Raw genomic sequence first — 1,124,246 nt, 5'->3', positions numbered from 1 at the left:
ATATGTTATTAACTTTATAGGCAAAAATTTGCTCTTAAAGCTTCCTTATAACTCTTTTAATATCTAAATAATGTGTAGAATATCACTTCTTTCATCCTTGCATTGGTAATTATGTCTTCTTTCCTTTTTCACTGATTCTTTTGGTTATTTTTTTTTTCAAGTTAGTTGATCTCAAAAATCCAGTTTGCAAAAAAAAAACCCAGTTTTTGCCTTCATTGGTTTTTATCTATTGTTTTTTTGTGTTTTATTTCAGTGATTTCCACATCAACTTCATAATTTCTTTTCATCTTATTTCTTTATATATAATTTGCCTCTTCTGTTCTAGTTTTTAAGGTGAAAGTTGAAGTCATTGATTTGAGACCCTTCTTTATTTCCACAATAAACCATATGTGCTATAAATTTCTACTTAATATTGTCTTAGTGACATTTCAGAGGTTCTGATATGTTATGTCTCAATATTCATCCAGTTCAAACAATTTCCGATTTTCCTTTTGATTACTTCTTGGCCCACATGCTATTTAGAAGTGTGTTATTTGTTTTTAAATAGCTGGAATTTTGCCAATATTTTTCTGTTAAAGAAGTTTAATCCCACTTTGTCCAGAGAACATACATAGTAGGACATGAATCCTTTTAAACTGATGATACTTGTTTAATTTCCCAGAATGTGGTCAATTTTGATCATTCTGTGGGCATATAGATAGAAATCTATTCTGCTTTCTTGGGTGGAATGTGCTACAAGAGCCCATTGGATCAAGTTGGTGGTTCTTCCTCTTAGTAAAACTGTACATTATTTCAAAAGCCTAACAGGCCTATATAATTTTCTTCTTTACTTTTTTGAGTTCAACATTTATGACTCCTTCTCTTGTGCATTTAGCCATTGAGCTGTAAACACTCTAGCCTCCTTTACCATATATTTCAGCCACACAGGTCTCTTTGTTATTCCTCAAACAGGCCAAACAACTTCCAGCACCTAGATCTTTTCATTTTCTATTTCCTCATCTGAAATGCTTTTTCCTTAGGGCATTACCAAATCCAGTATCTGAATCATGACTCTGATTTGATATCATATAAACGTCTTTCCCAGTACTCTAGTTTCTCTTCAAATCGTATAAATCTTTTGCTTTTTACTAAAGATTTCCGTGGAGAGAACTGGTTATGAGTCACTACTCAATTTTTTGAAGGTTTTTACCAAGGCCCCATGTATGGGTTAAAAAATAACAGTGACTGTATTTAAGATCCTTTGTGATTACTCACAGTGAGAGCTGTTGTAGACTTTCTCTGCTAAAAACCATCAAGTTAAAATAAACAACGTAGATATGTAAGGGAAAAAAAGTCTTTCCCAATTAATCTAATTAATGTGATGAGCTCAAGTGATCCTTTTTCTAAAAACCCCATGGTTTGTGGTACATCTTATATATTATCTTTTTTGTTGTTATTACATGCTCCTAGCCACTAGAATATAACTACCATTAGGGAAGAGAATTTATTTGTTTTGATCCCACTGCCAAAACAGGGCTTGGCAAAGAGCATTACTATATGAAAATATGGGTATTTAATTATGGGTTTAAAATAATGTTCCTAGAAGGAGTGTGGAAAATTCCAATTAGATTGAATGCCAATTTTTCAACAGAAATCATGGAGGGAATAATGCAGTGGGCTGAAATACCGAAATACCTAAAGTTTGAAAGAAACCAACTCAATTTTATAACCTAAAGTTTGAAAGAAAGCAACAAGAATTTTATAACCAGTTAGAGCTTCTGTCAAAAATGAGGAAGAGATTAAGAAATTCTCAGATAAACAAAAGCTGAGGGAGTTCATTACCACTAGAACTATGCTACAAGCAATGCTAAAGGGAATTCTTCAGACTCAAAGGAAAGGATATTAGACAGTGGTTCAAAGAAGCATGAAGAAATAAAGGCCTACAGTAAAGGTAACCATTTCGGGTAATTATAAATGCTTGTATAACTGCACTGTATTGTTTGGTATCAAACTTTTAATTTCCTACAGATACTAAAATGAAAATGCATAAAAAGTAATGATAACTAAATGACTTGGATGCACAGTTTACAAAGATATAAGTAAAACAAGTATGTAAAAAGGTGTGGGGACAGAGAGGTATAGGAAAGTATATGTGCATGCTATTGAAGTTAAGTTGGTAGAAAAATTAAATATGAGTGTTATTTATTTAGAATGTTAAATTCTAATGTCATGGTAATACTTACAAGGAAAGCAAATGAAAAAATATATCCAGATAGAAATAAGAAGGTGCTCAATATGGTACAAAACAAAACAAAAAATCAAATATATATAAAAGGCATGAATAGAAGAAGTAAGGGACAAGAATGAATAAGGCTTACAAAGGCAAAATAGCAAGATGACAGTAGAAAGTCCTGCATTATCAATAGTGACTTTAAATATGAGTGAATTAAACTCTCTAGTCAAAAGACTAAGATTTTCAAAATGGATAAAAAAAGCATGACCTTTCTCTATGTTGTCTGCAAGAGACTCACATGAAATTCAAAGATAAAAATAAGTAGAGAGTAAAAGAATGGAAAACTGCATCATGCAAATAGTAACGAAAAGAGAGCTGGGATAGCTATACTATTATCAGATAAACAGACTTCAAGTCAAAAACAGTTATGAGGGACAAAGATGGTCATTATAATATGGATAAAGGGAAAATTCAAAAAGCAGATGCAACAATTATAAATATATATTCAACTGATAGCAGAGCTACAAAATATATGAACCAACTACTGACATATTTGTAAGGAGAAATTGATAGTTCTACATTAAAGATACTATAATAAAACATTTTCAATAGTGGATAGAACTACTAATTAAAAGATCAATAGGAAATTCATGACTTGAAAAATACTCTAAACCTATGAGACCTAACAGATATATATGTATTTATGTGTGTGCGTGTATAACATTTCACCCAACAAAAAAATAGAGGATGCATTCTTCTCAAGTGCACATGAATCATTCTCCAGGATAGACCAGTAAATTAAATTACTAAATTAAAAAAAAAATTTAGATCATACAACATATACTCTATAACCACAATGGAATGAAGCAAAAAATCAATTACACAGGGAGAAATGGAAAATTCCTAAATATGTGGAAGTTAAACAACATACTCTTAAACATCCAATGGGTTAAAGAGGAAATCAGAAACAAAATTAGAAAATACCTCTAGGTGAATGAAAATGAAAATACATTTCAAAAGTGGACTGCAGTAAAGACATTGCTGAGAGGGAAATGTATAGCTCTAAACGCACACATTAGTGCACAGGTGATTCAGCGGTAGAATTCTCACCTTTAATGCGGGAGACCAGGGTTCAATTCCCAGACCACGCAACCCACCCTCTCACCTCAATAAATGCATATATTAAAAAGGAAGAGAGACTACAAATCAGGGACCTAACCTCAAAATGGGAAGAGCTAGAATAACAAGAGTAAAGTAAACCCAAAGTGAGCAGAATTAATGAAATAACAAAGATTAGAGTGGAGATATGGGAACAGTGAATAGATAAACAATAGAAAAAATAAACAAAGCCAAAACCATTTTATGGTCTTTGGAAAAGGCAAATCTTTAACTAGATTGACAAGGAAACTAAATTTAGAAATGTAAAGGGGGACATAACTACTGACCCTGCTGAAATAAAAAAGGACTATAAGCAGATAATATGGACAAGTATATGCTAATAAATTAGATAATCTAGATGAAATGTACAAATTCTTAAAAACACTAAAATTACCTACATTGACTCAAGAAGAAATAGGGGATGCAAGGGTAGTTCAGTGGTAGAATTCTCACCTGCAATGCGAGAGACCCGTGTTCAATTTCCAGCCGATGCACTTCCCAAACAAGCAAGCAAGCAAGCAAACAAGCAAACAAAAAAACAAACTTAAACAAATGGTGCTGCAATAAGGGGATACTCACATGGAAAAAAATGAAATGTGACCCCCACCACACAGCATAAAAAAAAACAAAGAAGAATAAATAGAAGATCTCAACAAACAAATTACTAGTAAAAAGATTGAATCCATAATCAAAACTTCCTCAAAAATAAAAGCCCAGGACCAGTTGGCCTCACAAGAGAAGTCTACAAAACATTCCAAGAAGACTTAATTCCAATTCTGTTCAAACTCTTCCAAAAGATTGAAGAGGAGGGAACACTCCCTAATTCATTCTACAAGGCCAATTTCACCCTCATACCAAAGCCAGATAAAGAAAACACAAGACAAGAAAACTGCAAGCCAATATCTTTCAAATATCCTCAACAAAATACTAGCAAACAAAATCTAACAGCATATTAAAAGAATCACACACCTGATCAATTTGGATTCATCCCTTGTATGCAAAGTTTATTCAACATAAAATCATGTAACTTAATGGATATTAACAGAATGAAGGAAGAAAACCTCACACACAATCATCTCATTGATGCAGAAAAAACATTTGTCAAATACAGCACCTTTCCCTGATAAAAATACTTAGAATGCTATGAATATAATGTAACTTCCTCAACATGATAAAGTGTATATTTGAAAAGCCCACAGTTCACATCCTACTTAATGATGAATGACTATAACTTTTCCCTCCAAGATCAGAAACAAGACAAGGATGTTCCTGGGCACCACTATTATTCAACATTGTACTGGAGTTTTTGACAGAGCAAGTAGACTAGAAAAGGGAATAAAAAGCATCCAAATTGGAAAGGAAGAAATAAAACTTTCCCCATTTGTAGATGAAGGGATCCTATATACAGAAAATACAAAAATATCCACATCAAAGTACGAAGAGCTAATAAATAAATTCAGCAAAGTAACAGGGTACAAAATTGACACCTTAAAATCGATAGCGTTTCTATACACAAGCAACTAAAAATCAGAAGAAGAAATTAAAAAATCCATTCACAACAACAACCAAAAGAACCAAATATACAGAAATAATCTAACCATAAATATAAAGAACTTGTACACAGAGACATGTGTAGCCATTTTAACCAGTGAAATCAAATGCAAAATAAATACTTGTATGGTTTAAAAAAATTGCTAAAAGAAATCAAAGAAGACCTAACTAAATGGAAGAATATTTCCATGTTCAAAGATTGGGTGACTAAATATTGTTAATGTGTCAATCCTCCCAAAGCAATCTATGGATTCAATGCCATACCAATAAGAATTCCAAAAGCGTACTCTGCAGGTATGGAAAAGTCAATCACCAAATTTATTAGGAAGGGTAAGAGGCCTCAAATAGCTAAAACCATCTTGAAAATGAAGAATGAAGTTGAAGGATTAACATTTCTGGACTCTAAATCTTATTACAAAAGCACAGTGATCAAAAGAATACTTGTACTGGCACAGAGACATACACCAATGGAATAGAACTGAGTGCTCAGAATTCAACCATCACATTTATGGCCAACTGGTTTTTGACAAGGGGGAAAAGACCACTCAAATGGATAAGAATACTTTCCTCAAAAAGTGGTGCTGGGAAAACTGGATTGCCATTGGCAAAAAAAAAAAAAAAAAAGAAGGAAGATCTCTACCTCACACCATCTACAAAAATCAACTTATAATGGAACAAAGACCTAAATATAGGAGCAAGTACTGTCAAACTTTTAGAAAAAAACTAGGGAAGCATTTTCAGGACCCTGTGTTAGGCAATGATTTCTTAGACTTTACACTCAAAGCACGAGCAACCACCTCAACAAAAATAAACAAATGGGGCCTGTGTTAGTTAGATTCAGTTGTCAACTTGGCCAGGTGAGCATACCTAGTCTTGTTGCTGCGGACATAAGCCAATGGTACGTGAACCTCATCTGTTGCTAATTACATCTGCAGTCGGCTAGGAGGCGTGTCTGCTGCAATGAGTGATGTTTGACTTAATTGGCTTGTGCTTGAATGGGAGAACACAGCGTAGCACAGTCTAAGCAGCTCGGCATTCCTCATCTCAGCACTTGCAGCTCAGCCCGGGCCCTTGGAGATGGAGAAAGAAATCACCCCGGGGGAAAGCTGTTGGAACCCAGGGGCCTGGAGAGAAGACCAGCAGAGACCACCCTGTGCCTTCCACGTAAGAAAGAACCTCAGTGGAAAGTTATCTGCCTTTCCTCTGAAGAACCAACAAAATAAATCCCCTTTTATTAAAAGCCAATGCATCTCTGGTGTGTTGCATTCCGGCAGCTAGCAAACTAGAACAGGGCCTCATTAAAATTAAAATATTTTGTGCCTCAAAGATTTTATCATAAAAGTCAAATATCAGCCTGCACAATCGGAGAAAGTATTTGGAAGCCACGTATACAATAAAGATTTAATGACCAGAAAATTAAAGAAATCCTTAACAGCTAAAAAGACAAACAACCCAATTAAAAATTGGGCAAAAGGCTTGAATAGACATTTCTCCAAAGAAATACAAATGACCAGAAAGCACATGAAAGGGTACTCGTCATCGTTAACCATCAGGGAATTGCAAATTAAAAACACAGTGGAATACCATTTCATACCTATTAAAAAGGCTGCTATTATACAAATGGAAAATAACAAGTGTTGGAAGTGATGTAGAGGAATAAGAACGTTCATCCATTGTTGGTGGAAATATGAAAGAATGCAGCCACCATGGGAGACAATTTGGTGGTTTCTCAGAAAGTTAAGTATAGAACTACCGTATGACTTGGCAATCCCACTTCTAGGTATATGTCCAAAGAACTGGAGGCAGGGACTCAAGCAGATATTTGCACACTGATATTCTTAGCAGCATTTCTCAAAATTGCCAAAAGATGGAAGCAATCTAAGTGTCCATCACCTAATGAATGGAAAATAAAATGTGTTATATATGTGGAATAGTATTCAGCCAAAAGAGGAATGAAGCCCTATTAATGTGACATCATAGATGGACCTGAAGACATCATGCTGAGTAAAATAAGCCAGACACAAAATGACAAATATTGTATGACCTCACTGATTTGAAACAATTAGAATAAGCAAATCCACAGGGTCATAGATTCATAGAGTTCCACTGTTGTCAGGGGACAGGGTAAGGGTAGGGAATGGGAAATTAAGGCTTAAAATGTGGAAGGTTCCTATTCGGAATGATGAAAATGTTTCAGTAAAGGAGGACGGTGATCTTAGCACATTGTTGGAAATGCAATTAACAGCACTGAAATATATATCTGAATGTTATTGTGCCAGTTTGAATCTGTTGTGTACTCCAGAAAAGCCATGTTCTTTAATCCTCATTCAATACTGCTGGGTGGGATCTTTTTTATTGTTTCCATGGAGATGTGGACCACCCAATTCTGGGTGGTAACTTTTGACTAGATGATTTCCATGGAGATGTGTCTCCACCCATTCAAGGTGAGGTTGCTAACTGGAGCCCTTTAAGAGGGACCCATTTTGGAAAAGCTTTAGAGCCAATAGTATCAGTAGAGCCCACATAACCAGAGACCTTTGGAGATGCAGAAGGAAAACACCCCCAGGGCAGCCTTATGAAATGAGGAGAGAAAGCTAGCAGACATCACCATGTGCCTTCCCAGCTGAGAGAGAAACCCCAAACTTCACTGGCCTTTTCTTTGGAGTTAAGGTATCTTTTTCTGGATGCCTTAATTTGGACATTTTCATAGAATTGTGAACTTGCAACTGAATAAATTCCATTCCATTTCTGGTATATTGCATTCTGGCAGCTTACAAACTAAAACAGGCTTAAAAGGGGAAATGTTAGATTGCATATATGGTAATAGAATAACAATTTTTTAAAAATCCATAGTACTACACTACAGAAGCTGTGAACCCTAAGTTAAATCACAGACAGTAACTAATAGTACAACTATAAAAGTGTGCTATTATCAGTTGAAACAAATGTTTCATACCAATGCAAAGTATTAATAATGTGGTATATAGGAATCCTGTATTATATGCATGATTGTTCTGTATACCCAAATTTATCTAAGAAAAAAAAAGCAAATATATAGTGTCCCTGTTCTTAAAAAATCAATCATTTTTCTACAAGTGTGTCATCATACATCTTTCCCACATTTTAAAATTGGTTTTCCTTAATTCTGTGTAAACACGCCTTGAAGGTTGAAGGAAAAGGTAGAGGAGGATAATATTGGGAGGTAACTAGCTAAGTGTTGTCTAAAACCAAGGTTCACTAACTCTATTTTTGTTAGCTTCCTTCTCAAAATGGACCTGTGTTCTATCTCCCAATGCTAAATGCAGGGTGCCATTGTCCTTTTGTCTGACAGCACACCTCTTTCTTACTTTGTTTTCTTCTTCCATATTCCTGAATGCATCTTTCTTATCTATTTTATCTATTCATAGATTTTGGATCTATTTTTTGTAAAATAGAAATGTCTCTTCTAATGGAAGAGACACACTCAATGACACACTCCAATATTATTATCATTCCGGGATTTTCATTTGTCTCTTTTAACTTATACTTTTGCTGAGGGATAAAAACGATAAAAGGACAGACAGGTTGTTTTTCTTAGTTGGACAAATTGAAACATACCAAAAACATGACAGTGTCTCTAGATAATCGCTTTGTGTAAGGAAACTGTTATTTCCCTAACAAAACAGTTTTTGCTCAAATAATTGCATGCTAGTGTTATAGCAAATTTACCCATAATTGCCCAAACTTGGAAGAAAGCAAGATGTTCTCAATGATTTCAACAGATGAATAGATAATTACGTTACATCCATAAAGTGGAATATTATTCAACAGTAGAAAGAAATGAGCTATCCAACCACAAAGAAGCATGGGAAAATCTTAAATGCATGCAGTTAAGTGATAAAAACTGAACGTTGCATTATTCCAACTATATGACATTGTGGAAAAGGCAAAACTTTGGAGACAGTAGAAAGATCACAGGTTGCCAGGGATTCAGGGGGAGGAAGAGGGGAATGATTAAATGGTCACAGGGGATTTTTAGGGCAGTGAAATTATTCTGCATGACATCTTGATTATGGGCACATGACATTATACACTGTTAAAATCCATAGAACCATACAACACAAAGACTCAGTTCTTTAATTTAAACTATGGACTTTAATTTAATAATAGCATATCAATATTTGTTCATCAATGATAAAAATATACCACACTAATTCAAGGTTTTAATAATAGAGAAAACTATGAAGTATAGAGGGTTGAAAAGAACTCTTCTTTCTGCTCAATTTTTCACTAAGCCTAAACCTGATCTAAAAAATAAAGCCTATTAAATCAATAAACAAATAAACAGAAAAATAAATATATACATAAGTAAATCTGGGAAATAAACAATCTGTGATTGAAATAGGTGAGGTATATTTTTATAAAAGGATAATTTTTACATTTTTATTGCCAGACAAACAACATATATAAAAATACAACCATATAGATGTACAATTTTCATGTGATAAGAAACATTTTTAATACTGTCACATGTAATACATACTAAAAAATTAGGGAAATACTCAGAATAAGAAAAGTCATTGTAAGTAAGTGATATTAAAAGCTTTATGATATCCAAATACAAAAGTAATTGAAACCCAGCAATGGTATTGCTGGGTCGTATGGCAATTCTATATTCAGCTTTTTGAGGAACCGCCAAACTGCCTTCCACAGTGGTTGCACTATTTGACATTCCCACCAACAGTGGATAAGTGTGCCTCTTTCTCCGCATCCTCTCCAGCACTTGTCATTTTCTGTTTTGTTGATAATGGCCATTCTGGTGGGTGTGAGATGATATCTCATTGTGGTTTTGATTTGCATTTCTCTAATGGCCAGGGACATTGAGCATCTCTTCATGTGCCTTTTGGCCATTTGTATTTCCTCTTCTGGTAGGTATTGCTGGGTATCTACTCAAAGGACTTAAGGGCAAAGACACAAACGGACATTTGCACACCAATGTTTATAGCAGCATTATTTACAATTGCAAAAAGATGGAAACAGCCAAAATGTCCATCGACAGAAGAGTGGCTAAACAAACTGTGATATATACATACGATGGAATATTATGCAGCTTTAAGACAGGATAAACTTATGAAGCATGTAATAACATGGATGGACCTAGAGAACATTATGCTGAGTGAGTCTAGCCAAAAACTAAAGGACAAATACTGTATGGTCCCACTGATGTGAACCGACATTCGAGAATAAACTTGGAATATGTCATTGGTAACAGAGTCCAGCAGGAGTTAGAAACAGGGTAAGATAATGGGTAATTGGAGCTGAAGGGATACAGACTGTGAAACAGGACTAGATACAAAAACTCAAAAATGAACAGCACAATAATACCTAATTGTAAAGTAATCATGTTAAAACACGGAATGAAGCTGCATCTGAGCTATAGGTTTTTTTTCGTTTGTTTGTTTTTTTTACTATTATTATTACTTTTATTTTTTTCTCTATATTAACATTCTATATCTTTTTCTGTTGTGTTGCTAGTTCTTCTAAACCGATGCAAATGTACTAAGAAACGATGATCATGCATCTAAAAAAAAAAAAAGTAATTGAAAGTGTTTAGCACATGTTAACAACTAATCTACTGGCAAAATTTGATGACCCAAGACCAAATCAGTCTGCAGATATATTCATGAATTTATGTCTGTGGCATATTTCTCAGGGACTGGAGCCTAGCCAAACTTAAAATTTTTTAATGTTTCTCTCCCTCTCTAGGTTCACTCTCTGCCCCCCATATCTGTAACCTAGCTCACTGTTCCCCCCTTCCCCCTCTTGTCGTAGACCGCCCATTTCCATAGCCCACCACAAAACAACAGGCCTTCCTGTTATTCTCTATACTTCCCTATCCCCGAAACATACCCTTCTGCCTAGCAACTGCCTACTACCTTGCATGATTGGCTGCCTCAGTGTGACGTGTAGACCCTTAGCTCCACCCCTCCTCTGAGTATATTTAAGCCTGTTGCTCGCCCAGCCCCGCGTCGTCGATAGAGCCCCGGGGTCTTCATACCCCAGAGGTCCCACTCTTCGGGTTCCCGGGTGACCCATCCCGGAGTGTAACAATAAAGGCTTAAAACCCGCATCTGGCCTGAGTGACGACTTCTTCGCTACCGCCGGCAGGGGAAAGACGCCAGCTTCGGCTTACCCAGGTTAATTTCCGCGAGCTCGCTCCCCAACCCCGCCCGGTGTGCCAGCCGGCCTGACCGACTGGAGCTCTCCGACGGCAATGTCTTATTCCAAGTGTAAATTTTAAAATGAGTTATGTGTTCTTGGATGCTAATGATAAATTATATGAGACATGTCAGAAATATTGAAAATTGTCTTGCAAAAAATCTTGCAAAAAAAAAGGAATATTATTCAGCCATAAAAAGAAATGAAGTCCTGATATTAAGGCCTACTGCTGAGAAGAAAGATTTCTTTCTAAATACTATTGCTCATTGACAATGCACCTGGTCACCCAAGAGTCTGATGGAGATGTTCAATGTGATCAATGTTGTTTCATTCATGCTAATAGCACCCCTTCTAAATCCTATGGATCAAGCAGTAATTCTTACTTTCAAGCCTTATTATTTAAGAAATATATTCTGTAAGGCTACATATTCCATAGATAGCGTTCCACCAATGGATCTGGGCAAAGCAAATTAAAAACCTTCTTAAAAGGATTCATCATTCTTGATGCCATTAAAAACATTCATGATTCAAGGAGGAGTTTAAAATAATCAACATTAACAGGAGTTTGGAAGAAATTGCTTCCAACCCTCCTGGATGACTTTGAGGGGTTCAAGGCATCAGTGGAGGAAGCCACTGCAGATGTGGAAGTAGCGAGAGAACTAGAAATTAAAGTGGAGCCTGAAGATGTGACAGGATTGCTGTCACGTTTTTTATCTCATGATAAAACTTTAATGCATGAGTAAAAGAAGTGTTTTCTTGAGATGGAATCTACTTAAAAATGCTGTGAACATTGTTGAAATGGCAACAAAAGATTTAGAATAGTATATAAACTTATTTGATAGAGTATTGTCAAGATTTAAAAGGGTTGACTCTAATTTTGAAAGATTTACTGTAGGCAAAATGCTATAAAACAGCATCGCACGCTGCAAAGAAATCATTCTGAAAGGAAGAATAGATTGATGCGGCATACTTCATTGATGTTTTATTTTAAGAAATTGCCACCCCAACCACCAGCAACCATCACCCTGACCAGTCAGCAGCCATCAACATTGAGGTAAGACCGTCCCATCCAAATGATCATGACTCACTGAAGGCTCAGATGATGCTTAGTATTTTTTAGCAATAAGGTATATTTTAAGTAAGGTATGTACATTGTTTATTTAGACATAATGCTATTGCACACTTAGACCACAGCATAATGTAAACATAACCTCTACATACACTGGGAAATGAAAAAAATTGTGTGATTCAATATTCACTCTATTACAGTGGTCTGGAACCAATCCTGCAATATTGTCAAGGTATGCCTATTAATAGGACTTCATCAATATTAAAGATTTTGTGCATTAAAGGACCTCATCATGTAAGTAAAAAGATAACCTACACAATGGGAGAAAATATTTAGAAACCATATAACTGATATGAGTTTAATATCTGGAATATATAAAGAAATCCTACAACCCAACAACAAAAAGACAAAAACCCAATTAAAAATGGGCAAAACACTTGAATAGACATTTCTTCATTTGTACATAATCAAAGAAGATATATAAATGGCCAAAAAGTACTTCAACAGATGCTTAAAATTATTAGTTATTAAGTGAACACAAGTCTAAACTAAAATAAGATACCATTTCAAACTCAAGAATGTCTTCTATTTAAAACAAATGGCAAATAACAAGTGTTAGAGAGGATGGAGAAATAGGAACACTCATCCATTGTTGGTGGGAATGTAAAATGGCATAGCCTCTGTGGAAGAGAGTTTGGGGTTGTTTCCTCAGAAGATTAAGTACAGAATTACCATATGACCTGGCTATTCTATTTCTAGCATACACCCAAAAGAAATGATAGAGAACTGGACAGATATTTGCACACCTATATTCATGGCAGCATTATTCACAATTACCAAAAGATGGAAGCAATCCAAGTGTCCATCAACCAATGAATAGATAAATAAAATGTGGTACACACACACAATGGAATATTATTCAGATATGAAAGGAATGAAATTCTGATACATGCAACAACATGGATGAGCCCTGAAGACATCATGTTGTGTGCAATAAGCCAGACAGAAAAGCACAAATACTGTATGACCTCGCTGATAGGAAATAATTAGCATAAGCAAAATCAGAGTCAGAAACTAGAATACAGCTGAAGGAGGGCATGGGTGAGGGTAAGGAAAGGCAGAATGGGAAGTTAATGCTTAATTGATCAGATTTTCTGTTTGGGGCCATGTAAAAAGTTTGATAATGGTGCATCTGGAACACAGGTTCAGGACACAATAGAAACTTTCAGCAAATGATTCCTTTTCTGTACAGAATAAAGAGTCTAGAAAGGGCCTGTCTCCTTTTCACTTACGTAACACAGAAAATTCAAACGAGCAGGGGAAGCTACCCCATCACGCTGGTCCTCCGGCGTGGTGACACCTGCTCCGGGATGGCATGGACAATGGCTGCCCCGCATGCTCCACCTAGTGCGGAAGAGACCGTCTGTACGGTCTGCGTTTCCATCCACCCCCAGGAGAGGGGCCGCTGCCACGGTTCTCAGAAGCACCAGTTTCCAGGTTTAACGTCTAGCAGGGACTTTTTTATAGACTTAACCTCTCCCCCAGGTTGGAACATGACACATATTTATAAAGGAAGTGGGATTAGTGGAACTAAACCGACGTGGGCATAGCGGAAGGCTGGAGGGTGGTGGCTGCGAGTGTGTTTGTGACTTCCCCAGAGGAGGTAGATGCGGTCTGGGCAATGACCCCTGACGGCCCCAGTGATTTCCTTAACACAGCTTCTCTAATAAAACATTATTTAAAAGAAACTAAAAGCAAATCCTAATGCTGCGAGCATTAGCCTATCAATAAACAGAGGGTTAACTTATATCACCTGCCTTATAGTTTTGCTTTCCTGCGCATTCTATCGGGCCTGAGGGAATTCTCCAACGCGACGTTCATGCTCCCTCTTGTGGACTTCTGGCAACACTGCAGTGGAAACGAGCTACAATCTAGAGGCTCCACTCCCGGTACTATGATGAATAGAGAATCACGCGCTTTCAGTAACACAAATTAAATTGTAAACATTATCATTTTTGAATCTATATCCTAAGTTTTCTTGCGAGAATAAAAAGACTTAAACATTGCTGATTGTGTGATTTTCATCGCCAGTGTCAAAAAGCATACACATTTTCCTTAAATGAAAAGCAACAGTTAATGACCACCCTCTGCTTCTTTCTTCTCAGTTTGGTTGAATGAATTATCATTCCCTGTTAAACTGAACCTCTCTCTTCTCTAAGCCTCATCTCCCAACTATCGACGTTTAAGTCAAACGTAGTGTTACTTTTCAATTCATTGAATGTTTATTGACAAGCGCTTATTTTGCTCATTTCTCCATGGAGTATAATAGGTCATAAAACAAGTGAGCAAAGAAGGAAAGAAAAAAAATCACATATTTTTAAAAATAACTTACAGCCTCAATCAGTGTTGACAATTTTTCTCTGTGTTGAAAAGGCCCGTTAATGTTCTATTCCACTAATGGGATATTAAAAGTAAGTTTTAGCCTTCAGGAATGGGCAGTAAGTCATGTATGAGGAAATTCTGTCACTAACAGTGCAGAAGGTAGACCTTCTGCCTCTCTGGAATTTCACTCCGACCCAAGAGTCTTCTGCGAGCACCTGTTGCAGTCATCTGAAACCACTGGGCCCCCTGGGTAGTTCATAGGCTGGTCTAACTCTGGAGCAGTGAGGCTAGCTTATACGTCAAACTCTGCAGCCTGTAGGAGTTAGGTCCGAGTAATCCTTTGTGCTCTTACATCATCTTCTCATGTGTCCTCTGTAGAACAGTTAATATGCCCTGATTGAGCTTGTCTCCAAGATGGTGCCCATCATAAGGAAAGCCAGAGAAGTCAGTCTGGTTCCAAATGCACCCCAGACCATAAGACACAATGCCACTACTCACCCACCCCTGTCCATGGTCTACTTACAGAACTTGTACTCTTTTTCTAACATCGGATGCAGAGGCCTGTCTTGTGTGGGGTTTTGACTTCTTGCTAGAGACCAGCATGCTTGTGTTCAGTACAAATGCTTTCAAGAAACAGCACTTTGGGTACATAACGTACTTGATGACTTTTCATCTCTGCTTAAGATCATTACACGCACAAACGTGTCTAAATGCAGCTTTTACGTCTCATTAAACTCATGGAGGAAACAAATCCCACTAATTTCAGTATCCACAGGTCCTCGTAGAGCATTATTAATTTGGTGACTCAATTAATTTATCCAGTGAGCATAAGAAAATAGAGGTTCATATTTAAATAATAATAAAAATGAATAAATATCTGCCTAGCACTTCAGAGATCACCAAGGATTTGAATTCAGATGACTTAAATTGGTGTCTATAGAAAAATTGAGTTGTTATCACCAGCTCTATTTTGTAAGCAGAAAAGCTGAAATTTAAAGCTATTTATGTGACATTCCCCAAAATGTATTATGTACTGATTGATAGTGGTAGGGCAAAAACACAGGTCTGACACTCTAAACGCTACGCTTGCCCATTATGCTGGTATCTTTTGGATGCTCACCAGACCTGTCAGACCTGTGAAATGCATGCTTAGATCCTCCTCTTCCTTAATCATCAGGTGGCTAAAAATACATCTTCACCCTCAATTTCAGCTGGACATTGCAGTACTTACATCATGGCATTAAATTCAGGATTAAGTTTCACTTACAGTGCCATGCATATGGCAAACATCTTTGAATATTAGCAAATGAGAAATTGTCAACTGAAATTCAAATATAAATATTAAACAAACCTATTATGATTGGCCATCTCCAGGAAGGACTTTTAACTGGAAAAATGCATCTTAAGCAGATTCAGATATTATTTTCAATTTAGTCTGCATTGTTAAAATTGTATGTAAGCATAGCAATTTCCTAATAATGAATAACCTAAAAGATTAGGAAATATACATTTTTAGGGGGAATAAATGAACAATAATAAGACAAAGGATTTGAGGAACAGTACAGGAAAACCGAAGTGCTTTGTGGGCCATAAAAGACACACGGCTGTGTAGCGTCACTCCTGGACGAGACGAACTGTATCTCATTGATTAAAGCACAAGAAAACTTCGAAGTGTAGGGTATGTGGTATGGACTCAAGGCATTATTTCCTGACAGAAGATAACTGAATGCCAAAAGCAAGAAGTGCCAAGTAAGAGAAAGCTAGAAGAAAGGACCTAAGTTTGTCCAAACTAAACATTAATCTTATCGGGGCTTGATAGGGACCAGTTCCATGAATTACTGGGCGTTCTGGTCAGCAAACCAAATGACAGAGACAAAGACAAAATCAAGGGCAGATTATTTACTGATAAGGCAACAGAATGTGGTAAAATAGGTGTTTTCTTTCTGCAAGAAATTATATTTTTGTTTAATTGCTAGATAAACACTGTCCTCTAGTGGTGATAGTTTTGCAATATTACAAATAATCCTGAATATTGGCTAGAGAGACCACCCCACACACCCACTGCCCGAAGAAAACAACCACAACAATACTTAACTATCTATTTCTTAGGTAGAAAATTGTTGTAGAGTTAGCAGGAATTTGTGTATTTTCACATGTGTATGCATGTCTATTTAACTGCCAGTCATCTTTAATTTCACTTCTGTAATATCTAAGAAAATTAATGAGAATGAACTGACACACATCAGAACACATAATTAAGAATTTCTCCTCAATTTCAGGTATTTCAATGGTCAAAAGTTCTTACATTTAAAAATATTTAATTTGACTCATCTAAGTAGAATCATAGACTCATTTAATTATAATGATTTAATTCTAATTCCACCTCCCAATATACACTAAATCAAAGATGGAAAGAAATATATTGCATTTCTGTTTTTATTGCCATTTAGAAAACTCACTAATTATCTACAAAGAAAAAAATCCTAGATTTTCCTGTCACTTTAGCCAGAGTGAGTTGGAAAAAGAGGCAGAAAATGTTCCTTTCCCGATTGTGCTGGTTTGAAACTGTTATGTACCCCAGAAAAGCCGTGTCCTTATAATCCAATTTTGTGGGTACAAACTCACTGTGGGTGGGACCTTTGGTTAGATTATTTCCATAGAGACGTGACCCCCTTCATTCAAGGTAGGTCTTAATTAGTTTGCTGTAGTCCTTGAGAGAGCTCACAGAGAGAGAAAAAGCTCAGAGCAGATACAGACCTTTCAAGATGCACACAGAAAATGTCCCAAGAGACACCAGAAGGACACACAGGACTGAGAGAGCCGTCTGAACCCAGAAACCAGGAGAGGACAGCAGCGGTCGCCATGTGCCTTCCCACGTGACAGAGCTGGATGTGGTCAGCCTTTCTTGAGTGAAGATATCCTCTTGCTGATGCGTTAGTTTGGACATATTTGTGGCCTTAGAACAGTAAACTTGTAACTTGATAAATCCCCTTTGTAAAAGCCAATCCATTACTGGTATATTGCATTCCACCATCATTAGCAAATCAAAACATCCATCAAAGATGTGAGTTCTTTGTGCAGTTCCTTAAAATGAGCTTGAGTTGATGCCATAGTCAAGGATTCTTGGTGGTAGAAAATGCTTGAGAACTCAGCACTTGCTGACCTGCAAGGTGGTTCCCAACAAAGCATAGCCTTGAGAAGGAGTGATTTTCTGGTTCCATGATTAATAAACCTGCAGATACAAACAAGTGTATCACTATTAACAGTATTAAAATCTAGTTTTATTTTAATTTAATATTTTCATTTTTATTAGATGTTTGACACAGGGAAGTTAACTCAAATATCTGAGATATAGATTATACCATAAAATGGATCAATTTCTAGAAAGAGAGGAGACAGTAAGCGAGAGAGAAGGAGCAAGAGCTAACAAGCAAGGGAGCATACAATAATTTGGAAAATAATGACTTCTATTCCAGGAAGAAATTTGGTGTTGTCATGTGTCTTGGTTTGCAAGCTGCTGGAATGCCATATATCAGAACTGGAACAGCTTTTTAAAAAGGGAATTTAACAAATTACAGGTTTACAGGAAGTGAAAGTGTCCAAATTAAGGCATCCAGGGAAAGATACCTTAATTCAAGGAAGGTCGACTTCTGTCAACTGAGAAGTCACATGGTTTTGGCATCTGCTGGTCCCTTGCTCCTGGGCTCCATTATTTTCAGCCTCTGTTCCTGTGGGTTCCTCACTTTGCTTCTCTGGGGCTGGCTTAAATCTCTTGGCTTCCCTTGGCTCTCTCCAGGTTCTGGCTTGCTTAACATTTCATAAGAAGGCATACGGCAATGTCTAATGGGCTCCAAGCATCTCCAAACATTCGTGTCTACTCTCTCTCTCTCTCTCTCGGCCCTGAAGTTTCTATTGGCTCGATCTATTTTGGCTCTGTTTTTTTCATCAGTTCTGACTCTCTCCAAAATGTTTCCTCTTTTAAAGGATTCCATTAATCTAATCAAGACCCACGTGGAATAGGTAGAGTCACATCTCCATCTAATCAAAAGTCCCACCCAAATTGGGTACATCACATCTCTGTGGAGATAATCTAATCAGAGGTTTTCAAATTATGGTGTTGCCTCAGGATTAAAAGAAATGGCTGTCCTCCCAAGACTGAATAAGGATTAAAACATGTTTTTTCTGGGGTACATTTTCAAACCAGCACATCATGTTAAGAAAGTTTTGACTAATAAGTATGGAGGCTCATTAAAGTGAAATGCACAGGCATTTACATGCCTTAGGGAGCTGTTTCTGGTGGGGATGGTGGTGCTAGCCCTTTCTCAAATTCTTTCGTAGTATCATCCAAAAGTAAGAATGTATTGAAATGCTGAGATGTAAATATCCAGTCGCATCATGTATTTAATAGATTTCTCCAATGTCTGTAGAGAAATTACACTATCAGACCCTAAGGTCATTAATCGTTATTAACATCAAATTACTTACTTCTTTAGGCCAATTTCTGGTTTATCAAATAACCTTCCAATGATTTGTCGTTTCAATTTTCCTGAAAGAAGAAATTGAAAATTGTTGTACTGGCAGGAATATCTGACCTATTTAAAGGTTATATTTTCTCCTTATACATAAGTAACTTAATATTCTGATTAGTTTTTCAGTCTCTTTTAAATTTAAATAGACTCACTGAGCATCTCTGAGATTAACAATACTAATATATCTGTCTTCCAAGATTGAGGGGTCAAACATAGACCAAGGAAAACTTATTTAAGCCATTCCACCCTATGGAGTCCGTAGGTGGGCAGTTAGAAATTAATTTTGTGTGAAAATTAATATTCACTGGGCACCATTTCCACCAACCCCCTACAAAAATATCTGCTATGATTACTTCCGTTTTAATATATGCATCTTATATTTAGTTCTATTCAATGCAAATTAGAGGAAAATTAGCCGAGTGTATTCATATTTGTATTAAGGGAAATTCTACTCATCGACCTAAAGACTGGCTAGAACAACATGATGACTCTAAAAACTAAATTAAACAAGGACCAAAAGCAGTAGTCAGTGAACTTATAAGAAATGCAGTTTCTTCTTCTTTTTCTCTTCATTCTCTTTTACCTCCTAATCTTCCTCCTCCTATTCCTTCTTCTCTCTTTTCTGGTTTAATTGACAGGGAAATATGCTGTAAGGACAACTTTGTGGCATAGAGTTGTTTCTCCCTTTATTAGAAAAGAACTGGGAAAGGGCAAGGTGGTATTGGCAAATGATGGACATAAGGTCAGTAAACATTTTGCAATGTGAAACTTAATGTGCCAAATTACTTACTAAAACTTGGCAAGGTAGCATCTGTGAGTCCTTGAAATGTATCGACTCTTTGATCAAAGAAAATCTGAGTTCATAAAATTGTCAGGATGTGATAATTTAAGGATTCATCCTAACACATTGAGATCTTCTTCCAATAATAAGAGTATCTTGCTTTCCCATATTTGATATAGCCTAAAAATCATTTTGCTATATAAACTTTAGCATGTTCTATAAAGATAATCAAAAAGATAAAGCAGCGCTCAAGGAAACTGCACACTTTGTTAGCAAGCTTTTTAAGGTCAAATTTTAGTCTTTTCAAATTTAAAAAATTGATATGGATACATACATACAAACCTAAATGGATAATTTACAGCTTTTGATCTCAATTTCAATAATCGTTTTGATATATATGCAATTTTATTTACATGTAAATAATGATTTTTATTCAGGCCTTCCTTACCCCAGTTAGGAAAACCTATGGTCACTTTAGTTTAATCAATACTACATATTGTAGATTTACTATTTTTCAGATATTATGGAATTTCTAGTAGAATTTTCATAGAGTAATGAAAATCTATTAAAAATATTTTGGAAAAAGCAACGAAGAACTCAATAAACTGAAAGAAAAAAAGGGGGGGGGAGTTGATGGTAGGCATGGGAGGGCAGGACAAAAAGAAACAATTCGGTTATATACCAAGAATAGTTCAGAAAACCCAAAGGAAAAAAAATAATGTATGTTGTTGTGGTAGTTAGATTCAGTTGTCAACTTGGCCAGGTGAAGGTACCTAGTTTGTTGCTGTGAACATGAGCCAATGGTACGTGAACCTCATCTGTTGTTAATTACATCTGCAGTCGGCTAGGAGAAATGCCTGCTGCAATGAATGATGTTTGACTTAATTGGCTGGTGCTTAAATGAGAGAGCACAACATAGCACAGCCCAAGCAGCTCAGCATACCTCATCACAGCACTTGCAGCTCAGCCCAGGTCTTTGGAGATGCAGAAAGAAATTACCCCGGGGAAAGATGTTGGAACCCAGAGGCCTGGAGAGAAAGCCAGCAGAGACCATCCTGTGCCTTCCCACGTAAGAAAGAACCTCAGTGGAAAGTTAGCTGCCTTTCCTCTGAAGAACTAACAAAATAAATCCCCTTTTATTAAAAGCCAGTCCATCTCTGGTGTATTGCATTCCGGCAGCTGGCAAACTAGAACAGTTGTTATCACAAATGGAAACAAATTTGATAGGAAATAAACCTGTTAAGAAAAATAGAAGGAAATAATTTTTATTTAGGATTTAATTTTAAAACAAACATTGATGTGGCTTCTCCAAAGAATGAAGACATCAAAAACATGAGTATAGACTCATTTTAAAGCCGGGTTAATCCATTGAGATGTATTAAAACCTTAAAGTTCCACAATTCACACCAAATGGAAAAGGCATAAAGGAAATGTGTGAAGATAAGAAAAAAAAGAGAGGGAAAGCAAATGATAAAAGGAAGGAAATGGGCAATAAATCCTGCAAATGCCCATGTATAAAGACCAGGAGGAGAGAAATAAGTTTGCTTTGATGCCACAAGGAGAAAATGATAGCTTGGGAAAGGGCTACAGAAATATTATAGGGCAGATTATGTCCTAAATTTTACAGCCTAAGTGTTAATATTGTTGGAAACAATTGCTATCACTGAAACAGTTAAAATTTAAGACAAAGTAGCAGTTTTTTTAAAATCAAAAACACTAATCTAAATAATCTTAAACATCTGCAAAACCCAAACTATCAATAGCCACATTTGTAAGAGGACTATTTACAGGGTTCAATGGCTTTTTTTTTCACAAAAAAGAAAGAAAAAAATGTCTTCCAGTTATGGAGAATATATTTATTTCAGATGTTAGGCAAATTTATGCCTCACTATTCAAAGAGCTTGCCAGAACAAACTTAATTGTCAGGTCTTTGATTTCTTTACTACCCTAGGACATAAGATACACAAAAGGATACAGGTAAAATTGAAGAGGCATTTGTTAAAAAGTGACAAACTACAAATTCTAGAAGTCAAGAGCAATAAAACATGGAAATGATTTTTAAAAATGTCTGAGAGATGTGTCCTCAGTCTCTCTAAGCTCAACTCTGCAAGTGAAATCATTGCCCTTCACCATACATGGGACATGACATCCAGGGGTGAGAGTCTCCCTGGCGACGTGAGAGATGACTCCCAGGGATGAATCTGGCCCTGGCACTGTGGGGTCAACAATTCCATCTTGACCAAAAAGGGGAAAAGAAGTGTAATTAATAAAGTATCAGTGGCAGAAAGAGTTCACATAAAGTCAAAGGATACTCTGAAGGTTGCTCTTATGCAAATTTCAGTTAGACCTTGCTACCTTTCATAACCTGCCAACCCCAACCAGGACCATTCCAACCAATCCTAAAGAACAACTAGGGCAATGTATAAGATTCCTCAAGGGTTCCATGCACTAGAATAACTTTCCAGAAACCTAAAACCTCCAGATGGGTCCTTGGACCAGATAAGTCCTAAAACCTAGAGGGCCCAGACTCTACAGAACATCAGATAATTCCATCTCCCTATCACATATTAGTGATAGCCTTCCAACATGAAAAAGTTAGAATAGCCATAGCCCAAACACCCCTAAAGAGAGGGATAGAAGGATCAAAGACGTAGTGGAGTTATAAAGAGAAGATAGGATTTAACAAATCAATATGATTGCTGAATCATTAAATTGATACCTCTTTTAGACTCCAGTATCTTAGAGCATCTAGAAGTAAAAACCTAAAATTGTGGAATTTAACACAGGTCAAACTTGAAAATATGTTTTACAACTAATTATGGTGCTGTATTTTGAAATTTATTGGGTTTTTTTTGTATATATGTTATTTTTTACAAAAAAGAAAGAAAAAAATGCCTATTGTGGTGATAAAAAAAATCTTTAGGCCTTCTAGCCTCCTATATGCTGGAGCAGTAAAAGGAAAAATCTGAGATGATGGTATGGTAGCCCATGACAAACTCTGGAATCTGTCCTTTTAACTGCTTGTTGAAGAGTGCTTTGAAAACTATTACTTTTTCTTTCTTGGTTTTGTATATATGTTAAACTATTCACCAAAAAAAGTTAAAAAAAAAAAAAAAGAGATCCTCCAGAAGTAACTCTTAGGCATACCTATAGGTAGGTAGGCTAAACTTCTCAACTACATGCATAAGTTTCACAAGAATAAGCATCAAGATCAAGGGCTTGTACTATTGATTTCGGTGTCCCTAACATTTGGCACAAGTTTACTAGTTTCATATTTTTTCTCCCATCCCTCAAGGGACTTTGCCAATACTTGTTGATTATCTCCTCACTATAATCTAGGATGTATCCAGACATTACATTAAACTATACAGGATTAAAGGCCCTCATTCTTATTCTGGGCTCCCTGTGTTTCAATTGTTCAAATGAGCTGTCCAGACAGGTTGAGTTAGATTATGTGCTACAGAAAATTTAGGTTCCAAACAAAATAAAACCTTTCTTCCTTTGGTCTCAAATGGTAGGTGCAGTTCTAAAGTATAGACAATGTCTTCCTTACCGCTGTGTTCTGAATTACCTTAATCCCAACCTAATTAGCTTTGTCTTATTTCTAAATACCAGGATGTAGATATATAAAACAGCCTCTCAAAAATCCAGAAATAATAATTACCACTCTGAATTAATTATGTCTGCTATAAGAGTTTACAATCTAGGCGCCTGTATTCTTATAAGTATTTTCTAAAGGAGACCATACAATAATTGTTCTTTCATTTCCAGTTTATTTTGCCTCATCAAATATGCAAGAGATTCATTCAAATCATTGCATGCCTCATGACTTCCTTCCTTTTTTTGTAGCAGCACAATATTTGATCATATTTACACAACATCATTCGCCAATCTACTTCTTAGTAAGTGAATACTTAAGCCACCTGCATTTATTAGGCAAATACAATGCCCAGAGTCCACAGTTCATCAACATTCTCAATTTTAGATAATTTCATTCTCCCCAAGAGAATGATAACCAATAAGAGCATCCTCAACAAGTAGGAAATCTAAACCTCCCCTTAACTCTTGTCCTGCCCCCATTAATTATCCCTACTGTTGCTGTGGTACTGCTGATGTATTCCTGTTAAACACAGCCCATGGCATGCAATAGCAATTTTCCCTCTATACCCTGGACTTAAACACTCTTTGAACATGAATCATACCTTTGAAGCAGTTCCTACAAGAATTTATTTATATTTCTAGGGTTAAAGATGCAGGTCTTCACAACCCCTTTCAATCATGTTCACATTCAGTATGGTCATATTACTGACAGACACACTAGATAACCACCTTCATTTCTATCTATTCCCTTATATTTGAATTCAACTTCATTAGCTATCTGTCCTCCTATCTCTAGCATGTATGTATCTCTAAGTTCCCTATTTTCTGTATTATACACTTCTGATTTTACCTTTACCATGGTCATAAAAGTGGAGTTTACAATATATCCTTTTGTGTCTGTTTTACTTCACTCCGCATTATGTCCTCAAGGCTCATCAATCTTGTCATATGGTTCAGGATGCCATTTCATCTTACTCCTGCATAATATTACATCATATGTATATACCCCATTTTGATGATCAACTCATTTGTTGATGGGAATTTGGATTGTTACCATCTTTGTGAATAATGCTTCTATGAATATCAATGTGCAAATGTCTCTTTGTGTCACTACTTTGAGCTCTTCTGGGTATATACCAGTGCTATTGCTGGGTCATAGGGCAACTCAGTATTTAGTTTCCTGAGGAACCGTCAAACTGTCTTGCATAGAGGTTGCACCATTATATCTTCCCACCAGAAGTGCATAAGTGTCCCAATTTCTCCACATCATTTTCAATATTTATAGTTTCCTGTTTGTTTAATAGCAGCCATTCTTATAGGTGTGAGTTGGTATCTCGTAGTCTTGATCTGCATTTCACTTATAGCTGATGAAATTAACATCTCTTCATGTGCTTTTGAGCCATCAGTATTTGTTCTTCAGAAAAATACCTATTCATATATTTAGCACATTTTATAATTGGATTGTTTGCTCTTTGGTGTTGAGTTACATGATTTCTTTATGTACACAGAATATCAAACGTTTGTCCAATATATGATTTCCAAATATTTTCTCCATTGAATTGGCTGCCTCTTCATCTTTTTGACAAAATCTTTTGAGGTGCAGAAGAATTTCATTTTGAGGAGTTCCTATTTATATATTTTTTCTTTTGCTGCTTATGCTTTGGGTGTAAAGTTTAGGAAGCTACCTCCTGTTACTAGGTCTTGAAGATGTTTCCCTACATTTTCTTCTAGAAGGCTTATGGTGTTAGTTCTTATATTTAGGTGTTTGATCAACTTTGAGTTAATTTTTGTTTAAGGTATAAGGCAAGGGTCTTCTTTCATTCTTTGGCTATTCATACCAGTTCTCCCATGTCCATTTATTGAAAAGACTATTTTGTCCCAGTTCAGTGGATTTGGAGAGCTCGTCAAAAATCAGTTGACTATAAATTTGGTGCTCTATTTCTGTGCTCACGATTTTATCCCATTGGTCAATATCTCTTTGTGCCAGTACCATACTGTTTTGACCACTGTGAATTTATAATAAGTTATAAAATCAGGCAGTGTTAATCCTCCCACTTCATTCATTTTTAGAATACTTTTAGATGTTCAATTTTCCCTCCAAGATGAATTTGGTAACTAGCTTTTCCAAGTCTTCAATGGAGGTTGTTGGAATTTTGATTGGTACCGTGTTGAATCTGTAGATCAATTTGGGTAGAATTCACATCTTAACTATGTTTAACCTTACTATCCATGAGCAGAGAATGTCCGCCTATTTAGATTTTCTTTCATTTTTTATAGCAACACTGCCATTTTCTGTGTATATGTTCTTTACACCCCTAGCTAAATTTATTCCTAAATACTTCATTCTATTAGTTGCTGTCTTGAATGGGATGTTTTCCTTAACTAACTCCTCAATTAGGTCATTGCTTGTGTATAGAAATGTTATTTATTTTTGCAATTAATTTTATACCCCACCACCTTGCTGAATTTGTTATTAGTGCAGGTAACTTTGCTATAGGTTTTTCAGGATTTTCCAAGTATAGTATCATGTCGTCTGCAAATAATGAAAGTTATACTTCTTCCCTTCCAATTTGGATGACTTTTATTTCTTGTCCTGCTTGATTGCTCCAGCTAGAACTTCTAGCATAATGTTGAATAATAGTGTTGACAGTGGGCATCTTTTCTTATTCCTGATATTAGAGGGAAAGTTTCAGTCTCTTTCTATTGAGTACAATGCAGGCTATCAGTTATTCATATATTCCCTTTATCATTATTGAGGTAGTTACCTTTGATTCCTACCTTTTGAAGTGTTTTTATCAGAAAAGGTTGTTGAATTTTGTCAAATGTTTTTTCAGCATCAGTTGAGATGATCATGGGATTTTTCTTTTTCAATTTATTAATGTGCCATATTGCATTGATTGATTTTCTTGTGTTGAACCATCCTTGCATTCCTAGTATAGACCCCACTTGGTCGTGGTGTACAATTCTTTTAATATGTTGTTGGAGTCAATGCCCTAGTATTTTGTTGAGAATTTTTACGTTTATGTCCTTTAGGGAGATTGGATTGTAATTTTCCTTTTTTATAGCACCTTTACCTGGTTTTGGTATTAAAATGATATTAGTTTTATAAAATGAATTAGGTCGTGTTCCTTTTTCCTAAATTTGTTGGACAAATTTGAGTAGGACTGGTGTTTAGTTCTTTTGGAATTGATAAAATTTCCCTGTGAACCATCTGGCCCTGTGCTTTTCTTTGCTGGAAGATTTTTGATGACTGATTGAATCTCTTTCCTTGTGATTGGTTTGCTGAGATCTATTTCTTCTTGAGTCAGTGTAGCTTGCTTGTGTGTTCCCAGGAATTTGTCCATTTCATCTAAGATGTCAAGTTTGTTGGCATATAGTTGTTCATCGTGTCCTCTTTTTTTTTTTTTACATGGGCAGGCACTGGGAATCAAACCCAGATCCTCTGGCATGGCAGGTAAACATTCTTGCCTGCTGAGCCACCGTGGCCTTCATCATGTCCTCTTATGATTTATTTTATTTCTTTGGTGTCTGTGGTAATGCACACCTTCTCATTTCTGATTTTATTTGCATACTCTCTCTTTATTTCTTTGTCAGTCTTGTTAGTGACCCATCAATTTTATTGATTTTCTTAAATTGATTTCTCTTGGTTTTATTGATTCTTTCTATTGTTCTATTTTCTTGCATTCATTTATCTCTCCTTTAATCTTTGTTATTTCTCTCCTTCAATTTGCTTTGGGGTTAGCTTGCTGTTCTTTTTCAAGTTTCTCCAGATGAGCAATTAAGTTTTTTTTTTTTTAATTTAACTTATTTTTTAATATAATCATTTAGGGCGATAAATTTCCCTCTCAGAACAGCCTTTGCCACATCCCATAATTTCTGATTAAGTTGTTTTCTCTTTTCAACTCATATCCAGAGAGCTACTGATTTCTCTAGCAATTTCTTCTTTGACCCAGTGTGATTTTTTTGTGTGTGTGTGAAAATTCTCTTTCTTTGGTGGCTATTGATATCCAGCTTCATTCTATTGTGATCAGAGAAAGAGCTTTGAATAATTTCAATGTTTTTAAAATTATAAAGACCTGTTTTGTGCCCTGCTTTTGATCCATCCTGGAGAATGTTCCATGAGCACTAGAAAAGAATGTATTTCCTGATATTTTGCAGTGTAATGATCTATATAGGTCTGTTAGGTCTAATTAATTTATCAATTTGTTTAACTTCTCTATTTTCTTGTTGAATTTCTGCCTGGTTGTTCTATCTAAAGAGGAGAGCTATGTATTGAAGTCTCCTACTATTATTGCAGAAACATCAATCACTAGTTTTGCCAATGTCTGTCTCATATACTTTGGAGCTCCTTGATTGGGATATAAACATTTTTATGATTGTTATTTCTTCTTGATGAATTGTCCCATTTATTAATATATCATGTCCTTCTATATGTCTTATCATGTCTTTACATTTGAAGTCTCTTTTATCCAATATTAGTATAGCTACTTCTACTTTCTTTTGGCTACAACTTGAATGGAACATCTTTTTCCACCCTTTCACTTTCAATTTATTTGTATCCTTATGTGTAAGATGAGTCTTTTTAAAGCAGGATATAGCTGGATTATATGTCTTAATCCATTCTGTCATTCTATCTTTTAATTGGTAAATTTAGTCCATTGACATTCTAAATTATAACTGAAAAGGTGTTTCTTGAATCCACCATCTTATCTTTTGAATTTTATTTGTCAGATCTATGTATTCTCTTCCCTTTATCTCTTTTATCCTTTAACTTAACCTTGCTGGTACTCTTCAATTCTGTGCCCTCCTGCAGACCCCCCTCTCCTGTTTTGTTTTATTTTTTTTCAACTGTGAGAACTCCCTTTAGTATTTTTTGTAGGGCTGACCTCTTGTTGACAACTTCTTTCAGGATTTGATGGTCTATGAAAATTTTAATCTCTCCCTCTGTTTTGGAGGACAATTTGGCTGGGTACAGAATTCTTGGCTGGAAGTCTTCCTCTTTCAAGATTTAAAATATCATACCATGACTTTCTCACCTCCATAGTGCCAGTTGTGTAGTTTGAATTCAGTCTCATGTGCTTATCCTTGTATATAGTAGACTGTTTTTCCCTTGTTGCTTTCAGGATTTTCTGCTTCTCGTCAACATTTGTCAGATTGATTAGTATGTGTCTTTGGGAAGGCTATTTGGATTTGTTCTATTTGGAGTTTATTGAGCTTCTTTGATTTGCATATTTATGTCCTTTATAAGGATAAGGAAGTTTTCCCCCATTATATCCTCCACTAATCTTCCTAGTCCTTTACTTTTCTCTTCTCCTTCTGGTACACCAATGATTCTTAAATTTTGTGCTTTCTTTTGACCATCATTTACCTGATATCCAATTCAAATTTTTCCATGTTTTTTTTGCCATTTGTTGTTTTGAGAGTTTGAAATCAGTTGTCCTGTCCTCTAGTTCACTTATACTTTCTGTTGTCTCTTCAAATCTGCTGTTGTGTGTCTGTAGTATTTCTTTAATCTGGTCTACAGCATCCTGTATCTCTGTGATATTTTCTATTTATTCTTCTAGTGTTTTCTTGATCTCCTATATGTCCTTACCCATCTCATTTATTTTATTAGAGTTATATGAAAATTTTTGATTAGTTGTTCCACTGTCTGTGGCTCCTCTGATGTTCTAATTTGGTTGCTACGCTGGGCTATATCTCTCTGCATCATGATATGCGTAGTGATCATCTGCTGTCTTTGTGGTATGTAAATATTTTGATTGGTTTATTTTGGGAGTTGAGTTCCTTCAGTCATCTGAAGCCTTGTATTTGTGGCATGGATATGAAGCAAGATGTAGGGTGCCAGATCTGGCACAACAGTGCAGTGATGCATTGCAGAACATATACAGGTACAGGTTGAGGATGCTATGCTATTGCTTGTGAGTGTGGGCACCTAGCAGTGGGGAGGATGTGGCTGTGTGCATGCACAGGTTTGGGGGCTGTGACCCTGGTGTGTGCTGGTGTAGGGCATGTGGCCCTTTCCATGCATGTGCAGACCTCAGGACAGCCGTTGGATGTTGTGCCTGCATGGTTGCAGGTGGAAGTGGCCCGGCTATGCAGGTCAGCACTTGCACGACTGCAAGTGCATGGCTAGGGACCTATATGCATGTGCAAATCTGGGAGGGCCATACACTGATGTAGATGTGTGCAAAGCTCAGGGACCCCATGGGGTTGTGCAACTGTATGGGATGGGAGCCTGGGTATGGTGGTAAGCACCTGCAGCCTTTAAATGCTGGTGACCACCTGAAGATGGCAGGGATGGGGAGGCAGGGTGGGGCAAGACTGAACTTTTGCAGGAGAGGTGAGTTAGGTTGGGGTAGGTGTGCATGCACCTGGGGTGGGATCGTGGGGCAGGTATATGCACAAGTTTAGCTGTGGGGGAGATGCTTGGAGTGCAGAGAGTGGGGCGGGTGATGGGGTTCAGGTGTGTGGGGTGTGGGGTGAATCCTGAGTCGTGAGGCTGCACTGGTGAGGTTAGCCCATTCAGGGAACCCAGCTTGGTTTACTTCCTTGTCCCCACCTCCCCATCTGCACACTCCTCCCGGCTCCAGGCATTGTGTTAGGCTATTTGCACCAGCCTGAAGGTCTCCAGTTCTCTGCTTCTCAGTTCCCCAGCTTTTGCAACCAGGGCTAACCTATGTAGTGCAGAAGACTGTCCCAGGTCATTTACACACTGGAATTGCTATCTCATTTGCCCTCCCATCGTTTCTATAGCTGTTCTTTGGAGGAGGATTGAACTCAATCTATCCTTTTCTACCATCTTTCTGGAATTCCTTCAACAGAATTTTGATTATCAGGGATATTTATACACAATGTCTTATATGTATTGCATCATAAGTTCTTTTTTGAGCTTGTTAGATTTAGTACAGTTCTGTTCAGTGGCTGGACCACAGAAGTCCTTCAGCAGCATTAGTTGCAAATTCAGTATAGATCCAGCAGTGAAAAATGTTATACATTCGGGCATAGTTATGAGCCCATGATGCTAGATTATCAGTCATTCCTTTGGCAATCATCCAGTTGAAGATAATGAACACTGTAAAATACTTATTTACAAAGAAAAAGTTGATTAGCAGACAATACTGTTAGTTCAGTCTTTTCAGCATAGGTCGTTACTATTGTATTATTATTTTCCTCTGCTATTATTTTAGCAGAACTTGGCCTGTCTTGAATGTCAGACTTTAGAGCTTATTTTGATATTAGTGGAGTCATTATTCATGCCAATAGAGTGGAATTCCTTAAAGGCTGGTTATTTAATTGCTGCAATGCAGTATGTAAAATTTTTTTCCAACTTTTAGGTGAATTTTGTCTTAGTTTATGCAATTTTTCTTTTAGTATGTCATTCACTCATTTAATCAACCCAGCAGCTTGTGGGTAATAAGGGACATGATGTATCCATTCTAAATTATGTTGGTAGCAATAATTATCTATTTGTTTCATTTGAAATGTAACCCATTATCACTTTGAATTTGTGAAGGGAATCCATAATACAATATAATATCTAAGGTTTTACAAGTATTTTTTGGGTTGCATGTTGGTGTACACATGCAACAAATACTTGAGTAGGTGTCTACACAAGTGCTTATGTATTGACACCCTCTATTATGAGACAGTAATCCAATAAAATTAATTTACCATGTTTGAGCAAGGGGTGTTCCTCTTGCTAATTCTCCTGTTACTACTCTTTGTATTGTCTGTAAAGCTTCTTTTTTTAAAAAAATAAATTTCATATTGATTTTTAATCTGATTTAAAATACTAAAAGGTAAATCAGTCCCTCTGGCTTGTGCCCACTTGTGCATAGCTTGTGCACCTAAATGTCCAGATCGTCAATGCACCCACTGTGCAAGAATGGAGTCTCCTTCAGTAACAATATACACAATAATTATTGCCAAGACGTCTGCAGTAGCATTATACTTATGTTTGGGTGAATTTAGGGTCGAGTGGGCATCTACATGAAAAACAGATACATTAGTACATTGAACAGTTTCCCATATTTCCTCCCATAATGTTTTCCCCATAATTTATTTCCATGTATTTCCCAATTATTCTGTTTCCAGATAGGCGTCCAAGTGTTTAATCCATTAGCTATTGCCATGAATCAGTAAATAAACTTAAGATAGTCTGGTTAAACAGATCATTATTCAGTTGTCTAATATTATGCAGATCAGTTACTGACAGGGTAGAAAAATTTCTATAACATTTTCTAAATGTTTTTATGTAATGTAAAACATATCAAATGAGCTTTATTTTTACTTCATTTTTTATATGGCTAAGAACAAATTTTTTGTAACTGCTTAAATAAAAAGATATCCTTTAGAGTTTAACTTTGAGAAAGCAAAATGTTGAAAGTTGACAGGTTTTAAACAATATTTGATTCCATACTTAATTAAAGCTGAGGGAAAAACTTACCCTTTTAAAAATGAGATTTTTTTTATTGACCAAGGAAGTTATAATGTCAACATAAATTACAAGAAGTTATTTTTATAAAACAGACTTTTTGCTTTTTTATTCTGATTATTTAAAATAAAACTTTTATAGCTTTTCATTAAAAACAGACCAATTATTAAGAAAACTTTGTTGCTTTAACAGAGAGAAAATTAAATTTTAGTCTTACATCAGTATATTATTTGATACTAAAGCTTTCAAAAACTTTATAGATATACCCATCAAATCTTTTTCCAACTTTGACATAATTTCCTTTTCCACAAAGTTTTGGAAATTTACTATATCTATTCAGGCTTTGTTCTACATTTTCCTTATTCTGTGAAAACTATTTATTTTCTCTAAGGACAAAACTACCCACATTTTTCCTTTTATTAAAAACACATTCTTTATATTCTTCATACTTCAGTTATCCAAAATGATTTTGGAAACTGTCTTCAAGCAAACATCTTACCACATACAATTACTATCAAAATTAAACTTAATTCTAAATGCTTAACACACTTTAGTCAATGCATATTTGAAACATTAATATATAATTTTTATAAGAGTTAATGGCATATATAGTTATTGCATTTGTTTTCTAAAAAATTGCACTTTTTCAAAGTTTCATGATTATTATATAATTTTTTAAAAAGCCTGAATATAAGGCACTTCATCTCATTTGTGATTTCTCTTGTAGAATGAATCTAATTACAAGATGCTATGGAAATTTAAAGTTTCATTCTTAGGCTATTTCTCACTGATGTCCGATTTATATAATGGCTGGGCAACATTATAAGATAAAATCAATTTCTTTTTTTTTAAGGAGGTCCTCTTCAAATTTAGACCACTTATTCAAAACATAACTCAAAAAAGACATAGCTGGCGCATCCTGAGAGTTGCCCAAGGCTAGGCAAAACTAACAGAAGTCATGAAGATAAAACATCAAGACAAAGTTTTTCAAAGTCAACAGAGTTTTCAACCTAAAATGAAGAAAAACCATGAAGACAAAACCTGCAAACAAGGAGCATCTCAATATCAATTGGCTTCCCCAATTCAAAAATATGAAATACAAAACCAAAGGGGAGCCATAAATCTGGGGTCATGGATATATGTGGCATAAATTCACTGAGTCTGCATTGAGGTCAGGTCGATTCAAGTCTCCTCCTCATGAGCAGACTGGCAAAGTGAAAGTAAGCACAGCATGAATGAACTGACAATGTGAAAGCAAATACAGATAAGAAGAGAAAATATTATACACTTACCTAGCCCAGGGAAAGTCTGAACTTCAAAATCACCATCACATAAATGTGCCTTGAGCCTACTTATGGCAGAAGCCTTACCCAGAGCTTCCAGCCTCAGTCCTCCAGGGAAATCCCCAGGCAGCTGTTAGGCATGGAGTAGAGGGATTTAGGAAAACACCACAGAAAACAAAACACAGATCAGGGCCGCATCTCAGATCAGCATGGGGGTCCCAGAAGAGTCTCCACATTGTTGCTACAAGCATAGCACCTTCTATGGAAGATCCCACCTGACCTAGTGCTACAAAGAGAAACTTGTCTATCAGCATGAAGGTGATTTATTGCAAGTGCATTTTGCAAGGAACTGAAGGAATCTTTCCAAAACAAGTTCAAGGGTAGCGATGTGGGATTTTTGATATTTAACAATTTTGAATAAATCCTGAAAAGAGGTTACCAAATCACATATTCCCAAATGTCTTATAGCATTAGAAAGTACAAACCAGGGAGATAAAATGTTCAAATCCAAAACAACATTCTGCACACAAAAAGGACATGAAACTGGCAACTTTAAATCTATTAAGAATGGTCTTAACAAATAATTATAATATTCAGAAGAGCACAGTCCATATTTTTTATACAGATTTTCTAAAGCTTGTCTTATAGACATTCACCATTATGAAGGCATACTGAAATGCAAATCCTGCTGACTATGCCAATTTTGTTGTATGACAGACAACGTGGTATTTGTGGCTAATTAATTTGGGAGGCTTGGATTAGCAGACAACACCTACTTCAGTGGTATAAAAACAGAATTTATTGAAAAAGTAATCAAAAGATTGTTAAACATGAGACATAGTTACCTCACCAGGCAGGACAACACCCAAAGAGAAGTGCTGAGGAATCCTGGAGACAGCATTCGGGGTCTGGCTGGAAAAGTTCCAACCGAGCAGAACATTCTCTTCCCATATAAGAGTCTCTCTTTTTCTTTCTCTAACTGCTTACGTGCAGTTTATGTGGTGTCTACACAATAATGGCCAAATTCCAATTAGCTTACCTGACTGAGCCCAGGTGGTCCTCTGGGAACTGGCTAGAAACTGAGAGGAGCTTCCTGGGACCTAGATAACTTTATCAGAGTATGTCTCCTGGGAGGATAGCCAGTCCTCCCAGCTGGGGTGCACATTTCAACAATTTATTACCAAGGTCACGCAATGGCAGCATCAGTTGAGCAGAACAAACTACAAACTTAGTTTCCCTTTCATATGTTTCTGAGTTCACTTATTATAATTAATTCATACCAGTGAGAACATAAAATATTCCTTTTGCATCTGATTTATTACACTCTATTTCTTCAGGATTCATCCATGTTGTGGCAAGCTTCAGTACTCCATTCATTTTAAATGTTGAATAGTATTCCATTGTACTTATATACCACATTTTGTGAACTCATTCATTGGTTGATGGATGCTTGGGTTGCTTCCATCTTTTGGCAGTTGTGAATAATGCTGCTATGAACATCAGCATGCAAATGTCTGTTCATGTCTCTGACTTCAGATTTTCCAGGTATATCCTGAATAGTGGGATTGCCAAGTGGTATGGCAACTTTATACTTAGCTTGCTGAGAAACTGACAAACCATACTCCACAGTGACTGGACCATTTTATATTCCCACCAGCAGTGAATAAGTGTTCCAGTCTCTCCACATTCTCTCTAATACTTACAGTTTCCTGTTTATTTAATAGCAGCCATTCTTGTAGGTGTGGGATGATATATCTTCTTTTTTATCATTGTGGTTTTGATTTGCATTTCCCTGACAGCTAGTGAAGCTGGGGATCTTTTCATGTATCTCTTAGATCTTTATTTCTTCTTTGGAGAAATGTCTATTCATGTTCTTTGCCCATTTTTAAATTGGCTGTTTGTGTTTTTATTGCTGAGTCATAGGATTTCCTTATACGTACTGGATATCAAAGCCTTATCAAATATGTGATTTCCAAATATTCTGTCCTATTAAGTCCATTGTTTTTTCAACTTTTTGACAGTCATCTGAAGCAATGAAGTATTCAACTTTGAGTTCCCATTTATCTATTTCTTCTCTCATTGCTTGTACTTTGGATGTAAAGTTTAAGAAAATACCACCTATGACTAGGTCTTGAAGATGTTTCCCTATATTTTCTTCTAGTAGTTTTATGGTACTGGTTCTTATACTTAGGTCTTGATTCATTTTGAGTTAAGTTTTGAATAGGGTGTGAGATAGAAGTTCTCTTTCTTTCTTTTGGCTATGGATATTTGGTTCTCCCAACACCCTTTATTGAAGAAACTGTTCTGTTGCAGTCGAGTGGGGTTGGAAGCCTTATCAAAAATCAATTGACCATTGTTCTGAAGCTCTATTTCTGAGCTCTCAGTTTGATTCCATTGATCAATATGTCTATCTTTATGCCAGTGCCATGTTGTTTTGACCACAGTGGCTTTACCATATGTTTAAAGTCATATCTTTAAAGCATATTATACCTCCCATTTAATTCTTCTTTTTTAGGATGTTTTTGGCTATTCAAGGCCCCTTACCCTTCCAAATAAAATTGATACTTAGCTTCTCCATTTCTGAAAGTAGACTGTGAGACTTTTGATTGATATTGCATTGAATCTATAGATCAATTTGGGTAGAATTGACATCAACAATATTTAGCCTTCCAATCTGGATGTCTTTCTATTCATTCAGGTTTTCTTTTATTTATTTTAGCAATGCTTTTTAGTTTTCTATGTACAAGTCCTTTAAATCATTTGTAAGGGCATCCTTGTCTTGTTCCCAATCTTGGAGAGAAAGCTTTCAGTCTTTCTCTGTTGAGTGTGATTTTAGCTGTGGGTTTTTCATATATGCCTTTATTATGTTGAGTAAGTCTCCTTCAATTACTACCTTATGGAGTATTTTTTATCATGAAAGGATACTGAATTTTGCCAAATGCCTTTTCTGCATCAAATGAGATGATCATGTGTTTTTTCCCTTTTAATTTGTTAATGTGGTGTGTTATATTAATTGATTTTCTTGTGATGAATCACGCTTGCCTGCGTGGAATAAAACCCACTTGATCATGGAGGATAATTCTTTTAATATGATGTTGGATTCTACTTGCAAGCACTTTGTTTAGAATTTTTGCATCAATATTCATTAGAGAGCTTGGTCTAAAGTTTTATTTTCTTGTAGTACGTTTACCTGGTTTTGGTATTAGGGTGATGTTGGCTTCATAGAATGAGTTATGTAGCATTTCTTCTTCAAATTTTTGGAAGAGTTTGAGCAGGAATGATATTCATTCTTCTTGGAGGATTTGGTAAAACTCACCTTTTCCTTGTTGGTAGGTTTTGATGGCTGATTTGATCTCTTTACATTTGATTGATTTGTTGAGGCCTTCTCTTTCTTCTCAAGTCAGTGTAAGTTATTTGAGTATTTGTAAAAAGTTTTCCATTTCATCTAAGTTACCTATCTTGTTGGCATACATTGTCCATAGTAATCACTTTGATCTTTTTTATTTCTTCAAGGCCCATGGTAATGACACCCCTTCTCATTTGTGATTTTATTTATTTGCAGCTTCTCTCTTTTTGTCTTTGTCAGTCTAGCTAAGGGTTTGTTGATTTTACTGATCTTCATAAAGAACCAACTTTTGGTTTTATTGATTCTCTCTAGTGTTTTTATTCTCCATTTCATTAACTTATTCCCAAACTTTTATTATTTCTTTCCTTCTGCTTGCTTTAGCATTAGTTTGCTATTCTTTCTTCCATGTCTCCAGCTCTCAATTAGGTCATAGATTGTAGCTCTTTTCTCCTTTTTAATGTAGGTGTGTAGGGCTATAAATTTCCTTTTCAGCACTGCCTTTGCTGCATCACATAAATTTTATGTGTTGTTTTCTCTTTTTCACTCATCTTGAGATATTTACTGATTTCTCTTGCAATTTCTTCTTTGACCCACTACTTGTTTGAGTGTATTGTTTAACCTCCATATATTTGTGTATTTTCTCATTATCCATTTGTTATTTTTTCCAGGTTCCTTCCAGTATGATCACAGAAAATACTTGTGTAATTTCAATCTTTTTGAATTTATTAAGCTCTGTTTGTGCCCCAGCATATGGTCTATTCTTGAGAATGTTCTGTGATTACTTGAGAAGAAAGTGTGTCCTGCTGTTTTAGGAAGCAGTGTTCTATAGATGTCTGTTAGGTCTAGTTTATTTATCATATTATTTAGTTCTGTTTTTGTTTATTGATCTTCTGCTTAGTTGTTCTAAACACAGGGCAATTCTCTTATTAACAAACTCTCTCAGCTTCTCTTTACCTATGAATATTGTAATTCGTCCTCATTTTTGAAGGACAGCTTTGCTGGATAGAAAATCCTTAGCTCGCAATTTTTCTCTTTCAGTATCTTAAATATATTGTACCACTGCCTTCTCACTTCCATGGCATCTGATGAAAAATCAGCACTGAGTTTTATTTGGATTCCCTTATATGTGGTTAATTGCTTTTCTCTAGATGCTTTTAGAATTTTCTCCTCTTTGGCATTTGACATTCTGAATTCTATGTGTCTTGTGCTGGGTCTATTTGAGTTTATTCTGTTTGGAGTATGTTGGGCTTCTTGGATTTGTAAATTTATGTTTTTCATAGCGTTGGGAAATTATCTGCCATTATTTCTTCAAATATTCTTCCTGGACCTTTTACCTTCTCTTCTCCTTCTGGAACACCCATGATGTATTTATTTGTACGCTTTGTTGTGTTGTCACATTTCCCTAAAAGCCTACTGAATTTTTTATTTTTTTTTCCATTTATTCTTTTTTCTGTTCAAATTTGGTAGGTCTGTCCTCTAGCTCACTGATGCTTTCTTCTGCTTCTTCAAATCTGCTGTTGTATGTCTCCAGTATATTTTTAAATTCATCTACAGTGTCTTTTACTCCCATAATATCTGTTATTTTCCTATGTATTTTTCAGTATCTTCTTTATGTTCTTCTAGTATCTTCTTAATATCCTTCATCTCTTTATACATGTTTGCCTTCATTTCTTTTAGTCAGTTCAGGAGATTTGTTTGCACATCTTTGATTCGTTTTTCCAAATTCTGTATCCCATCTGACTTTTTGTTCTGTTCCCTTCATTGGACCATTTTTTCTTGAGTTTTAGTAAGTCATCTGATTATTTTAATGGGTCTATTCTGAAGGTCAATTTCTCTCTCTTGTCTAGGGTTTAGTTGTTGCCTGGGCTTGTATTAGAGCACTGCTTTGACAGTGGGGTTGTCCATATTTCTCAACCAAAACAGGACCAAGTACCTGTGCAGGGGATATAGACCAGCTCCAGTTGACCTATGATAGAGTCTGGAGAGGCTCTGAAAAGCCCTTCAGTTCCCTGCACTTTCTGGCCTTTCAGAAAGCAGTTGGCAATGTTCAGTGACTTAATTGTCCTCAGAAGCATTTTACCTCCAGCAGCCCTGGCAGCGTCTGTCTAGGCATGACTGAAACTGTAGGATTTCTATGTCTTCACTCCCCTGGCCAACATTTGGCCCAATGTGGGGCTGTGTCCCCACTGTACTTGTGGCAGAGGACTCCCTAGATTCCCTGGTCTGCAGCCATCCCTCAGATTAGGATCAGGCCTCCAGCCCACAGGGATGGGGATGGGCATGGGGACCCAGGGCTGAAAACACAGTCTCTGTCCACATTTTCTCAGACTCTTTCTTCCTCACTGACCTGGACCTTGAAATGTCCTCCCTTGTCCCCCAAATCCCTAAATAGTTGATTTGGGCAGTTTATTTGTGGCTACTTTCTGCTTTTGGGGAACACTTTGTGGTTCCCTCCCTGATCCTCCATTTTTGATGCTATTCCTTGCTACCCTTTTGTATTCCACCCTGCCCTATGTCTTAAGTCCTGCTGTGGGTTTCTGCGGGCTTGGGTCTCTGTGTCTGCATATAGGTGAGGATCTGTCTCACTCCTGTGAGTGATTTTATAATCTGTGTCCCTGCTGGGAGGTGAGAGGGATCCTTGCTGCTGCCTCTGAGATCAGGCTATATGGCACCAAGTGATGGGGAAAGGAGAGTTCTGGTCAATCTGGGATGGAAGTTTCCACGCTGATATCTTTCTATTTATTTGACTCAACATCTATGGGATCCTTTTCCAGTCTATAACTTCCTCCATAGTTCTGAACAAGTGAGAAGTGTCATTTTATTCAATGAATCTCTGGGAAAAAAATGTCATTTTATTTAAAGAATCTCTGTAAACAACGTGGTGATGTAAACTTTTCAATTTCTTCTTCTTTCTTCCCTTTTTTTCTTTCTATAAATACCTCCCTTGCTTAGACTTACTAGCTCTCATCTACATTATCATCTCTTTATTGCCAAATGAACGCATATCTTTTACTACATTATGAGGTTTCTGGTAAAAGCAAAGACTTAGAAAAAAAAGTTTTTTAATAGAGAGGAAATGACTTCTACTGCAAAAAAAATTAATTTATGCTTTGTACAGTCTTTACCAAAGCTGAATCACCTGTTCTAGGCAGGTTGGCCAGTAAATGAAGGATGTATTCTGTGACTTTCTTTCAAGGAAGCAAGACTTTTTTTGGAGAGGTGTTTCAAAAATTCCACAGAGTTCTTCCAAAAGTTAGAAGAAGAAGTCTGTGTATATTTAAAAAAAAAAGCTATTCATTGTGGAATATTGGGCCACAGACTCAGAATTTTAAATGACTATCATTTACTAAAAACTTCAGGAGGAAACTATTCAATAGTCAAAAGTTGTATATTTTCCACACCCAGCTGATTAATGTTTAAGAAGTTTTCATTTTACACAGATACAACTGAAAGTCATAATGAGAATTGCTTCGTGCTAGCAAGGCTATCTGTGCCACTCAGGGAGGTGACAAAAGATTCCATATTATTTAGCAATAGATGGGAGGGCACTCCTTGTAGACACAAGCTAGAAAATGTCAAAAGCCTATTTGAAAAGGACATTGATGACTGACAGTTGATATTTGACTAGGGTCACCGATGGGGGAGGAGATACCCATTACCACCTCCAAGTTAGGATTTGTACCATGTGGAGGATATGAAAGAGATCTCAACCCATTTTAAAAGAAGTATTAGAGTCACCAAGAAAGGTAGAACTTCTGCAGGAACTAGATGGAATATAGAGAAGAGACAAAGAAACATAAATTTCGCTTGTGTGTGTGTGTGTGTGTGTGTGTGTGTGTGTGAGTCACCCATGGTAGCAGGTCTTCGACTTTGTGATTTTTAGTAGTGTCTACCTCAGAGGATAATATGGCTCATTTAGGTCTAGAGACTTATGGTCAAAATTATGTATTTGTCCTTTAAAGAACCAATATAAAATGAGCAGATTTCTTGGCTATTTACTATCCATAGAAGGCTGGGAGTTCACAGGTTATTTTAAATCTTGAGCAGCCAAAATCTTTTTTTTTTTTTTTTTAACTTCAGGCCCATGGCTTCTTTGACAATCATAACTCTACAAATATTTAGTTGACTTCTGCACTATTTGTGTCCAATCTACTACAAGTTCTACTTCAAGCTTTTAAAGAGTTTCTCTCTCTATGTTTCTCTCAGAATCAGCATAGAAATGATGGGATCATCCAGATTATTTTTCAGATCCAATTCTTGTATTAGTATTTTAAATCTTGTTATTTAATGGTGTGATTTTAGAGGATACTTTTCTTCTCTCCAAATTTGGAACCAACTGAAAATAAATAAGGGAGCCAAGTAGAAGGGATCTTCTTCTATTGTATTGTAACCTAGAATTAGGCATATTTTCATAATTTATCACTGTCAGTACTCTCAAATGCTGTACTGTAAAATGTAAGGAAAGGAAAAGCAAAACAAAATTTTGTGCTGTTTCCAGGTAGAATCTTCAGAGAGATGAGAGATTCTGAGAGATTCCAATTATTTTTCACAATTATGCTAACTTAATATCACTTCAGTCCCTTGAAGAACAGCAAGTAAAGGGTTGAAGCAAGAAGAGTGCTTGGGAAAAAATTCTCCTTGTGGAAAACAGAACAGTAGAAGATAACTTTCTTGTGCTTTTCTCTGGCAATGTTAATGTCTGTATCATAGGATCATTGTAAAGTATATGCCACTCTTCTCAGGTAGACAAGCAACGTATTCACTTACTCCTAATTCCCATCACCCCATCTATACTGGGATCTTTTAGAATGACCTTGAAGTGAGAATAAGTATGACTGTTTCCTCTACTAGGACCTTAAGGATGTCAAGGCAATGTTTTTTCTGGAGCAACATAATCTAGACCTGTATAGTTGGGCTTGTGGGAGAGATTACTTTTCCAGCCAGAAAATGACATTGCTAAAGACAACACCTTGGTATACCAGATTACTCTCCATCAGCAGCTTCAGTGTCATATCACTTATATTCCAAGTCAAATATGAAGATATTGTGGTGAATCAATCAATTTTTTCTGAATTATGAAGTACACATCTCTACCTACAAGAGAGATTGTGATGTTAGACCTCAGTGGCAATTGTGCTGATAATGCGTGAGACTGTATATAGAATATATCTTGTCTTTTGATTAATTTTAGGTCATGATAATTATAGTACAAGCTTAGAATGTAAAAACAATACACATACATCAAACTATAACTTTTTTATTCAGTGAACATTAAGGAGATTTATGTATGTATTTGTCAGCGAAACATTGAATTCCTGAACAGAATAAAAGAAGAGAACAGCTTTTCAAACCAAGACAAGACAAGAAATGATAATATTAAAATTATAAAAAGGGAAAGACTCTTCTTTAAATGTTCTGTTTTTGAAGCTAAATATATTTACTTGCTGTTTTTATGATGAGGTGGCCACTAAATAACATTGATAAGTTATGTATTTGTATTCTCTAGCATCTTCTGAAATCAAAATAATCGATTGTCAATTCAAACATTCTGTGCAAGGAATAATGTGTTTTTAGATGAATAAACAGTTAAAATTCAAGAGGTTATACTTAGATGGGAAAGATAAGTGAAATATTGAGTGAAGCAGCTTATAGAGTCATTTGTAAAAAAGTCATGTTTATTGAGTTTCTTTTATGAAAATAATGCTATAAAATATTATGAAAATACAATCTGTAACTTATTAGTAATATGAAACAAGTGAGTGTGCTTTTCTATTTCCTTTCCTCCATGATATTATGATCAAGAAAAAATTCATTTCATAAAGATTTGTGTGTGTGTGTGTGTACTGTATGACAGGTGCCACATTTTTCCACGTTAGTATCCCATTATTGCAGCACCATTAGTTGAATTTTTGTTTCTTCATTTTTTTGTTTATTTGTTCACTTGTTTTTTGGGCAACTGCATGGGCCAGGAATCGAACCTGGGTCTCCTGCATGGGAGGTGAGAATTCTACCACTGAACTACCCTCACACTCTGCATTTCATAAAGATTTTGAAATAAATTCAGTTGCCACTCTTACCCTTTCTGGATGCTTATTTAAGAAGGTTGACACATTGCTGAGGAGGGCTGCACTTAAAGTGAATAATCTGATATCTCTAACAAATTCAGTCCTCTGCAGTGTAATACTAATAGGGATAGCATTAATTCCTAATTATCTGCCTTGAAAAAGTATATTTGCAAGTAAAAATAAATGGTACATCAAGTTCTGATGAATGGATATTTGAGTATTTTAAGTGAGCTAAGGTTTAGAAATAAGATATAACATGCACACATGTATACCTAAAACTTTGATAACATTTAATTATCAAGATACAGAAAATCATCCTAGAGTGAAGACATCAAATATAACAAGAGAAGATGCTACTTATTTCTATATAGATTCCTTTGACTAGCAGAGCTCTTAACATTTACACTTTTTCCCTGGGGAGACACTCTAATGCAATTGTGCAGACAGCTATAGTCTCAATCATATTGGCCTGAGGAATCAGATTGTTATAGTTTAGGTGTGCTAAAGTGACTAAAAGCTGATGAATGGAATCTCAGAGAAAAGGAGTCCAAAGCGTAGAGACTCTGACTTAGCAAATAAAGTCCCCACACATCTGTGGATGATCTCTGAACATTATATGCACAGTGGAGAGTCAAAGGAGACCATTGGCATTCAGTGGTTGGAACTTTTGAAAAATTTAGCCAGGATTTCAGCACTGCCTGCTGTATAGGAGAAAGAATTTGGAGTATGAACACCCACCAAATCAGATGGCAAAGGCAAATACATAGGAGCGTTAAAACCAAATCTTTACAAAATCAAAGTATTTTTCTAGTAATTTAATTGCTTTCTAGAACCAAAAGCAATAGTATTCAATAAAAGATCATGGGATCCAAAGTCTCTACAATCTGTTTGTTCAAGATTTTTAAAATATTGCCCAACATTTGTTAAAAATTATTGGACATTCAAAGAAACAGGAAAATGTACCCACTACCAAGAATAAAATATCAGTAGAGACAGATGACCCATATGTTAAAATGAGCAGAAAATAACTTTAAAGTAGCTTCATAAATATGTTCAAAGATCTAAAAGAAAACGTATTTATAATAAAGCAAAAGGAACCATAGAAATTGGAAATTTAAAAAGTGGTAAGTACAATAACTTACATGAAAATTTCCCTGCAGTTTTAAATCAGAATGAGGATTGTGGAAGAAAGAGTCAGTGAACTAAAGGCAGAGCAACTAAAGGAAAATGAAGAATAAAGAAAAAAGAAAATATTTTTAAAAATTTATAAAAATTCCAGGCCTTCCAGTAAGATGGAAGACTGAAAGAGGCTGGGGTCATCCCATCTGCATGCAGCAATGAGAAACACGGTAGAAAAATGACCTGTATGATGGATTCGGGGTGCAAGTGATCATGGCAAGTCTGTCTGCTCTACACAAGGAGGCCCTAAGTGAAAAACTGAGAAATTGAGATGGAGTGAATGGAATGAAGGTGCTTGGTCATGACTCTGCCTACCCTGAGCTGGTCTGGGGTGATTTTCCCATTGGCTTTGTAGCTGGACATGCCTGTGGTGAACTTGGAAGATAACAGATCTGCTTTCCTTATGCACAGACTCCACCTAGTCAAGGTAATGGGCCTACACCCCTTCTTTGTGATGTGCTGCTGTGGGTTTCTGTTTCCTGGGTGTTTTTTTCTGTTTTAATAAGGACTAGGTTGGGGACACTTCCTTGGGTGTGCATGAGGGGGAGACATGGAATATGCAGGTCTGACACCCAACAGGCCAAAGAGACCTGTTAGAGTCCTGGGGCTGCTCCTCTCACCTCAGAGGCCTGAAGACCACAGGTGTGTGAAGCTGAAATTCCCAGTCCCACAGCCTGGCATCGTCCTGCGAGGGAGTCTGGGAGTCACTAGATTCTTCAGTTGCACAGGAGATGTTTCCCTTGGGGGTGAATGTCCTTCATCCTCAAGGCCTAGAGCTGGCAGATTTCAGCAGATGCCTGGGTCAACAGCTCTGGCTGGAGTCCCAATTCCAAATGTTAGATATGGGGAGGAAATAAATCTGCAAACTAACTTCATTAAGACATTAAAATGCTACATCCACAACAGAAGATGATACAAGATGTGAAGGGCCAAGCAGACATGGCTCAGCCACATAATCCAAATTAAATCTCCTGGGGAGACACAGAATATGGAACAGCTGCTTAAGCTCCTTCAGAAAGATGTTAAAAGATATCAAAAGGTACTGGGGTTGCCATCCCAACCCAGCCATGAGGGGATTTCTTCCTCTGCTCTTTTGGACTTTTTGTGCTGTATAAATGCCAAAGATTATTTTCCTTTTCTGGACTCTTTATACCACGCAAGTAATAGAGGGATCATTTCCTATAAAATTTCTGCTGTGCCCTGTCCCTGTGTTTCTACAACACAGTTTATTTTTTATTTTTAATGCAGTTTTATTGATATATTCATATACCATAAAGCCATGCAAAATATACAATTAATGACTCACAGTAACAACACATAGTTGTGCATGCATCACCACAATCAATTTCAGAACATTTTCATTACTACAAAAAAAAAGAAAGAAAAGAAAAAGAAAATCCAAAGCATCCCATATCCCTTATCTTCCCCCATTATTTTTAACAGCTTTATTCACACACCATAAAATCCATCCTAAATATACAATCAATGGCTCTTGGAATAATCATATAGTTAATCATTCACCACTATAGTTTGTATGAGAACATTCTCATTTCTTCTGAAGAACAAAAGCCCATACCTTTTATAAATCCCTATTATTAACATTTAGCTTTGGTATAGCACCTTTTTACCATTACTACAAGAGTATTGCAATGTTACTGTTAGCTATAGACCTTAGTTTACAGTAATTATATTTTTCCCAGATACCACCCTATTATTAACACCTTGTAATAGTGGCACACATTTGTTCTAGTTTTCTTATATTTGTACAATTAACCACCATCATTGTCCACTCTAGGTTTTGCTAGGTTATACAGTCTTAGTTTTTATTCTCCAGCTTTTCTTTTGGCAACATACCTGGCTCTTTCAACCATATTTATACTCAACTTTACTAATTATACTTACAGTGTTGTGCTACCTACTTCCAAACTTCAAAATCAACCTTATTGAACATTCTCTACTCCTTAAGCCTTAAGCATCAATTTCCCAATTTCTGGCCTTTTTCCATCTCCTGATAACTTATACTTTCAACTCTCAGTTTGCTCATCATAGTTAATTCATATTAGTGAGACCATACAATATCTGTCCTTTTGATTCTGGCCTATTTCATTTAACATAATGTCCTCAAGATTCATTCATATCACTGCCTGCGTCATGATTTCTTTCCTTTCTGCAGCCACATGGTATTCCATCATATCTGCACACCACAGATTGTCCTGCCACCCATCAGTCCCTGGACTCTTGGTCTCCTCCATCCATTGGCAATGCTAAGTAACACCAGCTTTAAACATTGGTGTGCAAATGTCTATTTGTGTCCCTGCCTTCAGTCCTTCAAAGTACATACCTAGTAACATGATTGCTAGATAATGTGGAGATTCTATACGTAGCTTTCTGAGGAACCACCACATTGTCTTCCAGAGGGGCTTCACAATTTTACTTCCCTACCAAATCGATTAGGTATACCTCTTTCTCCACATCTCCACAGCCCTTGTAGTTTTCTGTTTATGTTTTAAAAACAGTTTTATTCATGTACCATGCAATCCATCCTCAGTGTTCAATCAAAGACTCCTGTTTTAATCACATAGTTCTTTATTTACTACCACAATCCATATGAGAACATTTCCTTTTTTTTCTGAAAATATTTACATCCAGCTTTGGTATGCTGCCTTTGTCCCATTTAATGAAGACTATAACAGTGTTACTGGTAAATATAGACCTTATTTTGATTAATTTTACTTTTTCTATACCATTCCATTTTTATCACTTTATAATAGAGACATAAGCTATATTCTCATTCATGTAAAATTTTTCTTATATTTATACAATTAATCACCACTGTTGCCCACTCTAGGTTTCACTAAGTTACTCAATCCCAGTTTTTATCCTTTGGCTTACTCCTGTTAATGTACATGACTCTGACCTTCCTTTTTCAACCATGATCATATTCAACTCTGTTAATTACTCTTACAGTATTGTGCTATCCTCACACAATATTTTACTATACATTTCTAAACCATTACTGTTGGTAAGCGGCCGTACTGAGTCAAGCACACAGCATGCAGTCATGGAGAAACAACTCAGGAGACAACCCTCAGGGGTGAGTGGAAGGCATCTGCTTTATTGAGGAAGTGTGCGGGTTTATATAGGGTGGGAGCATTCAAGGACACGTGTTGGCTGGGGATTGGTGACCGTTGTTGCTAGGGTGGAGGGCAGGTTTAATGTTAACGCTTTTTGGTGTGAACCACTGCCAGTTCCGGGAAGAAATCTGGTCGTGGGTTAGGCCATTTTGTGTTGCCTTGCATCTACCATGGCAGCCATGTTGGCAAGATCTTATGACTTCTCCATCACATTGCAATTATCCTTATTGAGTATTCTGTACATCTTAAGCATTGTTTGCCCAATCTCCTAATCTCTGCCTGGATAACCTGTGCTCTCTATTTTAACTCCCTGATTTTGCTCATTATAGTTAGAGCATATCAGTGAGACCATACAGTATTTGTCTTTTGTTTCTGGCTTATTTCACTGAACACAAAGTCCACAAGTGTCACCCACATTGTTGCATGCATCATGACTTTATTCTGTTTTACAGCTGCATAATTTTCCATCATATACATAAATACCAGATGTTTTATCCATTCATATGTTAAAGAACATTTGGGCTGTTTCCATCTATTAAAAATTATTAATAATACCAATATAAATATTGGTGTGTAAATGTTTGTTTGATCCCAGCCTTCAGTTCTTCAGAGTATATACCTAGTAATGGGCAGTTCCAAACTCAGTTTCTTGATGAACAGTGGGATTGCCTTTCAGAGTGGCTGCACCATTCTACACTTCCATCAACAGTGAATAAGTGTATCAATTTCTCCAATTCCTCTCCAGTTTTCTGTTTTATAAATAATGGCCACTGTAATAGGAACGAGGTGGTAACTCTTGGTGGTTTATTTGCATTTTTCTGATAGCCAGTAAAGTTGAGCATTTGTTCACATGCTTTCAGCCATTTGCATTTCCTTTTTTAGATAAGTATCTATCCATTTTTTTTTTTTGTGCATTTTTAAATTGGATTGTCTTTTTGTTGTTGAGTTGTATGATCTCTTTATATATTCTAGATATTAAACCCTTATCAGATATATGGTTTCTAAATATTGTCTCCCATTGAGAAGGCTGCCTTTTTACTTTCTGACAAAGTCCTTTGATGTGCAAAAGTACAAATTTTGAGGAGACCCATTTATTTACTTCTTTTTTCATTACTTCTGCTTTGGGTGTAAGGTCTAAGAAACCACCTCCTATCACAAGATATTTAAGCTATTTCTTTACATTTTCTTCTGAGTGTTTTATGGTCTTAGCTCTAAAGTTTAGGTCTTTAATCCATTTTGAGTTAATTTTTGTATAAGGTATGAGATAGGGGTCCTCTTTCATTCTTGTGGATAAGGATATCCAGTCCTACAAATACCTTTTGTTGAAGGGGCTGTTCTCTCCCAGTTGAGTGGTATTGACTGCCTTGTCAAAAATGAATTGTCCATAAATGAGAGGGTCTATTTCAGAACTCTCCATTTGATTCCATTAGTCAGTGTAACTACTGTCATGCCAGTACCATGCTGGTTTGATCACTGTAAGTTTGCAATATGCGTTTAAGTCAGGTTGTATGAGACCTCCAATGCCATTTTTTCTTTCTCAAGATGTTTTTAGCTATTTTGGGCACCCTGTCCTCCCAAATAAGTTTGCTTATTGTTTATTATTTTTTTTATTTCTGCAAATAAGTTGTTGGGATCTTGATAGGCATTGCATTGAATCTATAAATCCAAATGGTAGAATTGACATCTTATGTATATTTAGTCTTCCAATCCATTAACATGGTATGTCCTTCCATTTGTTTAGGTTTCCCCTGATATATTTTAGCAATGTTTTATAGTTTTCTTTGTATAGATCCTTAATGTTCTTGGTTAAAATTATTTCTAAATATTCCATTGTTTTGATTGCTGTTATAAATATAATTTTTTCTTGATTTAGAACACAGATTGCTCATTACTAGTGTATAGAAACACTAATGACTTTTGCTTGTTGATCTTGTAACCTACCACTTTGCTGAAGTTGTTTGCTAGCTCTTGTAGCTTTGCTATAGATTTTTCATAGAATCATGTCATCTGCAAACAGTATAAGTTTTACTTCTTCCTTTGCAATTTGGATGCATTTTATTTCTTTTTCTTCCCTAATAGCTCTAGCTTTGAATTTCAGCACAACACTGAATAACAATGAGGACAGTGGGCATCCTTGTCTTATTCCAGATCTTGGGGGGAAAGCTTTCAGCCTTTCCCCCTTGAGTGTGATGTTAGCTGTGAATTTTTCATATATGTCTTTTATCATGTTGAAGAAGGTTCCTTCTATTCTTATCTTTTGAAGTGTTTTTATCATGAAAAGATACTTAGTTTTGTCAAATTCCTTTTCTGCATCAATTGAGATGGTCATGTGGTTTTTACCCTTTGATTTGTTGATATGGTGTATTACATTAATTGGTTTTCTTATGTTGAATCACCCTTGAATAGCTGGAATAAAACTTATTTGGTTTATATAATTCTTTTAATGTACCACCGTATTTGATTTGCAACTATTTTGTTAAGGATTTTTGCATCTATGTTCATTAGAGAGATGGTCTGTAATTATCTTTTCTGTAGTGTTTTCATCTGGTTTTGGTATTAAGGTGATGTTCACTTCATAGAATGAGTTAGAGAGCTTTCCCTCCTCTTCAATTTTTTTGAAGAGTTTGAGCAGGATTGGTATTAATTCTTCCTGGAATACTTGGTAGAATTCATACATGAATCCATCTGGTCGTAAACTTGTCTTTTTTAGTAGATTTTTGATGAATGATCCTATCTTTTTACTGTGATTGGTTTGCAGATGTCACCTATTTCTACTTGAGTGAGTGTAGGTTGTTCTTGTGTTTCTAGGAATTTCTCCAGTTCATCTAAATTGTCTAGTTTGTTGACATACAGTTGCTCATAGCATTTTCTCATTATCTCCTTTATTTCTTAAAGGTCAGTAGTAGCATTCTCTATACCATTTTTATTTTATTTATTTACATCCTCTTCTTTTTTTCTTTGTCAACCTAGATAAGGGTCCATCAATTTCATTGATTTTCTCAAAGAACTAGATTCTGGTTTTGTTATTTTTTAATTTTGTTTTTATAGTCTTAATTTCATTTATTTCTGTTCTAATATCTATTATTTATTTATTACTTTTTGCTTTTGGGTAAGTTTGCTGTTCTTTTTCTAGTTCCTCCAGGTGGGCAGTTAATTCTTCAATTTTTGCTCCTTCTTCTTTATAAATATAGGCATTTAGAACAATCAATTACCTAAAGTTTTCTTCTTGATTGGCTTTGTGCTCTAACTGTTCTTTGACATTTGGTTCAACTTATCTGATCAGAATTTTCTTTCAGATCTTATTTCTCTAACTTTTTCCAAAAAATCATGGAATGACTTTTGAGGTTACCCTTTTTTGTTCAGTTACCTTGCCCTCAGGAAAACACTGCCTCTTCCTTCTTCTCCCTCAGGTAATTTTGACCTGTTGTGGTTTTGTTGTTGTTGTTGTTGTTTTGTTTGCCTCCATATATTTTAAACTCCTTTCATTACCCCTTGCAACTTTTACCTGGAAGGCTGATTCTGTGAGGGAAGTCACCCCAGAGGGTATCTACCAAGTTACTTTTTCCCAAATACACAAAGCTAGGACCTATGAATGGGGCACAATTCAGTATCAATTTTCCCTGTGGATAAGACCAAGTCTCCTAATTCAATGATTATTCTATCTTACTCAGAAAATGGCACTCTTCAACATGCTGGTTCCCACAGGCCTAGGTTGGTGCTGTGTCTTTAATTCTCAGCCAACCTCACCCCTGCTTGGATTCTAGTTGAGGCAGAGGCTGTGAAGCTTTTGCTGTTCTCCCACCCTTGAGGTTTGATTTCTCTAAATAACAGCCACTGTTTATGCTAGACCTTGCCCTCTTTACTTGGCAAAGAGCTATTCTAAGCCTCTTCTTCCCTACAGGCTGTAAAAGGCTCTCAAGCAATCCCACTTCCACCCCAGACCCCTGCCAGAGAGTGTTTCAAACAGAAGTTGAGCTCTGTCTTTTGTAGATTGAAGTCTTTGCTGATATCCAAGCTCCTGGGCTCTAAATTCACTAAATGAGTACCACCACTTTCACTGGAGCCTGCCAACCCCTTTACTTATGGAAGATCCTCCATTTTGGAAAAGATCTTCACTACACGATTCATTACTTTGCTTTTCAGTCAACCCTTTTTCCATCCCTGCTCTTTTTAATGGGTTGCTTTAAAAAAAAGTAGCTATTCCCAGAGCTAGATCCTATTACCCCATCTTTACCAATAAAAGCCAAAGTTGTTGCTCAGCTCTATGTTTTCCTTTTCTTGGAGCACAGCCATTCTCCAGCACTCTGAGCTCCACCAACTCCAAAAGCCTCCATTTTTTTTTTTGTCCACTCTTCTTCACTTCTGGGTGAGAGGCCGGTGCAGAATTCTCAGCTTATTTCTTGTTTGCACTGTAAATTTATTTGTTCTTGGAGCTGGCAATCAGCAGTCTGATTTATTAATCAAATCCACAGTGGTTGCCTGGCTGGGTTCCCTTTCCTTGCTCCTAAAAGTAAGGGCTTCTTTTCCCCACCAGGGAGTGATGCTGAGTCAGCCTGCTCTGTCAGTGGGGGAAGAGCATCAGTCTCTGAAGCATGGAAGGATTTACTTACAGTATCTTTGCTGCAACTTATTAGTCTTTCCACTTGTCCTTGACTGATTTATGATGTGCGTCTTGTCTCCAAGTTCCCGCAGTTTTTTTCAGGCAGTTCTCAACTATTGTTCCAACTTGCTAGCTCCCAGAATGCAATATACCAGAAACAGAATGGCTTTTAAAAAGAGTGATTTAATAAGTTGCTAGTTTACAGTTCTAAGGCCGAGAAAATGTCCCAATTAAAACAAGTCTATAGAAATGTCCAATCTAGGATATCCAGGGAATGATACTTTGGTTCAAGAAGGCCGATGAAGTTCAGGGTCTCCCACTCAAATGAGAAGGCACATAACAAACAGGGTCAGGGTTTCTCTCTCACCTGGAAAAGCATGTGGTGAACATGGCATCATGCTAGCTTTCTCCTCTGGTTTCCTTTCATGAAGTTCCCCGGGAGGCATTTTCCTTCTTCATTGTTGAGGGTCGCTGGCTGGTGGACTCTCTGTTTCTTGTGGATATGTCATTCTGCTCTTTCAGAATCTCCTGGCTTTCTCATTGTTATCTTTTATAGGATTCCAGTAAACTAACGAAAGCCCAATGGGTAGAGACATGTCTCCACTTAATCCATCTTAACAAGCACTCTTGATTGAGTCACATCTCCAGGGAGATGATCTAATTACAGATTCAAACATACAGTGCTGAATAAGGATTAGAAGAAATGGCTGTCTTTACAAAATGGGATTATGATTAAAACATGACTTTTTTAGGGTACATACATCCTTTCAAACTGGGACAACTATTTACTAGCTGTTCTGGAGGATGGAATGTACCCTACAACTCCTTATGCCGCAATCTTTGCTCTCCCCCACACTGTGAAAACAACTTGCTCCACAGGCAAGTTTGGCTCCACAGGTTGCCAAAAGCATACTGAAAAATTAAAAAAAAATTGGAGGACTCAAACTTGTGATTTTAAAACTTATTATAATCTAAACAGTGTGGTACTAGGACAAGGTCAGCCACATAGATCAATGAAAACTGAGAGTTCAGATACAAACTTTTATATCTATGGCTAATTGATTTTTGACAAGGGTGCCAGTTCCACTCAATAGGGAAAGAAAAGTTTCTTCAACATATTGTGCTAGAAAAACTCAATACCATATGCAGAAAACAAAGGTGTACCTCTAACACACACCATATATAAAAAATTAATCGAGATTAAACAGGAAACTTATACAAAGAACCCAAAACAATAAAAGTCTTGGAAGGACATATCTGAAAATATCTTCAGGGCATTGTTTTAGGTAATGATTTATTAGACTTTAAGCCAACAATATGAGTGACAAAATTAAATAAAAATAAATAAAAGAGACTTCTTTTTAAAATTAAAAAAAAATGTATGTCAAAGTTTAAGAAGAATGTAAGTAGACAGCACATGGAGTAGGGGAAAATTTTTGGAAGCCACATATCCAATAAAGGCTAATATCCAGAATATAAAAATATCTACAACTCCACAACATAAAGACAAGCTATTCAATTAAAAATAGGCAAAACTTTGGATACACATTTGTTCAAATGGCCTATAAGCACATTAAATGAAGCTTAATATCATTAGCCATTAGGGAAATGCAAATCAATCAAACCACAATGAAATACCATTTCACTCTTATTAGAATAGCTGTCATTTAATAAATGGAAAGTTACAAATATTGGAGAAGATGTAGAGAAATAGGAACACTTGTTCATTATTGGTGAGATGGTAAAATGGAGCAGATACTGTGAAAAATAGTTTGGCAGTTGCTTTGAAAATTAAGTACATAACTACAATATGACCTAATCTTACTGTAAGTGTATGCCCAAAAGAATTTAAAGCAAGGACTAAAATAGGTAAATGCACACTGTTTCTTATAGTGGCATTATTCACAATTTCCAAAAGATGGGTTCAACACAAATCAACAGGCCAAGCAGTCTATAACCCCACAAGGCTTGCTCTTGTGAAGCTTATGCAGATAGTAGAGAAGCTTAGCCTACCTATAGGTATGCCTAAAAGTTACTTCTGTAGGACCTCTCTTGTTACTCAGATGTGGCTTCACTCTCTCTAAGCCCAACTCTGCAAGTGAAATCATTGCCCTCCCCCCTATGTGGGACATGACATCCAGGGTGAAAGTCCCCATGGTGGTGTGGGAGATGTCTCCCATGGATTAGCCCAGCCTTGGCACTATGGGATCAATAATTCCATCCTGACAAGGAGGGGAAAAAACTAATAAAGTATCAATGGCAGGGAGAGTTCAAATAGAGTTGAGAGGCTACTTTGGAGTTTGTTCTTATGCAAGCTTCAGTTAGGCATTGCTTACCTATCATAACTTTCCAAACTTCAACCAGGACCATTCCAACCAATCCTAAAGGACACCTAAGGCAATACATAAGATTCCACAAGGGTTACATGCACTTGAGTAACTTTCCAGAAACCCTACACCCTCCAGATGGGCCCTGAATCATATTAAGTCCTGAAACCTAGAGGGCCAAAACTCTCCAAAATATTAGATAGTTCCATCTCCCTACCACATATTAATGACAGACCCTTCCAACATGAAAAAGTTAGAATGGCCATAGCCCAAACACTACTAAAGAGTGGGATAGAAAGATAAAAGGTGATGGTGGAGTTATACAGAGAAGATAGGATTTGACAAATGAATATGATTGCTGAATCATTAAGTTGATATATCTTTTAGTCTCTAGCATCTTAGAGCATCTAGAAGTAAAAACCTAAAATTGTTGAATTGCAACCCATGCCAAACTTGGAAATATATTTTACAACTAATTGTGCTGCACTTTGAAATGTATTGCATTTTTGTATATATGTCATTTTTCACAAAGAAAAGAAAAATAAAGTTGATTGTGGTGATAAAAAAATTATTACTTCTAGCCTCCTATATTCTGGAGCAACTAGAAGGAAAAATCTGAGAGGACTGTTGGGTAGCCCATGACAAACTCTGGGATGTGTCCTATAATGACTTGTTGAAGAGTGCTTTGAAAACCATTGCTTTTTTCTTTCTTTGCTTTGTATATCTGTTATATTATACAATAAAAAAGTTAAAAAAAAATAGATGAGTGCAGCCATCAACTGATGAATGGATAACCAAAATGTGTTATAGTTATACAATTGCATATTTTTCAGCCATAAAAATGAATGAAGACCAGATACATGCAACAACATGCATGGAACTTGACAACATAATGCTGAGTGAAATGAGCCAGACAAAAAAAGACAAATATTTTATGATTTCATTTATATGAAACAATTAGAATAAGGTGATTTTAAAGCTATAAAACACAATTTACCAGGTGTTCTAATTTGCTCACTGCCAGAATGCAATATATCAGAAATGGAATGGGTTCAGAAAAAGGGAATTTAAAAAGTTGCAATTTTATAGTTCTAAGGCCATGAAATTTTCAAAATTTAAACAAGTCTATAGAAATGTCCAATCTAAGACATCCAGGGAAAGATACCTTGGTTGAAGAAGGCCGACAATGTTCAGCATTTCTCTCTCAGCTGGAAGGGCACGTGATGAGCATAGCAGTGTCTGCTAGCTTTCTCTCCAGGTCTCTTGTCTCATGAAGTTCCTCAGAAGGCATTTTCCTTCTTCAACTCCAAAGGTCACTGTATGGTGGACTCTGGTTCTCTCATCCTTCTGTAGTGGTTCTGTGGCTCTCCCCTCACTCTTGAAAAAAGGGAACTCTCTCAAAATGTCTCTTCTTGTATAGGATTTTACTAACCCAATGGAGACTTGTGTAGAATGGGTGGAGATACATCTCCATCTTATCAAGTTTAATACATACAATTGATTGAATCACGCCTCTGTAGAGACAACCTTATCAAGTTTCCAACCCATAGTACTGAATAAGGACTTGAAAAAAATGTTGCTCCCAAAAGATTGATTAGAATTAAAACATGGCTTTTCTAGGGTACATAAATCCTTTCAAACTGGCACACCAGGATCTAAATATATGAAATTGAAGTTAATGCTTAATTGATGGAGAGTTTCTGTTTGGGGTGATGGCAAGTTTTGGTAACAGATGCTGGTGATAAAAGCACAACAATGTGAATGCAATTATCACCACTGGATTGCATATTTGATAGTGGTTAACAGGGAAAATTATAGATAGATGGATAGATAGATAGATAGATAGATAGATAGATAGATAGATAGAGGTGATAGATATATAGATAGATAATAGATCGATAGATAGATATTTAGAATAAAAAATTTTAAATACCATATAACTAATCAATAGTAACAGTGGAATCAAACATAAACTAAGGACTATGGTTAACAGTGTAATTATAATAATTTTTCTTCAATTATGAAAAAGTACCATACTAATATAAAGTGGTAATAACAGGGAATACTATGCATGACATATGAACTCTGCATTTTCTGAATGATTTTTCTGTAAACCTACAATTTCTCCCTAAAAACAAACAAGTAAACAAAAAAACTCTGTCATCCAGACTTTATATTTAATGAAACTATCTTTAAAAAATTAAAATGACAAAACACATTATCTAAAACAAAATATTAAGTATCAAGTTGAATATATGAAGTTATTTTTCTCCTCTTAACTTATTTATGATAAAACTAGATGCTTATATGCAAAAAATGTATAATGGTATATTGTGGAATTTATGTACTATGTAACTGAGAACAGGAGTAATGAAATTATACTATTGCTTGATTCTGATGTTTTCCTTGAGGTAGAATATTATTCCCTATGATAAGTTAAGCATGCATGTTGTAATCTTTACAGCAACCAAGAAATATCAAAAGCCTTGATTTATTAAATAGAAAATTAAAATGGCTTCCAAAATATCCTTTTTAATTATCTTAAAATGAGGAAGAAAAGAAACAGAAGCAAAAACAGAAGTAGAAATTGAAAACATGTAAGCAATACTGTACACTTAATATACCACCATTTCAATAACACTAAACACTCCAAATAAAAAAATATTATGAGAAACAATAAAAGTCAGGATTTAAATGTACTATAAAGGTAAAGTTAGAGGACAAAATAATGGAGAAAAGGTAGGAATGTTATGCAAACACTAAGCATGAATCAACATAGAATTCAAGACAGATTATTACCATAGATAAAGAGAGATATTTCACAATGGTAAATATTCCAATTCAAAAGAAAAACAAAGTAACATGAAATAGAAAGACTTCAAAATACATGAAACAATGACAGAAGGAAAAGGAACTAGATAATTCAATACCATCGGACTGCTTTGAAAAGATTTATGTACCCTAGAAAAGCCATGTTTTAATCCTAATCAATCCTGTGGCAGTAATGGTTTCTTCTAATTCCTATTCAGTACTATAGGTTGGAAACATGATTAAGTTTTCTCCATGGAGACATGACTCAATCAATTGTGGATATTTAACTTGATTAGATGGAGACGTGACTCCACCTATTCTACATGGGTCTTGATTAGTTTACTGGAATCCTATAAAAGAGAAGACATTTTGGAGCAAGCACTTTTTGAGAACAAGGAAAGAGCAGCAGAACAGAATGACAAAAGAACCACAGAATCTACTAGCCAGCGACCTTTGGAGATGAAGGAGACGCTTCATGCTTCATGAAACAAGAGGCCTGGAGAAGAAGCTAGTAGACATCACCATGTTTGCCACAAGCCTTTCCAGTGGAGAGAGAAACCCTGAACTTCATCAGCCTTCTTCAACCAAGGTATCTTTCCCTGGATGCCTTAATTTGGACCTTTTTATAGACTTTCTTTAATTGGGACATTTTCTTGGCCTTAGAACTGTAAACTAGCAGCCTATTAAATTCCTCTTTCTAAAAGCCATTCCGTTTCTAGTATATTACATTCTGGAAGTTAGCAAACTAGAACAACTGCCTTTACAGTAATTAATAAAATTACCAAATGAGTTAAAATGCTCTCATTCAACCTGACTTAAATTTTTATTAGTAGACTACTATACCCAATCACTCAAGAATATACATATTTTCAAGGACACATAGAAATTGCAAAAAAGTAGGCAACATGCTGGGCCTTGAAAATGATCTCAATTAAAAAAAATCTTTTGATTTTTTTTCCCTAACTAAAAAAAAAATTATATTAGAAATCATTAACATTATAGAAAATTAAAAGTATTTAGCAGTTAATTAAAACAATTATTTAATCTGACAAATGAGGAACTATCAAAATCCTAAAGCTAATATCATACTTAATAATGAAAGACTGAACATTTTTCTCTTCAGTTTGGGAATGTGTGAAGGATGTCTGTATTTGCTACCTCTCTTCACCAAAGTACTTGGTAGCCTAGAAAGTACAATGAGGGAAATTTGGAGAAGCCACACTCTGAAGAAACAGAAATTAGAAAAGCACCAGGTTGGAAATAAAGATGTAGAACTGTTTTTATTTGCAGGCAACATAATTATTTTTGTGAAAATCCTCAGAAACAAAACATTGAGAACATATAGGTTAATTTAAGAAGATCTTTATAAGTGAGTCATAAATTGCAAATATAAAATTAATTGCATTTTTGCATAATAGCAACAAATAACTGAAAAATGAAACTGAACTATAAACTTCTTTCACCCAAAGAAATTTGCATATCATTTTGTTGAGTGCAGGTATACTCATTAAGCTTGGCTTCAGCTGTTTTTCTTCAAAACCATAAATGTTGCTTTCTTTTCTGATGCATGTTTTGGCTAGGTATGTAATTATATATTGATGTTTTATTTCTTTTGTGCAGATCATGAAAAATCACTCAATTTTTACAGTAGTTTCTAATAATAAGTATACTTTACTATATTCTCTCCACCCTGCCACTGCTCTCCCCATAGTGGCTCTTAAGATACTCTATTTTTGGCTTTCAACAATTTGTTAGCAATGTGTCTTGGCATGTTTTGTGTTTGTTTGAGTGTGTCCTGCTTGGTTTACTTTGAACTTATGAAAGTGTCTATGGACATTTTTTCTTAAAATGCTTTATCCTCTTAAAATTGATGGACCACTAGCAAGACTGACAAAGAAAAAAAAAGGAGAAAGGATGCAAATAAACAAAATAAAAAATGTAAAGGGTTGCATTACAGCAGACACTGAAGAAATAAAAGAAATCATAAGGGGATATTATGAACAACTAAATGCCAACAAAGTAGACAACTTAGATGAAATGGACAAATTCCTGGAAATACACAAACAAGCTACACTGACTCAGGAAAAAATAGAAGATCTCAAATAAACCAATCACAAGTAAAGATATTCAATCAATCATCAAAAATCTTCCTGCAAAGTAAAGCCCAGGGCCAGATGGCTTCATAGGGTAATTTTATCAAAAATTCCAAAAAGAACCAACACCAATCCTGCTCAAAGTTTTCCAAAAAAAAATTGAGGAAAAAGAAACTCTACCTAACTCATTTTATAAAGCTAATACCTTTTTAATATCAAAACCAGGTAAAGACACTATAAGAAAGGAAAACTACAATCCAACCCCCCTAATGAACATAGATGCGAAAATTCTCAACAAAATATTAGTAAATCGAATCCAACAACACATTTAAAGAATTATACACCATTACCAAGTGGGGTTTATACCAGGAATGCAAGGATGGCTCCACACAAGAAAATCAATTAATGTAATACAGCACATTAACAAATCTAAAAGGAAATATCACAGGATCATCACCATTGATGCTCAAGAAGCATTCAACAAAATTAAAAACCCTTTCTGATAAAAACACTCCAAAGGATAAGAATCAAATATGAAAAACCGATAGCATCATAGTCAATGGAGAGGAGTTGAAAGCTTTCCTTCTAAGATCAAAAACAAGACAGGGGTGCCCACTGTCACCACTATTATTCAACATTGTGCTAGAAGTTTTAACTAGAGCAATCAGGCCGGACACAGAAATAAAAGGCATCCAAATTGGACAGGAAAAAGTAAAGATTTCATTATTTGCAGATGGCATGATATGTACTTGGAAGATCCTGAGAAACCTACAGCAAAGTTACTTGAGCTAATAAACAAATTCAGCAAAGTGGTAGGATACAAAATTAATGTGCAAAAATCAGTAGCATTTCCATACACAAGCAATGATATAACTGAGGAGTCAGTTAAGGAAAGATTTCCATGGAAATAGCAACTTAGGAATGAACTTAAGTAGGGACATAAAGGACTTGTACAAAGAAAACTACATAACATTGTTAAAAGAAATCAAAGAAAATCTAAATAGGTGGTCATCATTAGGAAAGTTAAATATAGTTAAGATGACAATTCTACCCAAATTGATCTACAGATTCAACACAGTACCAATCAAAATTCCACAACCTACTTTGAAGACTTGGAAAAACTAGTTACCAAATTCATCCGGCAGGGAAAAAGACCCCAAAAAGGTAAAAGCATCCTAAGAAAGAAGAATGAAATGTGAGGATTAACTCTCCTTGACTTTATAATCTGTTATAAAGCCACAGTAGTCAAAACTGCATGGTACTGGGTGCATGGGTAGAATGTTTGACTTACATGTGGGAAAACCAGGTTCAATTCCTGGACCATGTGCCCGCACAAATAGAAAAAATAAAAACATCATGGTACTGGCACAAAGATAGAAGCACTGACCAATGGAATCAAATGGATAGTGCAGAAATATACCACCAAATCTATGGCCAACTGATTTTTAACAAGGTGCCCAAACCTCTGAACTGGGACATAATAGTCTCTTCAATAAATGGGCATGGAAGAACTGTGTATCAATAGCCAGAAGAATGAAAGAGGACCCCTATTTTACACTATATACAAAAATTAACTCAAAATGGATCAAACACTTAAATATAACAACTAGCACCATGAAGCTTCTAGAAGAAAATGCAAGGAATCATTTTCAAGACCTAGTAATAGGGTGCAGCTTCCTAAACTTTACACCCAAAACACAAGCAACAAAAGAAAGAAAAAATAGAGAAATAAGAACTCCTCAAAATCAAATGCTTCTGCATTTCAAAAACTTTGTCAAAAAGATGAAGAGGCAACCAACTCAATGGGAGAAAATAGTTGGATATCTATTGGACAAAGGTTTGATATCCTGTATACACAAAGAAATCATACAACTCAACAATAAAAGAAAAAACAACTCAATTATAAAATGGGTTAAAGATATGAATAGGCATTTTTCTGAAGAACAAATATAGATGGCTCAAAAGCACATGAAGAGATGTTCATTTTCCTTAGCTATAAGGGAAATGCACATGAAGACTACAATGAGATACCACTTCACATTTATAAGAATGGCTGCTATTAAATAAATAGCAAGCTATAAATGTTGGAGAGGATGTGGAGTAATTGGGTCACTCATGTACAGCTGGTGGAAATGTATAATGGTGTAACCTCTATGGAAGACTGGTGGTTCCTTAGAAAACTAAATATAGTGTTACCCTATGACCCAGAAATAGCACTACTTGGTATATACCCAGAAGAGCTGAAAGCAGTGACACAGACAGGTGCACACCAACGTTCATAGTAGCATTATTCACAATTTGCCAAAAAGGTAGAAACAAACCAAATGCGCATCAACAGAGGAGTGGATTAACAAAATGTGGTATATACATATTTTTGAATATTATGCAGCAGTAAGACGAAGTGATGTCCTGAAGCATATGACAAGATGGATGAGACTTGAACATAATGCTGAGTGAAATAAAAGAATAGACAAACAAAAGGATAGATATGGCATGCTCCACTTTTATGGCTATGGTAAAGGTAAAATCTGAAGCTTGTAATAAAGAGTATAGGGAATTTAGAGGTACAAAGAAGCTAAAGATGGGTGAATGGTTAGATAATGAAGTTGAACTCGAATGTAAGGGAAAAGATAGAAGTGAATGCAGTTCTTTAGTGGATCTATAAACAATATTCCCATACTGAAGATGAACAAGATTGAAAGGAGTTGTATAGACCTGTGTCCCACTGATTAACACTAGAAATATAAATTAGTTCTTGCAAGAATTACTTCAGAGGTATGATTCATGTACCAAAAGTGTTTAAGTCCAAGGTATAGGGGGAAAACTGCTATTGCATGCCCTAGGCTCTGTTTAAAAGGAAAATATCAGCACTACCACAGCAACAGTAGAGGTAAATAATGGGGGGAGGCACAAGGGTTAAGAGGAGATTTAAATTTTCTATTCAGCGAAGATGGGTTTATTGGTTTTCTTTCTCTTGGGAACAGTGAAATTATCTAAAATTGTGAGTGCCAGACTGTGAACTTTGGACACTATACATGTTCCCTGATAAATGCAGGTGGCTGAAGGATGCATTGACTGAGAAGTAGATTGTCAAGCAATGGTGCATACTAATGAACAAATGTTGTACTACAAAATAGGAATGAAGTCGTGAGGCAAGCAACTATGTAAATCAATGTGTGGGAAGTTTGGTGAGGCAAAATAAGCTAGAAACAAAAGAACAATTGTATGGTCTTCTTTAGAAAATTCCTACAAGAAAACAGGGGCCTAGATTGTAAGCTTTTATAGTAGACACATATAGTCCAGAGTGGTAATTATTATTTCTGGATTTCAAGAAGCTGATTTATATACATCCTGATATTTAGAGATAAGAAAAAAGCTGATCAGGTTGGGGTTAAAGTACTTCAGAACACAGGGTTGAGGAAACAAATGTCTGTGTTTTTGAACCACACACACTCTTTGAGACCAAAAGATGAATGGTTTATTTGGTCTGGAACCAAAATTTTCTTTAGCACATCATCTTATTTGACCTATCTGTATAGTTCAGTTGAACAATTGAAATACAGGAAAAACAAAGAGGCCCTTTAATCCTGTATGACTTAACACAATGCCTGGATACATCCTAGAGTATATTAAGCAGATAGTCAAAAAGTACTGGCAAAGTCCCTTGAGGGATGGGAGAAAAAATATGGAACTATTAAACTTTACCATCAGGAAATCCCCTGATATTGTGTCAAATTTTAGGGATACCCAAATCAATAAGCCATGCCCTTGATCTTGAGGCTTACTCTTGTGTAGCTTATGTAGGTAGTGGAGATGCTTAGCCTACCTATAGGTATGCTTAAGAGTTACAACTAGAAGACCTCATTTTTTGCTCAGATGTGGCCTCACTCTCTCTAAGCCCAGCTCTGAAAGTGAAATCATTGCCCTTCCCCCTACATGGGACATGACATCCAGGGGTGAAAGTCTCCCTGGTGAAATGGGAAATGACTCCCAGGGATGAATCCAGTCCTGGCACTGTGGGATCAAGAATTTCATCCTGACCTAAAGGGAGAAAAGAAGTGTAACTAATAAAGAATCAGTGGCAGAGAGAGTTCAAATAGAGTCAAGAGGAGAATGTTGCTCTTATGCAAGCTTCAGTTGAACATTTCTACCTATCACAACCTGCCAAATCCCAACCAAGACCATTTCAGCTAATCCTAAATAATACTTAGGGAAATGTACATGATTCCACAAATGTTCCATGCAATTTAAATTTCCAGAAACACTACAACCTTAGAAAGATCAAAGATGATGGTGGAGTTATACAGAGAAGACAGTATTTAACAAATGAATATGATTGCTGAATCATTAAATTGATATCTCTTTTAGTCTCCAGTATCTTAGAGCAGATAGAAGTCAAATCCTGAAATTTTGAAATCGTAATCCATGCCAAACTCTGAAATATGTTCTATGACTAACTGTGGTGCTGTGCTTTGAAATTTATTGCATATATATGTGTGTGTGAGTGTTATTTTTATATATCTATAAATATATATGTTATTTTTCAAAAAAAAGAAAAAAATTGATTATTATGATAAAAAATTATTTACACCTCCTAGCCAACTGTATTCTGGAACAGCTAGAATGGAAAATATGAGAGGATCATATGGTAGCCCATGACAAACTCTGGGATCTCTCCTGTAACTACTTGTTGATGAGTGCTTCGAAAATTATTGCTTTTTTCTTTCTTTGCTTTGTATGTATGTTATACTATACAATAAAAATGTTAAACAGTGATTTATCCTCTCATTTTCTTCTCTTTCATTTTTATCCTCTTCATTTTTTCCTTTTAAGATTCTGGTTACGTAAATTTTGTACATTTCAATATACATCCACAAGTAATTGTATTTTTGTCTTTTTACATCGCCACTTATTGCACTATATTTTCATAAATTATTTTTCTTTGCCTTTAGTATATCAATGTTTTTCTTATGCCACACTTAATCTTCCTTTAATCCAATCAGTGAATTTTTTATTTCTAGAAATTCCATGTTTATATATTTATACATGTGTATGAATATCTGAACATTATAGTAAGAATTCATTTAATGTTCTTGCCTGCAGTTCCATCATCTCTGACATTTCTATTGCTTGAATTTTCTCTTGCTTATTGATCCATTTTTCTGTTTGTTGGCATATCAGATTTTTTTATTGAATTCTAGAGATTGAAAATGTTACCTCACTGAGTGTTGGGATTTTATTACCTTCTTTCATGACTGCTGGGCATTGTCTTGTAGACCTATAGATCAGTTTGACCCCTAAAAATCCTATTTTTAATATTTACCCAACTTTATGTAGAGTCCCCTCACTCTAGGTATATGTACGAAATATTGCTACATTGTGATCCCCTCTGATATCTCTACTTAACACCAAAACTATTTTTTTTTAATGTGAGCTCTGGGAATTGTTCAGGTTATAATTTTCTCCCCACTCTTTTCCTGACTTTTCAGAATTCTGTCTATGTTCATGGTTTGGAATGAATTTTGTACCCCAATTTGGATATATTCTGGGACTTTGTATTCTGTTGAGTGTGGATCCATTGTAAATAAGATCTCCTCAAGATGTTACTTCAGTTAAGGTGTATCTTAACTGCATCAAGTTGAGCTTTATTTATTCAGATTACTGGATTTCTTTATAACTAGAATAAAAGTCAGAGATATGCCAGGTGGAAGCAGTCAGAAGTTGGAAGTCAACAGAACCTGGAAGAGAAGGAAATGACACTGTCATGTGCATTGACATGTGAAGGAAAAACCAAGGACCCAAATATCACTTGTAGCTAGCTCTGGAATGCCATAATCTTCAGGGAGAAAGTATCATCCTGCTGATTACTGGGATTTGTATTTCTAGCCTCAGGACTTTTGAGCCAATAAATTTCTGTTGTTTAAGCCAACCTATTGTACAGTATTTATTTTAGCAGCTAGGAAATTAACACACTATGATTAGCTTAGTACACAGTAAAAATTCAAGGGATCCCTGAGCATATTTCTGGGCTACATTTCTATATCCATTTTTCTTTTCAGTGGCTTTCAAGCCATTCTGTCTTTCTGAATGCTGATCTTATTCTACTCAGTTCAGCAGATCTGCCACTCAAGAAGAAAAACAAATAATGTAATGCATATTAACAGAATGAAGAAGAAAAACACATGATCAATTCAATCGATGTAGAAAAGAACTTTGACAAAATCTAGAACACCTTCTTCATAAAAACACAACACTAGAAATAGAAGGAAACTTCTAGTATTTTGTTGAATATTTTTGCACCTATATTGGCCCATAGTTTTCTTCTGTTTAGATATGTTTATCTGAATTTGGCGTGAGGGTGATGTTGGTCTCATAAAGTGAGTTCCAGAATGTCCCCACTTCAATTTTGGGAAGAGTTTGAACAGAATTGGAGTTAAATATTTTTGGAATATTTGGTGACTTCACCTATGGAGCCATCTGGTCGTGGGCTTTCTTTGTCGGGAGTTTTTTGATCTTCTATTCGATTTATTTACTAGTCATTGATTTGTTAAAATCTTCTATTTCTTCTTGACTCAGTGTAGGTAGTTTGTGCATATCTAAGAATTTGTTCAATTCATCTAGGTTATCTATTTTATTGGCATACAATTGTTCATGGTATTCTCTTTTTATTTCAGTGAATTGGTACTAATTTACCCATTTTCATTTCTGATTTTTGATATTTATATCCTCTCTCTTTTTCCTTTGTCAGTCTAGCCAAAGGTTTGCCAATCTTATTGATCAATTCAAAAAAACCAACTTTTGGGTTTATTGATTCTCTTTATTGTTTTTCTATTCCATCTATTTCATTTTTCTCAACTCTAAGTTTTGTTATTTCCTTCCCTTTGCTCACATTGGGTTTAGTTTGCTCATTTTACTCTAGTTCTCCCAGTTTTGAGGGTAAGTCTCTGATTTGAAGTGTTGTTTCTTTTTTAATGTAAACATTTTGAGCCATAATTTCCCTCTAAGCACTGCTTTTGCTACATTCCATAGTTTTGATTTGTTTTATTTTCATTTTTGTTTGGTTATTTCTTTAAGTCATTTGTGAATTCCTCTTTAACTCACTGGTTGTGTGAAAGTATGTATTTAATTTCCACATATTTGTGAATTTTCCATTTCTCCCTCTGCTATTGATGATAAGCTTCTGTGCTGATTTGAAAGGATGTATGTCCCCTAGAAAAACCATGTTTTAATCAAAATCCTATTTCATAAAGGCAGAATAATCCCTATTCAATACTGTATGTTTGAAAATGTAATCAGATCATCTCCCTGGAGATGTGATTTAATCAAGAGTCATTGTTAAACTGGATTGTGTGATGACATGTCTCCACCCATTTGGGTTGGTCTTGATAAGTTTCTGGAGTCCTTAAAAGAGGAAACATTTTGGAGAATGAAGGAAATTCGGAGAGAGCAGAGAATGCTGCAGCACCATGAAGCAGAGTCCACAAACCAGTGACCTTTGGAGATGAAGAAGGAAAATGCCTCCCAGGGAGCTTCATGAAACAGGAAGCCTGGGGAAGAAGTTACCAGATGTCGCTTTGTTCACCATAAAAATGCCCTTCCACTTGAGAGAGAAACCCTGAATTTCATCAGCATTCTTGAACCAAGGTACCTTTCCCTGGATGCCTTAAATTGGACATTTCTATAGACTTGTTTTAATTGGGACATTTTCTCAGCCTTAAAACTGTAAACTAGCAACTTATTAAATTACTCTTTTTAAAAGCCATTTTGTTTCTGATATATTGCATTCTGGCAGCTAGCAAACTAGAACAGCTTCATTCTGTTATGTTGGAGCATATACATTGTATAATTTCAATATTTTTTTTTAATTTTTTGGGACTTGTTTTGTGACCCAACATATGGCCTATCATGGAAAATGATACATGTGCACTTGAAAAGAATGTGTTTTCAATTTTAATTGGGTGCACTGTTCTATATATGTCTGTTAGGTCTAGTTGGTTTAGAGTGTCATTTAAGTTTTCCATGTCTATATTGATCTTCTAACTAAATGTTCTACTCATTATATAGAATGGGGTGTTGAAGTCTCTTATTTTTATTTTATTTTATTTTTGCACAAGGAGACACCAGGAATTGAGCCTGGGTCTCCAGCATTCAAGAACTCTGCCTGCTGAGCCACCGTGGCCCACCCTGAAGTCTCACTTTTAATGTAGAGCTGTAAATCTATGCCTGCAAATCTATCAGTATTTACTTCCAATATTTTTGGGCTCTGCTGTTAATTGTATATATTTTTATATTTGTTGCATATTTGTTTGGAACATCCTCTTTATCTGTATATAAGGGCCATCTTTGTCTCATAACTGTTTTTGGCTTAAAGTCTACTTTTTCTGATATTAATATAGCAACACCAGATCTCTTTTGTTAACTACTTGCATGATATATTTTTTCCATACTTTCACTTTTACCCTACTTGAATCTTTGAATTTGAGATAGGTCTCTTGCCGACAGCATAGAGTTGGGTCATGCTTCTTATCCATTCTGCCAATCTCTGCCTTTTGACTGGACAGTTTAAGCCATTTACATTTAATGTCATTACTGATAATACAGGACTTTCTTCTGCCATTTAGGCTTTGCATGTATGTACCCTTTTTGTCCACCAACTCTTCATTAATGCCTACCATCATATTTATTTGATTTTTGTTTTGTATATATTAAGGGCTTTCTCTTTTCTATCCGGATATATTTTTCATATATTTTCCTTATGACTACTATGTGTTTAAAATTGAACATCCTCTACATATAACAATCATATTTGGTTGACAGCAACTTAACTTCAATAGCATCCCCATATACTTTTACTATATATGTCTTCTGTCACCCATCTTATATTTTTTTCATGTGGCTTCTTAAAATGATGGTTTTTCTGTTTCAATACTCTCTTATAGATTTTTTGGTGCCTAGGGCTCATGCCCTATCCCTAATTGTTTTCATTCATATTACCCATTCATTGTAATTAGTACTTTTGCAAATAAGTAGCTTTAATTTTCCTGATTTGAGATCAATTGTTCCTTTGTTTTTACTTCAGTTTTTTTGAATTGTCAAGCCACTGCCCCTCCCCCCTGATAAAAAAAAGGCATTATTCAGTTCCCCACACTTACTTCTGTGGGTCTGAGCACATTTGTAAATAGAACCTTTAGTTTAAATATGTTACTAGTTAAGGTGTGCTCAGACTGAGTGAGTTTGGACTTAATGCAAATGGCTGAAGCCCTTATAAGAGAAAAAAAAAAGTGGACACAGAGAGATGCCACAGGGAGCAGCTGCAAGATGAAAGTCAACAGAATCCAGAAGAGAAAGGAGACAACATATGCATTGCCATGTGTTGGAAAAGCCATGGAGCCCCAAAGATTGCCTGCCATGCAGAAGATACTGGCCCTGGAGGAAGCAAGCCTTCTAACCTCTGAAAGCATGAGCCAGTAAATTCTTACTGTTGCATTAACCCATGCATGGTATTTATTTTAGCAATTCAGAAACTAAAGCACCATTATACTGTATTTCTTTCCTTTTTCAAAGTTTAGGGTATGCTTAGCTCATGTCAACCAATTTGACACACAGGTTCCTTATCTGTAAAACAGGATGATTAAAATCCTACTTCCTGGGATTACTATCCAGTTCAAAGTAGTTAATAAATGTGAAATATATATTTTCACACAGAAAAAATAGAACAATTTTATCTTTTTAATGAGCCTATCTTGTGTTTGTATGTATGTACATACACACACATACTAACACACATACACAGAGCAGTTTATTGGAGAATGTTCTAAAAACAATCTTCAATCAAATTGTTTAATAGGTCAGTAAATTTGGGAAATTGGTCATTGCTTTCCTTTTGTTCTTAAACCAATAAGAAAAACAATTAAATATAAGATAGAGCTCTATCATTCCTGTGTACTTGTTTTAATTTGAAAGTTTAGAAACTTTGAAAAAGACTTAATATTTTCTTAATAAATTGGCCTAAAGTCTTGAGCTGCCACTAAAGTAATAAAAAATGTAATTGTCCTTTTAACTTTTTTGATAGTATAGATTTAATAGCTGCTTCTACTTTGTCATTAAAATATGCTAGTCATCTTTATTACTAATAGTACATTAGAAGTGTGTCAACATGTTTGAAAGAAACATCCAATTATTTGATACTTCTATTTAAATTTTGCTATCATTTATAGGAGATGAGTGCCCTCTTCTGGTTTTGTAATAAAACTGTGGGTCAGATAGTACTATCTATAGCTGATTTATTTTTCCTTTATATTCTGATTAGTTTCACTTTGCAGTTAGCAGCATTTAATAAAATCTGCACATTTTGCTCTATTTTATCCTTTGCCAGCAGCGTAATAGATAGGCATTACTCTTAAGCAATTCCCTATTCTTATTAATCTTTCTCTAGGAAGCAGAATGAAAATTTCTTTCTTTACTATTTTTGTGCCCTGGGATGGGGAAAATGTTTAAGTAGCAGATACTGAGCAATAGCATAAAATTTTCATTAAGCTAATTTGAAATAAAAAGGAAAAGAAAGAAGGAAAGATGGTAAAGGAAGAACATCTGCTAAAGTTAGCAACTTAATTTTAATTCATTGAATGATATACAGCAGGAGGAACCTAAGAACGTGCTATTTCCCCATATTATACACACTCACTCACATACACACATATCACATGCCTAAAAACAATTTATTTTTGACTAGTATTTATTCACCTATTTTGCTCTATATATTCTTTGCATAGAGTGTCTAAACTTTGATGCACGTCTCTAAGTTGTACTTAACCGATCAGAAATAAAAAATAAACAACAACCAAAAACAGACTGTAGGAGAGAATAATTCATAAAGAAAAAAAAATGAGGAAGCCTTTCATTTTTTTCTTTGTTTTTAGAGTAGCTGTGGACTTCTCAGATTTTTGCAGTTGATCAGCAGTCAGGAATCACAGCCAGTTTTGACATGATCACAACTGTCAAAACATTGCCAATAGGAAGTCAAGAGTTAACAGCTTCAGCAAGCTATCTTTTGAATACATGCATTAACATGGGAGACTCACTTTATTTTAATGTTTAATTAGCAGGTTAAGCCAGACAAGAAATGAAAATTACATCCTAGAACTTAGAAATATGATTCTTAAATCATGTCTCTATGTCTACGTGTTGTATACATAGCCATACTTATGCTCCTAGACCTTAGGCTTCAGATTCTTCTCGACCAAACTAGGCCTCAATTAACTTCCTCTTTTAGAAAGGGCCCCAGCTTTTAGCTATCTGCCCAGCAACCTATGACAAGTCTATCACCCCACACGCTAGCTACCTCTTCATAGGATAGCATAGTAACCGCATATATCACCCCATATCATACCATCCTGCTTCTCCTACCTGATAGGACAAAAGCTAACCACACATTATAATATGGCATAACTCATTAACATACTTGCTTAACTCATTATCATGCAAATATAACCATACGTATAAACCCCGCACCCCAATCAGAAACAAACACATATCCTACCCTACCAATCACTATTAAACACCATCCCTTCTCCCAGTTATTTCCACCCTCTCCTTACCGCTATATAAACCCTTGTACTTCCACAAATAAACGTTCTGGTGCGCAGACTTGCTATCTCCTCCTGGTCCCGTGGTCGTCATTTCTTTCGTCGACTGCGCGTGCTCCGACACCAGCTCGAGCCCCCCGGAGGCGACTGATCACCGCCATCCCCCGTCCACTGGCGCCGAGACCCCTCGAGACCGGGACTTAGCAAACCTCGGCCTCCCCAGGCGGGCGGAGCGCGAGGAACCTCGGCTGCCGACCCCGCATCTATGCAAGTCAATGATCTCTATAATTCAGAACAGAGAACATTGTCAGACTAAGGGAGCAGGGGTGGTGGTTCTTGCCCAGCAGATTCACCATCCACTATTATAGATATAAGGATGTTCATTTCCCCTTTTCCCTTTGCTCATGTAAAAGAAAAATCAGTGCTAACAGAACCTGAACTAGCAAGAAGGGAGGGAGGAGATTATTATTTGCAACAAAATTTTGGGCAATATCAAGTAAAAACAATTAATAGAAAAGTAAGAACTATAATTTCTGTAGTTTTTCTCATCAATTACATGGACAAAATCATTTCATAGGGATTGATGATCTCAGATTAGAAAATTGAGATAATTATCTTGATAACTGAGGCCTAATAATGAGCTTTTCAGTAAACACGCTGAGTTTACCTTGCCTTTAGTCTTAACTGCAAATCCAAATTATAAATGGATGTTGTTTCCTTCATTATATTGAGCAGAAAAGCATTGCTGAAAGTTATTCCATGTGAAATGAGAATTCAACTGCCTCTATTCCCTTTAATGTTTAAATGGATCATTTAAGTTTAAAAGCCCTGGTTACTTAAGACTTTTTAAAAATTAGTCATGCAAGTTAGAAATAAGTGCAGCAATAGATGGCACTAGAAGATCATAAGTCTCAGAGGAAACTCCATGCTTTTCATTTTTTCTTCTAATCCCATACAACATTTGACAGGAAAGGACAAGCAGGGAGTTGGAGGGGTCCATGGAGAGGCAATCACAGCTGCAGGGGTAGGGATACTATTTCATTCACTTACTTTTCCCAGAAGAGATCCAGGAGCATCTTACAGAAAGAGCTATATATTTAATTAACCGCTATATTTACTATAGTGATTCTACATAAAGTGTGAAATTAACTAGAGCATATAGTTTGAATCAAAAATAGATAAAGGAAGTTCCACCTTAACTTTCATCAGGGATGTCTGCTGTTTCATTTTCCACTACTTACTGAGGTCTCACAGTTTAAGAAAAGCTCAATTTGTCATTAGTGGAAACATTATTCTTTTCATAAAAAAATAATTCACAACCCCTTATGAAATACATGTTCCTTCTTCTTCTTTTTTTTTTAACCAACAAAGCAAACACAAAAGACAAAAAGGCATTTTTTTCTTCTTTAAACCTGAAATGAACTCTATTCTATATAAACAGATGTATTTTATTTATTTTTTATTCTGTAAGCCCTTCTTTCAAGGCTGAGCTTTGCTTGCACAAAAATCATGTTACCCCAGCTTGATTGACTTCACAGCCATGATTCATCTTTTACAGTTGCAATTTTGAAGCAGGTTCCAGTGCTGCTTTTCCCCCACAGCTCTCCTAATCCTCTTTCTCAAGACTATGAGGCCAGCCTTTAAATCCAACAGGAGATGTTTGTCATTTTCCAAGGCATGAAAATCTATCTCCAGTCCAAAAGTGGGGAATGATATGTGGATGTTTGGAAAAAATCAGATGTTATCATTTTTCCTCCCAGCTAGCTACTAAGAAAGGTCTTAAAAAACCTCACTGGTTGAGACAAATGCAGTAATCTCAAGGAGAAGATTGTTTAAAGGTCATCAGTTTCTGAACATACAATTTTGCATTGAATCTGGAATCAGAGAATATTTTTGAAATATCTTAATGGTTCAGAAAAATAGCATAAATCTTTTCAGCTTCATTTCCTCATAGATAGGATTCTCTCTTATTATTACTATTAGTTGTTTTTTTTTTTGTTTTTTTTTTTTACTTTTTATCATTGTCAAAGAGCAGAACTGGCCTGTCTAAGAATATAAAATTTAGTCACACATGAAGTTAAGGAAACTCTATTATCTGGACCATGATCACAGAAATCATAGATAGGAACTAAAAGCATCTTTCTCATTTTTATTCTTTTCACCTTTCCTCTCACTCTGTCCCATCTTTCTGCACTTTCATTATTTTTCCTTCTTTCCTTCCTTCTTTCCTTCCTTCCTTCCTTCCTTCCTTCCTTCCTTCCTTCCTTCCTTCCTTTCCTCTTCTTCCTTTATTTCTTCTCTCTGTTTATTTTCATGTGTATTCCACAAGAATTTTTGAATACTATTCTGGTATTGAAGATTTTCTTCAATACATGATTTCTTCTGAATCCCCTAAGTAATTCTATCTATTTCTTCTAAATCCCCTAACTAATTGTATCTACAATTGATTTTAACAAAGAAGGGAGGTCTTAGAATATAAAGTTAGGAGAGAGTAGAATGCACTTGAGAGAAGGGATTGAAGATGTCTTTCTGCCTGTTTTCCAACTTAATTTGTTCAAGACCAAATATATAAGGATGATATTATATAAAACATAATAATAAAGATGCATACTTTTATCTAACACATAGAAAGAAAATAATTATGAACAGTTATAAATAAGTCTGTAAGAAATTGAAGGAAACTAAATACTTTATTTGAACCATTATTCCTATGGTAATTTTAATAGTCTGACTTTGAAGTTTCATTGCACAGAACATTTTTACTTGTGCATCCCTCCACAGATGGATGGAAGGACTAGAAATTCTGGTGAGAATATTTCTGATTCAATAACTATGGAATATGAAATTTTAAACTTCCAGTTTTCATACAATAAAAATTATGTGGAAAGAAAGCTAAAGTGCTCTAGGAAAAGTGAGTGATCCAAAAGGGTTGTAGAGACATTAGTCTACTCCTTGAGGAATGGAAGCAAGAAGATATAATAATCCCTTTTCTTGTCTATAATAAAATTCTGACATTCACAGGTTACTTCAGAAAAATCATATTTTTTATAGTAGTAGCCAGAAGATTCTTATTACAACTTGGTAAAATGAAAGACAACTTTTCCTGTATTCATTTCTATTGTAGGTATGAGAAGAAATTTAGTTTTGAAAGCTCACTTGCCTATGGAAGAAATTAGGAATGCACCTGAAAATACTTATAAACTCCAATCCAAAAAAATTTTATACACTATAATAAAAATATATTCCAGGGCAGATTCAGTGGTATACATCAGTGATTTGTCAAATACTTTTTTTTTTTACCTTTTCCTCACTAACCTTTTTTTTTTTTTTTGTCTTGTATGCCATATCTTACTCATCCTTGTAAACCTATTGGAAGCATGAATTAACATTAAAAAAAGAAATCACTGTTTCAATATGTTGAATGCAAATGAATACTTTATAGGCTGCTTTTTTTTGTGTCCTCCTTCTCTTGATGAAGAGCTAGATTTATAGATTTATCCTCTATGACTCCTGTTAGGCCTATGTATTAGCATAATTCAACTAACAATATAAAACCATGGTTCTTTGGGACACAAAGTTGATATTGGAAATGCACACGTTCAAATCAAGTTACTTCTATGGTTCCTATTTACCTCCCCTTAAATGACAGCCAGTCTTCAAACAATCATTTGCATCACTGAATAGTTAATATGATTTTATTGTCAAGACAACAGAAATAACTTAATGAATAAATCTGGTCAAAAGTTTGGAAATATCTGGCAATCATTAATTATTATAACAAAATGGGAAAATCATCTAAAAAATAGATCAATCAAAAGGGGGAAGAGGGCGGGCCGCGGTGGCTCAGCGGGCAAAGTGCTTGCCTGCTATGCCGGAGGACCTCGGTTCGATTCCCGGCCCCAGCCCATGTAACAAAAACGGAGAAACAGAATACAATAAAGCAAGAAAATGTTTAAAGATGTTTCCCTTTCTTCCTTCCTTCCTTCCTTCTATCCTTCCTTCCTTCTCTCTGTCTTTCCTTTTAAAAAAAAAAAAAAAAAAAAAAAAAGGGGGAAGAGTGAAATGTGACAAATAAAGTGTCAATGGCTGAGAGATTCCAAACAGAGTCGAGAGGCTATCCTGGAGGTTATTCTTACACATTAAATAGATATCACCTTGTTAGTCAAGATGTAGCCATGTTTCTTGAAGATGATTGTATAATGATATAGCTTCCACAATGTAACTGTGTGATTGTGAAAACTTTGTGTCTGATGCTCCTTTTATCTACCTTATCAACAGATGAGTAAAACATACAGAATAAAGATGATTAATAGGGGGAACAAATGTTAAAATAAATTTAGAGTGAAATGCTGGTGATCAGTTAAAGGGAGGGATGGGATAATTATATGTATGAATTTTTTCCTGTTTTTTTATATTTCTTTTTCTGAATAGAAGCAAATGTTCCAAGAAATGATCATGATGATGAATATGCAACTATGTGATAATATTGTGAATTACTGATTATGTATGTAGAACGGAATGATAAAAAATTACTAATGTTCATGTTTGGTGTTTTTTTTCATATTTAAAAAAATAAAAAAATTGAGTAATAACTCAATCAGACAAAAGATTGGTTGTAAATAATGTAAATTTGAGTGTCTAGGGACATCAGGTAAAAGTAACTGTCCCAGATTTAGACCAATCAGCCACAATCTAGCAGATAGTTAATCCACACTTCAGAAAGTTAATTATCTTACTGGATTAAAAGCCATATCTGACTTTTAAGATATAGATTTATTTAATGCATTTCTATTACTACCATGAAAAACAACCAGCCATTTAAAAATTAGGTGTTTAGATTGTTTCTAAGTGATCTTGGTTGTATTTAATATCCCCTGGGTAACAAAAAATTAAGGTTGATACTTCCTATTTTGGAGCAGATAGTTCATAACTGCAGCCTGATATTGATTGGATCAATTTATATTTACCATAATAGTATGTGAATGTGTCCATTTCCCCTATATCTTTGCCAACTTTGAATATCATCAACTAAACAAAATTGTTTTCTGCCAAGTAACATGTTTCCAAATTAAATGTTTAAGTCAGGTATATTGCAGTAGAATTTATATAAAGTAAAATTCACTTTTTTCAGTGTATAGTGCTGTTTAAGATATATAAGACCATTATGAAATTATTTCTATCTTGTTAAGATTCTATATGAATCCTTATCTAATGGTATAAATGTCATCAGATATTAATATAGTTGCTTCTTAAGATTCATGTTTACACTGTATATCATTTGTCATACATTTATTTTTATAATTAAATGCAAGTTTGGTAAATAGCATATAATTGTTACTTGCTTTTCTATACAGTTGGACAATCACTGCTTTTAATTTGGAATAATTAATTTACATTTAATGTAAATTTTATATTACTGATTATATATGTACAGGTACCATTTCATAAGTTTTTTCTTTTTCTTTTTTCTTATTTTCTCTTTTCTATTGATGAATGAAATTGAATAATTATTTTATTTGCTTTAAACCATCTATTGTGCATTTTTAAAATTGCATAACAAAAAGGAAAAACTTGTATATATACTCAAGTTTTTACAATTTTGGTGCTTTTTATCTCTTTGATAGATCCAGGTTTTCATATGGTATCATTTTTATTCACCCTGAAGAAATTCCGCGTAACATTGCTTACAGTACAAGTTTCTATACTCTTACATTTGCATTAAATATATGCATAAAAGTTTATGGCACATATTGCTTTATATTTGTTCATATAAAAATGCATATATTTCACTTTCATTTGTGAAGAATATTTTCATTGACTATAGAATTCTTTGTGAATTATTTTATTTATTAAAATTATTTTAATAATTTATACATGCCTTTCTATTTTTACTTCACTTGAATTGTCTCTGATGAAAAGTCAGTGGTAATTCTTATCATTTTCCTCTGTCTTCCTTCATCTTTGATCTTCAGTAATTTAACTAAGTATGCCTCAGCAATTTAACAGAGATTTGTGTTTAACTTGGGGTTTATTGACTTCCATAGATGTCTAGTTTGACATTTGTCATAGTATTCATATGATCCTCAACCAGTATTTCTTCAAACAGTATTTTTCTGATCCTCCAGTTTCTGAAATTATATATATATTTATATATAAATTTAAAATATGCACATCTATATATAGTGTGAGTGTATGTGTGTGTATGTGTGTGTAGTCCCAAGGGCCCCAAAATCTTGATCTTGTTTTTTCTTTACTGATCTCATTACTCTGTGATTGAGTTTTTATTGCCTTATTTTCAACTGATTTTTTTTTTTTTTTTGCTTCCATGTCTAGTCTATACTTAAGTCTACTGTCTGAAATTTTCAGGTCAGGTATTATAGTTTTCAGAACTAGAATTTCTATTTTTTAAATCGCTTTCCTTAAAATCCTTGAACACACTTATAATAGGTGTTTTAACATCTTTGCTAAATCAAAAGTCTATGTCATCTCAGTTCTTTTTTCTTCTTATTGTGGGTCACATTTTTCCACTGCATTGCTCAACACATTGACACTACATTTTGAGATTCTTGATTTTATGTTCTTTCTTTAAAAGTGTTGTTTTTGTTTGGTTATCTAGTTAATTACTGGAAAATAAGATTATTATGTTGACTTTTTTCATGGCATTTTTAGGGTAAAATATCTCTTTGGCTAGTTATATCCTTACCCATAAGGCATGACCTTCTTGGTGTTTTAGCTTAATATTCAGGATGGTCAGCAAAGCTACCTCCAGATTCTCCATTTATTTTAGAGCCTGTGGTGGTTAATTTCATATGTCAACTTGGCTAGGTTATGGTGTCCAGTTGTTTGGTCATGCAGACACTTTCTTGATTGGGAAGTTGACCTTCTTATAGTAAGAAGAACTAAGGAGAACCTTAAAAGAAGACTAGAACTTCCTATTTCAATTCCAACATATAAAGAGCTTGGAAGTTGTCCCTTATCCTTATCACAAGTGAAAGCAGATGAAACTAAAAATCGATAACTTTTCAGGCCTATAAGAAAACTGAGGTTATGGGGTAAATCATCATCTCCAATGCTGAAGAGACAATCACATTCAGAAAGATACAGCAACCAAGAACTTCATACCTGGAGCACAAGCACTAGAGCCATAAGCTGGTATATCACTTAAATATCAATTTGACAAATTCCAGGAGGCTGAGTGTTGACTAGCATGAGTGAAAGAAACTCCTGGCAGTAGCAGTCTTAGGGTAACCTTGCAGTTACCTGAGCTTTCATTCCAGAAACTCCAACAAGCTCCCATCTTTAAAATCTATGAAAGAGCCCCTCTTGGCCCTGGCAGGAGGAGGGGAAGAAGAAATATTTTGAAATAGGCTCAGAGTCTATTTCCATAACAAAGGCCTACCCTCTAAAGGAAAGGACTTTGTTGAGTATAATTATGAAACCTTATCCCAGAAGGAGAAAGAGAATTCTTTCCAACTGCAGTCCCCTCCAGATTTCCTTTTTAGTGAAAGAAAAACAAGCAAACACAACTAATACATACACCAGGGAACAGAACTTCCAAGAAATAGATTGGGAAAGTCACAGCCAAGGAAGGGAATAGAGAAACGGGATGAAAAGCCATACTACTGGAGGAAGAATAGAAAAGTTTTAAAAGTCCTCAGCCTTAAGGCACAAGCCCACAAAAAATTATCAAAAGATTATAGAATTATCTTCTCCACCACATACTGCCTTCATGCCAACAGTGCTTCAGAATATTAACAGTGAATTATTGCTCAAAGGGCTTCAAGACTCAGACTCTCTCTGAAAGGTAGTATGTCAGGAACCCCAAAAGTCAAGAGGTGGACAAAAACAAGAACACTAGCTGAATTCAAACTTTCTAATAGCAATAGCTACAACAGATATTAAACACAGTCTTACTTAGAGCCAAATTAATTTGAATCCTCACATAAAGGCCTATTTACCTCAGTTCCTTTGATTCAGTACAACATGTTTGGCTTTCAACAAATAATTATAAGTCATAAAAAAAGGCAAGGAATGAAATCAGTCTGAAAAGGTGAATAATACTTGTCATTAGTTATTGTTGAAGAGAAGATTCTCTTCATTCAGGCAAGACTCAACACTGGGTGGGCCATGGTGGCTCAGTGTCAGGGTTCTTGCCTGCCATGCTAGAGACCTGGGTTCAATTCTCAGTGCCTTCCTATCCAAAAAGAAAAAAAAGACAAAACTCAACTTCTGGCACTTCTCCCAAAAAAGGAAAATCATTTTTTTCTCTTAAAAAACACCTTTGGTGAAAACAGAACTCTTCTAATTATGGTTTAAGGAGAATTCCTACCATCTATTCTAGGTCATATCCAACCAGAGGGAGATTCTAAGATCCCAGGTGTCTACCTTGCCCTAAGATGAGCAAAATCAAGAGACCTCAGGTTGTGAACACTACCTCCTTCTTTATATATTACATGCATCAATTTCCTTAAAGAACTGATTTTTGAGAGTGTCATTCCATTACCCTTTTATGGTGTGCAGGAGACATGTGAAAAAATGGTTTCTCTTCCTCTTCCCACCTCTAATTATTCTTCATAATATATGAACAAATTTGCTATATGATTTGGAAGTAAAACTAGTAAAATGGAATTGAGAAAAGATCTATGCATTAATTTATTATTCTTCATAACATATTGAAAGCTTACCTACAATGCTAAATATCATAAATTCATCAGAATAATATTGCCCCTGCACTTAGTCTAGTGTGAGAAAAATGACTGAAATAGAGCATAAATACTACCAATAAATTAAATACTTAGTTCAATGGTGTCAAGATGGGGTAATTGACCAATTCTACCTGTTATTGTAAGCTCCCAAATATGAAGAGATAAGGGGACTTTCAGTAGATCAAAATGTTGGCATAAGATGGTCCAGGATGTTGTTCCCTATAGAACCTTTGAATACTCAGCAAGATTTGGCAGGGATACCTTTCAAGACTCCAGAAGAGTTAAAAGGTTGTAGTAACTGGGGGAGGCTTGAATCAAGAAAAAGTAGCTTTAAAAATAGGACAAAAAGCTTATAAGAACTTTGATGGGTCTTCCCGCATTTCCTCACTGGTACAATGTGGCGTCAACCTGCACTCTCTTGGTGGGCCTCTGGCCATGTTCTGGAGAAAGTAGAATAACCTCTATGCAGATACAGGGGGCACCTGTATGTTGGCGCCAATCTCTTAGGTGGTGGCTTGAAAGATTGAACCAAGAATTATTTGGTTCACCTTTCCAGAATTTGCACAGCATATAGAAACAGCTTGCAGAAAGGTAAAGAAGGCAGTGGAATGAAATACTTAGATTACTGAAAAAGATCCAACCTAGAATTTATATTTAGCAAGACCATTTTTCAAAAATAAGGGGGAAATTAAGGCATTCTCAGAAAGAGAATAAATCTGGGGAGTTTGTCACAACTAAATCTGGCTTATAAACAATATTATAGGGAGCTCTTCAGACTGAAGGGAAAGGACCCTAGAAAGTGGATTAAAGTGGCATAAAGAAATAAATATCTGTAATAAATGTAGCTATTTTGGTAACTATAAATGCCAGTATTATTGAATTGTATTTTATGGTATGTAACACCACTTTTTACTTCTCACAGGTGCTAAAAGGCAAATGCATAAAAATAACCATAAATCTATGGTTTTGGAAGTACGTTATTCAAAGGTACAATTTGTAAAAAGTATTGCAACTTCCTCAACATGATAAAGGGCATATATGAGAAATTAACTGCTAACATCATACTCAATGGCAAAAGAGTGAAAGCTTTCCCTCTAATATCAAGAACAAGATAAAGACACCCACCGTCAACACTGTTATTTGACATTTTATGTGAAGTTCCAGCTAGAGAAAAGCCAACAAAAAGAAAAAAAAGCATCCAAATTGGAAAGGAAGAAGTAATACTTTCCCAATTTCAGATGGCATGATTCTATATATAGAAAACTCTGAAAAATCCACAGCAAAGCTCGTAAATCTAATAGTTTGTCAATTGTTCAAATAGCTCTCTCAAATTCTGGTGCCTCCTGGAGTGTTTCCTTCTGCATCTCCAAAAGTCTGTGTATGAGCTATATCCAGTTACCTGGTCAAGACCCACACTAAATGGGTGGGGGTCACATCTCCATGGAAACAACCTAATCAAAAGGTCCCACCCAACAATAGGTCTTCCTATTGCTTTCCTAGTGTACAAGAACAGTTTCAAACCAGCACAAAAATCAAGGGAAAAAAACATTTACAATAGGAACTAAGTGGAGGAAGTATCTAGGAATACATTTAAACAAGGATATGAAGTACTTGAAGGAAAACTATATTGATAAAAGAAGTAAAAAACAAATCACTTGAATAAATGGAAGGGAATTCTGTATTCATGGATTGAAAGACTAACTATTAAGATGGCAATCCTACACAAAACAATTAACAGTTTCAATGAAATCTCAAAATTCCATTAACCTTGCTTTTAGAAATGGAATACCTGATCATCAAATTAATATGGAAGCGTAAGCAGTCCCAAATAACCAAAAATATCTTGAAAAAGAACAAAATTCAAGTTCTCATCTTTCTCTTTTTAAAAAATGTTTAACCCAAACATACATTAATCCAAACAGCATAGTACTGCCATAAGAACAGACATATAGATCAATGGGATGGAATTTAACGGAGAGTTCAATAATAAACCCTCATATACATGGGCAATTGATTTTTGACAGGGTTGCCAAGTCCATTCAATGAAGAAAGAATAGTCCTTTTGTCATGGTTAGGGACAGGTGTCAACTTGGCCAAGTTGTGGTACCTGTTCATCTGATTGGGCAAGCGCTGGCCTGTCTGTTGCAATGAGGACATTTCATAGGATTAGGTCATGATCACATCAGCTACATCCACAGCTGATTCCATTTGTAATCAGCCAAAGGGGAGTGTCTTCTGCAATTAGTGATGCTAAATGCAATCATGGGAAGCCTTTTAAGGAGGACTCAGAGGAGACAGGTTCCATTCCTGCTTTGGCTGGTGAGCCTCTCCTGTGGAGTTCATCCAGGCCATCCATTGGAGTCATCGCCTTCACAGCCTGCCCTGTGGAGTTTGGACTCTGCGTTCCTATGGTCACGTGAGACACTTTCATAAATTTTATATTTGCAAGTGTTCCCTGTTGATTCTGTTTCTCTAGAGAACCCTAACTAATACATCTTGGTACCAGGAGTGGTTCTTAAGGAACAGAATCTTAAAAATGGGGTTTTATGAATGGTTTTCTACTCTGACTGGGCTCAGAGACACTAAGGACTCTGATTCCCGTAATCAGAATGACACTCCCAATCCATGGACTGAGATGGCAAAGGAGATAGTCAAAATATCATCATTCGATTCTCCTAATGCTTCGCTTGTACGAAGCCAGACTCTGGGGGATAATGTTTTTGACACCTTTAAAGAGTTTTGTAGAAATAAGAGTTATAGAGATGTTGGTTGGTTGTTGTTAGATACACTGTCTGCATTAAAGGGTGAAAGGGATGTCCTTAAGGCTTCAAACGAGAAGCTTAAGTGCCGACTGAGATGTAGAGGTTTCTATGAGTATCCTGAAGGAAAATCTTATTTCCTGTAGCCATAGACTTGAGATCTCTGAAAATCAGACTCAGAATCTTATTGTTAGAGTAGCAACTTTACAACATAAACTGAAATCTCAGTCTTGCATGGTGTCTGCCGTTAAAGTGAGGGCATTGATTGGAAAGGAGTGGGACCCTGAAAAATGGGATGGTGACATATGGATTGATAATGATGTTGGGGGTGAGGTTGAAACCCTAGACCATGCTGAGCCTTCTTTAGATAACCCTGTAATAGTCTGCCCTGAGGACATAGCCGCCCCACCTCCAGCCTGACTTGAGGAATTGGCCACCCAACCTCCTCCTGAAGGGATTAGCCCTAGAGTTATTAATCCTGTTTCACCAGATGAAACTGCAAATGAAAGCCCTGAAGCAAATGGCTTGGAAGATATTTTTAATTCTTTTCATGACCCACCCCCACCACCCCTCATTTCTTCTAGACCTATAACTAGACTAAAGTCACAACAGGCCCCTAAAGGTGAGGTACAAAGTATCACACATGAGGAGGTATGTTACACTCCAAAAGAACTGTGTGAGTTTTCCAATTTATGTAGACAGAAATCAGGGGAATATGTGTGGCAATGGATTTTAAGAGTGTGGGATAATGGTGGGAGGAATATAAGGCTGGATCAGGCTGAATTTATTGATATGGGCCCATTAAGCAGAGATTCTGCATTCAATGTTATAGCTCGAGCAATTAGAAAAGGTGTTAACAGCTTGTTTGGGTGGTTGGTTGAAACGTGGATCAAAAGGTGGCCAACATTACCTGAGGTTGAAATGCCAGAACTGCCCTGGTATAATGTAGATGAGGGGATCCAGAGGCTTAGAGAGATTGGGATGTTAGAGTGGATTTATCATGAAAAGCCTGCTCTTACACCCCAGGAATGTCCAGAGGATGCACCTTTTACCAGAACAGTGAGAAATAAGTTTGTGAGACTAGCACCATCATCCCTCAAGAGCTCTGTGGTTGCACTTCTCTGTAGGTCAGATATTACTGTAGGAACTGCTGTCACTGAGCTGGAATCCTTAAACACAATGGGGATGACAGCATCCCGAGTTGGCAGAAGCCAGGTGGCAGCACTTAATCACCAAAGACAGGGTAGACGCGGGTATTATAATAGACAACAAACTCAAAGGAGGCACCAAAATTATATGACATGCAGAGATTTGTGGCATTGGCTAGTAAATCATGGGGTGCCTAGAAATACAATAGAAGGGCAGTCTACTAAATTCTTGTTGGAGCTGTATAAACAAAAGAGTTCTAGGTCAAGGGAACAGAAGTCTAACTTGAATTACAAAAACACAGAGTCACGGCCCCTTAATCAATTTCCAGACTTGAAACAGTTTACAGACCCTGAGCCCCTTGAATGAAGGGGAGGCCAGGTCCATATGGGGGGGAAACCTGTTACACTGCCACAAATTTATACTGTTAACCTTCCTCTAAGTCTTCCCCAAGGAGACCGACGGCCTTTTACCAGGGTAACTGTGCATTGGGGAAAAGGAAATGATCAGATATTTCAGGGATTATTAGACACTGGTTCAGAAGTGACATTAATTCCAGGGGACCCAAAACATCACTCTGGGCCACCAGTCAGAGTGTGGGCTTATGGAGGCCAGGTGATCAATGGAGTTTTAGCTCACAGTGGGTCCAGTGGGCCCCCGGACCCATCCTGTAGTTATTTCCCTAGTTCCGGAATGTATAATTGGCATAGACATGCTGAGCAACTGGCAGAATCCCCATGTTGGTTCTCTAACTCGTGCAGTGAGGGCTATTATGGTGGGAAAGGCCAAGTGGAAGCCACTAGAACTGCCCCTACCAAGCAAAATAGTAAATCAAAAGCAATACCATATTCCTGGAGGGATTGCAGAGATTACTGCCACTCTTAAGGACTTGAAAGATGCAGAGGTGGTGATTCCCACCACATCCCCATTCAACTCTCCTATTTGGCCTGTGCAGAAAACAGATGGGTCTTGGAGAATGACAGTGGATTATCGTAAACTCAACCAGGTGGTAACTCCAATTGCAGCTGCTGTTCCAGATGTAGTATCATTGCTTGAGCAAATCAATACATCCCCTGGTACCTGGTATGCAGCTATTGACCTGGCAAATGCTTTTTTCTCAATAGCTATTAGTAAGGACCACCAGAAACAGTTTGCTTTCAGCTGGCAAGGTCAGCAATATACTTTCACTGTCCTACCTCAGGGGTATATCAACTCTCCAGCCCTATGTCATAATCTTGTTCGCAGAGACCTTGATCGTTTCTCCCTCCAACAAGACATCACACTGGTCCATTATATTGATGATATCATGTTGATTGGACCTAGTGAGCAAGAAGTAGCAACTGTTCTAGATTTACTGGTCAGGCATTTGCGTGTCAGAAGATGGGAGATAAATCCAACAAAAATACAAGGGCCTTCCATCTCAGTAAACTTTCTAGGTGTCCAGTGGTGTGGGGCATGTCGAGATATCCCTTCTAAGGTGAAGGATAAATTGCTGCATCTGGCCCCTCCCACAACCAAAAAAGAGGCACAATGCCTAGTTGGTCTTTTTGGATTTTGGCGACAACATATTCCTCATTTGGGTGTGCTACTCCGGCCCATTTATCGAGTGACCAGAAAAGCTGCTAATTTTGAGTGGGGACCTGAACAAGAGGAGGCTCTGCGACAGGTCCAGGCTGCTGTGCAAGCTGCTCTGCCACTTGGGCCATATGATCCAGCAGATCCAATGGTGCTGGAACTGTCAGTGGCAAATAGAGATGCTGTCTGGAGCCTTTGGCAGGCCGCTATAGGAGAATCACAACGCAGACCCTTAGGATTTTGGAGCAAAGCCTTACCATCTGCTGCAGATAACTACTCTTCTTTTGAGAAACAGCTTTTGGCCTGCTACTGGGCCTTAGTAGAGACTGAACGCTTAACCATGGGCCACCAAGTTACCATGAGACCTGAGTTGCCTATCATGAGTTGGGTGTTGTCTGACCCACCAAGCCATAAAGTCGGGCATGCACAGCAGCACTCTATTGTAAAGTGAAAATGAAATATACGAGATAGAGCCAGAGCAGGTCCTGAAGGCACAAGTAAGTTACATGAAGAAGTGGCACAAATGCCCATGGTTTCCACTCCTGCTGCCACATTACCTTCTCTTTCCCAGACCAGAGCTATGGCCTCTTGCGGAGTTCCTTACAGTGAATTGACTGAGGGAGAGAAAACTCGGGCCTGGTTTACAGATGGTTCAGCACGATATGCAGGTACCACCCGAAAGTGGACAGCTGCAGCATTACAACCCCTTTCTGGGGTGTCCTTGAAGGACAGTGGTGATGGGAAATCTTCCCAGTGGGCAGAACTTCGAGCAGTGCACCTGGTTGTTCATTTTGCTTGGAAGGAAAACTGGCCAGAGGTGTATTTGTATACTGACTCATGGGCTGTTGCTAATGGTTTGGCTGGATGGTCAGGGACTTGGAAAGACCGTAATTGGAAAATTGGTGACAAAGAGGTCTGGGGAAGAAGTATGTGGATAGACCTTTCTGAGTGGGCTAAAAACATGAAGATATTTGTGTCCCATGTGAATGCACACCAGAGGGTGACTTCAGCAGAGGAAGATTTTAATAATCAAGTGGATAAGATGACCCGTTCTATGGATGCCAGTCAGCCTCTTTCCCCAGCAACTCCTGTTATTGCCCAATGGGCTCATGAGCAAAGTGGTCATGGTGGTAGGGATGGAGGTTATGCATGGGCTCAGCAACATGGACTTCCACTCACCAAGGCTGACCTGGCTACAGCCACTGCTGAGTGCCCAATCTGCCAGCAGCAGAGGCCCACACTCAGCCCCTGATATGGCACCATTCCCCGAGGTGACCAGCCAGCTACATGGTGGTAGGTTGATTACATTGGACCACTCCCTTCATGGAAGGGGCAGTGATTTGTTCTAACTGGAATAGACACATACTCTGACTATGGGATTGCTTTCCTTGCACATAATGCTTTTACCAAAACTACTATCTGTGGGCTTACAGAATGCCTTATCCATTGTCATGGTATTCCACATAGCATTGCTTCAGATCAAGGAACACACTTCACAGCAAATGAAGTGCGGGAATGGGCACATGCTCATGGAATTCTCTGGTCTTACCATGTTCCCCATCATCCAGAAGCAGCTGGATTGATAGAACGGTGGAATGGCCTTTTGAAAACTTAATTACGGTGCCAACTAGGTGGCAAAAACTTGAAAGGCTGGGGTAATGTTCTCCAGGAAGCTGTGTATGCTCTGAATCAGCGTCCACTGTATGCTGCTGTTTCTCCCATAGCCAGGATCCATGGGTCCAGGAACCAAGGGGTGGAAATGGGTGTGGTGCCACTCACTATTACTCCTAGTGATCCACTAGGAAAATTTTTGCTTCCTGTCCCTGCTACCCTGAGTTCTGCTGGTCTACAGGTTTTAGTTTCAAAACGGGGTGAGCTTTCTCCAGGAGAAAAAACATTGATACCACTGAACTGGAAGTTAAGATTGCCACCTGGTCACTTTGGGCTGCTTATGCCTCTGGATCAACACACCAAGAAGGGGATTACATTATTGTCTGGCGTAATTGACCCTGACTATCAGAAGGAAGTAGGACTGCAACTACATAATGGAGGTAAAGAAGAGTTTTCTTGGAATATAGGAGATCCCCTGGGGCGTCTATTAGTACTACCGTGCCCTGTGATTAAAATCAATGGAAAACTGCAACAACACAATCCAGCAGGACCACTAATGGTTCTGAGACTTCAGGAATGAAGGTTTGGGTCACCCCACCAGGCAAAGAACCACAGCCAGCTGAAGTGCTTGCTGAGGGGAAAGGGAACATGGAATGGGTAGTGGAAGAAGGTAGTGATAAATATGAACTTCGACCACGTGATCAGTTTTAGAAACGAGGACTGTAATGCTGTTTTGTTCGTGTTATACTATTTAAGTTGTAAGATATCAAGTTTAAGAATGAATGTTGCCCAAGGATTTGCACCCTATTCTGGAGAGATTTAATGTGTTTCCAGTTGTATGCGGGACGGTTGAGTATTGTCAGGTAAAAGAAAAAATGTGTGCTTATTTGTTTTCATTTGGAGATTGAGTATGGTCTAAGGTGAGATATATATATAAATGCCAAGTTGACAAGGGGTGGACTGTCATGGTTAAGGACAGGTGTCAACTTGGCCAAGTTGTGGTACCTGTTCATCTGATTAGGCAAGTGCTGGCCTGTCTGTTGCAATGAGGACATTTCATAGGATTAGGTCATGATCACATCAGCTACATCCACAGCTGATTCCATTTGTAATCAGCCAAGGGGGAGTGTCTTCTGCAATTAGTGATGTTAAATGCAATCATGGGAAGCCTTTTAAGGAGGACTCAGTGGAGACAGGTTCCATTCCTGCTTTGGCTGGTGAGCCTCTCCTGTGGAATTCATCCAGGCCATCTATCGGAGTCATCGGCTTCGCAGCCTGCCCTGTGGATTTTGGACTCTGTGTTCCTACAGTCACGTGAGACACTTTCATAAATTTTATATTTGCAAGTGTTCCCTGTTGATTCTGTTTCTCTAGAGAACCCTAACTAATACACCTTTCAAGAAATTGTGTTGGAAAAACTGGATATCATATGTAAATGAAAGAAAATGGACATTTATCCCACACCATATAAAATAGCAACACTAAACGGATCAAAGATCAAAATATAAAATCCAAAACTATAAAACTTTTTGGAGAAAACATAAGGAAGCATCTTCAGACCTTGTGTTAGTGAATGGTTTCTTATACTTTACACCAAAATCACAAGCAATTTAACAAAAAGAGGTAAATCGTACTTCATCAAAATTAATAACTTTTGGGCTTCAAATAACTTCATCTTGAAAGTAAAAAGGCAATCTACAGAATGAGGGAAAACATTTCAAAACCAAATATCTGATGAAGGTTTAATATCCAGAAACTACAAAGACATTGTACAATTCAACAAAAAAAGCAAGCAACCAAATTTTAAAAATAGGCAAAAGACTTGAATAGACATCTCTCCAAAGAAGATGCACAAATGGATAGAAGGCAAATGAAAAGATGCTTAACATCATTACCCTTTGGGAAAATGCAAATCAAAATCATAATGATACATTATTTCAACCTACTAGAAAGGCTACTTAAAAAAAAAACAAAAGTGAGTGTCAAATTTTTAAAAGATGTCAAGAAATGGGAACACTCAGTTCTTGATGGTGGGAATGTAAAATAGTGCGGTTACTTTGGAAAACATTTTGGCATTTCTTCAGAAAGTGAAATATAGAATTACCATATGAACCAGTAATGACACTTCTAAGTACATTCTCCCCACATTTGAAGTCATGGATTTGAACAGGTATTTGCATACAACATTCATGTCAATATTATTCACAAGTGCTAAAAGATGTATACAACCCAAGTTGTCATCAACAGATGAATGGATAAAAAATGTGGTATAGGCACACAATAGAATACTATTCAGCTATAAAAAGGAATAAAGTTCTAATACAGACAACAACATGGATAAACCTTGTAGACAATATGCTGAGTGAAATACACCAGGAGCAAAAAGACAAATAGTGTACTATCTCATTGATATTAAATAATTGGAATAAGCAAATTTGTAGAGTCAGAAACTAGACCAGAGGGCACCAGGGAATGGTATAAAGTTAGCGAATGGGGAATAATACTTAATTTTTGGTAAATATTTTAGTAATATATCTTGGTTTTGGTGACATAATATTGTGAATATAATTAATGTGATCATGATTATATATAGGAGTGTGGTTAAAAGGATATTTTTGGATTATATATGTAACTAGAATAAAAATTAAAAGTTTAAATCATAGGTCTGTACAGCAGAAATAGAGGAACCCTAATGTAAACTATGGGCTAGAATGGATAATAAAATAATATTAATATTGTTTTATCAATATCATCACAATAGTGCAAAATTTAATAATAGGTAAAATTGTGGGGGGGGGGGTGAGTGTGAACTCTATTTTCTGCATGATTTTTTGGTAAACAGATACTTCTCTAACGAAAATTAGCTCATTAATTAATTTAAAAATATGAAGGTACAAGACCAGGGTTTGAAGAAAGTTTGAAATACCATAAAAAGAATATCCCTCAGTGGGTTCTGGGAAGATGGCAGAATAGGATAGAACAAGTTCAACCCTGCTCCAAAGAACAGCTAGAGAAGGGATAGGAGGGTGATTGAGACAGTGATTTCAGGGTATAAGTGACCTGGGAGAGTCTTCTGCATCACATAGGTCAGCCCTGGTTGCAAAAGTTGAAGAACTGAGGAGCACAGAACCAAGGACACAAATGGATTGAAGGTGAAAGGATGGAAAAAGATGTTCCAGGCAAATAGTAACCAAAAGAAAGCATGAGTAGCTATACCAATATTGAACAAAATAGACTTTAAATGTAAAGACATCATAAGAGACAAAAAAGGACACTATATGCTAATTAAAGGGACAATTCACCCAAAAGAAATAATAATCATAAATGTTTATGCTCCCAATCAAGGAGATCCAAGTTACATGAGACAAACATCAGGAAAATTGAAGGGAGTGAAAGATGTTTCAACAATAATAGTAGGAGACTTCAACACACCACTCTCCTCTAAAAACAGAACAACTGGACAAAAGACCAACAAGGAAATAGAGAGGTTAAACAACATGATAACTGAATTAGACTTACAGACATATATATGTCATTACACATCAAAACACCAAGGCATACATTATTCTCTAGTGATCATGGAACATTCTCCAAGATTGAATATATGCTGGGACACAAAACAGGTCTTTATAAATTTAAAAATTGAAATTATTCAAAGCACTTTCTCTGATGGCAATGGAATGAAGCTGGATATCAATAACCAGCAAAGAAAGAGAAGATTCACAAATATATGGAGATTAAATAACACACTCTTAAAAAAAAACCAGTGGGTCAAAGAAGAAATTGCTAGAGAAATCAGTAGTTATCTGGAGATGAATGAAAATGAGAATACAACAAATCAGAACTTCTGGGATGAGGCAAAGAGTGTGCTGAGAGGGAAATTTATTGCCCAAAATGCCAATATTAAAAAACAAAGAAAGAGCAAAAATTGAAAACTTAACTGCTCACTTGGAAGAACTTGAGAAAGGATAGCAAACTAACCCCAGAGCAAATAGAAAAAGAGAAATAACAGAGATTAAAGCAGAATTAAATGATTGGGAGAACAAAAGAACAATAGAAAGAATCAACAAAACCAAGAGTTGGTTCTTTGAGAAAATCACTAAAATTGATGGGTCACTAGCAGACTGACAAAAGAGAGAGAGAGAGAGAGGATGCAATTGGACAAAATCCGAAATGACAACGGGTATATTATCAAAGACCCTGAAGAATTAAAAGAAGTGATAAGAGGATACTATGAATGACTATATGTCAAAAAAACTAGAAAACTTAAATGAAATGTACAAATTCCAGCAAACATACAAATAAACTGCACTGACTCAGGAAGAAATAGATCTCAAGAAGCCAATCACAAGTAAAGAGATTCAATTAGTCATCAAAAATCTTCCTACAAAGAAAAGCCCAGGGCCAGATGGCTTCACAGGGAAATTTTATCAAGCATTCCAAAAATAACTAATACCAATTCTGTTCAAACTTTTCCAAAAAAATTGAGGCTAGAGGAATACTACTGTTCTAGTTTGCTAGCTGCTGGAATGCAAAATACCAAAAACAGAATGGCTTTTAAAAAGGGGGAATTTGATAAGTTGCTAGTTTACAGTTCTAAGACTGAGAAAATATCCCAATTAAAACAAGTCTATGGAAACATCCAATCTAAGGCATTCAGAGAAAGATACATTGGTTCAAGAAGACTGATGAAGTTCAGGGTTTCTCTATCGAGTGGAAAGGCACATGCTGAACACAGTCAGGGCTTCTCTCTCATCTGGAAGGGCATATGGCGAACACAGCATCATCTGCTAGCTTCTTCACCAGGCTTCTTGTTTCTTGAAGATCCCCGGGAGGCATTTTCCTTCTTCCTCTCCAAAGGTCACTGGTTGGTGGACTCTGCTTCTTGTGGCTAGGTCATTCTCTGCTCTCTCAGAAATCTCTCTCTGAATCTCCCAAAATATTTCCTCTTTTAATAGAACTTCAGAAACTAATCCAGATCCCCCCAAATGGGTGGCGACACGTCTCCCGTAATCCAGTTTAACAATCAGTATTGATTGGGTTACATCTCCAGGGAGATGAACTAATTACATACAGTTTTGAATAGGGATTATTCTGCCTTTACAAAATGGGATTTAGATTAAAACATGGCTTTTCTAGGGGACATACATCCTTTCAAACCAGCACAACTACCTAACTCATTTTATGAACCTAACATCATTTTAATACCACAACCGAGTAAAGATGCTATAAGAAAGAAAAACTATGGCCCATCTCCTTTGAACATAGATAAAAAATTCTCAACAAAATACTAGCAAATCAAATTCAACAACACATTAAAAGAATTATATACCATGACCAAGTGGGGTTTATACCAGGAATGCAAGGATGGTTTAACATAAGAAAATCAATTAATGTAATACAACACATTAACAAATTGAAAAGATAAAATCACAGGATCATCTTGATTGATGCTGGAAAAGCATTCAATAAAATTCAACGTCCTTTTCTGATAAAACAGTACAAAGCATAGGAATCAAAGATAACTTCCTCAATATAATAAAGGGAATATATGAAAAACTGATAGCCAGAATTGTACTCAATGGAGAGAGACTGAAAGCTTTCCCCTTAAGATCAGGAATGAGACAATGATGCCCACTATCACCACTATTATTCAACAGTTGAATAACAGTTCTAGCTAGAGCAATTGGACAGGACAAAGAATAAAAGGCATCCAAATTGGAAAGAAATAAGTAAAACTTTCATTATTTGCTGATGACATGATAGTATACTTGAAAGATCCTGAGAAATCTACAACAAAGTAAATTGAGCTAATAAACAAATTCAGCAAGATGGTGGGATATAAAATTTATACGCAAAAATCAGTAATGCATTTATATACAAGCAATGACATAACTGAGGAGTCAGTTATGGAAAAAAATCCATTCAAAATAGCAAGTAAAAGAATCAAGTACTTAGGAATGAACTTAACTAGGGATGTAAAGGAATTGTATACAGTAAATGGCATAACATTGCCAAAAGAAACCAAAGATGATCTAAACAGGTGGAAAGATATTCTCTACTCATGGATAGGAAAGTTAAATATAGTTAAGGTGTCAATTCTACCCAAATTGATCTACAGAGTCTACAGAATACCAATCAAAATTCCAATGACCTACATTGAAGACTTGGAAAAGCTAGTTACTAAATTCATCTGGAAGGGAAAGAGACTTGAATAGTTAAAATACATCTTTAAAAAGAAGAGTGAAGTGTGAGGATTAACACTTTCTGACTTTAAAACTTATTATGAAGTCACAGTGGTCAAAGAGCATGATACTGACACAAAGGTAAGAGTATTGACCAATGGAATCAAGTCATAAGTGCAGAAATAGACCATCAAATCTATGGTCAGCTGACTTTTGAAAAGGCCCCAAATCCTCTGAACTGACACAAAATAGTCCTTTCAATGAGTGGGCATGGGAGAACTGGTATCAATAGCCAAAAGAATGAGAGAGGAACCTTACATTACACCCTACACAAAAATTAACTCAAAATATTTCAAACACCTAAGTATAAGAACTAGCACCATAAAGTTTCTAGAAGAGAATATAGTGAAAAATCTTCAAGACCTAGTGAAACATTGTAATATATAATATTATATATATATATATATATATATATATATATATATATATATATATATATATGTGTGTGTGTGTGTGTGTGTGTGTGTGTGTGTGTCTCATGTAACCATGGGAAGGTAGAGTCCAAAATCCATGAGGCAGGCTGGGAAGCTGACGACTCTGATGGAGGGTCTGGATGAACTCCATAGGAGAGGCTTACCAGCCAAAGTAGGAAGAGAAGAGAGCTATCTCTTCTGAATTTTCCTTAAAAGCTTTCCATTGATTATATTAAAGGTCACTCATTGCAGAAGACACTTCCCTTGTCTGATTACATATGCAATAAACTGTGGATTCAGCTGACATGATCATATTTAATTCTCTGATATGTCCTCATAGCAACACACAGGCCAACATATGCCCAACCATACAAACAGGTACCACCACCTGGCCAAGTTGACACATGAACCTGACCATGATGGTCCACCCCTTGTCAACTTGGCAGCTATACACGTCACCTTAAACCTTACTTAATTTCTAAATAGAAAACAATAAAAGACTTTTTTCCTTCAACCAACAATGCTCAATTATCCTGCATATAATTGGAAACACATTAAATATCCCCAGAATAAGGAGCAAGTCCTTGGGTAATATTCATTCTTAAACTTGATATCTTACAACTTAAAAAGTATTAAAATCCTCATTTCTGTAACTCACTACATGGTCGTAGTTCATATTTATCACTACCTTCTTCCACTACCCATTCCATGTTCCCTTTACCCTCAGCAAGCACTTCAGCCATGGTTCTTTTCCGGGAGGGGTGACCCAAACCTTCATTTCTGAAGTTTCAGAGCCATTGGTAGTCCTGCCTGGATAGGGTTGTTGCAGTTTTCCATTGATTTTAATCACAAGACCTATTTTCCCCTGATGGTCAGAGTCAATCATCTCAGTCAGTATTATAATCCCCTTCTTGGCTTGTTGATCCAGGGGCATGAGTAGCCAAAAGTGACCAGGTGACAATCTTAGATTCCAGTTCATTGGATTCATTTTCAGTGGAAGCACTCCCCCTTTTGGAACTAAATCTTGTAGATTAGCAGGGCTCAAGGTCACAGGGACAGGAAGAAAAAATTTTCCTAATGGATCACTAGGGATAATAGTGAGTGGTGCCACTCTCATTTCCACCCCTTGGTTCCTGGACCCATAGATCCTGGCTATGGGAGAAACAGCACCATACAGTGGACACTAGAGAACATTATCCCAGCCCTTCAAGGTATTGCCACCTACTCGGCACTAGAATTGTGTTTTCAAAAGACCATTCCACTGTTTTATCAATCCAGCTGATTCTGGATGATGGGGAACATAGTAAGACCAGAGAATTCCATGAGCATGTGCCCATTTCTGCACTTAATGAAGTGCGTTCCTTGCTGTTGTGTGTTCCTTGATGAGAAGCAATGCTGTGTGAAATACCATGGTGAAAGATAAGGTATTCTGTAAGTCCACAGATGGTAGTTTTGGCAGAAGCATTGCATGCAGGGAAAGCAAACCCATATCCAGAGTACGTGTCTATTCCAGTTAGAACAAATCACTGCCCCTTCCATGAAGGGAGTGGTAAAGTGTAATCAACCTGCCACCATGTAGCCGGCTGGTCACCTCAGGGAATTGTGCCATATCGGGGGCTGAGTGTGGGTCTGTGCTTCTGGCAGATTGGGCATTCAGCAGTGGCTGTAGCCAAGTCAGCCTTGGTAAGTGGAAGTCCGTGTTGCTGAGACTATGCATGGTCTCCATCCCTACCACCATGACCACTTTGTTCATGAGCCCATTGGGCAATGACAGGAGTTGCTGGGTAAAGGGGCTGACTGGTATCCACAGAACGGATCATCTTATCCACTTGATTATTAAAGCCTTCCTCTGCTGAAGTCACCCTCTGGTGCACATTCACATGGGACACAAATATCTCCATGTTTTTAGCTGGCTCAGAAAGGTCTAGCCACTACCTCTTCCCCAGATCTCTTTGTCACCAACTTTCCAATTATGGTCTTTCCAAGTCCCTGATCATCCAGCCAAACCATTAGCAACAGCCCTTGAGTCAGTATACAAATGCACCTCTGGCCAGTTCTGCTTCCAAGCAAAATGAAAAACCAGGTGCACTGCTTGAAGTTCTGCAACTGGATGGATTTCCTCTCACAACTGTCCTTCAAGGACACCCCCAAAAGAGGTTGTAGTGCTGGAGACGTCCACTTTCAGATGGTACCTGCATATTGTGCCGAACCATCTGTAAATCAGGCCGGAGTTTTCTCTTCCTCAGTCAGTTCACTATAAGGAACTCCCCAAGAGGCTATAGCTCTGATCTGGGAAAGAGAAGGCAATGTGGCAGAAGTGGAGACCATGGGTGTCATGGTCAGGCTCATGTGTCAACTTGGCCAAGTGGTGGTACCCGTTTGTCTAGTTGGGCAAGTGCTGGTCTGTCTGTTGCAATGAGGACATTTCATAGAATTAACTCATGATCACATCAGCTGCATCTGCAGCTGACTCCACTTGTAGTCAACCAAGGAGCATATCTCCTGCAATGAGTGATACTTAATGTAATCACTGGGAACCTTTTAAGGAAGACTCAGAAGAGACAGGCTTTCTTCCTGTTTCGGTCAGTGAACCTCTCCTGTGGAGTTCATCCAGATCCTCCATTGAAATCATCAGCTTCTCAGCCTCAGCTTTTATAAATTTTATATTTGTGAGTGTTTCCTGTTGATTCTGTTTCTCTAGAGAACCCTAACTGATACAATACACATTTGGGCCACTTGCTCATGTAACTTACTTGTGCCTTCAGGAACTGCTCTGGCCCTATCTCATGAATACCATTTCCATTTTATGATGGAGTGCTGTTGTGCACATCCAACTTTATGGCTTGGTGGGTCAGACAATACCCAACTCATGATAGGCAACTCTGGTCTCATGGTAACTTGGTGGTCCATGGTTAAGCATTCAGTTACTATGAAGGGCCATTAGAAGCCCAAAAGCTGTTTCTCAAAAGGAGGGTAGTTATCTCAGCATATGGTAAGGCTCTGCTCTGAAATCCCAAGGGTCTGCATTGTGATTCTCTATAGGGGCCTGCCAAAGACCTCTAACAGCATCTCTATTTGCCACTAACAACATTTCCAACACCATTGGATCTGCTGGATTATATGGTCCAAGTGGCAGAGCAGCTTGTACAACAGCCTGGACCTGTCACAGAGCCTCATCTTGTTCAGGTCCCCACTCAAAATTAGCAGCTTTTCTAGTCCCCTGACAAATGGGCCAAAATAGCAAACCCAAATGAGGGATATGTTGCCGCCAAATCCAAAGAGACCAACTAGGCATTTTGCCTATTTTTTGGTCGTTGGAGGGACCAGATACAGCAACTTATCCTTCACCTTAGAAGGGATATCTTTTCATGCCCCACACCACTGGACACCTAGACATTTCATTGAGGTGGAAGGCCCCTTTATCTCCCATCCTCTGACATGCATATGCCTTACCAGTAAATCTAGAATAGTTGCTCTTTATTGCTTATCAATATAATGGACCAATGTAATGCCCTGAGGGAGGGAGAAACGATCAAGGTCCCTGTGGACAAGATTATGACATAGGACTGGAGAGTTGATATGCCCCTGAGGTAGGACAATGAAAGTATATTGCTGACCTTGCCAGCTGAAAGCAAACTGTTTCTGGTGGTCCTTACTAATAGCTATTGAGAAAAAAGCATTTGCCAGATTAATAGCTGCATACCAGGTACCAGGGGATTCATTGATTTGCTCAAGCAATGATACCTCATGCAGAACAGCAGCTGCAATTGGAATCACCACTTGACAGGGGAGCTTATGATAATCCACTGTAATCCTCCAAGACCCATATGTTTTCTGCACAGGCCAAATAGGAGAGTTGAACGGGGATGTGGTGGGAATCACCACCCCTGCATCCTTCAAGTCCTTAAGAGTGTCAGTAATTTCTTCGATCCTTCCAGGAATCCAATATTGCTTCTGACTTACTATTTTGCTAGGTAGGGGAAATTCTAGTGGCGGAAGCTTAGGCTTTCCCACCACAATAGCCCTCTCTCTATGAGTCAGACAGTCAATGTGGGGAGTCTGCCAGTTGCTCAGTATGTCTATTTCAATTATGCATTCTAGAAATGGTGAAATAACAATAGAATCTGTCCAGGGACCCACTGGACCCACTGTGAGATTGACCCGAGTTTAAACTCCATTGATTACCTGACCTCCATGAGCCCCCACTCTGACTGGTGGACGAGAGTAATGTTTTGGTTCCCCTGGAATTAATGTCACTTCTGAACCAGTGTCTAATAATCCCCAAAATATTTGATCATTTCCTTTTCCCCAATGCACAGTTACCTTGGTAAAAGGCCATTGGTCTCCTTCAGAAAGGCTTGGAGGAAGATTAACAGTATAAATTTGTGGCAGTGTAACAGGTTTCTCCCCCAAAGAGACCTAGTGTCCCCTTTATTCAAGGGGCTCTGGGTCTGTAAACAGTCTCAAGTCTGGAAATTTATTAATGGCCTGTGACTCTTTGTTTTTTTAAATCAAGTTAGACTTCTGTTCGCTTGACCTAGGACCCTTCTGCTTATGCAGTTCAAACAAGAATTTAGTAGACTACTCATCTATTGTGCTTCTAGGTAACCCATGATTTACTAGCCAATGCCCCAAATCTCTGCAAGTCAGATTATATTGACTACAGCTTTGAGTTTGCTGTCTATTATAATAGCCACATCCACCCTGTCTTTGGCAATTAAGTGCTGCCACCTGGCTTCTGCCAACTCAGGATCTGGTCATCCCCATTTTGTTTAAGGATTTCAGCTCAGTGACAGCTGTTCCCACAGTAATATCTGACCTCCAGAGACGGTCAACTACAGAGCTCTTCAGGGATGATGGCACTAGTCTCACAAATTCATTTCTCACTGTTCTGGTAAAAAGTGCATCCTCCTGGACATTCCTGGGCTGTAAGAGCAGGCTTTGCATGATAAATTCACTCTAACATTTCAATCTCTCTAAGCCAATGGATCCCTTCATCTACATTATACCAGGGCAGTTCTGGCATTTCAACCTCAGGTAATGTCGACCACCTGAAACATCCATGTTTCAGCCAACCATCCAAACAAACTCTTAATGCCTTTTCTAATGTCTCAAGCTATAATATCGAATACAGAATCTATGCTTAATGAGCTGATATCAATAAATTCAGCCTGATCCAGCCTTATATTCTTCCCGCCATTATCCCACACCCTTAAAATCCATTGCCGCACATGTTCCCCTGATTTCTGTCTACATAAATTTGAAAACTAACACAGTTCTTTTGGAATATAACATAGCTCCTCATGTGTGAAACATTGGACCTCACCTTCAGGGTCCTGTTGGGTTTTAGTCTAGTTATAGGTCTGGAAGAAATGAGGGATGGTGAAGGTGGGTAGTGAAAAGAATTAGAAGTATCTTCCAGGCCATTTGCTTCACAGCATTCATTTGCAGTTTCCTCAGGTGAAACAAGATTAATCACTCTAAGGTTAATCCCTTCAGGTGGAGGTTTGGTGGTCAACTCCTCAAGGCAGGCTGGAAGTGGGGCAGCTATATCTTCAGGGAAGACTATTACAGGGTTATCTAGAGAAACAGAATCATCAAGAAATATCTGTAAATATAAAATTTATAAAAGTGTCTCAGGTAACCGTGGGAACGTAGAGTCCAAAATCCACGATGCAGGCTGGGAAGCTGATGATTCCAGTGGAGGGTCTGGATGAACTCCACAGGAGAGGCTCACTGGCCAAGGCAGGAAGAGACAAGCCAGTACTTGCCCAACCAGCCAAATAGGTACCATCACTTGGCCAAGTTGATGCCTGAACCTGACCATGACACCTAGTAATAGGAGATATCTTCCTAAACTTTACACCCAAAGCAAAAACAACAAAAGAAAAAAATAGATCAATGGGAACTCCTCAAAATCAAATGCTTTTGCACCTCAAAAGACTGTCAAAAAGGTGAGGATGCAACTAACTCAATGGGAGAAAATATATGGAAATCACACACTGGACAAAGGTTTGATATCCAGTGTACATAAAGAAATCATACCACTCAACAATAAAAGAACAAACGACTTAATTATAAAATGTGCTAAAGATATGAATAAGCATTTTTCTGAAGAGCAAATGCTTATGGCTCAAAAGCACATGAAGAGATGCTCATTTTAACTAGCTATAAGGGAAATGTAGATCAAGACTACACGGAGACACCAGCTCACACCTATAAGAATGGCTGCCATTAAACAAACAGGAAACTTTAAATGTTGGAGAAGATGTGGAGAGATTGGGACACTTTTACACTGCTGGTGAGAATGTATAATGGTACAGCCACTAAGGAAGACAGTTTGGCTGTTCCTTAGGAAACTAAATATCGAATTTCCCTATGACCCAGAAATAGCACTACTTGATATATAAACAGAAGATCTGAAAGCAGTGACACAAACAGACATTTGCAGATCCATGTTCATAGCAACATTATTCACAATCGCCAAAAGATGGAAACAATCAAAATGCTCATCAACAGACTACTGCATTAGCAAAATGTGGTATATACATACAATTGAATACCATGCAGCAAAAAGACAAAATGACATCTTGAATCAGATGATAAGATGGATGAATCTTGAGGACATAATGCTGAGTGAAATAAGCCAGACACAAAAGGATATATACTGTATGACTCCACTTTTATGACCATGGTAAAGGTAAAATCAGAGGCTTATAATACAGAACATAGGGGACTTAGAGATACATAGAAGCAAGAGACGGATGAACAGTTGGCTAATGACGTTGAACTCAAATGTAAGGGAATAGATAGAAGTGAAGGTGGTTCTCTAGTGGGTCTATATGTAATATTACCATATTGAAGGTGAACAAGATTGAAAGGAGTTGTATAGACCTGTGTCCCAGTGATGAACACTGGAAATATAAATTAGTTCTTGCAATAACTACTTCAAAGTTATGATTCATGTACAAAAAGTGTTTAAGTCCAGGGAACAGGGAGAAAACTGCTATTGCATGCTATGGGCTATGTTTACCAGGAAAACATTAGCAGTACTACAGAATTGCAGAGGTAAATAATGGGCGGAGGGACAAGAGTTAAGGGAAGGTTTAGATTTCCTATTTGGTGAGGTGTGTTTATTGGTTATCTTTCTCTTGGGAACAATAAAATTATTTAAAATTGAAAATGTTGATGGACTGTGGACTCTGGGCATTAGACATGAGGCCTAATGAATGCGGGTGGCTGAAGGATGCACTGACTGAGAAGTAGATTGGTGAATGATGGTGTATACATATGATTAAATATTGTGATGCTAGGAAAAGGAACAAAATCGTGAGGCATGCAATGATGTGAATGAACCCGTGGACATTTGGTGAGGCAAAATAAGCCAGAAATGAAAGAATAATTATTGTATAGTTTCCTTTAGGAAATCCTTATAAGAAAACAAGATTTAGATTGGATGCTCCTATAGCAGGCACATTCAGTCTGGAGTGATTATTATTTCTGGATTTTGAAAGGCTGTTTTATATATCTATAAGCTGCTATTTAGAGATAAGAATGAAGGACATCTAGCTGGAATTAAGGTAATTCAGAACACAGGGGTAAAGAAGACATTGTCTATATTTTAGAACCACACCTACTCTTTCAAACCAAAGGAAGACTTATTTTGTCTAGAAACTAAATTTTCTGTAGCACATAATCTAACTCAACCTGTCTGGATAGCTCATTTGAACAATTAAAACACAGGGAGTCCAGAATAAGAATGAGGGTCTTTAATTGTGTATAGTTTAATGTAATACCTAAATATATCATAGAATACAGTGAGCAAATAATCAAAAAGTATTGGCAAAGTCCCTTCAGGGATGGGAGAAAAAATGTGAAATTTATAAACTTTACCATCAGGGAATCCCTAATACTGTGTCAAAATTAGGGACACCGAAATCAATAGGTCAAGCCCTTGATCTTGAGGCTTACTCTCGTGAAGCTTTTGTAGGTAATGGAGAAACTTAGCCTACCTATAGGTATGTCTAAGAGTTGCTTCTGGAGGACCTCTTATTTCTCACATGTGGTCTCACTCTCTATAGGCCCAACTCTGCAAGTGAAACCATTGCCCTCCTCCCTACATGGGACATGACATCCAAGGGTGAGAATCTCCCTGTAGATGTAGGAGATGACTCCTGGGGATAAGACTGGCCCTGGCACCATGGGATCAACTATTCCATTCTGACCAAAAAAGGGAAAAAGAAGTATAACTAATAATGTATCAGTGGAAGATTTAAAATGGATTTGAGAGGCTACTCTGGAGGTCACTCTTAGGCAAGCTTCAGTTAGACATTGCTACCTATCATGGCTTGCAGACCCCAACCAGAACCATTCCAGCCAATCATAGAGAATGCCTGGGGCAATATGTGGGATTCTGCAGGGGTTCCATGCACTAGGGCAACTTTCCAGAAACCAGCAGCCTTCGGGTGTGTCCCTGGACCAGATAAGACCTGAAACCTAGAGGGCCCAGCCTCTCCAGGGCATCATCTGGTTCCATCTTCCTGCCCCATGTTGTGGATGGCCCCTTCCAACATGGAGGGGCTGGGGTGACCATGGCCCAAATATCCCAGGGAGAGGTATAGAGGGATCTGGGGTGATGGTGGAGTTGTACAGAGAAGGCAACTTTTCAAGTCTTTTTCCCATTTTGTAATTGGATTGGCTGTCCTTTTGTTGTTGAGTTGAACAATCTCTTTATAAATTCTGGATACTAGATCTTTATCTGATATGTCATTTCCAAATATTGTCTCCCATTGTGTAGGCTGTCTTTTTACTTTCTTGATGAAGTTCTTTGATGCACAAAAGTGTTTAATTTTGAGGAGCTCCCATTTCTTTCTTTCTTCAGTGCTCTTGCTTTAGGTGTAAGGTCCATAAACCCGCCTCCAATTATAAGATTCATAAGATATCTTACTACATTTTCCTCTAACTGTTTTATGGTCTTAGACCTAATGTTTAGATCTTTGATCCATTTTGAGTTAACTTTTGTACAGGGTGTGAGATGCGGGTCCTCTTTCATTCTTTTGCATATGGATATCCAGTTCTCTAGGCACCATTTATTGAAGAGACTGTTCTGTCCCAGGTGAGTTGGCTTGATTGCCTTATCAAAGATCAAATGTCCATAGATGAGAGGGTCTATATCTGAGCCCTCTATTCAATTCCATTGGTTGATATATCTATCTTTATGCCAGTACCATGCTGTTTTGACCACTGTGGCTTCATAATATGCCTTAAAGTCAGGCAGCGTGAGACCTCCAGCTTTGTTTTTTTTCCTCAAGATACTTTAAGCAATTTGGGGCACCCTTCCCTTCCAGATAAATTTGTTTATTGGTTTTTCTATTTCTGAAAAGTAAGTTGTTGGGATTTTTTTTTTTTAGCTATTTAATCCAATTTTATTTTTCCATTTTCTTATTTTGAAACATAATTCTTGGTTCAAAGAATGGAGCATCTGGACAAGACAAAGCCACCTGTTTAGAGGAAGAACCACTTAACTGTGTCTAAAATTCTTACCTATTTGAATCTGAAGGGCAGAGTTAAACTTTTCTACATGCAAAGAACATTTCACATTTATTCACTTGATATGGCCTTTAAAGTTTGAGAGATTGTTGCTCTCATTTCTCTATCATAACACTATAGTTTTGTAAATAAAAGGAATTTTAATGTCTCTAAGAGGTCTTGGGTTTGGTCAACAGCAGGAATGTGGATTGGATGCCTCCAACCTGATTCCCCCATCCATATTGACAAGTGCAGAAGTCATACATGAAAAGCTCCATGCCTTTTCACAAATGGAGTGCTTGTGTAATCAGCACCTAGATCAAGAACCATTAGAAGACCTCCCCATCCCACCCCTTGGGCCCTCTGTCTCCCAAGGGTAATGACAATTCTGACTTCTAATAGAATATATTAGCTCTGCCTGTTTTTGAACTTTATAGAAATGGAATCATACAGCATGTACTCTTGGATCTGGTTTCTTTCCCCATTGTTTGTGTTCATTTTTTTTTTTAATTTGTGTTCATTCTTTTATTGCATAACATTCCTCTGTGTGAAGATACCACAATTTATTTATTCATTCATTCTACAGTTGTCGATGAATATTGGATAGTTTCTAGTTTTTTTGGCTATTTTGAATAGTTCTGCAATGACCCAGCTGTATATTCTTTTTGTAACAACTGTATACATTTCTGTTTGGCATATACCTAGAAGTAGGACTGCTGAGTCAGAAGCTTTAAAAGATACAGACAATATTCCAGAGTGGCTGTACCAATGTACCTCTCCCCCAGCAGTGAGTATTCCCATTACTCTACATCCTCAGGGATCTTTGGTATTTTGTCTCTTATTTTAACCATTCTGGAAGGTTCTGCACATTTCTGAGGTGAAAGGTGGGTCTTTCTTACACCTTCCCCAACAAAGGAAAGGCCAACACGTTGCAAGATGTCCCAAACTAGAACATACATGGGGTCCCTGTCTCAGGCTGTCCAGGCAGGTCTTGGTAAGCTGACTGCAGTGTGGAGGAGCAGACGAGCTGGCAGGCATCCACTGACAGGTGGTGAAGTTGGAGGACCATGAAGCCAATGACCTTTGGTACTTTCAAATGTCCAGAGTTTTGGTCCTCTAGCTCTTGGTACTAGTAGAGAGTGTTCAGGTATTGAGAAGAGAGTCAAATAGCATCTTCATGTGGATGTCCTTTGTGAGACCCAGGGTTGACGGGTATATTCCTCATTACTCTTGGCCTGCTAGAAAACCCAAGGCTCTTCTAGATAATTCATGGTAATTCAGGTATTAACTGGCTTCCTCATATTGAGAGAATCCAAGAAGCTGAAGCTGGTTACTATGAATAGCTTTATCTAGATAAAGGAATGAAGAAAACTGTGGACAAAGAATATTGCTAGTAGATGAGTATCAAAGATAATTCTTTCAGTACCAGGTTGATAGAACCTATCTGGCTATGAGTGAAGGTGAGGTAGACATGAAATTAACAAGTGTTGATCAGGTACTCCAAAGATACAAACACAAACTGAGGGCCAGCACTATGGAGTTGTGCTCCTGGGGGGCCATTCATACTGAAAGCCATGAAATGGGGATGGCCCTGGGAGTTTACAGCCATGGGAGTTGAGGTCAGAGAGCAAGTCTAGTGTGTTGGTGTTGAGACGTTTGTAGGTCATGTGTGCTGCATTACCTTAAACCATGCTTGGGCCCAGGTGTAATAGACATTTTGAGGGATGGGGGGTCAAAGATAAATTCTTAAATACTGCATTTAGGTTTGAACAGATCACAGAGGGAGATGGTTGGACTGACTCAGGCAAAATTTTTGGCATGGAACTTCCCTGTTCAGATGAGGATACACCTAAATATTCTCACTGAGTAGCCTCAGAAGGGTCTGGATCTCTTAGACATCACTGGGCAGAGGTGACCAACTGCCCATGGCCCATTCTGTTAATTGTAACTGTTTTTGGATGATCATAATTGCTAACTCAGAATTTTACAATTCTAATCAATTCCATTCCACAACCTCATCCCAATAGTATTCATATTTCTTGGATGGCAGAAAGCACCCACATGGTAGTTCTGATCACTCAGAAGTGTAAATGATAAGCAAAGCTGAACCCCTGAAGAAACCATTTGCCTTATTCTCCTGAAGCAGATGAAATTCTGGGATTTGGTTCAAATGTTCTATGTTTTAGTGACCCAGAGAGCACTGGCCTGGGGCAGGGAAGAGGAGGGGCTAGGTACCCCTATGAAGGGCCTCCCTGTATTGAAGGCAGTCATGGCAGATGACAGCTCTGGTACCCATTTGGTAAAGGAGAGTACATCTTGGAAGTCGGAGCAGAGGGGGCCAGACAGGGTGACCACTACCTATGGGGTTGAAGACACTGTCATCAATTGTTGGGCTGGGCTAGATTAGGGGGGCCAAGCTTGGGTCACAGGTAATAGGATTTTATCCCTGTGAAAGACATGGCTGAGATGAAGGCCTAAAGGAGTCCCTGCCCTTTTGAGAGGTTAATTATTAGGGTGGCAGTTTGGAAACATAAAACAAGCTGTTGGCAACACTTGGTAAAAACCAGAAATCCTTGGAAATTTTGGATTGTCCTGGAGGACTTCTGTTCCAGAGCTGCTGACACATCTGTGGGCATCATGTAGGCACTTTGCTAGAAACAGGAGCCCAAGGTCTCTCCAACACTCTTCTTGGGGTTGGCATGAAAACTGTGGTTATGAGTGGTTCAGGACCATGTGTGTATGAGGTGGGAGAGTACTGGATATCTGTCCAAGGCTAGGCTGGGGAAATGAATGATGACATTCAGTTGTGTGACCACCTTTCTGTTTAGCAGGGAGCCCGTGCTTTTATTGGTAGCAGATGGCTGGGAACTCAAAGGCCAAATGGCATTATGGTTTATTTGACCTGGCTGAGGTACATCTGGAAGTCCATCTTCCACATGGCACACTTGCTGCCAGGTATGGCTGAGGTGGAAGGGTCCTAATCCTGTGTATCAGAGCAAGGATCCAGAAGGTCTCAGGTCTGTGGGAGTTGGTCTCAGATGATGGCCACTTTGAAGTTGTGATAGTCTTGGCAGAAGTAGGCTTCTGTACCAAGTATATGCTTGTGGCTCTCTCAGCTGCTACTTTATCCAGCTCGGATCCCTCAGGGACAAAGTAACTCATGTCAGCGATGTGAACTCCCACTTCGAAGTTGCCATCAGTGAGTGGCTTGCAGGAGAGAGCATCATTGAGGTCTCGTGCAGTTGAAGGGTCAATGGTGAAGATACAGTCTTTTCTTGGTTCAAGAAGGCCGATGAAGTTCAGGGTTTCTCTCTCAAGTGAGATGGCACATGGCAAACACAGTCAGGGCTTCTCTCTCAGCTGGAAGGGCACATGGCAAATACGGCGTCATCTGCTAGCTTTCTCTCCTGGCTTCCTATTTCATGAAGCTTCCTGGGAGGCATTTTCCTTCTTCATCTCCAAAGGTCACTGGCTGGTGGACTCTCTGCTTCGTGGTGCTGCAGCATTCTCTGCCCTCTCTGAGTCTCAGTTGTTGGGATGTTGGTTGGTATTGCGTTGAATCTGTAAATCAATTTAGGTAGAATTGACATCTTAACTATATTTAGTCTTCTAATCCATGAACATGGTATGCTCTTCCATCTATTTAGGTCTTCTGTGATTTCTTTTAACAGTTTCTTGTAGGTTTCTTTGTATAGGTCTTTTGTCTCTTTAGTTAAATTTATTCCTAAGTATTTTATTCCTTTAGTTGCAATTGTAAATGGAATTTGTTTCTTGATTTCCCCCTCAGCTTGTTCATTGCTAGTGTATAGAAACACTACAGATTTTTGAATGTTGATCTTGTAACCTGCTACTTTGCTGTACTCGTTTATTAGCTCTAGTAGTTTTGCTGTGGATTTTTCAGGTTTTTGACGTAAAGTATCATATCATCTGCAAACGGTGATAGTTTTACTTCTTCCTTTCAATTTTGATGCCTTGTATTTCTTTTTCTTGTTTAATTGCTCTGGCTAGAACTTCCAACACGATGTTGAATAACAATGGTGATAGTGGACATTCTTGTCTTGTTCTTGATCTTAGGGGGAAAGTTTTCAATTTTTCCCCATTGAGGATGATATTAGCTGTGGGTTTTTCATATATTCCCTTTATCATTTTAAGGAAGTTCCCTTGTATTCCTATCCTTTGAAGTGTTTTCAACAGGAAAGGATTTTGACTCTTGTCAAATGCCTTCAGAGAAGGCAACTTTTAGGCAAATGAATATGATTGCTGAATCGTTGAACTGATGTTTCTTTTGCTCTTCAGTGTCTTGGAGCAGCTGGAGGTGGGAACCTAGAGTTGTGAAATTGTAGCCATCAGAGATCTGGGGTCTGTTCTTCAGCCAGTTGTGCTGTGCTTTGAGATGTGTTGCTTTTTTTTGTATAAATGTCATTTTTCATAAAAAATAAAATGAAAAAAAAGAATATCCCTCAGTGTAAGGATTCAACTTATCAAAAATATAGGGATGTGAATTAGGACTACACATTTGCAGAAGTTCAAGCAGTAATATGTAACTGGTGTGAAGAGTGTAATAAGTGAATAGTGCAAGATGAGACTTGGGGAAGTAGGTAGGGTAGAATCAAGTAGGTTTTGTATTCTAGAATATGGATTTTGAGTTTCATCGTATAGAAAATGGAAGTGTTAAAGTTGTTGAAATAGAAAACTGGCATGGTCAATTTTCTTTCTCTTATCACCAATGGGATTTATTGGAGGTGGACATGCCTGTGGGAAGAAAGACTAAGGAGTCCTGGAATAACTCAATGGCAGCATGGAAAGAGGTCTACCTTAATGAGAGTAGTGAAGCTAATTGAACTGACAGACATAGGTAACCAGAGCAGGCTAGGAAGACTTCTGTCTTTCTGACATGAAGACAGCATAGTCCAGCATGGTTTTGAGGTTTGAATGTCATGTTCAAGTTCTGTCTCTTCTTCTTGCCAGCTATGTAGGCTTGATTGAGAGTCTTGACTACTAATTTCCTCAGTAACATAATCGCACCTATTTATGAATTTAAATTCTTATGTAATATAACATACATATTATTTATCAAAGGTCAATGGGTAGTCAAAGTGCTTTACAAGTATTAACTCAATCTTCATAACAACACTATCAGATAAATACTACTACTATACTCACTTAATGAATGAGGTGATGTATCCAAGACCATACTAGTCCCAAGTGGCAGAGAAAGAATTTGAACCCACACAGGCTGGCTCCAGAAGCCATGCTCTTGAGTACAATACTATGCTGCTGGCTAAGTGAATAATTACATGTGAAATGCTTAGAACAATGTTTAGCACATCACCATTGTGAGATAAATTTCATCTATTTTAATTAGAATTATATATTTAAACATAAATTTAAATTATATATATATATGTTATTATTAGATCCATCCTATTAATGTGGAATTTTTCCTAAAATACAGCGAATATTGAAATATGCATGATTTGAAGAATTTTAGTGAATGAGTCCACATAATTTGGAAAAATACTTCCTCCAGTGCTCTGTGGGTTGTCATTGTGTCAGGTTGTACATAGTGGCGCATACCTCCTAGCCACAATAAAGTGAAGGAAAAGCATGGCATGTGTCTTGTCATAGGCCCGCCAGATGTGTGGAACTTGTCTGATTGATAGCTTTCAACAGTGAGTAATATTTAGTTTAAAGTTGGTGCACCAGTTTGAAAGGATTATGTACCCTAGAAAAGCCATATTTTAATCCTAATCTCATTTTGTAAAGGCAGCCATTTCTTCTAATCCACATTCAGTATATGAGGTTGGGAATTTGATTAGATTATCTCCATGGAGATGTGACTCAATCAATTGTGGATGTTAAACTTTATTAGATGGAGACATGTCTCCACTCATTCTGCATGGGTCTTGATTAGTTGCTGGAATCCTATTAAAAAGGAGACATTTTGGAGAGAATCTTTTTTTGAGAATGAGTAGAGGGCTTCAGAACCATGACCAAATGATAAGAGAACCACAGAGTCCACCAGCCAGTGACCTTTGGAGATGAAAAAGGAGAACGGGGATCTTCATAAAGCAAGAGGTCTGGAGAGGAAGCTCATAGACATCACCATGTTCACCATGTGCCTTTCAAGCAAAGAGAGAAACCCTGAACTTTATCAGCCTTCTTGAACCAAGATACCTTTCCCTGGATGCCTTAGACTGGACATTTTATAGACCTGCTTTAACTGGGAAATTTTCTTGGCCTTAGAACTGTAAACCAGCAACGTATTAAATTTCCCTTTTTAAAAGCCATTCCACTTCTGGTATACTGCATTCCAGTAGCTAGCAAACTAGAACAGTTAGTAATGAGGAATGTGTCTAGGCTAGGGCTTGAGATATCTGCAGAAATTCAGGAACCCATTGCTAGGATGCTTTAAGGTAAAAATGATTTCTTCCAGAACTAAGTATCAGAGCAGGATAATAAACAAAAGCAAGGGGCAGAAAAAGTTATATTTATGAGTTATTCTGCTATTCTTATTTTTCAATAACATTTTAAAACATGTTAAATGAAAACAAATAAGTAATATTAATACAAAGTATTTGTAGAAAAGAGAAAACAAAACCACATTAAGAAGAATGATTCAGGTGAAATTTGATTATTAAAACTTTTTAGAAATGACTTCTTAGTGTCTTTTATTTTTATTTATTTTAATTTTTTTTCTTGGTGTCTTTAATAATTTCCCCTCCCTTCTGCCTTATCCCCTATTGCTTTATTAGACTGGAAGAGATTTGACATTTGGGGGATTTGTAATGAACATGTGAATCTTTCATAACTAACTTGTCTTCATGATAATCTTTCCCTTATGTTGTTTCCTCAATAAAGTTACTTGCACAAGTTTTATTCTTTAATTGTCTTTATGAATGCTTATAGACTTCACTGATAATATGTTTCATAAAGAAATTTTTTTTGGCCTGTGAACAAATAGAAGTTGAAAATATACCTTCATCAACATTAGCATGGTGTGTTAAGTGGTCCTGGCATTTATTTGGGAGTCAGGAAATTTAACTTCTAAGCTCTACACCACACTTGGCCCTGGGACAATCACTTCATTTGGAGAAGACTGCAGTTCCTTCATCTGTAAAATTAGAGGGTTTGGATTAAAATAACGTCTTCAGGTTGTCTTTTAGAGATTTTTTCTTTAGGGCTGGCATTCTTTGCCATTTAGATCAACATCACATTGAGAGAAGATATTTTATCTTCTGCATCTATTATTTTAAATCCCCTATTCCATGTGTCATGCCAGATAATTGTTTGAATAATCAATAATTAGTTGCCTTACATGACAATCTTTTTTAACTTTAAGGAATAATTGAATGAAGCCTTCATTTCGTGCTTGCTATTCTAGCAATCTGTATAGCACTTGTCTTCTAGAGGTTAAACACTTGTCAGTGAGCTCATTAGTTTAACACATGATGGTTCATGTGGGAATAAAATAAAACCAGAATTCTTTTGCAAACAAATATTTATGTGGGCCATGTTTCTTTTCCATATCTTTTTTAAAGGAACAAGGATCTTTAAATAATAATTTAATACAGAAGAATAAATCAAAGGGCCATTTGCATATATTCAAGTCAGATTTTTTTTTTAACTTGACTTTCTGCCAAATTTCCCAAGCTCCTGAGTCAGAAAGTTAACTCTTGCTTTTTGGCTTCTAGACAAAAATAATCTGCATCACAATAAAGCTCTTTAACAGCCTTTATATTCAAAGTCATATTGAAAATAAATTTCTAAACCTTAGTTCAGCATAACTCTGTGTTAATACTCTTTTCTCAGCCTAAAGTTTGATTTTATTTCATTCATACATTTCTTTGTGCATTCATTCATTCATTGGAAAACAATTGCCAGCAAGCCAATATATGTATGATTCTTGCCCTCTTGAATATTTATCAGTGTGTTAAATATACTGAAGACTACAGTGAATGGTCCACATTTCCAGGTTGTTTACAATCCACTGGAGGGGTGAAGTTAATACAGTTTTTTTTTTTGTCTGCTCCTTTCTTTACCTATTCTCCCTTTTGATTACAGGGGTAGGCCTATGATTAAAACTAAGCCAATCATATTTTGTCATTCCTCTATGATTGGTTAAAATGGGTATATGATCAAGTCAATCTAATATGAGTCATTCTCTAGATATTTCTGACCTGTACTAGTGAAGAAGAGCCGTTGTCTGTATGATAGGGAGTAATCCCAAAAGCCTCCTAGAGTCAAATCCCTACTCTGTGAAAAAATGGTCTTAAAGTAAAATCTCACAATCAGAGAGAGAGGCAGGGATAAAAGATAGATGGGTAGTGTGGGCAATGATGGCTCAGTGGCAGAGTTCTCACCTGCCATGCCGGAGAATCAGGTTTGGTTCCTGGTGCCTGCCCATGTAGAAAAGCAAACAAAAAAAAAAGGTAGACAGGCAGAGAACAGATGGTACTTTAGTCTTTGGTTCTTGTTCTTGCAAGATCACTTCTACCCCTGTTCTTTCTGATAATAGCCACCAATAAATCATCATCTGATTTTCTTAAATTAAATCTATTACTTGCAACCAAACATTCTAATATAAGGATTAAAATAAATTGCATTTAAAGAAAAAGAATCAAAAATTACATCTTGTATTCTCAAGGAAAGATGTGAGATTTTAAAAATTATCTCCATGTCATAAACACATACCTTAACACCCCTCCTGATCCTAATACTTAAAACATGACATAAAGATAAAGTTTAGTATCAATAGCTAATACCACATGGCAGTGAGATATTTTTCTAAACTTCTCTAGGAGTTTTTGGGTTTTTCCTTTAATACATGTTTTCTGGTTTTCATTTATTTCTTCCTTCATTAATACTTCTACCACTGAAAAGAGATAAAATTCTACTTTGGACTTTTGGTTACTTTTTATAAGCTCCATTAAAAGGTTGGAGCTTGAAGCTTTTGGATCTGATGAATATTTGTGAATAACTATGTATTTCTATTTTCCTTATACTTTACAGTTGAAAATTGAAAGTTGGCAGTTATTAGGATTGTGAGTTGTAATGGGAGATATTCCCAGTCCCAAGATTTGCAACGCACAGCACATATTCAGATTTCATATCAGATGACACCTTCTCAGAAAACAGCTCCACTTCATTTTCTATCAAAGCATCCTACTCTTTTTTCTGCACCCCACTGAAATTATTTTGTCTATCTACCTGAATGTTTTTCCTGTCTCCTTTATGAGAGAGCAGAGACATTCCTGGACTGATGCGCTGATGTGTAACCAGCACCTAGATCAATGTTGGCATCAAGAAAGTCATCACTTCATTATGCCTGACAGTCACCCCCAGAGAACCTCTTTTGTTGCTCAGATGTGGCCTCTCTTTCTAAGTCAACTTAGCAGGTGAACTCACTGCCCTCCCCCCTAAATGGGACATGACTCCCTGGGGTGTAAATCTCCCTGACAACATGGGACCTGATTCCTGGGATGAACTAGGACCCAGCATCATGGGGTTGACAAAGCCTTCTTGACCAAAAGGAGAAAGAGAGAAATAAGACGAGAAGACTGTATAACTATATAGCTATTACAATGTGACTTTGTGATTGTGATAACCTGTGTGTGATGCTCCTGATGCTCCTTTTATCCAGGGTGTGGACAGATGAGTTAAAAAAAAATAAGGATAATAAATAAATAATAGGGTGAGATAAAAAGGTAAAAATTGGGCGGATTGAAATTTTGTGGGTCAATGAGAGGGAAGGGTAAAGGGTATGGGATGTGTGAGGTTTTCTTTTTGTTTCTTTTTTCTAGAGTAATGCAAATGTTCTAAAAATGATCATGTTGAAGAAAATACAACTATGTGATGATATTGTGAGCCACTGATTGTATAATGTGGTTGGACTGTACATGTGTGGATATTTCCCAATAAAAAAATGAAAAAGAAGTTCATCCTCAACTTAAAAAAAAGGTCATTACTGATATAACATAACTAAAGAATGTTTAGAGTTAGAATCTAAAATATAGGTTGCCAGGTTATAATGTGGGCTAGGGAATGAGAAGTTAAGGTTTAAATTGTACAAGGTTCGTATTTGGAAGAGGTAGTGGTGATGATAGCACAACACTGTGAACATAATTAACAGCACGGAAATAGATATACGAATGTGGTTCAAAGGGGAAACGTTAGGCTGAATAGATAGTAACAGAATACAAATTAAAAGCAAACAAACCATGGAAAAGCACTACACAGTGAATCCTAAGTTAAACCATGGACTCCAGTTAATAGTACAATTATAAAAACGTTCTTTCATCAATTTTAACCAATGTTCCACATCAATGTAAGATGTTTAAAACAGTGTGGTATATGGGAACCTTGTATTTTATGCATTATTTTCTGTAAACCCACAGCTTCTCTAATAAAGAAAAAAAAGAAGGCATTCAATAAATAAATTTTTAGTGGATTGTATTATTCATAGAGCAAAAATTCAAAAGACAATTTATTTCAAAAATGATATTTGACAACAAAAAACATTTCTCTTTCAAGCTTGAGGTTCTATTATATAATATAAATTTAAAACAAATCTCTTTTTTCTCAAATATTTATACGCTTTTGTAAAAATCATTTAAATGTTTAATGGGAATTCCAAAATATAGGTCCAAAGAAAATCAGATTTAAAAAGTAAGAAAATGCAATAGTTCAGATAATCTTCCTACATGTTCATTAGTAAAGGACTGCAACAGAAAATATGCATCTGACTGCACAGCAGTCCACAGAACTTAATTGAAATTTATAACAAGATCCATTTTTCTTAGAAATTACACAAAGGAAGTTTAATTATCCCTATTAATCTCTATTTAAAGAATTGTCTTAGTAAGCATTGCATGTGAGTAAAACTCGCAAGAATTTTAGAACCATGTGAAAAAAGAAAACTTTTTCAAAAATGAATATCTATCAAAAATTGCAAAGGAACAAGCAGAGACATTTCTTCCCACGCATTTGATTGGCCTCACTGTTTCTAATAGTATGGATTTGGAATGTCAAAGAATGAAAATTCAAGAGATAACCTGAATGACAGCAGTAGCATTAGAAATTCAGATTTCTAGGTTTCAACTGAAGCTATAATTACCTAATTACCTTGTAGTCCATGTATTATGTGCACTCTGAACCAACAGACTAGGAAATAGTATCATGAATATCAATAAATGTTTTGGCCAAAATACGGTTTCCAGAATTCAAATTTTGTGTTGTTAATGCAAGGGATAGAGAGAGAGTAACTTCACTTCCTTTTCTCCTTCATTTGCTCTGCCTTACTAGCTGACTCTTCCTACACCTAAACATTCTCAAAAGGCCTGATTTTGCCAGGAATACTCTGGCTGCAAGTGGCAGAAACTGAACTCAAAATGTCTGGAAAAAAAAGGTAATATAATTGGATTATATGATTAGATGGAAGAAGAATGTCTGAAACTGGCAGCTTGATTGATACCATTAGGACTTGATATTCATCTCTCAACTTTGTTTCCTTCTGTGTGGCACACATTCTAGGGCTGTTAAATTTGACCCTCAAAAGTTCCAGATTTACATCATTGTACTGCTCATCCTTTCAATCAGAAGAAACATTTTCCTTTCTTAATATTTTTACACAAAATTTGAAGACTTGAATCTCATTGGCTCTGATTTGTTACATGAATCCTCCTTGCACCAATAACTCTGTAGTGCATGGCCCAGCTCTGTCTGAAGTGCATAGATGGAGGGTGGGATTAAGCAGAGTCCCCATGGGAAACCTTAATTTGCCATGGTATATATGGGAAATGGATTTTGGGTAGTCAAAATCCACAAGTGGCCACTAAAAGACTCTCTAGTATTGAGATTATGATGGACCTGATATGAAACTTCAAAATGACCCACACACTAAAACTAATGTTTTTGGTAACATGTGGTTTATAATTTCCAGTTAGTCTCTTTTTATTGTCCATTGCCTATATTAAAATTGCTTGTGAAATAAATTTTCTATATTGTAAGCTCATTGAAGGCAGCACTGCAATACCTACAATATCTAACATCACTGTAATACAATATGCGTTCAATGGCTGCTAATTATTTTTTATAAATTTTTGTGGTATTATGAAAACAGAATAAAGACAGATAATACAAAGCTCAAATCACTCAATATCTACCTTGTTAACAAGTGTTGATATATGCCATTTGGGTCAGCTTCTCCTTTTTGAAAATATGTTTTAAAATAAATGATGGCAATATGTGTGTTCATATTTCTTCCTGGTACATTCTAAAGCAACGTTCTGGGTGATGAAATGTATATTTTAGCACAATTAATGGAAGAGAGATGAATATCTGAAAAGATATTCATGAATATAGAGGATACCCTTTGATTAAAGCTTGCAAATGCCCTTTTATTCTCTTCTTGTCTTATAAGACCTTGCCTTAACATAACAAGAACACCTGATTGTTACACGTTGAATCAGTTCCTGTTATAAGTTGTCTTGTTATTAAGAGTGGAGCTATTTCAGTTTCTCTTTGTTGCTGATTGCTACACTTAAGTTTATCACACATTCAAGTATCTCATCATCTTTTATCCTATGCAGCCAAAGACTGCTTATCTAGTGATTTTTATCTTGTTTATGACATTGAGTTTGACTATGGAAAAACAATGAAGCAAACTCTCACAATACCTTATAATTTCATTTACTCTTTAAAAATATTTATTTAGTGACTGCTGTTTATAGGCTCTGGGGATACCAGTGGAAATACGCTGTAGCCCTGTGCTCTAGGATCACAAACCTGCATTGGAGCAAGTGGCATGTGCAAATACAGTGCTGCAGTGAGTCTTCTTTTTATAACCCCTTTCCAACAATGAAAGAGCAGCATCAGAAGAGAGTAAAACTATCAGGAGAAAGGAGTTTCTATAAGACAAAAGAGAAAAGATAAACAGAATTTGTCTAAGATTGTTGGTTTGATCACCACTCATGCTAGCATTTTTATCCCAACTCAGCATTCATTAACTCTGATTTTAGAAACAGCACACTGGATTTCCTTTAGAAATATTGCCATTCCCCATCGGATGCAGTCTCAATGAGAATCTCAATCAAACGCCCCCTGATGAAAGGGTGGGTACCTGGCCCAACCTAGGCTAATTGTACACACTTTTTTCAATTTTAAACTGTGTAAAAGTTGTTTCAAGGTTTGAAAATAGTTAACAGCTAATTTAGCTTGATGACAGTACCTTAAGAAAAGGAAAATATTTATTAGTTCCTGGTATTTATATGTCAGGCAATACTCTGGCTTTGGTCCTTTGTAGAGGTTGATACTTTAACTTCTCTGGATCACCCCTTTTAATCATATATAAAATTATCCATAGATGGTTTCTGGGAACTGCAACCTTTTCACTCATTCCAATGATCAAACCTCTCATTCCTCCTTACATCATATTTTAAACTGTGTAAATGATGATCTCTATGAAAACTACTCAACTCTGTTTTTCCCCAGCAGAGTTTATTCCTCTCAAACGCTCAGCTCTTGTGTCACTTTAAAAATATTATTCCTCTTTATAGTTCTCACCATTTTTATTTATGCCTAGTTGAGTATGTGACCCTCGCTAGATGGTTATTTCTTTTCATGATACGTAAGGGGTCTAATTTTTGTAAACTTTGTGTATCTCATAGAGCAGTACATATAGTAAGCACACAGAGAGATAGTCATCTTTTTTAAGTAGAATATGTGAGTAGTGTGTCTGCAGTGGCAGGTGGCTATTTCTCTAGATTGTTCCTTAAAACTTAAGTTAGAAACTAATCTGAAGCAAACATATTTTACCCTTCTCTCCATTATAACTAACATTTCATTTTGCATTTGCAGAGTTGTATGGGTTATTTAACTACACACAATTATGAATTCTGAAAAATAAGTAAATATTTGCTCAGGAAAGAGTAGAAGATGTTGAGAATATTTTAGTATTGAGTGCAGTTGGCTATTTTTTCAGAATCCTACAGATGTCAAAGAATAAAAGTTATGGCCTTTCAGCTGGCATCATTCATCTTGCAATAACTTATTTACAATTTGTACCCTACCTACTTCTAGAATATGCATTTTGAGGTTTCCTAAAATAAAAACCTATTCAGTAGCTCTGGATAAATATAGAAAAGAACAATGAAAATTAAAAACTTGTGAAAATACCTTTATCAAAAAACTTATATAAGGTAGTCTTGGAAGCTGACCAATAACAACTTTGAATTTCTTGCACCAAGAAAATGGGAAATATAGTGTTTAATAAAATTTTCTTCTAATCAAAGGATGTATATATTATTAATTAATTAATTAATTCATACTTTTGTTTCCTTAAATTCTTAAGAGATTTACTTCTATATTTATTTAATTATGTATGTACAGAACAATCATGCATAAAATACAGGATTCTTATATAGTACTCCACCACTAACACCTTGCATTGGTGTGGAACATTTGTGACAATTGATGATAGCACACTTTTATAGTTTTATTGTTAATTAAAGTGCATGATTTAAATTAGGGTTCACTGTTTGTATAGTGTCAAATGATAGATTTTTCTCAAAAAACAGATTCTGTTGTTTATATGGTTAGGTTCATATGTCAACTTGGTCAGGTGATAATGCCCAATAAATCAGAAGACTGGTTTATTAAATCATCAGTCAGTTGATTGCATCTATGGCTGGTTGCATCTACAACCAGTTAAAGGGAGTGTCTACCTCAATGAGAGAATCCAATCAGCCTGATTCAATACAATCAATTGACAAGTTATAAGGTGGGGGGGGGTGACGATGGCAATACACACAGAAGACAGAACTTTCATCTCTACTTCAGACAGACACCTCAGGGAATTCATCAAAGATCTTCATTGGAGTTGCCAGCTTGTGGCCTGCCCTACAGAATTTGGGCTTAGGCATCCATGCAGTTGCATGAGACATTTTTACAAAATCTCACATTTATAGATATCTCCTGTTGGTTCTTGTGCTGGTTTGAATCTGTTGTGTACCCAAGAAAAGCCATGTCCTTTAATCCTCATTCAATATTGCTGGGTGGGAGCTTTTTGATTATCCATGGAGATGTCACTCACCCAATTGTGGATAGTAACTTTTGATTAGACGGCTTCCATGGAGATGTGTCTCCACCCATTCAATGTGGGGTTTGCTTACTGGATGTCCTTTAATAGGGAACTATTTTGGAAAAAGCTTTAGAGTCCACGCAGCCAGAGACCTTTGGAGATGAAGAAGGACAACCCCACTGGGGAGCTTCATGAAACAAGAAGCCAGGAAAGAAAGCTAGCAAACTTTGCCATGTGCACTTCCAGCTGAGAGAGAAACCCCAAACTTCATTGGATTTTATTGAGTCAGGGCACTCTTGTTAGTGCCTTAATTTGAACATTTCTGTAGCCTTGCCTTAATTTGGACATTTTCATGGCTATAGAACTGTAAACTTGCAACTTAATAAATTCCCCTTTTTAAAAGCCATTTTGTTTTGGATTTATCACCTTCTGGCAGCTTGAAAACTAAAACAGCTCTGTTTCTCTAGAGAACCCTGAAAAAATACTTGCTTGGTACCAGGAGTGGATGTTGAGAAACAGAATCCTAAAAATGTATTTTTACAATTGGTTTTCTACTCAGATTAGATTCAAAGCCACTAATGACTCTATTTCCAATCATCAAGATGGCACTGACAGTCCATGGCATGTGCTGTCCATAGAGATATCATCGTTTGATTCTCCTAATCATACTCTTATACAAGGCAATGCTCTGGGTGACAGAGTTTTTGACACCTAGACAGAGTTTTGTGGAGTAAAGAAGTAAAATGATGTTGACTGGGAGTTCTTAGATATGCTGGAAACAGAAGAAAAGCAAATAAGCTGAAGGTTTCAAATTTGCAATTTAAATGCTGTATGGAAGATGTAAAGGTTTCTGAGTGTGCTATGAAATAAAATCCTATTTCCTGTGGTTGCAGTCTTGAGATCTCTGAAAACTAGACCCAGAATCTCATTGTGGGAGTAGCAGATTAACAACACAACTAAAACCTCAACTTTGCAGGATGTCTGCTATTAAAGGAAGGGAAGTGATTGGAAAAGAATGGGATCCTGAAAATTGGGATGGGGATATATGGGTTGATCATGGTGGCAGTGGAGATATTGGAGCCCTGGATTTTGCTGAGTCTTTTCACAATAAACTTGTAATAGTCTGACTTTAGGAAACTGCCATCCAATCTCCAGGCTGCCCTGAGGAGAAAGCTACCAGACTTCCAGCCTGCCTTGAGGAAGCAGCTTTCAGACCTCCAGTCTGCCCTGAGGAGCCTATCACTCACCCAGCACCTAAAGCAATTAGTCCTTCAGTGAAAATCTGTTTCAGTTCATTAAAGCTGCTGATATTTAATATACTGAAATAGATTGATTTTTGTAATAGGGATTTATTAAGTTACAAGTTACAATTCTAAGGCCATGAATAAATGTCCAAATTAAGGCACCAACAAGAAGAAACCTTCTTGGAGAAAAGGCAGCCACCATCTGGAACACCTCTGTCATCTGGGAAAGCATGTGACTGTCATCTGTGGGTCTTTGCTCCTGGTTCATTGTTTTCAGCCTCTAATTCTAGTGGTTTTCTCTCTCTCAATGTATGTGGGTCCCTTCTTAGCTTCTCTGAAGCAAACTCTGAATTTTATCTCTTAGCTTCTCTCAGCTCTCTCCAGGTTCTGGATCCTTGCTTAGCATCATCCAGGGTCATTCTGTCCCCAAGCATCTATTATCTCTCTGCTCTCAGTATCAGCTCTCCAAGCATGTGTGTTCTCACCAAAATGTCGCTCTCTTACAGGACCACAGTAGGTGAATTAAAACCCACTTTGAATGGGTGAGATCACATCTCTATGGAAATAATCTAATCAACACTTCCCACTCACATTTGGTGGATCAAATCTCCACAGAAAACAACCTAATTAAAAAGATCCATAATAAGTCCATACCCACAAGATTGGATTAAAAGAGTGCACCTTTTCTGGGGTGCATAATAGTTTCAAACTGGCACGGTTACCATATGCACAATCTAAAATTTCCCCTTTTAATTATATGTAGATATTTATTTGAGTGCTTTTAATTATGTTGATAGACCATGTTGTGCTACTATCACCACCATCCATTACCAAAACGTGTCCATCATCCCAAATAGAAATCTGTACATTTAAAGCCTTAACTTTACATCCTTTATGCCCCCATCCTTTTGTAAACTAGATTCTATATTCTGATTCCATGAGTTTGCTTATTTTAATTGTTTCAAAACAGCAAGATCACACAATATTTTTGCTTTTGTGACAGGTTTATTTCACTCAACATGGTATCTTCAGGGCGTATCCATGTTGTCACATATATCAAGACTTCATTCCTTTTTATGACTGGACAATATTCCATTGTATGTATACTACACATTCATCAATTGATGAACACTCAGATTACTTCCATCTTTTGACATTTATGAATAATACAAAGGTCTTAGAAAGTTTTGGTCACATAAAATGAGGTCCTACTGCAAATGAAAATATCCCTACCCTCTGAAAGTTTAATTTAAATGGAAATAGTCCTATTAACAAGTAATTATAAAATAATGGTTAAAGGTTAGTAGGGTAAGAAGGGCAGGGAATACATAGTAAAGGACGTTCCACCTGCTCGCAGGGACTTAGAGGACAGTGCCAGGTAATTTAAAGATCATATAATTCATCTACAAGTGACAAGAATTGGGCCATGAAGGACAAGAGCATATTTTACCAAAGAAATAAAAGAATGGGGATAGGAAAGTCGGAGTAAGGATCAATGTGTTCAAGGCACAAAGGAATACTCAAACATAACTAGAATGGATACAAACTGGAGGCTGTTATAGATGGAGATGCATTAAGATATGGGGAAGGCAGTTTTGCAAGGTGAAACTGGGAAGGTAGGTTGACTTGTTTTATCTTGCAGGACTCACTAATGACTTTGGAATTGGTTTTACAGATAGGGAGGCAACTTTTGTGCAAATGGACAAAGTTAAAAAATATCAGGATATTTAAGGAATAGATATATTTTTACTGTTCAAATTGAAAATAGCTTTGAATCTCTTGAGGTTGGTGATAAATGAATAAATAAATATACCCTCACAAATTATGTCGTCTATTCTGTTCAATAAGGGATATCAATAAGAAAATTGGTATTATATTTTGGTCACTAAAACATTAATATATGGACACTTTTGAGAATTAGCATTACATTCAGCTTTCCAATGTTTAATACTTTACTGTTGTATATTGCTTTATAGGCATAAACTATAGTTACATGCATTGCTTTGCCTTCTCCTCAAAACACCTCCAAAAAAGTGGGTATTTTCATCATCAAGGGCTTTGTGAAGTGAAGTGCTTCATCCAGCAGGAAATAATCAGTTAATAGCATGGTATTTGTTAAGAATGCATGAGTACTAAGTACAGTAGAAGGCAGTGGGAAATAATAAGATGTAGCCCATTGCTCTAGGCTGACCTGGTCACTCCTCCCTGGTTTACACTGACCAGTGACCTTGAGGCTATTAAGACCCCACCATGAACATGGCAACTCTTGCATTGGTAACATCGCAGTGCAACACGACATTACCAGTGTCCTAGAATGAGAACATTTTGGCTTCTCTATGCTTTCCTGTACTATCCCTTCAAGACTGCCACAGGGTGTTGAAGTGCAGCTCTGCTCCTACCACGGGACATTTCCTCTACCAATCCCCACCCTCCACCGCAGTGGCCGCACTCACCAGTCAAAAGCTCTTACCTTGGGGTAAAGTATTTCTTGAAAGACCTCTTTTTTGAGTCCCAAGTGGTTACTGTGAAAACATTCTCTCCTTATTCTTTTGTTTTGGAAAAACTGGCAGGATGGAAGGGCTGCGTGCACACTGTAGCAGAAGGTTGCCTAAATTTGTATACGTAATGTAGGAAACTGAAAGCCCTACATTTCTGCTTTACAAAGATAACTCTGGTAGCTTTATCTTTGCTGCCTCAGTACCTCATTCACTAAAATTAAAACTCCCATAGGTTTAATTTCTTGATTTCAGGCATAGTTCATTACATATTTGAAGTTGGCACCTGTTAGAAAATATTTCTCCTTTGAAAATGTAAATGTGGCTAGAAGGACAAATTCTCCTGAGGGATCCTATTTCCTTTTTCCTTTCCTCTCAGTAGGCAAGTTGTGGTGGCTTCAGAAACCGAAAGAGAGCCAAGCCCATTGCAAGCAAATAATAAAGATTTGCAGAGAGTTTAACTTCATTTAAATGAACGAATAAAAGAGATTTATTGACTTATATGGCTGAAACGTGAATTTTTTGTGAATGAAATGGGAATAGGGAGTAGAGTGTAAAGACATCCATGAAGAAAGCTGCTGACAGCAACAAAATAAAACAGTTGCAGAACTGATATTAACTGGGTGATTTGGGTATTAATTAGGCAATTCAGATATTAATTAGATAATTTGTTTCTGCTCAAGGATCTTAAGAGCCAGAAACAAAATCTATATGGGTTGTGTGTGTGCATGTATGTGTGTGTGTGTGTGTGTGTGTGTGTGTGTGTGTGTTTGTGCTTAATTCTGGGAATGGTGCCAAACTGAAGTCCCCAGAAAATTGAAATCCTTAATTTACTGGAGAAACAGGTTCAGTAGTGTTAGCAGAAGTTTTAGCAGCAACATCAATGAATTATATTCAGATAACCTAATGCAGATATCCTCAAGGCTGGAATGGAATGTCCTGTCCAGCCCTTCACACTGAAGGGAGAGTCCACCACTGCTTTAAGGAACGTCTGCTTTAAAAATCCCTAGATACTAGGATTTATCGTTTCCATGGATTATTGCAATTTGGGAAGATCACTGGAATTAGTCAGGCAAATTTACAAGGACCAGGAGTCATCAGAAATGCATTTCAGCACCATTTATTCAATTTGATTCACATTGGCTGACAGAATGAGGTAGGATTTTTTTAGAACAAAGGCTCAGGAATCCTTGTCTTTGTCTCCAAAAGTCAAATTGAAATACAGTTAAGTCCATTATAAGCCGTAAATCTCCATAGCTCCATTTTTTTAATTGAGATTTTATCTGTTAACTCATCACCTTCTCATCTAGAATATCAGTTCTATGAGAATAAGAAAGTTGTTGCATATATTGCTGTATCCCTAATGTGCTTAGGATTTAAATGCTGATTGAATACATAACAGGTGCCAGCAGTAGAATTAAACTTACCCACTATTATAGCCCCAACCTCTACTAAAAGAACTTAAAGTTACAAAGCAAAATTACTGTTATGAAAATATTTAAAGCAAAAGATTACTAATTAATATGAGCAAGGATAAAAAGCTTCCCTTTACTCATCAACTCCCTGAGTCTCTTAAGTACTATTGAGATGGTTCTAGCTGTGAGTGGATGTGCAAAGGCTGCCTGTTTGACACTTGCCAGCAGATGGCCTAATTATTCCATCATTCACCAGGCATGGAGCCTGTACTTCAGAGAGGAAAGCAGTGGATGAGGACTAACCACTTTTCTTTTGTATTTTTCTTTTAACATAATGTTTCAGCATATACCTCTTTATTTTCCACTGGATTGGACAATGATTAGAGGTGCTGATTTTAATATAGCCTGGTCTAAGTAATAAGGAAAGAGCATCCTGTTTTTACATATGCCAGATCACCTAGAAAGATCCATAGAGGTTGCATACTAATATCATTGCCGTGGAGATAAATTGATTCATCAGCATCCATGAGTAAATGAGGCTCTTTATTTTCCTCTAGAAAATCCTTTAAAGTTATTTAAAATATACATATTTAGGTCACTTTACCAACTTTTCTGAAAATCTGTGTAAATGAGCTGTGCTGTTCAGATTCAGTATTCCTATAACACATTTCCTTGGAGTTCTGAGGTAATTTAAAGATTATGTAATTCATCTACAAGGGAAACATTTTATTTCTTCTATGAAGCCTACCAAATTTCTTCTTTACAAACAAATAGGAAACAGATACTAAGTATGGAGAAAAAGAGAAAAAGCAAGAAGTAGACAAGGAAAGTTATTAATTAAATTAATGTAGTCTTATTGCACTTCCCCCAAACAAACAAGCAAACAAACAAAAAGCTAAAGAAGCAAAAATTCAACAAATGGTGCTGTAATAATGGGTTATTCACATGAAAAAAGAATGAAATGTGACCCCCGCAATATAGCATGCAAAACTAAAATTAAAATAAGAAACATAAATTTAATGTAGTCTTATTTAATATTTAACATTATTAACTCTACCAAGTATAAAAACAATGTCATTGTTATTTACTTTCTTATAAATGCTTTTATCTTCAGAGACTTTAAGTATTCTATTGCTTTTCACTGCTTGAATATAGGCACTATGGGGAGAGAGACTGTGTCTAGCTGCTTATTACTGTTTAGACTGTATCGAAAACCATGCCTTGCCTATGGAAAGAATTCACTTAATACTTGTGGGCTTAATGAATTTGATTCTGATCATTTCTTTCTGTGATTAACCAATAGGAAAGAAGAACAGAATGTGATGCAGTGAATGGATGTCTCAATCTTGGGCCATTCAGAAATTTAAAATGGTATGGAAAATTTATTTTTAAAACTTGTCCCTTGTAACTTACTTTCTTGTACGCATTATGTTTTGGATCATCCAAGAAAAAGTATCCTTCTTGCAGAAAACCTTCCATTTCCTATCCTAGAAATCACCTCAAAAATAAAAATAAATAAATAAAATGAAAAGAGAAAGGAAGCTCACAGATAGCATTAATGGTGTTGTTTTTGCTCTATTTGAAAATGGGGCATCAGGTTCATTGGTGTTTCTTTATTATGCTTTAAAAATAATTTTAGTTCTTTTAGGCATAATAAACATATATAATAAGAATGCTTTATAAAGTAGATGATAAACACAAAGAATTTAATCACTTTTACCCTTGTTACCTCATCTTCTTTTCATTTGTGGTTCAACTGAGATTTTGAAAGGAAAAACAACAGTCCCTTCTTTCCTTCATCATGACAGGTGTCTTATTAGGCTTATGAATTTATTTGATATTGTGTGGGCATTGTCTTAGAAAGGAAAGACATGTTTGTTTGCCAATGGAACTTTTATTATTTTCTGTTTTGACAGTTTACAGTATTGCTTTATTTTTTGCCAAACAAATCATTGGAAAATTATATCTTGTTAACATGAATGTGGTATTTGCAATTTATGATTGTGTCATTTTAAATCTATATTTAAAAAATAAAAGTTCTTTCTTTAGCAGTATAAGCTATCATTAAATATATAGCATGGTCAATTTGGTTGCTGTAAGTGCAGATTTTTAATTAAAAATCAAAATGTTTAAAAATAATTTAAAAACCTAGAACCCTCAATAGCAAATTCAAAAATCCCAGAAGGTTCTGGACAAATGTTTGGTGGTGTCAAGCTGATTTCTCTTAATAACGTAAAAAACTCATGATTTAATTTTGGATTTTTATCTCCATTAATTATAGTGTCTACATAGATTTGTTTATTTAAAAAAAAGATTCTTAAGACATTTCTAAAATGTATTTTATAGGCTTTTGATATTAGCACCAATAAACATAGAATGTTAACACTTTTATATTTCTTAGTATTTGTATATTGTTGTTTCCAAATTTCATCTTTATTTTGGAGAGCTAGCATATCTATGGTCTATTCACTTACTATCCAGAAAGATGAATTGGTTTAGATATTTCAGAATGGATCATATTATTTTATCTAAATTTTCTAGTTTCAAAACTTAATTAAAAATTTGAACAGTAAGCAGTGCTTGAAATTTGAGATCTTTTAAGTGATGATAATACCATGCTTTGGATAATATAAAAGGGATAACTTAGACTGTAAATCCTGTATTGTACCCCTTTCCTCAATCATTAATTGATCATTCATTTTATAAAGACATATAACTAGATATCAACATAGATACATAGATAGCAAGTATTGTTCTAGAAACAAGAGTTTAAAAAAATTAAAATATCTGCTTTCATGGATTTATATTTTTGTGGAAGGAAGACAACTGATAACAACATAAATAATAAGATATATAGAATGCAGTATGTTACAAAAGGATAATCTCTAAAGGGTGGGGGGCAGAATCCTGGTTTATTGTTTAATAGCTAGCTTATATTGGCCAAGAAACTTACTCTCTTTAATCCTTATTTTCTGCATTTAAAATAGGCTTAATGCTTAACACAAATGGGTGTCATAAGAGGTGAATGAGATCGTGAATATAAAGTGCTTATCTAAGGGATTGGAATATTGTTAATTCTGGAGTAAAGTTGTAATAAATAATTTTAATTATCAATAATTAGAAACTTTGAATTAATTGGATAGGTAGCTCATAAGTTCCCAAAACACTCAGATAGCTAGATAGAGCATTAAAGGAGAAAAAGAGGTCAGCTTAATTCCATTTAGGAGGATTCATGGAATTTATGGTTTTTTGAATTGGGTTTTACAAAGATATCTTGAAGATAACATTTTAAACATGCAAGTGAGTGTTAGTCACATAGAAGAAAATATATAGTGTGAACAAAGGATTTCTAAATAGATACTTTAGGGTATAGAGGTCACAAGGAAAGACAGGGAGGTGGTATCCAGAGCTAGGCAATGGACTCACTCCTGACATTTTTGCTGACACTAAAAGACACACCTACCAAATAAGTGAGTGATCCAAGGATATAGTGTAACAAAAATTGTAACGGATAAAATTGAGGAGAAAGGAAAATGAAGGATAGACAAAGCCAGAGACAAAGTAAGGAATATGTATCTGCCTCTACATGTAACAAGACAAAAACATTAGTGTTGCCAGAAAAGGTGGCGCTTTCAAATCCTAGTAGATTTGTAGTTGAGGCCAAGTGGTTTATCAATGACCAGGTTACAGACACTGACTGTTCTCCAATCCCTGGAAGCAGGTCAGCAAGGCCAGTACTAGCCTGTAATTTTAGAAGGTGACTACTGTACTTGGAAGCCACAAATAAGGATCTCAGATTAAAAAAAATGATAAGTTTAACAAAACTTAATAGCAAAAAAATGATAAGTTTAACAAAACTTAAAATCGTATGTGGAATATAGAGACAGCAAAGTATATTGAGAGTCTAGGAACAGGATGAGGCAAAGACAGGGATTCAAATAAAAGGACTAGAGTTTATTTTTAATAATTTGAGGACTTGTTTTACTTTGAACCAGTTAGTTCCTGAGGATTAGTTAAGAGGAAGTTGACCGCTCTTCTTAAAATTATTCTTGGGAAATAGGAATTCTTGGGAGCCTATGGTTTTCACTGAAGTGAGGAAGCAAGCAGAGGCAAAAAAATATATTGTAACAATATCAGATATTTAAAAAGAGCATTTTGGTGGAAGAAAGAGCAAGCAGTTTATGGAAAAATTATCAAGCTAATTTGATATATAAAGGTCAATAAAAACATATAGTCACCAATGATATTCCATGAAATTAATTAATCTACTTAATAGTTTTTATACTCCTACTTTATTCTGTACAAATACGAAAAAAGACAACAGCCAAACCATGCATCATCTTTGTCATGGCCCTCCTGTATCCATATAATATCTGCTTTCCATCTTTAGAGGGCTTTTGTTGGGTGGCATAAGAGACTCATGGAAAAAAAATATGAGTTTGGCCTTAAGACTAATATGTGTTTCCTATTATAGTCTATAATGTCAATAGTTCCTTTTAACCCTAGCAGAGAAGATATAAAAAACAGGTGTTTTAGATGATACATTTCTTATACCAGGGTTTTGAGAACATTAATTATCTATATTTCATAATAAATGAGCATGGGAACAACTACTCTAAGCCAAATACTTCTTTCCAGAGTACTATCTTATTCCTTGTCCACTATGTATACACTGATATTTGATGATTAAGGAATAAAGTAGTTTAAGAGTAATCATGCCATCATCAATATTGTCTGAATGTAGAGATTTTAAAAAACACAGTAGATAAACCTATAGTTTTAATCAGCCACCAAGTACTTGTTGGAGATCATGCTGGCTAGCATTAACTAAAAAATAAAATAATAAAGTAAAATAAAATAAATAAGCTTTTGTCTTTATTCTTGGAAATATTAGTGCCTCTTGAGGAAAAAGATATATCACACAAACACATAAAGGGAAGGCAGTATATAATTTAATGCTATAAGATTTTAGGAAATGAATGATTGACTACACAGAAAGAAGTATTCTTTAAACACACAAAAATACATACATACAAATCAAATGTGTACATTTTAATTTCTATTCTCTTGCATTTTGCTTTTGGCATTTAACCTCATCATTCTGAAACTAAGAATACAGACAGGTTGAGTGAAATGTGCAGAGGATAAAGGAAATGACAAAAAAATACACCCCTGAACACTCAAACAGAAAAAAATTGGGACTGAGTACTCACTACTTAGAAACTTTTCATGGATGTTTGAACACTTAGGTAACTAATATGTGAATAAAATCACCCATACATTACAATATATTAATGCAAAATATATACATATAGCACTCACACATACAAACATGCATACTATGCAATATATGGTGTAAATACTCAGGAAATCAATTGAAACTAGTATTATTGCATTTTATATTTATCTCTATGACATATACAAATGCTCTATATAGCTTGGAAATTATATATATGTATAAAATTATATAGAATCTTTTATTAAATTGTATGCTATTTTAATATAAATTACGTATATGCTCTATAGGGCAACATATGAGCTATTAATCATCACAAGAAAATTCCATCCTTTACCTGAAGGATATATTTAGTATTCTCTAAGGTACAACATGCACACAAACAGAAAATAAATTCTTAAAAATTTTGTTCTTGTTTATTAAAGCTTAGCCATTTGCCCTACTCTCAGATTCACGAAGCCTCAACAAGGATACTAAGTGCTTTCTGTAACGTAGATTTAAATGAGGCGCCTGCCCAGTGGGCTTACAACCTAATTAGACAGAGACAGTTGACCAACATATGCCCACTGTCTACGGTTGGCCACTTATTTATTCTCTAATTAACATAAAGCAGCAGGACAACAACTCCGCCTGGGCTCAGTGAGCAAGAGAGCGTCTGGTATGCTGTAAGGCTCTGCATGACGTGAGACCGTTTCTTTCTGCGGGAGTTTTCAGCATGCATTCCCTTGCTTCCTGCTTGTCTCCATAATTAATATTCTTGTGCATATCTGGCTGTGACTACATAAGGCCAAGCAAACAGACCCTCATGGCACAGCAGAAGCATTTAGTTCAGCTGTCTTCATGATCAATTCAGGTCACTGGATGGTTGATTTGCCTGTGGTGTGTATGACTCTATCAGGTAGATGTGCCAGAGTCAACCAAAATGGTTCCTCCATGCTTTAATGTAGTTACGTCTCAGCCACCCTGGAAGGGTTTTCACCTGGTAAGGTCAGATTGTCAAAATCTGCTGTCTCCTTTTGGCTGTTCCCACTGCACTTTCTGAAACCAAGCCAAAGCTCTTTGATTTTTTAATTTTCTCCCCTCTAGGTGTTCACATGATTCTAAAAAGTATCTGAGGCGATACAAAATACATACAGTGTGCAGATTTCCCCCCCCCCAAAAATAATTGTGGTGGAATATCATGTAGAAAGACATAAGCATCGGGACCGATCAGGTAGGTCTGAAAAAGTTGGCACCCAAAATGCATGTCCAGAGACCAAGCATATTCTCTAGACATAGTCTCTGGTGAAGGGGATAATTTTACTATTTATGCACTCTTCTTCCAGAAAAAAAGAACACAAGCAGGGAAGTCATGTATTTTTTTCTAACTCTGGAGATACATTTGATGGTAGAAAAAAGATAAAGCTAATTTGTTTTTAAGTTACAGACATTAAGTATAGCCAGTTACTCCCACTCAAATGCCTTCTTCAAAATTCTTTTTAATGCTCTTACCTAACATTAATCCTGATATATCCTCTCAGAATAAAAACCTTTACAGTTTTATAGCCACAAGTTTTTCAAGTGGTGGTTTTCAATCTGCTGTTGGAAAAACTGATATTCTGTGGGGTTTTTTGGTGTTGTTTCTTTCTTGCTTCTATATTATTTCTTAAAAAAGAAAAAAAACAGTGTAAACATTGGAGAATGTGATTTCCTGTGATACTTTCCTTTGTTTGTATAATTCTAATATCTTTAAACTTATACACAGCTGCCACTGAATAGTTACTCAATATCTCTATGTTTTAAAATGTTTTTTATACGGTCTTGAAAATAGATTTTTACTAGTTGGAATTTAATATTTATGTAGACACTTCTCATCTTTTTCTATACATTGCGAATCTGTGAATTCACTACTTTGCTTCTGAAATAAAAAGTGAAGGCAGTACTGCTAAAAAGTGCAGTTTAAAGAAACTTTCAGACCCAATAACACGAAAGTATCACAAAGTCTCATAAAGTATAGAAAAAGACTGAGTCAAAATATGTTTTTTTAAATCTACACAATTTTTTGTAGTGTCAGAAATATCAGCATTATTGGTTTTGTGCAATAAACTGAGTTTGTACAATCAGACTAGCTACATTTTAGAACTGAGGTGTTTCTTCCATAAATGTCCTTGATCTCAAGCATCTTGTACTTCAGAAGCAAATGGACCATTTCAGTCCTTGAGACTCAGATTGTTGTTTCAATTTCTCTTCCTCTATGCACGTGTAAACATGTCCACAGTAGTTACAACAAAGCCCAAATGGAAACAAATGTATAAACTTAGTGTAGTTTCACCTATTCCTGTCTGAAACTCTATAAAACAATATTCAAAAATCATTCATTTTTTTTCTTTTTTCTCTGTGGTTATGTTTTGTTCTTGGTCATTTTGCTTTGTTTTGTCCCATAACACAAAAAGGTAAAATTTTCCATTTTCATCATGGAAATTTCATGTGACAAAACAAGAAATCCCGTCCAAGTTGATCCAACCTCAGGGCCTCCTCCAAGCATACTGCAGAATCTGTTACCGCTGAGAATAAAATTCATTTTGGATTCTTGCATTAATGGCCTGTGCTACTTGGGCACTTATTTTCTGACTAAGTTATTGTATGATATAAATGTCCTTTATTACACAGTTTCTAAGTTAGTACTTTTAAAATCAAGACTAAATTGAACACTTCCAGGTATGGTATTTCATAATAAAGTATTTATGTAACTCTAAATTTTGAAGAAAAAGCAATAAATCCAAGCAGGGAGACCTTAAGAAGGAATGGTAGCATAAATGATCCTTAAAATTCAATTTCTAAAACACATTTATTGATCCAAGTACAGGCCATTAAAAAGTACAATTATTTTTATATAATTGTACCTGTCAAAAAATCAAACATAAAAACTGTGATGGTTGGTCAGCATCTGAAAGATTTAGTTGTTCTGATGGCACTAAGTAGAACCAGCGTTTCTGGACACCTGCCAGTTGAACATCTGTCTAGGTAGTCCATGGAGAATCAGAACAACTGAACCTTTTGGCACATCCGATTGCAGTGAATAACTACTAGCCCAGTTTTAGGTTGGAACAGAATAGAGTGTTACCAAAAGATTAGGTTAACTGATTTAATGTTGTTTTACTACTAATCCCTGAAAATTTTGGGAAACCAGAGATGTTCATGAGAACATTTCAGTGAGTCATGGTGAGTTAAACCCATGCAATTTAAATGAATTAAATGAAGGTCCTATCTCTTGCAGGTGCTTTACCAAGCATTTTGAGGAATGTCATGATAGCATGATCCTTGCCCTGTATGGCAGATGCAATAATATAAAAAGTAAGATTTATATTACAAAAATATCTTTAAAAGATAGTTATTTTAAAAATCTGATAATTTTATTATTGGAGTACTGGGAAGGAAAAACTTGTTTCCTGAAGAGATCAGGGAAGTAGATAATGAAAAATGTTCCATTTGTGCTGATTATTTAATCATTTAGTCTTAATTATGAACATGTGCTTTTTTCTGTTTTTTTTTTTGCATGGGCAGTCACCGGAAATCGAACCCAGGTCTCTGGCATGGTAAGAACTTTGCCTGCTGAGCCACTGTGACCTGCCCTGAATGTGCTTTTGAGAAATGAAATTAGGGTTAAATGCTGTACCATGCTGAAGGACAAGTTGCCTATAAGTGGTAATGCAAATTAGGGAATTGGAGAAGACTGATTAGAGAGTTTGAAAGGACCAAACAAATAAAATTGAAACATTAACATCATTTTTACAAGTCTAGATTTTATGCTATAGTGAAATAGTGAGGAATTTTGAGCAACGGAGCTGTACCATTGTGGTAGGTAAGGTATACTATGCAAGAGAGAAACTCAGAAAACACCTGGAAAGAGGTTCTTACAATACAATATGACAGCACAATTAAGAACAGATCGTGCACTCAATATGGCAAATGGAAACTGGGAATAAAGAAAAGATAAATCAAGCATCAAGGCTAATATTTCATTTGGGCGTAGGTAAAGGGAAGAAGAGGAAGAAATCAACATGATTATAAGGTTTTGATGGCAAGTGAGTGCAGAAACATGATACAATTTCACTCAGCATTATGTCCTCAAGGTTCATCCATGTTGCCACATGCTTCAGGACCTCCCTCCTTCTGCTGCTGCATATACCATTATGACACTTGGATTGTTTCAATCTTTTGGCAAATGTGAATAATGCCACAATGAGCATCAGAGTGTAAGTGCATGTTCGTGCCCCTGCTTTCAGATTTTTTGGATATATACTGAGTGGCAGAATTGCTGGGTTATAGGGCAATTCAATACTTAATTTTCCCAGGAACTGGCAAACTGTCTTCCATAGCGGCTGTACCGTATTACATTCCTGGCAGTAGTGAATATGTATTCCTTTTTCTCCACATCTTCTTCAACATTTATGTTTCCTGCTTGTTTAACAGCAGCCATTCTTATAGGTATGAGATGATATCTAATTGTGGTTTTGATTTGTATTTCCTTCAGAGCTAATCAAGATGAACACCCTTTCATGTGCTTTTTAACCATTTATATTTCCTCTTTGAAAAAATGACTGTTCATATCTTTTGCCCAGTTTGTTTGTCCTTTTTTTGTTGAGTTGTAGGATTTCTTTATATATACTGGATATCAAACCCTTATCAGATATATGGCTTCCAAATATTCTCTCCCATTTAGTTGGCTGCCTCTTCATCTTTTTGACAGCGTCCTTTGAAACACAGAAGTGTTCAGCCTTGAGGAGTTCCCATTTATCTATTTTTTCTTTTGATGCTTATACTTTGAGTGTAAGGCCCTAGAAGCTGCATACTATCACTAGGTCTTGAAGATATTGCCCTCAATTTTCGTCTAGGAGTTTTACGGTATTGGCTCTTATATTTGTGTCTTTGATCCACTTTGAGTTAATTTTTGTGTAAGGTATGAGGTAGTGGTCCTCTTTCATTCCTTTGGATATAGATATCCAGTTCTCCCAGCTCCATTTATTGAAGAGACAATTCTGCCTCTCTTTAGTAGATTTGGAGGCCTTGTCAAATATCAATTGACCATAGATCTGAGAGTCTATTTCTGACCTCTCATTTCAATTCCATTGATCAATATTTCTGTCCTGCGCCAATATCAATATTGCTTGATCACTGTGCTTTATAATATGCTTTATAGTCAGGAAGTCTAAGTCTTCCCACTTCATTCTTCTTTTGCATGATGTTTTCGGTTATTCGAGGTCCCTTTCCCTACCAAATAAATTTGATAACCAACTTTTCCAAGTCTGCAAAGTAGGTTGTTGGTATTTTGATATTTCACTGACTCTGTATATTGATTCAGACACAGTAGGCATCTTAAACACATTTAGCCCTCTTATCCATGAACACATAATGTTTTTTCACCTATTTAGTTCTTTGATTTTTTTTAGCAAGGTTTTGAAGTTTTCTGTGTAAACATCATTTACAGTCTTGATTAACATTCCTAGATACTGATTTCTTTTAGTTGCTACTGTGAATGGAAATTTTCTCTTAATTGCCTCCTCAGTTAGATAATTACTTGTATAGAAACACAACTGATTTTTGTATGTTAATCTTGTATCTGCCACTTTGCTAAATTTGTTTATTAGCTCAAGTAGCTTTGTCATAGATTTCTCAGGGTTTTCCAAATATAGATCATGTCATCTGCAAATAATGAGCTCTTTACTTCTTCCTTTTCAACCTGGATGCCATTTATTTCGTTTTCTTGCCTAAGTGCTCTAGCTAGAACTTCCAGTAAAATGTTGAATAACGATGGTGACAATGGGATCCTTATCTCATTCTCAATCTTAGGGGGAAGACTTTCAGACTCTCACCAGTGAGTATGATACTGGCTGTGGAATTTTCATACATGCCCTTTATCATATTGAGGAAGTTTCCTTCAAAGTGTTTTTATCAAGAAAGGATGCTGAATTTTGTCGAATGCTTTTTCCACATCAATAGAGATGATCATGTGATTTTCCCTTTTAGTTTGGATACAATTAAATGAGATATAAAATTCAGGAAATAACGAAGATTTGAGATATATATATATATATATGATCTGTGAGGCTATAGAAGTGACTGGCAGGATACGTACAATTTAGAAAAGTGCCAGCACTAAAGGGACAGAGGAAAGAAAGAAGAATGAGGGAAAATGGAAAATGAAAGGGAAAAATAGGATATTTAGTTAAGCATTAAATTATACCTAATTAAATTTAAAATATACATAAGCAAGTGATCATCAAGGTTAATTGCCCAAGAGATATCAAGAAGAGATGAGAAATGATGAATGAAATGATGTCATTTGATTAAGAGTACAGGTAGTCACAGGGGAACTTCAGAGGAATAATTGTAGTTGAGATGGAGAGTGTAAAAGTCACACAGTACTCATTTGACTTCTCAATGTGATGGAAGTTTGCTAGTGAAAGATAGAGTTGGCGATAAAATAAAAATTAAGTAGATAGGTAGATGGGCAACAAGCTAGTTAGGGAAGTAGGGAAGTAGACAGATTTAGAGATGTGTGGATAATAATAGATCGATGGATGGAGACAGATAGATGGATGATAGACACTCTCAGATAGAGATACAATCATGACTTGAAGAAAGTGATTGAAAAAACTTTTTGATGGAGAGGGGTTGTTAGTGAAGGCAAAAGAGACACTTTCTGTTAGGGTTCTGGCAGAAAATAAAATCCAACTTAATATAGTAGAGTGAACAGATGAACTCTTTGCAGAGGTGGGCTAGGGTTAAGGAAACCAACAAAGGACAGCTAACAGCTACCATTCTTAGACCTGAGTGGGAAAGGAAAAGAGAGGACCCCAGTGTGTTCTATGGAGGGGTCCACTCTGCAAGAAACATGGTCCATAGCTGCAAGGGGAAATAAAAGAAAGCCACCCTTCTCTCCTGATTGCCTTTACTCTCCTCTCTTGAGTTCCATTAGCAGAACAAAATATAAACCAGGCTGGCAATGGAGTCCTGGTGATGCATTCCTTAAGACTGTGTCTCTTGGAATATTAAACAGGGCTAAACATGCATAGAACAGGCAGTGGAACAGTAAAAGAATAACCAGGACAAGCATATTCTAAAGAATAAGAGAAGTCCCAGGAAAAATAGAAGACGTGTATAAAAAAAAGATGTGATAATAAAATAAGTGGAACAGAATTCAGCAAGAGATAGTAGAGACAAGAAGAAGGCATATGTGGGTGAAGACTTTAAACAACAAAGTGCAAAGAAGGAAAAAAAGATATAAAGCAATTTTTAGGTGGAGAACAAGTAAATGAAGGGGGCTCATGTTAAACGTCCTGCTTTAGAATGGTTACTCTGATTTTACATTTGCTAGACTAAATGCAAACTTAGGAGAAGTGTACCTAGTTACAAAATCACAAACATTATCAGAATTTAACCTTGATTATTTTTGTAATGTATAAACACATTAATACCTCAAAATTATTACTGAATGAAGCATTCATTAAATATATTTACTATTAGATATTAGTGTCTATAAAAATACCTTCACCTAGTGGTAACAATGTAATATATATAATATACAGAGAGACTATATGAAAACAGTAATGAAGATAATTTTATAGTGATTACAATGATTTTTATTGTTAATATGTTTTATGGCAAACCCAGTCTAGAACAAATGTTTTAATATTGGTTTAAAATATATGCTTTCAAAAATTCAGATCAATTTGTATGCTTCTTTAATCTCTGCATAGGGCTGCGTTCTTCTTCCGGTTCATTAATTAGAATATATGCACATTATGTTTGCTGTGGTCAGGAACCTATCACTGGAATGGGGTGGGAACAAACAGTTTTCTGTAGCTATAATATAACACATATCCTTATGGTTTGAGATGGATTTTGGAGCTCCAGCCATCACATCTATGTTCTAACCAGTAAAAATGGAATAAGGAAGCAAAAAGTTGTGCCCTCCCACTTTGAAGGAGGTTTCCTAAAAGCCCACGCAGCACTTCTACCTATATCTCCCTGCTTATAACTTAATCACACGAGACTGTTTAGTTGTGGAAGAGGATGGGAAATATGATGTTCTAGCAGGGCAGGAATGTTCCAGCAAGAAATCAGTGTTTTGATCATTTGAGAGAGCAGGAAAGCACAGATTAGGTAGGCATCTACAGTCTCTGCTTTCCTTTGTTAAAACTCAAATACTTTTTGGAAGGGGACTGTTTTTATTTCTCCTGTAGAAAAAAATAAAGCTCAAATGTGGATACTGGAGAAACTAGAATCTCAAGTCTTGACTTGGAACACTGCCTCAGAGGAAGAGACATTTCAGCAGCTAAAGAGTGGCATGAGGTAGGGAAACGGAACATTAAAAAGAAAAAATAGGATCAGGGAGTAAGGGAAGATGTGTAAGAACGTTTTCCTGGATCCAGCTCTATATTGGCAAGCCATTCCGCAAGTTATATAGGAGAAAATATCTTTTTAAGTTAAATACCTTGAAATGAGGTCTCTTTGCTTTTCTTAAAGAAAATTTTTTGGAGAGCATTAAAAACTGTTCATCAATTTATAGCACACACTAATCCATGGTGAACAGTATTGTCACAAATTTCTAATTTATTATCAGCAGTAATCACCATGGTCTCATGCATAAATCCAGCCTATATTTGTGAAGTTAACCTGCATGCTGTGCTAAGAATTTCAGAGTCAACTGGCCAGAAGGGTAGTTCCCTGGAGCCATACACAGCTTTTGTACAAAAGACAAACAATGGAAGATGTAGTCTAACACGGGTCTCCTAACAAGATGTCTCCCTTGGCATCATGCTAAAATTGTCTAATTTGTTCTCCTGAAACTGTGATGTCACCTTTTGTGCATAGAAAATTTAATTTGTAGGCCCTTTCAGTTCTTATTTTGACAAAATGGGGTACTAGCCAAGGAGGAGGTGTGGCAATTATTGCAGTGTGTTTGAAGCTTGTACATTTGGCTCAAGTTTCTTTGTTTCACTAAAAAGAGAGCAACAAATACGTAACTTAGAGAATGTATTTACAAATATAGTTGCATAGGAAATACCTGTATATAAACTCCACTAATCTAAGCAACATCATTAAAAGTGGCAAGAAAAGCAAAGTGCTTGAAACCACATTGCCATAATTATGCATGTTTTATTTTATTGTTTTTAAAATTATTTTATTGAGAAATATCCATACATTTCCAGTCCAACCATATTATACAATCAGTGGCTCACAGTATCATCATATAGTTGTGTATTCTTCACCATGATCATTTTTAGAACATTTGCATCACTGTAGAAAAAGAAAAAAAAGAACTTATACATCCCATACCCCTTAACCTTCCCTCTCATTGGCCCACAGTATTTCAATCTACCCAGTTTTTACCCTATTATTTATTTTTTTTTATCCTTATTTATTTATTTTTCTTTTACTCATCTGTCCATGTTCTGGATAAAAGGAGCATGAGACCCAAGGTTTTCACGATCACACAGTCACATTGTAAAAGTTTACAGATATACAGTCTTCTTCAAGAATCAAGGTTATTGGAACACAGTTCAACAGTTTCATATACTTCTCTCTAGTTGCTCCAATACACTATAAACTAAAAAGAGATATTTATGTAATGCATAAGAATAACCTCCAGGGTAACCTCTCAACTCTGAAATCTCTTAGCCATTGAGATTGCATTTTGTCTCATTTCTTTCTTCCTCCTGTTGGTCAAGAAGGTTTTCTCATTCTGGTGATGCTGGGTCCTGACTCATCCTCAGGAGTCAGGTTCCACTTCACCAGGGAGTTTTACACCCCTGGGAGTAATGTCCTATTTAGAGGGGAGGGCAGTGAGTTCATCTGCTTAGGTGACTGTGTTAGTTAGATTCAGTTGTCAACTTGGCCAGGTGAGCATACCTAGTCTTGTTGCTGCGGACTTCAGCCAATGGTACGGGAACCTCATCTGTTGCTAATCACATCTGCAGTCAGCTAGGAGGTGTGTCTGCTGCAATGAGTGATGTTTGACTTAATTGGCTGGTGCCTAAATGAGAGAACACAATGTAGCACAGCCTAAGCAGCTTGGCATTCCTCATCTCAGCACTTGCAGCTCAGCCCAGGCCTTTGGAGATGGAGAAAGAAATCACCCCAGGGAAAGTTGTTGGAACCCAAGGGCCTGGAGAGAAGACCAGCAGAGACCATCTCATGCCTTCCACGTAAGAAAGAACCTCAGTGGAAAGTTAGCTGCCTTTCCTCTGAAGAACCAACAAAATAAATCCCCTTTTATTAAAAGCCAATCCGCCTCTGGTGTGTTGCATGCCGGCAGCTAGCAAACTAGAACAGTGACTTAGAGAGAGAGTAACAAAGGAGGCTCTCTGGGGGTTACCCTTAGGCATAATTATCAGTAGGCTTAGCTTCTTCTTTACAAGAATAAGCTTCATAGGGTCAAGCCCCAAGATTCAGGGCTCAGCCTATTGAATTTGTTGTTCCTACTGCTTATGAGACTATCAAGAATTCCCCAGATGTGTAAGTTGAATATTTTATCCTTTCTCTCCAGACCCCCATCAAACCAACAAGATCTCACACCCTATTCAAGATTCCATGTAATTATCATGTTCAATTAAACTTTTAAGTTAGATAATGTGCTACCCAAAATATAAATTTTGCACCAAATAAACATCTCTTCCTTTGATCTTGCACAGAGATTGAACTTTGAGAAAATAAGGGGGTGTCATTCTTTACCCAGTATTCAGATTTACCTTGATTTTATCCAGAGCAGCGTCATTTATATCTCTAGATGAAGTCTGATAACTTTTTCAGCTTTCTTTAACAGTTGCTGAATGGGGTAATGCTGACTTGCATAGCATATAACACCAGGCAATGGCCAGGTTATATATAAATAGCTCAGTATCTCAGAATTTAGAAATATCGGTTACACCTCCTGAATATATGTGACTGCTCTAAGAGCTTACAATCTACAACCCTTTACAACAGGCCCCAACCTAATAACCCATGCTCTCAACTTCAATTCTCTTTCTAAGCATGACAATGTTGTCTTTTTGCTTCTGTCATTTCATCCCACATACAGTCCTTAAAGTTCATACACCTAATTACATGCCTCACAACTGCTCAGTAGTCCATTGTATGTATACATCACATTTCTCCCTTCCATTCCTCGGCCATTGTATTCTAAGGCCACCTCCATCCATTGTGAATCAGGAACATTGCCACTGCCCTAAACACCACTGTGCAAATGTCCATTCGGGTCCCCACACTCAGTGCCTCCAGGTATATACCTAGCAATGGAGTTGGAAGGTCATATGGCAACCCTACCCTTAGCCTCCTGTGGAACCACCAGGCTGCCATCCGGAGTGGTGGCACATCGCAGTTTCCCTACCAACAGTGAAAAAGTACATCTCTTTCTCCACATTTTCTCTAACACTTGTTTCTCCCTGTTCATTTTTAATCAATTTTATTTGCACCTCATACAATCCAACTTAAATAAATAGACATGCCTTCATTACCATAACCTATATGAAGACATTACCTTTTCTTCTTCATAAAATCCATAACCCTCCCCCAAGCCTCCTACCGCTCACCACCATGCCCTCCCATCACTTGTTGACACACAGTTTTGGCATAATGCCTTTGTTACATTCAGTGGAAGCATATTACAGTGTTACTGTTGACTATAGACCCTAGCTTGCGTTGAATGTACCTTTTCCTATATACCATTCATTTTCAACCCCTTGCAATGTTGACATTCATTTGCTGTCCCTCATGCAAAAACATTTTTATATTTGTACATTTAATCACCATCCTTGTCCACCGTAGGCATTCCTAAGTTATACCATCTCAGTCTTTATCATCTATCTTTCCTTCTCATTTCATATGTGCCCCCAGCCCTTCTCAGACCTCAACCATACTCACATTCATCTTCATTCAGCTTCATAATAATATGCTATTATGCTACAATCAGGTAATATTGTGCATAATTTTAAGCATCAATTTGTGCAGAAGATACTTAGTTGTAATTGTATCAAGAAGAGGTGGTGATGAAAAATCACGTTTCTTGAACAAATACAATTATTCTTAGTAATTCTATCAAGACTATTGACAAATAACTGCTGTATTCCATTGGTTTAATTTTCTAGTTCTGAATCATTATTTTTGAAATTTATTACCCTGTCTAGGTGCTTTGAACATGCCTGATTTGCTTCACTTTTACTCTCAATTATCTTTAAAATTCTTCCATAATTTTATATCTTGGAGTATCAAAAGTTATACCACCATAAATTTTACTTGCTTTAAGTATTTAGAATAGACATAATTGGTATAATCTTTGTCCTTACAGAAGCCAAATGATTTCTGAGAAAACGGTTGGTAGGTGAATAAATTTACTCTAGTGAATTAGGAAAATGTCCTCATAAGCTATATAGAATGTAAGTGGAACAAGTATAATGCAGGACCACAAAAATATAGGAGAGATAGGGCTGAAGAATGGCAGAAGGTTATTTTTTAAAGCTGTCATACATTCTGCATTGCAAACCAAATAAAATTTGATAAGTCAAGACTACAAATATATGGGATCAGGGAATTATTAGTAAAAATAATGGCAGGTAAAAATCCAGTATATAATATTTGCATTCTCTTAATATGTGCTATATAGCTTCTCAGATAATAACAGGAATGCTTTAGAATTGAAACACAATCACATTCAACCATAGATTCATTAGCTTTGCTATAAATACATGTGACTTTTATATTGTTTGTAAAAAAAAAAGACAATGATTATGATTTATGACTTTTATTAAGTAGTTAAACATTGTTTCACTTGAATCTTACAACAATCATCTTGAACACAATAATATTATCCTCATTTTACCAGTGGGGAACCTAACTGAGACTTAATGAAGATACATAAAATGGTGAAAATTATGTAACTACAAAATGAAAGACTAGGAGTGGAATTTAGGAGTAGTTTGGAGCTTAAATCCATGTTCTTAACCGCTCTGCATACTGCTTTCCTCCATGTAAGAAAATTACTTCTTCTTCTCCCTTGGGAAGTTGCTGTGCTCAAAATCCTAGATGTAAATGAGAGAATCATATACAGTGCATTAAAGTGTTCAATGTCAGCAATAATGGACTTATTTTCTAATGATCTTTAAAATACAGCTTAGAATCTGTCTTGTTTGAAAACTGTCCCTATTAATTTGAGAAAATATGTTATATTAATGTACCTTAGTTTATTAATCTTTAAAATGGCAATAATATAAAACCTCCTACATAGGGTTGTTGGATTTCATGTGTTCATATGTGCAGGTTTTTGTAAATTTTAGTTGACATTATTTTTATTATTATGGAAATTTATTCAAAAAGTGGCTTTGATTTTTGGCTCACTTGATTGCAGATAAAAACAAACAGCCCACTTTGAAAACTAGAATTTTTTTTTTTTTTTTTTGCATGGGCAGACACTAGGAAATGAACCCAGAGCTCCAGTGTAGCAGGTAAGAACCTGCCCACTGAGCCACTGTGGTCAGCCCAAAAAATAGAATTTTGAGACTTTCTTTAATATTGCCCAAATCTATGAGTTTTCTAAGTATAGTAAATGAATCTCCTTTATGTTTCCAGAACTTGACATATATAGAACTCTTTTAGGAATATTTATTAAGCAAATTAATCAAATATCTATGGTATGTTCACTTGAATTTTTGTATCCAAATATTGTGAGGTTTTTCTTTTTGCAATGATCTAAATAGAAGTTATATAATGATTTATAGCTTACATTTGATTTTATATATCATCATGTGTACTCTCACTACAACTATATACAATATTAAATGTTTTTAATAAGTTATCCAAATAATGTTTACTGAAATCCCCCTATGTACAAGACACTTTACTAGGTGATGTTTGGCAGTGAGTTTAAACATCTAAAATATTTGGTTCCTTTGCTCAAGGAGATTTTAATCTGTGCCTTAGTTAGAAATGAGTTTTAAAAATGCACCTATTCTTTGGTGGGGATGGGGGGTGATGTACATAGCTAAGTTTCCTGTCTATTACATAAAGATATTGATAACAACTCCTACCTTCTTTTTAGTGATATGTCTAAATTTACATACCTTCTTAAATGTGTGTAACTTACACGTAAATATGACATCTGTCGGAAGATTTATCCCTGCTTCCTTCCAAAACACTACTAAAATGACACTAAAACAAATTGTGCAAGTCTACCAAGACAATCAGTGACAGAAATGAAAATAGCAGGATTGAAGGAGGAAAGCTGTGACCACTGGAATCTATGTGCTTACAGAGAAGCTTATAAGAAGAAGTGGTCAATTTGTTTCACAGAGCTGTGGAAGTGCTAGAGCTTAAGAGACTCTAGTGGAAGAATGGAGGAAGTCAATAAATATCTGTGTAAAATATATCAGTGTCTTTTACAAAGAGCACTAACTCTTCTTTTCCTGGGCATGTGGTAGGATTAGTACTTCCTGGACTTCTTATGGGCAGGTGGGGCCATGAAATTCATCCTGAACGATTTGTTGTGGGATGAAGCTGATGTCACTTCTAGTCTGAGGAAATATTAGCCACTGTGAGGATCTCCAGAGATGCCTCTTCTCTCTAGAAAGATGATGTGTAAATTTTTTAATGATTAATGCCCAACTTGTTATGAATCCCCAAAGGAGGAGATCTGTAATTCAATCTGTGGGAGCATAAAGCATGGTTAATAAAATAGACCTTTATTGTTTTAAAGTTGAAGTTTGAGTTGTTTGTTACTGCAGCAAAACCTACTCTCACTTGACAGATGTGGTCTAGATGGGGAGCTGGTGTACCTCCTTCATTTTGTACAACTAGAAAGCTTCCCTATCCTTAGGTTTATTCTCCGGAGAAATAATTTGAAATGCCCCAGGTTTCACATCACTATGCACAGTAGAGAGTTAATGATAAGTTAAGGGACAGAAATAAAGGTTTATGTGAAATAAAACCCCACTGAATTGTGGGGCCAGAAGCCCTCTGACACTGACCAGCAGGAAGAAAGCTGAAAAGATATGCATATTTGTCAGTGAAGGACTTGGAGAATTCTTCTCTGTAGTAATTGACTGCCTCAGAGAAAGACCTACTGATACTGATATTTTGAGTTGCCTTAATGAGATAATCTGCTCACTACTTTGTCACATTATAGCAGTTTTTCTTCACTCCTAAATTGTGACCAATTCATGAATGCGTAACAATTCCAATTTACATAAATTACCATTTTTAAATAAGAAAATATAAAATATCAAAATTCATGGCACATATAAGGCTATATATAGTTTTGAGAAAGTTTGTTTCAGTTGGCTATCTGTGTTTGTGTACCTATTTGGTGTATGTGCGAAGAGGTCAGAAAACTATGTTTATTACTAACATTGCTAGATATAGCAAATAAAAATCCAGGATGCCCTGGTAAATTAGAATCTGAATTGACATTTTTTTTTGTAGATTCATGAGATAATATTCCAACTTTTTATAAAAAATGAGTGGAAATATTGCAAATTTAATTGAGCAAATCTCTCTGAAAGTAAAACAAAACAAAATAAGGGCCAAGCAGCTTATGTAGATAGGGAAATTAGTATATCAACCTGGAAATGGAGGTCTCGCATATTTTCCAAGAAAATTGCAGACAAAATTCTCAAAGAAATAATGCAAGAACATTTCCAGAACTGAAAATATGAGTCCCTATCTAGAAACAGCCCACAGCTATGAAAGATAAAGTAGCCATGCTAAATTGCTTCATTGAGAAGTTTTAGAACATCAAGAATAAAATAAAAGGCTTCCAAATTAAGGACCATTGATCTCAAAGACTAGAGAATAATAGAACAATGTCTATATACTTTGTAATAAGAATGTTTTAAATCTAGAGTTCTATACCCAGACAAACTTATCAATTATAAGATAGAACAAATGCACTTTTAAGTATACAAGGACTTCAAAATGTACTTCACTAAGGCAAGAGGAGACTGAAAACTACAATACCGGGAAATAATTATCTAACCCATGAGAGTGGTGCAGGGAAGATCCAGCTTGAAGACTCTACAGCAAACATAGAATCCAGATCGGAACCAGAAGAAGAACTCTAGAAAAAGCTACAAAGGAGAGGAAATGGAACTGACTGATTTATGCAAAATAATAATGTTATCATTTGAAAATCTGGATGAACAAGGAGGTTGTTTCTAACAGATACGTGAGAAAGTTTGTGGAACTGACAAACTGAAGCATTTGAAAATATAAAATATTTCCAACAGATATTTGACAAATCTGAAGTACTTGGGGGAAAACAGCAATCAGAACAATTACAAATATGCAGATGATAAAAAGACAATTAGAAGCTCCTGAAAATAAATGTTGTCCACAAATGAAACATAACATAAATCACTACTTGATTCAACAGCGAATAACATTACACAATCATAAAAATATAAAATGTGGCTATTGTGTTAATTAAATAGTGTAATATTATATCTTAGATTACAGTATAATTAGCACTATTTGGACATGGTAGTACAACAGAGTCACTTCTTTCACATACAATCAATTGTATCATTTGCTGTCATGTGATTTTTGCATCGCAGAATGCATTTTCTCGCAAAATATACTTTTAATAATAATCTGTAGTGTCAATCACTACTTCTGAATCTCATCACAACAGTTTTTTAGTCAAAGTAGGAAACTTTATGTGGGAAAAAATAAAATGTCATTTTACCCTATATTATGGTTAGATATGGTTAAGAATATGATCTTTTTTTTCTGATCTGAATTCAGTATTATATTGCTCTTAAATGTCCTGATTAATTTTGCTATTTCATTCCTATGTCAAGGGAATAGTGCTAATGACCTTTAATGACCTGTATCTAAAATTTACCATATCATGACTTGTGGTTGTTAATCTTTGGACTAGTTCAAACCATCAAATGCAATCATTTCTATTATATTTTAATTTCATTAACTGATATTTCTCTTGCAACTTTAGATGAATAGGATATTGTTGCTACAAGGTGTGTGTGAAGATCTCCAGTATTATACATGTCCATTTAATCAAATCTTTGTATTATAACTGCTCTCACACACATATCAACTACATTGACCTCAATGTTCTTTGCTTCTCGTTAACTGTTTTAAAACTTATGCTGCTCATCTGCTGGTAGATAAGAGATTTCTCATCTTTTTTTTTTGCATTAAATCTACAGCATTTGACCTTTACTGCCAAGGAAGCCACATGTGATAGAAATTGTTCTTTCAGGTGTGTGAAATCTTATTCACCCTATAATTTATTTGTCCTTCATAAATCATGTTTTGTGTGTATATTAAAAACTGATGAAGCCCTCAGTAATATACAAACCATAACAATGTCCTGTAAAACTACTTCTATACATCCTCGAAACCTGTTTACTTTATTTCATCTCTATTACCAACCCTCTAGCCAAATATGCAATTACATTGCAATTGTTCTACCAACTCCTACATAAAGGCTTTTGCATATGCTGTTCCCTGTGACTGGAAACTCTTTCCTTTCCATCTGGTCACTTCCTAGTCATTGTCCTCCTTATAACTCAAAGGATCATTTCATGGTCTTGATGTGGTGAAATGCCTGTGCTATAGGTTCTTGCAGTATTGCTTGACTCTTCTGAAGTATACTTGTCCTCAAAATATTTTGTTACAGTTTTATGAAGGGTCTATAAGTTCCTTGAGTGCAGTGATTAAATTTTTCTTCACTTATAACATGAAAAGAGTTTCATATATATTTATTAAATCAATAATTTGTAGCCTACTTTAATACTTTTATCAATATCCGTATGTGTGTTGGCTCTTCTAATGCCAGGACTATTTGGTACAGTTAAATGGGTCATTGCTTTAATTTATTTACTATTGAGAGCAAATTTTTTTTCTAATACCCAGACAAAATAAGCATTGACTACAAACACAGATATAGCTTGTGGATTCCTTTATTTTTGTCATGTCCTTAAAACCCAAAATTGCATGGTATTCATTAAATGTATTCTTTCTACTTAAGTGGTAAGTATCCTGAAAATATCAATTGAGTATTATCAGTTTTATTTTTGAAAAGGACCAAGTTTGGGCCCTTTTCAATCATTAAAGTCCCTAGCCTTCTCCAGATATGAACATTCTACAATCAAGGAACAAGGCCTGTTTTATATAATGGACAGGAAAAAATAGTTTATTGAATTATCAAATAACAGCTTATCAAATAGCAGCTGCAGTATCCAACATCCTCTGTGACAATAAAGAAGTGACTCAACTAGATGTCTTCTTCTCAAGAAACTTGCAATTTTGCAGAGGAAATAAAAGTGGTTTATAGAAATTATACATAAAGTAGCAAGTAACATAGATACCCTTGTATACAAGAATAAAATGTTATTACTTTTACTTTGCATTTTCAGAAATTTTCTTTCAGTGAAAATTGCCTTTCTGGTTTTAGAAGTTTGGGGACTCGTGAAAACAAGAAATAAGATATGAATGGATGTCTCTCCTACAGCTGTTCCACCCTCTACAGATGAGAGCATTATCAATGTTTGTCCTTAAATTCCCTGTATCTTCGAATGAAAATGGATTGCTTTCACAGAATGGTCTGTCCACCTGTTAACTTTAATAAGTAAATGATATATTCTTTTAATTGTGCTTGCCTATCTGAATTTTACAGTACACTTTCTCTTTCCCTCCTCATAATTCTTTGTGTGTGTATGTGTTTTCAGGGTAAATGCTGGAGGGGCTCCAATTTTGAAGTGTCAAATCATCAAGTGAAATCATAAGAACAATTCATATAAAATATAGCTGGAAATTAAAATATGAAAATTGCTTAAGGTAAAGTACGTGGGGGAGCTCCCTTGTTGCCATCATGAGACCCTGCAGAACAGATGGAACTGATTCCCTTGCTTGTGCTTGGGTACCTGCTGTTTAATTATCTCCTAATTAATTAAGGGAAAGACTCCTGTGTGGTTTCTGTAGGAGTGAGCAGGAGGGCAATAAGAAAGAGACTCTTGAATTTGAAAGACTTCTAAATTAAACTAAGCAGTCCAGAAAGGAGTTACTACTAACCCATTTTGGTCATTTTCCTACAAGCAACTGTGACAAAAATGAATTGACTCCCTTGTGCCCAAAATACTATGTTCTATTTTTAATAAGCGGACCAAATATTTTATTAGTGTTCTAAAGAATAATAATAAATATTAGAAAATACCTGAGTAATTTCAAGACCATTGCAGCACACAAAGTTTAGTGTGTGTTTTTTCAGTGGTTATTTCTAAGAAAAAATAATTTCTTACACTGTTCCACTTTGAGAAAATTGTTCAGCAAATACTGCTTCTGGGTTCAGGTTTTACCCAGTAGCTCCTCAGCTGAGAAATCTGCCCATTAATATATAAGAACGCAGCCAATGAATGGCTGTGGAGAAGCATTGTACTAATTAGGACTTCTGTAACAATTTATGACGTTGCCATCCACATAATGTCTGTGCGTGTGTGTTTGCATATGTGTGCACTCCTGTTCTTCTGCCTCTCTGGTTTTTGCTTAATACAATTGTCACTGGAGTTTTAAAAATCTTTTTTTTAAGTGTATGAAAGAAGGCAGAAAAGCAACTTTCATATAAAAATAAATCAACAGGTAAATAAAGCTAAGGTTTAGCACAGCTAAGGTTTGCATTAGATAGGGCCATACAGATGTTTATGCATCTGTTTGAAGTGTCACCAATGGGTACAGAAATTCATGAGTACAAGGGATATTTCCTAAAATGGATGTTGGATCCATCAACCTGCCCTTTATATGTGGTCTTGTGAAAATTCAGAAAATATGTATTTATTTGTTTTGTTGTTTTCTTATTGATGAAGACTTCATAGAATAATAGGAATTCCAATCCCACATATCTTGCAATGCAATTGTAAGATTTAAATCAAATAATTTAGTAAGTCAAATTAAAGAACATAAAACATACAGCAGATCTGGATCTACAGCAAGTATGAATACAATAGACTTTATTTTCATTTATTCCTTATGGATTTTTGTTTGGCAGTTGCAAAGGATGAGCATTATTGATATTTGAATATAATTGTCAATATAAGAAGATTATTTTAGGTCATTCATTAATATTAATGTGATTTATTATTACAAGTTGTCATCTAAGTGAATGGAAACTCAAGAGTTCTCTTCTGCTCCAGATATAAACCTGAAAAGAGCTTTAATTTCACATGACTGTGGGCTTGAAAAATTTAAAAATCTTCTATTGCAAGCAGTGTTAATCAGGAATCACTTTTCTTGCATAGGCACATATTTGCATTTAGAATATTATCTAGGGTCCCAGAATAGTAATTCACAAATTATTCAATTATACTCCTGTTTGGACACATTCTTGGCTGACCTCTGAGTGAGACATTACATACCTATGGAAAGAAAAAATTCCAACACTAGTTATTTAGCCATTAACAATTTGATTAATTCTTAACCCCTTAAAAGGCTGGTATTATTTTCTGCTTAGTCCTTCAAAAATAAGATTTGGGAAAAGCACACCTTGAGGGAAGTCACAAATGAAAACCAATAAAAAATAGTGTACATTTAAATGCCATTTTGCTTATTAAAGGTGATATGAATATGGCCCCGTTTTTAGTTCCTTGTAGTTAAAGCAAATACTATGCAACAGGGTGGTCTACACAGTGTGAATTTATTGACTCATGGTTTTAAGGCTAAGAGATGTCCAAATTAAGGCATCATCAGGTTAATGCTTTCTTCCCAGAGACTGGCATTCCAGGGCTGACTGTCAGTGATATTTGGTCCTTGGCCCTTCTGTTACATGGCAGCGCACATGGTAACTTCTCCTCTTCCAGTTTCATTGATTTTCAGCATCTGGTTGCTCCAGATTTGTTCACTCCCTGTGACCTTCCTATAAAGCCTTCAGTGATAGGATTAAAAGCCATCATGGGCCACACTTATCTCAGACAATCTCATCAGAAGGTCCTATTTATAAGGTTCATACCTGCAGGGATGGGTCGAAATTTAAGAACACGTGTTTCTGGGGTGCAGAGCTCTAAGCTTGATGCTCGATCACCACAGATACTTGATCACCACATTCTTTGTCTCACAGAAAGTTGTCAACTCTTTTTTATTGCACCTTTCGGTTGCACTAAGAAAATTTCAAATAAGAAGTATATCATGCCCTAGAAGGAGTTCAGATTAACAACTGTCTGAATAAATCCATTGTTGATGCAGAAATAATAGATGGGTAGAGGGAAAAATTTAGGAAACTTTATTCTATCTCTCTTCCTGCCAAAGTCCATTATAATATGCTGAGGACACATGATAATTTCAATAGAAAATGTGTATATATTCTAATTATTTTTCCCTTCTCTTTAGAGTTCTGAGAATTTCCATATCTTAGAAATATCTAGCTATCTGCCCATTCTTAGGCCCAGGAGGAAATTATTTCACTTGATTTCCAAATAACAGCTACTCACACATTAAAACTGCCAATCATGTCTTTCTGGGGATATTATTTGCACCACCTCTCATGGTTTCATAATACAGATTCAGAAGGAAAAATGGTCAGGATCTTTATACAGTTTCTTCATGTCCACATGAACTTTTTGGCTGGTGGTTCATTTCTTTGACATTTGGATTAATTTTCAGAGGGTTTCAATTCTCTGAGCTGAAATATTTACAAGACAGCTTTCTAAGTTATAACTTTTGTGGCTTCAAATCCAGCTTGCTAATTAAGATTTCTCTGGGCAATGTGTCTAAGTAATAATCTCAGAACAATGTTCTCTAAACTAGGGATTCTCTTCTTTGTGGGAGGCAGGGTTCTAAGAACTATAGCTACAGGAGAGAGAGGGCACACAGAGACAGAAAGGGAGAGAGAGAGAGAAAAAAACAAACTCAGAACTACCAAGAGTAACCAGATGAAGAAATTGATTAGGTTCCTTAAATCCTGTGCTTCTTTTCTTTTCTCTTACAACCAGCACTAACCATGGTCAAAATATCTTAAATATCTTTCACCATTAGCTCAGTATGGACTGCTCCACCATGGTTTGAGTGTTATATGATTTTTGAGCATATTCTGGAGTCTGGCTTCAATGAATTTTTCATTTCATTTTCCTTTAGAAGACCATCACAATCTTTGTAATTTGAGCATAACAGAGGCTATATAGGAAAGCCGTTGTCAATGGCTTTATTTTCCAATTCCATTTTCAAAATTTATCCTTATAATATATTCAGGAATTCAGATTCAATCAAATTGCTTCTTCTTTGTTGTAATGAGGAACATTATCAATTTATTCTCATGGAAATCATGCAAGTTTACCTGGATTTTGTGGGCTATGGAAGATAAAGGTTTTCAGGTTAAAGTGTTGTTTTTTATTATTATTATTATATCCTAATGAGGATGTGGACTGTGTGATTATTTGTGACCACTGCCCTGTCAAATACACCTTTTCTTGCCCCATCTAATTTCCCAGAGGGCTGGCTCCTTGAATGGCATCACCCAGACTTGAAGTTGGTTTCAACTAATAAGAAGCTTGGACAAGAGATTTCTTACTGGCTCCTTTTCCTCTTTGGGGCCTTAAATTTGGTGGTACTGCATCCTTTCATGCCTACAGATTCTGCCAACAGCTCCTTCTTCCAGTATCTGGGTGTCCCTGAGTTTCAGGAATGCTATTTTGTCCCCTTACCCTCTAAGGACTTGGAAGGAACATTTTCCACCGTTGCCAATCTCTGTTTATTCCAGAATCTCCTGTGAACTTCCTTCCCAAACCTCTGCAGGAGGTCTTTTCATGAGAACTTTTCATTTTCCAAGGTTTCCCCAGCTAGTTAAGGGAGGCCAGGACCGTAACCTTGACCTGCCTAACTCTAGAGCACTTGCTCTTAATCATTCTGCAATGCTGCCTAAAATCTGAGATTTTTGTGGTTTAGTCCCAGCAAGATGAAAGTTTTGAAGGCAGGTCTACAGTAAGATAAATAAGAAAAAGAGAGGTAGTATTTAGTTTAATTCCACAAACATTCATTACTACCATATGCTAAGCATTATTCTAAGACTTAATAATATAGAAACCAAAATATCCTGCTCCCAGATAGCATTCTAGTTTGACAGAAGCAACTGATATCATGAACACATAAATAATAGTTTATATCTGAAAATAAAAATATTTACAGGCTAAACAGGAAGACTAATGGAGTAGAGTGTTGTGAATCTCTGGTGATTCTACAGGATTTCATGTTCAGTTAGTTGAAAGGTGTGCACTGACCATGGAATTCTGGCATTCCAAGCAAAATTGACCTTAAGCCTTAAATGATCAGTTTTTCATCACTGAGGCAACAGCCAGGTGATTACCTTTGTGAACAAAACATGCATTTCTTCTCTCTTCGATGACATTTACAGTTTGACATTTTCCTGTATTAGAATTTTAGAACTTGAAGGAAATGTAGAGTTCAACTTGGCTAACTTCCCAACGATGCTTAGAGATAATAAGCAATAGAATAATAGATGGCAGTTCATTTTTTTGTTGTTGCATTTTTAATCCATTTTTTCTCTGTGTTGATTTTAAAATAGTAAGAGTTTAGTAGATTATAAGTACCACATTTGGCATGTTAAAATTCATTTTTCTTGTGTAAGCCTCCTGAATTTGGGGTAGGATCTGTGGCAACCAAGCAAATTTCAAATTCAGATGCAAATAAGAAGATTTGAAGCAACAGCAAACAATACTTTCACAAATGGCTTGCGTTGCTTCTCATAGTGTGAATCTGGAGGCAGCAGCTGTGCCCCCAGACACTGTCAGTCTTGTGAAGGTGTGAAGGTCACAGTTAACCCCACTGCACTCTGACCGATGATGATCATTGTCTGTTTTTTACATGTTCAGAATTCATGCAAATACAGGTAACACCATGAACAAGCTTCGTAAAGATTTTTCTCATATTTAGACCATCAAAAATTAGCTAATTTTTAAGGCAAAATCGAATCCATTCTTCAGTAATTCATGGTATTTTTTTCCCCATAGATAGTACAAATTACTGTTTTCTTCTCCTTTGATTGCTTTTTTAAAGAGTAGGAAGATATTACTTAAAAATTAGTGCAAAACTGAAGAAGCCAAATCTTCTTACTCATTTGCACCTACCATGTTCCTACCACTTTCAATTATCTTTAAGCAAATATTAAGTAAGTGACTAAATAAGAACCCTCAATACAGTTAACACAAAGTTACTCACAAATCTTCTACCAAAATAACTTTCATTGTAAAAGTGAATGCATAACTAGACAAGAAGTGTGTAATATTTATTTTATTCTCATCTCCTGATTTTCAAAATTTAGGACATGCTAATTCCCTTTAGGCCTCAGGCAACAAGAACTACTTTTTCCTCTCATGAATAGTATATTCTCTTTCCTTGGAATGGGCATCTAAAAATATCTGTTCCTTGTAACGAATGGTTAGCAACAGAAGTAACTAAAAGTGTTTAAAGGGTTACCAGCAAAAAATGAAGTGAATACATAGGTAAACCTCACATAGAAGCACCTAAACATTTTTCTGAATCTCATCTCAGTGAAAAAAAATTTAAAGACATCTCAGGCGGTTTTATAGATGTGTAGGAGGTTTTTTTTGTTGGTTTGTTTGTTTGCTTTTTCTTTTCCCTTTATTCTCTATATACCAATATAAAATTCTCTCCATTGAACTTTCCTGCTTTTGAAGTGTACAACATCAATGTATTTCCACTGAGGATAAAAAGAACTTCAAAAATTTCAGCTGTACTTTACTTTAGAGTTTGCATTCTAATGTAAACTCCTAAAGCAAAAATAAAATATTTATATATAATAACTTTTAGGAAATTTTGATTTTAAAAATATAACACATTATTTTAATATCAGCACTAACTTGCTGCATGTAAGCATTGTTTATAAATAATTTATAATTTTATAAAGGTAATAGAATTGGGGAAAAAAGGAGCTATAAATTATGAAACTAAAATTTTAGCAGAAACTGAAATTTTAAAAATTTAGGAATATTAATAAAACTTACTTCTATATAAAGTAAGCAATTTTAGGTATTATGAATTAATTTACAAGTATAATTTATATCCACATTAATCAATTGTTCTTCTCATAAAATATGTCACTAATTGAATTATACAAATAAATAAATCACTCCTGTAACTGCTGTTTAAAAAATATTTATCAGATGCGTATTGATTATTCTGTTGCAATAAAATTGGCACATTTTTCCTGTTGTTATAAAATTAACTTTTTTTATTCGATATCAACCTTATACCTTGCTGTTTTTTATATATTTTTGTCATTTATAATATCCCCACTTAAGATTCATCTGATTCTAAATTTAGCCTGCAGATTCTTTAAACTGCAGTTATATCCGTAGCTTTTATGATTCTTAGGATCCAACTGGGGGCAAATAACTTCCAAACAAGGTGATGTGCAATTTCTATTTGATGATCTCATTAGATACGAACTGGTTATGATACTTGAAAAGCTTTCTCTTGTTCTTCCATTGTAAACATCCCCATTTTCTCTTAATGGTTTAAGCATCACAGGTGATACACCATTTCATTACGGTTACAGAATGGTGATTTTCTAATCTACTATTTTCCCTCTATTTGTTAACTAACATCCTCCTTTAGAAAAAATGTTATCAAATATTTGGTTAACTTTTAATACAGTTTTTACAGAAAAGAATGACAAATATATATATATATATATTTCTCCTTATTAATACATTTTCAGAATGATGTTTAACTGTCCTGTAGCCTTCAGTGCTGCCCAGTGAGATTATTTTTGGCATTAGTATGAGTGTTTAGATTTTTTTAAATATTTGATACTTTTCATTCCTTTGTAATCATTTTCTTTATGGGGCTTAAATGTTTCCATCTGGGGTCAGTGGAAGCTGATTCTGGTTGACACTTTTGACAAGGCCATATTAATTTTCGAGTAGCCCCATTGATACCTAGAATATTAAAATATTTCAAGTTCATCTTATGTATTCACGGCCTCGGACCTGAAATCAAGGATTTCTCCAAATTTTCCTGGTTATTTTTTATGAGAAATGATATTTAGAGGATAAAATATAGGCACTAGGGAATCCCATTACTACTAGGTTTTCAAAATGGACAAAGTTGGAATACATGTTTTTCCAGAGAAAATAGTCCTGATTTCAAAACGATATTTCCATTTTTGTTCAAACTAATGGGCAAGAAATGTTATCTCAATGAGTTTAATTTGAATCTTATTTTGATCAAAGATTTTTTCATATGACTGAGAAATATTTGCATGTATTTTTCTATTAACTATATGTTAATATATTTTGCCTATTTCTCGATTGGTTTGTTGATGCTTCTCAATTTTTAAAAGTTTTATAAATTAGGAAATTAGTTCTGTATGATTAGTACTTTGTGATGGTTTTATAGTGTATCATTTTCTTTTGATCTCTTACAATATTTTTAACAGGTGATTTTTTTAAAAAAAGTATGTAAAATAACTAATATTGGGAGATTTTTTAATTCTAATATTGGTGGACGCTAAAGTGATCTGAAATATTTATCTGAGAACAAGCAGTAAAATAAAAATAAGAAACATCTGCTTTAAGGCATTACAGAGAAAACAAGGTTGTGAAAAATTAGAAGGTCAACATTCAATAGCAGAAGTTAATTTAAAGTTGTGATCTTTAGAATCTGGAAGCTTTCCTGTGAGGTATATCTGCCAATTTCTGAAGGAGTGACTGAGAATCTGAATGATAACTAGGTTTCCCAGGCTGGAAGAAAACAATAACATTGGAGTCCAAAGCTCTATAAGGACAGGAACACTTTTAAACCTTGCATATTTTAAGTTGGAATCATGAAAATCTGCACTCTAAGGAATAAAAATGACTGGACTTAGAAAGCCTCCATAGGGACTAAGGTCCTACTGTAATTCATGTCAATTTTGATAATTAGATTAACTGATCCATAATTGATGGTAACCTTAAGCACTTACTGCAAGGAAACCCAAATACCCTGTGGAGGAAATATTAACTACCCAAGACCCAAACTATTTCTATATTTTAAAGTATTCAGTGAAAGGAACCTAACCAAAAACTACGAGGTATACAAGGACTCAAGATAACATGATCACAACTTAAAGCAACAAAATACACAATAGGAATAGAACCCCAGGGTATCCAGCTAATAATTATAAACACAAAGACTTCAAAATACATATGCTGCATATATTCAATAGAATACAAGGTAATATTGAGAACATTTTGCTGAAAACTAGAAGCTATGAAAACAACAATGTAAGAAATATGTATCTATAATTAAAATAAAAATGCAAATTTAACTGGATGTGCTTACAAAAGGTAAACATAAGTGAAGAGAGAATCACAAATAAACTAACACGAAAGGGGTAAAAGAAAATATCCTGCAGGAAGCTTGCAGAGACCAAGGCATGAAAAAAACACGCAAAATATTCTGTGCCCATTAAGCAATAATTTCCTATTCCCTTCACCCCCTCTCCTGTAACCTCTAATCTACTTTCTGTCTCTGTGAGCTTGCATATTATAGACATTTCATGTAAATTGAATAATACAATATCTGTCCTTTTGTGTCTGGCATATTTCACTTAACATAATATCTTCAGGATGCATTCATGTTTTAGCATGTATCAAAAGTTCATTCCGTTTTAAGGCTGAATACTATTCAGCTGTTTGTATATACCACATTTTGTTGATCAATTCATCTGTTGATGGATACTAGTTTTTTTCCCCACCTTTTAGCTGTTGTGAATAGTGATTTAATGAAATTGGTGTACAAGTATCTATTTGAGTCTCTGTTTTCAATTATTTTGTGTATATGCCTAAGGGTGCAGTTTCTGGGTCATTTTTCAGTTCTGTTTAACTTTTGAGAAGCTGCCAAACTGTTTACCATAGTAGCTGCATCATAGTACATTCCCAGCTATGTTTCTAGTTACTCCACAGCCTCATAAACACTTGTTTTCCATTTTTTTTTATATTATATCTTTCTTAGTAGATATGAATTGACATCTCATTATAGCTTTGATGTCATAATGTCTAATGATGTTAAACATCTTCTCATATGGTTATTGGCCAATTTTACATTTTCTTTAGAAAATTCTCTATTTGACTCATTTGTTCATTTTAAAATTGGGTTGTTTGACTTCTTATTGTTGAATTGCAAGAGTTCTTTATATATTCTGCGCAATAACCTCTTATCAGATATATGATTTGCAAATATTCTTTCCCAATCTCTTGGTTGTCTTTTCACTCTCTTGATAGTATCCTTTAATGCAGACAAATTTTTAATTTTTATGAGGTCTTATTTATCTATTTTACTTTTTGTTGCTTCTGCCTTTGGTGTTGAGGAAGGCACCTTTATGTTACCAAACATTTTTCCTGCGTATATTCCTTTTAAGCTTCCCTGAAGGGACCTGCAGACATTTATTATGATAGTTGTACATTGGGGAATAAGATGTAAAAAGAATTGGGGGACATGAGATTATTGGATACTTGTTCTGAAGTTCCACTACTCTCTAAAGACCCAAAGCCCCAGTGGGGTCTATCAATCTGTGAAAGGACTTAAGGATATCAGGTGATCAATGAAGTCCTGGTTAGCATCCATTGCATGGTGGGTTCAGTGAGTTTTTAGCCTAATCCTGTGACTATTTCTTCAGTTCTGGAAATCACTGGAACAGACACACTCAGTAACAGGAAGGATCTCAACATGTATCATTTCTTCTTTTATCTCAGATTTTCCTTCTGTAGTTTTATATTTTTCTAAAGGATAGCGAAGGCCTATTTCAGTAAAGGCCAAATGAAAGCCCTTAGAACCTGCTTTTTTCTGCTAAGTGGAAACCAAAGGAATACTCCAGTCCTGGAAGATTTTCAGAGATTAAGGCCATCATCAAAGACCTCAAAGATGAACGATGTCAATCCGGCCACCTCCCCATTCAACTTGCCTATTTGGCCTTTACAGAACAGAGGTGGATCTTACAGAATGACAATGGATTAAGTTGAACTTAATCAAGTTTTGACTTTTATTATAGACACACTTTCAGATATGATTTTGATGCTGGGGCAAATGAACATGTTCCCTTCCACTTGATGTGTACCTATTAATGTGACAATATATATACTATCTCTATGTCAGAATCTAGTGTGACAATATATATGCTATCTCTATGTCAGAATCTATTTGCTTTCAACTGGCAGGGCTAAGAATATATCTTTACTATTCTACACTGGGGCTATATCAGCTTTTCAGCCCAATGTCATAATCTAGTCCTTAGATAACTTGATGGTCTCTCAATTACAGAACATTAGCAAACCATTTTAGGAAGGAGCAAGTTCTCTAGATATGTTGTTAATACACATGTGTACCAGAGAGAGGATCAGTCCCAGAGAACTTCAGCAGCCTGTTACTTCAGTGAAATTCCAAGCATCCAAGTATCTGCAGCATGCTAAGACATCCCTTTCAGGGTGAAGGACAAATTGAGCTATCTAGCAATTAATTAATAATTAAATAATTATTGATTTCCCCTGTTCTCTATCACCTCAAGTAGCCTGATAGAACAGTGAAAACACCTAGGAGATTCAGTTACTGGAAAGTCTGGATGCAACACATCATGGGGCTGAAATAATTGTCTCCTATATGCAGTATGTGTTGTTAATCAGTGACAGACATTTGGTGTTGCTTCTTCCATACTGCTACCAGAGGACACAACAATTGTTTTATAAAAATAGAAGTTGAAGGTTCACCTGACCACTTTAGGGAACTCATGGCAGTGAATCCACAGGCAACAAAGGGGATTACTATATTGTCTGAGATAATTGATCCCGATAATTAAGGGGAAGTCAGCTTGCTACTATACAGTGGGGTAAGGAGGTGTATGCCTGGCATGAAATAAATACCCTGGGTATTCTATTAATATCCTAACTAGTATTCAATGGAATACTACAATGGAAAGCTACAACTCAGTACAGGAGAGAGTACTAATGTCCAGACTTTTCAGAATTGAAGGTTGTGTCATCTTTCTAAGTGAAGAACCGTGACCTGCTGAGGAGTTTGATAACTGTGAAAGATACAAAGAAATCCTAACTTTTCAATATCTGCTACACACTAAAAGTTATGAGTATTTCTTCATTATTTTTATATGAATACATGTATACATTAATTCACCAATTCCTTTTTCTCTTTTCCTCCCATCTACCTACAATTTAACATAAAGTGAGTAAAAAGTACTTAACCTTTTATTTCAGCATTTAAAGTGTGACAGCTAGAAGACAAAAGATCACCCCAAAAAAGATAAAATAATATTTGGAATGTTAACATTTTTTGGGGGGGGAGGATGCATGCATTCTTGGCTGTATGGAGTTCAGTTACATCACATTAAGTGGAAGCCTGAGTTTGTTTTTATCTTTATTTGAAAGGTAATATGGTTAAAAGATATATACAAGTATCTCAAGGAGACAAACTATTATTTGGGGTGTTTTGCTACTTTGTTTGACTATTTAGGCTAAACTTAACTTTCTGCTAAGCTTAACTGCATTTCCTAGAACATCGTGGAAGCCTGAATGGCTGCAGATTATCACTGGTCCAAGTTTCTATGAGATCTGGAAGGTGGCAACAGCAGTGTTGCAACTTTTGCATGCTGTTCATGCCCACCTTGTCAGAGTAGGTCCACAGCCCCTTAAGGTACCATCACATCATCTCAAACTTATGAGTTTCTTGAAGAGGTGATTAGATAATTTAGGGGCAAGAGCATCAGCTTTTTCTGCAGATTACATGGGTCATTGAGGCTGTAAATAGTCAGACACAGATATTGATTCTTATTTGTCTTAGTGCTCTCCCACTCCATGTCTCACTTTTATCCTGAATGCCAACCCCGTTAATCTACTGCTGTGCCCTACCACCAGAAGCCAACAAAGCTGTCTTTCAAAGACATTTCACCAACTTTAATAATTCCATTATGTCTCATCTCTCAAATAAATCCCTGAGTTCAAGCAATTACTGATGACTCTCCTTCCTTGAATAAAACTTAATGAATAAATACACATTACATATAACTAATCAGTAACATACATCTTTAAATCTTTTAGAAGCACTCTAATAGTCCTTTTAATAGATCTGTAATTTATAGAGATTGAGTTAAATTTTGAGTGACACATTTTAGGACAGGTATTTAAAAGCCAGAATTAAGTCAATTATAAGCCAGAAGCACTGAAAAGTTTATCGTGACCCTTCTTCCCATATGTCATTCAAAATAAAAATCAATGGTTATATATAAAATAAGGATAATATATCCAATCAAATTTTAATGTTCCATGATGGTTATTTCAATAAGTACCATAATGTATCAAATTATCAAATTTTTCAAATTATTTCTATCTTTTTTCTCTTAGCCTTTTGGTGTCTGTGTTTTCTGGTCCACTAAGGGCATGCTTAGTCTAACTGTTGGATACTGTATTAAGTTGATTGCAAAAATGGTTCCTCTGCCTATATCCAGAACATTTTCAGTGTGACATTGCAGCTCCTCCCATGAAAAGGTATAGTTTTTTTCCTCCATCCTTTGAATCTGAGCTGTCCTGTTGACTGGTTTTGGTCAATATAATACAGTAGAATGACACTGTACCAGTCCTGAGTGTAAGTGCATCTCTTGCTCAGCACTCTGTGCAAGCCTGATGTAGCTGTGGGGAAATGAAGACCAAGTAGAGGAGATTTCATTGATCCCAGATAGGGCTTCCAAAACCTTCGTACAACTAGTATACATCCAAACAGGTGAGGGACCCCAACCAAGATCATTAGAGATACCTACTGGATCCAAAGTAGTGCAAGGATGTAAGAATAAGCTTAACAACAACCTGACACTTAGTTTCAGTGTAATTAAAACTGGTGGTTGTTTTGAGCCATTGATATCGAAACAGTTTGTTACCAGAATAGCTGACCTATACAGCAATCCAGCACTGGACATTGTCAAGTTGGAGTATATAAAGAGAAAAGTAATCAACCTGGTAAGACATCTGAAAATCAAACCATGTGAGACTAAATTGTATGAAATAAGGATATTTAATATTGAAAGGAGGAATTCATTTACCCAGTTTAAACTCAGCAGGCAAAACAATAAAATTGGCATATATTAGATAATTGAAGACACTGAAATAGAGGTATCTAAGCTGTAGAACTATCTCACATTTGTATGATGGGGATTGTGCCTTGCTGTGGAGTTAGTTTTTGTCATAGCCAAGGTTCACACATAGATTTGATGATCTATTGACATGTGTAGTGCAAAAAGCTTGCAGTTTTGGCTAGTGACCTTTATGAATACTTCTAACTCCAAAATCTTATGTTTGGTAATAATTTACTTCACTTTCCTGTAATTAAATATACTTTTCCATAATTATTAGTATTCAATAATTTGTAATGCTTAAATATCAATAATGTAATTGTTTGGTTTTCTATTCATTTCAGTTTGAACTGATGGTGTGGTAGCCACAATTTGAATGAAATAATTTGAAAAGCTAGCCACCATTTTATCATATTAAGTGCTGTTTAAGAAAATGGGTTCTGGGTTCCAAAACATTCCCTTTAAAAGAAACTTTGGAAAACAACTAAGTTTAAAACTTAAGACTTTTAAAATTCACATAGAGGTAAGTGAAGTTTGCTGACAAATATTTAATGATGCCCTATTATTTGCTAGGCCCTGATCTAACCACTTAGTCAGGCTTACAGATAAATGGTCAGGCAAGCCTTCTTTGGGGAGGTGACTTTTGAACACAGACCTGACTGAAACTAGAAAATAAGTCATGTAAATAGAATGTTTTCAAGACAGGTGAAAAACCGCTTGGGAAAAAAAGTTTTGGTAGGCATAGTCAAAGAAGTGCAAAGAAACCAATGTGCTGAAATGTGGTGAGGGAAGGGAGAATGTTTTGGAAGACAGTGATATATTATGGTATGAACTTTGTATTTTATTTAAAGTATGACGGAAAGTTGAAACTAGGCACTTGGCATGATCTTTCTTACACTTCATAGGTTCATTCCGGCTATTTGGGGAGAATAATCTGTGGGTAGAATGGAGCGAGGGGTTGGGTCTCACTGGTTCTTGCCCAATGGCTCTCATATAATTGCTCTCCTTTCCCAAGTTTTGCTCTATATCATTGGAGGGTAGTAATGGCTTCTTTAAGACTGTATGAAATAGATGGGTTCAGCTACTATGAGGGACTGATAGAATACTGGTAGGTGGAGAGGATGAGAGAAGCTGCTCCATTTTAAATTTTCTTCTTGTTCACTTCATTACCAATTATGAGCCTGAGAGGCTTTCACTGGGCATCAGAAATGAGTGTTCTTTTGGGCTTGGGTTATGTCTCCTCTCTTTACACCTCCAATCTATTTGTGGGGGATTCTCTGGAATGGTTTCTGTTTGTTTAGTTGAACCTTGGCTGTAACAAGGGACAAAACCTGAAGCAGAGATACCTTCAGAAGACTGTATACATAGTCTAGGCAAGAGATGATAATTTGGACAAATTATTGCAGCATAAGTAGAAAAGATGAAAAATAGTCATATTTGGGCTATGTTAAATATAGGACTTGTGGAAGGATTTGGATGTCTGGTATGAAAACAAAAACAGAAATTAACAGTCATCAAGATTTGATCAACAAATTGGCTTTAAAACTGTTTTATTGTCCTATGCTCTTTAGTGTCCTATGCTGCTCCCAGCAAATACCATGAAATCTTTATCAAGGCGTTATCAAGGCAATGCTTTCTTTCCAGAGATTAGCTACCAGCAATCCTTGGCTCTTCTACCACATGAAAAGGCACATGCCACAAGGTCTTTCCCATCTATTCCAGGTTTTATTGCTTTAAAGTACTTGCTTCTGCGGCTTTCTCTATCTCTCTCTCTGTGTCCATTCAATTTATAAAAGACTCTAGTAATAGGATTAAGACCTACCCTGCACGAGATGCATAACACTTAAACTGTATAGCCTCATCAAAAGATCTTACTTACAATAGATTCGCACCCACATGAATGGATTCACTTTAAAAACATGATTTTCTGGGGTATGGACAGCTTGAAGCCATCACAAACGAAATAACATTGGTCGAGTTGAGAATAAATGAGAATGGAGCAGGAGGAGGGAGTACAAATCAAGAATTCTGTTTGGTACAAGTTGACATTAACATGTTATTTGATATCTATGTGGAGGGTCATGTAGAAAGTTATATATATGAACCAAGAGTTTAAGAGAGCACTTGAGTTCAGAGATAAATTTGGGGGCAGTTATTGGTGTAGTAAAGTCATAGGATTTGAAGAGACTACTTAGGAACTGGCTGTAAATAGAAAGATGCATTATCTGAGGACTAATCCCTAATGCACTTCAATATTTAGAAATTGGGTACAAAGAAGAAATCATCTTAAGAGATTGAAGAGGCACAAACAGTGACGTAGGATTAAAAAGAGAAAAGTAGTTATCCTGGAAGCCAGGTGAAGAAAGCTTTTCAATATATCATAACAACTGGATAAAATGCTTCATGTCCCATAAATAAATATGTCATTTATTCTTTTTTCCTCGCTTCCTGCTTCACTTCCTTCCCTTCTTCCTCCCTTCCTCTCTCCTACTTTTTCTCCTTCCTCTCTGTGTGTTTTTTTTTTCCCTTTCATTGCTTTGTTTAGTTGCTTGGCCAATAGTTACTGAGGGCTTGCTATGTGCATTATGCTAGTTAATTTAGGCTTCAGATGCAGAAGACTTTTAATAAGTACCGTTAATAGTAGTTTGGGACACAGGGCCAATTTTTCCATCCAGTTCCTTTAAAAAAGAATGAAAAATTTTATCTTCAGAAAACAAGGCATCAGTTAACCTAGAAAACAAGCTATCCTACATCTTAGTAAAAGAATGAGATCTATACTTTGCATGCATAATATTTCACATTAAATGCTACCATATTTAATTACAACAGTTTGCAATGAAATTTATAGGTGTGTTTTCTCATGTAACTTTTCCAATATTTAATTTTCTGCTTGGAAATGGAAAATATAGAATCTTCTCTAGTCTCTTATTTATCTGTGCATATAAAGACAATCCAGAGGTTAAGTTATGTCAGTCCCTTGCTCTTGACTTAGAGGAAAGGTAAACCTGTATACCTCTAGTCATCTTTTTCACATTTTGTTTTGCTCTTTTCTCTCTTAGAACTGAGATGTAACCTATATTTTTCTCATCCCTAGTCAAGACGCATATCTAAAGTGGAGAGATACCTGAAATATGATTTGTGTCTGATTCTTCTTAGAATAAAAGGCATACACACCAGGGTTAAAATTGGAAAGCTCAGGAAATTCTAAGTGTAAACATTACCTTTCAATTGCCTGCAAATCATCTCCCAATCTCTTATCTCTGAAACACAGCACATATCAGGTATCTAAGAAGCAGCTCAGTGAGACAAGGCATTTTAGAACCAGATTCCATTCAACTTTGCTATTAGTTTACTCTATCATTATATTTTCACAAGTAGCTGTAAGACTTTTAGAGTTTAATGAAGGTCATTAAGGGAAGAAAATGTGTCATCAAAATCGGACTTGATGCTTTAGAGTAAAAATTGGAAAAGTGAGAAAGGGAAATATGCTATTAAAATTTTTATACTTCTAAATCTTTTGCCCAGCTTAATCATGAGCTGCATTTGACAGCTGAGCCATGTAAAATAATTGCATTTAACTATAGTACCTAACTACAGAACTTCTTGTCTTCAACCATACTCAAATTTCTAAAACCTTATGTTTATATTTAAACCTTGTATTTATATTTATAATTTTTATATTTACACTCTTGTCATTGGAATTGCTATTTAACTGTAAGGGGAAAGACAAGATCCACATTCCAGTGTAGAACCTACTTTGAGCTCATGGGGATGTATACTTCAGTCATTTGATAGGATTAGGTTTTCCTGTGGTTAGGTTTTTTTCCTGAAGAAGATATCCCCGGAGGCTGGCTAGAAAAATCAAATATGTAGAAGGTTTAGTTACTTCACACAAAACATGGCTATATTAGTTAAGCTAAAAAACCAGTCACAGGAATAAATCTTTTTCCTCTAATTCCTCTCATTAAAAGTCACATCTAGCAAGGAACACTACCTCTTACATGGCATTCCATCTACCCAAATTACCTGGATAGTGAAGATGTAAGTTGAATGAAGTCCAGTGAAGGTCAAAGAGTAAAGAATCAAGATTAAGATAAAATTGTGGTTATAAAAGGACAAAAAAAAAAGAAAAGGAAAATACAAGGTCCTGCAGATACCTTAAAAAATGAGATAAATGTGTATCCTACTATGTTACATCATGAATACAATGCCACTCTGAGATGCCAATGGATGTAACTCAATAGAGCTGCTTTCTAGTTTTGAATTCAACCTTAGTATTACAATTTCCCATTCTTTAATATTGAGTTCCACTTGTTCTCATTCATTGATGATGTCCTAACACTATGGAAGAAAATAAGCTGCTTTCAGGTATTTGAGGGGAAAGGGAAAGTTACCCATTGCTCATCATTGAGGGTGATGAGAAGATAACATCTGAGGCAGGCAGCCTCTAAGATGGCCCCTAATGCCCAGCTATCTGGTATTCATGCTTTTGGGCAATCTTTCCCCTTGAGTGTAGCTGGATTTGATGACTTCCTTCTAATGATCAAATACAGCAGAAGCAATAGGATGTCAACTCAAAGAACAAATCCTAGAAATGACTGTGGCTTCTGCCCTGGGCTCTGTCTCTTGGATTCCTCATACTGAAGGAAGTTACCTGCCATGTTGTGAGTAACCTAATGGTGAGGCCAACAGGACAAGCAACTGGAATCTCCATGAATTGCTGGGAAGGACCTGAGACCTGAGAACAGCTACTTGTGTGGACAAGGAATTGGATACCCCTCCAGTAGAGCATCGAGATGACAATAGCCCCAAATAACACCATCTCTGCAATTTTGTGAGAGGCTCTGAGCCACACTACCAAGGTAAGTCACACCTGAATTCCTAATTACGGGTATAAAATTGCTTATTGTTTTAAGCTGCTAAATTTTGGGTCAATTTGTTACACAGTAACAACTAGTTTATAATAATGAGTATATTTTATTTTCAGATTCTCCATTTAGAATTTTCCATCCTTCCTTTATTAATAAAATATGGGACCTACTTCCATTAATCCACAATTATTTAAACTTAACTGTTTTCTGATAAAATAAATTGACTAAAATATTATATCCCAGTAGTGTATATGTATTATAATTCATTTATTATTCATTTCTTTTTTTTTTTTTTAACATGGGCAGGCACTGGGAATTGAACCCGGGTCCTCTGGCATGGCAGGCAAGCATTCTTGCCTGCTGAGTCACCGTGGCCCACCCTAGTATTCATTTCTCAAGTACTAACTTAAAAAAAAAAAAACAGCCATTTAAGGTCTCTATGAAAATAGCAATTTGTTTCTGAAATCTAGGTCCCATTTTTTCCTTCTACATCCATCTACCCCAGTGTCGTGGTCAGGTTCATGTGTCAACTTGGTCAGGTGGTAGTGCCCAGTTGTCTGGTTGGGCAAGTGTTGGCCTGTCTGTTGCTATGAGGACATTTCATGGACTTAAATCATGCCCACGTTGGCTGCATCCACAACTGATTGCATTTGATATTGGCTAAGGGGAGTGTATTCTGTGGTGAATGACACAATCTCATCACAGGAAGGCTTTTAAGGAGGACTCAGATGAGATAATCACTCTTCCTACTTCAGCCAGCCAGCCTCTCCTGAGAATTTGTTGAAGACCTTCATTGGCGCTCCCAGCTCTCAGCCTGCCTTGCAGACCTTGAACTCTGTATTCCCACGGTTATGTGAGACACTATTATAAGTTTTATATTTACAGATATCTCCCCATGATTTTGTTTCTCTAAAGAATGCCAACTAATAGATCCAACATAGATATATCACCAAATTTAACTGTCAATTAACATGCATTTGTTTTTAAAATGATACAAGCTAGGTCATGTCACAACCCTCTACCTTCCGAGCAAATCAAATGGAGGAGAGGAGAGAGGAACACCACATCAGATTTTGACATCCAACTATATAATGGCTATCACCTCCCCATTATTTTAAAAATCTTCATTTTTATGACTTTCCCTTACTCCTCTCAAGTTTTTGGAAAAATTATTACATCAAAAAATGAAACGTTCTTTAAGGTTGGAAAAAAAAAACTTGTGACTAAATTAGAAAATGTGTATGTTTCAACTGTACTCTGAGTAGTTTATATTTATTGAGCATTATGAACAAGCAAAGTATATTATTATTTTATTCAGTCCCCTAGTATTCTGTGGTCTTGAGGTTTAATGTCTCCCACTCAATATTACAGAGTTTATAAAATCTTAGAACCATTATTCAAATCCGGATTTGGCAAAATTAAATTAATCTACTCTTTACATTATACCATATTGCACATTTTGCCTTAGCTATAGTTTAACCAGTGATTCAAATATTTCAACTAATATAAGGGTCTTTACAATAAAAAATATTCTCTTTTTATTCTAAATCTTCAACTGTTTTTGCTGAAGATTAAAGTAGGATGTTTAGTAAGCTCCACAGTCAGATAGTAACATCTCCAAATCACCTGGATATGCCCAAAAGATTTCACTAGATATTAACTAAAGAAAACATTATAATGAAATTAGAGATGTCCCAATACACAAAATATATTTTCTCTGATATACTATAGTTTGCACACTAATCATAGAATAAGTGAAAAAATGATATTTAAAAAATTTTCCTAGCTCTTGTTAAAAAATTTGGAAAAGGGATCAGACTTCAACTAGAGATATGAAGGAAGCTGATCTGGATAGAACTAAGATAGATCAAAATGCAGCGTAAATGATAATACTGTTCATATTTTAAAATTTCAGCTTCTGTGTTAGACCAAAGGGGGAGATGTTTATTTTGATACAAAGTGTATATTTTGGGTAGTGCATTACCTAATCTAACTGGTATGGCCAATTTAGTTGACTACCATAAGTACACGGAATCTTGAATAGGACATGAGATTTTGATGGCTTGTCCTGGTTAATGTGATGCCCTAATATATCCCAGAGTAATTTGGTCAGTGAATAAAGAAGTATTTGCAAAGTCTCCTTGGGGACTAGGGAGAATGGAGTAAATATTCATTTGGAGAATTTCTGATATTCTCACAAGCAATGGGGACAACCAAATCAATAGGCTGAGCCCTTGATCTTGGGATTCATCTCTATGAAACTTATTCATGCAAAGGATAGGCTAAGCCTACTGTGCTGGTTTGAAAGGATTATGTACTCTAGAAAAGCCATGTTTAAATCCCGATCCATGTTGTGGATCTATTTGTTTTAATCGCTATTCAGTACTGCAGGTGGAAACTTGATTAGATTATCTCGACTGAAATATGACACGCACAATTGTGGGTATTAACCTTTTGATTAGAGGGAGATATGACTCCAACCAATCCAGGTGTCCAGGTGGGTCTTGATTAGTCTATTGTAATCCTTTAAAAGAGGAAACATTTTGGAGACAGCTTCAGAGCCACGAGAACCGCAAGAGCCCACTCAGCCAGAGACCTTTGGAGTTGAAGAAAGAAAGCACCCTTGGGAAAGCTTCATGAAACAAGAAGCTTGGAGGGAAAGCTAGCAGGCATTGCCAAGTTTCACCATGTCCATTTCCACTTGAGAGAAAAAAAACTGAACTTCCTCGGCCTTTCTTGAGTGAAGGTAACCTCTTGTTGGTGCCTTGATTTGGACACCTTTATAGACTTGCTTTAGTTGGGATATTTCCATGGCCTTACAACCGTAAACTTGTAACTTAATAAATTCCCCCCTTTAAAAGCCATTCTCTTTCTGGTATATCACATTCTGGCAGCTAGCAAACTGGAACACCTGTTTATAATTTATGCCTAAGAGTCACCCTCAGAGACTCTCTTTTGTTGTTTAGATGCGGCCTCTCTCACTAAACCAACTCTCTGCCCTCTCCTCTACATAGGGCATAACTCCGAGGGGTGCGAATCCCCCTGGCAACATGGGACAGAGTTCCCGGGATGCACCGGAACCTGGTATATGGAATTGAGAAAGCCTTCTTGACCAAAAAAGGGAAGAGACAAATAAGACAAAATAAAATTTCAGTGGATGAGAGATTTCAAACAGAGTCAAGAGGCATTCTGGAGGTTATTCTTATGCATATATGCGTATATATATATGCATATAGATATCCCTTTTTAGTTTGTGGTATATTGAAGTGGCTGGAAGGAAGTACCTGAAACTGTTGAGCTGTGTTCCAGTAGCCTTAATTCTTGAAGATGATTTATAAAGATATAACTTTTACAAGGTGACTGTGTGATTGTGAAAACTTGTGTCTGATGGCCCTTTTATCCAGAGTATGGACAGATGAATAAAAAACATGGATAAAAAATTAATAAATAATAGGGGCGGATAAGGGATAAAATAAATTGGGTAGATGGAAATGCTAGTGGTCAGTGAGAGGGGGGAGTAAGGGGAACGAGATGCATGATTTTTCTTTTATCTTTTTATATCTTTTTCTGGAGTGATGCACATGTTCTAAAAATGATCATGGCGATGAATACACAACTATGAGATGATATTGTGAGCCACTGATTATACACCATGTACGGACTGTATGTGTGTGAAAATTTGTCAATAAAATATTAAAATTCTTTTTCTTAGCTCTATTCTCATCTTCACATCTGTCCTCCAGACATGGGTTCCTAGGTTGGGCTCTTGTTTTCCAGGTCTTGCTGTGGAGATCTAGGTTGGTCTTTCCTGAACAGCACCCTTTTCTTTCAAATTACACATTTTCCTTACTCCCAACAGTTTTCTGGGGAATTCTCACAAGTGTAAAATGATATGAGAAATGAATTCTTGCTTAGATGTTAATATATGCTTCTTGATTAATTGGTTAATGTCTACTGGGAACACTGGCATTTTTTACAGAGGAATAGTGGCTTAAACTAAAGAATGGCTATAGAATTAGGTAATCTGCAGGAGGTGGTAACTTTGTTTTTTTGGCAAATGGCTTCCTATACCTGTACCACAAATCAAAGCAGGTAGATTAACAAATCACAAAGCACTAGAAGTGATGGGATCTATGAAGACCTCTTAGTGCACTGGGGGAAAATGTGTCCAGAGTGATATATATAGTCTGTCCAGCACTTGAACCTTGTTTACACACTCATTGCATTTTTACCTCAACTAAGCTTTCCCTCTAGCTTCTTCCTTCTATTCATAATGCTGATCAATATGTCAATTTCTGATCATTGTTGACCCTTCTTTGAGACTGGTGTTCAGAGTCTTTAAAATAGGACTGATTTGAAGATTTAAGGTTGGCATGACAATATCTTTATTTTAATATTATGAGGTAGCAAATTAATTAACAGAGTAGCCTGGCACCAGGAAATTGGCGTACTAGTAGATTTTTAATCCCCTTTTACTTACTTCAGTATATTTTGACAACAATCCTCCACCTATGGAGGTGAATTAATGGTTCCTTACTATTCGGGGCAGTTAATAGCTTTGCCCATCTCTCTGCCTTTGTGTTCCTCCATCTCTCACTGTTGAACCTACCTGAGCCACACCTGTAGGGAGCCGCAGAGAGATTCTGGAGCCAGTCTTGATCCCAGTCATTGAGAAGAACCCCCTTTAACCTCTGCTGGTGGGCTGCCTTTTTGATCTTTCACAAAATCCTGCCTTTCCTCTGCATATATATTATGAGTTGTATTCTGAAGGGAAATTTACCACTATTTCACTGTGTCAATCTAAAGTAAGTGGTGACTGTGATAGTATTGTCCAAAATTTGTTCTTTGGAACCCTCCCCCCACAAAATGTTCTGTGAAAAACATACTGCTTACTCAAATGATTTTGGGTAATACTGAATATCATGCCATGCCCTTCCCTTCTCCACCTTTGGGGATTCCTGATATGTATTCAATATTCTGAGAAGTCCTGCAATAGAGAAACTTGTATATATGTTTATTCTAGTTAATATGTCCCTGTTTTATTTGACTCATGTGACTGTAGAATATTATTTTCATATAACAACTGTGTATAGTTACCCTTCAGAAATAACAGTGTTGGACACATCATTGGTCTCAGTGGAATATGAGTAGCGCAATTGACTTTTGGCCCTACACCTTCCTAGGTAACCTTCCACTACTAAGATTTCTGTTCATGGGCCTTGTTATTTCTCTTATCCCAAGCCAGAAACTCCAATTTCATTCATGTTTCTACCTCTGCTTTTGAAAGGAAATGAAAAACACTTATTGCATGCGGTCAGTGTGCCAAATACTATGCTAAGAACTTGTACCCATTTAATCTCTTTAAAAATATTTTATTTGTAAGACCCAATGACACAGGGTAAAGAGTTTTGTTTTATTTTATAAATCAGACTCCAAGCACTGATCCTGCTACCTAAAATCTACGATACAAGCAAGTTACTTGATATCTCTGCAACTCAGTTTTCTCATTTGCAAACAGGATTAATAATTTCTGCTTTAGGTATTTTGTGAGGATACAAGAAAATGGAAGGTGGGCTGGCACTATATAGTGGGGATCCCAGACTTCCATCCATGTCAAGGCTTAAATATCAGTATTATCCAATTATATGGAAATGCTGTAAATTTTCAGAAGAAAATAATCCAGAAGTCTCCCAAAATTTATTATTTTATAATTGGATTTATATAACCAGTTCACCTATGGAAGGAAGATAGGCAACATGTAAATTAGCTGGGTTCAAGATTTAGAAATAAATGAGCAGCTGATTGAATAGCCATGCCTCTTTCCTTCAGCACCTCCTCCTGTGATGCAGACAGGTGTTCTGCCTAGAGAGTCACATCCATTCATAGGCAGGTTCGTTTTTATTATTTTCACAATGGAAAAAAAAAAAACAGGATTATTCAGCTGTCTTAACTTGAAAGAACAATATTGCAATTTCCCACTATGAATGTTGGACATATTTTCTTCTTTTCTTCATTCATATCCTCTTCTCAAACCCTCCTTTTTATCCTTTTAATCTCAGACTAAAGTTATACTTAATAATTCCCAGACTTTAATGTCTCATCTATTTCCTGTTTGGGGAAGCTGGCGGATTAACACAATAGACCAGATCTTTTATGCAGTCCAGTCAAGAAATGTTAAGCATAAACTAGGATTCTTTCCTAATATCGGGGTACCTGGGGACTGAGTAGGGGGGTTGTTTGGCTTTTTAGTTATTCAGTATTGTTGTTATTATACATAATAACATTTACCATATGCTGTGAGGCAGTATAGTTTAGCTATTAATCAGATAAGTCTGCATTTGCATTCTCCTTTATCACTAATTATCTGTGTGATATTGAGTAAATTAGTTCACCTCTCTAGGCCTCAGTTTACTCATCCATAAAACACATAAGACTGCTTTGAGGATTAAGAACCACATTATTATATACATTCCATTTTCTGCTTTGTTTTTATTTATCCATTTTATTTACCCATTTCCTGCATGGAATTTATTTAAAACATTGTATATTTTTCTTGTTTTGATTGCTTACTGTCCCAGTTAAATTTTCTTAAGAATAGGTGTTTTGTAGGCTTTGCTCATTACTGAACTCCATAATCTAAGACAGTACCTAGCATCTAGAAGGAACTTAATAAAGAGTTAGGAATGAATTAATGAGTGAAATAGAATCAATGCAGTTTTCAGTACATGAATGCTCGCTATTATTATTAGCATAAAGATCATTAAAAATCCATATAAAACCCATGTGAGATAAATGTCATTTTCTCATGTTAGTGATAAGAAAACTGAAGCTTAGAGAGGTTGAGGAACTCTAAGTCACATAGTAATTGCTGGTGGAATAAAAGCTCATGCCATCTCTCTATGGTCTGAGTCCACTCCATACTTAATTTTTACAATTTTATAAATAATTATCAGTAATGTTTGTAACTTAGGTCAGTTTCATGAAATGGCACAGCCTGAAGCAGGTACTTTGGCATAAGCACTCCTGGAGAAACCTGTATGAAAATAAATAAAAGTGAATGGAGAAGGGTGGTGTGATGGTGGCTCAGTGGCAGAGTTCTCGCCTGTCATACTTAGACCCAGATTTGATTCTCAGTGCCTGCCCATGCAACAAACAAACAAACAAACAAAAAAGGTGGATGGAGAAGAACAAGAAGCTAAGTAAAAATGTGGTTTTAACTGAATCCTTGACTGATCCTGACCCCAGGGGGACCTTTGCAGTATGAATGTCACCAGAGAGTTCTGCCTTGAAGTGGGTTGGAAGCTGGGATTTTGTATCTTTCTATCAATCGTTTTTTGGCTACTTATTGACCTCCTTCCCAGTTCTCAAGCATCTTCTGGTAAGGTCAGTCAAAGACAATGATCTAGAGAAGGGTACAGCTGGCCTGTTGTCAGGTGACACTCACAGTGAATAGGTGACAGATGCCCTAGCCCAGTAGAAGGCATCTGAACAAAACACCAGTAATGTCTATCAAAAGGGATAAGCCTGAGCTGAATCTTGATTTTCTGAGGACTGTTATGCATTAATTTTACCCTTATAGCTTACATCCACATTTCCTGAGCCTTGTAAGATCACCTATTCTGATGGTTAGGTTCTGGTGTCAACTTGGTCAAGTGATGATACCTAGTTGTCTTATCAGACAAGCACTGGACTGACCATTGCTGCAAGGATATTTTGTGGCTGGTTGATAAACAGGAAGGATGGTGTATTAAATTATTAGTCAGTTGATTGTAGCTGTGGGTGATTACATCTGTGATCAACCAAGGTGATCGCCCACAAAGGAGATAATCCAAAGACTCAAGGAAGAAGAGAGGGTTTCTGTTTTTTTTTTCTTCACATAGGCAGGCACTGGGAAATGAACCCTGGTCTCTGGCATGGCAAGCGAAAACTCTGCCTGCTGAGCCACTGTGGCCCACCCAAAGAGAGACTTTTTTGCTGCTTCTCCAGTCAGTCAGCCTCTCCTGTGGAGTTCATTGAACTTTTTATCAGAGCTGTCAGCTTCATAGCCTGCCTTGCAGGTTTTGGACTCTTCCATTCTCACGGTTGCATGGGACACCTTTATAAATTTCACTTTTACAGATATCTCTTGTTGGTCCTGTTTCTCTAGAGAACCCTGACTAATACAACTATGTATCAGATTTTCATTTTGAATAATGTAAAAGAAAAAAGAAAATGAAAACATTGTGCCAGTAGCCATGATATCATTAACTTGAATGTATTGCTGTTGATCATCCACTGAACTTGATGACACAGTCTCTTGTCAGTTGGCTTACATTCTCCCACTTTCATTATTTGGTAACTGAAAACCAGAATTGTAACTGGTTCTATACTGGTAGAGCCTCCAAACCTTGCCTGACCTACAAAGATCCATTTGTATCACGCTATTTGGCTCTTCATGAAATGTTCATCCTACCTTTCCAGATTTTGTCTAGAATTTATCTAACTGTGCTTGTACCTTTTTTGGAATGATTTGTCTGTTTTTAATTCATATCTCCCTGTGCACAATTTATACCCTATTTAGTCTCAGAGACTTTACCCAGCCCTTCAGATCTGCCCAACCCCAAGCTCAAGCTCCCCAGGTGCTGTAGCCTTAGCTCGCAGCAATCACAGCATCTTTATTTTCAGGAGCCTAATGTCAGTGGGCTTCTCATGGAGAGGACACTAGTTTATAATTGTAGATAGCCATAAAATGTTCTGCAATGCAGAGCATTTAATTATACGGAGACGGTCGAGCCTAGAATTTTAAACCCCTTGGGTTCTCTTTGCTTCCTTAGTGAAGGCCACCACAGATATAAAGCCACACCTGCATATTAGAGAGTCAGAAACCATCTCTGGAGACAGGTGAGGTTTGGGTGAACCACAAGGAAATGCCTTCCTGGAGGCCAAGTAATCATGATTAAAGGGTAGGGAACTCTGGTATTATTCTGATCTGTTGAGAGCAAGGGGACTGTGGATTTCATTAAAGTAAATACTTTCTCAAATTTTATACTGAGTTTATTGGTGATAAATTTGAAAAATTACGATGTGAAGCTGCATCTAGACTTCCTGATATGGAGTAATAATAATAGTATCATTCTAAGAATAAGAATAAGAGGAGAAAGTAATAATAGTAAATCCTACAGCAGCCTTTTTTCTCTATAGGGATCATTTAACCTATGATTTGCCAGTGCCCTCCTATATTGAATGAGCCTATTATGTATCAGACAATGTGCTAGATACTTGAGACATACATGAAAATATAATGAGACATTTTTCCTGCTGTTAAGGGGCTTAGAGTTCAGCAGGGAAAAGTGAGAGAAGTAAAAAGTCATATTTTCAAAAATGCTACATTTATCATAGAAACTTTACAGAGGTCTAGTTTGATGGTAGGAAGACAAGAGTGTTTAATTCTATACGTGTCAAGGTAAGAAAAGTTTTCATAGATTAGGTGATTCAAGGTGAATCTTGAAAAACCTCTTTTTCCTTACCCTCTCAGTTTCTGCTATGTAAACAAATTAAGGACAGTGACTGCATTTTTTGTTGATTTTTGGGAGAAAAGCAAATAAGTTAGTTCTAGAGATAAAAAAACAAAAGTAATACGTAACAATGAATAAATATGGGGATGGGAGTTTGAATTTCAGGTGGTGAAATAAAATGCAAAGGTTTTGAAAACAAAGGCTGAAACATATCTCAGAGAAAATTCCAGACTACTCCCTCTCAGCAAGAGGGCAGGGTCACTGCCTGAAAGTAGATAGGCTATGCCTAAAATAATTAGTATTGACAGTAGAAATGTGATTAGGATGAAATAATTGTAAATTTGCTCTTAATTTTCGCTTTGTAGTTGTTAGAAAAATGTATTATTTAGCCATAATGCATACAGGAAAACAATTTATTACTGTCTGAAATTAGTATGGACTTTTGAAAGCTGAATTAACACTTTCCTTAAAGAGACAAAATACCCTGCTTTAATGAAGTCTACAGTCTAGAAAGGAAGACACACAAAAACTATAGAAGTACACATTCACACAGATCTATGAATATGTGCAGTTGTTGGTTTTTCATCATATAAATTATACCTTAATCCGTCCAGAAAATGTAAATGGATAACCTACTGTGTTAGGTTGCCAGGGCTGCTATGACAGATACCCCAAAATGGATTGACTTAACAAGAAAGATTTATCATCTCACAGTTTTGGAGGTGAGAGGTCCAGCATCAAGGTACTGGCAGGACTTGCTTTCTCTAAGTGTCCGCAGAACTTTAGCAATCCTCTGTCACAGTGCAATCTCTCTCTCCTTGTGTCTGCTACTCTGGTTTCTGCTAACTTCTGGCTTCTAATGATTGGCTGTACCTGAATTTCCTTTGTTTATGAGGACTCCAGTCATATGAATTAAGGCCCACCTGATTCAATTTGGCCTCTTCTAAACAGAATATTTGAAGATCCTATTCATAAAGGACTCCACACTTTAGCTAATAATAGCATCTTCAAAAATCCTATTTACAAATGGGTTCACACCCGCAGGAACTTGGATTAAAACTTGAACATGTCTTTATTGAGGCAAATGATTCAATTCCCAATACCTAGCATGTACTTGGAGCTGCTAGATACTGTGGAAAGCATAAAATATGTTAAAAATATTTGTGCCCTCTAGGAAATGACCATCTAATAGATGAGATAGGTCATATAATAAAATAAACTTAATTCAAAAGGCAAAGAAGATAACCGTCATAAGAAAAATGTAGAATATGCTATAGGACTCCTGAGGAGAAAGAGTTTACATTTGGGGAAATACATATATCCTGATAGAAAAATTGGCAAACCAACCAAATCTTGAATAAATAAAGTTCATATTTTGGGTATATACACAAGGGGATACAGCTATCAGGGAAAGTATGCATAAGGCAGATAAGCTGAGAAGTGGGGGATATATGAAGAGATAGGTGAATTTTAGTTTGACTAGAATAAAGTTCCATAAATTAGCATAATTAGAAAACATTCTGGACAAAACATTTAAGTCAGATCATAGGACTGCCGCAGCAGAAACTTTGGACATTATTCCTTAGGAACCAGGAAAAAACTCTGAGCAGGGCAGCAACAGAACAAATCCAAATTCTTGCATGCATACAATATGTCAGACACCATGCTAAGCGTTTTAACTATATTGCTTTATTTTCATCTTTACAATACACTTCATCAGGTTTTATTAGTCCTGTTTTACAGAGATATAAATTAAGAATGCTCTTTTATGTTATAAGAAAAGAGATTAAATTTAAAGTATTTTTTGCAATACTTTCAAACTTGTAGGACAATTGCAAAAGTGATATAAACCCCATACAGAGAATTCCAACAAAAGCCCAACCCCCCAGGTATCCAGATTCATTTTTAATGTTTTGCCACTTTTGTCATAATATTCTGTCACCTATCATCTATCTATCTGTCTATCTAATCTATTTCCTTAACATTTGAGAGCAAGTTGCACACATCAAACCTCTTGAACACATAATACCTACATGTACATTTCCAACGAATAAGGATATTGACTTATATATTCACCTTAAGTGCATTTATCATGTTTAAGAAATTTAACTCTGATATAAAGCTTATATTTTATATTCCAGTTTTTTCTTATGTCCTGATAATGTCCTTTTGAGCCTTTTCTCCTCCATCCTTAGATCCCATCCAGTACCATGTATTGAATTTAATTGTTATTATCCTTATATCTTTCTTTTTTAAAGTTATGGCAACATACGTAAAATAAATCTTCCCATCTTATTCCCTCCCAAGCAGATCATTCAGTGAGATTAATCGCATTCACAATGTTTCAGTGCCCTTACCATCATCCATTAACAGAACTCTCTCTTCACACTGAACAGAAACCTTACACTCGCTTTGCATTAAATACCAATTATTCCTGCCCTCACCCTGGTAAACAGTACTCTACTTTCTGTCTCTGTGAGTTTGAACATTCTGTGATATTTTCTTTGTGGCTACCTTGGGACTCAAATTTCACATCCTAAATCTATAACAATCGTTACTTGCTTTGAGATCAACTTAACCTTAATAGTATGCATAAACTGTGTTCCAATATCCCTCTATCCCCCCATCTTTCTTTTTTTCTGCCCCCTCTTTCTGTAGTTCTTATCACATATGACATATTTATGCATTATGATTCCAAAACCAGTGACTTAAACAATTGTCCTTTTTCATCATGTAGGAAATAAAAAATAGAGTTACACACCATAAATACTTGGATACATTATATTCTTATAAGTATTCTTAACCTTTAGTCTGGCATGCATTCAAGTTATTTAGAAAAAGTTTGACCATTTCAGGCCTTGCTTTTAAGATGTTCAGTTTAGGAGCAGTGGTCAGTTTAGGGCTAATTATTCTCCTCCTCTGAGGCAAGACCTTCATGGACTCCACCCCATACCTCATATATCTTGAGTTTGTCCAATGTAGTTGGTGGCAATAGGCACTATTTCCTTCCCTAAAGCCACTGGGCACTCTTACTTCTAGTTGTTTCCTAAACTTCTTTCCCTGGACATGAGTTTCCTTATATGCAGGTGCTGATCAGGGCACTGCTGACTATTCAAGAGGGGCTCTGCACAGTTATCTCTCATCCAGGGATTTGTCCTTCAAACTCTAGGACCTTTGACTTACTTAGACTCTCAGATCTATCTCCTCAACTTGGGGAACATTCCAGACTTTGGTTCATTTGGCCATCCTTGTGCCATGGCCAGGTAACTCTCTCCAGGAAGTAAGCTGGAGGCACTCCAAGGCCTCATTCCATTTGTTTCTCATTTCTTAGGAATTGCCCTTCATTTTCAGATATTCAATGTTGTCCAAACTATTTTATATATATATATATATCATCTAGATTTTGGTTATTTCAGACAGGAAGGTGTATTTGGTGCCTGTCATTCCATCTTGATCTGAAATGGGCATCATCCCAGGTATTTTAATTTTAAAACATTGCTTTACAGTTTTAGGATGCAAGTAGAAGAGTGCTATAGAATATTCAATTAATAAGAGTGTTATTAATGGAATTGTGTTTCAAAAAAAGATATGTTGAAGTCCTAATCTCTACTACCTCAGAATGTGACTTAGTTTGGATATAAGACATTAAGATGGAATTAGGCGAATTACAATAAGGTAATACTGGAATGGGGTGGATATTTAATCCAATAAAATAAGTGTCCTTATAAGAGAAAATCTGGACACCGGCAGAGGGAAGAACACCATGTGACAATTGATGTAGGGAACAGTATGGATTATTGACAAGTATCCGCCAGAAGCCAGGAAAGAGGCATTGAACAGATTCCTCCTGCATGTTTCAGAGGAAACATAGCCCTGGCAACTCCTTATTTGCAGACATCTAGCCTCTAGAATTGTGGCATAAAAATTTATCTTCCTTTGTACCAGTTTGTCTTGATTATGGCAGCCCGAGGAAACTAAGACAGAGTAAAGTGGGTAATATACGGTATATGTCAATATACATATGATGTATCTTTACTAATGTGACCTAAGTGTGGGGCAAGCAAGAAACACAAGCTAATAGGGTTTCTCTTCTGGGCAGGAAGAAGATGCAGCAGATGTTTGCATGGTTACCGATGCTGGTGAACAGCAGTACTTCTTTGAGGACATTGAGAATCCCACTGTTCTAGAACGGTGCTCCAAGGAGGAGAAGTATTTTTCTTCACCTCCTCTTCCTCCCCTTTCTTGTCTGAGTGCAGGTCATCTGACTGTTGTCTCCTCCTCATATTTTCCCTCTTTCCTTTACACTCTTAATGGATAAGGCATTGACTATTACTTTAGTTATTATTGTGTAATACTTTCATACCATCACTTTCCTATTATTAACGGGATGAATTGAACTCAATATCCCTTTAAGATCTACCAGAAATCCATTTGTGAATATCATCATCATTAAGAGAGACAATACAGAAATTAGGTGCATACCTTTAATGTATCAGAGGTATAGACTTCACAGACAATCCTGAAGAATGACGTGTAAATCATCTTTAAAAATCTGAATTCTATTTTACAGGTGTTATGAACCTTGGTTTTTAAAATTTAATATCAATGCTTGGTTTTACAAAGTGAATGGTTGCCTCTGCTTTACCATTTTGAAGGAAATAAAGGTTTACATTCAAGTATTGTCTATCCCCGTTCCAGACCCCCTACATCTATATGTCTACTGTATTTCTTATTAGTAATTTTCATGATAAAATTTAGGCACATCTAGATGAGACTGTATAGCTGAGTGATCTATCCCATATAAACTAGAAATTCCCTAACAGTAGGAATTCCCTAATAGTAGAAATTATTTGAGTTATAATAAACACTTGAAAATGGGCCTTATTTATTTTCACTTGAACTGACGCGTGTTGAATGAGAACTGCATCTCCTGATAGCACTTCATATATGAACCATGTAAATACAGGGAAACAAGAATTTGATCACCAAAATAGTTGAAGTCTGGGGAAAAGATGTATTTTATTTTGATTTGGGGAATTCTGGGTTTCCCATTCATAAAATAGCAAAAGCAGAATTCATTGAATTCTAATACAAGTATTTATCAATAGTTGTTTGACAGATATTGATAGAAATAATATATTTTATATTTATTTGATATATTTGGTATTTAATTTATCAATAAATAAGATAGTTTTGGTATATATCAATGCTGGAATGATTAAAATGTTCATTCCTTCATTTTATACAACTGTGCAATGATTCCCCAACTTCTTCTCATCAGTGATTGCAGTAAGTTCTACTCAATTGAAGGAATATTCTGGAAGCTGCTGGGTATGTTGTTTGTCCATATCATATTTCTTTCAAATATCATGAAAAGTTTCATTCTCATATTTTGTGTATAAATGGTATTTGAAATTGTGCAAACAACATAAAACCATTGACACAAATGTAGCCAAATTCAACAAAGTCATTATTTTCCATGTTGAATTACATATTTTTATACTTACGGAGGCCAGGTTAATTGAGTTACATTGAGAAAATAAAAGCTTCATGATTTATCTTGTTTTCTTATTATCCGGGTTTTAAAATGCTATGCCATAGCCAAAGGTGTGTGTTTTGAAAGCAATCCTGTATGTTCACCTCTAAAGAAGAAATAAAGCAAATGCACTCTGTTTGCTTGTGTTCACTCTGCCTCTGTGTATGTTCTCTGTCCTTCTTGAAAATGAATGCCTGAATAGAACGGCCCACACGTTGGGTCCATTTCTCTTTGTGCCTTGTTCAATGGAAAGATCTTACAGCCTGAAGCACCATCTCCTTTAGAAAACAAGGAATTATTTAGAGAGTGCATGCATCCCATGATTTCCAGGGAGGATTCCAGGGTTTTGTAAAGGCAAAAATAATGCTTTCAAATCCATAAAGATGTCATTCAAAATGTTAAGCTAAAATGAAAAAAAAAAAAGCAGCCACCACTTTTAAATCTTAGGCCAAAAGATGCTACGTAGGCTGTCATTTGCATTTTCATTACCTGGGTATAGTCATTCAGACCAATAAAATTTGCCACACAGGAAAATAAAAAGGATAGACACACTTTTTATACCTGCTAAGTAATAGCTGAGAGAGAAGAAGCTGCTAAAATGTTAATATTTTATAAAGATACATTATTAATTCTTACCAATTTAGTGGCTTAAAAAACCCATTTTTGTTTTTTTTATCAGCACATTGTATTCTTCAGTGCACACTGAACCATAATTATGGAATGGTTCTAATCCAACCTGTAAATTTTGATGTGATGTCAATGATTTAAATCATTTCTTTAAGTTAAATACAGTATCTCAAGACCTAAACATATGCAAAAGAACAAAAATAGCAAAGTGTATTTGGTAGAACTGGTTCAAATAGTATATGTCCTACAGATTTGGGGATCAGGCCAGGGGTATGAGAATTACATGTTATAACTTTAAATCACAGAGTTATTATAATAGCATTGAAAGCTCTTCACTTTCTGGGCATGCAGAAAACCAGGCCAGGCCAGGCAAGAGCAAAGAAGGTTTAGAATAAAATTAGAGAACAATCTGGCTGACTGTCTAAGATATAAAAAAAAAAAAGAAAAGTGAGAAGAGAGTTTGGAATGTTGGTAGGAAGAAGGGGAGAAAGGAGAAAAATAACTCTTTCAAAAGAAATCATTCTGTAGATTAATAATTCCTCTAAATGGATGGTGATGCACGTGAAAACTAAAGTGCATAATGAATGATTCAAAGGGTGCCTGAAATTCTTATGCTCATATTTGAATGTAAGGAAGGAAGAAAAAGGTAAAATCTCAGATGTAAAATATATTTCTATAAAAATAAAACGTTTGTCCATAAGGTAGTTTTCTTTAAGCTCTCAGACTTCACAACACATCTTCAGCAATTTAGTGGGTTATGCTGCAGCATCATCATAAATCAATGAAGGGTATCTTGAGCCATGGGGAATTAGCTGGCTCTCTTATGTATGAGGCATTCTCAGCACTTCTATTCAGAAATCTTTTATGAGACCACATGCTTGCTTGCCCTAGACATACCTATGTTGAGAAAGGGACAGTTTTAGTTATGTTATTTTTACTGTGTTTTTTTCTGCCTTTATTTTAGCCAAACCTTCTCTAATTTTTGTGCAAGCATCAATGAAGTCTTGGATGTCTGCACCAGATCCATAGCTGTAGATTAAAAACAATATTATCAGCTCCAGCAGACATGAGAATTCATATCTGACTAACATAAGGGAGTAGAGGAGGAGACCTATTTCTGAAATAATAGATACAATCAGAAATTCCCTGATGGAATCCAGCAGGGGGCAGCTCCATCGTGAAATGCTCACAGCCCTGGCCTCAGAAGCTGCAGCTTGTCAGAAGCGTTCTCAGAGACTACACCTGTCCCCGTCTTGCTTCATAATAACCCATCAGAAATCCTGCCTCAAATGGTGGCATTATGCAGCATCACAAGAATCAGTGGAAACTCTAAAAGGAAAGTAAATGTGGACCTCAGAAGAATTTTAGTATCAAGAAACTTTAATACTATACTTACAAGCCACACAAATGCAAAGCTACAAAGGAAGGAAGGAGGAAGGAAGGAAGAAGGAAGGAAGGAAAGAAGAAAAGAGGGAGGGAGGGAAGGAAAGAGTGGGGGGAGGAAGGAAAAAGAAACAACGAACATAAAAAGAAAAACTCCTTTACTGAGCAATGTTTCTTTCCTGAATGGAACTGACATTATCAAGCAAGTGAAGAGCTTCAAAGGAATGACAGTTACAATACAAATAAAGTAAACCTGGAAAAGGAGACTTTTAAAATGAAAGTTATGGTAAAGAAAACAGTATATCTGATGCCACTAAATATTTCTCATTTAACTGCAGGTAAGATTTGACAAATTTTATGGGGTAATACACTAAAAGAGAAAGAAAGTGTGAACAGAGTTGTGGAAGATGCCATTGTAGGAAATCAAAAAGTCAAAGCAGAAGCAAAGAAAATCATTCTATTAACAATTAAAGGCATTAACAATACTTCCCAAACCTACCCTATGTTTTATGGTAATAAACCACTGTACCCCATTCTATCCCATCTGTGTTTCCACATCTGATGTAGAGCTAGTAGATAAAACCTGTTTTTCCATTAAGAAGCTGGTACATCTGTGAAGGCCTTAGAATACACAATTGGCCAAGTCTATGACCCCTGTACTGTCAGAAGTTCTTGTTTTCTAAATCTATAAATCCATTCATAAGATTCCCAGCAAGCCACTGGGAATGAACCTGGAAAAGAGGTTGCAGAAGAATGCCTGAGACTTTTTTCAAATAAATAAAAATTCAAACATACTGACTGATGTAATCAAAGGACAGCAAACCTTTTTTTTAACAAACATAAAAACATTATTGTCAGCATGTTACTTCTATTCTACTGGACAATTAAAATTATAATTAACACATTATCTCGGCTACCAGAAATTTAGCCTGGAATAAACTATTGATATTCTTAATTCTGAGATGCTGTTGGCCCTAAGTTGGCCAATATGTAAAAATACTAAAATGATCATGCTCAAATATCCTAACAACTTTGTAATACTTGTATCTGAAATCACATCCTTCATTTTGTGGAAACTAAAGACTTCTTGCATGTTCCCAGAGAACCTTCATTAAAACACATTAGGATATAAACTGGGATATTGTGACAAGGTTGTTTAAAGTGCAGTGGCTTAAACAAGGTAAACATGAATTTTCCTGTGAAGGAAGCTCCCAGACAGGTGATCTAGGGCTCAGCAAAGTACCCCAGCCTGTCAGAGACTCAAAACACTCTCATTTCTTTTGTCCTACCATCCGTAGGCTATTACCTCATCAACTTGATTAAAATTAATTATGGTGTCCACATTACAGCATGCAGGAAGATTGAAAGAAGAAGGAAGTTTTTTAATATGCTTATTTTCTTTTAAGAGCATGATTCAGAAATTGCACATTTCAATTTTGCTTCTATTTCATTGGCCACAATCGGTTATGTGACTATACTTGGCAGGCATGAGACTAGAAATGTTTTAGGTGGGTAGTGAAACACCCAGGCAACATGCCTACCTTTAAAGAAGAAAAGGAGACTACATATAGCAGAAGACAATTACCATTCTCTTCTCTTCTCTGCCACAAAACTGTTCACAAATTAAAGGTACAGAATTATTAATCAGATAAACATGGGTGCTTTTATTTCACCTCTGCCAAATTCCTCATAAAATTTTGGAAGCTCAAGATTTATAAAACTAATAGCTGTTCTTTCTATAGCAATTACTTTAGAATTTACTGGATTTTAAACACTAAATTGTGCATGTTCACCTGAGAGTTTTCAGCCCTTCATGCATTCATAAGGTTTCCTTCTTATGTCTTTGAATCTTTTAAATTTCATTTAATGGATTTATGGTCTTCAATATTTAATTTACTTCCAATCAATTATATCATTCTGTATTTGCTTTATTTATTTTTTTCTGTATTTGTTTTAATACTGGGAATTTGAAACCATGACCAAATATTGGGGGATTAACTGTAAATAACCACTTGTCCAATGATAGTAACAGAGAAATAGATGCACATCATTAAATGTACTCCCAAAACCAGACAGGTTTTGAATGAGTTCTTTTTCAAACTTTCAAGAAACAAGTAACACTAATGGTATGTAAATTACTACAAAGCAGAAACAAAAATGGAAAACTCAGTTAGATGCTTGATTCATTTTAGAACAGAGATTTCCCATACACGTTCTTTTATTTTTTGTACACTCTTCTCTTAAAGCATTGCTTGAAATATAATGGACAAATAAATAATATGAAGGCTGTTTTAGTCAAGGTTCTCTAGGGAAATAGAACCAATAGGAGATACCTGTAAATATGAGATTTTGTAAAAGTGCCTCATGCAACTGTGTGGATGCATAAGCCCAAATTTTAACTCCAAAGGGGATCTTTGTTGAATTCCCCAAGAGAGGCTGACAGGGTGAAATAGATGAGAGTTTTTTCTTCAGTGTGTGCTGTCATTGTTACCCCCTGCTTAAAACTTTTCAACTGATTGCATTAAATCCAACTGATTGGATCCTCTCATTGAGGAAGACACCCCTTTTGGATGATCGTAGATGTAATCAGCCATAGATGCAATCGACTGATGATTTAATAGACCAGCCTTCTGTTTTCTTTTTTTATTAACCAGCCAGAAAACATCCTCGCAGTAACAGCCTTGTGCTTGCTTGAGCAGACAAGGGCACCATCACCTCACCAAGTTGATGAAATTAACCATCACAAAGGTAATTAAATTCATAATTTTTAAATTCTTTACAACATCCAAAAGATGACATTTATTAAGATTGTGAAGGTTGTGATTTTCCAGTTCACTGAGAAATCATCTCCAATTTAGTGATTTAGAATTAGACAATAACCTACATCCCCAAAATTACCATCTAAGTGTTGTATCATCAACATATTAGTTATAAGAAAATAAGGATATTTATTCATTTTATCAATCAAAAACTTATTAACTTATATTTGGCTTTCTAACTTATGTTAACTTAGGTTGCAGTATTTTAACCGAAGCATACAAGAGAAAAGAAATTAGAAGTATATTGTACCTTCTTGTAAGATTTATGCTGTTAACTTACTTACACATTCAAGGTCCTGCTGAGACATACATGTTCAAATCTCGTCACTTCTCAATACTCTGTTAAGAGCAATGAGGTCCTGAAAGCGTTAGTCATCCTGATGATCAAAACATGCTGTCCGTTTTCTCAGAGAACGTCTTGGTTGACCACTCCTCTGAAATGAATATTCGTTTTGATTAATTCTCTTGTCAATCTGCTTTCTTTGAGTTCCACTTTGGGACTAGACTCTTCTGTCTGGAAATCTTACAGTAACTAACTTTCCCTTGTAAGTTAAAACACACCTCCGTTTGCTTTACTTTGACCTCCTGGTGGTGATCTTAAATCTGGAAACCTGTAACAGTGTTCCTCAGCTAGTTTTAATATATCTTTCAGTCTCACTGAAAGACTTAGAATTTCTTTTAAAGATATTAAAAAACAATGATGAATTCACGAATACACCAACCTAATGTAACATGTTACAAAGGGAAAATCCATTCAAAATAAATGCATATGAATTTTATATTCCTTATAACTTTTTAAAAGACTTTTCACGATTGATATTATTAGTCTTTTACAGCAACAACAACGATATAAAAAAAAAGTGCGAAGGAAATATTTATTATCCTTGTTTTGAAGATCAGATCCACAGTAAATTCAAAAAAAGGCCCAAGATTACTCGATTAATAAAGGCAATGCTGATATTAGGAACTTGATCTTCTGATTATGACCTCATAGGCTGGCCCACTAGATTGATAATCTCCTAATGTTTCTTTGTTATGCACTTACAAATAAAAAGCTAATTTAGTATTCACCCCCAATATATGCATTTATTTATTTTTTTATTTTTATTGTATGTTGTATGGTGGGGGGTCACATTTCATTCTCTTTCCATGTGAGTATCTGTTATTGTAGCACCATTTGTTGAATTTTTGTTTGTTGGCTTTTGTTGGTTTGTTTGTTTGGGGAGAAGTGCATGGGCTAGGAATTGAACCCAGGTCTCCTGCATGGCAGATGAGAATTCTACCACTGAATTACGCTTGCAACCCCTGCATAATTAGTTTTTAAAAAGTTATATGCATATGTTACTATACTAAGACATTACTCACATTATATTTAAAAGTAAAAGATATGCAACATAATATGCTGAAGTAAAAGTAAACAAAACTTTCAAGATTGTTTACACATTAGTGTTAGAAAGCTGTCCCATCTCAGCAAACTTCATTTGGAGTCTCATTCACTATCTCATACTGAATCTAAGACATTCTGAACATAAACTAGTCGGGCAATTTACTGATATCTGAAAATACCAGATAAGAAAGTTTGTATCTGTATTAGTTAGGGTTCTCTAGAGAAACAGAATCAACAGGGAACACTTGCAAATATAGAATTTATGAAAGTGTCTCACGTGACCGTAGGAATGCAGAGTCCAAAATCCACAGGGCAGGCTGCAAAGCCGATGACTCCAATGGATGGCCTGGATGAACTCCACAGGAGAGGCTCACCAGCCAAAGCAGGAATGCAACCTGTCTCCTCTGAGTCCTCCTTAAAAGGCTTCCCATGATTGGATTTAGCATCACTAATTGCAGAAGACACTCCCCTTTGGCTGATTACAAATGGAATCAGCTGTGGATGTAGCTGATGTGATCATGACCTAATCCTATGAAATGTCCTCATTGCAACAGACAGGCCAGCGCTTGCCCAATCAGATGAACAGGTACCGCAACTTGGCCAAGTTGACACCTGTCCCCAACCATGACAGTATCCATTATCATGAAATATGTTCTCTCCTTTATTTATTCTTGATGGGCATATTTCTATTTATCCATTTACTTTTTATCATCATGAAACCTAGTCATGTTTTCTCTTGGCACTGAGAACAACATATGCCCAAGTAGCAGCTTGAAAGTGCATCCCCCTGGTCCATTTCCTATTGTCGTTTCTTACAAATCACCTTGCTCTGAAAGATCTTGCTGGTTGTCTGAGATCAGAAAAGGGAATGTTTGTCTTTGACCAGAAGTAACAGAGTGGGAAGTTCATCTAATGATAAGTGAACATCATCAGCACAGCAGAAGGACAACTGAGCGTTAGCCAGCTGCTGTTACACTGTACAGCCTCCTCACTTTCAAACTAAAGTGCTTACATGAACAACTGTCCAAAGTGCTGGGTGAGGCCATTAGTGGCTACTTGTGTAGTACAAAATGAATGTATTTCACTCCATTTGAGCTAAGAATGGTTTGGAGCTTCAGTGACGTAAAGTGGGCCCCATCATCATTTAGCAGCTCTTCTGGAATTCCATATCCAGTGAATATGTCTTTTAGTTCAGTGTGGAGAGAGATTTTGTAATAGCCAGTGGCCATTTACGGGATATAATAAGAGTACTAATGATTACGTGTATAGTTTAGGGAAGCCCAATTTCCATCATTGCTGATATTTGTTAAGTTCGTATAGGAATTTTTAAGATATGTTTGTAATATCAATGTTAGTTTAGAAAAGTACTTGTTGCTATTATCTACAAATCAGTCCTTATGTAATTATCAGTTTAAAAGGCTTTTTTTTTCAGATTTCTCAACAATTATTTGTGATTCTATCAATGACTAGCCTCCACTGTTTCAAAGATGACTCAGTAAATAGTTAGCATGTTTCAAAGAATATAAAACATAATTTACAAATATGTACTATAGCATTTCAAGGTAATCTAGCATTTCAGTTTCCTAATTATTTCTATATCACACCATCATAAGACTAGAAGAAACACTCTAAAGCCACAGTGTTTATTCTCCCTGTGTGCATTTTTGAGCAGACACAAATTTTTCTCCACACTTTGTCATATCCAAGAGCTCTTAGGTAAGATTCCAAATATTTTACTGTAACATTTGTTTAATTATTATGTATATTCACATCTATTTCCCTCGAGAAAGTAAAAAAAAAAGTACACCCATTAAGTTATCTCAGTCATTTTAAAAAAGCAGTAAATGCAAAGTTCTCCCATCTTGCCTCCCTAATTCAGTTTATCCTGGGAACACTTTATGTATTTATTTGTTTCAGTGTTCCTGCTATCTTAGAGACTTCAGAGGCAATGCCATTTATTCTTCTCAGATAGAATTATATTTGACATTCTTTCCTAAACTCTTCATTTTTAACCTTTACCAGTCATTGTAAAACGGCTCTAAAAGTCTTTCATTATGGCACAATCTGAATCAAATATGGCTGTGGATGCTTTTAACAATATTTTTTTTTCTTAGAAAGATCTGTCATTGCTATTCAAAACATTTCTGCTCACCATTACTGATGGCTTATTGAGTATAATTTCTACATCTCATCTTTCTCGCCCTATAGTTTCCATTTCCTGTAATCTCTTAGTGAGCTTTATAATACTCTTGTATTATATAGAAGAGTATATAATACTCTTTCTAATGCATAAATTTCTATTTATATGAGTATAGACAATCTTCAATAGTTCCTTGTACATAAGTTTACCTGGATTGAATCTTTTAATATGTTGCTTTTATCTTCAACCTTGCCCTCTTTTCACTATGTTTCTTTCATACAACAATTTGTCCTTTTCAGTTTTCTCAAGAATTCCCATTAAAGTACACATTCACATTATTTCTATAAGGTAGGCAGCTGGAATTAAAAGTTCATATGCAGGGTGAGCCACGGTGGCTCAGCAGGCAAGAATGCTTGCCTGCCATGCCAGAGGACCCAGATTCAATTCCTGGTGCCTGTCCATATAAAAAAAATAAAAAATAAAAAAAAGTTCATATGCATATTTTATCTTTTGCCATGTTTTTCTTCAAGACAACAGCACAAATGTAGTAAACTACAAAAAACTTCTCTCTCCACAACTACTCATTTTCTTTCATGAAGAGATATTTTGAATTATTTTTTATTCATTTTATTGTAAAATATTGCAAATCTTAAATGTCAAAAAAGATTTCTAACTATAGCTGGAGAAAAGTAACTATAAATTGCTACACAATTCATAAAAATGAACATTTTAAGGCTCTCTAAATGAACGACAGGGCACAGAACAATCTGAGAAAAAAATTTCCGCTAAAAAAACCTGCTGATCTTGGGGAAAGAGCAGGGGAGTCTGGGCCTGGCCTGAGGCTGCCCCTACTCTACCTCACTCATATGGCGATTATCCCAGGGCCTATAAGGTTGTAAGTATTGACAACGTCTCCATGTGGAGTGCTGGGTGGCAAACCACACCCATCAGCACTCTTGGCGGAATTGAATTTTAAGGGCGTGCAAGTATATGAGAGCCAACTGCCTGGCTTTAAAAGTGTGAGGTCGTGGATGGGGTTAGGCTAAGCATGTCTCTAGCCTGAAATGGCCTGAAGTTTGTATGCAGCCTACTACATAAACACAGATCTATCTACATAGGACAGAAACGTTACTGCTTTAGTTTTTAGGCATAACCTTTGTGCAATTATGGACTGATCACTAAGGTATGCAGATACAGGAGCAATTTCTAGGATGCTAAGTTTAAAATTAAATACAAGAATTTGAAAATAAAATCTGAACAGTAACACCAGTGGCCACACAACACAATTGAGACAGATTTCACTCAGAATTAGTTCAGGATAAATTAAGGAAAAAACAAACAACCAGAAAACAATGAAAATAAACTTCAGTGTCAAATTCAGAGCTGCAACAATATTAACTTAACCAGTTTTCCACAAAAATTATGAAAGATGCAAAGAACCAGCAAATTATGACATATAGTCAAAGGAAAAGCAAAGCAGTCAATAGAAATTGTCCCAGAGTAGCTCTCAATGTTGGCTTTCACAGGAAGAGATGTCAAAGACCCTTTAATAAAAATATTCAAAGAAATAAAAGAAACGGTTTAGTTAATTAAAGGAAAGTATGATAACAATGAATCAGCAAATAAAGGTTCTCAACAAGTATATATAAATTATAAAAAATAAGTAAATACAATTCTGCCATTGAAGAGTACAAGAAATTAAAAGAAAAATGCACTAAAGTTGCTCAACAGCATATTCCATAAGGCAAAAGAGTATCAATGAAAAGATGATGGCTAAACAATTCCCAAACTTTATGAAAAAAACATTAGTCAACAAACCTCAACTGAGACAAAAACTAAAATATCCACACCTAGACACATTATAAACTATTTGTTCAAAGTCAAATGCTAAAAGGAAAGCTTGATGGAAGATACAGAAAAATGACTCAAACCATCCATGGGAGCATCAATATAATCAATGACTGACTTCTCAACAGAATCAATGGAGTGTAGAAGACAGAGAAACACACATTGAAGTGCTGAAAAATAAAATAAAAGAACAAACTGTCAACCAAGGATTCTATATCCAGCAAAATTATTCTTTAAATTGAGTCAAAATATATTCCCAGATAAGAAAAGCCTGGAATAATTTGTTGCTACAGGTCTGCCTTATAAATAAAGAAGGTAGTCATTCAAATTGAAAGGAAATAACACCTGAGGGTAACTTGATTCCAATGGAGGAAATTGAGGGTTTTAGAAATGGTAACTATAGGCTAATATGAAAGATCCCATAAATGTATTTTTCTCATTTATTCTCTTAACTTCAAATGTATATTTTAAACACTAGATAAATCTTAAGAAAAATCAAAGAAAGAATTAAAATGGTACACTAGAACTATAGTTAACATAGTCAATGAGGAACAGGGGAACAAAAAAGAAAGGATACATACAGAAAATAAGCAGTAAATTATAAATAAAATAAAACCATACAAAATTTAAATTGAATATCAATGATTTAAATACACCTAATCAGGGCGATGTGGTGGTGGCTCAGTGGCAGAATTCTCACCTGCCATACCAAAGACCTGGATTTGATTCCCAGTGCCTGCCCATGCAAAAAAAAAAAAAGAAAGAAAGCAAAATACATCCAATCAAAAGGAGAGATTGTTGACTAGATATAAAAGAAATATTCCAACTACATGTTGTCTAAAATATACACATTTGATTCAAAGTCACAAAAGGTTGATAATAAATTATGGAAAAAGATATACCATACAAACTGAAATCATAAAACAATTCAAGTATCTGTATTTATTTCAAACAACATAGGCTTTAGGACAAGAAATTTTACTAAAGATAAAGAGGGATATTTCATGGATGATAAAAGGGCTAATATATCAGAAAGACTAATGACAGAACTCCATGATGCATGAAGCAAAAACTTGTAGAAAAGAAGAGAGAAATAAGCAAATAAAACATTTATAGCTTGAAATAGCTCATTTTCAATAATTAACACATTAACTAGGTTGAAAAATTGGCAAGGTGTGAGGGTTTGAAAGGATTACGTACCCTAGAAAAGCCACGTTTTAATCCTGATCCATCTTGTGGAGACAGCCGTGTCTTTACATCTCTATTCAGCACTGCAGGTTGGAAACTTGATTAATTATCTCCACAGGGATGTGACTCACCCAATTGTGGCTATTAACCTTTGATTAGAGGGAGATGTGACTCCAACCATTCCAGGTGGGTCTTAATTAGTTTACTGAAATTCTTTTAGAAAGGAAACATTTTGTAAAAAGCTTCAGAGCCATGAGAATCACAAGAGCCCATGCAGCCAGAGACCTTTGAAGATGAAGAAAGAAAACACCCTTGGGGGAGCTTCATAAAACAAGAAGCCTGGAGAGAAAGCGAGCAGACATTTTCATCTTCACCATATGCTTCTCCAGTTGAGAGAGAAACCCTGAACTTCATTGGCCTTTTTTAAGCGGAGATAACCTCTTGATGGTGCCTTAATCTGTACATTTTTATAGACTTGCTTTAATTAGGACATTTTCACAGCCTTAGAACTATAAACTTGCAACTTAATAAATTCCCCCTTTTAAAAGCCATTCTGTTTCTGGTATTTTGCATTCCAGCAGCTAGCAAACTAGAACACAAGGTCATAGTAGATTTGAACAATGCCCTCAACCAACTAGTCCTAAGGGACATGTAAAGAGTACTCCAACCTAGGACTTCAGACATACATTCTTTTCCCGTGCAGATTGAACCTTCTCCAGTACCACCATATGCTAAGCTGCAAAAGGCAATGAAACAGGTCTCAGTAATAAAAAGGATTTAAATCATGCAAACTGTTCTGCAAACACAGTGAAATTATGTTAGAAATCAACAGAAAAATAAAATGTGAAAACTACTCCAATTAAACAATTCACTTCTAAACAACTTATAAGTCAAAGAAGAAATCACAAAGGTTATTAGAAATTATTTTAGACTAAATGGGAAAAAATGAAAATGTAAAAAATTATGGGATTTAGTCAAAATTCTGCTTAGATAAGAATTTATACACTTAAGTGCTTATATTAGGAAATAATTTTAGCTCATTATTTATGTCTGTGATCCATTTTTAGTTGCTTTTCTATATGGTGTGAGATCTGGGACTAACGTCATTCTTCTGTACACAGATGTACAGTTTTCCCAATATAATTTGTTGAAGAGACTATTCTTTTCCCACTGAACGTACTAATCAACCTTGTCACAAATTAATTTGCCATGGTTGTGTAGGTCTATTTCTGGACTTTCAATTCTGTTCAAATAATCTATTGTCTATCTTTGTGCCAATACCACACTGTTTTTATTACTGTCACTCTGTAATACATTTTGAAATTGAGAAGTACAAAATCACTCAAACCTGTTCTACTTTTTCAAGATTGCTTAGGCTATTGGGAACCCCTTGCGGTTGCATATAAATTTAAGGACTAGTTTTTACTATTCTTCAAAAACAAAAAAGCTGCTTGGAATTTTTATAGGGTTTACATTGAATTAATATGTTTTTTTGGACAATATTGACATGTTAATGTTAACTTTTCTAATATATGAACATGAGATGACTTGTCATTTATTTAGGTTTTTAACTTATTTCAGCAGTATTTTGTAGTTTTCATTATAGTAGTCTTTTGTATCCCCAGTTAAATTCATTGTTTGGCGCATTTTTATACTATCTTAAGTGGAACTCTGTTCTTAATTGCTTCTTTAGATTATTTATTGATAGTATATAAGAACAATTGCTCTTTGTATATTGATCTTGTATGATATAAGTTTGCTGATCTCATTTATTAGCTTTATTAGTTTTCTTGGGTATTCTTTCAGACATTTCACATATAGAATCATGTCATCTGCAAATACAAATTGTTTCACTTCTTTTACAATTTGGACATTTGTTCTTTCTTTTTCTTTCCTTTTTACAACTGGTAAGAACTTCTAGCATAACATTGAATAGCAGTGGTCATTCCTGTTGTTAGGCAGAAAATTAAGTCTGATGCTGGCTGTGTTTTATTTTTTTAATAAATTGCCTTTATCATTTCAAGAAGCACCAAAATTATAAAAATCTTAAAAGGCAACAAAAGGGCAAATCTTCATGACATGAGATTTTGCTATGTATTTTTATTTATTTTTTATACATGGGCAGGCACCGGGAATCGAACCCAGGTCCTCTGGCATGGCAGGCAAGCATTCTTGTCACTGAGCCACCGTGGCCCTCCCTGGCTATGTATTTTTAGATATGACACCAAAAACATGAGCAACAAAGGAATTAATAGATATATTTGATTTCTTAAAAAAGTAAAGATGATGATTCACATGCATCAAAGGAAATTACAAAGAAAGTAAAAATATGACCTATAGAATGGAAGAGAATGTTTCAAATCATATATCAGATAAGCATTTAATATCCAAAATATATAGAAAAAACTTTGTACAAGCAATAATTTTCTGCCTACTTGAATTATAAATTATGGAGAGTGGGATATTTCAATCTTCAAATGAAGTTGTTGAAGTACTTATTTCTCTCTTATTTTCTGTGAGTTTTTTTAACATGCATTCTGGAACACCAAAGTTTACAATCAAAAGTTGGAAACATCCCAGCTGTCCAACACCAAATCTGGTGCATGCTTACAATGGGATGTTATGTGGCCATGAGAAAAATGAAGATACAACACTTGATGCAACATTGATGAACCTCAGAAATGCCATGCTCAGTTAAATAAGCAAGACACATAATTATAAAACTTGTATGGTATCATTTATTAGGTAACTAAAAGTAGCAAATTTGCTGAGATAAGAAGGAGATTTGAGATAACTAGGGGAGGGAGGGCATGGAGACAGGCAGGAGGCCTTTATAAAAATATTAAAAGATTAAAAGAAGAAAATAATAAAGGTCTCAAAACAATAACCTACGCATGTACTCTAAATAGAAAATTAAGAGAAAAATAAAGCTAACTAAAAAGAAGAAAAATAATATATATTAGACAGAAAAACAGAAAGTGAACAGAGAAAATTAATTAAGCCTAAAGCTGATTATTTACAGGGATAAGAAAATAAATCTTTAGCTACAAAAGAAGACAGATTTCCAATATCAGGAAGGCAAAAGAAGATATCACTACAGATCACACAGGCCATGATGAAACTGAAAATATTGTAAGAGATTATATGTATCTTGATGCCAAGAAATTAAACAAATTACAGAAAATGACAGATCCCTATAAATAAACTTACTGTCACAGAAAGAAAGAAAAATCTAAATATACTTGGAGCAAGAAAATAAATTGAACTAGTTATTTAAAATATTTTCACAAAGAAAACCCCTGCTTAGATTGTTTTAGCAATGAATTTGATCAAATATTAAATGAGGCATAATATCAATCTTTCCAAACTCTTTTATAAATTAGTGAAGGTGCAGTCACTTCTCAAATCATTCTATAATTCTAATGTCAAAGTCAGTAATAGACCTCACAATAAGATAAAATTACAGACAGTTTTCCTTCATAAGCATACATTCAAAACTCCAAAAGCAAAATTTGAACAAACCAAATCCAGCAACATACAAATAGGGGGTTTATTCCAAAATTGCAAAATTGGTTCAACATCGGAGGCTCAATTAAGATAATAAAGGACTAAAAACACATGATTATCTCAATGTGTGCAGAAGTAGCACTTGAAAAAAGGCCAACACCCATTAATGAAAAAAAAAATCAACAGACTAGAAATATAAAGAAACAACATCAAGGGCACATAAAAATAAAATGCAGAAAATAACCTATTAATGGGACAGATCAAATGTTTTTCCTCTAAGATTGGGAGTAAAATACTGATAATCTATTTTACCATTTCTATTTATATTGTATGACAAGTTCTAGCCAGTGCATTCAGGCATAAGAAGTAAACGTATTAAGATATAAATTCACTCAGATTAGAAAAGAAAGAATAAAACTGTCTTGTTTAGCTATGATATGATACTGCATGGAGAAGATCCTGTAGTATCTGTATTGGTTAAGTTCATGTATAATCTTGGCTGGGTATGGTTTCCAGTTGGTCAAGCAAGCACTGGAATGACTGTTACTGGGAGTATATTTTGTTGGTTTAAATTATTAGTATTTTGATTGCATCTACAGCTGAGTATATCAACAATCAGCAATGAAAGAAGACTCATCTAATTAGCTGAAGGCTTGCCACAGAAAATTGATATTGTCAGGAGTCAGAAAAGCAAACATTCTCTCTATTTTACCCAGACAGCTTCTTCCTTAGAATTCATCAAAATGTTCATTGGAGTTCCCAAGTGCAGCCAGCCCTATGGAATTCAAGATTATATGAGTCAATTATTGTAATAGATCTCATAATATTTACATATATAAGTATGCCTGGAGAACTTTCATTAATACAATTATTTTGGTATCGAGAATAGTTCCTAAGAAACACGATCTTAAAGATGAGATTTTTGAGTAGGTTCTGGCATTTTAGAATTATTTCTGTAGTCAGATTATACTTAAAGCCACTAATGGCTTTATTTCTGATGATCAAGATGGCACTGATAGTACATGGAATGAATTTGCAACAAAGATACACAAAATAACACCACTGGATTACTGGTATTCAAATGCATATAAGAGGGAAGACCCTGGGTGACAGTGTATTTGATAGGCTACCAGAATTTTGTGGAGTTAAAAAGCATAATAGTTTTGGCATTTTCTACCTAAATACAATGGAAACAATTATCAAAGAGAGGGATGAGCTTAGGGCTTCAAATTCCCATCTTAAGTGCCTCATAAAAGACATGAAATTTTCTGTGTGTGCTGTGAAATAAACTTTTCTTTCATGTACCTTCAAACTTGAGTCTCGGAAAATCAGACCCTGAAGCATGTGTGAGTGGCTGAATTTCAATGTAAACTGAATGCCCAGTCTTGTGGGGTGCCTACTATTAAAGTGGGGACAGTGATTGGGAAGTGATGGAAACCTGAAAATTGGAATGGGAACATATGGGCTGCTGATGATGGTGAAGACATTGATATTCTAGTTTTGTGAAGTCTTCTTTGCTAGATAAACCTTCAATGCCCTCTCCTAAGGAATCACTCAGGCCCACCATTCTTCCTGAGGAATCATCAATCCAGCCTCCACCTTATGATATTAGTTCTTCCATGCTTAATAAAACCGTAACTGCTTCCGTTGAAGAAACAGCCCTCATACTTCCCTCTAATGAGAGTAGCCTTCTTTCACCAGATGAAACTATAATGGAATGTCCTGAGGTAGTTGGCTTCCATGTCATGGTTAATTCCTCTCATGACCCACACACCACCCCTCTTTCATTTCAGACCAATAAATATACTAAAGTCCGGCAGGTCATGAAAGGTGAGATACAAAGTGTCGACCCATGAAAAGTTGTGCTATACTCCAAAAGAGCTGCATGAGTTTTCCAATTTGTGTGGACAGAAATCAGGGAATATATGTGGGAATGGATATTAAGGGTGTGGGATAATGGTGGAAGGGGTATAAAGTAGGGTTAGGCTGATGTGGGCCCACCATTAATATGGGCCCACTAAACAGTGATTCCAAATTCATTGGTGTAGCTTGAGGCATAAGAAAAGGCTTTAACAGTTTGCTCACATGGTTTACTGAAGGATGGACCAGAAGGCAGTCCAGACTAAATGAAGTTTAAATACCACAACTGCCCTGGTATAAAGTAGATAAGTGGCTCCAAATGGTTAAAGATAATGTTACAGTGGACTTATTATATAAGATCCAGTCACCCTACCCAATGAATGTCTAGAGGACAGGCTTTTCACTAAGACTGTAAGGAATGAATTTGAGAGAATAGCTCCATCATCTCTGAAAAGCCCTTTGTTCATTCTTCTCTGTAAGTCAGCTGTTACTGTGGAAACTTTTACCACTAAACTTGGATACAATTTAAATACAATGACAATGATTGAATCCTGGACTGGCAATAGTCAAGTGACAACACATTATTACCAAAGACAAGGGAGACATGACTACCATAATGGACAGCATTTTCATAGACTGATTCATGTGTGAATCTGAATAGTCTGACTTGCAGAGACCTGTCCATTTGCTAGTTGATCTTGGGATACGTAGACGTGAAATAGATGGGCAGTCTATTAAATTCTTACTTGATCTGTATAAGTAGAAGAGATCTAAGGTCAAGTGAAAAAAAAGCTTAACTTGAATCACAAAAACAAGAGAATCATGGCCCCTCAATCACTTTCCAGGCTTGTGATGATTTACAGATCTAGAGCCCTTGAATGAAGGGAAGGCTTGGTACCATAGGGTAAGGACCCTGCTGCATTTCCAAAACTTTGTACTGTTAACATTCCTTCTAGCCTTCCCAAAGATATTTAAGGCCTTTAACCAGAATGATTATGCATTGCAGAAATGAATATGATCAGAAATTTCAGAGATTATTAGACACTAATTCTGAACTAAGATTAATTCCACAAGAACCAAAACACCCACAGTTAGAGCAGGGGCATATGCATATGGATGTCAGGTGATCAATGGAGTTTGAGCTTAAAATGGGTGTAGTGCACCCTGAAACCCATTTTGTGGTTGTTCTACTTTGCTAGCTGCCAGAATGTAGCACACTAAAGACGGATTGGCTTTCATTAAAAGGGGATTTATTAAGTTAACATATAGCTCTTCAGAGGAAAGGCAGTTAACTTTCACCTGTGGTTCTTTCTTACGTGGAAAATTACAGGATGGTCTCTGCTGGCCTTCTCTCCAGGCCTCTTGATTCCAACATCTTTCCCTGTGGTGATTTCTTTCTGAATCTCCAAAGGCCTGAGCTGAGCTGCAAGTGCTGAGATGAGGTATGCTGAGCTTCTTGGGCTGTGCTACGTTGAGTTCTCTCATTTAAGCACAAGCCAATTAATTCAAACATCATTCATTGCAGCAGGCATGCCTCCTAGCCGACTGCATTTGTAATCAGCAACAGATGAGGTTCACATGTCATTGGTTCATGTCCACAGCAATAGAACTAGGTACCTTCACCTGGCCAAGTTGACACCTGAATCTAACTACCACAGTGGTTATTTGCCCAGTTTTGAAAGCATAGTTGGAGTAGACAAACTCGGAATCTGGCAGAGTCTCCACATTTATTCCCTGACCTGTGATATGAGGGCTATTATCATAGGAAAGGCCACTAAAACTGCCTCTATCTAGCAAAATTTTAAATCAAAAGCAATACTGCATTCCTCACAGGGCTGCAGACATTAGTGCCACCACTAAGGACTTGAGGTATGCTAAGGTGGCTCCCATCAGATCCCATTCAACTCTCATTTGACATGTGCAGAGAAGAGATGGATCTTGGAGGATGACAATAGATTATTGCCAACTTAACCAGGAGGCAACTCTAAATTGCAGTTTCTTTTACAAATGTGGTATCTTTGCTTGAGCAAATCAACACACCTCATACCTGGTATGCAGCTATTAATTTGGCAAATGCTTTTTTAAAATCTTGATACTTATTAGTAAATACCATTAGAAAGTTTGTTTCCATCTGGAAAGACCATCAATGCACCTTCATTGTCATATCTCAGGATTGTTTAAACTCTTCAGTCCAATATAGTAACCTAGCCTGCAGGGACATTTGTCACCTTTCCCTTTCACAAGACATCACGATAGTTTATTCTATTGATGATATTGTGCTGATTGGACCCAATGAACTAGAAATAGCAACTATCCTAGATTTATTGGCAAGTCATTTGGATGTCAGAAGTATGAGAAAAATCTAAAAAAACTTCAAGGATGAGTATTGTGGAGGCTCCAGAAATCAGTCTCCCCACAAGAGCAACTATTAAGCAGGCAGGAGCTGTCTGAAAAACTGTATCAATGAAAAATCTGGAGTCCAGTAGAACTCTATACAGCATTCCAGTATGAGTAGGTGGAGAAGCTGGTAAGTGATGGTAATACTTATTGTCCTCCACTCTCATGGCAGGCCACAGGTGTAACTGGTGGTGCCAGCAGGGGACATACATCCATTCCCCAAGATATAAATTAGGCACAGGCCAATTACTGACTGCTACTTTTGATTATGACTTTAGATCACCAGGGTCATGATTCTAAGGGTACCTACCCATTGCTCCAACCTCACCAGACAAAAACAGCAGAAGAGACTTAAGAGACTTACACTTCCTCAGAGCTATGGAGGACAGTTGAGTAAGTTAAACCATGGTTAATAGTTAATAGTATAATTATAAGAATATTCTTTCTTCAATTTTAAACATGTGCTACACTAATGCAATGCTTAAAGACAGGATGGTTTTATTTTTTTTTAAATAAAATAAAGTTTTATTTTATGCCTGCTTGCTCTATGAACCCATAACTACTCTAATGATAAAAAAAGATGTCCTGGTTTTATTTATTGGTAAAATTAACTGTAGTGATTTTTTTACCCATTAAATTTGTTGTTGTCGTTGTTGTAGATATCGTGGGTTTGCAGAAAAATCATGCATACGGTGCAGAGTTCCCATATGCCATTCTTGAAAATATCTCTTGAGTTGCAGAGATTCCCTCAGGGGAGGCCATAGATTCTTCCCTGCTGTGTTTCCATGACTAAACATTTCAGGACACTGAAAATTTACTCTACTGCTAGTTGCAAGTCATGCAATGAAACCAGCTGTTTCAGAGAAAGACATTCATGCTCCTTCCACCTCAGTGAAACTTGTAGTTATCCAGTGGTGTAGCATGTGTCAAGATATTCCTTCTGAGGAAAGGATAAAATGTTGCATCTGGCCCTACCTACAACCAGAAAAGAGGTACAATGCCTACTTGGCCTCTCTGGAATTTGGAGGCAACATATGCCTCATTTGGGTATGCTATTTGGGTTCATGTACCAAGTGACTGAAAAATCTTCTCATTTTGAGTGGGGATAGGATTAAGAGAAAGCTCTGAAATGGGTCCAGACTACTGTGCAAGTTGCTTTGCCATTTGGGCCCTATGACGGAGCAGGTCCAATAATGCTGGAAATTTCTGTGTCAAAAATAGAAGTTGGGAAAATTTAGCAAGCTTCCATAGAAGAATAATAGGGCAGATCCTTAGGATTTGGAAACAGGGCTTTGTCATCCTGTAAAGAGTATTACTTTCCTTTTGAGAAATGGCTTTTGGCCTGATACTAGCCCTTAGTAGAGACTGAATGTGTAACAAGGGGCAGCCAATTTACCATGAGACCTGACTTGCCCTTCTTGACTGGGTGGTGTCTGACTCACCAAGCCATGGAGTTGGGCATGCCCAACAGCAATCAATCATCAAACTGAAATGGTATAAACAAAATCAGGATAAGCAGACCCTGAAGATACAAGTAATATAAATGAGGAAGTGACCCATGCCCCCCACTTTTGCCTTAGTATATTCTCTTTTCTAGACTGCAACTATGGCTTCTTAAGGAGTTCCTTAAAATCATTTGACTGAGGCAGATACAATTTGGACCTGGCTTATAGACAGGTGAGCGATACATATAGGTATCACCTATAATTAGACAGTTGCAGCACTATACCCCCTTTCTGTAGCATCCCTAAAATCTTTCTGGTGGGCTGAATTTCAAGCAGTTCACCTGGATGTTCAATATGCTTGAAATGAAAATCAGTCAGTGGTGCATTACATATACTGATACGTGCGTTTGGTTAACTTGGCTGCATGATCAGGGACTTGGAAGGAACATGACTGGAAAACTGGTGACAGAGGTCAGAGGTAAATGAGTAGAATTTTCTCAATGGGCAAAAACATGAAGATATTTGTGTTTCATATGAATGCTCACCTGAGGGTAACTACAGCAGAGGATTTTAATAATGAGGTGAATAGTATGACCCATTCTGTGGATAAGTCAGCCTCTTCTCCCAACCACTCCTGTTATTGCCCAATGAGATCATGAAAAAATTGGCCACTGTGGGAGAAACAGAGATTATGCATGGGCTCAGCAACATATACCTCCACAAACCACAGCTAACCTGGCTACTGCTGCTGCTGAATGACCAATCTTCCAGCAGCAGATACCACCACTAAGTCCCCCATGTAAACCATTCCCTGAGGTAATTAGCCTGCTACTGGTGGCAGGTTGATTACACTGTTCTTCTATCACAGATGGGGCAATGCTTGTTCTTACTTTAATAGACAATTCACCAGATATGGATTTGTTTTCCTTGTACCCAATGCCTCTGCCAAAATAACCATCACCCATTTTGTAAGACTTACAAAATGCTTTTTCCACCGTCATCATATTCCACGCAGTATTGTTTCTGATCAAGGATCCACCCACTTCATAGTAAGTGAAATGCAGGAATGGCCACATGTTCATGGAATTTACTGTTCTTATCATGTTTTTCATCAGCCTGAAGTAGCTGGATTGAGAGAACAGTGGAATGGCCCTTTTAAAACTCAATTATGGTGCAAAATACTTGCAGGGATTGGAAAATGATCTCCAGAACGCTATATGTGCTCTAAATCAGCATGTACTGTATGGTGCTGCTTCTCCCATATCCAAGATTCATGGAATCATGAATTAAGGGATAGAAAAGGGAGTGGTACCACTCATTCTTGCACCTAGTAATCCATTAGGAATTTTTTTTTCTTCTTCCTGTGACTTTAAACTCTGCTGGTCTACAGGTCTTAGTTCCACAAGAGACATAGCAATGATTCCATTGCACTGGAAGTTAAGACTGCTACTGGGCCATTTTGGGCCCTGTGTGCAAGTCAGTCAATAGACAAATAAGAGAATTACTATACTGGCTGGGTTGACTGATCCTAATTATAAAGGGGAAATAGGGCTGCTACTACACAATTGAACCTTAATTATAAAGAGAAAATAGGACGGCTACTACACAATTGAGGTAAAGAATCGTTTGCCTGAATATAGGATATTCCTTAGGATGCCTCTAGGAACTACCATGCCCCATGATTAAGATAAATGGAAAACTGCAACAAACCAATCTGGGCAGTCTAACCTAATGACACTTCAGAAATGAAGGTTGTATCATTCCATCAGGCAAAGAAGTTAGGCCAATGATGTGTTTTCTGAGGAAAAAGGGAATATGGAATGAGTAGTGGGAGAAAGTAGTTATAAACAAGACCAATTGCAGAAACAAAATCTGTAATGGTTATGAGTATTTATTCCTTGTCTTGTTATGAATATGTATGCATATATACATAAGTCTTATATCTTTGTTTTCCTCATTTTATTCCCTTGTCTTATAATATCAGTTTTATAAGCTTTATGTCATATTTAAGCTGCAGGATATCAACTTTAAGAGTGAATATAACCCAAAGACTTGCATTTTTTTCTGGATAAAGCGTTAATGCATTTCCAGTTGTACTGAGGACAGGTAAACTAGGTTGGAGAAAGTGTGACTTCTATTTTTTCTATATAGAGATCGAGGATGGTTTAAGGAGATATGAATGGATAACCAAGTTGACAAGGGGCACACTGTGATGGTAAATTCATGTGTCTGCTTGAACAGGTCATGATGTCCAGTTGTTTGGTCAAGCAAGCAATAGCCTAATTGATATTGGGAGGTTATTTAATGGATTTAAATCATAAATCATTTGATTGCATCTATCTATCTATAATCAACAAAGGAGATTGCTTTCAGCAATGAGGGAAGACTCATCCAGTTAGTTGTAGAGCAGAAACCCATGATTTCAACAGTCAGGGACAAAAAGAATTTCTCCCTCTACTTCCAAGATTTAGTTTCTTTTGGGGAATTCTTCAAAACTTCAAAGACTAGAGTTCCCAACTTTCAGTCCGTCCAGATTCAGATTTTCTAATCCTCATAGTTGTGTGAGCCAATTACCATAATAAATCGCATAATATTTACAGATAATATACATGCTAAATATATAATATACATATATAGTGTGTTGTCTGTTCTGTTTATCTGTAGAACCTTCACTAATATAGAATCTAAAAATAAAAGTAAAAAAAGTGACTAGTGAGTCTTTTTTTAAACATTTTCTGATTAGTGAATCACAAATTTAAGTAATTAAAAGAGATTCAAAATCAAAGTATGAAACTAAAATTTTTCTTTTATATTTTTATTAATAAATATTTTAAACATTTTTCTTAAAATATTACATCAACAGAACTAAACAGATTTTAAAATGCATATTTTCAAAATTATATACCATTGTTTTGCATCCTAGAATCTTCATTTTTGTTCTTTTTTTAAAAATAGGAACACTTCACGAATTTGCGTGTCATCCTTGTGCAGGGGCCATGCTAATCTTCTCTGTATCGTTCCAATTTTAGTATATGTGCTGCCGAAGCGAGCACCATTTTTGTTCTTATAAAATAAAATTGCAGACTGTCTCTAAGTTTTAGTAGCAATATAACTAAATTTAACTTTCCCATTGTCTTAAAGACACAGAGCTGTTATCTAGTTCTTCAGTGATAAAATAATCAATGATGTCAAAACAGATTATTGCCACATATTTCATTACCATTTTAATATGCAACAAACAATGAAACCACTAAATGTTAACCATAGTTGACTTTTGAATCCCTGAAATTCCCATAAAAACAAATAATTGCTAGGATCTAATTACTGGATTATTACAAAGTAAAGTGATTAATTCCATGAAATACTGATTTAGATATTATTCATGGTAAAAAGTAATTTGTGTCATAGCATAACTCGGGAACCCAACAATTGAATTACGGAAGAGCACATTTTTTTTTTTTTTTGGCCATAAACAAAATATAGAAGGTTATTCTTTTTTGTTTTACAGATGCCTTATGCTATACCTTACATTAATTGGGAAAATAGCATTTTCCTATTGAGAAATAAATACGTTGTTCAAAATAAGGTTTTTGTGGTTGTCAAATTATGTTCTAATTTTTAATTATCACAATGTGATATCCTTCTACTGCAGTGAATTTGTCTTCATAAATATACAAACAGTCTATCTTTTGGGTTAACAAAATAATAATTACATTAAAAAAATTCCAATAATGAAGATGTGCCCCCAGAATGATGACACCATTTTAAACATACAATCCTCAAGTTGCACAGCCTTTCTTGGCCCCCGTATTAAGACCTAATTTAATTCCTAATTGCCTTAATTAAGCACATTTATCTCTTTTCCACATGAAAAGAAGAGCTTAGGAAGATCTATTGCATTTCAGAATGTCCTCTATTTTACCTCAAATGTTATCATATTCATGGGTGAAAACATTCACTTAGAAAACTTTTTTCCTTCATTCTTTATCACTATTATTCATTTATTGTTAAATTGTATTTTGCTGTGATTACTGGCAAATGAGAGAAGACATAATTACTATTGATAAAATTTAAGTGCTTAAAAAAATGTTTGTTTTCGTGCCTTCAGGTTAATTACACTTAAGGGCCTGGAAAGATGCATAGGAGGTGACGATTTTTGTTTCTATGCTGTTGTTTTTTATTGCTATTTTTTTTTGTTTGTTTGGTTTAGATAAGTTAATATGAATTGAAGATGATCTGAATTTGTATCTGTTCTAATACTTCATGACTAAGTGATCTTTGGTCATTACTCAGTTATTCAACTTTGGCTTAATTTGTTTCTGCATTTGTAAAATAGAAATAATAATATGGCCAATTTTGCAGAGTTTTATTTTGTTTTACCCATACTTTTTAATATGGTGCTATTTAATAAGTGCTAAATAAATTAATTACTTTCTTTTCTTTCTTCTGGATGTAAATGATTGTCACTGAGGCAGAGTTCCAACAGTGAGGAAGAGAGAGAATTATTCAGTTTTTCTTCTGATGTTACACAGTTTCATCTCTAGATGTGAATAAGAATATATGATAAATTTTGAGTGGTTTTTTAAAAATGCGATTTGTTTCAATCAGTATAAATTTCCTCTCATATAAATAGAATCCTTCCTAAAAAAGTAAAGAAAATCACATGAAGTTAAGAAAACACTTTTCTAATAAAATGTTCTTCAGCAATTTTCATTTTAAATATCCAAACATAGAAATTTTGATTCTTGTTGAAAAGGTTTCCTTAAAACCACAGTTTTTCATTTGAACCCATGTTCTCACAGTTGGAATGTTATCATAAACGAGTTTGGTTATCTCAAAGATTCAGAGACTTTAGACATATTTTCTGATAAGAAATTTTTGTAAAAATATTTAATTCTTCCTACAATTCTGTTTCATGTTAGTCTGAATTTAATTTTAAATAAAAATTTGTCACGATATTTTAATACTTTTATTGAAATTTCCTTAACTTTTGAAGGTTGTACAAGATACCAAAATTGGCTTCATGATTTTCCTATAATTCAAAAAATGCATTTTATTGCTGTGTTTTCAATTAAAAGAAAAATAATTGTTAAATTATCTTTCACAGTAATAACAGGGTTTTCTGAAATTTCTTATGAAAATAATGTTCTTCTCCATTGAATGTGATCATCTTTAAATTTAATTTGTATTTCTAAGGCTTTAAATATTACTTTGCAATGTTGGAACAGTTTTCAAGACCAGAAATTCCAAACTCATTGAAGAATTCTAATACCTTGTTTGGCTTTATTGTGATATTTCAGGTGTAAGATTTTATTTTGTAATATTTACTGCCTGAGCCTCAGGCTGGAGGCTGGGTGCAGAAGCTCCAGGAGAGGTTTAGGATGCAAAGGCAAGCCAGTGGCCCAATGAGGCTTCCAGCAGTGCCCCAAGCCATACCTCTCCTTTCTCCTATGACGCTGCCAGGGCTCCCTCTGCCACTACTGCCATCATGGGAAGGGCCAATGTGGGCAAGGTGCTGGCTTAACCATCTTAGGGCCCTAGCTCAACAGGCTGCACCTGTGTGCTGGATCACAGGCTAATTGCTCATGACCTGCCCTGCCATTTGGCAAATCTTCTTTGCTCCGTGTGCCCCATTGCCCCACTAGACTACACTTAGAAAAATAATTCAAAGAGAAAAATATTAAAAATTTCAAGATAGCAACAACATTAACTAAGCCTGAGGTCTTTCTGGCAGTGGGACCCTGTGTACCAGGACAGGCTGCCAAAATATGAAGCCAGCCCTACACATTTCATGATACTTTTATAAATTTTGAGAAGGTTTAAAGAAAAAAGCAAAAGATGGAAATCAATTTGTGTTTCCAATATACGGTTTTCAAATTCTCACTAAAATATTTATGAATATGCATGGAAATAAAACATCGAAATGCCAGGGGAAATTATGAGTAATCTGGTCTATATGCAAGTTATGAGAAATAAAGAATGGGGGAGTGGTGGAGCATTTTTCTTTAAAAAGTGCTACTAATGGGAGGAGACAGGGAAGATGGCGGCTTAGTAAGACGCGCGGATCTTAGTTCCTCCTCCAGAACAGCTACTAGGGGAGTAGAAATGATACAGAACAGCTCCCAGAGCCACGACAGAGATCAAAAAGACAGCTCCCAGGGTAACTGCCTGGGAGAACCCACTCCGGTGAGATTGCCGAGGGGCACGGGGTTCCCCGGGCGGGGTGGCAAAAGCGGCCAGAGTCCCTCCCTTCCTCCTTCCCAGGCCAGCTGGCAGAATTGGGCAGGCAGTCCCCTCAAGCCACAGTGGCTGGCGCCCCCACCATGTGCAGCCCCCCAGACCAACTGAGAGAATTGGATCAGAAATCCCCAGGCTGCAGAGAATGGTGACGGGGGGGGTCCCTTCCAAACACGTGACTCCCCGGTCCGGCTGGGAACAGTGCACTCTCCCGGGGCCGGGGCGGCTGGCGCCCTCTCGCCACGCTTGGCGCCCCGGGCCGACTAGGAAATTTGGATGGGAGCTCTCACGGGCTGCAGTGGCTGGAGACCCACCCCGTGTTCAGACCCCCGGGCTGGCTGGCACTCTTCCAAGCCGATCCGGCTGGCGAACCCCCCACACGGTGAGAGTTTTCCAAAGTTAAAGGACCCACAGCACCATTTACGGTGGGACCCACAGACAAACATGTGCCACGAGTGCCACCTACTGGGCAGGATAAGAAAAACAACCTAGAGATTTCACAGAAAATCTTTCAACCTGTTGGGTCCAACACCCAGGGAAATCTGACTAAATGCCCAGACGCCAGCAGAAGATAACGGATCATGCTCAAAAAATTGAAAATATGGCCCAGTCAAAGGAACAAACCAATAGTTCAAATGAGATACAGGAGCTGAGACAACTAATGCTGAATATACGAACAGAAATGGAAAACCTCTTCAAAAAGCAAATCGAGAAATTGAGGGAGGGCATGAAGAAGACATGGGCTGATCAAAAAGAAGAAATAGAAAAACTGAAAAAACAAATCACAGAACTTATGGAAGTGAAGGATAAAGTAGAAAAGATGGAAAAAACAATGGATACCTACAATGATAGATTTAAAGAGACAGAAGATAGAATTAGTGATTTGGAGGATGGAACAACTGAATTCCAAAAGGAAACAGAAACTATCAGTAAAAGAATGGAAAAATTTGAACAAGGTATCAGGGAACTCAAGGACAATATGAAGCGCACAAATATACATATTGTGGGTGTCCCAGAAGGAGAAGAGAAGGGAAAAGGAGGAGAAAAACTAATGGAAGAAATTATCACTGAAAATTTCCCAATTCTTATGAAAAACCTAAAATTACAGATCCAAGAAGTACAGCACACCCCAAAGAGATTAGACCCAAATAGGTGTTCTCCAAGACACTTACTAGTTAGAATGTCAGAGGTCAAAGAGAAAGAGAGGATCTTGAAAGCAGCAAGAGAAAAACAATCCATCACATACAAGGGAAACCCAATAAGACTATGTGTAGACTTATCAGCAGAAACCATGGAAGCTAGAAGACAGTGGGATGATATATTTAAATTACTAAAAGAGAAAAACTGCCAACCAAGACTCCTATATCCAGCAAAATTGTCCTTCAAAAATGAGGGAGAAATTAAAACATTCTCAGACAAAAAGTCACTGAGAGAATTTGTGACCAAGAGACCAGCTCTGCAAGAAATACTAAAGGGAGCACTAGAGTCAGAACCGAAAAGACAGAAGAGAGAGATATGGAAAAGAGTGTAGAAAGAAGGAAAGTCAGATATGATATATATAATACAAAAGGCAAAATGTTAGAGGAAAATATTATCCAAACAGTAATAACACTAAATGTTAATGGACTGAATTCCCTAATCAAAAGATATAGACTGGCAGAATGGATTAAAAAACAGGATCCTTCTATATGCTGTCTACAGGAAACACATCTTAGACCCAAAGATAAACATAGGTTGAAAGTGAAAGGTTGGGAAAAGATATTTCATGCAAATAACAACCAGAAAAGAGTAGGAGTGGCTACACTAATATCCAACAAATTAGACTTCAAATGTAAAACAGTTAAAAGAGACAAAGAAGGACACTATATACTAATAAAAGGAACAATTAAACAAGAAGACATAACAATCATAAGTATTTACGCACCGAACCAGAATGCCCCAAAATACGTGAGGAATACACTGCAAACACTGAAAAGGGAAATAGGCACATATACGATAATAGTTGGAGACTTCAATTCAACACTCTCATCAATGGACAGAACATCTAGACAGAGGATCAATAAAGAAATAGAGAATCTGAATATTACTATAAATGAGCTAGACATAACAGACATTTATAGGTCATTACATCCCACAACAGCAGGATACACCTTTTTCTCAAGTGCTCGTGGATCATTCTCAAAGATAGACCATATGCTGTGTCACAAAGCAAGTCTTAACAAATTTAAAAAGATTGAAATCATACACAACACTTTCTCGGATCATAAAGGAATGAAGTTGGAAATCAATAATAGGCAGAGTGCCAGAAAATTCACAAATACGTGGAGGCTCAACAACACACTCTTAAACAACGAGTGGGTCAAAGAAGAAATTGCCACAGAAATTAGTAAATACCTCGAGGTGAATGAAAATGAAAACACAACATATCAAAACTTATGGGACGCAGCAAAGGCAGTGCTAAGAGGGAAATTTATTGCCCTAAATGCCTATATCAGAAAAGAAGAAAAGGCAAAAATGCAGGAATTAACTGTCCACTTGGAAGAACTGGAGAAAGCACAGCAAACTAATCCCAAAGCAAGCAAAAGGAAAGAAATAACAAAGATTAGAGCAGAAATAAATGAAATTGAAAACATGAAAACAATAGAGAAAATCAATAAGACCAGAAGTTGGTTCTATGAGAAAATCAATAAGATTGATGGGCCCTTAGCAAGATTGACAAAAAGAAGAAGAGAGAGGATGCAAATAAATAAGATCAGAAATGGAAGAGGAGACATAACTACTGACCTCACAGAAATAAAGGAGGTAATAACAGGATACTATGAACAACTTTACACTAATAAATACAACAATTTAGATGAAATGGACGGGTTCCTGGAAAGACATGAACAACCAACTTTAACTCAAGAAGAAATAGATGACCTCAACAAACCAATCACAAGTAAAGAAATTGAATTAGTCATTCAAAAGCTTCCTAAAAAGAAAAGTCCAGGACCAGATGGCTTCACATCTGAATTCTATCAAACATTCCAGAAAGAATTAGTACCAACTCTCCTCAAACTCTTCAAAAAAAATCGAAGTGTAGGGTAAACTACCTAATTCATTCTATGAAGCCAACATCACCCTCATACCAAAACCAGGCAAAGATATTACAAAAAAAGAAAACTACAGACCAATCTCTCTAATGAATATAGATGCAAAAATCCTCAACAAAATTCTAGCAAATTGAATCTAACAACACATTAAAAGAATTATACATCATGACCAAGTAAGATTCATCCCAGGTATGCAAGGGTGGTTCAACATAAGAAAATCAATTAATGTAATACATCATATCAACAAATCAAAGCAGAAAAATCACATGATCATCTCAATTGATGCAGAGAAGGCATTTGACAAGATTCAACATCCTTTCCTGTTGAAAACACTTCAAAAGATAGGAATACAAGGGAACTTCCTTAAAATGATAGAAGGAATATATGAAAAACCCACAGCTAATATCATCCTCAATGGGGAAAAAATTGAAAACTTTCCCCCTTAGATCAGGGACAAGACAAGGATGTCCACTATCACCACTATTATTCAACATTGTGTTGGAGGTTCTAGCCAGAGCAACTAGACAAGAAAAAGAAATACAAGGCATCGAAATTGGAAAGGAAGAAGTAAAACTATCAGTGTTTGCAGACGATATGATACTATATGTCGAAAACCTGGAAAAATCCACAACAAAACTACTAGAGCTAATAAATGAGTACAGCAAAGTAGCAGGTTACAAGATCAACATTCAAAAATCTGTAGCATTTCTATACACTAGCAATGAACAAGCTGAGGGGGAAATCAAGAAACGAATCCCATTTACAATTGCAACTAAAAGAATAAAATACCTAAGAATAAATTTAACTAAAGAGACAAAAAACCTATATAAAGAACTACAAAAAACTGTTAAATGAAATCACAGAAGACCTAAATAGATGGAAGGGCACACCGTGTTCATGGATTGGAAGACTAAATATAGTTAAGATGTCAATCCTACCTACATTGATTTACAGATTCAATGCAATACCAATCAAAATCCCAACAACTTATTTTTCAGAAATAGAAAAACCAATAAGCAAATTTATCTGGAAGGGCAGGGTGCCCCAAATTGCTAAAAACATCTTGAGGAAAAAAACGAAGCTGGAGGTCTCACGCTGCCTGACTTTAAGGCATATTATGAAGCCACAGTGGTCAAAACAGCATGGTATTGGCATAAAGATAGATATATCAACCAATGGAATTGAATAGAGTGCTCAGATATAGATCCTCTCATCTATGAACATTTGATCTTTGATAAGGCAGTCAAGCCAACTCACCTGGGACAGAACAGTCTCTTCAATAAATGGTGCCTAGAGAACTGGATATCCATATGCAAAAGAATGAAAGAAGACCCATATCTCACACCCTATACAAAAGTTAACTCAAAATGGATCAAAGATCTAAACATTAGGTCTAAGACCATAAAACAGTTAGAGAAAAATGTAGGGAGATATCTTATGAAACTTACAATTGGAGGTGGTTTTATGGACCTTAAACCTAAAGCAAGAGCACTGAAGAAGGAAATAAATAAATGGGAGCTCCTCAAAATTAAACACTTTTGTGCATCAAAGAACTTCAACAAGAAAGTAGAAAGACAGCCTACACAATGGGAGACAATATTTGGAAACGACATATCAGATAAAGGTCTAGTATCCAGAATTTATAAAGAGATTGTTCAACTCAACCACAAAAAGACAGCCAACCCAATTACAAAATGGGAAAAAGACTTGAACAGACACCTCTCAGAAGAGGAAATACGGATGGCCAAGAGGCACATGAAGAGATCCTCAATGTCCCTGGCCATTAGAGAAATGCAAATCAAAACCACAATGAGATATCATCTCACACCCACCAGAATAGCCATTATCAACAAAACAGAAAATGACAAGTGCTGGAGAGGATGCGGAGAAAGAGGCACACTTATCCACTGTTGGTGGGAATGTCAAATGGTGCAACCACTGTGGAAGGCAGTTTGTTGGTTCCTCAAAAAGCTGAATATAGAATTGCCATACGACCCAGCAATACCATTGCTGGGTATCTACTCAAATGACTTAAGGGCAAAGACACAAACGGACATTTGCACACCAATGTTTATAGCAGCGTTATTTACAACTGCAAAGAGATGGAAACAGCCAAAATGTCCATCAACTAGACGAGTGGCTAAACAAACTGTGGTATATACATACGATGGAATATTATGCAGCTTTAAGACAGGATAAACTTATGAAGCATGTAATAACATGGATGGACCTAGAGAACATTATGCTGAGTGAGACTAGCCAAAAACTAAAGGACAAATACTGTATGGTCCCACTGATGTGAACCGGCATTCGAGAATAAACTTGGAATATGTCATTGGTAACAGAGTCCAGCAGGAGTTAGAAACAGGGTAAGATAATGGGTAATTGGAGCTGAAGGGATACAGACTGTGCAGCAGGACTAGATACAAAAACTCAAAATGGACAGCACAATAATACCAATTGTAAAGTAATCATGTTAAAACACTGAATGAAGCTGCATCTGAGCTATAGGTTTTTTTTTTTTACTATTATTATTACTTTTATTTTTTCTCTATATTAACATTCTATATCTTTTTCTGTTGTGTTGCTAGTTCTTCTAAACCGATGCAAATGTACTAAGAAACGATGATCATGCATCTATGTGATGATGTTGAGAATTACTGAGTGCGTATGTAGAATGGTATGATTTCTAAATGTTGGGTTAATTTCTTTTTTTTCCGTTAATTAATGAAAAATAATAAAATAAATAAATAAATAATAGGGGGGAGAAGTGTTAAAATAAATTTAGTTTGAAATGCTAGTGATCAATGAAGGCAAGGGGTAAGGGGTATGATAGGTATAACCTTTTTTTTCTTTCCTGTGTTCGTTTCATTTCTTTTTCAATTGATTTTTTTTGTTTCATTTTCTGAATTAATGCAAATGTTCTAAGAAATGATGAATATGCAACTAGGTGATGATATTGTGAATTACTGATTATGTATGTTTTATTTTGTTTCTTATTTTTTAAATTAATAAATAAATAAATTTTTAAAAAGTGCTACTAATGAGGCTGAATGGAAGTAAATATTACAGCTTTGAAACTTTTCTGTGAATCTAAAATTATTCCAAAAATACAAGTTTACTAGAAAAAAAGAATCACAACGTATACCGAATCTCTGCATTATCTGTCTTAATATAAGATAGTGCAAATGTCATATTCACTTCTACAATCAATTGTATAACTGTAGGTCATGTAACCTCTGAGAAATTTCACCCTTCACCTATAAGATAATGAAAGTAAAAAGGCAAAATATATCTTGATACTTTTAAGAAAGTACACCCGATCTTGTAGACTCTGTAAGAATCATGGGAGACCCTGGACAACGTTTTGCAAAGTATTGTGTTAACTCAGTGAATCCTCATTTTTCAAATGAAGAAACAATTCTCCCTTCCTTCTTTCTTTCCTTTCTGATTGTAAGGCCATTTATGTTTACTAAGGTCATTTCATACACCGTATCAGTTGGGACTAAGATTAATTACATACCATTCCAGTATAAATAATAATAATAACTACACACACAGTGACATACATACATGGATACTGTGTGAAAAACAAAAGACAGCTTAACAAAGGGCCTGTTACTATTATGATCCACAAGAAATAAATATTTTAAAAAATAGATTTTACTGAAAAAGAAAAAAAGTCAGTATCTGCTTCAGAGGCTTAATAGGCTGGAAAACAACTTCTGTGTAACAAAAGGAACAATGGAGTTAAACCAGAACCTTAGGCACTGAAACCCACCAATGACAACAGGGATGTATTGGATACAGCGATGAAAAAAAACTTTTTTTCTCCCCACATAACAGTTAACATTCTAGCAAGAAATAAAATAATTTTTTTCCATTATTGTGTTTTTGTTATTTTATTATTGTTGATTAGAACAATTAGGCAATACCTTTATTAGAAAGTGATATTAAAGCTTAGAGCTTTAAAAAAAAGAGAGACATGTTTAGAAAGTAAAAAACAAAAAAACATGTATCTGTATTAAAATAATGCCATAAATATAAATACAGAGTAGATAATAAATTATAAATTATAAGAAATTATATAATTCTTCTATACTGAAAAATACTAAAAGAAGTGTCAGAATGGAAATAATGCTTGAGATTTTTTTCACATGGGCTGACTTCAGAAATCGAGCCGGGGTCTCAGGCATGACAGGAGAGAACTCTGCCACTGAGCCACAGTTGCCTGCCCATTCCCTGAGTTTTAAAAGCTTGTTATATAAAATTATACATATTGTGGTCATAATTTTTTGATAGATAAAGAAACCAAAATTAAAAAAAAGAAGTATTCAAGAGAGAAAATGAACTATTTATAAAGCTACAAAATAAAGGCTTGTCTAGATTTCATATACAAAATTGGATTTCACATGAAATCATTTTCCACAAAGGCTTGAGAGTAGATTATGAACATAAAATTCTATATCTAGCCAAGGTGTCATTCATAACTCTACTAAATTTACAGAAAGGTGTTTGCCACATGGTAAAGCACAGAATATGTAGTTTGCATGTTACTTTCTCTGAATAAAATATTAGAGGATACAGTCTAGCCTACTAAATGATCAATAAAATTGAAGGACTCAGAGAGTAGGATCTGTGTAGAATAAGAATTGTTCATGAGTGCCAATGCTAGTTAACTGCTTAGATATGAATCCAGATAATTGCTGTAACCATGTTATAAAATTAACTGCAAAACCTGAAGTAATTATTTGAATACATTTATATCTCTTAGAATATAATAAAATCATAATTTGGATTTATTTGTCCAGAATAAACTAGGAAAGCCTAAGAATTCATCGGAAAGCTGGGGAAATAAATGTATATTAATTTTTCTCTTCCATAGTACAAAGTAAAATTTTATTTTCATATCATTCTGTATTGGGTAATTTGGATAATTTAGATTCAAGTAAGTTTTAGTCAAACTTAAAGTTCCTTTCCAAAATACAACAGAAGATAAAAGCAAATAAACATGAACCACATACCAAAATATGAAACAAAGGCAGCATTAAATAAATGTAAGGGGAAAAGAATATGATAAGAATAGAAGTAATATTTGGCACATCATTTTGGTATTTTTTAGTAATTTATTCAACCAATATTTATTCAATGACTATGATGAATCAAATGTATTCTGGGTTTTCATTTAGGTTTTGTTTTGGAACAAGAGAGAAATAAATCTCTACTGTTTTGAGCCTTAATGCTAGTGGCAGCATGAAAGTTACATGCAAATAACTTGTTTGAGTACTTTACTAAGAAGACTATCTCCATGCTGTGATCAAAAGTAAAGCCAAGGTTACAATGATGACAAGAAATGGCATTATACTGACCCAAAAATATTCCTGCTAACCCTTCACTTCCTTGGCACTTTTGAACTTTGTTTACAACATACCACAATTATGCAATTTTAAATGAAAAAATAGTGAATGGTGAAATAAGAAATTTAACGAATACTGATTTTCTCTTAAATGGAAAATAACAGTTTCTTCCAAATTCTTTTATTTACCACTTCTTTACTAATTTCCTAATCCTGTTCTTAATCTATTCAGTAAACCATAATCATAAATGATAAATAAACACCTGGAAGAAGATCTAGTTTAACTCCTTTCAAAGAAATAATTTGCAATATGTCTTAAGACCATGCATTCCCTCAAATCTCTTCACACATTGGTCTATCGGGATGCATCACAGTCCCACAAGAATTTAAGAATTTAAGATGCCACAGTGAGTATCATGCGAATTTAATTCGCAACATGAATTTCAGAAATAATACAGGATAGGGGCTCAAAATATGCTTGCTGATTAAAAGAGAAAGAAAAAAATCAAATTCATTCATTTGACTTGGCCAGATCTGCCAATTTACTGGAACATTAAATCGTACATAGTTTACTGGAACTCATATGTCGAGCCTTCCATTCTAGAAGTCATTCTGCTATAGCATCTAACTTAAAATCGCAAACAGAAAGTCTGCCTGACATCAAACAAGAAAAGTAGCTCCCTGTTCTCTGATGCTGTCCATTATAAAGGAGAGTATAGAAGTCTCTGTGGCTGCCACAAACTTCTTTAGAATCTTTTTAGCATATAGTTGTGTTCTGAAGCAAAGAAGGCTAATATTTTTTTGGCAGATTTAGTAAAAGGCAAGAAAGTGTGGTAAGAAGACTCCTACAGGACAAGATGGTCTCACAGGCTGAGCTTCCTTTGACAGAACAAAAATGGCAGACACAAAATGGGAAAAGTTAAAAGAAGACACCTCCAGGACCAAGTTGTTATAGCCACAGTTTTGCTGATGCATAGCTTTAGCCTGATTAGAAAGAGAAGTACCCTTTTCGTATTAAAAGAAATACTATGAGTAAATCAAGGCAAAAGGAGATTTTTATCATAAGTAAGGAAATTGCTCCAAACTGTGTTTTTCTAAATATATACCCTAGGAAATTAATATCATCTAATTCTCTCTCAAGTAAAGGAGGTTGACGTGATTCCATTTTGAAATACACTTCAGATCATAAGCCCTCTGAGAGCATCAGAATGAGCATTTTCAAAACTCTGAAAAGTCATGTGTTTTGCATTGCTTATCCCAGTGTTGCTTAGCCTTGTTGAGCCACTGAAAGCCTCCTCTGCTCTCCCTTCCCATCTTTTTATTTTCTCAAGTAACAACTATCCAGAAAATGAGTGTTCAGTAGAGCACACTTTGCATAATGCTAGTCCAAGCATACTAGTAATTTTAGCTATCAGAACTCTTTTACAATCATGTGTGTTTTTTTATGTGTCTACATACATATACATATGAGAAATGGCTAACAACACAAGTGTTTTACTTTAATTACTTTCATGTAAAATCAGGATCAAAATATCTAGATTAAAAAAATTGAATTTGGAATCCTGGGAAGATGGAAACTCCAGGAATCAATCCTTCTACCAGAACAATTATTACACAGACAGGAACTGTGTGAATCAATGATTTGGAAACTCTGGAGTCTATTAAGGACACTGTACAGCATCTAGGGAAGAGCAGGAAGGAGAGGCTGCTAAATCACATTAAATACCAGTGAATTATGCTCTCTGGGCAATGGCTAACATCACCCATACTCCAACTTCATGGCAGGCAGCAGTGAGGTACCCTGGCCCCTGGTGCAACTTCCTGGTGCTAGGGTAGGATATAAAGACTCTAGTTCCCCAAGATACAGTGTATGTGGTCTGATAACTGATCACTGCTTTTGATTAGTTACTTCAGGTTACTGGGGTACCTGACTTTGTGGGCAGCTATCCTTACAATGCACCCTAAGCAAATGTAAGACGGCTTAAAGAACCTTCCTCAAAACTATGGAAAACAATTAAAGGGCCCTGTTTACTGGGTGAGTTCTGAATCTCGAAAATGCAGCTTCAAAGAGCCATACAATAAGGTCCTGGCAACCTTACTGGCCCCTCCTTCACTCCCTCCACAGGGTGGTGTGAAGCCAGCCAGTTCTCCCTTTGGGTGTCCCTGGACTTCTTTCAGCTGGATAATACTGACCTGGGATACTCATCTCTGGCACTTTCTCCTAGAATATGGCCTCCTGGCAAATCAGCTCGAGACAGTGAAAGCAGTGTAAACAACAATTGAGTTAGACATCCTGGTTGAAATCAGTGGTGGGGCATTCAAGAGAAAGAGAGGGAGAAGGTCTCTTTCATTAGGACTAGAGACATTCAAATTCCAACAACATGTGGACTCCTAAAGCTGTTAGGAAACACAAACTGAGCAAATGACACAGGACCAAAAAAGACAGAGACATCTCTGCACTCTGTATTTGCCTTGTGCTGACCTTCATAGGATTGCTGAATGCTAAATGAGACTATAAGCCAGTAATGTTGCAGTAATAGCATTAAAAGTTTGTAGATTAAACTACCCAATTGAAAGACATAGATTGGAAGAATGGATTAAAAAACAGGACCCAACTACATGTTGTATACAAGAGGCTCATTTTAGACCCAAGAAAAAAAAGTAGGATAAAAGTGAAAGGTTGGAAAAAGATACTTCATGCAAACAACAACTAGAAAAGAGCAGGAGTAGTAATACTAGTATCAGACAAATTAGACTTCAAATGTAAAATAATTTAAAAAGACAAAGAAAGACACTGTCTATTAATAAAAGGGACAATTCATCAAGAAGACATAACAATTGTAAATATTTATCCACTGAGCCAAAGTGCTCCAAAATGCATGAGGCACACACTGACAACACTGAAGGGAGAAGTAGTACCTTTAGAATAATAGTTGGTACTTCAATACACCATTCTCATCAATGGATAAAACATCTAGACAGAGGAACAATAAGAACACAGAGATTTTAATCATAAGATACATGAACTAGACTTAACAGATACTTACAGAACACTGTACTCCACAACAGCAGGATACACATTTTTCTCAAGTGCTCATGGATCATTCTCCAGGATAAACTACACATTGAGTACAAAGCACTTTTCAATAAATTCACACAGATTGAAATTATACAAAACACGTCCTTAGATCATAATGGAATGAAGCTGGAAATCAGTAACAGGTGGAGGGCTGGAAAATTCACAGTGTATGGAGGCTAAACAACATTCTTAAACAAGCAGTGGGTCAAAGAAGAAATTACAAGAGAAAACAGTAAATATCTCAAAGCAAATGAAAATGAAAGCATAAATATCAAAACTCATGGGATGAAGCAAAAGCAGTGCTGAGAGGGAAATTTATTGCCTTAAATACCTATATTAAAAAAAAAGAATGAGCAAAAATTGAGTAATTAACAGTTCACCTGGAGGAACTAAAGAAAGAACAGTAAACTAACCCCAAAGTAAACAGAAGGAAAGAAATAACAAAGATTAGAGAAGAAGTAAATGAAATTGAGAACATGAAAACAATAAAGAGAATCAACAACACCAGAAGTTGGTTCTTTGAGAAAGTAAATAAAATCAATGGATCCTTAGCTAGGCAGAAAAAAGAGAGAGGGGATGCAAATAAATAGAATAAGAAATGGGAGAGGGGACATAACTACTGATTCCCACAGAAATAAAGGAGAGAATGCTATGCACAATTATATGCCATTAAACTGGACAATCTAGATGAAATGGACAACTTCACAGAAAAGCATGAATAATAAATGTTGACTCAGAAAGAAATAGATGACCTTAACAAATGATCACAAATAAACAGATTGAATCTCATCAAAAATCTCCCAAAAAAGTAAAGTCCAGGGCCAAATGTCTTCAAATGTGAATTCTACTAAACATTCAAGAAAGAATTAGTACCAATCCTGCTCAAACCCTTCCAAAAATTGAAGAGGAGGGAAACCTTTTTAACTAATTTGATGAAGCCAGCATCACCTTAATACCAAAGCCAGACAAAGATACTACAAAAAAAGAAAATTAAAGGCCAATCTCTTTAATGAACATACATGCAAAAATCATCAACAAAATACTCACAAAATGAATCCAGCAGTGCATTGAAAGAATTATACACCATGACCATGTGGGATTTATTCCAGATATGCAAGGCTGGTTCAACACAATAAAATGAATTAATTTAGCACACCACATTAATAAATCAAAGTGTTAAACCACATGACCATCTCTATTGATGCAGAAAGGGCAATTGATAAAATTGAATATTCCTTTTTTAATGAAAACTTCAAAGGAAAAAAAAAATAAGAAAATTCTTCAATGTGATAGAGGGAATATAGTAAAAGCCCACAGCTAACATCACACTCAATGAGGAAAGACTGAATGCTTTTCCTCTAAGATCAAGAAAAAGACAAGGATGTCCACTCTCACCATTGTTATTCAACATTGTGCTGGAAATTCTAGCTAAAGAGTTTAGGCAAGACAAAGAAATAAATGTATCCAAACTGGAAAGGAAGAAGTAAAACTTTCACTCTTTGCAGATGACATGATCCTGTAGAAAATGGCAAAATATTTACAGCAAAGCTACTAAAGCCTATAAATGAATAGCAAAGTACCAGGGTACAAGACTATTATACAAAATTCAGTATTGTTTCTATAGACTAGTAATGAGCAATATGAAGAGGAAATCAAGAAAAATAATTCCATTTAGAATTGCAACCATAAGAATAAAATATTTAATAATAAATTTAGCCTATGACAAAAAAAGATCTATACAAAGAACTATAAGAAATTGCTAAAATTTATCAAAGAAAATTCTAAATAGAAAGACATAGAGTGTTAATGGAATGGAAAATGAAATTTGGTTAAGATGCCAATTCTAACCAAATTGATTTATAGATTCAATGTAATACCAATTAAAATCCCAATAACTTACTTTGCAGAAATAAAAAAACTAATAACCAAATTTATATGGAAGGGCCAGGTGCCCTGAAGAGCTAAAAATATCTTGAGAAAAGGAAATGTAGTGAGTTGTCTCACAATACTTAACTTTAAAGTCAAGTATTGTGAGGCAATACTTGTAGCTTTTTTTACTACAAAGCTACAGTGGTCAAAACAGCATGGTGCTGGCATAAAGACTGATATACTAACCAATGGAATAGAATTGAGTGTTCAAAATAAACCCTTTCATTTATGAACAGCTGATCTTTGATAAGGTGTTCAAGTCAATCCAACTAAGACAGAGCAACCTACTTAATAAATGCAGCTTGGAGAACTGTATATCCATATTCCAAAGAGAAAGGACCCCTATCTCACACTTGATACAAAAATTAACTCAAAATGGATCAAAGACCTAAACATTAGAGCTAAGGATAGAAAACTTTTAGCAGAAAGCATAGGGAAATATCTTAAGGATCTTGTGATAGGAGGTGGTTTCCTACCCCCTACACCCAAAGAGAAAGCAATCAAAGAAGAAATAAATGACTTTTCCTCAAAGTTGAACACGTTTGTGCATCAAAGGGCAGGAAAGAAAAAGGCAGCCTATGTACTAGGAGACAATATTTGGAAACCACATTTCAGGAAAGGGTTCAATATTCAGAATATATTAAGAGATCCTTAAACTCAAAAGACAAACAACCCAATTAAAAATGAGGAAAAGGCATGGATATTCACTTTTCCAAAGAGGAAATACAAATGACTCAAAATACATGAAAAGATGTTCAACTTCATCAGCTTTAGGGAAATGCAAATCAAAACGACAATTATATATTATCTCACACCAACTAGACCAACTAGACTGGCCATTATCAATAAAACAGAGGACTACAAGTAATGGAGAGAATGTGGAGACAGAGGCAAACTTCTTCACTGTTGTGGAAATGTAGAATGGTGTAACCACTCTGGAAGTCTGTTTGGCGGTGCCTCAGGAAGCTAAGTATAGAATTGCCATATGATCCAACAATTCCATTCCTAGGTATATATTCAGAGGAGATGAAAGCAGGACACTAACAGATATTTGCATACTGATGTTTATAGTGGCATTATTCATGACTCCCAAGAGGTGGAAAACAGCCCAAATGTCCCTTAATGAATGAGTGGATAAGCCAACTGTGGTATATACATATGACGGAATGGTACACAGCGGTACAACAGAATAAATTCATGAAGCATGTGACAACATGATGAAACTTGAGGACATTATTGAGTGAAATCATCCATAAACAAAAGGGCAAATACTGTATGTTCTCGCTAATATGAACTAACATTAATGAGTGAACTTTGAGAGTTAAAGATGAGGACAAAGTTTATCGTGAGATAGAAAGAGGGTAGAGATTGGGCATTTGATGCTGAAAGTGTACAGAATGTTCAAAAGGACTGATTGCAAAGATTCAGGAATGCATAACACAATGTTCCCTGATGGTAGCACAATATTGTAAGTACATAAACAAAGCTGAGTGTGAGTATGGTTGAAAGAGGAAGACTAGGAGCATATCTGACCCAGAAGGAAAGACAGAAGTTAAAGATTGGGGGACTGTAAAACTAAGCAAAACCTAGAGTGGACAGTGATATAGATTATGTACAAATATGTTTTCATAAGAGAGAACAAATGAATGTTAACATTGAAAGGTGTTGAAATGGGATGGTATATGGAAAAAATACAATGAATGCAAACTAGGGTCTATAATTATCAGTAACACTGTAACATCCTTCCAGTAGATGCAACAAAGGTAATTTACCAAAGCTAAATGTCAATAAGAAGCCTGTATGGGGTTCTTGTTGTTGTTGTTTCTCCTTGTTATTTTATTTAATTATTTTATTCCTTTTTTTCCGTGCTTCATCTTTCTTTACAGAAGAAATGGAAATGTCCTGGTATGTCTGAGACTGAGATCTAGACTTTTGCAGCTATGAAAGTCAGCAGTACCCCATACTGCAACTGCTTAAAAAGCTGAAAAAGAGAACCAATTTCAGCTAGGTATATGAATGAAACTGATCTGGTTAGGATTAAGGTAAATTAGACTAAAAATGAGGAATTATATTGACTGCGTTTTAAACTTCAACTTCTGTGTGAGACCAAAGGAAGAGACCTCTATTTGTGGCAAAATTTATATTTTCTGTAGCACACTATATAATTTAGCTTGTATGGTCAATTTATTAGAACATCACAATTACGTGGAACATTGAATACAGAGTGAGATCTTGATGGCTTGTAAGGGTGTTGTGATGCCCAGATACATCCCAGAGTAATCTGGGCAGAAAATTAAAAAGTATTTGCAAAATCCTCTTGAGGGAATGGGAAAAAAGTGGAAATATTCAACTGCCCCACCTGGGGAATTCCAGATAATCCACAAATTCCAATTTAAAAGGCCAAACCCTCGATCTTTGAGCTTGCCCTTATGAAAGTTACTCTGGCAAAGAGGAAGTTAAGCCTGCTTATATTTATGCCTAAGAGTCACCCCAGAGAACCTCTTTTGTTCCTTGTATGTGGCCTCTTTCTAAGCCAATTTGGCAGGTGAACTCACTACCCTCCCATCTACATGGGACATGACTCCCAGGGGTGCAAATCTCCCTGACAACATGGGACACGACTTCTGAGGATGAGCCTGGACCTGGCATTGTGGGGTTGAGAAAGCCTTGTTGGCCAAAAGGGAGAAGAGAAATGCAATAAAATAAAATTTCAGGAGCTGAGAGATTTCAAGTTGAGTCAAGAGGTGATTCTGGAGATTATTCTTATGGATTATACAGATATCTTTCTTTAGATTTTGTTTATTACACAGCAAGAAGAAATACCTGAAACTGTTGAACAGCAGTCCAGTACCCTTGATTCTTGAAGATGATTCTATAACTATAGACCTTTGATGGTGTGACCATATGATTGTGAAAACCTTGCAACTGACAGTCCCTTTATCCAGTGTATGGATAGATGAGTAAAAATATAAAGACAAAACAATAAATAAATCATGGATATTTATTTAATGGATAAGGAGTTTGGGATATTCTGGGTGTTCTTTTTTATTTTTATTCTTATTTTGTTTGAGTAAAGAATATGTTCAAAAAGTTATTGTGGTGATGAATGCACAAGTGGTGATACCATGAACCACTGATTGTACACTTTTGATGATTATATGGTATGTGAATATATATTAATACTAAAAAATGTGTAGAGAGAAGGCTGCTACTTGTAATCTAAGTAGTGTACATTTTCATCACCTATTTCCATTGATTTAAAGATAACTTCAAACTGCAAAACCTCATTTCAAGAGGCTTTAGGATTGAGAAAAAAAAAACAAAGCTCTTATTGGCAAACATCCAATACTAAGTATAAAAAATTTATTTTTAAATACTCCTTAATATAAAATATTTCTTTTTATAATTCATAAAGGTCAAGAAAACAAGTTGAAGTTAACACATGAAAAATGTCAATTTCCTAGAAACTAATTTTACCATTTTTGTTTCATCAACTCTGGTGCATATTTTAAGATGTAAACTGATAAAAGCCTCTAATGTGCTTCTTAGAAAAGGAGAAGTTGAAAAATATTTTTATCCTTTGGAGAAAAATACGAACTGTGGCAGGATGCATTGTATCTAGCAAAGCTACCAGACACCTTTGGTTCTTGTGTAGCATGTTTATGTTAAAAAGCATTTTGGCAGCTCAAAACCCTCCACTTTAGGGTTCTGGTGCATCAGAATTAGAGTTTCATACTTACTGAAACATTCACTCAATGGACCTTAAAAATACTTAACTTTCTTTTGGAAATAAATCATCAGATTCATGCCATCTGTCACATTTCAGATCCCTGCAGAAATATTGTGTTCACATGTAAGTAATAATAATCCACTCTTTATTTTGTTTTTTTTTGCGGGGCAGTGGGAGGGTGTGTGGACTGGAAATCAAACCAGGGTCTCCTGCATGGCAAGCAAACATTCTACCACTGAGCCACCTGAGCATCTGATATTTACTCTTAAATGTTAATCTTTAACATTTTTTTCCATCTGTCTTTTCTTACTTTAGGGGTCTTAATTTGGAAGGCTTCAGCTCAACTCATCTTTTCTCAGTACCACTTCCACATAGTACATATGTGCATTTTTCTAACTTTCAGAATGGTCTCTTTTCCCTTTATATAAATAATCATAAGTTTCAACACATCAGTTTCTTGAGGGTTGCCCACCTGGATTTTTCCATGCCATCATTCTGTCTTTTCAAACTAAATGTAACTATTGTGCCTAGTTCTGTAACAATCTAATATCTTTAAATTTAAAGGCAAATCAGTTTTAGACTTTACATTTTACCCAGTATAAATTGTACCTGTGCTGGAAGAGGAAAATTTTTCGTTAAAAAGCCAAATTTCTACTGTCATGATGTAACCACAGATATTCTAAACATTTTATTCCTTAATAAAAAAATAAAATCTAATTTTGTATGAAGCCACTGAGCAAGGGTTATGTGTGGCCACACAATCTCCTGCTGCAACAATGAGCAATAACATGTCCTTTGTGACAATCTCTTTTCAAAATGTCAAACACGCTACAAAGAAGTATATTGCTCTCCTTTTAATCAATCATATTTTCTAGCCTTAGGTCTATCATTTGTACACTTTCTAGCTGCAGCTTTTTAGTTCTATTCCCTCTTGGGTACCTTCGATGGGGAAATATTAGGGAACCGAGAAAATGTCCTAATTATCCATTTACAAAGTACATTTATCCCCAGACTTAATCTTTTCCTGTGGAAAAGTAGAATTTGTCCCCCAGTGCTTTCAGTGACCCAGAAGGAATTTTATCTTGATCATTTTATGTATCTATTGCATAGTAGAAAAATAATGGACTAGAAATCAGAGGATATATAAATTCTAGCCTTGTCTCTCATATACAAACTCTAGAACTTACAAAAGTCCCTTGCCATTATATGTCCAGAAATGGAAGGGAGAAGTTAAACTGTACTATCTCATATGTGCCTTTCTTGTCATGAATCTATTTCACGCTCACAAAGGGTGAGTAGATTCCCAACAGACGACATTTTAATTCATTTGGCCACAGCTTTGTATGTCTCCTAGTTGTGTCTGAGCTTATGAATTCAGATTGGCACAGCCCTATAAACTCATTATAATTTTATTCTCATTTCTGTCTTCTACTCAAGCATCAAATTAGACTCATCTCAAATAATTTTTAGAATAAATCTAGATACCAACTGATAAATAATGAAAGCAAGTAGTTCATGAGCAGTTATGTAAACTATAAATATGTAAAAGTTAACTTTGTTAGCATTGGTGAAATTGGGATAGATCAAAGATCTCTGGTGTCAGGTCTGCTTCTCAAGCACCTTTGCCCACCTTTGTTGGGAACTTATTACTTAAATGATGAAAGTAATTCCACAAAACTCATAAACTTCTGTTGGTGAGATAGCATGGCAAATTTATATTCATTTTGTACATGTAATAATATAAAAGCTGACTCCAGACCGACGTGTTCCTCTGTTTGTAGAAGCAGTTGGAAAAGACATGATTATGATCAGAAGTTTTAGATTAATGGGCCCAAAACTCCAAGTGGTATTATATACGAAAGAAATGATTCCAAAAGCTTTTTTCAATTGAAAGCAAAAATTCACTTTAATATGCAGCAAGACTTCACCAGCTGGCTGCAGTTGCATGTACTTGGCATGCTGACTGCCAAGTTTATTAGATATTTTATAGTCCAGGGAATTATAGATAATAGAGCCAGTTCCCACATGCTGCATCAACAAGAATTGGGAGCCATTCAACCTCCTGATTTAAGATGGTGATGTAAATAAGTCAAGACCCCCAGGCTAAAATGAATCAATCCAAAGCTTATAAAGATACATTATCAATTACTGCTATGTTTAGGTTTTAATTCTTGCCATCTACTCTCATTATTGCAACACCCCTTTAAAATAGCTTCAAGGGAGATGTTTTCTTTTGGATTATTTTTATTTTTCCATTTTCTCAAAATGAGTATTTTCCTCTATCCACTCTCACCCCATATGCACTTTGACACTCAAGAAATTAAAACCATACATTTTTACAGGAATATAGATAATAAAATGAATTCACCAAAGTGGCAATGTACAGGACTAACACCCCAAAATCAGAAGTATTTCTGTACACCAGCAATGAAAAATCCAAAAACGATTTCAAGAAAACAATTTCACATACAATAGTATCTAAAAAATAAAACATCAGGTAATAAATTTGGCCAAGGATGTAAAGGACTTGTACAGGGAAAACTGTAAATCACTGAATAAAGAAATTAAAGGAAATCTGAACAAATGGAAATGTATCCTGTGTTCATGGATCAGAAGACTTAAAAACATTAAGATGTCAACAGTAACCAAAGCGATGTACAGATTCAATACAACACTAATTAAAATTATAGCATGCTTCCTTGAAGAAATGAAAGGACCAACCATGATAATTTAATAGAAGGTCAAAAATCCCTGAATAACCAAACCATTTTGAAAGATAAGGGTAAAGTTGGAGGTTTCACACTTCCTGAATTCAAAACTTTTTTGCAAAGCTATGGTAATCAAATCAGCACAGTACTGGCACAAGAACTAACATACAGACTAATGGAATAGAACCGGGAGTTCAGAAATAAACCTACACATCTATGGCCAACCAATTCTTGCCATAAAGTAGCAAGACCATTCAATGAGAAAAAATAGTCTCATCAACAAATGGTGCCAAGAAAACTTGATATCCATATGCCAATGAATAAAAGTGTATTCCTACTTCAAAAAATATAGAAAAATTACTTAAAATGTATCTATGACCTGAATAGAAGTGCTAAAATTATAAAACCTTGGAAGAAAACATAAGGAAACATCTCCAATACCTTATATTAAGCAATGGATTCTTAGACTTTACACCAAAAGCATAGGTGACAAAAGAAAAAAATACGTAAACTGCATTTCATAAAATCTTAATGGTGCATCAAAGAACATTATCAAGAAAGTGAAAAGAAAGCCTACAGAATTGGAGAAATATTTGGAAACCATATATCTGAGAGTTTAAGTTCTAGAATATATTAATATCCAGAATATATTAAACTTCTACAAATCCACAACAAAAGACACACAACCCAATTAAAATAAGGGCAAGTGAATAGACATTTCTCCAAAGAAAAAATACAAATGGCCAATAACCACATGAAAAAGTGTTCATCATTAGTTATCAGGGAAGACAATTCAAAATGTTGGTTATGAACCACCTTACATTCATTAGGATGGCTATTATTTTTAAAAAAGGAAAAAAATGAATACTGGCAGTGAAGTAGAGAAATAAGAACCCAAATACATTGTCGCTGGAAATGCAAATTAGTGAAATTGCTGTGGAAAATAGTTTAGAAGTTCCTCAGAACGTGAAGCATAGAATTACCGTATGACCTGGCAATACCACTTCTAGGTATACCCAAAAGAAATGAAAGCAAATTAACCAAATAACCATTATCCACAATAGCCAAAATATGGATGCAACCCAAGTAATCATCCACTGTTGAATGGATAAGCAAAATGTGATATATATATAAAAGAATATTATTCAGCTTTAGAAAGCAATGAAGTTTTGATACATGCCACAACATAGATGAGGCTCAAAGACATCACGTTGAGTCAAGTAAGCCAGACTTAAAAAGACAGCTATTATATGATTCCACTTATGTGAAATAACTAGACTATAAAACAGAAAGCAGAATGTAGGTTACTAGAAGTAGAGGGTAATGGAAATGGAAAGTTAAAGCTAATAGATGTGGGATTTGTTTGGAGTGATGGAAAAGTTTTGGGAATGGATGGTGGTTAATATAGCACAACATTGTGAATGTGATTAATGCAACTAAACTGAATGCTTGGGAGTGGTTGAGATGGGCATTTGTAGTTGTATATATGTGTTACCATAATTTAGAGAAAGAGAGACAGAGATAGAGTCTAAAGAGACAAGACAATTAGATGCAATAACTGATCCTGGATCTAACAATAGAGGATAAATGCCCAAAAGGACATTATTGGGACAATTAAACAAACTGGAATATGGACTGGATGTTTTTTATCAATATCAAACTTCTTGAACTTGATACCTGAACTTTATGTGGTTACATAACTGAGTGTCCTTGCGATCACACAATATGCATGGAGGTATTATGTGTTAAAGGCCCACTGTGCATGCAGTGTACACTCAAGCATTTACAAAATAGCTATATTAGAGAGATAGGTTAGATAATGATGATAGATGGATTGATGATATATGATAGATGATAGATAGACAGATAGGTAGATAGATAAATAGATAGACAAACAGAATAGATAGATAGACAGATATAGACAGATAGATAAAGAGAGATACAAAAAGTGTGGCAAATCTTAAAAATTAGTCAGTCTGGATATCTATGCAGCAGGTATATTGGAGTTCTCTATACATTTTTGCAATTTCCCTGAAGTTTGAAATTATTTTGAAATATGTTTTTGAAAATTCATGCTAATAAAAACTTGACATGATTTTTAGTTTCAAAGGCTATTTAACATGTCATCAAAATATTAGATTAAAACATATTAAATGCTAATTTTAGGCCAAAGTTGCATTAATGATTTCATATGGGTGAACTGAATATTGGGACAACCCAAGAAATGGTGCATGTATCTAATATTTGCCTACAATATATAGTAGCCAAAGAGATTTTATAGTATCACAAATCTTTATTTATAAAAGTTATGCTTTTATTTCAAGCTGGAATGCATCTACAAACATGAATATTTTCTAATACATGGTGTGCCTATTAGAAAGGACTTATGTGCCCTAAAAAGGCAATGTCTTAATCCAAAACAATCTTATGAGAGCAATGGTTTCTTCTAATCCCTATTCAGTGGTATAGGTTGGAAACTTGATTAGGTGGACGTGAGTCTCTAACTATTCCAGGTGGGTCTTGATTAGCTTACTGGAATCCTATTGAAAAAAGCTTCAGAATGCTGCAATACCATGAAGCACAGACTCCACCAGCCAGTGGCCTTTGGAGATTCTGAGAGATCAGAGAAGATAGAACATTGAAGAATCACAAAGCAAAGAGTCCACCAGCCAGCGACTTTTGGAGATGAAGGAAAATGCCTCCCTGGGAGCTGGAGAGGAAGCTGGCATATGATACTGTGCTCACCATGTGCTCTTCCAGGTGAGGGAGAAACCCTGACCATGTTTGCCATGTGCCTTTCCACTTGAAAGAGAAATCCAGAACTTCATCAGTCTCCTTGAATGAAGATATCTTTCCCTGGATGCCTTAGATGGAACATTTCTAATCTAATACCAATTGCTTTAACTGGGACATTTTCATGGCCTTAGAACTGTAAACTTGTAACTTATTATATTAAATTCCCCCTTTTAAAAGCCATTCCATTTCTGGTATATTGCATTCTGCCAGCTAGCAAACTAGAACACATGGTTAATATTCTTACCACCAAAATATTTAGTACAACTTCTGAACTACTTCAAGCAGTTTTTTCATGTTGATAGAGCTTGGAGAATTAGGTCTACTATCGGTTCGGCCACTATCTAGAAGCATGATTTTTTGCAAAACCCTTATATTCTTGACATCACAGCTCTTCTTCAGTAAGTTGAGTAAATGGAAAATGTCTAGCATACATGCCTTAATATTTGTAAAAAGATTTTCAACCATAACTAACATAAAAATTATAATGAAATAATACTTTGAATATTTGAGGATCCAGAGTTAGTAAAGTAATTGGAAGAAAGTTGAAAGCAATAAATTAATCTCAACCTTTTCAGATTGGATATTATTGGATTTGTTTGTGCCACCAGGCAGGAGAAATAGCTTAGTTTCACATGTGGAGTGAAGGAAAAATGGATCCAAGAAATGAAATTGGATAAATTTAGATGTTTTGTGATTGCTGCTACTGAACATGTTTTAGACTGGCAGAATATGCTCTCTGATATTGGAATAATGTCAAAATCCATTTAAATCATGCCAGAGAAATGTTAAATGATGATAAGGGGGTTGGAATTTAATATGATAACATTGGTAAAGACCTACTCACACTGAAAGAGTTGATGAAGGTTACTGACGTAGTAGACACTTGAAGAATGGAAGAGCCTATATAGCGACAGCTTTCCCCTAGATTTAACAAGGGGATGACTCCTTGGCAACAAGTAATTTCTACCTCCAGCCCCAGCCCTTGCTGGAACATTTAAGTTTTACAGTCAAATTGCATCCAAAGGAAGATCCAACCTGATTTATAATCTGTGAGAAACATGAAGATAATCATATACATTTGTATGATTGCTAACTGAAATGTCAACTTATGTATTTAGGGGATGAATATTTTATCTTCAAAAAGTTAATAGTAACTAACTTGCCAGTAGTAACATATTTTGTATGTAAACTTAATGAAGGGATATAAAAAGGGAATATGTCGAAAAGAAGGAAGATAGAAGGAGGAAGAAATGAAAAAAGAAAAAAGGAAGTCATAAAGTCAGAGATTGTAGAAATAGAGGAAGAGAATCAATAAAGAAAACATAAAAGGCAGCAAAAAGGAAAGAAGGAAAGAAGCAATGCGGGAAGGAAGTAGGGAATGAACAAGCAGACAAGCCAGACTTCATTTCAACATGTAAACACAATGCTATGTCATTGAACATTATCATGAGGCAAAAGGAGAGCAAAATTTAAAAATCAAAGCTATCGGCAAACCTATGCACATCTGAAAAAGTGTACCATAATTTATAATAGTGAGAACTTCCATAATGCTGCTTTCTTTACTTGGAGATTGTCTAAAACATTGTGGGTGGGGATTTTAGAAATTATAATAGACAGACCATAGTTTAACATTTGTCTGTTAAGTTGGATATTGAAAGACAACCCCAAAATGAATTTTGTGATGAGAATTAGAGAAAATTGAAATGTTGTATATGAATCAATGGATTGAGAGGACTGGCCAATACAGTAAGAAGCTAACATCCAAATTTTGTGAAAAGCCTAAGGATTTTTTAAAAGTATATATGTCTCAAATTTTAATTGGTTTGTAATGCTGTGGCAAAGATATACTTACTCAAAATTTAAATAAGCCTATTGTTTGAAGATATTTGACAGTTTTTTGGAATAAAGAAAAGATAAGCAAGTGACAACATTGATAATTCAGTGATAAAGCATCATTCAAATGAACAAATATAATGAAATCCAGGAGAAATTTGTAAACATTCCACAAGATATTAAATAGAGGCTCTAGCTACTCTCATTTAGATATACACGAGCAGGAGCAGGAAGACTCCAGTTAATTTAGGATTTTATCCTAAAGCCCTGTCCAGGATCATCTAAACTCTGAAACAATACCCAGCTGCAGTTTATATTAAATCAAGACTCTACATGAGAGCCAAGAGCCTATACCTAGCCTGACAGCCAAAGAGTGTTGATTGATGGGGCAGGGAAATTGACAGTACAAATTGACCTGGTTTGCCAATGATGGCTCTGAGAATACCTTCTTAACATCAGCACGGAGTTTTGGAAAACACTCAGAAGCTGGCTTAATGGCCTTGAAAACGTCAACATTTGATATTGGATGTTAAACTTGGAAATGTAAGCATGTACATTAGCCAAGGTTCTCCAGAGAAACAGAACTGACAGATTCAACAGATATGATGAAAAAGATTTATTATAAGGAATTGGGTCACATGACTATGGGTGCTGGTAAGTCTAAATTCTGTAGGGCAGGCTCCAAGCTGGCGATTTCAATAAAGGTGATGCTGAAGTTGAGTCCAAATTCCCCAGAGGAATCTGGCTACAATTTGAGGCAGAATTTCTTTCTGATCCCTGAAATCCTAAGTTCTGGCTTTTAAGACCTGAACTGATTGGATGAGGAGAATCTCCACATTACTTAGGGTAAGTTACTTTGTGTCTTATAAATGCAATCCACTGATAATGGGTGGAAATCCATCTAGGAAATCTGCTCACAGTAACAATCAGGGAAGTGCTTGTTTGACCAAACAACGGGGCACCATAACCTAGCCAAATTGACACGTGAAATTAATTAACACAATGTGCATAATATTGTAAATTTAGAATTTCCTGATAAAGTATCAGAAGACACAACCCTGGAATGTACAAGTAAATTAGTCCTTTATGGAAGGAAAAAGGAAAGTAAGTGGTATATATTTAGAATAGTTCATAATCCTCTCTCTAGTGGCAGAGAAAGGATTGTGACTTCCAGTAAAGCAAGTATTTATTCAGAAAATAACAAGGAGGGGTATCTGTGACTTTTAGTGGGAATATGACTATGAAATATAGGAAGAACAGACTTCAAGGAAGAAACATAAGGGAGAAGTTTTAAAATTTTATTAGTGTTAGCAATTACATATATTTTAAAAGCTACAAATGTTTCAAGGTCTGTAACAAAGACTGCCTGACATTTCAATGGGTAACTAATAGTGTGGAGATAAGATGGCATTCTTTTATCAAATTTTTAACACATGAGAAAGTAAAAAGAGTCAGGACCTTTGATGGTTTTTACAAAGAAGTGTATAAGAAGAGATTAAAACATTCAAGCTGGATTTGGTAATTATTTGTACTCTTTACAGTGAAATTCAAATAGAGAAACAACCTGCTGAAGGAAACTGAATAACCTACCAAATTGTCCCTATTACTAAGTTTTAACTTGTGAGAGTAAGCAGATGAGCTAACGTAAATTGCTTTTAGGAACCAAGACAGAATAGCAAAGTAGAGAAGAGTTTAGATTGGGAACTTCTGGTGAGGTTTGAAGAGTGGGAATGGAGGTACATATAACTCAGGCACCTATGTTGAAGACCATCCCAAATAAAAAAACCTGGGATATTGTAATAAGCAAGTCTCCCTAGAGTCTAAGTAAGCCAGTAACTTGTTCCTGGCACAGGTCAAATAATTATCATAGGATGGCTTCACAAATCTGCCAATTAAAACTATGGTGTTTACAAAAACTGCAGTTTCTATGGGCTAGGTCTGTAAAAGTAAAATTGTATTGTAGAGACTTATGTCTCCAGGGATTCAGGAACAGAGATCATAGGAGAGCTAGATTAAAGAAGTTCTTGGTAATGGAAGAGATACTGGCTTGCACTAAATGGGAATTCTTCAAGGAACAGAACCCCAGACTCTGGTAAAACAGAAATGACTACTGTTCTGTTGTGCCTCTGGAGGGTATGGGTAGTATTTTTTAACAATCTAAACCTTGTTGGGAATCTGACTCCAGTTGTGTAGATGTTCAGTGAGCTTGAGTAAAGCCAAAAAAGTAAGCCTTGGAAGAATAAATTAAATTAACAAAATTTCTCAACCTCTTTAGTGAAAGGCTGACACCCTGGAGACAGAACCTGAATAAAGCATGATGTACTTTGATAAACACTCTGTTCCAGTGAATGGAGCTCAGAAACAAATAAATAGTTCTATATTTAAGAAAGAAGAGATTGTGGTAGAAATGTAAACAATGTTCTTGGCCAAATTTAATCACCAATTCAGAAGAAACAAATTTGTCACTAATGATGTTTACCTATCTGAGAGCAACCAAATAATAGAATTTTAAAAAGAGTTTGTTAGATGTCAAATTAACATGCAAACACTAATTGCATCTTCATATAATATTGAAAATATTAGAAAATTTAATTTAAGAACATATTTCAATGACAAAAATGATGTTATCTTAGGAACAAATCCAACAAAGGATGTTCAAGATCTGTATGTAGAACATTTAAAAAATATTAAAAGGGATTATATTTACATAAGACCTAAGATTGGATAGGAAGACTCAATGCCATAAGGTAAATGATTATCTCCAAATTGATAGATAATTAAAATGAATTCTAATAAAAAAACAAATAGGATTTTTTTAATTAGTATACTGATTCTATAATTTATATGAAGGATAAAAATACCATGATTAGCTAAGAAATTTCTCAAGGAAAAGAAAAATGTGAGAAAACTTACTCAAATATCTAAACTTATTTCTAAGATGAAAATGATTAAGTCATTGATGCTATATCACAAGAATGAAAATAAGAACAGAGGACTGAAAATTAGATCATCCATACACAGAAATTTAAAATATTACATAGTTTTCTTTGCAAGTCAAGTGAGAAAAGGATACAAAATTTAATTAATAGTGCTAAGAAAATAAATTATTCATTTGGAAAAACAGAGAAATGTTATCCCTGAGTTATCTATAAAGAAAAACAATTGAAATAAGATCATACTTCATACAACATACAGCAATAATTCCAGAACAAATTTCCATGAGTTCAAGATACCCATGGGATTGAGCTCCTTCAACAAATTTAAACCTAAGTCTTCTGTTGGAAATTGATTTGTGGATTTAGGGCGTTCCAACAAAAGTTATCCCAGCTGCAAAGGACTAATATTAGTAAACAATGTGAGAAAACAAGAGGAATTCATTTTTTATATGAATTAGATTCCATATGATTTACAGTTGGAAGGAATCGAAGAACTTTCTATAAATGCTCTTTATGGGTCCTCAGAACGCTCTCTAAATGGATACCTGTCACTCATTGATTCTGCCACAGGGATTCATTGTGCTGTAGTGCTTGCACTAAATGTTTTGCATATACCTGCTGTCAATAAGAACTATTAATAAATACCCTACAGATTAGATAACAATTCAGGCAAGTTCATTCAGTTCATCTGCTACTCCTTCAGAGATTTGGAATTAGAACTTTGGAGAGATTTGCATTTTAAAAAATAGCTTTGAAATTATTCTGATGCACACTAAATTTTAACAATTACTCTTATAAGCAAGGGAAAAACAAAGTGAAACCTAGCTTAGAGAAACTTGGCCAAAATACAAACAAGTGTGATGGTTAAAAGGAAAGATAAGTAAATATCACCTGGTGTTATGACTGAAGGTGTGCTACTGGGTATACTGGTGGCATATAACATTAACGGAAAACACATTAGAATAAGTTAAAAGCTGAGGGAAGGAATCTCAGTATCAACTAATGATTAGGAGTAAAAAAGGCAGAAATATAAAAAACATTGCCATAGTTTAAAATCTGCTTTAAGAATAAAAAAAAGGTGGACCAAGAAGTACTATAACCACTGCTTGGAGAAAGATCATATAAAGTAAACTGGTAAAAGAGGTAAACAAGATTAATTAATTACTAACTTCCTTTTTTTCATGAAGAGAAAAATATCAATGTACAGAAAAAGATACAAAGGAGTATCATGGAAGTGATGCTCTAGATTGGGAAGAGACAATAAGAGTTCACTTTTTCAGGATCACTGACGAGCTGCCTGCCTGCCAATCCTTCAGCCATGCACACCTGTACCAGCAGCACTATGCTTTTGTAAGTCCTCAGATCTGCTATGCGTCCTTTTATACCTCTTTGTTCAGCCAGAAAGCCAAAGCCACCTTCTGCCAAGAGTCATTCCTTTGATTTTTCTATATCCAAGTTTTCCTTCAAGATTTTGTTTAAACATCACCATCTCCCAGAAGTTTTTCTACACTTGGTGTGACGGTTAGGTTCTGGCGTCAACTTGGTCAGATGAAATGCCCACTTATCTTGTCAGGCAAGCACTGGCCTAACCATGGCTTCAAGGATATTTCATGACTGGTTGATAAATTGAAAGGCTGGTTTATTAAATCATCAGTCAACTGATTGCAGCTATGGCTGATTACATCTGTGATCAACTAAGGGCATGCTTCCCACAATGAGATAATCCAATCAGTTGAAGACTATTAAGTAAGAAGAGAGACTTTTTCACTGTTCCCTCACTGTTGCCTCTCCTGTGAACTTTGCCAAAACACTTCACTAGAACTGCCAGTTTCACAGCCTGCTCTATGGATTTTGGAATCTTCGATTCCCACAGTTGCATGAGACACCTTTATGAATCTCAGATTTACAGATATTTCCTGTTGGCTCTGTTTCTCTAGAGAATCCTGACTAATACAGCTTAGTACCAGAAGTCTTTCTTGAGAAACAAAATCTTAAAAATGGGATTGTACAATTTTTTTCACTCCTATTAGATGCAAAGGCACTAATGACTCTGTTTCCAATAATCAATATGGCACTAAGTGCATGGAATGAGTTGGCAAGAGAGATACACAAAATAGCACCATTTGATTCTGCTAATTGTATGTTTATACAAGGCAAGGCTCTGGGTGGGAGTGTTTTTGACACCTTTATAGAGTTTTGTGGAATTAGCAGGTATTATGATGTTGGCTGATTGTTGTTAGATATGCTGCACACAGTGATGAGGGAGAGGGATGAGCTGAAGGTTTAAACTTTGCAACTTAAGTGCTGTATGAAAGATGTAAACATTTCTATGTGTGTCCTGAAAGAAAATCTTATTTCCTCTGGTTACAAACTTGAGATTTCTGAAAACCAGACACAGACTCTCATTGTGTGAGTAGCAGATTTACAATGTAAACTAAAATCTCAACCTTACAGAGTGCCTGCTGTTAAAGTAAGGGCTTTGATTGGAAAAGAATAGGATCCTGAAATGTGGGATGGGGACATATGGCTTGATAATGAAGGTGACAGAGAGATGGAATCCCTGGAATCTGCTGAGCTTTTGCCAGATCTGTAATGGACTGCTCTGAGGAAAGAACTTCCTAACCTTCAGACTGTCTTGAGGAAACAGCTTCCCAGACTCCAGTCTGCCCAGAGGAGTTTGCCATCCAACCTCCACCTAAAGACATTAACTTTTTAGTGCCTGCTAAAACTGTAAGCACCTCCCCTGGCAAAAACCCTTACTCCTCCATCTTGAATGACTAATCCTGTTTCAGATGAAACTGCAATGGAATGCCCTCAGGTAATTGACTTGAAAAGCACTTTTATTTATTTTTATGACCCACCCTCACCACCCCTCTTTTCTTCAAGATGTATAATTAGACTAAAGTCCCAAGAGGCCCTGAAAAGTAAGGTACAAAGTGTGACCCATGAGGAGATATGCTATACGTTAAAAAAAACTGCATGAGTTTTCCAATCTATAGAAACAGAAATCAGGGAAATATGTATGAGAATGCAAATTAAGAGTGTGGAATAATCACAAAAGGAATATAAAGTTAGATCAAGCTGAATTTATTGATATGGGGCCATTCTGGAGAGTTTCTGCGTTCAATGTTGTAGCTTGAGGGCTTAGAAAACTGTGAACAGTTTGTTTGGATGGTTGGCTGGAACATGCATCAAAAGGTGGCCAGCATTACCTGATGTCAAAATACCAGCACTGCCCTGGTATAATGTAGATGAGGGATCCAGAGACTTAGAGAGATGGGCATGTTAGAGTTGATTTATCATAGAAGACCTGCTCACATGCCCCAGGAATGTCCAGAGGACACATCTTTCACCTGAACCTTGATAAATAAATTTGTGAGACTATCACTATCACCCTTGAAGAGCCTGTAGTAACCATTCTCTGTAGGTCAGATGTTACTTTAGGAACTGCTGTCACTGAGTTGGAATCCTTAAACACAATGTGGATGATTGGATCCTGAGTTGGCAGAAGCCATGTGACGACAGTTAATCACCATAGACAAGGTGGTGTGGCCACCATAATGGGCAGCAGACTCAAAGTAGCAGTCAAAATAATCTGACTCACAGACTTGTGGTGTTATCCAGCAGATCGTGGGGTACCCTGAAATAAAATAGATGGGAAGTCTACTAAATTCTTGTTTGAGCTGTATAATCAGAAGAATTCTAAATCAAGTGAAAAGGAGTGTAATGTGAATTACAAAAACAGAAAGTCAAAGTCCTTTAATCAATTCCCAAATTTGAGACAATTTACAGATGTAGATCCCCTTGAACGAGGAGAGGGCTGGGTTAGCCTGTTACTTTGCTCAAAATTTACACTGTTTACCTTCCTCTCAGCTTTCCCCATGGAGACCTATGGCCTTTTACCAGGGTGACTGTGCCCTGGGGAAAAGGAAATGATCAGATATTTCAGGGATTATTAGACACTGGCTCAGAAGTGCCACTAATTCCAAGAGACCCAAAATGTCACTCTCATCTGCTAATCGGAGTAGGTGCTTATGCCTGTCAGGTGATCAATGGAGTTTTAGCTTCAATATATCTTACAGTGAATCCAGTGGGATCCTGGACCCATTTTGGGGTCATTTTCCCAGTTCCAGAATGTATAATTAGAGTTGACATACCCAGCAGCTGGTAGAATCCCCACATTAGTCTTCTCACTCATGGAATGAGGGCTGTTATGGTAGGAAAGACCAAGTGGAAGCCACTAGAACTGCCTTACTTAGAAAAACAGTGAATCAGAAGCAATACCAGATTCCTGGAGGGATTGAAGAGATTACTGCCACTCTTAAGGACTTCAAAGATGCAGGGGTGGTGATTCCCACCACAATCCTATTCTTCTCCTTTTTGGCCTGTGCAGAAAACAGATGGGTCTTGGAGGAAGACAGTGGATTAGCATAAATGTAACCAAGTGGAATTGCAGCTACTGTTCCAGATGTGATATCATGGCTAGAGCAAATCAACACAACGCCTGGTAACTGGTATGCAACTACTGACCTGGCAAATGCTTTTTTCTCAATAGCTGGCAGTTAGGACCACCAGAAACAGTTTTCATTCAGCTGGTAAGGCCAGCAGTATACCTTCACTGTCCTACCTCAGGGCTTTATCAACTCTCCAGCCCTATGGCACAATCTTGTCCACAGGGACTTTGATCATTTCTCCCTCAAACACAACATCACACTTGTCTATTATATTGATGATATCATATTGATTGGCCCTAGTGAGCAAGAAGTAGCAACTACTCTGGATTTATTAGTAAGACATTAGTGGTATTCTACCTCAGTGAAATTTCTAGGTGTTCAATGGTGTAGCGCATGTTGAGATATCCTTTCTAAGGTGAAAAATAAGCTATTGCGTATGGCCCCTCCCTGACCAAAAAGAGACACAACAGTTGACCTCTTTGGATTTTGGGAGACAACATATTCCTCATTTGAGTGTGCTGCTCTGGTCCATTTACCAAGTGACCAGAAAAGCTGTTGGTTTTGAGTGGGGACCAGAACAAGAGGAGGCTCTGTAAAAGTACAGGCTACTGTGAAGCTGCTCTGCCACTTAGGCCATATGATCAAGCAGATCCAATGTTGCTGGAAGTGTCAGTGGTAAATAGGAATGTTCAGTGGAGACTTTGGCAGGCCACTATAGGAGAATCACAATACAGATCCTTTGGATTTTGAGCAAAGCCTTGTGATCTGCTGCAGATAACTACTCCTTTTTGAGAAACAGCTTTTGGCCTGCTACTGGGCCTTAGTAGAGACTGAATGTTTAACCATGGGCCACCAACTTACCATGAGACCAGAGTTGTCTATTATGAGTTGGGTGTTGTCTGACCCACCAAGCCATAAAGTTGGGTATGCACAGCAGCACTCCATCATAAAATGGAAATTATATATATGAGATAGGGTCAGAGCAGGTCCTGAAAACCTTACATGAAGATATTACATGAAGAAGTGGCTCAAAAGCCCATGGCCTGCACTCCTGCCACAATACCTCTCTTCCCCAGACCAGAACTATACTTCTTGGGGGGGTTCTTATAGTCAGTTAACTTAAGAAGAGAAAACTTGGGCCTAGTTTACAGATGATATGCAGGTACCACCTAGAGGTGGACAGCTGCAGTATTACAGCCCCTTTCTGGGATGTCCTTAAAGGACACTGGTAAGCTAAAATCCTCCCCATGGGTGCAACTTCAAGCAGTGCACCTGGTTGTTCATTTTGCTTGGAAGGAGAACTTGCCAGAGGTGTGTTTGTATAATGATTCATGGGCTGTTGCTAATGGTTTGGCTGGATGGTCAGGGATTTAGAAGGAGCATAATTGGAAAATTGGTGACAAAGAGGCCTGGTGAAGAGGTATGTGGATAGACCTTTTTGAGTGGGCAAAAAAGATGAAGATATTTGTGTTCTATGTATATGCTCACCAGAGGATTTCTTCAGCAGGGGAAAGCTTTAATAATCAAGTGGATAAGATAACCCATTGTTGTAGTTTGTAAAAGCTGCCAGAATGCAATATACTAGAAATAGAGTGACTTTTACAAAGGGGAATTTATTAAATTACAAGTTTACAGTTCTAAGGCAATGAAAATATTGAAACTATGGTATCCAGGGAAAGAGACCTTGATTTGGGAAATGCCAGTGGGTCCAGAACACTTTGTCAGCTGGAAAGGCACATGACACCATCTGCTTGCTTTCTCTCTTCATTTCATTAGGCTTCCCCAGGTACATTTTCCTTCAGCATCTTCAAAGGTCTCTGGCTGTGTGGGTTCAGTAGGCACTGAGATTTTTTCAAAATGGTTCCATCGTAAATGTCTCCATTAAGCAAACCCACCTAGAATGGATGGAAACATATCTACATGGAAACCATCTAATCAAAATCGTGATGCATAATTGGCTGGGTCACATCTCCATGGAAACAATAAAAAAGATCCCACCCAGTCACACTGAATGAGGATTAAAGAGCATGGCTTTTCTGGGGTACATGACAGTTTCAAACCACCATACCCATTCTGTGGAAACAAGTCATCCTCTTTCCTTATCCATTCTTGCCATTGCCCAATGTACTCAAGAACAAAGTGATTATGGTGGTAGGGATGGAGGTTATGCATGAGCTCAGCCACATGGACTTCCACTTACCAAACTGACCTGGCTACAGCCACTGCTGAATGTCCAGTCTGCCAGCAGCAGAGATACACACACAGTTCTCATTATGGCCCCATTCCCCCAAGGTGATCACTTTGCTACCCAGTTGGACCACTTATACTGGACCACTTTCATTATGGATGGGGCAGCAATTTGTTCTAACTGAAATAAACACACTCCAGATATGGATTTATCTTCCCTGCACTCAATGCTTCTACAAAAACTACCATCCATGGACTTACAGAATGCTTTATCCACTGTCATTGTATGCCACACAGCATTGCTTCTGATCAAGGAACACGCTTCACAGAAAATGAATTATGGGAATGAGCACATGTTCATGGAAATCTCTGGTCTTATCATGTTCCCCATCATCCAGAGACAGCTGGGTTGATAAAATGGTGGAACGCCCTTTTGGAGACCCAATTACAGTGGCAGCCTAGCAGGATTGGGGCAGTGTTCTCCAAGAGGCTGTGTATTCTCTGAATCAGTGTCAAGACTGTAGACTGTATAGTGCTGCTTCTCCCATAGACATAATTCATGGATTGAGGAATCAAAGGGTGGAAATGACAGTGGCACCACTTACTAGCACTCCTACTGATCCACTAGACAATTTTCCTTCTTTTCCCTGAAACCTTAAGATCTGCTGTTTATAGGTCTTAGTTCTCAAAAAAAAGGAGTGCTCTTACCAGGAGACACAACAATGATTATATTGAACTTGAAGTTCAGACTGCCACCTAGCCACTGTGGGCTTCTCATGCCACTGAACCAACAGGCATGAAAGGGAATTACTGCTCTGTTTCGGGCAATTGATCCTGATTATCATGGGGAAATAGGACTGATGCTACACAATGGAGGTAAAGAAAATTTTTCCTGAAATACATGATATTGCCTAGGGTGCCTCTTAGTACTATCATGCCCTGTGATTAAACTCAATGGAAAACTGCAGCAACCAAACCCAAACAGGGCTATCAATGGCCCAGTAACTTCAGGAATGATGGTTTGGGTCACCCCAACTGGCAAAGAAATATAGCAGCTGAAGTGCTTGCTGAGAGTAAAGGGAACATGAGATGGGCAGTAGAAGAAGGTAATGATAAATATGAACTATGACCAGATGTTCAGTACAGAAACGAGGGTTTTAATGGTATGAATATTTCCTCCCTGTTTGGTAAGAGTAAGTTTATATTTGTACATAAGAAAATATTGTGCTTTCCTTTTATCGTGTGACTTGTTATATTGTTCATATTATAGTATTTAAGTTATAGAATATGAAGTTTAAGAATGAATGTTACCTAGGGATTTGCACTCTATTCTGGAAAGATGTAGTGTATTTCTGGTTGTATACCAGAAAGTTGAGTCTTGTTAGGCAAAACATATCTTTGTTATTATGTTCTATTTGGAAATGAAGCATGATTCAAGGTGATGTATATAGGTGCCAAGGTGACAAGGGGTGGACTGTGATGATTAGATTCTGTCATCAGCTTGGCTAGTTGATGTGTCAAGTTGTCTGGTCAGGCAAGCACTGGCCTGACCATTGCTGTCAGGATGTTTCAGGCTGGTTGATAATGGATGTTTGGTTTATTAAATCACAAGTCAGTTGATTGCAGCAGTGATTAATTATATCTGCAATAAACTAAGGGCTCATCTCCTCCAAACAAGGAGTTGAAGATTATTTCCAATCAGTTGAAGATTATTAAAGGAGAAGAGAGATTTTTTTTCACTGCTTCTTCAGTCAATGAGCCTCAATTGTGGAGTTTATTGAGATCCTTCATTGGAGCTGCCAGCTTTACAGTCTGCTTTATGGATTTTGGACTCTTCCACTCCCACAGTTTTGTGAGACATCTTTATAAATATCACATTTACAGGTATCTCCTGTTGATTCTGTTTCTCTGTACAGCTCTGACTAATACATATGGTTAACTGAGATAATCCCCTCAAAGTTCCTGTAAAATATGGGTATACATATATTATTGTACTTGGCTGCTTTGTACCCATTATTTTACAAATACAGTTTTCCCTTAATTCTGAAATTCCAAGAATTTAAGAAATATTATTTATTTTCTTTATATCCTTAGGCCACAGAACAGTGCAGGAAACAAAACATGTTAAACAAATAGGTAATGAATGAATATGCGAACAACAGAATGAATTAGTGGATTACATCACACTGTACTGAACTTGTGACTATGGTCTGAAGCCTACCTCTAATAAAAATTGGAAAACAATGGGTTGGTGGGTTGAATAATGTTCCCCAGTCTGGGCATATTCTTGGTTTTGGTCTGCATCCTGATGGGTACGGACTCTCAAAATAGGATCACTTGAATCTGTTACTTTAGTTAAGGTGTTGGTTGCCCAAGTGAATAGGTTCGGACATTAATCTGCACTATTGTAGTCCTTTGTAAGCAGAATGCAATTCATACAAACAGTGAGAAAACCAGAGGGAGAAGTAGAAACTGGAAACCAATGAATCCTGGAAGAAAAGGGAGAATGTATCACCATGTTTATTACTATATGACAGAAAAGTGAAAGGCCCAAGTATTGCTGGCAGACAGTACCAGAATGCCATATTTTGGGGGGAGAAAACATTAGCATGCTGGTGTCTCAATTTTGGACTTCTCCTAGCTGCAAAACAGCAAGCCAATAAATTTCTCCTATTAAGCCAACCCATTGTATTTTATTTATTTTAACAGCTGGAATACTAAGACAAGTGGGAATTTGCAAAAAATACTTGTGGTGTGGAAATTTACAAATTCTTCCTAATACTTAAGAGATAGGGCAAAGAAGCCTGATTACAATGGCTATAGATGGAAGAGGTACAATGGTTTACATAGTGCTTCAAGTACTAGCCTAAGTTCACTGTCCCAGCCTCCTTCCAGGCGCTCTTCACTCTAGCTACAGCAGAGCTCATTGTAGTCTATGTGATTTTTGCTCTTGTTTTTATAAACAAGAGCAAAATTTTTGTGCTCAATAAACAGTCTTTTTCCCTGATAAGATTAATTCTTTCTAACCTACAGGTCTGTGATGGTATGGCCCAAGAAAAGATGATGTCCTTAAAGTTAATCCATTCCTGTGGGTGTAGACCTGTTGTGTATGGGCCCTTTTGATTAGGTTATTTCAGTTGAGGCATGCCACGGGTGGGTCTTAATTCTCTTACTGGAGTCCTTTATAAGAGATAAACCGAGAAAGACACTCAGAAACAGGGAGAAACTACAGAAATATAGAGGAAACCAGCCACTGAAGCCGGATGCTGGGAGCAGTGAAACCCAGGAGAGAAGAAAGAAAATAGCAGTTCTGCATGTGCCTGGCCATGTGACAGAGGAGCCCAAGATTACCAGCAGCCAGACTTCAGGGAGAAAGCATTGATTATAATATCTTGATTTGGCCATTTTCGTGGTTTCAGGATTGTAAGCTTGTAAGCTAATAAATCCCAATTGTAAAAGCCAACCCATTTCTGGTATATTGCATTTCACCGACTTTAGGAAACTAAAATAAGGTCTTCGATTTGATATTTAATTTTTACTTCCTCTGGCAAATGTACACTAACTCTCCCCTCTTTCTGACCATACATACAAATATAGATTACATACCGTGATGGATTTTATACATAATTGAATTTATTACATCATATCATAACTGAATGTGTTCTTGCCCATAACCTCTACTATTCAAAAATCTAGAAGAGAAGCCGTGTTTTCTTTGTCCATATATGTTTTTCCTTCACTTAGTAAAGCTCATAAAATGTAGCAGGTATTCAGTAAGTATTTGGGAACAAATGAATATAAAAAATATGCAAGGAAAGAGAAAGGTCAGCAGTAAGATCCAATAAGCATGCACTGAGAACAAATCATGCAGCAGTAACTTCATTCCTGTTTTCATAGGATTATAAGATTGATGGATCATGAAGAACAAATTCAGCAATTTGTGAGAAAAATACCTAATTATATATTCTTCTGGTAAGGGAGTAGAGATAGCGGATAGTAGTGCATTTGAATAAATAAATTTTTAAAGATCTTTGAAAAAAAAAGCAGGGATTACTGAGTCATTTCAATATAAAGAACAGCCTTTGGTGACAAATCCTTTCTTGGCTCTGTCTTGTTGGATGTCTCTATCAATTAAAACATAAAAGATTTGTTTATTAGATTGGAAAGTTTCTTTTATCAAAAGACAGACTCAACGTTATTAATGATTTCAAAAGATTGAAATCATTGGTAGAGTTTGAGAAATGTAGTTAAAGTACAAGATTGAAGTGTTAAGAATGGTATTTATTTATAAAATGACATTTACTTATAAAATACAAGAAATATGGAGTCATATTTTTATTCATCTGAAATTCCAATACAAAAAGCAATATGATGTGGCTGCACATTTTACTCTAAATCTATACATGGAATTAATTTATATTTGAGATTATTAATAATAATTGATTATGATAGTCAAATATGTTTCTATAAAAATAATGTGCTAGATATTTTACATGCATTATATGATTTCATCTATCTAATAACCCTAAAATATAAATTATATAATTATTCCTATTTTAACATTGAGAAAGCTGTGATTTAAAAGGCTAATTCACTTGCTCAAAAAGTCAAACAGAAAGTATCTTGCAGGAAGAATTTTGAATGCATGTCTCTATGTTTCTTAACAATCTATATACTACATTTAAATACACAGCTATATAATCTAGTCAACAGCTTTGGAATTCAAGATTTCTGTTTTAAGTGCCTTCAACTTTTCTCAGAGGGTATTTGATGTGCAATAATTTGAAGACGCATGATTATAACATTTTCATTTCTCATTTCTGAAATATTTCAACACATTTAGAAATAGTTCCTTCATTTCCAATGAACGTTTTCTAAGGCAGAAGAAGATGGGAGAACTATGTAGTATTTCTAAATTTTGGATGGCAAGAGGGATCTCACTGGTTTGTGTTTTTTAGAGTAGTCTAAAAGATACATATTCCCCCAGCTTTTTGGTGTTGTTCATCACTTTCATTTTGTTTTTATTTTAGCTGAAGTAGTGAACCAGCTGCACCTTCATTTAAGCCTGGAAGATACAGTGTCTTATATGGTAGTACTTCTAACATATGTTTTGAAGCACAAATTATTCCAATTTTAGGAATTGTGGATTTAATTGGTTTTAAGACCTCTATAATTGCATACAATTTAAATAAACATTTTTTTATCATTTCTACATATTATCATTCATCTATTTGCTCAATTCTCTGTCTTTAAATTCTATTTCTGATTCAAATCCAATAAAACTAAAAATAGCATAAAATCCTAAATAAAATGATATAACTGAAAGCAATTCAATAATTAAGCATTTTATCCTATTAATCAAACTTGCAGCTAAATTACATAACATCCCAGTACATCCATGTATTGGCCCACAGCCCACCATAATCTTGTAACTATACACAATGGCTGCAAGCACCAGGGGCCATCTTCTTTATCTCTCTCTAATTACTCTTTCTTATGGGTCTAGGGTTCAGCCCTAACTGCTTCCAGGCCATACAGTGAGTTCACTGAAATCTTTCACCTTATATGGATTCAGCAGCAGAGGATCACCTGATCTTTCTTGAAAAAATTATCATTGACCTAATACATCACATTGATTAACTCATTTATTCACTAAATTCACTACCCCAGACACAACCAAAAATCTAGTCTGTATGCAAAAAAAAAAAGTACAAAGAAGCAAATTCATTATCCTAATATCAGTGAAACATTTTAACTAAAGTCCATGCATTTTGCTAATGTATTACTCTTACTCTGGACTAATTTGCTTTATTATAAGCCTCTGGTTTTACACTTACTAGGGTCATAAAGTGGAATCACATAATATCTAATTTTTGTGTCTGACATCTCACTCAGCATTATATCCTCAAGCCTCATCCATCTTGTCATGTGGTTCAGAACATCATTTCATCTTATTGCTGCATAATATTCCATCGTATGTATTTACAACATTTTGTTAATCCACTCATCTGTTGATGGGCACTTAGATACTTTCTGCCTTCTGAAGATCATGAATAATGCTGCAATGAACATTGGTGCACAAATCTCTTTTTCTGTCACTACTTTCAGCCCTTCTAGTTATATACTGAGTAGTGGTATTGCTGGGTCATAGGGCAACTCGATATATAGTTTTCTGAGGAACTGCCAGACTGTATTCCATAGTTGATATACCATTATACATTCCCACCAGCACTACATAAGTGTCCCAAGTTCTCCAAATCCTCTTCAACATTTGTATATTACTACTGTAAGCCATTCTTATACCTCACTGTATTCTTTATCTGCATTTCCCTTATAGCTATTGAGAATGAGCACCTCTTCATGTGCTTTTCAGCCATCTGTATTCGCTTTTCAGAAAAACGTCTACTGATATCTTTAGCCTACTTTAAAATTGGGTTGCTTCTTCTTTTGTTGTTGAGTTGTATGATTTCTTCATGTATATAGGATATCAAACGTTTTCTGATGTGTGATTTCCAAATATTTTCTCTCATTGAGTTGGCTGCTTGTTCATCTTTTTCACAAAGTTTTTTGAGGTGCAAAAGCATTTGATTTTGAGGCATTTCCATTTATCTATTCTTTTCTTTTGTTGCTTGTGCATTCAGTGTAAGTTTAGGAAGCTACCTCCTATTACTAGGTCTTGAAGATGTTTCCCTAAATTTTCTTCTAGGAGCTTTATGGTGCTAGCTCTTATATTTATGTGTTTGATCCACTCTGAATTAATTTTTGTATGGGGTGTAAGTTGTGTCCTCTTTCCTTCTTTTGGCTATTGATATCCAGTTCTCCCATGCCCATTTATTGAAGAGACAATTATGTCCCAGTTCAGTGGATTTGGGGGCCTTGTCAAAGATCAGTCGACCACAGATTTGGTGGTTTATTTCTGTGCTCTTGATTTTATTCTATTGGTCAATACTTCTATCTTAGTGCTAGTATCATGCTGTTTTCACCACTGTGGTTTTATAATAAGTTTTAACAACAGGAAGTGTTAATCCTCCAACTTCATTTTTTCTTTTTTAGGATGCTTTTAGCTATTCAGGGTCTCTTTCACTTCCAGATGAATTTGGTAACTTTTTTCAAGTCTTCAAAGTAGGTTGTTGGAATTTTGATTGGTATTGCATTGAATCTGTAGATCAATTTGAATCTGCATTGAATCTGTAGAGTTGACAGAGTAACTGTGTTTAACCTTCCTATCCATGAGCAAGGAACATCTTTCCATTTATTTAGATCTTAGATTTCTTTTAGCAATGCTGTGTAGTTTTCTGTATACCAGTCCTTTACATCTGTAGTTAAGTTCATTCCTAGGTACTTGATATTTTTAGTTGCAAATTTGAATGGAATTCTTTCCTTAATTGACTCCTCAGTTAGGTCACTGCTTGTGTATAGAAATGTTACTGACTTTTGCACATTAATTTTATATCACACCACCTTGCTGAATTTGTTTATTGATCAAGTAACTTCCTGTAGATTTCTCAGGATTTTCCTAGTACCATGTCATACAAATAGTGAAAATTTCACTTCTTCCTTTTCTATTTAGATGCATTTTATTTCTTTGTCCTGCCTGATTGCTCTAGCTAGAACTTCTAGTACAATGCTAAATAATAGTGGTGACAAGGGCATCCTTGTCTCATTACTGATCTTAGGGGGAAAGCCTTCAGTCTCTCTCCATTGAGTATGATGCTGGTTACTAGTTTTTCATATATGCCCTTTATCATATTGAGGAAGTTACCATTGATTCCCATCTTTTAAAGTGTTTATCAGAAAAGAATGATGAATTTTGTCGAATGCTTTTTCAGCATCAATTGAGATGAGCATGTGATTTTTCCTTTTGATTTGTTAATGTGCTGTCTTTCATTGATTCATTTGCTTGTGTTGAATCATCCTTGCATTCCCAGTATAAACCCCACTTGGTCACTGAGGTGTATAATTATTTTAATGTGTTGTTGGATTTGACTTACTAGTATTTTGTTTAGAATTTTTGCATCTATGTTCAATAGGGAAATTGGCCTGTAGTTTTTCTTTTTTACAGGATCTTTACCTGGTTTTTGTATTAAAGTGATGTTGCTTCATAAAATGAGTTATGCACTGTTCCTTTTTTCAATTTTTTGGAACAGTTTGAGCAGGATTGGTGTTGGTTCATCTTGGAATGTTTGATAAAAGTCCCCTGTGAAGCAATCTGGCCCTGGGCTTTTCTTTGAAGGAAGATTTTTTGATGACTGATTGAATCTCTTTATTTAGGATTGGTTTGTTGAGATCTTCTATTTCTTCTTGAGTAAATTTAACTTGTTTGTATGTTTCCAAGAATTTGTCCATTTCATCTAAGTTGTCTAGTTTGTTGGCATAAAATTGTTCACAGTATCCTCTTTTGATTTTTTTTTTTTAATTCTTCAAGCTCTGTGGTAATGACCACCCTCTCATTTCTGATTTTACTTGTATCTTCTCTGTTGCTTTTTTTGTCAGTCTTGCTACTGGTCCATTGGTTTTATTGAATTTCTCACAGAGTCAACCTTCAGTTTTATTTATTCTTTCTATTGTTCTCCCATTCATTTAAATCTGCTTTAATTTTTAAAATTTCTTTCTTCTATTTACTTTGTGGTTAGTTTGCTCTTCTTTCTCAAGTTCCTTCAGGTGAGCAGTTAAGTCCTCGATTTTTTGCCCTTTCTTCTTTTTTGATATAGGTATTTGTGGCAGTAAATTTCCCTCTAAGAACAGTCTTTGCCACATCTCTTAGGTCTGATATGTTGTATTCTCATTTTCATTCATCCCCAGATAACTATCAATTTCTCTAGCAATTTCACTTTGACTCTTTGTTTAAGAGTGTGTTATTTAATCTCCGCATATTTGTGAAAGTTTTCATTTGTGGTGGTTATTGATTTCCAGCTTCATTCCATTGTGATCAGAGAAAGTGCCTTCAATTTTCAATGTTTTTTAATTTATAATGACCTGTTTTGCGCCACAGCATATGGATCTATCCTGAGGAATGTTCCATGAGCACTAGAGAAGAATGTATATCCTGGTATTTTGGGATGTTACAACTTATATATGCCTGTTAGGTCTAATTCAATAATCAAATTAAGTTCTCTATTTCCTTACTGATCCTCTGACTGTTTGTTCTATCTCTAGAAGAGACTGGTGTATTGAAATCTCCTACTATTATTGTTGAAATATCTATTGCCCCCTTCAGTTTTGCCAATGTTTGTCTTATGTACTTTGGAGGTCCACTATTGGAAGCAAAAACTTTTATGATTGTTATTTCTTTTGGTGAATTGTCCCTTTTATTAATATATAGTGTCCTTCTTTGTCTCTTATGATGTCTTTACATTTAAAGTCTATTTGTTCTGATATTAATATAGATACTCTTGCTTTCTTTTGGTTACAGCTTGTGTGGAACATCTTTTTCCATTCCTTCACTTTCAATCTATTTGTATCCTTGTTTCTAAGATGAGTGTCTATAAGCAGCATATAGCTGGATTATATTTCTTAATTCATTCTGCCAATCTTTTAAGTGGTAGGTTTAGTCTGTTAACATTCAAAATTATTACTGTAAAAATGTTTGTTGAATTCATCATCTTATCCTTTGGATTTTATTTGTCAGATCTATATATTCTTTTCCTTCTTTCTTTTTTATCCTTTAAGTTACCCTTACTGATACTCTTCAAGTCTGTGCCCTCCCCCCTCCCCCTTTTTTTTGTCTGGCAGGCAGAACTCCCTTTAGTATTTCTTGTAGAGCTGGTATCTTGTTGACCAATTCTTTCAGCATTTATTTGCCTGTGAAAATTTTTATCTCTCCCTCTGTTTTGAAGGACTATTTGGCTGTGTACGGAATTCTTGGCAGAAACACTTTCTCTTTCAGGTCTTAAATTGATATATCATACCATTGCCTTCTCACCTCCATAGTGCCAGTTGAGTAATCCAAACTCAGTCTTATGTGGTTTCCCTTGTATGTAGTAGATTGCTTTTGTCTTGCAGTTTTTAGAATTTTCTGCTTCTCTTCAACATTTGACAGACTGATTAGCATGCGTTTTGGGGAAGGTGTATTTAGATTTATTCTGTTTGGAGTTTATTGGGCTTCTTTGATGTGCATATTTATGTCCTTTATAAGGGTTGGAAAGTTTTCCCCTATTATATTCTCCACTAATTGTCTTAGCCCTTTACTCTTCTCTTTTCCTTCTGGGACATCATTGATTCTGATATTTGTGTGCTTTGATTTGTTCATCATTTCCCTGTATCCAATTCAATTTTTTCCATCTTTTGGGCCATTTGCTCTTTGGGGTGTTCAAAATCAGTATAGTTCACTTACTCTTCTGTTTCTTCAAATCTGCTGTTGTGTGTCTTTAGTATATTTTTAATTTGGTCTACTGCATCTTTAATCTCTGTGATATCTTCTATTTTTCTATTTATTCTTTCAAGATCTTCTTTATGCTCTTCTGGTGTCTTTTTCATCTCCTTTATCTCATTAGCCATCATATTGATTTTATTTAGTATAGTTATATGAGTCTCTTTGTTTAGTTGTTCCAAAGTCTCTGTCTCCCCCAGTGTTTTGATTTGGTTATTATTCTTGGCTACATCTGTCTGTGTCATGATATGCTTAGTGATCTTCTGCTGCCTTTGAGACATGTAAATATCTTGATAGGGTTACTTTGGCAATTGATCTCCTTCAGTAAACTAAAACATTGTTTTTGCAGGATGTGTGTGTAGCAGGATGTGGGGCACAACAGTGCAGTGATGGATTGCAGTGCAGATATAGGCACAGGTTGGGGACTCTATGCTGGTGCTTTGAGCATGGGCTGTGGGGCACAGGGTTGTGGAGATGAGGCATGACAGCTGTGAGGGCAAGGTTCAGCTTAGGCCGGCCTTAGAGCACAGGAGCAGGGCACAGTGTGGGTGACACAGTGGTAGGATGCAGTGGGAGGCAGATGGCGTGGCTGAATGGATGCATAGGAGCTGTTGCACAAGCAGGATGTGAGTGAGTGCATGGAGCATGGGAGTCGTTGGTATCAGAATATGGATTAGTGGCAGAGAAGTTAGGGCACAGTGAAGTTAGGGTGTGGGTGTGTACTTGCTCAGGTGGAGGGATTCAGGGGGCCAAGGAAGCAGATATGCAAGTGTGTAGGGGCAGGGCACAGGTCACAAGGGTTATGGGACATGGGTCAAGGGCAGGAGATGTCAATTGGTTGGGACCCTGGTGCAGTTTTGCAGGTGAGGGAGGTGGGGGTTTGGAGCAGGAGTGCACCTGTACGCAGAGAGGCTTTGTAGCACAGACGCACATGTGAGCACCTACCAGGTGTGGGAGCAGGGTGCTTGTTCTGGTGGTTGGGGCAAAGATGTGCATGTGTGCTGGGTAGCAGATTGGGATGCAAGGGTCAAGAGATCAGTTCACAGATGTGTGGGTGCCCGGCAGATAACATTTAGCTGTGAGCATGCATGGGTCTGTGGGGTAGGGCTCTAATGTGGTGAGTCTAGAGGACAGGGCCCTGCTGTACATATGCACAGAGCTCAGAGACAGTGGGCTGGGGTTGCAGCTGTTTGGGCTGGGGATGGGTGTGGCCCAGATGCACAAGTCAGAGCTTACCCAGAGCTGGGGACAGGTGGGGTGGCAGGGGTGTGCACATGCACATGCATGTATCTGGAAGGTCCTTACACTGAGTTACATGTGTGCATGGTTCAGGGTGTCTGGATGGGATTGCGTGATTGTTTGGGCTGGGGGTGGGTGTGGCCCAGGTATGAAGGTGAGTGACTGCAGCCTGAATGCCCAGGCCACTGCCTTCAGAGGGCAGGGGGTGGGTGGGGGTTGAGCAGCTGGGTATGGGCACACCAGGAGGGGTGAGGCAAGATTATGTGCTTACGCTGGAAAGATGGTTCAGGCAGGGGTAGCCATGTACTAGAGCTGGGCCGGAGCATGGAGCCAGGACACACTGGAGGGGTTAGGGGCTGATGCATTTGAAAGGCAGTAGGGGGTGGGTGATAGGGTACAGGTGTGTGGTTGGGAGGGGGGGAAGTCACAGGGCAGAGGCATTGTGTGTAAGCATAACACAATCAATGAACTGGCTTGGCTTACTTCCTTGTCCAGGTCTCCCTGTCCCTGCACTCCTAAAGGCTCCAGGCATCCATTTAGAAAGGAGCATGTTAGATTGTTTACACCAGCTGAATGGTCTCCAATTTTCTGTGTCTCAATTCTTCAGGTTTTCCAATCAGAGCTCCCATATGTGGTGTAGAAGATCCTTCAGGTCACTTAACCCCTGGAATTGCTGTCCCAGTCACCTTCCTACCCCTTCTTTAGCTGTTTCTTGGAGCAGGGTTGAATTTGACCTATCCTATCCTGCCATCTAACTGGAACTCTGGACTAATTTACTTTATTTGGAGCTTATGCCATATTTTTGAAATTTGATTCTAATTATTAGATTTATTATTTTTACCTCATTTCTTCTCAATGATATATTTAGACCCTTCCAATCAATCTACTGTTAAACACCCCACAGCACATGTGTATAGTTTTGTTTCCATGCATTTTGTACAGCCACAACATAAAAGAGATTGCTTTTGCTAACTATTTCATGGATTTTAATTGGTATTTATTCCACTGCTACTAAAATTTTGGATTGCTGTAATAATTTGCATTCTGAGTGTTGTGCTGGTTTGAAAGGATTTATGTAACCTAGAAAAACCACATTTTAATCCTAATCGTTTTCTGAGAGCAATGGTTTCATCTAATCCCTATTCAGTACTATAGGTTGGAAAGTTGATTAGGTTATCTCCACAGAGATATGACTCAACCAATTGCAGGTATTAAACTTGATTAGATGGAAAAAAAAAAACTTGATTAGATGGAGATGTATCTCCACTCATTCTACATGGGTCTTGATTAGTTTACTGGAATCCTATAAAAGAAGAGGTATTTTGGATAAAGCTTCAGAAAACTGCAGAACCATGAAGCAGAGAGTACACCAACCAGTGATCTTTAGAGATGAAGAAGGAAAACTCCTCCCAGGAGCTGCATAAAGCAAGAGGCCTGGAGAGAAAGCGTAGACACCACCATGTTCACCTGTGCCCTTCCAGCTGAGAGAGAAACACTGAACATCATCAGCTTGCTTGAACCAAGGTATCTTTCCCTGGATACCTTAGATTGTACACTTCTCTAGACTTGTTTTAATTTGAACAATTTCACAGTCTTAGAATGGTAAACTAGCAACTTATTAAATTCCCCTTTTTAAAAGCCGTTCCATTTCTGGTATATCACATTCCGGCAGCTAGCAAACTAGAACAGGTGTCAAACCTTTTAAATAGGGAGAAAATCACTCTATATGACTCAAAACAGAAAGAATAAGAGAAATTTGATTTGTACGTCAACATAAATCTAGTTGATTTTCACAATAATCAGATCTGTTAAATTAGTTACTTATGGCGGAGAATACCATCTATGCTGTTTGCATATATTGAGAGCATGCCACTCTATTTTGCCTTCTGTAATGACCACTCATTAAAGATACTGAATATTCTTGGTCCTTTAAATTTTAAACTTTGATGTGTTATCTTAACATGCAATTTTTGCTGATTTTAAAAACCTCTTCCTTTCTTATTTTACTGATATGATTCTTATTTGTATTAATATGAGAGGATTAAAAATGGAAGAAACCTGTTGAATATATGTATTTAAAAACTTTTCTCCTGTATTTATTGATGGAATTAAATTGAGAACTCAAATAGACCCTCAGATCTATGGTGAATTGATTTTTGACAAGGCTCTTATCTACACTCAGCTGGTACAGAAAAGTTCGTTTAATAAATGAAATTGGGAGAACTGGATATCCATAACCAAAGGATATGGAAAAAGGATTCTTATCTCATACCATATACAATAGTCAACTCAAAATCAATTAAAAAACTAAATATAAAACCACTAGAAGAAAACCTAGCGAAGGAGGGCCATGGTAGCTCAGCAGGCAGAGTTCTCGCCAGCCATGCCAGAGAGCCGGGTTTGATTCCCAGTGCCTGCCCATGCAAAAAAAGAGAAAAAACCTAGGGAGAGATCCCCAAAGATCCAGTAATAGATTGTAGTTGCTTAGACTTTACACCCAAAGCACAAGCAATGAAAGTAAAAATGGATAAATAGGAACTCTTCAAAACTGAGTGCTTCAGTGTTTCAAAGGACTTTGTCAAAGGATGAAAAGGCAACTGATGCAAGGGGAGAAAATATTTGAAAACCATAATCATGAGAAAGGTTTGATATCTACAATATCAAATCCTACAATTCAGCAATAAAAAGACAAATGACCCAAATGGAATATAATCAAAAGACATGAATAGACATTTGTCTAAAGAGCAAATATAGATGGCCAAAAAGCACATGAAAAGATGCTCAGCTTCACTATTAGGGAAATGCAAATCAAAACTATGATGATGTATCATCTCACACCACTTAGAATGCCACTATTAAACAGAAAATTACAAATGTTGGAGAAGATGTAGAGAAATAGGAACACTCTTTCACTGCCAATGGGGATGTAAACAGGTAACCACTGTGGAGGATGTTTTGGCAGTTCCTCAGGAAGCTAAGTATAGAGTTGTTTAGTCTCCGGCAATTGTGCTATTTGGAATATATCCAGAAGATCTGAAAACAGAGACATGAATAGACATTTGCACAGTGATGCTCATAGCAACATTATTCACAATTGCCAAAATATAGAAAAAAACCCAAGTGTCCATCAACAGATGAATGGAAAAACAAAATGTGGTATATAATTAGGATGGAATATTATTTAACAGTAAGAAGGAATTAAATCCTGAAACACATGCCAACATGGATGAAACTTGAAGACATTATGTTAAGTGAAATAAGGCAGACATAAAAAGAAAAATATTTTGTCATCTCACTGATGTGAACTACATATAATATTTAAACTCATAAACATAAAATATAGCATATAGAATATGGGTTACCAGGATATTAAAAAGGGACTAAAGAATGGGGAGTAGTTGCTTATTATGTGAAGAGTGGTTAACTCGTTTGAATTTAAAAGTTTGGAAATGGATAGAGGTGATGGTAGCACATTATTGTGAGACTAAGAAAGAGTGCTGAACGGAATGTGAATGTGGTGGAAAGGGGAAGTTTAGAGTCAAGTTTGTCACCAGAAGGAAAGTTGGAGGTTAAAACATAACACAAGTGTTTCTTGTGGTGGACAATGCTCATGATCAACTGTACAAATACTAAAAAGCTCTTTTATGAACTACAACAAATGCATGAAACTATTACAAGGAATTAATAATAGAGAGTACACAGGAAAAAATGTACCTTTTGCAAACTAAGGACTATAATTAACAGTAATATTTTAATACTCTTTCCTCAACAGCAGTAAATGTACTACACCAATACTATGGGTCAAAAACAGAGGAGGCAGATAAGGAGTAAAGGAGGATTTAAGGTTTCCTTTTTTATTTTTATTTCTTTTCTGGAGTAATGAAAATATTCTAAGATTGGGGTTGTATGCACAATTATGTGATGATACTGTGAACCAATGACTATACTTTGGATGGTCTGTATAGTACGTGTACATATCTCAATGAAACCGTATTTTAAAAAGAAAAGCTTTTCTCTTATTAGTAGTAAGATTGTCTAAGGTGGCAATATCTCATCCATGGAATAAAACATTATTTGTCATTTCATTTTTTATATAAATAAAATTCAATGTTGTAGGGGGTGCAAGGGTAGAATTCTTGCCTGACATGTGGGAGACGTGGCTTCAATTCCTGGCTCATGCACATCCCCAAAACAAAACAAATAAGCAAACAAGCAAACAAAACCAACAAAAATTCAACAAACGGTGCTGCAATAGCAGGATACTCACATGGAAAAAGAATGAAATGTGACCCCCACTATACAGAAAAAGTTCAATGTTCTATATTTCGTATTATATAGTGTTTTTTATGTAGTATGGTAGGTAAAATAGTGAGCAAGACATACCATTTGCTACAAGATCCTTGCCTTCAGAAAGTTTGCTACAGACATTTTAGAAGACATAATACAAATTATCCATTTATATGTTAAAGCATCTTTAAATTTATTTCCCTCAAACTGTCAAGATTTTCACACTAGGATATAAGAACAAATTTCTCACATCCACCTAAAGTATCTCTAGTCTTAGAAGTAAATCACAGTTATATTCCACATCAATGGTAAAATGCTATCACTTAAAATGTAACTTATTTCATTAACATTGATGCTTTTATTAGTCTAAAAATTATTTGCCTCTTTGCATGTATAGTGGATACTAGATAAATTCCATGATGACAAATCAGTGCAGTTTCAGAGAATTTATAAATATGGAATTTATAAAGGTAATGACAATACCTCAAGCCTATCACTAACCTAGCCCTGTCTGCTCATGAAATCACCAGAGTCGCTAGAAATATGGGAAAGATGTATTTGTTTACAGTGGGCAGTCATGAATACCTTGCTATGGCTGATTACCACTCTGACTACTAGAAAATGGAACAGTTATACACAACAGCATCTGCTGCACTGGAGTATTGCAATGCCCAGATTGCCTATTACAGAATTCTAGAGACTATTTGCCAACAATAGACTTCATTTTGCCAATGGGTAATTTGCAGTTTGCTGTATCATCAGAATCTGAACATGTCACATCTCCTCATCACAGCCAATCCAATGGCAAAGTGCTATTGAAGCATCTGTCAAGAGAGCAAAAACTCTACAGAGAAAGCACAAAGTGACAGCATACCCTATGCAAATCAGCAGCGGACCATGGAATATGCACTTGCAGAAGCTATAATGTACAGACCTCTGTAGTGTCTGATGCTATTTAATGTGGAAACAACTTCTCTAGCTCTGATATTGCATCTGAGCTGCTGCCCAGCATTGGATGCAATATCAGAGCTGGAGAAGTTGAAGACCCCATGAGGAATGAAGAGAGACTCTTTATAAAGGGAAATTTTAAGGGTTAGATTTGGAACATTGAAAATTAAATTCTAAAATACTACCTATACACTGAATAGAAATTAGTAAAAGACACTTTGGCAACTATTCCAGGAAAAAATGGCAGAAATGTGTACATCCACGTCTAAGATTTACCTATTTCTCATCAGGACAAAAAAGTTTTATTAATTAGCTTATATTATAAAAAGCTAAAATTTATTGTAAATATGGCATCCTTAGCAAATGGTCATTTACCATGTACATATATATTTGATTGATGGAGCTCACGTTTCCTCCTGAGGCTACCTATCACTTTTTTGCTGGCTGTAGTTAGCAAACAATATAAATAAAGCCATAATTTACCATCTTGTGGTTTGCATTTGCTGGTCACAGAAAAAAAGAAACCTCCAGAATTTCTTCCACTTTTCTTTCTTTTCCTAGGTTTACCCACCCGGTTCTATCTCAAACAACTGTCTTTGTATTAATTTCTCATTTCACTTTTATGCCACCAAACTAATTTTGCATTCTAGACTCTGTCAGAATTTAGCAAAATTGCATCCTGAATAGTCTCCCTACTTTTAGCTGATGACTCCACAGTCTGTCCCTGACATCAAAACCAACTTTCTTCCACAAGATTGTCTGAATTATTCTCCATAAAAACATTTGGTGAGGGTGCACGAGTGGTTCAGTGGTAGAATGCTCATCTTCCATGTGGGAGACCCGGGTTCAATTCCAGGACCATGCACCCCTTTAAAAAAAATGAAAAAAAATATGGTGAACTGTAAGAACACATATTATTAAGTTAGCTAGCACCAGCTACTATTAAACACATATGTGTATATTTCAATGACTAACAGAAACACAGGTTCCTTCCATATTTTGATACCATCCTCTCCTGGGACTCTAAAATTCTTCCCCCTTTCATGCAAAAAATAAATAAATAAATAGAGAAAGGGCTGATGGACAAAGCACAATCTTCTTAAACGATGCAATCACATACACTCAAATTTCTAGTAAGAACTAGTCGTGTGGCCCTAACTCAGAAGCTGACTGGACAACGATATAGAATCCCCACCTTGGCAGAAGTTTCCCCAAAACAACCCTAATATGAAATGGAACTGCAAATTATCAGTAGAAAATTGGTATCTGTTTTACCACAACTACAAATATTCACACCATAAATATCCAAAGTAGGGCCTTGTCAAGCCCACATGTCAGCTTCAACTTTCACTTCATCTCTTCACAATCCTTATACTCCATTTACCATATTACTTATTATATTCCAAGAATCCCATTTACTGACATGTCCCTATGTCTTTAGGTCTATTTTGTCTCAGAAAGTGTTTTTCATCCTCTAAGTTCTATGAATTATTGAAATCCTATTGATGATCAAACTTCAGTTCAAATTATATTCTTCTCTAAACATATTTTTCCTTAATAATAGCAGAAGAATTAGTTTCTTTAAAATTATTCCTGCTCTTTCTTCTTTGGCAAGGTATTTCTCCTTTGTCGCCAATATTTGGTTCATCCTCTTGGTGGTAATGTTATATATTTTTTCCATTCCCTTACACTGTTGGTAAAGAATTACTTGTTATAACAGCTAGAATTTTCTGCATCCTCTATATGCCAGACACTATTTTAAGATAATTTAATGTAAATTATCTCACGTGATTCTCATTTAACCCAATGAGTTAAATGATATCATAATTATCCTCATCTTATAAAAAATAAACTGAGGCACAGTATGGACATGAGCATGCATAGAATGACACAGCTGATAAATGATGAGCTGAGATATGAATTTAGCCAGTCTGACCCTAGAACTCGCTCTCTCAATTAATACGCTCTAGTAGATTGTTGTTTAATAATGGCTAAATACATTTGTCAGTTCTTAGGAATTCACTCTGGCTTTCCGCATTACACTACATAAACAGCTATAGGTCATTTCCATTTTTTCTTTATAATATTCCCTATAATTACAATTACTAAGCATTTGCTATTTCCAAGGAGGAGCATTCACTGAAACTGTAATTCCTTTACCTTTCAGTTGTGAAACCAAGTAGAGATAATTGATATGCTTTTACATGTTTAGTACATAGACTACATGCTCGCAGGGTCAATATAAAGTGGCCTTTACAGCTAGCTCAGGGAGCTAATAAACATAATACCTAATTGTGAAATTGATTTCCTTTATTCTTAAAAATTTTTACCATGTGAAGTTATATTTTCACTAACAATCACCTCCATGGATTCAAACATAACTTACTAAGTGATTCTATGGTCCTTGTAATGCTTATTACTGTCCTCCTTTTTTTGCTACATTCAGAAAACCATATAAAGGGTAAATTTAGCCTAATGGCAATGCTTATGATTAGTTGTGGAAAATACTAACAAAACACCCTTAAAGTCTGTATCTCTCCATGCAAAGATATGTTTCTCCATTTGGCATCTGTGGTACTTTCCAGTTTGTCATATTTACTTATATATCTCTCATACTGTTGCCTTTTGCTAGATGATTGTTTTCATATAAAGAGCAATATATAATGCCCATGTATAAGAAAAACCATGTGTTTGTATGTAAGAGATACAAAGACAGAGACTGAGAGAGAGAAAAGGAGAGAGAGATGGAGGGAGAAAAGAGTGTGTCCATAATCATGAATTTTTATCACTGGGATAAAAATTCAAAAGGAAATCAGTCTGACTATTCAGCAGTTTTGGCCTATCTTTTGTTTATAGGACTTTAGATTAAATGCACCTTTTTTTCAAATGAATGCAGATATTGTAATGTGTGTGTATGCATGGTTATAATTTGTCTTTAGATTTATTTACATGATATTTTATGTATTCAAACAACTCAAGTTATAAAGCAAACATATGCTATAAACTGAATTAGGGAGTTTATTTCTGTTTAATCACCAGATATAATGGTCAACAGATTAGGAGGGAAGTTTCTTTAGTATATGCTTACTGTGCAAATTTCTTGAAGCCATAGTCAACAATTTTAATGAAAAATCTCATAAGTGAATTAGAATACGATAGTCCCTACTGAGAAAGAAGTGATGCAGCACTTTAGAAACATTGTATCCATCATTATAACACTGTTTCAATGCCTATTTCACTTTTGAGTTTTAAATAGTATATTTGGGGGTATTGTATTGACATTTTGTCACAGTCTGATTTCCCTGCCCTCCAAAATGCTTTTGGATTGCTCTATTCCATTATGTCACTTATACCCCAAATCAAGTTTATTTTTAATACTGAAAATTTAAGACAACTATTTATAAAATGCCCTATAAAACTGTTTTTTTATGTTTTCATTTCCCAACAATATTTTAGGCTATACACTTTATATGGTAGGTTAATTAACAATTAAATCAGTAAATACATGTTTAGTTATTTAGTTTGTACAAGAGTGGCATTGTATCGGTAACTGGGGGATATGAAAGAGATCTTAAGCATAGTTAGCCTTAAAAATAGCTGTTCAATATGGCAAAAATAAATTACTTCAAGCAAAAACTATAACTGATTCCCAATTTAAGGAATTTCCACCTACAAATTTTGATTTACTATCTACTAACATGTTTATTTTCCAACCTATAGAAACAGTATGCTGATAATAACTATCAAACAACCTTCCTTTGAAATAAGGTAAACTATATGAACATATAAAAGTAAAAAATAGAATTACAACCATATAAGAAAATGTATTTCCCAAAAACTTGGAGTTAGAGTCCAACGACCCTCATTATAGACTCTGATTCCCAGTGGAGAAATAAATCCACTTGGGTTCATGGTTGCTTAACAGTTGTCCTTTTTAACTGAAATTATATCGAGATAATTTTAGATTTACATGCAATTATAATAAATATTACAGAGATGTCCCATGTACATGCATACTTATTTAGTTCCGTCAATCTTAACATTTTTAAAAACTATAGTATAACAAGTAGGATATTGATATTGATTAAATTGAACCATTTTATTCAAATTTCCCACTTATAAAAACAAATATGCAATTGCCAAATGATCTAGCAATTGAACTCTTGGCACGTAATCCAGAGAAAAACACAACTTACATACACGCGAAAACATGTACATGAATGTCAATAGTAGATTTATTTGTAATAGGCAAAAATTGAAATCAGATTAGATGTTCTCTTAGATGAGTTCCAGAGAGAGGAGAGACACTTAATTGTGTTTGTTTATGTCAAGTGTCCAATCATTGTCTAATGAACAAGTAAAAACATAACTACTGCATTAGTCAGAGATCTCCAAGGAAACAGAACAGACAGAATACATAGGATATACTATATATCCTATATATAATAGTCTAACGCTGATTATAGGAATTGACTCATGTGACTATGGGGATGAACAAGTCTGAATTCCATAGGGGAGGCTGCAAGCTGGGAAGCTGGATGAAGGTTTTCAATAAACTCTCCAGGAGAAGTTGGCTGGCTGAAGTAAAGATGGAAATTCTTCCTTCTTGCTGCTGAAATAATCAGTTCTCCTTAAGGCTTTCAAATGAGACTTCTCTCGTTGTTGAAGGCATCTCTGTAGTTGATTATAAATATAATCTACCATAGATGAAATCAACTATCTGATGGTTTAAATCCATGGAATAACCTCACAGTAACTAACAGATCAGTTTTTGACCTAACAACTGGACACCATACTAGCAAAGTTGACACAAGAACTTAATTATCACAACTTTTAAGGAGAAATCTACTTGAGTAAGCTAGGTAGTTATAATTACATCACACTACATAGTTGAACTCATACACACTTCTCCTATGCTTTCTGATAATCCATTTACACACATACAATCATAAATGCACCCATAATCTTCCCAATTAGAGACAACCAGAAGTCATACCCAACTTCTATATTCAGAGATTAGCCACTATTATCACTTTCAAGATTCAGATTTCAAATACTTGTCTATATCACTGTTATATCATTATTCACCTTTAGGCTAAAAATTTAACTATGAACCCACTTTATGTTCCATAGTGGGGTAAAGGGAAGAGAAAGTATATATGTGCATGTGTGTTAATTAAAAATGTCATACACACTAGTAGTAAAATACCAAGAAATAGACCCGGGAGCAACAAGTGGAGGTAACATCCTTTCTTCTGGACTGATTGATAAGATCACAATTGATGTTTATTTCTTCCCTTTACTACTTGATAGACTTCCTTTGTCTGCTTTTGACCAACATTTCTAGACTTAGTTTACAACTTGTAGTCTTTATGAATAAGAATAGAGGATCCAATTTTCAATATTAGACACAGGTATTCTCCCCTGTTCAGAAATGGCTCAAAAGCTAGGGTTACTGAACAAAATATGACCATAGCTCAAATCTATGTGGCTTTGAGATGATAATTCTCAAATAAGGACTGTGAAATATTTTTATAGATATCAGCCAAACATGCTAAAGAGTGAGGAAAAATTATTTTTCAACACATATGTGACAGTAAAAAATCTGGCTTAATATCCAATATCCCAGTGGACTTCCACTTTTCAGAATTAAGGCTTTGATGGTGGAAGATTATTCAATGTCACATGTCTGGAGTAGGCATTATGTAAGAATACTGAAGTCAACTGAAAGTTACACGTATAGTAACTCCCCAAATCAAAATACTGCCAATACCATTAGCCAAGATCCAGATTTGTGATCAAAGTTCACGGAATATAAATAAGCATTTAAGAATGGAGGAGACAGTTGGAGATACTCAGAGCAATTAAAAATCATAGATAATCAAAAATCAAAATAATCAGAAACGTGTGTCTCTTATCAGGAAAGTCTAACAGCATATGTTGAATATAAAAAAATAAATTTGATGATTAAGATTTATTAAGATTTTGTGGAGCACACATTTTTTAATACATACATTTTCTTTTTACATACTTCATATTGATACTATAAGTAGATACTATTACTATCCCCACTTTACAGATAAGAACAAGAAGATACATGGATTCAGCATCTTGCTCAATTTCTCACAGTTACTAAGCTGTTGAGCCAGGAACTTAATCAAACAGTTAACTCCAGGACTCTTCATTATTAATAGTTGAAAACATGTCTCATCACCTGAACCTAAGAAAAATTCATCAGTCCTTGAACTTTCACACAAAAGCACTGGACCTATACAATTACTCTTATTTTTTCCTCTCAATTTTTATAGTTTGATGATTCCTATCAATTTCCTTGATTAGACTGTGAATTGCAAGAAACAAGGGGCTGAGTTTGTGATAAGCCTACACTCCAATGTGTAAATCATGCTACGCTGTTTGCTAAATATTTGTTGAAAGTTCAGAAAGGAAGTGAATATCAGAAAAAAGAGAAAAGAGACAGGAAGAGAGAATGTAAACTAAGGAAGTGAAAGAGGGATATGATCTAAGAACTTGATTTTGAATTTATAGCTCAATGAAGAAGGGCTTTGGGGGGACTTGATGAGAGGCTTTAGATGTGGAGAAAAGAGATTGGAAATAGCAGCAAGAGAAGATTTTGGTGATTTTCAGGCTATGAGAGTTATTAAATTTCTCCCGATGAAGATGATAATTTTTCATACAAATACACAAAAAAGTAAAACTGTAGGTAAGGGTTAAATAAATTATGCTATAAGTATTGAAAGGATTTAAAGCATAGGTCAAGTGTGTTTTTAAACCACTTTAGTATGTCATAACCAGGTAGTGTTTATCCCAGGAAGGCAAGAATGGTTTATTATTCAAAATTCAAAGAATATAATTCATCTTATCAATGTACTAAAAAAAAGAAAAATCACATGATTATCTTAGTGGATGCAAAAAAAAGCATTTAACAAAATCCAGTATATATTCTTTCTAAAAGCTTCTCATCAAACTATTAATAGAAAGAACTTTATTAATCTGATCAAATATGTCTACAAAAAACCTACAGCTACCATCATAATAAATTCTGAAGCCTGAAAATTTTCCCCTAAGCTCAGCAAAAGGGCAATGATATATATTTTTACTATTTCTACTCAGTGTTGTACTAGAAGTTCTAGCCAGTGCATTAAAGCAAGGAAAAAGGTATTGAAGTTAGAAAAAGAGTAGTAAAGATCTCCTTATACACAGATGACCTGATTATCTACATAGAAAATCCAACTGAATCTACAAATAAGCTACTAGAAGTAATAAGTGAATTTAGTAAGTTTGCATGATTTAAGAACAATATATAAAATCAATTGTGTTGTGTGTGTGAATTTGCAATGAACAATTGGAAATTTAAATTTTAAAATAACATTATCATGTCAAAATATGAAATATTTAGGAATAAACCTGATAAAATAGATTCAAGACCTGTATTCTGAACACTGCAAAATATTATTGAGAGAAATTTAAGAATAATTAAATAAATAGAGAGACATACTGTGTCAGTTTATTGGAGCAGTCGATAATATTATGCTTGCAGTTCTTTCAAATTGATCTATAGTTTTAACACAATTCAAATCAATATCTCAGCTGGCTTTATTTTTTGTAGAAATTGAATATTTGATTCTAAAATTCATATAGAAATACAAAAGACTGAGAATAACCAAATGGAAAAATTTATAAAGAAGAAAAAGGTGGAGGAGTGTCATCATCTGACTTATAAAGCTCTAACAATCAGGAGAGTATGATATCAAGATAGACAAGTAGAACAGTGGGATTGAATAGAGAGTCCATAAATAGACTCATACTTATACAGCAAATGGATTTTTCACAAAATTGCCAGGTCAATACAACAAATTGAGTAAATATAAAACCTGAAAGTATAAAACTTCAACGTTATTAGTTGTTAGTGAATTGGAAATGAAAGCCACTATCAGATACCAATAAAACAAAGTAGAAAATCTACATTTCTAATTAAGCAGGAGATTTATTAGCTATAACACCAATAGCATGACCCATAAAGTAAAAAGAAAAAATGACTTCATCAAAACTTCGATCTTCTGCTCTTTAAAAACACTCAAAGCAGAAATAAATTACTTGAAAATCATAAATCTACTAAAGGACTTGTATCCAGAATATATGAAGAACTCTCAAAATACATGAAAACAAATGATCCAACCAAGAAATGGGCAAAAGATTTAAGACACTTCACAAAAGATTATATAAAAATGGAAAAGCACACATTAAAAACAGTTTAACATCATCATTCATCAGCAAATGTAAATTAGAACCATGGTAAGATGACACAAATCTATTAGAATGGCTAAATTCTGACAATACCAAGTATTGGTGGGGAAATGAGGCAAGTGGAACTCTTACACACTGCTATTGGGATTGTAAACTGGTACAATCATTTTGGAATATAGCTTAATAGTTTCTTAAAAAGCTAAACATATACCTACTAGGCTAACCCAAAACTCTAAGCTTAAATATTTTCCAAGATAAATGAAAAGTGCATATCCATATAAGAAATTAAACACTTTTGCAATAGATATATTTGTAATAGCCCAAAACTGGAAACAATTCATATATCAATCAACAGATGAACAGATGAGCAAATTATGATGTATGTGTGCAATGGAATATTTATCATCAGTGGGTTAACTATTGGCATACACAACATGGATTAATTTCAAAATAATTATGTTAAGTGAAAGAAGCCAGAAGATATGAACCTACTGTTGTTTCTATTGTACCTACTGATAAAATTCTAGAAAATACAATCATATCCTAAACAGAAAAGCATATCAGTGGTTGTCTGAGGTAGGGCATTAAGAAGAAGCAGAAAAGAGATTACAAATGGCTTAAAGAAACAGAAAAAATATTGAAGAGGATGAAGAAGAACCAAAAGTGTAGAATAGCACAAAAATAAGGATAAGAGGAATTTTCAAAAAACAAAAGAATTTCCAAAAAACAAAGAAACATGAACTATAATGGATAATTTAATTAGAATCAAAATCTGATAAATGTCCATTGGATTTGACAAGAATGTTATTTTACAGGGAATTATAACATTCAATGATAAGTAAATTGAGGAATTAAGGTGTAATGGAAATTGAGAAGTGAAGGAAAGGAGCTAGCCAATTTGGACTATTGTATTTCCATCCTCCAGAGGTCTGAAACATTAGAATCATTGTTGACATTATTATTAATCATTTTATAGCACTTATAGATTATGCTGTACAATTTTTCACATATTTTACTAGTGTGATGGTTATATTTATGTGCCCACTTGACCAGGTAATGGTGTCCAGTTGTTTGGTCAAGCAAGTAAAGACTTAATTGTTACCATGAGTATATTTCATGGACATAAATCATCATTAAGTTGATTGCATTTATGGCTGATTACATCTACCATCAACTGAGGAGATTGCCTTAACAATCAGAGGAATCTCATCCACTCAGTTGAAGAATTTAAAAGGAAAAGTGATGACTTCAGCAGTTAGAAAAGAGAAATTTTATCTCTACTTTAGCCAGCCAGTTTCCCTGAGGAATTGGTTAAAAATCTCCAAGCAAACAAGAACTGGTCAAATATATAGCTCCAAACCAATTTACAGGTAACACAGTGAAAAATTCAGCATTTAATGAACTCCATTAATATATAATCAGAAAACTCCAGACTATGGCACGTTCTATAGGTATGACCAGTTTATTCAACAAAAATTATGAAAAGAGAGAAGATGGAAAGAATAGGGAAATAGAGAGAAAGAAAGGGAGACAGAGAAGGAAGGAAAAAGATTGAGAAACAGAGGGAGGAAATATAGACTTAAAGACTCTTTGAGAAATATCAACTACTCACAATTTATTTTGATCTCTGAATCCTGTTTTAAACAATCTGTAAAAAAAAAATTGACAATCAGAATAATGTGACACTAGCTGGATGGTTGACAATACAAAGAAATTATTACTCATTTAAAATTTTGATAATACGTTATAGTTGTTTGGAAAGCATATTTATTTTAATAGCTATATAATATAATAACTATGGGCAAAATCACAAAATCTTGGATTTCTTCAGAATAATGCAAGGGTGGGAGAAATGAATAGGGTGATGAGAAAACCAGATTGACCATGTGTTGTAAATTTTTGTAGCTGGCAATGGATATGTGGGGTTCATTATGCTAATCTCTCCACTTTCGTAGGTCTCTAAAATTTTCAATAATAAAAGTGTGTAAAAAATTTTAAAAGAACAAAGAAAGCATAAAAGGTTGGTCTCACTGAAGTCTTCTTTAGTCAATGCAACATTAATGAGTGGAAAAAATTTGAATCTTTCCTGTCATATCTATTTATTTCTGTTAGTGGAAAAGCGTGATGATAGAAATCAGACATTTGGGCTAATATAATGATACTTTTAATCCAAACATATCATAATATGTCATAGAATATGGTGGTAGGAAAAATTTGAATTGCCGTTTAATGGCCTCGCCTCCTCTAATTCTCATCTCTATTAAAGATTGCAGCATCCTTCAGGAAGTTGAGAACAGAGCAAAGAGTGTATCAGAAAGAAATATGAAAGATGGTACCAACTTATTTTAGTTAAGCAACAAACTCATGGGAGTGCTTTGTGTTTTATTTGTCTATCACCTATCCATTGCTCTGTCTGTCTGTATGTATGTACATATGTATGTATCCACATCTATCACGTCTATCATCTGTCTTAGACTTTAACTCAGAAAATAGATGATACTCACAATGATGCATATTGAAATAATTATTTGAATTGAAATGAAATTAGATTCTTTTAAAGGAACATGAATCTTATTTGGTTCATTGATTTTTTTTTTTTTTTTTTTTTAAAGGAAAGACAGAGAGAAGGAAGGAAGGATAGAAGGAAGAAAGGGAAACATCTTTAAACATTTTCTTGTTTTATTGTATTCTGTTTCTCCGTTTTTGTTACATGGGCTGGGGCCGGGAATCGAACCGAGGTCCTCCGGCATAGCAGGCAAGCACTTTGCCCGCTGAGCCACCGTGGCCCGCCCCTGGTTCATTGATTTTTATGATAAGAATTGGTTTTGCTAATTAATTAATTTCATCAAGGTCAATTCCATCAGGATATTCCTCTGTCACTTAATCTTCCAATCCTCTTCTGCAGCCTTTTTCAGCAATATAGACTTGCTCTATTTATGATTACTGATTTCCTGCTAGTGCAGGGAAACTTTTGTCATATTCACAAATACTCTTTCCCTCCCCCAAACAACAGAGAATTCCCAGCAATCTCCTTTGTATCTCAATCAGGTTTCATACTGTGGTGATAATCAGGCTTGATCTTAACTTGCCTATAAAATCTACTACAAGTGATGATTTCTCTGAATTTTTTCCCATTGACTGAATTATATTGGTCCTCCTCTAGTAATTGAAATTTGGATCCATCAAGTATGTGATTATTCCAATCACCTAAAAACCCAAATCAGTAAGCAATAATGGCTCTTCAGTGAGGCCATAACAAGGCTCAGGTAATGAGTAATTAGGGCAAGGAAAAGGTTTTTTTCCCTTTAAGGTTTTATCTTATAGTAATTCAATAGTATCCTATCAAGCTATACTCCTTCCATCTTTATTGTATTTCCTGAAATATATTCAAAATATATTCCCAAGTAATACCTACATTTTATTATCAATGAAAGATAGTCCAATCAGAGTTAGATCAGAGAGGATGATTAATGGTATAGTGGGAAGCAAATAAAAGTTTTCTAATGCAGAGCTCTGAAAAGTTGCTGGCAATGCAGCCAGACAGTGTGTGAGCAAAAATGTTCCAGGAAATACTTTATTTTTATTTATGTTGGCTATTAAATAAATATTGCATAGTTGAATCAGGAGGTTTTATGTGTCAGGCACTATTTCCTGCTGCACCCAATCATTGCAGAGCTGTCAAAAGCAAAGTGTGCATTTTTAGTTTGAAGAGGCCACCCTCTCTGAACACAGGGAGAAGAAAACAGATTTTGCAAAATTCATCCTGAAGGATGTTACTCTCTTTTAAAAGTTATTTGAGCTTAGTCCAGTTTTAGCAAATGTGAACTCTGAATAAAAGTAAGAGGTACGTGAATATATAGTATATCTCAAAGAAATTTCTTTTTTTAAGTAAAAAGAAGTAATTGGAGGCAACAGCTTCAAAAAGCCATAGAGAATTAAGAGGAAAGACTTGTATTTTAAAAAGCAGACGGCATTACACAGGTGTAATGTATGTCCAAAGAACATGATAGAATGGTTCCACTGCAGATTAGATAACCTCCTCCCTCTACTCGATAGAAAAATAGATGGGATGGGATGAGATGAGCATTTTATATTGTGGGTATCTGGTCACTGATCTGTGTGTTATATCCACTTCAGTATAGATGGGCTTTGGGAGCAGGCAAATGAGAATGCCCAGAAAACAGCAGCAAATGTCAGAAGAGTAAAGGCAGGGAAGCAACACCAATTCAGCACATGCCCCTGTACAAAATCTGATTGGAATTACATGTCAGAAGAATGGCTTATGACATGGCAAGGGAAGGCAGAACTTACACACTTGAGATTTGGGTGAGACTTTAAAATTCTTTCCTAAGCAGATCTCTCTGTGTTCAGTTTCCTCTACCTCATTCTTGGAGACTGAGCCTTTTGGCTGTTTATTAATTGCTGTATATGTTTGCTGCTGTTATGTGACTCAAGAGACTTCAGTTATGAATAATTAAAATCTTGTCTCTCTGTGGGCATAAACTATGATATAATAATAACGGTCCCTTCAGAGTATTTCTGCATGATATTGAAAATATTCCCACCTCTCTCACATATGAAATGCACACATTTTCACTAAGTGATTCAATGCACTCATTTTTTAATAACCTCAGTTGTTCCTGACTGCTTTAAAAGTTATCACTGATTTTTGTGTTCTCTAGAATCCCTTCTTGCACTGTAATAGAATGAAATAAGTGAATAAATTTGCATCACTTCAGCACCTCTGATAATAAACTGTAATAATGAAGATTTTTTTTTGACCTAGTACATATCAGGTCAATGCTTTACCCTAAATGATGTAACTATATTTTTGATAGTTAAAAGTCTTCACTAGTCGGCAAAAATGTTTCCCTCGGCCTAGTGTTCAGGCCCGTTACAGGTTTAATCAAGTATTCATACATTTGCTATCTCCTGTGCCTTTGCTCACTCAGAGACTCAGCTGGTTGAAAGGAGTGACTTTCTAATGGTGAAATTACAGGCATTTTGACAGGCCAATGGAGAGAGATTTTGAGGGTGGGGAACTTCCCAGTATCCCTTAAGTTTAAATGACAACAAACAGTAGGGTTTAATTTCTTCAGGCCAGGTTTTAGCAGAATTCTTGTCAGTCAAAGACATTCACAAAACACCTGCCCTATATAAGATATTTCTCTTCAAATACTAATTCTCTGCCTGACATTTGACAGTTTTTATAAAGAAAGATGGGAAGCTGAATACCTGCTTTTTAGGGTGGCAATTTGAGTCATAGCAATTTACTTATTTGGAGTAAAATTCCACAGTGACAAAATTGTTCATTCCTATGGTTTTCATTGTAAAAGAATATTTTTGTACTTCAATTTATGCCCTTGTCTGAATTTTCATAAAGTATGATTTTTGTTGTTCTGTCTTTTAAGTGTATTTGACTAGGCTTTTAGTCCTAGAGTATAAATCGCGATTGGAAACAGCTATAACTGATTCTAGCCTTCTTGTTTGTGTAGAAAAATGGGGAGGACGTGAAGCTAAACCATTGTGACCAGAGCATTGCATTATTTACAACCTTCACCCCAGCTAAAAATAACACCCATATCTCCCTTGTCTTGAGGACACTTTGAGGTGGAGTTTTTCCTTCTTTTTTCCAGTTAACCGCAGGTATATTTTTGCTGTCATAGAATGGTCCTTGCTCTCCTGGGAAATCTATGGATTATCTATGTTCTTCTTAAGTAGATTCTTTACTGCACTTCATAAGGATCCTCAAGTTGCCAAGTCTGACCCAGTCCAATATAACGAATGAGTAAGAACCCTTCAGAACCTACACTTCAGTATTTGAATTGATTTACTGATTCAGTACCTTACTCCATAAAATGAGGAAATTCTTTTAAGATACTATAAAGAAAATAAAAATGAAATAACACTTGTCATTCTTATAATGAGGATAATTTTAATCTGGTTAATTTTGTAAGTATCATTTTTCTAGCAGTGTCTCTGTGCTTCAATTTTTGCACTTATAAAGCTCGAGACCTTAAAAGTCCTATCAAAGAGAAACCACATTGTGTGTAGTGCTTTTTTTTATAAAGCCTTCTGTAGACTATAATTGACATACAATAAACTGCACATATTTAAAGTGTGAAAATTGATGTTTTACATTTATCTGTGAAAACATCATCACTTTCAAGCATAGTCATCGATGCTCCAATTTTTCTCATGTGCCTACATGCTATGCCCTTCCCACATCTGTCCCAGGCAACAGCAAACTATGTAACTATAGTTAATCAGGCATTTTCTAGAGTTTTATAATGGAATCCTTCCATATGTACTTTTTTTCACTGGGTATAATTATTCTAATGATCTATTCATGTTGATGAGAGTGAAAATAGTCCAACAATTATACTTGCTGAGTAATATTCCATTGTATGAATATAACCGCATCTGTCAACTTGCCTATTGTTGAACATTAGAGTTATTAATTATTTTATGCTCTTACAAATAAAGTTGCAATCAACATTTGTGTACAAAGTCTTTGTACAAATGCTTTCTTTTCTCTTGAGTAAATACTTAGAAATGGAATCGATAGATCTGTAACATTTCAAAAGACTGATGCATTGTTTTCTATAGCAGCTATACCATTTTACATTCACACTAGCTAATTAAGAAAGTTCCGGTGGCTTCACATCCCCAGCAACACTTGGTATGATCAATCTTTATGTATATATGTATATATATATTCTGATAGCTGTGTAGTATCATCTTATTGCAGTTTCAATCCCTTTATGCTTATTGTCATGAAGATGGAACTTGGAGTGATGAGTGACAGGAAGCAAAACTGTCAAGTTCCTGGTTTCCTAGGCCTCTACATCACTCTAGAGATGATGCTCTTCTCCTCTCTGCAATGTAATCACATTAGTCACCTTATTAGAATACTTGGAACAGCTATGCAAAAAGAATAAATGTTTGGAACTTTTTCACCTTGTGATTATATTTACATTTTTTGTCTATTTTATTCAATTTTCTCAATCATAATAAAATTGTTAACACTATTAAAGGCTTGCGATGACGCAGGTGTAACTTATGCAGTTTCATATCTCATACGATTTCTCAACAATCTTATAAGCAGATATTATTTCTATTACATAATTTTTTAAAGAAAACTTAAATAAGGTCATTACAACAGAGTTAGCAAGTAACAGACTCCAGATTTGATTCAATATATTTCTGACCCAAAAGTTTATGTTTTCAGCTTCCTTAAGATACTATGGATTGAATCAGGTTTTCTAAAAACAAGGCCGATTAAAAATATAAAAACAAATGGGTTTTAGGTATTGAGAGAAATTATTTGTTAAAGGATAAGAAACAACCTTAACTAATGTAATTAGGAAGATGTGATAAGCAGACTCTGAAGAGCCAGCACAGTGCAGTGAACCAAGATTTGGGAGTCGTGTCTCTTATATCAGCCCACTGCAGAACAACTGTAACACATTGGTCGATTCATTTAATTTCTCCGATTTCGGTTAACATCTCCTGAAGTTAGAAGAACTCTAGGAGAACTTATATGTGGTAGGCTGAATTAAGTACCGCAGCAAACACGTGCTCTTAGTTGTAATCTGTGTATCTTTCAGTGTGAGCCCATTGTAAATTGAACTTTTTTAAGATGTATGTTGTTTTCAGTTCGTATATGGCTACCTGAAGCAAGGTGGACTTTGGTTTGGGTTTCCAGGAAGTCAGAGGGAAGTGGAAGAGCAGAAACGAGAGGACATCACCCTATAAAGAGAGATAGGACACACACCAAGAAAAGCCAAAGATTGCCAGCAGCAAGCCCCAGAATACTACAATCCTTGAGGGCAAAACAAATCCTGCCAATAACTTGCTTTAGGATTTCTTCTAGCCTCAAATTCTGGAGCCAGTAAATTCCTATTGTTTAAGCTTATCCAGTGTGTGCTATTTGTGATAGAATCTCTGGCAGCACTATATAATCTGAAGTGTTTTATTCTACTTTAGACAGAGAAGCAGCAAGTGATTCGTGACCTGCTAGTTTTCAGCTCTCTGAGTCATTTGAAACTAACAGATAACATACACGAGGGTATATGAAGATTGTCTGATAGAATAAAATAGTAGCACATTGAATCCGTAAGTGTTAGGTATTAAATTTAGAGAAAAAAATAATTCTAGTGTGATGAGATGGTGGCTCAGTGGCAGAATTCTCTTCTGCCATGCTGGAGACCCGGGTTCGATTCCTGATGCCTGCCCATGAAAAATAATAAGAATAATAATAATTCTACTTAAGTAATTGACTCTGGGTTCCCAGTCTTACTCAGAAGAAGGGGTTTAGGTTTACTGCAACCTGCTTCTTAAAGATAGTGGCTAAAAATCACAAATTTCAAATTATTAAGAACAGCAGAAAATAAATATGTTTTGGAATATGTATCCCATAAATCTAACCAAGATTCAGTACATATAGGAAGTTTAGTTTTGGTTTGTTCATTTTACCCATAGAAAATGAAATGCAGCTACTTATGTTCTAGAGAAAGTTGATCAAGAATTTGGGGATTCTCTGTAAAACGAAAATACGTATTTTTTAAAAAGAAAAAGCTAAATTGCTATAGTTGAAGTTTAATGAAAGTTAAAGGAATAGATGGAAGAAATAAAACTTGTTCAAATCCTTGGATTCTAGAACAAATGTTGATTTTAAGATAAGCAAGGTAAACTATTTTTATTACTGTAGATTATAATGTATGGGGCTAATTAATACCATTTAAGATGTAGAGTAGATGGAAATTATGTATGATCAAGCTGAGTCTGGAGAAACTTTTTTGGAGAAAAAAATTATATATTTGAGCCATAACTGTATGTTAAATGAAGATAAGGATTGTTTAGCCAACATTTCTTTATCATTGGGGCTGCCATTGAACATTAGTTTGGGTTTTCCTTAGAATTATTAATGTCAGTAGGAAAAAGAACTTTACAGTAGTCCTAGACCAATCTTCTCATAAGAAATAAACAATAATTCTTTATTTCACATAAATTTTCTTTTCATTTTATACATATATAATGAAAACGTTAAAACTTATGTAAATAGTAAGAGGAAATGGAAGAAAAATGCATTTGTTTAGATGTCCTAAAACTTATCACATTTAGAGCCTGACTCTTCCAAGTCAATTAAAAAAACAAAACAAAACAAAACAACTTTTTACTGTAGTAAAAGCAATTGCAGCACAAAATTTCTCATCTTAACCACATTCACATGTACAATTTGGGAGTATTAATATACTCACATTACTGGGTTACCATCACCAATGTTTATTACCCATCCTTTTTCATCACCTCAAACTACCCACCCATTAAGCAGTAACTCTTCTTCCCAGTATTTCCTCCCTGTCCCTGGTAACCTATAAAAAACCCTCTGTCTCTATGAAGTTTGTGTCTTCTACGTATTTCTTATAAGCAGGATCATACGCTATTTGTGTTTTGGGGTCTGGATGATTTCACTCAACATGATCTCTTCAAGACTCATTCACGATGCAGTATGCATCAAAATTTCATTCCTTTTTATGGCTTAATAATATCTGTATGTCTATACAACATTTTGTCTAAGTATTATGTCACTTTTAAACGCAAATTTTTGGATTTCTACATTGCTGCTTCTTCATTTTTTAAAAAAAATCACACAGTATGGTTTTCTGTGCAATTGAAGCATTAGTTTTGCAACATTGATTAAGAGAATTCTACAATTTTATCTCTGGGATTTTCTTCCACATTGTTGACACTCATGATGAAGCTGTCTTTAATGTCAATTTATTATTTCTCTAAACACAAAATTTCAAAATGTTTTCTCATTTAAATCGTAGATTGTTGGAAATTTAAGCAACTTTTGTTCAATAAGTTTTGGACAAGTTGATCTTCAACACCTTAATGATGATCTTCTTCATGGAAAGTTTAAGCATATCTGTTGATTTCAAGTTTCTCTCATTTATTTTAATAGACCTGGCAATGTTCCTGCCCTTAGTTGCTGGGGTTTGCTTTGTGATAGGAATTTCTTTCTCACATAGCTCAGAAACAATGCATAAGAGATTCCACAGTTATGGGTATCTTCCTTTCTTAGGTCCTGAAAGCACTTGATTGTAGCTTGCAAAAAAAATATGGAATTGTGATCAGTCCTCTGATGAATTTTCATTCACTAGTACCAAATTTAGAGGTCATTTACATATTTGTCAGCATACATTGTTTTGTTTCTGTGACCTGTTGTACATATATTAATGCTTTAAAAATATTTTACATAGCATGAAGTTTTTGAAATCATTTCAAACAGCAATTAAACTTAACATATATAGTACCTAGTGAGTAGAAATGAGAAAAATTTGAGCAGCAATGGCCAAGTTTGTGCATATGCAAGCAATGTCAAGTAGTTAATTGTTTTTGTCTTGCACACAAGATTGTAAAAGGTCATCTATTTTAAGAAGAATCTATTTCCACAGGTATTAAATGTGAAAAATGGCTATCTTGAAATTAAATCAAATGTGGTATATTAAACATTTAACAATGCCTAGCATATATCAAAGTTCAAAGAATTATAGCCATTGTTATTGTTATATTATTGTTTATTATGTTGTCTAATGGAGCATTTTGATATTATTATTTTTCTGGCATTGCCAACAGCTTGCTCTCAGGACAGTGATATTGCATACTCAATTGACATGGTTTCTCAGGATGTTTCCTGAGAAAGGTTCCTTTCTTGAAAATCCAGTCTTGATAATTCCCGGAATTGAACTTTCAGAATAGTTCTTATTATACAGAACAATTTAGTGCTCCCTCAGGATATTTATTGAATTCAGAGCTTTGATTATCTGGTCGTAGAATCATTTATAAACACATTTTTAAGATGAAGAATATACTCATTTTGACCTGGTAATTAAAGAATTTTTATCCATTTGTGAGTTTTGAAATATTAATGAGAGTAAAGCCTCTTACTGCTTAATCAATCTTAGATCTTGTGACTTTAATGGTCTTCCATATTTTCAAGTACTTGAATAGTCAAACACAGCTTTGACACCCATATCCAATGTGGTTACTTAGCAAACCATTCCCCCCATATTTTCCCTTGCTAATTTCCTTTCATTGTAGCAGACCACCTATTAATGTAGAGGGCTATATAATAGATAGATGAAGAACTTAAATAACTCTGAAATAGTTATTTATATTATTTTCTATATAGCCCCAAAGGGGAGAAAATGTGACTCAATTATTAAAGTTCACAGACATCAACATCCTTTAATAATAAGTTTACAAAACAATAGGATTCTATAAAGCATGGAGCCTACCTATTTTGGAAAGATGGTCACAGCACTTAGGTAGTACACACTCAGTTAATCTTGTAGTTTCTCTCCAATGATGTAGCCTTGTGAATGAAAGTGGATATCTATGCGTTCTCAAGAGTGAAGTTTACTACACAGTAGGTCCAGGGAGTGGTGTTTCCACAAAAATTAATTGATAGGTATAGAAAGATAGATGATAGAATGACACATGATAGATAGGATTCCAGCAGGAGGGTTAAGGCCCATCCTGATTGAGGTGGACCACAACTCAACTGAAGTGGCCTCTTCAGAAGGTCCTACTTACAATGGGTCCACATCCACAGACATATGATTAAGTTTAAGAACTTGTTTTTCTGGGGCACATACAGTTCCAAACTATCATACCCATAGTGTGTGAGAAGCCTGGCTCACCCATGGCCCCTATTTCCATGGCTCTTGGAGGATTCAGCCCCAACTCAGTCAACCCACAGGGCTGGACAGGCCGAACCCCAGTTGGCAGATAGGAGTCCTGAAAAGTGGATTTGCTGGGTTATTTTTAAGGTTGTTCCATTATGTTGCCAATTAAACTTCTCAGAAAAAAGAAATGCCAAGGGCCCACCGTGGAGACTATGGGCCTGAAGCTTGGAATGTGACTAGGCTGAGGGGGTTGAAGCAAAGTCAAAGCTGAAGGGCAAGGATAGATGCTCATTGGGATTCAGTTTAGGGATCAGAGCTCCCTGCTCAGTGGAGATGTTCCAAGCTTTGGTGAACCAGCTTGGGAACAAACTTTGAGGAACCCGGGAAAAAAAGGCAGCTTATAATGATGCAAAAAGCCCTGCTATTATGGAGAACAGAAGCAGCCCAATTCCCAATTCTAAGTGATGCCAGAGTCCTTGGGGAAGCCCATGGAGCCAGAGGCAAGAGGATGGATCAGACCCCTTCTCAACATTTCTCCACTAGAAATATTTTGACCTGGATAGCCTTGCTCTCCATGGGGTGGGCTTTGGGCCACAGTGATGGGAGCTGAACTAGATCCTTTGGGTGGCCCGGAGGCTGGGAGGTCAGGCCCCCCACCAAGGAGAGAGTCTTGCTCAGAAGAAGAAACTGATGGGAAAGGGAGCACTGCTCTGCCCTGACCCTAAGGAAGGCAGTGCAGTAAGTTCTAGGTTTCTCTTTCCTTCATATTCATAAGTTTAGAGTTTAAACAGGAACTCTTCTTCATCCAACCCCTGCCCTTTCACCCCCACCCCAATCTTCCACTCCTCAAAACACCCAAAGCCCATCCTCTTACCCCCACCCTTTTTCCCTCCCATACTCCCACCATCACTTCCACCCACCACGCTTACAGGGTATTCCTGCCTCGAATCTCACAATACTTATTGCCGTCTCCATTTGGAGTTTGAGATTCTCTGTGTACAGAATGACTCAAAGAGTGACGTGAAAAAAAATTATATATATGTTAATATGTAAATGATGGCAGAGGTGATGCTGAATAAAGCATTAGCATAAATCCAATCAAAAGTGCTTTTCTAATAACTATTGCAAACTATGGATTATAGTTAAACTTAAAATCCTTTCAACAGTAGCAGGTGGACCACATCAATACTAGGAGTCAGTAATAGGGTGAGATAAGGGACATGAGCGCTTTTGGTTTTCCTTTTTTGTGTTTATTTGATAATTTCTTTTTGGAACAAAGAGGACAGTCTCAAATTAAGATGATTATTATTGCACTACTAAGTCATGACACAATGAGGCAATGATTGTGTACTTTGGATGGACATATCATGTGTGAATATATCAATAAAATTTGCTAAAAAATGCTTTGCTTAAAAAAAACTTGTCCTATGAAGGCACACTTAAAATTGAATCTCTTTAAATGAAACTTTGTTTCATCACTTAAACAATCTTTTAACTTATAGATATTCAATAAATACATGTAAATGAATAAAAAGTAATTGATAGATTTAGAAAGGTAGATGATAGAATAAGTAGATAGATAGATATAGATAGATGGATGGATAGATAGATATTTTTAAAATATTAATTTTTTAATGTATGAAATCTTCAAATCACAGTTTTTCATCTTCTCTTTTTGTCCTAACTACCCCCATTGGCGTTATACCTGTTTTGGGAATACCCACTGGGAATGCTAATCTCTGCCTTTTAAAGGTACAAACATGAACCTACTTTGCCCTATCATTCTTCAAAATTAAGATGTGAAAATCACTTTTCTTCCCAAATGAGCACCACCTGTTTTTATTCATTTCTCAAGTAGAGCTGAACTCAGAGACTTAAAATGGCCACTTTTTCTTTTCAAAGTTATTATTTATTACCCTTGAGCAAGTCGTTTAATGTCTAACAGCCTCTGGTTCTTCACCTAAATATAATACCTAAATTGAAAGCACCTAGCAAGCAGTAAGTATCAATTAGTTCATATTTTTTATGTTTCAATGAATTTCAATTATTTCAATACTTGTATTCTTTACCTAAATCCCATTTTTGCTAATTAGACTGTCGTTTGATTGTATTATTGGCCCCCATGTTTTACGCCTGTCTGAACTCAAGCCTTTAACCACAAAACTTCAATTACATGGGTGAATATATTTCCGTGCCCCTTAAGTATGGGTTCAGCCATTTAACTCTCTTTGCCCAATAGCAGTGAGGCAAAAGTGACAGTATGCTTCAAGAGACCTTGTGTGGTCTCTTAAATAGAGTAATTTTCTCTATTATTAGAATTACCAGATTTAGTTCTAAAAATGGACGAACATGCTTATCTTTAGTATAGCATATGCTCTTACTGCTTTATTCATTAAAATTTAAATGGTGTCTTGTATATTATTTGGCAACCATATTTTGCCTTTACTATTTTCATAAGAATATGCCAGATAGCATGAGTTCCTAGGAAGATGAGAAACAGGTAGAGCAGAGCTGTCCTGAAGTGCAGTATGAAAAGAAGATGCCAAAACAAACAAATAAACAAAAACAACTTGTCATTATTCAATTATTCATGCATGAATAAATGATAAGATACTTTAAAAATCAAAGATAATCTATCAATTATTAGAATAAATACGTAACTTTATCAAATTGCATAAATAAAATTAAATGTATAAAATACAAATGTATTTCTATATGTCAGCAATTTTCAAACACAATGAAAAAAGCACCAAATACTATGGAGTAAATCTAATAAAATATGCAGAACTCTGTGCTGAAAACCACAAAATACTATTGAAGGAATATACCATGTGTGTGGATCAGAAGATTTCATTTGTAATATTATCAGCCATTTGAAAATTCATGTTTAGATGAGGTTACTTCAGTTAAGAAGTTCTAGCTCACCTCAGTCAGGATGGATCTTAATCTTATCACTGAAATCCTTTGTAAGTGGAGTGAAATTCAGAAAGCTGGAAGAGAATGGAGAGTCCAGGAGAGGCTACCATGTGCATTGTCATGTGACAAGCTAAGGACCAAGAATCCCCAGCAGTTAGTCCCAGATGCCACACTCTTCTGAGTGAAAGCATTGCCTTGATGATGCCTCCATTTGGACTTTCTTTGAACCTCAAAACCATTAGCAAATACATTCTTGTAGTTTAACCTGCCCCATTTCATGGTATTTGCTTGAGCAGCCTAGGAAACTAAAACAACTTCTATGTTGCATCATATCTGAAAAATAAAATCATGATGAACTGCAAATGTCAACGGGAAAAGTAAAACATAAAGAGTTAAGAAAAATAGAAACAGTCTTGTGATATTGGAGTAGAAAATCTTGTTAAACAAGATTCAAAAAGGGATTATCATAAAAGGTGAAAACAATAAATTGGAATATAGTAAAATGTAAAATTTCTATTCATTGAGAGATACCATTCAAAACTGAAAAGACACCACTATTTGGAGAAGCTACTCAGTATACATACATGTGACAAAGGTCTTATTTTCAGAATATATAAAGAACTCCTATAAGCCACGGAAAGTCACTTAAAGACAGACAACCTAATAGAAAAAAAGAACAAAGTTCTGAATAGACTCATCACAGAAAAGAATATACAAGTGACCTTTCACTGCATCAGGGAAATACTTGAATTAAAAATCACTGGCATGACTAAAATGGAAAAATAATGAAAAAATTACCAAGCAGTGTGAGGATATGGAAAAACCAGAGCATTCATACATTGTAAACAGGTGTGTAAATGAATACAACCACTTTGGAAAACTCTTTGTATTTACCAAAGCTGAAGATATCCTTACTTTATGAACAGAAATTCTACTGCTAGGCCATTCCCACGTTCACCAAAACATTGGGGCATGGCAGACTGGTCTCTGAGAGGAAAAAAAAAAACAGACTTCACTGGCAGAAAGGGCTTAGCACAACCAAACTTCAATTGCAGGATTAATTAACAAAGTTTGACTTCGGAAAGCAGGTCCCCAGTGCAGGTAAACCTAGAATAAGCACTAATTTTTGCCCTGGCAGAGAAGGGGTGAGGCTGATGAGAAAAAAAAAAAAAAAAAAGCAAAACCAGAGGCTTTTTGAGTTGGACAGCTCAAAACATGGAAAAGGGCTGGAGCCCAAGAAAAGATGGCACATAGAGCCTGGAAATACATAGAGCCATGTACCAACTTAAACTTTTGATTGACAAACCTGAGGAGCAAGGATTTGGCTCTAAAAAAGTTTTGTATGATTTGGGTTTTTTTTTAACTCCTTAACAGCACATTAAATAGAACTGGAACCAATGTCAGACTCCAGGACTGCTCCAGACAAGGGCAGGATTAAGCTTGCCTGAGAGACAAAGTAAGCAGTCAGAAGAAGGGAGTTAATTCCCTAAAGGGTGCATCTTCCCCAAGAAAAAGAGGGTGGGGCCCAATTCAAGTGGAATTCCTCCTTTAAGGAATTCAGACCCCCAGAGGATGGAAAACTGAAGCAATTAAAGCCCACCTATTGCCCCATCTCTGTCTCAACCATACCCATGGTAGAGAGAGTCTGCTGCTTGCTGCAATTAAAGGAACCACATCACTTTAAACTGGCGGGAAGCTGCAGGCAGACAAGGTGGAAAGTCAATGTTGGGCAGGATAGGAAAAATACAGAGTCTAGAGTCTTCATGGAGAAGTCTGACATCCAGATGGATCTCACCCTCAGGAAAAACTGATGCTGGCTACTCATTCCTCTAGAGACAAGTAATTATCTGTCTGGGAAAATCTGACCAAGGTCTGTAATATCTGGGGAGACCCGCCTCAAGAAAAAAAGTTCCATATAGAAAAGACAAGAAAAAAACTAAGAACTGAAAAATTCTAATCAATTAAACAGAACCTATGCTACAGGCCTAGAATAAGTTGAACTGATTGCCAAAGAATAGATAGAGAACAAAGCCATCCAGCAAGAAAATCCTAGGTAAAAGAGTGAAACAACATCCAGAGTAAACTAATTAAGGAAATCAAATGGAACACCAGCAAAAACTGAGTCAAACTACAAAATCTAAGATATGGGCCAGTAAAAAGAATAAACCAAATCCTCAAATGAGATACAGGGAGTTGAAACAACTAATTCAAGATCCTCTAACAGACATGGAAAAGCAAGTCAAAAATAAAATCAATGAATTGAGGGAGAATACCAAGAAGACATGGGGTGAATAAAAACAAGGAATCAAAAGTTTGAAAAAACAAATCACAGCATTTATAGGAATGAAAGGCACAATAGAAGAGATGGAAAATAATGGAAACTAGAACAATAGATTTTAAGAGAAAGACAAAAGGGTTAGTGAACTAGGGGGCTGAATATCTGAAATCTGACACACAAAAGACATATAGGGAAAAGAATGGAAAAATATGAGCAGGCTCTCAGGGAACTGAATGACAGCATGCAGTGTATGAATACATGTGTTGTGGGTGTCCCAGAGAAGAGAAGGGAAAAGGAGGAGAAAGACTAATGGAGGAAATTATCACTGGAAACTTCCCATATCTTATGAGAGACATAAAATTATGGATCCAAGAAGTGCACATACCCAAATAAAATAGATCCAAATAGTCATACTCCAAAACATTTACTAATCAGATTGTCAAATGTCAAAGACAAAGAGAGAATTTTGAAAACAGCAATAGAAAATCAATCCAACACATAAAAGGGAAATCCAATAAGACTATTTGTGGATTTCCCAGCAGAAACCATGGAGGCTAGAAGGCAGTGGTATGATATATTTAAGTTTCTTAAAGAGAAAAACTGCCAACCAAGAATTCTATATCCAGCAAAACTGTCCTTCAAAAATGAAGGGGGAGATTAAAATGTTTTCAGAAAAACAATCATTGAGCTAATTTGTGACCAAGAGAACAGCTGTGCAGGAATACTAAAGGGAGCAATACAGGCAGATAAGAAAAGGAAGGAGATAGAGGTCTGGAGAAGAGTACACATGAAAACTATCAGTAATGTCAAAAAAGAAAAAAATTAGATATGACAATAAAATCAAAAAGACAAAATGGTACAAGAAAGTACTGCCTTTACAGTAATAACATTAAATGTTAATGGATTAAACTCCCAAATCAAAAGGCATAGACCAATAGAATGGATTAAAAAACAGGACCCATCTATATGCTGTCTACAGGAGACTCATTTTAAATCCAAAAATAAGTTGAAAGTGAAAGGTTGAGAAAAGATATTTCACACAAACAACAACCATAAAAGAGCAAGAGTAGCTATTTTAATACCCAACAAATTAAACTTCAAATGTAAAACAATTAAAAGAGACAAAAAACACACTATCTATTGAAAAAGGAATAATTCAACAAGAAGACAAAACAATCATAAATATTCATGCACTGAGCCAAAGTGCTCCAAAGTACATGAGGCAAACACTGAAGGGAGAAATAGACCCCTCTATCATAACAACTGGAGACTTTAATTCACTGCTCTCATTAATAGGTAGAACATCTAGACAGATGATCTATAAAGAAACAAAGAAGTTGAATAATACAATAAGTAACCTAGATTTAACAGACATTTACAGAACATTATACGGCACAACAGGACACACATTTTTCTCAAGAGTTCATGGATCATTCTCAAAGATAGACCATATGCTGGGTCACAAAGCAAGTCTTAATAAATTTAAAAGATTGACATCATACAAAACACTTTCTCAAATCATAATGGAATGAGGATGGAAATAAAAAACAAGCAAGGGCCAGAAAATTCACAATTTTATGGAGGTAAACAACGCACCTTTAAACAATCAATGGGTCAAGGAAGAAATTACAAGAGAAGCCAAGTAAATATCTCAAGGCAAAGTAAAAAAAAAAAAATCCTGCTCAAATTCTTCAAAAAAATATGACAAGGAAGGAAAGCTACCTACCTCATTTTATGAAGCCAACATTACCTTAATACCAAAGCCAAACAAAGACCCTACAAGAAAAGAAAATTACAGGCCAATCTCTTTAATAAGTATAGATGCAAAAATCTACATTAAAATATTTGCAAATCGAATCCAGTATCATATTCAAAGGATTGTATATCATGACCAAGTGGGATCAATTCTAGGTTTATAAGATAGTTTACAATAAGAAAATCGATTAATGTAATACACCATATGAACAAATCAAAAAGCAAAAAACACATGATCAACACAATTGATGTAGAAAAGGCATTGGACAAAAATCAACATCATTCTTGATGGAAAACACTTCAAAGGATAGGAATAGAAGGCCTCAACATGATAAAGGGAATACATGAAAAACCCACAGCTAATATCATCCTCAATGAGGAAAGATTGAAAGCATTCTCTCTAAGTTCAGGAATAAGACAAGGCTGCATAGTGCCACCATTGTTATTCAGCAATGTGTTAGAAGTTCTAGCCAGAGCAATTAGACAAGATAAAGATATAAAAGTCATCTAAATTGGAAAGAAAGCAGTAAAACTCTCACTGTTTGCAGGTGGTATGATATTATATGTTGAAAATGTTGAACAAAACTACAGCAAAGCTTGTAGAGCTAATAAATGAGTACATCTGAGACAGGGTACAAGATCAACACTGAAATATCAGTCATGTTTCTATACACTACCAATGAGCAGTCAAAAGAGAAAATCAAGAAAAGCATTCCATTTACAATAGCAACAAAAAGAGTCAAATATTTAGGAATGAATTTAAGGATACAAAAGATCTATACACAGAAAACTACAAGAAATTGCTAAAAGAAATCATGGAAGATATAAATAAATGGAAGGGCATACCATATTCATGGGTTGGAACACTAAATATAGTTAAGATGTTAATTCTACCCAAATTGATTTGTAGATTTAATGCAATACCAATTAAAATCCCATCAACTTATTTTGCAGAAATAAAAAAACCAGTAAACAAATTTATTTGGAAGGGAAGATACCCTGAATAGTAAAAATATCCTGAGAAAGAAAAATGAAGTAGGAGATCTCACACTATCTGATATTAAAGCATATTACAAACTTATAGAGGTTAAAAGAACATGGTACTGGCATAAAGATAGATATACTGACAAATGGAATTGAATAGAGTGTTCAGATAAAGACTCTCTCATCTATGGACAATTGGTCTTTGATAAGGCAGTCAAGCCAACACACCTGGGACAGAGGAGCCTCTTCAATAAATGGTGCTTGGAGAACTGGACATCCATATACAAGAGAATGAAAGAGGATCCATATCTCACACCCTATACAAAAATTAACTCAAAATGGACCAAAGACCTAAGTGTTAGAGCTAAAACCATAAAACTTTTGGAAGAAAATGTTGGCAAATATCTTATAAATTTTTAATAAGGGATGGTTTTCTAGACCTTACACCCAAAGCATGAGCATTGAGGAAAGAAATAGATAAATGGGAATGCCTCAAAATTAAACACATTAGTCAAGAAAATATAAAGGCAGCCTACACAATGGAAGATAATATTTGGAAACTCCATATCAGATAAGGGCTTAATACCCAGAATATATAAAAAGATTCATCAACTCAACAATAAAAAGACAAACAACCCAATTAAAAAATGGGCCAAAGACATGAACAGACACTCCTCAGAAGAGGAAATACAAATGGCTAAAATGCAGATGAAAAGATGTATAACTTTACTGGCTATTAGGGGAATGCAAATCAAAACCACTAGGTGATATCATCTGAAACCTGCTAGAATGGCCATTATCAAAAAAAAACATAAAATGACAAGTGCTGGGGAGGATGTGGACAAAGAGGCACACATCCACTCTTCATGGAATATAAAATGGTACAACCACACCAGAAGGCAGTTTGGTGGCACCTCAGGAAGCTAAGTTTAAAATTGCCATATGACCCAGCAATTGATTATTAGATATGCATTCAGAGGACTTGAAGGCAAGGACACAAACAGACATTTGCATACTAATGTTTATAGCAGCATTATTTATGATTGCCAAGAGATGGAAACAGCCCAAATGTCCATCAATGAATGTGTGGCTAAACAAACTATGGTATATACATATGTTGGAATATTATGCAGCTGTAAGATAGAATAAAGTCATAAAGCATATAACAACCTGGATGAAACCTGAGGACATTATGCTGAGTGAAATTAGCCAGAAACAAAGGATAAGCACTGTATAGTCTCACTAACATGGACTAATATTAATGACCAAACTTGGAGAATTGAAGTTAAGAACACAGGTTATTAGGAGATAGAAATAGGCTAGAGAGTGGGCCATTGGTGCTGAAGAAATACAGATTGTGCAACAGGATTGATTGTAAAAATTTACAAATGGATAGCACAATACCACCTGATTGTAGCACAGTAATGTAAGTATATTGAATGAAGCTGAATGTGAGGATCATAGAGGAAAAACGCTTGGGGCATGTGTGAAACCAGAAGGAAAGATAGAGGATAAAGACATAGATAGCATAATTTAATAAAGCCTAGAATGGACAATGATGGTGATTAAATGTACACATAGAGAGCGTTTTTGCACGAAAGAGAACAAAAGAATGTCAATATTGCAAGGTGTTGAAAATAGACGGTATATGGGAAAAAAGTATAATGAATACAAGCTAGGGTCTACAGTCAATAGTAACAGTATCGTATGCTTCCACAGAATATAAGAAAACCATTATGCCAAAACTAAAATTCAACAGGTGGGAAGCATGAGGATGGGGAATGAATTCTTTGCGGAAGAAAAGGCAATGTCTTCAGACAGATTATGGTGCAAATACATGTCTATATACTTAGATTAGATTGTATAATATGTGGAATAAAACTGTTTAGAAATGAACAGAGAGAAATAAATATGAGAGAAAATGCAGAGAAAGAGATGTCACTGTTTGTAGGAAAACAGAGCTGTAGTCCCTTGGAGGGCAGTGTTGTGGTTCCACAGAAGGCTAGGGGTGGGGTTCCCATATGATTCTGAAACCCAGTTGCTCAGTTTATACCTGGAGAAACTGAGTGTGAGGACATGAATGGACATTTGAAAACTGGTGTCTATGGTGGCAATGTTCACAATGGCTGGAGGTGGCCTAAGAGTACAGTGACTGAGAAACGAAAGGAAGAGCTATGGTGTATACATAGAACAGACTATTGAGCAGCTGCAAGAAGGAATGAAGTTGTGGGCATGCAACTAATTGACTGAACCTTGAGGACTGTATGTTGAATGAAATGTTAAAACAAAAAGGCAAATACTATGCCTCACTCATATGGGCTAACTATGATATAAAAACTCAGTGAGCTGAAGTCAAGAGCACAGATTATCAGGGTCCTAGATTGTAAGCTCTTACATCTGTCACATATATTCAGGAGCTGTAACTATTGTTTCTAAGTTCTGATACAGAGATATTTGTGTATAACCTGACTATTCCCTGAAACTTCTGATATTTATTTGACACCTGAGACTCAGAATTAAAGCTCTGAATGTATGAAAATCAGCAGTACCCCATACTGTTTAAAAACTTAAGAAAGGGACCTGACAAATAGAGATATGAATGAAGTTGATCTGGATAGGACTAAGGTAAATCTGAATGCAGGATGAAAGTTTCTACCATATTTTAAACCTTCAACTTTTGTGTGAGACCAAAGATAGAGATGTTTATTTGGTGCAAAATTTATATTTTGGTTAGTGCATTTCCTAATTTAACTGTATGGTCAGTTTCATTGAGCACCAAAAATACATGGAAACTTGAATAGGATGTGAGACTTTGTTGATTTCTCCAGGTTAGTATGATGCCTGATATATCCCAGAGTAATTTTGGCAGTGAATAGAGTATTTGTAAGGTCCCCTCAGGGCATTGAGTAGAAAGGAGGAAATATTCAACTTCCCTATTTGGAAAATTTCTGATATTATCACAAACAGTGGGCACAACCAACTCAATAGGCTGAGCCCTCGATCTTCTCTTTCACACCTACAAAATTTATTCCTGCAAAGGACAGGCTAAGCCTACTTAAAATTAGACCTAAGAGTCACCCACAGAGAACCTCCTTTGTTGTTCAGATGTGACCACTTTCAGTAAGCCAACCTCACAATCATCTCACTCCTCTCCCTTGCCATTTGAGACATGACTCCTAGTGGTGTAAATTTCTCTGGCAGTGTGGAACAGAAATCCTGGGAGGACCTGATACCCAGCATCATGGGATTGAGAAATTCTTCTTGAACAAAACAGGGAAGAGAAAAATAGGCAAAACAAAGTTTCAGCGGGTGAGATATTTCAAGTTGAGGGTTTATCTTGGAGGTTAATCTTATGCATTATACAGATATTCCTTCTTGGTTTCTGGTTCATTACAGTGGTTGGTGGGAAGTACCTGAAACTGTTGAGCTGTGTTCCAGAAGCCTTGATTCTTGAACACAATTGTATAAAGATATAACTTTTACAGTGATTGTGAGATTGTGAAATGCTTGTGTATATTGCTCCTTTTATCCAGGGTATGGATGGATGAGTAAAAAAAAGATGGATAAAAATTATGTAAATAATAGGGGAAACAGAGTAAAATAAATTGGATAGATGGAAATATTAGTGGTCAATGAGAGGGAGGGATAAGGTGTATGGTATGTATGAGTTTTTTCTTTTAATTTCTATTTCTGGAGTGATGCAACTATTCTAAAAAATGATCATGGTGATACATATACAACTATGTGATGATATTGTGAACCATTGATTGCTCACCATGTATGGAATATTTGTGTTAACATTTATCAATAGAAATATTTTTAAAAACAAAGAAGACATGGGGTGACCAAAAATAATTTGAAAATTTCTAAAAGCAAATTAGAGAATCTATGGAAATGAAAGGCACAATTGAAGAGATGAAAAAAATAACAATGGAAACCTACAATAGACTTGAAGAGGCAGAAGAAAGGATTAGTGAGCTAGAGGGCTGGATATCTGAAATCTAACATACAAAAGAAAATATAAGGAAGATTGAAAGGGTAGATCAGTGGTAGAATTCTCCCTTTCCATGTGAAAGAACTGGGTTCAATTCCCAGCCATAGACTTCCCAAGAACAAACAAACAAGCAAAACAAAAGAAAGAAAAAGCAAACAAACAGAAATCCAACAAATGGTGCTGCAATAACAAGATACTTACATGGAAAAAGAATGAAATGTGACCCCTGCCATACAGCACACACACATACACACAAAGAAAATACAGGGAAAAAAATGGAAAAATATAACCGGAATCTCGGAATTGAAGGACAACAAGAAGTGCAAAAATACACACGTTGTGGGTGTCCCAGAAGGAAAAGAGAAGGGTAAAGGAGGAAAAAGACTAATGGAGGAAATTATCACTGAAAATTTCCCACATTTATTAAAGACATAAAATTATAGATTCAAGAACTGCAGCATACCCCAAACGGAATAGATCCAAATAGGCATACCTCAAGACACTTACTAATCAGATTGTCAAATGTCAAAGATAAAGAATTTTGAAAGTAGCAAGAGAAAATCAGTCCACCACATACCAGGGAAACCCCATAAGACTGTGTGTGGATTCCTCAACAGAAACCATGGAGGTAAGAAGGTAGTGATATGACACATTTAAGATTCTAAAAAAGAAAACTGACAACCAAGAATTCTATACCCAGCAAAATTGTCCTTCAAAAATGAGGGGGAGATTAAAATACTTTCAGACAAATAATCACTAGAGAATGTGTGACTAAGAGACTGAGTCTGCAAGAAATACTAAAGGGCACACTGTAGACAGATTAGAAAAGGCAGAAGAGGGAGGTCTGGAGAAAAAGTGTATAAGTGAACACTATTGGTAGTGGTAAAAAGAAAAAAAATTAGATATGGCCTATAAAATTCAAAAGACAAAATGGTAAAAGAAAGTACTGCCTTTGTACTATAACATCAAATCTCAATGAATTAAACTCCCCAATCAAAAAACATAAACTGGCAGAATGGATTAAAAAGCAGAACCCATCTATATGCTGTCTAGTGGAGATTCATTTTAGACCCAAGGACAAAAACTGACTGAAAGTGAAAGGTTGGAGAAAGATATTTTATGCAAACAACCATCAAAACAGACCAACACTAACTATACTAATATCTGTCAAAATGGACTTCATATGTAAAATAGTTAAAAGAGACAAAAAAATAACATTACCTATTAATAACAGGAATAATTCATCCAAAAGACATAACAATAATAAATATTCATGTATTGAGCTAGAGTGCTCCAAAATACATGAATCAAACACTGACAAAAGTCAGGAGAAATAGACACCTCTATCATAATTGTTGGAGTCTTCATTTCATTACTTTCATTAATGGATAGAACACCTAAACAAGGATCAATATAGAAACAAAATATGAAAATACAATAAATGAATGAGACTTAGACATTTAGAGAACATTACACCCCACAACAGCTAGGATACACATTTTTCTCAAATGCTCATGGATCATTCTCAAGGATAGACCATATGCTGGGTCACAAGGCAAGTCTCAATAAATTTAAAAAGATTGACATTATACAAAACACTTTCTCAGCTCACAATGGAATGAAGATGGAAAACAATAACAAGCAGAGGGCCAGGAAATTCCCAAATATATGAAGGCTAAGCAACACACTCTTAGCCAGACAGTGAATCAACGAAGATTGCAAGAGAAATCAGTAAATATCATGAGGCAAATGAAAATTAAAACACAGCATAACAAAATTTATGGGATGCAGCAAAAGCAGAGCTAATAAGGAAATTTATTGCCTTAACTGCCAATATTAAAAAAGAAGAAAGAGCAAAGATTGAAGAATTAAGAGTTTACTTTGAAGAACTAGAGAAAGAACAGCAAACCAACCCCAAATCAAACAAAAAGAAAGAAATGATAAAGATAAAAGCAGAAATAAATGAAATTGAGAACACGAAAACAATCAAGAAAATCAACAAAGCCAGAAGTTGGTTCTCTGAGAAAATCAATGAACCTCTAGCTATGTCAAAGAGAGAGAGAGAGAGAGAGAGAGAGAGAGAGAGAGAGAGAGAGAGAGAGAGAGAGAGAGAGAGAGAGAGAGAGAGAGAGAGAGAGAACCTCTAGCTATGTTAAAAAGAGAGAGAAAGAGAGAGGAGGCAAATAAATAAAATCAGAAATGGAAGAGGAGACTTAATGACTGACCCTGCAGAAATCAAGTAGGTAATGAGAGGATACTATGAGCAACTTATGCTAACAAACTAGACAATGTAGATGAAATGTATAAATTCCTAGAAAAGCATAAACAACCAATATTGACTCAAGAAGAAAAGGAAGATCTGAACAATCCAAACACAATTAGAGAGATTGAATCAGTCATTAAGAAGCTCCCAAAAAAGGACAAAATGGCTTCATATGTGAATTCAACCAATTATTCAAGAAAGAATTAGTACCAATCCTGCTCAAACTCTTCTAAAAAAATTGAAGAGGATGGAAAGCTACCTAGCTCATTCTATGAAGCCAACATCATCCTAATACCAAATCCTGATAAAGATAAATTCAAAAAAAAAAAACAAAATTAAAGACCAATCTCTTTAAAGATTACATATGCAAAAATCATCAACAAAATACTTTCAAATTGAATCCAGCATCACAAACATGACCAAGCGGGATTTATTCCACATATGCTAGGCTGGTTCAACATAAGAAAATCAATTAATGTAATACACCATATCGACATGTCAAAGTATAATAACCACATGATCATCTTGATCGATGCAGAAAAGGAATTTGACAAAATTCAACATCCTTTCTTAATGAAATAAAAAGTCATCCAAATTGGAAAGGAAGTAGTAAAATTCTCACTGTCTGCAGATGACATGATAGTATATGTTGAAAATCTAACAAAATCTATAGCAAAGCTACTAGAGCTAATAAATGAGAACATCAAAGTGGAAGTGCACACAATCAACATTCAAAAATCAGTAGTGTTTTATGCACTAGTGATGAGTAATCTCAGAAGAAAATCAAGAAAAAATTCCATGTACAAAGCAACCAAAAGAATCAATTATTTGTGAATAAATTTAACTAAGGATACACAGGCCTATACACAGAAAACTACAAGAAACTGCTAAAAGACATCATGGAAGACATAAATAAATGGTAGGGCATATCATGTTTATGGATTGGGACACTAAATATAGTTAAGATGTCAATTCTACCTAAATTGATGTATAGATTCAATGCAATACCAATTAAAACCACAACAACTTATTTTGCAGAAATAGAAAAACCAATGAACAAATTTATTTAGAAGGGCAGGTATTCTAGTTTGCTAGCTGCCAGAATGCAATATACCAGAAATAGAAAGACTTTTAAAAAGGGGAATTTAATAAGTTACTAGTTTACAGTTCTAAGGCTGAGAAAATGTCCCAATTGACACAAGTCTATAGAAATGTCCAATCCAAGGCATCCAGGGAAAGATACCTTGGTTCAAGAATGCCAATGCAGTTCAGAGTTACTCTTTCAAGTCGAAGGGCACATGGCAAACACAGTCTCTCTCTCTGGAAGGGCACATGGCAAACACGGTGTCATCTGCTAGCTTCTTCTCCTGGCTTCCTATTTCATGAAGCTCCCTGGGAGGCATTTTTCTTCTTCATCTCAAAAGGTCACTGGCTTATGAACTCTGCTTCTTGTGGCTATGTTGTTCTGCTCTGCTCTCTCTGAATCTCCTTCATTCTCCAAAATGTTTCCTCTTTTATAGGATTCCAGAAACTTCTCAAGACCCACCCAAATAGGTGGAGACATATCTCTAGCTAATCCAGTTTAACAACCACTCTTGATTAAATCACATCTCCAGGGAAATGATTTAATTACAGTTTCAAACATTCAATACTGAATAAGGATTAGAAGGAACAGCTGCCTTTACAAAATGGGATTAGGATTAAAACATGGCTTTTCTAGGGTCCATACATCATTTCAAACCAGCATAGTAGGGTACCCTGGATAGCTAAAAATATGTTGAGAAAGAAAATGAAGTGAGAGGCCTCACATACCTGACTTTAAAGCATATTATGAAGCTGTAGTGGTCTAAAGAGCATAGTACTGGCATAAAGGTAGATATACTGATCAATGGAATGGAATAGAGTATTCAAAAATAGACCGTCTCATCTATAGACAATTGATTTTTGATGAGGCGATCAAGCCAACCCATTGGGGACAGAGCAGCCTCTTCAATAAACAGTGCTTTGGAGAAATGGATATCCATATGCAAAAGAATGAAAGAGGATTCATATCTCACACTCTCTACAAAAATTAACTCAAAGTGGATCAAAGACCTAAATGTCAGAGCTAAGACCATAAAATTTGTAGAAGAAAATGTTGGCAAATATCTTATAAAACTTGTAATAGAAGATGATTTCCTAGATCTTACACCCAAAACTCAAGCTTTGAAAATGAAATAGCTAAATAAGAACTCCTCAAAAGTAAACACTTTTGTGCATCAAAGAATATTGTCAGGAAAGTAAAAAGGCAGCCTATACAATGGGAGACAATATTTGGAAACCACATCAGTTAAGTGTTTAGTCACCAGAATATATATAAAGAAAAATATATATTCAGCTCAAAAGAAAAACACAAGCAACACAATTAAAAATGGGCAAAAGACATTGTGCTGGTTTGAAAGAATTATGTAAACTAGAAAAGCCACATTTTAATCCTGACCCATCTTGTGGAGGCAGCCATTTCTTTTAATCCCTAATCAGCACTGTAGGTTGGAAATTTGATTAGATTATTTCCATGGAGATGTAACACACTCAATAGTGGGTATTAACCTTTGATTAGCAGGAGATGTGACTCCACCCATTCCAGGTGGGTCTTGATGAATCTACTGGAATCTTGTAAAAGAGGAAACATTGTGGAAAATGCTTCAGCACTATGAAAACCATGAGAGCCATGAGAACCACAAGACCCCACAGATCCAGGGACCTTCGGAGATGAAGAAGAATGCCCCCGGGGTAGGGGCGGGGCTTCATGAAACAGGAAGCCAGGAGAGAAATCTAGGAAGCATGGCAATGTGCCCTTCCAGCTGAGAGAGAAATCCTTAAACATCATCGGTCTTCTTGAACCAAGGTATCTTTCATTGGATACCTTAGATTGGACATTTCTATATCCTTGCTTTAATTGGGACATTTTTATAGATTTGCTTAATTAGGACATTTTCACAGCCTTAGAATTATAAATTTGAAACTTAATAAATTCCCCCTTTTATAAGCTATTCTGTTTCTGGTGTATCGCATTCCAGTAGCTTTCAAACTAGAACAGACATGAACAAACACGTCTCAGAAGAGGAAGTGCATATGGCTAAAATGCACATGAAAAGATGCTCAATTTCACCAGCTATTAGGGAAATGCACATCAAAACCACTATGTGATATCATTTGAGACCTACTAGAATGTAAAAAAAAAAATAAACAGAAAGTAAGTGCTAAATGCTATAGAGGATGTGGAGAAAGAGACACACTTATCCACTGTTGGTGGAAACGTAAAATGATACAACTGCCCTGAAAAACAGTTTGATGGTTCCTCAGGAAGCTAAGTATAGAATTGCCATATGCTCTAGCAATTCCATTACTAGGTATGTATACAGTGGAACTGAAGGCAAGAACAAAAGGGACATTTGCACACCAATGTTTACAGCAGCATTATTTATGTTTACCAAGAGATGGAAACAGCCCATATGTCCATCAATTGGTGAGTCATTAAACATGCTGTGGCATGTACATATGATGGAGTATTATGCAGCTGTAAGACAGAATAAAGTCATGAAGAATGTAACAACCTTGATGAACCCTGAGGACACTTTCCTGAGTGAAATTATCCAGAAACAAAAGGATAAATATTGTATGGCCTCACTCATATGAACTAACACTAATGAGAGAACGTTGACAGTAGAAGTTAAGAACATACTATCAGTAGATATAAATAGGATAAAGATTGTGCCATTGGTGCTGAAGGAATTCAGATTGTGCAACAGGACCAGTCGTAAAAACTCAGCAATGGATAGCACAATACTACCTGCTTGTAGCACAATAATATAAGTACGCCGAATGAAGCTGATTGAGTGAGAAGGGCTGGGGGCACATGTGAAACCAGAGGAAAGATAAAAGACAAAGACTGAGATAATATAATTTAGGAATACCTAGAGTGGATAATAATGTTGATTAAATATACAAATAAAAAACATTTTGGGATGAGGGAGAACAAATGAATGTCAACATTGCAAGGTGTTGAATCGTAATCAAGAAAAATTACAGTCAATGCAAGCTAGGGTCTATAGTTAGCAGGAATATTGCAATATGCTTCCACAGAATGCAATGAAGCCATTAAGTGAAAATTTAATATAGGCATGGGGCAGGGAGGAGGGGTATAGATTATTTGTGGAAGTAAAGGAAATGTCTTCATATAGATTATTGTGGCAAAGTCATGTCTCTATACTTAGATTGGATTGTATGATGTGTGAATAAAACTGTTTAAAAATAGGGCAGGCCATGATGGCTCAGCAGGCAGAGTTCTTGCCTGCCCTGCCAAAGACCCAGATTTGATTCCCAGTGCCTGCCCATGCAAAAAAAATAAAAATAAAAATAAACAGAGAGAGACACATGCACACGCACAGCCACCTCTTCCCTGCTGCTGGGCGCCCATGTTCACAGGTACCAGCATAGCATTCCAGCTTGTGCCTGTAACTGCACTGCAATGCATCACTGCAAAGTTGTGCCCTGCCCAGCACACTGCATCCTACTCCATATTCATCCCACAAATACTATTAGGATATAGGGATCTTAGAGATACATAAAAGCTAGAAGTGGATGAAAGGTTAGCTGATGAGGTTGAACTCAAATTTAAGGGAATAGATAGACGTGAAGGTGGTTCTCTAGTGGGTCTATAGGTAACATTACCATATCGAAGGTGACATGATTGAAAGGAGTTGTATAGACCTATGTGTCCCACTGTTTAACACTAGAAATTCTTGCAAGAACTATTTCAAAGGTATGATTCACGTGCACAGAGTGTTTAAGTCCAAGGTACGGGGGGGAAACTGCTACTGCATACTATGGACTATGTTTAACAGGAAAACATCAGCAATACCACAGCAACATCAATGGTAAATAATGGGGGGAGGGACAAGAGTTAAGGGGAGGTTTAGATCTCTTATTTGGTGAAGGTGTGTTTATTGGTTTATCTTTCTCTTGAGAATAATGAAATTATCTAAAATTGAGAGTGTTGATGGAGTATGGACTTTGGACATTATACATGATACCTAATGAATGAAGGTGGTTGGAGGATGCACTGACTGAGAAGTATATTGGTGAATGATGGTCTATACTTATGATTGAATATTGTGCAGCTACAAAAAGGAACAAAGTCTTGAGGCATGCAATGATGAATGAACCTGTGGGGTATTTGGTGAGGCAAAATAAGCCACAAATGAAGAGCATTTATTGTATGGTCTCATTTAGAAAATGCTTATAAGAAAATATGGGCCTAGATTATAAACTCTTATAGCAGACACATTTAGTTCGGGGTGGTAATTATTATTTCTAATTTTGAGAGGTTGTTTCATATATCTATAACCTGGTATTTAGAAAGAAGCTGATCAGGTCAGGATTAAGGTAATTCAGAGGACAAGTAAATATAGACATAAAGGTCATGTCTATATTTTAGAATCACACCTACTCTTTGAGATCAAAAGAATAAAGGTTTATTTTGTCTGAACCTAAATTTTCTGCAGCACGTAATGTAACTCAACCTGTCTAGATAGTTCACTTGAACAATTGAAACACAGGCAGCCCAGAATAAGAATAAGGGCCTTGAATCCTGTATAGCTTAATGTACTACCTGGATACATTCTAGAATATATTAAGCAGATAATCAAAAAGTATTGAAAAAGCCCCCTGAGTGATGGGAGAAAAAATATGGAACTATCAAATTTTACCACCAGAGAAACCCCTGATACTGTGTCAAACATTATGGACACTCATATCAATAAGTCAAACCCTTGATCTTGAGGTTTACTCTTGTGAAGTTTATGTATGTAGTGAGAAGCTTAGGCTACCTATAGGCATGCCTTAGAGTTACTTCTGGAGGACCTCTTCTGTCGCTTAGATGTGGCCTCTCTAAGCGCAACTCTGCAAGTGAAATCATTGCCCTCCCCTTATGTGGGACATGACATCCAGGGGTGAAATTCTCCCTGGCAGCATGGGAGATGGCTCCCAGGGATGAATCCAGCCCTGGAACCATGGAATCAACAATGCTATCCTGGCAAAAAGATGAAAAAAGTGTAACTAATGAATTGTCAGTGATTGAGAGAGTTCAAATGGAGTCGAGAGGCTAATCTGGAGGTCACTCATGCAAACTTCAGGGAAACATTGCCACCTATCATAACTTACCAAACCCTATCCGAAGCCATTCCAGCCATTTCTAAATAACACCTAGGGCAAAACAAAAGATTCTACAAAGATTCCATGCATTAGGGTAACTTTCCAGAAACCTACAACCTCCAGGTGGGTCCCTGGACCAGATAAGTCCTAACATAGAGGGCCAAGCCTGTCCAGAACATCAGTTAGTTCCATCTCCCCACCCAATATTATTGACAGCCCCATCCAACATGAAAAAGTGAGAATAGCCATAGCCCAAATACCCTCAAATAGTGGGATAGAAAGAACAAAGGTGATGGTGTAGTTATACAGAGAAGATAGGGTTTAACAAATGAATGTGATTGCTGAATCATTAAATTGATATTTCTTTTAGTCTCCAGTATCTTAGAGCATCTAGAAGTAAAAACCTAAAATTGTGGAATTTTAACTCATACCAAACTTTGAAATCTGTTCTACAACTAATTGTTGCACTGAACTTTGAAATTTATTACAACGTGACTGTGTGATTGTGAAAAACTTATGTCTGATGCTCCTTTTATTCTTGGTGTGGTAGATGAGTAAAAAATATGGATAAAAATAAATAATAAGGGGGATAAAGGGTAAAATAATTTGGATAGATGGAAATACTAGTTGTCAATGAGTGAGAGGGGTATGGAATGTATGAGTTTCTTTTTTATTTATTTTTATTTCTTTTTCTGGATTGATGCAAATGATCCAGATTATGGTGATGAATACACGAGTGTATGATGATATTGTTAGCCACTGATTATATCATATGTACTGACATAAATTTGTAACGTTTGGTATCTTTTATTAGATTGAAGGTTTCCCAATCAGCTGATGTACATATCCTACCTTAGGTTTTTTTCATTTACTCAACATACACTTAGTAAATTCATGAGTGTACAAGATATTTTTAGGGAGATTTAAAGATTAAGCCTGCACTCAAAGAGTTTAGCACTGTAGAAGAAGTAAGGTATACATAAAATTCACACAAAATGACAACTATTATGAAAGTACTATAGACAATATTATGTGATGCACTCATTTAAAATATTAATTAAAATAAATAATTTAAAAAGCAAAACAGTTTTTCGAGATAGAGTTTCAATTTTTTTAATTACATCAAATGCGTTTTCAGTATGGCAATATTTAATATTAATTAAATAACTCATGCTAAAGTATTTATCTATGTTCTAATGTTACTTTCTAATTATTTAATCAATAAATAAACAAGGTGACTAAGAAAAACAAGTGTGAACCTTTCACAAGTGGGAGAAGACAAGTGGTTAATTCCATGTTATCGCAGAATCCCTCTTCATGGCTAAGACATCAGAGATGAAGAGAATATTGAATGCCTTATATTTAATCATTCTACAACTTCACATGTGCAAGCATACAATAAGTTATTGCTGCTATGAAATCAACAGTATCTATTTACCTATTCTTTAATTGCAAAGAAAATTCTCTCATAAAGAAGTTAGATACTTATCACTCATCATTATGGTGGTTGCACTGAAACTAAAATGTAAGACTGTTTACTCCCTGAAACTAGCTCAGAAGTGAGATGGAGTTTAACACCTGAGTTTCCGTCACTTTCAAATTAGATGAGTATGAGATGTCTGCTAATTTCTGAAACAGCTCCACAGCTTGAGAAACATCATGGGTCATGAAATATGATGAGAAATGTAGCACTTTACCCACAGAGATGATTATTGCTGGATTCATACAGCAATGGGTTCTTTTCTCCTTTGTAGTATCCTCATTTTTTCTGATATTGACATCTTGTTTACAACACTCTGTATGAGGCAATACGTGATAAGCAATTACATATTAAATGCATATCTGTATAAACATATTACAAAGGATTCCTGTTTAGCTATGTAAGAATGACACTGTGCTTATCATATACTTTTAGCATTTTTTTATGTGTGTGACTGTGTGGCCAGTCACAGTTATCATAATTCCCCAAATAGCAGAAATATCTAAGAAAATATTACTTATTTTACACTGCTTCTGAACTTGTGAATTTAAATCCTACTAATGCTTATCTCTTCATTCTGGTTGAAATTAGAGACACTTTCACTAGAATAAGGGATATAGGCTAGTTTTAAAGATGATTTAACTTGAACTCTCAAAGTCAAGAACTGTTATGACACACTGGGTCACAATGACAGAGGAAACGATAGTAAAGAGACATTCATATATATATATATATATATATGAACATTCATATACTTTTACATGAAAGTGAAACACAGAAGCTGTGCATGGACCAAACTTAAGAGTAAGAACTAACATTTATCAAATGCTAAATATGTGTCACGTGTATCACATGCACTATTTTTTTTGGCATGGGCAGGCACCGGGAGTCCAACCCAGGTTTCCTGCATGGCAGGTGAGAATTTTGTCACGGAGCCATGGTCACACTGCCCCATTATTTTTGAAGGTACTAAAACCTTACACTGCATGTGATAGTGTTTTCAATGTACAGATATGGAAAGTAAGATGCAAGAAAGGTGACTGTGTTCAATAGCTCATAGCTAAGTGGTGACTCTAGAATTTCTATATGGGGAAGCATTATAAAAGTGTCAAGTTAGTTGCAAAGCAGGACTTGAAGCTGCATTTTGCAAAACTCTTTAGATAATATTAGGGAAGGCAACTGCCAACCCTAAACCTCTTGAAGTTGCTACGTCACAACTAGTCTAAGTAGCAGCAGGACTTAACCCTTTCCTATCTGTCTCCAGGACTGTTTTTTGCTGCATCACACTGCTGCCTCCTAAACTATCATATTCATAGTGGGGAGACACCATATTAAAGTTGAAGTTGGGATGATTTCTAAAGGGTAAAATTGAGTTATAAAAGCCTCCCAAATAGATGGGTATCAAATCATTTCTTTAATATGAAACCTTCTACAGCTTCCTCCAAAACTGAAAGACTATCACCAATCCTTTGCCTCCCTCATGGCCTCTTAGATCTGGCACTGAGCTCATGGCACTGAGCTGATGGTCACCCCCAGCCTATGGTACCACAGGAAGCACCGTTCAGTGTACCCACTCTATGGCCTGCTATGGATATAACCTCAAACTTCCCTTTGATCTCACCCATTGGAATTTGTATGGCCACAGGTCCAAGGTCTTCTTCATCAGAAAAGAAGAAGTGTTATGATCTGCCTTGCACTCCACTTCACCGGAGATGTGATGAGTAGCTTGAAAAACAACAATAGGGAAAACATATTTTCTGTGTGGTGATGATGTTTTGGGGTAGTTCCAATATAGAGTTGTCAAATAAAACACAGGAGGCCCAGTTAAATTTGAATTTTAGATAAATAAGCAATGGATATTTAAAAATAGCATTATTATAAGTATAAATATAAGTATATACATGTAAGTATGTCCATGCAATATTGGGAAAAAATTGTATCATGAACAATTACTGTTTTTCTGATATTCAAATTGAACTGGGCATCCTGTGTATTTATTAGCTAAATCTAGCAACTTTTCTTATATGCCAGGCATAAGATTCATTCTTGGCTTCAAGGAGAATGATGCCGGAGGGGGGAGTGGAGGTGGAGAAGTCAGGTATTAAAACCTCAATTAAAAAGAAAAATTATAAGGAAAAAATGTTCTTTGAGGTATGTAAATATGCTTTGAAATCTCAGACCCAAGGAATGCCTAACCAACGAGAGTAGGAATGAAAACACAGGCTTTATGTCAATGTCCTTCTGTTTTACAATTGAAATCAAGTCAGTAGATAAATGGCTGTGTGCAAGACGCAAGAAGTCAGGGAAACAGGGCTTAAATACAGCAGAAATAGCAAACCATGCAAGATAACAATACAAGAAATACCATAAATAAACAGCTTGGACCCTAGTATATTCTAAATGAATTTCATCTATTGCTTGGGTATTGTACTGCTCCTTGAGGATAGGTTTGAGTTACAGAAGCAAATGAGTATTTGTCCTCCAAGCCCTAGACAGAATCAAGTATTCACTTGTGTCCCCCAAAGCACACTATCCATACTTTCCACACTCTTAATAGTCTATAATAGTCTCCTCTCATTTCTAATGTTTCTTTGTATTTTTTAGACTACATATTCAATGGTCAAGATCTTTATGTGATTTTCTTTATATCTTAAGCCCCTAATCAACAGCTGGTGCAGTGGAGATGCTCAGCAAGCATTGAACAGATTGTGTTGGAATTAATGTAAAAGAAAATGACTGACCCTGCAGTGGAAATAAATTGAAATGTTGAAAATTGAAGTGATAATTGTGGGCATGCCTCTGTGTGTGTGTGTGTGTGCGCTTCACATACATGCTTTTTGACAATGTATAGTGACCAAAAAAAGAACACAGAGTCCTCCACATAAAGACATTAATTGGTAATAGCAATAGTGTTGATAACAAATAAACAAAGGAAATTTGAAAAATATGAACAGAATTCATGAACAAAATAAAATTATATAGAGAACAGTTTCAGTTCTATCACACTATTTTGTCATAAGACAAACTTTTATAATTTTTATCCCTCCTCTTTCTAATTTTTATCCCCCAAATCATAATAGCCTCATACCTGTTGCTAAGCTACTGAAATTATTGCCTCTTAATCCTACCATTTTGATTTCTTTTTGTCTTTCATACTTTATTTTTCTTCAATATAAAATGAAACACAATATATGCATACACATGGACACAGCTTGAAATGAAAGCCACATGGAAGCTAGGGGAATTAATTTATATTAATTACTCTGTTGTGCTTCCTCAGTTCTAGTTACCTATCCTTTCTACACTTATTTTGCGATAATATGGATTAAAGCAATATATATTATTACTGTACATATTTACATATGTAGCTATATATTATATATAATATGTATATAATATATACTGTATTGTATTATAAATATATATTCAAGGGAGATTTAAAGTATATAATATGAAGTAAATTTTTGAGGTGTATTGTATTTGCACCTAATATTGTTTAAAATCAAACTGGAGAGCAAGAAGGGGTAGATTCATTCATGTTTTATAGAATACCAGTACGCTGTGGGTGTTTAATAAATGTTAAATAATAGTAATCCGTTCCTATCCATTTCTCCTGTATCTGCAATTAAGCAACAGGGTGCCAAATTATGTATCAAGCATTTTTATTAGGTTATATTTTTCTAGGCAGCAGGTGGAGGATTTACAGTGTGTTATGCATCACAGCTCTCCCCCACAGTGACTTACCATGCAGCTTAAATAGATAAAATTCTGACCCATATCTGCAGGGAGATTGTCAAGGCTAGAGGCAGCATTTAGTCTGTCTTCCTTTGCTTATTTTTTCTCTTTTCCTCTACCTCAATCCCATTACTTCTTAGGAAATAAATATTGCCATTTGCATTTTTTTTTTGGCATGGTCAGGCTCCAGGAAATGAATCTGGCTGCATTTTTGAGCAAGTTACTTTTGCACTTGAAATTAGTAAATAAGTCTCCATGCCATTTGAAGTTGAATTTCAGTAACTGCTGGATGGGTTTCTTTTCACTGTATTTTCAAAATTTTGGACTGAACTCTATATTATATGCTAATTGTCAATGATAAAAAATACACACTTTCTAAAGCAGAGTGACAGACATTATGTTTGTTTAAAAGAAAGAGAAGGATCATGAAGTACTGATATAAAGTTATCATAAAAGCTCATAAAAGCTTAGAGTATAGCTTAAGTGTCAAATAGCCCAACTCTCTATCTAAGGAATTCTCTTCTAGCTTTTCCTGACATAAGTTCCATGAAATGTGCTGTAACACTTATAATGATAATTAAATCAGCTTCTCAAAAGTCAGCTCTTCTATATTCATTTGTAAAAATGTCTATTTATCATTGAGCTCTGCTTTTTATTCTTTGGTTATTCTATCAGGAACCATAAAAAAGCAGTCTAAAATCTGTCCCAATGCATTTTTACAATTCATTGAGATACCTCTTGTGACTACCCACATCATATTTTCTTGGTCACCAGTGACTAAGTGCTGTGGAAGCCAATGATCAATATTCAATTTTTGTGTTACTCAAAATGCCAACAATATTTGACATACTTGATCATTTCCTTCTTCCTTCTTCTTGAAATCCTATTTTTTCCCTTAAGTTTCACATTCTCCTGGTTTTTTTTCCTATCTTACTAGATATTCTTACTCAGTCTTCTTTGAAAAGTCTTCCTCCTCTTTCCAATATTCAATATTCACATATATTGTGCACAAAATCTCACTCTTTGAACATCTTCTCTAACTATATACACACCCATGGTGATTTTTTCATGTTCCATTGCTTTGCAAATTCCATCAATAGCTAATGATGTCCAAATATGTTTTACTGGTCCCAACATCACCTCTTAACTGCAAATTCTTTTCCAGCAATTGTCTAAATCTCCACATTTCAGAAATGACATATTCTAAACTGAACTCTTGATTTTCTCCCTATCTCCAAAAGATGGTTCTCTTCTACTGTTACCTATTTATGGAAATTATGGCACCACAATTAACCTGGTTGCTCAGATCAAAATCCCAACATAGTTTAAATCATTTTTTTTTTTGCTTTAATCTCTCACTTGATACAGACAATCATCAACAAACCCTGAAAGCTCTACCTTCAAAATCTATCCCAGCTCTAACCACTTCTTATGTATTTTCCGATTCCTGCCTGTCATGGTCAGGTTCACGTGTCAACTTCGCCAAGTGGTGGTACCTGTTTATCTGGTTGGGCAAGTGCTAAGTTGTCTGTTGCAATGAGGACATTTCATAGAATTAAGTCATGATCATGTTAGCTGCATCCACAGCTGATTCCATTTGTAATCAGCCAAAGGGGAGTGTCTTCTGCTATAATAAGTGATGCTTAATCTAATCACTGAAGACCTTTTAAGGAAGATTCAGAAGAGACAGGCTCGCTTCCTGCTTTGTTTGGTGAGCCTCTTCTGTGGAGTTCGTCCAGACCCTCCATTGGAATCGTCGGCTTCACAGCCTGCCCTGTGGATTTTGGACTCTGTATTCCCGTGGTCATGTGACACACTTTTATAAATTTTATGTTTGTGAGTGTTCCCTGTTGATTCTGTTTTTCTAGAGAACCTTAACTAATACACCACGTTATCTCAAGCCACTATCAGTTCTTGCCTGAATTGTTGCATTAGTCTCCTGTGACAGGCTAGGCTGCTGTGGTAGACACTACTCATTGTTTACAAAATACACATTTCCTCCTCCTTTCTTATTGACAGAACTGCAGTTTATTTAGGATGAAAATATGTCCAGAAACAATTCTCATCTCTATAGCCTTCCTTGCTGCTACAGAGAAATGCATGATCCAGTTCTGATCAATGAAAATGAGCAAGAGTTACCATATAGGTTAATAAAGAAGCCTCATAAAAATGGATACATATTACAGGCATTGTTTTTTGTTCATTTATTTCTTCTTTATATGTCTTTCTTTTTCTTGCTTGAGAAAAGAGAAATAAAGCTGAAGAAGGGGCAACTTCCAAAGTAAGCCAATCAAGATACTTACATGCCACAAAGATAGCAGAAAATCACTAAATATATCATGATGCAGACAGATACAGCCCAGCCTAATGACCACATTAAAATACCAGAGAAACACAGACTATGGAACAGCTAACCAAAGACGTTCATATAACTCTAGTAAATAAAATCAATGTGATGGCTAATGACACAAAGGAAATCAAGAAGACACTAGAAGAGCATAAAGAGGAATTTGAAATAATAAATAGAAAAATTGCAGTTATCTCCACAGAATTAAAGAATCTGTATTTATGAGACACACACAAAAGCAGATTTGAAGAGGTAGAAGAAAAAATAAGTGAAATAGAAGATAAGACAATTAATTTTTAACACTCAAAAAGCAAATGACAAAAAGGTGGAAAATTTTTTATTGGATATCAGGGAACTGATGGGCAAAACAAAGCACACAAATATAAAAATCAATGGTATCCCAGAAGGAGGGGAGAGGAATAAAGGGCTAGGAAGATTAGTTGAGGATATAATTGGGAAAATTTTTTCAACGATTATAAAGGATGTAAATACACAAGTTAAAGAAGCTCAATGAATTCCAAGTAGAATAAATTCAAGTATTCCCTCCCCAAGACACATACTAATCAGTCTGTCAAATGTTGAAGAGAAGCAGAAAATCCTGAAAGTGGCAATAGAGAAACAATCCACTACATACAAGAGAAACCACATAAGACTGAGTTCAACCTACTCAACTGGCACCCTGGAGATGAGAAAGCAGTGGTATGCTATACTTAAGATCCTGAAAGAGAAAGACTTCCAGTCAAGAATTCTGCACCCAGCCAAATTGTCCTTCAAAACTGAGGGAGACATTAAAATTTTCAGACAAACAAATTCTTGAAGAATTTGTCAACAAGAGACTGACCCTACAAAAAATGCTAATGGTAGTTCTGTCAGTTGAAAAAAAAAGAAAGGAGAGGGAGGTCTGGGGGAGGGCACAGAATTGAAGAGTACCAGTAAGGGTAACTTAAAGGATAAAAAGAGAAAGAGGGAAAAGAATATATAGATCTGACAAATAAAATCCAAAAGATAAGATGGTGAATTCGAGAAACACCTTTTCAGTAACAACTTTAAATATTAATAGACAAGACTTACCAATTAAAACATACAGATTGGCAGACTGGGATTAGGAAATATAATCCAGCTATATGCTGCTTACAACAGACTCATCTTAGATGTAAGAACACAAATAGATTGAAAGTAAAAGGAAGGAAAAAAATGTTCCATGCAAGTTGTAACCAAAAGCAGGAGCAGCTATACTAACATTGAACAAAGTAGACTCTAAATATAAAGACATCATAAGAGACAAAGAAGGGCACTATACATTAATAAAAGGGACAATTCACCAAGAAAACATTACAACCATAAATATTTATTCTTCCAATCAAGGAGCTCTAAAGCACAAGAGACATCAGCAGGCAGAGTTCTGACCTGCCATGCTGGAGACCTGGGTTCAATTCCCGGTGCCTGCCCATGTCCAAAAAAAAAAAAAAAAATGGAAAAAAATTGATAAAGAACATGAGAAAGACATTGGCAAAACTGAAGGGAAAGCTAGATTTTACAACAATAATAGTAAGAGACTTCAATACACTACTCCCTTCTATAGATAGAACAACCAGACAGAAGATCAGCAAGGAAATAGAGAAGTTAACAACCTGATAAATTAATTAGACCTAACAGGCATATATAGGTCACTACATCCAAAAGCACCAGGATATAAACTCTTCTCTAGTGCTTGTGAAACATTCCCCAGCATATAGCATATGCTGGGGCATAAAACATGTCTTCATAAGTTTAAAACACTGAAATTACTCAAAGCACTCTCTCTGATCACAATGGAATGAAGCTGGAACCCAGTAATCACCAAATACTGAGAATATTCACAAATATATGGAGATTAAATAAAACTCTCTTAAACAACCAGTGAGTCACAGAGGAAACTGCTGGAGAAATCAGTAGCTGTCTGGTGATTTAAAAAAAAAGTGAGAATACAACTTATCAGAAACTTACGGGATGCAGCAAAGGCTGAGAAGGAAATTTATTGCCCTAAATGCCTATATTAAAAAAATAAGATATCATGCTGAAGACCCGGGTTCAGTTCCTGCCTATTCAAAAAAACAGAAGTAAAATGTGAGGATTCAACTGCTCACCTGGAGGAACTTGAGAAAGAATATCAAACTAACCCCAAAGCAAAAAGAAGAAGAAAATAACAAAGACTAAAGCAGAGGTCAATGAATGTGAGAAAAAAAAAGAATAATAGAAAGAGTCAATAAAACCAAAAGTTGGTTATTTGAGAAGGTCAATAAAATTGATGGCCACTAGCAAGACTGACAAAGAATAAAAGAGAGAGGATGCAAATAAACAAAATCAGAAATGAAAAGGGGTGCATTACCACAGGCTCTAAAGAAATGAAAGAAATTGTAAAAGGATACTATGAACAACCATATGCCAACAAATTAGACAACTTAGATGAAATGGACAAATTTCCGGAAACATACAAACAAGCTACACTGACTCAGGAAGAAATAGAAGATCTCAACAAACCAATCATAAGTAAAGAGATTCAATCAGTCATCAGAAATTTTCCCTACATAGAAAAGCTCAGGGCCAGATGGCTTCACAGGGGAATTTTATCAGACATGCCTAAAAACTACCAATCCTGCTCAAACTTTTCCAGAAAGTTGAGGAAAAAGGAACACTACCTAACTCATTTTGTGATGCTAATATCATTCTAAAACCAAAACTGGGTAAAGATGCTATAAGAAAGGAAAACTACAGTCCAATCTCCCTAAAGGGCATAGATGCAAAAATTCTCAACAAAATACTAGCAAGTCAAATCCAACAGTACATTAAAAGGATTATACACTACAACCAAGTGGAGCTTGTACTATGAATGTAAGGTTTTTCAACACAAGAAAAGCAGTTAATGTATCATAGCACATTAACAGATTGAAAAATAAAACATCACATGACCATCTCGATTGATGCTGAAAAAAGCATTTGAAAAAAATCAGCATCCTTCTCTGACAAAAACAATTCAAAAGATAGGAATCAAAGGTAAATTCCTCAATATGAAAGAGGGCATATATGAAAAACCAATAGTCAGCATCGTACTAAATGGAGAGAGAGACTGCAAGCTTTCCCCCTAAGATGAGGAATGAGACAAGGATGCCCCTATCACCACTATTATTCAACATTGTACTAGAAGTTCTAGCTAGGGCAATCAGGCAGGACAAAGAAATAAAAGGCATCCAAACTGGAAAGGAAGAAGTAAAACTTCATTGTTTACAGATGGCATGATACTATACTTGGAAAATACTGAGAAATCCACAACGAAGTTACTTGAGCTAAAAATCCTACAGCTCAAGAGCAAAATTCCTACAGCTCAAGAGCAAAAATACAAGTTAAAAATTTGGCAGAAGACTTGAATAGACATTTCTCAAAAAAATGACATATAAATGGCCAAAAATCTCATGAAAAGTCACACAACATAGCCATTAAGAAAATGCAAATTAAAACTAGATCACGATACTATCTCATAACCACTAGAATGACTTCTATTAAAAAAATAAAAATGAAAATAGCAAGTATTGAAGAAGATAGAGAGAAATAGGAAAATCCTTTATTGTTGGTGGGAATGTAAAATGATGCAGCTTCTGTGGAAAAGAATTTGACAGCTTCCCAGAAAGTTAAGTATAGAATTACTACATGCTCTGGAAATCCAACATCTAGGTATATATCAAAAAAGAATTGAAAGCAAGCACTTAAATATATATTTGAACACTGGAGTTCATAGTAGCATTATCACAATCACCAAGTGTCCATTGACCAGTGAATAGATAAAGAAAATGTGGTATATTTATACAATGGAATATTACTCAGCCGTACAAAAAAGTGAAGTCCTGACAACATGGATGAATACCGAAGACATCATGTACACTGAAATAAGCCAGACATAAAAGAACAACTGTTGTATGATCCTATTCATAGAAAGTAACTAGAAAAAGCAAATTCATAGATTCAGAAATTAGAATTCAGCTCCCCAGGGACCAGGGTGGGGTAAGGGAATGGGGAATTAATGCTTAGTGCGTATAGAATTTATATTTGGGGTGATGGAGATGTTTTGGTAATGGATGGTGATAATTGTAGCACAAAACTGTGAATGTGATTAACAACAATAAAATACATATTTGGAAGTGGTAAAATTAAACGGTGAAACTTTTGGTTGCATTTTTGTTACTAGAAAAATTAAAAATATATAAAAACACTTGCCTATCCAATAAAAACAGTGAACCCTAATGTAGACTATGGGCTATACTTAATAGTGTAATTTTAATAACATTTCATCAATTATAGCAAAGTTACCACACTATTTCTTCCTCTGCACTACCTTTGCTCTATTGCATACATTTTGGTATATTTTGTTTTCATTTCAAGATATTTCCTAGTTTCCCTTTTTTTTTTTTTAAATGGGCAGGCACCGGGAATTGAACCTGGGTCCTCTGGCATTGCAGGCAAGCATTCTTGCCTGCTGAGCCACTGTAGCCTACCCCCCAATTTCCCTTTTGATTTCTGATTTGACTCATTAGTTGTTTACAGTGTGTTGTTCAATGTCCAATATTTATGAATTTTCCAATTCTCTCTCTGCTATTGATTTCTAATTCATTCCATAAACAGTTGGCAAAATATGTTACATGACTTCGATATATTTAAAATTCATTGAGACTTGTTTTGCAACTTGTCTTATGGTCTATCCTGGAGAATGAATTGTGCGCATTTGAGAAGAAGGTATATTCTGCTGCTGTTGGGTAAAATATTCCATAATTATGTGTTAGGTCTAGTTGGTTTATAGTTTGTTCCAGTCTTCTCTTCCATTATTTACCTTCTGTCTAGATATACTATCCACTACTGAAAGTTCTGGTAATGGATGATCATCTAATTTTCCTTTCAAATAATGTCAATATTTTCTTCTTCTATTTTGGGTCTCTCCTGTTAGGTACATATACATTTATAATTGTTACGTCTTCTTAGTGAATTGACCCTTTTATCAGTATATAATGACCTTCTTTTTCCCTTGAAACAGTTTTTCATTTAAAGTTTATTTTATCTGATATTAGTACAGCTACTTTGGTTATCTTTGGGTTACTATTTGCATAGTAGTTCACTTTCAACCTGCTGGCATCTTTGGATTTAAAATGAGTCTTTTGTAAATGGCATATAGTTGAGTAATGCTGTTTTGTTCATTCTGTTAAACTCTGCCTTTTGGCTGGAGAGTTTAATCTATTTACATTTAAAGTAACTTCAGACAATGTAGGACTTTCTTCTGCCAGTTTGTGATTAGGTCTTTGTAAGTCATTCATTTTTGCACCTCAATTCTTTCATTAATGCTCACTTTCAGATTTATCTGATTTTTGTTGCATATCTTTGAGTTTTTTCTCCTTTCCTTCTGCTTATACATTTCAGATCTCTTTCTTCGTGGTTACTATGGTGTTTAAATTTAACATCCTAAATATGTAACACTCATGTTTGATTTGATACAAATTTATCTTCAATAACATTTAAAGTGCTGATCCTATACCTCTTCATCTCCCCACCTTTTTCTTGAACTTTTCAAAAATTGTATCTTTATACATTGATGTCCAGAATGACAGATTTATCATTACTTATTATGCATTTGCATTTTAGCATCTGTAAGAAGTAATAAATGGAGTCTCAATACAAAATATGCAATTCAAGAGTGCAGGCCTTTATAATTACCCATAAGGTTATTTTTACTGGGGGTCTTTATTTCTTTGTGTCAGTTCGATCCACTATCTACGGCCCTTTCCTTTCAATCTGAAGGATTCCCTTTTGCATTGCTTGTATGGCAGGTATACTATAACAAACTGCTTCTGCCTTTCTTTATCTGAGAATATCTTAAACTCTCCCCTATTTTGAAAGACTGTCCCATAGGATACAAAATTCTTGGTTGACAATTGTTTTCTTTCAGCATTTTAAATATTTCATCCCATTGCCTTCTTGCCTCCATGGTTTATCATGAGGAATTGGCACTTATTCTAATTTGGCCTCCCATGTACATACACTTCATTTTTTCCCTGCAGCTTCTAGAACTCTCTCTTTGCCCTTGGCATTCAACAGTTGGATTACTATGTATCTGGGCATGCTTCTCTTTGAATTTGAATTGTATGGATTTCATTACGATTCATGAATGAGTACATTCATGCTTTTGTTAAATTAGGGAGTTTTCTGTCATTAGCTCTTTGAATATTTCTTCTGTCACTTTCTCCTTTTCTTCTCCTTCTGTAATACCCAGAAGGAGTATGTTGGTATGCTTAAGGTGTCCCAAAAATCTCTGCCTGTGTTCATTTTATTTTCATTCTATTTTTGTTCTGCTCTTCAGCCTACATCATTTCAAGTGTTTTGCCCTCAGGAACAATTACTTTTCCTTCTTCCAGCTCTAATCTGCTGTTGAAACCCTCTTGGAAAGTCTTCATTTCAATTATTGTGGTCTTCAACTCCAGCATTTCCATTTGGTTCCTTTAAAAATATCTTTATTGGGATTCTTGTTCTTTTCCTTCATCATTTTTCTGATATCCTTTAGTTCTTTCTGTGTTTTCCTTTATTTCCTTGAATATAACAAGGATCATTTTTAAAAAAGTCTTTGTACATTATGTTCAATGATAATGTCTGCATTTTTATCTTGTCCCTATAAAGGGGCCATCATTTCCTATGTCTTTGCTGGTATTGATATCTCTTGTTGCACACTATACATTTCAATATTTTTAAGTATTATCTCTGGTATTTTGTTCTTCAGCTGTCTGCTCCTTAAGTTTTCATCCAGCTAGTGATATGATAGAGATTTCCTTCACTGCTAAGAGTTAACAAAAACATAGAAGTGAAACATAAAAACACTTTTACATTCTTTACAAATTGTCACTACATTGGTTCGTGCTCTCCTTCAGAGCTTAGCCCTCTCAAATTATCCTAAGAAAGTAAAGTACAGGGTCTTCCCCATATATTCTGAGTTCTGCACTCATGCTTCTACAAGACTCAGGTATATCCCAATTTACAGGAATCCCAATGCCCCCTCTACTCACTATAAAATACACTTTCTCCCCTTCTTGAGTACTGTATTGTATGATAAAAAAATCAGATAATCCTTTGCTCTAGGTTTCCTGAACATGCTTCTTACAATGCTTTGACTGTCTGCAAGCTGCTTCCCCTCCAGGGAAAATCCTAAGAAGGTAAGCCTGAGCTAACTTTTCTGTTTCAGTCTTTCATACTACCACCCAATTGATTGGTACTGACCCAGAAGTGCCATTGACACTGACCCAGTACATTCATAGGGCCTACTCGTCTCCTTCCAAGGTAGAGCCAGGTATCCACAATGTGAGCAGAGCCTGACTCCATACTGTGCTAGGGAGGGGTGGTGGAAGGGCCAGCAATGGTGCCATAAGTATCTTTTACTATATCTCAAAGCTGTGTTGTCTTGACTCAACATTCACTCAGTTGCTATGACAATTCAGCTCTTTTCCAAAGTTTTGAGAAAGATGAACCTGCCAGTTTTTGCTATTTATTAAAAGATTCCATGGTGGGGTGGCACACTGCAGTATTTTATGTCACCATTTATTGAGATGACAGAGTTCTCTGGGCATCAAAGGATGGAGAGAACATGTTTGACTGAGACAAACCCCCAAGGCTTGAGAATCATGTAGAGGCCTCTCCCCAGCCCAGAATCTTTTCCATCTCCTGCTGTGACAACTAAACCTATGACTAGGGTTAATAACACAAAAAGTCAGAGAACATTCTGGGCCTAATGAAGAAAAAGCTACATCCAAAAGAAACAACACAACTTAGCCAACTTTTAGGGTCAGAAGTCAGAAGTATACGTATATAATTAGTGTGTGAGAGTGATTGATCAAGGAGGCAAGAATACAAGGCTGGATAAGCCATACAGTCTTCCTATTTGGAATCATTCTTTAGGGATACAGGTTTTAACAATCCGACAGTACACTGGAGTATGGTAGAAACTCACTTCAAGAAGGGCTCCTAACAACTTTACAAAAGAGATAGCCCACTTTGTGTCAGGATGAAATGTCAGAATTGTGAAGAGAAACAGTTGAAGGTAGAATTAAAAGACTGAAGGAAGTGGGCTTCCTGGAGTATATAAACTATGCAAAGCCAGAAAACATACTAGATTATTATGCTCCACATGAAGATTCAGGTGTTACACCATTTAATAACGCTGTAAGCAATGTGCTGTTGTGAGGGGCACCAACATCACTAAGTAAATGAGTTGTGGCTCTTTTCTGTAGGGCAGTGCCAATGGTATTAAATGTAGTTATGGAACTAGGCTTACTGATGGCAATGCATAGTGTATAGGTTCTTGAAAGAAGAAAGACAAGACAGTACTTAATTCAAAGAAGCCAATGGAACTGAATATACTGGAATATACTCAAAATATATTGCAATCAATATAAAATTAAGAGGGCAACCAAAGGTGCAGATTTTTCTTTTGCTTTTGGTGAAGATGGAGTGACAAGGACTTAGATTTACCCTACTATTTGAAATAGCTAAAACTCCTCAAATTTATAAAAAATGGTTTTCAAGTCATTCAACATAAATAAAAAACAGCGTTCCCTAAGATGTGGGAAGCACATGAAGTTAGCCATATGAATGTCCTATATTGGCCATAGTATTGGCTAGGGGAGAAACAGGCAGAGTTCTGGGACCTTTTGCACTTGATAAAACAAAGCTGTGACCAGGCAAACCCAGGCAGCTAAAGGTTACAAGAGAAGGAACAGATAAGAGAAAACTGCACAGAGAGAGAACTCATTGATTGGTTAGGAACCTGCTTTGAGCATGCTGCTGAGTATATGTATGAGGAGTTTATGCAAGTCTAGGGAATGTGCCATATAAAAGAAAAAAGAGGTGTATTACCTCACACAGAGCCACAGAAGATCCCTATTCCCACCAGCCATATTGGAAAAACTGATGTTGATTAGGATATTGAGTAAAGTAAACAGAGGATCTTGCCTTGGTTGTAGGAAATAAGGAACCCTAGACTGAGCAGTGCTCCAATCCTGTCTAACACAATATTAAAAGCTGAAATTAAAAGATGAAATTATTTCCAAGGAACTTAATGGTGTTAAAGTACAAAAGCTCAAACATATTTTACAGATGCAAAAATATCCAGCACCCAAAAAGATAAAATTAACAGTACCTATCATCCAATCCAAAATCACCAGGAAAGTACAACTCATATTGAGGAGAAAACAAAATCAAGAGAAAATAAAACAGAACTGAAATAGATGCTACAAATAGCAGACAAGGACACTAAAATAATTACTACAACTGTACCTCAATATGTTCAAAAATTTAAACCAAGACATGTAATATATAAAAATTCCAAATGGAATTACTAGATATGAAAATTATAATGTTTGATATTATAAATTAAATCCATGAAATTAATGTCAAATTAAATATTACAGAATAAAACATAAGTGAGCTTAAACATAAAGGATAGATAGTGCTCAAAATGAAACCCCAAAGTGCTCAAAATAGAGATCCCAAAGTGGGGAAGCAGAAAAAATATTTGAGGAAATACTGGCTGTGAATTCTAAAAATGTGATGGGAACTATAAATCCACATATTCAAGCCTCAATAAACTTAAATACAAGAAATACGAAGAAAAGTAAACCTAGTCATATCATGACCATTGGTTAAAAACCCATGATAAAGAGAATACCTTAAAATCTGTATGCAAAAGAAGATGCAGCATCCAGAGAAACAAAAATAAAAATGACAACAGATTTCTTATAAGAAACAATGTAAGAAAGAAGACTGGTGAAACATCATTAAAGTTTGCAAGAGAAAAAAAAAACACAACCTAGGAATATCTATTTTTAAAAAAAGAAACAATATGTATCTTTCAGAAACATTTAAAAGTTAATAAATTTTCAAACATACGAAAGTTCAGAAATTCATCCCCAGCATACTGACACCACAGGAAATGTTGAAGGAAGTCCTTTTGATAGGAGGAAAATGATACCAGATGGCAATATGCCTATTCAAAGGACTGAAGAGCTCATTTAATAGTTAGCCATATTGGTAAATAAATATTACATTTCTTATTATTTAAATATTTTAAACATAAATGAAAATAATGCTGCATTGTGAAGTTAAAATACATGTAAAATTAAAATATTGACAAGAGTAACACAAGGACTAGGGGAGGAGACACAGGGGTAAACTATCACAAAGTTCTCAGACTGTCATTGATGTGGTATAATATGAATTAATGTAGGTTATAATCCATAAAGCAACCACTAAATTAAAAATGTATTTAGAGATAAATCAATCAACAAAGGGGATAAAATGGAATTTTAAATAATCAATCCAAAAAGGACAGAAGAAGAGGAACTAAGAACAGAGTGTACAAATAGGAAACAAATAGGAGCAGACTTAAGCCTAATCATTCCAATAATCACATAAAGGTAAAAATTTTTAAAAACCCAATTAAAAGGAAAAGGTTCTCAAATCAAATTTAAAAGCATGACCCAACTATATGCTTCCTGCAAGAAATGTACTTTAAATATATAGACACCAATAGTTAAAACAGAAAAATGGGAACAGATATATCATGTTAACGCACTAAACAAAAGAAAAATGGAGTGGCTATATTAATATTACGGAAGGTAAATTGCCAAGCAAAGAATATTGCTGGAGATAAAGAAAATCATTTCATAACAATTAAGGTCCTAACAATCCTAAATATTTATAGACCTAATAAGAGATCCTCAAAATACATGAAGTAAAATCTGGTAAAATCAAAAAGAGAAATGGAGATATCCAAAACTGTGTTTGAAATGTAAATTCTCCTCTATCAATAATTGAGAGAACAAGAATACAGAAACTCAGTAGGGGTATAGAGGATTTGAACACTGACAACCAATTAGATCTAACTGATTTTTGTAGAACTCATCACAAAACAACAGTAGAAGATATACTTTTCCACCCGCAATATGAAACATTAACCAAGAGAGAACATATCCTGGGCAATAACTAAATCTCAACAAATTTAAAAGGATCCAAATCATTCAGAGTATATTCACTGATTAGAATGGAAAAGAATAAAATACTTGTTTTAAAAATACCCACATATTAGAAAACCAAATATCACACTTTAAATAACCCAGAAGTCAAAGAGGCAATAAAAAAAGGGAAATAAATAATTTTGAAATGAAAACACACTGTACGTAACTTTGTAGGATGCTGCTAAAGCATCCCTGAAGGGAAAACTTAAGTCCTGCTTTAGAAAAGATGAAAAGTCTCAAATGAATGATATCAGCTTCCACTTCAAGAAAGAAAAATAGTAAAGCAAATGAAACTCAAAATAAATAGAAAAAAGGAACTTACTACAGAAAAGACACCACTGAAATAGAAAATGCAATATTAGTGAAGACAATAAATTAAACTGAAGGGTAATTCTTTGAGAAGATGAAGTCGTTAAACATCTGTCTAGAGTGATCAGGAAAAAAATTATGACTGCCAAGAATAAAAGAAGTTATCTCTCTCTTGATGTCAAGAGAAATACAAATTTGACAGCAGTTATAAAGTAAGGCAGGGGGGCAGGGCCAGCCATGGTAGCTCAGTGGCAGAGTTCTCACCTTCCATGCTGGAGACCTGGGTTTGATTCCCGGTGCCTGCCCATGCAAAATAAATAAATAAATAAATAAATAAATAAATAAATAAATAAAAGTAATGAAAATGAAGGCTATGTTTTTATATTTCCTTTAGTCTCTAGTGTCTTGGAGCAGCTAGAAGTAAAAATCTAAAATTGTGGAATTTTAGCCCATACCAAACTCTGAAATATCTTCTACAGTAATCGTTGCAGAGTGCTTTGAAATTTTTTGTTTTATATATATGTTATTTTTCACAATAGAAAAATACAAAAAAAGTTAGTTTAACCTACTAGAAAGAAAAAAGTAGCAAAGGTAGATATTTAGCAAGATTCTGGCATTGAGTGAACACTCAATAAATACAGGAAATGATACTAAAAAGACTTTGTTAAAATAATAAAGGAACATTAAATATAAACACACTAAAATAAGGAAATACAATGAATAAGTTATGCCAATAAATTTGTGTTTTTCTTTGAAACACACTAATTACCAAAGTTCACTCAAGAAGAAATAGATAAACTGTATAACATTGTATCTAATTTAAAAATTGAATTTGTAACTTAAAACATCGCCCGTGAAGAAAATTATAAGCCCAGATGGCTTCAGCAGCAAATTGTAACACACCTTTTAAGAATAATGTCAATTCTGGGTGGGCCACAGTGGCTCATAAGGCAGAATTCTCACCTGCCATGCCGAAGACCTGGGTTTGATTTCCATGCAAAAAAAAAAAAAAGAAGAAGAAGAATGCCAATTCTATACATATTATTCTTCTGACAATTGAAGAGTAAATGCTGTCTACCACATTTTCTAAACTCAGAATGACCTGATAGCAAAAGAAGGCAAGTGTATTACAAGGAAAGAAAACTAAAGACCAATACCCATGATAAAGAGGTAAAACATTTCTAAATAAGAAAATCTTTTAGAAAAAAACTAAAAATATATTTTAAACATAATATATTATATCTTTTAATATATCATATTTTTTAACCTGCTGGAATGCAATATATCAGAAATGGAATGACTTTTAAAAGAGGAATTTATTAAGTTGCAAGGTTACAGTTCTAAAGCTATAAAAATGTCCAAACTAAGGCATCCTGAGACAGATAAAGGCCAATAGGTCTGGAACAGCTCTGTCAGCTAGGGAGCAAGTGGCTAGCATCTGCTGATCCCTTGCTCCTGGGCTCATCTCTTTGCTTCCCTTGGCTTTCTCCAGGTTCTGGCTTGCTTGAGCTAGCAAGCTACATGTCATGTAGTTTCTGGGGGCTCCAAGCATCTCCAAATATCTGTCTCTGTTCTCCAAGTGTTGGCACCTGTGTCAGCTCTAAAGCTTTTTCCAAAATGATTCTCTCTTAAAGGACTGCAGTAAGCAACCTCACCTTGAACAGTGGTGACAATCAAAAGTTGCCACCCACAATTGGGTGGGTCACATATCCATGAAACAATAAAAAATATCTCACCCAGCAATATTTAACGAGGATTAAAATATGGCTTTTCTGGGGTACATGGTACTTTCAAAATGGCACACATGTCCAATTGGGGTTTATTCCAGGAATGCAAGGTTATATAATGCATGATTATATTATCAACATAATCAGTACATTAATAAACTAAAAAGAGAAAAAAGCATATGCTTTTCTCAGCACATGCAGATAAAGGGTGTGACAAAATTCAAAATTCGTTTCTAAAAAATTATCTAAGAAAACTAGAAACAGAAATGAACTTCTTCAACCTAACAAAAGATAGCTATAAAAAACTTAGTGCTAAAATCATACTTAGTGGTATAAAATTGCCTACTTTCTCCCCCAAATCAAAGACATCAGGACTATGTTTGCTTTTACCTCTTCTATTCAAAGTTGAACTGGATTATCTAGCCAAAGCAATAAGAAAGTAAAAGTAAATAAATAAAAGCATGCAACTGAAAGGAAGAAGTAAAACTTTATTTTCAGATGACATATTTGTCTATTTGAAAAATCCCATGGAGCCTGCAAAAAAAAAAAAACGCTAATGAAGCTACTAAGCAAATTTATCAAGCATGCAGGATACAAAGTCATTGCACAAAATTAATTATAGTTCTATATACTAGCAAAGAACAAACATAAATTAATATTAAACAGATAAAATACTTGGCAAAATCTGACAAAAATTATAAGACCTATACACTGAAAAATACAATATTGTTAAGAGAAATTTTGAAATTGATTTTTTAATATATTTTTTATTAATTAAAAAAATAACTAACACAACATTTAGAAATCATTCCATTCTACATATACAATCAGTAATTCTTAATATCATCACATAGATGCGTATTCATCATTTCTTAGTACATTTGCATCAATTTAGAAAAAGAAATAGAAAGACAGCAGAAAAAGAAATAAAACAATATAGAGAGAAAAAATATATAAAAAAACAAACAAACAAACAAAAAACCATACCTCAGATGCAGCTTCATTCAATGTTTTAAAATAATTACAAGTTACAATTAGGTAGTGTTGTGCTGTCCATTTCTGAGTTTTTGTATCCAGTCCTGTTGCACAGTCTGTATCCCTTCAGCTCCAATTACCCATTATCTTACCCTATTTCTATCTCCTGATGGTCTCTGTTACCAATGACATATTCCAAGATTATTCTCTAATGTCGGTTCACATCAGTTGGACCATACAGTATTTGTCCTTTAGTTTTTGGCTAGTCTCACTCAGCATAATGTTCTCTAGGTCCATCCATGTTATTACATGCTTCATAAGTTTATTCTGTCTTAAAGCTGCATAATATTCCATCGTATGTATATACCACAGTTTGTTTAGCCACTTGTCTGTTGATGGACATTTTGGCTGTTTCCATCTCCTTGCAATTGTAAATAATGCTGCTATAAACATTGGTGTGCAAATGTCCGTTTGTGTCTTTGCCCTTAAGTCCTTTGAGTAGATACCTAGCAATGGTATTGCTGGGTCGTATGGCAATGCTATATTCAGCATTTTGAGGAACCGCCAAACTGCCTTCCACAGTGCTTGCACCATTTGACATTCCCACCAACAGTGGATAAGTGTGCCTCTTTCTCCACATCCTCTCCAGCACTTGTCATTTTCTGTTTTGTTGATAATGGCCATTCTGGTGGGTGTGAGATGATATCTCATTGTGGTTTTGATTTGCATTTCTCTAATGGCCAGGGACATTGAGTTTCTCTTCATGTGCCTTTTAGCCATTTGTATTTCCTCTTCTGAGAAGTGTCTGTTCAAGTCTTTTTCCCATTTTGTAATTGGATTGGCTGTCTTTTTGTTGTTGAGATGAACAATCTCTTTATAAATTCTGGATACTAGACCTTTATCTGATATGTCGTTTCCAGATATTGTCTCCCATTGTGTAGGCTGTCTTTCTACTTTCTTGATGAAGTTCTTTGATGCACAAAAGCGTTTAATTTTGAGGAGCTCCCATTTATTTATTTATTTCTTCAGTGCTCTTGCTTTAGGTTTAAGGTCCATAAAACTGCCTCCAATTGTAAGTTTCATAAGATATCTCCCTACATATTCCTCTAACTGTTTTATGGTCTTAGACCTAATGTTTAGATCTTTGATCCATTTTGAGTTAACTTTTGTATAGGGTGTGAGATACGGGTCCTCTTTCATTCTTTTGCATATGGATATCTAGTTCTCTAGGCACCATTTATTGAAGAGACTGTTCTGTCCCAAGTGAGTTGGCTTGACTGCCTTATCAAAGATCAAATGTCCATAGATGAGAGGGTCTATATCTGAGCACTCTATTCGATTCCATTGGTTGATATATCTCTCTTTATGCCAGTACCATGCTGTTTTGACCACTGTGGCTTCATAATGTGTCTTAAAGTCAGACAGGTGAGACCTCCAGCTTCGTTTTTTTTCCTCAAGCTACTTTTAGCAATTCGGGGCACCCTGCCCTTCCAGATAAATTTGCTTGTTGGTTTTTCTATATCTGAAAAATAAGTTGTTGGGATTTTGATTGGTATTGCGTTGAATCTGTAAATCAATTAGGTAGAATTGACATCTTAACTATATTTAGTCTTCTAATCCATGAACATGGTATGCCCTTCCATCTATTTAGGTCTTCTGTGATTTCTTTTAACAGTTTCTTGTCGTTTTCTTTGTATAGGTCTTTTGTCTCTTTAGTTAAATTTATTCCTAAGTATTTTATTCTTTTAGTTGCAATTGTAAATGGAATTTGTTTCTTGATTTCCCCCTCAGCTTGTTTGTTGCTAGTGTATAGAAACGCTACCCATTTTTGAATGTTGATCTTGTAACCTGCTACTTTGCTGTACTCATTTATTAGCTGTAGTAGTTTTGTTGTGGATTTTTCAGGGTTTTTGATGTATAGTATCATATCGTCTGCAAACAGTGATAGTTTTACTTCTTCCTTTCAATTTTGATGCCTTGTATTTCTTTTTCTTCTCTAATTGCTCTGGCTAGAACCTCCAACACGATGTTGAATAACAGTGGTGATAATGGACGTCCTTGTCTTGTTCCTGATCTTAGGGGGAAAGTTTTCAATTTTTCCCCATTGAGGATGATATTAGCTGTGGGTTTTTCATATGTTCCCTCTATCATTTTAAGGAGGTTCCCTTGTATTCCTATCCTTTGAAGTGTTTTCAACTGAAATTGAATTTTGAAAACTAAAAAAATCTGTTATTTTATTTTAAGACTATTTTATTTCAAGACTTATCACAAAGATACATTATTCAAGACATAGGAGAAATGTTGTAAGAATAGACATATTTACATATGGAACTAAAAAGAAAGACCATAAATAGATATGAATACACAAACTTAACTGAATATTATACAATTTTGCCAGGAAATTCAATAGAGAAACAATAGACTTTCCAACAAAAGACGTTGGAACAACTAGGTATCTCCTTTAAAGAAAAAAGAACTTGAAACTTTTCTGATAATATTAGCTAAAATTAACTGGCAATTGATCTTGGATTTAAATATAAAAACAAACAATATAAAACTTCTAAAAGAAAATGTAGGAGAAAATCTTTATTCACTTGAGGTAGGCAAAATTTTTGTAGGAAATAAAAGAGTAACAAAACAAAAAAACAAACAAGCAAAATTAATTGAACCTAAAAGATTCACCTCCTCAATAGAAATGATTAAGAACTTTTAATGGTAAGATTGACCCTGGGATATGATATATCTGAGTAAGTACTTACATGCAAAGTATATAATGAGAAGACCAGCATCCCCACCCCTTTGAACAGAGGCTTTACAAAATAAGGAATACAGATTACATGCAAAAATATTCTGAATATCTTTATTCATTGAAGAAATGAAAATTAAAACCACAATGAGACACTACTGCCTCACATCCACAAAATCAAATTTCAAAACTCCAAGCTTTGGAGATAAAGTGAAGCAACTTGAATTGTTATACATTGCTGGCTATAATTTAACATTGTACTACTTTGGAAAACAGTTTGGCAGGTTATTACTAAGTTAATTATATATTTACTATATTGAAAAGGAATTCCACCTCTAGATATTTATAAAAGATGGAATTTACACAAAGACTTGCACATGAATGCTCTTATAAGCTTTATTCATAATAGTCAAACATTGCAAACAGCTAAAATGTCTATCAAAAGGTAAATTAATAACCAAATTGTGTTATGTCCATATCATGGACTCGGTAATTAAAAACAAATTACTAATACTAGAAATAATATGATAAATCTTAAAAGACATTACACTGGGTGAAAGAAGCCAGATATAAATAAACTTCTAGGAATTGCTAATCTAGTTTAAAATGATAGAAGACAGAACAGTGGCTGCATAGGACTGCTCTTGGGTTTCTGAAGAGTGTTGACTAGGAAGCGGTATAAGGAAACTTTTGGAGGTGATGAGATTCTTCTATATGGTGATTGTGATGGTTATTATGTTTATACTTGATAAAACTCATTTAAATACTATAAATTATTGCATTCATTGTGTGTAAATTATATCTCAATAAATGATGCAGTGGTAGTGGTCAGATTCCTATCTTGTTTTAATTCTCCAGTCAGGCCCTTGTAAAAGCCAATGAAGCCTGGAGAATTAGACAACTGCAGACTCAACCAACTATTAGCCCCAATTGTAATCACCTTACCTGATATGGTATTATCACTAGAGCAAATTAACCAAGCTTCAGATGCATATTATGAAACCACTGATTTAGTGAATGCATTCTTTTCTGTTCTTATCAGTAAAGAGGATTGGAAACAGTTCACAATAGTATGGAATGGACAACACTACATATTGACAGTCCACTTTAAAGAGCTGTAAATTAACAGCCACACTTTCTGTCATAACAATATCATGTAATACGGATCATCTGGGCATGTGGAGTACACCATTTTGATCCATCATATTGATGCCTTCATGGTTTTTGTGTTACCAATCCTATATGGGCCACTTCTACCAGTGAACACATTAAGAGAACAATTGAATTATAAATCAAAATTGCTATCTGGATACTTTGGGGTCATTGTGCCAAGAGAAGCACAGACAAAGAATCACCAGAGGTAATTTGACTCCGATCACCAAGATAAATTTAGGTATGCTCTTACACCATTGGAACAAGGAATGTTTAGCATCTAGATGGTACACTTGGACACCACTTGATATTCACTTGCCTAACTATAGATAAATGGACAAGTGTGGCAACCCTAACTTGGAAAAGGCTGAGTGGACAGGAAAGATGCTCAGAATAACAGAGATCCTAGATTAAGATTAAGGAAATCTTGAATGGTTAGGGAATGAGGAATATGATGAATATTAGTTGAGTTGCTGAGAACTGCAGTGGTGGTATCTGTTTCACTCCACAAAATTTTTCTATTGTAAACCTCTCCAAAAACCTAGAAAAAATTCTTTCAGAATATATATGCAGAAATAGAGCCAAGAAGTATAAGGTAGCTTCCATGTCTACTATGATGTGCCACCCAGATGCACCCTCAAAAAAGGGACATGACCATGAACATGCAGTTTTTTTATTCATCCAGAAATATTTATTGAGCATCTATATTTGATAGGCAGAGTTCAATGTGTTGGGCATTTATATAGCAAAAGAAGTCTTTTCATTTAGAGTTTAGATTGCCTTTGATTTTAAATCTGTTAAATCGCAGGGAAGGAATTGCCCTGCAATCAAATATATGCAAGCTACAACTGTATGTAAGTGCTGCCATGAATAAGGCAGAAATGAGAAAATTTCCATTTTAGGGAAACGAGAAATATTTCACAAAGGATGTAGTAGTTAATCATTTTCAAATACACTCAATTAAATCTAATTTTATGCTAATATCTATATATTGAAATTGAATATTTAATGTCTAACCCCATAATTTGAACTCCTGCTAAAGAAAGGATAAGTAATCTTTCTTATTTGCTGCTATAATGCCAAAATATATCAGAGTGCTTATCATAGTACCAAGCAGGCTCTCAAGAAATATTAATTAATTAATTAATTAATGGATGAATGAATGTAATTTTTATTTAGATTTAAATAGATTGGGCACTTATAAAATTTGTTATCACAGAATGTCTTCTTAATTCCTTCACAGTAGCACCTAGAATAAGTGGGGAAAGAAGTTACAAAATATCTGCTAGTTCTTTTATAGTCCATTGTAATGCAAACATAGTAGAGAGGAAATTATACCATAGTTAAGCCTAGCCAAACTGATACAAAACAAAGCCATCACACTCAAGCATACTTCAAAGGAATTCACTGATATCTATTCTGGATATCCAATAGAAAATTCCTGGGACCATGAAATGTTAAACATTCATGATTTTAACCAATATGGTAATAACTTTTTTCACTCAAAATTTTCTTTCGTGAAAATTGATCATAGGATTACATTTTTCCTTTCTTTCTTTTTTTTTTTTTTTTTAGCATTTAGCAACCACATCAAGAGGTTGAGCACACAATCTTGCAGTTTGCTCATATGAAACTTATTCCTGCAAAGGAAAAGCTAAGCCTACTTATAATTATGCCTCAATCACCCCAGAGAACCCTTTTTGGGGTGGCTTCTCTTTCTGAGTCAATGGGACATGACTCCAAGGGATGTAAAATCTCCCTGGCAAAATGAGATAGAACTCCTGGGATGAGCCAGGACCCAGCATCATGGGACTGCGAAAGCCTTCTTGACCAAAAGGGTGATGAGAGAAATGAGACAAAATTTCGGTGGCTGAGAGATTTCGGTGTTGAGAGGTTATCCTGGAGGTTATTCTTATGCATTAAATAGATGTCCCTTCTTAGTTTATGGTGTATTAGAGTGGCTGGAAGGAAATACCTGGAACTGTTGAGCTGTGTCCCAGTAGCCTTGATTCTTGAAGATGATTGTATAATGGTACAGCTTTTAAAATGTGACTGTATGATAGAGAAAATCTTGTGTCTGATGCTCTTTATATCAAGGATATGGACAGACGAGTAAAAAAGGAAGGATTAAAAAAACATTTTTCTGTTATTTTTATAAACAAATACTCTCCCCACCCACCAATTACCCTCTCCTCCAGTAACCTCTATTCTGTTTTCAATCACTGTTGATTTGCCATTTCTAGACATCTCCTATAAGTGCTTTCATACAATTTTTGTCATTATGAGTTTTCTTTACTGCCCTGAGCGTAAGGTGATTGCATATCACAACATGTCTCCTAACTTCATTTTTTCTTACGGAAAATGAAGTAACACATTTTGTGTTACCATTCATTTGTTGATGGACATTTGGGTTGTTTCCAGCTTTTGGATACCGTGAATAATGCTGCTATAAACACTGATGTACAAGTATATATTTGCATCCCTGATTTCACTCTCTTTAACTATAGACATAAAAGTGGAATCACTGAGTCAAATGGTAATTTTACATTTAACTTTTTGAGGAATGACCATGCTGCTTTACCCAAGCCGACAGCATTTTACATTCTCAAAAACAATGCACTAGAGTTCCAATTTCTCCACATCCTCTCAAACATTTATTACCTTTCTTTTTTTGTAACAGTAGCCAACCATGTGGGTGTAAAGTGGTATGCCATGGTGGTTTTGATTTGCATATCCCTAATGCATAATGATGTACAACTTTTTACATGTTTATAGCTATTTGTATATATTCTTTGGAGAAATGTCTGTTCAAGTCCTTTGGCCATATGTTAATTTGTTTTTTTCTTTTTATTGCTGCATTGTAAAAGTTCTTTGTATATCCTGGATAATAAGCCTTTACTGTTTATAATTTGAAATTATTTTCTCTGAATTCAAATACTTAAATATAAGAATCAGGACTGTATGACTACTAGAAGAAAATATAGGGGTGTGTCTCCACAATCTTGTGTTAGGCAATGTTTTCTTTTTTTCAGACTTTAAACCCAAAGTACAAGTAAGAAAAGTTAAGATATATAAAGGTGACCTCATCAAAATTAGAACTTTTGTGCTTCAAAGGACTTTATCATGAAAGTGAAAAGACACCATTTTCAATGGAAGAAAATATTTGGGAACCACATACCTGATTAGGGTTCAATGTCCACAATGTACAAAGAAATCTTACAACCCAACAATAAAAGGACAACTCATTAAAAAATGGACAAAGATTTGAATAGACAGTTTTCCAAAGAGGCAATACAAATGGCCAAAGGCAAATGTAAAGATGCTCAACATCATTACCTATAAAGCAAACACAAATAAAAGCACAATGAGATACCATTTCATACCAACTAGAATGACTACCCTTACAAAAATAGAAAATTAAAAATGTTGGAGAAGTTGTGGAGAAATAAGAATACTCATGTATTATTGGTAAGAATGCAAAATAGTGCAACAACTTGGTGGGCAGTTTGGGGGTTCCTCAGAAAGTTAAGTATAAAATTACCATATAATCTGATTATCTCACTTCTAGGTATATACCAAAAGATTGAAGACAGGGACTCTAATAGATATTTGCATGCCAATGGTCATGGCAAAATTATTCACAATTGCCAAAAGGTGGAAACAACCCAAGTGTCCATGAGTCTGTGAATGGATAATTCAAATATGACACACACATAACAATGGAAAATTATTCAGCCACAAAAAGGAATGAAATTCTGATACATGAGACAACTTGGATGAACCTTGAAGACAAGCTGAGTGAACTATGATAGACAAAAAAAAAACCAACAAATATTGTATGATCCTACTGAGATGAAATAATTAGAATAAACAAATCCATTGAATTAAAATACTGAACATAGGTTACCAGTAGATGGATTAGGGGTGGGGAATGGGGAGCTAATGCTTAAATTGTACAAAAATTCTATTAGAGTACATTGTAAAGTCTTGATAATGGGTGGTGGTGTTGGCAGCACAACAGTGTGAATGTAATTAACAGCACCGAATTATATACGTAAATGTGGAGTAAAGGGAGAATTTTTAGGTTGTTTTTCTTATTTGAATAAAAATTAAAGTTAAAAATGTTGGACTGTACAATGCAATCCTATTGTAAATGATGGGTTTTAATTAATAGTACATTTATACAAATAGTCTTCCATGAATTATAACAAATATACCTCACTAATGCAGGGTGTCAATAATATGGCATTATGGGACTCCATATTTTATATATTTTATGCATGATCTTTCTGTAAACCTACAACCTCCCTAACAAGTATTTATTAACAAAAAAGATGAATGAATTATGTGAACTGACATTTTCCCAAGGATGAAATAAATATGATTACAAGCTAAACATCACTATACAACAGGGAAGTGTAAATCAGAACTACAATGAAGTAACAATTCACATCTAAGAAGACTGTAATTAGAAAGTTTGTGTATTGACAAGGATGTGGAGAATTGGAACCAGCACATATTGCTGATTGGAATGTAAAATGGTATGGCTGCTTTGGTAAACAGCCTGGAAATTCCTCAAATACTTAGTCATAGAATTACCACAGAACCCAGAAATTCCACACCTATCTAGATTCCCAAGAGAAATGAGATATATGTTCATGCAAAAACATCTGTGCAAAATGTCATGTCAGTATTATTCATAATGGCCAGAAATGGCAACAACTCAAATGTCCATTACTTGATGAATGGACAACAAAATATGGTATTTCCATACAATGGAATATTCCTCAACAATAAAAAAGAGTGAAGTATGGACACATGATACAACATAGATAAATCTGTATTTTGATTCCATTTATATGAAATATCCAAAATATGCAAATTTTTAGAGACAGAGTAGATTTGTGGTTGCCTGGGGTTGAGGTTGGGTGCTTTAGAGGAATAAGGAGTGATTATTGTGCTGGTTTGAAACTGTTATGTATCCCAGAAAAGTCATGCTCTTCTAATCCAGTCTTGTGGGAGCAGGCTTATTGTTTGAGTGCGGCCTCTTGATCAGGCAGTTTCCATAGAGATATGACCCTGCCAATTCAAGATGGATCTTAATTAGCTTACTGGAGTATTTTAACAGAGGAACATTTTAAAGAAAGCTCAGACACAAGCATTTGGATATGCTAAGAAAACTGTTTGAAATCAGAAGCTTGGGAGAGAAGGACGGGAGATGTCACCATAAATTTCCCATGTGACAGAAAACTCCAGAAGTGATCAGCTGTTCTTGAGTAAAGATATTCCCTTGTTGGTGCCTTAATTTGGACATTTTCATGGCATTAGAATTGTGACTCTTGTAGCTTAATAACTCTCCTTTATAAAAGCCAATCCATTTCTGGTATAATGCATTCCAGCAGCTTTAGCAAACTCAAACAATTATTAATGGGCTTCCTTTGACAAGAATGAAATTGTTTTAAAATTGCATTGTGCTTCTTACACAACTCTGTCAATGTACTAAACATCATTGAATTGTATACTTTAAATGAATGAGATGTATAGGCTGTGAATTAATCTCTCAATAAAGCTGTTAAAAAAAGAACAAAAAAAAAGCAGTGAACCATAGATTTTGGTTCTATTTCTGTAATTTCAAGTCTGTTCCACTGATCCATTTGTCTGCATCTGTGTCAGTACCACATTGTTTTTATTACTGTCACTTTGTATTAAAATTTGAAATCAGGAAGTGTGAGCCCTCCTAACCTCTCCTTCACTTTCAAGATCACATTGGCTATTTGGGGCCCTTTGCAGTTCCATATAAATTTGTACTTCCCCAATTCTGAAAAAAATGCTGCTGTAATGTTAATAAGGATTGCATTAAGTTTACATATTGCTTTGGCTAATTTTGCCATATTAACCATATTAACTCTTCCAATTGATGAACATGCAATGCCTTGCCATTTATTTTGGTTTTCTTTAATTTATTTCAGTATTATTTCATAGTTATAGGTTTTAGTATACAAATCTTTTGTATCCTTAGTTAAATTTATTCCTATTTTATTCTTCTAGATCCGATTGTAAATGGAATTCATTGCTAGTTTGTAGGAACACAAAAATTATTTTGTGTATTGATCTCATACTCTGCCACTTTGCTGAATTCATTTATTAGCTTGAATAGTTTTCTTGTGCAGTCCTTTGTATTTTCTATTATAAGATCATGTAATCTGCAAATAGAGATAGTTTTACTTCTTATATTCCAATCTGAATATCTTTTATTTATTTTCCTTGCCTAATTGCTTTGGCAAGAGCTTATACTATAATTGAATAGCAATGGTAAAAGTTAGAATCTTTGTTTCATTCCTGTTCATAGAGAGGAAGATTTAAGTTTCCACCACCGAGTATGATGTAAGATATGGATTTTTCACAAATGACCTCTGTCACGTTGAAAAAGTCCCATCTATTCCTACCTTCCTGGATTTTGTCAAGAAAGAGTGCTGGATTTTTTCAAATGCATTTTCTGTATCTATTGAGATAGTCATGTGTTTTTTCCCTTCTTTATATTTATGTAGTGTTATACATTGATTTTTGTATGTTGAGCCATCCTTGCATATCTGGAATGAAACCCAATTAGTCAAGTTGTGTATTCTTTTTAATAAGTCATTGTATTCAGTTAAGGATTTGTTAAGGATTTTGCATCTATAATGCAAATTGATTTGTAATTTTCTGTTCTTGTTACATCTTTATCAAGCTTTGGTATCAGAATAATCTGTTCCCATAGAAAGAATTTGTCAATATTCCCTATACTTGAATTCCTGGAAGAACTTAAAAAGTGTTAGTATTAACTCATCACTGAGTGTTTGGTAAATTTCACCAGTGAAGCCATCTGACTCTAGACTTTTTCGGTTGAAGATTTTATATTATTGATTCAATTTCTGTATTTGTCATAAATTTATTGATTTTTTTTATTTCTTCATGAGTCAGTTTGGGTAATTGATTTATTTCTAAAAATGTTTCCGTTTCTTCTAGATTATCTATTCTGTTGGTATATATTTGCTCACAATCTTTTCTTATAATCTTCTATTTCTGTAAGGTCAGTTTGCTATCACAACTTTCCTTTCTGATTTTCATTATTCATTTCTTTAGAATTATATTCTGATCTATGCTTTGTTATTTTATTCAGATTAGGGTTTCTCAAAATAAAGGTTCTTGCTGAGAAGACTTGTACATCAGCATGCCTGATTGCAAAATTGGTGCTCTTAGCTAACACGCTTTTTTTTTTGTCCCTAGGAAAAGACTATCCAATTGTAAAGGCAAATTATTTCCTTTAAGCAATATTATTCAAGTTCAGTGGAAGCAATCTCACAGATGGTTATGGGGCCTTAATGATGACAGCATTCTTTTAAACTGAGACCTACCTCCATTACACCATCTACTTTTAATCATCTCCTTTTCATTAATTTCCTCACTCTCATTTGAATGGACCATTAGATCTATATTTGGTCTATCTTTCCACTTTAGAGAAAGTGGGAGAAGTATTCATCATAACCTATAAGTACATTCATTTATATGGAGACATTTCTGAGTTACACATTTGAACAGAAGACTAGAAGAAACAGCCGTGGCTGGGGTGGAAATTTTCAAAAGGGGTCTGACTCTTAAGGAGTGATATATTTGTCATCATTATCAGATAGCAGCACACCTGTCACTTGGTGGGCAGGGTTCTGGAGTTGTGGCCATTCTGCAATGTGGTGGGCAGCACGCATAATGAAGACTTGTGTGACATCCCTCATGGCTTTTAATTGTCCCACAGGGCTACTTGTAGAATGAAATACCTGTTCATAATTGGTTGAAAACTTGATCTGAACCAATAAATTAACGTCATTTTACATATGAACACCAAGTGTTTTGGCAAGTTTTCATTATAATTGAATTTTACAGGGATTATATTACCCTATAAATCAAGGTAAAAGTTACTTACTTTATTTTTTTTGAAGACTATCACTAACACAGTTTCAACATTTTGGAAAACCACATCACCATCAATAAGGTTTATCTTCTTATCAGTGGCTATCACCCTACTAGACTCAATACTGCCTTTACATAACCATTATTTTGAAACATTTCCATTATTATCATGAAACAAAATTCATAGGAAATATGACATATACACACATATAAATCTAAAAATCAAATTAATGGTTCAGGATGTGGAACATAATTGTAAAACCTGTATGGTGGAACAAAATTTAGAGAGAAAGAGAGAAGGAGTCATTTCAGAAAGGCAAGCAGCAAACAGAGTACTTAGGGCCTCATGCATCATATTTAGGACTTTGAGGATTTAATTTTAAATGAATATGAAGCTATTGAAGGCTATAAATAAGAAAGTCTGAATATTAATTCCGAAAATATTAAGTGATTATCAGCTGCCACATTTTGATTTGGTGTGGGGTAGCAGAATTGAGAAAACAATCTCATCCTCATGAAGATTATATTTTAGAAGAGTAAGACAACTAGTAAACAATAAGTATGGCCTTATTTTGTATGTTTAAAAAATAATAAAAATCTGTTATAGATAACTCCTTGCAATTCTCAGATCTACTCATGTTGCACATTAAGACCACTTAATTACTGACACTTCAGGTTTATGGCTGGTAAAATCTCTAAGAAAAGTAAAAACACATGCCATGAAGTTTACTAGGTGAATTTTTAGTTCTTCCACTAAATATTCAGGTTTCCCAAACAGTCATTTCTTCTGCTCATCTGCTTACGTGATGTGGTAAACCAGACTGTCATTCCTGAATGAAGGTTGCATTGCCCTTATTAAGTCATTTGCTGTAATTGCCCTTCCTGTGTTAATCACCAACTCAGAATCAACAAGAGAAGCTTCAGTGAATCCTAATAGATCCAGGCAAACTCCTCTCTGTCATCATCTTATAGTAGTAACCATGGCTTCTCATGATAATTAGGATTATCTGTGCTGAGAAGTATAAAGTGACCAGGCAGTACTCGGAACTTTACCCCCTCTTTTATGATTCCTGGTAGAATAATACCTAGTTTTCCTTCAACAATGAGCAGAGATTTAAATGAAACTCATACTAAATCAATTAATATAAAATATATCTTGATCTTAAACTCTATTTTTTTTAATGTGGAACTTAATTTCAGTTTTCATGAATAGTAAACTCCATAGGATTGCCCAAATTGTTTGGTTTTATTGGTACAATTTTGCATTCTGTGTTAATTGGTGCTTGAATAATAAGAGCTGCTCACTGTAGCTTCCTGAAATCTTCATTATATTAGCATATATTGCAGTGTTTTTTTAACATGTATTCTCAAAGATATTAATATACAAAGCATCTATTAAAATTTAGCACACTGTTCGCAGAGGGTGTGCTGGTTTAAAACTGTTGCATACCCCAGAAAAGCCATGCTCTTTAATCCTGAATCAAACTTGTAGGATGGGTTCTTTTGATTAGGTTGTTTCCATGGAGATGTGAGACACTCAATTGTGGTTGGGCCCTTTTGATTAGATGGAAATGTGACGCTACCCATTCAAAATTGGTCTTGATTAGTTTGCTGGAGTCCGTAAAAGAACTAATACGGAGCTCATATGCAGACATTTGGAGATGCAGAAGAAAACAACAGAAAGACTCACTGGATCTGTGAAAGCCATTTGAAACCAGAAACCAGCATAGAAACCCAGCAGATATTTCCATGTGCCATGAGGTGCTAAGCAAGCCAGAAACCAGAGTTCTGCCCCAAAGAAACTAAGAATGGACCAGCAGATGTAAGCTACATGCCTTCCCATGTGACAGAGGAAACCTTTATGCTATGTGGCCCTTTCTTCTGAGTCAAGACATCTTTCGCTGAACAGTTTAGTTTGGACATCTTTATGGCCTTTGAACTTCAAATTTGTAACTTAATATATACCTTTTACAAAAGCTGATCCATGCCTCTGATTTCAAATGAGGCATATTCTATTTTCATAATTGGCATTTCATAATTATTCTGGGTTGATCTTCAAACTGTAATAAAGTATCAATGTTAGTTATAACAGATAACCGCTTTCTAAGCCTTTATGTTTCCCATTTCTATTTCATGTAAGAATATTCATTTCTAAAACCCTGCTAGCAATTTTTATATTTTATTATAGTTTTGCTTTGAAATTCTTAAGGAATCAGTAAATATACGAATTATTATCTCATCCTCTAAAAAAAGACCAATTTTACTTCCTTACATTACTGTTCTCAAACTTTATTTGATGCATAAAGCAAACAATTGAAGGGTAAATAAGAGACTGAGTAATTTCCAAAGGCATTAATAGATATAAAATTAAAATATGACATGAGACGTATAATGGAAGTAAAATGGAGCAACCTTTTGGGAGTATGGGCAATATCCATCAAAATAAATGCTTTGACCTAACAATTTCACTAAAAATTTATTTACAATAGTAGACAATGTTTTCTAAAGTACTTCTTGTGATGACAAAAACTGGAAAAAATCTCAAGGTCTATCAACAGAGAACACTAAAATAAATCATGGTACATTCATACAAAGGTTCAGTACTTAGGAGGACATAATAAGAAAAAAAAAGCTGATCCATTTCTGGTATATTGCATTCTGACAACTTTAGCAAACTGAAACAGGAGGTTATTCTTATTTTTTTACCAACATTAATCTAAACTTCCAGTTATTTTTTTTTCTTATTAATGTAGTTAAATATTTAAAAGAAATAAATATTAGTCTCTTTTCACATTGATTGAAATAGCCATTTATATATTAAAATCATAAACACAATTATTAGTTCTTATAAAACAGGTGTATCCAGCACATACCATGGCAGTTATAAAGTTAGATTCTGCTAAAATGAACTAAGTCAGACATAAATAAGGTATAAGGAAGATACTCTTTTAAATTGCCAATGACAAAATGCATACAATTTGGGGGACTTTATTTTTTATTAATCAATATCTGTCATAATAGGTACCTTGCAGCATGAAGTAAGTAAAGATTTGTGTGATATAAAAATTTGGTAACGAGAGAACTGAAACCTGGCCCATTCCATTATTGTTAGGAATTTAAATTGAGGTTTTGTTTACTTGTGGTTCATTACCTTTCCATACAAATCTAATCTACATTTTTAGAACATTCTCCACCCTTTCCATTCATTCTCACTAAGACCTAATGGAATACTGGTTTAGGAAAATTCTATCATCCTATACTCAGTCAATTAACATCTGTGATTGAACACTTTAGTTATAGACTTAAATGCTTCAAAATAGATAGAAGATGATATTGGGCAGGCAGGCATCTTCACTCTCCATTGATATAGGGTTTAAAGTTTGGTATGGAATATGTACCATTTAAAACTCAAGAAAAACTACATCAAGATTAAAAATGAGGACACAAAAGTGTCTGCTGAATTCATCAACTCGACAGAGATAAATTTAAAAGTGGCCCTTTGAAAAGCTCCACTCTAGAATTTCTAACGATGTACTGTATACAATTGCCATTGTTTGAACTTGAAAAACTATCAGTAAAGCTAGTTGATAAATTTACAACCCTTCACATTGTCCCTAACAACACTTTCAAATTTAATATAGTACCAAGTAACCCCAACCCCTATGCCTCCTACACAATACCGTGCTTGACTAGTCCCAGCATCAGGACAGAACAAGAACTCAACAGCAGAACATGAATTCTCAAGACTATATTGTCTATTACCTGCCTTCAAAATTCTGGCTTACTGATTTGTTGGTTTTAAACTCTTATGTACCCCAGAAAGGCCGTGCTTTTTTCATCAATTTTTATGCGTTCAGACCTATTGCGAGTGGGGCTTTCGATTAGGTTGTTCTCAGGAGGTATGACTCAGTCCATTCAAAGTGGGTCTTAATCTGCTTACTGGATTACTTTAAGGGAGAGACATTTTAGAGAGACCTCAACGCTGAAAGAGTTTAGAGAAGCTAAGAAAGAAAACACCCTGAATGAAGCAAGGGTCATAGGAGCTGAGAGAGATATTTGAAACCAGAAGCTGGGAAAGAAGGGACATCACCATGTGCCTTCCTATGTGACAGAAGAACCCTGAATGCTAGCTTGCTTTCCTCTGAGAAGGTAACTTCTTGTTTTTGCCTTAATTTGGACATCTTCATGACCTCAGAATTATAACTTCTAACTTAATAAATCCTTTTTGTAAAAACCAATCCATTTCAAGTATATTGCATTCTGACAGCTTTAGCAAACCAAAACACTGATCAAAATAATGGCATGAGAAACTTCAGGGCCCTGTCATAACATAGAAGCTTTGACAACCAATAAAAGTAGTAAAAACGTCTTTGTCAAAGCTTCAAAAAACAGTTGAAGGACTCCAGTAACATGGTGAACCCTCAATCAAGAAAAATGCTACAGAAAAGCTGTAGGGAGGTAAAGCTTAAGATGTAGAGTGTTCCTATGTGGAATCCAAGTAAACGTTTTGGTAATGAATGGTGGCGACTGCAGTGCAGGATTGGGAACCTAATTAACAGCCCTGAAATATCTATCTGAATGTGGTTAAAAGGGGAAATATTTAGTTATATATACGGTAATAGAATAAAAAAATTTAAATCCATGGAAGTGCACTACACAGTAAGCCCTAAGTTAAAGCATGGACTATATTTAGTAGTACAATTATAAAAATGTTCTTTCATGAATTATGATAAATGTGTCACATTAATCCATGATATTAATAATAGAGTGGTAATCGAAATTTTGTATTTTATGCATGATAGTTCTGTAAACTACAAATTCTCTAATAAATGTTTTAAAGCTTTAAGGTCATCTATTGCTCTGGCTGACTACTCCCCCACCCCTTTCTGGTGTGTTGCAGAGCTGACTAGTGTTTCCAGGCAGGGTCCTTGGTCCCAGTTCTGGAGGAAGTCGAGTAACACTTATACACATCCTGGGAGTAGGTATGCCTGGCCAACCTGTCTGGGAGTGGCCTGAGGCACTCACTGTCCCAAAACTTGCCTGGCATGTACATGGCACGCACAGAGCTCTCCTATGCTGAGGCCAAGGAATACTGGATGTAGGACACAAATTAATGCTCAAAACTGTGAAGAAACTCTTTCCTAGAGAAAGAGGAGATATTCCTATTGACTTAAATGTTTCAACTGCACAAAAGTTTTAATGTTGAATGAGTCCCATTTGTCTGTTTATTCTTTTGTTGCTTGTGCTATTGGTATAAAGGTTGAGTCCATTGGCTAGTACAAAGTTTTGAAGATATGTCCCTATGTTTTCTTCTAAGGATTTTATGGTTTTGGCTCTTATATTTAGGTAATTGATCCATTTTTATTTAATTTTTGTATATGCTGTGAGGTAGAGATCCATTTCATTATTTTACCTGTGGATATTGTTTTCTCAGCTTCATTTCTTGAAGAGACTATTCTCTTCCCATTGAGTAGATTTTCTATCTCAGTTTGCTAAGGCTGCCAGAATTCAATATACCAGAAATGGGTTGACTTTCTCAATGAATATTTATTAGTTTGCAAATTTACAGTTCTAAGCCCATGAAAATATCCAAATTAAGGCATTAAGAGGAAGACTCTTTTTCTGAGGAAAATCTGCTGGCACCAGGGTAACTCTGATACATGAGAAAGCATATGATGACATTTGCTGGTCCTTCTCTTCTGGATTCTGGTTTTAATTGCTTATTCTTTCAGAAAGTGGGTCCTTGTTTGCTTATTTCTCCCAGAATGTTTCTCTTTCTAAGCTCTCTGGGCTTTTACTGTCTGTTTTACTTTGATCAAGCTGCCAGAATGCAATTCACCTGAAATGGATCGACTTTTATAAAGGGGATTTATTTAGTTAAAAATTTATTACTCTTCAGGGTAAAAGCAACTATACTTCATCTGTGTTCCTCTGTCACATTGGAAAGCACATGGTGACATCTGCTAGAATTCTCTCCCTGCTTCTAGTGTCAAATAGATTCCCTGCTGTGTTTCCTCTCTTTATGTCCAAATATCTACCTCTATTTCAACTCTGAGTGCTAAGCTGAGCTGTACAGAGCTGCTCCTCTCTTTTCTGACTTTTCCTGTTAAGTCTCCAGCTAATTAAACTGAATGTCACTCATTTCAGAAAGCACTACCCTTAGCCAACTGCAGATGCAAGCACCCATAGATGAAATTCACATCCTGATGATTTAAGTCCAGAGCAGCAGAACAAAATGGGCATGATCACCTGACCAAGCTGACACCTGAACCTAACTATCACAGTGCCACTTTTTATCAACTTGGCAACTATACACATTAAACCATACTTACTCTCTAAATAGCAAACTATAACAGGCATATTTTTTCCTAACAACGTTCATCTGTCCTAAACACATGCACTAAATCTTTCCATAGACAAAGTACATTCATTTCATCACAATATCACAAAAGCCTCAAATCATCTCAGTAATAATACAAATACAATACTACCTCAAAAATAGTACACCAACTCATCAAAGCCATATACAGGCATAGTTTGTCCTAAAACAAAATTCTCCTCTGGCTGTGAATCTATGAAAGCAAATTATCTGCTTCCAATGTACAAAGAAGGAACAATCATAGGATGAATGATCTCATTGCCATAGGGAGAAATTGGATTCTGAACACCTGCAAGGCATACTCCATTAGATTCCAAAGTCTGAGAGTAATTCATCCTCAGGACTTTAGAAAGCAGCAGTCCCACCCTTTCTAAGTGCCTATGCAGCAGCCCTGTTCTCTCTAAACACTGAGGTGTGGGTGGCAACATTGAGGAACATTAGGGACACCACCTCCACCTTTCTCTCAGCCCTACCCTCCTCAAGCATCTGGATGGCACTGGGATTCTCTGCCATCTCTGGAGTACACTGTCAACCCTTTCATAACAATGGGGTGGAAGGCAGGGTTCCCCACCCCAAACTCCAAGGAAAGTGCTTTACCTTCTCCAGGTCTGGGGCACCAGAACTCTTCCTTAACATTGAGGAAGAAGAACTGCACTCTACCTCTAAGTTAGACCCCTCCCCCCTGGCATGCATGGGTGAATCTGCTCTCCTGACCCAAGTTTTCTTGGTTTCAGACCTTAGTTTCCATGGTTCTGCCTATGAGATTACTTTTCCTTGAATCTGTCCCTTTTAGTCCAGACTGGCAGTGGTTCTATTTATACAGGTCTCACTTGGTATGTAACATAAAGGGATCAATGTCATGAGTCAATAGGACTTTCTGCAAATCCTTTCTTGGTAACTCCATCTCCAACTCTGGTTTGTCCTGCATTGGCTGGCTAGTCCCATATTTGGTTGAATCCTTCCATGGGATACTATTCTCTGAGGTCTCACTTTCTGGAAGCCTAGAATTTTCCAGACCATTAATTTCTGGTTTCCTTGTCCCCAAAAGTTCAGGTCTCAGATAACTCCTTTCTTGTCACATTTCACCACAAGCTGCAAAGAGAAATCAGACTGCATAGTCCTCATTTAGTTAATATCCTCAGCCAAGTATCCCAGATCATCACATTCAAATTCTCCCTTCCATCCAGCACCAGGACACAACTTTACCATATTCTCCATTACCTGAAAACAGGGGTCACTCTCCAATCAATTCTCTACGACACATTCCTCAATTCTAAGACTTCAGCTGAAGTATCTTTGGAGTCTATCTTTCTACTAACAGTTTCTTCAAAACAATGTAGACTTTTGCTATCAATCTCCTCACAATTCTTCCAGAATCCTCCCCTTATTCATTTACAAAGCAGTTTCTATATGTTTGGTATTTGAAAATGCAACAGCACCGCACTACTCTGGTACCAAAAGCTATTTTAGTTTACTAATGCTGTCAGAATGCAATATACCAGGCATGGATTGGTTTTTATAAAGAGGATTGTTTCGTCACAAATCTATTATTGTTTGGAGCAAAGACAACTAGTTTTCATCTGCATTCTTCTGCCACATGGGAAGGCATAAAGTGATGTATGCTGGCCTTCTCTCCCAGCTTCTTGTTTCAAACAGCTTTCCCTGAGGCATTTCCTCTTTGCATCTCCAAACATGCAGTCTATGTCAGCTCTGAGCACTGAGCTGCTGCTCTCTCCTCTGACTTCTGCTTATAGTCCTCCAGCTAATTAAATTAAATAGCACTCATTTGCAGAAGGCACTTCTCTTAGCTGACCACAGATGCAATTAGTCGTAGATGAAATTCACATACTGATGACTTAAGTCCATAGCAACGAAACAACTGGGCACCATTACCTGTTCAAGTTGACACCTGGACCTGCTGCATTATCTTTCATCCTCTTCACAAAGGACTCCAGTAAAAGATTAAGACCCACCTTCAATGGGCTGAGTCACATCTCAGTTGAAATAGCCTAACCAAAATGTCCCACCTATAATAGGTCTGCCTCCATAAGAATGGATTCAAAGAACATGGTACATGTTCAGATTCAAACCATGGTACATAACAGCTATAAACCAGCATATTGTCCTTGTCAAAAATTAATTGGCTATAAATCTATGGAGTTATGTATGAACTTTTAATACTATTCTCTCCATAGTTCTACACTCTTTTTGTTAGGTGTAACTTCAAAATAAGTTTTGAAATCAGGAACAAAATTTTCAATTTTGTTCTTTTTCAAGATGATTTTGTCTATTCAGGCTGCTTTCTCGTCTACATGAATATGTTGATTGGCCTGTGCATTTCTTCAAAGAAGACTATTGGAATTTGGAATTATAACGGGGATTGCATTCAATCCTTTGAATTGAATTGCTTTGGAATAACCAATCCAAATTGCTTTGGTTAGTATTGGCATTTTAATGATATATAAAGTCTTTCAACACATAAACATAGAATATCTTCGCATTTATTAGTTATTCTTTAATTTTTTCTTTAAATTTCCCCCGTAAGCTGACTTCTTTTGTATAAAGTCCTTTACACAATAATATAATCCTTAGTTATAAATTATTTCTAGTTATTTCATCCTTTTAGTTGCTATTGTAAATGGAATTTTCTTGATTTCCTTTTCAGATTTTTCATTGCTGGTGTATAGAAACACCACTGAATTTTGAGTCTTGATCTTGAACCCTGCCACTTCGTTGAATTCATTTATTAGTTCACGTTGCTTTCTTGAAGATTCTTTTGGATTTTCCATATGTAGGATCCGAAAATAAAGATGCTTTTATTACTTTCTTTCCAATTTGTAGGCCCTTTATTTCTTTTCTTTGCCTGGTTGCCTTGGTCAGAAATTTTACCACAATGCTAAACAATAATGGTGAGAGTGAACTTCCTTGCCTTGTTCCTGATCTTAGGGTGAAAGCTTTCAGTGAATCATCATTGAGTATGAAGTTAGCTGTCAGTTTTTCATATATCTCTTTTGTCATGTTGAAATTAGAAGGAAAACAAGGGTCACAGTTCCCAAATATTTCTGAAATGCTTCAGGTTGTACTCCATTACTGTTTGAAGTGTAAGAGCCATCTACAGAATGATGTTTCATCTTCTGGGCATGAGGGAGTGGCAGCTTCATTTTCCCAAGAATTTGTTCAGTTGACATGCTCTCCCCGAATGCTGGGGTGCTGCTTTCCTCAAATATGGGGTGAAGGCAAAACCCTCATCAAGAATTGGGGTGGTGGTCATACTATAGGTTTCACCCTTGTCAAACAGTGGGGTGGCATCCAGACTCTCTGCAATTCCCCAGGCATCTAAGCAGTTAGTCAAGGGAACAAATAAATGCATCCAAATTGGAAAGGAATAAGTAAAAGTTTCACTGTTTGCAGATGACAAGATCCTATATAGAGAACGCCCTGAAATCTACAACAAAGTTCATAGAGTTAATTAAAAAAAATGAAAAGTGTCAAGGTACAAGAGCAACATGCAAAAATCAGTAGTATTTCTGTACACTAGAAATGGGCAATTTGAGAAGAAAATCAAGAAAAAATTTCCATTTGTAGTAGCTACTAAAAGAAGCAAATATTTATCTCAGAATAAATTTAACCAAGGATACAAAGGCCTTACATAGATAACTACAAAATTTTGCTAACGAAATCTATATAAATAGAAGAATATTCCATGTTCATGGATTGGAAAGCTAAATATTGTCAAGAAGTTGATTATATCCAAAATGACCGCAGATTCAACACAATCCTAGTCAAAATTCCCACATTCTTCTTTTCAGAAATGGAAAAATCAGTCATCAAATTTATATGAAAGGGGGAGGGGTCTTAAATAGCTAAAATCATTTAGCTAAAAGAAGATTCACAAAAATTCATGGCTTTAAAACTTGTTACAGAACTACAGTGGTCACACTAACATTGTATTGGCAAAGGATAGATATATGAAACACTGGAATTAAATTGAGGGTTCAGAAATAGACCCTCACATCTATAGTCAATTGATCTTTGACAATGCTGCCAAGTTCTTTCAATTGAGAAAGAATAATCTCTTCCACAAATGGTGCATGGTGAACTGAATATCCATATGCAAAAGAATGTAAGAGGATACCTATCTTGCATATATGCAAAAGATACTAAAATTGGATCAAGGACCTAAATATAAGAACCAGGATTATAAAACTCCTAGAATAAAATACAAGAAAGCATTTCACGATCTTGTGTTAAGCAATGACTTACTAGACTTTACACCCAAAACACAAGCAAAAGGAAAAATAGATAAAAGTGACCAAAAATTTTAAAAATTGTATGTATCAAGGGACTTTATCATGAAAGTGAAATGCCAATTTATTCAATAGGAGAAAATATTTGGAAGCCACATAAATGATAAGAGTTTAAAGAAATCCTAGAACTCCACAATAATAAGTCAAAGAAACCAATCAAAAAATGGACAAAAGACTTTAATAGACATTTCCCCCAATAAGATATACAAATGATTAAAAAGCACATGAAAAGATGCTCAACATCATTATCTGCTAGGGAAATGCAAATCAAGATGGCAATGAAATGTCATTTCACATCCACTAGGGTGGCTCTTACAAATCAGAAAACTACAGGTGCTGGAGAAGATGCGGAGAAATAGAAATGTTTATTTATTGCTAGTGGGAATGTAAAATGGTATAGCCCCTATGGAAGACAGATTAGCAGTTCTTCAGAAAGCTAAGTATGGAATTACTGTATGACCTGGCAATACCTCTATTCCTTACATACCCAAAAGAATTCAAAGCAGGGACTCAGATATTTACACACTGATGTTCATAGTGGCATTTTTCACATTTGCTAAAATATGGAGACTACCAAAGTGTACATCAACTGATAAATGAATAAATAAAATGTGGTATAGACATAGAATGGAATATTACTAAGCATTAAAGAGGAGGGAAGTTCTGATTCATGCAACAACATACATGAACCTTGAAGACATTATGTTGAGTGAAATAAGTCAGACACAAAAGAACAGATATTGTATCCTCTTACTGATGTAATCGGAATAAGAAAATTCATAAAGTTAGAATCTAGAATATAAGTTATCAGGGGCTGGGTTGAGGGTTAGAGTGTTAAGGAATTCAGGGGGCCCTTTTTTGATAAAAGCTAAATCAATTTCGAGGGTAGTGTAGTCACAGTGCATAGGTTCTACATTAGAAGGCTCTGTTCTCCCTGTGGAGACCATTAGACATTTCCCTACACTAAACTCATTTCCTCATTTTTAAAATGGTAATAAACCAAGTCATCTTGGAGATTTTTAAGCATTAATGAGAAAATATTTGTGAAACTGTTTTGTCAATTAAGACTTAATGGAATATCAGATATTTTCCTAGCCCTCTCAGTTCCACAAAAAATGATGAACATTAAATGCTATTTAATAACCACTGTGACAACCCTCATGATTTTGTATTTTAAGATTATTTAATTAAACTGGCATATTCTAAAAAATAATAATCATGGTATAAGATTAAGCATGGGATGAATTATAAAAGTTGTACTAGAAACCCTAGTCCAAAAAAGAGCATAAGAATAATTTAAAGAGTTTGGTGATATCATCCATGCTGGATGATCAGATATTGATTCTGATCATTCCAATCAATCAGATATTGATTCTGATTTTTAAAGACACAGTACATCGTTTTTGCTCAACCTGCCCTTTAAATGCAATGCTAGGTGTTCACAAATTTAACTCACACAGTTACTCAGACATTTACAGAAAATATAACTATTTTAGTTTTTGTCAATAACTAATCTGGCCTTCCTCTCAGGTGCCCCATATCACAAGTTAGCAGAGGAGATAATTAAATTAAATGTCTTATCTGAAGCTGGTTATTTATATAGTCCATTAGACTATACGAGAATATCTTTTGTCTGCTTCTTAGCCAAGAAGATATCTAGGTAATTAGAAGAAGAAAGGTTGCTTATATGGGTTTGTTGCAAAGAGGAGAAGCTTCCTCTTTCCAAATTTCTCATGGCTGGCATCTACTATTCTCCAGGGTGATAGTCACTATTCACTTGGTAAAAGCCTTCCTTGCTACCATTTATTGCCAAAGTTCATGGCTCTATAGCTTGTTTTTGCCTTAGGCAATCTAGATCCCCTTCTGATCAAGCTGTCACTCCCATTTTTACCCTAGCTTGGAAAGTTCCTTGGTCCTTCTCTCTAGATACTCTCTATCCCATCATGTTATAGTTGATAAATCATGTAGACTTTGAGCTATATCTGGATCTTATATATGATGTGTAGTCTTATATAATAGATGCTTAGAAGCTGTTGTGATAAAGATCAGAACAGTATTTATTTTGGGGGAAGGGGTAGTGGGACACAAGAGTGGCAGAAAGAAATTGTCAGTGAAATGTTTTAATAAAAATATTGTATCTTTTGATTGGAGTGATGGTTACAGGGTGCATGCATCTATCAAAGTTCACCAAACTGTATATTGAAAATCTTATACCACAATAAGAAAGATATAAAAAAGATTGGATAATTACAAATCCTCTCTATATAAAGCAGCATTTTTCCTTAGAGTGTGTTATCTTGTTGAATAATTCTATATTGCATATCAGAAGCTGAACTCTTTCTCTTAGTCTTACTTTAGCACTCTTCTGTAACAAATCCTAATTCTCCTTCCCCCCATCTCCCCAGAATACACATATACATGCCTTGGGTGGAAGAGGTGAAAGTATTCTACTGAATAATGCAAATGAAAAAAGCACATATATAATTTTCCAATTGTCCCCAAAACCAAATTCTTTCAAATAGTGCTCAACTATAGAAGCATGCTCTGTTTAGATACTAGAGGAAAAAAATCTTTGGTGATCTTAATTGAGAAACAAAGGATACTTTATGAGTGATATAAGAGAATATATCTAAATCTAATCAAATAAAAATTTAACTTATTTGCAGAATTTCACACCTAATCCCCACACATGATTTTCCTCCACTATATAGTTATGGATAAGGATGTAAATTGAAATAGTCAAAATGATCATTGATGATGAGATTAGAGATATTTTTCTCTTCATTATGTTATTTCAAAATTTTTCTCCAGTGAGTTTGTATTGCTTAAATAATAAGGAAAAATAAAAAATAGAAACTGTTAAGTCATTTGATGTAATTTCTTCTACATTCCTCTAAAATCATAATGGTAACAGAAAAAGAAGGGTTAAAATCACACCACTCTAAAAATTAGGAACCAAGAATGACAGCCGACTTATTGTTAGAACCTGGAAGAAATTTCCTTTCCAGGCATTGCAAGGCAAATGGGATCAGAATTAAGGTAGGTTCCCCAGGTTTATGGTGCCAAATTAGAAAAATATATAAGTCAAAATTTCCATGCCCTCACAGGAGGTCATATCAGTTTTATCTCAAAGATTTCTGGTTCTTGCTTCTACATTCTCAGAGCTGCTCCACTTTTTCAAGGCACTTTCAAATTATGAACAGAGCACTCAAAATATGTCACACAAATGTTTAGGATTAAGTCTATGCACCATGGCACGTAGTTACCCACACTGAGTATAATAGCTTGTACCAGATACCGTCCCTACTTTCCCCAGTTTCACCCATCACCTCACCGCTCAATTCTTGCTACTGAAGATGAGGTTGATGATACACCTTGAATTCATATCCCTCCATCTACTGACTCTTTTCCTCTCTGAAATACTTGCATGTATTGCTCTTTCTGGTAAAATCACTTGGTTTCCCTTGGGACTAGAATTCATGAACTCTCAGTCCATGAATTTGGATATAACTTATTTCATTTGACATGTATTTGGCCAGTTGAAGCATTGTTTTTACTTGCCATAATGATTGTTTCAGAGATGGGCACAAAATCCAAGCCAGAACAATCAGAGCTTGTAAGATACAATATTTGTACTTTTGTTGAAATGATCAGAAAGGTAGTATTCTTTTTATGTTACTGAGCACACTGAGAAGTAGGATGTAAGGCTAGAGTTGATGGTAAATATTTTGTCATCATGAGAGAGAGTGCCTGCTTGAGAAAAGAAGAAAGCGAAGCTAAGAGCTGGTGCTAGTGGGAAGACTTAATGACATAATTTGAATACTTGAACCTATATATATTCTACCAGAAATAAGAATTGTTTAGTGTTTTTTAATGTACTCCATAAATGTTCTACAATGTGCATATATTTATTTTATAAGCAGAAAAAATAAACAATACAGAAAATTTAGGAAACTGAATTCATGTAGCATGGTTGGTCAAGTCAGTTGTGAAATAAAGACTTCTTATAAATTGACAGTGACTAAAAAGCTCATTTTTTTTTTGAAATTTAACAAGGAAATAATTTGATCCACACATATATTACATTATACCATGGTTCTATTCATCTAAAGAGTCTCCAAAAACCATTATTTTCCACATTTATCAGTCAAAAGATTTTGCTTCAAGCAGACTAAAAGTAAAACTTCTGATTCCATTTTTTGTTCAGTACATTGTTTTCATTAAATAACTAACTCAATATAGATGCCATTGTATGATGAGGAATAAGAAAATTATAAGTCCATGTTTTGGTTTGCTAAAGCTGCCAGCAAACAATATACAGAAAATGATTGGCTTTTCCAATGGGGATTTATTATCTTATAAAAATGTACAGTTCTAAGACCATTAAAATGTCCAATTTAAGACATCAACAGAACAATACCTTCTCTGAAGAAAGGGTGCCCGCATTTGGAACGCCTCTGTTACATGGGAAGACACGTGGCCCATGTCTGCTGGCCCTGTCCCCACTTTCATTGCTTTCAGCTTCTGACTTCAGTGGCTTCCTCCTTCTGCTTCTGTGGGTGTGTCCTTGTCTCTCGGTTTCTCTGGGGCTTGTCTAAGCATTCGGTGTTATCCTCTCATAATGGACTCCAGTAAAAGTCCAGTCTGTGAAAAATTGACCTGAACTGCCATTGAGCTACATTTAGTAATTCTGATATCTTTTCTCAGGGCTCCCACTCTCCCTTCCTTCAGATCTGCACTCAAATGTTAGCTTTTAAGTGAGGCTTTTCCAGACATACTTTCCACCATACTTGTGCTTTCTTTTATTTTTTAGAATTTTTCATCCATAATACTACATAAATAGCTATTATTTTTTATAGTTATTTTTAACTGTCTGTTTCTTGAGATTAGAAAATAAATTTTACAAAATCAAAAGTTGTTGTTTTTATTTTGTTGACTGCAATCCCAGTGTCTAAAAAAAGTGCCGGGCACATAATAGATAAACAGTAAATATTTGTTGAATGAATGAATGAACAAATATTATGGTCAATGTGGAAAAAGAGATGTGGAACTCTGTTGTAAACTGACATGAAGTTTCTGGATTTCACTTTCATCTTTGTGACTATCCTGTAGAAATCTTAGATGATGAGTACATACATGATGATGTCATCATGTAAGGATACATTTCCTGGAGTCATTGCCAGAGAATCAATAATTCCATTATCCATATAGAATTGGTTAACCAATATGGTTAAATGTCTCTGGTCAGCTCCTAAACCCATATCTGACTGGTTACATTCTTGCATCTATCAATCTCTTCAGTGTTCCTTTAACCCTAACAATACCGTCCAATTATTGTTCTAGTAACATTGTGTAAGCAAAACTAAGCTCTTCTTTTTAATATAGTAAGTGGCTTTTAGATGTTGTTGGCAATATGTTAAATATGTGACCTCTAACACTCATATGACACAATACTTTGAACTTATATATGGCACCTGGGCTGCAGGTCTGCCTCTGATTTGCCCTTCTCTATGTCTGTAATTGTCTGCATTGCCTTCTAGTAGATGAAGGGAGAATTTTAGGAAGCCAGGATGATGCCTATATCAATGACCATCTTCACCATGTATGGTCACTATTGAAGGAATGAACGATTATCTTATTTAGAAAAACTTTTTTTTTCAGTGTAGAGGAAAGGTATCTTCCACAGTACATGGACCTCTTTCTCCAGTGAAGAACCAAAGAGTGCAATGGGAAGATGTAGCAAATACAGGATTTGTGCCCTCATTTAATAAAGACATATTGCCTGATAATTTTATTGTCCAGGGAGTAATCTGAAACTAGAGAACTCAGTAGTAAATGGTAGCTATCATGGGTTTATGTTCTAGGGAAAGACTCACAAATATATATTATTCAAGTGATGATACGTGCTAAGAACTTAAGAGAGAGAATGATTAAAAAATAGCTAAAGCAGTATAAGGTAACAAAGAATCATGGGTTTGGGATAGATGGTAGTTTAAATGGTATGGTCAGGAACAAGCTTCTAATAATCTGACCTCTATTGGGCAGCGATCTCTGAAGGTAGGGATAATGGGATAAAGGAAATATCTGGGGGGTTATTTCAGAGAAAGTTCTCAGAACGCCTTAAGGAGAAAAGTGTTTGAAATGTTTCATGAACATAGAGAATGTCAGTGTGGCTGGAGAAGAGTTAGTGGAGCAGAGTGATAAAAGACAAGATCAGAGATGTAGAAATAGGATAGATAATGTAAGGTATTGCCAGTATTGCTAAATTCTTCACTAAATGTATTTTATTAGTGATTCGGGAAACAGTTGGAAGATTTTAAGCACAGGAATCTTATGCCATGATTAATGTTTTAAGAGCTCACACAGGATTCTCTGCTGAGAATAATCTAGAAGAAGTTGATAGCAAAAGCATCGAGACAAGTTAAAAAACTGCTGTAGATGCCCAGCTGATTAGACCCAGGATGGCAGCAGTGGGTATAGTAGTAAAGTTAGGATATAATTTGAAGAAAAAAGCTGACTCAATTTCTTAATGGATTGAGTGTGGCATGTGAGAGAAAAAGAAGAGTTAGGAATATTTACATGTGCTGTGGCTCCAACTAATGGAAGGATGGAATTTCTAATTACTGGAATATGGAAGACTGTAGGGAAAGCAGAGTTGTTTAGGAATAAGGATCAAGATTTGGACAGTTCCAATATGAAATGGCTTTCCAAATGGAGAAGTCTGAGCAAGGACTCTAAGGCATAATCTTCAGATTTCAAATGAAGGTTTTTCTACTTTCTGTTTGTATGACTTCAGCCAAATGCTTTAACTTTTCTGCACCACCATATTTTCATCCATAAAATCATGATAATAATAATATATACTTTATAGGTTTATTATGAGAATTGAATGAGACAATTCATGTAATATAGTGCTTAGTTGAGGACCTTGTCCATAGTAACTGCTTAATAAATATTAGCTATTATTATTAGAGTGATGAAGGTAGTTATAAGAAATGGTTAAGTTTAGGAGACATTCTAAAAATAGGTGATAAGATTGATAGATTCAGATGAATGGACTAAGTGAAAGGAAATAGTCAAATATAATTCCAAGATATTTTGCCTTGAGCATCTGGAAAATGGAATTATTATTTAATGATATGGCAGAGATTAAAAGAGAAACAGTTTAGAATAGTGAGGAAAGAATAATTTCAGCTCTAGCCACATCACTTTGGAGATGCCCCTTAGATTTCATGTGCAGGTGTCAGGTAAGCAATTGAACATACATATATAGAATTTGGGTAAGAGGTCCAAGATAAAGATATAAATTTGGAATTACTAACTTTTTAGATGGTATTTCAAATCACAATATTGGCTAACACTGACAAAATAAATAAATATTAATTGGAAAAAGAAAAAGGCTAGGTTTAAGAAACTCAACTGTTTAAAGGCCTGATAGATACAAGGTTTTCTAGTTTGCTAGCTGCCAGAATGCAATATACCAAAACCAGAATGGCTTTTAAAAAGGGAATTTGATAAGTTGTTAGTTAACAGTTCTAAGGCTGAGAAAATATCCCAGTTAAAACAAGTCTATAGAAATGTCCAACCTAAAGCATCCAGGGAGAGATACTTTGGTTCAAGAAGGCCGATGAAGTTCAGGATTTCTTTCTCAAGTGAGAAGGCATATGGCAAACACAGCAGGGTTTTTTCTCTCAGCTGGAAGGGCACATGGTGAACACAGCGTCATCTGCTAGCTTTCTCTCCTGGCTTCTGGTTTCATGAAGCTCCCCGGGAGGTGTTTTCCTTTTTCATCTCCAAAGGTTGCTGCCTCGTGGACTCTCTTCTTCGTGGCACTGCACCATTCTCTGATCTCTCTGAATCTCTTTTATAGGACTCCAGAAACTTATCAAGACCCACCCAAATGGGTGGAGACATGTGGTCACCTAATCCAGTTTAACAACCACTCTTGATTAAATCACATCTCCAGGGAGATGATCTGATTACAGTTTCAAACATACAGCATTGAATAGGGATTATTCTGCCTTTACGAAATGGGATTTCGATTAAAATGTGGCTTTTCCAGGGTCCATGCATCCTTTCAAACCAGCACATAGGAGAACCAGCAAAAGACACTGGAAAGGAGTGACCAGGAGGGGAAGAAGAAAACCAGGAGAGAGAGAGAGAGAGAAAGATGACACAGGAGCCAATTGCAGAAAGTGTTTTAAGAAAGTAGTATTAATCAGCAGTGTCAAACATTGACTACAGTTTATGTAAAAAGAAAGCTGGAATTTGACCACTGAATTTGGCCTCATAAAGATCATTGACCTTCATTAGAACATTTTTAAAAGAAGTTTCAGGGACAAAAGCTTGAACTGCAGTAGGTTCAGGAAAGTATAGAAGAGGACTGAATATTATTTTTAACAATACCCTCAAGAATTTGATGCAAAGGGAAGCACTGGCTGAAATGGCACATGACATCTAGGAGCTTTGTTTTGTAAGTTTACTATATGTAAGTAAGTTTACTACTTAGAAAGTTTCATCAGATTGGGGAAATCTGATAATGCAGGAGAAAGAGGAGGGGCACATATATAATTAAATCCTTAAACACGTGAGCCCAAAAGAGAAGGTGTCCTTAACCCAAGAAAACATTCACCCAGGGAAACTGCCAGGAATTCAGGTGTATGCCTTCAGATGAATGCTGGAGTTACATTGATAATGGACACACATAGAATTTCTTTCCTGGTTATTTCTAAGCCGCTAGGGAACTTAGACACAATGTCCTCAACTTAAGATGGGAGAGGGAAGTGATGCTCAAATTGATGAGGAAGGAGAAAGTGTAAAAATATTCACCTAAGAAAGTGAGAGAGTGACTTCCCTTTTTCCAAGGAATTGTAGTGAAATGTCCCAAAGCACCATGGGCCTACTTAAGGTTTTCAGTGATGAGTTTAAGATAAGATAAATCAGTCTGATTGAGTATCTTTATTAAGTCATATTTGGATATTTAGTTGTATCCTATTCAACATTGCTAGCCTAGGCCACAGCTTCCTCACCATTATGGGCTCTGGCCACCTGCATAGCTTGCCACTCTTTCTTCCCCCTCCACCTCACTGACAGAGATGTGTCTGTTCACTGAAGGAAGGAAAAATAAATGTCATTTAAGACACTCTAATAAAAATATCCCTTCCTTGAAAGCCTCTCCCTACTTGGCTTTCTATAGCATTTCCAATTTCATTATTGGATGTTATTCATTAAAGTTAAGCATAGATTTTTCAAAAGTCCTCAAACAAAAGGAATTAACTGTAGAAACACACACAAAAACATCCACAATCAGAACATTTCATCTGGATAAGATCATATATATTTCCATTCACACAGGATAGGTTCCAAATCCCTTCAATTTTGTAGTCTATTTAAATTGCTTGGAATCATTCAATTCCCCCACACCTTACTTAGGTTTTGTACATTACTGCTAGATGATAGAATTCCCTTGATTCTCAGTCTCTCCTAGGTTCATTTTTGTTCTTTCTTTGCCTTCATCCTGAAAAAACTGGACATGTTTATAGGGCATTCTGAAAGGGAATTCAAATTCCACGCTGAGCTAACTAAGAAATAGCTCAAAGAACCCAGTTTTTATTGTGATGTTATTTTATCTCTTTCACAGCAAAATTACAGTTCTCGGGAACTGTAGTGTGACCACCTCATGAGTATTCATTTTTCATGTTATGTCACAAAGACTGTGTGGGTCCTAAAATGAGATAAACATCTCTTACTGACTTAAAAGAGGATGCACACTGAAGGTAGACTACCCTTTCAAGAAAATTAAACATACTTATATTATACAACCCAGGAAACAAAGTAGAAATAAATTTTTCCATGGAAAGTATCTGGTGCTTAGTTTGTTTGTTTTTTAAGAGTTCCTCCCTACTTAAGGAGCATATAAAAAGTGGCAACGGAATAAAAAAAGAAGGCAATAGACTAAAAAGGGTAAAGGTGAGTTTAAAAAAAAATAATGCTTAGGGAAAAAAAAAATGATTAAGGGCATTCAGGAGCCATATAAAACAGCCAAGTTAGAATTTCTTACCTTTAGCAAAGGACATAAAGGAAAGAATATGAGAGATTTGAAGTGATTATAAAGTCAAAGCATGTGTTGGAAAGGGTGGGCTCACTACTTTTCGGGGACAATGGAGAAAAGCAGAATCTGGCAAGGTGAGGGTTGAAATTCATAATAGGTCCCTTACTTCAATCATTGACAATAATTATAATAGGAACAAGATGCTCAAGGTAATAAGAGTTAATGAGGAAAACATGTAGCTGGGCAAAATTTGAATCATATTTAGGTTAAAAAATATCCGAGGAACTTGGAATGTATACTATTCAGTGTAGAATGCTAATTTTTAAAAATTAGAGCACATTCTAGAAAACCATAATTAATCTTTTTAAGTTTTCCTTTTTTCTTTTTATATCACGAAACTCCGCTATGAGCCTTGCAAAAATATAGTAAAAAAGAAAAACTCCCTCATTGTTCACCTTCCTTCAAATCTTTACACTCTCTGAAAAATTCCACCTTCTTCCTCTCATGTGACCCTTATTAACAGTGTAGTGACTATACCTCTCCACCTCTCTTGAAGTTGTAGACGCATATGTCTAATACACACACATACCAGCTATGAATCACCATCCAAAAATTCAGGGATAAAAAAACTAACTTTTATTTTCTATAATAGCTGTCAAATTGCATTTGGTATCCCAATTCTGACAGTGGGTTCCTTTGCCCTTGCCCAGGAGTATAATGCATAATCTAGAGCGGCCATTCCATCCTGTCTTTGACCTTCATTCCTCTGCCACCACTGCCACGTCTTCTCTCATTTTCAGTTTCAAGTCTTCTTCATTTCTGCGTTGCTCTCTGTATGAGATCCATCTGGTTTAGTTACATATCCCATGTTAATAATTGTAATCTCTTTTTTTATTTTTCTGTATGCTGTGCAGTGGTCACATATCCTTTTATTGCAGCACCACTTGCTGAACTTTTGTAGTGCCTAAGCCAGAAATCAAACCCTGGTCTCTCTCATAGCAGGTGAGAATTCGACCACTGAACTACCCATGCCCCTTCCTGTAATGCTCTCTTAATGGTTCTCCTGTTCCTTTCCTTATCCTCTATCGTGTTTCATATATCGGTCAGAATGAGCCAAATCACATCAATCCTCTGCTTAAACTCCTCCAGTGGATTCCTACCTCGCCCAAAGAACATCCTAAGCTTTTTTTTTACTGAACTGCAAGGTTCTCGTGACTGGCATCTGGACCTATCTAATTCCTCTCCTGCCGTTCTCCATCTTCTCACTCTGCTCCAGCCGCAGCAGTCTCCTCCCAGGTCTGTTTTCCCACAGCCATGCTCCCACCCTAAACCATTCTGTTGTTTTTTTGTTCCACCCACCTACAGATATCTTTCAGGTGTTTATTCACAAGCCATTTACTGAAGCTTTCCATACCTACTCTCTCTGAAATTTTGTTCTTCTATCCCCATTACTTCATACATCCCTTAGAAATGTTCATTATCTAATTTTATTACTTATTGTATTTACTGGTTCCAATACTAGAATGCAAGCTCCATGAAGGCAGGTAATTGTATTCATCACTGTATTCTAGGTTCCTAGTAATGTGTCTGACACTTTGTATGCTTCAATAAATAATGTCTGGATGAATGAATTCATGTATAAGTAAAGGAACATTTACTACTGTTCCTACCCCACTCCACTGCTTTTACTAGACAGGCATTCTTTGCTTTTAAACCATGTTGAACACGAGCGTTCAACTGAGAGTTTGTTTCTTTGGGGAACTTCCTTGGAAATGGCTAACAAAGCACGTCCCCTGTAAGACTTGCTAAACATGCCTGGAAATTCTACCATTTTGGGAAAGATGTGGCTGTAGAGCTCTATTTCAGAAACCTATCATGATCCAAGTTCTCATAAACTCTCCTAGTTCCTGGAATATTTCTGCAGAAAGGGCCTGGTGTAAGCATGACTTATTTTCCCCATGTACGTCCCTCAGGTACAGACTGTTCAAACTCAAAAGCCAAGAATTCACTTTTCTATTCAGAACAATTTATTATATCAAGCATTTTCAATGAATGAATAAATGAATGAACATAGATGTCACTAGCTGCTGTCTGGGTGGAGGACCACAGAATAGCATATAACAGAAACTGACAACAAAACTCACAAGTTAATATACCAGAACATTATTCTATTTACATAAATAGGTAGAATATATAATACTTTTATGTGAGTGAAGTAATACCACTCCACTCCTCACTTTTCCTTCTTTTTTTTTTTTCACATTTAACAGTATACTTTGGAAAGCCTCCCTTAACAGGCTTATGGTCCTAGCTTGTTCTTTTCAATAGTGCCATAGCACAGCACAATATAATTATGTCATATATACATTATGGTTTCAGCATTATAAAGATGACATATCAAATTATGATAAATGAGAAGGGCTTAGTATAAGGTCAATTTACAAGAGTGTGGTCAAGTTGTAGGGAAACCAGAAAAAACTATACAGAAACTTGAAGGTAGTAAACATACTAGGTGCAGAGGGAAGAGGAGTGATAGAAGTTAAGGAGCTTGAGAGGAAGAAGGAACCAGTGAATAGGCACACTGTCCTCACCCTCCTCTCTATCCTGGATCTTCAATGAGCTTCCCCATTGCTCAGATTCAAACAACAACTGTGCTGGTTTGAATATGCTATGTACCCCAGACAAACCACATTCTTTTAATCCACTCTTGTGGGGGCAGACCTATTATGGGGTGGAATATCTTGATTAAATTGTTATAATTGATATAACTGAAATGTGACCTGCCCATTCAAGGTGGGTCTTAATCTGCTTACTGGAGTCTTTTAAGAGGGAGACATTTTGGAAGTCAGGACACAGATGTTTGGAGACAGAAATGCCTGGGGAGATGCTAAACAGAGACCCATAGAAACTGAATGGGCCAGAACCTGGAGACAGACAAAGGAAGCTAAGAGATGGAACCTAGTGGAAATTTAAAAATAACAGGCTGTAGTTAGTTTTTTAAGCTGAATATGCATTATTTTGCTTTCATTTTTGTAAGATATTTTTGTTTATGTAGAAATTTGAGGATTTTTTTTCCTCTTTCAGTAACTTAAAGATGCTGTTGAACTGATTTCTGACTTTCAAATACCTAATGATAAGTCTTCACTCATTTGAATTATTGTTTCCTGTATGTAATGTATGATTTTTGTCTGCACGCTCTGAAATGCACTCTATTTTTGGTTTACAGTAGTTTGATCATGACATGCCTAAGAAATGTTTCCCTTGAATTTTTACTGTTTGAGGTTCACTGAGTATTGTGAATTTTTAGATTTACGTCCTTTGCCACTTTGGGAATTTTTTAGTCATTAGTTTCTCAGCTGGTAATTTCACCTTATTCTCCTCGTTCGCATTCTGTAGCACTATTTACACATATGTCAACTTTTAAAACTGTCTCTCAATTGCTGAGATTGTGTTAAATACTTAAGTGTTGGATAATATCTTTTGATTTATTATGAATTTACAGAATCCTTTGTAATCTAATTCTTTTATTAGTTTTATTCAGTAGATGTTTCATTTCAGAAATTACATTTTTAAGCCTCAAAATTTCTATTTAAAATTATTTTTTATTTTTGTGCTAAGAAATCTTCTTATGTTTTTTGCTGTCATTTACTATGATTATGTTTTCTTTCATTTCGCTGATAATAGTTATAGCAGCTGCTTTCAAGTCCTTTAGTGATAATTTCAATCTTCGTGCTATCTTGAGGTTAGGCATATATTGATTGCCTCTTGTTAATGGGTCATACTTTGATGACTCTACATTTGGATAATTTTGGATCGAATATTATGTTGTATCTTGATTGTATGATATTCTTCCAAAGAATGCTGATATTTTGATTACAGTAAGAAATTGACTTATTTGGACTCAAAATTCAAATTTGATCATGTCTGCTTTTAGTGGAGGCTCATATCTCAGTTCAGAATGTTTTTGGTCTGCCCTACTAACTCATTGTACAGGAATCAATGGGAGACACGAGCATTATTCATACACAAAATTTGGGGTCATCTTCTCTGGCTTGTTCTTACCAGTGTTTTCACAAATTTCTGGTAACTTTACCTTAAATTTTCAACACAGAAGTTTGTTGAGTTCTCTGCTAGTATTTTAGCTTTCTTGTGCCATCACTACAATTTCATCTATTGCTTGGGCAGGGCTGCACAAAAAAGAATAAGTTACTTTGTGCTTGTTTTTATTTTATTTTTTCAACTGTATTCCAAAGTCTACATACATTTTTGTTTAGTTTCCAGAGCCCTCAATTAATTGATGTTTGTATTTTGCCAAAGTTTATAATTGCAATCTATGGGAGAGTCAGATGTTTAGGAAATCACTCTTTCATGGCAGAAGCAGAACTTTTCAATTTTCCCCATGGTTTCCATTTCTCTTCTAGAATTTCGCATTTAGTCAAACATGTCCAATTTTATACTAGATCATTTAGCATAATTTCCTTAATTATATTAAAGACCTTGTCTATTAATTGTAGCAGCTGGGCATCTCTGGGTCTCTTTCTATTAACTCTTTCTTCCTTCTTAATCAAGGCTCCTTGCTTCTTTCATGAGTCATAATTTTGATATTATGCTGGACAGTATGTATGAGAAAAAGCAGAGATTGAATAAAATAATATCTACCCCTAGAAAGTAACATGTCCTTTTTTTCTGTCAGGCTACCAATACCAGGGGCTGAGTCAATCTAAGCTACTATCAAGCTGGTTCTGACCTTTGATACAGCTTTGGTTAGATTCACTTCACCACATGCTTTAAATATATTGAGGACAGCATCAGGACTTTTTTTACAACTGAGCTTTGAGTCTGAGAATTTGTGAGACTTTGGATATTTCTTTATGCTTTACAGCTCAGCTGCCAACTTTCAAAATTATGAGAGACCTCTCTCTGCCTTACAGCCCAGCTGCCAGAATTTTTGTTCTACTGGGGAAATATCTTTGCTTTCCAGACCTCCCCTTGGCTTTCTTTGCTTTAGGAGAACTCTCTTCACCCTGCTACCTTGGCCCTAGCCTTTGGAGGGCTGCTTCAATGCCCTTGATGGAGGCATAGTGGCTTCAGGGAGATTTCCCTCAGCTCTCCTAATGAGTCCCCAGGCTTCAAAGTTATGCTATATTTTACTTAGTGCAGATGCAGAGTTCCCAGAGAGATTTTCCTCATCTTTTGACTTGCTCCATGCCACACATTTAGGGAATTAGTCTAAAGGAAAGGGTTTATTTTAATTATCTGGCCATCCCCCAGGCTTAAATTCACTATCCTTTGATAATTCAGTGAAGGTCTGTGCAAAATTGTTGATGGATTGATGCAGGCTCACTATGTTTCTGGGCTTCTCCAGAGGCTAATCTTTCATGCCAAGCTACCCTTTGATGTGAAATATTGCTAAAAGTGTAACTGATTTCTTCTTACACAATCTATAGAAAATCCCTTTTCTTTATGACTAAAAGCAGTCACTTTCTCTTCTCTCTTAGGAAAGACTCATCACATCTTGCCTCTTCTGAAATGTGGTTATTTTAGGGTCTTTGCTTACTCTGTTCAGTTATTGAAAAAAACAAACAAAAAGATAACAAGCCAACACTCTCATTGTTAGTATAGAACCAACAGTTCCATATGATTATGTACATCCTAACCGGAAGCAGAACTGTATACATGGCTGTTCTAGTTTGCTAGCTGCCTGAATGCAATACACCAGAGACGGATTGACTTTTAATAAAAGGGGATTTATTTTGTTAGTTCTTCAGAGGAAAGGCAGCTAACTTTCATCTGAGGTTCTTTCTTACATGGGAAGGCACAGGGTTATTTCTGCTGGCCTTCTCTCCAGGCCTCTGGGTTCCAACAACTTTCCCCGGGGTGATTCCTTTCTGCATCTCCAAAGGCCTGGACTGAGCTGCGAGTGCTGAGATAGGAATGCCGAGCTGCTTGGGCTGTGCTACGTTGCACTCTCTCATTTAAGCACCAGCCAACTAAGTCAAACGTCATTCATTGCAGCAGGCACGCCTCCTAGCCGACCACAGATGTAATCAGCAACAGATGAGGTTCATGTACCATTGGCTCATGTCCGCAGCAGAACTAGGTGTCATCACCTGGCCAAGTTGACAACTGAATCTAACTACCACAATGGCCTTTTTGTCCTATGGAGTCATTTTGTTTGGTTTTATGAGCATACATAGGAATAGTAACAATTTATTCTTGCCCCACCACCATCTTCTCAAAATTCCTGATTGTTTTGTATTCTTAATTAATTGTAAGAAATCTTTACATATTAAAAAGATCAGACTGTTCTTTTTATATTTATTAAAAATATTTAGGCATGCATAAAAATTCTGAATCAAAAAGAACATGTATGGGCTTTGGGAAGATGGTGGAACAGGATAGGTCGAGTTCACCCCTGCTCTAAAGGGACATTAAAGAAGTGACATAAAAATTTCTGGAAGAGCTATTCCAGGATTTGAGTGACCTGGGAGGTTCTTCTATACCACATAGGGAGGCCCTGGTTGAAAAAGTAGCAGAACTGAGACACAGAGAACCAGAAACTATGCAGCTAGCGCAAAGAGTCTAGTACGCCCATTTCCAAATGGAGGTCCAGAGCCAGTAGGAGTGCACGGTGAGACAGGGAGAAGAAATAAGCCAAGCCACATTCCTTGAATGCTCTACTTTCACTTGCACCACTTCTACCCCAAGTCCCATGACTCCCTCCACACCCCACACATCTGAAAACCCATCACCTGCCCCGTTCAATGCTCTCCAAGCACCCCACCCCACCCCACCTCACTCCCCATGCATTCCCTTCCCACATCTCTGTGCCACTCAAGTGCCAAGCCTAGCCCAGATGGACCCACCTCTCCTGCTCAAGGGCATAGTCTTGCCATGACTCTCCTGAGACCCATGAACCCCCATCCTGCCCCCTCCCCATCTCTGCTTCCTGCAAGCAGTCATCTGCACATCTGGGTTTTCTTTCCAGGCCACATTCACACCCAGCCCATACAGTTGCTCAACCCCACTCAACACCCCCCTAAATTCTGCGCACAACCACATCAGCATCCTGCCCCCCAGACCCATGTGCGCACATGTGTCCACTCACACCATACTCCCTCAGCTCTGGGCAAGCACTGACCTGTGCATATGGGCCACACCTGCTCACAACCCACACAGGCAAAACCCACCCTGCTGCCCCTGAGCTCTGCGCATGTGCACCTTAAGGCCCTGTGCCCCAGAGCCATACACAGGCACAGCCACATCCAGCCTGCACTGGTCTCTTGAACCCTGCACCCCACCCTACCCCTGCTTCACATACGTTGATACCTTTACCCTACCGCACAGCACAAGTGCTCTTCTCCTACACCTGGCAGGTGATCTCATGTGTATCTGTGCCACATAGCCTCTACCCTGCATAAACAGGCAGGCTTAACTCCCCACCCCCCACACGTGCAAGCTCATGCCAGGACCCCATCTCACCCATCATCACCCACCCCTAACACACACCCCACAACCTCTACAACTGATGCCCTGCCCCTACACACTTGCACATCCACATCCCAGTCCCCTGGACCCCTTCCCCTATGCAAGGACACGCCCACACCTCAACCTCTCTGTGCCCAGACTTCTGTGTCCTGTATCCTACAGCCTACCACCCACAACCCACATGCTTCCCATGCCCACCTGAATTCTGCCCATATACCAGCCACAGCACACATGCTCAGCCCCTTTTCCACCTCCCACTATGCCACTACTTCTATATCCCCTATGCCATACCCTGTTCCAGTGCTCCAAGTCCTGCTGAGCTGAACCTCACCACCATGGTCCCCAAACTGCATCTCCACAACTCAACAATACTTACCCCACGCTCACAGGCACTGGTGTAGAGTCCTGAACCTGTGCATATAACTACACTGCAACCTGTCATTGCACTGTTGTACCCCTCCCCATGCCCCCACATCCTGCTTCACACCCATCCTGCAAATACAAAGCTTTAGACTACTGAAAGAAATCAACTTCCAAAGTAACCCTATCAAGATATTTACATGCCACTAAAACAACAGAAGATCACTAATCATGCAAAAATGCAGACAGATATAGCCAAGTCTAATGACAAAATTAAAACACCAGAGGAGACAAAGACTTTGGAACAAGTAATCAAAGATGTTCATGTAACTCTATTAAATAAAATCAGTGGGATGACTAATGAGATAAAGGAGATCAAGAAGACACTAGAAGAACATAAAGAAATATTTGAAAGAATAAATAGAAAAATATCAGATGTCAAAGAGAATAAAGATGTGGTAGACCAAATAAAAAATATACTAGAGGCACACAAAAGTTGATTTGAAGAGGCAGAAGAAAGAATAAGCTAACTAGAGGACAGAACAAATAATTCCAAACACACAAAAGAGTAAATGACAAAAAAGATGGAGAAATTTGAATTGGATCTCAGGGAAATTATGGACAAAACAAAACACACAAATATAAGAATCATTGGTGTACCAGACGAAGAGAAGAGTAAAGGGTTAAGAAGATTGGTGGAGGTTGTAAAGGGAAAATATTTCCCAACCTTTATAAAAGACAAATAGGCAAATCAAAGAAACCCAATGAAGTCCAACTAGAATAAATTCAATTAGGCCTTTCCCAAGACACATACTAATAAGTCTGTCAAATGTGCAAGAGAAGCAGAAAATCCTGAAGTGGCAAGAGAAAAACAATCGACTACATACAAGGGAGACCACATAAGACTGAGTTCTGACTACTCAACTGGCACTATGAGGCAAGAAAGCAGTTGTATGATATATTTAAAAACATAAAGACTTGCAGCCAAAAATTCTGTCTCCAGCCGAACTGTCCTTGAAAACTGACAGAGATTAAAATTTTCACAGGCTAACAAATGCTGAGAGAATATGTCAACAGGAGACTGGCTGTACAAGAAATACTAAAGTGAGCTCTGCTAGCTGGAAAAAAAAAGCAAACAAATAAACAGGAGGAGTTCAGGAGGAAGGCACAGAATTGATGAGTACCAGTAAGGGTAACTTAAAGGATAAAAAGAGAAAGCAGAAAAAGTATATATGGATCTGACAAATAAAATCTAAAAGATAAGATGGTGGATTTAAGAAATACCTTTACTGTAATAACACTGAATGTTAGCAGACAAAACTTACCAATTAAAAGATACAGATTGACAGAATGGTTTAAAAAATACATTCAAGCTATATGCTGCTTATAAGACACTCATCCTAGCCAACAAAGAAACAAGTAGATTGGAAGTGAAAGGATGGGAAAAAATGTTCTACTCAAGCTATAACCAAAAGAAAGCAAGAGTAGCTAGCTATGCAAGTATCAGACAAATTAGACTTTAAATGTAAAGACATAAGAGACAAAGAAGGACAGTATACATTGGTAAAAGGGACAATTCACCAAGAAAAAACAACAAACATAAATAAGTCTGTCAAATGTTCAAGAGAAGAAATTGCTCCCAGTTAAGAAGCTCCAAAGTACATTAGACAGACATTGACAAAACTGAAGGAAGCAATAGATGTTTCAACAATAATAGTAGGAGACTTCGATACAACACTCTCCTCTAAAGATAGAACAACCAGACAGAGATTAACAAGGAAATAGAGAAGTTAAACCACTTGACAAATGAATTAGACCTAACAGGCATATATAGGTCATTACACCCCAAAACACCAGGATATACATTCTTCTCTAGGACTCACAGACAATTCTCCATGATAGATCATTTACTGGGGCACAAAACAGGTCTTTATAAATTTAAAAACATTGAAATCATTCACAGTAATTTATTTGATCACAATGGAATAAAGCTGGAAATCAATAATCACCAAACAACAAGAACTTTCACAAACATATGGAGATTAAGCTATACACTCTTAAACAATGAGAGAGTCAAAGAAGAAATTGCTAGAGAAATTGGTAGCCATCTGGAGACTAAAGAAAAAAAGAATACATCATATCAGAACTTATAGGATGCAGCAAAGGCTGTGCTGAGAGAGAAATTAATTGCCCTAAATGCCTGTATTGAAAAAGAAGAAAGAGCAAAAATCAAGGACTTAAGTGCTCACCTGGAGGAACTTGAGAAAGAAAGCAAACTAACCCCAAAGCAAAGAGAAGAAGAGAAATAACAAAGATCAAAGCCGAATTAAATGAATGGGAGAACAAAAGAACAATAGAAAGAATCAATGAAACCAAAGGTTGGTCCTTTTAGAAAATCAGTATAATCAATAGGTCACTAGCAAGGCTGACAAAGGAAAAAAAAAAAAAAAGGAGAAAGAGAGGATATAAACAGAATCAAAAATGAGAGGGGGGGGCATTACCACAGACCCTGAAGAAATTAAAAAAAAAAAATCATAAGATGATACTATGAACATCTATAGGCCAAAAACTATACAACTTAGATGAAATGGACAATTACCTGAAAAAACACAAAGAAATTACACTGACTCAAGAAGAAACAGAAGATCTCCACAAGCCAATCTCAAGTAAAGAGATTCAATCAGTCATCAAAAATCTCCCAAAAAGAAAAGCCCAGGGCCAGATGGCTTCACAGGGGAATTTTATTAAACATTCTAAAAAGAACTAAAACCAATCCTGCTCAAACATTTCCAAAAAAATGAGGAAGAAGGAACTCTACCCAACTCATTTTTTGAAGCTAACATCACTTTAATACTAAAACCAGGTAAAGATGCTGCAAGAAAGGAAAACTACAGGCCAATCTCCCTAACTAACACAGATGCAAAAATTCTCAACAAAATATTAGCAAAATAAATCCAACAGCACATTAGAGGAATTATACACCACAACCAAGTGTGGTTTATACCAGGAATGCATCTAAGATTCAACACGAGAAAATCAGTTAATATAATACAGCACATTAAAAAATCAAAAAGGAAATATCATATGTTAATTTCGACTGATGCTGAAAAAGCATTTGACAAAATTCGGTATCTTTTCTGGGAAAAATAATTCAAAATATAGGAGTAAAGGTAACTTCCTCAACATGATAATATAGGAACAAAGGTAACTTCCTCAACATGATAAAAGGCAAATATGGAAAACCCATAGCCACCATTACTCAATGGTGAGAGACTGAAAGCTTTCCCCCTAAGATTGTAATGAGACAAGGATGCGTTCTGTCATGATTATTCAACATTGTACTAGAAATTCTAGCAAGAGCAACCAGGCAGGAAAGAGAAATAAAAGGCATCCAAATTGAAAAGGAAAAAGGAAAACATTCATCATTTGCAGATGTATGATACTATACTTTGAATGAGAAATCTACAACAAAGTTACTTGAGCTAATAAACAAATTCAGCAAGGTGGCAGGTTGTAAAATTAATTTGCAAAAATCGGTGATGTTTCTATATGCAAGCAATGACCTAACTGAGGAGTCAATTAAGGGAAAAAATCCATTCAAAATTACAACTAAAAGAATCAAGAACCTAGGAATGAACTTAACTAAGGATGTAAAAGACTTGTACACAGAGAACTACATAACACTGCTAAAATAAATTAAAGAATATCTAAATAGATGGAAAGACATTCCATGCTCATGGATAGAAGGGTTAAACTTTCCTGAAACCTATAACCTCCAGATGGGTCCTTAGACAAGATAAGTCCTAAAATGCAGAGGGACAAGCCTTTCTAGAACATCAACTAGTTCCATCCTCCTATCTCATATTATCAACAGCCATGAAAATGTTAGAAATGGACATGGCCCAAATACCCATCGGGAAAAAGTGTGGGAGAAAGATCAAAGGTGATGGTGGAGTTACACAGAGAAGGTCAGGTTTAACAAATGAGTATGAGTGCTGAATCATTAAATTGATATTTTCTTTTATTCTACAGTACCTTAAAGCAGCTAGAAGTAAAAACCTAAAATTGCGGAATTGTAACCCATACTAAACTCTGAAATATGTTCTACAACTAAATGTAGCAATGTACTTTGAAATTTATTGCTTTTTTGTAATATGTTATTTTTCACAAAAAAAAGAAAAAAATAGGACATATAACAAAGATGATAGGATTTAACAAATGTGTATCACTGCTTAATCATTATATTGATATTTCTTTTGGTCTCCAGTGTCTTGGAGCAACTAGAAGAAAAAAATGAAAAATCATAGAACTGTAACCCATACCAAACTTTAAAATCTGTTCTATAACTACTTGTTAAACTGTACTTGGAAATGTATTGCTTTTTCATATATATGCTATATTTCACAATTTAAAAAGTTAAGAAAGAATATATATGACAACTATATTCCTAGATGGAAAATTGGTTTCTTAATTTTTACATCAAATATCATTATGTTTTAGGAAAACTATGGTCAAGATTAAATAAAGTACCTGATACTTATTTAAATTGAAATTTAATTTCAATTTGCTATGACAAATATACATAATGAATTAGCCTAAACAATAGGAAGGTTTTCTGTCTTGTTTTCAGAGCAATCCAAAACCAAGGCCATTGGCACGACCATGCTTTCCCCCAAATGTCTGTAGTGACCTGGTGCTGGGTTGCTGCAATCCTTGGAATTACTCAGTTTCATCTCTGCCACTTGTAATATGGCGATTTCTCTCTCCTTGTGACTGCTCTTCTGGTTTCTTCCTGGGTGGCCTTCTCTGACTGACAGTGTCAAAATTTCTTCTGCTTATAAAGAACTCTAGTAGTACAGATTCAGGACTACCTTGATTGATGTGGGCCACAACTTAACCAAAATTAATGGTTTCAAAAATTCTTATTAACAGATGATTTTGCATCCACAGGACCATGGATTAAGATTAAGACTATGTCTTAGTTGGGGTACACAATTCCATCTACCACAGTACTTATTTCCACCCCTTTATATTCAAGAAAGCATTAAAAAACTTATAAGAAATCAAAACATGTGAAGAGAAAAGAAAACTAGATAGCATAAACTAGAGCCAGAAGTAATACAAATATGATCCAATACATGCCATTAAAAATACTTACAAGATTATACTGACATTAGAAATGCTATCTATATTAGATATATCTAATATTGCTTAGATAGTATGTTCTGTGACTTCTACCTTTCATTATTCTGTAATCTTTTTCATGTCTTAGGAAATAGTCAGCAAGAAGGGACATATTGCAAGAGTCTGGAACTTTAGTGGCATGTTTATTAGAAATCTATTGCCTCTCAACTCCAAATCCATCTTTTACTGCATTGCTTGTAATGATGGAACATTTTCCTTTGCTAGCTGGCATTATGTTAAATTTTATAATCAGCAGGCACTCTAATGTGTGATATTCTTGGCAGGTTTCCACACTTTCCTGTGGGTGTATTTCCCTGATGTCTCAGAGAGTGGCTCCGTACTGAATTCCATTCTTCATGGAACTTCCCCACGAATGGTCTAACTTGGATTCTCCTTGAATGGTTTTGCCACAAGTTCTGAGATGCCATGATCTCTATGGTCAGCTTTCCAGAGGGTACTAGAAAGTTGGCACATCAATGAACTTCTCTACCATCCAGGAGGCCATAAGTGCACCCTCTCCAGGGAGGTCTGGATCTTCCCCTTGGGTGGGGTGCCTGGTGCATCTTCCAGATGTGTTCCTTACTTGGGTGTTCTGAATCAGCCTGACCATAGTGCCTTCCCATATATTTGCTATTCCTGTATTTTTAAAAATATTCCTTATCCATAAGTAGTCAGTCCTTATATTCCAATCTCCTGCTAAAATGAAGGCATACTTTCTATCACCTAATTGACCTTTAATATTACAGATGGGAGAACTACTAACAAAAGGTCAAGAGTAGAGGTTGTCCATTCTGGTTTACAGAATCCAGAAGGAAGAAGAATGTGTTAATAACAATCATGAGAACGTTTTAAGTCTAGGATGGCAATATTTAGGAGTCCTGTAAGAGTAAGAGTGATATAACAAAGTTAATATGAAAATGACAAGCAGTTTATACTCAAAGATAAAGGCATGTAACTTAATGGAATATTTTAATTGGAATTTGTGATCAAAGAACTGTTCTAAATACAAAGCTGTGTTCAATTACTTAGAATAACAATACCCCAGTCTTAACATGACTGGAATAATAGTTATCAAGATACATTTATGCACAAGGGGTAAATTCTGTGCACGATTGCTAGAACGGTGTACTTTACTTTCTTTTCATACTTTTATGAATATTTTGTATTTTATCCAATTAATACACATTATAAATGTAATCAGAAAGACATAAAGCTAAGGAAATTTTTTAACAAATGGCCTGGTATATAAAAATTTGCATCTTTCTCAGAAGCGAGGTAGATAATCAATGACTAGGACTGATAATCACAGCCTTAGGGTACAAAGAGCAAGACTGCCTCAATTCTGAAGAAAACAGTGTCGATTTAGACTATAAAATATTTCCTACCATATTTAAGAATGGGTAGGTCTCCACAGTAATAGTAGAGGAGAGTACACTGCAAAGAATGAAAACTAACAAGGTATAACATCTGATAAATCTTTATCGTTAATTTTTATAACATCTGATATGGCTAACAAGAAAAATTTTTTTTATAAAATATATGCTTACCAATGAGCTTCTTTATATCAATTATGAATTCAAGAATGTGAATCATGTTAAAGAAAAATAAGACATTCACCAGGTCCCTACCCTGCCAACGGTATTTGATTCTTTTCTAACTCTTAGAATATTGACATAGAAAACTTGGATTACATTACTTTACTCTTTTATTCCTGATGATCTTGGGGTTACTAAATTAAAACCAATAATAAAAGTTTTCTTTTGCAAGCCTGAAATAAATTGACAATAAAATTGACACAAGAAATTGTGTATAATCACTGATTCATTCAATAATCATTTATTTTTTATTTACTAGTGCCTAAATATTAGGAGCCTACTCTTCAAGAAAATATGGTCTTTTGGCGATTATTTGCAAAATGTGAAATTCAGTTTAGACAAAAATATAATTAGTTTAGGTGGTATATGAAGAAATTTCAGGTTCTCAAGTATATGCTTATTTCATAGAATCTGGTTATATTTTTAAAACTTTTTCCAAAATCGTTATTCTAAAAAATTATCTAATAGAATCTGTGAAATGAGTAATCAGCATTAGAGATTCTTTTTAATCTTTTGAGTCTTTGGCTTTTGTATAAATATTTTTGTAGACCAATGGTAGGATGTGGGGAAAAAATTGCCAGGAGTCTGTCTTCAAAATCAAAGTTTCTGTTGTTTTTTTGTAAAGCCAAAAATTGTCTCATTAAAATTTCAGTGATTCTTCCATAATAATAAAAATTCCTTTTTCAGGGTAATTTCAAGCCTCTCCTAACAATTTTTAAATTGCAAAAACTAAAATTTAGGTTTTATAACAAAAACTAAGACAAAGCTTTGAATTGATAGGTAATTTACACAGTTATTTATGGAATAAGTAGCTGAGTGAAAAAAATCACGTATTTTTGTAAGTTTTTCAAGGTGAACTCAATTCAGTACCTCATGAATATATACCTGCTAGTGAGAACAGCAGATTCTGTTATGTAAGTCTTCCAAGTGGATAAGTCTAACTAAATCAACTTGTAAACTTAGAAATTGGGCAAACCTGCACATTATATTGAAACCAGCACATTATAATGATCCTTTTTTTATCCAATTGAGTGTACTGTTGAATAAACTGACCAAATCGGTTGAATGGTTTTCTTTTGTCCATCCTGTAAGAGTAGCCAAAATAATGGTTGACATTAAATCATGAATTAATTTTCTCTTGGGTGAAACCAATAAAATTAGAAGCAACAAAGACAAGAATTACAAGACCCTAATTTAAAAATTAACACACTGAATTAATATAAATAAAATAGACCCTAAATAGGATACATAAAAATGATCTTAGTGATATCTTAAACAGCTAATCATTAAATTATCCAAGCTCTGCTAGTCTTGCTTACTGTACTTGGAAAAGGAAATGATATTTAGCTATTTTAATTTTATTTTAAGGCAGACATAGAAAAGCATTGCTCTTCCCCAGTGAGCCATGTTTGAAACTATATTAAATAAGAGAATGCCTTGTGAAAGCTTTGTGTATGTATGGTCACTTTTTCTCAGGGACTTGACACTTACACTGGTTAGAATCCAGCCCAAGTGACAAAAGGTCTTAATTCTCTCTGGAACTTTGTATTTTAAGTGTGACCTAAGGACCAACAGTGCTGTTATCAACTAGAAAATTTTTGGAAATGCAGACTTTCAGATCTTATCCACAGACCTACTCAATCATAAGCCTCATTTTAGCTAGATCACTGGGTGCTGCATATAAACATTTAATCTTATTAGTACTTGGATACTACCTTTCTCATCTTATTCCCTTATTCTTATTTATACTTCTTGATTCTCCTACCTATCCCTTTCTATTTGAAAAAAAAAAAATAGAGTTTCCCAATGAAGAAAATAACTATTGAGCATAAACTACAGAGTATACATTGGATTGTGGTGACATGAGCTAGATCAAGTGGTTCTAAAAGCACACCCTGAATCTGGAGGAAGAGTGGATTATGCTCACAAAAAAGAAATTTAGCCTCTGGGTGGAAGCGGAATGGAAGTTCATAATCATTGATGGCTCCCAGAATTCTGCCACATTTCTCAATTGTTACACCACAACTGAGAGAATCCTCATTTGGAAGTTGAGCATTGGAAATCTAATCCTCTGTTTTGGAAAAAAAAGGAATTCCATGAAAAATGTGTCAGGGGACAGGCAGGCTTTTATAAGGGAAAATAAGTTGTGAAAGTCAGGAGATATGGATTCTGGTCCTGGAACTTCCTAGTTTTTTAAGGGTAAGACACAAATCATAATTATTTTTTATTTCTTATGCTAACATACTAGTTGGCACATAATATAAAATTTTATTTTTAAGAACTATTTAAACAATGAACCAGTGTTAAAAGGTCACCTTAAATAATTTATCACTCTGTGTTTCAGTTTTATTTCATGTTTACTAAGAGGGTTATTTTTTTAGCTCTCTTCCAAATCTGGCATTCTAGGATTCTGTGAGTCCTGCTATTGTTTTGTGCAATAACATCTGAGGAAAATTGTCCATTAATTAAATCGTGATTTTTTTTTTCAAAGTTACAACCAAGTGATATATAAATAGCAAAGAAAAGGAAAACTTCAAATTATTTTTTATTTTTGAAAATATGTGCTAATTTGTTCTCCTTTTACTTGATCGGCCTCTTTTTTATTCTTTGATCATGTATAGACGAAGACAGAACTATATAATATGCTGAAAGTAGATGATAATTAAGAACTTGAACTTGTTGAGCATTTTATTTTGCTGCTGTTTGCTATTGTTGTTGGGGTGTATATTAGGATCATCTAGGAAAGCAGTACTAACAGGTGATGTATGTATTTTCTAGGACTTGGCTCACATGACTGTGGGGCTAAAGTCCAAATTCTGTAGGGCAGGCCAGAAACCGGGCACTCCAATGAACGTTTTTGATGAATTCTCTAAGAGAAGCCAGATGGCCTAAGTAGAAATGAAAATTCTCCCTCTGACTGCTGAAATCATCAATTTTCACGTTAAAGCCTTCAGCTGATTAGATGAAATTTATCTCCTTATTGAAGGCAATCTCCTCAATTGACTGCAGATTAAATCAGCTGTAGATGCAATTAACTTATTGATTGAAGCCCATGAAATATCCTCACAATGACAATCAGGCCAGTGCTTGCTTGACCAAACAACCGAATACCATAATTGGACCAAGTAGACACATGAACTTAAGCATTATTGGACATTGAAAAGAATCCAAGTTCAGAGAATCCCATGGATGTCTCCACTGTGAAATAACATTTTTTTCTATTGCATTTGTCAGGTATCTCTAGAGAAATAGAACCAACAGGAGATATCTGTAAATATGAGATTTATGAAGATCCCATGCAGTCGTGGGAATGAAAGAGTCCAAAATCTGTAGGGCAGGATGTAAAGCTGGCGACTCAGACAAAAGGGCTTGACAAACTCCATAGGTGAGGCTTGTTGGCCGAAGAAGCCATAAAAATTCTCTCTCCTCCCTTAAAAGTCTTCCAGTGATGGGCTCAAATCCAGCAGATTGGATTATCTTGTCTTTGGGAGACATGGCTTTAGTTGATCATAGATGTATGACTGCAACTGCAATCAGCTAACTGATGATTTAATAAACCAGTCTTCTGGTTTATAAAGCAACCCCAAAATATCCTCGCAGTAATGATCAGGCCAGTGCTTGCCTGACCAGACAACTGGGCACCAACACCTGGCCAGGCTGCACCAGAACCTAACTATCACAGCCGTCAATGACATTTTCAAGGTAGCATACAAGGACATGTCACCAGATTTGCCATTATCCTAGTTTATGCATTTAGCAGGATCTACATATATACAATTGTTATTAGGTCTACTAGAGGACAGAAAAGTAATGGCATACAGAACAGAGAAAAGCCATCATTCTGCTTTTTCCTTGGTTGTTTTGGCCTCCAGTGAAATGCTGCGTTTAAGTTGTAGCATCACATTTCAAAAAGACATAGACAGAATAGAGAGAGTTCAGAGGAGAGCCACAAAGATGATAAAGGATTTGGAAAATAAGACCTATGTTGGAAAGGTTAGGGGAAGTGGGCATGTTCTGTCTGGAGAAAAGAAGACTGGAGGGAAGCATAACTGTCTGCAGACTCATTAAGGGATGTTATAAAGAGGAAAGGGACCAATTCTCATTAGTCAGTGAAGACAGAACAAGAAGTAATGGGCCTCAATTCCAGAAGGAAAAGTTTAGATTAAATATAAGGACTAACTTTATAATAATATGAATAGTTTGGAATGCTATCAGTTGCCAGAAGAGGCTGGGAATCACCATTATTGGAGAAATTCAAGGCTGAATCCCCACACCCATTGATCAGGAATGACTTAGTAATAATAAAATCAATTCTGCTGTGATTCATGGGAATAGATTAGTGACCCAGCATAGGTTCTTCCAACCCAAATGATTATATGATTAAGATACCAACACCCAAGGGGAATCGATCTGTGTATAAGGGAGGGAAGAGAAAGTCTTTACAAGCAACTGCTGTAAATTTAAACATTAAGCAATCCAGAATGTTTACCTAAGGGAGAGGCTGATTCTGCCTAGGAGATATGTAAGGAGATTGAATTAAATAGTACTGTGTTTATTCTAAAATATTAATCCGAGTTTTGTTTTTCCAAGTAAAAAAATTAAGACCTATATAATTATGCATTTCCCTGATTAGTATTCAAGTAGTGTGTGTGACAATATTTTTAATTTAGCAATTTAGCAAATCAGTAGTTGAGATTTTCTCCAGGTCCAAAAAATGAAATCTGAAAAACGTCAGATAATATTTAGAAGGATAATTTTACCGTGTCCCATTCAGGGGTCCTCTTCTTTCATTTAAAAACATGTTTAAATTGCACACCCGAAGGTTTTAGTTGATAGGCATGTGACTGTAATTAAGATCCAAGATCTACATAATTCAGTCACAATGTGGGTCAAAAATTACCCGTTCAAGGTTTTCATCTTAAAAATTGATTTCTATACCTGTGATTCCCAGAGTGAATTTCAGCATTATCCAAAGCACTTTAATTCTCCCCCTGCTCTCTGCCTTATCACATTACCCCTTGCCTACAGTGCAGTAGTATTTTGAATCATTGAAAAGGCAGGACTTAATTTTTTAGTTCACTTTTCCCCCTCTCCACCTTTCCCGTTTACCTTTAAGAAAAAAATGCTGCCTTTCTCTCCCCTGAGGAGGCTGCGTTACTGGTACCGTCCACATCATCAGGTTACAGCGCTTGCGGTGGTAGATCATCCCTGTGCTGTCATGGTGATGATATATGATGGAAAAAGCCATTCATCTGAAGAGGCAGAGCACAAAGCCTGTAGCAATTTAATGAGGTAGCCCAGCACAGGATTGGCGTGCTCGCCGGTGGACATATCCCCCAAATAAAAGTGGACTACTCAGTAAATTGAGAATCTTTAGATGGGAAAGGAAAGCCCAGGAAGATAATTTTTTATTTATTTATTTTTTGCTTAGAGACCTTTTATGTCTCCCAAAACATTAAAAAATAATGGGTTCCTGAATTAAAAACCTTTCAAAGCGTCTCACTGCCATTTCTTTCTCTTATATTTTCCCTCTCATAGATATTTTTCTCTTCCCGTTGCCATTGCCACCCCTTCAAATCACACTCTGGTTATTCTCCTGGACTGCTAAAGTGATTTCTTAACCTTAGTGTCCTCCCGCTAGAATATGCGTTTCGTAGTATGGATAATCTTAGTAAATGCCACATTCTTCTTTTCAGTCCATTCAACAGTGATTTTTAATGGTCTGCCATGCTCTATGAAATATATTTCACATTCCCTAGCCTGGCATTCAAGTCCCCCTAAAGTTTAGCCTGAATTTGTTTTCCCAGCTAAGATGCACAGTGCTTTCTTATCTGCATTGTACAATGTCAAACAGGACTCTTGATCTTTCATTGATATACTTGAACTTTATGTCTTTGTTCTTTGTTCCAGATTCCACCTGAGAGGCAGAGTAAATAATGGGGCAAACTTTAGAGTAAGACATACCTGAGTTCAAAAGTACTAGCGCTAAAACTAAAAAAAAAAAAAAAAAAAGAGCACTAGCTCTGATCTAGGACAAGCTGCTTTACCTCTCTAATCCTCAATTTTATCTTCAGGGAAATGGGAATAACAATGTCGATTTCAAAGAATTCTTTAGAGGAATGAATAAAAAAATGTTTGTAAAACACTGCATGAAGCCAGGATAGTCAACAAAGGCAGTACTTCTTATGTTATTTTGACATTATTATGAATATTTAAATTCGTACTTTAATGGTGATTCAAGTACCACTTTCTGTGTGAGTCTTCTCTAACTCACTTTCCATTTCATTTACACTTTCCCTCTTCTGACCTACTATAGCATTTTTATATGGCATATGTTTCAAACTGTCATCTTTTATATTTTACATATAGAAAATCTAAATTCTCCATGAAATGGGTTGGGGTTAGAAATCGTGTCTTTTATTTATCTACTTCCTATACCACCTAGAGGTGATAATCACATAAATATGCAACATATTATTTTTTCTTTTTTTACATGGGCAGGCACCAGGAAGTGAACCTGGGTCCTCGGGCATGACAGGCAAGCATTCTTGCCTGCTGAGCCACAGTGGCCCGCCCAACATATTTTTTAAATTATCAATGTTTTTTATGCATCTTTCTTTCCTAGTCACAAGTCCAAGGAGGTTTTGAATTTGCTTGGAATAACAACTGAACTATGATGGAATAAAAATTCAAGCGCATTTTGTCTGGCAGAATATAGTGCAAATGGCTGTTATACTCTAAGGATGAAAACAAAGCTAAGGCTAGTCCTGTGATAAGATTCATTTTCCACTTTATCACTTAAACATTCTTTAATGGATAAAGTACTAAAATCCTAAAGCCTACTGGTGCGTCCTAATTTAAGTAACTACATTTCTTCAAGATACTTTGCACTTAGTGCTTCAGGACTCTTATCACCTCAGAGCTTTGATAACTCTTGAATGGGGTGGGGCTAGTTGGTAAGTTTTAATAGCTCAGGTCATTCTAGGAATTTGACAGGAGAATTATCTATAACCTTCAAACCAATTTGAGCCATTTGCTTAGTGGTCCTAAATTCTATCACCTAAGTAAGAGCTTCCAAACTTTCTGGTTACCAGAAAAATGCTGATTGGATATGTGGTCTTCGAATACCTGACTGGCACAGTATTAATCTGTGAGGTTGGAAGGGTGTAGATTACCTATACGATTATGCATTCCTGTATGGGTCTATTTCAATGGCCAAATGATAAGGTTTTCCACATGGACATTTTAGGGTACATATTTTTTAGTGTAGATTGCTCAGAATTAGGCACACAAATTTTACAGTAGACCTGATTCACTTAAATTTCTTAATCTTAGATACGGTATTTTAAAAAGTACTTGCTAGATACAAATGATAGTTAATAGCATATCTTAATATTTTTTCATTAACAATGTACCACACCAATATATGGGATCAATAATGGAGGGGATAGATAAGAGGTATGGTGTGTTTTGGATTTTCTTTTTGTGTATATTTATTATTTTTCTTTTTGAGAATTGAAAATAGTATAAACTTGAACTTGATGATTGCACAACTAGGTGATGATACTATGAGACATTGATTGTGTACTTTGGAAGGATTATATGGCATGTGAATATATCCCAATAAAATTTGCAGTTAAAAAAGTATTTTCTAGAGACATGTCCAAAGGCTAAATTATTTCATTTAAATTATTAAATTTACTGCATTATCAATAAGCTATATTTGGATTTTACTCTTGCTCCTCCAGGGAATTAGCAAACGTTTTAGTTAGAGATAGAAAAATATCCTGGCTATGTCTCACTGCCTTGATTCTAGATTTATGCTTTTCTCTTCCATTTCCTTCCCCCTTTTCTGTGTATGTGATGCAGCTTATGCTTACCGATTCAGAGTATAGCTCTGAAGTTAGACTGTCACAGTTCAAAACTGGAGTTACCTCCTTACAAGCTGTTTGGCATTCATTAAGCAGATAATCAATTTGTGCCTTGTTTTCCTTATTTGACCACTAATAGTACTTACTTGATAGAACTATGTAAAGATACAGGAAGTAATTCATATAGAGGCCTTAGCACAATGCCTGGCATATATTTAGCACTAAATATTAGTTATGATCATGGTACATGCTATGGATTCTGATTTTGTGTCTCTATCAATAAGTCCTCATGTGATTGCTTTCTTTCCCTCACAATCTGCATTTTTATATGCTATTTTTTTTTAATTATTCTGCAATTCCTTTCTCTGGTTCTTACACCCTTTGAGCCAGTCCAGACACTGCTGCTGCTTTTCTTTGCACAAATCTCTCATTTCACTGGACTCATTCATTATAATGCTGCATGTATTTTAAGTGTGCTCATTGTGATTCTCCTCCACTTACCATTTCTGTGCTAAGGCTGTATTTTTTCACCACAGTTATTTCCGTATTATCGTCTGGAGTCCTAAGACCTTGGGACATTTTCAAGTGTTTGGGGAATAGACATGGCCTATTCTTGGAGCACTCTTCCTCCAATGTTGCTTACCAACCATAGTTTTTTGGTGGGAACTAAAAGTAATTTGAGAAGTATCAAGGTCAAAGAAGCATGAACAAGGTTTGAGTATTGACCACCATATCCTAATTGATTTTTATTTCCTTTTCATTGAATTACAGGTCAGTGGATCTTGTTAGCTCATTTCTTAGAATTTCATTTTATAAGCACCACTTCTTAAACATTTTTGCTCATTGATAAAACACTCCTAATACTAGTAAAAGGGGATTTCCCTTCCCTCAAAATCTATGTTCAGCATTAATGTATAATTTTCTAGTGAAAATTCACTTTTGCTTTATGAAAAATAATATCAAGACTGAAAAATATGCAGTATAGATTTTTAATTAATTTCTTATATTTCTATATTATCAAGCAACTGGAAATTGGATCCTCTGAGTAGACACATATTTGATATAGGTTTAATCAAGCCAATTCTTATTTCCACCATGGTACCTGTCTGAAAACTTTCTGCAGAAGCATATATCAGTAAAAGTAATATTGTTCTAGAAAATCCAAAGGAATTTCAGGAGAAACTGATAAAGTGACTTTCACTATGAATAATCCAACCTCATATAATAAGATATAGCTATGGGCATTAATATATATTTGAAATTATGTAGAATAAAATTCAGAATAGAATAATATGGCAATAATTTTATGTCTCAGATACTTCAATTTTAAATGGGTAATTGCTGTATTAAATTTTCTTCCAATATGCATTCAGTGGAGTGTCATGAAATTTAACAAAATGTAACAATCCTCAAATCTAGAATTTGCATGTGTGCACTACAAAGAGAGACTAAAAGAACTATGCTTTCCTCCGATTCGCCTGTCAATCAGATCATTCAGTTTCTGCTGGAGAAATATGGTTTACACACCCAAAGTGTACACAGCTAAAATTTCCCAAAGGAATGCTTCACAAAAGGAAGAGGTTCTCCAAAGAACAGTGTAGGAATGCACTCATTGCCATAGTTTGTGCTGCAGTTTCCTGAGACCACACACAGATGATGGTCATGCTACAAGCTGGATCTCCCACTAATCATGTTGGAGAACCTACACTCTCAAGCAAAAACACAGAAGAGCCTGTACTTTTATGATTTGTTCATTTTGATTCTAAGACATTGGTACAAAAAGGAGTATTAAGAATATATGAAGGAAGTTTAAAATATAATTTCTTCAGGTGATAGCATAGGCTTCCTATAAAATCCAAAGGAAATATCTAAAAATTACTCACACTTCAATAATTCATGAAAAGAGTTAGTATAAAAATAGACTAAAAATTAAGAAGTTCTTTATATACCACTATTATCATGTTACAAATTACAATAGAAAAATATTTTGTTGATAGAAGATGCAAAAAAGTTAATATAATATATAACAAATGCATCAATGAATGTTTAAAAACAATGTTATATAGCTATGAAACTTAATAAATGATATAAAATAAAGAAAGAAGGGCTAGCTTAAGTCTCTGGATTCAAAAATTTAAAAAGATGAAACTCTATGAAAAAGCAAATAAAATTTTTATATTTATTTGTTGTTTTCATTTGTTAAAGCTGCCAGAATTCAATATACCTGAAATGGATTGGCTTTTACAATGGGCATTTATTAATTCACAATTTATAGTTCTTAGGTCATGCAAATGTCCAAATTAAGTCATTGATAGGATGATACCTAGAATTTGAAGAACGGCTGCTGGCATCTGACACCTCTAACACATGGGAAAGCACCTGGCTGGTGTCTGCTGGTCCTTCACTCCTGGGATTTGTTGCCTTCAGTTCTGGCTCCAATGGCTTCCTTCATGGGTCCTCTCCTCCAGGGCTTTTCTTTCTAAGTTCTCTCCACATTTTGTATCTCATAAAGGATTCTAGGAAAATAATTAAGACACATTTTGAACAGGGTGAATCACATCTCAGTTGAAATAACCTAAGCAAAAGGTCTCACCTACAACAGTTCTATACCTACAGGAATGGATTAAAAGAACACAGCCTTTTCTGGGGTGCGTAACAGCTTTAAACCAGCATATTTGCTAATTCTTTAAAATAAGTAAAATGACTTGAAATTTTGTCAGGAAAAACAAATAAATTAGATTGATCAGAACATTTTGAGAAAAAGAGTTATTAGAAGATATTTTATTCTCAAACACTTGAATGGAAAATAAAATTAAATATCGTTAATGCGAAATGCAGGACTAAATACTCATGGTAGTAGAAAACTCAGAAGTTGTCCTAATTGTTGATAATAATTTATCAAACAATAAAGATATGATTTTTAATCAATGGGAGAAAGAAAGCCTAGTTTATTAATTAATCTGAGAAAATTGGTTATGGAAGGTTAGAATGCTTTCTTTCACCCTACACCACAGCAAATTTAGACTTACTCGTTTTTGGGGGGGCATGGGCAGGCTCCAAGAATTGAACCCAGGTCTCTGGCATGGCAGGCAAGAATTCTGTCACTGAGCCATCATAGCCAGCCCAACTGTTTTCTTTTAAGAGGTTAAATATAAAATGTAAAACCATAAAGTACCAGAAGAAATTTGAGGTAAATATTATCTGAATAAGTATATATCCATACTTATTCAGTATACAAAAATGATGAATATAAATTCATAGATATAAACACAGAAAAATATAAAACTTCCATATGACAATATACAAAAAATTAGAAGTAAACAACAAGCTGTGAAAACATAAGCAAAGGAACAAAACTAACAAATAAAAGAGAAAAAGTTAAACACCCAAATTTAAAATATGGGGAAAAATCATAAACTGATAATTTACAAAAGAAGAAAACCTGTGAAAATTTTTCAAACTACCAGTAGTCAAAGAAGGAAATATTTAATTATTAACAAGAGACCTTTTCTCCCCCTACTAATAATACTAGAAAAGATTATGAAGAATATAATGTCCATTGAATGTGTAGAGAAATTATATTTGAAAGTAATTTGACAGTATGAATCAAATGTTGAATGAGAAATTTGTTTAAAAAATGACAGATGCTCTTACAATTTTGTGAGTGAAAAATTGCAGCTAATCTCAATGTCCAAAGAGGAAACTGGTAAAATAAACTATAGTATATGCAAATACTATGTGGTCTTTTAAATATTTAATTTCATAAAAATTTTTTCATTGGACTTCCCGGAAGATGGCTGAATAGAGTAGCTCGAGATCAGCCCTGCTCCACAGAAAAGTTAGAGAAAGGACAGGAGGGTGACTGAGGTAGTGATTTGGGAGTGCAGCTGACCTGGGAGAGGCTTCTGCACCACATAGGGTGGTCCTAGTTACAGAGGCCAAGGAACTGAGAAGCAGAAAGCTGGAGCCTGGCATGGAGGTGCAGAGTCTGTGGGGGTGCATGGACAGGAGCCAGGGACTGGGAAGTAAACCAAGCTGTGTTCCTTGGGCACACCACCCTCACCAGTGCAGTCCCAGGACTGGGGACTCACCCCACACCCCAAGCACCAGAACCCCATCACCTGCTCCCATTCCCCGTACTCCAGGCCCCCCCACCCCCACCCCATCAGCCCACTGTGCATGTACCTGCTCCACATCTCCACCCCAAGTGCAGCACCTCTCATGCACCTCTCCCAAGCACTACAATCCCCTCCCTGTTCTGTGCAGGCTGTTGCCAGTGCACAAAGGCTTTGGGCATTAACCTCCATACCCGGGCTACCCCCACCACCCTGTCCATAGTGTTGCACAGTCTCACCCCCACCCCCGCCCTTGAGTTCAGTGCATCAGTTTATGGCACACCTAGACCCACGCATCTGCATGGCTTGCCAGTCATGTCATTCAGCTCTGGGAACCTCAGTTTACAGCAGTCATAGAACGACACATGTGCACAGCCTTAAGCCACACTTCTCAGCTCTGAGAAAGTGGTGACCTGTGCAGGTGAGTCACATCTGCCCCCAAACCATGAAGGCATAACACTGACCTGCTGCCACAGCTCTACGCATGGGCACAAAAGGCCCCGTGCCTTAGACCAGTACACACCAAAGTTAACCCTCCCCCACACCCGACAGGTACATCCACACAGCTATATCCTCCCTGGCCCTTGGGTGTCCACGTTCACAAGTATCAGCTTAACATCCCCAACCTGTGCCTATACTTGCCCTAAAACAAATCTTCACACTGACTGTCCTCCAAAGTACCCTGCTCCCTGATGCACATCCATCCTGCAAACATAAAGCCTTAGACTACTAGAAAGAAATCAACTCCCTACGTAAATTAATCAAGATATTTTCATGCCACAAAACAGCAGAAGATCACTAAGCATATCAAAATGAAAACAAAGTCCTGCCTAATGACCAAATTAAAATACCAGAGGAGACACAGACATTGGAACAACTGATCAAAGATGTTCTTACAATTCTACTTCATAAAATAAGTGGGATGGAAAATGACATAAAGGAGATCAAGAAGATATGAGAAGAGCATAAAGAAGAATTTGAAAGAATAAATAGAAAAATAGCAGGTATTATGGAGATTAAAGACTCTGTTGACTAAATAAAAAACATACTAGAGGCACACAACACCAGATTGAAGAGGCAGAAGAAAGAATATGTGCTACAGAGGACGGGATAATTGACTTCAAAGACTCAAAACAGCAAATGGCAAACAAGATGGAAAAATTTGAATAGGATCTCAGGGAAGTTATAGATAAAACAAAGCACACAAATATAAGAATCATTGGTGTTCCAGAAGAAGAGAGGAGTAGAGGGCTAGGAAGAGTAGTTGAAGACATAATGGGGGAAAATATCCCAGCCCTTATAAAGGACATAAATATAAAAGTCAAAGAACTCCAAACAGATTAAATCCAAATAGGCCTTTCCCAAGACACATACAAATCAGTCTGTCAAATGTTGAAGAGAAGCAGAAAATCCTGAAAGTGGCAAGAGAAAAAAAAAAAAAAAAAAAAAAAAAAAAACTACTGCATACAAAGGAAACCAAATAACACTGAGTTCAGACTTTTCAACTAGCACTATGGAGGTGAGAAGGCAGTGGTATAATATATTCAAGTTCCTGAAAGAGAAAGACTTCCAGCCAAGAATTCTGTACCCAACTAAATTGCCCTTCAAAGCTGTGGGGGACATTAAAATTTTCAGAGACAGGGGAGTCCTGAAAGAAATGTTCAACAAGAGACCAGCCCTACAAGAAATACTAAAAGGAGTTCTACTGACTGGAAAAAAAAAAAGAAAGAAAAAACAGGGATGTCTGGAAGAAGGCAAGAGCACCACTAAAGGCAATTTGAAGAATACAAAGAGAAAAAGGAAAAGAATATAGATTTGACAAATAAAATTAAAAAGAAAAGTTGGTGGATACAAGAAATGCCTTTTCAGTAATAACTTTGTTAATGGACTAAACTTACCAATTAAAAGATACAGATTGGAAGAATGGATTAAGAAACAAAATCCAGCTATAGGCTGCTTATAAGAGACTCATCTTAGATGCAAGGCTATATATACATTGAAAGTGACAGAATAGAAAAAGATTTTCCACACAAGTTGTAACCAAAAGAAAGCAGGAGTAGCTATACTAACATTGGGCAAAATAAACTTTAAATGTAAAGACAGCAAAAAAGACAAAGAAGGACACTACATACTAATTAGAGGGACAATTCACCAAGAATATATGTAGCATAAATGTTTATGCTCCCAATCAAGGAGCACCAAACTACATGAGACAGACATTGACAAAACTGAAGAGAGCAATAGATGTTGCAATAATAATAGTAGGAGACTTCAATACACAACTCTCCTCTATACATAGAACAACCAAATAGAAGTTCAATAAGGAAATAGAGAAGTTAAATAACTTGATAAATTAATTAGACATAACAGACATATATAGATCATTGCACCCCAGAACACATGAATATGGATTCTTCTCTAGTGTTCATGGAACATTCTCCAGGATAGATCATACTGGGGCACAAAACAAATCTTTATAAATTTAAAAACATTGAAATTATTCAAAGCACTTTGTCTGATAACAATGGGTTGAAACTGGATGTCAATAGCCACCAAAGAATGAAAGCATTACAAATATATGGTGATTCAATAACACAATCTTAAACAATCAGTGGGTCAAAGAAAAATTGCTAGTGAAATCATTAGCTATCTAGAGATGAATGAAAATGACAATAAAACTTGTCATAACTTGTGGGATGCAGCAAATACTGTGTTGAGAGGGAAATTTACTGCATTAAATATTAAGAAACAAGAAAGAGCAAAAATTCAGGACTTAACAGCATACCTGGAAGAACTTGAGAAAGAACAGCAAACTAACCCTAAGCAAATAGAAGAGAAATAACAAAGATTAAAGCAGAGATAAATGAATGGGAGAACAAAAGAATGATAGAATCATTAAAATCAAAAGTTGGTTCTTTCACTAAATCAATAAAATAGATGGGCCACTAGCAAGACTGACAAAGAAAAAAGAGAAATGATGCAAATAAAATCAGAAATGAGAAGGGATGTGTTATAATAGATGCTGAAGAAATAAAAGAAATCATAGGAGGATACTAATATGAACAACTATATGCCAACAAAGTAGATGACTTAGATGAAATGGACAAATACCTGGAAACACACAAACAAGCTACACTGATTCAGGAAAAAATGGCAGATCTCAACAAACCAATCACAAGCAAACAGATTCAGTCAGTCATCAAAAATCGTCCAACAAAGAAAAGCCCAAGGCCAGATGGCTTCACAGAAGAATTTTATTAAATGTTCCAAAAAGAGCTAACACCAATCCTGCTCAAACTTCTCCAAAAAATGAAGAAAAAGGAACTCTACCTAACTCATTTTAGGAAGCTAATATCATTTTTAATACAAAAACTGGGTAAAGATGCTATAAGAAAGGAAAGCTATAGACCAGTCTCCCTAATGAATATAGGTGCAAAAATTCTCAATAAAATATTAACAAATTGAATCCAACAACACATTAAAAGAATAATACACCATGAACAAGTGGAGTTTGTACCTGGAATACAAGGATGGTTCAATGCAAGAAAAGCAAATATGGTAATACAACACATTAACAAATTGAAAGGAAAAAATCATATGATTGTCTTAGTTAATGCTGAAAAAGCATTTATACAAAATTTTTCTGATAAAAACACTCCAAATGATAGGAATCAAAGGTAACTACTGCAATATAATAAAGGGAATATATGAAAAACTGATAACAAACATTGTACTCAATGAAGAGAGACTGAAAGCTTTCCCCCTAAGGTCAGGAACAAGACAAGGATGCCCAGGGTCACCACTATTTTTCAGCATAGTGCTAGAAGTTCTAGCTAGAGCAATCAGGCAAGATAAAGAAATAAAAGGCATCCAAATTGGAAAGGAATAAGTAAAACTCTCATTATTTGCAGATGATATGATATTTCACTTGGAAAATCTGAAGAAAACTACAGGAAAGTTACTTGAGCTAATAAACAAATTCAGCAAACTGGCAGGATATAAAATTAACGTGCAAAAATCAGTAACATTTCTATACACAAGCAATGAGCTAGCTGAGGAGTCAGTTAAGGGAGAACTCTATTCAAAATAGCAACTAAAAGAATCAACTTAACTAAGGATGTAAAGACTTGTACACAGAAAACTACATAACATTGCTAAAAGAAATCAAAGGAGATCTAAATAGGGAGAAAGACATTCCCTGCTCATGGATAGGAAGGCTAAATATAGTTAAGATGTCAATTCTCCCCAATTTGCTGAACAGATTGAACACAATACCAATCAAAATTCCAACACCTACTTTAAAGATTTGGAAATGCTACCAAATTCATCTGGAAGGGAAAGAGACCCCAAATAGCTAAAAGCATCCTTTAAAAGATAATGAAGTGGGAAGAATAACATTCCCTGAGTTTAAAACCTATTATAAATCCATAGTGGTCAAAACAGCATGGTACTGGCACAAGGATAGAAATATTGACCAATGGAATTGAATTGAGAGTGCAAAAATGAGCCACCAAATCTATGACCAACTGATTTTTGACAAGGCCCCCAAATCCTCTGAACTGTGACAAAATAGTCTTTTCAATAATTGGACATGGAAGAACTGGCTATCAATAACCAAAAGAATAAAAGAGAACCCCTATCTTACACCCTACACAAAAATTAACTCAAAGTGGATCAAACACCTAAATATAAGAACTAGCACCACAAAGCTTCTTGAAGAAAATGTAGGGAAACATCTTCAAGACCTAGTAAAAGGTAATAGTTTCCTAAACTTTACATCCAAAGCACAAGCAATAAAGAAAAAAATAGATAAATGGGAACTCCTCAAAATCAAATGCTTCTGCACCTCAAAAAACTTTGTCAAAAAGGTGAAAAGACAGCCAACTCAATGGGAGAAAATATTTGGAAATCACATATCAAAATTTTGATTTCCTGTATATACAAAGAAATCATACAACTCAACAACAGAAGAACAAACAATCCAGTTATAAAATGGACTAAACATATGAATAGGCATTTTTCTGAAGAGCAAATAGAGATAGTTCAAAAGTCATTTTCATTTTTATTGGCTATAAGGGAAAGACAGATCAAAACCACAATGAGATACCACCTCACACCTATAAGAATGGCTGATACTAAACAAACAGGAAACTATAAGTGCTGGATAGAATGTGGAGAAACTTGGACACTTATGCACTGCTGGTGGGAATGTACAATGGTACAGTCACTATAGAAGACTGTCTTGTGGTTCCTTAGGAAACTGATTATCGAGTTGCCCTATGACTCAGCAATAGAACTGCTTGGTATATATCCAGAAGAGCTGAAAGCAATGACACAAACAGACATTTGCACACCGATATTCATGGCAGCATTATTCACAATTGCCAAAAGATGGAAACAGACTAAATGCCCATCAATAGATAAGTGGAGCAACAAAATGCAGTATATATACAATGTGTAGCAATATGACAAAATAACATCCTGAAGCACATGACAAGATGGATGAGCCTTGAGGACATAATGCTCAGTGAAATTAGCCATACACAAAAGGATAGATACTATATTATTCCATGTTTATGACCAGCATAGATAAAATCAGAATCTTATAATACAGAATATAATGGACTTAGAGGTATATAGAAGCTAGAGATGGGTAAACTGTTAGCTAGTGAGGTTGAACTCTGATGTAAAGGAATAGATAGGAGTGCAGGTGGTTTTCTAGTAGGTCTATAAGTAATATTACCATACTGAAAATGAGCAAGATTGAAAGGGGTTGTATAGACCTACGTGTCCCACTGAGCAACACTAGAAATATGAATTAGTTCTCGCAAGAATTACTTCAAAGATATGATTCTTGTACAGAGAGTGTTTAAGTCCAGGGTACAGGGGGACAACTATCATTGCATGCTATGAGCTATGTTCAAAAGGAAACCATCAGCACTACCACAGCAACAGCAGAGGTAAATAATGGAGGGAGATACAAGAGTTAAGAGGAGGTTTAGATTTCCTATTTGGCAAGGGTGTGTCTATCGGTTTTCTGTCTCTTAGGAACAATGAAATTATTTAAAGTTGAGAGTGTTGATGGTGGTCTTGGGGCACTATACATGATACCCAATGAATACAGGTGGCTGAAGGATGCAGTGATGGAGAAGTAGATTGGTGAACAATGGTGTGTACTTATGAACAAGGTTGTGCTGCTACAAAAAGGAACTATGTCGTGAGGCATGCAGTGATGTGAATGAACATGTGCGACATTTAGTGAGACAAAATAAGCCAGAAACAAAAGAACAACAATGGTATGGTCACTTTTAGAAAATGTTTATAAGGAAACAGGGGCCTAGATTGTAAGCTTTTAGAGCAGACACATTAAGTCCAGAGTGGGGATTATTATTTCTGGATTTTGAGAGACTGTTTTACATATAACCTGATATTTAGAGATAAGAACAAAGTTGAACAGGTTCGGGTTAAAGTAATTCAGAGCATAGGGGTAAGCAAGACAGTGTCTATATTTTAGAACCACACATATTCTTTAAGACCAATAGAAGAAGGATTTATTTGGCTTGGAACTGAAATTTTCTGTAGTGCATAATCCAATGCAGCCTATCTGTATAGCTCATTTGAACAACTGAAACACAGGGAGCCCAGAATAAGAAAGAGGTCCTTTAATCCTGTATAGAATATTGTAATGCCTGGATACATCCTAGAGTATATTAAGCAGATAATCAAAAAGCAATGACAAAGTCACCTGAGGGATGAGAGACAGAATAAGGAACCATAAAACCTTACCATCAGGGAATCCCCTAATATTGTGTCAAACTTTAGGTACACCCAAATCAATAGGCCAAGCCCTTGATCTTGAGGCTTACTCTTGTGAAGCTTATGTAGATAGTGTAGAAGCTTAGACTACCTATAGGCATGCCTAAATGTTACTTCTGGAGCACCTCTTTTGTTGCTCAGATGTGGCCTCGCTCTCTCTAAACCCAATTGTGCAAGTGAAATCATTGCCCCCCCCCCCCCCCGCCCCGCCACATTGGACATGACATCCAGGGGTGAAATTCTCCCTGGCAATGTGAGAGATGACTCTCAGGGATGAAATCAGCCCTGACACTTTCGTATCAACAATTCCATCCTGACCAAAGGCAGAAAAGAAATGTAGCTAATAAAGTATCAGTGACAGAGGGAGTTCAAACAGAATCAAGAGGCTACTCTGGAGGTTGCTCTAACTCAAGCTTCAGTTAGACCTTGCTACCTATCATAACCTGCCAACCCCCAACCAGGACCATTCCTACCAATCCTAAAGAACACCTAGAACAATATATAAGATTCCATAAGGGTTCCATGCACTAGAGTAACTTTCCAGAAATCTATAACCTACAGATGTGTCCCTGGTCCAGATAAATCCTGAAACCTAGCCCAATGTCTCCAGAACATCAGATAATTCCAACTCCCTACCTTGTATTAGTAACAGACCCTACCAATATTAAAAATTTAGAATGGCCATAATGCAAACACCCCTAAAGAGAGGGATTGAAAAATCAAAGATGATAGTGGAGTTATATACAGAAGACAGGATTTAAAAAATGAATATGGATGCTGAATCATTAAATTGGTATCTCTTTTATTCTCCAGTATTTAAGAGCAGCTAGAAGTAAAAACCTAAAATTGTGATGCCAAACTCTGAAATATGTTCTACAACTAATTATGGTGCTGTGCTTTGAAATTTATAGCTTTTTTGTATATATGTTATTTTTCACAAAAAAAGAAGGAAAAAATGTCGATTGTGATGATAGAAAGTATTTAAGCCTTCTAGCCTCCTATATTCTGGAGCACATAGGAGGAAAAATTTGAGAGCATTGTATGGCAGTCCATGACATATTCTGGGTCTGTCCTGTAACTAATTGTTGAAGAGTACTTTGAAAACTATTACTTTTTTATTTCTCTGCTTTGTATATATGTTATAGTATACAATAAAAAAATTAAAAACAATTTATGATCAATTGTTATTAAAAAGAATTTATAGAATAGTATATATAGCATGATCCCAATTTTGCATAATCATACTAGCAAAAAATACATGTGTGTGTAACTCTGTACATGTGTATTTTCATAGAACAGTTATCTTGGATTTTAAGATACCAAGTGGCTTGGTATTTTTTCTTTCAAAATGGTCTACTTTACAAACAAATTTATTCTAATAAAACTTCAATTTTGAATCAGCAAAAATAAATAAGATGGTCTGTGACACTGAGTACAGATAAGAGGTAGCATAATCCAATCCACAGTATTTTTGAAGTGGAACAAAATATAAAACACAATGACATGTTGTTTTTTAAAAAATTACACATTTAGAACAAAGCATTAAAAGGGATGATAACAACACTTTGTATAAGAGTATACAAAAAAATGGAACCGTTAATCCCCATCCTCAATAAAAGCAATGTTTATGAACTTTCATACTGCTAATTTGATAAAAGTAGGAATCATGAGAGCAGTATTCATGAAACCTGCTAAAAACATAAGCCACTGGCTACCTTGACTATCATTTTGGAACATACTGCTTCCCAAACCTGGATTTTTGCCGCTCCTGTGTTACACAGGGGCTGATACTTTGTATGAAGGTGAAAGAACACAAGGCATCTATAAATTTCAGTGGAAAAGTGCTGAATAACACCGGTGTCCACTGTTACACCACTCTTGGTGTGATGTTTATAAGAAACGTCTAGAGGACAAAAATGTGGCATGGCATTGGACAACCCCCTGTTGGTAACTTACATACTGAAATGAGAGATCTGATTACCCTGATCATTATCTCTGCTGGCTGAGCAGAGCTCCCAAAGCTATTAGTGGTCATAAAATTACCCAACTGTTTTTTAAATTCAACCATAGTATTTGACTCAGTGACCTCTTCGGTCAATGAATTTCACAGGTTGACTATATACATTCATAAGGTATTATTTACCTCAATTTGTTCTGAATTTACTACATCTTATTTTTATCAAGTATCTCATTGTCCTTATTCTATTATGAGACAAGGTTTTAAAAAAATGCCCTTTGTAATTTTGAAAGCTTCAATCAAGGACTTTTCTAAAATATACCAGATTTTAATATCTTCTCTTAGGAAAATGAAAAGTCAGAGTATTCCATTTAGTGCATTAATATTTTATTCTTACCATAATTTCCTATTACTTGGCTGTGAATTCAATTCTTATTGTACGTCATTATTCTATTACTTTCATATCAACAGCATAACTATGATGAACATGAATATACATTTTTTCCAATAAGAAAATTCAAGTTTTTTAAAGTTGTGAAAACATTAAACTCTTACTGATACCATGAATTTTTCTTAATGGAAGTGTTCACCTCAACAAAATTAATATATTGGGAATATTCAAATTTCAGATTAAATGGACTAGTAGAGCATGATGTTCAAAGAGGGTATTTTTGGTGTCGCCTTTTAGAGCAAAATTTTTTCAGCTAGCTTGTTCAGGAGTAATCTAGACCCACCAAAATTAGAGGAATAGATAAATTGACCTTCTAGTCTTGTGATTCTAAGTCATTCAAATAAATTATCTGGAATTTTACCAAAAAGTTGCTGTTCATGAACGAGGCAAATTTCCCACCACAATACTCAGAGACACTATTCAGTAGTCAGAGAAAAAATCCAGGCATGAAAATTACAAGTTTCGCAAAATTCTGCTTTGTGATTATAAATATTACATTGAACTAAAATGAATTAGTTTCAGTTGTATGGCTAGGTATAATTTTCTTTTTCATAGTGCATACTTTCTAAGTAGAAAATACTTACATTTTCTGCTTATGTCATCATGTTCCTTCAAGACTTCTTCATTAATGTAATAGGGATGTATGGAGCCACTTTACAAATATGGTGGGACATGGTACATATGTACAAGTAAAACACAAGGCAACAAATGGGTACTCCCTCCTTATAGTTTAGTCCCTAAGTTGTGGTTCAGGGAACATCTGCTTGATAAGAACGCAAGTTTCTGGATTCACTCAGGCCTACCAAATCAAAGTCTCTGGGTGATGGGACTTGGGAGCAGTCTCTTTAACTCCCTACCTGTGCTCATAACAATTCTAGTTAGGCTTCTTTTCAGTTTTAACTTTCTGTTGGGAAATCTCTTCCATGCTTCTAACTTCAGCTATATACCAAATATCTTCTAAAATTATAGCCTGGAGTTCACTTTTTTTTTTAACTTTTTTATTATATAGTATAACATATATACAAAGCAAAGAAAAAAGCAATAGTTTTCAAAGCACTCTTCAACAAATAGTTACAGGACAGATCCCAGAGTTTGTCCTGGGCTACCATATGCCCAGTAGAATTCACTTTTAATCAGCACATGTCACCATCTGGTTTGTCAGAGAGATATGTCATACTCAAACTTCCTTTCCTCTCAAAACCCATACCTTCCCTCTCAAAACCCACTTTCCTCTAGTTTTCCTCATAGTGACTGGTTACACCATCTTTTTAGGTGCCAAAATCAACCTAGACTCCACCTTTTCCTGTGTAGTTAAATAAATCTTCTCATCCATTATTGGATTTCCTTTGGGTTATGTATTTAGAAAATTCACTCATCTTGAGATCAGATAAGCTGTGCTTATTTTTGAATGCTGGAATATTATTTCTTTATTGTGAATTATGGTTAGAGATCTAGGATGACATCATGAGGCCAAAAATGGGCCTGTCAAGGAAGAAAACTGAGGCTTCTTTTACCAACATGCTACATAATTAATATCAATAGAGGCTGAATTTTGGCACTCAGTGAACATATGAATTGCAAAATTTAAGAAGGAATCTATTTTAAATGGTTATGGGAATCCATAAGTGAAAATGAGATAATTAAAAATACGTCCAAGTCTACAATGCCCAAACTCCTTATGATGATTGATTTTTTTCTCACAGTCTTCCATTTCTGAAACTATTAGTTAATGTCTTTTAAAAATCTTTAAAATTTATCTTTATCTTACAGTTGAATTAGAATAAAGTTGTCTACAGATATTACAGTGGTTTGCAGTTATGTAACCCAGAATAGCATGTCCTTAAACTTAATCCGTTCTTGTGGGTATGAATTCTCATAAATAGGACCTTTTGATGAGGTCACTTCAATTAAGATATGGCCCAGCTGAATCAAGATGGATCTTAATCCTATTAATGAATGCTTTATAGGGAAGGTTACAAATAGAGAAAAGAGCAAGAGAGAAAGCTAGAAGCTTTAAGTCAAAAGAACCTGGCAGAAAAGGGAGAATCCAGGAAAGGTTGCCATGTGACAGAAAAGCCAAGGAATAGGAATGGCTGGTGTCCACTCTCTTCTGGAGAAGAGCATGACCTTGATGATGCCTCAACTTTGGATATCTTCTTGCCTCAAAACTGTGAGCCAGTGCATTTCCATTGCTTAAGCCTACCCATTGAATGGTATTTGCTTTTGCAGCTAGGAAACTGAAACAGATATATTTTTACAAAGATAATTATACTATTCCAGGGGCCAAAATATGTCAGCCTGAAAACCCATGTTCATTCTGCTTTTCTGAAATACTGGTAGAAAGGGGATTCTTAAGAATTTATATTTCATTTAACAGTATTGCAAAGATCGTTCTCTTCTGCTTTCTCAAATTAAACATTCTTATTGATTTAATAGTATTAATTACCAAGACATTTGTCTCAGAAGAAATTGTTGCATGTTGTGTTACCTCAATATACATCTACAATCTTATTATTGGCACTTGTAGATGGGATTCATTCTCAAAACAACACAAAGGCAGTTATTTTATCGTGAATTGACAGTTAAGGGAATATGTAACTCTGGTGTGTGTATAAACAGTTAAGTGGCCTAAAAAACAATAGAATATTGTTTGCCATTCTGTGAAGCTTGGATGAGAACTCCAAAAAGGCTTTCATTATGTAACATTTTATACATACTTAATGACAATTTAGAACATAATGCATACTTGTGAGCCCACCAACCCACTAATGAAATAGAGCATCACCAATTGTGAGGCTTTGCTGTGTCTACAGTACCTTCATCCTATCCTTTTGCCTTTCCAACATGAGTAACACACCTTGAGATTTGTATTTACTAATCTTTGCTTTTAAACAATAGTTTGATAATATATGTACATAATTCTAAAATATAAAGTCAATTGTGCTTGTTTTAGAGTCTTAGAAAAGGATGCCTTAACAAAGCATCACAGCAAGTTAGCTGCCATAACAGGAAATCTCACAGTTCTGAAAGTCAGAAATCCAAATCAAGGTGTCAGTAAAGGTATGCTTCCTTTGAAGTCTATAGGATTCTGTCGGAGACTTTCCAATAATCTACAATAATCTCTGCTAATCACATGACTCTCACTCTCTCTCTCTCTCTCTCTCTCTCTCTCTCTCTCTCTCTCTCTCTCTCTCTCTGCATCAGGCAACTTTGTCTCTGTCCAAATTTTCTTTCCTTATCAGTACTCTAGTCATGTTGGATTAAGACTCACCTTAATCCAGTTTGTCCTAATCTTAACTATTAACGTATTCAAATATCCTATTTCAAAATGAAGTCATGTTCATAAGATTGAGGGTTAGGTCTTGAATTGGGGGTACAATTCAATCCGCAACAAATATACTGTCTTCCTTAACTTGCTGTTGTCATTCGGCATGTTTGTAAAGTCCATCCACATGATTGCACAAAGCTATAGTTCATTTAATTTCACTGTGATCTAACATTCCATTGTGAGATTATTTCACACTTTATTGAGCCATTCTCCTTTTGATACATGTTTTGGATTGTTATAATATCATACAAGTCTGGTGGCACATAAGTGCAAAGGTTCTCCATGCTACACAACTAGAAAGTGGATGGCTTGGATGTAGGGATTGAGAACATTTGCCTTGTACAAGGTTATTCAAAATTACTTTCCAAAAGGATTACACTAATTTATATTCCTCTTAGCAGCATATGAGATTTTTCATTAATCCATATACACATCAAAACTTGCTGTGGAGTGAGCTGCTACACAGCGCATCATGAGAACATAGGCTCAGGAACAACAGAAACTTTCAGCAAATAACCACTTCATTATTTGCACAGCAGAAAAGGTCCAAAAGAGCATGGTAAGCAGTTCCATTATGGTCAGTCTCCCAGGGAGGACAGACTGCTTGGACCAGTGTCAGTGATGGAAGCTCCACACACCCCACTTAACATCACAGGGGACAAAACTGTGCTGCCAAGGGTAGGGTATTTATACAATCCAGGGAGAGGGATTCCCTGCCACTGAGATTTACTGAGTAGATAAGCATCTGGGACTCTTGTTCCTGGCTTCCAGGTTTAAGGTAAGGTCAGGTTTTGTTATTAGACCTAACATTTCCCCCAGGCTATGGAATGGAAGAAGACTGAACAACGGTGCATAATAGAAAAGGTGGCAGAGGGGTAAGAGGCTATGCAAGGGCTGGAAGATTGCTGTTGAGAATGTGCCTGTGACTTCAGCACTTGCTACTGCCAATTTTGATTTTTGTCAATCACTGAGCATAATACATAGAATATTTTAGTACAAATCACTAGTTCTCTGATTATAAGAAGGGTGAATATATTTTCATACGTTGATTCACTAATTAGTTTCATAAATATCACCTATTTACATATCATTTGTCCATTTTTATATTGAATTGTCTTCATCTTATTGATTTTAAGAATTGTTTATATATTTTGTTTTAGTTTCCTAACTGCTACAACAAATGCCATATAATAAGTTGGCTTAATTAACAGGAATTTATTGGCTTATGGTTTTGAGGTTAGAAGTCCCAAATCCAGCCCTCAGCAAAGTTATATTTTCTCCCTGGAGACTGTGGCATTCTGGAGCTGGCCCCCAGCAGTCCTTGGCCCTTGGCTTTTCTGTCACATGGTGCTAGACACGGTGACTTCTTCTCCCTTCTCTTTTGGGTTCTGTTTACTTCTATCTTCTTACTTTGTGCCTTTTCTCCCATGTCCTTCTCTATAAGGGGTCCAGTAGTAGGATTAAGATCCATCCCAATTTAGCTGGTTTTGTTTTAATTAAAAATAGCATCTGCAAAAGCTCCTATTTATAGTGGGTTCACACCCACAGGAATGAGTTAAGATTAAGAACCTGCTTTTCTGGGGTAGATAATTCTAAGCCACCATACATTCTCTATAATTACTTTTCTCAATTTTATGTGTGTTTCAAATGTTTCCTCTAGTTTATAGCTTGTTAGTTTGTATCATGGTGCATTTTGATGAATAAAATTTCTTAATTTCAATATATTAAATGTTTCCATTGTTTAAGCTTAAAAAATTTTATCTTATTTATACATTCCTTAAGGTCATGTTTTCCTATGTTTTCTTTATCTAAAATTGTAAATATTTCTTCTCATATTTAAATATTTAATGCACTTGGAATGTACATCTATAGAGAATATTACACATGTGTAAACAATCATCCCAAAATAATTTATAAAATAGTTGTGTCATTCTCCCAGTTGTTATAAGTGCCATATCTGCCACAGATTCCACAAAATTCATGCAACATATATTTATTGAGAAATTACTAGCTGTCAGGCATCATTCAAGATACTATTACTTTAGCAGTGAGTAATGAGAAAAAATTTTCTGCCATCATGGTTGTTGATCACTGGCCTTTCAATTTTGCTCTATTTCTTGATATTTTCAAACTAAATCAATTCTACAATATCTCATAATGTTATAATAGACATATAACAAGTCAATAATTAATGGGACTAATTCTGCTTCTGGAATGTAGAGGCTAGTATTGATCCCTTGTTCCTTTACTCTTTCACATAAATTAGCTTGTCAAGTCACACATACAAACACACACACATACAACTTGGGAGAACGTTAATTTAATGCCTTTCAATAAGATTATATAAAATGTTCTATATTTTCTTTCAAATTTTTACTTAGCTGTATTCTCAGGTGTTTCTTATAATAATAATAATTATTACTATTATTATGTTCTATTGGTGGTTGACAAAATGCAATAAATTTTTATATTCTTATCCTACCTCTAACTACCTTGCTAAAATCTCTCTTATTATTCCTAGAATTTGTTTATAGACTCTCTCTGTTTTTTTTGTGTATACAGACACATAGTCAGCAAATAGTTAGTTTTCCTCCCTTTCAATCCTTATAAGTTTCAGTGGGTTTTTTTGTTCATTTAGAGTTTCTGAGTCTGATAGGTCCTCTAGTACATTGTAGAAATAATAACAAACAGCAGAAATCCTCGTGTACTTGTCATTTCAATATTTCACCTTTCAGCATGGTAGTTTCATTAGGTTTTTGACAGATACATTTTATTCTGGTAAGACACTTCCTTAATATTTGTATTTTGCTAATAGTTTTATTATATGTGCATTGAATTATATCAAATATGTTTTGAATTTTATCAAAAGTACTAGTGGCATGATTACATTTTTTCCTCTCCATTGTATAATGTGGTGAAAGAAATTTGTGAACTTACTAACCTTCCTTGAAATTCTGGAATAAATCCAACTAGGTCACAGTATGTCAGTTGTTATAAATTACTGGATTCTATTTGCTAATATGTTAATAGATTTATAACTAGTTCATGAGTTAATCAAGACAACATTTTTCGGTTCTTGTACTGTCCTTTTCTAGTTTTTAATTAAATTAAACTGATAATGAGCTAAGAAAGATTCTTTTTTATATTCTTTGGAAGAAATTTTATAGAGTTATAATCACTTGCATGAAAGTATGGTAATATTATCCTATAAAACAGGAAAATTTGTGTTTTCTTTGAAGGAAGAAAACTTACTAAAGATAAACTTCCAAACTTTACCATCAGGGAATCCCCTGATACTGTGACAAATATTATGGACACCCAAATCAATAGGCCAAGCCCTTGATCTTGAGGCTTGCTCTTGTGAAGCTTATGTAGTAGCAGAGAAGCTTGGTCTACCTATAGGTATGCCTAAGAGTTACTTCTGGAGGACCTCTTTTGTTGCTTAGATGTGGCCTCTCTCTCTCCAAGCACGACTGTGCAAGTGAAATCATTGCCCTCTCCACTATGTGAAACATGACATCCAGGGGTGAAAGTTTCCCTGGTGGCACTGGAGATGACTCCCAGTGATGAGTCTGGCCCTGGCACTATGGGATCAAAAATTTCACCCTGACCAAAAGGAGGAAAGGACTTGTTACTAATAAAGTATCAGTGGTTGAGTGAGTTCAAATATAGCTGAGAAGCTACTCTGGAGGTCACTCTTACACAAGCTTCTGTTAGACATTGTTACCTAACATAACTTGCCAAAACCCAACCAAAACCATTCCAGCCAATGCTAATGAACACCTAGGGCAATTTATAGCATTCTATAAAGGTTCCATGCACTAGGATAACTTTCCAGAAACCTACAATCTCCAGATGCAAACCTGGACCAGATAAGTCCTGAAACCTAGAGGACCCAGCCTCTCCAGAACATCAGCTAGTTCCATCTCCCTACCCCATAATATTGACAATTCCTTTTAACATGAAAAAGTTAGAATGGCCATAGAATAAATACCCCAAAAGAGTGGGATAGAAAGATCAAAGGTGATGTTGGAATTATACAGAGAAGGTAGGGTTTAACAAATGAATATGATCGCTAAATCATTAAATTGATATTTATTTTAGTCTCCAGTTTCTTAGAGCAGCTAGAAGTAAAAACCTAAAATCGTTGCAACCCATACCAAACTCTGAAATCTGTTCTACAACTAATTGTTGTGCTGTGCTTTGAAATTTATTGTTTTTTTGTATATATGTTATTTTTCAAATGCAAAAAAAGTTGAATGTGATGATAAAAAAATATTCATTCCTTCTAGCCTCCCATATTCTGGAGCAGCTAGAAGGAAAAATCCGAGATGATGGTATGGTAACCCATGACAAACTCTGGAATCTGTCCTTAACTACTTGTTGAAGAGTGCTTTGAAGACTATGGCTTTCTTATTTCTTTGCTTTGCTTTGTATATGTTATATTACACAGTAAAAAAGTTAAAAAAAAAAAAAAAAAGATGTGCTTCCTTTTACCATTATTCAACTGTCTAAAATTTCTGTTCTTCATTCAGAGGCAGCGAGTTGTATTTTACTAGGAACTTGTCCAATTTGTCTTAATCTTCACAATTTTTAACACAATAGTGCCCATAGTATTTTGCTCACATTTTTTATCATTATAGAAATTGAAGTTATCCCCATTCTTTCTTTCTGTTTTTACTGTTTTTTTTCTCTTTTTCATGATGCAATTTCATGCTATAGTTCTATTGTTTACTAATCTTTATGAATAAATTTACTTTCCATTTCATTAATTTCAGCTTTTTTTGCTCTCTCATTCTTTATCATTTCTTTGTCTTTGTCTCTTTCCTTTTTTCTAGTAGTTTAAGTTGGTTACTATTTTCAATATATTTTAATCTTTCTTATATTTTAATTAGGGCATGTATTAATTTAAATTTCTTTCAATTTGTCCTTTTGCCTCTCCAAGTTGGATATGCAGCATTTTTATAATCATGGATTTGATTTTTCTCTCAAAAATTATTTGAGTATCTTTTTTAGCCTACTAATTTAGAGAATTTTAATTTAGCTTTTTGTCAATAACTTCTAACTTTAACTCATTGTACTAAATAACATAGTCTACAAGATACCAATTCTTTAAAATTTGTTTGAGACTTGTTTTTGGCATATTATATGATAAATTATTGAAGATGATTTATATGTGCTGTTCTATCCAATTCATATGATCAAGTTCTATACAATGTGTTTATTTTAGATCTTTTCATATTTTGCTGCTTGACCTATCCTGATGATGGATTTGAACATTTCTCCTTAGATTGTTTGCTTGATATATGATGAGCCAAATTTATTAGTGCATATAATATTATAATGAACACATGTATATATATATTCATGGTGATTTGAACCACGATTTATCAATATAGGAATTTTGTCTGTAACAATGCATTTTGCCTTTAATTCTATCTAGTCTGACATTAATATAGTTATTCATGTTTTCATGTGATTAACATTTTTCAATATAAATTTTCCCTGTGTTTTACTTTCAATAATCTGTCCCATGACGTTTTAAATGAAGATTTTATAAAGAGTATGAGTTAGAATATTTTTTCAGTGAAATTTTACTTCTTTACTGCTGTGTTCATGACATTTATGGTTATTTTGATTTTGTTATATTTAGACTTATTTCTACCATATTAATTTTGATGTCAATTTATTCCAGTTTTGCTATGCACTTTTTCTTGCTTTGTTGTTTGGAAAATGTTACACTTTTCATTTTAGTGTAGATGTTTAAACTTTTTGAGAGTTTAACTTTAAAATTACATGTCGTTGTGTTTAGACTTAAAATTATTTTAATCAATATCTGAACTTCTCTCCTGAATTATCCGAGGACCTCTAATATGGATATAGCTTAATTCTGATCATTCAAAGTTGAAATAATATGTTATAAATTTAGAAGAATTCAATTACTTTACAAAAAATAACAAATACTGTTTATAAGTTTGCTTGTTTTCTGTCCCTTTTGCCTCTCAGATCTTTCTTCTGAAATCACTCCTCTTCTTAATGATTCTTTTTTTATTTCCTTACAAATGATGTATTGGTAAATTCTGTTTTTCTTTGAAAGTGATTTAATCTCTTCTTTTTTACCGAAACAAAATTTTGCTGGTAATGTAATTTTTAGTTGAAGCGATTTTCTCTTGTAGTCCAATGATATTGCAACATTCTCTTAAGGTTTTTATTGTTTCAATTGGCCATCATTTCTCAGCCTAGTTGCCATTGTTTTGTTTGAGACTTATTTTTCAGCTTGGCTGCTTTTTTATTTCTTAACTGTCCTTGTTGTTCTGCAGTTTGAGTGCAAAATGTCTGCGTATGGAAGTATTTAGTTAGCCACTGGGTTGCTTTGTTACTTTTTTGTGCCCTAATATAGGTTGTGTTGCCACTATATGTGGAATAATGACAACCATACATTTGGTATGTTCACAACTAAAACTAAATATTATTTCCCTTTCATTTTCTCTGCTGTTCCCTGCTTGAACTCCTCTTAAATATATAACATCCTCATTCTGTCTTAAATATGCCTTTACCTTTCTTTTCTATGTTCATAATCTTGTTTCTCTGTGTTTGATTTTGTGTAATTTCTGTTATATATCCCCTCTTTCAGAATTCTCTCTTCAATTTTGTTTAACTTCACTATAAATGAATTGATGTGCTTGCATATTCCTTATACTTTAAACCTAAATACAAGTTCATACTATTTTTGCATCTGCATTGGCCTTTTATCATCATATTTTCCTTTCTTATTTTGAAATTCTATCTCTATGGTTATTTTAATACTTCACACATTTTGTTTTATATTGTGTATTAACTAAAATTCCAACACTTGAAACTCTTGGCTTCAAATCTTTTGATTATTTCTCTATATGTTTGTGATTTTTTTGTACTAATTGATCAAAACTGGCAAGAACCTTGAATACTATATGTTCATTTCCAAAACAGAATTCACATTTGCTTGTTCAAGAGACAAAGGGCACTATCAATATGGGATCAGCTTAGCTCCCTCTAAACATCTCAGACTTAATGCAAAAATTTTAGTTCCCACACTGTGCCAAAGGACCGAGTTTTACCAGGCATAAGTTTGTGGCTCACGTTTACTACCTTACAAGTTTACTTAAGATGCAAGTCTTCATCACAGATACTAGCTCAAATTTTTAATATTTATTTATTTATTTATTTATTTATTTATCCATGAGTTTGGGTATTTCTTCACTTTTTCATGATCCCAGCAATGGATTAGAATGCATATTTTTTTTTTAAGAAACTGGTTGTTGTTGCTGTTGTTGTTTAGTAAAAGTGCTTTTCTGGAGGTTCAAGTTCTACAGACTTCTTGAATAGAGAGGCTGTTTCCTCACTGCAAGCTTCTCTAAATAGTGCATTAGATAATACGCATTCAAGATGGTCCTATGAAAGGATTCTAGTGTCTCCAGAAACATAGTTCAAATAAAAGCATCTCTGTAATACATTTTAATAAAAATAATAGAAAGCATAGATACTTAAAAGCATAGATACATAAAATTACTAAGTGTGCTTTTATTTCATGAAATAGCTCTCATTACTTTTTGCTTCCAAACTATAGAGATGCTAATAAGCAAAAGAAAGAAAGAATGTGAGAGAGACAGTGAGAGAGAGAGAGGAGAGAGAGAGAGAGAGAGAGAGAGAGAGAGAGAGAGAGAGAGACAGAGACAGAGACAGAGACAGAGAGAGAGAGAGAGGAAACAGGAAGGAAGGAAGGAAGAGAGGAAAGAAAGAAAAAGAAAGGAAAAAGAAAGAAAGAGAGAGAGAGAAAGAAGGAAGGAAGGAAGGAAGGAAGGAAGGAAGGAAGGAAGGAAGGAAGGAAGGAAGGAAGGAAGGAAGGAAGGAAGGAAGGAAGGAAGGAAGGAAGGAAGGAAGGAAGGAAGGAAGGAAGGAAGGAAGGAAAGAAAGAAAGAAAGAAAGAAAGAAAGAAAGAAAGAAAGAAAGAAAGAAAGAAAGAAAGAAAGAAAGAAAGAAAGAAAGAAAGAAAGAAAGAAAAAGACCAGACATAGAAAGAAAAGATGGAAAGAATTGAAATTGATGGTTAACTAGTAAATCAAATAGTTTTGTAGCTTGAAATCTGGGCAATAATTTTCTGAATCATCAAATATAACATTTCTTAGATCTGAACAGTAGAGAATGAATATAATTCAAATATAGAGCTCTTGTGACTTCTAGGAAGATGGACGACTAGAGCAGTTTGAGATTTAGTCCGGCTCCATGGAAAAGTTAGAGAAGTGACAGGAGGGAAACCAAGGCAGCAATTTGGGAGTGCAGTTGACCTGGGAGAGCCTTATGCACCACATATAGCAGCCCTGTTTGCAGAGGCTGAGGAACTGAGTGGCAGAAAGCAGAAGCCTGACATGGAGGCACAGAGTTGCAAATCCTGTGGGAGTGCACGGACAGGTACAGGGGACTAGGAAGTAAGCCAGACCATGTTCTTTGGGCGCACTACCCTCATCAGTACAGCCCCATGACTGGTGACTCATCCCACACCCCATGTATCTGAACCCCCTCACCTGCTCCCATTCCCTGCTCTCTAAGTGCCCCACCCCACCAGCCCCCAGTGCATATTCCTGCCTCACACTCCCACCCCAAGTGCAGCCAAATCCACATCTCCTACAACCCTCCCAAGCACTATCTCCCTCTCCCTGCTCCCTGCAGGCTTTATCAGTGCATAAAGGTTGCAGGTACTAGCCTCCATATCTAGGTTACCCAATGCCCTCCCCCCCAGCATCCCTAGTGTCATGCAGTCTCATCCCACCCACCCTGAGCTCAGCATATCTGTTTACAGTATTCCCAGGCTCACACATGTACATAGGCCCCCAATCACATCATTCAGCTCTGGGAACCACACATTACGGCAGTCCTAAAACCACACATGCACACAGCCCTCAGTCTCACTTCTAAACTGAGAAAGTGCCAATCTGCACAGCCAGGTCACATCTGCCCCCAGTCCACAAAGGCATAATGCCAACCTGCTGCCACAGTTTCACACATGCACACAAAGGACCCGTTGCCTTAGACCAGTGCACACCAGGGTTACATCCCCCAGACTGGTGGACCCACACAGCTAAATTGTCCCTGGCCGCTGGGTGCCCTTATTCACAAACACCAGCATAATATCTCCAATCTGCGTCCACACCTGCCCTGAAACAATTCACCACAGTGAGTGCTCCACCCCGTGCCCTGATCCCTGCTGTACAACCATCCCACAAACACAGGCCTTAAATACTGAAAGAAACCAACTCCTAAAGTAAATCAATCAAGATATCTACATACAACAAAGACAAGAGAAGATCACTAAGCATACCACAATGCAGACAGATATAGTCCTGCCTAATGATCATTAAAACACCTGAGGAGACACAGACATTGGAATAACTAATCAAAGATGTTCATACAACTCTACTTAATAAAATAAGTGGGATAGCAAATGACATAAAGGAGATCAAGAACAGTAGATGAGTATAAAGAGGAATTTAAAAGAATAAATAGAAAAATAGCAGATATCACAGAGAATAAGGACTCTGTTAACCAAATAAAAAACATACTATAGGCACACAACACCAGATTTGAAGGACAGAAGAAAGAATAAGTGATACAGAGGCCAGGATAACTGACTTTGAAGACTTAGAACAGCAAATGGCAAAAAAAGATGGAAAAAAATGATTGGGGACACAGGGAAATGATTGACAAAACAAAGCATAAAAATATAAGAATCATTGGTGTCTGAGGAGAAGAGAGGAGTAAAGGGCTAGGAGGAGTAGTTGAGGATCTAATAGGGGAAAACTTCCCAACCCTCATAAGGGACATAAATATACAAGTCCAAGAAACCCAAAGAACTCCCAACAGAATAAATCCAAAAAGGCCTTCCCCAAGGCACATACTAATCAGTCTGTCAAATGTTGAAGAGAAGCAGAAAATCCTGAAAGCGGCAAGAGAAAAACAATCTACTACATAAAAGGGACATCAAATAAAACTATTCAACTAGAAACTTGGAGGTGAGGAGGCAGTGGTATGATATATTCAAGATCCTGAAAGAGAAAGACTTCCAACCAAGAATCTCTACCCAACCAAATTGTCCTTTAAGTTGAGGGAGAGATTAAAGCTTTCACATATGAAGAAGTCCTGAAAGAATTTGTCAACAAGAGACTGGCCCTACAAGAAATATTAAAAGGAGTTCTGCCAGCTGAAAAAAAAAAAAAAAAGACAGGAGAGGGAGGTCTGGAGGAGAACACAGAATTGAGAGTACCACTAAGGTTAATTTAAAGAATAGAAACAGTAAGAAAGAAAAGAACATACAGATCTGGCAAATAAAATACATAAGATGATGGAATCAAGAAATGTCTTTCCAGTAATAACTTTGAATGTTAACAGGCTAAATTTACCAATTAAAAGATACAGATTGGCATAATGAATTAAGAAACATAATCCAACTATATGCTGCTTTAAAAAGACTCATTTTAGACACAAGGATATAAATAGATTGAAAGTGAAAGGATAGAAAAAGATCATCTACGCAAGTTGTAACCAAAAGAAAGCAGGAATAGCTATACTAACAACGGACAAAATAACCTTTAAATGTAAAGACATCATAAGAGACAAAGAAGGACACTATTTACTAAATAAAGAGTCAATTCACCAAGAAGATATAATGATCATAAACGTTTATGCTCTCAACCAAGGAGCTCCAAAGTACATGAGACAGACATTGGCAAAACTGAAGAGAGTGATAGATGTTTCAACAATAATTGTAGGAGACTTCAATACACCACTCTCCACTATAGATAGAAAAACCAGACTGAAGGTCAACAAGGAAATAGACAAGTTAAATAACTTGATAAGTGAATTAGACCTAACAGACATATATAGGACATTGCACCCCAAAGTACATTATACATTCTTCTCTAGTGCTCATGGAACATTCTCCAGCAATTATTGCTGCAATTATTTAAAGCACTTTCTCTGATCACAATAGGATGAAGTTGGATGTCAATAACCACCAAAAATGAAAACATTCACATATATATGGAGATTAAATAACACACTCTTAAACAACCAGTGGGTCAAAGAAGAAATTGCTAGAGAAGTCAGCAGTTATCTGGAGATGAATGAAAATGAGAAGACAACTTGCTAGAACTTATGAGATGTAGCAAAGGCTGTGCAGAGAGGAAAATTTATTGCATTAAATGCCTATATTAAAAAACAAGAAAGAGTAAAAATCGAGGACTTAACAGCAAACCTGAAGGAACTTGAGAAAGAACAGCAAACTAACCCCAAAACAAAAGGAAGAAGAGAAATAACAAAGATTAAAGCAGAGATAAATGAATGGGAGAACAAAAGAACAATAGAAATAACCAATAAAACCAAGAGTTGGTTCTTTGAGAAAATTAATAAAATTGATGGGCCACTAGCAGCAAGACTGACCAAAAAAAAAAAAAAAAAAAAAAACAAGAGGGAAGGTGCAAATAAACAAAATCAGAAATGAGAAAGGGTGCATTACCAGAGAGCCTGAAGAAATAAAAGAAATCATAAGAGGATACTATGAATAACTATATGCCAAAAAACTTAGACGACTTAGATGAAATGGACAAATTCCTGGAGACACACAAACAAGCTACACTGAATCAGGAAGAAATAGAAGATCTCAATAAACCAATCACAAGTAAACAGATTCAATCAGTCATCAAAAATCTTCCTACAAAGAAAAGTCCAAGGCCAGATGGCTTCACAGGAGAATTTTATCAAACATTCCAAGAGCACAAGCAACAAAAGAAAAAATAGATGTGCTGGTTTGAAAAGATATATGTCCCCTAGAAAAACCATGTTTAAATCAGAATCCCATTTCATAAAGGCAGAATAATCCCTATTCAATACTATTTTTGAAACTGTAATCAGATCATCTCCCTGGAGAGGTGATTCAATCACGAGTGGTTGTTAAACTGGATTAGGTGACAACATGTCTCCACCCATTTGGGTGGGTCTTGATAAATTTCTGGAGTCCTATAAAAGAGGAAACATTTTGGAGAATGAAGGAGATTCAGAGAGAGTAAAGAATGCTTCAGCACCATGAAGCAGAGTCCACAAGTCAGTGACCTTTGGAGATGAAGAAGGAAAATGCCTCCCAGAGAGCTTCATGACACCAGAAGCCAGGAGAGAAAACTAACAGATGATTCTGTGTTTGCCATGTGCCCTTCTAGCTGAGAGAGAAGCCCTGACTGTGTTCAACATATGCCTTCTCACTTGAGAGAGAAACCCTGAATCTCATTGGCCTTCTTGAACCAAGGTATATTTCCCTGGATGGATGCCTTTGATTGGACATGTCTATAGACTTGTTTTAATTGGGACATTTTCTTGGCCTTAGAACTGTAAACTAGCACCTCATTAAATTCCCCTTTTTAAAGCCATTCTGTTTCTGGTATATTGCATTCCGGAAGCCAGCAAACTAGAACAATAGATAAATGGGAACTCCTCAAAATTAAATGCTTCTGCACCTCGAAAGACTTCTTCAAAAAGGTGTAAAGGCAGTCAACTCAATGGGAGGAAATATTTGGAAATCACATATCAGACAACGGTTTGATTTCCTGTATATACAAAGAAATCACACAACTCAACAACAAAAGAACAAACAATCCAATTATAAAATGGGCTGAAAATATGAATAGACATTTTTCTGAAGAGCAAATGGCTCAAAAGCACACGAAAAGATGCTCATTTTCATTGGCTATAAGGGAAATGCTGATCAAGACTACAGTGAGATTCCACCTCACACCTATAAGAATAGCTGCTATAAACAATCAGGAAACTACAAATGTTGGAAAGGATGTGGAGAAACTGGGACTCTTATGCACTCCTGGTGGGAATGTACATCGGTGCAACCACTAAGGAAGATTGTTTGATGGTTCCTTAGGAAATTAAATTTTGAGCTGCCCTATGACCCAGCAATAGAACTACTTGGTATATACCCAGAAGAGATGAAAGCAATGGCACAGACAGACATTTGCACACCGATGTTCATAGCAGCATTATTCACAATCACCAAAAGATGAAAACAAACCAAATGCCCATCAACATATGAGTGGATCAACAAAATGTGGTATAAACAAACAATGGAATATTATGCAGCAGTATCAAAATGATGTCCTGAAGCACATGACAAGATGCATGAACCTTGAGGACGTAATGCTGAGTGAAATTAGCCAGATGCAAAAAAGACAAATACTGTATTATTTCACTTTTATGAACAGCATAAAGATAAAATCAGAGGCTTATAATGCAGAAGATAGGGGACTTAGAGATACATAGAAGCTAGAGATGGGTGAACCATTAGCTAATGAGGTTGAACTTCAATGTAAGGAAAAAGATAGGAGTGAAGGTGAGCCTTTAGTGGGTCTAGAAGTAATATTACCATATTGAAGATGAACAAGATTGAAAAGAGTTGTATAGACCCACATGTCCCACTGACTCATACTAGAAATAAGAATGTGTTCTTGTAAGAATACTTCAAAGATATGATTCTTATATAAAGAGTATTTAAGTCCAGCATACAGGGAGAAAACTGCTATTGCATGCTATGAGCTATGTTCAGAAGGAAACATTCAGCACTACCACAGCAACAGCAGAGGTAAATAATAGGGTAAAGGACAAGAGTTAAGAGGAGATTAACTCCTATTTGGTGAGGGTGTGATTATTGATGTTCTGTCTCTTGGGAACAATGAAATTATGTAAAATTGAGAATGTTGATGGACTGTGAACTTTGGACCCTCTACATGATGTCCGATGAAAGCAGGTGGCTGAAGGATGCACTGATGGAGAATTAGAATGGCAAATGATGGTATATACTTATGAATGAAGGCAGTGCTGCTACAAAAAGGAACAATGTCATGAGGCATGCAACAATGTGAATGAACAAGTGGGACATTTGGTGAGACAAAATAAGCCAGAAACAAAAAAACAACAATGGTATGGTCACCTTTAGACAATGCTTATAAGAAGACAGGGGACTAGATTATAAGCTTTTAGAGCAGACACATTAAGTCCAGAGTGGGGATTATTATTTTTGGGTTTCGAGAGGCTGTTTTATATATATAACCTGATATTTAAAGGTAAGAATGAAGCCAAACAGATTGGGGTTAAAGTAATTTGGAAAAAAGGGGTAAGGAAGACAGTGTTTATATTTTAGAGCCACACATACTCTTTGAGACCAATGGCAGAAAGGTTTATTTGATCTGGAACTGAAATTTTCTGCAGTGCATAATCTAATTTAACCTATCTGTATAGTTCATTTGAACAACTGAAACACAGAGAGGACAGAATGAGAAAGAGGCCTTTTAATCCTGTATAGATTATTGTAATGCCTGGAAATATCCTAGAGTATATTAAGCAGATATTCAAAAAGTATTGGCAAAGTCCCCTGAGGGAAGGGAGAAAGACTATGAAACTATTAAACCTTACCATCAGGAAATCCCCTGATAGTCAAACTTTAGGGACACCCAAATCAATAGGCCATGCCCTCGATCATGAGGCTTACTCTTGTGAAGCTTATGTAGGTAGTGTAGAAGCTTAGACTACCTATAGGCATGTCTAAGAGTTACTTCTGGAGAACATTTGTTGTTGCCCAGATGTAGCCTCAGTCTCTCTAAATCCAACTCTGCAAGTGAAATCACCACCCTTCCCCTACATGGGACATGACATCCAGGAGTGGAAGTCTCCCTGGCGATATAAGAGATGACTCCCAAGGATGAATCTAGACCTGGCACCATGGGATCAACAATTACATCCTGATCAAATGGGGAAAAAGAAATGTAATTAGTAAAGTATCAGTGGCAGAGAGAGTTATAATCAAGAGGCCATTCTGGAGGTTGCTCTTACACAAGCTTCAGGTAGGCCTTGCTACCTACCATACCTGCCAACTCCCAACCAGGACCATTCCAGCCAATCCTAAAGAACACCTAGGGCAATGTATAAGATTCCACAAGGGACCCAGGCACTAGAGTAACTTGCCAGAAACCTACAACCTCCAGATGGGTCCCTGGTCCAGATAAGTCCTGAAACCCAGCCCATCCTCTCCAGAACATCAGATAGTTCCATCTCCCTACCCCATATTAGTGACAGACCCTTCCAATATCAAAAATTTAGAATTGCCATAGCCCAAATAACCTCAATGAGATGTATGGATAAATCAAAGGTGATGGTCGAATTATACACAGAAGATAAGGACTTAACAAATGAATATGAATGCTGGATCATTAAATTGATTTCTCTTTTAGTCTCCAGTATTTTAGAGCAGCTAACAGTAAAAACCTAAAATTTTGAAATTGTAACCCATGTCAAAGTCTGAAATATGTTCTACAACTAATTGTGGTGCTGTGCTTGGAAATTTATAGCTTTTTTGTATATATCTTATTGTTCACAAAAAAGAAGGAAAAAAGTTGATTATGATAATGAAGTATTTAAGCCTTCTAACCTCCCATAATCTGGAGCAGCTAGAAAGAAAAATATAAGAGGATTGTATGGTGGCCCATGACAAACTCTGGGATCTATCCTGTAGCCACTTTTTGAAGAGTGCTTTGAAAATTATTGCTTTTTTATTTCTTTGCTTTGTGTGTGTGTGTGTGTGTGTATATATATATATATATATATATATATATATGTTATACTGTACAACAAAAAAAGTTTAATAAAAATTTATAGAGCTCTCATAGTTTTTAGCTTAAATTTAATTGGATGCATTTTGTGAATTAGACATGGGTATCATGTGTGTGTGTGTGTGTGTGTGAGAGAGAGAGAGAGAGAGAGAGAGAGAGAGACAGTGGTACACAAGCCTTCTTCAATTCATAGATTTCAAGATAACAATCAGAAACTATTCTGGGCTAGGTGTTAAGGTATGTATGCCTGGCCAAGAACACTTTACACAGTTAATGTGCATCCAGCAGTAAAATAATGAATATACTCTGTAGATAATGAAGAAATAACAGAGAGATCATACTGATCTCATCTTCCTAGTAGTTGATTCCCAATTTATATTAATTGTAATTTCAAGCTATTGATATTACCTAGAAATATGCTAAAGTTGAGAAATAAAATACATTTGATAATTTTCATTTGTGGAGTTATTAGAGTTTTGATAAAATCTTTGGGAATTTTAGGATCATAAATAATAAAGTGATGTCCTAATAAATTTTGTTCTGTAATTGTATAAATTATACAAATATATTTGATGGGATGAAGTAGTCTTAAGGAAATAGTATAAATTTTACCTATTAGCAAAAGTAAAATTGCTAATTTGTAAATTATTTTTACAAAATAATTTGTAAAATCGAAATTATTTTTCTGTATATATTATCAAAGAACAAATTACTCAAAATTCTCAACACGTTTATAAATTTGAAAACTTATCCTTTCAGCTTTTCTATGCAATGGGTAGGTAATGAAGAGTAACTAAGGCATAGAACTTAAGAAAGTAATCATAGACATTCAGGCTGTATTTATATTGTACTTAAACAACAGGGAGAATTTGTGAAATTATTAAAGCTGGTTGTTATACGGCAGAAAAAGAAATTACTACAAATTTTTCCAGCCATAGCAATTGTCATATTGCATGTGAGAGATAAGCGCATCAGAGAAATTACCCAGTGGCTAAATACTGGCCATTTTGCTTGTCAAAGAATGTTGGTGTATCATTATTTTGCAGTCTTCATATTAATAACTACTTTAACTTTTTAAGAGTTTAAGATTATTCATTTTTGTACCAAATATCTACAACTTTGCTTTACCATTTTGTGCTTGTCCTTCACTGCAGCTTTCTTCTTTTTTTTTTTTTTCAATACGATTATACTCAGGCAGTTGGTTGCCATCTAAAAATTTCCCTGAAGGCATGTTCTTAATGCTCTGAGCCCCAGGAGAAAATTACATATTTTTTTTTAAAAAGGCACTATTAGGGGAACAAAATGCTTTGGTTTTCAAGCTTGCTTCAAGTTTTCTTCTTTCTTGCATCTGTTATTTCTCTTAGGTCTTTACAAGTCATTTTACCCAGTTCCCTTTTTTTTTATTTTTCAGCCCAAGACTGGTTTTACAAGTTTCTGAAAGTGGCAGTTGAGTAAGGTGTTATTACAGGGGCAACACTAAAGGAACAAAGAAACAGGACAAAGGCTCACACAGTTTAATCGGCTAGCCCCAGGTCATATGTGCAGCACTTAGGGGGCTGTGGTTCAGTGAGGATTCTTGTGGTGGTTTGAAGCTGTTATGTACCCCAGATAAAGCCATGTTCTTTTAATCCATGCCTGTGGGTGCAGACCTATTGTAGGTGGGACCTTTTGATTAGGTTATTTCAATTGAGATTGCCCCAAAGTGGGTCTGAATCCCTTTATTGGAGTCCTTCAAGCCCAGAGAGCGCAAAAAAGCTAAGAGATGAAATGTAAAGAAGCTTGCAGAGAAAAGCCTCAGATACGCTATGATAGGACCCACAGAAGTTCAGAGAGGAGGCCACTGGAACCAGAAGCTGAAAGCAATGAAACCCAGGAGCAAAGGAGCAGCAGACGGTGTCCAACGTGCCTTCCCAAGGTATCCTAGGTGCCAGCAGCCCATCTTCAGAGTCCAGATAATGTCCTATTGATGCCTTGAGTTGGACATCTTTTACACCCTAAGAGCAAAATTGCAAGTTAATAAATCCCCATTGTAAAAGCCAACCCATTTCTGATACATTGCGCTCCAGCAGCTTTAGCAAACCCAAATAATTCTGTACAACTCCAATGTTAAACACTGATTTCATAGAGCAGTGATGAGCATCTGGCTAACTGGGGACAGTTGAGACTGCCAAGCTTTTTGATGAGGACTTAGCTCTTACCTCATCCTCCTGGGCTTCTCACCACATTCAAGGATATTTACACCTCAGAGTAATAATTGTTTTTGAAGGGGTGTGGAAAACTTGAGATTAGGAAATAATGGCATCAGCTATTAGGTAGATGCAGAAAAGGGAAGCAACTAAAACATTTGATTTAAAATCATTAAAATTCTTAGCGAAATCACAAGTGTTCAGTACAAATGGTTCATTTCATGGTGAGAACTAGAACAGAGCTTTCAGCTTTTGTCCCAGAGAAATATTTAAATGGCAACATACAAAAAGCCTTCAGAAAATAGACTAAGTTGTTTACATTTTGCAAAAAAGAAATGTCCAAAGAAGAGAGAAAAAAAGTAAAAGGAAGAAAGAAGGAGGAGAAAGGAAGAGAAAAGAACATAGATTATATGGGTTGCTTAAAAAATTAAAAAAAAAAACAAAAAGCTTTGGAGCATTTCCAAAATAATGTAAAAAAAGAAAGAAGTCCTTTGAAAATTTCATTTTATTAAAGGTTCAGATTAACTCAATTCTGAGAGGAAGAAAAGAAAACATGGATCCAAATTTAGGAGTGCGAAAGAAACTGGTGTTAACATAAAAATCCTCTTAAATAATACACAGTTTATTTAAACTTTGTAGTACATAAAGTACAAATGCACCAGTTTTTTTTTTCAGTATTAATATATTTGATTACACTGATGTTATTGTGTGAGAAATGAGGCAATTTTCTTGTACTAATTTTTTTTAAAGGTGGTGTTTAGGCACTACGTAGTCATTAAAAACACCAGGATTTTCCCATTGATCCTGGGAGATGCTTTTCCATGGCTACCAGCGAGTCTACATGGTTGTGCCCAAAGTGTTCCATACTCTGAGAGTATTTGTAATTTGCTTACCATGTGTCAGGCACCACTTTAGGTGCCTTCTATATATTAATACATTTTATTCTTAAAACAACCCTAAGTTATTGCTAGTGTAACTATACAAAGACTAATTAACAATAGTGAGAGGGGTAAATCCAACTTCCAGCCTTATGGCTCTGACTCCAGAGTGTTCTGATTGTCAAGCCACGACATCAGGCCATTTGGAGAGAACATTTAAAAGAGAACACAGGTTTAAAATGAAAAATAAATCAAAATTTTATCTCAGCCTCATCTGGATTTAATAGCAATAATGGAACAGATAAACCAAAGGGACAAAAAGCATTAAAATGGCCTAGCTAGCAGTGCCTGATAAATAATCTAATTGATACCTTCAAAATGATTATTCAGATTTAAGTGATCTAGACTTCATATAAGCTCTCCAAAACAAACTGTCATGGTCAGGGACATGTGTCAATTTAGCTAACTTGTGGTACCTGTTTATCTGATTGGGCAAGTGCTGGCCTGTCTGTTGCAATGAGGACATTTCATAGAATTAGATCATGAGCATGTCAGCTGCATCCACAGCTGATTACATTTGTAATCAGCCAAAGAGGAGTGTCTTCTACAATGAGTGATGCTTAATCTAATTACGGGAAGCCTTTTAAGGAGGATTCAGAGGAGACAGGTTCCATTTCTGCTTCGGCTGGTGAGCCTCTCCTGTGGAGTTCATCCAGCCCATCCATCAGAGTCATTGGCTTCACAGCCTGCCCTGTGGATTTTGGACTCTGCGTTCCTGCGGTCACGTGAGACACTTTTATAAATTTTATATTTGCAAGTGTTCCCTGTGGATTCAGTTTCTATAGAGAACCCTAACTAATACACAAGCATAGTCTAAGTTCGTGTAGAATTCTTTAAAACTAGAGCTGCAAAATTCAAAATTCACAGGTCATAAATGGTCAGATGGCCTTCTATTTTATTTCCTGGAAAGTAATCTCATGGGATGAAATCCATTTTCCATTATTGATTTTATTATAATTTGTTATATATAAAAAAGTATATAATTGGGGTCAGTTAGTTTCTAACCTGGGCACAGAACAAACTTAGCCATCTTCATGTTCATCTTCAATTTCCAAAGATAGAACAGTTATAAAAATTACACATAGGTGAATGTATATATACTTTCCTGTACATGTATGTCTGTGTGTATATGCATGTACATATGAATGTGTATATGCATATATATGTAGGTGTGTGTATTTATACAGCTATGGCCCTTAAATATAATGTATGCATTCTAGTGCTAAGGTTATAGAGAATGAGGTATCTGGAAGCTAAAAACTCAAATGAAGATAAATAGAGATGAAGGAGAGCATTCTATAAACATTTTTGAATCACTCAGCATGGGATAAAATTAAAGGGCCTTTGAGAAAAAAGAATGGAAATGCTTGCCCTCCCTTTTCAAGTCATACGATTTTGTAAGCAGCTCCTCACAGATCATGACGTTCAATTTACTTATTTTCAAGACCTTCCTATTCATCTTCCCGAACATCCCTCTTAATTTTTACAGATTAAAGCCATGTTTTTTCTTGTCAGAAGCTTCTTTAGATTCACCATTCAAACTATGTTAAAACATGCAATCATTCAGTAAAAGTTTTCTATGAATAACTTTTTACCTTTTTTTAGTCTGAATTTTTGCTACAATCCACATTTTATATCTATTTTACTAATATACATTCAATGTTCCCTTCTAATTTGTCTTAGTTTTTTCATATCTTTCTCATTTTTATTCTATCACAATATGCCTGAAAGTACTGTAAACAGTACTTTTTCAGTACAAACTATGCCAAAATTAACAATAAAGTGCATAAAATTAATAACCCTAAGCATCTCTGTGTGTGTGTGTGTCTTTCATTCTCCAATTTTCTCCTAATTCAATATCCCTTCCTGTAAGCTGAATTCCCATTTCATTAACTTTTGTCATATTCTTTAAACCTTTATTTCCAACAACCTCACACCCCTTAGTTATGATTAGTTTTCCTATCCTTCCAGATCAATTATCTAATTCCCTAACTGCAAATATTTCTTGGCATCACTAGGGTCTACTTTTCCATTAGTCTGCCATATTTTTCTGTCCTTCCCATATGGCCTGTACTTCTTTCCATAATTTCCAGGCCTACATTTCATGATCCATCAATGGATTCACTCCCTTGCTTTCATCCTCTGCTACTCTCTTTACAATACACATAGCTGCAAAAACCTCAAACCTAGATAAATCCTAGACAAATCCAGTTTTCTGATCACTCAGAACCTGCAACCTGCAATGTGATTAAAGGAGAATTTGCAGTTAGACTAAATGTCCATACTTTGTATTCTTTACAAGTGACACCTTAGTACTGACAGGTAATCTTGGCACATTTTCTTTCCAACATTCTCAACAACTGTATCCACTTTTTTCTCTCTTCTCAGAGCTCCGACATGTCTTCCTCTTTTCTCACGCTTAGGTGTTGCCCTTGATTTTAATTCACTTGAAAAAGTGATAACAATCTTAAAAGGAATTCCAAGTCTCACCCCTGACCTCAAATATCTACAAACCTACTAGTCTCTACCCTCTGATTTCTACCCTGACCTTGGTCCTTTTTTATTCCAAACCTTTACTTGGACAGTGGATTACAGTGTCTTTTGTTCACTAAACCGCAATTGCCCCTCCCTCTCTTTTCTCTCTTCTGCAGCATCAGCTATCCCATTTCAGTTGAATTGTTCAATTGAAATGTTACATTTCAACATCATCATGCTGCATTATACTCTTTTTTAAAAAGTCACACATAACCTGCTTTGTTCTGCAGCAACATTTATTTTGACTTTTTTAATAGCAAAATATCTTAGAAAAAATTGTCCATATTTCACATCTCTATTTCTCCTCCTCCCTTTTTTCGTAAATCCATTCCAGTCAGACTTTTGTCCTGACTTTTCAGCTAAAACTACCCATGGTAAAATCACCCATGACCTTCACTTTATCCTTTTAGGGTCAATTCTTAATCTTGAATTTACTCAACCTATTAGCAACGTTTGATACTCTTAATCACTCTCACCTTGAAACACTAGATTCACTTGATCTCCAGGATTTCTCCCTTTTTCAAATAGTTATTTCTTTGCTGACTCTTATTTCCATCTTCTAATTTGATGTTCCCCTGAATTTATTCCTTGGACTCCTTTCTTAATCTGTCTGTGTTTATTACCTAAGGACCGTCATCATACAATTTGCAAATTCATTTCTCCAGCCCACATCATTCCCCTGTACTCCAGCTTCATATATTCTCAACACATCAGTAATGCATGTTTCCGAAACTGACCTTTTGATTGCCATCCACTCCCTACACAATTCTGCTCATCTCATGTCTTTTCCTTCTCAGACATGGCAACTCCATTCTTCTAAATCTTAGGTCAAAAAGTTGGGAGTAAGACCTCTCTTTCTCTCACTCTGCATTCAATACACCAATCTTATCATACTTCTGGTAATATGTCCAGAATTCCCCTCCATCTCAATACATCCACTATAAGCTCTTCTTTTTTAACACCTAAATTAGATCATTTAAATCCTCTTCTCAAAACACTTCAGAGGCTTCCCATGACATACAAGGGCTGCACAACCTCTATGACCTCAGCTTTTATCATTTCTGTCATAGTCACTTAGGTAGCTTTTATTTAATACTCTAAACATTCTTGCCTTAGTCTTTGCACTGGCTATTCCAAATGCACCTGCCCTTGTATCCCTATAGTTGAATCGTTTGCTTTCATCCCACCAAAACAATATCCCAGGTCTGACTGTAATCTTAGTTCTTGGAGCAGAGTGTTTTCTTCTATTTTTTTTTTCCCATTACAGTAAACCCAATTTGGCTGGCAGTGAAAGAAATAATTACAGCATAAATATTACTTAATTAATTGATTAATGAAAAGTCTAATGGAAAGATGATACACTATTAAGTGAAAATTAAGTTGCCCAACAACAGTATGCAAAGTATGCTATAACTAGATATGTAAGGGGATATATGTGTAGAAATTTTCTGAAACAATATGATTACATTTCCTTCATCAGAAGTAGCCCTTGTAGAAAAACTTAAAGTATTTGATAATTACAAATTATCTCTTTCAGAATCTGATACCAAAGCTTTTCCAGACATTTCCTAGGCTGATTAGGCAAAAACCATGATATGGTTCAGCTTAAATGTCCAAATCAAGGCATCATCAAGGTAATTTTTCCTGAAAACCAGGTGCCAGTGATCCTTGGCTCCTCTGTCGCATGACAAAGCATATAGTGACATCTGCTGCTGGACTCTCCTTTCTCTTACAAGTTTCAATGATTTCAGGTTCTTGCCTCTATGGCTTTCTCTCTCTCACACTCACTCTAAGTTTCACTCTCTTATAAAGGATACACCTTAACTAAAAGAGACTCATCAAAAGGTTCTACTGACAATGGGTTCATTTCCCCAGGAATGAATTAACTTTAAGAACATGTTTTTCTGAGGTACATACACTGTCTTTGATTTTTTTTTTAAATCATTGTTCTCTGTTTCTGTAAAACATGTCTTCTGTAAACTCCATACTTAGTGGTTTCTTTCTATGTTGGTCCTGGAAACATGGAAGTTGTACTGATTTGATATTGTTATAGATCCCAGAAAAGCCACACTCTTTTAATCTAATCTCATGGCACAAACACACTGTGGGTGAAAACTTTTGATTAGATCATTTCCCATGGAGATATTGCCCTGCCCATTCAAGCTAGGTCTTAATTACTTTATTGAAGTCCTTAAAATAATTTGTGGAAAGAGAGAGAGAGTTCAGAGCTGACACAGAGAGCAGAGAGATGAAACCAAGACATGTACATTTGGAGATGCTAAGCTAAGAGATGAATCTCAGAGTTTGCCTTGGAGAAGCTAAGTGAGGAACCACCGATGCTTAGAAGGAAAATCACTGGAAACAGGAGCTGAGAAAGCCACTTGAAATCAGAAGATGTGAACAGATGCCCCAATGTGCCTTCTAACATGACAAAGAAAGCCCGGATGCCACTGGTCTTTTTCAGAGTCAAGGTATCTTTGCCTGGATGCCTTAATTCAGCCATTTTCATGGCTTTAGAATCGCAGATTTGTAACTTAATAAATCCTTTTTGAAAAAACCCAATCCATTTCTTGTATATTGCATTCCAACCACTTTAGCAAACTGAAACAGAAGTCAAACAATAAATTTCTATTGATTTCCTGTTTGCATCATCCACATTTTTCTCTAGAAATAGCAGTTATGAGTGAAGGAGTCCTCTCTGGAATCATGGCGCTTTCTCTTTCATTCCTATTAATTTGTGTGTTACACTCAGTAAAATTTCAAGGATTCCTCTGTGACACTATGAAAGATCATGAGATTTGACCTGAGAAGAATCCTAAGTATGTATCTGCTAGATCTGTTAACTCTGGTAAATCATTCAATTTCTCTAAGCCTTAAAATCCTCTTCATTAAAATGAAAGAAAAAATTTCATTAATAGTTTTATTGTGAGTTTAAGAAAGATAATGTACATGAAAGTGCTTTTATTTTATAAAACTGTATTAGAGCTTGAAATTTTAAAATAATGCCATTGAATACAAACAGGTTTGTTGGCCAATTAAAGGCTAAATTAACATTGCCTACATACTCAAATTTTAGAACAGCTTTTATTGAGATGTAATTTACTTACCACAACATTCACCTTTTTAAAGTGTATAATTCAGTGATTTTTTAGCAAATTCATAGAATTGTACAAGCATCATTGCTACCTAATTTTAGAACATTTTTCTGACACCAAAAAGAAATCCTGTAGTTATTAGAGGCATTCACCATTTCCCCCTGGAAACTACTAACCTACTATTTTGGTGGCAGAGATGTCTGATAGTTGACCTGACCGCTAGAGCTAGAGCCAACCCAAATCTACTTTTTTTTTGACATTTCATACAAATAGATTAGTGGATCAAGTTGCTGCAATGATGTGTTGGGGGCTCAGGGCACAGCTGAAACTTTCAGCAAATTATCCCTTTATTACTTGCACAGTAGAGTCCAGAAGGAGCAAATCTCTTTGTCATTTATACAGCCCAAATTGTGCAAAAGAGCAGGGGAAGATGTGCCATTACAGTTAGCCTCCTAGGGTGGCCGAAAACTGCCCCAGGTTATGGTCAATAGAGCTCTGCATGCCCCAGTTCATGTGAAGAGACAAAGAGAGGCGAATCTATACCATTTGAATGTGTTTCATCCATCTCAGGAGGAGGGGACCCTACCACTGAGAATTCCTAATCTGATAAACATCTTGAATTCCAGTTTCCAGAAATTTAGGTTCTGGCAGGGCCTTTCCTTTAGACTTAACTCTGCCAGGCTGTAGTATGGCACATAACAAAAAAGGAAATGGGGGAAGCTGAAAGCAAGGAGGCTGACCAATTGGCATGTGTTTGTGACTTCCCCATAGAAGGAGGTAGGGGTAGCTCAGCTTTGGGTGATGGCAGCTTAACAGGTGCCTATTATTTCCCTGACAGGAATCTTATAATATGTGCCCTTTTGTGATCTAGCATCTTTTGCTTAACATAATATTTTCAAGGTTCATCCTTCTGGCAGCACTTATAACTGACTAACGATTGAAGGATGATACCAGAAAGTAGAGTACATAAATGTGCGTATCAGGAATTAAAATTTCTTTATCTCAGCTTTTTTTCTAAATAATTCCAGTTCTCAAATTTCTTCCATAACAACTTAGTTTCTTAAACTATTCTTTGTGTGGGTTTGGCAATGGGTCAACTGCTAATTGCTGTATAATGACTAGCTTAGTAGAATGTAGCTATGGCAATCTGACATCTCCCAGGCTCGACTTTTAAAGAAAAAAAAATCAAATTCTATTACTTATTCCAAGTTATACATTTTTTGATAATTTACATTTGAAGTTGTTACTGGAGACTTGGGGAGAAAGTGAATATTTTATGTTTTATAAATCAAGAAAATGAGATAATGAATAGTTATATAAACAGGAGATTGAGAATGTATAAAGAACCAGAATACTTTAAAATCTTGATTTTCTAAAATCAAAAATCCAAAAAAAAAATAAAGCTGTCTTCATTTTTTCTAACATCTTTATAACATTGTTTGTTAAACTACTTGTAAAACAGATGAGTTTTCCTTTGCTGATTCTATTTTATTTACCATTGAGAAGCTTAGTGATAGTGCCTGAGGGGTTTAGGCTGAAAGCATAGTGCCTAGATGCTGTGAAATGCTTCTTCATAATGAATTGATTCTTCATTCAAAGAGTATCTGGAAATTCTATGTGGAGCTCAAGTTAATTTCTCCACTTTTTTTCTGTAATTCCCAGTATTTAACTTATTTTCTGCTACTCTTTTATGGATTTTTTGCTTTTGTAAATTAAATACAGAAAAGCGGTCACATCTTAAGGATTAAAAAACGTGAAATAGCAATTTATTAGGGTATATACATTCTTTTGCAGAATACAAAGGAAAATATATTTTCATAAAATGTGATGAATACAGATTTGGAAGCTTTGTTAGAGGCTAAAATGGAGGGATATTTGCCATTTGTCTTAATGACACTTTTGTACATTTGAATGTATATTCAAAAAAAAGGCCAGAAGCTATGAGATCAGTTTCAGTTGAAATAAAAGGCACACACCAGGTAAGAGAAATATTGAATCCTTTTCTTTTTGTAATTATTGAAAAATTAGTTTATCACAAGGAAAGGCCAGATACAGACTCAAACTAGATATAACCTTTTCAAAATGTTGGAGAGATTTTTTCATCTCACTATATACAGGTGCAGCCATGCGTCTTTGTTTCAGTAAGGAACACAATCAGGAATAATTTGAAACACCATGAGTAAGGCAGTTTCCGAGACATTTATAACTTAAATCCAAACCTGGAAGTTCTAAAACTACTATGGGAAAAGTCTGGTCTTTTACAATATTCTCCAAAATGAAACTCAGGATTATTTCAATTTGAATAATTTCTTTTTGAAGTTGTCTTTTTTCTAACTTTCAAAGATACTTTTCACATTTCAATGCCTAAAATAAGAAATTTCTAATAAAACAGCTTGCTGAGCAAGCATTCATGTATTTAACATAGTAAATTCTCAAAATTTAAGTTCAGTGTTTGGTATCTGAAATGCCATTAAATTTTAATGATGTTACCAGAAGGTTTGAATGGACTTAACTGAACTCAATATGAAATGAACTCACTATTTCTGTCAACTATATACCAGAGAAGTAGGCAGCATTCAGTGAATAGACATCAATAATAAATGCCTTAGAGAATCAGTAGGATTTTGTTTCATTAAGCTAGATTTATGGGATTTGTTTGTGTATAGCCACTAGTAAATACATCAGCTAGAATATGGGCTGAATCAATAATTTCAGCATATTGAGGCCACAGTTTTACATTGTTTTTCCCTAATTATTCCATGAAGCGCTACTGAATTCAATGCATGTTCATTAAGAGTTACTATCGAGTTTAAGCTCTCTGGATAGATAGTTTCAAGACCACGGTGAAAAGTACAGCAAGATAGGACACTATGGCAAATGCATAAATATGCAGTACATATATTCTAAAACAGCAAAAGATCCGTTCTGGCTGAATAATTGATCTTTCAGAAGATTTCTGGAAGAAGGAAAACATTGAAAATGGCCTTAAATTTCAAATGGTTTGAGTTTCTATGGGTAGAGGTGGTCCAACAATTGTTTTTTAAGGCAAAGAGAGAGCACTGAGACATAAAAATACAAAGTATGTAGTAAAGAATGATATTAAATCAGTTCATTAAAAGGAAATCATTTTAGAGACCATGAGCAATTTTAAAGAGTTATCAATAAGTCAAGACAATAGTTTTGGAAAGTTAGTATTTCAATTATACGAAGAACCATAATCTAAAGAAAATTTTGAAATAATATTTAGGTAGCAGATGTCATCTATATCTTTAATATCTTACATTCTTACATGTATCCTCTTTGCCTACGACTCCAAAATCTAAACGTACAGGTCTGACTTTTCTCCAGATAACATCATAGTGCCTTCCGCTTTGTAGGTGCTCAATAAATATTTATTAGAAATTAAGAAGGACAGGAATAAATTATTGAATGATGAAAAAAGTTCTAAAAGTAAAGGAAAGCTAGAAGTTTGTGTTTCAAGGTGAAAGAGAAGAAGTAAGGCACAGAATATTCACTTTGAGCTTTATTGACAAGAAAAACACCTTACTACAGTTATTACTTCCATTTTGATGCTCCCTTTCAAAGAAAAAAAATGTTTCTGGTGGTCTTTGCTAACAGGTGTTCAGAACAAAAAGCATTTGCCAGACTGGTAGCTATATACCAGGGACCAAGAGATACATTAATTTTCTCAAGCAGTCATAGCATATTTGTAACAGCAGCTGTACTCAGGGTCACCAAATGGTTAAGTTTACAATGATACTCCAAGATCCATGTTTTCTGCCAGGCCTAAACAGGGGAGTTGAATGAATCACCACCCTTGTCCTTCAAGTCCTTATGGCAGTTCTAACTTCTGCAATCCCTCCAGGAATGCTGTGTTGCTTTTTAATTGCTATTTTGCTGATAGAGTAGTTCTAGTGGCTTCCTTTGTGGAAACCTATCATGTTTGCTCTCACTTCACAGACCAGGGAACCAATGCAAGGATACACCATTTGCTGAGTATGTCTATTCCAATTATGGACTCTGGAATTGAAAAAATAACCACAGGATGGGTTTGGGGACACAGTGGAACCACTTTGAGGTGTACTTGAGCTAAAACACCATTGACCACCTGACCTTCACAAGCCCATATACTGACTGGTTGACCACAGTAATGTTTTGGGTCTCCTGGAATTAATGTCAGTTTAGTGCCAGTGTCTAAAAATCACTGAAATATCTGATCACTTAGTTTTTCCCCATGCATGGTCATTTTGGTAAAAGGCTGTCCTTTTGGAGAAGATGGGGAGAAAGATTAACATTATAAAATTTGGTAATGTAGCAGAGTCTTTCCCTAACAGATTCAGCTTTTCCTCATTCAAAGCATTCTGATTCTGTAAACTGCCTCATGTCTGAGTGATTGAGGGACCAACACTCTCTGTGGGATTTAGTTTAGAATTTCTTCACTTGGCTTTTAATTATTCTGATTATTCATACCAAGAAATAATTTAGTAGACTTCTCATCTCTCATTTTTAGGTTGTCAAAGATCAACTATCCAACACCTTAGGTCTCTGAGAGATATTCCATTCTGACCACCGCTTTGGCTCTGCTGTCCATTTTGGTAGCCATGCCTACCAAACTGTTAGAGCCTTTCTATCCTCTAAGATACAACTTTTAATCTGCTTAGATTCATATAAATAAATGAATCCATATAAATAAACTCATTTTGATCCAACTTTATGTACCATCCACCATTATCTCATACTCTTAATATTCATTCTCACACATATTCCCCTAATTTTTGTCTGTATAAGCTGAAAAATCATTGAGTCTTTCATCGTGTTGTACTGTACCTCACCATTCAGATTCTGTTGGGACTTCAGTTTAGTTATAGAGCTGAAAGCAAAGAAGTGTTAGGTGGGGGGTGCATCATGAGAGGTATTAGAAGTGTCTTTCAAGTCAACTATCCCATTCCATTTTATCGGTTCATCTGGCAAAATGAGGTTAAACTCTTCAGGTAGAGGAATGAGGGTTCTTTCCTCACTACAAGCAATTACATGAATATTAGGCAAAGCAGGGTCAATCTCAAATGGATGTGGGATGGATGATTCCTCAGTGCAGATCATTACAGATTTATCTAGCAATGAAGACAGCATAATTTAGGGGTTCAATGCCCCATCATTATCATGATCAGCCTATATGCCCCCATCCCCATTTTTAGTATCCCATTCCTTCTCTATCAATTCCCTCACTTTAATGGTAAAAACCCTGCATGGTTGAGAATTATTTTGCTTGTAATTCAGCTACTTGCTCATGAGAGTCTGTGTTTGGTTTTCTGAAATCTTAAATCTGTGGCTATAATAAGTAAGAGTTTCTTTGAGGGTACACATAGGAACTTTCATATCATTCATGTGGCACTTGAGCTGGGAATTTGAAGTTCTGAATTCATCTTTTTCTTTAATAACTTTATTTTATTCAGCATATTTAGGATTAAGCAACTAATGTTGTTACATATATACCAGGGCATGATGATGCTACAAATATACAACATCATTATATATATGTAAATATGAAGAGATTAATTAGGAGATTGGCTCATGCAACCATGGGGATTGGGAAGTTCAATTCTGTAAGGCAGGCCTCAAGTTGGAAATTCCTATGAAGCTGAATTCCCCAGGAGAAGCTGGCTGGCTGTAGAAGAGGCAGGAATTCTTATTTCTGACTTCTAAAACCCTCAATTCTGGATTTAAGATTTCAAACTGATTGGATGAGGAGACCCCCCTCATTGCTGAAGTTAATCCCCTTTGTTGATTGTAGATGCAATCAATGTTTTAGTCTTTGTGGGTCATATGGTCTCTATCACTCTATTGAACCTCTGCCATTATATGTGAAAGAAACTATAGGCACTATATTAAAAAGCAGCATGGCTGTCCTCCAATGTAACTTTATTACAAAAAAAAGTTGATGGGTCAGGTTTGACCCATGGCCCATATTTGCCAACAACTCTTGGCCACAGGGTTGTTGTTCTCATCTATACCTACAGCACCTAGAAGGTGCTCAGCACATAGTAGGAGCTCAATAAAAATCTATTGGAAAATAAAATAAATAAATGATTCCAAAAAAGCAATAGATAGTATGTAACCAAAGACCAACCTCTGCCCCAAGAGCTTTTAGGTGTAAACTGGGACATTGATTTAGACATCCACTTAGAAAGAAACTATCCGAGAGGGAGAAAGATACAATCTTAATGTTACGCATGATTAATTTATCTATAAATTAGCCAGATAGTGTTTGGTTTGGAGATGTATATTTTGGAGACATTAGCATAGCACTGGTATTTAAAGTCATAAGTTTCCTCTATTGAAGAGAATGTAAAGTATTTAGGAAACAGATTGGGAAAATTATGGACATAAGTAAGGAGAATGTCAACTTTTAGCTGCTAACAAAGAAAGTAGGTTCCACGTAGAAAGATGTGAAGGATAGCTAAAAAAGAACAAAGCAATTCTCAAGATGATATTTTAACAGGCATCAAAGGGGGAACAATTTGAAAAAGAAAAGAAGTAAGCAACAGTGGTGATGACACAAAGATGTTCTATCAAATCTCTGAAAAGTGTCCATGAATTTAGAATTAAAAAAGTAATGATAGGGCAGGCCATGGAGCATCAATGGCAGAGTTCTTGCCTGCCGTGCCAGAGACCAGGGTTTGATTTCCAGTGCCAGCCCATGCAAAAAAAAAAAAAAAAAAAAAAAAAAAAAAGGAATTGATATACCTTACCAATTTAGAGTATGAAGATAAAATCCAAATGGTAATTGATTAAGAGTGGATGAGAAGTAAGGAAGTGAAGTGGTGAGAATATAAGTGCTTTAAAACAAAGAGAAACACTGTAGGGCTATTGTGGCATGCCATATCATAGAGAAGTTTATTATTTTTCCTTGCTTATTTATCATTTCTTTTTTTAAAAAAAAGGAAAAGCATGAAGTATGTCAAAATAGTTGAAAGAAGGAGTTAATGCACAAGAAGAAAAATCAGAGAAATTGATGAATAAATTACTTAAAACAGAAGACTTAAAGAAATAGACTTAAAAAACAGAATTGAGAGAAATAGAGGAGAGGTTTCAGATAGTTTCTGAGGATAAGTAAATGTTGATCATTGAGTATATGTTAGGACTGCAGAATAGTATGGAGAACACAGCTATGAATAAATAATAAATCTCTAATGCACATGAATCTGCATTCTTATGAGATTTTCTCTTGCAATTTCAGCAGCAAAGTATAGGTGCTAAAAAATTAGGTGTTTAATATTATCCATGATTGGGCATTTGGAAAATCTGTACAATCAAGTCAATGAGATAAAGGAGTGGAGATGTTTCCCATAAGTAGCACACACAGTTGCCAGTGTTATGATGGAGTCAAAGCCACAAGAGACCTGTTAAAAATGGACCTGCACTACAAAGGTAGGTATAAGTCTTATGGAAATAAATGAGAATAAAAGATAAGAATTTATGTTCAGAAAATGAGATACTGGAATTTGTACCTCAAAAGCAGAGTTCTGGATGGTAGCAAGGATCAAATTGTAGCTGCAATTGTTGCTGTTGATGCAGAGTACAGGTAAAGATTAATAGAATTCATTATACCAAGAATTTGTGAGGCTAGCATATCAAAACTGTGATCCACTATAGCACGTAATGCAGTGCTCTGTGCTAGTTCTCTCACCCTTACCAGTTAATAGTCTTACTTCCAACTGTATCTATCATCTATCTATCTATCTATCTGTCTATCTATCTATCTATCTATCTATCTATCTATCTATCTATCTATCCATCCATCATCCATCCATCTATCTATCTATCTATTTATTTATTAATTTGCCTGAAGGTTCCCCTAGCCTCTGGAGCTGGCCTTATTACCATTGAGGTAGGATGGAAAAGCTGTAGAATTAATCTCTCCCCTTTTCCACATGTTCTTAATCCATAAAGTACCAGCTGATAATGCTGAGTTTATATTTTACTCTGGCTCACAATTCCAGTAGAGTTAAATTTCAGTCATCCTCAGTGGTAGCTACCTTGAAAATACTTACTCTGGTTCATTCTCTTCCTTGTCTAACTTGTCACTCTTCAGTCAAATGCTTATCTTAGGGTTCTGTTTTGGGAGAATCCAAAATATAGCATATATATAGACTGTAAAGTTCTTTAGAAGGATATCACAAATGATAGGGAAAAAACAGCAGATAAACCAAGGAGTCAGAAGCTTACTTCAATGAGGAGGGTTAAATGGCAAACTGGGAGCTTGAAAGAGCAATTGACATAGCTGCTTGTTTCAGTGTTTGGTAAACCTTCACTGGACAGGACAAAAGGAAGCATAGTTTTGCGAACAATTCCCAGTTATTCCATAGAAACTTACTGAATATCTTCTATGTGCCAGGAATATGCTAGGTAACTGTTTTAGTTTGCTAATGCTGCCAGAATTCAATATACCAGAAATGGGTTGGCTTTTATAAAGGGGATTTATTAAGTTACAAGTTAACAGTTCTAAGGCCATAAAAATGTCCAAACTAAGGCATCTAGAGAAAGATAACTTGACTCAAGAAAGGCCAATCTGGCTTCTGGTTTCAAACAGCTTCTCCTGGGGGTACTTTTTTCTGCAACTCCAAATGTCTGTGTCTGTGTCAGCTCTGAGCTTTTTTCCAAAATGGTTCCCTCTTAAAAGACTCCAGTAAGTGGATTAAGAACCTCCTTGAATGGGCAATGGGTGGGTCACATCTCCATGTAAACAACTCAATCAAACAATAAGTCTGCCCCCAAAAGATTGGATTAGGATAAGGAACATGGTTTTTTGGGGGGTACATAACAACCTCAACCAGAACAGTTCTAGAGGCACAAAAATAAATAAGATACTATTCTGACCTTAAAATCTTTGCAGACTATAACGGATTTTAGAACTAGAATCAGAAAATTCTAATTCATTACAAAAGTTGTGACTATACTCTAGTTTCTCTTCAAATCATATAGATCTTTCGCCTTTTACTAAAAATTTCTGTGGAGAGAAATGGTTATGAGTCACTACTCAATTTTTTGAAGGTCTTGGTTTTTACCAAGGCCCCATGTATGGGTTAAAAAATAACAGTGATTGTATTTAAGATCCCTTGTGATTACTTGCACTGAGAGCTGTTGTAGGCTTTCTCTACTAAAAACCATGAGTTAATAAAATATGCAACATGGATATGTAAAAAAAAAAAAAAAAAAAAAACGTTGTGACTAAAATATATGTAGTGTATTATTGAAATGAAGAGGAAACTTGTCTTAAGTCTAGGTGAGTCAGAGAAGACATCTATGAAGATGTGACTTCTGCGATAAATTTTAAAAGTAAGTCATTGTTAAACAGAAAAAGTGATAAGGTGAGAAGGGTGTTTTGTTTTGTTTTGTTTAGGAAGAGGGTATAAACAATGTCACAAAGGATAACAGTAGCATGTATATAGGAAATAAATAGTTTTTGCTTATGGATCTTAGACAGGAGGAAAAGAGCAATGAAATGGTGCACTGGAGAGCCAGGATGCACCAGATCCTTCCTTGTATGTTGTCTCATGGAGTTTAGAAATCGTTGGCAATGGGAACTTTGAATAAGTTAAAGATATTATGAGATTGGGTAGAGATGTATAATTCTGTGGAGGACATATTTAAAGTAGACTTATCTGAGACTGTAAAAAGGATAATGGGCTGTGAGAGGCAGGAAGTACATTTTTCAGATTTCTTATTTTTGTGATTATGTGGAAAGTGATGCCAACAACACAGGGAACAGGCAGGTTTAGGAAGAATGAAAATCTGTTGGTAGGGAAGTGCTACTTCTGCATGCTTTGGAGCTATGTACCAAGAGAAACATGTTCTTAACCTTAATCCATCCTGTAGGTGTGAACCCAGGGCAAGTAGGATATTTTGAGGCTCCTTCAGTTAAAATATGACCCACCTCAATCAGGATGGATCTTAATCCTATTACTGGTGTCTTTTAAAAGCAGAATGAAATTCAGACAAAGGGAGAAAGCCAGAGGAAGCAAGAAACCAAAGGTAAACAGAATTCCAAAGGAAAGGGAGATGCCAGAAAAGGCTGTCATGTGCATTACTATGGGACAGAGGAGCCAAGGACAAGGATCACTGTCAGCCAGCCCCAGATTGTCAGTCTTTGGGAAGAAAACATTGCCTTGAAGAGGGCTTGATTTTGAATTCTCCTAGTCCCAAACCATGAACCCATGAATTCCCATTGTTTGAGCCAATAGACTGCATGATATTTGCTTCAGCAGCCCAGAAAACTAAACCAGTTCACAGGACAAATCTCCTCATAAAGGCACTGACAGACTTTGTAAGTAGATAAGGGTTTCTTTAGATTTTTAATTGATGAAAACTTATAACTGGTAAGCAAATCAATCATACTCACTCACTTGATCATTTTGTAGTTCTGTATATGACACATTTCAACTAACCCTGTATGATTGAAAGAAAGTTACTGAATAATTATAATCATGCCAAATAATGAGAAAACACAAAGGCACTGTGCTCTAATTTGCTAGCTATTGGAATGCAATATACCAGAAATGGGATGGCTTTTTAAAAAGGAAATTTAATTAAGCTGCAAATTTATAGTTACAAGGCCATGAAAACATCCCAATTAAAGCAACTCTATAAAAATGTCCAACCTAAGACATCAAGGGAAAGATAACTTTGTTCAACAAGGCTGATGACATTCAGGGTTTCTCTCTCAACTGGAAAGACACATGGCGAACATGGCAACATCTACTAGCTTTCTCTCCAGGCTTCCTGTTTCATTATGTTTCCCTAGGGGTGTTTTCCTTCTTCATGTACTAAAGTCTTTGGCTGTGTGAGCTCTAATGGCTTTCATGGATCTCTTGCTCTCTTGTGGGTCTAAAGCTTTTACCAAAATGCTTTCTCTTTTAAAAGATTCCAGTAAACTAATCAAGACCCACATGGAATGGATGGAGTCCCAATTCCATGGAAGCCATCTAATCTAAAGTTACCACACACTATTGGGTGGGTCACATCTCCATAGAAACTATCAAAAAGCTCCCAACCAGCAATATTGAATGAGGATTAAAGGACATGGCTTTTCTGGAATCCACCACAGATTCAGACTGGCACACATTGTGTGAGAGGAAGGAGAACAGACCTAAAATAATAAAAGTCAGAGTAGACATTGACACACACTCAAATGTGTATTTGGCAGGAAAATGGGCCTCAGTTTCCTCAGATGAAAATAAGAATTACAATACTAGTGGAGGTGAAGGCTATATGAGATAATATTTGTTAAACGCTTTGTAAATCATAAAATTCTGTATGAATGTGTTATCATTATTATAAACAATTCAAATTAGATAGAATATGATTCAAAGTTATCAAACCTATTGATATTGATAACTTTTGCATATATATAATTTAAAATCCCAAATTGGCAGCTAAACTAAATTACCAATATAAGCAATATTAATTAAAATGAAAACAATATAGCAGTGCAACAGCGGCTCAACAGGCAGAATTCTTGCCTGCCATACCGGAGACCTGGGTTCAATTCCTGGTGCCTGCCCACGCAAAAAAAATAAATAAATAAAAACAATAATCTTAGGAATAAGAGGTAAATATCAAGAATTGGAGTCATATCTTAAATGATATTTTTTAAATCTAGGATGTACAACTAAACTGATATATTGATTAATTTAACAAGTTTGTGGACACTTACTATATGTAAAGAATTATGATAATTATTAGGAATAAAAAGTGACTTGTTTATAATTTTCTCCAAGAGGAACTATTGTAGAGAATATGCTAGTTAATTAATGTATAGTGAGTTATTGTGTGTGTTAGAAGGTACAAAAAAGGAATGAGAAATCAGGGGAAGGAATGTGACAGCATCTGTCTCAGAAGCTCTAAATTTTTTCAGAGACAGTACTTTTTGAACTGAATGACACATGGTTAGGCATTGAAAAGGATAAAAGAATAAGGTAGAAGGATAGTACAGAGACTCAGAGCTGTGGACATCTAGTGTAGGTGCTGAATAGGGAGACATTTAACAAAGGTGAAATGTAGGGAGCATTGGTGTTGGATGTGGAAAATGCAACTGGTGATATGCACAGGGGCCAAATTTTGAAGGACTTTGTAGGCAAACACAGAGTTTGGATCTTATCCCATGGTGGTGGGAAATATGGAGTGAGGAAAGTTTTCATGCACAAGAGTGAGAGTTTGGTTTTTAAGAGGGTACCTCTTTAGACAGTGTAAAGTGTGAAATTAATTAATAAAGAAGAGAAAATGGAACAATAAACATTCTAATTTTATAACACAATATTTACACTAAGCTAACTGAAAACTGGATTGGTATTGTCAATAATGGACAGAAGGAGCCGATCCATAAGACATATTCAAAGAACTGATAAAATAGGTAAACAAGGAGCCTAAAAACCCTCATGGTTCTAACCTAATAGTCTTGATACATAGTTAATAATATTGTGGTTGCTTGGAGATAGGTACCACAAAAAAAAAAAAAAAAAAAAAAACATGCTTTCAAATTTTATCCATTCCTGTGGCATGAACCCATTATAAATAGGACTTTTGATGAGGTTACTTCAGTTAAAATGTGGCTCAACTGAAAGAGGATGGGTCTTAACTCTATTACTGGAGGCCTATATAAGCAAAATGGAATTCAGACACATAGGGAGCAACCATAAGCTGGAAGTGAACAGAACCCAGGTGAGAAGCCAGGGGAGGCCACTATGTGCATTGCCATGTGACGGAAAATCAAGGACAAACGATCACTGGCAGTCAGTCAAGAATGTCACTGTGTCCAGGGAGAAAGCATCACCTGGCTGATGCTTCAATTTTAGGCTTCTCCTAGTCTCAAAACTGTGAACCAATTAATTCCCATTGTTCAAGACAAACTCTTAAGAAAGTCACAATCATCTCTTAAGTAGCCATCACCTAGAACTCACCTACTCCCAACTCCTTCTCTGTGGAAGTCACAAGAACACATGAATCCTCTTGCCTTCCTGCTATTGCCAACACCGTTTTCTATTGCTGGAGAACAATAGACCCTTGGGGAAAATGGTGAGTTTTATGAAAAGGTCCTGCCAGACCTTAAACTGGAAAACTAGGGAAAAGCAGCCCCAAGTGCTTATGAGGACAGGAATTCTCAGTGGCAGCTCCCAACCACACTGAAGTAGATAAAACTACATTTAAACTATGTAGATTTGTCACTCCCCTCAGGCATGAAGTGGGGCATGTGGGGCTACCATCTTTCAACCTTGACCTGGAGTATTTTTCAACCACCCTGGAGACTGGCTATGATGGGGCTTCTTCCCCTGCTCTTTTGGATTCTTTGTGCTATATCATTGACAAAGCATTCATTTCCCCTTTGTGGGTTCTTTATACTTTAAGAGTAATAAATGGATCATTTGCTGAAAGTTTCCATTATGCCTTGAACCTGTATTCCCATGATTCACCATTGTAGTGATTTGCTCCACAAAACCCTCTTACATGGTATTTGTTTTAGCAGCCAGGAAATTGAATAGGTATTAACTAAGATAAGAATTAAAGAATTAGGAGCAATTTTGGTGGTAGATAACTACTGGTTTTGGATTTCATGTATTAAATAAAAAGTTAAAATGTTTACTGGGAAACTTACAATATCTGACTGGGGCTCAAGTAAGGAGCTTGTTTATTTGCAATTATAGGGGTGAGAGACTTACCATATTAAAAAGAAAGCTTGGAACATTTGAGGAACACCAAGAGACCTGGTATGGCTGCACTCTGATGAGCAAGTTCTGGAGTAGTACCATGTGAGATCAGAGAGGTTTAGGGCAGTGCTAGAAAACATATGCAGAACCTTGCAGGCAATCTTAGGAATGATGACTCTAAGTCTGAGTGAAATGAAATGTTGTTGGAAGGTTTTGAATTTACAAGCAACCTGATATGACTTACACTTTAACTGGAAAACTCTAGCTTCTGTGTAAAGAAAGGGGTAAGTGGGACATAGGCAAGAAGACTAGTAAAAAGAGCCATTACAGGAAACTAAGTCAGAACTGATAGTATTTTGAAACTGAGGTGGCAGTGATAATGGTAAGAAACACTTTTTTCTGGGTATAAATTGGAGTTGGAACCAAATAATTTCCTGAAGAGTTGGCTAGGGAATATATAAAAAAAAAAAAGGAGTCAAATAAAATTGCAGAGGTGATTTGGGGAGAGTGGGGAGGAAGATCAGGAGTTTATTTCAGAATGTTAAACTTGAGATGACAATTTGATATCCAATTAATACATTGGGTGAGGTCAGAAGGGAGATAAAAATTTGGAAGTTGTCATTGAATAAATGAGAACACCATGAAGGTAGATAGAGAAAAGAGATCCAATAACTGATTCTTCAAGAATCAGGAGATCAGGGAGATGAGGGGGAATAAGAAAAGAAAATGGAAAAGGATGAAACAAAGAGGCAGAAAACTACTTTACATCCTCAAGAATGGCTATTATTAGCAAAATGGAAAATAAGTGTTGGAAAGGATGCAGACAAATTGGAGTTCTAAGTGCACTGCTCTTGGGAATGTAAAATTGTGCAGACAATGAGGAAAAACAGTTGAACACAAAATTAACATGACCCAGCATTTTCACTTCAAGGCATATATTAATCATCTTAAGTAGGTCTTATATGGTCCTCTATATTACCCAAGTCCATAGACTCTGTGATTTATTGGGATAATAACATGCTTTTTTGCTTTTTTTTCTCTCTCCCCTCTGACTCTTCCACTTTCTGCTGATTTCCTACTTCTTCATGTGGACTTCTCTAACTTCTGATTTCTTGTCTTTATAAGGCCTCTAGTAATATGGATTAAGACTCTTCCTCATTCATTTGGGCCACACTTTAAAAATAACATTTCAAATGGTCCTATTTACAACAGTTTCATACCCATAGGCATGCAGGTTAAGAACATGTCCTAATTGGGATACATAATTCAATCTACCACAGATTCTATATAGTAAAAACTAGAAATCAGATTTAAATTTTTCCCTTATGGATATTGATATCCCATCCCATTGATTAAAAAGACCTTATTTTCTGCACTACAGATTATGAATCAAATGTCCATATAGTCATAGGTGTGTCTCTAGACTTTCTATTATACTCCATTGGTCTATGTCCATCCTGGAGACAATACCACCTCTACAAAAATTATAACAGTTTTATAACTATATTATAATTAATACATGGCAGAATAACATCACTTCTTTTTGCTTTTTAATTATTTTTTTCTTCAACTCCCTTGATATTCTTGGTCATTGAATTTCTATATACCATGATCTTTTGTTTACCTGGTCTATGAGTAAGTAGGATTTGTATACAATAGAACCTCAATATAAATTTAGACTTGCATATTTCTCCTTTTAGTTTAGTCATATTTAAGTTAAACTTTTTCAAGATGGTGTTATTATGGATGTGCAATCTTACATAAGTGCAATGTTGTGAATGTACAAAAGGGATTATTAAATCTTTCTTGTTAATTTTAACTTCTTGCTTTAAATCATCCATCTTTATCTTAGTGTAGATTTTTTTGCCTTGAAGTCTACTTTTCTTATGTTAATATAAGGAAACAATTTTTCTTTCAGTTAGTGTCTAAATAAGATACATATTTGCCACCATTTACTTTCATTATTTCTACATCCTAATATTTAATGTGAATATCTTATAATCACCACAGATTTTATTTTAATGCATTCTGATATACTTGGTCTTTCAATTGGGGTATTTAACCCATTTTTATTTAAAAGTTAATGATCTTGGGTGAAAATGTATTATCGTACCATATTTTCTTTTTATTGTTTCTGCCTATTTTATATTTCTTTTTCTCTTTTCTACCTTTTTTGGGTTAACTTTTAAAATTCAATTTCCTCCCTACCAGATTGTTGGCAATATATTGTTTTATAATTTTAACAGAAATTTTAGAGATTATGACATGCATACTTGATTTATAAAAGTCTAAGATCATTTGGTAATGTTATAACCTAAAAATGTAAGGGCTTTACGACATTCTTTTACACTAATGTACCATTACTATCATATATGTTTAGCCTCTATATGCTTTAAATCCAAGAAGACATTATAAACAAAGTTTTAGTTAGTCAACATTCATTTAGAATTAGCTACATACACACACATTCCACAACACTTTGTACCTTTAATCCTGGAAGATTTTTCAGTTATCTGAAAGATATTTTACTGTATTATTAGTGTAGGTCATCTGGTTGTCAATTCTCAGCTTTCTCTATAGAAAATGTTTTATGTACATATTATTACCAAGGCAAAAATTTTCTAGAAATATAATTCTATAGAGGCATATTTTATCTTTCAACACTATATTAATTTATTTTTTTCTGAATTTCATTATTTCAGTCTTGTTCATCTCATTGAATATAATACGTGTTTTATCTCTGACTTTTTTTTTTTTAAAGATATTCTCCTGAATACTTTTTTTTATTTTTTATTTTTATTTATTTATTTTTTTACATGGGCAGGCACCGGGAAACGAACCCGGGTCCTCTGGCATGGCAGGCAGGCGTTCTTGCCGCTGAGCTACCGTGGCCCGCCCAATCTCTGACAACTTTTAAGATTTTTTTTTTTTGTCTTTGGTTTTCAAAAGTTGTACAATGTGGTGCCTGGGTTTGATTTCCTTTGTGATTACCATACTGGAGGTTTTCAGTGTTCCTGAATTTGTGGATTTAAATATTTTTCAATTTTGGAAGATTCTGTTATTAATTCTTCACATATTCTCTGCTACTTGTACCTCAATGTCATGTAAGTTAGATCATTGTTACAGTATTGCATATGTCATTAGTATTTTTTCTCCCATTTTTCTATCATGTTACTTCTGTCTGCTTTTCCTGGATGTTGTCTTTGACATTTCCTCAGTTCAAGATCAATAATTCTTTCTTCATCTTTGTCTTAGGGGATGCTAAATATATTCATTTAATTCTTAGTTTAATGTATGTATTTTTTTAGTTTTAGGATTTCCATTAGATTTTTGAAGGGTTTGAACTTTTCTGAAAAAAAATTAACAAACATATTTATACCTTTAAACATATTAAGTATAGCTATTCTAAAGTCTCTTTCCAAAATATACATTATACTGAACCCATATGACTGATTATACAGTAAGTCTGTTCTCTTATCTTTGGCCACCTTATGCTGTCTCTTCTCTTTTCTGATAATTTTTGCTTGGCATTGCATATGAAAAATCTTATACACAATGTGAATATCTGCAGGAAGTTACCTTTTCCCAAGGAGAATACATATTTGTTTTCTGCAGCTGCTAATTTAGAAGGACTAACACTTCCTAGTCAACTTCGTCTGAATAGGAGCAGTGTTTTAGTCCTCAAAAGGATATTTCCATTTCCAGTTCACCCTTATCCTAAAGTCCTTTTGGATCCCATCCCATAAAGGTAGGGCTTACTATGGCCCTTTTTCTTAATGTCCTCTGGCCCAAGGAGTTAAAAAATATGCTCTGCTTCTCATATTCTGTGATGCTCCATCAGGAATTGGAATGCCACTGTCCAAAAAAAAAAAAAAAAAGTTAGAAATGCCAAGCTCAACTTTTTGGGTTTGCTAATTCCATATCCATTTATGCTGTTTTATTCCTTTATCATTCAAAAAGCTTAAACCAGATTTTTAAAATATTTAGTCCAACTTTTTTAGTTGTTCTAATCGTGTGTACATGGGTTAGTTCAATATTACAGAAAGCAGGCCATCAGTGATTATTGTGTGTTTGTGTGCATGTCAATTTTGTATATGAAAACTTATAGAGGGCAGGCCATGGTGTTTCAGCAGGCAGAGTTCTCAGCTGCCATAGCAGAGACCCAGGTTCGATTCTCAGTGCCTACCCATGCAAAAAAAAAGACTTATAGAGAGTGACTTCTGGGAAGATGACCAAACACAGTGGCTCAAGATCAGCCCTGCCCCACAGAAAAAGTAGAGAAGGAATGGGAGGGAGGGTAACTGAGATGGTGATTCAAGAGTGCAAATGACCTGGGAAAGCCTTCTGCCCCACGAAGGGTAGCCCTGGTTTCAGAGGCCAAGGATCTGAGCAGCAGAAAGCTAGAGCCTTACATGGAGGCATAGAGCTTGCAGGAGTGCATGGACAGGAGCCAGGGAATAGGAAATTAGCCAGGTCATGGTCTTTGAATGTGCTACCCTCACCAGTGGAACGCCATGACCAGTGCCTCACTCCATGCCCCATGTACCAGAACCCCATCACTTGCCCTCATTCGCAGTGCTCCAAGTACCCCTGCCACACCTGCCCCCAGCGTGCACACCTGCCCCAAACTCCCACCCCAAGTGCAGCCAAACCCACCTATCCCGAACCCCTTCCAAGCAGTACCTTCCCCTCCCTGTTTCCTGCAGGCTATTGCCAGGGTATAAAGGTAACAGGCACTAACATCCATACCTAGGCCACCCCCACCCCCAACCCATAGTGTTGCACAGCCTCAGCCTACCCCCTCAAGGTCTGCACATCGTTTACAGCACTCATAGTCCCACACATGCACATGGTCCCCAATCATGTCCTTCAACTCTGGGAACTTCAGTTTACAATGCTCCTAGATCTGCCCATGTGTACAGGCCCCCAATCACATCATTCAGTTCTAGGAACTTCAGTTTATGGCAGTCATCACAATTCCTAGCTCTGAGAAAGTGCTGACCTGCAGTCCTGAATCACATTTGCCCCCAATCCATGAAGGCATAACACAGACCTGCTGCCACAGCTCTATGCATGTGCACAAAAGACAATGCACTCTAGGTCAGTGCACACCAGGTTTTCATCCTCAGACTAGTGCACCCACACAAACATATCCTCCCTGGCCACTTGGCACCCATGTTCACAAGCATCAGTGTAACATTCCCAACCTATGCCTATCCCTAGCCTGAAATGAATCATGCACTGTTGTGCCATGCTCTATACCCTACTGTCTGCTGTACAGCCAGCCTGCAAACACAAGGACTTAGACTACTGAAAGAAATCAACTCCCAAAGTAAATCAATCAAGATATGAACATGCAATAAAAACAACAGAAGTTCATTAAGAACATCACAATGCAGACAGATATAGCCCTGCCTAGTGGCCAGATTAAAACCCAGAGACACAGACATTGGAACAACTAATCAAAGATGTTCATACAACTCTATCTAATAAAGTAAGTGAGATGGCAAATGACATAAAGGAGATCAAGAAGACAATAGAAGAGCATAAAGAGAAATTTGAAATAATAAACAGAAAATAGCAGATAGCACAGAGATTAAAGACTCTGTTGACAAAGTAAAAAACACACTAGAGGCGCACAACACCAGATTTGAAGAGACAGAAGAAATGATAAGTTATATAGAGGATAGGTTATGACTACCTCAAAACAGTAAATGGTAAAAGAGATGGAAAAAAATTGAATTGGATCTCAGGGAAATTATAGACAAGCCAAAGCGTACAAATACAAGAATCAGTGGTGTCACAAAGGGAGAAGAGAGGAGTAAAGGACTAGGAAGAGTAATTGAGAACATAATGGGGGGAAACTTCCCAGCCCTCATAAAGGACATAAATATACAAGTCAAAGAAGCCCAACAGACTCCAAACAGAATAAATCCAAACAGGCCATTTCAAAGACACATACTAATCTGTCAAATGTTGAAAAAAAGCAGAAAATTCTGAAAGCGGCAAGAGAAAAACAATCTACTACATGCAAAGGAAACCACATAATAATGAGTTCAGACTACTCAACTAGCTTCATGGGGACAAGAAAGCAGTGGTATGATATATTTAAATGCTGAAAGACAAAGACTTCGAGCAAAGAATTCTGTACCCAGACAAAATGTCCTTCAAAGCTGAGGGAGAGACTAAAGATTCATAGTCAAAGAAGTCCTGAAGGAACCTGTCAACAAGAGACTGGCCCTACAAGAAATACTAAAAGGAGTTCAGCCAGCTGAAAAAAAAAAGACAGGAGAGAGAGGTCTGGAAGAGGGCACAGAATTGAAGAGTACCAGTAAGGATAACTTAAAGGATAAAACAGAAAGAGGGGAAAGACTATATAGATCTGACAAAGAGAAACAAAAAGATACAATGGTGGATTCAAGAAATATTTTTTCAGTAATACCTTTGAATGTTAATACACTAAACTTGCCAATTGAAAGATACAGATTGACAGAATGGATTAAGAAACATAATCCAGCTATATGCTGCTTACAAGAGACTCATCATAGACACAAAGATACAAATACAATGAAAGTGAAAGGATGGAAAAAGATTTTCCATGCAAGTTGTAAACAAAAGAAAGCAGAAGGGGAGGGGCCAAGATGGCGGCGTAGCAATGTGCGCATTTTAGCTCATCCTCCAGAACAACTACTAAATAACCAAAAACAGTACAGAACAGCTCCTGGAGCTACGATAGTGACTGGACACACAGCGTACCCCAATCTGGACCAGCTGGACCAGCTGCAAGTCTCCAGAACCGTGAGTTCCCCAAGCCGCAGCGGCTGGTGCCCGGCACCCCTTCTCCACAGGTGGCTTCTCAGAAGGACATGAAAGACACTCTAACAGTAGCAGGGACTGAGTCCAACCAAACACCAATTGTGGCATTAATAAACAACTCTGACTACAAAAAATAGGCCCCCAGTTCAGGCGAAACTGGTCAAGGCCGAGGTTGCTTATTGAGCTAACTGAAAAAGAGGAAAGGGGATGAAATGGAACTTTTTGTGGCTGTTTCTATGGAGGCTTGGCTGCCTCTGGATTCAGCGGTGGGACTACTCGGGTTGCAACTGCCCCAGACATAGGCAGAAACAGACTGCTTTCAGGGCTGTCTCCCGCCTGTTCCCCAGGGGAGGGGTGAAGCCCAATTTAGGTGGAATCCCACTCTCAAGGAATTCATACCCCAGGGCTTTGCAATTGGAAGCCATTAAAACCAGCCTACAACCACTCCTCTGTCTCCACCATGCCCCCAGCAGGGAGAGCCTTCCAAAGTTAAAGGAGCCACAACATCTTTTGCTGGTGGGACCCTCAGGCAGACAAGCACCACATACTGGGCAGGATAAGAAAAACAGAGCCCAGACTTCACAGGAAAGTCTTTCAACCTGCTGGGTCTCACCCTCAGGGAGAACTGATGCAGGTGACTCCTTCCCACTGATAGGAGGCCAGTTTAGTCCAGGAAAACCTAGCTGGAGTCTGTAATACCTATGTAGACACCCTAAGGGTGGGGAGGGAAAAGGCACCTTACAAGCAGGACAAGAAAACAAGAACTGAAAAATTACCCTCTGTTAAACAAAACTTAAGCTAGAGGCCCAGAAAAAGCTGAACTGAAGGTCAGAGAACAGACAACAAACTCATCTAGCAAGAAAACCCTAGGTAAGATAAGTGAAAGCAATTTCCTGAATAAACTAATTAAGGTAATTAAATGTCTAAACACCAGCAAAAAATAACAAATCACACTAGGAAAATTGAAGATATGGCCCAGTCAAAGGAACAAACCAATAGTTCAAATGAGATACGGGAGCTGAAACAATTAATTCAGAATATACGAACAGACATGGAAAACCTCATCAAAAACCAAATCAATGAATTGAGGGAGGACATGAAGAAGGCAAGGAATGAACAAAAAGAAGAAATGGAAAGTCTGAAAAAACAAATCACAGAACTTATGGGAATGAAAGATACAGTAGAAGAGATGGAAAAAAAAATGGAAACCTACAATGGTAGATTTCAACAGACACACGTTAGAATTAGTGAACTGGAGGATGGAACATCTGAAATCCAAAAAGAAACAGAAACTATAGGGAAAAGAATGGAAAAATATGAGACACTTACTAGTCAGAATGTCAGAGGTCAAAGGGAAAGAGAGGATCTTGAAAGCAGCAAGAGAAAACAATCCATGACATACAAGGGAAACCCAATAAGACTATGTGTATATTTCTCAGCAGAAACCATGGAGGCGAGAAGAGAGTGGAATGATATATTTAAATTACTAAAAGAGAAAAACTGTCAACCAAGAATTCTATACCCAGCAAAATTGTCCTTCAAAAATGAGGGAGAAATTAAAACATTTTCAGACAAAAATTCATTGAGAGAATTTGTGACAAAGAGACCAGCTCTGCAAGAAATACTAAAGGGAGCACTAGAGACAGATATGAAAAGACAGAAGAGAGAGATGTGGAGAAGAGTGTAGAAAGAAGGAAAATTAGATATGACATATAAAATACAAAAGGCAAAATGGAAGAGGAAAGTACTACCCAAACAGTTATAACACTAAATGTTAATGGATTGAAATCCCCAATCAAAAGACATAGACTGGCAGAATGGATTAAAAAACAGGATCCTTCTATATGCTATCTACAGGAAACACATCTTAGACCCAAAGATAAACATAAGTTGAAAGTGAAAGGTTGGGAAAAGATATTTCATGTAAATAACAACCAGAAAAGAGCAGGAGTAGCTATACTAATATCCAACAAATTAGACTTCAAATGTAAAACAGTTAAAAGAGACAAAGAAGGACACTATATACTAATAAAAGGAACAATTAAACAAGAAGACATAACAATCATAAATATTTATACATCAAACCAGAATGCTCCAAAACACATGAGGCAAACACTGCAAACAATGAAAAGGGAAATAGACGTATCTACCATAATAGTTAGAGACTTCAATTCCCCACTCTCATCAATGTACAGAACATCTAGACAGAGGATCAATAAAGAAACAGAGAAGTTGAATATTATAATAAATGAGCTAGACTAAACAGACATTTATAGAACATTACACCCCACAACAGGATATACCTTTTTCTCAAGTGCTCATGGATCATTCTCAAAGATAAACCATATGCTGGGTCACAAAGCAAGTCTCAACAAATTCAAAAAGATTGAAATCATGCACAACACTTTCTCCGATCATAAAGGAATGAAGTTGGAAATCAGTAATAGGCAGAGTGCCAGAAAATTCACAAATACGTGGAGGCTCCACAACACACTCTTAAACAACCAGTGGGTCAAGGAAGAAATCACAAGAGAAATCAGTAAATATCTCAAAGCGAATGAAAATGAAAACACAACACATCAAAACTTATGGGATGAAGCAAAGGCAGTGCTAAGAGGGAAAGTTATTGCCCTAAATGTCTATATCAAAAAAGAAGAAAGGGCAAAAATTCAGGAATTAACTGTCCACTTGGAAGAACTGGAGAAAGAACAGCAAACTAACCCCAAAGCAAGCAAAAGGAAAGAAATAATAAAGATTAGAGCAGAAGCAAATGAAATTGAGAACATGAGAACAATTAAGAAAATCAATAAAACCAGAAGTTGGTTCTATGAGAAAATCAATAAGATTGATGGGCCCTTAGCAAGATTGACAAAAAGAAGAGAGAAGACGCAAATAAATAAGATCAGAAATGGAAGAGGAGACATAACCACTGACCTCATAGAAATAAAGGAGGTAATAACAGAATATTATGAACAGCTTCATGCTAATAAATACAACAATGTAGATGAAATGGACAAGTTCCTAGAAATGCATGAACAACCATCTTTGATTCAAGAAGTAATAGATGACCTCAACAAACCAATCACAAGCAAAGAAATTGAATCAGTCATTAAAAAGCTTCCCAAAAAGAAAATTCCAGGACCAGACTGCTTCACATGTGAATTCTACCAAACATTCCAGAAAGAATTACTACCAACTCTGTTCAAACTCTTCAAAAAAATTGAAGTGGAGGGAAAGCTACCTAATTCATTCTATGAAGCCAACATCACCCTCATACCAAAACCAGGCAAAGATATTACAAAAAAAGAAAACTATAGAACAATCTCTCTAATGAATATAGATGCAAAAATCCTCAAGAAAATTCTAGCAAATCGAATCCAGTAACACATTAAAAGAATTATACATCATGACCAAGTAGGATTCATCCCAGGTATGCAAGGATGGTTCAACATAAGAAAATCAATTAATGTAATACACCATATCAACAAATCAAAGCAGAAAAATCACATGATCATCTCAATTGATGCAGAGAAGGCATTTGACAAGATTCAACATCCTTTCCTGTTGAAAACACTTCAAAGGATAGGAATACAAGGGAACTTCCTTAAAACGATAAAGGGAATATATGAAAAACCCACAGCTAATATCATCCTGAATGGGGAAAAATTGAAAACTTTCCCCCTAAGATCAGGAACAAGACAAGGATGTCCACTATCACCACTGTTATTCAACATCGTATTGGAAGTTCTAGTCAGAGCAATTAGACAAGAAAAAGAAATACAAGGCATCAAAATTGGAAAGGAAGAAGTAAAACTATCACTGTTTGCAGATGATATGATACTATGCATCGAAAACCCTGAAAAATCTGCAGCAAAACTATTAGAGCTAATAAATGAGTACAGCAAAGTGGCAGGTTACAAGATCAACATTCAAAAATCTGTAGTATTTCTATACAATAGTAATGAACAATCTGAGGGGCAAATCAAGAAACAAATTCCATTTATAATTGCAACTAAAAGAATAAAATACTTAGGAATAAATTTAACTAAAGAGACAAAAGACCTATACAAAGAAAACTACAAGAAACAGTTAAAAGAATTCACAGAAGACCTAAATAGATGGAAGGGCATACCATGTTCATGGATTGGAAGCCTAAATATAGTTAAGATGTCAATTCTACCTAAATTGATTTACAGATTCAATGCAATACCATCAAAGTCCCAACAACTTACTTTTCAGAAATAGAAAAACCAATAAGCAAATTTATCTGGAAGGGCAGGGTGCCCCGAATTGCTAAAAGTAGCTTGAGGAAAAAAAAATGAAGCTGGAGGTCTCATGCTGCCTGGCTTTAAGGCATATTATGAAGCCACAGTGGTCAAAACAGCATGGTACTGGCATAAAGATAGATATATCGAGCAATGGAATTGAATAGAATTCTCAGATATAGACCTTCTCATCTACGGACATTTGATCTTTGATAAGGCAGTCAAGCCAACTCATTTGGGACAGAACAGTCTCTTCAATAAATGGTGCCTAGAGAACTGGATATCCATATGCAAAAGAATGAAAGAGGACCCGTAACTCACACCCTATACAAAAGTTAAATCAAAATGGATCAAAGATCTAAACATTAGGTCTAAGACCATAAAACAGTTAGAGGAAAATGTAGGGAGATATCTTATGAATCTTATAATTGGAGGTGGTTTTATGGACCTTACACCTAAAGCAAGAGCACTGAAGAAAGAGAGAAATAAATGGGAACTCCTCTAAATTAAACACTTTTGTGCATCGAAGAACTTCATCAAGAAAGTAGAAAGACAGCCTACACAATGGGAGACAATATTTGGAAACGACATATCAGATAAAGGTCTAGTATTCAGAATTTATAAAGAGATTGTTCAACTCAACAACATAAAGACAGCCAATCTAATTACACAATGGGAAAAAGACTTGAACAGACACTTCTCAGAAGAAGAAATACAAATGGCCAAAAAGCATATGAAGAGATGATCAATGTCCCTGGCCATTAGAGAAACGCAAATCAAAACCATAATGACATATCATCCCACACCCACCAAAATGGCCATTATCAACAAAACAGAAAATGACAAGTGCTGGAGAGGATGTGGAGAAATAGGCACACTTATCCACTGTTGGTGGGAATGTCAAATGGTGCAACCACTGTGGAAGGCAGTTTGGCAGTTCCTCAAAAAGATGAATATAGAATTGCCATATGACCCAGCAATACCATTGCTAGGTATCTACTCAGAGGACTTAAGGGCAAAGACACAAACAGACATTTGCACAGCAATGTTTATAGAAGCATTATTTACAATTGCCAGGGGATGGAAACAGCCAAAGTGTCCATCAACAGACGAGTGGCTAAACAAACTGAGGTACATACATACGATGGAATATTATGCAGGTTTAAGACAGAATAAACGTTTGAAGTATGTAACATCATGGATGAACCTTGAGAACATTATGGTGAGTGAGACTAGCCAAAAACTAAAGGACAAATACTGTATGCCTCACTGATATGAACTGACATTAGTGAATAAACTTGGGATATGTCATTGGTAACAGAGACCATCAGGAGATAGAAATAGGGTAAGGTAGTGTGGGTAATTGGAGCTGAAGGGATACAGACTGTGCAACAAGACTGGACACAAAAACTCAGAAATGGACAGCACAATACTACCTAACTGTAATGTAATTACGTTAATACACTGAATGAAGCTGCATGTGAGAATGATAGAGGGAGGAGGGCTGGGGACATAAATGAAATCAGAAAGAAAGATAGATGGTAAAGATCTAGATGTATAATCTAGAAATGCCTGGAGTGTATAATAATAGTGAAATGTACAATGTACAAATTTTAAAAATGTTTTTGCATGAGAAAGAACAAAGGAATGTCATTATTGAAGGGTGCTGAAAACAGATGATAATTGATACTTTAAAATGTCACCTTATGTGTGAGACTAAAGCAAAAAATGTTTATTTGTTACAAAATTTAGATTTTGACTAGAGCATTTCCTAATATAACTCATGTAGATAGTTTGATTGAATGTCATAAGTATTTGGAATCTCAGGTAGCACACGAGATTTTGTTGGTTTGTCCAGAGTCATGTCCCGATGGATCCCAGAATGATTTGATCAACGACTGGAAAAGTATTTGCAAGCCCCCTCCAGGGAATGGTGAGAGTGGGGAGATATTCAACTTCCCTAAGTTGAATTCTTGATATTCTCACAAGCAGTGTGGACAACCAAAGCTATAGGCCGAGCCCCCAGTCTTGGGGTTTGTTCATATGAAACTTAACCCCACAAAGGATAGGTCAAGTCTACTTAAAATTTAGGCCTAAGAGTCACCCCCAAGAGAGCCTCTTTTGTTGCTCAGATGTGGCCTCTCTCTCCAGCCAACATGATGAGCAGTCTCACCACCCTCCCCCTCTCTGCGTGGGACATGACTCCCAGGGGTGTGTACCTTCCTGGCAACGTGGGACAGAGATCCTGGAATGAGCTGAGCATCAAGGGACTGAGAAAAACCCTAGAATGAGCTGAGAATTAACATCAAGGGATTGAGAGAACCTTCTCAACCAAAGGGGGAAGAGTGAAATGAGACTAAGTGTCAATGGCTGAGAGATTCCAAACAGAGTCGAGAGGTTATCCTGGAGGTTATTCTTATGCATTAAATAGATATCACCTTGTTGTTCAAGATGTAGCGGAGAGGCTGGAGGGAACTGCCTGAAAATGTAGAGCTGTATTCTAGTAGTCATGTTTCTTGATGATGATTGAACAATGATATAGCTTTCATAATGAGACTCTGTGAATGTGAAAACCTTGTGTCTGATGCTCCTTTCAGCTACTATACCAACAGAAGAGTAGAACATATGGAATAAAAATAAATAATAGGGGGAACAAATGTTAAAATAAATTCAATTTGAAATGCTAGTGGTAAATGAAAGTGAGGGGTAAGGGGTATGGTATATATAATCTTTTTTTTTCCTCTGTTATCATTTTATTTCTTTTTCTGTTGTCTTTTTATTTCTTTTTCTAAATTGATGCAAATGTACTAAGAAATGATGAATATGCAACTATGTGATGATATTAAGAATTACTGATTGTATAAGTAGAATGGAATGATATCTTAATGTTTGGTTTAATTTTTTTAATTAATAAAAAAGTTAAAAAAAAAAAGAAAGCAGAAGTTGTTATACCAATATAGGACAAAAGAGACTTTAAATGTAAAGACATCATAAGAGACAAAGAAGGACATTCTATATTAATTTAAGGGTCAATTACCAAGAAGATATAACAATTATAAATATTTCTGCTCCCAATAAAGGGGCTCCAAAGAACATGAGACAGACATTGAGAAAACTGAAGGAGGTGATAGATGTTTCAACAATAATAGTAGCAGACTTACCAGTCTATCCACCAGTCTCTTCTATATATAGAACAACCTGACAGAATATTAACAAGGAAATAGAGAAGTTAATAACTTGATAAATGAATTAGACATAACAGACATAGAGGTCATTGCACCCCAAAACACAAGGACATTCTTTTCTAGTGCTCACGGAACATTCTCCAGGATAGATCATATGCTGAAGCACAAAACTGGTCTTTGTAAATTTAAAAACACTGAAATTATTCAAAGCAGTGTCTCTGATCACAATAGGATGAAGCTGGATTTCAATAACCACCAAAGAATGAGAACATTCCCAAATATATGGAGATTAAATAACACACTCTTAAACAACCAGTAGGTCAAAGAAGAAATTGCTAGATTAATCAGTAGCTATCTTGAGATGAATGAAAATGAGAATGCAACTTAATAAAATTGCAACTTAATAAAAATAAATAATTAATTAATTATTATATTATAAATTAATAAAAATAAATTTTAAAATGCAACTTAATAAAATAAGTGCAATAGCAAATGAGATAAAGAAGACAGTAGAGGAGCACAAAGAGGAATTTGAAAGAATAAAAAAAAATAGCAGAAATCACAGAGATTAAAGAGTCTGTTGACCAAATAAAAACATACTGGAGGCACACAACACATGATCTGAAGAGAAAGAAGAAAGAAGAAGTGATACAGAGGACAGGATAATTGACTTTGAAGACTAGAAACAACAGATGGCAAAAAGATGGAAAACATTGAATGGGAATTCAGGAAAATGAAAGACAAAACAAGTTGCACAAATATAAGAGTCAGTAGTGTCTAGAGAAGAGAGGAGTAAAGGGATAGGAAGAGTAGTTAAGGATATGATGGGGGAAAACTTCCCAACCCTCATAAAGGACATGAATATACACATCAAAGAAACCCAAAGAACTCCGAACAGAATAAATCCAAACAAGACTTCCCCAAAGCACATACTAATCAGTCTGTCAAATGTTGAAGAGAAGCAGAAAATCCTGAAAGCAGCAAGAGAAAATCAATCTACTACATACCAGGGAAATCAAATGAGACTGAGTTCAGACTACTCAACTGCACCTTGGAGGCCAGAAAGTAGTGGTATGATATAGTCAAGATCCTGAAAGAGAAAGACTTCCACCAAGAATTCAGTACCCAGCCAAATTGTTCTTTAAAACTGAGGGGGAGATTAAAGCTTTCCCAGCAAGGAAGTTCTGAAAGAATTTGTCAACAAGAGACTGACCCTACAAGAAATACTAAAACGAGTTCTGCCAGCTGAAAAAAAAAAGACAGGAGAGGAAGATCTGGAAGAGGGCACAGAATTGAAGAGTACCACTAAGGGTAATTTAAAAAATACAAAGAGAAAGAGGGAAAAGAATATATAGATCTGACAAATAAAATAAAAAGATAAGATGGTGGAATCAAGAAATGCCTTTTCAGTAATAACTTTGAATGTTAACAGACTAAATTTACCAGTTAAAAGATACAAATTGACAGAATGGATTAAGAGACATAATCCAGCTATATGCTGCTTATAAGAGACTCTTCTTTGACACTAGGATACAAATAGATTGAAGGTGAAAGGATGGAAGAAGATCTTCCATGCAAGTTGTAACCAAAAGAAAGCAGGAGTTGCTATACTAATATCAGACAAAATAGACTTTAAGTATAAAGACAGCACAAGAGACAAAGAAGGACACTATATACTAACCAAAGGATCAATTCATTAAGAAGGTATAACAATCATAAATGCTTATGTTCCCAATCAAGGCGCTCCAAAGTACATGAGACAGATATTGGCAATACTGAAGGGAGCTATAGATGTTTCACCAATAATAGTAGGAGACTTCAATACACCACTCCTCTTTATAGATAGAACAACAGACAGAAAATCAACAAGGAAATAGAGAATTTAAATAACTTGATAAATGAATTAGGCCTAACAGACATTTATAAGTCATTGCACCCCAAAGCACAAGGTTATACATTCTTCTCTAGTGCTTATGGAACATTCTCCAGAATGGATTAAATGCTGGGGCACAAAACATATGTTTATAAATTTTAAAATATTGAAATTATTCAAAGCACTTTCACTGATCACAATAGGATGAAGCTGGATCTCAATGAACACCAAAGAATGAGAACATTCACAAATATATGAAGATTAAATAATACGCTCTTAAACAACCATGGGTCAAAGAAGAAATTGCTAGGGAAATCAATAGCTATCTGGAGATGAATGAAAACAAGAAGACAACTTATCAGAAATTATGGGATGTGGCAAAAGCTGTACTGAGGGGGAACCTACTGCCTTAAATGCCTATTTTAAAAAACAGGAAAGAGCAAAAATGGAGGACTTAATAGCAAACCTGGAGGAACTTGAGAAAGAACAGCAAACTAACCCCAAAGCAAATAGAAGAAGGAAATAAAAAAGATTAAAGCAGAGATAAATAAATGGGAGAACAAAAGAACAATAGAAAAAATCAATAAAACCAAAAGTTGGTTATTTGAGAAAATCAATAAAATTGATGGGCCACTAGCAAGACTGACAAAGAAAAAAAGAGAGACGATGCAGATAAATAAAATCAGAAATGAGAAGCGGTGTGTTAACCACAGACCCTGAAGAAATAAAGGAAATCATTAGAGGATACTATGAATAACTATATGCCAACAAACTAGACAACTTAGAAAAATGGACAAAATCCTGAAGACCCAAAAACAAGCTACACTGACTCAGGAAGAAATAGAAGATCTCTACAAACCAATCACAAGTAAAGAGATTCAGTCATCAAAAATCTTCCTACAAAGAAAAGCACAGGGCCAGATGGCTTCAAAGGGGAATTTTAAGAAACGTTCTAGAAAAAACAAACATTAGTTCTGCTCAAGCTTTTGCAAAAAAATGAAGAAAAAGGAACTCTACCTAACTCATTTTATGACACTAATATTTTAATACCAAAACCAGGTAAAAATGCTATAAGAAAAGAGAACTGTAGGGGTCTAGAAGTAATATTACCATACTGAATATGAACAAGGTTGAAAGGGGTTGTCCAGACCTCGTGTCCCTCTGATTCACACTAGAAATATGAATGAGTTCTGGTAAGAATTACTTCAAAGATACGATTCTTGTATGAAGAGTGTTTAAGTCCAAGGTACAGGGGGAAACCTGCTATTGCATGCTATGAGCTATGTTCTAAGGGAAACCATCAGCACTACCACAGCACCAGCAGAGGTAAATAAAGTGTTAAGAGGAGGTTTAGATTTGCTGAAGGTGTGTTTATTGGTTTTCTGTCTTTTGGGAACAATACAATTATCTAAAATTGAGAATGTTGATGGACTGCAGACTTTGGGTCCTCTACATGATGCCTGATGAAAGCAGGTGGCAGAAGGATGAACTGACAGAGAAGTAGAATGGCGAACAGTGGTGTATACTTATGAATGAAGGCTGTATGCTGCTATAAAAAGGAACAATGTTGTGAGGCATGCAACGATGTGAATGAACATGTGGGACATTTAGTAAAACAAAATAAGCCAGAAACAAAAAACAACAATGATGTGGTCACCTTTAGAAAACACTTATAAGAAAACAGGGGTCTACATCGTAGGCTTTTAAAGCAGACACATTAAGTCCGGAGTGGTGATTATAATTTGTGAATTTTGAGAGACTGTTTTTTATATATAGCCTGATATTTAGCGATAAGAACAAAGATGATCAAGTTAAGGTTAACATAACTCAGAACACAGGGGTCAGAAAGACAATGTCTTTATTTTAGAACCACGCATATTCTTTGAGACCAAAGAAAAAAAGTTTTATTTGGTCCAGAACTGAAATTTTCTGTAGCCCATAATCTAACTCAACCAATCTGCATAGCTCATTTGAACATTTGAAGCACAGGGAGCCCAGAATAAGAAAGGGGTCCTTTAATCCTCTATAGATTATGATAATGCCTGGATACATCCTAGAGTACATTAAGCAGAAAATCAAAAAGTATTGGCAAAAGTATTGGCAAAGTCCCTTCAGGGATTGAAGAAAGAATATGGAACTATTAAACCTTACCATCAGGGAATCCCTTGATACTATGTCAAACTTTAGGGACCTGCAAATCAATAGGCCATGATCTTGATCCTCCAGCTTACTCTTGTGAAGCTTATATAGGTAGCAGAGAAGCTTCAGCTACCTAAAGGCATGCCCAAGAGCTAATTCTGGAGGACCTCTTTTTCACTCGGATGTGGCCTCACTCTCTCTTAGCCCAACTCTGCAAGTGAAATCATTACCCTCCCCCTTATGTGGGACATGACATCCAGGGGTGAAAGTCTCTGGTGACATGGGAGATGACTCCCTGGGATGAATCCAGCCCTGGCACTGTGGGATCAACAATTCCATCCTGATCAAAAGGGGGGAAAGAAGTGTAGCTAATAAAGTGCAAATAAAGTTGAGAGGCTACTCTGGAGGTCACTCTTACACAAGCTTCTGTTAGACCTTGCTACCTATCATAACCTTCCAAACCCCAACCAGGACCATTCCAGCCAACCCTAAAGAACACCTAGGGCAATATATAAGATTACACAAGGGTTCCATGCACTAGAGTATCTTTCCAGATACCTACAACCTCCAGATGGGCCCCTGGTCCAGATTAGTTGTGAAACCTAGAAGGCCCAGCCTCTCTAGAACATCAGATGGTTCCATCTTCCCACCCCATACTATTGAAAGCTCCTTCCAATATGAAAAAGTTAAAATGGACATAGCCTGAACACCCCTAAAGAGAGGGATGGAAAGATCAAACGTGATGGTGGAGTCATACAGTGAAAATAGGATTTAACAAATGAATATGCGTGCTGAATCATTAGATTGATATTTCTTTTAGTCTCCAGTATCTTAGAACATCTAGAAGTAAAAAACCTAAAATTGTGGAATTGTAACCCATGTCAAACTCTGAAATCTATTCTACAGCTAATCATGATGCTGTGCTTTGAAATTTATTGCTTTTTTGTATATATGTTATTTTTTACAAAAGAAAGAAGGAAAAAAGGTCAATTGTGTTGATAAAGAAAAATATTTAAGCCTTTTCGTTTCCTATATTCTGGAGCAGCTAGAAGGAAAAATCTGAGAGGATTGTATGGTAGCCCATGACAAACTCTGGGATCTGCCCTGTAACTACTTGTTGAAGAGTACTTTGAAAAGATTGTTTTTTTTTTACTTCTTTGCTTTGTATATACATTATACTATACGATTAAAAAGTTCAAAAAATTTATACAGATAATTCAAGGCCATGGATAATGTTACCTCCTTTCCAAGAAGACTTATTATTGCTTCTAGAAGGGAGTTATCTTGGGCATTAGTAAACCCCAATTACCCTAATAGAACCAGAAATTGAGACAAATAAAATCTGGACTTCATCCTGAAAACTGGTCTTGTTCCAATTCACTCATTTTTAAGGTGTAGCTCCTTGAAATTCCACACCAAATCTATCATAATTACCAGATACTCCTATCCTCAGCCAACGTTTGATTCTCAATTACAAATAAAATTTTTGTTTGCTTTGTGGTTTTGTTCAGTGGGAGCAGAAATTTAAATTCAGTGGTCAATAATTACTGGGAATGGAATTAACTGGTTTTCTTTTATTCCATAGGATAACTAGGCCAGTAGATTGGGTTATTGTTGGTCCCTGAAAGCTCTTGGAATTCTGAAAATATTTTATTCCTTGTCTCAATATATTCTTTGAAGAAAATACAGAAGATAATGGAATGGATATGATTTCACTGTTATGGAAAAGTAACTGGTTGATTTCATATACTCTAAAAATGCTGTTGTTGGATTGAGTGTAACCTGGGGAGAGATTCCTTATAGCAGAATTTAGGAATTCATCCTTATGCCTGTCCTTTTTAATCACTACATTCATATCTTAGGTTAGATTACTGCATGCTGATCAAATTGACTATACAATGCTAATATAAATGGCTACTATGTTGGATTATCAAAGAATTGACTCTCTAGATTCAAAAATAGATCTTAAAAGGCTGGAGAAACTATCTGGCACTAGTAAGGCAAATTTAGCAGGTATTAATATTATGTCATATATTAGTTCCAATGTTTTAAATTTAAAATTACATTTTGGAGATGATGGATCTTAATAACCACACTTAGGTAGTGATTCTGAGTTTGGTAATTTTAATTTAAATGTACTCTTTGAAGAAAAAAGTCTTAAAATCATATGACTTAACTCTAAGTTAAGAAATAGAAACTGAAGAGCAGATAAATTCAGTTACCCATTCAATATAATAGAATAAGTGAGAGACATAGTGAGGATTAAAAAACAGGTCAGCTGCCTGACATTCTAAGATTTTTTAAATATACCACTCTATGATATTTTGAGTTGAGTTTTAAGAATATAAATTGTCATGGAATTCAGTAATTGAATACTATACTCAATAATGCTAGAACATAAATAATAAGTTGTATATCCTCTGAGTTCCATATATAATTTTTTTTTCCATGTGAGTAGCCTGTTATTGCAGGACCATTTGTTGAGTTTTTGTTTGTTTGTTTGTTTTACTTTTTGTTGTTTTGGAAAGTGGATGGACTGGGAATCAAATCTGGGTTTCCCACATGGTGGGTGAGAATTTTACCACTAAACTACCCTTGTACTCACTAAGTTCCACATATTTAAAAGCACATTAAAAAATTGAAGCATTACAAATTATAAGAATCATGCCAATAGCAAAACTTAAAAATATACATGTAAAAAATAATGGAAGGAAGTTAAAAATGTTTAATTTAAAGACTAGAAAGAGGTTTTAAGGTTATATGGCAGAATAAGGAGCCCTGGAGCTCCAGGGAAGCTAGTAAATAGCCAGGAACTGTCTGAAACTATTGTTTGGGTGCCCAGGAAATCAGAGGAGCCTGTAAACCATCTAGGAAGGAATGGAAGGAAGGGACTGATAACCCACAGTGAAAAGCTATGTGTTACACTCTCTATGCTGCCAAGGCTGGTGCACCTACCCTACTCTAACAACAGGCCAACCAAAAATCCAGTCCTTGTTGGAAATAAACATCTTCTTCCCCAAGAGTGGTAGTGGGAGCACAGCATTATAAAACCCTGATCATGGGTCTTGTTTAGTGAAATCAGATTTCTGGGTTCCGACTCTGAGGGTAGCTATAGTTTCAATCTGCCCAGGACGAAGAGCAGCCTATCACCTCCTGCAATCCTACCCCTGACAAGGGCAAAGTGGAGAGGGGTCTGATGGCTGTAGGGAACAGTTTGCTGAAGGGCAGTTCTACCCAAGAAAAAGGGTGGGGCACAGCCCAGCATTATTTGTGGCTTTTAATTAGCGAATTCAGATTGCTGGGTCCTGACTCTGAGCTGTGGCTTCAACCTGTTCCTGAAAAAGGTGCCCGACATCCTGTTTCAACTGCATCTCTAACTACGATTAGAATTGATTGAGACTTAAAGATACAGTACCACCTTAGGAGTGCTGGGAACAATTTGCTGAAAAACACCATCTCCTGCGTATGCCAGAAAAGCAGATTCATGGAGCTGTCAAAGAGAAATTTGATGTCCTTCCAGGTCCCTTCCCCAGTGCACTATGGAACTGATCTATGCTGCTTTGTGGGTCTCTGGCCCTGTTTGGACTAGGAAATACTAACTGGTGAAAGTTATCTCTAGGGTGACCCTCTTCCCAGAATTTGCCTTCAAGGCAAAAACAACAAGAGATGATGAAAGAATTGTTAAAAAAACAAACAAAAAAAACACAAAACTACAGGGGCAAATAAATACTATAAACATCAACATTTCTGGAGAAGGAACAGGTGAAAGGAAGTTTTCTCCTGGGGGTGAAACAATTGCACAAATAGTGCAATCCCAAAAAGAAAACAGTATATCCAGGGCAAGAATCAGATGAATAAGAGCTGGAAAAAAATCTGATTGAGTAAACACAAGCTATTCTAGAATAAATTGAACCAAGTATCAAAGAAGTGCCTTTACACAAAGCCAATTACAAGAAAACTTAAAACAAGAAAAAGAAACAGGCCTTCAGAATAAACACATCAAGATAATCAGATGCCTCAATGTCAGTAAAAAATTACAAGCCATACTAAAAAGCAGGAACATATTGTTCTAGTTTGCTAGCTGCTGGAATGCAATATACCAGAAACAGAATTGATTTTAAAAAGAGATATTTAATAAGTTTCTAATTTACTGTTCTAAGGCTGAGAAAATGTCCCAATTAAAACAAGTTTATAGATATGTCCAATCAAAGGCTTCCAGGGAAAGACACCTTGGTTCAAGAAGGCCAATGAAATTCAGGGTCTCTCTCTCAAGTGAGAAGGCCAAATGGTGAACACAGAGTTCCTCTGTCATTTGGAAAGGCAGATGGTGAACACAGTATCATCTGCTACCTTCATCTCCTGGCTTCCTGCTTCATGAAGCTCCCCGGGAGGTGTTTTCCTGCTTCACTGGTTGGTGGACACTCTGCTTCGTGGTACTGCAGCATTCTCTGCTCTCTCTGAATCTCCTTCTTTCTCCAAAATGTTTCCTCTTTTATAGGACTCCAATAAACCAATCAAGACCTACCCAAATGGGTGGAGACATGTCATCACCTAATCCAGTTTAACAACTACTCTTGACTAAATCACTCATCCAGGGAGGTGATCTGATTACAGTTTCAAATATATAGTATTGAATAGGGATTAATCTACCTTTATGAAATCGGATTTTGATTAAAACATGGCATTTCTAGGGGGCATACTTCCTTTCAAACCAGCACACATTTGGACCAAGCAAAAGAACATATTATAAGTTCAGAGAAGACAACAACCAAAGATGTTCAAGCAAATCTCCTAAAAAATTCAAGGAGATGAAGGAAAATATGGCTAAAGAAATAAAGGTTATAGAGAAGACACTGGGGTGAGCACAAACAAGAATTTGAAAATATAAAAATAACCATAACAGAAATAATGGGAATAAAAGGCATAATAGAAGAGATTAAAATACATGAGAGACATACAACAGCAGATTGGAACAGACAGAAGAAAGTATCAGCAAGCTAGAGGATAGGACAGCTAAAATCTTAGACAGAAGGACAGGTAAGTATGGGAACAATTGAGCAGTTCTCGGGGATTTGAATAACAGCCAAAAACATATGAACATTCATGCCATGGATGCCTCAAAAGAAGAAAAGAATGCAAAAAAGGACAGGAAGAACATTTAATGAAATAATGGCTGAAAATTTCCCAACTCTTATGAAAAACAAAAACATACATATTTAAGAAGTCCAATTTCTCCAAACAGAAAATATGCTAATAGACCTCCTCTGAGACACATACTAGTCACAAGGTCAAATGCCACAGATAGGGAGAGAATCCTGAATGGCATAAGAGAAAAGCAATTCACTGCATACAAGGGAAATGCAATAAGGCTAACTACGGATTTCTTATCAGAATCTATGGAAGTGAGAAAATAAAGGAATGTTATATTTAAAATACAGAAGGAGAAAAACTGCCAGAAAAAAATTATCTGGCAAAACTATTCTTTGAGGGGGGAGTTTAAAATATTCACAGATAAAAACTTTAAAATATCATCAAGAAGACACCTGCCCTACAAGAAATACTGAGGAGTAGTCTGTAGCCTCAAAGGAAAAGGCAGGAGAGAGAGGTTTTGAGGAGAGTGGAAAAATGAAGATTATGAATGAGGAAAACTAAAAGGGAAAAAAAGAGACAAAAATAAGATATGATGTATAAAAATCAATGGACAAAGCAAGTTCTACCTACAGTAATATAGAATAGGATTAAACTCCCCAATCAAAAGCACATATTGGCAGGATGAATAAAAAGTTTGATCAGTTGATATGCTGTCTACAAGAGATCCTCCTTAGACCCAAGGACAAATACATGTTGAAAGAGAAAGGTTGTAAAAGGATTTTCCACACAAACTGTAACAGTAAAAGAGCTGGGGTAGTATACTAGTATCAAACAAAAAAGAGCTTAAATGCAAAACTGTTATAAGAGACAAAGAGAGACACTGTATATTATTAAAAGGGTTAATGCACCAAGAAGAAATAATAAACTTAAATAGTTATGCACCTTAACACAGTGCCTCAAAATACAGAAGGTAAACACTGGCAAAACTGAAGGAAGAAATAAATGTCACTACAATAATAACATACCATTCTCATCAATAGATATAACATAAACACAGAGGATGCATAAGGAAAAAGAAAACTTGAATATTATAATAAATTAAATAGACCTAACAGACATGTGCAAAACATTGCATCCTAAAGCAGCAGGGTATACATTCTTCATAAGTATGCATGGATCATTCTCCAGGATAGACCACATGTAGAGTCACAAAACAAGTCTCAATAAATTTTAAAATGGTTAAAATTACCCAAAGCACTTTCTGATCATAATGGAATGATAATGGGAATCAATAAAAGGTGGAAAACCAGAAAATTCATAAGTATATGGAGCTTAACCAACACACTTTTAAACAATCACTGGATCAAAGGAGATATTGCAAGAGAAATTAGTAAATATCTTGAGATGAATGAAAATGAAAACAAAACAATTTATGGAATAAAGCAAAGGCAGAGCTGAGAGGGAAATTTATATTTCTAATTACTTAAAAGATAAGAGAAGAAAGCTTAAATCAAAGACCTAACTGCAGGTCTGAAAAGGAATTACAAAAATATATAAAACAAATCCAAAAACAAGCAGAATGAAAGAAACAACAAAGATGAGAACAGAAATAAAGAAAATTGAAAATTAAAAACAGTAGAGAGAATCAACAAAACCAAATGTTGGTTCTTTGAGAAGATCAATAAAATTAACAAACCATTAGCTAGACTGTAAAGGAAAATGTGAGAAGATGCAAATAAATAAAATCAGAAATGTGTAGGGGAACATTACTACTGACCCCATAGAAATAAAAAAGGATCATAAAAGGATAGTATGAACAACTATATGCCAACAAATTAGACAACTCAGATGAAATGGAAAAACTCCTAGAAACAGATAACCAATACTGACTCTTAGAGAAATAGAAGAATCCAACAGCACAATTAAACATAAAGAGATTGACTCAGTTATCAAAAACATCCCAAGAAAGAATAAGTGCAGGACCACATGGCTTCATGGATGAATTCTACCAGTCATTTCAAGAAAAATTAACACCAGTCCTGCTCAAACTCTTCAAAAAAATTGAAGAGTAGAATCTGCTACCCATCTTATTCTATGAAACCAAAATGGCCCTAACACCAAAGCCAGATAAAGGTAACACGAGAAAAGATTTCAGAACAATTTCTCTAATGAATACAGATGCAAAAATTCTCAACAAAATATTTGTAAATTGAATAAAATAAAATATTAAAATAATTATACAGCATGATCAAGTTAGCCTATCACAGGTATGTAAAGGGAGGTTCAACAAAACACAATCAATTAATGTAATGTACCACATTAACATATCGAAGGTGAAAAAACACATGATCATCTCAACTGAAGAAGAAAAGGCATTTGACAAAATCCACAGACTTCCTTGATAAAAACACTTCAAAAGAGAGGGATAAAGAAAACTTTGTCAACATGATAAAGGGCATATATGAAAACCCCTTAGCTAACATTGTACTCAATGGCAAGAAATCGAAGACTTTCCTTCTGATATCTGGAACAAGATAAGAATGACAACTGTTATCACATTGTACTATAAGTTCTAGCTTGAGCAATCAGGGAAGAAAAGATATCCAAATTGGAAAGGAATAACTAAAACTTTTGCTATTTGCAGATGACATGATCCTACATGTAGAAAGTTCAAAAGCACTGCAACAATGCCACTAGAGCTAATAAACAAGTTTAACAAAATGGTGTAATACAAGATCATCACACAAAAATCAATGTGTATCTATATAATAGTAGTAAGCAATCTGAGGAGGAAGTCAAGAAAAAAAAATCTGTTTACAATAGCAACTAAAAGATTAAAATATCTAGGAACGAATTTAACCAAGGATGTAAAGTACCTGAATGCAGAAAACATTGCTAAAAGAAATCCAATAAGACCAAAATAAATGGAAGGATATTATGTATTTATGCATTAGAAGGTTAATTGCTGTGAAGATGCCAAATCTATCCTAATGATTTTCAGATTCAATGCAATCCCAATCAAAATTTCAACGTACTTTGCAATAACAGAAAAGCCAATTATCAAATTTATTTGGAAGGGCAAAGGGCCCCAAATAGCCAAAAACATCTTGAAAAAAAGTAGAATAAAGTCAGAGGACTTACACTTCCTAATTTTAAATATTATTAGAACAATACAGTGGTAAAAATGGCATGGCACTGGCATAAGGATAGATATACGGGCCAAAGGAATTTAACTGAGAGTTCAGAAATAGACCCTCACATCTATGGTCAATTGATTTTGACAAGGCTATCAAGTTCACCCAACTAGGACAGAACGGTCTCTTCAATAAATTTTCTAGGAGAATTGGACATACACATACACAAGAATGAAACAGGACCCTTACCTCACCTTATTCAAAAATTAACTAAAAATGGATCAAAGACCTAAATATAAGAAGCAGGAATATGAAACTCTAGAAGAAAAAGTAAGAAAGTATCTTCAAGATCTTGTGTTAGACATTGGTTTCTTAGACATTATAGCCAAAGCACAAGCAATGAAAGAAAAAGTAGGTGATAGGACTGTCTCAAAGTTATAACTTTTTGTGCATCAAAGGACTTGGTCAAGAAAGTGAAAAGGGAGAAAATATTTGGAAACCACATATCCGATAAGGGTTTAATTTACAGAATATATAAATAAATCTTACAACTAAACAATAAAAAATAAAACTAATTTAAAAATGGGCAAACAACTTAAATAGGCACTTTTACAGAGAGGAAAAACAAATGGCTGAAAAGCACACGAAAAGATGCTCGACATAACTAGCTATTAAGCAACTGCAAATCAAAACCACAATGAGATATCATTTCAAACCTACTAGAATGGCCACAACTAAAAAATCAGAAAACTCCAAGTGTTGAGGCGGATGTGAAGAACTAGGAAGACTCATTCACTGCTGGTTGGAATGTGAAATTGTGCAGCATATGGAAGACAGTTTGGAGTTTCCTCAGAAAGCTAAGTATAGAATTGCCACATTATCTGGCAATCTTGCTACTAAGTATATAAGAACTGAAAGCTGGGACACAAATAGACATTTCCAGAGCAATGTGCATAGCAGCATTTTTCACAATTACCCAAAAATGGAAGCAGCCCAAGTATCTCTCAACCATTGAATAGATAAACAAAATGTGATATACACATACAATGGAATATAATTCAGCACTCAGAAGGAGTGAAGTCCTGATGCATGCAACAATGTACATGAATCTTGAAGACATTAGATTGAGTGAAATAAGACAGACACTAAAGGACAGATTTTATATGATGTTACCAATATGAACTAATCATAATAAGTTAACTTATAGAGTTAAAATTTAGAATATAGTCTATGAGGAGAAAGAATACTTAATTTGTGCAACATTTCTAATTAGATTGCTTGTAAATGTTTCAAATTGGATAGAGATGATGGTACCATTTATTGTGAGTGTAGTTAACAGCATTGAATTATGTGTGTGATTGTGGTTGAAAGGGAAATTTAGGGCCATGTGTATCACTAGAAGGAAAGCTAGAGTATAAAACATGGACTGTATAATACAGTGAACCCTGTTGTGGGTGATGAATGTGGTTAATAATACAAATATAAGAATGTTCTTTCATAAACTAGAGCAAATGCATATCATTATAACAAAGTTTTAATAATAGGGTGGTATATGGGAAAATATATATAATGCCAATTGTGGACAATAGTAAACAATAATATTTTGATATTCTTTCATGAATTGAAAAAAGGTAGCACCACAATGCTAAAGAATAATAATATAGGGGTATAATGGGTATGATTATTTTTCTTCTTGGTTAATAAAAATGTTCTAAAATTGATTGTGGTGATGAATGCACAACTTTGTGATTGTACACTTTGGGTAGATCATAAGGTGTGTGAATGTATCTCAATAAAAGCTTTTAAGAAATATAAATGGTTTATATGTACTGCCAAATTTTTTTGAAGTTCCCTTTGTATGGGCTCACCAGGGTGAAGTTCCAATTTTGGAAGTTATATAGAATAAAATGTAAACTATTTATTTAAACTTTAAAATTAAGCTGCAAGATGAGAAAGAACACATACACACACATACACACATATATAACTTCTGTTCTCTTCAAAACAGTAACTTAAGTATACTATGAAATTATTTCTCCTTTTATCCACTGTATTTAGATACTTAATGGAAAGGGAGAATAATAAAAGTGATTTGAAGTCGAGTTTGGTGAATAAAGGGAGATAAGTGAATAGATAAATAATTTGGGGCTAAAACCTAGATATGACTATAAAGAAACTAATGATATTCTGTACCTCAATGAGTCATTCTAAAGACAGCTGTATATAATGATTTTACCGGAATACTTTTAGCACAGTTTATGACTAGGATGCAGATACTCACTTAGACACATTTGTTTCTACTATTAGTAAAAATTAAAGTTTATGATTTTATCAACATGGCTATGGATATAGTTTCAGGCAGGAAATTTTAATAAAACATTTCAAGAGAGTTTTCAAAATGTGGGTGGATGAGTTAGGGAAACAGAAATAATAAAGTTTTAATAAAGAAAATTGTTTACCCAGCTGTTGGATGGTGGTAAAGCATAAATGGTTACTGAAGGAATTTAGAGATCAATTACAGCAGAAAGTAAATTATTAGTTCTTAGAGATGGGAAAACCAAAGGTAGAAGTGGTGTCTTCAGGATTTGGGAAGAGAAGTCATGTGTATCCCAGGTTTAGACCTCTGATGGGAAGCTTCACCAAGTGGTTATTTAGCCATAAGTCACTTCGTTTTTAGAGCTCAAGATATTATCTTTTATATTTGTATATAATGAATATAATAAGAATGAATGGTGATAATTACTTCAATAAAGAGACAAGAACAACTTCATCTATCTTCCTGAGAACATGTAACTAAATTTGATACAAATCAAGACATTTTCTCTTCAAAAACTGAAGATACAAAACCCAATAGCCATTCTGGTTGATATTGATTCCTGTTTTAGTTTAAACACATTCTAACTTTAGACTTCCATAACCAAAATACAAAATGTTAGAAAGTTTTTCACCATCCCAAATCCCTTAAATAAAATAATAAGAATAAGGAAAATGGAGGAAAAATTGGTTATATTATAACCACGTACATTTAATAATACAGGAAGAAATTTCCCGTTGATGTTCTAGTCCTCATTTCTGGAACTGGTTATGGAGTTTGGACATTGTGCCAGTTTGAATCTATTTAAAGCTGTTTTAACCCTGGTCCAATCTTGTGGGAGATTTCTCATTTCTCCTGATCCTGATTCAATACTGTAGGTTGGAACGTTTTAATTAGATTATCTCCACAGAGATGTGACACACTCAATTGTGGATATGACCTTTTGATTAGTTGAAGATGTGACTCCACCCATTCCAGGTGCTCTTGATTAGATTACTGGAATCCTTTAGAAGGGCAAACAGATTGGGGACATCCAGAATTTACAGAGCCAACAGAAATTTCAGAGCCTACTGAGAGAGAGCTAACAGAAACTTGAGAATATAGATGACACAGATGCTGATACTTGGAGAACAGAGACGCAGGTGTTTGGAGATGCTTGAAGCCCAGCAGACATTGTCATGAGATGTTAAGCAACCCACAACCTAGAGAGAGCCAAGGAAAGCCAAGAGATGAAAAGTCAGCCCTAGAGAAACAAAGTGAGTAATCACCACAGGAACAGAGGCTAAAAGCAATGGATCCCAAGAGCAAGGGAACAGCAGGTGCCCGCCATGTGACTTCCCAGCTGACAGGTATTCTAGACCTCTGGTCTTTCTTGAGTTATGATAACCTCTTTTTAGTGCCTTAATTTGGACACTTTCACTTCCTTAAACTGTAAACTCATAATTTATTAAATTCCCTTTATAAAAGTCATTCCTTTAGAGTATACTGCATTCTAGCAGTTTTAAAATTAATACACACGTCAATTTTATGTTCCTTTCCATTCAGCAAGGGTCTGAACTGTTCAGAAGGTCTGACATTAAATATTATTATCATATATTGAAGATCCAAGAGTAGTCCTAGAGAAAACCCTGGGATTTGGACATATTCTTTCATATCTCTAATCTGTAGCAGCAATTAAATATTTCCTTGGTGATCTGGAAAAATCACCCTAACAATACAGCATCTGTCTTCTCTGCCTGATAATTTAGAGCTCAGAGAAACTCCTAATAAATACATTTTAATCTGAAGTTACAAGTCAGTGGAACCACTGTTGGTGAAGTTTTTTAAAAAAGCATAAATATTACTGTTTCAGAGAATCAAAGTATTGAGTTAAATTAAACATTTCCATTCCAAGGACAGGATTTGGGATTATAGTCTCTTCATAGTCCTACAAATGTAAAACACCTCAGCCAAGGCACTGGAGCAAGAAATTATCTGGCATGTAAACCACAAAAACATGTAAAAATATCTACAGTTTTGTCAAACTAGTCTTCTACAAATCTGTCTGTTGGTTTTGTTGTGTCATCATTGTTTCTAGTTTTGCATTATAATGTGTGGACTATTAAGTATTTCCATCACACTCTACTAGGGTGCGTATGCCTGCACAGTAGAGTATAATGTTTTGATACAGGAACATGGTTTTTATATTTCAGTGGGATAAAGAAGAAAAGGCAATCCTTATGAAAATAGGATGAACAGGAAAGAGAATTTTTTCCTCTAACATGCTAATGAAATGTGAGCCTGTAGTTTTGTTAGTTCAGTGATGTGAAAAATAGAAAATTTATACCATCTGACCTCATAGGCCTTCTTTACTCATAAAGAGCTACACGTAAAAGGCATATCTGAAATTGAAGGCATATGCTGGAAGGGATGGAGACATTTGTTTGTATTCTTGCTTTTTTTTTCCTTAGGCCTAATTTTAGGCTTAACCTATTCTTTGCTTGGTAAAGTTTCATATGAACAAATCCCCACTGAGGGCTCTGCCTACTGCTTTGGTTGTCCTCACTGCTTGTGACAATATCAAAAATTCTTGCTTTTGCTTGTCTAGATTTTTGAATTGTATTCTGAGCACAAACACTAAAAAACAGAAAACACTATGCAGAAATCTAACAGGGACAATGTGACACTAAATATGAAGGAACAAATGTAAGAAATTCTTTTAGAGTGACACTTAGAAAAATAGCATTTAATAGCATGAAATGAGATCTTCTGCTTTAGTTTGTTAAAGTTACCAGAATGCAATATACCAGTAATGGAATAGCTGCTAAAAAGGGAATTTGTTAAGTTGCAAGGTTACATTTCCAAGGCTGTGAAAATGTCCAAATTAAACCACCGACAAGAGGTTACCTTTTCTCAAAAAAGACTGATACCATCTGGAACACTTCTGTCAGGTGGGAAGGCATGTGGCTGGCGTCTGCTGGGGTCTCTGGCTTCTTGATACCACTCTCAGCTGGGAAGGCACATGCCAATATCTGCTAGCTTTCTCTCCTCATTTCATAAGACTTCCCAGGGGAATTTTCCTTCTGCATCTCCAAAGATTTCTGACTACATGGGCTCTGTCAGCACTGTGGGCTCTAAAGCTTTTTCCAAAATGATTCCCTCATAAAGGATTCCAGTAAGCAACCCCACATTGAATGGGTGGAGACACATCTCCATGAAAACCAACTAATCAAAAGTTACCACCAACAATTGGGTGGGTCACATCTTCATGGAAACAATCAGAAAGATCCCATCCAACAATATTGAATGAGGATTAAAGAACATGACTGTGTGGGGTACCCAACATTTTCAAACCGGCACAGCTTCCTTTTCATAAAAATTTTCTGACACCCAAATCAAAGACTGACGCTTATCTATTTTTGTTTCTTCAAGTTTATGAGTAGTAGTCTGAGGGTGACTCCATAATAAATCTAAAATGTTTCCTAGCTCCAATCACTGAAAAGGCCTAGAGACAGTGATCAATTCAGAATCAACCATTACCCTTAATGCCCAGTGTGGCAGGAGTTACAGATAAAAATGATTGGTCGCTACTGATGATTTGTAAAATTGAATGATCAATATACAAAATCATTTTTCAATTTTCTCTAAATTTACATAGGTTTGAAAAATAGAAAATAAAATACAGTAAAGAAAAATGAATGACCTTAAAATATGATCCAAATATGAGGGAGAAGGGGCAGAAGAATATTGTTGACTAAATAAAGCAGCCAACAAAAAACCGTGATGGGAGAATTAGCATTGTGTAGTTATTGACAAAGGTGCTCAGAAAGCATAGCCCTGGTCATGAGGCATATGGCGAACTAGGGGTGTAAAAAAAATCGTATGACACAATTTGCCTACCTTGTGTCTGGTGTCATCTGTATTCATTTTGTATCTGTATTCAAATAATTGTACGTATGCATTTTGTCCACAGATAGCAAGCTTTTGACTACAGAATAAAAAGGAAAAGACTCATTTTGGAGATTGTTAGAATTTTCTAACTTGCTAACCAAGAAAATAAATCTGATAGAGTAAGTAGGCTTCAACACTTCATTGGGTGTCACATTTTCTTCATGCGGCACATTATTGCAAATATGATTTGTCAATAGCTAAAATAGGTTTGAATTCAAAAGTGATTTTCATCAAGAACAACCAGTTCCTCCCAGGTACTTAGGAAATAGGCAGCTGATAGTGGTAAGTGGCTGTACCTGTTTAATGTGCAGAGAATAATGGTCCAGCTACTCCTAGTGGGGGCTGACCAGGATATGACAAGAAATCCTTGTGAAACAATATTGCCATATTAATGCTTATTCACTTTCATTACATTTTAAATTTGAAATTTTCAAACATATATAAAATTAGAGAGACTAATAAAATGAATTTCATTTATTCATCACTTTTTTTTTTTTTTTTTGGCATGGACAGGCACCAGGAATCGAACCCAGGTCTCTGGCATGGCAGGTGAGAACTCTGTCACTGAGCCACCATCACATCACTCTATTCATCACTCAATTTTAACCACTATTAATATACAGTTAAAAATGTTTTAATCAATCCCGTCACACTGGACTGTAGGGTGTTTTATTATTCTTGGGTTTCTCATTGTTTCTAGGCTCAATGGAGAGAGTTGCAAATGAGGTATTTTAAAATATTTTTTATTTAGAACAATTTTAGATTTACAGAAATATCGTAAAGACTGCCCAGAAATTTGCCATATGCCCACATCTAGTTTCCCAATTATGAACCTCTTATATTAATTTGATTCATTTATTATCATTAAGGAACCAATATTAACACATTATTATTAAAGTCCATATTTGATTCAGATATCATTAATTTTTACCCAATCCCCTTTTTTATTTTCCAGAACCCCATTAGCCTACTATGTTGCATCTAATCATCATGTCCCCTTTGGCTCTGCTTGGTTGTGACAATTTCTTGGATTTCCTTGTTCTTGACAATCTTGACAATTTTGCTCTACCTTGGAATTGATAAACTGCATTTCTCATGATAATGTTGGAGTTATATTCTGGGTAAGGAAGGCCACAGAGATAGTATCATTTTCATCACATTACACCATGGATACATATTGTCACCACTTCTTATCACTATGATGTTGACTTTGATAACCTGACTGAGATCGTGTTTGTCAGGTTTCTCCACTCTGAAGTTATTCTTCTTTTCCCCCTTTCTATACTGTTATCATTGAAAAAGGTCAGTATGCATAAACCACAGTTAATGTGTGGGGAGATTATGCTCCACCTATTTGAGAGTGATTATATTCATAAATGATTAGGAATTCTTTTGCATGCTCAAGTTGTCTATTTTATTCTATTTAGTTGTTCAATCATTTCTTTATATATGGAATTGGTAATTTTTGTTTTTATACTGTATAATATGCTAATACTATTTTATTTTATTTTATTACTCAAACTGTTCTAGTTCAGCCATTGGGAACTCTTAATTGACTCCTGTATCCCTTTGACATGCCACCATCATTAACATTTGCTCTTTTTAAAATACTTCTTTGTACAATGCACCGGGCTTATTTTATACACTTCCTGCCCAAGAATAAGAATCAGACATTTCTCCAAGAATCCCTGGTTTCTTTTATTGGAGAATAGTAGTAGAAACCCCTATCATCTAGACTCTAGGTGTGCTTAGTGCTACTGTGTGATATTGGTAGAAGGATAGACATGTAGATCAAGGGAACTGAATAGAGAGCTTAGAAATAGTCCCACACAAATTTGTCCTACTGATTTCTGACAAAGATGCAAAACCAATTCAGTGGAGATAGGTAAACTTTCAACAGGTGGTTCTCTAGTATTAGATACCCACAGGGTCAAAACAAACAACTCAAGTCTTATACCTCATACAAAAATGTACTAAAAATGGATCAGTGACTTAAGATGTAAAACACAAAGCTAAAAAACTTCTAGGAAAAAAAAGTAATTTAGAAAATAATCAGGATCCAGGACTATGAGAAAAGTTATTAGAATTGACAGCAAAAGCAAATCCATAAAGGCAAAATTAACTGGATTTATCAAAATTTAAAATTTTGCTCTGAAAAAGACCATCTTAAGGGGATGAAAAGACAAGCTGAAAATGGGAAGAAAATATCTGCAAACTACAATTCAAAAAGGACTAATGTCTAAAAAATATAAACTCAATACTCAACAGGAAAAATAAACAATTTAACTAGAAATAGGCAAAAGACTCAAAGAGACATTTCATTGAAAAGAATACTCTGATGGTAAATAAGTACATGAGGAGATGGTCAATGTCATTAGCCATTTGAAAAATGCAAATTAATATCACAATGAAATACTACATACTTATAAAATGGCTAAAATGAAAAATAATGACATCACCAAATACAGATGAAGATGTGAAAAAATTGGATCACTCATACATTGCTGATGGAAATGCAACATGGTACAATCACTCTGGAAAGCACTTTTGTAGTTTCTTAAAAAAAAAAAAACAAAAAACTAATCATATGCCCCAGCCATTGTATTCTTGGGAATTCATACGAAGAAATGAAAATTTATATTCATGACAAAACATGTACACAGATATCTATAACAGTTTAATTAATCATAGCTAAAAATGGAAACAATCCAGATGCCCTTCTATAGGTTAATGATAAACAAACTGTTGGTCCATCCAACCCATGGAGTACAATTCAGCAATAAAAAAGAACAAACTTTTTAATTTTTTTGGCATGGGCAGGCACCAGGAATCGAACCCAGACCTCTGGCATGGTAGGTGAGAACTCTGTCTGCTGAGCCATCATGGCCCACCAGAGAACAGATTTTTGACACAAGCAACAACTTGGATGAATCTCCAGATAATTGTGCTGTGTTAAAAATGCCAATGCAAAAAGATTACATACTTTATAAGTCCACTTCTATAACATTCTTGAAATGACAAAATTATAAAAATGAAAAACATATTATTGATTGCCAGTTAATGAAGGATTTTCATAGGAAGGGTGTGGATTTGGCTTTAAAAAGGCAACATGAAAGATGTTATTTGTGATAAATTTGTCTGTATCTTGACTATATCAATTTCAATATTCTGGTCATGATACCATAATATAGTTTTGCAAGATGCTACCTTTGAGGGAAATAGCATAAAGGGTATATGGAAGTTCTCTGTTGCTTAATAATCTGCATGAAAATGTATAATTATCTCTAGATAAAAAACATAGCTATCTTATTATGAAATTTTTATTTCTCTGTTGAATAATATAGAAGTGTACTAGTGAATGCCCAGACACTTGCAATAATTTTAATCTCTTGAAATTTTCTGAGGCTTTATTATGTCCCATAATAGTAAATTTAGTAAATCTTCTTTTTGCATTTGAAAAGAATATGAATTCTGTTATCATTGTACTTGGTGCTATGTATTTGCAAATTAAGTCAATTTTCTTGTTTCCTTCCAACCATCTCTATCTTCTGTTTGTGTTCTTATTTTCTTACTTTTACAGTGTCCCAGCTGAGATTCAGCCCTGCATGATCAGAGAATTGAGATTATTCATGGCACTAGGTACTGTTGAAGGAGAATCTCCTCTTATCTATAAATCAGTATAAAGGGAAAATAAAGTTGAAGGGTTCAAGATATTTCTTGAAACTCTGAAAATTATTCTTTGACATTGAGAGTAGATATGTAGCTTTTTAGGAGTGAGTCTTCCGTGCTGCTGTTGATGATGATGGTGATGATGTTATGATGATGTTTCCCTTAGATCTATGAAGTGAATAAGTATAGTAAAAAGCAGTTACTGGCCAGTGGAAAAGAAAATGCCCAGCTATAGTGTGCATTGGAATGTCAAATGTCACACTGATGTTAGTAAGGCTCCTCTTTTTCTCTTTTTTTTTTCCTTTTTCCAAAACAAAAGGGAAGTACCAGCAGTCAACATAAGCAAAAAAAGGGGAGGGGGGAACATAGCCTCCAATGGAACTCTCAACCACAATACATCCTCCAGTCTGTAAAAGATAGGGAAGTAATAAAAAAAATTCCCTATGCCCAAAAGATTTATAGTTCTCTATCAAAACAAGGACCTGCGAGAGACTTGTAGATTATATTATGCCCATGTCTCAATTTCCATTAAAGTAAAAACACCTGCTTGTTAAAAGACATGAAAATACATGCCACCAAGCCAGTTAATTGCAATAAGCTAAGGGAAATCAGTCAGGAGAAAGAGGAAAATCTGGCTCTATTCCAGAGGAGGCTAATGGTAGCTTTAAAATGTTAATAATGTATTAGAGGATTCCAGGAAGATGGTGTAATAGGATTGGCCCAGTTAAGCCCTGCTCCAAGGAAAATAGCAGAGAAGGGATGGGAAGACAACTGGGATGTTGATTCCAGTGTATAAGTGATCTGGGAGAGTCTTCTATACCACACAGGGAAGCTCTGGTTTCAAAAGCTGAAGAAAGGAGACACAGAGAACCAGAGATTGTCTAGCTAGTGCAAACAGCCTAAAATGTCTGTTTTAAAATGGAAGCCCATAGCCCTCAGGAGTGCATCGACAGGGAGAATGGGACAAGGAAGTAAGACAAATCATGTTCCTTTTACACGTTATACTCGCGCACACTGCCCTTGCCTGTGATTCATGATTCAACTTGAAGGAACAGAATATCACTAAGCATATCAAGATGAAGACAGATAGACCCAAGCCTAATGACCAAATTAAAACACCAGAGGAAACACAGACTTTGGAACAACTAATCAAAGATTTTCATATAACTCTACTAAATAAAATCAGTGGGATGGTTAATGAAATAAATTGAGAGAATAAACAGAAAAGGAGCAGATATCACAGAGATTAAAGATGCTGTAGACCAAATCAAGAAAGGAGTGGTATGATACATTTAAGATCCTGAAAGAGAAATGTTTTTTATCAACAATTCTGTACCCAGCCAAATTGTTCTTCAAAACTGAGAGAGAGATTAACATTTTCACAGACAAACAAATGCTGAAGGAATATGTCAACAAAAGACCAACCCTACAAGAAATACCAAAGGGAGTTCTGCTAGTTGAAAAAAAAAGACAGGAGAGGGAGGGAGGGAGGTCTGGAAGAGAGCACAGAATTGAAGAGCACCAGAAAGGATAACTTAAAGAGTATTAAGAGAAAGAGGAAAAAGGATATATAGATCTGACAAATAAAACCCAAAGGATACCATGGTGGATTCAAGAAGTGCCTTTGCAGTAATAATTTTGAAAATTAATGGACTAAACTTATTACTTAAAGCATACAGGTTGACAGAATGGATTAAGAAATATAATCTAGCTATATGCTGCTTACAAAAAAACTCATCTAAGTCACAAAGAGACAAATAGTTTGAAAGTGAAAGGATGGAAGAAAATGTTCCACACAAGCAGAAACCTAAAGAAAGCATGAATACCTATACTAGTATCAGACAAAATAGGCTTTAAATGTAAAGACATCATAAGACACAAAGAAGGACACTATATTGTAAAAAGGGACAATTCAGCAAGAAGAAATAATAATCATAAATGTCTATGCTCCCACTCAAGGAGCCCCAAAGTACATGAGATAGACACTAGCAAAACTGAAGGGACAAATAGACATTTCAACAATAATAATACACTACTCTCCTCTATAGATAGAACAAGATAGAGGATCAACAGGAAATAGAGAACTTAAACAATTTGAAAAATGAGTTTGACCTAACAGACACATATGGGTTGTTACACCCAAAACACCAGGATATACATTCTTTCTAATGCCCATGGAATGTTCTCCAGAATAGATTATATGCTGGGGCACAAAACAGGCATTTAGAAATTTAAAAACACTGAAGTTATTCAAAGCACTTTCTCTGATCACAATGAAATGAAGCTGGAAATCAATAACCACCAAAGAAGGAGAACTTTCACAATATACGGAGATTAAAGGACATGCCCTTAAATAATTGGGTGGGTCAAAGAAGAAATTGCTAGAGAAATTGGTACCTATCTGGAGATGAATGAAAATGAGAATACACTATATTACAACTCATAGGATGCCGAAAAAGCTGTGCTGAGAGGAAAATTTGTTGCCCTAAATGCCTAATTTAAAAAAGAAGAAAGAGGGTGAGCCATGATGGCTCAGCAGGCAGAGTTCTTGCTTGACATGCCAGAGACCTGGGTTTGATTTCCAGTGCCTGCCCGTGCAAAAAAATAAAAGATAAGAAGAGGAGGAGGAAGAGGAGTTGAGAGTTCCTCCAATGGAACTCTCAACTACAATACATCCTCCAGTCTGTAAAAGATAGGGAAGTAATAAAAAATCCCCTATGCCCAAAAGATTTATAGTTCTCTATCAAGACAAGGACCTGAGAGATACTTGTAGATTATATTCTTCTTATGATTTTTTCTATAGTTCGTCCATGTAAGCTGTTATGTCTCAATTTTTGCTCTTTTTTCTTTTCCTCGAATGGGAGCATAGACATTTATGATTATTATTTCTTCTTGGTGAATTGTCCCTTTTGACAATATAGTGTCCTTTTTTGTGTCTTATGATGTCTTTACACATCATAAAGGAGGAGGAGGGGGAGGAGGGGAGGGGGAGGGGAGGGGGAGGGGGAGGAGGAGAAAGAGCAAAAATTGAGACCTAACAGCTTACATGGACGAACTATAGAAAAAATCATAAGCTAACCCCAAAGCAAACAGAAGAGAAATAACAAAGTTTAAGGCAGAGTTAAAGGAATGAGAGAACAAAAGAACAACAGAAAGAATCAATAAAAGCAAAAGTTGTTTCTTTCACAAAATCATAAAAGTGATGGGCCACTAACAAGATTGACAAAGAAAAAAAGAGAGAGGATGCAAATAAACAAAATCAGAAATAAGGGTGGGTTCATTACCACAGATCATGAAAAAATTAAAAAATCATAAGAAGATACTATGAACAACTATACACCAACAAAGCAGACAACTTAGATGAAATAGACAAATTCCTGGAAACACACAAACAAGCTACACTGACTCAAGAAGGAATAGAAATAGAAGATCTCAACAAACCATTCACAAGTAAAGAAATTCAATCAGTCATCAAAAATTTTCCTACAAAGAAAAGACCAGGACCAGATGGCTTCACAGGGGAATTCTATCAAAATTTCCAAAAAGAACTAACACCAATCCTGCCCAAACTTTTCCAGAAAGTTGAGGAAAAAGGAACAGTACTCAATGCATTTTATGAAGCTAATATCACTTAAATACCAAAACTGGGTAAAGATGCTATTTACAGGTCAATTTCCCTAATGAACACAAATGCAAAAAAATGAAAAAATTCTCAACAAAATACTAGCAAATCAAATCCAACAACATGTTAAAAGAATTATATACCATGACCAAGTGGGGCTTATACCTGGAATGCAAGGATGATTCAACACAAAAAAAAAATCAGTTAATGTAATACCACAAACTAACAAATCGAAAGGGGAAAATCACATGATCATCTGGATTAATGCTGAAAAAGCATTCAACAAAGTTCAAACATCCTTTTCTGATAGAAACATTTCAGAAGACAGGACTCAAAGGTATCTTTCTCAGTATGATAGAGGGCATATTTGACAAACACATAACATCGTACTCAATGGAGAGAGACTGAAAGCTTTCCCCCTAATATCAGGAATGAGACAAGATGCCCACTGTCACCACTATTATTCAACATTGTACTAGAAGTTCTAGTTAGAGCAATCAGGCAGGACAAAGTAATAAAAAGCATCCAAACTGGAAAGGAAGAAGTAAAACTTTCATTATTTGCAGATGACATGATACTATACTTAGAAAACCATGAAATCTACAACAATGTTACTTGAGCTAACAAACAAATTCAGCAAGGTGACAGAATATAACACTAATGTGCAAAAACCAGCAATGTTTCTGTACACAAACAAAGACCTGAGGAACAAATTAAGGAAAAATTCCAGTCAAAATAGCAATTAAAAGAATCATTTGTCTAGGAATGAATTTGACTAGGGTACTTAAAGGACTTGTACACAGAAAACTATATGACATTGCTAAAAGAAATCAAAGAAGATCTAAATAGGTGGAAAGAAATTCCATGCTCATGGATGGGAAGATTAAATGTAGTTAAAATGTCAATTTTAAATACCCAAATTGATCTACAGATTCAACACAGTACCAATCAAAATTTGAACAACTGACTTTGAAAACTTGGAAAAGCTAGTTACCAAATTCATTTTAGCTAAAAGCATCCTGAAAAAAAAAAAAAGAAGAAGAATGAATGAATGAATTGGGAATATTAACATTCCCTGATTTTAAAACTTATGATAAAACCACAGTGGTCAATGTAGCATGGCATTGGCATAAAAATAGAAATATTGGCCAATGGAAGCCAATCAAGAGCACATGAGCATATTTCCTGTATACATAAAGAAGTCATATCATTCAACAGCAGAAGAACAATCAACCCAATTATAAAATGGACTAGAGATATGAATAGACATTTTTCTGAAGAGCAAATACAGATGGCTAAAAACACATGAAGAGATGTTCATTCTCATTAGCTACAAGGGATTTAAATGTAGACCAAGACTACAAAGAGATATCAACTCAAATCTATAAGAATGGCTGCTATTAAATGAACAGAAAACTACAGATGTTGGAGATGTGGAGAAATTGGGACACTTATGCACTGCTGATAAAAATGTATAATGGCACGCCTGCAATGAAAGACAAAGCTTGGTGGTTCCTCACAAAACTAAATATCAAGTTGCCCTATGACCTGACAATACCACTACTTGCTATAAACCCAGAAAAGCTGAAATCAGTGACACAAACAGACACTTGCACACCAATGTTCATAGCAGCATTATTCACAATCACCAAAAGATAGAAACAACCCAAGTTCCCATCAATAGATGAGTGGATTAGCAAAGTGTGGTATGTACATATGATGGAATCTTATGCAGCAGTAAAATGAAACAATGTCCTGAAGCCCATGACAATATGAAAAAGCTTTGAGAACATAATACTGAATGAAATAAGTCAGACACAAAAGGATGGATTTCACTTTTATGGCCATGGTAAAGGAAAAATCAGAGTCTAATAATACAGAATGTAGGGGCCCTAGAAATACACAGAACCTAGAGATGGGTGAACAGTGAGTAATTGAGGTTGAAAATTAAATATAAGGAGGGAAATGGGGCAGTGCAAGGGTGGTTCAGTGACAGCGAATTCTCAGGTGAGAATTGTTGCCTGCCATGACAGTGACCCAGCTTTGATTCCCAGAGGCTGCCCATGCCAAAAAAATTAAATATAAGGGAATGGATACAAGTGAAGGCAGTTCATTAGTGGGTCTATAAGTAATGTTGCCATATTTAAAGTGAACATGATTGTATAGACCCATGTATCCCACTGATTAATACTACAAATATAAATAATTTCTTGCATTAACTATTGAAATGGTACGTATTTTGTACAAAAAGTGTATTCATTTGGGATGTAGGTGAGAAACTGCTATTGCATGCTTTGGACCATGTTTAACAGAAAATCATCACCTGTATCACAGAAATACCAGTGGTAAATATTGGGGGGAGGGAAAAGAGTTAAGGGGTGGGTTAGATTTTTTTTTTTTTTTTTTTTTGGTGAAGATGTGTTTATTGTTTATCATTCTCTAGGGAACAATGAAATTATCTAAAATTGAGAGTGTTGATGGACAGTTGACTTTGGATATTTTACATGATGCTCAATCAATAGAGGTGGCTGAAGGATGCACTAACTGAGAAGGAGATTGGTGAATAATGCTATATACATATGATCAAATATTGTACTGCTACAAAAAGGAATGAAGTTATGAGTCATGTAACATTGTGAATGAACCTATGGAATATTTGGTGAGGCAGAGTAAGACAGAAACAGAAGAGCAAATATTGTAGGGCCTCATTTAGAAAATATTAATAAGAAAACAGTGGCCTAGACTGTAAGCACTTATACCAGTCACATTTAGTTTGGAGTGGTTATTTGTGGATTTTGAGGAGCTGGTGTTTTATATGTGTATAACCTGGTATTTAGAGACAAGAATGAAACCAATGAGGTAGGCATTAAGGTAATTCAGAATACAGGGGTATGGTAGACATTGTCTATATTTTAGAACCTCATCTACTCTTTGAGAGCAAAAGAAGAAAGGTTTATTTTGTCCAGAACCTAAATTTTCTGTGGCACATACTCTTACTCAACCTGTCTGGATAGCTCATTTAAATAATCCAAACACAGGGATCCCAGAATAAGAATGAGGGCCTTTAATCCTGTATAGCTTAATGCAATGCCTGGATAAATCCCGGAGTATATTAAGTAGATAATCAAAAACTATTGGCAAAGTCCCCTGAGGGATGGGAGAAAAAATGTGTAACTATTAAGCTTTACCACCAGGGAAAACCCTGATACTGTGTCAAACATTAGGGGCACCCAAATCAATAGGCCAAAACCTTGATCTTGAGGCTTGGTCTTGTTAAGCTTGTGTATGTAGCAGAGAAGTTTAGCCTACTGAAAGCCATGCCTAAGAGTTAGTTATGGAGGACCTCTTTTGCTGCTCACATGTGGCCTCTCTCTAAGCCCAACTACTCCCAGGGATGAGCCTGGTCCTGGTACTATGGGATCAGCAATGCCATCCTGACCAAAAGTGGGAAAAGAAGTGGCACAAATAAGGTATCAGTGGCTGAGAGAGTTCAAATAGAGTTGAGAGGCTACTCTGGAGGTCACTCTCATGCAAGTTTCAGTTAGACATCACTACCTAACATAACCTGCCAAACCAAAACCCAAACCATTCCTATTAATCCTAAAGAACACCCAGGGCATTATATAAGATTCTACAAAGGTTCCACTAGGGTAACTTTTCAGAAACCTACTACCTCTAGATGGGTCGCTGATTACCAGGTAGATCCTGAAATGCAGACGGGTCAGCCTCTCTAGGCATCGACTAGTTCCATCTGCCTATCCCATATTATTGACAGCCTCCTCCAACATGAAAAAGTTAGAGTGGCCATAGCTCAAATACCCCTAAAGAGTGAGAAAAAGACCAAAAGTGGTGGTGAAGTTATACAGAGAGGGTAGCTTTTGACAAATGAGTTTATTGCTGAATGATTATATTGATATTTCTTTTATCCTCCAGTATCTTAGAGCAACTACAAGTAAAACCTTAAAATTGAGGAACTGTAACCCATAGTAATCTCTGAAATCTGTTCTACAACTATTTGTTGCAATGTGCTTTGAAAACAATATGCAAAATATGGTTTTTTGCATATATAATACTGTTCACAAAAAAAATGAAATAAAATTCTCAAAATAAAAATGCTACTGGTGGTATGATGATGTTTCAATGGCAGAATTCTCATCTGCCATGCCCAAGACCCAGGTTTGATTCCTCGTAACTGCCCGCGTGAAAAAAAAAAAGAAGTTACTAATATAAGCCTGAATTCCTGGGAAGATTTTGCTGGGCACACATTTCATCAGCCAGTCTGCCCCTGACATTCAGAGAAAGCTGCAAAAGCTCTCCATGGTTCCACAAACTCCCACTAATGACTTATTAGAAACTGCCTTTTCTATCTTTAATAATTGAAACAAGGAGGAGAAGAAGGGAAACAGAGGTAAGCAGAAGGCCAGAGAACAGGCTTAGCTTATTTCAGTCACTGTTAACAGTGTCCTGTCCTCTCAAGGTCATCCAACTTGTGGCTCCAAGCCTCAAAGCTCTTGCCTCAAGTGCAATTCAAAAGGCCACTGACAAAGAGGGTACCAAAACTTTGAGATAACCCTCAACCTCAGGACGTACTGGTGCCTTGCCCCAGCTGCCACCAATATGGGCTTTGAATGCAGGGACTATACTGCCTCCTGAAGAGGGGCAAGACATCCCCTCAAGCTCTACTCCAGGCATGTGAAGAAGTCTGAGGATACCTGAGGCTGCATATGGTTCTACTGACTTTACATCTGAACAACTTAGAGGAAGCCCAGGTGACACTGTATGTGACAGGTCAAATTATTAATTTTCTTAATTAACACTGAAGCCACTCTGTCCTAAACTGCCAGTCTGGGTTTACCTCCACTCACACTTGCCTGGTTATGATAGTTGATGTTAGGCATGGGGTCACTAAAGAATTCCACATGAGATAGCGAGTTAAAGCTTAACGGGTTTACTGAGAGTAAGAAAGAAACAGAGAGCAAAGGGAGAGCAGGCAGGTGGGAACAAGTGAAACCTGCCAGTGAAAGGAAAGGAAAATGGCTCCAACTCTCTTTCTGACAGCCTGTGGTTTTAAAGGAAAAAAATGTTCAAGGAGAGGTGGGGTGTGATGTGTGGCTGCAGTCATTACTGGGAAATATCAGGCTGGTGCAGACCATGACTTCATGCTCATGGTTAGCTGGTCAAGGCTCTGGTGGGTGGAGCATTGGCACATTTGTGTTAACGATCTTGCCAGCACATCAGGTCCTGTCAGAGAAGCTGCTGAAGGAGAGAAACTGAAGGGCCCCCCATGCCACAGAATTCATTTTGCATGCCATTTATTTTCTAAAACCTGATAGTTGTTGATGAATCCAAAAGTAAAACATATACTGATCTCTCCTTTGTAAGCTTGAAGACATACTAGTGTCCCATCAATCTCATTGTCCCTGAATGCCCCATTCCCTTCTAAAGAGTGATCTTCTTCACTCCCTGGGGGCCACCTTAAAACTAAAGCCAACTAGAGTTTACCTCCTCCTTTACCCTAAAGCCCCTACTAAATCAAGTCTTTTTGGAATCCCAAAAGAAAGCCTTAAGCAAATAACCAGTCTATAGAAGATGAAGGCATCCCAGGGTGAACCCACTGAATAGTGCCTACATTCAAGTTTTCAGTTCCAGATCTTAAAACCTCATTTTTTATATCCATATTCACCTTAACTCTCAAACCCTATTTACTTTTTTTTTGAGGGGGTGCATAGTCCAGGAATTGAACCTGGGTCTCCCACATGAAAGGCAAAGCGTCCTACCACTGAACCACCTGTGCACCCTATTTGCTTTTTTTCTCTCACACATAAGTTAAAGTTTTAAAATATGAATTACCTATTTGCTTTTAAATAGCAGGAACTTAATTCCTGCTATTCTTGCCTACTCACTGAAACAATCCTTCCCCATTTGAAATAATCCCTGTATCTCTAAAAATTCCTTAGCAGCAGACCTTGCTTACCTCAAGCTGCCTCAGCACATGGTCTTTCAAAGTGCTGACCTTATAAACTAACATATTTCTAATATGGAAATAAATTTTGTAGTCAACTGTTGACTACAAGCCATGAATGGATATAGAAAGATATACACAATTTTAAAAAAGCAAATTCTGTCTATCATACTCAATGCAAAACAAATTTGATAAACCAGTTTATAATTTCCTTTAAAAATATCTTTTGTGTAAAACTGTTTATGCATACAAATCTAGAATTAAGTTTTCTCTGTAAAATAATGTAAGTTGTTAGTCTACTCTTTTTAATATGTAATTTTGATGAGATAGATTCACATACCATATAATCATCCAGACTGTACAATCAATGGTTAACAGTCTCATCATAGAATTGATGTTCATCATCACAATCAATTTTTGAATATTTTCATTATTGCAAAATAAAAATAAAAAGGAACACCCAAAACATTCCATACCTCTCCTACCCCCCCATTGTTTATTTATATTTTGTCTTTGTTTTTTTCTTACTCATCTGTCCATACACTAAATAAAGGAAGCATCAGTCAAAGGTTTTCACAATTGTATGGTCACACCATGAAAGCAATTATAGTTAGTCCATCATCTTTGAGAATGAACCCTACTTGAAGACAACTTAATGGTTTTAGGTGTTTCCTTCTAGCTATTATAATACACTAAAAACTAAAAAGAGATATCTATATGATGCATAAGAATAATTTCCAAAATGACCTCTCCCCTCTATTTGAAATCTCTCAGCCACTGAAACATTATTTTGCTTCATTTATTTTCCCTCTTTTGGTCAAGAAGCCTTTCTCAATCCCATGATGCCAGGCCCAAGCTCATCCCCAGGAGTTATATCCCATGTTTCCAGGGAAATTCACACCCCTGGAGTCATGTCCCATGTATGGGAGGAGGGCCATGAGTTTACCTGCCAAGTTGTTTTAGAGAGAGGCCACAACTGAGCAACAAAATAAGTTCATGGGGTGACTCAGGCATAATTATAAGTGGGCTTAGCTTCTCCTTTGCAGGAGTAAATACTATTAGAGAAAGCCCCAAGAACGAGGGCTCAGCCAATTAAATTGGAAGCCTCCAATATTTGTAAGAATATCAGGAATTCTCCAAGTGAGAAAGTTTAATATTTCTACTTTTTTCCCAGTCCCTCAAGAGGACTTTGCAAAAACTTTCTTATTTTCTACTCAAAATACTCCGGGATGTATCAGGGCATCACTCCAATCTGTACAAACCAAAAAGAGCTCACTCCCTATTCAAGTTCCATTGTAATTATGCTGTACAACAAACCAAATTAGATACTGTGCTGCAGAAAATATGAAATTGTACCAAATCAACATCTTTTCCTTTGGTCTCATACAGAAGTTGAAGTTTTAAAATACAGTCAATGTAATTCTTTACACTAGTCTGATTTATCTTAGTCCTAAGTAAATCAGCTTCATATTTCTAGTTCAAGTGTTATCTCTTTTTCAGCTTTTTAAACAGTTGTTGTATGAGGTAATGCTGACTTTCATAGTTGTAGATCTCTAGTTCTGCGTCTCAGGTGTCACACATATACCTGAAGTTCCAGGGTTTGATGAGATTATACATAAAGAGCTCAGCATCTCAGAATTTAGAAATAACCATTACAACTAAGGAATAGATGTGAACACTGTAAGACCTTACAGTCTAGGAACCTTTACAAAAGCCTCCCTCTGATAACCTATTCTCTCAAATTCAATTCTCAGAGTTTGAACATTATAGTTAGCCCATATTAGTTAAGTGTTATTTGTCTTTTGGTTTCTGGTTTATTTCACTCAACATATTGTCCTCAAGTTTCATTCTCCTAGCTGTATGCCTCACAACTTCAATCCTTCTTGTAGCCACTCAATATTCCATTGTATATATAAACTACATTTTGCCCTTCCAGTCATCAGCCAATGTACCCTTAGGTCACCTCCATCCATTGTTAATCATGAATATAGCCACCATGTCCGTTCGTGCCCCTACCTTCAGATCTTCCAAGTATATACCTAACAACAGGTTTGCAGGATCATGTGGCAAACGTGTACTTAGCCTCCTGTGGACCCACCACACTGTTGCCCAGAGGTGCTGCACCATTCTACTTCCCTACCAATAGTGAATAGGTACATCTCTCTCTCCACATTTTCTCTACCACTTGCATCTTTCTGTTTATTTCTGAAACAGTTCCATTCACACACTGTACAGTCCATCCCAAGTAAACAATCAATGGTTCCTGGTATAATCACATAGTTATGCATTCGCCACCACAATCTATATGAGGACATTTCCATTTCTTCTGAAAGAAAGAAGAGCAGAAAAAAGATGAAGAATAAAAAATTTAAAAATTAAATTAAATTAAAAGAAGAAACAACAACAATAACACCAAGAATCCCATACACCTTCCTCATATCCCCCTCTTACTCATATTTAACTTTGGTATATTGCCCTTGTTACACATAATGGATGTGTATTGCAATGTTAGTATTAACTATAGACCCTAGTTTGCACTGAATATATTTTTTTCCATATACCATCCCATTTTCAACACTTGCAATGTTGACATTCAATTTGTTCTCCCTCGTGTAAAAGAATTCTTATATTTGTACATTTAATCATCATCATCTATGCTATGCTTTTCCAAGTTACACAGTCCAGTCTGTCTTCCATCTTTCCTTTGTCATTCACCTTCTTCTTTCAACCACACTCACACTCAGCTTTTTTCAGTGTCCTTAAAGTATATTGTGCTACTATCAGATGGTATTGTGCTATCCATTTCTGGATCCTCTGTTGAATATTCTGTATTCCTTAACCCTCAAATGCCCAATCTCTGCCCTCTTTCTATCCTGTGATAACCAGTGTTGTCAACTTGAACTCTCAAAGTTCACTCATAAATGCTAGTTCATATTGCTGAGACCACGTAGTATTTGTCCTTTCATTTCTGGCTAATTTCACTCAATATTATGTCCTCAAGGTTCATCCACATTGTTGCATCTGTCATGAGTTTATTCTGTACCCTTATTGTAATCTTCATTCATCCACTCTTCTCCAAACCTCTTTCTCTTGTCTTTTCCTATCTGCCTGTAGTGTCTCTTTAATATTTCTTATACAGTGGGTCTCTTGTTCACAAACTCCCTCACTGTGTTTGTCTGAAAATATTTGAAACTCAGACTCAATTTTTTTGTCTCTGTATGCTGGATGGTGGGGGTCACATTTCATTCTTTTTCCATGTGGGTATCCCCTTATTGCAGCACCATCTGTTGTATTTTTTTGTTTGGGTTTTCATTTGTTTGTTTTGTTTTTGTTTCTTTTTGGAAAGTGCATGGGCCGGGAAGTGCATGGGTCAGGTCACCTGCATGGCAGGCAGGATTCTACCACTGAACTACCCTTGCACCCCACCCCCCTCATTTTTGAAGGACAGTTTTGCTAGATATAGAATTATTCATTGGCACTTTTTCTTTTTCAGATCTTAAATATATCATACCACTGCCTTCTCTTGCCCTGGGTTCCTCCAGAAAAAATCATAAATAGTCATATTGAGCTTTCCATGTATGTGATAGGTCACATTCTCTTGCTGCTTTCAGAACTCTCTCTTTACCTTTGACATTTGACAATCTGATTAGTAAGTGTTTTGAAGTAGGTTCATTTGGATCTATTTTTTTGGGGTATGCTGTGCTTCTTGAATCTGTGTTTTTATGTCTTTCATAAGAGATGGAAATTTTTCAGTGGTTATTTCCTCCATTATTCTTTTTTTTTTTTTACATGGGCAGGCACCGGGAATCAAACCCAGGTCCTCTGGCATGGCAGGCAATCATTCTTGCCTGCTGAGCCACTGTGGCCCTCCCTCCTTCATTATTCTTTCTGCCCTTTTTCTTCTCTTCTTCTTGGATACACATAATACATACATTCAACTGCTTCATGTTGTCATTCAGTTCCCTGAGATGCTGCTCACATTTTCCCATTCTTTTCCACATCCATTTTTTGTGTGTGTAGGAATTCAGATGTCCTGTCCTCTAATTCACAAAATTTTCTTCTCCTTCTTCAATTCTGCTGTGGTAAGTCTCTATTGTATTTGACTCTCATTCCCATAAATTCTGCCATTTGATTTTTTCAAACTTTCAAATTCTTTCTTATGGTCACCCAATGTCTCCTTTATATCTTTCACATCTTTTGTCATATCTTAACCTTGATTCCATTGATTTGGAATTTCATTTGATTTAGCATGTTTGTTTAAACATGTTTAATTAGTTGTTTCAATGCCTGCATCATTTTGAAGAACTAGTTTGTTCCTTTCTTCATTTTTCCTAATATGACGGTAATTTTTTCTTGGTGTCTAGGCATCTGATTTCCTTGATTAATTTATCCTGGAAGTCATTTTCACTCTTTTATGTAGTGTTTTCTTGTTGGCTGACTTTATTCTCTGCCTGTTCTTTGGCATTTGGTTCAACTTCTTCCAGATCTCTAGCATAACTTCTGCTTAACTGATCCAAATTTTTCAGTTCTTATTTTTCTGTTTCTTGCCCTACCTATATGGAACCATTTTTTTGAGGAAGGTCTCCCCAGATATTATTGATCCAAGTTAGATTTTCTCAGACCATACTGGCCCAGGTCTCAAGAGAAAGGTGTAATCTGTATTATGTTTTCCTGAGAATAAGAACAAGAGGTTGTCAGAATTTGCTATGAAGCCTCTAGACTCTGTGCTTTTCCTATCCTGCCCAGAAAATGGTACTTGTTAGCCTGTATCTCCCCACTGGCAGAAAAGGATGTGGTGCCTTTAATTCTCAGCAGACATTGTGCCTGCTAGGGGCATGGTTGAGACAGAGGCTGATACTGAAGGCAGGCTTAAACTGCTTCTGTTTTCCAGCTCCTGGGGTCTGAATTCTCTGAATGAGGGCCAACACTTGAGTTGGATCCATCACCCCTTTCCTTGGGGAAGATGCATCCATTAGGGAATTATCTCCTTCACTTGATAAGTTACTTTGTCTCTCAGACCTATCTGACTCTGAGCTTGCCTGAGTCAGTGCTAACAATTGAAAATGCCTGAAGTGTTCTATAATGAGCTACTTAGAATAGTTAAAGAAAAAAAAAAAAAAGAAATCCCTTTTTGGAACCAGTCCCAAGCCCCTGAGTTTCACCAGTCAAGAGCCAGAGTTGATACCTGGCTTTATGTACCCCTTTGCTTGGGACCCAGGACTTTTCCAGTATTCTGAGCTCAGATGATTACAAAAGCCCCATTTTATTGTTGTTGTTGTTGTTTCCTTTTACCATCAGTAGTGCCTCTTGTTTGCCAGGAGAAACATTATATTTCCTTTCCTGCTTGTTCTGGGTTTTTCTGTGAACAGAGCTTGTACTCAACAGTCCAACTTTGTTAATTAAAACTGCAATTGGAGCTTGATTGAGCTACCTTCCCTTGTTCCTAGCTGTGACTGCTGTTTTTTCCCAGAGGGAAGTGTTTCCAACATAGCCTGCATGCCAGTGGTTGCGCAGTGCCACCCTCCTCAGTTTGAGGGCTGCAGTTACAATTCTGCACCGTGATCCTAGCCCTTCTACCCATTCTGGACTGGTGTACAATGTGTCCAGTCATGGATTTCCCCAAAACGGTGTTTTGACAGTTCCTGGCTATTTACATGCTGCTATAGAGGACTTATTCAATTCTACACCATCTTGCCCCACCTCCTAACTTTTTCTTAACCATATGAGCACTCTGTCTAAGAGAGAAAATTTTTTACATTTTATCAGAATAATATCCTTGTTAATGTTTAAGTTGACTTTATCATCCTTTATTTCAGAAGGCAAGTCCCAGTCTTAAAGGAAAACTGTTACAAAAGATTTATTCTCTCATCTCACAAAAGTGAGCTGCTAAAACAGATTAATATATTACATTAAAATGGTGTTTAAGAAGTATTACAATAATAAAAGAGTTTATATTCTTCTGTTAATGAAATTGGTAAAAATGCTATTCATATATTTAAAAATTATTTAAAATTACTAAAAACTTAACAACGTTCTATCCTAATAGTGATCTATATAATATTAAAAGTTAAAGTTCATGGGAAGAACAAATTTACTTGTGTATTACACTACTCTAAGGCTTCTCTACAAGTTCAGGTGGTCAGATATAAGTCAGAACTTCATCTTCAAAAAAGAAACTTTAAAGGAGAAACAATGCAAGTATAAAAATTATGTTCTACTTATTAATTAACCTAACCCTAGTAACATGTAAAGGTAAAGCAGGACAAAACTTCTGCTGTATTTTGTCAAATATTTTTATTTCTACAAATAGCTTCATTAACCAAAAGAAAAAAATTTTAAAAAGCAAAAGTATGGGATAGTCAATCTAAATAGAGTGAAGCCAGAGCCCTGCTCCCAGGGACTTTAGCTCAAAAAGCAAAACTAATTGCCCTCACTTGAGCTCTAAAACTAGGAAAAGGAAAAAGGATATGCCTTTGTAATCCTGCATGCTCATGCAGTAGTGTAAAAAGAGTGAGACTTTCTCTCAATTAAATACCACCAAGAAATAAATGCTCTGTTCTTGCCAACAGAAATAGCTGTAATTCATTTCCCTGGCCATCAAAAAATAATACTAACAAAGAAATAAGAAGAAATATTCAAAGAAATAACCAGGCCAACATAGCAGCCAAAGCTGCAGCCCAACCAATCAAATCCCTTCTAAATCTCATTCTTGCAGCCTTTAACTTGCCACGTACACCCTCTAATTCCCCAGTTGAACAGGAAAGAGCTACCCAGCTAGAGAAATCACTCTCGGACCAGAAAGATGGTCATTTCCTTCTCTCTTCCCCAGTCTCACTTCGCTAATGCCTTCCTTAAGACTGGTCACTTCATCCTTCTCTGCCTACTGATTGACCTTGCATTTTTTGACTTCTCACCAGTGCAGCTTCTAATCTGTTTCTTCTGGATTAGAAACCTTTCACAACAAACTTCTCCTCACCAGATGCTATGATACTGTTCCCCATGCTCAACCAGTCACCATCAAAAGCATAGCCAGAGAGGGTGGGCTATTGTGGCTCAGCAGGCAGAGTTCTGGCTTGCCATGCCAGAGACTGGGTTTGATTCCCAGTGTCTGCCCATGTAAAAAAAAAAAAAAAGAGCATAGCCAGAGACTTCTATACTCCCACAATAGGGCCAATGACCTAATAATAGCTTGAAGCAATTACAGAAGAAGGAAAAGGGTGGAGCCAACTGACTCACCCAAACAATGCACTATCTACCACCAGGCCCCACCCTGGAGAGAAGGGAAGGTAGGAGGAAGAGCCCTGAATAAGGAAGGTGGAGGGCATAAGTAAAGCTAATTTATAAAAGCAAATGGCCCCACATTGCCTATTGCCTCTTGCCTTTCTCCACTCTGTCTTTGCCAGACTGCCATAATAAATTCCCTAGCTACTTACTTTAAAAAAAGAGAGGGAGAAAAAAGAAGCAGCTATTTCCCTCATCACACAAAGGTGACTGTGAGTGGCAGGGCCCCCATATAACCTTCAGTGTGTCCACTCTCATTATTTCTAGGGAATGAATTGATGCAAATTATATTTGTTTATAGTTTATTTTCAAATATTAATTTTGCATCCTAGAATATTTGTGTCAAAAATTAAAACTGACTGTATCATTCCTTGAAGCAATCAAATCAAACTTTTACCTGGTCATTCAATTCTACTTGGAATAGAATGTCATTTTATCTGAAATTACCCATTAGCTTTTGCCTGTCTGTTTACTAAAACTACCTCCTAAAATCTCATAGATATTACTATAGTCAAGAATATAGAGTCAATTTATCTAAATCTCACTCTTCACTGAGGGAATACACCCTGTTAAAATGTTGAAGAAGATGGAAATTATTTTTATTGGCTAAACTAATATACACTTTGCTGTCTTAGTTCATATGCAATCACATAAAAATAGTTTCATATTCTATGAGCTCATGTTTCAGTTTATGTAAAATTAATGACATAGAAAGTAGAAAATAAGAACAATTTCCAGATATATATTTTCTTTTCACAGCATTATAATACACTTATTATCATTTCTTACACTGAAGATACTCATGGTTCCTTTCCTTGACCAGGACAAGATAGCATCACAGATGAATCCTACCAGTTATTTTAAAAAGATTTAATACCAATCCTGCTCAGATTCTTAAAAATAAATAAATAAATAAATAAAACACCAGAGGAGGGAATACTATCTAACTCGTTCTATGAAGCCAACATCACTCTAGTACTATACCAAAGTGAGATAAAGATATTATCAAAAAATAAAATTAGACAATTTCTCTAATGAATAGATGTGAAAAAGTCCTCAAAAAATACTTAAAAATAGAATATAACAGCACATTAAAAGAATTATACACCATGATCAATTGGTCTTGTCCCAGCTATGCAGGATTGGTTCAACATAAGGAAATCAATTAATGTAACACACCACATTAACAAATCAAAGGGTAAAAACTACATAATAATCTTCATTTGTGTAGAAAAGGCATTGACAGAATTAAGCATCCTTTCTTAAAAAAAAAGGTACAAAAAATAGAATAGAAGGAAATTGCCTCTAAATGATAAAGGGCATATATAAAAAACCCACAGATAGCATCATACTCAAAGGTGAAAAACTGAAAGCTTTTCCTCTAAGATATGGAACTAGACAAGATGCCCACTGTGAGCAGTTTTTCAGCATTGTGTTAGAGTTCTAGCCAGAGCAGTTAGGCAGGAAAAAGGAATATAAAACATACAAATTGGAAAGGAAGAAGTGAAACATGTACTTGCAATGACATGATCCTACATAAAGAAAATCTTCCAAAACCTTCAAGAAAGCTACTAGAGCTTATACACAAATTCAGAAAAGTGGTAGGATGCAAGATCAAAAAAATCAATAGTATTTCTATATACTAGCAATGAGCAATCAGAAGATGAAATCAAGAAAAAAATCAATTTACAATAGCAACTAAAACAACAGTTATTTAGTAATACATTTAATATATATGTAGAGGACATGTACGCAGAAAACATTGGTAAAAGACATCAAAGAAGACCTACTTAAAATGGAAGGGCATTCTATGTTCATGGATAGGAAGACTGCAAAACTTATTAAGATGTCAATTCTGCCTAAATAGATTTACAGATTCAATTCAATATCAATAAGAGTTCTGAGTAGCCAAAAACCTCTTGAAATAGATGAATGAAGTTGGAGGATCTACACTTCCTGACTTTAAGGCATATTACAAAGGTGTAGGGATTAAACAAACATAGTACTGGCACTAAGAAATATATATTGACCGATGGAATTAAATTGAGTGTTCAGAAGTAGGCCCTTACATCAATGGCCAATTGATTTTTTAAAACATTTTGTTGTATAGTATAACATAAATTAAAAGCAAAGAAATAAAAAAGTAATAGTTTTCAAAGCACTATTCAACAAGTCATTACAGGACAGATACCAGAGTTTGTCATGGGTTATCATATGACCCTCTCAGATTTGTCCTTCCAGCTGCTCCAGAATATAGGAGGCAAGAAGGCTTAAATATTTTTTTATCACCACAATTGGTTTTTTTCTTTCTTTTTTGTGAAAAATAACATATATACAAAAAAAAGCAGTAAATCTCAAAGCACAGCACCACAATTAGTTGTAGAATATATTTCAGAGTTTGACATGGGTTACAATTCTACAATTTTAGGTTTTTACTTCTAGCTGCTCTAGGATATTGAGGACTAAAAGAGATATAAATTTAATGATTCAGCATTCATATTAATTTGCTAAATCCTATCCTCTCTGTTTAACTCCACCATCACCTTTGATCATTCCATCCCTCTCTTTAGGAGTGTCTGGGCTATGGCTATTCCATTTTGAACATAGCCCATAGCATGCAATAGTAGTTTTCCCCTGTACCCTGGACTTAAACTCTCTTTGTACATGAATCTTACCTTTGAAGTAATTCTTGCAAGAACTAATTTATATTTCTAGTGTTAATCAGTGGGACATGTAAGTCCATGCAACCCCTTTCAATCTTATTCATCTTCAATATGGCAATATTACTTATAGAACCACTAGAGAACCACCTTCACTTCTATATATTCCCTTACATTGGAGTTCAACTGGCCAATTGATTTTTCTTTAATTAATTTAAAAAAAATTAACTAACACAACATTTAGAAATCATTCCATTCTACATATGAAATCAGTAATTCTTAATATCATCACATAGATGTATGATCATCATTTCTTAGTACATTTGCATCGATTTAGGAAAAGAACTAGCAAAACAACAGAAAAAGATGTAGAATGTTAATATAGAGAAAAAATAAAAATAGAAAATAGAAAAAATATATAAAAAAGAAAAAAAGGAAAAAGAAAAAAAAACAAAAAAACCAAACAAACAAACAACAAAAAAAAAACTATAGCTCACATGCAGCTTCATTCAGTGTTTTAACATAATTACATTACAATTAGGTAGTATTGTGCTGCCCATTTTTGAGTTTTTGTATCTAGTCCTGTTGCACAGTCTGTATCCCTTCAGCTCCAATTACCCATTATCTTACCCTGTTTCTAACTCCTGATGGTCTCTGTTACCAATGACATATTCCAAGTTTATTCTCGAATGTCGGTTCACATCAGTGGGACAATACAGTATTTGTCTTTTAGTTTTTGGCTAGACTCACTCAGCATAATGTTCTCTAGGTCCATCCATGTTATTACATGCTTCATAAATTTATCCTGTCTTAAAGTTGCATAATATTCCATCGTATGTATATACCACAGTTTGTTTAGCCACTCGTCTGTTGATGGACATTTTGGCTGTTTCCATCTCTTTGCAATTGTAAATAATGCTGCTATAAACATTGGTGTGCAAATGTCCGTTTGTGTCTTTGCCCTTAAGTCCTTTGAGTAGATGCCTAGCAATGGTATTGCTGGGTTGTATGGCAATTCTATATTCAGTTTTTTCAGGAATTGCCAAACTGCCTTCCACAGTGGTTGCACCATTTGACATTCCCACCAACAGTGGATAAGTATGCCTCTTTCTCCGCATCCTCTCCAGCACTTGTCATTTTCTGTTTTGTTGATAATGGCCATTCTGGTGGGTGTGAGATGATATCTCATTGTGGTTTTGATTCGCATTTCTCTAATGGCCAGGGCCAATTGATTTTTGAAAAGGCTTCCAGGTCCACTCAATTGGGACAAAACCGTTTCTTCAACAAATGGTGTGGGCAGAACTGGATATCCATAACCAAAAGAATGATAGAAGATTCCTATCTCACACCATATGCAAAAATTCACTCAAAATGGATGAAAGACCTAAATATAAGACCCAAGACTATAAGGTTCCTAGAATGAAATGTAACTTCAAGACCTTGTGATAAGCAGTAGATTCTTAGACTTTACATTCAAAACACAAGCGGTGAAAAAAATAGATCAATTGGCCTCCTCAAAATTAAAACTTTTGTGCATCAAATAACTTCCTCATGAAAGTTAAAAGACAATCTACTCAATCTACTTGAAAGCCATGCATCTGATATGAGTTTAAAATCCAGAATATAAAAAGGAACCCTACAACTCAACAATAAAAAAATTAACAATCCAATTTACAAATGGGCAAAAACTTGAATAGACAGTTCTCCAAAAGGAAAACAGAAATGGCTAAAAAGAACATCACTATCTGTTAGAGAAATGTAAATGAAAACCACGAGGTATCATTTCACACATAGTAGAATGGTCACTACAAAAAGACAGAAAGACACAAGTGTGGCAGAGTTTGTGAAAAAATAGGAACACTCATTCATTGTTGGTGAGAATGTAAAATGGTGCAGGCCCTATGAAAGACAGTTTGACAGTTCCTTAGAAAGCTAAGTATAGAATTCCCATACATTCTGCTAATCCTGCTACTAGGTATAGATCCAGAAGAACTGAAAGCAGGGACTTGAACACATATTTGCACACCAATGTTCACACCAGTGCTATTCACAATTGTTAAAAATAGAAGCAACTCAATAGTCCATCAAATGACTAATGGATAAACAAAATGTGGTATATACATATGATGCAATAATATTCAGCTGTAAGATGAAATGCAGTCCTGATACATGTGAAAATATATACGAACCTTTAGGACAATATGTTGAGTGAAATAAGTCAGATATATAAGAACAAAAATTGTATGTTTTCATTGTATTGAAATAATTATAATTGACAAATCACAAAGTTAAAGTCTAGAATATGGATTATAAAAGAGATAGATTGGGCATAGGGGAGGTGGTGCTTAACTTGTATGGATTTTCTATACAGGCTGATGTGAAGATTTGGAAATTGATGGTGGTGCTGGTAGCACATTTTTGTGGGTTGTATTAGTTAGGGTTCTCTAGAGAAATAATCAACAGGGAACACTTGCAAATATAAAATTTATAAAAGTGTCTCGTGTGGCCATGGGTACACAGAGTCCAAAATCTGCAGGGCAGGCTGTGAAGCTGAAGATTCCAATGGAGGGTCTGGATGAACTCCACAGAAGAGGCTCACCAGCCGAAGCAGGAAGAGAGCCTGCTTCTTCTGAATCCTCCTTAAAAGGCTTCTGGTGATTAGATTAACCATCACTCATTGCGGAAGATACTCCCCTTGGCTGATTACAAATGGATTCAGCTGTGGATGCAGCTGACGTGATCATGATTTAATTCTATGAAATTTCCTCATTGTGACAGACAGGCCAGCACTTGCTCAACCAGACAAACAGGTACCACCACTTGGCCAAATTGACACATGAACCTGACCATGACATGGGTGCAGTCAAACACATTGAACTGTATGGGTGGATGTAGTTAATAGAGAAACTTTAGGATGTTTCTGTTACTAGAATAAAAATTGAAAGATGCTTTGTTTTGCTAATGCTGATGAAATGCAAAATGCCAGAAATATTTTGAGGTTTACAATGGTAATTTATTAACTTCCAAGAATGGCAGTTCTTCTGCTATGAAAATTTCCAACTCAAGGCATCAATAGGTGATCCTTTCTCCCTGAAAACCAGCTACTGGGGAGTTTGGACTCCTCTGTCAGGCAGCAAGGTACATGGTAATGTCTGATGGATCTTGTCTCTCAGGTTTCATTGCTTTCAGATTCTGCTTTCAGTGTCTTCCTTATTCAGATTCTTTGGGGCTTGTTTCTGGATTCTAACTTCTTATAAAGGGCACCAACAAAAGATTAACATCCACCTTGAATGAGTTGAGTCATATCTTAATTGAAATAACCTAATTGAAATGTCCCACCTGAAATAGGTCTATACCCACAGGAATGGATTAAAAGAACATGATCTTTTCTGGAATACACCACAAAGTATAACACAGAACTGAGCAACTTATTGCAGATAAAGGACTGTAGTAAATAGTACAAGTACAAGAATGTTCTTTCATGAATTGTAACAACTGGATGACTAATACAAAGTGTTAATAATAGGGAGGTATATGGAAAAATAAGCTTAATGCGAACTATGGATGATAGCTGTTCTAGTTTGCTAGCTGCTGGAATGCAATATACCAGAAGTGGAATGGCTTTTAAAAAGGGGAATTTAATAAGTTGCTAGTTTACAGTTCTAGGGCTGAGGAAATGTCCCAATTAAAACAAGTCTATACAAATGTCCAATCTAAGGCATCCAGAGAAAGCTATCTTGCTTGGTTCAAGAAGGCCAATGAAGTTCAGGGCTTCTCTCTTAAGTGGAAGGGCACATGGTGAGCACAGTCAGAGTTTCTCTCTCTGGAAAGGCACATGTTCAAAACAGTCAGAGTTCCTCTCTCATCTGGAAGGACACATGACTAGCACAGTATCATCTGCTAGCTTCTTTTCTCCTAGCTTCCAATTTCATGAAGCTTCCCAGAAGGCATTTTCCTTCTTCATCTCCAAAGGACACTGGATCATGGACTGTCAGCTTCATGGTGCTGCAGCACACTCTGCTCTCTCTAAATCTCCTTCATTCTCCAAAATGTTTCCTCTTTTATAGTATTCCGGAAACTTATCAAGATCTGCCCAAATGGATGGAGACATGTCATCACCTAATCCAGTTTAATAAACACTCTTGATTAAATCACGTCTCCAGGGAGATGATCTGATTACAGTTTCAAACATACAGAATTGAATAGGGATTATTCTGCCTTTATGAAATGGAATTTAGATTAAAACATGGCTTTTCTAGGGGACATGCATCCTTTCAAACCAGCACATTCCACCCTCTGGGCCCTAAAAAAGACATGCTTTCCCCATATACAAAATACATTCACTCCATAACAATATCAGAGAACCTTAAACCATTTCAGTAGCAATATGCATGAAATAAAAAGTTAGAAACATACAAATTCCTATCAAAGTTCATTACAGTCATGGTCTGTTCTAAGACAAAATTATCCCCTGGCTTTGGACCTTTGAAAACTCATAACAAGTTATTTGTTGCCAACATGCAATGGAGGAACAGTCATGGGATACATATATGCATTTCCATATGGAGGAAAGAACACAAGGATCACTGGACCCATACAGTTTCAAAACCTGCAGGACAAAGTCCAAACTGCCAGAATGCAACACGCCAGAGACAGATTGGCTTTTAATAAAAGGGGATTTATTTCATTAGTGCTTCAAAGGAAAGGCAGCTAACTTTCAACTGAGGTTCTTTCTTATGTGAGAAGGCTCAGGGTAATCTCTGCTGGCCTTCTCTCCAGGCCTCTGGGTTCCAACAACTTTCCCTGGAGTGATTCCTTTCTGCATCTCCAAAGGCCTGGGCTGAGCTGTGAGTGCTGAGATGAGGTATGCCAAGCTGCTTGGGCTGTGCTACATTGAGCTTTCTCATTTAAGCACCAGACAATTAAATCAAACATCATTCATTGCAGCAGGCACACCTCCTAGCTGACTGCAGATGTAATTAGCAACAGATGAGGTTCATGTACTATTGGCTCATGTCCACAGCAACAGAAATAGGTGCCTTCACCTGGCCAAATTGACAACTGAAATTAACTACCACATGTACACCTCTTGCCAGCTTGGCCACCACATGCATCATCTTAATATTAAGGTGAAAAAAAATTCTCTTCTGCCTGTGGACCTGTGAATCTCCAAACAAGTTGTCCGTGCCAATATGCAAAGGAGGGACAATCATAGGATCCACAGGGAGAAATTGGAAGGAAAATCTGCAGGGCAAACACCATTGGATTTCAAAGTCTGAAAGTCATTTATCTTTCAGCTTTAGAAAGTGGCAGTCCCACCATTTCCAAGGGCCTATGCAGTGACCCACCTCTTTCCAAATCAACCTTGGGGAACATTGAGGAGACTACCCTTTTCTCAGCTCCACTTTCTCCAGGTATCAGGGCCACCCCTGGGCTCTCTGCCATTTCCAGGGCACAAACTCAGCCTCTCCATGTGGTGACAGCCAGGCTCTCCCTAGTCCCCAAGGAGCATGCTATACCTTTTCTAAGGCCTGAGGCTGCACAAATCTTCCACTGCAATGAGATGGGAGACTCATCCTCTGCCCTCAGGGAAAACTCACCCTCTTCATGTATATGGATGGGTCCATTCTCCTGGCTGAGGTTTCTTGGTTTCAGACCCGAGCTTCTGCAGTTTTCACTCTGCAAACTCAAATTTGTCCCTTTTGTGTCCCCCTTTGCCCAGATTGGCAGTGGTTCCGTTTACACCAACAGTATCTTCAAGCACTCCAGGACTTCTCCACAGTTCTCTTCACAGTTCCTCCTCTTCCCCTTAGCCGTCCAAAAAACTGTTCCAACTTATCTGGCATTTGCAAACTGCAGCAGCATCCCACTCTCTGGTACCAATTCTGTTCTAGTTTGCTAGCTGTTGGAATGCAACACACCAGAGATGGATTGGCTTTTAATAAAAGGGGATTTATTTCATTAGTTCTTCAGAGGAAAGGCAGCTAACTTTCATCTGAGGTTCTTTCTTACATGGGAAGGCACAGGGTGATCTCTGCTGGCCTTCTCTCCAGGTCTCTGGGTTCCAACAACTTTCCCCTGGATGATTCCTTTCTGCATCTCCAAAGGCCTGGGCTGAGCTGTGAGTGCTGCAATGAGGTATGCTGAGCTGCTTGGGCTACATTGAGCTCTCTCATTTAAGCACCAGCCAATTAAATCAAACATCATTCATTACAGCAGGCACACCTCTTAGCTGACTGCAGATGTAATGAGCAACAGATCAGGTTCACATATCATTGGCTCATGTCCATAGCAACAGAACTAGGCACATTCACCTGGCCAAGTTGACATCTGAACCTAACTACCACAATAGCTAATATTATTAAATACTCCTGCATTAATTGGAACACATATAAGTACTGTTAAAAATAGTACAGTTATAAAAATGTACTATCAAGAATGCTAACAACTTCTCCACACTGATGCAAAGTGTTGGTGGTGGGGTAGGGTGTGGGAATCTGTTCTTTATGCAGGATTGTTCAGTAAACCCACCATTTCTCTAGTAAAAAAATAAAATGGGAAAAATAATTATATAAGAAACTATATCCTTGTAGTTATAAATATTTAGAATAAGTAAAAAAATAAATGTACCAACTAAATGCACATATATGTTTTCTAAATAAAGTCTCATGGCCTTAAGCAATTGTGCAAAGTATCATGAGATAGATGCTTGATTAATGCCAGCAATATAATCTGCCTCAGTTTCAAACAAGTCATTGCCTAAGGAACCGTGCCCACAAGTTTTCTCTTGGACCAACTAATGTTTAAATCCCGAGGTGAATTCATATGAGTCTCTGATGATTGTGTTTTTTCTTTTTTTTATTTCAGATAAGACTATCACATTTTAGAAATGTATTTATGGAAGTTCCCTGCCCTATGATGATTTCAAGTGAATATGCTAATTTTCCTACTTTTGAGTTGAATATACACAGAATTGCATAAAATTCTTAACATTCTTTAGTCCACAAATTCTATTTAACCTGCCAAATTATTCTTGGTTCAATCCACTTTTCTCAATGTGTCAAATACTACATTTAACTTATCACCCTTTATTTCTTCTTTATTTCATTCATTTTTCTTTTAAAATTATGGGGGGTTGAATCCAAATGTCACAATGAATTGGTCAGAAATATGTTTGAAAGGTATTTTGTTTTGAATCCATCCATTTCATATGAATTATTCTTTATTTATTGATCCAGTGTCATTCTACATAAGCCCATTAGAGCATTAAATTTAATATCAGACTGATTTAGATTCAAATACCACCTTTGTCATTTACTAATTTCATGATCCTGCTTAAATAAATCTCTAAACATTAATTTTATCATATGTTAAATGTGTCTAATGATGCAACATTTCTTCTAATCTAAGATACACAGGGTGTATTGTGCACATGTATTATGACATTTTGAGTTTTTAAAATTGAGATGCATCTAACAATGATGCCAACTGAGACTTGACACCAACCAGTTAGGGGAGTGAGTTTTGACATATTGGTTATTGCCCATACTTGCCCCAACCTAACCAGCCTGGGAGGAAGGTACCTGTTCATTCAATTGCTATTTCATTTAAGTCATTTGCATCAATACCATCACATGCAATCAAAATAAATTTTACTTAAGTTAGAATTCCTAATTATTATTTTAAATGTCTTCCAAACAATAACACAGTAATTCAGTGCTGAAATGAGGTTTGTTTGAGATGCGTGCATGTGCGTATGTATTGAGTAATTACTGTCACATGCCATGTAATAAAATTAAATGCAGCAGATATGGGCTTATTGCTTAAAATACATATTTTTCAGTGATTTGAGGTTGTTGTGGCTGTTTTAAGCATTGTGAAGAACTATCTCTCAGTTTTTAAAATATCTATGTACTCAGATTTCCTACTGACTTCTCAAATAAAGCATTTAAATTTCAGTAAAGCTTAATTAAGGAACTAATTTTATGAGTCTCACAGTAGACCATAAGCCCCACCACCATATTTCAGACCTGCTTTTGAGTTTTGGTTTAATCTGAAAGGTGTTAGTCAAGGTTACTAGACTGAATTACAAATATCAGTTTGTGACTGATAACGTCCAAGAACTGAACACATCTGGAAGATTCTTTATACTGATCATGAAGAAAGATTAAATTAAAAAAAAACAAAAGTGAAAATGAAAGTATACGTGCTTTATAAGGATAATATATGCTATTATCTGATGTATAATAGTATTTCCTTCTCATCCATAATAGCTGTTACAAATTGGTGAAACCTCTTATAATCAATGTATCTTAGTATTATTGAAATATGGTACTACCCATCTAAAGGGTTGTTATAGAGAATTAGAGATCATGGTGCCTAAGCTACAGCAGGCAACCAATAACTATTAACTAAAAATGAGTTACTCTATGTTAATAAAGGAAAAATGCTGACACATAAGCAATGTTTCCTCAGCAGACTTGAATTTGCATAACTCAGATTTATTAGAGGGTGCTCTGCTGAACAATACCTATGAGGCAGCATTGGGCAGAAGGTGGAACTTACCTACAGTGTAGTTGCAACAGCCAGTCCCACAGGGAGTTCTGAAGCTTAGATGCTCCTTCAGAGTTATTCCCAATTGGGTCAAAGAGGTCTGAGCTTTGTCCCTCTGCATCAAAAAGTTGTTGGATGTTGCCTACCATGGGGAAGTAGGAGAGGAAAATTCCTTCAGCTGAGAGTGATTCTCAGGGAAGGTCACAACTGAGAGCTTTCAACACACAAATCTTCCACAGCAGGGAGAATGAGTGCTGTGAATCTGAAGGGATTTCTGAAGAGTGCACCACAGCATTCATGGCACACACTTTCAGTAATATCAATGTAATAAAACACAGAAATATAGAGATGTGAACAAAGCGTGGACTGTAATAACCCAAAGGCCAGAATATCTGAATCCAGTGAATGGAGGAAGGAGAGACTTCATGAATGAGCTAATATTTGAGGTTGCTTTTGAGTATAGGGATGGGGGATGTGTTCCAGTCAGCAGTATTAAGAGTTCCCCCACTTTTCTCAAGGGTGCAAAGGTATGAAAAGTCTTAGGTCTTTAATTGGTAATTGACTACTATTGCCTCTTCCTAAAACAATACCTAATGTTCTCACTGCTGAATCTTTCACTTACTTGGACTATTGTGACAGTCTCCAAATTTATCTATTTCTGTGAAGACTCTTCCTAGTCAATGTTTAATTTCATCATAAAGACTTTGCTTTAAACTCAGAAATCAAAAATATGTTTAATTATTTTTCCAAAATTTTGTAGGGCTTCCCTATTTATTTTGAATTTTCTATTACCCTTTCAAAATGGGTCAAAACCAATTTATTTTCTAACTTTTTAGTTGATTTACCTGCATTCAGTTCATACCCCATAAGTTTTCTTCTTTTGGAAAATCCTTTAACTCTTTCTACCAGACAGTTTATTATTGCTATTAAGCACACAATCTCTGAAGCAGAATTACCTGGATTCAAATCCTGCTTGACCACTAAGTTGTGTAACTTTAGACAAATTACTTAATTTCTCCTTGCTACAGTTTCCCTGTTTGTAAAATTGAAATAACAACACTCACCTCGTAGGCTATTGTTTCAATTAAGTGAGTTATTATAAACAAAGTATTTAGAGTAATTCTTGGCACATAGTAAGTTTAAGAATTTATCACTATTACCTTCACTACTGTGCCAGTTTGAACCTGTTGCTTACCCCAGAAAAGCCAAGTTCTTTAATCCTCAACCCATATTGCTGGGTGGGATCTTTTATATTGTTTGCATGGAGATGTGACCTGCTCAATTGTGGGTGGTAACTTTTAATTATATGGTTTCCATAGAAATGTGTTTCATTCAAGGTGGGGTTGCCTGCTGGACCCCTTTATGAGGGAACAATTTTGGAAGAAGCTTAGAGCTGACAGAGCCTGCAGAACCAACAGAGCCCACACAGCCAGAGACCATTGTTGATACAGAAAGAAAATGTGCCCAGGGAAGCAGTTGAAGAATTGTGGAGAAAAAGCTAGCAGATGTTGCCATGTGCCTTTCCAGCTGAGAGAGAAACCCCAAATGCCATTGGCTTTCTTGAGCCAAGATATCTTTCCCTGGATGTCTTAGTTTGGACATTTTTATAGTTTTACCTTAATTTGGACATTTTCATGGCCTCAGAACTGTAAACTTGCAACTTAATAAATTCCCTTTTTTAAAGAAGCCACTCCATTTCTGGTATATTGCATTCTGGCAGCTTACAAACTGAAACTAAATTAACATCATTAAATTTAAGAATTTCTATTTATCATCAGACACCATTAAGTAAGTGAAAGCATATTGCAGATTATGGAAAGTACTTAATATACATATATCTGCAAACAACTTATTCCAAAATATATAAAATACTCCAACAACAAGAAATTCAGACAAACCCATTGAAAATGTGCAATACTGATAGAACAGACACTTCAGGAAAAAAGATGCTATTAATGAATGATATCCTATTGTATGTATATACCACATGTTTTTTTATTCATTCATCTATTGATGAAAACTTGGGTAGTTTCCACCGTTTGACTATTTTTGAATTATGTTGCTTTGAACATTGGTATACAAGTATCTGCTTGAGTCTCCACTTTCAATTCTTTGGGTATGTTCCTAGAAGTAGGATTGTTCATCATTGGTAATTCTATGTTCAACTTTTTGAGTTGAACCATCAAAATGCTTTCACATGGTGGCTGCATCAATTTACATTCCCAGTAATAATTCATGTCAGTTCCTATTACTTCACATCCTTGCCAACACTCATTCTTTCACTGTTTTTAAATAATATCCAGCTGAGTTGGCATCAAGTTTCATTTTATTGTGTTGTGGTTCTTATTTACAATTTCTTAATGGCTAATGATGTTGAGCATCTTTTCATATGTTTCATGGCCAGTTGTATATCTTCTTTAGTGAAATGTATATTCAAGTCCATTGTCCATTTTTAAATTGGGTTGTTTGTCTGTTTCTTGAGTTGTTTGAGTTCTTTATATATTTTGTGTATTAAACTCTTATCAACTATATGATTTACAACTATTTTCTTCCATTCTGTAGGTTGTCTTTCACTTTTCTGATAATATTCTTTGATGCACAAATATTTTTAATTCTGATCCAATTCATTTTTTCTTTTATTGTTCATGTCTTGAGTGAGATACCTAAGAATCTAAGGCCAAATACAATGTCCTGAAGAATTTCCCTAGAGGATATAGGGAAATATATATAATAGTGTTATAGCATTAGTTCTTATTTTTAGGTCAGTAATAATCCATTTTGAGTTAACTATTTGCATAGGCTTAAGTAAGAAGTCCTAATTCATTCTTCTGTATATGGACATCCAGTTGTCCCAGCAACATTTGTTGAAAAGGTTGTTCTTTCCTCAATAAATTGTGTTGGCAGCATTGTCAAAATCAATGGACCACAGATGTATTGATTCACTTCCAAAGTCTAGATTCATTTTCATATCTGTATATAGCTTTATTATTCCAGTACTGTACTTTAATTGCAGTAGCTTTCTAGTAAATTTTGGAATAGGCCCTACAACATAGCTCTTCTGTTACAAGATTGTTTTGGCTATCCTGAGTGCCATGAATTTCCATATAACTTTTAGGATTGCTTGTCAATTTCTGTAAAAAAAAAAAAAAAAGACATTTGGAAACTTGATAGTGGCTGCATTGCTCTAGGCTATCAAATTTATTAGCATACTATTGCTCTTGTATTCCTTCACAATTCTATTAATTCTATTTCTGTAAGATAAGTAATAATGCTACCTGTTTCATTTTAGATACAATCATTTGAATCTTTCTTTATTGACTACTTAAATGTTTGGCAAATTTGTTGACCTTCTTAAAGAACCAATTATTGATTTTGTTGACATTCTCTATAGCTTTTCTATTCTCTGTTTCATTAATCTTCATGGTGATCTCTATTGTTTCTTTCTTTTATTTGCTTTGAGTTTACTTTGATCTTTTTTTCCTAGTTTCTTAATGTGGAAAATAAGTTCATTGATTTGAGATTTTTCTTTTTCTTTTTTAATGTAGGCTTTCACTTCTATAATTATTCCCCTCAGCACTTCTTTTGCTGCATCACATAAGTTTTGATATATGTTTTTCATTTCCATTCACCTAAAATCATTTTCCATTCATTGGTAATATCATAGTGTGCTGTTTAATTTTCACATATTTGTGAATTTCAAAAATTTTCTTGTTATTAGATTCCAATTTCATTCCATTAAGTTGCATAATGGATTTTTATGGTTTATATTTTATTTAATTTATTGGCACTTGTTTTATAACCTAGCATAATGTCTATCTTAGGGAATGTTCCACGTGCTCTTGAGAAGACTATGTATTATTGAGTGCAGTGTTCTGTAGATGTCTGTTAGGTCTAGTTGGTTTATATTTTGTTCAAGTCTTCTATGTCCTTCCTGATCATCTGTTTAGTTTGTCCATCCATTATTAAAAGTTTGCATTGAATTCAACAACTATTATTAGTGAATTGCGTATTTCTCCCTTCAATTCTGTCAGATTTGTTTCATATTTAGGGGGAGCTCTGAGTTCAGGTGCATATATATGTTTATAATTGTTTTATTTTCTTAATGGATTATTGCTTTTAATGTTGTGAAATGTTCTTTCTTTTTGTACTAATCCATTTTTATTAAAGCCCATTTTGTATAATGTTAATACAGCAACTCAAGCTCTGGTTTTCTTACTGTTTCCATGATTTTGCTTTTCCCATCACTTTACTTTAAACATATTGTATCTTTGAATCTAAAGTGTGTCCCTTGTAAACAGCAGATAATTGGATCATGTTTTTGACTCCGTAATGCCATTCTCTGCATTTTAATTAGAGAACATAATCCATTTACACTTAGTGTAATTATTGATAGAATAGGATTTACATCCTTCATTTTGCTATTTTTTATGTCCTAAGTGTTTTTGTTCCTCTATTCCTCCATTACTTGCCTTCTTTGGGGCTAAATAGACATTCTCTAATGTACCATTTAAATTCTATTATACTTTCTTTTACATATATTTTAAATAATTTTCTTAATGGTGGCCCTGAGGATTGCAATAAGCATCTTAATTGGTAACAAACAAAGGACAGATTAATACCAACTACTTTCAGTAGTATACAGGCTTAGGCCTTATACTAGTCATTGTCTCTGGTGCTGTTATTTTCATAAATTATATTTGTATATCTTCTGCACTCATCAAAAGAGCTTTATAATTATTGCTTTCAGCAGTTTCCTTTTAAATCATAAAACAACAAGAATAGAGTTATAAACATGAAGTACATTTATTCTGTCTTTATATTTACCTATGTAATTACCTTTATCAGTGTTATTTATTGCTTCATATGAATTCAATTCATTTTAAAGACAATGTTCATTTCTGCTTAAAGGACACCCTTTAATATATATTGTAGGATATGTTTGCTTGTGACAGTTTGCCTGTTTTTATTTATCAGGGAATGTCAATTTATTTTTTTAAGGATTGTTTTGCTGGATACAGATTTCTGTGTTAAAAAAAAACAACAGATTTCTCTGTTTACAGTTTTATTCCTTTCAGGACTTTAAATATGTCATCCCACTATCTTCTGGATTCCATGGTTTCTAATTTGAATTTAGTTGTTAACCTTATTGAGAATTGCTTGTGTATGATAAGTTACTTCTCTGTTGCTGCTGTCAGGATTATCTCTTCATCTATTTTGTCAGTTTCATTTAGAATTGTGAATCTTTCAATGTTTATTGTATTTGGAGTTTATTCAGCTTCTTGGAAGCATGAATTGATGTTTTCATCAAATTTAGGAAGTTTATGACAACTATTTCTATTAATATTCGTTCTGTCCATTTCACACACTATGATCCTTCCTTGACTTCCACTATGTATATTTTGAAATTTTTGATGGTATCTCAAAGGTGTCTGAGCTTTATTCACTTCATTTTTTTTTCCGTTTTGTGCTTCAGACTGATATTCTCAATTGCTTATCATCAAGTTTGCTGTTTAGTTCTTCTGCCTGCCTTCCTTCTGCTGTTGAACCTCTCAGGTGAGTTTTTATGTCAGTTATTATACTCTTCAACTTCAGAATTTCTATTCATTAAAATTTCTATCTCTCTATGCTCTCTGGTGAAACATTGTTCTCATAATTTACTGTATTTTTTTAGATATGGTTTCTTTTACTAGTTTGAACATTTTAACATAACAATTTAAAGTCTGTCTAGTAAGTCCATTATTTGAGCTTATTCTGGGACAGATTCTAATGATTAATATTTTTTCCTGTGTGTGTTATCTTTCTTGTTTCTTTGCATGCCTTATACTTTTTTTCTTGAAAACTGGAAATGAGATTCTGTTCCCCTAAGGGACTGATTGTTGCTGCTTGTTGTCATTATTGCTTTTGTTGGTTTAATGACTTCTTGAAATATTTTTGTAAAATATGTATTCTTTATTACATATGGCCATTGAATGTTCTGCTTATTAACTCAATGGTTATTTAATTATTGTACAGAGATTTCTTAAAATACCCAGATCCAATATATTTCCTAATCTTTACTAAGGGGCTCTGTGTGTGTGTGTGTGTGAGCATGTGTGTTTGTGAGTTTGGACATGCATTCAACATTCTGCCACATAGGTTTTCCCTCTGCCTTAGCCTTCACTTCCTGCATGTGAGACTTCCAGATGAGAGCATAGGAACTTCTTGTTTCTTTCCTGAGAATGCAAACAACCCAATACATGTGTTGGGCTGCTATATCCCAGGATTTTTCATAGTTTTACAAAGCCCCTATGAAGATCTTTTCCCCCATTTTTTTTCCTAAATTTTTTTTTAATTTTTTTGGTTAGTCCATGGTAGTTAAAACTGTTATCCGCTGCATCAGATGGCTTCAAAATTGCCAAATCCTCCTATCCAGAGAGAAGGCTTTTTGCACTGGGTGAACTCCTATTAAGGTCAAATACAATGCAGATAGATTTGTAGGTGATGTCATCCAGGGAGAAATCAGACAGGATAAATCATTACAATACTTTGGATAGGTGGCATTTAAAAAGCTCAGCCTAAAACAAAAACAAACAAACAAAAAAAACTCAGTCTATGTTTTACCCCAGTCCTGGAGTTAACAGGTTGCACAGGGAATGCAAACTGTTTTTTTCTTTCAAGATTATTTAAGATCTGGAGAGTGATAAGTGGGACGATGCAAGTTGAAAGATTACAAACTCACTCTTCTTACCAAGATACAGCCATTTTTCCCTTTCTATAAATATTAGTCTTATTAAAGAACTAGTAAGTATGCAGAAAAATCATGCAAAAAATATAGAGTTTCAATATACCACTCCTCACATGCAGTATTTCTTCTATCACTAACTCTTAACATTAGTGTGGACCTTATGTTAAAATTGGTGAAAATAGGATAGGCCAGAGTGGCTCAGAAGGAAGAATTCTCACCTGCTATGCCAGAGACTTGGGTTTGTTTCCCGGTGCCTGCCTATGTAAAAAAAAACTGTTGAAAATATATTATTTTAATTGTAATATTAATTATACTCCATAGTTCATATCAGGTTTCATTCTTTGTGTTGTGCATTCCAAAATTTTTATATTTTAGTAATATATATACAACCTAAAATATCTTATTTTAACCACATCCAAATATATAATTCAATGGTGTTAATTACATTCAAAATGTTGTGCTACCATAACCACCAATAATTCATAGCATTAGTAAGTCTTAAGAGAAATTTTACAAAATCCATTGAACAAAATAAAGCTTAATATTTAAATTTGTGGAGGCTTGCTAAAGCATTGCAAAAAGGGAACTTTGTAGCACTAAATACTTACATTTGTAAAGAGTAAAAGTCTTAAATCAGTAATCTAAGCTCTGAAATAAAAAACTGGAAAACTAGGAGGAAAATTAAGTCAAAGTAAACAGAAAGAAGAAAACAGTGAAGACAAAAGCAAAAATGGATGAAATTTAAATCATAATACAATAGAGGCAATCAAAGAAATTCAAATCTGGTTCTTTATAAGGATAAATAAAATCAACAAATCCAGAAAAGGCAACAAAGAAAAATTAGAGCAGTCACAAATTACAGATATCAGGAATGGAATATCACCACTGACCTGGCAAACATCAGAAAGACAAATGAATAGTATAAACAACTCCACATACACATATTTGACAACTTAGATGACATGGCCAATTCATCAAAAACACAATCTACCACAACTCACCCAATATGTAATAGATAATTGGATAGAACTAAAATTTAAAAGGCAATTTAAGGAAATATTTCCCCTAAGAGAAATATTCAGAAGCAGGTGGTTTCAGTGAAAAATTAACACCAATTCTCCAAAATCTCTTCCAGAAAATAGAAGGTAAGGAATTCAAAGCCAATTCAGGCTATGAATCCAGTTTAACCAAATAAAGATAGTGCAAACACACAAGGAAACTGTACACCAATCTCCTTAAATATAGATATAAAAACTCCTTAACAAAGTTTTAGAAAACAGAATCAGCAGTATATAAAAAATAATTATACATCATGGCAAACGGATTTATTTCAGGCATGGAATGGTGGCTCAGCATTTCAAAATAAATCAATTTAACCCATCATATTAGCAGACTGAAGAATAATCACTCATCATAACAATTAATGAAGAAATAGCATTTGACAAAATTCAACGCCCATTTTTGATAAATGTGTGGTAATCATGTGGTAAGTGTAATAATTTGTTTTATAAGAAATCATAAATGTATATTGAATTCTTTAGTATGACTGCTATAAAAGATTAAGATACAGAACTATAAATTAAACTGGTGAAAATAGAATAAAATAGTCTGATTAATTGAAAACTGCAAGAGAGAAAAAAGTACTATAAGTCAAATGGGTTGCCTAGATAAAACAATTCTCTCAGTACTTGCACTAAGTGTAATTTAGTTAAATACTCCAGGTTAAAGACCAATAGGGCTAGATGGGAATTAAAACAAACAACAAACAAAGCAACCACAAAACAAAACTATATGTGTCTTTAAGACACTTATTGAAACATAAGGAAATAGACAGGTAGAAAATAAAAGGATAGAAATAGATGCAACATGCATATCCTAAACAAAATAAAAATGATATAGATATAAAAATATCAGATGTGTTAGACTGAATTAAGTACTCTAATTTAGACATGTCCTTTCTGTTGCTCCACATTTCTGTGGATGCAAACCTATTATAAATAAGACTCTGGAAGAAGTTATTTTTAATTGTGGTATGGCCCAGATGAACGATGTGGGTCTTAATTCATATAACTTGGGGCCTTATAAAGAAAAGAAGCTGAAAGTCAGAAATCAGAGAAAACCACAAGTAGAAGCTAGAGCCAGAAGTTCACAGAAGCCAGAAGATGAGACACAAGGAGAGAGAAATTCCTCCATAGTAGGAAGCAGAGATACAAGCCAAGGACTGCCAAAAGCAAGCACTAGAATGCTGCAGACTCTGGGAGAAAAAATGCCATATTGATGTCTTGATTTTGAATTCCTTCTAGTCTCAGAATTATGAGCCAATAAGCTCCACTTACTTAAGACAACCCACTGTTGATATTTGTCATAGCAGCATGAAAAACCAAAACATCAAACTAAACTTTAAGGAAGGAAAACAATAGTAAAGACATACTGAGCTTATAAATGTGCCAATTGAACAAGAAAATTCAACAAACTAAAATCTGTATGCAGTGAATAACATCAAAATGGCAAAACTAAAGGTCTACAAAAATAAAATAAGAAATAAACGACAGGGATGAAGACACAAATCATATATTCAAAATTGTAGAATGAATGTATTCTCTTAACATATCAACTCACCTATTTTTCCCATCCCTGGAATCTTGTTTCCACTTTGGGTGACTGATTTCAGCATTTCATATCTTCATTAAAAAAAAAAACTCCACATCAAACTACAAGTTTCTTATACTGACTTTAGCTATCAGAGTACTTCAGCATTCAAAACATAAAAATTCAACATATAAATCTTTTCTTCTACCTTCTTATTATATGTTAAAAACTGAGGATTCTATCACAAGATACACAATTTGTTGTAACTACAAAGAAAGGAAAGGAAAACTTTTTTTCTTCCTTTTCCTCCCAGTATCTCTCTGCCTAACACTTCCAAACAGTATCTAAGACTTGTCATAGTCTGTTAAGTGAAGTGGGAAATAAAACTACATTATTTGTGAGGAGGATGGAAGATAGAAATTATAATCAAGAAAAAGCCTCTGGTGAGAGCTTTCTAAATTAAATAAACTCAAATCACTAATGAAAATTTGCATTCTGCCCTTTCATTTGTCTATGCAGATGCAGCTAAATGGTTAATTATAAACTGTGAAAATTTCAAAAATAAATTCCACAGGGTAAAGTCTTTAGAAACTCCAAGGGAGTAATTACACTGATTAATTATGCTATTATTTTGAGTTCCAAAGATAGGAAATCTAACTTATAGAACTTATCTCCCTAATTTTCTTTAAATAACTGTATGTATTTTAGCATTTTCAACTCAAAATGAAATTGTCATTATTGATTATTGATAAAAATTGTCATTTCTAAAACAGTATATTTGAAACCTATATGATTTCAGGGACCAGTAGTTGCTCTGCTTACCTATGAACACCTCATAATTTTTGTTTACTCCCTGAGTTGAAAAAAAACAACAACAAATTGCTGGGGAAATTAAATAGGTACCAAGAAAAAGCATCAAAGGCTGGAAGATGGCAAAAATTCGAGGAAATATCTAAATTCCACTGGCATAAAACGGTAAATCTTGCAACGTTTTAAACTTACTTTTTACTAATTTTAACCCTTCAATCAGATGGGAAAATTGAATTACATCATCAACATGATGGAGGACATATACAAAAAACCTACAGCTAATATCATACTCAGTGGTGAAAAACTGTAGTTTCCCTCTAAGATCTGAAGCAAGACAAGAAGGTTCACTCTTTTCAATGTTATGCCCACTCTCTTCACTGTCATTCAACATTGTAATGAAAGTTCTCGCCAGAGCATTGAAGCACAGAAAAGAAATAAAAGGCACCAAAAATTGAAAAAGAAATAAAATATTCACTACTTGTAGATGACATGATCCTATATATACCATATCAAAGCTACTAGAGCTAAGAAATGAATTAAGCGAAGTGCTGGTATACAAGGTCAACATGCAAATTTCAATAGTGTTTTTATCCACTAGGAATGGGCAAGAAATCAAGGGGGAAAAATCCATTTACCATAGCAACTAAATGAATCAAATATATAGGAGTAAATTGAACTGAGGAGTTAAAGGGCATATACATGGAAAACTGCAACAGTTCGTGATAAGAAATTAAAAAACATTTACATAAGTAGAAGAACATTCCATGTTCATGCATTGGAAGACTAAATATTGTAAAGATGTCAATTCCCCCAAACTGTTTTACAGAGTCAATGCAAACATAATCAAAATTCCAACAGCCTACTCTGCAGAAATGGAAAAGACAAATATAAAATTTGTTTGGAAGGGTAATGAAACTCAAATGGCCAAAACCATTTTGAAAATGTAGAAAGAAGTTAGAGGACTCACCCTTCCTGACTTTAAAGCTTATTACATAGCTACAGTGGGCAAAACAGAATGGTACTGATGCAAGAATAAATATATCTACCAATGGAATCAAATTAAGAATTCAGGATAGAGCATCTATGGTCAATTGATTTTTGAGAAAGCTGCCAAGTCCATTCACCTGGGAAAGCAGAGCTGCTGCAAAAAAAAAAAAAAAAATGGTTCTGGGACAACCGGTTATCTGTTTGCAAAAGAATGTAGGAGGACCTGTATCTAACAGTATATACAAAATTTTATTTAAAATGGATCAAAGAGCTAAATAAAAGAATAAGAACTATAAAGCTCCTAGAAGAAAATGTAGGGAAATATCTTCAGTCTCTTATGTTAGGTGATGGTTTCTTAGACTTTACATCCAAAGAACAAGCAATGAAAGAAAAAATAGGTAAATAGGGTCACAACAAAATGAAAAATTTTGTGCAAAACACAAAGGTTAAGTTCATGTGTCAACCTGGCCAGCTTCTAGTGACCTGCTGCTTGTTCAAGCAAGCACTGGTCTGATTATTGCTGTGAGGATATTTCTCAGATTTAATTCATCCGTAAATTCATTGCATCTATAGCTGATTACATCTACAATCAACTGAGAAAGTTGCCTTCAACAATAAGAGAATTCTCATTCAATTAGTTAAAGGTCTCAAAAGGATTAGTGATGATTTCAGCAGTCAGAAGGAAGAATTTCCAGCTCTACTTTAGCCAACCAGCATCTCCTTGGGAAAACCTTCATTGAAGACCCTAGCTTGTGGCCTGACATAGGGAGTTTAGACTTGCCCATCCCTAGTCATATAAGCCAATTCTTACACAAATAATAATAATATTTATATAATATATAGGTATATAAATACATATTTGTATGTATGTATTTCCTATTTGGGAATACAAATTGTGATATTGGGTGTAGTTCTTGAGGACAAATCTCAGGGATGAGATTTCTGAATTGGTTCTGACATTTTTAGAATTGGTTTTCTAACCTGAATAGATTCAAAAGCACTAAAGTCTCTATTTCCAACAATCAAGATGGCACTGATGGTCCATGGTGTGATTTGGCAATAGAAATAAGCAAAATATCACTACTGGATATAACTAACCAAATGCTTATAAGAGGCAAGGTTCTGATGAGAATGTTTTTGATAACTTTACAGAGTCTTGTGGATTTAAAAGGTATGATAATATTGTCTGGTTATTCCTAAATATGCTGGATACAGTTGTGAAAAAAAAATGGTTAAGCTTAAGACTTAAAATTCCCAAAGAATTACATGAAGGACATAAAAGTTTCTATGTGTGCCTTGAAAGAAAATCTTTTTTTCATGTTTCTATATGCTAGTAATAATTAATTGGAAGAAGAAATCAAGAAAAAATCCATTTAAAATAGCAACTAAAAAATCAAATATCTAGGAATAAATTTAATCAAAAATGTTAAGGACTTACACATGGAAAACTAAAAAATTTTGCTAAAAGAAACCAAAGAAGATTTACGTAAATGGAAGGATATTCCATGCTCATGGATTGGAAGACTAAATATTGTTAAGATGACCTAGATACCCTACTTCTAGATATATATCCAAAAGATTTGAAAGCAGGAACTCAAACAGATATGTGCATACCAATATTCATGACAGCATTATTCACAGTTGCCAAAATGTGGAAGGAACTCGCCCAAGTGTCTATCAATCAATGAATGGATAAATCAAACACGGTGTATACATACAATGGAATATTATTCAATCACAAAAAGGAATAGAGTTCTGATACATGCAACAACACGGATGAAACTTGAAGACATCATGTTGAACCAAATAAGCTGGATAAAAAAGGACAAATATTGTATGATCTCACTGATATGAAATAATTAGTATAAGTAAACTCATAGAATCAGAATATAGAATATAGGTTAACATGGGCTAGAGTGAGAGTATGGAATGGGGAAAATTCATTGAATTGTTCATAATTTCTATTTGGGTTGATTGTAAATTTTTATAATGGTAGCACAGCATTATGCATGTAACTAACAGCACTGCATTATATATGTGAATAAGTGGTAAAAAGGAGAAATTGTATGATATATATATATATGTATTACTAGAATAAATTTTTTTTAATTTTTGTTTTAAATAAAATTTAAAAAATTTAAATTATTTTTTTAAATAAAACAAAACAGGACTGCACAGCACAAACAGTGAATTTTACTGTAAATGTTGGGCTATAGTTAATACTATAATTATAAAACTGTTATTTTTTGAATTATATGTACTATTCTGATGCATGGGTTAATAATAGGTGGCATATGGCAACTCTGTGCATTATGTGTGATTTTTCTCTAAACCCATAACTCCTTTAATACAAAAATGCAGTTAAAATATATATGACACTGTTCAGCTACAATAAACATCCTCATAATGTCACATGTATATCTTAGGTCTAAAATTTTAATCTGATTAGATTGGAAGTCATGCAAGGTAAGGTGTGTGTGCATGTATGTGCATGTGTGTATGTGTTCTTTGGAAATTGGGGTGAACAAAGAGACAGGCTGAGGTAGAAATAGTAATTAAACTTAAAAATGTTTGTCTCGTATTTTGAGAATCTCTTTTTTGTCTTCTTTATATATAGAAGAATGTATGAAATATGATTTGATAGTCCTTTGTGCTAACTCACTAAGTTCTATTTGGGCAGACAAATACCATCTTGGCCACTAGTATAGATTACACAAAGGAATTTGAATTCCTGCAAACCACAGACTCACTAGTACTAGGAAGATCTACAGCACAGCTGAATTGCTGGACAACAGTGAATTCTGAATAATACATTTCTCTCTATGTTATTAAAAATGCAGTATGTGTCAGTCACACAAAACCCAGTTTTCACAGAGGGTTCTTTTCCCTTCTCCACCATGACTTACAACAGGCAGATGCATTTTTCACAATTAAAGCTTAAATCCAAAATATTCTCCTCTCTCTCTTTCTGACTTCTTTGCAAAGGTTTTAATTGAGTATTTAGTTGCATTCTAAAATACTGTTTTTTTATTGTGTGGTAGTTCATATGTGTGTATATGGGTGGATGGGGGGATGTGTACAAGAATAAATTGAATATAAAGATGAGTTAATGGTAGGAGAACACACATGAAGAAAAATAACTAGTTCACTTATATGAACAAGCTTTGCCTCCCTTTTTACTTAGGCTTAGCTATACAGATTAGAATTAAAAGCATTACTGTACATGTTTCTTTAAAAAACTGAGATGTAGGAAAGGGGAAGTAAAAAGTCAATGGTGAAAATTCTAGCTTATATCATTCCTATGTTTCTTTCTTGAAAAGAAAAGCAAGGGAGCCAGAACTGAATTGTGAAAATAAGTAGGATTATGCATTTAACTAAGAACTATTCCTACAATCTGATTTTTTTCCTGTTACTTAGCTGAGTCCTGTGTGCACTTTATTCCAGGTCTGCCTTCCACACCACACATACCTGAGCCTTGTTCTGAAAGTCCCTGGCTCACTGCCGACCTGTGTTGGCCATTCTTGTTCAGCAGTTAGTGACCTTCTCTTGCTCTCTGTGGGCTGAATATGTTTATTCACTTTGCTTCTGTTCTCTGAGCAAGCAACTGACTTTTCACTTTGTCATATTTAACAAGTTGATTATGATTTTTTTCCTGCTGCCAAGTGAAAGAAATAGAACAAAAGAGAATAAATATTTTCTTTTCAAGAAAATAAATTACTGGCCCTGTGGAACCACTGAGTCTAACTTGCTCTTGCCTATAAAAGTAAGGAAACAGTATTTTGGCAAGGATTTGAATTGAATATTGAGTTGTAATTTTACACTAACCTCTCCTTCAAAAAGATAAGGATTCTCTATGCACTTGGATGGAATTGTTATGGTCCCATTAGCTACTGTATAATAGTCTCCCCACCCAGGCCTCTTGGAGAACATTGATTCATTTTGAGATGAGCTGAAGCATCATCTAATTTATAAACTATTTCCTAATTCTCCTATGCAGAAGTTTGACCCTTCTCCTTTTCAATCTCTTACTCTATCTCATTCATGGATTTATCACAACACTTACAATGTTCATGTTCATTATGTGTGATGGCCCTAAGTAAATCATAAGCTTCTTAAAGGCAAGAACAGCATTTGATTCTTCTCTTTACATCAAGAACCAATAACAGTGCCTGGAACCTAGAAGGTGCTTATAATGTTAAATAAAGATTGGTGACAAAGAATATTTAAAAAGAAAGGTGAACACACATCAGTAAGCTTCTTGAAAAAGAATGAAGAGTCACAAAAAATAAAACTATTGGGTTGTGAAGACCAAAGAAGAGTGAAAAATGCAATTAAAACTTTTATCTTGCATTTTCTCCTTCATTATCAAAGTTAAAAATGAATGTGCTGTATAGAAAGGTAGATTACCACAGCAGTCTTCTCTGTTCTAAGGGCATTATGCAATAGCAATAATGATGATGATGATTTTTACTGTTTCCTCAACAAAATTATGACATAAACCACTACCATAATCTTCATTTTATAAACAAAGAAAATGAGACGTAGAAGGTTTAATAAATTTACCAATGTCGTACACCTAGTAAGTGGTGGAACTTAGAATTGAAACCGGGCAGTGCTTGTTCAAGAAACTGAATTCTCAACCCCCAAATTGTACTGCTTCCTAAATGGTGACAGTCTATATGCTATATAACCTACTATAATAAAACCTATTACCACTTGATGATGGTACAGGGAATTTGACTTTTGTTGCCATCACAAGCAAGAGACTTATATTTATCACTGTGCCCAAGTAGACTATGATTAAGTACGCAGATTTAGACTGAAGGCACTACCCACTCAGAAAGCAAAATCTAGAATTGAACCTTCCAGCACAATTCTGACATTAGTTGTCTGGAATTAAACAAAGTTAAGGGCATAGTCTCCACAAAACTACCTTCACATAACACCACAGCCTCCAGTGCAGTGCCAGCCTCACTTCTAACTAACTGGCTACAAATTCAGGCCTTCAAACCATCCCTTCAGTTTCAATACTTCACTAGAATGATTTATAGAGCACAAGAAATGCTCTATAAATGCTATACTTATAATTACAGCATAACTATACCAAAATGAATACAGATCAGTACTAGCTATAAGAAGAGATGCATAAAGTGAAAACTGGGAGGTTCCCTATACTTGAAACTTACATGTTTTCCCTGTAGAATCAAAATATGTCACATTCATAGCACATTGATGTGATTACCAATCAGGGAAGTTCACTTGAGTGTTGGTGTCCAGAGTTTGAATTGGGGTTTAATTATATTAGCACGATTGATTGAATTAATGTCCAGATGGTTGAACTCAACTCCAATCCCCTTTCTACGCACATGTCAGGGCTGATATGTTGTAACTCAAAGCCCCCATCCCCCAGTCTCATGGTTGATCTTTCCAGCATGGCCAGGCTTCCTTCTAAGACTATTGGTGAGGATCCCCTTACTCTGAGTCATCTTCTTAAGCTATCAGATGTAGTATGAGGTTCCACCACAAATAACAAAAACAATCTCACCATGGGAAATTCCAAAGATTTAATAATTAGCCCCCAGCTACTGAGACAAAGTCCAGACCTCTCTTTTGAGGCCAATCTCCTTGACATGCAGGCCTTATCAATGAAATATGCTAAATAACTGAATATACAAAACAATTTGACTTCATTTGAAATTCCAAAATGCACATTAGAATTTCAATTCTTTTCAAGGTACTTGTGAAGGGCCTGTTTTTATCTCCACACTCTCATTTTTCACAGATTGATACAAGGTTCTTTTGTCCATTCCTATCATACAGCTTGCACCAAACACAAATCGATACATGAGTTTGTCACCAGTGCAAGTAGTCTATGCCTTGATCAACAAGACCAGTCTATTTATCACATGATTTGATATCTCTGCAGTGTTAAATTTCTTTAAAAGTTTCTTAATGCATAATTTCTGTAGTTTTCACACTGTAGACTAGTAGCAGCTCATTGAGCAACATTGCTCCACAATCCACAATTGAGTAGCATTAATTTAGAAAACTGGGTTTTAGACTAGAAAAAAAAGTCTGACTACCATGTGATCCATTAATAAATACTTTGTAAAAATCTCTCCAAATGAAAAACCAAACAGCAAAACTACTACCATTTTTCATCATAAATGAGTTATGTATAAAATTTTAGAGAAACCAATGTAATGGTATGAAGAAATAATATTTTAATAGAGATCACAGAAATCTGTTTTAGAGCCAAATCTGCCTTTGTTTAAAATGATACCTCGTTAGGTTTCTTTGCACAGAGAAGGTGAGACCCAGAATATCGTTTACGAGGCACCCCCCCACACACAAAAAAAGAAGACTGAACAAGTTGTCCTATAAAATGTCCAGAAATTGATGGTCAGTGAGAGAAGAAAGGAAAGACTTTTACTTCTGAAAATATCATAAACAAGATATCCTGAAAATTCCCTCTTACAAAACACCAAAATATGTTTTCTAAGATATACACTTTTTAAATTATCTTAAATTTATGTCTTAAACTGTTAAGGAGAAACAAGTATCCACAGAGGACAAAAATTAAATGAAAGCCTGAATCCATATACAATTGTGGATGCTGAAGCTATAAAGAACCCTCAGGGAGTCTTCCAAATCCCATAAGTAGAGGCTCAGATTTTAATGGTACACATGGTATGCTCAATAACGTTGATTTCTATGGGCTCTCCATATCTACGATGACAAGAATCCATGTGTCTACAACACAATGTAGGGATTACTTTTGGTAGTAACCCAGAAGAATTTTGAACCAAAATCTTGACCTAGAAGAAGGTACAATGTCTTTCTGGTTTTAAAATTAAGACTCATGGGATTGTGAGAAATGGTGGAGTACGGATCTCCAGAACAAAGTCCTTCCAGCAGAACAAATATGAAACTGGCAGAACTGTATGAAACAACTATTCTGAAACCCCAGAGCCCAGAAGAATAATGGGAACACAGGGAAAAGTGCGAAGAAACTGATAAATTAGAGTAAAGACCTGTAAATTGCTCTCTCTGTATGGCAGCTGCTGGCACCCATCCCCCACTCTTGTACCAAGCTTCCCTGGGACCCAGCCCCTGGCTACCTTGCTAGTGAGAGAGAGGGATGCAAAAATCTTTTTCCCCAAGACCAGTTGTGGCCAGCACCCAACACTGATCATGGCTTTTAATTAGTAACTTTAGATTGCAGGGGGCCTGGCTAAGAAGGTGGCCATAGTTTCAAATCCCCCAGGGAAAAGGTCATGGCAGAAGAGACTCAAAGACTACACTTTTCAAGGCTGTTGGAGAAAAACTGAAATTGTTGTGCAGGCCAAAGAAGTTTAGCTTTGGGAAGAAGCTCTTGGCACTGTACATAATTTACCCACTCCCCCAGAGCACCTTAGAGCTAATCTGAGTCCCCATCATAGGTCACTGGCCCTAATTCATCAGGGAAAGACCAACTTTGGAAAGTACTCTCTGACATGCCCATCATCCAGGAATTTGCCTTCCCACCAAAAGCAGCTTGAGAAAATGAATGAAAGAAAATATTAAGGGGGACAGTCTGAGGCAAAAGTTGTTTCCTGGGAACCAGACGAGACAACAAACTGCTGTAATCAAGAACATCCAAACAAACTAATAAGCAAAAGCCCAGGACATGACAGAGGCCTAAAAGATAGGGAAGACCCTACACATGGCATTTGCCTTGAAAAGACCTTCTGGATAGGAGGGCTAAGAATAAAAAAAAAAAAGAAAAAATTATTTTCATCACCAAGTGGTTACAAAATCAAGTAACAGACATCTCAAGAAAAAAAGTCCAGTGATAACATTTCAAAATGTTAAAATTTACAGTGTCAAGGAGGGGGCCAAGATGGCAGCTTAGTAAGGTGCGCGCATTTTAGTTTGTCCTCCAGAGCAACTACTAAATAACCAGAAACAGTACAGAAGAGCTCCCGGAGCCATGACAGAGAACAGACACACAGCGTACCCCAGTATGGACCAGCTGGACTGGCTGCGAGTCTCCGGAACAGTGAGTTCCCTGAGCCACGCAGTTCCCCAAGCCGCGGTGGCCGGTGACCAGTGCCCCTCCCCCACAGGTGGCTTCCCGGAGGGAAAGGAAAGAGTCTCCAACAGTAGCAGGGACTGAGTCCAACCAAACACCAATACTGGCATTAATAAACAAATTCTGACTACTAAAAATAGGCCCCCAGCTCAGGCGAAACTGATCAAGGCGGAAGTCACCTATTGGGCTAACTGAAAAAGAGGAAAGCGAACGAAACAGAGCCTTCTGCGGCTATTTCTATGGAGGCTTGGGTGCCTCTGGATTCAGCGCTGGGATTACACAGGCAACAACTGCCCCAAATGCAGAAACAGGCTACTTTCAGGGCTGTCTCCCACCTGAACCTTCTCCACAGGAGGGGTGAAATGCAACTCATGTGAAATCCCCCTCTCAAGGAATTCAGATCCCAGGACTTCGCAATTTGAAGCCATTAAAACCAGCCTACAATCTTTCCTCTGTCTCCACCATGCCCCCAGCAGGGAGAGCCTTCCAAAGTTAAAGGAGCCACAACATCTTTTGCTGGTGGGACCTGCAGACAGACAAGCACACATACTGGGCAGGATAAGAAAAACAGAGCCCAGAGACTTCACAGGAAAGTCTTTCAACCTGCTGGGTCTCACACTCAGGGAACACTGACCCAGGTGATTCCTTCCCCCCGAAAGGAGGCCAGCTTAGTCCGGGAAAACCCGGCTAGAGTCTGTAATATCTATGTAGAACCTACTAAGGGTAGGAAGGGAAAAGGCATCTTACAAGCAGGAAAAGAAACAAGAAAATAAGAACTGAAAATTTACCCTCTGTTAAACAAAACTTAAGCTAGAGGCCCAGAAAAAGCTGAACTGAAGGTCAATGAGCAGATAGACAACAAACTCATCTAGCAAGAAAACCCTGGGTAAGATAACTGAAAGCAATCTCCAGAATAAACTAATTAAGGTAATTAAATGTCCAGACACCAGCAAAAAATAACAAATCACACCAGGAAAATTGAAGATATGGCCCAGTCAAAGGAACAAACCAATAGTTCAAATGAGATACAGGAGCTGAGACAACAAATTCTGAATATACGAACAGAAATGGAAAACCTCTTCAAAAACCAAATCAATAAATTGAAGGAGGACATGAAGAAGGCAAGGAATGAACAAAAAGAAGAAATGGAAAGTCTGAAAAAACAAATCACAGAACTTATGGGAATGAAAGATACAGTAGAAGAGATTAAAAAAACAATGGAAACCTACAATGGTAGATTTCAAGAGACAGACGTTAGAATTAGTGAACTGGAGGATGGAACATCTGAAATCCAAAAAGAAACAGAAACTATAGGGAAAAGAGTGGAAAAATTTGAACAGGGGCTCAGAAAATTGAATGATAATATGAAGCACACAAATGTATGTGTTGTGGGGGTCCCAGAAGGAGAAGAGAAGGGAAAAGGAAGAGAAAAACTAATGGTAGAAATTATCACTGAAAATTTCCAAACTCTTATGAAAGACCTAAAATTACAGATCCAAGAAGTGCAGCGCACCCCAAAGATCATCTCAGCACTAGCAGCTCAGCCCAGGCCTTTGGAGATGCAGAAAGAAGTCACCCTGGGGAAAGTTGTTGGAACCCAGGGGCCTGGAAAGAAGACCAGCAGAGACCATCTTGCACCTTCCACGTAAGAAAGAATCTCAGTGGAAAGTTAGCTGTCTTTCCTCTGAAGAACCAACAAAATAAATCCCCTTTTATTAAAAGCCAATCTGTCTCTGGTGTGTTGCATTCCAGCAGCTAGCAAACTAAAACAAGAATAGATCCAAATAGGCGTTCTTCAAGACACTTACTAGTTAGAATGTCAGAGGTCAAAGAGAAAGAGAGGATCTTGAAAGCAGCAAGAGAAAAACAATCCATCACATACAAGGGAAACCCAATAAGACTATGTGCAAATTTCTCAGCAGAAACCATGGAGACAAGAAGACAGTGGGATGATATATTTAAATTACTAAAAGAGAAAAACTGCCAACCAAGAAGTCTATATCCAGCAAAATTGTCCTTCAAAAATGAGGGACCATTTATTGAAGAGACTGTTCTGTCCCAGGTGAGTTGGCTTGACTGCCTTAACAAAGATCAAATGTCCATAGATGAGAGGGTCTATATGTGACCGCTCTATTCGATTCCATTGGTCGATATATCTATCTTTATGCCAATACCATGCTGTTTTGACCACTGTGGATTCATAGTATGCCTTAAAGTCCGGCATTGCGAGACCTCCAGCTTCATTTCTTTTCCTCAAGATGTTTTTAGCAATTCGGGGCACCCTGCCCTTCCAGATAAATTTGCTTATTGGTTTTTCTAATTCTGAAAAATAAGTTGTTGGCATTTTGATTGGTATTGCATTGAATCTATAGATCAGTTTAGGTAGGATTGACATCTTAACTATATTTAGTCTTCCAATCCATGAACACGGTATGCCCTTCCATCTATTTAGGTCTTCTGTGATTTCTTTTAGCAGTTTTTTGTAGTTTTCTTTATATAGGTTTATTGTCTCTTTGGTTAAATTTATTCCTAGGTATTTTATTCTTTTAGTTGCGATTGTAAATGGGATTCGTTTCTTGATTTCCCCCTCAGCTTGTTCATTACTAGTGTATAGAAAAGCTACAGATTTTTGAATGTTGATCTTGTAGCCTGCTACTTTGCTGTACTCATTTATTAGCTCTAGTAGTTTTGTTGTGGATTTTTCTGGGTTTTCGACGTATAGTATCATATCGTCTGCAAACAGTGATAGTTTTACTTCTTCCTTTCCAATTTTGATGCCTTGTATTTCTTTTTCTTGTCTAATTGCTTTGGCTAGAACTTCCAACACAATGTTAAATAATGCTGAGTGAGTCCAGCCAAGAAATAAAGGACAAATACTGTATGGTCCCACTGATGTGAACGGACATTCAAGAATAAACTTGAAATATTTCATTGGTAACAGAGTCCAGCAGGAGTTAGAAACAGGGTAAGATAATGGGTAATTGCAGCGGAAGGGAAACAGACTGTGCAACAGGACTAGATACAAAAATTCAAAAATGGACAGCACAATAATACCTAATTGTAAAGTAATCATGTTAAAACACTGAATGAAGCTGCATCTGAGCTATAGGGTTTTTTTGTTTGTTTGTTTTTTACTATTATTGCTACTTTTGTTTCTTTTCTCTATATTAACATTTTATATCTTTTTCTGTTGTGTTGTTAGTTCATCTAAACCGATGCAAATGTACTAAGAAACGATGATCATGCATCTATGTGATGATGTTAAGAATTACTGAGTGCATATGTAGAATGGTATGATTTCTAAATGTTGTGTTAATTTCTTTTTTTTTCTCTTTCTTTCCGTTAATAAAAAAAAAACTTAAAAGCATAAAAAAAAATGAGGGAGAAATTAAAACATTTTCAGACAAAAAGTCACTGAGAGAATTTGTGACGAAGAGACCAGCTCTGGAAGAAATAATAAAGGGAGCACTAGAGACAGATATGAAAAGACAGAAGAGAGAGGTGGGGAAGAGAGTGTAGAAAGAAGGAAAATTAGATATGATATATAAAATACAAAAGGCAAAATGATAGAGGAAAGTATTACCCAAACAGTAATAACACTAAATGTTAATGGACTGAATTCCCCAATCAAAAGACATAGACTGGAAGAATGGATTAAAAAACAGGATCCTTCTATATGCTGTCTACAGGAAACACATCTTAGACCCAAAGATAAACATAGGTTAAAAGTGAAAGGTTGGGAAAAGATATTACATGAAAATAACAACCAGAAAAGAGCAGGAGTAGCTATAGAAATATACAACAAATTAGACGTCAAATATAAAACAGTTAAAAGAGACAAAGAAGGATACTATCTATTAATAAAAGGAACAATTCAACAAGAAGACATAACAATCATAAATATTTATGCACGGAATCAGAATGCCCCAAAATACGTGAGGAATACACTGCAATTACTGAAAAGGGAAATAGACACATCTACCATAATAGTTGGAGACTCCAATTCCCCACTTTCATCAATGGACAGAACATCTAGACAAAGGATCAATAAAGAAACAGAGAATTTGAATATTACAATAAATGAGCTAGATTTAACAGACATTTATAGGACATTACACCCCAAAACAGCAGGATACACCTTTTTCTCAAGTGCTCATGGATCATTCTCAAAGATAGACCATATGCTGGGTCACAAAGCAAGTCTCAACAAATTTAAAAAGATTGAAATCATACACAACACTTTCTCAGATCATAAAGGAATGAAGTTGGAAATCAACAATATGCAGAGTGCCAGAAAATTCACAAATACGTGGAGGCTCAACAACACACTCTTAAACAACAGTGGGTCAAGGAAGAAATTACAAGAGAAATTAGTAAATATCTCGAGGCGAATGAAAATGAACACACAACATATCAAAACCTATGGGACTCATCAAAGGCAGTGCTAAGAGGGAAATTTATTGCCCTAAATGCCTATATCAAAAAAGAAGAAAGGGCAAAAATTCGGGAATTAACTGTCCACTTGGAGGAACTGGAGAAAGAACAGCAAACTAACCCCAAAGCAAACAAAAGGAAAGAAATAACAAAGATTAGAGCAGAAATAAATGAAATTGAGAACATGAAAACAATAGAGAAAATCAATAAGACCAGAAGTTGGCTCTATGAGAAAATCAATAAGATTGATGAGCCCTTAGCAAGATTGACAAAAAGAAGAAGAGAGAGGACACAAATAAATAAGTTCAGAAATGGAAGAGGAGACATAATCACTGACCTCACATAAATAAAGGAGGTAATAACAGGATATTATGAACAACTTTATGCTAATAAATACAACAATGTAGATGAAGTGGACAAGTTCCTAGAAAGACATGAACAACCAACTTTGACTCAAGAAGAAATAGATGACCTCAACAAACCAATCACAAGTAAAGAAATTGAATCAGTCATTCAAAAGCTTCCTAAAAAGAAAAGTCCAGGACCAGACGGCTTCACGTGTGAATTCTACCAAACATTCCAGGAAGAATTAGTACCAATCCTGCTCAAACTCTTCAAAAAAATTGAAGTGGAGGGAAAGCTACCTAATTCATTCTATGAAGCCAACATCACCCTCATACCAAAACCAGGCAAAGATATTACAAAAAAAGAAAACTACAAACCAATCTCTCCAATGAGTATAGATGCAAAAATCCTCAACAAAATTCTATCAAATCGAATCCAGCAACACATTAAAAGAATTATACATCATGACCAAGTAGGATTCATCCCAGGTATGCAAGGACAGTTCAATATAAGAAAATCAATTAATGCAATACACCATATCAACAAATCAAAGCAGAAAAATCACATGATCATCTCAATTGATGCAGAGAAGGCATTTGACAAGATTCAACATCCCTTCCTGTTGAAAACACTTCAAAGGATAGAAATACAAGGGAACTTCCTTAACACGATAAAGGGAATATATGAAAAACCCACAGCTAATATCATCCTCAATGGGGAAAAATTGAAAACTTTCCCCCTAAGATCAGGAACAAGACAAGGATGTCCACTATCACCATTGTTATTCAACATTGTGTTGGAAGTTCTAGCCAGAGCAATTAGACAAGAAACAGAAATACAAGGCATCAAAATTGGAAAGGAAGAAGTAAAACTATCACTGTTTGCAGATGATATGATACTATATGTTGAAAACCCTGAAAAATCCACAGCAAAACTACTAGAGCTAATAAACGAGTACAGCAAAGTAGCAGGTTACAAGATCAACATTCAAAAATCTGTAGTATTTCTATACACTACTAATGAACAATCGGAGGGGGAAATCAAGAAACGAATTCCATTTATAATTGCAACTAAAAGAATAAAATACTTAGGAATAAATTTAACTAAAGAGACCAAAGAACTATATAAAGAAAACTATAAAAAACTCTTAAAAGAAATCACAGAAGACCTAAATAGATGGAAGGGCATACCATGTTCATGGATTGGAAGACTAAATATAGTTAAGATGTCAATTCTACCTAAATTGATTTAAAGATTCAATGCAGTACCAATCAAAATCCCAACAACATACTTTTCCGAAATAGAAAAACCAATAAGCAAATTTATCTGGAAGGGTAGGGTGCCCCGAATTGCTAAAAGTATCTTGAGGAATAAAAACGAAGCTGGAGGTCTCACGCTTCCTGACTTTAAGGCATATTATGAAGCCACAGTGGTCAAAACAGCATGGTACTGGCATAAAGATAGATATATTGACCAATGGAATTGAATAAAGTGCTCAGATATAGACCCTCTCATCTATGGACATTTAATCTTTGATAAGGCAGTCAAGCCAACTCACCTGGGACAAAACAGTCTCTTCAATAAATGGTGCCTAGAGAACTGGATATCCATATGCAAAAGAATGAAAGAGGACCCATATCTCACATCCTATACAAAAGTTAACTCAAAATGGATCAAAGATCTATATATTAGGTCTAAGACCATAAAACAGTTAGAGGAAAATGTAGGGAGATATCTTATGAATCTTACAATTGGAGGTGGTTTTATGGACCTTTCACCTAAAGCAAGATCACTGAAGAAAGAAATAAATAAATGGGAGTTCCTCAAAATTAAACACTTTTCTGCATCAAAGAACTTCATCAAGAAAGTAAAAAGACAGCCTACACAATGGGAGACAATATTCAGAAACAATATATCAGATAAAGTTCTAGTATCCAGAATTTATAAAGAGATTGTTCAACTCTACAACATAAAGACAGCCAATCCAATTACAAAATGGGAAAAAGAATTGAATAGACACTTCTCAGAAGAGGAAATACAAATGGCCAAAAGGCACATGAAGAGATGCTCAATGTCCCAGGCCATTAGAGAAATGCAAATCAAAACCACAATGAGATATCATCTCACACCCACCAGAATGGCCATTATCAAAAAAACAGAAAATGACAAGTGCTGGAGAGGATGTGGAGAAAGAGGCACACTTATCCACTGTTGGTGGGAATGTCAAATGGTGCAACCACTGTGGAAGGCAGTTTGGCGGTTCCTCAAAAAGATGAATATAGAATTGCCATATGACCCAGCAATACCATTGCTAGGTATCTAGTCAGAGGACTTAAGGGCAAAGACACAAACAGACATTTGCACAGCAATGTTTATAGCAGCATTATTTACAATTGCAAGGAGATGGAAACAGCCAAAGTGTCCATCAACAGACGAGTGGCTAAACAATCTGTGGTATATACATACAATGGAATATTATGCTGCTCTAAGACAGAATAAACTTATGAAGCATGTAATAACATGGATGGACTTAGAGAACATTATGCTGAGTGAGACTAGCCAAAAACTAAAGGACAAATACTGTATGGTCTCACTGATATGAACTGACATTAGTGAATAAACTTGGAATATGTCGTTGGTAACAGAGACCATCAGGAGATAGAAATAGAGTAAGATAGTGGGTAATTGGAGCTGAAAGGATACGGACTGTGCAACAGGACTGGATACAACAACTCAGAAATGGACAGCACAATACTACCTAATTGTAATGTAATTATGTTAAAACATTAAATGAAGCTGCATGTGAGACTGATGGAGGAGGGCTGGGGACATAAATGTCATCAGAAAGAAAGATAAATGTTAAAGATCGAGATGGTATAATCTAGGAATGCCTAGAGTGTATAATAATAGTGAAATGTACAATGTACAAATTTTAAAAATGTTTTTGCATGAGGAAGAACAAAGGAATGTCATTATTGCAGGGTGCTGAAAACAGATGATAATTGATACTTTAAAATGTCACCTTATGTGTGAGACTAAAGCAAAAAATGTTCATTTGTTACAAAATTTATATTTTGACTAGAGCATTTCCTAATATAACTCATTTAGATAGTTTGATTGAATGTCGTAAGTACTTGGAATCTCAGGTAGCACATGAGTTTTTGTTGGTTTTTCCAGAGTGATCACCCGACGAATCCCAGAGTGATTTGATAAGTGACTGAAAAAGTATTTGCAAGCCCCCTTTGGGGAATGGTGAGAGTGGGGAGAAATCAACCTCCCCAAGTTGAATTCTTGTTATTCTCACCAGCAGTGTGGACAACCAAAGCTATAGGCTGAGCCCCCTGTCTTGGGGTTTGTTCACATGAAACTTAACCCCACAAAAGATAGGTCAAGTCTACTTAAAATTTAGGCCTAAGAGTCACCCCCAGAGAGCCTCTTTTGTTGCTCAGATGTGGCCTCTCTCTCCAGCCAATATGATGAGCATTCTCACCACCCTCCCCCTCTCTGCATGGGACATGACTCCCAGGGGTGTGGACCTTCCTGGCAACGTGGGACAAAGATCCTGGAATGAGCTGAGACTCAGCATCAAAGGATTGAGAAAAACCCTAGAATGAGCTGAGAATTAGCATCAAGAGACTGAGAGAACCTTCTCGACCAAAAGGCGAGAGAGTAAAATGAGACAAAGTGTCAATGGCTGAGAGATTCCAAACAGAGTCGAGAGGTTATCCTGGAGGTTATTCTTATGCATTAAGTAGATATCACCTTGTTGTTCAAGATGTAGTGGAGAAGCTGGAGGGAATTGCGTGAAAATGTAGTGCTGTGTTCCAGTAGCCATGTTTCTTGATGATGATTGAACAATGGTATAGCTTTCACAATGAGACTCTGTGGATGTGAAAACCTTATGTCTGATGCTCCTTTTAGCTACTATATCAACAGAAGAGTAGAACATATGGAATAAAAATAAATAACAGGGGGAACTGAAGTTAAAATAAATTCAGTTTGAAATAGTGGTAGGTGAAGGCGAGGAGGGGAAGGGGTATGGTACCTATAGTTTTTTTTTCTCTCTATAATCGTTTTATTTCTTTTTCTGTTGTCTTTTTATTTATTTTTCTAAATTGATGCAAATGTACTAAGAAATGATGAATATGCAACTATGTGATGATATTAAGAATTACTGATTGTATATGTAGAATGGAATGATTTCTAAATGTTTTGTTTGTTAATTTTTTTAATTAATAAAAAAAAATTTACAGTGTCAAAAGAGAATAAGAGAGACAAATAAACAAGAATTGATGGTCCATCCAAAGGAAGAGCATTAAATAATCCAGGAAAAAAATGAAGAAGACTGAACAAAGCCTTTAAAAAATTATCTTTAAAAAATATGAAGATGATGAAGGAAAACACAGGAAAAGAACTAAAGAATGTCAGGAATACAAAGAATAAGCAATGTGAGAGTCTTAGAATAGACACAGAAATTTTTCAAAGGAACCAAACAGAACTACTGAAATTAAAGACCAATATAACTGAAGTGAAAAATTCCCAGGAAGGGTTCAAGAGTATTTTGGAGCTGGCAGAAGAATGAATGAACTCAAAGACAAGAAAACTGAAATGAGTTAGACCAAGGAACAGAAAGAAAAAGGAATTATAGAAAGTGAAAACAGCTTAATATACATATTATGGAGCCATAGAAGGATAAGAAAGAGAGAAAGAGGCAGAAGGAACAATCAAAGAAATAATGATAGACAACTTCCCACCTTATGCAAAACACATAAAAATGTACATCCAAGCAGCCCAGAGAACACCAAACAGGATAAACTGAAGTAAAATACAACCTGACATATATTTATCACACTGCATTTATCAAATGCAAAGGACAAGGATAGATTCCTCAAAGCTGCAAGAGAAAAGTAACATGTTACATACAAGGGAGTCCCTATTAGAATGAGTGTCAAGCTATGCTAGAGGGAGTTCTTCAGACTGAAGGGAAAGGACGCTATAGAGTTGTTCAAAGAGGCATAAAGAAAAAATGTTCTTTGGAAAAGGTAACCATTAGGTAATTTTAAAGGCCATTATTACATTGTATTGTTTGGTGTGTAACTCTACTTCTTATATCCAGCAGGTGCTAATATGCAAATGCATTAAAAGTAATGATAAATCTATGGTTTTGAACACACAATGTACAAGATATAAGTGGTAGCAAGTACCAAAAGAAGTATAGGGACAGAAGGGTATAAGAAAAGCATATTTGTATGCTATTGAAGTTAATTTGAATCAAGCTAAATATGACTGTTATATATTTAGGATGTTAAGTTTTAACCCCATGGTAACCACAAGGAAAATAAATGAAAAATATATACAGACATCAAAAAAGACACTCAATATGGTACAATAACAAAAAAAGCAACAACAAACAAATGTAAGAGTAGGCATTAATTGTAGAATTGAGGGATGACAAAGTTATAAGACATATAAAGACTGTAGAAGAAAATGGCTGAAAAAGTCCTGCATTATCAGTAATGACTTTTAAGTATAAACGGATTAAACCTCTAGTCAAAATGCAGGGATTGGTAGAATGGATAAAAGTGCACAAAACAGTCCTATGCTCTCTGCAAGAGACTCACTTTAAATTCATACACAAGTCAGTTGCAAGTGAAAGGATGGTAAAAAATACATCATGCATGTAGTTACCAAAAGTGAGCTGTGGTCGCTATACTAATATCAGATAAAACAGACTTTAAGTCAAAGCAGTTATGAGGGACAAAAAAGGCATTATATACTGATAAGGGGTAGAATTCAGCAAGTGGATGTAACAATTATAAATATATATGTACCTAACTTCAGAGCCCCAAATTATGTGTAGCAAATAATAACAGAATTAACAGTAATAATAAGATCGATATGGAAGTACAGGACTTGAATGATACTCTAAATCAACTAGACCTAACAGGTTTAATTGAAACAGTTCACTTAACAAAAGCAAAATACATAATCTTCTCAAATGCACATGGATAATTATTCAAGACGGTCCATATGTTAGATCACAAAACAAATCTCAATAAAATTAAAAATTTTGAACTCATACAATGTATAACCTCTACAATGGAATGAAACTAGAAATCAATAACAGAGGGTTGAATGGAAAATTCACAAATTTGTGGAAATTTAACAGCATACTCTTAAACAACAAATGTGTTAAAGAATAAATCACATGTAAAAATAGGAAATATCTTGATGTGAATGAAAATGAAACGAAAAATACCAAAACATACAGGATGCAGCAAAGGTATTGCTGAGTGGTAAATGTATAGCTCTAAATGCTTACATTAAAAAAGAGGAAAGACTTCAAAAAAGAAACCTAACTTCAGAACTGGAACAACTAGAGAAAGAAGAGTAAAATAAACCCAAAGCAGAAGGAAGGATATAGCAAAGATTAGAGAAGAGATCAATGAAATACAAACCAAAATAAATAAAGACAACAAAACCAACAGTTGGTTCTGTGAAAAGATCAATAAAATTGAAAAATCTTTAGCTAGACTAGCTAAAAAAGAGTGATACAAATGAAGAAAGTCTGAATGAAAATCCATACATTACTACCGATCCACTGAAACAGAATAGATTATAAGATGTTATAAGCAACCGTATAGAAATAAATCAGATAACCTAGATGAAATGGCAACTTCTTAGATACAAACTACCAACACTGAATCAAAAGAAATAGAAGAGCTAAACAAAACAATTACTAGTAAAAAGATTGAATCAGTAATAAAAAAAAAAACCTCTAAATAAAAAAGCTCAGGATCAGACTGCTTAACAGGGGAAACCTGCCAAACAGTTCAAGAAAACTTAATTACAATTCTGCCCAAACTCTTCCAAGAAATTGAAGAGGAAGGAACTTCCCTAATTCATTCCACGAGGCCAAAATCATCCTCATACCAAAGTCAGATAAAGATACCATAAGGAATGAAAACTACAGAATACAGTTTAAATATTGATATAAAAACTCTAAAAAAAAATTAGCAAAGCCAATCCAACAGCATATTTAAATAATTATACACTATGACTTTGTGTGATTTATCCCTTGCATGCAAGGTTGATTCATCTTAAGAAAATGTATTTAATACACCACATGGACAGAATGAAGGGGGAAAAAATGATCATGTTAATTGAAATTCTAATGAAACGTTAGAATGTTAGAATAGAAGCAACCTTCCTTAACATGATAAAAGGCATATATGAAAAACCCACTACTACCTTCATAATAAATTTTGAAAGATGGAAAGTTTCCTCTCTGAGACCAGGAGCAAGAAAAGGATGCCTACTCTCTCCACTGTTATTCAACATTTTACTGGAAGTTCATGCCAGAGTAATTGTGCAAGAAAAGAAGATAAAGACATCCAAAAAAACTTCTGGTTTGCAGATGATCTGATAATACACAAAAATTCCTGAAAAATTCATAACAAACCTCCTATAGATGATAAATAAGTTCAGCAGTGAGTAAACACAAGATCAATATGCCAAAATCACTGGTGTGTCTATACCCAAGCAATGAACAATCAGAAGAAGAAATCAAGAAAAAAAATCGGTTCACATTAGCAAACAAAAGAATCAAGTATCTCGATGCATCTAATGAAGGATGTAAAGAACTTCTACACAGAAACTACAAAACATTGCTATATGAAATCAACAGGGATCTAAATAAATGGAAAGACATTCCATGCTCATGAATTGGAAAACTAAATATTATTAAGATATTGTTTCAGTTTGTTAAAGCTGCTGGAATGCAATATACCAGAAATGGATTTGCTTTCACAAAGGGATTTATTAGGTTACAAATCTACAGTTCTAAGGCCATGAAAATGTCTGAATTAAGTCATCAACAAGATGCTACCTGGACTCTGAAAAAAAGCCTCTGGCATCTGGAATACCTGTGTCAGCTGGGAAATCATGTGGTTGGCATCTGCTGCCCTTGCTCCTAGTTCATTGCTTGCAGCTTCTGATTCCAGTTCCTTTAACTCTGTGTCCTTTGGGTCTTCTCTTTGTGTCTCCAGGATGTCTCTTTCTCTAAGTGTCTGTGGGTCTTCTTTTAGCTTTTCCAGGGCAAACTCTGGACATCATCTCTTAGCTTAGCATCTCCCAGGGCATTCTGTGTTGCGAAGTATCTGTGCTTTCTCCAAAATGTCTCCTTCTTAAAAGACTCCAGTAAATGGATTAAGACCAACCTTGAATGGGTGAGGTCACATCTCCATAGAAACAACCTAATCAAATATTCCTGCCCAACAATAAGTCTGCCCCCACAAGATTGGACTAAAAGAACATGCTTCTCTGGGGTACATGACAGATTCAAATCAACACAGATGTCAATCCCACCCAAAGCAATTTATAGATTCAACACAATCTAACTCAAAATTCCAACAACCTTCTTTTTGGAAGTGAAAAAGCCAATCACCAAATTTGTATGGAAAGGTAAGGAACCCTGAATAGACAAATCTACCTTGAAAAAGAAAGGTGAAGTTAGAGGACTCATACATCTCAATCTTAAAACTTATTTCAAAGTTACAGTAATCAAAACAGCATGATACTGGCACAAGGACAGACATATAGGCCAATGGAATTGAATTAAGAACTTGAATATCAACCCTCACATTTATGGCCTACTGATTTTTACAAAGGGGCGAGACCACTCAACTTGGGAAAAACAGTCTCTTCAAGAAATGGTGCTGGGAAAACTGGATCTCCATTTCCAAAAAAGAGACCCTCTTTGTATTGTATAAAAAATCAACTCATAATCGATCAAAAACCTAAATATAAGATCCAGAAATATCTAAGTCCTATAAGAAAGCATATAGAAGCATCATCAATACCTGTGTTAGGCAATGGTTTCTTAGATTTTACATGGAAAGCACAAGCAACAAAAACAAAAATATAAATAAATGGAACATTATCAAAATTAAAAACATTTTTATCAAAATTAAAAACATTTTACCTTAATGTTCTATATCATAAAAATACAATGACAGCCTACACAATGGGAGAAAATATTTGGAAACTGCATATCTGATAAAGGATTAGTATCCATTTATATAAAGAAATCCTTTAACTTAAGGACAAAAAGACAAACAATCCAATTTTTAAAATGGGCAAAAGACTTGAATCGATATCTCTGTCTTGAACAGAAGACATACAAATGGCCATGGAGCACATGAAAAGGGACTCAACATCATTAGTATATCAGGCCCATGCTCACCTAAACCATAATGAGGTATAATTTCACACCCATTAGAATGACTGCTATTTAAAAAACAAAAGGAAAATGACAGGTGTTGGAGAGAATGAAATGAAATGAAATACTCATTCATCACTGGTGGCAATGTAAAGTGGTGCATCTTTGGCAGTTCCTCAAAAAGCTAAGTATAGACCTATTATTTAACCAATAATCCCCTACCCAAAAGAATTGAAAGCAGGAAGATATTTGCACACTGATGTTCATAACGACACTATTCAAAATTGTGAAAGGATAGAAGCAACCCAAGTGTCCATTCATGAATGAATATATAAATAAATTGTGGTATTTACATGCAATGAAATATTATTAAGCTGTTAAAAGGAATGAAACCCTAATACACATGCATGTGAAAACATGGCTGAACCTGAAGACATCATGTTGTATGAAGTAAGTCAGACACAAAAGGGCAAAAATTGTATGTCTTAATTGATTTGAAAGAATTAGAATAAACAAACTCATAGAGTCAGAATCTAGAATACTAGTTTCCAAGGAATGGAGCAGGTATAGAGATTGGGAAGTTAAGACTCAAAATGTACAGGGTTCCTATTTGGAATGATGGAAATATTTTGGTAATGGATGTTGGTGATGGTATTACAACATTGCAAACATAATATACAACACTGAAATATTTATCTGAATGTGATTAAAAGAGGAAATGTTCTATTATTTATATATATCAGTAGATTAAAATTTTTAAAAATCCATGGAACTACACTATATAAACATTGAACCCTAAATTAAACCATGGACTATAGTTAATAGTACAATTCTAAAAATGTGCTTTCATCAATTGTGACAAATGTTCCACACCAGTGCAAGCTGTTAATAATAGGGTGGTATATGGGAATCTTGTACTTTATATATGGTTTTCTGTAAAACCTTAATTTCTCTAATTAAAAAAAGATACATATATATTTGTTTGTTCATATATATGTAAACATAAGTTAAGACTCATAAAAACAAAAGAAACAAAGGAAATAAAACTACCTTGTTATACTATGTAGTCACACTCAGTGTTCTCTTTCCATATTTCCTGCACTAATAATCAACAGTTAATCTATATTCTTGAATAGCATCTGTGGTTTTTTAGCAGGAAGGAAGGGATAGCTTTTCTGGTTGTCTCTCTTGTTCTGATTTATCTCTGGCATCAGCTTCCCTCTTGGATGGCATGGTGGTTTGAATCAGTATGTGCTTGCCCCAGCAAAGCCTGTTCTTGAATCTAATCCATTCTTGTGTGTGCCAACCCATTGTAAGTAGGACCTTTTGATGAGGCTAGATCTATTAAGATGCGACCTACCTTACTCAGGATGGGTCTTAATCCTATTACTGAAGTCCTTTATAAATGGAATGAAATTACGTGAAGTAAGAGAAAGCCACAGAAGCAAGAACCTTAAAGCAATGAAACCCAGAAGAGATGGGCAAGGCCACAGATGCTGTCATGTACCTTGCCATGTGGCAGAGGAGCGAAGCATTGCCAGGAACCAGTTTTCAGGAAGAAAGCATTTCCTTGTTGATACCTTGGTTTGGACATTTTCTTGGCTTCAAAATTGTAAGCTGATAATTTCCCATTTTCAAGCTGACCCATTTCATGCTATTGTTTTAAGCAGACTAGGAAAATAAAACAGATAGTACTACAAAACATCTATTGTCTGTTTATAGAAAGTTGTGCTCTTTACTACCAGAGGTTTCATAAAATTCCCCTTATTGCACTGGGTCAGGTCACTCTAATCGTGTCTTAACACCCAACCATGCACTTCTCCAGCTCTTACCCTGTTACATTCTACACATCCACACACACCTTTTGTGAATCCTTGCATTATTGTGAAGAATGTCTGCTCTTACAGTGGTGTCCTTCCACTTAAAAGCAAGCTGTTATTTGGAGATTTAGTGCAAGTTTTTGTTTGTTTGCTTTTCTTTTTTTTTTTCTCTTACTTTCTTTATATTAGCCTTACTGCCTTATTTGTTCTGGGGCTTTCCATCCATTAGATAAACCACATTAATTTTATCATGTAGAAGATATATATAGCGTATAACAAGAGGTAATTTCTAGAAAAATAGTCTAAAATCTAGGTGAGAAAAGCCCTTTATTGGGCTTTAGGGAGTAACTGGATAAATACATAATGGATAAGACTAAGGTTAAGTTACTTCTGGGGGTCACTGAGAAAGGATCCACTGCTTTCATTTCTATAATCTTATTGCCCGGGGGAAGAGCTAAATGATAGAAATCTCAGATTTCTATCTGAGATACCAAAAGCAGAGAGAGCTTGTGCTCCTCTTCTGGTTTGTTGTGCTGGCAGGAAATGCCTTACGGGGAGCCACTTGCCAAAATGGAGTAGACAGAGTGGAATGAAAATGGGATCCTGGTGTATTTAGATGAAGAAATGCCTCAAACACACCCCATACACATCACCCTCCCGAATTCCTCATAGCAATCATGTGGCATTAGGGAGAATCTAGGGTCTTCAAACAGATCCTAAAGGTATTTGAAAGTGCTAAGAGGTATTGTGGAAGGGGTAGGATCTGTCATAAGGACAAGGAAGACAGAAAGAATCCCTTGCATGTGGAGACTATAAAAGGGAAAAGACATTGACAATAAATTTCAGCTAACAGCTTCAGGCTAGGAGAATACTGATTAAATATCATGGAGGCCAGGAAAGATTGAATAGTTAGGATCTAAATGAAACACATGAGGCAGAAATACCTGTCCCCAAATACTTATGTAACCTGACCATTACCCCATGTTTAGACCACAGCTTAGAAGCAGTGAAAAAGAAAGCATAGAAGAGGAGAAACCCTTAATTGTCTGAAGCAACTCAAAAAAGATTATATTTTAAACATCATAGTAACTGAGCTTGCATCTTGAATTACTGAATACTTAACCATAATGAGGCAATTCATGAGCAAAGTGAACTCAACTAAATAAAATAAATTCATATCTTTACACCTCCATATTATATTGCGTGTTTCAAACCTGCAATTATTTTTCCATGCACAGAGAATTGTATCTGTGTTTGTGCATGCAAAACTAAAGAGGAAATATTAATGCAACCTTGTGAGCTAGAATAAAGAGAAAAAAAGGTATTCTTTTATGTCCTACAAAGTTTAAATAATTGTGCAGCTTTGACTTCCTTTTCCCACATGGATATGACTAGCATTGAAAGCTACATTGACAGCTTTCACATCAAAAATTGTCAATGGGTTCTCTAAACAACAATTCTCTAACCAAATAAGGCAGTGCCATAATGGCACTAAACTGTGATGCATTGCCTTTTTTCTAGAGGTGAAGAGCATTGTAGAATTCCAGCATGTTCTTTTACTATTAAATTAATACCACAAGCACTCCACAATCTGACCTGAACAAGAGAGACATGCAACCTGTGCAAGAAATCCTCACTCTGAAAGGGCAGGGCAGAACCTGAAGAATAAGACAAATTGTCTTTTGCCATGGAATATTAGCCTTTGTGAGCCATATAACACTGCCTGTGTCCCATTCAAACAGGAAATTTTTGAAAATTGCATCTGTCCATCATTGTCTTTGAGCCTTGATCAATGTGCCTTTATTCCATTGGGAAGAATTTAATATTTTTCTTCACTATGTGAGGCAGAGATTGTGTTTTATTATCACACAAAAATTGGTAAAATAAATTATTATTTCAATTAAAAACTTTTATAAAAAATAGTCTATAAAAGATATTTTACAAAGAGTGGCACTTTAATTAAGCCACCAAACATTTTACTATGTCACGTAAAATCTTTCTAACAACATTAAAGATCAATTGATTCAAATTTTAAACAAGTGTAAGTTCATTTTCTTAGCTTTAAATGTGTCATATGATTTTTGATACTGCCCGATTTATCCTCCATATACATTTTGTCCACATTTACAAATAAATGTTATTAATTCATGGCCATGCTATTAGTTAACGAAAGGACAATGAATTTTTTGTGTATAATTTAGATATTAAAAAGGTTTTAAGCATGTTTGGAATTAGGTAATGTAATCTGTTGTTTCGAATGTAAAGTTTATGAAATCTAAATGTGGATCAAGTTTTTCTGATAAAAATGATCATCCAAACTGAGATATGCCAGAAGTATAGAATATATAGCTAATTTTGAGGACATAACATAAAATCTGTAAAATTTATCATTAATAAATTTTAATATTGACTAGATTTGAAATGATAATAATTTGGATATATTAGTGTATTACTAAGTTCATCCACCAATTTCCCTTTATATTTTTAATGTGCTAAATATATAAAATTACATAGGTGGCATGCTTTATAGTTCTATTTGACAGTGCCACCATAGATCGTAGAAATGATGTCACAATGAGGGAACTACTTTCCTTCTATGGCTTTAGGACTTTCTAGGAAAACTGATCACATAAACAGTCTAACCCAAAGAATGAGGGGGAACTAGAGGTGAAATCCTTACAGAATGAGACAATACGGAGAACGTTGCATAAAGAAGACAACAGAAGAACATATCTGCACTATTTTCCGAATACGATCATGCCTACTTATGAAACCTCTTTGCCCTAATTATCCAACCTGAAATTTTATAAACTCAAGATAAGGGAGGAAATGGGAATCTGATGGAGATTGGGGATATGGGAACTAGGGTTGAGGATATAAGAGGAGAGTGATAGGTAAACTACATAGACAGAAAACCAAGACATGTTGCACAAACCAAATCCCAGGCTGAAGAAGTTGAGAAAGAGGTTTAGTGAATTGTCGATCCAGAGACCGTTCATACTAGCTCAGGTAGCAAGCAAATTCTGAAGGATAGCAAGAAGTAGAACCCGAAAATTTTTCCTGAGCAGTGATCATGCAAAGCCAAGGTATCTTTAACAAGTCACCTGCTGTGAATTTCTTTGCAGCTGTTGAAGGTGGCAGTCCTGCCTGCTGATAATAAGGAGTGATCCCATATATGAATGTTTCCCTGCTTAAGAAATACCCAAACACCTCCAATGGCTGTACTAAGAGATTGCACCTTACACTGAAATTAACCTCACTGCCTGGTTCTACAGCCTAGGGTGCTTAACTTTCCTCATTGTGTCACATTTCAGAAGATTGTGGGCATAAAATGCTCTGCCCAAGATAATAATAGAGTCCTTTACTTTTTTTTCAGTATTAAAAAGCTTTTCAATGACTGAATGCCTTACTGTTCTTTAGTAGTTTGGGTGATATTAGAGCAAATCTTCAGAATAACCTTAAAGATAATAGGAGACGTAATTGTTCCTAAGCTTTTCAAAAGATTTAGGAATAAGAGTAATTTAAAGGTAAATGCATAAGTAAAACAGGAACAAAAGGAAATATTACAAATTTGCTGATACTTTCACTATTAGGTCAGGTTAGATCAGTTTAAAGTTTTTTTTTTTCAAAGTATCAGCAATGACTTCATAGTGGACTTAATTTAAAAAACAAAAAAAATTTAGTTCTACAACAATATGAGTTTTTTATGCAGGCTAAATCCAAGCTAAAATGGTTAAAATTCTATTTAATTATTTGCCCCATAGACCTCTTCTCACTTACTTATTAGAAAAAATAACTTCTACATCTCAGGATTGTGCATACAATATATATTAAGACATTAAAAGGAAAAAATAAAGTAAAATTGATATTATAGATTCTATATAAATGTTGGATTTGCACACATTGCTAACTGAAATCACCTGGTAATGATATGTGAGCATTCCTTTCAGAGCAAGGCTGCAACCTCTATGACTTATCCCTGACCTCCATTATTTGAAAAAATAAACTTAGTCTTGCGTCCTGAAGTATAAAAAAAAAGACATTGATGCATGAATGCGTGGAAAATTTTCCAAAATATGCAATGGCTCTTGGGAAATATATGTTCTTTGTTAGAGGTAGAAGAAATGAGACAGTGAGCCAAAAATCCCTCCTTGTGCTCCTGTGAGTTGTCACTGCCAAGCAGAGTCTTAGCAGTGTTACCTATGGCAATGCCTCAGCTAGTTTCTATTTTTAAAACCCTACTATGCCTCTGAAACAAAGCTGGCTGCTTCCACTGTAATTGTGTTCTCATCACCCTCATCCTTACTTTCTGAATATCTAAGGTAAGCAAGTTTTGACAGTGTTAGTAAAAATTAACATTTTCTTAGCTATAATTGTATAAAATTCAGCCACCACTTACAAACAAGGAGAGATATCATTGACAGGAAAATAACTTCAAGGGCAAGTCATTTTTTTTCAGCCAGTGATTGCCTTTAAATACAGATTACTCAGAGTTACCCTTACTTTTAGCTATGGGTGTTTTCATATTACTAGGGGACTTTCTCCCTGACCTTAGATTTTATTCTTAATTTAGATTTCCCAGTCACAATCATGTGAGCCCCTTGAATCTAGGAGAATAATAATTTGCTCTGCTTAAACACATCCTTTGGAATTTTTAAGTGATTGTAGCTTTTTAGAATAAACTGGTAGGAATCTATAGACAAGTTTTGCTTGGCTTACACAGTGTTTTTGTTGTTAAATTTGCTCAATATTTTAAAAATAGAAGTTTGCATATGAAAATCTAACTTTCCAGTTTCTCCGAAAACATTGAAAATCTGGCAGTTATAAGCCAAATTCCTTTGTGACATTTGTCCACTAGAGCTGAGAAGTTGCTTCTCTCTACATCAATGAGACTCTATCTTCTTTCATGAGGCAGCTTCATTTTTGGTTATTCATGTGACTCTTAGAGGCTAAGGTTTTTGGAATCTATAGGGAGAATCTGCAGGATGATGGGAAATTGAAGAGCTAATAAATAGTATGTCTCATCCTGTTCTTGAATTCATAACCCATTGAGAAATATGTTTTTAAAAATCAAAAAAAGAAAGATAAAAATATTAGCTCCATTTCTGATTAAAAATTATGAAAGAATGTGGCTTAGATCTGTGCCTGCCCAAATGTGTTTTCAAATGTCACCGACATCCCTAATCCCATATCCAAGTCCAGATCATGTGATAACCTACTCGAGAGTCTGAAGAACACACTCACCCAATATTCTTGCCTCATAATGGTCTCAGAGACGGGAAAAAAGAGAGCTACTCTCTGGGATTCATTATCATTTTAGATTAGCTCCATTCAAAAAAAGAAATTCAGACATGAAGGTCAGATTTTTGCCTACCACCAAATGGCACTCCATTCTTTTTGCAAAGAATGCATATGGTGCAAAGAGGACTTTCCTTCATGAGGCAAAGAGAAAGCTGTTTCTCTCCAAAACCAATCATTTCCTAGCACACCAATAAATGGCATGTGAATCTTCATAAGGGAATATTAAATAGTGGATAATGAGTGAAATAAATTTGAAAAGTTAATGGAAATAACTTAAAAAGGTAGTTGCAGGAAATGCGAGTGTAGTTCAGTTTTTGAATCTTCACCTGTCATGCAGGAGACCCAGGTTCGATTCCCAGCCCATGCACTTCCCCCAAAACAAACAAACAAAAACAACCAAATAAAAATTCAACAAATGACGCTGCAATCATGGGCTACTCACATGGAAAAGAATGAAATGTGACCCCCACCATACAGCATACAAAAAAAAAAGGTAGCGGCAACTAAAATAAAAGTTAAAATAAAAAAGAAAGTGACAGAGACTTCTATCTGCCTATCAAAAACCCTTTATCCAATTCTATAACAAATTAAAATAACATAGGTTTTTGCTGTGCAATTTGCTACATAGGTAAAGAGCCAGTTTTTCTTTCAACTGAGTATGGTCATGTGATTAAGTCTGGTCACTGAGGTATAAGTGGATATGTGATGTACAAATTCCAAGAAGTCTCCTTGAATTAATAGAGGCATACCCTTTTGCAACACTTCTATTATTTCCTTATGTTTGAAACAAAGATGTAATGGCTTAAGCTTTAGTGGTCATATTGGACTATGACGGTAAAGCAGCAAGCTGGAAAGAATCCCAGAATCCCAATGCCCATGAAACGGATATACTAATGCTGTAATAATCTATTTAGGATTAAGGAAAAATTCTTTCACATAAGGGAGAAATATACATCAATCTTATTTAAGTCATTGCTACTTGAAATTCTCTTTTGTGAGGCTGAACTTAAACTGAACTGATATGGTTAGGTATGACAAATTTTTTTCCAAGGGCAGAAATCATAAATTGATGAGAAAAAGAAGTTTATATATATATGCAGAGAGCAAATCAGAAGACTAATTAATGTGTCTTATAAATCACAAAAAAATACTGAGGATCATATTTAATATCAGGTAACACAGCAGGTATCTCAAAAGATGTAAACCACGCTGTAAAACTATTATCTTCTTTGACTCCAGACTTGCTGCTATCTCCTGTCTTCTTCTAACCTCAGCAGGCATGGGCATTCTTACTAATATGAAAACCTGATCACAACACTTCCTCCTTAAAACATATCAATAACAAATCTTACTTCTAGCACAAAGTCAAAGCCCTTTAGGGGTTATTATATAACCCCATTATGACTTGGTCCTAGATTACCTCTTTAACCTCATTCCCTTCCCCTCCCTTCTTCATATCATAGTATATGTGCCACACTGTCTCCTAATTTTGTGTTTTTTCATGCTTTTCCTTCCAACTGGAATGCTTTACTCATTTCCACCCGTGTTGCAGAGACTAACTATTTACTTCCAATTCCATTTTCTTTTCCTTTAAACATTTCTCAGCCTCCCTTGCATTAGGATAGGATCGTGTGACTAAATTAGTGCTAAGAAATATTGTCAAAGTGATGTATACAGCTTCCATATCTAGATGAAAACACATTGCCCCATCTGCCAAACTTGTTCCCCATTCATACAACTGGAAAAAAAAGAACAGTGAGATGAGGAGTCCTCATTAAAGAAGAAAAACAGATTCTTGGGAGGAGAGTCACCCTGAAAAGCCATCCATCCTGCATCATAATGTGGTATGTATATTATATTAAGTTGCTTTATTTGTGACCACAGCACAGTCTAGCCTAACCTGACTAATGAATCCTGTCTAATATTTCTAATACTAAAGTATTTAAATCAACCTTCTCTTATTCATGAAATTCCACTGGATAAAGCATCTCCAGATATTGATATGGGTATCCATAAATCTAGTAATGTTCTAGTCTTCAGTAACTATTGAAAGAAAAAGAATAAGACAAAAAAAGAAAAACATGTTCTTTAGAAACCTTTGTAAATAATATATTGTTATATAAAAATAGAATAAAACGATATTATTAGCAATGAATTTTATCATTAATACAAAAGCGAGGAAATAATTACTTTATGAAGGAATGATTTAAAATGGCCGTTAGGGATATGGAAGTTGAAATGTAGATTAGATGTTTAGAGAAATAAAGATATTTTAAAAACTGTCATTGTTTGGATGGTCCCAGGAGTAGACTCTAAAATTTATTTTGTAGAATTTATTCTGTAGAATTATTATTAAAGAGTGCCCTTGGGACCAACAACTGTGGAAGTAAGGGGAAAGAGGGAGGATTGAGCAGAGGGACAAGTCAAGCTGTGATGTGGGCTCAATGGCAGCCTTTGCTGACTCTATGAATGCAGTCATATTTCCCCTCCTAATTACAAAGGAGAACTCAGTGGAGAATGAAGTCTGTGGTAAACTGAATTATGTATCCCAACAAAAACATATTCTTAATAATAATTCATGCTCCTGTGGGTTTGAACTCATTTGTAAATAGGACCATTTGAAGAAGCATAATCAGTTAAGGTGTGAACTCACAATGTCTTCTAAGATCCTATTTAGGTATGGGCCAAACTGATTCAGATTTTATCTTAATCCATGTTACTGGAGGACTTATAAAAAGTCAGAAATCAGAGGCCACAGGAGGAGATCAAGGGCATTGCAACATGATAGGAGACAGAGATGTAAGCCAAGAAGCACACAGATTGAAGTAAACCAACACCTCAGTTTATGGATTAGGGGAGAAATTATGGCTGTGCTGATGACTTGATTCTGGATTTTGAGCTTCCAAAGCCATGAGACAATAAATGTGTGTTGTTTAAGCCAATCATTGCTTGATATGATGATGGCAGGCTAGAAATCTGACAGTTTTTGGTTCTGGAAAGAAGGATGCTGATATTAGAAATACTTAAAAAAAAAGGTGTAAGTGGCTTTGGAATTAGGTAATGCGTAGAGGCTGGAAGAATTTTGAGGCCCTAGGTATAAAATAGCCTAGATTGTTTGTAGTGACTGTCTATAATAGAGATATGGACATTAGTTCTGGTGAGGGCTCAGAAATAATTGAGAGCTATAGAGAATGTTTCCAGCTTGGAGAATACTATAACATCATGAATGGAATTCTTGTGGAAAAATGGATGTGAAAGCATGTTCTGATGAACTCTTTAAAGGAAATGATGAATATGTTATTGGAAATTGGAGGAAAGCGATTCTTGTTCTAAAGTGGCAGAGAACTTGATGAAGTTTTGTCCAGATGTCAGATGAAAAGCAGATGGATATTTACCTGGAGAGTATTTCAAGCTAAATGATTTCCAGCAAGTGATTTTTCTTTGCTGCTTTATAGCAAAATGAGGGATAAAAGATAAACTGAGGACTGAACTGTTAAAAGAAAATAACAAATGATGATTTGGGCAATTCTTAGCTCTCCAGATATTGTGCTACGAGACTAGGGCCAGAGGCAGCTCTATTGGGGCCAACTCTGTGCTTTCAGAAAGTGAGTCTCCAGAAAACAAGTTTCTGTGCAAGGGTATAACTGAGCAGCCCATTGGTAAAGAGGAGATGTTTGGCACGTATTCACTTAACTATCCGAGAGCAAACGATGATTGTAAATGTATTTGTCTAGGAAGAATCTATGAAACTCTCTTTTGTCTTACGGGTTGGACCCCCTTTGAACCGCACTGAAAACTGACAGTTTTTGTGAACTCTGTATGAGGATAAGCACTACCAGCATGGATGAAAGGGACAGACACAGGATGAAAGGAAAGAAAACCAACTTCAAGGGCAGAAGCATGGAAGAACTGAAGTTGATCTCTTTTGAATAAGAGAGAGGGACGGCCACCCATATTTTTGGATAGGTCAGGTTTCTGTCCCAGCACTTTGAGGAGGCAGACAGTTCAGCTCCTTCCCCAATCCTCTGAAAGGGTAGGGACTACACCTGAATTTGGAGAGAGTCAGGTTGCCAGCCCAGAGCTTAGAGAGTGCAGGGGTTTGTGCTGGCATTTGACAAGGGTGCAGCCACCACTCCAATGCTTGGAGAGGCAGAGCATAGGCTCCAGTGCGTAGGGAGAGCTTGACTACTGTCCAAGGGCTTAGAAAGGAAAGAGCTGTTATTTCAACAGGGCTGGAAGGCAAAGCATCAATCCACAGATGATTCTCGGATCTTGAAATCTAATGGGAATTTCCCTGCTGGTGTCAACTTCCTTAAGACCAATGGCCCCTAATTTCCTTCCAAAATCTCCTCTGGAATGGAATAACCATGTCTGTCCATTGAATTTTGGAAGCAGGTAACTTTTTTTCTAGGTTTCACAGGTCCATACTCAGAAAGGAATTTTGCCTCAGGACAGAACACACTCATAACTGATTTTTGATGAGGCTTTGGACTTAGAGTTGTTAATAAAATGACTTACAGCTTTTGAGAATTGGGATAGGGGGATATATTTTGCATATGAAGGATTATCTATTTAGAGTGAGAGGGCAGACTCCAGTTTTTTTAATTACATACCCCAACAAAGACATGTTCTTTGTATTAATCCATGTTCTCATGGTTGAGAACTGATTTGTAAATAGGACCCTTTGAACATATAGTACCAGTTAAGGTGTGGACACATCTACGAACAGAGTCCTCAAAAGATCCTATTTAGGTATTGTTGGGTCGGGGGAACGGGGCAAGGGCACTGCAACTGGAGCTGTGGAGTTTGTGTCACCACTCCCAACATGGCTTCTGGAACCGCCCCTTCCGGACACCTGACTTCCGGAGAACTGCCCCTTCCTGACGGTCACCTGACCCCCTTGGTTAAAAACTGCCCACGCCATCACCCAGGTGCTGACTCACCTCCATCCATCTTGGATTTAGTGAGCTCAGCCTGGGAGCAGAGAAATAAACCCGCCCGCTTTAAATTTCCTGGTCTACCTTCCCTCTTTCTCACCCTTTCACCTCCTAAACCTTTCAGGTATGACCCAACTAATTCATGTTGGGCCTTAATCTGTATTACTGGAGGATTTATATAAAGCCAGAAATCAGAGGAAGCCACACAGGAGGAGTTCAAAACACTGCAATAAGACTAGAGGCAGTGATGCCAGTCAATGAATGCCAAGGATTGCATCACGCCAAGCATCAAAGTCAACAGACTATGGAGAGAAAGTATGGGATGCTCAATGCTTTAATTTGGACTTCTAGCCTCTCAAACTGTGAGAAAATAAATGCTTATTTTTAAGCCAACCCTTGTGTGGCATTTGTCACAGAAGCCTGGCAAACTAAAACAATATCCTTGTCATGCAATAAAATATATGTCTTTGTCATACCCCTTTACGTTTCTGAAAGAATGTACTTTCCTTTCTAGAATTTAGCAGCCATCAAACAAAGTGTGAGGATAGCTTAAAGAGTTCTTCAGACCTACAAGCTCTCAAAGTTTTCCATTAATTCATGATTTCTCAGGAAATTAATTAAAGCTGATATAACTAAATGAACAAGTTAGTCGAGAAAAAGTAGAGTGTTCAAAATTGAAAAATCTTCATGATTCATGATTTTTCTGAAACCAACTTTTCTATTAAAAGTAAATAAAAATAAATTTTAAAATAATGGCTTCAATAAAATCCTATTACTTAAAAATAGAGATAAATATCAGAAGAAACAACTAAAACAACTGAAATGTGTGCCCTCTGAGGAGCAAGGTGTGGGTTTGTTGAGAGATGTGTATAAAGCTGTTTGTTTTTCTTAAAAGTCTTGGAAAACTATAGTCATGGTCAGGGAAAGGCATCACCCATGCCTAGTGTTTGCCATCTCTCCTTCACATCTATACAGTTTAAGATTACTAAAAAATAGTTTTGCTATTAAATTTGGAAAGGATACTTGGGAAAAAATATTTGCCTTCTGTGGAATTTATACTGGAAGATAAATTGAATACCCAACACATAAATTCATGGGATGAAAAATACTATGTTTCATTTAGCAGAAACAGATTATTAGGAAGGGCTGAAAACCATATACATTTTACCCATTACATTTAACTACAGAAATGGCAGATGGAAATATTCACAGATGAATTAAGAAGGACCATGGAAAAACAGAAAAGGTCAAGGAATCCGTAAAAGATATGCACAGAAAAGACAAGAAGGAGAGCAGAGAAGGGACAAGATAAAATGTTCTTGGTAGATAAGCTAAAATACTTTTAAAACTTGAGGTGAGCATGATTTCACAATCTACTGAATAAACTGTGTGAAAAATATAATCATTTTTCCTTGATAATTTTATTAATTCACACTTAATTTCCTCATTTATAAGATGGAAGGAAAATATTTGGCCTTCTTGTCTGACATCATTGTATAATTTTTCTTTATTTCATTCTAAGTGTCATTGTCTACCTTAAACTATTTCTGCTGCTAAAGTCCACCCACAAATGGCCACTGGACACTACCCTGTAGTAAAAAAAAGTTAGGTTTATTCAGCTTGCTGAAGCAAGGGGGAAATGTGCGCTCTAATATCAATGGAGCATCTCAATGAGAAGAGTGAGGAGACCCTTTTTATAGGGATGTCTTCGTGCTCGCTGATGCTCAGGAGGTAACGTTGTAGGGACCAGTTTGGCAATTGGATATCTACATTAATCTTTGTTCATGAGGGGGGAGGAGCTGAGGGTCACTGATGAAAGCCAGCAGTTCACGAAGAAGAAGAGGTTTCAGTCATTGTGCCTCTGAGTTTCTCTTTGTGTGTATCCTGTTGAAAACATTGCGCTCTCTCAACCTTGTCATATCTCAATGGAAACATCATTAGGTTCTCTTAGGAATATGAGATTGCCAGCAAGGCTGTTTTTCACTTTCTCACTACACACTTCTTTTTTTCTCAGACTAAGTCTATGAAATCACTACTATCATTAGTTATCTCCTAGAGTTACAGAAACTATGACCCAAAGGTGAAGTCACTTACCCGAGGTCACAAGGCCAGTATGTGTGGGATAACGCTGGTCCCACCAACCCAATTCAGTCTATGGAAAATCTTTGTTGCTATTTTTAGTCCTTCAAGGTTCATTTACCATCAAACAATAAAGCATCTTGCATTCCACCAAGGGAGAATTTCTTTCTCCTCTCTCTTCACTCTCAAAGTACTTGGTACTTCTATAAAATTATCATCTCATTTGGGAAGAGGATTTCCCTCAAGGTTTCAGTTTCAGACGTCCTCTCTTTTGGATACTAGGATCTAGGTTCCTGAGTACTGCTCAGCTCTCACCTGGGAATTTCTTTCTCTAGCTTTCAAAAGCCTTTAAAAACCCTCTAGCTACAATCAACTTCTCTGTGTATTATAAATTATATCTGATCCCCAATTTATTTTTGCAAATCTGGTTTATCTCCTCAGACAATAAATTCAGAGCCTCTTCTGCTGTCCTTTCTATGCTGTACTAATCGATTTCTCCCCATTCAGCCTCTCCCTTGGACCTGCTGAGATGTTTATATTATCAGTTGCTCTATTATTCATTGGCAAGCAGCTAGTATTTTAAAAATTTCTCCCATAACAACCATTTCAACTATTATTTATAATATCCCATATATACATAGCCATAGATATAGAAGGCAATATAATATTAACTCAAATGTTCCTAAGTAGAAATAAATTATTCTACGTGATATCAGTAACCCAATATCATTTACTTTATTGAGACTTTATTGTATCAATATTTAATGTATCAGTAAATAGACTTTATTAATACATTAGCATAAACCAGTGTCCACAGTTTACATTAAGATTCTTTCCTGCTGGATAGTTGTATCATTTTGGACAAATGCATAATATCATAATATATCATTACAGTTATCATACAGATCATTTCACCACCCAAACATTGCCTTGCACTCCAGTTATTTATCCCATTTTCCTTTTGCCTCCAAAGCCCTGGCAACCACTGATATTTTTACTGTTTCTATAATTTTGCCTTTTCCAGAATGTTATATATTTGGAATCATACAGTATAAAACCATTTCACACTGACTTTTTTCACTTAACAGTATGCATTTAAGGTTTCTGCATGTATTCTTTTAGCTTGGTAGCTCATTTATTCTTATTGCAGTATAATATTTTGTTGTGTAAATGTGCCAGTTTGTTTCACCATTTACCTATTGAAGGACGTCTTGTTTTTTCTCAAAATTTAGCAGTTATGAATAAAGCTGCCATAAACATTTGTGTACAGGTTTTTGTGTGGACAAAAATTTCAACACATTTGAGTAAATTTCTAATTGTGTGATTGCTGGATCATACAGAAAGACTATGCTTAGATTTGTAAGAAAATACCCATCTATCAAAATAGTTATACAATTTTATTTTCCCACCAGTAATTGAGTGAGAATTCCTGTTGCTCCACGTTCTCATCAGCATTTTGTGCTGTCAATGTTTTGGATTTCAGCCAAGTTAGGTATGTAACAGTTTCTAATTGTTTTAATATGAAATTCCCTAATGATATATAATGTTGATCATCCTTTACATGCTTAATTGCCATCTATATATCTACTTTGGTGAGGCATCTATTCCAACCATTTGCTCATTTTAAAAATAAATGGCCTGTGTTTTTATTTCTGAGTTTTAAGTGTTCTTTGTATACTTTGTATCAGAAATGTATTTTCCATTTTTTTTCCAAAAATTTAGCTTGCTTTTTCATGCTTTTAATAGTGTCCTTCACAGGACAGAATTTTTAAAATTTTAGTGAAGTCAAATTTACGAATTTTTTCTGTCATGAATTGTGCTTTTGCTTTATATATAAAAAATCATCTCCAAACCCAAGACCACCCTGATTTCCTCTAACTATCTCCTAGATGTTTATTGTTTCAAGTTTTACAGTTACGTCTATGATCCACTATAAGATGATTTTGTGAAAGGTGTAATGTCTATGTCTAAATTATTTTTTCTGCATGTGGATATACATTTGCCCCACCTCCATTTGTAGAGAAAATTACAGTTCAATTCTCCATTGAATTAACTTTACTCCTTTGTCCAAGATTAACTAACTATATATTTGTGGGTTTATTTCTTGGCTCTCTTCTCTGCTCCATTAATCTATGTTTTCATTCTTTCACCAATACCATAATGTCTTGATTACTGCAGTATGTCTTACTGTATCAGTCCTCCAACTTTGATTTTTTCAGTCCTCTTATAGAGATTTTGACTTTCTATATAAATCTTAGAAACATTCTATTGATATTCACAAAATAGCGTGCTGTGATTTTGATTGGGATTGTGTTTAATCTACTGATCAAAATGTGAAGAACTGACATTGTGACAATATTGAGACTTCTTATACCTTGACATGCACTAGCTCTTCATTTATTTCAATCTTATTTCTTCCATGAAAGTTTTGTAGTTTTCGTCATATAGGTCTTCTGCATATTGTTTGATTTATAGCTAAATATTTCCTTTTTCTGCTAACGTAAATGGTGGTATGTTTTTTATTTCAAATTTCAATTGTTCATTCTGTAATAGGAAAGCAAATGAATTTTGGATATTAACCTTACAACTTACTACCTTGGTATAATCAATTTTTAGTTCCTGGGTTTTGTTCTTTTTGCTAATTATTTGGTATTTTCTACATAAAAAATCATGTCCTCTGTCAACAAAGTCAATTTTATTTATTCCTTCCCAGTCTGTGTATATTTTATTTCCTTTTCTTATTTTATTAGATTAGCCAGGACTTCTCGTACAGTGTTGAAAAAGAGTAGTCAGAAGAGACATCTTGGAATCCTGATAACGGATTAGGGGTAATGGATCTAGTTTCTCATCCTTAAGTATGACGTATCTGCAGGGGTTTTGCTAATGTTCACTTTCAAGCTGAGGAAGTGCCACTGTATTCCAGTTTGCCGAGAGCTTTTATCTTGAATGGGTGTTGGATTTTGCCAAATTCCTTTTCAATATCTATTGGTATGATCATATGATTTTTCTACTATATCCTACAGACATGGTGGATTATATTAATTGATTTTGAATGTTGAACTAGGTTTGCATGCCTGGGAAAAATCCCACTTGGTCATGTGGTATAATTCTTTTTATATATTGTTAGAATTGATTTGCTAAAACTCTGATGAGAAATTTTGCGTCTATGTTCATTAAAGATATTGGTCTATAATTTCCTTTCTTGTAATGTGTTTGTCTAATTTTGGAATTAGAATAATGATATGCCTTTTGAGATAGGAAGTGTACCCTCTATTTCTACTTCCTGAAATAGACAATAGAGAATTGGTATTATTTCTTAAATGTTTGGTAGAATCCCCCATGAAATTATCTGGGCTTGGTGATTTCTGTTTTGGAAGATTATTGTTGATTAAATCTCTTTCATCATTTTTGGATTGTTTGGATTACTTATTTATTCTTATTTTTAGTTTTGTTAGTTTGTGTCTTTCAAGAAATCATTTCACATCATCTAAGTTATGAAATTTGTAAGCTTATAGTTACTCATAATATTCATTTATTTTTCTTTTTAATATCCATGGATTCAGTACTGATATCCCTTCTCTCATTTCTCATATGAAGACATTGTTTTCTGTCTTTTATTCTTGGTTAGCCTGGACAGAATTTTATCAATTTTATTTTTCTTTTCAAGGATCCATCTTTTAGGTCATTGATTTTCCCTATTGATTTCCTGTGTATAATTGCATTGCTTTCTGATCTAATTTTTATTATTTCATTTTTTCTGCTTACTTTGGATTTAATTTTCTCTTCCTTTTCAATTTTCCTAAGGTGATGGCATAGATTCTTGATTTTTTATCTTTCTTCTTTTCTAACATATGCATTCAGTGCTATAAATTTTGCTCTAAGCACTGCTTTTGCTGCATCTGACAAATTATAGTAAGTTGTATTTTCATTTTCAGTTAGTTCAAAATATGCTTAATCTATCTTGAGACCTCTTTGACTCATGTATGCGCTATTTAAAAATGTGTTGTTTAATTTCCAAATATTTTGAGATTTTTCAGTTTTCTGTTATTGATTTCTAGTTTAATTCTATTGTGGCATACTCTGTTTGATTTTTATCCTTCTAATTATATATTTTATGACCCAAAATGTGATCTATCTTTGTGAACATTTCATATGAACTTGAGAAGAATGCATATTCTGTGTTTGTTGGATAAAGTATCCTTTAAATGCCAATTAGGTTCAGTTGATTGATGGCACTGTTCAGTTTGACTATATCCTTACCGATTTTCTGTCTGCTGGATCTCTCAAGTTCTGATAGAGGGTATTGTAATCTCCAGCTAAAATGGTAAATTAATCTATTTCCCCTTGCAATTCTACTGTTTTGTCCTCACATATTTTGATGTCTTGTTGTTAAGTGCATACACATTAAAGATTGCTATGTGTTTGTGCAGAATTGGACTGTTTACTATTATGTTACTATCATGTAATATCCTCTTTACCCCTGGTAATTTTCTTTGCTTTGAAGTAGTTCTGTCTGAAATAAGCATAACTATCTCAGTTCCTTGCAATTAATGTTGAATGGTATATCTTTCTCCATCCCTTTATCTTAATCTATCTGATTTTTTTTTTAAGTGCTTTTTTTTAGACATCATATAGTTGGGTTTTGTTTCTGTTATTCTCTCCAAGTCTATGCTTTTTTAATTGGTGTATTTAAAAACCACTCACATTTAAAGTGGTTATTGCTATAGCTGAATTAATATTGACCATATTTAAATTGTTTTTTATTTATTGTGCTTATTTGTTTCCTTCCTTTTCTTACACCCTTTTCCTACTTTCTCTAGTTTTAACTAAGCATTTGATATGATTCCATTTGATATGAGTCTACAGTCTTAGACTATGAATTCTGCTTCTTTTTAAAAGTTTTTAAAACTTTTCAACTTACATTTAATCTAAGTCTACTCAAATGCATGGCACCACTTCAAGGGTAGTGTAAGTACCTTCTAACAGAGTATTCCCAATTCCTGCCTCCTGTTCCTTATAGCATTGCTGTCATCCATTTTATTTATTCATAAGCTATAATCACCCTTAGTTGTTCTTATTAATATTTTGAATAAACTGCTATCTGTTAAATAATTAATAAGAAAAATAAAAGATTTTATTTTACATTAATTTATTCTTTTTCTAACACTATTCCCTCTTTATAGATCCAAATTTCTAATATACTTTCTTTCTTTCTGAAGAATTTCTCTTTCATGTTTTGGAAGGCACATCTACTGGCAACAAATCCCCTCAATTATTGTTTGTCTAAGAAAATATCTTTTCTCCATGTTTGAGGGATAAGTTTTCTGGAAAAATAATTCCAAGTTGGTAATTTCTTCTTTCAGTACTTTAAATGTTTCATCCCACTCTCTTCTTGCTTGCATCATTTCTGAAGAGATGTCCAATGTAATTCTTGTCCTTGATCCTCTATAAGTAAGTTGTTTTTGTCTTCTGGCTTCTTTCAATATTTTCTCTGTCTTTGATTTTCTGTTTCAGTATCACATTCCTAAGTGTACATTTTTGGGTAATTATCCTGATAGGTATTTTCTGAGATTCCTGAATCTGTGGTTTGGTGTTTGTTGTTAATTTTGGAAAATCTTCAGTCATTATTCTTTCAAATATATCTTCTGTTCCTTCTCTGTTTTATGTTTGGTATCCCATTTATGGCAAATGTTATGCCTTTCATACTTGCCTCACAGTTCTTTGATATTATTTTCCATTTTTTCATTCTTTTTTTCTCTTTACTAATCAGTTTTGGAGGTCCTTTTAGCATATTCTCAACCTCACTTATTCTTTCCTCTGTCGTATCCAGTCTACTGATAAACCCATCAAAGGCATTCATTTCTGTTACAGTGTTTTTTTTATTTATAGCATTTCCTTTTGTTCACTTTTAGAGTTTCCATTGTCCTACTTCTGTTACTCACTTGTTCTTGCATTTTGTCCACATTTTCCATTGTGTTCTTAACATATTAATTGTATATATTTTAAATTCTTTATTTAATAATTCCAAAATCACTTCCATATCTAAATCTGGTTCTGATGCTTTGTTTCTTCAGACTATGTATATTAACTTTTAGCATGTTTTGTCCATTTTTCTTTGAAAACCATATATGATGTTTCAGGTAAAAGGAATTGCAGAAAATGTGCCTTTGGTATAAAGTTTATCTGGCTAGGAATTAGGTCATGTTTACTCTTTGCTGTAGATGTTGGAAGCTAAAATTTACTCCAGTGTCCTTGTTTTTGTTTCTCCTGCTGTCTTTAGATTTCCCTATAGATTCTTTCTTATGTATAGTCAGTCTTACAGAGTTTGTGGGGACTTTTTAGCAGTAATCCCCTTTTTATACAGAAGTCCCGTTTTGTGGTGGTAAGTTATGGGTGAAGGGGAAGCATTTTATAGTTTTGTGATTACATTTCAGTCTTTTAGTGGGCTGGTGCTATTCTCTTTAAAAGTGCTTATGGGGTTTTATTTCTCCTTTAACTGTAAAAGGAAGGCTAGAAGCAGAAGTTTTTATTTTTCAAGTAAGTTCACCCTCAGTGTCATCAAATAGCCAATTGTCCTTCAAGTGTTACCACCAGGAACCACTGCAGCTTCTGTTCCCAGTAAGCTATGATATCCTGTATTCACTTCTATCCAGTTTTCATGGCAGTGGTTTCTCTGATGTTCTCAGTTCACCCATGGATCTAAGAAGAGTTGTGAATTTTAAGTTTGTTCAGATTTTTCTTGTCATTAAGTTTGGAGGGATGGCTTCCCAGTTCTTTACAGGTCTGACTAAAAACCAGTAACCCAAATTTTATTGACTCACTGCTCCCCTTTTCCTGATACAAGGCCTCAGCTCCCAGCTCAAATCCCACCCTAATCCCCAAGTTATTTCTGGAAGACTAGTAGGTTTCTTATATACAATAAAGAAAGATATGTATTTTCTCTGTATTGGCACATAATAACCTTGTGTTCAGCACAACACGCACAGGGATAAATTCATTCAGTCTTATCAAGCTTTTCACTAATGTTCAGTCCCAGAAATCCACTTAAGAAAGGTGACCTGCCCCCTCCATGCCTGAAAGTGATCACCAAAAATACACAGAAAATTCCCTTGGGTAGTTTTTCTCAAACCACTTTGTGGAAGGAAGAGTTTTTTCCCCTAATCTGACACAAAACCAATACATTTATAAAATACAATAAAGATGACTTTCTAGAAAAAATATAATATTCTTGAATGTCACAGCAATGTCAAAGTGCTATCAAAGTTTCTAAATGCTTGCTCTCAGTTTCTGTACCAGTAGTTCACAGATTGGAATCGAATATGGAGAGCATTTTAAATAGCATTGTCCTAGAACGGGGTCTCTTAATACTCCCCAAGCTGCCAAATTGTCACAGTGACAATTGCCCTTAACTCTTCAGCCATACTGCATTTCAAGAAAAATAAAAAAAAAAATGGTATCTTCTCTTTTAGCCTTTGTTGAAATTTGTCATCTGGATCCTCAAAATAACATTATCTTTGCCTTGGTCTCACAAAGTTCCCCATGAAGAAAAACCCTTAAATTCCATCTCCTCCTTCCACAGAGTTAGGCCTCGAACATAGGACTCAGCTGAGAAAAGTCACCTTCTTGTCATCCCCATCTTCCCTTCCTACAAGACTCTTACCAAAACCTTCAGGCTTCCCTCATTTATGAGCTCATGAACTGATATCAGGGGTCAGTGACCTGTCATTTTAACAAGATTTTACACTCAGCTGAGACCTGTTTTCATGTGACCCTAATCCAATATTTAGCAATTCAGGTACTCTTTCAGGAATTGTGTGCAGAAATACAGATCATTCATTATTTTGTCACCCTTTTCTATTTAGAGAAGAAATTGAATACATGTTGACTAAGGGCCAAGCTCTGTGTTCAGCGTTTTACAAAGATTATCTACTTTAATTCTCTAGGTAACTTTATGAAATGACCACAGGCATGGTTTCCATTTTATAGATGGGGATACTGATACTTAGAGATCTGGAGTAAATTTCCTAAGGGCACTCAACCAATGATTAGTAGAGCCGAAATCAATACTGCTGCCTAGAAAAAGAGTAATGAGAGAAAATATTGAATAAGGAAGGCGTAAAAATAATGCTTATAAATTATTCAAGAATATGAGTTTCTAACTGGGTGGGGATACATGAGACTCTCATACAGAACAAATCCTTTTGTGTGAAACAGCAGTTTAGTAAAGGAAAAAGAAAAAGAAAAAAGAATAGAAAGTTGATATTGAGCAATATTACGTTTGCTTGCCTGACAGGTCCATCTAATTTCCTAGTAGTGACTAAATAATTTGAAAGAGGAATAAACGTTACTTGGAGATTTGTGACTATTCTTCAACCCTAGGAATGTGCCCATACTTGCTTGGCCTGTGATTTTAATTCTGTTTCAATTCATGCATATCAGCTCAAGTCTTGAGAAGGAAGTTCATGAGGAGCCCAAATCTCCTGTTGATTTACTGTTGGTGACATTTTTGTACTAGCGCCCCATTTCTTCTGCACAGATTTTTGCTAAATTCTACCTTCTGTCAACCAATCCCTCTGTATTTGGGTTCTGGAGATATTACCAGGCCCTTCTTGTCTAGGTTAGGTCCCTTCATATTCAGTATTTCTTTGCGTGACCCCTAACTCTAGCCCACTATGGCTAAACATGTTTCTAGGATTGGTTTGTACTTTTCCAAGCTTGTTCATCCATAAGTGTTTAATTTGGTCACTGGTGCTGCATTGTGCTGATTTGAAGCTATTATGTACCTCAGAAAAGCCATGTCCTTTAATCCTCATTCAATATTGCTGGGTGGGATCTCTTTTTATTGTTTCCATAGAGATGTGACCCACCCAATCATAGGTGGTAACTTTTGATCAGATGGTTTCCATGGAGATGTGCCTCTGCCCATTCAAGGTGGGATTGCTTACTGAAGCCCTTTAAGAGGGAACTATTTTGGAAAATACTACAGAGTCATCAGAACCAACAGAGCCCAGGCAGCCAGAGACCTTTGGAGATGAAGAAGGGAAAACACCCCTGGGGAGAACATGAGAGAAAGCTAGTAGATGTCACCATGTGCCTTCTCAGTTAAGAGAGAAACCCCAAACTTTATCAGCCTTTCTTGAATGAGGGTAACCTCTTGTTGGTGCCTTAACTTGGACATTTTCACAGGCTTAGAACTATAGATGTGCAACTTAATAAATTCCCCTTTTAAAAAGCTATTTCATTTCTGGTATGTTGCATTCCAGCAGCGTACTAACTAAAACACCCATATTTGTCCATTTTCCCTTCCCACGACCCTTGCTTCCATTCTCTGATAACAGAAACACTGGTTCCTTGTGGGGAGGGCCTTTCTTGTAGTTTGGGGTGGAGCTGACTTAGCCCTATTCACCCCATTTGCACTGCAGTTGGTGCAGAAACAGGACTGTGACTCAGGCTGGGCCTGGCAGAGTGTTCAGTGGTATATATCATTTTACGCTCCCTGAAGAGTTGCCCAGCAATTAATGGGAAATACCAAAATAAGAGACATCATTCAAAACCCTTTTTCTAGACAATTCTGAAACTAGTAACATTGTATTTCCTTAGAAAATATATTTTTATTTAGCATTTTTAACTAAGTTAGAGTAAGTGGAAATTTTGTCACTTTCAACCAAAATATTTCTGATTAAATCACTAATCTATTTGTAAGCTTTAGTATTGACTACTTAAACTCTGGATTTTGTTTCTCTACCTAGATCTGTGATATATCCATGCTCTTTGAGCCAACTGATTACATAGTCATGAACCCTTCCGTGTACACTCTGTCAAAACACTCTTATCTAACCAGAATTCTAGTCCGAGATCTCTCAGGCTGCCAGGAGAAATGGTAGAAAGATACATAAAGCCCTCTTCCCTGCATATAAAAGGACCCAACTTAACACCAGTTTAATAAATAATGAATTAAAGAAATGAATTTGTGAATGTTAATTCCAAATCTGTTATCCCCAACTACTACAAGAATAGAATCACAGTAATGACGTCATAAAAGAATTCTTAGAAACAAAATAAATGCAAGATGGCAGTGTCCACAACCAATGAAATAACTGATTTAGAGTGTATAAAAATAAAGAAAATACCATGGGAACAAAAAAAAAAAGTTAAACATTCAGTCTAAATACTTATATAGGAATAACATACAAAATAAATTTGCGAAGAGAAAGTTTAACATGCTTATCAATCAACAACCCTATCAGGATACTCAATAAAAATTTATTGATGATGATTTAGCAAGGAAAATTTTAAGAATTTTAATAGAAACAGAAAAAGACAATTCCATCAGGCAAATTTAATCCTTTGTCTTTCATTCCTTAATTATACTTACCTCCTATTAACTGAATGTGGATATCTCTGTGGAGAGTGTTTTATTGCTTTATAGAACCATAAGCCAAACAACTGAAAGGCAGCAATTGAAATCATCGTGGAAGAGATTCAATCTTGCAGCAGGGATTGACAATGCTGCACAGAGGAGATATGACGTTGCAGGGTAAAACCTTGACAAAGGTCACAATGTGGAAAAAGAAAGGAGAGATGCAAAATCACTTCATATGAGGTCGCTGCTCAAGGGTAAGAGGTTTGGAGGACTGAGGTATAAAGATATTGGAAATCTACAGTTTAAGATTCTTGAATATAAGGGAAGGATTTAAAACTACTTAGCAAGAGGATGAAGAATTAGCAGTGATCAATAAGGTGGCAATCAATTCAAGCTCTTTGGAATAGACAAACTGTGATTATTTTAAAAACAGGATTAACACCATTGTGGGGAAACTGCAGGAAGGACAAGATATGTAATCAGGGCACCAAGTAAAAGATATGAAATAGCTCAGGAGAAGGGTATACTATGTTTACAATTACTCTTAATTCTGTGGGTTTGAAATGCAAAGTTTGAGAGGAAGAAGAGCAGACAACCAATCAAGATGTATGTGTGTTAAGACTTCTAATGTGGAAACAGAATGAAAAATGGATATTTTAAAAAATAGTTTTATGTTTTTATATGCTGCATCATAAAAATATTCTAATAAAATATATATGCAGATACAATGAAGTTAAGTATGTGAAGCTCTTTGAAAATCAAAGTGCTCTATAAATGAAGGACACTGTATTATTTAAGTCTGTATTTCAGGATGCATTTTATACATCCAAAACTGACTTTTTGTTATGAGAAATTTCTATAATACTTTATTTCTTGGTATTTGACAGTATTAAAATGGGAGTGGTGAATTTAGTCCATATATGAGTATACATTTTTGATCAGCACTCTTTAAAAACATGCGAAATACGGCCTCGGCCGGTGTGTGTCGGTGTGTGTATGTGTGAGTGTGCGCGCTCCGAGTGTGTATTTGTGTATCGGCGGTCCCGCAGGTCCCGGATGTTGCGGACAGTATGAGGCGAGCGCAGGGGGACAGGAACCAGCAGCTGTCGCCGCCACTCTCAGGGTGAAGAGAGAATAGAGATCTTTGCCCCCCCTGACTTTGGAAATCTCGTTTAACCTTCAAACTGGCGATGTCAAGGGTTCCAAGTCCTCCACCCCCGGCAGAAATGTCGAGTGGCCCTGTAGCTGAGAGTTGGTGCTACACACAGATCAAGGTAGTAAAATTCTCGTACATGTGGACCATCAATAACTTTAGCTTTTGCCGGGAGGAAATGGGTGAAGTCATTAAAAGTTCAACCTTTTCATCAGGAGCCAATGATAAATTGAAATGGTGTTTGCGAGTAAACCCAAAAGGACTAGATGAAGAAAGTAAAGATTATCTGTCACTTTACCTCTTACTGGTCAGCTGTCCAAAGAGTGAAGTTCGGGCGAAATTCAAATTCTCCATCCTGAATGCCAAGGGAGAGGAAACCAAAGCTATGGAGAGTCAACGGGCCTACAGGTTTGTGCAAGGCAAGGACTGGGGATTCAAAAAATTCATCCGTAGAGATTTTCTCCTGGATGAAGCCAATGGGCTTCTCCCTGATGACAAGCTTACCCTATTCTGTGAGGTGAGTGTGGTACAGGATTCTGTCAACATTTCTGGCCAGAATACTATGAATATGGTGAAAGTTCCTGAATGCCGGTTGGCAGATGAGTTAGGAGGACTATGGGAGAATTCCCGATTCACGGATTGCTGTTTGTGTGTTGCTGGCCAAGAATTCCAGGCTCACAAAGCTATCTTAGCAGCTCGTTCTCCAGTTTTTAGTGCCATGTTTGAACATGAAATGGAGGAGAGCAAAAAGAATCGGGTTGAAATCAATGATGTGGAGCCTGAAGTTTTTAAGGAAATGATGTGCTTCATTTACACTGGAAAGGCTCCAAACCTTGACAAAATGGCTGATGATTTGCTGGCAGCTGCTGATAAGTATGCCCTGGAACGTTTAAAGGTCATGTGTGAGGATGCCCTCTGCAGTAACCTCTCTGTGGAGAACGCCGCAGAAATTCTCATCCTAGCTGACCTCCACAGTGCAGACCAGTTGAAAACTCAGGCAGTGGATTTCATCAACTATCATGCTTCCGATGTCTTGGAGACCTCCGGGTGGAAGTCAATGGTGGTGTCACATCCCCACTTGGTGGCTGAAGCATACCACTCTTTGGCTTCAGCACAGTGCCCTTTTCTAGGGCCCCCACGAAAACGCCTGAAGCAGTCCTAAGATCCTACTTGTTGTAAGACTTGTTTATTTTCCAGAAGCAGCAGCCACTGTTGGTACCACTGACCACCAGGTAGACAGCGCAATCTGTGGAGCTTTTACTCTGTTGTGGGGGAAAAAAGACTGCATCGTGGCACCAGACTTTTAAAACAGCACTAAGTAACTTGGGGAATGGGGGGAGGGATGGGCCCAGGACTCGGGGCTGTTCAACTTAATGAAAACCCTGTTGCTGCGTCACTGTGTTCCCTTTGGCCTGACTGAGTTCGATACTGAGGGGATTCAGTTTAGGCGCTGGCCCCGAGGACATCTCAGCGGTGGTACTTTGGAGAAACCTGTCTGCATCTGCCTAAGCAGAACTAATCGTCAGGTGCCTGGAGCAAAAAGAAAAAAAAAAAAGGACAGTTTTAAGAGAAGGGAAAAGCAAAGGAAAGAAGAAAGAACTTTTGCAGAATTTCTAAAAAATCAGTTTGTGGAGAATTTCAAGTAATATTTATGTTGAGGGAAACAAATTTTAGTCTTTCCAACTGTGCTAAAACTTGGCTATTTATGAAAACTCCTCACCACCATACGACTACCAGAAGAGCTCTCTTGTTGTTAGCACTTATTGTTTGCAAGAACAGAATGCATCTTCTTATCCTTTTATGAAAAAATGACAAATGAAGATAAAAGAGGAAAAGAGATTAGTTGATCTAGAAGGTGAATATTCTGATGTGGTGGCTTTTGCAAAAATCTTAATTGGTTTTGAAAACTGGAAAAAAAATCATTCATCCAGAATTCATCCTGTCTTGACAAAAACTATGGTTCTCTGTTTTTAGATATTGTGGAAAATGTTTTTTGGCATTTTTCTCTGCTTTTATCCCCCCCCCCCCCTTTTTCTCTAAAAAAAACACACAAAACAAAAACAGAACAAAAAGAAACAAAAGAAAAGGAAATTTTGTTGTTCATTAATGCTGTGTGAAAAAAATCCCCACCCAGATTGCTCAGCTGTTTGTACCTAACTTGCCACCTGCATAGGAGCCAGTCCTGTTCCTTCCAATTAACCCCTCTTCCTACAGGGGAGGACTTCCAAATGTTAATTTTTTTCTTTTTGAAAATATAAATAATTACTATTTTGTAAAAAAAAAAAAAACATGCGAAATACAACAAGCAAGAAAAGATTGGGAGAGAGCGAAAACCTAAAAATGTCAGTGAATAAATATGTATGTTAGTGAGAAAATTTGGCAATATTCGGCACCCACTGCTGAGTTAAAACCTAAAATATAAAGATGATTATATTATAAAAATGCCCAGAAAAAAATGGGGGATTAAATCGTTCAACAATCATGATGAAATATACTAATATCTTTACATAACAACAGGATTATGTATATGGATCCCACATTTTTATTCCACTGAAGAATTTGCATTATAGCCATAGGAACACACATCACTTTTCTATCATATTTTGAATCCCATCAGTTCTACCTAAGTTGCAATACTGATTTGGAAGGTGAGATGAATTTGTTCTATAATGGATTCTAAACTAGAGGTACAAATATTCAAAAGAGTGAAGGGACAGGAAAGACAGCAGGAGGTTGTAGTGAAACTCCTGTAAAATAGTATATCCAATGATATCTATTTTTATTTTTATATGTGATGGATGGAATGATGTTTCACTTTTGTAAAACAAACTAAAGAAATGATGTGAGATTTTCACTTTTATTGAAAAGGCACATTTTTAAGGAAGCATGTATTTAAATATCTCTTCCAAATCTATATACTGACAGGTGCAATGCTAAGTGTTGGAGATGCAAGACTCAAAAACCACATTCTTTAGTCTTTGGGGGCTTTGGGCTAAAGGAGAGAGAGTCATTGGTGAATTCACAGACTGGCAAATCTTCACAAAGTGGGCACACTCTAGTGAAGCATGCTAGGCCAAGAAATAAGATACTACCAAATCCTCAGAAACTACAATGAACCCTTTCTGGTCACAACCTTCCAAGTATAACCATCCAGTATCCATTATCATAGTGTTAACACTATTAATTAGTTTTTGCTTATTTTTGATATTTATATAATGAAATTGCACAATATATACCCTTTTCACTCAAAATTATATCATAGAATTCATTCATTCATTCTCTTAGCTGTAATTCATTGCATGAATATAGCAAATATTTTTATTCATTTTATTTTTGTGGGACATTTATTTTTTCCTCTTTCTGATTATTATTGGTAATGCAATTTATATTCATTCCTGTATATATATTTTTGTGGAACATATAATATATATTTCTGATAGATGTATACTTAGAAGTGGAGTTGCTGGGTTAAAGCACATGTGAGTGTGCTAACAGCTTTCCAAAGCAGTGCTACAAATCTCAAGAGTATATGGACTTACAATTGGGTTACATTTTTCCCATATATGGTGTTGTCAGTATAATTTATTTTAGCCATTCTGATAAGTTTGCAGGAGTGTTCTTTGATTTTAATATTCATTTCCTGAAGACTGATAAGGTTGAAAACCTTTTAATGTATTTATTGCCATCGTTCAGATTGGGATTTTTTTTCTTAATAATTCATAGGAATTCTTTCTATATTCTGCATTCATACAATTTATCAGTTATATTTACTGCCAGTATGCTTTCTCACTCTGGGTTTGTTTTTCAGTCTTTTACAAGTATCTTTTTTTTTTTACAAGTATCTTTTAATAAGGAGAATAGCTCAATTTTAGTAAATCTAAATTGTCTATCTTTTCCTTATTGGTTAAGAATTCTTGTTTCCTATTTAAGAAATATTGACTTACACCAATGCCCTAAAATGTGCTATATGTCATTTTCTAAAATGTTTATTGTTTTACCTTTCATATATTTTTCTATAATTCACCTAGAATTGACTTTTACTCATGGTGTGAGATAGGGGTGAAATTTGCTGTTTTCCCAGAGGAATATCCAAATGAACCAGCATTATTTCTTGGCGAGAAAATCCTTTCCCTATTGCCTTACAGCATCATCTTGCCATAAATCAAATCTCTTCATATGTATGATGTATTCTGACTCTCTATTCAATGTAAATGACCTATTTATCTATACTTCCACCCATTTCACCATATTGTCTTAATGTGGCTTTATAATAAGACAGTGTCTTGTTAAGTGTGATTTTTGAAACTTTGTTCTATTTCAAGCTTGGCTTGATTTTGGCTGTTTGAATTTCCATGTAAATGTTAGAATCACTTATTGATTTCTATAACATAAAGCTTTGGGAAATTTCATTGGGATTACATTGAATCTATGATTTAATTTGGGGGAAACTGATATCTTTACTCATGAACATAATATGATCTGCCTTTTATTTAGACTTCCTTTAATATCTCAACATATTTTGTATTTTTCAGTGTAGCAATTTTGCAAATCTTTTGTTAGAAATTCTCAGGCATTCAATGTTTTTTTTATATTATTGCAAATATATCTTTTTTATTAATTTTACTTTGCAAGTGTTTGCTGCTAATGTATAGAAATATGATTTTTATTTCTGATTCTATATACAAAGATCATTTTAAATTTGATTTGATTTCCAATATCTCTTTATAAATTTTTTAAGGAATTTTCTACATATATACAATATGATCTGGAAAGGATGGCGTTATTTCTTCATTTTGAATCCTAATACAATTTTTGTCTTGTCATGATGCATTGGCTACACTCTTCGGTACATATTTGAATACAGCTGGTGATAGCAATTATCTTACTCTTGATTTCATATGGAACACTTGTAGATTCTATTTATCAAAAGGAAAACTGGTTTCTCTTCCTAGTTTAATAATAGTATTTATGATAGCTATTTGTTGTGTATCAATTGAGATAATATTATTTTCTCCTTTATTCTGTTATTTTGATATTTTGAATTTATTGATTTACAAATATTTGCCCAACTTTACACTTATTGACTAAATCCAAGTGGGTGGCTGTGATATATATATTTTTTTCCTATAGGACACTGGCTTTTGTTTGGTGCTTTTTTCCTACCCTTAGGATTTAGAGACATTGGCACATCATTTCCCATTCTTATTAAAGCTTATTAGCTCCATAAAACCTACTGGGAATTGCTCTCTCTTTTGTGTTTTCTCTGAAATAGTTCATATATGATTGTACTTCTTCCTTGGATTAGCTAAAGAATTCACTATTGAATCAAACAAAACCTGGAGGTTTTTTTTGAAGAAGGTTTTTAATCATAGATTCAAATAATTTCATGATTTTTTTCCAGTTCTTCTTGTATATTTCAGAGACACTTTCAATTTCATCTACTTTTTCAATTTCTTTGGCACAAAGTTGTTTTCAATATCCTCTTATTATCATTTAATATCTGTAGAGCGGTGCCCTGATAGATAAATTTTTTCTCTTTCTTGCAATCCCTTTCATCAGGCTTCACAGGTTTTATCAATTTTATTGCTATTTTCATCTCTTGCCATCTTTCTTCATCCTCTCAAACTCTCCACTTATTCCTGAACTTTTCTTTTTCTCCCCTTAGATTCAGCTAAAAATGTTAAAAACTAGAAAGCTTTGGTTGCTGAGATTTTTATTAAAATTGGCTATGTTCCATGCCTCTAACATTTAAAAGGTTAAGTTTAGGCCTCAGTAACATTTTAGAATTGATTTACCATGGAGCATGGATGAAAAAATAAAAATGAAACTTATCCAAAGTTGCTTTTGATAGGCAAAGTGTTTTAATATTCCAAGATCCTTGTTTTAGTATATAACGTATATATTTAAGATCATTTATGAAATGCTGTAAATTTATTATTTATTTTAAACTTTGAAAAATAGTTTAAGCAATATTTCACAACTTTTGTCTTCAGATGTCACATTTTATAGACTCTTACTTTCTTCACCTATGTGTTATAAGCTTTCCATAAAAAGATTAAGCAATATGATTTAATGCATGTATTTTCAGAAATAAGGTGTATCAAAAGTTTAGAATATGTTAAATAATTGTTACACATATTGTTATACAGTAATCTACAGTATATATAATAGTTATGAGTCTAAAGCCAGAAAACTCTAATTAGCAGAAGTTTAATCATTGTGATTCCGCAAGAAAGAAAAGATATCTAAGCTACAGAATATCCTCAACGCTGAAATTTCCTGGAGCATGATAGAAGAAATTATAAGAGGAGACAACAAAATATTAAGTCCATCTCCATGGATATTTAGGTATTCAAAGGAGTCACATTCACTCTTTCAGGTCAGTGGGGAAATAAAGCAACTAATTCAATGAAATACTACCCATCCTAATGGCTTAGCATGTGGGATATGTCTCCTCTATTTCAAATTACCAGGAAGTTTTAGCTACAATGAAAATCTATTCAGCAGGAGAACAGGAAAAATATTTTTATGGTTTAGGTAGGCTGCAAGCAGCAAGAATATTTTTTTTTCTGAAGAAGGCAAAACAATGATAATATGATGCAGTAATTATTGCTGGATTTTAATGGGACAAGATTGTCTAAAGAAAAAAAGAAAGTAATATTAACAATTTCTAATAGAGCAAAACAACGTCTACCTCTATAAAAAAAAGATTTTTCCCAAATTGGACTTTATCAGTGATCACTATACATAAAAACCCATCACCAACCTCCATTATACTTGTTTTGACACCATGTATGAATTAAATAATTGACCTTTGCAAACCTAGGTTATTTGGAAGTTGAAGTTCCTGTTTTACTAACGCCAGTCTACCTACCATCAGATGAGATGGAAAAGTTGATTTTGCATATAAAAGCTACATTAGCGTGAACGTTTTGCATGTTTATATTTGAGTATAGGTATCTATCAAAGATTGAAAACAAAGTGGAACAAGATGAGTTATTTAAATCATATGTGGCTCTTAGAGACAGAGAGACATCTACTGGTTCATTCATTACCACTTCCAAGCACCTCCCCCTTTGCCGTAATTAATGTAACATTTCTCTCTTTACAACTGACAGCCAAGAGCATAATTAGAGTCTAATAAAACACCGAAGAGTCACAAATGCAAAGTGGAATAAACAGTAAACAGTAAGGGAAAAGAGGATATGGGAGTGTGATGGCTGGGTAATGCCTTAGACAAACTGTGTGTACGTTGACACTGTCACGCTCTCAGCAGCCCCAAGTGAGCTGGTAGCCTGGTGCAGACAGACAGCTCGAATTAATCCCAAGAGGAGCGCATGACAGGCGAGTGAAGCAGACAATTAGAATGAAGGAGGAAATTGGAAATGGCAAAGGTGTGAACATATGTCAAATTACAACTAAATGATAAATTACAATTCTGTCATTGGAATAAGCGGTAATTAAGAAAGATTTCAGCTATCCTTCTTGGAAAAAAATAAGAGAGAGAATCGCTTTTTTTTTCCGGTTTAGATTTGTTTGCTGAATTGTTTCCATCCATCTCACACATGGGGCTGGATCTTCCTGACTTTTGGGCTGCATTATTTGTGTACATTAAGGATAATACCTTTCTTTTCTCTTCCCCATTTTCCAGGCTGGCAGAAGGATAGTGTCAAAATGAACAGGAAGCTGATAGTATCTGATATAAAAACCTGTATTGAGGTTTAAAAAAAAAAAAAAGAGGTTTGCTGCTGAAGCTGCCGCTGCTGCTGCTGCAGTCTAATTATTTTAAACAAGTACTGCACAGTCCAGCTGACAATTAGGAAAGTCTGCTTTATGGCTTGGGGGATTCATATGAAACCTCATAATCACTGTATACACGTCCTTTTCATTTAGACAGTAATGTATGTGGGTGGGGCTTCTTGGCAGTTTTTGGCCACTTAACCACAATTTAAAACAGCTGTGTAATTATTATGAGTTTTTTAATTCAACATCCAATTTCAATTTAGAACTTGTAACACCTGTGGTTTGTTACAACCTCCAGGACAATGGCAGAGGAATGACAAAAGCTAAAGTGCAGTGCTGGCAAAATCAGCTCTCAAAAGAGCCCCTTTTCCCATGGGGCTGCTGAGTGCCAAGACACAGAAGGAATCTTTGAGGTGGCAAATCTCACATATAACCGTGGTGTTGGGTTCAGAGAGGTTTTCTTCAGCAGAGTCAATACAGCATATGCTGGTCTTCAACTTTTAGAAAGCACCATATAATCCTGTACCTAAGGTGACAATCTTTGATTATTTAAGACATCTCACAACAGATAAAATTTGACTCAAGCTTAGGTTTGATGGTCATTTTTTATCTATTATTTGGTGGATACTTAAGTTTTAATTTTAAAACTATGGCAATAATAATAATAAAACAATTTACGTGAGGTTTGGGCTGAAATAAAATTTCTTAATCTGCAAGCAAACACATCAGCCACATATTGTTCTAATATTTATAGCATAAGCTAACTCTAAATTTTCTGGGCATTATATGTGCTTTTGTAGGTGCTTATAACATTAAATAGCTGTAGTCCTACATTTGCAGAATAATGACTAAATATGATTACACAGTGACTAGAGAAAGTTGAAATAGTGAAAGCTTCATTCAGAACACATGCAAATATTTGCATCATTCTTTTTCTCACCCTCCCTCTGGGACAAAAAGGAGACAAATATCCAAAAACCTAAAAAAAAATTCTAACAGAGTTCAAATCTTGAACCATCTTCTGGGTTAAATCAATTTCAAGCAGCTGTGGCCAGATATTGTAGTTCAAGTCCTTGATAGCTTAATTGGGAAGGAATGTTAAAAGTTTAAGGGCCAGAGTCACGTTAATTACATGAGGTTTTCCTTGTAGAAAATCTGCTTAGCACAATGCCATAGTCCCTTTTCCTCAGATAAGGATATGCTCCTACCACACTTCTATTATTTCATAAGATTTATTTTAAAGGCAATTTGTGTATAGTCATGTGTAAGGTTTACATGTAATAGCGCCTAATATGTTCATTTATTACATTCTTAGTACAGTTTGGGTTAAGAAGCCTCCTATAGTATCTCAGAACCAAGTAAGGAAAAAATTGAAAGCTGGGTTTCAGTTCTACCTGCTTTCAGAAGAAGAGAGTGAAGGAAAAAAGGAAGGATAATTGTTGCTCCAATGCTATTTCTTACAGAAAATAGAAATTCCCTTAATGAAACATGAAAATAGTCTAATACTCAAAAAATGATCTTGAGCTCAAATTGGTGAAAAATGTTGATAAAATTTATAACCTGACACAAAACATTAACTAGTCATTAAATATAATTTAAGAAATTAAAAAGTAGTCATTATAATAAAAGTCACATGTATAACGATACCAACTTTCAGAGTGAATACTTTGTACGTAGAGAGAGAAAAATCTGGAAAGAACAATAGGGTTTGTTTTCCAACTATATCATGTTTCCTATTTAACTATTTTTAGCATATAATTATGATATTTATCTATTGAAGCTCAAGAGGTTACATAATTTCCCTTAAGGTTAATGGTATAGTATAAACTGCTTCCATGAAATAATGCTGTTTGCAAAATTGGTTTATGGATATTAGTTTTTTTAATAGCATGTTAAATTCTTACACCTTGTACCTCACCTGTTAACTTTACAAAGAGAAGATTTTGTTTTAAGAACCATAAGTGTCTATAGGAATTATTTTTTGGCAAAGGGTATTGTTATACTTCAAGTTGCTTTAATTTGGATTTTAATTGTGGATATTATAGTAGAAAATTTTAGCCCAAAGAGTCTCAACTTTTAATGTCCATAAGATCTGGGTGCCCCTAGAAATTTGCATTTTGGATATGCATGCCAGCATTATCCAAATTTCATAAGATTTATTTTAAAGGCAATTTATGTATAGTCATGTGTATGCTTCACATGTAATAGCGCCTAATATGTTCGTTTATTATATTAGTACAATTTGGGTTAAGAAGCCTCCTATAGTATCTCAGAACCAAGTATGGAAAAAAATGAAAGCTGGGTTTCAATTCCACCTACTTTCAGAAGAAAGTAGAGTCAGATCTGGACTCTACCATCAAGTCCTCACTTTGCTGAGACTCAGGAAAGTTGTGAAAAGTGAATTCTAGCGCAACCAAGCTGGGACCAGGGGCCATTCTTCTAAGTTCCTAAGTTCTTTCTCTATGAAATCATATTCTCAAACATATTAGTGATGTATGAATTGAAGTGCCCAAATAGTGTTTCTAATTTCTATATTAAATTCTATGTTTAAAACAATAAAATTGTTAGCAATGATGATTAGCCTAGGTTTATTCTTTTCATTATGTACTTCAATGCCACATCTTTGACAATCCAGAAGCACGTATGAAGAGTCACAAGGAGAGCACTAACTGATTTCAATCTATATAAAATACTGAAGAATAATAAAATATGGGATTGTGTAAAGAAATTGTGTGGAGGATTATGTCAAGAATACCTATATCCATTATATATTCAATTAAATGTACACTTTTCTTGAAATACTAAACCACTTTAATTTTAAGACTTTTCCATGTCAATTTTTGGTGCAGTTGATAGTTAATGTAATTGAACATTCAGATTATGACATTGATGATGTATATATATATGTATATATATATATATGTATGTATTATGGGATTAATATATTCATGTCATGGTGAAATATGATCTGGCCAATAGCCAAAAGATAACATTCCAAAAGACTAATCTTTGAAGAGTTGAATGGAGTCTTATTCAATTATTTAAGAATGCTTTGGCAAAAACTTACATTTTCTCTTTTATTCTTGACAAAAATAACTGGTACTAGACTTGCCCTTCCTGTCAAAAAAAAAAAAAACAGAAAAATGCATACAACTATAAAAAATGTATGCAGCAACTGCTTTCTGGCATTAAACAATAGTGAACTTTGAAATAACTACCCTAATTAGGCTGGCTTTCTGTCTTAAATAGTTTTCTGCTGTAGTGCACAGAGATAGAACCTAAGATGAATGTAAATATTGTTGAACTGAGAGTGCAAAGTTGAGCATTGCAGTCAGGTAAAGTGGCTGGAATTTTCAGTGTAATGGATAAGAAGGAGCATCACATAATTGGAGAACATAGGTCTGCATGGGGATTTACCACATAGGCCTTGACTAATGGCTGTCCTGGGAATGCACAGAACGAGACATCACAAAACCTAAAAGAAGTCAACTGATGCGGGGCTGACTCCACCATAAATTATAGCCAGCCTAAGAGAAGGGAACTTCCTGAGCAACTCGACTACTCAATAGAAATTCTAGAAATGCCCACATTTCAGATAGAAGAACATCACCTAGGCTAAGTTCAAAGCTGTTACACTACACATTAAAATAAAGGATGAATCCAGATCTACCAGTAATTTAATTGCATGTCTTAGTAAAAACTGAACATCGTTTTTAGGAAAATGACATAATCTAAAAGAACAAACCTTTACCCACAGGCTAGACACCTACTTGCAAATAAAGTTTTATTGGAACACAGCCATGCTTATTTGTCAATGTATTGCCTAATGATAGTTTCACACTACAACAGCAGAGTTAAGTAGTTAAGACAGAGAATGTCGGACCCAGAAACCTAAAATATTTATTATCTGGCCCTTAAAGAAAATGTTTGCCAAACTCTGATTTAGCTTCACTGCAATGTATTATCAAAGCATAAAATTCAAAAAAAATAATAGAGTTGCATGAAGGTGACTAAAATAAAAGAAAAGAAGAGTCAATAGATAAACACCCAGAGATGACCCAGAGATTGGATTTTCTGACAAAAACATTTTAAAGAAATTATTATAGATTTGTTCAGAAATGTATAGGGAAGGATCATCATAACGAATCACAGCAGATGAATGGAAACTGTAAAAAAGAGCCAAATGGAAATTCTCAAATGAAAACGTTCATCTGAATTGATATATTTACTAGGTAGGCTTAAGAGAAGATGGGATCCTAAAGAATAAATAGTTAGTGAACTTAAAGACAAATGAATAGAATTTATTCAAATCTGAATAAAATACAGAAAACAATACTGAAAAGAAATTTACAGAACTTCAGGAAACTGTAGGAGCATCAAACAGTCTAATATGCATGCAATTAGAATCCTAGAGAGAGAGGAGTGGAATAATGGAGCAGAAAATACATCTGGTAAATAATGGCGGTGATTTGCCAACTTACAAACCCAAGAACGTCCACAAAACCTAAACAAGGTAGATGCCTAGCTAATCACACATAGTCAAATTATAGTAAAACTGATGAAAACCAAAAATAAATAGAAAAATCATAAAAGCAGTTATAGGAAAGAGAGACACAGACAATGGCACCAGTGGCAGTAGACTTCATATTAGAGAGAATAGGAGCTGTGAGACAATGAAACAACAGAAAGGAAATCATTACCCCTCTATACTTCATATGCTGCAAAAATTCCTTTTAAGTATAGGGTGAAAAGGACATTTTTTATATAAACAAAATCTGAGTAGATTAGTGGCCAGCAAAGCTGCACTTTAAGAAGCATAAAGGAAGTTCTTCATGCTAGATGGAACTTGCAACTACAGGAAGGAATAAAGAATACTGGAAATGCTAAATTTGAGAGTAATATTAAAAAGTATCTTTTCACTTCAATTCCACTAAAATATCACTAACTGTTTAAAGTAAATTAACAAAGACCTGCCTTTATGCCATCTATAAGAAGCATGACCCAAATGCAAATATACAGATAGAACAAAAGTAAAATGATGGAAACAGATACAATATGTAGAAAACAAGCATAAGAAAAAAAAATTGGGTGGCTATGTCAATACAATATAAAGTAGACTTTCAAACCAGAAGTATCACCAGTGGTAAATAAGAAACATCTTATAAAAGGGTCAATGCATGAGGAAGACTATCATATTTTTAATTGTTTACACTCTCAAAGACAGTGCTTCAAAATGCATGAAGGGAAAAAATAACATAAATAAATATGGAGGGAGACAAATACACAAAAATACTCAATATTATAATGCATGTCCCAGCCAGTTCATTTAAGCAGGAGAAAGAAATAAAAGATATAAAGTTTGGAAAAGAAAAATAAAATTATTCCTACATACATGATTGTTATTGTTACAGAAAACATTGTATGTTAGCATTGTGGGAAATGAGAAGTACATACAAAGACTACTAGAACCAAAAGTAAATTTAGCAAGGTTGGAAGTACAAGAACAACATATGTAAATCATTTATATTTAGAGAGTGAAATTTAAGTTTTTGATTTACCGTAGAACAAAAACTGTGAAACATTTAGTAATAAATTTAACAAAATACATGCAAAGTCCTCTCTACTGGAAATATTTGGAAATCTAAATTAATGGAGAGATAAAACTTTTTTATGAATTGGAAGACTCAGTATTCTTAAAATATCAGTTTCCTCAAATTAATCATAGATTCAATGCAATCCCTATGAAAATCTCTTTAGAAAAGTTGACAAGTGATTTCTGACATCCATAAGGAAATGCAAAAGACGTAGAATAGCCAAGAAAATCTTGAAAAGGAAAGAATTAGAGTAGTTAGACTGCTGGTTTCAAGACTTATTATAAAGCTACAGCTATCAAACAATGTGAGAATATATAATTAAGACAATGGAACACAATATGTATAACAGAAATATATCACGTATAAGTTTCAAGATGATTCAATGAGGAAAGAAAGCCTTTTAAATAAATGCTAATAGAAAAAAAAAACATGAAAATAGACATTTAAACCTACCTCGTACAACATACAAAAATTAGTTATCATACACTCAAACATAAAAGCTAAAGCCAGTAAAAACATATCTTTCTGATCTTGAGATTGGTAGATATTTCTTATATAGGACACACAAAAACAGTAACCTTAAAAAAATTCATTACATCAAAATTTAAAACCTCTGCTCATCAAGCACCATTTTGAAAAATGAAATTATTTGCAAAATATAAATTTGATGTGTCTTGTATTCAGAATATATAATGAACTTCTACAAATCTATAGTAAAAAGGCAAACCACTAATTTAAAAATGAGCTTGTTCTTGAACAGGCATTTCTAAAGAGAAGAGATATGAATGGTGAGTCAGCACATGAAAAAGTTGCTCAACATCCTTAATTGCCAAGGAAAGGGAAATTTAAATCAAAATGAGATACTATTCCATGCCCAGTACTTAAAAATGAAAAAGTTAAATAGTTAAAATGAAAAAGACTGACAAACCAGATGTGGAACCACTGGAGCACTCATTCATTGATTCTGAGGATGTAGAAATGTTGGTTTCTTAGCAAGTTAAATATTACCCCTTGACCCAGCAATCCCACGCGTAACTAATTCTCAAGAGAAATGAGAACATTTATTCACAAAAAGACTTATAAAGAATATTTAAATAGATTTATTCAAAATAGCAAGAAATTAGAAACAATCTAAATCTCTATTATGGCAGAATGAAAAAACAAATTGTATATTCATATATTGGAATACCACTGTGCAATTAAAATACACTATTGAATATACAAAACAATGGTGCTTTACAAAAAGATTATACTGTACAAAGAAACTACCACTACCACTACTCACTCAATAATTATATGCTATATGATTCCATTTTTATGAAGTTCAAGAATAGGCAAATCTCATCTTTGGTGATAGAAAACAGAAGAATGGTTGCCTCTCAGGTGAGAGTGGGAATTATATGGAAAGGGAAATCAGTGAACTGGGTGATAGAAATGTTCATGTTATTGGAGTGGTTAGAGGGGTTTAAAAGTGTATAAAATCTCATTGAATTATACCCTAAGATCTATGTGTTTCTCTGCATCCAAAATTTACCTCAATTTGTAAAATTGTTTGGGTATGGCCACCATTAATGCCATAATGTTGGCTAGAAAATCTTTTCAAATAGATGAAATAGATAATGAATCCACCACTTCCAGGAGTCCTAAACTTTTCCCAGGCAGCAATCAGATATTCTGGGTGGTTATCTCTTTCAGATAACTGGGTGCCATTAAATAAATTGTTGCTTCTTGGTTCTATTCTAATATGTGGTCAAGATATCGTACTTTTTGAACTGATAGCAAGACTGTGGCTATTACACACACAGCAGTAAGAGGTCATTTACATAGTAATGACCATGGCAAGTTAGAAAATAAGTAGAATTTTGCTTTAAAATATAATTACAATATCAACTTTTTATAATAAAACCCTCCCACCTCCTAGCTAGTAGTCCTTATGGGTTTTATTTTTCCGATATACATATAATGAAATGCAATGCGAAATATTTTAGAAAAGATATTTTTGCAAGAAAATTCTCTATATTATTCTTATTTTAAATTAATCCACAAATGATAGATATTTTGACAAATATTTCACTTGTTTTTTCCCTTTTTTTTCTGGGGCAAAGAGGAATCTCTTGACTTAGTTGAATGAAATTCAATAATCCTGTTATGAAGAGGGAGAAATGAATATAAAGATGAGAGAGAGAAGGCAAGGAACTATTTACCTTAATTTCTAAAAATTATGTTAAAGTACATATACAATGTTTAAGCCTAGGTCTTTGTGGAATGAAAATAAATGGAGACATGGTATTAGCTGGTTTTGTTAAAGCTCAGTTATTATAGCATCAAAACTCACTGCTGTGTTGTGAATTGCAAAAAACACATATATATATATATTTATCAATACCATTTTGTCAGCGTGACTTAGCAACAGTTATTCATGAAGCTACTTAACAGAGAGTCAAGGTCTATCTCCGTATCTATTCAGTTGAACTCAAATATTTTAAAGCTTCTATTCCTGTCCACTCTTGTCCTGTAGCATAAGTCAAGTATGCTTGCCACTCCCCTGTAAAAAATAATCCAAAGAATTCTAGCACTCACTCACTCACTAAGCACAAATCTTGAAAGAATGCTTGTCAAATTGAATTAAGAACCTTTAAGGAAAGATATGTATGTATCAGAAACACCTATAGCAGGAAGGTATTGTATTTTTCAAACAATAGTTTAGAAGTTATAAAAGTATGCATATTTCAAACACCCTACAAATCATTATTGGTTGCCATTATCAAACATAAAATTTAAATCACATCTACAAAGAAAAGAACAATGTAGAGTTCATGCAATAAAACAGTAATTTTTTTTATTTTAATAGTCTGCATAAAATGAGACAATTATTATATTTATTTGAGCTCCTTAAAACAGAATTATACCTTCACATACATGTTGTGATATATATTTTTTTCATTTAAATTTTCCATACAACATATTGTAGGTTGAATTATGTACCTAGAAAATCACGTTCTCAGTCTTAATTCATTCCTGCAGGTAACCCACTGTAAATAGAACCTTTTGAAGATGTTATTTTCTTAGTTAAGCTGTAGTCAACTGAATCTGTTTGGACTTTCATTTCGGTTACTGGAGTCTCTTATAAGCAGAATGAAATTCAGACATAAAGAAAGCTACCTGGAAGAAGAGTTGCAGAAGCTGGAAGTCAACAGAACCCAGAAGAGAAAGGGGATGAAGCTGGCATGTGATGAAAAAGCCAAGCCAAGAATTTCTAGCATCAGCCATAGAGTGCCCCAGTGTTTAAGGGAAAAAGTATCATGCTGACACCTCAATCTTGGACTTCTCCTGGCTTCAAAACCATGAGCCAATAAATCTCTACTGTTTAAACCAACCCATTTAGTTGTTTGGTGATCACATCCAGGAAACGAAGATGCCAACTAATTTAGATTAAGGAATGTATTTACAGGAATTATTTGCAAATTATTGGAAGATTTCGAGTGCTTGAAAATGTCTAATAATGATGAGGCAGCAAGAGAGAACAGCATAAGGGCTTTGACCAATCAGAAATTATGAAAGAAATATTAAAGGAAGCAAGCAGACAGCCACAACGGATGAAGCAGGAGCTTTGAGGAGTAAATACAAGCCAACGGTTAAACTAAAGAAACAGAGCATCTATATTTGTGGTGTTTTGCATATTCCTCTGTGTGGAATTCTTGGAGAAAATAATATTAGTATGATCAACTATAGTTTTTCCTATAATATCCCTTGCCTGTTCGTGGTTCTTTGCTGAAGTTAGAGGATTACCAGTTCTATAGACATAAATTACCAACTGGAGAAATTCCTAAATCAGAATGATACTGATAGTCCTACCAAATAACACTTTAATTGGACATGTTATAGTGGTTAAGAGATTTGGTCCTGTAGTTAAACTAATCTGAATTTGAAACTGGGCTCTCACACTATATTAGTTGGGATACCTATTAGATTGCTGAAAGAGAAGAGAAGAAAGTCCTAAATAGAGAAGCATAAAACAATTTAGACAGATTATTTCTCTCTCATGTAAAATTGTAGATATGCTGGCCAAGTCTGGCATTGTGGTTTAATATTGTGAGGATTATTGTGAGGCTCCATGTATCATGTTGTTTTGTTATTCTCATAACACAGCTTTCAGACATGTGGTCAAGTAATACCCATTCCCTTTAAAGATAAGACCCAGAAGTTGCACACAACATACTTTAGCTCAAAACTATTGGCAAAAAAAGTTAGCAAGCACCGCTACAGCTAACTGCAAGTAGCTGGGAATTATGGCCCCTAGCTGAGGTTTGAGGTTTGAGCCAAACACCTAATGCAAACTTAAGGTTTCTATTGCCAAAGGGAGAGAGGGGGTAGGCAATGAGGGACAAATCGCAAGCTCCAAAATACTGCTTATTCACAGTTAAAGGATTTAACCCTCTATAACTCAGTCTCTTCATCTGTAGAAATGAAATATTGCTCAGACATGTACCATTTGCTCTTAGTAAACACTGACTAGGTGTCAAGCAAATGTGCTAGATGCTGGTGGATATTGGTTATAATTATTAACATATACCGTTCACTTGAATTTAAGTGTACTCCCAGGAGAATTTTCAGGATTTTTGTGTTCTGAATTTTAACACAGTGTTTATCAGTGGGATTTCTATAGATTTGAAAAGAGGGCCTTTAGTTAAAAATTGTACTTATTTAGCCATAATTTAAATTGGTATTGTTGTTTCTGCTGATGGTTTTTAGGTAATTGTACACATTTTTACAGTACTTTCTACCTACCTCTTTTAAAATAAATCTCTGTGCTCTTTATATTTTTGTCCTTAATTTAAGGACAAATCTTAGCTCCAGCCTTTCGCATGAAATATTTATGTAAAATGCAGTAAATAATCCTTATGCAAAGGATTCACGCTAATTTAACCCAACAGATTTGAAAATTGAAAATTTTAATATAAGACCAAACTGTATGAAAGCTGAAAATACTATGATAATTATACTTTTATTTTGTATTGAACATTGGGAAGAGTAAATCAACAATTTCCAGCAAGCATCTTTAGCCCATGAAAATAAGTTTTCTTTCTTCTGGAAAATAATGATCACATTTTATTACCATTAATTGCATCATCACATTTAACATTTTGGGGTGGACATCAAACACGCACCACGTATTTCATATATAACTATTGAAGTTGTTCCAATAAAACGTTCAAACCACAACATGCCATGTTTTCAATGACAATAATTCAGTTACAATGAATCTTGTTTGCACCCTGACAGAATTCATTATTCTGACTTCAACAACAACTGGTCCATATTATATTACATCACTCAAACCATTTTTATACATTTACTCAGGCATTTGAAGTTTTATTGGTTGTACTACATTGTGAAAAGTAGATCTGTTAAGTGAACCACAATTGCTACACACTTGCATTTGTATATATTATTTCCAACTTAATTCAGAAATATCTGTTTTTTTCATGAAGATCCTTCCCTTCCTCTCTGTCAGTCATTCGTTTTCTAGGTCTACAAACATATGACCTTAAAGTCCAAAACAGCAGATTATTTTACTTTTTGAACCTCGGTCTCAAACTTGGAGAATAACCTATTTTGTCAGGTAAGAAAAATAAAGGCAATTTTTTTTTATAGTTTCTAAGCTATAAATAAGCAAGGGTATAGTTATGGTAAATTGTGCACCTTCTTTATTTTGATTTGCTGCAAGACTCCTTATCTAGAACAGCACAAAAATTCTGAATCTGATATTGACCTTTTAAAAGAAACCAAGGACAATCTTTTTCACAGATTAAAAGACCATAAAAGTGCTACTTCCGTCATAGCCAGAAGCACTAACTGAACCTCTAAAGAGAATTATTTGCCAAAAGAAAGAAAAAAAATTGAATATAGACAAGTTTCTATAATATGCACCATCCTTAACAAGTGAGATAGAAAAGAAAGCATATCAAATCAGCTAATAGGTAGGATGAATTAACAGGGTGGCTTGATGTCTGAGCCAGGCAGTGTTGTGTAATGGTTTTGCCTTAAAAAAAATTCCTTATGTGTAGTCAGCAAGACTCTGTCCTTTTAACTTTTAACATGCTTCTACAGTTAAGCTGCTCTGCTTCACACTCAAATAGCTGTCCAGAGCTGCTGCAAATTGATTTATCCCCTAGATAATGGGCTGCAGCTGATGACCAAAATGTCACTGTGAAACTCTTTAGCAATTTAAGGTGTGTTGGCCTAATATAACCTGATTTTAACCCTATTTTTAAATGTATTAACATCTGCAAAATTCTTGAAAGAATACTCAAGTTTTTTTTAATGTTCAACTTCTTTTTTTTTTTCACCCCAAAGTATTTGGAGACTTTTTTTTCCTGCAGTAACACTTTTGACATAACCCTCATAGTATTGTAGAAACCAGAGGAAAAATGCTAATATATCTGGAATTGGAAACATCCAGGTTACAGACAAAGACAGAGGTAGATTTGTGCACAGAACACCGATTCAGATCATATTTAGAATTCAGTAAACGTTGAGATATGCTCACAGTACCAATTAAATAGGCTAATCAAAAATTAATTTGGGGCGGGCCATGGTGGTTCAGTGAGCAGAGTTCTCACCCGCCATGCCTGAGATCAATTCCCAGTGCCTGCCCATGCAAATAATAATAATAATAATAATTTGGATTAACACAAAAAAAATTTACCCTATTTTAAAAAGAAACTTTAAAAAGTGTGAATGTATTAGGAATCCATGTGTCCAAGGAAGTAAGTGATGGAAATATATAAATAAAATAATACATTTTTGCTACTGTGAATATGTATTATTGTTTTCATTTTTTACAAAGTGGAATATGTTCAGTTCAGCTTAAGTCTTAGTACGAGTCTTTAGGAATTTTTACCAAACAGATTTTCTTAAATACACAGTATACATAAGTTGAATCAAGTTGGTTAAGTGTTATTACTCAGACCATTTAAGGCTTCAGGAACTTTCTTGGGAACTATTCACATAAGACTGATTTGAGCGCAATGAGAACTTCTTAATAAGTCATGTATTGTCCTTTAGTCTAAGATCATGTTATTTGATGAGGCTATTACTCTGATTTCGTAGAGGAAAATACATTTTAGATTTTTAAATCTGCAAGTAAGAAGTTCTAAAAATATATTTAATGCAATTGTCTGATTCTGATTTTAAGCTACAAATTATAGACCACCATAACCAGTTAACCTATTAGTGATATCCAAAATATCAGGAAACGTTACTACAATCCCAGCATTAAGACTTTCTTAAACCGAAAGATCACTAAATAGTACTTAGTGTAATACACATTAAAGAAATGGATTATATCTGATCCATATGCACAAACCAACAATTTTTAATTTCTTTAATGGTTCCTGGGTTTTCCTGAAATATTAATGGCTGACCCAGTTTAACACACAGATTGAATTCAACCATTTTCAATACTGAACTAAATTTATGAGGATTGCTTTTGTCCAGAAGCCTCTTTTTATTCATATGTACATGTTTGCATTCTTTAAAAAATTAGAACAAGAGTATCATCAAAACATTCTACTCTAGAAAAATTGTAGTAATTCTTCAAAAGCAGTGAATTAATTATTTCAGAATTATTTAGTGTAGACTACTCCCATTTAGAAAATGTCTCAAATGCAAAATAAATTACTTGACAGTTGACAAGATCTGTAGCAATTCCTAATTTGAATTATGTGAAAAATACCTCAAGTTTCAGTCATTTCAGTAAATAAAAAATGTAAAAGGCAAGTATCAATGAAAGAAATATCTGCAACTGTAGATATAAAGTCGAGAGAAAATCAAGTCATTAATGAAGATGTGTATAATGAATCAGTTGATGTCATAAGTAAAGGAGCATTCTGGGTTTACTGAAAAATGATTTTTAAATGGAAAGTTCACGTACAAAGCATTAGTTTTACTCTATGAAAAATGGTGATTATGTCATAATTGCCGCACATTTGCATGAAGAGCAGATTATAATTTATTCTGTCTGTTCATAACAATATTAACAAATATCCTGTGCATTCAATTTCAGGATTAGTACTATAATAAGGAAAGGTATAGAGAGGTTACAATTCTGAATTTATTGGTCTTGTCTAAGAATCAGCCACACTTTAAAATATTGGTAGTTGGATATAGGAAACTCATATACCCTTTTAAAAACAAAAAATTTCTATAGACAACCAAAAGGTTTATTCTTTAGTTTTGCTTTGTAGATTGCTTGGGAGCCACAAAGAATTGGCCGAGGGTTCAAATGGGTAATTGCTATGTTTAAATTTTAACATGGTGAGAGGTATATTACCATATGCTTTGGTGTACCTAAGAAAGAATTCTCTGTTTCCTTTAAATTATAAACTAACACAAACTTTTCAGCAAATGAGCTGTCAACACTCCCTTTAACAGAGGGGACAGTGCATTTAATTTCTTAAGTAATTAATTAATTTCACTTGACAAAGATGATTTCACTTCATTACTCTAAATATCAGTTTGCTAAAGTTGAGAAATTGGTGATATTTTAATATTTAAGTCACATAAGTAAAAGAAAAGTTCTTGGTGTTTATCTAGAAATTATATTATTTCATCCATGATCACAAGTGAAGCTTAACTGAAGTAAATGGAAGGGAGTTGTCTATGAGAAACAGCATAATTTCAACTGCATTTTTCTGAATTATTTTCCCTCCTCTGAGTTATAAAGGGATAGGACTAGACAAAGCCCTTGTTTCCTGTTCATTTAACAAACATATTCACCTACAAAACAACTCTAACCCCCCTCTCCCATTTGTGTTTCCCAAGCTGGCTAAGTTCACGCACGTGTGCATTAACACCTGCCAGTGCCAGGGTCTGATGTGTGTCTTCTTGCAGATGCAGAACTCATGGTCATGAGGGAATGGATGTGTAATGCTGTGCTGATACCAGCGAAGTAATATAATGTGGTGCTGTTAGGAACGTTATTCATAGTTGATGAACACATACCTTTTTTAGTGAAACACATACATTTCAGAAAGAAATGCATAGATCATTTACTGAAGCACATTTATTATAGCAAAATGTATACCTCAACTAATGAAACACATAGATCATAGGGTAAAAGGACCACACTTACATTGAGAAGATTTAATCATTTATGGATGTTAGGGGGAACAAAACAGTTTTGGTTAGCAGACTAAAACTGAACTTTAGGAATAACAAACTAAATGTTTTTATGGTTTAGCTATTTTTTATTACTATGATTTTGTACTTCATTTCTTGTTGAAGACAAAGGAGTTCTGGGTGTCCTTAATGCTAGTTTCTTCCACAATTACTTATGCACAATTAATAGGATATGTCTTTTAACTTCCCTACCAGTGTGTAACCAGTGCTAGGCATAAGAAGCAGTGAGAAATTGAAATATGATGTTTAGGGAAGGCAAGGGCAAAGTATTTGAGGGCATCAATTTATTGCTTCCTTTCAAATAAAATTTAGCACTTGCATTTTGACACAATTGTATTCTAGAACCAACAGTGCATCCTGACAGAATCTACCTTTATCTGTAGTAACAAATGCCAAGGAAAGCCAGAAATAGGATGTGAGTCAGTGCCCCTGGCCCTCCAGGGTTAGCAATAAACTATCAAGTCCCACTGTATAAATTCACTTAGCTCTGACTCTCTATTGCCCTGAGGAATAGAGTGGGTCAAACACTTTTTTTATGAGTAAGGAATCCCTTAGTACACCCAGCTTTGACCATAACCCTAACTCATCAGTGCTGGGGATGGATGTGAATCCCAGACTCTCTCTTTAGTGAGAACATAATTCACCTGGACAAACACTGCACTGAGAAACTTTGCAGGGGTGATCTGATTTGTATTATTGTTCTGTATTGTGTGGGAAGCCTGTCTTAGAATAGGGTTCATTTGAAGGCCTGCAAAATGGCCTCTACCAACTTGTGACTTTATTTTATAAAGCAGACCTGAAAGTTAAAGAATCCTCTTCTCCATTTTGCTTCTCTTTGATCCTTTTAATAAATAGGCTGAACCAAGGTACAGAGGTACCGGGGAGAAAGGTCAAATGCAAAAATTATTCCCAAAGGAAAACAAGCAAAATCTTTCTATATGCATAATATAAAATGTTTTTGTTCTTCATTATTTAATGCACTGAATAAATCCGAATTTCAATTGCTTAGCTACATTCTGGAGCAAACGAATCTTAATTTCATCTCTTCTCTCTTTCTAGGATCTCCTTCTTAAAATTCAAGGCATTCTTCATTTTAGAAAGAGACATCGCCCTTCTGAATTGTGACAGACTTTAGAACTGCCATTCTTTCCAACTTTGACGTGAAACATTTGGCTGCAGACTTTCATTATATTTGAAAGCTTCTATTTTTTAAAATGTACTTACAGTATGCCATCATTCAATCTAGTATTTGTTGTTTGTTTATTTCCCTTTCCCCAATATTGTACAGCCTTGATTCCTTGAATACAAGAACTGTAGGGGATAAAATTGGATTAAGTGGAATATTCAATGTGATGCACGATGGGTTTTTCACTGAGATACTCCACGTTTCCTTAAGTTATAGGCGCTCATTTCATTATTCTGTGAACCCTCCAGTGACCCCTGGATTTCACTATATAATTTATGCTTCCTGATACAATTCAGCAGTGTAATCTTATGATTTATGTGCTTCATTTATAATTTGATCATCTCAGTATAATGCGTGTTTTTCTACATGATTTATGTACTTTATCCCATAATATACGTTTCGCTATATGATATATGTATTCATCAGCTAAGTATTATGGCCCTGGTGGCACATTCTCAGAAAAGGAGGTAGAATACCCCAGCCTGAGGGTAAGTCCTGAGGTTAATTGCAAGCAATTCACCTTCCACACAATTGCACTTTCATCTGCAGGAGCTTGTGAAGTGAGCATGCTTAACATGGCAGCAGCAGGGAGGCAAGTGTGCCAGTTCTTTTTTTTTGTGGATCCAAGAAAAAGTAAATTACAAAAACAGATCAGAGAATCAGAGCCCTACATTTTAGTTTTCACTGAAAAAAAAAATTAGGTGTCATTAATCACATTTCCATCTTTCTGATATAAACTGATTCAAGCTGTTACAAATCCATATTGGCAGAAATACTGGGCAACGAATACACTTTTACTTCAGTAAGCAGTTTTTAAGTAATTATTATTTCAGAATCATATTGAAAAAAGCTCATAGAAAACTCTCCAAGAAGCATTCTTCCAAATCTCATTTGTTCAACAAATATTGTTGCGTTCTGACCATACATCAGGGATTTTCATTTTCTGAAGCCTTCTTTTCTGAATCATTCACTCATTTGTCCATTTATTCTACAAACAACATTTAATACTTACTTAGTTCCAGGTCCTACTAGGCCTGGGAGCACAATTATATACAAACAAATTAAAAGTCCTATCTCCATGAAGTTAACATGCTATGGTGAGAGGCATACAATTTGCAAAATAAGCAAGTAAAGCATATAGTATAATAGGTTAATGTATGATATCTTCCATGAAATGAAATACAGCTGGAAAGGAGAAGACAAACTCCTAGTTGGGGTGGCGACTTTTAAAAAATTAAATAAGGTGCTTAAAGTAAGGAACTTAAAGCCTCACTGAAGATATATTTGAAAAAAACTGGAAGGAGGTAAGGGAGAGAGTTGTTTGCATCCCAAAGGGAACAGTATTTGCAAAGATGTAACCATGAGGCTGCAAGGAGTCTGATATCATCTGGAAAAGAGGAGACTGGTGTGATGAGAGCAGAGTGAGAAAAGGGGGAAAATGAAATCAGGGAGGTGTTAAGTGAGAAATAAAATCATGCAGGGCCACATAGACCATTGTAAACATTTCGGTTTTTTTCTCTTGGCGAGAAGGTAGACCTGCAATAGACAGCAGAAGAAGAGCATGAGCTGACTTCCGTTTGGAAAAGATGACACTGGGTGCTATACAGAAAGGTGTCTGTAGGCAAGGGTTGAAAGGTGGGTTTAGGGAGAGCAGTTAGGGGCTATTGTAAAAGTCCAGGCTAGAAAATGATGGGTGACAGCAATGGAGATGTGAAAAGTGGTCAGATTCTACACATGTATTTTTAAATTAAGCTGATGGGACTTCCAAACGGATTGAATATGGACTATGAAAAAGAGAGAAGCCAAGTTATTTATAAGGAAATTAAACTAGAAAATTAAAACAAATACCTGACTATACAAAGGATATATTTACTTTAGTTTTGAAAGAAATAAATAGGGGATGTACTACCTGGCAATTCACATGATAAGTTGAAAACTAGAGATTTACTGACCAACCCATTTTAGAACATCTTTTCTTTTCCCACGTTATCTGAAGTCATTTTCACGTCTTTGTTCAATAAGTATCAAATACTTTACCATTCAACTAGCCAAAGCAAACAAACACATTTTCCTTTGTTGTTTTTAGTTCAAGAATACAAGTCAAGAATATAGAGTGAACACAACTTGTGAGCCATTGATTAGATACTATGGATGAACTGTATGTGTGATGATATCTCAATAAAAATATTTTTTAAAAAAAGTATGAAGTGATTAAAAATGAAAATGTCAGTAGTTTCTGTGTTTGGGTTTGTCTGATAAATGGAAATCACTTGAAATAATTCCATCCATATTTTCTGCTATTTTATCAGCATCTACTTCAAAGAGTAATAACTTACAACATACAAAATATTCTGTCCAGTCCTTTAATAACAGAGCAGTAAATAAAAACATACATAAAAGGAAATTATTTTAATTTTACTTCAAGTAGGAATGATGTTTACTAAAGAAATTAAAAATATTTTATATATTTGCATATGTTTTAGGCAACAAGTCAATAATATTGATTTATTGGCCGTGAAGTATACCAAAATAATTACATATAGTTTAATATTTTCATCTAAGTCAAATCTACTTCCAAACCAATTATAAATTATATTAAATATATCCTCAATGCTTCCTAAACCTTAAACCTTACAGATTATATAAGTCTTAAATCTGGACCTCAAATATAAAATGATTACCTTCAGAAAACTCCAGAATCATCATCGCTGTACCTATGAGTAAGTTTGAGGAAAGGAAAGAAAGAAAAAGATCTTAGTCAAGTTTTCTCTAGGTTACAAAATTAAACAATCAGAATGTGCATTCTTGGGAAACTGCCTTCAAAAGCACTCCTTTTTGAGGTATCCTTTTTAAATTTTGGGTCTTTGAATTCAGGTGAATCAATTTCTACACGTGTTTACCATTAGAACAGATTTCTTAAAACCGTTGGTGTTTTGAATTTTTAAAGCAGAAATTATTAACAGTCGGATTCCTATATTATTTTCCCAATGTTTAAATAAAATAACCAAAGGATGATTGCCTTCTTTAAACTTCTTAAAGTTACACTGAGTTGTATATTAAAGTGATATTAAAATATTAAAGTGTATATTGAAGTGGATAAAAAGCATTTCTCATTGTTTCTCAGTTTATTTCCTTTTACCACCCAATTAAAAGTGTGCTTTAATATAATTTGAAAGGATAGTCTTATAATCTTTGTATGTGTGTGTAAAACCATTAATATGGAGATTTAGAGAATTCTGTCTTGCTGGATTTGAGTTTATAAATCCTGGGTTCCAGATCCTGCTTTCCCTGTTTCACATGACCTGAGCATATCATTAGCTCCTCTCCTTCTTCACTTGTAAAATGAGAAAATACATAAAATGCAATCAATATGGGCAAGGAGTGGTTTAATAAAAATCCCCTGTGCTCCCTCACTAAGGAAGGTGCTTAGCAATACTAAACAGATAGGGTCAAGGCACGAATTTTCATTCAACAATTATAATTTGAGGATTTACTATGCACTCATCATTTGTGCTAATTTTTCAGGGGTTCAAAACTGAGTAAGTTTCCTTCACTCAAGAATGTGGTAGGGAACTGGGTACGGAACTCAGTGATTTTAAGACAGCGTACTTAGAGTACGAAATCAGGCACTTAGTCAATTTTATCATGTTGGAGTGCAAGGAGGACTTCCATGACACTTCCTGGAAAAGGTGACATGTGAACAGAAACCTAAATGACCATAAAATCCTACCCAGGAGAAAAGGGAGGGGATGGGCTTTCTAGTAAAGGAAATATGAGGAACAAAGGAGTAGAGGTAATCGATAGCATAACCCGTTGCTAGGGCTTCAAATGCCTGAACGGTAAGCATTCAGTCTTAAACTGGAGAAGTAGATGAAAGATCAAATTCCAGAGCATTTGGACTTTTGTCTTGTAGGTCAGAGCTCCCAATCCTGTGCTGGGATACACAGGTGTGCTGTGAATGAGCGGTACGCATGATCCTTTCAGCTTTCAGCATGATGAGAGGGACTCTTCTTGGTCATAGTTCCAGCATAAGTCACCTCTTGCCTTGAATTGTAGCACCCATTTCTCTCATAGTACTCTATAAATATTAGCATTTCCCATAATGTCATGACATGAAAATATTAAGAATCATGGTAGACCTTAAATAATTCCTGCCAAAAAGTGGATTTGTTTAGCCACATCTGCCTGCTCAGAGTTGCTCTTCCCGCTCCCTATTACAGAAAAGAACAGAGGCAGCAGAACACAAAGGCAGATTGGTCAGTCTGCACCAAGGCGCAATAGAGCTGCAATGCCACACAGCAATTTTTGGAGCAGTGAGGAAAGCTGGTAGCCAGCATTTTTTTTCAGAGCACTTCGGAAGGGAGCAAACCCTTCATAATGATGCCTCTGATAAAAACTGGGCATGTAATGGGGACTATGAACAAGTATATCTACAGAGAGATAGTAATGAGGGTCTTCATTCTGAATAAGAACTTCCCAGCACAGAGCAGCCTGGGGCACTCAGAAGAGACCCTGTGGATAATTCAGAAAGTTCAAGAAAAGAAGGAATCCTAATGAGCCCAAAGAGAAATCTACCTCACAGTCAGCACTCTCAGAGGGTTTTCTCCAGTTCCTGGTGAGGAGAAATCATGTAGTTTATATAGTATTTAGTTAATGTTAGTTAACAAACACTTTAATAGTACTTTCAAGGCTCTAAGAGCTGCTTTAAGTTCTTCACAATTATTCATTTATTAAAGCTTCTGTTCTAGCTTGCTAGCTGCCAGGATGCAATATACCAGAAACAGAACAGCTTTTAAAAAGAGGAATTTAATAAGTTGCTAGTTTACAGTTCTAGGGCTGAGAAAATGTCCCAACTAAAACAAGTCTATAGAATTGTCCAATCAAAGGCATCCAGGGAAAGATACCTTGGTTCAAGTAGGCCAATGAAGTTCAGGGTCTCTTTCTCTAAAGTGAGAAGGCACATGGTGAATAGGGTGAGGGTTTCTCTCTCATCTGGAAAGAAATGTGTGGGAACACAGCATCATCTGCTAGCTTTCTCTCCTGGCTTCCCTTCACGAGGCTCCCCGGAAGGCATTTTCCTTCTTCATTTCCAAAGGTCGCTGCCTGATGGACTCTGCTTCTCGTGGCTATGTCATTCTGCTCTCTCTGAATCTCCTGGTTCTCCAAAATGTTTCCTCCTTTATAGGACTCCAGTAAACCAATCAAGACCCACCCAAATGGGTGGAGACATATCTCCCCTAGTCCAGTTTAACAACCACTCTTGACTGGGTTACATCTCCAGGGAGATGGTCTAATTACATACATTATTGAATAGGGATTATTCTGCTTTTAAGATATGGGATTTTGATTAACACATGGCTTTTCAAGGGTACATACATCCTTTCAAACCAGCACAGCTTCATAACAACCCAGTGAGGTAAGGTCTATGTGATTGGTAATCACCCTGAATTTATAAATGATGAAACAGATTCAGAGAAGTTAGCAAAAGTACCCAAGTCACACATCTATAAAGTGATCAAATTGAGATTCTACCCCAGTTTAATACCAGAATGCTGTGAACTGTGCTTTACTGCCCCATAGAGCTCCACCGGCTACATTTTACAATTGTTAATAGAACAAACATAATATAACATGACATAACAGCCTGATATAACAAAATAAATGTAATTTGACATGCATATGTTTAGGCATAGCAAAAGCTATGTGGCTTTTATTTCCTAGTGTTGATTCTAATTTTTTGCTCCTACCAATCCATTTTTCACTAAGAATCGTGAAAACTTCCTACAATAACAGTAGGAGTACTAGTACTAGCAGTAGTAGTGAATATACAGGTCACGCATTACTCTCGGAAAAAATCCTTCAGAGGTTTCCCTTTGCTCTTAAAATAAAACCCATAGGGCGGTGTGACAGTGGCTCAGTGGCAGAATTCTCTCCTGCCATGCCAGAGACCCAGGTTAGTTTCCTGGTGCCTGCCCATGTAAAAAAATAAAATAAATAAATAAATAAAACCTACAGCCACTACCCTAATTTATAAGATTATCTGCCCTTTCCAAACTCCCAGGGTAATAACACTCTCTCCACTTATCACTCAAAGCACTCCTGTGTACTTGTTTCATTTCTTTTCCAGGCTCTGTGGCCACTAGCACCTCATCCTTCGATTCCTCTCATGTCATTTCTCAGAGAATTCCTCACTGACCACCCTAAACAGATCCCTGCCAGACCTTTTTTATGACATCATCTTACTTTATTTCCTTTCCATAATATTGATCATTTTCTGAAACTATCTTTATTTCCTTTTGTTTACTTTATTATTTCCTATGCGTTCAGTAGAATAGCAACACAATGAAGGCAGGTGCTGTTCATGTTTGTTCACTTAGTTCAGCAATTTCTATCACTTAGGTATGCCAATATCTAAGGCAGCATGGCATCCTCCGGACAACTGGTGCTCAGTACTTTTTGAGTTAATAAATGAATGGATTAGCCAACAAAATATATTAGCTAAAAGTGTTCAATCAATGATACAGCTCTATTTACCTTTTGAGGAAAAATACCTTTTGGTTTTATGGCTAACATAAAATGGATAATTTGTGAAATCTCCTAATCTTTAGAAAATCAATGTAACATAATGCACAGAAATTTGAAATTAGGCCAACCTGATTGGAATTCTGACACCTTTAATTACAAGCTCTATGAACTTAAGTAAATTATCTAACCTAGCTAAGCTGTAGTTTCCTCACATTTAATATTAAGATAGTTGCAGCATTTGCCACACAGTACTGTGTAGAGACAAGATAAAATAGCATACATAAAAGTTTTACATATATAGATAACATACATAGACTCTGGTACTCAATAAATGCTAGTTATTATTAGTAGTATTATAAAGATGTTTAACTTACACTGAATCAATTGATAATAAACACACATCTAGTACTAAAAATTTCAAAATAAAAATATGTATAATGCCTTAATCATTTACTTATTTATTCAAAGCAATTTTTTGTTATTTCGGTTGTTTCTTTTCAGTTAAGATGACTGAATAAAAAGTTGTCTTGCTACACAATCACTTAATATCTTCTCTGAAAATGTAGGAATTAAAGAATAATTGGTCATGTCAGAGACCTGGGTTCAATTCCCAGAACCTGCCCATTCAAAAAAAAGAATAATTAGTCAATTATAAAGTATAAGAATTGGAATCCAACTGAATTATAATTTTTGGGAAAATGTTAGAATGAGAAGAAAAACTATTTGTCTTTATGTTCACTAAGAATAAATATCCAAAACTTGTCCTCATTTTATTTTGGCAAAAACTTGTAATCCATCTTATTTTATAGCACTAATCAGCTATAAAAAAAATTGCATAATTTATAATACTAATGCCATGCAGCCTGTATCTATGAGTTCATTGAAAACTACGTGTGACACTGTTTTGGTGACTTTGCAGTTACATATATGGACTACAAACTTTGTGTAAAATATTAGTTAACCCACCTAAGTAAAGCAACATACTGTGATATTTTGTAACTGTTTTAATTATAAAATGTGCAAAGGATCACCCTTCAGAGTGCTTAAGGAATTTTATTTCTATGGCTAATAACTAGTAGGCATGGAGATTCATTTCTAATTAGTGTTATTAAATGTTTGTGTTCTTTCTCGAACTCATAAAATCCTCTTTTGGCCAACTATCCAATTATAATAAAGGAAGAATTTGGCCTGATAACCCTCAGAACTCCATCATTCAGTTTGGTCTCAATTGTCCACAATTATCTCTCCACTTCCCTCCCAAAAATAATCCTTAGTGAATTTCACCCCAAACTAGAATCTTAGGGGGACCATAATTTCAGGAGAAAGCTCAGGATATTTAATATTAAATATGTATTATTGATCATCTTTGCCAGATCCTTGTATAATAAATAGATATTGAGACAGATTCACTTGTTCACTGTAGGCCATAGCAGTAAGTCTAATGCTTGTGAAATTCTACCTAGAAAAGTCATCAAAGCAAAATATCCAGGTCAGATAGCAAAGACCCGAGCGTCTCTAGAATTCTTAGGAGACTTAGCTAATCTGTTGTCTTCTATATTAGAATATATAATATCTATATTTTTATAATTATTTCCAAGCAGAAATCTTTGGGGTAAATTAAGATTTGGAAAATGAAAGAGGAAATGTCAAGAAGTGGAATTTACACTTCTTTTTGGTTATTAGCTTATTTTGGGAAACCCATTTTTTATAAGTAAATTAGCTGTGTTTCTGCAGCACAAAATTCCAACAATTCCTCTTTGGAATCATGAGAAGCACAGTAGTGAATGAACACAAGGTGTCACCAGCTATTTTCAGCATTTTATATCTAAAGAAACTTATCCTCAGAATGTTCCTAGGTTTTGGTGTGCAGTCTTGCTCCAACACACTATGAACTGCTTGCTGCTAAGGGGACAGCTTCCTTTCTGAGTTAAAATCCCCAAATCACAAATAAACGTTTCTTTAAGAAAAGAAAGAAAAAAAAAAACAACATTTTTTATTTCTCTTAGAAAAGAAAAAAAAAAACTGAAAGGAAAAAATAAATGAAGAGACTTCTGTCAGATGACCATTATCAAATCAGCTCTGAAGAAGTTAAATTGTAAAGCCCCCTTTTCCTGCTCCTGCCGGACCTTCAATATCACCAGCTCTGTGAAGCTTAATGACTCTAAAAGCAGCTAGATTTTTTTTTTTTCATTGATCAGATTGCCCTCTTTCCTTTTCTGGTTTTCATCTGATTAGAAGTAAATGTAAAAAAGGTTTGTCAAGGCAGCCAGGAAGGAAGAAAATATTTAAAAGGTAAACAAACTGTTAAACTGTAAGCAGCGATGTACAACACAGCTCTCTTTACACGAGGCTTGGGAGGCATTTTACTGAACTGTCTGTGAAAGAGCTATGTAAAGCTAGGGGATTGAGGGAGTTGAAGTGAGAAGGCACAAAATTGTAATGCTTCCCAGAGTGGTCGAGCTCAACTCCATCCCCCAAGGCGCCTCTCCCCTCCCCCAGCCCCATCCTCCTCTAATGAGAACGCATTAAGCCTTTCTCAATGCCCTGATGTGCTCTTATGCTGCAGAATCCTTGCATTGCCATGCACAATGCAGTCCAAGGATTTCTAACATTATAAAGAGAGAGAAAATGCTTTCTAGACAGCTCATCCAAACCCTCCCTGGCGCTCAGCAGGGATTTAAGTGTGTCTACTTCTACTGAAAGTAAATGCATAGTTTTGCCCCCCAACTAAAACGGACTTTTTCCCTGTTTCCTGCTCACAAAGGCATCTGTATATTCTTACTCTTACACTGTGGACATTGTCAGAATTTGGAATTGTAGACCACACACATATAGTTTATGCTCTTGGTTTATAATATCTTCACATTTTATTTCCTCACACAAATTGCCCATTAATTGAAATGCTTCATAGAGATAAAGGAAGCATTTTACCCAGCTAGGAAGGTTGAAAAGGCAAATTTATTTGGGGAATAATTCCATCATTTTGCATCTATTTTACTTCTATCCTTTCTTAACTGTGTAGAAATCAAGAATTATAGTTATAAAAATCACCCAAAAAATTCCACCCACCAGCTTTTTCGATTTAGTTGAAGATTTCATACAGATAATTAAAGTGAAAGTGCCTATTCCTTAAGGATTTCCAAGATTATACAGTATATTCAGTAAACAAAAACTTTTAGTTTTCTCCCCAAGGGAAAATGCTTTCCAAAGACCCACTTTTCCACTGTCGTTCAGCCCAAAGACAGTTTCCAAGTCACTACAAATGATAGGCAACAGAATAGAGATTCTGGTTTGACCAGGTAGGAACCCAAACAACTTTCCCAGCTCCCGCTAATGTCCTTCTTCTCTCCATTGTTGGCAGGGTTCCACCAATGTGTAGGAAACATTGACTTGATAAAGACAAATGCAACATGATGGTGATTTTAACATAGGAGGGAATTGCACTTATTTGAGAGAGGGAGAATGAATGAAAGGTGGCCGTCGCTTTTGCTCTTTTAGGTGATTCTTTTTGTTGCTGCTGTTATTGTGGTTGTTACTAAAAATCTAACAAGTAACCACCCCCACCCCATCCCAAGCAAATCATCAATTAAAGCAAGCCCAGAGCTATGAGAGGGAGCGACTGTAATACTCAATTTTAGGACCTCCCCCAGGAACAGATAACTAGCAGGGTTAGTGCTCCATGGGATTAAATAACAGGGAGATATATAATATGCACTTGGGGTGAAAAATGGAATGCAAACTGACTAGGGGCATAGGAACTCCAGTCAAATTCAAGGGATCAACCACCAACAAGTGTACTTTCATTGCCCTGAACTAACACTTGCTTGTTTCTGAGAGAGGAAATAGCCCCTCCCCCTTCAGACAAAAATGAACAGCTTTCGTCAGTCCTGAATTGTTTACCTGACGTGGCCACAGGTCATCTCAGATAGGAGCAGCCAAGCAAGATGAATGTTGGGCACCCTGAACACAGAACTATTGTATGAATGACATGCTATGTTTAGTTGGTTTTATTTTTGTTTGGCTTATTATTTTTTGATATCTCTCCCCCAGATATACCGTCTACCTAATATAATTTATTCAAGTCTTTATCAACTAGCATTTAAATAAAGTAAATTAAATGTGCTGACAACTGGGAAAAGTGGGTGATTTTATATTCAAGGTCTCCTTGGTAAAGAGGCTTTTTGGCAAATTTGCACGGAGTCCTGAGGCTGTCCTTGGTTACTCCAGGCTTATTCCTGTTTCATAGGCAAAAGACAGCCCATCTCTTCTTTACAAAGCAGGAGACACCTGATTTAGCTTAAGATCATGAAGAGCTGCCCAGATCCTGAAAGCCAAGTTGACACAGCACGCATAGAGGTCCCAAATAAGTATGTGGCCACATCCTCCTGGGAAAACCAGGAAGAGAAGGAGATACTTGATGAGAACCATGATAATGTCTCTGGTATTTCTGCAGGTCAAGCCCTATCTTAGACTTGACTTGACTCCCTCATCACATACTTATCATCAGTGCCTGCAAACATTCTTAATTGTCGCAAACAGTCTGTTTTGCTATATGGTGATTAAAAACTAAACCAATTTCATGAGAGTAAACATACACAGACACACACCTTCACACACAGACACAGTCCTTTAATAATCATGGGCACATCTAGCTTCTAACAGAGCCCGATTACTTTGGTTTTGGCAACTGGCTAGCTACCTCATTATCAAATAATCCTTTCTGATTCAGTTCCCTCTGTATTTTCTGTGCCTGCTTCCTGTAACCTGGAGGTTTTGGTACAATCTCTTTAGACCAGAGTCATCTGAATGTCCTGTAACCTGGAGGTTTTGGTACAATCTCTTTAGACCAGAGTCATCTGAATGTGAGCTTGTTTGGATTATTCAGCATCCAGATACTTTTTAATCCTGTAATTTCTCTAGTCGCTAAGAAGAACCACTGTTTGTTCTAACTTTCAGTATTTTTGCAATGCCACAAAGAAGCCAAAATAGAAAGTAATATGCTTTGGCTTGGCTCAGAGTATGCTTAAGTCTGCTTTTCAGGCAGCATTTGTAGCCAAGCATTTCTGACAGTGGGCATTTTCCAAAAGAAGAGCCTCATCCAATTTCCCAAGATTTCTAAAATTGTGTGTTAGGTTTCATTTCCCTATTTTCTCCTCCAAGCATAATGGCTCTCTTTCATTAACGTGTACCTATCTTGATCATATCAGAAAAATAAAAGTTAGCATACACCTTTAGAGATGGGCCTGAAAAACTTATCTGAATGCCCGACATATTTAAATTAGATAATCTGACAGGCAAAATCCCAGGTCTTATTTTGATACTTTAACTATTCCTTATTGATAAAACAAATCTTTACTGATAAAAACGAAGCAGAAATTTACCTTTTCCGTATTGCAATTATTGCTATATTTTCACTACTTCCCTGTACTCTCCTTTCTTTTTTTCAGTCTTGTATGTTTGCTTAGGATGCCAGAGAACATAAGTAGGATTCAAAAACCATTTCCCAAATGCAGATTTTTTCTGATTATTAATAATCCTGGGAACTTTTTATAGAACACCTAAAATCTAAATGCAGTCTACAGGAAGACAATAAGCCTTTGTGTCTGTTGAGTGAAACCTCCTATATCCCTTTGTTGTCTGAGTGTATTTCACCCTTCTGTCAAAGTGTGTCCACTCTAACCTTTCCTTTCCACTGCTGGCATCTTTCCAGTCTACAAAATGCCTGTTTGACTCTCATCTGACACCTTTATCTGATACAGTCACAACACTTCTTTGCATAATGAGCCGGCATTCCTTAACCATCAGAAAGGTAATTAAAAAAATATTTAGATTTTTGTTTTCATAGACATAACAGTATAACTGCAACTTCTGCTCAATTAAGCTCCAATGTTAGCAAGAGGGGGAGGGGAGGAATGATTCTTTTAATAACAGCATGCTTGATATTTATATCTTAAAACTGGAGACATGGACTTGTGATTTTTTTTTCCCTCCCCCGTGGAAAGAAATCTTTAAATAAAGATGTCTTCATCTGAATTGACCACCGTTTATAAAAGCAAATCTGGTTGGGGCTCTGCTTATGCTACAGGAACATTCCTCCCCATTACAACAGCATTTGCACATTTATAGGAGGAATAAAGAAAATGATGCATGATACATGTGAAGGAGCTTTCTCTCTGCCATCCAGAGAAAGAAGAACTAAAAGGATTATAAAAGTTCAGATTAAAATGATATAAAATCTAGCATTTGGCTCCAACACTAGTGCCTTGGTCCTCTGAAGCTAATCTGTATGCACCCTGTGACCTCCTCGCAGCGAACCCTGCTAAATATATTATTCCCACGGGGGCTTTCACTGCTGCTTGGTGTCAGAAATCAATATGTATGAGGCGCGTGGATGGGAATTTCTAATAGATCTGCCTGGCCCTGTGCTGCTTTTCAATATCTGCCTTGGACTATTAGTGCCGGCTCGGTGCCTGTGAAATAACCGCGATAATCTTTTAAGGTGCACTGTTAAGGTGGAACCTAAATGTTGCTGTTTCAATTAAAACAAAAATTATATTCATAAATCAGTCAGGGCTGTGTAACCTGGTATAGTCACTCTGGAAAGCTGATTAGAAACAAGGTGGGAATTAAAGCTTGAAGTAGTGAAATGTTATTTTTAACTTCCAGTTAGAGTTCAGAGAAAGGTTTTACATTTTAAGGCTAAGGGCAAGGGTATCAGATTAGAAATGAAATTTAGAAAGTTCAAAGCTCTTTAACCATCAGTGTTTCTTTTACTTGATACTCATATGAAATAGAGAAAAAGAAGTCACAATATGTGGATGGCAAAGTCATTTTCCATATTAGATAAGAACTCATTTCTATATGATTCTTTTTCAGATGGTGTGTTCCTATGAGGAGCATTGCATTGGTGTTCTTTTTTGGGATATCAGCACAAATTAATTTTATCACCATCATGCAATTATGTCATGTCACTATTTGTACTTATATCTAGATGGCTATTTGGAGATAAAATGGACAAGAAAGTGGTTCATTAAAGTTCCATTTTACCCACTCTTATTGATTAATATCCTCCTGCTTCTTTAGGAGCCCAGTAGCCTGAACACAGTGCAAGGAGGTGTAGGTGAGAGCTGTGTACAGAGAACACTGCACCAGTCTCTTGATTCTCATTTTTCTCCCTCTTTGTTTTCAGGTTAGTGTTAGGGAAGCAGTTCCAGTTCAGTGCGCAGAGGTGCAGCCAAACAATAACTGGGTAAGGCACTTCATTAGTAGTATCATTTTTAGCATGAATGGGGAAGAGGGAAGTAGCCTGTAACCCAGGCATACATTCATTTGGCTTTCCACACAGCAAAGTTGGGATCAAATTCCTGCAAGGTATGGCATGAAGAGACTTCTCATCCAAGAGGATTGTTTTTAGCAACCTTCAGCTCTGCTGCCTTGTGAGGTCGTCACCCCACCAAAGGTTGAAGAATTGGCATAGAGCACTGTATTTTTTTTTTTTTTTAATTTTCCTGCACACTTCACTTAGCACAGCCCCATCCACCTGACAACCCTCTGAAATTGCTCTGACTGCGTGTCGGACCTTATCTGGAGTTGTGTGTGAGGCTGAAGCCCATAATCAATGATGTGAGGGTCTAAGTTGAAAACATCATAAAGGAAACATGGAGAAGCACAGGACTGGAGACAGATCATTTAGAAGTTGCCTTTTAAAAATATCCCACTTTGCTTGGGTTTTACTTATTTTCATAACATGTTATGTTTCACATTTAAAAATGCATGTTCTTTTTAAGATATACCAATTTGTCTACTTAACTACTGATTTAAAAAAAAATTTGAGTAAGATTTGCACTTACTAAGTTGTGACTATAACTTCTTAACACAAGTTTCCTAGATAATGTATTACAACATTCTCCCTTTTAAGGCAGACTTTCTCTTGTGCACTTGCTCTGTTTTAAAGATGCTAATCAGTATTTCTAAATGATCTAGAACTAAACTTCAGAACGATTAGGGACAAGAAAAGCTAAATGTGCATGAAACTGAACTAGTCTTTGACTTGTGTGTTGAGGAAATGGAATTCCATACAGTGACTTTATTTAAAGCATCACCAGAACCCACAAATAAAATATAAATGTTTATAAACTGTTCTACCACTATAGCCATTCCTTTTTGCTACATCATTCAGGGTGCAGAAAACAAGCTAGCTAGCTCAGTTTTCCACTGAGTGTATAATACAAACCGTTACCATCCAGCATGAGAAAGCCCCAGCAGTTTAATCTGCCAAAAGGCCCCTCCCTTTCAAGTCCCTCCCTCTCTCAACCCTCCAATTAGAGATTTGTGAAAACAAACAAATCTTATTTTCTGCATTTCCCAGAGAGTGGTAAGGTTGGGAGGCAGTGGCTATAAGCTTTCTGCAATAGTAAGGGAGAATTATGATGGCCTTTTATAAAGGAGGATTTTAACTATTTATTTTTAAAAAAGGAAGAGAAGAGAAAGAAACAATCTCCTAGTCAGTGGTGCTAAACAGACTGCCTGCTTCAAAACTGGCTCAATAAGAATAACTGTCCTTAAGAAATTACAGTAAAGGCAAGGTTAGGGTATACAGGAATAATTTTTGACGATGAAGGCTTATCAGAATATTGACATCGAAGCCTAACTAAGCAGAACAAAAAAGTAAAATAAATAAAAACAGCAAAGCAAAATGTATGGTAAAAAGTAAGTGTAGGTATAACACTTCATGACAGTTTTACCTGTATGGATGGAAAAGTACTCTGTTAATGAATTTACATAATCTTTTTTTAGCATTTGTTTCTTTGACAAAGTTACTACAATTATATCTGTCATGGAATGCCTGAAGAAGTACATTATAGAATATTCTCATTCTCATTAAATATCAACTACTTCTGTAACAGCTATAACACAATGAGACATAATTATTGAAATGTCTCATGAATGTGTCCACCTAGCCAAGAAAATATTTTTTCTTATGTTAGTAGATTCTCCAACACAGCAGTCAAATCTTAAGAGATACTGGTACAGTGGCAGAGTTCTCGCCTGCCATACCAGAGACCCGGGTTCGATTCTCAGTGCCCTCCCATGCCCCCAAAATCAAACCTTTATTTTAGAGTCCACATTATTGACACAACTTCCATCACCTGGCTAAATATAGATAATACATCTTCACCTATTTCTGTACATACTTTGGATTAGAGAAATTCTGAAACATAGCATCAAGCCGTTACATAGGAAGAGTTTGAGATCACATTATTAAAAGATAAGTTTGATGTTTTATATTCTGTGCAAATCTAGAAAGAGATTTGTTCTATAAATTTTGTTCTTTCTTCTAAGGGTCTTAGAATTTTGCGTGATCTTGTTATTACAACACAGAGATTTGAAACAGGTGATTGATTTTTTTATTTAGTTCCTTCCCTTTTTCACTTTTCTTTACACTTCCTTTCCCTTATCTCAATGTTTCAGAACACAGAAATGGAGTTTCTGGTTGAATAGATCACAAGTAGGAGGAAGAGGGAAAGTGTAGAAGAAAAAGAAGTATATGGTAAAAGTATATGTATAAGCTAAAAAGCCCATCTTCGTCCTTAATTCTTTGAATCCCACCAGATCTATTGGGCATCTTTAAGTTTTATCCACAATGTACCCACTAGTTCTATGAAATCAAGTTGCTCAGATGCATGGTTAGTCCATCAGTCAATGTCCTGTCAGAAAAAAAAGAGACCACTCAAGGTATTTCTAGCAGGGGGGGAAATTAACATTAGGAACTGGCTACAAAGGAGTGGGAAGAGCTGTAGGAGCTAAAAAGTTGGGGGTGGTCAGCAACATGGAAAAGACGATCACCCAGAGTCCAGGAAGCTGGTACTGCCCCTGGGTGGAAATAAAAAGCCTGTGCTCACTACTGGATGCAATGCTTCTGTCCCAATGCGCTGCTGCTGAGGAACACCGAACTGTGCTAATCCCACTGGACGTGCTGCTGCTCCTGCTGTTAGAAAAGCTTTGCCAGAGCAAGAGCAGATTCCCTGCTGCTTTTGCCATGGTGGGACACATCACCGAAAGCTGAGAATGGATTGGGTCAGGCTTTTTTTTCTTTCTGTCTTACAGTCTCCTACTAGCCCCTCCCATTGGCAGACCCTAACTAGAAGCCAGCTAGCAAGGGAGTCCAGTAAAGCAGTATGTAGGCTTTCAACCTGCTGAGATACAAAAGAGAGCACAGAAGAGGGGAAATGGAGGTTTGAGATGACAAACAACCGGCATAGTAGCTTTTCAAATGATATTTATTGAATGAACAATAGAGGTATATAAAACATACAAATGTAACAACAGAAAGGACTGGTAACTCAATCTAGAACTATATGTTTAAGTACAGTTGATTTCCAAATATATTTTGGAGGCAAAACCAATATTTCCTCAAATGAAATTTTTATAAGAAGCATTGAGATATACTGATAGAAGCAGGTACATAATTATAAGTTCAAATGTATTATAATACAAGTTCCAAGTTATTATGAAGTTATTGAGAATAAATAGGCTGTTTTGGTAAATGTAAGCATTTTATATTAGGGAATCTGGATGGAAGGAAGACTTGAATATTAAGAGATTTCTGGAAATGTCTCTGTAGAACGCTAGATTTTCAAGGAGTATATAAAAATTCTGTCCTAATCAAAATAGTACATTTGAGAGATTTCCCCAAATTGTAGCAGATACCCCAGAAGGCATATAATTAACATTATTTTCATAATAACAAATTTTAATTTTAATATAATTCATTACAAAAGACATGTGTGTATACCCAGGTGACGTTAAATCCATCAGAACTTAACAACTGCTTGCAGTGAAAGCATTGAAATACGAAGTCCCATAATAGGCAGTCAATAAATTCTATTTATCCACAACATTGTGATGCTCCATCTCCCTTTATAGAACTTGATAAGCTAAAGAGCCTGGCTTTGCCCACATCACTCCTCTGCTCAAATAATTTCAATATTTCTCCATAGTCTATGAGATAAAGCAATAAATACACAGCTGGCCTGGTCTTCTAATGTCTGAAATATAACTGATATTCCAATCCTCTCTTTCCATATTTATTTACATGAAATCTCTGCTCCAATTCATTGGTTCCTCACATTGTTCACATTTTCTGCCTTTTCACTTTCAGTCAAATCATTTCTTTTTCAAATATTTTCTTCCTTCCACTTCAGGACTGCCACCAATATCCACACCTAAATAAACTGTACTTGCCTTCACGGTGTGTGTGTGTTTTGAAAAATGTTGACTTGGATTTAAGCGCCCCCTTTATAAAAGTTCAAGTCAAGTCAACTTTTTTCAAAAAACACAAAAGATGACAAAACCATGAAGGTAATGATTGTGTGTATTTTGTTCATAAGCACCTATTAAAATGTTTACTTTATTGAGAATATTTGTTGAGTTAATAAAATGAAACACCAGACATTCTAGAATTTTGCAATGCTTAATTCTCATACACAGAGAGGTCTCACCTCTCCTTCCTTCACCATAGGTAGACTGTTAACTAATCAAGGTACTTTTTTTTTTTACTGAGCCTAGGCTTACTTTCACAATCCTCAGTACAGTATCTAAGCAGCCTTTATTTCTGACTCCGAATGGAATAGGAGTGTTTACTTATTGCCATCCATTGAAACTTACATGATATTTAGAATATGGTAATTTCTGTTCTTATTTAACTGCTGTTACTTTAACATTTTGCCCCACCAACTGGACTATAATTCCTGCGCAGACAGGACCAAAATATATTTCAACAGCCTATGTGTGGCTCTACATGTATTGGATGATGAACAAATATTTGTTTGAAATTATGAAATACATGCAGAAACAGAGAGCTCCAGTTCCAGGCTATTCCTACAATTATACTCACACCAATGACTTTAGCTTGAAAAGCTTAAAATATTATAGTGAAACGTGCTCCCATTATTGGATGTTTAGCTTGTATGAAGCATGTTCAGTTGAAATTCCAAATGCAAATCTCTTAAGGATCATGGTCAAATATAAGCCTGTTTGAAATGTCCTTAAACTTTCCTCCTACCCCTCCCTCCTTAACCTCTGAGTTATTCTGCAATTTGTGATTTCTTTCCATGAGCTTAAAATATAGCTGAGAAAAAGAAAAAAACATTACAGTGTTCTTTCTATGTGAGTAACACACATTAATTGTCCAATCTTGCAAATAAATGATGATGTGACCAGCTTTTTTAATGCTATCTAAAAATAAGACTTCCTGAAATGAAACTATATTTAAATATTATTATAATTATCAAGTTCAGGGAGAGTAATACATACTTTAGTACCTTTTGTTCATAAAGGCAGGATATAGTATTGGATATGGGTGATGCAAGCCCAGTCACAATTATCACCAAACAAAACACCATCGTTTAGTTTTACAGCTAGGACTTCATTTTTCCAGTTGCCACAAACTAGCAACTGCATCATTACTAAAGAACTCTTCTCCATATGGACTGGAAATGATATAGCTGTTTTTAAAACAAACAAACAAAAAACCACTAAAATCTCATTCTTTTTAAATCATCTTTCCTTATCTGACTTTTAAGGAAAAAAGAGAGGAAAAGGATTGACTTAGAAAGTGTGGGAAAGCTTGTTTCTGCTATAGTTTTTCTCCATAAAGATAATGAGTTTGGTATAAGTTAAAGTGTCAAGATGAATCCAGCCAAGATTCTTCCAGCAACTCTCATTCATCATTTTTGGCCTTTTTATCATATTTCCTTGTAGCTAGATAATCCCTTTCCCATTTTGTTTCAAATGACTTTATCCACATTACCTCATTAACTTCACAAACAACTGTGTGAGCTGGAGAGAAGGCAAGTAAACCAATAAAATACCTGGGAACATGTTGCCAATTGTCGAGTGATGTGCCCAAATACACATGTACTGTTGATGCAACTGAGTTTATAAACCAAAATTTCTGAATTTTTTACTTACTTTTACCTCTGTTGATGAGTCCAAGACTCCTCATATAAATGTATTATATACAAAGTTAAATAGAAAACAGGTCAATTCTCTAAAAATGGTCTATAGTATATATACATTAACCTGGACATTTCTGGCAAAAATAATTTGAATTAATAGCTACACTGGACTAGCTTTGAAGAGAATAAAGTGAGATTAGTAGCAGTAAGTTAAACATTATCCAAAATAGCTGTCTACCTAGATGAATTTACTAGATAACTATTCAGTGTTTGGGCTGACTTCTATGGATAAACAATCTTAACAGACGTTTTCATTTGTGATTAGCCTTTGTAGTTAAGAGTCTCTTTGCTTCCTTGGTTAAACTCAGTATCGAGAATTAACATGCTGAAAGATCTATGAGAATAGCATTAAAAAGAAAATGCTAGAAATACACACACGTGTGCGTGTGTGTGTGTGTATATATATATATATATATATATATATATATATATCACATTGGAAACATACTGTTGTGAGAAAGTCTCCTAAGTAGGCCTCCAAAAAGATATAACACGTTTCTGAGCTTGATTGGTAAGGCTATGAACCATATTTTTAGAATATTGGATATGGCAAACCTACAAAGGGAAGGTGGTGGACTTCAGCCAAGTTCCTGTAGCATGTGGTATTAACTTCTCTTTGGCAAACCTTTCCTAGATACTCTTTAGTGCAGTTTTTTTTTTTCCTTCCTACTCCTCAGAATTTTTATTCCAAAACACCATTTAGGAATGCATACGAGAATCACTCCATTTGGATTAATAAGGAATACCTATCAATTGAGCTCTTAAATAAGTGCAAAGTAGGGACTGGAAATTGAGGAATACAAAGGTAGAATTCAGGTACTACCAGATTCAAAGAGTTTCTTGAATTCATCTACTCCACCTACCTCTGTTTGCTTCCTATCACCACAAATACCTTCATTATCTATTCAGTTGGTTCAAGCTATAAACTAGCAACGTCTCTCTTTCTATGTCATGGCCACCCACATACCTAGGAAAGTTCTGTTTAAAAAGCCTCTTCAACATTGCTGGAGTCAATCGCTCTACCACTACCCAAGTAGACCAGAATCTGAATTACGTCCCAGCTCTAATCTTACCTCTATCCAATATATCCTTAACAGTCACATTTAAAGTTGTCAAATGAAACTTGACAAATTGTCCAAATACATTGTCATCATACCTCAGCTCAAAATTTTTCTCTAGCACCCCATTTTCTTCAGGATAAAGTGTAAAAGAGGGGATAAAATGGCCTTCAACAATTGATCCTAATTTGATTCTCCAAACTTATCATTTTTAATTCTATTGCTCCCACTCTATGTGCAGAGGAGGCTATTATACGCTCACTGAAATCCATTTATTTTTCAGCCTTTCACAGGGCGTCCCTTGCCAATAGGAATGTCCATGTGACAAAAATATCCTGATGGATGGAATGTGAAGGGATGTAATTTGTATCACGTTTAGTCAGGGCATTTAAGAAATAGGTGGGGGGCGAGCCGCGGTGGCTCAGCGGGCAAAGTGCTTGCCTGCTATGCCGGAGGACCTCGGTTCGATTCCCGGCCCCAGCCCATGTAACAAAAACGGAGAAACAGAATACAATAAAACAAGAAAATGTTTAAAAGATGTTTCCCTTTCTTCCTTCCTTCCTTCCTTCTATCCTTCCTTCCTTCTCTCTGTCTTTCCTTTAAAAAAAAAAAAAAAAAAAAAAAAAAAAGAAATAGGTGGGTCTTTACTACGGTGTCTTTTTTCCATCTGTCTGCTAAACAAAGAGGACTCAGAGGACCTAGGGGAGGATAGAAGTATAAAACAAAGGAAGACTGGATCCTTGAATTACTGTGAGGGAGGTGGTCCATCAGGAACACCAGCATTGGATTAGAATTTGTGGTTTATCTTTAATGGCCGGTAGCATTCCTTTAGCGTAAATGTGATGCTACATCCTTACCCGAGCTACTTACATTTCCTGGAATGTTTCAGGTTCTCAGTTACAGATTTAGCATATGCTGCTACCTGGCTTGAATGCTCTTTTCTCCCTGTTTTCTTCATCTCTCTCATTCTCTATCAGCCATCAGATTTCAAATTAAACTTCGCTTCTGAAGCCTATCTTTGATTGCCTAACCCTTCCTCAAGGCCAGATCTGTGCTTCCCTTTTGTGATTTCATAACATCGTGTGCCTACCTTATTTAAGCACGTATCACACTGCAACTGTACTATGTTGCCAATATATTTATCAGTCTACTGCAGTAGATCTAACTAGCTAGCTTCTCAAAATTGGGCCCATGCCTTATTCACAGTTGTATATTCAGCAGTTTATACAAGGATTCACATATAGTAATCATTTATCTTTGAATCAATAAATGATTGCACTGCCTGTTTTCATTCAATTCACAAATACTCATTTGGTGCCTACCTTATGCCCAGTGCTACACTAGGCAAAGTGAATGCAGTGGTAAATGAAATAATCAAAGTCCTTAACCTCATAGAGCTTATTGTGGAGTGGGAAAAATATACAAACTATGATAAATGCCAAGAAGGAAAATTATATAGCAAATAAGAGAGTATCAGTGGTATGAAGACTAATTTGGATTGAATGTAGACCTTCTCTGGCCTTGAATTCTGACATACAATTCACTCTAATTCAATGGGCAAATTAGCTCAGTCATGATTTGCAAATGAGGAAATCATGTCAGTATAACATGGAGGTTGCATTAGTTCATACAGAGTTTTTCTACCAGCATATTCATTTTTTGTTCCTTCAGCAGAGCTGAAACCAGCAGGCACACAACACAGGGGCATATCGCTCCGTGTATGATGTTTGCTCATCCCTTATTCTTGCTCATTGCTCATTCTATTTTTCAGTTGGGCTGTGGCTTCTATCTTGGTAGTAGTATTTCAGGGTTCTCATTTTGATTTTTCATTTTTCCCTGATCCTCATAATTCCACACTTCAACCCTTCATTAAAAATCATTCCACCCACCCCCTTCACATATATTTCATGGGTATATTTTCTATATTTACTCTAGTAGTTTGTTTATAAGGAATTCAAGATATCTTTTAAACTGCTGGCATTCGTATTTGAGTTTTCCTAAGTACTTTGATAACAAAACTTCCTGGTTTCAAGAGGTCTTCCCAATACTGTCCTCTTATATGTCTCGTTAATTTTCTGTAAATTTTATAAAACACAGCCTTTTCAGGAACCTATATATTGTGTTATAGCAGAAACTCCTCCACTCCTTTGTCTGATTTTTCTCTTACTTCTCAAATTGCTCCCCTGGTACCTCCTCTGGAAATTGAGGTGCCTTGCTCTGCTTGCCATACACCATACACTGGGCATGTCATTTGTTCCCTCTGTGTATAGAAAACCTGTCCAAATGTACTTGTCTAACTGTGAACTTGGCCTCTCCATTTAACTTGGCAAGAGTTTTCTGTGCGAGGCATTTCAAACTGTATGCACTGTCAGTAACAGAAATGAAATGTGGAGAAGACAACCCAGCTTATCATCTTGCAGTGACAGAGCTCTGTGCCTGGTTTCTTTGTCACCCTGGGTAATGCCACTGTATCAGCAGCCAGCCACGCAAGAAATCTTGGCGTAATTGTCAAGTCATCATTATTCTTTGTTCTAGAAGATCCATTTTCTTCAACTTTTGCTGTAATTATTCTTTTACTTCTCAAATTTGGTCCATCTTCACTATGCTTTCCTTTTATGCTTTTCTTATATGTATCACATTAAAATCCACTAATTGCTAGACTTTGTGGCCAGAGATAACTGTTACCATAAGGAAAGGAATGAATTTTGGGGCCATACAGATCTGTATCAAAAATCTTGGCTTAGTGGAAACTGAAGCAGATTTTTCAACCTGGTGAATCTCTATTCTCTCTCAGTAAAATGAGAATAATAGCACTCTTCCGTACAACTTTATGATATTAAATAACTACATATAAATTAAAATTTATATGAAAGAAAACAAACAGGATAAATATTTGCCAAGAAATATTAAAAAGATTAATATGATATGTAAAGAGGCTTTAATAACCTGTTAAAATATATACTTAATCATATTAGTAATCAAACAAATGCCAATTAAAAATCAATGGTATTATTTGCTCATAAAATTAATCAGTGAATAATAAAATAAAGCTCAATGTTGAGGTGAGGATGGATTGAACAAAGACACTGATAGCTTATTTAGAACAGCACCCTTGAAATTTTGGCAAAAATTGGCAAAATTTATCAGAAACTTCACTTTTTTTTAACTTTGACTTTTAGTAAAAACTTTTCAGAAATCCTTACTAACATGTGTAACAATAATAGAAAAATAAAATTATTTAACTGCTAATTTAAACAAATAATGATATATTTATAAAACAGGATATCATTCAACCATTAACTTTTTAAAGACCAAAGATCCATGAAAATGCTTATGATATAGAATTAAAAGAAAGAAAACACAGGGTGCAAAATTATATCGACTTTGTCATTCTATTCACATAAATATGTGTGTATATATATATATATATATATAGTCATAGCAGAAACCCTGGAATAATTTATATAAAACTGTTAATGATTTCTATGTATACTGAGATTAGTGGGGTTTTTAAATCTTTTTTCTATTTTCTACATTTTTATCAATAAGCGTATATTCCTTTTATTAACTGAAAAAATGCTATTTTTAATGATTAACTCATTTTAACCAACTTAACTCTAATTTTAACCTTCCCTTTTTATACAAGATTCTTTTAAGTGCCATCAAAGAATTTATTGTTCTTATTTGCGGAAATTAAATTTCGTCTTTAAATATTATCTATATTAAATTAAAAAGGTAAATTAACTACACTCTATTTAAAGAAAACAAACATAAATCAGAAAGCCAAGTAAAAAGAAACCGAATGTCAGAAGTACATTTTACTTCTTAAAGTCAATGCTAGTCTACATTGTAAAATTGCTCTTTTTTTTGTAAACTTTAAAAGTAATAACTCTTAGGCCTTGGGTGCATATGCCAAACTCAAGAAATATTAAATAATATGATGCTTTTGCAAACATGGAAGATGTTTTCTGATTTTCTGAAGAGAGTGTTTACTAGTAATGTGCCTATAAAGATAACATGTCACAATTAGATTAAAAATCATACAGACAGTGGCATGATCTTTCCAAATATCAAGATATTTGACATTATGTAAACAAAAGGGCAAATTGACTCATTGCTAAACAAATGTGATTATTATATGAATAAAATCTTAAAGATAGGTCTGGCAGCTCATACTATTGGCATTCTCAGAATTCTTCTTTCCTAACAAAATTAATAAAAAAGTATAGTAATCTTTCCAAGAAATTATGAAGACAGCTATTTTGATAGAATTAAATAGCTAAAAAAATATACAACATAACCAGGACACTTTGAAAATGAGATAAATTTAAATAGATATTTAGCATGCCTCCATCCCTATTTATGTGATGGGTTTACTATGTAAAAATCAATTAGACTCTATCAGTGAGATGTTCATACGTTTATATGCATACAACAAACTCACTTTGTTTAGCAGATAATCAAGAGAACACTGTTCAAATATGTACTTTAAGCTAGGTTACCATATGTCTAGCCAAAAGGGAAAATGCTCCCTATGGCTATCCTTTTGCTTCAGTATTCTCAGGCAAACTTTTAGCATCTAAACTATTTATGTACTTTATTAGAAATAAAAAGTAAAATTTCTTGTGCGGTGGTTTTAAAATTTAAGATAGTTTTTTTTCCTAATCCATCTCATTTTCTATGGTAGCCCCATTCCCAAAATTCTTTTAATCTACCTACAATTTAATCTATTGACTGCCTCTGTTTTTACTGTCCGTGATTCCGTCACATTCTCTTTACCTTTTAACTAGCTATAGTGGTTTGAAAAGATATGTACCACAGAAAAGCAGGTTCTTAATGTAATCCTGTGGGTGTGTACCTGATGTAAGTAGGATCTTTTGACGAGGCTACTTCAGTGAAGGCACGACCCACTTCACTCCGGATGGGTCTCAATCCTCTTATGGGAATCCTTTGTAAATGGGATGAATACACAGAGTAAAGACATGGAAGCAAGAAGCTGAAAACAGTGAACCCAGAAGAGAAGGGAGAGACTCCACCATGTATCTTGTCATGTGACAGAGGAGTCCAGATCACTGGCAGTCAATCTTTGGGCAGAAAGTATCACCTTGATGATGCCTTGATTTGGAAATTTTTCTCAGACTCAAAACTGTAAGCTAATAAATTCCCCTTGGTAAAAAAATACATTTTATGAGATCTGCTTTCAGCAGCCTAGGAAACTGTGCCGGTTTGCAAGTATTGTGTACCCCAGAAAAGCCATGTCTTAATCCTGATCCAATCTTGTGGGAGCAGCCTTTTCTTTTAATCCTAATTCAATACTGTAGGACATGGAGATGTGACATACCCAATTGTGCATGTGACTTTTTGATTAGATGGAGACTTCACTCATTCCAGGTAAGTCTTGATTAGTTTACTGGGATCCTTTAAAAGAAGAAATGCTTTGGAGAGAGCAAGAAAAGACAGAAATGACAGAGCTGACAGAAACTTCAAAGCAGAGCTGACACAGATGCTTGGAGAACAGAGACGCAGGTGTTTGGAGATGCCTGGAGCCCAGCAGACATCGCCATGAGATGTTAAGCAAGCCAGAACCTGGAGAGAGCCAAAGAAGCCAAGGGATGAAAGCCAGCCCTGGAGAAGTAAAGTGAGGAACCTCCATAGGAACAGAGACTGAAAGCAATGGAGCCCAGGAGCGAGGAACTAGCAGATGCCAGCCACATGACTTCCCAGCTGACAGAGCTGTTCCAGACACATCGGCCTTCCTTGAATTAAGGCATCTTTTCCTGGATGCCTTAGTTTGCACATTTGGATAGGCTTAGAACTGTAAACTTGTAACTTATTAAATTCCCTTTTAAAAGCCATTCGATTACTGGTATACTACATTCCAACAGCTTACAAACTAACATAGAAACTAAAACCCCATCTTAGATTCCATATTATATTATTATAATCACTACATTACATATCCACAGCTCTCTTGTCTCTTCTACTACTTTCCTTGCTGAATCCAGCAAAGGCTAACCCTTAAATGGGTTAACACTACTGCTTGTGAGCATGGCTGGAGAAAAACTCGCAGCCATGAAAGATTTGCTTTTAATTAATCCCCACAAACAGAAGATGATCACGTGATCCTCAACCCAGCCTGAGAAGCCTAATACATTTCTCCAGTCAATTCGCATTCTATTCTTCTAAACTTACTTCACCTACATTTCCCCCTTCTCCTCTCTCTTCCAACCACCAACATTTTCCCATCTCCTGACTCTCAGCCTATGACTTTATTTTTCATTTAACTAAGAAAACAGAAGCATTGTAGAAGGACTCCCTTTCCCACAAAAGCTGCAAATCTGCCTCTAACTGAATGATAGAGGCATTTTGTCAGATTCTTTTCTTCTCTACAAAGTGAAGCAGGTCCACATAAGGGGTCCACTTATATTCAGCATTTCTTTTAATTTAGCTTTCTTTAAGGCTATAGCAAGTTACTCTAAAGTAGACTATGGGGTCCGAAAATGGGCTTTCTGATAAACCCCTTTACTTTAGCAAATCATGAACTTATCTCGTGGTTCCTGTGAAAGTCAATTGTTAATTATTATAAAATGGTATCATCTATGGAATAAAATAATATAAATTATGGATCACATTATATAATGCACTACATTAATATCAGTATTAATCTAAGGACTCTTGTCTTCACATTTTCCTTCACAAGATATTTCCATTTCTTAGCCTTAGATTATGATTCAGGAACCTTCTATGAAAATGTTAGACTAAAATCTGGTACAAATATGCCCTTTTTAGTTTCCAAATTAGCTTCAAGATCTGAACCTCAGTGCAATACTAAACTTTAAATAAAGATTATTGCTGCTCAGAAAGAAGGATAAGCCAGTATTTAGAGCCTTGGTTCTTTTGACTCAATTACAATGAGCTGCATATGTGAGGTAATCAAGTGATAGTGAACAAATTCTACAATACTGGTCAGGGTGAGGCAAGAAAGGATAAAATAGATTTAGGTTAAGAAAAGAAAAGCATAAAAAGTTAAATGAAATTTTAAGCAGTTTTCAAACATGTAAAATTAATAAGGTCACATTGTTCAAAATAAAGTGTTTAAACACTGGCACATACTAGGCTACAGACATACATATCTATCACTAGAGCCATTTTTTATGGATTCCTAGAATACTTTGATTATGTTTTTTCCCTACTCTATTCCTTGCCCTATGTTCAGGCATATTGCTAAATAAAACAGTAAGAAAGTAGTGTGAGGATCTAGAAAGGATTTAAAAGATCTGTATTTAATCTAATTTTTACCACTTCATAGTGTTGTGATCTTAGCTAAGCATCTCCAAGCCATGCCATAGTTTCCTCCTTTGTAAAATGAAGAAAATAAGATGTCTATAACCTAGGGAAATGGTGAAGATCTAATAAGATGCATGAGAAAGAGACTACTGAAGTGCCTTGTATACTCTGAATATTGAATAACAGTTACTTTTCATTATTCCTTAAATTTCACTGGTACTTTTGTTCTTCTCCTCTTATTAAGCAGAACACTCTTCCTAAGTGACCTCAGCTATTTCCACAGCAGCAGCTACATTTATTTTATAGTCATACTCAAATCTATACTGTTATTCCAGAGCTTTCTTCTGAACCCCGATTTCTATAGGTGAGTGTCCTACAAAACATCAAACCCAAAATGAACTCACTATTTTTTCTTCCAATTTCACCCCCCAAACTTAACCTTTCTTTACCCTTCAAGTCTTATTAAATGATACCATCAACTGCCAACCCAGAGACATTGGGGTCAACCTAGGGCTCTCTCTTTCCTTCACCACCATTTCCAATACTTGGACAAGTTTTATCAATTCTACCTTCTTAACATCTCTTTATACTATTGTTGCATTAATCAACAGTCCCTCACTTCTTTTCCTGTTTCTTTGTTCTTTTCCATATCTCTAGCTTGTTCTTCAAATTATCTGTCTAAAGACAAAAGTTGCTTTTCCACAATCTCTCTTGGCTCTCCATTAAAATGCAGAATAAAGTCCAAAATGCCTTACTGTGATGTATCAGATTCTCCAAGATCTGGGGATTTTTTTTGGACTCACAAAATCTTATACTTTCTCTAAACTCTGGATATCATCAGTTTGCATTTGCTTCCACATACCATAATTTCCATTTTTTTGTTTGTTTGTTTTATCAATACTGATCTGTCATCCCAGAGTGGTCTTTCTGCCCTAGCCTTACCATCCCAGTCCTTCCATAAATCAATTCATCTCTCCAGGCATCACTCAAGCATGGTGTCATGCTTTCTCTGATATCCACTTTATAGACAGAACCAGTACATCTCTTTTGTGTGGCCTCTTTCCTTATATTGACTTCTATCATATGTCCTATTACACAGGATTCACGATGTGTTTACATGGATTGTTCAGGATTCTTAATGGCAATAACTGCACCTAATTGCTCGTGGCATATTCAAAGTCTCTGTCAAGGTCTCTGTACTCTGCAGGAGACAAATGGTACACTGACATAAACAAAGTTTGTAATCTGAGGAGATTTCAATAATGCGACTATTTCTAGGGGTGTGGGCAGGACTTTAGGAAGGCAACAAGGAGTAAGTCATAATTTGGAAACTAATACAAAGGGAAGTCATACTGAGGGGGTAACTGAGGCAGCAGTGGAAGAAAGGGAAAGTAACTACTAGAAGTCAAGCAGGGTGGCTATATGGGGAGGGCCTCCTGACAAGAGCTGTGGCTTTCATTATAAGGATGCAACCAGCCTGAAGCAACCCGTGGAGAGAGAACCAGGGCAATAAGTGTTCTCACTTTAATTCTACTCCCTCCCTACCAGTGTCTCCCATATACTAAATCCAGCCTGTAAGCTACAGAGAGATGTAGCCCATTGATTCAATCCACATGGTTAACTTTCTGGGCCACAGAGCACACTGGAGCAACAAAGGAAAATGTACAGCACAGGGCCTAAAGGAGCCGATGCCTCTTAATTGCTTAAAAGGTGTATGTTGAGTGAAAATTCATTGAATGGTTATGCACATACTTTTGCAACCTCTACAGAATAGACAGTAAAGAGTTAAACACAAATGCTCTGAAATAGCATTTCTGCCAGCTTTATACAGGATTATGTTGTGCAGCCACTTAGCTGCTTCAGCAGAGAAATGTTTAAAGGGAAAGAACAGAAAGCACTGAAAAGCCCAGTTTTGTCAAATTTCTTGGGGGAGAAATTTGTTCCTGGTGGTGTTACTCAGAAGGTGGTCCTTTCTGACAAAATGGTGATGTTTATGGAGGATAGATGCAAAAAATTAGGAAGGCCTGTATACAAATGCAGATAAACAAGTAGACTAACAAAAGTGATATCTAAATAAAGATGCTAAGAGCACAAGGTTAAAGAGAGGTGAGTTTTAGAGGTAAGTGGAGAGAAGCAGCACCAGAAGCAGAATAGAAAGGAAGATGATGGAGAAATAAGGGGAGATAATAAGGATTTACTGCTAGAAAAGCAGGCAGTAGTATCGGCAGGAAAATGAGATATCTGCAGAAGGAATCTGTAAATCTCACACAAAACTCATAACAAGTGCAAGAGCCTTGGAATAGCATGTCTGCTAGATTGGAAAGATTGTCCAAGAAATGACAGCCTACTCAGCCAGCAGGATCTGCAAGGACAATAGGCTTTTAAGGAAGAAAAGGAAATAAGACCAAAAAATGAGAAGAAATGAATTAAGACCCAAGCTATCCAAATCCATACTATCCAAATCTATGCTAAATCTATAGTAAACCATCCAAATCTATACTAATGCAAATCTATACTGTTTGATTAACGTTCTAATCATGGCGTGTCCAAAAAATCCTAACTATGTATTGCCTATATCTAGACCATGATTTTGTAGATGCCAACAAAGGAAAATTATGTGAGTTATTTCTACATAATGCTAAAAATGTGGGCTTTGGCATGAGATACATCTTGATGTCAATTATTGCTCTAACACCTAGCAGTTATACTGATTTGGTTTCAGTCTTTATTTCTTCTTTAAAAGAGAATAATGATACTCCCTCCTTCAAAAATTTTTCATGAGGATTAGGAGAGTTAAGGTATGTTAAATTATGCATGAGTTAATGCTGGTTAACACAGTGCCTGGCACATATTATGTGTTCAAACCCTAAGCTGTTAGAATTTCTAAGGGTGCCTTACTTTTTACTTGATTTACATGAAAGAAGGAAGAAATTTACATAAATTGTTACATTTGAAGAATGCAAAATATTACACAAATTTAAGATATCATTGTTATTATGCATAACTTATGCCATAAAGGAATTGCTTTGAAAAGTAGTTTGAAGGTAGCAATTTGTAGCACATGAAGAAGCCATATCTCTATAGGATTCTTGGGAAATTGCATAGCATTATAATTATCGTACTCAATAAATATAGGATATTGGTTCATGAATTAATTATATATCAGTCAAAACTCTAACTGCAGTAAAGTGTCCAGTTATCCTGATTTTTTTTCACTTTTTTTTGAGTTTTACGGTTTAAAAGAAATAAAATATAGGAGAATATAGCATATTTGTATTATCTAAATCATAGTTTCAGGAGTTATTCTCCTTTATAAAGAAAGCAACACTCAGTATTTGGCACACAGTAGATGTTTAATATTGAAATGTTCTGACTAAATAAGTGAGACTTATTCTGAGGAAAAATATGTTAGGAATCAAAACATGGAAACTAATTCTTAAGGATATATCATTTTTAGTCAGATGAGATCTTTGTAAAAATAACTGATTCAACTTGCTGAAAAATGAACAAGTTCAAAATATTGAATTAATGGGCTTAAGCCAAGAATAAAATTGTACACACACTCCACACCCCCACACCACATCACTTTCCAAATACCTCTACCAATAAGTAAAAATTAAAGCTAAGCCAAAATGGATCATTATATAAAGTCATATTGACAATTGTGTAATTTCTTTGCCATAATTAAAAAATTGCAATTCTTGAGTCAAAACATTGGATTTTTGTTCTTTATTTTTATTTTCTCTAGATTCATTGTAGAAAAATGTTAGAAAAGATATATCCTTTTTCATAAGAAAAAAAAAGAATTAATTGATTTTGTAGTTGAGTTGCATGAAGTTCAGGAAGCCAGGTGAGTTTCTTAGTCCTTGCAATAATACAAGCTAGTAAAAAAAATAAAATATTTGAACTATTTTAAACTAGAACTGAATGCTATTTACTCTGTGTCTAAAGCATCTATAAAATTAAATTCAAAGCCATTTTCCTGCCCAATATCCCTGAATAAAATGCCACACTACACACTCCTCTCAGTAGCAGTGTTTCACTATAGCAATGAACAGGGATTCTGTAATTGGGATATAGGAGGGAAGGCAAATGGATATGTGGTTTTAAAAAGACCTCCAACTGATTCTGCTCAGTTTTCCAAGTAAAGTGTACACTTCTTCCTTCTCTCTTTGATTGAGAATCCCTATCAAAGATCTCAATAATGAGAATTTTTTCTAATGGAAAGTTGTAAGAAAACTAAGAAATCAAATTAGGGGAGAGATAATATATCAGTATATGCAAACAAAAACCTTTTAATTTTCAAAATTAAGGCTTTTAAATAAAAAAGGCAAGGTTTTTGAAATGAAAGAAACTGAGCTCTGAATCATTTAAGACAAAAGTTTGTGCCATAAATAAACAATAAAGAATTAAATTATACTACCCTCAGACTACATAAAAGATTCCATGGAGTAAGGAAAATGGAGCTCAGAAGCTGGTAGGTTCCAGTATCAAAACAGAATGGGATCTATTTAAACCCAAGGATGAGGGCAGTAAAATCTAACCTTGATCAAGCACATAAAAGGGCCAGGCATTACTCTTACCAATTTTTATTTAAGATCACAACCAGATTATGAGGGGCTTATTCTAATCACCATTTCATTGATGACAAAACAAGGTCACAGGGAAGTTAAATTATTTGCCCAAGGTCGTTCAATTAGAAATCGCAGAATTGGCATTTGAATCCTTGTAGTCTGACTCTTGATGGTGCGGGTAACCATTGTGATTTTGGAGGAAGATGCAGAATTACCCACAATTATTTTATAGCATCAGTTACAATGAGGGATCAATGTGAAAAAAACGAGTTCAGTTATTAAAAATAGTTGCATCTTTTAATGACTCAATTGTGAATGTAATCATAAGAATAATGATACTTTTGATGTGGATGATCTCATTTAACCTCTCCAATGGCTCTATGGGTTTGATTATTATAATTGGTTTAAATGTAAAGAAATGACAGATCATATAAATTAAATTGTCAAAGTTCCCATAGTTAGATGGTAGCCCAGCAGGACTTGAACTCAACAATCTGACTCCCAAACCCATGTTTCTAATCATTATGCACCCAATGTGTTCAAGAAAAAGCATCCATAGTGTTCATAAATTGTACAGCTTAAGTGTTCTGCTGTGCAGACCGTGATTGACTTATGGGTGCAGCTACTGCCCCTCTTAAGTCTACCACTGCATTTGTTCCAATGCTACATTTCCTATTGACTGCTCCTATGCATTGACTGAGTATACTAAAGGTAGTAAAGCAGGCAAGATGTGGGACTCCTCTAATGGAACTTTGGCTGAAGAACTCCCAATCGACATAACAAATATTTATTGGAACTGTGTTGTGGCCTGAGACTCTTTGTATTTAATTCTCTCCTTTCTTCTCTCCCACCAAAGGTGTCAGACCTACATTGTGGTCTGAAGACTGCCTTTGCCTTCTTCAACTTCTGTCCCCAATAAATTTCTTACTTGTTTAAATCTCTTTTGGAATGTACTTCTCTGTGGACTTCAAACTAATGCAAAGGATACTGCCAGTGGTCTGAGAAACAGTTGGTAAACTGAAGATTTGGTTGAGGTTCACTAACCACCCATTCTGAGTGGGAGGTGGGTCACAGAGGGTCTCTGGCACAAGGCCCAGTTGCTAAAGATTTCAAAGAAAAAATCCCAGTGGAAGGCACTGCTCTTGCAGGTGCGTATAATGGTTCAGGCATTTGAAAGATAAAAGAACCATGTTTACAAAGACAGTGGAGTTAGCTGGTTATTGCCAAATTGAATGAAAAACTGAGGGCTATTATCAGGCAGCTAAAGGCTAAATGTGAAAGCCAGAGGGAGGCCTGAAATCTTAGAATGCTCAACTTGGGCTAGTCTATTATGCTTAAATCAGGACCCAGGTTGGGAAAACCTGGGAACCTGGCACAGGGAATGAGGACATGGGGATGGATCCTGGCTCTGCACAATCTCCGGATAGAATTTGGAGAGGTGGTCACAGCACCCTCCCCAATTTTAGAAGATGCTGCAAAGGCCACTACTCTGCAATGCAACAGATACCAACTCCAGGACCTGTGATTACCTCTTCTCCTGCCTTCTAGGACCATAAGAGCAAACTTCCAGTGCTAACTAGCTGAGAGCTGCTGGGCCTGGTAAGGGAGGAAAGAGACTTTACTTCCTTTGCTTGAGAGAATTAGCTAGGTTGTGCCAGCAGAAGCCCAGGAAGTAGCTCTGGGATGGTGTTTGGAAAGTGTTTAGTCAACAGAGTCAGAATGTAAGAACAGATACTGAAGAATTTATTGACTTGGGTATACTTTCTGCAGACTTGGAGTTAAAATCTTGACAAAGGCCCAGAGAATGGACAAACTCAGTGCTAGTATGGATCAACCTGGGTAGATCTTTCCTGGAACTGTGCTACAATCCAACACTTCTCCTACCCAAGCCTTAGACATAAACTTTTCAATTATAGAAGGAATAACACTTCTTTTAAGAAATCAGTATTTATATGTATGTGCACATATATACTGATGACTCAGGAATGATAATTTGAAAATTCATAAATATAGATATATTTTCATTGCTAAGCATTGTCATTTATTTCAAATAAGATGTTCCATTTAGAATGAAACCATTCATTGTCATCAACAAAGGAAAACATAATTAAATTTCCTACAAGCTTATTTAAATGAAATTTTATTTCAGGCAGGCCTTGGTGGCTCAGCAGGCAGAATTCTTGCCTGACATGCTTGAGACCCAGGTTCATTCCTGGTACCTGCCCATGCAAAACACACACACACACACACACACACACACACACTTCTTACATTTCACCACAGTATCCCTGGATCAAACTTTTCTTGTTGATATCTGAAATAAAGGTCTCTCTATTTTTAGTCAAAAACTTGCCTTTTACTATTCAAATATAAAGAGAACCTCAGTTAAAGATTTTACAAATTACTCTTTCTAAGCATTACCTAGTTTAGGTGATTTATTTTTATACATATGTATTTTCAACCCCTCAATGCATCTATATTTATATAAAATATAAAAGGCAAAACTATCTAAAATTTTACAGTTCTTTTCTTTTATTCCAAGTTAAAGAGAAAGAAGAAAGACATTTATATGCACACAAGCTCTAACCATAAGTTATATCTTCATGAAGTGAATAAACCCTTTAGTTACTTGAACTTACATGTTGGGCAATAGATAGAGCATGGATTCAAACACTTGGGAATACTTCGTTGTTTCTCCAGAATCACAGACCCCACTGGTTGGGTCTTTCTTCTTCTCTAACATAGAGAGTTAAGTGCCTGCAATGATATGTAAATAAGTTTCCATTTTCCTGCCTAGCAGATAGGAAGGCAGGAAAATGTTTGCCTGCCTTGTATCTACAATTCCTTACCATGGCATCAGCTGGCCCTCTACTTCTCCTCTGGACTACCCCTCCTCTACTCTCAGTCCCCATTATTCAGGTGGGCTGATTTCACACCACTGCCTTTGAGAGAGGAGGCAACACATGAGCCAAGTCTTGATTCATCTCCTTAGACTGAATGACTCAGGGAGAGTATACGATCCATGCAGAGCCCAAACTGGGGATCTTTTTATTTTGTCTCAGAAACCATTGGAAAAAAGAGAAATAATCCTTCTGCTGAGGTTGCAAAGAACAGAAGATGGATTAACAGGAACTACTAGTGACTATGTTGCTACTAAGAATGAAAACCTCCCTGAAAAATGAAGTCTTTACAGAGCAAAACCAAGGTTAAGGTACAGAGGGAAAAGTGCGTGACAACATCCTAAACACCCAAGTTCCGCCATATCTATCCCTTGACATAAGTCAATAAATTCTTCTTCTTCGTTAAGCCAATTATGGTTGAGATATTGTCATTTTTTTTTTTTTTAGGTTTACTACAAATAAAGGAAAAGACAAGGGACTGATTCATAAACTTCAATGGAACTACAGGCTTTCCATTGAACTTCTAGTTAGGGGTTTACTCATATGTTAAGGTAGCATAAAGTCAAATGCTTTCCTTATGTCTAATTAGAAGTTGACAGCTGTCAGTCAAGCCTGTCGCCCATGCCTGAATGACCAGGGTACATACTAACATTAAGTGAAAGGGACCCAAACTGTTAAAGAAGTTAATGTGTCTTTATTTCTTAAACAGATTTGACATAGGCTTTTTAAAAGTTAAAAGCAAGTGATTTAAGCGATTAAAGATGATTTCCATTTTATTTACATGACTTTGCTAAACGCATTCTTTCATAGCAAATATTATATACTCTTATCTTCGAATATCTTTTACGTGCTGGATTAACTCTTTTTTCCCCTCCTGTTTCAGTCTGGATCATTTCTATAGGCCTATCTTTAAGTCATTGATTTCTATCCTTAGCTGGGTCAAATATACTGATCCTTGCAAAGCTTTCTTCATTTCTGTTACTGTATACTTCAATTTTAGCATTTCCACCTGATCCTTTCTCATAGTTTTCATCTGTCTGCTGACATCATCATTTAGGCCTTGAATATTTCTTACTTTTTCAATTAGAACTAGTGTCCAACTGCATCTTGCCTTGGTAAACCAGGGCTCTTGTTTCTTCTCTCCTGTAGATAACTCTCCCTATATTTTGGGCCCATTGGTTGCTCTGTGATTTTGGCACTCAAATGGATTCAAGAGAGTCAGAAACTTGATTTCTGTTAAGATTTTTCATTGAAAAGTTGGGATTCACATTCTTTTCTGTTCTCTGTATTTCTAAGGGGAAACCAGTAGTCCTGTATGCTTTATTCAGACTTTTACTTTTTTGACAAAGAACAAATATGGTTAGCTATCATTGCCAGCCATGATTCAACTTCTTCAATTTTGCATCTTTGACTTCAAACCCAGAATGGTATATCATTTATATCTTATAGCATTATTATTTTATAAAAGAATAGTGCAAAATAGGAAAAATGCCTTTGTTATTCCTAGAAATAAATAAGAATTTTTTCATAGACAAAGTAATTGAGTCTAAGATGAAAAACATTAAGTGTGCTGAAACTAGCAACCCTTTGGCTTCAATCATAGTCATTGAGCTGAATCTAGTGAAATGTAGGTTCCATGAAGAGGCAAAGAATACAATTAAAGAATCTGTGTGATATTCATCTTAAATTTGGTGGCTAAAACCTGATTTGCATTTTGGCATTTTGTGATTTTATTCTTAGTTCTTTGAAAGCACTTCCACCATATGTAATCCTATTTTTCCCCTGCTACATGATCAGCCTTTGTACACATTTCTGTAAAGCAATGTATGTGACTATAAAATAGAATTTGCGAGAAAGGCCATCAATGGCCAAACTAATTGTTAACTCTCTTCTTCATGTGAAAATTGTGTTGTGTTTATGTAGACCTAATCATAAACTTTCATAATGGTAGTGTGTTTGCGTGTGTATTATGTGTGTAAATATGTTTAGGCATGTATGACTAATTACAAATTTAACCAAGTAGAATTATCCAAAAATTATACAGAAATTAATCACCATGTAAGAAATTCAGCTAAGATCTCAGTTTCTCAGCCTCTTTCTTGCTGCTTCCCTTAATAAAACCCTTTAATAAATGATGTTGAGACATTCATTATCATCTTCCTTCCTTCCTTTTTTTCTCTTCTCTTACTTTCTGTTTTTCTTTCTTCTCTCTTACCTCATTGTTCTTCCTTCCTTCTTTCCTTCCATCCTTAGAATTTTCCTTTTTTTATCTGCTCAGTATCAATTTCCATTTTTGCTTCTGATATTCATACCCACATATTCTCTGGAGAACTGCTCTACTCTTTTTCTCAGTAAACATGGTTAGGAGAGGCTTACCTTGATTTCAAGGTTAGACTAACAGTAACCAACCTTTATAGAACCCTCTTAATGAATGCACACATTCCAGTTAAGGCCAACTGGATCCACCAAAACTTAAATTTGTGATTATTGCTGGATTTGTTAAGAAAGAAACTTTTTCACCTCACATATATTGTTAACAATGTTAAATAGATGCTTAGAGATGTTAAGGTCCACAACACTTATAGAATAAATCTGACAGAGAGGACTGCAAATACAAAAGAAAACAAATGAAACGGTATGATCTTTACTTACAGCCTTTCCTCAAGACTTTTCAGTTAAGAGATAATAAGTCCCCCCTTAATTGTTTACGCCATTTTGAATAGTTAGACTTTTATCTTCTTTAAGGAGTAACCAACTGACAAGAAAATGAGATTTAACACAGCGTCATTCTCATAGAAACCAGACTTCATTTACTCTTCTGGAAAACAGGAAGACTAATTATATTGAATCTAATAATCTGATTTGGTAATTATTTCAGAAACCCAGATAAAGATTGGTAAAGTTGAGAGTACAGTTAGGAGGCTATTTTATAAATTATATTTTTAATATTATCTGTCATTTATATTTTCATTCTTTCCATATATAACTCAGTTGTAAATTATAACTTGACTATGAGCATCAAAGTAATGAGTGATATATTTCAGTGCTTTTAAAATTCCTTAATACTTTCAGGGTAATGATTTTTTAAACTATGGCCTATCACTGAAAAACCTATTTATTCACCCACTGTACTCTAAATAAGCCAGTGAATATTCTACTAAATTATGCTTACCTGTAAGTCATTACTTTCTTCTAGTTTTAAAAGTAAGCAGAGGAGATAGTTACTTATCAAAACAGTCAATAATAGCTATTTAAGGAACATTACTTTTTAAAGTTCAAAAAGTAAGACATACTGTGGTAGAATGCTTGCCTTCCATGCAGGAGACTGGGGTTTGATCTCCGGATCATGCACCCCCCCTAAAAAAAAATAAAATTAAAACATACTAACTTCCTGTCATGAAAAATATGCAGATGTATCTTCCAATTACAATTGATATTTCAGAGTTTACTATGGGTGGCAGCTGTAGGGACAATTAAAGAATTCTAATTAAAGCTACTTGAAGCAAATGAAACCTGTATCACATTCCTCCTTTTACTACAATTTCTATCTTTTAAAGATAGAAAAGAAGCAACACGTATTTGTAATCTAAATCAAGAGCAGGTTTCTTTACCTTTTGCATGCTACTTCCACTAATAACATAAGGAATGCACACATAGATTATGTAATGGAGGACATAAATGTACAACATTGGCAGCATGTGTGATGATTACCGACAAGAATTAATCAGCATTCCTCATGCCATACACAATGCAGTTAGAATAGAAACAGCAAATCTGTTCAAGTAATGCAAACAAGCTGCATAAAAGGCTAAACAAGCAAAAGTATATCATCAACCATGACTCAAATTACATCTTTAAATTGTGTGCCAGCTTCCTTTAAATTAGCCATTTAAGAACTCAGTCTCTGGTAGACTATATAAACTGGAAAGTACTACATCCTCTCAAGTTCACAACTTTGTTACAGTGTCGGAATACATTTAATAAATCATTTTTGTAAATTTTAACACATACTTGGTACAACAGTATATTGCTGTATATATTTATGTGATGTTTTCCTTGCTGATGGAATCTGATGATATGCCATGGAATTTTCTAGAGTCATCCATGTTGAATTTTGCCAAAGCTCCTAAAGAAAGTGTAGGTTGTAGTTTTCTTGCCATATTCATTTCAACTTAAGATTTTTAAAAATTATTCTTGACATTTTCATATGATTCTCAACATTATTTTTTTCATTGCCATATTGTGAAATCAAGCATTTCAGTTTTGTTGTAGTCACTGTTTTCTTGTTTTGAATATATTGAGATCCTCAGAATTTTAATGGAACTGAAATAATCACCATTAAGTTTTTTGAGATTTGGAGCTCATCTTTCTTGAGTCCTGAGCACTCTGGTGGTAAGGATTCCACTGAGCACTTCTGGTATGTAGAGATTTCTGTCAGAAGGTAGATTTGAAACTGAAACTCAGTTCTAAGGAAATTCTGGTACAAAATGCTTTCTCTTGCACACAAAATGTAAAGAAACATTTGCTTCCTAGGCATACACTTAAGAATGCAGTAGGCTATTAATGAAAATATGCATTCTTAACTCTGTAAAGAATCAAGAGGAAAGGAACCAAGGCAATAATCAATGAAAATTTTGAGCTATAATACTTTTATAATCATGAGCCAATTTTTCTCTTGTCTACCCTCTCTCTGAAAGAAAGTTTAGGCAAATCCAAAAATTTTATTATACCTTTCGTGAGACTGGGAGTTCAACAAATAATCTCAATTCTCAATTTGCATTTTCTGACATCTATTCTTTCTCCTCATAGATTGTAATGCCCAGATATGTGATACTGATTTCACCTCCTTTAAAGGAATTGTCAACAAAGACTGTAGAACAGACAGTTCGTGTTTTACTAAGTACTACAGAAGTATGCTTTAAATATAATGACCATTTCAAAAATTTTAAACTTGTAATTATATTTGTGTTAGGAGAAAATATTGCTTTATGCAATTATTGCATTAAAATGTTGTATATGGATAAATATACATAACTGTAAGCTTTTGCATGTAGTGGGGATGCTGTAATTTGATGGGATAAAAACAATCAGTTACCAGTGGACAATGGGTAAAGACTGGGGTAACCAAAGTTAAAGAAAATACAGATCATTAGCAGAAAGAGGATCTGGAAGCATTCACCTTTACAATTTTTTCCTTGGGTTTCTATTTCATCTCTACTTTGGCCTACTGTGGGAGATGGGCAATAACGAAATAATAACAGAATGGTGTTGAAGTCCCAGATCTCAATCTTTCCCCCTCCTATACCTTTTATATCTATACTCATTCCTTTGGTAATCTCATCCAGACTCATTATTTTTTAATGCCTTAATATGTCTTTAGCCTATAAATCTAGTTTGAACTCCAATTACATATATTCAGCTATCTCTTTCTTGTCATTTCCACTTGGATGTATGAATCATAACTAAAAATTAGTATGTCCAAAACCAAAGGTCAACCCATGTGCATTAATGTCATGCTTTTCCAGCTTGTTATTTCAGTCACAATCCTTGGAGTTATTACTAAAATCTTCTCTTTCTTATGTGTCAAAACCCTACTTGTCAACAAATCCTATTGACTTTATTTCAAATAAAATACCTGCTGAATTCAACTTCTTTTCACGTGGTCACAGCTTCCACTTTGGTCCCATCACCTTTTCTCACTTCTATCAATGCAACAGACTCCTGAAATTCATCTTCTTTCTTCCACCTGGACCTTCTGTAGTTTATTCTCAACACAGTAGCCAAAATAGTACTTTCATAATACTACTTCATATGTAAGTCATATTTTACACTTACCAAACCCTCCAAAGGTTTCTTTTCTCACTTTGAGTAAAAGTCAAAATCCTTAACGTGACACTACACAAATTTACTTCTCTAACCCTATTTTCTACTTTCCTTCTCTTACTCATTGTTCTCCAGACGTACTGGGCTTCTTGCTGGTTTTTGAAAAATCTCAGGTCCATTCTTGTCATAAGGTCATCTTACCTGTTATTCTCTTTGCCTGGTAGGCTGTTCCTCAAGATATCTACATGGCTTACTTCCTTGCCTCCTTCAGGTCCTTGCTCAAAGGTCACCTGCTCAGTGAAGATTTCCTTAACTACCCACTTAAAATTCCAACTCTTTTCTCCAGTTTTTCATGCCCACTGACATTCCTAATCTCATTTCTCCTCCTTATTTTTATCCATAGTATATATTTTCATGTACGAAAAATGTTTACTTCTTTAAAGTATTTTTGACCTCTTTTATAATACCAGAATATAAACTCTATGAGAACAAAGGTTTTGTCTTATTTTCTTATAAATACATTTCAGTTGCTAAGATAAGTGACAAGCACACGGTAAATGTTTAATATATATTTACTGGATGAATTAGTCAATTAATAATTGCAATAAAGGAGAGGTAAAAGGCACTTTAAGAGCTTATACTAAGCGAATTTGATATATTCACCAAAGATAGGGTTGACTACCTTTAAAACAGTGAAGTTTTAGCTAAGTTCTAAAGAACAAGGAGGCCTTAACCAGGAGAAGAGAGAAAGAAAGGAAAGATTTCAGGTCAAAGAACAACATGAAAAAATGCCCTGAGATGGGAGGGAACACCGACCTTGCAAATGTTAAGAACTAGAAGAAACTCCAACTAGCTGGAGCATAGAAAGGGTGAGGGAGTGGCATGATACATGATATGGCATCACATGTAGGCAGAGCCAGAAACGTACCTGTGGACAACATTTAGAGTTTTACTCAAGAGCGATGGGAAACAATGGATGATAAAGGAAGAAATCACATGAAGGTGTGTGTGTATGTGTTGAAAGGACTACTCAGGCTACAGCACAGAACATGGATTGAAGACAGACAAGAATGAATGCAGAGAGAATATTGCGGTAGTTACTGCAGTAGTCATCATGAGAAATGAAATTATCTTGGATTAGAGTGATACTCTCTTAGGTCGTTTTCTTCTCTCTACTTCAATCTCTTTGCCTTTGCTATAATTTACCCTCATGTTTTATACCCCAGAAGTTCTCAAGCTTTGCCCTCTACTCTCATTGAGAATTTTGAAAGAAAGCACTTTATTCTACGATCTCCTCTCACTCCTCCAAACTCCACATAATGTTGGCTCCATTCACAAAAAAAAAAAAAATTGTTTTACACTGCATTTATTTATTTACGTATTTATTTCAACTTTGAGCTCCATGATGAGGGTAAATGTGTCAGGAATCATGTCTTTTACATCTTGATATTCTCTGGAACCGTACATCACAGGCACTCTATAATACTGACATAGTATTATATGTAATAATATATTGTGATAAATAATGCATCTGGGGAGTAAATGCATGCATAATTTCTCAGTAACATCCTTTAAATTACTAAGAGTAGAATATGGTGAATTGAAGTGGTAAGTCATTGAAAGACATTCAAAATGCCCAGAGTCCATACAGCTTCCCCCAAATTCTGATTCCCAGATAATAGGTTAAATTTAAGTATTATAAGATGATGAATTATTAAATTCAAATGTAACTGCAAAATGGTGACAGAATCCTTCCCACTAAATATACTTAATAGCCTACACTGATCCTTAGATACTATGTGGCATAACCTAAATTCCATTGAGTGAAAACACACATTCACACACACAGATACACATATGCACATATATATATATATATACACATAGGAACATACACATAGTATAACCAATGTTTATTTATATCTATATGTCTATATAATTTAATGTTGATACCGCAAATGAAATTATAAGACAACTCATGGAATGGGGAGAAGATACAACGAATGCAAATTTTCAGCTACATATTTTTTATGCTTGCACTAAAGGTTAAGTCTTGTTCTTAACCTTTGGTACACTAATAGCAAAAGTTTCTTCCAACTGTGAAGTTTGCCTGAAGCCACAGAATTATAAATAGATCACTTTTCAGAAAAGTGGTAACCCAATGATAACTCAAATCAGGTAGCCAGATTCTCCTACCACCTATCAATTAAAGAAGTCATGCAATTCTGCCCTGTACTAAAAATGCTTTACTCTCGGTTTAGACATGGTAAGAAGAACATTTTAAAACACTGCTTTTGGAAAGTGAGTACACTGCTTCCAGTTTGGGAAATTATGACACCCATCAACCAGACTGATTTTTATCAAATGCAACATACTGAAAACACAGATGTAACTCAAAAAAGATAATTTGGTGGAAATTTCATTTTATATAAATACATTGAAAATTTTTTAAAAAATGACTTAAAATTGGCCAAAAATTTGAATTGTAATGAACACAAAGATAAATCTTAAGTCAAGATATCAGAATAAAAATTTCCAAATTTACCCTAATTATGCAGTATATGCAAATATCACCTTAGATTTTGTGTTCATGTTCAAATAACATTTTTCTCTATTAAAAAAAAAGAAATGAAATAAAGATTGGGAAAAAAATGGAAAACTGTTTTTGATTAAAGCAACAAACAAAAACAACTTTTACCAAGACGCACTCTAGAATAAGCATATACTATTGCAGAAACCATATGAAATTATCTGGCTCAATGTTTAAATATGTTACAGACTCCCCCCTTTTTTTCAGGTTTCTTCAAAATAGCTCCCAAATATTTGTATACCTGAAGAGTTCAAGTAAGGAAAGTATTATCTATGAAAACGCAATTTTATACATATTGCCATATTGTTGTTGCTTACACCAAAAGATAATAAAGAAGCATATTGACTTACCTGAGAAATCGCTGAGTATTCAGGAACTCATAGTTCATATTGCATAATTCTTCTTTCTCACCCTAAATAATCCAATCCTGCTGCCATGGCCAAGTAATCTTATATTTATATATTGTACAATTTCCTAAAATTTGGAAACTAATAACAATCTTCTAAGGTGGTATTATAGTCTGCAGACATAAATTCAATTGTTCAAAGTTCCATGTTTGCAACCATTTTAAGGGTTTCCAAGTTTTAAAGCTGTGTTCTATATTCCTTGTAGTTTTATAAGTCATCAAAAAGTATACTTGCATACTGAGAAACAGCAAAATAAGGGTCAAGCACCTTCACCACCAAATAAGTAGTAATGTGTGAGCTACAATATTCTGTAATAAAAAAGTAACAGGATAAAAATTTAATCTGAGAGTATTGCTGAGAGTGGCTAAAGACAAAATTCCAGTGTTGCACATGTCTTCATGCACTCTAATGCCTTCAGGTATACTAGGACCTTTCATTCATGGCACAAGGAATGCATGGGATGCTTTCTCCTGGCAAACTTCTGTTGGAGAAGGAAGGAAAAATGTTTGGGAGCACATTTACCTCCTCCTTTATCTAGGTGACCTTTTAAAGATTTCAACAAAAGTATATCCTTTACAATAAATGTAAAAAAGAATCATCTTTCTTTTTCCTTTCTTTAAGGAAAAGTTGATGGAGTAGAAAAATGAAAACGAACATCACTGGCATATTTTATGAAAGATTTATATACAACATTCATTCTGCTGACATAATGACCAGTGTGAAATTATATAGAAACTTTAAAATCATACACAAAAGTAGATTTTCAGGATCATGTGCTCATTACTTAAAATCCCACAAATAAAAATTTATCCATGGAAAAATAGAGATATTTTGAGTACTAAAGTCCTTTATTTAACAACACAGAAATTTCACAAAAACAACTTTACTGGGCAAATTGAATGTGATTTTTTTTTTTAGTTTTTTACAGTTTTGTACATGCCCCATAAGTGATTTTCTTTAATAAATACACTGTTTTCCAAAACTGCTTTTTAATAATTGCACAAGCATACATACACCTTACACAAATATCTATTAGAAAATTTAATAGATAACTGCACAGTTCAGAAATAGGAGAACACTGTGAAAGGAGTACACTTTGTGGCCCATATTCCTGAAATATCTCTGACTTTCTCGCACTTGTGAAAATGAATCCCTCCTACTATAGTAGCCATCTTTTATTAACTAAAAATACAGATCTCGGTGTGAAACTGCCAAATTTATAAAAACAAAATCTGAAACATTTAGCTGTTACAAGAGAACCAAATACTTGATATCACTATGAATCTAACTATGATCAAAGACCCACGATGACTTTTAGCTGAACCTGTTTGACCCAAAATAGTGCATTCATTTGACTGCTTTCTTTTTTTCATTATTTGATTACAGATACTATCCACTTAAAGTCTTATATGCTTTTGCATTAATTGCAGAACATACACTCCAGGGGTTCGGAATGAAAGGAAGGAAATACTTCTTTCTGTTAGGGATCTCTTACTATTAGTTCATAGTAAGCTTGCCATTTCTCATTCCCTATAAATGTGTTTACAAGTAGGATGTTGGGTACTGGTAGCTAAGCAATCAGGAAATATTTGATCTACTCTTAATCCGCGGGTGACTATGTAATGTTTTTTCCCCAAGGGTGGATACATTTCTACTTTGTGAAAGTGCTTCTGCTTGGACACAAACAGGAAGAATCCATCAGAAAGCCACTTTGGACTGAAGGCCTGGAAAGGAAGAGGTCTGCCTTACAATTTTCTTGTAGTGTTAGGGTGTCAAGTGACTGTTGACAAGGAAACTGGCTCACTGCACTATGTACCAATGCCCCAAGTACTTTTCTCCACAAATACTAGAAGGACGTGACATCTCCTTGTCCAGACTTGGAGAAGACAAGGCCCCTGTGTATATGAACATCTCTTACAATTTTTTAAATTCAATTTATCTATTAAGTAATTTTTAATTCCACATATCTATATTCCATTTGCTGTATTATGAATGTTCTTGGTATGAATATAAAACATACAATGACAGATTTTTAAGTGACATTCCATTGGTATTTTAGAATCACGAAAAACATAAACTTTCAAATTACTTCCTTAGGATTGTAGTATGTTTTAAAAGATCTCAACACTTAGCCATATGGGGAAGAGAATTAAAGGGGGGCTGGAAAAGTAATATCATTCTTCATACATCATCAATGAGAACTTTATATGCACCTTATTATATAAATAGATTTTACTATAACCATAAAATGGGTGGTATAAAAGAACAATATCAAGAATAAGAACATATATGAGAACTAAGGAAAAGCTATGCCTTTCAATTTCAATAATCAACAGACTTTCTTATGTTTAAAAAAACTGAATTGTCAAGGAAAACACCACATTTTACAATATACAGATTCATCAGTTCTTTAAGAAAACAAACAAAAACACATCAAGACATGCAATACTAGCATGTATTTTAGACTCTCAAGGCATTGCGAGGAAATCTTCATAGGTTATTGTATCCTAATAGAGCCCGAATAGAAATTTTTTTCACTTCTGTAATAACAATCATCATTTTCCAAACAGCAAGGCAAGCTTACCATTCAAACGTGGAAACAAGTTTTCACTTACTTGTAATCAATAAGCAAACTGGGTTTTTAAGAAAATAAAATTAAAAATTAAAAATGGAACAAAAAAGAACTTACATAGTTCTTATTGGTCTCAGAGCAGAAAAAGGAATTCTAATTAGAAAGCCTCACAGGAATTTACATCAAGGAGAAAGCTACCTCAGAATTAATATAAAGCACCTTATAGCTTGTGGTTAATACCCTTCTCTAAAAGGGGAGGGTGTAACCATAATGGATTTTCCTCAAAAAGGCTTTTTGACCTTCTCCATAGACCTTACATTCATACTCTAGAAAACTTAAGTCACACTGATTTCTCACGTTGGCCTTATCTGTTCCTGTCCTCAATACCGTAGTGATAGAATGCTCTTTCTGTGTTTTTAAAATCTTCTCTATCCTCTTATTTCCCATTCAAAACTACAACTAACCTTTTAAACACAGTCATCTGCTAATGTGTCTAAAACTTTACAGTCTTCTTCACTACTCCATCACTTTTTCTCTTCTCAAGTTATTTTTTTTTTTCATGATTCATTTTGCTCACATTTTTTAGCAGGCTAATGAATGTCCGTGGGTTAACATAACCGATTAGTTGATAATAAAAAAAGTTCCAGTAAAATGGCAACTTTGATAATCTATGTATTTTTTGCTATATTCTGCTTTATTCATGGAACTGAAAAATAATCTTTATAATCTGGTAAAAAGATAAAATGGTATGGTGCCATGATGGTACAAATAAAACTTGCCTTGATGGGACAGCCTTAAAATCCCTGACTGTCACAGGAAAACCAACTCCTACATGGGAGGTAGCATGTAACTTAGAACCTTTGTGTTTGGGGCTGTCTTACATTTATGGAATTCCATAGACTGTGGCCCTGCTTTCTCTTGCATGAAGGCATCAGGTTGGCCTTATCTGTTCCTGTCCTCAATACCGTAATGATAGAATGCTCTTTCTATCATTAGAATTAGGAATGGGAGAAACGCCACTGAGGGGAAAGGTGGAAGGCCACTGGTCCAACTAGGAGGCTATCAGAAAGGAAGATTAAAAAAAAGACATAAAAAGCCTCACTTTCATGAGTGTGTTTAGTTCTTTGTAACTTAAAATATATACTTAGCCATGCCTCGATGCAGGAGGCCTCAATGTGTTCAAATTTTAAAACAAAACTTCCTATTTAATATCATACATGTAATTAAAACATTCAGAAATGTTTTTTGTTTTTATTTTTCTTACCACACACGCAAAGAAAAACAAAAAATAAACAAAAAAAAACATCTACAGCCCTGTGGGGGGTGGGAAAAAAGTCAGTCATGGATTGTTCCCCCTAAGATCTGATACTTTATTTATTCCATATCCTAGAAAACACTGTTTTGTTTTGCTTTTGTTTTTTAATTTATACAACTGATTCTGCATGTTCAACTACTCTGAGTACTCCACCTTACAGTGCAATCCAAGACAAGTCAACTACACTAAGTATTTGGGAGGTATACCCTTCTGTACAGCTCATTTGTAAGCAATGCAAGTGCATAACCTCTACTCTAATATAGTGCTCAAAAGATTAATTTAAACTTCCATAACATCTTTCTCTCTTAAACAATACAACTGAAGGTAACTTCTGGATGCATCATAACCTTTTAATCTTGTAAAACTTGGCATCAAAGTATCTACGGAAAGATGCATGGCAAAACAGTGCCACTGCTGTTGCTGCTTCTAGAAACAACTGGCAAAAAATATTTAAAGCTAAAATTTATTGCTCCAGATTTAACTCGCAGAACCATACTGTTGTGTACAAACTGTTAATCTCCATAGATGCTCAGACATGATTGTCTCCTTGTGTCTAAACACACAAAATACAAGCTGCTATCTGTACAGTTTACAGTACTGAAACACATATATTTGAAAATGAAGTATAGATATGTACTTTGCAAAGATACATGATTTTACAGCAGGGGTTTACCCAAACTTACTTTTTACAGCCACTTTCAAAATAGACAACAACTTCACTAGTATAGCTAAATTACATCAAAGAAAGAATCAGTGTATTGAGAAAGTAAATAGACTGGCCAATTCCTCAAGCCCCAGATTAATTTTCTTGTTTTTTTCTTTACTTTTTTTTTGGAAGAGACCCCTATACATAAAATGAAAATAATATCTGAATATTTTCTTCAGTGGTGGACTAAGAAGTTTCTTAAAACAAGACATTATTTTGCCCTTCACCTCCAAATGCCTTGAAAATAAGATATACTACCGCTTTAAAAGAACCATCGGAATGCTTCAGCGCTGGGAACAGGTGTTCTCTATAAAAAAAAAAGAGCAAGAAAACAAGTTAAGCTTTCTTTCTTTGCCAATATAAAATTAAATTTTTTTCTCCTTTTCATTTTAGTAATATGTTTTAGTCAATCATACACACAATGTAATGACTTTATGCTTCAACATTTAGTAAAAAATGAAATATTTAATCTTAGAATATTATGAAGATTAAAATATTAGTTTGAATGCTAACTTATTGACTATAAAGATTAATACACATCTTTAAAAATTAAGGAACTAAATGTTGGAATGTGGATAGTGGTTAGAATAAAGGGGAACGTTCAATCTATTAACCAAATAGCAGGAGACCAGCCAGCACATGTACATAAATCCTGTATCTGCTCTGCAGAGTTGCTTCATCATTTTGAGTGTATCATCTTAATGCCAAAATATACACATACATGGCACAATCATGCCATTGAAAGAAAAGTATTTTTTTTGTTGTTGTTATTTACCTTTCTGCATCAAGCTTTTTCCACCACTCTTTTTCTATTTCAGACATGATCAGCTATGTATTTTGTCTTCAATGTGTGACATATGAATTGTATAGTAGAAATGACTATACTTTAGTCATTTCTAATCAAACTAAAAACACACACAAATATTAAGCTAAAATTTAGATCACCGCTTTTTTTGTTCAAATTCACAATATATATTTATGTAACCTATGTCAGACAGTGTTCAGAATTCAGTGACTACTTTATTCTGAAGTTTCTTTATAGCAGAATAAAAACTTATCATTTATCAATTACTAAATGCTAAGCATATCCCTACATATAATTAATGAGATTTATACTGACAAAATATATTGTTATTTAAAAGAGAGTCTGGGGCGGGCTATGGTGGCGTAAAATGTAGAGTTCTTGTGTGCAATGCCGGAGATCCGGGTTCGATTCCCGGTGCCTGCCCGTGCAAGAAAAAAAAAAGAAAAGAAAAAGAAAAAAGAGAGAGAGAGTCTGCATTTCAGCAAAGGTATATAAAATAAAATTGGACAAACTAATGATACTTAGTTGAACATAACTATCCTTTTGTACCATAAAAACACTACGAATGGTTTCCAAAGGAGTAACAGGCTAGCACAGGCAAGCACCGAAAGTATGAACAACACTTTTAACAAAAAGCTTATAGTTACCATGGATTTTTTTTTTGTAAGATAAACAATAAATTTTCTTCCATATATTAACATTTCAGTAATTTATCATATCATATTCTTCTTTAAAAAATACCTTACCCTGTTCTTGTCATTATATTTTGAAGGTATACATAAAAACAGAATTGTATGTGTACATATTGAAGATATACAAGAAACAACAAGCTAAGAGTAAATTTTCCCATGGGACAAATGGAAGACAATTTTTCTTATTCCCTAGACCAGTCCAAGAAGCCTGTGCATGGTGTAAGATAGATGCTGAGGATGAAGAAATATATAAATGGGTATGATATATGAGTATGACTCAAATATTAAGTACACATACAAGCATGCATGTGCACACACTCACACACATACATGCCTTGTAAATACATCTGAAGACAATGTTATAACACTTGAATTTCATATTCCAGAAATTACATGTAAAATTCTATAAACATTCTTTAAAAATTGAAGTTTTTTTTAAATTTACTTTCTCATATATGAGTTATTTGGTGAACAAGGTAAACACTGGGTAACATTATCTAAAAATAAAACTATTAATTAAAATGTCAATTAGAAATTTAAATTAATAAAATAACCAATTTGGAGAACAAAGGTACTTTTCAATATCAGCATTAAAAATTGTTTTTTGAAAACCGCCTTCATGGCCAACACAATAATAAAATTCATTTCAAAATGAATGTATTAAAAGCAAGCTAATGATACATATAATTTATCTTATGCAACTTTGCATATAAAAAACATTTAACTGTGGAATATTTTCTTAAAATACAAAGTTTCTCTCTTCCCATAATAATAATAATAATAATATTACTAATATTTTAATTCTTTTACCTCCAAATTAAATCTCCTCTCCTGTTCACTATGCATATTCATATCCCTGCCGTTTGATTTGGTTGGTGAGTAAAAGTTCTTTACTACTTTCTAAAATTAACTGATTACATTTATTTAATTATTATAAAGGAACTACATGAAGTAATGAAAGCATAACATATTCATTCTAATATTCTAATATTCATGTTTTACACACAAACACATATGCACACATATAAGCAGTAAATGAAAACTTAGTTCTTACCAGATGCTAACTTTATGTCTGATGCCAACTATGTAAGTATGCACACATATAAATGCAGTAGCATTTTTAACAAGATTAGTAAGATCCAAACAAATTCATGCAATTATGGATCTATGGTTACAATTTCACATATGAAAAATAAACTTGTGCATTTATACTCATATATATTCACATTTATGTGCATAGTGCATGACATGGAGATGCCAGCTTGCTCTCACATGCCAACTGGAAACAAGATTATATGTATATACTTATATAATCTTGTATCTTGGATAAATATATATGTTTATGATGAGAAACAGAAAAAATATATGATGTACATTTTCTAAATGAGATGAAGTCCTTATGTCTTAGATATACTTTTGAAGCCTCTTTCCAATATTTTGCTCTTCCTATGGCCCCTTTCTGCTACTCAGTCATATTTGCAGTATCTAGAAAAAGCAAGCTTTAAAAAATTTCACCTAATGTCAGAGGTCATTGATGTGAGGAAAAAGATAATCACTTCTTAATGCTCATTGGCTCTAAAAAAAAAGCAATGCAAATATGAATAAAACAGACATCAGGTTTTCCATATTAGCAGGATGTGATAAAAAAATAATGCTTTTATGTGCATATACTACTATTTATACATTGAGACCAGATATAAAGATAAGGACTCTTCATTGCTACGGAAAGGGAGAAGGTAAGCAAGGAAGCATCTTTTAAAAACTATTTCTTAATTATATTAACATCTTTGAGTAGTGAAATCTAAAAATAATGAATTGGGAGATCACATAAAATACAAGAAAACATGAAATTTCATTAGAATAAATTATCAAGGGATTCACCAGAAATTTGAAGTAAGTTTTTTCTAAAAATTTTATTTCGGGTCTAAAAAGATGGCAAAACTCCCCGTTGTCCCATAGATCACACAAAATGGAAGATGTATAGTTACCCCTTGCCCAATTTTCATTAGGCTCAGTGGAAAAGGTCTAGACTACATTCTTTCCAGCCAAGACATTTGAAGCAGCCCTATTTTTACAGTTAAAACATTGGATTAAATTATTAGTTTCTGATCAAGTTTGTACTAATTTTGGACACACCTTCCCTAATTCTGTCAGGGAATGAGGTCATCTTACTAAGAGGACCTCTGTTTCACAGGGTCCAGGGGCTCAGCCCACCGATGTGGAGGGTTAATTACCCTGACCAGTTGTATAAATTCAAGAGTCCCAGCTGGGAAATCACACTCTTGATGAGATTACAGTGACTTTCTGGATCTCAGTGATGCTTGCAGGGAATCGTTATCCTGAGTGACAGGAAAGCCAGATTTCCCTGGAAGAGAGGGAGGTGGGGATGCAAAGAATAGAACTGAGTTGATCAGCATTGTTTAAGGCAGCCTTCACTGCTCACGCAGGTGCAAACACTGACAAACAGCAGCTTTGCTCCCAGGAGGCCTGTGGAGAAACCTGCAGCAACGAGCTCTCCTTCCGGTACTGTTCTAAAGCAGTGTTCCAGACAATTCATCCCTGCACAAATATAAAAGAGTCTTCAAGCTTAAAGTAATTTCTTCTGCTTTTTTCTCCTCAAACACTTTTAAAAGAGAAGGAATTTCCTTGAATAAGAAAATGATATAATCCAAGCTCAAGTACATTCCACATTAACTATTTAAAAATAAATATAAAAACTATTAGTATGTCTTTTGCAGAAATGTATTTGTTTGATTTTCATTAAATCAGCAATAAAGATATAATTAAACAACCTAAAATAAGTAAGAGTCCCAAAAGCTGCCACCTTGAGAACCAGCATTTGAGCATAAACTTCTCTTTTTTTGGTGTCTGCTGAGCAGTTACATGGCTGTCCAGCATGCAATTACATATTATTGTCAAAAATACATCAACTCTAACAAAACTTACCTCCTAGAAGCAAAAAAGGAGGTATCTATAACAGTACATACGAGGACATGTGGGATTGGCCATTACTATCAAGGTATAATATGTAAAATGTGGCAATGTCCACAACCCTAAACTTAAAACTAATCACTTTTATGAAGCCAGACTTGAGTTTTCACAAAGTAAATTAGAGACAACTCTTGATGCTGAAATTTATTTCATAATGCATAAAAGTATAAATTGAGATAATACCTATGACATTAGAAAATTATGTAACCATTGTTAAATAGAGCTTTACCATATTTATTCATATACTCTCTGATCTAAAAATTCCAGTGACTCATCTAGGCCTTCAGAACTATACTGTAAAAACAAGATGGTTCAATTACAACGACTTCCAAGTCAAGATCAGTATTTTGGGGTACTATCATTCTTATACTAATCAAAAAATAATTCTTGTTTTCTCTCTTCATTAATGCAGGAAATAAGTCATCCAATCATCTTCTGATCCACATACAACATAATGATATGAAGTAAACTTTTTCCAACCAAAAGCAAAGCAATTTCAAGTTGCAGTTGGTCAGTGCAGTCTTATGTAAAACCTACTGAAACTATTAGCATCAGTACAAGGAATTCCATCCTAAGTTTCTTGGACTCGGGCATAAAAGGCCTTGAAATTGGAAACCCTCATGCAGTTGAATCTACCTATCATAGCAGAATTTGAAGATTATAATGCATCGTTTACATTTTCCAATAGAAACTTTTGAGTAAATAAGAGTAAATATGACATAAGATAATATTAGGCCCAATTGTTTGCTTTAGATATTCAATTATATCTTGTTCTGGCTTCTTATGAAACATTCAAACTTCTGGGTCTTGGGAAATACAAAAAGGATCCTTGATGACAAAAACAACTGTTTTTTTTCTAATTTTGTTCACAATGGATGCTAAAATATCAAGTTAAACAGACGCAATTTTATTGAAAAAAATTCAAGATCTACTGGGAGACATGAAAATTGTATTGTGAATACAAATCTCTGGATAGTTAATAATTATGACAGACAAATGACATTCAATATCTAGCAAATGTTAGAGCCTCCCTCCATGAAATATTTTAGCAGAATGATTTTTCTATATCCTATTTATGAAAATGACTTTAATAAAGTCATAGGTAAGTAAGTACAACAGAATTATTAGAAAGCATGGGTATTATATTCACTAAGCCAGGAAGTCTGAGAGAACAGTTAACTTATGATAAATGATAATCATAAATTCAATAATCTATTGCTATTATAAGCAAAAACAACTTTATATTAATTAAAACAATCCCTCAATTTTAAATATGTGGATTAGTATAAATACACAGTTTCAACTTTCTAAATAACATTAAACTCACTTTCTCCTACTGTCCTGTGTATTTAATACATCTACTTCATATATGTGAAACCATATCAGATTTTTTCCCGTGACTCAGATTCATTTATCATATAACTGCATAATTGTTTCATATGGGCACAACTTATTTTATCGATTATCCAGAAATAAAAAAAACAACTATTGATATTAATGCAAAGTGGAATATTAGATCTCCATTTAAAGGAAGAAAAAGCACCACATAAGTAACTGCATAATTTATGACCCAATTTTGGGGGCCTTAAATATGATAATAATGAGCAATTTACTTTTCTGGTTTCCAAATTGTCAGGGATGGCTGAGATTTCTCTGATTATAATGGAGAGCTAGAGATGGCCTTTTCATTAGTATCTGTTCTCAGGCATCTATTACTCTTGCTACTCCTTCTATCCTGCAGATATGGTCTCTTCTTCCTTGCCCACTACCCTCACCTTCAACAATCACCCTAGTAGTCTCTGATAGCGTGATTTTAGAAGGTAAGCCTAGCTAAATTTTGAAAACAGAAAAATTGACTTATATGTTAATTATGTCATAAAGTTGGTAAGTCATGTCAATATGGTGGAAGAATCAGACAAGAAAACAACTGTCCAAAGGGGGCGTGCATGGTGGTGGGGTGGTAGGAAGAAAAATCACAGATTACCACTATGGTACACGCTCATCCAGAAGTGATCAATAAGGGCATCCACTTTGCAGCCTTACACCTAATACCCAGTACTCTCTCCAGGCAGGTCTCTTAATTAATGCTGCCTATAATTATATTTCAATTAATTTTAGTAAAACAATTCAAAACCACATCATTGCAACAATATCGTAAATGGACAGTTTAGTGATAGAAAGTTCCTGGGCATATAAAAATGAACTATAATATCATGGTACCAGAATGAGAAGAAAAGGGAAAGATTTTTAAAAATCCACAGCTTATAAAAGGTGGTTTTTCAAAACTTGTATTTTACAGTATTTTAAGTTCCATGTGTAAAAGAGTATGTAAGAAAATTGAAAGCAAATTGGGGCTAGGAAAAGCAAAACTTACTTTAATAAGTCAATGCCATATTGTAAGGAATGAGTTGAAATGATATTTCATTTATCTATACATTCATATATAGATATATGATATAATATAAATATATTTCATTATATATATATATGCTAATACTAAAATAGCAAAGACAAAAGTCCAATTTATTCGACCTCCCCTCAAAGTCACTCTACTAATTCCTGCTGAATGGAACAATACCTTTAGGAGAGATCATTGTTCAGCTATTACAAAACAGCCAGCAGCCTTTTCATGATCATACTGATGGGCAGTTTTGAAATTTTTGGTTAATTCTAAAGCAGGCAATGAACTGTTCTATGCTGTCATCAAAGATAAGAATATTCATATAAAATATGATGAAAAAGCACTGGTTTGTGTAGCTTGCTAACTTATATTCAAATAAAATACATAAGTTACATCTAAACGCTAAAAGGATTCAAATTGTCATCCTTCTCTTTGATTATTTCTTTCCTGGGAATTTGGGAAATATTTATGCTTTTCCATATCATGTAAAAAGTGAAAACAATAAGCTTAATAGAAATTTTTCTCTTACTCTAACTCAGATAGCATTTTGGATGTAGCCACTGAACTTCCTTTGGCTCAGAATCTTTTACAACAGTAAAATCCAACCGCTGGGCTAGACCCGGTCTGGAAACTAAATCATGTTTATTGTGCATGAATTTCTGAGAGGGATTTAAAGAAAATTAATTCTAAACATTTCAATCAATTAGATGTTGTCATCAAAATAATGTACTCATTTCAAACGATACTTCTGAGAATAATGTAGCTTTTCTTTATCTTTTTCTTTCTTCTTTTTTTTTAAATAATAACTATAAGTGCCATCACACTGAAAGGTCAGACTCAAAATTAGCCTGGCTTTTTTGTCTCTCTCCCTAATTTTCTTTATAAATAACACAATCAGAAGGTATAGACGTATTATAATTTCATCTTCATCAAGTTGTTACATATTACTAAGCTCTTTAGAAATGTATTTTGGTTTATCCCCCCTCATTAAGAGGATACGCACTAGTAAGCATTCTCCACTACCATGACATCATCATGTCTAGTACTAGAGCAAATCCTCAAGTATTTTGATTCAAATTTTTCCACAAGGCATTTTCCTATACTACCTCTTTTTCTATAAGTGTTACGTGTTCTGTCTTGGTGCAAATATAGTCACATTCACACAGATAACTAACTAGCAAAGTAAATTAGTAAGACTAGGGTTTTTTCATGCATAGAACTCATATGATTTAGCAAAGTTCTTTTTCCCATTATTTATCTGGAGTCTTTCTATATGTGCAATTCTGTACTTTACAGGGATCTCTACTTAAAACCATTCACAAATATTTTTGAACAATTAGTCATTTATAGATGCTGGATGGCCTCTAGCCCCCTAAACAACATCACTAATTTGGAGCATTGGTTTTGCTAACTTGGTCTATTTGGGGGGGCGGGGGTGAGAGGGGTGGGGAGGTACATGGTCCGAGAATCGAACTCAGGTCTCCCCCATGGCAGACGAGAATTCTACCACTGAACTATCTTTGCACCACCCAGTCTTTCTATATTTCTAATTGCAGACTTGAGAATTACTCTTAAAGGGAAACTGTATGGATAAAAGCTAGTCAGTTTCCCTGATATTGTTAAGCCTATGTTTTATCATGACAGTCAAAGAAGAGAAACAGTGACTGAGTGGTTGTAGTGTTGTAGTGCTGTGTAGAAATATCCACACAGCCCTATGGATATTTCTCATAAATTTTGAGACATTAACTATTTCTACTAATTTCTTCTTTAACCAAGAATATAACCTTGAGCACAACAATCATCTCTGCAAATGTGCTCCTTTGTGATTTCCCTTGCATCTGTAACAACCCCATGGCCTGATTCCTCTTCGTTCTGTTTCTCCCCCTTCCTCCCTTCATTCCCTTTCTCCTTCCTTTATTTCATTCTTACTTTTAATATATCCCTTTGTCTTATTCAGGTGAAATGTGAGTTTCCAGTCTCTGTAAAATATGACTTGAAACGAATCATACCATAGATTCTCTTAGTATGTTCATGAGTTCCAGGCAAGTATTCTTTATTCCTTATTCCTTAATAAAATCTGGAATACTAACAGAAAATGTAATCCTACATCACATAATCACATAAGGTAGTAAGGTAGAAATCATATAGGTCTGCATTTCTTATGTAGATCTGGGAAAGAAATAACCCAAACATGAATCAAGGAATCCTAAGGCTTACAAACAGATATGAGATCGTTTCCAAGATTTTCTAAGATTTCAACTTTAAATGTGTCCATTTCTTGGACTGAAAATTAAGAATATAAATAGGGAACAAATGACCTTGAATGAAGGACTAAGATCTGGAGTTAGGGAATTATAGGAACATAGAAAAAGGGCAGTTAGGAATAAAGAAAAGATTGAATTTCTTAAGCCAGCGTGTGCGTGTGTATACGTATGGGCATATACAGTGTATGTGCATGTGGATATTTACATATACATATATGTTATATACATTATCTATGTATCCACAGCATTTACAAAAAATTTCGGAAGATAATAGGGCCTATGCAAAAATTTGTTAAGTTAAACTGAATTTACCAAGGGTTTACAATGTGCTTAGTCACACCAAACATTCATGAATATACAGCATAGTTATAGACCTACCTGGAAGAAGTAAAGACACACTATTTATAGAAGCACGTTTAAATTTTACTTTTTATCTTGTTACTAATGTTTCATGTACAAATATAATTTCTTTCCTCACTACAGATTGTTCAATAGCATTGTTGCTGTTACTGAACAAATGGCTTTTAAAGTTTTTTGATGGTAACCCACAGTTAGAAATAAATTTTACATAGCACCCTAGTACATGCATACATATACACTTAATGTATACACACATAACTGAAAGAGAAGTTCAACCATACTTACTACTTGTGATGCACTCATTTTCTACTGAATTCTAGTCTACTATACTTCCTAAAAATTCTGGTGGTGAGCCAACGCATTGATTTCATGAACCACTAGTATGCTGTCACCTGCCATTTGAAAAACACAGCCATACCATACTGACAACAAATTCACGTGAAAAGAATCACGTGAGGAAAATCCAAAACCACGTCACTTCATGATTTTAATTCTACATCTAGCAGCTTTATAGCGAAGATTCAGTATATTTCCTTTGGGATGAAAAAATGCCAATATCTCCTAATTTGTTTTTCATGGTTTAAAATTTCCCGGTGCCTGCCCATGTAAAAAAAAAAAAAAAAAAAAAAAAAGTAAAGCACAGAGCACTTAATGCTTAATAGAAGATTCCACATCTTCTCACTTCTCACCCTTCTACATACAATTGAGAACAATAGTTTTCATCCTTATTCTTGACTTCATTAAACCCATCACTGATCTCCTTTAACCTATAAACAAAAACATTACCTATGGGGAATTCTTTACCAGCACAGTTATTTTTCTGCCACTGATTCACCATCATTAACAATCATAAAATTGTTCCTACACAATTAAATTTATAAGGTCCGCTATTCTTTGTAAAAATGTATTTCATCTCCTTTAACTCTGTAGAGTTTGGGAGAAAATACATTTTTTCCAGATTTTCCAAATTTGCTGAAATACACAGAAATGCCCATAACTCTTCTGGGCCATAAACATATTCCTTCTCAACCTACTTGATCTCTATCCTTTTGATGCTATCAATCATTCTAAGGTTTTTTGTTGTTTTTGCTGTTTGAGTCCTTGAGCAAGAAACAGCACTTTCAGCACAGTTTTCTCCTTAGTATGACACTTTTCTTCACTCTTTCAAGAATGTCCTCTGAAATGTGAATTGAGATGCATATGAGGCACAAACAGGATCCCATTTTCTATCCATCTTTGAAGGGTTCTCTTTTAGTTACACTTTAGAATTATTCTACCAAATGTTTCAAAGGCATAAGTAAAAATAATAACATCAGCTCCAACACAATGTTTTTCTCTATCTCTAATTCAGCCGCCACTCCACTTAACATTAGTGTCAGCTCTGACTCCCAAGCCAAATGTACTGAGTCAAATGATGAAAAAATGATTTCTCTCTCTTTATATTCCATTCTCTGCAAACTTCTATAACTACTGAAACAAAGCAGAATCCATATCCCATCTTGACAATGTTGCTTCTATATTGTACATTGCATTCAGGCTTAAATATTCCTTTCTTCTTTTTTTTTAATGTTTTCTCGATTAGTATTCCAAATCTTTTAAAACTAGGAATTCCTAGTTAGTCACTAGGAATATAATGAAAGTATTGCTTACCGTCTTCATTTCACAAATAGCCCCCGTTTAAAAAAGAAAAAAGATTCTGCACTGTTCATTCACTTTTATATCAAAATTTGTATTTACTTGTTTTATTTCCTACTCATAAAAGTATGTAAGCATATATATATACATATATCCATAAAATTCCAATTTCCCAGTGTTCATTAAATATGTTCTCCAACTAGGAATTCATGATAAGCATTTGATCATTTCCTCCTAAACTCAATCAAGTCACATTAAAAAAAAAAAAAAACTCTAACAAAGAAAATAAAATAGCAGCCAAATAAAAATTCATTGTTTAGTAAAGCAAACACACACACACACACACACACACACACACACACACTTCTGTTAAAAGATACAGAAATTAATGGTGGCAATTTGCTCAGTTTTCCTGGCATTTGACAATGCATGTTAAAGGAACCAGGAAAACTTGTTTGTCAGGTTTATCTATTTCCAAGTGAATAGAAGCTAGATCTTTGCCAAAATGGACTATTAAAACAAATACTCAGAAAACACTAGCCACAAAAAGTCCACTTGAGCTTTACTTTCTGAAAATCCTAGGTAATCTGGTGGTGTATAGAATTATCTGTAAAGATAATTGCCTCATTCTCTACTTTACCTTGATGTCTTTAAAATAGTACCTAAAAATTGCATGGCGCCTTTTAACTTGCAAATAACATTAACCTACACACAATATTTAAATGTTATAAGGTAGGTTGACATTATTATCCTCATTTTATAGAAGGAGAACTAAGGTTCAGAGACATTATGAAGATGTGCCTGACATAGTCCAGCTAGTAAGTTGCTTGATACTAGTAGCTCTAGTTTCTGGTAATTTCTGCTTTAAGATGTATATATGTCCGGTTCATATATAATTTTTAATTATAAAAGAAATGAAAATCTGAGAAACTAGTAGTATTTTGGTTTTTGAATATATGAAAAAATGACATTTTGTTTATGTCAACAAAATATACACCCTTAATGTGAGTTATTTGAAAAAGTAATTGTTGCTTTGCCACTTTCTTTTGAGTATGAAATGTAACGAAATAGATGGGTTATATATTTAAAAATAGAAAAAAATTCAATAGGCTAGATCTCATACCTGGCTATGGATTCTTATTCCCTTAAAATAAATTAAGAGAAAACCCAGAAGTTTCACAGAGGAAAATATATTTCTCGTAATGTTTTAGAGTACAAGTTAACAAGCCTGCTGGGATCCTTTTTAGCCCCTGCAGAGCTAAGTCTTCAACATTATTAAATGGCTGTCGCATCTGAAGTATGGTGCAACATAACTCAATAAACAACAGAAAACATATGATGCTGAATGGGAGGAGGCTTTTTGATTACTTGCAGAATAATTTAACTTCAGATCAAGTGTTTGCATGTGATGACACAAGAAATGACTAAAGAGTAAAATCACCAATGTGCCCCTCCCCCAATATTTTGAAACTCCTAAAAATATTAGCAGAATTCTAGTTAAGTATGTTAAAGAATGGGTAGAAACACTGAAGCACAAATACAGGAACATGATTATGCATACACAAAATGCTCAGTCATTACAAAAAATATGCTTTTTTGATAACAAGTTTTTGTTAAAAATGGTGTTTTCTAAACTGCTCTACTTCCCAAACCAAGATCATCTGACATTTTAATCTGTAACTGAAAATCACACTACTTATAAAAAATTAAAGATTTTACCATGTGTTTTGGGATCATTTGCTGTTTTAAAACTAATCTAGGAAAAGAAAAGGGGGGGAAACTACAGAATAAGGTTTTCTCCAATTTGTATCTTTATATTGCTCTTTAAATAAATCTTTAAACTATTAATTTAACTAGTTATTTCTATAATGTAAACACAAAAGCTTTTTAAATGTATTCTATGCAAGATGAGTAACAATAAATGTAAGAAACTGAATCATATCCACTCAAGAAATTTTTTGAATTGTAGGACATTTTGTAAAGCTTTTTCAAAGCAAAACAAAAGAGTAAAATTCAGATTTAGATAATCTGACCAGCTGAGGTTGAACAATAAATCTTAAGAGCACCAATAGTCTAGAAGACATTTTAAAAACAAGCTCTCAACCTATTCTTGAGAAATATTTTAAGTTTTATGTTTCACTTTTTTATTCAAAAAGAGTGCACCACTCAGTGTTCCCAGTATCAGTCAATAGAGATTTTTATTTAGTGTGGAACCTTGTAAACAATATTCTAACTAGAGCAAATATTGACGAAATACTCATCTTTTCAATTTTAGTCTTATAGACTATTTTATTAAGTTGTTCTGTATTTATCAATCTCTAAGTCTGAGTAGGCAAAACTTGTATCCATTCATTCTACCCATTCATTGGGAAAAGTACATGGTGGAGACCAATTGAATCATGCACTAATACCTCAGTAGTCATTTCATTAAAAAGTTTTAAAATCAAGTATCTTTTATTTCCTTCATCACTGGATGCTTGTCCATTCTTATTTTAAGAATCCCAATATTTTGTATATGATTAAATTGTAGCCTAAAGTTTTCTGATATTTTTTTTTTTCTGGTTTAGTTTTCTGGCTGTTTATTTCTAATTTGTTTGATGATGGCTGAATTTCAAACAATATTGTGGTGGCATAATTTACGAAAGGATTTTAACTGCTTTTGTATTACTATTCCTAATTGCCATATAAAAGGTTGCTGAGCATTTTCAGGACACTTGAATGGGGGAGGATATTCTTTTCACTGAGAAATTATTAAAAATATATGCTTCTTTTTAAGACAATTATGACTTCTTTGTAATAAAACTAGTGACATAAAGAGAAACTCACTGCACTTGTAATACAATTTGATGCCTTGTCCATAAATTTGTTTTGTGACTTCATTCGACGCTAGCCTATTCTGTGCTTTTTTTCTCATCATTTATGAAAAACAGGGTGTTTTTTCCCTTTATTATTGCCATAGTATATCTCACTGCTAAATTATTGTAGCTGCTTACTTTTATTGAAAAATCCCCACTTTCCCATTTATAGACAATTATATATTCCACTTTTTAATTGAAGCAAAAATTAATATTTTTATACTGGCATGTTTTAGATTCTCAAAAATGAAAACAGAAATTTCATTTCTAAATATGACATAAAATGACAAATTGATAGATGCTTAGATTTAAGGCATGAAATAATGATATCTTATTCATAAATGTTAAAAAAAAAGTGACCAAACTTCAAAACTTATGGCCTGTTCAATGATTGACTGATTTAATATATAAACACTTGAGTATAAGTGACACACATTTTATGTGTGTGGCGTACACTTGAATCTCTTTAGAAGTCAGGTGTCATATCCCTGCACAAATTGTAAAGAGTGCTCTGTCCAGAATTTTACAAAATCCCAATTTGTGTGGTTAGGGCCCTAGAACTCAAAAGTACATATACTAAATATTTTCTCTTTGCCCCTAAAACACGCTTATGAATCAGGTTGTTAAGCCTGGGACAATATCTAGATGTTTTCCACCAAACTTCTTAGAAACGAAAACTCACTTGTGGGAAAAGAAACTGTTGCCTGTATGTTCAGAAAATAATTTTCAAAGAGAAAAAAGAAATGAAATAAAAGAAAAACAACCGAGAATGGAATCATCCTTTTTCCTGATTTTCCAGTTTCTCAATCTCTGCACTCAAACATGTTCCTTTCAAATCCAATCCCTCCTCCAGTTAACTGAAAGCTTTGGTGGAGATGGTGTGTAACTTGTAGCAAAGAGAGCAAAGAGTGGGGGCAGGGAAACCTCCTGAGGCACTGCTTACTAATGTAATTCCATAAATCAACTAATGGGAGAGAAACCAGATCTGTGTGGTCTCTAATGCTGTCCCACAGAGATCAATCACGTCACCTGAACAATGTTCAGGGACTAAGAGACTGGGGTTGCCCACAGGACAGTTTTATCCCTTGAGCCATATCAGATTGGGATCTTTTAAAACTTAGATCTTAGTTTCAGAAATGTAACTGCTGTGAATACATAAACTGAATGATTATCTTTGCAAGGGCAAAGTGTTATCTTACATTATCATAAAGATCTCCTTGTACTCACATGCCCTTAAACTATCCAGGAACTTAATACTGATCATTTAGAATACAAGATTTTGAAATAAATTTTGTAATGAAGGGGCACTCAACATTTTCAGCAACAATTTTGAATAATTAATTGCTATTTTAATACAATAATTGACTAAATGAACAGTACATATATCCAAATATGTAGTGTACAATATTATAGACAAGCTAAATTTGTTTTATGTGCATTATCATATGGAATATTATGAAGGAATCAATGATTTTATAAACAGATACCTAGGTCATTAAGATATTCTTAAAGTGAGACTAATCAGAAAAATCTGGAGATAATTAAAGGACTTTTAAAAGGAATGCTAGAGGGGAAGCTTTAAAAAAATGCAGGCAAGAAGCCCAACACATCCATGTGAGTCTGTCTTAATTTCAGTTTACACACCCTGAAAATTTGATTACGTTTCCAGTCTTTGGGACGCGAACAAGTCAAAGAGAAGAAAGTCACATAAGATTTCAAGTAATACATAAGAATGTACCAAATAATAATGATCTAGATGTTAACTGGTTTCCATAATTTAAGGTTGACAAATATTAGCTACTTAACTTACACCCGGAATCCACAGGCAACAGCCATGATAAATCTCTTATTCAGGGAGTCCAACCAAACTCAAAACACCTCATCAGATGACAACTCACAGAAACCAAATTAGAGAAGGAAACCAGGTCTTCTGGGTTACTTTTCACCTACCCACCATTCCAGCTTTAGTTCAGTCCTGCACATTCTATCACTCTGACATGTGTCCAGCTGGTTTCCTGCAGCCATAACTGTGTGGTTACACCTGTGCTTAAAGCAATCATGCTGTCATTGCCTTTTTTTAATGACTTAGAGAGAAACTCGGTCAATTTCAAAACTTTGCCTTTCTTTCTGCCAGACAGTATTTCACTAATAATCTTAGCTTTGAATCACAACTCATTCTCTGGTAGGATGAGGTCTGCAGTTAGGAGAACATGTTCAAGGAGAAATTTGCTTCCCCTCCAATCTACGTCCCACCTTCTGTGGATCAACATAACTTTTGTGCATGTAAGCTTTTATAAAGAAGATAAGATAGTACTGAGGGACTTTTATAATCAGAATGCCTAAGGAATTTAAGCATGACAATATAGTAACTAAAGTAGAAAACCTGATGACACATCAAGCTCCTCTAGAATGTTTATTAAACACATCAGAATTATTCAGTGGTCTTTACCCATTACGTACTCTAAACTGGGACAAAGGCAGTGCCATGGATCTAACTAAAGACAAGGCCTAATGGCAACAACAATTCTATAATTCGAGATACTAAATTTCAAGAGAAAAACTAAAAGCCATGCACTGCTTATCAATTATACATTAATGGGAAATTTTAGTATTAACTCTTTTAATCTCCCACAGGCCTTAGAGAGGTAGAGAAATTACAATAAATTAATCCAGAAAAGAGAATTCAGAAACTAAACACAATTTTTTTGCACCTAAAAAAATACATGGAGCTGAATTTGTTTTAGTTGCTATTATCTTTGTTTAAACAGAGTTGCCAAAGGAAATGGAATAAACGACCATGGCGTACAGTCAAACTTTCAACAAAGAAATGTTTTCTCTTAAAGAGGAATAAATTCAGTATTTTAATGGAACTGACTCCAATCGATAATGGTATCAATATAACACTGTTTTTTTAGAAACCCACAGTGCTATTTGCTCTGATTTTGTATTAATAAAACTTTTTTAAACAATCAAATCTATATTTCCTTTGTGTCCAAAGATCTTTAACCCTTCTATTTTTATCATTTTAAAACTCACTTGCCAGGCCTGGAGAAAACTCTTCCAAGTAGTGTTCACAATTTTCAAAAGAATGTGCAGGTACCCTTCTGGTTATAACTTGTGAGAGCAACTCCTCATCCTACAATGGAGCCCACAAAATGCTCCCAAATGGTAAATCCACCACTACAGTCTCATGTATAGTTGAACATCTAATATTCTACTCCAAATTTTTGCATATCCACATTTCTTTGCTTAACATACCATCAAAACCATTTTACCTGTGATTTTCCATTTTTCCCTTTTTGTTTTGATCAGGACACGATATAAAAATTGTCACCAAACACATCAATACTTGTACTTAACATAATTAAAAACCTAATCCAACAGTCACTTTAGTGATATTCTGCATGTTTTCTGTTCTAAGGATATATAGGAAAAAATAAATTATTATGGAAACTATTATTATACGGTATCAACCAAACTGTGCTTGATGTACAAAACATTTCGACAACGCACAAAATGGTTACTTTGTCAAATGCAGAGCCCAAAAAATATATATATTTTTGGTCACTGTGTTTTAGGTTTCATTCATCTTAAAACTGTAACTTTTTAAACAAAATTACCATCACTTGTCCTGAAATTACTAATTGTATCATTTTATTCTAAACTGCATCTCCTTTAAACTGCAGATGACCTTTGGTTTTCTAAAAAAATATCAGGTATGCAGAAAATAAAAAGGGGAAACATTTTGTCATGGTGAGGAGAAAAAAATATTTTAGAAGGGATTTAAAAATCCCCCTTTGTATCCAGGTATTTCAACTTCAATTATTCTCTACTGCACTCTATTTTCAAATGGGAACACAGGCCTGTGTGCCACGACTGTGTCTTCAGTTAAAATTGATCCAACATGTCGCCCTTGCCCATAAAAATGTATAGGATGTGTTATGTCCAATCTCTAGGGGTCATCCTTTTTTTTTTTTTTTTTAATAAAAGGGGAGGGCATTTTAATTCACTAAGGAAAAATTTCGACCATATCGTATGTGAAACTTCTGATTTTTCAAACCGATAACATTAATTTTTTTCCCCAGAGGTAATGAAGGCGGGGTGCCCTCCCCATCTGGAGGGTTATTTCGCCTGAGGTGCACCTGGGAAGGGAGACGGAGAGGCCATGCCCTCCGCATTCCTCCTACAACTGTATGTTACAACCTGAATGAAGCTTCAGCAAAGGGGTACTGCACCTTGAAGCTAGACAAGAAGCCCTGAAGGGGAGAGGAGGAAGGAGTGAGGAGGGAAGGGGGGAGACTGGGAAACAAGAAATCATCTCCTCTGACCTCTAGCGAAGTGCCAGGTTTTTTCTTTAGCTCTTCACATTTTCTAAATTTGCAGATCTGGTGTCCCGTTTTGCGGTTCCTGCAACTGCTGCAGACGCCACAGTTGATGAGCCTCTTGCAGGGCACGCAGACCCCACACCTTTTCCTCTTCTTCTTGGCTGGGTTGGCTCCGCCAGCTCCCCCTGAGGAGGACGAGGAGGAGGAGGAATGATTCTGCGGGCAGTCTGCCAGATTGGCAATTTGAAACGCACTGTCTGTGACGGCTGCTGAGGCTGCTGCGGGGGAGTGAAGGGCTGTCATGACGATGACCCCTGGAGGTAATGAGATGCCCCCTAAAGCCGGGATAGCGGAAAAAGTCCCCACGCGCTCGGGGAGATTCATTATCTCTGCTTCAGCAGCGCCGCATTTGAGCTTGTTCATGCATTCCCCCGCCAAAGGTCTGCAGTGTTCAGGGGATAAGGTGGAGAGGAAATTAGTATTTGCCATTTGCAACGACGGCTCTGGCGGGCAGCCAGCTTTCCCCAGCCTCTGGGAGTCGTTTCGGTGGTGCATGCTGGTCCTGCTGCCGCCGCCGCCACCGCCGCCGGCGGGGAGGATCGCCGAGGAGGAGGCGGAGGAGGAGGCGGCGGCGGAGGAGGATTTCCTGCCGCCCCCGCCGCCCCCGCCACCCCCGCCGCCCCCGCCCCCGCCGCCGCCTCCGCCGCCGCCCCCGCCCCCGCCGCTGCCCCAGAGCATGGCGGTGGCGGCGGCGGCGGTGGCCGCGTTGTCGCAGTTCCAGGGGGACATGCCGATGCGCGCGGCGGCCGCGGCGGCGGCGGCGCTGCTAGGGAAGATGGGGGTGGTGATGCGCGCGATCTTGGCCGCCTGCGGGAAGGCGCCCCCGTTGGTCTTGTAGAAGGAAGTGGCAAAGGAGCGGTAGCGCTCCATCTCCGAGTTGTAATCCACAAGGCTGTTCAGGGCCCCCTCGGGCAGGTGGCTTTCCTTGGGCAAGCCCGGGGCCTCCGGGCTTGGCCCCGGCTCCACGCAGACATTGGTGTTCATGGTGCAGGGGGGAAAGAAGGGGTGCAGGGTGGAAGTGGGGACCGTCTGGTCCGACACCTGGGTGGGAAAGGGGGAAAGGTGGGAGGGAGGGAAAGGGGTGATGGTGGTGTTCGGGTGGGGGCCGAGGCGGGAGGGGAAAGTGGGTCTGGGTGGGGGGAGCAAGGTGAGGGCTGCTTTATTCCTCTCTGGGGCGCATTTCCACAGACGGTGAATTTCTAGGCAGCGTCTTCCTTTGCATTATCCTCCAACTGTTACAACTAAAATAAAGAAAGTCATTCCAACGAGCTGCACGAGGAAAAAGATTAAAAATAAACAGCCTCCCTCACAACCCCACCGCAGACACCGAAAGCTCCCACATCCATCCCGTCGGTCGTTTGCATAACAATCATCAAGACGTGACCCCCCCCACTCCATTCCCATCCCCCCTCCCAATCCCAGCTCCCTCCCTCCCCACAGCACACCACAGCTCCTCCCACCCCCCCATTCTTATAACCCTCCTGAGAAAATGTATTAATAGTCAGGATACCCAGGGAAAGAGGGAAGACGGGGGTGACAAATGCCGAGGGAAAAGGGCAATTGGAGTGCTAAAGACATGCAAATCAGGGGTGGGAGGGCCGTACTACCTATAAGCAGAGGGCATTTAAACATTATGAAATGTGTGAACAAGTGCTGCCTGGGCATGCAAATGCTGTAAAGTAGAAAACAGCAATGGCCCTATGAAGAAAATGAACAGGAAATTAGCAAATGAAGTACTGAGAAAGTCTACAATACATCCGAGTATAAACTGTAAGCAAACACAATACAGCTGAGAGCTGAGAGACTGCCCACATACAATCTGAACTAAAGAGGCAAGGAAAAAAGAACTACCAGCTGCCACAGTGTCCTTCTGTGTCTGCGGTCATTAGTTTGAATCCCAGCACAGCTGGCTCTGTTAGGGTCTTAATTCAATGGACCAAGGACAGGTCTCAATTGTACAAGCCATTTGGTGGTGGGGCTTGGTGGGGCTAAGAGGATGGTGTTCTACTTGTTTAAAAGAAAGAAAGAAAGACAGACTAGATAAAAGTAACAAAAATAATAATACAAGCAATGTCACAGGTTTTCAACCAAGTGCCTGCAGTCTCAAAGAATATCCCCAATCTTTCCTAATGGAGATTCCTGACTATTCAAGACAAGAGGAAAGCATGGGACTTTAAGGAGCTCCTACAGTCATTGATTTGTACATTGAGTAAAAGGGGGTGAAAATCCCTTAAGGTGTTGTTTACCTAAAGAAATTACCATTAAAAGGATTTTTTTTTCTTTTGCTCCTTTCATAAGAAGGGTATAGTGTTAACTGGGTATTTGCATTCATCTCATTTCTTACAGGCCATTATGCTTTAGAAAGAGATTTTTAGTTGTTTATTTTCGAGGGAGAGGTATTCACAGCCTTTTAAGAAATAAAGCAAAGACATAAAGTGTATATTGACCGAAAAAAAAACCCTAGTTTCTTTGTTTCCAGATTATTTTGCCAGAATATCTTTTTGTGACATCTTTTGAAGCTCACATACTGGTCTAGAATGTGGAGTTCAGGGATTTCTAAATAAGGGCCCAGTTGCCTCAGTCTCAAATATTCAGAGTTCAAAATGGATATCAATTGTAGTAATTATGCTTATAATTAGATTAATGAGCCATTTATGCCCAAGCTCCAAGTGCAAAAACTTCAATTTCTACTGATGAGGTGTCCTAAAAAAGAGGGGTTTATGTAAACAAATCCCTATTAGGCAAAGTAAATCAAGATAAGGAACCTCACCCCAGGCTGGATTAGAAGCTAGCAGGCATCTTTCAATCACAGCAAGTCCCTAATCTCTGGAACCACCTCTGTGGTTTTGCATTAGGAAAAACTGCTCCCTTCGGAGGTCTGATGGCAATACAAAGGGTGCCCCAAAATGCTCCTGGCTAAATATTCTTGATGTTTGGAAAGGGAGTGGGGAAAGGCACAGCAAGAATATGCATATAGCTTCAGTTTCTGCGAATCACTTTGTAACTGCAAGAGCATAATAACTGCTACTCAGTAAAACTAGTTATATCAACCATGCATTACATATCATCACATTGAGTGGAGGGAAATTTTTCAAAATTTTAGTCTTCTGACCTTGTTCCAAACGAAGAAATAATTTAATGTCCCTTTTTTAGAGTATTAGAGTGGTATTTCCAAACAGAAGCTTTCCTTGCTTTTCTTACTGCCATAACCTCCCCTCTTCCTCCCTCAAGGTTTAATGCCACCAGAAACTGTAGGAAATGATTGTGCCCAGTCTCCAGGTCATTATTGTTTAATCAATGCATCTCTGGAGCATGAAAAAGGTACCTAAGTCAAAGCTATTGTTTGGATTTTCTTTAAAAGACAAAATAAAAAACACAAATAACTATAGACCTAGACCAAAGCCAAATTAGACACCCATACTTCATGATCCTGTCTTACCTTTAAACAATGTGACTGAACATGCCTAATATTGTATGTCTGGTCTATCAGAGACATAGAGATCAAAGGTCATATTTAACATTCAGGAGGAGGGGCGGGTGCAGATTAATTAATAAATTAATACAGCAACGCCTTTTATTGCTGGAGCCCAGCATTAATAATCTACTTTTACAACCCCAAAGGACAGCAAACATTTAAGAAAAAAAAAGCCAGAGAAAGAGAAAGAACAATCACTTACCAGTCTCTTTTTATTTGGGGAGCCTTAGAATTTGCAGACGCTGCCAGTCTGCCTTTAATTAGTTGCACATCACCCCCTAACACAAAGAAACACAAATCCAGATGTGTCTTGGCAGCTCCCAATTACAACTTTAATACTTGTAAACAAACTGTTGGGGGGGGGATAAATAAATATGCGGATCAAAAAAAAATACCTGTAAATGGCTTTTTTTTTTCTTGTTGCAGAGAGGAGGAGGAGATGGTGTTAGTGGTGGGGGTGGAAGGAGGAGGAGGTGGGGGGAGAGGAAAGAGCCGAGTGTGAGTGTATGTGTGAGAGCGCGGGGCTGTTCTCGGTGGTCTCTCCTCTCCCAGCGCGTTGCTCTCCGTCCGTCTCCAGTCGCTGTGTGCGAGGGAGGGAGGGAGCCGGGGAGTCTCTCCCTCTCTCTCTCCCTCTCTCTCACCCTCCCCCCCCCTCTCTCTGTTTGTGTGTGTGCGAGTGTGTGGTTGCTGGGGGAGGGGAGAGAGAGAAAGGCTAGGGAGGAGGTGTGGAGGCTGGGGGCGGGGGCGGGGGCGAGGGGGGGTGATTGGCGCGGAGGTGAGGAGGACGCAGGGACGTGGACACCTACTGATGATTGGCTGCAAATTACACCGGGAACAAGAGGCGCACGCGGGCCAGCGCTCCTCTTCACAAATCCTCTCCTCCGTAGAGGAGCCACGTTTCCCTGCTCGCCTGCGGATCACCCTCCCTCCTCGCGCCCGGCTCTCCGACTCTGCCGCCCAGCACAGAGGGCTGTTGATTATTTTCTTTTGCTCTCCGAGATAATTGTTTGGAAGGGATGGAAAGAGGGCGTTTCCGTCACTCTCTCTGCGTGCGGGATGTGTGTGCGTGTGTGTGTGTGTAAATAAACTTGTCTGGGTTTCTGGCTGGGTTGAGAAGAGCAATACAGGAAACAGAGAAAAGGTCGTGTTTGAAGAATGATCTTAGTTTACACCCTACTTCATGCCTTTTAAATAATTTTCCTGGTATGTCCAGAAAGACTTTAAAAAAAATCATTATCACTGAGATCCTTAGAGGAAGGAGAAATGGATTGGTGTTTTCTGGTTGTTTAGACCCTTTAAACATTAGTAATCCAGAAAGTAAGAAATTGGTGACGCTTGACCAACCTGTCTCTCTCTCTCTCTCTCTCTCTCTCTCTCTCTCTCTCTCTCTCTCTCACACACACACACACACACACACACACACACACACACACACACACTTCATCATGCAGCCTTCCTCCCTCTTTTACTATTCCATCTGGTAGTTCTAAGGATTGAATCCGATTTTTAACTTACTGCTCTATTTTTATTTCCAAACTTTATTTCAAACAAAACTACTTTTATATCTAACTTACTTTATTTTCAAAGATATGTTATATTATGATTCAAAGACGTTATAAATGTGTATATGATTAATATTTCGCATATTGTTTGTGAAAAATTTGTTTAATAATTGAAAGATAAATCTTTCTTACACAGGGCAAGTGTAAATAAGGCACTCATAAATGCACCCATGAATTAACCTTTTCACTGCTGCCTTCAAGAAAATGAGAGATTCCTGGTTACCAGCTATCCTACTGAAGCAAAGTATTTTGCAGTAGAAAGAGCTATGAAATAAGATATAAAACTATGACTCCTTTGATTAGTTTCAGAGATACACAGTTTCAGAGAAGAAGCAAAGGGATCATAAAAAGTTGTTTCCTTTGTAATAATAAAATGCTTAAAAGACATTGTAAACCATATTTATTTGAATTTTCAAAAGATTCTTCTTGGCCATATCAAGATTTCGCCAATTACAAGCGGATAGATGGTGTGTGCAGAATGAAGGTGCAGTTTCAATAATGGGCAACAGCAAATGTTCTGAGACTCATTAAGTAATGTGCATGCCATAGAATAAGTTTGGTTTTAAATTCAATCAAACTGGTTATTTGTAAATAAAGACAAAATAACTGGATAATTAATAATTATTTAAGTTAATTGATACATTTTTATACTTTATGCTAATGGTTTGTAAAAGCAAGGAGAGAGATTTTTCCATTTAATGCTCTTCTGAACTGAGCACCATAGGAAATTTATCAGTAAACTGTAGTCGCTTTTTATTGTGTGAAAAAATGGAAAGATGATAGCTTCTTTAACATCTACTTAAACTATTTAAAGTATCACTCCAATGATAGAAGTTTTTGAAGAGTTATTTTTTTAAAGTCAGTGGAGTAGAGACATCATGCTTTCTCATATTCAGTTTGCTTTCTTTTTATGAGATTCTTTAAGCTCATTTTCAAAATGAAACCATTAACAAATGGGAAAGAATAAACTCTTAATGCCAAAGAATTTTATTCTTTAGCTTATAAAGAAAAAACACACACCAGTCAATCTGAATTAATAATAAGTTATAGCTGCTATTAATGGTCCAGCACTGTCAGACACTGTACTAAATAATTTTCTGAAACTTCATTTTGTCCTTGCAATAACCCTATGTGTGAATTATCATTTTATTTCCATTTTTACAAATGAAGAAATTGAGACTTAGGGTAATCAGATAGCCTTTATTAGGTCACAAAGTTAGTTTGTAACAGGCCTGTCTATCTCCAAAGCCGTATGCTTCTAGCCTCTACTGTATGTCAATATCAATATTAATTTTCATATCATACAGCATTAAATATAGCTTTGTTAAGACACCAGCCTGAAAGAACAGCACTTGCCTTTTCTATCCTCCCTGGATACTAGATTCTTCCCTTTAGTTGTGATTGTGCATTCTTCATTAATATGACATTAACTCAAACTTATAGATAGATACAACAAATTATAAACAATGTATTGCAAACTCAGATATGATATCCATTTACTTCTAACTAGGAAACGGATTATAACTGTTGCCAAATATGGTACGGGAAAAGCTCTCTTTTCTAGTCTAGCTTGTGTCCTTTACCCTTTTATACTAGTTTTGGCACTTGCATTTCCATCATGTCTCATACTATTCTACATCTTATGTTGTCTCTTCCAGGATGATGTTTCTGGGTTTTTATAACAATTGCAGAGAACATTTAGTCCTCTGTTAACTTGTTTAGGGTCCATAGTTCTATGAATTACTAAAACTTAAGGTTTTTCCTTCTGCAAGATATCTGCTACAGGTTCCAATGACCAGAGAGTGGCTTTGTGCCTTTATCCTGCATTATGATCTGAAGCAGGAGTCAGAGGCTTCATAGAGCTCACTGTGGGAAAATAAAAAATTCCAAACTTGAGTATCAGCTGAAGTGTCTCCTACTCTGTAGAAATGTTGTGTTGTGCTTTCAAATATCTTTAAATTGCTGTTTTCCATCATAATCATCACTTTCATCTTTAATAGCCTAGAACTTCTAAAAATTAATAAATGGACCTCAAATTTATCAACTAAAAAACAATTGAGGTATATTTTTGTTCAAATGCCAATACTAGGTAGCAACTTCAGGTCAGAGGACAGTCGTCCTCTGAAAGTCATGAACCCAGTTTCTTTCCATTTGGGAGCTTTGCCATCCACAGGAACTGTTTATGAATTCTATCAAGACAGTAGAAGGGCAAGTAGGAAGGTATTGATCTTGAAGTGGCACACAGCACTGCAGCTCACATGCAGTTGTTAAAGAATAGTCACACATCACACCTAGCTGCAAAGATTTCTGGGTAGTCAGTTCTTAGAAGGAACTCTAGGACTCTGGATTAGAGAAGTAATTTTGCTGGACAACTCTAAGTCTCCCTCACAAAGTAACACTGGCAGGAGAATAACCTGCTAGAGAAGATTAAGTAGAACACATAGCCTTAAATTTGATCTTGAGATTTCTCTTCCCCTGGAAGCTCTTGTTCTTGATTACCACCCTTAGGGATTACCACTAAGAGCAGTCTTAATGTCTTTGGGGAAAGTTTGGCAACTGTGAACAAATTATGCTGCCTTAAATACCTGTGTGAAAGTCAAGGCAGATTTAGAATATTCCGACAAGAATTTACTAAAGAATAGAGACAGCAAAAGTGAAATAAGCAGAGGAAAACCATAAATCTAAAATAAACTGACTTACAGATAAACCTTAGGCACTGGTAACTTGTCTCCTGGTGTTCTCAAAATCCAGAGATAATCTTTAATTGACCACCTCCCCAACAAGGTGTTTCCGATTTAATATCACAAGAATACCAAACATCCAGGTCAAGAGAGGTACTTATTCTTACCTGACATCCTAGAATGTTTCTTCCCAATTCCTGTTTATAGGACTTCTTTATTTAGTAATTTACCCTATACAAATGCAACACAACAATCACACCTTTTATGTAAGGAATTTGCAATAAAATAAATAAGGTATAATTTCTTTAATCCTTCTTCAACTGTAGCTGCTTGGGATTTTTATTTATCTTGAGATCCTTGACATCTGGGATTGTACCTTTTTCAACTTTTATTCCCTATCTAATAAAACACATGACAAGTTCCTAACATTTCAGTGTCATACACATGGAAAGAAAAGAGCATAAGCAAAACATGGTTGCAAGTACTCCATTGTCTATAGGACAAATATGCAAAATCCATAAAATTGCTTTTAAAGTCCTTCTCTCATTCGCTCCAACTTTTGAATCAAATCTATTATTCTCTCCATGAACTTGCTATTCCATAAGATTCAGTTCTCTCAGAAAGCATTGTTCCCTTCACCACTACCAGAAACAAAAATTAACTTTTTTAATTAATAAAGATCCATAAGCTAATATGAAGTTACTGTTATTTACATAAAAGAGATTTTTTGCTTAAAATGAAGTATATTATAATGAAATGATATTTTAAATTCTTTAGGTGAACATTCTTTTAAGGATCATTTCAGGTGTTTTCTTGGTGGCTCAACAACAGGGATTTGATGATATTATATCTTGAAATCAATATTCTGCACACCTGTTATTTTCTTTCACTTCTAATTAAATATCGATACATCATTACTGCAATGCTGACCTTCATATTCAAAGCTGGTACTCTTAATCTGCCAACAGTAGGTCATGCGTTTTGAGCTGTTTTCAGCAATAAAATATTTGCTTCAAGCTATCTACAGTCTCTTACCTTGTCTTTCTTATGACTAACAGGATGTATTTATGGAATGGTTGGCCACGGTTAGGGATAAAATCTGTGACTATGGTGGGTAATGAAAATAATGGGTTCATAGGGTTAAACCCATTACCTTGGCCTCATTAGCACTAAGTGAACTAAATGCACACAATCACCTATTTTTACATACAGTTTGGACACTGAAAAGATAGGTACCAGATACCACCTTAATTTTCAGAAATGTTTTTAGTCAGATCAAATTGCTCTGGGTCCATTCTTACTTATTCATGGCATTCTTTCTCGTCATGTAAATTCTCATTTCTGTAAAACTATATCTTTGGTACTCCATGCAGGATAATGGGAGCTGCCCTCCAAACACAGAAAACCATACAACTTAAATAACAGTAGGCTAGAAAAAGAAGTTCCAGAAGAACACTTCCTTCATAGGCTCCCTAACTCAGCTTAATTTTGATTAGGTATAGGCTTCCTTATCCTTTTCTGTAGATATTTGGTACTCTTTATTCATTGGTTTATTAGAAAATCCAAGCAATAGCACTCCAAATTTTTCAAAGCATTTACTTTTGAAAGAAACAGTGGATCATTTTTGCTACAAAATACAAAGTCAAATTAAATAGCGTATCAATACTAAAATCTCTAAACACAAATTTGCAGTGTAGGTCCCAAATTGCTTTTGACAGTATGCAAGGAAATCAACACTGGCTTTGTCCCCCCCAGGAAACTAGACATGAAACTACCCACGTGCTTTCTGTAATATGTGTCCCTTAAAGCATATAGGTAATGGTAAGATATTAGGAAGTTTGGAAATCTTGTGGTGAGATTGGCAATTATGAGTTGGCCAGAAAACACTTCATGTAGTTTGGTGACAAAGGCTCAGTGTCACATCAGTCCACGCTCCCAAGACAGCAGTCCAGCATGAAGCAATATTGGTTACTTCCACTTTCAGTCATTCTCTCTACACACAAGTCTTATCTGACTTATCTGACAGGATTTACACAACACTGTAACAGTGTCCCCTCTATCAACCGCTTCCTTCATTCTCAGTTAAAATCCAAAGCCCAATAGCATAAATAGCCCATGTTCGCCTCAAAGGGAAGAAGTAAACCTTTTGTTTAAAATGAGGTGTATATGCAGAAACTGGACAGTTTGTAAAAAAGGCTTCTTAATTTCCAAATTATCAGACAAGACTTGCCAAATTATTTAAAACACCCACACATAAAAACCTCCAAATTTTTTTAATAATGAAGTCATTTATAAAATTCACCTCTTAAGAGATAAAAAAAATTAGACTTATAAAAGCCATATTTGTAAAGCTTTGAAATAAAATTATTTAAACTGTTTTCTATTAAATAATGTTCATTTAAATCATAATTTTGGAATTTGCAGTTTTTGAGTACAATAAAGAAATGTTTCATAAAATGCATGTAATTTTGTTTATTTTTCCTTCTGAACTTGAGATTTCGACATTCAGTGTAACTTGGATTACCCATTTGCGAAACCACAGGTCTCTAGATATTAGTCTCAATATTTTATTTCAAATTAAAACCATTCCTTATGCTTGACTTTCTAAAAATATATATTTCTATTGTTAGTTATCTTCAATTAATCATTTTTAAATAATAGATATTTTTCTTTTTGAGAGAATTCAAGATATATCCCTGAGTTGTTAACATTCAAGCCAGAAAGGGTTTTGTGTTTTTTTTTTTTTCTGAGTGCTGACCTTTGTTATGCCGTAGTTATAGCAACAAGAAGAGTTCCTTCTGTCTGTCTGTTGTGTTCTCTTTCCAAACTAATGACTGTCTTTTCTATCCTGTTGTGTAGTATAGAGAATGCTTTACGTGCGTTGATTTCTTGATTTACTGATGCATTTATCTAAACTGGCAATTTAAATGGAAATGTTTAAATAAATGCAATTAATGGAAATGGAATTTGCATATTATATATGTTATTTATGCAACGTAGATTGTTCATTTAGATATTGTTCTGTATTGTCTTTAAGCTTCCTTAATCAACTTGCAGTTTAACTTCTCAATGATCAAGTTTATTTATCTTATCATTATATCTTCTTTATCTAAACATGAGAGAGAAAGAGATTGAGAGAGAAAGCTGGGCAAGCCCTTTTCATAGAAGTAATATGTTGTAAGAACATGTGATTTGTTTGCCAAACTGTGCCACACAAGCTCACTATGACCTTGGACATTCTAAGTCTCTTTTTACCTATCTGGAGTATCAGTTTAATTATAATTATTACCTATCTCACAGGGTTTGTGAGGTTTAATTAATAATAACAAAGTATTGGGGATATTTAGTAGAATGGGGCTGTATAAAAAAGCATGCTGTCCAAAAAATCACAACTCCCTCCATCCCACATGATATTTAACTGTACACATTCCTTTTCTTTTGATTCAGAGTTAATATCATACTTACTGCTTTTTTCCCCTCTGTTCTATATCCATGGTATAGCCTTTTTTACATGAAATTTTTACTTTGGATGAAAATTGGGTTTCTATCCTACTTCCCTCAGATTGCACTATCACCTCCAGGAGCTCAAACATTCCTGAATCCACAAAATTATTAACAGTAGAACCTGAGTAAGTAAATATACACATTTCCTTTAAGTCACAATCATAAACTGTCAACACACAATTTCTATTCAGTCCTCAAACACCCTTTGTTTGGGTCCATTATGTTCAAAAAATGAAAACTGAGTTAGACTTCCAGTTTCTTGGAAAAATTGGAAGAAATGCAAGCACTGGTTCTACATTCTCTAATGGAAATATTAGCTGGAGTTGCCATTACTGATGGAGTTTCTAATTCATTCTTAAAACTCCTTCTTGTCTAATTCCTATCCATGTACAAACTGGAATTTGCGACTGAGAGTCTCTCAGTGCATTTGTGCTGGTTGTTCACTGCACAGCAAAGCTCTTTTCTAGTGAGTCTAGTTTGCCTGAATGTATTCTAGGGACCAGAAAAGCCCTGGTCAGTGTCTCAGCTATAAGTCAATTATATAAAGCAATGACTATCATAACCAATTTTATTAATTATTCTCCTTTAAGTATTAAAAATCAGCATCTCATCTTTGAAATTATATCCCATAAGATTTTATCCAGATTAAATTTAAAGTCATATTCAATTTGTATTTATTCCTTTTTCTGTGTTGATCGATTTTCACCTAAAAGACATTCCAATCAAATTATGTTTCAATATAAAATAGAATGTAAATAATATGCAAATTTTAATTGTGTAACTTGCTGCAGAAATCAGGATCTATATTTAATTGAAAATTAACAAAATGATTAAATGAGTAATGTATGTTGGGTGGCTGTGAAATGCATTTTTCTTTGGCTATAACTACTGTTTGAAAGAGGGGCCTCACTGTTCATACTGTAGTCTCTCTCTGTTAACCTCTAAATTTTATAAACAGTAGCAGTGCTTGAAAGAGCATTTGTTTCCACCTATTTGCAACTTGACTTTTTAAAAATACCTGATGATATAATGGCATTCCCTTTTCTACATAGTATTTCTATGTTTAAAGATATTTTATTCCTCTAATTTTGGGCTACCTTACATTAGTGGAAAGAAATAACTAGAATAAATAGAACCTCCTACTCTGTCAACCAAATGGCACTAATTGATTCACACACCTTTCTTTACCAAATTCCAAGAACCCAAAACTGGAGTAATACCCAACTGAAGTTAACCCCTCTATATTTTACTGCCCACTAGTCTACTTGCAAAAGAAATCCACATATAGACATCCTTTCCTTACACAAAGCATAAAATAATTTTATCTTCAACCATGGGTAGAAAAAAGGTGGTTAGGGTTCTACTGACTGCAGGTAAGGAAAACAATACTCAAATTGGCTTAAATGATGAGACTCAAGATGGGGTAGACTCGCTGCAAAGAACCATCTGGTTTAGGGATGCCATGGGTGGTGCAGATTCTTCCATTCTTATCACTCTGTCATATCTATTGCCTTGGCTCTTTCTTCAGGTAGCCCTCTCCCACAATTTACTACAGCAGCAGTTCCAACCCTCACATCCAGACACCCAGGAAAAGAAAAGGATGGGATTGTTTTATGTCTGCATCTTCAAAGTGAGGAACTTTCCTAGAAGCTCAACAGTAGATTTCCCTTAGATCTCATTGACCAAAATTAGGTCACATGCCTACACCTAAACCAACCACTAATATTTAATCCTTTGGGATTTATTTTTCCTGAAGCACGTGGCAGTGTGGAGCATAGGAAATACAAGAACATAATCATGATTCAGTTAAGAAAGAGGAAACAAGGAGTTAGGTGATTGGGTGGCTGTGGGTGAAACAAATGACGGTGTCTGCCGCTTCTAAACTCTAACTCTATCGCTTTCACTTTATTTCTGCTCTCTTGGGAAAGCTAGCCAGCCCTAAATCTCATGGATCATGCCAGATTATGTATGATAAGAGGAAGTCAGTTTATGGATGCCAGATCTTTATTATGAATGAATCAGTGAAATATACTTTTAGTTTTGAATGTCTGTTTTTAGATAAATGAGTTTCTAAGCAAAGTTTTGATTATCTATCTATCCCTCATGCATCCCATCTCATATTCATCATCCCAGACATTTCGTACTGTGCTTCACAAATCGGGAGGCATCCAAGTTAAAATATAAGGAATTGAGGGCTTAAAACTCTGGATAGGAGGAGAAAGCAAAAAGAATGAGGAAGTTAAAGGAAATTAAATTAAGAGGAGTAGTAAGCATTTTATGGTAAACCACATCTATTTCCATAATTCAGTACACCGTGAATATTTTCTTTTTACACCTTCTGCTGGCCCTTAAAACTGTTACTTTAACATATTTGTAAGGTATCAGAGGCAAACTAAATAGCCAGTCTTTAAAATTTCAAGTTGGTCCCCAAGCTGACTCAAATTTGCAAAAATCTGGCATAATTTAAAAGTAAATAAATAGAAGCAACACTTAGCAGAAGGTTCCTAACATAAACAAAGCTGTGCACGTTTTGTTTATTTATGGGATCCATGCAAAGTGTCATACTCATTTAAAAATATTCGGCATGAGAGTGATTGATTTTAAAAAGTGAATAAAATTAAGGAGCATGAGCATTCTTTAAATCTAAAAGATCAGTAAAAGGAAGAATGGTTATTTTTTTGTAATATTATATATAAGAAAACATTCTTTCTCCTTTATGTCTGTTCAGAATATTTTTAAAGATTGTGAGAAAAATAGGCCTCTATTTCTCCAAAGTGCCTTTTAAATTGCAATGTGACAAACCGTACCCTTCATATATATGCCTGTGTGTTGCTCAAGGTTAAGTGGTAAAATGTAAGTGTGAAAACTCCCATATTATTTTTTTTTCACTTGATGAGACTTTAAGGCATGCCCAAAGAGAAAACATTTTAAAATCCCTGTCGTTGTAGAAATTATGTTCTGCTGTCATTCCTTTATTCATTTACTCTTCCAGTGCAGCCAGAATTAGTCCCTATCTGTTTTAATTGGAAAAAAAAAATGTTCTTGAACACCAGTTATTGTACAACACAATATGAAGCACCAAAGGGAGGGAAAAAGTGAATAACATATAATGTCCTGCCCTCAAGAAACCAATAATCTAATACAAGGTACTCAGGTAGAAAGCACACACACATATACAAACAGAGATTTTATGACAATTATTTCAGTTCTTTTTTCTAAAAGAATAATTTAAATGAATATAGGCAAAGTAAGTATAATAAAAATCAAATTCTGAAATATGCTATATTGGATATATACATAGACAGCAATGAAAGCAAGTGGAAATGATTGGATTATTAGGGACTAGGGTTTATCTGAGGAAAACCTCATAAGAGAAATCTTTGAACTGGAATGATTAGAATATGGAGAAAGGAAGAATGAATATTTGGTGTAGAGGAAATAATAGTGAGGAAACATGAGTGTTTCGCAGAGTACAGAGATGGCATATTGTTGAAAGTGGTTGCAATAAAGGCTCGGAAAAGAGAAACAGGAATGACAAATGAAACCCAAGAATTTCTTGAAAGAATAGTATATACGCAATGTCACAATCTCTCTCTTTCCTTTATCTCTTGAGCTCACTCCAATCAGCCTCTTGTCAAGATTTCCAAAGACTTGTACTTTTTTTAATCCAAAGGTCAATTTCACTCTTCTGCTTATTTGACCCATCAGTAGCATTTGACATTTTCTTCACTTTGCTTTAGGAAACCACACTCGCCTGGTTTAACTTCTGTCTTGCTAACTTCTTAACACTGGATTGACCAAGGGTAAGTATTTAGATCTCCTTTTTGTTATCTCTCTGCACTCACTCCTTTGCTGATCTCACCCATTCTCATGGCTTTAAATTCCATCTATAACCTAAAGACCCCAAAATGTAAATTTCCAGGCTACACTTTTATATGTAACTACTTGGCAATTCCATGTAGCTGATTAATCGTCATCTTAAAATTAAATGGTCTAAAATTGAACACCTCTCTTCCCCCAACCCCCCCGCCCCAAACTCTCCTTCAGTTAATGGCAACTCCATCATTCCAGTTGCTAGAATCAGTAACTTGGTGTCAATTCTTGATGCTTGATTTCATGTTCCACCTCTAATTCATCGGCAAATCTTATTTGTCCAACTTTCCCAAATATATCAAGAATCAGAACACTTCTTAGCACCTCAGCTGCCAAAAACTTGTCCATACTAGCAGTCTTTCTTTCCCAGAGAAGCCACTGACTGACCTCCTCCTTCACTTCTTCCTTACAATCAAGATGCCATAGCTAGAGTGATCATGCTCAATTAAAAGTCAGATTCTTTTGAACCTTGGTGTGGAAAGCCCAGTGGCTTCCCATTTCCCTAAGAGCAAAAGACAAAATTGCTATAGTGACTAAAAAGGGCCTAAATAATCTGGCTTTCTTTTACTTCTCTGCTTCTTTTCCTCTGCCCTCACCCACTCCAGCCTCCGTGCTATACCTGGAACAGCTCAGGCTTGTTCTGCCTCAAGACATTTGCAATGGGGTTTGCTCTGCCTCGAGCACTTTTCCCCAATATCCATACGGTTTATTCCCTCAGCTCCTTCACGTTATTACTCAAATGCTCCTCAGTGAGACCCTTCATGTCCTCTTTTTTAAAAATGTCGCTCTATACCTTACCACTCTGTATTTCTGTCCTCTGCTTTATTTTTTCTGATAGTGTTTGTCACCACCTAACATATAAATTATACATTAAAAAGTTCTTGTCTCTGTTCACAGAATGAAAGGTACGTAAGGAACCAGGCATTGCTTTGTTCATGCCATAAATAATGCCTGGTGTATAGAAGTTGCTCATCTTTTCTAGGGTATGGATAAATGAGAATAATATTAAAAATATGGAGAGAATAATTAATGTATAAAATCACTAAAGAAATTTAAGAATTGAATCAGAAGCCCAAATGATAGAACCAGACCTGGCAATGAGTAAGGACAATCTTCTGGAATAAAAGGGGGTAAAAAGGGAAGAAGAAGAAGCAGAGAGGAGAAATGAAGGACTATAGAGATAAGCTTTGAGCTGATATGGATTTAAAAAGAAAAATTTTAAATCTGATTATCTCTGCTCTCTCACTAAGACAAAAGGTACAGAACACCTGGTAAAAGTGAAGGACTGAGGGTAGCTGTAGCACATAAAAACTGTGATAATTTTTTAATTATTTAAAACATTGACTTCGGGAAGCAAGGAAAGAACCCAGTACCGAACAGAATATCTGGAACATATTACATGCTCAATGAATATGTTTTGACTTCATTCAATTAGGTAATCTAGGCAAGAGTAAATATGTTGAAAGCAATATTTCTCACTCAACCTAAAAAGAATAAATTTATACCTTTGTAGTGGGCTTTTAGCTGTACAGAGAAGACGAGAGGAAATGTGGTTTGGGATTCATACAGAGCTGATGATTGGCATGGTCAATGTGGCCAGATTTCATGAAGATGACAGGATTAAGGGCCCTGGAGAGAACATGTTATATAAATATTTTTTAATATTTTGAAGTAAACCAGGATGTTTTATTTCTAGAGCTTGTAACCTAGAAGAAAAGACACCATTCAGGGTAGTAGAAATGATGAAAAAGAGAACAAATTTAATTGCATAAATTACCATTAGGCTCAGGGATGTCAACAGTGTGGTAGTTAGGAAAAGGGATGCACTGTAAAGAATTCTTGATCAGTCAGGACGTTTGTCAATCATTCAGTTATACCCAAGTGTCTGGCGTAGTTATTGATTCTTTCCTATTTTTACTATGAAAAATATCAAGTATATTGAAAAATATAGGGAATACTAGAATTAATACTGTATAATCTTCACATAAATTTGACAACATTAATATTTTCCTCAATTTCTTTAAAATTTTAAAATAAAAATTACAGGTAGATTTACAAAGATTTTATGCTCTACTTTCTCATCACCATCTCTCACTCCCTCCAGTGGTAACTCAATAATGAATTTTGGGTGTATCTTTCTGGTTCAGGTTTTATTCTGTACATGTATATGGCGATGAGTATTGTATGTTACAGTTTTAAAAGTTTGCAAGTTTATTAAAATAATCTTGTATGAAAGGCATAATTTTGCAGCTTGTGGTTTCTGGATTTATTCATTTTCAAATCTTCTAACATACTTGACAGGCTCCTGTCTCAGGCTCCGTACTGGTCATTCCCTTTTCTAAGAGCGTGCTTCCTTCAGGTTTTAGCGTGACTAACTACAAGTCTTTTCTCAAGTGTTATCTTCACTGTCTAACATACTGAAATTCCAACCCACCTCTTTTTCCCACCCCAGCCCAGTCACTCTGATCTTCCTCAGTTAATTGCTCTATTTTTCCCCATAGAGCTTATCAACTTTTGTAGTAAAAATTGTGTTGTACTACCTAGATTTCCCTTTCAGGACTGTGTCACTCATTCCCCAAGTTTTGATGGTCTATGACCCTAAGCTGAGGTCCTCTCCAATAATTGCCCTCAACTAAAAGGGATGACCCATTGAAATGTATCTCTCTCAGTAAAGGCCAAGATACAATGACTAGCCTGTGCAAAAGACATAGATCTCTGTTCCTCATACTCAAGTTGGGACAACTCTGAAGGGCTAGCTGAATTCTAGAGCTCCCCGTAGGATTAGCTGTGTTCTCTGTTAAAACTGTATCACAGTTCAATTTCTCTTCTACACAATCCTCTTATCCTGCACAGATACCATTCTTAAGACCATTCTCAACAGACCTTCCATGCACAAACATCAGGAATTCATGGAGCTTGGCCTATGGCAGTTATTTTAGAATTTGTCTATACCAGTTTGAAAGTATTCTGTACCCCAGAAAAGTCATGTTTTAACCCTGATCCAATCTTGTGAAGGAAGCTGTTTCTTTTAATCCTGATTTGATATTGTAGGTGGAATTTTTTAATTAACTTATCTCCATGGAGATGTGATGCACCCAATCATAGGTGTGACCTTCTGATTAGATTGAGATGTGAATCCATCCATTCTAGGTAGGTCTTCATTAGTTTGCTGGAATCCTTTAAAAGAGGAAACATTTTGGAGAGAGCCAGAAAAGACAGAAATGACAGAGCTGACAGAAACTTTGGAGTAGAGCTGGCACAGACGCCAACAGTTGGAGAATAGAGATACAGATGTTTGGAGATGTTTGGAGCCCAGCAAACATCATCGTGAGATGTTAAGCAAGTCAGAAACTGGAGAGAGCCAAGGGAAACCATGAGAAGAAAACCAGACCAGAAAAGCAAAATGAGGAACCCCCACAGGAAGAGAGGGCTGAAAGCAATGGAGCCCAGGAGCAAGGAACCAGCAAATGCCAATCACATGACTTCCCAGCTAACAATGCCTTCCTTGAATTAAGGTATTTTTTCCTGGATGTCTTTGTTTGGACATTTTTATAGGCTTTGAACTTTAAAATTGTAATTTATTAACCCCCCCCCTTTTTTTTTCTGGCATAGGCAAGCACTGGGAATCAAACCTAGGTCACTGACATGGCAGGTAAGAACTCTGCCTGCTGAGCCACCATGGCCCACCCTGCATCCCCCATTTTAAAAGCTGTTCCAGGCCTCATATATCACATACCAGCATCTTGCAAACTAATACATGGGACTAGGAACAGACTCCATTATGGGATTTTGGGAACTGGATCACCTGCCAGCCAGGTGGCAATAAATCCCTGTGATGGTTTGGTTTAAGTGACAACTTGGCCAGGTGATGTGCCCAGTCAGCACTGGCCTGACTGTTGCTGAAAGGATATTTTGTGGGTGGTTGATAAACTTTTTAATTTAATTAATTTAAATTTATTAAATTAAAAATAATTTAATTAATTTATTTAAATAATATTTAAATAAATAATTATTATTTAATTAAATTATTAAATTAAATAATAATAATTTATTAAATTATCCCTGATAGCAGCTGTCTCCCTCAAATGAGATAATGCAGTCAGTTGAAGGCTTTTAAAGAAGAAGAGTCTTTCATTGTTTCTTCAGCCAGCTAGCCTCTCCTGTGGAATTTGAGACCCTTTATCAGAGCTGCCGGCACATAGCCTGCCCTATGGATTTTAGCCACTTACATTTCCACGGTTATGTGACAGATTTATAAATCTCATATTCACAGATCTCTCCTGTTGATTCTGTTTCTCCAGATAACCCTGAGTAATACACTCCCCATCAGTGGGAATAGATGGGATGCTATTCATTTTAGACATCTGGTTGTAGTAAAATTATTATATTTTTCACTGGTGCAAACTGGGAACAGAAATATATTGTAGGGAATTAACTGGCAAGTGCAGTATTTCTGAAGTTTTAGAGTTTCAGGAATAGCAATGATTTTGAGGTTTTTGGAATTGAATGTTTTTTGGGGGTGGCTCTGATATATTAAAGAATGGCACTGAAAATTTCAGAGTGATTAATTACTAATATAAGTAAAATTATGAAGACTAGATGGTCTCCTGCAGCCAGTGGGGAACATGATCTGAAGATTCAGGATTTAATTAGTGGAGCAGAGCTGTATAGAAAGTGGAATCCTCAACCTCAAGGTCAGTCCCTTCATTGGCAAGGAATAGAGTTCCAAAAACCGGGATGTGCATATCTGGGTTATAGGACTTCAAAACTTTGAATCTCCAGGTTCCCCTGAACCCTTGGAGACTGTCAAAGTGATTCACTCCTCCCTGTTAAGCGCTAGCCTACCTTTGTTTGCGGTATCTTCCCTGTAAGTTAACATGTGCTCCTCTCAGGATATGCACCCACTTTTCCTCCTGGTTACTAATCCACTAACTAGGATGATGTCACAACCTAAATCATCTGAGGAGTGTTCAGTCTGCTAAACTAGGAAAGGGATAATATCCTGAAAGAACGAAAAAAAAGCTAGCCAGTATACACTGACAGGAGAGTACACATGGGATTGGATTCTGAAGATGTTGGATCAAAGGGGGTGAAATATAAATCTGAATAAAAGGAAATTCATTGGTGTGAGGTCCCATGCAAATTCTCTGGGAGATGAAACAAACCAGCAACAAGTTTAGCTCCTAGAAACTTGGAGAAAGTGATGGCCTGTACTCTGAAAAGCTCAAGTGCTTGAACTTATACTGGTAGGTCAGAAAATCTACCAGATCACTGTAATCCATGAGAGGAAATTCCATGTACCTAAGGAACCAGGTATATGCCAGTGAAAGGAACATGGGCATCAATGAGAACTCAGGGAAGAAAGAGATGCTGTTAATAACTGTGTTCACTGATAGTAATGAGTTTCATAGGATCTCTGATTAATTGAGGCCAGGTGGCAGGGCTGAACTGTCATGAACCAGTTGAGATAATTATTGTAATGAGTAACAAGTTCAGAAATCACAGAGTCTGGCAGTCAGGGTGGGTCCTGCAGAAAGCTATAGAGACGGTTAATAGAACACAGTATCTCTAGGGGCAAGATATACAGGAGGCCAACAAAGGTACTATTCACTGTACACAACTGAAAGGGTGGAGGATCAGGAAGATAAGGACAGTTGGCCCAATAAAAAGTTTCATCCCTAGCCCAGATTCTAGAGCTAAGCCAATTTTCAGACCTGGGAATCACTGATCAAAAGAGAGGCTGGTCTCTCTCTCTCAGCCAACATGGCAAGCAAACTCACTGCCCTCCCCCTCTCTACATGGGACGTGACTCCCAGGGGTGTAAACCTCCCTGGCAACATGGGACAGAAATCTCAGAATGAGCTGGGACTCAGCAACAAGACATTGAGAAAACCTTCTTGACCAAAAGGGGGAAGAGAGAAATGAAACAAAATAAAGTGTCAGTGGCTGAGAGATGTTAAATAGAGTCGAGAGGTTATCCTGGAGGTATTCTCACACATTATATAGATATCCCCTTTTTAGTTTATGGTGTATTAGAGAAGCTAGAGGGAAGTCCCTGAAACTGTAGAGCTGTGTTCCAGTAGCCTTGTTTCTTGAAGATGATTTTATAATGATATAGCTTTCACAGTGTGACTGTGTGATTGTGAAAACCTTGTGTCTAATGCTCCATTTATCTATGGTATGGACAGATGAGTAGAAAATATAGATAAAAAATAAATAATAGAAGGAACAAATGTTAAAATAAATTAAGTAGATTGAAATACTAGTGGTCAATGAAAGGCAGTGGTAAGGGGTATGGCATGTATGAGTTTTTACTTTTTTCTTTCTTTTGCTGGAGAGATGCAGATGTTAAAAAAAATGATCGTGGTGATGAATACACAACTATGTGATGATATTGTGAGCCATTAATTGTAACCATGTTAAGAATGTTTGTATGCCAAGAATGTTTGTATGTCTGCCCATTGCTTATAATAAAAATATTAAAAAAAAAAAAAAGGAGAGGCTGGTATCTAAGAAGGAAGAAACTTGTAACACCACAACAAGTGTACATACTAATGATTCCCCTGTCCCTCCCAAACAGACTTTGGCCATTAACTGGAGTAATTGAACATTGGAGTAAGGGAGAATGCACAGACATTTTGAAATTTGTTAGACACAGGGTCTAAATTAACATAGATATCTAGAAGCCCAGATTATCATCACAGCCCTCTTGTTGGGGGGAGGGGAGACGTAATACATGGAGTCAAGTCCTAGGTCTTACTCCTAGTGGTTTCACCGGGACCACTGGTTCCACTGTGATGCATGACCAGAATAGACATACTTAGTTTTTGAAAATACCCCCACATTGGCTCCTGGGCCTGTAGGTTAAGAGCTGTCATCTAAGGGAAGGCAAAGTCCCTGAAACATGACCCTAACAGTGGTCAAGAATGTAATGATATTGCAGGTTGGGGAGAATAAGCAAAGATTATTGGCACTATTAAAGACATAACAGATTCAAGGTTGGTCATTCACGTTTTATCTCCATTTAATTCACCATTTGGACCCCTATAAAACCCAGATGGATCCTGGAGTTGTACAGTCAGTGCTTACTGGAAACTGAGCCTAGAAAAAAATCCCAATTGCAGTTGCTTGACTGGTTGTAGTATCTTTGCTAGAGCCAGTTAAAATTGTCTCAGGTATATGTGTGTTAGATTCAGTTGTCAACTTGGCCAGGTGAGCATACCTAGTTTTGTTGCTGTGGACATAAGCCAATGGTACGTGAACCTCATCTGTTGCTAATTACATCTGCAGTCAGCTAGGAGGCGTGTCTGCTGCAATGAGTGACATTTGACTTAATTGGCTGGTGCTTAAATGAGAGAGCGCAACGTAGCACAGCCAAGCAGCTCAGCATTTCTCACCTCAGCACTTGCAGCTCAGCCTAGGCCTTTGGAGATGCAGAAAGAAGTCACCCCGGGGAAATTTGTTGGAACCCAAGGGCCTGGAGAGATCAGCAGAGACCATCCTATGCCTTCCATGTAAGAAAGAACCTCAGTGGAAAGTTAGCTGCCTTTCCTCTGAAGAACTAACAAAATAAATCCCCTTTTATTAAAAGCCAATCTGTTTCTGGTGTGATGCATTCCGGCAGCTAGCAAACTAGAACAGTATGGTATGCAGTAAGTGATCCAGCCACTGCGTTCCGTCACCACTTCTACCTACTTCAGAGTAGATGGTAAAAAATTAATTGCATTCACCTTTTTTTTCTTTTTTGTATGTTGTATGGTGGGGTCACATTTCATTATCTTTCCATGTGAGTATCCCATTATTGCAGCATCATTTGTTGAATTTTTGTTTGTTTTGCTTGTTTGTTTGTTTTTTGGGACATGCATAGACTGGGAATCGAACCCGGTTCTCCTACATGGCAGACGAGAATTCTACCACTGAACTATCCTTGCACCACCAATTGCATTCATTTTGAATGGACTACATTATACTTTTTCAGTCTTGATCCAACACTATGTTGACCATTCTGCCCTGAATCAAAATAAAATCTGAAGGTAGCCCAAGTGGCGATCCTACAGGCCTAGAGGTCATATTCCCAGAGAGAAAATGCTTCTAACCAAAGTCACGGTTAATATTGCTTACCCTTTAATTTATGGCTGCCAGTTGGTAACTTTGGGCTATTTGCGTCTCTTTCCTCCCTGCTTGCCTTCCCACTCAGCTGTTCTTCCCAAGAGCATTGTCCTAAAAAACTCTTGAATGAAATCACAGAGTCTATAGTCTGCTTCCCCAGAAACTGGACTTTGACAACTTTAAACTTACCACAGAATTAACCCATTTATTGTGCTTATAGTTTATTTTCTCTTTTTTTTTCTGTCGAATATGAGATCCATGAGGGCAGGAATTTTTGCTTGCTTTCTATGGCAATGTATCCCAAGGCCCTAGAATAAAGTCTGGCTCATTAAAGACCCTCAAGAAACAGGTAAATAGATGCATGTTGCATATGAAGGCTTATTAACTTTAACTGCTAGAATGTATGATGTTTCTAATACTCCAGTGTCTCTAAAACAATCTTGTCTTTTAGAGTTTCTTGTTATGCAACCTAAATATTTTTGAAATTTACTTTCTGAAAACTTAGGGCCTTATTTTAAGTATATCCAATGATCACCTCATGCAATACAAAAATTTAAATAGTTTATAATCTTTCCAGTTATCTAAACAGTAAATATTTCTTTTTAATCAAAAGCATAGGGAACATAATAGAAAGGTAAAAACACAATTCAGAAACACATACCATTAGATGAACATCCTTTAAAATTTCTCTCTAAGCATTATGTTAAAGCAATTTTAATTTTTCCTGATATTATAACTTCTTTTTTGTTATTATCATCTTTTACCTATTGTTTTGTTTTGCTTATCACACTACTTCCTGCCCAACTGCTTTCCTCATGACCAACGTTTATAGCCTACTTTTTTCTATGCATATATAATAACATATACATGTTTTTATACCTTTTGGATTAGAACATAATTTGTTTTAGGTATTGTGATAGAGGCACCACCCAGATACCCCTTCAACAAAGGACTTGTTACCCCAGCTGCTGGGAGTGCTATCATCAGATGCCTTCAGCCCTTAGCTCCTTCAGGGATTGCCTAGGCTGTAAAAGAGCTGCCTCACCCAAGGACACACCCTTCCCTAGCAGCCCACATCAAATGGCAGATCCATTTTGGCCCAGTGCAGAGATACTCTGATGGGCCATTTTCATTCTAATCATCCCCATTGGTTCAGTCAATGCTCTCACCAGGCCTGCTTCACAGCTCAATTTCACTCTTTGTTTAATCATGCTTCCCTTTACCCCATCCTCCTTCCGCAGGCGGTGTTTCCGGCAGTCTCTAATAAATACTGTACAAACCATACTCCAGCTCAGATTCTGCTTCCCAGAGGATCCAACCTGCATAAGGGATCACATTATGTATTCATCTCTGCATCTTATCTCCCTCACTATAATCATGGATTCTGTCCCAGACAATTGACATAGATCTGATGCTTTCTTTTGAATGACTATGTAATTTTCTGGGATTTTAATGTACCATAATTTGTTCAGCTTTCCATATTGGGGAACATTCTAGTAATTTCCAAGGTTTATTTTTTAATGATACAGAAAGTTTTGAGATAAATGTCTCTGTCAAAGACCAATTTAAGCTCAAAGTTGAATTATTATTTACTTCCAAAGTTTGATTCCTTTTTTTTCACTAATCAGTTCTCCTAATGAAATCCACAGTAGTCCACTTATTACTTCATCTACTCGCTGGGAGTTCTAATATTATCAACTCATGTCTATACTTTAGGGAATTCATGGTTGATGTCTATAGAATTAAAATCCCCCATAATTTCTCAGACCTCTTTTGTTGATTTTGTGAAATAAATGAGAAAAGTACTATAGATGTCCCTTTTTTAACTGGGGCAAAGCACACCCACAAAAATAATAATGCCACCTCTACTCCTCTCTTAATCTAAATTATATCTGCTGAAAAAATATTTAAATCTATGAATTTTGAGATAGGAAAGACTAAGTTGAAATCCTGACTATACATAATATGCATGTCCAATATCCAAGTACTCAAATTCTCTCACCATCAACTTATTAATTTGTAAAATGAATCTACCTATCCTGCAGGGTTTTAGTGAGAACTAAAGATGCTCTTAGGCTCATTGTCTCCCAAGTATTTGGCATAGAGTAGATGCTCTATAAATCATTACAATTATTACCTTCATTTTTTTGGATTTCCATGCAGGTGTATATTATCTTGATATCACTGCCACACTCACATCTTTTCTAAAAGTTGTTTCCTTTAAAAGAAGTCCATCTTTGATGTGCTTTATGACACCAGAAAGTCCCATCTCATGTCTTTTTGGTACCTAATAAGATGCATTGATGTCCTTGTAAAATTTCAAGTTCAATGGATTTCCCAAGTCATCTTTGTCCATGTGAAAAAAGTGGAAGTGGATAAATCAAGTTTCTGGACTATATCAAATGAGTCATACTTTCCGTCTTAAAACAGAAAAAAAAAATCCACAACATTACAGCCTTGAATTAGCCAAGTCAGATCTAAATTAAGGCTGTTGCAGAATTCTTAGCACGGAGTCAACCAGTATCATTTCCGCCTCTCTGGTCCCTGAGCCAGAAGTTTGTTTCCTCCACCATGGGTCCCTAGGAACCCTCCTTATTGTTGCAAGAGAACAGGATATTGCCTTTATTTTTTCCCCAAACCATCCTGTGATTTATCGTCTAGGTGATATACAGATCTGTTATATAGTTCCAGTAGTTCAAAACTTCCTTTGTTTCCCAAAATTTTGTGACATGTTCTCTATTTTGGCAAAATTTTACAGTTGCCTTTTATATCTTTTTATCTCCTAGCTTTCTTTTTTCTACCCTGTCTAGCAACTCTACTAATCTAGAGCATGTAGAAACATTGCTTATGATCATTCATCTCTCCTGCAGGTGAAAGGTGATTCAACTCAATCCAGAATCCCTCACTTTTTGGAGATTAGGTACTTAAACCATGAGCTGAAGAGGAATTCATAGTGTTGAGAAAACAGAGCTTTCAAGAAAAAAGAAAAGAAAAGAATTATCTTTCAGGGAATCTCTTAAAACCTTTATCCAAAATTTGTAGCAGTGGAAAGTGAACCCAAGATGGAGCCAGCCTGAGGAAATGAAGGCCAAGCCCCATTTTGAATGATAAAGGTCATGCAATATCATCTTGATGATGATATTGGACATCATCAAGATACAGATGCTGATGGCTCAGAGATGCATAATCATTACCATAATATACATAGAAGAACTAGTGAAAATTTTTCAAAGTAGTAAAAATTTTGTGAGCTGAAAATGTTTTAAGCTATTTTTAAAAATACTATTGTTCTTTTTTTCATGTGTCTGAGGTTTGGTCACATATATCATCATATGAAGAAAGTCATACCTGACTGATTTAACAGCTGAAACATACTTTTTCTTACTAGTATTGGGTTGGACTTGGAGACTATAAACAACTTAAGATAATTAGAATAACTCCTCTTCTTTTTAGTGTACGTATGTGCATACAAGATTTTTCTTTACAATATCTGATTCAACAATTCTTTTAAAGTCTTGTTACAAAGTGTCTAGGTATTTAAAACGTTTACTTAGTATCTGAATCATCCTCATCAAGGAAAGAATTTGAGGGAAACTTCTTATTTTGAGAACCCTTAAATAGATAAAGTTCCTCCTTTGCTCCTTGGACCATATTCTAACCTCTGTGTGTGCTAGTTTCTCTATGCTACAATTTTTCAAAAATCATTTTCCCTTTTATTTCCTCTTTGTACTAGATACTGAAGGAAAATCCTATCATTAAGGGAGATCCCTCCAAAATCACAAACTAGATTTTTTGTAGTATAAAATACTTCCATTGAATTTCATTAATATGACCAAAAATATAAAGTCGGGTTCACAGCAGATAACCCCATTCTATCTGATATGCTTTAAACTTTTCATGATTATCAAATTCTACCCAATTTTTTTAAAAAGCATAATAATCTTTGGTCCAGTTTGAGGCTCAACTTAATATAAATCTATGAAACACCTTTGTAGAGATGCAGAAAATAGCCAGAGAAAGGTGTCATGCATAGGAATTGCAAAGAAGCAGCAGCAAGATAGAGGAATTGCCCCAAAGAATCTAGACCCCAAAGCATAGATAGAGCAAAGATATCTTTCTGTTCCTTCAATCTCTCTGTGAGGATAAGTGAAATCTGAGCCTCCCTAGTTTTGAAATATTAGATATTATTAAAAGTTATTAGATTGGGACTACCAGTTAATTTCACAAATTGACCGGGAATCAGGCAGACCTGTTCTCTAACATAGTCTCTTCCACCTGATCTCTCTAAACCTGACCTTCCACAGTGAAATTCATCAGGTGAAATTGATGATGTCTAGCTCTAAAATTCTGTAGTGCTAAAAACTATCTTTATTCTGGAATTTCCACAGATACTCCAATTGAAACAATGGAAAATAAAATGAATAAAGAGACCGAGAGATTTAGCCATCAAAATAAAACAAAACATTCCTATGCCAAAAAAAAAACATGAAAAAATTTTGATAACCACCAAAATGGAAAAGCATTTTTACAAGAAACAAGCCAAAGCATAATATCCTTATGTACAAGAGCTCACACAAATTCAAAAGAAAATTATTATGATCCACGTGCTATAAAAATAGTCAGATATAAAAAATGATTCACAAAAGTCAAAATGCATGTGACTAATAAACTTATGAATAAATGCCCTAGCCTGCTTGAAAGACCTGTTAGTTTCCTTTCCCTTGCTCCACTTCCCCAAGGTTCAAGACCTCTATTTTATAATTTCAATTTCTTTTCACCGTCCGTGGCTCTCCATTCCCCCACACTCAGTCCAGTTCTCGAGTAATTATGTTACCTCATCCGATTCCTTCTATTGAGGAAATAGAAGCAATCAGGCAAGACTCCCTCAACACCACAGCATCAACGCTATAAAATCTATCTCCATTTGTACCTATATTCTCTGTCTTTCCTCCTATAACAAAGGTGGAAATGTAGCAATTGCAAGGGCCAAACACACCTTGTACTCGTTTGCTGATTCCAATACACTCTCACATTTTCAAGGACAGCTACCATCGTTAACCACTGTCTCCTCTGTTATCAATTTCTCCCTTTATCAAGAATTAGTCCATTATCATAAAAACAGACTCTCACATCTGAAAAGCAAGGAAAATCCACTGCCATAATTTTCTTCTCCTCATTAACAACCAAATATCTTGGAAGAGTCATCTACTCTGGCTGTCTCCTGTTTTCTCCATTCATTCATTCTTTTACTTACTGAAATCCAGTCTCTGAATGTACAACTCTATAGAATCTGCTTTTGCCAACTTCATTGATCACACCCATTCTGCTAAATCTACTAATAACTTTTCTGTCCTTATCTTACCAGCTCTTTCAGTAGCATTTCTCTTGGTTAATAACTCCTGATGCACTTCCCTCTCTTGGCTCACAGATACCCCACTCACCTAATTTCCAAGCTGCTCACTAATTGATCAATTTCAGTTTCCTGTGCTGGTTCTGCCTTTTCAATCTGAACTCTAAATATTGCAGCTTCTCAGCACTTGGCCCTGGGCCTGTCCTCTCTTCATCTGCTTCTCTAAGTGATTTCATATCGTTTCATGGCTTTGAATTTCATGAATATACTAATGACTTTCAAATCTCCAAATTCATATATCCAACTGCGTACTGAGTATCTTCACTTTGATACTCCATAGAACCTCAGACATGACAAGTCCAAACGAACTTCTTATTAGGATGCCCCTATCCACATGTTTCTTCCACCATCTTCCCTTTCTCAGTAAATGACCCCAACAGATATCAAATTCTTAAAGAAAAAACCTAAGTATAAGCCATTTTTCATACCTATGTATCCCTATCCCCCATATGAAATCCAAAATAAAAATGATTCTTTCTCCGAGATATGTCCCAAAATGGAAGCACTACTGTGTCTCTTACAGTGTAAGAGCTACCATCTCTTAATTTGTCTCTTTACTATCATTTTGTCCCCCCATTCAATTCTTTATCTGAATCAGAGTGTGTAACATTGGGTCTGCTAAAAATGCTCCAATGACTTCTGGCCACACATTTAATAAAACCCAAACTCCTCACTAAGGTCTGTGAGGCTCCAAATGACCCAGTCCCTTCTGAGTTTTCTAACTTTATGTTGTAGGACTCTACTTCTCATTCATTATATTTTGACTTCATTGGGACTTTTTGCGTTTCATGAATGCCAAGTTTGTTGCTGCCTCAAGACCTGTACATTTGCTCTTATCTCTGCTGGAAGTGCCCTCTATCATTTCATAAAATGAGTGGTTCATCCTTTAGACCTTGGCTCAAAGTTATTTCTTCAGAGAGCTTTCCCTGATCACCCATTTTAAATGCTCCCTTACTCTTAAACCAGACAGTTGCTATTCAATATATCACCATTTTCTCTTCATCACCATCTGAAATGATCATTCATTTGTTTATAATGTTCTTTGTTTTCTTGTTTATTGTCTTGTTTATCTACTAGATTATAAGATGTCAGTGGGCTAGATACTTTCGCTATTTCAGTAGCCAGAAAAGAGCAATGCCTACATGTTGAATACCTTAATGAATTGAAATCCTTAAAATGTCACAGGATGAGACTCATGAATTATTTTTTTGAAAATCTGAAATAAAACTTTAAATGTAGCATTACCCTATTATGTAACTGACTTCTCTCCTGATTTCCAAATTCATATATAGAAATTCATATATAGAAACAGCCTCCTCAGTATTTTTACTTGGCCATCCCATAAGATCTCAAGCCCCACAGAACCAAAATAGAATTCCTGATTTTGCACCCCCCTCAACCTGTTTAGTCCAGAGTTTCCCTCTTTCCATCCAGGAATGAAATTCATTTATATGTGTGTGTGTTTGAGCCCCATTATACTAAAGTTATATATGCTAATACTATATGTATTTATTTATGTGTCTATATGTGTGTGTGGCTATCTGTCCATATGTTATCTAGATACCTATATTTGGAATAAAATATACCAAAGTGTTCATAATGATTTATTTCCTTTAGCATGTGGGGTGCAGGTAATTTGTATTTGTACTTCTGTTTTTTCTAGGATTTTGTTTTGTTTGTTTCCAATGATTAATTTTTACCATTTTGAAAGAAGACACTGAAAACTTTAATAAGAATTTGGTGATTCTATCAAGTTTATGAACTATGGTGTTGTACAGAGCATTCCTAAGGTTTTCCAGTTTAATTATGAACCCAGCAAAGTAAATAATAGCACAGATTTGTAGTGAAACTGATAAAATTCTTTTGCCATATTTTCTTACATATTCTATATTTCATATGTAAAGAAAAAGAGATATCTAACAGCAAGCCTTAAGGGAAAAATTATGGTTTCCATAAAATCTAGAACTTTAAAAACAATATGTATTTCTAGACTAATATTCAAATCATTTTCCAATTCAAATTCAAATTTGTATGAAAGGCCAAATAGAGTGCCCACTAGGAGATTATATCTAAATCTACTGATTATCATTGTAAAGACAACATATTATGTCAGTTAAAGTGTACAACAGCCATATGCTATTCTTGTAAGATGTTGGTTAAAATTTTCAGATTTTGAAATCTGAAATAAAGCTTTAAATGTAGCATTACCCTAGTATGTAACTTCCTTTCTGTATGTCTTCTCTCCTGATTATCATTTTAAAGACAATGTTACCTTGAACGGTTAAGTAGTTGGTGTGCTTGCTGGTGTTTGATGTCCAAGAAAAGGCAAAGGTTTGCATTAAATACATTTTTTTGTAGAATCTCTCATTTTTAATTTATTCAATCAATATTGTTAGAATAACTACTAGTCTGGTGATAAATAGAAGAAAGGACACTTTTATTGCCCTCAAACAACCTATACTTTATTATAATGGATAAGTAAACAGACAGTCACATTTCTATGTGGTAATCATCACAATTTGGGTAAAAGCATTGTTGCTAAAAGTGAATGTTAAAGAATATGTACTATGTTAAAGTGGCTGGAGTTTAAAGTTCCTGTGATGAAATAGCAAAGGATGAAGTGAACAGAATTTTATAAAGAATCACATAGCCTATGCTGAGGAGTTTGGTTATTATTCATGAGGGCAATGGTTTTCAACGTGTGCTTCCATGAATAATTAGGTGTCATCTCAGGAGGAATATCATTCACTTCAGAGCAGCTCAAAACAGACAGGGCACTATGTCCTTTCCAGTTCTGGTCCTCTAAGAAGCAGATGCCAAGAAAGAATTAGACACCTAAGAGGTTTTCTGGGGGAAAGACATCTGTGATGGATAAAGAGGGAGGAGCAGGAGTAGCAGGAAGTAGTTTCAGACTACAGTTCAGGCCTGATACCTGTGAAGAGAGACAAGGAAGGAGAATTAAATAGGAAGAGTCAGACTGCAGGACAGCTCTAAGAATATTGTAGCCAGCCTATGAAGAGTCTATGAGACAAAGCTGCCCAAGAAAGGTGCCTAGCTTCTCACAGGAATGAGCCAGCACCAGTACCTACCACCCCATTCAGTCATTGGCTGGGAGCAGATTGGAGGAAGTGTATCCTGGAAGTGGGTGTGGTGGTGACAGGCCCACATGGTAGCAGTAGGAGCTGCCGTCAACTGTGCTCCCACATGTTCTCTGTGGAAGGAGATCTGAGCAGTGCACTTCCATGGCTGCCGTTGCCTTCCCAATCCTGTTTCACAAGAGCAGGCACATTCTGATTTGTTTTATAATTGTGTTTTGACTAGGAATGCATTTGAATGAAAGATTCTGTTTTCATTCACCAGCAAGTGTTTTGTTATCATCTACTCTACGTCAGCATTAACTAGCATTTCAGTTAGCTATGGTTACAAATATACTGCATCCTGAAATTCAGCAGCTTAAAATAATCATTTATTATCACATTCACAAGAGTGTGGGTTGGCTAGGGCTGGTTCTGTTATATCTTTGGGATTGCTGGGGTGGTGCTGCTCCTTCAATTCATTCTAGGCCTCAGGCTGGAGGTTTATGTTTCCTGGTGGAACTCTTTTCACGACAGAAGCTGAAAGCTCCCGGAGGAAAAAGGAGAAACCACACTTCTTATGACTAGGTTTGGAACCAACATACTGTCATACCTGCCCACATTGCATTAGCCAAAACAAGTCACAATGTCAGTATTTCGGGGTGGTATAATCTGTCTCTAAAGGAGGCAGAATACAACAAGAGGTAAAAATTCAGAATAGTATTGCAGTCTATCATAGAAGACAGCTGTTCAAAGAAGTGAATGAGAAAGACATGATTTTGACCCTCATAGAATTTGTTCTGGTGTAGGATAGGGAAATTATAAGGAGAATGGTGTGGCTACAGATACAATATACATTTGAGAGTTGTAAGTACTTAGTGGACACCTGAAGTAACTGATGAATTTTAAAAAAGAGAAACAGAATGAAAAAAGAAAATATCCAAGGGCAGACTCACATATTTCAGAGATAACAGAGGATTAAAATCTCTTGAAACTGCTGATATAGAGTGTTCAGAGAGATAAAAATAAAACCATGAGAATGAATGAAAAAAACTGAAAAAAACTGAAATCAAGAGATGAGTGTGCAATATACAAAATTTCTGCAGAGAATTTAAGAATTCTGTGGGTTGTGTTCACCTCATGTGACCATTTAGAGGTTATTAGCAATGTCAAAAATGATGTCACCGTGTGATGGGGTAGATGCTGGATTGAAGTGGGTCAAGGAAGTAGGAGCCATGCATATGGTTACTGAGTTTTTAAGCCTAATTATGAAGGGGATGAAAATGCAAAAAGGCTTGAAGAAATTGTCTTCGTTTTCTGGGGCTGTTATGACAAAATACTGCTAACATGTTGGCATAAATAACAAGAATTGTCTCACAGTTTGGAGGCTAGAAGTCCAAAATCAAAGGGTCAGCAGGCCATGCCTCCTCTGGAAGTCTGTAGCATTTTAGTGGTGGCATGTCGGCAGTCAACCTCTTCCTCCATCACATGGAAATCTGACTATCTCTGTCTCCTCGTGTGGCTTCGACTTCCATGTCTAAATTTCCTTTGCTTATAAGTACTCTAGTCATTCTGGAGTAAGGCCTACACTGATTCAGCACGGCCTCATCCCAGCAGCATCTTTCAAGGTCCTATTTACAAACAAGTCCACACCCACAGAACCAGGGTTAGGACCTGGGCATGTCTTTGTGAGGCACACGACTCGATTTATCACAGGTATCAATAGAAAGGAAGGAATAGAAGACCAAGTAGTATGTAAAGCCTTTTATGAATAAGTCGTACTTTCCTTTCAATTATCATCTCCTATTTTTAATTCCTTCCAAACTGCACAGTCACTTGAAATTCCTCAAATGGACTATAGCATTTTACTTAGACTGAACTGTCTTTGTGTCCTTCCCTGCTTATAATAAGTTTACACTACAAGATATCTTCTTTCATTGCTATATATGTATATTCTCAGGGATACTTGCTGGATATGGGGTAGTATGCTTTGGGCATTGTTTTAGGGTCTTAGAGGCATTAAATCAATTATCTCAGTGAACTCTCATAGAAGCTCTGAAATGGAAGCATAATTATCCCCATTTTACAGGTAAAAAAATGGTACTTAGGTATATGGCCCACCTAGATATAGTTCTTGTACATGGTGGGTCAGAGATTGGAAAACTGTCATAGAACAGTTTAAATCCAAAGCTTGTGTTCTACTTTCAGCTTAAGCATCTCCTCCCTTGTAAAACCTCCCCTGCCATAAGAATGTGATCCTTTCCATAGACAATGGGTCAGACAGAGGAGGTTTTATATCATAATATGTTAGTGTTGGTCTTTCCTACTTTGCCACACTGATATGTTTTACATATCTTGCAACTCTACCACTTACTATAAAATATTGTAATATTAAAAAGTATGAAGCATGCTCTGGCAGGCAACAGGGAGCTGTAAAAGTATTTAAGTAGGGATTGACATAATCACATGGACATTTTAGAATGAAAACACTCATACTAATAGGTACAGTGAATTGGAAAGGAAGAGACTAGAAGCAGAGAGGTAAATTAGCAAATAATCTCTAAATTCAAGTGAGATTCAGATAAGGGTCTGAATTAAAGGTGTTATAGAGAGGCTGGAAATGAGAGGAAAGAATTGGGGGAAATTTAAGAAGCAGAATTATTATGACTTGGTTAGTTGGATGGGGGAAGATGATGAAATACAGTTTTCTAGCTGAATGCTTTAAATTACTGATGATGTATCTCAATGAAAATTTGGGAGAGAAAACAGATTTATGGGTGGAGGAAAAGTAGAGCCAAATATGAAATATCTGTGAGTCAAAAGGGAGAGTGAAAGGGACTACAGCAAAGACAACCTGTGTCAATATACTTAAAACTAATTCTGAGAAATTGTATAATCAATGCTCATTTGATCTATAGCACATTTTAGTTCATAATTAATATCTGTAGATTTTGACTCAGGAGCTAGCTGCCAAATAAATTCCTACATAAGAATACACAACAGAATATTGTTTCTCAAAGTTTCCTATGACAAAATAAATTTACATTCTTCAAAAATATTTAATTTTAGATTAAAAAGTAACTTTTAAGTTGATATTTTAGTATAGTTTTGCATTCACTATCCACCAGGATCACTTCTACCCCATGATTTCATTGTTCGATGATGGTGATGATGACAGAACAATCTGGGCACTGATTTCTGGATTTCTTTTGCCTCTGAAAATTAGGATAGTCCTTTAAGATTGACTACAAGCCTCAGGAAGCACCAATTACTATGTGATTAGGGAGAAGGCACAGCATAACTCTGGCAGATATCGTGCCAGCATTGTGATCTGAGAAATAACGCAGCATTACACACGTTGACATTTGTAACTTTTCCCTCCCTAGGTGTTGACATCATTTACAACTTTAAAGTCCTTTTATGATATGTCAGAGTTCAAAATAAAAAGAAAGAAGTCGTATTAATGATGTTGCAATCTTTCTTTTTTTGTCAGATACTTTGACACAACACATCAAAATCCTTCTCTACTAAAGATGTTATATTCATAACCCTATGTATTGGTAGACCTTCTGCTTTTACAGAGAAGTTAGTAAAAATGATTCACTTGTTTTGATATATTTATAAAAAGTGAAACTGTCTCTGCCAAACTTCCAGTGATGAGTTTGATCACTAATGCTCTGTACTGGAGCAGGGATTTTGTGCTTACATCTTTTCTCATTCATTTTAAATGCAATTTTCTTGAGATATATTATATATTCACATATACCATATAATCATCCAAATTATACAATCAGTGGTTCACAGTATCATATAGCAATGCATTCATCATCATAATTGATTTTTGAACATTTCCATTACTTCAGAAAATAAAAATAAGAATAAAAGTAAAGATAAAACTGAAAAAAAAGCATCCAAAACATGCCCCCCACCCCCTATTATTTATTTATTTTTGACTTTTTTTTTTTACTCATCTGTCCATACACTGGATGGAGTGTCAGTCACAAGATTTTCACAATCACACAGTCGCCTTAAAAGCTCTGTGGTTATCCAATCACTCAATAATCAAAACTAATGGATTACAGTTCAAGAGTTTCAGGTATTTCCCTCTAGCTACTCCAATACAGCAAAAACTGAAAGGGGATATCTGTATACTGCATAAGAATAACCTTCAGAAAGACCTTTCAGCTCTATTTGAAATCTCTCAGCCACTGAAACTTAATTTTGTTTCAATTTCTTTTCCCCTGTTGGCCAAGAAGGCCTTCTCACTTCCATTGGTGCCAGGACCAGATTCATTCCCTGGGAGTCATTTCCCATGTAAAGGAGAGGGCAGTGAGTATGCCTGTGGACTTGGTTTAGAGAAAGAGGCCACATCTGAGCTACAAAAGTGATTCTCTGGGTGTGATTCCTAGGCATAATCATAAGGAACCTTAACTTCTTCTTTGCAAGAATAAGTTTCATAAGGGCAAGCCCCAAGATCTAGGACCAGGCTCAACAAATTGGCAGTCTCCATTGATTGTGAGAATATCAGGAATTCCCCAGGTGGGGAAGTTTAATATTTTTAACTATTCCCTAGTCCTTCAATGGGACTGTGCCCATTTGAAGCTGTTATCTATCCCCCCAAAGTCTTTTTTCCTGAGCCAGTCTTTTGAGGGCAGCCATCTTTCTTTTAATCCTTATTCAATATTGAGGGGTGACAATTTTGATTGGATTGTTTGCATGGAGATGTGACATGCCAAATTGTGGGTGAGACATTTTGATTAGATGGAGATGTAACTCCACCAATTCAAGGTGGGTCTTGATTAGTTTACTGGAGTCCTTTAAAAGAAGAAACATTTTGGAGAAACCTCAGAGCCAATGGAATTGAAGACATTTGGAGATGGCTGAAGCACCAACAGCGAGAGCAAATATCTAGACAAGGAAGCTCATAGATGCAGAGCCCTGCAAATGTTGCCATGTGCCTTCCCATGAGATGCTAAGCAAGCCAAAACCCAGAGGAGCTAAGTGAAGGTCCACAGATGCTTAGTGAGGAAACCACTGGCATCAGAAGCTGGAAGCAACAAACAGGAACAAGACCAGCCGACACCAGCCATGTGCCTTTCCATATGACGGACATTGCCCTTGTACTTTCTTGAGTCAAGGTATCTTTTTCTGGATGCCTTAGTTTGTACATTTTTTAAGACCTTAGAACTGTAAACTTGTAGCTTAATACATTCCCTTTTTAAAAGCTGTTCCATTTCTGGTATATTGCATTCTGGGAGAATTTAAAAACTGAAACAAGAACTTTTCAAATACTTGTTAATCTTCTGTCCAGAATAGTTTGGGATGTATTGGGCATCCCACCAACCTGTACAAACCAACAAGTTCTCATTGCCTATTCAAGGTCCCATGTAATTATGGCATTTTGAATAAGCTGAGCAAACACATTGGATTACATGGTGTGTACTGAAAACATACATTTTGCACCAAATAAACATCTCTTTATTTGGTCTCACACAGAATTTGAAGTTTTAAAATATGGTTGATACCCTTTAGCTTGCTTTACCTTAGTCCTACCCAAAACTGCTTCATTCATACCAGTAATTGAAGTCTGATCACTTTTTCAGAGCTTTTAGCAGTTGTTCTATGGGGTAATGCTGCCTTTCATAGCTGTAGAACTCTAGCACTGAGTTTCAGTTGTCACACAGACATCCAAAGTTCCAGGGAACAACCAGGTTATACACAAATAGCTCAGCATCTCTGAACTTGGAAATAATAGCTACAACTCCAGAACAGATGTGACTGCTCCAAGAGCTTACAATCTATGAACATTTACAATAGGCCTTCACCTGATAAAGCATGCTCTCGAATTCAGTCCTCAGAGTTTGCACCTTATGGTTAGTCCATATTAGTGAGGCATAATATTTGTCTTTTCCGTTTCTGGCATATTTCATTAAACAAATTCCTCAAGGTTCATTCACCTTGTTGTATGCCTCATGACTTAATTCCTTCTTACAGACACTCAGTAGTCTATTGTATGTATACACCACAGTTTCCCCTTCCATTCTTCAGTTGATAGACCGTCTAGTAAGTCATCTCCATCCATTTCAAACTGGGAACACTGCCACAATAAACACCAGCATGCAAAGAGCTTCTATTCATGCCCTGCTCTTAGTTCCTCCAAGTATACATCTAACTGCGGGGATACAGGATCATAGGCATTCCCACCCCTAGTCACATATGTAGCCACCCCACTGCCCTCCAGAGGAGCTGGGCCTTTCAACTTTCCTACCAACAGTGAATAAGTACCTCCTGCTCTCTACATTTTTTACAGCACTTGTATTTCTCTTTCCATTTTTAATGTTTTATTCACACATCATACAATCCAACTTAAGTAAAAAATTGATGGTTTCCAGTATAATCACATAGCCATGCATTCACCACCACAATCTATAAAAGGATATTTTCATTTCTTCTGCAAAGAATACCATACCCCTTTCTCATATCCTCTACTTATTGACATTTAAAATGCTTTAGCATATTGCCTTTGTCACATTCAACGGAAGCATATTACAATCTTACTGCTGATTTTAGTATGCATTGATTATATATTTTTCCATATAACATTCCATTTTCAACACCTTGCAATGTCAACATTCATTTTTTCTACCTCATGCAAAAACAGTCTTATATTTATACATTTAATCACCATCATTGTTCTCTCTAGGTATCACTAAGTTGTATTGTCCCAGTCATCATAGTCTAGCTTTCCTCTGGTGTCACACATTCCCCCGACCCTCCTCACTCAACCATACTCACACTCAGCTTCATTCAGGCTACTTACAATATTGTGCTTCCATCAGATGATATTGTGCTATTCATTTCAAGATCTTTACAATTAGTACTGTTGAACATTCTATACTCCTTCACCATCAAATGTCCATTCTCTACCCTCATTCTATCTCTTGATAAACTGTGATCTCAACTTTACCTCTCGAAGTTCACTTACTGACCTTAGCTCAGATTAGTGAGACAACACAACATTTGTCCTTTTATTTCTGGCTAATTTTACTTAGCATCATGTCCTCAAAGTTCATCCATATTGTTACATGCTTCATGACTTTATTCTGTTTTACAGCTGCATATTATTCAATCATAAGTATCTACCACAGTTTGTTAAACTACTCATCTATCAATGGACATTTGGTCTGTTTCCATCTCTTGGCAATCATGAATAATGTTGTTATAAACATAGGTGTGCAAATGTCTGTGTTGTTGCCTTCATTTCCTAAGATTATGTACCTAGTAATGGGATTGCTGGATCATATGTCAATTTTATACTTGATTCCTGAGGAACTGCCAAACTATCTTCCAGACTGATTACACCTACAATCCCAACAACAGTGAATAAGTGTGAATCTTTCTCCATATCTTCTCCAGCACTTGCCATTTTCTGTTGTCTTGTGTGTTTTTTTTTTTATGGTGGCCATTCTAATAGGTGTGAGAGGATATCTCATTGTGGTTTTGATTTGTATTTCCTAATGGCCAGTGACTTTGAGCACCTTTACATATATTTTTGAGCCATTTATATTTTCTCTTTGAAAAATTGTCTGTCCATATCTTTTGCACATTTTTAATAGGCTGTTTGTCTTTTTGCTGTTGACTTGTAGGATTGCTTTATATATTCTGGTTATTAACATTTTATCTGTTATGTGTTGCCAAATATTGTCTCCCTTTCATAGACTGCTTTTTGTCTTTTCTCACAAAGTTCTTTGATCCACAAAAGTGCCCAATTTTGAAGAGATCCCATTTATCTAATTTTTCTTTCATTGCTTACATTTTGGGTATAAGGTCTAGGAAACCATCGCCTATCATAAGATCCTTAAGATATTTTCTTTTAAATAAATTTTATGGTCTTAGCTTTAATGTTTAGGTCTTTGATCCATTTTGAGTTAATTTTTGTGTAAAGTGTGAGATAGGGTCCTCTTTCATTCTTTTTGGATATGGAATCTTGTTCATAGGACCTTCTCATTATCTTCTTTATTTCTGCAGGCTTAGTAGTTATGACTTCCTCACTTTTCTGATTTAATTTATTTACATATTCACTCTATGTTTTTTTTTTCCAGCCTAGCTAAGAGTCCATCTATTTTATTGACTTTCAGAAAGAACCACTTTTAGTTTTATTGATTCTCTCTATTGTTTTCTCATGTTCTTAATTTCATTTATTTCTGCTTCCACCTTTGTTATTTCTTTCATTCTGTTTCCTTTGGGGTTAGTTTGCTGTTCTTTCTCTAGGTCCTCCAGGTGAACAGTTAATTTTTAGATTTTTGCTTTTTCTGCTTTTTGGATATAAGCATTTAGAGTAATAAATTTCCCTTTCAACACTGCCTTTGCTGCATCCCATGAGTCTTTTATTTAACTTTTTTTTTAATGTGAACTATAACATATATACAAAAAAAGCAATAAATTCCCAAATATATTTTAACAAGTAATTATAGAATAAATTTTAAAGTTTGGTATGGGTTACAGTTACACAATTTTTCATTTTTTCTTCAAGCAGCTCCAAGACACAGGAGGCTAGCACAAAGACCAATATAATGATTCAGAAGTCAAACTCACAAGTTAAATCTTATCTTCTCTGTTTCACTCCTCCTTCTCTTTAAATAACATATATACATAAAGGCAATAAATTTCAAATTATTATAGAGCAAATTTCAGAGTTTAGAATGGGTTACAATTCCACAATTTTAGGTTTTTATTGCTAGCAACTCTAAGGTACTAGAAGCTAAAGAAATATCAGTATAATGATACAATACTCATACTCATTTATTAAACCTGAACTTCCCTGTATAACTCCACCATTACTTTGATCTTTCTCTCACTCTTTAGGGGTATTTGGGCTATGCCCATTCTAACTTTTTTATGTTGGAAGGGGCTGTTGATAACATGGGATAGGAGGATGGAACTAATTGATGTTCTGGAAGGCTAGCGCCTCTGAACTTCAGGACTTATCAGGTCCTGGGACCCATCCCGAGGTTGTAGGTTTCTGGAAAGTACCCTAGTGCATGGGCCACTTGTAGAATCTCATATAATATCCTAGGTATTCTTTAGGATTGGCAGGAATAGTTTCCTTGGGGTTTGGCAATGATAGGTAGCAATGTCTAACTGAAGCTTGCATGAGACCTCCAATGTAGCCTCTCGCCTCGATTTGAACTCTCTCCACCACTGATACCTTATTTGTTTCTCTTTTTCCCCCTTTTGATCAGGATGGTATTGTTGGTCCCATGGTACCAGAGCCAGGCTCATCCCTGGAGTCATCCCCCATGCTGCCAGCAAGACATTGTAGTGCTGGAGGCCGATAGTTTCAGTTGCAAAGTTGGGCTTAGAGAGAGGCCACATCTAAGCCACAAAGATGTCCTTTTGAAGTGACTCTTAGGCATACCTATAGGTAGGCTAAACTTCTCCACTACATACATAAGCTTCACAAAAGCAAGCCTCAAGATCAAGGGCTTAGTCTATTGATTTGGGTGTCCCATATGTTTGGCACTGTATTTGGGGTTTCCTTGGTAGTAAAGTTTAATAGTTCTATAATTTTTCTCCCATCCCCCAAGGGACTTTGGCAATACTTTTTGATTTTCTGCTTAATATACTCTGGGACATATCCAGTATTACATTAAACTATATAGGATTAAGGTCTCATTCTCATTCTGAGCTCCTTGTGCTTGGATTGTTTAAATGATCTATCCAGACAAGTTGAGTTAAAATATGTTCTACAGAGAATTTAGGTATTGGACATAATAAAATTTTCTTCTTTGGTCTCAAAGAGTAGGTGAAATTCTAAAATAAAGGCAATGTCTTCTTACTCCTGTATTTCAAATTATCTTAATCTCAGCTTGATCGGCTTCATTCTTATCTCTAAATATTAGGTTTTACATACAGTAACAATTACTGTTCCAGACTAATTGTGACTGCTGTAAGAGCTTACAAGCGATGCCTCAGTTTTCTTATAAGCATTTTCTAAATGAGATCAGACAATATTTGCTCTGTTGTTTCTCTCTTATTTTGCCTCACCAAATGTCCCACAGGTTCATTAGCATCCCTCCATGCCTCACAACTTCATTGCTTTTTGTAGCAACACCATGTTCAATCGTCTGTTTACACCATCGTTCACATCATACACCATCATTCACATCATATGCATCAATCTGCTTCTCAGTCAGTGACTCTTTCATATGGCCTCCATCTATTTGGCTTCATATGTAATGTCCAAAGTCAACAGCCTATCAACATTCTCAATTTTAGATAATGTCATTGTCCCCAAGAGAAAGATAAGCAATAAATACACCCTATCAAATAGAAAATCCAAACTTCCCCCTAGCTCTTTTCCCTCCCTCATTATGTTTCCCAGTATTGCTGCAGTACTTACTGTTGATGTCTTCCTGTTTAACATAGCTCGCTGCATGCAATATCATCCCCCCCATACCCTGAAGTGATACGCTCTTTGTTTATGATCCATACCTTTGCAGTAGTTCATGCAAGAACTTATTTATATTTGTAGCGTTAATTCATGGGACACATGGGTCTGTATAACCCCTTTCAATCATCTTCACTTTCAAAATGGTAATATTACTTATAGACCCACTAGTGAACTGCCTTCACTTCTATTTATTCCCTTTCAATTAAGTTCAACCATATTAGTTAACTGTTCACCCATCTTAAGCGTCTGTGTATCTCTAGATCCCCTATATTCTACATTATAAGCATCTGATTTTACCTTTGCCATTGCCATAAAAGTGGAATCTTACAGCATCTGTCCTTTTGTGTCTCACTTATTTCACTCAGCATTATATACTCAAGTTTCATCTATCTTGTCATTTCTTCTTACAGCTGCATAATATTCCATTGTATGTATATACCACATTTTGTTAATCCCCTTATCGGTTGATGGACACTTGAAATGTTTCCATCTTTTGGTGATTGTGGATAGTGCTTCTATGAACACCAATGTGAAAATCTCTGTTTGTGTCACTGCTTTCAGCTCTTCTGGGTATATACTGAGTAGTGCTATAGACGGATCATAAAGGAACTCGATATTTAGTTTCTGAGGAATCTCCAGACTGTCTTCCATAGCAACTGTATCATTATACATTACCACCAGCAGTGCATGTGTCCCAATTTCTCCACATCCTCTCCAACATTTATAGTTTCCTATTGTTTTAATAGCAGCCATTCTTATAGGCTTTCTTAATGAATCAAGAAATATAATCCAGCTATATGCTGCTTACAAGAGACTCATCTTAGACAAAAGGATACAAACAGATTCGAAGTGAAGGAAAAGGAAATCCTTTTTCCTCAATTTTTTGGAAAAGTTTGAGCAGGACAGATGTTAGTTCTTATAGGTGTGAGGTGGTATCTCATTGTAGTCTTGATCTGCATTTCCCTTAGAGCTAATGAGAATGAACATTTCTCTTCATGCTCTTTTAAGGCATCTGTTATTTGCTTTTCAGAAAAAATGTCTCTTCATATAATCCACTTTAATATTTGGATTGCTTGTTCTTTTGTTGTTGAGTTGTATGATTTCTTTATTTATATAGGGTATCAAACCATGATCTGATGTGCGATTTCCAAATATTTTCTCCCATTGAGTTGTATGTATCTAAATCTTTTTGACAAAGTCTTTTGAGGCAAAAAAGCATTCGATTTTGAGTAGTTTCCATTTGCTTATTTTTTTCTTTTGTTGCTTGTGCTTGGGTGTAAAGTTTAGGAAGCTACCTCCTATTACTAGGTCTTGAAGATGTTTCCTTACATTTCCTTCTAGAAGCTGTATGATGTTAGTTCTTATATTTAGGTGTTTGATCCACTTTGACTTAATTTTTGTGTAGGGTGTAAGGTAAGGACCCACTTTCATTCTTTTGGCTATTGATATCCAGTTTTCCTATGTCCATTTATTGAAAAGACTATTCGTTCCAGTTCAGTGGATTTGGGGGCCTTGTCAAAATCAGGTGAGCATAAATTTAGTGATCTCTATATATCTGCACTCTGGATTTGATTCCATTGGTTAATACTTCTATCTTTGTGCCAGTGCCATGCTGTTTTGACCACTGTGCCTTTATAAGCTTTAAATTTGGGACATGTTAATCCTCCCACTTCAGTCTTTGTTTTTAGGATGCTTTTAGCTATTTAGGGTCTCTTTCCCTCCCAGATGAATTTGGTAACAAGCTTTTCCAAGTCTTCAAAGTAGGTTATTGAGATATTGATAAATACTGCATTAAATCTGTAGATCAATTTGGGGAGAATTGACATGTTAACTACATTTATCCTTCTTATCCATAAACATGGGAGTCTTTCCAGCTTACTTCTTCCCTTACAATTTGGATGCATTTTATTTCTTTTTCCTGCCTGATTGCTCTCACTAGAACTTTTCATGCAATGTTGAATAATAATGGAGACAGAGGACATCCTTGTCTTGTTCCTGATCTTAGGAGAAAAGCTTTCAGTCTCTCTCCATTGAGTACAGTGCTGGCTATCAGTTTTGCATATATGATCTTCATTTATCATATTGAAAAATTTACCTTTGATCTCTATATTTTGAAGTGTTTTTATCAGAAAAGGATGTTGAATTTTGTCAATGCTCTTTCAGTGTCAATTGAGATGATCACGCGGTTTTTCTCTTTCAATTTTTTAATGTGTGGTAATACATTAATTGATTTTCTTGTTTTGAGCCATCCTTGAATTCTTGGTAAAAAACCTGCTTAGTCATGGGGTATAATGCTTTTAATGTGCTGCTGGATTCAATTTGCTAATATTTTGTTGAGAATTTTTGCATCTATGTTCACCAGGGATATTGGTCTGTAGTTTTCCTTTCCTGTAGCATCTTTACCCAGTTTTGGTATTAAAGTGATGCTAGCTTCATAAATGACTTAGGTAGTATTCCTTTATCATCAATTTTTTGGAAAATTTTGAGCAGGACAGGTGTTAGTTCTTTTTGGAACGTTTGATTAAATTCCCCATGTGAAGCCATCTGGTCCTGGGCTTTTGTTTGTAGGAAAATTTTTGATGACTGATTGAATTTTTGATTGGTTTACTGAGATATTCTATTCCTTCTTGAGTCAGTGTAGCTACTTTGTATGGTTTCAAGAATTTGTCCATTTCATCTATGTTGTCTTGTTTGTTGGATATAGTTGTTCATAGTATACTCATAATTTTTAAAAATTTCTTCAGGACCTGTGATAATGACCCTCTCCTCTTATTTCTGATTTTGCTTATTTGCATCCTCTCTTTTTCTCCATGTCAGTTTTGCTTGTGGTCCATTTATTTTATTGATTTTCTTGAAGAACCATCTTTCGATTATTGATTCTTTTCTTTCCATTGTTCTTTTGTTCTCCCATTCATTTTACTCTGCTTTAATCATTGTTATTTCTCTTCTTCCATTTGCTTTGGGGTTACTTTGCTGTTCTTTCTCAAGTTCCTCAAGATGAGCAGTTAAGTCCTCAATTTTTGCCCTCTCTTGTTTTTTAATATAGGCATTTAGGGCAATAAAGTTCCCTCTCAGCACACCTTTGCCACATTCCATATGTTCTCATATGTTGTATTCTCATTTTCATTCATCTTCAGATAGCTACTGATTTCTCTAGCAATTTATTCTTTGACCTACTCATTGTTTAAGAGTATGTTATTTAATATCCATATATTTGTGAAAATTCTTATTCTTTGGTGGTTATTGATTTCCATTTTCATTCCATTGTGATCAGAGAAAGTGCTTTGAATAATTTCACTGTTTTTAAATTTATAAAGACCTGTTTTGTGCCCCAGCATATGGCCGATCCTGGAAAATGTTTCATGAGCACTAGAGAAAATATATATCCTGGTATTTGGGTATGTAACACCTTATATATGCTTATTAGGTCTAATTCATTTATCATATTGTTAAAATTCTCTATTTCTTTGTTGATTCTCTGTCTGATAGTTCTGTCTATAGAGGACAGTGGTGTATTAAAGTCTCCTACTATTATTGTTGCAATGTCTATCTTTCTTTTTAGTTTTGTCAATGTATGTCTCAGGTACTTTGGAGATCCTTGATCTGGAGCACAGACATTTGTGATAGTTATTTCTTCTTGGCTAATTGTCCCTTTTACTGATATATAGTGTCATTCTTTGTCTCTTGTGATGTCTTTACATTTAAAATAGATTTTGTTTGATATCAGGATAGCTACTCCTGCTGTCTTTTGGTTACAGATTGCATGGAATATCTTTTTCATCCCTTCACTTAGAACCTGTTTCTATCCTTGTGTCTAAGATGAGTCTCTTGTAAGCAACATATAGCTGGATCATATTTCTTAATTCATTTGCCAATTTGTATCTTTTGCTTGGTAAGTTCAATCCATTAACATTCAAAATTATTACTGTTAAGACATTTCTTGAATCCATCATCTTATCTTTTAGATTATATTTGTCAGATCTATATGTTCTTTGCCTTCTTTCTATTTTTATCCTTTAGGTTTCCATTACTGGTACTCTTCAATTTTGTGCTCTCCTTCAGACCTCCCTCTCCTGTTTTTGTTTTTGCTTTTTTTTTCAGCTGGCAGAGCTCCCTTTAGTATTTCTTGTAGCGTAGGTCTCCTATTGACATATTCCCTCAGCCTTTGTTTCTCTATGAAAATTTTCAACTCTCCCTCAGTTTTGAAGGACATGTTGGCTGCATACAAAATTCTTGACTGGAAGTCTTTATCTCTCAGGATCTTAAATATGTTATACCACTGCCTTCTCACCTCCATAGTGCCAGCTGAGTAATCCAAACTCAGTTTTATGTGGTGTGGTAGTTAGATTCAGTTGTCAACTTGGCCAGGTGAGCATACCTAGTTCTGTTGCTGCGGACATGAGCTAATGGTACATAAACCTCATCTGTTGCTGATTTACATCTGCAGTCAGCTAGGAGTTGTATCTGCTGCACTGACTGACGTTTGACTTAATTGGCTGGTGCTTAAATGAGAGAACACAACGTAGCACAGCCTAAGCAGCTTGGCATACCTCATCTCAGCACTTGAAGCTCAGCCCAGGCCTTTGGAGATGGAGAAAGAAGTCACCCCGGGGAAAGTTGTTGGAACCCAGGGGCCTGGAGAGAAGACCAGCAGAGACCATCCTGTGCCTTCCACATAAGAAAGAGCTTCAGTGGAAAGTTAGCTGCCAATCCGTCTCTAGTGTGTTGCATTCCAGCAGCTAGCAAACTAGAACATGTGGTTTCTCTTGTATGCAGTAGATTGTTTTCTCTTGCTGTGTTCAGAATTTTCTGCTTCTCTTCTATTTGATTGACTGATTAGTATGTATCTTGGAGTAGTCCTATTTACAGTTCATTGGGATTCTTTGATTTACATATGCATGTCTTTTATAAAGGTTGGGGAGTTTTCTCCCATTTTATGCTCCACTTATCTTCCTAGCCCTTTACTATTCTTTTCTCCTTCTGGGACACCAATGATTTTATATTTTTGTGCTTTGTTTTGTCCATCATTTCCCTGAGATCCAATTCAAATTTTTCCATTTCCTTTTGCCATTTACTCTTTTGTGTTTTCAAAATTAGTTGTCATGTCCTCTAGTTCACTTATTCTTTTTTCTGCCTCTTTAAATATGGTGTTGTGTATCTCAAGTACATTTTTTATTTGTTCTACAGCATCTTTAATCTTTGTGATATCTGTTATTTTTCTCTTTATTCTTTCAAATTCCTCTTTATGCTCTTCTAGTGTCTTCTTGATCTCCTTTATGTCGTTATCCATCCCACTGATTTTATTTAGTAAAGTTATATGAGCATCTTTGATTAGTTTTTTTCAAATTTTGTGTCTTATCCAGTGTTTTAATATGGTCATTAGGCTGGGCTATATCTGTCTTCATCTTCATATGCTTAGTGATCTTCTGTTGTCTTTGTGGCATGTAAATATCTGATAGGGTTACTTTGGAAGTTGATTTCCTTCAGTAGTCTGAAGCTACTGGGATGGGTGTGGAGTAGGATGTAGGGCATGGGGAGGCTGTGCAGTAATGAGTCATGGTGCAGGTATATGCAAGAATCAGGGGCTCTATACTGGTTCCTGTGAGTGTGAGGTTTGGATCAAGGTGTTGTGGATATGCAGTGCAGAGGTCATGGGAATGAAGTGCAGTTCAGGCAGGCCTTGGGGCAAAGAACCAGGGTGTGGCATGGGAGACACAGTGGTAGGGCACCACAGGAGGTGGATGGGGGTGCTGAGCAGATGTACCAGGGCTGGTACACGGGCAGGATGTGGGTGGATGCATGAAGTGTGTGGGTTTTGGGTGTTAGTGTGTGGGATACATGGCACAGAAGTCAGGGCACATGGAGGTAGGTCATTGGTGTGTCCTTGTTCAGGGGAGGGGTCCATCAGGGCTGGGGTGTGGATGTGTGAGTGTGTAGAAGTGAGGCACAGGTCATGGAGGTTGTGGGATGTGTATCAGGGGTGTGTGATGACAGATGGGTGGGGCCATGGCACAGGTTTGTAGGTGCATGGGTGGTGTGGGCTAGGGGAGCCCAATTATGCAGGACAGAGGCGATGGTCACATGTACACTAGAGTACCTACCCAGTGTAGGGAAAAGGCACTTATGCCATGGAGTGAGGCAAAGTGTGCACATGTGTGGGGCAAGGGGGGTGATGTGCAGAGTTCAACAGGTCCATGCATAGATATATGCATGCCCAGCAGGGAGAATGTGGCTGTGCTGGTGTGTGGATCTGGGGACAGGGCCCTTGTGTCTACAGATCTGGAGGGCAGAGTCCTGTTGTGCACATGTGCAGAGTTTGGGGCAGTAGGGTGGGATTGTACCTGTTTGGGCTGGGGGTGGGTGTGGCCTGGACATGCAAGTCAGTGCTTTCCCAGAACTGAAGGGGCATGGCATGAGTGGTTGCATGTGCATCCACACATCTGGGGGAATGGAATGTGATGTGCACATGCTCAGAGCTCAAGGGGGCCGGGTAATGTTGCGTTCTCTAATTACTGGGTGTGGGTGTGGCCTGTGTATGAAGGTGAGCACCTGAAGTCCAGGTACATAGGTGACTGCCTGCAGCCTGCAGGGAGGGAGAGATGAGCGTTGAGGGGCTGGCCGTGAGTATATGGGACTCAGGAAGAGTGGGGTGAGACAGCACTTAGGTGGGAGAAGTGCATTGGTCTGGGACAGGCTTGTGTGCTTGTGCAGTGTGAGGGTGTGGACTGGGGATGCATGGGAGGGGGCTGAGGGTAGAGATGCTTGGAGCACAGTAGAGTGGGTGGGTGATGGGATTCACATGCATGGGGTGAGAGGGGAGTCATGGGTCGTGGGGCAGGGGTGTTGTACATGAGAGTAGCACATTCAAGGAAGGTGGCTTGACTTGCTTCTTTGTCCCTGTCTCCTTCTCCATGCACTCCTGAGGGCTCTGGACTTCCATCTGGAAATGGATGTGCTAGGGTGTTTGCACCAGCTGGCTGGTCTCTGGTTCTCTGCGTCTCAATTCTTCTGCTTTTTCAACCAGGGCCACCCTATGTGATGTACAATATTCTCACAGGTAACTTATACCCTGGAGTCACTCTCCAGGCCTTTTTTCTGTCACTTCTCTACTGTTCTTTTGAGTAGGGATGAACTCAACCTATCTAATTCTGCTGTCTTCCTGGAACTCCTGCATTCCATTAATTTTGATACGCTGTTTTCTCATTTTCATTTGCCTCAAGATATTTGCTGATTTCTCTTGTAATTTCTTCCTTGACCCATTGTTAAGAGTGTTTTATTTAGCCACCTTAAATTTATGAACTTTGCAGGTTCTGCCTATTATTGATATTTCCAACTTCATTCCATTATGATCCAAGAAAGTGCTTTGTATAATTTCACTATTCTTAAATTTACTGAGACCTGCTTTGTGATCCAATATGTGGTCTGTCCTGGAGAATGATCCTTGGGTACTTGAGAAGAATGCATAACCTGCTGTTGTTGGATGTAATATTTTGTAAATGTCGGTTAAGTCTAGTTCATTTATCATATTATTCAAGATCTTTGTTTCCTTATGAACCTCTGTCTATATGTCTATCCATTGATGAGAGTTGTATTTTGAGATCTCCAACTACTATTGTACAAGTGTCTACTTCTCCCCTCAGTGCTGTCATTATTCATATAATGTATTTTGGGACTCTCTGGCTCAGTATGTAGATATTTATGATTGTTATGTTTTCCTGATGAATTGTTCCTTTTATTAATACATAATGTCCTTCTTTTCTCTTTTAATTATTTTTTCTGATATTAGCTTAGCTACCCCTGCTCTTTTCTGGTTCTTGATTGCATGAAATATCTTTTTCCAACCTTTCATTTTCAACCTTTTTTGTTCTTGAGTTCTTAAGTCTCTTGTAGACAACATATAGATAAAACTTATTTTTTAAATCCATTCTCACAATCTATGTCTTTTGATTGTGGAATTTAATCCATTAACATTTAATGTTATTATAAAGGCTGTACTTCATTCAGCCATTTTCTTTTGGATTTTTTCTGTCATATCTTATATTTTTCCTCTCTTTTAATCCTATTAGTTACCATTCCTGGTAATCTTGAATTTTACGCTGTTCTCCAATCTCTCTCTCCTGTCTCTTCCAGTGCTCCTGTTAGTATTTCTCATAGAGCAGGTCTCTTGTTCATGAACTCTCTCAGTGTCTGTTCATCTGTAAATATTTTAGACTTTCCTTTATTTTTGAAGAACACTTTTGCCAGATATAGAATACTCAGTTGGCAGTTTTTGTCTTTTAAATATATCATCCCACTGCCTTCTTGCCTCCATGTGTTCTGCTGAGAGATACACACTTAGTCTTATTAATCTTCCCTTGTGTGTGATGGATCACTTCTCTTGTTGCTTTTAGAATTCTCTCTTTGTCTTTGACATTTGACAATCTGATTAGTAAATGTCTTGGCATAGGTACTTGGATCTATTCTGTTTGGGATACACTACACTTCTTAAACCTGTCATTTTATGTCTTTTATAAGAGCTAGGAAATTTTCATTTATTATTTCCTCCATTATTCTTTCTGCCCCTTTTCCCTTCTCTTCTCCTTCTAGGACACCCATAACATGTATATTCATGAACATCATGTTCTCATTCAGTTCCCTGAGACTCTGCTCAAATTTTTCCATTTTTTTCCTATCTGTTCTTCTGTGTGCAGAATTTCAGATGTTCTGTCTTCTAGTTAACTAATCCTTTCTTCTGCCTTTCCAAATATGTTGTTGTATGTCTCCATTTTGCTTTTCATTTCTTCTATTGTGCCTTTCATTCCCATAGGTTCTCCCATTTGTTTCTTTTTTCAAGCTTTCAACTTCTTTTGTATGGACATCCTGTGTCGTCTTTATATTCTTCATGTCTTTTCCTTTCAATTCATTGAATTGATTTAGAAGATCTTTTAACATCATTAATTAGTTGTTTCAATTCCTGCATCTCAGTTAAGTTGGCAATTTCTTCCTTTTGTTGGCCATATCTTCATTTTTCCTAGTAAAAATTGTGATTTTGTGTTTGAGACATCTGATTCTCTTGCTTTGATTATTCTAGAGTTCATTTTATCTCTTTTGCCTGGGATTTTCCTGTTGGTTGGATTTCTTCTCTATCTGTTCATCTTTCTCTCACCAGACTGTTGTCAGATTGGCTTTGCCACCCAATCTCCCCCCAAAACCAGGTATTTACAGTGGCCTGCCTCAGGATTGGAAGTAGGCACCAGGCACCACAATAATGTCTCTGTAGGTTAAATAAGTCTGCTTTCTCCCATGGTGGTCTGTTTTTTACCATCCTGCAAGGCCTGGTTTTGTTTTGGGGCACTGTTTTAACAGTTGGGTCATCCATGTTTCCTAGCCAAAAAAGGGGTGGGTTCCCATGCAGGGGATCTAGACTCACTCCAGGCAGCCTGAAATAATTTTCTGAGTAGTCTCTGAAAAAACCCTTCCATTCTCTTGCTCTTTCTGTTCTGCCCAGAGAGTGGCACTGCTTCATAACTTAATTGTCCTCAGAGCTGTGTACCTTCCTGGTATGGGCTGCTCCTCATAAGGTCAGCTGACTGCAGGGTTCCTGTTCCCTCTCTTTGTGGACAAAATCTAGATCAATATGGGTCTGTGTCCCCCACTTTATTTGTGGTGGTGTACACCTCCAGCTCTCCCAGTCTTTAGCCTTTCCCTAAGCAGTGATCAGGTCTCTTGCCTCCATGTCTCACAGGAGTAGGGGGATGACTTTTGGACCCAGGGCTGGGAACACAGCTTCTGTCCATGTTTTCTCAGACTATCTGCCTCTCATTGATCTGGGCCTTGAAATGCTCTCCTCTTTCCCCCAGGTTCTCCAAAAGTTAAGGGTCTCTCTCATTACCACTGCTGTTGGGAAGTGTCCCTCCTACTGTTCTCTGCCCATCCCACACTGTGAGACAGAGTGAGTAGGAGGGGAGAGGGCTGGCCAGATTCTACCTCTCCAATTCTGGATTTGTAGGGTCCCTCTCCAGTCCATATCTTCCTCCAGATTTCTGAACAATTCATAATTGTTCTTTTTAATGCTGAATCTCCAAAGAGATATTTTCAATAGCTATTTACATTGCTGTGCTGATTATGTCACCTTTGTGCTTACATCTTAAGACATCTTTCACAACCTGAGTTTCTAGCAAGTGTCCTACATTGCTTAAGTCTATTTTAGATTGGACTGTGATGATGGATGTTGGGTTAAAAGGTACTGACAATGAGTTTTTAATCATTCTGGACATTGTATGAAATTATCTCATTTTTATCTAAACTGTTTGGAGAGTGATATTATACACTATTAGTTTGTTGAAGGCCATGCATATACACACTTATCTTTCATGCTCCAAGAACAATATGACTTTAGCACCAGACCTGATTATTTTAGCATTCTGGATAATCTCATTTTATTAATTTAAAATTACAGGTAATTACTGTTCTAAATTTATTAAATTATAGATATTTTACTATATTACCTTAAATTATAGATAAGCAAAAAATATAGTAGGCAAGAATGAATAAATTTTGAATTGAATGCAATTAAATTATTTTGCAAAATTATATTTCCAAGATTAATCTGCGTCTGAATTGAGAAAAAAGTCTAAACCTTTTCTCACAAGGGAACACAGAATATTATCTAACAGAAAACCTCTAGTATTAATTTAGTAAAAGTATTTAGATTTTCCAAATTGGCTTTAACTGGAATATTTCAAAATTAAGCATCTTTTTAAAAACTCAAGTGAATTATGTGGTAACAAAACTCTTGAAAAATAAAAACTTTTGCATGGAAGAATCCCAGTAGTGCAACTTATGTTTTGGATACTTTTAATCACTTACACACTATACCGCCAAATGATGAATTTGCAGTATAAAATAGACTTTTATGTTTAATTCTTCAACTCATCACAGTAGACTAACATATATTATACATACAAACCTCAAATTGAACCAATTTAAAGTTTCCTATTCACCCTCATCCATTACATTTACTTTCCACACTACTATCACTACTAGAGCTCCGAATAACAGCTCTTACCTCATGGTGCAGCAGTGCAGCCACATGCCTCTTCTCCAGGGTCTTTTCTCCTGCTACTAGGAAGCTACTTTATTCCTTCATTTTGGGAAAAGAAATGTATTCTATAGAATGAAGATTGTAAAATAGAAGGCAATGATGTAGAGTGAATTTGAAAGGCAAGGTAGAGTTTTAACAGGAATAAAAATGTTGATGGTTGGAGGACTAAGATAAAGGGGAAAGACAAGAGCCATGACAGGTAAGGGGCAGAGAAAGGAAAGGACTGTGCTCCTAGATCTTCCTATCCTGTACCACAAGTGCAGTAGAACAGGGAAGGCTTTTCAAAGAAACATTGTACGCCACAGAAGGATTTGCTTAAAAAAAATTGGTTTCCCTTCTGCATCAACTGAAAAGACCGAGCATCCTGGACCTTGAACCTATGGTGATCTCTAATTTTCAATAGTCTTCGTGTTAAGGTACTTTAGCGGTTTGAATAGCAATCCCCACCAAAAGGCCAGCTTCACTGAATAAACAGCATGCAAGAGCAGTTCTTATGGTGCTATATTTCATAATGACAGTATGGCTAGTTACTTTGCCAACTACCATGGTTTTATTTTATCAACACAATCTATGCTTCAAATCAAAGTATCTCATCCTTTTGTTTCTATGGTTTTCAGTCCATGTAATTCATCTTACTTACATCTGCAATTTCATCATAAATAGTTATCTGTAGGAACATAGTTCACATCAACTCTTAGACCACACTAAAGTCTATTTTAAAGCCACGTTAATAGGAACTGAACCCCTTGAGAGCCCTTTTTAGTAAGAAATTCCTTGTATTTCCTCTAGTTTACTCAGCCATATTAAAAACCATGATGACAGAAAATTATTAATTCTGTGGCTTTCACCTACAGCTCCAGCCATCAGGAAGATATGCCCACCACTCCAAATGGAACCAAGAGGATCCTGTACTCCAGTGCAGATCCTTACCCGACCCTTATGAGTATCAAACTTGACCTAAGATAGAGCGTACTAAATGAAAATGTTCTCCACCTTGTTTACAAAAGAATTTGACAAATTTTCACGTATCTTCTGTACTGACTTATGATAAACAATTCTGGAGCAAATTTTTCTTAACTTAGTGAACTAGAAAGCTTACTAATCCTACAGGCGAACCTAGAACCAGGCTATGGTTGTTTATCATCCTTAGTTCAACATTTACGTACAAGTATTGCCTCCTGATAAAGGGGTTTGGGAAGAAGCCACAACCTAAGAAGCAAAGTGGTATATTTAAAATGTCACTGGACCAAAATATGTTGTATATAGTGTGGAACATCAAAAAATATGATAGGGTGAGGAGACTGATATTTAGAACTCTATTTCCTGATAATTACTTGTTCTGAGCCACTGATCTTGTTTTCTTCTTATATTAAATGGCATGGGGAAATTGCTTGAGAAAGACTCCTGGCAGGCTCTTTTTTTCTGCCTCTTCTTTTCTCCTTCTCGTTTCATGAATTGAGCTATTTTTGCCAGTGGTGTATCTGGTTCTTATGTTGCATGTTCCAGCTTTCTGCCTCTGTCCAGTTCCTGCTACAGAAAACTAGCAATTAAGGATAGATTGTTTGAAAAGATAAACAATGGCAAGCACAAATTATGTAGGGAAAATATGTTAGCTATTAAAGTAACAGAGCATATAATCAGATAGTAGAAACTATAGTTGCTTCATATTGTACCTAAAAGCACTGGTAAATTTTTGCTGATGTTACAAAGCTTGTATGTTTGCTCACTTACTGAGAGTTGGTATATATATGTATGCATGTGTGTGTGTGTGAATATATATTTTTATATATGCCTATACATGGGCATATATATGCAGTTTAAAATTTATAACTGTTCAAAATAGCAACTTCAAAATATATTGGCACCATTCTAATAACAAATCTTATTGTTGTTAATATACTGTATGTTCTGCTGTTGGTAAAACTTAAAATGATAGAACTTATTAATATTGCTGTTTCATTAAGCAGAAATACCTTAAGGAAATGCAAAGAAAGATGCAAAGAGAATACAAATAATTTACATTCTTTTAAAACAAGTGCAAAGTTTGAGGAAAGTACAATGATTAAGTTCTACATTTACAAGAAACTGGAATTTCATTGGCCATCACATAAATCCAGAATTTGGTATTACTGTTCATTTAATGTTAGGATAACTCTAATCTCAGTGATTGATTATATTCATGTAGTTTATTAGCACAACTTATTAAGAAATGGATGAAGACCAAGATATGTCTGCGATTCAACTGTAATCATGATAATGATAATATTAATAATTACAGTAACAAAGATTCTAACATAAATTTTTCTCAGTGATCTTCAAATGCTAGATAGGATGCAATTTCATGTTAACATACAAATAAAGTATTAAGGTAGTAATTCTACTGAATCAACTCTTCCCTGCATAAAAGCTGCAAAGGCCATCCTCTGATCTGAGGAATATCAGGGGAAACAAACTGTAATTAAATTCTACTGTTTTGTGATCTGAGTAAATGTGAAGCAGTGATACTCCAGAGATGAAGCTATACCAGAAAGGAGAGTATCTGATGAGGATAGGAGGGTCCAGACACTCCACCGTGGACTGGTAATAACCAATGCCAGAGGGAACCCTGAGAGAGAGAAAGGAGAATGCAAGGAGGAAAAGGGGAAATGGGGGAGGAGCAAAATACCCAGGGATATATTGGTTGCTTTGGGATGTCACACTAAGGGGAACTGAGGAAGAAGCCCAGTAGTATAACTGAAGCTAGTCAGTTATTCAGCTGGTAAAGCCCCGAAAACTACCATGGCTCAGCTTTAATGATTATTAAAGACCTGAAATCATAGAAGAAGGAGCAGTTAGTACCCATACAACAGAAATGGGGAAAGTTTATCCTAAATAGCCACAGTCTCTCTCCAAAAAGGACTCTTGGACTTTTGTGATGTGAGAACTGTCCAGAGGCAGAGAGCTGGGACTTATGGTACCAGAACCCGATATGGCACAGGCAAAAGAGCTCAAGTCATGAAACGAGAAGGAAACTCAAGAATGGGCAGAAAGGAGAAGCTTCCAGCAGACTTTATCAAGCAATTTCCCCATACCGTTTACTGCAAAGGAATGAGAATGAAAGTAAGTTGTCAGACTAAGTCTAGAAATAGAATTAAATTAAACTAGAAAGAAAGGGCAGTGATATTGGGAGGTCTGGAATATATTTAATAAATCTGGGTCAATGGAATTGATTAACCTTAGAATCCATGTATGTAATTTACCTCAATTCTACATAGGACATATCTACTACATGGTGATTTTCTTATGGAGTTTGTTAAATATGTCTGTATTTTTCCACATTAGACAATAAAGGTTCTTTCTGATCAGAAAAGTAGTACACGCTTATTGGGGAAACTTTGAAAAATGCATAATAACTTTAAAAATGTACATAAAAATCACCCATAAAACTGTAAAACTAAGATACAACTTCTGTATGTATTTTCCATATTTTCTTCCTGTCTTTTTTCTATACATTTTTTCTGAATTGAGAGCATGGGGTTTATGCTTATATTCTTTGCTATATAATTTTATTACATAAGCAAGAGAGGGGCAAGGGAGTAGAAGGTATATTCCAGGCAGTGATTATGAGCTTGGCCCTGCAAATGAGAGCTGGGTAACAAAGGGAATGGAGGCATCAAGGAAATGAGGGGTAATTGAGTTAGTAGAAACAATGAATTGGTGATGGATGAAGAAGCGGTGGAGTAGGGATATTAGAAGAATTAAGCTGAAAAGATGGGAAATTGAGGCTATTGATGAAATACAGGCACCTGCATGACCCAAGTGTGACTACTTCCTTACATTTTGCACTTGCCTTACCCTATCCCAGCCCTGCTGTCTCCACAGATACTGAAATGGCTTAGAATTTAAAAGGCAGTACTGTTGGGTAGAATATCAATAAACTAGGGACTGAACTTGTTAAAAATGAGAAAGAATTCCTGGGAAGAGTGGATAACAGTAAAGAACAGGAGTAAAAGATGATATCCTGTGATTGCATGAGAGATTTCAGAGAGGGAGAGGGACATTTTATGAAAGCAGCATTGGGCAAAAATTCCATTCTATGTTTAGTGGGATGATCCCAGAAAAGGAAAGTACGAACCACAGGTAAGAGTAGCATAGTAATGATGTTTAATGTTCAGGAGACTGGAAACTGGCCCTTAGCTCCCATATATCCATTGGTCTCAGTTCAATCTTTTCTCTCAGCAATCTGCCACCTGCTCCAGACTTTTCAGTTTGGCAAACCAACTTAGTTCCTCTGGTCTCTACTATCTCTCTTCATCCTCTAGATGATGGCTTAATTTTCTCTCTGGTCTAGCACTTGTTTTGGAAAATGCTTCTGGTAGCTGACTTCTTTGTCTTGGCTATAAGGTCTGCTCTGTATAAATGCCTCAGTAGTCCAAAATGAGGGCTGTACACAGGAATCATGGGATGCACATATCTTCTCCTTTGCCTAACACTGCAAGAAAGCACACCAGTGGGATGATTGTAAGAAATTGATCTTGATTTCAACTACAGCGGACAGTCAGATAACTTGATCTCTACTCTCTGCTTTATGTTGTGGAAGTTTACAATGAGTATTGAAAGTAGCAGAAACTGATTTTCTGCATCAATTTCATAAAAATAAAAATCACTAAAGATTCCGGTTCTCAAAACTACTTTGTAGAAATGCCTGCTAAAATTATGCCCCTTCAACTCTCAGCCAAAGAAAGTATTCAAAATTCCATTTTTTGTGAAATATATGTTTATTATAATTTATTACAAATAATATTTGTATTATTATTTTTCTCTGGATAGTAGGCTCTTTAACAGAACTTCACTTACCCACTGATAACTAACATTCCTCAGTAAAACACCTGGAATGATGGCTGTAGCCTGCCCAGTGCTCCTGGACGGTGGATTAATCCTCTGTAGTTTCGAACACACCTGTGCACACCAACTGAGCTGTAAGTTTATCAAGAATCAAATAGGTTTGCTTTTCCCCCAAAGTTGTTTCATTTAGTTTTAATTTTCATTTTAAATTTAAATGAATATACTTTCAGCCGTTTAAGTATGTGTGAAAGAAAAAGTTAAAAAAAAAAACCAGTTGTTTCTATGAATGACAAACTGAATGCCTTGAAAAGACTTGAAAAAGTTAGATCATAAAAACAAATTGCAGTAGAATTAGGTGTGCACCAAAAATAATCGGTCAGAATTTGAGAAAGCTTTTGCTTCATAAGGGCTTTAAATTTTTAGCTGTACTTTAAAGAACTCACAACAGGAAATTGTAGATGAAATATTATGAGTGTAGTTTATTCAAAAACAGCCGAGAAGAACTAAGTAAAGACTTTGACCTATGTGAAGCGTATGATGAGTGAATGGGCCCGTATATGTTTTAAGTTAAAGTGAGCTTGTAGCATATGTGTTACACTTCGTGACTCCCCTTTTTAATTTATAGTTTTGAATAGCAGAGCCACTAAAATTTCCAATAACATTGGTTAGGATGATATTATTTTATGTTTCCTGCTATAAAAGAATCTTATTTGAAACCCAAATTCAAACCCTGGTTATCTGACTCCAAAGTCTGTGCTTTTTATCATTTTGGCAACATTATTCAATTCCTGCCTAACTTTTTATGCTTTAAAGCAATCAAAGGATAACAACAAACTCATTTAGTTGTATATTGCCCTCTAGCCCAAACCCAATTGTTTCCCTTTTTCAAACCAAATCCTTCTGAAGAATGGACTATGATTTCTTCCTTTATTCACTCTTCAAGCTACAGCAGACAAGACTCTGGCAAAATTGCTGACAAGGGCCTGGAACTGCTGCTGAAAATCCTGACTCTCTCAATTAGACCTTTCCAATAGTTTCTTTCCATCCTCATCTTTCTTTTATCTCCTGACAGTGTTTGTGACTGTTGACTTTTTCCTTCCTCTAATCATCTCCTTTCTTGGCAATCCTTCCTAAATCTCTATTATTGTTTTTTGTTTCAATCTCTTTCGCAGGCCTGTTCTTCATATGGTTATTTTATCAGGATTTTGACAATGGCTTTCTTATGTTTCTTTCTTTAATTTGATTTTCCTGATTATAAAAGTAAAATATGCTTATTATAGAATATTATAAATAAATATTACCTTGAGAATAACATAAAATTAAAACCATACATAATCATGCCACCTAACAATTACTATTGTCATCATGCAGTAGTATAATATTTTCTGTCTTTTTTATACCTAATGTATTCCTCAGAAGTGAAACAGTGTCTATATTTAGTTTTTCTAATTTTTCATTAACTATTTTATATTTCCAATATTATTAAATATTCTTTGAAAATGTAATTTTTGTAGTTGGATAACATTACATTATATGCATTTTTCCTGCTTTATTTAAGGATTCAACCTCTCTGTTTTTTTTTTTTTTTTTACATGGGCAGGTATCAGGAATCGAACCCAGGTCCTTTGGCATGGCAGGTGAGCATTCTTGCCTGCTGAGCCACCGTGGCCACCCTAACCTCTCCCTTTAATGTGGACATTTAACTTGCTTCCATATATAAATATTTACCTTTGAATTTTTGAAATAATTCAAAACAAGAATTTTAGATTTTAACAGTAAAATTTAATTCATTCACATTTATTGTCATAACCAATACTATGTCTCTCATTTTTTTTCTGCACTTACACTTTTGAGATTGTATTTCTATTTTCCTAACATATAGTTAATTGCTTGGCTTGGCACAGAATTCTTAGGTCATGTTTTTGTCTTATGTAAACTTGAGATTTTATACTATGTTTAGGAATTTAAATTGCCAAACAAAAACAGCCTTATTTTGCCTGACTGGTTGTTTGTAATGCTGTTTCTTCATCCGTGAATTTAGCAATTTTTACTAGGCTATGTTCAGGGTTGATTGTTCAAAATTAAAGTTAGTATGGTGACTTCATCCAAAGCCAGAGATGAAGAATAATCAGGCATTGGTATCTTTTACTGAGGCCATAAAAAGCAAGATTTTCAACAGGTTCTTAGTGCAGAACTAGCTGACTTTAATACAAATAATAATAATATTAAACATTCTTCATGCTTATGGAACAATATAAACTTACAGAGACTTTGGCAAGTATTAAGATACATGCACATTCCACTGTTCCTCAAGAGCTGTTCATTTGCTCATTTTTGTGTTTCCTAGTTACAATGTATTTATGCATCATTTAATGATTTACAAGTACTTTAATGTATGTCATTAAATTCTATCCTCATCATAACTATGGGAAGGAAAGTTCGTTGCTGTTTTCCTATTTTATAAATAAGGGAAATGATCCTAAGAGCAATTCATGACTTTTCCATGTCTATCCAACTATTAAGTGTTGTGAAAAATTTGTGGCTAGGTCTTCTGATTCCAAATATTGTTTGTTATAGCTATTAGGTTGAATGTTTCTTTTTGCATAATTTAAGTAATTTTGAGCCTGAGAGATAGAGAAGAAGCCTCTGTGGACTGGGATAAAGACTGGGACCAGTCGGAATATATTCTGAAAGATTTGGTCTATTCAAAAGACCAAAAGAATTGAAAGAATTCTGAATCTTGGAATGATTAATTGGGGTTTTGGATATTCTTTTCATTTTTTTAGAAATCCCTTCTAAAATTCAAAATTTCTAGGAATCTAAACCTTACTTTTCCTTGAAGAGAAAACTTAGCATGAATTAGCAAACTGGAAGAAAAGAAAAAATACCTAGTGTGAAAGCATGTATGACGACCAAGACAAAAAGGAAAAAGATGCTCATTGAAAGAGCTGATAGGCTAATATAGTTTATCTATTTCATAAGACAACCTAGTATCACTTCTGCTTGAAGATACTGTGATATTCTAAATACATTGTAATTCATATGTTTTGAATTGTCAACTGATATGACCAGTACTTTCACATTTAAATATGATATATTTTAAATTTCATAGCCATTACAAGATAAACTCTTAAAGTTTACATCATTTCAGCCTATCTGTGTATTAAATCTTTTATAGCATTGTTAAAATTACAATATATTATGTACACATTTTTAACGCTTTTAGCTTACAAAAATTAGAACATATATTGCAATAAATATGTAAGTCTTAAATCACAGGAAATGTGATACACCTGCTATTTGATTACTGTAAAGTACACATGAAAATTAAATACTCTTTTACCAAGAAGTTGCTTCCATTGCATCTTTTTTCCCCACGAATGGTCATTGTCAAGAACTTTGAATGATCTGAGATTTCATCTTACTTTCCAGGTAACAGTCTGACTTTCCACCATTTCATGGATGCTGCCTGAGATCATGAAGCTCCTAGATCAAAGATAATGGACTTATCTCTCACAGCAATAGCAGAGTATCAGCATTTACTTCTGCTCTTTCCTCAAGTCCCATTTTCCACGAAGTGAAGCTAAGAGGGCTAGCTGACAATTGGGGGCCCAAGTAACTTGATTGCTTTACAATGGGCAGTAATCATACTTGCCCTTTGCTCTGTAGGAGATAATATCTTGTCTCCCAAGGATGTTTGCTATATAAACATCCTTGAAAACTTAGTCCAGAACAAAGACAGTTAATGCCTCTCTTGTAAAATGTGCTCCACTACAAGATACCCATGGGGAATTGTCTGACAACAATAATTTGAGATGCATTTAGTACTTTGTGATCATTTCTGATCCTATAAAATAAACACTGAACTATAAATTTGCATCAGCATTACCTGGATATGACTGTTCCTTTCTTTTACATGTTCATTATTTTATGTCAACTGATGCTATTTGTGGATTTTTGAAGATTGTGGCCCTATTCACCTGCTCCTCAAATACACAAAGTAAAAAGGTATAAGAAGCATTTAATTATTAGAGATAATTTGTGCTTATATTTTTATGTCACCAATGACTCTGGGAAAAAAATAGTTTAATGTTTTCAAAGAATAAATACAATTAAATTATCTCTCACATTCAAAACACACACACACACACACACACACACTCACACTCACACTCAAAGGTCAGGCCAGGAATAGCACATGGAAGAATTAGGATTATGGATGTATATATTCCTGAATATCTATTAAAAATATTTTGAAATTTATATATTCAGTCATGAAAAATATGTTATGCTCTATGTGAAAAACATGGAGAATATTATATTAAGCAACACTAAAATTAACATGCACTGAAATGTTTGCTACTAAGCTATATATATAACTATGTATTCTCTCTCTTTCTCTCTCTCTATATATATTATTCTTGAATGAAACAAAATATATTAGGTATTATTTATACTATTTAGATCTCCAGAAAAGAAAAACTGCACAAATGTGGTCCATTAATATGCTTTTATATATGTATGAAATCATATTTACGTAATTATATTATGAATTATAATTTATAAAATCATATATTGTACACATATGTTTGTATATAGAGACAATGTAGAATATGTAAATTTTATGTATGTACTATTTTATAGGACGAGTTATTTTAATATCTTAGATTCTCACAGTTTGATAATACTTATGTTTATCTAACATATGCTTAATTAAACATTCTTGCTTTTCATTCTGGGTTTAAAAGTCCTTAAATATATCCCTTCCCCTTTAAATTGAAAACAATTGAGAGGGGGTTGAGAAGAGCTAGAGACAAAAAAGGCTAGATAATACTCTTCAAAAATAAATAGGTCTCTCCACTATTCAAGAATGATTCAAATATTCATTATCACTCAAATAACTGCCAAGCAATTGAAATCCCTTTAATTGCGAGCACCCTAAATGTAGCTTATTGCCTTCCTCTCCCATATCCTGACTTCTCTGGGTCATTTCATTCGCACCTCTCTTTCAAGCCATCTGGGATCCCTAGGACAGCCTAGTTTTAATGCCGAACACCTGGCCTGACAGTGTTTGCTGCTCGCTTTCACCTGCCAGCCCTTTGTTCCTGCCCAAGATTGAATGAGCACTACAAGTCCTTTCAAGCAAGCACGCACAGCAGCTTTTCTTGCATTCAGTCTCTTCCACTAGTCCTTAAGTCTGGTAAATCCTTTCATTATTTTGCCTCATCCATATAGTTGTTCCATTGACTTTGTGATGTCTAGAAGTTAAAAATCTCCGTAAGAATTAAATCTAGACTAAATCTGATTCCTCTGGAACACCAGAGTGAAAGGGAGGGAAAAACTAACTGAAAAAAATCATATAAAAACTCCTTGCTCTTGCTATAAAATAGTTATAAATCAACTGGATTTATACTCAAATTTAAAAATTCAAAACATATGATATTTGAAAATGATGTGTAATTGGTACTTAGAGAAATATGAAGTAGCTCCTACACAAAGTAGATAAACTTTACTTACTACCCAAGGCTTAGATTTTCATTCTTTTTTACTATCACCCAGGATTTGTATCCCACATCTTGAACTCCTTCTTACACTTGCAAAAATAATTTTTGATTGACATTCCCAGTGATATTTTTAAAGCAATTTTATTGAGATGTATTCACATACCATACAATCCATCCAAAGTACACAATCAATGGCTTTTAGTATAGTCACACAGTTGCGCATTCATCACCACAATCAATTTTAGAACCTCTTCATTACTGTGAAAAGAAAAACTTTATACCCCTTAGCAGTCACCTCTTAATTCCTCCATCCTTTCCCAGCCCTACATAGCTATGAATTTATTTCTGTCATTAAAGACTTACTTATATTTCTGTTTTATATAAAATGGAACCATACCATATATAGCAGTGTTCTTTCACTTACTATAATTTTAAAAGTTATTTTTTAATTAGAAAAGTTATAGATTTACTGATAAGTAATATAAAATACATCATTCCTATATAGCCCCTATTGTTGACAATTTGCATTAGTATGGTACCTTTGTTACAATTGATGAAAGAATATTAAAACAGTACTATTAACTATAGTGCACAGTTTACATCAGGTGCATTTTTCCCCATATACCACCCTAATATCAACACCTTGTATTAGTATTGTACGTTTGTCATAATTCATGAAAGAATATTCTTATACTTGTACTATTAACTCTAGTCCAACAACTACAAAAGTGTTCACTGTTATACAGCCCAATGTTTATCTTCTAACTTTCATTCTAGTAACAAATATGACCAAAGCTTTTCCCTTTCAAACATATTCACATACGTAATTCAGAGCTGCTAATTCCATCCAAAATAATGTGTTGTCATCACCACCATGTATTTTTGGGCACCATTGTTAGGTGCATTAATATTTTTTATTGTTATTTCTTGTTTGGTGGTTTGTCCCTTTTAATGTATAGTGTTCTTTTTTGCCTCTTAACGGTTTTGTCTATTTTATAAACATTAATATAGCTACCCCAACTCTGTTTGCATGGAATACCTTTTTCCAACTCTTCACTTTCAACCTCTTTGTGTCTTTGGGTATAAAGTGAGTCACAAGGACAGTATACTGTTGGATCATACTTTTTCATTCATTCTGTCAATATATGTTTTGTATTTGGGATGTTTAATCTATTAACATTCAGTGTTATTACTGTGAAGGCAGTACTTACTTCAACCATTTTATCCGTTTTTTTGTTTGTTTGGGTTTTTACATATTACATCTTTTTTAGTCTTTCTTTTTACCCTTTTACTTGTGTTTACTGATAGTTTTCATTCTACCCTCTACTTCAAGCCCCTCTTGCCTGTCTTTTCCTTTCAGTCTGCAGAACTCCCTTTAGTATTTCTTATAGGCCAGATCTCTTGTTGACAAACTCTCTCAATTTCTGTTTATCTGTGAATGTTCTAAACTCTCCCTCATTTTTGAAGGGCAGCTTTCCTAATAAAGAATTCTTTGCTAGCAGTTTTTCTCTTTCAGTACTTTAAATATATCATATCATTGCCTTCTTGCCTCATGGTTTCTGAAGAGAAATCAGAACTCAGATTTATTGCAGTTCCTTTGTATGTGATGAATCACTTTTCTCTTGCTGCTGTCAGGGTTCTCTATTATGGTATTTGATATTCTGATTAGCATGTATCTTGAAGTAGATTATTAGGATTTTTCCTGCTTGGAATATGTTATGTTTCCTGGATATGTATATCTTTCATAGGAGTTGGGAAATTTTGGCCATTATTTCCTCAAATATTCATTCTGCCCCATTCTCTCCCTTTCTCTTTTTGGGACATTTATGATATATGTGAATGTATGCTTTGTGTTGTCATTGAAATTCAAGACCTTGTTCATTTTCCCCATTATTTTCTTTATCTGTTCTTTTATCTGTTATATTTCAAGTGTCCTATATTCTAATTCACTGATTCTTTTTCTGCCAGTTCAAATCTGCTGTATGCCTCCAGTGTATTTTTAATCTCTTCTATTATGCCTTTCAGCCACATAGTTCCTGATATAACTCTTTTTATACTTCCAAATTCTTCTTTATGAGTGTGCAGTGTCTTCTTAATATTCCTTACCTCTTTAGCCATGTTTTCCTTCATCTCTTTGAATTGACTTAGGAGATTTGTTTGAACATCTTTGACTGCATATTCCAAGTTCTGTGTCTCCTCTGAAATTTTAATTTGTTCCCTTGACTGGGCCATATTTTCTTGTTTCTTAGTATGGCTTGTAATTCTTAATGATGTCTATGCATCTGATTATCTTGATCAGTTTACTCTGAAGGTCAGTTTTTTCTCTTGCCTAGGGTTATAGTCTTAATTGGCTTTGTGTTAAGGTTCACATTTGACACTTGGTTCAATTTATTTATAGAGCTTTAGAATCGCTTGTGTTTAAATAATCAGAATTTTTCAGTTCTTACTCATCTGATTCCTGCCTTGCATGTGCAGTGCAAATGTTTCATTCCCAGGAGAAAGCATCCTTTCTTCTGTTCCTTCTCTGTGGATCTTGACCTGTTCTGTTTATCTTTGTTTTGCCTCATATTTTTAAAAATTTTTTTAACACTCCCTTAATTGTCCCCAGATGTTTTTGCCTGGAGGGAAAATTTTGGGAGGAGCATCATTCCAGGGAGGACTTTCCCAAACCACTATCCCCAGCCAAAGCAGGTCAGGGGCCCAGAAAGGGGACGCAGACCAGCTCCAAAGTGCCCTAGGGAGAAGGTTAGGAAAGATGCCAAAAGCCTCTCTGATAGCTCCCCAAAGCTGCACTTTCCTGGCCTGCCTAACTGATGGCACTCTTCAGCAAACTGTTTCCCACCGTCCTAAGGAGGTGCTGTGCTTTTAAACTTCCTTGGCCTCCACTCCCATTGGAGGTGGGGTTGAAACAATGGCTGCCACTACTTGTGTCCTGAGCTATTTAAAACATTAGCTCAGAGCTGTGACCTTGCAATCCAAACATGCAAATCAAAAGCTGTGATCAGTGCAAGGTCATGTCCCTCTTTATTCTTAGGGGAGAGGATTTTTAAGTCCCTTTCTCACAGCATCAACTAGTTAGGGGCTGGATCCCAATGCAACCTATCCCAAGAGTGTGGGATGGGCACAGGCAGCCATCATACAGAGAGAGCTACCCGCAGTTCTTTACCATAATTTTCTTCCTCTTCCTCCCTCTCTTCCTTGGATGTGGTGCAGTATTCTTCTGACCTCCAGAGCCTCAAAACAGTTGTTTCAGACAGTTCCTGCCTGTTTGCTAGCCCTTTGGGAGAAAAGAGTAAATCGCAGAGCTCCCTACTCTGCCATCTTCCTCAGAATTTCTACCCCCAGTAATATTAAGTCTCCACTTCAACTTCCATCTGTTTCCCACTCTCTCAATTTCTTTAGACTATATAACTAAGAATATGGTACCTGGCTCAGCAGTCATTACTCTTAATTATACTTAAGTCTTTCCAAACTTTAGCCTTTTCCAAGTTCCTTCTTACAGTCAATACAGACAACTTTCCCAGTTTGCCTAAGATACAATTATGTTTCTCAGAGGCTCCTATTAAAATGATGTCACTCATCTCATGCTCAGTAAAATAAATACAGGAAAAATATTTGTCACACTAATTGTAACAGGAAAAAAAGAAAACAAACAAAAAGTTCTATGAGCTTTACAGATTAAGAAATACAGAAAGAAACAAGTAAGTAGATTGTCATTGAATCTTATGACAATCTTTTGGTTGAATTTATAATATTTCAATAGAAAAGTATGAAGAAGCCAGCTATAGATATGAGATAAGCAGTGTAATTATAAATTTTATTGAAATCGTAAGGAAAAGGGTCATACTATAGAGATATGCAGAGCTGATTATATGCAGTTTAGGGGAAATTTTTCCAAAGAGTATGGCATCAAGAAAGGCTTTTTACCAACTCCTGTTCTGTAGACCTGCTCCCAGTTTCCCACCTGCTCTCCTTCTTGTTCCATGCCTTATTACCATGAGCAATATAACCAATTTTCATAATTAAGCACAGAATCAGAGTTAATTAATCTATTATTAATACCAAGCTATATATTTAGTAGTACTTTTGAAATGGTAAAAAAAAAAAAAAACAATTGCAAATTCAGGTAATATTTTGTTTAAAAAATCAAGAAATCAAGAAAAGAGAAATTCTAATCTGAATTGTGGAGAGAGAAAATTTTCCAAATACAGTCTCTGCATGTATTTTGGCATTTGTGAAGATAAGGAATAAGGACTCTGTGGAAAAGGTGACATAATTCTCATTAAAACATACTGGGGATAATGTGAGAAACAAAGCCTGCAGTCTTATGTAAAACCATGTGCGATATCCAGTAAACTTAGTTAACTTGAGATTTTTTTTTTTTTTTTTTACATTTTCTTGTTTTATTATATTTTGTTTGTTTGTTTGTTTTTTACATGGGCTGGGGCCGGGAATCGAACCGGGGTCCTCCGGCACGGCAGGCAAGCACTCTTGCCCGCTGAGCCACCGCGGCCCGCCTAACTTGAGATTTTAAACTACGGAAATCATTCAGACATCCCAACAGCACTGCAACTTTGTAAGATAAGGCCATAAATGGACAGTGGAAGTAGAATGATTCTTGATTTAAAAGATAAAGATTAAGAGAAATAATAAAAGAGAGGAGTACAGAATGCCAAAGAGCTCTAAAACAAGTGGATAGGAGGATTTAAGGGATGGAAAAGGGATACTAAAGTTATAAGTATACTGTAGGCCACCCAGTTAGACCTAGAAAATTTCATAGTATTAAAAGGATTGAAACATGATAGGTAAAGATGTTTTAACTAGTGATAGGGAAGCAGTGGAGAGAGGACTGCAGTGGCATGTTTCAGGGATCCTTTTGTTATCTCTACTCTGATGAACATTTTTATCAGTGATTTAGATGAGGTCATCGATGATGAGTTGATATACTTGCAGTAAGAACAAAGTGGACAGGTGTCCTGATAACTGGTGCATAAATTTTCCAGTTCATCAACCGGTCCTTCATTTGTCTCTCACTATTTATCTTAATCTCTCTCACACTTATTCTTTGTTTTTCTTCCCATACAAATATTCTTAAAGAATTTTCTACCCTCATACCTAAGTTTCCTAAATAATATTCGCTCTCAGACCTCTGAAATTGGCAACTACCACCGTCATTCCTCCAAAAGTATCCCTGCTAATGTCCTTATGATGAAGCCCCAGGTATCTAATCTAATGGCCTCTTCTGAGATCTCATCTTCTTAGCCTTTCTCGTACCTAATTCCACTGATAAATTCATTGTTGCACTCTCAGTCATCTTCTTCAGATTTCCTTCTCTGATCCCTTTACAACGTTGGAGTTCCTTGTGGATTCGTTTATCTTCTCACCTCCTAGTCCCCCTTAGGACAATCTCTCACACTCTTAGGATTTAAACAAACACCTACAGCAGTCATATAACTGAGCCTCAGACCAACTATCTCCTTAATGTTCCAGAGGAAACTGTTATTTAATAAAACTGATAATTTTCCTTTATTCCCAAACTAACCATGTCCTCCAGAAGGCTCAAGAGTCAGAAAATAGAACTAGAAAATTCACACTGACCCATAATAAATTATAAATGCCTTTCCCAACATTATGTTTGGGATTTAGGTGATTATAGATTTAACCAGTGATAGTGTGTGTAGCAACGAGTAAGACAATTTGATTGGAGGCTACTTGTATTCTTATAAAGTCATCATTAAAACATCACCATTTCAAAGAAACATAAAAATATCCATTTCAAATTTTTGTTGAATTACTTTCCTTATATTGTATTATTCTTACCTTCATTGTGTCAGAAAATTCACAGACTTACTTTTCTTCATTTCAGCATTCCCTACTCAATGGAAAGCAAGTTCATGTCCTGTAAAGGATACCTTATGCTAGTAAATTGCTGATCATTTCTATGTTTAAAATTACAGGTCTAATTTTTCAAGGAAAACAAGGCACCTTAGTTTAAAAAAAATCCTCTAAAAAGAAGATGTAATTTAGTTCTTCCTTCTGACATTTGGTTGACATAGATATATTGTACTGCTATTTGAGGGGAGCATAAAGAGTTCATCTATAACTAATTAACCCCCCATTTCCCTTCTTACATGAAGCTTTTCTAATGTAAGGCACTGTGATGGTTTGAAATGTTATGTGCCCAAGAAAAACCATATTCTTCTTGTCTAATCCTGTGAATACAGACCTACTGTGGGTGGGATCTTTTGATTAAGTTTTTCCATGGAGATGTGACCCACCCAATTCAAAGTGAGTCTTAATCCTTTAACTGGAGATCTCCATGAAGAAAATAAAGGCAGAAAACATAGTGAGTGCTCAGAGCCCAGCAGAAAGCAGAAACCAAGTGAAGAATGCTTGGAGATGTAGAAGGAAAACACCCGAGAAGATACCAAGAGCTGAGGGAGTCAGCTGAGAGAAAAGGACAGTAGACCTTGCTATGTGCTTCCCATGGGGCAGAAGAATCCAGCTGCCAGCTGTCTTTCCTCCTAGAAGGTATCCTTTTGTTGGTGTCTTAGTATGGACATTTTTCACAGCTTTAGAATTATAACATGTAATTTAATAAATCCCTTTTATTAAAAGCCAACCCATTTCTGGTTTATTGCATTTTGCCAGCTTTACTAAACTGAAACAGGCACAGAAGAATCTTATTTGCTAGACTCTAAATACACATGAAAAACATTGCACCTAAATTAAAAATTAAAAATAATCTTTTTCCATATTCTAATTTGATAAGATTTGAATTCTAAGCTTCACATTAAAAGTGTTTTTTTTTAAATTTTTAATTTTCTCTATCTAGTCTTAGAAGCATGGTAACACTGTTTACATAGCACTTTATGTCACTGTGTGTTAAATATGATTCTACAGAGGAACTAGACTGTTATAAAGTCAGCCAAATTAAGCTCATTGGATTTGATGCAGGGAGTAGAAGGTGGGGGTGGAGGGTGTGAGAAGTGAGGAGCGTAATTATTTTATCCCATTCATGAATGACATAGAGGAAATTGTCTCTCCTCTTGGCCTATACCAAAAGCTTGGTAACGAAGGTATAAGAAGACTGAGAATAACATGGACCACAAATAAACAGTGATGCTTAGATCCAACATTCCAACAATAGTTTTTCCTACTCAAAAATATGCATACATTAAATTACATGGAAAGTCTTTTCTCCCCTTGTATGATTTAGCTTGTATATATTACTGTATAATAATTCCCTACCATCCACTAGCGAAAAAAAAAAAAAAAAAACTTTGTGGCTTAAAACAATAACTACTTATTTCTTTTCAGATTATTAGTCAGCTGGATGGTTTTTATGACCTTAGTTGGACTCATCCATGAACCTATGGTCAACTGCAGGTCAAATAGCTAGTACTTGTGATCTAGGCTGGGTTCTCTCATATGTTTGGGAATCATCTTGTAAGCTAGTCCAGTCACTAAACTTCCATCAGACTAGCTCAATTTTAACATGGAAGTAGTGTCTCAAAAGCAGAAATGCACAAGGCCTGTTAAGCTTTCGAGACCCAAGCTCAGAACAGATACACTCTCACTTTTGTCTCAATCTTGACCCAGAATCAGGGGATGAAAAAATAGACTCCATCTATTGATGAGAGGAGCTCAGAAGTCACATTGTGGAGAGATTTGTTCCAGTATCTATTGTGGCATAACAAAGAGTCCCAAGACATAGTGGCTTAGAACAACCACTTTTTGATTCTCACAGATTCTAAGGTTTCAGGAACTCAAACAAGATGTAATGACTTTCTTCTACTCCACTGTCTTTAGGAATACTTGAGACCTGGGGGAGTGACTTGACAGCTGGGGCTAGAATCATCTAAACACCTTCTCCTTCACAATTCTGGGACTGAGGCTCAGGTGACCCAAAGGGGAGGACTACTGATGAAGTGGCTACATGAAGCTCACCATGTAAGCTTATATTTACGTAAGTTTATATTCTTCATAGTATGGCAGCTATAAAGTAGTTAGACTTCTGACATGGTAGTTCAGGGTTCCAAGGTAGAAGCTGTTCTGCTTTTTATGGCACAGTCTTGGAAGTCATACAGTATAACTTCCAGCATACTCTGTCAAAGCAAAACCTCCCAGATTCAAAAGGAGGGGAATTAGACTCCATTTCTTGATAAGGAAGCACCAAGATCACACTGTAGAAGATTATATGAGGCACGGTATATTGTTGTAGTAATCTTAGAAAAATATAATCTGCCATAATCTGCCTTTTAGCCATATCAATTCACTTTCTTACCACATGTGAATTAAACTCATCCCTTCCCCCAGGACCTCTATTATGGGCAGCTTAAAATTCAGGATCTCTTCATCTAAATCAAATCCAGAGTAGATGAGGATACTTGCGAATGATTCCTAAAGAACAACTCAGAATGCAGTACCTCCAGTTTTGAGGTTCTGTGAAATATAAAGACTTTCTCTCAGGCTGCTGTGAAATAATGTCCTAATTTTTCCAGTAAGCAAATGTGAAGTAAGAACTTAAGTCTTTAGAAAGACTTCTGTCGGCTTGAAAGGGTCTATGAAGCATCACTGTGAATCTTCTTGAAGTCTAAACAAATTGTTATACCATCAGAACCTTGCTTTTATTTTGACTTTATTCTGAGCAGTTACAAGTCCTTTCTGTCTTGATGGGGGCATGGCAAGATTATATTATGGAAGAGCATATGATACAGGATATGCTGTTTCAACCACCTTCAGAAAACACAATCTGCCTCAAGAGTGATAATAGGTCATTAACTCGGTGGGATACCAATTCAGTTAATCTGCCACATCCTACCCATCCACTTAAGTATTTAATAATGTCTTCGGTGTTCCAGGTATACTTTTAGGCACTAAGTATAAATCAGTAAACACACAGATGAATATTCTACCCTCATATTTCTTCACATTTTCATTAGGAGATCAGATAATAAGTAATAATAAGCAAAAAATATAGTACATTAAATAGAAATATGTGATACATGGGTGGATTATATGCTCAGCTAGCATCATTGTGGAAAGCCTTACTTGGAAGATAATATTTGAGTAACAACTGAAAGTTAGTGAGAGAATGACCCATACAAACGTAGGGGGAAGAGGACTCCAGGCAATTGTAAAGGCCCTAGGGTGGGTAGTGACTCTGAAGGGTGTTGAAGGATTAACAAGACATGGAGTGTGGCTGGAAGTAAGTGGGAGAAAATGAAGTGTTAGTGGCAGCTGGAGCCAGATCGTATGAACTTATTGGCCAATGTATGTTGTCACTTAGTCTGAGTGAGATGGTGTTTCAGTTTGCTAAAACTGCCAGAATGCAATATACCAGAAATGGATTGGCTTTTATAAAAGGAATTTACTAGGTTACAAATTTACAGTTCCAAAGCCATTAAAATGTTCAAATTAAGGCATCCAGAGAAAGATATCTTGACTTTCAACAAAGGACGCCACATCTGGAACACCTCTGTCAGCTAGGAAGGCATGTGGCTGGCATCTGCTGGTCTTACTCCTAGTTCGTTGTTGTCAGCCTCTGATCCCAGTGGCTTTCTCTTTAAGTATCTGTGGGTCCTCACATAGCTTCTCCGGGGCAAACTCTGGATTTCATCTCTTAGCATCTCCAAACGTCTATGTCTGAGCTTTTTCCAAAATTTTTCCCTCTTAAAGATCTCTTAAAGGATTTCTCTTAAAGGATTTCACTAAGCTGATTATAGGCAGGGCCATATCTCCATTGAAACAACCTAATCAAAGGATCCCACCTGCAATTTGGTGGGCCACATCTCCATGGAGACAGCCTAATCAAAAGATCCCACCCAAACAATGGGTTTTCCCCCACAGGATTGCATTAAAAGAATATGGCTTTTCTGAGTTACATAACAGTTTCAAACCAACACAGATGGTAAGCCACTAGTGGGTATGAAATGAGCTAACTTCTACTTTATCAGAATCACTCTGGTCCCTATGCTGAGAACAAACTGAAGGATAGAGAAGGGGTACTGGTTGGGAAGTACTGAATTAATCCAGGTCAAGTAGTGTGCTGGTTTGAAATGATGTATGTATCTTAGAAAAGCCATGTTTTAATTTTAATCCTATTTTGTAAAGGCAGCTATTTCTTCTAATCCCTATTAAGTATTGTATGTTTGAAACTTTAATCAGATCATCTACCTGGAGATGTGATTTAATCAGAGTGGCTGTTAAGCTGGTTAGGTGAAGACATGTCTCCACCCATTTGGATGGGTTTTGATTAGTTTACTGGAATCCTGTAAAAGAGGAGACATTTTGGAGAATGCGAGAGAGTCAGAGAGAGCAGAGCAGAATGACATAGCCACAAGAAGCAGAGTCCACCAGCCAGTGACCTTTGGAGATAAAGAAGGAAAATGCCTCCCAGGAAGCTTCATGAAACAGGAAGCCAAGAGAAGAAGCTAGCAGATGATACCATGTTTGCCATGTGCCCTTCCAGATGAGAGAGAAATTCTGACTGCGTTCGTCATGTGCCCTTCTACTTGAGAGAGAAACCCTGAACTTCATCAGCTTTCTTGAACCAAGGGTCTTTCCCTGGATGCCTTAATTGGACATTTCTATAGACTTGCTTTAATTGGGACATGTTCTTGGCCTTAGAACTGTAAACTAGCAACTTATTAAATTCCGCTTTTAAAAACCATTCCATTTCTGGTATATTGCATTCCGGCAGCTAGCAAACTAGAACAAATGGGTTAAGATGGTAGCAGTGGTTGTGTTAAGTTGTCTGATTCTGTATGTATTTTGAAGCTAGGTACAAAAGAACCTGTTGAGGAATCCAAACTGGATTATAAGAAAAAAGTCAAGAATAGTATCAGAGACATTGGCTTGACTGGAAAGATGAAGTTGGGAAGGTAGTAAAGGAAGAAGAAAGTTGATGCTTGAACATTTGGTTAGGTTTTAAGAGAAGCATTTAATTCATAAACTAATTCTCCTTTGTGAAAGCAGGAACCTTGTGGGTTGCTTGTTTGTTTGCTTGCTTAACAAACCAGGATACTTACATATTAATTTTATCCTATGATAAATGGGAAACATCAGAAAATGCATTTAAAAATTCCAGATTTTTTTGTTCAAGAAAGTAGCCTTTGTTAGGCTACACTTAGTTTCAGATTAGTCATGCCAATAATCTTTAAGGCCCTGTGTCAAAAATGAGATCAAAGTAAGCCTACTGGAAGTTCCTCTTGAAGTTAAAGATAAAGGCAAATCCTTTCGTTTCTCATTTTTCCTTTGGGATAGCCTTAGAGTCAGTGAGGGAGATAATGCATGGGTTGTATGAATAGCAGTACAATGTACATATACATTTTATTTTAATGCAATTTTATTGAAATATAATCACATGCCATATAGTCCATCCTAAGTATTCAATCAATGGCTTTTAGTGTAGTCACAGAGTTGTGCATTCATTACCACAATCAATTTTAGAATATTTTGATTACTCAAAATGAAAATAAAAATAAAAAGAACACCCAAAATATCACATATCCCTTACCACCCCCCCATATTATTTACTTATTTGTCTTTATCTTCTTATTCATCTACCCAAACACTGCAAGAATCAAGAATCAAGGCAACTGGATTACAGTTCAACTGTTACAGGTATTTTCTTCCAGCTATTCTAATACAACAGAAACTATCTGTAGAATGCATTATAATAACCTCCAGAATGACCTGCCAATTCTATTTGAAATCTTTTAGCCACTGGAGCATAGTTTTCTTTCATTTCTTTCTCTCTTTTTGGTCAACAAAATGTTCTCAATCCCATGATGCCAGGGCCAGGCTCATCCCTGGGTGTCATGTCCCAATTTCCAAGGAGATCATGAATCATGTTCCACGTAGAGGGGACAGTAGTGAGTTTATTTACAGAGGTGGCTTAGGGAAAGAGATCATATCTGAGCAATAAAGGAGGTTTTCTGGGAGTGACCCAGGCATAATTATAAGTAATCTTAACTTCTCCTTTGCAGTGGTGTGTTTTGTAAGGGCAAACCCAAAGACCAAGGGCTTGGTTTATTAGATCAGGAGTCCTTTATGCCTGCGAGAATATCAGAAATTCTGCAGATGGGAAAGTTTAACATTTCTACATTTTCCCTCTGTCCCTCAAAGGAACTTTGCAAATACTTTTCTGCCCAAAATACTCTGGGATGTATTGGGGTATTACATTAACCTGTACAGAATAGCAAGATTTCATTCCGTACTCTAGGTTCTATGTAATTATGTTGTTTAAAAAAACTGACCATATAGGTTAAGGTAGATAGCATGCTACAGAAAATATAAATTTTGTGGTTTATTTGTTTGTTTGTTTGTTTTTGTTTTTTTGCATGTGCAGGCACTGGGAATCAAACCCAGGTCTCCAGCATGGCAGGAAAGAACTCTGCCCACTTGAGCCACGGTGGCCAGCCCTGCTTTTGATGGACCTTAAGCATAAATGTGCTCCCCACTGCCATTTATCTAATTCAAATTTTGTCTATGCCTTAGGCTCGTTTGAAGACCTTTCTCCTACAAGAATAGCTCTCTGACTACTCCAGGCAACACTCAATGTTTACAACTGTTTTTTATTTTTGTTCATTTCATACACATTAGGTTTCCTTCTCTGTTTGGACTATAATTCCATTTTGGGGAGGTTGTATATCTTAGGCTGAGAAAGAATAGATAATATGTACTGATGTGATCTGATAAAAACAGACCTAGACTTTGGCTGGAAGATGAAGGTCTAAAACAAATCATGGCTCAAACAGTGACTGGCTATTAATCAAGTAATGTTGAGCAATGTAGTCAACCACTCCAAGCCTCAATTTCTACATGCAATATTACAGGTGAAATTCTATGCAGTCTCTATCAGTGTGGTAAGGGTTAAATGGGGGGCTATGCCAATGTAAGGCGTACTGTACTGAGCATGTAGTTGTGTTATCTGTGAAACCAAGGTTTCCATTATTGGTAGTACTTGTCACCCAGCACCATATCAAACGAGACTACTCCAGAGTGCTCTGGACACTCCAACATTTCAACAGTTCCCTCAGGAATGGTCTCCATATAGCTAAAATTTCCACCTAAATCCCCGGTCATTTTAACCTTGAATATTTTCATCTTGGAATAGCGAGTGTTCTTAATTTGTCAAACAGCTTTCTAGGTGAGCATAGCATTGTCATAAACGGGGTACTCAGAGGTATAAATTACAAAAGGGACAACTGTCCTTCAATTGCATTGATTTCTATCAGCTTCCAGTCTAATCCCATCTAATCCTGCCATCTAATCCCAAAGAATACTCATCCTAAACAAAAGCAAAGTGAAATGCAAAAGGCTGACAGTTGCAGTTATTGGCAATTACCTACTTCACAGGGACACTTCTAATTATTCACTGAATTTATGTATTCAATGTATCTGCAGTAGCACACTTATTCAACACCTACCAAGTCCTAAGGTTACAAAAAAAGGTATAACACATAGCCACTGCACTTCATGCTTTGCAATCTTTTTAAAAAGCACATATTTTTTCAGGATCTTTCATGTGCTCAAGGTTCTAATGTGCATCAAACTATCAAAGGGGAGAAGTAGGAAACGAAGGCAAGAGAGGACAATAGAAGAAGCAAAAGAGGGTCCCAGTGTTTACATGAAGAACGCACTTAACATAAAGGCTCCAAGTGATATTTGATGAAAACTACCTAAATTTGTTACAGTGTATTGAACTCCAAAAGGGATTAAAGCCATTTCCTAATGGCAGAAACAAGTTCAGAGTGATATAAGAAACAGAAGGAAGAAGAATGAACCAGGACTCAGGAGGGAGCTTGACACACAGCAGGTGCTCTACAATAAATATTTCCTGAGAAAATTAATGGCTGGATTAATTAATTAATGGAACTATGAATATAATTAAATGTAAATTAAATAAATTTAATGAAATATGTAATGATTAAAGAAAGCCTAAAACACCTTAATCTGGGATAAATAAAATAGGAACTTTTGCTTTAATAAGTTAGTGATAGAAGTGTGACCCTTTCTGGTTCTCAATATCCTCCTATCTTAAAGAAGATGACTAGGGCGGGCCGCGGTGGCTCAGCGGGCAAAGTGCTTGCCTGCTATGCCGGAGGACCTCGGTTCGATTCCCGGCCCCAGCCCATGTAACAAAAACGGAGAAACAGAATACAATAAAAACAAGAAAATGTTTAAAAATGTTTCCCTTTCTTCCTTCCTTCCTTCCTTCTATCTTTCCTTCCTTCTCTCTGTCTTTCCTTTAAAAAAAAAAAAAAAAAAAAAAAAAAAAAAAAAAGAAGATGACTAGATACTGCCCAAGACCACTCTAGATATCACATAAGTTACTTTGAGAATAATGATGATGTTTAATTTTTTTAAGCTTTATGTAAGTAATTTATACTCTATTTTTAATAATAACAATATTAATACTAACATCCCATGCACTAATGGATTAGATATTCATGATAACATTCCCACAAGGTAAGCTCCACTATTTGCCTCATAGGAAGAAACTGAGGTTTAGACAGGGCAACCTGAGGTTGCCCAGAGTCACAGAATGTGGCATGATTGAGCTGGGACTCCAGATCAGGTCTTTCTGACTTCAAAACCCATACCCCTAACTGTTGTCTGTTATTCTATACAGCTTCTTTTGTAAACATGGTTTTTGTACCAAAGACCCATTCACACAAGAGGTGCAAACTTGCTTCCTTACACTTGTACCAGTCACCGATGTTGCTGGTACAGGGTTAGGACCAGGATATTCCATCAAGCTTGAAATAAGGAAATGTGAAATATCCTGTGTCAGTGTGTTAGGGAGTCAGCCAAAGGGTTGGAAGGCATGCAACTGGAGCACAAGAAACTAAGATGATGAGGTAATTTGCAGGTACTGAGAATGAGAGAACAATAGGCCAGAAATCAAGGAATAAATAAGCATTGAAAGAGTGAGGGCAAAACAAGAAAGCATAGCACATTTTTGTGTTCACTGACCTTAATCACAGAAGCAGCTCCCTTCTTATGTGATTTTCCACTATCACATGTGACAGATGTTAATTCCAGGTTGCAGGTCTAGGCACAGCAAGAAAAAAAAGCAGATTTGGCAGCTTCTGGCAAAGGAGGCAGGGGATTGGTAGCAGCTGCTGGTGAGCAACTCCTGACACCTTAGCAGGCCTTCTTTGCTTTTGAGAGTTTTCACTCTTTGTTCTGTCCCTTTTGCAAGGGAAAATTGGTTCTGCAGCATACATTGTTACTTCCCCGTTGAAAGAGTGCAATTATGGATTGCTGGAGTCCACCGTGTCTGACAGCATTTCTTCCATGCCACATCTCTCCCACCCTAAATCAGGAAAAGTGACTCATAGCAACTGTATTTTGGTGTCATATACATGACTCTCTCTTCCCTGCCAGTTTGTCCCCCCCATGCACTTTTGTATAAATCTACTTTTGTAATTCTACCCTGCAAGTTGTTGGTATATATGCAAGACCTTGTGAAAAATAGAGGAGATGAATAGATGAATGAAATGATTTCTGACTTTGAGGAATTCACAGTCTAGGTGAGAGAAAGGTGCATAACCAAGGTGCATAACAGGTATGGAGTACTTGTAACAGAGCAGGTGCTATTATATGTATTCACTCGTTTAATCCCCAAACCACCTGTGAGATAGAAACTGTCTTATCCTCACTTTATAGATGAGAAAATTGAGGCAAAGGAAGGCTAAATGAAATCACTCAAGGTCACTTAAATGTTAAGAGTCAGAACCAGGATTGTAACCAAACAAAATGGCTCCAGAGCCTGGCTTTTAAAGATGATGGCATACTATCTTTTCACAAACAAAAATAATATTGAATACAATTAAAGTGTGAGAATTGAGGTATGTGAAAGAGGTAAGATGATCATGTGAAAAACATGCAGATTTGGAGTGGGATAAGTGGGGTTCTCTCAACTTTTGCATGACTTTGCACACATTTCCAAACAGTTCTGGGTCTCAAGTTGTGTATAGAGAGAACAATTCTTGCTTTCAAGTGTTATCGTAAAGATTGTAGAGACTGTAATTAAAAATACCTGCCATAGTGCCTGGCACCTACTAAGTACCTAATAAATAGTGGAAGCAATTGCTGTTGTGGTAGTGACATTGTTGCTAATGTTATCGGTGTGATGATGTACTAAGTGTTGTGAGGACACAAAGAAAATAGTAATTGGTTTTGAGTAAGCAGAGAAGGTGTGGTACTGTGAGGCTTGGCAGAGGACACAGCACTTGAATTGCATCTTGAAAGGTCAGCAGAAATTTTCTAGGCAGACAAAAGGAAGAAAGACACTACAAATAGAAGGAATGACATATGTATGACATGACTGAGAAATGTAAATGTTTTGGTGTGGATAACTGTGTATGGGGGGGCAGTGTTGAGGGAGGGTGGCAAGAGATATCACAGTGAAAGATTTGTAGGAGACAAAGTATGAAAGGACTTGTAAGTTACAGAATTTTGTCCTGAAGGCATAAAATCCTAAAAGTTAGATGGCAACTAACTCAGCAATTTCTTGGAGGCTCCTGAACTAGCTTAATTTTTTTTTTTTTTTACTTAATGAACACTCATGCATAAAAATCAGGATTTCCATATAACATCCTTTTACTAGCACTTTGCATTGGTGTTGGACACGTGTTACAATTAATGAAAGTAATTTTTATAATTGTACTATTAACTATAGTCCATGGTTTAACTTGGAGTTCACTGTTTGTGTAGTGCAGTTGCATGGATTTTTTAAAAAATGTATTCTATTACCATATATACACTGACATTTCTCCTTTTAACTAGTTTTTTAAGAGTGTTGTCTTTTCCTCCTTCCAGATACATTAAAACGTATTTGAATTGTATCCTAACACCAGTATAAAGTGATTTCCTCTATTTTGATATTTCCCAGCTCTGCAACTGGCCAAATTTAGTTCTATTTTACCCCAGAGTTAACATGGGCACCCCTCTATCTACAGGTCACAAGCAAATTAACTAGGGTTTAAAGATAGGGAACGAAGAATAAATATAGAAGAAATATACTCTCTACTGACTTGTTATAACTGTTGCCTTTATACTTCATCCTACTTTTGACCGGATGCAAAATGTCAAACCCTCATGTCCCGAATTTGGCTAAGAATCCATTGTTGTCAAAATTAATTCTTCCTGCAAGGGGTAATGAGCAGCCTGTGTAAAGGACAAGGCTCTTGTCTGAAGTCATTTAATGCCTCTATTTCCCAGGATTAAAACAACAAGTACAATCAATAACAACAAAAAGATAACAAAAAATAAATATTTCATACTACTTCTTATAACAATTACTGAGTTAAAAATATAAAATTTTTGGAAGAATGAAGGGGTGGAAAAAATAGAATGTTATCATTTCTTTTGAGCTTTAATCAAAGGGACAGCTTCTAGAAGCACTGGGTTTTGCAGATATGACTAAAAGTCAATGAGGAAACCTGTATATGACATCTTTGGAAAGGTAGTATTGTCAAGACTGCTACTGGACAACTATTTGACTATTCAGCAGTTCTTGCTATTATAATTGATCCTTCTTCGTCTTCTTCTTTTTCTCACAGGGCCACTGGAAGATACTAAATAATTGCATAGGAAATAATTGTATAACTTGATACAATTGCTAATTTCCCATTACATCACAAATATTATTGTTGTTTTAATGAAAATGATCAGATAATGGTAATCTGGATTATTCAGAAGAATGCTTGCACTTTCCATGAATGCACTTTTTCTGTACTATTCCTTAGTGAAGAAAGTTATTACGTACTCTCACTTGTGCTTCCTTTGCTTGGGTTTGCAGACTACAAGATTAATTATTTTAATCTTTTCTCAGAAGTTCATCAGGGTATATTCTTAATCATTTTTATTGCTCCTCTCATCTTCAATGTATTTAATCACATTTTCCTATATTTGGTGTTTTGATACGTACCAAATTATTTTCACAACTCAGATATTGGTCTCATTAAAAAACATGATAGAGAAACAGTATTTTCTCTCTTTGTGAAGTAGAATGTAACATGTCTAGCTCTCAAATACTGTATTAGTTTTTAACTCCATTATGTTATTACTGATGTCATATCTGCTGTAAATGGATGTTAAATTCTTTCTGTCCATTATTTATGCCTTGCTTTTCCTTACATTGAATGACTGCTTTTTAATTATTTATACCTATTGCATTAGTCTGATTTTTAAAGTAAAAGATCATTTTTGCTTATCTATCTATCTATCTATCATCTTTCCAAATATTTTATCTATGTTGTCATTATGCATGAGAGCAGCACCTTTCAATTTTATATTATCAGAAAATTTCATTAACTTATTGTGTGCTCCCATTTCCAGGTGATTAATGTAGATATTAAACATGACTATAGCTAATATCAATCCCTTTAATAACGTCATTGGATATTTCTTCAAAATAAAATGGCATTATTCATAAAGACCCCTAATTTGTAGTTCTCTATTCAATTTTCTTTTCTGGTAGCACAAGAGTGTTCAATGCAACTTAATTTTAACTTTTAAGGGTCTATCTCAATTACCAAAATTAAGTATGTTCTGCCTGCTGCATTCTTCACTTTCATTATTGATAATTCTGTGAAAATCGTGGATGGCCTCATTGACCTGTAAAATTAATTTATAAATCCAACTTATCTTTGAAACACAGTGCAGTCATCTTGGAGGGGTTTAAAGGTCTACAAAGTTTTTTTTGGACTTTTTAATATTGCTGGTCTTCATAAAGTCAGCTTGAGAAACACCACTTATATTTCATTTGCAAGAGTTAATTCCTGAGCAGCTAAGATACATTTATTTTTTGTAATATGGATGTGAACATATCTCAGTAGAACTTAGCTGGTCTTCTACTCCATTTTAATTGTACTTGCCTTCCAATTTTGATGATTGTGTGAAGCATTTTTTCTAGTTGAGGTCTATGGAAAGGAGGTAAATAATATGTATTTACATGCATTTTATATTTCCATTGATGTTAAGATAGTAAACACTAGCTTAGACCTTTTTTTAATTGACTTCCACTTTTATTGGTTACCTTGGCGTACCAATAGATAATTTTTTTCCTATATCCTCTGCAGTCATAGAGATTAAAATTATCTAATCATAAGTCACATCAAAATAATTTAAAACAAAACGTCTCCTACATAACTGCCAAAAAATTGCCAACAAATAACCTAAATTACATGACTATAAATTAATTTCCATAGAAAATATATTTTCCTTACCAAAATCCTCCCATTTTCTGAGAAGCTCTTACCACTACATATTAAAATATTATAGATTAATATTATAATAGTCATTTTCATCTGTCCTTTAATTCCCAGATAATTATGCTAACTAATCATGCTAATTTCATCCCTTTTTAAGGACTGGGAGACCTAAGCAAGTAGGAGACGCTTGCTGGGTGTTCTGGGAAAGGAGTTACCTCTCTGGAACACAGGATATTCTCCCTCTCTACCCCATGATACTGCTCCTCATTCCCCCAGAGTCACAAGAATAAGCATGAAACCCAGATGGCTACCAGTGCATATGAATCTAAGAGTGAGCAGTCCCCTGGGTAGAAAGAGCCTCATACTTGAGATCTCACCGAACCAATGAACCAATCCTGGACTTACCCTGACCTCATCCTACTTCTGGACTTGTTCACGTATGAACAAGCACATGTCCTTTCTCCTTACGCCTGTCAGAAAAGGGTTCCATCACATGGAGCTCAAAGCATCCCAAAAGATATTAAACCTACACTTTGCAAGCTTCAGTTAGGCACTTGTGAAAACTCCTTTATAGATTTGGTAACTATCTAGATCCATGTTTAGATTATACATCAAGATTAACCTTTTCAATCTCAATGTATATTCTATACCATGAAAGATATTAAGGAAAAGTTTCACAACCAGTACAAGGTCTCATGTAGCTAGTAAGCGAAGAGTCAGAATTCACACTCAGGTGGTCTGGCTCCAGAGACTGTGCTCTTAACCACTGCACTGTAGTGCCTCTCAACAGACTGAAAGATAGAGAATTTTGTTAAGCATTCTCAGGATGAAGGAGAACCAAAAGTAGGTGATGTCCAAAAAAAAATGAGAGGAAAATCTTCCACAAAGAATGGAATGGTCTTAAAGTGAAATACAGTAGAGAAATCAAATAAAAGAAGGACCAAAAATAGCCTTTAGATGGACGTAATTTTACTGATGGGGTTTGAGAAGTAAGTTACTCTAGTAATCACTGGAGTATTAGTCTAGGATTGTGATTTAACAAAATAAGTGGGGACAGTAGGAATGTAAAATTACCACATTTTCAATTTTGAAGGTAACTAAAACTATGAAGATGATGATGATGACGATGATGATGACAATGATGAATGAACCCAATATGGAATACTTTTCATCTCTGAATCTTCTCTATGTCTTCTCTAAAAGCATATTTCTCTGGATCTTTTTACATCTCTCAGTATCTACCTATCATCCATCTGTCTAATCTATTGTAACAGTATACATGTTGGGATAAATCTATCAGTATATCCTAATATGGAATTCAAATTCCCTTAACAAAAGGTCCCAGCTACACTTTCTTCTTATACAATGGTGTTCGCCTTTTTAGGGAAAGTTCTTACACAAAGCATTCATTTGTAAGTATGGTCAAAAAGTGGTGTTAACAATCACATCACTTTGACATTTGAACAATACAGCAGGTGCTTAGCCAGCATTCAGGACAACTAGAATATCCAGGTATTTCAGGAAGAAAAAATAAGAAGATTATTCTGAGAACCAGAATAAATAATAAAAATAATCAAACAGGTTAGTCTAGCTGACCTGAATTAGAATTGTCTTCTGTCACTTCCAGTTAGGTGACCTTGGACATTTCCTTAACTTGTTGGGTATTCAACATTCTCTTCAATAAAATGAACAGAATAATACTGATTTTGCAATGTTGTTGCTACATTAGGAATACAATACAATGAATGGCACATAGTAGGTGTGCAGGAAGTGCTAGTTATTACTGTTGTATCATAGACCTAACCCTGGCACAGTTGCGAAGGCTAAGGAAAGTTGTCTCATGTCATATAAAAATGCAGCTTAGAGGAGGAACCAAATAAAGTAGTTTCATCAATCCTAGAATTTTGGAATAAGAGAGAAAATGAAGTGGAATAGTAGTTACTACTCTTAAAAGAAATTGATTAGTATATCATCTCACCCTAGAACAGACATGCCAAACTAAAGTATTGATAGGTGTCATGGTCAGGTTCATGTGTCAACTTGGCCAGGTGGTGGTGCCTGGTCAGCTCTGGCCTGTCTATTGTTATGAGGACATTTCATGAACTTCAATCATGATTATGTTGGCTGCATCTACAGCTGATTGTGTTTGTAATCAGCTAAGGGGAGTGTCTTCAGCAATGAGTGATGCTTAATATAATTTTAAGGAGGATTCAGAAGAGACAGACACTCTTCTTGCTTCAGCAGGTGAGCCTCTCTTGTGGAGTTCATCCAGACGCTTCATTGGAATCACCAGCTTCACAGCCTGCCCTACGGATTTTGTACTCTTCCATTCCCATGGTTTCCCAGCCAGCGTCTCCTAAGAGTTAACTGAGGAACTTCATTTAAGTTGCCAGCTTGTGGCCTGCCCTACAGACCTTGGACTCTACATTCCCATGGTTAGGTGAGATATATATATTTTTCATGGGTAGGCTCCAGGAATCGAACACAGGTCTCTGGAATGGCAGGTGAGAATTCTGCCACTAGCTACCATTGCACCACCCCATGAGACACTTTTATAAACTTTATATCTATACAGAGATCTCCTGCTGATTCTGTTTCTCTAGAGAACTCTAGCTAATACAATAAGAATCAGGAATATAATAGTAATGATTGAGGCAAACAAGTATCCAGGTTCTAGGATCATTTGCCTTCAGATGTATACCGTTTTCTTCCCTTGATCTGCTTTGTGCTATAGAAGAGTTTACTCTGCAGACTGCATTTCCCAGCTCCTTACCCAGTTGGCTTCAAGCAAGGTAAATCCATTGAAGGCATTGGTAGGAGTCTGGAGGATAGCATGAAGAAGGAAGGCAAGGTGTCCCTACTACTACCACCTCTTTTCTTGCCTCTGGCCGCTTCTCCAGCAACAGCTGCATCTTCTATGGGGCTCCAGCTCCATTTGAGTAACAATGGCCCTGGGATCCCATGACACTTTCTCTTCTCTTTTTCTCTCCAAAAGATTGGTAGCAGTAGTTTCTTGCTGTGTTTATTTCACAGTCCCCTGTGATACTCCCATATCCTCCATCACCCATGTATTTAGTTTTTATTAAAGTTTCGATTTCTATATTTTTGGTTTGACTCTGACGAATAGAATTTATAACCTCAAATGCAAGAATAACTGACAGAATTCCAGGAAATGGTGGGAAGTGTTGAGAACCCTCTGATCAACCCCTACTCACTCATAGCCAATTGGTGCAATATAGGAACATGGGAATGGGGTGGTCAAATCTTCCAGTTTTCAACTGGAGCTGAATATTCAGATCTCTATGTAAAATCTGCCATTTCTAAAATACTGGCAGCTCATTCAGTAGTTTTAAAAGCTGCATGCAAAATTAAGCACCTCTGTAGCTCCCACATGACTTAAAAGCTGCACATTTATAACTTTCACTTAAGTATGTACCATGTAATAGTTTGTTACTTCTTTCTCAGAACAGAGTTCTCTGCCAGGCTTTTCTACAGAGTGTTCAGTAGCCATTCAACAAAAAGTATTTCCTCTACTGTGTTAGTGTATCCATTGGTGCTATAAGAACTAAGTCCCTAAATTTCAAGGACTTAACACAATAGAAGTGTGTTTCTCATTCACGTAGTCTATGGTACAGATGTTCCTCTCTGACCAGAGATTTTCTATATATAATGACCCAGGATTATGGCTCTGTCATCTCCTTGGGCCTTAGTTTCCTCTCCATCTAAACAGCAGATGGGGAAAAGAGAATGGAGAGGCATTTCCACTGTTCAACTATCTTGGCCTTCACTCCTGTGATGAGAACTAGTCACATGGCCCCATCTAATTGAATATTGCCTTGGGTAAGCAGCTGTTTCCAGTCACAACATACTATAGAGAGAGTGTATGAATTTGAAGAATAGTTAGCTGAATCTGCTACATCTACCTGCCCATGTACAAGGCCCTATATGAAGTTGGATGGGAGTCTTATATAAGAGGAAATCCAACAAATACTTTGACTATCTAAATAGAAGCAACGAGGACAAGCAAGATGTTTTCAATATTGAGGTATTGTATAAAATTAAAGGGCCAGGAAAAGGTTTGGCAGTCATATGAATCTCAACCCAGTACAATCAGACCAATGTGAAACTTGAGGTCTGGAAATATTTTAATAACTCATCAAAAAACTCACAGTCAATAAGTTTGATTGCAATTCCCTCAGAAGTTGCTTTTAGATGGGACTTACACTATTGTAATAAAATAGCCTTTATTGCCTTCCATGGAGACAAGCAAGACATACTAGGAGAAATATCCTGGGGAGAGGTAAAAGTACATAGTTTAGAATTTCTCATATCATATGATTGGGTGCTTGAGTTGAACTAATTCAAAGAAAAAAATCAGGCCTCTCTTTAATGACAGTAAAGCGTCCTGCCATTTTCACAACTTTCTCAGGAAACTTAGTGGCTTGGTGCTACTGAACATGCTGATTTGTGGTCAAGAAATAGTTGACACTGAGAATGAGACACTACAAATCTCCTTAATTTACACACTTATTATTTCAATAAACATGTTCAAGTGCCTACTCTCTACTATTCTCTGTGGTAGAGACCAAGAGTATAAGAATAAAGAAGAATAACTGCTATTGATTGAAAACCTACTTACTTAGAACAAGTTGCTTTTACATATGTTAGCAAATGTGCTCTTCACTATAATACTTCATGTTAAGTGATACTATCTCTAAATTTTATTTTATTTTCAGTCTTTGAAAAATGAGACTCAGAGATATTAATGAACTTTCTTAAGTTCACATAGCTGGTTTGAAGGAAATCTCACTTAAAGCCATAGAAGTCTTGTTCTAAAAATTGTATGCTTTCTCTTGAGACATCTATATTTTTCCTGGTTTCTGGAAAATGTTTTAGCAGGGAAAAGAGACAAGTAAACATTTATAAAGCAATAAAGGAAATACTACGGTGGTGGATATTTTAATATTCCAATTTTTTATGTTTATGCAATAGCTGATTCAATAATTCACAACTTTTCCCAGTTTCCTTTCTTAGTTGTATGAGGTCAGTTTTTATCATTTCTAGAAAGCAGTTCTGTACCATGAGGAAATGAAGATAGGATGATGAGATCATCTTTGTTACCTGGAGCTAATGTAAATCTGAAGATTTAAACACCATAACTGTTTTTAAATGTGTGCCAATACCTAGCATATGGGTTGCTATCTGTGAACAAAGGCATAGAACAAACTGAAAACTGAATTGTATTTTATAATACTTAAAAATAAAAACTAACTATATTTATCATTGCATTTTATGCAAATCTTAACAGATTTTATTTCTTTTAAAAAATGTTTGGTCTTTCTAGTGAGAAAAATTACAAAATTAGTTCAATAATAATAGCTAATACCTATATAGCTCTTACTATGTGTAAAGCATTCTTCCAAGTGCTTTTCACATACTGCCACACTTAATACTCTCAGCAACCCTCTAAGGAAGGTAATATTATTATTCTCAATTTACAGAGGAAGAAACTAAGTAAGAAAGGGTTTAATTAACTTGACTAAGGTCGCACAGAATCTAAGTTGCACAGCTGGAATTCAGATTCAAGGCACTCTGATGCCGTACCTCTTCTACAAACCCTGGCACCACACCACCTCTCTACAGAGGTCCAGAAGTGCTTACTGTATACAAAGTACCCTGGGGACTATGCCACTTCTCCTGAGTGGCCTGAAATCTGGTTGGAGAGCCATAAAAAAATCACCATCTAAATTTATATAAAGTATTTTAAGGCAGTGCCACATAATGGCCAACCGAGTTATTATTGTTGATTGAGTAATTAAGAAAGATCAGGGAAAGGGAAGGTGTACAAATTAATTTTTATTGCCAATATCTATCAAACACAGAACATATTTTGATTCCCATAAAGTGTTTAACAATCTAATGAGGTAGATGTTGTTAGCATCCTCTTTTACAGATAGAGGCTAAATAACATGCTCAAACCCATGTAACAAGGAAGTGGGTAGACAAAGGCCGCCCTGCTCAAAGTATGTTCCATGAACGGGACTGACAGCATCAGCATGAGCTGTGAGATTATCAGAAATGAAAATTTTCAGTTCCCAACACAGACCTATTGAATCAGAATTGTTGGAGCTGGGTCCCAGAAATTTGTGTTTCAACAAGCTTTCTAGATTTCAACAATGCTTTCAACAAGCATTCTTATGCACACTGAAGTTTGAGAAGCGATATACTAAGGTATAAACTATACCTGGATGATGCTGAACCTTGTGTTCTTATCGCTGCACTTGTGACTTGAACTAGTTGGGAAAGTTTCAGGAATGAAATGAAGATAGAGCTGTTCTTTGAAGGATTGTTAAAATATAGGTCAACAGAAATGATAATGGAGGAATTACAGGTGAGGCTATTTGCTGGAGATGTCACTTATGATGGTTGTCATGTTTATCTACCCTTTCTAGATATAATTGTTTCACCAAAAATTCTTGCTTATGGTCACTTATTAGATTAAGGGTGGCACTAGATACAAGGTGGGCCATCCATAACCAAGTCAGCAACCCATACAGAGGCTCTGTATGAAGGATTTTGCCAACGATTAATTGGGAGTTAGGAATTGGGAATTAACTAGACCAAATGGAGGACTTTCTCTGTATTGGACTATGGAATATGAAGGGAAATCATCAGTGGGTAGCAGGAGGATAATGGAACAGACAAACAGGGGAAGGCAAATATCCCATAAGAAAAACAATAAGATAAGGTGTTCACTAGAACAATTTCTGATCTAATTGTTTTGGAAGCTCTTGTTCCTATTTATGAGTATTCTTAAACTAATTCTCTAAGTATTCTGAGCAAGACTATAAAGCTAACTATAACCTTTCATGAAACACGAGAACAAAGGCAAGGAGACTTACAGGACAGTTACGGGAGGGACAGTTATATGGCCCAATCTGAATGGGCAGGTGTGTTTTTGTCAGGGAGTTGTAGGAAACTGGATTGGAGAGAAGGCAGTTCAGAGGAATGGAAAGAGGTTCCTATGCTGGTAAATCACTTCCCAACTTCCTTTCCCTAATTTATACTTGTAATTCTTATCTTATATACTTCTCATCTTCTGTCATGTACTAAGAGCATATAGCCACGAACATTAAAACCTTGTAATGCCAACTTTTTTTCTGGAAAATTGCTTATTTCATTATCAAAGGCACTTCCTCCTCTGAAGGGGCTGACATGTCAGGAGAAACCCAAGCAGTTGCTTCTCTTGCTCTTTAGAGGTGCCAAGAACTTGGCTTCTTTGCCCTACCTACAGGTTTGCCCCACCCTGGACCTCAGACCGCTTTCTAAAGCCTGGTCTCTTCTCCTGCAGTCAGCCTTCCTTTCACACCCTGGTTTCTTTGCTGCATCCCTTTTGCAGTTCCTCTTCCAACACCAACAGAATGCAGAAAAGAATGGAAACTTTCTGCCGAGGTCCCTAAACATGATAATAATGACATTAATAGTAAATATCACCTTTCTACAAGGTTGTTAGAGGCTTTAATGAGATTATGTGCATAAACACAATTTGTAAACTGTTAAGCAGGCCTTAATTTTAATGGGTGTAATAATATTATTTTTATTCATGGCTTCATTAGGTTTTAAAATTTTTAATTAGACTGGCTTTGAATAATGAGTAAAAGAATTTGGGCTTTATTTCTAGGCACCGTTAAGGATTTAGAGCAGGAAGTAATAGGTCCACAGCTGTGTTTTAGTAATAATTTATCTCATGATGTAGGGGGTGACAAGAGGAAATGCTAGGGTTAGAGGGCCCACTTAGGAGCTTAGGGCATGGAAATGAAAATGGATGCTTGATGAGCTATTTAGGTTGTGAAAATCATTAGTTCTTGATAACTGATTAAATGTAAATGGCAACTAAGAAAAAATGTCAGAGGTGACTGACATTTAAGAAAATTGAATCATTCTGAATTCTACCCTGATTTCTAAGCTAAAGTCATAGGTTTTCTTTGTGATTAGGTAAACTTTTTTTACGGCCTTTAAAACATTTTTGGTTACTTGTAATATTTTTGGATCTTGGGACACTTTTATTATAGCATGGGACTTGCTTTCAACAATCTGGAACCAAATCACTTTTCCAGGATAAAATCCTGATATAGTTCTGAGATTTTGGAGTCTTATTTTTCCCATGAAGCCTGTTTGAAACAGTGAGCCCTTTAGTCAAACTCTTAGGGTATGAACTGCAGAAGAAGGAATAAAAACAGCTCAGCTCATCTTTTCAGTTTTGGAAATTTCAGTTTCACCTTCATTTGACCCAAAATATAACACGGACAGTTACAAAGCTAGTACTGTAATCCAGTCCGCTGAAATCAATTTAGCCAAAGGTTCATTGAGAAGAACAGGATGATTTATTTCTGGGAGATACATAACAACTGAATGTGTGCGTGTATATGTGCTTACTATTGTTATTCAACATAAACATTTCTTTTCTCATTTGGAAGCATAAAGAATAAATATTCCTGAAGGACAGTAGCCATCAGTTGATCTTAAAATAACACTATATTCTCTATCAACATTTCTCTTTTTCAAAAATTATCTTTTTGGTTTTATCCTGTTTTATATCTTTTTTTGGTAAGGATAATGTTAAAGTGTTATCAAGTAAAATATGTGATTTTATGCTGAGGTGTCTAAGTCAGTTAATTTGCATTTCATAAGAATACCCTTAGGGGATTTCAGCTTCTTCCCTTAAAAAGTTAGATGGATCAGTTTCAGTCATGCACCTCTACTTCATGCTCTAACATGGCTAGATTGCCATACCCTCAATTTAAGGTGCAGGTTTCTGGTGGTAATATGCATCAACATTTTTCCAATAATGGTTGAGAATGGAACTCTCTAAAGAGTCTGACTTGAATTATTAATAACGAGTAACTTAAGTGTCTGATCCCAAACAGATGGATATATTCTGCTAATGTTTTAATGTATTCATGCTTTGTATATTTATATGTGCTTCCATGATAATATGACAAATTTCCTATATAAGAAGTGCTTTAGTTGTGTGATAGAAAGAAAAGTTGCTCTGAAGGTCAAAAGTCCTAAACCCCTCTTACTCATAAAAATACACGTTATCTAAAATATATAAGTTGATTGTTTTTTGGAATTTAAAATGCATATTAGAAATTAAGTATGCCTGGTTTGTATAAAACTTATCAATATTAGAGATTACATATCAGATAAACTTAAGAATGCAAAAGTATCTAATTAATAGTTGTTATGACCCTTTGCATGTCAATGCTGTGTATTCACAATTTTTAAGAAATGCAGTATTTATACACTATTGTTTTCAAATTGTTTCAGATGAGATTGACTACTCATAATAAATTTTCTGTTAATCTGACTATATATTTCTCTGTCAAGGTTCCAACACACTAAATTGGGATGGCCATAAAATCACAAGACAGAATGCAGTCACCTAACCTAATAGTAGAGTTCTTATCAGCACCTGAGCACCCGAGGAGTGGCAGTTCTTAAAGAACCCAGTAGCAAAATGTCAACTAGAGAGTTCTGTCTTAAGAGGGACAGTGACTTCACTTAGGGAAATAGCCGGCCTATTACGACTCCAAACGAAGGATCCAGGAGAATAAACACCCTGCTCTCACTCTTCTGTACATCTCTGATCCCTGCCAGGGCTCCCCTTTAGCAAAATACATCCAGAAGCCAGAGGTTTAGGGATACTACACAGGTCATCCTAGCCAGGGTAACAAGTAGGTGCAAAAGGGTGGAGAGTAGATCTGAATGGACATATAAAAAAATTATTGCACAGTGTGTTAAAAATTCAATTCTTCTCATTTGCTGCATCATTTTGAAGTGATTTTCAAATAGAAGGAAAAATTATCTGCCCTCACCATTGACTCAAAATGCTTTCTAGAAGGTAAGTGGTGTCCTCTTACAAAGTGGACTTTGTTGGTCCACTTCATCCTAATCGTAACACATTGTCATCTGAATTTGGGGTCATCTGAAGCATGGTTATCAGCATAGGAAAAAGGGTGTAGTAGGTTAGGAAGGGCTAGGATAGAAGTTGGGAACTAAAATAGGCAAGTGAGTACCTGCATGTCATGGTCAGGGACATGTGTCAACTTGGCCAAATGGTGGTACCTGTTTGTCTGGTTGGGCAAGTGCTGGCCTGTCTGTTGCCATGAGGACATTTCATAGGATTAAGTAATGATCACGTCAGCTGCATCCACAGCTGATTCCATTTGTAATCAGCTAAAGGGGAGTGTCTTCTACAATGAGTGACGCTTAATCTAATCACAGGAAGCCTTTTAATGAGGACTCAGAGGAGACAGGTTCCATTCCTGTATCAGCTGGTGAGCCTCTCCTATGGAGTTCATCCAGACCATCCATCAGAGTTGGCTTCACAGCCTGCCCTGTGGATATTGGACTCTGCGTTCCTGTGGTCACGTGAGACACTTCTATAAATTTTATATTTGCAAGTGTTCCCTGTTGATTCTGCTTCTCTAGAGAACCCTAACTAATACACTGCACTAAGAAGATAGATTCTTTCTTGCTGGTACCGATCCTTTGCCCTCCTTTATGAGTACTGATATCTTATATATCAGTGGCATACTGCTACAGTAATAATGTGAAACTACTCTGAATCTCAGTGGCTTAAAAAATCAATCATTTATTCCTACAGTTCTGCAGGTCAGATCTGGAGACCAACTGCTCTAGGCTAGACCCAGCTAGGAACTCTGCTTCAATATTTGGGTCTTGTTGGGCTTGGCTCACTCGGTTCGTTTTGGAGCCCACTATAGAGAGGCAGCAATTAACCAAGGGAAGCCTCTGTTATGGAGATGGGGACCAGCAACTACGAGAACAATAATGCTCCCAAATGTGGAGGCTCAGAGGAGGACATTGTCACTTCTGTCCACAAGCCATTGGCCAATGCAGGTCACATGGCTAAAGTTAAAATTTAAGGGGAAAGAAAGAATATTCAACTCAGGCTGAGGTAACTAGTAAGGGTTTGAATGCAGAGAGGGATAAAAAAAAAATTGAGAACAAAAATCCAGTCCTTCACAATCTTCACACTTGGCCACAAATACTCATTTGTAAACGCTCCCCCATGCTAAACAACACTCACCTTCATCCCAGACCCTTCAAAAGTCTCATGTCACATGACATTAGGCTCAAAGCCTAAGATGCTGTAATCAATGTAAGCCAGATGAGACCCTTCTTGATCTGAAAACCTCACGAACCAAAATAACAAGCTTTTACCCCAAGCACATAATACGCAATGATGTAACAGAGGCAAAATAATTGCAATAAACACTCCCATTTGAAAAAGGGAAGACAGAATAACATGATGCAGGCAAAAACAAACATTGGTGTATATCAATGGAAAACTGTTACCAGTTATCCCGCCTCTGGGGGTCGGAAATGATCCTTGATGAGATCCTAATTCTGCTTCCCAGGAGTGATTTCTGAGTCCATTATTCTCTTGCTCTTTGCCCCACCCTTTTGGATGTTCTTTATTCCCAGTCATCCTCCCTGGTCATTTATGAAGAAGGCTTTGTGTGGTACCTCTTTTGTGGAGGCTGAGCGATATTCTCAAATGACTTCCTGTTTGTAGATGAGAGCCCAGAGTACTTCTTACATTTCCAGTGGGCCCAGTCCCACTTAGTGCTGGTTTTTAGTACTTTTGCAAATCAAATGTCTCAAAATATCACGGGTCTTCTATGTAGTTTTTCTAGAATATTTAATGGGCCAAAAAAGCACATGCAGAATTTCCTCTGAGTTGTACTTCTCTCTCTAAACTTAATCTTGGACACATGAGGCTATTTGGAACCATGCCTGTCATCTTTCTTAATACAACCATCTTCCTATGTAAGAAATACTTCATTTTTGTGATAAAAATAAATTGTTCCTGAGGGCAATTGTCTCAAAAATAAAAATACGTCTTCTAAAGTACATAACATTACTTCACTTGTATACTCTGAAATGTGTGAGTTAAGAATTAAACTTTCTTGCTTTTTATAAATTATTATCAATGTTAAAGTTTATATTTCATAAATGAAAAGTTTAAAAAACATGCTCCTTTTTTACTGGAAAGTCCTTTTCTAGAAGTTTTCCTTTCTAGCTAGAAGGGATCTATCTACTAAACACTATCTTAATTATTTTGGCGCTCTTTAATAAATGTTGTGAGGGCCATAACTTGATTTGTTCTGTGTCCCAGAATGTGAACTAATATTGATTTATTATTTGCTCCCATTCTATATCTTAATATGAGAATCTTTTATAGGCTGGAGAAATTGAAGATGAGGGATAGTTTAATTTTCAAATCCAGCGACTTCTGGATTTGTAACATTTGGCTTAAAAACAGTAAGTTTTTTTTTTTTCTGATCTTATCCTTTTCATGTAGAAATATATCATATGTACCTAAAACTGAAAAGCTGATACTTTTAATATTTTGCTTGAAAAACCCTCCTGCTTATGTCTACAAGTTTGTGAGGTACAATTATCTTCCAAATTGTAAAAGGTGAAAATGTTACTAAATATTTTGTCTCTACACAATGTCACTATTTTTCTGTATATATCAGTTTCCTTACTATTTTCCCAGCATTCACCTACTTTTCAGACCCACATCCAATACATATGTTTTACATTTTAGTTATATATCTACACCCAACTTCTAGTACCAATATCATATCAGTTAGCTTTTGCCACAGTGTGGCTACTGAACAAATAAACATCGAAGTTCAGTAGCTCAAAGTGAAAATCATTCATTGGCATAAATCTGAGATTGAAGATCTAGACTGGGTTTGGTTGGGAGACCCTGCTTTAAGCTGAATTTCTACTTGGGCCTAGTTCATCATTCAGGTCTGCTCCAAATGTGATCATTTTGAAGGCACTGAAGGGACTCCAGCTACTCAAGGAAAGCTTCTCTTATGGTGATGGCAGAGGTACAAAGAGTATGAGTGGAAACACTTGAGGTCCCTAAGGTCTAGGCTTAGAAGTGGCACTTTGTCACTTCTGCACCCTCATGCCATTGACCCCAGCAAGTAATATAGCTAAGTCCAAAATCCAATGTCTGGAAAGTATGCTGTACCTATGATAAGGCACAGCAAAGGTATGAATGCAGGGAAGGAGTGGGCCAAAAATTCAATCTACTTTCTTTGAGAGGCCTTTTCTCCTAACTTGCAGATAATTTTAAAACCTATGAATGGAGCCAGCATAAGAAAGCATCTGCTACTTTATTGCTAAATCCTTAACACTAGAATTATTATCAACTAGTGTAGCCACTCATCATCATCTCTTAAGGCTTCTAGTTTAGTACTGGTGAACAAGTATATCTTGTTGCCAATTCACCCTTAAAATATATCTATCAGCCACCTATGTTCATACTGAAGACTGTAATTTGAATAAATAGGATATTAAGACTAAATGTTACACAGTTTGAGCTGGTGAAAGTCATCATCTCTTTTCTTTTCATTGTGATAATATTGGCACCAACCCTAGATCTTCAAAATTTTCATGTTGTCTATAATCACCTAGAGAGAAGCTTGTAATATAATCTCAGGTTTTTCTTCATAAATTCCCCCAAGTTTTGAAAGGTCAAAACACTCTGTATTTCTGTTGCTTTTGTCATTTCCTCTGAGAAACTCATTCAGGCGATTCATTTGGTTGGCAGTCTTGGAAAAATCTTTGGCAAGCCTTTTAGAATACCCATATCATTCTAGGGAGTTATTGACTTCTGCATAAATTGATTGAGTGGCATATGAATCCCATTTTCTTTTTACCCCCATTAGTATTTGATGATTTTTAGTTCTCAAATCCAGCATCAAGACCCAGTGACTTCCTAAAAAATAATTCAAGGCATTCATAAATTTGAGTATCATCTAAAGATATACCTTAGTGTACTTGTTCAGCATACAATCATCTATAGTTATGTATATTTGCTCAACATGTTTATATTACAATAACAGGGGTGTAAAGGGGCTACCAAACCTCAAATTTTTTTTTCCATTAGAAAGTAAGTGCTTTCTCAATCAACTCTGTCACCATGTATTTTGTTATTTTATCTAAGTTATCTAATTCCTTGGGCTTGGGAAGAGTAATTCAAATAATAAGAAAATAAATACTTAATAAATTTAACAAATGATGTGCAAAACTTATACACTAAAAACTAAAAAAAAAATGTGTTGAAGGGAAGTAAATAAAACTGAAACAAATGGAGAAATACACTCTACTCAGACTAGACAACTTAATGTTCTTAAAATGTCAATTCTACACAAATGAAAATTGATCTATATATTCAATGCAAGCCCAACCAATATCCCAGCAGGTTTTTGTGGAAAATGACATTCTGAATCAAATGATATGATTATGAAATATGAGGCAGCATAGAATAATGGTTTAAGCACTTGGGTTCTAGATTGAGGCTCCTTTATCTACCTTCTCTGACTTTACCTGTGACCTTTGACTAAATAAAGTTCCACCACTCACTTCTTGACTCCTTCTTAAATACTAATATTTGCTTTCTGTAACTAAGTATGTCTCCTTACTTTGTAAGCTGCACTTCTGATTTTCTGACAACTGATGTGTTGGTATGATGTGTATTTCATATGGGCTAGAAAATAAGGTCCACTAACACAGAGACAATATCAAACCTTGACTATCTCTGAAACTTTCTTTTCTCATTTCTAGAGCACATAATAATAATAACCCATCTCATAGAATTTCAGTGAAGGTTTAATAAGATAAAGCATATAAGCTATTTGTCATAGTCTCTGACACATACTAAGGAGTGAGTAAATATGAATTCTATAATAAAATAAAATGGGATAATAGATGTGAAAGGATCTTGAATGTAAAGAGTACTTTTGTAGCTTACACAACATTGGCCTTGAAATGATTAAGCAAGATCAGTTTCTGGACCACAGATATAGAAAAGTTCATCCATGCAAATACAAAAACAATTAGTCTTTTGGAGGGAAATAAACCACTTATTTTACAGCATATAAGCTAATATACAACCAGACAAGGAGAACCTCTATGACTAATAGTGAATAAGAGAGTTATCATAGACTTTACTCAACTCTAGTAGTTGACAATGATGTTGAAAGAATGCTGTCAGCTCTGTTTCAGTGGTGGGCCTGTGAAGTTATGGTGTATCAGCAGGGCATGCATGTGAGATAAAAAGCTGGTTATGAAATAGGTGAAAGTAATGGCAAACTGGAATTTATGAGGATGAGCTGGATCCTACACAGACAACTAGAACCACCACAACTGTCTCTACATGTAATAACACAGGTGACCTGCATGTTGGCTGCAACGCTGCATATGTTCTTGGAACAGGACTCAAGAGAAACTGAAAGAGGACATTCAGTGAGAGCTGAAGGAGTGGAAGATTTGGCTGCTGCCTGAAACCAACAAAATAAATCTATAGATTAGCAACAACATGCTAAGCTGCAATTATGTTTAGGGGTCCTGCACTGGTAAGTATAGTAGCTGCCGCTTCACTTCCATCTTTCAAACCTGCACACATTTTCTTGTAGCCAACCCTAACTTAGAACTAAACAGGGAAGAGAATGCTGGGAAATATATTTTAGCTTAGCTAAATCATCACATACAAAACCATCATGAATGGAAAGAGACCTATAGAGTTCTTTGAAATATTTTAAATCATTTCTCAACCTCTGAGGTAAACTGTCATGTCTTATATTTTTATCATCGAACATTAAATCCTGTGGTAAGTATACAATGAAAATGCTTTGCATGAGTTTTAGATACATAAAACTACCGTGTTTTGGTAAATAAATTCATGAAAGAAATTAGCTTTCAATGAATGCCTATTTTTCTCAAAATATTTCACCTATTATCACAAATACATTGTAGTTCTTTCTCCACCATTATTTTAATTAAAATATTGGCTCAGAGATTAAATAAATTCCAAATAACACAGAATATATGACAAAACTTGGATCTGAACATAGCCCTTTCATATATAAGGATCATACATTTTCTAGTGCCTTACAGTGAGGAAAAAAAAGAGAATATTGCTTAAAAGGTTAAGGAAGGAAAAAACCAAAACAAAACAAAAAACAAAATTAAATTAAAATAAATCTTAAAAAGTAAAAGGTTTAGGAAAAAATATCAAGATTTTCTAGCAGCTTGAGCATGGTCATGGCAGGTATACAGAAACAATGATTAGAAAACTTGTAAATAACTCATAAAAAGTCCAGAGAAGAAAACATTTTTTTCTTGAAAGATTGAAAGATAGAATGGTTTTCATGTATATGAAAGGTTCTTATAAGATTTCATGATGGTTAAGAAGGTGATGGCTAAGTGATTGACAGAAAGACAATAGCATATATGTTAGTTTCCTTAATGCAGATAAAAGATACATAATTGACGGCACACAGACACCCGTACAGGCCAGGCAACACACAACTTTCTAATCACTGTTAGGACCCAGTGATGTGTTGAGCTCTTTTAGATAGCCCCTTTCAATCTGAAAGCTACGGCCTTACATTCTTGGAAAATGTTTTTGAACTATTTATTTGAAAATTTTCTATTCTTCATTTTCTTCTGTTCCTTTTAAACTCCTATACTTAAAAAAAATGTTAACCCAATTTTATATCTTTCCTCCTATTTTCCAAATCTTTTCATCACTTTGAGAGGATTTCTTCAACATTATAATATAACCCTAAGTGCTATGTCTTTGCTGTTATTTCCAAGAGAGTAATATTAAGTTCTCTTAAAAAAAAAAAATCTCCTAATCTTATTTTAGGAATGCACAGCTTTACTATCTGATGATTTAATTACAAAATTGTATTAAAAAAATTTCTTCTGTTCCCTGAATTCTTTGTGTTTGCTCAAAGTTCTTTTTCACTTATGTTTTGTGCTCTGTCTTCCATGTTACGGACCTCATACCCCTCGAATTTCTGGGGTTCTTGGTGTCTGTTCATATATATGTAAATGTGGTAAATTGAATGGTGCGCCCCAGAAAATAAAAAATAAGAAAAATATATATTCTTAAATCTTAATCCATTCCTGGGGCTGTGAACCCATTATAAATAGGACTTTTTAAAGATGTTATTTTCAGCTAAGGTGCGTTTGTCCTACTGAGTCAGGTTGAGCTTTCACTGGGGTTACTGGGGTCCTTTGTAAGCAGAATGAAATTGAAAATAAAGACAGAAAGCCACAGAAAGAGCAAGAAGCTGGGTGTCTCTTTCTCTCCAGAAGAGAAAGGAGAAGATATTATCAGGTGACAGAAAAACCAAGGACTCAAGGATGGCCAGCATCCAGCCCCAGAATATCAGTGTTCAGGGAGAAAGCTTCATCTTGCTGACACCTGAATTTTATGCTTCTCCTAGCCTCACAGCTATGAGCTGATAAAACCCACTGTTGAAGACAACCCATTGTACGGTATTTGTCCACAAAAAAATAAACTAAGACAGTGCCCATAGGCTCAACTTTACTAGTTCTCTGCAATATAAGGTGGTCAGACTAGGCCATTGTATGAGGACCTGCAATACTCCAAACCTCTGAGACATTTTCAGCAAAAGGAACGCTCTACTTTCCTGTCTGGGAGATATGGTCCTGGTTGTCACTATTCTTTTTTCTATTCAGATAAAGAAGGGTGCCAGATTTTCTCCTAATCCCATTGTTTTCAGCATAGCATCTCCACATTCACCTGGTGCTCCTTTGGAACGCTGAGATTAAGCCTCTGGTTTTGAGCCAGACTAGGGGATGTTATGAGGCCTGGCTGCTAGAGCCAAGAAACTTGGAGTACAAATGTTTCTTATAAACTTTCAACAAGTCTTCCTGTTTTACCTTGGTAACCTATTCTTACTTGTTTTGAGCTACATATTATTTCCAATCCCTGAGTTTTTCTGGGGTTCTATGGTATAAACCCATCTGTTTCTCTGCTTCTCTCAATGTTAAATTTTGGCTTTCGCTAGTCTGCTAAGACAATATAACTATCTTCTCTTCAATTTTCTTTATTTTTGTGAATTTGTGCCCTTTTCCTCCATTCCTATCTTCTTAGTCGGGTTTGGGGAGGGAATAACAATAAATAATCATGTTCAGGTCTGCCACATCTGCCTTTCGCCTTTGAAACATTTACGTTTTCTCTTGATTAGTTCTTCATTCATATAATTGGACACCTACAATTTCTCAGTTATTCTATACATTAGGCTATAAGGATACAATATACAATCCCTGTCCTTGAGGAAGGCATAGTCCAGTCAGGAGAGAAACATTTATTCAAAAGTATGGGAATTGCACGACTAATTACCACGTAGGATGTGCACCAAGTATTAACTGAGTCAGAAAAAAAAAAAAGTCTTCCTGTGAGAAGTAACATACAAACTGAGAATTAAAAATGAGTCAAGCTGAACAGAGACTGGGGAGGGAAGGGTATTCCAGGTGGAATAAAATAAGTTGCAGTCACAGGATTGAATTTAGTGACATTCAAGAAATTGCAAGTAGTTAACTTTGTGTATGAGACATAAGGAGGTATGTGAGTTACTTTTCCACGAAGTTTACTCAAAGAGAATAAGTTATGACATTGAAAATTAAATTTTACCTTTTGAGTGATAAATTATGTTATAACCGTTGTTTCAGAAACACCTGTCCAAATAGAGGTGCGGTATTTTAAAGCAGAATTGCAATTGCCTCAGCATACCAGCTGTGGAAATAATGCCAACCAACACCTCAGCATTCCCCATTTGCAGGTTCTTATTGCACAACATGATAAACAGTTGCTTAATTAAAATACAATAATATCAGCAAATACTAGAACTTCAGAATGCATGGAGATTGGGTCATAAAAATGCTAGATTCTTAATAATAATAATAATAATAAAATACCCCTAATCCCTCATAATGTTTCCATGATCTCAGCAGTTCTACCCTCTTCTAAGTACTCAGTTCCACCCAACAATCCACTGGTTTTAGGGCTTCTCACTTGATTCTTTCCTGCTAAATCTTTGATGTTGGCTCCAGGATATGTTTTCCTCTTAATCCCCCAACAATGTCAACTCTCCAGTTTTGTGTTAACTCCTATCTTAATGAATAATTGTTTCTTATCCTTCAGTATAGTATTTACTAAAGTGCTTAAAGAAGAAAACCCTACCAGTTCTCCTAGAAACAGAGGTTAAAAACTTCTCTCAGCTTCAAAATAGGACAACACTTCCCCCAGAGCCATCCCATTCCTGATGAGGTTAGGCATATTTTCTAAATCATCCAAAAGCTCCATTCCTTGAAAGTCTTCAAGCAGAGAGATGAGCCAATCCTTAACCCATCTCTCCTGAAATCTTTGCCCAATAACAAATTACTAACCAAATTTGGTTGATAATGGTAACTATGATAGCAAATATCTTGAAGATAAATTTAATTTTGAATTCTTTCCTTTAATTCATCAAAAAGGAAATTACATAAAGTATTTAACATTTCTTGAGTGCTCATTATGTTCCAGGGTTGGGTTCCTGATCCAGTGAAAGGTCCCAAGTAGTATGTGAGACAGATAATTTCAAACATAAACCACTGCTTCTGGTTTTCTTTCAGGCCATTTGAAATGCCTTCTTCTGAAAGACAGAGTTCAAATCTTGCATAGAGATAAGCAGATCATGAATGTGTTAAAGGGGACGTAATTGAGAAAAAGGAAAGAGAGGAAAGAAAAATCTCTCCTCTCTCTCTCTCTTTCACACACATACACAAATACATGCACCAGTAACTGACTCTTGGAAATTAAAAATGAGGACAGGATGCCTCTTAGTAGCTCCTAGTTGCTATGAGGTTGTAAAGGAAAAACAGCTGATCTCTAAGGTAACAGAAGTCTAAGTCAAATAAAGTCTTGTAAAGTCAACACTTTAAACTGAAATGAAATGGTATCCTGGACTGATTGAAGTACTGCTGTTATATACTCTCTATGACCAACAGCCTTAACCAAACCAATGTCTTTAGCACACTTAGTTCAAAACTCTTGGTTCTGCCTGATAAAACTTTTGTCTACAATTTGTGTAAACGAAGGTAGAAATACAAGAGTAATCCAGACAGAAAAGACAAGGGGTTCTTGAGAGTGGGACTTTTGTCTGTATCTGGGCTGGTGGATGAAGGCTGGGAGTCAGGTTCATAACTTTTCACCATGTGTCTTTAAATGGAGCTGAGTCCCTAATGCTGAAAACATCATAGACATTATGGTCTATGGTGGTTTCCTTTCAGTAACATGTTCCTTTCTAAGTAGGATAAAAATTTAAATAATATTCTGCACACATTTTTTTTTCTTCTCCCTTCCTCATTCATTCTCTCCACCTTCTCAATCCCTTCTGAACCCTCCCATGACCTATCTACCATCATGCATGCACAAGGACATAGTGAGAAAAACTCAGGATTTAAATTCAGAAGTGCTATGGATCCCCAGTTTCATCACTTAATAGCTATAAAATCCAGGAAAATGGCTTAACCCCTGTGAGCCTAATTCCCACTCTGTAAAATGGGGATAACCACCATAGAATTTTAAGGGCTGTTGTGAAGATCAGGTGTAATCATACTTACCAAAGTTTCTGGCACCAAAAAATGTTAGTTATTCATATTCTTTAGAGAATTTAAAGAAAATAAAGAATACCCATATGGCATACGAATGGCAAAGGTGCCGAGCTGACCTCATTAAGGAACACAGATGTCTACATTGAAGTTCAATTTCTGGATATACTTTTTTAGGTTGAATTCTTTTATTCTAATCTGTATAGTATCTGGAAAATGTCAGGTCCGCAATACAAATTACTTGTCCCATTTTCTTGGTAATGGTCTCTATTATAATAACTATTATTTGTGTGGGTGCTGACTATTTGTCAAGCATTGTTTTAAGCAATTTTTGTACATTATCTCATTAAATAATTATTTTAACCCCATGAGGTATCATCCCTCTTTAACCAGTAAAGAAACTGAAGCCAACAAAGAATATTTACCTGATTGAGAATCAACAGTCAGGGTTAGAATGAAGAATCAGACTCCAGGGTTGGAATTCACAGTGACTAGAATACACAACCTCTCCATGTGATTATATGCCAGACAATGAACACACTGTTTTTTCCTCAATGTATAAAAAAAAGAAAAAAGTTGGAATAAAAAGACAATAAGGTGATCTAATTTCCCCATCAAATGGAGAAATTAAGGCCTCTATGCTCCTGTAATATTGTCATCTAACCTCTGATGACCTGATAGGTTTGAAATTCAGCTGCAATTCTACTTGGTCAGCCCCAATCAGCTGGGGGTTGGGGGTTGGGGGGTGGGATATCAAAGCAAAGAATAAAAGTTTTCCTGAAAACTAGACCAGTAACCTTTGCCTAACAATCCTGGGCCTCGATTTTTCTTTCTATCCACTGTCTCCAGCTCTTTCATGTGTATTTATCTTTCCTTTATAATATCTTCCTCTTGTCGTCCACAAGGTAAAAAAGACTCGCAGCTTGTTACCAGAGACCAGAGATGAGTTAACTTCAGAATGTGATATTCCATGATTGTTGTTTTCTGTTAAAAAATATATATATTTCAACCCTCTCTATGTGGAAAAGGACATATGTACGTTGCATGCTTTTAGAAAGTAAATTAAAATCATGTTCCTTTCTGTTTATCTTGATGGAAAATGGAGGCACCTCCTTTGAGAATAACCGGTTTTGTACAAGTAGGGTCAAGTGTCTCTATTCGAAGTTCTACTCTCAGCTGGAGAAGCATGATCCCACTTCACTGGGCCTATCCCAAAGCAACAAAAGGTGAGTCACAATGAAGTCAAGCATCAAGGACAAGAGAGGCACCTTATTCCTGAGGCTGTTTTTCTCACAGGTGAAATGAGAAATCAAATCCTCTCTTCTCCCTGCAGCACTATCCTCTCTGAACATGACATTAACTTCCGCAAACGAGTCTGGTGGTAAAGGGGGTGATTAGCTAGATAGGCCTTAACAGCTGGGCTCCAGGAGATTGAAGCAAGGTGGGGGAGGGGCATTATCAGGCTCCAGGTCTTGTAGTTCCATCAACAACGGCTGCAGCAGCAGCAGCCGATGAAAAGCTTCTAGAAGTGGGGGCAGGGGAGAGCCCAGATTGTAAACATCTTTTGCCTGTTGCCTAGAAGCAGTGGCAGCAAACAATCCAAAGACAGCGCCTCGATTTTCAAAATTTCCTTTATAGGCAGGGCTCTGCTTCTTTTTAGAATATGTGGCCATTTTATAAGGTCATCAGCCCGCACGAGGCATGTGCATATATCATAATAATTTCCTAGCCACCACATGTAATTGCTTACCTAAAGTGGTCAACTCTTGTTTAACAAAACCTTGTTAACGTTAGTACATTAATCGCGGGGCTTTTATAAACCTTTGTCATATTATATATGAAATATATATATTTCATGTGTAATATTATGTTTTCATATTATATTAGGATTCACATTCATAAGAATCAACAGGAATCAAAAGATAATGCTGCTTTACTTATAGGGAAAATTAGATAGTTCCTGATAGGTTTCTGGATCTAGCTCTAAGGAAGGACAGGAGTTATGTATTATGAATTTGTGGGAAATGTGATTCACAATAATGGTATAGGATATCTGGGCAGAAATGAATGATAACATATCACACACGCATGCGCGCACACACGTACAGCAAGAAAAGGGCAGGATGGTAGTAGTGGAAGATTTGAATTACCTAGGCAGAGGACAGGATTACGTCAAATAGAGGAAGTAAGGTTGGATTGGATGCAAAGCTGCTTTCTAATTGAATGTGTGCATCAACTGAAAAGGAAGAAAAAATGCCAGGTTTAGGATTAAATAACACAGAGAGGATTTAGGATGCAAAGGAAAGAGAGAATATGGGAGGCAGTGATTAAATCTCATTAAGCTTATGATTTAAACCCAAATAGAGGCTAGAGGTGTTTATACACAACATGGAAATCTAGGAAGATAAAATAAAATACAGCATATGCTCATTAATTTAAAAAGAGATAAGGGACTGAATTAAGATCAGGGTGAATAGAAGGGAGACATTTTATTTTAAACACAGCATCACTGAGGATACCAGTCCCATTAAAAGTGGTAAATTTGTTTAGCATTTTACAAGATCAAGGGGGAAGAGTAAAATTTATAGAGAGACACCACAGAGAAAAGCTCCCCTTCCTTTTTAGGGATCCCAAACTGTAAAAGGAATAGAAAATCAAATCCCCTATACTTGGAAAGAAACTAAAAAAGGACCCAGGGGAGAAAAAGAGTAAAAAATTACCAAATCAGAGGACAAACTTCTTCCATAACATTAAAAGCACACAACAACCCAGCAAGACATCCATGGACCATTAAAGGGTGAGGGGGATGTCAGTGACAGATGAGCCTGCCTTGGCTGAGAGCTGGAATGAATTCTCTGCCTGCCTATTTAGGAGAGAAGCTGAAGGTCACATCCCAGAAACAGGGATACATTTTTTTGAGGGGAAAAGTAAAATGTTAAAAGGATTTTATGATCACCAAGACGCAGCGCATTGGGCAAATAGAACTATTAAAAGTTGACAAGGCACAAGACCCAGATTAAGGATGTCATAGAAATCTGAAGGAAGTGCAAAGGAAACAGGAAAAGCCTTCAGCAGTGTTTCTTGATAGCTTGCTTAGAAGACTGAAGAATCAGGACTGGTGGCTTTTCTAGGATTAGGTGTTGTAAAGTAATCCTTGGGATACTTAGAAATCTCAGTAATCTGAGTCGTGGATGCAAAGCAGATAGTGCCAGGCCTGCATTTTGCAACTTGTAGAAATACGTAATCAGATGAAGAATTAATATTCATTTAATAACACACATATAATTGGCATTTTCACAGAGCTGGGGCATTTATGAGGTACTTCAAACAGATGAAAATGGAAGTTGCTTACTCTTCTAAATTTAAGTTGTTTATCACGGAGACTTCATCTATAATATGTCTGCATTAAATGAGGTAGTATGAGATAAAATTGGTCTAAATCCAAACTACCCCTAGCCTCGAGGGAATGGGTCCATGTGAAATGGAAAGGAAAGATTTTGGAAATTACTGCCCTCATTGCTACTTTCATCATCAAAAATCATCATCGAAGTAGCAATGATTAAGAACGTATCTGTGTACAACACTACAGCAAGACAGAGGGTTGGTGTGGGGTCACAGGATTTGGATTCATACTGCTTTACCTCATGGTTTTCATTACTGTCTTATCAACTCTCACATCACCATATCATTTTAAAAAAGAAAAATGCCCCATTTTCTGAGAATGTGCTTTGGGTGAGCCAATGTTCTATTCGCTAGCCTCCAGCTATGTTTGCATGAGCCAATAAAAATAATGTAAACAGTCATGGAACTATGAGGTATGAAGGTAAATATTTAGGCAATGTTAACCAACCACTTAAAAACTGCATTTTCTTTTCTTTCCTCCCTCCTTTCTTTTCTTCCTCTTTTTGCCCTTTTCTCTCTTCCTCCTTTCTTTCTCACCTAACAATTTTCACTGAATTTCTTTGACCAGATTGCAAGATTTAACAATAAAACCATATAAGTGGTAACTTCAAACAATTCCCAGGAGAGTGATGATATGAACACAGTGTGACAGGGACTAAAAAAAGTGCAAAACTCAGGATGCCGAGGATGATCTGAGGAAATCTCCACTGCAGCCGTGAGCTAGTCAGGGAGATGTGCAGCAGAGAAGGAAAACAGGAGAAGTTAACCAAGTAGAGGTGAGGAAGGGTATTTTAACCTAAATTATATATTTTCAAAGGCTTGGTGACGAGATGTTATAGTGGACTGCAAAATGACATGACCAGATCATTCCCCTCACTTAATTATTTATTGGTATTTCTTTTCCACCAGTTCTACCACATTAACTGCATTTATTGTTGGATTTACTTTCTCGTATTTTCTTAAAAAGAAAAGAACAAAAGTAGGAAACAGAACAAAGTGAGTGGAGAACTGGGTAATTTAGAAGAACGACGTAATAAAAGTTTTCATAAATGTCAGTGGTATATGCAATTTTGTTTAACCTTTTAATTAATGACCTGGAGGGGTATAATTTAAAAGTGAATTTCTATTGCATTATGTATGAAAAAAAATGACGGTAAAGGGAAATGGCCATTGTCATGACTGAATTTATTAGGTTCTGTGGACTCTAAAGAAGCATGTGTAGTTCATAAAATAAGATAGCAAGGAGCAAGGGCTGTAATCAAATAGAATAAAAGAGAACCCACTGGAAGGACCAGATAGATGCCATGGGGGTAATCAAAAAAATGTCAAAATAAAATAATATTCCCTAATGTTTCTTACCAAGCTAATCATTAGGAACCAGTGAAATCATTCACAGATGTATTAAAAATCACTCATGTATAATTCCAAAGCTGTATTGAGATTCCAGATCATAATACACATCCATCGCTCCTCTTCCTCTGTCTACTGCAGAACCCTGCCAAGGAAACTGGTGCTGCATTGATTGACGTTAACTCTCTTCTTTACTTACCATAATCAGCTGAATCCATGGTGGAGTTACTTACGTTCCTCAATCTCAGTAACCTTCAGTAAGCAGGACTCTCCCAGAAAGATGGGAGGGTTTTCTCTAGTATCCCCAGGCCTTTCCCTTTGTTCGCTTCCTCTAGCCTCACTTAATATTTCTGTAATTTCCCTCCTACGATGTATCAAACCTGTTGTGGTTTTTTTTTAAGAAACACTGCTTGTGATTATTCATGCACACTGTATGGTGTGCCAGCTTGACCCGGGTATTTTCAAATTCATCATCACTAATTATAGATGAAGCATTATAATTCCTAAAGAAGAGAAATTATAGCAACAAATTTAGCAGATGAGGAAGATCTTCCTGGAAGCAGGTGGGCACAGGAAAGGAGATGCCGTGCAATCTGTCAGACGCCCTTTGCATATTATATTAAAAGTACTTATCAACCAGCACCTTATTGGCTCTAATGCTGGAGTAAGGTCGTGGGTATATTGGCCAGTCTTTACCTTTTAGTTGCTGAGTTATGGAGATAAATGTGTTTGAAAATCATAATATATAAAAGCTACTGATTTCATCTATCTGACTCTGACAGAATGTTTGTGAACTGAAAGGAAAAATGTTTTTGCAGGTCATATTTTCCAAAGTTCTGCTATTTCTTTGCCTGCATAATTTCAAAGCCAAGAGTGGGTTATAGCCTAATACTAAGTTTTTTTAAATGATATTTATTAAATGACTAGTTGATTGACCACTTGGAAGTAAAAATGAGAGTTTACGTGTTACTTGAATTTTTAAAGAGGTAGAGAACTAAAAATATGAATTGATAAAAATGTGTTTTTAAGAATGTTGAGCTAATTATTAAGAAATTGGAGCCCTGGGTCAAGAACAGTCTCCAATTGGCAAATCAATTAAAATTCATCTCTATTGACTTGCCATACCTCTAAAGTTAGGAGTGATTTTTCTACTTTCTCTTCTAACAATTGCTGAAATGTAAGGATGAACCCTAAAAATAATTGTGGTAAATGCTATATGGAGAGCATTACTTTAAATCAGTGACTTGACTGTAGCAAAACCCTATAAATATTTGTGAAACAAATGAAAATATTCCTGAAACAAGTGAAAATCTGTGAAAACAATCTTTGAAAAAATCAAAAAGAGTATCTTGGAAAGAATGAAAGCCTAAAGCCAAATGACTAGAATGAAAATACTTTTTGAGATATTGGCACATATCTTGGTATGGTTTCTGGAAAAGAAGGTTGCATTATGAGAAATGTTTGTACTTGTCAACACCCCTTTTGAATCTTTCCCTTATTTGTAACCCTGGTTTATCACTGATGTTGCTAAGCAAATTCAGATGATGCATCAGTATTTATATGTTGGTTTCTTCAAAATATGCTCCATCAAGCAGCAAAAGCCTTTAATCATTAAAAATTGAGGAGAATCTCAATTTAAAGCACAATTTCTTCCTATAAATAATGAACAAATTTTCCTCTGATTTTATCAAGGAACAAATTATATTCAGATGTTGAATGATACCTTGCATGCATTATAAAAAGAAGTGATTTGCTCAAATTGCTTGAATGCAAGTAAATAAAAGCTATTTCAGCATATGTATTTTTTTAAAAAATCCATAACTTTTAGTATCTAGGTAATATGACATCCATCTCCAACCTGCAGCTACAAATGTCACCTGTATTTATGAAAATTCTTATACAATTAACAGATATTTTTAATAATTCAAAGAAGAATATCAGAATGAAAACTTAGAGTTATATTCTAAAAAAATAGTCAGGAACTGTCTAAGAAGATGAGAAAGTCCAGAGTAAGGTTAAATCAATTATTGAGAGCAAAAATCCATTGATGGAACAGAGAAATACAAGTGCTGGAGAACAGGAGGAGAGAGAGATGTACCTATTCACTGTTGGTAGGGAGGGAGGGTGGTGCAGCCCCTCTGGAGGGCAGTGTGGTGGTTCCACAGGAGGCTAGGGGTGGGGTTGCCATATCACCCTGCAACCCCTTTGCTAGGTATATACTTGGAAGAACTGAGTGGGGACAGGAATGGACATTTGCAAACTGGTGTTTATGGCAGCAGTGCTTGCAATTTGCAATGGATAGGTATGACCTAAGGGTACATTGAATGAAGGATGGAAGGGGGAACTTAGGTATATACATATGATGGATTACTTAATGGCTATAAGAAGGAATGAAGTTATGAGGCATACAAATAGGTGAATGAAACTAGAGGACAGTATGTTGAATGAAATAAGTCAGAAATAAAAAACAAATACTACCATGCCTCACTTATATGAACTAACTGTAATATACAAGCTTGGAGAATTGAATTAGAGAGCATAGGTTATCAGGTAAAGGCCTATGTAAAGGTTCCTAGATTGTAAGCTCTTATAGTAGTCACATCTATTCTGGAGTTGTAACTATTATTCCTAAATTCTGAGATACTAAGCTATATGTGTATAAGCTGGTCGTTCCATGGATCCTCACATATTTGTATGACACCTGACTCAGAGTAAGAGCTCTGAAACTATGAAACTCAGCATTGTTCCAGACAATAACTGTTAAAAATGTTGAAAAAGTGATCAAACTTCAACTAGAGGTATGAATGAAGCTGATCTGGATAGAATTAAGGTAAATCAGAATATAGGGTAAATGATGATATGGTCTATATTTTAAAACTTCAACTTTTGTGCAAAGCGAAAGGAAGAGATGTTTTAGTGCAAAATTTTTATCTTCATTACCACATTTAACTTGCATGGTCAGTTTATTCAAACACCATAATTACATGGAATCTTGAATAGGAAGTGAGATGTTCTTCATTTGTACAGGTTAGTGTGATGCCCCAATACATCCCAGAGTAATTTAGGCAGAGAGTAAAAAATTATTTGAAAAGTCCCTTTGAGGGACTGGGGAGAAAGGAGGAAATATTAAACTTCTCCACCTGGGAAATTCTTGATATTCTCACAAGTTTGGGGATGAACAATTTATTAGGCCAAGCCCTCAATCTTGGGACCCACCTCTATGAAACTTATTCCTGCAAAAGATAAGCTAAGCCTATTTATAATTATGCCTAAGATTCACCCCCAGTCTTTTGTTGCTCAGATATGGACTCTTGCTTCCCTCTCCACTACATGGGACATGACTCCCAGGAGTGTAAATCTCTGTGTCAATATGGAGCAATGATGAGTCAGGACTGAGCAAAATGGGTTTGAGAAAGCCTTCTTGACCAAAAGGGGGAAAAGAAAAATGAGACAAAAATGAAATTTCAGTGACTGAAAGATTTCAAATAGAGTTGAAAGATTATTCTGGAGGTTATTCTTATGCGTTATAGAGATATCCCTTTTTAGTTTTTGTGTATTAGAGTAGCTAGAACGAAATACCTGAAACTGTTGAACTATATTCCAGCAGCCTTGCTTCTTGAAGATGATTGTATGACTATATAGCTTTGGCAGTGTGACTGTGTGATTGTAAAAACCTTGTGGTTGATGCTCCCCTTATCCAGGGTATGGTCAGATGAGTGAAAAAAAAAGAACAAATAAGTAAATAAATCATAGGGGGATAAGGGGGAAAAATTGGGTAGATTGCAATACTAGCAGTCAATGAGAGGGAAGGGTATGGGGTATGAGATGTATGGGGTTTTTCTTTTTTTTTATTTCTTTTTTCTGGAGTGATGCAAATGTTCTAAAAATGATCATGGCAATGAATACACAGCTAGTGATGATATTGTGAGCCATTGATTATATATTTTGGATGAACTGTATGGTGCCTGAAGATATTTCATAAAAAATATATATATTTTTAATTCATTAATATCCCCCTCTACACATACGTAGACACATATAAAAGTTTCTTTTGGGCTATGAGTTATACACTTTTAAATCTCATTTTAATTTGTATGCAGTATTGTAATGAATCAAAAAGCACTTACTATTAATTCAGTAGTGTTAAATATGCTTAGACTATTCACTGAATCAACTGTGTTCATACATAATACTATAAAGCTCCATGAGACTGGCTTTGTAAACCTCAAATCTAAAACATTACACCAAATTTCCAGATTGTGTCATCTTTCATGTTGCTAGATAATATTTAAAGGCTTTACTTTGACTTAAAAATGTATCTCCACATGGAAAGTTGTTTTCATATTTGTTTAGTCTCAAAAAAATCCCAATGTAAGGAAAGCTCAGAAAGAGGCTAATTTGTAGAAAAACTAGAACCTTCTCTTCTTCCAGATCTAGGTCTGTATTTGGCTGAACGGATCAGCATTCTCTTAGATTGTCTGACCCTCAAAGGAGGGCAGCAGAATTAGCAATTGATCTGGAAAACAAGGTAGAGGATGCATTGGATAATACTAATTAATATGGGAAGACATGTACAGTGTATTGTTCAAATGGAAGATGCAAATTATAAAATTGTGCGCTAGGTTTTTCATATTTTTGTTAGAAAGGAATAAGAAAAAAATGTTTAAGTAGATATTCCCATGGATTAGTAATGATTACCTTTAGGTGATGGCATTGTGGAAGTGTTTTGCTTTATCTTGAATTTCTAATATTATTACAATGAACAAGTATTGCTCTGCTGTGAAAACCATTTTATTTTTAACATTAAAAATAAAAAATAGTTTTTGTTTTCTTCTCTGAGAAATTACCTTAACATGCAGGTTTGATTCTTAGCCATAAATGTCCCTTCATAGTACATGCATATTTGTATATACCTTGATTGCTTAAACATAAATAGCAATTAATGACAGTTACATTTTTGCAACATTAGCCAACTTTATGACCTAATTATTCAATGGTAACAAATTTTACTGAGACCCTCAAGTTAGTTTGATTAGGTGTCACGATTGGAATGCATTTTTGACTTATAAAACTAATAGGGGTTATTGGAATGTTTTTCCAATTACATGCAGAGATTCTTAGAATCATAAAGTTATTTAGGGCTAAAAGAGAATTTAGAGATCATTCACCTTAACCCATTAGTTTTATAGATAAGGGTACTGAGGTTCAAAGGGATTAAGAAATTTACCCCAGCTCACTTATTTAGTACATGGCAGTTAGTATTATTAATTTAGTCTTATGATTTTTGAGTCCATTTATGGTAAAAGTCTATACAAAAGTACAAATTAATTATTTCTTTCCTCTGAAATTCTTTGCTTAACTTTGAAGTTCTGAAGTTGTCTTTATCTCTTTAAAGTACTCAGTTTATGCCTTAAAATTGTTGTAATCTTAATAAATGTGGCTTCCTTTAAAGAATTTAAGGCACTCATGATTTTGACAATCTATATTAAATTTAAAGCTATGACTTTTAAAACTTTTGATCTTGTGTCTTGATTTCATTTTACTGATTTGTTTAGTTTTCAAGAGCAATTTAAAGATTTCATGCCTTAAAAGAACAGCTTATGTAAACTAACAAGTGCTGGATATTCATATTTTTCCAAAGGGTTCAAATATGCTTTAGTTTGACAGAGGCACACACATGCAAAGACACATGCACACATACGTGCAGCTACAACCATTTATTTACCTCATTTTGATAATGAGCAATATTGAGTATGATAATCTATTTTAATTGATATTTCATATGAGAGACAATTTAAAACACTGATTACTTTTAGGAAGCAGTATCTTAGGGGAAAGAACATAAGGTCTGGAGTCTTAAAGACATGGAGTTCCAATCCACCTTTCAACATTTGGACCTTGGGGTAAATTAGTCCATCTTTCTGAGCCTCAGTTTTCTTATCTGAAAGTAGGATTTAAAACTATCTAGAAATATTTCTGAATGATAAGTAATCATATGCAAGGAATCCAGATCACAGGGCACATACATTCAATATATTGTAGCCCCTATTTTTAAATTAGCGATAGTACAGAGAATGCTCGACTCTTGCCCTTTTGTATGTTGAGCACTCCAATTAATCTGTAATTTCCTCCTATTCATGCCCATCCAATTCATTCACTGTCGGGTAGTGGGTTACAGTCTTATCTTACTCCCGTAGATCAGACAGACAGGGTAGATTCCAGAAAAGCTCAGCCCTTCTCTGCAGAGAATAGGAGCTCTCAGAGAGTATATGGTATGTGTGTATATATTGTATATTTAACCATCTACTTCTTCCATGCACAGGACAACCAGATTGTGAAATATTCCATAAACCCTAAATTTATAAAGTTGTTTAAAAATACATTGCTAGTCATCCAGACTTTCATGAGAATGCAAACAATGTATATTGCTCAGAATATAGCTATTAACTGCTTATATCTTTGGAGAAAATTGATTCAGCAAACTAAGGAAGGCACAGCAATCTCCAACTATTTGAATAGCTGTCATACTATATCAGCCAGGCTTGCTAATTGCAATCAACAGAAATGGAATTTGGATGATTTAAACCAAAAAGCAAATTATGGAGAAATATTGAGTAGCTCACTAAATCACTGGGAAGGCTGCAGAACCACAGGCTTGAAGAATGGGCAGGAACAAGGGACATTTCACAGCAACCAGGATCCCATCCCTAAATTATCCCACTGCTGCCACCCCACTGGGCATTTACCCTCACAGCTTGTACTACTGACACCCCAGCACTGAACCCTGAACACTGATGTCCACTGCTGCTCTGCTGCACTGCTGCCCCTGGAAACCTTGCCACCTCTCTTGCCACTGCTTGCTGCTATGGTGCATTGCCTGTGGTCCATCTTCTCTTAGGTCACTAGCACCAGACTTAAAGTTCAGTGCCGCTATGTCAGATTGGTTCAAGAGAGACAGGGAATAATGATTTCTTTCTTTCTTCCTTCTGCACCCTCCTGCCAAGATTCACAAATAAAAAAAAAAATCTCTAAACACAGGAAGGATTCAAATATTGGGCATCCACTGAAATGTGCATTATATCCACCATGTAAGTGGAAGAGGGAGCAGAATTTTTCTGAGCTACTACATGAGAAACAGGAATAGGAAGTCAAATGGCAGGTAGAGGGATGGTCATTTGCAGATTTGAACATGAAAAGAAACTGTTGGTAGTTTGGAGCTATGTAACCCCTCCTTCCCAAAATCACATTCTTGAGGTTGATCCATTCCTATTGATACGAACTCTTGTAAACAGGATCTTTTAATGAAGTTACATCAGTTAAGGTGAGGCCCAATTGAATCAGGATGGGTTTTAATCCTATTACTAAAGGCCTCAAAGAGAAGGTCACAGATGGAGCAGTCTTTTTACGATGAGAGTCAATAGAACTGAGAAGCCAGGAAAGGCTGCCATTTGCATTGTCATGTATCAAAAAAACCAGGGGCCAAGGATTTTCTGCAACCAGTCCCAGAGGGCCAGAGTCTTCTGGCAGAAAGTATCCATTTGAGATGCCTTTATTTTGGACTCCTAGCCTCAAAACCTTAAGCAAATGAATTTGCATTAAGACAATCCATTGCATAGTATTTACTTCAGCAGCCAGGAAATTAAAATGGAAACTTTCCACAAAATAAAATTATTAAAGAATGGTAGAACCCTTATAGAAAGTTGGGACTCCCCACTATGACCATTTAAGTAAATGCTGCATGGCCATTGAAAAGAGTTTTATAGGGAAAAAAATTCACAATTTGACTCAAAGTTTCTATGATTCTATCTTCTGTTGAGATTGAGATTCTGCCTCAATTATGGTTTTTTGGACATTTTTGCCATATTCTAGTTTATGTTCAGATTGCAAATATTCCCAGAGGCCTAGGTCAGCCAGAGTTTCCCAATCCCCTGTGCACTCTCTGTGAAATTAGTACACTTCTAGTTTACCACAATGAGCTGAACAAATAGCATTTTCTTTGTTGTGACATGAAAATGATTGGAAAGCCCAATTTTTCAGATGTAAAGGTCATTATTTTGATAAACTTTAACAATATATGTTTTGTGGTAAATATATAGATAATACAAAAAATATATACATGGAATATAATAATCTTTTTTATACATGAAATATGTGATATAATGTGATATAATGTGCCAGTCTGAAACTATTATGTATCCCAGAAAAACCTTGTTTTAATCCTAATCCAATTTTGTGGGCAGAGCCATTTCTCTTAATCCTGATTCAGCCTTGTAGGGTGGAAATGTTTGATTAGATTATCTCCACTGAGATGTGGCAGGCCCAATTGTGGGTGTGACCTTTTGAATAACTGGAGATGTGACTCCCCCCATTCAAGATGGGTCTTGATTAGTTTACTGGAGTCCTTTAAAAGAGGGGAAACTGTAGAGCAGATACAGACATTGGAGGACAGTTATTTTGGAGCTGACAGAGACACATGTTTGGAGATGTTTGGAGATGCTTGAAGTGCTGAAAGAGAGAGGAGATGCCTAGACAGGCCCAGCCCAGCAGAAATTGCCATGTGCCTTCCCATGGGAAGAACCAAGAGTCGTGTTCTGGAGGAACTAAGGGGAGGCCCGCTGATGCTTAGAGCGGAAACAACTGGCATCAAAAGCTGGAAGCAATGAACTGGGAACAAGGACCAGCAGACACACAACTTTCCACATTAGCCTTCCTTGAGTTCGACATTTTTATAACCTTAGAATTTCAAGCTTATAACATAATAAATTCCCTTTTGGTATATTGCATTCCAGCAGCTTTAACAAACTAATACATACACATACTATTTCTTATTTAAAGGTAAAGGTGCCAGTGGGATAGACATTTAAGTAGACATGTATAGATTATAAATAATAATACAAAGCTACCGATATTTCCATATAAAATAATGCAATCAGACCCCTGATTTGCGGATGTAACAGCTATTTGCAAGCTTTTATACTTACTTATGCTCTCACTTTTAAAAATAATCATTATTACATGGCTGATATTAATAATACTATTATTGAAATATATATCTGGTGCTGTGTTAAGCTCTTAAATATCTTATCTACTATAATCAATGATAAGCTTATCCTTATTAATGGATGAAGACACTGAGCCTCAGAGTTGTTATGTAAATTGTCTACCTTTGCAGAGTTGACAGGTGCCAGAATCAGCATTGGAACCAAGGCCTCTGACTCTAATATCCTGCCCTTAGCAGCTGCCACTCAGTCCCCTGATAGTTTTGTGTCTTCTCCCATAACTGTGTCCTAGCCTTTCTACTGCTGTTTCTCAGCTCACAATAGCTGCTCTGTTTCTTGGTGTATAATTTCAGCATGTGCTCAAGGCATTTATATTTTCTACCTGCTTGAACACACATAGCAAAAAATGTTCAGATTTACAGCTATTACTTCTCTTTTTGAACAAATCCCTCCCAACAAGAAGACAGGGCTGCAAACTTAACGTCACTGCTGGGAGGGCAGCTGGGCTCCAGATCCTCATAGCTGCGTATTTTTTATGTTTAGCATCATCCACAGATAATGCAGATGCAACATCTGAATAGGTATCAAAGTTGAACCTGAGGACTGCATAGGGGGAAGCTTCAGGGAACTCTGGAACGTTTAGCAACAGAAGATTATATTTGTCTTCTGCAGTAGCATACAACTTTGCAAAAACTAGTGGCAAGTATGGATGTTTTAAAATTAATATTGTCATATGTCATATGGCAAACTCTATTCATAAAGTATCATCTCTTTCCAATGGAAAAATCACCTCTACAACATCAGAAACAGATGGTTCTTCACCTCTGCTTAAACATTTTAAGAATAGAAGACTGTTTTATCTTATATTGAATGAATAGCTTCCTATTGCTGCTGAAGAGATTGGCACTAAGTTTTTCAGGCCTAGAAACTCAAATTTTTCAACCCACCATGGAACTTCAGAAAATGGAACCACATGCTTGCTATTTTGGGCATTATCTTTTCATTATCAATGTATCCTGGAAACGAGATGAATAATTAGGAGGATGCTTTATAGACTTAGAATAATAGAAAACAAAATTATATATTATTATGAAAATTTTTCCTCAAGTCATGGAAAAAGCCTCATGAGTTATCCCTATCCAATTACAGACAGAACATTTCTAATAATTGGAACATACAAGGTCTCTCTCTCTCTCTCTCTTTTCTTCTCTGGAAATATGTTGTATAATTTCAATCTAATTTCTAAAATAACCAGTTTTTGTCAGTCACCCCAAGCCATCACTTCATGCCCAGTTAATTCATCCTATAAGATGAAGTAGAATTTAGATTTCTTTACATCATTTACATTATAGACAGCATCTTCTTAAGAAAATCTGGGAACTTCAGATATATAAGGCTTAAGATTGATCCCCAGCAAACTTCTAGAATTAATTATTAAATAGCTGATCTGTGAGCATATAGGAAAGGAATGCTAATAATAAAAATCATCAATGATTTTACTGAGAAGTCATGCCGACTATCTTCCCCTCTTACTCCGGGCTGGTTGATAAGAAGAAAGTTGTGATTATTATGCATCCCAGTTTTAGTCTCTAATGATATTTTTGAAGACATTATAGGGGTGCATAATTGGTTGAATTATTGCTAGTATATTAATGATATCATTCTGGAAAAAGCTGTTTGTTATTCCCTTGGCTTGTTCTTGATTCTATCTTGTCCACATTTGTTTTAAAAATGAAGACAAGGTTTATGTATAAGGTTAAAATGAGATGAGTGCTTTATTTATGAATTTGAGTTACATACGCTCTTGCATTTCTACCTTATATTAATGAAAATTGGATATCTTTACAACGGTCCCTTTAAAAACACCAGTGATAAATTTCTAGAAAACAAAATGGCCTTAGTCTTCCACTCACTTGACCTCTGAAACTTTTGAGTAGATTAATTTCTTCTTCAGGATATTTTCTCTATTAGCTTACAAGGCCTACATGATTCTGGTCCTTCTACTTCTGTCTTTTCCTTCTTTTTTTTTCCTTTAAATCCTGAATGTGGTGTTTTCCTAAATCTCCACCTTATTCTCAAGCTCCTATCCAGGTACCTACTTCTCTTCAAAAAATTTGAACTGAGAGCTTTAATGGTCACCTCCCAATTCTTTATCTCATATCTGCATTTCTAATGGCACATTTGCCACTACCTATAACATAGTTCCATAAAAACAAGCATGTGAGATTAAACTCATGATTTCCCTCCCCTTTTCTTCCTCTGTAGTAGATGTCATTATTTCCCTGCATAGAACCCCAATATAAGCCTGTGAACCCATTCCAAGCAGCTATGAGTGAGGGTGGATAACAAGTCACCCCTGGCCCAATTATCTGGATACTTGTTCTCAGTCAATTACTAGCTCTCTTCCATCAAAGAGAAGCTGACTTGCCTGGGACCTTACAACCCTCTAGGCGGGTTCATACTCTTAGCAAATAACTGACACGAGGTTTAAAAGGGCAAGCCTCGTTGCCTCAAAGTGAGACCAACTCTGGGGTGAAAGTTGCATGTCAAATCTTCTCCAGCTGAGACATTTTTGCTTAGCTTTTTTCACTTGCTGTATCCTGCTTTCCTGACCTCTGTTCTCCTGAGAGAATTACCATAATAAATTGCCTGAAAAAGGCCCTGAAAGAAAAATGTTGGGACCTTGTGACAAGAAATGGGACTATCTGGGTATCTGCACTTAATACAGTGACGCCAATTTGTTCTAAACACACTGAGCCTACAAGAATGACCACTTTCCCACTGGGAAAGTTATGGGTGATTCCCTTGATTTTTCAGAGCCTTCAATGATGCAGTTATTTTTCAAATAGTGTTTGTACCTAGAACATTCCCTATATCCCCTCTTGGACATCAGAAACAAATTTCACATCAAATCTCAGCATAAAAAGACTGGGGTAGTGCTGGCTTGCTAAGAGAACAAGAGGAACTATAAACCAAAGAAGCTGCAGGACAAACTTATTCTAATAGGAACTGGGATAACATGCCTGGAATGGATCCCAGAGTGCTGGATAAAGGGAAGTAGAATCTAAGCTGAATAAAGGAGAGCTTTTAATATGAGAGAGTGCTCCCATTGCTTAGGATTTAGCATCTGTCAAGGACCTCAAGTGACAGTTCTAATATGCTAACACCAGCTTCCCAAGTTCCTTGGGAAGACAAGGAGGACACTCCATTTGCCAAGGTGATAAAGAATGTGCTGGTGAGAAGGGGCATCAGCACATTAAAAACTCAGTGGTGGCTTTCTTTTCCAGGCTGGAACTGATGGTAAGAAAAGCTGTTATAAAACTGGGCTTCCTGGTAGCAATAGGGTTGATAGAACCAGAGACTAGGTGACACCCCTTAACTTCAGAAGCATGGTGGATACAATTACTTTAAATGGCAGTAGGGTTGCAAGAAAAGCATAGGGAATGGGGATGGAATTAAGGGGGGATGGTGACCTTCAGGGATCTATTAAAATAACTCTAGAACATTATGTTTCTAGAGGCAAAAATGATGGACTGCCAACAGAATATTGCCTAATATATATGCTCAAAATAGATCAAGAATAAATGAGCAGAAGCCTGAGATAAGCTGTCCTAATAGAAAATCATGATTCCTAGCTTAGTTTCCAGACTTAAACAAGTTCTAATTTCCAGAAGCTATCATATGGAGGAGAGACCAGATCTTTATAAAGAAGGACCCTGAAACATCACAAGAATATTCAGACGTTCTTTCTCCTGACTCTCCTAATGAGGCTTATGGCTATTTAAATAACCATAGGGGAAAAATACTGAACTTGGTTCATGAATAGCATGGTATGCACTATAAGCAGAAAATAGATTGTTTTTTCACTATAGCTTAAACTCAAGGATATCTCCAAATGACAGCAGTGAGAAAATATCCTCTCAAAGGACAGATCTTTGGTCTATACATCTGTTCATCTAGTTTGAGTGGAGAAACAGGTAGACTGATATTACAGCCTCATGGGAAGTGATAAATGGCTTAGCTTTCAAGGAAGAAAGGAGAAAAATTTGAAGATCAGGAAAAATCAAATCAAGGAAAGAAGCAAGCAGCTGGACCTTTGGGGAAAAAGCAGAAAGTGTTAGGATCTGTTGCCATACATTAATGTTCACAAGAGTCGTTCAATGAAGAAGAGGCATGAAATAACTAAGCAGAAGAATGATTTGGCCAGTTGATGTCAGCCAGCCTCTCTCCTTAGCTACTGCACTGCTGGTACAATGAATAGAATAAGCATAGTGGCAGAGACATAGATTATATATGGGATCAAGAGCACAGGTTTCTTCTCACAAATGCTGATCTAGCTACTGCTGCTCATAAATGTCTGACTTACCAGCGACAGAACGTAACGCTGAGTTTGCCCTGTGATACTATTGCCTGAGAAGACCAACTAGAAATATGGTGGCAAGTTGATTACATTAGGCTTTTAATATCTTGCAAAGGGCAATGTTTCATCATGACCTTTATTGACAAATATATAAATATGAGTCCATTTTTTCCTGCTTAGAGTACCTCTGCACTCTCCAAGGAATCACAGAATGTCTGAGCAAATTGACATGAGATCCTTTGTAATATTGTCTTGAACCATGGGACTCACTTTATGGCAAAGGATGTATGGTGGTGGGCACATAACCAGGATATTCACTGGTCCTATCACATACCACATCATCCAGAAGCTATCACCTTTATAGTGTTTTGGAATGGCCTCCTTAAGGTTTAGTTGAGTAAAGTTGGGGTGACATTCAAGAATGTTTTACATGATGGAGCGGTATACTTTAGTGATTATATGGCTTGATATGCCCAATAAATGAAATTTATGAATCCAGAAAGCAAGGGGTGGAAGTAGGAGTGGTCCTGCTTACTATCTATTCCATGTGTCCAGATGGAGTATTGTGTTTCCAGTCCTTTCAATTTTAGGCTTTAGAAGCCTAGAGCTCCTGGTTCCATGAGGAAAGGTACTTCTATGAAGTTAGATAGAAAAAGACCCACAAACTTTATACCATTAACAGTTTGGAATCCTCATGCCAGTAAATCAGTAAGAAAAAAAATTATCTGTTGATAGGCATAATTGATCCTGATCATCATGAGAAGGTAAAGCTAATGATGTTATATATGGTTTTTTTGTACTCAGTAGTTTAGTTCTCAGCTTATCTCTTTCCTGTCACATTTCACTACAAGTTGCAAGGAGAAATCAGGATGTACTTTCTACATTTAATGTGGAAATCCCTTCTGATAAATATCCAAGTTCTTAAATTTTAAAATATTCCTTCCATCCAAAGCCAGTCAATTTTGCCAGATTCTTTGCCACTTTAAAGCAAGGATCACCTTCTTCCAATTTGCAGTAATACTTGCATCTTTTCTGTCTAAGGCCTTTTCAGAAGTATCTTTAGAGTCCACATTTCTAGCAACAGTCTCTTCAAAGCATTCTCAGCCTTCTCTATCAAGCTTCTCATAACTTTTCTATAATTTTCTCCTTAACCATTTAAAAAGCTGTTCCAACATATTTGGCATTTGCAAACTGAAGCACCCCACTTCTCTGGTACCAAAATCTGTTTTATTTTGCAAGCTGCCAGAATGCAATATAGCAGAAATGGAATGGCTTTTAGAAAGGGAAATTTGTTAAGTTGCAAGTTTACAGTTCTAAGGCCATGAAAATGTCCAAATTAAGGCTATAAAAATGTTCAAATTAAGACATCCAGTGAAAGATACTTTGGTTCAAGAATGCCAATGATGTTTGGGGTTTCTCTCTCAGCTGGGGAAAGGTACATCTGCCAGCTTTCTCTCCAGGTTTCTTCAACAGCTTCCCTGAGGGTATTTTCTTTCTTCATCTCTAAAGGTCTCTGGCTGTGTGGGCTCTGTTGGCTCTAAAGTTTTTTCCAAAATGATTCTCTCTTAAAAGGCTCCAGTAAGCAACCTCACCTTGAATAGGTGTAAACACATCTTCATGGAAACAATCAGAAAGACCCCACCCAGCAATACTTAATGAGGATTAAAGGGCATGGCTTTTCTGGGGTATAAATCTGGAGAATCTATGCCTGAATTGAGTGAACTTAACTGAGAAGCGAGTGAATCTGAAAATCAAGGTGTGGACTATAATAAGGGCAGTTGGTGAACAGCTTTTCTTTATAGGCCACTGCTCCCAACCCATAGGATGTTCTGATTGTGGGCTAATAATAACTCACAGTTTTCCCTTTAACCATGGAATGGTGTTTGATCAAACCAGAACTACCACACCCTGGATTTATGTCCTCCATGATGGGGAAGACCTGGCTAATGATTTAGTAACATAGGTGTACAAAAGTTTGTGTTTCAGGAGCAACTGTCTGGTTCAAAGCATGTTTTGGAATGCCCTACCTGAGATCAGATTGAAGCTAGTCTTCAGTTGAAACCAAATTCTTACTTATTTTTGCCTATTTATCCTGCTTCTCTCACTCTTCTTTTCCAGAAAACATTCCCCAATAAATCACTAGTAAAAGTATCCTAGTTCCAGACACTGTTCCTGACCTAAAATAAACTCCCACTAAGACGTCTTTTTTCTGGCAATAGCAAGTGTCTTTCAGTTTTTCAGAGTAGAAACTTTATCAATTTGTACACAAGTCAGGTCTAGGTCTTCCTTTGAAATGTCACCAGTCAGGGCTATTGTTCCAATTACTTTAAGAACCTTCTAGTTCGTTAACCTTTTTTTTAGTATCATTCTCCTCAAGTTCATCTTGCATACTGTCAGACCAATCTCTCTCAACTCCATTTTCATCATGTCAGTCTGCTCTTAGAAAATCCACCTCCCCAACATGTCAAGATTGTTTCTTACAGGTCATTTAACAAATATTGGAAGTAGTCACAGTGCCAGAGATTGGAGATACAAAATATTAATAAGAAATGTTACTTACCCTCAAATTCTCACCATCTGCTAAAGAAACAAGTAGGCTGCTTGCCTTTTACAGGAGGGCCATATTTACTTTTGTTTTCTGTTTTGTTTTGTTTTGTTTTCTCATGGGCAGTCACCAGGAACTGAACCCCCATGTTTTGTCAATATTTGTATCCTTCAACTCATGGAAGACAATTTTGCCTGAGGAGATTGGGAAGGACTTTGGAAGGGAGATAACAATTGAACCTGGAAAGAATAAGTTTCCCTTGTGTGAATTGTAGTATTAAGAAGTGCTTTCAAGATAACTTTCTTGATTAGAACAGAAAAGGTTCAAGTTAGAGGGTACTCACTAATAATTATGTATAACCCTTGGTCGTGCATAAGAATGCCATCCATTGTCTGTGTCGGCAGATGAAGAATTGTGTGAAAATAAGATTGTCAAAATAGATATTGTCTAAATCAGCAATTCTTGTTTTATATAGTAGTACTTGAAATGGACATCATATAGCCTGGCAAAAATCTATAATCTAGAAAAATCCTGATAATTTATTGCAAATAACACAAGATCTGAAGTCAGAGTCCTAAATGGCTACTGCTAGCTATGTGGGTTTCAGATACTGGCTTTTGTTTTTCTAATGTATGGAATGAGGATAAAATAAAGCATAGCTCTGAAATTTATAAGTTTAAATGGAAAATGCACAGTATATAAAAATGCTTTGTAAATCTGAAAGTGTTAATGATGTTAGTAAATAAGAAGGCTTTTTTTTCCTTTTCTTACATCAAACAATTGTGACTTGAAAAATTTATTTAACCTTCTTTATGTTAGTTTCCTTGTCTGTAAAATGATGAGGTCATTTGTGCTTCTCTTAAGTCCATCTTAAGGCAAATATTTTCATTACAGTTTTTTTTTTAACTTTTTTATTGTATAGTATAACATATATACAAAGCAAAGAAATAAAAAAGCAATAGTTTTCAAAGCACTCTTCAATAAGTAGTTACAGGACAGATCCCAGAGTTTGTTATGGGCTACCATACAATCCTCTCATATTTTCCCTGCTAGCTGCTCCAGAATGTAAGAAGCTAGAGGGCTTAAATGGTTTTTTATCATCACAATCAACATTTTTTCCTTCTTTATTTTGTGAAAAATAACATATATACAAAGAAGCTACAAATTTCAAAGCACAGCACCACAATTAGTTGTAGAACATATTTCAGAATTTGACATGGGTTACAATTTCACAATTTTAGGTTTTTACTTCTAGCTGCTCTAAAATACTGGAGACTAAAAGAGATATCAATTTAATGACTCAGCATTCATATTCATTTTTAAAATCCTGTCTTCTCTGTATAACTCCACCATCACCTTTGATACTTCCATCCCTGTCTTTAGGGGTGTCTAGGCTAAGGCAATCCTAAATTTTTCATATTGGAAGTGTCTGTCACTAATATGGTGTAGGGAGATAGAACTATCTGCTGTTCTGGAGAGGCTGGGCAGATTGGTCCAGGGACCCATCTGGAGGTTGTAAGTTTCTGGAAAATTACTCTAGTGCATGGAACCCTTGTGGAATCTTATATATTGCCCTAGATGTTCTTTAGGATTGGCTGGAATGGTCCTGGTTGGGGGTTGGCAGGTTATGATAGGTAGCAAGGTCTACCTGAAGCTTGTGAAAGAGCAACCTCCAGAGTAACCTCTTGACTCTATTTGGACTTTCTCTGCCACTGATACATTATTAGCTATGCTTCTTTTCCCACTTTTGGTTAGGATGGAGTTGTTGATCCCACAGTGCCAGGTCTGGATTCATCCCTGAGAGTCATCTCCCATATCGCCAGGGAGACTTTCACCCCTGGATGTCCTGTCCCAGGTAGGGGGTAGAGCAATGATTTCACTTGCAGAGTTGGGCTTAGAGAGGCTGAAGCCACATCTGAGCAACAAAAGAGAGCCTCCAAAGGTAACTCTTAGGTATGCCTATAGGTAGTCTAAGCTTCTATGCTACCTACATAAGCTCTACAAGAGTAAGCCTCATGATCTAGGGCATGGCCTGTTGATTTGGGTGTCCCTAAAGTTTGACACAGTATCAGGGGATTCCCTGATGGTAAGGTTCAATAGTTTCATATTCTTTCTCCCATCCCTCAGGGAACTTTGCCAAGAATTTTTTATTATCTGCTTAATAAACTCCAGGATGTATCCAGGCATTACAATAATCTATACAGGATTAAAGGACCTCTTTCTTTTTCTGGGCTCCCTGTGTTTCAGTGTTCAAATGAGCTATACAGATAGATTGAGTTAGAGAATGCCCTACAGAAAATTTCAGGTCCAGACCAAATAAACCTTTCTTCCATTGGTCACAAAGCGTATGTGTGGTTCTAAAATACAGACACTGTCTTCCTTACCTTTATGTTCTGAATTATTTTAACCCCAACCTGTTCTGCTTTGTTCTTACCTCTAAATATCAGGTTGTATATATAAAACAGCCTCTCAAAATCCAGAAGTAATAATCACCAGTCTGTACTTATTGTGTCTGCTCTAAAACCTTACAAACTAGGCCCCTGTTTTCATATAGGCATTTTCTAAAGGAAACTATACCATTGTTGTTCTTTTGCTTCTGGCTTATTTTGTCTCATCAAATATCCCACATCTTCATTCACATCATTGCATGCCTCACGATTTTGTTCCTTTTAGTGGCAGCACAACCTTCATTCAAAATTATACATCATCATTCACCAATCTAATTCTCAGTCAGTGCATCCTTCAGCCACCTGCATTCATTGGGCATCATGTATAATGCCCAAAGCCCACAATCCATCAACTTTCTCAATTTTAAATATTTTCATTGTTTTCAAGAGAAGAACAAACAATAAACACAACCTCACCAAATAGGAACTCTAAACCTCCACTTAACTCTTGTCACACCCCCCATAATTTACCTCTGCTGTTGCTGTAAGTGCTGATGGTTTCCTTTTTTTTTTCTTTTTTTGTTTGTTAGTATGTTTAATAGATGAAAAAATGGCAATGAATTGAAATCCACATTTTAAAAGCTAACCTTGATATTTCACTTTACATCATAATTTTGGCAATTCATAGAACATTTACTTTTTTTTTTTTTCGGGCTAATCTTCCTAAATTTTTTAAATTTTATTTTTATTAATTAAAAAAAGATTAACTAACACAACATTTAGAAATCATTCCATTCTACATATGCAATCAGTAATTCTTAATGTCATCACATAGATGTATGATCATCATTTCTTAGTATATTTGCATCGATTTAGAAAAAGAAATAGCAACACAACAGAAAAAGAAATAAAATGATGATATAGAGAAAAAAATAAAAATAAAAAATATATAAAAACAAACAAACAAACAAAAAAAACTATAGCTCAGATGCAGCTTCATTCAGTGTTTTAACATAATTACATTACAATTAGGTAGTATTGTGCTGTCCATTTTTGAGTTTTTGTATCCAGTCCTGTTGCACAGTCTGTATCTCTTCAGCTCCAATTACCCATTATCTTACCCTGTTTCTAACTCCTGATGGTCTCTGTTACCAATGACATATTCCAAGTATATTCTCTAATGTCGGTTCACATCAGTGGGACCATACAGTATTTGTCCTTTAGATTTTGGCTAGTCTCACTCAGCATAATGTTCTCTAGGTCCATCCATGTTATTACATGCTTCATAAGTTTATTCTGTCTTAAAGCTGCATAATATTCCATCGTATGTATATACCACAGTTTGTTTAGCCACTCGTCTGTTGATGGACATTTTGGCTGTTTCCATCTCTTTGCAATTGTAAATAATGCTGCTATAAACATTGGTGTGCAAATGTCCATTTGTGTCTTTGCCCTTAAGTCCTTTGAGTAGATACCTAGCAATGGTATTGCTGGGTGGTATGGCACTTTTATATTCAGTTTTTTGAGGAATTGCCAAACTGCCTTCCACAGTGGTTGCACCATTTGACATTCCCACCAACAGTGGATGAGTGTGCCTTTTTCTTGGCATCCTCTCCAGCACTTGTCATTTTCTGTTTTGTTGATAATGGCCATTCTGGTGAGTATGAGATGATAACTCATTGTGGTTTTGATTTGCATTTCTCTAATGGCCAGGGACATTGAGCATCTCTTCATGTGCCTTTTGGCCATTTGTATTTCCTCTTCTGAGAGGTGTCTGTTCAAGTCTTTTTCCCATTTTGTAATTGGGTTGGCTGTCTTTTTGTTGTTGAGTTGAACAATCTCTTTATAAATTCTGGATACTAGACCTTTATCTGATATGTCGTTTCCAAATATTGTCTCCCATTGTGTAGGCTGTCTTTCTACTTTCTTGATGAAGTTCTTTGATGCACAAAAGTGTTTCATTTTGAGGAGCTCCCATTTATTTATTTCTTTCTTCAGTGCTCTTGCTTTAGGTTTAAGGTCCATAAAACCACCTCCAATTGTAAGTTTCATAAGATATCTCCCTACATTTTCCTCTAACTGTTTAATGGTCTTAGACATAATGTTTAGATCTTTGATCCATTTTGAGTTAACTTTTGTATAGGGTGTGAGATACGGGTCCTCTTTCATTCTTTTGCATATGGATATCCAGTTCTCTAGGCACCATTTATTGAAGAGACTGTTCTGTCCCAGGTGAGTTGGCTTGACTGCCTTATAAAAGATTAAATGTCCATAGATGAGAGGGTCTATATCTGAGCACTCTATTCGATTCCATTGGTTGATATATCTATCTTTATGCCAGTACCATGCTGTTTTGACCACTATGGCTTCATAATATGCCTTAAAGTCTGGCAGCGTGAGACCTCCAGCTTCGGTTTTTTTCCTCAAGATACTTTTAGCAATTCGGGGCAACCTACCCTTCCAGATAAATTTGCTTCTTGGTTTTTCTATTTCTGAAAAATAAGTTGTTTGGATTTTGATTGGTATTGCATTGAATCTGCAAATCAATTTAGGTAGAATTGACATCTTAACTATATTTAGTCTTCCAATCCATGAACACAGTATGCCCTTCCATTTTTGAGGTCTTCTGTGATTTCTTTTAACAGTTTTTTTTGTAGTTTTCTTTGTATAGGTCTTTTGTCTCTTTAGTTAAATTTATTCCTAAGTATTTTATTCTTTTAGTTGCAATTGTAAATGGAATTCGTTTCTTGATTTCCCCCTCAGCTTGTTCATTGCTAGTGTATAGAAACACTACAGATTTTTGAATGTTGATCTTGTAACCTGCTACTTTGCTGTACTCATTTATTAGCTCTAGTAGTTTTGTTGTGGATTTTTCCGGGTTTTTGACGTATAGTATCATATCGTCTGCAAATAGTGATAGTTTTACTTCTTCCTTTCCAATTTTGATGCCTTGTATTTCTTTTTCTTGTCTAATTGCTCTGGCTAGAATCTCCAACACGATGTTGAATAATAGTGGTGATAATGGACATGCTTGTCTTGTTCCTGATCTTAGGGGGAAAGTTTTCAATTTTTCCCCATTGAGGATGATATTAGCTGTGGGTTTTTCATATATTCCCTCTATCCTTTTAAGGAAGTTCCCTTGTATTCCTATCTTTTGAAGTGTTTTCAACAGGAAAGGATGTTGAATCTTGTCAAATGCCTTCTCTGCATCAATTGAGATGATCATGTGATTTTTCTGCTTTGATTTGTTGATATGGTGTATTACATTAATTGATTTTCTTATGTTGGACCATCCTTGCATACTTGGGAAGAATCCTACTTGGTCATGATGTATAATTCTTTTAATGTGTTGCTGGATTCGATTTGCTAGAATTTTGTTGAGGATTTTTGCATCTATATTCATTAGAGAGATTGGTCTGTAGTTTTCTTTTTTTGTAATACCTTTGCCTGGTTTTAGTATGAGGGTGATGTTGGCTTCATAGAATGAATTAGGTAGCTTTCCCTCCACTTCAATTTTTTTGAAGAGTTTGAGCAGAGTTGGTACCAATTCTTTCTGGAATGTTTGTTAGAATTCACATGTGAAGCCGTCTGGTCCTGGACTTTCCTTTTTGGGAAGCTTTTGAATGACTGATTCAATTTCTTTACTTGTGATTGGTTTGTTGAGGTCATCTATTTCTTCTTAAGTCAAAGTTGGTTGTTCATGCCTTTCTAGGAACTTGTCCATTTCATCTACATTGTTGTATTTATTAGCATAAAGTTGTTCATAGTATCCTGTTATTATCATAGTATCCTGTTATTACCTCCTTTATTTCTGTGAGGTCATTGGTTATGTCTCCTCTTCCATTTCTGATCTTATTTATTTGCGTTCTCTCTCTTCTTCTTTTTGTCAATTTTGCTAAGGGCCCATCAATCTTATTGATTTTCTCATAGAACCAATTTCTGGTCTTATTGATTATCTCTATTGTTTTCATGTTCTCAATTTCATTTATTTCTGCTCTAAACTTTGTTATTTTTTCCTTTTGCTTGCTTTGGGGTCAGTTTGGTGTTCTTTCTCCAGTTCTTCCAAGTGGACTGTTAATTCCTGAATTTTTGCTTTTTCTTCTTTTCTGATATAGGCATTTAGGGCAATAAATTTCCCTCTTAGCACTGCCTTTGCTGTGTCCCATAGGTTTTGATATGTTGTGTTTTCATTTTCATTCGCCTCGAGATATTTACTAATTTCTCTTGTAATTTCTTCCTTGACTCACTCATTGTTTAAGAGTGTGTTGTTGAGCCTCCACGTATTTGTGAATTTTCTGGCACTCTGCCTATTATTGATTTCCAACTTCATTCCTTTATGATCCGAGAAAGTGTTGTGTATGATTTCAATCTTTTTAAATTTGTTTAGACTTGCTTTGTGACCCAGCATATGGTCTATCTTTGAGAATGATCCATGAACACTTGAGAAAAAGGTGTATCCTGCTGTTGTGGGGTGTAATGTCCTATAAATGTCTGTTAAGTCTAGTTCATTTCTTGTAATATTCAACTTCTCTGTTTCTTTATTGATTCTCTGTCTAGATGTTCTGTCCATTGATGAAATGGTGAATTAAAGTCTCCAACTATTATGGTAGATGTGTCTATTTCCCTTTTCAGTGATTGCAGTGTATTCCTCACGTATTTTGGGGCATTCTGATTCGGTGCATAAATATTTATGATTGTTATGTCTTCTTGTTTAATTGTTCCTTTTATTAGTAGATAGTATCCTTCTTTGTCTCTTTTAACTGTTTTACATTTGAAGTCTAATTTGTTGGATATTAGTATAGCTACTCCTGCTCTTTTCTGGTTGTTATTTGCATGAAATATCTTTTCCCAACCTTTCACTTTCAACCTATGTTTATCTTTGGGTCTAAGATGTGTTTCCAGTAGACAACATATAGAAGGATCCTGTTTTTTAATCCATTCTGCCAGTCTATGTCTTTTGATTGGGGAATTCAGTCCATTAACATTTAGTGTTATTACTGTTTGGGTAATACTTTCCTCTAACATTTTGCCTTTTGTATTATATATATCATATCTGATTTTCCTTCTTTTACACTCTTCTCCATACCTCTCTATTCTGTCTTTTCGTATCTGACTCTAGTGTTCCCTTTAGTATTTCTTGCAGAGCTGGTCTCTTGGTCACAAATTCTCTGAGTGACTTTTTGTCTGAAAATATTTTAATTTCTCCCTCATTTTTGAAAGACAATTTTGCTGGATATAGAAATCTTGGTTGGCAGTTTCTCTCTTTTAGTAATTTAAATATATCATCCTACTGTCTTCTAGCTTCCATGGTTTCTGTTGAGAAATCTACACATAATCTTACTGGGTTTCCCTTGTATGTGGTGGATTGTTTTTCTCTTGCTGCTTTCAAGATCCTCTCTTTCTCTTTGACCTCTGACATTCTAACTAGTAAGTGTCTTGGAGAATGCCTATTTGGGTCTATTCTCTTTGTGGTGCACTGCACTTCTTGGATCTGTAATTTTAGGTCTTTCATAAGAGTTGGGAAATTTTCAGTGATAATTTCTTCCATTATGTTTTTCTTCTCCTTTTCCCTTCTCTTCTCCTTCTGGGACACCCACAACATGTATATTTGTGTGCTTCATATTATCATTCAATTCCCTGAGCCCCTGCTCAAATTTTTCCATTCTTTTCCCTATAGTTTCTGTTTCTTTTTGGATTTCAGATGTTCCATCCTCCAGTTCACTAATTCTATCCTCTGTCTCTTGAAATCTACCATTGTAGGTTTCCATTGTTTTTTTCATCTCTTCTACTGTGTCTTTCAATCCCATAAGTTCTGTGATTTGTTTTTTCAGACTTTCCATTTCTTCTTTTTGTTGATCCCATGCCTTCTTCATGTCCTCCCTCAATTTATTGATTTGGTTTTTGAAGAGGTTTTCTATTTCTGTTCATATATTCAGAATTAGTTGTCTCAGCTCCTGTATCTCATTTGAGCTATTGGTTTGTTCCTTTGACTGGGCCATATCTTCAATTTTCCTGGTGTGATTTGTTATATTTTGCTGCACCGTCTGGGCATTTAATCAGATTTCTCTGAGTGTGGGACCCAGCAGTTTGAAAGACTTTCCTGTGAAATCTCTGAGCTCTGTTTTTCTTATCCTACCCAGTATGTGGTGCTTGACTGTCTGTGGGTCCCACCAGCAAAAGATGTTGTTGCTCCTTTAACTTTGGAAGACTCTCACTGCTGGGTGTGTGGTGGAGACAGAGGAAAGATTGTAGGTTGGTTTTAATGGCTTCAAATTGTGACGTCTTGGGATATGAATTCCTTGAGAGAGGAATTCCACCTGAGTTGCGTTTCACCCCTCCCGCGCGTAGGTTCAGGTGGTAGAGAGCCCTGAAAGCAGCCTGTTTCTGCATTCGGGGCAGTTGTAACCTATGTAATCCCAGTGCTGATCCCAGAGGCAATGAAGCCTCTGTAGAAACAGCCGCAGAAGGCTCTGTTTCACCCCCTTTCCTCTTTTTCAGTTAGCCCAGTCGGCGACTTCCACCTTGATCAGTTTCGCCTGAGTTGAGGGCCTATTTTTAGTAGTCAGAAGTTGTTCATTAATGCCACTATTGGTGTCAGGTTGGGCTCAGTCTCTACTACTGTTGGAGACTCTTTCCTTTCCCTCCGGGAAGTCGCCTGTGGGGGAGGGTTGCCAGCCACCGTGGCTTGGGGAACCGCTGTTCTGAGGCTCCCAGCCAGCCTGGGAAGCCGCGTGTGTGGAAGGGGCTGCGGTCGCCAGCCACCGCTGCTTGGGGGCCCACTGTTTCAAGGTTCCCAGCTGGCCCAGGAAGCCGTGCGTGGGGGAAGGTTACTGGCCGCCGTGGCTTGGGGAACCGCCAATCCAAAGCTCCCAGCTGGCCCAGGAAGCTGCATGTGGGAGGGCCGCTGTGGCTTGGGGAACTGCCAATCCAAGGTTCCCAGCCAGCCTGGGAAGCTGCGCGTGGGAGAGGGTCACCGGCCGCCGTGGCTTGGGGAACCTGATCCAAAGCTCCCAGCCAGCCCGGGAAGGATGGAGGGAGGGGCTCCGGCCACCAGCTGCCACAGCCCGGGGAAGCGCATGCCTCTCGGGGACCTCACCGCAGTGGAGTTTCTTAGTTGGTCCAGCCATTCCAGAATGGGGTATGCTGTGTGTCTGGTCTCTGTCGTGGCTCTGGGAGCTGTTCTGTACTGTTTCTAGTTCTTTAGTAGTTGTTCTGGAGGAGAAACTAAGACCCGCGTGCCTTACTAAGCCGCCATCTTCTCCGGAAGTCTTGATGGTTTCCTTTTGAACATAGCTCATAGCATGCAATAGCAGTTTTTCCCCTGTACCCTGAACTTACACACTCTTTGTACAAGAATCATATCTTTGAAGTAATTCTTGTGAGAACTAATTCATATTTCTGGTGTTAATCAGTGGGACACATAGGTCTATACAACCCCTTTCAATCTCGTTCATCTTCAATATGATAATATTACTTATAGACCTATAGAGAGCCACCTTCACTCATATCTATTCCCTTCCATTGGAGTTCAACCTCATTAGCTAACATTTCACCGATCTCTAGCTTCTATGTATCTCTAATCTAAGTCCCTTATATTCTGTATTATAAGCTTCTGTTTTTGCCTTTTCCATGGTCATAAAAGTGGAATCATACAGTATCTATTCTTTTGTGTCTGGCTGATTTTATTCAGCATTATGTCCTCAAGGCTCACCCATCTTACCATGTGCTTCAGGATGCTATTTCATCTTACTGCTGCACAATATTTCATTATATGTATATACTACATTTTGTTGATCCACTCATCTCTTGATGGGCATTTGGTTTGTTTCTATCTTTTGGCAATTGTGAATAATGCTGCTATGAACACTGGTGTGCAAATGTTTGTTTGTGTCATTTCTTTCAGCTCTTCTGGGTATATACCAAGTAGTGCTATTGCTTGGTCATAGGGCAACTCAATATTCAGTTTCCTAAGGAACCATCAAACAGTCTTTCATATTGGCTGCACTGTTATACATTCACACCAGCAGTGCATAAGGGTCCAAGTTTCTCCACATCCTCCCCAACATTTATAGTTTCCTGTTTGTTTAATAACAGCCATTCTTACAGATGTGAGATGGTATCTAATAGTAGTCTTGATTGGCATTTCCTTTATAATCAATGGAAATGAGCATCTCTTCATGTGCTTTTATGCCATCTGTGTTTGCTCTTCTGAAAAATGGCTACTCATATTTTTAGCCCTTTTTATAATTGGGTTGTTTGTTCTTTTGTTGTTGAGTTGTATGAATTCTTTGTATATACAGGAAATCAAACCTTTGTTTGATAAATGATTTCCAAATATTTTCTCCCATAGAGTTGGCTGTCTCTTCACCTCTTTGACAAAGTCTTTTGAGGTGCAGAAACATTTGATTTTGAGGAGTTTCCATTTGTCTATTTTCTCTTTGTTGCTTGTGCTTTGGGTGCAAAGTTTAGGAAGCTATGTCTTAATACTAGGTCTTAAGGATGTTTCCCTATATTTTCTTCTAGAAACTTTATGGTGCTAGTTCTTATATTTAGGTGTTTGATCCACTTTGAGTTAATTTTTGTGTAGGGTGTAAGACAGGGGTCCTCTTTCATTTTCTTGGCTATTGATATTAGTTCTTCCATGCCCAATTATTGAAGATACCATGTTGTTGCCATTCAGAGGATTTGGGGGCCTTGTCAAAAATCAGTTGACCATAGATTTTGTGGTCTATTTCTGCACTCTAATTTTGATTCCATTGGTCAATGTTTCTATTATCATGCTGTTTTGACCACTGTGGCTTTAAAATAAGTTTTAAAGTCAGGGAGTGTTAATCCTCCAACTTCATTCTTTTTTAGGATGCTTTTAGCTATTTGGGGTCTCTTTTCCTTCCAAATGAATTTGGTAAATAGCTTTTTTAAATCTTCAACGTAGGTTGTTGGAATTTTGATTGGTACTGTGTTGAATCTGCAAATCAGTTTGGCAAGAATTGATATCTTAATTATAATTTAGCCTTCCTAGCCATGAGCAGGGAATGCCTTTCCACCTATTTAGATCTCCTTTGATTTCTTTTAGCAATGTTATATAGTTTTCAGTGTACAAGTACTTTATGTCCCTAGTTAAAATTCATTCCTAATACTTGATTCTTTTAGTTGCTATTTTGAATGCAATTTTTTCCTTAACTTACTCCTCAGCTAGATCATTGCTTCTGTATAGAAATGTTCCTGATTTTTGCACATTAATTTTATATCCTGCCACCTTGCTGAATTTGTTTATTAGCTCAAGTAACTTTGCTGTAGATTTATCAGGATCTTCCAAGTATAGTATCATATCATCTTCAAATAATGAAAATTTTACTTCTTCCTTTCCAATGGATGCCCTTTATTTCTTTTCCCTGCCTGATTGCTCTAGCTAGAATTTCTAGCAGAATGTTGAATAATACTGGTGGCATTGGGTGTCCTTATCTTGTTCCTCATCTTAGAGGGAAAACTTTCAGTCTCTCTCCATTGAGTACGATGCTGATGCTGGCTGTCAACTTTTCTTATATTCCTTTTATCATATTGAGTTTACTTTGATTCCTATCTTCTGGAGGTTTTTTTTTAATCAGAAAAGAATGCTGAATTTTGTTGAATGCTTTTTCAGCATCCATCAAGATGATCATGTGATTTTTTCCTTTCAATTTGTTAATGTGCTGTATTGCATTAATTGATTTTCTTGTGTTGAACCATCCTTGCATTCCTCGTATAAATGTCATTTGGTCATGGTGTATAATTCTTTTAATATATTGCTGGATTTGATTTGCTAATATTTTGTTGAGAATTTCTGCATCTATGTTTGTGAATGTTCTCATTCTTTGGTGGTTATTGAGCTCCAGCTTCATCCCATTGTGATAAGAGAAAGTGCTTTAAATAATTTCATGTTTTTCAATTTATTAAGACCTGTTTTGTGCACCAGTGTATGATCTATCCTGGATAACGTTTCATGAGCACTAAAGAAGAATGTATATCTTTATACCTTGGGATGCAATGATCTATAAATGTCTATTATGTCTAATCATCTATTGAGTTATTTAACTTCTGTTTGGTTGTTTTATCTATAGAGGAAAATAGTGTATTGAAGTCTCCTAGTTTTATTGTTGAAACATTTATCATTCCCTTCAGTTTTGCCAATGCCTTTCCCACATACTTTGGAGCTCCTTGATTGGGAGCATAAACATTCATGTTTGTTATATCTTGGTGAATTGACCCTTTAATTAGTATATAGTTTCCTTCTTTGTCTCTTATGATGTCTTTACATTTAAAGTCTATTTTGTCTGATATTAGTATAACTACTCCTGCTTTCTTTTGGTTACAATTTACATGGAAAATCTTTTTCCATCCTTTCGCTTTCAATCTATTTGTATCCTTGTGTCTAAGATGAGTCTCTTATAAACAGCATGTAGCTAGATTATGTTTCTTTTGCCAATATGTATCTTTAATTGATCCATTTAGTCTGTTAACATTCAAAGTTATTACTGAAAAGGCATTTCTTGAATCCACCATCTTATCTTTTAAAATTTACTTGTCAGATATGCATATTCTTTTCCCTCTTTCTCTTTGTATTCTTTAAATTATCCTTAGTAGTACTCTTCAATTCTGTGCCATCCTCCAGAACTCCCTCTCCTGTCTTATTTTTTTCAACTGTCAGAACTCCTTTTAGTATTTTTTGTAGGGCCAGTCTTTTGTTGACAAATTCTTTCAGGATTCTTTGTCTGTGAAAACTTTATCCCTCTCAGTTTTGAAGGACAATTTGGCTGAGTATATGATTTCTTGCAGGAAGTCTTTCTCTTTCAGGATCTTGAATATATCATACCACTACCTTCTTGCCTATAGGGTGCTAGTTGAGTAGTCTGAATTCAGTCTTATTTGATTTCCTTTGTATGTAGTAGATTTTTTTCTCTTGCCACTTTCAGGATTTTCACTTCTCTTCAACATTTGACAGATTGATTAGTATGTGTCTTAGGGAAGTCTTATTTGGATTTATTCTGTTTGGAGTTCATTGAGGTTCTTTTACTTCTATATTTATGTCCTGTTTGAGGGTTAGAAAGTTTTCCCCCATCATATTCTCAACTACTCTTCCTAGCCCTTTACTCCTCTCTTCTCTTTCTGGGACGCCAATGATTCTTATATTTGTGTGCTTAGTTTTGTCTATTATTTCCTTGAGAGCCAATTCAATTTTTTCCATCTTTTTTGCCATTTGCTAGTTTTCAAAGTCAGTTATCCTGTCCTCTATATCACTTATTCTTTCTTCTGTCTCTTCAAATCTGGTTTTGTGTGCCTCTAGTATGTTTTTTGTTTGGTCAACAGAGTCTTTAAACTCTGTGATATCTGCTATTTTCCTATTTATTCTTTCAATTTCCTCTTTATACTCTTTTGTCTTCTTGATCTCCTTTATGTCATTTGCTATCCCACTTATTTCATGAAGCAGACAACAGGGTGGGGGAGGTAGTGCTTGGGAGGGGTGCACGAGAGGTGGGTTGTGCTGCACTTGAGGTGGGGGTGTGGTACAGGTATGTTCACTGGGGGTTGGTGGAGTGGGGGCTTCTGGAGCGTGGGGAATAGGAGCAGGTGACAGGGTTTGGGTACATGCGTTGTGGGGTGAATTTCCAGTCATGGGGCTGTGTTGGTGAGGGTAGTGTACCCAAGGAATGCAGCCTGGCTTACTTCCTATCCCTGGCTCCCATCTGTATATTCTTGCCAGCTCAGCACCTCTATGCCAGGCTCTATCTTTCTGCCTCTCAGTTCCTCAGCCTCTGTGATCATGGCTGCCACATGTGGTGCAGAAGGCTCTCCCAGGTCAGCTGCACTCCCTCCTGTCCCTTCTCCAACTTTTCCATGGAACAGGGCTAATCTCAAGCTACTCTATTTGGCTATCTTCCTGGAAGTCCCAGTATTTCTTTTTGATATCAAAATTCTGATGATCTTTCCTTAAATAACTTCCTTCCAAAGACCAACATTCCTTTTAAAGAGGAGCAGTTGTAATAAAAAAAAAAACATTAGATTTATAATGATCATAAAGACAAGCATCATAATTTTTGGCCAAAATCATGATCAACAGTGAGATATATATGTTGCCTAAGGGAGTGAAATGTAATATAAAAATTTTTCAAGAAAGAACTTTCCAATTAACTATGAGTGGAAATATTAATTAACAAGCTATACTTATGTAATAATTATATAATTTTACACAATATCGGTGGTATTTTAAACAAATGTAAGCATTAAAAGTGACAAAATTTTGGGGTTTTTACTTCCTGAATTTCTTCAAAGGAACCAAATAATTGCATTTGCAGGAAAATAAAGGTTATGGTATTGTATAAGTCAATGTTCCCTAGAAAAACAGAACCAACAGAAGAGATCTGTAAATTTGAGACTTATAAAGGTGTTTCATGCAACCATGGGGATCCAAGAGTCCAAAATCTGTAGGGCAGGCTGCAAGGCTGGCAGCTCCAAGGAATGGTCTTGATGAACACAGGAGAGGCTGTCTGGCTGAAGAAGAAATGAAAATTCTCTCTTCTTCCTTGAAAGTTTTCAACTGATGGGATTAAATATGATTGATTGGATTCTCTCATTTGTGAAAGAGACACCCTTAGTTGATAGTAGATGTAATCAGCCACAGATGCAATCAACTTACTGGTGATTTAATAAACCAGCCTTCTGGTGTATCAACTAGCCACCAAATATCTTTGCAGTAATGGTTAGGCCAGTACTTGATTAACCAGACAATTGGGCATCATTATCTGGCCAAGCTGACACCCAAATCTAACCATCACAGATGTAGAATTTACAATTAAAGACTAGTGATTCTTAGAACAAAATTAATTTGTTCTTCCATTTAACAATTCTTATACTTATTATAGCTGAATACTATATTGAAATTGAAACTTTCCCTCTATTTTCACCTTTTCTTTCTCCCAATTGAAGCAGGTGAGACATTCTTTGCTTATTGCTATGAGAATGTATGAGGCAGAGTGAAAAGCGAGAGATGCAACTTCCTGCAAGAGATTTCTTGACTTTTGTTTCCAAAACCTAAGGCCCAGGAGAGAAAAGGAGTTATGGTTTGAAGTGAATGTCTTTAATAAACTTGAAAGAAGAAGGGATTCTTCCATAATAAAGAGGGATACCCCACATCGGGTGGAGGAGGAGACAAGGTATCTAATTGACCTGGAGTCGCCAGGGCATGGAGGAGACTTCCTGGCTGCCCCCTTGGAAGCAGCAAGACTCCAGAATTAAATAGCTATGAGTGGCCAGATATCTTTGATAGTCTCTGCCAAGATTCTTGCTTCCTAAGAATGACACAGAAATAGCAGAAGTTGGACCTGAATGGACTATGTCAGCAGAGGAAATGGATGTCTACCTGACACACTGTGAGAAGAGATTTAGATTAGAAAGCTGCCCCTGAAAGACCCCCAATCTTATCACTGTAGTTCAAAACCAGAAGTTTTATAAAACCATAGTAAAACCCCAAGGTGGTAACTACTTGAGGTTAAGTAAAACCCTTGGCTAACAGCATTGTGATTAAAAATATTTTTGAAGTAATATATAAAAATAATAAAGAGATGCAGTATTTCTACTTGACATGGTTCTGCACTCAGTATGAAAAATAACAATTCTCAATTTTAAAATTTCAGAAGGAAATGACATTTAAATGGTTTGAATTATAGATATTATCAAAGAGATTATGAAATCATGTACATCATATTTCATCAATAAATTTGAATCCTAAAACATTTTTCCAGTCCAAATTCTTGAAAATAAACTTATTGACTAATTTCAGCTTTTCCTGTTTTTTTTTTCCCCCGGCATTACTCAACTTTGATGCATAAGAAATACTAAAACCATCAAAAGGCAAGCAGTACTAAGGAGAAGGAGAGGAAATCAAAGACCTAGAAAACAAATAATATAAAGTAGCCCCCGAATAATTGAAAATTAACTGTAGCTTAAATGGTAAAGCAAGAGCTAACTTTCTGTTGAAATTGTTTGTGCTTTTATTTTTTCCATGTGTGGCTATACGTTGGTACATCTTACAAATAGATTTACATATTATCATTCATTTCACAGAAAATTATTTTACCATGTCTTTTCTTCAATGTTTCTACAGATACATGCCTACCAATTCTCTTCCACAAAACATCAAGACAGTCACAGCAACTTTGACAGTCCTATGACCTAGAAAGAGTTTGCCTTTTAGCTTGAAGTTTCAAAGAAGAAAGAGATTAAAATAGAAAGTGAATTTCCAAAAGTGTATGAATACGAATCTGAGACGATCTGCCTCTCTTTTTCTTCTCTATACTATAATGCCTCATTTTAAAAATATTCACTTAATATTTTCTTTTATTATTGGATTCCAGCTAACTGCAAGATGATAGACCATGCTCAGAGTATAAAAAAACTGGAACTTTGAAGAAAAAACTCAAGTTTAAGCAGTGTATAAAACTTTGTAAACAACTAATTATGTAGGCACATGACAATTTGGTAAGTGAAATAATAGAAATATGTTTGAAGTGCTGGGGGACTCCAGAAGAGAGTATATTTGATTCGCCAGGAAGAATTGATGGGTGTCAAGGAGATATTAGAAATGCCCTCATAAAAAATTTGTTGTCTGAGTTGGACCATGAGGAAAAAAAACATAAGTATTCAGTTGTGGTTGGGAAGGAAGAACATTCCAGACCTAAGAACATGCATAAGCAAAAAGTCAAGGACATATAAAATGCAATAGCTCTGTGTGAATATGGCAGAACTGGAAGCTCCAGGAATCAGTTCCTCCATCAGAGGAACTATTAAACAGACAGAAACTGTCTAAGTCAATGATTTCATATTTCTAGAGTACAGTATAACACTGTAGAGCATCCAGGGAAGAGCAGAATGAAGAGACTGGTAAATTATAAGAAATACAAATAAACTGCTCTCTCTATACAGTGGTTACTGTTGCCCAGCCCCAATGCTTGCAGCAGGCAGCAATAAGGGTCTGTCCTCGCATAGATTGGTAGTGCCAGAAAAGGACATAAAAATCTATTTCCCAAAGATCTGGGGTGGGCATGGGCCAATCATTGATCAGGGCTTTTGATTAGATACTTTGGATCATTGAGAGCCTGCTCTGAGACTGGCCATTGTCAACCTGCCCCAGATAAAGTGGCAGAGGAGACTTAAAGACAGTATACTTCTTCAGGACTGTGGAGGAGAGTTGAAGGACTGCACTTGCTGGGCAGGTCCAGAAAGTTCACCTTTGGGAAGCTGGAGGTCCTGAGAAGTAGAAGGAACATTCAATCCCATACAAACAGGGGAGTTCCCACCCTCTAGCAAGCACCAGCCAAAGACAGCACACAAGTTCAGAAAAGACAGGAGGACCATGTATCACATTCACCATGGGTGAGTCTATATGATAGACAGGTCGACACTTAAGAAAACCTCTGTCATCACCAGTTGTCAAAAAAAAAAAAAAAATCAAGAAACAGACATCTCAGGGAATAAACCCCAGAGTTAGCATTTCAAAAATATTAAAATGCTGGGTGGGCCACCATGGCTCAGCAGGCAGGGTTCTCCCCTACCATGTCGGAGACTCAAGTTCGATTCCCAGTGCCTGCCCATGCAAAAAAAAAAAAAAAAAGATAATAATAATAATAATAAAAGTGCATGATGTGCAACAAAAGAGTACAAGACAAATAAAAAAAGGAAATGAAGGCCTATACAAACCAAGAGGATAAAAGTCTAGAAAACACTAACAAAGGAGACCAGACTCTGGCTATAGTGTACAAAGTTTTTAAAAAGTAATTTTCATTATGCTTATGGAGATGAAGGAAAATGCAGAGAAAGAACTAAAGGATATCAGGAAAATAATGAATGAACAGTATGACAATCTCAATAAAGGGATAGAATTTTTTGAAGGAACCAAACAACTACTAAAGTTGTAGACTAAAATAACTGAAATGAAAAATTTCCAGGCTGGTTTCAAGAGGAAATTGGACCTGGCAAAGAAAACAAACTCAGTGAACACAAAGGCAAGATAATTGAAATGAGTCATGCTGAGGAGCAGAAAATGAAAAGAGTTATGAAAAGGGAAAATAGCCTAAGAGACCTCTGGGACATCACCAAGAATACCAATAAAAACATTATTAGGGCTCCAAAGGGAGAAGAAAAAGAGAAAGGAGCAGAAGAAATAATCAAAGAAATAATGACAGAGAACTTTCCAAATTTAGCAAAAGTCATGAATATGCACATTCAAGAAGCACAGAGAACACCAAACAGTATATATTTGATGAGAAATACATATACACTGACACATACTGGACAAACTGTCAAATGCAAAGGATTAGGAGAGAGTTCTGAAAGTAGCAAGAGAAAAGCCCTGTTTGCCCAATCTGCTGTGAGAATGATAACCATTGTCAGCACCCAGACTGTCAACATTCCAGTAAATGTCAACATCACACTACAGGGACTCACAGTTATTGTGAAGGGTCCCTCAGGAACCCTGCAGTCGGGCTTCCATCATTTCAATGTATGAATCAATCTACTTGGGGAGAAAAAGAAGAGGCTTCAGGTTGACAAATGGTGGGGATGCAGAAAGGAGCTGGCTACAGTTTTCACTATTTATAGTCATGTATAGAACATGATCAAAGGTGTATGCTTACTCTCCCATCAATGTTGTTATTCAGGAGAATGGGTCTCTGTGTTGAAATCCTAAATTTCTTGGGTGAAAAATATATCCACAGAGTTCAGATGAAGCCAGATGTTGTCTTTTCAATATCTCAAGCCCAGAAAGATGAGTTAATTCTTAAAGGAAATGACATTGAACTAGTATTAAATTCAACTGCTTTGATTCAGCAAGCCACAACAGTTAAAAGCAAGGATATAAGAAGAATTGGGGATGGTATCTATGTCTGTGAAAGACGGAACAGTTCAGAAGGCTGAGGAATAAGATCTAAGGAGCTGTGTAGTAATGGAAACAACAAGATGCGTGACCTATTTGTGATTTTAAGGATACAATAAAGTTCACCTTAAAAAAAAGAGAGAAAAGCAACATGTTATGCACATGGGAGTACCTATTAAATTAAATGCTGATTTCTCATCAGGAAATTTGCAGACAAGAAGGCAGTGCATTGAAATACATAAAGTGCTGCAAGGAAACAGTTGCCAACAGTTTTATATCCTGCAAGCCTTTTTTTAAAAAATGAAGGAAATATTTAAGACATTCCCAGATAAATAAAAGCTGATAAGTTCATCTTGACCTGCTCCACAGTCAATGCTGAAGGGACTTCTTCAGAATGAAAGGAAAGAACACTATACAGGGGTTCAAAGCTGCACAAAGAAATAAAGACCTCTAGTAAAGGTAACCAATTGGGTACTTATAAATGCCAGTGATACCATACTGTCTTTCTTGTTATGTAACTCCACTTACTTTGTAACAGGTGCTAAAATACTACATAAAAAGTAATGTAAATCTATGGTTTGGGACATAAAATGCACAAAGTTATGGTTTATAATATACAGAAAATGTTGTGGGGACAGAAGGTATAGGAACAGAGAATGTGTATGCAATTGAAGTCTAGTTGATATGAAAACAAATGTGATTATTATAAATTTTAACATTCAAAAAGAATGTTAAATTTTATCTTTGTGGTATATACAAGGAAGATGTATGAAAAGCATATTCAGATATACATGAGAAGAGACTCAATATGGCACAATAAAAAAATCAAATAAATAAGAAGGTAGGCATTGACAGAAATATTGAGGGAAAAAAATCAGGATTTACAAAGACAAAATAGCAAAATGGCAGAAGAAAGTCCTGCCTTAACACTAGTGACTTTAAATGTAAATGTATTAAACTTTCCAGTCAAGAGACAGAGATTGTCAAAATGGATTATTTTTTTATTTTTAAAAACGGATTATTTTATCATTTGGATTATTTTATTAAAATAAAAAAAAGCATCCTGCAACTATATGCTGTCTACTCATCTTAAATTCAAAGACCTAAGTAGGTTGAAAGTGAAAGGGTGGAAAAAATATATGTATATATACCATGCAAGTAATAGCAAAAATAAAACTGGGGGGACTATATTAACATCAGATAAAATAGGTTTTAAGTCAAAAACAGTTATGAGGGACAAAGATAGTCATTAAATACTGAGAATAGTCAATTCAACAAGAAGTAATAATGATATAAATGCCCTTAAAAACAGAGCCCCAGAGTGTATGATTTGAAGGGAAAAATAGATGGCTCTGTATTAACATAGGAGATTTTAATATACCACCTCTTCTAGTTTGCTAGCTGCTGGAATGCAATATACCAGAAATGGAATGGTGTTTAAAAAGGGGAATTTAGTAAGTTGCTAGTTTACAATTCTAAGGCCAAGAAAATGTCCCAATTGAAACAAGTTTATTGAAATGTCCAGTCAAAGGCATCCATCCAGGGAAAGATACCTTGGTTCAAGAAGGCCAACGAAGTTCAGGGTTTCTCTCTCAAGTGAGAAGGCACATGGCAAACAGGGTCAGGGTTTCTCTCTAGGCTGGAAGGACACATGACAAACACAGCATCATCTGCTAGCTTTCTCTCTTGGCTTCCAGTTTCATGAGGCTCCCCGGGAGGCATTTTTCCTCTTCATCTCCAAAGGTCACTGGCTGGTGGACTCGGCTTCCCATGGCTATGTCATTCTGCTCTCTCCAAATCTCTCTTTCTCCAAAATGTTTCCTCTTTTATAGGAATCCAGTAAACCACTCAAGAACCACTCAAATGGGTGGAGACACGCCTCCATCTAATCCAGTTTAACAACCACTCTTGATTAAATCACATAAGAAATAGCTGCATTTACAAAATGGGATTAGGATTAAAACATGGTTTTGCTAGGGTACACGCATCCTTTCAAACCAGCACACCACCTTCTATAATATGGATAGAACATCAGACAGAAGATCAATAAGGAAATGCGAGACTTGTATGATACACTAAATCAACTAGATATAGAACACTTCACCCCAAAATGGACTACACATCCTTCTCAAGTGCACATGGATCTTACTCCATCACAGACTATATTTCAGGTCATAAAAGAAGTCTCAATAGATTAAAAATATTGAAATCACATAATGTGTATTCTCTGACCACAATGGAATAAGGCTAGAAATCAATAACAGAGTGAGAAGTGGAAAATTCACATTTCTGGAAATTAAACAGCATATTCTTAAACAACCAGTGAATTAAAGAGGAAATCACAAGGGAAATTAGGAAATATCTTGAAGTGATTAACTATGAAAATATACCAAAACTTACAGGATGTAACAAAGACACTGCTGAGAGAAATTTACAGCTCTAAATGCTCACATTAAACAAAAAGGAAAGGGTAACCTATGGTAGCTCAGCAGGCAGAGCTTTTGCCTGCCATGCCGGAGACCTGGGTTTGATTCCCGGTGCCTGCCCATAAAAAAAAAAAAAAAAAAGAAAGAAAGGATTTCAAACCAGAGACCTAGTCTCAAAACTGGAAGAAGTACAAAAAGAGGAGCAAACTTACCTGAAGCAAGAAGAGGGAAGAAAACAAGGATACGGTAGAGATAAATGAATAGAGAATAATAATAATAATAATAATAATAATAATAATAATAATAATAGAACAATAGAATCAACAAAACCAAGAGTTGGTTCCTTAAAAAGGACAAAACTTTAGCTAGAATGATGAAAAAGAGAGAATGACTAAAATCAGAAATGAAAAGGGAGATATTACAAGCAACTCTACTGAATAAAAATACTGTAAGAGGATGTTAGAAACAATTGTATGACAATAAATTAGATGAAATGGACAAATTCCTAGAAATGCACAAATTACCTATACAGACTCAAGAAGAAACATTTCTCAACAAATTAACAACTACTAAGGACACTGAGTCAGTAATCAAATGCCTCTCAAAACAATGCTTAAGAAGTACAGAATGCTTAATAAGGTTGATTGTAAATTTTTGGAAATGGATGGCACAATACTGTGTGACAGTAGCTCAATCCTGTAAGTGTAATTAACAAAGTTGAATCTGAGTATGGCTGAAAGAAGAAGGCTAGGGTCGTGCATGTCACCAGAAGGAAAGCTCAAGAATAAAAACGGGACTGCATAATTTAGTGAAACCTAGAGTGGACAACAATGAAGGTTAATTGTACAAATATAAGAACATTCTTAAATGAACTAGAGCAAACATATGTCACTGTTACAAGGTGTTAACGATAGGGTGGTATATGGGAAAAATACAATTAATGCAAACTAAGGTCGATAGTTAGCAGTAACATTGTAATATTCTTTCATTAATTGTAACAAAGACACTATATCAAAGCTAGATGTTAATAATAGGGATCATAAAGAGTATTTTTTTTAAGAAGAAATGAGTATGTTCTCATATTGACAGTGATAGTGAATGCATAACTACGTGATTATACCAAGAGCCACTGATTGTACACTTAGGATGGGTTGCATGGTGTGTGAATAAAACTGTTTAAAAAAATAATAATAAGGGGAGATAAGGGGCATGAGATACTTGGGGCTTCAATTTAAATTTCTTTCAATTTAAAATTGATCATGGTGATAAATGATGTGATTGTGCAACTATGTGATGATATTGTGAGCCACAAATTGTGAGCCAATCTATACTCTGAATAGAGTGTTTGTTGTGTGAATATATCTCAATAAAATTGCATTTTAAAAAGCCTCTCAAAAAGAAAAGCCCAGGATCAGATGGCTTTACCAGAGAATTTTGCCAAACATTCCAAGAAGAATTAGCATCAATCGTGCTCAAAATCTTCCCCCAAAAATGCAGAGAAGGGAACACTCCCTAATTCATTAAATGAAGCCAACTTCATCCTCATACCAAAGTTAGAAAAAGACATCACAAGAAAGGAAAATTACAGACCAAAATTTTTCTGAATATAGATGCAAAAATTCTTTAATAAATCCTAGCAAACAGAATACCAATAGCACATTAAAATAAATACACACAATGAGGAAGTAAGATTTATCCCAAGTATGCAAGATTTTCAACCTAAGATAATCAATTAATGTAATACATTACATTAATAAAATGAAGGAAACAAAAAAAACATGATCATCTCAATTGATGCAGAAAACACATTTTATGAAAGTCGCCATCTCTGCTTGATAAAAACACTTAGAAAATTAGGCATAGAAGGAAACTTCCTCAACATGATAAAAAGCATATATGAAAACCCACAGCTAACATTATAGTTAATACTGAAGGACCAAATATTTTTCCTCTAAGATCAGGAACAAGACAAGTATCCCCACTGTCACCACTATTTCTCAACATTGTACTAGAAGTTTTAGCCAGAGCAGTTAGGCAAGAAAAGAAATAAAGGGCATCCAAATAAGAAAGGAAGAAATAAAACTTTTCCTATTTGCAGATAGCATGATCTTATATACAGAAAATACTTTAAAAAACACAACTAATAAATTATTCCATCAAAGTGGCAGGGTGCAAGATCAACACCCTCATATCAGTAGGGTTTCTAAACATTGGTAGTAAACAATCAGAAGAAGAAATGAAGTAAATGTTCCATTTACAATAGCAACTAAATGAATGAAATATCTAAGAATATACCTAGCAGAAGATGTAAAGGACTTACATACAGAAAACCACAATAAATTGTTAAAAGAAATCAAAGAAGACCTAAATAAATGGAAAGACATTCCACGTTCATGGATTGGAAGACTACATTTTATTAAGATATCAATTCTACCCAAAGTGATTTAGAGATTTCACACAATTCCACAACCTTCTTTGCAGAAATGGAAAAACCGATCATCAACTATATAGAGAATGTTAACTGATGCCAAATATCCTAAGCCAGCTTGAAAAAGTAGAATGAAGTTGGAAGATTCACACTTCCCATTCTTAAATCTTATTTAAAAGCCACAGTAATGAAAACAGCCATGGGACTGACATAAGGACAGATATACAGACCAATGAAATTGACTTGAGAGCTCAAAAATAAATCCTCATATTTATGACTAACTGATTTTTGACAAAGGGGCAAAGACCACTCAATTGGAAAAAACTACTATTTTCAACAAATGGTGTTAAGAGAACTGGCTATCCATTTCCAAAGAATAAAGGAGGACCCCTACTTCATACTGTATGCAAACATTAAGACAAAATGTATCATAGAACTAAATTTAAGAACCAAAACTGTACAACTCTTAGAAGGAAATCTAGAGAAGCATCTTTGGATCCTGTGTTATAGAATGGTTTCTTAGACTTTACACCCAAAGTACAAGCAAAAAAAGAAAAAAAGCAATAAATGAGACTTCATCAAAATTAAAATCTTTTCAGCCTCATGATAAATCTTTGAAAGTAAAAGGACAAACTGCATAATGGGAGAAAATATTTGGAAAACACATATCCAATAAGGGTTTAATATCCAGAATATATAAAGATATTCTTCACCTCTACAATGAGATGACATACAACTCAATTAATAAATGGGCCAGATCTGAGTAGACTTTTCTTCAAAGAAAATATACAGATGACCAAAAAAAACACATCAAAAGATGCTCAAAATCATTTTATTAAATCCATCCACTATAAAAAAATAGAAAGTTACAAGTGTTGGAGAGGATGTGGAGAAACAAGAGCACTCATTCACTGCTGTGGGAATGTAAAATGCTACAGCATTTATTTTCACACTGATGCTCATAGTGGCATTATCACAATTGCCAAAAGATGGAAGCAACCCAAGGGTCCATAAACTGATGAATGGATATGGTATATACATACAATGGAATATTACTCAGCCGTAAAAGTTAATGAAGTCCTGATACATGCAACAACATGGATTTTCCTTTAAAACATCATGTCAGTGAAATAAACCAGACACAAAAGGATATATGTTGTGTGTTCTCACTGATATGAAATAATTAGAATAAGCACACTCACAGAGTTAAAATCTAGAATACAGGTTAACAGGGGATAGGGTAGTGGTAGAGAATAAAGAATTAAAGCTTAAAATACACAGAGTTTCTATTTGATATGATGTTAACATTTTGGTAGTGGATCATGGTGAAGGTAGCACAATATTATGAAATTAATAAACAGCATTGAATTATACTTTTGTGGTTAAAAGGGGGAACTTTAGGTTGTAAATGCATTACTTGAATAAAAATTTTAAAAATCCATGGAACTGCACAACACAGTGAACCCTAAGTTAAACCATGGACTATATAGCTAATGGTAGAAATATAAAAATGTGCTTTCATCAATTGTAACAAATGTAACAAACTGATGTTAATAATAAGGTGGTATATGGAAATCCTGTACTTTATGTAAGATTATTCTGCAAACACACAACTTTTCTGATTAAATAAAAGCAAGATCATGGGCATAAAATGTTGTTCTAGTTTGCTAGCTACCAGGATGTGATATACCAGAAACAGAATGGCTTTTTAAAAAGGGGAATTTAATAGGTTGCTAGTTTACAGTTCTAAGGCTGAGAAAATGTCCCAATTAAAGCAAGTCTATAGAAATGTCCACTCAAAGGCATCCAGGGAAAGGTAACTTGGTTCATGAAGGCCAATAAAGTTCAGAGTCTCTCTCAACTGGAAAGACACATGGCGAACATGCTGATGTCTGCTAGATTTCTCTCCAGGCTTCTTGCTTCATGAAGCTCTCCCAGGGGCATATTCCTTCCTCATCTCCAAAGGTGTCTGGCTGCATGGGCTCTGGTTCTCACATTCTCAAGCTTTCTCCAAAATGCTTCCTCTTATAAAGGATCCAGAAAAGTAATCAAGATCCACCTGAAATGGGTGGGGTCACATTTCCCTCTAATTAATACCCACAATTGGGTGATCCACATCTTCAAGGAGATGACTTAATTGAAATCTTGCTCCCATAAAATTGGATTAGGATTAAAGCATGTCTTTTCTGGGGTGCATAAATCCTTTTAAACCGGCATAAATATCTATGTTAAAAAAATGTCTATGTTCAGGAAATGCTGAGGAAATAAACATTTATGTGGTAGAGATAAATGTCACATTTTCTTGCTTTGGAGATTTTCAGCCTTTCTACAAACATTTAAAATATTAAAGCCCTATATTGCTGTTTTATCTCATTAATATGCTCTGATTTATCTGAAGTTGTCTCTCCATCAAAACTCACAATTTACTTACTGAACTTAAATTCCAGAAATCTTGTTTATGGTCCACTGTTTCTTAAGAATGCTTGCCCTGTTTGCCTTGAAGATCAGAGCTCAAATCTTCCTCTTAATCTAGCTCAGATAAGGTCTCTTTGATTTTCTGTCATCTATACATGCCTAATGCAGTTAGCTGTACCCTGTAGTCATTATTCATCTCCTTTCTTTTACCAAATGGTCCAACAGGGTCTCTCCTTTGGACAACTTTCTCTGATCACTCAAATCAGAATGAGGTGCTCTCAGTTCCATGCTCCCATGTGCATCTCTGTACTTCTTTATAAAATGCATCTTGCTGCTATCAGTTATTTTTTACATGTCTGTCTTTGTTAATAAACTATGAGCTTCTGGAGGTAAAAACAAGAGCCTATAGTTGGTTTTATAGTTCATGTCCCTAGTTACTGATCTTATATCCCTCCCAGAGATCCTGTTTGTGGTCCATAAACAAGGTGGGGCAAGGTAGGGAGAATGAGGAAAGACAAGGCTGAATAGGAAGGAATCAAGTCCGAAATCACGTTAAGCTTCACTTTTAACATTAGTTTTCAATGATCATATCTCCATAGTTTGAGTCAGTTGATACTTTTTAAACAAAGATGAATATGTAGTTTAAAATTGTTGACAACAACCCATACTTCCTGGATTGGCATTTTAGGCAGTCTGGCAAGAGAGTTAAAATTTTTTTCCTTAGAACTTATTTGGTGTTGATGAGGAAAAGCATCACATATTTGAGGGCTGATCCTGCTAACAATGACTGAATCATTCAATTCATCCAGTCTTAATCAAGTTTGATTTGGCTCCTTCCTTTCCAATCTAGCCCAGTACACATACCCTCATCTCCATAAACCAAGCCATCCTTATTTCAAACGTCACCACGGAAACAGCTTCTGAAAAAATGTCCTTATATGCAAACTTCTCCCTTTTCAATCTATGCTGCTCCAATATGTTAGAAAATCTTCCTTATGTGGTGCCTTAAATATGTCAGACACATCCTTGCAAACGCATACACACATACGTACACATTCCAATACCACACCACATTGTTTGTAGTTTTAAAATGTCATTGCATGTGCGTTCATACTCCCTTCACCACTGAGCTGTGGGCTCCATGAAGATGGAAGCCTTGTCAGTTACTTGAGTATACTCTGAGGTACCAAGTAAAGTCCTGGATAGATCTGTGGCATTCAGAACGTATATTCACACTGATTGATTGATCTTTATTCATTTTTCCAGTCTTTTCTTATTTCTTTATTTTAATGAATGTACACAGGCAGAGTAAGTGGTTTTAAAATCACTTTGTTCAGGCAGTTTTGCTTTTTACTTTTTATTTATTTTTTTGTTATTGTTTCTCTCCCTTGGGAGCAGCAAAAATGGAGGCTGGAAAGATGAGTAGGTAACAGTATAAAAAGGTATACAGGTGCAATTCTGGTTTGTAGACCCCTTCCTGGAAAGATAAATATCCCTACTTTACTTATTTATGCATATACTAACAAAGTTCACCTAAAAGAAAATGTATCGGTCTTTTCACATTCTCACTGGGAGCTGAACACTTCCAAATTTGCTGTGCCTGGCCTGGGTTGGAATATTACAAAGTGCTTTATCCTTTTCAAATTCTTTGTAATGATTTATAAATCACTTTTTGCAAAATACTGAGGGGAAGGAAAAAATGCTACAGCTATTTAAAAATATATCAAAATAAGGAAGAAGGAAAGTATGAAAGATGGAAGGAAGAAAGGTAGGAAGAAAGAGCAGGAAACTTACATTTTGGTTGCACACTAAAGGCCAGTCTTTTCTTATCCTTCTTACAAATACCCTGCAAGATAGTATTTATGATCTCTGTTTTACAAATTAGGAAACTGAGGCTCAAAGAAATAATATAATTTTCTCAAGGTTATGTATATCATAAGCTGCAGAGTCTGAATTCAAACTTGTTGAGACAATTCAAAGACCAGGACCTTTTAACTTTGCCTTCCTGTTAAAAAAATTTCAAAACAGCATTGAAGTAGTGTGTTTAACAGGGCACACCCTACCTTCATGGTATGGGCAAGGGCAGCCGCTGAAAAGAACAAAGTGACCTAAATCTCCCCAAATGGGAACGTTGTTTTTTTTTTGTTTGTTTTGCTGACTCTCAGTTCAGGTTTGAGAGCTAGCAGATTTCTGGGACAGCATGGTCTCCTGGGCTTATAGCCTTCCATGATTTTCTCTTCTCTGGATTTACCATCTTGTTCACGACTTTCCAAAATATAAGGACATATTGACAAACAAACTATGTATAGAAAAGAAAAATCACAAAAATCCCAGGTAATAAAGTAGCACACCTCATATTAGCCTTTCCTGTCCTGTCCCTTGTCTCCAAACCACAAGTGCTTTCACGATTTCTAGGCCAAGATTTCTAGGACTGTGGAGTCTTCTAGTCCAGCCTTTCTTTCTACTCTCCAAGTCAAGTCCTCTCACCTCCTTTTATTCTCTGTAAAAATAGTTTTCTTTTTTAGGTAACCCTACTTCAGCTTTTAGTTTGTACCTGCCTCTGTTCCCTGCACTAACTTGCCCAGAAGACTTGGGAACACTTTTTGAAAGTTTGTATTTCCCTCTAGCTTCACTTTTCTGCCTTTGATTTTGATCCCTTAGGTAAGTGATCTCCTTGCCTGCTCCCTCCTGATTAATTCTTCCTAAATTCTCACATCTCTTTGAAGCACAGGCTTTCTGATTAGCTCACATAAGATTTCACTCTACCACATACCCATATCACGTTTTCTTGCTTTGAAGATTTTCAGTCTTTCTACAAATTTTTAAAGTAGTAAAGCCCTACATTGCTGTTTTACCTCATTAATATGCTCTGATTTATCTGAGGTTATCTCTCCATCAAAAATCACAATTTACTTATCGATCTTATATCCCCGGTCCCATTTTAGAATAAAAAGGGCTAAGCTTCAGATAGTTATCAGGTTTTCTTTAATAAAGTCAAGAACCATTTATTGCTAACTAATCCCAGTGAGAGTTTGTGTATGTGTTGGGGTAGGGAGAAAACTTTCAGGAAGCTAGAGAGCCTGGTAAAGTTGGTGATAATAGAAAGGAATCACTTCCTTCCCTCAGTGTTCGCGTCAGGGATTTATACAGGTGATAGGAATTACCTCTCTTTTGCTTTCTCCCTTCTAGACAGTTGTTCTCAGGGTATACATAAAGGCTGCTTTTATGCCTGAGCTTAGATATGGATTAAGGAATGAATCACAAAGATGCTGCAGTTTTCTAGGACCTCTTGCTGCTGCTGGACAAGGCTGGGTCACCTCATTTGGCTTTTATTTTATAAATCAATGAACAGCCTCAGAGAGGAGCACAACTTGCAGCTAATGAATTAGCGTTTTAGTCTGATATTTCCTCATGTATTAAACTATATCCTTGTTGCGTCACCTGTAATTTTAAAACGTGTCATGATACACCTTGATTAATTCATTGCTTTATTCACAAAGCACTCAACAACAGACATTTGTCAAGTATTATGATAGATTGAATTAGGACCCTAATTCCTGACTTTCTTGTAGTATATTATGCATCCACACCCTTTTCATGTGAGGAGTGTTCTTTTCTGCTCCTTGATTTTTTTTTTTTGCATGGGCAGGCACCAGGAATTGAACTCGAGTATGGCAAGTGAGAACTATGTCTGCTGAGCCACTGTGGCCTGCCCTGCCCCTTGATATTTTATTTCTTTTTATTAATAAAACAAATCAGCATACAATATGAACATTCTTTTTTTATCACATAGCTATATATTCATCATCATGATCACTTCTTAGAACATTTGCATCAATTCAGAAAAAGAAAACAGAAAAAAAATTCATACATACCATACTCCTTACCCCCATTCATTGATCCTAGCATTTCAATCTACTAAATTTATTTTGACATTTGTTTCCTCTATTATTTATTTATTTTTAACCCATATGTTTTAATCCTCTGTCCAAAAGGTAGATAAAAGAAGCATCAAACACAAAGTTTTCACAATCACACAGTCACATTGCGAAACCTATATCATTACACAATCATCTTTAAGAAACATGTTACTGGAACACAGCTCTACATTTCCAGGCAGTTTCCTCCAGCCTCTCTGTTATGCCTTAACTAAAAAGGTGAAATCTATTTAATGCATAAGAATAACCTCCAGGATAACCTCTTGACTCTGGAATTTCTCAGCCCTTGGCACTATTTCATCACATTTCTCTCTTACCCCTCTTGGTTGAGAAGGTTTTCTTAATACCTTGGTGCTGAGTCCCAGCTCATTCTAGGATTTCTGTCCCACATTGCCAGGAAGGTCCACACCCCTGGGGATCATGTCCCACATAGAGAGGGGGCGGGCAGTGAGTTTGCTTATTATGTTGGCTGAGGGAGAGAGGCCACATCTGAGCAACAGAAGAGGTTCTCTTGGGGGTGACTCTTTGGCCTAATTTTAAGTAGGCTTAGCCTATCCTTTGCAGGGTGAAGTTTCATATGAACAAACTCCAAGATTGGGGGTGCATTGCTTTGGTCATCCCCACTGCTTGTGAGAATATTAAGAATTTTTCACTTGGAGAAGGTGAATTTTCCCCCTTTCTCACCATTCCCCCAAGGGTACTTTGTAAATACATTTTTATTCACTGTTCAAATCCTTCTGGGAATTATTGAGGCATCACTCTGGACAAACCTATGAAATCTCATGCCCTACTCAAGGTTCCATGTAATTATGGTGTTCAATTAAGCTGTCCACATAAATTATAATAGGAAATGCACTAGTCAAAATATAAATTTTGTACCAAATAAACATTTTTTTGCTTTAGTCTCACACATAAGTTAAAGTTTCAAAATATTAATTACCATCTGTTTTCAACACCCTGCATTATTGACATTTCTTTATTCTTCCACATGCAAAACATTTTTAAATTTGCACATTTAGTCACTATTATTACACCATCTAGGGATTCATAGATTATACCATCTCAGTCTTTATCATATATCTTTCCTTCTGATTTCATTTGAATGGCCTCCTCCCTCTATCATTCTCACATTCAGCTTCATTCAGTGTTCTAACATTACAGTTAGGTAGTATTGTGCTATCCATTTCTGAATTTTTACAATCAGTCCCATTGCACAATCTGTATCCTTTCAGTTCCAATTGTCCAATATCTACCCTATTTACATCTCCTGGTGACCTCTGTTCTTAACTGAAATTATCCAAGTTCATTCATTAATGTTAGTTCATATCACTGAGAACATATAATAGTTGCCCTTTTGTTTCTGGCTAATCCCTCTCAGTATAATATCCTTAAGGTCCATCATGTAGTTACATGCTTCATAACTTTATTCTGTCTTACAGCTGCATAATATTCCATCATATGTATATTCCACAGCTTGTTTAGCCACTCATCTGTTGATGGACATTTGGGCTTTTTTCATCTCTTGGCGACTGTAAATAATGCTGTTATAAACATTGGTGTGCAAATGTCCAATTGTGTTCTTGCCCTCATGTCCTCTGAGTAGATACCTAGCAATGGTATTGCTGGGTCATATGGCAATTCTATACTTTAGCTTCCTGAGGAACCACCAAACTGCCTTCCACAGCAGTTGTACCATTCAACATTTCCACCAACAGTGGATAAGTGTGTCTCTTTCTCCACATCCTCTCGGGCCCTTGTCCTTTTCTGTTTTATTGATAATGGTCATGTTGATGGGTATGAGATGATATCTCATTGTGGTTTTCATTGGCATTTCCCTAATAGCTAGGGAAGTTGAGCATCTTTTCATGTGCCTTTTGACCATTTGTATTTCCTCTTCTGAGAAGTGTCTGTTCAAGTCTTTTGCCCATTTTGTAATTGGGTTGTCTGCCTTTTTGTTGTTGAGTTGAACAATCTCTTTATATATTCTGGATACTAGACTTTTATCTGATATATCATTTCCAAATATTGTGTCCTATTGTGTAGGCTATCTTTTTAATTTCTTTTCTTCTTTTTTTTTTAACATCGGCAGGTACCGGGAATCGAACCTGGGTCCTCTGGCATGGCAGGCAAGCATTCTTGCCGGCTGAGCCAACGTGGCCTGCCCTCTTTTTAATTTCTTGATGAAGTTTTTTGATGCACAAAAGTGTTTAATTTTGAGGAGTTTCCATTTCTTTCTTTCTTTCTTTCTTCAAAGCTCATGCTTTGGGTATAAGGTCTAGGAAACCACCTCCTATAATAAGATATTATGGTCTTAGATTTAATGTTTAGGTCTTTGATCCATTTTGAGTTCATTTTTGTATAGATTGTGAGATATGGATCCTCTTTCATTCTTTTGCATGTGGATATCCAGTTCTCTAGGTACCATTTATTGAAGAGACTGTTCTGTTCCAAGTGAATTGGCTTCACTGCCTTATCAAAGATCAATTGTCCATAGATGAGACGGTCTATATCTAAACACTCTATTCAATTCCATTGGTCAATATATCTATCTTTATGCTAGTACCATGCTGTTTTCACCACTGTAGCTTCATAATACGCCTTAAAATCAGGTAGCGTGAGGCCTTCAACTTCATTTTTCTTCCTCAGGATACTTTTAGCTATTCAGGGCAACCTGCCTTTCCAGATAAATTTGATTATTGGTTTTTCTATTTCTGAAAAGTAAGTTGTTGGGATTTTGATTGGTATTGCATTGAATCTGTAAATCAATTTACATAGAATTGACATCTTAACTATATTTAGTCTCCCAATCCATGAACATGGTATGCTCTTCCATTTATTTAGGTCTTCTGTGATTTCTTTTTAACAATTTCTTATAGTTTTCTCTGTATAGGTCTTTTGTCTCTTTAGTTAACTTTATTCCTAAATATTTTATTCATTTGGTTGCAATTGTAAATGGATTTTTTTTTCATGATTTCCCCCTCAGATTGTTCATTGCTAGTGTATAGAAACACCACAGATTTTTGAGTGTTGGTCTTGTAACCTGCCACTTTACTGTACTCATTTATTAGCTCTAGTAGTTCTGTTGTGGATTTTTCGGGGTTTTTAACATATAGTATCAGATCATCTGCAAACAGTGAGAGTTTTACTTCTTCCTTTCCAATTTTGATTACTTGTATTTCTTTTTCTTGTCTAATTGCTCTGGCTAGAATTTCCAACACAATGTTGAATAACAGTGGTGATAGTGGGCACCCTTGTCTTGTTCCTGATCTTAGGGGGATAGTTTTCAGTTTTTCCCCATTGAGGATGATATTAGCTGTGAGTTTGTCATATATTCCCTTTATTATGTTGAGGAAGCTTCCTTCTATTCCTATAGCTTGAAGTTTTTTCAACAGGAAAGGATGTTGAATTTTGCCAAATGCCTTTTCTGTATCAATTGAGATGATCATGTGGTTTTTTCTGCTTTGGTTTGTTGATATGATGTATTACAGCAATTGATTTTCTTATGTTGAACCATTCTTGCATACTTGGGATGAATCCTACTTGGATATGGTGTGTAATTCTTTTAATATGCTGAGGGATTCGATTTGCAAGAATTTTGTTGAGGATTTTTGCATCTATACTCATAAGAGAAACTGGTCTGTAGTTTTCTTTTTTTGTAATATCTTTGTCTAGCTTTGGTATGAGGTTGATGTTGACTTTGTAGAATGAGTTAGGTAGCTTTCCTTCCTCTTCAATTTTTCTGAAGAATTTAAGCAGTATTGGTACTAATTCTTTCACGAATGTTTGGTAGAATTCACATGTGAGGCCATCTGGTCCTGGACTTTTCTTTTTGGGGAGCTTCTAAACAACTGATTCAATTTCTTTATTTGTGATTGGTTTTTTGAGGTCATCTATTTCTTCTCAAGTCAATGTTGGTTGTTCATGCCTTTCTAGGAAGTTGTCCATTTCATCTACATTGTCGAGTTTATTAGCATAATGTTCATAGTACCCTCTCATTACTTCCTTTATTTCTGTGGGGTCAGTGGTTATGTCTCCTCTTCTATTTCTGATTTTATTTATTTGCATCCTCTCTTTTCTTCTTTTTGTCAACCTCACTAAGGGTCCATCAATCTTATTGATTTTCTCATAGAACCAACTTCTAGTTTCGTTGATTTTCTCAATTCTTTTCATGTTCTCAATTTCATTTATTTCTGCTCTAATCTTCATTAATTCTTTCCTTTTACTTGCTTTGGGGTTAGTTTGCTGTCCTTTCTCTAGTTCTTCCAAGTGAACAGGTAAGTCCTCGATTTTTGCTATTTCTTCTTTTTTGATATAGGCATTCAGGGCCATAAATTTCTCTATTAGCACTGCCTTTGAGGCATCCCATAAATGTTGTTATGTTGTGTTTTCATTTTCATTTACCTTGAGATATTTACTGATTTCTCTTGTAATTTCTTCCTTGACCCACAGGTTATTTAAGAGTGTGTTGTTGAGCCTCCATATATATGTGAATTTTCTGGCACTCTGCCTATTATTGATAACCAACTTTTATGATCTGAGAAAGTGTTTTGTATTATTTAAATCATTTTAAATTTATTGAGATTTGCTCTGTGTCCCAGCACATGGTCTATTCTTGAGAATGATCCATGAACACTTGAGAAAAAGGTATATCCTGCTGTTGTGGGGTGTAATGTTCTATAAATGTCTGTTAAGTCTAGTTCATTTACTGTATTATTCGAATTTCCTGTTTCTTTATTGATCCTTTGTCTAGATGTTCTGTCCATTGATGAGAGTTGGGAACTGAAGTCTCCAACTATTATGGTAGATGTGTCTATTTCTCTCTTTACTGTTTTCAGTGTCTGCCTTATGTATTTTGGAGCATTCTGACTCAATGTATAAATATTTATGATTATTATGTCTTCTTGTTGAATTGTTCTTTTTATTAATACATTATGTCCTTCTTTTTCTCTTTTAACTGTTTTACATTTGAAATCTAATTTGTTGGATATTAGTGTAGCTACTCCTGCTCTTTTCTGATTGTTATTTGCATAGAATATCTTTTCCCAACCTTTCACTTTCAATCTATATTTATCCTTGGGTCGAATATGTATTTCCTGTAGACAGCATATAGGTGGGTCCTGTTTTTTAATCCATTCTGTCAGCCTATGTCTTTTGATTGGGGAGTTTAATCCATTAACATTTAGTGTTTTTACTGTATGAATGGGCAGTACTTTCTTCTACCATTTTGCCTTTTGGATTTTATATGTCATATCTAATTTTCCTTCTTTTTACCTTTACTGATAGTTTTCATTTCTGCGCTCTTCACACCTCTCTCTCTCTCTTATCTTTTAGTTTCTGTCTCTAGTGTTCCCTTTAGTATTTCTTGCAGAGCTGGTCTCTTGGTCACAAATTCTCTCAATGATTTTTTTGTCTGAAAATGTTTTAATTTCTCCCTCATGTTTGAAGGACAATTTTGCTGGATATAGAATTCTTTGTTGATAGTTTTTCTCTTTTAGTAATTTAAATATATCCCACTGTCTTCTCTCTTCCATGGTTTCTGTTGAGAAATCTATGCATAGTCTTATTGGGCTTCCCTTATATGTGATGAATTGCTTTTCTCTTGCTGCTTTCTTTTTTTCTTTGACATCTGATATTCTGATTAGTAAGTGTCTTGGAGTACATCTATTTGTATCAATTCTGTTTGGGGTACGCTGCACTTCTTGGATCTGCAATTTTAAGTCTTTCATAAGAATTGGGAATTTTTCAGTGATAATTTCCTCCATTAGTTTTTTCTCCTCCTTTTCCCTCCTCTTCTCTTTCTGGGACACCCACAGCATGTATATTCATGAGTTTCATGTTGTCATTCACTTCTCTGAGTCCCTGTTCATATTTTTCCATTCTTTTCCCTATATTTTCTTTTGCTTGTTGGATTTCAGATGTCCCATCCTCCAGGTTACTAACCCTATCTTCTGCCTCTTGAAATCTGACATTGTAGATTTCCATTTTTTTCATCTCTTCTACTATGCCTTTCATTCCCATAAGTTCTGTGGTTTATTTTTTTAGACTTTCGATTTCTTTTTGTTGTTGTTGTTCATTCCTTGCCTTCTTTATATCCTCCCTCAATTCACTGATTTGACTTTTGATGAGGTTTTCCATGTCTGTTTGAACATTCTGAAGCAATTGTTTCATCTCCTGTAGCTCATTTGAATTGTTGGTTTGTTCCTTTGACTGGGCCACAGGTTCAATTTTCTTAATATGATTTATTATTTTTTGCTGGCGTCTAGGCATTTAATTACCTTAATTAGTTTATTCTGGAGATTGTTTTCACTTTTTTACCTAGGATTTTCTTGCTGGATGATTTTGTTGTCTATCTGTTCTTTGACATTCAGTTCAGCTTATTCTGGACCTCTAGCTTAGGTTTTGTTTAATAGACCAGAATTTTTCAGTTCTTGTTTTCTTTTTTCTTGCCCTGATGGTATGGTGCCCTTTTCCCACCTTAAGAAGATCTACTTAGGTATTACAGACCCCAGCTAGATTTTCCCAGACCAAACCAGCTCCTGTCAGGAGGAAAGAGTCACCTGCATCAGTTTTCCCTGAGGGTGAGACCCTGCAGATTGAAAGACTCTCTTATGAAGCCTCTGGGCTCTCTGTTTTTCCTATCCTTCCCAGTATGTGGCACTTGTCTGCCTTCAGGTCCCACCAGCATAAGCTGATGTGGTACCTTTAACTTCAGCAGATTTTCCCTGCTGGGGCTGTGGTGGAGACAGAGGAGAGGTTGTAGTCTGGTTTTAATCACTTCACTTTTCCAGACCCTGGGGTCTGAACTCCTTGAGGGAGGGATTCCAGCAGGGCTGGGCCCCACCCCTCTCCTGGGTAAGGCACAGGCTCCAGACAAACACTCAAACAAACTTAATTCTGACTATGTGCCGGGGGGGTGGAGCCTGAGAAGCCTTGCTGCTGTAGCCAAAGAGCAGTCAAGCCGTAGAAACACAGCCACCAAAACTAAAGAGAAAAATTCTTTTCAGAGCATGACCCCCATTCCTTGGATTTGCCAATCAAGAGCTTAAGTTGGTACATTGCTCCATGTATCTCTAGGTCCTATGTGCCCCCTACTTTCCTTCAGGGTCCAGACTTTTTCAAATCCAAAAAAAAACCTCTTTTTTGTTTTCTTTTTCTGCCACCCTGCTCCCTATATACCAGGGCAAAAACCAGCAACCTCATCTTGTACTTGAGGTTCAGCTGAGCTGGGGGCCTATTTTTAGTAGTCAGAATTTGTTAACTAATTCCACAATTGGAGTTTGGTTGTGCTCAGCCCCTGCTGCTGGTAAACTCTTTCCTTTACCCTCTGGGAAGCAGCCTGTGCGGGGGGGGGGGGGGGGGCACTGGTCACTGCAGCTTGGGGGACTCAGGGTTCTGGGTGGGCTCTCAGCTGGTCCAGCTGGTCCAGACTGGGGTATGCTGTGTGTCCAGTCACTGACATGGCCCAAGCAGTTGTTCTGTACTGTTCCTGGCTATTTATTAACTGCTCTGGAGGACAAACTAAATCCCACACTTTGCTGAGCTGCTATCTTGGCCAAGCTGCCTCTTAATTTTTGACTTGACCACATGTCCTATTTGGACAAGAGGATACAGTACACATGATCAAGTGGGGTCTTGATGGGTGTAGCCCATCCCTGGATAACCACTGCTCCTCCAGAACATGGTATATGCTACAAAGATAGCCAGTCAATCACAGACCTGCAGACTGAAAAATACTTATTGTCACAACCATTATGTTGTGGGGTGGTTTATTATGTAGCACAGCATCTAGTGGCCATAGCTGACTAGCATAGACACTAAACTAGGGACATGAAGTATAAAACCAAGTACAGCCTGCTGTTTTTTTTATCTCCAGAGGCTCACAGTTTATTAACAAAGACAGACGTGTAAAAAAATAACTGATAGCAGCAAGATGAATTTTATAAAGAAGTACAAAGAAGCACATGGGAGCATAGAACTGAGAACACCTCATTCTGACTTGAGTGATCAGAGAAAGTTGTCCAAAGGAGAAACCATGTTAGACCATTTGGATAAAGAAGGGAGATGGATAATGAGGAAACAGTATAGCTGACTAATTAGGTGTGTGTAGATGACAGAAAATCAAAGAGGCCTTATCTGAGCTAGATTAAGAGGAAGACTTGGCCACTGATCCTTAAGGTATACTAAAACAGGGCAAGCATTCTTAAGAAATAGTGGACAAGATCTCTGGGAGGGAATCCTTGTATAACTGGGAAAACATAAATCAATCTCATTGCTGCCTATGTAGACAAGGTCCTCAAATAAGAAAAAAATTCCTTGTAGCATCGACTTCACTTCTACTAAATAAGGGTTGGGATTATCATTTTGAAGGACTGCCAAATCATTTGGCAACTGGGGATAGCCACATTCTTGGTCTGGCATTTGTTCTTAAGGATGATCTAACTCAACCTTTTCATCTCGTGGATGAGAAAATGAAGAGTCAGAAGACTGCAATTTACCCAGAATCATGAACCTGAAGCCAGAACCCACGTCTTATTTATCAGTACTGACCTCTATCCATAATACTATACTCTCTGTGTGGAATGGAAACGGTCGCACTAGTAGAAGAATCAGACTTGAAGCTTGAGAAAATGTATCACTATGATAATTAAGAAGTAGGAGACTTTAGGAAAACAGAGAAACTATACATTCATCGAGACACCCCCAATATCATGTCACTTTCCACAGGAATGTTAGTGGTTTGAATGGTACTTTAGACTAAGGTCTACAGAATACCACTGTCCAAGATAGGCTCTGAATTTGGAAAGGACATAGGTAAAGGATAGAAAAGTATGTGTCAGAAATTGATAGGAATGACTCTTGAGGAACACATCTTTTGGAAATTGAATCATTCTCCCTATAAAAGGGTGGCTCAGGGGAGCAAGAGTAGTTCAGTGGTAGAATTCTCACCTGCCATGCAGGAGACCTGGGTTCAATTCTTAGTCCATGCATTTCCTCACAAACAAACAAACAAGCAAAAACAAACAAACAAAAAACAAGCAAAATTTCAACAAATGGTGTTACAACAATGGGTTACTCACATGAAAAAATAATGAAATGTGACCCTGCCACATAACATATGGAAAAAAAAAATAAAGGTGTCTTAGGATTCAACCTCTGATCTTCTACCTGCAAATTAATTTGTAAATAGGGTGTTTTAAGGTGTGCTTAAATTGAATGATGGTAGGCTTGATCCAACATAGCTAAAGTACTTATAAGCAAAGAAAACTGGACAGAGAAAAAGATGCCAAGGGAAAAGCAAGAAACTGGAAGTCAACAGAACCTGGAAGAAGAAGACGACACCACCATGTGCATTGCCATCAGACAGAACAGCCAAGGAACCCAAAAGATTGCCAGTCAGCCAGAAGATACAGACCCTAGGAGGAAGCAAGCATTCTAGCCTCTGAAACTGAGCCAATAAATTCCTGTTGATAAGCCAATCCATTGTGTGTTATTTGTTTTAGCTGCTAGAAAACTAAAACAACACCTCACTAGGAAAAAACTACAGGTAGGCCAGCATCTTGCTTGTTATAAAAAAGTAGCAGGCAATACAATGCCTTCTAGTCAGTCACATGCAAAAAAAAAAAAAAAAGATTGAACAAAATAAGCTGACACAACCCAGTAATATTATCTTCTGGGAAAATCCAGTGCTTTTCTAGTCTTGAGAACATTCAAGATCTTCTAAAATGAAGTTACATTACATTTTTTGGTGAAGGAACTAGAAAGCTCTTCCATAACATCACTGAATTTGTACTATTCTTCAGATGGTTTTAGATCATTGTAATCCCTTGAGGGCAGAGAAAAGTTAAAATTCCAGTTGTGCATATTAAAGTGAGATATACCAAATGACAAACCAATTAGCATTAACTGAGTAGAAGTGACCCCAAAATAGGGAATATGAATCCTTCTCTCTGCTCATTTCACTTCACCTAGGTCCTGAGTGGATGTCCTGTCTCTACCTGTCCAGTAAAGCTGGTGCAGAATTTGAACCGTCATCTCTAAATGAAACCTGAACCTCCAATAACCGTAGGCTTCAAAGACAAGGCTAGTTTAGTCTAAGGGAAATGACTTTAGTGCTGGGTGAATTAAGTGAAAATAGAAAAGAATGAAAAAATGTTATCAATATGCTAGGTTACGACATAAGAAAAATGGTTTCTTGCTAGAAAATAAAAGTTGAGTGACAGCATCCTTTGTTGGGGGAAAAAAATGGAAGCAGTTTTTAAATAATAGATATTGATCCAGAAATACTATCAATAAATCCTGGAATATTTCTAAGACTAAATATTTGCCCTGAGTTTCTTATAAACTTGGTAACCCCCAGTGGACAAGCCTACTTATCCCTGAAATGACCACAAAAAGGATTAACTCACGCCTGCCTTTTTGTCCATAAGCTGAAGCCTCAATGCTCTTCTCTATTTAACTCTCTTCATCACCTTGTTTCCCCCAAACAACACATCAGCTTTATCTGATTTTTCTCTAACCAAGCTCACATGTCTACCTCGACATTGCCAAGTCTTACTGGGCTCTGAATCACTCTGTGAACATTCCAATATAAATTCAAATTTAATTTATCCTACAAATACTGAAATGGTTAACATCCCCCTTCCCCACAACAGATCATTGCATGATTTCCTTAGAATGTTCCTTTTTATTCCCCTGATATATCTAACACTTTTAGCTATCTTCTCTAGCTTGAAATGTTCATTCTTCATTTACATGACACTACCTCTTCTGACTCTTTCCCAACTTTGTTATTTCTTCTGTCTCCTTAACCTCATCTTATCCTCTCAAAAGGGTTATTTTCCATTTCTACCATAAAATTTTATTTTTCTTCCTTTTATATTCACTTTCTAGACATTCCCAAAATCTATTTACTTCAGGTCTCTGTAGTTGATACTTAGGTTAATCTCTTCAGATTTGGCCTCTCTCCTAAGTTTTAACCCACTTTTCCAACTGTCTGCTAAATATCCATTCTTGTATATTTCATGTATATCTGAAACCCAATAAGCCAAAATGGGACTTACTATCTTTTTCTAATATTCTAATCATCCTCTCTACTGTTTGTCAGTGACATGACCATTTTTCCTGTATTTGAAACTTCGGTGCTAACAATGATCCTTTTATTTCCCTTCCTCTGTGTATTCCACATTTTAATCCAACCACTTTTTAGTTACTCTTGCATCTTCAATTTTTAATATTTCTCTCATCTGCCTTCTTATCTTCAGTCCCACTGCCTGTGTCCCAGTTCACGTCTTCATTAATTCTCTCTTGAGTTATTGTAAAAGCTTGCTAACTGAAGGCTGCTTTTATACCAAGTCATTTAAAATATGGTCAAAATATTTCTAAAGTACTGCTCTGATACTATTATTTCCTCCTCTTTCCTCAAATCTCTCAATGCACTTCCTTTACATTCCTTAGCCTAATAGGAAGCATTCAAGAAATCCATGACCAGACTCTCAAGCTCATTCCTCATGAGTTCTCTTTACATAACTGTATTACTCAGGCTTCTCCAGGGAAACAAAACTGACAGGATTCAACTGTAAATATGAGATTTTATAATAATTATCTCACTCAGCTGTGGGGAAGGGCAAGTCTAAGTGCCATGGAACAGACCACAAGCTGGTCTGTTTTATAAATTCTTTTCACAATTTAGAATAACTCCCATTCCAAAATTTAGCATTTATTTTTTGTGCTTCTGTGGCTTATATATTTTGGCTAGTTAATTACACCTCTTCTATTAGACCATAAGCTCTTAAGGGTAGACCTATGTCTAACATTTATTTCTCAGAATAAATATTCCATGGCCAAAAACATAGTAAGAATTCAATCAATGTTTGCTTACGGTACAAATGAATAATAATCACCAATTTTTTTTTGGAGGGGTGGGTACTCACTGTTGCATGGAAGTAAGTGCCATTCTATACTCCAGTTTGTTAATAAGAAAGCTGAAGTTCAGGAAAGGTAGGTAACTTGTCTACCAATTAAATAAGGTCACACAGCAATTGTCAAGCTGGACTCTTAACGGTTACACTTCTAACACAGACCTCGTCCCTGATCTCCAGATCCATATATTGAATTGCCTTTTCTATATTTCTAGTTGGGTGTCCAATACTCTTTTTCTGACAGCTCTCAAACTTACCCCTTATATTATATTCTCTTCAATTTGGTATAGACTATCATGCCTTCATACAAAAAATTAGGGAATTTGTTATAACTAGTATCCTTACCTCATATTTCCTTTCATTAAATTTTTCTACATTTATCTTTATAAATCACTGTACTGCTCTAATATTTACATCTAATAAAAACATCTTCCCTGTTTTCCAACCAAGTCATACCACAATTTGGGGTCAATCTATTTCTCCAAAAGATTTCTCCTAATTCTCTTCATTGCACGTATTAGACTATGTATGTTTTTGTCCCATTAAAGGAATCACATGCAAGGTAATGCTTCAATGGAACACATTTCATATTCCTATCCACTTACTGGAGCCTGTCCAATTTGTCTTCCAAACTGGGACTCTTTTAAGGGCAGAGAGTTACTCAGGGACTGTCCCAGGTAAACTTACAGGCACAATTAGCATAATTAATACCCATACATCTTTCAACATTTATATTAAATATTAACTACCATAAAATATTTCTAACACCATGGACTTAGGTGTTTACTTTCTCTTTTTAGAACACTATCATGTCATAGAAAAAGACATAATAGTCAGTTTCCTAAGACAAAGATCTGAATCCCAGTTCCTCTAGTTATTAACTGCATAATCACGAGCAGGTTACTTTAAACTCTTTGGAAGTCTGTCATCATTTATAAATGGGATTATTTTTCAAGTTTCTTTTCTTCCTGTAATAGGATGAAAGATCCACACTTTCTACCATGTAACTTTGCAGTACCTACCATTGTGAATGGAAAATGCATTTTCTCCTCCTTGGTTGGTCTTGGCCATATGACTTGAATTGGCTAACAGACTATTAATAGACATGACATGTATGCACACTTTAAATGTGCTCCCGTGGTTTAGAATGCTTTCCTTTTGCTTCTGTGATCCACCATAAGAAGAATATGCCTCAGAAAGTCATTGCTTTTGCCTCCTGAACCTCAGAAAGAAGATGGATGAAATGGAACTGAACTTAATTGAAAGTCTCTAATTCAGCATGATCCACTCAAAGTCAGACAAACCCCCCCAAAGACAGGAAACCATAGTTAACCCTATATCAAGGTTCAAAAAAACAATGTTTGTAGTCATAAACTTGAAATTTGATGATTGATTGCTACATAGCCTTATTGCAAGTAAAGCTATCTGATATACCCATTTTATATATTTTTTAAAAGCTCAAATGATATATGTATGTAAAAATGATTTCAGAGAATGCAAAGAACAATACATTATATTTATTATTATTTTACAATTATAATATTGTAAAATATTAGAGAAATGTGATTATATATAAGATTTTATGTAACTGATATATGAGATTTCTTATAATTATTATATAAGAATTATATGACAATAGCTACTATATTTGAATTATATAAGGAATTTAATTATTTCTTAAATTTTCCAAAGTGCTCTGCATGACACTTTATACATAGTGGAAACTAGAGAAGTGTTACTGCTGCTACAGTTGATGTTCCTCCTCCTAAGTAAGTTTTGTCTGTGTCTTTGTTTTATCCTTTTAGATCCTCACTTTTTGACATTTTCATGAGGCAGGACAGGTGTTCTCAAGAAGGTGAAATACCAAATCAAATATCTGGATTTGGAATCTCTCTCAAGCCCTTAATAACTATGGAGCTTTGAGTATGTTGCTTCAACCCACAAAGTTTTAATTTCTTCATTGATAAACAAAAACAACACAAAAGATAGTACCTTGCTTTAGGGTTGTTTTGGGATTAAATGAAAATTTATTACAATAAACCATTTTTGCACAGTGACTGTCACATATTAAAGCGCCCAGAAAATGTAACTTTTATTATTATCCATATACTAAATGTCCCCTTCTCCACACCACAAATTTCTAAGCAAAATTCTCAGACCATTCACCCTTCTCTAGGAAAACATTATTCTCCTTATCATCTCTTAAACACATATCCACCTAGAACTCACAGGGTTTTCCATAATTAGTATGGGAAAAACCTGCCAAGGAAAAAGTGATCTTGAAAATCTTGTCCTCTCTTAGCCTTGTGGTCTTGTTCCTGTTTCAATGCTCAGAATAAAATCTTTGCATCCATATTTAATTAACTAATGCTCAGTCAGTCTTTAGATCTCTAATGAGAAGACCCTGGCCCTGGAGAAGAATCCCAGACTCCCCAAGTCAAGGTTAGACATCTCTCTTTTGAAAGAGATCTCATTAAAATCCTGAGAGCATTTAAACAAGGAACTGACATTGCTTTCTGACTTGTCAATCTTCCCAACTGTACTATAAGATCTATGAAGGCATAGGCTGGGATCATCATTTTTAACTAGCATCTAGCACTGTCTTGGCACATAGTAAGCTCTTAAAGACATAAAATGAAAGAGAGAGAGAGAGAGAGAGAGAGAGAGAGAGAGAGAGAGAGAGAGAGAGAGAAGGAAGAATTAAGGGAGAGAAGTACTTATCTTTACATTTTGTTTCTTTCCAGAAGAAAATGTTGAAAGAGTAAGACAGTGGGTATAACATAATCAAAAGACATTTCCTTTCCAAATCTACATTTTGTTTGAAATCACATGTGAATGTGTCCTCTTCTTCTCATCAGAGTAAGAGGCTATTTATTTATCTACACCAATTTATCATAAAATCATTTGAGGCAAAAAATGGAGCAATGAAATAAAGTGGATTTATTGAAATTCCCCCTTCTTCTTCTCCTAGTTCTGCTCCTCCTCCTCCTCCTCTTTCTCCTCCTCCTTCTCTTTCTCCTCCTCCTCCTCCTTCTTTTTATTCATTTTAGAAAAGGGCTCTGATCCATTTTTTTGTTACTTTTTAATTTTTTTAAAAAATATAACAACAAACACAAATATTCTTAACATATGTCATTCCATTCTACATATATAATCAGTAATTCACAATATCATCAAATAGTTGCATATTCATCACCGTGATCATTTCTTAGAACATTTGGATCAATTTAGAAAAAGAAATAAAAAGACAACAGAAAAAAATTCACACATACCATACTTCTTACCCCTCCCTTTCATTGATCCCTAGCATTTCAATATAAATTTATTTTAACCTTTGTTCCCCCTATTATTTATTTATTCCATATGTTTTACTGGTCTGTTGATAAGGTAGATAAAAAGAGCATCAGACACAAGGTTTTCACAATCACACAGTCACATTGTGAAAACTGTATCATTATACAATCTTCTTCAAGAAACTTGGCTACCGGAACACAGCTCTACATTTTCAGGCAGTTCCCTCCAGCCTCTCCACTCTATATCTTGACTAACAAGGTGATATCTACTTAATGCGTAAGAATTACCTCCAGGGTAACCTCTCGACTCTGTTTGGAATCTCTCAGCCATTGACACTTTGTCTCATTTCTCTCTTCCCCTTTTTGGTCTGACCCATTTTTAAAAAGCAAGAGACAAATATAGAAATTTATCTTGCTGGACTTTTAAAATTAAGAACAAGAAACTTTAAATATCATTAATTTAAAATTTTGTGTCTCATATTTCTGAATAAAATTGGAGATGAGAAGTCTAGAGCTGGCTGGTAATGGTGAGGTAAAAGAAGATGAAAAAAGAGTAATAAGAAAAGGAAAAAAAAGGCAAGACAAAGGTGTTACGGGTTGAATAATTTCCCCCAAAAGGTAAATTTATGTTCTAACCCCTAGTCCTGTGAATGTGATCTTATTTGGGAATAGGGCCTTTTAAAATGTTATTAGCTAAGATGAGGTCAAACTGAATGAGATGCTAATTCGATGTGACACAAGGTTCTATATGAAGAGGAGATCAGACACAAGCAGAGAGACCTACGAAAGAGGACCATGTGACTACTGCAGCAGAGAACAGGATGGACTGCCACCAAACCACCACCAGAAGCCAGGAGAGAGTGTGGCCCTCCTGACATCTTGATTTCAGACCTCTAGCTTCCAGAACTGGGAAACAATACAAGTCTGTTGCTTTAAGCCGCCCAGTTTGTGGTCCTCTGTTACGGTAGCCCTACAAAATTAAGACTAAAGGGAAGAAGAAAGAGAAGTGGTTCTCTCTTCTCCGGTCATGACCAGGAGATAAGCCCAATAGATTCTGAAGTATTCTCTGGCTCTGCTAGACAGAGACAGGAGTGTTATCACTCTGAAATTGATGAAATCTAGTTGAAATTAAGATACAATGATCATTCCAGCAATTTACCATCTTTGGCTAAAGGAGTAATAGATCAGAAGTTAGTCAATAATAAAAAAAAAGTGACAGCCCTCTTTGTTGTTAATTTAAGTAGATGAGGACTAGATAAAATATTCTTACGCTTCCTTTCTCTTTCCAATTTTTTTCAAATAACCACCTTTAAACTGATTCAAAAAATGGAGGAATGGCAGAGCCAAACCAAGGAAAACAAACAAAAAAGGAAGGAAGTATCAGGCAATTCAGCAATACTAATTGTCCACATGGATCTTAACAATGGATTTGTCTAAGGGAAAACTACCCAGTGCATCAGCCACAGAATAACCTCACTGGGGTTGCAGCAGTAGCATACATTAATTTCTTTGATATAGATAGTCTCAATTCCCCTCACCTACTTCTCTGTTGTGTACCTGGCAAACAGAAGTCTCTCAATGAATGTTAGTGCATGAATAAACACAGGGTTGATTCTTCCTAGAGAAATGACATTTCGTGAAGACAACCTCCCAGAGGTAGAGACAGAGCTCCTGCTCGCTGCCTACCTGCTAAGCCATTTGCCCAAACCAACGCTGCACCAACAGGTGTCAAGTGGATGAGGAAGACATGCAGAGGGCTGCCGGGATGAATGCCAGGATTGAGTTGCCACCTCAGCCCATGGTTATATTTACTTCTGACAAGGTAATTAACCGGCTGACTCTTTGTTTTTAAATTGGTCGCCCTCAACAGACAGCTGCTCTGGGGGGTTGTACTAATCACAGCTCCGCCAGGAGGGAGCTCGACAGGCCCAGCACTGCAGCCAGAGCCTTTGTGAGGTCATCTCTTTGCTGCGGTACAAAAGCCTCTGTTTCACTTTGTTTCTCCCCAGGTCATGAAAAGGCTTCCTCAGTCCCAGGAAATGCACAGCATGTTTCTGAGTGCTTTTCTTTCTGAAGCAACAGTACAATGGGAAAAAAAAACAAACATTTCTTAGTTTCCTTTTCCAGTGAGAATTTCTTAAATACAGACCAAAATAGTGCCTGTTATCATAATGGTAGAAAAAGTTGTAACCCCCCCCCCCTTTAGGTACTACCCAAATAATCAAATTAAAAGTGGAGCTAGAGGTTATGTAGGGGCATCACAAAGTTGTTTCAACTCATCTCTAAGTCTAGCAATCAAGTATATATTTTTATTTCTGTACTATGGAGAGTGATCTTTATTTTTCCTTCAGGATGATGAGTATTAGTTAACTATAGCTTGCAGAAAATTTTACATCAAAGAATTCTAAAGTTACTTTTACAGTGTGTGTCTAATATGTCAAACAAGGGCTCATCACGCAGCAACACAAAACCCAATTCATGACACGTAAATCTCCTTACCATCCTCATACCCACATTTTCTTACCCATAAAATGGGAGTCATTCACCTTCACTGACCATAGTTTTTTCTGACTGAGTATCCCTGAAAAGTCATGGAACAGCTCTGTTCTTTTGGGTTTCAATCTGTAAAATGAAAAGATTGGACATAGTGAATCTCCAAAATCCTGTGACTTTCCCTGCATATTGAGGTGCCTGAAAATGTTAATATATATCTCAAATTTTTAAAAAGTATGAGAATTTCACTGTAAGTGCCATATTCTAACTAAAAACACAAGTAATTATTGACCTCTTTTTATCATCACAAATATCAGTACCCATGATTTGACAGTTTGCTTATGGAAATGTTCCTTACAATTTTCCTTTTTCTGGTTTGCTAATTTTCCATTCTATATTCCAAGGCAGACCGACAGATTGCAGTGAAATCGGGGTAAACATTGCTCTTCCACCCTGACATTGCATTAACTTTTGTAATAAACATCTTCACTGTGTCAGCCTGCACCATGTTTACATACTGAGCCTAGCAGCCAATTGTCTTGCTTCTTTTAGACGCTTTTGAGTTCCAGAAGGAATCTTATCTGGAAGACTAGAATCATGCATCTGCCATGCCTTTCAATTTCGTATTTCGGATAAACTGTTTCACATTCTTAAGACCTTCTAAGAAACTTCCTTCTGCCTGCTCTGCTCTGGCTGTTATTGTGTAATGAATTCATGTCTTTTCTCCTTTTTTTTTGTCCTGTGCTGTCCCTATTACTCAAGTCAGGATTTTGAGTTCTGACCTCCTTCCTTGTCCTGTTGCCCAAGGAGAATTGAAATCAAACTCGAATACCTCAAATATCCTAGACTTTGAAGACAGTTTTACTGGACTGAGGCCAGGAGTGGAATGGAAGTAAATACTGATTTTTTTTCTAACTTATACATCCTTCTGAAAATTATTTCTCTTCAGGTACTAAAAGTACAGATGTGAGCCAACAAGTTTGCAGATCTCTGGACAGATGCTCTCTACTTTAATATGAAGAATGTATGCTTACTGATACAGCCAATGCTCCTTGCCTCATTGGAGCCACAGGCAGAAGCTGATTCCCAAAGGAGAAACCTGGGTGGAACTACCCCATGAAGTGAAGCAAGACTTCACTCCTGAATGAGACTCTCTCTCTGAATACTAAACCAACATGTTATAAATGGTAGGACTAGGCAATATGGCCTAAAATGAAAGGTCTGCAGTCAGTTGGTTAGGCATTGATCAGGCACATCAAGATCCCCCTTATCTTAGCAAGTGCATCTAAGAAGATCTGCAAAAATCTTGGATGCCTGGGGTAACATCCCAGCCAGACCTGCTGAACCAGATCAATAAATCATTAATCAGGTTAGCAAAAATGAAATATTCATAGGAATAATTACCGCTACTTACAAAGAGGATAATTTTGCACCAGGCAATGCACCAAGTACTTCGTTTTTGTGTTGTGTAATTCTTGTCACAGCTCTATGAAGCACAGGTTGTTATTCCTATTTTATGTAAGGGGAAGCAGAGGCTCAGATAGACTAAGTAACTTATCCTAGTCAAACATCTTACAGGTTTATCATCCAATTCTGTCTGATTCCATAAACTCTTTGCCATTCTGTGCCACTGTGGAACAGCTGCACCAGAAGAGAGCAGTAGAGAATGGGATGCAGACAAAAATCAGAGCACTATCATGGGGATGCCATATATGCAGGGAATACTCCTTCCAGGGGAGCTCTGCCCCTGTCCTCATGGTACGTTGCATAGACTTCTGTGAATACTCTGACACATTATATTAAGACTTGTATAGTGGGGAGCTAGAGAGACATAATAAAAAATGAATGGATTTCTAAATATTAGCTCTCTCATTTCACTAGCTTGCCTTGAACAAGTTACTGAATATCTCTCATCCTAATTTCTCACCCAAAATTGCAACGAAACTAATTCTCAATGTGTGAGTTTTAGAAAGGATAATAAAATCAAAGGATTTAAAATAATCCTGTGCACATACCAGGCCCTCAGAGAAGGTTTGCTCCCTTTTTTGATCCACTTTTCCTTACATTTCAATCTTGCCCAATGTCTCATCACTCGTTCAGAGTAGATACTATAGAGTATCCACCTTCATGTCTCCAGACAAAATGCTTTGCACATAGTCCTCACTGACTGAATATGTGATTAAAAAATATTTATGATGACATCCTGGGATTCTGAGAGCTATTGTAAAACATTAGGTTTCAGAATATATATTTATTGATTTTTAAAAATATATACATTTTTTCTTATATGTTGTGATCACCCTCTCTGACCTCTTTAGAAGAGGGTATTTTCTAAATCTCAAGAAAATTAGAACACTCCAAAAATAGAACAGGCATCTCTCACAAAGGCTGTGCTTCTGCCAGTAGATTGACTTTGCATTTTACAAATCATTTCACAATTTTATCAGTTCATGCTGAATCATTCATTCACTTATTTTTTTCCACAAACATTGATTGATGATGTCTATTGTATCCTTGTTATATAAATGTAAATAGGATAAGTTCCTGCTTTGGAGAATTTTATAGTCTGGTAAGACGAGACAGACATGTAAACAAATATATTAAAATAGGGTGTAGAAGCTGCCACAGTTTATATGGAAAAGGGTTATGAGAACAGAGGACATGGTAGCACCTTCAACCTTTCTTTCACATCTGTTACTGAAAATTACTTGTGTTCCCAGAATTGCCTTCCTTTTTCTTCCCCCTTGCCTCAATATATTTCAGTAACTTTTGATATTCTCCTTTTCCTTTCTTTCTCTTCTTTAATAACTTATGAAACTGTCAAGGAAACTTTTTTGACTTTTATCAAGTGTATCTTTTTTCTTTCTATAAAGTGTTAAACTACATTACGAGGAATGCTTCTAAAATTGTGTCTCCTTCCTTTTCAAATATATAAGTGAAAAAAATACCTGCATCCCCTAAGAGAATATTTTAACTAATATAAATATGTTAGCTAGATATTTACTAATCTATTGCTGCTTAGCAACCCATCCAAAAACTTGGTGGCTTAAAGGACATTCTTTCACCATTCTGTAGGCCAACTGGGCTCATCTGGATGTTTTCTCGTCTTTGCATGATGTTAGGGAAGGCTGGGGTCTTGACTGGGCTACATCACCTATAGTGGCTCCCTCACGTGCCCAGTACTAATGCTGTCAGCTGGGAGCCCAGTACTAATGCTGTCGGCTGGGAGCTCAGTTGGAGCAGCTGTGCAGGTCTCGTCAGCTTTCTTCTATATGACCTCTCCATGCGGTTGCTTTCTGAGGAGTATGGTAAGACTAAATATTTGAAGAGTAAAGAAGCAGAAGCTGAATGTTTCTTAAGGCCTCATTTCTGCCACACTCTATTGATCAAGAGTCAACCCATATTCAAGGGAAGAAGAAATAAGCTACTCCTCTTGAAGTGATATGGTTCATATAGGGGAAGATTTGCTGAGCCACCATTTAAGACTGAATATCAAAATATAAATAGTTAACTTTCAATATTTTCTTCACAAATGGCTCCCTTCTGTACATTACTTCTGCACATTCTCCTTCTATGTGTGAGAATTTTAAATCAGTGATTTCTCTCTCTGTACTTACCTAAACACATATGTTGGTTGTGTTTGGTCTCTGCTTTGATGACTATGCTATATGATGTTGAAGCCCTGATGCTACCTGTTAAACATTTAGACAAATATTTCACATTTGAGAATTCTGACCTTTAACTTCCTTCTTTATTCTCTGCCTTAGAATTAAAGAGAAACTTTCAGACTTGAAATACAAAGGCTGGAATGAGGCAGTGGGGGAGATAGCTGTTGAAGTGCAAATTTTTCCAAGTGTAACTTTTCTCTTTCATTTCAAATATTTTGAACTCTCAAAACCACATTGAGGGTGGGCAACAGTGGCTCACTGGCAGAGTTCTTGCCTGCCATTCTAGAGATCCAAGTTAGATTCCCAGTGCCTGCCCATGCGGGGGTGGGGAGTGGGAAATACATTGAAAGTGGTTTATTAAATTGCTAATGTATTAAATTTAAAAACAAATACCTACACTTCAACAAATTTGACTAAGTTAAACAATTACATTCAACATTAATGTGCAAGGGAGGGTTACCTCCCTCCTCTTTTATTTGTTTGCAAGGGAGCATTGATCAAGAGTAAGGGTAAGCCATGCATGGACTTCATTGGGGTAAACAAGCATACAGCTGCAAAATAAGTGTTAACACAATAACCAGCTAAAACTATTAAAGAGCAAAGAACATATTTCTGTCTTTTACAGAAAGAGGGACATCATTTACATGGAGGAACATCTTAAAGGAGCTCTCAGAAGACTGAGAACCCCTAAGAGGGGAATACATGTTTTATTCCAGATCACAACTAAAGATTTCCAGCATGGAGGATCACCTCATATGGCTTCTGTCTAGAGATAATGTAAGAACAATTGCTACTTTTATTAATGGTGGAGAAATTGAAAACAAATGGAAATTACACATTATTGATAGATCTCTGGAAAATTTGTTGCATTCTTATGGCATTTTTTCATTAAGCAATATGACAGTAAGGACGTTGTAACATTAATAGAAGGCATATATAGCAAGTACTATTACTGTTGTATAAATTATTTCACACTTTTCTTTTATATGAGGTAAATTATACCTGAGTATGAATTAAATGGAAAATCTTCGGTGTTAGTTTATAGAAGCAACATTATGCCTGTCATCAGATGATAGTGGTTATAGTTACAATTTAGTTGCACATGATTAGGAAGGAAATAGGAATTCTTTCAGTTTTTAGACATGCTACCTATGTCTGTGTAAGGCCGTATTGATGATAACTACATACTGCTCAGCACTACTTTCTTACTCATATTCTGCTATACTTGCTATAAGGAAGGATATCTGGAGGAAGCTCCAAATGGAATCCAGGAGATAAGATGTAGTATAGTGAAAGGAAAGAGCTTGATTTAATAAGATTGTGGTCATTCAGCATTTGTTGTTCCTAGACTATTTTAGTAGCAATATGATGCTATTGATGAGAGCCAATATAGCATAGTAATTAAGAATATTGGTTGTCATAAGCATGATTTCTTTAATCACTTACTAACTCTATACACATCTTTGAATATCTACAAGGTGGAGAAAAAAATACTGTCTAACATATTGTATAGGAATATGATATAAGGTATATAAGCAAACACTGCAAGAGATTTGTGATTTTTAAATGAGAATTCTAGAACATACAGGTTTCTAAGCAATATTTAGATTTTTAAAAAGTGAAGCTCGTATTTCAAAATTATTTCTAATTATTTGGAGAATACAGCACCAAGCCACCAAAACCGCTCTCAAAGTCACAGAATGATGACGTTTTGCTAAGTTCAGTGGACAGGTCTCAGTCTTCATATTACCTCATTCAACTGCAGCGTTTGTTTGAGTTGATCACTTCTTTATCTTTGATATCTGTTCTTCATTTGACATCCAGCTACAATAGTTTCTTTGTCCTACTTCATTAGCTGCTTATTTTCAGTCTCCCCTCTGATTCTACTTTTTCTCCCAGATCCCTAAATTTTAGTTCTTGGTCCTCTTCAATGTACAAGGGACATTCCTCCTCAGTAACCTCATCTAATTGCATGACTTTATGCTGACAACTTAGAAATTTGCAGCTTTAGTACACTCTTCTCCCAAATTGGAGATATGATATTTATCTGCTTACTTGATATCTTGACCTAGATATATATTATATCTCTCAAACTAAATATATTCAAAAGTGAACTTCCTGATTATATACCAAACTCCTGTGCTGTCCACAGCTTTTCCCATCTCAGAAATAGCAAATCCATCCTTCTAGTTACCTTACACAAAAGTACTGAGGTTGTCCTTGCTTCCCTGTCCCCACTCCCATAAGCCTATACAAGCAGAAAGGAAATTAGTTTTATTGGCTGTACATTAAAAATATATCCATATGTTAATCACTTTGACTAATTTCATAGTTAAGACCACGGCCCATATTATATATTGCTCTTAAATTACTCAGACATTAATTTTAACGAGTCTCCCTGCTTCTACATTTTGTCCCCTATACTGTTTATCAACACAGAAGCCAAGACAACTTAGGTAAAAAGTAAATAAAACCTGTAAAGAGCTTAGAAATTGTTACATAATAAGAAAAAGCTGAGCAAACTAAAAATCAATTACTTTTCTTGGATCCATCAGAGAACTGAAGTTTTAGGGCAAAAATCCACCCTTAAATCTTGAGAGAAATGAGAATTCAGAGAGTCCCAGATGATACACGCTTACCTGGAGCAGAAGTGTCTGGAGAAAACACTGCTAGGAACATTTAAATGGTAATTTTGACAAATTTCTGGATGTTGTGGGTGAACAAGAATGAGAGTTTGAAACTCTTGAGTACCACTTTCTTAGAGATATCACACACGTTAATAAGTTTAACTCCTGAAATTTCAGCAAATTCTCACAGTGAAAGTCAGCAGAATAGCCCCTTATGGATCTAGCAGAAGAAGGAGAAGCATAACCATTGTAAAGTACATGCAGAATATTCTCTGTAATAAAGGTTTACTCTCCAGGGAAAATAATTTACCAGGGTATTTTCTCTCATTAAAACTGTCATTTAGGCTTCGTATCTCACCTAAGGAAAGGAATAAAAGTTAAGAAACATTTGTAAAGATAAAAACCCAGGGACAAAAGTCCGATATAAGACTGAGATTAAATCCTATTATTAAATGCTCTCCATCCTCCACAACTTACATGCCAATAGGGCACCGATATAATGAAGATTACAGCTGAAAAGCTACATGGCACAGACTGCTTCTGGGAAGGAGTACTTAGGGAATTCTAAGTACAGCAAGAGAGAGAGAAAAAAATAAACAAGGACTCTAGAGGAATTTGAAGCCTCTGGAACCTACAGCTACAGCGAATACTAAGCATAGTCCATCTCCTAGCAAGATTGACATTGGATCTCACACCAAAGGTCAATTTTCCTCAGTTCTTTTACTAAAACATCAAGTCTGGTTTTCAACAAAAATTTGTAAGGTATCCTAAAAGGTAAGTAAAAAAAGTAGTCAGAAAAGACAAAGCAACCATCTGAATCATACTAAATATCACACAGATGCTGCAATTATCAGAAGAGAATTTACAGTAATTGTGATTAATATTTTAATACCTCTAATGGAAAAGATAAACAACACGCAAGAACAGAGGGGTAATGTAAGCATAGAAATAAAACCTATAAGAAGTAATCAAGAGAAAATTCTATAAATGAAAAACACTGTAAGAGAAATGAATAATGCCTCTCTGGGTTCATCAGTAGATTGGATATGGCCAAGTAAATAATTACATGTTAATAAAAAATTCTCAAACTGAAATGCCAAGAGCAAAAAGAATATAAATCAGAATAGGACATCTAAAAACTGTGCAATAATATCAAAAGTTACAAGATACACTAAATTGGAATGCCAGTAAGAGAGGCACAAACAGAAGAGATGAAATAGTTCAAGTTATAATGGCTGCAAACTTCCCAAAATTAATGACAGACACCAATCCACTGATCTAAGAAACTCAGGGAACACCAAGCAGAATAAAAATAAACAAACAAAAAACTAAAACTAGACAAATAATATTCAAATTGAAGAACTAAAGAAAAGGAGAAAATCTTGAAAGAAGCAAGGTAAAACCTCACTTATAGAGGTTCAAGGATGTGAATTAGAGTAAAAATCTTGTAGCAATAAGAGAATGGAATGAAATATTTCAAGTGTTGAGAGTAAAAACCAATAACCTAGAATGCTATATCCAGTGGAATTATCTTCCAAAAGTGAAAGGGAAATATGGGCTTTCTCAGAAAAACAAAAACTGGAGCAAATCCATCTCCAGCGGACCTGCCATGCAAGAAATGTCAAAGGAAGGTCTTTAGGAGAAGGAAATGACAGGTCAGAAACTCAAATCTATATAAAGAAACAAGAATGTAAGAGAAGGAATAAATGAAGGAAAAGTAAAATATCGTATTTGTCTTATTTTTAATTAATGTAAAAGATAACTGTTTAAAGACAGTAATAACATTTTGGGTGAGTATAGCATGTGGATAAGTGAAATAAATGACAAAAATATCAAAAGGAGAGGAAGTATTTATAAATACTCTTTTATAAGTTACCTGGACAACATATGAAGCAGTGTAGTATTATTTGAAAACTGAATTAGATTAGTTTAAAATTATATTGCAAACTCTAAGGAAATTACTATTTTTTTTAAAGAAGCAAAATTGACATGCTAATAGAGAAGAGGCAATGTTCCACTATAAAAACTCTATGGAAACAAGAAAGGAGGAAAAACTTATACCAATTATCATTTTATGAATGGTCTAATTACACTAATTTAAAGATAGAGATCGTCAGAGTGTATGGAAAACAAAACTCAATGATATGTTGTGACAAGAAACATAATTTACATAAACATAAGTGAAAAGTAAACATACGGAAACAAACTAAATATATGGAGAATGATATATCATGCTAACATTAAACAAAAGAAAGCTGGAATAGCTATAATGTCAGAAAAGCAAACTTCAGAAAAAAAGAGCACTACATAATGATAAAAAGGACAACTTTCCAAGAAAATATAGAAATTCTTAATGCATGTTTACCTTATAATTGGAGACTTCAACACCCCATACCCAACAGATCAATCAGAAAGGATATGGTTTAACTGAACAGCATGATCAATCAATTTGATTTAATTGATATTTATAGCATAGCCTGTCCAGCAAGAAAAGAATACAAATTCTTCTCAAGTCCGTGAGGAGCATTCACTAAGACAGACCATAATCTAGGCCATAAAAAAAAAAAAAACACTTTAACAAAGATAAAAGAAGAAAATTCAGACAAAATATGTTTTCAGACAACAGTGGAATTAAATTAGAAATCAATAACAGAATGATAGCAAGAAAATCCTCAAATAATTGGAGATTAAACAGCAGACTTATAAATAAAACAAGGAACAGAAGGAGTCATGAGAAATTTAAAAAGATTTTGAACTTAACGAAAATGAAATTACATCTTATCAAAATGTGTGGATGGCAGTTAAAGCAGTGCTTAGAGGGCAATATGTAGTGTTAAACACATATATTAGAAAAGGAGAAAGATCTAAAAACAATAAAATAAGCTTTTGTTTGAAAATAAAGAAAGAAGAGAAATTTAGGTAAGACAAGCAGAAGAAAAGAAATAAAAATTAGAATAGGAATCAATGAAATTGAAAACAAAGGAAAACAACAGATAAAAACTAATGAAACAATGCTGTTTCTTTGCAAATATCAGTAAAATTGATAAAATTCGAACCAGGTCAATGAAGAGAAAAAGAAAGACTATACAAATTATCACTAACAGAAGTGAAAGACAGTTGATCATTACTGATCTCATGAGTGTGAAAAGGATCACAAATGAATAGTATGAACAAATCTATGCCCACAAATTTGATAATTCAGATGAAAAGAACTGATTCCTTGAAAGATACAAACTACCAAAACCCACCCAAGGAGAAACAGATAATATGAATATTTCTATGTCTACTAAAGGAATTGACTCCAACTTCCTGAAATAATCAATAACCTTCCAAAGAAAGAAAGCATCAGTCCATGATGATTATACTGGTGAATTCTACTAAATATGTAAGGAAGAAATTATGCCAATTTTCCATAATCTCTCAAAAAATATTAGAAAATCAAATCCAACAATGTACAAAAAGAATTTTAGTACAAATTACAGTACGAAAAGAACTACAAACTAGTGAGATTTATTCCAGGTATGTAAGGTGATTAAAAACCAATCAATATAGTCCCTTACGATAAGCAATCTAAAGAAGAAAAATTATATGACCATTATCAATTATTGCTGAAAAGGATTTGACAAAACCCAAGTCGCATTCCAGATTAAAAATCCCCTATAAACTAGGAATAGATGGGAATGTCCTAAACTTGATAAAGCACATTTACAGACTAGCATCATATTTAATGATGAGAAACTGGATGCTTCCCCCCAAGATTGGGTGCAAGGAAATGATATCCTCTCTCACTACTCCTATTCAACAGCATGTTAGAAATCCTAACTAATGCATTATGATGAGAAAAATAAAGTAAAGGTATACAGACTGGGAAGGAAAAAACAGAATTATCTTTATTCATAGATCACATGATTGTATATGTAAAAAAATCCCAAAAAAATAGATTAAAAATTCCTGGAAGAAGTGAATACAGTAAGTCCACATGATATGAGGTAAATATACTGTGCTAAAAAGTTTGAGATTATACTCACACACATACACAAACATACATTGTTTTGTATTATTTTATCAGAAATTCTGTTTTCTGCCTATATATCATATCTATTTTGTACATATCTTGTTGGATTTATATGAACATATATTATTTTTTGTTTCTATTGCAAATGGAATATATTCATAATTACAATAATAATAAAAGATAAAATAAGTGGGTATAAATCTAAACAAACATGTAAAAGATATGCTCACCTATATAGGCAGCAAAATAAAAAGAAAACTCTAATAAAAGAAATACAAGAAGATATAAATAAATGGAGAGGTAGTCCATGTTTATGGATTGGAAGATTCAATGTAGTAAAATGTCAATTTTTCCAGCTTTGTAGATTCATCACAATCCCTATCAAAATCCCTTCAAGCTATTTTGTAGCATTCTAATATAATAGATTCTGAAGTTTTTATGAAAAGACAAAAGACCTAGAATAGACAGCACAATCCAGAAAAGGAACAAAGTTAGTGGATTCAAATTTTCAGAATATAAGACAGTATAAAATTTGAGTAATTGAGACAGTACGATATTGGTGAGGGAATAGACATATGGATCAATGGAACAGAAGTGAGAGCCCAGAAACTTATGCACGCAAATAAAGTCAACTTATATTTCACTAAGTATCAAAGGCAATTCAATGGATAAAGGGACTTTGCAAAAAAAAATGGTCTTCTTCAATTGGATACGTAAAGGCAAAAAAATAAGAACCTAGACACAGATTTTACATCTTTCATAAAAATTAACTCAAAATTGATCTTAGATATAAATATAAAATACAATACTATAAAACTTCTAAAAGACATTTTAGGAGATAATCTGAGTGACCTTGAGTTTGATAATGAGTTTTTAGTTATATCAAAAGCTCAATAAATGAAAGAAAAAATCAATAATTGAACTTTATTAAAATTCACAATTTTTAGGTTCTGTGAAAATATTTTTAAGGGAATGAAAATATTCTCCACAAACTGGGAGAAAAGATTTATAAAACACATATCTGGCAAAGGATTTGCATGAAAAAATGCAAAGAACTCTTAAATCTCAACAACAGGAAAACAAAAAACAACCTAATTTTAAAATGGGTGACATATTTGAACCAACACCTAATCAAAGAAGATATATGGATGGCAAATAAGTTCATGAAAAGATGTTCAGCATCACTTTATTGCAAATTAAAACAACGATATACTACTATTAGAATAACTAAAATCCAAAACATGGACCACAGCAGATGCTGCTGAGGATGAGGAGTAATATGAACTCAGACACTGCTGGTGGTAATGGAAAATCCAACAGCCTCTTTGGAAGACATTTTGAAAGTTTCTTACAAAGCTAAAGATAGCCTTGCCATACAATCCAAGATATGCACTTCTAAGTATTTATTTGACCTATTTGAAATCTTGCAAATGTGAAAACCTGCACACAAATGTTTATGGCAGCCTCATTCATAGTCATCAACAACTGGAAATAACCCAGCTATTCTTCTTAGTGTAAATGGATAAACAAGCTGTTGTATATCCATACAACAGAATATTTTAATGCAATTAAAAGATACGCACTATGATGACATGAAAAGATACAAGTGAATTTCAAATGCATATTCCTAAGTGAAAAAGTCCATTTTAAAAGACTATGTACCTTATAATTCCAAGTATATGACATTCTGAAAAATAACGTAAAATTATAGTGATAGCAAATTATCAGTGGGTTCCAGGAATTCAGGGAGAAGGAAGAAAGGTTGAAGAAATGAAGGACAGAGGATGTGGGTGGGGGGGAAGGATTGAAACTATGCTTTAATACTCTAATGGTAGATTTATAGCACTGTGCATTTTCCAAAACCCCTAGAACTTTATAGCTCAAATAATAAAGCATGCATGCAATTATTAAAGATCTTGTAAGGGGTTGTGGGATCCCAATATGGAATACATAATGTGACAAAATAATCTAACAGTGTTAGAAATGTATGAAACACTCTTATTGTTTCTGGGAATGAGTAGAGTCTATAAGACAAAGGAAAAAGAAACCACATAAGCACTGTACCCTAGGTGTCGAATTGCTTCCATGGGATACGGTGGAAAATTTTGATGCCAGTGTACATGTGTACTGGGGTTGAACAATTAAGTAACTAGATGGCAAGTGGTAAGACTCAGGCTTTTCTCGTTGGAGAAGTAACTTATAGATAAAGACAGGAAGGAGTCTAGAATGATCCATGTGGTAGTAGATTAAAGTTGGAGGCTCCAATATGAACTCGTGTTTAGCTTAATACAGATACAGACACTTACATAGAAATATTTATAGATGTGTGTAAATATATAGGTTAATAAATACACATATTTCCTTGCTCTGTCAGCTGATAGGATCTAGAGACAATGACACCCCAATAACAATGAGCATATTTAATACCCAGATGATGGTTCTTGGTAATATTTTCCAATAAAAGGAACCAGGGTTCCTTGGAGAAATGGCTGAATCTAGGACTGGGACAGGAAATGTCCAAGATGAGCTTGAGACATCTTCTAATGTCAGAAAGTAAGGTAGTGATCAAGAAAATGATGGAGGTATGTTAAAGGTATGTCACAGTGTTCAAAACTGGAAGAATTTGAGCAACAAAATAATTAACATTGGATTATAACCTGAAATATAAAGGAAATATACATGAGTTCATATTAATATAAATAAATGGTTGAATAAATAAATAAATGAGGGAGAAAAGACAAATCTCCCTTGCAAAGAACTCCAAATAATTTATATAGATTATTTTCCCTTAAGGAACTGGAGCATAAATCTTCATTCCTTAAATATATGCTGCATATAGTGACTTCCTCCTAAGGATTACAGCATGGGGTAGGGAAAAAAAAAGTAAATGTACAGTGGAAAAATAAGGCAAACGTTACCTGAGGTATGTGCTCAATATCAAGAAGAACAATGATAGTACTGATGATAGAAAGTATATACCTATGCTGTGATGAAAATAACACTTTACCTCTTTGGCCTTCCTTTTGAAAGTGTATTACCCAGTGTAGTCATGAGAAAAACATAATACCATTTCCAATCAAGAAACATTATACAAAATGCCTAACCAGTACACTTCAAAATTCTCAAGGTCATTAAAATTAAGAAAAGTCTAAGAAACTGTAACAGCCAGGAGAACCCCAAGAAGCTTTGATGTCTACGTGTAATGTATTATTTTGGATAGGACCCTAGAACAGAAAAAGAAACTAGAGAAAAACCAGAAAAATCTGAATAAAGTATGGGTTTTACTTAATAATAATCTATTGTTTCACTATTGTAACAACATAGTCATGTAAGATATTACTAATAGGGGAAATTGGGTTCTAGGTATGGGAATGCTATACTGTAGTTTCAACTTTTCTGTAAATCTAAAAACCTTCTAAAATAAAAAAAAGCTCTAAAATAAAAATAGTTCACTGGTATACAAGTTCTCTAAGAGGAAAAGTCAAATTCTTCACTGTGAGAAAGCTATACATCATCTTGATCCTTCCTCAGTTCTCTGGCTTCATCTCCTACTATACTGTCCTCCACACTCTACCCTATCCTTGCCTGTGATATCCCAGGCATAGGCCTACCTACCTTCAGATACTCACATCGCTAACATCTTTTACCTCTATCGAGCCCCCGATAGAAGTTGCTTTTCTCAGTGGCCACTTTTCATGATCACCCAGTTCAAAATACCCACCTTCCCCCTCATGACCTTCCCGATACTCTTTACTTTGCTTTATATTTTCCCAAAGCATTTATAATCTTCTACCACATGGGTGCTTGATTTAATCATTTATTTCTATTGCTTAATGTTGTTCTCTTTGCTAAGCACAGGGAGAGGAATATTGGTTTTTCTGTTCAATGATTTATCCATAATATTTGGAAAAGTGCCTGACACAGAGTAAGTGATAAATTAATACACATTCAATAAATGAATGTTTCTTTTAAATTTATGACGTACTGAAAGTATGAATTTATACTAACAGTACTTTAAAATGTTGAAGCGCATATCTATTTTTTTATCCATGCCATTACCTATTACTCTGATAACTCACCCAATTTTACTTTGGGGAACTTGAAGAACTGCCTTCACATCCTGGAAATGGCCTTAGTAGTTGAGTAGGGTCCTCCTCATTTCTTGGGCCAAAGGGCATCCAAGTGACCTATGCTAAATCAAACTAATGCTCTCTGCTTGGACTTTGAGTAGAAAAGATAGCAATACTATATCAGATATTAATGTCTATATCTGTTTAGTTTCTTGGGCTGCTTCAAGCAAATGCAATGATATGAGCTAGATTAAACAATGGGAATTTATTCACATAGTTTTGAGGCTGAGAAAACATCCAAAATCAAGGCATTATCAAGGCCATGCTTTGTTCCCAAAGACTGCTTGCTGCTGTTGAGCTTTGGCTCCTCTGCCACATGGCAAAGCACATGGTGGCATCTGCTGTTCTTTCCCTTCTCTTCCATATTTCACTGATTTCAGCTTCTTGCATCTGCAGCTTTCCTCTTTCTGTCTTTATGGCTTTGTGGGTCAGATAACACCCAGTTCATAGAGGGCAACTCAGGATTCGTGGTAACTTGGTGGCCCATGGTTAGACATTTAGTCTCTACTAAGGCCTAGTACCAGGCCAAAAGCTGGTTTTCAAAAGAAAAGTAGTTATCTGCAAAGAATGGCAGGGCTTTGCTTGAAAATCTTAAGGAACTTCAAAGTGGTTCTTGTCAAAGACACGGAACAGCATCTCTGTTTGCCACTGATACTCCCAGCACTATTGGTTGTGTGTCATATGGCCCAAGTGGCAAAGCAGTTACACGGTAGCCTAGACCTGTTGCAGAATTTCTTCTTGTTCTGGTCCCCACTCAAATCTAGCAGTTTTTCAGGTCACTCATAAGTAGACTGGAGTAGCATACTCAAATGAGGAATATGTTGTCTCCAAAATCCAAAGGGGCCAACAAGATATTGTGTTTCTGTTTTGGTTGTATGAGGGGCAAGATACAAGATACAACAGCTTATCCTTCATTTTAGAAGGGATACCTCAGCATGCCCCACAATAATGGATACCTAGAAATTTCACTGAGATAGAAAGGCCCCTAAATTTTTGTTGGATTTGCATGTCTCTAATTTTTTGACATGCAAATGAATTACCAATAAGCCTAATGTATTTGCTACTCCTTATTCACTAGGTCCAATCAACATAATGTCAACAACATAATAAACCATGTTTTCCTATGGGAGGGGAAGGCAAACAAGCTCTCCACTGACTAAATTATGACATAGGACAGGGTAGTTGATATATCCCTATGGTAGGACAGATGAGATTAATTGATGGCTGCTATGGTGTTTTGAAGTTGTATGTACTACAGAAAACCATGCTGTTAAATCTAATCCATTTCTCTGGGAACCCATTGTAAGTAAGACCATTTGCTGAGGCTACTTCAGTTAATGTGTGGCACAACTCATTCAGGATGGGCCCTTTTTTAAAAATATTTTTATTAGCAAGTCTTCACACACATACATTCCATGCATGGTGCACAATCAATGGCTCACAATATCATCATATAATTGTGTATTTATCACCATGATCATTTTTTAGAACATTGGCATCACTCCAGAAAAAGAAATAAAAGGAAAAAAGAAAAACTCATACATCCCATACAACTTACCCCTCCCTCTCATCAACCACTAGTATTTCCATTTACCCAATTTATTTTAACCCTTATCCTCCTATTATTTATTGATATTTTATCCATTCTTTTTTACTCATCTAGATAAAAGGGGCATCAGATACAAGGCTTCCATAATCACACAGTCACATTGTAAAAGTTATATTTTTATACAATTGTTTTCAAGACTCAAGGCTATTGGAATAGAGCTCAGTAGCTTCAGGTACTTCCCTCTAGCAACTCCAATACACCATAAATTAAAATTGGATATCTATATAATGCATAAGAATAACATCCAAGTTAACCTTTTGACTCTGTTTGAAATCTCTCGGTCATTGAGATTTTATTTGCTCTCATTTCACTCTTCTCTTTTTTGGTCAAGAAGGCTTTCTCAATTCCTTGATGCCAGGTCCCAGCTAATCCCAGGAGTTCTGTCCCATATTGCCAGGGAGAATTACATCCCTGGGAATCATGTCCCATATAGGGGGGAGGGCAGTGAGTTCACCTGGTGAGTTGGCTTAGAGAGAGAGATCACATTTGAGCAACAAAAGAGGGTCTCAGGTGGTGACTCTGCTTAGTTTATCCTTTGCAAGAATAAATTTCATAGGGGTGAACCCCAAGATTGAGGACTTTGCCTATGGATTTTGTTGTCCCCACTGTTTGCAAGAATGTCAGAAATTCTCCCAATGGGGAAGTTGAATATTTCCTCCTTTCTCCCCAGTCCCCCAAGTTGACTTTGCAAAACTTCTTTATTCACTGTTCAAATTACTCTGGCATATATTGGGGCATCACACTAACCTGGACAACCAACAAAATCTCATGCCTTATGCAAGATTTATGTACTTATGGTGTTCAACTAAACTGACCATACAAGTTAAATTCGGTAATGCACTACCCAAATTGAAAGGCTGCACCAAATAATCATCTCTTCCTTTAGTCTCACATAGAAGTTGAAGTTTTAAAATATGGAAGATACTATTTTTCACCCTGTATTCTACTCTACCTTAGCCCTATCTAGATCAGCTTCCCTTCATATCTCTACTTGAAATCTGATCCCTTTTCAATTTTTTAAACAGTTCTTCCATGAGATAATGCTGATTTTAATAGCTTCAGAGCTTTAACTCTGAGTTTCAGGTGTCACATACATACCCAAAGTTACTGAGAATGGGCAGGTTGTATACAAACAGCTCAGTATCTCAGAATTTAGAAATAACAATTACAACTCCTGATATATGTGTCTGTTGTAGGAGCTAAAAATCTGGAACCCTTTGCAATAGGCCCCAATATAATAACCTATGCTTTCCACTCAGCTCACTGAGTTTTTATATTATAGTTAGTCCATATGATTGACACATTATAATATGTCTTTTTGTTCCTGATGTTTCCGTCAACATATAGTCCTTAAGGTTCATACACATAGTTCCATGCCTCACAATTTCATTCCTTATGAGGCCACTCAATGGTTCACTCTATGTATACACCATAGTCCCCCTTTCCATTCCTCAGATGTTGAGCCCTTAGGCCACCTTCATCCATTGTGAATCATGAACACTGCCACCATAAACACCAGTGTGCAAATGTCTATTCATTTCCCCGCACTGAGTTCCTCCAGCTATATACAGAGCAACAGGGTTTCAGGATCATATGGCAACCCCATCCCTAGTCTCCAGTCGAACCAAACACTGCCCTCCAAGGGACTGCAGCTCAGTTTCCCTACAGAGAGTGAATAAGTACATTTCTTCCTCAGCATTTTCTGTAGCACTTGTTTCTCTCTGATTATTTTTAAACAGTTTTATTTATACATCATACAACACAACCTAGATATATAGATATGCCTTTACCACCATAATCTATACTAAGACATTTCCTTTTCTTTCAAAAAGAATATATACCCCTCCCACAGGCCCTTCCCAGCCTATTAATATTTACTTTTGGCGTATGCCTTTATTACATTCAGTGGAAGCATATTATAATGTTACTGTTGACTGTAGACCCTAGCTTGCATATATTGTACATTTTACCCTATGTCATTCATCCTCAACACCTTGCAATATTGACATTCATTTGTTCTCTCTCATGCAAGAATATTTTTATATTTAATCATCATCATTGTCCACTCTAGACATTGCTAAATTATAGTATCTCAATCTTTATCCTCAATCTTTCCTTCTGGTATCCTACATGCCCCCAGCTGTTCTCCCTCTGTCATACTCACATTCAGCTTCATTCAGTGTACTTATATTATTGTGCTACAGTCAGGTAGAATTGTGCTATTCATTTCTGAATTTTTACAATCAGTCCTGCTGTAGTATCTGCATTCCTTCAGCACCGAAGGCCTAATCTCTACACTATTTCTATCTCCTAATAATCTGTGTTCTTTACTTTAACTCTCAAAGTTCACTCAGTAATGTTAGTTCATATTAGTGAGATCATACAGTATTCTTCCTTTTGTTTCTGGCTAATTTCACTCAATATAATGTCCTCAGTGTTTATGCATGTTGTTACATGTTTCATGACTTTATTCTGTCATACAGCTGTATAATATTCCATTGCATGTTTACACCACAGCTTGTTTAGCAACTCATCCATTGATGGACATTTAGATTGTTTCCATCTCTTGGCAGTTGCAAATAATGCTACTATAAACATTGGGGTGCAAATATCCATTTGTGTCATTGCCCTCAGGGCCTCTGAATACAAACCTAGTAATGGGATTGCTGGGTCATATGGCAATTCTATACTTAGCTTCCTGAGAAACTACCAAAATGAATTTTGAGTGGTTGTACCATTTTATAGTCCCACCAGCAATGGATAGGTGTGTCTTTTTCTCCATTTCCTCTCCAGTAGTTGCTTTCTGTTTTATTGAAAATGGCCATTCTGTTGGGTGTGAGATGATACCTCATTGTGGTTTTGATTTGCATTTCTCTAATAGCCATGGAAGCTGAGCATCTTTTCACATGCCTTTTAGCCATTTGCATTTCTTCTTCTAAGAAGTGTCTGTTCATGTCTTTTGCCCATTTTGTAATTGAGTTGTTTGTATTTTTGTTGTTGAATTGAAGAATCTCTTTATATATTCTGGATACTAAACCTTTATCTGATATGTGGTTTCCAAATATTGGCTCCCATTGCATAGGCTGCCTTTTTACTTTCTCAACAAAGTTCTTTGATGCACAAAAGTGATCAATTTTGAGAAGTTCCCATTTATCTATTTCTTTTCCCAATGCCCATGTCTTGGATGTAAGGTTTACTGCCTCCTATTATGAGATTTTATAAGATATTTCCCTACATTTTTTTCTAAATGTTTTATGGTCTTAGCTCTAATGTTTAGGCCTTTGACCAATTTTGAGTTAATTTTTGTATAAGGTATGAGATATAGATCCTCTTTTATTCTTTTGCATATGGATATCCAGTTCTCAAAACACTATCAAAGAGGTTGTTCTGTCCCAGGTGGATTGGCTTGACCCCCTTATCAAAGATCACTTGTCCATAGATGAGAAGCTCTGACACTCTATTCGATTCCTTTGGTCAGTGTATCTTTATTCCAGTACCATGCTGTTTTGACCACTGTAGCTTCGTAATATTCTTTAAAGTCAGGTAGTATGAGATCTATCATCTCATTTTCATTTCTCAAGATATTTTGAGCTATTCAAGGCACCCTGTCTTTCAAAAAAACTTGGTTATTGGTTTTTCTATTTTATCTATTTTCTATGCAAAGTAAATTGTTGGGATTTTAATTGGGATTGCATTGGACCTATAAATCAATTTGGGCAGAATGACATCTTAACTATATTTACTCTTCCAATTCATGATCATGGTGTTCCCCTCCATTTAAGTCCTCCATGATTTCTTTCAGCAATTTCTTGTAGTTTTCTATGTATAGACCTTTTGTATCCTTAGTTAAATTTATTCATAAATATTTTATTCTTTTGGTTACTATTGTAAAATGGATTTTTTTCTTGATTTCTTCCTCAGATTGCTCATTATTAGTGTATAGAAACACTGCTGACTTTTGGGTCATGGGTCTTGTATCCTGCTATTTTGCTGAACTCATGTATTAGCTTTAGTATTTTTGCTGAAGATTTTTCAGGATTTCCAACATATAGTATCATATCATCTGTAAACAGTGAGTGTTTTATTTCTTCTTTCCAATTTGGGTGTCTTTTATTTCTCTTTCTTGTCTAATTGCTCTGTCTAGAAATTCCAGCATAATGTTTAATAACAGTTGTGACATTGGGCAACCTTGTCTTGTTCCTGATGTTAGAGGAAAAACTTTCAATCTTTCTCCATTGAGGATGATGTGAGCTTTGGGGTTTTCATATACTCTCTTTATCATGTTGACAAGGTTCCCTTCTATTCTTACCCTTTGAAGTGTTTCCATCAAAAAAGGATGTTGGGTTTTGTCAAATGTGTTTTCTGCATCAATCAAGATTATCATGTGGTTTTTCTGCTTTGATTTGTTGATACGGTTTATTACATTCATTGATTTTCCTATGTTGAAACATCTTTGCATACCTGGAATAAATCCCACTTGGTCATGATAAAGCATTACATTCTTTTAATGTAATGCTGGATTCAATTTGCAAGTATTTTGTTCAGGATTTTTGTGTCTATAGTCATTAAAGAGATTGATGTATAATATTCTTTTCTTGTAGTATCCTTATCTGGTTTCAGTATTAGAGTGACACTGGTTTCATAGAATGAGTTAGGTAGCTCTCCCTTCTTTTCAATTTTTTTGAAGAATTTGAGCAGGATTGGTACTAATCTTTCCTGAATGCTTGGTAGAATTTACACGTGAAACCATCTGGTCCTGGACTTTTCTTTTGGGGGAGCTTCTTGATGACTGATTCAATCTTTTTAGTTTGATTGGTCTGTTGAGGTCACCTATTTCTTCTTGAGATAATGTCTTTCTAGGAAGTTGTCCATTTCATCTACAATCTAGATGAAATGAATTAAAATGCTGTGAAATGAATGAAAATCTGTGGTATAAACATACAATGGAATATTACACAGCTGTATGACAGAATAAAGTTATGAAACATGTAACTACATGGATAAACATTGAGGACATTATATTGAGTGAAATTAGCCAGAAACAAAAGGAAGAATACTGTATGATCTCGCTAATATGAACTAACATTACTGAGTGAACTTTGAGAGTTGAAGAATATATAAAAGCATATAGTTGCTCGTAATATCCTCTCATTACCTCATTTATTTCTGCATTGTCAGTGATTACGTATCTTCTTCCATTTCTGATTTTATTTATTTGCATCCTCCTTCCTTCCTTCCTTCCTTTCTTTTTGTCAACCTAGCTAAGGGTCCTTTGATTTTATTGATTTTCTCATAGAACTAACTAATGGTTTTATTTATTTTCTCAATTTTCATGTTCTCATTTTCATTTATTTATATTTTAATCTCCATTGTTTCTTTCCTTCTGTTTGCTTTGGGGTTAGTTTTTTATTCTTTCTCTAGTTCTTCCAAGTGAACAGTTAATTCCTTGATTTTTGCTCTTTCTTTTTTTTTTAAGTAGGCATTTAAGGCAATAAATTTCCCTCTTAACACTATATTTTCTGCACCCATGAATTCTAATACGTCTTTCATTTTTATTTGACTCAAGATGTTTACGGATTTCTCTTATAATTTCTTCCTTGATCCACTGATTGCTTAAGAGTGTGTTGTTTAGCCTCCGTACATTTACGTACTTTCTGACCCTATTCCTGTTATTGATTTCCAACTTCATTCCATTATGATCTAAGAAAGTGTTTTGTATGATTTCAGTCTTTTTCAAATTTATTGAGACTTGCTTTGTGACCCTGTGTATGGTCTATCCTTGAGAATAATCTATGAGCACTTGAGAAAAATGTGCATCCTGCTGTTTTGGGGTGTAATGTTCTATAAATATCTGTTGAGTCCAGTTTGTTTAACTTTATTCAAATTCTGTTTCTTGATTGATCCTCTGTTTAGTTGTTCTCTCCATTGATGAAAGCAGGGAATTGAAGTCTGCAACTATTATGATAGAAGTGTCTATTCCTCCCTTCAGTGCTGTCAGTGTTTGCCTCATGCAATTTTGAGCACACTGACTTGGTGCATAAGCATGCATGATTGGTATGATTGTTATGTCTTCTTGTTGAATTGTTCCTTTTATTAATACAGTGCCTTTTTGTGTCTTTTGACTGTTTTACATTTGAAGTCTAATTTGCCAGATATTTGTATATCACTCCAGCTCTTTTCTGATTGTCTTTTGTATGAAATAGCTTTTCCTAACATTTCACTTTCAACATATTCTTATCCTTGTCTCTTCAATGAGTCTCCTTTAGATAGCAGATAAATGAGTCCTGTCTTTAAATTCATTCTGCCAGTCTATGTCTTTTGATTGGGGAATTTAATCCATTAACATTTCATGTTACTACTGTAAGGGCAGTGCTTTCCTACCACTTTGTGTTTTGAATTTTATATGTCATATCTAATTTTTTTCTTTTTTTACCTTTATTGATAGTCTTCATTTCTACACTCTTTTCAAGACCTCTCTCTCCTGCCTTTTCCCATCAGTCTGCAGTGTTCCCTTTAGTATTTCTTGCAGAGCCAGTCCATGGTCACAAAAATCTCTCAGTGATTGCTTGTATAAAAGTATTTTAATGCCCTCCCCCCCATTTTGGAAGGACAATTTTGCTGGATATAGAATTCTTGGTTGGCAGTTTTTCTCCTTTAGAATCTTAAATGTATCATATCACTGCCTTCTCACCTCCATGATTTCTGCAGAGAAAACCAAACGTGATCTTATTAGGCTTTCTTTGTATGTGATGGATTGCTTTACTCTTGCTACTTTAAAATTGCTTTTTTTTTTCTTTGACATCTGCTAATCTGATTAGTAAGTGTCTTGGAGTATGTCTGTTTGGATCTATTCTATTTGGGGTATGTTGCACTTTTTGGAAATTTAATTTTATGTCTTTCATAAAAGAAGGGACATTTTAAGTGATTATTTCCTCCATTATTCTTTCTCCTCCTTTTCCTTTCTCTTCCCCTTCTGGGACACCCTAAACATGTATATTCATGTACTTCATATTGTCATTCAATTCCATGAGATCATGTTCATATTTTCCCCTTTTTTCCTTATATTTTCTTTTGTGTTTCAGATTTAAGATGTACAGTCATCTAGTTCACTAATCCTTTCTTCTGCCTCTTCAAATTTATTACTGTAGGTTTCCATTTTTTTAAACTCTTCTTTTAGTGTCCTTTGTTCCATAAGTTCCATGATTTTTTAAAACATTTTTATTGTATAATATAACATATATACAAAGCTAAGAATGAAAAAAAAAGCAACAGTTTTCAAAACACTCTTTAACAAGTAGTCACAGGACAGATCCTACAGTTTGTCATGGGCTACCATATCATCATCTCAAATTTTTCATTTAGCTGCTCCAGAATATAGGAAGCTAGAAGGAAAAAATATTTTTCACCATCACAATTGACTTTTTCTCTGCGAGAAATAACATGTATACAAAAAAGCAATATGTTTCATAGCACAGCACAACAATTTGTTGTAGAACAGATTTGAGAATTAGGAATGGGTTACAGTTTCAAAATTTTATGTTTCTACTTCTAGCTCCTGTAAGATACTGGAGACTAAAAGAAATACCAATATAATAATTCAGCAATCATACAAGTTTGTTAAACCCTACCTTCTCTGTATAACTCCACCATCACTTTTGATCTTTCTATCCCACTCCTTAGGGGTATTTGGGTCCATTCTAACTTTCTCATGTTAGAAGGGGCTGTCAATAATATGGGGTAGGGAAATGGATGGAACTAGCTGATGTTCTGCAGAGGTTTGTCTAGGTTTCAGGACTTACTGTGATTTGTTTGCTTCCTTAATTGGTATATTCTGGAGGTTATTTCCACTCTTTTACTTAGGATTTTCTTGCTGGATGGCTTTGTACTCTATCTCTTCTTTGACATTCAGTTTAACTTATTCTAGACTTCTAGCATAGGTTCTGTTTAACTGATCAGAATTTTTTTCATTTCTTGCTTTTCTGTTTTTTTGCCCTGGCTATATGGGGCTTTTTTTTTTTTTTTTTTATGATGGTCTTCTTACATACTTAGACCTCAGTCATTTTTTCCCAGAGAAGATAGGCCCATGCTTCAGGAGGAGAGAGTAGGCTGCATCAGTTTTTACTGAGGGTGAGATTCAGCAGGCTGTTAGGCTTTCCTATGAAGTCTCTAGACTCTGCTTTTCTTATCCTGCCAAGCATGTGGCACCTGTCTGCCTACAGCTTCCCACCAGCTTAAAGTGATGTGGTGCTTTTAATTTCGACAGACTTTCCGTGCCAGGGAGGGACAGGTTGAGGGAGAGGTGAGGTTGTAAGATGGCTTTAATCGCTACAGTTTTCCAGTGCTTGAGACCTGAATTCCTTGAGGGAGGGATTCCATTGAGCTGGGCCGCACCTTTCTCTAGGGTCAGATACACCCTTTAGAGAATTAACTTCTTTCACCAGACTAGCTACTTTGTGTCTCAGACAGGCTTAATTCTGTCCTTGCCTAGGATAGTGGCGGATCCTGAGAGTGCTTCCAGTTCTACCTAATGAGCTGTTAAGGAGTAGAAAAAAGCAAAAAAAAAAAAAAAAGACTTTCAGAGCAGGATTCCTGCTCCTTGGGTTTGTCAGTTAAGAGCTTAATTTAGTACATAGCTCTATGTTTCTCCAGACTCTATATGCCCCCTTTTCTTGGACCCAACCCTTTTCCAGTCTTTTGTGTTGTCCAACTAAAAAAGCCTCTGTTTTTCTATTTTTAAAAAAATTTCCATCAGCTCTGTCCCCTCTCTGCCAGGGCTAAAATTCCTAATGCCTTTAGTGCCTATTTCAGTTTTATCTGTGCTGGGGGCCTATTTCAGTAGTCATAATTTGTTAATTAATTCCACAGTTGGAGCTTGCTCTTGCTGCTAATAATGTCTGTTTCTTTTCCCCTCAGGGAATCAGCTTGCTGACCTGTGGGGGAGGGTCATCAGCCTCCATAGCTTGGGGGACTCACAGTTCTGTGTAGTATTTCAGCTGTTCTACATAGTCCAGCTGGTGTACACTATGTCCAGTAACTGATGTTCCTCCAGCAGTTGTTCTGTACCATTCCTTCTTATTTACTAGCTGCTCTGGAGGGCAAACTAAATTCCACACCTCACTATGCCAACTTCTTGCCTGACTCCTCAATCTAAGAATTCAGGGTAGGTCTTAATCCTATTACTGGTGTCTTTTATAAACAGAAGCAAGGGAAATAAATAAAGCCATAGAATCAATGCTCTGAAAGCAATGAAACTTGAATATGGAAAGTAGAAATCATCAGATGCCCCATATACCTTGCAATGTTGCAGAGAAGCCAATGATGGCTGACAGTCAGTCTTTGAAAAGAAAGCATCACCTTGCTTATGGCTTGATTTGGATATTTTCTCAGCCTCAAACCATAAGTTAAAACAAATTCCCCCTGTTTAAGCCAACTATTTTATTGTATCTGCTTTAAACAGCCTAGGAAATTGAAACAATAGCCTGTCTAATTCACTTTTAGGTACCTATTCCCCTGACTTGTACGTAAATTTGGAATTATCATACAGTTCTTTGGGAGTGCAGGACACCTCTACATGAGTCACATTTTATGTCTCCCCTTGGGGCCTGTTGAACTTCAGTCAAGTTATGCATCTGGGAGAAAAGAGGTGGTAGAGGTGGGTCATGAGAGGCATTAGGAGTGTCTTGCAAGCTACCTTAGAGCATTCCATTACAGTTTCATTTGGTGAAACTATATTACTCTCTTTAGAGGAAGCTGGGTCCTCCAGTTCCTCAGGGCAGGCAGCTACGGGTTTACATTCAAATAATCAGAATCTAGAGTTTACATGTCCCCATCATTCTCATTAAGCTCATATGTCCCCATTCGAATTTTTAGGACATCATTTTTTCCCAATCCACATCCTCACTTAAACAGCAGATACCCTGGAAAGTTGAGAATTCAATTTGCATTTTAATTCAGCCACATGCACAATAAAACTATGCGCCTTTTATCAGAAACTTCAAATCTGTGGCTGCAAGAAACAAGAAGCTCCTTTCAGGGCACACATAGAAACATTTATATTTTTGATGTAGCACTTGAGCTGAAAATTTGAAGCCCTGATCTCATCTATTTTTTGAACAACTTTATCCAGCACATTTAGTAACCAGCCAACATTATTGCATATTCTTATTTTACAAAAACCAGTAAAGGTATCAAATATATTGTCTCCCAGAGCCTTGTTTTCTTATAAACATTTGAGTTACAGTATCCAATAGTAATATTTTGCATATTTCTATTGCCAATTAATGTCATGGACTGTCAGTGTCACTGATCATTGGAAAGTACCATCAGTACATTTTAATATAATCATATTAGAAAACCAATTTACAACCAACTTAGACCTCCCATTCTTAATATTTTGCTTCTCAAGAACCACCCAACTTTTAGTACAAAATAAGGATTGACCATGGTCTCCATAAAAATGGGACCATTTGTTTATGTAACATATTTGCATACATTTACATATGTTTCATATATATAAACAGAACTGACAGAAAATATATATGTCATTATTATCAATTTTATTTTAGGAGGTGGCTCATATGTTGATGTAGATTGGCAAGTCACAAAGCAAGCCACAAATTGGGAAGTAAATGGTGATGCTGAATTCCCCAGTAGAAACTGGCTGTCTAAAGTAGACATATAAATTCTTCTTTCTGGCTGCCAAAATCATCACTTCTCCCTTTAAGGCTTCCTAATGATTGGAGAGGAGGAGAGTCCTCTCACTGTTGAAGGAAAACTCCTCGTTTGATTGTAGATGTAATCAGCCATAGGTGCAACCAACTGACTATGATTTAAATTCATGAACCATTCTCATGGTAACAATCAAGCCAGTGCTTACCAGACAAAACAACTGGACAGCATAACCTAGCCAAATCATCACATGAAATTAACCATCTCACCAAGCTTAATACTGGAGACAACCCAAAATAATTTACAGAAACAATGAAAATCTGTTTAAAGGAATCAGAACTACCAAGACCTCTAGCTGGGAAATAAGGGAAGCATATTTAAAGGCGTCTGACTTGTGACACTACTTTTCCCTTCAGGGAACATATATAAGAGGTAGGAGGATGAAGTGCTGAGCAGAGACTTTGGCAGTCCAATGGTGAGGGAGAACAAAATTAGAGTTCAGGGCCCACCAAGAAAAATCAGCCCAGGTAAACACACCAGGCTTACAGTTGGTACTCCAGACATCCTAAATCCTAGGAGTAAGAACATATAAGAAATAGATTAGTGATCACAAAGTCAGAAACTGAACATTGAATCAACTCCATTTAGACTAAAAAGGATGATCTGCTCCTCTTCTACTTGACCACAAGAAGAAAAAAGAAAAAAATCTAAAAGAAGATAATATAATCCAGGGCCTCAAATTATTTGCACATACTTTATACATTATATACAGCATTAAATTTTTAAAAAATACTGTGCATATTAGCATATAGAAACAAATGATTGCAAACTAAGGGATAAATGGAAAATAGAAATTTTCCTGCAGAAAACTCAGATTATGAAGCTATGGGGTAAGTCTTTTAAAATAACTGCGATGAAGATGTTCAAAAAATTGATTTAAAAAATGTAGAAATTTGCCACAGGATGTGAATCTATAAAAAATGAGGCAAATATGTATTCTAGAATTGAATTATACAACACATTCTAAATTTCTAAATAAATCTAATTTCTAAAATTAGAAATGCAATAGATGTGAATAATAGATCAAAAGAACTGAAGAAGTGATGGGTGAATTGGAAGATAGATCAATAGCTAATATCCAGAGTGATGAAACATGTAAAGAAATAGGATAGTAAATACATTAAAAAGCACCCAGTCATTTCAAATATGGCTCAGTTGTATAAAATAAATCTAACTGTAGTCTTAGGAAGAAAGGAAAAAATAATGAGTCACAATAAATACTTGATGTGATAATTAATTAGAATTTCCTCAAATTGATAGCAGACATTAATCCACAGATTCCAAAATTCAGCCAAAAAACAGGAGATTTATTTTCATCAGAAAAAAATGAGATTGCTTGAATACACTAACTTCATCAGCACAGCTCGTGACTCACCCCACATACTATGCACCTGAACTTTTGTCACCTGCCCCTGCTCCCTGCACTTCAAGCATCCCCGGCCCACACTCTCACCCAACTACAGTACAGCCCACTTTTACTCCTGCACCCCCTCCCAAGCACTACCTCCCCATAGTTGCTGTCTGCAGGCTGTTGCCAGCACATAAAGTCTGCAGGTGCTAACCTCCTTACTCAGGCTACACCACCACTTGCCCTTGGTGTCACACAACCTCACCCCACCCCCCAGCCCTAGCTCTGCGCATCAGTTTAGAGCGTTCCTACACCCGCGCATGTGCATGGTCCCCAATCATGTCCTTCAGCTCTGGAAATTTCAGTTTACAGCACTCCTAGACCCACACATGTGCACAGCCCTCGGTCACACTTCCCAGTTCTGAGAAAGTGCTGACCTGTGCAGACAGGTCACGTCTGCCCTCAGCCTATGAAGGCATAATGCTTACCCACTGCCATAGCTCTGCACAGGTGCACAAAGGGCACCACACCCAAGCCCAGTGCACACCAGGTTTATGCTGCCCAGACCTGTGCACCCACACAGTACATCCTCCCTGGCCGCTGAACATCCATGTTCACAAGCACCAGCATAACATCCCCAACTTATGCCTATACTTGTGCTGCAATGAATCAGTGCACAGTTGTGCTCCACCACTGTTGTGCATCCTGCTACACACCCACTCTGCAAAAAGAAGGCTTTAGGTTATTGAAGAAAATCAACTCCCAAAGTAAATCAATCAAGATTATTTTCATGTGATGAAGACAGCAGATCACCAAGCATATCACAATGCAGACAGATGTAGCCCAGTCTAATGACCAAATTAAAACACCAGAGGAGACCCAGATGTTGGAACTAATAAAGATGTTCATGTAACTCTATTTAATAAAATAAGTGGGATGGCTAATGACATAAAGGAGATCAAAAAGACAGTAGAAGAGCATAAAGAGGCATTTGAAAAAAAATAAACAGGAAAATAGAAAATATCATAGAAATTAAAGACTCTGTTGACCAAATAAAAAACATGCTAAAGGCGCACACACCAGATTTGAAGAGACAGAAGAAAGAATAAGCAATATAGAGGGCAGGATAACTGATTTCGAATACTCATAACAGTGAATGGCAAAAAAGATGGAAAATTTTTAATTGGATCTTAGGGTCCAAAAAAGGTCTTTATAAACTTAAAAACATTGAAATTATTCAAATCACTTTCTCTAATCACAATGGAATGAAGCTGGATCTCAATAACCATCAAACAATGAGAACATTCATAAATATATTGAGAATAAATAACACTAACTATTTTTTGTAACTGCATTTAGTCTTACATTTTTTTTAACTTTTTTATTGTATAGTCATTTTAGTTTGCTAGCTGCCAGAATGCAACACACCAGAGATTAATTGCATTTCAATAAATGGGATTTACTTAGTTAATGTATAGTTCTTCAGAGGAAAGGCAGCTAGCTTTCAACTAAGGTTCTTTCTTATGTGGGATGGCACAGGACGATCTCTGCTGGCCTCCTCTCTAGGCCTCTGGGTTCCAAGAACTTTCCCTGGGGTGATTCCTTTCTGCATCTCCAAAGACCTGGGCTGAGGTGTGGGTGCTGAGATGAGGTATGCTGAGCTGCTTTGGCTGTGCTACATTGAGCTCTCTCATTTAAGCACCAGCCAATTAAATCAAACATCATTCATTGCAGCAGGCATGCCTCCTAGCCAACTGCAGATGTTATCAGCAACAGATGAGGTTTACATGCCATTGACTCATGCCCACAGCAATAGCTCTAGACACCTTCACCTGGCCAGGTTGACACCTGAACCTAACTACTACAGTAGTAAAACATATATACACAGCAAAGAACTGAAAAATCCATAGTTTTCAAAGCACTCTTCAACAAGCAGTTACAGGAAGTATCCCAGAGTTTATCATGGGCTACCATATGGTCCTCTCAGATTTTTACTTCTAGCTGCTCCAGAATATAGGAGGCTAGAGGGCTTAAGCACTTTTTTTTTAATCATCATAATTGTTTTTTTCTCTTCTTTTTTGTGAAAAATAACATACGTACAAAAAAGCTATAAATTTCAAAGCACAGCACTACAATTAATTGTAGAACATAATTCAGTGTTTGACATGGGGGTTACAATTTCACAATTTTAGGTCGTTATTTCTAGCTGCTCTAAAATACTGGAGACCAAAAAAGATATCAATTTAATGATTCAGCATTCATATTCATTTGTTAAGTCCTATCTTCTATATATAATTCCACCATCACCTTTGATCTTTCCATGTTCAACCTCTTTAGCTAACCATTCACCCATCTTTAGCTCCTGTGTATCTCTAAGTCCCCTACTTCTGCATTATAAGCCTCTGATTATACCTTTATGCTGGTCATAAAAGTGGACTCATACACTGACTATCCTTTTGTGTCTGTCTAACTTCATTCAGCATTATGTCCTCAAGTCTCATCCATCTTGTCATGTGCTTCAGAACATCATTTTGTCTTACTGCTGCATAATATTCCATCGTGTGTATATACCACATTTTGTTGATCCACTGTTTCCATTTTTGGTGATTGTGAATAATTGAAAATGTCTGTTTGAGTCATTGCTTTCAGCTTTTCTGTGTATATACCAAGTAGTGCTATTGCTGGGTCATAGGGGAATTTGATATTTAGTTTCCTTTGGAACCACAAAACAGACTTCCATAGTGGCTGCACCATTATACATTCCCACCAGCAGTGCATAAGTGTCTCAGTTTCTCCACATCCTTTTCAACATTTATAGTTTCCCATTTGTTTAATGGCAGCCATTCTTGCAGGTGTGAGGTGATATCTCATTGTGGTCTTGATCTGCATTTCCCTTATAGTCAGTAAAAATGAGCATCTCTTCATGTGCTTTTGAACATCTGTAATTTGCTCTTCAGAAGAATGCCTATTCATATCTTCAGCCCATTTTATAATTGGGTTGTTCATATTTTGTTGTTGAGTTGTACAATTCCTTTGTATATACTGGAAATCAGACATTTGTTTGTTAGGTGATTTCCAAATATTTTCTCCCATTGAATTGGCTGCCTCTTCACTTTTTTTTTTTTTTTTTTTTAATAGCTCGGATGCAGCTTCATTCAGTGTTTTAACATGATTACTTTACAATTAGGTATTATTGTGCTGTCCATTTTTGAGTTTTTGTATCTAGTCCTTTTGCACAGTCTGTATCCCATCAGCTCCAATTACCCATTATCTTACCCTGTTTCTAACTCCTGCTGGACTCTGTTACCAATGACATATTCCAAGTTTATTCTCGAATGTCGATTCACATCATTGTGACTATACAGTATTTGTCTTTTAGTTTTTGGCTAGACTCACTTAGCATAATGTTCTCTAGGTCCATCCATGTTATTACATGCTTCATAAGTTTATCCTGTCTTAAAGCTGCATAGTATTCCATCATATGTATATACCACAGTTTGTTTAGCCACTCGTCTGTTGATGGACATTTTGGCTGTTTCCATCTCTTTGCAATTGTAAATAACGCTGCTATAAACATTGGTGTGCAAATGTCCGTTTGAGTTTTTGCCCTTAATTCCTTTGAGTAGATTCCCAGCAATGGTATTGCTGGGTTGTATGGCAATTCTATATTCAGCTTTTTGAGGAACCGCCAAACTGCCTTCCACAGTGGTTGCAATATTTGACATTCCCACCAACAGTGGATAAGTGTGACTCTTTCACCGCATTCTCTCCAGCACTTGTCATTTTCTGTTTTGTTGATAATGGCCATTCTGGTGGGTGTGAGATGATATCTCATTGTGGTTTTGATTTGCATTTCTCTAATGGCCAGGGACATTGAGCATCTCTTCATGTGCCTTTTGGCCATTTGTATTTCCTCTTCTGAGAGGTGTCTATTCAAGTCTTTTTCCCATTTTGTAATTGGGTTGGCTGTCTTTTTGTTGTTGAGTTGAACAATCTCTTTATAGATTCTGGATACTAGACCTTTATCTGATATGTCATTTCCAAATATTGTCTCCCATTGTGTAGGCTGTCTTTCTACTTTCTTGATGAAGTTCTTTGATGCACAAAAGTGTTTAATTTTGAGGAGTTCCCATTTATTTATTTCCTTCTTCAGTGCTCTTGCTTTAGGTTTAAGGTCCACAAAACCGCCTCCAATTGTAAGATTCATAAGATATCTCCCTACATTTTCCTCTAACTGTTTTATGGTCTTAGACCTAATGTTTAGATCTTTGATCCATTTTGAGTTAACTTTTGTGTAGGGTGTGAGATATGGGTCTTCTTTCATTCTTTTGCATATGGATATCCAGTTCTATAGGCATCATTTAGTGAAGAGACTGTTCTGTCCCAGGTGAGTAGGCTTGACTGCCTTATCAAAGATCAAATGTCCATAGATGAGAGGGTCTATATCTGAGCACTCTATTTGATTCCATTGGTCGATATATCTATCTTTATGCCAATACCATGCTGTTTTGACCACTGTGGCTTCATAATATGCCTTAAAGTCAGGCAGTGCAAGACCTCCAGCTTCGTTTTTTTCCTCAAGATACTTTTAGCAATTCGGGGCACCCTGCCCTTCCAGATAAATTTGCTTATTGGTTTTTCTATTTCTGAAAAATAAGTTGTTGGGATTTTGATTGGTATTGCATTGAATCTGTAAATCAATTTAGGTAGGATTGACATCTTAACTATATTTAGTCTTCTAATCCATGAACACAGTATGCCCTTCCATCTATTTAGGTCTCCTGTGATTTCTTTTAGCAGTTTTTTTGTAGTTTTCTTTATATAGGTTTTTTGTCTCTTTAGTTAAATTTATTCCTAGGTATTTTATTCTTTTAGTTGCAGTTGTAAATGGGATTCGTTTCTTGATTTCCCCCTCAGCTTGTTTGTTGCTAGTGTATAGAAACACTACCAATTTTTGAATGTTGATCTTGTAACCTGCTACTTTGTTGTACTCATTTATTTGCTCTAGTAGTTTTGTTGTGGATTTTTCCGGGTTTTTGACGTATAGTATCATATCGTCTGCAAACAGTGATAGTTTTACTTCTTCCTTTCCAATTTTGATGCCTTGGATTTCTTTTTCTTATCTAATTGCTCTGACTAGAACCTCCAACACAATGTTGAATAATAGTGGTGATAGTGGACATCCTTGTCTTGTTCCTGATCTTAGGGGGAAAGTTTTCAATTTTTCCCCATTGAGGATGATATTAGCTGTGGGTTTTTCATATATTCCCTCTATCATTTTAAGGAAGTGCCCTTGTATTCCTATCTTTTGAAGTATTTTCAACAGGAAAGGATGCTGAATCTTGTCAAATGCCTTCTCTGCATCAATTAGGATGATCATGTGATTTTTCTGCTTTGATTTGTTGATATGGTGTATTACATTAATTGATTTTCTTATGTTGAACCATCCTTGCATGCCTGAGATGAATCCTACTTGGTCATGATGTATAATTCTTTTAATGTGTTGTTGGATATGCTTTGCTAGAATTTTATTGAGGATTTTTGCATCTATATTCATTAGAGAGATTGGCCTGTAGTTTTCTTTTTTTTGTAATATCTTTGCCTGGTTTTGGTATGAGGGTGATATTGGCTTCATAGAATGAATTAGGTAGTTTTCCTTCCGCTTCAATTTTTTTGAAGAGTTTGAGGAGAGTTGGTACTAATTCTTTCTGGAATGTTTGATAGAATTCACATGTGAAGCCGTCTGGTCCTGGACTTTTCTTTTTAGGAAGCTTTTGAATGACTGATTCAATTTCTTTACTTGTTATTGGTTTGTTGAGGTCATCTATGTCTTCTTGAGTCAAAGTTGGTTGTTCATGTCTTTCCAGGAACCCGTCCATTTCCTCTAAATTGTTGTATTTATTAGCATAAAGTTGTTCATAGTATCCTGTTATTACCTCCTTTATTTCTGTGAGGTCAGTAGTTATGTCTCCTCTTCCATTTCTGATCTTATTTATTTGCATCCTCTCTCTTCTTCTTTTTGTCAATCTTGCTAAGGGCCCATCAATCTTATTGATTTTCTCATGGAACCAACTTCTGGCCTTATTGATTTTCTCTATTGTTTTCATGTTTTCAATTTCATTTATTTCTGCTCTAATCTTTGTTATTTCTTTCCTTTTGCTTACTTTGGGATTAGTTTGCTGTTCTTTCTCCAGTTCTTCCTAGTGGACAGTTAATTCCTGAATTTTTGCCTTTTCTTCTTTTCTGATATAGGCATTTAGGGCAATAAATTTCCCTCTTAGCACTGCCTTTGCTGCGTCCCATAAGTTTTGAAATGTTGTGTTTTCATTTTCATTTGCCTTGAGGTATTTGCTAATTTCTCTAGCAATTTCTTCTTTGACCCAGTCATTGTTTAAGAGTGTGTTGTTGAGCCTCCACATATTTGTGAATTTTCTGGCACTCCGCCTTTTATTGATTTCCACCTTCATTCCTTTATGATCCGAGAAAGTGTTGTGTATGATTTCAATCTTTTTAAATTTGTTAAGACTTGCTTTGTGACCCAGCATATGGTCTATCTTTGAGAATGATCCATGAGCACTTGAGAAAAAGGTGTATCCTGCTGATGTGGGATGTAATGTCCTATAAATGTCTGTTAAGTCTAGCTCATTTATAGTAATATTCAGATTCTCTATTTCTTTATTCATCCTCTGTCTAGATGTTCTGTCCATTGATGAGAGTGGTGAATTGAAGTCTCCAACTATTATGGTATATGAGTCTATTTCCCTTTTCAGTGTTTGCAGTGTATTCCTCACGTATTTTGGGGCATTCTGGTTCGGTGCATAAATATTTATGATTGTTATGTCTTCTTGTTTAATTGTTCCTTTTATTAGTATATAGTGTCCTTCTTTGTCTCTTTTAACTGTTTTACATTTGAAGTCTAATTTGTTGTATATTAGTATAGCCACTCCTGCTCTTTTCTGGTTGTTATTTGCATGATATATCTTTTCCCAACCTTTCACTTTCAACCTATGTTTATCTTTGGGTCTAAGATGTGTTTCCTGTAGACAGCATATAGAAGGATCCTGTTTTTTTAATCCATTCTGCCAGTCTATGTCTTTTGATTGGGGAATTCAGTCCATTAACATTTAGTGTCATTACTGTTTGGATAATATTTTCCTCTAACATTTTGCCTTTTGTATTATATATATCATATCTGATTTTCCTTCTTTCTACACTCTTCTCCATACCTCTCTCTTCTGTCTTTTCGGTTCTGACTCTAGTGCTCCCTTTAGTATTTCTTGCAGAGCTGGTGTCTTGGTCACAAATTCTCTCAGTGACTTTTTGTCTGAGAATGTTTTAATTTCTCCCTCATTTTTGAAGGATAATTTTGCTGGATATAGGAGTCTTGGTTGGCAGTTTTTCTCTTTTAGTAATTTAAATATATCATCCCACTGTCTTCTAGCTTCCATGGTTTCTGCTGAGAAATCTACACATAGTCTTTTTGGGTTTCCCTTGTATGTGATGGATTCTTTTTCTCTTGCTGCTTTCAACATCCTCTCTTTCTCTTTGACCTGACATTCTAACTAGTAAGTGTCTTGGAGAACGCCTATTTGGGTCTAATCTCTTTGGGGTGCGCTGCACTTCTTGGATCTGTAATTTTAGTTCTTTCATAAGAGTTGGGAAATTTTCAGTGATAATTTCTTCCATTAGTTTTTCTTCTCCTTTTCCCTTCTCTTCTCCTTCTGGGACACCCACAACACATATATTTGTGTGCTTCATATTGTCCTTGAGTTCCCTGATACCCTGTTCAAATTTTTCCATTCTTTTCCCGATAGTTTCTGTTTCTTTTTGGAATTCAGATGTTCCATCCTCCAAATCACTAATTCTATCTTCTGTCTCTTTAAATCTATCATTGTAGGTATCCATTGTTTTTTCCATCTTTTCTAATTTATCCTTCACTTTCATAAGTTCTGTGATTTGTTTTTTCAGTTTTTCTATTTCTTCTTTTTGTTCAGCCCATGTCTTCTTCATGTCCTCCCTCAGTTTATCGATTTCATTTTTGAAGAGGTTTTCCATTTCTGTTCATATATTCAGCATTAGTTGTCTCAGCTCTTGTATCTCATTTGAACTATTGGTTTGTTCCTTTGACTAGGCCATATTCTCAATCTTCTGAGCATGGACCGTTATCTTCTGCTGTTGGCGTCTGGGCATTTAGTCAGATTTCCCTGGGTGTCGGACCCAACTAGGGTGTAAGATTTTTCTGTGAAATCTCTGGGTTCTGTTTTTCTTATCCTGCCCAGTAGGTGGCGCTCGTGGCACACGTTTGTCTCACGTGTTTGGAAGGGATCCCCCCAGTCACCGTTCTCTGTGGCCTGGGGATTTCCGATCCAATTCTCTCAGTTGGTTCGGGGGGCCGCGCGTGGTGGGGGCATCAGCCGCCGTGGCTTGAGGGAACCCTGTGGCTTCTTTATTAATTTCCCTATTGGTGTTTGGTTGGACCCAGTCCCTGCCACTGTCGGAAATTCCCTCCTCTCCCTGGAGGGGTGTCGGTCGCCAGCCACCGCGCCCTGGGGAATTCGCCACCGGACCAGGAAGCCGCCTGCGGGGGAGGGCCACCACGGCTTGGGTAGCCCTCTGATCCGAGACGCTTATCCGGTCCAGGAAGCCGCCTGCAAAAGAGGGGCGCCGGCCGCCGCAGCTTGGGAAACTTGCCTCTCCGAGACTCTCAGCCAGCCTGGGAAGGAGGGAGGGAGGAGCTCTGGCCGCCACAGCTGCTGCTGCTCGGGGAGTCGCGTGCTGCTCAGGGATCTCACCGCAGCCGAGTCTCGCAGTCAGGCTAGCCAGTCCAGACTGCAGTACGCTGTGTGTCCATTACCTGCCGTGGCCCTGGGAGCTGTTCTGCACTGTTTCTGTTCACCTAGTAGTTGCTCTGGAGGAGGAACTAAGATGCACGTACCTTACTAAGCCGCCATCTTGGCCCCTATTATTCTTTTTGATTCCATATGTACACATGTATGCATGTGGCCCAAGTACTCCACCAGCTATGGGCGCCTCCTCCGTGGGTCCCACAGGAAGCTCTTCACTTTTTGACAAAATCTTTTGAGGTGCAGAAGCATTTGATTTTGAGGAGTTCCTGTTTATCTATTTTCTCTTTTGTTGCTTGTGCTTTGAATGTAAAGATTAGCAGGCTGCCTCCTATTACTAGGTCTTAAAGATGTTTCCCTACATTTTCTTCTAGAAGCTTTATGGTACTAGTTCTTGTATTTAGATATTTGATCCACTTTGAGTTAATTTTTGTGTAGGGTGTAAGACAGAGGTCCTCTTTCATTCTTTTGGGTATTGATATCCAGTTCTTTCATGCCCAATTATTGAAAAGAATATTTTGTCCCAGTTCAGAGGATTTGGAAGCCTTATCAAAAATCAGTTGATGATAGATTTGGTGGTCTATTGCTGCACTCTCAATTCAATTCCACTGGTCAATGCTTCTATCTTTGTGTCAATACCATGCTGTTTTGATCATTGTGGCTTTATAATAAGTTTTAAAGTCAGGGAGTGTTAATCCTTCCCACTTTGCTCTTCTTTTTTAGGATGCTTTTAACTATTTGAGGTCTCTTTCCCTTCAAGATGAATTTCATAGATAGCTTTCAAAATCTTCAAAGTAGGTTGTTGGAATTTTGATTGGTATTGTGTTGAATCTGCAGATCAACTTGAAGAGAATTGACATCTTAACTATATTTAGCATTCCTATCCATGAGCAGGGAATGTCTTTCCACCTATTTAGATCTCCTTTGATTTCTTTTAGTAATGTATGTAGTTTTCTGTGTACAAGTCCTTTATGTCCCTAGTTAAGTACATTCCTAAGTATTCGATTTTTTAGCTGCTATTTTGAATGGAACTTTTTCCTTAACTGACTCCTCAGCTAGCTCCTTGCTTTTGTATTGAACTGTTACTATTTTGCACATTAATTTTATATCCCACCATCTTGCTGAATTTGTTTATTAGCTCAAATACCTTTGCTATAGATTCCTCAGGGTTTTCCAAGTGTAGTATCATATCATCTGAAAATGATGAGAGTTTTACTTCTTCCTTTCCAATTGGATGCCTTTTATTTCTTTGTCCTGCCTGATTGCTCCAGCTAGAACTTTTAACACAATGCTGAATAATAGTGGTAACAGTGGGCATCCTTGATCTTAGGGGCAAGGCTTTCAGTCTTTCTCCATTGACTATGATGCTGGTTATTGGTTTTTCATAAATTCCCTTTTTCATAATGAGGTATTTACCTTTGATTATTTTGGAGTGTTTTCATCACAAAAGGATACTGAATTTTGTCAAATGCTTTTTTCAGCATCAATCGAAATAATCATGTGATTTTTTTTCCCTTTTGATTTCTTAATGTGTTGTATTATAAAATCAACTACATTAATCAATTTTCTTGTATTGAGCCATCTTTGCATTCCTGGTATAAATCCCACTTGATCATGGGGTAGAATTATTTTATTGTGCTCTTTGATTCTATTTGCTAATATTTTATTGAGAATTTTTGCACCTATTTTCATTAGGGAGATTGGCCTGTAGTTTCCCATTCTTACAGCATCTTTACCCGGTTTCGATATCAAAATGATATTAACTTCCATAAAATGACTTAGGTAGAGTTCTTTTTTCCTCATTTTTTTGGAAAAATTTGAGTAGGATTGGTGTTAGATATTTCTGGGATGTTTGATAAAATTCCCCTGTGAGGCCATCTGGCCCTGGGCTTTTCTTTGCAGGAAGATTTTTGATGACTGATTGAATCTCTTTACTTGTGATTGGTTTGCTGAGATTTTCTATTTCTTCCTGAGTCAGTGTAGCTTGTTTGTGTGTCTCCAGGAATTTGTCCATTTCATCTAAGTTGTCTAGCTTGTAGTGTAAAGTTGTTCAAAGTATCCTTTTATGATTTCTTTTATTTCTTCAGGCTCTGAGGTAATGCATCCTGTCTCATTTCTGATTTTGTTTATTTGCATCCTTTCTCTTTTTGTCTTTGTCAGTCTTGCTAGTGGCCCATCAATTGTATTGATTTTCTCAAAGAACCATTTTTTGGTTTTTTTTTATTCTATTATTCTTTTGTTCTCCCATTCATTTATCTCTGCCTTAATCTTTGTTATTACTCTTCTTCTATTTGCTTTGGGGTTAGTTTGCTGTTCTTTCTCAAATTCCTCTAGTTTGCTGTTAAGTCCTCAATTTTTCATCTTTCTTGGTTTTTAATATAAGCATTTAGGGCAATAAATTTCCCTCTCAGCACAGCCTTTGTCACATCCTATAAGTTCTGATATGTTGTATTATCATTTTCGTTTATCTCTAGATAGCTACTGATTTCTCCAGCACTTTCCTCTTTGACCCACTGATTGTTTAAGAGTGTTTAATTTGATCTCCATATATTTGTGAATGTTCTCATTCTGTGGTGGTCATTGAGCTCCAGCCTCATCTCATTGTGATCAGAGAAGGTGTTTTGAATAACTTCAATATTTTTATATTTATAAAGACCTGTTTTGTACCCTAGCATATGATCTATCCTGGAGAATGTTCCATGAGCACTAGAGAAGAATGTATAACCTTGTGCTAGTTATAATTCCTTTATCAAGCTATTTAACTTCTCTATTTTCTTGTTGTTCTTCTGTCTGGTTATTCTATCTACAGAGAAGAGAGGTGTATTGAAGTCTCCCACTATTGTAGTTGAAACATCTATCGCCCCCTTCAGTTTTGCCATTATCTGTCTCAGGTACTTTGGAACTCCTTGTTTGGGAGCATAAACATTTATGATTGTTATATCTTCTTGGTTAATTAACCCTTTAATTAGTATGTAGTGTCCTTATTTGTCTCTTATGTCTTTACATTTAAAGTCTGTATCAATAATATTAGATTGCTACTGCTGCTTTCTTTTGGCTACAAGTTGTGTGGAAAATCTTTTTTCCATCCTTTCACTTTCAATCTATTTGTATCCTTGTGTCTAAAAGATAAATCTCTTATAGGCAGCATATATTTGCATTATGTTTCTTAATCCATTCTGCCAATCTGTATTTTTCAATTGGTAAGTTTAGTCCATTAACATTCAAAGTAATTACTGAAGAAGTGTTTCTTGATCCCACCATCTCATCTTTTTAATTTTATTTGTCAGACCTACATATTCTTTTCCCTCTTTCTCTTTGTATTCTTTAAATTATATTTAGTGGTACTGTTCAATTTAGTGCCCTCCTCCAGACCTCCCTCTCTTGTCCTTTTTTTCAGCTGGCTGAACTCCTTTTAGTATTTCTTGTAGGGGCAGTCTCTTGTTGACAAATTCTTTCAGGACTTATTCATTTGTGAAAACTTTAATCTGTCCCTTAATTTTGAAGGACAATTTGGCAGAGTACAGAATTCTTGGCTGGAAGTCTTTCTCCTTCAGGATCTTAAATATATCATACCACTGCCTTCTCACTTCCAGGGTGCTAGCTGAGTAGTCTGAACTCAGTCTTATTTGATTTCTTTTATATGTAGTAGATTGCTTTTCTCTTCCACTTTCAGGATTTTCTGCTTCTCATCAACATTCAATAGACTGATTAGAATGTGCCTTGGGGAAGACCTATTTGAATTTATTCTGTTTGGAGTTCCTGTTGGTTTTCTTTGATTTGTATATTTATGTCCTTTATGAGGGTTGGGATGTTTTTCCCCATTATATTCTCAACTGTACTTCCTAGCCCTTTACTCCTCTCTTCTCCTTCTGGAACACCAATGGTTTTCTCTGTGTGCTTGGTTTTGTCTATCATTTCCATGAGTTCCCATTTAATTTTTTCCATCTTTTTTGCCATTTGCTATTTTGAGTCTTTGAAGTCATTTATCCTGTCCTCTATATCACTTATGCTTTCTTTTACCTCTAGCATGTTTTTATTTGATCAACAGAGTCTTTAATCTCTGTGATTTACACTATTTTTCTATTTATTCTTTCAAATTATTCTTTGTTCTCTTCTACTGTCTTCTTGAAATCCTTTTTGTCATTTGCTATCCCACTTATTTTGTTAAATAGAGCTGTATGAACATCTTTGATTAGTTGTTCCAAAGTCTGTGTCTCCTCTGTTGTTTTAGTTTGGTCATTAGGCAAGGCTATATCTGCCTGCATCATGATATGCTTGATGATTTTCTGCTGTCTTCATCATATGTCAATATTGTGATTGATTTACTTTGGGGGTTGATTTCTTTCAGTAGTTTAAAGGCCCTGTGTTTTCAAGATGGTTGTACAACAAGCAGCAGAGCACGGGGTGGAGCTCTCAGTATGGTGATTTGTTTCAGGTCAGGTATGGGCACATGTTGGGGATGTTAAACTGATGTTTGTGAACATGGGCACCAGGGGCCAGGGAAGATGTTGCTGTGCAGGTGAACCAATCTGGTGGATGTAACCCTGGTGTGCACTAGTCTAAGGCACAGGGCCCTTTGTGTGCCTCCATAGAGCTGTGACAGAAGGTCAGCATTATGCCTTAATGGATTAGGGGCAGATGTGCCCAGGTTGCACAGGTTGACACTTTCTCAGAGATGGGAAGTGAGGCTGAGGGCTTTGCACATGCATGGTTGTAGGACTGCTGTAAAGTGCAGTTCCCACAGCTGAATGACATGATTGGGGGCCCATGTGCATGTGTGGGTCTGGGAGTGCCATAAACAGACGTGTTGAGCTCAGGGAGGCCACGGTGAGGCTGTGCAACACTATGGGTGGGGAGTGAGGGTATCCTAGGTGTGGAGTTTACTACCTGCAACCTTTATGTGCTGGCAACAGCCTTCAAGGAGCAGGGAGGGGGAGGTAGTGCTCAGTAGGAGTGCAGGAGAAGTCGGTTGTGCTGCACTTGGGGTTGGGGTGGGGGGCAGGTATGTACACTGGGGGCTGCTGGAGTGGGGGTGCCTGGAGTGCAGGGAATGGGAGAGGGTGGTGGGGTTCAATTGCATGGAGTTTGGGTTGAACCACCAGTCACAGGGCTTCACCGGTGAGGATAGCACACCCAAGGAATGCAGCTTACTTCCTAGTTCTGCACTCTAGTCCATTCACTCTCACAGGTTCTGTGCCTCCACACCTCCATGCCTCCACACCAGGCTCCAGCTTTCTGCCTCTCGTTTCCTTGGCTCTGCAACAAGGGCTGCTGCATGTGGTGCAGAAAGCTCTCCCAGGTCAGCCACACTCCCAAATTGCTGCCTCCATCACCCTCCTGTCCCTCCCTTAACTTTTCCATGGAATGGGACTAATCTCGAGCTATTCTAGTTGGCCATCTTCCCAGAAATCCTTAAATGACACAATCTTAAACAACAGTTGGTCAAAGAAGAAAATGCTAGAGAAATCAGTATCTATCTGGAGATGAATGAAAATGAGAATGCAACTTATCAGAACTTTGGGATGTGGCAAAGGCTGTGCCCAGAAAGAAATTTATAAATGTCTATATTAAAAAGCCAAGAAAGAGCAAAAATCAAGGACTTAACTGCTCATCTAGAGGAACATGAGAAAGAACAGCAAACTAACCCCAAAGCAAATAGAAGAAGATAAATGAGAAGGATTAAAGTAGAGTTAAATAAATGGGAGAACAAAAGAATAATAGAATCAATAAAACCAAAAATTTGTTCTTTGAGAAAATCAATACAGTTGATGGGCCACTAGCAGGACTGACACAGACAAAAAAGAGAGAGGATGCAAATAAACAAAATAAAAAATAAGAAGGGGTGCATTACCACAGAGCCTGAAGAAATAAAAGAAATCATAAGAGGATACTATGAACAACTATACAACACCAACTAGACAACTTAGATGAAATGGACAAATTCCTGGAGACACACAAACAAGCTACACTGACTCAGGAAGAAATAGAAAATCTCAGCAAACCAATCACAAGTAAAGAGATTCAATCATTCATCAAAAATCTTCCTACAAAGAAAAGCCCTGGGGGTGGGCCATGGTAGCTCATTGGCAGAGTTCTCACCTGTCATGCCAGAGTCCTGGGTTCATTTCCCAGTATCTGCCAATGCAAATTATGAAAAAAAGAGAGAAAAGCCCAGGGCCAGATGGCTTCACAGGGGAATTTTATCAAACATTTCAAAAAGAGCTAATACAAATCCTGCTCAAACTTTTCCAAAAAAAATGAGGAAAAAGGAACTCTACCTAACTCATTTTATGAAGCTAATATCATTTTAATACCCAAACTGGGTAAAGATGCTATAGGAAAGGAAAACTACAGGCCAATCTCCCTAATGAATATAGATGCAAAAATTCTCAACAAAATATTAGCAAGTTGAATCCAACAACTTATTAAAATAATTATACACCATGATCAAGTGGGGTTTATACCAGGAATGCAAGGATGGTTTAACACAAGAAAATCAATTAATGTAATTCAGCACATTAACAAATTGAAAAGGAAAAAATCACATAATCATCTTGATTGATATTGAAAAAACATGCAACAAAATTCAACATCCTTTTGATAAAAGCACTCCAAAAGATAAGAGTCAAAGGCAACTACCTCAATATTACAAAGGGAATATATGAAAAACTGATAGCCAACATTGTACTCAATGGAGAGAGACTGAAAGCTTTCCCCTTAAGATCAGGGAAAAGACTAGGATGCCCACTGTCATCACTATTATTCAACTTTGTACTAAAATTTCTAACTAGGGTGATCAGGCAGGACAAAGAAATAAAAAGCACCCAAGTTGCAAAGGAAGAAGTAAAATTCTCATTATTCGAAGGTCACATGATATTATACTTGGAAGATCCTGAGAAACCTACAGCAAAGTTACTTGAACTAACAAACAAATTCAGCAATGTGGCGGGATATAAAATTAATGTACAATCAGTAACATTTCTATACACAAGCAATGACCCAAGTGAGGAGTCAGTTAAGGAAAAAATTCCATTCAAAATAGCAACTGAAAGAATAAAGTACTTAGGAATGCATTTAACTAGGGACATGAAGTATTTGTACACAGAAAATTACATAACATTGCTAAAAGAAATAAAAAAATCTAAATTTGTGGAAAGACATTCCCTGTTCATGGGTAGAAAGGTTAAATATAATTAAGATGTCAATTCTACCCAAACTGATCTACAGATTCAACACAGTACCAATCAAAATTCCAACAACCTACTTTGAAGACTTGGAAAAGGTAGTTACCAAATTCATCTGGAAGGGTAAGAGATCTTAAATAGCTAAAAGCATCCTAAAAAAGAATGAAGTGGGAGGATTAACACTCCCTGACTTTAACACCATTATAAAGCCACAGTGGTTGAAACAGCATGGTACTGACACAAAGACAGAAGCATTAACCAACGGAATTGAATCATGAGTGCAGAAATAGACCACCAAATCTATTTTCAACTGATTTTTGACAAGGCACCTAAATCCTCTGAACAGGGACAAAATAGTCTTTTCAATAAATGGGCATGGCAGAAGTGGATATCAAAGGCCAAAAGAATGAAAGAGGGGCCCCTCTTATACCCTATACAAAAATTAAGTCAAAGTGCATCAAACACCTAAATATAAGAACTAGCATCATAAAGCTTCTAGAAAAAAATGTAAGGAAACATTCTTTAAGACCTGATAATAGGAGGTAGTTTCATAAACTTTACACCCAAAGCACAAGTAACAAAAGAAAAATAGATAAATGGGAACTCCTCAAAATCAAATGCTTCTGTACCTCAAAAACTTTGTCAGAAAATGAAGAGGCAGCCAACTCAATGGGAGAAAATATGTGGGAATCACATATTGGACAAAGGTTTGATGTCTTGTGTACACAAAGAAATCATACACCTCAACAACAAAAGAACAAACAACCCAATTATAAAATGTGCTATAGATATGAATAGGCATTTTTCTGAAGAGCAAATATAGACGGCTCAAAAGCATGTGAAAAGATGTTCATGTACATTGGCTATAAGGGAAATGCAGATCAAGACTACAAGAGTCCAAGAATGAAAAATAAATAAAACTAATTGCACACAGACTGCATGATTATATACCCAAAATGTCAAAAGGTATATATGCATGCAGATTGCTAAATTTAGCAAGTGATTTTAGCATTGTCTTTGCACGGAATGTCAACATAAAAAATCAAAGACAGTTATGCATACCACCAAAAAGAAAATGAAACTAAAAACTGACATCATTTAAAATAATATTGAAAATCAAATATCTAGGAAATAAGACAAAATATGTGAAAAATCTTAATACACAACATTATAAAATAGTGTGAGAGGTTTTGAAAAGACCTAGAAAACTGAGGGTATACACCATATTCATGCAATGGAAAACTCAATATTTATAGGTTGAAATTTTCTGCAAATTGAATTACTGATTCAATGCAACTCACAGATAAATTTTTGCAGGTGCTTTATTTTTTTATATACAAATGAATGATCAGATTTAAAAACTTGAATGGAAATGAAAAGAGCCACAAATAGTAAGACATTTTTGAAGAAGAATAAAGTTGAAAACTTTTATTACCAAACAATAGGATTTAGTAAAATGCTACATTATGTAAGACAGTGTGTTATTGGAAATTTGACAGGCACAATAAGCCAAAGGAGCAAAACAGTGTCAACTTCTACCAAGTGCAAAGATGATGGTACTATGGAAAAAAATCAAAAGTAAATATCCAGAGTTTGAGGAAGCATGGAGAGAAACAGGATAGGAAATACATAAAATGACAGCTAGCCATTTGGGACATTATTCAGTTGCATAATATAGATCCAGTTAGAATTTCACAATATATATTCAGACATGCTAACTGAGATGATGATGATGTATTAATACCTAATTAGTTTCAGAATTCTTCAACAGTTTTCATTCTAAACCCCCTATTTTTTGCATATTCATCAAAAAATAAAAGATTCTTGATTCATCATTCACACCACATGCAAAAACCACGTCCAGGTGGATTGTAGGTCTAAACTTCTGAAAGATAATTTAAGGGAATGTCTCACAATTTGGTAGTTGCCAAAGATTTCTTCAACAGAACACAAACATTAACTATTCAGGTAGATATTGATAAATTGGATTACATTAAGATTAAGAACTGTGTTTCATCATAAGACACTACTAAGAGAGTACAATGGCAAGTAATAGAGGCAGAAAATATTTGCACAACACATAATGACAAAAAAAATTATCCAGAATAAAAAAAGAACTCTTATAAATTAATAAGAAAAAGACAAATACCAAAGAAGCAGGCAAGGCTTGAAGAGACTCATTAAAGAATATACTCAAATGGCCATTAAACATATGAGAAAGCATTCTACCTCATTAATCAAGAGGAAAATGCAATTTAAAGCCACCATGTGTTAATACAGTTCAGTTTTTTGATGTGAGTGGTATTTACAAATGTGTTTTCATTTTGTTATAATGTATCAAATTCTGTATTTATGATTTGCATAATTATGTATGTATATCATATTCAAATAGCAATTATTCATACAAGTGATAAGTGGGTGTGGTAATTAAGAGAATTTGGCTGATAGTGATAGAGGAAAAAACTGATACTTGCCCTAATCTTTCCTCATTGTTGCCTTTTCTCACTTTTCTCTTCTTTTTTCTTTTTATCACTTATAATTATATTGGACATGTTTCAGTAGAAGAGATGTCAATGATTGCATTAGCATTGCGGATAGAAGAAGCAAAATGAAGTTTCTTCCTCTTGCTCCCCACTGACTCCACTTTTATTTCTACACTCCCTTCTGCATAGGCAATATCACAGCAGAAAGAACCGGTGGATTGTGAGTTGGAGCTTAAAGTGTAAGATGAACATTTGCCCTCCCTCTCCCCAAACTCAATCAGTCCTGTTACTGGATTAGCAGCATAGGATTTTGGTTTGAGGAGTCACAACCAGTTTAGGGCCCACTGTTATCAACAGGAAGAATAAGGAAATACCTGGTGGTATCAATGATTAGTGAAATGAAATACCTGTAAACACATCTTGGCTGTATGCAATGGAAGCAGGATAGCTTAATAGTCAAGATCCTAGGATTTAAAAATATATAAACCAGTGTTTGAACTCTGTCTCACCCACTTACTAATTGTGTAACTTTGGGCAAGTTACTCTTCATAAGTCTCCGTTTTCTCATTTGCAGTATGTATAAAACAGCAGAGACTATTTCATAAGATTGTTGTGATGACTGAATAAAAATAATACATATAATGCTTGCCATGACACCTGACACATAATACACATTCAGGCATGCTAACTGAGATGGTGATTGTGATATTACAGAGTCTCAGAGTTCTGCATCAACTGTTCCCATTTTAAAACCTTTTTACATTAATTTGTCCCTAAACCAGCAATGTCTTCTTGGTTGAAAAGGACCCTCCATTTTTTTTCTTTAGGTGTATATCTACATTAGGTTCCTATACTATTTCAGGTTACCAATGATAAGCCATTTTCACTGATGGTAACCAATATTTCACTCCCTAACACATCAGGGACTTGATCAAAACCAAAACCTTTTGCATTTTGACATCAATGCATATGCTGTAGCATCTCTTCTACCAATTTTCTGTCTTTAGACAACTGATACTGAGCACCTATTAACTACCAGGCATTGTATTGAGCACTATTAATTCAAAGTTAAAAGATCCATTTGATGATCTCTGATAAAATAAACTAAGAGATAAATGCAATATTGCATGATGATATCTAAAGACAAAGACCCAGGAATTTATGGAAGCATAGAGTAGGTATAGCCAATCCAGACTAGCCAACATTGGTGAAAGGATGATAAAAAAGAATTCCTGGAGAATATGACAGACAAGCTGAGTTTTAACAGATGAATATGAATAAGAAATTTGAACCAGAGGAGAGGTCATTCTACAGAGTTTATGTCAAAGCAAAGTACTATAAAAGGACATTGCACTTAGGAAAATATAAGTGGTACCATATCTACTTGCATTTTGAATGACTGATCCTTAGACTCTTTAAATTTGATATTTTACATCCCAAGTATTATGTGTCCATTTGTGGAATTAATACTGCATATGCTCCTATTGACCCATTATCAATAAAAAAGAAGTCATTTAACATATATGATTTATCAGACCAAATAAATACCATTGTGAACAGGAAGTGGAATGATTTTAAGATTTACTTTTGCCATTTGCCTGGTAACCACAATCCTAATCAGCTGAGATATCTTAGGAGGCTAGGCAAGGAATATTTATCATGCACTTTAGGAAACTCAGCAATTATTAGCCTCAGTCTGCTCAAGCAATATCATATAAAACTTCTGATTCTGTGACCCAGAAAAAGGATGTGTGGGGGGAAGGTCAAGGAGACAGCCTAGGAGCAATTCATCTGTCATTATCTTGTTCTGTGATTCTGTATTTAATTACATTTTCATTAAGAGTGAAAAAAGCACCCTGAGAAATGAAATTTCACCCTGAGAAAGTTTGGATGATTTTATGTGCAAAAACCATAAACAACAGCCTATTTAATATTTTTTTATTTTTAATTTTTTTCCTATTTTTATCTTATGCATTCCAGTACTATGTGTACCCAACCCTGAAAATAATAAACAATATTCAGCTAGGAGTAATTCTTACCTGTTTTTTCAAATCTGAGCACCTAAATGTTACTGCAATTTTTAATGTGAGTCCAGCCAATTCCAATAACTTTTTTTCAATGACCTTTATAAACAATTACTTTTTAGAAACTTTTCTCCAAGACTGTATTTTAAAAAAAACAAACTCAAATTATCTGAGAATGAATAATCCTACAGCATGAAATTAAAGTACATACAAATTTTAGAGTTATATTAAGTCTGGCTAGAACTTCAAAAAGTACAGAAACTATGCAAAGTAATTCTGGTATTAACCTCCAGGCCTTCCACATTAGGAAAGTGGTATTTCAAAACTAGTCTTTTCTTAAAGTTCACATTCTGAGTGTGTATTTTCTGCTGGTATATGTGCCATGTCTGTTGGTCCTAAATAGTGGCTAATTTCAGCCTCCTGCCAGAAAATATTCAAACTTCGTATTTCACCAAAGTGTTTCTATAGTTTCAAAAATCTAAGCCTAGATCCATGCAATACTGGAATTTAAGGAGTGCTCTTTTTTTTTTTTTTAATGTTTTGCAAAATACCAACCACAGCTGCTTATTTACTGGGATGGCATCCCTTGTGCATTTTTTGATCTGTGCTATACTGTTGTGTATATGTTCACATAACCACCTGAATTTTGGGCAGAGAGCAGCTACCATATTGACAATATAACACCCAAAGATAACTCCTCAGTGTGAAAAATTTTGGACTCTATGAGTTACCATGTAATGCTATCAAAGATACTCTTTACACCATCATCTCTTCTTACTCCAAACCATAACACGTAATATGTCAAGGTTTAATGCCTAACCTTTAGTGTCCACTATAAAAGCAGAACTTAAGACATACATTTGAGAGCAATATTTATGAATCAAAAATAAAGCACTTAAACAGCATTTATCTCACAAGAAAAGTTGTTGTGGTAGTTAGGTTCAGGTGTTAATTTGGCCAGATGAAGGCGCCTAGTTTTGTTGTTGTGGACGTGAGCCAATGGCATATGAAGCTCATCTGTTGTTGATTACATCTGCAGTTGGCTAGGAGGCGTGCCTGCTGCAATGAGTGATGCTTGATTTCATTGGCTGGAAGCTTAAATGAGAGAGCTCAGTGTAGCGCAGCCCAAGCAGCTCAGCCTACCTCATCTCAGCACTCACAGCTCAGCCTAGGTCTTTGGAGATACAGGGAAAGTTGTTGGAACCTGGAGGCCTGGAAAGAAGGTCCCCTGAGATCACCCTATGCCTTCCCATGTAAGAAAGAACCTCAACTGAAAGTTAGCTGCCTTTCCTCTGAAGAACTGTATGTTTTTAACTAAATAAATCTCTCTTTATTAAAATTCGGTCCATCTCTGGTGTGTTGCATTCTGGCAGCTTTGGTAGACTAAAACAATTGTAGACCAGTAATAATTTATAGTCTGGGAAATGGCTTAAATTAGAAGAAATGAAATAGGTAAATTATCAATCAAATATGTCATTAAAGTAATTTTCATCCAGCAACTTTGAAAAAAACTGTAATGTTCATTCAGGACTTTGATTAAATATATATATATATATATATATATATATATATTCCATTAGTGAGACCTGTGACCCAAACTATCCTTGACCCGATGTACCTTAAACTGTCAAAATCTCTTACTGAACTGATCAAATAGAGACAGTGTATAGAAAAAGAAAGGTATGTATCTTTTAAAAAACTTTTTATTGTATAGTATAGCATACATACAAAGCAAAGAAATAAAAAAAGCAATAGTTGTCAAAGCACTTGTTATGTTCAGGTTCATGCGTCAACTTGACCAGGTGGTGGTGCCTGGTCGTCTGGTCAGGCAAGTGCTGGCCTGTCTGTTGCTATGAGGACATTTCATGGACTTAAATTATGATTATGTTGGCTGTATCCACAGCTGATTGCATTTGTAATCAGCTAAGGGGAGTGTCTTCTGCAATGACTGATGCTTAATCTAATCACTGGAAGGCTTTTAAGGAAGAATCAGAAGAGATAGTCACTCCTCCTGGTTCAGCCACTGAGCCTCTCCTGTGGAGTCGGTCCAGACCCTTCATGGAGATGCCAGCTTCAAAGTCTGCCCTATGGATTTTGTACTCATACATTCCCACGGTTGCCCAGCCAGCCTCTCATGAGAGTTCGTTGAGGACCTTCATCGGTTACCAGCTTGTGGCCTGCCCTACAGACCTTGGGCTCTACATTACCATGATTACATGAGACACTTTTATAAATTTTATATTGATGGATATATCCTGCTGGCTCTGTTTCTCTAGAGAACCTTAGACAATACAGCACTCTTCAACAAGTAGTTACAGGACAGATTTCAGAGTTTGCCATGGGCTATCATATGATTCTCTCAGATTTTTCCTTCTAACTGCTCCAGAATATAGGAATATAGGAGCTAGAAGGTTTAAGTATTTTTTTACCACCAGATAGGATTTGTTAAATCCTATCTCCTCTTTTATAACTCCATGTTTTCTTTGATCTTTTTTAAGTTATTTATTTTTATTGATATATATTATATATTCACATACCATGTAAGCAACGAAAGTGTACAATCAATGATTCACAATATCATCATATAGCTGTACATTTATAATCACAATCAAGTTTTTTATAAAAAGTAACATATGCAAAAAAGCAATAAATTTCAAAGCACAGTATCTCAGTTATAGAACATATTTCAGAGTTTAGCATGGGTTATAATTCCACAGTTTTAGGTTTTTACCTCTAGCTGCTCTAAGATATTGGAGACTAAAAGAGATATCATTTTAATGATGTCAGCAATCATATTCATTTGCTAAATTCTATCTTCTCTGTATAACTCCACCCTCACCTTTGATCTTTATATCCCTCTCTTTAGGGGTGTTTGGGCTATGTTTCATTTTGTTTTAATATGGAAAGGAAACTTTCTAACATTTTAAATCTCTACAGTCTAGTCAATGATATTTTAAATTATTTACTTTTATAACCTCATCCACTGATCTAATTTAAGTGACAATTTTATAGTGTCAGAATCAATCATTGAAAAAGAAATGTAAGGGGGTGATGTGATGATGGCTCAGTGGCAGAAATCTTGCCTGCCATGCTGGAAACCCAGTTTGATTTCCAGTGCCTGCCCATGTAAAAAAATAAAATAAAATAAAATAAGAAATATAATGAATATCTGCATCTCAATTCTCTTTAAAGTCAGTACAATGTTAGTTGTCCCTATATAACCAAATCTTAAGATTCATAACTTTAATGCCCTTTGGAAAAAATGCAAATGCACTAGTGATTTACTTATATGTCCTCTTTATGATCCAGATTGTTTTGGGGGTACACATATTTCATCCAGTACAAATCCCTTACACATGGACAAACCAGAATAGAATGAGAGAGTAGGTGCAAATCTAGTCCAGGGTGAAAGGCTGTTTTCATTTCTCTCAGGCAGAAGGCAGTAGTTACTCATTGAAAAGTGATCCATAGTCACCCTTCCACTCTGGACAATAAAATACTAAAGTGGGTCCAAAGAATGCTCAGAGCATATCTATATTTTGTTTTCAAGTCAGAAACTTTGCCATTTTATGGCTATAGAAGTAACTAGTACAGCGTAGGCCATGGTGGCTCAGTGGCAGAATTCCTGCCTGCCATACCAGAGACCTGGATTCTATTCCTGGTGCCTGTTCATGCAAAAAAAAAAAACAAAAACAAAAACAAAAGTAATTAGTACAACCAAGCAGAACTTCTAGAAGATTGCATAAAACATTTTAAAATTCATTTTCTAGATTTGAACAGATGTTTCTCCAAAGAAGATATACAAATAAACACATGGAAAGATGCTCAACATTATTAGCTATTAGAGAAATGCAAATAAAGACCACATTAAAAATGCCATTTCTTATCCACTTGAATGGCTACTATTAAAAAATGAAACAAAACAGAGAATAACAAGCATTGGAGAGGATGTAGAAAAATAGAAGCAGTCATTCATTGTTGGTGGGAATGTAAAATGCTCCTGCCACTTTGGAAGGCATTTTATTTGCTCCTCCAAAAGTTAAGTATAGTATATGACCTAGCAACCACACTTCTAGGTATATACTCAAAAGAAGTGAGAGGGACTTGAATAGACAATTGCACACCTATATTCATGGCAGCATTATTCACAATTGTAAAAAGACAGTGGCAACCCAAGTGTTCATCAAGCTATGAATGGATAAACAAAACATGGTATATACATACAATGGCTTCAAATTCAGCTGTAAAAAGAAATGAAGTTCTGATATATGTGACAACATGGAAGAACTTTAAAGATATATTGACTGAAATAAGCCAGACACAAAAGGACAAATATTTGATGATCTCACTTACATGAAATAACTAGAAAATGGAAATTCATAAAGTCAGAAACCAGAATACAGGTTGGCCAGGCCAGAGTAGGGGCAGAGAATGCAGACTAATGAGTACAAAGTTTCTATTTGGGGAGATGGAAAAGTTTTGGTAATGGATAGTGGTGAAAGCAGCACAACATAGTGATCATATTAACACCACCGAATTGTATATTTGAGAGTGATTAAGAGGGGAAATTCTAAGTTGTATGCATATGTTACCAGAATAAAAATTTTTTTAACATGAAACTGAGGCATAAACTATGGACCATATTTAATAGTATAATAATAATATTGCTTCATCAGTTGTAGCAAAGTTACCATAATGATGCAAGATTTTAATAATAGGGAAAACTCTGTGTGTGTATTCGGGAGGAGCATATGGAAACTCTGTTTTCTCCATGATTTTTCTGTAAACTTACAACTTCTCTAAGAAAAAATATCACTTTATAATGTATATTAAATTCCATGAGAATACATATGAAGAAACAGAAGGTAACTGAATTTTCCTTCCTTATTCAAGAATAAACTCATGAGAAAAGGTAAAATATAAAACTTGTCATGTTTTAAAAATCCTCATGCTCTGGCCAAATGATTTAATAGATAAATCACCTTCTTTGAAATATAAGTTTCTGCTCAGAGCTTCTTTCATTCTAAAGAATTTCTTATTGACAGCATATTTTCTTCATTTTTTTATCTTAATTTTCCATTTCTGTCTTTCTTATCCCAACTTCACCAAATTTGTAGAATGAATCCAACAAAAGTCTTGTGTAAATGCCTGAAGCAAGGCCCTCTCTATATTAAGCACCAAGTCTGTCTGATCAATTTTGGGATTACTGATTGTCAGGTCCCCTTTTCTTCCTAACCCCAGTGCTAGGTCTGTCCAGCTCTGCACATACACATGTGATCATTCAAGACTGCTTGTTCAAGATCCTAGATATTCACACCTACAGTAAACAGCCACGACTTAGGACAAAGGATGCTTTGGGCATGGAATTCCAGGGTTCCATGTCTTGCACTGGGGTCAGGGACTGAGTGCTTAGGCTCTGAGTTACACATTCACTCACCCTCCAGAAGAAGAATCATCCATGGAGATCCAGAGCAGTCCCCTCTAAGTGTAGGGCTCAGAGCAGGACCGTTGTTTTCCATGTTGAAGGGTACCAGTGTGGAGAAGCCTGCTGGATATAGGTAAGCCTAATAGATATGATAAATAGGATTTTTCCCGAATGTGAAGACAACACCAGACTGCCTATATTTAATTTAAAATGTTGAGTCAGAAAGGCAAATATGTGTTTCATAAGCAATTGCAAACTAAAGAAGACAGACAGAATCTTAATAAATGAGTTAGAGAAGAAGGTAGTTCTTCATGTTGATGAAAATACTTTCAGAATTCTAAGCTAGACTTCACTTAATTTTTGATATTTTGTGGGTACTTACAATGTCTTAAATGCATGCAGGCTGTATGTTGGGGAGGTAACAATGAAAAAAAGACAATGTTTCTGTCCTCATACACTTCACATTCTAGTGGTAGTGGCAAACATTAAATTAGGTTTAATAATAGCCATCATTTGTTGTGAAGTTGGTATTTCCTGGTTATTTCCCTATTGGTTATTATTTTTTAAAAAACAAAAAATAAGTGTTGGAGAGGAACTGGAGAAATCGGAAACTAGTGAATTGCTGGTGGAAACATAAAATTGTGCAGCCACTGTGGAAAGCAATAAGGTAGTGTCTTGAGAAGTTATAGAATTGCCATATGACCTGGCAAATTCACATATAGGTATACACCCAAAGAAAATGAATGCAAGGCTTCAAGCAGATACCATTTTTATGGCTGCATTTTTCACAATAACCAAAAGGTAGAAACAACTCAACTGTCCATCAGCAAATGAAAGGATAAACAAAATGTGGTACATACACCCAATGGAAAATTACTTGGCTATAGGAAAGAGTGATCAATACCTCTCATTTTACCTTTTTAAACCTTTGATATGTCCAATCCAATATTTTTTCCTTCATACCATGTCCTTATTTTATGATTACTTGTTTGGATTCCATACATTATTATTATATTTGTTCCCTTGCATATACCCTCTCTTTCCTTGCCCTTTCTTCCTCTTTCCTGCTTCACACAGTTCTAATCCTGATTAAACCAAGCTTTTCATTTACTCTCACTATCTTGTACAGCTGTACCTGAAGAAAAAAAATTCAGTCATGCTTTAAATTTATGGAGGCAAAACTCAGTACACCCATTCATTCTTTATTTCACTAATCAATTTTCTCTCCCATTCTACAATGTAACTATTTCACTCACTCTTCTTTCTCCACAAATCTCAAACACCATCTATATAATCCTGAATAGGTGATCTTACTTCTACTTCCTGAACAAATAGAAACCAGAAAATCCTTTTCTTCTTACCTCCAAACTTTCAGACTACCTGCATATTTTCTGCTTATTCTCCTTTCAAAAAGGATAGCAATCTAAAACTACTTCCAATAATATTTTCTTCTATTTCACAATATAATTGATAATTAACTCTCAATGCCATTAAGAAAGCCAAATATATGTTCTGCAAATTTAAACAAAATAAAATCAAATAAATTCAATGTTGTTGGTTTTTTTCCAGCTACTGCTTTTCTCTCAGGATATATTTCGGTAGTTTTATTTTTGCTTTACCCCAATGCAATTGTGCACCTATCAACACAATTGATTGCAGAAATAAGTAATAGATGTAGTATCTTCACTTCCTTATTGGATTCCGATAATGAATTCAGCATTTCTCAGCATATTGCACTTTTAAATTATTAATCATGCACGAAGTCCAAAAATACATCCATAACATACAACATATAATATAAAGAAAACAAACTATACCCCAGTGTCCAATGTTTTTGGTGACAATACAAACCAACCAGAAAAAGAAAACATGAGTGGTTTGCATGCAGCCCAAGATAAGAAGATGAAAACAACATTTAAAAAGTGAAGATGGACCAAGATAGTGGAGTGAGACACTGCAGGGATCTGTTCCCCACAGAAGCTTTGAACAACCAGCAAAGTGGCAGAAATATCTTTCTCAAAGCTCAAGAAAAATTGTTAAAGGTTTTTAGTATCAGGGAAAATGACAAATCAAGAAAAGACTACTTAAAAACAGTAGGAATACTGGCATTCTAGCTGGCCCCTTTCCCAATCCTTCCCCTGTTTGGTACAGTCAGCCAGCACTCACAGTTCAGGTCCCTTGTCCTTGTTCTGGAGGGTTCAGAGTAACCCTGTGCACACACTGGGTACATGTATGTCTGTGCCAATCTGTCTGGGGGGAGCATGAAGGACTGTAAAGGACATGGATCAGAGATGCATAATATAAGAGTTTGCTGTACACCTAGAGGCAGCTCAGAGAAATCGCCTACAGAATGTTGTAAGAGAACAATCAAATCACAGCTGACTGAGGCAAAAGATTTCCAGGTATGAGACATTCAATGAAGTGCCCCAGATCTTGAGGAAACACTGCATTCTAGAAAGAATGAAGACATTAGTGGCCATATAAATGAGGGACTCCCTGGGGTCACATGCAAACCCAGTACAAGAAGCATGCACAGAAAAGACCACAGTGGACCTTAATTTTTGCCTTGAGCCATTCTATAAATTCATTATTAAGACAGCTGCACTTTAAAGAAAAGCACTCACAAGCCAATCTACACAGACTGGGAAAAGTGTTTTCTTCTTCCTTCTTATTCTCTTTTATATTAGCTCCTGGCAGAAAGGAAATCTTTTTCATAACAGTAGTTGGATACAACCTTAAGGAACAACCTCAAAAGTCTAAATTCCAAAGATAGCATATTAAAACACCAAAATGTCCAGGATGCAACAAAGGATTGCAAAACAAATAAACGGGAAGTTTTGCCTATGTGCAAGAAAAGATTAAAGCATTAGAAACCATGAACATGTGGGACCAGATCTGGGAAATACCAAACAGAGACTTTTATATAATGGTCCTAAGTATGCTCAGAGAACTAAAGGAAAACATGCACAAAAAACTAAAGGATATCAGAAAGACAATAAATGAGCACAAAAGGAATCTCAGTAAAGATAAAGAAATCATGAAAAGAAGCCAAACAAAGCTGAAGACCACAATAACAGAAATAAAATATTCCCCAGAGGAGTTCTGCAGAAGAAATAATCAGTGAATTTGAAGATAATATGATTGAAATCATTCAATCTGAGGAGCAGAAAGGAAAAGGAATGAAGAAAAATATACAGAAGCTGAGGGACCTGTGGGACACCATCCAACATACTAATCTTTGCATCATGGGTATCCCAGAAGAAGAAGAAATACAAAAAGGGCCAGAGAGAACATTCAAAGAAATAATGACTGGAAATTTCCTAAATACAATGAAAGACATGAATATACATGTTTCAGTTTGCTAAAACTACCAGGATGCAATATTACCAGAAATGGATTGGCTTTTACAAAGAGGGACTATTAGGTTACCAAATTACAGTTCTAAGGCCATGAAAATGTCTGAATTAAGGCATCAGCAAGATGATACCTGGACTCTGAAGAAAGACCTCTGGCATCTGGAACACCTCTGTCTTGTGGGAAAGCAGATGGCTGGCATCTGCTGGTCCATGCTCCTTGCTCATTGCAAGGAGCTTCTGATTCCAATGGCTTTCTTTCTGTGTCCTGCATGTTTTCTCTTAGCATCTCTGGGGCATTGCTCTCCCTAAGCCTCTGTGGGTCCTTTCTTAGCTTCTCTGGGGCAAACTCTGAATTTCATCTCTTAGTTTAGCATTTCCCAGGGCATTCTCTATCTACAAATGTCTCTAAAATGTCCCCTCTTAAAGGACCCCAGCAAGCAGATAGAAGCCCATCTTGAATTGGTGGGATCAAATCTTCATGAAATCAGCCTGATCAAAACTACCCACCCACAATATATCTGCTCCTGCAAGATCGATTGACTTAAAATAGCATGGTTTTTCTTGGGTACATAACGTTTCAAACCAGCAAAATACACATACAAAAACTAAATAATCTCCAAACAGGATAGACCCAAATAGACACACACACCAAAACATGTTATTTTTTTAAAAAAGCAGCTGAATGGCAAAGGAGAGAATCCTGAAAGTCTTGAAAGAAACAATATGTCACATAAAAGGGAGGCTCACAAGATTAAATGTCAATTTCTCATTGGAAACATTGGAGGCAAGACAGCAGGGGATGACATATTTAAATCCATGCATGTGAAAAAAAATGATAACCAAGGATTCTCTATCAGGCAAAAATGTCTTTTCAAAAATGAGTGAGGGGAGTGTTCTGGGAAGATGGCAGAATAAGATAGGTTGAGTTCATCCCTGCTCCAAGGAACAGCTAAAGAAGGGAAAGCAAGGCAACCAAGATGATGATCCAGAATGTAGGTGACCTGGGAGAGTCTTCTGCACCACATAGGGAGGTGCTGGTTGCAAAAGCTGAAGAACTGAGAAGCAGAGAACAGGAGAACAGCTGTCTGGTGCAAAAAGCCTAACAGGGAAGCTCAGAGCTCTCAGGAGTGCACAGACAGAAAAATGGGGATTAGGAAGTAAGCCAAGTCATGTTCCTTGAATGCGCTCCCCTCACCAGTGCAGCGCCATGACCCACAGCTCATCCTGGACCCCATACACCTGAACCACATGACACACCCTCTTCCCCACGTTCCAAGCACCCTTGCCCCACACCTCCACCCCAAGCACATGCACAACTTCCCCAGCCCAACCCACCTTTCCTGAAAAAGTGAAGTTTCACCCTGCCACTCCAGAGAACTGCCTCCCCATCTGTGCCCCCTGCAGGTAGTTACCAGTGCATAAAGACTGCATGTACTACCTCCATATTGAGGCTACATCCACCCCAAACCCATACAGTCGTGCACCTGCCCATCCTCCTCTAAGCTCTGTACATATGTACATCAGTTTATGACTCTCCCATATCTGTGCATATGTATAGTCCCAGTCACACCCCCCAGCTCTGGGAAAGCCCTGACCTGTGAAGCTGGGCCACATCTTCTCCCAGTCCATGCAGGCGCAATGCCAACCCACTGTCCTGCACTTTGCACATGCACACAAAGGGCCCTATACCCTAGACCAGCTTACACCAGGGCTTTGCCCCCCAGAACCATACACCCTCACAGCCACATCCTCTCTACCACTGGGCATCCACATTCACCGGCACCAGCACAGCATACCCAACCTGTGCCTATACCTGCACAGCAAGGCATCACCACAGTGTTGTGCTCCACACCCTGAATCCTGCTCCACATCCATCCATCAAATACTAAGGCTTTAGACTACTGAAGGAAATCAACTTCCAAAGTAACCCTATCAAGATATTTACATGCCATGAAGGCAACAGAAAATCACTAAGCATATCATGATGCAGACAGAAACAGCCCAGACTAATGACCAAATTAAAACACCAGAAGAGATGCAGACATTGGAACAACTAATAAAAAATGTTCATATAATTCTACTAAATAAAATAAACGTGATGGTTCATGACATAAAGGAGATCAAGAAGACCATAAAAAGGAATTTGAAAGAATAAACTAAAAAAATAGCAGATGTAACAGAGATTAAAGATGCTGTAGACCAAATAAAAAGCATTACTACATAGACAGAACAGCATATTTGAAGAGGCTGAAGAAGTAATAAGTGAACTAGAGGACAGAACAACTGATTTTGAACACTCAAAAGAGCAAATGGCAGAAAAGATAGAAAAATTTGAATTGGATCTCAAGGAAATGATAGACAAAACAAAAAACACAAATATAAGAATCACTGGTATCCCAGAAGGAGAAGAGAAGAGTAAAGGGCTAGAAAAATCAGTTGAGGATATAGTGGGGAAAACTTCCCAATCCTAATAAAGGACATAAATATGCAAGCCAAAGAAGCTTAATGAACTCCAAATAGAATAAGTCCAAATATGCCTTCCCCAAGACACATGCTAATGAGGCAATGAGAATCTCCTCAGGATTTCTTGAAGCAGGAAATCCTGAGAGGGGCAAGAGAAAAGCAATCTACTATATGCTAGGTATGTAACCACATAAGATTGAGTTCAGACTATTCAATTGGCACTATGGAAACATGAAGGCAGTGGTATGATATATTTAAGATCCTGAAAAGGAAAGAATCCAGTCAAGAATTCTGTACCCAGCCAAATTGTCCTTCAAAACTGAGGGAAAGATTTTTAAAATCCTGAAAGAATTTGTCAACAAGAGAGAAGACCTGCAAGAAAAACTAAAGGGATTTCTGTCAGTTGAAAAACAAAGAAAGGAAAGGGATGTCTGGAGGAAGGCACACAATTGGAAAGTACCAGTAAGGGTAATTTGGAGGGTAAAATGAGAAAAAGAAAAAAGAATATTAAGATCTGACAAGTAAAATTCAAAAGATAGAGCAGGCCACAGTGGCTCAACAGGGAGAGCTCTCTCCTGCCATGCCAGAAACATGGGTTCGATTCCCGGTACCTACCCATGCAAATAAAAATAAAAATTCTAAAGATAAGATGGTAGATTCAAGAGACGTCTTTTCAGTAATAACTTTGAATGTTAATGGACTAAACTTACCAATTAAAAGATACAAGTTGGCAGAATGGATTAAGAAATATAGGCCAGTTAAACGTGGCTTATAAAAAAACTCATTTTAGACACAAGGATACAAATAGATTGAAAGGGAAATGCTGGAAAAAGATGTTCTTTGCAAGATGCAACCAAAATAAAGCAAGAGTCACTATAGTAATATCAGGCAAAATAGACTTTAAATGTAAAGATTTCATAAGAGACAAAGAAAGACACTATATATTAGTAAAAGGGAAAATTCACCAAGGAGAAATAACAAACATAAAAGTTTATGCTCCTAGTCAAGGAGCTCCAAAGTACATGAGACAGATATTGGTAAATCTGTCACCAATATTGTAGATATTTCAACGATAAGAGTAAGAGACTTCAATACACCACTTTCCTCTCTAGACAGAACAACCAGAAGAAGACCAACAAGGAAATAGAGAAGTTAAACAACTTGAAAAGTGAATTAGACCTAATAGACATACATAGGTCATTACATCCCAAAATACCAGGATATACATTCTTCTCTAGTTCTCATGGACCATTCTCAAGGATAGATCATATGCTGGCGCACAATGATCTTTAGAAATTCAAAAACATTTAAATTATTCAAAGCACTTTCTCTGATCACAATGGAATGAAACTGGATATCAATAACGACCAAAGAATGAGAACTTTTGCAAATATAAGGAGATTAAATAGCACACTTTTAAACAACCAGTGGGTCAGAAAAGAAATTGATAGAAAAATCAATAGCCATCTGGGAACAAATGAAAATAAGAATGCAATATATCAGAACTTATGGGATGTGGCAAAGGCTTTGCTAATAGGGAAGGTCATTGCCTTAAATGCCTATATTAAAAAATAAGAAAGGGCAAAAATCGAGGACTTAAGTGTTTATCTGGAGGAACTTAGGAAAGAATAGCAAACTAACCCCATAGCAGATAGAACGGAAGAGAAATAAGAAAGATTAAAGTAGAGACAAATGATTGGGAGAATAAAAGTACAATAGAAAGAATCAATAAGACCAAAAGTTGGTTCTTTGAGAAAATCAATGAAATTGAAGAGCCACTAGAAAGATTGACAAAGAAAAAAAGAGAGAGGATGTAATAAACAAAATCAGAAATGAGAAGGGATGCATTACTACAGACACTGAAGAAATAAATCATAAGATGATACTATGAACAACTGTATGCCAACAAACTTGACAATTTAGATGAAATGGACAAATTCCTGGAAACACACAAACTAGCTACAGTGACACAGGAAGAAATAGGAGATCTCAACAAACCAATCACAAGTAAAGAGATTCAGTCATCAAAAATCTTCCTACAAAGAAAAACCCAGGCACAAATGACTTCACAGGTGAATTTTATCAAACATCCCAAAAAGAAGTAACACCAATCTTGCTCAAATATCACCCCCCCAAAAAAATTGAGGAAAAAGAAACACTTCCTAACTCATTTTATTAATCTAATATCATTTTAATAACAAAACCAAGAAAAGATGCTATAAGAAAGGAAAATTATAGACCAATCTCCCTAATAAACATTGATTAAAAAATTATCAACAAAATGCTAACAAATCAAATCAACAACACATTAAAAGAATTCCACGACCAAGTAGGGTTGACATCAGAAACGCAAGGATGGTTCAATGCATGAAAATCAATTAATGTAATGCAGCACATTAACAAATTGAAAGGAAATAAATCACATGACCATCTCAATTGATGCTGAAAAAGCATTGGACAAAATTCAATATCTTTTTCTGATAAAACACTTCACATAGGACTCAAAGGTAGCTTCCTCAATATGATAAAGGATATATATGAGGAGCCAGTAGCCAGCATTGTACTCAATGGTGAGAGACTGAAATCTTTCCCCCTAAGATCAGGAACAAGACTAGGATGCTGTCTGTCACCACTATTACTCAACATTTTACTAGAAGCTCTAACTAGAGCAATCAGGAAGGAAAAAGAAATAAAAGCCCCAAATTGGAAAGGAAGAAGTAAAACTTTTGCTATACGCAGATGACATGATACCGCACTTGGAAAACCTAAAAAAACTTACAACAAAGTTATTTGAGGTAATAAACAAATTCAGGAACATGGCAGGATATAAAATTAGTATGCAAAAATCAGTAACATTTCTATACACAAGCAATGACCTAAATGAGGAGTCAGTTAAGGAAAAAATTCCATTCAGATAGCATCTAGAAGACTCAAGTACCTAGGAATGCACTAACCAGGGACATAAAGGACTTATACACAGAAAACTACATAACATTGCAAAATAAATTAAAGAAGTTCTACATAGGTGGGAAGACATTCCTTGCTCATGGATAGGAAGGTTAACTGTAGTTAAGATGTCAATTCTACAAACTGATCTAGAAATTCAATGCGGTACTTATCAAAATTCCAATAACATACTTTGATGACTTGAAAAAGCTAGTTATCAAGCTCATCTGGAAGGGAAAGAGACCCCAAATAGCTAAAAGCATCCTTAAAAAAAAAAAACAAAAAAAGAAGGAGTGGGAGGATTAATACTTCTTGACTTTAAAACTTATTATAAAGCCACAGTGGTCAAAACAGCATGGTTCTGGTGCAAAGATAGAAATATTAACCAATAGAATCAAGTCAAGAGTGCAGATATAGACCACCAAATCTATAGGCAACTGATTTTGACAAGGACCTCAAATCCACTGAACTGGGACAAAATAGTCTTTTCAATAAATGGGTATAAGAGAACTGTATATCAATAGCCAAAAGAATGAAAGTAGACCCTTACCTTATACCATATACAAAAATTAACTGAAAGTGGATCAAACACCTAAACATAAGAACTAGCACCATGAAAATTCTAGAAGAAAATGTAGGGAAATATCTTCAAGACCTAGTAATAGGAGGTAGCTTCCTAAATTTTATACCCAAAGCACAAGCAACAAAAGAAAAATAAAAACAGGGAACTCTTCAAAATCAAATGCTTCTACATCTCAAAAGACTTTATCAAAAAGGTGAAGAGGCAGCTAATTCAATGGGAAGAAACATTTGGAAATCATACATTAGTCAAAGGTTTGATATCCTGTATACATAAGGAAATCATACATCTCAATAACAAAAGAATAAACAACCGAATTATAAAATGGGCTAAAGATATGAGTAAGCTTTTTCTGAAGATCAAGTGCAGTTGACTTAAAGGCACATGAAGATATGCTCATAATCATTAACTATAGGAGAAGTGGAGATCCAGACTACAATGAGACACCACCTCACACCTATAAGAATGGCTGCTGTTAAACAAACAGGAAATGACAAATGTTGGAGTGGATGTAGAGAAACTGGGACACTTATGCATGGCTGGTGGGAATGTATAATGATACAGCCACTACGCAAGACACTTTGGCCTCTTAGGAATCTAAATATTGAGTTACCCTATGACCCAGCAATAGCACAACATGGTATATTCCCAGAAGAGCTGAAAGCAGTGACACAAATCAACATTTGTACACCGATGTTCACAGCAGTATTATTCACAGTCGCCAAAAGATGGAAATAGTCCAAATCTTCATCAACAGAGAAGTGGATTAACAAAATATGGTACATATATATGTAATGGAATATTATGCAGCAGGAAGATGAAATGACATCCTGAAGCATGTGACAAGATGGCTGAGCCTTGAGGACATAATTCTGAGTTAAATTAGCCAGACAAGAAAGGATAGATAGTGTATGACTCCAATTTTATGACCATGGTAAAAGTAAAATCAGAAGCTTAAATACAGAACATAGGGAACTTAGAGATACTTAGAAGCTAGAGATGGGTAAATGGTTAGCTAATGAGGTTGTTTTAGTTAGGGTTCTCTAGAGAATCAGAATCAACAGGGAACACTTGCAAATATAAAATTTATGAAAGTGTCTCACGTGACCGTAGGAACGCAGAGTCCAAAATCCACAAGGCAACCTGCGAAGCCGATGACTCCAATGGATGGCTTGGATGAACTCCACAGGAGAGGCTCACCAGCCAAAGCAAGAATGGAACCTGTCTTCTCTGAGTCCTCCTTAAAAGGCTTCCCATGATTGCATTTAGCATCACTAATTGCAGAAGACACTCCCCTTTGGCTGATTACAAATGGAATCAGCTGTGGATGTAGCTGACGTGATCATGACCTAATCCTATGAAATGTCCTCATTGCAACAGACAGGCCAGCGCTTGCCCAATCAGATGAACAGGTACCACAACTTGGCCAAGTTGACACCTGTCCCTAACCATGACAGTCCACAGCTTGTCAACTTGGCACCTATATATATATATATATATATATATCACCTTAGACCATACTTAATTTCCAAATGAAAACAAATAAGCACACATTTTTTCTTTTATTTGACAATACTCAACTGTCCTGCATATAACTGGAAACACATTAAATCTCTCCAGGATAGGGTGCAAATCCTTGGGCAACATTCATTCTTAAACTTGATATTTTACAACTTAAATAGTATAACACAAACAAAACAGCACTACAGTCCTCGTTTCTGTAACTGATCACGTGGTCGAAGTTCATATTTATCACTACCTTCTTCCACTACCCATTCCATGTTCCCTTTCCCCTCAGCAAGCACTTCAGCTGGCCGTGGTTCTTTGCCTGGTGGGGTGACCCAAACCTTCATTCCTGAAGTTTCAGAGCCATTAGTGGTCCTGCCTGGATTGTGCTGTTGCAGTTTTCCATTGATTTTAATCACAGGGCATAGTAGTACTAATAGACGCCCCAGGGGATCTCCTATATTCCAAGAAAACTCTTCTTTACCTCCATTATGTAGTTGCAGTCCTACTTCCTTCTGATAGTCAGAGTCACTTACCCAGACAATAATGTAATCCCTTCTTGGTGTGTTGATCCAGAGGCATAAGTAGCCCAAAGTGACCAGGTGGCAATCTTAACTTGCAGTTCAGTGGTATCACTGTTGTTTCTCCTGGAGAAAGCACACCCCGTTTTGGAACTAAAACCTGTAGACCAGCAGAACTCAGGGTAGCAGGGACAGGAAGCAAAAATTTTCCTAGTGGATCACTAGGAGTAATAGTGAGTGGCACCACACCCATTTCCACCCCTTGGTTCCTGGACCCATGGATCCTGGCTATGGGAGAAACAGCACCATACAGCGGACGCTGATTCAGAGCATACACAGCTTCCTGGAGAACATTACCCCAGCCTTTCAAGTTTTTGCCACCTAGTTGGCACCGTAATTGAGTTTTCAAAAGGCCATTCCACCGTTCTATCAATCCAGCTGCTTCTGGAAGATGGGGAACATGGTAAGACCAGAGAATTCCACGAGCATGTGCCCATTCCCGCACTTCATTTGCTGTGAAGTGTGTTCCTTGATCCGAAGCAATGCTATGTGGAATACCATGACGATGGATAAGGCATTCTGTAAGCCCACGGATAGTAGTTTTGGCAGAAGCATTGCATGCAGAGAAAGCAAACCGATATCCAGAGTGTGTGTCTATTCCAGTTAGAACAAATCGCTGCCCCTTCCATGAAGGGAGTGGTCCAATGTAATCAACCTGCCACCATGTAGCTGGCTGGTCACCCTGGGGAATGGTGCCATATCGGGGGCTGAGTGTGGGCCTCTGCTGATGGCAGATTGGGCACTCAGCAGTGGCTGTAGCCAGGTCAGCCTTGGTGAGTGGAAGTCCATGTTGCTGAGCCCATGCATAACCTCCATCCCTACCACAATGCCCACTTTGTTCATGAGCCCATTGGGCAATAACAGGAGTTGCTGGGGAAAGAGGCTGACTGGTATCCATAGAACAGGTCATCTTATCCACTTGATTATTAAAATCTTCCTCTGCTGAAGTCACCCTCTGGTGTGCATTCACATGGGACACACATATCTTCATGTTTTTTGCCCACTCAGAAAGGTCTATCCACATACTTCTTCCCTAGACCTCTTTGTCACCAATTTTCCTATCATGGTCTTTCCAAGTCCCTGACCATCCAGCCAAACCATTAGCAACAGCCCATGAGTCAGTATACAAATGCACCTCTGGCCAGTTTTCCTTCCAAGCAAAATGAACAACCAGGTGCACTGCTCGAAGTTCTGCCCACTGGGAGGATTTCCCCTCACCACTGTCCTTCAAGGACACCCCAGAAAGGGGTTGTAATGCTGCAGCTGTCCCCTTTTGGGTGGTACCTGCATATCGTGCTGAACCATCTGTAAACCAGGCCCGAGTTTTCTCTTTCTCAGACAATTCACTGTAAGGAACTCCCCAAGAGGCCATAGCTCTGGTCTGGGAAAGAGAAGGTAATGTGGCAGCAGGAGTGGAAACCATGGGTATTTGTGCCACTTCTTCATGTAACTTACTTGTGCCTTCAGGACCTGCTCTGGCTCTATCTCGTATATACCATTTCCACTTTACAATAGAGTGCTGCTGTGCACGCCCAACTTTATGGCTTGGTGGGTCAGACAACACCCAACTCATGATAGGCAACTCAGGTCTCATGGTAACTTGGTGGCCCATGGGTAAGCGTTCATTCTCTACTAAGGCCCAGTAGCAGGCCAAAAGTTGTTTCTCAAAAGGAGAGTAGTTATCTGCAGCAGATGGTAAGGCTTTGCTCCAAAATCCTAAGGGTCTGCGTTGTGATTCTCCTATAGGGGCCTGCCAAAGGCTCCAGACAGCATCTCCATTTGCCAGTGACACTTCCAGCACCATTGGATCTGCTGAATCATATGGCCCAAGTGGCAGAGCATCTTGCACAGCAGCCTGGACCTGTCGCAGAGCCTCCTCTTGTTCAGGTCCCCACTCAAAATTAGCAGCTTTTCTGGTCACTCAATAAATGGGCTGGAGTAGCACACCCAAATGAGGAATATGTTGTCACCAAAATCCAAAAAGACCACTAGGCATTGTGCCTCTTTTTTGGTTGTGGGAGGGGCCAGATGCAGCAATTTATCCTTCACCTTAGAAGGCATATCTCGACATGCCCCACACCACTGGACACCTAGAAATTTTACTGAGGTGGAAGGCCCCTGTGTTTTTGTTGGATTTATCTCCCATCCTCTGACACGCAAATGCCTTACCAGTAAATCTAGAGTAGTTGCTACTTCTTGCTTACTAGGTCCAATAAACATGATGTCATCAATATAATGGACCAGTGTGATGTCTTGTGGGAGGGAGAAACGATCAAGGTCTCTGCGAACAAGATTATGACATAGGGCTGGAGAGTTGATATACCCCTGAGGTAGGACAGTGAAAGAATACTGTTGGCCTTGCCAGCTGAAAGCAAACTGTTTCTGGTGGTCCTTACTAATAGCTATTGAGAAAAAAGCATTTGCCAGATCAATAGATGCATACCAGGTACCAGGGGATGTATTGATTTGCTCAGGCAATGATACTACATCTGGAACAGCAGCTGCAATTGGAGTTACCACCTGGTTGAGTTTACGATAATCCACTGTCATTCTCCAAGACCCATCTGTTTTCTGCATAGGCCAAATAGGAGAGTTGAATGGAGATGTGGTGGGAATCACCACCCCTGCATCTTTCAAGTCTTTAAGAGTGGCAGTAATCTCTGCAATCCCTCCAGGAATACGGTATTGCTTTTGATTTACTATTTTGCTTGGTAGGGGCAGTTCTAGTGGCTTCCACTTGGCCTTTCCCACCATAATAGCCCTCACTGCACGAGTTAGAGAACTAACGTGGGGATTCTGCCAGTTGCTCAGTATGTCTATGCCAATTATACATTCCGGAACTGGGGAAATAACTACACAATGGGTCCGGGGGCCCACTGGACCCACTTGAGATGGACCTGAGCTAAAACTCCATTGATCACCTGGCCTCCATAAGCCCCCACTCTGACTGGTGGTCCAGAATGATTTTTTGGGTCCCCTGGAATTAATGTCACTTCTGAACCAGTGTCTAATAATCCCCGAAATATCTGATCATTTCCTTTTCCCCAATGCACAATTACTCTGGTAAAAGGCTGTTGGTCTCCTTGGGGAAGACTTAGAGGAAGGTTATCAGTATAAATTTGTGGCAGTGTAACAGGTTTCTCCCACATAGGGACCTGGCCTCCCCTTCATTCAAGGGGTTCAGGGTCTGTAAACTGTTTCAAGTCTGGAAATTGATTAGGGGGCCGTGACTCTGTGTTTTTGTAATTGAGGTTAGACTTCTGTTCCCTTGACCTAGAATTCTTTTGTTTATACAGCTCCAACAAGAATTTAGTAGACTGCCCTTCTATTGTATTTCTAGGCACCCCATGATTTACTAGCCAATGCCACAAATCTCTGCGTGTCATATAATTTTGATGCCTCCTTTGAGTTTGTTGTCTATTATAATAGCCGCGTCTACCCTGTCTTTCGTGATTAAGTGCTGCCACCTGGCTTCTGCCAACTCGGGATCCTGTCATCCCCATTGTGTTTAAGGATTCCAGCTCAGTGACAGCAGTTCCTACAGTAATATCTGACCTACAGAGAAGTGCAACCACAGAGCTCTTGAGGGATGATGGTGCTAGTCTCACAAATTTATTTCTCACTGTTCTGGTAAAAGGTGTATCCTCTGGACATTCCTGGGGTGTAAGAGCAGGCTTTGCATGATAAATCCACTCTAACATCCCAATCTCTCTAAGCCTCTGGATCCCCTCATCTACATTATACCAGGGCAGTTCTGGCATTTCAACCTCAGGTAATGTTGGCCACCTTTTGATCCATGTTTCAACCAACCACCCAAACAAGCTGTTAACACCTTTTCTAACTGCTCTAGCTATAACATTGAATGCAGAATCTCTGCTTAGTGGGCCCATATCAATAAATTCAGCCTGATCCAGCCTTATATTCCTCCCACCATTATTCCACACTCTTAAAATCCATTACCACACATATTCCCTTGATTTCTGTCTATATAAATTGGAAAACTCACACAGTTCTTTTGAAGTATAACGTACCTCCTCATGTGTGATACTTTGTACCTCACCTTTAGGGGCCTGTTGGGACTTTAGTCTAGTTATAGGTCTAGAAGAAATGAGGGGTGGTGGGGGTGGGTCATGAAAAGAATTAGAAATATCTTCCAAGCCATTTGCTTCAGGGCTTTCATTTGCAGTTTCATCTGGTGAAACAGGATTCATAACTCTAGGGCTAATCCCTTCAGGAGGAGGTTGGGTGGCCAATTCCTCAAGGCAGGCTGGAGGTGGGGCGGCTATGTCCTCAGGGCAGACTATTACAGGGTTATCTAAAGAAGGTTCAGCATGGTCTAGGGTTTCAACCTCACCCCCAACATCATTATCAATCCATATGTCACCATCCCATTTTTCAGGGTCCCACTCCTTTCCAATCAATGCCCTCACTTTAACGGCAGACACCATGCAAGACTGAGATTTCAGTTTACGTTGTCAAGTTGCTACTCTAACAATAAGATTCTGAGTCTGGCTTTCAGAGATCTCAAGTCTACAGCTACAGGAAATAAAATTTTCCTTCAGGATACTCATAGAAACCTCTACATCTTTCAGACGGCACTTAAGCTTCTTGTTCGAAGCCTTAAGCCCATCCCTTTCACCCTTTAATGTAGACAGTGTATCTAACAACAACCAACCAACATCTCTATAACTCTTATTCCTACAAAACTCTGTAAAGGTGTCAAAAACATTATCCCCCAGAGTCTGGCTTCGTACAAGCGAAGCATTAGGAGACGTGATCATGACCTAATCCTATGAAATGTCCTCATTGCAACAGACAGGCCAGCACTTGCCCAATCAGATGAACAGGTACCACAACTTGGCCAAGTTGACACCTGTCCCTAACCATGTCAGAGGTTGATTTGAAATGTAGTGGAATAGATAGAAGTGAGGGTGGTTCTCTAGTGGATTTATAAGTAATATTACCATATTGAAGGTGAACATCATTGAAAGGAATTGCATAGACTTATGTGTCCCTCTAACACTAGAAATATAAATATATTCTAGCATGAACTACTTCAAAGGTACAATTTACAATGAATGTTTAAGTTTAAGATACAGGGGGAAACTGCTATTGCACAATATGGGCTATATTTAAAAGGAAAACATCAGTTCTACCACAGCAACACCAGGAGTGTATTATGGGGGGAAGAACAAGAGTTAAGGGGAGGTTTAGATTTACTATTTTGTGAGGGTGTGTTAATTGGATTTATTTCTCTTGGAAACAATGAAATTATGTAAAATTGAGAGTGTTGATGGACTGTGGACTTTGGGCATTGTACATGATGCCTAATGAATATAGGTGGTTGAAGGATACACTGAGAAGTAGATTGGTGAACAATGGTGTACACATTTGATCGAATATTGTGCTGCTACAAAAAGGAATGAAGTCGTGAGGCATACAACGATGTGAATGAAACTGTGGAATATTTGGTGAGGCAAAAGAAGCCAGAAATGAAAGAATAATGATTGTATTATCTCCTTTAGAAAGTGTTTATAAGCAAACAGGGGTCTAGATTGTAAGCTCTTGTAGCAGACATGTTTATTCTGGAGTGGTAATTATCATTTCCTGACTTTGAGAGGCTGTTTTATATATGTATAACCTGGTATTTAGAAATAAGAATAAAGCTGTTCCGGTCAGGATTAAGGTAATTCAGAACACAGACATAAGGAAAGCTTTGTCTACATTTCAGAACCACACTTACTCCTTGAGACCAAAGGAAGAATGGTTTATTTTTTCCAGAACCTAAATTTTCTGTAGCACATAATCTAACTCAATCTGATAGTTCATTTGAACAATTGAAACACAGGGAGCCCAGAATAAGAGTGAGGGCCTTCAATCCTGTATAGCTCAATGTAAAGCCTGGATATCTCCTAGAATATATTAAGCAGATTATCAAAAAAGTATTGGCAAAGTCCCTTGAGGGATGGGAGAAAATCTATGCAATTATTAAACTTTACCATCAGGCAAAACCTGGATACTGTGACAAACATTAGGGACACCCATTGATCTTGAGCTTCACTCTTGTGAAGCTTATGTAGGTGGTGGAGAAGCTTATCCAATCCATAGGTAGACCTAAGAGTTACTTCTGGAGGATCTCTTTTGTTGTGCAGATGTGGCCTTTCTCTCTGTAAGCCCAACTCTGTAAGTCAAATCATTGCTCTATCCCCTATATGGGATGACGTCCAGGGGTGAAAGTCTCCCTGGTGACATGGGGGATAACTCTCAAGGATGATTGCAACCCTGGCACCATGAGATCAACAATGCCATCCTGACCAAAAGGAGAAAAAGAAATGTAACAATTAAGGTATCAGTGGCTGAGAGTTCAAATAAAGTTGAGAGGCTACTCTGGAGATCACCCTTATGCAAGCTTTAGTTAGAATTGCTACCTATCTAAACTTGCCAAACTGCAATGAAAACCACTCTAGACCATCCTAAAAAAACACCTAGGGCAATATATAAGGTTCTACAAAGGCTGTATGCTCTAGGGTAACTTTCCAGAAACCTATAACCTCCCAATTGGCCCCTGGACCAGTTAAGTCCTAAAACCTAGAGGGCCCAGGCTCTCCAGAACATTAACTAGTTCTATGTCCCTACCCCATATCACTGACAGCTCCTTCCAGTATGAAAAAGTTAAAATCAGAATAGCCCAAATATCTGTAAAGAGTGAGAGAAAGACCATAGGTGATGGTGGAATTATACAGAGAAGGTAGGGTTTAACAAACGAATATGATTGCTGAATCATTACATTGATATTTCTTTTAGTCTCTAATATCTTACAGCAGTTAGAAGTAAAAGCCTAATATTGTGGAATTGTTACTCATACTAAACTCTGAAATCTGTTCTACAACTAATTGTTGCGATGTGCTTTGAAATTTATTGCTTTTTTAATACATGTTATTTTTCACACAAAAAAGAAAAGAAGTCAATTGTGATGATAAAAAAAAAATGTTTATTCCTTCTAGCCTCCTACATTTTGGGGCACCTAAAAGAAAAATCTGAGATGATGGTGTGGAAGCCCATGAAAAAGTCTGTGATCTGTTTTATAACTACTTGTTGAAGAGTGCTTTGAAAACTATTGCTGTTTTCTTGCTTGCTTTGTATATGTTATATTATACAATTAAAAAAGTTAAAAAAATGAGTGGGAGATTAAGACATTCCAAGATATATGAAAACTGATGTAGTTCATCACTAGACTAGCCCTACAAGAAAGGGAGTTCTTCATGTAAAATGGAAAGGACACTAGACACTAGGCTGCATGAAGAAATAAAGAACTCCAGTAAAACCAATGGCATGGATTAATATAAATTACAAGACTATTTTTTATTGGTTTGTAATCCACTTTTTACTCTTTACAGGATCTAAAAAGCAAATACATAGAAAATAATGAAACATTAATGGCTTTGGACTCATAATGCATAAATATGTCATTTGTGACAAGAACTACATAAAGACGGGAGACAGTGCAGTAAAGAAACAAACTGTGTCTTGTGTTTGCTATTGAAGTTAAGTTGGTTTCAAACCAAACTAGATTGCTACAGATTTAGGATGTTGCATAATAAGTGTAGGGTTTCTGGTTGGGGGTTGGGAAAGTCCTGGTAATGGGCTTCGGCAGGGATAGTACAACATTATGAATGTGATTAATTTCACTGAATGGTGTGCTTAGGAGTGATGGAGATGGGGAAATTTATATTGTATATATATTTCCATAGCTTAAGAAAGAGCAACTGAATCAAAAATGACAATTAAATGCAATATATGATTCTTGACCAGCTCTAATAACAGAGGAGAAAAGACTAAAATAGACATCATTGGATCATATGAAATATATTGGAAAATACACTGTATACTTTATATCAATATTAAATTTCTTGAACTTGATCATTAAAGATGGTTACATAAGTGAATATTCTTGTTCTTAGGAAATGTCTGGCGGCCTTAAGTCTTCAAGGAGCATGATGTATACAGCCTACTCTCAAATATTTGGAAAATAGATATATAGATAGGTAGGAAATAGGTAGTAGTCAAGCCAGTAGGTAGAATGATTTGGCAAAATGTTAAAGTTGGTGGATCTGGGTATCTCAGGACTGGTAGGCTGGAGTCCTCTAGGAATTTTATATCATTTTTGCAATTGTCCTGTAAGTTTGAAATTATTTCCAAATAAAAAGTTTTTAAAAAAGTAAAGGGCCCTTAAGCAAACTTTTATTTTCTCCCTTACATCATGTCATGTTTAATTTGATCAACAGCACATAATTTCTTCTAATTTCTCATCATATTCTTGCTATAAGATATACTAGTTGAGTTCTTCTAGAATGCCAGCTATGACTCTTTAAAATTAAAATTAACACCAGCCTTATAGTTTACTATTCAAATATAACACACGCTAAACAAAAATTAATCACCTTGTCATTTCAAAAGTACCAGAGAGATTGATGAGATGCTTTGGTGATGTAAGTTGGAAAATTTGGTAACAGTGTTTATTTTTTCCTCTTTCTGCACCTTAGCTCCTCAGTAAACACAGCTGGAAGCCCTAGTGTTTCAGAGCACAATGGCCTTAGGAAATAAATAATAATCTAGTTGGGAATACAGGACATAAACAAAAAATCCTAAAATGATGCTTTGATATAGTTTAGACTATGTGGGAAATCAGTATATACCAAACTGAGAGATGGGCTTAAATTGTCTATGCCAATCAGTTATCAAACTTCTTTTCCTTTATCCTTAAAAATGTCTTCTACACAGTTTTTAATCCTGTTATAAGCCTTCAAGTTATCCATGTCCCATCATCACTTATACAGGAATTATTACAATAAATGGCTTCTTAGGAAGCCTTGTTATCCTCTAATTTATTGCCAACATGGGCTTCATTGCCTTTGGTACTCTCTGCTCAAAGACTTTCTAGATCTCCTTGCTTCATCTTGTGTAGCTAAATTATTTTGCTTACTTTTAAGGCATATCAAAATCTGGTCATCCCTCTTTTGTTGCTCAGTCGTGGCCTCTTTCTCTCTAAGCCCAACCCTGCAAGTGAAATCATTGCCCTCCCCCACTATATGGGATGTGACATCCAGGGGTGAAAGTCTCCCTGATGGTATGGGAGATGACTCTTAGGGATTTGCCTGGCCCTGGCACCATGGGATCAACAATGCCATCCTGACCAAAAGAGGGAAAAGAAGTGTAACAAATAAGGTGTCAGTGGCTGAGAGAGTTCAAATACAGTTGAGAGGCTACTCTGGAGATCACTCTTATGCAAGCTTCATTTAGACATTGCTACCTAACATAACTTGCCAAATCCCAATGAAAACCATGCCAGCCAATTCTAAAGAACCACTAAGGCAATGTATAAGATTCTACAAAGGTTCCATGCACTAGGGTAACTTTCCAGAAATCTACAACCCCTAAATGGGTCCCTGGACCAGTAAATCCTGAAATGTGAAGTGGCCAGTCTCTCTTGAACATCATCTAGTTCCATACTCCTAACCCATATTATCAACAGCCCCTTCCAACATGAAAAACAATGGGCACAGCCCAAATACCCCTAAAGAGGGAGAGAAAGATCAAAGATGGTGGTGGAGTTATATAGAGAAGGCAGGGTTTAACAAATGAATATGACTGCTGAATCATTGCATTGATATTTCTTTTAGTCTCCAATATTTTAGAGCAGCTAGAAGTAAAAACTTAAAATTGTGGAATTATAACACATACCAAACTCTGAAATCAGTTCTACAACTGATTATTGCAATGTGCTTGAAATTTATTGCTTTTCCGTATATGTGTTATCTTTCACAAAAAGTCAATTGTGATGATACATGTACAGATATATGATGATATTGTAAGCCACTGATGGTACACTTTGAATGATTACATGATATGTGAATATATAATACATATCAATAAAAATTTAAAAGATTTGGTCGTCCCCTTAACGTTATCCTTATTTTCCGTGAGGTTTTTATTCTTTTGTCTAATAAGGCCATTATCCTCATAGCCATATGAAAATTCTAGACACATTTCCATTGTTTAAGAGTCTTCACATCTCTGTATCTTTTTAATTTCTTAAGCAGCATTCTCCTCTCCCTATTAAATTTCAGTTTATCCTTGTAGGCCTAACTATGACCCTCTCTCTCCATGTGGTAGCTTCCTTGTCAGCATTCCTTTTACTCTCTTCCATGCGCCTGTGGCACCCATACCATATAGCACATAAGTGAGCACATGTACACCAAATTTGTTCAAAAGCTCATTGTGTTCATTTTGGTCTTTCCAAACTCAGTGATTAACTCCTATGAAGCAGGAATTGCATTTTGTTACAGGTTTCACAGCATCTACCCAGGAATGTACACATTGTAGGATTTGATAGATGCCAAAAGATTTATCAGCCCTTTACTTACTGATTTATACTTTCTAAAAAATAAAGATTTAAAATAAATTAGAATAAAACATTTATTTATTGTTAAATAAAGTTTCAGTATAATATTACATGCATGTGTGTGTGTGTAATATAAAATAGTTTTACAGCCTTTATTTAAAGATCTTTCTGGAACTCCCAAAAGACTCCAATAAGCACTTAAAGTGATGCTTTTATTCTCTTCTTTTCTTTTTCTATATTGGAGGATTTGGCATTGTCCTGGATTCAATGTTAAGAGGAAAAACTAAGGAATGAGGTATCACTTTTGGAGTTTGTGGTTAATGACAATATCTAAGGTTGTTTATTATTTAGCTTTGTTCTGCTTTGAGATGAGCTTTTTAAATGGAAAAACTCCCCAAACCCGTGCTTATGTAACTGATTGTAAAAGACGAAACTTTACATTCATTTCTGCTGCTAGATTTCAATGTACTGGTTTTGTGCATAGTTCTATCTACTGAAATATTTTAAAAATATGTTTCTATCTGTCAATGTATTATATTGCTCCTCCCAGCCTAATGTCACATCATCTGGATTAGATTTTAAAATGTGACTAAGACAAGGCCAAGGACAGAGACATGAGATATACTATGAGAAACCCCAAATTACTGATTATGTGCAGTTGTTTGGCAACTCCATATCTGCCTATCTCTAGTATCCATGTTTCTACTCAGGTCCACAAGGATACCTTGAGTGATTTTATCAAAATCCTTACTAGACACAAATGTTTTAACCTGCAAACCTCCCCAAATCTCCCAGGCTACTCAACCTATGGAACACTGAAGAAGTCTAATTTGGCAGGAATGTTTTTAGTGCACTCAAACTGGGTCTTAAAGGTAGATTCGTTATTTTCCAAGTGCTCTCAATTCCTTGTTAGAGTAATCCATACTAGAATGCTATTAAAGACCAGAATTTACCTTTTTTGCCTTGTGAAGAATGGGGATGATATTGCTCAGGTCCCGTCTCCTGGTAACATTCTCTCTCCCTCTCTAAGATTTCTGCAGCTTACTGCCAATCATTCTGTGATTGCCTTGATAAATCCTTTCGGTACCCTGGAATGTAATTTGTTTATGGCTGCAAACTTGAATTGCTTTAAAGTGTCTGGGAGGTTTCTTCTAATCTCTCCTTCTTATTTTCTTTGGGATTACAGATGTAAAATAGAAGCTGATTCTGCCTCCTACCTGTATTTGTTAGCTTCTCACCTTCTTCTCTAAACTGTGGGCATATCTTTGTATGCTCATAACGATGCCAGCCTTTATATAAGTCCTTCCCTCTGTTGGGATCATTCTTCCCAAAGCTTTTAAATCTTTTTTTTTATCTAATTTTTATTTATCTTACAGGTCTTAAAAATAATCTCCCCAAGAAGCATTTATTGATCCACTAAACCTAAATTAGGCATGTCTCCTACATCCTATGATATCCTTTACATGGAATTTAGTACACTGCAATATCATTTCCTGTTTACTTGCCTGCACACTCACACCCATTTGACTGAAGGTGGTCAAAAGGCAAGGACTTTATCTTTTTCTTTCTGCAGAGATTTTCCATAGTTCCTTGCATGAAAAGAATGTGTAATAAATATTAATATTTGCTAAATGGATTGAAATTGCAAAGGTCCTCTTTGCTAAGTTTAGAATTTTTTTTCAAATTCTCATATTTTCCAAAGATTTCTTTTAGTGCCTGAGATCTGTAGGTTCTGGTATCAAATTGGGCAGTTGATGTGCCCAGTTGTCTGGTCAGGCAGGCACTGGCCTGACCATTGCTGCAAGGATATTTCATGGCTAGTTGATTAATAGGAAGGCTGCTTTATTACATCATCAGTCAGCTGATTGCAGCTGAGGCCAATTACATCTATGATCAATTAAGGGCATGTCTCTGCAAATGAGATAATCCAGTCAGTTGAAGAAGAAGAGAGACTCTTTTGCTGCTTCTTCAGCCAACCACCCTCTCCTGTGGAATTTGTTGAGACCTTTCATCAGAGCTGCCAGCTTCACAGATTGCCCTATGGATTTTGAACTCTTCCATTCCCATGGTTGCATGAAACACCTTTATAAATCTCATATTTACAGATCTCTCCTATTGGTTCTGTTTCTCTACAGAACCCAGACTAATACACTGCCACATCACTGAATAAGTTTCTTTGGTGGTCAGAACTAAATCAGGAGTAATTCTTTCCTCATGGCTTCTTCCAATAAAAAGGTTATTTGTTGACCCTCTCAGGTGTTCATATCTAGGAGACCTTAAATAATTTTTCTGATGAAAACATAGAGAGAGAAAAAACTCCATCTAATGCACATATATACTAGATCAAAAATCCACGGAACATTATAAATTCCTTTTTGAGGTACTTGAGTGTATTCCTACAAATAGAAACACAGGAAAATAAAGGTGAGGTCACCATTTTGCTAATACAAAATGCAACAAATTTCCTGTTATGAAATATTTAAACACATTTCAGTTAATTTTAATATTTTGAAAGCTTGAAAAATATAATTTTTATCAAATGCAGTTAGTAAATTTTGCAGTCTTTAGTTTTGGTTTTGTCAAACATATTCCCTGCTGATACACTTTTTTTTACAACATAAACCTCTGTAACTTATTCAGTTTGTCTCCTCTTCAGTATTTTATACAATTTTTAAGCTAATGATATAACAATCTCAAATAATGATTTTTTTGGATGAATAAATTAAGACAAGTCAGTTGGTATTAAAATGGTAGGGTCTGAATGCTTAAGAAATTATCTGTCTACAGGGAGGTGGAACAGTCCTAATCCATCTAAATTTTTTTTTTTTTTTTTTTTTTTTGCATGGGTGGGCACTGGAAATCGAATCTGGGTCTCCAGCATGGCAGGTGAGAATTCGGCCACTGAGCCACCATTGCACTACCGCCTAACCCATCTAACTCAGAAATGTAAGTAGATGTGGACAAGATTGGCTCTTGAACAGCAGAGAATACCCAATCTTGTCACTCCCTTTTTCTCTGTTCACCACTGGCTACACAGCAACTGTCCTGATCTATTGCCGTAGATTAAACACACAGCCAATGTGGCATTTTTCAAATAATCTTGGACTGTCTTCACATTTGATGACAAGCTTGCCTGACCATAGTTTTCAATTGAACTAATGAGTCAGAGGCCATTTACAAATAACTATGATTGAGACACAGAAGTATCAGTTACTAGGATTAGGGTTTAGAGAGAAAAAATGTTGCTGATTGGTAAAATTGAAAGTTATAGTACAAATAATTCTATGGTAATTCTTTAGCCAAGTATAATTGCAGATATTAAGAAAGGAGATTTTAAAATAAATCTTGTCTTTAATTAAAAAGAAAATTTGTAATAAGATATTTATAATTCAATTACATGCAGGCACCAAAAGGAAAATAAAACCAGAAACATTGCACAATAACACTAAAAATAGTGTAACACTAATAACAATTAACATTTTATATTTGATGTCATAATATATATAAACTGTCATATTTATTATCTAATTTGAGTAGAGTTAAGAAGATCTTCCTCAAGAGTTAATACAATCATGAATTATCTGTACAATCTAGGTTAAATCACTTAACTTCTCTAGGTCTCAATATTTCCATATGAAAAATAGGATCTCAAAAAATTTCAGTCTACAAAGTTTGTAGTGGGGCCTTTGAATCACTTTTAATATTTAAAAAGCTCTTGGGAACTGTACACTTACGCACAATGAAGATTCACAGTCCAGTATAGCTTCTGATTCATGTTATTCACTCAGTGATTAAAGAATTAGAGAATGAATACGAGAATGAAGGAAAGAGTAAATGAAGGAATGAGTGAATAAAAAATAGAATATTAGCTGTGGCCTGTAGTTACATAAGTCAAAAGTTTTCTGGTTATCTCATGATGATCTAATTTCCATTTATATATACCTTTGACTATGCAGGAGTAAATTAGCAGTTACTTCTTAAATGCAATTTAAGGGGTAAAATATTCTTTAATACAGAATAAGCCATGGGCATTCATAATGAAAATAATCCCTGGTAACAATAATATTAGGAAGCACTGGCAAAGAGGAAATACTTCTTCCACCCATAGAAGTAGTATGGATTCCTTTTGCTTTCCTTTACACCATAAGGAGCTCCTGAATGTTTTCTCTGGGATTATAATCTATTATTTCCATCACCTTGTGGGATATGAGCCTATCTGTAACTCTCCCTTAAACTACAATCTCAACTGACTTTAAATAAAGTCAATAAAAACTTCTCTCATTTATATACACATTATAACTAATATCTAAATTCCACTTCATTTAATCAACATTAACCTGAAATTCCATCCAGTCACAATGATAGTTTTCAGAAGTGAAGCGTTTCCTCCAGAACAAGAGAGGCTGATCAAATGGAAAAGGGATAGAAAGATTTTTCCCTTTTCTCATACATAAACTACTAGTGCCTTTCTATATGTAAAGGGAAAAAATATAATATATTTTGGGAGTGTTTTGAAGTTATGTATGAAAACTTGATGTCATTTCTTCTCATTTATCCCTGGATATGTTTCTGAAGCTACAGCAACTTTACTCACTATTTTCCTTATAGCTGAGTAGATCATTGGCTCCAATGTTATTATCATATCATTCATGGCATTTTCTAAAGGCTTTCACTGAAAAGTCATGAATAGAATTTATTGAGAAAAATGCTACAGCTTAATGTCCATTAAGCCAGACTATTAATTGACATTTTTGTTCCAAGTCTTCTTAAATTTGTCCTTTGAATTTTGCTTCCATTACGCTATCCTTTTTCCCTAGAATTCTCATCCAGCTACCTTTTGGAATTTTGCTGTGACAAAGCTGTTCTTTCATTTCTTTAGGCACAATATACTTGTTTACTCATAAAATATTATAATTCCAGGAAACAGTTTTGATTTGTTTTTGCTTTTTTGAGCTGATTTTCTCTCATAGAATCTAGATTCCTTGCATGCCTGGTTAATTTTGCAAGATGCTAGAAATTATATTTGAAAAATTATGTGTGAAATCCTTGGAGAATTCCAATAACAGTACTTTATTCAAAGAAAGGCTTGAGTTTGCATGAGGATATACAGTTCAAGTCTACAGATTACTTAAGTATCTCACAACCTGGCTATTCTTTACTTGGATTTAATTATGGGTTATGCCAGTTTACTCTCACCTGAATTGTGTCACTATGAAGTCCCAGTTTATCGCAGAGACTGTTGGTCTCTGACTCTGAAGCTTATAAGCATTCTGGGCCTAGCTTTTGAGAGTTTTTATTTCTCATAAGGTTTATAAAACAAATGTTTTCATTTTTCAGGATAATCAAATACACAGGTAAAAGAAGCTTCTTTTAACCATCTTTTGCACTAAATTTTAATTTGCAAATATTACCATTTTTTTTCTATTCAGTAACAATGGTTTTGCATGTTATTTGACCTTAAGTATATTCCTTTTGGTATGCATTTGCACAAGGTACAGACTGATTTCTCAATTTTTGTATAAGAGAATCGACCAGGATACCAGTGTTGATCTCAGAACCTGAGTGACATAGAGCTTAAAAGCCAAGAAGTTCTAAATTACATTTGTTTATTAAAATTCACTGTATTTAAAAATGTATGCATTTCTAAATTAATAGAGAAATAAAAGAAATATCTAATGTAACCCTATCTCCTTTGAGTTTATAATACAAAGTGAGAATTTAGTGATCTGTCAAAGAATATTAATTTAGCCATTAAAGTAGATTACAGTAGGATGAAAGAGATCCACACAGCCTTATTACCTATGTTTTCTATTGTCTAGCAATAAACAATCCAAACAAGACTGCCTAGTCCCCTGAACGCAGACTCAAAACTAAAATATCTGCAGGCCAGGTTAATTTAAGAGTCAAGTTTTAAGATAGCATTAATGAAAGTTCAGAATAAAATAGAAAATAAAATCTCAGTACAAATGAAAGCCCAGACAACAATGTTCATCAGCCAGCACACTGTGAAGATACAATAATATACAATGGAGTTTTCACTTCAAAAATCTATTTGACATTTCACTGTCTTTCTTTCATTCTCCTATAAATGGATACAGAGTTGTAAAATAGTATAGCAATGACCAAGATCCACTATTTAGTCAATATTCCTAAAGATTAAGTCTTCACTATATGGACAAAACTCAGAGAAACATCTGGAAAAATTACAGAGTAATAGAAAGGGTTCTCGAACCAAAGCAACATATCTCTATGGTAACCATTAATACAGTGTACTCTTTTTAAACACCTTAATGAGAGATGAAAGATATAATTTACATAAAATAAAATACATTCATTTAAAGTAACAATTCAATGGATTTTCATATATTTAGAGAGTTGTGTGACCATCACCAAAATCTAATTTTAAGACATTTTAACACTCGGTACCGGTTTGAAAGGAGTGTGTGCCCTAGAAAAGACATGTTTTAATCCTGATCCATCTTGTGGAGGCAGCTGCTTCTTTTAATCCCCGTTCAGCACTGTAGGTGAGAAATTTCATTAGATGATCTTCATGAAGATGAGACGCCCAGTTGTGCTTATTAACCTCTGATGAGAGGCAGATGTGACTCCACCCATTCCAGGTGGGTCTTGATTAATTTACTGGAATCTTCTAAAGAGGAAACATTTTGGAAAAAGCATCAGAGCCACAAGAACCATGAGAGCCCACACAGCCAGAGACCTTCAGAGATGAAGAAGGAAAATGCCCCAGGGAGCTAGCTGGATGAAACAAGAGGTCTAGAGAGAAAGCTTGCAAACATTGCCATGTTTGCCATGTGCCTTTCCAGTTGAGAGAAACCCTGTACTTTATTGGCCTTTCTTGGGTGAAGGTAACCTCTTGTTGGTGCCTTAATTTGGACATTTTTATAGGCTTGCTTTAATTTGGACATTGTTCCAGGCTTAGAACTGCGTGTAAACTTGCAACTTTCAAAAGTTCCCCTTTTTAAAAGCTATTCTGTTTCTCGTATATCACATTCTGGCAGCTAGCGAACTAGAACACACCCCAAAAAAGACATGTACCCATTAGCAATCACTCCCATCTGATATCAGAATTCAATTTTGCCAAGTGCTCTGCCATTTTTAAACAAGGATCACCTTTCCTCCAGTTTCTAATAACACATTCATCATTTCCTTTTAAGGCTTCATCAGAAGCACTTTTAGCATCCATATTTCTACCTTCTCTTCAAGAAATCTAAGCTTTATTGCTTCTCGGCATTTGGCTAAGATCAAGTGTAGTATCTGTTCTTATCAGTTTAATATCTGATACGTCCTCTATCCGAGGACAACATATTAAATGGATTTTTGGAGTAGGGAGATGGAATAGGAGCTTGCTCCGTCCACTCTGCGCATCAACCTGGTATTGCAGTACCTCCAGGAACGGTGCACCCCCTGTGGGGGAAACATGCATTGGTTCAAAAGGAAAGCCTCATAGCTGGGGTCGTTGTTTCTCCATGTTTCTCGGTCCTGATGTGATTTTGTATTCCCAGCTGTCCTAGTGAGTGCTTCAGTTTCTTCTGTCCTATGTGTACGCTTGGTTTTCTCCCTCTCTTGGTGCCTGGCCGCACCTGGGCGTTACAGATGGCTCTCTACGCTACTAACTGAACTACTCTTTCCATTACTTCTCAATCCTGCTGCTAACTGAAATCACTATTTCTATTTTCTCTTATATATAATAAAAAATAAAAAAAATAAAAAAAGAAATCTAGGCTTTTCCTATCAAGCACCTCACAATTCTCCAGGCCTTTTCCCATTACCCAGTTCCAAACCTTTTCCATACTTTTTGCTATTAGCAATAGCAGCACACACCACTCTCTGGTTCCAAATATTGCTTTATTTTCTCATTGCTAAAGCAAACTCCATACATTGGCTTGGCTTAAATACTGGGAATAATATTAGCTCATGATTTTGAGGCCAGGAGAAGTCCAAATCTAGGCATGATCAAAACTATGCTATTTTCTAAAGATTGGTATTCTGGGACTGGCTGCCAGTGATCCTTGGTCATTGATTCCTCTTTCACCTGGCAAAGTACATAATGCCCTTCCAGGCTTCTCCCTTTTCTTTCAGACTCTATTGATTTTAAGCTTCTGGCTGATCCCTCTGTTTTGTTTTGTTTTTATCTAAATTTCATTCTGCTCATAAAAGACACCAGTAATGGGATTAAGACCCATCCTGGTTGAGTTGGCCCACACCTTAGCTGAAACAACCTTATCAAAAGGTCTTATTTACAATAAGTTCACACACACAGGAATGGATTAAATTTAATAATACATTTTTCTTTTTCTGGGTACATACCTCCAAACCACCACACCGAACAAAAGTTCCTTCTGTGTAGAGTGAACCAGAAGTAAACAAAAACCATCTAATAAGAAAGTAAGACAAAATTTTTCTGCTTTGATGTTGGTGCCATGTTGAGAGAAAATATCTCCCTTGAATATTCATGGCCAAAAACACTCCTCAAGCTGAATTGACATAGTCCAGGTAGTTAGGTTAGACTAAATCCAATAATCTACTTAAAACAGCACCCTTATTTGTAGTAGCCTGTAGACGTCTGTGATGACCCTAGAATTCCATCAAATTCTCTTTGATGGAACACACTTTACATCCAGGCTTCAAAGGATTTTTACAGATAAATTTCCAAAGAACATAAGTTTACAGTCAAAATTTATAAAACAATGCCCACAAGAAATCACTAGGTTCCAATAGAAACAGATGGCAAAAAGCTTAAAACACAGAATATAAAATCATCATGCTTAATATGTCTAAATAAATTAAAGAGGGGAATGAAACATGAAAAAATAATATTATAAAATACAAACTGTATTGCAAAATATTCAAATAGAACTTTCAAAAATAAGAAATGTGTAAACTGAAACAAAAAATTTCAATGGAAGGGTTAAGCAAAAATTTAGATATAGTCAAAGGAAGACTTATTAACTGTAAGACATAGTTGAAGAAATTAGTGTAATGCAACAATGAAACACAGAGTTGGAAAATAAGAAAGAAACATTAAAAGACATGGGTATGACATGAAACTTTTAAGAGCCACTTAACTGGAGTGCCATTAGTAGTAACAGTAATAATAATAATAACAACAATAATAATAGCAGTAAAATAATAATGAAGACAATAATAAAAAGCTAGAAAGGATAGGGAAGGAATGATATTAATGAGATGGTATATTAGGCCAGTTTTCTCAAAACAAAAACTGACGTCTGTGCTAATGATTTATTAAAGTAATGCTCCCTTGACAGAGAAGCAATGGAGTGGGGAAGCAGAACAGGGAACGGGAGGAAGTCAAGCAAGAGTGCCATCTCAGTCCTGTAGAGGTTAGCTTCAGCCTGATCCTGAAGGGGAGCTCTAGAGTGTACATTACACTTCATGGTTGTCCCTATCCAATAGGAAAAAGTTAAATTGCCACACTTCTACATCTGTCAGTCATTGTTCATAGGTCGTGCAGAGCAAAGAAGAAATAAATTTCAAGGGAATTCTATGTTTTTATGTATGAAGACAAAAGAGAGCCATAGAAAAAAAGTGAAGTTCAAAAAGAAGAGCCATAGTTCAGATTTGCAAAATTTTAGTCAAAATAGCTTTTGTACTTGTTTACTTCTCTTGGTCTTTATTTTCCCTTCAATTTTGGTCTGGTTTTATCAGTTCTTCCAGCATATATAAGATTAATTTTAATATTGTATAGATCTTTTAGTTGTCTTCAATGAGAGGCTTGGTTCACACAAGGTAATCCAACAATATTTGTAATTGGAAGTCCCAACTTTATTCTCAACTTTCATTGTCTTTCATTTTGTGTATCTTTTTCATTTTATATGTCATTGGATAATATTTATGCTAATCCAGTCTGAAGGTCTCTGTCTTTTCTTGGTGAGTTTAACACAGTTACATTTTTTACAATTGCTGTTAGCAGTTATTTCTACTTCCATAATTTCTTCTCTTATATATTTTCTGTATTTTACTTTAAGTCTCCTTTCATTCCTTTAATTCAGCATATGAAATTTCTTCTTCCTGTGTGAATGCTAACATTCTTTTTTATTTCTTCCTTTGATGGCCAGTAAAACAAAGATCTGTGTTTTTTTCTTTCTACCCATTCCTTATACTTATCAATATCCATATTTTCTAAATTCTCTCTTGTTTCTCATTTCCCTCACACTGTTATGTTTGTATTTTATATGCTTTTAACTCTGAGATTTATGGATCTTTTATGGATTATAGGTTTGTTTTTAGCAACAAGAAAATTTACTAAGCTATTTCCTCACTCCTGCATCCTAGGTAATTCGTAGTATCTCCCTAGATTTATTTGACAATTTACTGGTGTTTTCAAACAGCCATTTGCTTAACAAAATTTGTGTGTTCATGTATGTCTGAAAGTATTTATGTATATTACCTTAGAATTTAATTTTTTCTTTATTTGAATATAGCATTTTATATTTAAAGTTATTTTACCACAATTCTTTAAAAATATCATTCCCATGTATTCTTGTACGTAAGATTAATTTCATGAAGTAAGTCATAGATCCATTTCTAGTTTCTTTGTAAATAACCTGTTCTTTCTGCTGTGAAGTTTTAAGAATATCATCTTTATTTTGATGTTTTAAAATTCACTTTAATATGCTCGGATTGCATATTTTTATTGTCCATAACGTTTCACCCTGAAATTTTTCAATACTTCTCTTTCCTTCATTTTTAGAAATTGTAGGTCACTATTTCTTCATCTATTCCTTCCATTCCATTTTTTCCCCATATATTCTGTAGAAAAACTTTAATAAAACTTGTACATCTATCCACGATAGCAATATACTTTTTATTTATCTTTTATTTCCTTATTCCTTCCCATAACTTTTTATTGAATTCTTCTACCAAATCTACAAATGCACTGATTTTTATCCACTTGTACTCATTCTCCTATTCTTATCCCTCTATTTCATTTCTTTATTTCAATTTTATTCCTTTAAAGTTTTTTTATTCTGTTTGTCTTTTCTAATAGTCTTCCTTATTCTTTAATAACATTTATTATGCTTGTTTTAATACTTTTTTTAAGTTTTTGTTTTCTTTGGTCCACTAATTTTGCTGTAACTGATATAAGGTGGAGGGAGTCACTCAAATTTGGGATTTTACCATCTGTGCTGAACCACTCTCTATTAACCCCTGCCCCATAAGTAGGAAGGCACCCTAACCTTGAGAGACACTTCTTTCCCTGTGTTGCTAGTTCTGGCTGGGATAGTGGAGAGGAGAGAATTCTCAGGGGCCACCATAAATATCTGGGAGCTAGTTGTTATCAATCCTCCACCCAAGCTAGGTTGGAGAGCCATCCTGCTATTTCCCACCATTTGCTGCTGCTGCTACTTTATACAATAATCCATACACAGTAATGTTAAGAAGAGCAAGAATTACAATTTAAAAATTCCTCCCCTTCCTATTGGACTTGTTCCCAGTTCCTTTCAGACCTATATTGTTCTTTCTTCCCCAAGTGTGAACGAATCAGCTTGTATCTTCTTAGAAGTTCTCAATATTTTAATTTTAGTTTCTCATTGTCTATCAAACATACCATCATTTCTGTGTGAGCTCTATAAATCCAAGGGAAAATATCAGCAGTAACCATAACTTTTGTCATAAACAGGGTAAGGTTTTCCAATTATTTAGTTTTACCTTGAGAATTAAGGTACACTTTTCTGCAGCATCTCCTTCTTCTACAGTTCATTTTTCTCTGTCTTTTGCAATCTAATTCAGCACTAATTCAGGTTTCTATGATACCAAAGTGCTATGGGGGAAAAGTGTATGCCATAACCCCAGGTTTCTAAGTGAAATGCTATTTTGCTGGAAAGGCCAATTTACTTAGAAAGTCTCTGAGGAGTAGCAGAGTTGTAAGTAGAAAAGTCCTAAATTTAATGTAATAAAGTCCCTAAATGTTACACAAAGGCAATAAATAGGAAAAGTCCAACTAATGCCTTCTGTGAATAAATAGGGACAAATAAGTGAGGAAAGGTAGAGTATGATGAATCTTATAGCATATTTATTTCATAAAAGTGCTATGAAGTAGTCCATAATTTGTCAGTGTCATCTTTGGGAATGAAGGACAACCCTAACATTCACCTTGAATTTCTTTCTAGTTCTCCAGGGTGCATTTACAAACTGTACTAACATGTTTTAAAATTGCTTCTGTATCTCAGAAAAGTTATTAATTACAGGTGAAGTATTCCTATCAAAAGAAAATTATTTTAAATCATACATATTTTCATATGATTAAAATACCTATTTTTAAATCAACCCTGAAATTTTATCTTGATATTTTCAGTGTCATTATAGAATTGTATCTGTTGACATTGACAGTCATTAACTTGAAAAACTGCTGTAAATTGCCTCTTCCATTCAGAAGTCTGCATGTCTAAGAATGAGATTTTCCCCTCATCTCTGCAAAATTATTTCTTTTAGCTCCTCAATACTTAAAAGCTATCTATTTGACTATTCAAGAAGAATTTTTTCAAGGATTAATTGAACAAATAATTTGGTGAGGACTGCTGAGAAATTTCCACAAAAGATGGATTGGAATAGGTGATTGCAAAGAGCAGAAAATCTTTTTTTAAGAAAAGGCTTTCAGCAAACTCTGAGTATAAAAGATAGAATCTCCCTGTTTTCAGCCTTGTTTGCAAATCAAGATCCTGACTTCAACTACCACAGGCTCAGCCCATGTGGGCACTATCACAAAGGGTCAGCCCTAATGAAATTGTGAAATATGTGAAAATTCATCTCAATGCACCAGCAGTCCCCTATTCCTTCACCTTCCTCCCCATGAATTCTCAGGTCTTCTCCGCCAATCCAAACTCATTTAATCATGCATTCGTCCAATGAACAATTTGTGAATAAGATTCAAGTGGCAAATGTTAGAATTATCAAGACACATCAGGCAGAAGGTATGTCCTTAGTAACTCAACTAACAGGGGAGGAAAATACAAAAACAAACAAACAAACAAACAATCTCAATCCAGTATGATGAATGTGATAGATACTTTGTATAAACATGAATCAAAGATGAAAGTGATCAACACTGCTTAGACAGCTTTGTGAATACTATAATTGGAGAAGATGTTTGGACCAAGTCTTGAACCATATAGTATGGAGGAATGGGAAGTTGGAAAAGGGTGATACATGGAGATACATTAACTGAATGTGCAAAAACAGAAAAAATAGTAACAAATGGGCTTACATTGGGAGATGCTTAATTGATAGTTGTTAGTATCATTGCCCCCATGAAAGTCATGTTCAGGTCCCAACCCCTGTGGGTGTGAACCTTTTGGTAAAATAGGACCTTTGGAGATGCTCTTAGTTAGGGTATGCCCAAAATGAATGAGGGTAGACACTGATTTAATATGGCTGAAGTCCTTAAGCAAAGGAGATTGAGCACAGCAGAGGAAGCCATGGGAAGCAGCCAGAAGCTGGATTTCAGCAAAATTCAGAAGAGAAAGGGACAAGGTGCCACCATGTGCATTGCCATTTGATGGAAAAGCCAATGGACCCAATGATTCCTGGTCAGACAGTCATCTCCTGCATTACCTGGAGGAAGCAAGCCTTCTGGCCTTTAAAACTGTGAACCAATAAATTCCTGTTTTTAAGCCAATCCACTGCATGGTATTTGTTTTAACCATTGGGAAACTGAGACAATAGGTTAAAAAAAATTTTAAGTCAAAGGAATTGTAGTGGTTTGGAGCTGTTTGTGCCCCAGAAAAACATGACCTTAAACTTAACCCGTTCCTGTGGGTTTGAACCACAGTAAGTAGGACAGTTTGATGAGGTTACTTCAGTTAAGGTAAGACTCAGGATGAGTCTTAATCCCGTTTACTAGAAGTCTTTTATACTAAGAATGAAATTCATACAAATAGGAGAGAAAGCCACAGAGAGAGTAGCCAGAAGCTGAACATCAACAGAACCTGGAAGAAAAGGGAGAGACCAGGAGTTGCTGCTAAGTACCTTGCCATGTGATAATCTAAGGACCAACAATTGCCAGCAGCCAGCCCCAGAAGGCTACAATCTTTGGGAAGAAATCATTGCCTTGGTGATGCCTTGATTGAGACTTCTATCTTAACCTTAAAACTGTGAGATAATAAATTCCCATTTTTAAACTGACCCATTTTATTTGCTTGAGCAGCCCAGAAAACTGAAACAGTAATAAATTCCTAAAATATGAAATTTTAGAACTTGCCAAATTAGATTATTTTGAATGTGAAGTAAGACCTTCTTAGAAACTCAAACAAACAATAACTTTTCTTCTTACTCAAATCTAGACCTATTTTCACCTCAGGCTTTATAGTCTGCACACACTCACATGCTCTCTCTCTCTCTCTCTCTCACACACACACACAAATACGTACACAAATATACCACTCCCAAGCACTCCCACACACATCGAATAAGCATTGCCTGAAATAGGCTAAAGTACTATAGAATATGTCATTCTGCCAAACTAATGGAGTGTTGGTCAGAGCATTTGCTTGCCTCCATACTGCTTACCAAAATGTCTAATGAGAATTTTACTATATTGATATTTAGTCAGATGTTTTGGGTTAGATAAAAGCTGGAAGGAGTTATAGTATAAATGGTTGGGCAGCCTGAAAATAGTAGGCCTGACTGAATATCTTCTGTAAATCCCAAGAATGCTAAGAATCAGGGTCTGCGGCTCTTTGACATATGGTGTTCTGTTTTGTAAGTACTCACCCTCACACCCAGTTATCCAAAAAGATTTCCGCACATAATCTCTGTGCTTCTATTAAGATTTTTACCAACTACAGTCAGCTGTCCCAGTTTATTCTTTCTCATAATTTCTTTTTTTTTTTTTTTTACTGTTAGAGACACATGGCTTATGGTATAATTGTACAAGTTTTTCTATCTATAGCCACATTTCACCAAATTTTATGCAAGATATATCCCTTTTTAAGGTTTCTGTTAAAGCATCCTTATTGATTGATTCACTGTGGACCTTAAGAAAAGATAGAAAAACAGTTGTGTTGCACAGTGTTTATTATAAAATTAAGTGAATTACATTCATTTGTTCACTGCAACATTTAGTAATTTGTATTTGTGTTGAACAATATTTGCTTTGAAGGACATTTTGCTGACCTGTATGTTAGGCAGTCAGACCAAAAGACAATCCATCTGTATCTGGAAACTAAATTGATTCTGCATCTACATCAGAAGAGTGAATTCAGAACATATCATTAGGTAAAGCAACAAATATAAAAAAAGCCTACCAAGGTAAAAATTGAATTATAACTTTTAAAATTACCAAGTAAATGAAACCCATTTTATTAAATCATTGACCACCAAAATTATCTAAACCATAGCCCTGACTTTGGGTAAGCTAGCATCCTAGGTGGTTGGGCTAATATTCTTTTCAGGTTAGGTCATCTCACAATCTTGAATCACTTTATTCGATATCTTAATGGCTTTATTAAAAAGTCTTCACCATGGCAGGCATATAGAAATGTATTTTGAGACCATGTACAAAGAAGTTTCTAGGTATGCAAGAAACATTTAAAATTGTGGATTATTTTTAAAGAAATAAACTCAGCTATTGGATAATGAATCAGATTTGGATGATAAGTGATGCACTGATACACAAAATATTCCCCCTTAGTTTTGTCTGAAAACCAGATTTTTTCTCAAGCTCAGAAATCCTAAATTAATGTACTAATATTGTACCAAAGGACATAGTAGATAGTCCTTCATTCACAAGCCCAACTACTGAAGTGCAAATGTTGCTCTGACGGTCCACACACCCATGAAGAGAGAGCAGAGACAGCTAACATTGCACCAGCCTCCACCCACCTTCTCGAACTGGACAGCCACCAGAAAACAGGAAGGAGTCTTAGCTTGTAATGAAACTGGGAAAATGGGGACTATAATGATCTATCACTAAAAGGATGTGCCATATGAAAGCATCAGAAAAAATTCAATATTTATAAACTATAACTATCCATGATTCTACTTTCTTTTTTTGCTTGGGCAAGCACTGGGAACTGAATATAACTATTCATTATTAAGAACAAATGTTTGAGATATTAATATTTCAAAGCCTTTTTCCCCAGATTTTTTTTCCTAGATGTTTTATTTATAATTCAGAAAGATAGGTCTTCTAGTCATCCATTCTTTTTTTTTAATCCCCAAGTTGGGTCTTTTCTCCCAGCTGTAGTGATCTTCCAATATCTTCTTGGTGTCATTTATTGGAACATAAGGCTTTGCATGTGACTTATGAACCTCAAGATTCTCTGGTATCATAAGAATTTTGTGCCTAGGATATTAACCAAAACAATCTGTCTTTTCTTTGAACTACCCTAACATTTCAGCTACAAACAAAGAAGCTCTTTGAGGGAAGCGGCTTTACCCCAGCAGTTAGCCCAATATCTGAAACAGTAATATTTAATAAATATGCTAAAGAAACAAATGAATGAATCCCTAACTCTTTAAAGAATTGTAGTTAATACCCATGACATTTCTGAGCCTAGGTTACATTTTCTAATGATATTTATCATTTCCTCTTATCACAAATATGTGGCAAGCTTAAAATGGAAACCGTGAAAATACAGAAAACCACAAAGAAATAATTGCCTGTAATACCATCATTCAGAGATAATTTTAGAAACATTTTGATATATATCCTTCAAAGTATTTTGAATCACATTTTTTTTGAAAATTATGTGTTTTGCATATTATTTAAAACTAGTTGTTTTTTGGTTAAAACATTTGGCATATATTTCCCACATTAGTAAGTATCAATCTGTAAAGTTTTTAATGATTAATTAGCATTCTATCATATGGCTGTCCATAACTTATTTGTACACATCATAAAAATAAATAAAGATAATGGGCATGTGTTTGTGTTATTGTCTGTAATCATCTTACAGGCAAGTTAAACAATGCATTTATTTATTGGTGCACAATGATTATAGGTCAATTATAAAAATTGTTACATTAAGAATTTTTAACATATGAGGGATAAACTCATGAATTTATCTATTGCTATCACAAAACTTCATAAATTTTACACTGGCAATTCACTCCTTCACCAAGAGTTCAATTCAAAATGACCTCATAGGAACTGTTATCTGGTGTTATTATCCAGACCTGGGCAACTCAGATTGAAATGCAAATTTCATGATATTTTCCCCCTAATGGGGCCTTAATAAGGTTAAATGTTGATAAAAATTTTATGTATAATTTCACAATAATGCACTATTCCACAATATAGAGTACTTAGCAGTATCCATAACAACCATGATTATTTAAAGATATTTTAATTGCGACATTCTTTGGAATTGTTGATGGTCTATTGTGACAAGATGTAGACAACTTAAGGAAGACTATTTATTGATAAATATGTTTCTAACTATGATGATGAGGAATCAGCTTTATATTCTGCTTTGCTGACAAGGTGGTGATTGTGTCTCAAAGGAAAAACAGATTCAAGTTACTATTTCTATGCTGTGTATTTGAAGTAAAGGACTATGTCATGCATTTGAACTAAAAAGAATGTTTCCTTAGACTCCAAGCAATTGAGTCTAGAAAACCAAAGGAAGTTGAATACATGTATTAGCCAATCAGAAAATAGAAGACTAATAACAAGTAATCATTTAGAATTAGTAAATTTTAGTAATGATTTCTTTTGTTGGTCAACATGACATAGAATGACACAGCTGCATGTGATCAGAAATTACTCTTGTACTGAAACCAGCACTATTACTCTTCTATTACTGGAAAAATGTTCATAGGTCATCTAATTAACACTAATGAAAGTTTTATTTTTTAATTTACTTTGAATTATTGTGCAAGTACAACTTAAAATCAACTACAACAGAAATATAGCTTAAGGAAAGGATGCTAAGGAGTTTATTGGAAACTTTAAGAAAAAAAATTCATAATGCCAGAAGAGTAAACAGGAAGGAATATTTTATTCTGCACAGGCATGTGAATGAGAGATCAGAAGAAAGTAGAAGAATAGAAAAAGTCAACTTTGAGGAATGAGTCTTGATACTAAGATCAAGGAAGCCAGATTTATTTTATTTTATTTATTTTATTATCAATAAAATAAATACTGTTATTGTTAGTCTTATCTTAAATGAAGAAAATCTATGAAAAGAAAACAGGATCTGTGTACAAAATATCATGTAAAAATCCTAAGTGTCCTACTGAACCCTTCCTTTCCGTAGCTTATTGTTAAAAAATCCCTTCTAGATGTTATCAATGTGGTCAGTAAGCCAATTACAAAAATTTGCCTGAGATCTAAATTTCAGTTGTGAATAATTTATGAAAAAAAATTATTTGGGGAGAAATATTGCCAAAATCGGCTGCTAAATGTAATCATTGGGTGCAAAGTTTATTGGCATTTTTCTATGATTGTTAAGAATTACCAAAATAGTCTTTGAAGAAAAAATTTTGATTTCCATATGAAAATTCATTTTCAGTTACTAACAAGTAAATTTTTAACAATAACATTATTATTGGTGCAACCATAAAATAGAAGCTTCATTTTGTGTGGTCCCCTGATTTTTCATTTTAACCTATATTTCACATTTAACCCATTGTGGTGAAGACTGGCTAGATGACTACCAATCCTGTTTTCTCCTCCTGGCACAAAGGAAGGCTGTATTTCCCAGCTTCCCTCACAGTCTGCACAGGGCCCTGTTCCTGGATTCTGTCTAAAGAATGTGAGTGGAAGTGTTCTATACCTCTTTCAAAATCAGCAGTAAAGTTCCACTCACTTGCTCTTTCTTTGTTGCCAGCTAAAAGCAAAGAAACCAAGGGAGGACTCTCATGAAGCTCTAGAAGATAACATGTCACAAGAGAGAAAGAGCCAGAATCCCTTATTTATCAGGCAAAGGGTCATGCATCAACTATCCAAACTGCATTATGATCCAGAAATAAACACTTATTTTCCTAAGCTACTGAGATTTGGAGGTTGTTTTTTAAATCAGCTAGCATTAATTGCCCTAAATAACAAACTATACATTTTTTCTGTCCACATTACTCATTTTTCATTAAGTATTGGGTTTGATGGTTTTGAAGAGTGTTTTGCGGTGAATGTCCTCTTCAGGAATTAAGCAGATTTGAGCATTGAATTCAAAAGGAATAACTAAAATAATAGTGGCTTGTTCACACTACATTGTTAACTCAACTACCTTGTAATCAACCAAGGACTGACAATTCTGCATATTTATTCCTTCTTTATATTAGTTTTTTAAAATAAATCAGGGCTTAGTGTTCTGAAATATGTTGCTTCATTTAATTCACCTGATTATTCATCAAAGCCCAGCAGTTTTACAGTGTAGAAGGAACTACCATAACTTCTTAGAGATGGGCAAATAATGAGTAAAAAGTTGTAGATATTTTGAAATTGGAATGAATATTAGTTATTATACAACAACTCCATTTTTCAGATGAGCCAACTGTGGTTCAAGAAAATTTGAGGGATTTAAGGACCTAGAATTCATTGCTGTTAGAACTGAGGCCAGTACTGTTATCTCCTGAATGTTCACCTACATTCTTAAATGCAACTGTTCTTTGATGAGTAACAGCAATGCCAATCACAGGGCTGTTGACATGCACAATCCATTCTAAGGGATACTAGCCAGCACAGACCTCTCTTGTTCAATTTGACTCATTAGCAACACCACTTTCTCACTTGCCCCAGCTGATTTGTCCAACTGAAGGACAGCCAATTCATACATTGGCAAGCAGTCTAGAAAGATGCCAGGTGTGTAAAGATGAATTGGGCCATCCATGCTCTTTGGAATTTGAATAGAAAAAGATGGACTGTCTCAACCACTTAGCAATATAATATGATATTAAAAATATGCATAGGGTGGTGCAATGGTGGCTCAGTGGCAAGAACGCTTGCCTGCAGAGCTGGAGACCGAAGTTCGATTCCCGGAAAATGCCCATGCCAAAAAAAAAAATATATATATATATATATATTGTACAGACTTTTTTTTTATAGACAGCCTATGAAGTAAGCTATAAAGAACTGATACCCTACTTAACAGAGTTAAGTAGAGATTCGATCAGAGAAGATGCTAAAAGGAGCTAGTTGCTAGCCCTCCTAAAGTCCTGATCTCTTTCCTGATCCATTCAGTACCCTGATTCAGTCAACAAGCTTTAAATTAAAATTCACAAAAGAAGAAGTAGAAAAAATTTATTAGCATATAAAGATGTTTAACTTCACTAATAGTCAAGGAAATGAAAAATAAGTCAATTATGAAATATTTTTAGTTATCAAATTAATAATAACCTATAAAATGTCAATAGTCATTGCTAAGAGTGGTTTAGTGAGACATGTATCTCAATACTCTATTAATGTGTTTGTAAATTGACAAAATCATGTGGAAAGCACTTAGGCAGTACACGTCTAGAACCTTCAAAAATGTTTATTGTTTGCTTCCTGGACCATGCACCTAAAAAAATAAAAGTTTATTTACATTGGCCAATAATCTCTTTTCTAAAATATAAACTTAATAAATGTTTGGAAATGTGAACAATGGTTTATGTTAGCATTTATGATTCTTTGTTGTTATTGTTTGTTTTTATGACTATCTTCCCCACTTGTCCACTTTGGTAACTCCGAGGCCTAACGTGGTGCTTTACAGAGTGCCTGTCAAATAAAAGGCATCTGACAAAAATTTGTCGAACTAATGAATGAATGAATGAATGAAGACATTCACCATAGTAGTATGTAAAACAATAAACAATTAGGAAAAATACAAATATAGTGTGAATGGCTAAGTAAATATACACAGTGCATAAATGGATATAAAATACAAGCATTAAACACTATGATGTGTGACTTTTAATGATATAAGGAATTGTTTAAAAGTAAGGGATAATGAAAAATTGGGATATAGCACTGTATAAGTGATTACTTTTAAAATATGATAAACTATACATATACACACCTATATACAGATACATATACATGTACATATACTATATACATATGCACAAAAAATAAATGCACTAAATACACACGCACACATATATAAAGATCATGTTTGGACAAGAAGCACCTGCATGATTTTTACTTTCTTCTTTATACTTTTCAACATCTTTCCACCTTTTATGCTATTTCATACTTTCTTAATTAGATAGAATATAGCACTGATCTTTATTTTTAAATACCCTATAAGACAGTACCAGATCTGCTAAAAAAATTTTATTAGAATTTCCAGCGTTTTACTTTTTTGCGAATATTTTGATAAATGCTAATTGATGATAATGGTCATTAAAATGGCTGCTTATATGCATCAGTGTGCTCAAAAAGACTTAGACAAAATGATTCCTGGGACTTTGAATACAGCTTAAAGGCTAGAAAATGTATAATCAGGCAATACTTTAGAGTAGCTTTAAGAACAGTGTAGAAATTACTCTATTTATGAGATATAAAATTTAACATATGTGATACAATGTCTAGATATATAATATTTATTCAATGCATTTATTTCAGCTCTTGCTAGCCAATTTAGTTACAGATTAGTCCAGGACCCTCACTGGTATCATTGACCTCCTACCGTACCTCTCACTCTCCCACCTCCTCACCTCCCATCCCTACACCAAGATATACATCTCTCCATCCCAGGCTCTGGAAACACTGGAAGAGGATGGTCAGCATTCTGGAGCTCAGACATGGATCCCAGACATTATCCTTCAGTATGGTACTTCTGTATGTACCTGTTTGTTTCCTCTACCATTGATTGTGCCTGTGTGTGTCCTTTTATAAATCAACTGCTGTGGTTATCGTAATATCCTACTCAGTTCTTTAGCCTTTTAGCTGTGATATTATCATCCACTTTCCCGCTTCCCACATTTGATTACTTTACTTCTGCATGATCTGAGTTTGATGGTGTTCCCAAGGTAGCAAACTTTATGCTTATACATCTATTCACAGATTTATAGTTAGCTGAACGAATCATTACAATTTTTCCTGTTGTCAGTCATTCCATGCAAATGTTTATGGGTAATTATAATATCCACTTAGATAACCTTCTTGTAGGAAGAAAAAAATACTTATTTTATTCTTAATATTAGTGGAATAAAGATTAAGGTTTCTGATGCCTCAAATACTCAACTTGCCAATGTTGTCTGATGTTATCTGTGATCCAGTTTGGAGCATGTCACTAACAAGACCAATTTCTTTACCTTGCTTCATGTTTCCAGACTGTATCTCTAAACTGAAATAGAGTGTGTGGCAAGGGATGGTGGAGAGAAAGAATCCCATGGTGAACCAGTTCACAAATGGAAAGAAGACTATTAGAACTGGAGGATACGTGGATTGAATTTGGAAAAGCATACTAAATCATTCCTATATATTGTGGAACGTAAATCATGGATGGATTTCTCTGCAACGGTAAAAAATGGCAATCATTTTATCAATATAGAAAACAGAAATAAGTAAAAGCTATGAGCACTTTAATGTTATCCCTCATGGGCAGCATTGTTATCACATCATTTCTACCCTATCCTACTCATCTGTCCCCATGACTTTGTTCATAGTGGTGCTTGTATATCTTTGAATTACTTAGCAAATAAATTTCTTTCTTTCCTATAATATTTTAATCATGTTAAGTTGCCTTCTTAGTAAATAGTACATAATATTATTTATCAATCTTGATAAAATTCCAAACGTTTCTTCTCAGGTCTTTGTATCCAGCACAACCTCTATCCTTTTGGTTTTTACCCTCTGGGTTCTCTTTTTTTCTTCCATTCACACATCTTTAATTACCTGGTTCATGGAGAAGTTGTACTGAAGTCATTGAGATCTTGGAGTTTGAACAAATGTAGTGCCCAATTGCACAGTCCTCTGTTAGCACAAGGGAATAAGGTATATGGGCCCTTCTCACCCACTTACAGAATACTTCAATTCCTTATACTATTCCTGTAAACTCAACTATGTCCCAAATGTTCTCAACTGTTCAAAATACAGGAATCCCCACAGGAGTGCCTACCCAAAGAAGCAATACCCATGGGATCATGATGGAGGGAAGGGACACCTATATCATCCAAAGCTGTCTATCAAGAATGGTAGGTATCACTGCCAGAGTGTCTTACATACCAAAGAACTACCAGATGTTGTTGAATCATTATAAAACCAACATCTCCAATTAGAAAAATAATTCAATTGTCAGGTACCACTAGGGGTGGGTTAGTGGTGTAAATCTGTACGTTAAGCATGGTTTGTGGTATCTTCTACATAAAACTCCTACTTAGCCAAAGCTTAGATAATCCATATGTAGGTCTGTGCTCCTGGTAGCAATTTTCTGGACATTAAATGTCTCCTAAAGCATAAGAAGAATTGCTAGGTTGTTTCCTGAGAGGGTTAAGCATCCATCCACTGATTTATTATGGTTTATATCAGAAGATTGTACTTGCAATAGATTATATTCAACTAGACAACACCCACTGAAAATTCAACAGCCAAGCAATTGAATGGTCTGTGTCAAGGCCTTAGAAAAGTGAGTGGTGGCCTTGTAGTCATGCAAGCCACTTAATCAACAAATAAAGTTCCAGAAAGCCAAACAGAAGACAGCAGATATGTTAACATTCTGTTTTGATAGTTGTTTTGGTTGTTTCATTAAATTTGGGAAATGCGTATTTGACTTAAGCTTTAGTTGCTTAGAGAACAATGTGAGGCAGAAACATTAAACTTGCTTTATGCTGCAATAGTATGCTGGGTGGAATATATTATTTCTCTAAAAATAGCTACTGTATACCTAGATATGAAAATGGGTAACTAATTAATAGATTAATCAATAATAAATATGTACATAGAATTAGGAGCTTGGTTAGACATTTAAAGTCTGCAAATAATTTTCTTTAACTAATAAGGCACTTGTCGAAGTTCCTGAAAGCACATTTCCTTGAGTTTAATTGACCAAAATGAAAATAATTTGGTTAATTTTCCAATTTACTTTCCTCTGGAGTCAGAGAAAATTTACCATGCTAAGAAAATCATACCTACCATACTAAAAAATACAATATAGTCTATTTAAGTAATCACTTATACTTAACCTGAATCAGACCAATACATCTTTTTACAGAGCACTTTATTTATAATTATTAACAATAATGACATTGGAGCAGTCTAAACTTTCTGTCTTAATATATATGAAAACTGTAGGTAGCCAATGATTTTCCACAGTTGCATATGCTCACAATATGTTTTGACAAGACCATAATTTTTCTATTTCTTGATAAGAGTTTGGGCTATTCAAGAAGTAAAAAACTGTGAGCTGGTTATTCTACATGCTGTAAAAAGTGTAGGAAGACAATTTCATTGAATCATCATCAAAAATTATATGCCAAGGATATTTGGTTCTTAGATATGTGCTAGTTTATAAAAATACTTTTGAAACCCTAATATAAAATAAAGCTAATTTTATTTATTTGTATGAAGTAGAATTAATCCTTAATGTGAATTTTAACATTTATAGATATACATAGTTACATCTATTTTAATTACTTCTATGTGCCCATATGAAGGCAAAAAGAAATGTATAGAGTTTGTTTCTTCTACTAAATAATATAAATTACATTGCTGCTGGTATTTTTTTAAATGTCTATTTCATTTTCATATTGAACAATGTATTTTTTCTTTTTTCTATCAGAAAATCAATAAATACACGTGAACCAACTTAGAATACGCATACTATATGGGGACAGTTATTATTGAAAAATTCCTGAGTTATATAATGTTTCAAATATAGAAATACTCTTTTATCAAATTCTTTTATTCCCCTCTCTTTCCCTCTGAAATAATCAGAAAGCTTATCATTTGTCAGAATAAAATCCTTAGCATAGGAGAGGATAACATTGAAAAATGGTATACATTTGTTTTCTGCACTAAAAAATCCTAAAAATATACTTTAAATTCTTGGCCATTATTCAATTCACCTTGGTATTGACTTATTGTCATATAAAAGGACCTATTTGACAATTGTCCAATTGTGTAAAACTAGTAAATATAGTTAGTAGTAATGGTAGTTACTACTTGAAGACAACATATGTCAAACACTGGGTTAAATATTGTATATAACTTCTCCTTTACTAAGCAAAACACATTATGAGGGGGCACTGTTATTATCCCAAATCTGTATATAAAAATAAATTAAAATACAAAGCTTTATAATGTCCAAACAAGATTGCCCAAAAGAAACTTGTTAGAAATTCACTCCAAGATTGCACTTTTAATTACTATGCTATCAAGTCATAGATAAGCTATGCAGAAGATACAATGTTTAAATGTAAATAAAGCATTTCACTTAAGGAACAAGCCATATTGCCATTGCTTTGAGACATGATAAATAGAAGGATTGTGAGCCCAAGAATCATGTAATCTTAGAGTAGAAGGGACTATAGAGGGAATAAATTTGTACTGAATTCCCCATCATATTATCCTAGCCCTTGCTGATGTAATAGTGACTAGAAAGATAGTTCTTCTTTTATGAATCTAACATTCCAGTTAGAAAACAAATAAATCAGTGGTATGATATCAGAGAGTGATAAGGGTTATGGGGAAAAATAAAATAAAGATATGTGCCAGTGACAAGAAAGAGTTTCTTTAGTTTCAGTAGTCAGGAAAGGTTTCTCTGAAAAGGTGGCATTTGGTTATTTGGTAGCATTTGGTTATTCAGACTCTGAATAACAAGGCATCAGCAGGGGAACCCATGAGTGTTTCATCCAGGGCATCAGTAAGTGCCTGAAGTTGGGAAGGAGTTTAGTGTGTTTCCACAGAAGGAGGCCAGCCAGTGTGGCTGGACCACATAAAACAACATTGATGACAAAGGTGAAAGAGAAGAAGGAATCAGATCATTTATGGCCTTACAGACAATGGAAAGGAATTTGGATTTTTACTTTAAGTAAGAGGGCACTTAAGGGATTCAAGCAGGGAATGGCACAATATGACATATGATTTAAAAATTTCATTGTAGGTGCTCTTTATAAGATGGATTGGAGAAGACAAAGAGTGAAAGCAGAGAGACCAGATGCAAAGCTACTGTAGCAGTTGATGTGGGAAATTATGATGCCTGTCATGGTCAGGTTCATGTGTCAACTTGGCCAAGTGGTGGCACCTGTTTGTCTGGTTGGGCAAGTGCTGGCCTGTCTGTTGCAATGAGAACATTTCATAGAATTAAATCATGATCATGTCAGCTGCATCCACAGCTGATTCCATTTGTTATCAGCCAAGGGGATTGTCTCCTGCAATGAGTGCTGCTCAATCTAATCACTGGAAGCCTTTTAAGGAGGATTCAGAAGAGACAGGCTCTATTCTTGCTTCGACTGATGATCCTTCCTTTGGAGTTCATCCAGACCTTCCATTGGAATCATCAGCTTCACAGCCTGCCCTGCAGACTTTGGACTCTGTGTTCCCATGGTCACATGAGACACTTTTATAAATTTTATATTTGCAAGTGTTCCCTGTTGATCTGGTTTCTCTAGAGTACCTTAACTAATACAATGCCTTAGACTGAGGGTATACGGAAGTGAAAAGATCATAATATGTTGTAGGCATACAGTCAACAGGATGTTCTCTGTATATTGATTTACACTGTTCTCGATGTAATCTTGTAATTTATTTATTTTTATTAAAGGCACCCTGTGTTTACAGAAGACTCATATATAAAATAAAGTTTCCCATATAACACCCTATTATTAACACCTTGCATTGGTGTGGTACATTTGATACAATTCATGAAATAATATTTTTATAATCATAGAATTAAAATTATAGTCCATGATTTACCTTAGGATTCATTGTGTGTGTTGTATAGTCTCAAGTAATTTTAAAGCTTTTTTGGCTTGGGCAGTCACCAGGAATCAAACCTTAGCTCTTACTATAATCACAGAAGTTGTGTATTCATCACTACAATTGATTTTAGAACATTTTCATTACTCCAAAAAGAAAAACACCACACCCCTTAACAGTCACCTCTCAGTCCCTCTATCCCTCTCTAGCCCTACATTTCCACTAACTTAATTCTCTCTATAAGGATTTATTTGTATGTACATTTTATACAAATGAATCATACCAGATGTAGTACTTTGTGTATAGCCTCTTTTAATTGGCATAATTTTTTTGTGTGTGGTTGTTTTTTGTTTTAATTATTGTGCTGGTTTGAAAGTATTATATACTGCAGAAAAGCCATGTTTTAGTCCTGATTCAATCATGTGGGGACAGCTGTTTCTTTTAATCCTGATTCAACATTGTAGGTGGAAACTTTTGATTAGATTACCTCCATGGAGATGTGGTGTGCCCAATTGTGGGTGAAACCTTTTGATGAGATGGGTATGTGACTCCACCCATCCCAGGTGGGTCTTGATTAGTTTTCTGGAGTCCTTTAAAAGAGGAAACATTTTGCAGAGTTCAGAGCTGACAGAGAGAGCCAACAGGAACTTCAGAGCAGAGCTGACACAGATGCCAATATTTAGCAAACAGAGACGTGGATGTTTGGAGATGCTTGGAGCCCAGCAGATGTTGCCATGGGATGTTAAGGAAGCCAAAACCTGGAGACAGCCAAGAGGAGCCAAAAGATGAAGGTCAACCCCAGAGAAGCAAAGTGAGGAAGGGCCACAGGAATAGAGGCAGAAAGAACAGAGCTCAGGAGCAAGGGACCAACAGATGCCAGCCATGTGAGTACCCAGCTGACAGAGGTGCTCCTGACCCAACCACCTTCCTTGAATTAAGGTATCTTCTCCTGGATGCCTTGGTTTGGACATTTTTATAGGCTTAGAACTGTAAACTTGCAACTTATTAAATTCTCTTTTTAAAAGCCATTCCGGTTCTGCCACATCACATTCCAGAGTTTGCAAACTAAAACAATTATTGTTAAATTTTTAATTGGAAAAGTTATAGGTTTACATGAAAATCATGTAAAAAATACAGCATTCCAATATATCCCCTTATTACTGACACTTTGCATTGGTATGGTAACTTTGTTACAGTTGATAAAAGAATATTGAAGTATTACTGCTTACTGTATTCCATAGTTTACATTAGGTGCATTTTTCCTATCCTATTATTAGCACCTTGTAATAGTAATGTAAATTTGTTATAATTCATGAAAGAACATTCTTATTTTTGTACTATTAACCACAGACATTGTCCACAACAGGTTTCACCGTGTTACTCAGTCCCATGTTTTACCCTCTAACTTTCCTTCCAGTAATATATACAATCCAAAATTTCCCCTTTCAACCACATTCACAAACATAATTCAGCACTGTTAATTACTCTCACAATAAAGTGCTACCAAGACCACTATCCATTTCCAAATAATTACAATTAACCTAAATAGAAATTCTGCACAAATTAAGCATCAGCTCCCCATTCTATCTCATGGTAACCTATATTCTAAATTATAAATATGTGAATTTGCTTATTATAATTAGTTCATATCAGTGAGATCATACACTATTTATCTTTTGTGTCTGGCTTATTTCACTCAACAAAATGTCCTCAGTATTCATCCATGTTGTCACCTGCACCAGGACTTCATTTCTCCTTGTAGTTGAATAATATTCCATTGTGTTGTAAAATCTCCTACATTGTTTTGTGAAACAAAACAACATTTTGTTTCTCCATTCATCAGTTGATGGACAGTTGGATTGCTTCCACCTTTTGGCAAGTGTGAATAATGCACTGATGTGCAAATGCCTGTTCGAGCCCCTTTTCAGTTCTTCTAGGTATATACCTAGCAGCAGGATTGTGAGATCATATGCCAATTTATACTTAGCTTCCTGAGGAATCACCAAAATGTCTTCTATAGCAGCTGTACCATTTTATATTTCCACCAGCAGGGAATGAGTGTTACTATTTCTCCACATCCTCTCCAGCAGTTGTGGTTTTGTTTTATTAATAGTGGCTGCTCTGGTAGGTTTAAAATGTCATCCCATTGTGATTTTGATTTGCATTTCTTTTATAGCTAGTGATGCTGAGCATTGTTTCACATGCTTTATGACTGTTTGTCCATTCTTATGCCAGTACTATGCCCTTTCAATTACAATGGCTGTGTAATAACTTATAAGATCAGGAAGAGTGAGTTCTCCAAATTTATTCTTTGGCAAGATGACTTTGGCTCTTTAGAGTCCCTAACCTTCTGATTGTTCATTACTAGTGCTTAGAAACATTACTAATTTGGGGTATTGAGCTTGTACCCCACCACTTTGCTGAGTTCATTTATTAGTTCTAGCAGCTTTGTGGTGGATTTTTCAGAAGTTTCTGTACATAGGATCATAGCATCTGAAAATATGGAAAGTTTTCTCTCTTCTTTTTCAAATTTGGATGACTATCATTTTGGTATTTTGCCTAAGTGCTCTAGCTAGAACTTCCAGTACAGTGTTGAATATGGTGACAGTGAGCTTCCTTGTATTTTTCCTGATCTTAAAGGGAAAGCTTTCAGACATTAAACAATGATGGTAGCTGTGGGTTTCATATTCATATATGTCCTTTATCTTGTTCAGGACATTTTTTTCTATTCCTAATTTTCTAATTGCTTTTATCAGAAAAGAGTGCTACATTTTTTCAAATGCATCAATTTGAAATTGCCATGTGTTTTTTTTCCCCTAATTTTGTTATTGAGGTGTATGATATTAATCTATTTACTTACGTTGAACCTCCATTATATACCTGGGGTCAATCCCATTTGATCATGATGCAATTATAATTCTTTTAATATGCTGTTGGATTTGGTTTGCTTGTAGTTTGCTAAGGATTTTTGCATCTATATTCATAAGAGATATTTGAAAATTTAAAAAAAATTCTTTTCTTGTGGTATCTTTATCTGGCTTTGGTATGAGGGTGATGTTAGCCTCATAGAATGAATTAGGGAATGTTGCTTCCTTTTCAATTTTTTGGAAAACTTTGGGAAGGATTGGTGTTAATTCTTTTTGGACTGTTTGGCAAAATTTCCCTGTGAAGCCATCTGGTCCTGGGCTTTTTTTGTTGGGAAGTTTTTATTACTCTTCAATGTCTTTAATAGTCAATGATTTGTTGCAATCTTATGTTTTTCTTGACTGATGTAGGTTATTTTTTTGTGCTTTCAGAAATGTGTCCATTTTATCTAGGTTGTCTAATTTGTTGGTGCAGTGTTGTTCATACTAGCTTTCTGTAATCCTTTTTATTTCTGTGGGATCAGTGCTAATTCCCGTTTTTTTTCATTTCTAGTGCTAGCTATTTGAATCCTCTCTTTTGTTTCATCATTATAGCTAGACATTAATCAATTTTATTGATCTTTTCAAAGAACCAATTTTTGCTTTTGTTGATTCTCTCCCATTTTTTATTCTTTATTTCACTTATGTCTGTTCTAATCTTTATTTTCTTCCCTCTGCTTATTTTGCATAGTTTGCTATTCTTTTTCTAGTTCCTCAAATTTTCTGATTTTTCTGATTTGACATCTTTTTTCTTTTTCGTATAGAAATTTAGAGCTATAAATTTCCCTCTCAGCACTGATATTGCCGTTTCTTGTCAGTTTTGATATAATGTGTTCATTTTCATTCACCTCAAGATAATTCCTAATGTCCCTTGTGATTTCCTCTTTAACCCATTGGTTGTTTAGTTTCCACATAACTGTTCATTTTCCAGTTCTCCCTCTGTCATTAATTTCTAGCTTCCCTCCGTTGTTGTTAGAGAGGATACAATATACGATACCGATTTAATGAACTTATTGACACTTGTTTTGTGGACTAAGATATGGTCTATTCTGGAGAATGATCCATGTGCATTAAGAAGAATGTATATTCTCATGCTTTTGAATAAAATGTCTATATATGTCTAGTTGGTTTATAATACTGTTCCAGTCCTTTATTTTCTTATTGGTCTTCTGTCTACATATTCTATCCACTATTGAAAGTGGTATATTAAAATCTCCTACAATGTAAAGACCCTTCTATTTCTCCTCCAAATCTGTCAATAGTTGCCTCCTATATTTTGGGGCTCTGCTGTTATGTGCATGTATATGTTGCATATTCTGGTTGAATTGACCCCATTATCAGTATATAAATACCATCTTTTACACTGATAACAGTTTTTGACTGAAAGTCTATTTCATGATATTAGTGTAGCTACCACAGCTTTCTTTGTGTTTCTAATCGCATGATGTATATTTTTTACAGCCATTCACTTTCAACCTACTTAAATCTTTGAATTTAGAATGAGTCTCTTGTATACAACAGCGGCAACAACAACAAAACACTCAATTTTATTGGTACTCCTTTGTACATAACAAATTGCTTTTCTCTTGCAACTTTCAGAACTTAGCCTTATCCTTTGCCTTTGACAATTTGATCAAGTGTCAAATTGAGCACGTATCATAGCATATTTTTCTTCAAATTTATCATTTTGGGCATTCTATGGGGTTCTTGGATGTGCATATACATGTCTTTTCCTAGGTTTGGGAAGTTTTCTGTCATTATTTCTTTGAGTATTTCTTCTGCCCCTTTCTTTCTTTGTTCTCCTTCTGGGACTCCCACTATGTGTGTAATTGTATGCTTGCTGGTTTTCCAGACATCTCTTAGGGCATTTTTTCTTTTTACATTTTTTTTCTTCCTGATCCTCAGTATGACTCATTTAAATTGTCCTGTCTTTGAGTTTGCTGATTCTTTCTTCTTCCAGTTCCAATCTGCTTTTTTTGAAACTCTCCTAGGAATTTTTTTAAAATACTTTTATTGACAAGTCTTCACACATATACAGTCCACACATGGTGTACAATCAGTGGTGTACAATGGTGTACAATCTCTGGGGGTGACACTTAGGCATAATTTTAAATAGGCTTAGCCTTGCCTTTGCAGAGATAACTTTCATAAGGTGAACTCCAAGATCAAGGGCTCAGCCTGTTGATTTGGTTGTCCTCACTACTTGTGAGAATATCAGAAACTCTCCCAATGGGGAAGTTGAATATTTCCTCCTTTCTCCCCAATCCCCCAGGGTACTTGGCAAGTACTTCTTTAATCACTGCCCAAATTATTTTGGGATATATTCAGGCATTACACTAACCTGTACAAACTAACAAAATTTCATGCCCAATTCAAGATTCCATATACTTATGGTGTTCAACTAAATTGACCAAACAAGTTAAATTAGGTAATGTGCTACCTAAAATATAAATTTTGCACCAACTAAGCATTTCTCCCTTTGCTCTTGTACAAACGTTGAAATTTTAAAATAGGGACAATATCATCCTTTACCTTGTATTCTGATCTTCCCCAGTCCTATCCAGATCAGCTTCAATCATATCTCTAGACAAAGTCTGATCCCTTTTTCAACTTTTTAAATAGTTCCTGTGTGGGGTACTGCTGACTTTAAAAGTTTCAGAGCTCTAACTCTGAGTCTCAGGTATCACATAAATACTCAAAGTTTCTGGGAACAACCAGGTTGGATACAAACAGCTCAGTATCTCAGAATTTAGAAATAACAGTTATAACTCCTGAAAATATGTGACTATTATAAGAGCTTGCAATCTAGGACCCTAGACCTATGCTCTTGACTTTGGTTCACCAAGTTTTTATATTGTAGTTAGTCCATATGACTGAGGCATGATAATATTTGGCTTTTTGTTTCTGACATTTCTTTCATCATATAGTCCTTAAGAGTCATTCACCTAGCTGCGTACCTCACAACTTCATTCCTTCTTCTGACTGCTCAGTAGTTTATTGCATTTATATACCATTGTTCTCCCTTCCATTTCTCTGTCATTGTACCCTTAGGCCATCTCCATCCATTGTGAATCATGAACACAGCTGCCATAAACACCAGTGTGCAAATGTCCATTCATTTCCCCACACTCTGTTCCTCCATCTCCTAAGAATTTTAATTCCAGTTATTGTGGTCTTCAACTCTAGTAGTTCTGTTTGGTTCCTTTCTCAAATTTCTAACTCTTTACTAAGATTCTCATATTATTTATTCATTGTCTTCCTGATATCCTTTAGTTCTTTCTCTATTTTCCTTCATCTTCTTGAGCATAGTGATACCTCTACACATAATCTTCACTGACTGACCCATTTGTGACCTCTGAGAATTTGCAGAAAGGATTTAACTCCTTCAGATATTGGAAGCAACTCACATGATCTCTCTTAAATCTCTTCATTCTCATACTAAAGAGCCTTACTTCCCTCCCTCCTGATATCTGTTTTTCTTTAACACTTCTCAACATGCTGGGCACCTTTCATTAGTTACCTTCTTATGTGCAATGTCCCTTTTAAAAAGTGGTGCCTAGAACTGAGTGAAGTGCTTCAAGTGTTCTCTGGTTACATAGAGTGTGATGAGGCTATTTCCTCCCAGAGTGTACTACATTTCTTTTATCACAGCCAAATGCATGTGAATTGAGTGGTTAGTAAAGAAAGGAAGTGGGGAGGTATAGTTCCAAGGCTCAGAAGCGGGATTATCACCTGTCATTCCATATTGCAGAGTATCTGTGAAAGTGATTCCTATAGGTCTTTAGGTAGAGAGAAATAGAGCTGGAAGGATGATGGTTTTCTCAGCAGATGACTATCTTGAGAGAAGGTGCTAAACTGATATTAAATAAGGGTGTTAATAAAGAGATCTACTGGTTGGGAAGGCAGTGAAAAGAGCAGATGGAGAAGCAAGGCAGGAAGAGAGCGAGCAAAGCAAAGTTAATAATGAGAAAGAATTCTGAGGTTTTCTGTTTCGGGAATGGGGTGAGTGAAGAGGAAAATTCAGGTGAACAAAAAATTATTTCAAGTTGAAAACAATGGTAAACATGATTGTTGGAGAAAAGTTCTCTGGGCTCTTTTAGGACTTTAATCAATTTGATTCCTTGTTTTTCATTATTCAAAATTAATACTTCATGAACCAAATTTTAATCATCTCTTGCAAAGGACATGCTTTAACTATGTTTCAGCTAACTTATTTCCCCATCAGTTATTTCTCTTCCATAGTTCCATAGGACATACAATAGATCCGTTCAGTCTGCAGAGGTCTAAGGATGTGAGAATTTGGGGCAAATTAAAACTGTCTCCTAAATGCTAGGTCTGATTTTCCATCTTTGTTATATTTAGTTTTTATTACTTCAATGCAGAATATTGTCCTATTCTGTGAGTGAGCATCTGAAATTAGGGGGAGACTATGAGATGGTGGAGGAAATTTAAAGAGGAAATTAACTTAATCTCTAGGAGGAAATATGCTATAATCAGTGAATGAAAATACATCATTTCATTTATCTTCCCAGTTCAGGAAAGGGGACATTATGCACACAGTTCCCTTCTCTATAAGGAAAGTGAAGAAAAATGTAAATAAAATCATAATAGCTAATATTTGATTCTTATGTTTCTTCTAATTTGTGCTGAAAATATTGACTTGAGGTAGAAATAAAGGAAAGGCCTTAAACAAGGCTTCTACAACAATCTTTTATTGACATTAAAATAATTCTTATAGACTTACAGTCTAGATTATAGTAGAATACAACCCAATAAGCAAAAGAAATATGCCATTAATGGAGCCAAAACAACAACAAAGCCTCATTTTTAACGTCTTCCAGGAATAATAAAAATTTTACATAAATCCATTCATTCCTATTTACAGCTGAAGAGTGGGTTTAAATATAAAGGAATAAAAGATAAAAGTTAGCATCTATTGAAAGCTTACTGTATGCTAACCTCTATGTTTAGTGACTTACATAGATTGCTCTGTTGTTTTCAAATCACCATAATGCATTGTTGCCAACAGTCAAAAACAGACTGTATTTCAAAAATTTTACATCAAAAATCATTGCTTAAATATCTTAATAGAATACCCAATTATTCTATTAAGAATATTTCTCAATAGCCTATGGCATCTGTATGTTAGATTATTAGCTTCATCATGGTAATTCAATTCAATTTGCATAAGTAGACTGGAGGTTTAAATAATATCTTAAAATCTGTTGAGGGGGTAAGTATGACATTATATATTATATATATATATTATATATATATATATATATAAAATATATATATTATATAAGGAAAAACCAGTAAATTCAATGTAATGCAGCATTCAAAACACCTTTGGTAAAACTCTAACCTTTGGGACTTTTGGATAAAGCTCTGTCCCAAAAGCTAGGGATAATGCTTACTCATAAATTGGAAGCTAGCTTTGATTTACAAAACAAAGAATAGATATGAGTTTATTAAAAATTGCTATTATTTAAACTGTATTGGGACCAATTTTATTCAACCTTTCATAAATTAACTGGAGTGAGTTCAAGTGGAATAACCAAGTTTAGAGATACCATTAAACTCTTGTTCTTAGTGAAGAGATAAGATGATGGGATATGCATAGCAAGATATCATGAGACTGGATTTGGTATGAAGTGGTACAAAGCTCCTAGGGAAGCAAGTGCAAAGCAAGGCATTTAGCTATCAGTTATTACATTTTAAAAAGTCTAGACCTGAGAATGCTCATAAAATATTTATTCAAGATATTAGAATAAGGTGCTTCTATAGCCAAAATAGTTTAAATATCAAACAGCAAGTATAATTTTGCCCACTTATAAAGTAAACCTGTCCTTTACTGCAATGTAACATAATGCAGCAACTAATTACTCCTGGGTATAGTAAGGGAGGGGTCTAGATGATGAAATAGCATTCTCTACCCTATAGAAGCTCATAATCTAATAAAGAAGATAAATGAAATAGTAAACAATTACAATATACTACTAAGTAATGAAACAGATACATTTATGGAGAAAAATGCATTACAGAACTAATTCAGATGAGGGTAGGAGGTTGGGAAGTAAGAGATGTTTTACAAGAAGTTTGATCTGTGCTAGAAAAATGGAAGAATGATGACAAAACTGAAATAAAGTAGGAAGGAGCTGAACTATGAGAAACCTTCTGTGCTAGGCTAAGGGCTTATTTGTGCATTTGCATTTTTTGTTTGTTTGTTTGTCTTAATATCTCAAAGGTAATGTCAAACCATTAAAAAATGTAAAGGAGGATGGACAAGGGCTAAATGATAAATTTTTGCATGCAAAAAGTCATTTCAATAGTTATGGAGATTAAGTTAAATTGGATATTGAGTCTGGAGGCAGAAGAAAAATCAGGTTACTATTGAAGTACGGGTGAGAAATAAGGAGGGCTATGTTTGAAGATGAAGAAAAAAAACTAGCAAGACTTGAAAATCTATTGGAGAAGGAGATAAATAATTGAGGAATCAAAGACTAACTCCAGGTTTCTGGGTTGATTATGAAAGTAATATGCAGCAAAATAGGGAGAATAGTTTTGCATTAAATTACTTTAATGCAAAGATTTTGAAGAACTTTTGTGACCAAGTAAAAAAGAATAATAAATAGTTAGTTGGGTGCATAAAAAAACCTGGACATAAAGTAGATACCTATGCTGCAGACATAGATTTTGAGAACTTCAAAATGAATATGACTAATGAAACCAGTAGTTTCAATGAGTTAAATTAGAAGGTTGTCTGGTGATGGGATCTTGAGCATTTTAAAAAATTTACTGACAGCACAACACACATTTTTTTTTCAATTCCATGATGAGCAATCATACAATGTATGTTCTCAGATCATAATATACAAAACAAGCAATCAGTAACAAAAATATCTATAGAAGATTATCAAATATTTGGAAATAAAGCATGAAGTAACACTTCTAGGTAACCCACTGGTTAAAGAGAAAGTCTGAAGGAAGACTAGAAATTATTTTAAAATCACTGAAAATGAAAATACAACATATAAAAATTTGCAAGATGCAGGTAAAACAATATACACAGGAAATTCATAGCATTAAATTAGAAAAGTAGAAAAATTTCAAATCAGTTATCTGAGTTTCCACCTTAAGAAGCTAGGAAAAAAAATCATGCTGAGCACAAATGAAACAGAACAAAGTAAACAAATATAAGAGCAGAAATCAATGAAATTAAAAGAAGAAAAATAGACAAAACAAACACTGCTACATTGAAAAAAATAAACAAAATTGATAAACCTCTAATTATCTGAGAAGTAGAGACAATCAGAGAGAAAGAGATACATAGATAGATAGATAATAGCACAAATCCCCAAATTTCAAGAATGGAATAAGTGAAATTACTACAGATTCCCAAGACAATAAAAGTATAACAAGATAAAAGTAAAAACAATGCTGTAAGTGCCTGTAGATGAAACAGATCAATTTCTTGAAAATGACAAACTATCAAAATTCATAAAAAAAGATATAGATAAACTTATTAAATCAAAATTGTAGTTAAAAACCTTTAAAAAAAGCAAGAGTGGAAGAGTTTTTATTGCTGAATTCTACTAAACATTTAAGGAAGAAATATACCAATTCTGTATAATTCCTTCCAGAAAATAGAAGATGAGGTAAAAACTCATGCTCACTTTTTGAGGCGAGTGTTATTCTAATTTCAAAACCAGGTAAGGGGGGGGCCGCGGTGGCTCAGCGGGCAAAGTGCTTGCCTGCTATGCCGGAGGACCTCGGTTCGATTCCCGGCCCCAGCCCATGTAACAAAAACGGAGAAACAGAATACAATAAAACAAGAAAATGTTTAAAGATGTTTCCCTTTCTTCCTTCCTTCCTTCCTTCCTTCTCTCTGTCTTTCCTTTAGAAAAAAAAAAAAAAAAAAACCAGGTAAGGGCATTACAAGAAAGGAAAGCTGCAGACCAATATCCCTCCTGAATATAGACTAAAAATAATAAACAAAATACTAGAAAATTGAATTCAGCAATATATTAAAATATATCAGAAGCAAGTAGGTTTTTGTTCCAGAAATGCAAGGTCAGTTCAATACTCAAAAATAAATAACATAATTCACTATCTTAAGGGGCTAAATAAGAAAAAAAAAACATATAATTACCTTAACACTTGTCAAAAATCATCTGGAAAAATTCAACATCCACCGATAATTTAAAAATTCTCAGAAAACTAGGAATAGAGGGACTTTCTTTATTTGAAATAGGACATCTTAAAAAAAAAAGCAGTTAGCATCGTAGATAATGATTCCAAAAAAAAAAAGATGCTTTCTCCTTAAGACCTGGAAAAAGGCAGGGGTTCTTCATGTACCATTCCTATTCAACATTATACTGGAAGTCTTAGTCACTACGATAAGCAAGGAAATAAATATAAAAGACATACATCTTGAAAAGGATAAAATAAAACTGCCTCTTTTTGCAGTGAATTTTCAAATAATGTATTCAAAAGCATATAGTAAATGAGCTTAGCAAGGTTGCAGGGTATATGGTCAATATATAATATATAAATATCAATTATATATCTTTATATTTGCCACAGACAAGTGGAATTTGAAAACTTTCCAAATACCAGTTAAATGACACCCAAAAAATAAACATTCAGGCATAAATTTAAAAACATGCTCTCAGGGTCTACAAGCTAATAATTACAAAATGCTGATGAAAGAATTCAAGGATGTAAATTAATGGGCAGATATACTGTGTTTATGGGTTGGAAGACTGAATATTGTTAATTTTTTATTTTTATTTTTATTTTATTAACAGAAAAAAAAGTTAACACAACATTTAGAAATCATACCATTCTACATATGCAATCAATAATTCTTAACATCATCACATAGATGCATGATCATCGTTTCTTAGTACATTTGCATCGGTTTAGAGGAAGTAGCAACACAACAGAAAAAGATATAAAATGTTAATATAGAGAAAAGAAATAAAAGTAGTAATAATAGTAAAAAAAAAAACAAAAAAAACAAAAAAAAACCTATAGCTCAAATGCAGCTTCATTCAGTGTTTTAACATGATTACTTTACAATTAGGTATTATTGTGCTGTCCATTTTTGAGTTTTTGTATCTAGTCCTGTTGCACAGTCTGTATCCCTTCAGCTCCAGAAAATGACAAGTGCTGGAGAGGATGCGGAGAAAGAGGCACACTTATCCACTGTTGGTGGGAATGTCAAATGGTGCAACCACTGTGGAAGGCAGTTTGGCGGTTCCTCAAAAAGCTGAATATAGAATTGCCATATGACCCAGCAATACCATTGCTAGGTATCTACTCAAAGGACTTAAGGGCAAAGACACAAACGGACATTTGCACACCAATGTTTATAGCAGCGCTATTTACAATTGCAAAAAGATGGAAACAGCCAAAATGTCCATCAACAGAAGAATGGCTAAACAAACTGTGGTATATACATACGATGGAATATTATGCAGCTTTAAGACAAGATAAACTTGTGAACCATGTAATAACATGGATGGACCTAGAGAATATTATGCTGAGTGAATCCAGCCAAAAACTAAAGGACAAATACTGTATGGTCCCACTGATGTGAACGGACATTCGAGAATAAACTTGAAATATGTCATTGGTAACAGAGTCCAGCAGGAGTTAGAAACAGGGTAAGATAATGGGTAATTGGAGCTGAAGGGATTTAACCGATCTAATCTATAGATTCAAAACAATCAAAATCCAAGTAGACATGCCATAGATACTGTTCTGGTTTTCTAGCTGCCAGAATGCAATATACCAGAAATAGAATGACTTTTAAAAAGGGGAATTTAATAAGCTGCTAGATTACAGTTCTAAGGCTGAGAAAATGTCCCAGTTAAAACAAGTTTATAGAAATGTCCAATCTAGGGCATCCAGGGAAATATACCTTGGTTCAAGAAGGCCAGTGAAGTTCATGGTTTCTTTCTCAAGTGGAAGGGCACATGGTGAACACAGAGTTTCTCTCTCATCTGGAAAGGCACGTGGTGAACATGGTCAGGATTTCTTTCTCATCTGGCATCTGCTAGCTTCTTCTCCTGGCTTCCTGTTTCATGAAGCATCCCAGGAGGCATTTTCCTTCTTTATCTCCAAAGGTCACTGGCTCATGGACTCTCTGCTTTGTGGTACTGCAGCATTCTCTGCTCTCTCCAAATCTCCTTCATTCTCCAAAATATTTCCTCTTTTATGGAACTCCAGCTGGGGGAAAATTCTGAACACACACACACAAAAACAGAACAGATCAAGATTCTCAGAGAAGGAGCAGAGGAAAAGAAGCTGTCTCCTGGAGGTGAAACAATTGCACAATAAGTATAATCTTAAAAATTGCACCACATGTCCAGGGCAAGAATCAGGTGAAGAAGAGCTAAGGAAATCTGAACAGTTAAACATGTACTATTCCTAAAGGTGCAGAATAAGTTAAACAAAATATCAAAGGGGAACCTTAACACAATTCTAATCAATAATAAAACCCTAGACAAGAGGGAGAAATTGTTTTTCAGAGCAAATACATCAAAATAATGTGCCCACACTGGTGTTTATGGTGGTAGTGTTTGCAATTCACAATGGAAGGAGGTGGCCTAAGGGAACAAAGAGCAAGGAATGGAAGGGGAAATTGTGGTGTATACATACAACAGACTACTGAGTTTGGCAAAAGGAATGAAGTTCTGAGCCATGCGAATGAACCTTGAAAGAAATGTCAGAAATAAAAAGACAAGTATTATCATGCCTCACTCATACAGACTAACTATAATTACAAACTTGGAGAACTGAAGTTGAGGACATGGGTCAGGGCCTTTGGTAAAGGGTCCTAGATTGTAAGCTCTTGCAGAAGTCACATCTATTCTGGAGTTGTAACTGTTATTTCTAAATTCTGAGATACTGAGATATTTGTGTATAACCTTCATTCCCAGAAACTTTGAGTATTTATGTGACACCTGAGACTCAGAGTTAGATCTCTGAAGCTATGAAAATCAGCATTACCCCATACAGCGGTTGAAAAAGTGGTCAGACTTCAACTAGAGATATGAATGAAGCTGATCTGGATAAGACTGGGATAAATCAGAATACAGGGTAAAGGATGATATCGTCCGTATTTTAAAAATTCAACTTCTGTGTGAGACCAAAGGAAGAGATGTTTGTTTGGTGCAAAATTCGTATTTTGGGTAGTGCATTATCTAATTTAATTTGTATGGTCAGTTTATTTGAACACCATAATTACATGTAATCTTGACTAGGGCATGAGATCTTGTTGCTTAGTGTGATGCCCTGATATGTCTCAAAGTATTTTGGGCAGAAAATAAAAAAAGTATTTGCAAAGTCCCCTTGGGAACTGGGGAGGATAAAATATTAAACTTCACTATCTGGGGAATTCCTGATATTCTCACAAGCAGTGGGGACAACTAATTCAATAGGCTGAGCCGTCAATTTTGGAGTTTGAATCTATGAAACTTATTCCTGCAAAGTAGAACTAAGCCTACTTATAATTATGTCTCAGAGTCACCCCCAGAGAACCTCCTTTTTTGCTCAGATGTGTCCTTTCTCTCTAAGCAATCATGGCAGGTGAATGCACTGCTCTCCTCCCTATGTGGGACATGACTCTAGTGTATTTTTAATGTCCCTATAATGTCTTTCTTTCCCATAATTTCTGTTGTTTCTTTTTACTCTTTCAAATTCATCATGCTCACACATTGTCTTCTTAATGTCCTTTAAAGCTATATCTGCAATTTTCTTTCTTCTCCTTCAACTGACTTAGATTTGTTTGAATTTCTTCAATTAGTTGTTTCAATTTTCTTATTTCCTTTCAAGTTTTAGTTTGTTACTTTGGATTATATCTTCCTGCTTCAAAAGTTCTTTAATTGAAAATTTGTCATTTTTTACCGATGTCTGGTCACACTTTTTATTTACTTCTTTTCTCAATCAGAAGAAAAAATGGAGAAAAGAATAGAAAAAATTGAGTAGTTCTTCAGGGATCTGAGTGACAGTGCAAAGCATACAAACATATGCATCATGGGTGCCCCAGAAAGGGAAGAGAAGGAAAAAAGGGTAGAAAGAATATTCGAGGAAGTAATGGCTGAAAATTTCCTAACTCTTATGAAAGACATGAATATACTTGTTCAAGAAGCACAATGTACCCCATAAAGAACAAATCATAACAGATTTACTATAAGATGAAAACTAATCACAATGACAAATGCCAAAAATATTGAATTCTAAAAGCAGCAAGAGAAAAGCAATTCATCACATATAAGGGATCCTAAATAAGACTAAATGATGATTTCCTATTAAAAACCATGGAAGCAAGAAGGCAGTGATATGATATAGTTAAGATACTAAAAAAAAAAAAAAAAAGAGAGATTGCTAGTCCCTAATACTTTTTCTGTCCTTCAAATATAAGGGAGAGGAGACTTCTGGGGAGATGATGGGATAAGGACAGTTAGAACTCACAATTCCAACAAAAACACCTAGATAACAGGTAAGAACTATTCAAGGCAGCAGTTCTGGGGCTTGGGAGACCAAGAAGTACTATTGCAGCATATAAGATAGAAAAATAGAGAAAGCACAATTTTGAAATTATGGCAAGTGAACTCAGCTATGGCATTTGGTGTGCCTCTCCTCCCCACTGAGCCCAGCAGCTCTCACCAGCTGGTGAGACACCATGCAGTCCTACTCCAACTGAGGGCCAGAAAAGTAAACCCTTTTGGTCCCACAGCCTAAAGCATTTACAGGCAGGAGATCAGAATCTCATGGCTCCATTAATCCCACAAACTGAGAGACTACAGTGAGAGACCAATCTCCATTGCAGTGCCTGTCACCTATCCCTCAACTCTGAGGTCAGCAGATGTGACACAGTCCTGGGCAAACTCTTGACCAGCGAAGTTAATGCTCTCAGTCTTGCAGCCTGGAGTCTTTCCACATGAAAGGCCCAGGAGCCTGTAGCTCAATCAGTTCCACAAACAGAAAGACTGTGGCAAGGGATTGATCTGCATCTGTATGCCCAGTCCCTGGCCTCACCCCTGAGGCTGGCCTGTCTGGGCATGTCTGCATCTCATCTGACTGGCTGCAGTGAAATGGGAAAGGCAAGGAGGCTCTTCCCTTGGGAAAAGTGGGGGACGTGGGCAGCCCATTCTAGCTGCTGGCCAGAGGATCTTGAAGCTTTGAACCTTTCTATATAAGAGCCCAGGGAGCTCGCATCCCAACTCTTCCCACAAATAGAGAAATTGCAATGAGTGATTGACTGAATTCCATGGAAGCCCCAGGAACACTTACCCCACCCCTGAGGCTGACTACTCCAAGTCCTCCCCCCCGGGGAAAAGAGAAGGATGCAGAACAGTTTTGATTCTCTGTTAGCCAATGAAATAGGGCTGTGAGAACAACAGCTTTGGTCCTTTCTGGACAGGTGGCCACAGCACCACAGGACCTTTACCCCCCATCACTGTAGAAACAGAGGGGTAAGAGGGATAAAAAACAAAACAAACAAGCAAAAAAAAACCTTTGTAGGGCTGTGAATAGGTCACCAAAGAGTGCCATCTGCTGGGAAGGTTGGAAAAATGCAGGCTGAGAAGTTACTTTCCTGACCTTTTCTCTAGGGCTCTTTGGGATGCGTCTGCGCCCTTGTATGGGGCAGTATCCCTGGTTTGGCTGTGAGATACTGATGAACCAAGTGCTAAAAGAAACCTTCACCACAAACCAGCGTGAACTCCATCAGAACACTATGAGAAGGCAGTATTACGATGTATTTAAGATACTGAAAGAGAAAAATTATCAGCCAATAATTCTTTTTTTTTAACCCAGCCACTAATTCTTTATCCAATAAAATTTTAGATGAAAGGGAAATTAACTTTCAAAGCAATCTTAGTCAAAATAATCACATGCCCAGAAGCCAGCAAAAAATTACAAGGCACATTAAGAAACAAGAAGATATGCCCCAACCAAATGATCAAATTTAAAGGTCTGAGGAAATACAGAATGTGGAACAACTAATCAAAGATGGTGAAACAAATCTCCCAAATAACTTCTATATTCAAAGAGATTAAATCTATCAAGAAGATGCTAGGAGAGAATAAAGAAGAGCTTGGAAGATTACATAGGAAAAATAGCAGAGCTTACAGAAATGAAAGATACAACAGAATAAATTAAAATATACTATAGACACACACAAGCAGATTTGAAGAGGCAAAGGAAAGGATCAGGGAACTAGAGGACAGAGCGACCAAACACAAACATGCAAAAGAACAAATGGAGGGAAAAATGGGAAAATTTCAGCTGGGTATCAGAGAGATAATTGACAACATGAGTGCGTAAATATACACATTAAAGGTGTCCAAAAAGGAGAAAAGATGTGTAAAGGACCAGGAAGAATATCTGAGGACACAATGGCCAAAAATTTCCCAACCCTTATAATAGGCATAAACGTGCAAATCCAGGAAGCCCAATATACTCCAAATAGAATAAATCCAAGTATATCCACTCAAAGACACATACTAAGAAGACTGTCAACTGTTGAAGAGGAGAAGAGAATCTTGAAAGAAGCAAGAGAAAAGCAATTCACCACACACAAAGGAAGCTGATAAGGCTCAGTGCTGACTTCTCATCAGATACCATGGAGGCAGGTAGGCAATGGTATGATATATTTAAGATACAAAAAGTGAAAATTAGCCAGCCAAGAGTTCTTTATCCATCAAAGTAGTTCTCCAAAAGTAAGGGAGAATGGTGGGCCACGGTGGCTTATTGGCAAAGTTCTTGCCTGCCATGCCAGAGAACCAGGTTCAATTCCCGGTGCCTGCCCATGCCAAAAAAAAAAAAAAAAAAAAAGTAAGGGAGACCTTAAAATATTCACAGATAAACAAACACTAAGGGAGTTTGTTAACAAGAGACCTGTCCTGAAAGAATTACTAAAGAAAACTCCACCAGCTTAAGAAAAAACAGGAGAAAAAGGCTTAGAGGAGAGTATAGAAGTAATGACTATCATTAAGGATAACTGAAAGGTTAAAAAGAGAGAAAAATAATAGATCTGACAAGTAAAAAACAAAGGATAAAGTGGCCAAACTAAGGACATATTTTGCTATAATAAGGTTGAATGTAATGGATTAAACTCCCCAATCAAAAAACAAAGATTGGCAGGCAGAATGGATTAAAAAGTATGATTTTAACTATATTCTATTTACAAGAGACTCGTTTTAGACACAAAGATGTAAATGGATTGAAATTGAAGAGATGGCAAAACATATTCCATGCAAGCAGTAACCTAATAAAACTAGGGAACTATGCTAATATCAGAAAAATAGTTTAAATGAAACAAATATATGAGACAAAGAAGGATACTATATATTAATATAAGGGGCAATTCACCAGTAAGAAATAGCAATCATAACTATTTAAGCACCTAATCAAAGTGCCCAAAGTACGTGAGGCAAACATTGGAAAAACTGAAGGGAGTAATAGATGTCTCTACGGTAATAGTGGGAAACTTTAACACACCACTCTCTTCAATGTATAGAACATCTGAACAAATGATCAGTAAGCACACAGAAATTTAAATAATATGACAAATAAACTATATCTGAAAGACATATATAGAACATCGCACCATTTGATGGAGAAGTTCTGGTGTTAACTTGGCCAAGTGATGATGTCTGGTCAGGCAAACACTGTCCTGATCATTGCTGCAAGGATATTTCATGGCTGGTTGATAAATCAGAAAGGTGTTGTACTAAATCATCAATCAGTTGACTGCATCTCTGGCTAATTACTTCCGTGATCAACCAAGTTGAAGACTTTTAAGAAGGGAGACTTTTTCACTGTTTATTCAGTCAGCAAGACTCTCCTGTGGAGTTCATCTAGCTTATATTGGAGCTGCCAGCTTCACAGCCTGCTTTATGGATTTTGGAGTCTTCCATCCCCATGGTTGTGTGAGATACCTTTATAAATCTCATATTTACAGATATCGCCTATTTGTTCTGTTTCTCTAGAGAACCCTGACCAATACAGCTTGGTGCCAGGAATGATTCTTGAGAAACAGAATCTTAAAAATGGATTTTTACAATGGTTTTCTATTCTGATTAGACTCAAAGGAAGCAATGTTTCCAGTAACCAAGATGGCACTGACTAGTCATACAGTGAGTTGGCAAAAGAGACACTCAAAATATCACCTTTAGATTGTGCTAATTGTAAAGTTATATGAGGAAAGGTTCTGTGTGAGAGTATTTGGACAACTTTATGGAGTTTTGTGGAATTAAGTGGTATAATGATGTTGGCTTGTTGTTAGGTACATTATATAAAATGACAGGGGAAAGGGATGAGCTGAAGGCTTAAAATTTGCAACTTAAGCTCTGTATGAATGATGTAAAAAATTCCCATGTTTGCCCAAAAGAAATTTTATTTCCTATGGTCACAGACTTGAGAGCTCTGAAAATCAAACACAGAGCCTCATTGTCTGAGGAGCAGATTTTACAACATAAACTAAAATCTCAAACTTGCAGGGTGTCCGCTGTTAAAGTAAGGGATTTGACTGGAAAAGAATGGGATCCTGAAATTTGGGATGGTGGTATATGGCTTGATAATAATGGCAATGGAGAGATGGAATCCCTGGGATCTGCTAGGCATTTACTAGATAGACCTGTAATAGACTACCCTGAGGAAGGAGCTTCCTGACTTTCACCCTGCCTTGAGGAAACAGTTTCCTGGCCTCCAGTCTGCCCAGAGGAGTCTGCCTTCCAACCTTCACCTAATGAGATCAACTTTTCCATGCCTGCTAACCCTGTAACCACCTCCCCTGGGGAAACAGCCCTCTTCTCTCTCTAACATGACTAATCCTGTTTCACCAGATAAAAGTGCAATGGAATGCCCTAAAATAATCACTTTTTCTATTTCTTTTCATGACCCACCCTCATCCCTCCTCTTTTCTTCAAGACCTATAACTAACTAAGGTCTTAACAGGCCCTGAAAGGTGAGATACAAAGTGTGACCCAAAAGAACTGAATGACTTTTCCAATCTATATAGACAGAAATCAGGGAAATATGTGTGGAATGGACATTAAAGGTGTGGAATAATGGTAGAAGGAATATAAAATTGTATCAAGTTGAATTTATTGATATGGGCCCACTAGGCAGAGATTTTGCATTCAATGTTGTAGCTTGAGGGTATAGAAAGGGCATTACAGTTGTTTGGATGGTTGGTTGAAACATGGATTAAAAGGTGACTAAAATTACCTGGCATTGAAATGCCAGAACTTCCTTGGTATAATGTAGATGAGGGGATCCAGAGGCTTAGAGAGATTGGAAAGTTAGAATGGATTTATAATGGAAGACTGCTCACACATCCAAGGAATGTTCAGATGACAAATCTTTCACCAGAAACTTGAGAACTTAAGTCATGGAACTAGTTCCATCATTCTTGAAGAACTCTGTAGTTGCCCTTCTCTATAGGTCATATACTACTATGGGAAGTGCTGTCACTGAGCTGGAATCCTCAAACACAATGGGGATGATTGGATCTTGAGTTGGCAGAAGCCATGTGAGGACAGTTAATCACCATAGACCAGGTGGACCTGGCCACCATAATGGACAGCAGACTCAAAGCAGCAGTCAAAATAATCTGACTCACAGAGACTTGTGGAATTGGCTACTAGATCATTGGGGTACCTAGAAGTAAAATAGATGGTCAGTCTGATAAATTCTTGTTTTGAGCTGTATAAGCAGAATTCTAGGTCAAGTGAACAGAAGTTTAACTTGAGTTACAAAAACAAGGAGTCACGGCTCTTTAATCAATTCCCAGACTTCAGACAGTTCACTGGCCCAGAGAACCTTGAATGAGTGGAGGGCTGGATACCTTTGGGGAACGACCCTGTTACACTGCCCAAAATTTACACTGTCAACTTTCCTCCCAGCCTTCCCCAAGGAGACCTACAGACTTTTACCAGGGTGATTGTGCACTGAGGAAAAGGAACATACCAGATATTTCAGGGATTATTAGACATGGGCTCAGAAATAATACTAATTTCAGGAGACCCAAAATGTCACACTGCTCCACCAGAGTAGGGGCTTATGGAACTTAGGTGACCAGTGGAGTTTTAGCTTAGGTCTATCTCACAGTGAGTCCAATGGGTCCCTGGGCCCATTCTGTGGTTATTTCCCTGGTTCCAGAATGCATAATTGAAATTGACATACTTAGCAACTGGCAGAATCCACACATTGGTTCTCTAACTCATGGAGTAAGGGCTATTACAGTAGGAAAGGCAAAGTGGAAGCCACTAGAACTGCCCCTACCTAGCAAAATAGTGAAGCAGAAGCAATACTGTTCTTGGAGGGATTGCAGAGATTAGTGCCACTCTTAAAAACATGAAGGATGCGGGGGTAGTGAGTCCCACAACATGCCCATTCAGCTCTCCTATTTGGCCTGTGCAGAAATCAAATGGGACTTGCAACTGGATGACATGGATTATCATAAGCTTAACCAGCTGGTGACTCCAATTGCAGCTGCTGTTCCAGATGGGGTATCATTGAGCAAATCAACACATTGCCTGGTACCTGGTATCCAGCTCTTGATCTGGCAAATGCTCTTTTTGCAATAGCTATCAGAGAGGACCACCAGAAACAGTTTGTATTCAACTCACAAGGTCAGCAGTATACCTTCATAGTCCCGCTTCAGGGGTATATCAACTCTCCAGCCCTATGTTACAGTCTTGTCTGCAGGGGCCTTGATTGTTTCTCCCCACCACGAGAAATCACACTGATCCATTATATGGATGATATACCCCTGAGGTAGCACAGAGCTGGAGGGGGAGGTTACAGGGGGGTTTGTTTGACTGTATATGCTGGGGGTGGATGTAGCCTGGGTATAGGTGAGTGCCTGCAGTCTTTATGTGCTGGTGATGGCCTGCAGCGGGCAGGGAGGGTAAGGTGAGTCTCAAGAGGGGCAGGAGAGTTTGGTTAGACTGGGACAGTTGTGCATGTGCTTGGGGTGGGATGTGGGTCAGGTACCCACGGAGGGGGCCACAGGGTGGAAGCACTTGTAGCATGGGGGTTGGGAGGGTGGGTGATGACATTCAAGTGCATGGGGTGTGGAGTTAGTCACGGTCATGAGACTGCACTGGTGAGGGTACCTTATTCAAGGAATGAGGCTTGGCTTACTCCCTGGCCCTTCTCCCCAGTCCGTTCACTCCTGAGGGCTCCAGTCTTCCATTTGAAAGGGGCATGTTAAGCTGTTTGCACCAGCTGGATGGTCTTTAGCTTTCTGTCTCAGTTCTTTGGCTTTTGCCACCAGGGCCTCCCTATGTGGTGTGGAAGACACTCCCAAGTCACTTATACCATGGAATCACTGTCTCAATTGCTTTCCAGTCCCTTCTCTACCTGTTCCTTGGAGTAGGGGTGAACTTGATCTATCCTATTCTAGAATCTTCCTGGAATGCCTCATTTATTAATTTTTGCAGACATTTACTTTTCATTCCAGAAAATGTATTGATCTTCTACCAAATGCCAGATACTGCTCTTCAGCATGTATGATAGGTATGTTAAGGGAAATATAGAAGTGAATAAAACAGATCAATATCCCCACCCTGTAGTTAAAGAAAGACAAAAATAAATAAGTAAATATATAAACATAAGTATAAACGTGAATAAAAAAATTAATATGTAGGTAAAATAACTATACATCAAGTAAGTGATAGGGAGAAATAGAAAGCAGAGGTAGGTGATGTGGAGTGTTGGGTGGTGGGGAAAGTTTGTAACTGAATTTAAATGATTAATGAGGACCTTGTGGGAAAGGTAATATGTAAGAAGAAACATAAAGGAGCTGTGGGGAAAAGGAAAATGTGCTTTTGAGTGTTATAGGCAGAGGAAACAGCCAGATGAAAAGTCCATGAAGCCAAAATTGTACCTGGAACATTCAAAGAATTGGAAGATGGGGTGAGTGGGTAGTGAACAAACTGGAGAAGAGAAGAAATAAAATCACTCGAAAGGAAATGGAGGACCTAGATTGAGCAAAGCTCTGCAGGCATTTTGAAGACATTGTCTTTTGCTTTGAGTGAGCCATTGAAGAGAATGGAGTGATATAATCTGACATGCTTTATCAGGAACGCCGTGGATATCATGCTGACTAGAGACTGCAGGAGGCATGTACAAGAGCAGGGAGTGATTTACCCAAAGATGTGCCTTCTGCTCAACAAAGATGCAGCACAGGGTTTGGAAAACAATGGCCTGAGTGCAAAATCAGGCCCTCAGTCTGTTCTTGAAAGACCTGTGAGAATTTTTCTTACATTTTGAAAGTGTTAAAGGAGGAAGAAGAGGGGAAGCTGTAGAAACTATATATGGCCTGCAAGGCCTAAAATATTTAAAATCTGGAAAATACTTGAGAACACCTCATGTAAAGAATCTGGCTGAAAATAGGTCCTCAACAAAATTGGAAGGTGGAATAGATGAATAAATTAGTTACGAAAAATATTGTGCATTTCAGGTGATAAAAAAACATCTATGACCTCACCCCCAACCTTCATAAAGAATGTCATTTCCATTGAGCTACTAGGGAAATATAGTCTGTAAACCAAAAGGTACTTCATCATATAGACAATGTCATAGCTCTCAGATGAAGTTGAAATAACAAATGTAATAAAAATAAAAAGCATTTTTATAAAGCATTAAACTTTACAAAACATCTTCATATTCATTATCTAATTTAATCCTGAAATCAACTCTGTGGGGTAGGTTTTGCTTACCCTTTACAAGTTACCATACCCTAAATCCTTAGTGATTACTCAAGCAAAGTTGAAATCAATCTAGAGTGTTACATCTGTTAGTGCCAAGGTTGTGTCTTAGTTTCCCTGTTGTTACAGCAAATACCACACAATGGGTCAGTTAGACAACAGGAGTTTATTGGCTCACAGCTTCAGAGGCTAGAAGGCTTGCTTACTCCCTGGATGGCAGTGTTCTGGCTGGCAATCCTTGAGTTCTTTGAGTTTCCCTTTGTATTTGGGGTTCCCACTGACTTCCAGTTTTCAGCGCCTCCCCATGGCTTTCTCTTTAAAAGGCCTCCAATAAAAGGATTAAGATCCATCCTGGTTCAATTGGCCACACCTTAGGTAAAAATAACATCTTTCACAAGATCCTGTTTACAATGGGTTCACATCAACAGGAATGGGATTAAGATCAAAAACAGACCCTCTCACCCCCACCCCAACCCAGGGTACATAATTCAATAGGCCACAGTTGGCTTTCTCCTATGGGAACATAGGACAAGACCAGGATCTACAGTCCTTCCATTTCAAGATGGCACACCAAGGCCATGGGGTTACCTTCTGTTCTTCCTGAAACCATATTTAAATGAAAGTATAAAAATGTAAAAATAATAGAACAGTAATAGCTGGAAAACTGTAAGTGTGAAAGCCATCAGTCACAAATATTTTGATACATTTGTAGAAGACAAAGTGGAGCAGAGGAGTCATGGATAAAATAATCAAAAAAAGACTATTCTATAAAGGGGCTGTACAAAGCCAGACATTGGGGTGAGCACTGGTTATAGTGAAGGGAAGAGGAGAAAAGAGAGGCTGAAAACAAGGAGACTAATTAAAATTATTTGGGGAGAGATTTCATTTAATAAGTCCCATCTACCTCTTGGTATGCCCCAACACTAACTCTATAAGAACTATATCAGGTAGGTGATAGGGATTGGTGGTGAGCAAGACAGAAAAATAGGTTGTCTGCTGTGTTCATTGTCACTACTACAGTTTCAATCCTGTATTTGAACACTCCTAGTTTCATCTGCTCTTACTAGAGATGAATGAATTACGAATTGCTCAATTAAAAGTAATCTTCCTGGCAACTATAAATTGCTATTATTATTCAAATATTTTATTATTAATTACTGTTTTCTTGAAAATATTCTGCCCTGCAGCACCTCCCCTGGGCCCAGCAGTTGCCCACCTGTTCACCCCTCCTGCTGTGTTCCCTGGTAGGTCAGGAACACCCTGCTGCCCCTGCACCTTTCCCCACCCTGTGCACAGGCTCTTCAACAGCAGAACTTACAGTCTGGGTTTTACATCTTCCCAAAGAGGAAATATCTGGTCTGGCTGAGTCAATGCGCCTCTCTAGGGTACTTCCTTCTGTGTCCAGATAAAATCCTTAGAAGCTGATGTTGTCTCCTTAAAACTCCAAGATGCTTGGCTCTTCTTCTGGGACAATAAAGATTCCTCCCCCAGGGCACAAATAGTCTCCCATCTGTTTGCCATCTGCACAGGCTGTCATCCCCAGTAGGCCAGTGCCATCCAGCAGCCTCCTGCATCCTTGCCTAAAGAAGAAAGAATTGAGGAGCCAAGGAGATGACAGCAAATGGTTAACCAAAGAAAAGGAGGAGGATCACACACAAACCAGAGAGCAGGAAGATCAGAGAAGGGGACCCCATAGCAGTGAAGATATGTCCTCAACATCCAAGCCCCTGGAAATGGATGGAGTGGCCACTTCCTTCCAGTGCAGCTGTTCCTTCCAGTGGCTCTGGGCCTCTAAAGGAAAACTTTCCTTCCCAGCCTTCTGAAAATGGCTTGTGTCAGAACATCCAGGAGTTTCCTGTGAGCTCATCTGTCAACGACTGTGCCATCACGAGCTCACTCAGGCCTGCTGGTGATGTCCTACCTCTTGGAAGATGTGATCCAGGCAGAGCAGAGCTCTCTGGCCCAGTCTCATCCTGCCCCCTGCTACTGGAGAGACTGCCAGAGGCAGTGGTAGATAAAGATAAAGGCTCAACTCTCCAGGTTCATAGCCAGGGAAGGAGACATCGGGAGAAAATTGTGAGCTATTCCATCAAGGAACACTCCTCCTCCCACACCTGCCAGATACAGACATTATAAAAGGAAACTTGTGATGACACTATAACTGTCATGGGGTGTAGGTGAGCTGCCCCCACCTTGGAAGCTTCCTCAGTAGCCACTGCCAAAGATACAGACCTGGAGAAGAATGCTGGGCCAAAACAGGACCATAATATATTGGAGGAGGATGAAATTGAGGCCATGTCAGAGAGCAGTTGCTGAGCCTGCCCCTTCTTTTTCTCCACCTGCTGTGGGGACCACAGAAGCCCTGATCCAAGCCACGGTCACCCTGCCGATTTCAGATATTACCTCAACAGCAGTCGCTGACTTGACTGACCCCCCTGCCAGGCTCCCAATCCTGTCTAGCCATGTATCTCCCCAACACCAACTATTAATGATCAAATATCATTTCCTAACTCTCCTCTGGCTGTTCCTACACAATCTGTCTCCCATTAGATTTAATCTCCTCCCTGAGGTTCCCCTTACTTAGAACACTGGCCCTTCACATTCACTTGCAGTTACAAAATCTTTTATTTCTGACCTCCTTACACCTCCTAGCACTTAACGCTCTTCGTCAATCATATCACCCTCAGAAATGAGTCACCTACACCTATGTGTGCAGATCCCCTTCCTTTATTCTTACCCTGCCCCCCAATAGTCACTTGGGCTTCACCAACCAGCCCATCATTACTACCATGGCCACTTCCACCATTACAGCCACCACATTTCCACACTGGGCCTCCCAGCCTGCCTCAGATCCTAGTGAAACTGATATGGACATCAGTTCCCCTTCTCTGGCTGTCATTGCCAGGTCTCCCCCAGACCCCATTATGAGTTCCCCCCAATTTCCCCATGTCCATTGTAGTATGGCACAGATACCATCTGCAAAGGCCCCTGGGTCCATCAGCCCATGTGCATTTATGGGCAGTGCATGTGCCCCAATTTTCAGCCCTCCATTTTCCAGGAACCACCCCTCAGCCTACATTTGGGGCCCCTCAAGGACAGCAGCAAACAGACACTTTTCCCAGTGCTCCTGTCTTTACTGGTTTTCCCATCACTGCATCTGTGGCCACTGGCCCTCCAGCTGGCAATCTTTTGGTAGACCTAGTTTCTAAGCCTGGGTTTGATCTTGAGGATATGGATACTACATCCCCTTCACAGGCTGTCACCTATCTCCTGTCTCCTCCTGTCTTCCAGGAGAACATTTTCCTATTTCACAGTGTGCTTCCTGATTCTCAAAATACACTGCATAATGTCAGCATTGCCTCAAGCCAAGTTTCCACTGGCTTGCTTATGCAGCCAGTCAATAGCCCAACTGCAACTTAGACCTTACCATTTTACCCAAGAGCCACTCCTCAGCTCACGTTCAAGGTCTCCATTGGACAGCAGCTGGGAGCCACTAGTTTTGGCTTCTCTTACTCCCTGGCAAACTTGGCAGCACCAGCACATGCTGCAGGTTTAAGTTCTCCTGTGGCCCAGACACCTAATGGCAGCATTACATAACCAGTGTTTGCGGGACTCACATCCCCAAGTTCCAGCTTTGGAATCCCTGTCAGCACTGTGAGGGCCTATGGAACATAGGTGTTTCCCTCACTGACACAAACACGGCTTCTGGCTTTGGAACTGCCACAAGGATGCACAGCACTGGGGATAATAGCTCACTGTGTACAAAGACCAATCGGGGACCACTTGCCTTTACAAGACCTGCAGCCCTGCCAGGAAGTAGAAGCTGTGGGGTCAATGTGCCTGCCCCAGAACCCAGTTCCATGTCTGGAGCTCTTAACTTTGGGGAAGGGCCTACTGGAAGATGCAGCACCACTTCTGTTCCACAGACTCCAACTAACCACAGTATACCTATTGTGAGAGCAGGGACCAGCACTCTGCCTGTATTTAAAGATATGTCTGGATCCATCTTTGTGCAGAGAACCTGGGGTCCACCTGTCCATGAAACAGGTGGTATAATAGGAGGCAACAGCACCATACCTGTGATTGGGGGCCCTGATGCTCCCTCTGTCCATCAGGGGACCTGGAGCCCACCAGGCAAAAGTACAGGTGGCACAGTGGGAGGAGACAGCAGCACAGCTGTGCTAGGGGGCCCTTTTGCTGCCACCATTTGGTGGAAGCAACCATGATTCTGGCATGAATAAGCTTAGAAGCAACCTTGCCTTGGGGTACCCCCATCACGTACCCAGAGCTCAAAGGAGTCATTTCTTTTAGCCCAAGAGACAGCATCTTGGCAGGTAAGAAACAAAAGCTTACTTCAAAAACAGCATGTATCTGGTGCCCTCATGAATGGACTTTGCACTTCTGGAAAGAAGCTTCCCTTCTAGTGATACTGAACTCAACCTGCTCATTCTCAGTGGGCCAGCACCTTTGTGTGTGTGTGTATGTTGGAGACAGGACCTGTGTGTGTGTGTGTGTGCGTGTGTGTGTGTTGGAGACTAGTCAGGATTCAATGCAGCAGAATTCAGAAGTTCCACAATAGAGACTAGAAGAGAGATCTGCACATATCATCACGTGTGCCATCCCTGGCTGTGCCATTTTGAAAGAATGTATATACCCTGAAAAAGCCACGTTTTAATCATAATCCCATTTTGTAAAGGCAGCCATTTCTACTAATCCATATTCAGTACTGTATTGTTGAAACTTTAATTAGATTATCTCCCTGGAGATGTGATTCAATCAAGAGGGTTGTTAAACTGAGTTAGGTGGAGATGTGTCTCCACCCATTCCAGGTGGGTCTTCATTCATTTACTGGAATCTTATAAAACGGGAAACATTTTGAAGAAAGCACAAGATTCTGAGAGAACAGAATGCTGCAGAAACCTGAAGCAGAGAGTCCACCAGTCAGTGACTTTTGGAGATGAAGAAGGAAAACACCTCCTGGCAAGCTGGAGAGGAAGCCAGCAGATGATGCCATGTTTGCCATGTACCCTTCCAGCTAAGAGAGAAACCCTGACTGTGTTCACCATGTGTCTTTCCACTTGAGAGAGAACCCTGAACTTCACTGGCCCTCTTGAATCAAGGAATCTTTCCCTGGATGTCTTAGATTGTACATTTCTATAGACTTGTTTTAATTGGGACATTTTTTCGGTCTTAGAACTGTAAACTTGCAACTTATTAAATTCCCCTTTTTAAAAACCATTCCATTTCTGATATATTACATTCTGGCCGCTAGCAAACTAGAACACTGGCTTAAGTCTTAACACAGCAGACCCAAACTCTGGGCCTTTTTCTTTCATTTTGGAACTGGCAAGATACCTACTTGCTGCTTATAAATGCCTCTTTTCCCCATATCCATTTGTGTGAATGGCCTGTGTGGTAGTTAGGTTCAGGTGTCAATTTGGCCAGGTGAAGGTGCCTAGTACTGTTGCTGTGGACATGAGCCAATGGCATGTGAAGCTCATCTGCCACTGATTACATCTGCAGTTGGATAGGAGGCATGCCTGCTGCAATGAATAATGTTTGATTTAATTGGCTGGATGCTTAAATGAGAGAGCTCAATGTAGCATGGCCCAAGCAGCTTAGCATACCTCGTCTCAGCACTCACAGCTCAGCCCAGGCCTTTGGAGATGCAGAAAGGAATCACCCCAGGGAAAGTTGTTGGAACCCAGAGGCCTGGAGAAAAGGTTGGCAGAGATTGCCCTGTGCCTTCCCATGCAAGAAAGAACCTCAGTTGAAAGCTGCCTTTTCTCTGAAGAACTATATGTTTTTAATTAAATAAATCCCCTTTTATTAAAAGCTTTGGCAGACTAAAACAGGCCATTACTAATCTTCCTCAATTATGCATTTATCTCCATATTTATGTATAAATATGTTCTTGCTAATCTGCCTCTGCTCATGTGTTTTTGCTCTTTGCATCAACAGTGGAGGAAGAATTTGACTTATAGGAGTGGTGATGTGTTGAGCCAGACAGCTAAAGTTTTTTGTGGCCAACAAAGAGGATGTGGAACTAGCCATTCTTTATGACTGCTTGTACTAACTTCTGATGTCTCTGGGGTTTGAGCATTAAGGATGGCAACCCAAGAGGAAGTGAGATACAAAGAAGGGAGAAATAGAGTTACCCACGCTTTCCTCTTTCCTCTGAGCTTCTCTCCCTCCCCTCTGACTCACCTTAGAGCCAATCTTCCCTGGTGCATGCTAAGAAATCATACTTAATAATTTTAGTCTTTAAAAATGTTTAAATGTCTTTTTTTGTTTCTTCTTCTTTAATTTAGCATTAGACTAATCATCCTCACACATTCAACCCTCACTCAGAATGGATGGGCTTGGCATCCACATACATGGCTGGGCTTGGAGGAACAAAGGAAAAAAGAGCTCAAGTGTGCTCTGTAGTTGTTGAAAATGTTAAGTGATAGTTATAACTTATTACTTAGAAGTTAATATGCTTCTTTAAAGTGTCAGAAAAATTCCTTGTTAATAGCCTGTCTGTCTCTACATCACTAAACTATCAAATCACAAGATATTTTATCATTGATATGTAAAATTACATCCATACCTGACTGACCCTAGAATCTTATTGGTTCTCTAGTAAACTTAACTGATGAAAATACAGTCTTCTCTTAGGCAGGTCACAACCCAGGAGAACCATCTGTAGATGGGAGAAGAGAAAATGCAATCATTTCCCCCAGCTGTGTTTACAAATTTATTAAGTACATATTCAGTGTTAACTCTACCCTAAGCGTCTGTGCTAGGAACTAGGACAGAGACTTAATAAACATCTCTTGCCCCAGAGAAATTTACAATGTAGTGGGGGAAAGAGGTGAGTAGACCCAAAGCATACCACTGGTGCTGTAATTACTAAAGAAATAGCAAGTAGGAAGGACTTACCACTACTGAGTGAGATGAAACATGGACTGTGTCTCAAAGAAGGAAGAGGGAGGAGCCAGATGTGGAAGGTCTATTTCCAGGTCAAAAAGCAAAAGCATGCTAAAAGACAGGTAAAGAAGAGAGATCACAAGCAAGTAGGACACTTTCAGGTGGTTACATGTGGCTGGAAAGTGAAACCAAGGCCAGGAGATGTAGCTGCAGGAATTGTCAGTGGCAAATCAGGGAAAACATTACCATGTTGTGGCATTTGTCTATTTCCCTGAAAGTAAGGGAAGTCACATAAAGATAATAAGCAAAAAATGACAGTATAATTTATTTTAGAAATATCCTTTTGGTTGTGAGAAGTAAGAATTAATGGGTGCCAGAAGAGACAAAAAGGCTATGGGAAACTTGGCAGTGACCCAAGCAAAAAGAGCCAATAATCTGCTGGTCTATAGTAGCTGACAGGATGAGGAGGTGAGAGAAGAAGGAAGTGAAGTAGATAACTAACAAGACCAGGTCTATTCTAGCTATCTTGTGTGGATGAATATACATGAGTAGTGTGGGCAAAAATATAAGTATAACTTTTAATAGTGTGGGATGCTTCTGGAAGATCCAGGTAATTCAGAAGGCAGTTCATTCACTTACCAATTTCAAATTTATTGAGTATCTTGCATGTGCTAAGGACTATTCTAGGTAGTATCATGGGAATTGAGATTGGGGTAGAGAGGAATTTAAAGGGTGGACAGGGTGAGCCTCATGTATTAGTTAGGGTTCTCTAGAGAAACAGAATCAACAGGAAATATCTGTAAATATAAAATTTATAAAAGTGTCTCATGTAACCATGGGAACATAGAGTCTAAGATCTGTAGGGTAGGCTGTGAAGCTGATGATTCTGATGGAGGGTCTGGATGAACTCCACAGGAGAGGCTCACCAGCCAAAGTAGGAAGAGAGAGAGTGTCTCTTCTGAATCCTTCTTAAATGCCTTGCATTGATTAGATTAAACATCACTCATTGCAGAAGACACTCCCCTTGGCTGATTACAAAAGGAATTAGCTGTGGATGCAGTGACATGATCATGATTTGATTCCATGAAATGTCCTCATAGCAACAGACAGGACAGCACTTGCACAATCAGACAAATGGGTACCACCACCTGGCCAAGTTGACACATGAACCTGGTCATGACACCTCACTAGGAGGGTAAGATATGAGCAAAGTCTATGAGGAGGTAATCAAGTCAGACATCTGAAGGAAGAGCATTCCAGAGGATGGGAGTTCCAGATGCTGCGAATAATCACAGGTGGGACCCATGGGATGGAATCTGGCTTCTGGTGTCCTCAGGGAGCCAGAATGGAATCAGCAAATGGGAGAATGGGGGCAGAGGAGGACTGAGAAGATATGGGTTTAGTTCTCTGCCCATCATTTATTGGTTGTATAGTCACAAACAGTTGACTCACACAGCAGGGATCTGCATGTCTTCAGTGCTTTACCAGGATAAAAAGTCTCTCCATGTCTATTTCACAAGATTGTGGAATAAAATTCAATAATGTAGGAAAGAGACTTATGAACCTTTGTTGTTATAAGAGTAGACAAGACATATATAAATGGATGGATGGGTGGATGGATGGAAAAGCAGATTAGATAGACAAGCAAATAGAATATAGATAGATGTATATAGATAGGTAGATGACAGAAACAAGTAGATGATGGGTGGTTGTTGGATATAGAGATAGATAGAAACAGATATGTACACTTAACAAGTAACTTTCATAGGCTGTAGTGCTGTGATTGCTTTTATCAAGCAATTCAAATAGGAGATACCCATTTTAAAGGGAGTATAAAAGTGCTTACTCAAGTCATCATGAAGTAAATAAATGGAAATGCATGCAACCATCAGTCATGACCAATTTGCTAGTGTAATGGATTGAATGGTGGCCCTCCGAAAGACATGTCCACATCCTAATCCCTGGACCTGTAAATTTTACTTTATTAGGAAAATAAATAGTAGATGTAATTATGTTCAGGATCTTGTGGTAATAAGCTCATGCTACATTATCTGGGATGGAGCTTGAATCCTATAACAAATCTCCTATTAGTAGAGGGAGATTTGAGACAGACAGAAGAGTGGACATATACATAAGGAGGAGAAGGTGATATAAAGACCCAGGCAGATAATGAACTGTGGCCATAAACCAGGAAAGCTGGCAACAACCTGAATAGAGAATAGGTAATGAGCATATTCTGCCCTAGACCCTCTGGTCTCCAGAACTAATAATAATCATGAATAATAGATAATGAATTTCTATTATTTTAAGCCACTGTGTTCATGGTAATTTGTTATAGCAGCCCTAGAAAACTGATGCACTTGGTAAAAAAAACCTTTCCCCAGGATTTAGAACTTTACTGCACAAATCTGTCTGACCTACTCAAAATAATCTTCAAATTGTTAAGGTCAAACATTCTGAAACACTGAAAGACCAAGACACAAATCCACCTTCCCTAGAAGTATCAAATCCATTTTGACATGGACATTTTACTCTCCCAACTCTACTCCTTTCTATTTATTACTTGATGTTCCTAGATAACACACCAAATACTGGGGCCTCTTAATGGCCTTCTAGTATGTACCACAGCTTTGTTCCATCCAGATTTGGAATAAGTTAGGAAATACAACAACAATGCAGGCCAAATTACCCCTTTTATTTTTGGAAACCCTGGTTCAAGAACTTAGGTTTGAATGAGAGTCAAAGTATAATAACTGAACTCTGGAAATGGGCAGATTTAACAATTGGTAGTTCACAAGGTTAGAGAAACAAGAAACCCATTTTCACCTTCAAGGAAGAGCAGAGAATTAGTCAAGCCAAGCATGCCCAGTTAAAAACTCTTCCCATATTTTCCAAGTAAATCACTTGACCATTCCAGAGGCAAGGTGTTTAAAAAGGAACAGAGTTGGAATTACCCTAAAGAGCACTCTTGGAAGGATGGAAATGTCAGTAACAGGGAAAGCACATTGCCACACTGTCCTCTTCCCCCAAACAAATTGCAAAAGAAATCAGAAACCTCTTTAAAAATGATTTACTCTTAGTATACTAGTGGATGGAGATGAGAGCAAAAACATCTTTATTAGCTGCTAATAAAACCCTTTGAAAGCATATTCTGCCACATACCTCAAAGGGAGGATTCTGATCTCTATTCTTCAGATATTTCTTGCCAAGAGTACCCCCAATATCTTACTATTTCAGCTGCATATGACCTATGGCCCAGTCATACCTGCTTTTCTGATACTACTCTGAAATGCATATATGGAAAAGCATGAGAAGCTATGTATAAAACTGTGGGAAGATATTCTAACTGGGGTCCATAACTGTTACCACTTATTAGAGGTGAATGTTAGTCAATATCATGAATGTTCTTTCTCTTTTGTATCTGGAAGATGATAATAAGTAATATGTGCTCTACCATTTTTTTAAGTTATTCAAATCATTGGTTGATAGCTAACCAAGCACCATCCTAAGTCAATTCCAACTGACAAAATTATAGTGGTCCCTGCCCCCCAGGAACTTCCTAGAAAAGGAGAGAGGTATGTAAAAAGCATAATTACAATTCTGTGCAGCAAAGGCCACAAGCACCTATGCAAAAGTGCACTAGTGGCAAAAAGGAGAGTGTGAGCAAAGGTGAAAGAGAAGACTTCACAAAAGGTATAATATGTAAATTGAAGTTCAAAGAGTGAATTGGAATCTTCCAGATGCAAAACATGGAAAATAGAATTCTTGGTGGAGGAAAAGAATAATTCAAGTTAGTAAATTGTTTATGCAATCCTAGAATGTGAATGGGAAATGGCAGGAGTGAAAGAAGGTTGGAGGAGCTTCAGGCATCATAAATATCTTTAAATGCAGAGTCCTTGATAGGTTTCAACTCACAGGACCATATTTGAATTATAACAAGCCTACTGTAATGGAAACTTTGAGGACTAAATCAAGGGGAGAGAAAATATAATTAGGAACTCCAACACAAAACAATAAGGGTCTGCTGTGAAAACCAGAAAACTAATTAGAAAGATACTTAAGTAGTAGAAGCAAAAGGGTTTGATGATGAATTAGATTTTGGTGGTGGATAGTCAATAGGAAAGAGCTATGATAAATTTGATTTTTTGCTTGTTGTAGGGATCAAATGAGGCAGTGTTTTAAATGATCTTATCCATATAACAATATACAAAGAATTTGTAAAAGTTACAAAGAGTGGAATGCTATTTCTGTTGTGAGGTCCATTGAGTTTGTTTGGGATGGCTCTGCATTCTCTTGCTTCCACTAGCTCTCGTCAAGTATTAAATCATGTGGGCTTGGATTTAATCCATTGTCCTACAGTCTGTTGATGCTGTTATCTCACTGCTGACAATCTTTAGGTCATTAAGAAAAGTGCAACCCTTACATGCCTTCCCTACTTGTGGTTTCTCTTTGCTGTAAGCTTCCATTTTCATTGAACCTTATGATGGGTTCTCCACATTCACTGATAGCAGGACAAGGTCTGTTCATTCTAAAGTATTATTTAAATACATTTCGCCAGTCTTTAATGCCATTATTTCTCACCCACTGTATGAGGCCAGTTTCTACATATCCATCAAAAATTTGCTGACAAAGGAAACATCATGGGTATCATGTAAATAGCTTGAAGTTTGGAGTTCATCAGACCCTACTGGGGATTCTAGCCCTACTATACACTTGTTGTTGAATCTAGGATAACACTCATAAACTCTGCAAAAACTCAGTCCAATTGAGTTTTGACATTACCTATACCATGTAATATCACCACATTGTAAGCATTATTTAAGCTCAAGCTTAGTCTAAATGCCAAGTTCTGTGTGACTTCTCCCCTGATTTTTAAAAATTCCAACTCTTCCTTATGCACATGGATTTTCTTATGGAAATTCCATAAATTGGATGTAATTCCATTTGTCATATGTATCATTTATATGCAATTGCATGCAGGGACTACAAATTATTTTTTTCTATATTCTCCTGTCTTGGCTCCTGTTAGGAATGTGTTCATCTGGAGAAGTCAGGTCTCCAATTTGTTAAATTTAGCTACTGCATATTTACTGCTAACCTACTGTATATTAGGCACTGTGCCAGATGCTGGTTGTTGAAATTAGTGAAACACAGTTCCTGCTCAGGAGGTCACTGACTTTGTGGGAAAGCAGAAAAAAAAATACTTTTGTATTTCCCATAGATAATTTACCTAGTAGATACAATAAATACATTATGATAACTGCTCTAATTTGCTAGCTGCCAGAATACAATATGCCAGAAATGAAATGGCTTTTAAAAAGGGAAATTAACCAGTTGCAAGCTTACAGTTCTAAAGCTGAGAAAATGTCCCAATTGAAACAAGTCTATTGAAATGCCCAATCTAAGGCATCCAGGGAGAGATACCTTGGTTCAAGAAGGCCAGCAATGTTCAGGGTTTCTCTCTCAGCTGAAAGAGCATATGATGAAGTCTGTTAGCTTTCTCTTTCAGCTTCTTGTTTCATGAAGCTCCCCAGGAGGCATTTTCCTACTTCATCTCCTAAAGTCACTGGCTGGTGGACTCTCTGCTTCGTGGCTCTGTGGCATTCTGAAGTTTTCTCCAAAAAACCTCTTCTTTTATAGGGTTCCAGTAATCAAGACTCACATAGAATGGGTGGAGACACATCCCCATCTAATCAAGTTTAATTCCTACAATTGGGTCACATCTCCATGGAGATAATCAAGTTTCCAACCTATAGTACTAAATAGGAACTAGAAGAACCCATTGCTCCCACAAGATTGATTAGGATTAAAACATGGCTTTTCTTGGGCACATAAATCCTTTCAAACTAGCACATCTACCCTCTGGACCCTAAAAAGACATGTTTTCCCCATATACAAAATACATGCATTCCATCACAATATCAGAAAACTTGAAAGCATTTCAGTAACAACCAAATGCAATACAAGGTTAAAACGATTACAAAATCTCCTCAAAGTTAGTTGCAGACATGGCCTGTTCTAAGGCAATGCTCTTCTCTGGCTCTGGACCCGTACAAACTCAAAACAAGTTATTTGCTGCCAACATACAACAGGATGAACAGTCATAGGAAATACATACCCATTTCCATAGGGAGGAAGGAACATAGGGGTGACAGGACCCATATATTTTCAAAAACCTGCAGGACAAACTCTATTAGATTTCAAAGCTGAGAATCATTTATCTTCAAGGATTTAGAAAGTGGCAGTCTTACCCTTTCCAAGGGCCTATACAATGGCCCGCCTCTCTTCAAATGTAACCTTGGGGGGACATTCGGGAGACCACCTTTTTCTCAGCTCCACCCTCTCCAAGCATTGGGGCCGCACCCAGACTCTGCCATGTCAACCCCTGTATGGTGGCAGCCAGGCTCTCCTCAGACCCCAAGGATTGTGCTCCACCCTCTCCATGACTGCAATGTTATGAAAGGCCCATCCTCTGCCTTTGGGACAAACTCACCCCCTCCGTGGGCTTGGGTGGGTCTACTGTCCTGGCCAGAGGCTTCTTGACTTCAGACCCCAGCCTCCAAGGCTTTGACTCTGAAGCTATTTTTTTCTCCAATGTGTCCCTTCTCTGTCCCTTCAGTACTGATTGGTAGTGGTTCTCTTTATAAAGATTCTGCAACACTCTCATTGACTTTCTATGCAGTAGCCTTGGATCATGTCCATCAGACAGAAGGAGTTTCCACAAATCCTTCCTGGGTAACTCCATGTCCAATCCTGGCTTTCTCTGAAATAGCTGAACGGTTTCACATTTGGCCAAATCCTTACATAGGGCACTATTCTCTGGGATCTCCCCTCCTGGAAGACCAGAATTTTCCAGAACATCAGTTTCTCATTTTTTGTTTGTTTATTTTTTTTTTTTGTACCCAAGAGTTCAGTTCTCAGTTTATTTCTTTCCTGTCACATGTCACCATAAGCTGCAAGGAGAAACCAGGCTGCACTTTCCACATTTAATTTGGAGATCTCTTCTGCAAAATATCCAAGTTCACGGCTTTTAAAATCTGTCTTCCAGCCAAAGCCAGTAGTCAATTTTGCCCAATTATCTGCCATTTTAAAACAAGGATTGCTTTCCTTCCAGTCTACAATAACATGTGCCTCATCTCTGTCCAAGGCCCGATCAGAAGTATATTTAGATTTCTACCAATAGTCTCTTCAAAGCATTCCAAGCCTTCTCTATCAAGCTTCTCACAGCTCTTCCAGAATCTTCCCCTTATCAATTTAAAAAGCTGTTCTAACATGTTTGGTATTTGCGAACTACAGCAGCACTCCACTCTTCTGGTACCAAAATCTGTTCTAGTTTGCTAGCTGCTGGAATGCAATATACCAGGAAAAGAATTTAGTAAGTTCCTAGCTTATCATTCTAAGGCTGAGAAAATGTCCCAATTAAAGCTAGTCTATAGAAATGTCCAGATTAAGGCACCAACAAGAGGTTACCTTAACTCAAGAAAGGATGATGAAATTCATGGTTTTCCTCTCAACTAGAAAAGCATGGTAAACATGGTGACATCTTTTAGCTTCCTCTCCAGGCCTCTTGCTTCATGAAGCTCCCCCATGGCATTCGCCTTCATTTCCAAAAGTCACTGGCTGTTGGATTCTGTAGTTCTCATGTCTCCGCTTTCTCTAAATGCTTCCTCTGTTAAAGGATTCCAGTAAACCAATCAAGACCCACCTGAATGGGTGGAGTCACATCTCCCTCTAATGAAATGTTAATGCCCACAAATGGGTGAGTCACATATCCATGGAGGTAACCTAATCAAGTTTCCAGCCTACATTATTAAATACGGATTAAAAGAAATGGATGCTCCCATAAGATCGATTAGGATTAAAGCATGGCTTTTTTAGGGTACATAAATCCTTACAAAGTAGCACAGGTAGTGTTCCTTTTTCCTCAATTTTTTGGAAAAGTTGAACAGGATTTATCAAACATTCTTTTTGGGGATGTTTGGTTAGATTCCCCTGTGAAGCCATTTGGCCTTAGGCTTTTCTTTGTAGGAAGATTTTTGATAAGTGATTGAATCTCCTTTACTTGTGATAGGTTTGTTGAGATCTTTTATTTCTTCTTGACTCGGTGTATCTTGTTTGTGTGTTTCCAGGAATTTGTCCATTTCATCTAAGTTGTCTAGTTTGTTGGTATATAGTTGTTCATAGTATCATCTTATGATTTCTTTAATCTCTTCAGGGTTTGTTGTAATGCCCCCCTTCAGATTTCCAATTTTGTTTATTTGTATCCTCTCTTTTTACTTTGTCAGTCTTGCTAGTGGCCTATCAATGTTAATGATTTTTTCAAAGAACCATCCTTTGGTTTTATTGGTTCTTCCTGTTATCATTTTGCTCTCCCATTCATTTCACTCTGCTTTAATCTTTGTTATTTCTCTTCTTCTATTTACTTTAGGGTTAATTTGCTGTTCTTTCTCAAGTTCCTCCAGGTAAGCAGTTAAGTCCTTGATTTTTGTTCTTTCTTGCTTTTTAACAAAAGCATTTAGGGCAATAAATTTCCCTCTCAACATACCTTTTGCCACATCCCATAAGTTCTCATTTTTGTATTCTCATCTTCATTCATCTCCAGATAGCTGCTGAGTTCTCTAGCAATTTCTTCTTTGACCCACTGGTTGTTTAAGAGTGTTATTAAATCTCCATATATTTGTGAAAGTTCTCATTCGTTAGCGGTTATTGATATCCAGTTTCATCTCACTGTGATCAGAGAAAGTGTTTTCAATATTTTTAAACTTATAAAGATCTGTTTTGTGCTCAGCATATGATCTATCCTGGAGAATGTTCCATGAGCACTAGAATGTATATCCTGGTGTTGGGGTGTCATGACCTATATATGTCTGTTAGGTCTAAAACATTTATCAATTTTCAAACTTCTCTATTTCTTTGTTTATCTTCTGTCTGGTTGTTCTCTCTATAGAGGAGAGTGGTGTGTTGGAGTCTCCTACTATTACTGTTGAAACATTTATTGCTCCCTTCTGTTTTGCTAATGACCATCTCATGTACTCTGGAGCGCCTTGATTGGGAACATAAACATTCATGATTGTCATTTCTTCTTGGTGAATTGTCCCTTTAATTAATATATATGTCATTTAAGACTATATTTAGTCTTATAATGTCTTTACACTTAAAGTCTACTTTGTCCAATACTAGGTTAGCTACTCCTGCTTTCTTTTGGTTACAAATTGTGTGGAACATTTTTATCCATGTTTTCATTTTCAATCTATTCGTATCCTTGTGTCTAATATGAGTTTCCTGTAAACAGAAAATAGATGGATTTTATTTCTTAATCTATTCTGCCTATCTGTATCTTTTAATTGGCAAATTTAGTCCATTAACATTCAAAATTATTACTAAAAAAGACATTTCTTGAATCCACCATCTTATCTTTTGAATTTTATTAGTTAGATCTATATGTTATTTTCCTTCCTTCTTCTTTTAATCCTTTAGGTTGCCCTTACTGGTGCTGTTCAATTCTGTGTCCTCCTTCAGACCTCCTCTCCTGTCTTTTTCTTTCAGCCAGCAGAAGTTCCTTTAGTATTTATTGTAGTGATGGTCTCTTGTTGACATATTCTCTCAGGCTTTGTTTGTCTGTAAAAATTTTAATCAGTTTTGAAGGACAATTCAGCTGGGTATAGAATTCTTGGCTGGAAAGTATTTCTCTTTCAGGATCTTACATATGTCATACCACTGCCTTCTTGCCTCCATAAGTGTCAGTTGAGTAGTCTGAACTCAGTCTTACGTGGTTACCCGTGTATGTAGTAGGTTGTTTCTCTCTTGCCTCTTTCAGGATTTTCTGCTTCTCATCAACATTTGAAAGACTCATTAGTATGTATCTTGGGGAAGGACTATTTGAATTTATTCTATTTGGAGTCCATTGAGCTTCTTTGACTTGCATATTTATGTCCTTTTTAAGGGTCAGGAAGTTTTCCCCCATTATATCCTTAACTAATCTCCCTAGCTCTTTACTCTTCTCTTCTCCTTTTGGGATAGCAATGATTCTTATATTTGTGCACTTTGTCTTGTCCATCATTTCCCCAATATCCAATTCAAAATTTTCCATCTTTTTGCCATTTACTGTTTTGAGTGTTCAAAATCAGTTGTCCTGTTTTCTAGTTTGCTTATTCTATCTTCTTCCTCTTCAGATCTGTTCTTGTATTTATCTAGTGTGTTTTTTATTTGGTATAAGCATCTTTAATCTCTGTGATATCTACTTTTTTTTTCTATTCTTATAAATTCCTCTTTATGCTCCTCTAGTGTCTTTTTGATCTCCTAGCCATCCCATTTATTTAGTTATTTATTTTTGGCATGGGCCGGCTCTGGGAATCAAACCTGTGTCTCTGGCATGACAGGCAAGAATTCTGCTCTCTGAGCCACTATTGCACTACCCCCATTTATTTTGTTTAGTAGCATTATATGTACATCTTTGATTAGTTGTTCAAATGTCTGTGTCTTCTCTGGTGTTTTAATTTGGTTGTTAGGCTAGGCTATGTCTGTCTGCTTATGATATGCTTAGTGATCTTGATCTTCTGTTGTCTTCATGGGATGTAAATATCTTGATTGACTTACTTTGGAGGTTGATTTCCTTCAGTAGTCTAAAACTTCATATTTGCAGGAGGGATGTGGAGCAGGACTTGGGGTGGGGCACAACAGTGTGGTGATGCATTGTAGCACAGTTGGGGATGCTACACTGGTGCCTGTGAGCTTGGGTGCCCAGAGGTGGGGAGGATGTGGCTGTGCAGGAGCACAGGTCACCAGGGGCCCTGGTGAGCGCTGGTCTAGGGCATGGGGCCCTTTGTGCGCATTTGCAGAGCCCACACCAGCATGTCAGTGGTATGCCTGCATGAGCTGGGGGCATATGTGGCCCCACTGCACAGGTCAGAACTTGCTCAGAGCTGGGGGCTTGACAGGGGACTATATGCATACACAGATCTGGGAGAACCATAAACTGATAAACACATGTGCAGAGCTCAGATTGGGGTAGGGTGGGGTTAGAGGACTGTATGGGTTGGAGTTGGGTATAGCCAAGGCATGGAGGTAAGCACCCAGCCTTTATGCACTAGTGACTGCCTACAGGGGTCAGAGAGGGGTGGGTAGGGCTCAGGAGGGGCAAGGCAAGACTGCACTGTTGCAGGAGAGGTAGGTTGGGCTAGGGAAGGCATGTGTGCACTAGAAGTGCAGATGTGGGGTGGGTACATGAGCAAGGGGTTGGCAGGGTGGGGGCTCTTGGAGTGTGGGGTGGAGGGCAGGTAATGGGATTCAGGTGCATGGGGTGTGGCATGAGTTGCAGGTCTGACAAGGCTGCGCTGGTGAGGGTAGCATCTTCAATGAACATAGCTTGGCTTACTTACTAGTCCCTGTCTCCCTGTCTGTGTACTCCTGGGGGCTCTGGTCTTCTGTGTTAGGCTGTTTGCACCAGCCAGATGGTCTCTGGTTCTCTGCTTCTCAGTTCCTTAGCTTTTGCAACCAAAGCTGTCCTATGTGGTGCAGAAGACTCTCCAGGTCACTTACACCCAGGAATCGCCATCCCAGTCACCCTCCCATCCCTTCTCTAGTTGTTCCTTGGAACAGAGATGAACTCGACCGATCCTTTTCCACCATCTTACATGTGTCTTTATGGGGTTTTTAATAAAAAAGATAAAAGTAAAATACTGGCCTCAACATCATGCAAATGATGAGAGATTAGCTTAAAGTGTTCTAAAGTCCTAATGTTTGATAGACCTTTGTTAAGTGTGAATGTTAAAATATCAAGAATAATCATTAAAGGGATAGAAATAGATTTTATACCTCCAAAAGAGTAGAAGAGAAAAAAATGGAATAAGAAATTAAAAATAGACAAAAAGTCAATCATTCAAGAAAAATGCAAGGGAAAAAAATATTTAAAAAATGAGATGTCTAGAAAGCCCTAAGTAAGATGGTAGAAACAAGTCTGAATATCAGTAGTCATAACACAGTTAAATGAACTAGCCTCCTTTCAAAGAGAAGACATTTTCAGCTTGGCAGGAAAATCCAGTCATATGCTGTTTCCAAAGAAATACAGATAAGATATATGATGTTAAAAGGCTGAGGGTAAAAGAATGTAGATATATACCACGAACAAATCAACTAAAATAAGTCTATAGTAGCTGTATTAATAATATGCAAAAAAAAAGATTAGAGGGAAGAAAATACAAGTCACAATTTAGTGATAAATGATTCAATATAGAAATAAGACATCTATTGAAAAGTTGTGGCCTTGTATAAAATAGCTTAAAATTACAAAACAAAAGCATGTTAGAACTACAGAGAGAAACAGATATACTACTATCACAGTGGGCGCTTTCAACAAACCTCTGTATTATTTTAAGATAAAACAGGCAAGAAATGGTAAAGGTAAAGAACTGTTGAAAATGCAACAAGCATGATTTACTGGACATTTATAGGACCCTGGATTGAAAAATTATAGAATTCCCATTCTTCTCAGGTACATATGGACTGTTCAAAAAATAGAAGGACCAAAGACTGGGTAACTCTCTACTGATTTCAAAAAACATATGTCATACAGAATACATTCTTTGGCCACAATGGAATTGTTACAAAACAAAAGATGTATTTAAAAACAATCATTTTGAAATCAAAAAAGAACACTTCTAACAAAATCATGGATTAATAGAGAGATCGTAACTGAATGAATATGTGGAGTTGAACATTAATGAAAGTACTTCATATTAAAACTTTGAAATACAGTGAAAGTAAAGCCTTGAGGCGATTTTAGCCTTAAATGTTCTAGATGCATGAAGCTATAATTAGCAAATAATATATTTTAAAATGTCAGAAAGAACAACAGAATAAAGCCATATCAGTTAAGAAAAGACATAGGTGGTAGAAAGTCAGATAAGATGAGTCTCAAAAAGAAGGCTCTTATTATTTTTATTAAAAAAAATAATAATACCGAGTATCTATAGAATTGTTAATTGCTGAAGAAAAGTCAAAGATATGAAAAACTACCCATACCTTCCTTCCACATATAAATCTAAATGAGAAATAAAGTTTAGTCAGTAAAAGCATGAATTTATAAACGAAGGCTGAAGAGTTATAGTTCAGATGTAGTAATGGGGACTTGAGAGAAAGTGCATTTAATCCTGCAGCTCCTTTGCCTGAGAAAACAACCACCACCATACCTGGGAGAAGGAGAAAGGTGCACTTAAGGAAGTTTCAGGCTTCAGGTAAACAAGAAAGTAGAAGAAGATTCCTATAAAGAGACTAAGGAAGTGGGAAGCTTTGTTTATCACAAGACAGAGGTCCCACAGAAGGAAAGAAAATGGTTGGGATGGAGCAAAAAGATGGAAGAATGAGTCTAGGAAGAACTATGTGATAGAACTAGAATGAGTGTATGAGAAGAAAAGGCATTAGAGACTATCAAATGGATTTTGGCCAAGGAAAAGAGAACATGAGGCACTAAGGCATTTTCTGTCTCATGAAGCTCTGGAGACAAGTTGCATTAATGCTTCTGCAGTTTGAAACTCATAAAATGTTGTAAGCCTGGTAATTCTGGCAAAATGTAGCTTTTGGCCAACTTCCAGCACAATGCTGTTGAGAAACAATTAAGGAGTTTCTGAAGTCCTTCGAGCAAAAAGCGGCAAATCACCAGACTCAGGTCATGCATAGAATCAACTGGAGCCTGGTTAGGTCAAACATCAGATGTAATCCTATCGCTGCTGCATAGGTGATGGATGCTTTAATTGGCTTCCAAGAACATTTCCTGGGGTGAATTTCTGGTAAGAATATATTTTGGCCTCAATTGATGAAGCCAGCTTAGATTGTTCCTACACTTACCAGTTGCATGGACTAGGTTGAAATACTCAAACTTTCTTAGCTTTTTTTCTTCATATGTAAAATTGTCAAAAAGGTATTATTCTTGAGATAACCATAGATTATACAAAAGTGCCTAGCACAGCGTTTGCCACATAGTTAAGTAGTTTATAAATTATTACTCATTATTATTATTGTCACTTATTGGGGATTACCACTGTATCTACAAATTATAAGCATAACCAAGTACTTTAAAAATCACAGGGTAATAACAATCTTTACTACCCAGATAGTGGTCACCAGATCAGTGATTTTATTTGCTTTACTCCATTTTGCTGTCCAGCTCCAGCCCCCTCTTCTTAGTTGTCTCATGCTATCTTCTTTGAAACTTGCTTTCCAGGCCCCACTAATCCAACAAGAAATGGGGAGGGACAGTAGACAGTCTTTTAAGCAGTCCTTTATATGCTTGCTCTAATTCTTTTATGCTGCCCTCTGCTTTCTTCTCTTTTATCCTGCTCCTTATTCATTTATCCAGCATTTATTGAATGCTGAGGTACTAAGTTGAACACTGGGGATATAAAGTTGACAAAGTCATAGTCATGCCTTTAAAGATATTACAGTCCAGTGGGAGAAGCAGATGTGAACAGACAACTACAGTGCAATTAGATGCGTGCTAATGGAAGTATTTCCATGGTACTTTGGGAGCGCAGATGATGAAGCAACTAACCCCTCTGGAACAGACAGAAAGTTTCATAGAGGTACATGAACAACCTGTTCAAAGATTATTAAGAAGGTCGCCAGACCACGAAGTGGAGGTGAGAATGGGGAAGGGAGAGAGAGGAGGAAGGAGAGCTAGGGGAGCCTGGGAGGAGGGTAAAGGGCAGAGGAATTGCAACAGAGTAAAGCCTGGGCATTGGCTTAGCTGCAGGATTCTAAGGTGAGGGTTAGAAGTAAAAAAAAGAAAGGAAATGATGAAATTCAAGGGAAAATAAAATAACATTTTCCAAAGGTACTTGGCTTAGATTAGAAGAAAAAAAACATTTTTCCTAGAAATGTCTGAATGCCCAAGGCAAGAGCGTATGTGTTCATTCTAATTCCTACTGAAAAGATGAAATATTTCAGATTTGTGTTATACTTTATAGAGATGCTACTGTGAATAGAAATTATCAAGGCACCTTTAAGCATCATCTAGGGAAGAAGGTTTCATTTGGATTGAGTTAAAAATTACTTTCTCTTACCCTTTTTCTACCTGGTCCTTATGGTGCAGTCAATAGATGTCACTGTACTCTCCTCTCCTTACAAGAAAGTGTCATTGTAATGGGAAGACGGAACTGGCCCCCTATCAAGGATGAAGACTATGGAAACCCAGCATCCCCATTTGCATCTCCGATGCCTTTATACCCTTTTCCAACTTGAGAGAAAATTAAATAGCTCTCACCACCTATTTTGCCTCATCAAGAAGAAACATGTCATCGCAAAGTAGCCAAAACCAGTAAGAGTAACTGCAAAAATATAACTTACTCACTTCGATTTTAACTCACCATTACCTGACCAATGGTTTACAAAGGAGTTGCAGCAGGGGAAAGTTTTTTTCAGCAGTTTAATTGAATAGTTTCCAAAATCTCATGCCTTGAAATGTATACATGTTATAGGATAAAATAAAGAAAAAAAAATCTACACATGTTAAAGGGCAAGAGGAACATGGTAACTGTGAAGAAAAATGGACAAAAGAGAATTTTTTTGATCACCTTGCTAGTTTCCTTCTTTGTCCCTAGTCTCACCCTCCAGTTCTTACAGTGCACATTGTTCCTGTAGGTTTGTAGCAGCTCCTTTCTCTAGAGGTACATATCTAGAAGAAAGCAGACATTCCCTATGCCCAAAAGCTATTCAGGGAATCTAGGCAGAGTAACTTTATATTCTAGATCAGGGCAATAAGAAAAGACAGGAAGGGCACAATTTGTACGTTTTTCTCACAAATATTTACAGAATAGACACTCTAATGCTTAGAGATGTATTGTGCGGACAGGGTTAGGTTAGATCTGTTTTGTTTTGGTTAGAAGTCTTTTATCAGCAATACTACTGAATATTAGAAATATGTCCTTGTGCCAAATACAGTATAGATCACACATGTATCATATCTTCCAGCCCTGTGGGGTTTATATTATAATATTTATGTGGATACACTCACCAAAGATGGGCTCAATTTAGATTTTAAAAGTGTTGGAAGAGTAGGGTGCTGTAGAGATTGTCTAATAAACAAAACTCCTCATTTTATGGGGAAATTGAAACCCAGAGAAGTTAACTGCATTCATCAATTTGGTATTTAACATCTAACTTAGTGTGTAATATCAAGGAATACTAAATGGCTTAATTTTAATGTTGTGTGAACTATAAGAGTCTCAGTGCATTCAAGGAGAGGGGGAGGGAACATTTTAATCACTATGAAGCTATCTGTGATCACAGAAGAAATATTTTTCTTACTATTTTGTAAATAACACTGAACCCTTTTATCTCCATCAGCCCCAACCATGTGGTATCATTTTGCATGCTGGCACCACTGAGGCCGAGGAGCATTAAATTTAATTTGCACAAAAGTTGAAGGTGGAAAATGTGAAATTAACTTGACGCTTTTTTTTTTTTAAGACATTTTCTATCTCCTAGCTTCTCTGAGCCTTTCCAACCCAGAGCAATTTGATTGGCTGTGTGAAGATCTATCTCTCCATCCCTGGAGCTTCCTCCATTCAGTGAGACTTGAGAGCATCTGTGTAAGTGGAGTCCATTCTTCCTCAACCCACAGTTTAAAGAAAATGTGATTTATTGGACTTAATATTTACTTTGGATGAGCTTCTGTCTGTGCTCAAGGTTCACACTCCTTGGTGATTCATCTCTTTCAGGAGCATGTGTGTGTGAGCCAAAGATGAGTCAACTCATTGAAGAAATCATTCAGCATGGTCCAAACAGTTTTTAAAGATTTTGAGAGACAATTAAAGGTATTATAAACTTACTCAGTAAATAATAACTTATCAGCAATTGGTTGCTAATATGTTGGGACACCTATAAACTTGCAAGTTTACCAGGGGACACACCTCAACCTATGAGGTTAATGCTGCAATATCCCATATGTTATCAATCAAGGAAACACTGCTACACAAATTTTAAAGCCCACAGAACAAGTCAATTGAACACAATTATGTTTAGAATGAGAGAGACGGATTGAAATGAGACTGTATGTTGTGTATTGTAGATTTAACTTAGTGACCAGTTGTCTAGTGTCATAAGTAATATCTGAGCTGGGCAATAAGCATGTCTTTCATTATGAAAAAGTGTAGAAAACATTGCTACTAATTCTTTCCATCTTTTGATAGGATCACTCAAATAGTGTATTCAAATAACATTGTTGTGCAAGGATTTTGGAGTTTTGTCAGGACAATTTTGCAAATGATGTATATACAATATTAATGGAGGATGATTAAAACAAAAAGGAAATGTACAAATATCATAGACTGTGAATTGTGCATTATTCCATATGTCCATTATTATTTAAGAGATAATGATCAGGGTGGTATGATGGTAGCTCAGTGGCCGACTTCTCGCCTGCCATGCCGGAGACCCAGGTTTGATTTCCGGTGCCTGCCCATGTTAAAAAAAAAAAAAAAAGGAAAAAATCGTGATGATCAAAAGTACACTTTGTGGAAATTTTAAAAAATAGCCATGTAGAATTTCTAAGATGTGTCTCTAAAATTTCTTCTGTTCATGAATATATGTTTTTCCCAGTGCTACCTGGTTTTGTTTAGAACCTCTTCCACTGCACTAAATATATCTCTTTCAAGAGAAAATAAGATGTTTTTCACCCCAAATGAGACTTGTATCCCATTTGTCTATACCCAATACATAACCGATCACCTGTGTTAATTGAGTCTGTTTATTGCACAAGGATATTTCTACAAATGGTAGGCTCTAATGGTACAAGCTTTGTGCAGCACCATCCATTTATAATCAATAATTTAAAAAAATACATGCATATTGCCTTATGTTCCAACTCTCCAAACTTCTGAATAAAGTCCTTCCTTCTTCTGAAAGGAATCTAGAAAGGAATAATTAAAACTATTCAGGCTCGTTGGTGATGGCTTTCAATTCTAAAGAGACAATTAGTAAATCTACAAGTTGGGAAAGTAAGATCAGTACTTTTCCGTTAATGTTGAAAATATAAAAACATCAGTGGGATGGAGAGAAAAATAGAAATGGAAGTACCTTTGTATGTTGGGGCAGAGGTGGTAGATTTATTTTGTCTTTTTTAAAAATTAATATTCCCAGAAACTTATTGGATAGGAATTTTTATTCTCATTTCAAAAATGAAAAAACCAGAAGATCTGACAAATAAAGCTACTTTCCAACAGTTATACAAATAAGATTAGTGGAACTAAAGTTAGAATCCACAACTAACAAACTCGGAACTTGATTCTTGTACATTTAGGGAAGGCTTCTCAGAGAGGTAGGTCTGCACTGAGTTGTGAAGGAGAAATCAAACCCTGTTTTATGAACAGAAAAACACTGAAGAAAGAATATTCGAGAGAATGCATAATGATAGTAATAGCTATCATTTGAGCATTTTCTATGTCTTATATAGTTAATGTACAAGATGTATAACTATCCCATTAGCATACATCATCTTATTTAATCTTCAAAACAATCTTATGAAGTAGGTATTATTACCTTCATCCTAAGATTTGAGCATCCTACCTTGTTATGACAGGGCCTGTGAGAAGCAAGTCCAACTGAATCCCTAGAGCATTTCCAAAGTCTGAGGATCACTGGTGCAGCTGAATCAGAGTGGGTGGGAAAGCAAAGCAATGGAATTGTGCCTGGAAAGTTAAATAGATGCCAAGTCAGAAAAAGTTGTGTAATCTAAGTGAGGGTGTTTACACCATCTTTGTTGGTGAGAAGCCTTTGAGGATCTTAAATGAGGAGACAACATGATCATATTTGCACTGTAGGGTAATTCTGGGTGAGGATTAAAATGGAGAGGTTCACTCAAATGGGAGGCAGGGAGGCTAGTTAATAGACTATTGAAATAACCCAAAGCAATAAATAATACCATTTAGTTAAGTGGCACTGGGGTTAGAGCAGACAAGAAAGTTTCTAGATATGTGAAAGAGGTAAAAATGACTAAATATAAGGGACCAGTAGATTTCCTTACTAAAAAAGGAGGCTACAATGATTCCCAGGCCATCGCTTTGACTACTGCATGAATAAAAGACAAAGTTAAAAAGTAAAATATAACAAGGAACCATTCACCAGGCGAGGTTTAAAATTGATGCAAAAGTTTTGGTATAGTGAAGATCAGAAAATGGTACCATTAGAATAAATGTGCAGAAGGTATTGGAAATTACAATATAGGTGATCTCTGGATTTGAAATCATTTTATTCGTTTCTGTGCTTGATTTTCTCTCCACCATATCTCTAGAATGTAAATTTTTTGAGGGCAGGGATTTTATATTCTTTTTACTACCTAAACCCATCATATAGAACAGTGTCTGGTATAGAGTAGGAATTCCGTAAACATGTATGGGCTGAATGGCTATCCATTGAGATATGATACCAGGATCCTCATAGCTTTCAAAGCATCATAAATTAAATTTCATGGATTATTTTGTTTCCCCCTATGTCAGATGAATGAAATATGATCATTTCTGACATTCTGGAAGGACAGAAATAAGAAATGTGATCACAAAACACCTTGACCTCTGGCTTTACCTTCTTCCTCCAAATAATGAGTATTAAATTAATTTTCAGGTTGGACGTGATCAAAATTCCCTAGGAAATCAATAGTACATTGTAATAAGATGAAGTTTATATGATTCATTCATCCACTGCTTTTCATTAATTTTTCTGACAAAGATGGTCTCTGCCCTAAGATTCATTTGTTTGGCCTGCAGTCTCCAAAGTCACTGATGTCTGCCTATTCTCTAACTCCTTTTCCCAATATTTATTCCCTATATTGCTGCATTTAACTTTGAGGACCACCTAGTATTACCAGAGAAAGATACCAAACCTTCCAACTCAGTCCACACTAATAGGTAGAACCCAGGGTAAAGACAAGAGAAACAGTTAGTCTAGGATTTGTCTGTGAGGGAGCAAAATCAGCAGACAGGAAGCAAGCTGCTCAGAAACAGAAAATGCGAGGTTATTAACTAAAAGTCAGAACAATGTTGAAAGAATGAGAAACTGGCTGAGAGGACAAAAATGCAAGAGAGAAGCAGATTGTGGAAGGAAACAGGATGTTTCAGTTTCATATTCAAACTGACGCTACTGAGAGCTTCATTTTCTTTTTACACAGGTCTTTCTCAGCTGCGACCTTCTATAAAAGCTTTTCATTCTATGCACCCCTTTTCTCTATATTTCTTTGTGTCTGGATTTTCTTTATTCTGCCTCTTACCTGTCAAAAAACTCTAAGGTTTTATTCTAATCCCTCTGCATTCCTTCCTGCTAAAAGAATATTCTATTCTTACAGTTTCAGGTATCCCCATAACACAAATTATGGAAAGTGCCTTTCTCAAGTCATGCTGATTTTTTTTTTTAATCCAAGGTTCATATCATTAACTGCATACAAAATATCCAAACTTAGATATACTATAGCAATTTCAAATTCAGTAGCATTAAAAATATTTTCCCAGTTTTTTTCAGCATTTCCTTTGTTACTATCCCTCTGAGTTCTTATCACCTCATGTGCAGTTGACTGCAATACATTCCCATCTGATAATTCTTCCACATCAAATCCAGCTTGGATGTGTCTTCAAATTAAATAGTACTCAAACACCATTTTTTTTTTCACAATGGCAGGCACCACCGGGAATCGAACCCGGGTCTCCAGCACAGCAGGCGAGAACTCTGCCTGCTGAGCCACCATGGTCTGCCCTCAAACACCATATCATCATATTTTCCCTCTAATTTAAAAGAGGACCCCCCCCACCAGAAAAAAAAAAAAAGACCTAATTTGCTTTCCATTAGAGTGATGTTTCTTAACTTGTTTGGAATTCTTGTTTTTGTGTTTTGGAAGTTTTAAAGGCGCTAATTAGATACTACATCACCTCTAGACCCAGTAACGAGAAATCCAAATCCTAGACTTCAGAGTCTCCTATTTGGCCATCTTCTGACCATGTCCCCACCCCAGGGTAGGAAATCTACAAGCAAGGTCAGTCACCCACCTAGAGTTTCTAGTTCCTGAAACTGGTCTATATTCCATGTACCTGGACCCCTGAAATTTCTTGCCAAACAACATAAAGCTTTCTTCTAGGTTCTGTATGGGCTTCTTCCAAGTCCATCCTCCTGATAGAGAATTCTGAGGCAAACTAGTATACCTCTGTGTCCAAAAGGTGGCCAGGGAATAGCTGTTTGCAGAGGGTATGGATAAAGTTGGACCATGGATGCTGGAATATTCTGGACCTTCATAGTGAGGGATGGGGCTGGAACAGAAAGAGAAGGGACAGGGATGGCTCTCCCCCTTCTACCATATTCTGAGGCAACATTCTAAGGGTGTTCTATTAATTTTCTAATGCTATGTAACAAATTACAACTAACTTAGCGGCTTAAAACAACACCCATCTATTATTTCACAATTCTGTAAATCAGAAGTCCGAATAGGTTCAAATGGGTTTACTGCTTCAAGTCTCACAAACCTAAAGTTGAGATGCTGGCTGGGCCAGGCTCTTATGCAGGATCTGGGGCAATATCCACTTCTAAGTTCATTCAGGTTTTTGGCAGCATTCAGTTGCTTGTGGTTCTAGAACTGAGGTCCGCATTCTTTTCTGATTGTTGGCCAGGGGCTCCTCTCAGTTGCTAGCTTCTTTCTCACGTGCTCCCATCCATCTTCAAACCAAGAACTCTGCATGAATTCTGATGCTTCAAGTCTCTTCAAATCTAAGATAACAGCCCTACTTTAAGGTCAACTATACCATACAACATAACATGATGAGTGGTATCTCATCAAATCCAGATTCTGGGGAATAGGGCCAGACATGTTGGGGGGCCATTTTTGGAATTACATCAATCACAGGTATCCCAAGATTTCCAAATCTGAACTTAGTCTTACAGATTATGAAGATACATTTGCCAACAAGAAAGGATGGGGCATATTATACTTAACAGTTTGATTTCTTAGTTTACTATTTTTAAGTATTTAAGTAAGCTCCCAATTGTATTCCTGCTCCAGCCTAGAAAATCTGAGGGATAAGCCTGGAAAAAGAGGTGGGGAATCTGATAAGAAATTAACAGAGCTAGTGGCTATCTTTTGTTGACAAGCAACTATGACAGCAGCAGCCACACTGGTGACTGTGAGGTAAAGTTTAAGGTACTACTGATACATCTAAATCTATGATTGGGGAAAAATGTCTAAGTTCCTTAACCTGTCATTATTAAGCCTGCACATGGTCAACCAAGCATTCTTTGTTCATCCTTTTAAGATAAAATACTATAATCTGCCTCATTCCCAACTCTCCACCTCCACCTCACATGAGCCCTGCATACTTTGACTGCTTTGCTCCACTTTGCATACCCTAAAACCCTCAGCCCACAATCAAATCCAGATACCTGTACTAAACCACTCTCTTAACTCCGAAGGCAACCTTCTTGTCTGTCTAAGTCATTTGGATACTAGCAATGACCACTTTATACAACTATGCAATCCTTTAAATGCCATAAACACTATGTACAATATCTCTTCTAGACTGTGATCTTGTTGAGTCCAAGTGCCATGGCTTATATATCTCCCCTGTTGTAGAAGGAGTGCACTGAGCATGTAAAATGATCAGATGAAATGAGTGAAATTTCTAAGGTTTGTCTTATGGATGCTACATGGAAAATGATGTGGTGTTAAAATTAATTTGGGCAGTTTTTACAAGTTAAACAAATTACTTCAAGTTTTCTTGGAGCCTTTAGTATACTACTGCATGTTAAATTGTTTACTATTAAAAGGGAATAACAATGAAGAGTTATCAAATCTATTGAGCTTTTATTTCAAGAGCATTTTCTGTAACTAATATTCTAGAATATATACTTTTAGAAAGTCTAACTTGAGAGCTACTCCTTAGCCAAATCTATATTACTTATGTGCAGCAGATAAAACAATTCCAAATATCTATCTATATATATTCAAAAGGCTAAAATTTTTGCTCTGACCATCACCACTCTAATTATGGGTAATTTTTCAGGTTATATGAAAATTCATATCTGAAATGTAAATTTTGTGCTCATACAAGGTCTGCAGGGATAAAAATTCAGGTATTTTCACAAAGTTTGATGACTGACCTAACCCATATCTACTGAGAAGAAATCCTGAAGAACAGTTTTACACAAAGCATAAAAATTAAATGGTGAGGTGTTATTAACTGGAATGTGTAAAGGAGAGTATAGAATCTTTGATTCTCAGGCATTTAACTCCTCATTGTTGATAAATGGCTTTGACATCTGTGAGGCTTTCTTAGGTTGTAAGCACCATGCAGACAGCATTCTTGAATTTCATAGAGTATCCCAGTATTGCATTACCTAAAAATATTGATGGTAACAGACGGAACGATTTTTTCTGCTTCCCTCACTGAGAGTCTGTGAAAATTAATGACAAGCAATGTATGTAAAGTGCTTTGAATTCCTTTGAGGAAGATCATATAAAAAATAAAGTACTTTCATGTAATAATACCTTTGTCTAGGTACATAAGCATTTGTATATTAGATGATCTTAACATACAGAGTCAGAGAGCATTAACTTCTTTGAGATGCAGACAGACAAAATTTATGATTGGCATGTGCATTTAAATTTTAAGAAGCTACTTGGGCTGGAGCCGGTGGGCAAACGCTTGACTTACTTGTCCTGTTTTTCACTGTTTACTAGTGGCTAACTGATCTAAGTTTCGGGATGTCACCTACAGAGTCAATAACAGTGAGAATGAACATCTCCAGAACTATTCCCCTATTATCTTAATTGACCCACAGGTAACTGTGTTGAGGAGAATTATATCTAGTTTATAATAATGCACTGGAACTGAAATTTCCACTAGTACTCTCATACATGGAAGAGTACTCAAATACCTTGCCTTTTTTTCTAATTGAATTTTTCACTTTTGATTCCAGGATTCCTTTTATCAATACTGTTATTAGCATTTGCATTCCTGGTTTTAACTCCCATTTCAAGGCATGCCTTGAAAGCATTTTATTGAAAGCAGTTATTTGCCATGTTTAGAGTGCAAAATTGAAAAAATATCTCTGCCACATTAGTAACATAAGGACAAAAATGTATTTTATCATTTTGAGTATGTAAACACAGAAGAGAACAGAAAAATCAAATAATAGAACTGAGAAGAGACATAGCCTAAGAATGCTCGCCTGCCATGCCAGAGGACCCGGGTTCGATTCCCAGTGCCTGCCCATGTTAAAAAAAAAAAAAAAGTACTGCGTTATGGTAAACATGGGGGTGAGTGGTCAGAAACATGGCAAACATTTCAGTATAATTTAAAGCAAGATTTTTGTCTTATATATAACTGTTTTATTTTTATCTGTTTCTGTCACCAAGCTAACACTGTCTCTGTTTATGCTGCTGTAAATCTAATTGCTTTCTTCATGTACTCTTTGAACTCTAAGCTCACTGGGTATAAGTAAGTCATTCGAAAGCCCAAAGTCAAATAGCCTTACCCTTCATTCTTGTTTCTACAACAGTATGCACTTATATATTTTTCCAAGAGATGACTAGTTCAGGAACCAGAGTATGTAAGCCTTATTGTCTCAAGTTTCTTTAAGGCTTTAATCAGGTTGAATTTATTCTATGACATTCAATCACCAGTGATGTTTGGACAGGAAATAGAAAGCATGGCACCTCACCAGTAACTTGCATAAACTTGTCATTTTAATTAGACACAAACCATTTGTGTGAGGACTTATATATCACCTCATGAAAAAAAATATATATCTCCCTACTTCAGTAAAACATTCCAAGACACAACTTGAAGACAGGAACCACGTGCCATTCCTCTCATATTTCCAGCATCTAGCAAAGTGTCAGGCATATGGAAAAGGTCAGATAAGCAAATGTTTGTTAGATTGACCTGAATAAATAAATCGAAGTTTCTCTGCATAAATGTGCAAATAATAACATTTTCCTAGGTGCCAGCTAGGGAAGAATTAAGGGGTAAGGACCAGGATGCACCTTCTAATGGTTCACTTTCATAGGTATGACTGGAACTGCCACATTAGCCACTGCCTCACTGTCCCTGGTGCCACTCACAGACTAGACCGTGGCTCGGCCTCTGCCGCGAGGCAGCCCTTCTCCAGATGCTACGTCTTGGCGTCATTGACAAACCTCGGTATAAGCTGCCTGCTCTTCTGTCTCTCTCCACTGCTCCTACAGGCCTGACTAACATAAGAAGGCTCACCTCCTCTCTTCCCACAGCCAACGGATTCCTCAGAATTTTTCTATGCAGAAGAGGAAACCTTCCTTAACTACTCCAACCTTTTTTCTACTTTGTGAGTTAGCACTACCAATCCTTCACTGTTCCCCAGACCAAATGGACAGATTGCTGCTCACACAAGAGTCTTCATGAGCCTGGTTTGACCCTTTTTGTTGCGGTGGTTTGCTCTGCAGTGTGAATGGCATAATTTTAGTAAACCACTATAGCTATTGTTCTAAAAGTAACATATTTGAATTTTTGCATAAAGATGCCACCATGTCTCTCAAAAATAAAATATGTAGCATATCTCCAAAATAACTCCTTTTAAAAACTCCTTATGTTGGTGAGGTTCTAAATGTAAACAGAGACTATCATAGAATAGGCTTTTTCCCAAAAATATTCCTTTGTCAGAGCGCTTTCCTCCCCAGCCTCGCCCTGAAAAGATAAAAGCAAAATGTTATTGTCTCTTAGGGAGTTTTGTTTCACCAAATTTGAAAATTGAAACCCCCATACATCACATTTCCTTTCCCAGATGGAAGTGTGAGGGTAATGCACGTTACTTTAACAGGAAGTAAGTCTATCTGAAATCAAATGCTTGGTAAAGGCAATGAAAATATGAGGGTTTGTTCCAGATCAGGGCAATTCCTTATCCTTTGCTAACTCCAAGTTTTTCATGTAGGGTAAGCTTAGTGAGACTGGAAGAAGGAGGAACTTGGAAACCCCTAACTATGCCAGATAATTAAACAGCATAGTCAGAGATTTTCCTCCAACTAGCTATGCAGCTAGGTGTTGGCTTCAGTGACAATAAGTTGATGGTGGAGGAGAAAAAAGTAGACAGGAGCTCTTAGCTTAGTGGATAGAGGGGAACATATTAATAGAGGCAACTTTTCACTCTGAAAAATCTTGGTATAATGAACTCCAACCATAAATTCTCTTCGGAGGAGCTTTGACATTTTTCCTTTCTTTCACACTTGAAAAGTGAAGTCCCATTTTATTTTCAGGGCAGGTCCTAAGATAATGAAATGACTGCCTAAGAAAAAGTAAATGGAATACATATGATATGGACTTTTCACTGAGACTGGGACAATTGACTGTCAGGCATCTTAAAAATTAGAACATGGGGTGCTTTACATATGAGTCTAGCCCAGGAACATGTTAGTATAGATAGAAAAGAAAATATATGCAATAGCTACAGAAAATAAAGCTTAAAATGGTCACAATCTGTTAAGCTATATGGATCAAAAGAGAGATCTAGAGCCAAAAGGGAGCAGAAATTTGAAACCATCATTTATATGTCATCTACAGCATTCAAAACATAGGGCTACATAAAACAAGAGATCTGGCAAAAATCACCAAAGGGCTCTTAGACACTGTATGATAGACCATTGAAATACTGTGCAAGGTTTCAAGTATCTTAGCTTAAGATAAAATATCAAAGACTTTGAAAGGTACAGAAATGGCAACAAAATGCTCACTGGTACCAACGTTTATAATTGTGAACTAAGGGGAGAAAAAACAGTTTTATGTTTATTAGTAAGAAAGATATTAGAAGGGATAATTATTGAGGGGTCTAAAACTCTGAGGACATGAGCAGAAAGGAATAAAGGACCCTGTATTAAAGGGAATCCAGAAACAATGTATTTACGTGGGAATATTTACTGTGGTCCCCAGAAAAGGCTACCAGTATCATATGAGCAATAGCCTCACCCTGAGGGTATTTTTATAATAAATCAGATGCATTCTTTTTAAGGGCAGTGGGAGGGCACAATCAGGCAAGAAGCTGCACAGAGGGATCAATATGTATTTCTCAGGGCAATGTGACTGCTTCCCTTCCTGAAATGCAGGCTGCTCTCTCATTAAGTTAACACACTGATCTGGCAGAACCACATCCTGGAATCCTGAAAACATCAGCTTCCATCTAAAGTTTTCATTTCTTACATGCTTAATTTGGCTTAGTCAGCTTGATGGCAAGTCTGCAATTTTATAATTATGCGTATGGCCTGGTATGTGCCATCCATCTGATCCTAACTTATTTGCCTATTAGGAAAAAAAAACAACAACAACATAAGACAAGAGAATGGGTAGCTGGGACACCTCCAGGGCTGGAATTCAAATTCAGTCTCAATAAACATCAGATAACATTGGATGCTTATCTAAACTGATCAGTCCCAGAAAACCTCTGACCTTACTCCATCCAATTGACAAGGTCTTATCCTCTACGAGGAAGGTAGAAACTCAAAATGCAACCCTTACAAACCACAGCTTTCCCATAATTTGACCCATTATCATTATAAAATGTTTGTACACCTAAATGTCTCATAGTTTAGGGACAAACAAATACCTGTCCTTCTCCATGATGATGGATCAGCCTTACAGTACCCTCTCCTTTGGAAACTCCCTGAACATTAAAAGATATAAATATCCAGAAAACATCCCTACCATAGTGGATGCATGTCACCTTTAGTCTATACATAGGATGGTAATTCAGTTTCACAGGAAGAAAAAAGTAGTTTTCCTTCCCTCAGAAGGAAGCCAATCCGTCTGTCTCCTCAAAATGTTGCTTGTGAAATATTTCCTCTCTTCCAAAATGTCGATCCCTTTCTTTCGCTTAATCTGTAAATATGTGCACTATTTCCCTTCATTTAAAAAAAAAATAATAAAAGCTTCCCCCTCTAGTTGCAATCATATCACAACCCTTCACTAAAAAATTTCTCTAAGAAACAAACAAACCAAAAGACACTAACTATGGCTTTTGCCTCCTCATGGGGCCTACCACCCATTAACTCTTTAGTCTAAAATGTGTCTTCTGACTTCACCACTTCACTAAAACTGCTCTGGCAAAAGTCACCAATGACCTCCTAAGAGCCAAACCCAATAAATGTTTTCATTGTGGGGTCTTCCTGCAGAGTTTACAAATTCTCTTTTTTTTGCATTCCTTGGCTTCCAAGACAGTATGCCTCCTCATTGTCCTTCTACCTCAATATTTGTTTCTTTCTGGTCTTTTTTATTGATATTTCTTGCTCTACTCCTTCAAGGTTAGTAGTCTCAGGATTATCTCCTTAATCTTCGTTTCTCTTCACTCTGCCACTTACCCTGAGTTTCCTTACGTGTTCTCTAGATATCACTTGTTACTCATATTCCTACTTCCATTCAGACTTCTGTCTGAGTTCTATAACCGTATATGAAATTGTCTGGCTATCCACATCTCAAAATTATGTCCGAAACTGTAACTTACTGACTTTCAACCATTTTGTCCATTTGCCAATGTTTCCTCTTTATTCTGTTTGCCCATTGTATAAATGGCAATTTATAAATGCAGAGATAATCTTATGCTTTTCTTTTTCCTCCAAAATACACCTCCAATTATTCAACAGTTCTAGTATATTCCACTTTAAAATATGTTTAGATTTAGTTTTCTTCTTTCCATTTTATAGCTTTAGTTCTTACTTTAATAATCATTTTTTGTTTGGCTTATTGCAGTAGCATTCTAACTGTTATTTCAGCCTCCAGCCCTACCACTTTCCAATCCATCCATTAGCAAGATTTTCTATAAAGCAAATCTGATCATAACACTTATACAGTTAAACTGGACCATTTCCTGTATCAACCACCAGAAAAAGTTCTGTAATCCCTAATTACTTACTTGATTTCATACTCTGTCTTTACCTCACGTACTCCCTCCAATCAGTCTTTCCGGTGACTTTAAAATGTTTTCAAGGACAGTGGACTCTCTTGTACCTTGACAACACTGCAAAGGTCCTTACATTTAAAACTTTTCTCCTATCTCACTTATTTACCTGGCAAATTTTCCCTTATGCTTCAAGTCTCAGTTTAATCATCATCTGTGGGACACCTTCCCTGATCCATCCTCTCTACCAACATCAGACAGAGTTCAGTACACTTTGGACTATACTCCCAAATGGATGTCTGTATTATAGCTTGCATCATGTGTGGTCTCTTCATGATCCGCAAGTCCCCTCATTAGAGTCTGAGCTCCATTAGGTCAGGAATGGTGTCTTTTTCACTTTCCTTAGTAAAGTAACTGGTACATAATAAACAATCCATAAATGTTTACTGAAATCAATAACCTATTTTTTTAAACTATTCCCCATGGAGTAGGTGCTGATAGTTGAGGGGAAAAATCCAGGTTGTTTCTTCTACCATGAAAAGTCAAGACAAGAAGAAGGTAGGACTGGACAACTTTCTCTAACTTGGCTGGGAAAATTCTTGGCTGGGAATTAAAGCCACTAGAAAAAAAAGTTTAGCACCACATGGACCCTCCCCAAATAAAAGTGCAAGAAATTCAAGTTTTTGAGCAAATGCTTACTAACCAAATCCAGAAGGTATTTTAGAGGTGTCTAGATCTGAATTTTCTTATAGAAGTTAATAGTAGCAACACATGTGGTATATGTAGAATTTTTCTAAGTGTTTCTATCTTTATCTTGGCATATATTTTCACAATTCTAGCCAGAAGATATGAGAATATACTGAGATTTCATTTAGCAGATGAAGATACCAAGAACTCAAGATGTTAGGCAATTTTCAGAATTATACAATGTGTCAACTGATTGGTATCCAGTCTCCTAAATCCATGCTTCATGTTCTAGCAACTTCAATTTGTTTTCTTCTTTCTAAAAGGTTTTCCTTTCACTGACTGGAGTCTCCTGTCATTTCTTTCTTTGCTTAATGTGTATATTTATTCATGTATTCATCCAATATGCAAAGATTTTACTAAGAGCAATGATGAAATAGAAAGAATAATTAATTTAAAGTTAAGAGGACTGACCTCAAGTTTCTCTTAGACATGTTTGTAAATATTCAAATGCAGCAGAGTATAATGAAAAGAGTAATTTGGAATGGGAGACCTGGCTCATCCCAGTTCCACTACTTTCTGGCTAGGTGACTGTGGGTAGGACACTTCACTTTTCAGAACTTCACTGTCCTTATCTATAAAATGGTAATAAAAACCAATGTACTTTAGGGTGGAGAGACGGTGGCTCAGTGGCAGAATTCTCACCTGCCATGCCGGAGACCCAGGGTCAATTCCAGGTGCCTGCTCATGCAAAAAGAATTAAAAGCAAAAACTAATTTACTTCATAAGGCTCTCATGAGATAAAACTTGCAAAACCACATGTGGATTACTATTTGATGATATTGAAAACTTTTATTGAGTGTTTGCTATGGGCAAGGTGGTGCTCTAAGTATTTTACAAATATTGAGTCATTTTAATCCTACAATGATTTATAATATATTTATTATTTATATTATAATATATCTATGATGAATAATAATGATACACATTTTACAGATGAGAAATTCAGGCACACCAAAATAAAGCAAGTTTTCCAAAATCAAACAGGTAAACACTGGAGCTAGGATTGAACCTAGACTGTGCAGTTCCCAAAACCATCTCTTAATCACTTAATCTTGTTGGCTCCGAAACTAACACAGAGTGCTTTTACGTTCTAGGCTGTTAGGGCACACTAAATCATTTGATAATTCTTTGTGTGTATATTTCAAAATCCCCTCTACAACCCTATTACTTTATCCAGAAGAAGGAAATAAAGATAACCAAGTTCCGTATCTAATCCATTCTGAACACAACAGCCAGAGTGAGTCCTCTTTGATCAAATGCTACTAATGCTTTCCATTTCATTCAAATGAAAATCCAAAATCTTTGCCATGGCCTAAAAAAGCCCTATATAGTCTAACCCTGGATTGCTGGTCATATCAGTTGCTTCACGCCTCTCTTCCAGACACACCTGGTTCCTTGCTGTTTCTGAAAAATGCCAGGCATGCTCCTGCTTCAGGGACTTGGTTCCCTCTGCTTGGAATATTCTTACCCAGACGGCCTCATGGATCATCCGCTCTCTCCATTAAGGTCTCTGCTCAAAGAATTTTGAGACCAGAACTTCCTTTTTTGACTATTCAATATAAAATAAGAATAACCACCCACCCGCTCATCCACTCTATAACTTTTCGCCCTAGTTTTATTTTTCTGTATCATGCTCATCCCCATCTGATACAATTTATATAATATTTTACTATTTATTTACCCCCTGTTACAAACCCACAGACATTCCCCCAATTCATAACCAGTCATACATAGACTCATGAGACATACTAGCTACTTAAACCAAAAGCTCTGTTTTTTTGTGGTTTTGTTTTTTGTTTTTTGCAACTAGATCCCCCAGGACCTAGAACGACGCCGGACATGCAGCAAAAGCTCCCCAACTGAAAGTTGTGTGAATAAATGGTTCTGTGCCCTCACGGAGCTTACAATCTGATAAAAAGACAATGGAATCTAATTAGAGATTCCTCAGAAACAACTAAAAATAAAACAAATTTTGGATGCTATGCATTTTTTTTTTTTTTTTTTTTTGGCATGGGCAGGCACCGAGAATAGAATGCAGGTCTCTGGCATGGCAGGTGAGAATTCTCCCCCTGAGCCACCATCGCACTGACATCTATGCTATGCTTTTTCACTCTATTCCTTTTAAACATTTCTGAAGTCCCCAATACAGTCTTTTATTAAAGAATAGCATTGAGTAAGTGTGACCAAATAAATAGGCAAATATATTTCTCCTCCACTCCACCTCACACACAAAAACACCTGCCTTAACTTTACCGTCTGTCACAAATAGTGAGCTAAAATTCACCTGACTCAACTCAACTGTAGGTTAAGGATAAGAGGTGAGTCATGAGGAGAATATGGTTCTTTCCATTTCTGACCTATTTCACGGGGATTTATTGTTTAACTAGAAGTTACAATGCAGTCATATCACCAAAATGCCTCACTAATCATTTTTAGTCAAAAAGATGGTAAGTCTTCACTAACCCATCATTGTTCCCTTCTCTTTTTTTGTCTAAAAACATTTATCTACTTCTCTAGTTCAGAGCAGTTAAGTAGCAAGTGAGGTGGGAAACAGGAATCTCAACAAGGAAATGCTAATGCTGAGAATGCATTGGGGAAAGCTCTCAAGAGGGAAAGTTTGTGGAGGTTTTAGAAGGACTGTTGAGTAAGCCGAGAGGTGGAAATGCTAGGCTTTGGACTGGTCCTAGTTAAAAGTTCACCAGAGTCCACTCTATTTGGCAACCCTGAAAATGTATTACGGTGGTGTTACTGCCATTCCTGAAAGAATTGTTCAGAACCAGGGAACTGGAGCATAGGTCTCCAGCATTCCCTGACTAGTCAGGGACCTCCATTTCTTTCATTTCTATGAGGCATTATGAGTCAGTGAAAAAAAGCATTGGCTGTGGAAACAGACCAAAACTGGTTTTAAATTTTGGCTCTACTACCTAACAGCTGTGTGATTTTAATATGCCACCTAACCTTCCTGAGTCTGTTTTTGCACATGTAAAATTGCATTTACAATAGACCTACTCCCTAGAAATTTTGTTAAATGATGTAGTAAAGTACTCAAGTGGTCTGGGGATGTAAAAGTCAGTTTCCATGTCTATATCCCTCCTCTCTTCTTAAAAAAAAATAAAATAAGTACAATTTCTACTAATTCTTGAATGTACTGTAATTTCATCATTTGTTTTTGAAATGAGTATTTCAAACAGTTCTCCAGACATGTCTTGGGATTTGACGATTCAGGAGCTCTCATAAAAATTCCTAAGTGTCCAGCTAGATGGTAAGGAGTTAATGGTAACTTGTGCACTGTCCTTCTATACATACAGTAAACCATTTAAAATCCATTGGATGGTACATGTCCTTGAAGCATCCATCTCTTATATTGGGTAAGAAAAGAGCTTCTCAAATCTTTAGCTTGTAGGAGGAGATATAAGATAAAATGCAAGAAGAACTTTGGTATAAAGTGAAGCTGAAAACACGATTTGCCCCTAGGGAACGTCAGCTCTCCTCTGTCTGACTCTTTTTTCGCTCGAGAAAAAAAAAATACTGAGAAATTTCAAAGTCACTGGGTTAAAAGAAAACTTTAAAACAGCCAAGGTACCTACAAAGCAATCCCTATTCTGCCCTGAGTTATGTAGAGAGCAGCTTGAATCTTCACATATCTAATACAACGTGGAGGCAACCCTGTACCGGGAATGTCATGAATCTTGTATGAAGGCTAAGTGTGGCTTCACCCTGCTGCCATTTGAGGGGTAGGAATAGGATCCCCAAACTTAGCCCTGTGTCCTGCTTCTATCTCAAGGAGGTGGAACGCCTTGGATGAGCTTCTTTGATTGTTCAATTTAATATTCCCCGAATGCAGTAGGGAAATAAACACCAGGAACTAGCAAAAATAGAAACTGATTCTAAGAAGGAAAATACAATGGATGTAATCGTACAAGGGAGGAGAGCAGCAAACAACTACTGCAAACTATGAATCTGTATAAAATAATCATTTTCTTAAAATTCTGCTGCAGTCCTTTTAGAAGGGAAATAGAGCCATATATTGGTAATGTGTTTAGTTTTTTGTCAGATTTATTTCATTTAAATAAGTCTAAAGAACTCCAAAATAATTTTAAACTGTAATTATAAAGAAATTTATCCTAAAACCTCGTTTTAAAATATTTATTTCCTCATGCTGTTTACCTTTGAAATTTGAGGGTCTGATCTGTGAAATCCCTCACCTGAAACATTGATTACATCATGGAAAGGTCCTAAGAATGTATCCAGCAGTATGAATGCTAATGCATCCTGAAAGATTTTTTTGAAAGCTTAAAAATGTATCTTTATATGTCAAGTGTGCCTTTGTAATTTCTGTCTTCGTAAAGAGTGAAGTTAGGATTAGAGGTTAAATTTGTAAGGAAGGAGAAATTCACAGTTATATGTTACGTTGGTATCTTGGAGCTTTATTTGAATACTTTTTCACATGTAGTACAGTTTCTCATTTCTACATAACCACAACCCTGTGATGTAAAGTCCCCTTTATTACAGATGAGGAAATTGAGCCTCAGAGAACTGAAGATTCTTTACCAGGCAACATGTCTAGAAGAAAATAAAGCTAACACTAGAAGTTAATTCCTCTGGTTCTTCAAATAGTGCTCTAGAGCAGTGGGCAATAAGCATGGCCCCACCAGCTAACCTAAATTATTCATTTTTTTAAAAGCTATTTGTGTACCAGGTGCACAAATCTTTTATCTGGATAATTTTCTTTCTTTTTCTATACTGTAAAAGTAACTGAAACGTATTTTTCAAATTTATGGTTTTATGATTGTAGAACAAAAGTAAGAGCATTTATTTGAAGGGAATTTGATAAGATTGCTTTCAAATCATTATGCAAACATCTTACAGCTTGCAAATTTGTTTTAATTTTGTTGGACTTTAAACTTTTGCATAACTTAACAACTATATTAGATACTACTTTTTAAATATACGTTCTATATATTTTGCCCAGAAGATGCTAAGTTTGTTTTTTGAAAGTTATCTCTGATTCCAGGATGAAAATTTTTATATATATATTTTCCCAGTGTCACTTAATCTGCTAGAGAGGACCAAAATTTTTTTTCATTCCATTCCAAATAAGTATAAGAATAAAAATAAGAAATTCCATTTTTCAGTTTGTCTTAATTGGGTGGGGACATCTGCTTGTGAAACGTATTCTCATGTTTTGGAAACAAAGATTACAAACCTGAAGAATTTTTCTCATAACCTTGAAATTTATTTCATGTTTAGTAGAAACCTACCCTTGTGCTGAAAAACAAAATCAGATCTTGTCGAACTGGAAAATGAAGGATTCTATGAAGGATTTAGAAAAATATCAGTCTCTATGATCCAGGCCTGCAGTTTCTGTTTTCTTTCTACATTTGAGTTAACTAGAAAGCAATGGTTTGAAGAAATGACATTTCCCTTCTGCTATTTGTTTTTTTTTTTTTTCTTGAACCCACAGCTGACCCCCAGCACTTGTACCTAGGATCTGAGCGTGGTGATCTGCACGAATATTAATCTCCCCTCCTCTGACCTGTCCTTTCTAGGAGATCAGATGAGGTCATGGGTGGCAAATCAGAGCTCCAGGGCTGTTACCAAGAAGGAAATCTCTCTTAAGAAATGAAGGAGAAAAGAAAAAAATCTCTAAGAAACTGAATAGGGATCTATTTAAAAATACTATACAGGATAATGATCAGAACTCAAAATAAGGAAGAAGTATCCTGAAAATTGCCACTTAAGAACTTTATGATAAATGTTGTATTGACTATCTCGCTATTTGGTGAACACCCCAGGTTTTCACTCATTATTTAAGTTTATCAACTGTGAATCAAGTACCATGCCAGGTGCTGGCCACACAAAATGAAGATAGCTCTTTATCTTTCCTCAAGAGGTTTACAATCTATAGTGTGATTCTGTGAGGTTAAATACTGTGCTAGAGATTGGACAGAGGAAGGGCTCTTAATCCATCCTCAGGAGAGAGGGAAGATTAATAGCTAGATTAGGAGTTCCACACAAACAAGAGCTGTGCCTCCATTGCTTCTACATCCTCAGAACCCAGCACTATTCCTGACACCAAATAGATTCTCAATGAAATGGATGACAACCTGACTAAGTCCTATCAAATGACCAAGAGTTATGCATACATGCCCAAGTTGTACAGGCAAGGCCATGAGTAAAGGTTGCAGAGAAAAGGAGAATTCTAGGAATTGCAAATTCTAGATTGTCTGAAATGCTGGGGGTCATTGCAGGATCATGAACAATGAAGCTAGATGGATAAGTAAGAGAACATTTTGAAGTTTTGAAGGCCATGCTAAACAATATAGAAAAATATCAAGTTCTTACCTTTAGAGGTTGACTAGACCAATAACTACATGATGGTATATGCATACATTACTGCTATGAGAGTACAGAGGAGACATAGTCAAACTTGACTGCCAGGAGGACTTATCAAAACTGTGATCCTTGAGTGTTGGATGAGCATATTCTAGAAAAGCGAAATATACCTTTAAAGACATGAGGCATAAATTAGCATGGTGATTAAACAGTTCAGTGCGGCTGAACCATGGGTGATGAAACTGGAGGAGTGAAAGTAACCAGACGATGATGGTTCCTTTATGCTAAACTAAGTTCTTGAACTTTACTCTGAAAGGAATGGGGAAGCACTGAAAGACTTCAAGCAAGGAATCACATGAGCAGATTTGCATTTTAGAAAGGTCTTCCTATGGCGCAAGTAAAAGTAATAAAAGTAGTGAAAATGGTTGTTAAAGGCACCCTAGCAGGCACTTTGGAAATTGTGGAAAGTTTTTGTTGCCATGATGATTAGGAGGCATTATAAACGTTTAGTAGGCAGGGGTACAGGGATGCTGGAGATTTTGCAATGCTTGCAGTCTTGAATAAGGTGGATAATAAGGAAGTGTTCAACCCTACTTTCCAGTGTCCCACTGGACAATCAAGTATGAAAAAACCCTTTTTAATCATATGAATTATAAACTAACACTGTTTTATATATTAAAACAAAGTGATTTTCACTCTTTTAACATATACTGAATTTTTCATGAATGCAGATAACAAATAAATTGAGAGAAGTATTCGTTTTCTCTGCAACTTTAGCAATAGCTTTTCACTATTCCAAAAATCACATCAACAAAGACATACTGCTTTTCACCAATACAGCACACATGGATCGGTCAGCTATATAAGCTGTTATATTCACAGTGCTTTTGTTTATATGCCCAACATGCCAGACTTTAACTTAGTCATCTTTTCTTCCCCAATAGCCTTTGTAATGACCCAGCCCCAGTTCTAACCATTAAATCATTTAATGGCACCTCACCCAGCCCCAGCCCTATTCTCTGTAAAGAATGGTTTTACATAGAGAAGCTCTAGAAGTCATATCAGACAATGTAGTAGACAGTTCTGAACTGGACCAAAAAGTGAATGTGAATCGTGGTTCTCAGACTGGAGTGTGCAAATGGATCAGAATTACCCAGGGAATTTAATTGAAAGTCATATTCTCAAGTTATAACTTCTGAGAATCTGGGTCAGTCAGTCTGAAGTGAAGCCAAGTCTGAATTTTTAACAAGTTCACCTGGGAACTCTGTTGCAGATGTTTAGACATTGAAACACCCTTGGAGAACCACTACATTGGGTGATCTGTAAGGTCTCTACCAAACCTAACATTATAGGAGCCTATGAAGACTTTAGCAATGGGAAAGAGATGCTTTCCTCCAATTTCCTTATTAGGATCACCAAATCTCTGAGCACCATTATTCCGAACTTGACTTAGACTTAAGTGACCAGGTGAGTCATGTGGTTAGTATGTTCATAATCATGCAATATATGCTCTAAGCAACTGACAACGTTAGCTACTTTTATCTATTTGTTGTTATTTACACAAAGTACCACCTTTGTATTCATGTCAATAAAAAGGTAAATAATAAAAAATATATATATCCAAAATGTGCAGTGTGCACCATGGCAGGTATATGGAAATAAAGTTTTACCAAACTGCACTAAAATTTACTCCATGACAAGAGTGGTGCATTTTCTCCATGGCTGTCATAGATTTCATGGATCCTGAGAAATCCAGCCATTTTTAGAAATCCCATGAAATTTACCTTTTCACTCAAATCCACATGAAATCAAAATTTTTCCCTACGAGTTCCCATAAAATTGGCACATTTCCTCAGAAGACCCCGTGAAATTATAAAGAATATTGCAGATTCTTTACTCCTAGCCCTTGTTGCACATTTTAAAGAGGCAGGTTGGACTGCAGAATTATTTCATTTTTCTGTTATTATTTATGAAAATAACTATGAAAAAACAAGGCAAAAGTTGTTAAACAGATCATTTCCAGATGAAAATAGAACTTGAACCTACCTTGTATAACCTGGAAATATAGAGGAAAATCTCTTCATATGAAAAATAAGTAATATTCCAGGAAATTGATAAAAAGATAAAGTTGCCCAAATTTTAACCTTAAATGAGACTGTTATTAATATTTCTTTTCAACGTGCTCTAAAAATAAGATTTATTTAGATTTTGACATTGTAAACATCTCTGGAAAAACATCTGAAATTAAGAATAAAATCAATGTTCCAGTTGTTTTTACATTAGCAAATTATGTAATAATTAAATCAAAATAAAATTTCCCCCAAACTGCAAAGTCACAGTTCCCTATGTGGGACCACAATGGCAAACAATGCCTTTTATAAGGCTGTTTTGAGAATCAAATGAGATAATGAATGCATAACTACAAGCTGTAAAGTACTTTAGACATGTAGAATAGTAAGGTGATGCGGTTTTCAGATTTAATGAAAAATAATTGATTACAATAAACAAAAACTATAGATATTTCTTCTAACAGTAGCCCAGGTAGTCCAATTAATACAAAATGAATACTCAATCTTTCCTCTTCAGAAAGAGAGATTGAACAATAAACAAATAAAAATGGGAGTCACAGCAACACTGAACAAAATTGCAATAGACAGACGCCTTTCAATGATGATTATGTATTCATTACGAAAGGAAAGTAACACACATATTTTGAACTTCTATAGTAATCATAAAATCTCACTCTCCTAGCTCTACCTGTATAGTGATTCCCTTGGGGTGGTTAAGCAAAACAAGATCTCAATTCAAGTCAGCACAACCATACTTAAAATGTCATTTCCTGAATGTGAGCCAGTATTCTACTAAAAGGAAGAAGTTTTGCTGCAGACGTATCTTCCTGAATGGTAACTGACTTACAGAAATTCAAGTTTCTTTGTTGTAGCACTTTTATTTTGAATCATGTGACTATGTATCCATTTAATAAGTATTATTTATAATTATTATATTATTTAATTTAATTTAATATTTAATACATGTTTTATTTTATTTTATTTAATATTTAATAAATATTATTAAATGAATACATAGTCACATGATTCACTGTGCACATATACAAATCCAGAAAGATGCTGGGGGTAGCCACAAAAATCAGTATAACGAAGTAACTACATACTGCTAGAAACTTTAGCAATGTATATAACTACCCCAAAAAGGACAGATATAACTCCAGAGAGTGAAGAGTAATTTAGCTAGTTCTGATATTTTAAATTTTGATTCTGATCCAGATAGGAGATACTGTGCTGCCTTGGAAAAAACATCAGTATAGAAAAAAAAGTGCTTCTCCTGGCTCTCTACTGACATTGATTGGATTCCCCTTTAGGTTAATCAATCTGCAGCTGAATTAACTTTTTTTCTGTTGTGATGATAACCTTTCAGACTCTCTACCAATACAAAATGATAGAGCATGAGGCTGAAAATCAGAGGAACTGGGTTCTAATCCTAACTGCTATTAAATGTTGTGTGACTTTGTGCAACTCAGTTAACCTTTTTGAGCTTCATTTTCTTTATCTGTAAAATGGGGACAATAATCCCTGGCTTAATAATTTTTCAGAGTTTAAGTAATAAAACACCCTAGCACATTGTAAATTAAAAAGTGCTGTGAGCTTGTAAAGCCTTTTCTCTGAAGGCGATTCAGCCAACCGAAGACTTCAAGGAGTATGTATTTGAAACTATAGCCAAGATGTATCCTTAAGGTGCTTTCCAGGTTCAAGATATTTAGACTAAGCAGAAGTGCTATATATATATAAGTACATATATATAGCACATGTTTAGACTAAGCAGAAGTCTTATATATATATATGTGTATATATATATACTCAATATATATATATATATCTTATATATATATATATAGCACTTCTGCTTAGTCTAAATATCTTGTATAAGATATCTACAAGATATCTAAATATCTTAGTATAAATATCTAAATAACTTCTGCTTAATCTAAACATATATATATATATTCGTTAAGCCTATTTTCTAATCTAGACATAAACAGAATAATGGTATTGAAACTGATTTTTTTTTTTTTTTTTTTTAAAGGAAAGACAGAGAGAAGGAAGGAAGGATAGAAGGAAGGAAAGGAGGAAGAAAGGGAAACATCTTTTAAACATTTTCTTGTTTTATTGTATTTTGTTTCTCCGTTTTTGTTACATGGGCTGGGGCCGGGAATCGAACCGAGGTCCTCCGGCATAGCAGGCAAGCACTTTGCCCGCTGAGCCACCGCGGCCCGCCCTGAAACTGATTTTTTTAATGTTATCAGATGTTTTAAACTTTGGGTCCTTAAAACAAACACTTTTTGTCAAATTTCAATAATCCAAAGCATTTTACCTGTTGATAAAGTTAGTTTAGTCTCTGACTCTTCCTTCGTCTTACTATACTAGAATTATAGCTTGACTCTCATTAGTTTCCACACTAAAACTATAGAGTTAAAACCATCCACTGAATCATTTAATATGTCCAAAGATATTCGCAGCATTTACCATACATTTTCTTGCACAAAGGAGTATGAAATAATCCCCAGCTTCAAGGAGCTTCTAGTCTATCTGGGGTGATATACCCATGTACAGCTAGTCAACTGTATAAAGCAATGTTACTTAAGCCAAACGTTTGACACAAAAACTAAGTGCTCCAGAACTTGAGATACAAGAGATTTCACTGTTGGATATACTCTTCTCATTGCCCAGAATGCTCGAAAGAGAGAGGTACAGGATGTTAACAGAAACAAAGAAGATAATTCTCTTTTAGTTTCATGTACCCAATTTTTATCTTCAGTCCATTTTATCTCTTACCAAGTATACTATGGCTATGAAAAATGAAATGCAAAGTCTCTGGAACCAGAGTGACTGAAGAGACCAGATTCACAAACCAAAAGCAGTCATTTTATTCAGAAAGCTTTTAACATGTCTTTGTGTGACAATGCTCTTACTTTCATATCATTAAGAGACTTAAAAACCTGGAAAACATTAATGGTTCTTGCTCATACATATGCTTACATAGACATTGGTATGTATGCAATACTCACAATGCATCATGAGCTATTTTGTGCAATTAACCAAACCAGATTCCTTTACAGCTTAGAGATAATCATTTTCATCTTCACTTCTTGCAAAACCTGACCCAAGTTGTAAATTATGTGTGCAAAAATGACTTCACATTAGAAAGAATATGTAACTGTAAGAAAGACTTAAACTGAGAGTGGCAGAACTGTCTAGTTTCACAAACTCAAACTTTTCCTAGTGATAAAATGCTGCTCTATTTTCAGACACTATCTACAAACAACTACTTGTAATTTAGGAAACCACTCATTTAGCACTAGTTATGTGGACTAGTAGTCATAATTTTTCTCCAATACAGTTAATTAAAATTTAATAAAGAGACTTTTAGGGAAGATGGCAGAGTAGAGAGCTCCAGGACTCAGTCCCCCCACCAAAACAACTGTTCAACAGGCAGGAAGTGTCTGAAACAATTATTTTGAAACTCTAAAGGCCGTTAGAACATTGTACAGCATCCAGGGAAGAATGGAAAAAAGAAACAGATAAATTATGGTAAAAAAAAAAACTGTAAATTGCTCTCTCCATGCCGAGGCAAACAGCTGGATCCAGTCCCTGGTTAACGGCTGATGACAGAAAGGGATGCAAAAATCCTCTTCCTCAAGAACAGTGATGAGTACGGCCAATCACCGATCATGGCTTTTGATTAGCGAACAGATTGCTGGGTCCTGGCATTTAGAGCAGCTGTTGCTTCAACCAGCCCTGGACAAAGGCAGCGGCAGCCACTGTTTCAGTCATCCCCGGAGAGGGGTGGAGATGGTGGAGACTTTAAGATGCTGTGATTTCTCCGAGTTCCTGAGAACAGTTAGCTGAAGAGCCCTGAGGACAGTTCCTGAGGACAGTTAGCTGTATTTGTTGGCAGGCCATGAAAGCTCAGCTTTGGGGAGCTGTACGAGAAGGTTTTGGCACCCTTTCTCATCCCCTCCCAAGGGCATTTTGGAACTGGTCTGTGCTCCCTTTGTGGGTTTCAGGCCCTGTTTTGGCTGGGAAAGACTTGCTTGGGGAAGTCCTCTCAGAGGTGCCCTTTCTCCCAGAGTTTGCCCTGAGGGCAAAAGCAGCATAAGATAATGAAAAGAGTGCAAAAATAGAGGTGGGCAGTCTGGGACAAAAGCCTGACTGCCTCAAATACCCGGGAGGGCAAGGTCTGTTTCCTAGGAAACAGAGGGGACAACCAAGACATCTAACAAGCAAAAACCCAGGACAAGTCAGATGCCCAGAATGCCATGGAAAACCCAATACACTGCATTCACCTCGGGAAGACTTTCCTGATAGAAGGATTAAAGAAAAAAAAAAAAAATCTCTGTTGCATCATCAACTGGTTAAAAAAATCAAGAAACAGACATCCCAGGGAGTAAATCCTAGAGGTAACATTTAAAAATTTTAAAATGTACAGTGTGCAACAAAAGAGTGCAAGATAAATAAACAGGGAATGATGGTCCATCCAAAGGAAGTGGATAAATATAGAGAAAACACCAATGAAGATGATGAGTATGAAGACGTATGGAACAAAGCCTTAAAGAGATTTACTTTAAAATTGCTTAAGGAGATGAAGGAAAGTACAGAGAAAGAAGTACAGGATATCAGGAAAACAGTGAATGAATGACAGGAAACTCCCAGTCCAATTCAGTGCAATTTTTTTTTTTTAATAAAAGAAGGAAGAAATTTATGTTTAGGTTTAGAACACAGCCGGGCATCTATATACTTTACTCAGAGCAATAGAATAAAAAGGAACCAAACAGAACTACTGGAGTTGAATACCACAGTAACTGTAACAAAAAATTCCCAGGAGGGTTTCAACAGAGATTGGAAATGGCAGAAGAAAGAATCAGTGAACTTGAAATGAGTCAGCTGAGAAGCAGAAAGAAAATTATTTAGAGGGAAAAATAGCCTAAAACAGCTGTGGGATACCATCAAGCAGGTCAATATACACAGTATGGGAATACCAAAAGGAAAATAAATAGAAAAAGGGGCAGGAGGAATAGTCAAAGAAATAATGACAGAGAACTTCTCAAACTTAGCAAAGGACATGGGTGTGCACATACAAGTAGCTCAGAGAACACCAAACAGGATTAACATGAAGAGTTCACCCTGTCACACAGTGATTACGCTATCAAATGCAAAGGGCAAAGGAAGAATTCTGAAGAAAAGCAATATGCTATGTACAAGCAAGTCCCCAATTAGATTGTTTGCTAATTTCTCATCAGAAATCCTGGAGGCAAGAAATCAGTGGGTTAAAATATTTCAAGTGCTGAAGGAAAACAACTGCCAGTCAAGAATGTATATCTTGCAAGATTTTTTTAAAATGAGAGAGAGATTAAGACGTTCTTAGAGATACAAAAACTGAGAGAGTTAATTACCACTAGACCAACCTTATAAGCAATGCTAAGGGGAGTTCTCCAGACTGAAAGGAAAGGACACTAGACAGTGGTTCAAAGCAGCATAAAAAAATAAGGACGTGTGGTAAAGGTAACCATTTGGGTAATTTAAAATGCCAGTATTATTGTATTGTGTTATACCGATTGGTATGTAACTTTACTTTTTACTTACCACAGCTGCTAAAATGCAAATGCATAGGCAGTAATAATAAATCTGGATATTTGGGATACACTGTACAAAGACATAAGTTGTATACATACAAAAATGGTGGGGAGACAGAGGCGTATTGGAAAATATATGTGCATATTATTGAAGTTAAGCTGGTATCAAACCAAATAAGACTGTTACATATTTAGGATGTGAAATTTTAACCCCATAGTAAATACAAGGAAAATAGATTAAAAATATGTACAGATAGAAATGAATAGGAACTCAATGTAATATAAAACAAAGAAAGCAAATAAATATAAAAACAGGCTTTAAAAGAAGTGAAGGACCAAAAAGGTATAAGACTTACAAAGGCTAATAGCAAACTGAAGAATGTCCTGTATGATCGGTAATGCCTTTAAATGAATATGGATTAAACTCTCCAGTCAAAAGGCAGGATTGGCAGAATCAATAAAAAAACATCGCCAAACTATATGTTATCTGCAAGAGACTCATCTTAAAGTCAAAGATATAGGCAGGTTGAAGGTGAAAGGATAGGAAAAACTATACCATGCAAGCAGTAACCAAAAGAGAGGTAGGATGCATCCACAATTGTAGAATAAAATAGACTCTTATTCAAAAACAATTACAAGAGACAAAGATGATATATGTAACAATTATAAATACATGTGCATCTAAAGAAGAGCCCAAAATATAGGAAGCACATACTGACAGATTTGAAGGAAGAAATTATCAGTTCTACATTAATAGTAGGAGACTTTAACACAGCACTCCTAATAATGAATAGAACATCTAGTCAGAAGATAAATAAGGAAGAACAGGACCTACTGATACACTAAATCAACTAGACCTGACAGACGCATCTAGAACACTGCAAACAATGAAAACAGAATATACATTCTTCTCAAGTATACATGGATCATTGTTCAGGATAAACCATATATTGGGTCACAAAACAAGCCTTAATAAATGCAAAAACTATGAAATTATGCAATGTATATTCTCCCTACCACAACAGTAGGAAACTAGAAATCAGTAACAGAGGGAGAAATGGAAAAGTCATAACTATGAGGAAATTAAACAACATACTCCTAAACAATCAATGGGTTAAAGATAAAATAACAAGCAAAATTCAGAAATATCTTGAGGCGAATGAAAAAGAGAATATATGAGATAGTATAGGATGCAGTGAAGCCATGCTGGGAGGGAAATGTACAGCTGTATTTGCTTACATTAAAAAAGAAGAAAACTTCAAATCAGAGACCTAACCTAAAAACTGGAAGAACTAGAAAAAGAAGAGCAAACTACACCCAAAGCAAACAGAAGAAAGAAAATAACAAAGATTAGAGTGGAGATAAATGAAAGGAAAGAAAAAAAATGGAAAGAATCAGAAAAACCAAAAATTGGTTCTCTGAAAAGATCAATAAAATTGACAAACTTTTATCTAGTCTGGCAAACAAAAAGAAAGAGAGACGATACAAATGACTAAACTCAGAAATGAAAAAGGGATATTACTACTGACCTCAGTGACATAAAAGGACTATAAGAGGATAATATAAAAACTCTTTGCAAAAATATTACATAACTTACATAAAAAGGACAAATTCTTAGAAATACTGAACTACCTACATTGACTCAGGAAGAAATAAAAGTTCTCAACAACAAATTACTAGTAAAGAAATTGAATCAGTAACTAAAAAACTCCCTACAAAGAAAAGCCCAGGACCAAAAGCCTTCACAGGGGAAGTCTACCAAACATTCAAGAAAACTTAACTACAATCATGGTCAAACTCATCCAAAAATTTGAATACTCCCTACTTCATTCTATGAGGCCAACATCACCCTCATACTAAGGTCAGATAAAGAAATTTCTAGTAAAGAAAACTACATTCCAATTTCTGTTATGAATATAGATGCGAAAATCCTCAACAACATACTAGCAAGCTGATTGCAACAGCATATTAAAAGAATTATATATCATGATCAAGTGGGATTTATCCCAGGTATGCAAGGGTGGCTTAACATAAGGAAATCAATTAATGTAATATACCACATTAACAGAATGAAGGAAAAAAAAGCACATTATCATCTCAATTGATGCAGAAAAGGCATTCGAAAAATACAGCACCCTTTCTTGATAGAAACACTTAGAAAACTAGGAATAGAAAAAAGCTTCCTCAACATGATTAAGGTCATATATGAAAAGCCCACAGCTAACCACCTATTTAATGGTTAAAGATTGAAATCTTCTCTCTGATATCAGGAATAAGACAAGGATGCCCATCATTACCACTGTTATTCAACATTGTACTGGGAGTTCTTGCCAGAAGAATTATACAAGAAAAAAGATAAAGGCATCCAAATTGGAAAGGGCATAAAAGCTTCTTTATTTGTAGATGATATGATCTGATGTACAGAAAATCTATCCACAACAAAGCTCCCAGAGCTAATAAATCAATTCAGAAAATAGTGAGGTACAACAACAACTAAAAATCAGTAGGTTTTTATATACACAAGTGATGAACAATCAGAAGTAGAAGTAGAAATCATGAAAAAAATTCCACTGATAACAGCAACTAAAAGAAACAAATATCTACGAATAAATTTAAACAAGGATGAAAATGTCTTGTACACTGAAAACTACAAAACATTGCTTAAAAAAAGTAAAGAAGACCTAAATAATTGGAAGGATATTGTGTTCATGAGTTGTAAGACTAAATATCAGTAAGATGTCAACATGAACCCAAGCAATTTATAGATTAAGTGCAATCCCAATCTAAATTCCAGCAACCATCTTTGAAGAAATGGAAAAGTCAATCATCAGATTTAATGGAAGGGTAAGGGGCCCTAGATACCTAAAGCTATCTTGAAAAAGAAGAATGAAGTTGGAGGAATCATATTTCCTGATCATAAAACTTCTTACAAAGCCACAATAATCAAAACAACACAGCATTGGCACAAGGAAAGGCATACATAATCCAAAGTAATAGAATTGAGACTTCAGAAATCAACCCAAACATTTATGGTCAACTGTTCTTTACAACATGGCAAAGACCACTCAGTTTGGAAAAATAGTCTCTTCAATAAATGGTGCTGGGAAAACTGGCTCTCCATTTGCAATAAAAAAGATGGATCGAAGACCTTAACACAAGAGTTAGAACTATCAAACTCCAAGAAGAAAATATAGGGAAGCATCTTCAGGATCGTGTTAGCTAATGCTTTCTTAGACTTTATACCTAAAGTACAAGCTACAAAGAAAAAAAAAAATAGATAAATGGGACCGCATTGAAATCGAAAACTTTTGGCCCTCAAAAGACTTTATCATGAAAGTAAAACAACAATCTACAGGATGGGAGTATATATTTGGGAGCCAGATATCTGATAAAGGATTACTATCCAGAATATAAATAGAAATCCTTCAACCTAACAACAAAAACAAAATCAACACCATTAAAAATGGGCAAAAGACTTGAACAAATATCTCTCCAAAAAGGATATACAAATGGCAAGAAAACACATGAAAAGATGCTCAACGTCATTAACCATCAGGGAAATGCAAATCAAAACCACAATGAGATACCATTTCCCACCCATTATAATGGCTGCTATTTAAAGAAAATGGAAAATAAGCACCAGAAAGGATGCAGAGAAATAGGAACAATCATTCAGTCCTGGTGGGAATGTAAAACAGTGCAACCGCTGTGGAAGATAGTTTGGCAGTTCCTCAGAAACCTAAGTATAAAATTACTATATGACCCAGCAATTCCACTACTATGTATACACCCAAAAGAATTGAAAACAAGGTCTCGAGCAGATTTTTGTGCTCCAATGTTCATAGCACATTATTCACAATTGCCAAAAGATGGAACCAACTTGAGTATACATTAACCATGAATAAATAAGCAAAATGTGGTATATACAAACAATGGAATATTATTCAGCCATAAAAATGAATGAAGTCTTGATCCATGTGATAGCATGGATAAAACTTGAAGACATTATGTTGAGTGAAATAAGCCAAACAGGAAAAGACAAATATTGTGTTATCTCATTGTTTTGAAACAAATAGAATAAGCAAACTCATAGAGTCAAAATCTAGATTATGGGTTACTAAGGGACAAGGTGGGCTAGGAAAGGGGAAGTAAAGGCTTAAAATGTACAGGGTTCCTATTTGCAATGATGAAAATGTTATGGTAATGGATGGTTGTGATAGTAACACAATATTATAAAACTAATTTTAACAGCATTATTTAATGATATCTGAATATCATTAAAATGGGAAATGTTTAATTGTATATATCGTTAACAATAATTTCTTTAAAAAAACCCATGGCACTACATTACACAAACAGTGACCCCTAAGTTACACGATAGACTTTGATCAATAGTACAAGTATAAAAATGTGCTATTGTAAATTGTAACAAATGTTCCTCATCAGTGCAAGGTGTTGATGGGTTGGTATATTGGAATTCTATATTTTATTCATGATTGTTTGTAAACACATCTTTTCTAATAGAAAAAAAAATTTCATACAAAGCAAATTATATCATTTTTCTTGCAAACACTTTCTCTAAAATTATTAAACTGCAATAGTATAATTTAAATGTACAACATGAATGTGGTGGTCTGGAGTTATATTTACCATGGAAAAACATGTTTTAAACTTAATCCATTCCTTTGGTTTTCAACCCATTCTAAGTAGGATCTTTTGATAGGTCTATTTTATTTAAGGTGTGGCCCACCTCGAAAAGCATGGATCTCAGCCCTATTATTGGATTCTTTTATAAGCAGAATGAAATTCAGAGAGAGAAAGAAAGCCACAAAGTGGGAGAGACCTTGTGGCTTCCACTATGGTCTTCTTATATGACAAGCAGACACCACTATGTATCTTCTTATATGATAAGCTAAAGACCAAGGATTGCCAGCAGTCAGCCCCAGAATACCACAGTCTTCAGCAGGAAAGCTTTGCCTCGATGCCTTGATTTGGAATTTTTCCTAACCTCAAAATAATGAACAAATAAATTCCCATTGTTTAAGACAAACCATTGCATGGCATTTTCTTGAGCAGCCCAAGAAACTAAAACAATGAATAAACCTATTTGGAATGCAATTTAAGGAAAAAAAAATGTAAATACAGAGTACGTTTTCACCTCATAAAACATCATCATATTAAATGAAAATGGACTCTATTTCTAAAGTTTGCACACTTATAGCTATATACCTCTTGTTAAATTCTTTCTCTTGGATTTTGTTTTGCTTTGCTTTGTCTGGCAACAATAAAAAAAAAATTATAATGACTCTCACGTCTTGGTTTACAAGTTTAGAAAAAGTAACTTCATTGATTCTACTGTTAAATCTAATTACTTAACTGGCATATATTAAGAGAAAATTCAGCTTCAATAAGAGTAATCAACTATTCTAAGCTTATTACTCCTTTTCATATGGGAAAATCTCCGATCAGATGTAGGTTTGCACTTTGGAAAGCAGTTTGGAGTTTCCTAAAAAGTTAAGCATTTACTTTTGACCCAGAATTTCTACTCCAAGGTATCTATCCATCTTCCCCCAAAATGACAGCACATACCATATGAAGATTTTAAGTGAATGCTCATAGCAGCATTACTCAGAATTTTAAACAACTGGAAACAATCTAAACAGTCTATCAATAGATGTCTAGAAAAACAAAATGTGGTGTATCTATGTGACAGATTATTACTCAGCAATAAAAACGAAATTATCCATTGATAACATGCAACATGAAATCCAAAAACATTATAGTAAGTGAAAGAAACTAGACGAAAGATCACATACGGTATGATTCAATTTATGTGGAATTTCTAATAAAGATAAAACTATAGAGACAGAGAACAGCTCAGTGTGCTGGGGCTGGTACAGAAGTGTCACATCAGGAATAGGCATGAGGGAAATGCCTGGAGTGATGACAATATTCTAAAATTAGATTTTGTTGCTGATTGTACAACTCTATTAATTTAATAAAACTCCATCAAATTGTGCACTTAAAATCAGTGAGTTTTATCATAAGTTATACATATATAGAACTTTTTAAAAATTTAGTCTTGTTCTACTCACCTCCTGCTAATACTTCATATACTTTTCCTGTGTTTTATTCATGGTCAGACTAGATGCTTTTTCATTCTGTGATATTCTCCTACTGAAAACTTGCCCAAATATGGCAGCTCTTCATATCTCCCTCCTTCTGTCTGCTTGGCTTGTTCATTCACTAAGTCATTCAATTATTCAACAAAACTATATTGAGTCTTTACTAAGTATCAAGCCCTGCGCTAGGTGCTGAAAATGCAAGAGAATAAGCCATCTCCTGATGCTCCTCTCTTTTCATTATAAATTCTGTCTTTATTTTACAGTATCACTTTTCCCATCTTCACCACCTCTACTAATAACTACCCTATCTATGTCAGTGGTTTGCAGAAAGTGCTAATAGGAGTGTCAAAGTTTATTCTTTAATTAATATAACTTTAAATACTTAACCAATTAAAAATTAAGTAATCAGTCAAAAGATTTATTTGGGGTTTATTCTAAAAATACGCCAGGCAACACTGAGAGTTTGGGGCAAAGTACACTGACTTTACTCAGCCAATACCAAATTTACTGTCTCTCTCACTGACACTGAAGGCAGTTGTGAATTTGTATAAAAGTTGCTTTCAACTCTCAGGAAAGGACCCCCAAGCCTGCTCTAGAGATGTTTCTAAATCCAAAACTGACCTTTGGATTAGAATCCATTTCCCAAGCTAAGTTTGATAGGCTGAATTGTTTCCATAAGCTATTTGCAACTTAAATATATTTCCTAATTCATCTATTTCATCTTTCTACAAAATTTCTCATCTTATAATTTGTGCACAAGGCATCAAGCTGAACAGTGATATGTAGGATTTTTACCCTTAATGCCTTTACATTGTGAGAGGGTGACAAGTAAAATGACTTACAATCCAATGTGGTAAGTAAAATTATGGAAGCTTATCCAGAGGATGGAAGTATGTACAAAATTCCATACACACAATTTCTTCTGAAGATGAATGATTGAGTTGATCTTCAAAAATTAAGTAGAAGTCTGACAGTCATATAAAGAGTACTCGGTAAGTCATGCAAGGTAAGGGAACAAAATGTACAAAAGTCATGTTCAGGGACTTAAGTGATTGTGGTGCATGATGCAACTGGGGAAGGGAATGAAGAAAGGCAAACAGTTATTTCCTCAGGAATCAAATAATAAAAGAACTTGTACACTTGTCAGAAGAACTTGTACATCATCTTATAACACTGGACATCCATGGAAAGGTGCTAAGTAGGCATATGTGGTAGCGTAGAGGTCGTGTGTACCCCAGAAAGGATCATGTTATTTAATCCATTCCCATAGGTGCAGACATACTGTAGGTGGGACCTCTTATTTTACTTGAGGCTTGCTCCAGGGAGGGTGGAGTTTAATCCTCCTACTGGAGTCTTTACTAAGAAATGAAATTAAGAAAAGTTCAGAGAGAAACTCCCGGACATTTCAGAGAAAAAGCCACAGTTAGATGGTGGTATGACGGTGGCTCAATGGCAGAATTCTCACTTGCCAGCCAGAGACCTGGGTTATATTCCCAGTGTCTGCCCATGCAAAAAAGAAAAATCAAATGCAGAAAGCCACAGTTGGAGAAGCCCGAAGCCAAAAGTAATGAAACCCAGTAGAGCAGGCCTTGCTATCTAACAGAGGAGCCCAAGCTTGCCAGTAACCAGTCTTCAGAGAAGGTATCATCTTGTTGATGCCTTTACTGGGACATGTTTACAGTCTTAGAACTATACATTTACAAGCTAATAAATCTCCATTTTTAATAGCCTTTCCACTTCTGGTAGATTGCATGCCAGTAGCTTTACCACACCAAAACAGCATGTAATGTGAAAAAAGTCACTTTGGTGGCAGTATGGAGGATGTATAATGATTGGTTTGAATTTTTTACATGATGAAAGAGAGGAAGGGTCTGAGATGATTCCTTCATTTCCTTGCTGATCATGACTTAGTGGGTAAGAAGTAATTTTGGTCCTTTTACCTTTAGAAAGTAATTGTTCATTATATAATGCCAACCATAAAACTGGTATTAGATGATCAATATGCTACCCTTTAGAGTCTAGATTGGCAAATCATGTCTATTTCTTCTTTGTGTAGGTTTTTTTTTCATTTCTGATTTCATTCATGCTCAACAAAGACATCGCTTTGTTACGTCTCCCTATATAATTTCATGTAATGGAGAAATTACTTGGCGACTAACACAGCTGCAAGCACAAACACAAGATTGTATCAGTGCCATTAATTAAAATAGTTCTCTCCTTGGTGTTTAATCAATGTGTTTTTTCAATGCTCTGTCTCTTTCTTCATGCAAGAATTGACATTAATAAAGTCTGAAATTTCTTTCAATTTAAAATATATTTTATTTTTTAAAATCTCATATATACAAGACTTTGTGAACTATGCATCCTCTCCATCCATCCCAACACTCTTGAAGGATGAAGAGGAAGTCTCTGGACAAAAGAATATGCATTTCAAAAATGGCACACAAGGCAATACCTTTCCTTCCACGGAAACATTAGACTTTACTTCACATGACTGTTGCACTTGCCTTTATCCTGTTATTCAATGACAAAATTGGAGATGAGGTAGATTTCAGAAATAGTATGCCATCCAAAAGTAATCCTCCTGAAGCCACATAATAAATCTTTTACTTTCTTATTGTTTAAAGACATTTTTTTTTCCTATTATATTTCTTGGTGTTATTGGTTAGTGTCGTGCAGTTTGGTTTCTGATAGAGCACATGGTCAAACTATCATCTGGATACACTGATGTTTTCCCTTCACAATGTGCAGAGGCCTTTGACTCTCTCATCAAACTTGATCAGGAGCATGGACAGCTAATGTAGGAATCTCATTCAGGGTCATTGGTCAAAGTTAAAAGCCTTATATAAATCACAGTCCAACAGGAGTTAAAAAAAAAAAAAAAAGGAAAGAAAGAAAAAACTGTGAAATTTGGAGTCATGTGTGAAAATTGCCTGTTTGCTTTGAATTTGTATGGATATAACTTAAATTCAGGTTCTGGAATGATGTTTTGCTTCCATCAGCTTTAAAGCATCACAAGGTATGCTTTCCCAATGGGAAAGATTGCCATTAATAGAAAGATTTCAGCATTTGTTGCTGTGACCAAAAGTTCATTTAAAAACAGTTTTGACATTTTATGTTCAAAACATGTTTAAACGTAAGAAGAAGCAAGTTTTGTCCTCAAATATGTCCCAGATTTAAAACTGGGAATGAGGTAAATAAAAGCATGCTTCCTAAAAGCACACTGGATATATCTCAGAAGCATATTTGCCATGCAACTTTAACCAGTAGTCATTAAAAAGGAAAAAAATTAAGCAAGAGATGTGGTAGAAAAGGAGGATATATACTCAGAAATTTAATCTTCATCACTAATAACATTGTAAAGGTAGCCATGTTTTAAACTGAAATAAGTTATCATGGGCTCTGATAATTATGGAAGAAAGAGCAGCAAGATGGTACTTGTTCTGTATGCTTCTATTCTGAAATGGAAAAGGAAAAGATAAGAATATAAAGTCATTTAGAAACACAGTAGGAATAAAGAAGCTTTGAGATGAGCTGCCCTTTCACAAGTATTAAATGGAAAGGGAGACCCAGGTAACAGGTCAGTGTCTTTTATCTAATAAGGAGTTGAAAAAAATAATAAGGTGATGTCTCAAGCAAAAAGCTGAAGAAGCCAGGCTCTCTGTGTCACAGAAGTGTTAGAATTTATGAGCAGAGTACAGAATAGGTTTGTAGCAATACAGAGAAGAAGCAATAGATCAACATTCCAGGTTTGAATGAAACATAAATTAAAAATAGATTAGAAACACAGTTGTATGTAGGTATTGGCATTTCTTTCCGTTGTGTTCCTTCAAATCTACACAGAAACTCTTCAATTGAATTTGCAAAGGTAAAATTTGAGGTCTTGTTTTCTAAATAAAAAATTAAAATAGTAGTAAGAAATGGCATCAAAATATATCATTTTTCTTTATTACATACTGTATATTGTATATAGTTATAAAATTCATGTAATTTTTAAAGAACTCATATTCCATTATGGAAGTATGAACTTTTTATTCTTCTTAAATCACAATATTAGAGAATAACTCAGTTTGAATACCACAATCTATGGTCACTATTGTCTGCTTAGGGTCAGCTACCTACATTGCAGGAATTGTGCTGGAAGAAACTGTTTAGCCTGTATTGAAAAGTCAGCATATTGTTGTAATGGTATTTACAAATTATTGTCATTTTAGAAACTTAGAAATATGTTTTAAAAGTTTAAAATTTCACCCCAAAGATTTAGAAAAAGAGGACATATTATAATGAGGTGGTGGGAACGGACCATTAACCAAAAAGCCATTCGGGAAAATGTTCTTAATGTGAATTAGCAGGTTAGAAGTAACCCCCAAACGGAAAACAGAATCAAGACACACAAGCCCATTATCATGAGGTCTGTTCAGAGGGTTCCTTTCCCTCCAACTTGTCTTAATCTACAACTGCATCCTAAGGACGAAATTTGACCTAGAAACTTTTGGAGCACAGATGGTTGGTAAGTTAAGAAACCCACTCAAGATGACCTGTTCTTCCTAGCCATGATGGTATTCGTTAATACTGCTTCTTGCTAGAAGAATCTTCTCTGAAATGCCACAGGCAGATCCTTCCCTCTCAGCAAACTCTTCGCCTTATGATTTGGGCTTTACCAGCTTTCATTTTCCTCTCCTTCTGGAACCACAGGCCACAGCTTGGCCACAGCATGCCCTAATGCACGCGCTGTTAACACAACTTGGGAGGGAGAGGGAGTTAGTGTCCCATGGTGGGCAATAGAAACAATAAACAGAAAGCACCAGAAGATAAATTCCCCTTTTCCCTCCCCTTTACTGACTGTTCAAGAGGCTGTGGTTCCATGCGGCTATTGCGAGTGATCCTTAAAGACTGAGTAAATGTCCATAATTTTCTTTTGAAGCTGTGGCCAGCTCAGTGATGCATCACATTACGTTAACTTTCCCTTTGTTCCTTCCTCACTCCTCCGTTTCCTTCATTCTTGCTACCCCTGCATTACACCCCACACTAAAGTGTTAAAATGTAAATTTTGCCTCAGATTCTGCTTTCTAAGGCCGAGAGAGCAGATAAAATTGTATTACTTTGATTAAATACTCTCATGGCCGGTTATTATTGGCCCATGACAATACCCAATCAAACCTCTTTAAACCATTTAGAACTCTATGGAGCAAGTTTATTTCTATACTTTCATAGAAATTAAAAGGAAGCAACAAGCAAAAAAAAGACAGGTTTTAAGGGGAGAATTTACAGATGTTAGAATCTTTATGTCTTTTGTAAGAGACAAGAAAACTTTGACATATTCTGATTTAGAAAAATAGTCATTGCCTATTAATCTTATATGTTCATGTGAGATGGGAAAAGAAATCATACTATTGTGGTCCCTGAAGTGTTAGGCCCCATAAGAGAGTTTCCCACAGGTCTCCTTTACACTCCTACACATAAATTGTGAGTATACCAAAGTTCTCCCAAACATAACATCATAATTCTTTCAGACTCTTATTTCTTTACCCAGGTTATTCATTCTGCCTGAGTACCCTTCCCCCCTACTTTCCCATCTTGCGTACTCATAACTCAGATCATGGGCCTTCTTTACTGTGAATTTCCTCAATTGTCCTTCCTCTCCATTGCAAAATTAAGTGTTCTTGCCTCCACTTTAATAATCTCTCTTTATACTTCTATTCTAACACTTATCTGTCTCCTTGGCTCCTCCTACCTTGGGAACTCCCTAAATTTTCAGTTTGTGTTGCTTTTATTTCTATATTCCCAGTATGTCTTATGGTTCCTGAGACAGGATAGGCACTCAATAAAAAGTAACAAAGGAGAACAGATAGAGGCAAAAAAGAGGGAGGAGAAGAAAAAGAATAATAAGCTCATATCTCCCTCTATTCTTTCTTTCCTTCCAAGTCCTGGGTTTGAAGGACAGTCCAAAGTGTAAATAATGCTACATATTTTTGAAAGTTCTGAAAAGCATCCCAATGTCTCCATGTTCTATACCACAAAATATTTTAAGTCAGTCCCCTGGAGAACTGCTTTTCTCTGATTGAAACATGAGTTTAATAGCATAATGGAAATCAATAAAGAGAAGGAGTTTGTTTTCCAGAAATTTGCTTTGCAGGAACTTTTTATGAAACCCTTCAAATCTATAAACTAACAGATATTTGTATTAAATCCTAGATGCTGAAGATGGGGGAGGGGATTACCATGTAACTAATAACAGTCTGCTCATCCCATGAAAACGTGTAAATACATTGTTTTCAACAACAAATTTGAGCAATAATGGAAAAGTCTGCTTTTTTGCCTTTAACTTCTAGAAAGTTGAACCCAAATGTAGGGAGAGCATTCCTAAAGGAGGCAATGGTTCCACACTTATCCTCTCAAACATCGTAAATTAAGCAGACGTTTGCAGACAGGGACTATGGTATTCTGATAGTTTAAAGATTGAGAAAGCAATTGCTATTTTTGATTGTGTTAACCTATGCATAAATTATGTAATTACTCAAATTTAGTTGGAGTGTTGTATATCTAAATCATTAACTTCGACAATCGACAAACTACTTTGATTAGTATTTTCATAGTGCAGGGTAACATACTTTTGTCAGTTTTCAGATGATTAGTCATGATAGGGAATTTGTTTATACAAAATGTTTTCATTGCCTGTTTGGCAGAGATTTCAAATAAAGGAGAGTGTGGGCATGGGAACCATGTGCCTTCCCTCAGCATACTCCCTCATGGCTCAGCTCGGGAAATTTAAATGATGATAAAATACAGAAAAGCACACATTAGCACACCCCAAATGCTGTATGTTTTTAATGTCAGATTAGAAGAATATCTAGAGAATTCAACTTGGGAGATCTGGGCTCTCCTATGGCAAATCAGTGTCCAGGAGATCAGTGTAGGTGGCATCAACTCGGACTGTTGTTTGCAATTCCCATCTTGGGCAGAAAGCTCCTCAAATAGCATAGATCAGAGCAGCTGCTCTTCTAAGGAAAATACATGTAAATATATTTTCATTTACTTTCCAGCAGAAACTTAGCATCTGCAGCAATTTTTAAAGAGAATTCTCTGATATGTCTCATCTCCTATCAGTCCTAGGTGCTGTAGACCATACACACACATTATTATTAGGCTAACATCTCTGAATGCAGCTCGCTATTGGAATAGAAAATCCTTTAATTTCTTGGCCATAACAGGGCTGTGTGATTCCAAATTTCAACTCTGCAGAAGATAGAAAGTCCTCAGGACATGAAGCATTTCTCTTCTCAGGCAAATTGGCTAGACTCATTTGTTTGAAGTAAAAGATTACAAAAAGTCACTTAGAGAAATTTTAAAGTAAAATTTAAAATAAAAATCCTCTTTTGGCTACTACACATGTGTTGTCTTTCTCTGAGAGAATGTGTTTCAGGTAGAGACAGATGTGGTCAATGGGGTTGACAAAAGTGATAACATTTTAATTTGAGATGAAGAAACCATCTGTGATTTGCCACAAAGATCAGGAAGTGAGGTCATATTTCCAAAAGAATTTACAGAGTAAAATGGGCCCTTAGCTCTCAATATTCTTTTCTTTCTTCAGTTTTCTGACATTCTGGGGAAAATGCCTAGAAAAGAATAGTTTCATATGATAATTATTATTGTCTCCCTACCCAAAAGAGAAATTATGTTCTCAATGCAGTTTGTCTTCCAAGAGGAACAGAGAATATCATTCCATGTGAAAGTTTTGGGTTTTTATTTTTTTTTAAGTCAGATTAGGATTGTCAAACTCCATAATCATAAGGTATTGATCTCTCAGAATCAGACATCTCTGTCTCCGTGGCTCACAAGCATGAACAGCTGCTCCATTTAACACAATAAGACTCTTTCCCACAATCAGGCACACTACAGTCTTTGCGATCTCAAGCTTAATTATACTGTTTTTAAACCTTCATGATTGAGCACACATGCAGCAGTACCACTCCCTTACTGCTTCTTTTAATTGTGTCTTTCCATGTCTCTCTATATAATTTAAATGTAAAACTTTTTTTTACAATTTCAAATCACCACCCAGCCTTATAATATTAATTCTGGTTTGTATTAACATTTACTCTCTTGACCATGATTCTCTAATTGTTCTTACCAATTTAAGAAATACAAACCTTTCTGAAAGCTTTCTGAAAATGTGAAGAAGTAATCCTAACCCACTTTGATGCTATCCACTCCATTATGCAAAAAAGAAAAGGTAAATGCCACTTTACCATGTTTTTTGCTTTCTAGATAAAATGATCATGCATAATTTTCATTATTAATTATTTTTGTATTTCTTTCTTTCTTTGGCCTACATAATTTTGAATGTCTATAGGAAAACTCTACAATACCAAATAGCATGAAGAAAAAGGAGCCAGGTCACCTGGGTGTTGTGGGTGTAATGGACTGAGGAGCCCTATTGCTTGGGCACATTCTATTTAATAAGTTTTAAAGATTTAATAAATCTTTCAGCATAGAGAACTAAACAATTTGACTTTCAGCTGTTTTGTTTTCTTTTTAACTGCAGCATAATTTCAATTCTAATCCCTTAGTTGAAATTCAAGGATGATATGATCCTCAGAGATGGGGTCAGAAATGAGATACAAAGAGACTCTGGAATGAAGGAGATTCAGGGATATTAGGGGAATGAAGTGAAGCTCAACAAAGAAGGAAGGTGTGGGCTAAACTCTGGGAAGATATAAGATAAGGAGTGCTTTGGCATACATTAATTGGTACCAGTATGCTGCATTTATATATATTTATACATACATATTTTTTCAGGATTTTTTTTGTATATTTTTATTAATAAAATGATATACAAACACACAAACACATAGCTGTTTGGGACATCAAAATGGCTGTGTCAAAAGCCAAAGAAAACAAAACTCTAAACCAAATTTTCTCAACAGCAGCTCTACTGACCTTTCAAGACATTACTTGCTGTGGAAGGCTGTCCTACACATCATGAGATGCTTAGAAGCATCCCTAGCTTCTACCCACCAGATGCGAGCAGCTCCCCACCAAGTTGTGACAGCCAAGAGAGTCTGCAGGCATTGCCAAAGCTGCCCCTAGTTGATAAACACTATCCTAAAAATCTTAAAATGTCTCACTTCACTCTTGACCTTACAGGTATCCTTAATATACCACCTGCCACATGAATTTAAGGGTAAGGATAAGTGTCTCTAGAATTTAAATACTCCATATCCAAGTATGGAGTTATTACATACTTGTAATATCATTACAAGTAATTATTACAGCCCAACAAATGTAGGCATCATTGGGTATCATCACTTCAAGAAGTTTTCATCCACAGGATCAGAAAAGGGAGTTGATGTCCTGTCATAACTGTGTGAAGACCCAGTCACAGCTCCATTCTCCACAACTGACCTCAGATTATACCCAAGTAAGTAGGCTCAATGCCCCACCTCAATTTTTCAGTACTCTTGTTACTGACATATCGTATACTTTGCATACCATTCCCTCTTACATTTAACATCCCATTGAGGAAACTCTCAAGAATGATTGAGATTGGGCCCCAGAAGAGGGAAGCCAGTCTTTTGAGACATTCTTTTAGAGACTGCCAGTTTTTCTAACAGAAAAATGAAGTTGTCTTGTCTTTGGACAAAAATAATTCTATTTCCATTTTAGCAAATTCAAAGATCCATGACTAGCTTCTCCTTCATTTAAAAATCCCTGTCATGAGCCCCTCCATATTTCTGCTCCTCTCAAAAATGTGGCATTTGCTTAAAGGGTTCAAACAGAATCTTCTGGCAACATACATTAATCAATAGAATTTCTGTTTAGAGTATTAGAGGTTGTAGATTTATCTTTAACGTTGAAAGGTATATTGCTACCTAGTTTATAGAAACAATTATAGATGCTTTTATATTTCTAAAAACATTCTGGCTCTTCTTTTTCTGTTATAAACTTTTCTAAATTTTTTAGGAAATGAAAGAGTCTAAAAATCATAAAAGTTCCTGTTATTTCCTAAACAGCATGCAAAGCTGTTGCATAATCTCAGAAAAAGATAGACAGGACAGACCTTATAAATACATTTTAAAGCTCTGAAATGTAGACAAGAATATGTAAATTGAAAGTAAATTTATTTTAGTGAACTGGCAAGAAGGGAAAAAATATAGGGCCATATGTTACCATCAGTTTTGCTATGCATATTTGGGGAGGGGGAGAAAGCTTCTTTAACCAGACATTTGTCTTCCATAGGTAACTACAAGCTGACAAAAGTAGTAGGCAAGTATGGAAACTTAGAAATGAGGACAATGCTTTTATTGATGGCTGAGCAGAGTTGGGAACTTGTTCTAAAAGAAATGGAGAAAGCTTGATAGTTTTATTTACATGAAAATGATACTATAAATATGGAAACTTTCAGTTTGAAGCAGAAGCTCTGTTTTTCTTCTTCTCTCCTCTTTTGGTATCCCTACTTCATAGAGAAGCAAGTTTGAAAATAATCAACAATATAAGAATGTGTACTGCATCTCACCTATCTGTTCTAGGTATTAAAGTGGCCTCTTCTTTCATGGCTTCCTTCAATTAAAATATCACTGACAGGAAGTCAGTTTGAGTTCTAGCCATATGGACACAAATAATGAACTGTGTTGATTTTCACAGAAATAATAACCTGCATGAAAGCAAGTCTTTATCTGTTCTTAGTTGTAATCCCCTGTGCCATGAACAATGCCTTATACGAGTACTCAAAAAGAAATCTTAATGAATAAATGGATGAAATAAATGAATGAATATAGTAAGCAACAATTATATTGTGCATGACATTAGGAGCATTATATATGTTAAAAATAATTATTATTCTGTGTGTATGTGTGTGATTATTTTCCACAAAAAATTAAAGATTGCTCAATAACAACATGGTTTTATTTGCATATGGTTCTTTACCTTTTATAAAGCATTTCCTCATGGCTTATAATAAATGAATTCAGAAGACAGAATTCTATTTTCTAACTGAGACCATGGGTAGACAAGAACTGCCCTCTGAATTTCTGAATTTCTATTTATTAATTTATGAAGTGGCAACAACACAGTTCTCATGGAGTAACTGTGAGAATTAAATGGGCTGATGGATTCAAAATTGTCTGGCAGAATGTAGAGTACTGAGTAGATCTAAGTAACATTGCTGAAATTGTTTATAGAGAACAAGGCCCACAGGTGACTCAAAATATCATTCACCTATTAGCAATTATACAACATCCTGGACTCCAAGGGTCTACACATTTCAATGTATCAAGTAAAGATGACCAAGGGTCATGGGTTCCAAATTTAATTTTCTGTGAGGATTCACAGTTTTTGATCTTCTGTACCTCAGTATCACCATCTGTATAATGAAGTTCTAATAATGTTACTGAGGTTCCTTTCTACTCTAATTTTTTATGGTTCTATGACAGTAAAAGTTTAGTTAAGCCCTGGAGCAGCATCCAATATGCAAGATCAGATTTGAGGAAAATTAGAAAAATGGAGTGTATTAATCATCTCTTGTGCCTAACTTACAGCCTCTTTGCCCGTCTTTCATGATAGTTATTACTGCAGCATCCACTTTCTCTCAGATGTAATTTCACTCCAAATCATGGGGTTACTGAGGAAACCCATCAGACACTAATGTGTGTGTAGCCTGAAAATGCAAGAAACTTAAAAACCAATAGGGAAAACTTTCATCAATGGGGTTCAAGATGCAGAGGCAAAAAAAAAGACCCTCTTCTGTCCCTCAGGCGGACTATTCTGAGGAAATTTATAGGGCTTCTCAGAGGATCCCAGTGGGATCAAGTCGCAGTTCCTCACAGTAGTAACCAACCCAAGAATGCATTCTTTTTACTGGCTTGTCTCCTTACATTTCATTCTTCCTAATCTACCACTCCAAGTCCTAGGGATCACTTCCCCAAATTAACTACCTGAGCACAAACTCTTTTTCATGCTATATTTTTTAGTGATCCCCAGGCTAAGAAATAAGTGGCCCTGGAAAGCAGACCTTAGGGTGGGATTTTGGAATTGGATCACTCACCAAACAGACTGAGATGAAGACCCCATCATTTTAGTAGTAAGTGTGGTGGTAATAACTCTTGCTTGTAGTACCATCATTACTGAGCTATCACCTCAGTAATTGGAATTTATTTGCAATTTAATTGGAATGCTATAAAACTCAGAAGAATACCCTTGTCTCTTGCATCTGCAGGACAGACTGTGCTGAAAATTAGGCACTGGATTCAACTGTGAAAGTAGCAGGGGTACAAAGGGCACTGAATGTATGGGTTAATAGCATTCCTATCTCAATATCAAAGACCTAACAGAAAAAAAAATGGCATTCTAAGTGGTGAGATGGGGCATTTTGATGTATAATCCTGAGGATTATGTGCCTCCAGATTCCATAAAACTCCCTAGACTGGAAGAAAGGGCTTTCTTCACCTGCCCATTGCCTGGACATGGCAAAATCCTCCCCCGAAGCAAGTGTCTTAAAATATGATACTTGGGGCGGGCCACGGTGGCTCAGCAGGCAAGAACACTCGCCTGCCATGCCAGAGGATCCGGGTTCGATTCCCGGTCCAGTGCCTGCCCATGTTAATATATATATTATTATATATATATATATATATATTATATATATATATATAATATATATTATATACTTGCCCTCAACAAAATCCACCAATTATGTTCATTGTCTCCAGAACAATAGCTAGGATAATACTGCAATATGGCCAGAGCAGGAAATGCAGTTTCTGTTTTTAGAGGGAAAATATATATATACCCAAGGAATTGAAAGACCTGACTAATATATTTCAGCAAGAACTGGAGGAATACAGGTGTCGATGTTGGGGGATTTGTGCCAGAAGGTTAGACTATAATGCTGCATGGGAGAAAATTTATTAACATCAGAGCATTCATGTCTCAGAATTTAAAATTCTAGCAAAAAAAAAGAAAAAACTTAGAACCAGTCTCAGTATAATGCTGGGATGGCTCCTTAAAGCTTTATCTGCAATAAGTGATATACATATGTCAGAACTACCTTAACAGAGCATTGAGGAACAAGTTAGAAGTCTCAAAAAAAGAAATAATAGAATGGATTTTTATGGGAAGCCAGATAATTTACCACTGAATTCTATTTTGTAGGACAGCCCCAAGGACTTTGCCTTCACTACAGCAATAAGGAAAACACTGGTGGAGGAAACACCAGCATCCATGAGAAATGTGGTGATTGCTGTCCTCCATAGGCTAGGATTAAGAGATACTGCCATGGAATTGGGTTCCTTTTTATCAATGGGAATATAGGACTCTGGGATAGCTGAGAAAAAAAGTATCTCCTAATTGACCAATGCAAGATACATGTAATTTTTGTAATCGATAAAAAGGCCACAATGGCAAACAAGGGTGCTTTGCCCAAAAGGATCTTTGGTTCTATTAAAGACCATGCTATTCATAGTGCCAATATAAATGGGTTGCCTATTAACTGTTACTTGACTCAGCTGCCCTGACACATCAGCCATATGAAAGAACAGATGCTATGACTCGAGATGTGGCTGTGGTTGGTACTGATACTAAATGAGATGTCTGGCAAGTTCCAATAAGAAAGTCACAATGCAAAGAATTATTTTTCATTGAAAAGTAGTTCCTGGCTTACTACTAAGCCTTGGGAGAGGAAGAATACCCGACTTGTGGGTTATAGGTGAATATGCCACCAAATCTGCTCATCCTGAGTTAAATATAATCATAACCACTGAGTCATAAAGTTGAGTGAATGAGGAGTTATATATGATGGATTTTGTCCAAGCAGGAAATTTTGTGAATTTATGGCCCAGGTTCCTACATCTCCTATCTCTGTTGTACCAATGCTCTCCTTAAACTAACATCAAAAACCTCATGGGGTGTTGCCTACAACCATGTGGCAGAAAAGAAAAAATATGTGGATCAGATTCATCAGTTGATTATGTAGATATATCGGACAAGTCAAATGTGGACCACTGATTCCTTCAGCTCCAGTCTGAGTGACCCTGAAAGACAGTGGTAAAGGGAAACCCTCCCAAGTTATTTTCTGCTCTGATGTTCTATGGTTCTATGAGAGAAAAGGTGTATATGAGCCCTAGGAGTAACATCCAAAATGGAGGACTATCTTTAAGAAGGGTAAATTGGACCTGTATCCCTTACCTGTCCTATCTAATACAGTAACCAGCAACATAAAGATGAATCCTAACAGCACCTTTTCTCAGCTAAGCCAAATATCACTTGCTTCTCTGACTCTACAGCATGGGACGTTTCTGGGAAGCCCAAAACCACTCACTCATAGGCAACCGGGATGTGAAAGGAAGATAATGTTCCATTAGCAGCCCCTTTGTTAACTTCTTAAGAAACTTGAAAAAGAATAGATAACCTCAGAGCAGCCAATATAAACTAAAGTCATGCTATGTGGGTCAGAAGGTCTCCAAGACGATTTTTAAAATGACCCACCACATATGAACACAAGCACAGCTTGCAAGTGCAAGAAAGTTCAATCATTTTCCCCAAATTATTCTCCATGCATTCTGTTGGGAAAGCTAGACTAGGGCAAAGGAGTTAGAATAGGAAGGGCAATACTGGAGATCTAGTTCTGGTGTTCAGTAACTCATGAATTTATAGAAACACCACTAGTAACGGCATTGAACCAAAATATCTCTTGTAGATCTCTTGTACCTTAGCCAAATTATTTCAATTAAAAATAAACATGCTGGGTGCATGGGTGGTTCAGTGGTAGAATGCTCACCTTTCATTCAGGAGACCCAGGTTTGATTCCCAGACCATGTACCCCCCCCTCCCTGAAAAGAAAAAGCTTTTCATTAAATTAATTTCATATTCCATTTAGAGTTAGACATTCCATGGCAAAATAGTTGTAAAACAACTACTAACAATTACATTAGGACAACTCAGTCCATACAAACTTCTTCCTGTGGTAGTTAGATTCAAGTGTCAACTTGGCCAGGTGAAGGTGCCTAGTTTTATTGCTGTGGGCATAAGCCAATGGCATGTGAACCTCATCTATTGCTGATTACATCTGCAGTTGGCTAAGAGGTGTGCCTGTTGCAATGAATGATGTTTGATTTAATTGGTTGGTGCTTAAATGAGAGAGCTCAATGTAGCACAGCCCAAGCAGCTCAGCATACCTCATCTCAGCACTCACAGCTCAGCCCAGGTCTTTGGAGATGCAGAAATGAATCACCCTGGGGAAAGTTGTTGGAACCCAGAGGCCTGGAGAGAAGGCCAGCAGAGATCACCCCATGCTTTCCCACATAAGAAAGAACCTCAGTCAAAAATTAGCTGTCTTTCCTCTGAAGAACTATACATTAACTAAATAAATCCCCTTTTATTGAAATCATATCCATCTCTGGTGTGTTGCATTCTGGCAGCAAGCAAACTAGAACAGATTTTTGTACCAGAGAGTGGGGTGCTGCTGCTGCAGTTTGCAAATACCCAGATATGTTGGAATGGTTTTTTGGGTGGCTAAAGGGAAAATTTCGGAGAAATTGTGAAGAGAATGATGGAGAAGCCCTGGAGTGCTTGAAGAGACTGTTGGTGTAAATGGAGCCACTGCCAATATGGACAAGGAGGGACACAAAAGGGACAAATTGGAGTTTGCAGGGTGAGAACCATGGAAGCTCAGGTGCAGAGCCAAGAAACCTTGGCCAGGAGAGTGGACCCACCCACATACATGGAGAGGATGAGTCTCCCACCTTGTTGCAGTGGAAGAGTTGTGCTGCCTCAGGCCTTGGAAAAAGTACAGCATATTCCTTGGGGACTGGGGAGAGCCTGGCTGCCATCACATGGAGGGGTTGAGCATGTGCCCCAGAAATGGCAGAAAGCCCAGGTTTGGCCCAAATAACTGGAGAGGGTGGAACCAAGAAAAAGGTGGTCACCTCAATGTCCCCCAAGGTTGATTTGGAAAGAGGCAGGCCACTGCAAAGGCCCTTGGAAAGGGTGGGATTGCCACTTTCTAAAGCTAAAGGATAAATGACTTTCAAACTTTGAAATCCAATGGAGTTTGCCCTGCAGGTTTTCCTTCCAGTTTCTCCCTGTGGATCCTGTGAATGTTCCTCCTTTGCATATTGGTACCAGATAACTTGTTTTGAGATTCATAGGTCCAAAGAGAATTTGTGCCACTTTAATATTATTTATGTTGATGTATGTAGTTGCCAAGTTGACAAGGGGTGGACATATGGTAGTTAGGTTCAGGTGTCAACTTGGCCAGTGAAGGTGCCTAGTTCTATTGCTGTGGACATGAGCCAATGGCATGTGAACCTCATCTGTTGCTGATCACATCTGCAGTTGGCTAGGAGGCGTGCCTGCTGCATGGATGATGTTTTTTATTTAATTGGCTGTTGCTTAAATGAGAGAGTTCAATGCAGCACAGCCCAAGCAGCTCAGCATACCTCATCTCAGCACTCACATCTCAGCCCAGGCCATTGGAGATGCAGAAAGGAATCACCCTGGGGAAAGTTCTTGGAACCCAGAGCCCTGAAGAGAAGGCCAGCAGAGATCAACCTGTGCCTTCCCACATCAAAAAGAACCTCAATAGAAAGTTAGCTGCCTTTCCTCTTAAGAATTATATGTTAACTAAATAAATCCCCTTTTATTGAAAGCCAGTCCTTCTCCAGTGTATTGCATTCTGGCAGCAAGCAAACTAGAACACTTTCCATGTTTGAATCTTTGTATTAAAGAATTGATTAACTTTAAGTTTCTTTATCAGATAACATTTTACAAAAGCAGTGGCACTTTCATGTATATTAGAGCCTTCTAGATTGGATACCAAATTATGGAATGGTTCAGAGAAGAGCAAGTCTATCTACAGATTGGAAGGACAGATCATGCTTAGAAATGTTCAGAAGCGGGCCCCTGTTTTACTATTTTCTTCATTGTGATTCAGTCATTAGCAATGCTGTTTAACAAAATATAGTTTTTAATACTGACTGCCATTGATAGTGCTCCTGCCATGCCAGGAATCGTGCCAAGCAAAGTGCCTATGTGTCTGTGCATGCATGTGTGCATGTGTGTGGCCACTCTTAAACTTCAGAAGACACTCTGGGACAAGTGTCACTACACCACTACACTACTGATGAGAAAACTGAGCAACAGAGAATTCAACTTAACTGACAAAGCACACACAGTGAGTGACAAAGCCAAGATTTGAAACTCTAAATAAATCATGACACCAAATAGCTGCCTTGTGAAATATTTCTGTGAAATTAGACATTTGAGCAACAGCTGGAAGCACAGAGAGGGGAGCAGAAGAACCTTCACTAACCTCTTCTGGTTGTCACTCAAGGACTTAACTCAATTGGGGTCACCCAAAATCACCTTCGGTAAGAGGCCAGGCTAACAGAAATCATTCAGTTATTCAGAAAAATATTTTTTAATGCTTAACTGTGTACAAGTACTGCTCTGTGTACTAGGGATTTTTCATCAATGCTCATGATCAAATTCCCTTCCATTTTCCTTTTACTTTTATTTACCTAAATTGGAAATCACTTTATACTAACCTCACATATGTTGATTAAGTTTGCCTCCTTTTCTGTTTTATAGAACAACTTTAAAAGAGAGGCATAATGTGTTACTGGAAAGATTGGTAGAATTTACGTATAAAACTTTCTGAATCTTTTATTTGATGAAGGAAAAGATTAATTGTGCATGTGTGTGTGGCCACTCAAACTTCAGAAAACACTCTGGGACAAATGTCTCTACACCACATTTCCATCATCAGTTTTATAGATATTCACATTTTATTTTTTTTTGTAGTAGTGAAGACTCTAGTTTTCTTTTTTAGAAATTTATTCAAATCATCTAGGTTTTCAAATATCGCATATAGCTGTTCATATAGTTTTACGATCTTACATCAAAATTGTTATGCCTTTATTTTTTCCTTGTTTAATTAGCCTGTTCTTCTAGAACATTTTTTTCCAGAAGTTGGTTCTTCTTATTACTTTTTTCAAAGAGCTAATTTTAGTTTTATCAATCTTCTCTATTTTTCCTTTCATCATGATTTACCCTTATATTTATCATTGCCTTCTATATATTCTGTATTTATTATACTGTTCTTTTTCTAGATTTATTTATTGATATCTTGTCTCATTTATTTTCCATTTTTATAAGTATATTTAAAACTGTAACTATTCCTCTAAGTACTGCCTATTCTAGCTCTATTATTAATTTGATGGGTTGTACTTTCAAGGTCATTTGAGTTTGTTTTCCCTTATAATATTTTTCAACCTGAACATTATTTAGTAGTATGCCTATTTAACTTCTATATAGAGAAAACACTTAAACTGTCCATTTGCTATTGATTTCTAATTGTATTAAATCAGTAAGTCAACAGAACCTGTATAATGTAGATGTTTCGGAATTCATGGAAGCCTTCTTTGTGGCTAAGTATGCAATTAATTCTGTGAATATTCTGTGTTTGCTTGAGAAGAATATACAATTTTTTCCCTGTTTGCCTGTAAAATTTCTTCATCTCTGTGCGGACACACGCACAGCTGAAATTTTGTTCAGGTGTCAAGACTGATTATGCTTCACATACACCAAGAGGGTAGGAAAGGTTTATCATTTATATAATGGGGCTTTCTGGGGATTCAGACTCCCAATCAGGACTTAAAATGGCTTAGAGAAGAGAAAGGACATCTGAACTCTCTCACCAACTTGCTCAAATGTGGGGCAGAGAGGAGAAGAGGAGTGGTAGAGCTTGGAAGCTATCATCAGGCAAACATCAAAAATAGACTCAGATTCTGTTAGAAAATCTGTCCCTCTCTTTCTCTCTCTCTCTGGTGTATATCTTGGTTTTAGCTTATTAATTGTATTTTTTTTAATTTTGTAAATACTGGCTTATTTTTGCTTTTGGGTTGATTGCTCTATCAATTTCTCTGAATATTATATACAAATCTCTAGTAAAAATTTCTAATTTATCTGTTTCTGCACATAGAGCTTCAGTATTTTAAAAATTTCAATTGTTTTTATATTTCAAAGATGCATTATTAGGTACTTTTATTTCATGAGCTTTCCTAATTCATAATTTCATGCTTTTCAATCAGTGTTTAACATCTTTCTATTATGATTGCCTTGAATTGTCTTTTGCTTGATATTAAAATTGTTACTCCAGCATTTTTTTTGTTCATTTTTTCTGGTGTCTTATTCAATTTCCTCATAACTTTCTGTTTCAAGAAGGTTTCTTTGGATGTTACTTTTTATTCAATTACAGAGTCTCTATCTTTTGATTAATGAATTAAACAATTGCTACTTATTGCAATTACTGTCACATTAAAATTATATTATTTCTATAACCTTATTTAATGTATTTTACTTACCGCATGTTATTTATTGGCCTTGCTTCTTGCTTTCACTGGAAAGATGAATTTTTTTAATTAGGAAGTTATAAATTCCAATTTTATTTTTTGAGTGGTTATTCCTAAATAAATTAGCCCAATTTTATGTTTACTTTGTTTCTGTCAATTTCTCAAACCGATTATTATCTAAAGCTTCCTACAATCCTTAGTGGTATTTCTTCAAACATTTTTATCCACCATTTTCTTTTTTTCTCTTTATTGTACTTTTTCCCTATGGAGTTGGGTGTTTTCTCCTTTTAATTTTTGCTGAACTTCTATTTAATTACCTCTTAACTTTTAATGTTTTTCTTTATCTATTCCCATTCCTTCTATGGCAGTTCCATGATTTCCATGATACTATTTAATTCTTCAGTTGCGCCTATTTATTCTGCAAGTCCAGTTATTGAGCTCTTTATCTCAGCTATTATATTTAAAAATCATAATATCTACAGTTAATTCCGCTCTCTAAATACTTCTTTTTTAATATTTATAGTAGTCTCCTTTATATATTTGAACATATTTATTAAGGTTAGTTGAGAATATGGTCTGGTCCGTTATTCTGTTTTATTTTGTTATATGTTGCAGTCTTGAAATGTCTTGACATTGTTCCCCATTATTAATATTTCTTTGGGGTACCAGGAATTTCAACTAATATTGTATTTCAAGGATGTTTCTGAAAGCCCAAACTATAGGCTATACTCCTATTAGAAAGCTTAAGAAAAGATAAACTTGCATCGGGGGAAATATTTCTCATGCTAGAGAAACTGCTGCTATGGCCTGGACCCTATTGTCACTACTTCTGCACTATCACCTGTAAGTGACCATGGCTCTCTGCATGCACCCTTGTACCTCTCCTTGTAGCACAGCTCTTCCCCAAGTGCTACTTCTCAACATGTGTATTGTAATCACCTAATCCACTAAGTGTGATGTGGGATCCCTGGGACAAAGGGCCACCCGTGGGCCACCCTACCCACCTGCAGTCTTGTGTGTTGCTCTAACTGCAGCTGAACTCCAATGCTTCCCTAATGTAACTCCCTCTTCTGCCTGAGAGTTTTCTGATGATGCTCTTTATCTACATTGCCACGTTGATGGGTAGAGAAATTTCCTCAGGGAAATATGGCTAAAGGATAAAAGACCCATCTCGAAAGCTCTTCCCCAGCCTGTCACAAACTACGATGCCTGACCGTTCTCCTTCTAGAATGCTTTTTACCCCATACTTAGATTGAATCACATTCTATCTCCTCAGGGGTCACCTGGTGAATTTTCTGTTAATTCAGGGATCCCAAGTTCTCTTATTACTCTTGCCCCTCCAATGTTGAATTTGGAGAGGCAGCCAGCAGCATGGGTTAGTTAGCCATCTGATCAAGAAGAGACTATCATTTTCAAATCAAAAATAAAATTCAACTTTGTACTATCTGCATAATCTGGAGTATTTTATTCATCTCATTGTCCTCATCTGTAAAACAAAGGGTTGTTATGAAGATCACATGATACATTAGTAACCACCGTTGTGTCTGATACATAGTGGTGTTTAATACATATTAGTTATTATATAATAAATAAATATAATACATAACGATACTTCCTAGGATCTGCAAAATAGAAGGGTCTACCCTGAAATGTGAGTACCTTACCATCAACTCTGTAAGAAATAAAAACATAAACAGAATAGGAGAGCCCCAGAATACTAGAAGAATTACATTAACTGTTTTAAGTCTTGTTTGGAAAGGGTATCAGGCTCCCTAGATACTTCTCCATATGGTCAGAAATAAAGCTAGGCAAACCATATAAGTTTTAGAAGGAACAGAGAGGGAACCAAGCTCAACCAATGCCTTCAAAAGTTCAGAATTAAATTATTATAGAGTCAGAAACTTGAGCTTTAGAAATATTGATATTTTTTACCTTCTATTTTTTTTTCTTTTGTTACTGTAAGGTTTTGTCTGTTCTGATAACCTATGGAAAAATAGTGTCATCATTTGAGCTGACATGTAAACAAGACAGTGATGTATTCCCCAAAGCTAGGCATGTTGGAGGCAGCTCATCAAGGTGAGGTAGCTCCAAAAGGAAAGTCAATTTCAGGGTAAACAGTAAGGACGTGTGGACCAACAAAATGTCTTGTGTAAAGCCACACAGAGACGACCTCTCTAGAGAGATCTAAAGCCTCTGAGATTCCTGTGATTGTTTATATAGGAGGTCAGTCTCTTAAAACAACATCAGAATCAAGCATCTGTCTTAACTGCCATTTCTAACTGCTAAGGTCAAATATGAATTGACAATTCCAAAATAGATCCCAAAATGCAAGACTCTCTAAATATTCTTTATTATCCTAAAATGATGCAGTATTATGTCAGAGTATCTCTAATTCTCTCTGTTCAATCATTCTTGCATAATTACTGACATGAATATTAGCCTTTGTCATGGATGTCAATAAACAAAGGAAAATTTAAATATTGAAATCAATCTCAAATTATCCTCAGCAAATACCACCACACTTTTCATGCAATTGCTTGCATCACATTTGTTCTTCAACCTCACACAAACAGGGTCTTGCCTCTGGATTCTTTTACTTCTTTATTCACCCCTTCATATTTTTACTTCCTTTCCTATTCAGCTCAAATGTCATAATGCATCATTTAAATCCTCTAATGTCAACATATGCAAGTCTCTTTTTTCATCTTCTTTATGAGAGTAGCAACTATCAAAAGTCCGGGCTCAGATGAATCCAACCTATCCACCTTTTCTAGTTCTACACCAACACTTCTAAGTACTATCACTGATGTGTGTAAACTGCTGTTATTACAAATCTGAGGTTTCCAAACTCTGCTCAGTCCTTAACTCTGCCTGTCCGCATTTAGAGCAGGGCTTCTCAACCCTGGATACACATGAGAAACTTAGTGGAGCTTTTTAAAACTCCTTATGCCTGGACCTCACCACAGACCAATAAAATTAGACCCTCTGGTTGTGAGATGCATCAGTTCTTTTGAAAACTCCTCAGAGGATTCTAATAGGCAGCCAGGGCTTAGAAGAGTGTCTCAACCTTGGAAGCACATAATAACCACCTGCAGAGCCTTCAAAAGGATTGATGTCTGGGTCCCACCCTCAGAGATTCTGACTTAATTTTCCTGAAGGCATGGGGGGGTTCTGACAGCTCAACAAGTGACTTCAATGAACAGACAAGGCAAAGACCCACAGGTTAGAGCCACTGTTCTGCGTGCCCCTAATCTCACTCCCAACTCACGCAGATGACCTTGTTTTCTTCTTCACGAACAAAATAGAATTTATCAGAAAGGAACATTTTAGCTTCTCATTCTGTCACCAAAGTTATAGATAAATCTCCTCCTATGTTTAGTCTCTTCACTTCTTTTCTTGATTCTGTCCCCTTCCACTTTCTCTTTGATTTCATGTCATCAATTAATTCCCCTGAGCCCCTCTGCCTGCTTCCCCATCATTCTTCAATATTCTTTACTCTCACTTGTTCTACAGGAAATCTTTCCTTCTCCCACATCTGCTTCCAGGTACGTCCTATCTATATTTATTAGACTTTTCCAGAGAAACAGAGCTGATGGGATGTGTGTGCATGTGCACGTGAATATGTACATGTGTAATCTATCTGTAAATATTATGATATTTATTATAGAAATTGGCTCATATGAATAGGGGAATGGGCAAGTCTGAATTCCATAGGACAGGTCACAAGTTGGGAACTCCAATGAAGGTTTTGATAAATTTCCCCAGTGAAGATGACTGACTAAAGTAGAGATAGATTTTCTCCCTTCCGACTGCTGAAATCAATTCTTGCTTTAAGGCCTTCAACTGATTGGATGAAACTTTTCTCATTGCTGAAGGCAATCTCCTTTGTTGAATATAGATGCAATCAGCCATAGATACAATCAACTGACCAATTATTGAAATCCACAAAATACCCTCCCAGTAACAATTACTGAATACCGTAACCAGTTGTTTGAGCAACTATTGTGGATTAGATTCAAGACAAGTTGACACTTGAATTTAACCATCACACTACCCCTATTATGTGTACAGAACCAAACATCTTAAAACTACTGTGCACCTGACTGTCTCTTCTTCCTCAATAACTTCTCACTCTTTATATATTGTCATTTATTCTTAATAATTCCATAGGAAAAAATTTCCTTATTGTCTCTAAATCAAGCATTCACTTTTCAACTTTTACTTTCATTAATCGCACCCCAAATTCTAGCAATGCTCTCCTCAGTTTTTATAAAGAGGAGATTTTTCCTCTTTATTTTTATTTATTTCCTCTGGATTTTCCCTTACCTCACTGATGCTCTTCAAGCTTCCAGCTTCAACTGCAAGCTCTGCTTTCTCTGAACTGCTGGTGTCTCTCAGGTTTCTGCTTTTGGCACCCTCTGCCTCTATTTCCTGTGGCTTTAATTTCTTATCATATGCTAATCACTTTTTGTGGGTATTGAACACATCTGAAAATTCTGATAGTTAAGAACTATAACTCATTTTCATTTCCATCCAGAGATGTCATTCTGTAAACAGAAAAGAAACTTAGATCTTCCAGGAGTGCCCCAAGTAATGCTGTAGTTCCTAGGCAGTGCTGAGGCATTGGGATTGAGATGGAGCTAAGTAGCACATTCTCCCACCACTAGACGTCAAAGTTTTCTGCACTCATCTTCCTTAGCCCAGCCCAAATCATTTATTCAGGGTCCATACTTTTTCTGCCATTTCTGCACTATGGTTGATATGCAAGAAATCTTTTGTCTTGTTACCTGTTGTATCCAAGTTTCTCCTACAGTCAGTCTCTCTCTTTCTCCCTTTCTCTCTCTCTTTCCCCTCATACCTAGAGAATATTTGTGTTTAATTTTTCTTTTTTAACATGGGCAGGCATCAGGAATTGAACCCGGGTCTCAAGCATGGCAGGCAAGAATTCTGCCACTGAGCCACCATTGCACTGCCCTAATTTTTTATTGTATAATATAACATATATACAAAGCAAAGGAAAAGCAATAGTTTTCAAAGCACACATCAATAAGTTCTTACAAGACAGATCCCAGAGTTTCTCATGGGCTGCTTATACGATACTCTCAGATTTTTCCTTCTAGCTAGTCCATAATATAGGAGGCTAGAAGGCATGAATATTTTTTATCATTGCAATCAACTTTTTTTCCTTTTTATGAAAAATAACAAATATTAAAAAAGCAATACATTTCAAAGCACAGCACCACAATCAGTTGCAGAACATATTGCAGAGTTTGACATGGGCTGCAATTCCACAATTTTAGGTTTTTACTTCTAGCTGTTCTAAGATACTGGAGACTGAAAGAGATATTAATTCAATGATTCAGCAATCAAATCATATTTATTTGTTAAATCCTATCTTCTCTGTATAACCCCAGCATCACCTTTGATCTTTCTATCCTTCTCTTAAAAAGCCATTAAAAAATTTTTCATGTTGGAACGGTCTAGCACTTATATGGGGTAGGGAGAAGAAATTATCTCATGTTCTGGAGAGGCTCGGCCCTCTAGGTTTCAGGACTTATTTGATCCAGGGACCCATCTGGAGGTTGTAGGTTTCTGGAAAGTTACTTTAGTGCATGGAACTCTTGTAGAATCTTTTATATTGACATAGGCACTCTTTAGGATTAGCTGGAATGGTGCTGATTGGGGTTTGGCAGGTTATTATAGGTAGCAATATCTAACTGAAGCTTGTGTAAGTGCAACCTCTATAATAGCCTCTCATCTCTATTTGAACTCTCTGCCATGGATACTTCATTAGTTACACTTCTTTTCCCCCTTTTAATCAGGTTGGAGTTGTTGATCCTATGGCGCCAGGGCCAGATTTATCCCTGGGAGTCATCTCCTATATTGCAAGGGTGACTTTCACCCCTGGATATCATGTCCCAGTAGGGGGAAGGGCAATGATTTTACTTGCAGAGTTGGGCTTAGAGTTAGTGAGGCCACATCTGAGCAACAAAGAGGTCCTCCAGAAGTAACTCTTAGGCAAACTTATATATAGGCTAAACTTCTCTGCTACATACAAAAGATTCACAAGAATAAGCTTCAGGATCAAGGGCATGGCCTATTGATTTGGGTGCCCCATAAGTTTGACACAGTATCAGGGGATTTCCTAATGGTCAAGTTTAATAGTTCCATATTATGTCTCCCATCCCTCAAGGGATTTTTGCCAATACATTTTTTATTATCTGCTTAATATACTCTATGGTATATCCAGGCATTACATTAAGCTATGCAGGATTAAAGAACCTTTTTTTCTTATAATGGTCCCCTGTGTTTCACTTTCTCAAATGACCTATATAGATAGGTTGAATTAGATTATGTGCTACAGAAAATTTCTGTTCCAAACCAAGTAAAACTTTCTTCCTTTGTTCTCAAGGAGGATGTGTGGTTCTAAAATATAGACAATGTTTTCCTCACACCTGTGTTCTGAATTACTTTAACACCAACCCAATTAGCTTCATCCTTATCTCTAAATATCAGGTTATATACATATACACATATATATATGACTATACCATTGTTGTTCTTTTGTTTCTTGTTTATTTTGCCTCACCAAATGTCCCACATGTTCATTCACATCATTGCATGCCTCAGGACTTCATTCCTTTTTGTAGCAATCTTCATTCATAAGTATACCTCATCATTCACCAATCTACTTCTCAGTCAATGCATCCTTCAGCCACCGGCATTCATCAGGGATCATTATAGTGCTCAAAGTCCACAGTCCATCAACACTCTCAATTTCACATAATTTCATCATTCCCAAGAGAAAGAAAACCAACAAACACACTCTCACCAAATAGGAAATCTAAACCTCCCCTTAACTCTTGTCCATCCCCCCATTATTTACCTCTGCTGTTGCTGTGGTAGCAATAATGTTTTCCTTTTAAACACAATCCATAGCATGTGTCATGGTCAGGTTCATGTGTCAACATGGTTAAGTGGTGGTACCTGTTTGTCTAGTTGGGAAAGTGCTGTCCTGTCTGTTGTGATGAAGACATTTCATAGAATTAAATCATGATCATGACAGCTGCATCCACAGTTGATTCCATTTGTAATCAGCCAAGGGATGTATCTTCTGCAATGAGTGATGCTTAATCTAATTACTGGAAGCCTTTTAAGGAGGATTCAGGAGAGAGAGGCTCTCTTCCTGCTTTGGCTGGTGAGTCTCTCCTGTGGAGTTCATCCAGACACTCCAACGGAATCTTCAGCTTCACAGCCTACCCTGTGGATTTTGGACCCTGTGTTCCCATGGTTATGTGGGACACTTTTATAAATTTTATATTTGCGAGTGTTTCCTGTTGATTCTGTTTCTCTAGAGAATCCTAACTAATATAACTTGGTACCAGGAGTGGGGTGCTGCTGTGATTTGCAAATACCAGATATGTTGGAATGGTTTTTGGATGGCTAAGGGAAAGATTTTGGAGGAACTGTGAATAGAATGATGGAGAAGTCCTGGAGTGCTTGAAGAGACGGTTGGTGTAAACAGAACCACTGCCAATCTAGACAAAGGAGGACACAAAAGGGACAAATTTGAGTTTGCACAGTGAGAACCATGGAAGCTCAGGTCTGAAGCCAAGAAACTTCAGCCAGGAGAGTGAACCCACCCATCTACATGGAGAGGGTGAGTCTCTCATCTTGTTGCAGTGGAAGAGTTGTGCTGCCTCAGGCCTTGGAAAAGGCACAGCACACTCCTTGGGGACTGGGGAGAGCCTGGCTGCCACCACATGGAGGGGTTGAGCATGTGTCCTGTAAATGGCAGAAATCCCAGGTTTGGCCCAAATGTCTGGAGAGGGTGGAGCCAAGAAAAAGGTGGTCTCCTCAATGTCCCCCGAGGTTGATTTGGAAAGAGGTGGGCCACTGCATAGGCCATTGTAAAGGGTGGGACTGCCACTTTCTAAAGCTGAAGGATAGATGACTTTCAGACTTTGAAATCAATGGAGTTTGCCCTGCAAGTTTTCCTTCCAATTTCTCCCTATGGATCCTGTGATGGTACCTCTTTTGCATATTGGCACCAGATAACTTGTTTTGAGACTCATAAGTCCACAGATGGAAGATAATTTTTCTGCACCTTAATATTGTTTATATTGATGTATGTAGTTGCCAAGTTGCCAAAGGATGGGCATCTGGTAGTTAGATTCAGTTGTCAACTTGGCGAGGTGAAGATGTCTAGTTCTATTTCTGTGGACATGAGCCAATGGCATGTGAACCTTATCTATTGCTGATTACATCTGCAGTCAGCTAGTAGGTATGCCTGATGCAATGAATGATGTTTGATTTAATTGGCTCGTGCTTAAATGAGAGAGCTCAGTGTAGCACAGCCCAAGTAGTTCAGCATACCTCATCTCAGCACTCACACCTCAGCCTAGGCCTTTGGAAATGAAGAAAGGAATCACCCCAGGGAAAGCTGTTGGAATCCACAGGCCTGGAGAGAAGGCCAGCAGAGATCACCCTGTGCCTTCCTGCATAAGAAAGAACCTCAGTTGAAAGTTAGCTGCCTTTCCTCTGAAAAACTAATGAAATAAATCCCCTTTTATTAAAAGCTAATTCTTCTCTGGTGTGTTGCATTCTGGCAGCTAGCAAACTAGAACAGCATGCAATTTCAGTTTTCCCTCTGTACCCTGGACTTAAACATTCTTTGTATACAAATCATACCTTTGAAGTAGTTCTTGAAAGAATGAATTTATATTTCTACTGTTAATCAGTGAGACACATAGGTCTATACAACCCCTTTCAATCTTGTTCATCTTCAATATGGTAATATTACTTATAGAACCACTAGAGAATCATCTTCACTTCTATCTATTCCCTTACATTGGAGTTCAACCTCATTAGCTAACCATTCACCCATCTCTAGCTTCCATGTATTTCTAAGTCCCCTATATTCTGTATTATAAGGTTCTGATTTTACCTATTCCATGGTCATAACAATGGAATCATACAGTATCTATCCTTTTGAGTCTGGCTTATTTCATTCAGCATTATGTCCTCAAAACTCATCCATTTTGTCATGTGCTTCAGGACGTCATTTTGTCTTACTGCTGCACAATATTCCATCATATGTATAAACCACATTTTGCAAATCCACTTGGCTGTTAATTGGAATTTGGTTTGTTTCCATCTTTTGGAAATTGCTAATAATGTTGTTATGAACATCGGTGTGAAAATGCCTGTTTGTGTCATTACTTTCAATTCTTCTGGTTATATACCAAGTAGTGCTATTGCTGGGTCATAGAGCAACTCGATATTTAGTTTCCTAAGGAACTGTCTTCCATAGTGGCTGCACCATTATATATTTCCAACAGCAGGGCAAAAGTGTCTCAATTTCTCCATATCCTTTCCAACATTTATAGTTTCCTGTTTGTTTGATAACAGCCATTCTTATAGGTGTGAGGTAGTATCTCATTGTACTCTTGATCTGCATTTTCCTTATAATCAATGAAAATGAACATCTCTTCATGTGTTTTTGAGTCACCTATATTTGCTCTTCAGAAAAACGCCTATTCAAATATTTAACCTGTTTTATAATTGGGTTGTTTGCACTTTTGTTAGTGAGTTGTATGATTTCTTTGTATATACAGGATATGAAACATTTGTCCAATATGTAATTTCCAAATATTTTCTCCCATTGAATTCCCTGCTTCTTCACTTTTTTGACAAAGTCTTTTGAGGTACAGAAACATTTTATTTTGAAGAGTTCCCATTTATCTGTTATTTTCTTTTGTTGCTTGTGCTTTGGGTGTATAGTTTAGGAAGCTACCTCTTATTATTAGGTCTTGAAGATGTTTCCCTACATTTTTTTCTAGAAACTTTACAGTGCTAGTTCTTATATTTAGGTGTTTGATCCATTTTGAGTTAATTTTTATACAGTGTATAAGATAGTGTTCCTCTTTCATTCTTTTGGCTATTGATATCCAGTTCTTCTATGCCCAATGTGCTGGTATGAAAGGATGTATGTCCCCTAGAAAAGCCATGTTTTAATATAAATCCAATTTCATAAAAGCAGAATAATTCCTACTAAATATTGTATGTTTGAAACTGTAATCAGATTATCTCCCTGGAGATGTGATTTAATCAAGCGTGGTTGTTAAGATGGATTAGGTGACGACATGTCTCCACCCATTTGGGTGGGTCTTGATAGGTTTCTGGAGTCCTATAAAAGAGGAAACATTTTGGAGAATGAAAGAGACTCAGAGAGAGCAAAGGAGAATGACATAGCCATGAGAAGCAGAGAGCCCACAAGCCAGTGACCTTTGGAGATGAAGAAGGAAAACACCTCCTGGGTTGCTTCATGAAACAGGAAGCCAGGAGAAGAAGCTAGCAGATGATGCCATGTTTGCCATGGGTCCTTCCAGATGAGAGAGGAACCCTGACTGTGTTCACCATGTGCCTTTCTAGTTGAGACAGAAACTCTGACTGTGTTTGCCACGTGCCTTCCAACTTGAGAGAGAAACCCTGAACTTCATCAGCCTTCATGAACCAAGGTATCTTTCCCTGGATGCCTTAGATTGGACCCCATTTCTGGTATATTACATTCTGGAAGCTAGCAAAATAGAACACCCATTTATTGAAAAGACTACTTTGTCCCAGTTCAGAATATTTGGTGGCCTTGTCAAAAATCAATTGCCCATAGATTTGGTGGTCTATTTCTGTACTCTTGATTCAATTACATTGGCCAATACTTCTGTCTTTGTGCCAGCACCATGCTGTTTTAACCACGGTGGCTTTATAAAAGATTTTAAAGTCAGGGAGTATTAATCCTCCTACTTTGTTCTTCTTTTTTTTTTGGATGCTTTTAGCTACCCGGGTCTCTTTCCCTTCCGGATGAATTTGGTAACTAGCTTTTCCAAGTCTTCAAAGTAGGTTGTTGGACTTTTGATTGGTACTGTGTTGAATCTGTGGATGAATTTGTGTAGAATTGACATCTTAACTATATTTAGCCTTCTTATCCATGAGCAGGGAATGTCTTCCTGCCTATTTAAATATCCTTTGTTTTCTTTTAGCAATGTTATGTTGTTTTCTGTGTACAAGTCCTTTAAGTCCCCAATTAAGTATTTGATTCTTTTAGTTGCTATTTTGAATGGAATTTTTTCCTCAACTGACTTCACTTAGGTCATTGCTAGTGCATAGAAACATTACTGATTTTTGCACATTACTTTTATATCCCACCACCTTGCTGAATTTGTTTATTAGCTCAAGTAACTTTGTTGCAGATTTCTCCAGATCTTCCAAGTATAGTGTCATGCCATCTGCAAATAATGAAAGCCTTACTTCTTCCTTTCCAATTTGGATGCCTTTTATTTCTTAGTTCTGCCTGATTGTTCTAGCTAGAACTTCTAACACATTACTGAATAATAGTGGTGACAGTGGTTATCCCTGTCTTGTCTTTAGGGGAAAAGCTTTCAATCTCTCTCCAATGAGTATCGTGCTAGCTATCAAGTTTTCATATATTCCCTTTATCATATTGAGGTAGTTACCTTTGATTCTTATCTTTTAGTGATTTTTAGCAGAAAAGGATTTTGGAGTGTTTTTAGCAGAAAAGGATATTGAATTTTGTTGCATGCTTTTTCAGCATCAATCAAAATGATCATGTGATTTTTTTCCCTTTCGATTTGTTAATGTGCTGAATTACATTAATTGATTTTCTAGTGTTGAAACATCCTTGCATTCCTGGTATAAACCACACTTGGTTGTGGTGTATAATTCTTTTAATGCATTGTTGGATTCAATTTGCTAATATTTTGTTGAGAATTTTTGCATCTATGTTCATTAGGGAGACTGGCCTGTAGTTTTCCTTTCTTATAGCATCTTTACCCAGTTTTGGTATTAAAATGATATTAGCTTCATAAAATAACTTAAGTAGAGTTCCTTTTTCCTCAATTATTTGGAATAGTTTGAGCAGGATTGGTGTTAGTTCTTTTTGGAATGTTTGATAAAATTCCCCTGTGAAGCCCTCTGACCCTGGGCTTTTCTTTGTAGGAAGATTTTTGAAGATTGATTGAATCTCTTTACTTATGATTGGCTTGTTGAGAACTTCTATTTCTTCCTGAGTCAGTGTAGCTTGTTTGTGTGGTTCCAGGAATTTGTCCATTTCATCTAAGGTGTCAAGTTTGTTGGCATTTAGTTGTTCATGGTATCCTCTTATGAGTTCTTTTATTTCTTCAGTGTCTGTTGTAAACACACCCCTTCTCATTTCTGATTTTGTTTATTTGCACCTTCTCTCTTTTTTCTTTATAAGTCTTGATAGTAGAAAATCAATTTGATTAATTTTCTCAAAAAAACAACTTTTAGTTTTATTGATTATTTCTATTGTTCTTTTGTTTTCCCATTCATTTCACTCTGCTTTAATCTTTATTATTTCTCTTCTTCTATTTGCTTTGGAGTTAGTTTCTGTTCTTTCTTAAGTCCCTTCAGGTAAGCAGTTAAGTCCTTGATTTTTGCTTTCTTGTTTTTTTTATATAGGCATGGGATAATAAATTTCTCTCTCAGCACAGCCTTTGCCATATCTCTTAAGTTCTTATAAGTTGTATTCTCATTTTCATTCATCTCCAGATAGCTAATTATTTCTCTAACAATTTCTTCTTTGACCCACTGGTTGTTTAAGAGTGTGTTTTATCTACATACACTTGTGAATGTTGTTGTTCTTTTAGTGGTTATTGAGATCCAGCTTCATTCTGTTGTGATCAGAGAAAGTGCTGTGAATACTTTCAATGTTTTTGAATTTATAAAGACCTGTTTTGTGCCCTAGAACATGATCTATCCTGAAGAATGTTCCATGAGCACTAGAGAAGAATGTATATCCTTGTGTTTTGGGGTGCAATGACCTATATTTGTCTGTTAAGGCTAATTCATTTATCAAATTGTTTAAGTTCTCTATTTCCTTGTTGATCTTCTGTGTGGTTGTTCTATCTATAGAGGAAAGTGGTGTATTGAAGTCTCCTACTATTATTATTGAATCATCTATCACTCCCCTCAGTTTTGCCAATATCTGTCTCATGTAGTTTGGAGCTCCTTGATTGGAACCATAAATATTTATAATTGTTATTTCCTCTCGGTGAATTGTCCCTTTAATTAATATATAGTGTTCTTCTTTGTCTCTTATGATGTCTTTGCATTTAAAGTCTATATTGTCTGATATTAATATACCTACTCCTGCTTTCTTTTGGTTACAATTTGCATGGAAAGTCTTTTTCCATCCTTTCACTTTCAATGTATTTGTACCCATGAGTCTCAGATGACTCTGTTGTAAGTAGCATATAGCTGGCATATATTTCTTAATCCATTCTGCCAATCTGTATCTTTTAATTGGTCAATTTAGTCCATTAACATTCAAAGTTATTGCTGAAAAAGCATTTCTTGAATCCATCATCTTAGATGTTAATTTTTATTTATCAGATCTATATATTCTTACCCCCCTTTCTCTTTTTATTCTTTATGTTACCCTTACTGGTACTCTTCAATTTTGTGCCCTCCTCCAGATCTCTCTCTCCTGTCTTTTTTTTCCAACTGACAGAACTGCCTATAGTATTTTTTGTAGGGCCAGTCTCTAAATTCTTTCAGAATTTGTTTGTCTGTGAAAATTTTAACCTCTCCATAAATGTTGAAGGACAATTTGGCTGCATACAGAATGGTTGGCTGGAAATCTTTCTCTTTCAGGATTGGTATAAATATATCATACCATTGCCTTCTTTCCTCCATGGTGCCAGTTGAGTAGTCTGAACTCAGCCTTATGTGGTTTCCCCTGTATGTAATAAATTATTTTTCTCTTGCTGCTTTCAGAATTTTCTGCTTCTCTTCAACATTTGACAGACTGATTAGTTTGTGTCTTGGGGAATACCTATTTGGGTTTATTCTGTTTGGAGTTTGTTGGGCTTCTTTGATTTATACATTTCTGTTCTTTATAAGTGTTGGGAAGTTTTCCCCCATTATATCCTCAACTATTCTTCCTAGCCCCTTACTCCTCTCTTCTTCTTCTGGGACATAAATGATTCTTATATTTGTACACTTTGTTTTGTCTGTCATTTCCCCGAAATCCAATTCAAATTTTTCCAACTTTTTTGCCATTTTTTGAGTGTTTGAAATCAGTTATTCTGTCCTCTCATTTGCTTATTCCTTCTTCTGTCTCTTCCAATCTGCTGTTGTGTGCCTCTAGTATGTTTTTTATTTGGTTAACAGGGTCTTTAATTTCTGTTATATCTGTTATTTTTCTATTTATTCTTTCAAATTCCTCTTTATGTTTTTCTAGTGTCTTCTTGATCTCCTTTATGTCCTTAGAAACCACACTTGTTTTATTAAATAGAGTTATATGAACATGTTTGATCAGTTGTTCCAACATCTGGGTCTCCTCTGGTGTTTTAATTTGGTCATTAGTCAGGGCTATATCTGTCTGCATTGTGATATGCTTAGTGATATTCTGTTGTTTTGGTCCTGTGCAAATATCTTGATTGATTTACTTTGGGAGTTGATTTCCTCCAATAGTCTAAGGCCTGGTGTTTGTGGGATGGGTGTGTAGCAGGATGCAGGGCACAGGTCAGGGCACACAAAACAGTGTGGTTATGTGTTGCAGCACAGGTATAGGCACAGTTGGGAATGTTATGCTGGTGCTTGTGAAAGTGGGTGCCCAGAAGCCAGGGAGGATGTAGCTGTACACCAGTCTGGGGGTGTAACCCTGGTGTGTACTGGCCTGGGGCACAGGGCCCTTTGTGTGCATGCTCAGAGCTTTGGCAGCTGGTCAACATTATGCCTTATGGACTGGGGGCAGATATGATCTGGCTGGACAGGTCAGTGCTTTCTCAGAGCTAGGCGTCTATGGCTGGGTCCGAGTGCATGCTCAGGTCTAGGAGTGCTATAAACTGATTCACAGAGCTCAGTGGGGCAGGGTGAGGCTGTGCAACAATATAGGTGGGGGGCGGAGGTAGCCTGGGAATGGAGGTTAGTGCTGGCAGCCTTTATGTGCTGACGACAGGCTGCAGGGAGCAGGGAGGGGGAGATAATCACTCCAGAAGGGTGCAAGAGATATGGGTTGGGCTACGCTTGGGATGGGGCTGTAGGGCAGGTATGTGTAAGGGTTTGGTGGAGCAGGGGCGGGGAGGCAGTTGGAGTGTGGGGAGTGGGGCCAGATGACAGGGTTCTGGTGCATGGGATCTGGGATGAGTCATGGGTCATGGGGCTGCGCTGATGAAGGTAGCATGTTCAAGAAATGCAGCCTAACTTACTTCCTAGTCCCCGGCTGCCCATCTGTGTACTCCTGTGGGTTCCAGACTTTCACCTCAGGCTCCAGTTTTCTGCTTCTCAGTTCCTTCCCCAAAGAATATTTTTTGATGAAGAAGAAATTAATGAGGTGGAAATACTTTCATTTTTTTTTTGTTTCTAGGAAGTACTTTTATTTTTATCTGAGAATTCCTTTATACCCTGATGTTTAGGCTTCTTAAAATAAAAACCAGTTTAAAAAACAGTGTTTGTTGGGCAACTTTTTCCTTCTCCTTTGCAAGTCCACTTCTGAGACATTAAATACATGGCCAGTTATCTGCTGGAATGGGTGGAAACAAGGGAGGATTAAAGTAAGAACAAAATCATGGTCAATAAAACCTGTTTACCCTACAAATAAACATCCCAGCTATGTGGCCAAACCAAGGGAAGCTCTCCCTTCAGAGTTTCTGATACAGATTGAACAGCACACTGGCCAATCATTCATTCAAAATACAGTTTTTGAGCAACTACTGTGGGCTATGTTCTAGATTGTTGGGACAAAATAATGAAGAAGGTTTATCATTTCCAAACCCTAAGCAGATGAACAAAATGTCTATCAGGGGTGGGCCATGGTGGCTCAGTAGGCCTGCCATACCGGAGACGCGGGTTCAATTCCTGGTACCTGCCCATGCCAAAAAAAAAAAAAATGTCTATCAACTATCACCTTGTGAAGATTCTATAAGGGAATTATATTCTGACCATTTCAGACTGTGGCAAGTGCCACAAAGAAAAGCCATGAAGGGGGGTGACAGAGTAATGATCTTTACATAAGCTAGTCAGGGAAGTCCTCTCTGGGGAGGGGAATATTCGAGCAAAGACCAAAATGATGAGAAGAAGCCAACCAGGCAAAAGCAGCGAGAAAAGAAGTGGCCCAGGCATCAAGGACCACAAATATACAGACCTCAGGACAGAAAGGAAATATATAACAGGCTACACTAAAAGACCAGTGTAATAATAGAGTGGCAGACAGGTATAAAGGTAGAGGGAGAGGTCTGAATGGAGGTAAAACAGGGCAATGCAACTGTTGAGAATTCATTTGGATTTTATTGTAAATGCAATAGGAAATCTTTGGATGCTGTTAAATTAACAATCAACCCCCTGGTTTGCCTTACTTTCAAGTTCCTACTGACTGCTGTGAGGAGACAGGCTTGGAGAGAGGCAAGCGTAGAAACAGGGGCCCATTTATGAGGCTATCGCAATAGTCCAGGTGAGAAATTACTGTAAAATGAAGCAAAGTGGGTGGATGAAATGTTACATCCATTTGCAGATCAAACAGGCAGAAATCGCTATTGGAATGGCTATGGAGGGTTAGGAAAAGAACAATCCTTTGTTTCTGACCAATGAATTGGGTGGATGTTAATACTCTGTACCTCATATGGTGTTCTAGTTTGCTAGCTGCCAGAATGCAATATACAAGAAATGGAATGGCTTTGAATAAGGGAAATTTAATAAGTTGGTAGTTTACAGTTCTAAGGCCAAGAAAATATCCCAATCAAAACAGGTCTACAGAAATATCCAATTAAAGGCAGCTGGAGAAAGACACCTTGGTTCAAGAAGGCCAACGACATTCAACGTTTCTCTCTCAGCTGGAAGGGCACATGGTGAACATGGCAATATCTGCTGGCTTTCACGTGGCTCTACCTAAAGGGACTCTCTCCAAAATGTTTCCTCTTTTAAAGGATTCCAGCAAGCAACTCCACCTTCAGTGGGTGGAGACACACCTCCATGGAAATCATCTAATCAAAAGTTACCACCCACAATTGGGTGGGTCACATCTTCATGGAAACAATCAAAATACTCCCACCCAGCAATACTGAATGGAGATCAAAGGGCATGGCTTTTCTGGGGTCCACCACAGATTCAGACCAGCACAAATGGGGAAGACTGAAACAAATTGGTGAGTGTCACTTTTGTCATTTGAGTCTGAGGCATCTGTGAAGCAATATATCTTTCTAAATGGCGGTGTCCAGAGGTCAGTGGAAATTTAAAAAAACCATCTGGGCTGGAAAGGTTATTAACTAGCTTTTCAAGAGCAGATAGAAATTCTGTTCGGTCTGAACGTTATTACAATTGTTTTATTCGAATGCCATTAGACAAGACGAGTGATATTCAGTTAACCACCAATTCCTTATTCGCTATTGTCTCAAATCCACTGGCCCACATTTATGTCAACAATTTGGTGCAAGAAGGAATTTGTAATTGTGACCCCGATCTAAAAATAGCATGTTGACAAAGAAGAGAAGGAAGTCAAGTATAGAGCCTTGAGGGAATTCAAACATTAGAGATTAGCTATAAGAGGAGGAGGAACTAGAAAATAATACCAAGAAGGAGCAGGAAGTAAGAAGAAAGTGTATCTGAGTATAATAAACACCACAAGAAAAAACATCTTTAGGAAGAGAGTACTCAAGTGTATTGAAAACTTGCTGAGTGTGGGGAGCACAAAAAAGCATGAATTGGACCCAGCAACAAAATTCTTGACCTGGATGTGGGAAAATTCATTGAGGTTTTCAGATGGGAGCCAGATTGGATATGGTTGAAAAGCAAATAGGAGGCAAAGAAATTGAGCCAAGGCCTTTAAACTATACTTTTTTCTTCTTCAAAGCAAATCAGAAAATTAGCACTGTGGAATAAGGTGGGGCTGAGGTAATGTGGGATAAATGTTGATGGTCATAGCCCAGTGCAGTGGTTTTAAAAAGAGTGGAAGGGTGGCAGTTGGGTCAGATCAAGGGAGGTACAAAATAGAATGGGGACAGCAGCTGGATGAAAATGGATAGTTGGGTGGAAACCCTGAACTTCCCACAGTGACTGGAGGAATTAGGGATATAAGGCACGATAGAAGTAATTCTGAAAGTCTCTTAAAGGTAGGTGAGGACTCAGGAGTGAGTGTGTAAATAGTCCACACACATCTTAAATTCAACATTTTCACAATCAAACCCTCAACATTCCCTCCATGCTGGATCCTCTTGCGTTTCTAATCAGAATGAATGACACTACCATCAACCCAGCTACCTGGGGCAAATCAGCAGCAACACATTTGATATCCTGATTGTCCTTACCGCGTATAAAACTGAGTCAATTAACAAAACCTGTTGCTCCTGCATTCCTTTCTACCTCTTCCAATTACCTGATTTTCAACCACTCCTTGGCAATTAGTCTAGGACAAGTCACCAACCTCTTTGATCAGCTTTATATATCCACACCTTTCTTTTACCAGGTCTTTCTGATTTAAGGCTTATCTTTCTCCAAACCGCTCATCTCTGTAATTGTGTATTTAGTTCACTAAAATACAAAACTCATCACATCATCACTTCCCTCCCTAAATTTTTTCAATGGCTTCTTAGAATCCCTAGGATAAAATTCAGACACTTTCATATTATCCTGTTTATTTCTGCAACTTTACAAAATTTTTCAATTGCAATAAAAGGCCTGTTTCATCCCCTCATGTTCTTTTTTTCCCCTCTCCTCCTCCTCCTTTTCTCTTTCTCCCACTCTGCCTCTCTCCTTCTCCTGCCTCTGTTTTTTCTTTTCCTCTTTCCCCGCCTCTGCATGTTCACCTGTCAACTTCAATTCCCTTTCTTACCTGGTTGACATCTTCATTGTATTCTGATGGGAATTTTCCTAACATCCAAGTATTTCTGCAAAATTAAATTACTCTATTATAGTTAAACATGATGCAATGGGGGAAAAATGTTCCACAAGAATAAATTCTGACTCTAGCATAATAAAGCCATGCATCAAATTATATAATATATGTAAAGAACTTATTACAGTGATAAACACTTTAATGAATGATAGCTATCCTTATTATTTAAAGTAATTCTGATATAACATTTAAAATAAATATTAAAATGTGAATGCCAAATATTGCGTATTGTTATTTAATGTTTGCCACAAGGCCTTCATGCCTAATGACAAATTATTTGGACCAAAACTTCCAAGTAAGGGAGTCATTCAGTTTCCATCAGTGTCCAGTGATGGTGAGAGCAATAGCCAGGTGAGTCTGAATAAGCACATGTGAAGCATATGGAAATTCTAAGCCTGTTTGTGGGTAAAATAAGAAAACAGGCTGAATGATTTCAAAGGTCCTTTCCAACTCTAAAAATATTTGATACTACAAAAATTATTTCAAAAAATAACTATCCAGCCAAGACAGAGAGATTACTTACTATTGACACTGAGTCTCTGCTTACACCCTCAGAAATCACATTCCTTTCCCTTCCACACACAAATATCCACTATTCTAAAGTTTTTCATGAATGACATATGCATTTCTAAGCAATATATTGTTTGCTTTCTTGTGTGTTTTGAACTTTTAAAAATTATATCAACCTGTGTATAATTTCTGACTTGTTATTTTTAAATTATGCTTTTTAAATTTGTTTATTTGAGTACTAATGCTCAGATTTTAATATTTATATTCATAAAGGAGACAGCTCTACACCTTTTTCTCATACGATGTCTTGCCTGATATGAGTACTAATGCTTTTATTAGGCTCATAAAATGAGGTAGGAAGTGTTTACCTTTATTCTATTTTCTGGAAGAATGTATATTTTAAATGACCATCTCCCTTAAACATTTAATAAAATTCATCTATAAAACCAATTAGGCTTGGTATTTCCTTGGTGGGAAGATTTTTAAATATTGATTTAATTTATATAATGGTTAGGATTATCTGATATTCTCATTCTTCTTGGCTCACTTTTGGTATATTTTTCTAGTAATTTTATCTATTTCATCTAAGTTTTCATGCTTATTATCATTAACAGTGTTCAAATTATTCTTCTTGTATTAAATTTTTGCTATACTACAGATATGTCTTCTTACTCTTAATATTTTAAGTTTTCTTTTTTCCTAATCTCTTTTGCCAATAACTTGTATATATTTTTTTTCCAGAATCTTTTACATTATATAGTCTAGTTTTTTATTGGTTTCTGTTTTGCTGTTTTATACCAGTATCTTCACTCTTTCATTATTTCTGTTTTCTTTGGGCTTCTTGATTTTTTTCATCAGGCTGCTGTCTCCATTCCATTTTGTACATCCCTTGATCTGACCCAACTGCCACCCTTCTACTCTTTCTAAAGCCACTGCACTGGGCTATGACCATCAACATTTATCCCACATTACCTCAGCCCCACCTCATTCCATGGTGCTAATTTTCTGATTTGCTTTGAAGAAGAAAAAAGAATAGTTTAAAGGCCTTGGCTCCATTTCTTTGCCTCCTATTTGTTTTTCAACCATATCCAATCTGATTCCCATCCGAAAACCTCAATGAGTTTTTCCATATCCAGGTCAACGAGAATTTTGTTGCTAGGTCCAATACGTGCTTTTTTGTCCTCCTTACACTCAGCAAGTTTTCAATACACTTGAGTACTCTCTTCCTAAAGATCTTTTTTCTTATGGTGTTTCTTCTAACTCAGAAAAGCTTTCTTCTCAACTTCCTGCTCCTTCTTGGTATTATTTTCTAGTTCCTCCTCCTCTTAGAGCTAATCTCTAATGTTTGAATTCCCTCAAGGCTCTACACTTGACTTCCTTCACTCATTTTTACACTCATTTTTAGCTTTTATGCTAATATAAGCACTTACTGCCATACATTTCCATCAAAACTTTGTTTAACTCTATTCCACAAGTTTTGGTGTGTCCTTTTCATATGTCTTGTTGGCCATGGAGACCTGTGACTCAACTCTCCCTTTAAAGGTGCATACAGTGGGGACAGAGCTGACCGACAGCCTACTTTCTGATCTACAGTGGTAGGCTTTTCCCAAGCCCTCACTTCCCCTACTTCTCACAACCAATGACAGCACAGTAAGGACACTAGAGCAAGGCCACTTTTGCCCCATGTAGATCGCCTCTCATGGAAAGCCTTGGTTGGGAATCCCTATCAGATTGACTGAGGCTTTCTCAGAACTGTCATCTGTCTGAAGTTCTTCCTCCCCAGTTCTTCTTCCTTTTTTCTCTTCTCCTTTCAGACCATGCATAGTGGGCTGAAGCCTTCCCTGGCCCACAACTATTCTACCCTTCCTTGTCCTTCAAAAGCATTTTCTCTTGAACATCTCACTACTGGTATCTGCTTCTCAGGGAACTCGAATAGACAAACTGACAGAAGTGTTTTTGTTATTATCCAATTCTAAGTGTTTTCAGATTTCTATTAAGATTTCTTCTTTGAGACTCATTTATCATTTATAACTAAGATGTTATTCATGTGTTTAAGAGGTCTTTTACTCCTGACTTGGTTTCATTGTCTTGTGTCCATAGAATGGTATTCTATAACTGTCAAGATGCAGCATTCTTTATAAATTCACTAAAATAGCTTCTTGATTACTTTATTCAAATTAAATTATATCAGATAATATGAGAGGTGTTTAAATCTCCTCTTATAATACCATATTTGTTCATTTGTCCTTGCAGTTCTCTCAAATTTTGATTTATGTATTTGAGACTTTTTCATTAAGTGTACACAAATTTAAAATTGTTGTATATTTCTGGCAAGTTGAATTTTTATTATAGTGTAATTCCCGTTATCTTTAATAATGCTTTTAGCTTTAAAGTCTAAAGCCATATTTACCTTTTAGTTTTATATTTACCTGGCATATATATTTTTCCCATGCTTCACATTATAATAGTTATCCTTTTGCCAGATATTGGTATTTTATCTAATCCAGGAATATCAGTATTTTAATTGATGAGTTTATTGGTTAAGCTCATTTTCATTGATTGTGATTGCTGATAAATTTATATTTTTCTACTTACCATTGCTCATCTCATGTATTCCTAGGTCACAAATCAAGTGCAAAACAGGAGACTGCCTCAGAAGAGCTGGTAGGGATACAATCTCCACGCCTGTATTTGTTGTTTAGCATATTGAACTGACAACATATATATATGTTCTATATTGCAGACAACATGTTGACCTTAGCTTTATGCATCATATTATCTAGTTCCAATGGCACTAAGCTCACAAAAGTCACCAGAGCCTTAAAAAATGCAGGCAGAAAATTGCAGGTGGAAAGTAACACCAACCATACAAGCACAGAGAAAATCAAAAGTAGCAGAGCTAACAGTTCTCCAATTCGAAGTATGAGTGCTTTTTTTTGGCCACTGTACAAAGAAAACATGAGTCTAATTATATGTGACAATATCTCAGGGAAAAAACTTTAAATTATCAAGAAGATAGCTTAATATAAAGAGTTAAGAGTTATCAGTAAATATGGAGCTGATATTATTGATTGTTTGGCTAATGAAAGATGGTGCTAACAATAACTGAAGGCACCATAATTAGCAAAATATTTAAAAAATAAGACTAATTTCATTTTTTAATCTGACACCTTTTAATTTATATTTTGTATTTGTTCTATAATTAACATAGTACATTTTATACTCTATAAATAATTTAATGTATTTTCATTAGGAGTGAGTGCTCAAAGTGTTTTTCCTAATAAGGATATGCAGTTGAAAAATTGGGGATACTTCCTAAATAGATATAAGCTACTTGAGGGGTTGGCCAAATGGGGTTTATAAATCCTAAATGGGGTTAATCTTTATCTCCTCTATAGACAGACTAACTTGAGTTTTGAATATGGTAGAAAATGAGTAACTATTTGTTGAATTAATATTTTGTTCCTTATGCACAGTTTTAAAGCCACAGTGAGTCTGTTTTTTATACATGGTGGGGATTTTGCGAAGCAGTCCTTCTTGGATCATCTCATCTATTTCCCAAGTTTTGGTAGAATTGATTTTTATTATTCCTAAGTTGTCACTGATGGATAGGTGTCAAGTGCTACTTTGAATATTATTAGTAAAGGTGAATACATTATTTCCCTTGACAATTTGCAACATTGCTTAATTGTCCTCACAGTTTAAAAGTTTTCTCATATTTAACCGAAATTTCCCTGCTGCAGCTTAAGCTCATTACTTCCTGTTCTGCTCTCATTGACTAATGAGAATCCACCCCTGTTTTATTGGTATTTTTCCTTAATATATTTTTAGAACCTATCATGTCCCACCTTAGCCTTCTTTTCTCAAGATTGGAAATTCCAGGCTCTACTAACCTTTCATCATACATACTATCCTTCCTGACTTTCTTATAGTTTATAATTTTTCTCTGAACTTATGTTAATTTGTATATAAAGAGAAAAATGGCATTCACAAATTCAATAATTGCCTGAAGGTAAGAAAAGTAGACAGTGCTATGTATAATTTGCCTATTTCATTAGAAAATAAACATCAAATTCTATTTGGAAACTAGGATTGCTTAAAGTTAAATTCTTAATTCACAATGTCACAGAAGACCATGTAAGATTATCCCTTTCTTTCTAAATAAGAGCTATAATTGGAGAAAGAGATTTTAAACATTTGAAATTTTATGCAAACTTGTATGTGTGCACCCACAGGCATAAGATTACAAGTACACAGTGCATATTTCTGGAAAAATGAGCCATAGTTTTTCATGAGATTTTCTAATGGATCTCTGCCTTCAAAAAAATTTTTTTAATCAAGAAGCTAAAATCTTACTTGATTCTAGTTGTGTCTTAAAATGAATATGAGTAGAAAACAATTACCAATTTAACCCTTCTGCTACTTAGTTTTCCTTTCTGAAAAAGAGTAACACAATTAGCAGGATATTTCAAATACAGTAATAGCTGTGAGAGAAGTCTGAGGAATTTTTTAAAATTTTATATTAGTATTAAACAGTGAACTGAGACTTTTATCTCGGGATTATTTTCAGCATGTTTTTACCCCCTCAGAGAATTCTGTCCAGACTCTCTGCAGGATGGGGAGAGGGAGCTGACTCTGAGCATCTTCTTTCTGTCAGTTATAATGTTGGAAGTGTATGACCAGCAGTTCTTGGCCACTCTCAAGTGTATAACATACAGGTCTCACATATGTGAGTTCTCCTTGCAATAACATAGAAACTCTCTGTAAAGATCATTCCCAAGAAAGCAGTCAAAAGGAGAGAAGAATGGTACTTCCAAACTTGCACTTACTTTCTTTCCTCCACAAAAGGAACACAGAACTACACTTTCAGCTCTCCATTTGTTGCCAGAATCACACAGGTGCAACTGGACAGTGCTGCATCTTACACCTGCTCCATGTATTTCTAATGTCTCATCCCAGGGCTGCCTTGCTATGATACCATGGGACTGTGCTCAGCTCCCACACACTGCATACACGGCCTTAAATTATGGGCTGTTAATAGTTCATAGGGTAAAATTTTGTCTTTGGCTTACAAGAACCAATGGATAAATTCTTTCTACTTTCTCCTTTCCCTCTCCAGGACTAGCCTAGATACCCAGTTTATAGGCATCTCCAAGGTATGACACTGCAGCCAGCTCAATGACACAGTTACATTTGGGCTCTGTCATTCCCTGATTTATTCCTCTTCTTCCTCACTCCTATTCCCTGGAATTGTCCTTCTTACAAAATAGCAACACATAAGCCCTCTATGCTGCTTTCTGGAGAAATCAGGCTTCAAGACCCTCTTGGCTCTTTTGGCAAGAGATGAGCAAAAAGCCCAAGTATTTGCTGTTATTTTCCTCTTATGACAGCTTTTCAATACAAAGCACTCTTAAAATAGAGCCAGAGCATCCCCTAACCTGATCCCTAAATATAATATATTGAACATGGTGAAAATAATGACAATTCAATAAATATTCTGAGTACTAGAATGCCTCGATACTATGATGTAAACTCTGGATCTCCAACCACGAGCTAAAAATTAAGAAATCGCCATATTATCACACAAAATGTTAGTTAATTCCTCTTAAGAAATATCCCCACACCCCCAACCACTGTTACTATGATATTTCTAAACAAAAAATTGAATGAGTTTTAATGACCTGACATAATAGAACCAAGGAAAAAAGGTAGCTGAAGATCAACTCTGAGTCCCGTTAATTTTGTTAAAACTATTTTTAGTTTGAACTAAAAGAGGAGCTCCCTCAGAAAGTCTTCCAACCCCATATGACTAGGAAACAGAATTAAGGCAATTCTATGGAAATTTACAAGTCAAAATGGATGATATATAATATCAATATATAGTTACTGGAAACATTAATAACTGCCTCCATTTCTGTATTATCAAAAGGAGAAATTCTAATGAAAACAATTCCTTAGAAAAAACCATGGGAACACAAGCAAAATAAAAGCTCCTCAAGAGTAGTAGCATAAAGAAGGAAAGCTGGCTGTCCTTACAGAGAATTAAGGAAGTAGATGCAATTATAACTCCATTCTTCCAATTTCTTAATTGTATAGTTGAAAGAGAAATGTATTAGGACAAGGTCATAGCTGATTCTAAATGCCTGTAACAGCAATTATTAGTGCTTTGACTTTAGTAAGGAGAAACTGTTTTACTCATCAATTATTTGTTTTTTTGGAACTGATGTATATTGAGGCTAGAAGAGGTGAGAATGGGATCACTATGTAAGTATAAGTAACCAAAGCTTTCAAGGAGTAAGCAAGGCTATCTCCCAGGAACTCAGATCACTTGAGTGGTTGTCAGAGGATTTCCAAGAGCAGGAGATGAAATTGAAGACAAGAAGTTTTAATGAAAAGGAATATTAGTGAGGTGGTCTACTTTGAGACTTAAAAAAAGAAATAGAAGGCATGAAAAGATGCCTGGGATGGGGGAGCAGATGAGAAGGGGAGCAGAGTAGGGAGAGAACTGAGGTCTGAGGTCGTTCATCTCAAACTTTTTTCATTCTACATTCTCCATTTGCTTAATATATGAAAAGAAGTCTGAGAACTAGGTGATCCTATAAAAAATCCAGACTCATAGTGAAGACTCAGATATAGGTCTTTGAAATATTAGGCCTGGTCATGGGAGATCCTGTTCCATATACATTACCTTTCAACTGTTGAGAAACTACTTTAATGAAAAGTAAGTCATTAGTAAAAGCAGGATGAGGTGCTGTTGAAAGACCTTTACTTCCTTGACTGTTATAACAATATAGATAGGGTGACTACACATTCTGTGTCCGTCAGTACAGAGAGGAGGAACAAGAAAGAGAGGGCAAGTGGTACCTGGGAAGGTAAAGTTCTCAGGAGACAACATGAAAGAGGGCCTTTTAGATCAGCTCACTGGTGAGACTTGAGCACTGTAACAGAGCTGCAGACTCGAACGTCTGCGTCCAAGTACACTGTGTTGCCAGCAGACATATGCAGAAAGTTGCTTATTTCCTTTATGGAAACTCCCAGACCATAACACCAACTGTGCCCACAGTGTCTCATGCAAAGTTCCACCATACATTCGTTCATCTTATTCACATAGAACTGCTTACCCCGTGAACACTGACAAGCTTAGCCTGCTGACGTATCTTTTAAGAGTAAATACCAGGGGGTGCAAGGGTAGTTCAGTGGTAGAATTCTCGCCCGCCATGTGGGAGACTGGGTTTGATTCCCGGCCCATGCACTTCCCCCAAAACAAACAAACAAGCAAACAAAGAAACAAATAAAAATTCAACAAACAGTGCTGCAATAACGGTATACTCACATGGAAAAATAATGAAATGTGACCCCTCCATACAGCATACCCCCCCAAAAAAGTATATATATTTTAATAAAGGCAACCTTAAGAATACCTCATAGCCACGGTGGCTCAGCAGGCAAGAATGCTTGCCTGACATGCCAGAGGACCCGGGTTCAATTCCCAGTGCCTGCCCATGTTAAAAAAAAAAAAAAAGAATACCTCATAGGGATAAAATCACATGCATTGATGTCAGGGTCAACACCCACTCATAATGGGGCAATGCCCTAATTAATCACTAGGATAAAACAGCAAAAGACAGCTCTGACCACTTGGGTCTAACATCGTCACATTAACTTTAGGTTAATAAGAATTTAATTGAAACCTTTATTGTGGTATAGTTTGAATACAGTAAAATGAATTCATGTTGATGAATTTTGACAAATATATACACCCAAGTACCCAGAGCAATTATACTATATTTGTATCATGTCAATAATTTCCCTAGTGCTCTTTGTAGTCAGAACCCCACCCACCCTGGTCACTGAATCATTTACTGTCACTATATACCACATTTATTTCTCTTTTTCATGAAAGGGTATCATAAAATGTGTACTATTTTGGACTGTCTCTGTGATTCAGCATAATAAGTTTCATCTATGTTGTTAGGTATATTAGCAGTTCACCTTTTATTGGTGAATGATATAAATAATATACTATAAAATAATATCCCATTGTATGGATATAACACAATTCATTTTTCCACTAACCTTCTGATGTACATTTGGGTTTTATCCAATTTGGGGCTATTATAAACAAAGTCCCTATGAATATTAGTGTATGAGTTCTCATATAGAGCTATATTTTCATTTCTCTTGTGTGAATTTCCACTGTTTGCCAAAGTAATTGTAACATTTTGGTTATCCACAAGCAAGGTATGAGAATCCCTGTTGCATCACATCCTTGATAACAGTTGGCGTTGTCAGTTCATTGACAATTAAGTCATTCCAATACACGTACTATGATAACTCATGGTTTTAATCTGCTTTCCTCTATCATTCTATGATGACAAATGATATTGAACAGCTTTTCATAGGCTTTTTGGCCATTTTCTACTCCCTACAATAACTTTCAAATATTTTGTCCATTAATGTTAGATTACTTTTCTTTTATAATTTAATTGTAGAGTTATATACATACTGTAGATGGATGCACTTAGCTATATTTCTTGCAAATATTTTCTCTCGATCTGTGAACTACCTTTCAGAAGTTTTTAATTTTGCTGAAATCCAATTTATTATTTTTTTCTTTCATGACTCATTTAATTGTTTCTGTTTCATATTTAATAAATCTTTGAGTTCCCCAAAGTCATAAATAATATTACCTGTGATTCTTTTAAAAGCTTAACATTTTTAGCTTTACCTTTACGACATGATCCATTTTGAATTAATTTTTTGGTATGGTGTGAGTTAACGGTCAAGGTTCATTTTTTCCCCTCATGCAGATACCCAGTTGCCCTAACATCACTTTACTGGATGACTACCCTCATTGAATTGAATAACCTTGTCACTTCGTTGAAATTCAATTGACCATATATATGTGGGTCAACTACTGGGCTCGCTACTCTCTCCCATGTATCTATATGCCTGTCTTTATTCTAGTACCACACTGTCTTGATTTCTGCAGATTTTTATAATTTTAAAGCAACGTAGCATAATCTTACAAATTTAGTCTTTTTCACAATTGTTTGATTATTCTAGATTCTTAACTTTTCTTTTCCATATAAATTTTTAGAGTCAGCTTGTCAATTTATACTGAAAAAATATAAAAACCTGTTAGAATTTTATTTGTGGCTGCATTGTTAAAGATGTGCCTTCTAATCAATTTATTAGAAGTAATACTGTACTGACCTCCCCTGGTCCCTGGATCCCCAAATGTTGATTTGGACAGCTTCTGCCTGCCTAGTCTGTTTTAAGGAGAGAAATAGGTTCTGCCACTCCCTCCCTAATCCTCCATTTTTGAAGCTCCTACTTGACTTCCTTTTGTATTCAGCACTCCTCAGCAGCTAGTGTTCTGCCTTGAATATCTGTGGACTTGGATCCCTGTGTCTGGATATGCGTGGGAATCTAACTCACTGTTGTGAATGATTTTACAATCTGTGTTCCCTGGTGGGAGGTGGGGAGATAGAAGGGGTCCTGGCCACTGACTCTGAACACTTCCTAAACTGCATGGGGCTAAGGGGAAGAGGACCGGCTGGTCCAGGATGGAGATTTTCTACCCGTATTTTTCTATTTCTTTGACTCAACATTTGTAGAGTCCTTCTCCAGTCTCTACCTTCCTCCAGAGTTCTAAGTTTCGTCTTTTTATCAGTAGACCTGGTGGGTTTTTTTCACTGTCATATTGCAAAAGTTAAGCTCACCAGCTTAATATTAAATAGAAGCAACAAGAATCTGTCTTATTGCTACACTCCAAAACTTTGATAGACATCTTAGTAGACTTTAAACACTAAGTACTATATAATGTCAGCTGTGTTGTTCTTCTCTACTTCTAGTTTCTGAGAGTTTTTATCACCATGTTGGGTTTTGTCAAATTATTTTTCTGCATTTATTGAGATCATCAAATTGTTTTTCTCTTTCATTCTATTAATACAGTCCTCAGAAAATCTGGGTGTTCCCCTGTCATAGCAGCATGGACCCCTGAAAATGCATACTCCCTAAACTTTAGTGCATTTGCAGATGTAATTAAGGTTGCAGACTTTAAAATAGAAAGACATATCTGGGGAGGGGGCCAATCTAATCACATGGTCCTTAGTAACAGAGAACTTTCTCCAGCTGCAATCAGAGAGAGGCTTCAAAAGAAGAGATTTTTGAAGCATGAAAACAACTCAACACACCATTGTGGTTTGCGTGAGGATGGAAGGGACAATGTGACAAAGAATGGATATGGCCTTAAACAGAGGAGAGAGGCTCCTGACAGCCAGAAAGGAAGTAGAGTCCTCAGCCCTACAATAGCAAGGAACTAAATTCTACCAACAATCTGAATGACTTGTAAATAGAGTTCCTCTAGAGCCTCCAGAAAGAAGTGCAGCACTGCTGACTCCTTAATTTGGCTTTATGACCATACCCTAATCATCTGAACCACACTGTGCTGGACTTCTGACCTACAGGACTGAAAAATAATAAAGACATGTTGTTTTAAGTGTCTAGATCTGTAGCAGTTTATAACGGCAGAAGCAAAGAAGTTAATACATCCCTTTCCCTAATGTACAGTCACCTGAGTAAATGGCCCTAGATCCCTTTGAGCAAAGAATGTGAGAATATTACAATTTATATATGCTATAAAGTTAGAGGATCTTTCTTTTTATGGACCTAGTAACCTCTTTAGTCAACGAGCTTACCAGCTGGAAATTGGTTTATTTTTAGGAACTGAGCAAGGGGTAGTGACTTTTATTTTGGTGACTACCCTTAGCCTTGTCTCTCCCATTCATGCAATAAGAGAACCTACTTGTTAGTTGACAGACTATTTTGCCACAAGGTACTGCATGCTTTACTAGCCATCTCTATAACTTACTGACTGTCAAGCTTTATTAACCATTTCTGAAACTTACTGAGTGTCAAGACCCTTGACTGCTCTGTTGTCCTTGGGTAATTTAAGTAACTGTAGCTTCCTGGTTTCTGGTGATTAAGTGCCAGGGTCAACATTCTTTCAAGGATTAGAATTACTTCATGGTCCCAACATCCCCATGGATATTAACAATCCCAGGTCTGTGACTGCCTCTCCCACCTTCTATGCTATCCTGCAATGGAAAGCCTTCACTGAATTTCTTAAGACACTAACTGAAGCTGGTACATCCCTAATGTCCTTAGTGAATGCCATGTCCTCTAGCCCTTTTATGGATCTTCTGGCCTCACATATACAATTCAGTATGCTCACTTGCCACAGCCTCTTTATTCCATCCTCTAAGTCTGCTATGACAATTCAGGCATTTCTACTTCACTTTGTATTTGACATCACTTTTCCCCAGATTTCTGGGAGTAACACCACCAGCATGTTATCCCTGCCCCACCCCGGGGACCTTGCCAGAGTGTTAAATCCTATGTATTGAGAAAGTTCCCTTTGATTGATTAATTTTTTCTTATTCAATCTTTCATTCCAGCACAGTTGATCAAGTACCATCAGCATGAGAGGCAAAAGAGAAGCAAAGGAAAGCTTCTGAGGGGGCACCTGCTGCCTTGTAGAGAGTAAATCTCTACTGCACTGTCCAGCTCAGAGTACTTATAGAATAAAAGGTGGACCACCTCTGTAAACTCTGAGGGTTTGAGGGTGGGAGAGGACAATATGTCTTCAAGGTCATCAACCACATGTTCACATTCCATGTTTCAGGGTCCCTGGTTTTCAAAAGCCCTGACATCAGTATAACAGGCCTGCCTTGGATAAGCATTCAAACAACTCTGGAACTCTGCAACTCTAACGATCAAATCCTTAGCCTGAATACTCAGCTTTATCTATTATTCCATTACAGGAGAATAGGGTCTCTTTGAAAGCTAAAAATGAGACCTCTGGTGCTTACTCTCAGCCTTTAACTGCTTATTAACAACACTTACTTTCTCATTATCCCTCTATGGGACATAAATAAACTTAGCAGTAACTGGCCAATACCACTGAAGTTACAGGAATTTTTTCCCTATAACTTTCAAATGACTGAGTCACCAAACCTACAAAGGCATATAACTCCACCAGGGCATATTCCTAATTCAACAATGGTGAAAACGTTAGCAATTGTGCCATTACCATGCCAAGGAATATCCATGCTCCAACTGGCATTTGAATGGATACCACCTTGTCTGTCCTACTGTGAATGAACCAGTCCCAAATCCTTATCTTATCACCTGTTTTCTTGGACAATACCTAGTATCACTTGTGTTATTTGGGTCTACCACATGGCAGATGCCATTATGGAATTTAGATATCCTAGATGTTTAATAGCAGAGGGAGCAGGAGAGGATGGGAAGAGGCATCTACCATGATACAGGTCTGACATCTCCAGAATGAGAGATGAGAGGAAGGTAGAAATAATCTTAGACTGCAGTGTATTACCAAAACAGTTTCAATGAGGCAGATAGAGATTCTTAAGAGACAAAAGCCACCCATTGGAGGAGTCCCACATCTGGCTGCAGTCAGGCTATAATACTACCCTCATCGTGCTCTGAGCTGACCTTAAGCTTCCTAAAGACAGTGTAGTCTCAGCACAAAAAGTAATGCATCCAGAATGGCTGCCACTGGGCTGTTAGTCACTTATGTTCCCTGCAACAGGATGAATAGTATATTTTCATGGATTACACAATTGCTTTATTATTTTCCTGACTATGGTTTAAAGTTTCTACTTATTCACATGTCTAGTAATATTTATTGAATTTTGGACAAGGTGAATTTTACATTTTTAAAGAGTGAATTTTTATTCCTTAAAAAACTGTTGAATTTTTCTTGCAACTAGAGGTTCCTTTTATGCTCTTTTTCCACATCACTCCTTCCTCTCAAGTTCTTTATACCACAAATTCTAGCCAACCCAATCTCCCTGAATTCCAATCCCTGTCTTTTCAACTTAATGAGATTACGGGACCCAGTTTGGTCTCTCCCTTCTTGTGCACAATATAGAAGTTACTTCCAAGTACAAAGTCTGGACAGTGGTATAATTCACCTCATTTGCTTCCCGTTTCTCGGGCTGTGATTTCTCTTGTTAATACCCATAATACTTGTTTCTTATTTTTTTGTCCAATTTTTAAATGGTTTAAGGCGGGAGATTAATTCTGTACCACCTTACTCCCTCAAGGCTAGAAACAGAAGTTCTGAGTTTCTAAGAGTTTTTAAAATGTGCATTATATTTTTTCCCCACACAAAATGTGCTCAGATTTTTCATTCAAATTTTTAATCTGATTGTATTTATTTTCTTCCCCAGCACTGGAATCATTCTCCCTCTGTTCCTTGTTTCTCTTCCTCTTACTTTCTGTGTCTTCTTCACCTCTTACTTTCTGTATCTTCTTCACCTCTGGACTTCTGAGGTTTGAGGGCAGAAACGCATGTGAATGCAATCCTGAGAAAGGGCAGCCCAAACAGTGAGTTTGGGGAAATTACAATAAAAAGTATAAGCTAAAACCTGTTTATTGAATCATAAGTTTAGGTCATCTACACATTTTCATAAGAAAGCATGAAAGAGTTAAAGAACCAAACCTCAGCGAAACAGAAAATGAATAGTGTTTAACCTCAGCTGCTAAAAGCAGTGCAGAAACTGATAATATCACCCAGGTAGTAAACATTATGTAAAGATCTTTTATGAAATGCAGAGAAAGATTCTTGATAGCATCTGTGTTAAAGGCATGTTGTTTCTCACCAATAGCAATGGGCTTTTAAAACCTCTCCCAATACAGCAACACAGAGAAGAAGGCATTTACAGATTTCACAGTAGGCATATTTGCAGAATTCAAAGATAATATACAGGGATATATACAAAAGCAAGTAAAAACAGTAATAGCTCTTGTGAGACTATTCCTTGATGTCAACAAAGGTTTTATTCTATTGTGCATCCTTAAAATATCTTGCACAAATTGGAAACCCAATAAATGTGGACTGAATTATATTATATTAATTTGATTTGGGAAGTTTTTTGAAATTAAAGGAAGCTTTATATTTAGGTGAGTACTTGACAAGTAGAAGGAAATAAGTGTTGGGTGTGAATTTCCGAGCTCAGAGGAGTTTTCAGTATTTTTCTCCCTATCTTTTTCTTTGGGTTGTTTTTCTGGCCTTCCTGCATCAGTGTTTTCTTTCCCCCCTACCTTAGTCATTTCAGATCCTTGCTGGAATTATATTAGATATAAATCTAAATACACAGACACACACAATGGGTTAATGTTTTATTTAACACAGTCTATATTTTTTAAGATAGTTCTTTGTTAAATACCTACTTAGAAGCTCATGTGAGATAAAGTACACATTTAAGGTAATCAAACTCAGACAGAAAAATTTTTTAAAAAGTGTCTCTCTGAGAGAAGCACCATGAACATGGAAAAGTAGAGGATAATACACAGTAAAACAGGTATATCAATAAAAAAAACACCAGAAAAGAAATGAATAAATGAATCTGGGATTATCAGTTTTCTTAATTTTCTAAAAAAAAAAAAAAGGAAGCATATGTTAAAAAGAAAAAGATAAAGTAACCCCTCCAAAAAAAGTTTATAATGAGCTAAGTAATTATGTATTTTTAAAAAGCACTCTGCCCTCTTACTGAGGTATCTGAAGTCAGTCTGTTTGCTGTACTGGAAATCCCCTGTTTTTCCTTCCTCTCTGACACCCCTTACCCACATCTTTCCTTTGTTTTTCCGATTGCTTGACAAGTTGATTTTCATCCATTCAGAAAGAATATCGATTATATTTGTCTTTTCTTTCTGGTTGCTCTAAAGATTTACTTTTGTGTCCGGTGTAATACAGTAATCATGTTTTCGCTAGATTGTGTGAGTGGATAGGTGTGCTTCAGTCAGTTTGGAGACTGAGCATCCTCCTTCCATCTAAAGATATATAATTTGCAGTCTTCATGTTTTGTCTATTGCCTCTCCCTTCTTGATTTTTTTTTTGGCACTTTTATTAGATAAATGTTTTAACTTTACATTGTGTACTCTGTGTCTATGGATCCTTTCAGATAATTTTAATCTCCTTTTACTCTGTTGAACTGAGCAAATTTTCATAGTTCTGTCATCAACATCACTAACTCTTCTTGGGTCTAATTACTACTATTAAACTTGTCCACTGAATTTAAAATTTAAATATACATATATATGTAAATATATTACACTTGTACATATATATGTATATTTATTATATATAATTTTTAAATGCATTATTTGGTTTAAATATGCTAGTTCTTTTTCATAGTACACAGGTCTTTCATGATATTTTCTATGCCTCATTTTATCTTTTTGCTATTGTATATACATACTTACTTTATAGATTATTTCAACTTATTCTATTTTCTGAAATTCTAGGAGTTATAATCCCATTTTTAATTGTATTTAGAGACTTAGCTTAAGGTAAATAATTTCTTGATGTGCTTTTCATTTATGTTTTGAAGCTCATTTTCAGCAGGGTTTACTTACTCTGATTTCCAGCTATCCTGTCAGAATCCAGTCTGGAACTAGTATACTTATATAGTTTTCAACTTCATTGCTTTACCATAGGTGGCCCAGGCTTCTCACAGAAGAATTTTTAAATCTTTACTTTCCCCAGAAAGTAAAGAAATCTGAACATAAATAATTGTTTTCATTACTTGGACCAATGAGTTGAGATTTCAACTTCCCTTTTCATTAAATGACAGCCATTCCAGCTTCTGGGCTTCAGGCAGGATCTCCGTTCCCCTTCTTTCATATTGCAGATCCAGGACCATAATTTCTGCCTGTGTGTGAATGTTACTTTTGGTAATAAATAGTGGCAATGGTGGCACAACATTGTAAATGTAATTAACACCACTGAATTGTATAGTTCAAAGTATTAAATGGGAAATTTTAGGTTGTGTATATATGTAATCAGAATAAAATTTTATAAAAACAACAACAGAGAACTGTAGAACACAGAGCAAACCCTAAGGTAAAATATGGACTATAATTAATAGCATGCTTGTAATAATGTTGTTCCCAGAATTATAACAAAGGTACCGCATGAACGCAAAATGCTAATAATAGGGAAAAATGTGTGAGGGGAATATATGGGAACTCTGAACTATCTGCATGATTTTTCTGTAAATTAACAACTGCTTAATAAAGAAAGTAATAATAGAAGGCAGGGCAAGATGGAGGCATAGCGAGGTGTGGAATTCAGCTTGTTCTCCAGAGCAGCTAGTAAAAGGCCAGGAACTGACAACTACTAGATGGACAACAGTGACCAGACAAACATAATACATGAATCTGGAACAGGTGAAATGGCTGAGAAATCACACAGAACTATAAATCCCCCAAGCTGTGGAGGACATCGCCCCTCCCCATGTCATGGTAGACTGGTTCCCCAAGGAGAAAGGACATAAACTTTACCAGTAGCAAAGAGTTAGCTAAACCAAGATCCAATTGTGGGATTAATTAACAAATTCCAACTACTGAAAACAGGTCCTAGGCACAGATAAACCTGAAGTTTAGCACTAAAGAAATCAGGAGATTTCATGCCAGCAGAGGGGGGGCAGGGCTGATGGAAATTTAAAAAAAAGCAGAGGATTTTTCAGTTGGATAGCACAAAATACTGGAACAGGGGGCACACAGAGCCTGGGAACACATAGAGCCATATACCAACTTCAGCTCTTGTTTGGCAAGCCCAGGAAGTGTGGGTCCAGCTCTGAAAAGGCTTTTTTCCCCCAACTTCTTAATAGCTCATTGGATAGAACTGTGAGCGCTGTCAGGCTCCAGCACTGCCCCAGACAAGGGCAGAACTAGGGCATGTCTGAGAGACAAAGTAATTAGTCAGGTAGCCTATTCCCTAAAGGGTGTATCTTCTCCGAGACGAGGTGAGCAAAGCCCAGCTCAAGTGGAGGCCCACCTTCAGGGAATTCACGGCCCAGGGGCAGGAAAACACAAGCAATCAAAGCCCAACTAATACCTCAGCCTCCGTTCTCAACCACACTCCTGGCAGGGAGAGACTGCTGAAATTAAATGCACTGCATCACTTTAGGCTGGTGAGAAGCTGTGGGTAGACAAGCACCATGTGCTGAGCAGGACAGGAAAAGAAAGAGTCTAGCAGTTTCATAGAAAAGCCTGACAAACCTGCTGGGTCTCACCCTCAAGGAAGTTGGTACTGGCTACTGTGTCCTCCACAGATTTGGGCCTGTCTGGTCTGGGAAAAATCTAACAAGTTGATCATATTGAGGAAACCTTAAAAAAAAAAAAAAAAAAAAAAAAAGGTTCCATATAGGCAGGGCAAGAAACAGAAAAATAAGAACTGAAAAATTCTGATCAGTTAAACAGAACCTATGCTAGAGATCTAGGGTATGTTGAACTAAAATTCCAAAGAACAAATAGAGAACAAAGCCATCCAATAAGAAAATCCTAAGTAAGAGGGTGAAAGCAACCTCCAGAATAAGCTAATTAAAGAAAGCAAATGCCTAGATGCCAGCAAAAAATAATGAGTCCAGCTAGGAAAAGCAAAGATATGGCCCAGGTAAAGGAATAAACCAATACTTTAAATAAGATACAGGAGTTGAAACAATTAATTCAGTATGTTTGAACAGACATGCATAAATCTCATCAAAAATCCAATCAATGAGTTGACGGAGGATATAAAGAAGACATTAGTAAACATAAAGAAGAACTCAAAGGTTTGAATAAAAAAATTACAGAACTTATGGGAATGAAAGGCACAATAGAAGAGATGAAAAAGAAAAACATAGGAAACCTACAACAATCAATTTGAAAAGACATTAGAAAGGAGTAGTGAATTAGAAGACAGGACAACTGAAATCTGATTACATAAGAAAATGTAGGGAAAAGAATGGTAAAATATGAGCAGGGTCTCAGGGAATTGAATTACAGCATAAAGCACATGGATATACATGTTATTGGTGACCCAGAAGGAGAAGAGAAGGGAAAAGCAGCAGAAAGACTAATGGAGGAAATTATCACAGAAAATTTCCCATATCTTATGAAAGATATAAAATTTCAGGTCCAAGAAGTTCAGCATACCCCAAACAGAATAGATCTGAATAGACATATTCTAAGACACTTACCAATCAGATTGACAAATGACAAAAGTAAAGAGAGAATCTTGAAAGCAGCAAGGGAAAAGCAATCCTTCATGTAAAAGAAAGCCTGTTAAACCTATGTTTGGATTCCTCAGCAAAAAACATGGAGGCAAGAAGGGAGTGGTATGATATATTTAAGATTCTGATAGAGAAAAACTGCCAACTAAGAGTCTTATAACCAGCAAAACTGTCCTCAAAAAGCAAGGGGAGATTAAAATATTTTGAGATAGAGAGAGAATTTGTGACAAAGAGACTGGCTGTACAAGAAATAATAAAGGGAGCACTACAGGTAAATAGGAAAAAAACAGGAGAGAGAAGTCTGGAGAATAGTGTAGAAATGAAGACTATCAGTAAAGGAAAAAGAAAAAAAAATAGATATAACATATAAAATCCTAAAGACAAAATGGCAGAGAAAAGTATTATCTTTCAGTAATAGCATTAAATGTTAATGGATTAATCTCCGCAAGCAAAACACATAGACTGGCAAAATGGATTAAAAAACAGGACCCACTATATGCTGTCTAGAGAAGTCTCACTTCAGATCCAAGGACAAAAATAGATTGAAAGTGCAAGGTTGAAAAAGATATTTCATGCAAGCAACAATCAGAAAAGAGTAGGAAGTAGCTATATTAATATCTGACAAATTAGATTTCAAATGTAAAATAATTAAAAGAGACAAAGAAGGACACTATGTATTATTAAAAGAAACAATTCAACAAAAACTCATAAATATCTATGCGCTGAGCCTGAGTGCAAACACTAACAACACTGCAGGAGTAGATACTTCTACCGTAATAGTTGGAGACTTCAATTTCATGCTCTCATCAATGAATATAGATGCAAACATCCTCAACAAAATACTTGAAAATCAAATCCAGCAGCACATTAAAAGAATTATACACCATTGCCAGGTGGGATTTAATCCAGTATGCAAGGCTAGTTCAACACAAGAAAATCAATTAATGTAATACACCATATCAACAAATCAAAGGGTAAAAAACATATGATCATCTTGGTTGATGCATTTGGTAAAATTCAACATCCCCTCTTGATGAACCCACTTCAAAGAATAAGAACAGAAAGAACTTCCCCCATATGATGAAGGGAAGATATGAAGAGCCTATAGCTAACATCATCATCAATGGGGAAAGACTGAAATCTTTCCCTCTAAGATCAGTCACAAGACAAGGATGCCCACTGTCACCATTGTTACTCAACACCGTGCTTGAGGTTCTAGCCAGAGCAAATAGATAAGTTAAAAAAAAAAAAAGCATCCAAATTGGAAAGGAAGAAGTAAACTCACTGTTTGCAGATGATATGATATTATCTGTCAAAAATTCTGAAAAATCTACACCAAAGCTAGTACAGGTAATAAATGAATATAGCAAATTAGCAGGGTACAAAATTAACACCCTAAAATCAGTAGTGTTCCTATACACTAGTAATGTGCAATCTGAGTAGGAAATCAAGAAAAAAATTCCATTTACAATAGCAACCAAAAAAATCAAGTATTTAGTAATAAATTTAACAAAGGATACAAAAGACCTATACACAGATAACTAAGAAATTGCTCAAATAAATCATGAAGACATAAGTAAATGAGAGGGCATACTGTGTTCATTGATTGGAAGACTAAATCTAGTTAAGATGTCATTCTGCCCAAATTGATTTATAGATTCAATGCAATATCAAGAATTTCCTTTGCAGAAATAGAAAAACCAACAACAAAATTTATTTGGAAGGGTCGAGTACACCGAATAGATAAAAAATATCTTGAGAAAGAAAAATGAAGTGGGAGGCCTCACACTACCTAACTTTAAGCACATTTCAAAGCCACAGAGGTCAAAACAGCATGGTTGTGACATAAAAACAGATATGCTGACCAATAGATTCAAATTGAGCTTGTTCATCTCCTCTATGGACAGCTGATCTTTGATAAGGTGGTCAAGCCAACCCAATCAGGAGACAACAGACTCTTCAAAAAATGTCGTTTGGAGAATTGGATATCTATATGCAAAATAATGAAGGGGGATCCATACCTCACACCCTACACAAAAATTAACTCAAAATGAATCAAAGACATTAGAGGTAAGGCCATAAAACTTTTAAAATAAAATGTAGGGAAATAACTTATAAATATTGTGATAAGAGGTGGTTTCCTAGATCTTACACTCAAAGAATGAGAATGAAAAAAATAAATAGATAAATGGAATCGCCTCAAAATTAAATGCTTTTGTGCATCAAAGGACTTTGTCAGGAAAATTAAAAAGGCAGCCAACATAACAGGAGACATATTTGGAAACCACATATCAGAGAAGGGTTTAATATCCAGAATATATAAAGAGATTATGCAACTCAACAACAGAAAGAGAAATAACTCAATTTAAAAATGGGCAAAAGACATGAACAGACACTTTTCAGAGAGGATATCAAATGGCTAAAAGGCACAAGAAAAGATACTCAACTTCACTGGTTATTAGGAAAATGCAAGTCAAAATCACAGTGAGATATCAACTCATACCCACTGTTCTAGTTTGCTAGCTGCCAGAATGCAACACACCAGAGACGGATTGGCTTTTAATAAAAGGGGATTTATTTTTTGGTTCTTCAGAGGAAAGGCAGCTAACTTTCCACTGAGGTTCTTTCTTACGTGGAAGGCACAGGATGATCTCTGCTGGTCTTTTCTCCAGGCCCCTGGGTTCCAAGAACTTTCCCCGGGGTGACTTCTTTCTGCATCTCCAAAGCCCTGGGCTGAGCTGCTAGTGCTGAGATGAGGAATGCCAAGCTGCTTAGCAGTGCTACATTGCAATCTCTCATTTAAGCACCAGGCAATTAAGTCAAACATCACTCATTGCAGCAGACACGCCTCCTAGCTGACTGCAGATGTAATTGGTAACAGATGAGGTTCACATACCGTTGGTTTATATCCGTAGCAACAAGACTAGGTATGCTCACCTGGCCAATTTGACAACTGAATTTAACTAACACACCCACTAAATGGCCATTATGAAAAAAACAGAAAATGGCAAGTGCTGGAGAGGATGTGGAGAAAAAGGCACAATTTTTCCACTGTTGGTGGGAAAGTAAAATGGTGCACCCACTCTGGATGGCAGTTTGATTCTTCCTCGGGAAGCTAAATATAGAATTGCCATATGATCCAGCAATCCCATTAGTAGGTATATATTCAGTATATTTAGAGGACCTGAAAGCAAGGATACAAATGAACATTTCCAAACCAATGCTTATAACAGCATTATTTATGATTGTCAAGAGATGGAAACAACCCAAATGTCCATCAATGGGTGACTGGCTAAACAAGCTGTGGTATATACAAATAATGGAATATTATGCAGCTGTAAGACAGAATAAAGTCATGAAGCATCTAACAACATGGATGAACCTTGAGAACATTACGCTGAGTGAAATTAGTCAGAAACAAAAGGGCAAATACTGTATGGTCTCACTAATAAGAACTAACATTAATGAGTGTACTTTGAGAATTAGAGTTAAGAACACAAGTTATTGGGAGATAGAAAGAGGATAGTGATTGGGTATTGTGACTGAAGGAATACAGAATATACAATTGGACTGATTGTAAAAATTTAGAAATGGATAGACAATAGTACCTGTTAATATAAGTACACTGAATGAAGCTGAATGTGAGTATGGTTGAGAGAGAAGGGCTGTGGACAAATGTGACACCGGAATGAAAAATAGAGGGTAAGATTGAGACAGTAAAACTTAGGGATGTATAGAATGGACAATGATGGTGATTAAATGTACAAATAAAAAATGTTTTTGCATGGGGGAGAACAAATGAATGTCAACATTGCAAGGTGTTGAAAATGGGCTAGTATATAGGGGAAAAGTACAATCATTGCAAGCTAGGGTTTATAGTCAACAGTAACATTGTAATATGCTTCCACTGAATGTAACAAAGGCAATATGCCGAAACTAAATGTCCACAAGCAAGGTATATGGGGAGGGGTATATATTATTTGCAGAAGAAAAAGAAATGTTTCCCTATATATTATGATGGCAAAGGCATGGTAAATAATTGTGTAAAGTGCAAATAAAACTCTTTAAAACTAAACAGAGAGAAATAAATGCTAAAGAAAATGTGGAGAAGGAAATGAACCTTTTCCCTGTTGGTAGGGAAGCTGAGAGGGGCAGCCCCTCTGGAGGGGAATGTGATGATTCCACAGGAGGCTAGGCATGGGGTTGCCACATGATCCTGAAACCCTGTTGCTAAGTATGTAACTGAAGAAACTGAAAATAGGGACATAAATGGACATTTGCACACCAGTGTTTATGGCAACAGTGTTCGCGATTCACAACGGTTGGAGGTAGTCTAAGTGTACAATGACTAAGGAATGGAAAGGGGAACTGTGGTGTATACATACAATGGACTACTGAGTGTCTGCAAGAAAGAATGAAGTTTTAAGGCATGCAACTAGGCAAATGAACCTTGAAGACAATATGTTAAATGAGATGTCAGAAACAAAAAGACAAATATTATTATGCCTCACTGGATTAACTATAAAATACAAACTCAGAAAACTGAAGTCAAGAGTATGGGCTATGAAATTGGGCCTATTGTAAAGGGTTCTAGATTGTAGACTCTTATAGCAGTCACATCTATTCTGAAGTTATAACTGTTATTTCTAAGTTCTGAGATACTAAGATATTTGTGTATGATCTGGTCATTCCCTGAAACTTTAGGTATTTATGTGGTATCTGAGGCTCAGAGTTAGAGCTCTGATGCTATGAAAGTCAGCATTACCCCATACAGCAACTGTTTAAAAAGTTGAAAAAAGTGATAAGACTTCCACTGGAGATATGAATGAAGATGATCTGGATATGATTAAGGTATATCAGAATACAAGGTAAAGGATGATGTGGTCCATATTTTAAAACTTCAACTTTTGGGTGAGACCAAAGGGAGAGATGTATATTTGATGCAAAATTTGTATTTTGGATATTGAATTATCTATTTTAATTACATGGAATCTTGAATAGGGAGTGAGATCTTGTTGGTTTGTACAGGTTGGTGTGATGCTCCAGTGTATCCAAAAAAAATTTTGACAGAGAATAAAAAGTATTTGCAAAATCCCCTTGGGGACAAGGGGCAAACAGGGGAAATATTAAACTTCCCCATTTGGGGAACTACTGATATTCTCACAAACAGCAGAGGCAACCAATTCAATAGGCTGAGACTTTGATCTTGAGGTTTGGCCCCATGAAAATTATTCCTGCAAAGGAGAAGCTCAGCCTACTTATAATTTTGCCTAAGAGTCACCCCCAAAGAAACTCTTGTATTGCTCAGATGTGACCTCTTTCTCTCAGCCAACTCAGCAGATGAACTCATTGCCCTACCCTCTACATGGGACATGATTCCCAGGGATATAAATCTCCATGGCAACATGGGATAAGACTCCTGAGATGAGCTGGGACCTGGCATCATGGGATTTAGAAAGCCTTCTTGACTAAATGGGGAAGAGAGAAATAAGTCAAAGCAAAATTTCAGTAGCTGAGAGATTTCAAAGTCGAGAGGTTATCCTGAAGGGTATTCCTATGCATTTTATAGACATCCATTTTTAGGTTTATGGTGCATTGGAGTAGTGGAAGGGAAGTACCTGAAACTGTTGAGCTGTGTTCCAGTAGCCCTGATTCTTAAAGATGATTATAAAAAGATATAACATTTACAATGTGACTGTGTGATTGTGAAAACATTGTGTCTTATGCTCCTTTTATCCAGGGTATGGACAGATGAGTAAAAAATATGAATAAATAAATAAATAAATAAATAAATAAATAAATAAATAAAATGGGGGACAAAGGGTAAAATAAATGGGGTAGATGGAAATACTAGTGATCAATGAGAGGGAGGGTAAGGGGTATGAGATATATGAGTTTTTTCTTTTTATTTCTTTTTCCGGAGTGTTACAAATATTCTAAAAATGATCATGGTTATGAATGCACAACTATGCAATGATACTGTGAGGCAGTGATTGTATACTGTGGATGGACTGTATGTGTAGGAACATCTCCCCATAAAAATATATTTTTTAAAAAGCCAAGCCAAGCCAAAAAAAAAAAAGAGAGAGAGAGACAGTTATCAAAAAGTGTGCTAGACACCAATGTTTATAGCAGCGTTATTTACAATTGCAAAGAGATGGAAACAGCCAAAATGTCCATCAACAGACGAGTGGCTAAACAAACTGTGGTATATACATACGATGGAATATTATGCAGCTTTAAGACAGAATAAACTTATGAAGCATGTAATAACATGGATAGACCTAGAGAACATTATGCTGAGTGAGACTAGCCAAAAACTAAAGGACAAATACTGTATGGTCCCACTGATGTGAACCGACATTAGAGAATAAACTTGGAATAAGTCATTGGTAACAGAGACCATCAGGAGTTAGAAATAGGGTAAGATAATGGGTAATTGGAGCTGAAGGGATACAGACTGTGCAACAGGACTAGATACAAAAACTCAAAAATGGACAGCACAATACTACCTAATTGCAATGTAATTATGTTAAAATACTGAATGAAGCTGCATCTGAGCTATAGTTTTTTTTGTTTGTTTGTTTTTTATATATATTTTTTGAATTTTTATTTTTATTTTTTTCTCTATATTATCATTTTATTTCTTTTTCTGTTGTCTTACCATTTCTTTTTCTAAATCGATGCAAATGTACTAAGAAATGATGATCATACATCTATGTGATGATATTAAGAATTACTGATTGCATATGTAGAATGGAATGATTTCTAAATGTTGTGTTAGTTAATTTTTTTAATTAATAAAAAAATAAATAAAAAATTTTTTTAAAAAGTGTGCTAGAATTTGTGCTAGAAAATTGTCAAAAAGTGTGCTAGAATTTGTGAAGAACATGTCATGAAATTGAAAATAACAACCACTAAGAAAAACACACAAAAAATGGTAAGAATGCAATTTCTAGTTATTTTCATTGAACTGGATAAATTTTAAGGTATTTTCCTTAAATGATTTAAATAAATTAGCCTGGATAATTAACTGTTATTGAACAGCTCCTCTATTCTGTTCTTCATAGAATCATCACAAATGAGTCAGAATATATAAAGTCACTTCAAAAGTCAAATATTGTTGTAGAAAAATATTATTATATACTATTATATCCTTTTCTGAAGTTATTGGAAATAAACCATAAGCAAAGAAAAAAATAATAATTATGAAAAAAATCATCCACCACATATAATGTCCTATATTTTCCAAGTTCAACCTAGAAGTGCCTTCTGAGTTTGCTATTCTGGTTTTGAAGCTCATCTTTGTCCCTAGCACCTGGGAATTTCCATTTCTTTTTTTTTGCCCTCAGCTGGATAGTTTTAAATTTTGGAGTTTTATTTTATATCTCTTTTTTTCATTCTTTCTATGTGTTGGTAGTTAAGGGGAGTCCATGACAACTCAGTCCACCATGCGATCAAAACTGGAAATTTTTATATTGACAATTTGGCAGTCTTCCAGCTGCTGTTTCCATCCTAGAGATAATCCTGTTGAAATAGGAATTACCCCTGAGAAGTTTCCTATTTTTAAGGAGAAAAAAATTATTGCCTATAATTTCCTGAATCAGAACCAGCCCACTCTTCTCTTGGGTGTCCAAACAAATCTAAGTTGTCCTCCTCCTTTCACTATATTTGAACTAGTGTTATTACTGTGCTCAGCGCATTTGTGTGTGGTTGGAGTGGACATGTGTGAGGGGGAAGAGAGAGAGATTTCCGACTTCTCTTTGTCATTATTGTAGATTCATTTAAAGTTGAGTAACCACTCAGATATGACTGGCTCAACTGGCTATGTTATGCCAGGAAGAATTGCCTGAGAAAGAATTGCATTATTGAATCTATAATGCACCATTGAAGTACTATTGCAGACATCTATTTCCTGGAAAATTTTGCTATACTGTAATTTTATGTCAAGATGTCAAACAATTGCTAGAAAATCTCAGGCCAGATTTCATAATCCCACATCAGAACACTCACCTGTTTTGTGGTCTGCTGACTGGTGATTATGGCAGTGACTAACTAGTGGTTCATTAAACCCAAAGTCCTTTATTCCTGTCCTTCCTGGACTTTAGGTGTAGTCACGGGACTAACAGAAAGGTGGGCAGCCAATGAAAACTTACTGCAAAATTCTCCATCTCTCACTTCTAGCCTCTGTAAGTGATATCACAACTTCATGGGCAATCCTGAAAGTCATATATTGAAAGGGGCGAAGGCTCCTGCAACTTCTTACCTAAATAACTGCCCTTTTCATCTCCACACCATCCTCAGCCCTCACCATCAAGTGGACTTTAGAGAAATTAAAAATAAATTTCTGTTATGTTAAATCATGAGATATCAAAGTTTACTATTACAGCAGCTAGTCATAACTGTGACAGAAACTTAAAGCTTTTTTTCCATTTACTCACCATCTTTTCTCTATCACTTTTCAATGGGATGACTGGTTCACTGTTTCTGAGAGTTACTATCAACAGAATTTTTTTTTTTGTATGCTGTGCGGCAGGGGTCACATTTCATTTTTTTTCCATGCGAGTATGCTGCTATTGCAGCACATCTGTTGAATTTTTGTTTGTTTGTTTTTTGGTTCAGGAATCAAACCTGGGTCTCCCGCATGGTAGGCATGAATTCTGCCACTGAACTACCCTTGCATCCCCACTGTCAACAGAATTTTTTTAATGATATCTGTCTCTTTATACAAGAATGTTATAGAGATTACTATATATAATATTTCTGTAAATCTTCCTTGAGTCCTTGGAGCCATGTAAAGCAAAACAATGATAGTAATTTTATTATAAATCATAATGTTAATGAATAACACTGCATGATATAAATATGAAACTACTGTTTTTGGAAACAATTGCTAAAACAAACACTATTTGTGAATATATCAAAACAATTTCAAGGAACAAATTAAGAAAGCACTAGGCACAATCTATTCATTTTGTTCTCTTCTATCTTCATAGTATCAAGATAAACTGCTTAGAAAAGACTAACGATTATCTCTGCTGCCAAATAAAACATCCTTTTTTAATCCAACTAGCCTTACTTCCTATAAAAGCAGCAGAGAATTTCCGGCTCTAATTTCTATCTTCCACCCTCCCGTAACATCCTGCTCTGACCCTGTCTTCTATATCCACATTTGTTACCCTTTACTACTATATATTCTCCTAGGCCCAGTAGACTACCAAGTTCAGGATTTCCATTTTCATCACAATGCCATGGCCACCATCACCAGATGTGGATTGTGGAAATGTCTGTCTTCAGGACAGCTCTGAAAAGCACAAAATGTATTGTCTCTGCAATTAGAGTAATTTCCTCCATTTAGACCTTTGTTCTCCTGGTTGGCCCACTTGTAAAGCATTTACCCCTCTCTTCAAATCAAAATGTTCCTCATATTTCCTAGACCATTTCCACAGTGAAATCTCCCTCAGTTGAATTTTATTTCTCTTTCTGCTCCCTCCACAGAGCCTCCAACCTCACAATGGATAACACCTAATAATAAGAACCATGTGAACCAAGTTCCCGTGTGAGTATAAGATCCACATGAATAAGACCGCCAGGGATGGCCAAATGCATACATCCATGGGGACTCACCGTTCATACAGACTGACTAATGCACACAGCCTGCAGCATCTAACTGTATGCACTGATCCTCCAGCATCATCTTTTAGTTGCTTGATGTCCTGAGTCCCAGTCCCCTTCATCCACCCATTCCATGGCCATAGCTGGATTTTTTTTTCTCTACCAGCTAGAATTACTGCACCTCTGAAAATATTTCTTATAATCCACTCTGTGATTACCGTCCCCATTAAGGGCTTCTCCAGTTTTCTCATCCCTTTATTCACAGTAAATAAATTCTTCAATCTCTCAAGACTTTAAAAAATTGTTTCAATTGTTAACACCTTGCCTTGGTGCGGAACATTTGTTACAATTGATGAATTTTTATAATTGTACTGTTAGCTATAGTCCATGGTTTAACTCGCCGTTCACTGTTCGTGTAGTGAAGTTCCATGGATTTTCTATTTTTTTAATTTTTATTGTTACCATATCCACAACCTAACATTTCTCCTTTTAGCCACATTCAGGTACATATTTCAGTGCTGTTAATCACATTCAAAATGCTGAGCTACCATCACCACCACCCAAAATCTCAAGACTTTTGCCTCTTCTAATCAGATCCCTTCCAGTCTCACCTCCTTTCCTGACCAGTCTAAACTCCTTACAGAAATAAGGAATCCAGGAACATTGTCATAGACATCCCCATCAACTCTCTAGCTATCAATCTTTTCATATCATAGACTCCACAAATCACTAAACCAAGGACCTATCTCCCCTGCTATAGCCAGTTGAGTTCAGTTCCACTCAATATACCACATAAAGTAGGCATGAAGAGATGATTTTTTGCTGTGTCCAGGGAGCAAGATAAGCATGAAGCACTCTCTGAAACTACAGGAAAGAGGAACTCAGGCTAGCTGTGAAGTTATCAAGGATGGTAAGAGCAGGGAGAGAAATTCCAACCGCCTTGCAGGTGGTTCCTTATACAAGTGAGGTCTCCAGCCTCCTCTGACCCTTTAGGGCATGCAGCAATCTTTTGTTTCTTTGGATAGCTATTGCCCCCACTCTGCTCAGCACTATACCATTCTGATCCTCTCACCTCAAAATTAATCCCTACCAGACACTCTCCCAGCAGGCATCATTACTTCCTACTTCACAGATAAAATAGAGGCCGTCACCCCTCACTTCCCTCAATTTACCATTCCCAACCATATAAATTAATCTATTTTTGCACCATGCTGTCTTTTTTTCAGCCTCAGAGAAATACACATCCTTCTTCATAGTTCAGTCTAAACTCCAATCATCCCAACTTCTCCCATTTCCCTCAGAGACCCTGATTAACAGTCATCTCCCTTTATCAGACTACAACCTGTGCTTCTCTATTAGCATCCCCTCTTCCACATAAAAATCTAATCAAGAACTACCACTCTTTAAAAGGGGAAAAAGTTATCTGAATCCCTTGTCTCTAATATACCCTGTCTCCCTACTTCCTTTCTCAATAAATGTTTAAAACGTAAGTACTTTCTCACACACTCCAGTATTAGGCTGTTTGTTACCAACACAGTACCACCATCACTCCTATCTAAGCCTGGGAAATGCTTTTCCAGAATCCCCTTCCCTACATGGTTCTAGATCATAGTTCATCAGTGAGAAAATCTCAGGTGAGAATCAGGCTGAAGTGAAGCAGAAGCTGCTACTCTCTGGAAGCAGTTGACAGATGATAGATAAGAAAGTCACCATGCCTTTCTGAAAGCTCTTAAATGCATCAACTTCACCCCCACAGACTGGGACAGTTGTCGGGGGCTTCCCAGATATTGTTGAGACATGCAAAAGCTTCCAAGCAAGCTCTTAAGAAAAATCTGCTTCAGCATTTCAAATTAATACCTTTGTTGTCAACTTCTATGACCTTTGGCCAACAGCTACCCTAATCTTCAAGGGCAGCTTCCCTGAGCTCCAGTGTTTCAATTATTTCAATAGTTCCATAAACCCTGAATTCCACATTTAGCCCTTGAAGCACAGAATACAAAGATAGGCATATTTTACCTGAATGAATGCTGATAAATGTACCCAGCAACCCACTGGAATCCATTCTAGCAAGTATCACCAGTAATCTCCAAATTTCCCAAACTCAGCATATTTCCAACCTTGTTGGCAACTGCTTTCTTGAAACTTCCTATCCTTATGGAACTTAGAGACTACTAGAAGAGGTATTTACAGATATCTAATATATATGCAATATAATATACTTTAAAAAGAAACAAACTTGTGTGAGTATAGAGAAAAAAACAATTAGATCTATTTTGGGAAATTATTTGGAAGGATTCCCTTCAAACTATAGTTTCATAATTTCCTGGCCATGGTGAACTTTTCTGGAGTCTCCAAGCAGTACATTGGTCATCTTGGACAATATTAATGTACATAATGATTTTTCTTTCATTCTTCTTTTTCTCTCTCATCCTCTAGGATGTAACTTAACTATTTTCACAAACAGATATGTTTGATTTGCTGTCATGTATGTCTTTGCTTCTAATGAATCCATAAATAAGGGCCAAAGGGAAAAAATGAACAAAAAAGAAAGATTTTGAAGGGATACAGACTGTGCAACAGGACTAGATACAAAAACTCAAAAATGGACAGCACAATAATACCTAACTGTAAAGTAATCATGTTAAAACACTGAATGAAGCTGCATCTGAGCTATAAAAAAAATAATAATAATAATAAATGATGACAGCTACCAAAAAAAAAAAAAGAAAGATTTTATATGAGGAAAGAAAAGCCACTTATGAAATAATCTGCTCAGAGTTCAGAGGTGTAAAAGGTTAAATTTAGTCAAATAAATATCTGATTTGGACCCAAAGGCAAAGATCTTGAGATTTTCATTTTATACACTACAGGCATTCTCAACTGCTACTTAAAGAAAAAGCAATTAAATGGAAAATATATATACACACAGAAAACAATCTCATTAGAGTGAGTACTTTAGGAGATTAACAGTAAGATCCTCAACTCCTTCATAATGTAATATGCTCATAAAGCTACCATTAATAGTCAATTTAGTGTGTGAGATTCACTCTTCTATAATATTTTGAATGCAATGACCTTCCATACACTGTCAGCATGGATAGAAAATTTACATAACTCTATAAAAACTAGGTCAACATCATATAGATACATTCTATACAATCTAGTCCATTCTGCCAATATCTTAAATCTAGAGGAAATGTGAATTCCATAATACTATAAAATCAAACAAGAATTTCTAGAATAGAAGTCGAAGGAAAATGCCCCATACTTCCAAGTTAAACTCAGATGTGGAAAATGTGTGTGTGGTGAAATAAAAATTTGGGTATGGCAGTCATTTTAGTTGATTACATCATAGCCTGCATTTAGAAAGACTATGAGGTTACCATGGAAACTGCTTTTTCTTAAACGTAGTGTAGATGTTCTTTAAGTATAAATTAAATTAACTGGAGGCACGGGTACAATGCTGACACATTTAGAAACCTAAGGAACAATTTATTCTACTTACCTAGAAGAATTATAGACGTGTGGTGGAAAGGCAAGAATATTTAAGTTAGTCTCCTAAAATGTACAATACATATAGAATATTTTCAGAGTAATTTGTACACACTTTGAAGTCCATTCAGAATAATATGAACCCCAAATATTGTCAAACCCAGCATCATCATGAAGCTGACAGTCCAGTGGGAATAAAACCATAAACTCTCTAACACTATTTTTATTTTTTAAAGCTCAGGTAGAACAATTAACCTGCCTAGGGACTATCCAGGCACATAGTAGACATTTATTAAGTATTTTCTACCTAAATGAATTAATGAAAGTAGCCTAGAATACAGCAATGATATGTGACAATAATGAGATTCAATGAGATCCAAAATAGCACTCCATTTCCTTTATTCTGGAACCAATTAAAAACCGAGAGAGAGAAAAGCAAATGGACTGCTTAATACCATTATCGCCTTTAATACTGTATAACCTGATAAGTTGAGAATGGATATTTTATCTGCAGCAAATATGTTTCCCAACTGGCAGGCACCAACCCAGGCACAGGCAGCACTAGGTCACCATGGAAGCCTGTGTTTCATACCTTAACACATGGAGAAGCAGAGCTGAATGTGTACTCTCTTAAATAGGTTTGGACCCAAAGAGAAAGAGAAGGAGAAAGGACTGAACTAGCAAACTCAACTTATTCTTCCAAAATTTATCAGTCATATAACCTACCTTCTCCTGTCAAGATTCAGCACACAGGGGTGAGGAGAAAGACCATAATTACTGTGTCAGTGGAACATCTCCTACATGTAAAGAATCAAGATTGTAAAAAAAGTGAGTTCTGCACTCCAATTATGGGAAGATCATAATATTTGATAATCAGTTAGCCTTGGAATAGGGTGAATATAGTCAGAAAATTTTGAAGTCTTCATTTAACAGGGTTTACTGATAACTTACTATGTTCCAGAATTTCTTGTGGATGCTGGAATTATGAGGATGAAAAAGACATGATTTCCATGATCATGAGAGATATGCCCTGCAGGCAGATATTAGTTAAATAGGCCATTATAAATCAGAATGATATTAACATAGAGAAAGTATAGCGGTCTCGGGAAGCTCATAGGTAAGATATTTATTGCGAATTGTGAGGAATTCTACTTGAAGGACACAAATTCAAAACAAAGAGTTAAAGCAATGGCAAAAATAGCCAGGCAAAGAAGCCGAGAATGTATTCCAGACAAACAAACACCAAATACATGGACCTAGACTAGAGAATGAGTGTGGTGAAGAAGAAAAACCAAAAAACGTTCAGGATGTCCAAAATGAACATCCTGAAGTGAAGATGAGAAAAGAAAGGGATTCTACTAAAGATGAAACAAGAAACAGACATGCCCAGGTTCACATTTCAGAAAAATCACTTTGGCTTCAGAGAATATAAAGAGATCAAAAAGGGAGTAGGGGCATGACTTGCAGTATTTAAGTGAAAAAAATTGGTAGTTTGGACTAGGGGACTAGACTTATAAGTGGATAGAAATAATATATTCAATGTATTTTGTAAATATAATAACTAGGATTTGGTGATCATGGAGAGATATCCAACATAAGCATAAAAAAAGGGAGATATCATATATTTTTACCTATAAAAGCTAAGTAAATGCTGGTGCCAGGCCATCAAATAGATAGCCCAGGTGAAGGTGGGTTAGGAATTGAAAGGCAAATGACAAGCATTTTGGGTACATTTTAAGATTCAGTTCTCTGTAAAATATCCAAAGAAAACATCCAGTAAGCATTTAGCTACATAGAACTGGAGCTTAGGAACATGAATTGGATTGAATAAAGAGATTGGGAATCAATGCGTAGATGGTGCCTAAAGTTATGACCAATTTATGAAGTAGATTGAACTTGGTAATGTACAATCATGAAACAGCATTATTATATACCCACTACATCCTTCAAACCCATTTTGTAGGATTTCCTTTCTCCACTTTTTTACAGTATCTGGGCTAATTTCCATAGCTTTTAATCACTTTCATTTATGTATCAACACAGTGTTTACTTCAAGTCACATGTATAAACTCTATATATGGAGGCTTTTTAAAAATAATACCTTAACACTTAGTATAGATGTAAACCCAACCAAACAATATTTATTCTTGTGCTTAATGAGAAATGAGGGACAGACAGAAAAAAAAAAAAGACAGAAACAGAGAGATATGTTAGAGAGTTCACTGAAAAACTAGTGAGGTCATTCATAAAAGAATGGTGTCCCAGATCTTGGAAAAAGCAGAAGACAGAAGAGGAATGATTTAGCATATTCTTTTAATAATTGTAAGAAAAAACTTAAGCTCTTTATGAGAAAAATGGCACAAATATCTTGGTTTTCCTCTGTCTCCTAGATGTGCTTGTTCGAATAACAGTAACTTTAAAAAATAATAAATTACTTCATTGCAAAGAAAAAATTAATAACAAACTATACAAAATTGTTTGAATGAGACTGAAATTTTTTAGTATCAGGATGTTTCCACAGACACTAAATTTAGAGTTCTAGAGACTAATGCAGACTATTCAATTCATTCAAGCAAGTATTTTAGCAAAGCTTGAGAATACCAACAGGAAAAGGGGGGAAATGCATCTTGAAAACTATCTCCAGCTGTTATCATGCTTGTTTAATGTTGACAGAATGCCCATAGTGTATAGGGTGTTAAACTTAACACATCTGCAGCAGTTCTCCATCCCCAGGATTTTCATGTTACTATATATACTAATAACAAAATGCCATGCCTATGTAAATTTTTTTGTTAATATTATATTTTGGTTTTGGTGGATAGACCAACACTGTCATAAGAACTGCAATGTTAATTTTTCTATTATATTTTCTGCTGTTGATTTCTGTCAGAGTGTTGAAAGAGCACTTTTAGGAGGTCATGTTTTGAACAAAATGAGCCCCACCCCACCTCTGTACTCCCTCCTCCAGCCACAACTAAGTTAATCAAGGGTGGACTCTTAAACCATCTAAAAGCAGCTATTTCATAAAGGTAAGAATGCTGGTCCCAGACACACATACACAAAAAATAAGTAAGGGCAGGCACACTTTCTCCAGAAATTAAATTGGAAAATAAAAAATAGACTGAGGTACTAAGAAGTAAAACTGAAACAAATATGTAGAGAGAAGCCTGAGTGGGAGCCATGAGAGATCTAACAGCCAGTTATGGTAAATCACAAAGTTTAGTTAGAAAAAGCTATAAGACAGTTTTGTTTTCTTTTTCATATGCATAGAGATAAAGGAAAGAAGGAGCCTACTGGTAAGAGGGAGTAGAAACAGACACAATATGATGCCATGGGAAGAGCCATTGAGTCATGTTAATGTTAAACCTATAGAAAGGAAATCCAGGAACTAGTATGCAAATTTCCAGTGCTGCTGTGGATCCAGAATTAACCTCCTAGATATGTGTGATAGTTAAGCTCATGTGTCATCTTAGCTAGGTTATGGTGTCTAGTTGTTTGACCAAGCTGTGAAGGTATTGTTACTGTAAAGGTATTTCATGAATATAAATCATAGACAGTTGATTGCATCTATGGCTGATTGCATCTACAATCAACAAAGGATATTACCTTCAGCAATGAGAAAAGCTTTATCTAATCAGTTAAAGGTCTGAAAGGTAGAAATGATAATTTCAGTTTTCAGAAAGAATAATTTCTAGTTTTCCTGCAGCCACCCATCTTATCCTGGGGAATTCATAGAATCCTTCATCAGAGTACCCAACTTGCAGTTTACCCTACAGAAATCAGACTTGCCAATTCTCAGGGTCACATGAACCAATTTCTATAATATAGATCATAGTATTTACATAGTGATAGAAAAAGAAATAGATAGATATGGTTATACCCAGTCTGTTATTTTTCTCTGGAAGGCACTAAGACCGTATGTAATGTCTTTGGGATTCTGGTAGCTTTTGTTTCTCTTGTCTAGGGCACAGTGAATGGTAGTGAGGGTTATGCCTTTTATAAAAGCAGCAGGCTCGGGTGGGAAGATGGAAGTGACACCCAGTCTATATTCAGAGCTACCACAGCCTGGACAAAGTAGCACCTTTGTATGACTCAGACCTCCAACTGAGGAGCCTTTTCCTAAATTGCAGTGTTGGCCCACCCTTCTCACCCCAAGTGAAATGTTAAGATAAACTCCCCCTTTGCTAGTTCAATCTGTTTCTTGAAATCAAAAGAACCCAACTTAAATAACAAGTCATTCCACCTTTTTTGGATCCATTTTCTCATGTGTATAAAAGGTGGACTTTGTTCAAGTTCTGTTATCTACTATTTCCCTTGAATTCAGCATATTTTTTCAGATCTTGGACCTTGCGAGTTCACTCTATTTATGGAGCGATGACTTAATCCTTTGTAGATCTGCTCATTCCAGAATTATCTATCTTACCAGGAAGTATGAGATTTCTATACTGATATTTTAGATTTATTTTAATTACATCCTTTAAAAAAAAATATCTTATTTTAGATGCAGGTTTGTCATTCTTTGAAGTATAAATGGTTACAAAGATTAAAGACCCAGTTTCTTCCCTTAAATTGCACATAATCTAGGAAGGAGAATAAAAATCAAATAATTTTAGTAAATTAGAGATTATGGCAAAGACAAACATACAATATAATGGGAAAATGTAGGATTGGTGTCCAATCCTATTGAGGGATTAGGGATCAGAAAACTTTCCTGAGAGAATAAGATCTAACTTGACTTTTAAAGAAAGATAGCCAGGTGAGGGGAAAATCAGCAAGGCATTCTAATCAAGAAAACAGCTGTGAAAAAGAAAGAATTCTTGAAAGGGAATAGAGCTTTATAACAGTGGCAATCCAATATTTTAAAAATCATAGTCCAGTTGGATGGAGCCCGAGAGCTACAGCATTTTAACCAAGCAGTTAGGTGAGTATCACTAACAATAAGAATGTGAACCATTTGATATGCTGCACAGAGAAGGATACAATGTGGTAATTTAATTTTAATAGATAATTTATGGAGTTTAAAAATGTTTAAACATTTTAATGTTTGTAAGTATAAAGTTATACAGCATTAGTTTCTATATTTCTATATTTACCACGTGTGTCTATAATAAATTTCCAGAAGTAAATTGCTACATCAGAAAGTACGCATAATTTAACATCGAAAACCAAGTCACTCATCAAATGGATCATACCAATTTACATCCAAACAATCTATGTCTCATAGTCTCAAGAACAAGTGTTAAGCCTCTGAACTTTTACAGATTTTGTGGATGATACATAATGTTTCAGTGTAGTTTTAATTTACATATTGCTTAAGGTATGTGAACCATTTGTATTTCCTTGCTGTGAATAGTTTGTTCATATCCATTGCCCAGTTTTACTTTATGGAGTAATTTATCTTTTGTCATCTTTTTAATTTCTGGGAAGTCTTTATATTTTAGGAAGCTTGACCCTTAGTCTGTAATATGCCTTGCAAAAATATTTTATCATAACAAGTTATTCAAACAACATGCATTCACAGACATATCACTGATTAAGGAATCATTGCACAAACAAATTTTGAGTGGATGGACTATGTCAATGCTTGCTCTAGAAATAAAGGATTGAACTACAATTCCAAACTGTTTTAGACACTGTATTTGAAAAGTCATAGACCAGAAATACTATTGATGTAGTTATGCAATACTACACTCTGTAGGGTGAAAAAGACAATCTACAAAAATACTAAAATAATAATGGTGAAGTAAAATTCAAAGCCAGAAGAGCAGTAGTTGGAAAACCACTACTTATTCACAGCACTGATGACACCCTAAATATTTGACCTGCTCCCTAAACTGTGGACATTCTCTCTACATGTGCATATATGTGCAGCAGCAACAAGACTTTACAAGAGAGTTTTCGATGAACTCTAGAATGTATTTATTTTAATTCATGGATAGCCAGTTTTAATACCTCAAGAGGCCAAATAAAGTAAACCCTATTCAAAACTGAAAGTTTACAAAACTTTTTTTTTGGGGGGGGAGTAAGAAACAAAGAAAGGATTTGCATTTTTGAATCAAGTCAAGACCTAAAGGAAGGACCTCGTTCTCCAGCCACCACTGCTCAGAGTCCTGGATTAGAAGTGGGGGATAAGTAAAGAGATGAATCTGGGAACAAGATATGGGCCAGATCATTGAACACTTTATAGTTCTTACAATGAAGTTTGAGTTTTATCTTAGATGCAAACAGAGCAATGGGTTTATGCTTAAGAGTTTGTGACTATAATTCTTTTTATAGCTGCAGTAAGACAGATATCAAAAGGAGTCGGAACAAGCCTGGAAATAGAGAGACTAGTCAGGAAACTTGGTAGAATCTGGAAGAAATATGACAAATACCTGAACTAAGGCTGTGTCAGTAGGAAAGAGAAGTGAGAAATAACGGAGTTAGAATTGTCAGGCATTTATCATACACTGGATATGAGAAAGTCAAAGATGACTTGGGGGATGGTGTAGATGTTAATACCTGAATCCAAAAAAACTGAATCCAAACTTTTAAGTACTCTTGAACATTTTTGACAATTACCAACAGATAGCAGTAGTTTCCATAAAATGAGGTCTTACTCTTTAAATAAAGAAATAATATATCTTATTTATAATGGATACACACACACACACACACACACACACAATAGATTATGGAACATGGTGCTGGTTTGAAACCATTGTGCACTTTGAAAACTATGTTCTTTAATCCTGATTTAATATTGTTGGGTGGGACCTTTTAGACTGAATTGCTTCCATGAAGATGTGACACACCCAGTTGCTGGTAGAAGATTTTGATTAGATGGAGATGTGACTCCACCCATTTAAGGCGTGTTTTGATTAGTTTACTGAAGTCCTTTCAAAGAGAAAACATTTTGGAGAGAACTCAGAGCTGACGCAGACAAAGACGTCTGCAGATGCAGAAAGAAAATGTCCCCAGAGAAGCTGTTTGAAACCAGAAGCTGAAGGGCCAGCAGATGCCAGTCAAGTGCTTCTCCAGTGGACAGTGGTGTTCTGAAGCATCAGCTTTTCTTGAATCAAGGCATCTTTCTCTGGTGCCTTAGTTCAGACATTTTTATGGCTTTAAAATTGTAACTTAATAAATTCCTTTTTAAAAACCCATTCCAATTTCAGGTATTTACGTGACACCTAAGATTCAGAGTTAGAGCTCTGAAGCTATGAAAGTCAGCAGTACCTCATACAGGAACTATTTAAAATGTTGAAAAAGTGATCAGATTGGGTAGAGATATGAAGGAAGCTGATCTGGATAGGACTAAGGTGTATCAGAAGACTGAGTAAAGGATGATATCATCCATATTTTAAAACTGCAACTTCTGTGTAAAACTGAAGGAGGAGATGTTTATTGGGTGCAAAATTTATATTTTGGGTAGTGCGTTTTCTAATATAACTTGTATGGTCAACTTGGCTGAAAAGCATAAGTACCTGGAATCTTGAATAGGGCATGAGATTTTGCTGGTTTATCCAGGTTAATGTGATGCCCCAATAAATTCCAGAATAATTTGGGCAGTGAATAAAGAAGTATTTGCAAAATCCCCCTTGTGGGATGGGGGAGAAAGGAGGAAATATTCAACTTACTCATTTGGAGAATTTCTGATATTCTCTCAAGCAGTGGGGACAGCCAAATCAATAAGCCAAGCCCTTGATCTTGGAGTTTGCCCCTAAGAAACATATTCTTGCAAAGGATAGGCTAAGACTACTTAAAATTAGGCCTAAGAGTCACCCCCAGAAGGCCTTTTTTGTGCTCAGATGTGGCCTCTCTCTCTCCGTCTCTCTATGCCTACTCTGCAGGTGAACTCACTGCCCTCCCTCCTATGCGGGTCATGATTCCAGTGGGTGTAGATCTCCCTGGCAACATGGGACAGAAATCCCGGGATGAACCAGGACCCGGCATCAAGGGATTGAGAAAGTCTTCTTGACCAAATGGGGGGAAGAGAGAAATAAGACAAAAGAAAGTTTCAGTGGCTGAGAGATTTCAAAGAACCAAGAGGTTATCCTGGAGGTTATTCTTATGCATTCTATAGATATCCCTTTTTAGTTTATGGCATATTGGAGTGGGTGGACAGAAGTATCTGAAACTGTCGAGCTGTGTTCCAATAGCCTTGATTCTTGGAGACGATTGTATAAAGATAAAACATTTAAATTTGACTGTGTGATTGTGAAAACCTTGTGTCTGATGCACCTTTTACTCAGGGTATGGACAGATGAGTAAAAAATATGGATAAATAAATAATGGGGGGACAGAGGTTAAAATAAATTGGGTAGATGGAAATACTAGCGGTCAATGAGAGGGAGGGGAAAGATGTATGTTATGTATGAGTTTTTTCTTTTTTATTTTTGTTTCTTTTTCTGGAGTGATGCAAATGTTCTAAAAAATAATTATGGTGATGAATATAAAACTATGTGGTGATATCGTGAGTCATTAATTGTACATCATGTATGGAATGTATGTGTGTGAAGATTTCTCAATAAAAATATTTTTTAAAGCCATTCCATTTCTGGTATATTGCATTCCAGCAGCTTTAACAAACTAATACAAACATTAATAGACTAAAGAACTGAATTCCAGATTTTGAACATGAATGAAGAGAAACAATTACCATCAGAATAGTAACTCTACACGAAAGCTGATTTTTTTTTTATTTTAATTTCTTCACTTTTTTAGAACACTGAGTTTGAAATTCCAGGGAGCTTTTTAAAAGTTATCTGCCTTTTGCAACTGTTCTTAAACCCAGTTTAACATTCTTCCATTAACTGAGTCAAGCATGTACAAATGTTTGAGACTTGATTAAGTAGGTATAAATTTCAATGGATACCATCATTTAGTGTATTTTATAAGGGGGTAGGAAGGTCTACTGGGGGAGGCTGTCAATGGATGTATGTTTGTTATCTTTTTGATGCAGGTGATGTGAGGGTTTGAGAGAAACTGTAGAAAAAAAAAGAAACCTTTTTTAAAAAGCAACATAGAGGTTTTAGTTTGGGTTCAGCTGTTGAGGTAAAATTTACCTATTAGATACTGGATCTTTACATAGTATTTTTTTTAATTATTGATTTTATTTTAAATTTAAGTGTAAAGTTCAAAATGCATTAAGTGCATCCACAAAACGCATCCACAACTGTGGATGAAAATGTGATAAAGGTCTAAAATAGAACTGGTTGATTTATAATATTTATTTAAAGGAACTGCTTTTTATAAGACTTTTTTTAAAGCCTCTATTCACATGCAAATAACATTATTTGTTGGAACAAAGTTCCACCTCAAAATTAGAGTTAATATAAGTTACTATGTGTCTTGAAATTCATAAACCACTAAATATTTTAAATATACTGGTCAGATCAACAGTGTCCAATTTACTTAACAAAGAAACTTTAGACTTGAGGCACTAATCTTATATAGAAGTTTTGTTTTATATTTAGTACTCGATAAACAGCTATATAAATAAATCAGGTCTTCATCATAAAAGGTTTTGTGAAATTTTAGATCTCAAATATTAATTTTCAAGAGCTGGCATTTTTAAAATTGAATATGAAACTAAATTGGGGAATTTTAAAGAAAAATACAGTTATTATCTTTACTACAACCACAAAATCCCTAAGTTGCTTTAATTCCATGTCCAGTTGTTCTGGAATGCCCAATATATCAATCAAATGAAGGACAGCAGATAAAAAGCAGAAATTTGAATGATGATTCATTGCAGTAACTCTGGTACAATGACATCTAAGAATCATCCCCATAGCATATCTCTAGCCATTCAGAAATGAGTTAGTCTCTGAGCTCTACTCGTCTACAATGAAGAGTCTTAGACCAATAACTGATTGTCATTGTCTCCTCCTTCATATTTCCTTTCATTACTAAATGGAATGAGGAGTACAAATTGAGTATTTCCTATAGTTCTCTAAAGCAAGGCTCTGAAAACTTTTCGAATTCATGTTCACATTAATAAAAAAGTTTTGAGCTCCAGTCGCCATTATATTTAATTTATAAATTACATGCATGGGCTTCTGTCAACATATTTATCACATTATTAGTAATATGTAATGTCTTTCTTCAGTTTTTATAAATAACCAGAAATTCCAATATTTTTTCCATTTCCAATGAATCTTCTTCTACACACTCTAGAGAATAAATACCATACTCAAGAGAGAACTTTTGTAATAGAGATCCTAAAAAGACATTTGCGATATCATTCCCTCAGAGACAGAGAAATAGATAAATTGGGAGATAGAAACAGAAATATAGATAATATTTTGGAACCTTTTGGCAGTATATTTAAGACAGTGTACCTCTTTATCTCAAAATACTTCAAAACAAAAGGGCATTCTCTTAACATAACCACAGTATAATTATCAAAATCAGAACATTCAACATACAATACTATTGTCTAAACCACAATCCATATTTGAATTTCATCTTTGTCACAACAATAACCTTTATAGTTTATTTTTTTGCAGACCAGGACCCAATTTAGTATCATGCATTGAAATTATTGAAATGTGTTGTCACTAGGATCCTTTAACCTATAACTGTTTCTTGGCCTTTGTTTTTTGATCTTGATAATTCTAAGAGAATCAGCTAGTTTTTGTAGAACCTCTCTCGATTTCAGCTTGTCTGATGTTTCCTTGTGATTAAAATTCAGGTTATGCATTTTGTACAGAAATATCACAAATGTTATACTGGGTCCTTCCCAGTGCTTCATATTAGGAGGCACAAGATACTTTCACCCCAATATATGTAATATTAACTCTGACCCTTCTGTTAAAGTGATTTCTGCTTGGTTTCTCATTTGTAAAGTTAATAATTTTCCCATTAAAATTATTTTGTGGGGCAATATTTGGAACTGTGTAAATTTCCTGTTCCTTATCAAACTTTCACTCACTGGTTCTTGAATTCATTGACAAATATCCTAATTCTATCATTCGTTCTACATTTGTTAGTGGGTAATCTTCTTAAAGAAGAAAATTCCCTCCTCTAGAAATTATTTATCTATTTATATCAGCAAGACCTCATGGGTTTTTATTTTATTCAATGTATCATTATCCATTAATATCATCTTTATCTCAATGATAAATTTTTCCATATTTGCCCAGTAGGAGAACTTCCAAGCTGGTTCCTTTATCTTTTTAAAAAGAATTTTAAATAGTTTTAGACCTACAGGAAAGTTATAAAAATAGTAAGAGAGTTTTCATATTACCCACACCTAGTTTCCCCTTATTAGTAGTGCATATTAACATGATACATTTGTCAAAATTGAAGAACAATTTATTAACAAAAGCCCATTCTTTATTAAGATTTCCAGGATCCCATCAAGGATACCACAATACATTTACTTATCATATCTCCATAGGCTACTCTTGTTTGTGACAGTTTCTCAGACTTTCCTAGATTTTGATGACCTTGACAATTTTGAGGAATATGGTCAGGTATTTTGTTAAATGTTCATCAGTTGGGATTTGTCTGATGTTTTCTCATAATTAAACTGAAATTATCAGAATTTAGGAGGAAGACCATAGAGTCAAAGTGACATTCTCATCACATCATATAACATGATCAACTGGTTGAGGTAGTGTTTGTCAGATTTCTCCACTATAAAGTTATTCTATGTTCTTCTTCTCCATATTATACTCTTGGAAGGAAGTCCCTATGTGTAAGCCACACTGAAGGAATGGAGAGGAGAGCACCGCATTCCTGAGGGTGGGGTATGTACGTGAATTATTTTAAATACTTCTGCACAGATTTGTATATTCATCTCATTTAATTATTCATTCAATCTCTTATTTATATCAGTATGGACCTATGGTGATTTTATACTTACAGTTATAATCTCATAAAACTATATTGTGCTGTTCAAGTTAATCCAGATTTAGACACTGGGGGCTCTTTCAGTTAGCTCTTTTGTACCTTTAACATACCCTAATCATTGTTTGGATTTTTTTTTAACTCCCTTTTCTGATGGTACATGTTCTCAAGGGCCATCTTGTATACTCCTTTCCCCAGTGTCAGAAGGAGTCATTTCTCCTAGGAGCCTGGTTCTTTCTTTCTTTCTTTCTATCTTTCTATCTATCTATCTATCTATCTATCTATCTATCTATCTATCTATTTAGGGGAGGATGGTATTAGAAACCATGATCTGGGTGCTAGATGTGCTTGTTACCACTAGGGTGCCATTGCCTCTACACCCTCTCAGCTGACAGAGCAACAAATAGGTTCATGTATAGTAACCTGTGCATATATATATATGTATAATTATTTCTCTATGTATCCATTTATATCTATGTTAAGCTAAACACTGTTTCACTGTGTTATCTCCAAATCTAATCCATGATTAGATGGATTTTTGGATTTATTACATGGATTATTGTAGATTTATCCTCGTGTGTGTCTGAAGCCTCCCACTCCAACAGTGACAAACCTCATTTCCACCATCCACACTATATATTTACTTCATTGTTCAATTCTAATGTACATGTATTGTGTTTTTTTGTTTTTGTTTTGTTTTGTTTTTTACATGTATTGTAAAAAACATATTTTTTACATGTTTTTTACATGTATTTTAAGAATTGGTAGCCTAAACTGCCAAGGAAAACAGTTTCATCAACTACTGTACAGTGTGTATTACACCCCTTTTGATTTTAGGCTTACAGTTTCCAGTCAATTTCAAAGTTGCTTAGGTCAGCACCTTTTTACCTCATCCCTTTCGATGAAATTGTTTGATATTTGTAATAGTTATTATTTTTTTTGGTCACAGTCTGCATTGGATCCTGTGATCCTCAGTTTTTGTTTATCTGAGGACTTCTTTTAAAGGATAATTTTGCTGTATATTATTATTCCAGGTTGATTTTTTTTTCTTTAAATAATAAAAATCATTTTAAATATTTTACTCCATGTGCTTGCAAAGTTTCTGATAAGAAATCCACTATAATTTTTATCCTGTTCCTCTATAGTGGGGTTTCGTTTTCTTTGGGCTTCCTTCAATATTTTCTCATTCTCTTTAGTTTGCAGTTTGCTGCAATTTGAAAGTGACATGCCTAGTATTGTTGTTTTCATTTTTATTTCCTTGGTAATTGCCCTTCTTGGTGTTCTCTGAGCTTCCTTGACCTGCGGCTTGGTGTCTGTCATTATTCTGGGTAAGATCTTGGACATTACTATAGCATATTTCATCTGTTCCATTGTTTCTTCTCCTTCTGATATTGCAATTATGTGTGTGTTACACATTCAACTACTGTTCCCCAGTTTTTGAATGTTCTGGTTTTGGTTTTGGTTTCCTTTTGTCCCTTTCCATTTCATTTTGGGGAGTTCCAATGACCTATCTTTAAGGTCACTAATTTTTCCCCAGCTGTGCAAAATCTACTGATATGCCCATCTAAAGCAATCTTCATTTCTGTTAATGTGCTTTTATTTCTAGCATTTCTATTTGATTCTTTATTATTCCATCTCTCTGCTTACATTACCCATGTGTTTTTGTGTATTGTTCTACTCTTTCAGTTACAGCCCTTACCATATTAATCATAAGTACTTGAACTTCCTGGTCTGATCCAACATCAATAGCATATCTGACTCTGGTTCTGATGAATGCCTTGTCACCTCAGAGGGTGTTTTTCTTGTCTTTTGGTATTCTTCATAATATTTTGTTGAATGCTAGACATGTAATGGATAATAGGAACTAAGGTAAACAGGTCTTTAGTTTGAAGATTTATGTTAATCTGACTAGGAATTGGTCTATATTTAACGTTTGTTGTAACTGTAAGTACCAGAGACTTCAAATTTCTCTACAGTTCATGTTTTTGACCCTCTTCTTGACTTGGGGTTTCTCTATGTACCCCTTCTCAGAAAAAGGTTGTGCCTTGCAGCTCTTTCCATTGAAGAAGGGGAAGCATTTTATAATCTTTCAGTTAAATTGTAATCTTTTAATGGGTCTGTATTTCAGAGCTGTGACCTTCATAAGTGTTTCTCCAGTGTATTAGCCTTTTACCCCCTCCCCTGGTTGCAGTGTTACCTGTAAATTCCCTTGAATCCTGAGCCCTGTCGATTATGTTCACTCCCCTTCCCCTTTGGTGAGACTAGAGGTTGGAGGGGATGAGAAAAGGGAGAAATTCTTTTACTTTAGCTGGGATGAGATTTCAGAATTAAACTCTAACAAAGCTTTTCTCATGAACAATTTTTATGGAGAAAGCTCTTCCCCTGCTCTTGTTGGAATCATAAGCAAATCAGTCCTTCATACATGCCATAAGAACTTGGTGCAATTCTTTAAAGGAAAGTGCAGGAAAATAAGTGACCCCCTGTTCTAGTTTGCTAGCTGCTGGATTGTGCTACACCATAAATGGAATGGCTTTTTAAAAAGGGGAATTAAAAGGGGTAAAGCGATTTATTAAGTTGCAAGTTTACAGTTCTAAGGCCGAGAAAATGTCCCAACTAAAGCAAGTCTACAAAAATGTCCAAATTAAGGCACCAACGATAGGTTACTTTCTCTCAAGAAAGGCAGATAAAGTTCAGGGTTTCTCTTTCAACTGGAAAGTCAGGTGGCGAACATGGCAATGTCTGCTAGCTTTCTCTCCAGGCTTCTTGTTTCCTGAAGCTCCTCTGGAGGTATACTCCTTTTTCATCTTCAAAGGTCTCTGGCTGCATGAGCGCTCTTGGTTCTTGTGGCATTCTCATGGCTCTGAAGCTTTTTCTAAATATTTTCTCTTTTAAAGGATTCCAGTAAACTAATCAAGGCCCACCTGGAATAGGTGCAGTCACATCTCATTCTAATCAAATGTTAATACCCACAACTGGGTGTGTGGCATCTCTATGGAAATAATCTAAACAAGTTTCCATCCTACAGTACTGAATAGGGATTAAAAGAGATGGTTGCTCCCACAAGATTGGACAGGATGAAAACATGGCTTTTCTAGGGCAGATAATCCTTTCAAACCTGTACAGACCCCCAGGAGGTTCCCACTCTCACATTAGTGCCCATGCAGCCTCCAGAAGTTTGTCAAAATTACAATTTCAGTGCTCCTGTTTATGATTCCAGCAGCTTCTATCTAAGTAAGCACATCTCATTTGCTATATATCTCTGTATACACTAGTCTCTATAGGCTTCAGAACGGAGGTTTGCCCTATGGCCTCAATTTTCTGATGGATCCAAGAAAACATATCTCTTTTCAGTTTGTCCAGCTTTCTCTGGTTGTAAGGAAAGGAGTAACAACATCCAAGCTTTTTATATGTCGGAGCTGACATATAAAAAAGACATGGTCCTAGGTTTTTTTCATATACCCACATCATTCTTTGAGCATTTCCCTACTTTCCGGCACTGATAGGATCATCTTGTATTTGCTGTGACTCAGTTGTGGAAATAGCCATTCTTTCAAGGAGCACTGGTTAATTTTAGTGGAGAACTGTATTTAGACATCAAGATCTGAGGGCTAGCTTTGCTTATTCCATCTAGTGTGCCTTTGTTTCTAAGACTTTTTAGCTGACAAAGCTAGGAAATACATGTGTGTGTGTATATATACCTATATACTTATCTACCTACATTTCTCTACCTATACTTACATGCATTCATATACACAAAGACACCCACAAACACATATATAAATATATAAAATTCTTTCATCACAATGAGGTCTTTCCTTCTCTACCAAGTGTAAGATAAAAGTAATACGTGAAATCTGGGTACCATTCCTTATAAGAGCCCATTTACCTGAGAACTCTAGTCCCCAATAAAATGGTTTGAAGCTGTATGTACCTTAGAAAAATAAGTTCTTAAATTTAATCCATTCCTGTGGATGTGAACCTACTATAAGCCAAATCTTTTGATGAGGTTATTTCAGTTAAGGTTTGAATGACCCAGACCCAATCAGGATGGGACTTAATCATATTACTGGAGTTCTTTTTAAGCAGAATGAATTCAGATGTGAGAGAGAAAAAAAAAGTCACAGGATGTAAGAAGCTGAAATCAATGACAGTAGAAGAGAAGGGAAAAAATAGGAGATGCCACATATTTGTTTGTGGAAAAAAAGTGGGATGAATGACAGAAACAAATAAATGGGTAAGGTAAAGGACTAGGTCTCATCTCTGATTCTAGAACTTTTCTTCTCCAAACAAGTGGAGGAAAAAGGATCAAGACTGGGCTGTACAATAGCTATATGCCCATTACACAGAGATTAGTGCAGGTACCCAAGGCCCTGCTTCCCAAATACTTTTAAAATTGTAATACGTTAATAGTAAGCAACATACTTTGAAATCCTGGATCTTAATTAAGTTTTCAAATTAAAGTTTGCAAGTCACTGATATAAGATGTCAGTCTTTGAGCATAGAGCTGCATTTTAATAAACAAATTAAATAAATACCTTATTTATTCTATTTCAAAGTCACTTCAGTGCTTATGATCAAATCCATGGATAAAGTTAAAATCTTTACAAGTCTTAAAACATAATTTAGAAAACCTCTCCTCTCACTTATCCAAATTCATGAGATTAGGACTCTGAGGGCAGGGACCATTTGGTTTCCCTGAAGTCATGCTGTGAGGACAAGAAATAGTCATGTTTAGTTACCACAACCTCCTGCAGAGGAGACAGGCAACCTTGAATTCTGCCATCAACTGCTGAAGAAGCATTTTACTCAGTTTTATGAATGGATGCACTAACTAAAGCGCATCTTAATATGCTAATTATTTGTAAACCACTTTGCATCCACTCTGTTCCTAATTTAGGTTTTGAAGCAATTCAGCAGTCATTGAAATTCTGTAGTTCACCCTGCACTTATATATACATATATATATATTTTTTTACCTTCAACGAATACAAGTGTTTCTGCCTACATCTGAAGCAAATGTGTGAAGTAAGGAAATAAAAATACACTGAGGTTTTTTTTAGAACATACATTTATATACTTTCAAAGCATGCATATTTTAACAACCAGAATGTAAGCCCCATGAGAATACCTGTCTTATTCACCAATATCTCCCCAACACTTATGTCAGGGCCTAGCATATAGTAAGTTCTCAATAAGTATCCCTTGAATTAATAAACGTATGCCTTTTTTAAGAGATGCAATATTATGCATCAAAACCATATTTGCACTCATGTTAACCATAGCTCTTAAAAATAAAGAAATTAATCTCTGCTGCAACAGCCAAAGAGGAGCATAAAATTCCTCCCAGCTTCTCAAGACTACCCATCAACGACATTGAGTATCGCCTGTCAGCTGGCTGTCAGGCCCAAGCTGAAATCACAGCTTTCCGCTTCATCATCTTACAGCATTTATGCTTCATACCTGTGCTGAAATTTGAGGGAAGTAATTAAGTTTTGTCTTTTACATAAGTGAAGAATTAAAGTGAAGGAGATAAAGGATAGTCTCATCAAAGAGTTTTATTCCCTGCTTTTCTTAAATATGCCATTTTAAACATTAAAGCAAGATGTGTCAAGAATTATCATGATGACTGGATATCTTTATTATTATTATTGATGCATTAAAGGGATCTGGTAATCTTTGAAAGTCAAAGAAATCTCCACATTTCTGAGAAAAGATATAAATGTGTTTCCTGCTATCTGGCTTTGAAGTTCCAGTCTGTGATAGAGGATTAAATTTTAGGAAGCTGTCAATGTGGAATGTGGAAAATGATCCCAGATCCTATGAACCTATCTTAAATCAGAAGCTGCTGATTTGCCTCACTAACTCTGTCCTTACCTATACAACCCGTGTTTTACTTTCCAATAGTCATCTCTCCTAACTACAGAGATATATATGTGGACATCACCTTAAAATTCCACTTTGGCTAAGTTTTGTGGAACTAGAGCCATATTCCATATGTGGTCCCTCCCTTCTCCAGTATGAGCAGTAGCACTCAAGCAGCGAACCACCTTCTAAGTATCCCAATTATATAAACTCCTGCTGGAACACTCGTCAGTGCTCCAGAATCGGATTTCTGAAATGTCTCTACATGGAGACATTCACTTGCCTGCTCAACAGAAAGGGCTGCAGTCAGGGCCAAGGAGAGTAAAAAATGAGCCTACAAATGTGGCACTGAACACACAGTTTTGTCTTTGAGTCAGAGTACCTGGGCTTCAGTGTGACAATTTGAGACTCAGGCAGCTACCAGTCTTCAGAATGTACACGAAGGATGGCAATTTCTTCCGTGAAGCCCACCAGCTGGCCCATGAACCAATTACTTGAAAGTGTGGGGGGTGGAAGAGGGGCAGGGGGCAGGGGGCAGGGAAGGGATTTAGTCTCGATTAATCACCTATTGGGGAAGTGACACATATGCAACTATAATCAAATATACTCATTATTATTTTTCTAGTTTCATTCAAGTACTGGCATTTAAAGAGTTAAAGGTGAATGACTGGCAAATACTCCTAAGACATTTGACTGAAGGTGTATGCTTGTTTTTTTTGTGCTGAGTAGGAATTGCACAGGAAGGATAAAAAGAAGGGAATAGGTTTTGGAGAGCACATTAAGCCAAAATAACACACTTTCCCTGACCATCCTGGGTACGGTGTCTGAATAATTAGGAGGAGTAATACCCTTCTCTGGGATGGAAAAGCCAGTAAGAAGGAGACTTAAGTTAAGCTAACATACATCAAAAATAATTGACAATGGTTAGGCTTCATTGTAGAGAAGGCTGCATTGCCACTGCAACCAGCAGCCCACCACCCACCTAAGAAATATTATTTGAAAAGGATGTCAGAGGATTATAGAAGATCCTCGTGTCTGCTCCAATTAGGATCAACACTTTGGCTGCTTGCTTACTGAGCATTCAGTATATAATGATGAAAACATATTGACCCCTGCTGGAACTGTGCATAACTGCAGCCTTTTCCCCTCTTGCCAAATTTGACCTAAAAAGAAAATCTCCTTTAAATGCCATTTATATGGATAATGCTAAGGGTTTTTTGGGGGGCTTGTTTGTTTTCTTTGTTTGCTTGGTGTTTTAAAGAGGCTTCTGTATCACAATGCCAATATAAAAATATTGTTTTAATTGCAAAGATTATTTCAAAATATTATATGAATCCAAGACAATGAAATTTCTGGTGAAACATCCTTGTATTTTCTGTGTGGAGTTCCTTTACCCTACCTGGGTTCAAAATGTGGGCAGCAGTCACATAGCATCAAATTTGTGTCCTCCACATTTCTAGACTCCTTAGACTCACTGCCCCAAAATTAGCATGCTATTTTCAAGGAAACTTAAAATCTTGGAATTACACTAAAAATTTGAGCAAATGTTTTGTTTCAACTCTGAATATTATGTCAGTGTTTAAATCTTCTTGACAATATCCTTCTAAGCCATTTTCCATTTGAACAACAACCCTGAACTTGGTGAATATTATTGGGAAGTTCTGCCCCTTAATAACTCTTAGCAAAGCTCAGAGTGATAATCTTTTTCCAGCATTGCTGGGGACACCAAGTTGTCTTCCACCTAAGCATTGAACAGTTAACTCATGAAATACCCGACTTGTTATTTTGTAGGATGAATTAAAATGGCATAGATATTATTAGAATCCTTGTTCCATGTTAGAGGTGAGATGATATAAGTTAACAGAATAATTATATTCATTTCAGCGAAATCAATATAAGCTGTCCAGCAGCACCTAGGTGATGGAGTCTTGGCATGATCTAATAGCTGGCGCGCTCATGAAGTGTAACACGTACGCAAGGCCATGGGACCATTCTGTATACAGATCATTTAGTCTGGCCCCATTTAACTCAACCAACTGTTCTGAAAATGCATACATTCACATGGAAAAAAAAAAGCAAAAACCATTCTTGTTTCATGTAATGAAAATTTGAGGGACATATTATATAATAGTTTAGCCATCTTTTTTTTTCCATCACGGGAAGGCTTTTTTTTTTTTTTTCATGGGTAGACTTGCAAGCATTTTAATATGTGGAGTACAGACCCTTTCCAAAAATGAAGCTCCATGGGGGTGCAAGGGTAGTTCAGTGGCAGAATTCTCATCTGCCAGGTGTGAGACCTGGGCTCGATTCCCGGTCCATGCACTTCCCAAAAAACAAACAAACAAGCAAACAAATAAATGAAAAACAAACAAAAATTCAACAAATGGTGCTGTGGTACAGGATACTCACACAGAAAAAGAATAAAATGTGACTCCCGCCCCTCATACAGCATACCAAAAAAATGAATCTCTAGGATTCAGGAAATTAAGAAACTCATAATAATATGATTATGTAAAGGCCATATTGTGGTTTTGTATTTATATTGTGGAATATGAGCTTTATCTTTTATTCACTGTCCTATTCCCAATTTCAGGGACATAGCCTTATGTATAATAGACACTTTTATTTGTGGATTATACATTTTTAAAATAATGGGGGTGTGAGTTCAGTGGTAGAATTCTCGCCTGCCATGCTGGAGACCTGGGTTTGATATCTGGCCATGCACTTCCCAAACAAACAAACAAAGAATAATTCAACAAATGGTGCCACAATAACTGGATACTCACATGGAGAAATAATGAAATGTGACCCTCATCATAAAATATACAAAAAAATTTTTTTTAAGGAATAATAATATTATCACTGAGGGTCAATGAGAAGGAGGGGCAAGGGATCTGGGATGTTTATGAGTTCTTTTCTTTTCTTTTTATTTCTTTTTCTGGAGTGATGGAAATATTCTAAAAATGATCATGGTGAAAAATACACAACTATGTGATGATATTGTGAGTCATTGTTACATGATATGGTTGGACTGTACATGTGTGAATATTTCTCAATAAAAATATCTTTAAAAAAGAAATAATAATAATATTATCATCTAGTTTGCATCTTGACTTTGTCACTTTCCAAAAATATAACTATGGAAAAATTATTTAATTTCCTTAAATGCTGATCTCCCCAACTAAAAATGAGGACAATTACACCTATCACATTAGAAAATAAAATGAGATTAAATTAAAGATATACTTTGTAAATTGAAAAGAGATCATACAAATACCGTGGTAAGTATGCACACATGTGAGGGCTTGAATAAAGAGGCTTCTCTTATTAGAATCATGAAAAACCCTAAGATAAAGCAAGAATTAGAATACTTTTCAGAAGGTGGTAGTATCGGAACCAAAATCCATGTAAGGAGTTAAATTGGAAAAAAAATATTGATAGCATTGTATAGAAAAGCAGTTTAAAAGGAGTTACATGGATTATTATTATAGATTATCTCATACAGAGACAAGAACACACTAGGAGTGGGAAAGATATATGAGAAACCCTTTCATCAGTAAAAGAGTCGAAGAAATTAGCTTGATTTCATTATTTCCCGGAAATAATGCTGTCAGAAAGGCTGGAGTAGTGAAAGATGGGAAGCATAAGCTAAAATGGCTCTGCCATTGTAATGGCAGCCATTTTAAAAACTCACTATCTATGGTATTTATAGTTCATATTTGTTCAAAACTAAAATTTTTAACAATAATGTATAGAAAGTCCTTCCAAACCAAATGTATTATTTAGGACAGAAAACATCAACTGAAAATGACTATTTGTTATTAAAAAAAAAAAAGGTGTATTATATATGTGACTGTGGTTAAAGGGGGAAATTTTACGTTGCATACATGTAAACAGAATAAATTTTTTTAAAAAATAGGACTGCACAACACAAACAGTGAACACTATTATAAATGGACTAAAGCTAATAGTACTATTATAGAAATGTTCTTTCCTGAATTATAACAAATGTACCACACCAATGCAAAGCAGTAGAGTGGTATATGGCAACTCTGCATTTTAAGCGTGATTTTTCTGTAAACCTACAACTTCTCTAATAAAAAAAAAAGAAAGAAGGAGAAAGGGAAAAGCATACATGCTTAAAGTCAAAGCTAAACATTTCTCTGAACCTGAGAGTTGACATACGATTTCTTATAGCTCATTTTCAGTGATGGACATACAATTTTTTTTTAATGAGGATAAAAGACTGAGTGAGAAAGACTTTTTAATGGATTTTAAAATGTTCCTCCACTAGAAGCAGGCTGAGGTAATGCAGTGATGCACAGTATACTGTCTTAATTTAGAATCTTGAAACCTCAGTAATATATGTTAGAAAAGACACTTTTGCAAGTCTGCCAAGCAGCACCACAGATGCTGACAAGATCTGGTCATAATCTCAGTCAACCGAAGACTTACCTGAGTAAATCATTCCATCTAATCTTTTTTTTTCCTATTTTTTTATTTTAAATTATTTTAATACACTTAATTCAATTACAGGTTTTCATTCTAATAAGCACCCTTTTCCTGTACCTGAGAATATTGTAAATATTGCCTTTAGAAGCCTGGAAAAATCAGAAGTAAGAACTATAGGTAGTATGTGCCATTTTTCCCTCTAACTTCTACAGGGTCAGTGCAGAAAATCAAGTGCTGAAATCTGGATATACCAGCTGTGACTTAATTATTTTTGGATATGATGATCCTGGGGGCATTTTTAAATTTTCTCCTGCTTCCAGAGGACCCTATGTTATAAAAGTAAGTATGAAGGAATCTTCAATACACTTTGTACTCGCAACTTCCAAAGAATGATGTTGAAAAGGATTTGAATGCTTGTGAATTTTTGTTTTCTTGAAGAAAGGAGAATCTGTACAGCTTCACATCATCCAAACCAATTCCATCTAATCTTAATATGTGTCAGTGCTTTGTAGCAAATTAGTTCAACCTTCAAAGCACATCAGTTCCCACTGCTCACTATTTTCAAAAGAATAGTTCATTCCTACCCAATTTTAAGGATTAAATCTAAATGCCCAGGTTCCACTCTTATTTATTAGTCAATAAACAATAAGCCTCACCTAACAACAGGAGTATAAATCCTAAAGAAAGTTTTTCTTAGGTAAAATTTTGAAGTGACAAACACCATAGAGGTGACTAGGCTATCAAAGTTATATTTATATGGTAATCACTTACTTTGCTTTTGAATAAAACTTATGAGAGGGTGTGAAAAGGATATGAAAGTTTTAATTGTAATTTCAACTTTTTTTTGTTTAACTACTCCACAAATCAGAATCACAGATGTTGCAAAATCCATCAGAAAGAATGGTATAATAATGATAGGAAAAAGAAATCAATAAAAGAAAGAAATCCAATAACTTTAAGCCTTGATTCCTAAACCCTGTCACTTTTCCAATATCATCCTTCAGGCTGGCCCCAAAATATTTGTTTCGCTTAGATAAGGACAATTAAACATTACTTAGTATTCTTCATTTTTATTACTTCTCTATTGTCATTTTAACTGTAATACGTTATTATAACCTAGCCAGTATTTAGGTGGTTTCTTTGATTATTGGTTTTGAGAAATTTGGCCTAATTCAGTTTGTGAAAGTTTTTGCATGTGCTATAATTATCTCAACTGATGCTCAAATCATTCCAATAAAGAGCATATTTCTTCTTCCATTTTCATTCGACCATCCCATATTGTCTGTTTACATAAAGGTCCTAATCATCACACCTAGGAGGGAGAATAAGAAAGAGAATAAAGATCTGCTAAAAAGAGAGAGAATTTAGGCATAAAGATTGCCTCTATTTGTGCATCCTTTACAAAATTTTACTCTAAATTATAGATATGCATATATACACATACATTCATGCATATAGAGTTTATATCAAAAACAACTCGAAAGCTAACTTTATACTTAGCTTTTGTTTACTAAAATTATTGTCATTGAATTTTTAACAATGAATAAGAACAGTTTAACATTAATGTTTTTCCTGAATTCCATTTGCATTTTAAAGAAAGCCACTTGGATTAAAAAAAAAAAAAAAAAAAAAACACTTGGCATATACCTCTGTCACCATCCCCTAGGGGTTATGTTTTTTCCTCAAGACTGAGTAAATTTCTTTTAGAACAAAAGCAAGGTCACCCAGCAACAGCCTTCCCTGTTTAAGTGTCGTGCATTCTGTACCTAGTTTTGCCTCCCTTGAAAACATCGTCTTACAGTATCAGTCTTTGCAGCTAAAATTTGCAACTAAAGTTTGCTACTTGAAAGGATTTAATGTGTCTTTAAAAAAAGCCATGATTTGGTTCACATGGAAAGTTGAGCTTTATATGAAAGACTGTCCTATAAGTAAGTAGGTTAACATTATCCGTAATTATCAAAAATTCCTCATCAATTAACACAACAAATAAAACATAGTTTGAAAAACAAACTCAAAACATTTATTTCATTGTACCAGGACATTATCTTCAAAGAATGTTTCACCAGATTTAGTATGGCTGTACAGTTTCGTATTACTTCTTTTTGAAATCAAGAACTTCAGTTCTGTTCAGCAAGTGCTAAACACCTTTTAATGACTTGCCACTAAATTCTTAGCATGGCCTGCAATGGTTCGTGTGTTCTACTTCCTCATGGCCTTTCAGCTTCAACTCCGCTTGTTCCTCCAGACTGTACTGAGCTCTTCTTTGCTGTGCTCTCCTCCACAGGCCTCTGCACACCTGTGCCTGCCACCATGAGCGCACCACCTTTCCAGCCTACACTGCTCAACTTGCATATCTCAGCTAAGCATCTTCTTCAGCTTTCTATTCCCCCATCACCAGCCCCTCTGCAACTCTGTCAAATCCCCTCCTTACAAGCTGTCCTAGAACTTCCCCTTCAGAGCACTTCTCATAGTTACTTCCACATTTGCTTGTTGATTAATTAATATTGCCTTCCCTTCTAGACTGTACGCTTCAAGAGGGCAGGGGCAGCATTCAAGTTTGCTCACCATTACATCCTCAGGATTTGGCAAAAAGGCCTAAAACTTAGAAAATACTCATTAAATATTTGTTGAATGAATGAATGAATGAATTCAGATTACCTAATCTCATGCTTTCACCTCCCTGTTCAACCCCAAAACTGTCTTGAATTTGTGAAGTCTTACTATAGGAGTTGGGGGGAGGGGGTTATTGTAGTTTTTGTAGCTGTTGCTTTGATAATTAAGAACTAAGTCACACTCTAAAATTCGTAGAGTGTATATGTATGCTCTCAGGTACCAAATCTCCCCAAATACAGAGATAATATCTTAAAGTTTTTGTTAAACAAGCTCGACACTCTTATTTTTTGTTTTCTGTTTTCAAGAGAAACGTAAATCCTTGACACATATATAACTGAAACTTGGGGCTACTCTGCTTTAATTTAGGGGAGTAACAATTACCTAATAAATGTATATTCTCTGTATTTCTGTTACTCAACTTCAATATTTATTGCCGAATAGTTAAATCCTAATGCTATGAAAGAAAAAATTTTGCCATGCATAATTTAGTTGGAGAAATTTATTAAGGGGGAATGGACTAGTTCTGAGATAAAAAAATTATTATATATACCACATATCTGAGGTGAAAACGTTTCTAACTTTAAAAAGAAATTGCATGTCTATATTTTTTAAAGAATTATCTGTAAAGTCCATTAGGTGTATAATATAAGAATAAAATGTTATAGGGGAACAAATGGCCCAGAAGTGACTTCTAATCTTTTATTTCTGTCCCATCACAATGTGGGGCCAAAGGAACCTACACACTAGCAAGTTATGTGGAGATATACTTGTTTTGCATTCATGAAGAATGCTAAAACACATTTTTAAAGTGTGCTGAATTAATCCAGCTGACTAAGGGAGGTATTAACTCAATCATAGGATATTGGCATCAGAACAAATAGATTTTCCTACTCTAAATCTAGTCTATCTCTTGGGTGAATCTTAGTCTTCTGTTCACTGTTTTGTCCTTTTGACTTGGAGCTACTCTTCTTTCCTGTCATTTCTCTCTAATGGTGGCTTTTGTGCCAATACACAAGTTTCTTATTATTTTCTCTTACAAAGGGAATAGTCAGACAATTGCTTTTATGCCCTTCCATATTTGGTAAACTCAAGAGGTGCTCTTTAAAAAAGGTACCTGTAATGTAATTATGTTAAAACACTGAATGAAGCTGCATCTGAGCTATAGTTTGTTTGTTTTTTTTCTTATATATTTTTGTATTTTTTATTTTTATTTTTATTTTTTCTCTATATTATCATTTTATTTCTTTTTCTGTTGTCTTGCTATTTCTTTTTCTAAATCGATGCATATGTACTAAGAAATGATGATCATACATCTATGTGATGATATTAAGAATTACTGATTGCATATGTAGAATGGAATGATTTCTAAATGTTGTGTTAGTTAATTTTTTTTAATTAATAAAAAAAATAGGAAAAAAAAGGTACTTGTTTTCCACTATATATTACAAAATGTACAAAAATGCCAAGACTTACTACAAATTCATTCTGAACATTTCTGTCCAAGATTATGAAAATTACACCAACGTTGTGATTTTCTTTCTTTCTTTTCACAAAGAACAGCCCTGTGTGGGTGGGAATGGGTTGGAATAAGTGGGGTCGGGTAGGGCAGGAAAGGGGTTCTGGGCTAATTCCCACAATTTCAAAATTAAGTTAAACGAAATTCATGTCAAGACTACGCAGGGTTTCCACTCCTTTAAACATATACTGAATGCTGAGGTTTTATAAACAGTTGCCCTTTTCCAAGGCTTTATACAAAAGTTCCTCTAGTGTCTTTAGGCTTATGTTAAAGCCATTCTTAGCACGTGAAGGACCATTAATCTTCAGAGGAAATCAAATTATGCTTTCTTAATCTCTTGCATATTATGCAGATATAAAGTGATGGTGGTGTTGTCATAACTACCTAACCAGGCATCTAGATTACAAATTAAGGAAGTAAAGGTTTATCTTTTATACATAATTAGTTACAGTCTATTTCTTATCTTCACAAAAATATATTCTTCTGCCAAACTGCCAATGTAGATGTCAACTCACTTCCCACAGGAAATGCTTCCCAGGTTAATTTCCTCTTTATTTGGACCCACTCTGCTGTTTGTGTTAGTAATCTGTATTACAGTTACTAAAGGCCATGTATATTTTGTTTTGCAAGTATTATTTCATGCATATGTTCTGAGCCCACAACTAGAATATACACTTGAAGAACAAACAGTAAAAATTAATGATAGGGACGGGTCACGGTGGCTCAGCAGGCAGAGTTCTCACCTGCCTTGCTGAAGACCCGGATTCAACTCCCAGTGCCTGCCCAAGCAAAAAATAATAAATAAATAAATAAATAAATAAATAAATAAATAAATAAATAAATGTTCAAGGAAAAAAGTATAAGCTGTGATGTCAAAAATTCTAATTCAAATCCTGCTTCCATCACTCCCTATAGGTTTGACCATGGACAATTATATGAACCTTTTGAAAACTTTTGTAAACCTTAGTTTCCTCACCTGTAAAATGGGGAAGCTAGTATTGCTTAGCTCCTAGGCTGTAATGAGCATTAAATTACGCAATGTATAGATTTAGCCCAGTGGCCAGCACATACTAAGTGTTCAATAAATGTTATCATTAAACTCCTAAAAATTAGACAGCAATTTCCTTGGATTCTTCTATATTCATTTATTATTTTTTTTCTTCTTCTGTATTCATACATAGTACATATTATGGTACTTAATATATGGTGGGTATTTTTAACAATAAATACTGTTTCAGTTTGCTAATGTTGCCGGAATGCAATATAACAGAAATAAACTGGCTTTTATAAACGTGATTTATTAGGTTATAAATTTACAGTTCTAAGGCCACGAACTGTCCAAATTAAGGCATCAATAAGATGACACTTCACTCAAGAAAGGCCAATCCCGTCCAGGGTTTCTCTGTCACATGGGAAGGCACATGACAACATCTGCTGGCACTTTCCTCCAGGTTTCATTGCTTTCAGCTCCTGGTTCCAGTGGCCTCCTCTCTGTACTTCCTTCTCCAAGCACCTGTGCTTTCTCCAAAATGTCTTTCTCTTTAAGGACTCCGGTAAGTGAATTAAGATGCATCTTGAGTGGGTAGGGTCACATCTTCATGCAAACAACCTAATCAAAAGATCCCACCCACAATAGGTCTGCACCCACAGTATTGGATTAGAAGAACATGGCTTTTCTGGGGCACATAAGAGTTTCAAATCAGCACACATGACTGATAATTCAAGCCTTTTGTTTTTTATTGGGGAATTTTTAAGCCCACACTATTGGTAGCAGATTTCTACGAACATAGAATTAGCACTAAAAATAATCATCTGATTATAAATAAGACATGGTTTTCTTATGTTTTACTATCTTTTTCTGGAAGAAAATTTTATAAAAGCATTTGCTTTCTATATTTTTGAGGGTTACTAAGAGTAATTAATTTGAGTTATTTCTTGGATAGAAATTGAATGAATGCTGGAGGCATGAGGCAGTAAATTAAGGGTAAAGAGTTCCTAAAATCTGGTTTGGGTCTAGCGTTCTTCAAAGTGGATGCCACAGACAGACAGGACTTAATGTACTAGTCATTCATGTGTTTGATAAATTTTAATTGAGCTTATTTCTTGTGAAGCCATTTTACTGGGCCTGAAGGATAGAGTAGTGAACAAAACATATGTGGTTCCTGCCCTCACTGTTTTGACAGTAGTGGCAGCTTCCCAGGAGTCTAGAATATATGTGGGTAGGAAGATGAAATGCTTACAGTGGCCTTAAGTTTTAAGATGGACAAAACCATATTGAATTGATCTAGGCAATGTCATCAGAAGCAGATGAGAATTGCAGTGTCACTAAACTGTATTGAAAAGTTGGACCCACTTGCCTATTTTTAATAGTCTTAGGATGGAATAAAAAAATCTTTAAAGTTTCAGATATTCACTTGGGTGTGGAGAAAGCCTCCTGGAATGAGGAACTGGGAAGGATGACTCTGAGAAAACAGGCTTCTCACAGACACTTCCTGCTCAAACTTGTTTCAGACAGACTGAAAATTTTACCAGAACAGGTTTCTTATTATATTCTTTTTAGCCTCTTGGACTGAAATCAACTGGCTGAGAAGCACTAGAAAATTACCAAGGCTTTTCAAAACTAAAGTAAAAAGGAGAGTTTTATTGAAAGTTTCCCATTTATCTGTAAGCATGTTTCTACATAACAAGCTTGTGCATATTTCAGATGCTTTCTTAATTTACAGTCCCCCAAAATATGGATACATCAAATCAAATGTCAAATTCTAACACCTGTTATAAATAAACAAGCTTCACAAAGCTTCCCTGGACACGCTTATGGTAGGATTTAACCAACTGCTGACAGTTAATGAAAGATTTTAGAGAGTTGTATATTTTAGAAGAAAATACCTCAGATTTCTATGGGAGACAGAGAATTTCCAGATTAGCCATGAATGCAAATCTTTGCTGTATTAATTTCCTCTCAGTGTTTTCAAAGCCTTTTATTTGGGGAAAAAAAAAACTAGTTTACTTATTGAAAATAGGAAAATATCACAACACTGTGCTTCAAAAATATATCCATGACTGCATAGACCTCAGAATGAGACTAAATTTTCAGGTTAGAGTTCAAAACCACAGCACATTCCTGAGAAACATCTAAAATTCATTGGCAATTAGAATGCACTTTTACCATTTGCAGAACACATCAGTTAAAAAAAAAAAAAGCCTCTAAGCATTTGTATTTGCTGTTCCCTGCACCTGAAGTGTTCTTTTCTCCCTCTCCAGACATAGCTTGCTCTCTCATTTCACTGAAGTATCAATCTATAACCCAATCATTCAGGTCCCCCTAGTTTATATCACCCTATTTCCTTGATCAGAAGCCCCATCGCTGAGTCAATCCTTCTTCACCGATATCCTGTTTGTGCTTGCCACACAATCATTATCCCCACACATTTACAATTATTGACATCTCGTAAATAATATCCTCTGCTTGGTTTAAGTCCCACCCCCACCAAACTCATACCTGTTTAGCTTTCAGCCAACTATGGGAAGGTGAAGACAAAATCACGGTGGAGCCAATGGTGATGTGATGCACTGTCTCTTCTCTTCAAAATAGCTGGTTTTCTAGGATTCAAGGAATTGACTTGAATTGAATCAAGGTTTAATTTCTCTATCAAATTTAGCCTTGAGCATTCTTAGATTTGGCATATGAAATTTTTAACATGTGGCACACTTAAAATCATTTGTGGTGTGTGCTACTTTCTAATCTTCCTGAGGTTTGAAATCGAGTCTGCAGCAAGTCACTTAGCCAACTATCTACTATCTATCAAAGGGGCTCTACTTCTTTTCATTAATAATTATTTATAGAATAAATCATGTTATTTTAAACTTGGAGGATTTTTAAATTTCAGGGTGTATCTATCTAAAACATGGGTCCGCTGTTTTACTGTAGCTCTATTTTGTGCATTAAATACCTAATATTGGCAGAAAGGATTAAAAAGAATGACCCAACTGTATGCTGTTGATAAGAGACTAACCTTAAATTCAAAGGTATAGGTACATTAAAAGTGAAAAAATAGAAAAAAAATATACCATGCATTAGTAACCAAAACAGAACTTGAGTAGTTACTAACTCAGATAAACTTTGAATCAAAACTGTTACAAAGACAGTCATTATATTCTGATAAAGGGATCAATTCAACAAGAAGATGGAACAATTATAAATATATACTTACCCAAAGCAGAATCTACAATTATGTGAAGCAAATATTGAAAGATTTGAAGAGTTCTAAATTAATCAGAGACTTAATAACCATTTCAATCATGAATTAGAAGAGTTGAAGAATAACCTAAACCAACTATACTTAGCAGACATATATAAAACACTTCACTCAACATCAGAAGAATACACATTCATCTTGATTGCAAATGCATCATTCTCAAGAATAGACCATATCTTAGGTCATAAGACAAGCCTCAACAAATTAAAAAATACTGAAATCATACAATGTATCTTCTTTAATCACAATGGAATGAAACATGAAATCAATATCAGAGGGAGAAATGAAAAATTCAAAAATATGTGGAAATCTAAGCAACTTAGTCTTAAACAACCAGTGGATAAAAGAAAATATCACAAGGAAAACTCTTGGCAAATGAAACCTGAGGCAAATGAAAATACAACATAACAAAATGAATAGGATGCATCAAAGGCATCCCATGGTAAGAGGGAAGAGGGAAATTTATAGTTCTAAATACTTGCATTAAAAAAGAAGAGAGATTTCAAATTAGAGAACTAATCTAAAAACTGGAAGAACTAAAAAAAAGAAGAAGAGCAAACTAAACCCAAAGTGAGCAGAAAAAAGGAAATAATAGGAATTAAATGGAGATAAATGAACTAGAGAATAAAAAACAATAGAGAGAATCAACAAAACCAAAAGTTGGTTCTTTGGAAGTATCTATAAAATTCACAAACTTCAGCTAGACAAAGAAAAAAAGGAGAGAGGACACAATTAACTAAATCAAAAAAGAAAAGGGCAATATTACCACTCACCCCACTGAAATAAAAAGAAATATTAGAGGATAATTGTAAACCAACAAATTCTATAACCTAGATGAAACAAATTCCTAGAAACACACAAACTACCTACACTGATTCAAGAAGAATAGCAGAACTCAAAATAAAAAATAAAAAAACAATAACTAGTTAAGAGATTGAATCACTAATTGAAAACCTCCCAACAAAGTAAACCCAGAACCAAATGGCTTCACAGAGGAATTTTAGCAAAAATTCCAAGAATTAACACCAATCCTGCTCAAACTCTTTCAAAAAACTGAAAAGCAGAAAACATTCCCTATTTGAGACTATGAGGCCAACATCACCCTCATACTAAAGCCAGCTAAAGATACCACAAGAAAAGAAAATTACTGACCAACAGTTCTTATGAATATATATGCAAAAATCCTCACAAAATACTAGCAAACTGAATCCAACAGCACATTAAAAGAACTATATACCATGATAAAGTGGGGTTTATCCCAGGTATGCAAGTACGGGTCAATATAAGAAATCAATTAATTAACAAATTGAAGGGGAAAAAAAGCATGATCATCTCGATGCAGAAAAGACATTTGAGAAAATTCAGCACTCTTCTTGATAAAACAGTTAGCACATTAGGAATAAAAGGAAATTTCCTCAACATGATAAACAGCATAAAAGAAAAGCCCAAAGCTAACATCATACTTAATGGTGAAAAACTGAAAGCTTCCCTTCTAAAATGTATAACAGGACAAGGGTGTCCACTGTCACTACTGCTATTCAACACTGTACTGGAAGTTCTAGCCAGAGCAATTGGCAAGAATAAGAAATCATGCAAATTGTAAATAAAGAAATAAATCTTTCCCTATTTGAAGATTATATGACCCTATATACAGAAAATCCTGAAAAACACCACAGCAATAGAACTAATATATGAATTCAGAAAATGGCAGGGTGCAAGATTGACACCCAAAATTCAGCAATGTTTCAGCACACTAGTAATGAACAATCAGAATAAGAAATCAAGAAAAAAATCCATTTACAAGAGCAAAATAATCAAATATCAAGGAATAAATCTCATCAAGAATGTAAAGGACTTGTACAGAAAGCTACAAAATATTGGCAAAAGAAATCAAAGAAGATTTAAACAAATGGAGAACATTCTGTGTTCATGGATTGAAAGACTAAATTAAGATGTCAATTCTACCTAAAGCAATGTACAGATTCAATACAATCTCAATTAAAATTCCCATAACATTTTTTTTTCAGAAGTAGAAAAGCCAATCAAATGTATATAGAAGTGTAAAGGGCCCTCAATATAAAAGGCCATCTTGAAAAAAAAAAAGAAATTTGGAGAGTTCACATTTGTCAGTCTTAAAACTCATTGCTAAGTTCAAGGATTTCCAAAAAATATATAAATAAACAGTAATCAAAAGAGCATGGTACTGGCACAAAGACAGACATGTAGATCAATGTCCTTGAACTGAGAACTCCAGAATCAACCCTCATATTTGTGGCCACTTTTGAGAAATAGACAAGGATGCAGCAATTGGAAAAAAATAGTCTCTAACAGATGGTGCTGGGAAACTGGATGTCCATGTGCAAAAGAATGAAGGTGGATCCCTTAGTTTCCACCATATACAAAAATTCAAGTCAAAATGGATCAAAGGCTAAAATACAAGAGCCAGAACTATAAAACTCCTAGAAGAAAACATAGGAAGGCATCTGTAGGACCTTGTAATAGGCAATGGTTTCTTAGACTTTACTCTCAAAGCATAAGCAACAGAAGAAAAAATAGACAAATGGGACCACATCAAAATTAAAAACTTTTCTGAATCAAAGGACTCTATCATGAAGATAAAACCATAACCTACAGAATGGGAGAAAATATTTGGAAACCACATATCCAACAAGGGTTTAATATCCAGAATATATAAAGAAATCCCTCTATTTAATAACAAAAACACAAATGGCTCAATTTAAAAATGGGCAAAACAGTTGACATTTCCCCAAAGACAATATACAAATGGCCACAAAGCACATGAAAAAAATGCTCAACAACCTTAGCCATTAGGCAAAAGTAAATCAAAACCACAATACTATTTTATGCCCACTAGAATGGATATTGTTTTTTTTTAATGGAAAATTATAGGTGTTGGAGAGGATGTAGAGAAATAGGCACACTCATTCATTACTAATGGGAGTATAAAATGGTGCTGCCACTGTGGAAGACAAGTTGACTGTTCCTCAGAAAGTATAGAATTGACTTGTGATCCCATAATCTTACTATAGGTATATACTCAGTAGGGATTTAAACAGATATTTTCACACTGATGTGCACAGTGGTATTATTCACAATTGCTAAAACCTGGAAGCAATCTAAGTGTCCATCAACTAATGAATGGATAAAAAAATGGATAAAGCCATTATTAAGCCACAAAAAGGAATGAAGTTCTGATACATGCAACAAGGATGAACCTTAAAGACATGTTGATTGAAATAAGCTAGTCACAATAAGACAAATATTGTATGATCTCACTGATATGAAATAATTAGAATAAGCAAATTCACAGAATCTGAGTTTAGAATATAGGTTATCAGGGGACAATTTGGGGTAGGGACATGGGAGTTAGTATTTAAAATGTACTGAGTTTCTATTTGGGATAATGGAAAAGTTTTGGTGATGGATGGTGACACTGGTAGCACAACATCGTGAACATAATTAACATCATTGAATTATTTATTTGAACATTGTTCAAAGAGGAAATTTTTGGTCATATAAATGCTACTGGAATAAAATGTTTCCAAACTTTGCCATCAGGAAATCCCCTGATACTGTGTCAAACTTTAGGAATACCCAAATCAAAAGGCCATATCCTTGATCTTGAGGCTTACTCTTGTGACACTTATGTAGGTAGTGGAGAAGCTTAGCCTACCTATAGGCATGCCTAACAGTTACTTCTAGAGGACCTCTTTTGTTGCTCAAATGTAGCCTCACTCTCTCTAAGCCAAACTTTGCAAATGAAATCATTGTCACCACTCCCCCACCCACCCTACATGGAACATGACATCCAGGAGTGAAAGTCTCCCTGGTAATGTGAAAGATGATTCCCAGGGATGAATCTGACCTGGCACCAGGAGATCAACAATTCCATCCTGACCAAAAGGGGGAAAAGAAGAGTAACAGAGTATTAGTGGCAGAGAGAGTTCAAATAGAGTTGAGAGGCTACTGTGGAGGTTACTCTTACTCAAGGTTCAGTAAGACGTTGCTACCTATCATAATCTGCCAAACCCCCAATCAGGACCATTCCAGCCAATCTTAAAGAACACCTAGGGCAATATATAAGATTCCACAAGAGTTCCATGCATTAGAGTAACTTTCTAGAAACCTACAACCTCCAGATGGGTCCCTGGACCAGAAAAGTCCTAAAACCTAGAGGGCCCAGCATCTCCAGAACATCATATAGATCCATCTCTCTATCCCATATTACTGACAGACCCTTCCAAAATGAAAAATGTAGAATGGCCATAGTCCAAATACTCCTAAAGAGAAGGATAGAAAGAATAAAGGTGATGGTGGAGTTATACAGAGAAGATACAATTTAACAAAGAATATGAATGCTGAATCATCAAATTTGATATCCAGAATCTTAGAGCAGCTAGAAGTAAAAACTTAAAATTGTGGAATTGCAACCCATGTCAAACTCTGAAATATGTTCTACAGCTAATTGTGGTGCTTTGTTTTGAATTCATTGCTTTTTTGTACATATGTAATTTTTCACAAAAAAAAAAGAAATAAAAAAGTCAATTGTGGTAATAAAAAAAAATATTTAAGCTTTCTAGCCTCCTATATTCTGGAGCAGCTAAAAGGAAAAATCTGAGAGGATCTTAGCCCATGACAAACTCTGGGATCTGTCCTGTAACACTGTGTTGAAGAGTGCTTTGAAAACTATTGTTTTTTTAAAAATTTATTGCTTTATATATATATATAAATTTTGTATATATGTTTAAAAAACTTTTTAAAAAAAGTCCATAGAACTGTACAACACCAACAATGAACCCTGAGCTAAACCAAAAACTACAGTCAGTACAACTATAAAAACCTACTTTCATCAATTGTAACAAATGTTCCACACCAATGTATGATGTTATTAATAGGGTGTTATATGGGAACCCTGTATTTTATACAAGATTTTTCTGTAAACTCACAATTTCTCTAAAAAAAAAATTCAGATAAAAACAAAAATTGTGGCAATACAAAAGAAGAGCAAAATGTGGCATTTCTAGTCCCCTAAAATACCAAGTGTTATTGGCTTCACAAGCCTTTTGAAACTCTAAGGTCTCCTTTTTTACTCAACTAACTTGTCCTTGAAACAGTTGTATTCATTTGTAACGACCTCTGGACCAGGACTTCTAAAAGGTACAGTTTCATACTACAGTTATCAAGGACTTCTTAACTAGTCTTTGCACACACTTTATTTTTGTCAGCAAGGTTGCAAGTCTGAGAGATGCTTTGCTGGTGCAAAAGACCTCACAGGAAGCCTAGTTTGCAGTTATTTTTCTCTTGTCAGTTGCCACTAGGTTACAGTAGATTAAGAATGCTATGGAATATGAGTCATTTAACTGAAAAAAAATAATAATAGAGTAGGACTAACACATGGTAAGACAAGCATAAAAACACAAAATGATAGGGATTTTCATCAAAGTCCTTTTTAAAACACCTTCTGACAAAAGACCGAGAGACCCAAATTGTATTAAATCCAGCTTGGCAGGTTTTTTTACCCTGGATCCACCTCACAATCTCCCTAATTTACGTGTTTGAGTCTCCTTTCAACTCCACAATGGTTAACTAGGGGACAGCCTTCTTAAATTGTTTTTTGTTTTTCTGTTTTGTTTTTTTTTTGCCAAAAATGCTTAGTAATAACATAATAAATCAAGGGTCTCTTTAAAAGCATTGTGCATTTTAACTGGACTTTGGGAACCCACAGATTAGTTATGAAATAATCAACTATAAATTCTACTCCTTTGGGGAATAAGATTGAAAAAGGAAAGATATAATCCATAATGTTGAACAGGAATTGTCATGATGCAGAAACAGAAGGAAACAGTATAATTGAATTTAACTATTTCTGGCAGTATAAATCAACTGAGCTGAGGTTAAAAGCTTTGAGAAACAGAAAACGTTTCTGATAGATTGTAAAAGGGATAGGATTGGATTTACTCACGGACTATTATAAAGAGTGATATAAAAGTAAAAGGACGCCTGCTGTCATTAGGAAAAATAAATAAACATGTAAAGCTATTCTGCATCCAGTGTTCAGATCTTGTTTTCTAATGCTATTCCCCAATTAAAGGAACCAGGTCTCCCTGGTAAAATAGCTTATTCTAGGGTATGAGCATAAAATATACAAGATGAGCTGGGAGTATTTTGTAGTGCAAGAAAATACAGAATGATGAGGTCTAGTGAAAGGGTCACAGGATCCAACCTGGAAGCACTCCTGTCTTAGTTTATCAGGGCTTCTTGACAAATATCACACACTGACTAACTTAAACAACAAGAATTTATCGTCTCATAGTTTTGGAAGCCAGAAGTCTAGCATGAAGGTATCTCCAGGTCAGGCCTTCTCCCATGGTTTGTAACTTTCTTGTGCTGGCTTACCAGCAATCCTTGGGGTTCCTTGGCTTATAGATGTATCTCTGCCTTCATCCAACGGCAATCTCCCCCTCCTCCACGGACTTATGCTTCTGTGTCCAGTTTCCTTTCTTATAAGGACTTCAACGATATTGGCTTAAGGCCCATGCTCATTCTGTTTAGCCATACCTTGACTAATAACAGCTTCAAATGTCCTATTTACACATGGGTTCACACCCACAGGACCAAGGTTTAAGACTTGAACATGTCTTCATTGGGCACATGATTCAGTCCCCACTAGCTCCCAGTGGACAAAAGCTGAAAAACTCTGGACAACAAACTAAATAATGTAGCATTGGATTATAACCTAATGTATAAAATAAATATGCCTGAGTATGGATACAAGAAAATAAATAAATAAATCAGGAAAAAAGACAAACCTCTCATACAGAAGAATAATTCATGTAGGCATGCCTCTACATAAATTATCTATAAGGAGTAGAACTGAACTCCACATTACTTGAGTATCACCTCCCTTAGTGACATATTTCCAAAAAGGGAAGTACACAATGGTGGGAAACAAAGTAACTTTATAGTGGAGAGAGCTGACAAACACTACCTCAGCCAGGTGACCAAAGTAAATATCATCAATTATGAGTCATGTTGACAGTGCACACCTGTAATATGATGAAACAGGCTCTACACTTCTGTGATCTTCCAAAACCCTTAACCCCAGTCTAACCATAGAAAAAATATTAGACAAAACTGGTATGAGAGACACTCAAGCAAAATACCTGACCAGTGCTTCTCAAAACTTCCAAGGTCATTAAAAACAAGGAAGATCCGAAAAGATGTCACAGTCAAGTAGAGCCTAAGGAGACATGGCATCTCTGTATAATGTGGTATCTCCCATGGGATCCTGAAAAGAATATTAAAGAAAAATAGTGAAATTTAAATAAAGTGTGAAGTTTAGTTAATAGTAACATACCAAAGCTGGTTCCTTAGTTGTAACAAATGTACCATAAATATGTAAGATGATAATAACGGGAAACAAGTAGGTATGTAGAAAATCTCTCTACTATCAATGCACCTGTGCCATAATTCAAAAAAGTATTCTAAATTTTTGCATTAATTTATAATTCAATATTTCAGTCCTATAAAGGAATATATCAGGGACACTTACAACTAAAATGTTTCTGTGCCTTGGGAACTAAGAGTAATAACATCAATGGTAATAATAATAATATCATTTTTTAAGCACTCACATTGTGTCAGCCCCACACTAAGTGCTACTTGTGACACTAACTCATTTCATCCACACAGCAATCTTCTATGTTAAGTACAATTGTCACTCCTTTTTGCAGATGAGGAAACTGAAGCAGAAAGAGGTGTATTTGCCATTGATGGTTGTCTTAGTTTCCCAGCTGCTATACCTAATATTATAAAGTGGGCTGGCTTAGAAAATGGTCATTTATTTTCTCATGAATTCAGAGGCAGGAAGCCTTGCTTCCTTCCGGGACCAGCAGCATTCTAGCTGGCTGGCAATCCTTGAGTTCCCTGTCTTTCCTGTCACATGATAATGTCTTCCACTTTCTCTCTCAGGTTCCACTGACTTCCAACTTCCGGCTTCTTTCCCTGGTTTTATCTCTCTGCCTGAATTTATTCTGCTTATAAAAGACTCCAATCATGTCCTCTTTCACTTGAGTCACACCTTAACTAAAATAACATCTTCAAGAGATACTACTTACATTGAGTTCACACCTGCAGGAACATGGACCAAGATCAAGAACGTCTCTAAATCAGAGTATGTAATCTACACAGTGACTGAGCTGCTGAACGTTGCTAATCAGGGAAAGGGCTGTTCAAAAAAATAAAATCCATGGCATTTCTCAGATCAGATATCCATATTCAAATATCAAAGGGCTTATTTCACATGGAGGGTGCAAATAGGAAGAATTATTCTTGATGGGGGAAAAAAAGGAGAATATAAACAGATTTCTTACCCTGAGCTCTGGGTAGATTACAACTGCACTACAGAAGAATGATCATCAATTATGGAATGGGCATATGGTGATAAATTCAGTCCTAAGTATCTGGGGATCACTACTCGCAAATGAACCAGGACTCATATAAAACAAGTTTACCTGGTACAGGTCAATTATATACCAAAGGCATGGAAATGAGTCCAACAGGACTAGCCCACCAAGAGATGCACTCCTCTCTGGAGTGATGGTTCCACAGTCAGTATTTCTCTAAAATGCGACTAATAAATTCAAAAGTGAGAAGAAGTATTAGGTTCAATTTGTACCAAGTCTCTTACAGGAAATTTTCACTGGGAAAGAAAAGACAGTCTATAAACCAAAAGAAACCAGAGAGTGAGGAAACATCCAGTTGTGCAACACTCGCCCCAGTGAACCAACTATGCTCAGACAGCTGAGCAGGGTTGTACAGAGCACAAGGTCAAGAGCTGTTGCCCTGGGCCACGGTGGCTCAGCAGGCAAGAATGCTTGCTTGCCATGCCCAAGGACCCGGGTTCGTTTCCTGGTGCCTGCCCATGTTAAAAAAAAAAAAAAAAGGAGCTGTTGCCCTACTGTGAACAATGAGGAACCGGCAGAAAACAGTCTAGACCCTGATTGCTCCCTCACTCACTCTGGCTGTCCCTTAAGTCTTATTGAGGAGGAAACAGAGTCAGTATCAGTCCCCTGACATCCTCTGTGCTTTACTTAAGTATAGATAGAACATTTTGCTGGTTCCAATTATGAAGACTACAATGTTGCAACTAAAAGAAGGCCCAAAACAAACTGGTCCCTCAATAAACATTTGACTGAAAAAATAATTCTCAAAAAATTTAGTTTGTGTTTATGAAATTCCAAGTTAAATAACACCAGCTAATTACATAACAAGTGCATCCTATCTGAGAAGTAAAGTCAAAATTCAGATTCATGAAGTGGAGGGAAGGGATGAAAAGAGGCAAACCATCCTACTTTTAGAAATATTTTTAAAATAAAGCTTAGTTCTGAATAAGCATACTGTACAATAAATGTGCACTGACATTCTGAAAATAATGAATATGTGCTCATTGCTCAACAGATATTTGATTGATCATCTGCTACGTTTCAAACATTGCACCTGATTCTGGGGATACAGGAGTGAATGATAAATAGTGCTTTGTTTCAGAAACTGACCATCTAGAATAATAGTAATAGTAAAATAAAAATATCTAGCATTTATTAAGCACATATGCCTGATACTGTTTTAAGCATGCTGCATGTATTAATTCACTTAGTCCTCTCAATCAATGTATACGATGGGACATTATTTCCATTTTTATATGATATACTAAAAATGAGAAAGTTTAAGCAACTTCCAACTCTTTACTAGCTATACCACTTAAAGCTAATGAGTGGCAGAGCTGAGATTTGAACCCAGAAAATCTGACTCTAGAGCTCAATACAGTAGTAAAAATATCACATAAAGACATGTATGATTCATAATATATATGTTTTTGTTTTACCACCTCACCCAGTAAAATGATGAATAGGAACTATCCATAGTATAATCTGAAACTCTATTAATTTCACCAACCTGAGAATCTAAGAAGATTGTTCATGTGCAGGGGAGAGGGAGAACCATAGTCGTGGCTAAATAAAGTCACAATAACAGTAATAAAACAATGCTCACGCACAATTCTAGCAGCAGAATCATAGGAACCTAGCCTCTAAATCTTTCTTTTACCATCGAGGGTTATCCAAGCTATCTCATATATATATATATATATCCACAATCTGAATCTTCTTGCTTCCCCTCTTAGCAGGCATCTCTTCCATTGTTTCTGATAAATACAGCCTCAACAGAGGGAGTAAGCAATGTTGTTTATATTCTCCCACTTAAAACTTTGTTGAAAAAGATGTGCTTGATGTCCATCCTTAAAGAGGAGAATTTCTCCAGGCAGACAAAGAAGGAAAAGTATTCTAGGGTGAGGGAACAGAATGGGCACATATTCCAAAATTCTGGGACATGAACTGCGGAGTGTAGAGAGAGATGATGCTAAAGACAAGGGCAGATTAGGTCATGCCTAATCTCAAAAGCTTTGTCAAAGAGCTATTGAAAGTTTTTAAGTAGGGAAGTAACATGAACAGATTTGTAACTTAGAAACGGGACAGAAACTGAAAGAGCATCTGCTAGGATTATACTGAAATAGTGAAATTGCCCAAGAAAAAAAATGAGTGGAATGAAATATTACAAATGACAGTGAGCATGAAGAACAAGATTGGATATGTGAAACATGCTATCAAGGTCAAATCAACAGTTTTCAGAGACAAATTAGATATTTATTCATTTATTGTACAAAGAATATTTATCAAGCAATTAATGTTTTTGGCACTGTTCTACATTCAGCAGTGGACAAGATAGTCTTTGCTTTTGTGATATTTTCATTCCAGTGGGGGAAGCAAAAATAATTTTATAATAAAATACAGAACAATTTATAATAATAAATGCAGTGAAGAAAAATAAGGTACAGTAAGCAATGGTAATGGGGTGGGTATGTGGCAGGCTGAAAAGTGGACCCCTAAGATGTATAACTCATACTCCCCAGAACCGGTGAATATGTTACAGCACATGGCAAAGGGGAGCTAAAGTTGCAGATGGAATTAAGGTCACCAGTCAGCTGACCTTAAGACAAGGACGTTATTCTGGATTATCTAGGTGACTCCAATGTAATCACAAAGATTCATAGATGTTTGAGAAAGAAACAGAAGGGAGAGAACCAGAGAGATGGTGGCATGCGAAAGACTCCACCCACCATTGCTGGCTTTGAAGATATGGAAGAGTGCCCCTAGCAGGCAGCTTCTAGAAGCTAGAAGAAACAAGGAAAGAGATTCTCCCCAAGAGCCTCTAAAAGGGAATACAGCCTTGCCAATACCATGATTTTAGTCCAGTAAAAATCAGGTCAGACTTATGATCTCCAAAACGGTAAGAAAATAAATTTGAGTTGCTTAAGCAACTCTTTAGTCACTCTTCATTACAGTGTGACAGAAAATTAAGATAAGGAGAGAGAGTTCCATCAGTGGATGGCCACTTGAAGGATGAACCATAATGCTCTTACTCAAGGTAGAAGACAGGAAAGGAAAAGGAGTTTTCTTGTTCGTTAATTGGGTGGATGTTCAGAGAAAGATTAATTCAATTTTGAAATTCTTATAGGGACTGCCATATGAAAATGTTTAGAATATAATTGGATAGACAGGTCAGAAAAAATATGAGAACAGATTTGGGAATTTTGCTTTGTTTTTGGGTCAATTTGCATGTGGTAGCGGAAGACAAAATCAGGTGTAAGATTCCCAGGGAGGGTTTGTAGTAGCATGAGATTAAAAAATTCCTAGGACAGAAACCTTCAGAGAACCCACATTCAAGAGAAGTTGGAGACACAGTGATCTGCAGAGGCTACTCTCCTTACATCTAAATATCCCCACACATCTTGTTTCTAAGCACAGACCCACACTTACAACAGTTTACAGAACATCTCCCAGTTGGACATCACAAGAGACTACCAAATTTAGTGTGCTCAAAATGAATTAATCTCCTACAAACCTTATCTCTGCTGGATTCCTAATCTCAGCTAAGGAGACCGCCAGGAATTTAGTTACCCAAGGTAGAAAGTGAGGAAATAGCTATGCATCTCTCAGTAAGACTGCAGCACTGGCCTCCCACTTGCAGTGTTGGCCCATCCCCGCTCCATTCCCCACATTGTTTCCAGCATGCCATTTTAAATCTACAAGTGCTCATGTCACAGCCCTGCTAAAAATCCTTTAGTGGTTTCCAGTATCCTCAGGGTAAAACATGAATCACTTATCAAGGCAACAGTCCTACAGCATCTGCCTCTTGACCATGTTACCAGTCTCAACTTCTAAGTTCCACAAATAATTTGCCATTCCCCAAATATGCCATCTATTCTCTCACATGTTCCATTCTTTGCACATACTGCCCCCTTCTTCACTTTGATAACTAAACCTGATCCTTCAAGTGTCTTCTTATATATAGATCATATTTTTCAGAACTACCCTGACATATCCAAAGTTTACTTAGAAGTGCTTCCAGTATTATTCCTAAGAGATCCATTGGAAATATTTTCGGTAGGTTACAGAATTGGCAAAACGACTTAAAAACCAGCCTCGTAAAAAGAGAACAGAAATGCTATAGAACCTGTTAGCAAAAATTCCTGACACTATTTTACTATACTTTTCAGAAAATGTTTTCACTATTTTCAAGTTTTTCATCTTGTGACACTATGCCTGTGATTCAAATACCAAGAGAGAATCAGATTGACTGGCTTGAATCACATGAGCACTGCTTAACTAGAGGAAGGCATATTTAGTTATAGTCTCATCATCATCATACATATGGGGAGAAGGTTAAATTCCCCAAGTGAAAGCAGGATGCTGCTCCAAAAAAAAGGGGAGAATTGATTCTTGAGAGCCCAAAACAACAGTAAATATCCACTGCAGCCCTGAACCATCCATAAGAGTCACTAGAGTTTTGATGTCAGCATATACCTTTTTCCTAAAAAGTGATAATACATTGGGAACATCAGGCTGGCCTTTAAGCTGACATGCTTTCAATGAAGGAAAGTTGGCACTTCATTACTAAAAATATCCTAATAACTCAGTCATTCATCAAAGTGTGCTGCAGGCTTAAATCAGGGCCATTTTTTTTTTTTTTTTTTTTTACTTTGAAGCACACAGAAAGCTTAGAAAGGCATTTCGTGCTTTAAAAAAAAGGTAAAGAGATACATTCCTTTTAAGAGCAATATCATGGGTAAGAGTTCTAGATTAGATTACTATCTCTTTTGTAGTCCTTGAAGTGCTCATGAGAATAAGCGAGGTTCCTTTACCTGAGGAATAATGAGCATTATACTGTAACCTCTTGGTTTTCTTAAGAACCCCATGGCATTCACATGGGACAGACCACTGTAGCACAAATACACTCCTAATTTTAGCAGACATCAGCCAGGCATGCCTAAGTGTTTCTCTCTCAGCTCCTATCCCTGCCACTGTCCACATGTCAGTCACTTAACTTTACATTGTTAATCAGGGCAGAAGTGCTCCCATTTTTAAAAGGGACCTAACCCTCAAGGACACATAGATGCAGACCATGAGATGCAGACCGTGAGGTTTGCCCATCCTACAGGAGAGCAGTCATGGACAGGCCTCATTTCAGTGGAGATCTTCTTTCAAAGGTTACTTGAAAGAAGCTTTAGTGATACACATACCCCTCAGTTCAGTGTCACAAGTTTTAAATCTAAATCTCAGGATGCAGAGGTATGCTGTTTGCAAATAGGATCCTGGATGTCTGGACAGCATGTGCGATCTTCTTCTTAAATATGCCCATTGTTCTGCCACCAAGTTCACTGACATTCATTTTTACTTTCATCTACTGATGGATATTAAGAGAAACAGAATCAGAGAGAGCTGGATATTCCATTATCAGAAATGGATGCTTAAAAATAAAAAGGTGGGCCTCTCAACTTTTTCACCTCTGTCTTTTTGAGAGTGCCCTCATGTTCTCTCACAAGTGTACCAAATAAATTCTCTGCTGCTTTACTCTATGCTGTACCGTGACCTTAACTTCTTTCTTATGGCATGGCCAAGATCCTGGAGGCCAAAATCCAGCAACAGGTTTTAGTGAGTCAGCCAGGAGTGAGTTTTCTTCTCTGACCGTCTGGACTGGTAAGTCATGGCTATAGGCAGGGAGGCTTGGCCTTGTGGTGTTACTTTTCTTCTCACGTGGCCCATTGTTATCCTCTTCTATGTCCTCATGCAACTCTGTCCTCCCAAAAGGGTAGAGTCATTTCCACTCATCTCTCTAGGAATCTAGGGGCTCAAATCCAGCTCGCCGACAACACAAATTTGGTTCACCCTGAGCCTCCAACTCCCTCCTCAGAGGTGGCAGGTGCTGGGTAGATCCAAGAAGGCTCCATGCCATGTAGATACAAGGAGGCTCAGGGCAGCAGTTGATACCACCCTATGGGACCTCACTGGGGGCTTCTCTCCATGTCAAGCTGGAGTCCGAGAGAGCCAAATCAAATCTCCCTCTCTCATCTTTCCTCTCTCTTCTCTTCTCCCTCCTCTCTCTCTCTCCCTCCCCTCTCAGCTCTCTGAGACTTCCCCATACTCTCTCTTTCCTCCCCTCTCAGGACCCAAACCCTTCCTCCTAAATCTGTCCCTCTTTTCACTTCTTCCAGACAGATCCTCTTCCCTGCATCCAGAGAATCTCCGTTATCCTCTGTCTGGCTTTCAATGCTTTCTAAGACATTCAGTCTTTTGTAACACAGAATTTTGGACTAAGGATTCTTGTACCAAACAAGGAGTCATCTTTAACGTTCTAGGTAGTCACCTTGGGTTTAGGGCCAGGGGAATTGAGTAGTTCCTAATGAGAGTGTCTCCTGCTGAAAGCCAAAAATAAAGTTTTCAGGGTAAGTGAAAGCCCTGGCTATCCTCATTGGAGTAACTAGAGCCTGTGACAGCCAGTAAGCCACCCCCATTCATCTCAAAATGAGCTTACAGGCCCCTCGCTCTCTGCTCCTTCATGATGTCACTCTAATGACTGGCTTCTCAAATGTTCTCTCCAAGTATTTCTATCTCTTTGTCTGCAACTACATCTCAAGTCCCGGTGCATTTTTGCTATTAGCCCTTCTGAGGGTGTCACCCAGTGCAGGAAAATACCACTGACTATGGAGAATAGGCTGTTGAATGTGTGTTCATTTTCTTAAAAAATAATCTGCTCTGTAAGGCACCTCACTCTTGGCCCTATCCTAACATATGTCCATACATAAGCACTCTGATTGCCTGAAAAGCTTACAAAGCCATGTATTTAAAGAAACTGGGGTTTCTTTAAAGCCAGTTTCCTTGCTGTATGTTCTTTCTCTCTAGCTCAACCATGGTGATGCACAGGGCTGGCACCGGGGAAATCCTGTCCCTAAAATTTCTTTGTTTCAGACAAATATTCTCTTAGGCAGTAATCCAAACAGTAAGTTAAGAATACAGACACCCAGGAAGACAAATAAGTTGGCTCCGCAGCTTTGAGATAGTACCAGGCCATCCATCTCATGAGTCTTCAAGGACACCAGGATGCCTGGGGATAGGGAGCCTGATTCCACAGGCCCAAGGGATCATGCTTGGAATAGCAGGCCAGGGACCCAGGATGCCAGGCACTGGTACACAAAACTGCCTTTTTCTCTCTCTTCCTTAAAAATGGGTAGTGCTCCCAGTTTTCCAGCTGACTACAAAATTGGAATAATCTTCCCACCCCAGAACTAAAAAAGGAAAAAGTTTATTTTCTACTGTAATACTGTCTAGCCACACCATTGCCTGTAGGATGGCCAACATTGGCCCGCAAATAGGACAATCCACTGCAACCCTACCTTACAATTAAATCCCTTTGGTAGAAAGGAAGGAAAGTGGCAAGTAGTTCCTTACATACAGCCTATGTCCTTATATCAATTCAAACCCATGAAAGGCTCTTGCAAATAATGATATGCCCAGGGGAACTCCCAGGAACTTTTTCCTCCTGACTCTTCTTCATGGAAGAAAGCAAATATTTTAAAAAATCTTCTTTAAACAGCTCCACCACTCCCATCCCCCAGAATCCTTGTTTAGTATCTATTAAAACCCATTGCAGCCAATTCTTCTAAATCATACTCTCTTTTAAGCCCTCAAGAAACTGAAAATTTAGAGAACAAAGGTATTTCTAGGAGCATCGTCCTAGACTTCTCTCAGGTGAGGTGAGCACCCCCACCTCGGGAGCATAGGTCCAAACATCTCCCAGGGAGAAATATCTCAGGGATGTCTGAACACTTTACTCCCTGTGGTCTCAAGTGATTGGGCTGGCAGAGAGGAAAACACACATTGGGGTGCCATGTGATCACACTGATGCTAGTGAGGCTCCTCTTTTTTTAACATTTCCAGAAAAACTAAGACATGCCAACAGTCAATATAAGTTAAAAGAAGGGGAAGCATAGCCCTCCAATGGGACTGTCAATTACAATACCATTCTCCAGTCTACAAAAGACAAGGGAAGCAGACAAAATTCCCAATGCCCAAATATTTATAGCTCAATCAAGACAAGGACCTCAGAGGTACTTGCAGCTTGTATTATACCCATGTCTTAATTTGCATTAAAGGAAGAACACTTGTTTATTAAAAGGCATGAAAAAATGTACCACAAGCCAGTTAACAGTAGTAAGGTAAGGAAAATCACTCAAGAAAAAAAGGATAACCCATCTCCGCTCCAGGGTAGGCTAGTGGGAGTCTTAAAATGTATACTAATTGTAGCCCGAACTTCCAGGAAAATCTGATTTTGCTGGGCACCCATTTTCATCAGCCAGTTTGTCCCTAACATTTAGAGAAAGCTGCAAAAGCTCTCCGTGGGCCCACAAACTCCTACTAATGACCTAATAGAAACTGCCTTTTCTGTCTTTAACAATCACAACAAGGACAAGGAGGAGGAAAAGGCAAAGAGAGGTAAGCAGAAGACCAGAGAATAGGCTCAGGCTATTGCAGTCACTGTTAACAGAGCCCTGTGTCCTCTTGAGGTCACCCAAATTGTGGCTTTAAGCCTCAAAGGTCGTCCTTCAACTGTGAGTTCAGAAAGCCACTGACAAAGAGGGTGCCAGAAACTGAGACAACCCTCAACCTTGGGACCCACCAGGGGTTCGCCCCAGGTGCCACCAACAGGGGCTTCAGTCCCAGGGACAGCACCATCTCCTGAAGGGAGGGCAGGACAGCACCTTGAGCCCTGCTCATGGCAAGTGGAGACATGTGAGTGTGCCTGAGGCTGCATATGGCTGGGCTGACTTCACATCTGACCAGCTTAGAGGAGCCCCAGGTGATACTTGATGGGACAGGTAAGATCATTAATTTCTTAATGATCACTGGAGTCACTCTGTTCTAAACTGTCACTCTGGGCCTAGCTCCACTCAGACTTGCCTAGTCATGGGATAAAACTGAAACCAAAACCTTCATTACCCCTCAGCTTTGTAAACTTGGAGACATTCTAGTGTCCATTACTTTCTCATTTTCCCTGAATGTCCCACCACCTTCTGGGGAGGATCCTCTACACTCCCTGGGGGCCACCTTAAAATTAGTAAACCCAGTTGGTGTTTAACCCTTGTTTGTCCCAAAGCCCCTACTAGGTCTCGGACCTCTCAGGATCCCAGAGAAAACACTTATGCCAATAAAACCATCTTTATGGAAGAAAGGCATCTTAGGGTAAACCTGCCAAATTGCCCTTGTCTGCATTCAGATATTCAGTTCTAAATCATAAAAGGCACATTTTTGTAACTGTCTTCACCTCAATATCTATTTGTTCTCTTTTTATGTGTCTCCGTACATATATGTATTTCTTTATCCATACATATACACACACAAAGGCAGACATGTGATATGTATACTATAGGGAATTTTATTCATCACATTTTGGGGGGAGGGAGAGATCACCGGAGCCACTCTACATGGCAGGTGAGAATTCTTTCACTGCAGTACCTGTGCCCCTCCATTTGCTTTTCAAAGGCAGGAACTTGAGGTTAGATCTCCACCCTGCTCACTCAGTGCTGCCCAAGGGTTTCAAAGTAATCCCCATACCTTTAAGAACACCTCAGCAGCAGATGTGACTGCCCTCCGACTCCCTCAGAGAGCAATTCTACAAAGTGTTAACTTTGTGAACTGACATATTTCTAATATAAACGTAAATTTTCTTTGTTGTAGTCATTACTAACTACAAGCCCTGGATGGATGTGGAAAGTTGTGAAGAGTTTGAGAAAGTAAGTTTTTAGTCACTGCTAACTACTAGAAGCTGTAAAAAAAAAAAAAAAAATATGAAAGTAAATTCTGTCCTCTTCAATGCTGACCAAAATTTAATAAGCCTGTTTATACTATTTTTAAGAAGATCTTTTATGTAAAATTGTGTATGCATACAAAGCTAGAATTTAGTTTTCTCTATTCAAATAATGTCAACTATTAATCTACTGTTAATGAAAGGTTATTAAAGGTTTTTCTTAGCCATCTAAATAAATGTCTAAAAGATAAAAATTTTATATCATATCAGAATAATATCCTTGTTAATATTTATGTTAAGCTTATCATTATTTCAGAAGACAGATCTTCTCCCTCTTAAAAACTGTTACAGAGGATTTGTTCTCTCACCTTGTAATAGAGGGGTGCTAAAATAGTTTAACATATTACATTAAAATGTATTTAAAATACTACAATAACTAAAAAGAGATTTTTCCTTCTGTTAGCTAAATTTGCATATGTGAAATGTTATTCATATATTTAGAAATTGTTTAAAATTCCTAAAAACTTTACAATGTTCTATCCTAATACTGATCTGCATGATATAGAAAGTTACAGATCACTGGACAACCAAATTTTCTTGTCAGTTACACTAATTTACTGTAAGTCTTCTCTAAAAGTACAGGTAGTCAGTTATAAGTCAAGGCATCATCTTTAATAAGGACTTTAAGAGAAACAAGGCAAGTATATGAACTCTGTTCTACCTGTTAATTAACCTAACTTTAGTAAATGTGCAATGGTAAAACAGGAAAAAACTTCCGCTATACTTTGTCAAAGATTTTTATTTCTAAAACCAGCTTCATTAACCAAAAAAAGAAAAGATAGCAAAGTATGTGATAGTCAGCCAAACTAGAGTGAAGCCAAATCCCCATCCCCAGGGACTTTAGCTCAAAAAGCAGAACTAAATACCCTTACTTGAGCTTTAAAATGAGGAAAAGGCAAAAGGCTAAATCTCTACACTGATGTCAAATATGCTTTCCTAGTCCTGCTTGCTCATGCAGCAGTGTGAAAAGAACAAGCCTTTTTCACAAAAGGCAAAACCCTAATTAAACACTGCCAAAAAAATATTCACTCTCTTAAATGCTATGCTCTTATCAACAACAACAAAAAAATAGCAGTAATTCATTGTCCTGGCCATTAAGAAACAATGCTAACACCTCCAAAAGGAATAACTGGGCCAACATAGCAGCCAAAGCCATAGCCCAATCAATCACCCCCTTCCAATCCTCATTCCTACACCCCTTAACTTGCCACGTGCACCCTCTTTTTCCCCAGCTAAGCAGGAACAAGCCACCCAGCTAAGATACACTCTTAAACTTAAAAAATGGTCACTTCCTCCTCTTGATATTGATTGGCCCTTGCATTTTTAAGCTTCTTACCAAGTGTATTTCTTCCAGACCAGAAGCCTTTCACACCAAACTAATGCTGATGCAAGGATGTTCAACTGTTCCAACACCTGTCTGTACTCCTCCCCTCTCACTTAAATGAGGTAGCCAGAAATTTCTATACTCCACCAGAAAGGGTCTACACCCTCTGACAAGCAAGAAGCAGCTATAGAAGGTAAGCACCCCTTAAGATTAAAGAGTGAGAACTTTCTGAGGGAGTAGTTGAGGCAGGCTAGTAGAGGGTGAGAGGGGAGAGAAACCCTTAAGCCAGGACAGTTAATCAAGGTCAGGAGGCCCATGTCCCACAGACACACTGCCTGGGGGGTTCCCCACTTATGGGAAACACTCACTGGCAGCCAACCCATCTGTAGAGAAAGGTGAAGCCAACTGACCCACCCAAATGCATTATCTACCACCAGGCACCCCCCGGGACAGAAGGGAGAGGAAGAGAAAGCCCTGAATCTGGAAGAGGGAGGGTAAATAAAGCCAGTCTGTAACAGTAAATGACCCCACATTGCCTGTTGCTTCTCACCTCTCTCATCTCTGTCTTTGCAAGAGTGGCTGCATGTCCTCTCATACATGTTCTCAGTAAATTTTTTGCCTGCTGATTCAAAAAAAAAAAAAATAGGCAGCAGCATCTTATAGAGGAAAACCATTGAAAAGAAAGTATTTTCACTCTGATTTCTCTCTGATAACTGGCAATGTTACCTCAAGCAAAGTGTTGAACTTTTCTGCATTTCTAGTTTCTCTAATGTGTTTAGCAATATTAGTTGTGAGAGCCCGATAAGTTGATTTACATAAAAGCAATTTAGCAAAGAAATAGAAACATCAGTCATTATAACCAAAACCAGGATAAGTACTTTGACAAGTTTACTATTTTATTCCAAAACTATAATTATCACCTGATAGTAATACCACTTTCAGGCTCAGAAACTAGAGGAGGGAGCTCCATTTCTCTACTGAGCTCCATTTCAATACACTACTGTTATATTATGCAGCCACTTTTCAGTTTCACCAAACAAGTTAATGAAGACTCCCTATTGGTAGGTAAAGAATGGGTTTTTGATTCATGGGTGTTTGTTACTAGCTTCCCTCAAAATGGGAAAGTTAAAATTTTGAAAGTTTTTGTGAATTAGAATTTTATCAGATATCATGTCTGTTATTGTTTGACCATCAAAACACAAACTCTTTAAGGAAAACTGGACACAAGAAGAGCCAATTCAAATAAATATAAATGTAGACTATTCATGGGCATATACATGTTCAGTCTAAAAATTACTTTTAATTGATTCTGGAAGCACTTTTTGAAATTCAATAAATGCTTCAGAAATCAGTTGGATGTCCACAAATGGTAATAGTATTGAGCTCATTTCAATGGAAATGGTCTCATTAACATGCCAGCTGCTAAAAATGTATGAACACATCCATGTCCTCCTAACTGCCTCAAGGAAAGAAATCGTACTTGCGCAATTTTGCTCTAAAAAATAATCTTTGTTTAAATTGTTAACAGTTGCTCTAGTGGTGTCCCTCGGCTAGAAATTCAACCTCCTCTCCCTCTCTCCAATATAAGCACTTCCAAACTCTTCTAGCTTTTATACTGTTAATGCAGAACAACTTTTCTGACTGCATTTTAAACCTTTTTAACCAGCTTTAGTGATAGATACCCTCCTTGGTACAGTGTCACTGTTTTCAATCTAAATTTCAGAATACAGAATATTCATGTCTGCTGCAAAAGTAACGATCTCCAAAGTCTCAAAAGTAATGATCAACATCAGTAAAAAAATCAGAATAGCTATCCAGTAAATAAAAGGGCCACATGCCATTTAATAAGCAACTATTTTTGGATTATCTGTTTTATATGAACAAAATTACATTAAAACTTTTCAAATAATTTCCTTCATGCAAGCATGAGGCTTACTTGAGAATAAGTGGCTTAAGGGAGGAGTTTCATTTCTTTATTTGGTGACTTACAACACCTGTGTGTTTAGGAAAAGATCAGAAAAAATCTGTCTTAAATTAAAGAAATTTTAACAATCAAGCTCAGGACAGAATTATATTCATGGTACATTTTCAAAAAAAATTGTGGCCAAATGGAACACTGAAGCCTACACTGTTAAAATTCAAGTCCTTAGAACTGTTCATTCAGCATCTAAACTGATTGTGTATTTTTGAGCCATTAACTAAGCTCACATTCCAGCAGTACAAAACATAAATTGGGAGAGCAGCAAAAAGTCAAAAACATTTTACTTTAATTAAAAAATTAAACAGCCCTTTAATATTTATTGATGAAATGACTTGAGTCAGCCATCACTAGCCCACCTTCATTCCTAAGCTACCTTACTAGAAGAAGCTAGGCCCATCCAACATGCACAGTAGCTTAAACCTTAAGCTAGGTTACCTAAAACCCATTATAATACTAAAAATCATGCCTAACATCATGTTAAGCCTGCCATTTTCTTATATATATTCTATGACTAAGCATGCACACACTCTGTACATGCTCAACAATTAAACCCTCTAACTCTGTAACCTTGAGCCATCATCCTCAATATCCTAAACCTGCCTACCTTTGAATACTATAAAACTCAGAGTGACAGATCTGAGGTTTTAACCAACTCTTTTCCTTGCTTTGTGAATCACAATAAAAGTTATTTCTCTCTTTGAAATCCCCTTCTTTCAGGATTAATCATTGAGCACATTGGGCAGCATACCTGCGTTTTATTCCAGCATCAACTCTGATCATAATGCAATTGACTCTGTTGCATTTGTGGCAGTTTTCTCACTTTCCCTTTAGACTTTCAGTAATAAATGTATATACTCTTGCTTCTGGAAAAAAATTTTTAATTGCACTTTAAGATTAAAATGCCAAGAACGTTATTCCTATTCCCCAGTTTTACTAAATAATAAATGCCACGGGATAACATTTCAAAATATAAAGCTGCTATTGCTTTTTCTTGGGAAAACTTACTGTGAGTACATCTGAAACCTTTATGACAAGTTCTCTAAAAGCAACTAAGGGGATTTTTACTTAGAACCTGAGATTTCACAGAAAGTTTTCAAGGTTCTTGCTCCTGCCTTCTTTATAATGTTCCAATTCAAATGGCAAGTGGCCAGACTGTAGAGTTGTTCAATACAGAACATGAATCCTTTGACACATAGATCCCAGCTCTTCCACTACTATTCTTGGCACTAAAGAATGAAAAGAATGGGAAAGAGGAGACTTAAAAGAAAACCTTTGTGACCATGGTGTTAGACAAAGATTTCTTACATATTGTACCATAATCAAGATTTGTAAAAGAAAAAGTTGATTAATTGAAATTCATCAAAATTAAACACTTCTCTTTAAAAAAAAACACTATTAAGAGACTGACAAAGACAAGCCACAGATGGGGAAAATATTTGAAAATCATATATTTAATGAAGGAAATATTTAAAGAATGAATAAAGAACTCTCAAAACTCAAAATATTTAAAGAATGAATAAAGAACTCTCAAAACTCAAAAACAAGAAATAAAATTTAATAAGTCATCAGATTGCAAATAAGCAGATGAGAAGATGCTCAGCATAATCAGTCATTAAGGAAATGCAAATTAAAACTACAATGAGCTAGAACTGCACACCAATTAAATAAAAGGAATGAAATTAAAAAGACGATACCAAATGTTGGTGAGAATATGGATTAACTGGAACCCTTTACACTATTGGTGGCAATGTGAAATATTACAACCACCTTGAAAAACAGCTTGGCAGGTTATTAAAAAGTTAAACATACACCTACCATATGATTCAGCCGAAGAAAAATTAGAGCATACAAACACTGTGATAGTTAGGTTCAGGTGTCAATTTGGCCAGGTGATGATGCCCTGTTGTTCTGTGGCTGTGAATTTAAATCATCAGTATGTGAAATGCATCTATGGCTAATTACACTAGCAGTCAACTAAGGAGAGTACTTTCCACAATGAGCGAGGTTTAATTTAATTAGCTGGAAGCTTAAAAGAGAGAGGTCAGAAGAGAGTTCAGCAGTTCATCATACCTCATCTCAGTACTCACAGCTCAGCCCAGACATTTGGAGATGCCGAAAGGAATCACCCCAGGAAAGCCTTTGGAACCCAGAAGTCAAGAGAGAAGGCATATCACTGTGTGCCTTCCCATTGACAGAGAAACTCAGATGAAAGCTGGCTGTCGTTCCTCTGAAGAACTATAAATTTGTAACTAAATAAATCTCCTTATTAAAAGCCAAATCCATCTCTAGTGTGTCGCATTCTGGCAGCTTTAGCAAGCTAAAACAACCACGCACAAGTCTTGTAGACCAAAGTGCATGGCAGCTTTATTTGTAATAGCCCAAAAACGAGGAAGAGCCTAGATATCCATCAACAAGTAAATGGATAAACAAATGGTGATCTATTCATATATTGAAATACTCTTCTACAATAAAAAAGAACGGACTATGGATACATGACAATATGGAGGAATCTCAAAAAGTTATGATGAGTGAAAGAAAACAGACCAAAAAGGATATATATATTATATGTTCCCATAGATATAGAAAATGCAAACTAATCTATGGTAATGAAAAGCAATAGTTGGTTGCCTGGAAAAGAGGTTAGAAGAGGATAGGGAGGTGTAGGAGGGAAGGACTACAAAAAAGCACAAGAAATCTTTTGGATGTAATGGATATGTTAACTAGCATACTTGTAGCAATGGCTTTACAGATAGATAGGTATGTATGTGGACATCACTTAAAACTCAATAAAGCTGTTTTTAAAAAAAAGGAAAGGAAGTCAGTCTCCAGCAAACAATATTTAAATACCACATAGAAGGAAATAAAACAAGTTGTCTGCTTTTGGTACAAAATGAACCTCCTTTTCCCCCTCATATTATCTGCAAATTTATGGACTATCAATTAAAGTGTGCAGTCTTACGGATAAAATACTTAAACATGCGAAAAAACCAGCCAAACAATTAGCCAGGCTCCCTACTTGCCCAGGAGAATAACAATCAATGTCTGATGAGTAGCAAAGCATGCAGATTTGATTTACAATGTTTCCCTCCTCTGAGACGGATAGGCTGATAAAACTTGCTGTACATTAGAAAGTGTTTACTTACCAGGCTTCACTGAAGGGCTGAATATACAAGTTCTGTTTTTCTTTCCCCCGACTTCTGCACCAGTAGTGATCCGTTGTCTCACAACTTGGATGGGCCTGTCCATAGAGCAGATGGAACAGTCTTTTCATACCTTCTAGTTAAGTTT

General features: G+C 36.0%; 1 protein-coding gene, 4 long non-coding RNA genes, 4 other non-coding genes and 1 pseudogene across 15 annotated transcripts; 6 read left to right on the top strand and 4 right to left on the bottom strand.

The window, feature by feature from the left end:
• The first annotated feature begins 1,083 nt into the window (after positions 1-1,083).
• Positions 1,084-1,197, top strand: LOC143668636 (U5 spliceosomal RNA). The gene has a single exon (XR_013168501.1). It is a non-coding gene; the product is annotated as a U5 spliceosomal RNA (small nuclear RNA).
• Positions 1,198-195,435: 194,238 nt separating this feature from the next.
• LOC143668078 (uncharacterized) lies at positions 195,436-377,119 on the bottom strand. The gene is made up of 3 exons (XR_013168283.1): positions 376,987-377,119; positions 267,470-267,505; positions 195,436-195,485 (listed from the first exon to the last, which is right to left on the bottom strand). It is a non-coding gene; the product is annotated as an uncharacterized LOC143668078 (long non-coding RNA).
• Positions 203,359-203,465, bottom strand: LOC143668639 (U6 spliceosomal RNA). The gene has a single exon (XR_013168504.1). It is a non-coding gene; the product is annotated as a U6 spliceosomal RNA (small nuclear RNA).
• Positions 377,120-377,122: 3 nt separating the features above from the next.
• On the bottom strand, positions 377,123-647,778 carry CXXC4 (CXXC finger protein 4). 5 transcript variants are annotated; one of them, XM_077142651.1, is made up of 5 exons: positions 647,547-647,778; positions 647,354-647,429; positions 643,620-644,917; positions 625,547-625,595; positions 377,123-377,179 (listed from the first exon to the last, which is right to left on the bottom strand). In XM_077142651.1, exons 3-4 carry the CDS (start codon positions 644,658-644,660, stop codon positions 625,551-625,553), a joined length of 1,086 nt encoding a protein of 361 aa, XP_076998766.1. In that variant the 5' UTR covers positions 644,661-644,917; positions 647,354-647,429; positions 647,547-647,778; the 3' UTR covers positions 377,123-377,179; positions 625,547-625,550. The 5 variants fall into 5 exon arrangements, with proteins under 5 accessions (XP_076998766.1, XP_076998767.1, XP_076998763.1 ...); XM_077142652.1 differs by lacking the exon at positions 377,123-377,179 and adding an exon at positions 615,633-616,306; XM_077142648.1 differs by lacking the exon at positions 377,123-377,179 and having other exon boundaries at positions 621,532-625,595.
• On the top strand, positions 424,730-424,847 carry LOC143668637 (U5 spliceosomal RNA). Its single transcript, XR_013168502.1, has one exon. It is a non-coding gene; the product is annotated as a U5 spliceosomal RNA (small nuclear RNA).
• Positions 552,628-555,081, top strand: LOC143668074 (speckle-type POZ protein pseudogene; annotated as a pseudogene).
• On the top strand, positions 643,337-705,606 carry LOC143668077 (uncharacterized). Of its 2 annotated transcripts, XR_013168281.1 has the most exons (5): positions 643,337-643,482; positions 643,675-643,936; positions 701,761-701,858; positions 703,325-703,361; positions 705,157-705,606. It is a non-coding gene; the product is annotated as an uncharacterized LOC143668077 (long non-coding RNA). The 2 variants fall into 2 exon arrangements; XR_013168282.1 differs by lacking the exon at positions 703,325-703,361 and having other exon boundaries at positions 643,341-643,482.
• A 193,386-nt stretch (positions 705,607-898,992) lies between these two features.
• LOC143668628 (U2 spliceosomal RNA) lies at positions 898,993-899,182 on the top strand. Its single transcript, XR_013168494.1, has one exon. It is a non-coding gene; the product is annotated as a U2 spliceosomal RNA (small nuclear RNA).
• A 32,299-nt stretch (positions 899,183-931,481) lies between these two features.
• Positions 931,482-970,714, bottom strand: LOC143668458 (uncharacterized). Of its 2 annotated transcripts, none has more exons than XR_013168454.1 (3): positions 970,621-970,714; positions 967,685-967,806; positions 931,482-931,728 (listed from the first exon to the last, which is right to left on the bottom strand). It is a non-coding gene; the product is annotated as an uncharacterized LOC143668458 (long non-coding RNA). The 2 variants fall into 2 exon arrangements; XR_013168453.1 differs by lacking the exon at positions 931,482-931,728 and adding an exon at positions 966,866-967,028.
• A 55-nt stretch (positions 970,715-970,769) lies between these two features.
• LOC143668457 (uncharacterized) lies at positions 970,770-974,681 on the top strand. Its single transcript, XR_013168452.1, has 3 exons — positions 970,770-970,997; positions 972,828-972,928; positions 974,159-974,681. It is a non-coding gene; the product is annotated as an uncharacterized LOC143668457 (long non-coding RNA).
• Positions 974,682-1,124,246: the final 149,565 nt, after the last annotated feature.

Source organism: Tamandua tetradactyla, chromosome 24 (assembly GCF_023851605.1).
Source record: "Tamandua tetradactyla isolate mTamTet1 chromosome 24, mTamTet1.pri, whole genome shotgun sequence".
Classification (NCBI taxonomy): Eukaryota; Metazoa; Chordata; class Mammalia; order Pilosa; family Myrmecophagidae; genus Tamandua; species Tamandua tetradactyla.
The sequence above is the reverse complement of the archived record's forward strand: the minus strand, read 5'-3'. Positions and strand labels throughout refer to the sequence as shown.

What these genes read in the sequence shown, in the direction of transcription:
- CXXC4 (XM_077142651.1), bottom strand. Translation starts at nt 644,660, where the DNA reads ATGAACACCAATGTCTGCGTGGAGCCGGGGCCAAGCCCGGAGGCCCCG. An exon ending in AACCTGGCACTTCGCTAGAG is followed by an intron (nt 625,596 to 643,619) that starts GTCAGAGGAGAT and finishes TTTTTTTTATAG; the next exon opens with AGAACACCTGTTCCCAGCGC.